Raw genomic sequence first — 1153433 nt, 5'->3', positions numbered from 1 at the left:
ATGAACATTTTTTTATAGATAGGATGGTGTTTATGAGGGTGTGGTCAGACCATGGGACTGGGGAGCAGGATAGAGTATCAGTGGTATGGATGCTAGAGTTAGTAAAGATCAGGTCTACAGTGTGGCCTGCTTTGTGAGTAGGGTGATTTATAATTTGTTTAAAACCCATAGCGTCAAGTGATGAGATGAATGCTTCACATGAGGGCAATTGTGGGTGGGTGTCTACATGGAGATTGAAGTTGCTGAGTTGGATGGTAGGTATGTCGAGGTCTAGGTGTTACGGTCGTGGACTCTTGGGCTGGCTGAGGCGGTGGATGGTATGCTGTGGAGGACCACAGTGAGCGTCACAGCCGGGAGGCGGCACAGAAGAGACTCGGATGAGGCTTCACCACTGGAAGTCCGAGGTCCCCCCAGGAGGAGCCCGTAGGGACCCGGACCTCTTGGACTTAGGTGGGATCCTATGCGACCAAGGATCCGGGCTACGGCCGACAAGGTGGACGAGGACGGCTGGCCCCAGGTGGCTGAGTAGTCTTCACCCTCGGAAGCCCGCGGCTCCCCCGGGAGGAGCCCGTGAGAGCCTGAGCCGCTGGGACTTAGGAGAATCCTCTGGGCCAGCAAGTACCAGATACCTGAGGTGATGAAGAAACTGAAGTCGGAGTCCAAGGGCAAAGCCAGGTCAGAAGCCAGGAGTCAGAGATCCAAACCAAAGCCAGGCATGAAAGCAGAAGGCGGAGTTGTGGGACGGAATCGGGTTGGAAGCCAGAGGTCAGAAGACAATACCAAGCCAGGAACAGAAGCTGGAGACGAAGTCATGGGACAGAGCCGGGTCGGAAGCCAGAAGTCAGACGTCAATACCAAAACCAAGGGGCGGAAGCTGAAGACAAGTCAGGAAGCAAAGCTGGGTCAGAATCCAGAAGACAGAGGCAATCCAGGGATACAGCAGCAACTTGAGAATCAGACAACTGAGGAACCTCTTGCAAGGCCCCGTCCTGTTCAAGCTGCAGGGTTTAAATACCCTGCAGCATCTGACGTCATCCGGAGTGCCCTATTTGAATTTCCCGCGCTGGTCCCTTTAAAACCTCAGCCCCCGGGTGCGCGCATGCCTAGGGGGCGGGGCCAAGAGCATCGAGTACGCGGCATCTCCCTCGAGCAGGGAGAGCCGCGGCAGGCCAGGGATTGAGCCTACGCAGCTGAGGAGAGCTCCGTGTGTGCCGGGCCGGCCACGAGGTAAGAGGAGGGACCAGGGCATGGCCTGGTCCCGTTAGGTTTTCAGTAACAAATTTGATGAGGGGGGAGGCATTGCTTTCTAGGAGGCTGGGGGGGGGGGGGAGGTTGTAGATAAGACATATTTAAATGTAAGGTGACTTAAAGAAACCCAGTTCATATTTAGGGGGTGTGTTGACTATTTGTGAGGTCAGTTTAAGATCTCTTTTGACCGCTATTAATCAATAGGGAATAGCCACTGCTTGTTGCTGGCATTAGTTGCATGGGATATATTTAATGTTTGGGCACTTGCCAGGTACTTATAGCTTGGATTGGCCACTGTTGGAGACAGGATACTGGGCTTGATGGACCCTTGGTCTGATCCAATATGGCATATCTTATGTTCTTATGTAAGGCTTACTTTCAGTCCAAATAATCACTCTAGGTCTTTGCATAGGAGAATTCTTCCAGTAACAGCACATACACATCATTAGAAAGACTTTACAACTTGACAGTGCAATATCACATTAATATATAGCTTAGAAAGAAGTTATGGATCTCCTCCAGGATCCTGCACTTTTCTTTGGCCTCCAGGCTATCTAAAAGTTGGGAACACCGGAGAGCTGTCCCAGGAGTCTTTTTTGAGTCCATGAGGACCAACCCAGATTCTCAAGAGCAGGGTCATATAACAGGCTATCCCTAGCTGAATTTGCCTTTCTCTGAGCCATGCCATGGCTCAGTGCACTGCATTCCACCCACAAATCCCATTTCAATGCTGGGACACATGGCTTTTTCTCTGACATGGCCTTGTTGACAGGAAACAGCCTCAGCAGAGTCTCAGCATCATTCTTAGGCTTAGGTCCCAGTATCAGGCCTAGGCCCAGGCCCAGTTCCCTGGGACATGACTAGGTCCCACCAGAGGCCAGTATTTTTTCTTTTACCAAACAAATATGAATATACATGAAAATGTTTGCGCATTTTCATCTAAGGCCTTTTTTTTATTTGTATCATTCGTACAAACCAAAAATGGTCTAATTTGTAATGTTTTTTTGCATTTGTTCAAAATAAATGCACATCCCTACCTAATAACATTAATTAAAAGTAACATTATGGCCAATTATCAGGTTCTGATGCTGTTCCTTATTATTGTCCCTGTTTATGGCATACAGTGCTGGTCCCCCAAATTTATTGCATTGTGCCCTGCATAGAACAGCCTTCTGCTTCCTGCTCCTTCCAGACCCTCCTTTCCCAAGCCACAGTCTGCACATGGGAGGAGGGGATAGGTGAGACTTAAACATACAGAACAGAGTAGAGAAGAGATCTTTTATCCAGATCCTTCCCTTCGATCTTTTCTTAGGGGTTAATGCTGATATCAGCAGCAATAAAACCCTGGATCTACCATCAGCAAACCTACATTCTATTGGAATTTATACTGTCCAGCAGGCAATTCATGAATGCATATGCAATGTCTTATTGAAAAAACTGCTTGATACAGGGAGGCTGGTGCTTCTCCCTTAGTCAAAGAGAAGATCTCTAAGCTGATCATAAAACAATCAGCTGGGGCAAGAATATCCAATGAATCTAAACACTCCCTGGAACAATGCCCAAATAACTGGAATTAATGCAAGACATATTCCTGAAAGCCTGATAGTATGACCTAGGGCTTTACCCCTCAATGGAGCATGGGATGGCAAAGCCATTTTCATGTGTGACAAATGATATTTTAAATGGAGATGCCTCTTTATGGACTGCATTTTAGCTATATTATGCCAGGGGAGGGAGTTCTAAAGATTAAAGTTCAAGGTATTTATGTTGTCCATGTAGATCTAAAGGACATTGATGAAGGCTTTGATTGACTGTAGAAGCTGTCAAATCTTGGTGCAGTCAGACCCATTTGCCGAGATTATAAAAAAACAGTAGCAATCTGGTGCATCCATGGGGATGTAAAGAAAAAGCTCAGTATCTGAGCCACTTTCTGGGTGAAATTTTGAAAAGCAATTCTCTGCAGGTAAATGAGTGCTTCCTTACAAAGAAGGCTCCTTTGAAGGCCCCTCCCCCCCCCCATGCACTCCCTGCAGATGGTCTTTCTCACTTCATCCATAGCTCATGTGCTCCAAAATGGTCCTCAGAGTGTTCGCCTTTTGCAAGAGCTCCACTCTGATCAAAGATGCATGGCAAAAATCTCCTAGGAAGATTATCTGCTTCACTCCTCTGTCAGCAGTGCTTTTTCTCCCACTCCCTCTGGAGACTTCTCACTTTGTCTCCCAGCAAAACACTCCTCTTCAGAATTGCATTCCTCCAATACTGGTAAGGACACCTTTTTATGAAGGAACCAGGAACTCCTTGCTAATCAAGAACGTCTTGAGGGAAAAAGTGAGAAGGTGATTATTTACAATCTCCTCTGTGCTGTAGACGTTCCTCCTAGAAAATGATCTCTGATTCCTCTCCAGCCTAATTCTCCACTATGGCTGACCTGAATTCCCCAGTCTTTGGAATCCTTTTCTCCTTAAAATTGGAAAAGAACCATTACAGAGTTTCATTTCCCTAACTTCTATACTTATACAGACAATGCTAGTTCTCATGTACTAGGTCTCCAAGATGTTGATTCCCTGCAGGAAAAGAAGAGAAAGATAGAAAGTATCTAAGAAGTTAAAATAAAAGGGAACTTTCTATACACATAACAATCAAGTTGAAGAGCAACTGGTCCACATGATAATAATAAGGGACTAGATCCTGCAGTTGCTAGAAAAAATAAATTTACACACAAAGTGACAGATAGAGCAAACATTTTTCATGTGTTGGTGGTGGACACAAAGGCTTTAACATTATTGGAATGGGTAATAGGTGTGGGATATGGGCAGGGTATGTTTATTTGTAAACCGCTTAGACGGTCAGAATTCTGCCCAATTCGCGGTATATAAAACTAGGGATGTGAATCGTTTTAGGACGATTAAAATTATCGTCCGATAATTTTAATATCGTCTTAAACCGTTATGGAACACAATACAATACAGATTCTAACGATTTATCGTTATAAATCGTTAGAATCGTGAGCCGGCACACTAAAACCCCCTAAAACCCACCCCCGACCCTTTAAATTAAATCCCCCCCCCCCCCGAACCCCCCCCCCCAATAACTTAAATAACCTGCGGGTCCAGCGGCGATCCGGAACGGCAGCGGTCCGGAACGGGCTCCTGCTCCTGAATCTTGTCGTCTTCAGCCGGCGCCATTTTCCAAAATGGCGCCGAAAAATGGCGGCGGCCATAGACGAAAAAGATTGGACGGCAGGAGGTCCTTCCGGACCCCCACTGGACTTTTGGCAAGTCTCGTGGGGGTCAGGAGGCCCCCCACAAGCTGGCCAAAAGTTCCTGGAGGTCCAGCGGGGGTCAGGGAGCGATTTCCCGCCGCGAATCGTTTTCGTACGGAAAATGGCGCCGGCAGGAGATCGACTGCAGGAGGTCGTTCAGCGAGGGTTCCGGCGCCTCGCTAAACGACCTCCTGCAGTCGATCTCCTGCCGGCGCCATTTTCCGTACGAAAACGATTCGCGGCGGGAAATCGCTCCCTGACCCCCGCTGGACCTCCAGGAACTTTTGGCCAGCTTGTGGGGGGCCTCCTGACCCCCACGAGACTTGCCAAAAGTCCAGCGGGGGTCCGGAAGGACCTCCTGCCGTCCAATCTTTTTCGTCTATGGCCGCCGCCATTTTTCGGCGCCATTTTGGAAAATGGCGCCGGCTGAAGACGACAAGATTCAGGAGCAGGAGCCCGTTCCGGACCGCTGCCGTTCCGGACCGCCGCTGGACCCGCAGGTTATTTAAGTTATTTGGGGGGGGGTTCGGGAGGGTGGGGGATTTAATTTAAAGGGTCGGGGGTGGGTTTTAGGGGGTTTTAATGTGCCGATTTTTCGATTTTTCGATTTTTAACGATTTTTAACGATTTTTCACGATATTTTACCCCCCCAAACGGCAACAATACGATTCCCTCCCCCTCCCAGCCGAAATCGATCGTTAAGACGATCGAGGACACGATTCACATCCCTATATAAAACTTTAAAATAAATAAATAATGAATAATAAAATAATAATAAATAAGGCTATATCAGAGATCCACTAGGTACTATGACTTATCCTAACAAGTAGAAATATGGGCTGAATTCATGGCCAGGGCCCTTGTTTGGAATACTTTACTTTTAAAATACTTGGTAGGCCTACGAATACTACACACCAGAACTTTAACTTAATTCAAATTTATTTTTTTTATAAGAACTTAATTCCTGTCTTCTCCAATACAATTATTTGGGTCCTTTCCAGGTCCTGAGGTGTCCAAATCTCCATGGCTTCTAACCACATCATTGATCATCTGGGAGATATACTGCTCTTGGGCTGTCAGGGCCACCTGACCAACTGGACCAGGCCAGCATTTTACAGCTTGCTTTGGGTTCTTCCACTTGCACAGATTGGGCCATTTCTTTTTTGTGTCATCCACTTCACAATCATGATTGTGTATACTGTTCATGTGGTGAGTAATGCTTTGTCATATCTTTCACTTTTAGTAAGCATTCAATTTCTGTGACATGGGCCCAAATAATGTCTTCTCATATTTACTTACTTCATTGGTGATGAGTTCTAGGGAGGTGCAGTCATTTGAAAAAACAGAGACAATTCTGATGACTTTTCCAATGTTCTTTCATGTTGTTTTGAAATGAAGCAGCAGAAAAAACTAACAGAATTTCATTTTTTTATTTCTATTTTATGTGAACTATTTGCAAATAGCATATACTAAAACAGTTTACTACATATTATTTGCAAATGACATGAACTAAAAGCATTTAGAGTATGTTAGTGAATAGAATGCACTTAAAGCATGAAATATGTATTATTTGTGAATAGTACTCTAATTTCAAATAATGTACACTTAATATTGTAAAAATATACAATTTAAAATAACATGGAATTAAATGCATTTTGTGTATACTAGTCACAAAATGTACACTTAGGGCCAGATCTTAAAATATATGCGCGGGCGTAGATTTGTTCGCGCAACCCAGCGCAAACAAATCTACACCCGATTTTATAACATGCGTGCACTTTTACATGCAGAGAGAGATGTACAAACAGAACAGTACACTTTTGTGAAGAGTTGATGTCCTTCTGAGTGAGGAAATTCACACAAAGATGAGATTTGTACAATGTTCTCTCAACCTAGCTTGATGGACTCTCTACCTGTGTAACATCAAGCTAGGTTGAGAGAACATTGTATAAATCTCTTTGTGTGAGTTTCCTCACTCCAAAGGACATCAAATCTTCACAAGAGTGTACTGTTCTGTTCATATGTCGCACTCTGCATGTAAAAATGGCCCCTAACCCCTACACTACCCTATTTCCCCGAAAATAAGACAGTGTCTTATATTAATTTTTGCTACCAAAGATGCACTAGGCCTTATTTTCAGGGGATGTCTAATAGAGCTGCTGACTGCCCCTGCCTCAGCCATGTCCCATCAGTGTGCTGTCAGAGAGGTAAGAGTGTGCAGCATTCATGGTAGTCAGCTTGGGCTGACTCTGCTGCTTTTGAACCTCTGCACACTGCTTGGAAGGGGTCCCCCGACTGGTACTGCCACCATCCCCAGATGTCAGTAATCTTGCTGCCACTGTCACTGCTGCCGCATGGCTATTGGGGAGGCGCCGATTGCTGCTACTGACACTGAAGCCCATTCTGCTGCCTCCTCTGTGCAGGCCCCGTGGGCTTCCACTTTCTCCATGCTGATCTCGTACATTGTGAGATCCGCATAGAGAAAGTGCTATTCTTGCAAATTCCCAAAGATTACATGTGCCAATCACTAAAAAGTAATTTTTATTTTTTTTTTTACCTTTGCTGGCTGATCTTAGTTTTCTAATCGGTTGGTCACAGGCTTTTTTTTTTCCACCTTCCCTTTCTTATTTTTTTGCCAATTCCTTTTATATTGTCTTTTTTCTTCCGTATTTCTTTTCTCTCCATCTTCTTCCCTCAAACACAGTCAGGTTCTCATTCTCACATGCATTTCTCTTTCTTACATACACACAGGCTCTCACTGTCACATGCTGTCTCTCATACAATCATTCATACACACAGCCTCTCACTGGCACATGCTGTCTGACTCTCACACACACAGGCTCTCTCTCACTCCCACATGCTGTCTTTCTCAAGCATAGGCTCTCACTGTCACACGCTGTCTCTCTCACACACATAGAGGCTCTCACATGCTGCCTCCGCAAACATTCAGATCCTCACTCCCACACACAATCTCTCAACTCATCTCATACACGCACGCACACACCCTCTACAGACCCTCAGCCTCTCTCTCACCTCTGGGCCTCCTCTTTGCGGGTTGCCGCAGGATGGGCTCTGCAGCGGCCCTGAACTTCTCGGGCCGCGGCAACCCTGCTACTGGGCCTCTTCCTCTCCTCCGGCCCTGCTACCGGGCCTCTTCCTCTTCTTGGGCCGCTGTGACTTGGGATTTGCAGCAGACCACGGCTGCTCCTCCTCTTCTGCACGCGCTAATGCTCTTCCTCCTTCCTGCCCACACGGTTCCGGCAACGTTTACTTCCGGGGCCGCACAGGCAGGAAGGAGGAGGAGCATCAGTGCATTTCAATGCGATCCTTTTCTTCGGGCCGTGGTGACGTGATCTCCACCACGGCCTGCCGATCTGCGTGTTGCTGCTCAGTGGCCACATGAGCCTCCTTGCACCCGGGGGCATTGGCTCCCCTCGGGATACCACTGCTCGCGTTGCCCCCTAGTACTTTGGAAACTTTATTTTAAAAAAAAACCAACAAAATCACGTCACAGGATTGATCGGCCCACCAGGGGAAGCCCGATCCCCCGATAGGTCAATCCGCCCGTTTACAAGGGATGGCTTACTTTCGGGGGAGGTCTTATATTTAGCAATTTTGCAAAACCTCTACTAGGTCTTATTTTCGGGGAAACACGGTACTACCTAAACCTTACCTTGAGTTATGAGGTGGGCCTCCTATAGTAGCATAAACAGCTGCTTACTATGGTATTATACACAGAAGCTCTATCCCTCTCCTTCTCCCTCTTATCTCTTACCTTTAGTCCTCCTCCCATATCTCAGGCTCTTCCCATGCCCAAAATGGAATTTGCAAAAAATTTCATGTTGTCTTATGGGCATATCACACAGCTTAACACAATGGAATAAGGTGTAATTATTTTTAGCAGCATTAAAACAGTGAGATGTTGTGCATTATAACTTTGCAAAGCTAACCCATATTTTCAAAAATCTCACCCCAGACTTCTCTCCAATGCCATCCCTTTTAAAAATTTGCATCATGCCATTATTTATGGTGCTTGCTTATCACATGCATTAAGGTGTTTTTCGCATGTAAAACACCTTAATGCATGCAAAAACACCATAATGCGATTTGGTAAATGACCCTGTAGGAACTAGAGATGTGAATCGTGTCCTCGATCGTCTTAACGATCGATTTCGGCTGGGAGGGGGAGGGAATCGTATTGTTGCCATTTGGGGGGGTAAAATATCGTGATATATCGTTAAAATCATTAAAACCCGCTAAACCCACCCCCGACCCTTTAAATTAAATCCCCCACCCCCCCGAACCCCCCCCCCCAAATGACTTAAATTACCTGGTGGTCCAGCGGCGGTCCGGAACGGCAGCGGTCCGGAACGGGCTCCTGCTACTGAATCTTGTTGTCTTCGGCCGGCGCCATTTTCCAAAATGGCGCCGAAAAATGGCGGCGGCCATAGACCAACAGGATTCGACGGCAGGAGGTCCTTCTGGACCCCCGCTGGACTTTTGGCAAGTCTTGTGGGGGTCAGGAGGCCCCCCCCAAGCTGGCCAAAAGTTTCTGGAGGTCCAGCGGGGGTCAGGGAGCGATTTCCCGCCGCGAATCGTTTTCCGTACAGAAAATGGCGCCGGCAGGAGATCGACTGCAGGAGGTCGTTCAGCGAGGCGCCGGAACCCTCACTGAACGACGGCGGCGGCCGTTGGTCTATGGCCACCGCCATTTTTCGGCGCCATTTTGGAAAATGGCGCCGGCCGAAGACAACAAGATTCAGTAGCAGGAGCCCGTTCCGGACCGCTGCCGTTCCGGACCCCCAGGTAATTTAAGTCATTCGGGAGGGTGGGGGATTGAAGGAGGTAGGATTTGGCAAGGAAATGTTTAAGTTATTTGGGGGGGTTCGGGAGGGTGGGGGATTTAATTTAAAGGGTCGGGGGTGGGTTTTAGCGGGTTTTAGTGTGCCGGCTCACGATTCTAACGATTTATAACGATAAATCGTTAGAATCTCTATTGTATTGTGTTCCATAACGGTTTAAGACGATATTAAAATTATCGGACGATAATTTTAATCGTCCTAAAACGATTCACATCCCTAGTAGGAACTGCAGCTTGATTCAAAGGCTGGAACCAAGCTTGAAGTAAATGCTGGAACTTCAACTTCAAACAAAAGCAGGAACTGCAGCTTGGCACTTGGCAGACTGAAAAAAGGCAAGAAATAGAATTTCAAGCAAGTTGCAGAGTTTCACTGTAGAAGGAAGGAATTTATTTTACCAGACAGCTAGGGTATTTAATATATATTTGTGTTTTTATAATAATTCTATTCTGTACTTATCCAGTAATATTGTAGGATGAATTATAATAGCAACATCGAGATAAAACAGACCATCATAAAATACAGCAACAACAGTAACATTAATAAGAAGGCATTTGTAGACTCTTTGAAGCAGCAAAAGAACAATGTTGAAATTGGTTTAATACATTTTTTTTTAATTCTGAAAGGCAAACTTAATGGTCAATGCAAAAATATCAAATTCAGATCCATAAACAATCCTTCATAAAACTTGAGAATCTCTGGATCTGCATTAGAGATACCAGAAGAGATGTTTTCTAGAAGCGGGTAAATCCTGAATTATCTGCAAAGAGAACTGTTCTATCAAATGGTAACAGAACCTACAGAGGAGGGGACTGATACTGAGCTAGTGCTTTCCAATGGAAAGAGTGTTTGAATTCAAAGTGGATGATCATCAGTGATCACCAAATGAAGTTCTTCAGTATTAGAGTACAGACAATGGTGATTTGTTCAAAGGCAGGAGTCCTATGATTTAGGGAAACTAACTTTAATAAAATGGGGTAGTATCTCAAAGACTTATTAATAGGGATGTGCAGATAAAAACATGTTTTGGGTTTTTTTTTTGTTTTGGTGGGGGTGCGGGTTCTGATTATTTAATGATTTTTTTTTTTGTTTGGTTCACTTGCCAACTCCCTAAAAAAATAAATAAATTAAAAAAAAAATTTGAAAAGGTCCTTCCATGGGTCTTTGATCACCTTTCCATCTCCAAGAAAACTTTGGAGCACAGCCTACAAGGTTGGACTGAGCCAGGGGCCTAGCCAAGGTATTTCCAGACCCTTCAAACCCACTTCTAGCCTAAAAATAAAGCCTTGGGCCCAGATTTTACCCAACTGAGCCTCCCCAGTCCCCTCCTGCCCCCCCATGGAAATAGTTGCCAGGGCCAGAAACCTCCTTTCCAATCCCAACATACCACCTTCCTTGAGATCCATATGTTGTACAGGGCAGAAGCGATCATGCAATGCTGATGGTAGATTTAAAAATGGCACTGACCCCATGAAGAAAGGCTCTGAAATGACATCATTTTGGTACTTTTTTCAGGTGCAGCCAGTGCCATTATGTTGTTCGGCCATATGTTTATATTCAGAAAACAAAAAATAGCCTCATTCATTTTGTTTTACCAATTTGGGCAAAACAAATGAGCATCCTTTTCGCACTATAATACAATCTCTTGTAATAAACAGTCTCAATTACTGCAGCTCTTCTATACAGGTCTTCCACAATAAAGGTTACAACAAGCATTTGTCTTGAACTTTGAGGCATGACCACATTACCACCGGCCTTATAGCACTTCACTGGGTGCCTCTATAGTGGTGGATAAGCTATAAATTCTTGAACTGAATCCACACGATGCTATACAATGATTCCAAATGCTGGATCAGCTTTGTACTCTGAATTTATAGACCTGCACACACTTTTTGATAAGAGGGAAAACATTTGCTTGAGATCCCTACTATCAAAATGGCAAGGCTGGATCTAGCATTTCCATTGGCTGGTCCAATTCTTTGGAACTCTTTCCCCAATGATTTAAGGACTATAGGCAGTGCCAATTAGTTGAAAAGGGCACTAAAAATGTATTTCTTGAAACAGACATATGGTTTAGTTTGAGGGTCTTTTGTTCTTTTTCTTTAGGCTTGTTTCAGATGTTATATATTAATTGCAGGCTTATTTTTATGTTTTTGATTTGTTTTGTATTTTTATTATGAATGTTACTTTGTAAGTCATCTTGAAATGTGGTCTGAAAGATGACACAAATTTTAATAAACTAAACTAATTAGCAGGATGGGAAAATATAGGGGAAGCAGAAAAACAATGGGCATAATTAAAAGGAAATATTATAAGGTCAACTAACCTTTTTGTTAGGAAGAAAATAAAGGTAAAAGGGAAAGGAAGATATTATGGTTTTCTAAAGAAGTAGCTGAAAAGATGATGAAAAAAGGTTATTATTCATAAACTATAGGAGATCACAGAAAGAGGAAGACAGACAATGATATCTGGAAAAGCTGAGAAGCTGGGAAAGTAGTCATGAGAGAGAAGATACAAAAGGAGGAAAAAAAATAGCAAATATAGTAAAAATGGCAAAAAAATACTTTTTTAAAGATATAAAAACAGGAGTCAAGTGGCACCTTACACACTAACCAATTTATTGAAACAGCCTTCAAGAACAGTGTCTACTTCATCAGATACATCACTTTCAGTCATTGTTTAGTGTTACTATTCCAGACTAACACAGCTATCCCTCTAAAGATTTTTTATTCATAGGTTAGTGTTAGGAGGAAGTGCAAAAATGTTTTTGAGACTCAGAGGTGAAGGGGAAAAATATGAAGAAGTTGATAATGAAAAAGTGGAATTGCTTAACAAATATTTCTGTTTAGTGTTCACTAGGATGGTCCTTAGTAGTATATGATTTTGTGAACTGAAATATTTTTCATCTTCCAACCCCCAAAATTGTTCCAATCCATGTAAAAGTACTCTCTGTAAAATTTCAGCTCAGTCAGATAATATTAAATGGCCCCCAAAAGCCCTGAAATTTCAGACTTTAACAAAATCAATATTCTTTATATTAAACTGTTTTTATCTTCTTTATCATACTCTGTATCTAAATTACAATTAGTTACTGAAATTTATCAAGTAGAAGGACGTAAATCCAGAAATTAGTAGTGCTGCCATGAAAAAATGTGCAAACCATTTATGGTATCTGTCACTAGAAACTGCGGCATTCACATTCTTTGATGATGAAGTTCTACTAGACATTAAGCAAAAAATGGCTACTATAATGATGACTACAGAAGACAGTGATGCAGAAAATCAAATAAAATGATGCATTATTAGTGGCAAAGACCTCAACAATTTAAAAAGAAAAACACTTCTATGTTTTTATTTCCGCAGAATCGAAGATGTGCGTCTCAAGATTTTCAGTAAACACAAATTTTCTAAAAAAAAACTGGCCATCTACTTGGAAAGATGATGTCAACTTCCAATGGGGGTTGGAAACATTGAAAAGCATGGTAGTAGTTAACAACATGACTGAGAGAGAAGTGAAGCTAATCCAAGAGTATCAGAAAATTCTGACCAAGAATGAAAAAGAAAAGCAATACATTGTACAAATTGTTAGTAAACACAGAAAAAAGTACCCAGATGCTACCAAAACTGGCCTAATGAAGCAGTAAAATCTGGTATCCTATTACATTTTCATTATTATTTCCATTTTGGATTTTATTTTGTGAAGTATGCATTTTTCTTTTGGTCTCAATTTTTGCTCAAAATCTTGGCTAAATTTTATTTCATGTAAATAACTGTATGAAGAAAATAGTTATAAATAAAATTGTCTTTCAGTTATGCTGAATTATTATTTTCCCAAACAACATTTGAAAATGAAATACAAAGGTTTTAAATGAGAAATACTAGTGTTCAGCGAAATCTGAAACTTTAAGGCCTTTGGGAGTCACCTTCAAATAGTACAACTGAGATGAAATTTGGCAAGGAGCACTTTTTCATATATTGGAGCAAGATTAGGGGTTAGGAGCAAAGAATTTAAAAAGTTCAAAAATAAGGACCACCATAGTAGGACAATAAAAACAGATATAAATAGAATTGGAAGTGAAGTAAACCTCAAATGATTTTCAGAAGACTGTGTAAGTGAGGAGCTAGCTAAACTAAAAATAGATAAAATGATGGTGCCAGATGTGATACATCTTAAGAGGTAGATCTTAAAGTATGCGCGCACGTACTTTTGTTCGCGCAATCGGCGCAAACAAAAGTACGCCGGATTTTATAAGATACACACATAGCCACGAGTACTTGGCGCACTCAAAGCTATGCAAAATCGGCAGCCTGCATGCGCCGAACTGTGCAGCTTGCCTCCTTTCCCTCCGAGGCCACTCCGAAATCGGAGTGGCCTCGGAGAGAACTTTCCTTCCGCGTTCCCCCACTTTCCCCTCCCTTCCCCTATCTAACCAACTCCCCAGCCCTACCTAAATCCCCTCCTACCTCTGTTGTGCAAGTTACGCCTGCTTGAGGCAGGCGTAACTTGCACGCGCTGCCTCGGCATCCCCCAGCACAGGCCGCAATACCAGGGGACTCGGGACCGCCCTCCCGGCCCGCTCCCGAACTGTCGCCATGCCCCTGGACCTGCCCTGGACTGCCCCCTCCCGCCCCTTTTACGAAGCCCCGGGACTTACACGCCTCCCGGGGCTTTGCGCGCGCTGGTGGCCTATGCAAAATAGGCGTGCTGGCGTGCGAGTGCCCTGCGCGCGTAAATCCGGCAGAATTTACACGCGCAGGGCTTTTAAAATCTACCCCTAAGGTTTTGAGGGAGTTTAGAGAAGATCTAGCAGTTCCTGACATTTCGGATTTCAGAGCGGCCTCGGAGGGAACAGGTAGCGTGCACTGGGCTCGGCATGCGCAGGTTGCACAAATGTGCACCCCCTTGTGCGCGCCGACCCCTGATTTTATAAGATGCGCGCGGCTATGTGCGTATCTTATAAAATCCAGCGTACTTTTGTTCGCGCCTGGTGCACGAACAAAAGTACGCCCATGCGTACATTTATAAAATCTACCCCATGGTGTCTGTCCAGTTTCCCATTTATACAGTTTCCATGAGATGATGTCAGATTGGAATGCAGACATAAACTACTTGGCACGAGTTGCTAGAAAGCATTTATGTTAGAGATACCAATGAAATGCAAGAATAGAATGCTTTACAACACACATCCTGATATCCTTGTGAAGCACAGACCTAGAATACTGTGACTGCAGACAGCATTGCCACATTGATGTCAGGTGTGCCTGGGAAATGCAGGAAAAGACTGCATGATGATGTGAATGATGATATCCCTGTGGAACAAGTAGGGAGTTACTCAGGGACAGATTTCTACTCATCATAATGCAACAGGCCTTTTTTTTTCTTTTACTAATAAACAAATAACACATTGTCAGAGGGAAAAAAAGCAGCTTGTGAAACAAATGCACATAACACCACAGAGAGACATCAAAAAGGTGGTAAATCTTGAAACAAATTTTATTTTTAAGAAATATGTAAAATACCATAGGTAAAAGGCCTAGCCTGTGACCATTGCACTAATTATTGCAATGCAAAAGATCTCATACAGACTGATATACCAAGACTCAAGGATGAAGGGAAGATGATTGCAACCATTGTGGCCACTCCTGCCAACCAGTCAGCAGCATAGAGATTACAACTCAAAGAATGTATTCTTTCAGTCAGACTGGTGAAAGTTCTCTAACCACCTGGGCATGTTATCTGGGAAGGATAAAGTTTAACAGAGCTCAATGTGTGAAGAAAAGCAGGGAAAAAAAGGCAAAATAAAATACATTAAAATACATGGGTATATATACGGTAAATAAAAGTTAATGATAATATAGAAACTGCAGTGATAGAGAGCTTACTAGTGGATGGACAAGTGACCAAGCCAAAAGTATTAAACCCTAAGAGTAAAACTACTGTCTCTTCCAAATACTTATTCTCAGATATGACATGACCAGTTATAAATTGGGCAAATTAGAACCAGATTTCTGGTATCTTACAGTGCCAAAAGGTACAAACAAAGCCCTCTAGCATCACAGAAAATTGTTGTTAACAAGAATGGAAACTGAAACCTCCTTTACTGTGATCACTAAGGATCAACAATACTTGAACATAGTAATAGCAGAAAATGATAATGCAAATAAACTGAACTGAAAAAAAGGACTTCAAAGATGTTAAAAGTCAAAGAAACAATTTGACAATTTGAGGGATTCCAGAGGAAATGATTTGTATGGAGACATTTCTGCCAATGCCACTGAAAGTTCAGTTTATGAAGGACTTTAAGACTGAAAGAGTGCATAGCTTCCCTCCCATAACTCCAGCAAGAAAACAATTCCTGGCACCAATGGTGATTTGTATCTTGTGAAACCCTCAATGATTAGAAATCTTGAAAAAAAAAAAAAAAAACCAATGTACAGGTACCTGTACTGCAGGAAGGAATGAAAGTTCTGATTGTCATGAATCTAAATAATAGTCGCATCACAGAAAAGGAAGAAGTTTCTGGCAAAGTGAAAGCAATTAAGAAATATGAAAGACAGGTTTGAATTCTTTTATCAAGGAAGGATTAAAATCACTGTGAATAATAAGGTGAAACCTATCATATGCAGTAATTTAATTTTGTTTCCATAAGTGCATGCCAAAGTTTTGTCTGTAGGAGCTTACCACAAAAATAATAATAAAAACAATAAAATCCAGCTGGTCTATTTGTAAAGTGTAAAGGTTTCCTGAGAAATCCTGGGAAATGCACTGAACATGTGTCATAACAGCATTACATACATCTATTACTCCACACATCTGAGAATTTAAATGTGATGCATTGAACATTGCTAATGACCTTGGTTTCATCAAGAATCTGAAGAGGGTTTAAAAATGCATGATGTAATAAGGATTGTATACGGGAGTAGGTTCTGAAATATAAGTGTGCCTGGGTCTTAACATAGTTGGGTTTAGTTACTGCAGTTCCTTTATCATATATCAAAGTGGTAGAATTGGGGAGGCTACAAGATTAATCTAGGAGATTTTGGGAATGCATAATGAAATATCCATAATCTTAAAAGTATAAATTCAATGCAATAATTTGGTTACTGAGTTGTACTGAGGGGTATCTGAGATGGATGCTCTATTCTTAATATTAAGTTTGCATTAATTGTTTAATTCTTGCTCCAGCACAATTTGGTTTTCGCAAATTGCTAAATACGGAATCCCTTTTAATCTCACTCTCAGACTCCATCATCCTCAGCCTAGAAAAAAGACAACTGTACCTTCTTGCTCTTCTAGATCTTTCTGCGGCTTTCGATACAGTGAACCACTCAATTCTATTAGATCGCCTCTCAGACATTGGTATCTCTGGTACGGCACACAGATGGTTCAAGTCATTCCTGAATAAAAGATGCTCGAAGGTCAAAATTAACAACAAAGAATCTCACTCCGTCTGCTATACCCTGGGTGTCCTACAAGGTTCATCTCTCTCTCCAACCCACTTCAACATTTACCTTCTTCCCCTCTGCCAGCTTCTTACCAATCTTAAGCTAACCCACTACATCTACGCTGATGACGTTCAGGTACTCATCTCCATCAAGGACTCCCTAACCAAAACCCTCATTATCTGGAACAATTGCCTCCAAGCAATCAACAACCTACTCACTAGCCTTAACCTAGTCCTTAACACCAATAAGATGGAGATTCTTATCATCTCCCAAGACGACAATAATAGTCTAACCAACATACCAATCACTTCCCAATTGAATTTCTCCCCGCATGTCAGAGACCTGGGCGTAATTCTGGATAATCAGCTTAACCTAAAAAAATTTGTCAACACTAAAACAAAGGACTATTTCTTCAAAATACAGTTTCTGAAATAGCTAAGACCCCCTCCTCCACTTTTATGACTACCGCACGGTGCTGCAATCCATCATTTTTTCAAAACTTGACTACTGTAAATCTCTCCTCCTAGGTCTCCCAGCAAATACAATCAGACCTCTGCAGATGGTATAGAACTCCGCCACGAGAATGCCGACCAACACCAACAGAAGAGAGCACATCATGCCCATACTTCGCGACTTACATTGGCTACCAATTAAATTTAGAATTCTTTACAAAGTCCTTATGATAATTCACAAAGACATGCAAAATCTAATACTTCTTGATCTTATATTACCTCTTCATTTCCACAAATCCTCCAGACCTGTAAGATCTGCCTACAAAGGCTCTCTCTACGCCCCCCCCCCCCCCAATTAAGACCGCCCTAAGGAAATGTGCCCTATCCACTGCTGGTCCCTTTCAATGGAACACTCTTCCCCCAGATCTCTGGCTAGAATCTTGCGAACTAACTTTCAAAATAAAACTTAAAACTTGGCTTTTCATACAAGCCTTTCCTCATCCAGATGATCCCCCCCGGAAATCAGGAAGATCCATCCTGGAACACTAATCGATACTGCTTCACACTCACAAGGAAGTACGTGATCCCTCTCTTCTAAGTCATTCATGCTCCATTCTCGCCCTGAATGGACTCTGCCATCTGGCTTGGTCTAGACTGAACATACTTTCTGACTTCCTTAATGCCTTGTTACCATTGTATATTTATTCTCATTGCTTTAGTATATAATTTGATCTTACTATTTGTTTATCTTATAGGCTTTTTATCATTGTGTCTTTATTATCATATGTTTTTCTCTTGATTTGATATTGTTTAAGAGTCATTCTAATCCTCTCGTGGCTCACACTTTTTCAGTTGTCATTATTTACCTTTCTTTTTGATCCCTTATTCCCAGTTCCATGTCACCCTGTTCTATGTAATGCTATTTGCAACTTTTGTGTTTTCACTGTAAACCGATATGATATGTAAATTTTCTACATGAATGTCGGTATATAAAAGTCCAGAATAAATAAATAATAAATAAATGTGTTCTGGAGACTGCTATGGAATCAATTCAACGAACTGGTTATGGGAAATGATTCATATACCTCAAGTAGTGCTATAGAAATAATAATAAGTAGTAGTAGTTCATGAAAATAGGATACTTCTTGAAATAAATGAATGGGATTAAATGAACAGATGGATGTTTACTGAGGAATGAAGGAAAACAAGTGAAATGGCAAGACAGGAAAGTGAATGAGTTAAAGAAAAAAATGAATTTCATTATCTAATGGGACTATGTCATATACAGATGACCTTATTCCTTGAGAATTCTTTTCTCCATAGACAAAAAATTGGAGAGTAACCTTGGTGAATCAGGCATATAGTGTTGGATCACTGTTGCTAGTCCTGATTGGAGAAAATAAGGTTTTTAAAGCAAAATACCAAATCCTCATACCAAATGGTATATTCCTCACTTTAGTATGTAAGAAAGGTTGAATAGCAGGTTCTGCTTACTGGCCTTTTGAATACAATTCATGTACCTAAATATTTGTTTAAAGGATTTTTGAAGATTATAACTTGTTTGGGAGATGGGGAGATCAAATGCAGAAATTGGTGTACATTTGTTGCTGATATTAAAACAGTTTTATTCATAAACACTGCTATAAATTGATTTTAGTATCCTCCTAGATGAGTTAATATTGTTATGCTTAAATTGTATTCAAATACCTTTTATGAACTAAAAATATTTGAACACATAAATGTGGAGATCCTGTCAGCTCTCTACTAAAGTGAGGAATATACCATTTGGTATGAGGATAGACATGGGGTAGCCTAGAAAGCTGTAGCTCCCCTGTGTAGAAGCTAGTAATGGAGTTGTTCCTCTGTTTCATAAAGCTAGATCACCATTTTACTGTGTAGATTTCCCAGAGGCAACATCCCTTGGTTGTACTATAAAGAGGGGTGTATTTTATGGTAATAGCTTATTTATCACAAAGTGTGCTATCTTAGGGCTTCACAGAGAGAGAGAGAGAGAGAGAGAGAGAGAGAGAGAGAGAGAGAGAGAGAGAGAGAGAGAGAGAGAGAGAGAGAGAGAGAGAGAGAGAGAGAGAGACACTAGCTATAAGGTCCTTCTAGTAGTTAGGTATTTATACCTCTATATGAGGCCCACCTAGTTACTTCAGGTGAGGTTTAGGTATTAGTGTAAGGGTTAGGGGCCACTTTGACAATCAGAGTGAGATGTACGAACAAAACAGTGCACTCTTGTGAAGATTTGATGTCCTTTGGAGTGAGGAAACTCACCCAAAGATGAGATTTGTATAATGTTCTCTCAACCTAGCTTGATGGACTCTCTACCTAGGTAAGATCAAGCTAGGTTGAGAGACCATTGTACAAAAATGCCCAAACGTAATTTGTGAAAAAATTACAATTTGCATTATGGGAATATTGTACAGCCAATGAAAAAGGTGTAGTTATTTTCAGAGATATGGCTTTGCGAAGCTAGCCCACATTTCCAAAATTTCTGCCCCCAACTCCTCCCCTTTTAAAAATTAGCATTGCACCATGCGTTATGGTGCTTTTCACATGCGATAAGGCCATAATGCAAGTTGGAAAATAACCCCCTTTGTGTGAAATTCTGTAGCATCTATTCAGTGAAACTGAAAAGGTCTACGAAATCCATGTACTTGTGTGGATGTGACTCTTTATTCATTGTTCTTAATGAATGGAAATTGAAGAGATGGCTAACCAAACTTATTTCTATAAATCTAGAGGGCAGTTTTCAAAATCATTTATGCATGCATTTTCCAGTTTGTTCTTGGTGAGGAAGGCGATTTTCAAGCTGTATTTCGACAAAGTCCACAAGAACGTTTAACTCACAGACTTTTCATCAATTTTTCATGACACAATATATGCATGCAAAGATAAGAAGCACAGTTAAGTCCAGACAAACCTTTTTTTTAATTCAAATTAGCAATGCTTGACTTTCTATTATTTAAGCTGAAGCAAGAGAACCCTCTTTTTATTCTTTCAAAAATTTAGTATGGTAAAATGATAAACTATAGCAAAAGGGAAAATTTAAGCAGCTTTCCATCTCCTTATTGTAGCCCAACTCTCAGTAGCTCACTCAGCATGCCTTACTCAGCTAGAGGCTTTCTTGAAGCAAATTGACTGCTTATGTAGCCCCAGTTTGACACAGCCAGAAGGTCTGACTGGGTGGTCATGGTCTACAGCAGTACTCATGCATCTTGGGTCTTTCCTGCATGAGGGGGATCATTTTTTTCAAGGTCCTTGGGGTTTTGTATCTTCTCTGGGGCTCTTCTTTACACCAGTCTGAAATAGCAAAAACACCACACAAAAGCTGTTGTTCATAAGTGTTTACAGGTCTCTGATGGTAGGCCAACAAAATCCAAAGAAGCATACTGTTCAGTGCACCAAAAGTTCACAAAAGTATGTGCAACTTCAACAACAATAAACTCTATCACTCATATCAGCAAAATGCTGAACATCATAGGCAGGTAAGCTCTCTGGGGCAGGAACCATCTTCTCTGGGATCTCTCCTGAAACCAGTTCTACCTCAGCTAGGCAGCTTTCTTTCTGAACTCCCACAAAAAACAAACCTCTTTTTTTTTTTGTCTCCAAACTTCTCCCTCTGGACAAATGAGTAGTAGGGATTCACTCCTCTGTTCCTAAAGACTACTTCTTATCTTCACAGAACCTTTCAGGGATTCACTCTCTGGAACCCCAAGATTTCTTCTCAGTCCTGGAGATCTGGGCACCCTGACCTTGGACTCCAGCCACCTTCTCAAGACTAAAATAATTCTTATTCAACTTACCTTACTGTTGAGAAAGACTTTCCTTTTGAAGGGAAAGACCAGAAACCTGCACCACTCTGTGAAGAGGTGGTACCTTCAGACTGAGGACTGCAGACTGACCCTCAGAACTCAACTTGCACTTGTGTGGGAACAGAAGATTTCTTAAACCTAAGACATCTCCCACTGGGGAGTATCAAAGCTGTCTTACACTCGTCTCTACACTGATATCTCTCACAAGAATAGAGTAGGATGAGGCCACTGACTTTATACCTGATCTAATAAGGGGCATATTCTCAGTCCCCTGTACCCTTATTTCTCAGAATTAATTTACTGACATTGCTACTGACTTTATTAACATTTCTTCCCTTATCAATCTACCTATCTACATGTAATAGAAAATATGGTTTCTAGATGAAACATGAACTTATATAAATGTATTTATCGCTGCTATTTTTTATTCATTGAATCATGAAAAAACATGATAAAAGAAAATCGCTATACTTTAAAAAAGTAGGACACAGTAAAATAACTTTATGCTGTATTTTTTGGCTCATCAATGTATTGAATAGATTGCATATTTTAGTTAAAAAGACTGCTGATTTTTAGAATCTATGAAAAAGCAAGAGGCCACTTTCAACTTTACGTTATTATACAGACAAGGATGCTCTAGATTTTTTGCCATCTTCTGGATAGACAATCCTGCAACAGTTGGAACCTTTTGCAACAATGAGTATATTTGAATAGTTATATTTAACAATATGTACTAAAATTATTTTTATTGAAAATTAAAGTTCTAAATATTCTGTTTTATAAACTAAATTAAAATAATTTATTTGTATCTAAATAATTGTATTTTTCATGTTTCCATTTTTTCTCCAACTTTTCTTTATGTTATTATATTTATAAATCTTTTTTCTCTCCTTTCTTTCTCTTACTCTTTTTCTTATTTCACATTACTACAGCCTCTCTCCCTTCCCACAGTCATTTCTTTCCTGTTCCTGTTAAGTACCAGCCTATTCTCTTCCCTTCCAGTTTCTTCTTCTCTTCTTCCCTTGTAGTTCCCTTTTCCATGATCCACTTTATGTCTCTGTCTCTTCTTTCCTTTCTCTCACTCTCCTCTCCTTCCCACAAGTCTAATTACTTCTTAACCCTTTCCTCTCCTTCTATTTTTACTAAATACCCTCCAAAAAACCTGATTGTTAACACCACTTTTCCGCTTTCCAGCCCCTACTTGAGTACTACTGACTCCTCTCTGCAACAGTAATTTCCACTGCTGTTACTACTGCTGATGTCTGACTGCCACATGACTTTGCTTTCTGTGCACCATGATGGTAGTACCTTTGTTCTTGTGGGAAAAAAAAAAAATAAATTCTACTAGCACAGTGGGGCACATAAAAAAATAGAGTCACACAGCAGCCAGACAATGTCAGCAATTTCAGTAGTAGTGATTGCTACAGAGAACAGCTACAGTTAGCTTGGGATGAGAGAAAAACAGCATTAGCGGTAGCAGAGGTGATGGTATAGAGGAAGCAAGGCCAGTTGAGACTGGCATTGGGATGGAAAGTAAAAAAGCATCAGAAGAATTGTGGTTTTGACCAGCAAGTTTCTGTGTGTGGTGGGGAAGGGGAGTGGCTGGCAGATAATTTGCCACAGTTCCACAGGAAGGGGTACATTTGGCAGCAGTTGTTACAGGTACAGAATTGCTGCAAATGAGAGACTTTGATCACACTGGACATATTGTTAAGACATACACAGTGGAATTTTGAAAGCTCTACACTTGCCAAAGCCAGGAGAGACACACACAAGTTTCGCCAGCACGGGCCGAGCATATATTATAAGCCACCCAAGTACGCACATATCCTAGGGGTGTGCATTCGTTTGCAACGTATTGGTAATCCAGGGGGGTAGATTTTCAAAGGGGTACGCGTGTACCCCCCGAAAACCTACCCCAAACCCCCCCTGCGCACGCCGAGCCTATTTTGTGTAGGCTCGGCGGCGCGCGCAAGCCCCGGGACGCGCGTGTAGGGGGGCGTGCCGGGAGTAACGAGGCATTTCGGGGGAGTGTCCGGGGCATGGTTCTGGCCCGGGGGCGTGACAGCAGCCCCTGGACCAGCCCCTGGACCGGAACATGGAGCGAGGCAGCTGGCCCGGCGCATGTAAAGTTACGCCTGCTTCCAGCAAGCTTAACTTTCGGGATAGAGGTAGGGGGGAGGTTTAGATAAGGCCGGGGGGGGGGGGGGGGGATGGGTTAGGTAGGGGAAGGGAGGAAAAGGTGAGGGGAGGGTGAAGGAAAGTTCCTTCCGAGGCCGCTCTGATTTCGGAGCGGCCTCGGAGGGAACGGAGGCAGGCTGAGCGGCTCGGCGTGCGCAGGCTTCCGATTTTGGGCAGCCTTTGCCCTTACTATGTCACAGGGACCAACCAATGGCACTGGTAGCCCCTGTGACATAGTAAGGGCAAAGGCTATCGGTGCCATTTTGAATACCAGCAGCCGATGGCGTGAGTGCAGTAGATGGGTCCCGGACCCCCCACTGGACCACCAGGGAGTTTTGGTAAGTCTTGGGGGGGGGGGTCAGGAGGGTGGGGGGGGTTAGCTAATTAAATTTTAGCCGGGAAACGAATAAGAATGAACGCTTGAACGTATCAGGGGCCCCCCTTGCTGAATGCAAAGTATCTGCCCCCCGACGAATACGAATACTGAATGCAACGAATGCGGTCCCTCTGCACATCCCTAATGTCTCCCCCACTAGGCACACAAGTCAAAAGTTTAGAAAAAGGGGGAGACATGGTCTGGCGGGGCATGGGCTTGCCGGCTAACACCAAGAGATGTGTGCATACTTACATGTATAGGTACTCGCCGGGGTCCACTGCCACATAACTTTACTACTGCTATGTATGGCGTGTAAATAAAGAAACAAAAAAATCTAGGCTAGTCAGCTGGGTTGTAAGGATTGGAGCTAACAGGGAGAAAGGAAGGCTAATAAATTAAAGGGGTTTGGAAGTCTTATCTTTAAACTGGGCAAACTGGGAACAAACTGGGAGAACTAGCTATTGTGTTGGCATGAGTCCCTTATAAAATTCTCCCACTTACGCAATAGATGCGTCATTTGCACGCACATGAACGTGCCCATTTAAAATTGTGAGCACATGTACGTGCACACAGGCTATTTTATAACATGCACACGTTTGTTGGACGTGAGCCAGCAAACGTGTGTGCGCCCACGTGGCTGTTTCAAAGATTCTGTCATTGTTTTATGACATTATGAATACCATAAGAACAGTAGCTTTTAAGGTAAGTATATTAAAAAATGGGGTCTATGAAAGTCTTAAGCAATAAATATTTTTATTAGAAAACCATAAATGCATGTCAGAAAACTTTAAAATACATACAGCTCAATACTGTAAAGTGCGGCCGCGTTTACCCCGTTCCTAACTCACGTTCTACTCACTTTCTGGCCGCGTTAGCCCTTCCTGCGATACACTATCCCCTTTAACCTACTCCTACTGCATCCTAAAATCCCCAGGCAACCCCTTCCGCACGCAGCATGTATATTATTGCATGTAAACGAGCGAATTAGCTATTCCCTAGCATCCAGTAACCCGCGCCCCGACTATCGCTATTTTACCCTGCCGTTTTGCCGCGCGTTTAACCTGCTAACTTACCGCCGGCGCCTACCCTTACCCCTGCGTTAGAGGCAGGGGTAAGGGTAGGCGGCAAGCTTTCCCCCAGCCCCCGCTCACCTGCCCTGGCCGCGTCCATGGATGCTGGTCTCCGGGGCAGCCCTAGTCCTCTCCCCTCCTCCCAAAGCAAAAAAAAAGTGAAAAAAAAAAGTTGCAAGAGAGAGAGGGGAGAGGATGGGCAATCCTACGCTCGGTGACTTACTTTTGCAGCCCCCCTCCAGACATCGTGGCTTCCCCCTTGCCAGTCCCCTCTCCCCTCCTCCCGAAGCAGGGTGCGAAAAGCAGCCTTGCTCCGGGAGGAGGGAAGAAGGGACTGGCAGTGTAAAGCGACGAAGCGACTTACCGTTTGTGGCCCCCCTCCGAACATCGGACGACCTCTCCTGCCTCCAGCTGCTCGCGAAGATGGACGCCTGCACAGCCGCTGAAGACGTGACGTCATATGCCGTGACGCCAAACGTCGTGACGTCACGTCTTCAGCGGCCGAGCAGGCGTCCATCTTCGCGAGCAGCTGGAGGCAGGAGAGGTCGTCCGATGTCCGGAGGGGCTGCAAAAAGTAAGTCGCTTCGCCGCTTCGTCGTTTACACTGCCAGTCCTGTCTCCCCTCCTCCCGGAGCAAGGATGCTTTTGCGCCTTGCTTCGGGAGGAGGGGAGAGGGCTCCCGCATCGATGACAGCCCGCCGGATGAATGTGCGCCCGCCGGTTCCCACCGCTGCCGCCTGGATAAACGCACGCCTGCCGGCTCCCACCGCCACCGCCGCCTGGATAAACGCGCGCCCGCCGGTTGCCGGGAGGGGGGGAACCATCCACTTCCTGGTACCTGTCATTTCAAATGTCATTTGAAATGACATTTGAAATGACAGGTACAAGCGCACCCAGGATACTGTATAGGCGCTGTATTAAGCGCCTATACAGTAAAATGGGTTGCGCGGGCCTAACCCTCCGCCTAACGCTTCGCAGACGCGGCTTGCATTTGCAAGCAATTTGAATAGAGTATCGAGCGGTATGTGAGCAGGACTGTGCGTGCGGGGAACGAGGGTGCGCCGGGCACTGCCGCACTCTTTCTAACGCGGCCTTGCTGTATCGACCTGTTTATCTTCCTCCTTCTCTTTGTTCTGATTTTCTAAGCCTTGGATGTGGCTATTGGGTAGGGGTGGTTGAGCTTGACTTTGCCTTCTCATGTAGCCTCATACCTGGCTTTCCACTCTATGACTTCTTTGTGTTCATTTTCCATTGTTTTATTCAGGCTGATTTGTTTACCTCCCTGGGCTGCTTGGCTGTTCTCCTGCTTGTCTGTAGAAAAGGTCATGGTAACATATAACCAGAAATTCTAACATTTTTACAATATTTTACTATTAATGAGACATGTTGGGCAATATTTCTGACAAATGCTGACATTCATACTACATAACAACTCACAATGGCTTCAAATTATTTCAAACTCTTCGTATTGTTATTATTTAAACATTGGTTTTATTTACATTTTCATTCGTATGTTTGCCCATTCTTTTTTATCTAGAGAAATAAGGATTATGAGACTTTTTTCTTACAATACAGCAGTTGAACCAAATTCACCTAACCATTAAATTTAGTGCTGCATATTAGAAGGAAAGGATTAACTAACTGGATGTCTTGCTGCATAGAATGTGTAATAGATTAAGCAATACAAAGTATCATAAAGAAACTGCCAGAAATAATGCGCTTCATTTCAGTAGCTTCAACCTTTCCTCACTGAACAAAGACCTACCTATTTCTCAATTCTTTTAAATTAGACATAATAATAATGGTAATTATCAGTTTAAAAACAGGCCTTACTTTTAGGAGACAAATTAATAGGTAATATCACTAGGACATCATTAATCAAGCTTATCTAAGAGCAAAAATCATTCAGAATGACAGATTTACTTAACGCCTCCATCTCAATGGATAAAAAGGTTTTTTCTTTCCCATTTGTCTCTAGATATACATCTCCAAGGATATTAGATACTTGCCTTTTAGAAACTGGAACATTCTGTGCTACAATTAATTAGATAGATAGATAGTCAAAACAATATGCATTTATACTAAATAGTATACAAGTGGACCATTATGTACACATATACAAATCTCAAATTATGTCCATCCACCTATGAACAAGAATGCATAACTTTTACTATTTATAAATACTTCACACAATATTAATAGTTCAAAACCATGTATGTGTTGCGCGTCCCAGCCACGTTGGCGCCGTGACCGGGCCTGCTCGCCTAGCACTTCTGTCTACCAGCTCCGGTTCTTCCTCACTCGCAGTCACTGCCAGTGCCTCACGCCCATGGCACCCCCAGGCATCTCCAGGCCCATCAAGGCCTTCACTTTCACAATGTTCCTCACACTGGGGCTCGGCGTCCCCCACGGTGTCGGCCCCACCTCTAGGCGCGTGCGGATCGCGCGGCCTTTAAAGGGTCCAGCACGGGAAGCCAGTCCGCACTGCCCGCTGATGACCTCACATGAATCACAGTATATAAGGTGAGGCCCAGTCCCCAGAGCCTCGCCTTAGCAATCTGGTCAACACCGTTGGTGTACTAGTTTGCCTCCTTGTGTTCCAGTGTTCTCTTATTCCAGTGTCTCCTTGTTCCAGTGTCTCCTCGTTCCAGGATCTCTTTGTTCCCTGGGTCTCTGTGTGTTCCTGTATCCTTCTCAGGTAGTACCTCTTCGGACTGACTCTGGTACTGACCTCTGCCTGCCTGACCATTCTCCTGTCTGCCGCCTGGAACTGACCACTGCCTGCCTGACCATTCTCTTGTCTGCTGCCTGGAACCGATCCTCGCTTGCCTTGACTATGCTCGGACTGATTCTGGTATTGACCCTTCTTTGGCTGACTATTCCTTGACTGATACTCTGGCTCTGACCTTTGCGCTTCACTCGAACACTCTCTTCTGGCCTACTGTGACTACCAGACCAACCTGCTTGGAAACTAACCTCGGCTTCCACTTGACTAGATCCGCAGGTGCTGCCTGCCTCGCCCGGAGAACCTCCTTGAACTGCTACCTCCCTGAAGTCTCCGGAGCTTCCAGTTCAGATCTAGTCCATCCATTCTGCATCAGGCACGCACCCTTGCTCATGGTGGGCACACCCCTCCTCTATCTCTCCAGGAGACCACCAGAGGCACACCTAAGTCCAGGCGGTTCGGGTACCCAAAGGCTCAACCTGCGGAAACCCCAGACTGTTATTGGTGAAGCTCCAGTTAACCTCTGTCTCCTTGTGTGCTCTGCCTCCTGCTGGCAGGGGCTCTCTGGGTCTGACCAGAGGGCCATACCAATCCTGCACCAGGCCAAGGGTCCACCTCCAACGCAACAGTATTTTTCTGACAGTGAGTAAGCAAATTTCAAAAATTTGCTAAAATATCCCAATTCATAGAAACACACCATGCTCACTCACATGAACACTTAAAAAAAAACCAATGTTTTTCAAAGAATATCACTAAACATTGCAAACAGTTAAATATTCCTATGCAATCCTTCCAATTATAACCAGCCCAAACATTAGCATTTTCTTAGCGAGATAATTTATAGTGCTGTTATAGAATGAGTTCCAGTTGTATCAAATGCTTACTCAATTCCCTTAGAAGCCAACTGTTTTCTAGTCCTGTTATGCCACATATTTTTTTCCAATTGTGTGCAGGAGTAAATCAACACATTATGGGCTAGATTTAAAAAAAATACATGTGTGCATGCTACCTGATGCACAGACATTTATTTATTTATATATTTATTTTTATTTATTTAATTTAAAAATGTTTATATACCGCAAACAATAAGACATTTGCATGTCCGTCTAGGTGGTTTACAAATATACATGCATAAGTTAAAAGTAAAGCACAGCAAATTTACATATGAAGGTTAAAATAGACAAACACAGCTAAATTAGACATAATAAAGGTCTATCGGTATATTGTGTTATTGGATTTATGGTATGTTTATGCTTCTTTGAATAGATATGTCTTTAGCATTTTCTTAAATTCCTTACGGTTTGATGTAAGTTGGAGGTTTTCGGGGAGAGAGTTCCATAAGATTGGACCGGCGACGGAGAAGGTTCTTTTGCGGATTAGAGCCAAGCTGACTGTTTTGACTGTTGGTACTTCTAGCAAACATTTGTCCATGGATCGTAGCTGTCTTGAGGGCTTGTATATGCGTAAGATGGAGCAGAGCCAAACCGAGTCAACGATATATAGTAGATTATGAATGGTAGATAAGATTTTATATCTGATACGGTGAGTTATGGGGAGCCAGTGTAATTGTTGTAAAATGGGTGTTATATGCTCTTTACCAGATAAGTTATATATTGTTCTTGCTGTGGCATTTTGATCGAGTTGCAGTGGATATATTGATGATAATGGCAGTCCTAAATATAATGTGTTACAGTAATCTAAGTTTGTTAGAATTAGCGCTTGAACAATTGTCCGGAAGTCAGATAAGATTAAAAGCTTTGAGTTTTTTGAGCATATGTAGTTTGAAAAAGCATTTTTTAACTGTTTCTGATATTTGTTTTGAGAGAGATAACTTTGAGTCAATGAAAATTCCAAGATTCTTTGCATAGGGTTTTATGGGTATTTGCTGATTGTCAAAGAGAAAGAATTGTGAAGGTTTGTGAATGGAATCAGGCACCGTTGAAAGATAAACTAGTTCGGTTTTGGCTGCATTTAATTTTAACCTGTTATGGGACAGCCAAGTTTTTATGGCTGTTAAGTATATTTGCATCAAGGAGAATGTATTTGACCAAGTATTAGAAAAAGGTATAATGAACTGAATGTCGTCAGCGTATATTTTGAAGTTTATGTTAAGACCATCAAGAAGGCAGCATAGAGGTAAGAGATATATGTTGAAAAGAAGAGCAGAAAGTGATGATCCTTGTGGTACTCCAGTTTCGGTTGTGTACCATTCTGATTTGTGTTTTCCTAGAGTAATTCTTTGTGGTCTATTAGATAGAAATGTAGTGAACCATTGAAGAGCTGTCCCAGTAATACCAATTTGTTGGAGGTTGATTAGTAAAATAGTATGATTCAGAGTATCAAATGCAGCGGATATGTCAATCAAAACGAGAATATAGTTTGTGTTAGAGTCAAATCCTCTTATAATGGTGTCAAATGACGATGTTAATAGGGACTCTGTACTGTGTGCTTTTCTGAAGCCATGTTGATTACGGTGGAGTATATTATGATCTTCAATATAATTTGAAATTTGATATAGGGCAACAGATTCAATGATTTTGGCTATGGATGTGAGAGTAGCTATTGGGCGGTAGTTAGTTAAATCTAGTGGGTCTTGATTATTTTTTTTTGGTATTGGTATAACAGATGTCCTTTTAATAGAGTCTGGAAAAACTCCTTGGGATAAGGAGGCATTTGCTATCTTTGTTATTGATGGAGCAAAAATGTTCTTTTAATTCTTTGAGTAGGTTTCCAGAGCATGGGTTAAATGGGGTTTTTGAAGGCTTGGATTTTGTTAATATCTTCATGATCGTTGTGTCAGTTACTTCTGTAACAGACACAACAGACATGGACGTACGATTTTATAACATACGTGCACTGGCGCACGCATATTATAAAATTATAGGCAGCGCATCGAAGGGGGAGTGAATATTACAAAATCGCACAGCGATGAGATTGGGGCCTTCCCCAGTTCCCTCCCAGTCTACTCCAATTAAGGAGCGGACTGGTAGGGAACTTTCCTACCCCCTACCCTAACCTCCCTTCCCCTTCCCTTTCCCTCTCTTCCCCACCCTCTAAATACCTTTTTAAATTTTTTTTACCTTTTGTTTTGCAAGTTACTTCAGGGCCCAACTTGAAGTAACTTGAGACTCTGTCCCAGGCTGCCCCACTCCGGCCCCTGGACCACCTTTTGAGGCCCCGGCACTTACACATGTCACAGGGTTTACGTGCGTGGCTGGGTCCATTTGAAAATGGGCCTGGCACGCGTAAGGCCCGGGGTTTACACACGCCAGGGTTTTAAAATCTGGTCTTATTTACTTAATTTGTCCGTAAGGACAATGGGGGATTCCAAGTTGATCTTTTTGTTACACCTTCATAATTAAAAAGTGTCCACACATGAGCCATTCAGATAATAAGATATTATGGGCCGGATTTTCAAAGGGTTACACACGCTGGGCCTATTTTCAAAAGGCCAAGCGACGTGCATAAAGCCCCGGGATGGGTGTAAGCCCCGGGGCTTGCAAAAAGGGGTGAAGAGGGGGCGGGGAGGGGACAGGGCGGTCCAGGGGTGGGGGCAAGGCCAGAGGCCTCCACAGGGGAAAAGGACGGGGGAGGTAGGGGAAGGGAAAGGAAAGTGGGGTGGGGGGGTAGGGAACAGGAGAAGGCAGCGTGCACCAACCCCCAATTTTATAACATGTACGCGCCTGTGTGCGCATGTTATAAAATTGTGTGTCCTTGTGTGCATGCCGGATAGTGCGTGCACATGGACGCACATGCACATGTCTTAAAATCTACCTCTATAGGTTTAATTTCTGTTCACACCTTCCATAAAGAAGCCCTTCAGTTAATAAGATATTGTATTTTTGATGCAAGTATATTAACTTATTTATTTATTTCTAGGGTACATATATAGAAACATAGTAACATAGAAGTGACGGCAGAAGAAGACCAAACAGCCCATCCAGTCTGCCCAGCAAGCTTCCACACATATTTGTTTTCATACTTATCTGTTACTCTGACCGTTGAGGTAAGAGCACTTATTGGTAACTTTTTGGTTCAAATTCCCAGCCATCCCCAACATCAATGCAGACAGCAGTGCTGGAGCTGCATCTAAGTGAAGTATCTAGCTAATTGGTTTGGGGTAGTAACCGCCGTAATAAGCAAGCTACTAGCATGCTTGTTTACCCTGCCTGTGCAATTCAGTCCTTGTTGGTTGTCTGAATATAAATCCTCTTTACTTCATTCCCTCCTGCCATTGAAGCAGTGAACTGCGCTGGATATGTATTCCAAGTGAAGTATTAGGCTTAATTGATTCGGGGTAGTAACCGCTGTAACAAGCAAGCTACACCCATGCTTATTTGTTTACTCAGACTATGTAATTAATTCCTTCTTAGTTGTTGTCTGAATATAAATCATCTTTTCTTCATTCTCCCTGCCGTTGAAGCAGAGAGCTATGCTGGATATGCATTGAAAGTGATGTATCAGGCTTATTTGGTTTGGGGTAGTAACCACGGTAACAAGCAAGCTACTCCCCTGCTTTTTTGTGGATGCAAATCCTTTTTTCCACGTTTCCTCTTGCTGTTGAAGCATAGAGCAATGTTGGAGTCGCATTAACTGTGTGTATGCTGTTTATTGAATAAAGATATTAATCTCCAGGTAATAGCTGTCATTCCCACAAGCAAGCCACCCCCGTGCCTCTTCTCTTCATTCACATCCTCTAGACTTTATGAGTCCACAGTGTTTATTCCATGCCCCTTTGAAATCCTTCACAGTTTTGGTCTTCATCACTTTCTCCGGAAGGGCGTTCCAGGCATCCACCACCCTCTCTGTGAAGAAATACTTCCTGACATTGGTTCTGAGTCTTACTCCCTGGAGTTTTAAATTGTGACCCCTGGTTCTGCTGATTTTATTGCAACGGAAAAGGTTTGTCGTTGTCTTTGGATCATTAAAACCTTTCAAGTATCTGAAAGTTTGAATCATATCACCCCTGCTCCTCCTTTCCCCAGGGTGTACATATTTAGATTCTTCAATCTCTCCTCATAAGTCATTCGATGAAGACCCTCCACCTTTTTGGTCGTCCTTCTCTGGACCGCCTTCATCCTGTCTCTGTCCCTTCGGAAATATGGTCTCCAGAATTGAACACAGTACTCCAGGTGAGGCCTCACCAAGGACCTGCATAAGGGGATCATCACTTCCCTTTTCTTACTCAATATTCCTCTCTCTATGTAGCCCAGTATTCTTCTGGTTTTAGCTATCGCCTTGTCACATTGTTTCACCGACTTCAGATCATTAGAGACTATCACCCCAAGGTCTCTCTCCTGCTCCGTACATATCATCCCTTCTCCCCCCATTGAATACAGTTCTTTCAGATTTCCACACCCCATATGCATGACTCTGCACTTCTTGGCATTGAATCTCAGCTGCCATATCTTTGATCACTCTTCCAGCTTCCTTAAATCCCCTCTCATTCTCTCTACTCCTTCTGGTGTGTCCACTCTGTTGCAGATCTTAGTGTCATCTGCAAAAAGACCAATCTTAGCTTCTATCCTGTCCGCAATGTCGCTCACAAAAATATTGAACAGGACCAGTCCCAACAGAGATCCCTTCAGCACTCCACTTACCACCGCTCTCTCTTCAAAGTAAGTTCCATTTACCATCACACATTGTTTTCTGTCCATCAACCAGTTTGCAATCCAGGCCACTACCTCGGCACTCACACTTAAGCTTCTCATTTTATTCACCAGTCTCCTGTGCGGGACCATATCAAAAGCCTTACTGAAATACAAGTAGATGACATCGAGCGCTCTTCCTTGATCCAATTTCTTGGTTACCCAGTCAAAAAAGTCAATCAGATTTGTCTGACAGAATCTTCCCCTGGTGAATCCATGCTGCCTCTGGTCCAGCAATTCTCCCGACTGTAGATAGTTCACTATTCTTTCTTTCAACAGTGACTCCATTACTTTTCCCACCACCGAGGTGAGGCTGACTGGTCTGTAGTTACCAGCCTCTTTCTCTGTTCCAACTCTTGTGAAGCGGGACCACCACTGCTCTTCTCCAATCACTTGGCGCCACTCCCGTTTCTAAGGATCTATTGAACAGGTCACACAGTGGACCCGCCAGCACATCTCTGAGCTCCCTCAATATCCTGGGATGAACCTCATCAGGCCCCATGGCCTTGTCCACTTTCAGTTTCCCCAGCTCTTCCCACACATTCTCTACTGTAAATGGTGTTACATCTACACCATTCCCCTCCAGTTTCTTGTTAACTAGGAATGGTCCTTCTCCAGGGTCCTCTTTAGTGAACACTGAACTGTAGTATTTGTTTAATATTTCTGCCATGTCTTTGTTTCTCTCCACACATTGATCCTTTTCATCTTTCAATTTCACTATACCACTTTGGACTTTTCTCCTTTCACTGATGTATCTGAAAAATGTTTTGTCACCTCTCTTTACCTCTTTGGCAATCCTTTCTTCCGCTTGACTTTCTGCTGTCTTGATTACTTTCTTTGTCTCCCTCAGTTCTACTAGATATTCTTCCTTGTGCTCCTCCCTTTGAGATATTTTATATTTCTTGAATGCTGTTCTTTTAGCCTTTATTTTGTCACCCACCTCCTTTGAGAAGCATATAGGGGTAGATTTTCAAATAGCGCGATTTGGCGTACTTTTGTTGGCGCATCAGGCGCCAACAAAAGTACGCTGGATTTTAGTAGATACGCGCGTAGCCGCGCGTATCCACTAAAATCCGGGATCGGCGCGCGCAAGGCTATCGATTCCGTATAGCCGGCGCGTGCCGAGCCACGCAGCCTACCTCCGTTCCCTCCGAGGCCGCTCCGAAATTGGAGCGGCCTCGGAGGGAACTTTCTTTTGCCCTCCCCTCACCTTCCCCTCCCTTCTCCTACCTAACCCACCCGCCCGGCCCTGTCTAAACCCCCCCCTTACCTTTGTCGGGGGATTTACGCCTCCCGGAGGGAGACGTAAATCCCCGCGCGCCAGCGGGCCGCTAACGCGCTGGGACACAACCTGGGGGCGGGTCCGGAGGGCGTGGCCACGCCCCCGGACCGCCCCGGGCCGTAACCACTCCCCCGGGCCCGCCCCCGAAACACTACGGCCCGCCCTGAAAACGCTGCGCGGATTGGGCCCGCCCCCTCGACACGCCCCCGACACGCCCCCCTCGGAAAACCCCGGGACTTACGCGAGTCCCGGGGTCTGCGCGCGCTGGTAGGCCTATTGAACATAGGCGCACCGGCGCACAGGGCCCTGCTCGCCTAAATCCGCCCGGATTTAGGCGGATTTAGGCGAGCAGGGCTCTGAAAATTAGTCCCATAGGTTTCATTTTTCTTTCACTTTTCCTTACTTTTCTAACATATAGATTAGTTGCTTCTTTTAGTTTGGTCCACTGTTGTTCCACATCTCTCTTGTTCTCCCAGCCTACTAGTTCTTCCTCCAGGTACTTCCCCATTTCATCAAAGTCTGTGTTTTTGAAATGCAAAACTTTGGTCTTTGTGCTTCTTTTCCGTATCCTTTTTGTGATATTAAACCATACTGTATGATGATCACTGGTGCTGAGGTGGGCACCCACTAAATCGAGTATAGCCCCCTCTCTTGTGGGTTCCATTACCATTTGTTTGAACAAAGCTCCTTGCAGGGCATCCACTATTTCTGCAGATGGATTCTCCAGTCTACATCCGGCAAATTAAAGTCTCCAACAATCACCACTTCTCCCTTCTTTCCCATCTTTTGGATGTCTTCAACCAGATCTTTGTCCAGCTCTTCCTTTTGGTTTGTACGGGGGGAGAGGCACATTTTATTTTTTTAAATTAAAAACTATCCCAAGCTTTACAATTAACTATAATACAACCACCCCCACCATCCCGATCCCTCCCCAAGATTTACTAACATCCCTGGTGGTCCAGCGGGGTCCCGCGAGCGATTTGTCCCTCCGTGCCCGGCGTGCCTGCCTCGCTCAAAATGGTGCTGTTAGCCTCTGACCTTCTATGTCACAGGGGCTACCGGTGCCTTTGGTTAGCCCCTGTCACATGGCCATCGGCGCCATCTTGTGCTCCTACCATGTGACAGGGGCTGACCAATGGCACCAGTAGCCCCTGTGACATAGTAGGTCAGAGGCTATCGGCACCATTTTGAGTGAGGCAGGCACACCGGGCACGGAGGGACAAATCGCTCGCGGGACCACGCTGGACCACCAGGGATGTTGGTAAGTCTTGGGGAGGGATCGGGATGGTGGGGGGGAGGGGGTTGTATGTAATGTTTTATAGTAAGTTTTAATGCTTGGGGTGGGGTTTATTTAGCTTTGTTTTCCCGCGCCGTTTTTTGAGCCGGTTTCGGTTTTCCCTCTTAGTTTTTTGTTCGTTTATCAAAAAAATTAACCGAGGGAAAATGAACTTTACCCCGAAGTGTCCGACTCAAAAAATGGCCCGGTAGTAAAAAACGAAGCTCATCTCTTGTAAACCACTCCAATAAAAATGGATGCCCCATCTTTTTTTAGATTGGCCCATAAAGCTTCTTCATTGCTCCATCTTCCTTGCAGCTCAGATGCTTAGATATTGTTTCTGACATAAAGAGCCACTCCTCCCCCTTTCCTATCTTCTCTGTCCTTCCTTAACAAGTTATAGTCTGGTATTGCCGTATCCCAATCATGTAATTCTATGAACCATGTCTCTGTGACAGCAACAACGTCCAAGTCTGCCTCCTCAAGTGTCCTCGGGTATCTTCTATTGCAAGTTACTTCTTTACAAAGAAGACTAACTTCAAAGTGCAATAAATTTATAGCTTAAGAATTTAACTGTAATTTTTACATACTCCCCTAAAATGAAAATGTTCTCAATGTTTTCTAAATATGACTTGAATAGATGTACTTATGTACTTAGATATTCAAAACTATATAGAAGATTAAGCATGTGCAAAAAAGCAACATTTATTGTGCAAATATTTTTTTGTGAATTTGGTAACATGTATGTATTAATAAACATATTTATCATACACTGAAATGGAAAATATTATTTGTAAAAATGTAGACTCCAACAGGAGCCAAAAGAAGAGATAGACAGGTACAATGGCAAAATTTTAGGGAATATTTCAGCTCATTTCTAAAACACAAGTTTAAGGTTGTGCATCTTGGATATCAAAGTAATAACTAATAGACTTGGCAAGAGATTGTTACTTGCCCCGCCTGCGGCCGTCCCACACACGGGACCTCTCACCTGCATAGTTCCTCGGCAGGTCCCAGGATGGCCTCTATCGTGGTAGTTGCTAGCCCAGCTAGGCCCCGATGTCCCGCGGCTGCAGTCGCTGGGCCTTCTACTGCACGCCAGGCCTTACGCCGAGGTTCGGCGTCTCCCTCCATGCTAGCCATGCCCATTCGCACGCGCTGCCTGCCCTTACACTTGTAGGGTTGAGGGCAGGTCTGGATTCCACCGCGTGCCCTGATTGATCTACAATATAAGGAAGTTGCTGACTTCACTTCCTTGCCTTGGCAAAGGGGTCAGCTTGTTTTCTAGATTGCCTCCATGTCTGTTCTTGTTTGTTCTTAGTCTCATTCCAGGATCCTTCTGTTCCTGTTCCATTCCTGACTTGTTCCTGCATCCTTGTTCCTGAGTTCTGCCTGTTCCTGTGTTCGTCTATATGCCTTCCCAGGTAGTACCCTCGGACTGACTTCTGGTACTGACCTCGACTTGTTCCTGACCTGCCTGCCTACCTTCTGCCTGTCTACGACCTCAGCTAGTTCCTGACTCATCTGCCTGTCTGCCTCAAGACCCCAGCCTGTTCCAGACCTGCTCGTCTGTCTGCCATCGACTTGTTCCTGACCTGCCTGCCTACTTTCTGCCTGTCTACGACCTCAGCTAGTTCCTGACTCATCTGCCTGTCTGCCTCAAGACCCCAGCCTGTTCCAGACCTGCTCGTCTGTCTGCCATCTGTCTCAAAGACCTCAGCCTGTTCCAGACCTGTTTGTCTGTCTGCCGCCTGCCTCAAGGACCTCAGCCTGTTCCAGACCCGCTCGCCTGTCTGTAACCTGCCTCTAGACCTCTGCTTGCCTCTGACCTCCGGTATCTGACCCTTGCTTCAGTGACCACTCCTCGGGCTGACCTTTGGACATTGACCTTTGCATGCTTGACCTCGCCTTCAGATTCTGGCTCTGTTCCTCGCTTGTCATCACCAACTGTGTTCTGGCTCTCCCTGCTCCAGCTCAAACCTGACCATGCTCCTTCTGTGTCTGTGGGCACGCCGGACTTCCATTCTCCCAGGAGACCCTGCGAGGCCCACCTAAGTCCAAGCGGCTCCTCCCGGTGGGGGGGGGGGGGGGGGAGACGGGGGACCTCGGGCTTCCAGTGGTGAAGCTCTACCTAGCCTCTGTCTTCCTCAGTGCTCCACCTCCTGGGGCCAATTACCTCCTGTTCCCTTTCAGGAGCCATTCCATCCTTGCCCCAGGTCATCCCCGAATGCAACAGAGATGGTTTGTAAGTATGTCTATATTGTACATTGCACAGGTTGTGTGTTCTTCTCCTGCATCTTAGGTCATAAACTGGTGAAAGCTAACAATAGCTAAAGATGCAGGCAAGCATTTTTTTTTTCATTCTACTGCCATCCTGTGCTAGTTTGTTCTATATGCTCATTTCTGAGCTGTCAGGGCATCCTATCCTAGGAAGGTTAGATTGGAAAATGAAGCTACAGAGTAGTACACATTCTTTGTTGATGATGGGTTTATTCTTTCTTAATGAACATTGCAAATAAAAAGTCAATGAAGACAAGACAAAATGTAAAAAGTAGATGATATTTTTTATTAACCTTTAATTCTGCATTTATTATATGTAAACCTACAATAATGCCTGTATACCATTCTCTAACTTCTTTCTAATAATTACTGTTCATTTTATCATCAGAAATTAATGTTTTGTTTTTCCCTTTTCTCTTCTGATTCATATGATATTATGAACAGATTTAAAGGAAGCAATGTATTTGGTTTTTTGCTCATACTTCAAATGACATTCATAGCATGAGTTTGCTTAATAGGATTTCTGCATCCAATTTCAGATGTTGGTAAAATCAAGACAGTAACTTAATATATAGTATATAAGGAACAAAATAGTCAAGATTTTGTGATGAAACACAAAAATGACAGACTTCCTGAATTTTTATTCCCCATGGCCTTCTTTTCAACCTCTAATTGAGTGAATTGACCCCAATATCTTTTTCAAAATCTCACATTTTCCTGTATCAATTATTACGCCACATTAATAAGCTTTTCCAGTTCTCTCTTCCTATTGCCTGACATTTATACATGCTTTATATGGCTTTGTGCAGAATAACATCATTTTTGAAAAATAAGTCATTTCAAAATGAACAAAATTCCTAAGAGACCTGAATATGCAGAAATAAACCTCTTTAGCTTGGGAGGGCATTTTTTAATAGTCTTCAGCTTTTGGAAGCTTGATATAGTTCAAGTACTAGCATGTAGATTTTCACCTGTAAATATAAGCCATTTGAAACAGTACAGACAAATTAGAAATCATCATTCTAGGGCACATGGCTATAGAAGGGTAAATCTTTTCACAAGGCCGAACTCAGACCCTTGCAATGTTAAAATTCCACTTTAATACTTTTCATGGTCTCCTCCAATGGACATTTTAGCCAGTTTCAGGAATTTTAAGAAACCAGCTGGAAATACAATACTAGATTCCTTATTTACAAAATTGTGCTTTGAGCATAAATAGTAATATACTAGACTCTCACCTGAGAAAACACATTTATTGTGTGAATCAAAATATCTGCAAATGGGAAAAATATGCCATATTCAAATAAAGATTATCTTCAGCAAAATGCAGTGCAATCAAGATAAAGCACTTGAATCTATTATTATTCCCAAAGTAAGTCTTAGGCCTGGATTTTCTAAAATCACAGGCCTTAGTGAATCAAGCAGTACCAGGGGGCTTGGGGGCGAAGCGGGGGGGCGGGCCTGCGAAAGCCGGCAGCACCACCGCGGTGCGATCGCTGCCAGCTTTCGCAAACCAAGAGCGCCACCGTGAAAGGTGCTGCTATTGGGCGCATTACTGGTGGCGATATGGGGCCTTACCTTTTCACCATCAACAATGTCTTCACCGTGTCCGCCCTGGTCCTGCCATGACTCCTCCCCTTCCAGTGCCGACTCCACCCCAACTCCGCCCCAATCTAGCTATCGCACGAGAAAGCTATAGAAAATGACCCCCACAGTGTAGACTCTTAAATTGTAGCACACACTGAACTGAAGCTGTTATTGGGGTAAGAGGAGGAATGCTACCCTGTCAAAAATGTTCCAGAGACATCCTGGACATACTTCTATATTTATTCAACTTTGCTTAAATTGCCATCTTTTCCTTGAGTTGCTTTGTTTGTAATTTTGTCTGCACAAAAACTGTTCATGATCATCACATTTCATTTGGACAGAAAGTGAAAAGAGTTAAACTGTAACAATACAATTATTGCTGAAGTAAAGCCGACCTTCCTCCTGCTTCCTAACTTTTTTCACTTTCTGCCGAGTATGGCAGCTCAGCCCTGAATTTCACTGATGCATTGCGAGCAACTTGCTCTTTTTAGTGCTTCCTGTTGCAAGATATTTCCAGGTCGAACAATACAAGTCAATAGCCCCTTAATAAAGTGAATTCACAAGATCCAGTAAGGCGCTTCTTCTTCAAGTAGACATGGAGCAGGCGGGCATTTGGCAATTTTTTTGGATAGTTAGAAATGAAATTAGCTCATCTATTCAGGTGGGGTGGGGCCTGCCTAAATCAAGCAGATCTTCCCATCTGTTAGTATAAGGGTCTCCCCTGAAGAAGCCACTTTGGCGAAACAAGGTCCTTGTTGGGATTCATCCAGCTGACCCTGGTCTTTGTGGGATTTCTTCTATCTGACCCTGGTTCTTACAAACCATTTTAACATTTGGTGGAGCTATCATTGAGATCATTGGCCTCCTTTAGACAGTGCTACATCATAGCCTAGATAATAGAAGGCTTTTGGTTAATATAATGTCCAGGGAGCATTCCATGAAGTTAGCAAGTAGCACATTTAAGACTAATCGGAGAAAATTAAGCTCTGGAATTTGTTGCCAGAGGATGTGGTGGTTAGTGCAGTTACTGTAGCTGGCTTCAAAAAAGGTTTGGATAAGTTCTTGGAAGAGAAGTCCATTAACTGCTATTAATCAAGTTTACTTAGGTAATAGCCATTGCTATTAATTGCATCGGCAGCATGGGATCTTCTTGGTGTTTGGGTACTTGCCAGGTTCTTGTGGCCTGGTTTGGCCTCTGTTGGAAACAGGATGCTGGGCTTGATGGACCCTTGGTGTGACCCAGCATGGCAATGTTTTATGTTCTTATGCCTTATTTTGTTAACTAGTGGATTGCTCACACAGCTCCTAGCTGCAACATAACATTGTTAAGATTATTTATGATATTTGTGTACACTCTTGGGTCATAATTAGTGTGTTTATGTGCACCAAGTTAGTTGTGTGACTAAGCGAATTGGTATAAATGTCTAATCAGTCTTGTCTTTTGTCTGGTCAAGGCAATTAAACACCTGTTTTATTCTTTATACAGCAACTTTGTATTTTGTGTCATTTATCTGAATTGGGAGGGCTGGAGGAGCCCAGTTTCTGAGGCCCATGATAATGTAGGCACCAGGCTGACTCCTCCAGTTGGCTACGCATGGGACGGGTGGGGTGGGGGGATGGAGGGGTTGGAGTCCTCGGCTTTCCCCCTCCTCCTTCCGTTCTATTTATTTTTGTTTAAATTTGGTGTGTTGAGGTCGACCCCCAGGACCCCGCTGGATCCAATTGGTCGGCCTCGGTGCACCAAGGTCTGAATATTTTCGTGCACAATTGGGTTTAAAAGGGGTGGTACCTGAATGGGCCACCCCCTTTTGCTCACGTGGTCAGCTGATTCCTTCCCTCCCTCCTTCTTCTCTTGTTATGGGGTATTGTCATTTGTCGCAGCTTGGGGGGGGGGGTGGGGAGGTCAGCAGAGTTACCAAAGCCATGATTATTTTGGGGCGAGGTTTAGAGCAAGAAATCCGCTAGGTGGCGGGCTTTCTTAGCTCTGACTTTAGTTGCATGTGACTGGGTTCAACCACATGGTTGGGACCCCTTGCTAGGCTGTGGTGGGCGTCCCGTTTAGCAGCGGGATGCTGCTGGATATTGCAGATTTGGTGGCCTACGAAGGGATCATCTTGCTGGGGCGTGGCAGGTGATTCCTTGGGGTGGGCATTTGCGTTGACTGGTTGGCTCTGGTGATTTAATTACTTATAAAGCTGCGGCCTTGTTTTACTCCCACTGATGTCTTGAGAGTATTATTTGTGTGACTGTTTCTGTAAGGAGCCAAGGGGAGGGGCCATCAGTCCTGGCTGCACATATTATCAGTGGCAACTTTATAGATTATGCCATTTATTTGAACTTAGTGTTTTCACTAATACTTTGTATCTGATGCACTGAGCTTAGATCATTATTGATAAACCTGTTAAGTGCTTTTCACCGAGCAGTAATGTCCTTTATGTTTAGAGATAGCTCTTGAATTTTAATTATGCTTCTGTGAATTTTGTCTTATAATTGGATGCATTTTAAACTATTACAGAATACATTACTTTACTTTGTTTCTTAATGATCCAATAATAGAAGTTCTTAAAAAAAAAAGGGGAGGGGGTTCATTTCTATCATTAGTACTCACTTCTCAGTAGTGTTTTTTTTTCAGTATATATATATATATATATATATAATATACATTTTTTCTGGCTTCTCAATTCCCAGGACTTCATATGAATTGAGTTTGTTTCCTTTGCCCCTCATTTGGAGTCTTGGATTACTCTTGCCTTTCAGCTTTCATGGTATTTTGAAGTCTTCATGCCACTGTTTGTACTAATTGGAACTTCTTTCGGTGCCTTGGGGGTTTTCTTGCCACCTTGGGTGCTTCATTCTTCCTTCATGATGCCTTGGGTTATTATTGCCACCTTTGGTGCTGCTTTGCACCTCTTTTAGTGCATTGGAGTCTTCAAATAAATATTGTTTGCGCCCTTTATCCCTCTTGTGGAACTCTGAAATTTTCCAGACACTCTTGCAGCTACTTTGGTCCTCTTGCAGTGTCATGCGGATGTGACAACCTTTGTTTGGGATACTAGAAACAGAACCTTTAGAGGCTCCATCCCTACCCTTTGGAACTCCCTACTTCCCAATATAAGGCTGGCCCCTGACTTATATCCTTCCGAAAACTACTAAAACGTAACTGTCTGAGGCAGCCTTTGGCCCTACCCATTAGAATAAACAAACGCAACAGAACGATTAAGCAAGTAACCTCTACCTTGACATCAGGCCATGTCAAGGTATGACCTCCCAGAATCTATGTTTAAGTACTACCTAAAATACTGTATTATTTCTTGCACTGTCTGAACTTATCAAATATACCTGATGATTAATTAATTGTAACTCACCTTGAACTTTCTCTATGGAAAAGCATGTCATAAAGAAATAAATGATGATGATGTTGATGTCTTGGGCTGTTCATGCCACTTTAGGTGCCACTTTGACACAGTCATGGTGTCTTGGAGTACACTATTCCCTTCTGATATCTACTCAGTTTCATTAGAATTCATTAGAATACCCCCAATTTTAGAGCCCAAATAGAATGTATTTCTTTTCCCATTGTCTTAATAGGTAATTAATAAACAAATTGAATGAATAGCCATTTTTTCATTTGAAAAAAATAAAATGAATTTTTGGGGAATGCAAACTGAATAACAAACCAAAACAAAAATGTTTTCGGTGCACATCCCTACCACATGCCATTGACTGCGGTAGATCATATTTATATGTCCCACCTTTAATGCAGATAAAATTATGCATGCAATTTTTCTTGTTCAGTTTAGAGGCCTTCTCAAGGATGAGATTTCAGTGGGGGAGGTAGCAAAACCTGGCGCGTGCACATGGACACGTGGATTTTATAACATGCGCTGGCACGTGCATGTTATAAAATCCAATGGCCGCACGCACATGCATGCTGGATTTTAAAATCTGGAGTGCATGTGTGGGCGGCACGCTCAGGGGGCGATTTCAGTAGATTAAGCACGGCGAGGAATTGAGTCTTCCCCTGTTCCCTCCCAGTCCGCTCCAATTAAGGAGTGGACTGGGAGGCAACTCCCCTACCTCCTACCTAAACCCCCTCCCTCTTCCCCTCTTCCACTCTCCTCCCCACCCCCTTAACCTGTCCCAGAAACTTACATTTTCTTTTTTGTTTTACTACTTAATGCTCTCCTGGATCAGAAGTAGTTTGCGTGTGCCAGCCAACTTCCGGTGCTCACTAAGAAGCTAAGTGAGTTGGAAAGGGATATACAAATGAATCAAATGAATCAAACAATCATACTAATAAAATAATTTCAAAACAGCTGATGAATAGAATATCCAGTAATGAAAGACTCATGCAAATTTTGAAAGCTTTACCAAACACCTATGAAATATTTCAAACAGCAGACACATCACATACTACCCAATAATTAAAAAGGTAGTCAATCAAGAAAAATGAACTTAAAAAGCCCCCTTTACTTACCCTCTCCATAGTTATCCTACTCCTTTCCCTTGCAGGCCACACCAGAAGCAGAAGTAGCTGCTGAAGCTGTCCTCACAGTCCTGTTCCTTAGAGACCACAACCAGTCTCTTCTGTCCTCACATACACACACACCAGTCACACCCTCAGGACCAGTTTCTGTCTATTGCACACCAATCATCTCCCCAACCAGTCTCTCTCTCTCTCTCTCTCTCACACACACACACACACACACCAGTCATCTCCCTTATCAGTCTTTCTCACACTTACACATGTTACCTCTCTGGCCAGTCTCTCTCAATCACACAATGCTCTCGCGCTCTCTTACTTACACACAGGCTTTCAATCACACACATACTCTCTCTATTTCACTTACGCACAAGCTCTCAATCACACACATGCCCTCTCTCACAGCCACAAGCTAGCCAAAAACATGCTCCATCTCTCTCTCGCACACACACATTGACGCACACAAGCACCCTCCCTGACTCACATATACACCACACACATACAGAAGCATCCTCCCTATCTCACATACATGAAGCACCTTCCCTGTCTCACACACAGAAGTACCATTGCTTTCTCACATACACACCACATACACATACTCACAGAAGCACCATTCCTTTCTCACATACACATCACATACACGCACACAGAAGCACCATTCCTTTCTCACATCCACACCACATCCACACAAACACAGAAGCACCATTCCTTTCTCACATACACACCACATACACACACACACAGAAGCACCATTCCTTTCTCACATACACACCACATACACACACACACACACACACAGATGCACCCTTCCAATCTCAAATACATATACACAAAGGCCCCCAGCTGAACAGCTTGTCTCCGGTGGCGGCTAGCAGCACTGATCTTCTTTTCTTCGGCCCAGCCAGCCTGCTCTCTGGCAATGGCTGGCTGCGCCGGTCTTCATTTCTCTGGCGGCGGCTGGCAGTGCCCATCTTCTTTTCTTAGGCCCCGCCGGCCTGGTCTTGGGCGGCAGCTGGTTGCGCCACTCTTTTCTTTGGACCCGCCGGACTGCTCTCTGGCAGCGGCTGGCTGCACCAATTTTCTTTTCTATGGCCCCGGCGGCCTGTACTCTGGCGGCGGCTGGCTGCGGTCTTCATTTCTCCGATGGTAGCTGGCTGCGCCTGTCTTCATTTCTTCGGCCCGGCGTCCTCAAATGTGAGCAGGAGCAGAGGAGGCACGTGATCAGCTAGTCTGGCCCACCGGGGGAAGCCCGATCCCCCGATAGGCCATTATGCCCCTGGTGGATACTCTCACATGGCCTTCTATTTCATATGGCCACTAAAACACTGGGAACCAAAAGAATGAAACTAATGATATGTTGCATTTGTGGGGGTTCGCCATGCGTTTCATGGACCCACAAATGCAACAAAAAGGGACCTATTAGTTGCGGATTGAGCATTCGTTGAAAATGGATTCACATCCCTAGTGATTGAGCTGGTGAAACTAGTCATGGCATGGACTTACACCGCAGAAACCAGATATGCGCAACACAGTGTGCACAAATTTAAAATTGGGCGCACAATGCATGCGCCCAGACAATTTTATCAGATGTGTGCATGTGTACACGCAATTTGGAAAATTGCCATGCCTCCGGGTATGCACTGACACACGTGCATCAATATCCACCCGCATGCCCCTTTGAAAGTTATTGCCTTTGTGTTTTTCCAGCTACCTCCACAAGTTATCTGGGCAAACCCTTTGAATATTGTTCAATATGATTTAAAAAACACAGTAGAGACAGAGGTTATTTTCAACATCACTTGGGGAAGGCAATATTCAAAAGTCATTTACCTGGATAAAGGGCTATTTACTTGAGTAAACATATTGTCTGAATTTGCCTACCCTGAATGCAGCTAAAAGTTATGTAAAGGGAACATCATTGTGCCTTTTACCCACTAGAAATGTAAATGCAGAATCAATCAGAGTCAGGGATACAACTGAGGAAGACAGCAACTGTTGCACTGGAGGTGGACCCTTGGGCCGAGGTGGGGTTGACACAATCCCTAGGTAGGGACCCCACCAATACCAACCCACGTTCCCCGCGGGTTGAGCCTTTGGTTGCTGGGGCCGGCTGGGCTTAGGTGGACCTCTGTATGTAGTCGATGTAGAGATCGGGTTCAGCCCAGAAACAGCAGGTGAGAGATGGTACATTCTTAAACTGGATAAGTTAGTGTCCTGGAGTCTCGGGCACCAAAGGAACAGAGGCAGACAGGGGGCACCCGAGCAAGAGCAGGCCGAAGCCTGAATAGACCAAGTCCAGCAAGTAAGCTGGAGAGGCGTTGAGGAACAGGCTTGAGTCAGGGCTAGCAGCAATCCAGAGGCAGCGGCAAGCAAGGCTGAGGCTGAGGCCTGGCCATGGAGATAGTCAAGCATAGTCAAATGATGTGGAGGTCTGGGTCTGGAAAGAAGCAACAGTGTAGACAGGCGAAGCAGAGGTCTGGGTCTGGAAATAGGCAACAGCATAGTCAGGCTAAGCAGAGGTCCGGGTCTGGAGATAGGCAACAGCATATCTAGGTGAAGCAGAGGTCCAGGCTTGGAGAGAGTCAATGGCAATGGCAGGCGAAACAGAGGTCTGGGCTTGGAGAGAGTCAATGGCGTGGTCAGGCAAAGCAGAATCAAAGTCCGTGTAGGCAATCTGAGGTATGGAGCAAGACAGGAACAAGGAGATAGAAACCAGTATCAAACTAGGAACAGGGACGCAGGAGTGAGATGAATCTCTAGGAGGCGACGAGTACTCGACAAGCGAGAAGACCTATTGCAAAGCCAAAGCTAGGGAGCGGAGCCTGGTCTTAAATACTGAAGCTCCACTGATGTCATCATCTGGGGTCGCGGTTAGGTTCCCGCCGCAGTCCTTACTTAAACCTTGGTGATGCGCGCGCCTAGGGAGGGGCATGGTGCAGAGTAGCTGTGTCTCTCCGCGGGACACGCAAAGTGGCCTGACAAGAAGCAATGGACATGGTGGCTGGACTGGGAAGGCCAGGGACTGCAGCTGGGCCGGAGGCACCGGGGGAGGCCAATGGATAGAGCTGATGGCCCACCGCTGCCAGCGAGGAGGAAACAGGAGCTAAAGTCACTGTAGAAAGGTGATGGGGCCGTGCTGTGGGTCTGCCACAGACGGCACGTGTAACAGTACCCCCCTTTACTCCCCCCCTTGGAGGTCTGGGTTTGCCTGGGTGGGCACGATGAAAATTCAGGAGGAGGGTTTTGTCCAGGATGCTTCAACCTGGTTCCCATGAACTTTCTTCGAGTCCATAACCCTCCCAAGAAAGGAGGTATTCCCACCGGCGGCCCCTACGTCAAACGTTGAGGACTTCATATACCTCGTAGGTCATATCAGTCTCAGCCACCAATGGAGGTGGTTCAGAAGCCTTTCAGGAAGGCCAGGACAAGACCACTGGTTTTAGAAGAGATACATGAAATGTATTATGTATTCCCAGCGTACAAGGCAGCCGAAGCTGGTATGTAACTGGTGCAATTCGACGGGTGACCATAAAAGGTCCAGTGTACTTTGGAGCTAATCTCTGAGAAGGTATTTTGAGTCGTGTATACCGAGTAGGGATGTGAATCATATCTCATCAGATATTGGAGGGTCCCCGATAGCAATAGGAAACCCCACGATTAATTTTGTGGGGTTCTCTTATCATTTTTGGGGGGACGGGAAACAATGGCACTCAAAAACAACCCCCAAACCCTCTCCGACCCTTTAAATGTAATGTTTTTGAATTACCCCCCCCCCCCCCAACCTTTTTTAAAGTACCTGGTGGACGCTTTTGGAGACAATGATCAATTCAGCCTGTCAAGTCTATAAGATCCTTGAGGGAGGAAGGGAGCTCCCTTGCAGACAACTCATCCTTCAGCTGTGAGGAAAGTCCATCCAGGTAGATAGCTCGTAGGCAGTCTTCCTGCCAGGCAAGCGCAGAAGCCAAAGTCCGAAACTCAATGGTTCAGTCAAAAAGACTTCTTTGATCTTGACGAAGATGTAACAAACTGGTGCTTGCCACGGCATATGTTTTGAATCTGCCCGCGGCATGTGGGCAGACTCCCTACTTTCTGCCTTGTCGAGCGCAGCAGTCCACCACTGCCACCGTCCCTCGTGGCTCCGAGGCTGCGGCAGTTTCCTGCCCTGTGCAGCAGGGCCGAACCCTCCAGGAGCCGCTGCCGGGATCCTCTGCTTTGCGGCAGGGAGGCCGCGCACCTCACTCCTCTTCACGGCCTAGTGCCACCGCTGACCTGTCTCAATGGCATGGAGCCTCTTCAGGATCTTCGCCATGTTCCAGTCTCATCTACTCCACACCTCATTTAGAGCCTGCTTCGAGCCCAGCATGGTCCGTGACCAGCCCCGCGAGTAGGCTGTGTAGGGTGCACTGTGTAAGGTGCACTGCGTCGCAGTCTCAACCCAGTACTTCATCTTGCTCCCGTATACTTTTGCCTGGAGTACCTTGCTCCTGAACCTTCGTCCAAAAGTCTTTGCCTGAGTCTTCGCCTATGTCTTCATCCAAGAGTCTTCCATGTTCCAAGGCCTCCGTCTGCCCTCATCCTCTGTTCGGCCTGCCGCCTATTGCCGTTACCCAGCGGCAGGTTTGAAAGGGCTTGGAACGGTCAGAGGACTGTTCATTGACCAACATTGTGTTGCTGGTCTTCTTGGGGCATGCAGGTCCAGTAGAGGTTCAGACCTTCAGTCTCCTTGTCTTCACTCCAGCCTTCTTCTGTTTCTTGTTTGCCCTTGCTTGCATTGGCTCACCTCTCGCTGCACTCTCGGGGCTCCTCCCTGAGTGGCGTTGCGATCCAAGGGCTCACATCTCCCGTCAGAAGAGACCGCGCCTCCGCGCTCACAACAGTATCTGAGGGCCATGAGCTCGTTGAGCTGTACCTGTGACGGACTCCAGTTTTTTGGACATTTTTTTGGCCTTGATTTTTGCCCAGAAATTTTTTACTTCAGTTTCTGGACATTCTTCAACTTGCTTTTGCCCAGAGAATTTTTTCACTTTAATTCCTGGACATTTAATAGTATGCCTTAATCAATTATATTTTTCCTCCATCTCTTCCCTCAACAGCTGTCTGGTTCCCACGACCTGCAGGAGGCACCTGCATCCAGACCATCTCAGAGTTCAATTCATCCTGGAACTTCCACGACAAGCAGGAGATGCCTGTCACTGTTCCAGAGTTCATCTCTGTTCTTCCCACTATGATGTGGTCCAGCTTCCTGGGTTCCATATAACCAGCAGGAGGCACCTGCACCCAGCTTCCACATCTAGCATCCAGTATCTTCCACGACCAGAGTTCTCAAGCATCAGAGAGTATGTTACATTAAAGTGTATTCCACATCTCACCAGGTCTTTGGTTCTTACGACCAGCAGGAGGCACCTGCACTCTAGACCTGTCTTCATCTCCTTGCTTCTGACTTTGCTCCTGCTTGCATTGTCTGAGTTCTTGTCATGGACCCAGCTTCAACCAGAGGTTTCTCTCCATGTCCGCAAGTGAGACTCCAGCTATGGATTACTTGTCGGTTCTTCACAGATGTCACCTTCTGCATTTCACTTTTTGACCTCATTTCAGTGACTCACCTCGAATCCACAATTTGATCCAGCTTCCACTCCATGCAAATGGATCCTACCCAGGATCACCATCATGAGCTATCCTGCACCCAGAGCTCGCCATCATGAGTCCTCTAGCATCCCTCCCGCAGCATTCCAAGCCACCAGTATCCACATTGGAATATCGTGATTCCTTTCCATCTGCTTTGCTGTATAGCCTTGCTGCCAAGCTAAGGACTGCATTACTATCTTCCAGTGGTTCAATATGTCTGCACTGCTGTGCTGTTCATCTCCCTGAAGAGACCTTGTCTTCCTTGAAACCACATGGTGAGTCAACCTTACTTCCTTGGATCCAGGGGAATCCATGCAGTTATCTTCAGTTCATCACTCCAGGAAGCCTTCCGTACAACCCAATAAAGTCACTGAGTATTCTACAACTCCAGTGTCTTCTGCTAGTGACTCACTTCTGCTTGGATGCTCTGCATCAGCCGCATTTGACGATTCATGTTTGGAGATTCTCTGTGAACCCATGAAATTCTTCGCTGTCTTCAAGCCTTTCTCTTGAAGTTCCGTCCGTCGTGAGTGGCTCTGGAACTTCATCTTCATAGTCATCGAAGCAATCATCTTCAGCAAATAGTCTCTTGCATAAGTGCCACGGTGACACCTACTGTCCATCAAATCTAAGTACAACTTCACCACTTTGTGAGTGCCAGAAGTATTCATGGATTCCCAAGATGCAATACTCTCAAACTAAACTGTAAAGACTTTTCTTATCTAGCCATGCAAGCTTGGAAGCAGCAATCCTGAGCTTCTTCAGTCTCTGCTGCCTGCCTAGACTCAGACTTCCCTTCAGACTCCTGCCTTCTGCAGAGCCCACCTAAATCCAAGTGGCTCAGATCCTCAAGGGCTCCTCCCTGCGGGATCTTGGGTCTCCAGTGGTGAAGATTATGTGGGTCTCCCGGTTCTGATTTTCTGCTCAACTCATGTCCTCATCGTACACTAGTCCCCAGGTGACCGCTCCTAAGTCCAAGCTGCTCGGATCCTCAAGGACTCCTCCCATAGGGATCTCAGGCTTCCAGTGGTGAAGATTCTGTGGGTCTTCCAGCTACAGCCTCCACTGAGGGCATTTCCTTGGTATTGAATTCTCCATCTTCTTTAGACAAAAGTTGCCTCCAGGATCAACTCTCAATCATCTTAACTATGTGCATCAGACTTCTATTCGAGTCCTTCTGACATCACTGCTTTCCAAAAGCAGCTGGCAGTAGTAAGTTTGTCTACTTACTCTCCTGGAGTTCCATCTCCACAGCTATAGAGTCCAGCTTGAAGTCTGATTCATCTTTTTCTTGCTACCACCATGAAGATGACGCTTGTCTACTTGCCACACTTGCTCTGACTACCAAGAACCAGTCCTCATTCCAGGTTACTGCTCTTCTATACCTTCTGTTTATCCTAGACCTCTGATTCTTGATCTCTGCCACCTTGATCTATTGAACGAGATACAAGCCTGCTGTCCTGCAATCCTGTGTTCTGCTTGTTTCGTGTTTTCAGTGTCTTTCCTACATCTTGCCTGGATCTTCCACATTCTTCACCATGTCTTCAGCTACAGTATTACCATCACTACAGTTCCTCACCAAGTATCTTCCAACTTCTGTCCTTGGTCCCTTGATCATCCCCTGATGATATGGAGTGCTCCTCTACCCTTCCAAGCTGTTGATAGGAGGCTTGGGAAGGGGGCCTTTAAAGGGGGGGGGGGGTGGGGGTACGGTTGTGAATCTGCCTGCACCATGTGGGCAGGCTCCCTACCTTCTGCCTTGTCGAGCGCGGCAGTCCACTGCTGCCACCATCCCCATGGCCCCAAGGCCACAGCAGTTTCCTATCCTATGCGGCAGGGCCGAACCCGCAAGGAGCCGCTGCCGGCAGGGAGGCCGCACACCTCACTCTTCTTCGCGGCCTAGTGCCGCTGTCGACCTGTCTCCGCAGCATGGAGCCACTGACGCTGTCACCAGGGTTCTCTCGGGATGGCAGGAAGCCATCCCAGCTGTTTCCTGCATCTCCACTTCGTCTGCTTCACGGCAGTGTGCCGCTGTGAGGCCCTGTTCCTTCGTGCGGTTGGGCGCTGCTGACCAAGGTGCTATTCCTGCCTACTTCCTGCCTCTAGGTGCCAGCGCACACCTCTTCTCTGTATTTAAAGGGCCCATGGCCGGATATCCCCGAGCCCCACCTATGATTGCTTCCTGCTTCAGCCCTATAAAGGGCCCTGCCTGCCTTCATTCAGGGCCATCGGATTGGGTTTCACAGTCTTCTGTGTTCTTTCTTCAGTCCAGATCCTCAGTGGTCTTCTCCTGCTTTGGAGGCTTCATTTTCATGTTCCTGATGTCCTTCGTCCATGCCTCTAGATGTCTTCATGTTCCTGATGTCCTTCATCCGTGCCTCCAGATTTCTTCGTGTTCCTGATGTCCTTCATCCGTGCCTCCAGATTTCTTCGTGTTCCTGATGTCCTTTGTCTGTACTTCCTGATGTCCAATGTTCCTTCCTGATGCCTTTGTCTTCGCATTTGCCTCCAGTTCCTTGTTTCCTAGATTTCCACCTTCCCGGCGTGCCATTGTCGTGGTCCGTGAACAGCCCACAGGCGGGCTGTATAGGGCACTTCATGGCAGATTGCCATCTTCATCTCCGCAGTCCTAGCCTCCGGAGGAATTCTGCTTGTCCCCTGTCTCTTGAATCCCGGGTTGTTGGAGAATCCTGTATCTTGAATCCTGAGCTTGTGTCCTGACCCTGTCTTTGGAGTCCCTTGCATTTGTGGCCGCCCATGTCTAATACTCTGTTTGAACCTGCTAAGCTTCAGCATGTTCCATGACCAGCCTCAGGTGGCTGTGTCAGGTACTCCCTGGCGCAGGCCTCTTCAGGATCTTCGCCATGTTCCAGTCTCATCTACTCCATACCTTGTCTAGAGCCTACTTCAAGTCCAGCGTGGTCCGCGTCCAGCCCCAGGGGTGGGCTGTGTAGGGTGCGCTGCGTCGCAGTCTCAACCCAGTACTTGATCTTGCTCCTGTATACTTTTGCCTGTAGTACCTTGCTCCTGAACCTTTGCCCAAAAGTCTTTGCCTGAGTCTTCGCCTATGTCTTTGCCCAAGAGTCTTCGCCTATGTCTTCATCCAAGAGTCTTCCATGTTCCAAGGCCTCCATCTGCCTTGTTCTCTGTCCGGCCTGCTGCCTATTGCCATTACCCAGCAGCAGGTCCAAAAGGGCTTGGAATAGTCGTAAGACTGTTCATTGACCAACATTGCATTGCTGGTATTCTTGGGGTGTGCAGGTTCATTAGAGGGTCAGACCTTCAGTCTCCTTGTCTTCGCTCCATCCTTCTTCTGTGATAGGCAACAGCGTAGTCAGGTAAAGCAGAGGTCTGGGTCTGGAGATAGGCAAAAGCATAGTCAGGGGAAGCAGAGGTCTGGGTCTGGAATTAGGCAATAGCGTAGTCAGGTGAAGCAGAGATCTGGGTCTGGAGATAGGCAACAGCGTAGTCAGGCGAAGCAGAAGTCCGGGCTTGGAGAGAGTCAATGGTGTGGTCAGGCGAAGCAGAGGTCCGGGCTTGGAGAGAGTCAATGGTGTGGTCAGGGGAAGCAGAGGTCCAGACTTGAAGAGAGTCAATGGCATGGTCAGGCGAAGCAGAATCAAAGTCTGTGTAGGCAATCTGAGGTATGGAGCATAGGGATGTGAATCGTTTTCTGACGATTTAAAACAATCGTCAGATATATTTTAAATCATCAAAAATCGTTAAGAGTCGTGATACAATAGAAATTCCCCCAATTTATCGTGAAAAATCATAAATCGGGGGAGGGGGAGGGCGGGGAAACCGGCACTCCAAAAAAACCCCTAAACCCTCCCCGACCCTATAAAATGAATCCCTTAACTTCCCCCACCCTCCCGAACCCCCCCAAAACTTTTTACGAGTACCTGGTGGTCCAGTGGGGGCGTGGGGACCGATCTCCTGCTCTCGGTCCATCGGCGCCATTTTGGCTGCCACTCAAAAATGGCGCAGATGGCCCAATAAAAAAAACCCCACCCGACCCTTTAAAAACGACCCCTTAGCTTCCCCCACCCTCCTGATCCCCCCAAAACATACCTGGTGGTCTAGTGGTGGTCCCGGGAGCGATCTCCCGTTCTCAGGCCGTCGGCTGCCCCTCATAAAGATGGCGCCGATGGCCCTTTGCCCTTACCATATGACAGGGTATCCGTGCCATTGGCCGGCCCCTGTCACATGGTAAGAGCACTGGCTGGCCGGCGCCATCTTTAAAGATGGCCGCTGCCTTCATAAAGATGGCCGCCACCATATTTAAAGATGGCCACCGCCGTCGTAAAGATGGCCACCGCCATCTTTAAAGATGGTGCCGGCCATCCAGTGCTTCTACCATGTGACAGGAGCCGGCATACATACCTAGAACCCTCTGGCAAAGGGTTAGATAAAATGGTGCTCAAGAACATGGGTCTCGAGGGTGATGATGTATGTTTGACAAGAAATGTGAAGATATGCAACCCTACAGTGTACAAACAAAGTGTAAGAAAAAAATGTGAAACTCATGAAAATGGAGATCAATCCCATGCTCGGAGATCAGTGGGAAAGAGGGCATGCCAAAAGCGAGACAGTGTATCGTGTCCATCTGACATCACTTGCAATGTATGTGGCATACAGTCAATGGCATGGTAAAAAAGCAGTGGAACGCTTACTATGCAATCCTCAGCATGAGGAAAGGCATGTAGATTAAGCGTGCATCAACAAAACCAGTGCTTGGCAGATTGAGACTCCTCAAGTCAGTGAGGCTGTGGCCAAAATGAGTGGTCAAACTGAAGAATTTTGCAAAATCAGATACTGATTACTGAAAACTTCAACAGTGCGGGGTCATGACTAAAGGAACACCTGGAACAAAGCACACCACCAGATGTGCCCTAGCTACAAGATATCAGCATAACCAACAAACTGGTGCTGAAAGCCTCCAGCTGTAGAAGGGAAGTCCATCAAAATCCACTGATAAAATCAAACCTATGCCAAAAAGGTGATGGGCAGCAGATGAGTTAGCAAGATTGTGTTTCCCATCTGTGGATCGGGCCAGGTATTCAGCTTTTAACTGAAGTGGCAAGACCTGTGCAATATTGGGTGGGTCTTTGGATGTCCTTCATGGGGACTGGAGCAGTGTTGGCTGTTGAGTGCATGGACTGCCGTGCTTGTCAATGCCCAGAACCACCAAATACCCACTGCTATTATTGCAGCGGTTCATTATTTCACGATATCGGCATGGGTTCCAGCATTACTGTAGGATGGAGAAGAGGCCCCTCAAATACTAGTGCTTTCAGAAGGAAGGTGATTCACCAGCATGGTGAACAGGTCTCAATGGCGGGATCGGAAAACAGCAGTGGCAGTGCTGGAAGGTCTCCACACCGAAAGAATCCATCTGTCCTGTGGCAGCTGGCACTGCTAAACTGGAGGCCAGGTCTGGCCTAGCTTTTCCTTTTGAAGAAGGACTCGATGTTGTTGTGGAAGCCATCCAGGAGGAACCCAGTTGCCATGCGGGCAGTGACGGGTCTAAATTGTCCTGGGCCAAACAGGTTGAGGCCCAGAGCCAGGGAGAGGCCAATTCTTTCAACTCTCTGTCAGTGATTGGACGAGGCCAAAAAGGAACTATGCTGGTGGTGCTGGAGGCTATGTGGCCAGCATCAAATGTAAAAACACTGCTGGGACAGTTAACTGTAGCGACAGCTCCTCGCTTGGTAAAAAGATGGGGAAAGTTCTCAGATGAGCAATCCACCAGCTTGGCATCCACAGAGCAGTCAAGCCCTATACCAATTTCCAGACAGCAAGACTGAAGGGAGTGGTGCATTTCAATCACCCCTCAAGAACTGTAGTAATACCTGAAGTGAATCTGATGATTCGAGGACCAAAGACATACCAAGAAATGTACTGGATCGCCATGGAGCTACCAACACTGATCTCTAGCACACCTGAGTAGATCTCTCCGCCCTGCAGGATGGAGAAAACCATGCTCTGTGCTCAGTGATCAGTCAAGGGATACTGATCTTGCAACTGAAGAAGATATGCTAGGCCAGTCACTACCCCTCAAGGTGAGGGACTAATTCTGCATGGTTACCAGCCACTCGAGAGAAGTCAATACCCTATATAAAGTTTCACACGGACAGCAAATTGTAGAGAGAAAAGTACAGGGGCTCTTCAGGTTACAATACTCCTATGTACCCATACATGTTATGAATTTTGTCAAAGAAAATAGAGAATCATGGTTAGAAGAATATGCTGACAAAACCATCATTAAAGATTCAACCAACCCAGAAGGACTGCTTTGTCTGGGCCTTGCACTTCTCCTATCCTGGTCCTGCTAAAGCCAGTCTTGGATGACTCTCCCAGCTTTTCCCTCTGCTCAACAACAAGAGGGAGAGGAACACGCATTTGTGACACATACTTTCAATTTCTTTTGTCTTCCTTTCCTTCCATTCTGCACCTCAAAAAGTCAGTTTAGGTGCAAGACTACTGTTTTTATTGCTGCACCTGCAAAAAAATGCCAACCTTGCACAATTCACGTCTCTGTCTTTTCCTGAGAGAAAAAAAAATTGCTAGAATTTTTTGAAATGCACTGCACTGCCTACTGGGGGTTTGGGCATTAAAAATGAATGTATTGATACTTTAAATGTACCCACACTCAGTATCGTTCACTGTATGGAGAACTGTGTCTCTCACAAAATTCACACTCACAGGCACATATATATATATATATATATATATATATATATATATATATATATTGTAGGTATGCTGTGCTGTGTGCCGAAGTCCTGATTGATCCCACACACCAAAACCTGTTAAAAACTAATAGATAAAAAAGGTTGGCAGCCTAGTAAGACTCTTCTTTTCAGTCTGTGAGCATGCACTGCTCACCTCACTCATGTCCAGACAGACAGACAGGGCAAAAAAAAAAATAACTAGCACTGTCACAACTGCAGTCACCACAGTGCTCCCATCTTGGCCCTCCCCAAGCGAAATAAAAATCAAGAGCAGTGCATTGCCTCCCTTTCTGACAGAATGAGTGTGTGAGACCCCTGCAGCACAGAAAAGGGCAGAAGCAGTCCTTTACTGGCAGGCATGGGCATTCGGGAGAAACAAAAACAGGAAATTAGACAAAATGTCCTATTTTGTTTCATTTTATTATCAAAGCAAAGTGATTGAAAATCTGAGGAGACTTCATTGTTGTTCACATTTCATTTTGAAAAGAAAATTGTTCCATCAGGCCTAGCCCCAGGCCCAAAGCTGGCATATTCACCCCAGCGGGTGGCACCATTTTGATCTATGGCACTTTATAGTGTGAGTTTGGGAAGTGAGTGAGTGTGATTTATTTAACAAGGTTTCCCGAAAAGCTAAGCATTGAGGTCCGATAAAATAAAAGTAAAGACAGCTGGTCCGTGGTGATTGAAATCATCTTCCATAGCTTGTTTATGACAGAAAGACAAGTGTGTGTGTGCAGGTGAAAATCAGAATTCAACCCAAATTCCTAAACAATTGAGTGGGTTTCAAATATTTTAATAAACTCCCAAAGTAAAGGCTCTGAAATTAGGAAAGACAAAGACCAGTGTGGTCATCCCAAAAGGGAACTCTGTCAGTGAGACCTGTAAGTTTTCCAAAGGTTGATCATGAAGAATGAGTTTCTGATGACCGGATGATTTAAATGTGGATTTTAAAAACCCGGCATGTGCATCAATCAGGGGATGCGTGAATAAAGTGGGCTTCAGCGCACTGACTCTGTTTTAAAAAATGACCAGATACATGTGTAAAACCCACTGCATGCACATATGAAAAGCTTCCAAAAAAAGGGCAGGGAATGGGTGTGGTCCAGTCAGGGCAAGGGCTTTTCGGGATGTGGCCGAGAAATGTTCTTGTAAATGCTTATATGTTCTGGCGCATGCCAAGGTCCCGTACCACGTAACTTTTCACTTCTGCTATGGATGCCATGTAAGTAATAAAACAAAAGGATCAGGCCATTTCTGAGGGGGATAAAGGGCCTAGCGTAACTGGGGGAGTGTAGGCTATCAAACCGGGGGGGGGTGTTGGAGGACCTACTGATAACTGGGTGAACTGGTAGAAGAACTGGTTAAACTGCCAATGGCATGGATACATGCCCATTTTAAAATTCCCCGACTTATGTGGTAGAAACAGGATTTACGTGTCAATGCCCATGTCCACTAAAATTTGGCATGCATGGGTGCACAGCCAGGCTATTTTATAACAAGCATGCATATGCGTGCATATATTAAAAAAATGACCATGTATCTCGGCAAGCCCTGGCACGTGGGCACATATATGTGCCCACGTGCCAGTTTGAAAGTTACCGTCCCAGGATGTGCACAGAGAAAGCTTCAGATACTGGATACTGAATCCCTAATTACAAGTTCAGTGTATGAAGAGCTAAGACCTAGATTCATCCATCCCGGGGAATGATGAGCTGCCGCAGTAAAGGGGGTGGGGGAGGGGCGAAAAAAGGGGCGGGGGGTACTAGTGTGCAGCCGGCCGAATCACGGTAGTGCGGTTTCACCTGCCGCAGTGCAGCCATGCCACAAACTATCGCCCCCCATAGTGCCATGCTAAAAAGTGGTGCTATTTCCCATGCTACTGCCGGTGATAATGTCCAATACATTACATCCAGCAGTGATGCTGCCACCCTATTTCCCTAAACCCCTCCCAAACTCCTCCCAAACGCCACCCCTTCCCCTAATTTTAATTCTACCTCCATGATAAGCCCATTATCACGTGCATTAGGGCGTTACTGAGTGTGATAACACCCTAATGCACGCGATAATGGGCTATCGCACCTTAGAAAATGACCATATAAATTTGAAAATACTCAAACATTTCCTTAAGAATTAAAAAATAATGTGTTAAGGGAACTAATGAAGTTAACCTGAAGTTGTTATAAAAGGTTGCTGAGAGCATAATAAAAGAGCTACTTTAATTAAAGCAGAAGATTGACTCTTAATTACTCTTCTGATGCTAAAGTTCATAGAGAAAACCAAAGGTAAATTTCACTTTGAGCAAGTGCATGAATGCCTGGATGCATGGAGTGATTCTTTTCTCATCTCTTTCAGTTTCTCTACTCATTACTACTAGTAAACTTTTCTCATCTTCACCTCTTATTATCCCATGTCACTAGAAATTTGAGTAGGGCGATTCTAATTAACCTTTTGTTTTTTGGTTAGCTAAATACAGTACAAATTCTTTGTGACATTCACAAATTCTTTGTGACACTCAACTCATTACAACAGTTTCTGGAAGATTTTCAGGAAAAGGAAGATAGTCTCTCTGATTGTTTTGGTTAAAGTTAGAAGAATAGTAGGGAGAAGAATCCAAGGAGATGTCAGGACATCGGGATCAAGTGTAGGATTTTCAGACAGCGAATGAAAGCAGCATATGCAAGCTCCAAGCCCTAGTATCTAAAGCATCTCAGCATTTCAGAAGAGTAACAGCGCACCTATGATCACTAGCCATGAATGCTAGCAGCACTCGTAAATTGAGGGCTGAGAACAGAGATAATTGTGCTGAGAACAAAGAAGTGTGTACACACGAACCAAAGTAGCAGTGTTAACCCACTCTTTAGAAAAAAAACACAGCTTAAGAAGAGTTTTGAGGGTGAGAGAAAAAGAAAGAAAAAAAGGGAGTGAGATAGAAAATAAAGTAAAACAAATAAAGTAAAATAAATGAAGACAACAGAAATAGAATAAATGCAGATTATACTTACCTGAGAAAGTTTAGACTTTGTTTTTCAGTGATTGTAGTATCCTTATAGAACTGGAAAGAGAAAAAAAGAAGCATTTAAAGTGATATTTAAAAAAAATAATAGTTAAGAAAATACTGTAATTAATATATCTTTATCTGACAAGTATCCATTAATGACAGGGAAACTGGTTTATGAATTTTTGTACTTCCTGAAGAGGTGAAAGAAAATGTGTTTGATTTAATAAATCTTTGAAAAAAAAAATTTTTTTTAAACTGAATGCTTACAGTTTTGGGGTAAATACTTGTACAGAGCTTTTATGTGTTCAACAAAATCTAATTAGTCTGATTATTTCTGTCTATGTAAACATCCAGATCTCCTGCCAGCTGATCCACATACAGTATTTATTCATCATTCCAATAAAATCAAATTCTTTTCTTAAGAGAGTGTTAATTTATTTTTTCATTGTAAATACATTCTGAGTTATAACATCTGGTAGTCTTCTCACTGTGACAAACAATCGAAAATCACAGAGCCTTACTCATTGTCCAAATGTGTGACAGCGGAAACTAGAAGAGTGTAACCCTGGTGGCTTACTGTTTCATTCTATAATTATCTAATTAAACATTCAAACAGGAATTTGTTTTTCATAGTAGTCTTTTTTATTCATCTAGTACAACAAATATCTTATTCTCCATGATCTACAAAGTAGCTTTTTCATGAATCATAGATTCTTGACAACTCAAAATGGAATTGCACATGGAATGACTGGTTCATTTTATCATCCATAATGCTTCTAATTGGAGCAGTTAAGAACTATACTGGCATGCTTCAATAAATTAGTATTACTACTGTTTCTAATATTTATCATTTCTAAAGCACAACTAGACAAACGTGCTGTACAGGTACACACAAGAGTAAGACCCTGCGACAGTGCATTTGGGGAGTAGGGCACAATAGGGGCGGAGATGCCGAAGGAAACTGGCAGGCAGGCAGATATGGGATAAGGGAGGAGAGGGGCAGAACAAGGGGCAGGATTTTTTGGGGGGAGTGACATGGGACGGCTCACAATTGCCCAAGCAGGAGGAATAAAGGACTAGAGTGCAGGCTGGAGCTCCCTGTTTCCTCCTCAGCCCGGTGGGTTATTTCAGCGGAACTTACCCAGCTGTGGGTTACCCTTTCACTCTCCTTCATGCCATCAGCATTGGCGGCTATTTCAACAATCAGGGAGGTGATTGGGGGGCAGCATGATAATCGCTGTGCAGCATGCGGTGTTTTTTCAATTGTGCGTTGATTACCGTGCTCAGCCATCAGTGACAAGCCAGGGCAGAACCAGGCGGGGGAAACAGCGATGGTGTTACAACCCAGAATCTTCATCGACAGATGCGCTTGGGGGCTCAGAGAAGTGGAGAAAGTTCAGGTTATATATAAAAATAATGAGTAAATGGAAACTCGCCACCAGGCAGCCGGCGTTTAATTTGGTGGGATTAGAGGGGGGTGGGGGGGGTGGCATGTCGGTTTTCATTCTGGGCTAAGCTTCAGGTGAAAGTGGCGAGCCACAGTGAGCCACGATCTAACATGAGAGCCACGAAAAGGGGTTTTCCCTGCCGACCGGGACCCTTATGCTCAGTTGGAATGGTGAATTTAATCTGTGGCCATGTGGGTAGCAATTTAAAGGAACAGCATCCACTCATTGTGAGGCAGTGTTATAATAATTCCAGTATCACTTCTTGGTTTGCACATTTTTAAATGCAATGATGGTAGTTTATTTTTGCAGCAGGGATGTAAAGAAGGGCAGCCTCATGGTTACAAAGAGCAGGACTGGGAGGGGTGGGGGTCGGAGAGGGGCTTGGGGGGTTCCGTGGATGCTTGTTACTTTTGTTTTGTGCCTTGAATGGTGGTAGCCATCTTTGCTCTAGGCACTTGAGCAAGGGGGTAGTCATTTTGTATGTGGGCACCTGCACGTGGTGGTGGCCATATTTGTAAAGGGAGTTTAATTAACGGCAGTGGTGTAGGGTAGAGAAGTGCAGGTGGCCATTTTATGTAAAAGATACAATACTTCTAGGTTATTGGTAGCTGCCTTTTGGATGGGTGCTGCTTACATATTGATTTACTCATTACAGGAGACTTACTACAAGCTACACAGAGGAGGGAGGTTGCAGGGTGTTGGGAGAGTGCAAAAGACTAGCTCATTCCCCAATGCCACACCTTGTGGGGGCAACAAATCGTTAAACCATAATTCCCCACGCACACTGGCAATGTGCCGGGTAAAAAACAGGTTTGGTGCATGCCAGCGGGATCTAGAAGATCTTATATTGGAGCTCTGTCAGCAAGCGAAGACGCATGGTACAGACTGGCTTCGACAATGCATGTCTGGCACAGAAGTGCCCAGCAATACCTGGCAGGCTTGAAGGGCCAGCATTTCTCTTCAAGCTCGTGTCATGCCTCCAGACCCCAGGAGTGGTGTGGGTCTACAAGGGCCCATCTAAGATATTTGTCACATTCAGTGACGCTGACTCTGACTCCTCTACTCACAGCAGTGACGAGAACTGGCTCTGGCTACTGTTATGCAGAATGCTCTAAAGTCATTTAAGAAGAAGCGGGTGGCCAGTAAAGCCAGTTCAGCTGGATGGTTTAGGGAGCAGGTACGGCCCCAGAATATTAGTTCTCCCACAGGGGCTCTCCTTGGGCAGTCAAGCTCGACAGTGCTGTAGAAGGAGGAGGTTTTGTATGAGATTAATTCTTTAGCTTGTCGTGTACCTAAGAAAATTAAGAAAAAATTATGGAAACATGAATTTATAGATATATTTTCTCTTTTGATCAGTGAGCATGGCAGTGGTGAGATCGAAGTAAAGGGTAAGGAGGTTGGGGGTGCAGAAAAAGAAAAGAGACCCAAAATCTTGAAAAATAGCCATAATTGGTTGGCAGCGTTTCATATTTTTATGAGGGTCATTGTGGAGCATGAACCAGAGCAGGCACCTTATTTAAAATGATATTTAGACTCCATCATGAAAGTGTACAAGCAGGAAGAGTGGACATGTCTAAACTATGATATTAAGTTTAGGAGGAGCATGGTGGAGGATAGCTCTATCTTGTGGAGGCATTGGGTGTTGGACTTTGCTGAATGAGAAGAATATGCATAGATCATCGGGCTCTGAAAGGCCAAAGTACAACACCGGTAGGTCTCAGGATAGATCGCTACCACCCTTTCGAGGGAGGCAGGATATGCATAGACAATTCAATGCTGGACACTGTATGTGGGCCCACTGCAAATTTAGGCATGTTTGCTCTTCTTGGGGCAATGGGCTCACAGCAACTTAATACAGGGTTGAAGGGACCATTGACAGCAACTCCCTACCCTGGCATACAACACCGAGGGGTTTAGCACCCACACCTGTCAGCAATGAAGTCATGAGGCCATGGTTAGAGTGCTACCCATTGCGAGGTGAAGCTGTAGAGCTCATGGCAAGTTTTACTGTCGGCTTTATTATTCCCTGTCATAATGACCATCTGGCCCAAGTTCATCCTACATGCAATGCAAGATCCTTATCCGTACATGAAGTAGAGACAGTGAGAAATATTTCAGTGGAGATCACTCTAGGTAGGGTTATTGACCCCTTTGAAGTTCCTCCCTTCCCAAATATGGTTCTATCCCCTTTGGATATGGTCTCAAAAAAGGAGCCAGGGAAGTTCAGGTTAATTCACAATCTATCCTACCCACTGGGAAGTACAGTGAAAGACTTGATTGACCTCCAATTGTGTGTGGTATCATACACATCTTTAGATTCAGCAATAACTGTAATCAGGGAAGCGGGTGATCATGCTGAGTTGGCTAAAGCTGACATTGAGTCTGCCTTTTGTCTGCTACTTGTTCATTCTGGCTCTTTCCACCTCCTCGATTTTAAATTTAGGGGTCAGTTCTACTTTGACAGGCTGATCAATCTTATTTGCATATTTAGAATTGTCCAGCTCTTTTCTGCACTGGGTCATTGAGCAGTAGTCGGGATCCATGGGCATCATACACTACCTAGATGATTTCCTGTTTGATGGTACACACGTGCAGAATTGTAGATACCTATTGGCCTCCTTTCAAAGTGTTGCTGTGGAGTTTGGCATTCCACTGGCCAACAAGAAAACCATGGGACCATCTAGATCAATAATCTTCCTAGGCATAGAGCTGGATGCATAGGAACAGATTTCCAGATTACCGAGTGACAAGTTCCTGAAATTGTGCAAAGATTTTCAGGACATGTGCAAGGCTAGAAAGACAACATTGCGACAGTTTCAGTCCCTCATTCTTAGTTTTACATCCTGAGTAATCCCAATGAGGAGGGCATTTGTACACAGGTTAACCTCGGCCACAATGGGTGCAGCAAGGAAGCATCACCACATCAGGGTTGCAAGAGCGATTAGACAGGATTTGCAGGTATGGGACAGTTTTTTCAGGATTTCAATGGGGTGGCCTTTTGGCCACCGAGAAGAAGCAATGAATTAGAACTCTTTACAGACACTTCTGGAGATATGGAATTTGGCACATATTTCAGGAGAGCCTGGTGTGCCTAACCATGGCGTGCAGAGTGGCACCAGTGCAGTATCACCAAAGATCTAACCTTCTTGGAGCTTTTTCCAATTGTTGTCACTCTAAAGCTTTGGGGCAGAATGATATCTAGGGCCAACATTGTTTTTATATCTGACAACCTGTCTGTAGTGCAAGTAATCAATGGGCTCTCTGCATGAACTTTAGACACAAACTCACTCATAAGACAACTAGTACTCCTTTGGCTGCAGTTTAACATCACATGTCACACAGCACATATTCCAGGTTCGAAGAATAATATCGCCTATTCTGTTTCTTGGTTTAAGTGGGTATCTTTCAGGTGCTTCACTCAGGAGGCAGATTGTTTCTCGACTCCATTACTGGAAGGGATTTGGCAGCTTGGTCCTCTGACATTTGGGGATTGATCCTGGGTTCCCTGGTGGATAACACAAGGAGGAGTTACTGTCAAGCACTATCTGACTTTCAGGCTTTCCTCATGGAAGAGGGAAAGTCGCGGTTCTGGCCATACAGGTGCACATGTTGATTCAATATATCGAATACTGTAAATCCTGGGGCATAGTGACATCCTCAGTAGCTAGCCATCTAGCAGGCCTGTCATTCTCATGGGCATTGGGATTCCCTAGACCTCTACACAATTTACAGTCAGGAGGCTTATAATGGGATGGGCTAGAGAGAAGGGCAGGCCTTGGGACATGGGGCAACCCATCACGCTCATTTCTTTGACCCACCTACTGGAAGGGTTGGACAGTGTCTGCTTTGATAGTTTTCAAGCTTGTCTGTTTCACTGCACCTTTTCTTTCACTTTATTTGCAGCACTATGGGTGAGTGAGTTGGTATCCCACTCAGCTGCTAAGCCAGGCATTGCAAGTTTACAGCTAGATGATATACATTTTGGACGCATTAAGTTAATGCTTACCATCCATAGGTCCAAAAAGGATCAGAGCGGAAAAGGTTCCAAAATAATTTTGCAGAGATGAGCAGGGAAAGTACATGTCCAATCTATTGCACAGCGTTCTACTTGGGACAGCACTTTCACATAGATGGACAGATCCTGGTGCATGTTGATAGTAGCCCTCTGACATGGTACCAGTTTGGGAAGGTGCTCTGGATGGCTTTATGGGTAATTGGGGTTTCTGGGGAAGGTTACAGTTCACACTCCTTCCAGATTGGGATGGCCACCGTGGCTGCAGATCTTGGCTTGCACCCAGTGGCAATAATATCAGAAGGCAGATGGCATTTGAGGTACAAACTGTATGTTAGACCACAGGAATATTTCTTGCTTTAGTTGCTTATCAATTATACTGTTCCCATGTCCTTTGGCATGAATGCACTATGTCTGGATTATAAGACATTCATATGTGCAATGGGTGTATAAGAGAGCCATGGGCCAGCTGTTGGGTGAACACTTGGGCATGGCACTACATCACCTGACACTGATCTGAAAAGGTATACTGGGATGAGGAAGGACCAACTGATACCAACTATACTACATATGAGAATCTCAAGAGGAGCATGATTTCTGTTTTGCTTATATTCAGTGCAAGTTTATTTTGATTTAGCCAATTTTGAATACTAGAGAGGCATTGTTCAGTTTTCTCCCAAGTTGTTTTGGTGGTGACGAAAAATTGGATATTGTCAGCATAAATTTTAAAGTGTACCCCAAAGTCCGCTAATACATGACAAAGGAGAGTATTGTGGATGTTAAATAATGTTGCAGATAACACGGATCCCTGGGGTACACCAGAACTAACTGGATGTCAAGTTGATGTGGAGAAGTTGACTTTAATTTGTTGATGTCTATGGGAAAGATAGAAAATAAACCAGGATAATAAGTGGTCAGATAGCCCTAGTGCTTCTAAGCGAGTCAAGAGTATTTTGTGATCAATTATATTAAATGCTGCAGATACATCGAGAAAGACGAGGATATAAGTTGTTCCATGATCAAAGCTTCATCTAATGGTATCAAAGCTAGATAGTAGAAGAAGTTCAGTGCTATGGTGTTTTTGGAAGGCAAATTGATACTGATCTAAGACATTATTAGAAATAATGAATGTAGTCAGTTGATCTAATATTGTGGTTTCAAGAATTTTTGTGAGATAGGACAAAGAAGAAATTGGACAACAGTTAGTACAGTTGGATCAGTGGTAGGTTTTTTTCAGAGTAGGGTGACTAGTTAGGATGCTCTGCAGAGCAAAGAGCAAGAGTGAGAGACTGGAGCAGATGGGAAAAGGAGGGATGTTTGAGACAGGACCATATCACTAAAAGGGAGAGGTGGAGAGAGGTTTGGTGCACATCTTTCCCTCCCAACTTCCCATGGTATTTTTAAAAATTGTTATATATTATTTATTTTAAAAAATTTCTTACCCACTTTCCTACATTCAAGGTGAAGTATATCATAGCATCCAAAGTCAATTAGATTAAAACAAACCATGATAAACATGATAAACATTAAAATCATATATTTCATGATAAAACCTAATGACATAAAATGATGTAATAGGGGCTGCGTAACATTATTTAACATTCAATGCCTGATAAATAGGTGGGTCTTTAGAGCCTTCTTAAAGAACTTGAGCTGCTTCAAATTTAAAATTTCTTTTGGGAGTGTGATCCTAAATGTTGGGCCTGATATTGAAAAGGCACATTGTCTGGTTTCATCTAGTGAGCTGCCTTTGGTGAAGGAATATCTAACAGATTTTGGCTGGATGAGCATAGAGTTCTAGTAGGAGTATGAATTTTCATAATAGCAGCTAATTTGTATTGCATCCGATAAGTTACTGGAAGCCAGTGAAGTGATTGTAAGACAGGGTAATGTGTTCATGAATTGGAGTCCCAGTTAACTGATGTGCAGCATAATTTTGGATGATTTGAAGAGGTTGAGTGGCATGTATTGGGAGACTTGCGAATAGCAAATTTAGTAATCAATACTAGAGAAAAGAAGCCTCGCAGAACGGTGTGGAAATCATTAAGATGTCATAGTAATCTGAGTTTATGATAGGGAGTTTGTATTAGAGCTTTGACACGGTCAATCATTGCTAGTGCTGGTTCAATTAATATACCCAAATTTCGGACAGATTTCAGAAATTGTAATACATTGATTCCTAAAGTAAATGTTCTTTGGGGCATTGGAGACTATAAATCTCTCTTTATCTGTCCATCAGTCCATCCCTGCAAGTTTCCCTCACTCCCTCCAACAGTCCAGCCCCACCAGACACACACTCAATCTCTCCCTCCACCAATCCTGCCCCACCAGTCACTCTCCCTCTTTCCCTCCACCAGTCCATTTCCACTAGTCTCTCTCGCTCTGTCCCTCCACTGGTCCTTTTCTGCCTTTCTCTCTTTCTTCCACCACCAGTCCATATCCACCAGTCTGTCTGTCTGACTCTCCACCTGCCCATCCCCACCAATCTCTCATTCTCTCCCTTCACCAGTCCATCCCCACCATTCCTCACTCTCTCCCTCCAGCAGTCCATTTCTGCTAGTCTCTCTCTCTCTCCCTCCCTTCATCAGTCCACCTTGGTAAGTATCTCTCTCTTCCTCCATCAGTCCATCTCACTAGTCTGTCTCTCTCTCTCCCTCTACCAGTCCTTGTCCGGCTGTCTATTTCTCTCATCCTGCCACTCTCTATCTCCTTCCACCAGTCCATTCCCCCCAGTTGGTCCAGATCCAGATAGATTCAGCTGTGTACCTGCTTGAAGTTACACTATGTAAATTATTGAAGATAAGTACATGCAAATTATTGAAGATAAGTATATTATTGAAGATAAGTGCATGCTCGACAGGCTATCTGACATTGGCATCTCTGGGATCCCCCTCCGCTGGTTCCAATCCTACATTAGTGACAGACAATTCAAAGTAAAAATTGAAAACCACAAATCCAAACCCATCAACATCACAAGGGGTGTACCACAAGGCTCCACCCTATCCTCCACACTCTTCAACATATACCTCCTTCCCCTCTGCCACCTCCTCAATAATCTTGGTCTCCCTCACTTTATGTATGCCGACGATGTGCACATTTTCATACCTATCACTGACACCCTATCCAATGCATTAAAAAAATGGGAAAGTGCCCCCTCCTCTATCAACAGCCTACTCACCCAACTCAACTTAGCCCTAAATGCTAACAAAACTGAACTCATGTTCATCACACCCCAATACCACCAACCTCTACCCATCTCCGCTAAATCACCCCATGCCCTTCCAGACTTCTCGCAAAACGTAAGAGACTTGGGTGTAACCCTTGACTGTCAATTCAGCCTTCAGAAATTCATCTCCTCCACCATCAAGGATTGCTACCATAAACTACATGCTCTCAAAAAACTCAAGACAATCCTACACACTAGCGACTTTAGAACAGTCCTACAAACCCTCATCCTATCTAAAGTAGACTATTCAAAAGCATTCCTCTTAGGTCTACCGAAGAACATCACAGCCCCACTACAGCTGCTACAAAACCAGCTGTGCGCATATTAACAGGCACACGCAGAAAGGAACACATCACACCCATTCTCAAACAACTCCACTGGCTCCCCATCACCTCAAGAATACAATTTAAGACTCTTACACTCATACACAAAGCCATCCACAACCCAAACATGCTCTGGTTCACAGACACCCTACATATCCGTTTCACCACTCGCCCCACCAGAACACCATATCTAGCAACTATACATACGCCCTCTCCCAAACTCTTTCAACTCACAGCTACCAAGCAACGCTCCCTATCATTAGCTGGACTTTCCCTTTGGAACACAATGTCTACCCAGATACGCCTCGAGACTTGCCCAAAGAAATTCAGACAGAAACTTAAAACTTGGTTATTCACACACGCCTACGCATGATACCTATACTGCCCCATATCCTCGCCCCCAACCCTCTCCTCCCCTCCCCTCCCCTCCCCTACTCCCCCCCACATATTTATATATAATGCTTCGCCTTTCCCTCACCCTTAGATATCCTGTTGCCTCCTCTGCCTCCATTGAACCCCCCTTCCTCTCCTGTAGAGCTACCCCTACCCTCCTACCTCTTCAGCCCTTAACCTCGCCGCCCTTCCCCCTACCCCCCTCCACTACCCCTTGTACTTTAATTGTATATAATTTTGCTTTTATGTATCTAATTTTGTTTTGCATTTATTGATTGTTCACCAAAGCCTCTGTTTACCCAAAGCCTCTGTTTACCCTACACTACCCCTCCCCCCTCTCCCCCTCTTCCCTTTTCCTCCCCCTAGTTCTTTTATCAGTTACACTGTAAAGCCTCATTGGCTGATTTCTCATTGTATGGAAACCGATGTGATGTCTTCTTAATGAATGTCGGTATATAAAAAACCTTAAATAAATAAATAAATTCTTGTATTTTTAAGGCTGTGCTTTGCAATTATATGTATTCATTTACATCAAGAAGCATTATTTAATAAGTTGTATATATTAAAAATGAGTCTGCTGTGCCATAATTATTTCTTTGTTAGTACATTAATACTTTTTCTATATATGGCATATAACTGCAGATAACAATTAAAGAGAAGAATGTGAGGATCCATGATCAGTTAGGAGGATGAAAAGGGGTCTATCCTCCCAAAAAGGTTGGAAACCCCTGTCCTGCAGAAAACTGCAATTTTTTACTTAGATTAAAGATGATTACTTGTGGTCCATGTGGCCAAATAAACAAAGCACTTAGTTTTATCACAAAGTGTTCAGACAAGTTGTAGTCATAAGTTCTTGAATAAAAGTAAGGTGTATTTTATATATATATATATATATATATATATATATATATATATATATATATATATATATATATATATCATCAGATACAACAATCATTTAAAGAATGGACTTGTGTGGCCTCAAAGGCTCATGTACTGCAACATTTTTTGCTGGTTCTTTAAAATATATCACAATTTATTTTATTTAATTTTATAAATATTTAAGTAACATTTTACAATAAGCTCAATGTGGCATTTTATCCTTTAGATCAGTGGTTCTCAACTGGTGTGTCGCGACACACCAGTGTATCGCCAAGAACACACAGGTGTGTCACCACATGTCCCGTTGCCCCACTGACCTAGCTGCTCCCCCTCCCAAGCAAAATAGGTCCTCCACCCAGGCTTAAAATGCTGATAGCCCGGGAGGAACGCAGCAGGACAGCTGGAGTCAGCGGCACCGGCATGCTCTCTTCTTCTCTCTACCCCCCCGTTCGCGGCGCAGAAGAGGAAGTGGTGAGCAGCGGGAGCATGCACGGGAAGAAGAGACCATGCTAGTGCAGGCATCGTCGGCCCCAAGAAAAGAAGAGAGGCACAGCCTGAGGAATGAGCTGTGTGGCTTGGAGAAAACAAAGAAAGTCGTCAAACCCCACGGCCGATGGGACTCCTTTCTCCGTGAGGGCTGAAAATGAAGTAGGTTGCTGCTGCCTTTAGGGATAGAAGTGGAGGAGGCTACTGCCGCTAATTTGGGGGGAGGGGGGAGAGTGAGTGAATGAGCAAGCATGTGTGTTTGAGATCCTGTGTGTGTGTGTGAGTGAGAGAGCATGTATGTGAATGATTGAGAGGCTGTACATGTGAAAGAGAGTATGTGTGTGTTTGAGAGCTGGTTTAGGTGAGGGAGCATGTGAGTATGATTGAGAGCATGTGTGAAAGTGAGAGAAAGAACATGTGTGTCTGTGTGTGATTGAGAGTTGGTTTAGGTGAGGGAGCATGTGAGTATGTGATTGAGAGCATGTGTGAAAGTGAGAGAAAGATAGAGCATGTGTGTCTGTGTGATTGAGAAAGGGTTTAGGTGAGGGAGCATGTGAGAAAGATAGAGCATATGTGTCTGTGTGTGGTTGAGAGCTGGTTTAGGAGAGGGAGCATGTGAGTATGTGATTGAGAGCATGTGAGAAAGGTAGAGCATATGTGTCTGTGTGTGATTGAGAGCTGGTTTAGGTGAGGGAGCATGTGAGTATGTGATTGACAGCCTGTGTGTAAATGAAAGAAAGAGAGAGAGCACGTGTGTCTGTGTGTAACTGAGAACTGGTTTAGGAGAGGAAGCATGTGAGTATGTGATTGAGAGCATGTGAGAAAGGTACAGCATATGTGTCTGTGTGTGATTGAGAGCTGGTTTAGGTGAGGGAGCATGTGAGTATGTGATTGAGAGCCTGTGTGTAAATGAAAGAAAGAGAGAGAGCACGTGTGTCTGTGTGATTGAGAACCGATTTAGGTGAGGGAGCATGTGAGAAAGATAGAGCATATGTGTCTGTGTGTGATTGAGAGCTGGTTTAGGAGAGGGAGCATGTGAGTATGTGATTGAGAGCATGTGAGAAAGGTAGAGCATATGTGTCTGTGTGTGATTGAGAGCTGGTTTAGGTGAGGGGAGCATGTGAGTATGTGATTGAGAGCCTGTATGTAAATGAAAGAAAGAGAGAGAGCATGTGTGTCTGTGTGTGACTGAGAACTGGTTTAGGTGAGGGAGCATGTGAGTATGTGATTGAGAGCCTGTGTGTAAATGAAAGAAAGAGAGAAAGCATGTGTGTCTGTGTGTGACTGAGAACTGGTTTAGGTGAGGGAGCATGGGAGTATGTGATTGAGAGCATGTGAGAAAGGTAGAGCATATGTGTCTGTGTGTGATTGAGAGCTGGTTTAGGTGAGGGGAGCATGTGAGTATGTGATTGAGAGCCTGTATGTAAATGAAAGAAAGAGAGAGAGCATGTGTGTCTGTGTGTGACTGAGAACTGGTGTAGGTGAGGGAGCATGTGAGTATGTGATTGAGAGCCTGTGTGTAAATGAGAGAGAGAGAGCATATTTGTAAGCATGTGAATGAGAGTCTGTGTGTGAGAGAAAAAGATAGCATGTAATTGTGTGATTGAAAGCCCTTGTGTGTAAGCCTGAAAAGATAGGCAGCATGTATGTAAATGTGTAATTAAGAGCCTATATAAGTGAGAGAGAAAAAGCACATATATATGTGAGCGATTGAGAGCCAGTGTGAGAGAGAGAAAGAGAGAGAGGAGAAAGTTGCAAGCAAACCATCCCTCCTCCTGCTAATTCAAAACAATCTTAGGGCACCTGGATATCAAATGTTCCCAGGTATGCAGAGCAAAAAATTGTTTGTATCCTTATTATTTTTCATTACTGGGTCTTTGTGTCTGCTATTTTGAAATATTTTATTGGTATCTAGAAATTTTTTATATGAGTTTTTAATTATTGGAAATTTCATTCATCTGCTGTTTTGAAATAATCTGTTCTTTTTATTAGAATGGTTTTACTGCTACTGATTTCATATTTCTTGATTTGCTTTATAAGGATGGGTGATGTTTCTTTTTTTCTGTTGTTGCACTGCATACAGAGACTCTGGCTTGTTGCGGTTTCCAGTTCAGGTTTTGTCTGCATGCTTCTAGTTATGCGTTTTGGTCTCTTTATTCTTTGTTAGGTGAAAGTCAGCCCATGTGATTTAGGTGAGGTTTTCTGCTGGTGTGTAGTTTCTGTGTAGGGCTCTAGAGCAGCCTGATTTGTTCCATTTTCCTAATAGGAGGTGTATTGATGTCTTAAGGCCTGGTATAATATTTTCAGTGTTGCCTTTTCTTAGGTAAGGTGGTTACTGTTTGAGTGCTGGAAGTTGGTGCTGTTTTGGTATGGGATGTTTACTGTTTATGCAATTTCTGTTCAGACAGAATACGTATCTTTTCCTTGTGTCATTCTTAACAATAAAAATAATCCTGGACCTTTATTTTTTATTTTCATCGAAAATTGTAATGAGCAGTGTGTCACACATGTGAGCGTGGTCTGTCAGGTGTGTCACGATGGGAAAAAGGTTGAGAACCACTGCTTTAGATCATAATAATATATTAAAATGCATAAGACATAAAAAAATATTAGAGGGTATTTTTTTTCTTTTTTTTTTCCCTTTAGTTTATTGTTAGGAGAGCTTTGTATCATTTTCTGGGAGAAATTTTGTTTCATTTCTTTTTAGTGTGTGCTGTTTTACAGTTACGTGCACTAAAAACATAAAACCACACAGCCAAACTTTAAAACTAAGTTCTTTCCTCCTGTCCCATTTGGATCTTTCCTCTATGCCACCAAACTTTAACTACCTCCCCCACCCCATGCATGAGTTAATCCCAATTTGGGGGGCGGGAGATGGCGGAGAGTTAAGGCTGGCTGCTTTCGAAAACAGAATGACATAAAAAATAAACAAAATTATGTTCTGTTTTCAAAATGAATATGAGACAAAAGGAAATGCTGTTGACATTTCCTAATACATTTCAAATGAAAGCACATTCCTATAAAATACAAGAACCATGCAACAAGCAACTAACCTGGGTATTAGATCACATTTTGTTCTAAACATTTCTATTATTGAAAGGTGATGAATATATGGACATAAATTATTCTGTATCGGATAAGGTCTTTCTAATGTAATATTAGCAATTCATATCATAAACAGTGTCCTGACATGCCAGAATCAATAAAATCGAGAGGTGCTAGTAGAAAATAGCAATGATCCCAGAAGTTATCAGATATGAAAATAGCTAAAAAGTAGTTATTCAATTGAAATAATTAACATATTGAAATAATTAACATTTTCATTGGGTCCATAAATATTTAAATGATTTAAAAATCAATAGTATACATCTCAAAATACCGGGATATGAAAATTTATGTGATGCTTAGATTTGCACATGAAGAAAAGCAAGGAAGTACATATTCAAAGTGTGTTTGGCGCTATTTAGCTGCATAAGTGTAACTTATGCGGTTAAGTGGCAAGCTGCTGAATATGTGCTTACATTCAGCAGTGCTACTTAGCCACATTAGTCACTTATATGGTTAACATTTTAGGCCAGGATTCATCATTCAATGCAAAATGATGAATCCTTCGAAAACGGGGAGCGGGGGGGTGAAGGGGGGGGGGCGGGCCTGTGAAAGCCCGCAGCCTTCACACCATTGCGGTGCGCCGGCTGTCGGCTTTCGCACCGAATAGCGCCACCGTGAAAGGTGGTGCTATTTGGTGCGCTACTGCCGACGATAATGTTAGAAACATTATCGCCGGCAGCGAAATCACCGCCAACTCTGCCCCTCCTCTCCCCTAATTTGCATCATATAGCATGTGATATGGCCTTATCGCGTGCATTAGGGCCCTAAAGCACGCAATAAGAGTTTAGAAAATAACCCCCTTAGTCACATAAGTTGTGGGCGGATCAGAATGGAGTTACTAAGATGAATAAATTATGTGGCTAACTAACGATATTCAGTCTTAGCCGCATAAGTTACCTGGCTAAATTAGACCTGCCATAAAGTAGGTCTAACTTGCAGGGTCATTCATCATATCGTGTCAGGGCTCTAACATACAATAGGGTAGATTTTTTAAAAATACGCGCTCGCATCCATGTGCACACGCTACCAGGTGTTCACACATGGATGTGCAATATAACAAAAAAAAAAGGTACAGGAGATTAGGTTTAGGGGATGGGGAGGAGAGGGGAAGGGGAAGGGAGGCTAGGGTAGGGGGTAGGGAAGCTTGGAGTGGACTGGGAGGGAACTGGGGAAGGCCGACAATGCATGTGTCGCCCCCAATTTCATAACAGTCTTTAAGTTGCTGCTCCTCCGGAGCAGAAGCATCTTGCATGCACCAGCCGACTGCCAGTGCGAGCTCCCCCAGCACAGCGGCAAATGGCCACTGTACCAGCTCCTCCAGCCCTGCCCCTCTCTGCCTGCCCCCCCCCCCCCACCCGGACCACCCCCTCTTCAGGCACCAGCACTTTCTCACTTACCAGGGTTTACACGCTTGGCCGGACCTGTTGGAAAATTGTCCCGGTGCACGTAAGGCCTGGTCATGTGCGTAAACCCTGGGATTTACATGTGCCAGGGTTTTAAAATCCGGCCAAATGAATGTGTGAGCTTTATCCTGTTGCTCATTTGTATGCTAATTTGATAATGAGAATGCAAAAGCTAGCTTTTCATACACCTGTCACAAAATGTATTGCACACTAACGCAGGATTTAACATCAGAAATAACAACACCATTTTTTGTGAGTTAGAGTGGAAAAATAGTTTTTATTCTGGGATAGGAGCTGTTATCACCGATCACAACAATAATGGTGACTAATATTGGGAGCCATTCTAAGACACACCTACAAAGCCCTGCTGGGCCCAAAAAATTACCTTTTCTTACCTGCCCTTTCTTCCTAAATCTTCTATATTAGGGGGAAGTGTAATAATAGTGGGAAACTGGCTGCCTCACTGGCCTTTTTATGTGATGGAAGTGAGATTTGAACATGTACGCATACATATCAAATAGGGCACACATGTAGGCACTTTCAGCCTATTTGATAGTATTAGGGATGTGAATCGTTTTTCAACGATTAAAATTATCGTCCGATAATGTTTATATCGTCTTAAATCGTTATAGAACACGATACAATAGAAATTCTAACGATTTATCGTTAAAAATCGTTAAATCTTGTTAGTGCGCACTAACTCGAGTTAGTGCGCATTAACTCCCCGTTAGTGCGCACTAACTCGATTTAGTGCGCACTAACTGAAAATGATACAAATAAACACTTTCCAGGTCACTGAAGGTCAGTTAGGAATGAATATGTGTTCCTATTGGCTGGCTGCCCTCTTATCTATTGATATTACCAAGGTTACCACTGAGGTGATGGTTGGGGGGATGGGAAATGGAACTGGAAACTAACGAACACCAACAGAAAATGAAACAAAGTGTTCACACTTCCCAGGTCAGTAAAGGTCACTTAGGAATGAATATGTATGTATGTATTCCTATTGGCTGGCTGTGCTCTTATCTATTGATGTTACCAATATGGTTGGGGGGATGTGAAATGGAAACAGTTGGAAGCTTGACAAAAAAGTAATGTAATGATCAGCACTCACGTGACTAGAACTTGTTTGTTTATTATTTTTGTTAGCAGGCACCTGAAATGCTAGTGCATGTTGAATTTGCCAATCACTGTGCATTTTAGAAAGGTGGTCCTGGCTGGAACTGTACACAGTTCAAATATATGTAATTGATTGTTGGTAAGTGTATTTTTTAAGTAGCCACACTGGCACCAGTATGTTTACTTTTCCTCCTACTTAACTCACTAGCTCAGCTTTGTAAGAAGGGCTTCTCTGCTTGTGTGTTGTTTTTGTTTGGTGTGAGGAGAGCAGAAACATCAGATCTTTATTCAATCTACTACAGTCATCTCTTACAGTGCCCTATCCCTATTAATACCAGGAGTGTTGTGATCTTCCTGCACACAGTGCCCTAACCCTGATACCAGTCTGAGACAGCTCCCTCCCTGCATTACTAGTGAGAGGCTGGCTTCACAGACAGGGGGGAGCTGCCTGACCCTCACTCCTGACTTCCCCCATGTCCCAGCTAGTGAATGGTGTGTGGGTGAGGGGGGGGGGAGGATGGTGAAGTCTGAGACAGCTCCCTCCCTGCATTACTAGTGAGAGGCTGGCTTCACAGACAGGGGGGAGCTGCCTGACCCTCACTCCTGACTTCCCCCATGTCCCAGCTAGTGAATGGTGTGTGGGTGAGGGGGGGGGGGAGGATGGTGAAGTCTGAGACAGCTCCCTCCCTGCATTACTAGTGAGAGGCTGGCTTCACAGACAGGGGGGAGCTGCCTGACCCTCACTCCTGACTTCCCCCATGTCCCAGCTAGTGAATGGTGTGTGGGTGAGGGGGGGGGGGGGGAGGATGGTGAAGTCTGAGACAGCTCCCTCCCTGCATTACTAGTGAGAGGCTGGCTTCACAGACAGGGGGGAGCTGCCTGACCCTCACTCCTGACTTCCCCCATGTCCCAGCTAGTGAATGGTGTGTGGGTGAGGGGGGGGGGGGGAGGATGGTGAAGTCTGAGACAGCTCCCTCCCTGCATTACTAGTGAGAGGCTGGCTTCACAGACAGGGGGGAGCTGCCTGACCCTCACTCCTGACTTCCCCCATGTCCCAGCTAGTGAATGGTGTGTGGGTGAGGGGGGGGGGAGGATGGTGAAGTCTGAGACAGCTCCCTCCCTGCATTACTAGTGAGAGGCTGGCTTCACAGACAGGGGGGAGCTGCCTGACCCTCACTCCTGACTTCCCCCCATGTCCCAGCTAGTGAATGGTGTGTGGGTGAGGGGGGGGGAGGATGGTGAAGTCTGAGACAGCTCCCTCCCTGCATTACTAGTGAGAGGCTGGCTTCGCAGACAGGGGGGAGCTGCCTGACCCTCACTCCTGACTTCCCCCATGTCCCAGCTAGTGAATGGTGTGTGGGTGAGGGGGGGGGGGGAGGATGGTGAAGTCTGAGACAGCTCCCTCCCTGCATTACTAGTGAGAGGCTGGCTTCACAGACAGGGGGGAGCTGCCTGACCCTCACTCCTGACTTCCCCCATGTCCCAGCTAGTGAATGGTGTGTGGGTGAGGGGGGGGGGGGAGGATGGTGAAGTCTGAGACAGCTCCCTCCCTGCATTACTAGTGAGAGGCTGGCTTCACAGACAGGGGGGAGCTGCCTGTCCCTCACTCCTGACTTCCCCCATGTCCCAGCTAGTGAATGGTGTGTGGGTGAGGGGGGGGGGGTGGATGGTGAAGTCTGAGACAGCTCCCTCCCTGCATTACTAGTGAGAGGCTGGCTTCACAGACAGGGGGGAGCTGCCTGACCCTCACTCCTGACTTCCCCCATGTCCCAGCTAGTGAATGGTGTGTGGGTAAGGGGGGGGGGGGAGGATGGTGAAGTCTGAGACAGCTCCCTCCCTGCATTACTAGTGAGAGGCTGGCTTCACAGACAGGGGGGAGCTGCCTGACCCTCACTCCTCCGGGGTATTGTGATCTTCCTGCACACAGTGCCCTATCCCTGATACCAGGGGTGTTGTGATCTTCCTGCATGCAGTGCCCTATCCCTATTAATACCAGGAGTGTTGTGATCTTCCTGCATGCAGTGCCCTATCCCTGATATCGGGATGTGTGCAAGAAGATCACAACACCCCCGGTATCAGGAATAGGGCACTGTGTGCAGGAAGATCACAACACCCCCAGTATCAGGAATAGGGCACTGTGTGCAGGAAGATCACAACACCCCTGGTATTAGGGATAGGGCACTGTGTGCAGGAAGATCACAACACTCCTGGTATTAATAGGGATAGGGCACTGTGTGCAGGAAGATCACAATACCCCTGGTATCAGGGTTAGGGCACAAGTTCTAGTCACATTGACTGATCACATTACTTGTTTTGTCAAGCTACCAACTGTTTCCATTTCCCATCCCCCATATACTGTCAGTAGGAAACTTGGTAACATGAATAAATAAGAGGGCAGCCAATAGGAATACATATTCATTCCTAAACTGACCTTAACTGACCTGAAAAGTGTCAAATTGTATCATTTTCAGTTAGTGCGCACTAACTCCCGTTAGTGCGCACTAACTCGAGTTAGTGCGCACTAATCGGAAAAAACGATTTTTAACGATTTTTTAACTAAAAAATCGTGCCTAAGACGATTTTCTTGCCCTGCCACACGATTTCTATCGTTAAGACGATATGGAAAACGATTCACATCCCTAGTATGCATGCCTATATGTTATAATGGCTGCTGCTATTGCAATACATACGCGCATATATGCGCGCATGGTATCAAACAAGAAGAAAACGCCTACAAGAGCACTCTATATGGAATTTATGCACACCTGTGCGCATAAGTATATATGTGCACATTTCTTGGCCTCCCCCCACACCTACAACCCACCCCTTTCTGATACTTTTTACATGTGCGCATAGCAGAAGATACGTGCATTCTCGGGCAGCTTGGAAAATCTGTTCTGCGTGTACTGACCTAATTTGTGCGTATATCTCCTGGTTTGGATGTGTGACACACAAAGGCAGGGCTTCCCAAACCTCTCCTGGGGACCCCACAGCCAGTCAGGTTTTCAGGATATCCACAGTGAATATGCATGAGATACATTTGAATACCATGGGGGTTTCAGTATATGCAAATTTAACTCATGCATATTCATTGTGGATATCCTGAAAACCCGACTGGCTGTGGGGTCCCCAGGACAGGTTTGGGAAGCCCTGCATTAAGGGGTCGCACACCGCGATACTGCATCCTGCAAAACATAAAGTTATCACGGGTTACAATTTTTACCTACACAGTCCAGAATGTCATAAATGCCCCTAACCACGCCCCTTTTTTAATTGCAACCACTAATGCGCCATAGGACCGTGATAAATATAGCAATTTAATGAATCTAGGCCTTAGTTGGTTATACCTTATGAGGTTAAGCATGAATTATATATGGGTGGGGGTATGGGCATGTCAGGGGAAGGCCAAGAGCTACACGCATAAATACTTATCCGCACAGGCACGTGCCAAGGTCCCCTGCCGCAAGCTAAGGATTGAGTGTAAGAAATAAAATACAAAATTCTATGCTAGTCAGTGGGTTTTTAAGAGTTGGTGCTAACAGGTGGAAAGGGAGGCTATTAATTTAGGGGCCTTGCAAGTCCTATCCCTATTCTGGGCAAACTGGGAAAGAACTGGGAAAATGGCAGCAGAGAACCTCGGCATGCGCCTGTGCGTGTAAGTATTTACGTGCACATTTCTTGGCCTTCCCCCCAACGTGCCCATGCCCCACCCAGACCATGCCCATGCCCCACCCCTGTTTCAAAGCTTTTGGCTTATGCACATAACGGGAGATATGCATGCACTTGGGTGGCATCTAAAATCCTCTCAGCATGCATATCTCCTGGTTTTGGCATGCATAGAGCTTTTAAAATTCGTCTTTAGCATTTTTACTGTGTAACATTCCTTTTATGAAATTCTTCTCCATGTTTCCTTTCACATTATTAATTGCCTAAGCCTGATTAGTATTGACTTTGTGCAGGGAAAGTCTGTCCTAATTTGATTGAAAATGAATAGAAGCATGAAAGGATATCTTGTTTTTCTAAATGATCAACTATGCTGCTTTTATTAGAATCATACTGTATGCAAATCTTTGAATATGTCTTGATATGAATTTTACATCTATTGGTAATATTGCAAACAAATGGAACAGAAGCTATCTAGAATACTGGTTTTCTGCTTACAATGAAGACTGAGTTGGCTTGAGCACCCGTCAATTTGGGCGCTCAAGCCAATGAAAGCACATGGACGGGCGTGCATGACGCATGCCGTGATGTCACGCCTGCCTGTCCATGTGCTTACATTGGCTTGAGCACCCGTCAATTTGGGCGCTCAAGCCAATGAAGCACATGGATGGGCGGGTGATGTCACGCACGCTCGTCCATGTGCTTTCATTGGCTTGAGTGCCCAAATTGACGGGCGCTCAAGCCAATGAAAGTACGCTTCGCTTCGCTCGCGCCGTGACTGGAGAGGGTACAGAACAGTGGGCTCTTACCTGACTTCACAATCTTCAGATGAGGGCTGAGCCAGGAGAACCGGGACCTGCGCGGGGGGGGGGGGGGACTGCTGCAAGCTGCTTTCGCCGCCAGCTGCCCCCTCTGGAGGACGGCAGAGAAGGGAAGGGGCTGAAAGCAACAAAAAGTAAGTTTTCATGTGTTAAAGTTGGGATCCACTTCCTGGTGCCTGGCATTTCAAATGTCATTTGAAATGACATTTGAAATGACAGGTACCAGTGCACCCAGGATACTATATAGGCTCTGTATTAAGCGCCTATACAGTAAAATGGGTTGCACGGGCCTAACGCATCACAGACGCTTTTTGGACGCGGCTTGCATTTGCAAGCTATTTAAATACAGTATCGAGCGGTAGGTGAGCAGGATTGTGCGTGAGGCAAACGCGGGTGCGCCCGGCACTAACGCAGCTCTTCCTACCGCTCCTTACTGTATCGGCCCGTAAGTTATCTGGGTAAATTGACTGAAAATTGCCCAGCCCATAGCTAGCTAAAAGTATGCATGGAGATCAACAATGCACATACTTTTAGCTGCGTAAAAAGTAGCCGCACTTGAGACATGTTTAGGTTGGGGGAGGGAAAATAATGTGTGTAGATTACATTTTCAAATCTACAAACTTTAAAGGGAAAAAGTATCCACAGAAAAAGCAAGTTCAAATCTCTTTCGATTATTTTTCCTGGGGACATTTTCAAAGGCAAAGTATGCTCGTACTTCTCTTTTAGAAAGTGGTGCAAAACCCACAGGTAAAAGTATGCATGGGCGGGCGCTGCAACAATGTGGGCACTTTTGAAACTTTCTCTCATATGTAGAACTTTATCTGGAAGCAAACATTTTACTCAGAATTTATGTTTGTAGACCACATGGATACAGTCCTACAAACACAGCTTACAAAGCTTTTAATTGTTTCTAACACAGAATCACAGAGGAACCTTTGTTATATAATTGGGGAATGCTATAGTTTAATACGTGCTAATTTCTTGTGTAGCTGGAAGACAAGAGAGGGAGGGCATGAGATCAAATCAAATAGTAAATAGGTCAATCATTCTATTAGGACTCTTCAGGGAATGCATAACTAATCTGCATAATAGTTTTTCTGCCTCATCTAGACACACTACTTTGCTAATATGTGTTCTTGTTGAATCCTTAACGCATTAGGGCTGTCCTTTCACACATCAAACCTCAATAAAGCAGGCCTACTGTATTTTTGAATAAAATCACATTAGTATTTCAAGGTCAAACTATCGAAAAAATCTAGATTAGCTTAGAAATATTCACATATTTTGATGCAGATGAATAATTCAGGGGCTATATTAAGGAATACATTAAAGAATACATTTAAGTTTTAAAATAAAAGTAAAAAAAAAAAAAGCCTGAAAGTCAGTGTGTTTGCACAATTTTGAAATGTCCAATTTTTTGTCCAAGGATCTGATTTCCTGCAACTGCAAGAAAAAGCAGAAATACCCATAGGAAAATGTGTGGCAGAAAAAACTTATGCAAACATCACTGTGGGACTTTGGCCTGACAGTATAGAGATAGAAGTAAGCTGGTCAATTCTGCAGCTGCCACGAACAAAGGATGCTGATCTCAGCCTTGAATTGCCCGAGTTTCCATAGAGGGTGGTGGTGTTCCTGCACTATTTAAATCATATAGCACATGAATACCGGTCACCAACTGGATGATAATAACTGTCTGGCAACATTAGAGAGATAGTCATTCTGCCAAAGGCAATAAAGGGAAGAGCATGTGATGCTCACTGTCCTTTCCTTTCATGTATTTTTATGCTCAATAAGACCTGTCAACTTAATTGTTTAAGTCTTTTTCTTTTCTTTCCTTTATCTTTTGGTCATCAATGTTACAACGTTATTGTTAAATTTTGAACTTATGTACCCTGTTCCAAGTTTCATAACCTTCTTCTATGTAATGCCTTTTGGCAATTTTCATGTTCTGTTTCAATGTAAACCGATGTGATCTTTATTTCATATAGGAACACCGGTATATAAAAATCTAAAAATAAATAAATAAATGTAGTTATTGGCAGAAGAAGGTTTTTTTTTTTCATATTTCCTTCACCTAATTTTTAGTGCTTTCCTGGTATTTATGGGTTGTTAATATTTGTTAGCTCTTGTAGATTGGACCTTACCTTGTGCAGTGCGGTGACACGTAGAGTGGTGTTAAGGTCCAGTGTGTTGGCTGACGATGTCGCGTGGAGCTCTGCTCCCTGTTTGGGCACTGTATTTTATTATTGAAAGACATTGAATTCACTGATACATTATCAGTTGATGCTGCTGCAATTTCAGGTAGTGTGAATAAGTGTGCTGGTCAATGCACCTGTGGTCAGGAAGGAGTCCATTCTAGGTTAATTATCTCCAAGGGGACATGGAGATCTGTGTCTTGTTTTGTCATCTCAGGAGAGGATTACAGGGGACCTATGTTGTGTGGGTTTGATGGAAGCTGAACTGAGGCCATGAAGCCACAAGGATTTCCTTGTGCCCTGCATGACAGATGGACATATGGTGAAGGGAGAAGCATGGGAATCAGAGCCCTAGGAACAGATATTGCAGGGCTCAAGATGTCCAGTGCTATTCAGCATGCAGGGCTGTAGGTGAAGATGATATTTCAGTACTTTGTACTACAAGTGATAGCATCATTGCCTCATGTTTTCCATATATGGAAGGTATGGATTCACTGCTGCAGTTTGGGCTTACCCAAGAATGATTCATCCTAGGGGGAAGGTCAAACACCTCATAAGGGGTTGCACCAGTTGTCAGGAGCCCCTGGTTATGATTCTTCTATTTTGGAAGGATAGTTTTACAGTGGTTGGTCTCCCCATTTTGGTACAGTGTATAGTCCTGACTTATGACATCAGTCTTATGAATGGAAGAGAAGACTAGTGGTTAGAACAGAAGACTAAGAATGAGCAAAGCAAGGTTGCAAATCCCACTCTCCCACTCATAATCCTCATGATCTAGGGCAAGTCAATTCATTCTTATAAGTGATGAAGTAGCCTAGTGGTTAGAAAAGCAAGCTGAGAACCAGTGACAAATCAAATCCCATTTCTCCACTGACACATTTTGTAACCTAGGGCAAGTCATTTCACTCTCCATTGCCTCAGGTACAAACAGGGATGGTAACTTTAAAACAAGTGCGCCAGCACCCATGCATGCACATATGGATGTGCAAGTGGACATATGTTGGAGCTTTAAGTCATGCACGCCTATCGCGCCTATGTGTGCTCCGAATCTTAAGCCATTACTTGAGCAAACATATGTTGCATATCTTCTTAGGATTTTGTAAGCTTTAACACATACAGGTAAGCGGAATTTAAAATGTGCTTGCGTGAAGGACATTCCCAGTTTTACCAAGCAGTCCTCCAGTTTGCCCAGTATATCTCAAGGTCCTCCAGATCTCCCTGGGTCTTCAGCCTGCACTCCCTCCAGTTGACCCAGAACCCCTCACCCTGTTGTGCAAGGCCTAAAAAACAATTTCTGCAAACTTACACCTCATCAGGGGCAGCAGTAAATGTACTTGGCTAACAACTTGCTGCAGGCTGTGGTTCCAGTTTTAAAATCCAGATTTAAGCGCTTAACTGTTGGCCCAGCCCTGGAACACCCATGCTCTGCCTCCCTTTTCTTTTGCTGAAGCCTGTGCATATATTCGTGTAATTAGTGGCTTTAAAATCCATGTCACCCACACGCGGCCCACATACTTGGGTATATGGACCTTATAGTGTGAGCAATGCTTTTAATTTAAAATTCGCTCCTTGAACTGTAATCCCACTGAGGTAGAGAAATAACTACTATACCTGAATATAACTTGACCCTAGCTTATATTTGAAAAGGAGAGTAATTAAATCTAAAGTACAAAACTTTTACTGCTCTGTGCAAGCAGGCAGGGGTGACGATATTTTGCCAAGACAATGATCAAGTGATAATTTTCTGAGTTGGAGCAGGGTATGTCTAGCTCTTGCAGGCTTTATTGTGATAGGATATTCTGTTTCTGTGTCATAGATTGTTGGTGATCTGGGGTGAGAATGGCATGACAAGGTGGAATGGGAGTATCTTAGGATGGGCTTGCACTTACCATTTCAGTGCAGGAAGCTCTGTGACCACTGGTCAATCTAAGGATATCCAAGGGTTATTGCACCAGATGCATTATAAGAAATACTTAATAGTCCAGGTGCTAGATCAGGGATGGCCAACTCCGGTCCTCAGAGCCACAAACAGGCCAGGCTTTCAGAATATCCAAGATGAATAGGCACATGATAGATTTGCATACAGCAGGGGGGTGTATGCAGATCTAACTCAGGCATATTCATAAGAACATACATGCCATACTGGGGGGTGAAAGAGGCTATTTTGGCATAAGGATCTTTAATCAGGAATTGGAGGAGGGATTCATCAGAGGGGAGTGGGATGGACATGGGCACTGGCAAGCTGGGTGTGGGACATTGGTGAGACAGGCTGGGAGGTAAAAACATAAGAACATGCCATACTGGATCAGACTAAGGGTCCATCAAGCCCAGCATCCTGTTTTCAACAGTGGCCAATCCAGGCCATAAGAACCTGGCAAGTACCCAAAAATTAAGTCTATTCCATGTTACTATTGCTAGTAATAGCAGTGGCTATTTTCTAAGTCAAGTTAATTAAAGCAGATAATGGACTTCTCCTCCAAGAACTTATCCAATCCTTTTTTAAACACAGCTATACTAACTGCACTAACCACATCCTCTGGCAACAAATTCCAGAGTTTAATTGGGCGTTGAGTGAAAAATAACTTTCTCCGATTAGTTTTAAATGTGCCACATGCTAACTTCATGGAGTGCCTCCTAGTCTTTCTATTATCTGAAAGAGTAAATAACCGATTCACATTAACCCGTTCTAGACCTCTCATGATTTTAAACACCTCTATCATATCCCCCCTCAGCCGTCTCTTCTCCAAGCTGAAAAGTCCTAACCTCTTTAGTCTTTTCTCATAGGGGAGCTGTTCCATTCCCTTTATCATTTTGGTAGCCCTTCTCTGTACCTTCTCCATCACAATTATATCTTTTTTTAGATGCGGTGACCAGAATTGTACACAGTATTCAAGGTTCGGTCTCACCATGGAACGATACAGAGGTATTATGACATTTTCCGTTTTATTCACCATTCCCTTTCTAATAATTCCCAACATTCTGTTTGCTTTTTTGACTGCCGCATCACACTGAACTGTCAATTTCAATGTGTTATCCACTATGATGCCTAGATCTCTTTCTTGGGTAGTAGCACCTAATATGGAACCTAACATTGTGTAACTATAGAATGGGTTATCTTTCCCTATATGCATCACTTTGCACTTTCCACATTAAATTTCATCTGCCATTTTGATGCCCAATTTTCCAGACTCACAAGGTCTTCCTGCAATTTATCACAATCTGCTTGTGATTTAACTACTCTGAACAATTTTGTATCATCTGCAAATTTGATTACCTCTCTTGTCGTATTTTTTCCAGATCATTTATAAATATATTGAAAAGTAAGGGTCCCAATACAGATCCTTGAGGCACTCCACTGCTCACACCCTTCCACTGAGAAAATTGTCCATTTAATCCTACTCTCTGTTTCTTGTCTTTTAGCCAGTTTGTAATCCACGAAAGAACATCACCACCTATCCCATGACTTTTTAGTTTTCCTAGCAGCCTCTCATGAGGAACTTTGTCAAATGCCTTCTGAAAATCCAAGTACACTACATCTACAGGTTCACCTTTATCTACATGTTTATTAACTCCTTCAAAAAAGTGAAGCAGATTTGTGAGGCAAGACTTGCCTTGGGTAAAGCCATGCTGACTTTGTTTCATTAAACCATGTCTTTCTATATGTTCTGTGATTTTGATGTTTAGAATACTTTCCACTATTTTTCCTGGCACTGAGGTCATGATAACCAGTCTGTAGTTTCCCGGATCGCCCCTGGAGCCCTTTTTAAATATGGGGGTTACATTAGCTATCCTCCAGTCTTCAGGTACAATGGATGATTTTAATGACAGGTTACAAAGTTTTACTAATATGTCTGAAATTTAATTTGTTTAGTTCCTTCAGAACTCTGGGATGTATACCATCCGGTCCAGGTGATTTACTACTCTTAAGTTTGTCAATCAGGTCTACCACATCTTCTAGGTTCACTGTGATTTGGTTCAGTCCATCTGAATCATTACCCATGAAAACCTTCTCCAGTATAGGTACCTCCCCAACATCCTCTTCAGTAAACACCAAAGAAAAGAAATCATTTAATCTTTCCGCGATGGCCTTATCTTCTCTAAGTACCCCTTTAACCCCTCGATCATCTAACAGTCCAACTGACTCCCTCACAGGCTTTCTGCTTCGGATATATTTAAAAAACGTTTTTACTGTGAGTTTTTGCCTCTACGGCCAACTTCTTTTCAAATTCTCTCTTAGCCTGTCTTATCAATGTCTTACATTTAACTTGCCAATGTTTATGCATTATCCTATTTTCTTCTGTTGGATCATTCTTCCAATTTTTGAATGAATATCTTTTGGCTAAAATAGCTTCTTTCACCTCTCCTTTTAACCATGCCGGTAATCGTTTTGCCTTCTTTCCACCTTTCTTAATGTGTGGAATACATCTGGAAATACATTCTGGAATACATTCATTGTAGATATCCTAAAAACCTGGCCTGTTTGTGACTCTTGAGGACTGGAGTTGGACACCCTTGTGCTAGATCTTTGCAGACCATTAATCTTGGTGCAGCAACACAGGGTGTGTTTGATGCTCAGACGCATTCTAAAACATTATGGGTGCCACAGATTATGGTGGTTCTAATGACTGGAGATAAGGGTTTTGGTCAACCAAGTTTGCTCTCAGTTAATCACCATTGGCACAGTAAAAGACAGAGGCAGGTATTCCATTCCTGTTCTACTTCAGAAAGTTCTGAAGAGTTTATTCCATTTAGAGGTATGGAAGCTTCCAAGGTCTTAGACACAATACGATAGAGATCCCCTGGCTATCATCATATTGTAGTAGGATGTCTCAAAATTTCTTTGTAGCAAGATTCATAAACACAAGTTTATTATTATTTTGATATTTTACATTTGCTCAAAGTGCATAACGGGTCACAAATAAGAATAAAAAGAAGATGAAAGGGGGTTGGGATTTTGGACAGGAACATCAATGTTTTAAATTGAGCTTTTTATTTAGGCTTTCTCCTTTTGACTAGTGTTGTGGGTCCTTATGGTCCGTTGCAGTAGAGGACCTTATTGTCAGATGCTGATGGCATACTTACAGCTGTGCATGAAAAAATGTTTTGGTTCATTATTTCAGTTCATTTGCCATTTGATGTAATTTTGTTCCGTTCAATTCCCCAGTTAATTCATTTATTGTGTTGTGTTGTTTAATTCATTTCTATTAGCATCAATAGGGGAAGAACTGTATCCTATTTGGACACTAATATTGGTATTTTCTATCCAAGTTTAATGAAACTTACAGACAGGCATCAACAGCAGAGGGAATAGCAGTACAACCCATCATGAGTGGGATAGAGTGGCACCAAGAGTGGAATGAGAAACCCATGCGACTATGAAAGGGAAATACATTACCAACAGTGGAAGGAACACCCCAAGGTACTGAAAGATGGGTAAAGGGCAATAGTGGTATGAACACCTCAAGACATCATGAGATGGGCAGAGGAAACCAACAATTCACTAATTAGTCATCCAGCTCAATCATTTCTCCAAAATACTATGGAAGAAGGAACACTCATTGGCTCTATGAGAGTGGGCCAAACAAAGGCATGAAGAATAGCACTGTGAGGTGGCAAAGCAGCACTAAGAGTAGCAGAAATACCCCAGGGCTCCATGAGAATAATAAAGCAGAGTCCTGTGTTGTGGAGAGGAGTCTTTATTCTGAGCACCCAAAAAGAGGGGAAAATGCAGCACAAACAGTGACGTGAATGCCACAATCCATCATGAAAGGGGAAAAGCAGCATCAACAGTGGAAGGAATACCTCAATGCTCTGGGAACCTTAGTCATGCTCTTGCCAACCTCTGTAACAAAAAATTCTGTAACAGTCATGTGTTTCCAGTCTCTCTGCCAGTCCTCATCAACCCTAACATTGTTGCTAAGATATGGACTGAGTTATGGCACTGGTCTATCACCTGGATGGGCAGCACAGCCCACCTGTACCTTGCTGGTGCACCCCTTCTAGAGCTGCTGCCTGACCCTGCATTATCCAGTTGACACTATTGTGCTATCAGAAAGAGGTAGTCATGTGTAGCATTTTGGCTGGTTTTGATGTTGCTGGTGAAATGGTTGCTGCCCCACTTTGCCTTGGCTAGCTGCACAGCATTCAGATATGGCACTGAGTGTACAAGGTGAGGATCATACACCTACCAAATATTGTCCTGGTGGACATTTTGTAATTGATGGTTGAGGCATTAAAATCTCACTTTCTCAACCACCTGCAAGGACTGGTCATTCAGGACATTCATTACCCTGATGTCCCGTGTCACTGTCTTCAGTGCTGTCTTCCTCTGACTCCAGAGCAGTGATGTGGAACACCACCCCATTTGCTTTATGGTAGCTTGCCATTGACATAGAGATGGGAGCTGCTGGAAGGTCAGCTTGGAAAATGGATTTCCCCTTTGTAACTATCTTCCTCCTGCTGCTGCTGCTGCTGCTGCTACATTGAGTGGAGGACAAATCCCTAGACTAGTACCAGTCTCTCCTAAAACTAACACTAATGGGTATTGCTTTTGCAAATGATACTGATATCATTCTAGTCTCAAGTTATTGAAAAAGACAAACAAGACATATGGAAAAACAATAGAGGAAGAACAAAAATACTGAAAATAAAAAATCACTATAAGCAAAGTTTAGAATATTATACATTAGAAATTAATAGAACTAAGAAGGATGAATTTTCAGATCAACTTAATTGTTCTGATTATAGATCAAAACACCAATTCCAGAAGGTTAAGAGATGAGTCAATAGAAACGATGATTCAGTGCAATTTAATTCAATTTCAATCTGGATCCAAAATCTTTTGGATCCAGATTGATTTAGTACTGTAGATTTTAACATTTTTGTTATACCTGTAGATGGTTGTGATGAGTTTACTATATCTAATCAATTAGTTCCTACTAGTAAATTTAGCACTTTTAGAGAAACTACAGCCTTTAAGATTTACAAAATTATGGCATCTTTGAACTTAGCCACATGAGACTTCGATTCTATGCAATCAATTTCCTCAAAACATACTAGCTCCAGATCTGAACTTGCTATTGTTCATTCAATACTTTGGTCCCTTCTGATGGTCAATAACTTTTATCTTGTATCTAACCTAGCGTTTATATAAAAAATCATTGGAAAATCAGGGCCAACCAAATCATGAGGTTTCTTAAGGCTACTAATGCTTTTCATCTCAAACAATCAAGCTTTAGGAAAGGTCAGAGCACAGAAACTTCACTTGTGTTACTTATAAATGATATTAGAGGTAGGCTGGATCATTGAAAAAATGTTTTATTAGTCTGTAATGACATGAGTGCTGCATTTGATTCCATAAATCATCACATATTGATTAATAGATTGTATGAGCTTAGCTTTATTGGAATTGCCCTGAAATGGTTTAAATCTTTTCTAGATGATCGAATATTTCAATGATAGATAAAAGGTTAGATAAAACAAGGTTAGATTGTGTAACACTACAGGGCTCTATCATAGCCCCAACCCTTTTCAACCTTTACATTGCTCCATTGACAACTTTAATTTAGGAAAGAGGATCTACCTGTTATTTCTATGCTGATGATATACACATTTTGGCATCTGTTTTAGGATAATCATCCAGTGGAAGTTATGAAATCAGTTCCTAGGTGAAATGGCAACTTGGCTACATAAGCACAGATTAAAAGTAAACCCGTAAAATCTGAGGTACTTTGGTTTAACAAGAAGGCAAATATACTGACACTGTCTTCACTCTTCATTAATGGACAGAATTAAGTCACCGGTAAAGAGAAAGTTAATATTTTAAGTTTTTTGGGGGTGCCTTGTTATTTCAATTCAATAGCATAAAACCAAATCAGAAATCAAATTGTTACATTTTCCCATTTGAATTCAAACAAATGCACATCTCTTCTAGCAGCATATAAGGATAATGAATGCTGTGCTTGGCTCTACTGTGTTGAAAGATTTCATGATAAGCTTCTGTTATGGGGGACTCAGGATATTAATCTCTGGCTAACTCAGATAATCAAAAAGGCACAGACAGGAAAGCAGCATGCAATAGGGTATAACCTTTGTAGGGTCACTTTGTCCTGTGGTCTAATTAGACCAATGGAAGGTGTTGGGGTCTCGACACATGTGACAGAGGTCTTATAAACTCTTGTTATTGTTGAAGATTGCATTCAGTCAATGGTGGATTTTCTCCAGATCCACTGTTTCTGGTAGGATCCCACTTTCTGTGACTAATTCCCATACAAGATAGGATGGACCTTCATTGCCTCCTTCCCAATTTGGTCTATCTCCCATGGCTGAATGTTCGACTTCCAAAGAGGGTCTCCCTCTCTTCCAGACATGGTGCAATTAGGAAGATAGTCTATGAGATATTAGATATTACCTGCCCATATATACCTGCAGTCACACATAAAAGTGATGTGAATACATATATAAACAGTCAGAATTTGCACACATACATTTACATGTCTATTTTTATAAAAAGCATAGCAAATTTTTGGGCATAACCTGTACATGTATATGTGCGTTTACGGTGCCTATAAAGTAGTGACACATGCACATGATGACTTACAGCTCAGATGTGCTGTTTCCATTATAGCAAGGACATTCAGGGAAGCAAGGTATGCAATGCAGACCCAAATAAATAGAGGCATCTGTAAGGATAGATGACTGGAGGATAGAGATTATAGGACAGAGCTGCTTGGCTAGCTACATGCATGCTAGTGTATGAGGGAGAAAGAGAGTACAGTAGACTGTCCTGAAAGGGGCTAGACTCTGGGAAGTCATGGCCCTTGGCACACAAAAGAAAAAGACATATGCAGGATACAAATTAACAAATAACTTTTATAAAAATATTTAAAATGAGGTAATTATAAAACTATGTACAATGCAAAAACCAAAAAGAGGGAAGGGGTGGGAAAACATAGGGATTAAAATATTTACATAAATATAAAAGGCCAAGGAACCTTTAGAGATAAGATTCTGTTTGGCCTAGGGTTAAAGCATCTGGCGGTCACCTCATGGCAACCAACCAAAAAATGGCCATTAAACCCTTTTGAGCATGGCTGAGGCACTCCACCACTTCCACCAGCCTCCTGAAATCAGCACATAGCACACAGCACACAGATATATTCCCCTATCCTCAGTACTATTTCCCCAGTAGCTGTTAGAGATCAGCCCTCTGGTCTAGAAGCAGCTGCTCTAGCCACAGAGCTCCCCCCTCTGTAGCCATGGGATCCAGCCCTGAATCTGGGGGAAGTTAGCCAGTGAGCAGTTCACCTCCTTTGCCCAGAAATACCTGGAAAATCTCAGGACCTGCATTCAGAAGCCCCATGATAAAACAGGGAGGAAGCCCTACCAGGCAGGGGAGAGGAAGTGGTGTCTGAGCAGGCTGAGGCCTGGGGTCCAAAGTTGGAGGTATGTGGCTGTTGTGCTGCTGCAGTGTCTGGTGTTGATGGTGGTGGTGGCTGCTGGTCTTCTACAGTTGGCATAGCTGCTGTAGCAGGAGGGGCCAGGCACTCTTTGTCTTCATCCTTTCCTCCTTCTCCTCTTCTGAGCTGATGGTCTCTGTGAACAGAGAAAACAGTGTAATGTCAATTCATCTGCCAGTCTGCTCAAGGGTATGATATGCTGCAGCATAGAAATAGTTAGAGTGCATTGCATTTATAGGAGAGGGGAGGCAATGGGAATGGGAAGTGATCCTATCTTTTGGATACTCATCTACTAAAGGAGATTGCAAGGCCATATATAGGTTCCCCAAGGTACATAGCCCTCTGAACAGTGGTCCTTTATAACATGGTACTTGGTTAGTGCTGAGGACTCAGAGATAGCCCCAATAGCAGGGGAAAATGTGTTAAGACTGTTTCTTGAAGCTATCAATGGTCATGATGCAGCCACAAGTCAATGAGCTCTTGCTGGAAGGGAGACATTGACAGTCCATGGCAAGAATATGTTTCTAATAGTCTTCTTAATTTGATAGTAGTCCTGTGAGTGTATTAAAAGTATAGCTTCATGACAATTCTGCCCATGACCAAGGGATTTTATAAATAAGATATTAATGTGCATGAAGGATTCTAGCAGCTATTGGTAATGTAAATGACCCTGAATGGGTGTTGTGTGGTCGCATCGGTGGGTTCAGCTGTTGAATGCCAAAGAGTTTTCCACATTAATATTAAATTTTTAATATATTTCAACAGGTGTTGCACTCAAATACATTCACAATGAAATAAATAAAATAAAAATAAAGATAAAAAATTTAAATTCACTTTTTAAATGTGAATGATGTTTATTAAGGAGAGCTGAACTAGCAAGTGGAACAATATTTCAGCTTCAGATGGCTGTAATTTCAAATCAGTTATATATAAACTGTCAGAAATGCTGTTTTTCAGTCAGTGAGGTTATCATTCTGATGAGGTCACTAAAAATAGTTACTAACATGCCTGAATTTCTTATTGAATGCCTCAGCTCTTAGTTATAAATACCCTGGTGCAGATCAATATGATATTAAAAAAAATTTCAGAGACCTCAAAAATTTCCTGAATAAAGATAATTAGCAGAACATTACTGTGCTTTGACCAAACAATGTATAATTCCTCAAGCCTGTTCGTATTGAGTCTCCATGAAGTCTCCCAAGTAACAGTATCAGAACTTTCAATTTTTTCTATCTTCTGTGCTGACGGACCATGTTTTCCCCACCACAGCACCAGTAATTTGAATTAAAAATGAAAAATCCATTTAAGTAAAATACAAAAATCATCAAAAAAAAACCCCAAATCAATAACCAGACTGATCCAAAATAATTCCAGTCCCATTCACACCACTCGCCCATATCTGTAAATACCTGTGACAAATATTCCCAGAACTCAGAGTCCAACTAGGATTTTTATCTCCTCCTCAGATGACCACTCCACCTTATTAATTTTCTGAAGAGATTTTTACCAAATTTTGGACCCCAAGGACCCCCTGTGAAAAACAGGTCAAATATCTCTTTAAAACATTATTAAAGCCCCCCCCCCCCCCCCCAACCTGACCACCACAAGCAAATATTAACATGTTATTAAATTTGAGGTGGTTTTAGCCCCGATGGTTCTGGGTATGCTGAGGTGCTTCCCGGGTTTCAAAACTAGGTGGGGAGCCTTTCCTCAGGCCTGCCACCTGAATAGAAGCATTTTTTAAATTTTGCTGTTTCCTTAGTTTTTTGTTTTTTTACTTTAAAAATGCCCCTGGGGCAGAGCTGGGGCTCAGCTGCGCCCACCTGCTCATGTCACCACTATCGTCAGTGGGAGCTACCTGTATGTGTCTCAGACCTCTAGCAGCAGTGTCATCAGGGCTATCGCTGCCTTGCTTTGCCTTCCTGCATGATGGTGAAAATTTAAAAAAAATCACCACATCTCCAGCCAACGTCAAAAGCTCTGGAGCAGCAGCAGCTGTTAGATCCATTGCCCTGCTGCAGCTCCCACCCGCTTGGTCTTACTCTTCTTTTGCTGTATTGAGCTCCGCAGGATCTCGTGGCATGGCTCACCCTCACTGCTGTTTGAAACATTTATCTTCAATGCGACCCACAGCCACTACAGACAGCTCAGGCTGCTTCTCCTTCTCTGGCCCTCTTCATTTAAAAAAAAAAACTAAGGGAACTTCTCCTTGGGCCTCCCAGGCCCCCACCAGTCATCAGGTCCACTTCAAAACAACAGCAGCTTTGCCCCAAAAGTCTCTCTCAGGACAAGACACAGCAACGGGCAGGAAAAAAAACCAATGTTTTAATACCGTTTTCACAGTAAAGCTAGGATCTTGTTGATTGAAGGGCAATAGTGGGTCCTGTGATGGAAGCAGAAAATATATCAGTGTTTTCCACCTTTCTCCTAGAGGCACAACTTAGTCACATTTCCAGGATTGCCACAATGAATATGCATGAGATAGATTTGCATACCCTGGGTCTCCAATATATGCACATCCATCTCATTCATATCCATTATGTATATCCTGAAAACCTCCAGGAGAGAGTTGGGAAACCCTAAAATAGGTTAAGCATGTTGACATGCCCCTAATGGTTGTATATAGAAAATGCCTCCTGCCTTCTCCTGCCTGGCAGGCAGCTGTTTAAGCTACTTTCTCTCCTTATGGCACAATTCTTGATCCTTCTTTTGAAGTCCTCAATCTATACAGAGAGAAAAAGAATAAAATGCTTTTATTTCAATATTTTTTTCCTAAAATCCTTTAATCTTATTTTCTTGCCTATACGCTATCTCTTTATACATCAATATATGTGTTTAGTATATGCCCTGCCTACCCCCATATCACTTCCAACCCCAAACTAGCTGCCTATTTCCAACAAGGTACTTCCCCCAAGGGGGAACGAAGTTCCATGATTAAAATCTTCTTGCAACCCCTGCCAGGCTGGGCTAACAATTAATTGTTTTTCTTGACCTCCTAAATAGGAAAGAGCCAGTGCTCATTGGCTACCATCAGGAATGCCAGTCAGGCCACATCCTTAGTGATAACATTTGGCTGCCTTGCCAGGGGGGGAGAGGCGGGCCTTGGAATGAGCCTACCCCAGGCAAAACTGGAAGTACCTGTACATGTGAAAATGTACACGTGTACTAAAGTTCCTGATTATGCATCAAATTGTGCATGTGCAGAAACGTATGCATGTACTTTAGGGGGCATGGATACACGTATTGTAGAAGCTGGGCAGATGCAACTATGCAGATTCTAAATCTGCATGAACCCATGTATATGCATATATGGGGCAGCACGAAGCTGTTTGAAAGTTATCCTCCCTGAGGTAGTTATTCAAAGGAGGACAACTTATTGGTTACCTTATATATGGTATAACATGGATATGCTGCTGAATATCCCCGTATTTGGTGCTACATAGCCGGATAAGTTATATTCAGATAAGTTAAACATGCTCTGTGGCAGTTCTACTTATTTGATTTACTTAACCGGCTGGATTAGCTGGATAAAGAGCAGTGCCCCAATTCAACCACTGCCCATCTGCTAGAAATCCATTTAACAGCTTAGCTGGCTATGGCTTACTGGCAAAGTGACACCAACTGAACATAGCCAGAAAAATAGCACTGAATACCTGTCTCCCTGTATGTAATTTAGCCAGTTAAAAAGGGGCAAGTTCAGAAGAGTAGAAAGCATTTTGCTGATTACTGATGATTTTCAATACTAGCCAAATAAGTTACCTAAATATAATCAGGAAAATTTGAGCTGACTAGATTGAAGCAAATCTTCAGCCAAATATTCTAGCTATTTAGATTTGGCTGAAAATGAGTTTGAAGATTGCCAGTTAAAATTACCTGGTTATTTTTCACATATAGCAGGTTTCTTTGAAAATGGACCCAAAAGTGCTGAAAATCAGAGATAGTTCTCTAAGGGGGTCATTTATCAAAGGTTTATCACACGTGATACGGCCGTTAAGCATGCTCTAAGCCTCTATCGCATGCGAAAAGGGCCTTTTTGCACGTAATATAATGCAAATTAGGGGGAGGGAAGGAGTTGGGGCAGGGAGGGGGCGGAGTCAGCGGTGTCTTTGCTGTCAGAGATAATGTTATTAACATTATCGTCGGCAGTAGCGCGCCGAATAGCACCACCTTTCACTGTGGCGCTATTCGGTGAGAAAGCCTGCAGGCGGCGCACCGCCGTGGTGCGAAGGCTGCAAGCTTTCGCAGGCCCGCTCCCCCCCTTTGCTCCCTGCCCCCCATTTTCACAGGATTCATCATTCTGTGAGGAATGATGAATCCAGGCTTTAAATTCTCTCTTCAACTTAATCCCATTCTTGAACCTGTCCATTTCTGGACTATCTAAATTTGCCTGTTTTGTTGTTAGACAACTAGATCCTTTTGAAAGTCCACCCCTATATTTAATGTATCAATGAGGGCAGTGATATGTAAATTCAGGATTTATAAACCATGTGTCAAGAAAATGTAAAAAATAAATAAATTAAGAATTGGCAATACATAGGAGAAAAATGAAAGGAGACTTAGGTGATTAGGTGAGAAGAGAAAGCAGTAAAGAAAAATGATATTTTGGCATTTCAGATAATTCACTCATTCTGCCCACTGTAGGTCATCCAGTATAATTCCAAAGAAAATTTCATGTCAAGTCTTTACATTCTAACTGATGGTGCAAATCATTGGACACCTTTCAGCCTTACTTTTCTGTATTAATATAGCAAATCAGAAAATGCAGTGCAATGTCAGTTTGAAAGTCAAAGCTAAACCTAATATATCTGAGAGCAGCTATTAGGTTGGAAATGCCAGAATAAGGATGACTCAGTATAATGATCAAAATGATAATGCCCATGAGCTTTCTACTTCTAGTTCTGGTTATCTGGCTTAAATAGGATAGATGGAAGTAAGCTAGCATTTTCGAAATAGATCCACTTCCCTAATCGTCTTGGCATTACTTTCCTAACTTCCAAATCTACAGAACTTGTAATGACAGTATTTAACATTATCAGACCTACTGTTGCCAAGCCAATTTCCACTTTCACTTTCAATTAAAAAATGAATGAATCATTGTCATTCTTAATTACAACTCAAATGTTTTTCTTGTGCTATTTTGCCAGCTAAAATCACAGCAATATAAATATTAAACTTTGCTGAAACAGAAAGATATATTTTATTAATCTGTCTACATATTTATATCAGTATCAGAACCAGAACCATTTACTGTGCTAAAGTTCAATTTAGTAGATTCCTAAACATTTTACATTTGCTTTAAAAACTATAAGTATTCTCATAATCTAATTTAAGTATCCTTGCAATAAAGCAGGGACACGTGTTTATTCAAACTAATTTGATAAACACTTAATAAACACAGGGTCCAAAGGGGCATGTCCAAGATGGTGGAGAATGTGCAGGCAGTACTGTGAGCAGGTAAGAAGATACTGCATCAATGGTAGAGCTCAAGAGGAAGCCTCACCCCTACCCTGTGCTTGTGGTGGCTGTGTAACCTCCCTGGCCTGATGGATGCTCACATTGTCAGGCTTGAGCCAGTGAACTCTAAACCAGCATCCTTGGAGTTTCCGCCAGTTGGGGTGGAGATGGTACGATGGAGTATCCAGACCTAGATGTTTCTCTCAGCTTAGAGATGTGAATTACCTCCGTTATTCTAGCTGTGGTTAGATGATCTCATGGAGACCTGACAAAGGCACTGCCTTATGGCTTCAGCTGCCATAAGACAGGGAAGGAAGTTGCCTGTGGTGCTGTGGTTTTACAACTGGCAGGACCGGAACTTCCTTGGCAAACCCATCAAGCAAGAAGGGAATATAGAAAGAGGAATCCGAGTGACTCATGAAACTAGGATTTGGGGATAGGACTGGACTGATATGATCTCAAGCTATGACTCTCAAGGGTTTATCTAATGATATTTGGAATATGGAAAGATCCCTAACAGGTCAGATACTATTTTTGTCATTGGAAATACAAGAAGTTCCTGTTAAAATAAAAAAAAGATGTAATCAGAATTGATTATAAACAATGATAAACTTCTTTTGAAACTAAAGTTGGAAAATCTCAAGAAACAGATGTAACCCCCCTTTTTTGGAAGATTGTAGCTCCTAAGGGCACAGGGCTCACTTATCTCTTCTGGGACTGCTCCAGTTAGCATGTTACCTCCCATGCTGACTCTCAATCCCTGGGGAAGGGCTCTTTTTACACAGGGAAGCCCTCACTTATGGCCCAGACAATGAAAAGAGGCTGCTAGTGTATGTGTACTGTAGTATTGCTTTCCGTGAGATGCAGACAGGACCATATCTGGGTGATAAAATAAAGTTTACTAACTGGTAAAGTTAAATAAAGTCCATTTCTCGAAATTGATGAGTATACATCTAAATGGTTTTGCAATATAGTTCTGGGTAGGTAGGTGTCCTTGTCACAGACCTCTAGGTAGAACCCATGGTGAGTAACTCTCCCAGTGGCTGTGTGGGAATCCTAGTGGAGGTATCCCCAGATTTACTGCAAAAATCCTACCTTTAGGCATTTTCTTCTCCTTGAGCATCTAACCTGTCCTAGTCCCTTGAGTGGAAATCCAGATGGGATCTCCTGATCTTGTTCTTCTTTCCTTTAGTCAGTTATTATTTCATCCTTTTTCTCAGATGTTTTGGTGAACTTCTATTAAGGAGAAATCAGTGGGTTCAAGCTATTACCCCTGCACTGAAAAGGTGAATCCTCAGGTTGAAAACTCTTTAGGTTCAGGAACCTGCTATTCCAGCCTTGCTTAAAAAACCTCCTCACAACAAAAGAGATACTATTTTCTTTAGTCAAAATCCTCCCAGACTGGTGTTCTGCTGTCACAGAATCTTCAGCCCCTGCCCTCTGAGTCCAGCCAGTGAGGATGACCTTCTTCAAAGGAACAGAGTTTGAACACAGTCCCTTCCAAAACCAGGATTCTTCTTGCCTTCAAATGCCTCACGCTGCCAAGCCTGTCACAGGTGCTTGCCATATTCAGGGAGTGAATGGGCTCATTGGTCTTTGGACCTGGAATGAAAGTTCTACAGGGGTTCCAGCAAAAAGAGGTCCTTACTGTAATTAAACTCCAAGAGACCCCCCCCCCCCGGCAGGGTGTGCACAAAGGAGTTTCCCCTCAAAAGGCAAAAACCTGATGAGGCAGAGAGGCCTCACCAGGAAGGGAAAAACAGGCATCCTTACTGCTCTGTGTCTGACCTGAACTGACCTTAAATCACAAAATGGCCGGTTATAAAGCAAAGAACAACCAATCCCAGCTCTCCTCGGTGGGAGGAGAGGGAGGGGGCTGGAAAGCTCAAGAATTGCTAACTAACTAGAATGGAACTAAGGGCATGTTATGACGGACTGGAGGGTCCTGTCACATTTGTATAGAAAGATTTGTGGGGATACTAAGAAGCATTGCTCATTTATTGAACTGTCTTTCTGTATATCTTTGCCTTAATGAAGCTCCTTTACCAGGGACTCATAACTTGTAATTCAATTATATAGTTCAATGAACATAACTTTAGCAGTTTGAAAAGCCTGTTTCTGATGCACTTTTTATATTTAGATATTAGTAGATTTTGAAAAAATGAAAAGAGATGGGTGGCACCTTATAGACTAACCAAGTTATGGTAGATTTTACTATGACTCTTCTACCATTGTAAGAAAGCATCTACTTTTTTTATATTAGCCAGTAAATGGTAGGGATGTGCCTTCATTTCGGATGAATTAGACTATTTCAATGAAATTGTCTAATTTGTCCTGGTTCGGAGGACCCGAAAAATGATCATAATTTTTCCAAAATTTCGGAAAAATTCATTTTTTGGGGTCTCCCGAAAATAAAAAAGCCCGAACTGCAGGAAAAACAAAATTTCCCACAGCAGGCCGAAAACAAAGCCCAAACCGAATGTCCTTACCGCTACTCATCTCTAGTAAGTGGCCTGTTCATGAAAGGGTGGCAATAATGCTGTTTACTGCACGTGGTAAATGGCATTATTATCATGCAAAATAAAGCCTATGCATAAAGCTGTGGTAGCAGGTGAAATTGTGTTAAGTGGTCCATACTAAATTAACATGCTCCATGGTAATTAATTGTGACCTGTTTTAAGTTTGCACATGCTCAGAGGTGCATATTAAGACCTTTTCATAAATCCTGTGCCCACTGGCACTCCTTGTCCCATGCTGTAAAGTGGGAAGTGAGCTCTGTTCACCCGTGGTAGGAGAGGAGAAAAAAAAAAAGAGAAAAGTGATAATTTTGAGTTCTTTCTATTGTGTCTAATCTTAATTGCTTGCTCTGACTCATTGTTCTTCCCTTCCCATTTTATCAGTGATTTTTCTGTGTGCATAAAGCATGGAAGCTAGTGTACTGTTTATGGCTTTCTCCACTTGGTCTTTGTGTCTCTGTTTATCCTTTTTCTTGGTGCAAGAGAGGAGCATCTGGGTGTGAGTGGTGTGAAAAAGGAAAGTGCTAGACAGGGACTAAGGCAGCAAGCTAGGTACATGTAGAGTAAAAGACTGTGCAAAACAATGTTTGTCCAGAAGAGGCAAAACAGCAGCAGGAGTCAGGGGAGTAAGTGCACATCTCATCAAAAAAAAGTTAGATAAAGAGTCCCAACAGACAGCCAGTCACAAAAGAAAGGAAGTGGAGCATAGGAGACAAGACAAGGAGGTGAGGAGGAAGGAAGGAGAGCAGGGAGGAGCAAGCAGAGGGGGTGAACTATCACATCTTGCCACATCCAATCTCCACCACCCAGGCAGTACACCAGGGACTTCTGATTTACCCGGCAGCAAATCAACATAATCCTGGAAAGGATCATACAGCACTTCAGTGTTCTTTATGGCAGGGAATCACTTCCCCTTCCCCAAAAGTTTAGCCAGTTGTTTACTAAACTGAATTCTTCTTCCCTCCACCATCATGTCATCCACACATTGAGACTCCGGAGCTCTGCCTGCCTTAGGGGACCTGTGCTTGGAATAGGGAGCATTTCAGGGAATTCTAACTGGGAAGCTCTAGATTTTGGTTTCCTACCTAGAAGCCTAAATTTGGCTTACAGAACCTACATCCCACATTTCCTATATTGTTTAAACCCACATGTACCACAAGATCTGGCTCCTCCCTAGCACTGTCTAAAATCCTATCTAGGTGACACGTGAGGTCCACCACCTTTGCACTAGGTAGGCAAGTTATCAGGCAGTCCTCACATCTATCAGCCACTCAGTTATCTACATTCCTAATAACTGAATCATCAACTATGATGGCTGACCTAACACTTCCCTCCTGGGCAGTAGCCCTAGGAGGCTTGTCCTTGGTGCAAGAGGACAATGCATCAACTGGAGATCAGCTCCTTGCTACAGGATCAGGTCCTGATACACTAGGGTGATGTTCTCAGTCTTTTGTATAAAGCCTTACTTACTGATTGAGTCTTTTACTAAATCCTGACACTAAAGATTAGCCACATGCTAGGGATAAGAACACCAGGTGTTCTCTCTGGTTAGAGAAGATTCTGGCAATAGAAAACACACTGATATAGAAGGCACTTCACCTCCTTAAAATACTAAGATAAATAACTGGAAATGTCTCACTCTAACTATAGAAATCAGCCCCAAAGAGATCCCTGAGACAATGCCCCACAGCACACTGACCCTGTATGCCAGGATTCCACTGGCTGGGAAGAGGACCAAGCCTCTGGGACCCCCTAGTTATTCACATTGTCCTCAGGATTTACGCATGTAACCGCTCCTGTGCGTGCCGAGCCTATTTTGCACACGCAAGCCCCAGGACGCGCGTATATCCCAGGGGCTTTGTGAAAGAGGTGGGGCGGGACCGAAGCCTCCAGCACAGCGGCCGTGCCAGAGGATCGCGCGCCGGTGCTTGGCCGGCGCGCATAACCTACGCCTGCCCAGAAGCAGGCGCAACATATTAAACAAAGGTTAGAGAGGTTTTTAGATAGGGCTGGGGAGCGGGTTAGGTAGAGGAAGGGAGGGGAAGGGAGGGGAAGCTGGGGGGGGGGCAGAAGGAAAGTTCCCTCCGAGGCCGCTCTGATTTCATAGCGGCCTCGGAGGGAACGGGGAAAGCCATCGGGGCTCACCCTGGGCTCCGCGCTCGCAAGGTGCACTAGTGTGCACTCCCTTGCGTGCACCGACCCCAGATTTTATATCATGCACGCGGCTGCACGCACATGTTATAAAATCGGGCATACATTTGTGCGCGCCGGATAGCGTGCACAAATGTACCCCGCGTGCATAGGTTTTAAAATCCGGCCCAAAGTTTCTTAATCTCCCATACATCATTTTCATGGTTCCAACTGGTACTCACAACATTTTCTTCTATCAGTTGTTATGTAGGAGGTAAAAAAATCACCCAGATGTATTCAAACAAACAATGTTTTCTGCAGCTTAAAAAGTACTATCCAAGCAAAAATGGCAAAAATCATCATCATGATCAAAAGAATAATAACGCCCATTATCACATTGTTGTGCCCATCGGTCTCAGATGGCTGCGACCTTTTCTGCTCACCTCTCTTTTCCCTGCTACAGCGATTCTCAAGGCCATGGCAGCCTCAGCCTGCAAACACCGCCTTCCTCGGCGTCCCCGGGACAGCGTAGGCAATCCCGTCTGCCATCTTGAGTTGGGGATTACTGGGGGCATGCACGCGCTTGCCAGTCCCTCTCTTATTGACGTCATGGCGGGAACCTTGGGGGCATCCCCTCCGCATGACTTAATCCTCTTGATGTACTTAACCTAGCCAGCCTAAGCTTCCTACGAGTTTGCAAGGACTTCCTTCCTGCTTATTTCACTCCATTTGAAGACGCTTCACTTCACTGCTTCCTGAAATAGAACGCCTTAGGTACCCGCTCCTCGGGGGCCTTGTTATGTTCTGGCTATCCACTCTTCGGAGAGACTTCCTGCCTGGAGTTTTCTATCTTCCTATTCAGGACATCATGCGTTCAGCCTAGTGAATTCTACTTCTGCTTCTACCTCCTAGCTGAAGGAACCGCCAGCGTAACCTGAGCCTTGGGCCACTACCGTGCTCATCCCAGCTACCCTTCTACTCTGCAGAGTAAGTACCAACACCTACTTTGCTCTGCTGCCCTTCTGCACCTCTCTGGACTTTTACCTGCTGATCCTCGGCATACCCCGTGCTGTGGGCCACTACCGGATCCCTCCAGAGAGTTACCTTCAGGAGAAGATTTCCCTGGCATACCCCGCTCTGCGGGCCACTACCGGGGATATTTGCATTGAGCTACTTTACTACTTCGGACAGTGCCTTCTCTCCATACTGTGGATATTCCCACGATTCCAGTACAATAAAGTCTGCCTCATCTGTATCTGTCTCTACTGAGGCCACGCCTACCACAGTGAGTCCCCACAGAGCTCCTCCCTGTGGGTGGAAACAACTCTCACTACGGTCCAGGGTCCACAAGCAATCTAGATTATAACACACAGTCTATGTATCTATGATAGAATGTAACAAATTGGTGGAGGGGTGGCACTATATATTAAAGAGGACATTGAGACAAATTTGGATAAAAGTTCTGCAAGAAAGAAAATGTAATATTGAATGTTTATGGATATAAATTCCAGGTGAAAAGGGGAATAAAATAGCAATGGGGTTGTATTACCATCCACCAGGCCAGAATGAACAAAATGAAATGCTACAAGAAATTAGGGAAGTTAACAAAATCATCAGCACAGTAATAATGGGTGATTTCAATTACCCCACTATTGACTGGTTGAATGTCACAACAGGACATTCTAGAGAAGTAAAGTTTCAGGATGAAATAAATGACTGCTTCATGGAGCAGCTGGTATAAAAACCAACAAGTAGGGAAACTATTTTAGACCTAGCCCTTAGTGGATCACAGGATTTGGAGTGAGAGGTAACAATGTTGGAGCCACTTGGCAATAGTAATCACAATATGATCCCTATTGCCTACTACAACAGAATTTACCTTTCAAATGGGTGACTATGATAAAATGAAGAAAATAGTTAGAAAAAACTTAAAGAACTAGCTACAAAAGTTAAGAGTTTACATCAGGCATGTACATTGTTTAAAAATACAAACTTGGAATCCCAGACCAGATGTATCCCATGCATTAGAAAAGCTGGAAGGAAGGCTAAATACTACCAGCATGGTTTAAAGGTGAGGTGAGAGAGGCTATATTAGCTAAACAAACATCTTTCAAGAAATGGAAAAGGGATCTAAATGAAGAAAACAGGAAACAGCATCAGAACTGGCAAGTTATATACAAAGCACTAATGAGGGCAAAGAGAGAATTTGACAAGAAGCTTGCTGTGTAAACAAAGATTCATAATTAAAAAATTTTCAAGTATATTTGAAGTAAAAAGTCAGCCAGCTGTATCATTAGATGATCAAAGGGTAAAAGGAGCAATTAACAATGTCATAGCCATAGCAGAGAAATTAAATTAATTCTTTGCTTAGGTCTTCACTGTGGAATACGTAAGAAATATACCAAAACCAGAAATTATTTATTTATTTCTTTTATTTCTTTTAAATTGTTTATATACCGCCTTACAAAAGTGAATTTGGTCAAAATGGTTTACAACATAACATACACAATGTAAAGTTAAAAAAAATAGAATAATAATAAATTAAAACGTAAATACAATAGCAAACATACAATGACAGTAAATACCATTAGTCACAATAAAATTTGACTTAAGTGCCATATTTAAACCACAAAGAATGAATATTAACGGGAAAGTAAAAAGGGGGGTAAGGAAGGGGAAGGGAAGTAGGTAAAGAAAAGAAAAAAGGGGGGAAGGAGATGATTGTCAATTTTTTCAAATACTGAATAACAAATGTGTGTTAACTTTATTCTCTTAATAAATGTTGAAATGCTTTTTGGAACAGGTGGGTTTTAGTGCTTTCTTGAAGTCTCGAGAGTTTGATAAAAGATGGATAGAGTCTGGCAAATAATTCCAGAGAAATGGGGCTGCCACAGACAAGGTGATGATTCAACAAAACTGAAATAAAACTCAGTGTACTTGGAAGATGTAATAGGGCAAACTAAAGAGTAGCAAATCATCTGGACCAGATGGTATACATCCCAGATGTTGTGTTTGTGGCATCGTGTGGATCCTTAGTTGCAGTGGAGATGACTTCTCCCATGGGGAGGGGCCCCATGGGGAACCACAGCGATAGGCTAAACTCAGAGAGTAGACACTTGTAGGTGGAAAGCTTTATTGTACTGCTGTAGATAGATGGTAAGAGGCAGGAAAGAAAGGCACTGAAGTCCAGCAAGGTGCCAATATGCTCAGACAATCTCAGATGTAGAAGTCTCACCCAGATGTTTAAGGTAGATAGGAACTTGCAGTGCAGGAATAGCCGAGCCTGTTGGGTGGAGTTGGAGAACTGGATCATAGAGGTACTCACAAGAGCGTAGTGCAGGCGTCTTCCTGGCAATGGAGATGGTGGGACCGAATGTCCATGGTGCAGGATTGACTGGACTGATAGGCCCTCGAGGAGCGAATACCAGGTAGTGAAGGTCATGAAATAAATAGAGACCCCCAAGGAGCAGTTGTCTAATTAGTAGAAACCCCGAAGGGTTGTTGGAAGTAAGAGGCTCCCAAGGGGCGGGTGCCTAGAGCTTCGTCAGGAGCGAGATTTCACGGAGGGTAGAGATGCGTCTTAGCGAGCAGCTTAGAGGGGTCAAAGTAGCTAAACTGAAGTCCTTGCTAACTCAACGTAGGTAGCGTAGTGGAGGCTTAAATACCTGGAGGTATTGACATCATGCGGTGGGGATGCCATGACATGTACTTAAGCGTAGGCAATGTGCGTGCACATGCCCTAGGAGGCCACGAGAAGGAGCATGGCAGACTGAGATGCCCATGCTGAGTTGGAGACGCCGAGGGTTTCGGCACTCGGCACTGGAGGCAGCCATCTTGCCCAAGGAGGAGGAAAAGGATAGAAAAGAGATAAGGCAGAGCGGTCGCAGCCATCTGCGACCGACAGACGCAACACCAGAGTGCTGAAAGAACTGAAAAATGGAATGCAGATCTGCTGTTAGTAACTTAACACCATGTTTACAATTGTCTATAGTATCTGAAGACTGGAGGGTTGCCAATGTAACACCAATTTCTAAAAAGGGATCAAGTGGTGATCCAGGAAACTATAGACCAATGATCTGATGTCTGTGCAAGGCAAAATAGTTGAAACTATTATAAAGAACAAAATTACTGAACATATAGTAGGCATAGTTTAATGAAACAAAGCCAACATGGATTTAGCCAAGGGAAGTCTTGCCTCACCAATCTGCTATATATATATTTTTAGGGCATATGTGGATAAAGTTGAGCCAATTGATATAATGTATCTGAATTTACAGAAAGCATTTGATAAAGTCCCTCATAAGCAACTTCTTAGGAAATTAAAAAGTCATAGGATGGGGGCAGTGTCCTTTTATCGATTGGGAATTGATTAAAAGAGAGAAAACAGAAAGCAGATTTAAATGGTAAATTTTCCCAGTGGAGAAAGGTGGATAGTGAAATGCCCCAGGGATCCATTTGGGACCACTGCTTTCTAATATAGAAACATAGAAACATAGAAATGACGGCAGAAGAAGACCAAACGGCCCATCCAGTCTGCCCAGCAAACTTTCGCATTTTCTTTTCTCTCACATACTTATCTGTTTCTCTTGGCTCTTAGTAACCTTTTTTTATTCTATTTCCCTTCCACCCCCACCATTAATGTAGAGAGCAGTGTTGGAACTGCATCTAAGTGAAATAGCTTAATTTAGTTAGGGGTATTAACCACCGCAATAAGCAAGCTACACCCATGCTTATCTGTTTATTCAGACTGTGTAATTCAGTCCTTGTTGACTGATGCCTGAATATAGATCCACCTTTCTTCATTCTCCCCTGTCGTTGAAGCAGAGAGTCATGCTGGCTATGTATTGAAAGTGAAGTATCAGTCTTGCTCCCCTGCCGTTGAAGCAGAGGACTATGCTGGATATGCGTGGTGTCAAACTTCCTCCCCTGCCGTTGAAGCAGAGAGCTATGCTGGCTTTGCATTGAAGTGAAATATCAGACTTGCTCCCCTGCCATTGAAGCAGTGGGCTATGCTGGATATGCGTGAATTGTCAAATTTCCACCCCTGCCGTTGAAGCAGAGAGCTATGCTGGATATCTGTGAAGTGTTAAACTTCCTCCCCTGACGTTGAAGCAGAGAGTTATGCTGGATTTGCATTGAAAGTGAAGTATCAGGTATTTTTTGGTTTGGGGTAGTAACCGCCGTAACAAGCAAGCTACTCCCCAGCTTTTATGTGGTTGCAAATTCTTTTTTCCACATTTCCTCTTGCCATTGAAGCATAGAGAAATATTGGAGTCACATTATTGAATAAGGATATTCATCTCCAGGTAGTAGCCATCATTCCCTCAAGCCACCCCCATGCCTCTTCTCTTCATTCACATCCTCTAGACTTTATGGATCCACAGTATTTATCCCACGCCCCTTTGAAATCCTTCACAGTTTTCGTCTTCACCACTTTCTCTGGAAGGGCATTCCAGGCATCCACCACCCTCACCGTGAAGAAATACTTCCTGACGTTGGTTCTGAGTCTTCCTCCCTGGAGTTTTAAATCGTGACCCCTGGTTCTGCTGATTTGTTTGCAATGGAAAAGGTTTGTCGTTGTCTTTGGATCATTAAAACCTTTCAAGTATCTGAAAGTCTGTATCATATCACCCCTACTCTTCCTTTCCTCCAGGGTGTACATATTTAGATTCTTCAATCTCTCCTCATAAGTCATTCGATGAAGACCCTCCACCTTTTTGGTCGCCCTTCTCTGGACCGCCTCCATCCTGTCTCTGTCCCTTCGGAGATATGGTCTCCAGAACTGAACACAGTACTCCAGGTGAGGCCTCACCAAGGACCTGTACAAGGGGATAATCACTTTCCTTTTCTTACTCGATATTCCTCTTTCTATGCAGCCCAACATTCTTCTGGCTTTAGCTATTGCCTTGTCACATTGATTCGCTGACTTCAGATCATTAGAGACTATCACCCCAAGGTCTCTCTCCTGCCCCGTGTACATCAGCCCTTCTCCCCCCCATCGAATACAGTTCTTCCAGATTTCCACACCCCATATGCATGACTCTGCACTTCTTGGCATTGAAGCTCAGCAGCCATATCTTCGACCATTCTTTCAGTTTCCTTAAATCCCGTCTCATTCTCTCCACTCCTTCCGGCGTGTCCACTCTGTTGCAGATCTTAGTGTCATCCACAAACCTTACCTTCTATCCCGTACGCAATGTCGCTCACAAAGATATTGAACAGGACCGGTCCCAACACCGACCCTTGCGGCCCTCCGCTCAACACCGCTCTCTCTTCAGAGTAAGTTCCATTTACCATCACACATTGTCTTCTGTCCATCAACCAGTTTGCAATCCAGGTCACCACCTTGGCACTCACTCCTAAGCTTCTTATTTTATTCACCAGTCTCCTATGTGGAACTGTATCAAAAACTTTGCTGAAATCCAAATCGATGACATCGAGCGCTCTTCCTTGATCCAATTCCTTGGTTACCCAGTCAAAAAAGTCAATCAGATTTGTCTGACAGGATCTTCCCCTGGTGAATCCATGCTGCCTCTGGTCCAGCAATTCTTCTGACTGTAGATAGCTCACTATTCCTTCTTTTAACAGCGACTCCATTACTTTTCCCACCACCAAGGTGAGGCTAACTGGTCTGTAATTACCAGCCTCTTCTCTGTTTCCACTCTTGTGAAGCAGGATCACCACCGCTCTTCTCCAGTCACTCGGCACCACTCCCGTTTCTAGGGATCTATTGAACAGGTCACATCTATAAACAACCCGGAAATGGAAATAACAAGAGAAGTGATCAGATTTGCCGATGAAACAAAATTAAATCACAAGAGGATTGTGAAAAATTGCAAGAAGGCCTTGCAAATGGAAAATTAAATTTAATGTGGCAAATGTAAAGTGATGCACTTAGGGAAGAGTAACCCAAATTATAGCTATACAATGCAAAGTTCAAAATTAGAAGTCACCATTCAAGAAAAGGATCTAAGCCAGGGGTCAGGAACCTATGGCTTGGGAGCCAGATATGGCTCTTTTGATGGCTGCATCTGGCTCGCAGACAAATCTTTAATAAAAAAGTAAAAATCTAACAAAGTCCCCCACCCTCCTGACCCCCCAAGACCTGCCAAAAGTCCCTGGTGGTCCAGCGGGGGTCCAGGAGTGGTCCAGGAGCGATCTCCTGGACTTGGGCTGTCGGCTGCCAGTAGTCAAAATGGCGCTGATGGCCCTTTGCCCTCACTATGTCACTGGGGTCGACCAATGGCGGCGGTAGCCCCTGTGACATAGTAAGGGCAAAGGGCCGTCGGCTGCCAGTAATCAAAATGGCCCTTTGCCCTTACTATGTCACAGGGGCTACCGCTGCCATTGGTCGACCCCAGTGACATAGTGAGGGCAAAGGGCCATCGGCGCCATTTTGACTACTGGCAGCCGACAGCCCAAGTCCAGGAGATCGCTCCCGGATCCCCGCTGAACCACCAGGGACTTTTGGCAGGTCTTGGGGGGGTCAGGAGGGTGGGAGTTGTAGTAAATTAATTTTGGAGGTCTTGGGGGGCATCAGGAGGGTAGGGGGGTTGTAGTAAATTAATTTTGGAGGTCTTGGAGGGCATCAGGAGGGTGGGGGGTTTTGTTAGATTTTTACTTTTTTATTAAAGTTTTGTCTGCGAGCCCTGGACCACCCTGGATCACCAAGGACTTTTGGCAGGTCTTGGGGGGGGGGGGTTAGGTGGATGGGGGGTTGTAGTAAATTAATTTGGCAGGTCTTGGGGGCATCAGGAGAGTAGGGGGTTGTAGTAAATGAATTTGGTAGGTCTTGGGGGAGTCAGGAGGGTGGGGGGTTGTAGTTAGTATGGCTCTCACGGAATTACATTTTAAAATATGTGGCGTTCATGGCTCTCTCAGCCAAAAAGGTTCCCGACCCCTGAATCAAATAGAATGTGTGGAATAATTAGGAAAGGAATGGAGAATAAAATAGAGAATATCATAATACCTCTGTATCTCTCCATGGTGAAAACTCATCTTGAATATTGTGTGCAGTTCTGGTCACCACATCTCAAAAAAGATATGGCAGAATTAGAAAAGGTACCGAGAAGGGTGACCAAGATGATAAAGGGGATGGAACAATTCCCCTATGAGGAAAGGCTAAAGTGGTTAGGACTCTTCAGCTTCGAGAAGAGATGGCTGAGGGCAGATATGATACAGGTCTATAAAACAATGAGTGGCATAGAATGAGTAAATATGAATCAGTTGTTTACTTTTTCACAAAGTACAAAGATTAGAGTACACACAATTAAGTTATTAGGTGATATATTTAAAACTTATAAGAGAAAATATTACTTTGCCCAACACATAATTAAGCTCCCGAATTCATTGCTGGATAATTGGTAAAATCTTTCAGCATAGCTGCATTTAAAAAATATTTGGACAAGTTCCTGGAGAAAAGTCCATCAACTATTATTAAGACTGAGTTGCAGAAATCCACTTCTTATCCCTGGGATAAGCAGAATGGAATCTATTAGGGATGTGAATCGTTTTTTGACGATTTAAAATATCGTCCGATATATTTTAAATCGTCAAAAACTGTTAGGGCCACGATACAATACCAATTCCCCCGATTTATCGTCAAAAAATCTTAAATCGGGGGAAGGGGGAGGGCAGGAAAACCGGCACACTAAAACCCCCTAAAACCCACCCCGACCCTTTAAATTAAATCCCCCACCCTCCCGAACCCCCCCCCCCCAATGCCTTAAATTACCCTGGGGTCCAGCGGCGATCCGTAGCTAAATCGGGGGAAGGGGAGGGCAGGAAAACCGGCACACTAAAAACCCCTAAAACCCACCCCCGAACCTTTAAATTAAATCCCCCACCCTCCCGAACCCCCCCCCCCAATGCCTTAAATTACCCTGGGTAGAGCGGCGGTCCGAAACGGCCTCCTGCTATTGAATCGTGTTGTCTTCAGCCGGCGCCATTTTGCAAAATGGCCGCCGCAAAATGGCGGCGGCCATAGACCAACACGATTCGACTGCAGGAGGTCGTTCCAGACCCCCGCTGGACTTTTGGCAAGTCTTGTGGGGGTCAGGAGGCCCCCCCAAGCTGGCCAAAAGTTCCTGGGTGTCTAGCGGGGGTCTGGGAGCGATTTCCTGCTGCGAATCGTTTTCCATATGGAAAATGGCACCGGCAGGAGATCGACTGCAGGAGGTCGTTCAGCGGGGTCCCGAACCCTCGCTGAACGACCTCCTGCAGTCGATCTCCTGCCGGCGCCATTTTCCGTACAGAAAACGATTCGCGGCAGGAAATCGCTCCCAGACCCCCGCTGGACCCCCAGGAACTTTTGGCCAGCTTGGGGGGGCCTCCTGACCCCCACAAGACTTGCCAAAAGTCCAGCGGGGGTCTGGAACGACCTCCTGCAGTCGAATTGTGTTGGTCTATGGCCGCCGCCATTTTGCGGTGGCCATTTTGCAAAATGGCGCCGGCTGAAGACAACACGATTCAATAGCAGGAGGCCGTTTCGGACCGCCGCCGTTCCGGACCGCCGCTGGATCCCCAGGTAATTTAAAGCATTTGGGGGGGGGGGGTTCGGGAGGGTGGGGGATTTAATTTAAAGGGTCGGGGTGGGTTTTAGGGGGTTTTAGTGTGCCGGCTCACGATTTTAACGATTTTCACGATACTTTACCCACCCAAATGGCAACAATACGATTCCCTCCCCCTCCCAGACGAAATTGATCGTTAAGACGATCGAGGACACGATTCACATCTCTAGAATCTATCTAATCCTTGGGATCCTACTAGGTACTTATGATCTGGCTTAGCCACTGTTTGAAAGAGGATACTGGGCTTGATGGACATTTGGTCAGACCCAGTGTGGAAAATCTTGTATTATCTAGCTCAACTGCTTAAAGGTCCAATATCAGCAAACTAGAAAGGTTAAGCAGCTAGCTCAGAAAATTCCTGCCTAAACAGATAACCAGATAAATCAGAGCCATTCAAAATGGCAGGAAATTTAAAACCCACAGTTTGTCTGTCTCAGTCCTGAGCTGAGCCATACAACAGAATATTGCCGTCTGTATGAATAGGAGACTGGCTACTGTTGGTATTTTGAATGAATGAATATTCTAAGAAACAGGGAGGTTATTTTGTACTGTTTCTGATACACATTTTTCTCCAGTATTATTTTATTATTTATCTTTTTCAACTTTAGATGTTGGTTTCAAGTTTAATGCCAAATGAACAGTTCTCCTGAAGGTGCTCAGGAGTCTATGGGTGAAATATGGATCATGTCAACAATTCTGTCAAAATTAGTATTATGGTGTTGTGAAGAATTATTGTCAGTACACAGTACACATTGGATTCACTACATGAAATATAATTTTCAGAACTTTAACACATGTGTTAGGATATTGGCAATATGAATTGATAGGACACTGTGGATACTTTTTGCTTAGTCACAGATAGGGTATTTTAAATCTAAGAAAACTTTTCTGATGTTGTATTATACCACTGTATTGATCCCCACAGACCTATGATTTATTAAGTGTTATAGAGCCAATGAGTATTAGGGGTGTGCATTCGTTTTGAACGCATATGTAAAACGCAACTTTTTTTTTTTAAACTTAAAAAAGTGATGATGCGCAACGCATCGCGATTTTCAACTTATTCAACATAGCTATGGACCACCAGGGAGTTTTGGTAAGTCTTGGGGGGGGATTAAGGAGGGTGAGGGGTTTAAATTTTTATTTAGGGAACCGGTGAACTTATGGACAGACCCTCAACTTATGGAATTCTCCATATGTCCATATTGAACGAAATCGACCCTCAACTTCAACTTATCAACTTATCAATGCAAACTTTTTGTCTGCACATCCCTAATGAGTATATTGGCTGTATGGAACATCTCTTGGCATGTTTAAAAATAAAAACATTTCTTTTCATTTTTATTTTTTTACTTTAGTTGGATATTTCATTCTTTTTTTTTAATAAGTATTTATCTCTAAAGTTCTGTGGGTAAAGTTATATTGTGTCATCTCCTTTACATGTCCTTCCTTTTCTTACTCCTCTGCTTGCTGTTTGAGGAGGCATTAAAAATGCATGAACTCAAAATTAACACCTGGTTCAAAGAAGTGTTAAATATTGAACCTTTTCCAAGCGTTCACTAAATAACACTGAGCTTCAGCTATTTAGCAATTGCTTAGTAAACCCTTATTTACATATAGAAACACAGACACATGACAGCAGAAAAAGACCGTATAGCCAAATCCAGTCTGCCCATCCATCCAATATAATGTTTCCTAATATGCATGGGTGGAGATGCAACGTTTTGTGCCCTCATACTAACATCTTCTAGGTCCTCTTTAACATTCAGGAAAATGCCTTCTGTAATACATGTTCTTTTTAGTGTGTACCAGAGGATTTCAACATGCATGCTAACTTTTTATTGCATAGGCCCCCATGGTGGTTTTATTATGTGAAATTCAAAAACATGTATATTCTACACAGTGATAATGGATGAGAAATTCCAGTGGTTGTCTCACTGACTTATTTTGCAACAGTATAGCAGTACTTTAAGCTATCATTTTAGAAATCATATATCTTCATATTTTTATATTTTGGAAATTAGTATGTTACGATTCCTCCTGTAACTGTGCCACAGGAGGCATCTCACCTTTTTCTGGAGGCCACTCCAAAGCCAGGGCCTCGCCTGAGCAATTGTTCGGATCCTGCCCCACAGCCTGGGAGGCCTTCGGTGTTGTTCGGGGCCTACTCGAGACCTGCTCCACTGCAGCCTGGATGCTCTGGTGTGGGCCTTGCCCTTCTCCTAGGGGGTGGGCCCGCGGCTCCTCCCCACTCTTGTAGAGCCAGCGAGGGATGGCCCATCTGGACTTCTCCCAGGGAGTTGCCTGCTCCTGGGGTATAAAAGCTTTGCTCCAGCACTCATGCCTTGCCTTGCATTGGAGTTACACCTCTCTGGAAGTCTTCTCTTCCAGCGCTCCGTCAGGCCTTCGTTTCTGTTTCAGCTTGGTGTCCGGTGTCTTGCACGTCCTGATGTTTCATGATGTTCCTTGATGTTTGGTCCTGACCCTGATGTTTTAACCTGCTTTTGACTGCTGGTGTGCAGTAACCTGCTTTTGACTGCCGGTGTCCAGTAACCTATTTCAGACTGCCAGTGGGCAACCTCCTGCTTCAGACTGCCAGTGTGGAGTACTTTTCTTTTGACTGCCGATGTGCAGTACATTACCATGGACTGCTCTGTGCAGCATATTTCCTTTCCTGCACTGGTTCCGCTCCCGAGGATGTGGGACAGGGTGGTCAGTGACCAGTCCAGTCGTACTGGCTGAGTAGGGCGCCCTGAGGGACAGTGCCAACGTCTGAACCTCCCTGCTTGTTTCAGAGTCTACGTCTATAGTACCTTGCTTTAGAGTCTACGTCTACAGTCTATGGTTCCCGAGTCTTCGTCTATTGATTTTGAACCTTCGTCTGCCCACGCCCTGAGTCTGGCCTGCTGCCTCTTGCTATCCCAGCAGCAGGTCCGAAAGGGCCGGGAACAGTCGGAGGACTGTTCATCACCAACACTCCACATGTTGGTTCCAGAGGCATGCAGGTCCAGCTGGGGGTCGGGCCCACGCTACACCTACCCTTGGTGTGGGATCATTCCAGGGGCCCAAGGAAACACTTTCTCTAATAGGGACCGCTCTCCTAGCGCTCCCTTCGTAACAGAGTATCTCAGTTACAGAAATGGGAATGAAAAAAGAAAGCAATAGGTGAAAGAAAATAAGAAAGGAATTTAATAATATTAGCAAATTTAATATATGCAGGATCATAAAGTCAATTTCAAGGATAATAAGAATAAATAGTGATTTATTTCCCTTTCAACATTAATAACATGTAGGAGGACAAGCACTTCTATTATCCAGTTACCAGGGACTGAAACTATGTAACTGTTTCTTTCTGATATTTGTGTCACAGTTTGGATGGCAAGATCAATGTTAAATACCATTTCTATTAGTATAAAGTATGCTGAAGAGAGCTCATCTGTGTAAGAGTTATAATGTAAATGCCAGTGATATCAAGATCTTCTGAGGAAATATTTCTTCTGGCATATACTTGAAAATAGATGACATGATACAATGTCAGAATGTTAATGTTTCCATAGTTTCGCTGGAAATCTGTGCCCTTTGAGAGTATTTGTCATTGTGTTATAATATACAACTTAATTGGTTTCTTTAGTGCAGGTACATCCTGTATAATGCATGCTCTTTATGTTACAATCTAAAGAAAGAAATAACCTAAATAAGGTGAATATCCAAATGCTTTTTATGCTATTTTTAATGTATGCTTCGACTTTAATGACTCACAGCATGATATAAGGGTAATTAAATGACTATTTCTCATAGACTTAGCATTGCACCACACTCTCTCCTCTTTTCAACCATGTAAAAAAAAAAAAAAATCCAGCTCTTCCAGATTATACCCATGGCATGTCTGTCTATTAGATGGCTACCTCCTCTAATACGGTAAACAAAGTTCATGACCACTTCACATTCATAGATAACTTCTCTTCCTACAAATTTCCATTCAGAGGTAAATGCACAAACATTCTCCAATGAGGAGGGGGAATACTCTGAGAGATCCCAAATGTCAGGGTTCCAACTAATGGTTTAATTTAGTTTAGTTTGTTAGTCTTGATTATTCACCTTTCTAGTAAAGTAAATCAAAGTGATGCACGTGTATTAAATAAAATAAAGTATAAACATAATATCCAATTTCCCAGTAAAAATAAAACAATGTAAAAATATTCACAAACATAGGCTTAATAATAAAAACACAAAGCAAATTCAATAAATCAATGCACTTCTCTACATTTAGTAACAGCTAAGATAAAATGCCCTGGTGATTAAGAGCAAGGCCCTCAATTATTAATGACCAGTGAAAATAAACATCTTAAGACCTTTTCTAAATGTAAAGTCTTTCTCAATATGCAATGCAAGAGGCAGAGTGTTCCAAAGATTAGGTGCGAGATACAAGAAACTGATCTCTTGAGTTCTTTCTATTCTGATTTACTTAGGTGAGGGTAGTTTCAGAAGATCCTGTTGAGATGAATGTAGATCTCATCCTGGTTGCTAGGGAACAAGTAAGTTGACAAGATAAAGAGGTATATCCCAATGGAATGGCCTAAATAGACATGCAGTCTTAGAGCCTGATTTACTAAGTCTTTTCTCCCATTCTGAGCCTGTGGGAAAAATGCTTAGTAAATGAGGCCCTTAAATTGTCTACAGTAATGATAGGTAGACAATGAAGTTCTTGCAGCAAATGAGAAACAGGATTATACTTCTTTTTTCCATAAATTAACTTGGCAGCTGTATTTTTTACCAATTGATTAGATGTGGACAATAGGCCATGATATAGGATATTACAGCAATCCAGGTGGCTTAAAACCAATGTATGAATCAAAGTCCTATTCTCGAGTATACAAAAATGGCCTAGGCTACCAGATAAAATGTAAAAAATAATAAGAACATTACAAAAGATTGGAAATTTGGAAAAAATTGAGGAAAAGTTTCAATATAACTTTCTTAAGTTATATTGATATTCCTGCCATTAGCGGCAAACCACATCATCTCTGATTTGTCTGGATTTACTTTAAGTTTAGAGGCAAAAAGCCAGTTCACAAACTCTATCAGTCAGTCACTGATTTTATTCAAGGGTTCCAGAGTCTTGAGAACTAGGCTGGCCACTTTCTGGATGTCATCTGCATAGGAAAAGCAACTAAAGCCAAGACTCTGGATCAATGTGGTCAAAGGAGAAAGATACAAGCTAAATAGTATAGGAGACAAAACAGATACCTGAGGAACAACACAGTTAAGGTGCTGTGCCAAAGATTATTCCAAATTCCAATCAACTAAATAAGCTCTATTACTGAGAAGAGAAGTGAACCAAATAAGAGATGTATCTCACATACCAATATCAACCAAACGTCTTAATAACAAATAGAAACATAAACATGGAAACATAGAAATGACGGCAGAAAAGAACCAAATGGTCCATCCAGTGCCCAGCAAACTCATGGTAGCATCAAACGTATCAGGTTTATTGGTCAAGGGCATCAATAACCGCATCGGCAAGATACCCCCACTCCTACTTGTTTTCCCAGACTCAAAAATCCAGTGTCCTCATTGGCTGCTGTCTGAGTCTGATTCCCCCTCTCTTTTTTCCCCCTACCATTAAAGCAAAAAGATAGGGGGGAAAGGGGAATGGAAGGGAAGTTGGGGGGGGGGTAAGGAAGTTCTCTCCAAGGCTGCTTCGATTTTGGAGCGGCCTGGGAGGGAACATGGGAAGGCAGTGTGGCTCAGCATGGGCTCGGTGTGCACAAGATGCACAATTGTGCACCACCTTGATTGCGCCGACCCCTGATTTTATAACAAGCGCGTACATGTGTGCGCGCCCGCGCACACATTTTAAAATCTACCCCTATGTATGTACTGCTAATGTACTGTTAGAAAAGCTCTGTGTTAGAGCTGGGAGTTAGCAATCTGTTATGAATCTCTGTACGGAGTTAGTAATCTGTAATCAATCTGCTGTTAGACTGCGGAGTTAGCAATCTGTAGTGAAAGCTCCGTGAAGAGTAGCAATCTGTTATATATGTTAAGAAAGCTAGGCGTAGATGGGAGGAGCAATCTGAATGAATGGCTCCTAAGAAAGAGGAGTCGGCTATCTTGTAGTGTCTCAGATTCTGTTATATTCCACTATGCTGGTAGTTAGCAAACTGTTATGAATCTGAGATAGTAGTAGTGAATCCCTGGGCTGGTGGCAGATGACCATGCCCCCGGGAGGATATCCCGAGAGGGACCACCGGCTAGGCTTCAGTATGGAGACAGACACACATTAGTTCTTTTATTAAACAGGTTTTGGAAACCACCAGAGGTGGCAGTAGTGAGCAGATATGCCCGGCAGGGCTGTAGTCCCTCAGGCACTAGAACCGCGATCCAGGATGGCTGAGCTGGTGAGAAACTGTAGAAAGTGAGTAGGTAGAGTAGACAAGGTTCATGAAAAGAACTAGATGACAAAACTCACATAAGGTCTCAAGGAAGCTCAGGAGCTGGAAAGGTTTAGGCCCTCGAGGAGCGAGTGTTTCCAGGGAAAGCTCTGAGAGAGCGATGGTAATTCACAATTGTTTGTAGCAGCGATAGCTTCCAGGCAGTAGAGAATCTTCAGAATGTCCAGGAACATGGGCCCTCGAGGAGCAAGTACTGGTTCCTATCTGTAATCTGAAAGTAAAGAAAAGAGCGAGGCCCCTGAGGAGCGAGTACCTCTGGTAAGTCCGAGGAGACAAAGTAGCTTGGAGGAAATGTAGCCGAATCCATATCCGAATCCTCTCCTTGCTAACTCGATTAGATAGTGATTTAGAGACCTTTAAATATTGGAAGCGGATGATGTCATCTCAGGGGGACGCCCCTGAGGTTCTCGCCCTTGCTGGTACTTTAATCAGAGCGCGCGCGCCCTAGGTCATCAGGCAACATGGCGGATCTGCAACGTCGAGCCGGTCCGGGGACGCTGGAAGGAGACAGCATGGAGACACCGCGGCACCCAGCCGTCCATCAGACCCGGAGGGAATCACCACAGAGGTAAAGAAGGCAGAGTGAGGGCGTCAAGCAGCGACAGACGCAACATGTACACATGCAGGCATCCCAAAAAATGTATCTCCTTTTAGTTCTGAGTGCAACTTCTTGTTAGCACATTCTAATTATGAAATCAATTTTAAAGTGAAAGATAAAATTGGTAAACATAATTTTGACAATTGTAATTTGCAAAGTCTATAACTGTTTGCTTTCAATTTCTTTTAAAATAGAATTACTTCATATGCTGCTACTAAACTTTTCACCAACTTAAGTCCTTCAAACAGGTATAAAACATCTAACTATTGCTAACTCTTATCTTCATCTATTTCAGTATATTAAGGTGCTCTTACAAGGTCCAAAGGTCTTCTATTTGACAGATATACTGTGTGCCTTGTTCTCGGCATGCATTAAATTGAGGGTGATCAATGGAGCACAGATAATAATATAAAAATCTATCTTAATGGATAGGTATGATACTGTATCTCTATAAACCTGAGTCTCTGTTGCCCTTTAGTAATGAACCAGAGAAAATTTGTATCCATATGAAAGTGTGTATGCCTGTTTTTCTTTTCAGTCTCAATTCTAGCTCTTTCTACAGTAAATATATGTGAATCTCTTTTTCATTGTCCTATTTCTCTGCTCTTGCAATTGTAATGTTTTTTTTTTTTTCTTATATCTTGAAAAACTGCAGGGTACTAATGACCTTAATTTCCATAGTATACCACACATACGTGATTGTAGCACTAGCAATTACTTAACAGATGTAATATTGTATATGGAATGGGTTTGTTCTAGAATACGTAATGATACCTTATCTCTTTTACATTTTAGTTTTGTTTTAATTTAAACACTAAATTATAAAGTTCTTGTATTACAGAGCCTATGCAATAAACTTTAGAGTGCATTTTAAGGCCCTCTTGTGCATGCTAAAAATAGAAAGCTATGCTTTAACTAGCATCTTATTTATTCTTATTTCAATTTATAAATTCCCCTCCTGGTGTGGCATGGCAAACTAATATGCCATGGGGAAAATTCAGATATACCATGAAGTTTTCACTACTAGAACAGGGAAGATAGAGATGGGTAACAGCCATTGCTGCTGGTTGCAAAGTCTTATGCTCTCTTATTATCTCTGCTGTCCCTTTGCAATAGCTTCCAGCTAGCAGAAGGAGTCAACAAGCAGCATGTCTAACCTGCTGTACCTCTCCTGGCTTCCATCTGAATTTGGAGCTGGGTGGGGCCAGACAGTCTCGTGAGACTACAGGGCCCCACACAGTTCTAATTTCAGCGGGAAGCCAGCAAAGGAGGAGGAGGAGGTAACACCAGTGGCAGGACGTAAGAAGCATTGCTCACCTGATTCCTTTTGCCAGCTGAAGGCAATCTGGAGGAAGGGAGGGAAGTGAAATATTGACGCTATGGAGGTGGGGTGGGAAGGAAAATAATGTTGCCAATACAGGGGTAAATGGGGAGGGGAAGAAAAGATTAGACAGTAATACCATGTGCTGGGGAGAGGGAAAAAAGTGATGGTGAAGGGAGTGGGCTGAGGGAAAGGGAAAATGATGCCAGGAGGTGAATGGGTTAAGAAAAGGTGATGATTCCAGGGAGTTTGTTGGGGAGGGTGGAAGGAAGGGAAGGGGAAGGAAGGGAAGGGGAAGGTGATACAGACATTTCAAAATGTGTTTTTTGTTTGTTTTAATAACCTGTTTTTCAATTGATAGAGATAATTTGGAATCTTAGCTCAGGTGATTCTTTACTTATAGGCACATGGACTACTTTTGCTTTTATTGGAACCTCTCTGTTGAATGTATCATTCAAAGATACCTTGCTCTGAGCCATGCACTGCTAAGTGATTGTCAGCTTTCCCCCTTGTTCTAGTTTAAAAGCTGTTCAATCTCCTTTTTAAAAATTAGCACCAACAGCCTGCTTCCACTCTGATTAAGGTGGAGCCCATCCTTTCACAAAAGACTCCCCCTTCCCCAAAAGTTTGCACAGTTTCTTATAAAATTAAATCCCAAAATTGAATCCCTCTTCTCTGTACCATCGTCTCATCCATGCATTGACACACTGAAGTTCAGCCTGCCTCTGGGGACCTGCACGTGGAATGGGAAGCATTACAGAGAATGCTACTCTAGAGGTTCTGGATTTCAGCTTTTTACCTAAAATCCTAAATTTGGCTTTCAGAACCTTCCTCACACAGTTTCCTATGTCATTGGTGCCTACATGTAACATGACAGTCGGTTCCTTCCCAGCACTGTATAAAATCCTATCTAGGTGATGCATGAAGTCCAGGCAGTTTACCAGGTGGTCCTCATGTCCATCAGCCACCCAGCTATCTACATTTTTAAAAATCAAATCACCAACTATGATGGCCGACCTAACCCTTCCTTCCTGGGTGGTGGCCCTGGGAGACTTGTCATCAGTGCAAGGGGACAATGCATCACCTCCTTTATTCTTCTGGAGACTTTTAAGGTTTATTTTAATTTTTCAACTCTCTGAATAGCATGTAAACATTCATTCTGAATAAGTCATACATATTTAACAGGTAAATAAATGATAGAACTTCACTGACAAACTAGAAACATGATTTCACATTTTATATAGGCAGCTAGTGATGTACTCGTTTGAAAGTATGAAACACACTGGAAGAACAAACTGACCAGTGTCCCAGGTGTCACATAATTCTTCAGCCAGTGGGGGAGTGGGGAAAAGAAACCACATATCTGGCTAACTTTGGAGGTATATATTCAATAGTGCAGCCACACTTTTGAATATAGCCGGCTATTTTAAAGTTAGCCTGCTAACTTTGGGACAGCTCTTTGGCCCAACCAGACTTAGCCAGCTACGTCATCTGGTTAACTTTGAATATCAGAGTTAGCAGGTTAAGTTATTATGAGGGAGGTAAGGGGATGGCTGATGGATCATCATTTGCTCTTAAAATTCAAAAAAACTAAGACTCTCTGGGTGGGAAAGGGTTTTGATAGGAGGGCTTTGGTGGATGCCCTTTTGGTAGACAGACTTCTAATGGAAGTAAAAAGCTTGGGAGTCTTTTTGGACTCTCAGCTGACCATGAAACAGCAAATGTTTCATGGTCACGTTACAAATGTGGATTTCTACCAACTTAAATTGGTGAGACCGTTGCAGGATATGTTACTCCAAGATCTTTTCTGCACAGTGATACAGGCTTTGGTTTTAAGCCATCTCGATTACTGTGATGGCCTGTATTTGGGACTACCTGAGAAAGTAATGCATGCTCTTCAATTGGCTCAGAATGCTGCCGCTTGAATGCGACTGGTCTCTCAAGAAGAGAGCATGTTACTCCTGTTTTGCGAAATCTCCACTGGCTTCCGGTCAGGTGGAGAATAAGGTTTAGGCTGTTAAATATTGTTTTCAAATTTTTGAAAAGTGCTTTCTCGTGCCTGTTAAGAAATTATATTGACTAGTACATTACAAAATGGTCTTTAGGATCAAAATGTGCCCACTTGCAGGCTATTCCTCCTGCTAATAAATATAAATGGGTTCAGACAAGAGCATGGGTTTTCAGTTCTGTAGCAGTGTTTGAATAGAATAAATTGCCATTAGAGCTCCATAAGCAACAGGATGTAAAACTATTTAGGAAAGGCCTGAAGACAATATTTTTTGAATAGGCATTTGGGTGAAGTTGGAATGTTTTAACTTTTTGTGTCACATTTTTTTGTCAAGTTTTATTGTTATGTTACTGTGATGTTTTATGATTGTATTATTGTGATCCACCCTGCACAGATACTAGGAAGCTGCGGAATAAAAGTTTTCAAATAAGCTGACTAACTCAACTCCTTCCAGATATGCCCCCAGAATGCCCTTAACTTATCTGGCAAATTCTAGCAGCCTGATTTATTAGCAGGCTAGAATTTAGTCAGATAAATGCCCAACTATTCACTTACACATATCAAACTGAACAAAGTCCAATCACCTCACATTAACGAAAATAAATCTACTTGCACTACTCACAACGCTATATATTCCCAACAATTATCAAGACTTGTAACCCGTGTTTGAAGCACCTTAATAATATTATAAGGCAGGGGTTGTTGGTTTCATAATAATTATACATGCCCCACGGCACTGTTTGATCATATGTTTATAATCTTTAACCTCCAACCTCCTCCCTAGTGTATTATTTAAGTGCACAAGTTAAAGTGAATGGCAGTGTAAATCAACTGCCATGGCTACTATTTCTCCTAAGCTGTTTTTGCCCAAACAATTTCCGAGTTAGCTGGCTAAATGTGTTTTTGCATATGAACTTCCCTATGGTTGCATTGTATTACAATTCAAAACCAAATTGACATTATACAATTTAAAGTTTGTAACTTATTTGTTTTTATTTGATAAATGGTTGACTTTTTACATGATATTTTAATTTGTATATAGTTTAAATGTTGTTTTAAACAATTTGAAAGGTTTTCAATAAAACATTAACATTTCCACACCCCATAATTTTGCACAAAGCATGTACAGTTTGGTGAGTGATTGAAAAAATAGAGACATTTTTCTTTTATGTAACACTTTTCTGGTAAATGGCATGTACAAAAATTTATAAATTGGGGCTACCTATTCAGTCTCCTTCCCCACATTCTTTTCCCAAGGGATCAGTTCCTTCTGTAGGGGTGAAAGAAAACCTTTTTGGCCCAGGCAGTGATGTGTGATCTCTCTTGTGACTTTGTTACCATAGCTCTTCAGGATAGATATACTTACAAACCAGTCTGAACTCTCTGGATGGGTATTCAAAATAAATTTTACTATGCTTTCTCACAAAATAATCAACAAATAAAAAAAAAAGTGTCCAAATACATCCAGGGTCTTTAGCTTCACATGAGCCTGGATTTAATCGATCTCTACTAGGGGTGTGAATCGTGTGATCAATCGTCTTAACGATCGATTTTAGCTGCGGGGGAGGGAAATCTGATCGTCGTGGTTTTGGGTTTTTTTGTTTTTTTTAAATCGTTAAAAATCGTAAATCGGGGAAGGGCGGGAAAACTGGCACACCAAAAAAACCCTAAAACCCACCCAGAACCTTTAAAACAAATCCCCCACCCTCCTGAACCCCCCCAAAATGTTTTAAATTACCTGGGGTCCAGTGGGGGGGTCCCGGCGTGATCTCCCACTCTCTGGCCACGGCTGCATTAAGAGAAATGGCACCGGTGGCCCTTTGCCCTTATCATGTGACAGGGCAAAGGTAGCACCGGTGCCATTTTGAATATTGGCAATACGGCCCGCGTGTAGGAGGTCGCTCCCGGACCCCCGCTGGATTTTTGGCAAGTCTTGTGGGGGTCAGGAGGCCCCCCCAAGATGGCCAAAAGTCCCTGGGGGTCCAGCGGGGGTCCGGGAGCGATCTCCTGCACGCGTGACGTCGGGAGCCAGGAACCAAAATGGCGCCGGCGCTACCTTTGCCCTGTCACATGATAAGGGCAAAGGGCCACTGGCGCCATTTCTCTTAACACAGCTGTGGCCAGAGAGTGGGAGATCGCGCCGGGACCCCCCCACTGGACCCCAGGTAATTTAAAACATTTTGGTGGGTTCGGGAGGGTGGGGGATTTGTTTTAAAGGTTCGTGGTGGGTTTTAGGGTTTTTTTGGTGTGCCGGTTTTCCCGCCCTCCCCCCTCCCCCGATTTACAATTTTTTGACGATAAATCGGGGGAATTGTTATTGTATCGCGGCTCTAACAACCTCTGTGGATGTGTCCCTCTAGGCAAGGGCTTTAAACTTGCTTATTCTCCATGGATGAGGATGGTGTATCCCAAGTGGGCTGGGGGTGTCCTAACCATGACTGGATCCCCTATCCAGTGACTGAGGTCCATGTTGAATCCCAAAATCAACATGGCAGTGGCCTGAGTCCCAGGGGTGGAAACTCCATTGGGGGTCTCCAGATGTCCTTCTTCTTCTCTCTCTGACTCCACTTTGAAAAAACAGATGCAGCTTTCTTGAAGGAAAGACTGCTGAAAGCAGGCATTACATCTTCTAGCTCAGAGTAAGAAAGGTCACAGAAAATATTTCCTTCCATCTTGGTGCAAAAACTAAATCTATGATCAAAACACTTCAGTTCTCTTTCCACGGTCACTGTATCCTCCTCTTGAGATGGGCGAAGAGGGACACAGCTCCTTCCTGACCAACTGAACAGGACATTTTGCCTGCCATTAGGCTCAGGTCAAACTTGAGAAAACTGCAAAAATCCTTCTGCTTTTCTATCTTCTCTCCAATCCATTACTGAGAACCTGGCAGGGAAGTGTGTGTCTCTCTCTGTACTAAGATGGGGCCTAACTTGAGGCCTGATTTACTGAGGCTTTTCTCCCATTCTGTGTTTATGGGGAAAAAAGCTTAGTAAATGAAGCCTTTGGAAAGCACACTGATATTACTCCTTTTCCCTTAAAATCAAATCTACCCTGCTATACTCTAACTAGGGCCTAAAAGGACTTCTGGTTCCATACAACCTCTGGGGGAGGTGCTGTATTGAATGGCATGCCCCTTTTCTGCTGTATAATCAAGGGCTGGGAACTGGGGCCATTTAGTGGAGACCTCATAGTCTCTACATTTAGAAAAAGACACAAAAGTGATAGTGACAGAAGAAGGAAAAGGAAAAGAAGTGGGGAAAGGAAAGAATGAGGAGGGATAGAAGGATGTAATAAAGGGGCTTGAGAGGATGTACTGAGTTTGTATGTCATCCAGCCATTAATCTCCCCAGATCTGTTGCCAATGAATAAGGATTGTTTTACAAAAAAATCAAAAGTGATATACCATAATAATGCCTTCTTTCCTTTTTTTGTATCTAAAGACTTGAATGAGATATTGCTAGACAACTCATACTTTGTGGAATTAATGGATACATCCCTCCCTTCCCTATCCACATGCTTGTTAGCACTGACTTAGAGATTACAGTTCTCTGCCATGGTGATTATAATGAGGAGGAGGAGGACATCAGCATATTATGGGATTATAACAGAGTGCCCTATAGAAACCCTCACCTTAGGAGAGCGGTCACAGCAGTCTGGGCCCAGTCCACCTTAACACAGGGCATTCTGAGTGTAGGGCGTCTCCTCTGAGCAGGAATAAAGTGGAGACTCAGAGGAGAGCAAGACAGGCTCTGGGGAGAAGGAGAAGACAGATCCTTAAACATAACTGACCTACTGAAGGTTTTTTGTTTTTTTTTTTTGCTGTTATACTGCAAGCTAAGCAGCCTCATATTCTGTTTTGTGTGTAAAGAATAAAGTTGGACAAGAATAAAATTGTCCTCCAGATTGTGATTCTGTCCTCCAGACTGCCATAGACCGCTCATGCTCTGTGACAGGGATACTGAACCTTGGATTAAGACATCCTTTTGCTCAAGGGAGATAAGGAGTTTTTCATTAGTTCTTTCAGTGAAAGAGGATTATAAACTTTGCTCAGCCTGTGTGTATCACCTACAAACCTGTTGCTGATATCTTGAAATAGGAAATGTGTATAGACTTTTATGTAAGCCCTTGGTAGGCTTGATCCAATGATTAGTGCAATTGTCCTAAGAGAAGTTTAAATGGAAATACATTTATGGACCTGTCTTACGTTAAAAGATTGACAGAAAGTGGTATAGTATAACCATGTCTTCACTGTATCATTAATCAACTAATGAACAGCAGCTTTAGGGCTTGGATCTGTCTGCTGTATCTTAGAAAAAAGAGTCTAATACAACACAGATGAATGCTCAAATTAACATGAATCTCCATTCATCTGTGATGACAAATAGGTAATACATGTGCACTAAAAGGTATCTTTACTGCACCCTCAGCACAAAGACAAGCATCACTGAAAATAATTAAATGCTGATAGTAAAAAAGGTCTTGGTATAAAAGTTCCTCAAAAGAAATAAAGGTTTTGAGTTAGTTATAAGTTCTGATAACATTTGGAATAACATGTCTCATATCAAGTGTATAAGGAAGACATGGTCATTTAGTAAATATCTACAAATAAAGGCCAAAATGGTCCATCCAGCAAGGTTTTTAGGGTTGTAACTTCCATTCTTTGCAGGTTACCCTAACGGTAAAGAGGCACGATACAAGCCATAAAAGCAGGTGATGATCAGACTTCTCTCTTACAACTTTATTCATTTCTTCTTATGGTGCACAGAGGGCCTGCCATACCCATAGTAGAATGATAGCAGATTGCCCCTACCCTACTGTTACCATGAATGGACTTGATCAAACTTCACTGCAGTATTGTAAACAGATAGATAGCTAAGCCACATGTTTACTGTAAAATATATCCAGGTGGATCTTGGGAATTAATCACCAGCTGGTTATAACTGGTGATCAATGCAGGTACCACAATGCAGAATTGTTTCACCAAATTTGCACTAGGTTACATCAGTTTTTCATTTTCATCCTCTAGCCATTAGGGACTCGCTGTATTTATCCCACTCCCTTTAAAATTTGTTACTGTTCCTGTCTTCATTCCAGGCACCCACCACTCTTTCAATGAAAAAATATTTCCTGATGATGATTTCTGAGTCTATCTCCTTAGAGTTTTATATCATGACCCCTAGGTCAACAGTTTCTTTTCCACTAGAAACATTTTGATTTTTGTGTATTATTAATACCTTTCAGGGATTTAAAGTTTGCATCATATCACCAGTGTCTCTTCTCTTCTCTAGGGAAGGCATTATTTAGCTCCGTTAATCTCCTTTAGTCTCATCTTTAATGGCCTTTGGTGCAGACCTTGCACAAATATGGTTGCCTTCCTCTGAAATACATCTAACCCATCTCTACCCTTTTTGAGATATGGCCTCCAGAAATGAATACGGTATTCCAGGTGAGACTTTCAGGATGATGCAGCATCAGCGTGCATTAAAAGGGCACTTGTGATTGAGTTGATCTACCTCTCCCGGGAACCCGATTTAATATTTAAGTCGGGTACCGTGGTAAAATGGAGGAGCTAGGGAAAATTGTGCATCCCGAGTGCCTCATCGGCAGTGGGTGCCCGGAAGAGGTAGCTGTCAGCTGGTTAGGAAATCAGACGCTCAATTTTAGAGCGTTCGTTTCCCTAAACTGTACACATCCACAGTTTAGGAAAATGGACGCTCGTTAATTGAGCATCCCTTTACCTAACCTGAATGTCGACACATTTTTTTTTTTTTCCTGGACATTCTAATATTTTAGTTTCTCCGACTTAATATCACCATCCTCATGGCAGGCATTAATTTTGACGAGTAAAAATGTGCACATCGGGCACACATTTGTTTTTTTGCATGGGGGGAATAGATTATAGCCTCATCAACATTCATTTACATGTGATGAGCGCTCTTACCTATGTGCACGATTGGACACATGTTTTTGATGCGCTAACCCCTGTTTTGCATCGGGGTTTATAGATGCGCTTCCAACACATATGTCCAATCGCGGATTGATCTGTGTGCTGCAGCCAGCGCACAGTATTGCATCGGCCTGAGATCGTTCATTATCTCTTTCTTCAATAGTCTCCACTGTAAATTTGCAAAGGCTAAGGTGTCTATTTACTAATAGGCATTATACTTTACCATAGATATTAATACTCATGTTAAATAACATCTAATTTACTAAGAGTGTTAATGCAGAAAATTTGCGTGCATATTTGTAGTTCCTCACAGCAGTTCTAACAAACATGCAAATCACTTCAAAAAAGATCCAGCTTTTGCTAATGTTTTTATTAGATATTAACACTGGATTCACTAAGATTAGGCCACTTAAGTTCAGGCTCCTTCTGAACAAGCATCTATTACTCTCTCTTCAGCTGTACTAGAATGCAAGAGCCATACAAAATCCCCAGGGCCAAACTCACTCTCCCGATCCACTGAATTTCATCTCCATTCGGGCACTGAAAGCCACCTAACTCTCTTTAAAGACAAAAATGTCTCCCTGCTTTCCTCATATCACCAAGGCAGTACCCTACAACTCTGTGAAGGCTCTAATAGGGTTTCTGTCCTTACCTTCACAATATGCAGGCAGTGGGGCCTACCAGGATCTACCAGCAACACTTCTTATACTCCCAAAAATAAGTCTACCTCCAAACACAACTGTTCATACTCAACCAAGGGTTTTATAGCTTGAGCTGGACCAATCCCAGCCCCTTGGTCTCCAAAGATGAAAAAGATCCCCTGGTATTTAGCCAAAGGACATTTAGTAAGGGAAATGATGTACTCCTTATCCATCTGAATCCTCCACCTTCTGCCTGATAGAATAACAGACCCCCTACGAGAAAAAAACTATCCATCCTCTAGGCAACATAATACCTGATAGCACTGCTTCCCTCCAATAGAAATACTGCCCCCTACCCTCTGTAGCAGCACAAGTATCCTCTCCTCCATGTCATCAACTTACTTTGTTTATTTATTTTATTTAGACTTAGGGCACACCTTTTCAGTGGTAGCTCAAGGTGAGTTGCATTCAAGTACGATAAATATTTTCCTTATACTCCAAAAGACTGGCACTCTAAGGAACTGATTTACTAAGGCTTTCCTCCCATTCTGTGTCTACGGGAAAAATGCTTAGTAAATGAGGACCTAAGTTTGTACTTGAGGCAAGGGTGGGTGAAGTGACGTGCCAAAAGTCATGACTATCCCTCTTATCAACTGAACCCTCCAAACCGCCCCCTCTATGTATTTATTTATGAGAGATGTATAACCCACAAAGTTTGGGGTGGGAAGCACAAAGTACATTTATAAAAGTAGGACAAAATGAAATGGTTCAAAAGAACACAGTACAAAACAGGCCTCCAGGTCCTGAGACTATTCCAGATTCCCATGTACTTTTCTGGAGGTTTTTCAGGTGCTTGAAGGCAGGAGGAAGCTGGTCTTACTCCTGTCAGTCCAGGCACCACATTCAAAATTGTGCCTCTGATTGCCTGACCTGAATGTCTAAGTGTGTGGTAAAACATGCTTAGAATTCAGGTCATATGGTTACAGGCACCATTGTAAATGCTGTGCTTGAACCAATAGGAGAGAGACAAGCTGTTACGAGTGCCGCCCGTGGCAGCTCTGAGCTCGGGTTCCCTCCAGTGCCTCCAGTCCTGCCACGCTACCCAGTGTTGCCAGCCAAGATATCCCTGCTCGTAGGGCCTCGCCACATGGCCCACGGGGAGACGCCGCCACCAGCGCTGCACCTCTTCCTAGGTGCACTCACGCACGCGTGCAACACTAGTTCTTTTAAAGGGTCCGCAGTGGGCCCTTTAAAAGAACTAGTGTTGCGAGCGTGAGGGACCTACAGGTCCCCACCATCAGCCCACTCCACCTGCTGATGGTGGGGACCTGTAGGTCCTTGCCTACAGGTTGCGTCAACCCCACCTCAGCCCAAGGGCCCACTTCCGATGCAACACAAGCTTTCTTCTGTTTTTGAGCACTTGGAGAGCCTTCATAAAAGTACATGGGGATTTGAGAGAAATGTGTGAGACCTGGAGGTCTTTTAGTGACTTCCAGTAGGGGGTTCTTGTGTCTGGTTGTCCAAGTGAGGTTGGAACTAATTAGGAAGGGGTACTTGTACTGACAAAGAGGTGTACATCTGTCAGAAGAAGGACTGTTGAAAGTACAGGGGGTATTTTCCATGCTCACTATTGATGTCTCACAAAACATAAACAGAGATAATAGAGAAGAAAAAATAAATCCAAAATTCAAATCTACTGTTGCGATTCTGGCCGCTGTGCGGCCTCCTCTTCACCAGAGAACCCCACTGAGCCCAACTCTGAACTATTCCCCCACATTCTCTGGCTCCTGTCCTCAGCTTGTGCTTTGACTTCCATACCAGCAGGGTACCTCCATGAGTTCATTCCCCTGGCTGACCAACCCCTTCTCTCCTACCTCTACCACACCCAGACTCCAGCCCTACTTAACTCTGTGTCTCCCATACCTCAATGCTTCGGCACTGAGTCCTTCTTGTCTCCCTGCTCTAGCCCCCTCTGCCCTGTGGCTTTCCCAAGCTATTCCTAGCTTTGTTTCATGGCCTCTGGGCCCTCTGACTCCAGGATTGCTTTTCCCTGTCTCTTGGCCTCTGGACCTCCTATTCCCAACTTGCCTTGATCTTGGCTTGTGGCATTCTGCCATTCAATTCCAAATCTTGCCCTGCAGCTTGTGAGCCTTCTGACTCTTCCTTGCCTGGTGGCCTGCCCTTGGCCTTTCTGTTTCCCTACTCCTGACCTAGCTCTGAGACCCCCCAGGTCTCTCCCTGTTTAAAGGCCTCTCTCTGCCTTGCCCCTCAGGGCCTCCCTTGCCTATACTGCCTTTGGGCCTTCTATGTTTCATGTTCTGTGTAATCCTTGACCTGTCTGTTCTGTCTTGTCCTAGTTTGTCTTGCTCTACTCCCTGTCTCCAGTACTATGCTTGCTTATACTCAACCCCTGTCTGTTCCAGCATGCCAATTCCATGTATACCTGCATTCGCTCTTACCTGCACCCAGATCCAGATTGTTCCTACTGTTCCATCTCATGCTTAACTGCACTCAGATCCTGTATGTTCCAGGGATCCAGTTCCATGCTCAGTTCCTCTGTTCTTGTCTTCCAGTTCCACCCTTACCAGCACTCAACTCCAGTGTTCTGGTTCCACGCTTACCTGCATCCAGTACCTCACTCTGTTTCTGTGGTTCCAGCTCCACCCTTACTAGCACTCAGTTCCAGCATTCCAGTGCTCCAGCCCAGCCAGCACCAGTCTTACCGGACCATCCACATTTTCGTTCCAGCTCTGTGTTACTCCATGTATCTACAACACCCCTTCTCCAGCTGCCCTTCATTCACAACATCTACTCAGTTCATTATTGGCAGCACAGTAATTGAAATAGTGACCATCAAACATAATCTATATGCAGCACACACATAGAAATCATTGCCTGTGGCACTAACGGTGTTTATAATCATTGGCCACATCAGAGCAAAGAATGAACATTTTTGTAAATTTTATCATTGCAACTAAAAACATTCATTTCAATGAAACTTAGCTTTAAGGTTGAGCCATGGGAATGCCCTGTGATTTTTGCTGTGCCTTTTTTATATGTCCTTCTTTTCACTGCTCCTTAAATAGCTGATTTAGCGATGTCTCTTTTGTCCCTAATGCAGATCTTTCAAAACACTGACTCAGTGTAGGGCTAACAAGAGAAATTGATTTTTTTTATCTTGCCCTTGACTATGATCCTTAAAGATAAGTTTCATTGAAATTGTTTTTAGTTGCAATGGTAAAATAATAAAAAAAATTCTATTCTTTGCTCTGATGTTACTGGTGATTACAATCACCATTAGAGCCACAAGCTATGAATTCTACACTGTGTATGCTGCATAGGGATTTTGTCTGATGGTCACTAATTTAATTACTGTGCTGCCAGCTATGAACTGAGTAGATTTTCATTTTGGACTATTGATACCTGCCAGAGAGTGTGTTCTCTGCTGGGCAAGGGGGGGTTTCCTTTGCATTAATGGGGCCTTTCACTTTGGTGTGATTAGTGCATGGGAACCTGAGCTGCCAAAGGTGGCAGCTTTCCCATAGCCACATTACCTTTAACATGGTCATGGTAAATAGGATTTCCAACTGGCTCCAGATTTTCAGGTCATGCTAACACAGCCCTGATTTTACTAAATTGCATGCAGAGATTTCTAGTCTCGCTTTTCTTAAGGAATATAATAGGGAAATTATAATTACAGTTCTCTTCATGTAATGGAATAAGACCAGGACTGCATGCAACAGAGTAACAACAATAATGCAGTTGGCGTCTATATCTCATTACCTTAGGGAATCAAGTGTTAAATTCACTTGTTAGAACTGACTAGACACTGACATTACTGTGCTGGTTCTAAAATAGGTAAATAGAGAATGAGAGAAAAGGCTTAGTGAATCAAACCCTTAGTCACCTGGGGAGGAGCTACTGTTGTGGTACATGTGGGCACCAATGACATAGGAAAATGTGGGTGGGATATTTTGGAAGCCAAATTTAAGCTCTTAGGTAGAAAGCTGAAATCCAGAACCTCCAGGGTAACATTCTCTGAAATGCTCCCTGTTCCACATGCAGATCCCCAGAGGCAGGCAGAGCTCCGGAGTCTCAATGCATGGATGAGATGATGGTGCAAGGAAGAGGGATTCAGTTTTGTAAGGAACTGGGGAACCTTTGGGGAAGAGGAAGTCTTTTTTGAAGGGATATACTCCACCTTAACCATGGTGTAACCAGGCTGCTGGCACTAATCTTTAAAAGGGAGATGGATAAGCTTTCGGACTGGATCAGTGGGAAGAGCTGGCGGTCGTTCGGCAGCGTGTGGTTTGTTGGGAGGTGTCTTAGAAGGATGCTGGTGAGGCACTGGAGTTAGGGCATCCAAGCAGAGATGTTCCATTGGTAAGAGAAGTGGTCCAGGTGCCTATGATTGGGGACTCATCTCAGCTAGGTGATTCCAGTTTGTCCCTGTCAACTGAGGGGCAGGATGTTGATACAGGCAGGGAACACACTTTGAGGTGTTTGTGTGATAATGTTGGGGTCTAGGAGGTAGGATGGGTGTGTATAACAGTGAATGAAGTCATGGATTTAGTTGGCGTCTCGGAGATATGGTGGAGGGAGGATGGCAAGTGAAATAGTGCTGTACTAGGGTACAGGTTATATCGCAGTGACAGGGAGGAACACCTTGGTGGCAGTGTGGCGCTTTGTGTCCAGGATGGCATGGAGTCCAACAGGATGGAGATCCTGCATGAGACTAGGTGCACAGTCGAATCTTTATGGGTGGAGGTCCCTTGTGTGTGTGGGAGAGTATAGTGATGGGAATATACTACCATCCACCTGGCCAGGATGGTGAGATGGATGGTATGGTGCTGGGAGAGGTTAGGGAAGATTGCCAAATTGGTAGTGCAGTGGTAGTGAGTGATTTGGATTGCCCCAAATGATGACTGGGTGGGTGAAGCATCGGGACATGCTGGAGAGGTGGGGTTCCAGGATGGAGTGGGGATGGTTTTGTAGAGTGGTTGGTTCAGGGGCCGATAAGAGAGGGGCAATTTTGGATCTGGTTCTCGGTGGGGAGTGGGATTTGGTGGGGGATGTGGCAGTGGTGGACTACTTGGCAGTGGTGGTCATGGTGTGATCAGGTTTGAATTGATGACTGGAAGGGGGACAGTAGGTGGGTACATGGCTCTGGCACTGAACTTTCAGGGGGGAGGTTTTGAGGAAATGAGAAGTTAAAAAGGGTGGAGGGGTGCAGCTGCAGGGGTGGGGGGTATTCAACAGGCATGTTCAAAGTTGGGGAGTGCCATACTGGAGGCGCAATCCAAATGTGTTCCATGCGTTGAGAAATCTGGAGGGAGAGTCGAATGATTGACAGCATGGCTAGGGTGTGGGGTGAAAGAGGCTATTTTGGCATAAGGATTTTTAATCAGGAATTGGAGGAGGGATTTATCAGAGGGGAGTGGGATGGACATGGGCACTGGCAAGTTGGGTGTGGGACATTGGTGAGACAGGCTGGGAGGTAAGAACATAAGAACATGCCATACTGGATCAGACTAAGGGTCCATCAAGCCCAGCATCCTGTTTTCAACAGTGGCCAATCCAGGCCATAGAAACCTGGCAAGTACCCAAAAATTAAGTCTATTCCATGTTACTGTTGCTAGCAATAGCAGTGGCTATTTTCTAAGTCAAGTTAATTAATAGCAGGTAATGGACTTCTCCTCCAAGAACTTATCCAATTCTTTTTTAAACACAGCTATACTAACTGCACTAACCACATCCTCTGGCAACAAATTCCAGAGTTTAATTGTGTGTTGAGTGAAAAATAACTTTCTCCGATTAGTTTTAAATGTGCCACATGCTAACTTCATTGAGTGCCTCCCTGTCTTTCTATTATCGGAAAGAGTAAATAATCGATTCACATCTACCTGTTCTAGACCTCTCATGATTTTAAACACCTCTATCATATCTCCCCTCAGCCGTCTCTTCTCCAAGCTGAAAAGTCCTAACCTCTTTAGTCTTTCCTCATAGGGGAGCTGTTCCATTCCCTTTATCATTTTGGTCGCCCTTCTCTGTACCTTCTCCATCGCAACTATATCTTTTTTGAGATGTGGCGACTAGAATTAAACACATTATCAAGGTGTGTTCTCACCATGGAGTGATACAGAGGCATTATGACATTTTCCGTTTTATTCACCATTCCCTTTCTAATAATTCCCAACATTCTGTTTGCTTTTTTGACTGCCCCAGCACACTGAACCGACGATTTCAATGTGTTATACACTATGACACCTAGATCTCTTTCTTTGGGTGGTAGCTCCTAATATGTAACCTAACATTGTATAATTGTAGCATGGGTTATTTTTCCCTATATGCATCACCTTGCATTTATCCACATTAAATTTCATCTGCTATTTGGATGCCCAATTTTCCAGTCTCAGAAGATGTTCCTGCAATTTAGCACAATCTGCTTGTGATTTAACTACTCTGAACAATTTTGTATCATCTGCAAATTTGATTAGGGATGTGAATCGTTTTAGGACGATTAAAATTATCGTCCGATAATTTTAATATCGTCTTAAACCGTTATGGAACACAATACAATACAGATTCTAACGATTTATCGTTATAAATCGTTAGAATCGTGAGCCGGCACACTAAAACCCCCTAAAACCCACCCCCGACCCTTTAAATTAAATCCCCCACCCTCCCGAACCCCCCCCCAATAACTTAAATAACCTGCGGGTCCAGCGGCGGTCCGGAACGGCAGCGGTCCGGAACGGGCTCCTGCTCCTGAATCTTGTCGTCTTCAGCCGGCGCCATTTTCCAAAATGGCGCCGAAAAATGGCGGCGGCCATAGACGAAAAAGATTGGACGGCAGGAGGTCCTTCCGGACCCCCGCTGGACTTTTGGCAAGTCTCGTGGGGGTCAGGAGGTCCCCCACAAGCTGGCCAAAAGTTCCTGGAGGTCCAGCGGGGGTCAGGGAGCGATTTCCCGCCGCGAATCGTTTTCGTACGGAAAATGGCGCCGGCAGGAGATTGACTGCAGGAGGTCGTTCAGCGAGGGTTCCGGCGCCTCGCTGAACGACCTCCTGCAGTCAATCTCCTGCCGGCGCCATTTTCCGTACGAAAACGATTCGCGGCGGGAAATCGCTCCCTGACCCCCGCTGGACCTCCAGGAACTTTTGGCCAGCTTGTGGGGGGCCTCCTGACCCCCACGAGACTTGCCAAAAGTCCAGCGGGGGTCCGGAAGGACCTCCTGCCGTCCAATCTTTTTCGTCTATGGCCGCCGCCATTTTTCGGCGCCATTTTGGAAAATGGCGCCGGCTGAAGACGACAAGATTCAGGAGCAGGAGCCCGTTCCGGACCGCTGCCGTTCCGGACCGCCGCTGGACCCGCAGGTTATTTAAGTTATTTGGGGGGGGGGTTCGGGAGGGTGGGGGATTTAATTTAAAGGGTCGGGGGTGGGTTTTAGGGGGTTTTAATGTGCCGGTTTTTCGATTTTTCGATTTTTCGATTTTTAACGATTTTTAACGATTTTTCACGATATTTTACCCCCCCAAACGGCAACAATATGATTCCCTCCCCCTCCCAGCCGAAATCGATCGTTAAGACGATCGAGGACACGATTCACATCCCTAAATTTGATTATCTCACTCGTCGTATTTATTTCCAAATCATTTCCAAATATATTTTAAAGTACGAGTCCCAATACAGATCCCTGAGGCACTCCACTGCCCACTCCCTTCCACTGAGAAAATTGTCCATTTAATCCTACTTTCTGTTTCCTGTCTTATAGCCAGTTCATATTCCACAAATGGACATCACCACCTATCCCATTACTTTTTACTTTTCCTAGAAGCCTCTCATGAGGAACTTTTTTTTAGGGGGGGTTCGCCATAGAGGCAAAGACTCACAGTGGGAACGTTTTTTAATGTATCTGATGCAGAGGGCCTGCAACGGAGTTGGGTGGACCGTTGGATGATCGACGGGTTGGAGGGGCACATGGGGAGGATGGAGCCATCATGGAAGAATTCTTTGCTTTGGTGTTTACTGTGGGGGATATTGGAGAAATGCCAGTTCCAGAGATGGTTTTCAAGGGTGGTGTTTCAGATGAACTGGACCAGGTCAGGATGAGCCTGGAAAATGTGGTGGGTGGATTGGTGGGCTGAGGAATGGTGATTCACCTGGACTGGATGGTGTGTACCCCAGGGTTCTGGGGGAACTAGAAAGTGAAATTTAAGATCTATTTCAATTAGTTTGTGGCCTATCATTGGGGTTATCCTTTGTGCCTGGGGATTGGGGGTTGGCCGGTGTGGCCCTTTTATTGGAGGAGGGGGCTCCATGAGTGATCCTTGAGACTGTGGAAACTGTTATAGAGTGTAAAGTCACAGAGCGTTTGGATGGACATGGTTTGGTGGGACCTGGCCTTTGTGGATTTGCCCAAGGGAGGTCTTGCCTCACAGATCTCCTACTTTTTTTGAAGGGGTGGTTAGACATGTGGATGGGGTGAGATGGTGGATGTTGTGTGTTTGGATTTTCAGAGGGTGTTTGGCAGGGTCCCACACGGGAGGCTTCTGGAAAGGCTGGAGGATTATGGGATCCTCTGGATCACATCCTCCAGAGTAGAGGAGTAGCCTGGTGGTTAGAGCAGTGGGCTATGAACCAGGAGACCAGCGTTCAAGTCCTGCTGTTGTTCTTTGTGACTTTGAGCAAGTCACTTTACTTTCCATTACCTCAGGTACAAACTTAGGGGGTCATTTATCAAAGTGCTATATGGTGTTTTTGCATGTGTAAAGGCATTTTGCATGAAAAAAATGCCTTTAACACATGCAAAAACACCTCTAACACATGTGAAAACATCATAACTCATAGTGTGATGCATATTAGAAAAAGGGGAGGCGTTTGGGGTGGGATTTGTGGCCAAGTGGGCTGGCTTCATTATTTGTGAAGCCATATTGCATGGCTTTATCTACACCTTTTTCATTTGTGTAAAGCTTTATGATAGGGCTTTATTGTGCTATGTGATGTTTTCGCAAATGCTGTTTTTAGTTCCTGGAGATCCAGCCTAGCTATCAGGGCCCTTCTACAATCATTGTGGGAAGGAGGGAGGGGGAAGGGGGAGGGAGAAAGAGAGAGAAAAAGCACCTAGCCATAATGCCCTCATACTTGGTAGGTATTTATACCTCTATATGAGGCCTACCTAGTCACTCGAGTGGAGGTTTAGGTATTAGTGTAGGGGTTAGGGGCTACTTTGTCATTCAAAGGGAGACATACGAACATAACAATGCTCTCTTGTGAAGATTTGATGACCTTCGGAGTGAGAAAACTCGCCCAAAGATGAGATTTGTGCAATGTTCTCTCAAACTAGCTTGATGGACGCTCTACCTGGGTAACATGAAGCTAGTTTGAGAGGACATTGCACAAATCTCATCTTTGGGCGAGTTTCCTCACTCTAAAGGTCATTACATATTCACAAGACAGCACTGTTCTGTTTGTACTTCTCACTTTGAATGTCAAAGTGGCTCCCATCCCCTATACTACTAACTAAACCTCACCTCGAGTAACTAGGTAGGCCTCATATAGAGGTATAAATACCTACCTTGTATGAGGGCATTATAGCTAGGTTCTCTCTCTCTCTCTCTCTCTCTCTCTTTCTCTCTCTCTCTCTCTCTCTCTCCCCCCCCCCCCCCTTGGCTCTGTCACCCATAGCAGCCCTCTGGGGATAGGAAAATACATACAGTACCTGAATGCAATCCACTTTGAAGCACTACAAAAAGCAGAATATAAATCTGGATAGTAGGTGATATCCTTTTGTGAACTGGAGGATGGGGAGGGAGAATGGGATTGAATGGTCAGTTTTTGCAGTGGAGGGGTGGACAGTGGAGTGCCTCAGGGATCTGTACTTGCACCAGTGCTTTTTGCTATATTTGTAAATGATCTGGAGGGGAGTATGATGAGTGGGGTGATTGGGTTTGTGGATGGTGCAGATTTATTCAGAGTGGTTGGATTGCAGTTGGATTGTGATGGATTGTGGGGAGGGCCTTGCGAGGCTGGAGGAATGGACATCCAGGTGGCAGATGGGGTTTGATGTGGATGGATGCAGGGTGAGGCATGTAGGGAAGGATAACCCTTGCTGTGGTTCCACAATGTTGGGTTCTATCTTGGGGATTGCCACCCAGAAGAGAGATCTGGGCATTGTGGTGGATGTGCATTGGGGTTGTCAGCTCAGTGTGCTATAGTGATCAGAAAGGCAGACAGAATGTTGGGGGTAATTGGGAGGGGAATAGTAAGTGAAATAATGGATGTCATGGTGCCTCTGTGTCGCTCCATGGTGGGACCATACCTTGGGTGTTGTGTGCAGTTCTAGTCACTGCATCTCAGAGGGGATGTGGTTGCACTGGAGATGGATGTTGTGGGGGGGGGGGGGGGGGTGAATGGAGTGGCTCCCCTGTGAGGAGAGGCTGGAGGGGTTGGGGCTGTTCAGCTTGGAGGGGATACATCTGGGGGGATGTGGAAGAAGTCTTTAGAATCATGAGATGTCTGGAGTGGGTGGATGTGGATCGGTTGTTTGCTCTTTTGGATGCTGGAGGGACTAGGGAGCACTCCATGAAGTTAGTGAGTGGCACGTTTGAAACTGGTTGGAGAGGATTATTTTTCACTCCGCACATGGCTGGGCTATGGAGTTTAGTGCCAGAGGATGCAGTTGGTGTAGTTAGTGTAGCTGGGTTTAAAAAAGGTTTGAATAAGTTCTTGGAGAAGTCCATTAACTGCTATTAATCAAGTTGACTTAGGGAATAACTTCTGCTATTAGTTGCATCAGTAGCATGGGATCTACTTCGTGTTTGGGTACTTGCCAGGTACTTGGAGCCTGGATTGGCCATTGTTGGAAACAGGATGCTGGGCTTGATGGACCTTGGTCTGACCCAGTATGGCAATTTCTTATGTTCTTACCTTGGTAAAAATAGAGTTAATCCACATAAATCAATTATATATGGTTAAGTAGGCTTCCAGAATACTTTCATAATGTGCACAAACTTGGCCACATAAAAAAGACATTCTGGGAGGTGTTCTATGGGGTTTGTATTAAATATATTCATGTACCTTACATTTTCAAAATAGATGTAGACAGCATGTCGCTATTGCCCCAATTTTGCATCCTTGTTTTGTATTACCTTAATGTATGCATGTATATTTAGCCCCCTAACAACCTGTATTTTTAAACCTTCTATTTGAAAATGAATTTGTTTAATGTGGGCCTAAAAGTATGTATTTAAGTTTGCTGTTATGTGTCATATTGATCATTTAGCACCAGCTGTATAGCCAGGCAAACTATGGAGAAATTAAAAGGCAAAGCAGAAATAAGTAAATAACTGATTTATGGGCTGGAAAATTCATCTTTTGGTAAATGGTATCTGGAAACAAACTTTTACTGGAAATTAAAGGGGAAAACATAAGCTTTGTGTATCTATATCCATTTCCATGGGCAGTTCCCATAGCTGTAATTAAATTTAAATTTCATAAATATTCATGTTACTTTTGTTTGCAAAAAGTAAATTTGAGTATTAATCTCTCTCTTAATTAAATATTGACATGAAATTATTTTTAGGATTTAAATTACAGGGTTGTGCAAATTATGGTTCAATCTGATTTTCTCATCAACTGATTTCAATTCCTCTTTATTATTGCGAGATTTATAAGTAATTTGGTTAACTATAATTGAAAATACTTTATAAATATGTAAGTCCTATTTTCAAAAGTAGTTCTCCCATGCTGTGCTTATTAGAATATTTGTTTTGAAAACATTGCTTTTATCTCATAAATTGATTCTAAATGAGATACATAAATGGCTATCAATTCTCATCAAAGACTTTTCTGACATATGAAAGTGAATAAAGATGTTGTTAATATAAGATGCTCATATGCAATATTATGAGTAACTTGAGTCTAATGTTTCTTTAAAAAAATATCAGACTAGATTCTTCAAATAATTACCTAATCGTGTTCCAGTTTTGTACATTTTTATATAAGAAGCATACATGCTACAAAATGTTATACATTTGTGGCTCTAATTTTAATTAAGCGTTGTGACACAAAATGGAAGAAACTCTTTTTTCTATAGAGAAAATATTGTTTATTATTGTTTGCTTCAAACTTGACCATTATCAAACATGCTGAAGCTTAATTTAGCCATAGCTTGTTGATTATCACCTTTATTCATTGCTGGGTATGCATATATACAAACAAGGGCTACCTATAGTCAAAAAGGAACAGCTGAAGTTTAAATGTCATAATCCAGTTGGGGACAAATGACCAAGCTAGAAAGTGAGTCATTACAGCATACAGGAGAGTGAAAATATTTCAATAAGAGGCTTAGGTACTTGACAAAGACCTAGCATTTTCAAGATGGGAAAACAAATAAGCATTGGAGTAAATTGCTGATATGGCAGTTACTACCCTTAACCAAGAAGCCTATATGCTGTGGATGCAACTCCAACACTACTGTCTGCTTCAATGGCAAGGGGTAACAGGGAACTGGACTCAAACAGCAACCAACAAGGGCCCTAACTTTGACAGTCTGGGAAACTGATAATTATAAAGGTGGCTTGTACGGCTAATCGTTACTATACCATAGGCTTGCTGGGCTGACTGGATGGACCATTAGGTCTTTCTCTGTGGTAGTTTCTATGTTTCTATGTTTACCCTTTAATGGTTGTAGGGGTGGGGAAGAGGAAAAAGCCTATGTTATATCACCAACTTGAATATTTGACTGAAAACCTGGTGTAAAGAAAAGTGTCTGATGTAGCTCTGTTCTAAATTTGGAGACTGCATGTACACCTTTAGCCTCTACTGCTTAACCTCTACCATTATTCATTATGGATAGATGGTTCTGCAGCAAAGGATAACCTTTATTTGACTATTTCTTTAAATAAATGTGTTGGGAGAAATTACCTCTACAGGAAGCAACGTCCTGATATATGTCTGAATTTTTTAATATGAAGATTTATGTGGTGATAGAAGGGAAATGAAAGTCTAAGGAGGAGTCCAAAGGAGCAGAACCCATCCTTGGGCTCTGGAGAATATCTCACAAGGACCTTTGATTTTTCAAATCCAGAAGGGCCTATCCTTATACCATGGATACTAGTGTACCAAAGAACTGCTCCTAGGTACAGATGCCTAGTCTGTTATCAAGAGCCCTAAGGTCAAAGGACACAGGTATCTACCATAACAATTGCCTGCCAGAGATAAACTGATGCTATTGGACTCAGGGCTACAGTGAGTAATGCTTGGTTTTATCAAAGAGTCAAGCTAGAAGTTTTGTTTTCTTCATCTTGTGCCTAGAATGTTATGTTCTAATGGCTGTCTTTCTATCAAAGTTTGAGATTTGTTTACCCAAGGCTGTCTGTTAAGATTTCTGAAGTTGGATCAGGAGCCTCATCCATTGTGTAATGTTTTACTGCTGGTACATCAGAAGAGAAAATAAAGTTGAAAGATGGAATCATAAATTATTATGTGAGATTTACTTTGTGAACTCCCATAGGTTGTGGTTCGAAAAAGAGCCAATCTAAAGCAGGCCTAAAAAGGAGAGTTGAATTTGGGGATGCCGTTAGATGGTCACAGAGAAGAAAAAATGTTTATTTTCTTCCTGTCCTGCAAACAATTACCACTCCCTCAGTCCCTCTAAGCATGGTCGAATCCAACAAATTACTTAAACACTTATTTTAACCCACAGACTTGGTGCCAGGACAGAAACCCCCAGCATCAGGACCCTTTTATTTTTTGTGCTTCTAGCTGGGTTTACAGATAAATTGTGGTCTGGGGCTATACATGGAACAATACAAAACTATATTTCAGGCATAGTTTACATCTTTCTCTAAGAGGAAAGTGTTCTAGATAAAAGATTCAGATCAAATGTTGACAGGTATTTAAACTAAAATACACAATAGTGAGCATCTGACAGTAATGGGGTAAACTGGGCCCAATATGCAAAGGGAAAGGGTGACGTGTATATCAAAACTCAATTAAATAAGTCACAAAAGGAGTCCAGCGAAAGCAGTAACCTGAACGAGAAAAACTGGAAAGCAATGAGCACAAATGCTCATAGTTTGGGCAATAAAATCCCAGATCTGCAAGCCCTAATGGTGGAGGCGGACATGGACGTTGTTGCTGTCACGGAGACGTGGTTCACGGAATCTCATGATTCGGATACAGCAATACCGGGCTAAAACTTGTTAAGGAAGGGCAGAGAGGACAGGAAAGGGGGAGGAGTGGCTTTTTATGTCAGAAACAATATCCAAGCATCTGAGCTACAAGGAAGAAGGGACAATGAAGAAGCACTATGGGCCGACATAAAAAAAGATGGGGAATCCATTTTTATTGGAGTGGTTTATTTATTTATTTAAAGGCTTTTATATACCGGAGTTCATGCACTAGTGCATACCACTTCGGTGTACACAGAACAAGGATCAGAAAATTACATCAAACAGATTGAACAATTAAACAAATATACAATTACATCCAACGATTGGGTATAAATACCCAATTTATACCCAATTTGAAGGCCTGTAAACCCAATTGGGTACCCAATTGGGTCTACAGGCCTTCAAATCAAAAGAAAGAGCTTGACAGAGATCTGGTTGAAGACATCCAAAAGATAGGAAAGAAGGGAGAAGTGGTGATCGTTGGAGACTTTAATCTGCCAGATGTAGACTGGAGAATCCCATCTGCAGAATCTAACAATAGTAGAGAAATAGTGGATGCCCTGCAAGGGGCTCTGTTCAAACAAATGGTAATGGAACCCAAAACAGAGGGAGCTATACTTGATTTAGTGCTCACTTATGGAGATAATATCTCTGATGTCCAGGTGGGCACCCACCTCAGCACCAGTGATCATCAAACGGTATGGTTTCATATCACAAAATGGATAGAGAAGAAGCACAAAGACACGAGTTTTGCAGTTCAAAAACACAGGCTTTGATGAAATGGGCAAGTACCTAGAGGAAGAACTAGAAGGCTAGGAGAACAAGAGAGATGTGGAACAACAGTGGACCAAACTAAAAGGAGCAATTACCAAGGCAACTAATCTATATGTTAGAAAAGTAAATAAAAGCAAAAGAAAAATGAAACCTATCTGGTTCTCAAAGGAGGTGGTTGACAAAATAAAGGCTAAAAGAACAGCGTTCAAGAAATATAAAGGATCCCAAAGGGAGGAGCACAAAGAAAAATATCTGGTAGAACTGAGGGAGACAAAGAAAGTAATCAAGAAGGCAAAATGTCAAGCAGAAGAAAGGATTGCCAAAGAGGTAAAGAGAGGTGACAAAACATTTTTCAGTTACATCAGAGGAAGGAGAAAAGTTCAAAGTGGTATAGTGAATTTGATAGGTGAAAAGGATCAATGTGTGGAGAGAGACGAAGAAATGGCAGAAATATTAAACAAATACTTCAGTTTGGTGTTCACTAAAGAGGACCCTGGAGAAGGACCATCGCTAGTTAACAAGAAACTGGAGGGGAGTGGAGTAGATGTAACTCCATTTACAGTAGAGAATGTATGGGATGAGCTGGGGAAACTGAAAGTGGACAAAGCCATGGGGCCTGATGAGGTTCATCCCAAGATACTGAGGGAGCTCAGAGATGTGCTGGAGGGTCCACTGTGTGACCTGTTCAATAGATCCCTAGAAACGGGAGTGGTGCCGAGTGATTGGAGAAGAGCGGTGGTGGTCCCGCTTCACAAGAGTGAGAGCAGAGAGGAGGCTGGTAACTACAGACCGGCTAGCCTCACTTCGGTGGTGGGAAAAGTAATGGAGTCACTGCTGAAAGAAAGAATAGTGAACTATCTACAGTCAGAAGAATTGCTGGATCAGAGGCAGCATGAATTCACCAAGGGAAGATCCTGTCAGACAAATCTGATTGACTTTTTTCACTGGTTGACTAGGGAATTGGATCGAGGAAGAGCGCTCGATGTCATCTACTTGGATTTCAGCAAAGCTTTTGATATGGTCCCGCACAGGAGGCTGGTGAATAAAATGAGAAGCTTAGGAGTGAGTGCCGAGGTGGTGGCCTGGATTGCAAACTGTTTGACAGACAGAAGATAATGTGTTATGGTAAATGGAACTTACTCTGAAGAGAGAGCGGTGTTAAGCAGAGTGCCACAAGGATCGTTGTTGGGACTGGTCCTGTTCAATATCTTTGTGAGCGACATTGCGGACAGGATAGAAGGTAATGTTGTCTTTTTGCAGATTGACAAATCAAATATACTGTATTAATTCCCCAATGGAATTATTTCTTTAAAATTTTAAATAAGATTTCTCTGCTCAAAAATGAGTCATCACTTAAATGGGAAAAATCTTTGTGGGAGGTTGTAGAGTGTGGTCCAACTCCTGCAAACTGCCTGCTTAAATCAAACCAAAAATTTTTAGAAAGTGGAGGAAGGGTTTCATATATACGAGTTTTGAACGACCGACAGGTCTACTCGGTTTACATGTATAATCATAAACCAGTCCTCCTCCACCTATAGATTATTTTTTGATTCTGTGTATCATAAGTGAAAACTGCCTCTATTTTTTTAAAACATTTTTGTCTTTTTTTTGTGTCAAATACTATGTATCAAATTGTATCAAATAACATCAACGATTTTGAAGAAATGCTTTCAATGTCCCGACTTATCTGGTGATGTTAATCCACCCGACGTAGCCACATTTCTGGTCCGCCACGGAACCTTTCCTCAGGGGATGTATTCTTCTCAATCAGTCGGTGTACCACAATAACTAGGAATGAAATGCAGCAAAATTCTCTTTTTTTTCAAGGCGCCATTGTACGCTCTTCAACACTCTAAACGCTTCTTGCTAACAGCCGCAGCTTTTAACCTAGAGACACAGATGGTTCTAGGACCAATCACCACACTCGTTGCTGTGACGTGATCACGTATTCATTCAAATTAATGAGCCCCAATCAAGAGCTTCATTCAATCCCTGAGGTGTTTGCGTGTTGAGAGTGAAGATCCAAAATGCTTCACGTTTATTCAACAAACTTTCACGATCTCCTCCTCTAGGAGTTGTAGGAACATGATCTATGACTGTCCATTTCAGAGCGCTATATGAATGACCATGTTGTACACAATGTGTAACGATTGGTGTGTTTTTTTGACTGGATTAATGGACAGGATCCTCATTTAAAATTTACAATTCAACACTCTACATCACAGATATCTTTCTTAGACATTTTAATCATCTTAGAAGGACGCACATTCAGAACCACCATGTGCCGCAAGCCTACGGACAAAAATAATTTATTGAAATTCCATAGCCATCACCCTCACTCTTTTAAATGCGGGTTACTTGCAAGCCAGTTTTTTCGTGCAAAACGTATTTGTTCTACTACAAATGATTTTGAAATCCAAGCAGCGATCTTGCATGATCAATTTCTGGAACGTGGATATCCAAAGATCAGCAATCAAGAAAGCTTATAAAAGGGCGAAATACTCTGATAGGCAAAGCTTATTACAGTATAAACCTTCCAAAGAGAATCCTCAGCTTGTTTGCGTTTTGAAACAATCGGTGGCTACAAATACCATATCGTCATCAATACGTCGCCATTGGCATGTATTAGCTTTACATGATATCTTCAAAGAAACACCACTTATTGTGACTACACGTGGTGCTAATATAAAAGATAAACTTGTACACGCTTATGTTCCCAGTAAACCACAAATCCTAATTATAGGACATCAAAAGTGTGGTCAATGTTCCCATTGCACAAATTGCATTGAGGGTATAAATTGGCAGGAACCTGTTACAGGTTATCATGTATATCGAAAATACAACACAACATGCAATTCTGATCACGTTATTTATGCAATCATTTGTCCTTGTCCCGGTGTATACATTGGCAGGACAACCCACAAAATCAGAGTGAGGTTGAATGAACACAAATCTAAATTGAATACATCTACATTAACAGCACCAATCGTTACACATTGTGTACAACATGGTCATTCATATAGCGCTCTGAAATGGACAGTCATAGATCATGTTCCTACAACTCCTAGAGGAGGAGATCGTGAAAGTTTGTTGAATAAACGTGAAGCATTTTGGATCTTCACTCTCAACACGCAAACACCTCAGGGATTGAATGAAGCTCTTGATTGGGGCTCATTAATTTGAATGAATACGTGATCACGTCACAGCAACAAGTGTTGTGATTGGTCCTAGAACCATCTGTGTCTCTAGGTTAAAAGCTGCGGCTGTTAGCAAGAAGCGTTTAGAGTGTTGAAGAGCGTACAATGGCGCCTTGAAAAAAAAGAGAATTTTGCTGCATTTCATTCCTAGTTATCGTGGTACACCGACTGATTGAGAAGAATACATCCCCTGAGGAAAGGTTCCGTGGCGGACCAGAAATGTGGCTACGTCGGGTGGATTAACATCACCAGATAAGTCGGGACATTTAAAGCATTTCTTCAAAATTGTTGATGTTATTTGATACAATTTGATACATAGTATTTGACACAAAAAAAGACAAAAATGTTTTAAAAAAATAGAGGCAGTTTTCACTTATGATACACAGAATCAAAAAATAATCTATAGGTGGAGGAGGACTGGTTTATGATTATACATGTAAACCGAGTAGACCTGTCGGTCATTCAAAACTCGTATATATGAAACCCTTCCTCCACTTTCTAAAAATGTTTGGTTTGATTTAAGCAGGCAGGTTGCAGGAGTTGGACCACACTCCACAACCTCCCACAAAGATTTTTTCTGTTTAAGTGATGACTCGTTTTTGAGCAGAGAAATCTTATTTAAAATTTTAAAGAAATAATTCCATTGGGGTATTAATACAGTATATTTGATTTGTCAGTTTGCAAATTCCCCAAAACATATCAGTGCTGTTTGAGGTTTGGTCTTTTTGCAGATGACATTAAGATCTGCAACAGAGTGGACACACCGGAAGGAGTGGAGAGAATGAGATGGGATTTAAGGAAGCTGGAAGAGTGGTCAAAGATATGGCAGCTGAGATTCAATGCCAAGAAGTATAGAGTCATGCATATGGGGTATGGAAATCTGAAAGAACTGTACTTGATGGGGGAGTGAAGGGCTGATGTGCATGGAGCAGGAGAGAGACCTTGGGGTGATAGTGTCTAATGATCTGAAGTCGGCGAAACAATGTGACAAGGCGATAGCTAAAGCCAAAAGAACGATGGGCTGCATAGAGAGAGGAATATCAAGTAAGAAAAGGGAAGTGATTATCCTCTTGTACAGGTCCTTGATGAGGCCTCACTTGGAGTAATGTGCTCAGTTCTGGTGACCATATCTCCAAAGGGACAGAAATAGGATGGAAGAGGTCCAGAGAAGGGCGACCAAAAAGGTAGATGGTCTTCATCGAATGACTGCCAGGTTCTTGTGGCCTGGATTGGCCACTTTTGGAAGCATGATGCTGGGCTTGATGGACCCTTGGTCTGACCCAGTATGGCATTTTCTTATGTTCTTATGACTTATGAGAAGAGATTGAAGAATCTAAATACGTATACCCTGGAGGAAAGGAGGAGCAGAGGTGATATGATGCAGAATTTCAGATACTTGAAAGGTTTTAATGATCCAAAGACAACACCAAACCTTTTCCATTGGAAAAAAATCAGCAGAACTAGGGGTCATGATTTGAAGCTCCAGGGAGGAAGACTCAGAACTAGTGTCAGGAAGTATTTCTTCACAGAGAGGGTGGTGGTTGCCTGGAATACCCTTCTGGAGGAAGTGGTGAAGCCTAAAACTGTGAAGGATTTCAAAGGGGCATGGGATAAACACATGACTTTATGGGATAGACTTTATGGGATAATCCATAAAGTCTAGAGGATGTGAATGAAGAGAAGAGGCATGGGGGTGGCTTGCAGGAATGACAGCTACTACCTGGAGATTAATACCTTTAGTCAAAAAACATACAGACGGTTAATGCGACACCAACATTGCTCTATGCTTCAACGGCAAGAGGAAATGTGAAAAAAGGATTTGCATTCACAAAAAAGCGGGGGAGTAGCTTGTTTGTTGCGGCGGTTACTACCCCAAACCAAATAAGCTGATACTTCACTTTCAATGCATATCCAGCATAGCTCTCTGCTTCAACGGCAGGGAGATAATGAAGAAAAGAAGGTTTACTTTCAGGCAACAACCAACAAGGTTTGAATTACATAGTCTGGGTAAACAAATAAGCATGGGTGTAGCTTGCTTGTTACGGCGGTTACTAGCACAAATCAATTAAGCCCGATACTTCACTTGGAATACATATCCAGTGCAGCTCACTGCGTCAATGGCAGGGGGAATGAAGAAAAGAGGATTTATATTCAGACAACAACCAACAAGGACTGAATTGCACAGGCTGGGTAAACAAATAAGCATGGGTGTAGCTTGCTTTTTGCAGCAGTTACTACCCCTAACCAATTAAGCTAGATACTTCACTTAGATGCAGCTCCAGCACTGCTCTCTACATCAATGGCGGGGGTGGAAGGTAAATAGAACCAAAAATTACTAATAAGAGCCAAGAATAGCAGATAAGTATGAGAAAAAAATAAGTGTGAAAGCTTGCTGGGCAGACTGGATGGGCCATTTGGTCTTCTGCCATCATTTCTGTGTTTCTATGTTCAGCGCTATTTAACCAGATAAATGGGATTTATGTGGCTAAGTAGTGGCCACTGAATATGCGCCTATGTTCAGCGACTGACTCTTAGCCATATAAATCCCTTATACAGCTAAAAGTTAATCACAGATAAAGTAGGCATGTACTGGGGAAATCAGGGTCAGCGTGAGTTAACCTTATAACTTATATGGCTAACTACTACAGATATTTGGAATTAGCTGCATAAATATATGTGAAAGTTTAGACTCCCCAAGAGCATTCTAAGTGCCCATATATACATGTATATTCAATGGCTTCCCCATGCTGCTGAATATACATCACAATTTAGCTGGATAAGTTCTAACCGGCTAACAGGGTAATTTTTCAAGCCGCGTTAGGGCCTTATCGCCCACGGATTAGGATTGGGATTGGGATTAGGATAAAATATTGCAACGCAAGTGTGTATGCAAATTCCTCATGGAGTATGAAAGTGGGAGGAGAGTGGGAGGAGATAATGCAAAGTAGGGTCTCCAACCACCAAATGAATTACATTAATGCATACTAATGCAAGATTTAATGCCAGATATAACTACACCTTTTTTTTTGGCAGTACAGGCAAACAAGGTTTTTATCATATGCCCATTAGCGTGGTTCATGGCTAATATTGCACGCAATAAAATGAGACCTAATAGCCAAAACACTGACCACTCCTTCCTGGGCCATTAAAAACACCAATTAATGCCTGGCCTCTCTTCCTAGACCCTTTATGTTTGTGGCAAGTATACTTATGAGGGGATACTGGATGTTTGAGATGGATCACCACAGCCAACAAAAAGAAGGAGAAGAAGAAGAATAACAACTACCAGAACAGGCAAAGGATGTTCCCACCCCTCCTAGGGAAGTCCCTGCACCAAAGGCTGAGCCACAGGCCCTGCAGGGAGATCATCAGGGCCCACAACAGCGCTTGCCACGCAGGCGGCCATGGCAGAGGAGATACAGGGAGTGCATCTTTCCTCCACAAACATCTTTGCTGGACATGCAAGAGGAATTATTAGGAAGGGAATGGTTAATAAAATGGAAAATGGCATAATGCCTTTATATCGCTCCATAGTGAGACCGCACCTTGAATACTGTGTACAATTCTGGTCGCCACATCTCAAAAAAAGATATAGTTGTGATAGAAAAGGTACAGAGAAGGGCAACCAAAATTATAAAGGGGATGGAACAGCTCCCCTATGAGGAAAGGCTGAAGAGGTTAGGGCTGTTCAGCTTGGAGAAGAGATGGCTGAGGTGGGATATGATAGAGGTCTTTAAGATCGTGAGAGGTCTTGAATGAGTAGATGTGAATTGGTTATTTACACTTTCGAATAATTGAAGGACTAGGAGCCATTCCATGAAGTTAGCAAGTAGCACATTTAAGAGTAATCGGAGAAAATTATTTTTCACTCAACACACAATAAAGCTCTGGAATTTGTTGCCAGAGGATGTGGTTAGTGCAGTTAGTGTAGCTGGGTTCAAAAAAGGTTTGGATAAGGTCTTGGAAGAGAAGTCCATTAAAGGCTATTAATCAAGTTTACTTAGGGAATAGCCACTGCTATTAATTGCATCAGTAGCATGGGATCTTCTTAGGGTTTGCATAATTGCCAGGTTCTTGTGGCCTGGTTTGGCCTCTGTTGGAAACAGGATGCTGGGCTTGATGGATCCTTGGTCTGACCCAGCATGACAATTTCTTATGTTCTTATGTTCTTATATGTGTTAAGAAGGTATTGCCTCAGCTTTCGGGCTATCCTGAAATTACATGATGAAATAAGAGGGGATCTGGATACTGTCACAAAACGGTCTCACACTATACCTGGCCTCAGAAAACTATTGGCCTACCTTCATTTCCTGGCATCCGGATCCTTCCAAACTACAGTAGGGGCTGTCAGCAAAATGGCCCAGAGCACTTTTTCACACTGTCTGGCCAAGTCATGGAACTGTAATGAGTGTTACATAGCATTCCCTAGGGACAGGCAGGACTTGGATATCAAAAGAGGCTTTTATACTATTGCACAATTTCTCAGTGTAGGGGAAGCTATTGACTGTACTCACATATTCATCATTCTACCACATAACAGGGAGGAGATCTTCCGCAACAGAAAACTTTTCCATTCCCTCAATGTACAAGTGATCTGTGATGACTTTGCATTCTCGATGTTGTGGCCAGGCACCCTGGAGCCACACATGATTTTTTTTATACTTCAGCAATCAGGCCTCTTTGAAGAATTTGAGGATGGCCTCTATGGTAAGATTACAGCATTGTTTAAAAGACAAATGCCTGGTACTTTTAAGTGTTAAAGCCAGAGCGCTAGGGCCTGGCTTTGCCTCTCCATGATGGAGAAGCCTGCTAATGTATTCCCACACAATGCACTTGCCACAAAACTCTGTGACTGAACAGCCACTACACACGTTCTAAGGTTTCACTCAATAAATTTGTCCTTTCCAAGCCTCACATTTCCAGCAGTAGAAATGTGCTTGGTTACTAGGGGCGTGCATTCATTTTCGACGTATTGTGAATCTGCAACGTATATGCCATATGCGTTGTATTCGTGGGGGTTCCGAAACTTATGGCGAACCCCCACAAATACAATGGATCACCAACAAATAGGCCCCCCCCACCCTCCTGACCCCCCAAGACTTGCCAAAAGTCCCTGGTGGTCCAGCGGGGGTCCTGGAGTTATCTCCTGCACTCAGGTCATTGGCTGCCAGTATTCAAAATGGCACCGAAAGCCTTTGCCCTTACTATGTCACAGGGGCTATCGGTGCCATTTTGAATAATGGCAGCCGACAGCCCGAGTACAGGAGATCGCTCCAGGAACCCCGCTGGACCACCAGGTACATTTGGCAAGTCTTGGGGGGGGGGGGGGGGTCAGGAGGGTGGGGGGTGTAGATAAATAACTTTAAAGGGTTGGGATGGTTTTTTTGGGGGGGAACAAATGTATTTTTGACATATGAATGGATCGGGGGCCCCCAAGAATGGATACAATGGATTTGGGCCCCTACGAATCCAAATCCTGAATGGGACAAATCCGTCCCTGCTGCACATCCCTATTGGTTACTCACATTCTTTTAGTTTCCACACTGCTGGGACTCCCAGATCATGTGTGGCCGGTTAGTCATCAGTCAGCCAGGATGTCAGCCACAATTTGTCTTGACCATCACACAGAAATCTTCAGTGTGTCAGCTCAGACCAATGTTTATCTGGGGAGAATATACAGTGAACAGCCAGGGTGTTACAGTTTTGGCTGCAGTGCAACCGCCTCACCACCAGGGGTCCCTCTAGTGCTGGCTCTCCTGACAGGCCCAGGCCATCTCCCCTGTCCACTCTATGTTCTGGGTTGGCCCTTATAACCCTGCCTGACAGTTCCCTCGGTGCTTCGGCATCGAGCTCATCTGGGCTCCCTGCTCTAGCCTTGCGCGGCCTTCGGGCCTTGCCTTGCCTTGCCTTGCGCGGCCTTCAGGCCTTCTTCCTCATTTTTCTTACCTGGCCTACGGGCCTTCTGACCTGCCTGCTCTGCTTACGGTGTGTGGCCTACGGGCCTTCTGTGTATGTGTGGCCTATGGGCCTTCTGACCTGCCTGCTCTGCTTACGGTGTGTGGCCTACGGGCCTTCTGTGTATGTGTGGCCTACGGGCCTTCTGACCTGCCTGCTCTGCTTACGGTGTGTGGCCTACGGGCCTTCTGTGTATGTGTGGCCTACGGGCCTTCTGACCTGCCTGCTCTGCTTACGGTGTGTGGCCTACGGGCCTTCTGTGTGTGTGTGTGTGTGGCCTACGGGCCTTTTCTGCCTTGCCTTGCTTACTGTGTGTGGCCTACGGGCCTTCTGTGTGTGTGTGGCCTACGGGCCTTCTGACCTGCCTTGCCCTGACCCAGCCTGAACCCAGACACTGCTACTTGCCGCCTGCCCTGACCCAGCCTAGACCCAGACACTGCTACTTGCCGCCTGCCCTGACCCAGCCTAGACCCAGACACTGCTACTTGCCGCTTGCCCTGACCCAGCCTGAACCCAGACACTGCTACTTGCCGCCTGCCCTGACCCAGCCTGAACCCAGACACTGCTACTTGCCGCCTGCCCTGACCCAGCCTGAACCCAGACACTGCTACTTGCTGCCTGCCCTGACCCAGCCTGGAACCAGACACTGTTTCTAGCCATTCCTGTCTCTCTCCACCTGGAGCCACCCTGCTGGGTGGTGTTCATGACTCCTGACCGGAGCCCAAGCGTAACAGTATGCTGAAGCCACCAAATTTCCAGGTGAAGAGATAGGTCTTGGTACTACCGGTGAGCCAATTTTTTCTTTTTCCTTCTACTCACATTATGCCTCAGCCTCCAAGTTTTTATGTCTGTGCTTGTTGCCAGACTTTGAATTATCCCAGTTACAAGAACTGTCTTGCCTGTCAACTCTCAGACCAAGAACACTGGGCATGCAGTGGTTGTCATAAGAGGAACGTCTCAGTCTATCAGGAATGTTTAAATTGTTTAAATCCTAAACCAGGGTGGTAGAAATGCTCCTGTCTTCCGTGTCTGTTACCACCAGGCAAACCCTGCCCCCGTTGTTCTGCTTTAGGATCAGCTGTTCCATTAGAATAAACAATCAGCTCTCCTAACCGGTATTCTGCTGCTGGCTCCACTAAAACAGACATTTTAGCTGGCAGTTTGTGGATAGAAAAACCCAGGACTTACCTGGCCAAGAAGGCTTCTGTGACACCAGTGCAAGAGCCTCAGGAACAGGTTTCTCTCAAACAGAGAGAGTTGATTAACTCTAGCAGGGCTCTGCTTCCCACAGCTGCTGTTGAGACACTAATGAGCACATTCCCTAGACGTCCTAGAACTGCCTGTGCCTTCTCTAAACTGCTCCTCCAGAAACAAAATAAGGAGCCTCAGAGTTTGGCTCGAGGTATCAAGCCCACAGCAGTGCAACCTGTGTCTTCTATGTGCACTGCTTCTAACCTTGCTGCTCTGCCATCTGAGCCTGTTTCATCACCCCAAGAGGGGGCCAAGCCTGCTGCGTCGCCCCAAGAGGGGGCCAAGCCTGCTGCATCGCCCCAAGAGGGGGCCAAGCCTGCTACATCACCCCAAGAGGGGGCCGAGCCTGCTACATCGCCCCAAGAGGGATCCAAGCCTGCTGCATCACCCCAAGAGGGGGCCGAGCCTGCTACATCACCCCAAGAGGGATCCAAGCCTGCTGCATCACCCCAAGAGGGGGCCGAGCCTGCTGCATCACCCCAAGAGGGGGCCAAGCCTGCTGCATCGCCCCGAGGAGGATCCAAGCCTGCTGTATCGCCCCAAGAGGGGGCCAAGCCTGCTGCATCGCCCCAAGAGGGGTCCGAGCCTGCTGCATCGCCCCAAGAGGGGGCCAAGCCTGCTACATCACCCCAAGAGGGGACCGAGCCTGCTGCATCACCCCAAGAGGGATCCAAGCCTGCTGCATCGCCCCAAGAGGGGGCCAAGCCTGCTGCATCGCCCCAAGAGGGATCCAAGCCTGCTGCATCACCCCAAGAGGGGGCCAAGCGTGCTTCATCGCCCCGAGAGGGGTACGAACCTGCTACAATGCCCGGAGAGGTGTTCGAGCCTGCTTCATCGCCCCGAGAGGGGTCCGAACCTGCTACAACGCCCGGAGAGGTGTTCGAGCCTGCTTCATTGCCCTGAGAGGGGTCCGAGCCTGCTTCATCACCCCGAGAGGGGTCCGAACCTGCTACAAACGCCCGGAGAGGTGTTCGAGCCTGCTTCATCGCCCCGAGAGGGGTCCGAACCTACTACAACGCCCGGAGAGGTGTTCGAGCCTGCTTCAACACCCTGAGAGGGGTCCGAGCCTGCTTCATCACCCCGAGAGGGGTCAAAGCCTGCTTCATCACCCCGAGAAGGGTCCGAGCCTGCTTCATCGCCCCGAGAGGGGTCCGAACTTGCTACAACACCCGGAGAGGTGTTCGAGCCTGCTTCATCGCCCCGAGAGGGGTCCGAGCCTGCTTCATCGCCCCGAGAGGGGTCCGAACCTGCTACAACGCCCGGAGAGGTGTCCGAGCCTGCTTCATCGCCCCGAGAGGGATCCGAGCCTGCTTCAACGCCCGGAGAGGTGTTCGAGCCTGCTTCAACGCCCGGAGAGGTGTTCGAGCCTGCTTCATCGCCCCGAGAGGGGTCCGAGCCTGCTTCATCGCCCCGAGAGGGGTCCAAGCCTGCTTCATCACCCCGAGAAGGGTCCGAGCCTGCTTCATCGCCCCGAGAGGGGTCTGAACCTGCTACAACGCCCGGAGAGGTGTTCGAGCCTGCTTCATCGCCCCGAGAGGGGTCCGAGCCTGCTTCATTGCCCCGAGAAGGGTCCGAGCCTGCTTCATCGCCCCAAGAGGGGTCCGAACCTGCTACAACGCCCGGAGAGGTGTTCCAGCCTGCTGTTTCATCCCGAGAGAGGCCCGAGCCTGCTGCACTACCCCGAGACGAGCCTGCTAAACCGGTCCTGCTGCCACCCCCGGAGGGGCTCAAACCGGTACCACTAACAGACTTTCTGACTCAGCCATCTGAGCCTGTTGAATTGCTCCAGCTGTTGCTGCCCTCGGAGGGGTCTGATTTCATTTTTGAGTACCCCCTGCAAAGATGGGACCCAGGAGGAGGGGGAGGCCTTGCGGAGGGGGTACTGTTACAGTTTTGGCTGCAGTGCAACCGCCTCGCCACCAGGGGTCCCTCTAGTGCTGGCTCTCCTGACAGGCCCAGGCCATCTCCCCTGTCCACTCTATGTTCTGGGTTGGCCCTTATAACCCTGCCTGACAGTTCCCTCGGTGCTTCGGCATCGAGCTCATCTGGGCTCCCTGCTATAGCCTTGCGCGGCCTTCGGGCCTTTCCTTGCCTTGCCTTGCCTTGCATTGCGCGGCCTTCGGGCCTTCTTCCTCGCTTTTCTTACCTGGCCTACGGGCCTTCTGACCTGCCTGCTCTGCTTACGGTGTGTGGCCTACGGGCCTTCTGTGTATGTGTGGCCTACGGGCCTTCTGACCTGCCTGCTCTGCTTACGGTGTGTGGCCTACGGGCCTTCTGTGTATGTGTGACCTACGGGCCTTCTGACCTGCCTGCTCTGCTTACGGTGTGTGGCCTACGGGCCTTCTGTGTATGTGTGGCCTACGGGCCTTCTGACCTGCCTGCTCTGCTTACGGTGTGTGGCCTACGGGCCTTCTGTGTGTGTGTGTGTGGCCTACGGGCCTTCTCTGCCTTGCCTTGCTTACTGTGTGTGGCCTACGGGCCTTCTGTGTGTGTGTGGCCTACGGGCCTTCTGACCTGCCTTGCCCTGACCCAGCCTGAACCCAGACACTGCTACTTGCCGCCTGCCCTGACCCAGCCTAGACCCAGACACTGCTACTTGCCGCCTGCCCTGACCCAGCCTAGACCCAGACACTGCTACTTGCCGCCTGCCCTGACCCAGCCTGAACCCAGACACTGCTACTTGCCGCCTGCCCTGACCCAGCCTGAACCCAGACACTGCTACTTGCCGCCTGCCCTGACCCAGCCTGAACCGAGACACTGCTACTTGCTGCCTGCCCTGACCCAGCCTGGAACCAGACACTGTTTCTAGCCATTCCTGTCTCTCTCCACCTGGAGCCACCCTGCTGGGTGGTGTTCACGACTCCTGACTGGAGCCCAAGCGTAACTCAGGGATTTGCATTATCATACCATGAGGTTGAAGGTTATCAGCTAGGAAATGTGTGGCAGCTGTGATGTACAGCTCCAGAGTTTGATGAGGTCTAAAAACTGGTATCCTTTGCTTCTTTTTATGCAGACTTCAACTTTGAGTAACTCCAATTCTGTTATAATTCTTTAATTCCTGAGTGATATTCCCTAAAAAAAAATAGATGGTTGAACATTTGAAAATGCATGTTTACAAACATATACAATAAAATAAAAGATCAATTTTCAAAGGGCTTTATGTTCCTAACTTTTGGAATCAAGGATCTTAAATTGGCCCTTTTGAAAACTGAATGCTTAAATTTAGAATTCTAGTTTTACTAGATTCTTAAAATTACGACTCTAAAAAATGGATGGTTTTGGGGGTGGAATTAGGGTGGTGAAAAAGTTAGATGCTTACCACTGATTTCCATTGCTAGGCATTTAACTTTGAATCCTAAATTTAAACAAATGAACAGCAGGCCTAAATTTGTGAACCTAATTTTTCAGGAAAAATCTGGTGAATTTTCAGGTGAAAACTGAGGAAAGTAAGACAGTAACTTTCAAAGTGGTGTGCCGGTGCATGCCCAGGGACGGTGCAATTTTATAACTTGCACACACATGTGCATGCATGTTATAAAATAGCCTGGGCACATACATATGTGTGCCAAAATTTAAGCGGGTGTATGCCTAGCCACATAAATCCCGCTTCTACTGCGTAAGTCAGGGAATTTAAAAAGGGGTGCACACCCATACCTTTGCCAGTTTCACCAGTTTGTCCACCAGTTCATCCAATTAAGAACTATATCCTCCACCCCCCTCCCTAGTTTAATATCCTACATTCCCCCCAGTTAACCCAAACCCTTAAAACCACTCAGGTTTGGCTAGATCTTTTTTTGTATTTAAATTTACACCTCCTCCCTAGCAGAAGTAAATGTATGTGGCATTTGACTGGGCACGTGCCCAAGCATGAAAGTATTTGCATGCACATCTCTTGGGCATGCCCTAAATGTCAATCATAGTGAGATATGTATGCCATGAGAGATACACATTTGGGCGGCTTTTAAAATTTGATGGGCATGCGCCAGCCCAACTTGAACACACATCACCTTGACTGGTGTGCACATCTCGTGATTTGGCATGTGCTGGGCTTTTAAAATCTACCTTTTAGTTTGTCTGAAGTTAGGATCCTAACTTAGATCCATTTTCAAAACCCAACCGAGAAAACAAATAACCAACAAGATTTTCAGCTGTAAATTCTTCAATAACTATCCAGACAAGTTTTGAATAAATTTAGGTCTGCTAATTTTTCCATTCAGAGTTAACGTTACCAGCTAGCACTGTAAATCAGTGCTAACTTGATAAATTTTGTCCCATAACCTATGTCTCTGGCCCAGTCCATTTTTTTAACTGGCTAAATGTAGGTACATTGTGCATTTAGTTGATTAAATTTGGCAGGTCAAAAGCAGAAAATTGCAACCAGTTAGGATACCTCCATGATACTTGACTCAATAAAACAACTCCTATCAAATTTAAAACTAATAATCAATATTGATAAAACAGAAATAATTATCATGAACAAAAAAATCCAACTTAATTCCATCACCTCAATTCATTGCTAACAATCAAATCAATTTTATATCCCCTGTCAATCACACCAGAAACCTTGGAGTTATCATGGATAAAAACCTTTCCTACAATATGCACATAACTACTAAAATGAAAGAAGGATATCACAAGCTCCTAATTCTCAGACGTTTAAAACCTTTCCTAAATTCATTGGATTTCAGAACTGTCTTACAACTCTTAATTTTCTCAACAATAGACTATTGTAATTCCCTTCTGATTGCTCTTCCATTCATTAGCATCAAACCTCTGCAGATTCTTCAGAATGCAGCAGCTAGAATTTTAGCTGGAACAAAAAAATATGATCACATCACCCCAATATTAGTGTCGCTTCACTGGCTTCCTATTAAATCTCGAATTGATTATAAGATCCTGACCATCATTCACAAATTAGTGAATGCTGATCACCATAAACATACTGGTTTAAAAGTCACTCCACAAATTCCCCAAAAAAATATTCGATCTAATAACACTTCTTGTCTAAATATTCCTCCCATCAAAGATGCTCGACTATCAACCGCTAGAAATAGAGCTTTCTCCATTGTTTGTCCAAAAAAAATGGAACTCTCTACCACTTTATTTGAGAACTCAAACCAATATCAAAAAGTTCAAGAATGATCTAAAAACTTTCCTTTTTCATAGAGTCTACATTAATGATCATCTATATCAACAATCCATCTATAATCAACTCAACCAACTAAACCCAGGCACAAAAGAAAAAGTATCTACAACTAGCATCAACCATATTCATTACAATTTGGAACTTATAAGAAGTAATGATAGAATCCCTCCTTTATGATAAATTAATACTATTACTGTTACTTCCCTTTTTTGCCTTTTCCTCCCTTTTTCACCCCACCATCTTCCCCTTCCTTCCATTCCCCCCCCCCCCCATTGTTACTTTTCTGTAACTATGTATAATTTATGTTTTTGTTTGACTTTGTAAACCGTTATGATGGCTGAACTGAGTGACGGTATATAAAAATGAATAAATAAATAAATATATTAGCTGATTCCTGAAGATAGCCAGTTAATCCTTTTAAAGATCCATCTCTAAGTGTCTATCATTTAGAAAACTAACATCTCATATGGAAGTCTAAATTCATATGTGCCTAAAGAGGTGATTTTAAGTTTTCTAGTTATCCTTAAAACTTCATTTTATATTTTATTCATCTAGATGCATAAGTCGGATTTACATGTGCCAGTGCATACATTTAAAATGTTAACAAAGTATATATGTATTATTGTGATTCTTGTATGGGGCCATGATGACAAACAAAATACCTTGATATACTTAGCAGAACAGAAGACACTTTTAATATCTTTGAATACTAATATCATTTCAGGATTAAAGTACATATCAAAGCCAAAAACAATTATCTTAACATACTTATTGGAGGTAATTTTAAAAGGAATTATACTTGTAAATATAACATACTATTGTTGCAACTTTAAAAAGCCATTTACGTGCATAAAGTGCACTTACATGTTGAATATCCTACAGACAATTTAATGGCATACATTTTAGCAATTTTCAAAAGCCTACTTACATGGGTAAAATTCATTTACCACATGAAAAACCCAATTTTAACTGTGTAAATGCTTTTTAAAATCAGACCCTATTTGTTCTGACAATTTTCTGTGCAGTTTATGGACTAGTTTTTCAACCTTTTACCATGATTAGATAGGAATTATTTTGAGATAGCAGTGTGTTCTCACTGATTAAAGAGTGAACTTTCAGATATTTAGGGAAAAATGTCTCAATGGAAAATGTATTCAAAATGTATCAATGAAAAATAGCACAATATTTTCAAAAAGAAAACAGTGGCAAAACTGGATACATTTTGCACTTGACCAAAAGTAGAACAAAACTTGGATAAACTGCCTTTATTTTTCTGTTCTACTTAAAATCTTTGCAATAAGAATGTGACAGCATAAAATTAATAACCCATATATGCTGTGAAAGACAATAATAAAGTACACTTCTTTGACCTTTCCAATGTTCTCCGATTTGATTGCCTGGCCATTTCTGTTCACCCCTTGACTTAACTACCTGCAGAAAAGGTAGAAATGCCAAACAATCAAAAGGGAATATTTAGAAAGGTCAAATAGTACTCCATCCTGCTGCCTATCATACACTACAGTAGGTCTCATTCTTCTCTTAAAGATTATAATTAAAACAACAAATACCACAGCATGGTTCTATTCTGGTGAAAAAGATTACCAAAGGTGTCATTATGCAAGATATCAACTAATCATGGCACATTTAGAAAAGATTTTAGTATATAATCATTTTCAATATGGATGACTTTTGACCTATTTGAGGTGTTTTCAGCATGCAGCTATTGAAATAAAGAGTTCAACAATGCTTACCAATTTAGGGTGAAAGCTTGGTTTTTCCATTTTCTTTACTATCCTGATCAATAAAAGATTTTATTGGGATTGACATTTTCAGAATGCCCATAATGCAAAAGGATGGTGTTTAAGGATGTCAGTATAGATTAGAAGAAATCAATTTGAAAATATATGTAAGCTGTTTAAAAACAGATATAGAGGAAAGCTCAGCAGCAAAGCTCCCTAATCAGCTGATTGTGGGACCACCAGTTCCTTTCTCACTATCTGGCATTTCTACAGCTATTTTTGCTGTTTGAATTACATGGGGCTAGTAGCTTTCTCAGACTGAGGCCCCATGCAATTCAAACCATGAAGCCACTAGAGTAGTGCCAGATGAGAAGAAAGGTATTGGCAATCTGCCTTCGCAACTTAGTTAGAACATTGCTCACTCAGGGTTACACACTGCAAGTTGAAAATATTAGCAACAAAATGTTCCTTGTCTTTCTCTTAGATTTTTTTATCCATGCATTCCCTTATCTCGTTTTACATTTAGGCTTTTCTAGATTTGTATTTACTTTCATTCTGGCTGTTATACTTGAGCTTGGTAGTAGGCCCTTGGGTCATGGTGAGAGCTGACTCCACTCACAGGGAGGAGCCCTGTGGGGACTCACCATGATAGGCGGGGTCTCAGCAGTGATGGACACAAGAAACAAGAGGTTTTATTATACAGCAGAAAGTAACCCGAGGAGCGGGTTACTTTCAGAGTCCAGAGTAGAAAGACCTTTAGATGAATTCTCCGGAAGTGGTCTGCAGAGCGGGGTAACCTGGGGAATACTTCCTTCTGGTAGTTTTGTGCAAGGTATCTCTGGTAGTGGTCCGCAGTGCAGGGTAGGCCGGAGGCTGTTATTGGAAGTAGGCACAAGGCAGCATGGATCCGGTAGTAGTCCGCAGAGCAGGATAAACCAAGGATCCACACAGCGTGATGAAAGGAAGAGAGTAGAGCAGATCTTGTAGTCACTTCGAAGTGTAGCAGAAGAGCTACTGTCGTAGTTGCAGTGGAGGCCCAAGGCATGGGATCACTGGAGGGTCCATCCGTAGTATCAGTGAGAGGTGCTCACTAGGCTGGAAAATGTGAGACTCTTAGAGAAGGCTCTCTGAGGAGCGGATAGCCCTGAGTGCAGCAAGGCCCCCGAGGAGTGGGTATCTGAGTCACTCAGTCTGGAACGCAGGAACAGAGAGGTGAAGCGTCTCTGAGTAGCGGAATTAAGCAAGATGGAAATCCTTGCTAACTCGTAGGTAGGAAGGTCCGGTAGGTTTAAATACACGTAGGCAGGTGACGTCATATGGAGGGGAAGCCCCCGAGGTTCCCACCATGATGTGGATAAGACGGGGGCAGGCGTGTGCTCGCGTGTGCCCTAAGTCACACCAGATTCAAGATGGCTACCGGGATTGCCCACGCCATTCCGGGAATGCCAGGGAGGTCGGCTTGCAGAGGCAGTGGTGGCCATCTTTGACAGCATCGGCGCTGCAGGGCAAAAAGAGGTGAGCAGCAAAGGTCGCAGCCATCTGCGACCGATGGGTGCAACACTGGCTTTCCCAAAAAACACATGTAGCTTGTGAGAAAATCCAGTATCTTACATTATATTTAAAATCTGTTAAAATGTTTGTGCTATTGTATATTTTAATGTTTACTTATAGTTGTTTACAAGACAATTTCTTCCATTATCTGAAGTTACTTCTGTTCATACCTTAAGAGGATAACTTTCAAAGCTGTGCATGCATGCCCATATATGCATGTATAAGGGGACGTGCAAAGTTGCTACAGTATTTTATAACCTGCATGCAAATGATATATGCATATTATAAAATATGAGTACATATGAATGCAAACGCCCAAATATATAAAAACCATTTGTCACACAAGTTCGTATTTATCCAGATAAGTAATGGCATTTAGCTGGATAAGTTCCAATCTATCTGGCTAAGGAGCACGAAAGCCACTAATTAGCCAGTTAAGTCTGAAAAATGCTACTTGTCCATCTAAGTAGCAGTTTTCAGACTTATCCAGCTCAGTAAGAAAGCCAGATAGCTCTGGAAAAGCACTACTTAGATGGATAGTCGGATAGCTGGATATGTCTAAAAACCTCTATATATCTGGCTAAATCAGATAGCTGAATAAGTAGTGCCTTTAGACCAATACAGCTATCTGACTTAACTGGATAAGTAGTATTTTAGACTTATTCATCTAAGTAGCATTTTTTTCAGACACATCCGCTATCTTATGCAGCCAGATAAGTCTGAAAAGCAATACTTATGTTGTGCTCCGCGGTCGTGGGACGCCACGACCGCGCTCCCCTACCGCCTCCGTGGCGGCGGTCCACCGCAACAACCTCGGGGAACCCTGGACCCGGGGCCCGGCGTGGCTTCCCGGCCTGACCGCTGGGCAGAGGGCCGTCCCTGCTCTGCTCCCGCGCCATCCTAGCAGCCCTTCCACTGCGGAAGGAATCAAAGATGGCCGCTGCCATCCTTAGGTGCGAGGCCGTGCCCCTTCATTAGAATTAAAGGGATCTGATCCCTTTAATTCACCACAGCTGTTCCTTAGGAGCCTGAGCAGAGGAAGTATTTAAGGAGACTTCCTCTGCTCATTCCCTGACTCAGCAACGTCCCATCGCTGTCTAGTCTGCTTGCCTTGGCGAGTTCCTTGTACTTGGACGCTGGTTCTGTCTTCGTCTTGGTGTTCCTGGTTCCTGACTTCGGATTGGCTTACGGTAATTCTCTGGTTCCCGACTTCGGATTGGCTGACGGTGATTCTCTGGTTCCTGATCTTGGCTTGGCAAGCGGTGATTCTTTGGCACTCGACTTTGGACTGGTGAGCGTTGACCCTCTGGTACTCGACCTAGGACTCCTTCAAGACTCCGTCTCCAAGGGCCCACCTAAGTCCCAGCAGCCCGGGTCCCTACGGGCTCCTCCTGGGGGGACCGCGGGCTTCCAGGGTGAAGCTCCAGTTGGCCTTTGCACCGTTGCCTGACCTCCCGAGGTCCACCTAAGTCCCAGCGGTTGGGTCCCTACGGGCTCCTCCCGGGGGGACCGCAGACCACCAGTGGTGAAGACACAGCGCCTCGTCTCGACTCTTCATCGCCCCCGGATTCACCTCAGTCTCCAGTGCCAAGGGTCAACTGGTCCTGCCTCCTGTTCTGCCTCGCCACCCGACGAGAGAGCCTACGGACTCTCCGAAAGGTATTTCATCCTCTCGTCGGCCAAGGGTCCACAAGCCTGAGCATAACAACTTATTGACTTTTAAGATGTTTATGCTCCCTTACTCCAAACAATGAGCAGAAATAAATATCCACGAGTAAGGTAACAAATTTATATGTGTCAATTGCTTATAAAATAGCAACATACTTGCATAAAAGTTGGCTCCTCCCTGGAACACCCTTGGCCAGCCCCTATTTTTACACTTGTGGACCCTGAGTTACATGTGTATGCTGAGGTTTCTAAAATAGATAATACTCAGCTATATGCTATTTTATATGTGTAAGTGCTATTTGTTATGTGCACAACTTTTGAAAATTCAAACAAGTATTATAAACATGGAATATTTTAAGATTCTTATTGTGTCATAGTTTGACCCATTCCAGTTTTTCATGGAGAGTTTAATTAGCTACACTTAACAGGTATGAAACCCTAATCTAGACCTTTGCAGTGAAAAAAATGACTCATGTACGTCCAATTAAGCTCAAAGGAAAACATAGAAGAGGACAAAACTACTACACAATCAGAATTTTAAAATATTTCCTTGTTATCCCCAGTCCAAATGCACCCTGCGCCTTGTTCAGATTCTGAAATTTCTCATTGATTTATTAATTGTCAGTTTTAATTGTCATTACAGTCATTATTTTAAAGTCAATCTGAAAGCTTGCCCATTCTTTACTGAAGCAAAAACTCATATTCCTTAAGTTTGTTGTTTCATGAGTTCAGTTTACCAGTTGGTGATATTTTGTCTATCAGATAATTTTTATTCAGTGCATTGATAAATATATTTGTTAAATACATAAATAAAATAAAATATGGTTGGATTGCCATTCTTGACCAGCTGGCCCATTGCTGTTACATTGTTTTTTGTATTATGCCAGCTGTCAACAATTCTAACCTATTCTACTATGACTCCTAGATCACTATTTCTAGTAATTACATTACCAGGATAATATAAATTTTAAGGAAAACATTTCATGCCTGGCCTCTCTTTCACCTCTCTTTCCATTTAATAAATAGAAAACAATATCACATTCAATGAATGTGATAAAATCATTACTGGTATAAATATTGCACATACAAGAAGAGTGGCCTAGCTCTCTTATGATGTCATCCATGTCACAAAGTATCACTAAGACCTAGGCATGCGGCAAGCAGAAACACATTGCAAAATTTTAATATGTTGAGGATCATTAACTTGATTGTGTCAATTTGTTAAAGTGCCAAGTAGTGATTTTACAGGTAATTAGATTTTAACAGGCAGAAACAAATTTATGTCCTTCTTGTTTTTATGATGCATGTAATGATAGATGTACTTTCACCCAAGCTGTTGTTTTTAGGTACACAACATCTCTTAATGTCCTAAAGCAAATGAAATATTACATGTCAGTAACTGATCAGTGACTGTATAAAACACATTAGTGGCTTTTCTTGTTTTAGCTACTTTTAATCGAAGCTCATTCATCATGTCATAGAAAGATGGAATGTTTCAGGTTATCCCTCCTGCGTAGAAAAAATAGCAGTGATTATATAAGGTCCAAAGGACAAGAAAATATTTTAGGTTATTAAATTGTTTTTATAACCATTAAGAAGATTCATATTGTCTAGAAGTTTGGTGGTCTTCTAATAGAGACATTGGAAATATGTCCTTGCAGATTTCATAAATTGCTATCTCATCCCTCTTCTTAATTCGAATCCTTTCTATGGACTAAATTGTTTTAGGAGACACATCCACATCCATACCTTGTAAGCAAACAAGTCACTGTGGCTTTCTCATAAAATAGTTATATCATTTTCCTGCAGCATAGATCAGTTCACAAGGGAACGTACTTTCACAAATGTTTTCTAAGATACAGAAATATTTTTCTGTGAAAGTTGTGATTTCTGATGAAGCCTGGATTGTGGAAAACAAAGCTTTAAAAAAGCAGAACCTGTGCAGTAATCCATATTTGGCAACAATTCAAAATCAGAGGTTAATTAAAGACAATGCTGAGAACATTATTTTCAGCTACTCATCTGTAGCTATCAGCTTCTCCTGCAGAGCAGAAGGGGACCAAAAGAGGAAAAAGGTCCATAAATTTCTCATTTACTGAAATTGAATCTCATGTTGTCCTTTTGCTGATTTTCATTTGCATACAGGTTTGCTGTGACACTTGAAGGAGTAGAGAGAAGGCAAAGAGATCCAAGAAAGCCTGAGGAGTGGTCAAAGTTTGGCAGTTGGGATTCAATGCCAAGAAGTGCAGAGTCATGCATTTGGGGTTCAGAAATCCAAAGAAGGTCTACGTGATTGGGGGGGGGGGGGTGTGAAAGTCTGATGTGCATAGAGTGGGAGAGACACCCTGGGGTGATTGTGTTTGTTGATGTGAAGGCAGTGAGGCAATGTGACAAGGTAGTGTCTAAGGCCAGAGGGATGCTGTGCTGCATATAGAGAGAGAGGCATAACCAACAGGAAAAAAGGATGTGATAATTCCCCTGTGCAGGTCATTGATGAGGCCTCATCTTGAGCACTGTATTCAGTTCTGGAGACCATATATCTTAAAGGACAGACAAGATGGAAGCAGTCCAGAGAAAGAGGTCAACACCCAAAGAGTTATGAAATGAGATTGAAAGACCTAAACATGTATATACTAGATGAGAGGAGAGAGATGGGTGATATGATATAGACTTTAAAATACCTGAAAGGTATTAATAATGCACAAGAATCAAACCTTTCTCGCTGGAAAAAAAAAACCTGTAGAATAATGGGTCATAATATGAAGCTCCAAGGAGGTCACATCAGGAGCAATGTCAAGAAGTAAGGTTGTGAGGATAAGGATGGTAATGGAATTCAAAAGGGTATGGGATAAACACAGAGGATTCCTAGTGGCTAAATAATGGAGAGAAAGAAAAGGGTAATATGCGTTGACTGGGGAAACGAGCACAGAACAATAAATACCCTATTAACAGAAAAAAAAAGATTGCTAGGCAAACTGGAAGAACCACTTGGGTCTTTCTCTGCCAACATTTACTATGTTACTATATGCTCCCAGTTTCTCCTGCGTAGCAAAAGAGGACCAAAAGAAGAGAAAGGTCCATACATTTCCCATTTACTGAAATTGAATCTCATGTTGTCATGTTTGCTGACTTTCATTGGCAGAAAGGTTTGCTGTGACACGACTGTGCTATCTGCTGAGTACATTGTGAGCAAACTACAAAGGCTTTGTACTTGTTAGTTAACAGAAATGTTAACCTTTACAGACACAATACATCTTTCTTTTCACTTGCTGCTTAAAGTCTAAATATTAGATTTCAGTAGTACAGGCATTGGTAGAGATGGATTTCTTTTTATATAGAGAGAGCAATTTTTAAAGGGATTTCTGCAAGTAAAGATGGTATCTTTCAAACCGGTGCATGTGCTTGTGCTTGTTGGCCCGACATATTTGTGCATCCCCTGATAGATGCGCATGTCGGGCTGTAAAAATTCACCTGAAAGTAAAAATACTTTAAGGTGAATGTTTACCACTATGTATGGGGGTAAAAACATTACATATTCCAGAACATACATTATTTTATACACATTCCCAGGGAGAAAAATGTAGACATAGTTTTGGTCAAAAAAACTATCCATAGAAAAAGCAGGTGCAAATCTTGGGGGTACTTATCCTTTGGCAATTTTGAAGGTGAATGCATGCATGTAATTAAAATATACTTGGAAAACTGATGCAAAGACCATGGATTAAAAGTTCCTTTGGATTTTGCAGCCATACCAGTAGTAAGAACATTGATCCCACAGCAACTGGAAATGCATTGAATTCTCATTTTTTTTGTACCATGTAGTACTATCCTGAGTCAATTTAAATGAATTGTTTTGATGGAAAAAAAAAACATTAAGGAGGCAATGATGAAACTGTCTACATTGGTGCTAATCCCGTGGGTACGTTTTAAATGAGGAGTTTGCAGCAATTTGTTTTGCTTTGATTATTACCCCCAGAAAATTCACTCACAGATATTTATACCGGTTTTGATTAGAGAAAACTATGTGCATTGTTGCATGGCTGCCATCTCCCATCCCTGAGATCAACCACAAACAATGCAGGCAAAGGTGAGTAAATTTCCTTGCATTGAGGGCGGCAAGTTTCAAAGCCCTCATTTCAATGAAAAAAATGCTTTTTTTAATCAGAGGAAATTACGTTGAGATTCGCCCTCCTAATTTTTCCTTTTGTTTCACTGCTTTTAAGAGCTTCTCTTTTACAGAAGGATTAGATACATGCAGGTAATTGTATTCTCTAGTTTCTGATTAATTGTCAATGATAACTATTTATTTAGAAAATGTACAGTCCACAAATGATAAGTACACCAATGCCAGTGAATAACAGTTGCCCAACCATAATTTTGTAATTCTGTAGTACATTGAACCCCCCCCCCCCTCCCAGAGTTGACATCTTAATGGAAGAATTTGCAACTAATACATGTATTTATTAAGAATTAAGAATTCATGAGAATATAATACTAATTTGACATTCTCTCTATGGTAGTTGATAAAACTACAAGGAATTGAAGAATATGGGATATGTGCTAGGTAAAAACTAAGGAGCACATTTTCAAAGGGGTTTCACATGTAAAAATACCATATACACACATAAGTAGAATTTACAAAGGTATATGCTGTTTTATAAATGTCAAGAGTATGCGCAAATTTCCCATTTCATAGGTACGTTTTACTGGTGGAAAAAACAGGCAGGCTAGAGGTGTTCTGGCGCAAGGTTCAGAAGTATACGTTGTGGTTGCTATTTTGTAAGAGATATGGGTGTGTACACATTACCTAACCTATTTGTACATTTTTACACCTGCTAATTGACTTACACAAGTGAAATTGGACTTGTCTGTTGTGTACAGATTTTGGGTAGAAGGTCTGGATGAACTGGTGATTCAGGGTGAAGTGCTAGAGGGTCAAGGTAAACTGCATACAGACTGGGTGAACTGCCAGAGGTATTGAGGACTGGTGATTTCAAGTACATGTGCAAGTAGATATTTTCAAAATGGTACACACACATGCTATATCAAATTCCTGCCTCTTCTTATAAATTGGGGTTTTCTGCATAAATGTATATATATACACACATGTTTATAAAAAAAGATAGGGGTAGATTTTTAAAAAAAGCGCGATCGCGTACTTTTGTTTGCGCAGCAGGCGCAAACAAAAGTACGCTGGATTTTAGAAGATACGCGCATAGCTGCGTGTATCTTCTAAAATCCTGGATCGGCGCGCGCAAGGCTGCTGATTTTGGGCAGCCTGCGAGCGCCGAGCCGCGCAGCCTGCCTCCGTTCCCTCCGAGTGGAAGGGAGTGGACAGTGGAGTGCCTCAGGGATCTGTATTGGGACCCTTACTGTTCAACATATACAGTGTGCTGCGGCAGTCAAAAAAGCAATCAGAATGATGGGAATTATTAGAAAAGGAATGGAGAATAAAAATGAAAATGTCATAATGCCTCTGTATCGCTCCATGGTGAGACCGCACCTTGAATACTGTGTACAATTCTGGTCGCCGCATCTCAAAAAGATATAATTGCGATGGAGAAGGTACAGAGAAGGGCTACCAAAATGATAAGGGGAATGGAACAACTCCCCTATGAGGAAAGACTAAAGAGGTTAGGACTTTTCAGCTTGGAGAAGAGACGACTGAGGGGGGATATGATAGAGGTGTTTAAAATCATGAGAGGTCTAGAACGGGTAGATGTGAATCGGTTATTTACTCTTTCGGATAGTAGAAAGACTAGGGGGCACTCCATGAAGTTAGCATGGGGCACATTTAAAACTAATCGGAGAAAGTTCTTTTTTACTCAATGCACAATTAAACTCTGGAATTTGTTGCCAGAGGATGTGGTTAGTGCAGTTAGTATAGCTGTGTTTAAAAAAGGTTTGGATAAGTTCTTGGAGGAGAAGTACATTACCTGCTATTAAGTTCACTTAGAGAATAGCCACTGCCAGTAGCAATGGTTACATGGAATAGACTTAGTTTTTGGGTACTTGCCAGGTTCTTGTGGCCTGGATTGGCCACTGTTGGAAACAGGATGCTGGGCTTGATGGACCCTTGGTCTGACCCAGTATGGCATTTTCTTATGTTCTTATGTTCTTATGAGGCCGTGGAGGGAACTTACTTTCGCCCTCCCCTCACCTTCCCCTCCCTTCCCCTACCTAACCAACCCCCCCGGCCCTATCTAACCCCCCTCCCCCTTACCTTTGTCCCTAGATTTACGCCTGCAAGAAGCAGGCCTGGACTACGCCCCCGGGCCGGCACCACGCCCCCGGTCCTGCCCCCGAAACACCGCCTCCCGCCCCCGAAACGCCGCGTCATCCGGTCCCGCCCTGACACGTCCCCGACATGCCCCCTTCGAAAAACCCCGGGACCTACGCCCGTCCCAGGGCTCTGCGCGCACCGGCGGCCTATGCAAAATAGGCGCGCCAGCGTGCAAGACCCTGTTTCACGTAAATCCGCCCGGATTTACGCGAGCAGGGCTTTTAAAATCCGCCCGATAAAGTGTGTGCTTTCTTGCATTGGAAATATTTGTGCATCCTGAAACATACTTATATTATTGTAGCAGAACTACGCAGTATTTTATAAACTGTGTAGTTCCTGCCACAGGGATTATAAAATATTAGCATTCATCTCTGCACATCCACTTACATGTGCAAATACTCTACCATGGGTATGTTTGAAAGTTTGGCTCCCTAGGAGCAATTTTATTTAGATCTGCTGGTTTACAGGTTCATGTGCACTTTTGTATCTGCAGACTGGCAACTTAATTTTCAAAGGGAAATTTCCTATGGAGTTTCCATTTGAAAATTTGACCAGCAAGGTCTATGAGTAAAGAAGTATCCAAGTTAATACACTTGCTGTTTGAGCAGTACTGATTCACAGGGAAATGTATGTATGGGGAGTCAAAAATCAAAAGCCCACAAATATTTTTTATCCACCAATTTTCCACTTCCCAGGAATGGCTCTTTTTTCCCCATAGCTAAAAGTAGACACACTGTTGAACAATGCACAAACAATAAGCCATTGAAGGGAACGCAAATTCTACCCATGCAGATTTGATCAGATAATTCCATCCTGGACCAAATATTGGAAAATTGTCCTCCTTGTCAGAAAACCCATATAGATGCAAATTACTTGAGAAGCTTTTAGCTTGCAGTTAATGTTCAAAAGAAAACTATATAGGTATTTTACTTTTAAAAGCTGCCTACAAGGAGAAGAGATCCAAAGAACCTGCAGACTTTCTTTCTACAATTTTGTTCGGCAAAACTGGCTGGAAAACAATGTGGATAAATTAAAAAATCTAAGGACACACTATTCAGTGCTCTTTAGCCAGATGAGCAGCAACTTATCAGGCTAAGTGGTGGCTGCTGAATATCCAGCTATGACTAAGTAGATAGCAGGATATCCAATGGGTGGGCAGTGGGCAGATCGGTGTGGCACTACTTATCTGGCTAAGTGCCAATTATTTGGACTGATCCAGTTAAGTTAATCGGATGAGTTAGACCTGCCATAAAACAGGTCTAACTTAGGCCTAGATTAATCATTTCTCTAAATATATAGCAGAAATATGGCATGGTAGTGTCTGCGTTAAGAAAAGGGGCATGGTTATGCAAAATTTAGATTTACTGCATTGTGTAGGCAAATAGCGCCATGCGCAGTATGTTATAATGTTGTGTGATGCCTTAGTGTATCACTTGCATTTACTGTGTTGCGTGTTATTTTTTTGTTTTTTTATACAGACTTCCTGTGGCTGTCTCTTTGAAGGTGTGTCAAGCATTTAGAGAGAGGAGAGGAGAGTAGGTGAGTGGTCTACTAGGAGTAGCTTATTTTTATCTATTACCTGAGTGCATTGTCTTGTCTTCTGTTGTCCTCTGTTCCCTTTCCCTTGGTCTTTTGTGTTCTTTGTTGGAGTGAAAGTTTATGTTAGTTTGTCCTATTTGTCTGTCATTGTGTTAGGGAAAGGAATGGTGGTGAGGCGTGGTAGTAGTGAGGGGGAGGAGGTGGTGGTGAGGAAGTGATGGTAAGGAGGAGAAGGAGTGTTGGTGAGGCATGGTGGTGGTGGTGAGGAAGAGGAGTGGTGGTGAGGCATAGTGGTGATGAGGTGGAGGAGGAAGAGTGGTGGTGAGGCATAGTGGTGATGAGGTGGAGGAGGAGGAGTGGTAGTGAAGCATGGTGGTGATGTGGAGGAGTGAGGAGTAGAGAAGATGGAGTTTATGAAGCATGGGATAGGGGAAAGGACAGGCAATCAGAGAGGAGGGGTGGAGGGAGGAGAAGAGGGAGTACAAGGGCAGGAGTGCTAGGAGTAGGAGTAGTAGTAGGGACAGGGACAAGAGAAGAGACAGGCAGGAGGGAAGGGATAGGAGAAAGCAGGAGGAGGAAGGGGATAAAGCAGACAAGTATAGACGGAGGAAGACAGCACACTATGGATAGTCAGAGCAGGCAGAGGGAAGAGGAGTTGGTAGGGCAGTTGCAGAAAGGGGGGAGGAAGAGAGGGAAGAGGGAAGTAGATGTGAGATCAAGGAAATGGAGGACATCTCTCCAGAAGCAGAAGTGGAACCCCGTTCTGGCAGCCAGGCAGCAGGTCATGTTCGGCTGAGGGCTTAGAAGTTGAGTGTCGAGGACAATGACATGATAATCACAGGTGTCCTCAAGAACTATGCAATGCTTTTCAGCAACCATGTGGCCAAGACATAGAGGGAATCCAAGGGGCAGATCTGCCGTATGATCACCCAGACCATATCCAGGCACAGCAGAGTGAAATGGAGTGCAGAGCAGGTGGCCCAGAGGTACCAGGGCATCAAGGTCCAACTGAAAAGCAAGGTGGCAAGCCGCAAAAAATATCTGCAACAAACCGAAGGAGGAGCCCCTTGTCTCATCGTCATGACACCAATAGAAGAGCACCTCATTCAATGGCTGGGACCAGATTTCTTTGAGGGGATGGATGAGTGGCTGGATACCACACGAACTGGAGCCGGTAAGTTTTCCTTACCTGTAAATGTCAAGGCTGCTACAGATGTCTACATTATTTGGCATAAGATGCTCACATTGGGACCAATGCAATACAGTGTAGGGATGTGAATCGTTTTTCAACGATTAAAATTATCGTCCGATAATGTTAATATCGTCTTAAATCGTTATAGAACACGATACAATAGAAATTGTAACGATTTATCGTTAAAAATCGTTAAATCGTGTTAGTGCGCACTAACGGGAGTTAGTGCGCACTAACTGAAAATGATACAAATAAACACTTTCCAGGTCACTGAAGGTCAGTTAGGAATGAATATGTGTTCCTATTGGCTGGCTGGCTGCCCTCTTATCTATTGATGTTACCAAGGCTAACACTGAGGTAATGGTTGGGGGGATGTGAAATGGAAACAGTTGGAAGCTTGACAAAAAAAGTAATGTAATGATCAGCACTCACGTGAATAGAACTTGTTTGTTTATTATTTTTGTTAGCAGGCACCTGAAATGCTAGTGCATGTTGAATTTGCCAATCACTGTGCATTTTAGAAAGGTGGTCCTGGCTGGAACTGTACACAGTTCAAATATATGTAATTGATTGTTGGTAAGTGTATTTTTTAAGTAGCCACACTGGCACAAGTATGTTTACTTTTCCTCCTACTTAACTCACTAGCTCAGCTTTGTAAGAAGGGCTTCTCTGCTTGTGTGTTGTTTTTGTTTGGTGTGAGGAGAGCAGAAACATCAGATCTTTATTCAATCTACTACAGTCATCTCTTACAGTGCCCTATCCCTATTAATACCAGGAGTGTTGTGATCTTCCTGCACACAGTGCCCTAACCCTGATACCAGTCTGAGACAGCTCCCTCCCTGCATTACTCGTGAGAGGCTGGCTTCACAGACAGGGGGGAGCTGCCTGACCCTCACTCCTGACTTCCCCCATGTCCCAGCTAGTGAATGGTGTGTGGGTGAGGGGGGGGGGGGGGGAGGAGGATGGTGAAGTCTGAGACAGCTCCCTCCCTGCATTACTAGTGAGAAGCTGGCTTCACAGACAGGGGGGAGCAGCCTGACCCTCACTCCTGACTTCCCCCATGTCCCAGCTAGTGAATGGTGTATGGGTGAGGGGGGGGGGAGGAGGAGGATGGTGAAGTCTGAGACAGCTCCCTCCCTGCATTACTAGTGAGAGGCTGGCTTCACAGACAGGGGGGAGCTGCCTGACCCTCACTCCTGACTTCCCCCATGTCCCAGCTAGTGAATGGTGTGTGGGTGGGGGGGGGGGAGGATGGTGAAGTCTGAGACAGCTCCCTCCCTGCATTACTAGTGAGAGGCTGGCTTCACAGACAGGGGGGAGCTGCCTGACCCTCACTCCTGACTTCCCCCATGTCCCAGCTAGTGAATGGTGTGTGGGTGAGGGGGGGGGAGGATGGTGAAGTCTGAGACAGCTCCCTCCCTGCATTACTAGTGAGAGGCTGGCTTCACAGACAGGGGGGAGCTGCCTGACCCTCACTCCTGACTTCCCCCATGTCCCAGCTAGTGAATGGTGTGTGGGTGAGGGGGGGGGGGGGGAGGATGGTGAAGTCTGAGATAGCTCCCTCCCTGCATTACTAGTGAGAGGCTGGCTTCACAGACAGGGGGGAGCTGCCTGACCCTCACTCCTGACTTCCCCCATGTCCCAGCTAGTGAATGGTGTGTGGGTGAGGGGGGGGGGAGGAGGATGGTGAAGTCTGAGACAGCTCCCTCCCTGCATTACTAGTGAGAGGCTGGCTTCACAGACAGGGGGGAGCTGCCTGACCCTCACTCAAGCAGAGAAGCCCTTCTTACAAAGCTGAGCTAGTGAGTTAAGTAGGAGGAAAAGTAAACATACTTGTGCCAGTGTGGCTACTTAAAAAATACACTTACCAACAATCAATTACATATATTTGAACTGTGTACAGTTCCAGCCAGGACCACCTTTCTAAAATGCACAGTGATTGGCAAATTCAACATGCACGTGTCTGCTAACAAAAATAATAAACAAAGGAGTTCTAGTCACGTGAGTGCTGATCATCACATGTCAAGCTTCCAACTGTTTCCATTTCACATCCCCCCAACCATTACCTCAGTGGTAACCTTGGTAACATCAATAGATAAGAGCACAGCCAGCCAATAGGAATACATATTCATTCCTAAGTGACCTTTACTGACCTGGGAAGTGTGAACACTTTGTTTCATTTTCTGCTGGTGTTCATGAGTTTCCAGTTCCATTTCCTATCCCCCCAACCATCACCTCAGTGGTAACCTTGGTAACATCAATAGATAAGAGGGCTGCCAGCCAATAGGAACACATATTCATTCCTAACTGACCTTCAGTGACCTGGAAAGTGTCTATTTGTATCATTTTGAGTTAGTGCGCACTAATCGGAAAAAACAATTTTTCAACGAAATAATCGTGCCAAACACGATTTTCTTCTCCTGCCACACGATTTCTATCGTTAAGACGATATGGAAAATGATTCACATCTCTAATACAGTGCGCTCAGCTGAGTGCACCGTATAACCCGCTCTCAGATGCGGGTTAAATACGTGCTAATCCACCCCCTAATGCAAATGAATGTGAATGAGGCTATTACTCATTCACTCCTCATTAAAAAAAAAAAGTGTGCATCTCAGACACACATTTAGCTCTCAGATATTAATGCCTTCCTGGAGCATACTTTAGGGGGTGGATTAACGCGTATTTAACCCGCGTCTGATGATGAGACAAAGGGCTCCTCCTCCAGTTTGTTGCAGATTTTTTTGTGGGTAGCCACCTTGCTTTTCAATGCAAAAGAATTAAAAAAGGCTCTAAAAACATTCTTATGCTCAACTATATTTACCAACCCTCAGGCATGAAGGCTTTTTTTCCCTATACTTTTATACAGTACAATGTTATAGTCTATCATTTCTTAACACTTATTTTTTATTCTTATTTTAAAATGTTATATTTTAACATATTGTTTTATATTTTTTGTTTACTTACAATTATGTATGTCATCCATGTAAACCACTTAGACCTACCAAAATTGTATCAGTGGTACAGAAAAGATTTAAAATAAATAAATAAACTAAAGATCACTATGGAATATTGATACTATAAGTAGTAAGAAATGCAGAATTGTATCAATGGTCAGTACTTGCATACCAACCTAGCTCTCAGCTCATCTTACAGGAAGACAGTATTTAGCATATTTAGATAAGAAATTAGCACGAACCAGTAGAAAAAAAATTATGTTAACAAAGTGCCTAATTTATGAGAAAAAGGTGTGAGAGGAGACCACACACCTGAGCAATTCAAAAAGAAATCTGCATTTTTTACACAATTCAAATATACACCGTAGGTACAATATAGGCCATACATCTTAGGCCAAGAGCCATTTTGTCTGAAACAAACTAACACAGAAGATTAACCAGGACTTTAGATTTTCTTTAAGACTGGAAAAAAGCAGACATTATAGAAAACTAAAGTAATAAATATTATTTGACAGGGACTTAAAAACTGTTTCATTCTGGCTTGAATGAAACAAAGAACTGAAATACAGATTGGACATTACTTATATGTAAGTATTCCCAAGATTATGTAGTCATCTAGGCCAATATGAGCTTTTCAAGATTCCAAACAAGGAGACTCCCCCAATCCAAATGTTGTATTTGGCCTTCATCATTATTATATGACTGATGCCTGATATTTCCTTTCTGAAGGAGCCTTTTATCACATGCAGGACATCTAAATGGTTTCTCTAATAAGTGTGGTATAGTTTTCCTGGAAAGTGGTGAGAGTTAGTTTATTAAGAAACTGATTCCCATATTCTGGCTGAAGTTTGGCTGATTTTCTGATTTTGCATATGTTTAGTGTGTCTGACTGAAACTCTATACTTCATCCAACATCATATTCAAAAGCTGAAAATATTATTAGGAAGAATGTGGTACCTCATATATCAACTGAGCTTATTTATACTTTCAAAGAATGCTCACAATCAGGTATTTATAGCTTTTCAGGTGCTATTTACCAGTCTATTATTTTGCTGAGAGACTGGGTAAACCTTCTTTTAATCATTGGTAACCACATTCAACATCATTTGCATTTTTTTTCTTTTTTTTTTTGTTTATTTTAAAGAGACGAGACACTTATCATTGCATAGCGTGGTTATGACAGCTTTTAACAACACAGGCCTGACCCGACACGGTACGTGTTTCGTGGGCTTCTTCAGGGGTGGAACATTTTGCGGTGTCTACAATATAAACAAAAAGCGTTATACTTAACTTGTTAGCTGGTTGAATATCAACAAAATATCGCTGTAAGCTAAGTCATACGTTCATGAAGTTTGTCCCGTTGTATACGCTGTTGCACGGTCTCAGCTTTACTGAAAGCAGGATCCGCCATTGTTTGAACCAGACCAATGAAAAAACAGGAGGTGGCTATGTGTGCCAATGAGAAGTTAGAGTAGTGATGACCATTTGAAGCTGTCATTTAGGCCATCTGGGGCTTCTGATGCAAGTGTAAAAATCCACCATTGCTCGCGATAGTTGAGATGACAGCTAATATCTCCGCCACAGTCACTTTTAACAATTTGTTCCAATATCGCGGCACACGATAACTGTTTCCCGTTTTACATATGCTCCGCCCCAACTCTGCCCCCTGAATATAAAATTGCAAATTTATCTCCCGCGATAACACCTTGGAAAATGACCCCCTTAGTGCACAGCGATATTTTGTTGATATTCAACCAGCTAACAAGTTAAGTATAACGCTTTTTGTTTATATTATAGACACCGCAAAATGATCCACCCCTGAAGAAGCCCATGAAACATGTACTGTGTCGGGTCAGGCCGGTGTTGTTAAAAGCTGTCATAACCACGCTATACAATGATAAGTGTCTCGCCTCTTTAAAATAATTAAAAAAAAAGAAAAAAATGCAAATGATGTTGAATGTGGTTACCAATGATTAAAAGAAGGTTTACCCAGTCTCTCAGCAAAATAATAGACTGGTAAATAGCACCTGAAAAGCTATAAATACCTGATTGTGAGCATTCTTTGAAAGTATAAAGAAGCTCAGTTGATATATGAGGTACCGCATTCTTCCTAATAATATTTTTCAGCTTTTGAATATGATATTGGATGAAGTATAGCTAATTGATACATCATATATTACAGTTTCCTAGTTTAATTATTGACTGAAACTCTAACAACATTGAAAACATGTAAATGGTTACTTTTATCTATGTTTTCTGTTCTGCTTGAATTTATTTCTGCTGACTGAGGGCTTTTGTTAATAAACCACCCTAGTACCATCAACAAATAAACAATGTAGGAGGTTGTGACTAAAAGAGTAAAAAAAAATGAAGAACCATAAAACAGGTGACATGGAAGGAAAAATTTGTATTTATTGACTTTTCTCATTCTGATCTGGGGGACACAACATCCCAATATAATCAATAAAGAGAAAAGCTAGAATTGGACAAACATACCAAGGCTTCAAAAGAAGGCACCAACAAGTTTTGTATGGATCCTATAAGGCTGTATGAGAGGGGCAAAGTGGCAGCATATGTGTTATGAATAGCTGAAGGCATCATGAAGAAGGAACAAAGCACCAGAAGAGGCAGAAAATCCCTTAAGATAGTGATAGATGGTGACAGCAATTGATAGAGTAGCATGAGTTAACCACAGTATCACCCAGAATGGCAAGAGCACCCCAAAGCTTCAAAAGAGGGGTAAAGAGCACCACCTAAATTGGTAGAAAGTATGCAGGTAAAAGGCAAAGGAAGTCCCTGAAGGATGCCTGACATCATTTCTAAAGGATCTGTCTGTTTGTACTTGGATTTGGTCTTCACTGAAGGCTAAGATGCTATTGACTAGGAGCACCAAATACTCTTTAGCCAGCAGATGTTTAATATTCCATGTTTCAGGAATCCAGGATATGATTATTCTTCTGAATCAGTATTTTCAAATACTGGCTCCATTACTTCAGAAGGAGCAAGGAGTGTAATTCTGGTGGTTTTGGGTGCTGCACTTCTGCAATCTTTACCTTTTGCTGTGGTATAATCCACTGAATGCTGAAAATTGAATGAGACCAATAATTTCAAGATCCATACGGGTATGGAGTCTGAAAAAAAAAAATGTCCAAGAGACCATAACCGTTAGGATAAGCAGGTGGGTGGCTTGTATAAAGTAACTGATTGCTATGGCAAGAGCAAGAGTTGGGAAATACCAGAGGAAAAGTGATTTTGAAGGAAACTCATAGACACTACCAGCTGGAGTAGGGGATTCTAGTCAAAGGTGTTATGTGACTGATCAGAGCAGTATCATATGCTTCCATGCAAGAGAAGTCATCAAGCGGCATATGGAATGGCATAAAGGGGCCCAGGAGTATATAGAAAGCATACAGAGCAATGGATAGCCAGGAAAGAACCAGTAGGTATGGTAAGAACATAAGAACAAAAGAAATTGCCATATTGGGTCAGACCAAGGGTCTATCAAGCCCAGCATCCTGTTTCAAAAGTTGCTACTCCAGGATACAAGTACTTGGCAAATAGGTGAAATGGAAGTGGAATGGGAAATAATCTCAAAGATAGGCAGAGTGGGGGAATGTGTTGTGTTGTAGGTGGACCCTTGGGCTGAGGTGGGGTTGACGCAACCTGAAGGCAAATTTGTTTACCTCACTCGTATTCCTTTCCAGATCATTTATAGATATATTCAAAACCACAGGTCCCAGTATAGATCCCACTAAGAAAATAGTCCATTTAATCCTACTCACTGTGTTGCGTCCATCGGTCACAGATGGGCATCCCCGTCTGCCATGCTTTTTCCTGAGGCCTCCTAAGGTGCATGTACTCAAGCTGCCCATGATCTTAAGCACGTCATGGTGGGAACCTCTGTGGCGGCCCCACCATATGACATCAGTACCTCCGGGTATTTAAACCTCTGCTCTGCTCCAATTCAACGAGTTAGCAAGGACTTCAGTTTTGCTACTCTGACCACTTCTAAGCTGATCGCTTGGATTCCTCACTACCCTCTGGGGTATTTCGCTACCACTGAAGCTCTGGGTACCCGTTCCTCGGGGGGCCCTCGCTTCTACTCGCCCTCTGGGGTATTCTGCCTAACCATCAGGATACCTGCCCCTTGGGGGTCTTGTCTGCTTTATTCCAGATACCCTTGGTGCTCCTAGGTACTCGCTTCTCGAGAGCCTATCCTGCTCTTGGTATCCTGCACCTCGGACCACGGGTCCTTCTCTTCACTCGACTTCCGAAGGTCGCTATCATCGCTGCTACCCTGTGAGTACTACTATGCTCCAAGTCTCCTCGCTCCACCTTTCAGGTTCATGGGTTATCCCATGCTGCGGAACACTACCAGACCTTTGCTACATCTGGGTGAGATCATCAACTACATTACTAGTGAGACTATCTGGAGCCTTACTGTGATATTGCAAGACTACAGTATCATCCATTCCTTGGGAAGTATCAACTTCATCACAGCTGTATAATAAAGCTTCCTTTCCTCTGTGTCCACTTGATATCATTGTGGTTCCCCACGGGGCCCCTCCCCATTGGAGGAGTCATCGCCACTTCAACCAAGAGTCCACATTATGCCAAAAACCCAACAATCTGTTTCCTGTCTATTAACCAGTTTGTAATCCACCTAAGGACATTGCCACCTATCCCATGACTTTTTACTTTTCCTAGAAGCCTTTCATGAGGAACTTTGTCAATTGCCTTCTGAAAATCCAAACACTCTACATCTACTGGTTCACCTTTATCTACATGTTTATTAAGGATGTGCACAATTTTTTTTTTTGGTTCGTTTTCATTTTTGGGTTTGGGGTAGACCATTTTGGTCCACTCCCTGAACCCGAAAACTTTTTTGTTTTGTTTTCGGAAACAACCCAAAAAAACCCCATCCCACCCCAACCCTTCAAATGTACTTAATTACAACCCCCGCACCATCCTGATCCCCCCCAAGACTTAATAAAATCTCTGGTGGTCCAACAGGGTCCCGAGAGCAATCTCTCCCTCTCGGGCTGTCGGCTGCCACTAATGAAAATGGTGCCAGTGGCGCTTTACCCTTACCATGTGACAGGGGTTACCTGTGCCATTGGTCGGCCCCGTCATATGGAAGGTGCAATGGATTGCCCACGCCATTTTCTAAGATGGTGCCGGGCCATCTTAGAAAATGGTAGCTCCTGTCACATGGTAAGGGCAAAGGGCCACCATCGCTATTTTGATTCCTAGCTGGTCCGACAACCCGAGAGCAGAAGGTCGCTCCCAGGACCCCTGCTGGACCACCAGGGCTTTCAGTTAGTGTTGGGGGGGATCGGGATGATGGGGGGGTTTGTAATTAAGTAAATTTGAAGGGTTGGGTTCGGTTTGGTTTTTTTTTAAATAAATGTACCCTTCCCCTCCCCCCCCCCCCCCATGCTAACCCAAAAAAACGAATTGTTCCCGAATTTCAGGAAAATCCATTTCGGGATTCACGTCTTCCGAACCAGGACGAATTAGGCAATTTCATTGAAATTACCTAATTTGTTCTAAACAAATGCACATCCCTAATGTTTATTAACCCCTTCAAAAAAGTGAAGCTGATTTGTAAGGCAAGACCTGCCTTGGGTAAAGCCATGCTGACTTTGTTCCATTAAACCATGTCTTTCTATATGTTCTGTGATTTTGATATTTAGAACACTTTCCACTATTTTTCCTGGCACTGAAGTCAGGCTCACTGGTCTGTAGTTTCCCAGATTGCCCTTGGAGTGCTTTTTAAATATTGGGGTTACATTAGCCACCCTCCAGTATTCAGGTACAATGGATGATTTTAATGATAGGTTACAAATTTTCAGAACCCTGGGGTATATACCATCCAGTCCAGGTGATTTACTGGATGGTATACATCCCATGAAAATCTTCTCCGCAACAGGTATCTCCCCAGCATCCTCTTCAGTAAACACCGAAGCAAAGAAATTGTTTAATCTTTCCACAATGGCCTTATCTTCTCTAAGTGCCCCTTTAACCCCTCGATCTTCTAATGGTCCAAGTGACTCCCTCGCAGGCTTTCTGCTTCGGATATATTTTAAAAAGTTTTTACTGTGAGTTTTTGTCTCTACGACCAAATTCTTTTCAAATTCTCTCTTAGCCTGTCTTATCAACGTCTTACATTTAACTTGCCAATGCTTATGCATTATATTATTTTCTTCTGTTGGATCCTTCTTCCAATTTTTGAATGAAGATCTTTTGGCTAAAATAGCCTCTTTCACCTCCCCTTTTAACCATGCCAGTAATCGTTTTGCCTTCCTTCCACCTTTCTTAATGTGTGGAATACATCTGGACTGTGCTTCTAGGATGGAATTTTTTAACAATGTCCACACCTCTTGCACACATTTTACCTTTGTAGCTGCTCCTTTAAGTTTTTTTCTAACTATTTTTCTCATTTTTTTTCAAAGTTTCCCTTTTGAAAGTTTAGCGCTAGAGCCGTGGATTTGCTTACTGTCCCCCTTCCAGTCATTAATTCAAATTTGATCATATTATGATCACTATCGCCAAGTGGCCCTACCACTGTTACTTTCTCACCAAATCCTGTGCTCCACTGAGAATTAGATCTAAAATTGCTCCCTCTCTCATCAGTTCCTGAACCAATTGCTCTATAAAACTGTCATTTATTCCATCCAGGAACTTTATCTCTCTAGCATGTCCCGATGATACATTTACCCAGTCAGCATTGGGGTAATTGAAATCTAATAAAGAATTATCTTAATAAATAATCCCACGATTGAAATGAACTAAATTGAGACACGTGGTATTTAGAAATTTGGGCAAATTACAATGCTGTGCATATCAATATTTTCATATGAATTTAAGGACCATCATACCACCCCCAGTGCTCACAAGTTAAACTTGCATTTCATGCACTTCATTGGGGTCACTTTTAATCAATTGGTCCAAGTAGCTAGCATCCAAGACGACAAAGTTCAATTTTTGTATATTTTTGTATATTTTTTTACTATATATATTAAAAAGTGTCAACTTCCCTTTATTCATGGGTTGTCGGGGTCACTCATCCCGTAGCTGTCGGGGTCACTCGTCCGACGCGTGCGTTTCGCAACATAAGCTGCTTCAGAGACATCCGTTCAAGCTCTCCTGATCCAGCACTCCCCCTTTTTTTTGCGGGGATACAAGCAGATCTTTAAGCAATGTTAATTCATGCAAGAAAACTTCAATGATGCTGCAGGTCCGTCAGTTTTTCAGACACTGAGACAATGCGAACAGACACTGAGACAATGCGAACAAAAGTGGATCTTTCAATTAAAATTAGTCACCCCTGGTGGTCTAAATAAAGACATTGAATGGTTTCATTTCTGGTGATTGCCCGCCGAAATCAGGAATCACTTGACTGTCAGGTGGACGCTAAAAGCAACCGCATTTAAAATCAGACCGACCCGAGCCGCTCCACCGCTGAAAACTCTAAGCGGGGAAATGGCGTCGGGTTCGGTAAGTTAGACTTGTTTACCTGTTTCTTCCCATCTGCAAATACACATCGTTAAATATTGTTTTTCAAAGAAGTGAAATCGCTGAATTAATTCATTTTAACCATAAGTTTTTATACCTTCAGAAAAATTGACGGACCTGCAGCATCTGCTTGCCCTTTCACCCCCCTCCTTTCCAAAACAACAGGGAGAGAAATAGGTAGTGGTGGTACATCCTCTCCATATTTTAGTTTCTTCTGGCTGGAGATGCCTACTTCTCCTGCTATTTTTTATTTTAAAAAATTCCTTTTTGTTTTATATGGGGGACTCACTGTTTTAGGCCTTCCTTTGCCATCTACATTCTTCCCTTAGCTTCTTCCTTTCCCTGACATGATGTGATTTAATTTGTTATTGCAGTGGCTATTAGGGATTTTTGTTGCATTTGACGGTCCACGGGTCCATACTGTGGACTTCTGCTCTCACCTGTGGCCGGCCTACACAGAGGCACCACATTCTGGTGTGGTGAGGCCTCCTCTGTGCGCTGTGCCACCCGATGCAATGATGCTGGCAGTACTTGCAGCTGAGGTGTGCAGGCTTTCTTGCAGCGCGTCCTCCTTAGGCGCGCACTTCCCTGGGCAGAATTTAAAGGAACCATGGTGGGAAAGTCCACAGTCCCCCCCCCCCCCCCGATGATGTAATATATACTGGCCCATATATGGCCTCTTCTGACACTCCACTGGTGTCTTGGCAATAGGACAGTTTCTTTGAAATGTGGGCTTGCATCTAGTACTCCTGCTTCTGGTTCCCTGTTCCCTTCTGGTGTTTCTGCATTGTTCCTGATTCCCTCTGGTTGTCTTAGTTTTTGGTTTCTTCATGGTCAGTCTTCCTTCATCTTTCTTCAATGTCTTGTCTGGCTTCAATGGTCCCTTGTCCTCCTTCCTCCTCTTCATCCCTAGTTTCTTTGGATTGGATTTCTGGCTTTGACCTTGGATTGGACTTCTGGTGTTGACTGTGGATTGGACTTCTGGCTTGATCTTGGTTTGGTTTTCAACACTCTTTGACCTCTGCCTGACTCTGACCACTGTCTGCTCATCATTACTGATTGAACTCTGCATGCCCAGACCTCCACCAGAACCACGTTACTGAATGATCTTTGCCCGTCTCTGACCTTGGCCTGAACCTGACTTCACTTGCCTGCCTCCTGTCTTGACCACTGCGTGCCTGACTTTGTTTTCTCTATGCTGGCCACCACCTCTTCTATGCAATGGACCTTCACCTCCACAGAGGCCAGCACCTAATTCAGTTGGCCCCAGCACCCAAGGGCTCAGCTTAAGGGGAACGAGGGCTGGTATTGGTGAATCTCCAGTTGTGCCTCTGCTTTAGTCATCTCCACCTGCCAATGGTGGCGACCTGCAAGCTCCTCCCTGCAGGTGGCACCAACTCCCCCTCAGCATAAGGGTCTACTTCTGCAACAATTTTGATGATTGGGATGTATTACTTTTAATGGAACGATGTGTGTAGTGTTAATGTACACCATTGACTGTATCACTCTGTATGTAAATGTGAACTATATACACAGAGGCAATACAGTATTGTCCTCTTCACTAGTGCACACACAGCATAGCCAAAACTGCTCTGCTCTATGCTTACTGCAGTGCTCACAGGATCCACAAGATGATAATCTGCCTGCTTCCATGCTGCACTATCTGCACTGCTGATCCAGAGAGAAAAAAAGCATGCTGTACTGGTACTGTGGAACAGCTGGTCCACTGCAACTCCATCTCTCCCACCCTCCTTGCCTTGCACACTTCTCAAAAAGAGAGGAAAAGCTATAGCAAACTGGATAAGTGTGACAGTAAGACCAACATCAGTGCAGAAGAACAGTAGCTAAAAGGATTTTAAATGTTTCTAGTGTTAAACAAAAGGCAAAGCACAGTTGAATACTCTGTGAGAGCTCAACCAGAAGCACACCCTTCCCAGACAATGTCCAATAAGAAATCTACAGTTCTCTCTTCACACATGTTCAGAAGATCAGCATCACTGGATCCACAAAGCAGTGATAGGTTAAATTAGAAAAAGACTTCATTCTGATATGTTGGCATTCTGGTCTCCTTACTGACATGTCTTGTCCACTCCATGACAAGGCTATGAGATCATACCTGAATCATAGACAAGGGCTAGTTACTATAAAGACTTCCACATGTCCTCCCATAGAATCCTTGGTTGCTTGGTCTTTCCTTATGCAGTCTTTAGTAAAGAGCACCAATGAGCATTGTAAACCTAGCTCAGGAAACATATTGTTCTCAGGTTGTATGAAATGCAACTTATATAGATGTGGTCTTGCACTGGATTTTATAGTAATGTCTGCCAGGGGTATGCATTCATTTTCGAACAAACAGAAAAATGCAACAAAACACTTATGTCTTATTTTATTTCATTTAAAAAACAAAAAGAAAATACCCCTGAAATTTGTGGGGTAGGGAGTTTCATTGATTTTGATTTCAGAATGTAAAGAAAGTTGAGTCCATAAAACAAAATGGCACCAGCCTCATGTCAGGCTAGTACCATTATAAACCAGAGATAGCAGACCAGTAGTAACTGGGAATCATGCCTGTCCCTTACTAGTTTGAGAACCCCAAAGAAAAGTAAAGATATGGTCCCACCTAGGAGGATTGTGAATAAAATGAGAAGCTTAGGAGTGGGTGTCAAGGTAGTGGAATGGATTACAAACTGGTTGACTAACAGGAGACAGCTTGCAATGGTAAATGGAGAATGGTGATAACTGGAGTACCACAAGGATCTGTTTTAGGACCAGTTCTGTTCAATACTTTGTGAGCGGCATTGCAGTAGGGATAAAAGGTAAATTTAGTCTATTTGAGGATGACACTGAGATCTATAACACTCTCTCTCTCTTCTCTCTTTCTTTCTCTCTCTCTCTCTCTCTCTCTCTTTCTCTTTCCTTCTCAGCAAAGTGGTGTGTGTCTGTACAGTTCCAGACATGCATGGAGAATGTTTATGGATGCATGCAGCCCTTTAAAATTAACCGCATACAGGTGTTGCCTATTATGTGACTGGGTACATCAAGGTATGAGACACACAAGTTGGGAAATTTTATAAAAAGAGCACATCCACACCATGATCAGTTTCACCAGTTCACTCAGACTAGAGGTAGATCATCCAATTCCCCCTTGTTTAATATCCTGCAGTTACCCCAGACCCAGTTTAAACTCCTCGTGGATGGCTGGATTCTTTTTTTTTTTTTTTCACAAACTTGTTTATTACTTTTCAGTAAAACAGAAACATGCAACCAACTTTATATCCCCTCCCTATCACCCCACCCTGCACTTAACCGCTCCCTTCCCTCCCTTTCCTCTCAGTACACAGATTCAAGTGAGATCATTATTCTTTGATTTCCTTATTCAAAATATTAGCGCTATGGATTCTTTTTTTTAAACGTATACCTCCTCCATAGCAGAAGTAAACCTATGTGGCACTGGGCCTGGGCACAGGTGCATAAGTATTTGAATGCATTTCTCTTGGCCCCACCCCAGAATGCCCACACTCCGCCCAAACCATGCCCACACCACACTCCTTTCTGAATGAGCTTGAGATCTATGAGCATTGGAAGATGTGTGCATATATAGGGGGCTTTTAAAATCTGGGCACTCATGCACATCTCCTACGTGCACGCACATCTCCTGGTTTTGGCATGCCCAGCTTTTATAATTCACCTCTTAGGTTTTATTTTGAAAACTACAAGGATTATATTGTTTTTATACAAACTCATAGGTGATATTTTTTAACTTTCCCTTACTTGAATTTTGAAATGCCCCCTGCCCATCTGGAGCTTTTTATTTATGTACTGCTGCTTCTTTAGGCTATTTTACTATATTGGTTTTATTTTTATTTTATTAGTTATTTGCATTTTTGTTAGATTTTATGCTATTAATTGATTGTAGAATAATACTCTTACTAATTTATTGTATAAATATTATATGCATACCATTATTATTTATAGTACAAATTTAAATTCCTAAATGATTTATGATCTTTGTTGTATCCCACTTTGAGCAATTTTGGAATGTAAGATATAAATAATCTAAATTAAAAACAATATAGTTGTTCTCATTAGCTAATTTTGTACCAAGATCTTGTATCAAAAGTTACATAAAATGCAAATTGCTTTCAACTTCAAGAAAGCACAACTTTTAATTGTTCCTTTTCACATGTTTTGTATTAGCTTATTTATTGGTTGCTTTAATGGCAGTTTTAAAATGTCATTAAATTGTTAATGCTGTATCGTCATTGGTATAATACATTAGCTATACTTAAATGGCATGCTGTTTTATTCTGGGAGCTATAGAAAGAAATCACAACACAATTTAAATTTTGCCGCAGCACCTAATACCAAACAAATTATACATACAAATTATTCCTGGTTAATGCAATGCTTCTGGAGCTCCATATTACACTCTCCCCCATCTCCACCCTCCCTTCACAATATAACAAGTTATTTCAAAGACGCGAGGTACTCCTCAGGAACTAATTTAGTGATTTTATTCCATTGATACAGTTTCCTAATATACCAACATTTCATTTAAGTTAAAGCCTTCATCAAGATTTTGAAATATTACAAAATATAACATAATCAATAAAATACTTGAAAACATTTTAGACTCTTGTGGTAGCAGAATGGCAATAATTTCTAAAAATACCAATTTGTTATAATACATTATTCAAAATTCAGAAACAACTTAATTGGCTGAGCTAGCAACAAAAAGGGATCTGGTTTCCTGGTCAACTTATGTTTTTGTTAAATGGTGAAGTTGTGTAATAATAATAAATCTTAAGACCTTAATAAGAAATATGGTTTGACAATCATGCAATATTTTCATTGGCTTCAGTTTTCTCATTGCATATCAGCAAATAATGTTGTTATCCTTTCTGAAAGATGAACCAGAATAATTACAAATGTATCTTAAAAGGATATCTACTTCTAAAATAGCATTAAACTTTTAGCACTATATCAATGGGAGTAGTGACACCAGCTGTGGAGGAATGGAAAAAATATGGAAAAAATGTTAATGCTATATTAGAATCTAAAATGTGGCTGTGGTTCCATGATAAGTTGTTAACATTTCACTATCTATTATATTTTGTATTGCTCAGGGTGGGGTGGACTCAGTATAAAGTAGCTAAAATTATGATGCAAACAAATAATAAGTGGTTCTGTTTGTCAGAAATATGAACATGACCACATTACAGTATACTGTATTACTGAACTGGAAATATTATTGAAAAAAAGGTATGGGAATGGATTTGTATTAATTAAAATATTGAAGAGGAAAGCCCAGTTTTCAAACCTATCTATTTTTTCAGCATTTATGTGCTTAACTTGTCATGCAGAAATTAATGTTAGTATTCTATAAACTGTGTGGCAGGAGCTGCACTTCTGCTCTGAAAGTATGCATATATGTTTCCATAGACACGTATGTGAGAAAACATATACTTTCTCTACCTATTTTATAAACATATGCATGTATATTCTACATATGAAATAATTGTGGCACTGTCCAAATAAACACTCAAAGCAGAGGCAGGTATTTTAGAAAGCATGCACAAGTACTTGGAATCACAAATACTTCCAGCAGTTCACCCATTCCTTCTCCAGGTCATCTAGACCCTCTACCACTTTATCCAAAATCTTCACCAGTTCTCCCAGACCTCCCAGCCAAAACTGCTGGCAGTAGACAATTTCACTTGTATGAGTCAATTAGCAAATGTAAACGTGTACGAACAATTTTAGTGGGAGATGATGGTAAAAAGAGGCAGTTCCATCTTTTCTATCTGAGGGGGTTGATTCAGCTCCGGTTTCCATCTGAGAAAAAGACACCCTGAGACAATGCAGCTGATGTCATTTGAAGGCACCAGGATTTTCCTTTTTAAGCTGCATCTAATGGCCCTTGAGATTGGGGATCATGATGAAAAGAGGTTTTTCCATCTGGCCTACCTGAGGGATTGATTCAGCTTTGATCTCCATCTCAGAAGATACTCTGAGAGAATACAGCTGATGTAATTTGAAGGCTCCAAGATTTCCTTATTTAACCTGTGTCTAGTAGCATTTTTAGCATGGAGCATGGTGAAAAGAGGCCACTCCATCTGGCCTACCTGAGGGGATGATTCAGGTCTGGTTTCCATCTGAGGAGAAGATGGCTTGAGAATACATGGCTGACATCATTTGAAGGCACCATGATTTCTCTATTTATTCTGCGCCTAGCAGTGCACAGCCAAAGCCACACGCCAAAGGAGTGCACATCCTGGAAAAAATTTGTTTGGAGTTGGACTGGCCTATTATCCACATTACTCGATAATCAAGCTGACATACAGGTAAGAAGAAGGAAGGCACAGTATGATCTTTCCCATCCAGTTCTGTTGCTCCTCCTACAATGACCCAATCGAAGCTTGAAGCCTTTCACTTTCTACTGAGCCAAGTTACTGTATCAGAGTCTAGTGAGGTTGGTGCTTCTTCTTCCGCTCCTAGTGAGATTTACAATATATCTCTCAGCCCAGATTTCCATGTTCTTTCCAAAGTTAGGGTTGGAAATCACACAGGCACTAAAGAGATGAAGCTGGTGTTCAGAAGTATTTTGAGCCTCTCTCCATATGATGGAAAGTTTCTGTGCAGGAGAAGGTGACAGCAATAGTGGATCCCCTTGAGGAATCTGTTTCTCAGAGTTCCCAGGCTCTGGTGATTCCCAGGCTCTGGTGACTTTTCTACCTCAATGAAGCCACTTTCAATCACTTTAAAGACATTGTGGGCAGCAATAATGAATCTTGAGAGTTCTCTATTAAAATAAATAATTCCTTATCCTTTCTAGGGAATTTGCATCATCAAGTAGATTCTCACTATTAAGCAAATCAAAGATCAGGAAGATTGAATATTGGAATGTGAATCTCAATATAAAAACCTACATAATATTGATATGGCTTTGTGTAGGCCCAATAAAGATTTGCATAAAAAATTAGAGAACATTGAAAATTATTCCAGGAAATTGAATTTAATTTTCCTAAATCACCCTCAATATCTCCCTTGGATATGTTAAGAAAAATTATATGGAAAATTCAAATGTTTCTTCTGATTTAATTCCAACTATATCAATCTTCCAACACTTGAAATCCCTGTCTTGGGCTCAAAATCCCTGGAGCAATTGAAAATGCCTTCTGATAGTTTTAATCTTTTTTAATTTTCAGCAAAAATCACAAACAGAAGTTGCCACTTTATTGGTTATTTTTGCATTGAAGCTGGATTTGGATTTTGGAAATTTTTTTTTGTATGAAAATGTTTTTCTTTTTGGGTCAAAAAATTGATTTTCTAATGTAGCTAGGTCTATACAGCAAAGGTATAACTTTTTCTCAGACAGAAACGAAAAGGTGAATTTTAAGACCTGTGCGCAGGAACAGATCTGTGCATTTGCAGGCTCATGCATGTGGACACAGCTATTTTATAAAATATACATGTATATGCATGCCTGTTATAAAATCAGCTATATGGGGTAGATTTTATAAATTTGCACACACGCATACTTTTGTTCGCGCACCAGGTGCAACAAGAATACGTAGGATTTCAATAGATACATGCGTAGCCACGTGTATCCATTAAAATCCAGGGTTGGCGCATGCAAGGCTGCCCAAAATCGGCAGCCTGTGCGCGCCGAGCCATGCAGCCTGCCTCCGTTCCCTCCGAGGCCGTTCCAAAATCGGAGCGGCCTCGGAGGGAACTTTCCTTCCACCCCCTCGCACTTTTCCCTCCCTTCCCCTACCTAACCCACCTCCCCAGCCCTATCTAACCCCCCCTACCTTTGTTGAACAAGTTATGCCTGCTCGGAACAGCCCCCGGACTGGAACATGGCGCGCAGCAGCCAGGCTGGCTGCTGCGCGCCATGTTCCAGTCCACGGCCACGGCCACGGCCACGGCCACGCCCCCAGAATGCCCCTGGATGACACGACGGCTGCGTCACGCCCCCGACACGCCCCCGATGATGTGCCGTCATGACACGTCCCCCCAGGAAAGCCCCGGGATTTATGCGCGTCCCGGGTCTTTGCGCACGCTGGAAGCCTATGCAAGATAGGCTCGGCGCACGCAGGGGGGGTTTGGGGTAGGTTTTCTGGGGTTATGTGAGTAACGTACACGCGTAACCCTCTGAAAATCTACCCCTATGTGCATACATGTGCACACAATCTTATATTGACATGTATATGTGTGCACAACTGTCACCTCGATTGCGTAAGCGGGGGGGGGGGGGGAATTTATTTATTTATTTATTATTTATTTAGTTATAACATTTTAATACATATGCAATAATCCAAGAATTTCTAGAAATAATAACAATATCATCCTATACAATACATAATATATTTTACTATGCCAGCCCACATCTAGGAGGATAAGAGAGTTCCAGCCTATTGTGTGTCATCTTTTTCTTTTTATACAACCCTAACACCTTAACAGCACTTAGGCCTAGATTTACCAATGTCGCAGGGCTCCCTGAATAGTGTGCTAAGGGGGGGCGGGGGCGAAACGGGGGGCGGGCCTGCAAAAGCCGGCAGCAATCGCACCTCTTGGTGGGTGCACCTCTTGGTGGGAGCGATCGCTGCCGGCTTTCGCACCCAATAGCGCCATCATAAAAGGTGACACTATTGGGCTCAAAATGGGCAGCGAAAAGGGTTCTTACCTTTTCGCTGTCCGCGATGTCCTCTTCTGGGGCAGACGCCGACCCGACTCCGCCCCTTTTTTGCTGTCGCACGCGAAAAGGGACTTTTCATGTGAAAAATGTCCCTTTTCACGTGCGCTAGCTTTTAGTAAATAACCCCCTTAATTTACTATTTTTGAGATTTATCCCTTAGAAATCGCTCCAAGTGTGAGGGATCTATAAAGATAAACTTATTATTCTGATATGTTATATGGCATTTGCAGAGAAATTTTAGAAAAAAAATTAGCCCCCAGCTCGAGAGCTGATTTTTTGAAAGAAAGAAAGTGTTTCCTACGTGCTTGTGTTGCACGAGAAACAACTGGGAAGACTTGTATCTTTTGCCCACAAAAAAATAAAATCTTTGTTTTGGCAATATTTTGAAAAGAGCAAGTCTTTATCCTTTTTTTTAGGGAGAAAGAAACTAATAATGTTGCTCTAGTATGTATATTGTCCATATAATCCTCCAAAAAAGTGGAGACCCCAGGACTATTCAAAGTATCTATACCTCCCTCTTGAACTTGGAGCAATCTTTTTGCTGGCAAATAATACAATTTTGATACAATAGGGATTTTCTCAATCTCAAAAGATAGTATCTCTACAGCATATTTATTAAATAGTTCAATAGCTGGCATTAATCTAGAAACTGGAAAATTCAGTAATCGTAAATTGAACGACCTTAATTCGTTCTCTAATAATTATATTTGATTATGTAGCATCACATTTTCTTTAATAAAATAAATATTAGTGGCCTGTATAGTATTTACTTGTGGATTTAGTACTGCAACTGCTTGTTCTACCTTTTTAGTCCTAATTTCTAAATCTTCGAATTTTGCTCTCGTTTGAACAGAGAAATCATACTTGAGAAATAGACCTAGATAATGTTTTATCAATTTTTGCAGATAACCTCCATACATCTAAGAGGGTTACATTCTCTGGTTCCATATCACTCTCCCCACTTTCATTACTTGACTCAGATATAATCATCGGAAATAGTACCATGGCATTACTCGCAGTTGCCCCCTCCCCCAACATTATGGTACTCAAATGCCTATTCCCTTCTGCAGCACTCCCATTTCCTTCTAGGATTGGAACAGCTGAAACAAGAGGGTTTTCAAGAATATTTACCAGATTAATATCTTCCCTAATCGGTTGTAAGTGCGGTTTTCCTTTTATATTATCCCTAACCAAGGACTCACCCATAAGTATTATATGGTTGTCCATGGATCCATATTTCCTTGACAATGGGATAGTTGGTGAGGAAGTCCAAGTTTTTGATTTACGTTTTCTTCCCATAATAATATTTTTACGCAGGGCCGTGCCCCTTTGGCACGTGGCTTTGGCTGAGCACCAGTGGCTGCGTGCTGCAAGGCCCTTAATTTATGCTGTTCTGGGGCACCTGTTGATGATGTCACAGGGGGCCATCCTCTCAGCCCAAACCTCCCTTCTCACTCGGCCAGGAGTAAGGTTTTTTTTTCTCTCTCTGCACTCTCAAAGCGACTGGTCTCGTGTTCCCAACACGTAGGCAGTTCTCTCCTTTCTCCAGCCAACACGCCACAGGGCCCTTACTTTATGCTGTCCCGGGGCACCTGTTGATGATGTCACAGGGGGCCGCCCTCTCAGCCCGGACCTCCCTTCTCCCTCGACCAGGAGTATGTTTTGTTTTTTTTCTATCTCTGCGCTCTCAAAGCGTTCCCAACAGGGTTCCCAACATGTAGGCGGTTCTCTCCTTTCCCCCAAGTAAGGGGGATTTTAGTAGATGCGTGCTGACACAATTACTTGTTTCCCCAGTTCATTCCTAGTTCACCCCAGTAAAGGAAAGGGCTTCCTAAACCCCTAGCTAACTTGCCTCCCTTTTACCCTATTAGCGTCAACCCTTAAAACCCTGCTGACTAGCCTAGTTTTTTTGTTTCATAACTTACACTCTGTCCATAACAGAAGTAAAGTTACGTATATAGGGACCCCGGGGCGCACTGGTGTACATAAATACTTCTGCACTGGTTTCATTCACATTTTCTGGAATGCTCATCCCCGCCCATTCTCCACCCAGGCCATATGCATTCCCCGCCCCTTTTAAGAAAAATGTTTTACTTGCATTCAAGGAGATAAGCACATACCCAGGCGCCTCTTAAAATCCATCCAGCATGCACTGGGCTGATACCCGCACATATCTTCCAGCTTTGGAGTGCAAAGGGCTTTTAAAATTCACCCTTCAGAGTGAGTTACTTGGTGCTACGTTTTTTATTAAAATTTCATTATAGAGCTTTAGTTAAATTTGCAGGAGCTAGGTTTCTTTTTTTTTTTTTTTAACTGGAATAGCTGCAGAATAAATTTACCTATATTATCTGTCAAATAATGAATCTAAATGTCTGAGCACTGGTATTATTAAGTTATTATCATCTAGGTTTTTGTGGGAATTTCTTGTTTTTTTTTTTAATTTCTTTATGATGCTGCCAAAGTGAGGTCTAAGAATGGTGATTATACCTTGTATTTTTCTTCTTTATATATATGTGTAACCCCAGCCATCCTGTCGGGTTACTGGTAACCCCTGGGAAATATTACATGCACTTAGTGAAATAATTAGGGGAGGATCCATTCACGTGCGGCCCCTCCCCTTGAGGGTGCTGGAATGGATGTCCTACTCAGAAGTTTTATAGAAGAGCTCCGCCAAGGGCTCTGGAGACATTGTAAGTACCTGATTCACTAAGGGTTATTCCCATAGACTCAAAATAGGAGAATAGCTTTAATGAATCTGGCCCTAAGTTTTCAGTTCAAGAAGAAGGTTGTGAATTTTTTCCTCAATTGTATTTTTGGCCTACCTGGGGACCTGGATTCCATCCTACCTGGGATTCTTCAGAATAGGTCAAGGGCTCCATTTCTGTAGTCGTCTCCAAAGTGCAGAGTGGTTGACCTGGGAATATTTTGACTTTAGGACTTTTAAGTGGTAGGAGCCTTGCTGGACACCTGGGCCTTCCCTGGATTCAGAGAATGGAGAACTCTGTGTTTGGGACGTCCAGGGATAGGGAAGGTTTACCCTTGGGATGGTACCCATTGTAAAGAGACAACTCTGGTGTTATTTCCTTTTGGGGACCAGAAGATGTTATTTTTGAAGATCTGAGAGGAAGAGTTTTTTGCCCCATTTCCTATCCATCTGTGGACCTGTAAGCTGCAGTTCTAGCTGTGATCCCTCATAATAGGGATCCCTATTGAGTGAAAGAGAGAAATAACTACTAATTGTGAGTAAGAACCAATTTACAATGTGGAGAACAGCCATCCAGAGTCTTCAAGCCTCTGGGAAGAGAAAGGATTTTCTGTCTGTGCAGAGATAGGATTTTTGGTAGGGATGTGAATCGTTTTCCATATCGTCTTAACGATAGAAATCGTGTGGCAGGGCAAGAAAATCGTCTTAGGCACGATTTTTTAGTTAAAAAATCGTTAAAAATCGTTTTTTCCGATTAGTGCGCACTAACTCGAGTTAGTGCGCACTAACTGGGAGTTAGTGCGCACTAACTGAAAATGATACAATTTGACACTTTTCAGGTCAGTTAAGGTCAGTTTAGGAATGAATATGTATTCCTGTTGGCTGCCCTCTTATTTATTCATGTTACCAAGTTTCCTACTGACAGTATATGGGGGATGGGAAATGGAAACAGTTGGTAGCTTGACAAAACAAGTAATGTGATCAGTCAATGTGACTAGAACTTGTGCCCTAACCCTGATACCAGGGGTATTGTGATCTTCCTGCACACAGTGCCCTATCCCTATTAATACCAGGAGTGTTGTGATCTTCCTGCACACAGTGCCCTATCCCTAATACCAGGGGTGTTGTGATCTTCCTGCACACAGTGCCCTATTCCTGATACTGGGGGTGTTGTGATCTTCCTGCACACAGTGCCCTATTCCTCATACCGGGGGTGTTGTGATCTTCTTGCACACATCCCGATATCAGGGATAGGGCACTGCATGCAGGAAGATCACAACACTCCTGGTATTAATAGGGATAGGGCACTGCATGCAGGAAGATCACAACACTCCTGGTATTAATAGGGATAGGGCACTGCATGCAGGAAGATCACAACACCCCTGGTATCAGGGATAGGGCACTGTGTGCAGGAAGATCACAATACCCCGGAGGAGTGAGGGTCAGGCAGCTCCCCCCTGTCTGTGAAGCCAGCCTCTCACTAGTAATGCAGGGAGGGAGCTGTCTCAGACTTCACCATCCACCCCCCCCCCCCCTCACCCACACACCATTCACTAGCTGGGACATGGGGGAAGTCAGGAGTGAGGGACAGGCAGCTCTCCCCTGTCTGTGAAGCCAGCCTCTCACTAGTAATGCAGGGAGGGAGCTGTCTCAGACTTCACCATCCTCCCCCCCCCCCTCACCCACACACCATTCACTAGCTGGGACATGGGGGAAGTCAGGAGTGAGGGTTCAGGCAGCTCCCCCCTGTCTGTGAAGCCAGCCTCTCACTAGTAATGCAGGGAGGGAGCTGTCTCAGACTTCACCATCCTCCCCCCCCCTCACCCACACACCATTCACTAGCTGGGACATGGGGGAAGTCAGGAGTGAGGGTCAGGCAGCTCCCCCCTGTCTGCGAAGCCAGCCTCTCACTAGTAATGCAGGGAGGGAGCTGTCTCAGACTTCACCATCCTCCCCCCCCCCCTCACCCACACACCATTCACTAGCTGGGACATGGGGGAAGTCAGGAGTGAGGGTCAGGCAGCTCCCCCCTGTCTGTGAAGCCAGCCTCTCACTAGTAATGCAGGAGGGAGCTGTCTCAGCCTTCACCATTCTCCCCCCCCCCCCCCTCACCCACACACCATTCACTAGCTGGGACATGGGGGAAGTCAGGAGTGAGGGACAGGCAGCTCCCCCCTGTCTGTGAAGCCAGCCTCTCACTAGTAATGCAGGGAGGGAGCTGTCTCAGACTTCACCATCCTCCCCCCCCCCCTCACCCACACACCATTCACTAGCTGGGACATGGGGGAAGTCAGGAGTGAGGGTCAGGCAGCTCCCCCCTGTCTGCGAAGCCAGCCTCTCACTAGTAATGCAGGGAGGGAGCTGTCTCAGACTTCACCATCCTCCCCCCCCCCCTCACCCACACACCATTCACTAGCTGGGACATGGGGGAAGTCAGGAGTGAGGGTCAGGCAGCTCCCCCCTGTCTGTGAAGCCAGCCTCTCACTAGTAATGCAGGGAGGGAGCTGTCTCAGACTGGTATCAGGGTTAGGGCACTGTGTGCAGGAAGATCACAACACTCCTGGTATTAATAGGGATAGGGCACTGTAAGAGATGACTGTAGTAGATTGAATAAAGATCTGATGTTTCTGCTCTCCTCACACCAAACAAAAACAACACACAAGCAGAGAAGCCCTTCTTACAAAGCTGAGCTAGTGAGTTAAGTAGGAGGAAAAGTAAACATACTGGTGCCAGTGTGGCTACTTAAAAAATACACTTACCAACAATCAATTACATATATTTGAACTGTGTACAGTTCCAGCCAGGACCACCTTTCTAAAATGCACAGTGATTGGCAAATTCAACATGCACTAGCATTTCAGGTGCCTGCTAACAAAAATAATAAACAAACAAGTTCTAGTCACATGAGTGCTGATCATTACATTACTTTTTTTGTCAAGCTTCCAACTGTTTCCATTTCACATCCCCCCAACCATATTGGTAACATCAATAGATAAGAGCACAGCCAGCCAATAGGAATACATACATACATATTCATTCCTAAGTGACCTTTACTGACCTGGGAAGTGTGAACACTTTGTTTCATTTTCTGTTGGTGTTCGTTAGTTTCCAGTTCCATTTCCCATCCCCCCAACCATCACCTCAGTGGTAACCTTGGTAATATCAATAGATAAGAGGGCAGCCAGCCAATAGGAACACATATTCATTCCTAACTGACCTTCAGTGACCTGGAAAGTGTTTATTTGTATCATTTTCAGTTAGTGCGCACTAAATCGAGTTAGTGCGCACTAACTCAAGTTAGTGCGCACTAACACGATTTAACGATTTTTAATGATAAATCGTTAGAATTTCTATTGTATCGTGTTCTATAACGATTTAAGACGATATAAACATTATCGGACGATAATTTTAATCGTTGAAAAACGATTCACATCCCTAATTTTTGGCCATCTTGGAAGGGGTTCTTTCAGCTGTCTAAGAGGGTCATTTTTCAAATCACATTAGGGCCTTATCCCAGGCATGTGTGTGTGTGTGTGTGTGTGTTTGAGAGAGAGAAGGAGAAAGAAAGAGGGAGAGAGTGAGAGACTTTGGGGAGGCATACACATTAGTCAACTTTTTATACCACTGTAAGAGAGTCCATTCTGAACTCAGGGTGAGGGCTAGATTTTGGAGGGCAGTTTTACATGAATAGTCAGAGTTACAAACAGCACAGTAGGCATCAGCAAAGATTTTATGTGAAATGGAGTGATAAAAGTTATAAAAAGATTATATCTGTACATTGTACTCTCACACAACCCAATCACACTCAATAACAACAAACAAATAATACTAGCAGACAAAGTACGGAATCTAGGAGTTATAATCGACACAGAACTAAGCTTAAAACAACATATATCCATAAAAGTAAAGGAAGGTTACGCCAAACTCATGTTCCTCAGAAAACTCAAACCACTTCTAACAACCGCTAACTTTCGATCAGTACTGTAAGCGCTAATATTTGCAAGCACTGATTACTGCAATACCATTCTACTAGGTTTACCATACACCTCCCTAAGACCACTACAAATCTTGCAAAACACAGCTGCAAGAGTATTAACTGGAAAAAGGAAACGTGATCACATCACGGAAACACTGGCCGAGCTACACTGGCTTCCCATTGAACAAAGAATACAATACAAAACACTTTGCACCATACACAAATTAATACACAACGAAAACGCAGACTGGCTTAACACTGCCCTTCACGTACACATCCCCAATAGAAACCTAAGATCAGCCAACAAAGCACTCCTAACTATTCCTTCAGTCAAAACAGCAAGACTGACCCAGGTAAGAGAGAGAGCATTATCCTTATCAGGACCCAAACTATGGAACTCCATGCCCTTGGAGTTAAGATTACAAAGAGAAAACAAAACATTTAGAAAAAATCTAAAAACCTGGCTCTTCAAACAAGCTTTTCAAAAAGAGAAGGGAGAATAGAAAACCAAAGAAGCGCAAGGTACTATCAAAGAGCACCCACACACACACAACAGTAATCACTAAGGGCCTCATTTTCCAATATAGCATTAGGGGGCGTTTCCAATGCAAATGAGGCTTCTTTCGTGCAGTGGGGAAACATCGCGTGCGGTGATGTTTTCGCCGTTTGCGAAAACATTAGTGCCATTCGTGATGTTTTCCCAGTGTGCAAGGAAACACCCAAAGCATCATCATAGCGCACAATATTTGTCAGTATCCAAGAGAGGGTTATTGCAGTTCAGGATGGAGAGAGAGAGAGAGAGAGAGAGAGAGAGAGAGAGAGAGAGAGAGAGAGAGAGAGAGAGAGAGAGAGAGAGAGAGAGAGAGAGAGAACCTTACTATAGTGCCTATGCCCTAGACAGGTATTTGTATCCCTATGGGAGGGCCACCTACTAACTCGGGGTGGGGATTAGGTATGAGCGTCGGGGGTTGGGGGCCACTTTTGCATTCCACATGAGACGTACGGAAAGAACAGTGGTCCCTAGTGAAGATTTGCTGGCCGTCGGAGTGAGGACGCTCACTCCAAGAAGAGGTTTGGGCAATGTTTGCCCAAACCTCTTCTTGGAGTGAGCACCATATTTCTCTCCCCGCCCCCCTTATTTTCAGAATATATGTATCCAGTGTCATTAGTTGAGAATTGTGATTTTCTAGTTAAATAAACTTGTTTTACTGTAATATTTGTGGCTAAGATATGGTGAATATTCCATTTGTAATGCTTGCCCAATTGCAGTCTAAGAGGCAGGGGATTCAAGCCTGGAAGGGAGGAATTCAGTAGAAGAAGGGAAAGGAATCCATTTAATGTCGAGCTTCTTGGGCATTGCTGGAGCTTGTCTACAGCCTGGGCCACCTGGCCTCGGTTTTCCAGCAGATTAGCATTCCCTAGTACAGTAGAGCAATGGCCTGGAGGGTTGATAGCCTTACTTAGAAGGGGTGGGTTGCCTGATGTCAAGAACACTGCCTCCCAAAGGACCATGCCCGTGCTTGCTTGTGGTGAGACAACTAGTCCACATAGGAGGGAAGGTTGGTTTCCTGAGGAGTCTGTTCCTCCTACCCTTCCTTTCACATAGTTTTATGGCTTAGATAAAAGTTAATTAATTATATTTAGTATAATTAATAAAGCTGTGGCGTTATATTTATTACAGTCAAATTCTGGGCTGGGTGTTTTCTTTGTGTGTACATTCACATTCTGATCAACAAACCCATTCTTTCTTCCACTTGGTGGGATGGTTGAGGCTGTCCTGAATTATCTGTAGCTGTATATTATTATTAGGGATGTGAATCGTTTTTTGACAATTTAAAACAATTGTCAGATATATTTTAAATCGTCAAAAATCGTTAGAGCCGCGATACAATAACAATTCCCCCGATTTATCGTCAAAAATCGTAAATCGGGGGGGGGGGGGGGGGAGGGCGGGAAAGCTGGCATACCAAAACAACCCTAAAACCCACCCCGACCTTTTAAAAGAAATCCCCCACCCTCCCGAACCCCCCCAAAATGTTTTAAATTACCTGGGGTCCAGTGGGGGGGGGGGGGGGGGGGTCCCGGCACGATCTCTTGCTCTCGCTCTCGCTGGACTTTTGGCAAGTCTTGTGGGGGTCAGGAGGCCCCCCCCAAGCTTGCCAAAAGTCCCTGGGGGTCCAGCGGGGGTCCGGGAGCGATCTCCTGCACTCATGACGTTGGGACACGGGAACCAAAATGGCACCGGCACTACCTTTGCCCTGTCATATGATAAGGGCAAAGGGCTACCGGCACCATTTCTCTTAACGCAGCCGTGGCTAGAGAGCGGGAGATCGTGCCAGGACCCCCCCCCCCCACTGGACCCCAGGTAATTTAAAATATTTTGGGGGGGTTCGGGAGGGTGGAGGATTTATTTTAAAGGGTTGGGGTGGGTTTTAGGGTTGTTTTGGTGTGCCGGTTTTCCCGCCCTCCCCCCTCCCCCGATAGAACAATTTTTTAACCTAAAAAACTAAGACGATCAGATTCTCCCCCCCCCCCCCAGCCAAAATCGATCGTTAAGATGATCGATCACACGATTCACATCCCTAATTATTATAGACATTGTCTGCTTGGATTTTTAAGTTTTACTTAAATGTGCTCCATATTGATTTAAGCATGGGTTTTTTTCTGAATGACAGTCAATAATTTAAGTCAATCGAAAATAACATAAAATAGATACTATCAAAGAAAATCTATCTCAAATAAAAACATTTCTAAATTGGTAATAATTTGTTCAAAGACTGATATCTGATTTCATAATGATTTTCACTATATTAAGAGGTTACTTAAATATAAGCGTTTGTGTCTATTCGATGAAACTACCAGTTATTTATAACTAGAGATACCCTGAAGTTATTACAGTCTTGTCTCTCTCTTTTTGAAGCATAATAAATATTTTGTAAGTGAAAATTATGTTGAGGCCATAATCAGTAAGTTGGTGAGTAGACAAGTTATCTGGCTAAAGATAACTGGATTACTTGTCCCAAATATTCAGTGGAATCAACATTCCAACTAAAGTTATTCAGCTCTATGTAGCCAAATAACAAGAAAACCTAACCAGATATATTTGAATATAACTGATTAGTTGTTGAGTTATGCAGCCTTGTGTGTCCAAGTAACCTTTTGCTTAATCGGATATCTTTAAAGATTTTTGCAGGCCAGCAATTCATTTCCAACTCCACTCCCCAAACCGCTTACAATGACCCTGTTGGGCTGAGCAATGCCAACCATCCAAACTCTCATAAAAGACAGTAATTTTGGGTGGGAGTCACAATCCCACCCCCTCCTTTTCCATTTAGAAATGTTTTAAATAAAAGCCTCCTATCATCTCTCCTCTTCACCCTCTCTCCACTCACACTCAAAATACCCTCTACCTCCATTGTACCAGACCACAAGAAATCCTGCCGGGATCGAGGCAACCTCACACCTGTTCATGACACTTCTAGCACCTGTCTAATCATAACAGTGCTGGAAGCACCCTGAGAAGGTAAGAAGTTACATCGCTGCTAGTAGAGTTTCTCATGGTCTGATGGAGGGCTACAGAGTATTTTGAGGGCGAGTGGGGAGTGGATGAGGAGGCTTTTATTTTAAATACAAAAAAATGGGAAAGAAAGGGATGAGGGTGATTTGCAGCCCCTCTTCCCCTCAAAATTACAGTCTTTCATGGTGGTTTTGCTCGGCCCAGTGGGGGATGGGGGTTGCAAATGGGCTGCAGGCCCACAAAAGTCTTTTAATTTAAAGGTATTTACTTAAATGAGATATCTTTGAAGAAAGTTATCCGGACACACAAGGCCAAATAAGTTTATATTGCTCCATAGTGGGTATAAAGTTATCCAGCCAATTCAAGCGACTGGAACTGAAAATCAGCTAAGTTAGCTGAATAACTTAGGGCTGCTCAGGTACGCCCCAAAATGCCTCTTTTTTATCCAGCTAAATTATAGCCAGATTTAGAGTATATTATTGATCTATGTAACCGTAAATATTGGCACACTATGGATAACCTAGAAACCAAACCTATTTGTGCCTAAATGTAAACCGTTGTGATGGTACATTACTAAATGACGGTATAGAAAAGTTTTTAAATACATAAATAAATAATGATTTATTTGGCTAGAAATTATCTGGATAAGAGGCCAAATATATAAAAAGTTGCCATTTTGCCAGATACCTTGTAAGTTATCTGGCTAAATGGCTTTGAATGTTCACCACTTAATAGTACATTTTCAGAACATTAAGGGGTTGATTTTGAAATCCGTGTGTGCACATAGATGTGCCGATTTTATAACATGTGCATGTCAACACGCTCATGTTATAAAATGTGATTCCCATGTGAACATGCGCAACCGATTTTAATGTCGGTGTGCACATGTGCGGACAGGTGTCCTCTAACGCTTGCAACGGGGGGAAATTTTTGAACAAAACGTACGACAACTCAACAGGGCCTTCTCCAGTTTCCTCCCAGTCTACTCCAATTAAGGAGTGGACTGGGAGGGAACATCCCTATCTCCCTATCTACCCTTCCTACCTTTTCCCCTCTCCTCCCTGACCCCTAACCCTTATCTAACTAGTTTCTATTTTTTTGTTTTCATACTTACTGCTCCTTTGGAGCAGAAGTAACTTCAGTGCACCTGCCAGCTGCCAGCGCACACTTCCCTTGGTCAGGTCCTAATGGCCGTTGTCCCAGTCGGCCTCCACCCTGCCTCTCCTCAACCAGAAGCCACCCCATTTTGCTGGCCTGGCATTTCTGCACGTATCGGGAGACACATGTGTGGCCGGGCCATTTCTAAAATGCGCTTGACGTGCACACGGCCCAGCCATGCACATATCCCCAGGATTTTATGTGCGCAGTCTTTTTAAAATTTGGGATTACATATGTAAAATGTAGCATATTCTTGATAAAATAGTCTCTACTCGAGTATTCCTTATTCTATAAAAGTAAAAAATTATATGCTTAAAGTTTTGCTTTCATGTGCACATAAATGTGCATTAAAAGGGACAGTCTAAGGGTGCTGTGGGACAGGGCCAGCATTTATGCATGTAAATTAATATTTTAAAATAGATTTATGCATGTAGATCTGCTAGCATACAAGTAAATTTTCAAAGGCCCGCACGTACAAATACCGGCGGTTACGCGCATGGTTGAGCCCTGTACGTGCCGCACACATTTTCTAAAGGGCATTGCCACATGCGTAACCACCAATACGTGCACAAGTGCTGGGCATCTCAGAAGGGGTGGGCCAGGGCAGGGCAGGCCAGGACAGCACCATTCGACGCTGTTCTGGGGAAATGTGCACCGGCAGCCCACCGGCGCGCGGAACCTACTGCTGTTCCAGAGGAGCAGCAAGGTAAAAAATTTAAAAAAATGTAAGAGTTAGGTAGGGGTCGGGGTCAGGGAGGAGAGGGGAAGAGGTAGAAAGGGTAGGGTTAGGCATAGAAAAGTTCCCTCCCAGTCCGCTCCTTAATTGGAGCGGACTGGGAGGGAACCTGGGGAGGCCTGATTGTGTCACCATGTGTGGGCTTTTAAATTTTTCCTCCCCCACGCGCAGGAGGCCATCTTCTTTCACATGCACGCGCAGATGTTAAAATCCATCATGCATGTGCGCGCAGAAATCATATTCTATAGCCCATGCATTCCAACGCATGCATGTTATAAAATATCCGTATCCATTTGCGAGCCCTGGGAACCGCACGCACATGGACGGGCACATGCTCCTTTGAAAAGCGACCCCATACGTAATGTTTTTAGCTGGTAATTATCTAGCGTAAGTGATATAAATGACATTTATTGTGTACTAATGGTCAGTAAACTGGAGGCTGGAGGGTTTTGATGACCTGGAGAACTGGTGGACTATTTGGTAAAGTTGGTAATTTCCTGGATACACACATGTTTAAAAATACACTTTCATGTGTAAATCCCAACATCCTACTTTATTTTCATGTGTAAAATATATGCATGCATATTTTAAAATAGGAAAAGTACACATGTTCAATGCATTGATATATGTTCTTTGACAGCATTGCATGTGTTTGTGCATGAACCTTCCTGTGCGCATATGTTGAGGGTTAGATATACATGTATTTTAAAAAATGTGCATATATCATATCCATGGGTTATAAAATACTAGCATGGGCACGTACATGCCACCAAGCAAAGTTATTTGAATGTTGTCCTCTGCATCTGTTTCCATTCTTCACATCATAAACAAGGATCCCTTACAGTCACATTCTTATAACAATATGCTTGTCTCAAGGAAAGACTTCTCTTACGGCATAACATATAATGTAGTTAAGGTGGGATAAAACTTCATTTTAGCATTTAGCCTGGAATATCTATCTCATACTTTTACCTGTATGATATTAAAAATATATACACTATTATTAAATTTTACTAATCCAATCCTATACAGTAAACAAGAATAAACACTGTGGACCTAATTTTCAAAACAACTTTTATAAGCTGAACCTATGGGGAAATAATTTAAATAATGAGTCCTTAAAAAGTTAAGGACTCATTATAAATCTTATTTAATTAGCTATTGCAAAAGAATGAAAAAATGTTGGAGAAGAGATTCTGCAGAGAACTAAGTTGCATGTTTCTGAGGTATTACAGTACATTGCAAATGTTTATTTTTAATTTCTTATAAACTGTATCCCCAATCTAGCAAAGTGATGCCCAAAGCAGTGTATAAAAAACATACAATAAATGTGACATGTTGGATCCTATTGAAATAAAAGGAATTCTATAAATAGTAATCAGATAAATAATAATGTTAATCAGAATTATGACCGCATTATTGCTGAAATTGCTAACAACTTGTGTGAAAGGTAACATGTGTTTTTCTTTTTAAGGTGAATTTTAAAAGCCCGGTGTGTGCATCAACTAGGGGATGGGCGAACAAGTCAATCCCGCACATGCCCACCGTATTTTAAAAGCCACTCGGATACGCACAAATCTCCCACTGCACACACATCTCATTCCAATTTAAAAAGCAGTGTGGTATGGGTAGAGTCTGGGAAGAACATGGGCGTTATGGGGTGGACACGAGAGATGTGTACACAAATAATTACACACCTGGGCATTCCCAGGTCCAGTGCCACATAAGTTTATTTCTGCTTTGGAGCAGGTATAAGTTAAAAAAAAAAAAGAAAACTCTTTATTTATTTGTTTGTTTCCTTATTTTACAACATTTCTATCTGCCATTCTTACATACAAGGCGGATTACAAAGATACACTCACAGGGGCAGATTTTCAAAGGGGTACGCACGTAGGATACGCGCGTACCCCCCTAAAACCTGCCCCAAGCTCCTCCTGCGTGCACCAAGCCTATGTAGCATAGGCTGCCGGCACGCGCAAAGCCCCGGGATGCGCGTAAGTCCTGGGGCTTTCCTCGTGGGCATGTCGGGGGGGCGTGTCGCGGCCGGAATGTCATCGAGGGCATTCCGGGGGTGGGGCCGTGGGCGTGGTTCTGGTCCGGGGCGTGGTCATGGCCTCCGGACCAGCCCCCGGACAGGAACATGGCACGCCGGCAGCCGGCCCAGGGCAGGCGTAACTTTTGGAATAAAGGTGTGGGGGGGGGGGAATTAGGGCCCGGGGTGGGTTAGGGAGGGGAAGGGAGGGGAAGGTGGGGGGAGGCGAAAGGAAAGTTCCCTCTGAGGCCACTCCGATTTCAGAGGGAACGGAGGCAGGCTGCACGGCTCAGCGCGCGCAGGCTGCCGATTTTCCGCAGCCTTGTGCGCGCCGACCCCGGATTTTAAAAGATACGCCCGGCTAAACGTGTATTTATTAAAATCTGGCGTACTTTTGTTTGTGCCGGTCGCATGAACAAAAGTATGCACGGGCGTAGTTTTTTTAAATCTACCCCACAATGTTTGACAAAAGAGACAAATCTATATAAAGAAAATTTTAGGCAAAATAAAAGGTAAAATGAAATGAATTTTAAATTCTGAAATGGACAATAAAAAGAAAACTAAAGGTAGACAAAAAGTAAATTATTCGTTAAAAGCAATATTGAAAAGGTGGGTTTTAAGATATTTTTTAAATATCCTAGAGTCCTTATAGTTTCTTAATTCAATGGGGAGAGTATTCCAAAATATAGGACCTGCTGCTGAGAGTGCTCTTTCACATGATTCATCGAGATGTATTAATTTTGGTGAAGGAATATTGAGGAGGTTTCTGTTGCTGAATGAAGTGATCTAGATAGGGAATATAATTTCATAATTGCATTTGCCCAAGTAGAGTATAAATTGAACGATAGGGAATGAACTATTAGGCCAAGTTTGAATTGGATTCGGAATTATATGGGTAACCAAAGTAATTGTTTTAATAACTAGTCATATCTTAGGGGTTTTAAGGATCTGGGCTAACTGAGGGAAGGGAAGTGAAGGCTATTAAACTAAAGGGGTTTGAAGAACCAAGCTCTCAACAGGGCAAACTGGTGGAAGAACTAGTGAAACTAGTAATGGTGTAGGCGCGTGTCATTTTTTAAATCCTCCTGACTTACTCAATAGAAGTGGGATTTGTGCACCCAAGCACACATTCACTTAAAATTAGGCACACATGTGCGCATGGCTGATTGATTGAACCAGAATCATTTTGGAGTGTGGATTGTATTGCAAAATGGATAACATATAAGTGATTACAAGCATTGCTGTATATTTCACAATAAATAATGTACAATGAGATGAATGTTTCTATTAAGGGGATATTCCTACAAAATGTCATAGTTAAGATGGTTATTTCTAATCCTTGCTGTGGTTGTCAGTCTATAGACCTTTAAACCTCATAGTGACCCCTTAGGACCACATCAATTTAAGTAAATGACTCATGTTCAAAGGAAGCATCAAAAGTATAATCATAGGCTAAAGTGGTGCTTGAATAGTACTTTTTGTTTTTTGATATGCAAGTAAAAAATATTTGAGAACTAAATGCCACACTTATCTTAAGAGCAATTTGTCGATGTTCACAAGTTGACTGTTCAGTAATGCAGCTGAATATATGATGGTACAACATTTGAAGAGCACCGCTCTCTGCTTCAGGGTATCTATTTGCAACTGACAATAGCCTCCATTCATCAAGTATCTCAAGAGTTTCTAAATAATAAAATAAAATGTTAATGTACATCATATTTCACAATGTCTCTATTATTATCCAGAAAGATTACCGTTTGGTATCAAAAGTGATGGTAAACCATAAACAATGTTCAACCTTTGATGACATTGATGTACATGTATTTCTGAGATGGTCCAAATAAAGAAAATGTCATCTATATTGCGACTCCAAAGAATGACGTTTGTAAAAATTGGCAAATTATAAATGAATAATTCTTCAAAATGTGAGACATAGAGATTTGCTATATCAGCCAGGGCAATTGGTAATCCCATTCCAATGCCATGTACTTGGTGAAAATATCGTAATTCAAGCATGAAATGATTCTGGCACAAAACTAATTGTGCTAATTCCATAATAAAATTTGTTGGAACTTGCTGTGGCTGCAAACCAACTGCAAACCTGTATCCAATAGAATATTCATGTATAGGGATTCAACATCCATACTGACAAGAAATACCTCCCCTTTATGTAGAGAAACATCTGATAGCTTCCTGAGCATTTGCGCAGTGTCTTGTATGTAAGAAGTGGCTTTCTGTACTTGCAGATGCAAAAATAAGTCTAAAAAGACAGCAAGAGTTTCAAGGAGGAAATCATTTGCTGAGACAATTGGGCGGCAAGGGGGATTTTCTATTATTTTATAAATTTTAGGCACTCCATACAGAAAAAGCAAGCATGGATATATTCCTGTAGAAATGGAGTTCTTTGCTGGTGATAAACCCTCTGGTAGAACCTTGCTTAAGAGTATTATCAATTTGGTTTTTAAGGTGTGGAAAAGGATCACATGTCGGTTGCTGGTAAAACTGAGAATCACTCAGTTGTTTATTCATTTCTAGAATGTATTTCTCAGTATCCATAATGATATTGTTCCCCCCTTTATCCGTGGGTTTGATGGTAATGGTATTGTTAACAGCAAGAGATTGCAATGCTTTTTTTGCTCCGATGAAAGGCTGAAATATGTCTTAATGGTGCTGTTCACTTTCTTACAAACCTTTCAAAATGAGATTCTGAAAAGTTATAATGTGAGGATCCACAGCCCCAGGTTGGAGCCATGAATTAGGAGGCTTCACCAAAAACATGTCCGGTAGTGCACTAAGCTGCTTGTCAAAAAGAGCTTAATTTGCAATGTGTGAAAAAAATCTATATAGACTAATGCAACTGTCAAAGGAGTCATGAACCACTGTCAGCACAAAAGACAATCCCAGGTTTAATTCTTGACCCTGTGCCTGGGTGAGAGGTGTCCTCACTAAATTAATCACTCCGTTCCAGTGACATCTGGATCGAATAGGCTTGAGCCCATGTTATTCATCTGGTGCAGTAGGAAATTGGGGATGGTGGTACAAATGCTGTGGTCTGTAGTACTGGGGGCCTCTGTCTAAAAAAGGCCTTTTAGATGGTACAACACAATCTGACAGGGATTCCTCTTGATCCTCCAATCCACTGGAAGATCCATCAGAAGATGCAAATGATATGTTTTTAGCTGATCGGTTGTCCTGTGAATTAGAGGAATGATTGAGCCAGGGATAAACACACGCAGTAGTATAATCTTGTTAATCTCTTCAAAACCTGGCTACCTTGGCTTTCTTTATTTCTGCTTTAAATTTATCAATATTAAGTTGAAGGTCTTTCAATGTTGTATCAAACAATTCCTGTGTCATCTGATGTTTCAAATCCTCTTGTATTGCCATAATCTCAACAGTGATCTCCTCAATGGTCACTTTGGTATGGTCTATAATGAAGAGCATGAGATCTAGTGTATGCTTATTTAGAATTGCTGCCCACTTAGCTAAGAAATTGCTTTTGTCTACAAATGATAAGGAGGCCACGTGGTGTGATTTGATTTTTGACATACTCTATTAACGTTGCCCCATGCAATTCTGCATGGGTAACTTGCTTATATAAATGTGTGAGTTCCCAAACTAATTCTGAATAGTCTTTGGATGAAGTGCTCTCTTTAGAGCAGTGGTGTGGGTGAAGAGGGCTACTTAGAAGTAAAAAAAAACATTTTTGTTTAACTGCAGGGCTTTTTTCTTAGAGTTTTGAGCCTCTCCTGGACTGTATACGTCTCACTATTTTAGCCTCAGTTAGTGCTGTAACTGCAATTCCCCCCCCCCCCCCACCCTCTGCCATATCTTGAGATTTTTCACTCAGGATTCTACCTCAGCAAAGGTTGATCCTTACCTCAAGACTACAGATTTCCCTCTCTGGGGATGAATGTTCTGGGACTGGCTGAGACACCATCTAATGGCAATCCTCCTTCTTGCAGACTCTACTGACTAGATGTTGTGTGAAGGTATGGGTCGGTCATCCTGAGTATGTCAGGCTCAGCCTCCAGGATGATAACATTACTTCCCTGGCTTGATTCCTCTACACTTTCCTCCTCTTCTGTCTCTTTGATATCCATACCTCCTGGAGTCTAGATACTCTTTACTTTCTGTCCTCAGCACTGAAAGTCCCCTACCAGGCTTACATTTATAAAGGTTTGCATTAAGGAGGCTGACCTTTAATGAAAAAAAAAAAGGACTGTGCATGTGCATGCTCAAATTGCCCTTTACTATATATGCTAATTTATGTAGGGTCTACACACTAATTAGCAATTAAGTGGTTAAAGTGCACAGACCTTTTACAATTACCTTTGTATGTAAGGTAATAACATGAATATGATATTTAGCATTCTTTATAATACATGTATTCAAAAATTTAGTGCAACACATAATAAAATGTTTAACATACATATGCTAAAAATTGATTATGCAAGTTTTTGTGCATAGGGCCCATAGAGAATTTACATACAATAATTCACTATGAGAATTAATAAAGGTTTTACTCTTATAACTGGCTAGAACTTGAAAATCTACTGCAATGGACAATTTCCTCACACATGACTCCCATAATCACCAGCCGCATATTTATTATAATGTGATGGGCTATTACTATTCAGGCTGCTACATTTTGAGAGGGAAAATGTTCTCCCCTTCTGAAGATAAAAATAACTACATTATTTCATTCAGTGGATACTATATAGGTACTTTAAAGTACAGTTTTCCTGAAACTGGGGAATGTGTGAGATCCTCTAGGCCACCCTTCCCCAATTAGAACACATGTGACATATAAATAATCAAGACAATTCCTTTGGTTATTAAAGGCCATAGCTAAATTTTAGATGTATGAAAAAGAAATCTAATTAAGGCACTCAAGCCTAACTATACCTATCCTAACCCTTGAGTTGTGCCATTAGGTCTCACAATTAACACTTCTTTCTGGTTGCCCAAGGCTCTGCCTCCACTCCTGTGGTATCTTGCCAGAACAGTATTGTCCCAGAAGGGCACCCAAACTAGGCAGGCTATCATGCAGTAAGCCTACTGTCCTCCCTTCCTTTCGCTGGTAAGCAGATTCTTGGCCCAACCCCTGGGCCCATCCTCTAACACAACCCTGGGTCATGGTTCCTTGGTCCAAGGCCATGACCCTAGCTACAACTTTGTGAACCTTCCAGCAACCTCCCCTAAAATGATTCACTGCTCCCTCAATACTATGTTCGAGCATCCTGACATGATGGAGTAACATAGATAGTCAACATGCATATGTTAGTTTTACTAAATATGTAGCACTAGCCACTACTAAAGGATGAATTGAGAGGGAAAGCTCAGGTCCTGGGTAGACAGGCCAAGAGGGGGAAGCCAAGGAAGCTGGCAGGCTTTAAATCTTTCACCAACTCCGGTTCTCCTCCTGATATCAGCACCAGATAATGCAGGAAGGGCCGATAATGCAGGCATGCTCCAAGGCAGCCTATCTCAGGGTACTCTGTCATCAGCCTGCACTGAGGAGGAAAGGAATCCCAGCCATGTGCCGGCTTCATGAATCATGCGGCGATGCCATTATAACAAACAGCAGACTGTGGCAGCCTCCCCCTCCCCAGGAATTTGGGTGGCAGACTAGTGAACTTGGTGACTTCATAGCAGATGCATGGGTGACCTGTTACAGTAGATGCCCACTCACTCATGGTAGGGGGACACCCATTTATTTGGAAAAAGGCTTTTCTTTAAAATTGCACAAATCTTGAAAGGGTACATGAATTGTATAGCACAGCATTAATTTAACTCAAAGTTTCTGAGCTTTACCCAATTCGTAATAGATGGACAATAATATTTTCCAACAGGATAAAGTTTGAAAACAAATTTCCCTCCTGTAGAGAATAATTACTGATCTAATCTAAAATGGATTTGTTTTATTCTTATCTGGATTTTTTTTAAATTGAAACAGAAAATTGTAAGATTTCAAGAAGATTAGTTTAGGGAACACAAAACACATTTCTGAGGAATTAATGCCCCTAGATCTATCCAATTGGTTTACTTGCAACCCTAATTGATTCAACAGATTTGACTGAAAAAAAAATTTCAATACACACAGTATAAGAGAAAATGTGGATAAATTAAGCCATGTTTTGCTTAGAGCACCAATTAGTGAAGGCTAAAAGATGAAGCTATGATATGATTATAGCATGCCAAACAAAAAAGCTATGATATGATTATAGCATGCCAAACAAAAATATATGTCACTCTTTCCCAGAAAAAGTCAGAGCAGAGCCACACTCAATAAAAAGTACTGTAGTCCATAAGCCAGAAGTTAAATTGCATCAGCTTTGAGCTCTAGGTACCATAATTCCAGGCATTTTCAACCCTTGGGATGATAACTTTGAACTCATCAATATTAATATGTGTATTCCAGTATAGAAGGTCTTAGTTCAATCATTACTGCTTATCTTTCACTCTGAGTGCTCGAATATTCTAGGAATGTTGCTGAAATTTTGAAGTACATGAGAAATAAAGGTCAACAAAAAAGTTGCAGATGATACCTTTTTATTAGACTAAGGGGTGAATTCTCAAAACTTTCCAGTAGTAAAAATGAACATATATGCACATAAGTAGCCTCTACTCAAATCTTCTGTATTTTATATAAGTCCAAAACACAAGCGTATTTTCACTTTTGTCCTAGGCCCAGAACCAATGCCAGGGCCCGGCTGAAGCTAGGTATCATTGCTGAGACATAGCCCTAGGCCCAGCAAACGTATGCTGGAGTATGAACGAGGCTGGGATCCATCAATTAGTCCAAGGCCTAGGCTAGGTGCAGACAAGGCCTAGGCCCAGAAGCCCGAGAGCAGGTCTTCAGGTGTTGTTTTTTCTTGATCCGGTAACTAAAATTGATATCAGACCCAGGCCTAGACCTGGGCTTCGCAACCAGGACATGGTATTGTGCCAGGCCCTGGCATCTAGCTAGGCCTAAGTTCTGGCCAGGTCTTGGCATCAGGACCTGGCCTCTGCACCAGATCTGAACCTAGGCCTAAGCCCAGGCCCTGGCATCAGCATTCAGACCTGGCCTTGGCCAAGCCCTGGTATCAGAACCGGGTTTAGGCCTGGTCCACAGTGACTGGGACCCAGCTTTGGTTCGGGCTCCATTATTGTGCTTAGGCCTAGGCCATGGCCAAGCCTCAGTATTGGACCCAGGCCTAGGTCTCAGAGATAAGCCTTGACCTCAGGCCTCAGCAACAGGATCCAGGTCCTGGCCTGTTATTTTTACAATGAAGTCAGTGGGGCCTTTCCCCTTGACTTCAATGTAAAACCAAAAATAAATGGAAAAAATGAATGAATTTTTTTGTTGTTTCAAAACTTTTGAAACAAATTGAGCTATCCATGAAATAAATAAACAAACCAAAATTAATGTTTCAAGGCTGCACATCTCTAATAGGTAATGAACAGTTGCATTGTAAGTGCATTTATAGACAGGTATGAGAATCTTGAACTGTTTGCAGAAGTGAACAGGGAGCCAGTGTAGCATTTTGAGAAGTTACATGATAAAAACAATGTTGAAGAGACAGTGGATAAACCGTGCAGCCCAATTTTGACTAGATTGCAGTAGAGAAGGAAAGTTCCACAGGAGGCTCATAAAGGACCAGTTGTAATAGTCTAAGCGGGAGGTGGTAAGAATAGATGAGCATTTAAGTACCATGCTCAGAAAACAAGGAACAGATTTTAGCAATATTACAGAGGAGGAATAGATACACTTTATCAGTCTTTTGAATGTTCTTGAGAAAAAAAGAGAGGCGAGCTCAAAAATGAGCCTAAAAGAACTGGAAGGATCAAAGTGCCATTCACAGAGGGGCAGATTTTAAAAAGTTGTGCGAGCGCGTACTTTTGTTCGCACAGCAGGCGCGAACAAAAGTACGCCTGATTTTATAAGATACGCGCGTAGCCACGCGTATATTATAAAATCTGGGGTCGGCGCGCACAAGGCTGCGCAAAATCGGCAGCCTGCGCGCGCCGAGCCGCGCAGCCTGCCTCCGTTCCCTCCAAGGCCGCTCCGATTTCGGAGTGGCCTCGGAGGGAACTTTCCTTCGCCCTCCCCGCACCTTCCCCTCCCTTCCCCTACCTAACCCACCCCCCCGGCCCTATCTAACCCCCCCCCTTACCTTTGTCGGCAAAGTCCTCTGGATTGGGTCATGAACAGTTCTATCCCCTGGAGGAGTGAAAGGACACTGCCAGAATATTCCCTGCCCCTTGATCTAACCTTACACAGGGACACCTCAATCCTCTGTGAAGGAAAACCAAACCTCTCACAGGGAAAGTCTTCAAAATGTGGCTTAAAAGAGCAAAAAATCCACAAAGGGCAAAACAGACAACCCTTTTAGATTAAATTAGAAAAACAAATAACAGGAGAAAGAGAGCTCCTGCCTTCAAAAATCCAACTAAAAATCCCACATCCTAAGATGGTGCCTGGTGGTCAAAAAGGCTAAGGCTACACCATCTCAGTCTTCCACATGGGAGAGCAAAATGTAGCCCAATGTTTACTAAATCTCTCTGAACCTTCCCAGCTAGTTACAGTAGTACACTCCTTCTGGTAGGGAAACCAAGGGTTCTTACAAGTATAACCAGTGAAGAAGCCTGCTAATAAGCTAACTGTTTCAGAGAAACTCTTGGAAAATGTGGGTCTATATTACATTATTTCAATAATAAATTCACTGGGATTGTACTAGTATTTTTAATACAGATGTATGAAATGTATTTTCTGAACACAAAAGGTATTTGTGTCATGCATTCTCTGTGATACTCTAAGATATCATGATTAATACGCCCCCACATCCTGCACTGATCATGAATTGCCAGCCATGTAATGCGACCAGCACTGTACAGTATCAGTAGCTTCATTATTCTCTTTCTATATCTCTCTTAACTTTCATTTCAGATACCCTGCAAAAACACAATGTGACTAAATGGAATGTCAGAGAAAAAACCTCCTCTTACATATTGCAGCAATTAGTTAACAATGAATAACTGTGCAGTTAAGTCATGCCATTTCAACAACATAAACGATGAACTACCACTGGATTTCAAAACAAATGTGCTCTACCAATAAATATGAAGTTAGATTCTTATGGGATGAGGCAACAGGAAGCCTCAGCAGTATGTTCGTTATTAACTCAGAGTCCACAGCTGTTAATATAATGATTCCTATAATTAATTTTGTGCTCCTGCCCCTGATGCTAGCTAAATTTTGTCATAAAAAATAATGACAACAATTATACAGAAGAGAGTGAGTCCCTCCAAGACGGTGAAGGTGGGGAGAAAGTAGGATGGTTGTAGAAGCTGGACAGGAAAGACTAGTTCAGCATTGTACTTACAAACAACATATTTTGTAGCATTCCATCATGAATGACATTTTTATTATTAGTGTGCATAATCTTTAGGTCATTCACATTAAGTCCCTGCCTTTATTTCAATAAACTTTATTCTAAAACTTATTTTTGGATGTTTAGAAGTAAATCTTTCGAGGGGAAAATGCCTGAATTTTTCTCAGTCTCACTAAGATAGATATACAGAGGGTAATTTTCAAAGGCAGTTACATATATAAAACAATGGTTTACTTGAAGGAATGACTTGCTGTAAAATCACCCACCCGTGTCCTGTATAACTTGGATAGCAGATTTTATCATCTCACTGCAGGTCTCCAGAACTTACCTGACTGCTACTCGATCTGCCTCGCCAGGGACCATGACCCCCTAATGACATCATCACAAATGCAACTGAACAATGGTTTGAAGACCATTTTCACTTTTTGTCTGCAAGTATTTGTTCTTGTTTTTGTGCTGATATTTGATAGTTTCCAATGTAGACATCAAGAGGTTGATTTTAAAACCAGCATGCATATGCCCATACACACGTGTATCTGTGCACAAGGAAGGATAAGTTGCAATTTTTAATCATGTGTTTACTTATCATATATGTTCTAAAATGCATCAAATGTGCATAAATATACTCCTATTTTTATGGTGTTATTCGAGCAAAGCTAGCATGTATGTGTCATCCATAGGACATTGTTGGCTTTTATGTGCGTATGTCAGAGAATTTCAAGACATGCTTGCGCAAGGCACATTAACAGTTTGCAATTAGTCCACCAGTTTGTTCAGTTAATAGCAAGGTCTTTCAGGCCTCTCTAGTTGTTCATACTACATGCCCCTCAGTTAACCCAGTCCTATAAGCCCTAAAACTTATGATCTACAGACTTGCTCCTCATCAGGAGCAGCAGTAGTTACAGGGATATCTAGCATACGCATTCTGTGGGTTTTGGTTTTAAAATTCTAAGTTATGCATGTAGTCTTGGCTCCGCCCCAGAATGGCCATTCTCTACCCATGCTCTGCCCCTTTTCCACCCTTTATTCCTTATAGGCCAGATTTTTAATGGCCCACACGTGTAAAACACAGAGGTTATGTGCGCAACCAAGCCTTGCGCATGCCATGCACATTGAAAAGGGGCCCGGACGCGTGCGTAACCCCTGTTATGCACACAAGAGCCGTCCTCTGCAGAGAGGTAGTGAGGGGGCGTGGAGGGTGGAGCTAAAGTCGCTCAGTACAGCGGCTATTTGCAGCCATGCCGGGGAGTGTGTTCTTTTTAAAATCTACCCCATGTGTATATTTTGTAGCTTTTTAAAATCCATGTTCCTTGCGCATGGCCCACATATGCGCATAGGTGGGCATTTTTGAGCATAATATCAGTTATTGAGACAAATAATTCTAGTTATCAATCCAAGCAATAACTGTGCTCAGGGTCTGTATGACTATCATGGAAACTGCTGTGAATCATGCTCATACTTGATGCCATAAGCATGAGTTAATTTCTGTCCCCATTACTTTGGTTCCTAATAAGCAACCCCAATTAAACCTTTCAATGATTCTAATAAAGCCAAGGTCTGTGCATAGAAAGGTTCTAGCGACCTTTGATACATTAGTTGGTTGCGCACACACTGGTTTTAAAATCGATCCCTTAGGTTGCAAAAATCCAAAGAAGAGGTGCAGTATTGGGATGAAATTTTTTTAAGCACAAAAGAAAAGCAGATCTGGAGTTGATTGTATCTGATGACCTTAAGGTGGCCAAACAGGTGGATAAACTGACAGCAAAAACCAGAAAGATGCTTGGCTGCATAAGGAGAGGAATTGTCAGCAGAAAAAGGGAGATGATATTGCCCCTTTATAGGTCCCTGGTGAGACCTCATTTGGAATGAGTATAACTCTGGAAACCTCACCTTCAAAAGCATATAAACAAGTTAGAGTCAGTCCATTGGGTGGCTACTAAAAGGGTCAGTGGTCTTCATTCTAAAGCATATGAGGACAGACCTAAAGATCTAAACATGCATACCCTAGAGAAAAGGCAAGATAGGGGAAATATGATACAGACATTTAAATACCTACAAAAGATAGGATGCACTAGAATGAGGAATCATGGGATAAGGGCAAAAGGGAGTAGGCTCAGGTTTAATCTTAGAAAATATTTATTTCCAGAGAGTATAGAGGATCCATGGAACAGCCTCTCAGTGCAGGTGGTGGAGACAAAAACAAAATCACAATTCAAGAAAGCATGGGAGAAACACAGGGTATCTCTGAGGAAATGAAGGGATTTGTAAAGTTAAATTTGTTGAGTGAATGGGCAGACTAGTTGAACCATATGTTAATTTGCTGCTGTCACATTTCTCTAGTTCTAAGATGTAAATTAAAGATTCTAATGTTAATTTACAAAACATTAAGGGGTAGATTTTAAAAAAGAATGTGTGCGTGTCCATGTGCACTCGCTACCGGCACACACATGGACATGTGATTTTATAACGTGCGCGTGGCACACGCACGTTGTAAAATCACGGTCGGCGCGCGCAAGGGGGGGGGTATAATTTCACAAATTTGCATGGCGACCCATCGTCGGGCTTCCCCAGTTCCCTCCCAGTCTGCTCCTTAATTGGAGCGGACTGGGAGGGAATTTCCCTATCCCCTACCCTAACCTCCCTTCCCCTTCCCCTACCCTACCCACCCCCTATCCCTATCCATGCCCCCCAATTTTTTAACTTACTTTTTGTTCCTGCAAAAGGAGGAGCAAGTTGCGCGCGCCGGCACCATGCCTCTAGCCCCTCTTGACTGCTCCCCTCCCCACCCCTTTGCAGAGGCCCGTCTCCTGTGCACGTAAAACGCAGGGGTTACGCGTGAGGAGAGGGTCCCTTTTAAAATGTGCATGGTGCGCGCCAGGCCCGGCCACGTGCGTAATACCTGTGTTTTATGCAAGCAGGCCATTAAAATTCCAGCCTTAAGTGTGGTGCCCTTGAAGGCTTAGTGAAAAGCTGTTAGATATTTCTTCAGTACATCACATTTGCCTGTTTGAACAGGCCTACCAATAAGCTTTAATGGTCTTAATGTTTTAATTCTTATTTCTGCTGTTAGATGATGCTTTGTTATTTTAATTATCTTAGGCCTGGATTCATCATTCATCGCAGAATGATGAATCCAGCGAAAACAAGGGCGGGGGGGGGGGGGGAGCGGGCCTGCGAAAGACCGCAGCCTTCGCACCACCGCGGTGTCTTCGCAGCTGGCTTTTGCACCAAATAGCGCCACCGGGAAAGGTGGTGCTATCGGGCGTGTTACTGCCAACAATAATGTTGGCAATGTTATCGCCGGCAACGAAGATACCGCCGACTCCTCCCTCCCCCTGCCCTGACTCCTCCCCTTCCCACCCCGACTCCTCCCCTTCCCCTAATTTGCATTATATTGCATGCGAAAAGGCACTTTAACTGTGTATGCTTTATTGTTCATTGCCTAGGGCCTTTGTTTTTGTTGGGGGGACATATAAATAAATAAACCGTAAACCATAAGACATCCTAATTAAGTATTTCACTATCACAGGACCATAAGTATGGAACTTACTCCCTGACAATTTTAGAAGTAACACAGAAACACCATCTTTCAAGATGAAATATAAAGATTTCTTGTTCAAAGTTTTAAATTTTATGCTGAGTAAGTTAGGTCTTTGATGTTATCATTGGTTTATGTAGCATAGGATAAAGGCATGGTTAATAATTTTGGAATCCCTGAAGAAATCACTGTGAGATAGCAATGGGCGTACTATATGCAAATGTGTTGTTTTATTTTATTGTAGTTGTTTTTATGTGTAAGCTTTCTAGAATTATAGTTTGGTCAAGTAATTCTTTTAAATAAATATAGGTATGGATAAATTAATGTTTGTATGTCCTGTATGGACTAATGGAAAGTGATCCTGGGGGTGGAGCTTGCACTTACACACACATACTTTTCCATTTTCCAAACATTCTTACATTTTCTTGAAACTTTTTTACATACAAATTAGCAGTTATAATTTTGAGGGTTATTAAGGAATGCATGTCATAAAGAAATGTCCAAATGATTTCAATGTTTTGTAGTGAGTGAGAAGCAGATCACTAATATATCCTAAGGGTATCAAAAAGGTGTATAAGGTTCCATTTTTCATAGAAAGCCAACTTTCAAAACTGTATGCGCATATAAGGAGACACAAAAATGTATGCAAGTATTTCTGTCCAAAAATTGCATGCATACATTGCAACAAACATGGGCATGTAGGGACGTATCCAAGATGGCGGACGCTTAGCGGCATGGTGACTATCTCTGGCAAATCTCCTAAAAAACATATTTCTCACTTAATATTTTTCCTCTGAATGGGTAGAAAATGGAAACCCAGGTCTGTGCCTTTCCCTGCGGTCCCTCTGAAGGTTCCCTTGACGGGCCCGATGGATGCCCATGTTTTGCACAGTAGTCCACTATCGGTGTCTCAGCCGCTGGAGGGAGCGGGAGGGGAATTGAAGCTCTCCTCTCTACTGGCTCTCTTTCACCTTTGAGCCCCATGGAGGGAATTCCACTGGATAATCCTGTAATTGTTAGAGTTGCCCATGAGGGAGACGCCGACAGCTTTGGAGGCAGATGGCTTGTTCCTGCAGGGATCGACAGGGCTGCAGCAGCAATTGCAAGTCCTGTTTTTGATCTTGGACAATCGAGTGAGGCTATTAAACAAGAGGCTAGACTGGGAGATATCGTGAGCAACAGTAAAGGTACCGTGTTTTTATAGCCTGCACCTTTAATATTTCAGACTACAGTTCAGAAACCTTCTGTTTTTTCGTTGGAGACTATCTGGAATGCCACAGTGGAATTAAGAACTTCAATTACCCAGCAGTTCTCTCCGTTGCTTTTGAAATATAATGATTTGGAGGGAAAAGTGTCTACTTTCTCAAATACAACTGCTGAACAGGAGCACCAGCTTACATCTATGCGAGTTCAGATGAACTCTGTTCAACAGTTTCAGGCAGCTTTGACTAAAGAAAATGCTAATTTAACGACGAGAATTGAAAATCTTGAAAATGCTGTGAGAAATAGGAATCTTAGATTTATCAACTTTCCCAAGGTTTCTTTAATATCACCGAGGGAGTTGTTTAAGAGGTATCTACTTAAGATCTTAAAGATTCCTGAGAATGTGATTTCTCCGGTGTCAAAAATATATTATTTGCCACAGCTTAAAAGGGCACCTGAGGCTCTGCAAGGAGATGGGATCACACCATTAGTTCCAGTGAGAGAATCGAGTCGATGCATCTATGCTGCTTGAAACATCGGATACAGAGTTGGCAGTACCAGCTACGCTGATTGTGACGTTGGCACTTGAACCAGATAAAGACTGACTTCTGAGACTTTATTTTTGTCATAGAACTGAGCAATTCTTACAGTTTAAAGTTAAGGTTTTCTCGGATGTCTCCAGATAGACTCAGAAATAGAGGAGACAATTTTTGTTGATGCAATCGCAGGCTCAGCAAGTGGGGGGGGGGGTATATTTTTTCTTAAATTTCCATGCAAATGCATGATTAAATATCAAAATAATTCCTATATATTTTATGATCCCCCCCAACTAACTCAATTTCTGATTGTTAAAACACATCCAGTTGTTCCTGACGATAATCTTCAGTCGTAAGCTTAATCGATATTCCCCATTATATTTTATGGCTGCTGTATTTGACTTTTGTTTTTCTTTATTATTATTGTTACCTTGGCTTGAGGATTGGATCCACCATTCTTGAGGACTTGTGTTTAAAGGAATTGAGAGAGTTAGGATTGCTTAACGATGTAATAGTTTATTACTCTTATTATTATTATCTCATTATTCCTTTTTTTTTCTGTCAAGATGCTATGTCTTGTATATTTAAAAAATGTATAAATAAAAAAAAAACACATGCACATGTATATTTTAGGTACATAAAGAATATCGAACATGTCCATCTAATAACCCTGATTTAATTGAGGAGGGAGGAGTTTCATAAAGTAAGTCTTGTAAATGGTGACCCTTGAGCAGGAGCGAGAGGTGTTTACTGCCGAGGAAACCCCTCAGTGGGACTTGTCTCCAGGAGGTGGCGAAGGCGAGCAGAAGATTTACAAGACCTGGTTCCGAAGAATCAAGCAGGATGGCTCTCCGAGGAGCAGATAGCCTATGAACCCGGAAGAGCCCCCAAGGAGCAGGTATTCAGAGCGTTCACCCAGCAAGATAGGAAACAATCTCTTGAAGAGACAGTGTAGACCAGGCAGAAGGTCTGTGGCAGATAGCGAAGAGATGAAGTGATGATCACAGGGACATGGAGACGCTGGAGGCATGAAGACACAGGAGACGCTGAAGGGACGATGACACAGGAGACACTGGAGGCATGGCACTGAAGCACAGGGAACTCAGCCTAGGAGCAACAGAGGAAGTTTGTTGCAAAGACCAAGAAAGCAGTTGCAGGGTTTAAAACCTCTACTGTGGTGATGTCATAATCAGACATCGTAATCCAGAGCTGGTTTAGCTCTCCAGCTGCAGTCCCCTTAAAGGGAACTAACAGTACCCCCCCTCTTATGACCCCTCTTATAAGGGCCAGGCTTGTCCGGGTGTATACGATGGAAGTGTTGAAGCAAGGATTTGTCCAAGATGTTCGAGCAGGGTTCCCATGAATTCTCCTCATCACTGAATCCCTCCCAGGCAATTAGATACTCCCAATGTCTATGATGTCGTCGGATATCCAGGACCTCCCGGACTTGGTAGATTGGGTCATCATCTGAAGCTATTTCTGGAGGGTTAGATGATGAGGTATGGTAAGACGACAACACCAACGATTTTAACAAAGATACATGGAAGGAATTGTGTATTTGGAGGCTGGAGGGTAAACTTAGGCGATCGGTCATTGGACCCAAGTATTCAGAAATCGAAAAAGGACCAATGTATTTTGGTGCCAGCAGCATAGATGGAACTCGAAGGCGGATGTGACGGGTGCTGAGCCAAACCCGGTCTCCTGAGTTAAAGAGAGGAGCTGGCCATAGATGTTTATCAGATATGCACTTGGCAGGAGCAGCAGCTTTAATCAAGTTGGAATTGATGGTCTCCCAAAGTTTATGCATCTCTTCAGCCGTAAGTTGGGCTGCGGGAGAGGGCACCGACAGAGGTAGTGGAAGTGGAGGTTTCGGATGCTTTCCATAAACCACCTGAAATGGAGATGACCCTGTAGCAGAATGAATGTGGGAGTTGTGGGAAAACTCTGCCCAAGGCAAGAGGGAAGACCAATCATCTTGGCGACTTTCTACAAAAGAACAAAAGAAGATCTTCAATTCCCGGTTAATTTGCTCAGCTTGCCCATTACCCTGTGGGTGGAAGGCCATGGTAAAATCTAATTGCACTCCAAATGTCTTGCAGAGGGCCCGTCAGAACTTGGTCATAAACTGGGGACCATGATCAGAGGCGATATGTAAGGAAAGACCATGCAATCGGAATATGTGTGTCGTAAAGAGTCGTGCTAGCTCTGTAGCTGAAGGTAACTTTGGTAAAGGAATAAAGTGTGCCATCTTGGAAAATCTGTCAATAACAACCCAGATTATGTGATTACCAGAGGAGAAATGTAGATTGACCACAAAATCCGTAGAGATGGATGTCCAAGGCTGCCAAGGAACCAGGAGAGGCTGGACTAACCCCCACGGCCGACAAAAGGCTTTTACTGTGCACACGTTGGGCAGGAATCCACATAGACTCGTACATCTTGAGCCATCCAGGGCCACCAATAATATTGGGATAGGAGCTTCAAGGTTCGGGCTCTGCCCAGGTGACCAGCAGTAAGGGAGTCATGTGCCCATGCCAGTACTTTAGGTCATTGATGAAGGGAAGCCACTGTCTTCCCCTGTGGTATCATGTTGGTACTCGCTAGTTGGATTTTGGCAGGATCCAAGATGTAATGGATAGTTTCTGGTACATCTTCAGCCTCATATAGCCTGGAAAGTACATCCGCCCGTATATTCTTATCCGCAGGACGGTAGCATAGTACAAAGTCAAATCGACTGAAGAAGAGCAACCATCAGGCCTGGCGTGGATTTAGTCGTTGAGCCCTACTGAGGATCTCAAGGTTCTTATGGTCAGTATATACCATTCAGGGTGTTGTGCCCCCTCAAGCCATTGTCTCCCTTCTTCGAAAGACATCTTAATGGCTAACAACTCCTTGTCTCCAATTCCATAGTTCTTCTCAGCAGAGGAAAACTTGTGGGAGAAGAAAGAGCAGGGCAGGAGAGTCCCTTGAGGGGAGCATTGGCTGAGTACCGCTCCTACAGCGAGGTCCAAAGTGTCTACTTCCACAATGAATGGATGAGCTAGATCGGGGTGATGAAGACATGGCTGTTGTAGGAATGCCTCTTTCAATTCATGGAAAGCATGGATGGCTACCTCTGGCCACTGTTTAGAATTGGCCCCCTTCTTGGTTAATGCCGTTAGGGGTGCTACTATGCGTGAATAGTGAGGGATGAAATTTCTATAGAAATTGGCGAAGCCAAGAAACCTTTGCAATGCACGGAGTCCCACCGGCTGTGGCCACTCCCAAATGCTGGTTAACTTGTCCGGGTCCATACAAAACCCTGCGGTAGATACAATGAAGCCCAAAAATGGCAAGGATTCCCGTTCAAAGAGGCAGTTTCCAGTTTTTTGAATAGACGATGTTCTCTTAGACGTTGGAGAACCTGATGAATGTCCATGTGATGTGTCTTCAAGTCTTTGGAATAAATTAGAATGTCAACAAGGTAGATAATCACCCTGGAATATCTCATTCATTAAATTTTGAAACACTGCAGGTGCATTGCATAGTCCAAAGGGCATTACGAGATATTCGTAATGGCCATCACGCATATTAAACGCCATCTTCACTCATCTCCCGGTTTTATGCAGACAAGATTGTAGGCCCCTCGGAGGTCCAATTTGGTAAAGACCTTGGCTCCATGGACACGGTCCAGTAATTTGGGAATCAGGGGAAGCAGATAATGATCCTTTCAAGTGATTGCGTAGAGCCCCCAGTAAATAATACAGGGTCTTAAGGAACCATCCTTCTTGGCTACAAAGAAAAAAACTGCCCCTGCTGGAGAGGAAGAGGGGCGAATAAAACCCCTGTCGAGATTCTCTTTTATGTATTTAGACATTGCCTGTGTCTCGGACAGGGACAAAGGATATACCAGTCCATGGGGCGGAACTGTACCAGGTAATAAGTCAATGGCACAGTCGAAGGATTGATGCTCTGGAAGGGTCTCCACCTCCTTCTTGGAGAACACATCGGCGAAGCTACTATACTGAGGCGGTAACGATAGGGAGGTGCTAGCCAGCACCAACTGTGGTTGTGGTCTTAGTCGAAGGCAGGTGAGAAAAACAGTCTATTCCCCAGGCTGTAATTTGCAGGGTTCTCAAGTCAATGGTGGGTGAATGCTTTTGTAACCAAGGAAGCCCTAGTACCACAGGATGAATGGACCTCTCGAGAATCAAGAAGGACACTTCCTCTTGGTGAAGAACCCCGGTCTGCAGTGTTACCGGGGCAGTGTGGGAATTTACTCTTCCCGGGAGAGGGTTTCTTGGATGGAGGAAATCCACAACGGTGGTGTATGGGGTATCACAGGTAATTGCAATTGATGAACTAGCTCAGATAGACTGAAGTTTCCGCCAGAACCTGAGTCGACAAGAGCGAGTGTAGTAAAGGAAGCCCCGGAAAATTGTAATGTAACGGGAACCGTACATGGAGGAGCAGGATTTATACAGCCTAGAGTCAGCCCTCCTGTGACACTTTGGTCCGGGTGTTTCCTGGACATTCAGGACTTTGGGCCAACAGGTGTCCTTTGCCTCCACAGTAGAGGCATAAGCCAAACCTCCGTAGATGCTGTTTCTCTTCTGTTGTCAGGTGGCTACGGCCTAGATGCATAGACTCCTCCTGGCATTCTGGCGAAGCTCCAGACATTGTGGGCGCAACTACTGGATGAGAAAAAGTTGGAGCCAGGGAAACTGAGCAACGACCTGGATTAATTTCTTTAGCTCGTTGCTATAATTGGCGATCGATCTGACCTGCCAGTTTAATGAGTGCCTTGAAGTCGTCCGGGAGCTCCCGTGCGGCCAACTCATCCTTTATTCGAGGGGACAAGCCTTCCAGGAAGATGCCACGCAGGCTATCCTCATGCCACCCTGGTTCAGATGCCAAGGTGCGAAAGTTTACAGCAAAGTCAGCCAGAGTGCGTGAACCCTGGTGAAGGTTAAGCAGTTCAGAAGTGGCAATAGACTAGCGGCTTGGTTCATCGAATACTTGACGAAAGCTCTGGACAAACCGAGGTAAATCTCCCAAAATGGAATCTCCACGCTCCCAAAGCGGAGATGCCCAGGCCAGGGCTTTACCATCCAGTAAGGAGAGGATGAAAGATGTCTTCACGCGATCTGTCAGGAAACTGCTGTTCCTACAGGGAGAACCTTATGAAGCAGTGATTCAGGAATCCTCGGCACTGCTTGGATTCTCCAGCAAATCAAGGTGGAGCAGGCATGTGAGTCACGGAAGTCAGAACTGCTGGAACTGCCGGAGGCAGCCCCGGGTCCAAAGGTGGAATCCAGGCGAGTTGCCAAGCGCTCTACAGCAGCAGACAAAGTCTCCAGGCACTGTTGCTGCTGCTGCTGCTGTTGCTGCTGCCGAATTTGTTGAGCCAAGCCCGGAATAGCTTGGAGACCAGATAAGTCCACCGGGCCCATGGTCTTTGCAAACTGTTGTAAATGTGGACCCTTGAGCCGGAGTGAGAGGCGTTGACCGCCGAGAAACCCCTCAGTGGGACTCATCTCCGGGAGGTGGCAAAGGTGAGCAGAAAATTTACAAGAGCTGGTTCCGAAGAATCAAGCAGGATGGCTCTCCAAGGAGTGGATAGTCTATGAACGCGGAAGAGCCCCCGAGGAGTGGGTGCTCGGAACATTCACCCAGCAAGATAGGAACCAATCTCTTGAAGAGACAGTGTAGTCCAGGCAAAAGGTCTGTGGCAGATAGCGAAGAGACGAAGTGACGGTCACAGGAAGATGGAGACGCTGGAGGCATGAAAACACAGGAGACGCTGGAGGGACGATGACACAGGAAACACTGGAGGCACGGCACCGAAGCACAGGGAACGCAGCCTAGGAGCAACAGAGAAAGTCTGTTGCAAAAAACAAGAAAGAAAGCAGTTGCAGGGTTTAAAACCTCTACTGTGGTGATGTCATAATCAGACATCATAATCCAGAGCTGACTTAGCTCTCAAGCTGCAGTCCCCTTAAAGGGACCTAACAGTAAGTGCATATACCCTTCTGAAAATACTTGTGTGCTTACTTTGACTAACCAGTTTGCAGATTCCTCAACTGGTTCATCCAGTCCTTCTGCAGTTCACCTAGACCTCTAGTACTTCAATTTGACTTCCTACCCAAAAAGTGCAAAAAAAAGGCAAGTTTGATTTAAATTGCATGATTCCATTAGCAAGTGCAAAACTGTTGACAAGTTCACTAATTTATGCACATATACCTCTTAAAAAGTAGCAACTTGAGTGCATGCTTCTGAACCCCACTCCAGCATGCCCCTAAATCTTCCCTTTTTTTCTTGACAACATGTATATAAAATATCATATACACACATATATGCTACTTGTGCACATTTATGCTATTTTTACAGGTGAAACCTGTTTGAAAATACAGTCCAAAATGTCCAATGCAAATAAAAATCAAGAATATTTATGCATATATTTCATTTCCACATTTGCAAACCTGAAAAATGGACTTCTTGCTGATTTTCTTGGACTAGTGCATGACACTGCTGCTCTAAACTTATTGAACTAAGCTTAGTGCAGTCAGGAACAAATCTGAAGAAAAGGACATGTAGTGAGTGAGGTAACAAGAGATACAACATACACATGTGCTTCTTAAAGATGCACAGATAATTTGATTTATGTTGTTTCATGAAAAATATAATATTTAACATTGTTTACACTTAGAAATACTACAGTAAGGACATCTTTATATACAAGTAGGATATATGTGGTTAAAACTGACTAATAGCAGCTCTTGGAATGCCACATCTGGCTAATGCACAAAGGTTTTTAGAAAATTCCATGTTTGTGAAAAGCAAATCATAGGACCTTCTGAAAGTCCTAAAAGATGAATACCCAAACTTTACCAAGGCCTAAAATAATCTATTGTGCTAGGCTGTACCAAAAGAAAAATGTAATTTGACTGTGCAACTCTGAAATGGCATAAACAACTTTCAGGATTAATAAAAGTGCTATAGCATAGCATCAGCTATCATTTATTTCTCTCCCTATGATCCTCCCACCAAGCCTATCCTTTTCCCAGTAAAAGTGAAAGCAAATTGTCTCATCTACCCACATTTCATCTCACTGTCATTTGTAAAAGTTACTGGGATGTATTTTTCTTTCTCGTATTCAGGGAGTAGAGGATCAACACACTAAAGGCAATTAACCCATAAAGCCTAACTTTCAAATCCATTCACAGTACTGCATTTGAATGCATAAATAGACGCATGGAGATTTATCCTATTATATAAACTGTGCAGTGAGAGCTATTTTATATCCCTTGACACAATGGGGCGGATTTTAAGAGCCCTGCTCGCGTAAATCCGCCCGGATTTACGCGAGCAGGGCCTTGCACGCCGGTGCGCCTATGTTCCATAGGCCTACTGGCGCACGCAGAGCCCCGGGACTCGCGTAAGTCCCGGGGTTTTTCGAGGGGGGCGTGTCGGGGGCGTGTCGGGGCGGGGCCGATCGGTGCAGCGTTTTCGGGGCGGGATGCGGCGTTTCGGGGGCGGGCCCGGGGGCGTGGTTTCAGCACGGGGCGGTCCGAGGGCATGGCCGCGCCCTCCGGAACCGCCCCCAGGTACCATCTCGGCGTAAATCCCCCAACAAAGGTAAGGGGGGGGTCTAGATAGGGCCGGGGGGGTGGGTTAGATAGAGGAAGGGAACGGCGGCAGGCTGCGCGGCTCGGCGCGTGCCGGCTACACGAAATCGGCAGCCTTGCGCGCACCGATCCAGGATTTTAGCGGAAACGCGCGGCTACGCACGTATCTACTGAAATCCAGCGTACTTTTGTTGGCGCCTGATGCGCCAACAAAAGTACGCTAAGGCGCGCTTTGTGAAAATCTACCCCTATGTGTTTCATAAATGAGCTGCATTGGGAGGGACAGGTACAATCATGTCAAGGGACTGACTTTGACTGAGTGGACTTTTGTACAAAAGCACCACTGTTGTGAACTATTGAATAAAAATATATATTGTACTTAGTCCATTCGAGCTTGTGGAATTTCATCCTATCTGAACTGGTCTATGCCTCACTCTTTCAGTATTTGCACCATTTGATGTGAAGTTATTTTGCTTTGATGCACTTTCTTTTGGAGCTATTTTATAAACATCAAAAATCTGTTTTTATTTTCAGTTGCATGTACTTTTTTCCTGGAGAAAAAAAGAGGTGGTCTAGAGGCATTCCAGGAAGGGGTTCAGAAATACACATGGTAGTTGCTGTTTTGTAAGAAATATATTCATTACCAAACTTACTGGTACACTTTTACATATGCTAATTGATTTGTGCAACTGAAATCAGACTTATCTATTGTCTGCAGATTTTGGGTGGGAGGTCTGGGAGACATGGTCAGCTGAGCCCCCTGTTCCCCCCCCCAAAAAAAAAATAAATAAAGAGGCTATTGAGTGAGTCGGCGGCCCAAAGAGGAGACTGCTGCAGCAGCACGAGCCTGCAAATGAGAAAGACTGCTGCTGCCTGCACTCTGCACATTCTGGGGAGAGAGAGACAGAGTGTGTGTGTGTGTGTGTGTGTGTGTGTGTGTGTGTGTGTGTGTGTGAAAGTGTCTGCTACCAGAGACTTCTTGTGTATGTGAGAGACAGAGAGTATATGTTTGTTTATGTGTGTATATGAGAGACAGAGTATGTGTGTGTGTATGTGTACATGCAAGTAACACCATGTGTATGTGAGTGTGTATGTGCATGTGTGTGATAGAGCATGTGTGTGTATTTAAATTGTGTATGTGAAAGACAGAAAGTATATGTGTTTATACGTAATCATGTATGTGTGAGTCAGAGCATGTGAGTGTGTGTGTGTTTGTATGAGAGACAGAGCATGTATGTGTGTCCACATGTACATTTGTAAGACAGAGCATTTGTGTGTGTGTGTGTATATGTACATGAGAAACAGAGCATGTGTGTGTGTGTGTGTGAGAAAGAGAGCATGTCTGTATGTGCACAAGTGTGATAGAGCAGCACTTCTCAACCGGTGTGTCGCGACACATCAGTATGTCTCCAAACACCGGCAGGTGTATCGCGTCTCCCGGTGTCCCACTGCCACGTTGTACTTTCCTTCTCCCTTTTTCCAGCCCCCCGGGCCAATTGGAAGCCTCCTTTCTTCCTACCCCCACTGCCCAATGGGAAGCCTCCTTCATTCTGCCTGCCCCGCGCAGGCCAGTCGGAAGCCTCCTCCCTTCTACCTGCCAGTGGGAGTAGGAAGAAGGGAGGAAGCCTTTGATTGGCCAGTGAGGAAGGCATCGCATAGCCTGGGGGTGGGGTGGGAGGAATGGCAGTGTTGAACCCCGACAAAGCAAGGCCACCACGGGAGCTCATTCCTGTGGTGGTGAAGAGGAAAACCCGACCCCAACCAAACAAGGCTGCCACGGGAGCCCATCCCCGTGACAGCAAAGAGGAGACCCGATCCCGACCAAGCAAGGCCACCACAGCAGCCCATCCCTATGGTGGCAAAAAAAGAAGGCCTGCCAGAGTAAAGCCACAGCAGAACTGGAGCCCATCCCTACAGTGAAGGAAGAAGAAGTTTTTGGTGAGAGGTTGTGTGTGTAGGTGTGAATGAGTGCCTGGGTGAGAGCTGGTGTGTCTGTGTGTGAATGAGTGCCTGGGTGAGAGCTTGTGTGTCTGTGTGTGAATGGGTGCCTGGGTGAGAGCTTGTGTGTGTGGGTGTGACTGGATGCATGGGTGAGAGCTTGTGTCTGTGGGTGTGAATGGATGCATGGGTGAGAGCTTGTGTATGTGGGTGTGAATGGGTGCCAGGGTGAAAGCTGGTGTGAATAGGTGCTTGGGTGGAAGCTGTGTGGGTGTGGGTGTGAATGGAAGCTTGGGTGAGAGCTTGTGGGTATGAATTGGTGCCTGGATGAGAGCTGGTGTGAATAGGTGCAAGAGCATTTGTGTGTGATTGAGAGCTTGTATATAAGAGACCATGAGTGTGATTGAGAGAGAGACTGGTCAAGAAGATGATGTGTTTCTGTGTGAGGGAGAAAGACTACTCAGGAAGATGACTAGTGTGCATATGTGAGAGAGAGACTGGTCAGGAAGATGACTGGTGTGAGAGAAACCGAGACCGGTCGTGGGGTCTAATTGGGTGTGTGTGTGTGTGTGTGTGTGTGTGTGTGTGTGTGTGTGTTTTGTGGGCGCTAAGGAAGAGGACTGATGACAGAGCTTCAGCAGCCCTTGCTGCTTCTGGTGAGCGCTATTGGCCTGGAAGGAAAAGAAGTAGGAGAGTTGCTGGAGAGGGTAAGTAAAGGTGGCTTTTTAAATTTATTTTTCTTGATTGACTGCCATTTTAATTATTCGGTATTATGCGATGTCTGCTGTTTTGAAATATTGTATTGATATTTGGACATGTTTTAATAATTTTTATGAGTTTTTAATTGTTGGATATTAGTCTGTTCAGCAGCTGTTTTGTAACATTTTTAGTATACTTTACAATTATTTCTGTTGCGTGTCCCGGCCGCGCTAGTGCCACAGCCGGCCCCGCTCACCTAGGGTTACCCTCCACGGCTCCCGGCCCATCCTCCCTTACCGCAGCTGCCTCCTCCCACCATCCCCAGCGTCTCCATCGGCCAACTTCGGCTTCCTCCTCCGTGCAGGCCTCTCAGCAGAGCTCCCGCAGGGGTTCTGCATCCTCAGCGTCCTCTGCCATGCCCCTAGGTACGCGCACAGCCAACCCCCCACCCTTTAAAGGGCCCAGGACGGGAACCTCTACCCGGACACCTCCTGATGACATCACTTAGCTTTGATATATATAGCGAGGCTCGTCCCCCAGTTCCTCACCTTGGCAAACGGGTCATTCCTGTCCTGAACAGTCGCTCACCCTGGATGTCTCCAGTTGACCGTACCCTGGAGTAAATCTGTACCGTCTGGTGTCCACTCTCTCGGTGGCCAGAGTCCTGGTCCAGCAAGATGACCATCGAGCACTGCCATGGGTCGTCTCATCATTGAGAAGCTAGTTGCCATCCTGTGTTCCTGTGTTGCTTGTTCCTTGCCTGTTCCAGTGTTCCTGCGTTCCTCTTCCAGTACTTGTTCCTGTGTTTCTGCATTCCTGTGTTCCTGTATCTTCCAGTTCTCCTGCGTTCCTGTGTTCCCGTGGTCCTTCTGTGCTCCAGCATCCGTTTCTGTTCCTGCTCCGCTTCCCAGGTTGTACCCTTTGGACTGATACTTGGTACTGACCTCAGCTTGCCTCTGAGTACACTTGGACTGACTCACAGTATTGACCTCTGCTTGCGTTTGACCACATTTGGACCACTGTCTGGAACTGACCTCTGCTTGCTACTGACCACACTCGGACTGATACCTGGAACTGACCTTTGCTTTGGCTGAGCACCCTTGGACGTATATTCTGGCTTTGACCCTTGCGCTTCACTCGGACACTCTTTTTGCCTTTCCCATGACCACCAGGTCTGCCTGCTTTGATGCTAACCATGGCCTTCTCCAAGCTAGACCACTAGGCACTACCTATCCTGTCCGGAGGACCTTCAGTTCCTGTTCCCTTCCAGTGGTCTCCGGTACACTCTGTTCCGGTCTAGCACACCTCTTCTCCAATAGCCGTGCACCCTTGCTCATGGTGGGCACACCTCTCCACTACCTCTCCGGGAGACCCTTCGAGGCCCACCTAAGCCCAGGCGGTATGGGTACCCAAGGGCCCAACCTGCAGAAGCCCAGGACTGTTATTGCTGAAGCTCCAGCTTGCATCTGTCTCCACATGTGCTCTGACTCCTGGCGGCAGGCGCCCTCTGGGACCTCCCTGAGGGCTGTACCAATCCTGTGCCAGGCCAAGGGTCCACCTCCAGTGCAACAATTTCTGTGTGGGGCTCTAAAGCAGCTTGGCTTATTCTGTTTTTCCTAATAGGAAATGCATTAGTGTTTAGGGCCTGGTTTAATAGTTGTATTTCTTAGATAGGGTTGTTACTGTTTGAGCGTGTTCCATAATACAGGTGTAAATTTGTGCATTATTGCAAATCCTAAGAGTCTGTTAGGTGCTATATTTCTCTTTCCATTTCTCCAGGTTTGCACCGCATGCAGAGTGGCTTTCTGGTTTTCCATTCCAGTTTCTGTCTCCATATTTATAATTTGTGGTTTTTCTGTACTTGGTGAAGGTCAGTTCTGGGTGTGTGACCGAGGTGAGGTATTTTACTAGCATGTAGGCATTTGTATCAATCTTATTTGTTGTGTTTTCTCAATAGGATATGCATTAGTGGTAAATTACTGTCTTTTCATAAGGAAGGCTATTGTGCCTGTTAGTAAAGGGAGTTTGTTTTGCTTTTACTGAGATGTCATCAAAACCAGAATATCTTTTTTGTATGGCGAGTTGTACAGGGTAATGCCCTAGATCTGCTCTGCACTCATTGCTGGGGGTTGAGGGGATTCCTGTGGATGCAGAGTGCATGTTTATATTTAGCCCCGTGATGGTCACATGTTCAGTGTGTCACGCATGTGAGAACCAACTGTCAGGTGTGTCCCGGTAAAAAAAAGGTTGAGAACCACTGTGATAGAGCATGTGTGTGTATTTAAACTGTGTGTGTAAAAGCAGAAAGTATATGCATTTATATGTAATTGTGTGTGTGTGAGAGAGAGAGAGAGAGAATCAAAGCATGGGTGTATCTGTGTGTGAGAAAGATGCTGCATGGACAAAGAAGGAAGCTGCTGTTGCTTGCCTGTATGTACAAGGGAGAGAGAGAATATGAGGAGCATGCATGTGCATGAAGGAGATCACCTATGTGTGTGTGAGAGAGAGACACGCTGTGTGGGCCCAAGCAGTTGCAAGTATATTCTGGGAAAAGCGAAAGCATGTGTGTGTGAGAGAGCATGTGAAGGAGTATGTATTTGTGTGTGTGTGTGTGTGTTTATGTGCATGTGTGTGTGTATATGTGTATTTGAAAAAGCATATGGGAGAGAGGAAGTATATGTGTACGTGAGCATGTATATGCTAGAGAGTATATGTATGTGAGAAAGAGAGAGTGGAAAGTTAGTGCACACTCTTTCTTCCCCCTCCCCCCTCCACCACATAAATTAATCCATGACAATTTCAGGATGACTGGAAATCAAAGGTTCCCATGTATGGAGAAAGGGGATTTTTTTAAATTCTTATTTGTTTATTATTGGATTTTATTTATTGTGTCTGCTGTTTTAAAATATTTTATTAGTGTTTGTGTTTTGCAGCACATTTTTTTCAAACACCTTTTGTGAAAACATATCTTAAAAGTCAGTTTCACTGTAGAAAAACTTCATGCATAGATTGCTACACGCAAGAATTAATTCAAATTCCCCAGTAATGAAATATTGTGATACATAATTTTACAAAGGTGTTCATTAGTAGTGAATTTTGTGAAAATGAGCATGTCAAAAAGACTTTGCAGGCTCATTTTTCACATAAATAACTATACCTCAAGAGATTCACTTACTTTTGCTGCTTTCTCCAGAGAGCGGTGCTTCACATGCTTTAGCTCCAGTTGTTAAAGGAGCCACATGACCCATGTGAAGTTGCCTCCCTGCCCCTACATGCATGCAAAAATCCATGATGATCCTAGTGGACCACCCCACCCAGACCCCATTGCACCTCATTGCCATACATTTGGCAAAAATATAATGTCATAAGACCTATCCTTAAAATCTCTACTCTTGTCCCCGAAAAACAATAAAGCTTGTTTATTTTGATTTTATTTATTTATTTATTTATTTATTTAAATGCTTTTAAAATATACCGACATTCATAGGACATATCATGCCGGTTCACAATCAACATTGTAAGGCGAGAAGGAGAAATTACAAATAACAGGGAGGGGGGAGGTGGAGCATGAGTGGAAAAAGGAGAGGATGGGGGCCAGGTGACAGCAAGCGCAGAAGTCGCGGGAAGGAGAAAGGTAGTATAGTGCTAGGAGAGAGAGAAATTGATAGGAACTGTGTTAAATAACTGAGTATAAAGATTAACAAATTTACAAAATCAGCAATTCCATACGATGCATCAACGGATTAAAGGGGTAGGGGGAGGGGAAGTGGCAGTAGTAGGGGGTTTAGGTCTGGTTGGAGTCAGGGTATGCTTGTAGGAAGAGCCAGGTTTTGATGCCTTTTTTGAAGTTGGGTAAGGATGGTTCAAGGCGGAGAGACGTGGGTAGAGAATTCCAGAGGGAGGGGCCAGCTATGGTAAAGGCTCTCTCTCTAGTAGTGGAGTGGTGTGCTATTTTGAGGGGTGGGATGTGTAAAGTGCCTGCTGTGGAGGCTCTGGATGGACGATTGGATGTACGGAAACGTGGTGTTTCCTTGAGCCATTCGTGGTCGTTTTTGTGAAGCACGTTATGGAGTATTGTGAGGGTTTTGTATTTTATACGGAATGGGATGGGGAGCCAATGCAGTTCTTTTAAAATGGGTGTGATGTGTTCTCTCTTACGAGTGTCTGAGATGATTCGTGCCATGGAGTTCTGCATGATTTGTAGAGGTTTAATTGTGGAGTAGGGCAGGCGTAGGAGGAGTGAATTGCAGTAATCCACTTTTGATAGGATTGTGGACTGCAAGACCAGGCGAAAATCTTGATTTATATTCTTCTTTACAAAGCAAATTGCATTCAGGTATTTAGAGGGCTCACAATCTAATAGGGTCATGCATCAAACCACATTAGGACCTGTGGCTTGATAAACAGGGCATAACGTGCAATAGATGTGCAATGTTTATCATGCCCTGCATTAGTATATAAATATGATAATGAGTATGCAAAAGCTAGAACATTATGCAAATAAGGGACTTCTACCGCATTTCTTGGAAAAATAACGCTCAATAACGTGGGTTTTAATGTGTGAAATATCAGCTTTTTGATTTGCAAACATGGATCGAGGCTATTATCGCACATGATAAAATGAGTCCTTCTCTCAGACATCTACACAGCCCTGGTGCCCCAATTAAAACAACTTTTCTTACCTGTCCTGTCTTCCAAAAGCTACAGTGTTAGGGGAAGTGGAATGGTAGTGGAATACTGGCTGCTTCAGGCTGAACAACAACAACTACTACTACTACTACTACTACTACTACTACTACAGGTAAGGGAGGTTCAAATGCCTCCTAGAGATGTACCTGCACCAGAGCTGCAAGCTCCACCAATGGAGTGTGCTGGTCCACATCAGGGCTTGCCACACAGGAGGGCATACAGGCAGAGCATGGAGTGCATCTTTCATCCATGCACCACATTGCTGGGGATGCCAGGGGACCACATGGTTATGAGGAACTATATGGAATTATATCATGAACTCAGAGGAGATCTCGATCCAGTCACAAAAAGATCCTGCACTACACCAGGCCTCACCAAATTATTGTGCACCCTGCATTTTATGTCATTTGGCTTATTCTAAATAACAGTCACTGTCATTAGGGGAATGTCCCATATTTTATTTTCCCACTGTATGGGACAGGTCTTAACAGCTGTGCATTATCACATTAAATTATACATAAGATTTCTTCATGAAAAGCAGAATTTGCTGGACTTGAAGAGAAGTTTTTATGCCACTGCCAACTTTCCAAATGTTCTGGGAGATATTGACTGCACTCATGTAGCCATCATCCCAACCTATGGCAGGGAGCAGAACTATCGGAACAGAAAGCTCTTCCACTCCATCAATGTGCAAGTAGTCTGTGATGCTCGACTGTGCATGCTCAATGTGATCACCAGGTACCCAGGAGCTGCGAAAAATTCCTTTATACTTACATAATCTGACTACCGGAGGCAGGACTAGTGGCCGGTGGAGAGCGGGAGCAAACCCGAGAGGGCCTCCTGGGTATTCGATTCTCATGGTGACGCTCTAGGTGATGATGATCAATTTGGCCAGTCAGATTGATAAGATCCTCAAGTGAAGGAGGGAACTCCCGAGCTGCCAATTCATTCTTCAGCTGTGGGGATAGCCCATCCAGGTAGATAGTGCACAGGCAGTCTTCCTGCCAAGAGAGTTCGGTGGCTAAAGTCCAAAATTCAATCGTATAATCAAATAGGCTCCTTTGTCCTTGTCGAAGGTGTAACAGATTGGTGCTTGCCATGGCATGCAGCCCAGGATCATCAACAGTCCGCCGAAACACGGCCATGAATCGAGATAGTTCTTGCAGGAGCGAATTCAATCGTTCCCAAAGGGTGAGGCCCAAGCCAACGCCTTCCCCTCCAGATAAGACAAGATAAAGGTGACTTTCGTAAGTTCATCTTGGAATATGGAGGGCTGCAGAGCGAACTACATGTAGCATTGGTTGATGAACCCTCTGCAGAGCTTAGAGTCACCTTTGAAGTGAAGTGGAGCTGGTAGAGCCAACAAGGCTCTAGGAGTGGCGGGAGATGGCTGTTCATGAGAGGAACCCGGTACTGGAACTGAATTACTGGACAATGCATCAAGGTGGGCATGCAGACACTCGATGGAGGAGGCCAGTGCCTCAAGAAATTGTTGCTGTTCTTGTAGCTTGGAAACCAGGCTAGGAATAGCCTGGAGAGCACACAGCTCTGCTGAGTCCATGGCCTTTGCAACCTGTTGTGCTAGAGGTGGGGTTGATGCTACCCATTGGAAGGATCCTACGGGTCTCCACCATCGGCAGGCAGAGTGGGCTGATGGACGGAGGCTGGCTGGTGCTTCACCTATACCAGCCCTCATTCCCCGCGGGTTGAGCCTTTGGATACCGGGGCCTGCTGGGCTTAGGTGGGCCTCTGTTTGTCATTGTTAATGGAGAGGTAATGAAGTCAGCCCAGAGACAGCAACAGCAAAGCTGGAAAGTCTGTACTGGATGAGGCAAAGTCCCGGAAACCCGGGCGCCAATAGAACCAAAGTCAGACAGGGGGCGCCCGAGCAAGAATAGGCTGAAGCCTGAATAGACCAAGTCCAGGACGAAGACTGAAGAGGCGTCCTAGAGCAAGTTGGAGTCAGGGCTGGCGACAATCAAGGAGCATTGGCAAGACAAGGCTGAGGTGTGGACAAGGAGAAGATCAAAGGCATAGTTAGGCAAAGCAGTGGTCCGGGCTTGGAGAAGATCAGTAGCGTGGTCAGGCAATGCAGAGGTCCGGGCTTGGAGAGGATCAGTAGCGTAGTCAGGCAATGCAGAGGTCCGGGCTTGGAGAGGATCAGTAGCGTAGTCAGGCAATGCAAGGTTGTGTCCAAGAAGTCAATCCGAAGAAGGCTAGGAATCAGGAACTAGGAGGGATCAGGAACCAGGAATTCAGGAGAATCACCAAGAGGCAACAACATACACGACCAGCATGGAGACCTATTGCAAAGGCGACTATCAGGAGCCAAGCCCGGCCTTAACTACCAGAGCTTCAGTGACATCATCATCAGGGGCCACGGCCAAGTTCCCGCCGCGGGCCCCTCATAAGAGACAGTGATGCTCACGCGCACGCCTAGGGAGGGGCGCAGCGCTGAATGGCGGCATCTCTCTGCAGGCCACACGGAGAGGACCGTTGCGGAGCAGAGAGGCCTGTAGCTGAAGATGGAACACCGGGGGTGGCCCGACGACGGAGCCGGTGGCCCACTGCTGCCAGAAATGAGGAACTAGATGCTGGATTTGGCAAAGAGAGGTAAGAGGGCTGGGCCGCGGGTCTTCCACGGCCGGCACACATAACAATTTGAAGACGGCCTCTATGGTGACAGTTTCTCATAGGTAAGAGCAGTGCTTCTTTCTGTTGTCCCTCTCCAGCTATGTGTTTACAGCAAACAGCAGTGGCACGGGAGGCTGCCAGGGATGTGACTGCTTCAATTACATGTCAAGTGGCTTGCAGAGTTAGGTCAACAAGCCATCATGCCAGGGCCCAGCTTTTTCTCTCCATGCTGTAAAGGCTTACTATTGTTATGTGTCCCTATAAAGCACTTTCCACTAAAGTCAGTGTGTGATTGAGCACTAGACTTTCAACTGGTCAGCTTAAAAAAGTAGCAATTTAAATCCTCTCTCTTGGAGATGTTGAAAAGTCACTTGTATACCCAAACCTTTTTGGGCGCATAGTGCAGGGACTCCCAGGTCAGGCATGCCCTATTAATGCTTTGTCGGCCCTCAGCTAATGGTGCCCATATCGGTATCCTGTCTGCAATGCTTTGGCTCTGACAGTAAGAATGTCAGTCACAGTTTGCCTTCACCATCATAGGGGTATACAGGTTAAATGGAAGCTTTTTGGGACAATTCTATTCAGTATGTCATGTCTGACAAATGTGTATTTCTGGGGAACATACTACTGAACAGCTAGGGACATGTACAATCATACCATGAGGTTGATTTCTTTCTGCAATGACATGTGTAGCAACTGTGATGTACATCTTCAGTGTTACAGGAATGCTAGAACTGGGTAGAGATTGCTTACTTGTGAGTGACGTACAAATTTTGTATACATCCTAGATTCATGTTTCCATTTGTGAAGATTAGACAGAGCATAACAAAGGGCTATAGTGTACATATCTTATTACAATAAAAGGCAGCATGGACTAATGGTTTATAAATAGTTTTTTATGCCTAACATTTAAGCTAGATATTTGCCTCTAGTGTCTTTTAGCATGCTGTGGGTAGGCAGTGAGATAACTAAGTCACAGGAGTGTGCATGATACTACCATTCTCTTTTTGGCACAGGAGATTCCGGCTATGGAGGAAGGACCTGGATTCTCATACCCACCGTTCTTCCAAACTTGTCAGCAGAGACAAGGTACAACGAGACCTTATGTTGTACCTGCTGTGTCATAGAATGCATTTTTGGTGTTCTCAAAGTAGATTTTGCTTTTTGGACAAAACAGGAGGAGATTTAATATATCCCCCACCCAGAGTAGCATAGATAGTGCTAGTCTGCTGTGTATTCCATAATCTGGCTCTACGATATTCATCCCTGTAGATATCATTCCAGATCTACCTCAGGATCCCACATGCTCCCCTTCAGAAGCTGGGGAGACCACGTGGCCTGGCTGTCAGCTTCAGCAAAGCGTTATGCAACACCTCTTTGCCTGTTAGTTGTCATCTAATCCTTCCTCATCCATGGAAAAGAGCCCAGCACAGTGGTTCTACTGATTTCATCTCTTTCTTTCTTTTATTCACAGGTCCTCTTTCTGGGTCTGTATGTAACAGAAGCCATTTCGGCCTAGTTAGCCAACAATGTGATCATAGTGCAGTAGGTGCAATTGTCAGTAGTAGACCAATAAGACATCTAATAAACCTAACTACAAAGAAATGTGGCCAGCTCTAAAGCACATAGGCTGAGGATTCCAGGGGAGACATGCTATCAGATTAGGCATCTTCCAGGTTTGAGACCCTTGCTTTCCCACATGGCTGCTATGACTTGTGGCCAACTTAGCAGTCCTATGGGTTGTGTCTCCTGTGGTATTAGTGCATTCTAGATGTTGTGGATACCAAGACCACAACAGGTATGCTAATAGACTCTCAATCATCAGCTGTGTATATAGCATGAGGGCAAGAGAAGTTGTTGTCAGCTGATTACCTCATGAGCCAACAACAAGCCCTTTCTGAAGCCTGACATTATGTACAACGTACAGCCTAACTGCTCCCTGAGGGATCATGTGGTAGGCATGCTTTCTTCTGCATTTTCAGTATTGTTTTGTAGAAAGAGATGCTATTTTTTCTCACCTGAGGCCTGGAAGTTCCTATAATCTGCAAAAATGAAGATTCAGTTAGCATATTTACTTCCAGCAGGTATCTGTCTAGCTGCCTGGTGTTAACAGTCTTCTGTGACTAGTAATGACTCTGACTAGCTCATTAGCAGGTAGGGACAAGCTTGGCACAGACATAATTGATGGTTGATGATGAACATGCCAAGAAAAAGCTATTTAGGTAACCAAAGTGCATAAGGAAGTCTGTAAACAACAAAATCCTAAAAGATGTGTGTGGATGTTTGTGTATGGATGGCTGATATGCTGTTCTAGCCTCTGTCAATATCTGTACCTTCTGTACCTAGGGGTGGGCCTATTTGTATTGGTATTGGGTTGTAGGGATGTGAATCGTTTTTTGACGATTTAAAATATTGTCTGATATATTTTAAATCGTCAAAAATCGTTAGGGCCACGATACAATACCAATTCCCCCGATTTATCGTCAAAAAATCGTAAATCGGGGGAAGGGGGAGGGCAGGAAAACCGGCACACTAAAACACCCTAAAACCCACCCCCGACCCTTTAAATTAAATCCCCCACCCTCCCGAACCCCCCCCCCCAAATGCCTTAAATTACCTGGGGGTCCAGCGGCGGTCCGGAACGGCCTCCTGCAATTGAATCGTGTTGTCTTCAGCTGGCACCATTCTGCGCCGCCATTTTGCAAAATGGCGGCGCAAAATGGCGGCGGCCATAGACTAACACGATTCGACTGCAGGAGGTCATTCCGGACCCCTGCTGGACTTTTGGCAAGTCTTGTGGGGGTCAGGAGGCCCCCCCCCAAGCTGGCCAAAAGTCCCTGGGGGTCCAGCGGGGGTCCGGGAGCGATCTCCTGCCGCGAATCGTTTTCCGTACGGAAAATGGCGCCAGCAGGAGATCGACTGCAGGAGGTCGTTCAGCGGGGGTCGTTCAGCCGGTCCGGAACCCCCGCTGAACGACCTCCTGCAGTAGAGAGGTAGAGATGGTGGCTGATCTGAGCCCTCCTCAACTGCACCATCTCTGCCTGTATATTGTGCAGGTGGAGCCCATGTCTCCTCTCAATGTGGTCTAGTGTGTCCTGGACTGTATGCTCCAGTGCTGCTGGTGCTGCAAGTGCTGTGGTTGGTGGTGGCTGGTGGTGGCTTCAATGCTGGCATGGCTGAGTTGGTGGGCTCAGGTGGTGGTGCATCCCACTAGTCACATGGCATACTTGAGGCAGGTGGGGACTGGCCAGCTTCCTCCCATGGTAGGGATGTCCCCTCCATAAAAGCTGGATAGGTTTGGGCTGGTCTTGAGGCATAGAGGTAAGTCAAGGGGTTTCAGCAACTGGCGCTGTTCTGGTGTTTGCTGCTGCTGCTCCTCCTCTTCCTCACTACACTGGGTCTGAGCATCCATTTGAAAGGTGGCACTGAGACCTGGGGATGTGCTGCTAGTCCCTGGGGATTCATGGATGGGACCAGGGGTTTCCTAGGTGAGAGTTGAGAAAACAAAGAAGAAGACATAAGTAAGTGTGAATGCTAAGAAGTGCACATATACTGTTTGGCATGAGATGTGCACTTTGCATCAATCAATATGAGCATCTTATGCCAAAATATGTGGACATCTGTAGCAGACTTGACATTTACAGGTGATGTTAACTTATCAACCCGGCTCACATTATGTCCAGGGCTACTGTTGCGCTCGGCAGTATGTGGGCTACCCCCAAGAACTGCTGCACTCACTTCCCCTGGCCTGGCCGGCTCATCCCTTCTTCAATGCAATGAATGCTGCTTGTCAGCCATGTGGCAGGATGCCGCTTGTGAAACAGCACCGACATCGCGTGCCGCATCTTTCCCTAGTCAAGCGTGCAACACTTCAGGACATTTAAAGAAACCAAAGGCAGGAAAGTCATTGCGGCCCCTAAAGATGACATTATTGGGACATCCCTATATAATAGAGATGAGCTTCATTTTTTTCTACCGGATCGTTTTTTGAGTCGGACGCTTCGAGGTAAAGTTCGTTTTTCCTCGGTTAGTTTTTTGGAAAAACGAACAAAAAACGAAACGGGGAAAAACGAAACGGGCCCAAAAACGACAAGGGAAAACGAAGCTAAAAAAAACCCACCCCAAGCATTAAAATTTACTATAATACATTAAATACAACCCCCCCCCCCCACCACCACCACCACCATCCCGATCCCTCCTCAAGACTTACTAACATCCCTGGTGGTCCAGCGGGGTCCCACGAGCGATTTCTCCCTCTGTGCCTTCGGGCCTGCCTTGCATCAAAATGGCGCCGTTAGCCTTTGCTCTTACTATGTCACAGGGGCTACCGGTGCCATTGGTCAGCCCCTGTCACATGGTAGGAGCAATGGATGGCCGGTGCCATCTTGTGCTCCTACATTGTGACAGGGGCTGACAATGGCACCGTTAGCCCCTGTGACATAGTAAGAGCAAAGGCTAACGGCGCCATTTTGATTACTGGCAGCCAACGGCCAGAGTGCAGGAGATCGCTCCCGGACCCCGACTGGACTTTTGGCAAGTCTTGTGGGGGTCAAGAGGGTCCCCCGAGACTTGCCAAATGTCCCTGGTGGTCCAGCGGGGGTCCGGGAGCGATCTCCTGCACTCTGGCCGTTGGCTGCCAGTAATCAAAATGGCGCTGATAGCCTTTGACCTATGTCACAGGGGCTACCAGTGCCATTGGTCAGCCCCTGTCACATGGTAGGAGCACAAGATGGCGCCGGCCGTCCATTGCTCTTACCATGTCACAGGGGCTGACCAATGGCACCGGTAGCCCCTGTGACATAGGTCAAAGGCTATCAGCGCCATTTTGATGCGAGGCAGGCTGGAAAGCCCAACGGCACGGAGGGAGAAATCCCTCGCGGGACCCCGCTGGACCACCAGGGATGTTAGTAAGTCTTGGGGAGGGATCGGGATGGTGGGGGGGGGGGGGTTGTATTACAGTAAAGTTTAATGCTTGGAGTGGTTTTTATTTAAAAAAATAAAATGAAATCCGAAAAACTAATTTTCCTCGTACTTCAGTGAAAATCAGTTTCGGGGTTCGGGGCCCCTGACCCACGACAAATTAGGCAATTTTGTTGAAATTTCCTAATTCATGATAAACGAATGCACATCTCTACTATATAAGGGCAGCTCTCCGGAAGCAACTTGCCTCAGTAACAGGTCCAACACCTTCCTAGCACATTGGTTCCTGCATTTCGTTCCAGCCTTGTCTTCAGTCTTTTTTCCAGCCTTGTCTTCAAGTCTACATTCCAGCCTTGTCTTCAGTCCTTATTTAGCTGTCTTCGGTTTGTATTCTGTCTTCATCCCCATCTGCTCCATCCTTGCCTGCTTGCCTTGCCTATCCATCCCCTCTTCTTCTGCCTGCACCTTCGGATACGACTGCCTGCTGCCTGCTTCTGACCTTTCCTGGACCCCGGATATGTCTGACTGCCACCTGCTTATGACCCAGCTTACTATGGACTTTCTCTCCTGCCATCAGTGGAGATCCCCACCTAAGTCCTGCTGGCCCCGGCACCCAAATCTCAACCTGAGGGGAATGTGGGCTGGTATAAGTGAAGTTCCTGACTGGTTCTGCTTTGCCTGGGTCCACCTACAATGGTGGGAACCTGCAGGGCTCCTCCCCACAGACAAAGCCAATCATGCCTCAGCCTAATCCATCCCCTCAAATATGTACAGTCCCAGTCATTGAATCAGGCGTTCTTCCATGGGGGTCAGGACTATTGGGCAAGGGGCTCCTCCTCCTATCTGGCACAGATATTTGTTGCGGCTTGCCACCTTGTTTTTCAACTGCACCTTGACGTCCCAGGAATGGTGGGCTACCTGCTTTCCAGTTCTTTTGATTCCACTGCACCGGGATATGGCCTGGGCGAAGATGTGCCATATCTGGCCTTTGGCCAACCTGGACATCTTCGCTGCCCAGTTTCTAAACAGCAAGTTGCAATGTTCAGGACCCCAGCGATGAGCATCTCTTTGTCCTCTATGCTGTACTTGTCTGTGCAAAGACGAGGCCGGCCTGCTACCTGGCTGCGAGAGTTTGGGTTGCTACTTCCACTTCTGTAGAGGTGTCACTTTCCTCACTCTATTTCCTACTCTCCACTCCCTACTTCTCTCCCTTCCTCCCCCTTCCAGCACCTGCCCTCCAACTGCCCCCTCCCCCCGCTCTCTCTTTAGCCCTACTCTGCCGTCCTCCTCTCACCACACTCGCCTGCCTATCCCTTTCCCCTTCCTGCCTCCTCCTATATCTTCCCTCTTTCCTATCGCTACTATCCCTACTCTTACTCCTCCTCCCTCCTCTTCCTCTCCTCATATCTCTCTACCCCTCAGTCCCCATGCTTTTTATGTACAAAACTGATGGTATGTGCAAAACTGATGGTATGTGCAATGGATGGCTGGCACCATCTTGTGCTCCTACCATGTGACAGGGGCTGACCAATGGCACCGGTAGCCCCTGTGACATAGTAGGTCAAAGGCTATCGGTGCCACTTTGAATACCGGCAGCCGAGGGTTTGAGTGCAGGAGATGGCTCCTGGACCCCCCGCTGGACCTCCAGGGAGTTTTGGTAAGTCTTGGGGGGGATCAGGAGGGTGGGAGGGGTTGTTTAAATTGTCTCCTTTAGACAGCCGAATAATTCAGTGAAGATTCATTGTAATCGTGGGGAATCGCGTTACATTTCGCTTCCCCATGAATACAACGAATATGGCCCTATACGTTGTGGATTGCCAATTCATAGGGAACAAATGCACACCCCTATAATCTACGTGCAGTTGTAGATTTGTGCTCGCAACCTGGCGCACACAAATCTTCACCCAATTTTATAACATGCACGCGCAGCCGCGCATATTATAAAATCCGGGGTCGGTACGCGCAAAGGGGTGCACACTTGTGCACCTTGCGCGCACCGAGCCCTAGGGGAGCCCCAATGGCTTTCCCTGTTCTCTCTGAGGCCACTGAAATCGAAGCAGCCTTGGAGGCCACCTTCCCCTCCCTTCCCCTATCTAATCCCCTCCCTTCCCCTATCTAACCCGCCCCCCAGCCCTATCTAAATCCCCCCTACCTTTGTTTTATTATTTACGCCTGCCTCTGGGCAGGCGTAGATTGCATGCGCCGGCCGAGTGCCGGCACGCAATCCCCGGGCCCAATGGCAGTGGCAAGGCCTCTGGCCTCGCCCCTGTCCCGCCACTCCCCGCCCATTTTTTCAAGCCCCAGGTCATACGCGCCTCCCCCGGGCTTGCACGCAGGAGGGGTTTTAAAGGGTTACGCACGTAACCCTTTTAAAAAATCCGCCACATATTCTTTAAAACAGGAGTATTTTGGGCAATATTGATCTGCAGCTCCAAAATGTTCAATTCATTTTTTTTGTTTTGAAGCGATTTTTTTGTCTCGATTTGGTATGTTTAATTTTTTTTGCAGTTTGGTTTGTATGCTTCCAGTATATCGCTATAAGCATTCTTTGATGGGCATTATATTCCCCTGGTGAATGCAAGAATGTGGGTTGTAAGGAAAACCTGGGAAGGAGATCCAGTATGCAAAAGAAATCAGAATAGGAGGTAGACTCCAACTCCCAGAAGGTGCAGGCATTCATGAGGACGACATATGTCCCAATCTTTGCCCTACAAAGAGGACAAGAGATCCTGGTCATAGTGGGAGAAGGGTGAGAGTTTTTCTGAAGGAGGGGCTGAGCAGGAACAGGAAGGAGCTCTACTAGAACCAGATGAAGAGACAGAGGAGATGGAGGTAGAAGTGTTGAGCAGCCCTGAGGATGAGCCGAAACTGATGGACTTGGGAGATGAGTAATGGAGACCTCTCCAGAAGAGCACGCACTCATGAAGACTGCAGGTCAGAAGCTTTAGTGAACACTGCTGTAGGGTGGATGTATTTGTAGCCATAGTGAAAGCGGAAGTACAAACCCCAGCTTCAGACTACAGTGGAAGGTGCAAGGTGGCAGTAGAGTCTGTTTCCTAAGAAGAAGGCACATTGTGTGTAACCAAGCTTAGGCTGAGCAGGAAGAAACTGTGAACAGTGTGCAGGAGGATTAAGGTGAGAGTTGCTTTCTTATTATATGAGTTTGAGACTAAAGTGGTTTGAAAAAATAAAGCTATAGAGACTTTAAACTACCAGGATAACCTGGGACTATGTGTTCTTATGTCCAGGTCACCAACTGGGGAGAGAGGATTTGAACCCACACCTGTGACACCCTGTAAAGAATGAGGTAAAGTATAGGCAATAGAGACTGGAGTACCTAGCTGTTCCGCTCGATGGTCAGCAGGCTAAACCCCGTGAACCACCACTCTCACCTCAGTCTCCAGGCTGCTCCCTTTCATGGCGAAATGCCACAGCAAGATGCCATGCTCCAGCGTGGTCCGACACTGTCAGCTCTGCATGCGGCAAGATGCTGCCAGGCCCGTCCAGCCGTGCGTTCCCTTAGGCGTGCGTGCGCCCAACCTCCTGCTTTTTAAACGGTCTGCAGTGGGAAAAGCCCCATGGTACCTGCTGATGACATCAGACACCACACCTATAAAGGGCTCATCCTGGTCTTCCATCACTGTCTCAGCAACAGGTTCCACTACTCCTGGAGTTGAGCGTGTTGCATCAGTGTCTTATCTTCAGCCAGCATCTTGTCTTCAATGTTCCTCGCCTGCCTGTGCTTCTCATCACCTGGCCCTTCCTGCTTATCTGTCCTCTCTCTCTCCCTTCGGACAGATACCTGCTTTGACCTTGGCTTGCACTGGATATGTTGACTGCAACCTGCCATTATCCACTGCCTGCCATTGGATACACTGACCGCAGTCTGCTACTGACCACTGCCTGCCACAGGATATGTTTGACCACAGCCTGCCCCCGACCATTGCCTGCTCTGGAATATGCCTGACTGCCATTTATTTCTGAAGGGGTATCCACGGATGACCAACTTCACCATCAGCAGAGAGACCCACCTAAGACTTGCCAGCTCCAGTACTCAAGGGCTCAACCTGAGGGGGAAAAGGGCCGGTATAGGTGAAGCACCAGTTGGGTCTTTGCTTCATCTGGGTCTGCCTGCCATGTATTCATGGGGAAGCAAAATGTAACCTGTCCAATGGTCCACTAGCACAACACTAGCCTGGGGATCCTCCAAGGGTGTAACTGGGGAAGTTGCAATGAGTAGTTGGGCAGCAGGACTATGGAAAAGCATCACCCAGAGACTTAATCAGTAGTTAATTTTCTTATGTAACCAGAGAATTTCATCTGGATTATGACTGGGATAGTAGCCAGTAGGGGTGTGAATCATGTGATCGATCGTCTTAACGATCAATTTTGGCTGGGGGGGAGGGAAATCTGATCGTCGTGTTTTGTTTTGTTTTTTAAATCGTTAAAAATCGTAAATTGGGGGAGGGCGGGAAAACCGGCACACCAAAACAACCCTAAAACCCACCCCGACCCTTTAAAACAAATCTCCCACCCTCCCGAACCCCCCAAAATGTTTTAAATTACCTGGGGTCCAGTGGGGGGTCCCGGCGCGATCTCCCACTCTCTGGCCACGGCTGCGTTAAGAGAAATGGCATCGGTGGCCCTTTGCCCTTATCATGTGACAGGGCAAAGGTAGCGCCGGCGCCATTTTGGTTCCTGGCTACCGACGTCACGCGTGCAGGAGATCGCTCCCGGACCCCCGCTGGACCCCCAGGGACTTTTGGCCAGCTTGGGGGGGCCTTCTGACCCCCACAAGACTTGCCAAAAGTCCAGCGGGGGTCCGGGAGTGACCTCCTGCATGCGGGCCGTATTGCCAATATTCAAAATGGCGCCGGCGCTACCTTTGCCCACACTATGTCATACGGGCGCCCTATTTAACGATACAATACAAATGCCCCTGACGATAAATCGGGGGCATTTGTATTGTATCGTGCACTCTAACGATTTTGGACGATTTTAAAATTATCTGACGATAATTTTAATCATTCAAAAATGATTCACATCCCTAGTAACCAGTGGCATGAACCTGCAACAAAAATGCTTGGGGAGCTACGCTGGAGGAGCTTACAGCATAATTCCCCTAGCAACGGCAGAAGATTCAGGTCCAGGTCACAATAGGCTGCTACCATGATCCAGGCTGAATAACTTTGTGATTGAAGGTATTAGGAGGGTGAGACAGAGTTGGGGGGGGGGGGGGGGGGGTTGGATGGAGGATAGGGCATAGCAGCTGAGGGAGCCCTGAAGGCTATCTTTTATAAAGAATGTGCTCTCCCATAAGTGGGCAGACAGGAGACTGGCACCAATTCTTTTTATTTTTCTGGAGATGGTGAGGGTTTGGAAGGGAGGTTGCATGCTTAGCACCACAGTGCAAAACATTTGGAAGTCAGGAGGGAGGGGGCTGTGATAAAGCACAAGGCCTGCAGCTCAGCACTTGACCAGTTAAGCATAAAGTTAAGTTTTCTGGCTAACTGTAACCAGATAACTTTATATCTAACTGGTGTTATTCAAAACTAGCTGCTCAGGTTTACAGTTATCCAGCTATGGTTGGTCAGATAACTTTAATCAGGGATATTCAATGGGACATTTATCCCATTTAATATGCCAGATAAATTTTCAGGCTAACTTTAGCCTGATAGGTTATCCGTTTTCTAGGTATTTGAACATTGGTCTCGAAAAGATACAATAAGCACACACTCCCATCATAAAATAGACAAAACAGAATATGAGCATAAAGAGAAAAAAATATAACACAAAAAAAGGAAAAAAAAATCACTGGCTCCTAAAAATTCTGGCTGGTAAAGAAAGTTTTTCTAAATACTTTTTCACCCTTGCTTCTCAGGTTGTGACAACTTGTACTAGAGCAGACCAACACAAAAACACTCCCTCATGGCAATGTCCATTACCTTATTCTACTACATCTTTAAAAAGAGTCTCTGTAGTCCCAAGAGCTCATCACTAGTCCTGGAAAAGGTTTATGTTTATCCCACACAATGTAAAGAATCCCACGGCCCATGTCCTTTAAAAAAAAAAACACTCTTCCATAAAACATCAGACATGGCTCCCAAAATCAATCTAAGGTTGCAATTCAAATGTAATAAAAGTACAATAAATTTTCTGAAATCTTGACATTTTGTTAAAATTATGACATGTATTTATAAATAGAAAGATAGATAAAGATATTTCCAAGCATACATTCACACAGTGTACTTATACCTCATAGACCAGCAGGATGGGAGAGAAATTTACCGAAAAAAATGAAAAGGAATCTCTGGCTACTCTGTAATTGCCTCCTGCAGACTTTTATCTGTAAATGTTGTTTAATATATTATACACATTCTTTCCAGCAATAAGTTGGAGACCCTCACCGTCACCTCAGCACACGTGAAGCAAAACTAAAACATAGGGGTGCTCCTTACTGAACCGAGCTTTTCAGCCTAGGATTTACTTGGGCTGAAAAGCTCTTCCATTGCCACCTGGCCAGGGCTGACACTTCTACCTAACACACCTATGACAAAAAAATAAGGTCCATATTTCTGCACTGGGAGAAAGGACAGAGACTAACAAGGCAGGGCCTAAACCGTGCACCCCATCCCTTGTGAGAGACACTATTGTGACCGTTCTTTACAGTTAGCCAAATGCAGAGCCAGAAGGGAAGGAGAGAGCGCAGGTCCTTAGCACTAACAACAGCAGTCCTTAAGCCTTCCAACCGCACTGGTGTACGCTCCTCCCCTACCTTTTCAAAATGCCCTGGGCTTCCAAGATCACATGCTGACAACAGCTGGGATTCTCTCCTCCCCTCGCCACATGTCGCCAGTCTGTCTCTTCCCGCTCTCCTCCACTTCTGCTGCCGGGCTTCCGAGACAGGCACTGGGAGGCAGAAACCCTGCAGGAGAGAGAGAGGTAAGGTACGCAGCTTGCAATTACTAATGATTCTCCTCTGTCCTAGTGACAGTGATGTGGGGAGTGACCTGGACCCAGGCCTGTCAGTCAGATTGCTGTTACTGCAATGGCTGCTGGACTAGTGGAGTTGGATTAAAAATTGGAGGGGGAGAGGGAACCCTTGGTAGATGTGTAAGAAGTCTGATGGCATTGTTTCCTGACTGGTTCTGAATGATTTGGAAATCTAAAGAAATGAAGAAACTGCAGAGCTAAAATTTAAAAGGAGTATGTTGGTGAGGGGGACAGGAAATGTTGAGAAGTTTTCTATATTCTATTCTGGTAGTGAAATCAGACTAAAAGAATGACAAGTTCATTTCTAAAGTATTGAACAGATTGGCACTTAATCAGTGCTAGTGTTTAAGACAGATAAACAAGTGACAACTACCAAAACAGACAGATTGAAGTATATATTACAGTTTAGAGCAAACTTACAGCAGCTGCAAGAAATACAAACTAGTTTAAAAACTCTTCATGTACCTGTCACTGAATATAATTTAGAAATGTGCCCTGAAGGAAAAGCTTATTAATATTGCATCTTATAAAAAATAATTCTAAGACATAGTGGTTTATTGTATATTTATTAGCTTATACCACCATCTAGTGGACATGCTCTATGAAAATCTGACAGTGTATTCAGATTGGGTGTCATAGTGATAGGAACCTTCATTTTCAGTTCTCATTTTATTTTCCCTGAGAATTTCAAAGTTATAACAATACAAATCAGAGGAGAAATGACTTTGATATTTCAAACAGGAGAAAACATCAGTGGAAAAGTAATTTTTCCACTGATTTTTATTGCTATAACATTGAAATCCACCCCCCCCCCCCAAAAAAAAAAAAAGAAAATGAAGGTACTGTTATGCCCGTCGGTTGCAGACAGCTGCGACCACAGTTATTCACATCCTGCACCGTCCTGCTTCCCTCTCCAGGCCTGCTCGCGGCATGGGCTAGTGTTTGCCACCGCGCTCCCCATGGCTCCTCATGGTGGTCAAGATGCCACTGTTCTCCACTCCGACTCTGGGCCTTCCTAGGCATGCACGCACACCACCAGAGCCTCTTAAAGTCTCTTCGGTGGGAACCCCGGGAGCGTCCCGGATTGATGACGTCATTACATTAGAGAACTTAAGCTCCACCTTCGCCCTCAGCTAGTCAACTTGGCAATGAGTTCCATTACTTCTCTACAAGCTTCTGTGATTACCGTTCCTGTGGTGACGCTATCGGACCTTGGACTCTGGACCCTGCCTGGTACCTGCTCCTCAGGGGCCAGCGTGTGTCTTCCTCGGAGACTTGGTCTCCTGGCCTCCCTCACTCTTCGAGCTGGCCCTGCGACTTCCAGTAAGTCCTATCCTGCCGGCTCCATGCTCCTCGGGACCACCTCTGGGAACACCTTCACCACTTGGGAGTTCTACCTCGGTGCTTCCTGCTCCTCGGGATAGTGCCAACATTCTCTACTGTGACTGCCAGCGCTTCCCCGCTCCTCGGGATATCGTTCTTGTTCTATACTTTGGACTACTGGGGCTTCCCCACTTCTCGGGGCAGTACCCTTGCTTCCATCACCGGTCACTGCCAGTGTCTCCCACTCCTCGGGCTGCTCTACAGCCTCATCTGGAGACTTGTCTCGGGCTTCCCCGTTCCACGGGTTGGCCTACATCATCGCATCAGTACCTCGTTCACTGTGTGGCTCTGCCCCCTGGGGCTGTCCTCCTGTATACTTCCTGCATGTTCTGTCTCTCCCTCCCCGCACTGCGGGTCTGCCTAGCACCATCTCCTCTAGAGGACTCTGCCCAGGTATTGTTTCCCAGTCTGCTATAAACAGTGGGGTTCCCTCCTTGCTGTGCTTCCTGCCCCGCTCCTTGAGATCTCTCCACACTTCCTACCTGAACTCTCCGCTGTGCCTGACCTTGCGTGGGGCTCCTCCCCACAGGTAGGAACAACACTCACCTTGGGCCAAGGGTCCACAAACCGACTAACCATTACAGATTGCCAAGTCAATGGACCTGGCAGAGGTCTCGGCCCTCCAGGCCATCCCTGGTCTAGCACAAAGGATCAGCGAACAGCAAAAATTCTTGGAGTCTCTGGCAGCGGTCATAGACAACCTGAGTACTCGTTTAGATGCTACCATGACTGCCACCACTATATCTATCAAACTCAATACCTCCACCTCTACACTGGCCCTCGACCAACTGTGCCCTTGCCGGCACCTCCACGTTTTTCAGGGAACCCTCTTATGTGCAGAGGTTTCTTGAATCAATGCAATATGCTCTTGTCTGCAACCAGCTTACTTCCCAGATATGATCATCAAGACTACATACTAGGGATGTGAATCGTTTTTCAACGATTAAAATTATCGTCCGATAATTTTAATATCGTCTTAAATCATTATAGAACACAATACAATAGAAATTCTAACGATTTATCGTTAAAAATCGTTAAATCATGTTAGTGCGCACTAACTCCCGTTAGTGCGCACTAACAGAAAATGATACAAATTGACACTTTCCAGGTCAGTGAAGGTCAGTTAGGAATGAATATGTATTCCTATTGGCTGGCTGCCCTCTTATCTATTGATGTTACCAAGGTTCCCACTGAGGTGATGGTTGGGGAGATGGGAAATGGAACTGGAAACTCATGAACACCAACAGAAAATGATACAAATTGTTGACACTTCCCAGGTCAATAAAGGTCACTTAGGAATGAATATGTATTCCTATTGGCTGGCTGTGCTCTTATCTATTGATGTTACCAAGGTTCCCACTGAGGTAATGGTTGGGGGGGATGTGAAATGGAAACAGTTGGAAGCTTGACAAAAAAAGTAATGTGATGATCATCACTCATGTGACTAGAACTTGTTTGTTTATTATTTTTGTTAGCAGGCACGTGAAATGCTAGTGCATGTTGAATTTGCCAATCACTGTGCATTTTAGAAAGGTGGTCCTGGCTGGAACTACACAGTTCAAATATATGTGGTAATTGATTGTTGGTAAGTGTATTTTTTAAGTAGCCACACTGGCCACCAGTATGTTTACTTTTCCTCCTACTAAACTCACTAGCTCAGCTTTATAAGAAGGGCTTCTCTGCTTGTGTGTTGCTTTTGTTTGGTGTGAGGAGAGCAGAAACATCAGATCTTTATTCAATCTACTACAGTCATCTATTATATTAACCTACTCAATTTTTTTTAAATGATTTATTATATCACTGAATTAATAATTAATTATTATTAGGTGGTGGTGAATGTCTGACTAGGCTACTAGCCTAGTGTCACTGGTGAGGCTAGTGGCATTTTAGCAGAATTATAATTTATTTTTATTAGTACTGCAGCATTAATATATTCAAGCCTAGGTAGGCAGGCAGTGCACCACTCCAGCAGTCACATCATTGCTTCCTGTGCATTGTATTATGTGCACACATTGACTCCAGCTTGGGGACAAGGCAGGTCTCCTTTAATGCACACATTGACTCCAGCTTGGGGAAAATGGCAGGTCTCCTTTACTGCACACATTGATTCCAGCTTGGGGATAAGGCAGGTCTCCTTTACAGCACATTGACTCCAGCTTGGGGAAAAGGCAGGTCTCCTTTACTGCACATTGACTCCAGCTTGGGGAAAAGGCAGGTCTCCTTTACTGCACACATTGATTCCAGCTTGGGGATAAGGCAGGTCTCCTTTACTGCACACATTGACTCCAGCTTGGGGACAAGGCAGATCTCCTTTACTGCACACATTGACTCCAGCTTGGGGAAAATGGCAGGTCTCCTTTACTGCACACATTGATTCCAGCTTGGGGATAAGGCAGGTCTCCTTTACTGCACATATTGACTCCAGCTTGTGGACAAGGCAGATCTCCTTTACTGCACACACTGACTCCAGCTGGGAAAAAGGCAGGTCTCCTTTCCTGCAAACATTGACTCCAGCTTGTGGAAAAGGCAGGTCTCCTTTACTGCACACATTGACTCCAGCTTGTGGAAAAGGCAGGTCTACTTTACTGCACACACTGACTCCAGCTTGGGGAAAAGGCAGGTCTCCTTTACAGCACATTGACTCCAGCTTGGGGAAAAGGCAGGTCTCCTTTACTGCACACATTGACTCCAGCTTGTGGAAAAGGCAGGTCTACTTTACTGCACACATTGATTCCAGCTTGGTGATAAGGCAGGTCTCCTTTACTGCACACATTGACTCCAGCTTGTGGACAAGGCAGATCTCCTTTACTGCACACACTGACTCCAGCTGGGGAAAAGGCAGGTCTCCTTTCCTGCACACATTGACTCTAGCTTGTGGAAAAGGCAGGTCTCCTTTACTGCACACATTGACTCCAGCTTGTGGAAAAGGCAGGTCTACTTTACTGCACACACTGACTCCAGCTTGTGGAAAAGGCAGGTCTACTTTACTGCACACACTGACTCCAGCTTGGGGACAAGGTAGATCTCCTTTACTGCACACACTGACTCCAGCTTGGGGACAAGGCAGGTCTCCTTTACTGCACACACTGACTCCAGCTGTGGAAAAGGCAAATCTCCTTTACTGCACACATTGACTCCAGCATGTGGAAAAGGCAGGTCTCCTTTACTGCACACATTGTGCAGGAAGATCACAACACCCCTGGTATCAGGGTTAGGGCACTGTGTGCAGGAAGATCACAACACTCCTGGTATTAATAGGGATAGGGCACTGTGTGCAGGAAGATCACAACACCCCTGGTGTCAGGGTTAGGGCACTGTGTGCAGGAAGATCACAACACTCCTGGTATTAATAGGGATAGGGCACTGTGTACATGAAGATCACAAAACCCCTGGTGCCAGGGTTAGAGCACTGTGTGCAGGAAGATCACAACACCCCTGGTATCAGGATTAGGGCACAAGTTCTAGTCACATTGACTGATCACATTACTTTTTTTGTCAAACTACCAACTGTTTCCATTTCCCATCCCCCATATACTGTCAGTGAGAACCTTGGTAACATGAATAAATAAGAGGGCAGCCAATAGGAATACATATTCATTCCTAAACTGACCTTAACTGACCTGAAAAGTGTCAAATTGTATCATTTTCTGTTAGTGCGCACTAATCGGAAAAAACGATTTTTAACGATTTTTTAACTAAAAAATCGTGCCAAACACGATTTTCTTCTCCTGCCAGACGATTTCGATCGTTAAGACAATAGGGCACACGATTCACATCCCTACTACATACATCCTTTCCCTATTGGATGGTAAGGCCTTGGCCTGGGTGTCACCCCTCTGGGAGCGAGCTGCCCTAGTCCTTCGAGATTTCCCAGGTTTCCTGGCACTGTTTCAGTCCATCTTCGAAGACCCTGGCCCTAGAGCCATTTCCGGATCATCTCTTCTTCTTCTCCAACAAGGCTCTCGTCCATTGATGTACTACGTTATTGAATTCAGAACTCTTGCCTCAGAACTCCACTGGGACTTCGACTGTCTGTGCTCCATTTTCCTCAAAGGTCTAAGACCTCGGATTAAGGATGAACTGGCGGCCCACAAATTGCCCTCGTCTTTGGACTCTTTGATAGACCTTACTGGGCGAATTGACTGTGGCCTACAGAAATGCTCTCAGGAGACCAGATCATGCCGGAAGTCTATCTCAGGCTCATCTCGTACCAGACATTCTTCATCTCCCAGAGTGAACACTCCACAGAATCCAGCAGAGGAAGAACCCATGCAGATGGGTCGGAGCAGACTTTCTCCAAGGGAGCGACAACAACGTTGCCAGCAATCCGACCTCTGCCTGTATTGCGGCCAACTCGGCCATGCCATCACATCTTGTCCGGTCCATCCAGGAAACTCCCAGGCCTAGGTTCTGCAGGAGGACTCCTCCTAGGCCTAACTTCACTGTCTCCTCTATTGTCTGTTCCCGTGTCCATTAAGAATGGCAACCAGGAGTTCCACACCTTGGCATTGGTGGACTCCGGGGCTGGTGGGAATTTCATATTGAGACAACTCACGGAACACTTGCGGATTCCCACCATCCATTCTTCGGTGCCCTTGCTACTCCTATCAATCCATGGTGAACCTCTCCCTGGAAAAGTTATCCACACCACGGCTCCTATCCAGTTATGCACCGGGACCCTGCCATGGAGACCATTTCTTTCTATATCTTGGACAAGGCTATCCATCCTGTAGTTTTGGGACTGCCTTGGCTACAGCAGCATACTCCACAGTTCGACTGGGCTCTCTCGTTGGGGCCCCTCCTGCTATAAAAACTGCCTAGAGTCCATCTCTTCACTGCCTTGCATGATTACCTTGCCATCACTTCCCAGCCTTCCACCACAATATGCTTCATTCTCCGATGTGTTCTCTAAGAAAGCCGTAGATACTCTACCTCCTCACCGCTCCTACGACTGTGCAATAAATTTTCTGCCTAACTCGGAGCCTCCTTGGGGTAGAATCTATCCTCTCTCACAAACAGAGACCCAAGCCATGTCTGAATATATCTGTGAGAACCTGGCCAAAGGGTTCATTCGGCCCCCCAAGTCTCCCACTGGAGCAGGATTTTTCTTTGTAGGGAAGAAAGATGGCTCCCTCTGATGCTGCATCGATTACTGAGGCCTAAATGAAATCACACTCAAGGATCACTACCCACTGCCTCTTCTCTGAGCTCTTCCACAGGCTTCAAGGAGCAAAAATCTTCTCAAAATTGGATCTCCGCGGAGAATACTATCTGGTTCAGATTCATGAGGGCGACGAGTGGAAGACTGCCTTTAACATGCATGATACCCGAAGAGCATCACGCATGCCCTTTAGGCATGTGCAATGCCCTTCGGGCTGTGCAATGCCCCAGCAGTATTTCAAAACCTGATGAATGAGGTCTTCAGAGATATGCTGTACTAATGTGTCCATTACTTCTCTAGGAGCTCCTGTGACTGCTGTTCCTGTGGAGATGCTATTGGACCTTGGACTCTGGATTCTGCCTGGTACCTGCTTCTCGGGGGCCAGCATGTGCCTTCCTCGTAGACTTGGTCTCCAAGCCTCCCCCGCTCCTCGGGCTGGCCCTGGGCCTTCCAGTAAGTACTATCCTACCAGCATCTCAGGACCGCCTTAGGGAACACCTTCACTACTTGGGAGTTCTACCTCTGTGCTTCCCGCTCCTTGGAACAGTGCCAGCATTCTCTATTGTGACTGTCTGGGCTTCCCCGCTCCTCGGGGAACTGCCCACATACTCTGCTGTGACTGCCAGTGCTTCCCCGCTCCTCGGGGTAGCGTCCCCGTTCTATACTTTGGACTACCGGGGCTTCCCCGCTCCTCGGGACAGTACCCTTGCTTTCATCACCGGTCACTGCCGATGTCTCCTGCTCTTGGGCTTTCCTATGTCCTCATCTGGAGACTTGTCTCTGGCTTCCCTGCTCCACAGGTCGGCGTACATCATCTCATCAGTACCTCCTTCGCTGTGTGGCTCCGCCCCTGGGGATGTCCTCCTGTATACCTCCTGCACGTCCTGTCTTGCGCTGTCCGTGCTGTGGGTCTGCCTAGCATCATCTCCTCTGGAGGTCTCTGACCAGGTAGTATTTCCCAGTTTGCTATGAACTGTGGGGTTCCCTCCTTGCAGTGCTTTCTGCCCCACTCCTCGGGATCTCTCCACACTCCCTGCCTGAACTCTCCACTGTGCCTGACCTCACCTCCCGATGGTGTAGACCTGTAGGTCTCCTCCCTACAGGTAGTAACAACACTCACCTCAGGCCAAGGGTCCACAAACCCACTAACCATTACACGTCCCTACGTACAATCCATTCCATACACATTCAAGAATCTGTAAGTCAAAAATCTGTAAGTCAAAAATCTGGGACTTACTACAGGATAAAATAATTAATCAATTCATATTTGCCCGTATTTGTTGTTCTTTTTTCCATTGTTATCAATTTAGCACAAGAAAACCTACTACCCTTGCTTTTAAAGCAACAGAAGGAAGATAAATATGGGGGCAAGAAGACAAAAAGCAAGAACTGAGGTACTGGCATTCTTCAGAGCTAGAAGTTGAGCTGATATTCAAGATATTGAGAGGACACTAGTAAAACTGATATGAGTAAAGAGAGAAGGTACATTCTGGATGTGGTAGAATGAGATAAGAAAAGGAAAAAGTAAATTGTGGCTGGGGGAAAAGTAAGAGAGGTGGGAATGAGGAGAAAAGGACATAGGAGAAACTGGATAAATAATGAGAGGCCAATATTAAAAAAGGCCTTTAATGGTAAACCTATCCAGCTAAAGTTATCCTTGATATTCCACTTAATATCTCTGAATAAAGTTATCAAGCTACCTTCAGCCAGATAACTTTAAACTTAAGCATCTATCTTTTAAATACTGTAGATTAAGTTTAAATTTATCTGGCAAAAGGTAGCTGGATAACTTACGAATTAACTGAATATATCCAAAGACTATAGCCAGTTAAGTGGCACAGTAGAAAAAGTGATGCACAGACCCTCAGCTCTAATCCCATGTCCCCTACCCAATGTGTTAAAATAAACCCTACCAGGCTGAGTTCCTCCCCTCTCTAAAAAAAAATCCACCAAAAGCAATCTAAAAAGAAATGTGGAGGAGGTCCACTGAACGGCCTCTCCCACCCCATCCTGATTCAATGAAATGAGCAATCAATGAACCTGCTCTGACTCCTACCCACCCAGAACCTTCACAAACCACTTCCTTGTGATGAGATCAGGGAATGCTCTTATCATGATCATGACTTTGAAGCTGGGATCTTCATGAACCAGAGCCTTTTCTGCTAAAGATAAGTACAAATGTGTTTGGTTATTATCTGTGCTTAGAACTAGGGCATTATATTTGCCAAAACTAGTGCACTGTCTCTTAAAAAGAAGCAAAATTGAAATAGAAACTTGTGAGTGCTTTTAGTCTGCTTTCAAGGGCCAGCCATTAGTTCAGAGCAGACCCTTCCTCCTCAGCCAGTGTTTGAGGGGGATTAGGATTTCCAGAGTCTCATGTGCTTGGGGAACTGATTCACTTTGGAGCTGGGATCTTCATGAACCAGAGCCTTTTCTGCTAAAGGTAAGTACAGATTTGTTTGGTTATTATCTGTGCTTAGAACTAGGGCATTATATTTGCCAAACCTAGTGCACTGTCTCTTAAAAAGAAGCAACAATTGAAATAGAAACTTGATTGCTTTTAGTCTGCTTTCAAGGGCCAGTCATTATTTCAGAGCCTTTTCTGCTAAAATTAAGTACAGATTTGTTTGGTTATTATCTGTGCTTAGAACTAGGGCATTATATTTGCCAAACCTGGTGCACTGTCTGTTAAAAAGAAGCAAAATTGAAATAGAAACTTATGAGTGCTTTTAGTCTGCTTTCAAGGGCCAGCCATTAGTTCAGAGCAGACCCTTCCTCCTCAGCCAGTGTTTGAGGGGGAGGCAGTAATTGGATTAGGATTGCCAGAGTCTCATGTTCTTGGGGAACTGATTCACTTTGGAGCTGGGATCTTCATGAACCAGAGCCTTTTCTGCTAAAGGTAAGTATACATTTGTTTGGTTATTATCTGTGCTTAGAACTAGGGCATTATATTTGTCAAACCTAGTGCACTGTCTGTTAAAAAGAAGCAAAATTGAAATAGAAACTTGTGAGTGCTTTTAGTCTGCTTTCAAGGGCCAGCCATTAGTTCAGAGCAGACCCTTCCTCCTCAGCCAGTGTTTGTGGGGGTGGGACTGCTTTCTAGCTAAACTGCTTTTTGCAGCAGACTCAGGGTATTGCAGGGGGCATTCAAGTCCCCAATCTGATTTGAACTTGAAGGAGACAACCGGAAGCACAAACACTTGAGGAGTGCTAAGGATAAAGCTTAAATTAGTTAGCCAAATCTGCGGGACTGTCTGTTCAAAATCAATAGCAGATAATGTCCAGTTAACATCTTTGACCAAGGTTTAGCAGTTTGACACCCTCCCTCCCTCCCCCTCTACCCACCCACCCCTCCCTAGGTTTATGTTTCTAATATAACCTGCCTAAATTCATAAATGTCAACAAGGTAAATTAGTATTTCCCTAATTGCTGTCCATCAGACAAATTACCAAAATGAGGACTATCCAATGCAACTGTTGTGGAGCCTTTATATTGAGGGTAATCATATGGAAACTTAAGGCTTACCCCATTTGTTCAGAACTCTCTACCTTAGAAAAGGAATTGGCTGAAGTTAAAGCTGAATTAACTTCAATAAAGAAAGTCTCAGCCACTGTACATTATTCAGGAATTAATTTCCCATTACCACTGAATAACCAAAAGTCAAGGAAAAAGAGATTTACTGTGGGCTCAGGTAGGATAAGACCTGTGACCCACAGACACCCATTATTGACAGCTGTGCAGCCCACAACTCTACCCCAAACTCACTCAGGGCATTGAGGAACTTAAAAAACAGTATTACAGTGGGCTCTGGTAGAATTAGACCTGTGATCCAGAGACACACACTGTGTCAAGTGCAACAAGTATAAAATGCCTTCTCTGTATTAAATACTGAAGAAGTTCTCGAGAAAAAGATTGAAATGTTATCTGAAAAGAGAGAAGAAACCCAATGCATACAGAAATTCCAGATCAGAAACCAAAGAAAACAGCTCACTGTGATGGATGACTCTGCCATCAGAGGCACTAATCCTTTCCCTTGCAGAAATGCAAAGGGAAAAGTGGATAACAAAACTCAACTAAAGAGGTCACAAAAGGAGTCCAGGAACAGCAGTAACCTGAATGAAGAAAGCTGGAAAGCTATGAGCACAAATGCTCATAGTTTGGGCAATAAAATCCCAGATCTACAAGACCTAATGGTGGAGGCGGACTTGAATGTTGTTGCTGTCACAGAAACATGGTTTACGGAATCTCATGACTGGGATATGGCTATACCAGGCTATAACTTGTTAAGGAAAGACAGAGAGGATAGAAAAGGGGGAGGAGTGGCTCTTTATGTCAAACAATATCCAAGCATCTGAGCTGCAAGGAAGATGGGGCAATGAAGAAGCACTATGGGCCGACCTAAAAAAAGATGGGACATCCATTTTTATTGGAGAGGTTTACAGGCCTCCAAACCAAAAAGAAGAGCTGGACAGAGATCTGGTTGAAGACATCCAAATGATGGGAAAGAAGGGAGAAGTGGGCATCATTGGAGATTTTAATATGCCAGATGTAGACTGGAGAATAGGGATGTGAATCGTTTTAGGACGATTAAAATTATCGTCCGATAATTTTAATATCGTATTAAACCGTTATGGAACACAATACAATAGAGATTCTAACGATTTATCGTTATAAATCGTTAGAATCGTGAGCCAGCACACTAAAACCCCCTAAAACCCACCCCCGACCCTTTAAATTAAATCCCCCACCCTCCCGAACCCCCCCCAAATGACTTAAATAACCTGCGGGTCCAGCGGCGGTCCGGAACGGCAGCGGTCCGGAATGGGCTCCTGCTCCTGAATCTTGTTGTCTTCAGCCGGCGCCATTTTCCAAAATGGCGCCGAAAAATGGCGGCGGCCATAGACGAACACGATTGGACGGCAGGAGGTCCTTCCGGACCCCCGCTGGACTTTTGGCAAGTCTCGTGGGGGTCAGGAGGCCCCCCACAAGCTGGCCAAAAGTTCCTGGAGGTCCAGCGGGGGTCAGGGAGCGATTTCCCGCCGCGAATCGTTTTCGTACGGAAAATGGCGCCGGCAGGAGATCGACTGCAGGAGGTTGTTCAGCGAGGCGTCGGAACCCTCGCTGAACGACCTCCTGCAGTCGATCTCCTGCCGGCTCCATTTTCCGTACGAAAACGATTCGCGGCGGGAAATCGCTCCCTGACCCCCGCTGGACCTCCAGGAACTTTTGGCCAGCTTGTGGGGGGCCTCCTGACCCCCACGAGACTTGCCAAAAGTCCAGCGGGGGTCCGGAAGGACCTCCTGCCGTCCAATTGTGTTCGTCTATGGCCGCCGCCATTTTTCGGCGCCATTTTGGAAAATGGCGCCGGCTGAAGACAACAAGATTCAGGAGCAGGAGCCCGTTCCGGACCGCTGCCGTTCCGGACCGCCGCTGGACCCGCAGGTTATTTAACTCATTTGGGGGGGGGTTCGGGAGGGTGGGGGATTTAATTTAAAGGGTCGGGGGTGGGTTTTAGGGGGTTTTAATGTGCCGGTTTTGCGATTTTTAGATTTTTAGATTTTTCACGATTTTTCACGATTTTTCACGATTTTTCACGATATTTTACCCCCCCAAACGGCAACAATACGATTCCCTCCCCCTCCCAGCCGAAATCGATCGTTAAGACGATCGAGGACACGATTCACATCCCTACTGGAGAATCCCATCTGCAGAATCTAATAATAGTAGAGAAATAGTGGATGCCCTGCAAGTAGCTTTGTTCAAACAAATGGTTATGGAACCCATGAGAGAAGGAGCTACACTCGACTTAGTGCTCACTAATGCAGATAATGTCTATGATGTCCAGGTGGGCGCCCACCTCAGCACCAGTGATCATCAAACGGTATGGTTTAATATCACAAAAAGGATACAGAAAAGAAGCACAAAGACCCGAGTTTTGCAGTTCAAAAACCCGGACTTTGATGAAATGGGGAAGTACCTGGAGGAAGAACTAAAAGGCTGGGAGAACGATAGATGTGGATCAACAGTGAACCAATCTAAAAGGAGCAATTACCAAGGCAACTAATCTATATGTTAGATAAGTAAAGAAAAGCAAAAGAAAAATGAAACCTATCTGGTTCTCAAAGGAGGTGGCTGACAAAATAAAGGCTAAAAGAACAGTGTTCAAGAAATATAAAAGATCCCAAAGGGAGGAGCACAAAGAAGAATATCTGGTAGAACTGAGGGAGATGAAGAAATTAATCAAGACAGCAAAAAGTCAAGCGGAAAAGAGGATTGCCAAGGAGGTAAAGAGAGGTGACAAAACATTTTTCAGATACATCAGTGAAAAGAGAAAAGTTCAAAGTGGTATAGTGAAATTGAAAGGTGGAAAGGATCAATGTGTGGAGAGAGACGAAGAAATGGCAGAAATATTAAACGAATACTTCCGTTCTGTGATCACTAAGGAGGACCCTGGAGAAGGACCGTCCCTAGTTAACAAGAAACTGGAGGGGAGGGGAGTAGATGTAACTCCATTTACAGTAAAAAATGTATGGGAAGAGCTGGAGAAACTGAAAGTGGACAAAGCCATGGGGCCTGATGAGGTTCATCCCAGGATACTGAGGGAGCACAGAGATGTGCTGGCGGGTCCGCTGTGTGACATGTTCAATAGATCCCTAGAAACGGGAGTGGTGCCGAGTGATTTGGAGAAGAGCGGTGGTGGTCCCACTTCACAAGAGTGGGAACAGAGAAGAGGCTGGTAACTACAGACCAGTTATCCTCACTTCGGTGGTGGGAAAAGTAATGGAGTCACTGTTGAAAGAGAGAATAGTGAACTATCTACAGTCGGGAGAATTGATGGACCAGAGGCAGCATGGATTCACCAATGGAAGATCCTGTCAGACAAATCTGATTGACTTTTTTGACTGGGTAACCAAAGAATTGGATCAAGGAAGAGCACTTGATGTCATCTACTTGGATTTCAGCAAAGCCTTTGATACGGTCCCACACAGGAGACTGGTGAATAAAATGAGAAGCTTAGGAGTGAGTGCCAAGGTGGTGGCCTGGATTGCAAACTGGTTGACGGACAGAAGACAATGTGTGATGGTAAATGGAACTCTCTCTGAAGAGAGAGTGGTTTTAAGCGGTGTACCGCAAGGATCAGTGTTGGGACTGGTCCTGTTCAATATCTTTGTGAGCGACATTGCGGACATGATAGAAGATAAGGTTTGTCTTTTTGCGGATGACACTAAGATCTGCAACAGAGTAGACACACCGGAAGGAATGGAGAGAATGAGACGGGATTTAAAGAAGCTGGAAGAGTGTTCAAAGATATGGCAGCTGAGATTCATTGCCAAGAAGTGCAGAGTCATGCTTATGGGGAGTGGAAATCTGAATGAACTGTATTTGATGGGGGGGAGAAGAGCTGATGTGCACAGAGCAGGAGAGAGACCTTGGGGTGATAGTGTCTAGGGATGTGAATCGTTTTCCATATCGTCTTAACGATAGAAATCGTGTGGCAGGGCAAGAAAATCGTGTTAGGCACGATTTTTTAGTTAAAAAATCGTTAAAAATCGTTTTTTCCGATTAGTGCGCACTAACTCGAGTTAGTGCGCACTAACTGAAAATCATACAATTTGACACTTTTCAGGTCAGTTAAGGTCAGTTTAGGAATGAATATGTATTCCTATTGGCTGCCCTCTTATTTATTCATGTTACCAAGCTTCCCACTGACAGTATATGGGGGATGGGAAATGGAAACAGTTGGTAGCTTGACAAAACAAGTAATGTGATCAGTCAATGTGACTAGAACTTGTGCCCTAACCCTGATACCAGGGGTATTGTGATCTTCCTGCACACAGTGCCCTATTCCTGATACCGGGGGTGTTGGGATCTTCTTGCACACATCCCGGTATCAGGGATAGGGCACTGCATGCAGGAAGATCACAACACCCCTGGTATTAGGGATAGGGCACTGCGTGCAGGAAGATCACAACACTCCTGGTATTAATAGGGATAGGGCACTGCATGCAGGAAGATCACAACACCCCTGGTATCAGGGATAGGGCACTGTGTGCAGGAAGATCACCCCGGAGGAGTGAGGGTCAGGCAGCTCCCCCCTGTCTGTGAAGCCAGCCTCTCACTAGTAATGCAGGGAGGGAGCTGTCTCAGACTTCACCATCCTCCCCCCCCCTCACCCACACACCATTCACTAGCTGGGACATGGGGGAAGTCAGGAGTGAGGGTCAGGCAGCTCCCCCCTGTCTGTGAAGCCAGCCTCACACTAGTAATGCAGGGAGGGAGCTGTCTCAGACTTCACCATCCTCCCCCCCCCCCTCACCCACACACCATTCACTAGCTGGGACATGGGGGAAGTCAGGAGTGAGGGTCAGGCAGCTCCCCCCTGTCTGTGAAGCCAGCCTCTCACTAGTAATGCAGGGAGGGAGCTGTCTCAGACTTCACCATCCTCCCCCCCCCCCCCTCACCCACAAACCATTCACTAGCTGGGACATGGGGGAAGTCAGGAGTGAGGGTCAGGCAGCTCCCCCCTGTCTGTGAAGCCAGCCTCTCACTAGTAATGCAGGGAGGGAGCTGTCTCAGACTTCACCATCCTCCCCCCCCCCCCTCACCCACACCCCATTCACTAGCTGGGACATGGGGGAAGTCAGGAGTGAGGGTCAGGCAGCTCCCCCCTGTCTGTGAAGCCAGCCTCTCACTAGTAATGCAGGGAGGGAGCTGTCTCAGACTTCACCATCCTCCCCCCCCCCCTCACCCACACACCATTCACTAGCTGGGACATGGGGGAAGTCAGGAGTGAGGGTCAGGCAGCTCCCCCCTGTCTGTGAAGCCAGCCTCTCACTAGTAATGCAGGGAGGGAGCTGTCTCAGACTTCACCATCCTCCCCCCACCCCCTCACCCACACACCATTCACTAGCTGGGACATGGGGGAAGTCAGGAGTGAGGGTCAGGCAGCTCCCCCCTGTCTGTGAAGCCAGCCTCTCACTAGTAATGCAGGGAGGGAGCTGTCTCAGACTTCACCATCCTCCTCCCCCCCCCCCCTCACCCACACACCATTTACTAGCTGGGACATGGGGGAAGTCAGGAGTGAGGGTCCGGCAGCTCCCCCCTGTCTGTGAAGCCAGCCTCTCACTAGTAATGCAGGGAGGGAGCTGTCTCAGACTTCACCATCCTCCCCCCCCCCTCACCCACACACCATTCACTAGCTGGGACATGGGGGAAGTCAGGAGTGAGGGTCAGGCAGCTTCCCCCTGTCTGTGAAGCCAGCCTCTCACTAGTAATGCAGGGAGGGAGCTGTCTCAGACTTCACCATCCTCTCCCCCCCCCCCCCCTCACCCACACACCATTCACTAGCTGGGACATGGGGGAAGTCAGGAGTGAGGGTCAGGCAGCTCCCCCCTGTCTGTGAAGCCAGCCTCTCACTAGTAATGCAGGGAGGGAGCTGTCTCAGACCTCACCATCCTCTCCCCCCCCCCCCCTCACCCACACACCATTCACTAGCTGGGACATGGGGGAAGTCAGGAGTGAGGGTCAGGCAGCTCCCCCCTGTCTGTGAAGCCAGCCTCTCACTAGTAATGCAGGGAGGGAGCTGTCTCAGACTTCACCATCCTCCCCCCCCCCCCTCACCCACACACCATTCACTAGCTGGGACATGGGGGAAGTCAGGAGTGAGGGTCAGGCAGCTCCCCCCTGTCTGTGAAGCCAGCCTCTCACTAGTAATGCAGGAAGGGAGCTGTCTCAGACTTCACCATCCTCCCCCCCCCCTCACCCACACACCATTCACTAGCTGGGACATGGGGGAAGTCAGGAGTGAGGGTCAGGCAGCTCCCCCCTGTCTGTGAAGCCAGCCTCTCACTAGTAATGCAGGGAGGGAGCTGTCTCAGACTTCACCATCCTCCCCCCCCCCCTCACCCCCACACCATTCACTAGCTGGGACATGGGGGAAGTCAGGAGGGAGGGGCAGGCAGCTCCCCCCTGTCTGTGAAGCCAGCCTCTCACTAGTAATGCAGGGAGGGAGCTGTCTCAGACTTCACCATCCTCCCCCCCCCCCCTCACCCACACACCATTCACTAGCTGGGACATGGGGGAAGTCAGGAGTGAGGGTCAGGCAGCTCCCCCCTGTCTGTGAAGCCAGCCTCTCACTAGTAATGCAGGGAGGGAGCTGTCTCAGACTTCACCATCCTCTCCCCCCCCCCCCCCCCTCACCCACACACCATTCACTAGCTGGGACATGGGGGAAGTCAGGAGTGAGGGTTAGGCAGCTCCCCCCTGTCTGTGAAGCCAGCCTCTCACTAGTAATGCAGGGAGGGAGCTGTCTCAGACTTCACCATCCTCCCCCCCCCCTCACCCACACACCATTCACTAGCTGGGACATGGGGGAAGTCAGGAGTGAGGGTCAGGCAGCTCCCCCCTGTCTGTGAAGCCAGCCTCTCACTAGTAATGCAGGGAAGGAGCTGTCTCAGACTTCACCATCCTCCCCCCCCCCCCCCCTCACCCACACACCATTCCCTAGCTGGGACATGGGGGAAGTCAGGAGTGAGGGTCAGGCAGCTCCCCCCTGTCTGTGAAGCCAGCCTCTCACTAGTAATGCAGGGAGGGAGCTGTCTCAGACTTCACCATCCTCCCCCCCCCCCCTCACCCACACACCATTCACTAGCTGGGACATGGGGGAAGTCAGGAGTGAGGGTCAGGCAGCTCCCCCCTGTCTGTGAGGCCAGCCTCTCACTAGTAATGCAGGGAGGGAGCTGTCTCAGACTTCACCATCCTCCCCCCCCCCCTCACCCACACACCATTCACTAGCTGGGATATGGGGGAAGTCAGGAGTGAGGGTCAGGCAGCTCCCCCCTATCTGTGAAGCCAGCCTCTCACTAGTAATGCAGGGAGGGAGCTGTCTCAGACTTCACCGTCCTCTCCCCCCCCCCCTCACCCACACACCATTCACTAGCTGGGACATGGGGGAAGTCAGGAGTGAGGGTCAGGCAGCTCCCCCCTGTCTGTGAAGCCAGCCTCTCACTAGTAATGCAGGGAGGGAGCTGTCTCAGACTTCACCATCCTCCCCCCCCCCCCTCACCCACACACCATTCACTAGCTGGGACATGGGGGAAGTCAGGAGTAAGGGTCAGGCAGCTCCCCCCTGTCTGTGAAGCCAGCCTCTCACTAGTAATGCAGGGAGGGAGCTGTCTCAGACTTCACCATCCTCCCCCCCCCCCCCTCACCCACACACCATTCACTAGCTGGGACATGGGGGAAGTCAGGAGTGAGGGTCAGGCAGCTCCCCCCTGTCTGTGAAGCCAGCCTCTCACTAGTAATGCAGGGAGGGAGCTATCTCAGACTTCACCATCCTCTCCCCCCCCCTCACCCACACACCATTCACTAGCTGGGACATGGGGGAAGTCAGGAGTGAGGGTCAGGCAGCTCCCCCCTGTCTGTGAAGCCAGCCTCTCACTAGTAATGCAGGGAGGGAGCTGTCTCAGACTTCACCATCCTCCCCCCCCCCCCTCACCCACACACCATTCACTAGCTGGGACATGGGGGAAGTCAGGAGTGAGGGTCAGGCAGCTCCCCCCTGTCTGTGAAGCCAGCCTCTCACTAGTAATGCAGGGAGGGAGCTGTCTCAGACTTCACCATCCCCCCCCCCCCTCACCCACACACCATTCACTAGCTGGGACATAGGGGAAGTCAGGAGTGAGGGTCAGGCAGCTCCCCCCTGTCTGTGAAGCCAGCCTCTCACTAGTAATGCAGGGAGGGAGCTGTCTCAGACTTCACCATCCCCCCCCCCCCCCTCACCCACACACCATTCACTAGCTGGGACATGGGGGAAGTCAGGAGTGAGGGTCAGGCAGCTCCCCCCTGTCTGTGAAGCCAGCCTTTCACTAGTAATGCAGGGAGGGAGCTGTCTCAGACTTCACCATCCTCCCCCCCCCCCCTCACCCACACACCATTCACTAGCTGGGACATGGGGGAAGTCAGGAGTGAGGGTCAGGCAGCTCCCCCCTGTCTGTGAAGCCAGCCTCTCACTAGTAATGCAGGGAGGGAGCTGTCTCAGACTTCACCATCCTCTCCCCCCCCCCCCTCACCCACACACCATTCACTAGCTGGGACATGGGGGAATTCAGGAGTGAGGGTCAGGCAGCTCCCCACTGTCTGTGAAGCCAGCCTCTCACTAGTAATGCAGGGAGGGAGCTGTCTCAGACTTCACCATCCTCCCCCCCCCCTCACCCACACACCATTCACTAGCTGGGACATGGGGGAAGTCAGGAGTGAGGGTCAGGCAGCTCCCCCCTGTCTGTGAAGCCAGCCTCTCACTAGTAATGCAGGGAGGGAGCTGTCTCAGACTTCACCATCCTCTCCCCCCCCCCTCACCCACACACCATTCACTAGCTGGGACATGGGGGAAGTCAGGAGTGAGGGTCAGGCAGCTCCCCCCTGTCTTTGAAGCCAGCCTCTCACTAGTAATGCAGGGAGGGAGCTGTCTCAGACTTCACCATCCTCCCCCCCCCCCCTCACCCACACACCATTCACTAGCTGGGACATGGGGGAAGTCAGGAGTGAGGGTCAGGCAGCTCCCCCCTGTCTGTGAAGCCAGCCTCTCACTAGTAATGCAGGGAGGGAGCTGTCTCAGACTGGTATCAGGGTTAGGGCACTGTGTGCAGGAAGATCACAACACCCCTGGTGCCAGGGTTAGGGCACTGTGTGCAGGAAAATCACTTAAAATCTACACTTACCAACAATCAATTACATATATTTGAACTGTGTACAGTTCCAGCCAGGACCACCTTTCTAAAATGCACAGTGATTGGCAAATTCAACATGCACTAGCATTTCAGGTGCCTGCTAACAAAAATAATAAACAAACAAGTTCTAGTCACGTGAGTGCTGATCATTACATTACTTTTTTTGTCAAGCTTCCAACTGTTTCCATTTCACATCCCCCCAACCATCACCTCAGTGGTAACCTTGGTAACATCAATAGATAAGAGGGCAGCCAGCCAATAGGAACACATATTCATTCCTAACTGACCTTCAGTGACCTGGAAAGTGTTTATTTGTATCATTTTCAGTTAGTGCGTACTAAATCGAGTTAGTGCACACTAACTGGGAGTTAGTGCGTACTAACTCCCGTTAGTGCGCACTAACACGATTTAACGATTTTTAACGATAAATCGTTAGAATTTCTATTGTATCGTGTTCTATAACGATTTAAGACGATATTAACATTATCGGACGGTAATTTTAATCGTTGAAAAACGATTCACATCCCTAATAGTGTCTAATGATCTGAAGTTGATGAAACAATGTGACAAGGCGATACCTAGAGCCAGAAGAATGCTCATTCTTAGCCTTCTTTTTGAATCACTAGAGTACTTTATGTGTTTTTGTCTCTATGTGTTACCCTTTATTTCTCTACAGCAGAGTCTGTAAGCGGAGAAGTGCACTTGTTCCAAACAAGTTCCATGGTAATTATAGTGACAGAAGGAAGAACACAAGTATCTTAAGAGTTCAAGGTTTTGCATTCAGATCTATAAAATGTAAGAAAACTGATAGCATAAAATGTTTGAATCAGCCCTATTATTTATTTATATATTTATCTTTTTACTATAATCAATCTAGGCAATTTATAAATTTTACATACATAAAATTTAAAATAAATAAAATACAGTACCAATACAAATTTCTAGTAATTGGTACTGTAGAGCCTTAACAAACATTTTTATTTACCTAAGGACAGAGTTTCTGTTCAGCAGAATTCAAAATTCGGTGTAGGAGTAAATCTCATTCTGGCAGAGCCAACTAAATATATTTTCTGCAAACTGAGAAGAAATACTGTGAGTCAAATACATTGAGATACTCCAGTCATTTATGTAGTTATGCAATGTTGTAGAATAAAATCCATGTTGATTACAATGTTACAATTGCTACTTCAAGCTGCATATATATTTTGTTTTAATACATATTACCTCATGAAGACATGGACCGGTTGAAATCAAATATCTCTGTGAGGTGCCTGAAACTATACTAAAAGTTAAGAGTTATGGCACAAACTACATACCTTCTGCTATCTCCTTGTTTAATTAGCTTGTTTAAGTTTTGCTAAGCCATAAGTTAAGTGTGCTGAGGAAAGTAATAAAAGTGGGTTGCAAGATGATATAATTCCCCTTGGGTCATATAGAATAATTGAAATAGTTTTCTTATTAAAAATATCAAAATTCTGCTGTGGTTGTTCAGTTTCATTGCTTTGATTTATTATTCTTTATTCATGGCGATATTAATATCCTTCCTATAATTTATTATAATTTTGCTGGAATTTTTTTTTATCTTTAGCAGTATATCCATTCTTCTATAGGGAAAGATAATAACTTTGACTGAGGAGACAGGCTGATATTTCTAGCAAATTAATTCAACCTGGCATTTGTATGGTGAAAATGCATTTAAATTCTAAAATTCTTTTAAAGTTTGACTATAACAACTTGTATTTCAAGAGTGATTGGTGAAAAACACATCCTCTCAATGTAACACAAAATGATGGGCTTCCACTTCTTTCATGGAAGGGCTCTCAATTAAAATTAATTGGGCCCAAAAGAAACAATATTATGTTTAATTCTAAAAGTTTCCTTATGTTATATAGGCCCAATGTTTATAAGTGGAAACACCCTGGGGCACAAAACTATTTGTAGCACTGTCACATGGATAACTAGATGGTAAGGCTATTGGAGTTTCCACTTTAAAAGATGTATGGAAATAGTTTGAATGCCCAGAGTATTTTCAACATGAGATAAATTAAAATAGAAAAATGATTAAAACTAATAATCGGAGAAAGTTCTTTTTCACTCAACGCACAATTAAACTCTGGAGTTTGTTGCCAGGGGATGTGGTTAGTGCAGTTAGTGTAGCTGGGTTTAAAAAAGGTTTGGATAAGTTCTTGAAGGAGAAGTCCATTACCTGCTATTAATCGAGTTGACTTAGAAAATAGCCACTGCTATTACTAGCAACAGGAGCATGGGATAGGGGTATGCATTCGTTTGCAGCATATTGGCAATCCGCAACGTATATGCCATATTTGTTGTATTCATGGGAGTCACGAAACATATGGCGAACCCCCACGAATACAACATATCACTAATGAATAAACCCCCATCCTCCTGCCCCCCCCCCCCCAAGACTTGCCAAAAGTCCCTGGTAGGCCTGCAAGGGTACTGGAGCGATCTCCTGTACTCAGGCTGTCGGCTGCCGGTATTCAAAATGGCGCCGATAGCCTTTGCCCTCACTATGTAACAGGGGCTCCCGATGCCATTGGTCGACTCCTGTCACATGGTATGAGCAATAGGGATGTGAATCGTTTTTCAACGATTAAAATTATCGTCCGATAATGTTTATATCGTCTTAAATCGTTATAGAACACGATACAATAGAAATTCTAACGATTTATCGTTAAAAATCGTTAAATCGTGTTAGTGCGCACTAACGGGAGTTAGTGCGCACTAACTCCCCGTTAGTGCGCACTAACTCGATTTAGTGCGCACTAACTGAAAATGATACAAATAAACACTTTCCAGGTCACTGAAGGTCAGTTAGGAATGAATATGTGTTCCTATTGGCTGGCTGCCCTCTTATCTATTGATGTTACCAAGGTTACCACTGAGGTGATGGTTGGGGGGATGGGAAATGGAACTGGAAACTAACGAACACCAACAGAAAATGAAACAAAGTGTTCACACTTCCCAGGTCAGTAAAGGTCACTTAGGAATGAATATGTATGTATGTATTCCTATTGGCTGGCTGTGCTCTTATCTATTGATGTTACCAATATGGTTGGGGGGATGTGAAATGGAAACAGTTGGAAGCTTGACAAAAAAAGTAATGTAATGATCAGCACTCACGTGACTAGAACTTGTTTGTTTATTATTTTTGTTAGCAGGCACCTGAAATGCTAGTGCATGTTGAATTTGCCAATCACTGTGCATTTTAGAAAGGTGGTCCTGGCTGGAACTGTACACAGTTCAAATATATGTAATTGATTGTTGGTAAGTGTATTTTTTAAGTAGCCACACTGGCACCAGTATGTTTACTTTTCCTCCTACTTAACTCACTAGCTCAGCTTTGTAAGAAGGGCTTCTCTGCTTGTGTGTTGTTTTTGTTTGGTGTGAGGAGAGCAGAAACATCAGATCTTTATTCAATCTACTACAGTCATCTCTTACAGTGCCCTATCCCTATTAATACCACGAGCGTTGTGATCTTCCTGCACACAGTGCCCTAACCCTGATACCAGTCTGAGACAGCTCCCTCCCTGCATTACTAGTGAGAGGCTGGCTTCACAGACAGGGGGGAGCTGCCTGACCCTCACTCCTGACTTCCCCCATGTCCCAGCTAGTGAATGGTGTGTGGGTGAGGGGGGGGAGGATGGTGAAGTCTGAGACAGCTCCCTCCCTGCATTACTAGTGAGAGGCTGGCTTCACAGACAGGGGGGAGCTGCCTGACCCTCACTCCTGACTTCCCCCATGTCCCAGCTAGGGAATGGTGTGTGGGTGAGGGGGGGGGGGGAGGATGGTGAAGTCTGAGACAGCTCCCTCCCTGCATTACTAGTGAGAGGCTGGCTTCACAGACAGGGGGGAGCTGCCTGACCCTCACTCCTGACTTCCCCCATGTCCCAGCTAGTGAATGGTGTGTGGGTGAGGGGGGGGGGGAGGATGGTGAAGTCTGAGACAGCTCCCTCCCTGCATTACTAGTGAGAGGCTGGCTTCACAGACAGGGGGGAGCTGCCTGACCCTCACTCCTGACTTCCCCCATGTCCCAGCTAGTGAATGGTATGTGGGTGAGGGGGGGGGTGGATGGTGAAGTCTGAGACAGCTCCCTCCCTGCATTACTAGTGAGAGGCTGGCTTCACAGACAGGGGGGAGCTGCCTGACCCTCACTCCTGACTTCCCCCATGTCCCAGCTAGTGAATGGTGTGTGGGTGAGGGGGGGGGGGAGGATGGTGAAGTCTGAGACAGCTCCCTCCCTGCATTACTAGTGAGAGGCTGGCTTCACAGACAGGGGGGAGCTGCCTGACCCTCACTCCTGACTTCCCCCATGTCCCAGCTAGTGAATGGTGTGTGGGTGAGGGGGGGGGGAGGATGGTGAAGTCTGAGACAGCTCCCTCCCTGCATTACTAGTGAGAGGCTGGCTTCGCAGACAGGGGGGAGCTGCCTGACCCTCACTCCTGACTTCCCCCATGTCCCAGCTAGTGAATGGTGTGTGGGTGAGGGGGGGGGGGGGAGGATGGTGAAGTCTGAGACAGCTCCCTCCCTGCATTACTAGTGAGAGGCTGGCTTCACAGACAGGGGGGAGCTGCCTGTCCCTCACTCCTGACTTCCCCCATGTCCCAGCTAGTGAATGGTGTGTGGGTGAGGGGGGGGGGGGGGGTGGATGGTGAAGTCTGAGACAGCTCCCTCCCTGCATTACTAGTGAGAGGCTGGCTTCACAGACAGGGGGGAGCTGCCTGACCCTCACTCCTGACTTCCCCCATGTCCCAGCTAGTGAATGGTGTGTGGGTAAGGGGGGGGGGGGGGGAGGATGGTGAAGTCTGAGACAGCTCCCTCCCTGCATTACTAGTGAGAGGCTGGCTTCACAGACAGGGGGGAGCTGCCTGACCCTCACTCCTCCGGGGTATTGTGATCTTCCTGCACACAGTGCCCTATCCCTGATACCAGGGGTGTTGTGATCTTCCTGCATGCAGTGCCCTATCCCTATTAATACCAGGAGTGTTGTGATCTTCCTGCATGCAGTGCCCTATCCCTATTAATACCAGGAGTGTTGTGATCTTCCTGCATGCAGTGCCCTATCCCTGATATCGGGATGTGTGCAAGAAGATCACAACACCCCCGGTATCAGGAATAGGGCACTGTGTGCAGGAAGATCACAACACCCCCAGTATCAGGAATAGGGCACTGTGTGCAGGAAGATCACAACACTCCTGGTATTAGGGATAGGGCACTGTGTGCAGGAAGATCACAACACTCCTGGTATTAATAGGGATAGGGCACTGTGTGCAGGAAGATCACAATACCCCTGGTATCAGGGTTAGGGCACAAGTTCTAGTCACATTGACTGATCACATTACTTGTTTTGTCAAGCTACCAACTGTTTCCATTTCCCATCCCCCATATACTGTCAGTAGGAAACTTGGTAACATGAATAAATAAGAGGGCAGCCAATAGGAATACATATTCATTCCTAAACTGACCTTAACTGACCTGAAAAGTGTCAAATTGTATCATTTTCAGTTAGTGCGCACTAACTTCCAGTTAGTGCGCACTAACTCGAGTTAGTGCGCACTAATCGGAAAAAACGATTTTTAACGATTTTTTAACTAAAAAATCGTGCCTAAGACGATTTTCTTGCCCTGCCACACGATTTCTATCGTTAAGACGATATGGAAAACGATTCACATCCCTAATGAGCAATGGATGGCCGGCGCCATCTTGTGGTCGGCCCCTGTCACATGGTAGGAGCATAAGAGGGCACCAGCCGTCTATTGCTCCTACCATGTGACAGGGGCCAACCAATGGCACCGGTAGCCCCTGTGACATAGTGAGGGCAAAGGCTATTGGCGCCATTTTGAATACTGGCAGCTGACAGCCTGAGTGCAGGAGATTGCTCCAGGACCCCCGCTGGACCACCAGGGACTTTTGGCAAGTCTTAGGGGGGTCAGGAGGGTGGAGGGCTTATAGTTAATTAAATTTAAAGGGTTGGGATGGGGGTTTTTTTGGGAAATGAATACATATGTAACTAATGAACAGATCGGGGACCCCCGAGAACGGATGCAACGGATTTGGGTCCTGACTAACACGAATACCGAATGGGATGAATCCGTCCCTGCTGCACATCCCTAGCATGGGATAGTTTTAGTTTTGGAGTACTTGCCAGATACTTATAGCCTGGATTGGCCACTGTTGGAAACAGGATGCTGGGCTTGATGGACCCTTGGTCTGGCCCAGTATGACATGTTCTCATGTTCTTATGATCTATAATCAAATAAAATATTTTTACTTTGCTGGCAAATGGATAATTTTTTAGGGTCTTCACAGCAACAAGTGTAATTATTAATGATGTGGAAGAAAAATGTTCATTTCATTTTTCATTTCGATTTTGGGGGTTTGATTTTACATGAATTTCATTTTATCAAATGATTATTTTGTTTATTTCATTAAAAAAACAAAAGAAACAAAAAAGAAAAAGAAGCAGGGTCTCCTGAGGCTTCCCAAGCCCCCCCACCCACACCTCCCACCTGAAAAAATGCTGGGACCAGGATCCTCCCAGGCCCCCACTTAACCAGTCAGGATCTGACACCAAGGCCTAGGCCCATGCTGAAGCCTGGGCCTTTCATATGGCATAGGCGGAGATTGCAGAGACCTACCATGGCCTAGGCCTATGCAAGGCCAAGGCTTCCATCTAGGCCTAAGCATCAGGATGGTCCTGCCACTTACACCCAGGCTGAAGCCTCGGCCTTGCATAAGCCTAGGATGCGGTAGGTCTGCTGCAACTTTGGCCTACACCCTACACAAGACCAAGGTTTTATGGCCAGGAGCCAATGCCTGGGCCAAGGCCCAATGCTGCAACCTGGATTGGACAGTGGATCCCTATGATGGATCCTCAGTCCAGACCCAGGCCCAAAGCCAGACCCGACCCAGATACCAGGTCCTAATGACTAGGCATCAGCCTAGGCTGGGGTTCAGGCCAGGCCTGATGCCACAACATGGTTCAGAGAAGACATCCAAAAGTCAGGGTCTCAGCCTCGACCAAGGCCCAACCTTGAAGCTGTGTCCCAATGCCTGGGCCCCATCTTTCGCCAGGGTCCAGGTCTGGTATTGTGACCTGGCATGGAGATTAAGTCCTGATGCTAAGGTCTCAGCCTGGACCCAGGCCTGATTTGCACTGCAACCCGGAAGCCAGGTTCAGATATGGAGGCTGATTCCTGTGTCTGGGTCTTGGCCTAGATCCAGGTCCAACACCACGACCTAAGCTGAGGGCTGGTTCCCGACACTGCAGCCTCTGCCTGTATTCAGGCCCAATGCCTGGGCCTCGGCCCAAGGTCATGTCCAGGCTTCGGAGCCTAGGCTGGGATCTCCTCTTCTTCATCATTTTCTTTATTCAGTACTTGAAAGTCAAATGATGCCATCCACTTGGGGCATGCCAGAGTTATTTAACTCCAGCGCATTCACCCCAGTGGACGGTGCCATTTTGATGTATTGCAATACTATACAATACCATACATCAAAACGGCACCATCTGATGGTGTGAATGCACCAGAGTTAACTCCAATGCGACCCCAGTGGACAGCATCATTTAGCTTTCAAATACCAAAGAAAAAAGACAATGACAATGAGGAGATCCCAGGCCTGTGCTACGAGGCACGGGCATGACCCTATGCACAGGACCATGTAAAACAAAATGGCCTCTGGGCTGCATTCCAGGCATCAGACCTGTGTCGGGGATGAGTCCCAGGGATCAAGCCTGGGTCCAGAACTGGTCTCCAGCATTGTGCCTGGGTCCGGGCTGGGGCCCCAGTGACAGGACCCAGCCTCTGTTTCAGGTCATGGTATAGGGCCTGGCAGTGGGATCCAACTTCCAGTTCAGGTAACTCATTGGGATATGGCCTCGGGGTTGGGTCAAGGCCCTGGCTTCAGGACCCAGTCTCTAGACCAGGTTGGAGGCTCAGGCCTGGGCTTGAGTCCCGGCCGAGGCCAAGGCCCAGGCATTGGGACTCAACCTCCGGGTTGGGACCTGGCATTGGTCCTGAGGCCCAGGCATCAGGCTTTGTCTGTATCACAATGCTTGGTTAAGGCCCTGGTGTTAGACCTAGGCCTTGGCCTAGATCCTGGCATTGCTTTCGGGCCTAGGCTACAGTTCGTGTATCGGGCCGTGGTTTGTATGTTGGGTTGCGGCCTAAGCCTAGGTCAGGCCCCATCCTTGGGCTTAGGCCTAGGAGCAGGCTCTGGCATCATATTCTGGCCTAGGCAGAGGCCTTTGCTTTGAGTCTCCTTCTATTCCATAGGCAAGGCCCCGGCTTTAAACCTGGGCCTAGGCCTAATGGATCAATATTATTTTCAAAACAAAATGTAAAAACCAGCAAAATATCATTGGATTTTCAATCATTTTGCTTTCATAACGAAATGAAACAAAATATGAAATTTTGGCTAATTTCCTATTTCATTTCTCCAGAAGGCCCAACCCAAGTAATTATTGCACAAAATAAACATTTCAAGTGTTTCAATATTTTAAATGAGAAATGATTTACTTCTGATGTACAAAGCAATTTTGTCTATTTGACTCTCATTCTAATTTTTAAACACAGTGGGGTAGATTTTAAAAAAATGCGCGTTCGCGTACTTTTGTTGGCGCACCAGTCGCCAACAAAAGTACGCTGGATTTTAGTAGATACGCGCGTAGCCGCGCGTATCTGCTAAAATCCAGGATCGGCGCGCGCAAGGCTGCCGATTTTGGGCAGCCGGCGCGCGCTGAGCCGCGCAGCCTGCCTCAGTTCCCTCCGAGGCCGCTCCGAAATCGGAGCGGCCTCGGAGGGAACTCTCTTTCGCCCTCCCCTCACCTTCCCCTCCTTTCCTCTACCTAACCCACCCCCCCGGCCCTATCTAACCCCCCCCCCCACCTTTGTCCAGGGATTTACGCCTCCTGGAGGGAGACGTAAATCCACGCGCGCCAGCGGGCCGCTGGCACGCTGAGACGCGACCGGGGGGCGGTTCCGGAGGGCGCGTCCACGCCCCCGGACCGCCCCGGGCCGAAACCACGCCCCTGGGCCCGCCCCCGAAACGCTGCATCCTGCCCCCAAAACGCTGCGTCGATCGGTCCCGCCCCCAACAAAAAACCCCGGGACTTACGCGAGTCCCGGGGCTCTGCGCGCGCCGGCATGCCTATGGAAAATAGGCATGCCGGCGCACAAGGCCCTGCTCGCGTAAATCCGGGCGGATTTACGCGAGCAGGGCTTTTAAAATCCGCTCCAGTGTTTGACTAGAAACTGGTTCCTTTTTAAGAATTACTTCTCACCATGATACTATCAGCTAAATATTTTTCTTAGTTAGTTACTTCTTAATGAAAACAAATATTACATTTTTAACTTTAACTCAAGAAAATCTGATTCTTTGTGTTGACTTTTATCATTATGAACTCTCTAGGATATTTTAGCATTCCCCAGGATTCTCTTCAGGTAAGTATAAATTGATTTGTCTTTAATCTAGTTTAACTCAAGGATTAACTATAACCTCTTGTCTTTCCATAAGTATTGTAGTAGTGCAATTTTACCAAATTTGTCACAGTTTGTTGAGGTGCTCTTATCTTTATTTTATTTCTGGATAATACATTTTGAGAGAGCAGCTTTTGAATAGAAATTTCTGACTAAAGAATGAAGTGAAGCTCTGCGTCTTGATAACACAGAATAGAGTGTGTTGCTTAATAGCGTAGACTGGATTGGGATTACCACAAAGTCTCAGGATACAGTGGTTTACTTACTACACTAACTCAAATCAAATCTATATCAATGACTGACTTCCTTACACCTCCAATCCTCCGCAGCCTACAATGTTGCTGGTGTGTGTCTCAACATCCAATTAAGACAAGATATTTTACAACAGAAATTGAAAGATAACTATATCAGTCCTGTCTAATTATGCAGGCTTTGTGAGAATTTACAGAGTAATAAATATAATTGATGACTCTCTCTCACATTACACTCATCTATTTGCCAGTAAAGACAGCAACAAGTTATGGGATTTTTAAATTCCAAAGATTTTTCCTCTAAGGAAACAACACAGAAGTATCTTTATCTACAAGTCCTGTGATCAACACTGCAATACCTTCATCTATGGGTGGAGTGAATACAATTTGAATTTTTGGTATTTTATTAACTATTTTTCTTCTGAGATAGAATGTACTTTAGTTAAATCAAACCAGAATCAGACCATCAATCCTACACTTTTCTCACATTCAATAGACTATCAACGCTGACAAAATATTGTGGGTTTACTATAGAGTATTATCCTTAATTTTAAATAGTTCCTTACCTCAAATGTATGTATTTATCCCATTTTATATTCTGCCAATTCCAAATCCAAGTGGATTAGAATAGGTAACCAAATAGGCTTAGAATTACTATAAACACCACTTTCACAATCTGTCATATACAAAACTAGTGTTTCCTATAGTGTTTGAGTGCTCTTCCACTCAGTCTGTGTCTCTGGGACAGGATCCTGTGAAGTGGTCTCTCCCCATCAGCTCAGCTCTGCCTGCAATTGTACAATATACTCAGTGAAAATCATCAGCAGAGATCCCTACTCCTCATATTATTTGTAGGAAATAGTACTTATCTACTTCAGAAAACCTTCTTATCCTGCTTGGAACCTCTTAAAAACCCCTTGGCTAAGGAACACATCCTCAAAAAGAATTTTTAGTAAGATCAAAGCATTCTTTTTAGGTAATTTACTTTTCAAATCTTCCAGTGCTTTGCCTTAAATTAGTATTGTATAGACGTGATCACTTAACCGCTTTACATAAATACTGACGTGGTCTAGCATTGCTATAGCGTTGCTTATGGATTAGCTTAAGAAGTTTGTTTTCTTCCTCTCTGAGAGATGGATTGATCTTATTTTTGGCCACCTTTTATATTGCCCATTAAAATTAATAGGGAACATTTTTTGAATTAAGCCAATAAATTTGTCACGCAGTTTCAAAGCACATCAAATTTTCAGGTTAGCTTCTCAATAAATGTACAAGTGTTCTTTGTCTTTTCATGTCCATATTAGTTAATTTAAGCACTTTTGGAGATAATTATATATTTTCCCCCAATCCAAGGATCAAAACCATGTTTTTATGATCCCATCTGGCAACCACCACTACCAAACCCCAGTTTCTGAAATGTGTTTACCACATTTTAATCAAAGGAACTCTTTGGGAAAATGGGTGGGATAACTCAATTAAAATCTACTTCTGACCCCTAATTCTTAATGTGGTCAGGTCAAAAGAACCCCTAAACTGTGCCAATACTGTCAGAATATTCATTTTTATTAATTGGAGAAGTATAATAAACTTATTGGCTCTAGGTTCACTAGGGTACTTCCTGGGGGCTAAAACTTATGTGGGAGCCTTTCACCATGCTCCCCACCAAAAACACTACCTTTTTACATTTTTAAAATGGCTTGTTTTATTTTTATAAACTTTTTCAATTTTTAATTTGCTTCAGGCTCTTTTGTGGGCAGCCTCTCATTGATGTCATCTCTGACATCAGTGAAGATACCTTGACCTGCTTCCGTATCACGCTGGGGCTTTTATTTCAGCCCAAATATTGTCGCTCCCCTTAAGCTCACAGCACTGCCATAACCTTCTGGGCCCAGCAGCATTCAGCGGCATTGATTTATTAAAAAAAAACAAAAACTTTGCCTTGGCACTTTGGCATCTCTTTAGGCCACCAGGAGCTCCCCCAACTCCCGCGGCTGCTTCTGTCTCATTCACTGCTGATCACCACATCAGGGGAATCCCCAGAGTGGCACCAAAGGCTGATCAGCTGCTCGCTCCGGGATTCCCCAGTGTGCAGTCGGCCCCCTCCTCGCTCGCAACTCACCCGCTACTTTCATTTATACTTGCGGCTGGATGCTGCTGGTGTTCCAGACCACCCTTCAAACTCCCTGGAGAGCTTCCCAAGCTCCCAGGTACCTTCTCAACATCACGGCTAATAGCCGCTTTCACTTTTTATCGTGGTTTGGAGGTGCTGGTAGCAGAAACATGCTCCTCTCTCCCGGGTCTCTTTTTATCAGGAAAAAAAAACCGGGACACTCTCCCACGGGTCTCCCTAGCTCCAGCCAGCCACCAGGCCTCTTCTCCTGGGCTTCCCTAAGCCCACCATTGATTCCTGGGCAGGTTATTATTTATTATTTATTTTATATTTATTTACCCAAGGAATATTGCTAAAACACATAATATACTAACATAGAAAACTATAGCAGAAGGCTCAAATAGCCCACTCAGGCTTCTCTTTAAGATTTTCCAGGGTTGTGACTATTGTTCTGTGCAGGTTACCCCTATGCATTCATTTTAGGTTTACAACTGCCTCTCCATGAATGTTACCCCAGTACTTCATTGCCATTGTAAGGATTTTTTGTGTTAATCCCATGCCTCCTTGAATTCCAGTACTGATATTTTTTTTCTCCCACTGGCAAAGGATTCACTCTTTCCATAAAAATTGTTCTTCTGATGTTGGTCCTGATTCTACCCCCTCAGAGCTTCATATTATGCTCCCTAATCCAGAACTTGCTTTTGAAAATGTTTTGCCTCTTGTGCATTACTAACATCTTTCAGTTAGATAAAAGTCTATATCATATTCCACCTGTTTGTCTACTCTTCTAGCACATACATTTTTTAGATCCTCATGTCGTCTAATGCAGACCTCACACCATTTTAGTCACCTTTCTCTGTCCTGCCTCAACCTCTTTCTCTTTTCTGAGCTAATGGAGCATAATTTCTGGGATGCATGCATACATTTGTCTGTGCATATATACCAGTCCCCCAAAAAATACCCTAATAAGGATTCTCTTGGTCAGCTTATATCCTGAAAATTTAGAATGGATAGGACACCAAACACAAAAGTTAATAAGTAGGGACATATGAGCACATACACACAGACATAGTAATCTCATAAGCCTACTCTTTTCCTTCAGAAAGTAGGCTAATAACCATGCCTTGTTAATAATAATTGGGCTTTGAAGCACTGCATATCTCAGAAAAGTCATATATATATGCATTGTATGCCTTTTTAAGATAGCCTTTCTCAGAACAGCATAATACATTATCAACATTTCTGCAACATCTATGTCACTTTTTTTTTTATCCCATTCTTAATTCACAGTCCCGCTTCTGATTTTGCCAACATCTTAAACTGTGACTCATTTAAATATGATTAAAACCACTTACACCATACGTCAAAATCCACAGATAAATGGAGAAAACCAGATAAAAAAAATAAAAACTGAAGTATACATTTTCTTATACCAAATATACTTTCTTATTTATAAGAAAAAAAATATATTGCTCGTATTGCTCTCACTCCCATATCACCAGTGTTGTATCTGAAGGAGGAATAATAATAAAAAAATAAACATAACATAACAGCAACAATAAATATTTGCTTTGTACTACTCAGAATCTTCTAGCTCTACTCAACCCTTCCTAGTAAAGGAAGCCTTAACATTTCAGAACTTCAGTGGAGGGTATTGTCTAAATAATTATGAAGGGTATGAAGGTATTGCCTAAAACAATTATTCCTAAGAAGATAAACAATGAATTGTTTTGCTTTGGTTTGAATGAGTTTTATTCTTGCAGATAATTTGGATCTGATTATGAGAGTGTTCTGCGTTATACAGACACATAAGCCTGGATTTTAAAGGCCTGCGTGGGTAAAACCAGGGGTTTACGCGCGTGGTCAGGCCTTGCGTGCTGCACGCATTTTAAAAGGGGCCCAGCCACACGTGTAAACCCCAGTACGTGCACAAGTGCCGGCCTCTCCAAATGGGAAGGCCGGGGGCGGGGAGGGGCAGGGCAGGGGGAGGGCCGGGACAGCACCATTGTACACTGTCCCAAAAACTCACGAGCCAACTTCCTTCAGCTCTGGCCCTGAAGTAAGTTGAAAAAAAAAAAAGTATAAATAGGAAAGGTTTAGGGGGTGGGGAGGAAAGGGGAAGAGAGAGGGAATTTAGGTGGGGGGTAGGGAAGTTCCCTCCCAGCCTGCTCCTTAATTGGAGCAGACTGGCAGGGAACTGGGGAAAGCTTCATTGTGTCACCATGTGTAATTTGCAAAAACTCAACCCCTTACGTGCGCCGCCTACACATGTATGCGAGGATTGTAAAATCCAACGCACATGTGCACGCAGCAACCCAATTTTATAACTGACACTTGCCAGCACACACATGTTATAAAACTGGCGCCTCCATGTGTGCGCGCCGGGTACCGCGAGCAAATGGACGTGCGTGCACATGTTTTAAAATCTATCCCTTAATCTGACAACTTCTAAGGTTATACTATCAGAAAAATATTCTTCCAATTTAATAAATATTCATATTGATGTTGTGTAGGAGAATTACTTGTTCATGTATAAAGCTGGGAATGCACAGTATTTTTTTGCTTCTTATAAAACATTGACAAATTTCATTATGCTTCTGATACTAAACTGAATGAGGATTCTGGCATGAAAAAAATGGCGCAAACGTTATGTTGTCACTCTTATACTGTGATATTTTAACCAAACCCTTCTAGTGTCCAGGTTTGCAATCTATCATATTACTTTTCATTATGTAGGTACGGAAATTTTCAAAAGCATTTACATCCCAAAAACTTAGTTTTATGTGTATAAATGGGCTTTTTGAAGATTAACTTGGGAATTATAAACATAAAAGTTGCATCGATGTGATTTCACTTCAAAGAGATGTTACCAGGGTAGAGTTGGGACGGGAAAATCATTTATACACACACTTTTTATTTTTGAAAGTATTAAAGTTTGCATGGACATTTACACCTGCTCTCTAGCAGTTGTACATGAGCATGCCTCTGCCACACTACTGTATGTTTGTCCTGCTAAATTTCAAAGCAGACTTATAAATGTGAAGTCTACTTTGAAAATTATGTCTGAAGTCCACATGGGCAAAATATACACAGACTTCAGCCCTACAAGGGTGGTTATAAAATTACCCTCTGTAGGCTTTACAAAAATTACCCTATATTTTATAAATCCAAACAGGAATTTAATATTTATAAGGCTCCATAAATCTCTCTCCCAAGTTTACAGAACTCTTGTCACTGAACCTTTCATATCAAATGTATAAAGAAGATTTCAAATCATTTAAATGTATTCAAAGATGGCTGAAAATGATCTATTTTGCAGATCTGACTTGTTTTAAAAATAAAACAGTTTCTAAATTCATTTGGTGAAGAAAATTAAATGAAAACTGTGATGCAGAACTTCATAAGCAATGGAATGTGTGTGCAGAAAAAGATATGTTATGCAATACCCAATGAATTATTATTTTTTTCTATTCTAGCTAGGAATATGGAGTAGCTTCACTGAGAGAACAAAAATAATTGATTTTTTAAAATCCTTTTTTCAAGGCAAATCCAGAGATTAAAATTCAATCTGTGAACTAAGTGCCTTGTCATTTCTTTCTTGACTCTCTTTTCTAAAGTAACAGCAACATCTCTGTTATCAATTCTGCTGTAAGACTTCTTCAAGTCAACAGTATAATGTGCATTGCATACATTAACGTAGAATGACAGCACAATTCTAGAGTTGCCTTCAGTTGCATGCAGATTTAAGGTCTTATTTTTTTAAAGTATTCTCTCAAATGAATAGAAATACTATTAGTCTTTCTGTCTCACTCTTTATCACATAATACAAACTGCACTGTTATCGGTTGTGTTGTTCTTATTCGTCTCATTTCACCCCAAATAATTTTAACCTCTAATAGCTAAACAGTGAAAAATATTTATATTTTGCCAAATAGTAAATATAAAAAAAAGAGATATTCACTAAATATTCAGCAAGAAAAAAATGTATTTATCACAGCTTGAAAAACAAGAAAGTCGATATTTAAAAGCCATTTAGACAGATAATCGAAAAGTTATCCATCTAAATAGAAAAACTGGCATATTGAGACTTACCCAGCTAAATTCTAGCTACATAACTAGTGAGTCAGATAGAATTTAGCTGCATAAGTCAGCAGCAGTCCAGAGGCAGGCGAGAGGCATTTTGGGGAGGAGCAGAGTTAGCCACATATGTTAACTGGCTACTTCCGATATTCCAATAACTCTGGTCGTGCCACTGGCCAGTCCTAAAGTTAAACATATCTGGCTAACTTTAAGATAGCTTGGTATACTCAGCGGTATGACCATGCTGCTGAACATGTACTGCTGTTAGCCAGAAATATTTATCTGAATATTGCCCACACAATGTTCAAAACATGCAGAAAGAGGAGATAGTTTAGGAAATTGATTTATAGGGGTGTCCATTCGTTTTGAACTTATATGTAAAACGCTACTTTATTTTTTTTAACTTAAAAAAGTGATGAGGCGAAAACGATCGGATTTCCAACTTATTCAACATAGCTATGTTGAATACGTTGGAAATCGCGATCGTTGATCCTAAATAAAAATTTAAACCCCTCACCCTCCTTAATCCCCCCCAAGACTTACCAAAACTCCCTGGTGGTCCAGCAGGGAGTCAGGAAGCCATTCCTCTATTCCTTTGCGAGGAGCATGTGACGTCCGCGTCACGTCGGAGTGACGCGGCCGTCATGTGGTCCACCGCGGTTCCGCTCCCGGACCCCTCGTTGGACACAAACGGAACTTTTGGCCAGCTTGGGGAGGTCAGGAGGCCCCCCCAAGCTGGCCAAAAGTTCCGTTTGTGTCCAACGAGGGGTCCGGGAGCGGAACTGCGGTGGACCACGTGACGGCCGCGTCACTCCGACGTGACGCGGACGTCACGTGCTCCTCGCAAAGGAATAGAGGAATGGCTTCCTGACTCCCCGCTGGAGCACCAGGGAATTTTGGTAAGTCTTGGGGGGAGATTAAGGAGGGTGAGGGGGTTAAAATTTTTATTTAGGGAACCGGTGCACGTATGGACATAGACTCAACTTATGGAATTCTCCATATGTCCATATTGACCGAAATTGACCCCCCTTTTCGACTTATGGACTTATGAACATAAACTTTTTGTCTGCACATCCCTATTGATTTATATCCTCCACATTAATCACATACATGCTCACCTATTTAACAAAATACATAAATGTTGTGCTGGAAGTGGACCCTTGGGCCGAGGTGGGGTTGACGCTACCCAAAGGAGGAATTCTACGGGTCCCCACTGTCGGCAGGCGGAGTGGGCTGAAGGACGGAGGCTGGCTGGCACTTCAGGTACCGGGACCGGCTGGACTTAAATGGGCCTCCGTATGTCATCGCTGAAGGGCAATCTGGAGTCAGGGCCGGCGGCAATCAGGAAGCAGTGGCAAAGAGAAACTGAGGTCTGGATGAGGAGAGAGTCAATGATGTAGTCAGACAATGCAGAGGTCCGGGCTTGGAAAGAGGCAATAGCGTAGTCAGGCAAAGCAGAGGTCCGGGCTTGGAGAGAGTCAATGACGTGGTCAGGCAAAGCTGAGGTCTGGGCTTGGAGAGAGTCAACGGTGTGGTCAGGCAAAGCAGAGGTCCGGGCTTAGAGAGAGTCAATGATGTGTAAGGCAAAGTAGAGGTCCGGGCTTGGAGGGAGTCAATGGTGTGGTCAGGCAAAGCAGATGTCATAGCCAGGAAGGCAATCCAATGAGGATTAGGAAACAGGAACACAGGAACAAGGAAACCAGGAACAGGAGTCAGCGAGGATCAGGACCGAGGAAGAAGCACCAAGAGACAACGAGTACATGACCAGTGTGGAGACCTGTTGCAAAGGCAAAACTGAGGAGCGGAGCCCAGCCTTAAGTAGCGGGACTATGCTGACTTCATCATCTGGTGCCGCGACCAGGTTCCTGCTGCAGGCCCTACTTAAGGTTCAATGGTGTGTGCGTGCGCGCCTAGGGAGGGCCGCAGTGCTGGACGGTGGCACCTCTCCACAGGCCACTAGGAGAGTCCCGACGCAGAGCACAGGGTTTAGCAACTGAAACAGAGGCGCCGGGGGCAGCCCAAGTTCAGAGCCGGTGACCCACCACTGCCAGAGATGAGGGATCAGGCACTGGATTCGTCTGAAAGAGGTGAGGGGGCAGGGCCAAGGGTCTGCCGGGGCCAGCACGCATAACAATAGATGCCTTTTATTCGCCCCGCCCCCTATTTTCACTGCGGAGGCAGTCATGGTGAAGTGCGTGGTGGGCTGGGTCTCCTCTGGTGGGACTCCTGTGCCCTTTGTTGCAAGTGATGGTCAATCCTGGCGGCCATCTCTATTAGGGCACCGAGGTCTTCGGGGAGCTCTCGGGCTGCAATCTCATCCTTAATCTGTCCAGAGAGACCTTCCAGGAAGATTGCCCGGAGGCTACCGTCCTGCCACCCCACCTCTTGGGCGAGGGTTCTAAATTCCATAACATATTCGGCCAGGGGCCGAGTCCCTTGACGCAGCTGCAGGAGTTCAGAGGTGGCAGTAGCCCGGCGGGCAGGTTCATCGAATGCCTGCTTAAAGATGAGGATGAACCGCTGTAGGTCATTCAGTGCGGGGTCATTATTCTCCCAAAGGGGAGAGGCCCAAACCAGGGCCCTCCCATCGAGTAGGGACAGGATGTATGCAACCTTGACTGAATCGTCAGATGAAACATTGGTTTAAAAATCCTCAACAGGTCCCGGTATCTCCGGCATAGCATGAGATTGCCGGCAGTTGGGTCATCGAGGTGGCGGCCAAGGAAGGGCCCGAGTCCACCACGACCGGGATGGGGCATCCAAAGCATCCATTCTGACAACCAGTTGCCCCAGGGAGCCAGCAAGTACGTCCAGGTACTGCTGTTGTTGCTGCAATTGTTGGCATAGCCCAGGATGATCCTGGGACTCTGGGGCATCTGCCGAGTCCATGGCCTTGCAATCTGTTGTGATCAATCGACTAGTGGACCCTTGGGCCGGCCTACAGGAGACTTGGAAAGGGCTTCACTGGTCTCGACTGAGCAGGCCAGGAGGCAGACCTCTGGCGGACAGGTGGAGATGGTTTCACCCTGGAAGCTGGTACTCCGGGAGGAGCCCTTGGGAGTCCAGCCACTGGGACTTAGAAGATTCACCCTGGAAGTCAGAGCCCCCCCGGGAGGAGCCCGTAGAGGCCCGACCACTAGGACTTAGGCGAGGCTCGGAGCTGGACCTAGGATAGGTACGACAGCCAATGGAGTGGAAGCAGGTGAGTACTAGGCATGGACGAGGCAGGCAGGAACACGGCTTGGGCTGTAGACAGGCAGGAACCCGGCTTGGGCTGAAGACAGGCAGGCAGGCAGGAATGGAGTGGCTAGAACGCTAATGGACTCCGGGGCTCGAGGCAACAGGGGACCGAGGGAACCCTGTTTCAAGGCACTGATCAGGTGGCCGCGGTGACCCTAAGTAGGCTGCGGCGTCTGACGTCAGACCAGGGGCGGAGCCACCCTCGGGCGGGAAACTGCCTAGAAAAGTGCGGGGCAACCACGCACGCGCACGCCTAGAGGCAGACCAGCAATGGCTTCACCCCCGCGGGGACACCCAGGACCCGACTCCACTTCATTCCCAACTGGAAAAGACCCTCGAGGTAAGGGCCGGGACGCGAGCTTCACGGACCAGACCGCAACAGACATAATAAAAAATGGATGACTAACAGCTTGGATGTGTTGTGCCCACTGAAGGAAGGACATTCTGGGGAGCAATTTGTACTCTGGGGTAAAAGAGAGACTGAGGTAAGGGCTGATGAGTGCTAGTAAACGATTTGAGGACAGAGCAGCGTGCCAAAGTACAGTGGAAGATTTCTAGCATGTAAAGAAAGAGACACGGTATTAACATATCTAAAACTTTTATAAAATATTGAAAATGTTAAAACTTTTAAAACTATTTACAATAAAACAATAATAGGGGAAAGGGGTGAGAAATCTAGGGATAAAAGTATTTACAAAGCTTAAAAGGACCCAAGAACCCAAAGAGGCAAAGTCATGATCAGCCTAGGCATCTGGGAGCTGTGGCAGTCACCTCAAACCCACCAGCTCAAGAATGGCTGTATAGTACTATTGAGCCTGGGCAAGATGCTCCACCACCTCCACCAGCCTTCTGAAGTCAGTGCTCAGGCTGCGGACATTTTTCCCCATCCTCTGGCCAACTATTTCAATAGCTGCTAGAGCCCAAAGTTCTGGGTTAGGAGTTGATGCTCCAGCCACAGAGCCTGCCTCTGCAGCCATGGGGTGCTGCCCTGAATCTGCAAGCTGCTCACCTCCATCTCTCAGCAAGGGCTATGTCCAGGGGAAGGGTAGAAAGATGGGTGGCTGTATAAAACTGGGGGCCTCCAGTGGGGGTTGGGGAGTGGCTGCTATTCAACTGCAGAGTCCTTAGGTGGTGGTGGCGGTAGCTGCTATTCCCCTGAATAGAGCACCCAGCATAGATATTGCTCCAGCAAGAGGTGCCAGGTGCTCTTCCTCCTCCTCCTTCTTGTCTTCCTCCTCTGAGATGGTAGTATCTGTGAAAAGAGCAAAATGTGTGTGTCAAGCTATCATCTGGTGTATTCCAGGGTATGATGTGTAGGATCATACAAACTGTTAGATGGCATTACATTTCTGGGAGAAGTGGAGGCAATGGGAAGTGCTCTTAGCTGTTCTATAGAGAGTAGCAAGACTAGAGATATGTTCTCAGAGATGGCCTTTTTTACAGTGGTCCTTTACTGCATTTTGCCAGGCTAGTGATAGGGCCTTGGAGGTAGTCTCAGTGTCTAGGTGGTAGGTGTTGGAGTGTGCTCCAGATTCCAAGCCATCAAGGACCATGATGCTGTTGGACGTCTATGGGTCTGTGGGTCTTTTGGATGGGAGGCCTTGACATTCCCTGGTAAGAGATTTAAAATTAGGTTCTAACATTCTCGAGTTCAATGGCTGGCCTGCAAGTGCATTACAAGTTGTGCTTCATGACAGCGCTTCCCATCACCCAGGGAACTGACAATGAAGAAGAACCTAATGTGCATGAGGATTTCTTGGAGCTCTTGGCAGAGACAGGGGCTTTTAGAGTGCCAGAGCTATAATGAGGCCTATGATAGAAGCAGAAGATAAGCAGACCATGTTGATATCTTCCCGATGGGCTCCTCCTGTCAGGCATGTAGCTGGTCGAGCCACTCCACTTCCTTCTAGTGCAGCTTTCAGGCTGCCTTCATGAGGTCCTCAATCTATTCTGAGAAATATAAATACAATGCTCCTAGTTCAATGCTGCTGGTTCTGTAACCTTCTCAATGGTATATTTAAATTTTTTCAACTGAAGTCCTGACTCTGTTCAAGTTTTGTTCCCTGCTCCCTTTGTGCATCAATATGTGGTGTCCTGTCACCTGACCAGAAAATACATCTCACCAGGGACAATCCCAGATAATCCAAGGTACCCATTTTCTAGAGGGAGATTGCAGGCCAGTATAGCCTAGGGGGCAACCCCATTATGATGCATTATAGGATCATAGATACCACACAGCATTGGAGTGTAAGTTTAAAATCAGGACTGACCAATAATTCTCCCTCCTGAAGCTGGGACACTTATCAGCTCTGAACCTTTACTTTACTTATGACTTTTTTTTTCTCATTTTTGTTCCTTTTTTCCTACCCTTTTATTGTACTCTTTCAGTATAATACTTTAGCAATACATACAAAAGCCATGTAAATAAATGTATTTGAATCTGTTTCTTAAGCAATGTATGTCTATTGGTTCTTGCTCTATTACAAGCCCACAATGTTCCCCTAGTCCTTCTACTCTCATTCCCTCCCTACTCCCATTCCCATCCCTCTACCCCCCCCCCCCCCCCCCACACACACACACACACACACACACTCACCTTTCTGGTTCCCACAATGTACTTACCCCATGGAGGTATGAACCTCCATAATTGAATTAAGCTTGTAGGTCCCTCCAGTTCTGCATAACCCCCTCTCCTTCCCTCCCTGGAAGGGAAATCAGATGCTTTATTCTTCACCACCAAGGATACCAGTCTAGATACAATCTGATTGCCTTGCCAGGGGGAACATCTTGGAATGACCTTGCCCCAGCAAAACTAGAAATGCACATGTGTGCACATAAAAACATACATGTGTACAAGTTCCCATGTATGCATGAACTTTTCAAAGGATGCCCATATTTGTGCACAAAATTAAAAAGTATGCTTATATGTTTTGGGCCATTGATGTGTGTATTTTAGAATATGCGCAGATTCCACAAATACATCAGTAAATCTGTATAGATCCATATACACTCACTCTCCTCAAAGAACACACAATCAGTGCAATTGATGTTGACTGAGGAAGTTCAGACATTTTTTTCAAAAGTACAATATTGCTAAATGTGTGCAACATAAGCAGTCTTTGGTAGGGATGTGCTTCGTTTTTTTCTGCCGCATCTGGCTATGGGTCGAGTGACCCATGGAAAACTTCGTTTTCCAACGGGTCTTTTTTTTTTCTCAGCAATTTTCACCGAAAAAAAAACAAAACACCCCAACCCTTCAAATTTAGTTAATTACAACCTCCCACCCTCCTGACCTCCCCAAAACTTGCCTAAAGTCCCTAGTGGTCCAGCGTGGGTCCTGGGAGCGATCTCCCGCTCTTGGGCCATCGGCTGCCAGTAAACAAAATGGCGCCAGTGGCCCTTTGCCCTAACCATGTGACAGGGGCTACTGGTGCCATTGGTCAGCCCCTATCACATGGAAGAAGCAATGGATGGCCCGTGCCATTTTCTAAGATGGCGCCGGCCGTCCATTGCTCCTACCAAAGTTCAGGGAAAATCCATCTCGGGATTTGGGTCATCCACCCATGCCGAATTGGACTATTTCTTTGAAATTTTCCAATTTGGCAAAAACAATTGCACATCACTAGTCTTTGAGATAGCCAGAGAACAGACCCAGGCTGGACTCTGGCATATTTTTCATAAACCTCTTTCTTAATAAAAAGAAATAAAACAAAAGCAGCTCTGCTATTCGCAGTTTACAAAACAAATGCAGAAATACAGTTCAGCAGTATTCTCTTTCTCTAGGCTTCCTTCTCTCCCCTGGGCCTTCTGATCCCCTCCCAGGCCTGACTAGTTATACTCCTTTCCTAGGGATCTTCCCCCAGGACCAGTATTCCCTGCTGTATTACAGTTAAGGTGGATCAGGCCAATTCTCTGGAGCCGGTCTTTTACGGTGTTCTGGGGTTTTCTCCTGTAAACCCTTTACAATCTCCCATTTCTTATGACCTAGTCCCTTCATTTGCTATTTTATCTCACAACCAATTAAGAAATAATAATCATTATCAAGCAAGAGAAGTAAGGCAGTAATGTTTGATCCACCTCTAAATTGTTAATATAATCACCCACAAATTAAAAAAAAGCAAGGCGAAGAAAAATTAAGATTACTTAATTTTTATAAAATATGCATTTTTACATGTGAAGAGATAGTATTTTAAACTGTAATCAACTAATATGAAATATTTCAGAGCAATTCCATTTACTACATATTTTCTAGTCTTAATATTTTTTATGTCAGTGACAGAGTACAAGTACCAGCAAATCATTCTATGATATTTTGCTGCCTATTTCACAAATCAAAACAAAAATATTTGGAAAATAGAATAATGGACAAAAATAATCACCTCTTTACCCTTAACTGTAGACTGATTCTCTTGTTTAATTAGACTAATCAAATTCTTAACAGTATTCACATTAGACTATTTTTGTGCAGATAATTGTGCTTTCCCACAATCCATTTCTATAATTTTGCTGTCACTGCTCATGATTGCTCCCATACTAGTATATGGCAGCTTTCTATTCATACCACAGAAAATAAGAGAAAAGTGTATAATTTTATTACCATGTTTTCAAAATGTTTCAGGAATGTGTCCATAAAATATACAAACATTCACACTCACACTCATTCATTCATTAAAAAATGTCAAGAGAGCACACAATAAAGCCAGCAAGTACAGCTACAAAACATTTATATAATGCTATTCTATGCAACCTATACCCAATTCCCTGTGGAAATATCCACTTACAATCTATTAATGTGGTTGCCTCCATCTGTATAGTTCCTTAAGGCTGGTCTCTCATTGCGTGGTCCCTTTCTTTGAAAATCTCCATTTTGAGCTTTCTATTCATATCCATATCCATGTTTCTGCTGTGAGTAGATGCAGTTTTGCTGTTGTTGCTACAGGAAATCATCCCCATGTTTGTTTCTTTCTTTTAGCAAAAAAAAAAATTCAAATATTTCCTTATATTTACCTATTTATACATCTCATTAATTTAACGGATTCAATCCTAGACTTTATGTGAGGAACAAATATTTTCCTTATGGTTGAACATTTTATATGAGAAAAGTGAAATATAAAGGCAGAGTTGAAATCAAATTATTGGAGAACTGCAGGCAGTACTGTCTACCAAAACAATCAGCCATGTCTACCAAAACTACCATTCCGGAAAGCATGTAAAGTCTATGGGAAAAAATAAGTAGGCAAGGACAGAGGAAAATGCAGAAGTCATGATACAAAAAAAAACCAAACAAACCTGAAAAACCTCTTTCCTGAATCAGGAATAAGGCTACAAAAGGGAAGTAATTTTAGGAACAATGGATGGCCAGCGCCATCTTGTGCTCCTATCATGTGACAGGGGATGACCAATGGCACCAGTAGCCCCTATGACATAGGGAGGGCAAAGGCTATCGGCGCCATTTTGAATATCGGCAGCCAACAGCCTGAGTACAGGAAATCATGCCAGGATCCTCGCTGGACCACCAGGGACTTTTTGTAAGTCTTGGGGGGGGGGGTCAGGAGGGTGGGGGGTTGTAGTTAATTAAATTTAAAGGATTGGGATGGGGTTTTGGGGGGGAAACAAATACATATGTAACTAATGAACAGATCGGGGTCCCCCAAAAACAGATGCAATGGATTTGACTCCCCATAAATACAAATACCAAATGGGACGACTCCGTCCCTGCTGCACATCCCTAATTACCGTCATGGTTAAAAGGTGAGGTGAAAGAAGCTATTTTAGCCAAAAAAAACATCTTTCAAAAATTGGAAGAAGGATCTATCTGAAGAAAATAGGATAAAACATAAGCATTGTCAAGTTAAGTGTAAAACATTGATAAGACAGGCAAAGGGAAAATTTGAAATAAAGTTGGCCATAGAGGCAAAAACTCATAATAAAAACTTTTTAAAATATATCCAAAGCAAGAAACCTGTGAGGGAATTGGTTGGACCATTAGATGACCGAGGGGTTAAAGGGGCTCTTAGGGAAGATAAGGACATTGAAGAACGACTAAATGAATTATTTGCTTCTATGTTTACTAATGAGGATGTTGGTGAGATACCAGTTCCGGAGATGGTTTTCAGGGGTTCTGAGTCAGATGAACTGAACGAAATCACTGTGAACCTGGAAGATGTAGTAGGCAAGATTGACAAACTAAAGAGTAGCAAATCACCTGGACCGGATGGTATGCATCCTAGGGTACTGAAGGAACTCAAAAATGAAATTTCTGATCTATTAGTTAAAATTTGTAACCTGTCATTAAAATCATCCATTGTACCTGAAGACTGGAGGGTTGCCAATGTAACCCCAATATTTAAAAAAGGATCCAGGAGCAATCCGGGTAACTATAGACCAGTGAGCCTGACTTCAGTGCCAGGAAAAATAGTGGAAACTATTCTCAAGATCAAAATTGTAGAGCATATAGAAAAATATGGTTTAATGGAACACAGTCAACATGGATTTACCCAAGGGAAGTCTTGCCTAACAAATCTGCTTCATTTTTTTGAAGGGGTTAATAAACATGTGGATAAAGGTGAACCGGTAGATATAGTGTATTTGGATTTTCTGAAGGCGTTTGACAAAGTCCCTCATGAGAGGCTTCCAAGAAAGCTAAAATGTCATGGAATAAGAGGCGATGTCCTTTCGTGGATTACAAACTGGTTAAAAGACAGTAAATAGAGAGTAGGATTAAATAGTCAATTTTCTCAGTGGACAAGGGTAAAAAGTGGACTGCCTCAGGGATCTGTGCACTTGGACCAGTACTTTTCAATATACATATAAATTATCTGGAAAGGAATACAATGAGTGAGATTATCAAATTTGCGGGATGATACAAAATTATTCAGAGTAGTTAAATCACAAGCAGATTGTGATACATTACAGGAGGACCTTGCAAGACTGGAAGATTGGGCATCCAAATGGCAGATGAAATTTAATGTGGACAAGTGCAAGGTGTTGCATATAGGGAAAAATAACCCTTGCTGTAGTTACACGATGTTAGGTTCCATATTAGGAGCTACCACCCAGGAAAAAGATCTAGGCATCATAATGGATAATACTTTAAAATCGTCAGCTCAGTGTGCGCTGCATTCAAAAAAGCGAACAGAGTGTTAGGAATTATTAGGAAGGGAATGGTTAATAAAACGGAAAATGTCATAATGCCTCCATATCGCTCCATGGTGAGACCGCACGTTGAATACTGTGTACAATTCTGGTCGCCGCATCTCAAAAAAGATATAGTTGCGATGGAGAAGGTACAGAGAAGGGCAACCAAAATGATAAAAGGGATGGAACAGCTCACCTATGAGGAAAGGCTGAAGAGGTTAGGGCTGTTCAGCTTGGAGAACAGACGGCTGAGGGGGGATATGATAGAGGTCTTTAAGATCATGAGAGGTCTTGAACGAGTAGATGTGACTTGGTTATTTACACTTTCAAATAATAGAAGGACTTGGGGGCATTCCATGAAATTAGCAAGTTGCTCATTTAAGACTAATCGGAGAAAATTCTTTTTCACTCAATGCACAATAAAGCTCTGGAATTTGTTGTCAGAGGACGTGGTTAGTGCATTTAGTGTAGCTGGGTTCAAAAAAGGTTTGGATAAGTTCTTGGAGGAGAAGTCCATTAACGGCTATTAATCAAGTTTACTTAGGGCCGGATTTTAAAAGGGTAACACGCTTAAGTTAAGCGTGTAACCCTTAAAAAAAAACCCTGCGCGCGCCAAGCCCATTTTGCATAGGCTCGGCGGCGCGCGCAAGCCCCGGGACGCACGTAAGTCCCGGAGCTTTGCTAGGAGGGGGTGTCAGTGGGGCATGTCGTGGGCGGCACGATGTTCGGGGCATTCCGGGGGGTGTTTCGGAGGGCATGGTGTCGGTCCAGGGGCATTGCGGGGGGCGTGACCGAGGCCTCCGGACCAGCCCCCGGGTCGGGTGATGGTGCAGCAGCGGGCCATCAGTGCGCGTGAGTTATGCCTGCTTTGAGCAGGCGTAACTTCTGCGATAAACGTAGGGGGTGGTTAGATAGGACTGGGGTGGGTAGGTTAGCTAGGGGAAGGGAGGGGATGGTGCAGGGGGGGGGGCTGGGAGGGAACGGGCAGCGTGCGCAGGGCTCGACGCGTGCAAGTTGCACAAATGTGCACCCTCTTGCGCGCGCTGACCCCGGATTTTATAAGTTAAGTGTGGCTACGCATATATCTTATAAAATCCGGCGTACTTTTGTTCGCCCCTGGTGCGCAAACAAAAGTACACTCGCACGCTGTTTTTTAAAATGTACCTCCAAAGGAATAGCCACTGCTATTGATTGCATCAGTAGAATGGGATCTTCTTAGTGTTTGGGTAATTGCCAGGTTCTTGAGGCCTGGTTTGGCCTCTGTTGGAAGGAGGATGCTGGGCTTGATGGACCCTTGGTCTGACCCAGCAAGGCAATTTCTTATGTTCTTAACTTTCAAAACTGTATAGTAGGTATAGTGTCAGCAAATATGTCCCTGTGGATTTTACACCAATGTAGTTTTTTTCTGATTCATTTATTCATTCTTATCTGAGGGTTTGTTTATGTTTAATTACATATAAGGGATATTTTGGAATCCTTTCAGAATAGAACAAGTTCTATTTAACATAAAATTATACTGTTAATGACAACAAGCTAAAGATGAATGGAAAATTCTACTGCATGCTCTCTCACCCTCCTGTCTGAGAAAATTGAAGTGATAATAAAAAACAGAGAGAAGTAAAGATCCTTCTACTCAATTTTAAACATCATTTGCTTACACTGATTCCCCATTGAAAGGATATTTCCCAAAGTCATGTATGTAGGAGTTAAGTTTCTATACTGTGGGTTAACTAAGTTATTAAAGCAATTCTTTTTCTTCAATTCCACTTTCTTATCTAGTGCATTTTCCTTTTTTAACAATTTACTAACTCTGTAGACAGTGTGAACATCTGGCTTTCTATCATCAGCGTTCACCCTATTACATCTATGCATTCTAATCCTAATTTTTCTAAGAAAAGCAGAACTACAAAATCATAAATACAATGGGGTAAAATCAGAACTGACTCAGGTTGAGCAGATGGTAAAAAGTCATCTGTAGCCCCCTTTTTTTCAACCTAATGCTTTCAACTATTGCATAAGGGGATTAATTAACGCCTATACAACCCTCGTCTTAGTTTTTGGGTACTTGCCAGGTTCTTATGGCCTGGATTGGCCACTGTTGGAAACAGAATGCTGGGCTTGATGGACCCTTGGTCTGACCCAGTATGGCATTTTCTTATGTTCTTATGTCCAACTGCTACAAGTACCTGGCAAGCACCAAAAACACTAAATAGATCCCATGCTAATAACAGCAGTAGCTATTCCCTAAGTCAACTTGGTTAATAGCAGTTAATGGACTTCTCCTCCAAGAACTTATTCAAACCCATCTACACTAACTGCACTAACCACATCCTCTGGCAACAAATTCCAGAGCTTAATTGTGCAATAAGTGAAAAATAATTTTCTCCAATTAGTTTTAAATGTGCTACTTGCAACTTCATGGAGTGCCCCCTAGTTCTTCTATTATCCAAAAGATTAAATAACCAAATCACATTTATCCATTCTAGACCTCTCATGATTTTAAAGACCTCTAACATATCCCCCCTCAGCCATGTCTTCCCCAAGCTGAACAGCCCTAATCTCTTTAGTTTTTCCTCATAGGGGAGCTGTTCCATCCCCTTTATCATTTTGGTCACCCTTCTCTGTACCTTTTCCAGTGCAACTATATATTTTTTGAGATACAGTGCTATGTCAAATGATACTGTCAAGTAATAAGCATTAGTATAAAATACTGTAATAAGAACATACCAGCAGTTTAGGTGTAAGTTTGCAATGCATTGTTTGCCTTCTCTAAGTATGTAGAATGTGTCTATGTGCTGAATCTTTAAGTACTATCTTAATTTTGTCATCCCCTCTTTATACTCATGAACAATCTGGCAATATAATCATTGCTTTGTGTGTAATACCTCAGTTTACAACTATTGTTTCATGAGTAATAAGAGCAGATATTGTGAACAGAAGTCATGACTTCCATATAAAATATTTTCTATGTAAATTAAGGCAAGAAAATATAATAATGAAACCCTGCTTCACTAAGCAGAATCATATAGAGATTTCAATGCAAGATGGCTTGTATCATTGACTTCTAAAATTATTTTGGTTTATGTATTGTAGTATTTCAAATATTTTGTTTTTTATAGATGATAAAAAAAAATGCAAATACTTTCTACTTTAATTGCATCATTAACTTTCCATGTAATTGAGGACACCTTTATTGTATATTAAGGATAAAACATCTGGTCAGTCATGCACAAGTTATATATATGGCTTTCTGAAACATGTTTTGGACTGAGAATATCTGTCTCAAGGGTAACATTGCTCATATGAACATTTTTAGGTTGTATCTTTCACATTAATATTTCACAATATCATCTAACTTTAATGTACAAAAATTGCACTTAGCTTCTTACCTTAAATTTTAGTTTCATATTTTTCTATGTGCAGCTCAACAGACAACATGAAACAAGAGTTGAAATTTTCCATCCTAGAGAAAAGAATGAGTAAATTTAATCCATTTTTGACTGTATTGCGATTTAGGCCAGCAGAATGGAAAGTTTCTGAATAAGCATCCATGAGCTACTACTAAGAGTTTGGGTCAGTTGTGCATTTCATACTTCAGCTGTACAGAAATAATTTTATTGCTTATCATCGTCATGCTGCAGTGAAAAAGGTTTTTTATGATGCTACAGACAATTAATTGAGGTACATTAGCTAGGAACTAAAAAAGGTCACACGTGGAATAAAACTGACACCGCATAACTCTTATTACTGATTACAGAAATGCAAAGTGGTACATCAAAGTGGCTCCCTTTGAGAGGAATGAGTTATATTTACTTTTGCAAACAAAGAAGAAGAAGAAAAAAAGCTGTTCATTTTACTTTATTGTTACTCATTGAGATAAAATGTGTCTGAAAGAGGAAACTATATCAATCATTCATACAATAATCAGCCAAATTATAGTTAATTAGAAATAGGTGAAAAAGGAGGAAAATACTATGCTAAAAGAGTATGGACCATATTTAAGACCTGGCCAAAAATCCTGCAATTGTTTTTTGCAAGTTTTTCTGCCTACACCTTATTTTTAGCAAAAATGTACCTTTGGACCAGATTTATTATAGAGTTAAACTGCATACCAATCCCAAATTGCATATACTGAATTGCAGGTTTGCATTATTGTTTCTGTAATTTCTCAAAACATTTATGGAGGATCTGTATCTAACATTATAGCTTGAAAGAGTATACATATCTCGCACAGTTTGCTGAAGTAAACATTTAAAATGGAATCTGTTGGAAAGGTGGACCCTTGAGCCGAGACGAGGTTGTTGTTACTGCCAGGGGCAACCCCTGTCAGCCCTCATTATCCGGAGGCGGTTCTGAAAGAGATAACCCAACTGGACCTTCACCTATACCAGCCCTCATTCCCTGCAGGTTGAGTCCTTGGGTACCGGGGCCAGCAGGACTTAGGTGCGGGTCTCTCAAGGTGAGGAACCAGAAGGTTGGCTGAAGCAACGTCGGGCAGACCAAGGGTCAGTGCAGGCAGTGGACGAGAGGAGACAGGAACAGGCTGATGGTCGGGAGAGGCAGCAATCAAGCAGAGTTGGTGAACCAGGCAGATGATCAAGGCAGGTGGAAGTCAAGCAGAGTTGGTGAGCCAGGCAGGTGATCAGGGGAGGCAGAGGTCAAGCAGAGTCAGTGAACCAGACAGGAGATCAGGGCAGGCGGAGGTCAAGCAGAATCAGAGACAGAGCAGGGTCAGAGCCAGGTGATCAATCCGAAAGGGAGAGGAGCTAGGCAGGAACTGGAGGCAAGGATCAGGAACAGCGGAACCAGGAGACAGGAGCAGGAGTCAAGGAATCAGGAATGCAGGAACAAAGGCAGGGATCAGGAACGCAGACAATTCACTCAAAGGATGAGCAGGACCCGTTGCTGAGGTGAGGTGGTAGTGGCAAAGCAGGGTATATATTAGGGATGTGCAGAGCAAAATTTTATGTTAATATTTTTTATGTCCGAAAGGGGGTCCCACTTGCGGCCAATATGGACATAAAAAAAATCCAATGAGTTGGGTATATGTACATATGTGCAAAAAAAAAATGTAAACCCCCTCACCCTCCTTAATCCCCCCCCCAGACTTACCACAACTCCCTGGTGATCGAGCGAGGAGTGAGGACGTCATTTCTGCAATCCTTGGCGAGAAGCATGTGACGTCGGTGGCACGTCGAGTGACGCGGCGTCACGTGATTCCCGGCTCGTTCGCGCCGGACGGCTCGTTCGGCCCAAAAAGAACTTTTGGCCAGCTTGGGGGCCCCCCCAAGCTGGCCAAAAGTTCTTTTTGGGCCGAACGAGCCGTCCGGCGCGAACGAGCCGGGAATCACGTGACGCCGCGTCACTCGACGTGCCACCGACGTCACATGCTTCTCGCCAAGGATTGCAGAAATGGCGTCCTCACTCCTCGCTCCATCACCAGGGAGTTGTGGTAAGTCGGGGGGGGGGGGGATTAAGGAGGGTGAGGGGGTTTATATTTTTATTTTGGCTCAACAATCGCGATTTCCCACATATCGAACATATCTATGTTCGATATGTGGGAAATCCGATCGTTTATGTCGAATCAATTTTTTAAGTAAAAACAAAATATGAGTTGCGTTTTACTAATGCGGTCAATCCGAATGCACACCCCTAGTATATATACCTGCTTTGCCTGACATCATCTTCTCAGGTCACGGGGAACTTTACCACCGCTGGCCTTTTAAATTCCGTGACTTAATGTGAGTGCGTGCCTAGAAGAGTCTGCTGCAAGGTTCAGCGTTCGCAGCATCTGGGGCACTGCGAGAGCAGGCCACAGCGGCAGTAGTCGGCATAGGCAGCGTGGAGCAGTGACGGAGGGAGTGGGTCACCTGCCTGCCCAGGTAAGGGGACCCAGTCACGGTCCCACACGGCTGGGGATCCTAACAAACACCACCTCCCCCAAATATCCTGAGGTCAATTTTAAATGTCACTTTGCTGGATAAGTAATGACTCATCCAGCAAGTAGTGGAGGATGAATAGCTGGCCACATTTAGCAATTGCCATTTATCTGAATAAGTGGTGACTAGGTAAAGTGTGTTTCAGGGAGGAGCAACTTATCCAGTTAACATAGCTGGATAAGTAGTGATATTCAAACTTATCTGGTTATGTTAACCAGGCAAGATAAACCTTCTCAATAGTAGGTCTAAAGTTAGCTCAATAAGACATCCAGCTAACTAGTGATTTAATCAGGGATATTCAGCAGCATAGCCATGTTCCTGAATATTCCTTGTAAGTAAGGCTGAAAAGTCTTATCTGGCTAACTTATCCAAATAACTATGTTTGAATATCAACTATGTTTGCCAGCTTTTTACACTTTGGAAAAGATGACACAATTTGATATCTCTGTGGACAAGCAAATTAATTTTTCATTTTGTATATTCTTTACTATGAAAACATTTTCAGAAGAAGAAAGACTGAGTAGGACTCAAGTAGCTTAGCATGTTTTATATCACCTTCAAAATATTAACAAGCCATCTCTCTGGCTCAGGTTGTAACATGACACAATACAGGAAAGGAGATCTGGGTTGTAACCCCAATATTTAAAAAGGGCTCCAGGGGCGATCCGGAAACTATAGACTGGTTAGCCTGACTTCAGTGCCAGGAAAAATAGTGGAAAGTGTTCTAAATATCAAAATAACAGAACATATAGAAAGACACGGTTTAATGGAACAAAGTCAGCATGGCTTTACCCAAGGCAAGTCTTGCCTCACAAATCTGCTTCACTTTTTTGAAGGAGTTAATAAACATGTGGATAAAGGTGAACCGGTAGATGTAGTGTACTTGGATTTTCAGAAAGCGTTTGACAAAGTTCCTGATGAGAGGCTTCTAGGAAAAGTAAAAAGTCATGGGGTAGGTGGTGATGTCCTTTCGTGGATTACAAACTGGCTAAAAGACAGGAAACAGAGAATAGGATTAAATGGACAATTTTCTCAGTGGAAGGGAATGGTCAGGGCGTGCCTCAGGGATCTGTATTGGGACCCTTACTTTTCAATATATTTATAAATGATCTGGAAAGAAATACGACGAGTGAGGTAATCAAATTTGCAGATGATACAAAATTGTTCAGAGTAGTTAAATCACAAGCAGATTGTGATAAATTGCAGGAAGACCTTGTGAGACTGGAAAATTGGGCATCCAAATGGCAGATGAAATTTAATGTAGATAAGTGCAAGGTGATGCATATAGGGAAAAATAACCCATGCTATAGTTACACAATGTTAGGTTCCATATTAGGTGCTACCACCCAAGAAAGAGATCTAGGCATCATGGTGGATAACACATTGAAATTGTCGGTTCAGTGTGCTGCGGCAGTTAAAAAAGCAAACAGAATGTTGGGAATTATTAGAAAGGGAATGATGAATAAAACGGAAAATGTCATAATGCCTCTGTATCATTCCATGGTGAGACCATACGTTGAATACTGTGTACAATTCTGGTCACCGCATCTCAAAAAAAATATAGTTGCGATGGAGAAGGTACAGAGAAGGGTGACCAAAATGATAAGGGGTATGGAACAGCTCCCCTATGAGGAAAGACTAAAGAGGTTAGAACTTTTCAGCTTGGAGAAGGGACGGCTGAGGAGGGATAAAATAGAGGTGTTTAAAATCATGAGAGGTCTAGAATGGGTAGATGTGAATTGGTTATCTTCTCTTTCAATTAATAAAAAGACTAGGGGGCACTCCATGAAGTTTGCATGTGGCACATTTAAAACTAATTGGAGAACGTTCTTTTTCACTCAACTCACAATTAAACTCTGGAATTTGTTGCCAGAGGATGTGGTGAGTGAAGTTAGTATAGCTGTGTTTAAAAAAGGATTGGATAAGTTTTGGAGGAGAAGTCCATTACCTGCTATTAATTAAGTTGACTTAGAAAATAGCCACTGCTATTATTTGCAACAGTAACATGGAATAGACTTAGTTTTTGGATACTTGCTAGGTTCTTATGGCCTGGATTGGCCACTGTTGGAAACAGGGTGCTGGGCTTGATGGACCCTTGGTCTGACCCAGTATGGCATGTTCTTATATTCTTATAATGCTATAATTACACGATGTTGGGTTCCATATTAGGTGCTACAACCCAAGAAAGAGATCTAGGTGTCATAGTGGATAACACATTGAAATCGTCGGTTCAGTGTGCTGCGGCAGTCAAAAAAGCAAACAGAATGTTGGGAATTATTAGAAAAGGAATGATGAATAAAACGGAAAATGTCATAATGCCTCTGTATCGCTCCATGGTGAGACCGCACCTTGAATACTGTGTACAATTCTGGTCGCCGCATCTCAAAAAAGATATAATTGCGATGGAGAAGGTACAGAGAAGGGCTACCAAAATGATAAGGGGAATGGAACAACTCCCCTATGAGGAAAGACTAAAGAGGTTAGGACTTTTCAGCTTGGAGAAGAGACGACTGAGGGGGGATATGATAGAGGTGTTTAAAATCATGAGAGGTCTAGAACGGGTAGATGTGAATCGGTTATTTACTCTTTCGGATAGTAGAAAGACTAGGGGACACTCCATGAAGTTAGCATGGGGCACATTTAAAACTAATCGGAGAAAGTTCTTTTTTACTCAACGCACAATTAAACTCTGGAATTTGTTGCCAGAGAATGTGGTTCGTGCAGTTAGTATAGCTGTGTTTAAAAAAGGATTGGATAAGTTCTTGGAGGAGAAGTCCATTACCTGCTATTAAGTTCACTTAGGGCCAGATTTTCAAAAGCATTTACTCGAGCAAAACTGGTTTTTGCTCGAGTAAATACACTTTACTCAAGTAAGTGGGCTTTTCAAAATTGCTACAATATATGCCATTGAATTGTCCATAGGATTTACTCAAGTAAGTGCACTTTACTCGAGTAAATAGCTTTTGAAAATTGCTACGATAGTATGTCACATTTACATGCGTAACTCCTTTGAAAATGACCCCCTTAGAGAATAGCCACTGCCATTAGCAATGGTTACATGGAATAGACTTAGTTTTTGGGTACTTGCCAGGTTCTTATGGCCTGGATTGGCCACTGTTGGAAACAGGATGCTGGGCTTGATGGACCCTTGGTCTGACCCAGTATGGCATTTTCTTATGTTCTTATGTTCTTATATGTTGCAGATAAATAAGATATGGGTGCAATACAGAGATTTATTTATTTATTTGTGTTTTTATATACCGCAGCACGTTCGGAACATCACCTCGGTTTGCATGAACAATAATGCAGCAACAGGCTTTACAAATTGGATGGTGTGCTCATTCTCAGGGCCTTCTTCTGAATCTACAATGTGTTCCTCATCTCTCTCCTAAAAATCTTAGTTTTCTCGTGGCACTCCAGGAGACTCCTGGAGCCTCAAGAAATTTCCTCGGAGGAGGACATCATCTATCAGGAAAAAGTGGTTCTGACTGTCACACGACACAGCAAGAGATGGGCGTACCTTATATCCTGGGAAGGATACAGTCCAGAGGAGAGTGCATAGGGAACCTATTTCGAACATACTGGACAAGAATCTTCTGAGGGAGTTTCATGCCATGCATCCCCAAAACCCCAAATCCTTGGGTAGGGGATTTAGAGGAGGGGAAACTGTTGTATTTGGCATACCTCAAGTCTGTCCACCAAGCAGGGCTAGATCTCCTCCCTTCCTGATGCCACACCAACTTTCAGTGACACGGCTGACTGTCACGCCTGCCTCCTAACTCCCGCCTGCTCCCCGGTACCAGCTCCTCTTCTGAATACAGTGGGAAGTCGCACCGTGAGTGCTCACCTCTTTGCAGCAAGATGTCACTCGGTCCCCAAGGTTTGCCCCCCCCCAAGGGTGCACACCCGATGAGTGCTCCAGATTTAAAGGGCCTGCGGCGGGAATTCCCTGGAGGTGGCCCCTGATGATATCTTCCAACCAGCCCTATAAAGGGCTCAGACAGAGTACCTTGCTGTGCCTCAGCAATAGGTCTTTGTTAGGAATCTGCCAAGGAGTTAGCAATCTGCTAGCGCTCACCCCGCCAGAAGGGCGGAGTAAGCGATCTGGAATCGATCAGCTCCTCCCAAGGGGAAGAGATAGCAATCTGATAGGCTTTGCTCCTGTAGGAGGAGGAGTTTAGCAGTCTGTTAGTGCTCTGCTCCCCCAGAGGGAAGGAGTAGCAACTGTTGTGCTTTGTTCCTGTAGAAAGATGAGCCAGCAACCTGTATGATCCCCACGGGGAGTTAGCTATCTGATATGGATCATCTTCCGCAGAGAGAGGAATAATGGTCTGATGTGGGTTGGCTCCCACAGAGTGGCAGATGATAATACCGCTCTGTTAGTGTAAGGAGTAACACTTAGTAGAAATAGTGAATCCCTGGGTCGATGGCAGATGACAGCACCCTCAAGTGGAAATCCTGAGAGGGACCACCGGCTAGGCTGGAGTATTGAGACAAACACAATGGGGTAGATTTTATAATTTTGTGCGAGCGCGTACTTTTGTTCGCGCACCAGGTGCGAACAAGAGTACGTGGGATTTCAATAGATACGCGCATTGAAGCACATGTCGATTAAAATCTGGGATCGGCGCGCGCAAGGCTGCCGATTTTGGGCAGCCTGCACGCGCCGAGCCGTGCAGCCTGCCTCCGTTCCCTCCGAGGCCGCTCCTAAATCGGAGCGACCTTGGAGGGAACTTTATTTTGCCCTCCCCTCACCTTCCCCTCCCTTCCCCTACCTAACCCACCCCCCCGGCCCTATCTAAACCCCCCCCTACCTTTATCGCCGGATTTACGCCTGCCAGAGGCAGACGTAAATCTGCGCGCGCCAGCGGGCTGCTGGCACGCCATCACTGGACCCGGGGACTGTTCCAGAGGGCGCGGCCACGCCCCCGGAACGCCCCCGGGGCCAAAACCATACCTGCGGCGCTGCCCCCGAAACGTTGCATCACCCGTGCCACGCCCCCGAAACGCCACGTCATGACCACCACGCCCCCCGATGCCCCCCTGCACGCCTCTCCATGCAAGCCCTGGGACTTGCGCGCGCCGCCGAGCCTATGCAAAATAGGCTCGGTATGCGCAGGGGGGGTTTGGGGTAGGTTTTTGGGGGGTACGCGTGTATCCTACACGCGTACTCCTTTGAAAATCTACCCCAGATAGTTCTTTATTAGACTGGAAGTAGAACCACCAGATGTGGCAGTAGTGAGTTGATGTGTCCGGCAGGGCTTAAGTCCCTCTGATACTGGAACTACGATCTCTGAGTTGCTGAGCTGTAAGGAGATGCTATAGGTAATGAGTAGACTGGGTATGCTGGACATAACCAGTGGTAGATGATACACTCACAATTCTAGATAACTGTAATGTCTTCTATGCAACAGAGAGTCTTCAGTATTCAGAAACAGGAGCCGCAGGCGAGTACTGGTTCTTATAGGCAGTCTGAAATAGAACTCATAATAACTGTGTATGGGATAGCTTCTGGAATAGAAGAGAGGCTAGGAGAGATTTAGGAACATAGGCCCTCGTGGAGTGAGTACCGGTTCCTATCTGTTAATCTGTAATAGTAATCCATAAGATATAGGTATGCAATATCTTCTGAGGAAGAAGAGAGTCTGAGAAAGGTATTAGGAACATAGGCCCTCGTGGAGCGAGTACCGGTTCCTTATCTGCAATCTGCAATGGTAACTCACAATCTCCATACCTGCGATAACGTCTTAGACTGAAGGGAGTCTCAGAGATTAGGCGCATGGGCCCTCATGGAGCGAGTACTGGTTCCTGTCTGTAATAGGACTCACTGTGTTCACGTCTGCGATCGCCTCCAGGCAATAGGAGTCTTCTGAGTATTCGGGAACGTAGGCCCTCGAGGAGGGAGTACCGGATCCCGTCCAGCAATCTGAAATCAAGAATAGAGAGAGCAGGGCCCCCGAGGAGCGGGTACCCCTAGGTGAGTTTGTAGAGGCAGAGCAGCAGAGAAAGGATTCCCCGAGAGTTGCGAGGAAGGGGTTCCTACCCTTGTCCTAGCTCACTCGATTCGAAGTAGCAGTCAAGACCTTTTATGTTGGAAGCAGATGACGTCACTACGGGGGGGACGCCCACGAGGTTCGCGCCCTTGCTGGTACAAAGTCTAAAGCGCGTGCACGTGCCCTTACATCATCAGTAACATGGTGGATCCGTGGCATCAGGCCAGCCCGGGGATTTCAGGAAGAAAATGGTGAGAAGAAGCTGTGGCAGCATCTGTCCTTCAGACCCGAAGGGAGTCGCCATTAGGTAGAGAGGGTGGAGTGAGGGCGAGAATAGGCACGAACTCAACAGTCTTCACCTTGGAGAAGTGCATTGCCTCAGTGTTCCTGGTTCCTGACTTCTGCTCCTGGTTCCTGATCCCTGCTGTGATCCTTAGTTCCTATGTTCCTGTATCTTGTTCCCAATTCTGTTGGCAGTCTGTTTTGGCTTGATTCTTGTCTTCCTGGTCAGTCTTCATATCTGTCTTCAGCATCCCTTCCTACTTCTGCGATTCCTCATCCTCCTCGTTATTCCTTGTCTTCATCAGATTGGACTTCTGGCTTTGACCTTGGATTGGACTTCTGTATTTCTCCTTGGATTGGACCTTGATTCTCCTTGACCTCTGCCTGCCACTGATCACTGCCTGTTTACCATTACTGAGTGAACTCCGCCTGGCCCGACCTTTGACTGAACCTCGACGCTGAGAGAACTCTGCCCGCCTTGACCATAGCCTGAGCCTGACTGTGATTACCTGCCGCCTGTCCTGACCGCTGTTTGACCTGATTCCATTCTCCTTCACTGTGCTGACCTGCAACTACTTCGATGTGATACATCTTCACCTCTACAAAGGCCCTCACCTAAGTCCAGCCAGCCCTGGCACCCGAGGGCTCAAACTAAAGGGAACAAATGATGGTATTGGTTAAGCGCCAATTGGGCCTCTGCTTCAGCCAGCTCCACCTGCTGATGGTGTGGACCTGCAGGACTCCTCTCTGCAGGTTGTGCCAACTCTCCCTCAGCCCAAGGGTCCAATCCTTTTAAGCTTTAAATTTGGTGCTATGAAAACCCATTTAAATTGCTTCACTCAAATGTATAACTTAGAAAAAAATCTTCTACAAAACGTTTCACCATGTTTAATTAAAGAAAACAATATTTCATGTTCTGTGTGTAAAACACCTTGGTTCAGTGGTTTCCTCCTTCTCCTGTAGGCTTCTAGCTCAATCAGAACCAGCCTCTGCTGGACAATGGAGTGATGAGCTTTCATTTGCAACTTCGCAGGGTGTTTCCTCTCTTTTTATAACCTTCCCTTCCCTAGTTATTGCAATGATGGTGATTGTTTATTTATTTATTTATTTACTTATTTATTTATTTTTACCTTTTATATACCGATCTTCTTGCATTGGATACAAATCAAACAGGTTTTTACAGTGAAACAATAAACTTGCCTGTGAGCATTACAAAGAACTATTAACTATGATTCCCTTCAGAACTCAATAATCATGCACCATAATTCAAGAAAGTAGGTATCACCCTTGTGCAATGACGGACTTTGCCCCCTCCATGATATGTGAACACGGCACCTTAGTCCTGGGATAAAAAGGCAGGTCCATGAATTAAACCAGGTCTTCCACACGGCAGTGCATGGCACTGCCACTGAGTCACAGAGTCAGCCCAAACATATCTACAGCTGAAAGGAATTGCTTATCTCAAAAGGGTCATCTAAACCCCTTTATGCAGTGCTTTAAGATGGCTCCTATTTTATGACATGCAATATGTTATCAGTTTCATTTCAGTGTGTACGAACTTCATTGTGCCTCTTCATGAACCTTGTCCCTGGACCTCATTATTATGCCTCCAGTATATGCCCCTTGGATTTTGCCATGCAATTCTGGAAGAGAGACATAAAGATCACACCAGGTACACTCATATTCTTATATTCATGTAGTGGAAAACCATGAAGCTAAGGACAGACGTTCATACTTTAGCACAAGAAGAACACCTATTTTTGTCTTTTTAATGCCAATCTGAGAACAAAACTCCATGAGAATAAATAGGAAGCAAGATTTATAAATAAAAATAGAAATCAGTTAATCTGAATGCCACAAATCATAATAAAGTTATGTTATAGAGTATGATTTAGGTTCATTTTTCCATGTTAACATCTTTTAGTAATGAGATAAAAGCAAACTTTGCTGGTTTATTATTATAGAATATCCTCAGTGGTGATTTTCTGCTAGGTCATGCAGGTCACCAACCTGGAACCTTTTTGAACTTTTTTCCTTTTCCCCATTTGGAAAAAGTGAAAGCTGGATAATGCTGCTGGCCCTGACCAGGCATTTATTTAATTTGTTTTTCAATAGAAAATTACCGCTGAACACCCTGTATTGTCTTACTCATTTCTGGGGAAGACTGCAAATTAACATGACAATTACCATCACAAATAGTATAAATTATCAAAACAACATGGAAGCTACATTCTTAGGTCTATCACTCTGATAAAAAGAAGCACACTGACCTTTCTTTACAGAAAAATCAGAAGAGGTAAAAGGATGGAAAAAAAATGAAAGCACAGGCATCCACACACATTATTGCACATCAAATGCAAAAGTCAAGAAGATAGCTGTAACAGGAGCTTCAGTACTCTTAAACACACCCACAGAGATTTTTACAAAAATAAAAAAAAATGCTTTCCTTGGATATCACTTGTATTTTGCACAATGTCACACCTTCAATGACTTAGTTAAAGTACTGAATCACAGCTGGGAGTTTCTGGAAAGTAACTACTCTGCCTGATCTCTCTCATTCATGGTCTAAAGGAGAGATTAATGGAGAGAGTTAAGGAACTTAAAAATTCTTAAATTAAGAATCCTGCTGTTATTCTCCAGTTTTTCTACCTTTTCTTTCAAGACCATAGTATCTTTATTCATTGCAGCTTTAGTAGCGTTTAAGTTAGCAATTTGTGTTTTTAAAGATATCAAGCCCACATCATAGAACTTTAGAGGGTAATTTTCAAAGAATTACGATGACAGGGGTTGGATAGATCTAAATTCTGATTGAGTTGTAGCTGGAGAGAACAGGACTTTGCACTAGGAAGTGTGGAGATTTATCTATTTCAATGGCATTCTGTTTGAGAGGAGTGTGTTTAAACTGTTCAGTAGATTGCCTGTTGATGGGTAGCAATTGTTTAAAGTTTTAAAATATATTTCCTTGCTTGGCTGCTTTTCCCACTATCTAACCCAGAATCTAATCTTGATTGATCAATCAATCTCTTTTCTCTCTGTATATATCTATATCTATCTATATATCTATCTATCTATATATATATATAGATAGATAGATAGAGATAGATAGATAGATAGATTGATTGATAGATAGATAGATATAGAGATATACTGCTGCCCAATTAACTGACTGGAAAAAATTGTGCATAATAGGAGTCAGTTAGAGACTTCTCATAAATAAGTGCAAATTAACCCTGACTACAAGTTAAAAAAAATGGAAGATCAATTAGATCAATGGTAAACGATTTAAGCAAAAGTATGCCAAATTAATTTAAGGGTCTCCACTTTCATAACTGAAAACAAAAACACGCAGATATTAGTCCAATATCAAGATGGTGGCTACCCAGTATTTTGAACCAATTATCATACATATGAATAGCTGCCTGTTAGTGAGAGATCATATGTGTGCAATAGGTGCAAAGTGCTCCGCCTTCTAGCTGTCATAGAATGAGTCAAATCTCTGTAAGCTAGAATGGTAGACCTGAAGGAGCACAAGCAGACAGAGATATATAGAGAGGAGACCTTGAAAAACATTGTGTGGTGGCACTTTTGGGTCACCTCAATACAGCCGTATTTCCTAAACACTTTTGAGCTAAGAATAGGAGCTAGGTAATAGAGAGAGATGTGCACCATTTCAAAATAGTATCTTCAAAAAGGTTGCTGAAATGACTATCCCCCTGCTGATATGGCATTTTGGCGCAGTTTAAGGTAGAAATAAAAGGAGAAGAAGCTGTTTTCCTGAATTGATTTAGTTTTCCTATTCTTGATGTGCTAGGAACTAGGGATGTGAATCGTTTTTCAACGATTTAGATTATCGTCCCGATAAGGTTTAAATCGTCATTAATCGGTAAAGAGTGCGATACAATAGAAATTCCCCCGATTTATCGTGAAAAATTGTTTTTTTTTGTTAGTGCGCCGACCCCGGATTGCGCACTAACCATTGTTAGTGCGCAATCCGGGGTCGGCGCACTAACCATTGTTAGTGCGCCGACCCCGGATTTTATAAGATATGCATGGCTACGCGCGTATCTTATAAAATCTAGCGTACTTTTGTTCGCGCCTGGTGCGCGAACAAAAGTACGCGCTCGCGCAAATTTATAAAATCTACCCCTTAGTGTATCAGAGGACAAGAAATACAGTGAAATATCATAGTTTTACCTGTGTATGTATGAACTCTATGTAAACCAGAAAATTCACTTAAACTTAGTGCGCCAAAAATCAAGTAATCTGATGGTCTGCAAAAAAATAAATAATAAAAATTGAACAAAAAGAAAAGGCCACTGACAAAACATATAGTTAACAGAAATGAAAATGAAAATCAAAGTAAAAATAAAATTAAACAAAAAATAAAAAATAAACTGGAAAGTGTTTAACACCATTAACTATTGTAGTGCAGCAGGGCATGCAGGCACAAGAACTATCTTAGCAGTAGTGTGTGGGTCTAACCGTAAACCAAAGTCCATCCATATGACCCCTGATTCAGGGCTTACAACTATGAAAATTGTACGGACATAATTATTTCTCCCATGTAATGCAACATATTTATGTAAAATCGATCCTTGGAATTTACTTTAAAACTGTGCATGGCCGATTAGGACTGCCGTCCATTTAAATGAATAACCAGACTAGCTCTGAAACAAAGCCAGTGCATTATAAAATAGGTTAAAAAACTATCTGTAATGTCGGTTGATTTATACTTATAAAACATGCCATCTTTATTTTATTTTTATGCGGCAAACACATAAACACTTAAAATATGCAGCGCCGAAAGAAAATTAATTAGATGAACATATCACGACTCTATACCTATATACTTAAAAAATGACTACTCAGGTATAATAGCAAAATTGAGTGAAAATATTCAAAAACCTGTACTACCTAGGATCTATTGTGATTTTCTTTAAATTATGTCCGTACAATTCTGAGACTCGTAAGCCCTGAATCAGGTGTTACAGTACGTACTTAGGCTTACATTCAGATCCGCCAACTTGTTTTAACATTTTTATGCAGATCCTGTGCCCACAAATTTTTCTCACTGTGCTAGCTAAGGTTTTTGATGGTGCAGGAAAGAATATTTTTTGATTTATTAGAAACTTTATAACATTTTGCAAAAAGGGGTTCCTATTCCTATAGGATGGGCTCCATCTTAATTGTAGTGAAATCAGGCTGCTGATATTAACATTTGAAAAGGAGATAGAACAGTTTTCAAACTAGATCAAGGGAGGAAAGCCATCAGTTGCTCAGATGTGAATGGTTCGGAGTGAGGTATCTCAGATAGATTTAAATATAGGTAAATAAAATGGAGAAGAGGGAACAAAAATTATTTTAGAATTTTATTAATATATTTTGGAACATATTTATTTAAACAAAATGTATACAAAATTCTTTAACAAAGAATTTGTAATTCCAACTTACAATAGCCCAGGGTCAACATTCTCTAGTGATAGTTTTTTAATGTCTATTTCTTTTAAATTAAACAAACAAAATCAAAATAAAACAAAAATTGAATTACAAAATGAAAAAAAAATTCCCTTGCACATCCCTAATAAACATCTATATACAAAATGTTCCATATCTGAAATAGCAGGCCACAAAACATCAAGAAGTAAAATTTAAATCTTACTAGAAAGGAGCCATTGTAAAAATATGTCATCTCTGCAGTTTTGAATGAAGGAGTTGATTTGTCTTTCCCTTTCTTTTAAGGATAATGACAGTCCTGAGCTGATTCCTAGGGTCTGATCTATACCTCTCCTAGGCCCTTCTCCAGTGTTTGATTAGGTACCTTCTTCCGAACTGCTGCGTCTTGGCATACTAGCTGAATCAATTGAACCTCCCTTCCTATATCACCCAGTGATGCCAGCCTAGAGGAACAAATACTTTCTGTGCACAATGGTGCTGGGAGTATTGTCACTTTCAAGGACTGAATGAAACCTCTAACTCCATCTGCCCCCAAGGATAACTTAGAAGGGAAAGATTTTGGTTTCCCAGTCCTCTTCAAGCTGAGGTCACCATTTGCAGAGATAGAAAGGAAAGATATAGAATAGAGCACATTTGTTTGGGCTACCATCTGTCTTGGCCATCTTGAAGTTCTGTAAACTCAGTTTCAACATCCCATTGAATTGCTTGATAACTGATCTGGTAGAGCAATGAGTTTCATTATATCTCTTCTCTGAGAAATTCCCATATTATAAAAAAGGCTTTAAAAACCTTGATAACCTTGGAAGATGTAGTAGGCCAGATTGAAAAACTGAAGAGCAGTAAATTTCCTGGACCAGTCTAAAAGAACTTAAAAATGAAATTTCAGACCTATTAGTAAAAAATTGTAACCTATCTGTATAATCTTCCATTGTATCTGAAGACTGGAGGGTAGCCAATATAACCCTATAGACCAGTGAGCCTGACTTCAGTGCTGGGAAAAATCTAGAAACTGTTATAAAGAATAAAATCACAGAACATTTAGATAGACAAGGTTTAATAGGACATAGCCAGCATGGATTTACCCAAGGGAAGTCTTGCCTCACAAATCTCCTACATTTTTTGAAGGGGTGAATAAACATGTGGACAAAGGTGAACCGCTAGATGTGGTGTATTTAGATTTTCAGAAGGTGCTCGACAAAGTCCCTCATGAGAGGCTTCTAAGAAAACTAAAAAGTCATGGGATAGGAGGTGATGTGCTTTTGTGGATTATAAACTGGTTAAAAGACAGGAAACAGAGAGTAGGATTAAATGAATCTTACTTGCTGATCTTCGTATTGGCTTTTCCTTCATTGCTTCGCCATTTTCTCATGTCTCTCTGGATTTAATATTGTTTATGAGTCATCCCAATTATTAGGTGGCTCACACTTTTGCAGTTGTTTTTAGTTACCACATTTTTGTATTTTATCCCTTGCTCCCAGTTCCAGGATACCCTGTTCTATGTAATGCTTGTTGCAACTTTGTGTTTTTTCTGTAAACCGATATGATATGTAATTTTTACATGAATGTCGATATATAAAAGTCCAAAATAAATAAATAAATAAATAAATAGATAGATGGTCTGGTTTCACAGTGGAAAAAGGTAAATAGTGGAGTGCCTCAGGGATCTGTACTTGGACTGGTGCTTTTTAATATATTTAGAAATAATCTGGAAAGAGGCACGAGAAGTGAGGTGTTTAAATTTGTGGCTGACACAAAATTATGCAGAATAGTTAAATCTTAAGTGGATTGTGATAAATTACAGGAGGAACTTGTGAGACAGGAAGATTGGACATCCAAATAGAAAATGAAATTTTATGTGGATAAGTGCAAGGTGATGCATATAGGGAAAAATAACCCTTGCTGAGGTTACACAATGTTAGCTTCCACATTAGAAGTTACCACCCAAGAACGAGATCTAGGTGTCATAGAGGATAACCGGCACACAAGACTTGCCAAAAGTCCAGAAGGCGTCCGGGAACGACCTCCTGCACTCAAATCGTGTTGCCGTAATGCAAAATGGCGCCGGCCATTCAGCCATACGGCCGGCGCCATTTTGCAGTACGGCAATATGGCCATACGGTTGCAAAATGGCGCCGGCCGTATGGCCATATTGCCGTACTGCAAAATGGCGCCGGCCATATGGCCGGCGCCATTTTGCAGTACGGCAACACGATTCGAGTGCAAGAGGTCGTTCCCGGACGCCTTCTGGACTTTTGGCATGTCTTGTGGGGGTCAGGAGGCCCCCCCAAGCTGGCCAAAAGTCCCTGGGGGTCCAGCGGGGGTCCGGGAGCGATCTCCTACGCTCGTGACATCGGGGGACAGGAACCAAAATGGCGCCGGCGCTACCTTTGCCCTGTCATATGACAGGGCAAAAGTAGCGTCAGCGCCATTTCTATCAACCCGTGGCCCAAGAGTGGAACATCACACCGGGACCCCCCCCACTGGACCCCAGGTAATTTAAGACTTTTTGGGGGGGATCGGGAGGGTGGGGGATTTATTTTAAAGGGTCGGGGTGGGTTTTAGGGTTGTTTTAGTGTGACGGTTTTCCCGCCCTCCCCCTTCCCCTCCCCTTTCCCCCGATTTACGATTTTTGATGATAAATCGGGGAAATTCCTATTATATATCGCCTTTAACGATTTTTGACGATTTAAAATATATCGGACGATATTTTAAATCGTCAAAAAACGATTCACATTCCTATCAGAGGATGAAAAAGGTGAAAGGCAGAAGAAAGGGAGTAGAGACAAGGGAGATATTGAGCAACAGGGAAGGAGCTTAATAAAGTCGTTAGAAATAGGTGCTAAAGAGTGGGTGAAAGATAGAAGTGGAAATAGACTGGGGAAAGAGTAAGAATGAGAAATGGGAAATGAGAGAGAGAAAAAGAAGGGCTAAGAAGTGGGTGAAAATGGAGATAAAAATCTGGTAGGTAAACAAGAGATAAAAACAGAGAGATTGTGAAGACTGGGAAGGACAGTGAGGATAAGAGATACAGAGGTAGGATAGGGAGAGGTATGGGATGGTACAAAACAAAATATGTAGAGAAATGGCAAGGGGAAAGAGGTAAAGAGATGGGTATAAGAGATTTTAACAGAGGTAACTAGAGAAAAGTTAGCTTGGGGATGGTAGGGCAAGAGAGAATCAGAAAAGAGGCAGAAGTTGGGGGAATAATGGCAACAGAGTCAAATAACTGGAGATCAGTGAGGGGGAGATGGAAGACTAAAAGGGAGCAATTGAAGGGAGGCAGGTAAAAAGTTGGGGCAGTGAGAACTGAAGAGGGAGAAGAACAAGGTGAAATCTAGCATAAGAGAGCAGAAAGGTAAAGAAATGAGATGAAAAGAAAAGATCAACATCAGAAATTGATGTAGGGAAGGAAGTGAACACGAAGCCAGAAAAGAAAGGAAACACTAGAAAAGGAAAATGGAGTAGAGGAAGCTGAAAAAAAGACTAGACGGAAACTGATTAGAAATATAAAATTACCAGACAGAAAAGGGAGAAAACCTATTATTTTAAGTTTAGCAATTGGAATATCTTAGCTTTTGGAAATGTGCATCTCTCATGTCTTTGTATATTACACAGTGCAGGAGGAAGTGCATTTATATTTCTCTTTCTCTAGTGTTGCTCTGCATGTTAAGTCTGTCTTCCTGGGCTTTGAAGTTCTGGTTTTGTCTATATATTTTATTTCTAATTTGTGGTCCCTTATTCTATATTAGGTGAGGGTTTGTCTGTGTTCTATATGTGCAACAGAGATGAGGTATTTTACTAGTGCATAATTTCTGTGTAGGGACGTGTAGCAGTCTGACATTCATTTTTCCAGTGGGAAGTGTATTGAGACCCAGGGGCCCAGTATAATGTTTGCAGTGTTCCTTTTCATAGGTAGGATTTTTGCTGCTTGAGTCCTGGGAGTTAGTGCTGTTTTGGTATGGCAGGTTTGCTATATAGGATTGAAATTTGTTTTATTGAGCTTTGCATTTATTTAAAACATTTCTATGTTGCCATTTTCAATAAAATTACAAGGCAGATTACAGCATTCACATTTCAGAGAGTTTGTGAAACTTTTACTGAGGTAGTTTCTAAATTTGTATTAAAAAAAGAAGGGAAATCCCTGGAGTAAAGAGAAGTGAGAGGGGAGAATGCATAGAGAGAAGAGGAAGAAGGAGGAGGAAATGTTTGGATGAATGAGGGAATGTCTGGAAGGAAAGAGAGAAGAGAGAAAATAGAGGGAGAAAAGGAGAAGGGCTGAGAATGTAGGGAGGAAAGGGGATGCCACTGACAATTTTCGCCCAGGGTTCCATTGGTCCTAGAACAGCCCTGTATAATGTATATAGAATATCAAATCTGAGAAATAAATAAAATAGTGCCTAGTGACAAGAAGAGCGGTGGTCCTGCTTCATAAGCAAGGGAGCAAATAAAAGACTGGAAACTGCAGGCCGGTTAGCATCACCTTGGAGGTGGGAAATTTACTGGAGACTCTGCTGAAGGAAAGGATAATGAACTATCTACAGTTCAGTGGGTTCCTCGATCAGAAGCAGCATGGATTCACTAGGGGAAAGTCCTGTCAGATGAATCTAATTGATTTCTTTGATTGGGTGACTAGAGAACTGGATCAGGGAAGAACACTCAATATAATTTTTACTTGAATTTTAGTAAAGCTTTTGATACAGTCCCACATAGAAGACTCATCAACAAAATGAGAAGTTTGGGAGTCAGCTCCAAGGTGATAGTGTTGCGACCGTCGCTGCCTGACGTCTCCACTACGCCCACCTTACCTCTTTGGTGACTCCCTCTTTGTTTGATGGACGTTTGGCCGCCATGGCGTCATCCTGCCGACCTTCTCCGGCATCCCCGGACCGGCTAGACATTGCTATCCTCCATGTTTCCCAGAAGCCTAAGGGCGTGCACGCGGCGCAGCCCTGACTCAAGTACCAGCAGTGTTGAGAACCTCAGGGGCGTCCCCCTGAGATGATGTCATCCTCACCGGATACTTAAGGTCTCTGAATTCACTAACTAATCGAGTTAGCAACAGAAAGGAAAGGTTTACCTAGCTTCCTCCAGGTATCGCTGCGGATGGGATTCGCTCTCCGCATTCCTTGCTACTCCTCGGACTTTACCAGAGGTACCCGCTCCTCGGGGGCCTCGCTCTGTCTCTTGTTTTTCAGGTCGCAATCTGGAACCGGTACTTGCTCCTCGAGGGCCCAAGTTCCTGGACTTGCTACTGAATACCACTTCTACCAGGAAGTCTTCGCCTACAACACCAGTGAGTTACCATCTCTCTCAGAGCATTCTCTGGAACCAGGTACTCGCTCCTCGAGGGCTTAATTCATTTCCAGCTCCTGGGCTGCTTCTAAGAGACGATTGTGTGAGTGTTACCATCAATGTTCTGTTCCTGAACTCTGCATACTCTGCCTACTCACTATATTCAGTTTCTGTACAGCTCAGTCATCCAGGATCACTGTTCCAGTATCTGAGGGACTACAGCCCAGCCGGGAGCTTCCAGCTCACCACTGCCACTTCTGGTGGTTCAATATACTGTTTAATAAAAGAACTAGTATGTGTCTATCTCCAAACTCTGAGCCTGACTGGTGCTCCCTCTCGGGATCTTCCCCCGGGGGCGTGGTCATCTGCCACCGGCCCAAGGATCCACCCACAACTATCACAAACACTAACAGATTGATAACTCCATGGATCTGGCACAACTCAATGCCTTGCAGGCCATACCGGGCCTGGTTCTGTGCATTGTGGAGCAGCAAGACGCCTTGGAGAAACTTACTTCTGCGTTTCATCAGCTACACACACAGAACGTTCAAGGCACAGCTTCCAACCATAAACATCAGTTACAGGAGGTAACTTTAAAGACTGCTGTACCACTGGCGACTCCAATCCGCTTTTCCAGAGAAATCCAGAAGACCCATGGCTTCTTAAACCAGTGCTGCATGCATTTTGTCTTACAGCCATCTTTATTTCCTATGGCTCTCTCCAAGACATCCTACATCCTTTCCCTCTTGGATGGTAGGGCCTTGTCTTGGGCATCTACCTTGTGGGAATGCATATTCCCCATTTTGCAGGACACAGAGGGATTTATGGACTTGTTTAAATCCGTTTTCGATGACCCTGCTCGAACTTCTGTAGCCGGTTCTGCTTTGGTTGAATTGAAGCAAGGCAACAGATCATTGGCTGAATTTGCCATAGATTTCAAAACTCTTGCGGCGGAACTCCACTGGGACCTCAAATGTCTCAAGACTCTCTTTTGCAGAGGCCTGGATACCCTTTTATAGGACGAGCTGGCTGCTCGCGAAAATCCTGACTCGCTGGACGAATTAGTAGCCTTGGATTGATCACCGGCTCTGGGACAAGGTGCACGAACTCCGGCCTAAGGTGTTACCTTGGTTGAAACAGGCTAGTGCTATATCTGCACCTTGGATGGTTCCAGTAATCCCGGCTGCTGATAAGGATGAACCGATGCAACTTGGTCATGGACGTTTGACTTCCAAAGAGAGAAGACTTCGGAAAAAGCGCGGCTTTTGCATGTACTGTGGTTAGCCCGGCCATGATGTCTCTACATGCTTCCTTCATGCGGGAAATGGATGGGCCTAAGTCCTGCAGGAGGACTGTTCTTAGGCCATACTGCTCCCTCTCCTCCGCTCTCACTCCCAGTCTCCTTGACCTACGGACCAGTCACGGTTCAGACTCCTGCCCTGGTGGATTCAGGGGCAGGATGCTACTTCATTCTCAGATGTCTAGTGGAAGACTTGAGGAGCCCCCTCATCAAATTGAAAGATCCTCTACTGAGTCACCATTTGAAGTGGGTTTTGGACGTTCCCCAATATCTCCACTTCCACTGAAGCTCTCAGTGACGTCCCCAGCAGCTCAAGCCACTGCTGCTGATATCATAATGCTTTCCACGTTTCGCTTTTGAAACCACTCACTAGGGGTGTGCATTAGTTTTCACCGTATTGGCGATCTGCAACATATATTGCACTATTCATAGTATTCGTGGGGAAGCGAAACGTATCCCAATTCCCCATGAATACACGAATCTTTGCCGAATTATACGGCCACCTAAATAAAAATTTAAACAATCCCCCCACCCTCCTGAACCCCCCAAAACTTACCAAAACTCCCTGGTGGTCCAGCGGGGGGTCCAGGAGCCATCCCCTGCACTCACACCCTCGGTGCCGGTTTCATCATGGCGCCGATAGCTTTTGTCACAGGGGCTACCGGTGCCATTGGTCAGCCCCTGTCACATGGCCATTGGCGCCATCTTGTGCTCCTACCATGTGACAGGGGCTGACCAATGGCACCGGTAGCCCCTGTGACATAATATGGGCCAAGGATATCGGCGCCATTTTGAGTACTGGCATCGGACGGCCAGATTGCAGGAGGTCGCTCCGGGACCCCCGTTGGACCCCCAGGGACTTTTGGCCAACTTGGGGGCTCCTCCTGACCCCCAACAAGACTTGCCAAAAGTCCAGCGGAGGTCCAGGAGCGACCTCCTGCACGCCGGCCATCCGATGCCAGTACTCAAAATGGCGCCGATCGCCTTTGCCCTCACTATGTCACAGGTACCGACAGTCGGCCCCTGTGACATAGTGAGGGCAAAGGCGATCGGCGCCATTTTAGCAGATCGCCTTTGCCCTCACTATGTCACAGGGGCCAACCGTCGGTACCTGTGACATAGTGAGGGCAAAGGCGATCGGCGCCATTTTGAGTACTGGCATCGGACGGCCGGCATGCAGGAGGTCGCTCCTGGACCTCCGCTGGACTTTTGGCAAGTCTTGTTGGGGGTCAGGAGGAGCCCCCAAGTTGGCCAAAAGTCCCTGGGGGTCCAACGGGGGTCCCGGAGCGACCTCCTGCAATCCGGCCGTCCAATGCCAGTACTCAAAATGGCGCCGATAGCCTTTGCCCATACTATGTCACAGGGGCTACCGGTGCCATTGGTCAGCCCCTGTCACATGGTAGGAGCACAAGATGGCGCCGATGACCATGTGACAGGGGCTGACCAATGGCTCCGGTAGCCCCTGTGACAAAGGCTATCGGTGCCATGATGAAACCGGCACCGAGGGTGTGAGAGTGCAGGGGATGGCTCCCGGACTCCCCGCTGGACCACCAGGAAGTTTTGGTAAGTATTGGGGGGTCAGGAGGGTGGCAGGTTGTAGTTAATTTTAATTTTAGCTGGGACACGAATAGAAATCACCGTATTAACGCATCGGGGTGCCATACGGCTGAATGCAACGTATCTGCTCCCTGACGAATCCGAATCACGAATGCAACGTATGGCGTCCCTCTGCACATCTCTACCGCTCACACTCAGTGAATTTTCGTCCAAATATCAAGACCCACCTGTCATCAATGCAGAAGATGACTTAGAATTCAAAGTCGAAGAGATCTTGGATGTTCGTAAGAGAGGCAATACTTTTGAATACCTTCTAAAGTGGGAAGGTTTCGGCCCTGAAGAAAACACTTGGGAGCCTCAGACCAATATCCTGGACAAAGAGATGCTTCGTCAATTCCACATTGCGCATCCTTCAAAACCCAAGCCTGGTACCCGAAGAGGAAATCGCCCTTTGAAGGGGGGTACTGTTGCGACCGTCACTGTCTGACGTCTCCACTACGCCCACCTTACCTCTTTGGTGAGTCCCTCTTTGCTTGATGGAAGTTTGGTTGCCATGGCATCATCCTGCCGACCTCCTCCGGCGTCCCCGGACCGGCTAGACGCTGCTATCCGCCATGTTTCCCAGAAGCCTAAGGACGCACGTGCGGCGCGACCTTGACTCAAGTACCAGCAGTGGCGCGAACCTCAGGGGCATCCGCCTGAGATGACATCATCCTCACCAGATACTTAAGGTCTCTGAATTCGCTAACTAATTGAGTTAGCAATGGAAAGGAAAGGTTTACCTAGCTTCCTCCAAGTATCGCTGCGGTTGGGATTTGCTCTTCGCATACCTTGCTACTCTGCTTCCTCGGACTTTACCAGAGGTACCTGCTCCTCGGGGGCCTCGCTCTCTCTCTTGTTTTTCAGGTCACAGACTGAAAGCGGTACTCGCTCCTCGAGGGCCCACGTTCCCGGACTTGCTACTGAATACCACTTCTGCCATGAAGTCTTCGCTGCCTACAACACCAGTGAGTTACCATCTCTCTCAGAGCATTCCCTGGAACCAGGTACTCGCTCCTCGAGGGCCTAATTCATTTCCAGCTCCTGGGCTGCTTTTAAGAGACTATTGTGTGTTACCATCAATGTTCTGTTCCTGAACTCTGCATACCCTGCCTACTCACTATATTCAGTTTCTGTACAGCTGTCATCCAGGTCGCTGTTCCAGTATCTGAGTGACTGTAGCCCAGCCGGGGGCTTCCAGCTCACTACTGCCACCTCTGGTGGTTCAATATACTGTTTAATAAAATAACTAGTGTGTGTCTGTCTCCAAACTCTGAGCCTGACCGGTGGTCCCTCTCGGGATCTTCACCCGGGGGCATGGTCATATGCCACTGGCCCAAGGATCCACCCACAACTATCTCAAACACTAACAGATAGCATGGATTACAAACTGGTTGATGGATAGAAGACAATGGTTGATGGTAAATGGAACCTACTCTGAAGAAATAATGGTGTAAAGTGGAGCACCACAGGGATCAGTGTTGAGACCGGTTCTGTTCAACATCTTCATGAGTGACATTGTGGAAGAGATAGAAGGTTAGGTATGTCTATTTGTGGATGATACTAAGATCTGCAACAGAGTGGACACGCCGGAAGGAGTAGAGAGAATGAGACGTGATTTAAGAAAGATGATATGGTCGAAGATATGGCAGCTGGGATTCAATGCCAAGAAGTGCAGAGTCATGCATCTGGGTTGTGGTAATCCAAAAGATCTGTATTCGTTGGGGGTGGGGGTGTGGGGGTGTGAAGGGTTGATGTGCACGGAGCAGGAGAGAAACCTTGGGTTGATAGTGTCTAACGACCTGAAGTCGATGAAGCAATGAAGCCAAAGCCAGAAGAATGCTAGGCTGCATAGAGAGAGGAATATCTAGTAAGAAAAGAGAAGTGATAATCCCCTTGTACAGGTCCTTGGTAAGGCCTCACCTGGAGTACTGTGTTCAGTTCTGGAGACTGCATCTCAAAGGAGACAAAGACAGGATGGAGGCAGTCCAGAAAAGGGCAACCAAAATAGTGAGTGGTCTCCATCGAAAGACTTATGAGGAGAAGTTGAAGAACCTGAATATGTATACCCTGGAGGAAAGGCAGAGCAGGGGTGATAAGATACAGACCTTCAGATACTGAAAGGTTTTAATGATCCATGGTCATGAACAATCCTTTTCCATTGGAAACAATTTAGTAGAACTAGGGGTCATGATTTGAAACTCCAGGGAAGAAGACTTAGAACCAATGTCAGGAAATATTTCTTCACGGAGAGGGTGGTAGATTCCTGGAATGCCCTTCCAGAGGAAGTGGTGACTAAAACTGTGAAGGATTTCAAAGGGGCATGGGATAAACACTGTGGATCACTAAAGGCTAGAGGATGGGAATGAATAAAAAAGCTTGGGGGTAACCTGCATGGAGTGGCAGTTACTATTCTTAACAAAAACGAGGGGGTAACCTGCATGGAGTGGCAGTTACTACCTTAGGAAGCTTGCTGGGCAGACTGGATGGACCATTTTGGTCTTTTTCTGCCACCATTACTATGTTATTATGTCAAATTTGAAGGGGAAGTGTTGAATATCTGCTGATAAAGAGGTAGGTATTTGCTACATTACTGACAATTATATTTCTAAAGAGCCTGATGTTCTCCTTAATAAAAACTGGTAAAACAGGCGAAATACTGTTGGCAACATAAGGTCTGTTGGCAACCTTTATTTTAACTTCTTGGGCTATTTTCTTTCAGTTACACTTCTTGTAGGGAAGACAATATAAAAATTATTTAGAAAGACTTGGTAGGTTCCAGATGAACTTGACTGTAAAATTCTTTGTACTCTGTCCCATCCCAGAGACTAATCTAAGCCTATAATTGCTTCTAGTTATATCTAGTTGAACTGCAAATGACTGAGTTCAGATTGGTGTTACGATACAGGTACCAGTGTAACTTTTATAGTTCAATGAAATGAAAAGCTTCAACAACAAATCTAGTCCAATTTTGTCTAAAGAACAGAAACAAAGCAAGAAAGATATATAACCGTGTTAAATTATGACAACATTACATAATCTTTCAAGCTACAAATGGGCACAAGTCAAAATGCAGACTTTTGTATGATATGTTTATTGAAGAAGGCACTTTTAGAGCTCAGTAGAGGAAGAAGAATTTAATTTAAGTTGTGAAAGAGGATATTATAGTATAAAAAATGTGACAAGTAATTGAAAATCTGGATCCTTATCCATATTAACTATACTTAAATTTTGGCATGCATGAAATGAAGTGTCACTTTACAGGCAATTGGTCACTCCTAGTGAGTCTGTCTCAGGCCATTTAATTTTTCTTTATTAGTTACTCCCTTTATCCTTCCACTCACCCTCATCTCACAACTATCCATATACTTTTTGATTGCTTCTGATGTGCTTTCATCCTTAAACCTGAAGAAGATCGTTGTCTCTAAGTATATATTGATACTCAAAATATCACGGCAATCTTTGAAGTGCAAAGTAGTTACTGAAAGATATGCTGTGAAAGTGCATGGGTAAAACAAAAGTAAACTATTTAAAAATAAAGTCTTAAGGGGTATTGTTATGCAGGAGAAATTTCAATATAGTTTGTTTTACTTCAAATGTATTTATTTATCATATGGTTTTGAAATAAAAATTTTCAGGTACATTTTCAGTTACATATGTAAATGTGCATGCTACCGTGGCAATTTTCAAAAGCCATTTATGTGTGTAAAGTGCACTTATGCAGGTAAATCCTATGGACAATTCAATAGCATATTTTGTAGCAATTTTCAAAAGCCCACTTACATGAGTAAACTGCATTTACACACGTAAAACCCAGTTTTAAGCATGTAAATGCATTTGAAAATCTGTCTATTTGTGCACTGCATGTAGGTCATATTTCAGAATTTGACAGAAAATGCCTGAAATGCCAGAGTCCAAGGGAATGATGGCCTAAAACACATGCTGCTTAACCCATTTACAAACCTTCATGTCAAGACACAGCTAGCTATTTTGATTTTTAGGAGGCAAATAACAGACAAATGGCATTGTTTCCCAAATATCTACTGTTAGGAGTTGAGGAATAGCTTAGAGGTTAGAGAGCAGTGAGCTGCAATCAAAGGAAACCAGGGATCAAATCTCACTGCTGCTTCTTGACCATTTGGGCAAATCACTTCACCCTCCTTTGCTTCAGACTGCAAACCTTCTGGGGATAGGAACATGCTTGCTGATCTTGTCTCCACCTCTTCCATGGGGAGACTGTTCCATGCATTCAGTACCCTCTAGGGGTGTGCATTCGGATTGACCGCATTAGTAAAACGCAACTCATATTTTTTTTTTACTTAAAAAATTGATTCGACATAAACGATCGGATTTCCCACATATCGAACATAGATATGTTCGATATGTGGGAAATCGCGATTGTTGAGCCAAAATAAAAATATAAACCCCCTCACCCTCCTTAATCCCCCCCCCCCCCGACTTACCACAACTCCCTGGTGATGGAGCGAGGAGTGAGGACGTCATTTCTGCAATCCTTGGCGAGAAGCATGTGACGTCGGTGGCACGTCGAGTGACGCGGCGTCACGTGATTCCCGGCTCGTTCGCGCCAGACGACTCGTTCGGCCCAAAAAGAACTTTTGGCCAGCTTGGGGGGGTCAGGAGGCCCCCCCAAGCTGGCCAAAAGTTCTTTTTGGGCCGAACGAGCCGTCCGGCGCGAACGAGCCGGGAATCACGTGGCGCCGCGTCACTCAGACGCGACGTCACGTGATTCCCGGCAAGTTCGCGCCGGACGGCTCGTTCGGCCCAAAAAGAACTTTTGGCCAGCTTGAGGGGGTCAGGAGGCCCCCCCAAGCTGGCCAAAAGTTCTTTTTGGGCCGAACGAGCCGTCTGGCGCGAACGAGCCGGGAATCACGTGACGCCGCGTCACTCGACGTGCCACCGACGTCACATGCTTCTCGCCAAGGATTGCAGAAATGACGTCCTCACTCCTCGCTCCATCACCAGGGAGTTGTGGTAAGTCTGGGGGGGGGATTAAGGAGGGTGAGGGGGTTTAAATTTTTTTTTGCACATATGTACATATACCCAACTCATTGGATTTTTTTTATGTCCATATTGGCCGCAAGTGGGACCCCCTTTCGGACATAAAAAATATGAACATAAAATTTTGCTCTGCACATCCCTAGTACCCTCTCTGTAAAGAAACATTTCCTTAAATTACTTCTGAGTCTACTCCCTTTCACCTTTAACACATGATCTCTCAATTAGAACCTCCTTTCCTTCCTAAGAGGCCTGTCTCATCTGTATGGAATTGTTAAAGTTATTTAAATGACTTTATCATAATCCAACTTTCCTCTAGGGCAGGGATGGAGAACTCCAGTCCTCGAGGGCCACAAACAGGCCAGGTTATCAGGATATCCACAATAAATATGCATGAGAAAGATCTGCATGCACTGACTCCAATGGATGCAAATCTTTCTCATGCGTGCTCATTGTAGATATCCTGAAATCCTGGCCTGTTTGTGGGACTGGAGTTCGCCATCCCTGCTCTAGAGGAAGCATTCCCTACTCAGAGGAAGCCAAACACCAAATAAATGTCCTGGAGCTACGGGCGATCATATGTGCCCTCAAGGCCTTTCAGGATTGCCTATCAAACAAAGCCATCCTGATTCAAACCGACAATCAGGTTGCGATGTGGTACATTAACAAACAAGGGGGAACGGGCTCCTACCTATCCAAATGGAAGATGAAATTTAATGTGGGCAAGTGCAAGGTGTTGCATATAGGGAAAAATAACCCTTGCTGTAGTTACACGATGTTAGGTTCCATATTAGGAGCTACCACCCAGGAAAAAGATCTAGGCATCATAGTGGATAATACTTTAAAATCATCGGCTCAGTGTGCTGCAGCAGTCAAAAAAGCAAACAGAATGTTAGGAATTATTAAGAAGGGAATGGTTAATAAAACGGAAAATGTCATAATGCCTCTATATTGCTCCATGGTGATACCGCACCTTGAATACTGTGTACAATTCTGGTCGCCGCATCTCAAAAAAGATATAGTTGCGATGGAGCAGGTACAGAGAAGGGCAACCAAAATGATAGGGGAGCTGTTCCATCCCCTTTATGAGGAAAGGCTGAAGAGGTTAGGGCTGTTCAGCTTGGAGAAGAGACAGATGAGGGGGATATGATAGAGGTCTTTAAGACCATGAGAGGTCTTGAACGAGTAGATGTGAATCGGTTATTTGCACTTTCGGATAATAGAAGGACTAGGGGGCATTCCATGAAGTTAGCAAGTAGCACATTTAAGACTAATTGGAGAAATTGTTTTTTCCCTCAACGCACAATAAAGCTCTGGAATTTGTTGCCAGAGGATATGGGTAGTGCAGTTAGTGTTGCTGGGTTCAAAATAGGTTTGGATAAGTTCTTGGAGAAGTCCATTAATGGTTATTAATCAAATTTACTTAGGGAATAGCCACTGCCATTAATTGCATCAATGGCATGGGATCTTCTTAGTGTTTGGGTAATTGTCAGGTTCTTGTGGCCTGGTTTGGCCTCTGTTGGAAACAGGATGCTGGGCTTGATGGACCCTTGGTCTGACCCAGTATGGCAATTTCTTATGTTCTTATGTACATATTTAGATCTTTAAGTCTCTCTCATATAATTTAGAATGAAGACCACTGACCATTTTAGCAGCCACCCTCTAGACGGACTCCAACCAGTTTATATCCTTTCAAAGATGTGGTTTCTAGTAGAGGTGTGCATATGTTTTTAAGAAAATTTAAAGATACGACGAAATTGTCTATTTTGTCTTTCTTCGGGTATTCCGATAAACGAATGAAATTCCCACCGAAATTTCATTGAAAACCATATTTCATGTTACTGTACACTAACAGGAGTTACTGCGCAGTATCTCTCTCTTACTGTGCACTCATGCTTTCCAAACCTTTGTGGCTGTCTATCCTATTGCAGGTTTTGGTATTATTAGCAAAACGACAAACCTTTTGATGATAATCCTTCCATAATGTTGTTTTTAGAAATTTTGAAAAGAACTGGTCCAAGGATTGATCCCTGTAGCACACCATTAGTAACATTTCTATCCTTGGAATGAATTCCATTTATCAGTACCCTTTGTTACCTACCACTCAACTAATTCCTAAACCTATCATTCACTTTAGGGTCCATACCAAGGATAGGATACTCAATTTATTTATAAGTTGGCTCTGCAGATCCTTATCAAAGGCCTTACTGAAATCCAAGAACATCATATTTAGTGCTCAATCAAAGAAATTGATCAGATTTGTCTGATAACAGCTAGCACTAGTAAAGCCATGCTGACTTGAATCTTGCAATTCACTGGGTTCCAGAAACTGCACTGTACTCTATTTTAGCAGTGCTTCCATTAATTTGCTCACTACAGAGGTCAGGCTAAAACAAAATTGCAGTTCCCAGCCTCCTCCTTATTTCCACTTTTATGAAATGAATAACACCTGCCTGTCTCCAGTACTCTGGAACTGGTACTATTCTAAAGAACAATTGAAAGTCAGCCATAGTAGTTGCCAGAATACTCTAAGTTTCGTTAAAAATCATTGGGTGTATCCCAACCTGCCCATTTCTTTATTTACTTTAAATTTAGTCAACTCCTCAAGAACACTCTTTTCTGAAAATTGATTGAGATTTACTTCACTTTCAATCCTAATTATGTTTGTTTTACGTGGTCCTCCTCCTGGCCCTTCTGTAGTGAACACCAAACAGAAATATTAGTAAAGCAATTTCACTTTTCCCCCGTCAGCCTCTACATATAACTCCCCTTCACCTTTGAGTCTCACAATGCAACTTTTGCACCTCTTCCTATCACTATCTAAAAAAGGATCTTTTCCCGTTTACCATATTTGCTATTTTTTCTTCCATTTGCATCTTTGCATTCCTGACTAATTTCCCAGCTTGTCCAAGCTTTTCCAAATATTGTTGCCTTTCTCCTTCTTTCTGCAATCTCTTGTAGTTAATGAATGCTACTCTTTTTTTCCTTACTTTTCAGCTAGCTCTTTAGAAAACCTTTGCAGCCTCTTTTTCTTTTTACCTTATTTTCCTAACAACATTAGTTCTTTTATAATATCTCCTTTTAGGTTTGCCCACTGCTCTTCTACTCCCCTTAGATTATCCTATCTAGCTAATGACTCCTTGATGCACTCCCTAATTTTAACAAAGTTAGTTTTCCTGAAGTCTAGGACCCTTACGTCTTAATTAACTTTCATCCTCTGCACTCTAATACTGAACCACATTGTGTAGTGATAATTGGATCCCAGATGATCACCCACCACATCAGCAAAAACATTATCCCCACTGGTAAACACCAGGTCCATTATTACCCTTTTCAGATGGGTTCCATTGACAGAATAGTTCTCCCTATAGATAATTCAGGATCACCATGCTTCTAGAGGACTTCACAGTTGGGATGTTGCAATCAGCATCCAGCAGATTAATATTCTCTAGCAAATAGCTCCTCCCCTTTCATAGAAATTTTGTGAATATCCTCTAGGGATAGGCATTTGAGAGACAAGAAATAGGAAATGAGGGAAAATTTAATATTTCATTTCAGATCATTTACAAAACAGAACAAGTTAAATTCTGACTAAATTTCAGCAGAATCTTGTTTTGTTTTGAAAACCTGTCATGATGCCAGGGAAAAGGACCCAACCAAGGCCTGACACCACAGCCCAGCCAAGAGGTCAGGCCCCAAAGCCTGGGTCTTGGCCTGGACCTAGGCCTGATCCCACTGCCTGAGCCTCAGCTCAGGGTGAGGCCCAGACCTGGATGCCAGGCCTCAGAGCTCCTCTTTGGTGTCTTCTTTGATTATTTTTCACAATTGAAGCCATCTGCTGGGATCACACTGAAGTTTATAAACTCCAGTTCATCCTCACCAGCAGAGAGCGCCATTTTGATATAAATCAGCTAATTAATTGCCGTACATCAAAATGGCGCCCTCTGCTGGGGAAGATGCACCATACTTAATTAACCCCGGCGCAATGACCCCAGTAGATAGCTTCAGTTGGCAAATAAGAGCAGAAGATAGAACACACTGAAGAGGCGCTCTGAAGACTGGGCCTGGATCCTGGCCTGGGACTGGGCCAAGGCCCCAGTCTTGGGCCTTGTCCAGGCCATGGCCTCGGCATTGGGACCTGGCCTCCGGGTTGGGCCACACTGTCAGGCCTGGTTCTAAGCACTGGCCTAGGTCAAGGCTCTGGTGTCAGGATCTGGCCTCTGGGCCTGGTTGCGGCCAAAGGTCCAGCATTGAGACCCATCCTCTGGGCTGGGGAAAGGCATTGGGTTGGGTCCATGCTCTGGCCTAGGCTGAGATCCAGGAGTTGAGATCTGGCCTCCAGTTTGGGCCTTAGCATCAAGCCAGGGTCCGGCCAAGTGCCTGGCATCAGGACCTGACCTCCGGGCCAAGCCACAGTGTTGGGCCTAAGTCAAGGCCCAGGCGTTGGTCCCGATTAGAGATGTGCTTTGGCTGAATCTTTTGGTTCAGCCTTTGCTATTGGCCCGCCGCGGGAAATTTTGGTTTCCCGCTGTTCAGCCTTTTTTTTTTTCGGCTGCCCTGCACACTAACCCCGAAAAATGAAATTTCCCAAAATTTCGTGAAAATTTCCTTCGTTTTTCGGGGTGGCTGAAACAGGACGAACGCACATCCCTAGTCCCAATGCCTAGACCCAAGCAAATCCTAGGCCTTGTGTAGTCCTAGGCCACAGTAGGTCTACGCAACCTCGGCCTAGCCCCAGGCAAGACCCTGGCTTGGACCGGGGCCTAGGCCTCATTTGCTGATCCCTCTCATCTGGACCAGGTAAGTGGGAGCCTGCATCTGGCATTTTTCTGGTAGGAGAGATGGATAGTGGGCACAGAAGGGCCTGGGAAACCCTGTTACCTTTTTTTTTCTATTTTGGCAGGTTTTTTCAATGTTTATTTTGATTTTTTAAACTAAGGAAACTAAATAAACATTACATAAGACAAAATTTATGGGGAAAAAGCCCCCCAAAACTAAACAAACTTTCCCCTCGTCTCACCCCTAATATCCTCCATTATATCTACCAATTTCTTCTGAAGATGATGGAGGTCTGTTCATAAGAAGCATGGTCCATCACTAAAATAGCTCCTCCATTATCATCTGCTTTTATAACTACATCTGAATCCTTCTACAAAGACAGGAGAGCCTTATGCTGAGGGCATGTGATGTTACAACATGTTTTCACAAGCTGAAGGGATATCTCATGAAGAGTTTTCAGAACTGTATGTATGACTCACTAGATCTACCAGACCAAGAGATACCCACTTAGATGATTTTGTTACCACAGATGAATTGGTTGTAAGGTGGGTAATAGTGGAAAAACTAAACTTCAAATTTAAAGAATTATTGTGTGAAACAAATCACAATGCTGAGTAGGGGCAAAGGAAAGCCACAAATTAAAAATGCAAGTTGGTCCGTGTTGAGTTGCTTACCAGAGAAGTTAACCTCTGGGTCTTCAATGCTTGTGATCTGGTTCGGGGATCTTCTCTGGAAATTTGTGTTGTGCCACAAAATTGAGATTGCTGAGGTGGCTCCCCTAGAAGATGTGTCTCCTTGACTGGGTGATTGTATCAAGGAAGCGCTGACCCTAAAAAACATTTCTTGATATCATGTAATATACTGGTATGCTGTCACAGTATTATATGACAGTGACATTGGTAGCTTATGCTGTCAAAAACAACGCCGCACACCACAATTACTCGGCACTCTTATTGGCTGTGGGGACTTTGGGAGGTGCAGGGTGGAAGTGGGAGGGTTCTGTATGGAGCTGTGGCCAGTAGTGAAGTAGAGAACAGTGTCTAAACTTCATTACAAAATAAAGTGGTTTTAGGGGTGTATGATATCTGTAAAGAACATCAAAGATTTATCCTTCCCCATAGTAGAAAGATCAAGGAACATATGGTTTGTGTATCCTCCTTCTCTTCCATCAGACCTGTAAAGAAATGTGGTCACCATCTTTGTGGCACATGTAGTATATGCAAGCTTACACATAAAGATTCTTGTTTCCTTACCTACATGGAACAGAATTAGATTTTAGTATATCTAACTAATTGCAGATAGACCTTAGTGATTTATTTGATCATATTTCCCTGTTATTAATATTACATAGACAGAACAAACTGAATGTTATGCATTAGGTAAATTAAACATTTTGTTGTTTAATCATCAAAATAAGAAAGCACAGATGGTGGAGCATTTCTTATACCATCATCATGATTTTGAAAAAATCCAGTGGCTTGTTGTGGATCATATTCGAGCAGATTAATGAGGGAGAGATCATGAGAAGATTTTAGATCAAAAAGAGCAAGAATAGATTTTTACATTACAAGCTTGAATACAGAAATTTATTGGAATATGTTTCATTGATATGACTTTTTGTTTATTCCAGTAACATTTATATTGCATCTATATGTGCCAAGTATATGACTGAGGAAAATTGGAAGCTTAAAGACTTAATATTATATGTGCCTTTACAGGTTATATTTGAATCAGCTTCTCTGAATGGCTTTTTAAAATTCACATTATAGTAATAAGTGTTCACCTGAGTTCTCTCTTCCCATTGGTGAACTTTTTAATCAGATTTTTTTATTTTTTTGCGCTTGCCTCCTTAAGTACTTAAGTACACTGAGGCTCAACAGATATAAATGGAGGTGAGATTATAGACAATTGTTTAATGTATTGCATGATAGTTACAGTCTGAAGCAGAGATGGGATCTTGAAACATCGCCCCATGTTGGGGAATTTTGCCAAATATACAGGGAAGTATTTCAGCTTTGTTTTTGTCTGCATTACAACAAAAATGACAAATTGAGATATTGGAACCTAATATTATATCTTGGCAATATTGGACTCAATATATCCATGGCCAGTCTTTATAAATATCCCTTTACATTTAAGAATTTTGTTCCTTAATGTTCAATGATTTAATTTTGGTAAGCGTTGTTTTTTTTTTTTTTAGATGTATAAATTTACCCAGACTGAGAGGAGGTAGTCTTGGGGAGTTGCTGAGAAGGGGTTTGGATTTATCGACATACTTTATAAAATGTAACAATAAGCATGTACATTTTCAGAAGAAAATGTATGTGCAACAAATAGCAGATGAAACAGGTTGGGTAGTTTTGGTGGGATAATTTTCAAAGCGGATTTAGGCACATAATTCCGCTTTGAAAATTGGTATAATTTATGCACATATTTGAAGCATAATTTTTGCAAGATATTTGAAACTTCCGAATCCTGAGGGCAAGTTTCAAGTGGTGGTTCAGGTTTCTGACAGTTTAGTAGGTATGCCCGTATATGTGCTGTACTTGTCCAATCAGCGAGTGAAGGAATATATTACTGTAGTGAATACAGAACTGGTATAAGTTCTCCACTTTTTTGTATTCCATGCCATAGGTTTTCATTCCAAAGCTTACATACTCAACACATCAGGACCTCGCACTGCTGTGCACATTTCAGGCCGGATTTTTAATGGCCTGAGGCACATAAAACACAGGGGTTACGCTGGCAGCCGGGCCTTGCGTGCGCATTTTAAAAGGGGCCCAGCCACATGCATGACCCCTGTTATGTGCACAAGAGCCGGGCCTCGGCAGAGAGGCGGTTGGGGGGGGCAGGAGGGGTGGTCCAGGGGGCGGAGCGGGGCTAGAGGCGCCCGGTACAGCGGCCATTTGCCACCTTGCTGGGGGATCACATGCCAGAAGGGTGCCGGTGCATGCAACTTACTACAACTCCTTTGAAGGAGCAAAAAAAAAGGTAACAAAATGGGGGGGCCCTAGGATAGGGATAGGGGCGGATAAGATAGGGGAAGGGAGGTTAGGTGGTAGATTTAAAAAATGCGCACGCTACCTGGCGCACACACATGGACACATGATTTTATAACATGCACGTGCCAGTGCGCATGTTATAAAATAGGCAGCGGCGCGCGCAAGGTTGTAGGTCGATTTTGCCCATGTTCATGTGGCGACGTATCGGGAACTTCCCCAGTTCCCTCCCAGTTCATTCCAATTAAGGAGTGGACTGGGAGGGAACTTCCCTACCCTAACCTTCCTTCCCCTTCCCCTATCCTACCTGCCTCCTATCCTTATCCTAGGGTCCCCATTTTGTTACCTTTTATTTTTTGCTCCTGAAAAGGAGCTGTAGTAAGTTGCGTGCGCCGGCACAGCAGCAAATGGACGCTGTACCGGGCCCTATAATCCCGCCCCACCCTGCCTCCCCAGACCTCCCCTCTACCGAGGCCCGGCTTTTGTGTGCATAGCAGGGCTTACATGCGCTGCCGGGCCCTTTTTAAAATGCTCGCCTCACGCATAAGGCCTGGCCACGGTGTAACCCCTGTGTTTTACATGTACGGGCCATTAAAACTCCAGCCTTTAGATTCTACCTTACATCCTTTGGAGAGTTTCATGGCATACTCTACTTATTAAGGATGACCCAAGATCTTGTTCTGGAAGGTATATAATATAACCACGAGAGCCCAATAAATTATACTTTAAGAATCAAAGAAAAAGTGATGACAACTTTCAATACTCACTGCCATGTTTATCTGAGTGCTAGAACTTTTCAAAAGTTACACTTCTGTCTGGTAGATCTACATGAAAGGATAACATCCCTTGTTTCTTTGAATTCATCTTGCCTAATTAGAGAGAGAATTATTTTAAATCATTGAAATTTAGCAAATTTTGTGGAATGTTAACAAGATTAATAATGCATATGTAATGCCTCTGTTATCAGATGTTGTAATTTTGCTAATTAGAGCTGTGATGCATATAAAGACTATTAACAAGTATAATTAGTGAAAGCTAGTTATCGGAACGTGGGAAATGTAAATTATTTTCCATCTTTTTCATTAATTTGTCACTAGTCATGTGAATACTTAACCAAAGGGTAAAATATATCCTCTGCTCTGTTCTAATATTGCTTTTTCTGTTGCAAAATGGCTAGTGGAAGATTAAAGCCACTATGAGCAATGGATGTATTATACTGGTCCCTCTGAAGAGCTAAGTTCACATCTGCCTGTTCTGGTTTACTGTTTAAAATTAGGCATCCGATTCCTTGGTGGTAGGCACGGCTCTTTTTCAGTTATTTCCACTCTTCTTCTAAACTGTGTGGGTTGTTGTTGTAGATTGTTTAACATTCTGTATTTATTGGCCATTTTTTTTCTGTGCATATTTGCTATGTTTGCAATGTTACCTTCATTATTTTCTTTTCTGCATTTGCTATCTTCTTTCTTGAATGCATTAATGTGGTTGCCATGTTAATCCACTTACATACTGTAAGTAGAAATATAGGTAAACAAACAAGTTGTAAGTAATAATTTAGTTATTCCAATAGAAAAGTATCAGAACATTTTTATTCATCTTTTATATCTATATATCTCAATGGATTAACATAGTAACCTAATTACTTGATGGTGGTAATTATTATATAAAACAGCATCATAAATAGCAGATAATATAAATATCACCATATCAACTGTCCATCACATTTTATATAAATATTTTCATATTTTCATTACACCTCAACCACTCTCTCAATCTACAACTCCATTTCTTCATGCATGCATTCATTCATGTAATTGGTATGGTGTATAACTCCATTTATCTGCCTCCCCTTTACTGAATGCATGTACAAGCATTCTTAGAATTAAAACAATGAAGAGGTAAAGAAACAGATATAAATTTTCTCAGGCTTTCCTTTCTTTTTCTCTTTATCTATATAGTTGAATGTTTCCAATTGCCTTTCTACAGTGTTTTATTTTCTGGTCAAGGTCATGTTTAATGGGTCCATCAACAAATCAATATGTTAGAAAAGTAAACAAAAGCAAGAGAAATAAGAAACCTATCTGGTTCTCAAAGGAGGTGGCTGATAAAATAAAAGCAAAAAGAACAGCGTTCAAGAAATATAAAAGATCCCAAAAACAGGAACACAGGGAAGAATATCTGGTGAAACTAAGGAAGACTAAGAAAATAATCAAGAAAGCAAAAAGTCAGGCAGAATAAAGAATTGCCAAAGAAGTAAAGAGAGGTGACAAAACATTTTTCAGATATGTCAGAGAAAGGAGAAAGGTCCAAAGTGGTATAGTGAAATTGAAAGGTGAAAAGGATCAATGTGTGGAGAGAAACGAAGAAATGGTAAACAAATACTTCAGTTTGGTGTTCATTAAAGAAGATGCTGGAGAAGAACTGTCGCTAGTTAACAAGACAGTAGAATGGGGGTGGAGTAGACAAAATTCCATTTATAGAAGAGAATGTATAGGAAGAGCTAGGAAAACAAAGTGGACAAAGCCATGGGGCCTGATGAGGTTCATCCCAGGATACTGAGGGAACTCAGATTTGCTGGTAGGTCTGCTACATGACCTGTCCAATAGATTCCTGGAAACGGGAGTGGTGCCGAGTGATTGGAGAAGAATGGTGGTGGTCCCGCTTCACAAGAGTGGGAGCAGAGAGGAGGCTGGAAACTACAGGCTGGTTAGCCTGACCTTGGTGGTGAGAAAATTAATGGAGATTCCGCTAAAGGAAAGAATAGTGAACTATCTACAGTCAGGAGGATTGCTGGACCCAAGGCAGCATGGATTCACCAGAGAAAGGTCCTTTCAGAGAAATCTAATTGGTTTTTTTGATTGAGTGATTAAAGAATTGGATCGAAGAAGAGCACTCAATGTTATCTACTTGGATTTTAGCAAAGCTTTTGATACGGTCATAAGAACATGCCATACTGGGTCAGACCAAGGGTCCATCAAGCCCAGCATTCTGGTTCCAATAGTGGCCAATCCAGGCCATAAGAACCTGGCAAGTACCCAAAAACTAAGTCTATTCCATGTTACCATTGCTAATGGCAGTGGCTATTCTCTAAGTAAACTTAATAACAGGTAATGGACTTCTCCTCCAAAAACTTATGTAATCCTTTTTAAAACACAGCTACACTAACTGCACTAACCACATCCTCTGGCAGCAAATTCCAGAGTTTAATTGTGCGTTGAGTGAAAAAGAACTTTCTCCGATTAATTTTAAATGTGTCACATGCTAACTTCAAGGAGTGCCCCCTAGTCTTTCTATTATCTGAAAGAGTAAATAACTGATTCACATTAACCTGTTCTAGACCTCTCATAATTTTAAACATCTCTATCATATCCCCCCCTCAACTGACTCGTCTTCAAGCTGAAAAGTCCTAACCTCTTTAGTCTTTCCTCATAGGGGAGCTGTTCCATTCCCCTTATCATTTTGGTAGCCCTTCTCTGTACCTTCTCCATCGCAACTATATGTTTCTTATTTATTTATTTATTTAAGGCTTTTCTATACCGAATTTCTTGATACAGATCAAATCAACTCGGTTTACATCGAACATAGGTTTTAAACAATAACATAACCAATAAACATATTAGTACGAGGCAGATAGTGGCAGAGTCAAAAGTTACATTACAACAAGGGCGAGCAAATTGGGATAGAAAAAAGAATAAGGGGAAAACAAAAGTATACAAACTATAGGATACTTTATACAGAGAGTGAGAGTGGCTAGTATAGCCAATCTCTAAGGCAACTTCTGAGAATTATGACATCTATGTGAGTTAATGTGATGCGGCGACCAGAATTGTACACAGTATTCAAGGTGCGGTCTCACCATGGAGTGCTACAGAGGCATTATGATATTTTCTGTTTTATTCACCATTCCTTTTCTAATAATTCCCAAAATTCTGTTTTCTTTTTTGACTGCCGCAGCACACTGAACCAATGATTTCAATGTGTTATCCACTATGACACCTAAATCTCTTTCTTGGGTGGTATCTTCTAATATGGAACCTAACATTGTGTAACTATAACATGGGTTATTTTTCCCTATATGCATCACCTTGCACTTATCCACATTAAATTTCATCAGCCATTTGGATGCCCAATTTTCCAGTCTCACAAGGTCTTCCTGCAATTTATCAAAATATGCATGTGATTTAACTACTCTGAACAATTTTGTATCATCTGCAAATTTGATTACCTCACTTGTCGTATTTCTTTCCAGATCATTTATAAATATATTGAAAAGTATGGGTTCCAATACAGATCCCTGAGGCACTCCACTGCCCACTCCCTTCCACTGAGAAAATTGTCCATTTAATTCTACTCTTTGTTTCCTGTCAGTTTGTGATCCACGAAAGGACATCACCACCTATCCCATGACTTTTTACTTTTCCTAGAAGCCTCTCATGAGGAACTTTTCAAACGCCTTCTGAAAATCCAAATATACTACATTTACAGGTGCATATTGAAGGGGATGCTACTTCTTCAGTTGATGCTCCATTCCAGTATTGCTTAAGTGGCCCAGTTGCTTCCCATGCTGATGTCCTTTCAGCAATAGTTACAACAACACGCAAAGCATTTGTCCTTTCATATTTGAAAATGGCTCCAGATCATCGAATTCTTTCATGATCCCTTGCCTCTATATGCATCCTTTGGGGTAGATGACGCTGCTGGCAGTGAAGTGGGGGTGGTCATAGATGGAGCCTGATCACGGTATTGGCTCAGGCCTAGGCCAAACCTCCAGCATCACACTTGGGCCTAGACTTTGGGCCTACTTTGGGCCTCATCCTATGTCCTAGGCGAGACCCTGGTTTGGTCCCAGGCCTAGGCAACACATTTGTCCAGCACTGCAGCAGAAAAAAAAATCCATCATATCAGGCAAAGGATGTGGGAAGCCCACAATTGTTGGCAGGGGATTTGTTAGACAGACAAAAGTGAGACACCCAACTAAGATAAAGAGGGATTTTTTCAAATTCCAAATGTCAGCAAGAGAGACAGGCATGTTAAGCCACAAGAAGTTGAGATTTGGGGAGTATATGCCATTTGTTTCATCAGTATCTCAGCCATATCCTGCTATCTCAGAGGAGAGGGAAAGGGAAGGTACCAGAGGTATTAGTAGTAGCAGAGTATACAACCAGTGCCTTTAGAAGTACAAGTACATGTGGTGAAACCTAAACCACCATTGTAAACCCTTAGTACAGCAAAGGCTTTAAAATCAATTTTGTCATCATCTTCTGATTCAGAGCTTGATGAATCTCTCTTCAAATGATTTTAGAAAGCAGAGATGGGAGAAGCACTAGCTTAAGACCCTGTATTATGAGGTTTAGTCAGTACTGTGCTAGCTTCCATGTCATTGATGGAGGAGAAAGAGGCAGGAGGACATGTTAGTGAGGAAGAGCAGGCCATACTGGCAGTGCAGGAACAGAGGATGAGTGCTGCAGTTCCTCAGGCTCCATCTATGACCACCCCCACTTCACTGCCAGCAGCGTCATCTATCCCAAAGGATGCATATAGAGGCAAGGGATCATGAAAGAAATCGATGATCTGGAGCCATTTTCAAATATGGAAGGACCCATGCCTTGCGTGCTGTAACTATTGCTCAAAGGACATCAGCATGGGAAGCAACTGGGCCACTTAAGCAATACTGGAATGGAGCATCAACTGAAGAAGCAGCATCCCCTTCAATATGCACCTGGGGATGATAGTAGTAGTAGTAGTCAGGGGGTCCCTTCTGCAATACAGAGGACACTAGTCTTTGAAAAGGGAACAAGTGGTCCTCAAGCTCCTTCCAAGACTTCAGCTCCTTCTGCCAGTCAGGTGACAGGCCAGCAGAAGCAGTCCCCAACTATAGCACTATCATGGGGAAAGAGGCAGGCAGCATCCAAAGTGGTGACAAGAACTACTGGTGAGATGATCACTATAGATAATTAGCCCCTGCGGGTCTTTGAGAATGTGGGTCTCAGGCATTTGCTGAAGCTTCTAGCGCCAAACTATAAAGTGCCCTCAAAGACCACTTTCAGCAGAAAGGTCATCCCTAATTTGTACAAACATTGTAGCCATGTGCAGGCGTTGCTGGTGAAGGCACAGGGGAGCAGTGTGCATTTTACAAGTGACATATAGAATTAGACATCCACAAATGCCTCACACTCCTTTCTCTCTCTGATGGCACACTGGTGAGATCTGGCCACCTGGTGAACGGCTCCCATACATCTGCCAATATTTTACCAGTGATTCGAGAAATGCTGGAGAGCTGGTAGCTGGATCAGAGAGACAGAAGTCTCAATGCATATTTTTTTTTATCCCACACAATGGCTCTAATATGGTCAAGGCAGTATCTGACAGTGGATATCAGGGTGTACGATGCTTCGCTCACTCCCTGCACCTAGCAGTGAAGGAGGCCCTGGGGCTGGAGTACAGGGATCCAGAGCATGCGTACATGCATGACTTACTAGAGAAATGTAGAAAAATAGCTGCACACTTCCACCAAAGTATGAAGATGGGTGACCTTCTCCATGAAAAGGAGGAGAAATTAGAGATGCCTCACAAGCTAAAATTCAAAGTACACGATGCTTCATAGGCTAGTGGAGCAGCAGACATTCCTGCATGATCTGTCTTGGGAAATGGAGATAGGTATGCACGTTGCCCTAGAGCATCATGACTGAGCAGTCATGAGACAGCTTGTGAAAATCCTGAAGCTCTTTAATGATGCCACAGAGGAGCTGAGTGCTACAAGTGCCACCTTGGGAGATGTCATCCTGATAGTAAACATCCTATTAGAAAAGTTGGAGGGCTTTCAATAGGAAGAGGAAATGAGAGGCGAGGTGCTGTGCTGTTTGATGTCCTTGGTAAAGCAGATGACAGAGAGACTGGGACCTCTGACCAGAAACCCCACAAATATGCTCGCTACATTATGTGATCCACATGTGAAAGGGAGACTTGCATTGGAGGTGAACAATCTGACACATTTGAAGAGCATGCTGACAAAGGAAGTCTGTAAACTAGAGCACCAAAGGTTGAGGCAGAGGAGGAATGTAGCATAGGAGGAAACACCATCATTGGCCAGGTCAGAAAGCAGTGCACATCAGTGCAACATCCGGTCATCGCCACCTAGCATACTCTCCACAGGAAAATGGAAACAATCCTCATTTCTGTCCCAGGTAATTGCTAAAGCAGCTGGGAAGAAAGATTCACAACCAATACTACCAAAGGAGACAGAAGCTCAAATCTCAGAGGCATGCTATCTCACTGAGACCATTGAAGACTTGGAGACAGATGTGCTGGCTTATTGGTCTCACAAGTCTAGCATCTGGCCAGATCTAGTGAGAATGGCTCAGTGCTATCATGTCCACCAACAAGTATCCCCAGTGAAAGAGTGTTTTCCATGACTTGAGGCATCATAAGCTCTTATCGCTCCAGGCTGTCACCTCACTTAATGGTGAAGCTAGTGTTTCTTAAAATGAATCTGACTTTGCTTGCCTATCCAGATTTGTCATATGAGTGGCAAGATGAATGAAAGGCATTCTGTGCCTCACTAACAGCAATGGTGCCTACATCCAGCATCCATGAACCCATTTAGATAGAGGGTTCTCTATGTTGATTGTGCTTCTTGATCTCACAAGTGCCTTTAACTTAGTGGATTTTTAATGCATGTTTTCAGTCCTTGAGATTGGAGGGTTCTATCCTGAATTGGATCTCTAGTTTCTTGCAGAACAGGTTGCAAATGATATCTTTTCAGGGGTCAAATTCTCATTTATCTCTGGTAATTTGTGGGCTTCCTCAAGGTTCCTCAATTTATTATTAAACATTTATTTAGCTCCTTTGTGGAATATTATCCATTCATTTGGCTTTACCCCATTTATTTATGCTTATGTTGTACAAATCCTAGCATCCCTGGGATCAACTCCAGGATAGAACCTTTATTTAGAGAAATGTATGAATGCTGTGGGTTTTTTGTTAAAAGAGAACTATTTCGGTTTGAATTCCAAGAAAACAGAGGTTTTGCAAGTGGGATTTAATGTGGAGAAATTTCAGTTTCAAATTGAAGGAGAGATATGGTTACAGCTAGAGATGATATGAGATCACATGGGGTTAAGTTAAACTCTAGCTGGACTTTGGATAGCCAAATCAAGTCAGTACTCGGAATAGTGTATGGGTGCTTATGAATAGTGAGGCAATTAAAATCTTTTTAAAGCTTCCAGGCATTAAACTCAGTGGTCTATGGCCTGGAGATCTCTTGTCTTGGACTATTGCAAGACCATCTACTGGGTTCTTCCAAATAATATGGTTCAGATGTTCCAAGTGGAGTAAAATATGGTCGCTAAAATCATTATGGTCCGATCTAGGTGGAAATCAGCTTCTTCCCTTTTTTGAAGTTAAATTAGCTACCAATGAGTCTGTCATGTAAATTCAAGTTTTTGCCTCCCCACATGTCTGATAAGATTAACTGGAGGTTGTCTCTTAGACATACATGCTCTCAGTATTGTCAACAACTCCAACTACACATGGTTAAAGTTTATCAACAGGTTTTGCTGCAGAATCACTCATTTACTGTCAGTGCCCAAAGCTTGGAATGATTTACAGTTATCTATTAGAGAGGAGTTGGGTTTGATGTGTTTTAGGTGTAAGGTGAAAAAACCTGGTTGAGGGAGTCAGAGGCAATTTAACTTAAGGAAGAAATAACAACGAGGTGTTAGTATTTTTAAAAACCCAAAATTGCACAGTAAAGGAAAAGGATTAGATCAATTCAGAATTAAGATATTTTATTCAATATCCAGTTTGTAAATATATATATTTCTCATATATTTACTTAGTTCTAGCCAGATTTATCAATTGTAAATCTTGCTCACTCCTCAACTTGACTGAAGTTGGTACCTCTGCAGAGGTATCACTTACAGTCTATATAGGAAGGTAGTTGTCATTGTCACTCCCCAGTGACAGCACAGCAGAAGGACACGTAACTGAGTTTTATATGTTCTTTGAAAAAAGGAGGGATCTGCTTGCGCTAGGCTCAAGGCAAGTGTGACTGAATAGGTGATTGCCTAAGGCAACACAGTCTAAAAGATGGCAAAAGTCTGTTTTGTTCTACCTCAACCTCCTTCCATTCCTATCTTCTGCCAGGACAAGCAAGAATGTATGCATAAGACTAATAAACCTGTGCTTAAAGGCAGCAAAAAAAGGTTTTGGCAGCACATTTCTTGTCCCTGCTGCTCTACAAATGTATTCTGAACCTCCACAGGCATTCCTCCTGTAGCCACTACTACTTTTCCTTTCCTTCCCAGACCTTCGTTCCAGTGATGTGATCCTCATGGTACAGTGAGCACAGAGACTAAGTCTGCACTCACAGGCCCCAGCCTCTCTGGGTTTCCATGCAGGGGTGGGGCATAGGAGTACAGGCTACCTCCCCGTCCTCACTGTACTCTGAAGATCACATCACTGCAGTAGGGGTGGCAGTGAGTGCTCGCAGGTTGGCCAGGGGATTGTGGCACGGCACTGGCACTGAATCCAAGCCTTGCAACAGCAGCAGCAGCAGACGAGCAAATCCATCCCTGGTACAGTAGCAAGTACAGCAGTTACACACGTCTCCTACTCAACTCCCTTAAAATGGAGGGAGCTGCTCTGGCACTCTGCTTGCTCTCCCTCCCATGTACAGGAGACCAACCTAACAGCATTATCTTCCTTCCATGGCACATGTCTTCTGCAAACATGAAGTATATGAGAGAGAAAGCAAGAGACCAAAACCATGCAGGAGAGGAGAAAGTGACTCCTGGATCTACACAGGAAAGGAGCGGCTCTGCCATGGCCTCAGGTGCTACATGAGGAAACAATCACATAGAGCTTCTACGCTACAGATTGTCAGCCTTCACAGAGAAAACTAACTTTTAGGGATCCATACGAAAGATGCATAAAGACCCGATATAGGGATACATAAACAAAAATAGATAAGTATTTAATACTTTCAACTCAATTTTTCATCATAGCAAAATCCCCGAACAGTTCCTTTTGTTGGTTGATATCATATCATATTGTGATACCAAAATGTTTCTCATTCTACAGTAATCAACTTCTGATGATCTAACAGCTTCACTGAGACAGAGATTTCGTTAGAATTGCATTCTGTAGAATTTAATTTGAATAAATCCAATTATATTCTGTTAATGAGACCACTAAATTTTAATGTCCTCTTTAATGAGCAGTAAAATACACTCAAAAACAAACTGAACAACTATCTTTGCCCAGAGGTCTTTAGGGATTAATGTTGTTAATTGTTTAATGCAAGAAAGAAAACCAGATGTTCAAGATACTATTCATTTAATGGTGCCTTTTAACAAGTTGAACAGCACTTTGAAAAAGCTTATAGAATATTACAATTCCATTTTATAAATGAAGGAGGTTTTAAACTGCAGTACTGATTAATGACTTCAAATCACTTCAGAAGGGCCACTTGGAAGATCAGCCACTACCTGTTTCTTACTGCTGTCTCTTGGTTCACTCTTAGGCCTCACTGAAAGCCTGTTTCTGACTGTTTTCTATAGGGCTCAGGAGTCCCCAGGAATGTGGACCACGCTCTCCACCTGCTTCTTTCTGCTGACTCTGAAGCTTCAGTCTCACTCTCTGCCTTGTCTCGAGGGTCAGGATTTATTGAAAGTCTGGTAGACTACCTTCCCATTTCTTGCCATAAAGTGAATATGGATGTGCAGTAGCCAAATTTTAAATTCTTTTTATTCAGGATGTGGGGGGGGGGGGGGGGGGGGGGGGCGAGGGGGGCAGAGGTCCAAGATTAAATTTCTTTAATGTTTATTTTAGTTCCCTTCATTTGCCAAATCAAAATAAACATTACATTTAAAAAAATGCCATAGTTCCCCCATTGCTCCCACTTTACCCCCTAATACCCCTTCCATAGTGCTGGACCAGGGGTAAAAATTGTCTGTTACAACATTGTGGTCTGACCCTAGTTGGGTCTGTCTGTTTTCTTGTGGCTGTCATCTAAGGTAGTTATTGGCATTTTGATGTTATAGAATTAAAGTTTTTTAGTTCATATGTCACTGATTTGCTGGGCATCCCCAGTCACCTCTGTCTTGATGGATCTGCAAAGTTTGTACAATATTTTGCAATGTTTTATATCAATAAAAAGATTTAAACATGAAAATGGTCATTTTTAATGCAAAAGCAGTGGAGGCAAGAGTGACAGGGGATTGTTCCCGCCCCTTTCACCCTTAGACAGAAAGAGTAATGGGGTGGTAATGGGGGATTTTTTTATTTTTAATAATTCTTTTTTAAATAATTTCTTGGAAAACACTATTTTCCAACTATTTTCCAACAGTGTGCACTATTTGCCAAATGAAAACCCGAAAACCTTTGGGGTATTTCTTAGCTTTAGTGATTTGTTTTATTTGAAACAAAGTGAACTGAAAATGAGCATTTTTGGTTTGGATTGCATATTAGTTTCAAACCAATGAAAATCTCTAAAGGTGAAAAGGACTTAGCTGGTCAGTTATGTAGACAATGGCCTCACTAGTTTAACCCTCCTTCAAAAGCAGATGACACTTCCTAGTCCTGAGGAGTCCTGGGAGGCAGGTAAACTCTTGCAATTCTATGCAAAGAGAGCAATACACTTTTGCAAGTGCACTGAGAGGGTGCAATTACAAAAAAAATGTCACTTCCGAATGTGTGCACCAAAGAAAAGTTACCCAAGAAAAAATATTCCAAGTTTCAACAGGTAAATAAACAAAACTCTATACAAATTGACAGCCAAGAGAAAAGAAAAACTGTTCTCCAAAATCTTCAAAATCAAGTTCACAAGCACAGGTCTTAGGCAAAGTATTTTCAATTCACTAAAACTCTTCTATACGGGAGGGAAGAAGTACAAATTGTTTAATTTTTCGTTTCATTTTTGGGAGAGATTTTCCCCATTAATTTAGTTTCATCCAGTGTTTATTTTAAAAAATGAAATAAACATTAACACCTCCCCCCCCAAAAAAAAAATAAATTGGGGGAAGAAAAGAAAGTGGACTTCCAGAGGCCTCCTGTCCCTCACCCATAAAAATACTAGGGCCAGGATCCTCCCCGGCTCCACTTACCCGGTCAAGGGGATTCTGACACCGAGGCCTAAATCCAGGCTGAAGCCTCAAATTTGTGTAGGCTTAGGTCACAGTAGGTAGCAGTCATCTCTTCCTAGGCCTCATGCAAAGCCCAAGCTTTGAGACAGGGTCCCTGACCCTGGGCCTTGGCCAGGGTCAGGGCCAGGGTCAGGGACCCTGACCCTGGGCCTTGGCCAGGGTCAGGGTCCAGGTCTGATCTAGAGACTGAGTATCAATGCCAAGGCCAACTCAGAGTCAAGTCCTTATGCCTGAGCCTTGTCCAGGGCCTGGGCCCAGGCCCAATGGTGAGGGCCAATCAGGAGACTGGGTCCTGATGCTTGAGACAGGGCCCAGATTGATGTCTGTTGCTAGGATCTGACCTGGAGACCTGGGTGTTGGTCTGAACCCAGGCCCAACTCCTGGGACTTGGCTTAGGCCAGGCCCTGGGCTCAGGCCCAATAGCTGGGCCCGACCTGGAGGCCCGGCACCAATGCCTGGGCCTCGGCCGGGACCAGACCCCAGGCCCCGGCCCGATGTCAGAACTCAATCCAAAGACTAGGTCCCAATTCCAGGGCCCAACCCAGAGGCTAGGTGCCGATACCTAGACCTAACCCAGAAGCTGGTCCCTATGCCTGGACCTCAGCTTAGGCCAGAGCCTAGACCCAAGCCTGATTCTGGGGTCTGATCTAGAGGCCGGGTCCCAACGCCGGGGCCTCAGCCAAGTTCAGGCCCATGCCTGGAGTCCAGGCCTCAGAGATCTTCTTTAGGCATCTTCTGACTTTGTTTCTTCTTTTTGCTATGGAGTATGCATCGGAGTTAATTTACACTGGCACATTCAAAGTGGATGGTGCTTTTTCAAGATAAAGACAGAAGATGGCTAAAGAAGACCTCCGAGGCCTGCGCCTGACCCTGAGCTTTTGGGACCTGGTCTCCAAGCAGGGACCTACCATTGGGCCTAGGTCCAGGCCAAGGCCCCAATGTCAGGACCCAGCCCGTGGGCCAAGACCTGGCATTGGTCCTGGGTCTGGGTCAGGTCCTGGCATTAGGCTTGGGCCTTGGACCCAGCCTAGGCCGAGGTCCAGTAATTGGGACCCAGCCTCAAGTCAGGACTCAGCATCGGGCCTGGGCCCAGGCCTTTGCCTAGGTCCAAGCTTTGGAACACAACCTCTAAGTTAGTCTCTGGCATTTGTTCTGGGTCCATGCCGAGGCCCTGGGTCAGGACGCAGTGTCAGATTTGGAAAGTGGGAGGAGGGTGTTGGGAAATTTCCCAGGTCTGGGTTTTTGCTTTTTTCTCAACTGAGGCCCTAGCTTCAGGCCAAGGCCTAGCCTGAGACCCCAGCATCACACTTGAGTGTAGGCCATGGCCCTTGAGTCAGGCCACAGCCTATGCCTAGGTGAGCTCAGGCATGGGCCTAGGCCTTGGCTGATGCACTGGAGTCACATTCAGGCATAGGAAATTTCATCTTATTTCCTATTTTATTTCTCCCGAATGCCCATCCCTATTCTCTACTCCTCCCTCTAATAAGAAACTGATCTAAAGATAGTTTCTCTTGAAATTTCTCAAAGTACTCACACCTCATTAAGATCCCCAAGACTAATCACCCCACTTTATATTGGGGGATACAACTTCCTGTTTTACTCTTCTTTTCCTGTAGAGATATCCTTGTCCTCCACAGATACAACTGAAAGCCCAGATTAGTACAAATAGTTCCTTGCTGCCCTTTCCTGTTTCCTAGCTGCTCCAACATAGCAATCTGCTCTAAATTCCAACTCTCATAAAATCCATCCCTCTGGGGCAAGATGGCCACACACTAAGAAGCACGCCAGCAAGCTCTCCTCGGCATTTCCTTAATAATTTGTTTACCTGCTAGCTGAAAAAATGCCTCATACAAAACCTAAGGCTAGACTCAGGGAAAGTGTCTAGCTCTTCCATACCAGGATCGATTCAGCAGAAGATCAAAGAGTACTTTGGCACATCCCCAGCTTTGGCTCCCGATGTGATGGCCACAGGGGAGAAGAACTTAGAGCAGAAGTCCTCTCCGCAGGCCAATGAGATCTCCTTTAGCCCAGGAGGCAAGGGATCATGAAAGAAATCGGGGAAATGTCCTTCATTTTTTGAAGTGGCCTATAATGAAGGCCAAACCGAAAAGTTCAGCCGAAGCACATCTCAAGTCCTTTTCTCTCCCTCAGAGATCTTCAATGCTTGTCCCAAGCTTTCTTGAATTCTGACACCACTATAATCTCCAGCATCTCTACAGGAAGGCTATTCCATGTGTTACTTTTCTTACTGTATTGCTTGATAGAATCCTGGAGCTCCAGAGTTCTTTGCTTCATGTTCTTGGAATACTTTAAATTGTCTAATTTGTCCTAGACGAATGCACATCCCCAGAATGGACTATAAAGCTGAATAGGAGTTGCGGATGGGCAGATTTTATTTGCTTTTATGTTCTGTTTCTATTCTATGTGCTGAATGCTGAAAACCTGAAACCTTCCCTATAACTCTATGTGCTGTATGCTGAGATCCTGTAATCCTCTCTGTAACATGATATGCTGTAAACTGAGACCCTGATATCCTTTCTCTAACTCTTATAACATTAAATGCTGTATGCTGACAATGAGATCCTACCTGTAACGTGATCTGCTGTACACTGTAAGGTATTTCTTTGTCATAAAACAAGAGATGAAGGATATGTGCTAAATTATGGTAAATATGTTGCCATAACATCCACTGGGATTTTAAAACACTTTGTGGCTTTTTGTGACATGTGTGAAATGTAAACTTGTGATTGTTCAAGTTATGGGATACTAGCTCTTGAGACATAGTTGAATATGTAGGGAACCTTTGATTTCTCTCACTAATGGGAGTGTACTAAATTGCTGGGGAGGCCAGGTATATAATTAGTAAGTAGTAGTGTGGGTTTTACTCCCCAATGTGGGAGTAGCAGATGGCGTGTTCTAGCTGTTTATCATCCTCAAGCTCCATCAATCCTCATGGAATTTTAGTTCAGCTTCTGTTTAAACAGGTTATGGAGTTTAAGTTAGTCTTTCAAGAGAACAGGAGCTCGCTGTATCCTGCCTCTTTATTTTTCCTAATTATTGAAGGGAGTGGAGTCTGTTTTTGCCTTAATGGTCTTCCTGCCATTGTGACCCAATCTGGTGTTATTTTGCTCTTGTAATCCTATTTTTGGAGACTTCTCCTTGATAAGCTTTTCACAGAAGATTGGGGCATCCTTGTCTGAGGCTATATTGAGGGTAGGGGCTATATTGAGGGTATGGGAAACCTGACAGTGACCTGATGCACAGGAATATCAACTGTAAATAATCTATTTTTGGACTATCTACTCATTTGGGGAGACAAAGTTTTTTCCTCCCTTCCTGTCTCTGTTTCAATTTCCCATGTTGAATTCAGACTACTTTTTGTTGCACTTGGAACTGAGTTCCCTTGGTATCAGGGATCTCATTACCGATCCTTTGGGATTGAGGTGTCTTTCAGACTGAAAGGACCTGAAGATTGAAGAGTCATTGTAAGGAGTTCTGCCCAATGCAGAAAACTACAGGAGCTGAAGGAATATCTAAGGACTGTGTTTATGTTGCTGACTTGAGTGAGCACTCCATGAAATGAGAGTGCCCATATGGTACTATATAAGGAGAGACAAAGCATTGCAGAAGAGTTCAGGAAAGGTATGAGAACTGAGACTATTTTCTGTTAAAGTATTAGGACTATGATTCTAGCTACCATACAGTGGGGAGAACTAGAATAAAATTGGAAGATGGAGGAGAATTGAATTATCTTCAGTCTGATAAATCTGGGTACCAGAAGTAATTGGAGTAACTGGAAAAAGAAAGTGATCAAGTATTAAGAAGTGTGTTTCCAAAGGAATTAAGAGACCTTGCCAAAAGAGTGAGGTCACAAATGTATTAATTTTTCTGCTATCAATATTTATTGACATTATCAAAATCTAAAATGAAGCTGTACATATTCTTGAACCATCAAATCAACTATCAGGTAATGAAGTTGGGAACCACCCTTTTTCTCAGTGTGTTTTGGCTGAAAAGACCTGTGATGGTTATTAGTGCTATTTACAAGGGACAGGGAGAGGCTTGTACTAGGGACTATTGCAAAGGGCCTGGGAACTATTGTTCCCTCCACCACAGAGAGGCCTGGAACTCAGAATGTAATTGCTATCTGAAGAGGGAGATTTGGTGCAAAAAGGGTCCTTCCATCTATCAATCCTTTTTCTTTCTATCTGCCCCTGGGCCCTGCTAAAGGATCCGTCCCATCCAGGGGTTACAAATATACTTGAAATAGTTTCATAAGTGGATATGTGATTTAGCATTGACAAATACTTGAAGTCATGGAGTTTAAGATATTTGAATTGTCATCCATTTATTTAATTTATATATTTATATCTCATATTTTATATTGCTCAATCTCAAGAGTTTAGGGCAGTATACAGTATTAATAATAATTACAATAATCAAAGACAATAAAGCAACAATAATAAAAGACCATAAATACTACAAAAAATAAATAATGCATAATATCTGCTGCAGATTATTTACTTAGATGTAAATTGTCAGGTGCATAATAATCAAAACTATTACTGAGGGTAAAACAATGTTTATTGCCCACCCTCCACATGGATAAAAATACCCATGTATGTCAGCAATGTGGGTATTTTAACTTGTGTTTCCAGGCTTTCCGAGGAGGAGATTTATTGGGGGAGGCACTTATATGCATGGTTTTGAATAATCAAATTTACCAGCATATTTTTGCCTTGAAAATGTACCTGCCCTAAAAGAAACTTAATGTGTGCAAGTGCTTTCCAGCAAATCCCATGAATAAAATATATCCATAAAATTTGCATAAATACAGGGAGTTTGATTATCGCCTTCATAAGACATTATTTGTCATTAAGAGTATAACTAGTAATACTCAGACCTTTGCTCCTTGTGCCTGCTCATGCTAACTTAAGGGCCTTACCAAAAAATCAGTCCTAGCTATGAAAATAAAACACAATGGGGCGGAATTTAAAAGGGTTACGTGTGTATATTATGGGGGTAATTTTCAAAAGGAGTTATGCGCATAAATGTAACTACTATTGTAGCAATTTTCAAACGCTATTTACTCACGTAAAGTGCATTTATGTGAGTAATTCCTATGGACAATTCAATGGCATATATTGTAGCAATTTTCAAAAACCCACTTACTCGAGTAAAGTGCATTTACTCGAATAAAGCCCAGTTTTACTCAAGTAAATGCTTTTAAAAATCAGGCCTTATGCGCGTAACCCTGAAAACCTGCTCCTGCACGAGCCGAGCCTATTTTTCATAGGCCCGGCGACGCGCGCAAGCCCCGGGACGCATGTAAGTCCCGGGGCTTGAAAAATTGGGTGGGGCGTGGTCGAGGAAGGGCGGTCTGGGGTGGGGTGTGGCCATAGCCAGAGGCCTCTCCACTGCTGCTGGCGTGCGCAACCTACGCCTGCCAAGAGGCAAGCGTAAATAAAAAAATAAAGGTAGGGGTGGGATTTAGGTAAGGCTGGAGGGCGGATTAGATAGGGGAAGGGAGGGGAAGGTGGGGGAGGCGGGAGGGAATGGGGAAAACCATTGGGGCTCCCCTAGGGCTCGGCGCGTGCAAAGTGCACAAGTGTGCACCCTCTTGCGCGCTGACCCCCGATTTTATAACATGCGTTCGGCTACGTGCGCATGTTATAAAATCAGGCTTAGATTTGTGCACGCCGGGTTGCGCGCACAAATCTATGTCCGGGCGTAGGTACGAATATCTAGCCCAATTTGAGCATTAATTTTAATTGCTTAACTTCAGATTATTAAACTAGCAACTAAATGCTGGGCTGAGAAGCCATCATGTCATTTAAAGCGTGTATAGAAAATTTCATTCCATAAGCTTGTTTTCTTACATGACATACTAGTAAACTCCTAAAATAATAATTGCATGCTAATTTTCTTTGATTAGAGATGATTATTCAAGGTTGTTAAATATCTACCACAGGCCCCTATTTATTAAAGTATGCTAAAACATTTTTAACACAAGTTAGAGTCCTGCTGTGAACTGAACATAGTATTTTTTTTATAATGAGCATTAAGCCCTTAGTAGATATTGCATTAGAGCTTAAATGCTACTTGCAACATGCACATATTATTAGTGAAGGGAATGTATCTGCATACTATAGCCAATAACACATGCAAATTCCCTCCCCCCACCTCCTATACATAAACACTCTTTTTCTCTCTCCCTTCTCTCTTTCTTTCCTTAAAGGGTCACAGCAGACTAGTAACCATTCCAGAGCAGACACACCCTGGCAGACAACCTCACCTCTGTTGCAGACAAACCCTTAGAGATTACTCCCCCAAGCAGACTCCCCCCCCCCCCCAGTAGCTGCCCCCTGCTGCAGACAACCCTAGAGACAACCCCAAAAGCCAATCACTCCAGAGGAAAACAATCACTCCCCCACCTCTCTGCTCGAATACTCAAGAAGCACCTGGCTCTGCCCCAGCAAAAGCACCACTAATTCTTCCCTAAACGTCCTCCCTGGATTCCTCACCTTACCAAAACATGCAAGGTGGAAGGGTCCCTTAGATAAAAATGATCCTCATAATGCTGTTATTTTGCCCGACATATGCTAGCCCTAGTTCAAAGTATGTCAGCATCAGTGCAATCCTTTAGGCCACAGGTTCTTTCCTTATTTTTCTCCCCTTCAAGTCTCTCTCTCTCTTGATCTCCCCCAGCCCATCCACATTATTCTCTCTTCCCCTCTCAGCGCAACCTCATCAATCTCTCTTCCCAGCCCATCCCCTCATTTTTATGGCTTCCCTTTTTCTAACCTATCCACCCTCTCTTCACCTACTCCTGTCCATCCCCATCCCTTACTCTAGAGTCCAGCCGCCTCTACTTCTATGTCCCATATGGGTAACTCACACACACACAATCTTTGTAGCTCTTATCCAGACAGTTTTCTTGTTGAGGCATTCACTGTAGTTTGCCTTCCTTTTCTGATGAGCAGCTGCCACCAATGCACCAACTCCCAAGCCTTCTACTCATAACAATGGCACCATGTAGCTCTCCTCTCACAACTGCTGAGTCTCACAGTCCCCCAAAATGCAACTGTGTCTTACTGGCTTTGTCTGACTGGCATGCTCACTGGCATAGCCTGATTTTCAATAATTTATGTAAATAAACAAATGCACATGTAAGTGGGCCCATGGAGACGTATCGTCTGAAACAACACATGTATGTTTCAGTATGAGTGTATATTTGAAAGGAACGAAAATGCATGCTTTCACTACCTATTTTATAAAATTACACACATGGTTTATGCAGCATTTAGAACTCTAAACAGGCTGGTTCCCAACTTCATTACCTGATAGTTGATTTGATGATTCAAGAATACGTACAGCTTCATTTTAGATTTAGATAATGTCAATAAATATTGATAGCAGAAAAATTAATACATTTGTGACCTCTCTCTTTTGGCAACGTCTCTTAATTCCTTTGGAAGCACACTTCTTAATACTTGATCACTTCCTTTTTCCAGTTACTCCAATTACTCCTGTTACCCAGATTTATCAGATTGAAGATAACTCATTTCCCCTCCAGCTTCCAATTTAATTCTAGTTCTCCCCACTGTATGGTAGCTAGAATCATAGTCCTAATACTTTAACAGACAATAGTCTCAGTTCTCATACCTTTCCTGGTAGGTGGAAGGGAAGGGAGGGGGGCAGGCTGATATTTCAATTTATAAAACACCAGGATGGGGGGGCTCTGTGCTATTTAAAGGTTTTGTAAGATCAATAGCATGGGATCTTCTTAGCGTTTTGGTAATTGCCAGGTTCTTGTGGCCTGGTTTGGCTTCTGTTGGAAACAGGATGCTGGGCTTGATGGACCCTTGGTCTGACCCAGCATGGCAATTTCTTATGTTCTTATGAGAGCACAGCCCGATAGGGCCTTTGTAAGATTATTTTTGGGGGGAGGAAGGGGATTGACCCACTGGCCCCTTTATTTGTTTGCTTTTGATTCTTTATAACAGCGGCTACTTAGTCGGTTATCTTTTAAAGATATTCAGTTAAGTAGCAAGTTATTTGGCTACTCAAGGCCGGATAACTTTAGATTTGCTCAGAAGTAGGTCTAAAGTTACCCAACTAATCTAGCTGGTTATTTGGCTAAGTTTGATGGATAAGTGACTGAATATTCCCACAGTAGCCATTTAGATGGCTACTCATCATAAACAAAATTAAATTAAATAAAAACCCTATGAAATTTTGTTTATATTTTTTTTCATTTGCCCTATTGATTTTAGTGTACACAATTTCCATTTAGTGATCATTAAATTAGTATGCTAAATAGTGCACTTAATGGAAATTGTGCACATTGACATTAATAGTGTGCACTAAATGTTGCAGTCAGTCAACTTAAAACCAAACCAAAGGCTGGAGCAGTTTGTTTGCTTCTCAATCCCCATTGGCTTTCTTTCTCTCTCCACATTTTAGCTTTTTGTGTTGCCAAGTCTTCAAGGTAGACTGTGGGAGAAGGTGCCACCTGGTAACTGAGAGGTAAACTTTCAAAAGAGGCGCACATAAAAAGTAACGTGTGCATGCATAAAACATCACATTTGCAAGTATATGCTATTTTAAAAATTGCAACATACATGTGCAAATCAAGGACCGTGAGTACATTGATTCATACTATAAAGGAGCGGGCCAGGTCCAATCCAGGCAGGTTGTAAAATAGTGCATATGCTGGTATTTTACAGCCTGCCAAAGTGATGTGCATATTTACTTCTCAGTATCTGGTGTAAGTGATCATAAACATCTTAAAAGTGAAAAATGGAGAAGTCTGGGTGATATGGAGGGACTTCAGGCTGAAAAGTCAGGAATGTCTTCATGAGTTGCAGATTGAATGGGCGAACTGATAGTCTAATTGATATTATAGTTATAAAATCCCCTAACTTTCTTATGTAAAAACCCACTTACGGGAGATAAATACATCTAAATAACGCAAATAAAATCTATTTGCATATCCCTTCAATATTCAAAGTACAAATATTCTTTATTGGGCATCCAAATGGCAGATGAAATTTAATGTGGACAAGTGCAAGGTGATGCATATAGGGAAAAATAACCCTTGCTTTAGTTACACAATGATGGGTTCCATATTTTGGAACCCATCATTCCTTTTCTAATAATTCCCAACATTCTGTTTGCTTTTTTGACTGCCGCAGCACACTGAACCGACGATTTCAATGTGTTATCCACTATGACACCTAGATCTCTTTCTTGGGTTGTAGCACCTAATATGGAACCCAACATCGTGTAATTATAGCATGGGTTATTTTTCCCTATATGCATCACCTTGCACTTATCCACATTAAATTTCATCTGCCATTTGGATGCCCAATTTTCCAGTCTCACAAGGTCTTCCTGCAATTTATCACAATCTGCTTGTGATTTAACTACTCTGCACAATTTTGTGTCATCTGCAAATTTGATTATCTCACTCGTCGTATTTCTTTCCAGATCATTTATAAATATATTGAACAGTAAGGGTCCCAATACAGATCCCTGAGGCACTCCACTGTCCACTCCCTTCCACTGAGAAAATTGCCCATTTAATCCTACTCTCTGTTTCCTGTCTTTTAGCCAGTTTGCAATCCACGAAAGGACATCGCCACCTATCCCATGACTTTTTACTTTTCCTAGAAGCCTCTCATGAGGAACTTTGTCAAACGCCTTCTGAAAATCCAAGTATACTATATCTACTGGTTCACCTTTATCCACATGTTTATTAACTCCTTCAAAAAAGTGAAGCAGATTTGTGAGGCAAGACTTGCCCTGGGTAAAGCCATGCTGACTTTGTTCCATTAAACCATGTCTTTCTATATGTTCTGTGATTTTGATGTTTAGAACACTTTCCACTATTTTTCCTGGCACTGAAGTCAGGCTAACCGGTCTGTAGTTTCCCGGATCGCCCCTGGAGCCCTTTTTAAATATTGGGGTTACATTTGCTATCCTCCAGTCTTCAGGTACAATGGATGATTTTAATGATAAGTTACAAATTTTTACTAATAGGTCTGAAATTTCATTTTTTAGTTCCTTCAGAACTCTGGGGTGTATACCATCCGGTCCAGGTGATTTACTACTCTTCAGTTTGTCAATCAGGCCTACCACATCTTCTAGGTTCACCGTGATTTGATTCAGTCCATCTGAATCATTACCCATGAAAACCTTCTCCATTACGGGTACCTCCCCAACATCCTCTTCAGTAAACACCAAAGCAAAGAAATCATTTAATCTTTCCGCGATGGCCTTATCTTCACTAAGTGCCCCTTTAACCCCTCGATCATCTAACGGTCCAACTGACTCCCTCACAGGCTTTCTGCTTCGGATATATTTAAAAAAGTTTTTACTGTGAGTTTTTGCCTCTACAGCCAACTTCTTTTCAAATTCTCTCTTAGCCTGTCTTATCAATGTCTTACATTTAACTTGCCAATGTTTATGCTTTATCCTATTTTCTTCTGTTGGATCCTTCTTCCAATTTTTGAATGAAGATCTTTTGGCTAAAATAGCTTCTTTCACCTCCCCTTTTAACCATGCCGGTAATCGTTTTGCCTTCTTTCCACCTTTCTTAATGTGTGGAATACATCTGGACTGTGCTTCTAGAATGGTATTTTTTAACAGTGACCACGCCTCTCGGACATTTTTTACTTTTGTAGCTGCTCCTTTCAGTTTTTTTCTAACAATTTTTCTCATTTTATCAAAGTTTCCCTTTTGAAAGTTTAGCACGAGAGCCTTGGATTTGCACACTGTTCCTTTTCCAGTCATTAAATCAAATTTGATCATATTATGATCACTATTGCCAAGCGGCCCCACCACCGTTACCTCTCTCACCAAGTCCTGTGCTCCACTGAGAATTAGATCTAAAATTGCTCCCTCTCTCGTCGGTTCCTGAACCAATTTCTCCATAAAGCTATCATTTATTCCATCCAGGAACGTTATCTCTCTAGCGTGACCCGATGATACATTTACCCAGTCTATATTGGGGTAATTGAAGTCTCCCATTATTACTGCACTACCAATTTGGTTAGCTTCCCTAATTTCTCTTAGCATTTCACTGTCCATCTCACCATCTTGACCAGGTGGACGGTAGTATACCCCTATCACTGTAGTCTTCCCTGATACACAAGGGATTTCTACCCATAAAGATTCAATTTTGTATTTAGTCTCATGCAGGATGTTTATCCTGTTGGACTCTATGCCATCCCGGACATAAAGTGCCACACCTCCTCCCGACTGCTCCTCTCTGTCATTGCGATATAATTTGTACCCCGGTATAGCACTGTCCCATTGGTTATCCTCTTTCCACCATGTCTCTGGGATGCCAATTAAGTCTATGTCATCATTTACTGCTATACATTCTAATTCTCCCATCTTACTTCTTAGACTTCTGGCATTAGCATACAAACATTTCAAAGTTTGTTTTTTGATTGTATTTTTATTCTGCTTTTTAATTGATAGGGATAAGTTAGAATTTTTTAGCTCAAGTGAGTTTTTAGTTACAGGCACTTGGACTACTTTTCTAATTATTGGAACCTCACTGTCGGGATGCCCTAATTCTAATGCATCATTAGTATCCTTTAAAGATACATCTCTCCGAACCATGCGCTGCTGAGCGACTGTCGGCTTTCCCCTTTGTTCTAGTTTAAAAGCTGCTCTATCTCCTTTTTAAAGGTTAGCGCCAGCGGTCTGGTTCCACCCTGGTTAAGGTGGAGCCCATCCCTTCGGAAGAGACTCCCCCTTCCCCAAAAGGTTCCCCAGTTCCTAACAAAACTGAATCCCTCTTCCTTGCACCATCGTCTCATCCACGCATTGAGACTCCGGAGCTCTGCCTGCCTCTGGTGACCTGCGCGTGGAACAGGGAGCATTTCAGAGAATGCTACCCTCGAGGTTCTGGATTTAAGCTTTCTACCTAAGAGCCTAAATTTGGCTTCCAGAACCTCCCTCCCACATTTTCCTATGTCGTTGGTGCCCACGTGTACCACGACAGCCGGCTCCTCCCCAGCACTGTCTAAAATCCTATCTAGGTGACGCGTGAGGTCCGCCACCTTCGCACCAGGTAGGCATGTTACCAAGCGATCCTCACGCCCACCCGCCACCCAGCTATCTACATTCCTAATAATCGAATCACCAACTATGACGGCCGACCTAACCCTTCCCTCCTGGGCAGTAGGCCTTGGGGAGATATCCTCAGTGCGAAAGGACAATGCATCACCTAGAGAGCAGGTCCTTGCTACAGGATCCTTTCCTGCTACATCTGGTTGGTGCTCTCCCATTATGAGACCTTCTTCCTCCAAGGCAGCACCAGGGCTGCCAGTCTGAAGTTGGGACTGGACTACTATGTCCCTGAAGGTCTCATCTATATACCTCTCTGTCTCCCTCAGCTCCTCCAGGTCTGCCACTCTAGCCTCCAGAGATTGGACTCGTTCTCTGAGAGCCAGGAGCTCTTTGCATCACATGCACATGTACAACTTCTCACCGGTGGGTAAAAAATCATACATGTGACACTCGATGCAAAAGACTGGGAAGCCCCCCTCTTGCTGCTGGACTGCTGCCTTCATCTCAATTTTGATCAGTTCCTAGTTAAGTTTTAGGTTGCTATGGGAGTAGGAATGTGTCTAAGTTCCTTTAAATGTATTAGTGAATTCACTATATGTCTGGTAGTGGCCTACTGGGGTCTGATCGAATTCTCAATAAAGTTTTTGTTGATGGGGTTTTTTTTTTGGGTTTTTTTTGTGCAAGTGGCACCTGCCTATAAATTAAGGGATGAGCTTGGGGTGGGTGGGCGAGGGGTGGGAGGGTTGGGAATTACAAACAGTCTAACTTTAGTTAGTCAGCCTGAGTGACTCACAGCTCCCTTGATTAACAAATGTTGTTCCCTATTCAAACATAATCACACTACCTCAACACCTTTCCAAGGTGACTAACTGAGCTGAACTATTCAACTTTTTTACTTTGGTATATACTGCTCCTAGCTTATTTCTAGCTTCTGGCTACTTTTTTGTGGGGGGTTTTTTTGTGTTTTTTTTTGTTTTTCAATACAATGCACTCAGTTATTTATTAAATAAAACACTTAGCTCTTTAAAAGTCTGGAGGACACTTTAATAGTCAGGCAGACTTTTAAAAAATAAACACACTACCTACTGCTACCTTATTGACTGACTAAAAATACAAACAGTCTAACTTGTGTATTCACTGCCTACCTACTGCTACCTTATTGACTGACTATTTAAAAATGCAAACAGTCTAACTTGTTTTATTCACTGACTGACTATTAAAGGCACAAACACACTAAATAATATTCCCAAATAGTTAACTTTGCCCCAATACTTTTAAAAAAGTCAATGTCAATGTCCCAAGCAAAAACTTACTGATTCCTTTCAGCCACCAGCAAGGTGATCCTCTCCTCTCAGTGTTTCTTGGAGGAGAAGTCCATTACCTGCTATTAAGTTCACATAGGGGCAGATTTTAAAACGAGCGCGAATAGCCTACTTTTGTTTGCGCTCCAGGCGCAAACAAAAGTACGCTGGATTTTAGTAGATACGCGCGGAGCCGCGCGTATCCGCTAAAATCCTGGATCGGCGCGCGCAAGGCTATCGATTTCGTATAGCCGGCGCGCGCCAAGCCGCGCTGCCTACCCCCGTTCCCTCCAAGGCCGCTCCGAAATCGGAGCGGCCTCGGAGGGAACTTTCCTTTGCCCTCCCCTCACCTTCCCCTCCCTTCCCCTACCTAACCCACCCGCCCGGCCCTGTCTAAACCCCCCCCTTACCTTTGTCGGGGGATTTACGCCTCCCAGAGGGAGGCGTAAATCCCCGCGCGCGAGCGGGCCTCCTGCGTGCTGGGCCACGACCTGGGGGCGGGTACGGAGGGCGCGGCCACGCCCCCGGACCGCCCCGGGCCGTAGCCATGCCCCCGTACCCGCCCCCAAAACGCTGCCGACACGCCCCCGAAACGCCACGACGACCGGGCCCGCCCCCGACACGCCCCCCTCGGAGAACCCCGGGACTTACGCGAGTCCCGGGGCTCTGCGCGCGCCGGGAGGCCTATGTAAAATAGGCTTCCCGGCGCACAGGGCCCTGCTCGCGTAAATCCGCCCGGTTTTGGGCGGATTTACACGAGCAGGGCTCTGAAAATCCGCCCCTTAGAGAATAGCCACTGCCATTAGCAATGGTAACATGGAATAGACTTAGTTTTTGGGTACTTGCCAGGTCCTTATGGCCTGGATTGGCCACTGTTGGAAACAGGATGCTGGGCTTGATGGACCCTTGGTCTGACCCAGTATGGCATTTTCTTATGTTCTTATGATCTTATGTTAAATATGAGTGTATATCATTTGTGCACACTTTTCTGGCTAGATATCATCTTTACTGCTACTTAGGAGGATATATGTAAACTTATCTGGCTCTATAACACTTTTTTTTAAATTTTTCCAACTATCTTACATACTTGTATATGTCCAATAAGGCTGAATTTGTGTGGTTCATGGTTTTTCCATATGCAAGCATGTATGTGTGCATATATATTCATATTTTATAACCTGTGCATATCATTTGCATGTATGTTATAAAATATAGTAGTAAATTTCTGTGCACTCATATACATGCACATGTGGGCGCATGCGATCAGTTTTGAAATGTATCCTCCCTATAAGTATTCAAGTGCATATTTTGAATTTCTCAAACCATGGTGGAAACTAGTCTGACATTTTGAGATATGCATAGATTAAGTCTACCAATCTTGCTTTGTTTTTGTTTTTTAAGGGACATGGTAAGTGCAAAAGTATAGTTTGAATCTGCCAGTCATGTATTGTATTTTTTTTTTCTAATTCAAGACCAGATATATAAACTCTAAGGATATGGCTATTTGCTGCTTTGCTTTGAGGGAATTGAGGCGATAACAGCATTAGCACATTGTTCTTTTGAGAGATTATAGTCATTGTGATTTCAAATTAATCATTGTCTTAATATGTGATTAATTTGATTTTGTGTCAGTCTTGTAAGGCACTAGACCAGGTAGAACAGTAGACATTTAGGCATAGGCAGGTACAAGGCACAGCAGCAGCAGTGGGCCACTACAGACAATCTGCTACAGAAGACTGCTGCTTCTGAAAAACATAGGGTCAATATTTAAAGATAGCTGGATGGATAAGACTTAACCATTTATGTTACATGGGATATTCAGCGGCACGGAAATGCCACTGAATATACCTAGATAATTAGTTAAGTTAGCCAAATAAGCTTATCTGGCTAACTTTAAATCTGCTATGGGCAAGTCTAACTTATCCATCTAAGTTAAATAGAAAAGTCCAAATATCAGCACTGTGGTGTCACACTTTGGCTTTTCATTTTTTAAAAATATTTATTTATACCATTTTATCAATATACAACAATCAAGTTTACAACACAAAGAAAACAGGTTGGCTAAAATAATATCTCGTCATTTAGAATAAAGTCCCCAAGGTAGAGGGAGCCAATATCACAAATGAAGGAAATAAAAAAAATTAAGCTAAGATCCCTGTTCTGGAGAGGAATCAAGACAACAGCATGCTTTGTCTGTAGGCAGTTTTCATATGGAATTTTTACCTTTACTGCAGTATTTCAGTAAGATATTTCCTAAATGCAGAAGCAAAGTATGAGATTTCTCTTAAGTGACATTGGCTCCTTTGGCGCAACTTCCTGGAGGTTACGATAGATGATGGCCCCGTCGTTACTGAGGTTGGCATTTGAAAACCTCCTTTGGTTGGAGATAAAGTCTCACTGTCCCCTCCTTGCTTTGTGCTGCCATTCTCAAGATTGAAACATATGAGTACTGCGACAACGTCAATGCATTGTGATGAGGTTAAGGGGAAAGCCACACAGAATTCAGATTGCACTGCTGAAGGAACCATGACTCCAGCATTCGAGGAGCACTTAGAGGATTTAGATTTGCTGAATGTGGTCTCGCAGATAGAAGAGCCTTTAGGTATCTCTGCTTCAAGAGTGTGAGTCACGGCCTCCCTTGGTGAAGCACCCCCTACCCCATCTCCATGGTAACTTTAGACTCTAAGGGCCTGATTTTCAAAAGCATTTACATGCTTAAACATGGGTTGTATATATGTGAATACATTTTCCCCATTGAAGTGGGCTTTTGAAAATTGCTACAATACATGCCATTGAATTGCCCAAATGATTTACCTGCATAAATGTACTTTACATGGGTAAATTGCTTTTGAAAATTTCTACAATAGTAATTACATTTACATGTGTAAATCCTTTCGAAAATTATCCCTTAATGGGCTGTATTGGTGAGATTGGATTCCTCTATTACTAATAATTCTAGTGATGATGTCCAATTTAAATGAGTCTATTAAAGCCCTATCTGGAAAGCATGAAGTTGAAATTACAAACATGAAGGAAAAGATTAAGGAAATTGATGAAGGTTTTAAAGAAGTTAAATAAGTTAATGCCTCTTTGGCCAAAGACAAGTTGTTAGTTCATAGGCGTATGGAATATCTTGAGAACCAGATTTGTCAATTAAACCTATGTTTTCTTAATTTTCCAAGAAGTACTTCATCTCCCTTGAAAATTTCTGAAAAACTTTTAACAGATGTGCTTTCAATGTCTCCAGAAGAAATGACTCCCTTGAAAAAGATGTGTGTTCTTCAAGTGAAGAAGAAATCTTTAGCTAATGTAAATTTTTTTGATGTAACAACTAGGATTAATATGGATCTGGACTTTTCTACTTCTGAAGACTGTAGGAAGGTGGAGTCCAATAGAGCCTCACTTCTGTCATCAAAGGAACTGGCCACGCACACCTAAGTTTCACTCACATTATTATTGGTACCATTGTTTGAGTTAAAATTTCATTACAAAAAGGAACAAAAAATCATTTAAAAGGGCCATCTGAAAGGAGTAGTCCAAGGACTTCTTATCAACTTAATCCCTGGCATTCAGGGTCGGAGGAACCACTAGGCAAGCTAGGCCTGTGCCTAGGGTGCCGAGATTTAGGGGCGCCGCCGCCACTCACGGCCACTTCAGGCGGCAGAATTTTGAAAGGGGAAAATGTGCCCCTTCAAAATTCTGCCTAGCCCCTGCCTCACTCTGCTTCCCCCCCCCCCCCCATCATGCCACTCTCCCGACGCTCCCCTGGTGGTCCAGCAGAGGGCCCAGGACCGATCTGCTGCTCCCGGGGCCTTGGCTGCCACTAACCAAAATGGCGCCATGGCTTTTAGCCCCTACCATGAGACAGGGGCCAGCCAATGGCACTGGTAGCCCCTGTCACATGGTAGGGGCTGAAGGCCACCTGCGTCATTTTGAAGAGTGACAGATCACTCCTGGGCTTCTCACTGGACCAGGTATTTTGCGAGGTTTTTTGGGGGGGTGGAGGCATGTGGTCCCTGCCCCTGGAGTCAGGGCTGCGACCAGGGGCGGAGCTGGGGGTGGCACAAGGCTGAAGGTGCCTAGGGCGCTCAATCCCCTTGCACCGGCCCTGCTGGCATTTAGAAGGTCCAACAAACCTTACTTAATGGATACAAGTGAAGTTTCAAATTTACTTTGGTGGGAATTTTGATTGCAGTACTACACAATTAACACCAGTTAATTAGCAGGTGTAAAAATGTGTGAATACACTGGGAAGTGACAATGTACACATGTAGATGTCTTTTAAAATAGCAACTTGCATGTGTAAATATTGACGCCCAACCTGGAAAGTGCCTAGACTGCTCCTTTTTCACACAAGTGAATATAACTATTTTCAACTTTTATAAAATACAGAATACGTAAGTAGAGGCTACTTCTTTGTATATATGCTATATTTTATGTGTGCAACGTTTTGAAAATTCACCTTGAAGTGAAGAATAACACATCATCACAATCAAATTCAATTAACAAATCTAGCATAAAGACCTATAAAGGGAAATTTCCCACTGTGTGCCTAAGTCAGCACAGTACAAATAAATCTGTGCCGTATTTTATAAACTGTGTTGCAAGATCCACAGTTTCTAAAATGCTGTATACATCGGCCCCGAAACTATGTGCATGAGGCCTCAGGCCAGCATCATTTTGACATCACCCTTGGTGCCAATCTCAGGGCAGGCCAGTGCCATTCTTAAAATGAATCAGGTGGGGCAGGAATAAGGGGATTGTTCTTTCCCCTTTCTTCTGCCTGGGGTAAGGGGAGATGAAGAGGTCCCCAGTCCTGATTGATTTCAAAGGGGTGGGAGAGGCCTGGGGAGTCCCTGAATGGGCTTAGTTTATCTCATCTGGGTAGGTTCGAGCCACACTCTTTTGGCAGAGCTCCAAGGAAGGTCCCAGAAAGACTCAGAAACAGGAATGAGGGCCCGGCAAGGTCCTGTTTCATTTTCTTTGGGGTTTTTTTTTTTGGGGGGGGGGGTTAAGGGTTTTGTTTTGTTTTTTGTTGGCAAACAAACTTGCAAAGAAAGGAAATATTAGAAATAGAACAGTAGATACTGCAATCTGCAGTCTCTGTACTAGATTTCTTTAATATGGGTTTAATCACAGTGAATTTCAAAGATGTAGGTAAATAGCCTTCCAAGAAAGAAGCATTTCTAATAGTAGTAAGATGTTCAACCAAAGCTCCTCCTAACAGTTTGATAAATCCAGTAGGACAGGGATGCAGACTGTTTCCAGATGCTTTCAATGCACCCAAAAGTTTTGAACTTCTTTGGCATGAAGTGTTTTCAAATCTGAGAATGCGCGAGACACCTGTCTGTATGGCCTCATCTTCTACCCCTCTCACTTTCTCTTAAAATAGTTTCTCTTATCAAACATATTTTATCAGAAAAATATTTTCAAAAGATTATAATTATAATTATTTCAGTTTGAGTCAAACTAAATACCACACTGTCAGGTTTCAGGAGACCATTAGCTATTTGGAAAAGCTGTTTAAGCTTGTTTAGTGAAGATTTTATCAAATGAAAGAAATATTTCCTAATGGAAATAATCAAGGCTCTGTATTTCTTAGTTAATTCACATCACTGGAACTTATTAACATTTGCCGGATTCTTATGCAACAACCTTTCCACGTTCTACTAGCCAATACATTAAGAGTATGGAATTCAAGAGAAATAAGAACATAAGAACGTAAGAAATTGCCATGCTGGGTCAGACCAAGGGTCCATCAAGCCCAGCATCCTGTTTCCAACAGAGGCCAAACTAGGCCACAAGAACCTGACAATTACCCAAACACTAAGAAGATCCCATGCTACTGATACAATTAATAGCAGTGGCTATTCCCTAAGTAAACTTGATTAAGAGCCGTTAATGGACTTCTCCTCCAAGAACTTATCCAAACCTTTTTTGAACCCAGCTACACTAACTGCACTAACCACATCCTCTGGCAACAAATTCCAGAGCTTTATTGTGCATTGAGTGAAAAATAATTTTCTCCAATTAATCTTAAATGTGCTACTTGCTAACTTCATGGAATGCTCCCTATTCCTTCTATTATTCTAAAGTGTAAATAACTGATTCACATCTACTCATTCAAGCCCTCTCATGATCTTAAAGACCTCTATCATATCCCCCTCAGCCGACTCTTCTCCAAGCTGAAAAGCCCTAACCTCTTCAGCCTTTCCTCATAGGGGAGCTGTTCCATCCTCTTTATCATTTTGGTTGCCCTTCTCTGTACCTTCTCCATCACAACTATATCTTTTTTGAGATGTGGCGATCAGAATTGTACAGAGTACACACTGAGCTGACGATTTTAAAGTATTATCCACTATGATGCCTAGATCTTTTTCCTGGGTGGTAGCTCCTAATATGGAACCTAACATCGTGTAACTACAGCAAGGGTTATTTTTCCCTATATGCAACACCTTGCATTTGTCCACATTAAATTTCATCTGCCATTTTGATGCCCAATCTTCCAGTCTTGCAAGGTCCTCCTGTAATGTATTACAATCCACTTGTGATTTAACTACTCTGAATAATATTGTATCATCTGCAAGTTTGATAACCTCACTCATCGTATTCCTTTCCAGATCATTTATATATATATATATATGTGTATATATATATATATATATATTGAAAAGCACCGGTCCAAGTACAGATCCCTGAGGCACTCCATTGTTTACCCTTTTCCACTGAGAAAATTGACCATTTAATCCTACTCTCTGTTTTCTGTCTTTTAACCAGTTTGTAATCCACGAAAGGACATCGTCTCCTATCCCATAACTTTTTAGTTTTCTTAGAAGCCTCTCATGAGGGACATTGTCAAACGCCTTCTGAAAATCCAAATACACCTTTATCCACATGTTTATTAACCCATTCAAAAAAATGAAGCAGATTTGTTAGGCAAGACTTCCCTTGGGTAAATCCATGTTGACTGTGATCCATTAAATCATGTCTTTCTATATGCTCTATGATTTTGATCTTGAGAATAGTTTCCACTATTTTTCCTGGCATCTGAAGTCAGCATCACTGGTCTATATTTACCCAGATTGCCCCTGGAGCCTTTTTTAAATATTGGGGTTATATTGGCCACCCTCTAGTCTTCAGATACAATGGATGATTTTAATGATAGGCTACAAATTGTAACTAATAGATCAGAAATTTCATTTTTGAGTTCCTTTAGTACCCTAGGATGCATACCATCTGGTTCAGGTGATTTGCTACTCTTTAATATGTCAATCTGGCCTATTACATCTTCCAGGTTCACAGTGATTTCATTCAGTTCGTCTGACTCATCACCCCTGAAAACCATCTTCGGAACTGGTATCTCCCCAACATCCTCATTGGTAAACACGGAAGCAAAGAATTCATTTAGACTTTCTGCAATGGCCTTATCTTCCCTAAGAGCCCCTTTAACCCCTTTGTCATCTAATGGTCCAACCGACTCCCTCACAGATTTCTTGCTTCTGATATATTTAAAACAGTTTTTATTATGAGTTTTTGCCTCTATGGCCAATTTCATTTCAAATTCCCTCTTCGCCTGTCTTATCAATGTTTTACACTTAACTTGACAAGGCTTATGTTTTATACTATTTTCTTCAGATGGATCCTTCTTCCAATTTTTGAAGGATTTTTTTTGCCTAAAATAGCCTTTTTCACCTTACCTTTTAACCATGATGGTAATCGTTAAGTGGCCCACCACCGTTACCTCTCTCACCAAATCCTCCGTTCCACTAAAGAATTAAATCTAAAATAGCTCCCTCTCTTGTTGGTTCTTGAACTAATTGCTCCATGAAGCAGTCATTTATTACATCCAGGAATTGTATGTTTCTAGCAAGTCCTGATGCTATATTTACCTAGTCAATATTGGGGTATTTGAAATCTCCCATTATTATTGCACTGCCAAATTGGTTAGCTTCCCTGATTTCTCTTAGCATTCATCATCTGTCTGACCATTTTGTCCAGGTGGATGGTAGTATACTCCTATCACTATACTTTTACCCAACACACATGGGATTCCTACCCATATAGATTCTACTGAGCATTTAGTCTCTTGTATGATCTTTATCCTGTTGGACTCTATACCATCCTGGACATAAAGTGCCACACCCCCACCAAGATGATCCTCCCTATCAGTGCACTATAATTTGTACCCTGATATAGCACTGTCCCATTGGTTATCCTCCTTCCACCAAGTCTCTGTGATGCCAATTATATCAATCTCATCATTTGCTGCTATACATTCTAACCCTCCCATCTTACTTCTTAGACTTCTGGCATTGGCACACAGACATTTCAAAGTGTGTTTTTTGTTTGTATTAACCTGCTTTTCAGTTGTTAGGGATAATTCGGAAATCATTAGCTTTGGTGATTTTTTACATATAGGCACATGGACTATGTTTGCTTTTAATGGAACCTCTCTGTTGGGATGCCCTAACTCTCCTGTTTCATTAGTATCCTTCTAGGTTACATTTCTCTGAACCATGCACTGCTGAGTGACTGTCGGCTTTCTCCCTTGTTCTAGTTTAAAAGCTGCTCTATCTCCTTTTTGAAAGTTAGTGCCAGCAGCTTGGTTCCACTCTGGTTAAGGTGGAGCCCATCCTTTCGGAAACGTCTCCCCTTTCCACAAACATTTCCCCAGTTCCTTACAAAGCTGAATCCCTCTTCCCTGTACCATTGTCTCATCCACGCATTGAAACTCTGGAGCTCTGCCTGCCTCTGGGACCTGCACTTGGAACAGGAAGCATTTCAGAGAATGCCACCCTGGAGGTTCTTTATTTCAGCTTCCTACCTAAAATCCTAAATTTCACTTCCAGAACCTCTCTCCCACATTTTCCTATGTCGTTGGTGCCCACATGTACCATGACAGCCGGCTCCTCCCCAGCACTGTCTATAATCCTATCTAGGTGACGCGTGAGGTCTGCCACCTTCACACCAGGCAGGCAAGTTACCAGGCGGTCCTCAAGTCCACCAGCCACCCTGCTATCTACATTTCTAATAATCAAATCACCGACTATGATGGCTGGCCTAACCCTTTCCTCCTGGGCAGTAGCGTGGGAGACTTGTCCTCAGTGCAAGAGGACAATACAGCACCTGGAGAGCAGGTCCTTGCTACAGGATCACTTCCTGCTACACCAGGGTGATGTTCTCCTACTGGGAGACCTTTCTGATCAAAGGCAGCACTGGGGCTGCCAGACTGGATTTTGGACCTGGCTACTATGTCCCTGAAGGTCTCAACAATGTACCTCTCTGTCTGCCTCAGCTCCTCCAAATCTGCTACTCTAGCCTCCAGAGATTAGACTCGTTCCCTGAGAGCCAGGAGCTCTTTGCACCGAGTGCACACATATACAATCTCTCACCGGCAGGTAAAAAATCATATATGTGACACTCAATGCAAAAGACTGGAAAGCCCCCCTCTTGCTGCTGGACTGCTGCCTTCATCTTAGTTTTATTGAGTTCCTAGTTAAGTTTAGGATACTAAGTGAGTTGGAATGAGAGTACTTTAAATTTACAGGTGAATTTACTAATTAATCAGCTAGTGTCCTACAAGGGGATGATTACATTTTCAATAAGGGCTGGTACAATAGTATTATTTAGATAAGACTCTGATTGATTTTTAATGAGAAAGTGTCTCGTGCTTAAAATTCAAGGGTTGAGTGGGTGGGAAAGACAGACACTAGAATTAACTATCTCTGGCTTCCTTATTAGCGCAGACACACACAAACTCTAAAGAATATATCCCTTAATTTCACCTTTCACCAAACGTTTATAAGCCCAAACATTTCTGAAAGCTATACTTACCCATCCTCTTTAACCACCGTTAAATTAATCTTCACTCAGTTAATGGAAGGGTTTGAGATTCGGCGCATGCTTCTGGTCCTCCTCTACTGCAAAGGGTACAGGGCCTCTGGAAGCTGGGGCTGTGGAAGACAATCCCTGGATTGCTTGCGGTGACCTCTGGACTCCTCTCCTGGGGGATACTGGGAGCAGTATGCAGATGAGCCTTCCAGTCCTCCTCTATTGTAAAGGGTGTGGGGCCTCTGGAAGCTGAGGCTATGGAAGTCAATCTCTGGATCGCTTGCGGTGACCTCTGGACTCCTCTCCCAGGGGATGCTGGGAGCAGTATGCAGATGAGCCTTCCGGTACTCCTCTACTGGCGTCTTAGATTTCAATAAAAAAAAAAGAAGAAATTTAATTGGAGCAAGGAGATCCATCACTAAGAACCTCATTGTTCCAAGTATTAACCATGTCATCAACTGAGTTGTATAAACCCTAAAGATAAATCACATTTGTGCGGAACATTTCAGTCTGAGTCCCCTTAGAAAATCATTTTTATTATATTTCCTTTTTAATTAAAGAGGCCAATATTCAAAGGCATTTAGCTGAATAACTCACAAATTATCTGGCTAAATGCTGAGCTTTGAATATCACTGTTAGTTATCTAGCTAACTTTTAGCTGGATAAATAATTATCCAGCTAAAAATTAGATGAACAAGCAATGGTGGTTTCAGGGATGTTCTGAGCAGGAACAAGTTAGACAGGAAACTTATCTGGCTAACTCTGATATTAGGGATTAGCCACATACGTTTTTTGGTTAACTCTAGCTGGGCCAAGGAACAGGTTTAAAGTTTTCTAGGAATGTGTTCTCAGGTAACTATAGATCTAACCAGCTATATTCAAAAGAAGGTGACATGTGGGACTTGCTCAGACAAAATTTAGCCAGGAAACAGGGGAAAATATATATTGGGGGGTTTTCTGGCTAACTCCAAAAGTTGACTGGACAAACACTTTGAATATCGACTTCCATGTTGTTAGATGGTATAGATTAATGTGCTCTTAAAAATCTAGAAAAATGTCCTTTTATCAAAGGAAAATAAAGTTCCTGCATCTGAACAATTTTTAAATGTTGTTCCATGGTTGTGCCAAGGTGCTTTTTTTTAGGTACATTGGGTTACTTTCTATACAAGATTGTGTTGTTTGTTTTTCCGGAAATGTTAAATATAAACATGAGGTGAAAAAAGCTGATGAAGTCTTTGACAATCTTGCCATGATATAGTGCCTCTGGTACTATATGCTTTTCCAATGATAAGCAGGAGTTGCTGAGCAACTAAGTAGGTTTCTTTTTTCTGCTTGCCAATAATAATCAACAGGGACTCTAAAGTTTCCTGATGGCAAGAAGTTACTAAATAAGAATAATCCAGAAGGAAAATAATGATTGCTGAATTTTCTATACAATTCTTATTTCTCTATCTGATTTTATAGACAAGTCAAATGTCTTTGCAGAAAAGCACATGGAGTTAAATACAGTAGAAATAACAAAAGGAAAGTATTTTAAAAAGTATCTTAATAATAAACTTAGTCCGGTATACAGTGTTGCATTATATATTCAGATTTATATTTTTAGCATTAAAGAAATATTATAATAACTTTATTGACCAAAACCCAGATTTCAGTGGCTAGTTTAAAGCTGTCAAATAATCAAATACATTTTGAAAGTTGTCATAGGGAAAATCGGCATGGAACAACATGGGGGAGGGAAGTACCAGGATTCAAATCCAACTGCTGAGGTCATTTAAAAGTCATAGACATTAGACAATATATATTCATGCTGTTTTTGAAACTAAAGAATAGAAAAAAAGCCCCACTAAATTTCATGTGTTTTTAATATAATTTTGTGTGTGCACTATTTGCAAATAGGTTGCGCTGGCACCCTCGACAAACAGCACAACCCAGCAGTCTCAGGAGGCTCCCTATCCCACTCAGCCCTGCCACCACTGAAGGCAATGATTTTCCCAGAAAAAGTAATATTTTCAAAAATAAAACCCTGCTCATAGGACCCACCCCCACACCCAGCCTTTCCCCTTTTTTAAAAATACCATCTGGGAGCCTGCCTCCCCCCTCCCTCATTCACCCTAGCCCATTCTCCCAACCCTCCAGACTTGCCATATCACCCCTGGAGGTCTAGTGGGGCCTGGAGCAGGCAAACACCATTTTGAAAAATTGCACCATCCACCCTTTGCCCCTATCATGTGATAGGCACTACCGGAGCATTGAGTAGGCCCCAATGGTCTGAGACTTGGTTTTTTTCTTGTTTTTGCTATCAGAAAATAGCATGCTTTATTTGTACATACAAGCCGATGTGATAAAAGCATATTAAAAACGGACGCGCATATTGAGCACCCGTTTTTCTAATGCGCGCCCAAGCACCTCTTCTGGGTGCCCGATGCAATATACTAATCAGGTGCTGAGCTAAAAAGATGTGTTAGAGATAAATCGTGCATCCTTAGTGTGTCCTTAGCATCAGGTGCTCAGTAGAGGTAGTGTGCGGGCTAGAAAAACAAACACTCAATGTGGCCGATGCTATAAAAGATGTGCAGAGAAATTGTGTTCATTAGGAACGCACGCGGTTTAAACGCGAGCACAATTTTTCTCTGGCACCGCGGATGCAAATTTAAATGAATCTGAAATAAAATGTACGTGAAAAAGATGCACGTAGTTCGAAACAGAATATCTTAGTGCCATCGTTCTTATTGCATCGGACGTTCAATATTGCATCGCGCGTGCGATCAGTCTGCGTCTATCTGACAAAAAAAGTTTTGACAACTGTAATACAATTGTTGAAGTACAAAAAATATTTTAAGTAGAAAAGCATATTTGAAATCAGCTTTGCTCCCCCACTGTGACTGTGACATCAGCAAGTGCGTCATAATCCTATCTGCAAGCCTTTCATAATCCTATCAGCAGCACAGTATATAAATTGCTTCCACGAGGCAAACCTTCCTTTTGTGCAGAGTTCGATTGGACTTGTACTGGCTACAGACTGGTGGTAACTGGTCCCTTGAATCCACGCGACTTGTGCTTTATTTATTCTCTTCATTTCCTTCATTTTCCAAAGGTAAGAACTGGTTGCTTTCTTCTTATATAAACATTTATTATATTTATTTTGTCATATATAGTAAAGGTACATCCTTGAATATGATGTTTGAGGATAGAGTGTGTCAAGGATCAAAGTCCAAAAATGGGGTGTCGCAAAATCAATTATAATGGGCCCACTATGCAAGGATATTGAAAAAGTAGATAAGAATGTTTTAAGAGTCCGGGGGCTATCTAAATTTATTTTCAGTGTCTTTACATTACCATTCCTGGAAACTGCTCATTTAAATTTCTTTTTCATTTTTCTCGGCGTGTAGTAATGATTTTTATTGACGTCCTATTCCTGTATGCTCCACTCACATCCAGTAATCAAACATTCTGCCGATCGACATCTTATGCTTGAACGTTTATAATACCGGGAGCTGGAAGGCAAGGGCATTCCAATTTTGGAAATGCTTTATAAATGGTGATGGCTGCCCCCTGGCACCAACAATCTTATCCACTTTTCGAATGTCCTTGCATTCTGAGCCCCTGGAAATTGATATTGCGATGCTTAGTTTAGAATGTCTGTTAGCAAGCTCATTAAAGGACGCTCAATCCTTGTACACCGGTGATTCGTTTGTTTGGCACCATTAAAGCCCATCTTTTTTTTCTTCTTCTAGGAGAGCAATCTGGGAGGCCATTCTTTCTCTGTCCATGCTCTCTGGGAGGCCTGTGTTTCTTTGTCCTTCCTATAGTCTGTTTTTCTATCTGTCCATGCTCTCTGGGAGGCATGTGTTTCTTTGTTTTTCTATCTGTCCATACTCTCTGGGAGACCTGTGTTTCTTTGTCCTTCCTATAGTCTGTTTTTCTATCTGTCCATGCTCTCTGGGAGGCATGTGTTTCTTTGTTTTTCTATCTGTCCATGCTTTCTCAGAGGCCTTTCTCTCTCTGTCCATGCTCTCTGGGAGGCCTGTGTTTCTTTGTTTTTCTATCTGTCCATGCTCTCTCGGAGGTCTTTTTCTCTCTATATATCTGTCCTATCTGTTTTCTCATGTATCATTGCTATTCTTGAAATTTCCAGTAACTGGTGTACAATACTTTTGTTTCCTGTCTCTGTTTCGGCAGCGAGCAACTTAAATAAAGAACAATGGTCAAAACGCTAGTGGTCAACTGGACGGACAGCAGAATGGAAGAAAACAAATCTAGCATCTGGATGAAAGACAAGGAACTGTGCAGGAAGAGCAGGTGGGCCCCAGTGGTGTCCAACTCCACAGAAGTATGTACATGATGTGAACTTCTCTGATGTGGAGAAGGAGCCGCTCTGCTGGAGTGTCTGTGAGAACTACAGGGCACTCTTCAAATCAAAGTGTTTGCAATCTACCAGAAAGCAAATCTGGGAGTGGATTGCACAAGAGGTCAGTCTCCAGGGGGTCAAGACCAGGGATGTCAAGAAGATTCAGCACCGGTGGCATGATACCCGCCGGGAGATGAAGGAGAAAGCTGGAAAAATTGCGGCATCATGAAAACAGATGGGTGGTGGACCTGCTTGTACTCTGAGATTGACTCCCCTGTAGGAGCTGATCCTCTCAAACCTGCGCCCAGAGATGCTGGATGGAGTGACTGCACCCGATGGGTGTGACTCAGGGTGATCGGAATGTACAATGGTGGTGTTGGGGGTGGCTGTATTGGGGATGGCAGTGACAGGTGAGGTTCTTCTTCAGCAATCCCCTCTTCCTCCACCTCTGAGCTCGAGGTGTCTGAAATAGAAAATAGCATAAAGTGTTGGGGAAAAGGAAGATGGAAGAATGGATGGATAGAAGGAATGTGGTATTCAAGATGTACTGGTTTAATACAACAGATATAAATAAACCTTATTACTTCTACTCAAAACAATAATGTTGTTGGTGAAAGAGAAGTCAATGGATTAGCGTGCCCATCAATCGCTATTTTATCAACTTAGGGAGTGGAATAATCAGCTGTAATTCCTAATATACTCACCATCCAGCTGCCCACATCTGGCATGGAGGGCCAGGAGCCACACCTTTTCCTCCCGTCGCAGATGCCTGTCCCTCTTTTTCAATGCCTCTACCTGGCGGCAGAAATTAAAAATGCAAACATAACTATATACAGTCAATAATGCAAGGCTTGCACCTCCCACCCATTCTACAATTCAAGCTACTAATGTAGGCCTTGCCCATATGCAGGGTAGGAATTAAAAATACAAACAGTACTATATACAGTCAATAATGCAGGGCCTGCACCTCCCATCCATCCTACAATGCAAGCTACTTATCTAATGGTACAATTCAGCAACCAATCTAGGCCTGGCTCATACTCACCTCTCTAGGGTAAGAGGCTTGGTTGTTAAATGTCACCCTGAGCACCAGCCAGGCAGCATCTGCCCTTTCTTGGTTTCACCGGCACCCAGGGTGAAAGAAGAGGTGCCTCTCATCATGCATTATAAGGGTGGCTAGAAGTCACACATCTTCCTTGCTGAAATTAGGCAAGCAGCCTCGCAGCATGCTGCCAAGAATTCGGCTCCAAATGGACATTTGGGCGTAGCCATGGGGGATGGATGTCATAAGACATGCACTAGGAACCGCGTGTAAGAATAAAGGTGTCCAAGTCCAGGGCACCTCCTAAAGGGGTCGAACGGGCATCTAAATGACAAGATCAGCAGCCCAAGTTTGGTGCCTTTAAGGGAAATCCAGACTCAAGCGTCCATTCAAGTAGCCCCTTGTGGACATTGACAACCACAGCGTCCCTTCAAGGGACCGGACTTGGGAATCCAAACGACAAGACTGGCAGCCCAAGTTTGGCACCTTTAAAAGATACCCTGGACTCAAGCATCTGTTCAAGTGGCCCCTCGTGGACATCGATGACCACGGTGTCTCTTCCAGAGACCGGACTTGGGCATCTAAATGACGAAATTGGTGGCCCAAGTTTGGCACCTTTAAGGGACACCCTGATCTCAAGCATCCGTTCAAGCAGCCCCCTCATGGACAGTGATGACCAAGGCATCCTTTCAAGGAGCCGGACTTGGGCAGAGATTAGAGGCCCAAGTTCAGCGCATTCAAGGGATGCCTTAGATGTAAGCTTCCAAGTTCAGAATGTCAGTAAGGATGTTAAGGAATTACATTAACACAGAAACACTCAGCTGTAAAAACGTTATTTATTAACTATAAAGAAGTCAGAAAACAAAGATAACATTAGAAAATCCTGGAACATCCTTCAGTGCCTCTCAGACTCCAATTACAACTCCTGAAATAGAAAACACAAAACAATGGATTTAGATTATTGGAAATATCTTAGACAGAGAGGAGAGGGGTTATTTGTAAGACCTCTAAGAACCTACATGAGAAATAATCCTTATTGACCCTTCAGTGACCCTCTGAGCCTCGAACTGCAGCTGTTTGTACTGGTGGATTTGTGGGCAAATTTTCAGTAACCTCCACTTCCAGCCCAAAGCACAACACGAGGTTATGTAGCATGCATGAGACCTTTTCAGGACTGTACTAGAGGGCACCGCCTGACCAGTCCAAGCATCTGAATCATCCTTTCAGCATTTCAAATGTCTGCTCGATGACAGACCTAGTGCTGGTATGTGCCTCATTGTACCATCTTTCTGCCACAGTGCACAGGGCCAGAAGCAGAGTCAGCAACCAAGTCTTATAGCCATAGCCAGTGTCACCTATAAAAGAGGTAATAGATATTGCATCTTTGACACTGACAAAACAACCACCAGGAAACACATATGTACACAATAGTACCAAAATACTTTAGGATAAAGCAATTAATTTCTGCTTGTGCATTCCTCCTTGCCACCTGGTTCTCTATCAAGACTATAGTTAACTACTGTTACTTATCGAGCAACCAGCCATCACTGTATTTCCCTTCGGGAAAATCGGTTCCAAGTGAGGAAGGAGTAAGGATGTAGGAATTGTGGCAGCTCCCTGGAAACCTTGAAACTACATTCAGAATCCATTGATGGACTTCACATACTACCTGCACATTCATCAAATGGAATGACTTCCGATTGCAGAATGCACTCTCCTGTTCCAAGCTGGAGGTAAGTGTGATATGGGTGCAGTCTATTGCTCCCAATACATTGGGCATCCCAGCTATGTCAAAGAATCCATGCTGGATCACCTGCAGTTGCACTGGATACACAAGGGAAATAAATATACTGTCGCATATGTTTCATCATAGCCCTCAAGACTTGTCCAAAGTGCCACAAAACTGAGGACTGATTCATCCCAGAAACCAGTCTGACTGTATTCTGGAAACTTCCTGTTGCAAAAAAATGCAAGGCTCACCAGCCCTGGGACCGCATGGTTGTGAGAGGCGATGGGATCTATAATCATTGTACAGGTCCTGGAACAGGGTCTCAATTGCTCTTGACCTGAGATGGTATCTTCTCACCACTTCAGACTCAGGTAATCCTAGGAGAGTTGTGCGTGGCTGAATAACATGCTGCCTGCAGGGTCTATGGATGGCTCTGGGCTGCACCTGGAAACATAATAAAATAAGGAACATAAGACAATTCATACTGGGTCAGAGCAAGGGTCCATCAGGTGTTTTTCCCCAGTTTCCAGTTAGACTAACCACATCCTCAGCTTATCACAGCTGTGCGGCTGGTGGGATACAAAATAACAGTTACAAACAGACCCAGAACTAAAGGGCTGCACCTGGAAATATAATACATAAAGAACATAAGACATGCCAGCTGTGTGGCTGGCGGGATACAAAAGAACACGTTGCAAACAGACCTGGAACTAAAGGACTCTAGGGTTATTTAAAGACGCAAAATTAATGAATGTTCAACTGTAAAATGTCAATGTCACTGACATCCAAACCCAAGGTATCCTAATGGCCCAAAAATTGTACATGAATTCAACAGATTTCAATGATAATTTAAAAGGAAAGAGTCATTTCCTAACCTGTGCCTGCTCCGCGCAGTCTGCATGGTCCTCCAGTCTTCTGTTGTTGGCAGGGTTATTTGCTATTGCCCATGGAGTTGCCCTAATTCTTCCTCGCAGACGCAAGAAAAAGGTCAACACGACAAGAAAAAAACAGTATCCATTAGAGAAACAAAAAAGCAGGAAACCCTCAGGATCTGCCAACTATTAGCACAATAACACCAGTGTAAAGCGGGCGCAAAATTTCAAATGCAAAAGAACTCACTAAAGGCGCACAAACTTTCAGCGCGTGTTACTATATTGGGTACTAATATCTAATTGGTACATTTAAATAAGATTTGCATCCCATTGGCGCTATTCCCTACGCGCAAATTTTCCATGTGCGTTATGGACGAGTAAAACCAGATATTGCATATGCGTTCCCTCTGCACTCGAAAAATGTGGGTTCAACTGCGCGCTTACGGCCATGCTAAGCCGAATGCCCCATATTGCATCAGCCTCAATGCGAGTGTCCATTTTATCCTGATACTGCCCTGGTTAAAGTGCACGGAAAGCAGCGAGAGAGGAGAGTCAGAACAGGAATGCAGAACAAGACCCCTGTCCAGTTGCTCGCATCTGCTCTAGGGTAGGGCAGCTTGGCCATCAACTGTTTTGAAACCCCTGACAGTACCTCACCCCCAGAAGGCTGCTTCTCATGCCACTCTGGTCCTCTAAGCAGCAGCAGGCAGCTTTCAGCTCAACGACTGTGGTGCAACTTCCTGCCTCAGTCAGCCACCATTCCTCGATGCGCTCATCAGGAAATTTAGGAAATTTAGAGGCTGATCTCCTCTTCTTTGCTCTAATTTGCTGCTTCTCTCCTTGGTGAGTGTTGTTTGATTTTCTCTAGATGAGGTGAGACGCTGATGCTCTCTAGCTTGGGGTTATGTGAATGTGCATGGGTAGAGATGAGGAAAGAGCTCCACTTTTAACAATCACTAATGCACCCTTGACTCATGGTTAGACGTAACGCCAGCTCTGGGACTGACATTAAATCTACCATGTAAGAAAGGGTGCATTAGCCAAGCAGTGATTTTCTGCATTGGGAGCCATAGCTAATAGCCTCATTTACAAAGCACTTACATGTGATGAGCACTATTGGCTATATGCCTGTTTGGACATTTGTTTTGGATGCGCTAATCCCATTATTGCATCGGAATTTATTCTATTGTATCCAAAACTAGCATCCAACTGAGGATTAAACTGTGTGCTAGGCTGGGCGCACTTTATTGCATTGCCTTGATAGTGTGCAATATTTTCAAATAGTACACACTATTTTTTGAAACCATAAACAAAAAGAAAAAAAAGCTAAATTAAAAAGTCAAAAAACTATCCACACAAAAAGATATAAGAAACTAAACAATTTTAGCTGTGCACACCCCTAGTGACCTTGGACAAATCATTTCACTCTCCATTGATCAGGTACAAGCTTAGATTGTGAGCTCTCTGGGGACAGGGAAAATACTTATTATTCCTGAATGTAACTTGAGTTATCAGTGAAAAGGTATTAGCTAAATACACAAATTGCTCAGATCCTCACAGAGAGGACTCATTGATATCCTGTCCATCAGATAGGCAAGGTTGGTGTAAACTAGAAAGCCTGCCTTTTCAATAGTATCTCCCAAGGTGTGGAACTCCCTTCCAGAAGCATTGCGCTTAATGAATTGCTCAAAGACTTTTAAATCAATGCTGCAAACATTTTTATTCAAGCAAGCTTATGGTTGATTAATCGAGGTTCAGAGTCTCAATGAGATTACAAGCTTTGTTCTTTCTTTTCCCTGGATGTAGGATTATAGTTAATTTTATTTGTTGATTATTTAAGGTTTTATGTATTTTATTTTGTAAATCACTTAGAGATAGATTTTAAAAGCCACACGCACGCGTCCATGTGCGTGCGGTTTCTGGCACGTGTACATCAAAGCGCCAATTTTATAACATGCATGCGTTGCTGTGTGCATGTTATAAAATATGATACCTGCACACAGAGGGTATGCCCAATTTTATATTGGTGTGTGTATGTGCAGGTGGGTCGCGACTCGCGTTTGCAAGTGGGGGTGATTTTAAAAAGTAACGCGTGGTGACATGAACGGCCTTTCCCCAGTTTCCTCCCAGTCAGCTTAAATTAAGGAGCGGACTGGGAGGGAACTTTCCTAACTCCCCACCTACTCTGCCTCCCTTTTCCCCCTCTCCTTCCTGACCCCTAAAACCTCTCTTCCCACCTTTTATTTTGGAACTTACTTCATCTTACGAGATGAAGTAAGTTCCGCACGCTGACCGGCTGCCGGTGCACGCTTCCCCGGGACAGGGCCTAATGGTCGCTGTCCTGGCCAACCCCTCCCCTTGAATTGTAGAATGGATGGGAGGTGCAGGCCCTGCCCCATCCCCAGCCCACCCCATTTGAACAGCCCGGAACTTCCACGTATACCGGTAGATACGCGTGTGGCCGGGCTGTTTTTAGAATGTGATCGGCATGCTCCAAGCCCGGCCATGCAATTATCTCCTGGTTTTAGCATGCGCCGGTCTTTAAAAATCTACCCTATAGTTTTTAGGTGAGCAGCCACCCAACGCCAGCCCGACGAATGAAGATGCCGCCCACCCCAGCGTGAGGCCCGCCCCTTAAGAGTGCATCGACGCGCACCGAGACCGACCTAAAAGACGCTTATGGCAGGCATGGCGCACACCACGCACACCGAAGGGGTGCAACCAAAGAGGCCTGCCCCTTAGTGCGCCCCTTTGGGTCCCCCTTTCTAGCCTTCCTCAAGCAACTTCTAGCTTACCCACCCCTTTAATCAAGAACCCAGATCCCTCTCCCCTATTCCTCACACTGGATTATCCCTCTATCATCTATGCAATCAACTAACACCCGAACAATCATTACAAGCACCTACACCAGATCTCACAACCTACATACCTGCCTAACTTCCCCCCACCTCATCCGATCCTAGAGTTAACCCCAACGACCAGCACACCATACATGGCCAAATTCCACCCAACCAACATCACTCCCTCACACGCTTTCCTCAACATGAAATGTGGACAGGCACCCTCAACAACCAACCAGAACTGGAGCTTCAAAAGTCTCAAATCAAACCACACAAACAACCCACGGAGGCTCATCACAATCCCCAACAAATCAATCCTCAATTCACTTCCCTCACCGTATTAACCCTACTCTTACTCAATGCACAATCCGTCACTAAAAAGATACCTATAATTCACGACCTCCTAGCTGACACTCATCCAGACGTATTCTGTGTGACAGAATCCTGGCTCAAAAGCTCGGACATTGCCCTCATCAACCAGCTACCCAAATCAATCTACAACATATTCTCCATACCCAGACCAAAAAGAAAAGGAGGCGGTCTCCTACTCAATGCCCAAAAAAACTCAAACTCAAAATCCACCCCATCATCCTACCTCCCTCTATTGAAATAAGCCTATTCAAATCTAAATACCTACAAATCCTCCTACTCTACGCCCCACCTGGAGCTCTCCAACACAACCTAACCACACTAATCAAAACCATCACATTCAACCTCAACATGGACACCCCTGCAATTGTCTTAGGTGACTTTAATCTACACATAGATAAACTACCCCCCTCACCCACCTGTGAACTCCTCCTAAATACAATGATGGCAATTGGCTTTAAAGAATTAATTAACACCCCTACCCACAAGTCTGGTCACACACTAGACTTAATGTTTACTAATTACCAAATATCACAGAACATCTGACCACAAACTCATTCAAACCAATCTACAACTGGAACACCCATTTCCGGAGACTAGCAATCACAACAAATACATTGAATTCACCAAGCCATACACTACCAACGACCTCAATGAAATAATACCGGATACACTAAAAACCCTAAACAAGAATGATGCAAACTCCGCAGTAAACTCATGGATCGCAATCAACTCACAAGTAGTGAAGAAAATCACGACAACCCCCAAACCCAAAGCCCCCTGGTACACCCCAGAGTTAAAAAACACCAAACGCCTACTAATACAAACCGAAAAGAAATGTAGAAAAGACCCAAGCCTTCATATCAAAGATAAATACAAATCCATTCTATACATATACAGAACTGATACAGAAAAAGCCAAATGTAAATACTATGCCAAAAAGATTCATGAATATCAATTCAACCTGAAAGCACTATTTGCATATGTCTCAGATCTGACACAACCATCCCTCAATGCACTCTCTCACGACAACCCTACGATAACCTGTGACAATCTTGCCCATTATTTTAAGGACAAAATTGACAAAATAATCACATCAAACCCACACACAAACAAGACTATCACTAAACTACCTAATCTAACCACCACCACATGGACTCAATTTGAAACAGTTGCATCAACCGAAATTGAGACAATCATCCAAAACCTAAATCCCGCAGCACACCCCCTCAACCCCATCCCTATAAAACTCCTAAAACAAATCTCCAACATCATTGCCAAACCTTTATCAGACATAGGGGTAGATTTCCAAAGGGTTACACGTGTAACATACACGCGTAACCCCTAAAAATCTACCCCTGCTCACGCCGAGCCTATTTTGCATAGGCTCGGTTGTGCACGCAAGCCCCGGACGCTCGTATGTCCCGGGGCTTCAAAAAAGGGGCAGTCTGGGGGCATGGCCGGGGGTGTGGCAGCATTCCAGGGGTGGTCCAGGGGCATGGCGGTGGTCCTGGGGCGGGGCCAAGTGCTCCGGCATAGCACGCCTGAGGCAAGTGTAACTCAACAAAATAAGGTAGGGGGGATTTAGGTAGGGCTGGGGGTTGGGTTAGATAGGGGAAGGGAGGGAAAGCTGGGGGAAACAAAAAAAGTTCCCTCCAAGGCTGCTCCGATTTCGGAGAGGCCTTGGAGGGATTGGGGAAAACCATTGGGCCTCCCCTAGGGCTCGGCGTGCGCAAGGTGCACAAGTGTGTAGCCCCTTGCATGCGCCGACCCTGTATTTTATAAATTGCGCACAGCAGCACGCGCATGTTATAAAATCGGGTGTACATTTGTGCGCACCGGGTGGTGATTGCCGGACACTCTCAAATGTGCTATCATCAAGCCAACCCTTAAAAAATCTCAGCTTGACAAAGCTGATCCTTCAAACTACAGATCCATCTCAAACCTTCCATTTATAGCCAAGATCCTAGAAAAAATCGTCAACCAACAACTCACTGAATACCTGGAAAATCAGAACATACTACCTCCAGCCCAACATGGATTCAGAAAGCATTTCAGCATGGAAACGCTACTTCTCAAAACCTAACTCAAAACTGACCACACTCTATACTTCTCTAACTCCGAATAATGCCCCTGGGATTGCCAATCCCATCAGCTCATTGGAGAGACTGAAAGAGAATGAACATCCCGTGTTTCTGGTCCAGGTGGTAAGGGACCTAGAGCCATCTAGTGACAAACCAAAGGGTTGGTCACACTAAGTACTCCCCACAAAAAATGTCTATGAGAAAGAGAGGGTCATTCACTTGAATACAATTTTTCCATAGTTCAATACATGAAACATAAAACACATAACATGACACGGTAGATATTACAAAACTTGGCCTAATCACCTGGAAGATCCTTTCCATGTGGAACCCACATCCAGTGTAGGCTGAAGGTTCAGGAACTTCAAGACACACACCACAATTACTAAACAGACATCATACATACTCCTCACTCTTTATTCTCCGGGAGGGAGAATTCTCTGCTCCTTCGCCTTCTCCTGTTCTCCTGTGGGAAGAACCCTCTACTAGATGTTATTTCCTGCTTGAAACGGGGGAGCCAGACCCAGTGAGTCATCACCCACAGTCCTTAAACTCTTTCTTAACTTCTACTATATACCCTATAGGGGTACTTAACCTCATTACTCCTTCTCCATCCTCTGATCTTCAAGGGGAAGATCTCTCTAACTCCTTCTTGTCCACTTCCTGAAAGGAAAAAACATTAGATGTAAAGGAACCAGGACACAGGCTCACTTCCAATGATGTTAAGCTACAAAGAAAATAGATTAGAAAGTATAATGCAAAATTCAGAGGGAAATATTATACACTTGATTCTGGTAATAAATTCATGAACAACACACTTTTTTTTAAATAAGTTTTTTAAACATTTTATGGATTTTTATGGAGTTTTTCAGAATTTTCTTTCAATCAAACCGTAAATTCAAATTTCATTATTCACATTTATTAAATATAATATTTTTCTTATTCAAAAAAATTTAATAAATCAGTTCCTTCCTTTCAGGGTAAAACAAATGTCCATTTTTCTTTGCTAGCAGGCTCTTCTGATCTTCTTAGCCTCTGGTCCAGGGCAATTCATCTTGTTGATAGAAGAAGCCTTAATAGGAAAAAGAAAGTCATAAGAACATATGAAAATGCCATACTGGGTCAGACCAAGGGTCCAACAATCCCAGCATCCTGTTTCCAACAGTGGCCAATCCAGGCCATAAGAACCTGGCAAGTACCCAAAAACTAAGTCTATTCCATGTTACCATTGCTAATGGCAGTGTCTATTCTCTAAGTGAACTTAATAGCATGTAATGGACTTCTCCTCTAAGAACATATCCAATCCTTTTTTAAACACAGCTATACTAACTGCACTAACCACATCCTCTGGCAACAAATTACAGAGTTTAATTGTGCGTTGAGTAAAAAAGAATTTTCTCCGATTAGTTTTAAATGTGCCCCATGCTAACTTCATGGAGTGCCCCCTAGTCTTTCTATTATCTGAAAGAGTAAATAACCGATTCACATCTACCCGTTCTAGACCTCTCATGATTTTAAACATCTCTATCATATCCCCCCTCAGCCGTCTCTTCTCCAAGCTAAAAAAGTCCTAACCTCTTTAATCTTTCCTCATAGGGGAGCTGTTTCATTCCCCTTATCATTTTGGTAGCCCTTCTCTGTACCTTCTCCATCACAATTATATCTTATTTATTTATTTAACAGTTTTATATACCGAAATTCTTGTAAAAGGTTACAAATCAGTTCGGTTTACATTGAACAGTAACAGTGCTTCCGAGTATGAAAGCAATTACATTGAACAGTAACAGAGCTTCAGCAGCGAACAATTACCAAGAACTAGGGAATACAGTAAAGTAATTCAAGCCGATAACATTGATACAGAAACAGTGTATCAATGTTATCGGCCGATAACATTGATACAGAAACCGTGAATCATTGATACAGAAACCGTATATCTTTTTTGAGATGCGGCGACCAGAACTATACACAGTATTCAAGGTGTGGTCTCACCATGGAGCGTTACAGAGGCATTATGATATTTTCCGTTTTATTCACCATTCCCTTTCTAATAATTCCAAACATTCTGTTTGCTTTTTTGACTGCCGCAGCACACTGAACCGATGATTTCAATGTGTTATCCACTATGACGCCTAGATTTCTTTCTTGGTTGGTAGCTCCTAATATGGAACCTAACATTGTGTAACTATAGCATGGGTTATTTTTCACTATATGGATCACCTTCCACTTGTCCACATTAAATTTCATCTGCCATTTTGATGCCCAATTTTCTAGCCTCACAAGGTCTTCCTGCAATGTATTACAATCTGCTTGTGATTTAACTACTCTGAACAATTTTGTATCATCTGCAAATTTGATTACCTCACTTGTCGTATTTCTTTCCAGATCATTTATAAATATATTGAAAAGTAAGGGTCCCAATACAGATCCCTGAGGCACTCCACTGTCCACTCCCTTCCACTGAGAAAATTGTCCATTTAATCCTACTCTCTGTTTCCTGTCTTTTAGCCAGTTTGCAAGCCAAGAAAGGACATCGCCACCTATCCCATGACCTTTTACTTTTCTTAGAAGCCTCTCATGAGGAACTTTGTCAAACGCCTTCTGAAAGTCCAAGTATACTACATCTACCAGTTCATCTTTATCCACATGTTTATTAACTCCTTCAAAAAAGTGAAGCAGATTTGTGAGGCAAGACTTGCCTTGGGTAAAGCCATGCTGACTTTGTTCCATTAAACCATGCCTTTCTATATGTTCTGTGATTTTGATGTTTAGAACACTTTCCACTATTTTTCCTGGCACTGAAGTCAGGCTAACTGGTCTGTAGTTTCCCGGATTGCCCCTGGAGCCCTTTTTAAATATTGGGGTTAAATTTGCTATCCTCCAGTCTTCAGGTACAATGGATGATTTTAATGATAGGTTACACATTTTTATTAATAGGTCTGAAATTTCATTTTTTAGTTCCTTCAGAACTCTGGGGTGTATATCAAATTTGCAGATGATACAAAATTATTCAGAGTAGTTAAATCACAAGCAGATTGTGATAAATTGCAGGAAGACCTTGTGAGACTGGAGAACTGGGCATCGAAATGCCAGATGAAATTTAATGTGGATAAATGCAAAGTGATGCATATAGGGAAAATTAACCCTTGCTTTAATTACACAATGTTAGGATCCATATTAGATGCTACCACCCAAGAAAGAGATCTAGGCATCATAGTGGATAACACATTGAAATTGACAGTTCAGTGTGCTGCAGCAGTCAAAAAAGCAAACAGAATGTTGGGAATTATTAGGAAGGGAATGATGAATAAAATGGAAAATGTCATAAGGCCTCTTTAACGCTCCATGGTGAGACCCCACCCTTGAATACTTTGTACATTTCTGGTCACCGCATCTCAAAAAATATATAATTGCGATGGAGAAGGTACAGAGAAGGGTGACCAAAATGATAAGGGGAATGGAACAGCTCCCCTATGAGAAAAGACTAAAGAGGTTAGGACTTTTCAGCTTGGAGAAGAGACGGCTGAGGGGGGATATGATAGAGGTGTTTAAAATCATGAGAGGTCTAGAACAGGTAGATGTGAATCGGTTATTTAGTCTTTCAGATAATAGAAAGACTAGTGGGCACTCCATGAAGTTAGAATGTGGCACATTTAAAACTAATCAAAGAAAGTTCTTCTTCACTCAATGCACAATTAAACTCTGGAATTTGTTGCCAGAGGACGTGGTTAGTTCAGTTAGTATAGCTGTGTTTAAAAAAGGATTGGATACGTTCTTGGAGGAGAAGTCTATTACCTGCTATTAATCAAGTTGACTTAGGAAATAGCCACTGCTATTATTGTTATGACCCCGGGTCGTGCCCCGGGTCCTTCACTCACCTCGAGGCCGGCCCGGGCTGCTGCACTGCTGATTCGGCCTTCCCACGCCTCAGCCACGGAGCTCCCTCCTCGAGGGAGATGCCGGCGTCCCGTCACGTCTGGCCCTGCCCCCTAGGTGCACGCGTACGCAGGGGTTTGGTATTTAAAGGGGCCAGCACAGGAAACTCGGGGGACACCCTCAGGATGATGTCAGACACTGCAGTTTATTTAAACCCATGCAGCTTGGCCTAAACCTTGCCTTGCAATGAGGTTCGCTCAGCTCCCCTCCCGACTGTAACACTTCCTGTGGGTTCCCATAGTTTACCATCTACAGTCTCAGCCGGTCAAGGGTCCATGACCGTAACAGTTTGGAAGGCCATGGACCCGGCGGATCTTGCAGGCTTGAAAGCCATCCCAGGTATTGCACAGAGGGTGCAACAGCAGGATACTTGCCTCGACTCCCTGATGGTAACAGTGCAGGGGCTAGCCAACCGCATTGGCGGAGCCACTGCTTCCAGTTCCCTGGTACCTGGAGCAGAGACCAATACCAGACCAGCGGTACCCATACAGATGCCAGCACCCTCGCGGTACTCATGAGATGTGAAGCTTTGCCGAGGGTTCTTGAACCAGTGCTATATTCGCTTCAATTTGCTTCCAGCTCAATTCCCGATAGACCGGGTCAAGACGAGCTATATTATCTCCCTGTTGGATGGGAGACCCTTGGCATGGGCCTCCACCCTGTGGGAGCATCAGGACTCCCGCCTAGCTAATCTGGTACAATTCATCTCATTTCGACGGATATTCGATGAGTCCTCCCGCAGACCTACTGCCGCATCCGAATTGCTCCAGCTGCGTCAGCGTAACCGGCCTTTGGCTGAATACGCTGTGGACTTACAAACCCTTGCTGCCGAATTGAACTGGGGAAGTGATAGCCTGCATGGCATCTTTTTGGAAAGTCTCTCCTCAAGACTTCAGGATGAGTTGGCGGCCAGAGATCTCCCAGACGACTTGAACAATCTCATTGACCTGGTGGGCCACGTGGATCGCCGTATCCAACGCCGGTTCCGGGAGAGGAGGCCTGCTCACAGACCCGGGAGCTCCGGAACCACACCTTTCCAAAGCGGGCACTCCCCTTCGGCCTCTCCGGGGGTTCAAGAGTCTGAACCCTTGCACTAGGCTGGGGGCCTATCTCTCAAGAAGAGTGGAGAAGACATCGGTCCCTGGGCCTGTGCCTATATTGCGGCGGAAAGGGTCATTTCCTTGCTCAACATAGCGAGTGTCCTGGAAACGCTCGGACCTAAGGACAGTCGGGGAGCTAACCCTAGGTCACACCTCCTCTGCCTTACCGTGCACCGTCCCGGTGACCTTGCTCCTTCCTGAAGGAGAGTTTGATACGCTAGCTCTGATCGACTCTGGAGCCGGGAGAAACGTCATCCTCAAGGACTTAGTCCAGCAACTCCAGATTGGGGTCCTACCCCACAGGCTTTCCCTTCGTGTGTCCTCCATTCAAGGGAAACTCCTCCCTGGGGCTATCTCTACTCGTACCAAGCCTCTCACGCTATGCACGGGTATCCTGCATGTAGAGGAGATTCCATTTCTCATCCTGGAGAGGACTATGCACCCGGGCATCCTGGGACCACCTTGGCTGCGGAAGCACTCTCCCGTAATCTGTTGGGAGACCCTCCAGGTGGCATCCTGGGGGCCTTCATGCTTTGGATCTTGCTTGACAGCTGTTCCGTGACCACAGATACCTCTCCTGATGACATAGTTGGCATTGCCGCTCCACTATCAGGTCTACCTCGATGTCTTTTCCAAGGAGAAAGCCGAGATCCTCTTGGAGCACCACCCTTTCGACTGTGCAATTAACTTGCTTCCGGGTACCATGCCACTACGAGGATGGGTATACCCATTGTCTCTCTCCGAGACGCAGGCCATATTCACGTATATCCAAGAGAACCTGGACCGGGGATTCATTCGACCATCCAAATCCCTGGCTGGAGAGAGGTTCTTCTTCGTAGCTAAGAAGGGCGGCTCTCTTCGGCCCTGCATAGATTACCGTGGCCTGAACAGCATTACTCGCCGTGACCGGTACCCTTTACCCTTGATTCCAGAACTCCTGGATAGACTTCAGGGGACCAAAGTCTTCACAAAACTGGATCTCCGTGGGGCCTATTATCTGGTGAGGATTCATCCAAGCGACGAATGGAAGACCATATTTAACACATGGGATAGCCACTATGAATACTTGGTCATGCCGTTCAGTCTCTGCAATGCCCTGGCGGTTTTTCAAAACCTCATGAATGAGATCCTAAGGGAGATGTTATATACCTCCATAATTGTCTACCTCGACGATGTACTAATATATTTCAGGGACTTGGAGACGCACCCTCACGATGTTCGCCAAGTGCTGCAGAAACTGCGAGAGAATCGCCTGTATGAGAAACTAGAGAAAAGCCAGTTCGAGCAAGAATCACTGCCCTTCCTGGGGTACATTATATCCTCCACAGGGTTCCATATGGACCTAGAGAAGGTCGCGGTCATCAAAAAGTAGCCCCAACCGGTGGGAGTCAAAGCGCTTCAGCGGTTCCTCGGGTTTGCCAATTTTTATCTGCAATTTATTCCCCAATATTCTCAAATGGTGGCTCCACTTACGACCCTCACCCAGAAGGGGGCTGACACAAGGAACTGGCCGACGACGGCTCTATGAGCCTTTCAGTAATTGAAAGATGCATTCCTCCAAGACACCTGCCTCCGCCACCCCACCCTCAATGTCAGTTCATCGTGGAGGTTGACACCTCCGACATAGGAGTTGGGGCCGTTCTAAGCCAGCTGTCCAATGAAGGCAAACCCCTGCCATGTTCCTACTATTCACGCAAGTTTTCGCCTGCCGAGAAGAATTACGGCATAGGGGATAAGGAGCTACTGGCTATCAAACTAGCTTTCGAAGAATGGCGCCAATGGCTGGAGGGAGCCCAGCACCAAGTAATTGTTTATACAAACCATAAGAACCTGGAGTATCTGTGCCGCGCCCGGCGTCTCAACCCATGGCAGGCGCGCTGGTTTCTCTTTTTCAGCCGTTTCAATTTTTCCCTACATTACCGACTGGCATCCAAGAACGTCCAAGTGGATGCTCTTTCCTGCATGATGGAGACAGAACATCCTGGACCCTGACAAAGTTCTTCTGGCCGCATCAGAGGTGGCCCCCACGGGTAAGACTGTGGTGTCCTCTCATTCCCGGAGGAGAGTCTTAGTGTGGGCCCATGATTCCCTGACCGCCAGACACCCAGGAACTGCCAGGACCTTGGAACTTCTGACGGAGTTCTACTGGTGGCCTCAGGTTAAGAAAGACGTCTGACTCTATGTCCAGTCGTGCCGTAACTGTGCCCGGCAGAAACGCTTACATGGATGCCCCTGGAGGCTCCTCCAAACACTACCCATTCCTACTGAGCCCTGGACTCACCTGTCTACAGACTTTATTGTGGATCTGCCCACCTCCAATGGGAAGACTCTGATTTGGGTCACGGTCGAACGATTCTCGAAGATGGCCCACTTCGTGCCTCTTCTTAAGCTGCCTACGGTACCCGAATTGGCTACCCTCTTTATGCAACATATCTTCCATCTACATGGACTCCCTTTGCACATAGCCTCTGACCGTGGCCCGCAGTTTACTGCAAAATATTGGAAGGCCCTTTGCAGGAAGTTCGGTGTGCAACTCGACTTAACAACAGCCTTCCATCCTCAAGGCAAAGGGCAAGCCGAGCGCACTAATAGGACCTTAAAGGCCTTCCTCCAGTCCTTGGTGGGGGACCTACAGGATGATTGGGTCACCCTGCAACCATGGGCAGAGTTCTCTTATAACCACCATAAGCACTCTGCGACCAACCAGTCCCCGTTCCAGCTAGTCTATGGGAAGACCCTGAGGCCTCCCCTGCCATTGCCTTTGACGGTACCGTCCCCTGCAGTACAACTTACGGCGCGACAGTTGCGCAACCTCTGGAGTTTCACCCAGGAGAAATTCCATCTGACGGCAGCCAAGGGCAAGAGATATGCAGATAGGTCACGACGGCCTGCTCCGACCTTCCTTCCGGGGCAGAAAGTTTGGTTGAGTACTAGGAACATCCACTTACGGACTCTCTCTATGCGTGTGGCCCCAGGTACATTGGCCCATTCATGGTAATGGAGCGAGTAGGGGCAGTCTCCTATCGGTTACGGCTGCCATCCACCCTGAGGATCCACAACATGTTCCACGTGTCTCTGCTTAAGCCGGTGGTACTCTCCACATTTCATGCCAAACCTCCGGAACCTACCGCCACTGAAGCCGAAGCCGATGTCACCTATACAGTAAAGGATGTTCTGGACATTCGGTTCCACCGTCGCCGGTGGGAATTCCTCCTCTGAGGGGTATGGCCCGGAGGAGAATTCCTGGGTGCCTTCTTCTCAAATCCTGGACAAAGTCCCTCCACTTGGCTCACCCTGCTAAGCCCATACTGCCGTGAAGGGGGCATAGGAGGGGGGGTACTTTTACGGCCCTGGGCCATGCCCTGTGTCCTTCACTCACCTTGAGGCCGGCCCGGGCCACTGCGCTGCTGATTCAGCCTTCTCAGGCCTCAGCTGTGGCGCTCCCTCCTCGAGGGAGATGCCGGCATCCCATCGCATCTGGCCACACCCCCTAGGCGCGCGCATGCGCAGGGGTTCGGTATTTAAAGGGGCCAGCGCGAGAAACTCGGGGGATGTCCTCAGGATGACGTCAGACACCGCAGGGTATTTAAACCCAGTAGCTTGGCCTAAACCTCGCCTTGCAACGAGTCTCTAGTTGGCACGTTTGGACTCTGGATCGTCTCTGCTGACTTCTGGCTTCTGCCCTGGCTCCGTTCCCTGACTACATCTTCAGCTTCCATCCTGGCTTTGGTTTGTCTTCTGACTTTTGGCTTCTGACCTGGCTCCATTCCCTGACTACATCTTCAGCTTCCACCCCTGTCTTTGGTTTGTCTTCTGACCTCTGGCTTCTGACCCAGCTTCGTTCTTGGACTCCGACTTCAGCCTCTTTCATCACCTCAGGTATCCGGTACTTGCTAGCCCAGAGACTTCTCCTAAATCCCAGCAGCTCGGGCTCTCATGGGCTCCTCCCGGGGGAGCTGTAGGCTTCCGAGGGTGAAGATCCATCTAGCCTCCTGGGCTCAGCTGGCCTCATCGTCCATCTCGTCAGCTGCTGCCCGGATCCTTGGTCGCATAGGATCCTGCCTAAGTCCAAGAGGTCCGGGTTCCTACGGGCTCCTCCTGGGGGGACCATGGATTTCCAGTGGTGAAGTCTTCTCTGGAGTATCTTCAGCGCCGCCTCCCAGCTGTGACGCTTCCTGTGGGTTCCCACAGTTTACCATCTACAGTCTCAGCTGGCCCAAGGGTCCATGACCGTAACAATTACTAACAATGGTAACATGAAATAGACTTAGTTTTTGGGTACTTCCCAGGTTCTTATGCCCTGGATTGGCCACTGTTGGAAACAGGATGCTGGGCTTGATGGACCCTTGGTCTGACCCAGTATGGTATGTTCTTATGTTCTATTTTTCCCATGCCCAGAGGAGCAGGCCATGATAGCTTGGACAAGCTCAAAAATTGTTTCATGTAAAGCCCCTCCCTTTTGGGCAACTCACTGTTTGATGTAAACTGGAGTGATTTGTATTCCCTACAAGAACCTCGGTATATAAAAATTAAAAATAAATAAAAATAAATAAATAAAAGTGAGATTGGGTGTGCAGCAATTTCAAGCATACATAAAGGACATTATGGAGGCAAAGCAAGAGTTGCAGGCCTGGTTCCATGCCCTCCAGCTAAAGATGGAATTCTTCCAGGAGCCTAGATCCAGTCAAGGCATGTCACCTCCAGAACCTCGATTACCACTTCTGGAAAGGTTTGATGGCAATAGGGATAAGTTGCAGGGGTTTTTGCATCAATACAATTTATAGATTCATTTACACTCACACTCCTATGCACTGGAATCACTAAAGGTGGGTTTTATGATCAGCTTGCTTACAAAGAAAGCCCGGTGTGGATAGCACCTTTTCTTGAGCAAGATGATCCGATTCTGAACCGAGTAGACTTATCCATGGATTCCCTGTCCCAGGCCTTTGGTGATCCACATTGTATTTTGTTGGCAGAAAGTAAGATCCTGGGATTTTTTTAGAGCTGGTGCAATCAGTTGGCAAATGATCTGGACTGGAATGAACTGACCCTGCATGCCCATTTCTGGTGGGGTTTAATGGCCCATATCAGGAATGAACTAGCTCGGCTAGAAATCCCAGCCAACTTAGCAACTTTGCTCATTTTATGTACCAGAACTGAGAGATGCTTGGGAGAGCAAAGTCAAGAGGAAAATAAATTGAAGGGAATCCAAGATGGTGTTGGCACCATCAATTGAATGCCATGTCATCTTGCTTCTAATTTTCTTCTAAATTTTAACTAAAAAGCTCCATTCTGGCCAGAAAAGATGAGCTAAGGAAAAGATCTACCCTGGGGTTACTTCTTTATCACCGGTGACCGGCCCAATGGATGAACATGTTATTCGAGGGGGTCCTTCATCGGGAGTGGAGTCACTGGGGTTGGGAACTGTAGAAGAGGTACAAGTTTCCCCCCCTGACTCAGTCATCTATTTGTCCCAGATGCTTAGAGTTGCTCTGGCAAACCCTGTTGAACTCAGGATGAGAGCCTGGATCCATCGCCTGCTGATGATTCAGGCAACCAAGGAGCCCAGGCAGGGAGCTCTTTACCCGGAGGAGGAAGTGCAGATGCCGAGGTGTCTTTTCTCGCTGAGTTAGCTGGTCCCGCAGCCATGGGAGAGCAATTGTTGATGAATGGAAGGGGCTTTTCCATCCTTTTGGCTATACACCCATGATTTCTTTTGGTTGCTTTTGGGAAGCAACTGAAGGACTTGGAAGTTCCCTTACAAACCAGCTAAATGTATTAGTTCAAAGATCCAAGGAAAATGATACACCTTTGCAAATGGTTGAAAATGTCTTCAAAGTTATGTCTCAATACATTAATGAGTTTAACACGAGCTTGATATCTGTTAAATCTTTACTGGAATCTCTTATAAAGGACAATTCATTTCTATCAAATAAAATTGGGAACTTGGAGAATGCTATTCGGGGTAGAGAGCTCCACAGTGAATTTCCCCAAGATGTCTTATATATCACCTAAATATATGTTTAAAAAGTATTTAACAGAGATTCTCAAAGTTCCTTTGCCCCTGCCTAAGAAGGGGAATGAAGAAGATCAGCCTGGGACTGTACATGGAGTTTCTTCGGAGCGTCCTGATGAGCCAAGTATGCCTGTTTTGAATATGTCTGAATTTCTAGAGACTTCAGATTCTGCTCAAGTTATTCCAGCAACTGTGATTGTAACCTTTGTATTAGAACCGGACAGAGACTAGATATTGAAGCTTTTCTTTAGGCATCAATTAGAGTCCTTCTTGCAGCTCCAAGTTAGAGTTTTTCCTGAAATGTCCAGAAGACACAAAAGAAGAGGGAACAATTTTTGTTGCTTAGACTTAAGGTCTTACAAATAGGGGCCTTCTTCTTATTGAAATTTTCCTGTAAATGTTATATTAAATATAGAGATGTTTCCTATATATTGTTTTCTCCTTCACAGTTAATTCAATTCTTGAGCGATAAAATTGTAACCTCTCAGGGTAGTGTAGTATAAATTATTATTAGTATATGTCTCCCGAAAGGCTGTGTATTTCTCTATCTTATTTTGACCCTCTCTTGAGGTGCTGATCTTTTGTTTCCTTTTATTATTTAATGTTCCTTGGAATTGTGGAACTGGATTCCCTTATATTATGGACTTCATTGAATGAAGTTTTGTTATTGCTTATATTTTCTTTTCTATATTGAATTGTGAACTTCATATATTGTTCTGAATATCAAGATTTTTCTTGATTTGTAATTAATTAATTGCATAAATAATAATAATAATAAAAAAAGACATTGGAAATTCATATAAAGAGAGGTAAGGCCCACAAACAGACAGCTAATGTCTGAGGAGCCTATGCTGTTTGATGGCATAAAATTCCACCTCTCTGAGGAGGGAAAGGAACGGCACCATCAAGAAGGCTTGCATCTCTCTTGTGGTCTCTAAGGCATTTTTTTAATTCCTGCTACAGCAGTCCTCAGAATCAAGATTGTCTTCAGCAGGGAAACATGAACTCATGGCCCCAGTAGAGGGAATGGGTCAGGAGGTAGCTATCCCTCTGAGTATTAACACTGCCCTGGGAAGACGCCTCTCTCATGCTATAGTTCCAGTCAAACTTTCATGAGAAAATAACAGAAATCCTGCTTTAGGTATGATTGACTCTGGAGCATTTGTTTGATTTTCAGACCTCATGTTGGCCTACTGGGGGGGTTTGATATCACAGAGATATTGTATGTGTGTATACTGCTGACTGACTCCCTTTCCACACAAAAAAACTATAAATAGAACCAAGGAGGCTGGCAGCCTGGTAAGACTTCTATGCTTCAATGTCCCTGCTAACCTCACTTCAATGCAGTCACAGTTCATTGTACTTATTTGCTCAGTCAGACAAAGAAAAAAATGTATTGGTACTGCTTCAATTTCTGCTTCACTCCCCCAGTGAACAGAGAAGCATGCACTGCAGTGCCACTGCCTTTCTCTTTCTGTCACAGTGAATTAGATCACCGCAGCAAAGATCAGAAACAGCCCTTTACCAATGCCAAAGACAACTTTTTAAAGTTGTTTTCAAATCTGACAGAGCTTCTCAAAAACAGATCCTTCTCTACCAATTGTTAAAGAAATAGAGAGTTTCTTGCACATTCTCAGACCTTTCAGTGGGAGGATGTCATCATCACTTGATCCAGATAGCAGCTATAGGCTACTTAAAAAGATGATTCACTAATTTGTCCAGTCCTCTGACTGGTCAACTTGTCCTGCCTATGCTACTAGAAGGTTGTAATATCACAAAGGCAACAGCTGTTTGCTATAGTACCAGTTCATTTTCTCAGTAGTATACAGCCATAGACATGAAGAGGAACCATAAACAAATAAGACAAAAATTATTGTATGTCCCCCTCCATTTGTTTTGGAAATCTACAAATGAAATGAAAACAGACTCATTCATTACATTTTACCCATTTGTTTCAAACAAATGGACTGAATGCTGTAAGATTTACCTAGGGAGCCTAATACCCTGCATTGCCCCTGACCTCCATGAGTATTCACATGAATCCCTGTTCAGCATCAATAGTAAGAGGTGTGTAGGACATCCTAACGAAGAAAACATTATAAACAACCAGTATTTATGATAGATGTACTGTAAAAAGTGGTGTGAAATGAAGTCAGCTATCCTCACTTATGGCATGAATGCTGAAAATGAAGGATATTTGATGCAATGATGAAGCCTATCTCCCCCTTTACTGAAGCCTGCCTAACTAGAATGCCAGCCCACATGTTGCCACCATTCTCCAGCACTCTGCCCCAATGTCTGCAAGTGCTGCTTCTATGATATCTGTCTTCAGACCCCTGCACAGGTCACTTTGGGTTGAGTTTTCTTCCTTGGTCTCTGCACAAATGACTGTGGCCCCCTTGCACCACCATTCTACTCCTGTGGCCTGCCCAGTGTCATGCATGTCAGCCATCATTTTCGGCCAGCGCTGATGACATCTAGCAAGTTGCAGGAAGATGGTGGCTGCAGTATGGGTGATGCAAGGAGGGCCGGAGCAATGTGTGCAGAGGATTCCAAGTGAAACAGGGTCAGTGGTTTCCCAACTGAATCCCCAGCAGACATTTCTTCACATCACAAAACCCTTGCAGGATTTTGGCCCAAGCAAGACCCTGGAACGGCATAGCTGGGTAATAGCAGGTCAAGCATGAGGTAAATTGTTAGAGCCATGTGGGGAAGCTGTTATAATTCTATTCAGCACTGTGCACACAGGCTGCTTTTCATCTCTTTCTACGTCACCATTTCATCTTCCCTCCCTCTTACCACCACCAATTGGATATATCTAAAGAATAAATAAGATAATAAAGCTATAAACTTAAATATCAATATATTTCAAAACCTGTCCCTGACAAAAGTATGGAGAGGGGCTATTAACAATTTTGTTTCTAAAGACCCCAATATCTGATGCAGCTTACAAATTCAGCAATTACAATTGCCTCATGAGTCATTTCAGACAAAACCTGCATGGTTTCAAGGGTGATAATTTGCTTAAAGGAACCTTCTGCTACAAGGAGAAAATGATGCAGAGTCCTAAGTGAGATATCCAGTAATAAAAAAATTGAATCATTATTCAAATGAAAGGGCTAAAGGACAATAGGAGCAACAAGGGGGACCCAACCCAACCCAAATGGAGAGTTCCAATGGGAGCCCCCCCCCCTCCAGTTGTAGGTAGGCATTTAGGGTTCCTTGCCTTTAGATCACTCTGACCTATCAGTCCAATCATGCTCAGTGTGGATTTCCCATCTTTTTCTGTAGGGCATCTATGTCACCTGAGCGACTTTTCATGCCTGAAAGTAATAAGGCTGGTGCATAAGTACCGAGGCAAATAATTAGGGCTGCCAACTTGCTCCAGAATTTCAGGGCAGGCTGATCCAGTCCTGGTTTTATCCCATTGCATGCAGGGACTCGTAGTTCTGATTTCCCTATTGCATTTCCTTAGAAGAGCAAGACTACAAGTTCCTGCACGCAATGGGATAAAACCAGGACTGGATCAACCTGTCCTGATAATCTGGAGCAAATTGGCAACCCTCCAGCTAATATGTTTTGAGATTCAGAGCAGGGTGGGCCCTAAAATACTTCATTATACACTAATTTTCAACCTATTTGGCTTCCTGTGCATCTTCTGCCCCAGCTTTGATTAGCAAATATTTTTACTCACCATCCTGTCTGAATAGCTATTCACATCAGATGAAATTTAATGTGGACAAGTGCAAGGTGTTGCATATAGGGAAAAATAACCCTTGCTCTAGTTACACGATGTTAGGTTCCATATTAGGAGCTACCACCCAGGAAAAAGATCTAGGCATCATAGTGGATAATACTTTGAAACCGTCGGTTCAGTGTGCTGCAGCAGTCAAAAAAGCAAACAGAATGTTAGGAATTATTAGAAAGGGAATGGTTAATAAAACAGAAAATGTCAAAATGCCTCTGTATCGCTCCATGGTGAGACCGCACCTTGAATACTGTATACAATACTGGTCGCCACATCTCAAAAAAGATATAGTTGCAATGGAGAAGGTACAGAGAAGGGCAACCAAAATGATAAAGGGAATGGAATAGCACCCCTATGAGGAAAAGCTAAAGAGGTTAGGGCTATTCAGCTTGGAGAAGAGACGGCTGAGGGGGATATGATAGAGGTAGTTAAAATCATGAGAGGTCTTGAATGAGTAGATATGAATCTGTTATTTACACTTTCGGTAATAGAAGGACTAATGGGTACTTCATGAAGTTAGCAAGTAGGAAATTTAAGACTAATCAGAGAAAATTCTTTTTCAATCAAAGCACAATTAAGCACTGGAATTTGTTGCCAGAGGATGTGGTTAGTGCCGCTAGTGTAACTGGATTCAAAAAAGGTTTGGATAAGTTCTTGGAGGAGAAGTCCATTAACTGCTATTAATAAAGTTGACTTAGGGAATGGCCTTTGCTATTACTGACATCAGTAGAAAGGGATCTTCTTGGTCTTTAGGTAATTGCCAGGTTCTTGTGGCCTAATTTGGCCTCTGTTGAAAACAGGATGCTGGGCTTGATGGACCCTTGGTCTGACCCAGCATGGCAATTTCTAGTCTGCTTTTGGCAGTAAATTAGGTAAATTAAATTTTCTACAAATAAGTTTGGTTACAAAATGTATATACTGTAAAATGTTAGGCAAAATGTATTTGGAAACATGAAATCATGCTTGTATGTTTTTAAGTTAAAGTTATTGAATTCTACAGAGATTCTGAATGAGCTCAATTTCAGTTTGCATGGTACAATATAAAGATTCTTGTACTGAAGTATTATCCAACATCGCCATCTCCTGGGTAAAGCTGCAATTGCAAATGGTAGAAATAAACTCATGCCTGGTATTTCAACGGTCATTTGTTTCACAAGAACCAAATATTTCTTCAGAATAGCATAGGTCAATATAAAGAGCAGGGATTTGTCACATTAAATCTGCACTGTCAGATTCAGGAAACTTTATTGGCGAGAAAAATTGTACTTGCATCGCTAAAATAAAGAATAAAGAGGCACATTTTGAATGGCTTAGTTGTCAACTACATGGATAAAAAAAAGTTATGTGGATAGAATAGATGAATCTAGCTAAGTGGATTTGTAGCTCCCTAAAATTATATATGTACTATTAACCACAATAAATAGATGCAATCCAGTGAGGGGAGGAGGGAATACATCTTGCTCAGGGCAGAAAACTAATCGTGTCCATTTAATTTTCAAAAATGTACACGATTTGCTAATGTGCATGTAAAAACTGGGCTGGACGGATCCTTTAGCTGGCACCAAGGGGCACATAGGGACACACAACTCTGCTTGACTGCCTCTTATTCTCCTTCGCTCCACACATAAATTAATTCTCTCTGGGGCTGATGCAATAAAAAGTTCGGAAATTCTTAATGCGTGTATGGCGCCCACAAGGGACCTTAGCATCTCCTTGCTAACGTGACCCAGCCGCGGTTGCAGATTACGAAGACCAAACCGGTAAACATGGTTTATCAGTGGCCATTTTCATTACTGGCAGATGGCCAGTTATGAAAACCGACGCAAAGTTTACCAGTGTCGGTCTTCATAACTCAGCGGTCTGCCGAAGTTTTGTTTTTTTTTAATTAAAAAAAAGTACAGAAAATCAGTTTATCCTACTTTTCCGTACTTCTTTTACCTGCGCTCAGCTATTAACGCCTGCTCCAGGCAGGCATTAACATCTGAGAGCAAAATGTGCGTCTGAGACGCACACTTTTTTTTTTGAATGCGGAGAGAATGAGTAATCGCCTCATTCACATGCATTTGCATACGATGAGCGCAATTGCATTCACTCTGCATCGGACGCGCGTTAAATATGCTCTAATCTCCCTATTGAATTAGGGGGTGGATTAGCACCTATTTAGCCAGCATCCGAGTGTGGGTTATACAGTGCGCTCAACTGAGTGCACTGTATTGCATCAGCCCCTCTGAGTTCCAGGATTCTAAGCTATGAAAGAACATTAGCTCTAATGGCCGCTTTTGTAATACCATTTCAGTTTGTGTCTGCACTTTTCTAATTTCTGGTCACTTACACTGTATTTGACCAGGGCCTGTCTCTGTGTGTGCAGAACTGGTATAAGGGTATTTGGTGCCCTAAGCAAATCTTCAGCCTTCTTCTCCCCAGCCTTCTTCTCCCCATAATTTTTTCAGGCCCTTACTCCCCCCCCCCCCCCCCCCCACACACACACCTTTGAGATTTAGATAATAAAACTCAACAATCATGATCACCCGACTAACATCTCTCCCCTAACAATCTTGTAGAAATCACATAATTGGACATCATACATTTAAGTATTATATTTTGTTTCGTGGAGGCAATGTCCTTCGTTTAAACATATCTGTTCGGGCTTCTGATCGGACGCTCCATGGAAACTTTCGATTTCCCACAGTTCTTTTTTTTTTTTTTTGGGCAATTTTCAATGAAGTGCGTTGGTGCGCACTATTGGGCCTTACTGTGCACTAACAACCAGTTAGTACACACTATCTCCACATTAGTGCGCAGTGCACTGAACGAAATAGTGTGCACTAGCTAGATGTTTATGCGCATTAAGGCCCATTAGAGCACAGTAGCAGGTTAGTTAGTGCGCCCTGATAGAACTTATAGCGCACTAAGGGCCAGATATTCGTACCTATGTGCAGGCATAGATTTGTGCGTGCAACACGATGTACACAAATCTACGCCTCATTTTATAACATGCGCGTGCAGCCACATGTATGTTATAAAATCCGGGGTCGGCGTGCACAAGGGGGTGCACACATGTGCACCTTGCATGCGCCAAGCCCTGGGGGAGCCCCAATGGCTTTCCCCGCTCCTTCGAGGCCGCTCCAAAATTGGAACGGCCTTGGAGGGAATTTTCTTCCACCCCCCACACTTTCCCCTCCCTTCTCCTATCTAACCGCCCCCCAGCCCTACCTAAATCCCTCCCACCTTTATTTTTGTATGTACGATGTCACTGGGCAGGTGTAGGTTGCACACACTGGCCAAGTGCCGGTGCGCGATCGCCGGGCCCAGCAGCAGTAGAGAGGCCTCCTGGCCACACCCACAGTCCGCCCCCGGACCGTCCCGCCCTGCCCATTGCCCACCCATTTTATTCATGCTCCGGAACTTATACGTGTCCCAGGGCTTGCGCATGACGCCGGGCCTATGCAAAATAGGCTCGGCGTGCGCAGGAGCAGGTTTTCAGGGTTACGCGCATAATATACGCGTGTAACCCTTTTAAAATCTGCACCTAAGTATGAAGTAGTGCGCTGTAATTAATGTTAGTGCGCACTAAAAAATGCTACTTAAAAATGTAAAAAAATCAATTCAGAGGAGTTCATTAGCTAGAAAAACAGTGCACACTAATAGGTATTACTGCACACTAGGGATGTGCAGAGCAAAATTTTATGTTCATATTTTTTATGTCCGAAAGGGGGTCCCACTTGCGGCCAATATGGACATAAAAAAAATCCAATGAGTTGGGTATATGTACATATGTGCAAAAAAAAATTAAACCCCCTCACCCTCCTTAATCCCCCCCCCAGACTTACCACAACTCCCTGGTGATCGAGCGAGGAGTGAGGACGTCATTTCTGCAATCCTTGGCGAGAAGCATGTGACGTCGGTGGCACGTCGAGTGACGCGGCGTCACGTGATTCCCGGCTCGTTCGCGCCGGACGGCTCGTTCGGCCCAAAAAGAACTTTTGGCCAGCTTGGGGGGGTCAGGAGGCCCCCCCAAGCTGGCCAAAAGTTCTTTTTGGGCCGAACGAGCCGTCCGGCGCGAACGAGCCGGGAATCACGTGACGCCGGCGTCACTCGACGTGCCGCCGACGTCACATGCTTCTCGCCAAGGATTGCAGAAATGGCGTCCTCACTCCTCGCTCCATCACCAGGGAGTTGTGGTAAGTCGGGGGGGGGGATTAAGGAGGGTGAGGGGGTTTATATTTTTATTTTGGCTCAACAATCGCGATTTCCCACATATCGAACATATCTATGTTCGATATGTGGGAAATCCGATCGTTTATGTCGAATCAATTTTTTAAGTAAAAAAAAAATATGAGTTGCGTTTTACTAATGCGGTCAATCCGAATGCACACCCCTACTGCACACTAAGAGATATGCCGTGCGCAGTAACTCCATTAGTGCACACTAACACGAAATATGAATTTTGCTGAAATTTCGGCAAAAATTGCTTCGTATATCGGTGCTACCAAACCATGATGAATTAGACAATATCATTGACATTGTCTAATTCATGAAAAAAGAATGCACATCCCTAGTAGGCATATCTATTTATCTAAATATACATCTATCTATTATCTATATATCTGTGTATAGATAGATTTATCATTTTTTCCAGAAATCATGCCACTGTGTCTAATAAATGTGTCATCTGTTATTTTGGGGGGTAAACTTCAAATACAATCAAGAAATACAGAAATGCATAAATTAAAAGAAATCTATATCACATTGGCTAAAGGTAATCTCTGAAATGGATGGCTGGGCTGACCTATGATGTTTCCCCTTGCTAGTTACCACAGGAAAAAAAATTAAAATTCTAGTATCACCTGAGTAACAGTACCAAAGATCACGACTGCACTGTAATATTCTAGAGGGATTTATCAAATATCACTAAAAATGAAGAAAGTATTACCTCTTGATCTAAAAATATTTTGAAAACTCTTTTACTATAAAGATTGAAACTGTTATACCTCCTGATATGGATTGTATTTGTATCTGTATTTATTTAAAGTGGTAATTACTCTAAGGAGAAACATTTTTATGGAGGAAGGGAACGTTTCATATTCCATACTATGAGCCCCCGCACCAGGGTGCTATCAAGGTTTAGAATCATTAACGATCCTCCTCCATCCACTCTTTTATTTATATATACGTGTAGCGTGCACAAAATGTGAAAGATTTTTTTTTTAAATAGGCTTGTTACCAGCTGTGATAGAAAAGAATAATGCCCGACTTATCTGTTTCAAGATGATGACCCAACGAGGCTGCATTTCAAATCCCGAAGGATCTTTCCTCAGGGGATGCTATACTAAAACAGTACTATTGTTTTGTTGCATCTGCAGCTGTCCTTTGCTGCCTCCTCAAAAGCAGCCAACCTAGATAACTGCCTAATTTGAGGTTGACTGCCCTGTGTGTATGACTGAAGTGTTCTACTAGTGTGTAGTTTCTGTACTTGTGTAGTAGTCCAGCTTGTTTTGCTGTGTTCCGCAGCCGTCCGAGGGTGTGCCCCCCTACCTGACTGCGATGGCAACCCGCCACGGCATGCACCAGGTAAGGAGCCATGGTCCGGTTCCTTTGCTCCCGCACGTCGGCGCGGGCCCCAGGGGTGACCACAGGGCTGGGAGCCATCCCTGCTCCTCCTGCGTGCATCTACAGCTTCTCCCCAGCAGCCGGAATCCAAGATGGCCGCCACCATCTTAGGCACGAGGCCGTGCCTCCTCACTAGATTTAACGGGACCTGATCCCTTTAACTACATCCAGCTGTCTTCAATGTGCCAGAGCAGAGGAAGTATAAAAGGAGGCTTCCTCTGCTCATTCCTTGACTTGGCAACGTCCTCCAACGTAGTCAGGTCTGCTTGCTTCGGTGAGTTCTTCCACGTTGGATCCTTGTTCCTGTCTTGTCTTGGTGTTCCTGGTTCCTGACTTCGGATCGGCTAGTGGTGATTCCTGGTGTGTGACTTCGGATCGGCTAGCAGTGATTCCTGGTGTTTGACTTCGGATTGGCAAGCGGTGTTTCTCTGGTGTGTGACTTTGGACTGGCAAGTGGTGATCCCTCAGTGTGTGACCTCGGACTGGTAAGCGACAATCCTCTGGCACTTGACCTTGGACTTCTTCTTGACTATCGTCTCCAAAGGCCCACCTAAGTCTCAACGGCCCGGGTCCCTACGGGCTGCTCCCGGGGGGACCGCGGGCTTCCAAGGGTGAAGCTCCAGTCAGCCCTTGCACCGAAAGCTTGACTTCTTGACCTCTCTAAGGTCCACCTAAGTCCCAGCGGTCCAGGTCCCTACGGGCTCCTCCTGGGGGGACCGCGGGCTTCCAGTGGCAAAGGCACACTTCCTTTCCTCGACGTCACGACTCTTCGTCTGCCTCCAAAGTCGCCTCTGTCTCCAGTGCCGAGGGGCAGCTGGTCACGTCTTCTTTTCCTGCCTTGCCACCCGGCGGGAGAATCTACGGATCTTCCCCCTAAGGTATACCATCTTCCCATCGGCCCAAGGGTTCACAAGCCTGAGCATAACAGTTTTGCTTTCCAGTCTACCCCTCCCAATAGGATATGTATCGTTGTTCAAGAACCGGTTGTAGTATTTGCAATGTTGCTTGTCTCAGCTTTTCCACTTTTTTTTATATATTGTAAAGAAATATGTTTTAAAGCACTCTGATTTAGGGAAACATTGACAATAAATGCCAAAATAATAATAATAACATCTCCTCTATGCTAGTCAGTTGGAAAGCAAATTGATTTAGGAATTTTTCTACCAAGGGATTAAATAATACTAAACATTTCAGAAAATCAGACATGTCCAAATCAATGAAGTAATCTGTACAGAACATACAGGGTCATTCATCAAAATGCATTATGTACTATGTTATCTCACCCTAGCTTGATGGTACCCTGTTATAGATTCCATCAAGCTAAGGCGAAAGAACATAGTGGAAATAGCATCTTTGTGAGACTTTCCTCACTCCAAATGACATCAAATGTTCAGCGAGGTGTACTGTGCTGTTCGTATGTCAAACCACCAACAACACCTCACCTCAAGCTATTAGATTGCCCATCTATTGAGATATAAATAGTTGACTACTATGATGACCTTTTAGTCTCTCTCTCGCTCTCTCCTCTCCCCCATAGTCTGTTATCATTTTTCTTATCGTGGGCATTGCATTATTAACACATTTTGATGAATCTAGGGGTAAATGTTTCCCTCACACTAATTCCTATTGAGTTAAAAGTTTTAAATCTCTTTAGGCAGGTTGTGTTCTTCTGTAAAAACTTTCCAATATTAGTAAAATTATCAATGTAAGAGGGCTGTTATCGCGAGTGACTTTAACATGCAAATGAGGGAAAGGGGAGGGGTCATGGTGGATAACACATTGAAATTGTCGGTGCAGTGTGCTGCGGCAGTCAAAAAAGCAAGCAGAATGTTGGGAATTATTAGAAAAGGAATGATGAATAAAACGGAAAATGTCATAATGCCTCTGTATCGCTCCATGGTGAGACCGCACCTTGAATACTGTGTACAATTCTGGTCGCTGAATCTCAAAAAAGATATAATTGCGATGGAGAAGGTACAGAGAAGGGCTACCAAAATGATAAGGGGAATGGAACAACTCCCCTATGAGGAAAGACTAAAGAGGTTAGGACTTTTCAGCTTGGAGAAGAGACGACTGAGGGGGGATATGATAGAGGTGTTTAAAATCATGAGAGGTCTAGAACGGGTAGATGTGAATCGGTTATTTACTCTTTCAGATAGTAGAAAGACTAGGGGGCACTCCATGAAGTTAGCATGGGGCACATTTAAAACTAATCGGAGAAAGTTCTTTTTTACTCAACGCACAATTAAACTCTGGAATTTGTTGCCAGAGAATGTGGTTCGTGCAGTTAGTATAGCTGTGTTTAAAAAAGGATTGGATAAGTTCTTGGAGGAGAAGTCCATTACCTGCTATTAAGTTCACTTAGAGAATAGCCACTGCCATTAGCAATGGTTACATGGAATAGACTTAGTTTTTGGGTACTTGCCAGGTTCTTATGGCCTGGATTGGCCACTGTTGGAAACAGGATGCTGGGCTTGATGGACCCTTGGTCTGACCCAGTATGGCATTTTCTTATGTTCTTATGTAAAAATATGTTTATGCTGGAACTGCTGCAGGCAATAATGTTTTACATGTTATCGCTGGCAGTAGTGCTTAAAATTACAACACCTTTTGCAGTGGCGCTATGGGGCAACAGTGTGCGGCATGGCCTCAACTGTGGTAGGCGATTTATAGCGGAATGATGAATTTAGGAGTAAGTGATATTAGCTTATTAAATTAATTTTGAATTGTTTCTATCTTCCTGTCTTCCCTTTCACAAGTGACAGGGGAGTCTGAGAAGTTTTTCTAAAGCTTATTTTTGTTTTATTTTTGGCAATGCCAGTAATGTTTCTGACTTCTGGCAGCAGGTTTTGGGATAATCTGTCAGGCAGCATCTGGTTTATGAGTCAGAATCCCCAATGAGTAGGAGGACAAAAGAAAATCACTCCTCACATTGAGGAAGCTTTGCTTCTCACAGTCTGCTCCTTTCACATGAGTATGAACAAGTCCAAGAACAAGAATTGAAATGACTGGGGAGGATAATTTTCAGAAGTCATGGACCTGGAAGAATGATGATTTATCTGGTTAAATTGGAATTCTGAAAATTGCCCAGTTCTTACTCAACTAAAAATATGATGATCAACAATGCACATAGTTATAGCTGGGTATAAAGTAGATAAACCTGGGGGTATAGGCCAGTGAAGGGAAAAAATGCACTTAGATTGCATTTTTCAAATCTATGCATGTATGGAAAAAGTATACCCAGAATAAGTAGGTGCAAATCTTTACGGAAAATTCTTCTGTGACAGTTTTCAAAGGGAAATTATGTTCATACTTTCCCTTTGAAAAGCCCATTGGTCAAAAGAAATTTGCCCAGGTCTGAAAATTAGCCACAAAAGAACAAAAAAAACCATGATTTTTTATAAACATGTCCTGGATTTATCTATGTGCTTCAATGAGAGCAAGATGGGTTAAAAGACTTTGCACTAAATTTTCGATAGTGTGCCTAACTGCAACATATTTTAAGCATGCACAAATAGATTTTCAAATATGAAGTATATACAGTAAATTGTAACACAATGCTATGGTTTTATGCAGCTAAATATACACATTTAACTTTACCTATTTCAAAATGATGTTGTAAAAGTATGCACATAAGTGGCATTCCATCATGTGTGTACGTTTTGAATAATAAACTTGCATGACAGGAATGTTACTATTAGGGATATGCAGAGGCATAATTGTCTTTTTGGCTCCTTCATTAATTTTGTAGGGCACTTCTGTTCATTTCATTAGTTTCAAACAAAAAAAAATTTAATTTATTTGTTTTATTTGTTCATTTGATTTCAATTATAGTTAATGGGGAAAGCAATGCTGCCTATTTTGAGCTCCCAAAGTTGAATTTTCTAATCATGAATAACAAAACTGGTAGATAGGCATCATCAGAAGTATGAAGGCATTCCAATACATCATAACTATGTTAATCTGGCAACAAAAGTGGCATGAAGAACCCAAGGATTTTCAATGGGGCAAACCATACCAGCAATGGCAGGAGTTCTCCATGGCACCATCAGAGAAGCAAAATAGGACCAAGACTGACCAGACCACCCTAAGGCTGCAAAAGTGGGGAAAAGGGCACTAACAACAGTGGTATGAACCCCTCAAGATTGTACGAGAGGACCAAAGTGGCACCAAGAGTGACATGAAGAGTTCAAGGCACAATGAAGGAGGATCAAAACGCCAAAAGAGGCAGAAAACCCACAAGGCAGTGATAGAGAGTGGAAATAAGTGAAAGAGTAGCATGAAGACCTTAAAGCATCATGAGATGACAAGATGGCCACCTCCCATGAAGCACGCTGAAGAGCTCTCTCTCCGTTTCTTTATACCTTTGACTAATATTTCCTTGAAAAAATGCCTCACAGTAAAAGGAAAGGCAAGATTAGGGAGAATATAGTTTCTTCTTCCATATCAGAGGACCATCAGTTATGGATTAACAGCTTTTTTGCGGCCCTGCCAACAACGCCGTTGGAAGGAGCAGCCGCTGCAACAGCTGATGTAGAGCGGACTTCAGCATTGCTGGCTGAAGGAGTTTCATTGAGTCCCGGTGCACCAACAACACCTTCTCCACTGTTTAATATTCTATCGGATGGATCAATGATTCAATCTTGACCAGAGGGTAGCTTTGATGCCGGGGGAAGAGCTTGGGCTGATGGGCCCTGTAGGAGGAGGGGTGGAGCCCTCAGCCATGTTACCTGAGAGCCCTGGCTAGGCCTCAGGCTTAACCAGCCTATCGGGCCCTTCTGGAGTTGGAGACAATGATTTCACCTCCTTGGGATCAGGAGATGGTGTCTCGAAGGTATGCTCTGTTTCTAGAATTTCTTTGATCAAACCCTCGATGATTACTATGGACTCTTTATGGACTGCTTCGGTCTCTCTAGAATCAGCTATCTCGACATTAATGAGCATTACTTTGGATATTAAACAACAGATACCAACTGTGGATGAAACTGTTAACATGCTTGAAAGAAAGGTGGAACAAATAGACACTCGATTAAAATCTGTGGAGAGTCTTCAGCATGGCTTAATACAATCTGAAATAATTCATACAGGGATAGATTTTCAAATAGCGTGATTTGGCGTACTTTTGTTGGCGCATCAGGCACAAACAAAAGTACGCTGGATTTTAGTAGATACGCGCGTAGCCGCGCGTATCCGCTAAAATCCGGGATCGGCGCGCGCAAGGCTATCGATTCCGTATAGCCGGCGTGCGCCGAGCAGCGCAGCCTACCTCCGTTCCCTCCGAGGCCGCTCCGAAATCGGAGCGGCCTCGGAGGGAACTTTCTTTTGCCCTCCCCTCACCTTCCCCTCCCTTCCCCTACCTAACCCACCCTCCCGGCCCTGTCTAAACCCCCCCTTACCTTTGTCGGGGGATTTACGCCTCCCGGAGGGAGACGTAAATCCCCGTGTGCCAGCGGGCCGCTAGCGCGCCGGGACGTGACCTGGGGGTGGGTCCGGAGGGCGTGGCCATGCCCTCGGACCGCCCCGGGCCATAACCATGCCCCCGGGCCCGCCCCGAAAACGCCGCGCGGATCGGGCCCACCCCCCGACACGCCCCCCTCGGAAAACCCCGGGACTTACGCGAGTCCCGGGGTCTGTGCGCGCCGGTAGGCCTATTGAACATAGGCGCACCGGCGCGCAGGGCCCTGCTCGCCTAAATCCGGGCGGATTTAGGCGAGCAGGGCTCTGAAAATCTGCCCCACAAAGAGGATTGTGAATATCGAAAATGCTTTGAAAACCTTGAATCTTCGTATATTCAACTTTCCATGTGTCAAATTGATTCCTCCTATTGATTTGTTTAAATCTTATCTAACCAAGATATTGGGATTTCCACCAGATAATATACCTGCCATTTCAAAAATGTATTATTTGCCTAAAGATCAACAGAACCTAGATTCTTCTGCTGATCAACAATTACCTGAGCAATCTATAAATCTATTTGATATCTTAGAGATGTCTTTAGATACGATGGTAACTGGTAGTGCTACTTTATTGGTGTAATTTACCTTTATTTCTAAAAAAAAATGCTGAATTTAGGTTTTTCCTGCAAAAATGTTCTTTATTGTTCCATGGCCAAAAAATATGGATCTATCCTGATTTAATGACAAGAATGAGAATCGGATGATGAAAAAAGCCCTTTACTGAAATTTGCCCAACTCTGGCCGAGTTTCACTCTTTTATACAGAGCTGCCTCAGGGGCAATCAATTTGGGCAGGACTTATAATCTGCCTGCAGGGCCGATGCCACAGTGTTGTACATAAGCTAGAGACTTATAACCTGTTGTGTCATGAATCTCTACTTTAAATGTGTGGTAGTACCACGCAGCACCATTAGCGAAGATGACTTTATTCAGTTTGCATCGTAAAACACAGTTAGAACATGTGTGACTGCTGTGTGTATCTTCGCTAATGGTGCTGCGTGGTACTACCACACATTTAAAGTAGAGATTCATGACACAACAGATTATAAGTCTCTAGCTTATGTACAACACTGTGGCATCGGCCCTGCAGGCATATTATAAGTCCTGCCCAAATTGATTGCTCCGAGGCAGTTCTGTATAGAAGAGCGAAACTCGGCCAGAGTGGGGCAAATTTCAATAAAGGGCTTTTTTAATCATCTGATTCTCATTCTTGTCATTGCTATACAGGCAACTGGATCAGCTTCTGCTTTGCTTTCTGGGTCTATCCTAATTTAGCAAGGGCTACGGAGGAAAATGTTTCTTGAAATAAGAGCTGAAGCTTTATCATGTGGAGCTAAATTTATATTGATTTATCCATGTAAATGTTTAATATATTATTCCGACTTGAAATATTTTTTGTTTGAACTTACACAATTCCGAGCATTTCTGGATGCACATTCCTGAAGAAATCCCATATATATGGACTAGGTGGTAGAAAAATGTGGCAGGGTATTCATGAGATAATTTCTTTTTTTTCCTATGCTATGTAACTGCTTGATTACACTTGTCTCTTCTTGTTTCCTTAGCTTTGGAGAACTCATATTTGACTTTTTTTTCCCTTAAAATTGATGGTATTTGATTTAAAGATATGTATTTCTACACGATACTATCCATATTGCTGTACAAGAGCATTCTTGTGATTATTTTTGAAAATTATAAAATTTAAATTTAAAAAAAAGCATCATGAGATATGCAATGCAGTGACTAGAGTAACAAGAACACCCCATGGATCCAAATAAGGGGCAAAGGGCTCCAATCAAATTGGTGGAAATTTCTAGGCAGGGAGAAGCTAGAGGAAATCCATAGAAAAGGTATGATGTTATTTCCATATGACATCATTAAGTAAAGGAGCTGGCTGTTTGGGTTTGAAGATGGTCTTCATTGGAGGTTAAGATGCTACTGACTAGAGGTACCACATGTTCTATAGGTGCTAGCTGTTTAATATCATGTGATTCAGGGAATCCAGAACATGATTCTTCTTCTGAATCAGTTTTTTCAAATATTGCCTTTATTACCTTAGAAGCAATAATCATAGAGGAGCACGGTCCTGCTGGTTCTGGCTGCTGAACTTATGCAGCTCTTGCCTTTTGTTGAGGTATAATGCATCATAGGCTAAAAAAAGGATGAGACTAATAACTATAAAAACCATAAGGGAACAGAGTTTGAAGAAAATGACCTGGAAGGCATAAAACCATTAAAGATAACTGAGTGGGTAAGGCCTGTGTAAAGCATCAGATGGACAGGGCAAAACAAGAGTTAGCAAGTACCATAGGGAAAGGGGATTTGGAAGGAATCTCATAGTCAGCCAGAACAGGGGAGGAAGCACCATGACTGGCTTGGAGCAGTGGCAGCAGCAGCAGTGACACTGGCAATTATTAGAAACTGAAACAGTAGGAGCAAAGCAACTCAGCAAGAAGAGTAGCCATAAAAAACAAAGGTGCACCCAGAGCCAGATTTAGACATAGGCAACAAAGGCAAGTGCCTAAGGCACCAAATTCTAAAGGTACCCAAAAACTGTGACTGCCCCTCTGCTTTTTCATTTCTGAGGATGAAATTCTGCCCCACACCTCAGTATTCTGCCTATGGGCACCATATTTTTAAATCTGACCCTGGGTGAACCTCGAGGCCAGAGGCAGAGAAAGAATAGTATCAAAAGCCTGAGAGGTAGTACAACAGGCATGCAAAACAATGGATGGCCAAGGCAAGACCAAGAGTTGGCAGGTACATAAGGGAAGGGGATTTGAAAAGAAACTCAAAGACAGCTGGAGTGTGAATGCCTGCCTTAGCAGGAGGAATATGGTTTATCCAACTAGTGGACTAGCATATACTTCTGTCAAACTGTATAGATCAAGTCATGCACATGTTACATACACAAGGGTGATACAGTAAAAGTGGAAATGGATCATTAAATCAGTTATAGTTCCATCGTTTATCTGAAAAACAATGATAATTATAGAACTAATACCTGCTGACATAGAAACATAGAAACAACGGCAGAAGAAGACCAAACGGCCCATCCAGTCTGCCCAGCAAGCTTCACACTTTTGTTTCTCATACTTATCTGTTACTCTTGGCTCTTAGTAAACCTTTGGTTCTATTTCCCTTCCACCCCCACCATTAATGCAAAGAGCAGTGTTGGAGCTGCATCTAAGTGAAATATCTAGCTTAGTTAGGGGTAGTAACCGCTGCAATAAACAAGTTACACCCATGCTTATTTGTTTACTCAGACTATGTGATTCAGTCCTTGTTGGTTGTTGTCTGTATATAGATCCACTTTTCTTCATTCCCCCTGCAGTTGAAGCAGAGAGCTATGCTGGATATGCACGAAGTATCAGACTTTCTCCCCTGCCGTTGAAGCAGAGAGCTATGCTGGATATGCACGAGTATCAGAATTTCTCCCCTGCCATTGAAGCAGAGAGCTATGCTGGTTATGCATTGAAAGTGAAGTATCAGGCTTATTTGGTTTAGGGTAGTAACTGCCGTAACAAGCAAGCTACTCCCCATTTTTTGTGAATGCAAATCTTTTTCCACATTTCCTCTTTCCGTTGAATAAGGGTATTATCTCCAGGCAGCAGCCGTCATTCCCGCGAGCCACCCACTCTTCATTCACGTCCTCTAGACAAGCACAGCTCTGCAATATATAGTGCGGGAAATTGCAAACAATATAACGGTATCAAAGCCCCCAAAGTATATACTGCAAGGAATCACAGCAGCATGAAGACATCAAATACCCCAAGGCACATAGTGCAGGGAATCATGAACAACCCAGAGGTGTCTGTATGCCTAAGATTTATGGTGCAGGGAATAAAAAACAGCACAGAGGTATCAAAAGCCTTAAGGTGTACAGTGAGGGGAATAAAAAACATCACAGAGGTGTCAAAAGCTTTAAGGTATACAGTGTGGAGAATCACAAACAGCACAGAGGTATCTATACCCCCAAGGCGTAGAATGATGAAAATTGCAAAATGCACAGCAGCGCCTATAACCCCAAGATGTATAGCATGAGGAATCACAAATAGCACAAAGCTACCTATACCATCATTGTATACAGTGCCAAGAATTTCAAACAGCACAAAGTTATCTAAACCACCTAGGCATGGAGTGTATTAACAGCATATAGCACAAAGTGTCTAACCACCAAGATATATAATTCTGGGAATCACAAAAGGCACAAAGGCCTAGACAGACATTGACAATAAGAGAGAAAACCATAAAAGAGGTGGGGTAGGAGGGGAAACTTGTTGGGTTTTTAAAAAAATCTTTTTCACTGTTTTTTTTCTGGGGCAAAACACCCAAATATAACCAAAAAACATATAGGGTTGGAGAACTAGACCAGGATTGTAGAGAGGTAGAACAGAATGAAGAAACATAAAAGAGGTGGAATAGAAAGAGACATTTGTATTCTTTTCTTATAAGAACATAAGTATTGCCATACTGGGTCAGATCGAGGGTTCATGAAGTCCAATATTCTGTTTCCAATAGTGGAAAATCCAGGTTATAAGTACCTAGCAACATCCCAAATAGTAAATAGACCCCATGCTGCAAATGCCCAGGGAAAAGTATTGTCTTTTCCAAGGTCTATCTGGTTGATGACAGTTTATGGACTTCTCCAAGAACTTGTCCAAACCTTGTTTAAACCCAATTATACTAGTTGCCTTTAGCACATCCTTGGGCAATAGATTCCAGAGCTTAATTGTGCAATAAATGAAAATGAATGTTTTCCTATTTGTTTTAAATGTGCCACTTACTAACTTCATGTAGTGTCCCTTAGTTTTAGTATTATTTAAAAAACCAAATAACTGAAACACATTTACCCATTCTATTCTGCTTATGATTTTATAGACTTGGACAAAAATGGTGGGAGAACTAGTGAGATCAAAACTGCAACAATATAGAGACACCAAAATCTGCCAAGCTGGTTTGTAACAGGAATGGCAAGTAGGCATATTAACAGCATGACTACAAGGTTGTATATCAGGGGCATGGCATGTAGACAGAGCAATAACAGGAAGACTCCTAAGGTGGTACATCTGGAGCATAGCAGGTAGGCAGAGTGGTAGCAGTAAGTTCTCTACAGTGAAATATCAGTGGCATGGCAGATAGGCAGTGCAGTAGCAATAAGACACTTAAGGTGTTATATCAGATGCATTGCAGATAGGCACAGTAGCAAGATGACCCCTAAAGTGGTATATCTGAGGTATGGCAGGTGGTAGCAGTATGGCAGGTGGCAGGTATGGCAGTGATAGCAGTAAGACCCCCTAAGGTCTTACTTACCCTTCTGCAGATCACATTTATCTTAGACAATTACGCCTTATTTTATGATTTGGTTTCTCAAAGAGACTATACAATTTTCTCAATGTTATTTTTCGAACCTGTTTTCCATGTTTTCCAAGTTCTATAACCTTGTTATATGTACCGCCTCTTGGCGTAATTTTTATGTTTCAATGTAAACCGATGTGATCTGTATTTTAATACAGGAACACCGGTATATAAAAATCTAAAAATAAATAAATAAATAAATAAGGTGGTGTTCAGATTCATGGCAAGTAGACAGAGCAATAGCAGTAAGATCCCTAATATGATACACCTGGGGAATAGCAGGTAGGCAAAGGATGACCCCCTAAGGTAGTATATAAGGGTGTAGTATATAAGGGTAGTATATAAGGGTCTTGTTGCCACCCATAAGGGTGGCAACAAGACCCTTATGGTGTTACATCTAGGTCCTGGCAGATAGGCAGAGTGGTAGCGGCAAGATAGCTAAGGTAATATATCAGGGATTTTGCAAATAAGCATGGAAATTCAGGAAACCCAATCAAAAGCAAATTGATTTTTAAAAAGACTAGCTTTTCCATCAACTCTGGTGCCAGCCTGAGTGAAAAGGACTCATGATTTCCCCTACTACTGAAAAGACATTCTCTGGGGGTGCTGGTTGTTGGGCAAAAAGATATTGTTAAGTCACCTTGGTTAAGTCTAGAAAAAAATGAATACTTGTGTGCCCACTATGCTAGTGAACCTGTGTCTGTCTATACAGTGGGCTCTCCGAGATAGCATTTCACAGAAAACTCTGATGCAGTCTCCTTTTTTGGGGTGGACTGAGGATCTCTCTTACCTGCTGCTTTAAGTATGGCATGTTTCAGGAAATATGGTTCTTTGCAAGCAAAGTGGCTTTGACAGTTTTATGGAGCAATTAGTTCAGGAATCGACGAGAGAGGGAGCAATTTTAGATCTAATACTCAGTGGAGCACAGGATTTGGTGAGAGAGGTAATGATGGTGTGCCCACTTGGCAATAGTAATCATATTATGATCAAATTTGAATTAATGATTGGAAGAGGGACAGTAAGCAAATACACAGCCCTAGTGCTAAACTTTCAAAATGAAAACTTTGATAAAATGAGAAAAATAGAAAAAAACTGAAAGGAGCAGGTACAAAGGTGAAAAGTATGCAAGAGGCGTGGACATTGTTAAAAAAAATACCATCCTAGAAGCCTAATCCAGATGTATTCCACACATTAAGAATGGTGGAAGGAAGGCAAAATGATTACCAGCATGATTAAAAGGTGAGGTGGTAGAGGCTTTTTTAGCCAAAAGATCTTCATTCAAAAATTGGAAGAAGGATCCAACAGAAGAAAATAGGATAAAGCATAAGCATTGGCAAGTTAAATGTAAGACATTGATAAGACAGGCTAAGAGAGAATTTGAAAAGAAGTTGGCTGTAGAGGCAAAAACTCACAGTAAAAACCTGTGAGCTAGTCAGTTGGACTGTTAGATGATCGAGGGGTTAAAGGGGCACTTACAGAAGATAAGGCCATCGCAGAAAGATTAAACGATGTCTTTGCTTCAGTGTTTACTGAAGAGGATGTTGGGGAGATACTCGTTCCGGAGAAGGTTTTCATGGGTAATGATTCAAATGGACTGAACCAAATCATGGTAAACCTAGAAGATGTGGTAGGCCTGATTGACAAACTGAAAAGTAGTAAATCACCTGGACTGGATGGTATGCACCCCAGCGTTCAGAAGGAACTCAAAAATGAAATTTCAAATCTATTAGTAAAAATTTGTAACCTATCATTAAAATCATCCATAGTACCCGAAGACTGGAGGGCGGCTAAATCAACCCCAATATTTAAAAAGGGCTTCGGGAAGTGAAGACTATCAAATCAGGGGGTTTGGAGGATCTAGCTGATAAAAAAACATGTAGCTCATCAATACACTGATTGTTCATCCAACAATGTTGTTTATCTATTAGTCTGCCTGTGTAATTTATATTATGTGGGCAGAACAAAATGAGCTATTCGGACACATCTGATAGAACATTTGATTTCTTTAGCAACTGGGAAGTTACAGTCTCCTATTGTATCCCATTACATTCAATTCCAACACACTTTTCAAGATTCAAGGTGGAGGGTGATTGAAAAAGTGTACACAAATCCACGGGGTTGGGGAGGTGATCCGAATATGGCTTTAAATTATAAAAGAGCAGAGATGCCTAGATTGCCTAGATGCAGCGTGGAACACTCTTATTTAAATGCTACGACGGATATGTTGATTCAGTAAGTTGGAGAAGCTTAAATGTATATTTACCCCTGTCCATCCACTGTGATACGTCACTGACGAGAGCGATAACGCTAGCTTGCAGGAGTAGATTTAAAGGGCGTTCCAATTTTTTACCGGAAAAAGAACGCCAGGTAGCCATGATGTTTGTCGAGTGATCACACAAATAGTATGAGTCTTGGGAGCACCTTATGTCAGTTATATATATAATGAGAGGGCCTGTTTAATATTGCCAACACATCAAAGTTTAAATTGTATTATAACTCAAATTATTTCTATATAGACGCAGATTTTTAGCCCTTGACGAAGGACGTAGGTCCAAAACACAGACCTGTGTCGGGCTTTGGGAATAATAAAAAGAATTGGTAACAATATTTCATATACGATGAACACATTTTCACACATGATGATTTGACACGACTAAAGAATATTTGGGCTTGAAGATAAGTACATAATAATATTTCATTCGCAGCTTCTTTCTTATAGTATATTGGACAAAATATTTTGTTATGACCGTCGGCCGTGGGCGGCCACAGCCAACCCAACTCACGTCATGTCATGCTCTGCTCTCCACTCCAGGTGAACTCATGGCTGTGGCTAGCCACTACTGCCGCATTCCTCCTGGCTTTCGAGAATCCACGAGGTGGCTGGGATGCCACCAACCCACACTCTGACTCCAGGCCTCCCTAGGCGAGTGCACACACCAACGGGCCTCTGTTTAAAGGCCCAATGGTGGGAACTCCAGGGGAGCCTCCGGCTGATGACATCACAAGACTGAAATATTTAAGCATCTCCTTTGGCCTATGCTAACAGACTTGGCAACAAGTTCCTTGAGCTCCTTGGTGCTTGTTCCTGTTCTCCGGACCTGCTGTTCCTGCCTTGGATCTTTTTTCTACTACTTTGGACTCTGGCACTGGGTACCCGCACCTTGGGGGCCTGCTCTGTGCTTCCCATTACAGGACTCTGTCTTGCACTGCCCCGCTCCTCGGGATAGCCTCAGCGTCACCACACCGGAGTTCCTGTCTCTATGCTCCCCTGCTCCTAGGGGTAGCCTCAGCGTCACAACACCAGAGTTCCTGTCTCTAAGCTTCCCCGCTCCTAGGGGTAGCCTCAGCGTTACCACACCAGAGTTCCTGTCTCTATGCTCCCCCGGTCCTCGGGATAGTGTCAGTGTTACCACATCGGAGTTCCTGTCTCCCTGCTTCCCTGCTCCTCGGGCCTGCTCTGTGCATCTCTGCCTTGGAGATGCTTCCTCTGATTTACTCTATCTCCTGTCCTACCCTGTTCTGCAATACCTTGGAACTGTTTCTCTCAGATCCTGCTCCTCGGGGCACCCCGTAGTATTGCCACAGTGCAGGTGTTTGTGATCACGTCACTGTGACTCAGACAGCTCGGCTACGCCTCCTTTTTCTGGCGTGGTCCAGTTCTTTGTGTTTCCATTCCACCTCACCTCCCGAGGGTGGGGCCCTGTGGGGCTCAAGCCCTGAGGGAGAGTCAACTCCCACCTTGGTCCAAGGGCCCACGAAATCTACAAAACCTAACAATTTTGAAAAAAGCAAGCAATTTTATTTTAAAAAAGACTTTAAAAATAATCAGTATTCATATGATAGAGGGGATATTGGGACACTTTCTCAACATGACCGATGATTATAAGGAAGGCTGAGGCTTGAAGTTTAAGAACTGTACGATGAAGCCAAGTATGATTCTCAGTGGAGGGAGTGGGCAGTGGAGTGCCTCAGGGATCTGTATTGGGACCCTTACTTTTCAATATATTTATTATAATGATATACTGTATTTTTTTTCTTTCTACTTTTCTTTTTCTATTTTATTTTAACTTTGGTCTTAATTTATTTTACTTTATAGTTTTTATTTAAAGTAATTTTTAGTTATTTTGTTTTGTTTTTATAATTTGTATTTTGTAAACCGTTTTGGTCAAATTCGTTTGAAAAGACGGTATAGAAATATTTTTAAATAAATAAATAAATAAATATAAATGATCTACAAAGAAATATGACGAGTGAGATAATCAAATTTGCAGATGACACAAAATTGTTCAGAGTAGTTAAATCACAAGCAGATTGTGATAAATTGCAGGAAGACCTTGTGAGACTGGAAAATTGGGCATCCAAATGGCAGATGAAATTTAATATGGATAAGTGCAAGGTGATGCATATAGGGAAAAATAACCCATGTATAATTACACAATGTTGGGTTCCATATTAGGTGCTACAACCAAAGAAAGAGATCTAGGCGTCATAGTGGATAACACATTGAAATCGTAGGTTCAGTGTGCTGCAGCAGTCAAAAAAGCAAACAGAATGTTGGGAATTATTAGAAAGGGAATGGTGAATAAAACGGAAAATATCATAATGCCTCTGTATCACTCCATGGTGAGACCGCACCTTGAATACTGTGTACAATTCTGGTCGCTGCATCTCAAAAAAGTTATAGTTGCGATGGAGAAGGTACAGAGAAGGGCTACCAAAATGATCAGGGGAATGGAACAGCTCCCTTATGAGGAAAGACTAAATAGGTTAGGACTTTTCAGCTTGGAGAAGAGACGGCTGAGGGGGGATATGATAGAGATGTTTAAAATCATGAGAGGTCTAGAATGGGTAGATGTGAATCGGTTATTTACTCTTTTGGATAATAGAAAGACTAGGGGGCACTCCATGAAGTTAGCATGGGGCACATTTAAAACTAATCAGAGAAAGTTCTTTTTTACTCAACGCACAATTAAACTCTGGAATTTGTTGCCAGAGGATGTGGTTAGTGCAGTTAGTATAGCTGTGTTTAAAAAAGGATTGGATAAGTTTTTAGAGGAAAAGTCCATTACCTGCTATTAAGTTCACTTAGGGATAGATTTTTAAAAAATGCGCGTTCACGTACTTTTGTTGGCGCACCAGTCGCAAACAAAAGTACGCTGGATTTTAGTAGATACGCGCGTAGCCGCGCGTATCTGCTAAAATCCAGGATCGGCGCGCGCAATGCTGCCGATTTTGGGCAGCCGGCACGCGCCAAGCCGCGCAGCCTGCCTCCGTTCCCTCTGAGGCCGCTCCGAAATCGGAGCGGCCTCGGAGGGAACTCTCTTTCGCCCTCCCCTCACCTTCCCCTCCCTTCCTCTACCTAACCCACCTCCCCCGGCCCTATCTAACCCCCCCCCCCTACCTTTGTCCATGGATTTACGCCTCCCGGAGGGAGACGTAAATCCACGCGCGCCGAGACGCAACCCGGGGGCGGTTCCGGAGGGCGCGGCCACGCCCCCGGACCGCCCCCGGCCAAAACCACACCCCCGGGCCCGCCCCCGAAACGCCGCATCCCGCCCCCAAAATGCCATGTCAATCGGCCCCCGCCCCTGACACGCCCCCGACAAAAACCCCCGGGACTTACGCGAGTCCCGAGGCTCTGCGCGCGCCAGCAGGCCTATGGAAAATAGGCGCGCCGGCGCGCAAGGCCCTGATCGCATAAATCCGGGCGGATTTACGCGAGCAGGGCTTTTAAAATCCGCCCCTTAGGGAATAGCCACTGCCATTAGCAATGGTAACATGGAATAGACTTAGTTTTTGGGTACTTGCCCGGTTCTTATGGCCTGGATTGGCCACTGTTGGAAACAGGATGCTGGGCTTGATAGACCCTTGGTCTGACCCAGTATGTCATGTTCTTATGTTCTTATAAAAAAAAATTTTCATTGAATTTTCTTGAGTCTTGTGATTGAGAATGATATTAGTGGACTGATTTGGTATTCGTTTGATAGTGATTAATAGATTCACCAATGGTCCTAATATTATTAATAGCACGGCTTGTGTGGTAGAGACAGTGATGGTGTGTTATTATTATTTTTATCCAGACCTCAGACTAATTCATAGTGTTGCTGTTAAGAATATTTCTTTACTACTAATCACAAAAATAGCATTAGGAACAATCCCCTGTACAAATAACATAAATGCCAAAAAAAAGAGGATAATCTTAGAATATATTGGTAAAAACTTTTGTCTGGAAAGTTAGCCAGCAATACTTGCTTTTGACTACTGCTGAATATATACTATACTGTTTTTTCTTTATACTTTTTATTAGATATTCCCACATTTTTCTATTTTTTTATTTTTAAATGCACATAAAATTTCTTTCATTTTCCAAAGATAAAATAAAAATTTCCTTTCAATATCGATCACAATTCTTTCTCGATCCCAGAAAGTGCAGGGATAGTACTAGTCTGTACATATCTTCAAGTTAGCAGTAGAGCTGTTTGCTTTTCAATAGATTATTCAGCTCTGCTCAATGTTCCATGCCCGACACTGACAGCATTTCGATGGAAACCATCTGCTTCAGGGGCTAGAGTGAAGACTTAAATACATAGATCACCAAACTGTTAAATCAATTAATTTCCAATAGTAACACTAACAGAATAGTTCAAGCTTTTACTTACTGTTTGATCAGTACGACATTCTTACGGCTGCCATCTTGAAAGGTCTTCAGTGTGTTACCTCATTTTTATACAATTCATTGGACCATAGACTATTTGTTTACAAGTGACATTATAATATTGCTAGGACATTTCTTACAGCACTGTCCTCTAGGGATGTGAATCGTTTTTTGACGATTTAAAATATCATCCGATATATTTTAAATCGTCAAAAATCGTTAGGGCCACGATACAATACCAATTCCCCCGATTTATTGTTAAAAAATCATAAATCGGGGGAAGGGGGAGGGCAGGAACTTACTTACTTGCCCTAAACCAATGGCAGGAAAACCGGCACACTAAAACCCCCTAAAACCCACCCCCGACCCTTTAAATTAAATCCCCCACCCTCCCGAACCCCCCCCCCCAAATGCCTTAAATTACCTGGGGGTCCAGCAGTGGTCCGGAACGGGCTCCTGCAATTGAATTGTGTTGTCTTCAGCCGGCGCCATTTTGCAAAATGGCGGCCGCAAAATGGCGGCGGCCATAGACCAACACGATTCGACTGCAGGAGGTCGTTCCGGACCCCCGCTGGACTTTTGGCAAGTCTTGTGGGGGTCAGGAGGCCCCCCCAAGCTGGCCAAAAGTCCCTGGGGGTCCAGCGGGGGTCCGGGAGAGATCTCCTGCCGCGAATCGTTTTCCGTACGGAAAATGGCGCCGGCAGGAGATCGACTGCAGGAGGTCATTCAGCGGCGGTCCGGAACCCCCGCTGAACGACCTCCTACAGTCGATCTCCTGCCGGCGCCATTTTCCGTACGGAAAACGATTCGCGGCAGGAGATCGCTCCCGGACCCCCGCTGGACCCCCAGGGACTTTTGGCCAGCTTGGGGGGGCCTCCTGACCCCCACAAGACTTGCAAAAAGTCCAGCAGGGGGTCCGGAACGACCTCCTGCAGTCGAATCGTGTTGGTCTATGGCCGCCGCCATTTTGCGGCCGCCATTTTGCAAAATGGCGCCGGCTGAAGACAACACAATTCAATTGCAGGAGCCCGTTCCGGACCGCCGCTGGACCCCCAGGTAATTTAAGGCATTTGGGGGGGTTCGGGAGGGTGGGGGATTTAATTTAAAGGGTCGGGGGGGGGGTTTTAGGGGGTTTTAGTGTGCCGGTTTTCCTGCCATTGGTTTAGGGCAAGTAAGTACTTCCCTCCCAAAGTTGATGAAGTATTAAGGCATTTGGGGTGGGGGATTTAATTTAAAGGGTCGGGGGTGGGTTTTAGGGGGTTTTAGTGTGCTGGCTCACGATTTTAACGATTTTCACGATATTTTAAACACCCAAACGGCAACAATACGATTCCCTCCCCCTCCCAGCCGAAATCGATCGTTAAGACGATCGAGGACACGATTCACATCTCTACTGTCCTCTGACTAATACAACCAGTCAGCTGTTCATTTCTGGGCAATGTCATACATCTCTAAACAGTGTTGTCTCAAAATGCCATGATGTACTTCTATTTGTGAAAAGTCAATGATCAATTAGGTAATGAATTAATATTCCTTTAATCATATTTTGAAAAACAATAACCAGAATGAATAATGATAGTGATGAAAAAAAAATGGTGATGAAAGATTATATAATAAATAAATAAATAACTTTAAGAGTTCAGAAGATCAAAACTTCAATAAGAATCAAATCTTCAATAAAAATGTACCCATTCTATTTCCTTATTCAACCCATTAGGGTAGACCATATTCCAGTTATAAATGAAACACTGTTTTAACTGAAATAACTTTGTATCAAAGTCACCCCCACAGGGCGATCGCTGAAGTTGTATAAGACTGACAGCCCGCAGTTCTACTGTGTGAGATGCCGCTATCTAACGAGCATGACAGGTGCCTCCTGTTTTGGCCAATGCATGCAACTAAAGCGTTCTTGAATATACGAACAAAACTTCTGAGTAATTTTGCCTATATATATGAGATCACAGGGGCACCATAAAGCATACATGACTCCTTCTGAGGTACAAGAGAGATACTGGAAAAATTTAAAAGGCTTCCAATGAGGCAACTGTAACACTGGTCCTTGAACTGTGTAATGACAAATATTGCACTGACCACAAGGGAAAATTTCTTTTGTTTAATCTGACAGTTGGCTCCTCACTGGCATGTAATAAGTTGAGTGCAGTAATTGATAATGAAGATTGTGGGTGCGAATCATAGTAAATGTCAGTGGTTGTTGAAAAACAGGATGGATGCTTAGTACTTGCCAATATTTTCTAATGCTGAATTTGAGTGCTTGTGTGTGCGGTGTCAGTGGTAAGACACAGACTATTTTTTGTTCTGTGTCTTTAAGGGAAGTAACTAAGAGCAAATGTCTATTTGCCCACTGTGCTCTCTTATAGGCTCTATTGACGATGCTATTAGGATATCCGTGTTCTGCAAATCATTGTTTCATGTCACCTGCCTGAAGCTTTAACTCTTCCACCATGGAGCACAGACTTCTCAGCCATAAAAATTGGCCCATAGATAAATTATCCCTAAAATGCCTGGATTGAAAACTTCTATAATGAAGTAATGTGTTTTGATCAGTGGTTTTATGATAAGAACATAAGAATATAAGATATGCCATACTGGGTCAGACCAAGGGTCAATCAAGCCCAGTATCCTGGTTCCAACAGTGACCAATCCAAGTCACAAGTTCCTGGCAAGTACCCAAACATTAGATAGTTCACAAGCTATTATTTCTTAATGCTTATTAATTACTGTCATAGCAGTTTATGGATTTATCCTCAGGGAACTTATCCAAACCTTTTTTAAACACAGTAAACACATCCTCTGACAATAAATTCTAGAGCTTAACTATGTGCTGAGTGAAAAATATTTTTCTTCAATTTGTTTTAAATGAGCCACTTGCTAACTTCATGGAGTGCCCTCTGGTCCTTCTATTATCTGAGAGAGTACATAGCCAATTTACATTAACTTGTTCCTTTCATGATTTTGTAGACTTCTATCATATTCCCCCTCAGTCGTCTCTTCTCCAAACTGAACAGCCCTAACTTCTTTAGCTTTTCCTCATAGGGCAGCCATTACATGCCTCATATCATTTTGGTCGCCTTCTCTACACTTTCTCCAGTGCAGCTATATCCTTTTTGAGATGTGGTGACCAGAACTGCACACAGTACTCCAGGAGCTTTCTCACCATGGAGCAATACAGAGACATTTATTTATTTTTATTTATTTATAGCTTTTATATACCGGCATTCGTAAAACACATCATGTCGGTTTACAGGTAACTGAGAAAGGAAATTACAATAATCGGTGGTAGAAGGATAGCTGGATAAAAGGTAAAGTTAACTTTACTGTAGGGCCAACGAGCGTCACAGATAAACTTGGTTAAATAAACACAAAGAACTGATAAAAGAGATTACATATAATAAACAATATTAGACTATATTAAATTATGTGCAAAAGGAAGCAATGCAAGGGATAGGGCGGGGGGGTGGGGTGGGGGGGAAGCGCACGGGGGGGGAGGTGGGGGAGGTGTGCAAGGGGCGGGGGAAACTGTACAAGGGCAGGGGAAATCATAATGATGCGGAGATGTCACTGATTAGGATTGTGAGGGGTTGGGATAGGCCTGTTTAAATAACCAGGTCTTGATTCCTTATTTGAAATGATTAAGGGATGGTTCTAGACGGAGCTCAGTGGGGAGGGAGTTCCAGAGGGTTGGGCCGGCAATGGAGAAAGCTCTCTCTCTGGTGGTTGTAAGGTGAGCAATTTTGAGTGACGGAGTGTGGAGGGTGCCAGCAACATTGTGACATCCTCCATTTTATTTTCCATTCCCTTCTTAATTCCTAACATTCTGTTTGCTTTTTTGATTGCCACAGCACACTGGGCCAACAATTTCAATGTATTATCCACTATGACAACTAGATCTCTTTCCTAGGTGGTAACTCCTATGATAGAACCTAGTATTGTGTAACTAAAGCAAGGATTATTTTTCCCTATATGTATCACTTTGCACTTGTCCATGTTAAATTTCATCTGCCATTTGGAAGCCCAATCTTCCAGTCTCGCAAGATCCTCCTGCAATTCATCACAATCCACTTAAGATTTAACTACTCTGCATAATTTTGCGTCATCCACAAATTTGATCACTTCACTCATTGTATCCCTTTCCAGATCATTTATAAATGTATTAAAAAGCACTGGTCCAAGTACAGATCCCTGAGGCACTCCACTGTTTACCTTTTTCCACTGTGAAAACTGACCATTTAATCCTACTCTCTGTTTACTGTCTTTTAACCAACTTGCAATCCAGAAAAGGACATCACCTCCTATCCCGTGACTTTTTAGTTTTCTTAGAAGCCTCTCATGTGGGACTTTGTCAAATGCCTTCTGAAAATCCAAACACACAACATCTACTGGTTGACCTTTGTCCACATGTTTATTCACCCCTTCAAAAAAATGTAGGAGATTTGTAAGGCAAGACTTTCCTTGGGTAAATCCATGCTGGCTGTGTCCCATCAAACCATGACTATCTAAATGTTTTGTGATTTTATTCTTTATAACAATTTCCACAGGTTTTCCCAGCACTGAAGTCTGGCTCACCAGTCCATAGTTTCCCAGATCATTAGAAAAGGCAATGCTTATATCTAAAAAGGATACCTGTTCTTTATTTGAAGTGAACATAAATTAGAATCTCATGTATTCAACCATTCTAAACACTTGTATATATTTATTTATTTCTTTATTCATTTACTTAAAAGGGTTTATATACCGCATTTACAACGAAAGTCAATCAAAACGGTTTACAATGTTAATATATATATAATTAAAAGAAAACAAAACATACCATAAAACTAAAAGCATACATAAAAATAAAAACCAGTATGATATTGAAATAAAAGGCATAATGGGAGGCTGAGCAGGGGAGGCCCTGGGAGATGGTGGGTAGGAAACAGAGTCTTGAGACACCTATTGAGAGATGGAAAGAGAACTGAATATTACTGAGAACAAGTATGTCTTTAAATGTTTCTTGAAATCTTTGTGTGATGTTATCTCCCTTAGATGATCTGGAATTGCATTCCAGAGTGAGAGGCTCTGGAATGCAATCTTCTGTCCTTCCTACCCACAACATGAATGTGCCGACTATGAATCATTTCCAAAGTTGAATATTGTCTTAATATGGGCAAGATGGAAGCCACTTTTTCTCAAAACTCCCCCACATACAGGTTGGTCAGATCTGGGGCCATGGTGGCTCCCATTGCACTTCTTTTAATTTGTTGGTAATATGCATGAATAAAGCTGAAGTAGTTCTCCTACAAAGCTATAGAAGCCAACTCTAATAAAAATGAATTTGGCACCCCTTGTAAAGTGCCTCTTGATGACAATGTCTCCCTTACCACTTTCAACACTTTGTTTTGGGGAATATTATTATATAATGAAGTAATATCAATTGTTACTAAATTCAAGTTCTGAAAAGGTCCCCTATATTAGAACATAAGAAAATGCCATACTGGGTCAGACCAAGGGCCCATCAAGCCCAGCATCCTGCTTCCAACAGTGGTCAATCCAGGCCACAAGAACCTGGCAAGTACCCAAAAACTAAGTCTATTCCATGTTACCATTGCTAATGGCAGTGGCTATTCTCTAGGTGAACTTAATAGCAGGTAATGGACTTCTCCTCCAAGAACTTATCCAATCCTTTTTTAAACACAGCTATACTAACTGCACTAACCACATCCTCTGGCAACAAATTCCAGAGTTTAATTGTGCGTTGAGTAAAAAAGAACTTTCTCTGATTAGTTTTAAATGTACCCCATGCTAACTGCATGGAGTGCCCCCTAGTCTTTCTACTATCCGAAAGAGTAAATAACCGATATTGTTCCAAAAATGGTGATGAAGTATGATTAATCCCTAATTTAAGATGGAAGAAGAGGGATATATTCTCTAAGGAATTTATCCACAAATTGGGACAGTGGTCCAAGAAGCAATCCATTTCAGGAGACTGTGGATCGACCAAGAGGGTGGTTCAAAGACTTATGTATCTTAGGAAGAGTAAAGATGACAGGACATATTGGAAATTAAACCTGCAAAAACGTGCTTTCTTTCTTTGTAATCCATCCTGCTTTGAATGCTGCTCCTACTAAATCTTCAATTTGTTGTTTAATAGCTGGAGAAGGGTCTTGTGAAAGTTTGCAATAAAAAGTCACATCTCGAAGCTGATGTGATATTTCTCTCTCATATTCTTCTACATCTTGAATCACTATTGAGTCTCCTTTATCAGCTAGTTTGATAATGATAGATTGGTCATTCCTTAGATCTAGTAATGCTTGAAGTTCTTCTCTTGTTAAATTGCATGGAATACTGTAAGTGGTTCTATCAAGTTTAATGCTGTCCCTGCAGACAAGCTCCCCAAAAGTTGTGATTGCTGCATATATGAGACCTGATGAATAAGATACTACTGAAATATCTAGACTGGATTCCTGAATGGAAAAGTGCAACCTCAATCTTAGCTGCCTGATAAATCTCTGCATATATTTTTCTCCTTCAAAAAGTACATATTGATTTCCTGGAGCAAGTGATAAACCCTTATTCAACAAGGTCTCTGGTGCTGGTGTCAATGTTTTATATGAAAGGTTCATCACCGCTGTGTACCTTTCTAGAGTTTGTTCAATATCGCTATGCTTATATAACATCCTTTTTCACCAGAATTCAATCATCATCTTCAACCAGTAAGATTTCAAACTCTAATGTTGTCCTTTAGGGTCTTGTGATCTTGCATACCAATTATGCTATCTTACAATTGGAGCAAAAATCCTAAACCACTCATGTTCACCGGTCTGAACAAAGCCTTTTGCTAGCGTGCACAACTCTTCAGGTAAATAATATCTGTGCACTACCTCTGTTCATAATACTGAATATACATATGCTACAGAGGAACAGCAAATTATAATGCTAGAAAACAATTTTTATTGTATACATGCAGTTACACACTCTGCTTATACACAACACACTTAATACATAAGACCCAATATGTGTGTTAATAATCTCCCTAACATTAAAACTATATTATCCATACATTACCCTCCATTCATTCTCTATTCATTCATATTTATCACACCACCCAAACCTTATCACTCACACCCCCTAAAATTGCCAACACGATCGTATACTTGACCCAATTGTACATGAATTTATATATTATAACATGTAGTCAATCTACATCTGTACATATTACAGTAAATAACAATAAATAACAAATTAGTTACTTCAAACATAGATTTAATTGCTCCAATGAAGATCTCGTTTCGCCCGTCCACGCGGGCTTCTTCAGGGAATGATAATTCACAATAGCGCAACTATATTATCATGTTGGTGTGCCTCAAATTGAGTGCTGCATATATTCCCTTGCTTTCATCTCCATAACCGGAATAAATCTTCTTTACATCACCTTAGTATTTGGATCATCACCACACATAATGCTGGGTTCAATCAATGTACATCAATTTGCCAACTCCGCGGCAATACCGCTATGCTTGTTCAATACCGCTATCCTTATATAACATCCTTTTTCACCAGAATTCGATCATCATCTTCAACTGGTAAGATTTCAAACTCTAATGTTGTCCTTTAGGGTCTTGTGATCTTGCATACCAAGTATGCTATGTCTTACAATTGGAGCAAAAAGAGTTGTGCATGCTAGCAGAAGGCTTTGTTCAGACCGGTGAACATGAGTGGTTTAGGATTGTTGCTCCAATTGTAAGAGATAGCATACTTGGTATGCAAGATCACAAGACCCTAAAGGACAACATTAGAGTTTGAAATCTTACCGGTTGAAGATGATGATCGAATTCTGGTGAAATATATATAAGCATAGCGGTATTGAACAAGCATAGCGGTATTGCCGCGGAGTTGGCAAATTGATGTACATTTTTCCTGAGACGACTGAACCCGGCATTATGTGTGGTGATGATCCAAATACTAAGGTGATGTAAAGAAGATTTATTCCGGTTATGGAGATGAATGTAAGGGAATATATGCAGCACTCAATTTGAGTCACACCAACATGATAATATAGTTGCGCTATTATGAATTATCATTCCCTGAAGAAGCCCGCGTGGACGGGCGAAATGAGATCTTCATTGGAGCAATTAAATCTATGTTTGAAGTAACTAATTTGTTATTTATTGTTATTTACTGTAATATGTACAGATGTAGATTGACTACATGTTATAATATGTAAATTCATGTACAATTGTGTCAAGTATACGATCGTGTTGGCAATTTTAGGGGGTGTGAGTGATAAGGTTTGGGTGGTGTGATAAGTATGAATGAATAGAGAATGAATGGAGGGTAATGTATGGATAATATAGTTTTAATGTTAGGGAGATTATTAACACACATAGTGGGTCTTATGTATTAAGTGTGTTGAGTATAAGCAGAGTGTGTAACTGCATGTATACAATAAAAATTGTTTTCTAGCATTATAGTTTGCTGAGTTCCTCTGTAGCGTATGTATATTCCCTTCCAGAATTATCAGTCCCCTTGATTCTTGGAATGCTGCGGCACAATTGAAACCGCTGGTCTGATCTCAGTGTGGTTGATTTCCCTTCATTATATCTGGTGTGTGTTATGTAGTGCCAAAAAATAACAATCTTTATTGTTATTTTGAATGCATTCCTCTTTTCCTTACATCTTCCGTCTTCCTCCAGTATTTCTTTGATAACAATGCTGATAGTTTTTGCTACCATCATTGCTTTCAGAGCAATGATGGACATGCCAGAAGCTGGGCACTAGTTCCAACTTCCCAGTCACGATAGGGGGATTAAAGAGTGTCCAGCTGAGGTGGAAGGGTTAAGGTGGGGTTAACGGGGGTAGGACAGTTAAGGTGGCCTTATTCTTGGGGAACTTTGATTAAATTGTTTTATATTTTGGGGGGTGGAGAGGGAGGTTTTTGGGGCCTATAAGCCTATATTTGATACATATTTTTTTGGTGGGGAGGGTCAGGGGAAGAGGCATCTTAGCATGGTTGACATTGATTCACTGGGGTGCGGGGTAGGGAATCAAGCCAGCAGGCCCACTCAAGAGCCTTTATTTTCATTCAAGTGCTTGTTATCCCACTATATTCTTTAATCCTGTTCTTGCTCCTGCATATCTAGAAATAACCAAATAACTTTCCTGGCTAACTTCAAATATTAGTTAGCCAAATAAGTTATTTGGCTATTTCAATTCCACCCTGAAATGCCTATCATTTATCTCTACTGACTTATTGGGATAAATGGCCCAGATTTTCAAAATTTGATATTTATCCAGGTAATTTCTGTGTTATTCTGATAAATGCCTTTGTATATCAACCGTTAGTATACTATAAAACATGTGTGAATTAAACTTTTAGACTCATTAGCTTGACTTAGTATTAATTTCATGGTTCTTACAATAACCTTCATAAAATTACAGAGAGAAAAAATTATCACAGCAAAAGAAACATCTTATGAATCAACCTTTAATATGACTAATAATTGAATTAGCTATTTGTGTATTACCACAAAATGTGTATGTTTCATTTGTATAATTGAGGTTCAGAGAACAGTTTGACAGCAAACTGTCAGTGTGAAAATTAAGACTGATACAGCTTAGAAGTTAAAGAAGGAGAAGTAATTAAAATTCTAGTAGTCTCTTACTCTTTATATAATGCATATTAAATGACTATACTACTTGATTTTTGCTGGGATTTGATTTCTGCCAATTGTATCTCTTTCTAATACTAATACTATCCAAAAACTATAACCAATTATGTTGTCTCAAAACTGTTTACTTTTACCCTATTATAGTACATCCAAGAATAAATATGTATGTAGGTGTTTCACAGCTTTTAGAAGAGATGTTAAAGAGCATTCTTTGGAACTTATGCACTAAAGTTTTGCTTGCAGGCTAAGGCCATTACAATAAGACCCTAGCATATATGCTAAATAAATCTCTGAGGACCTTGGCAGGTGAATACTAAAATTACAACATGGGCATGGAAATGAAGGAATACCAGATATGATCACACAGGAAATAAATTGATATTATATGCTCTCACTCCATGCATTATTTCTCGAGTACTTTGCTCACAAAGGTGTAAAATGTAATACCTATTCAGAGTGGTGGTAAATATTAGTATGCCAGAGGGCTGGCATGGTAACATTTAATACTGGCAAACATCGAGGCCTCCCCCAAAATAGGATACCTCTCTCCAAACTCACTCTCCCACAATGATCAAGGTTCCTCTGTTCACAAGTCATACCACATGTACACATTCCTGACTCAAAACTCAAGCTACTACCATGCACCAATGAGAAAGTTTAGTTAATGGGCCTTCATGCTATGATCACCTCGCACACATCCCCTCACAAAGCTCATGGGGCTTCCATGCCTATATAACCCCCTCTCCCTAACTCTTAAATCACAGCACAAGAGACTTCCATGCACCAATGTCCCCTCCCACACACATTCTGCCTCCCCCCCCTCCCAAAAAAAAAAAAGAAATTAACAATAACAAGGGACCTCTATGTCCCAAAACATCATCTAAGCCCTCCTTCCTCCTCTGCCAGGTATCTCCAGCTATCCCTTCCGATGATAGCAAAAGTAGATGGGATAGAAGAAAGCATGATTACCTCCATTCCTACTTTGGCTGACTCCCAAAAAGGCAGCAATTGACTTCTTGGGCTCCTTTGCCCTGGACAAGAAGCCTGAATGGTCAGTCATTGCTCTTTTGGAGGTTGAGGCAGGAGGGAGACATGGTCTTTTTGTCCTTATCTACCTTTGACATCATTAAGAGTAAGCACCTGGCAGGGGAGAGAGGTGAACCTAGAAAGAGCTTGTGGCCCTTGAGCTTGGAGTTTAGGGGATATTGGGAGAATGGAGGCCCCCTTCCACTTTGAGCTGAGGGGGTGGGGGAGTGATCAGGATGTGAAGGCCCTTTGTGTTTGAGTTGGGGGAATACAGATCTACCTTCAGTGAGGGGGATTAAAATCCCTCATGCTAACAAACCCTTTCATTTGGGCTCCTTTAGTACAATGAACTTTGAGATGCTGCTATACATTGTACTGTAGGTATTTTTGTAATCAGTGAATTCCTTTCTTTGTTAGCAGGTTATATTTTCACTACACATATATCATGACATCAATGATAAAGTTACAATAAAAATCACATTGTTCTTTTCACTTGTGATTAAAATGTACCAGTCTTTTAATACAGTATTGTGCTATATCGCATTTATAATTACTGTTATCATTCAAGTAAATGAAAAGAATAGCACATTGATTCTAAAGCATATTTGGCTTAAGAACCATTTTCTCTTTATTTTACCTTGAATTAATCTTAAAAAGTATTAAAGCTTAAACATGAAGTACTCCACTATCATAGTTTTTTTTATCTCATTATATTATAATACAATTTCATAACCTGCACAGTTTTATTTTAAAATGTCTTTCTTTCCCCAAAAATACTTCTTATAATTTGGAGTGTTTATGTATATAAATCGTCAACCATGTTCAATGTCACTTTACATGTAGTTTTTCAAGTGTTTATCAGAATGAAATAACATTTAAATTCCGAGAAGCCAATATCAAAAAGAGTTTATCCAGATAACTTTTGAGTTAGCCAAAGAAACTTCAAGGCTTGAATGACCCCTGTAGTCAGATACATTTTATCTGGCTAAGTCATTAACTGGCAGTGTTCCAGGATGGGGTTAGCTTAACTGGATAACTTATTTAGCTAACTCTGATGTTCAGATGCAAGCAAATACGTTTTTGAGTGAAGTCTGGGCATGGTGGAAACATGAACTTTAATACCTTTAATCTTAAACAGCTGTATTCAAAACATACATAAGAAAAAAAAAATCAATGTAGGCCTGCTGCCCTAATCTCCACTCCCACCAATATAGCTAATGTGGGCAGTAGCACTTGCCTCTCCCCTCCACCCCCCGGCCACCCTCCTATCCCCTGGCAAGGCCAACCTGAACCTTCCTGTCCCAACTGCCACCACCTATACCTGCTACAGTATACAGGACCTCAGTGCAAGCTCCCAGCTTCCAATTCATTCAGTGATGCTTTAACAGCCAAGGAATAATGCTCGATGTGCCAGAAGCTGGGTTCTTCTGCGATCCCAGCAGCAGTGGGGGATTTGACAGTACCATGTGTGGGTATGAAGGTTCAGATTGGCCTAGCAGCTGGTGTAAGTACAGAGGGTGGGCTTCAAGATGGGGTGCTGTAGCTAAATATATTTTGCCAATCCAGGAGGCATGGTAGGAGGAGAGGCTTCGTGGGCTGATAAACTCACAACATTTTTTGTAAGTTTTGGAGGGCTTTGGGGGGGGGGGGGGAGTGGGTGGTTCATTTTTAGCAGGGTAAGAGGGATCAGGCCAGCAAGGCCGTAATGATGGGGTATTTTTTTCTGGGATTGAGATTTAACCAGTTTCATATTTTGAATGTAGCTGGTTAAAAAGATATCTGTGTGTATTTTGCTAGATAACTTTAAATGTAGCCAGGTGAATTCAAGCATAGCCAGTTAGGTTTGAAAGTTATCTGGGTAGGTATAGCGGGATAACTTTATTCAAGTATGTTCAACAAAGGGACATTTATCCCTCTGAATCTCCAAGATAACTCATCTGGCAAACTATGGCTAAAAAAGTTATTTGTTTTCTGCTTTTCTGTATATTTTCTCCGCCTTGAGCCCTGTAATAATAAATTCAGAAAAAAATTAAAGACCTGGCTCTTTAAACTGGCATACCCAGAACAGGACCCCCATCCGCTTCTCCCCGTGCATCCCCTTATCACTAATTATTCTTTACATGATATTTACCTGCCATGCTATTTTTACCCTGTTACTTTACCGTGTTATCATCGATATTTACCTTGTTATGATTTTTTTACCTGAAACCTATATAATCATTTAATCTTACCACTCCCCCAGCTGTAATGTTGTTTTTTTTAGGTCATTTTCATTTTCATGTAATGATATAATCATGTTATTTATTATGTATTAATGTTCCTCTTCTCTCTGCCTATCCTATAACCATTTATTCAGTTATATTTTAGCCCCTGCTATCCCACCCCACCCTGTTCTATGTAATTTCTATCTTCAGTTTTGATGTTCACACTAATACTGGTATATAAAAGCTTCCAAATAAATAAATAAATACAATATTGCCCTCTGAAAGGTCAATATTTACAGAGCTGGCAATCATAGAAGTTATCTATAAAAAGTTACCTGGATAATTTTAACTGAAAATTCAATGGCATTTATCTGGGTAAAAGTGATGTTGAATGTACTCCACTAAAGTTACTCAGATAAAGTTATCTGGGTAAGTTTGCCGCTCACCAGGCTTTTGAATATTGGGAAAATAACAAACAGGGGCTAGTGGCACTCCAATCTGCCCTCCTTCCTGCCCCATAATAAAAAAAAAAAAAAGGTAGCACAGGTCATGGTATCCATCCCATCATCCATCCCATCCCCCCCCCCCCCCCCCATCCCTTACCTTAAAAAACTGTTTGCTGCAAGTTCCCCATCCCTATCCCACACCTCAAAAATTGTCCCGGAAGCCCAGCAGCAGGAGCAGAGGCTCTAACCTCCTTCCACTGGCCTGAATGCTGTCAGCTGCACCAGCACCTAGTATTCATTTATTCACTTCATTTGGGTGAACAGAGCATTTATTGGTCCCTTCACTGGCGGCTGTCATTGGTCTGTTCACCTGAGCGAAGTGAATACATAAATATTAAATGAGGGCACTTAGTATTGGGTCCACCTGGAGCAGGTAAGAGCTTCTCCTCCTCCTCCTCCTCCTCCTCCTCCTGTTGGTATTCCAAGGCACTTTGGGGGGTGTTGGGAGGAGTTTGTGGCAACATGTTTTGTTTTTTAATTTAGGGCATGGTGTGTGAACTGTGCTGTTTGCCTGTGCTACATTTTAAAAAAATATCTTGGGGGAATGGAGGAGGGGAGCCAGGAGGGAGGGGAGATAGATCCTGCTCTGTCCACTAGTTTTGCTTTGTTTTTTTTATTTTTTTTAATTGTAGGTATCTGGTAGTTAAGGCAGCAATTTTTACAACCAGAGGTATCCAGAAAAAGTTTAACCATGACCCCAGACCACCTCCATTACCACATGCTTTTATCCAGCAGAATTTTGTGCAGGTAAGGAGTTATTCAGACAACATTTATCCAGAGAGCAGGGGGGGGGGGGATGGGGGGACTCTCAGATCTCGGGTTTTATCTGGCTAACTCAAAAGGTGAACTGGACAAACCCTTTGAATATCAACTTCAGCATACATCAGCAATTTGCTGTTGAATGTGAAATAATGAATATGCTAACATAAATGGTACAGAACGTTCCACAGTAGTCAAATGTATTTCAAGACAAACGTATAGAAGGGAGGGAGGGCGGGAGTTGGCACACTGAAGCCAAGGTAATAAATATTGTTAAATATCAATATGATATGTATATTGCCTTATGTACATTACAGTACCAACGATAACCAAGCTGTTATATGAATCAGGTTTTAATTAATCCAAACTTTTTATAGATCTTGTGGCAAATCAAGATTATATGCAAATCAAACCACCTTTGCTTTTTTATGTGGCAGCGAATGGAACATCCCTGTTGGCATCCACCCACATTCTGTTTCTGTGCAAAAGCAGAAACATCTACATGGTTTGGTGCCAACCCCTCCCTAAATACACACATGCACACAAAAAAAAAACCAAAACACCCATTACAGTTAATGCAATTGCCATGTCTATTTGATTCCAGTTCCTGAGGTGCAAACGTATTATGTAATGCCATCTCACTTCAGGCCTTTATTTTCTAAGGATTGAATTCAAATTACTTGTGTAACTAATTTCAAGATTCTCGTCTCTGCTACACTCAATGGATGAGGCTGCTTTAGCCAAGGAGTCTTAGCCAAAAGAGGCCTTTTCTGAAAAAGAAAAGTGAGATGTGTGGTGGTGTATCAGCTGCATAAAAAAAAAAAAGCTCCCTCCAGTACTTTTATTATTCTGCACAAACCCTTGCGTGGCATGCATGCACACATTTATGCCTAAATGGGAGGAGGTCTAAATGCTCGTGCATGCATTTATGCTTATGTTTTGGATTTTGGAAAGTACATATGTAAATGATTTCTCCTTCCTTCACTCCACCCCCCTCCCCCCCCAGGAACACCAATTTCAAGTATGCATAAAAGTACAGGTGAAATTGCTTCCTTGCACACTTTTACACATACTACCCCGGAGTCATTTTTGAAAGGCCTGTATCATGTAACATGGCATTTTACATACACATATGTTTTTGAAAATTCTCTCCATTATGTGTTCAACATGCCCTAAACTGGTGTTAACTTAAATGTGTTAATGCATGCTAAATGTGCTCAGTATGCATTAATGTGGTATTTGTTAACATTAAGCAATTTTCTAAATAAATAATAATGACTTAAATGCTAAAAATGTAATGGTTTGCTAAAAAAAATACAAAAATATGGAATGCTTTAATATTAAGCAGTTCTTTCAAGTATATCAAATCAGAGTTAGCAAAAGTTAAAAAAGAAATTGGTGTTGAACATATTCACCTTCCATGCCAGATTAGTTTACTATGAAATTATCTATATATTATTTGTTATAGCAGATTAATTTATAGTTGTGTTTGATGAAAGTACTATTATTTTTCACATCAGCTATTTGCACTAATTAATTATTTTAGTATTGATGGCCTCAAATCAGTGTGAGAGATGTAAAATTAAGAGGAAAAAAACCTTGATTTCTGAGACTTACACTTTCACCAAACCTGAACCTCAGAAGCCTGACACGCTCCCCATTTTTATGTTGCACATTCTGATAGGCATTTGAAGGGGACAAGCTTTGTCGACTTTCTGATCCACTCTTTTCAAAAACTTTGATGTTTCTAGAGAATACTAGTAAAGTTTCACTGAAAAAAAAAATACAAAATCAAATTTTTTTTCCCAATTAAGGACTATCCAGAATAAATGTAAGCCAGACAAGAGTCCATTCCTTTCTTACTGACTTTGGCTGTGACAGAAAGAGGAATCAAACTGGGCCATAGGAAAATTGCTCATTTTAATCAGAATAAACATGGACTGCAGCAGAGGTTTCACCTTCAGGAAATTCACTACATTTTCATATATTGCAATGCAAATTTCCTCAGATGCACATGACTTTTCAGTCAGTGGCAGTATGTAGCACAAAGACATCAATCTAGATATTGAATCAGGTGAACGGTGTGCATGGTATGAAAAAACAAATTCTAAACCTCTTTTGGTAATTTTGCTATATGTCAGCACGCACCATGTATTAACATACATATCGATATACCACATAGCAAACTACATGGTAATACTGAATGAATATACTATATGTGTCCCTTAAAATCTTTCATTAACCATATATAAATTCTGAGAGCTGAAATGCATACTGTACATCAACATTAGTTGTTACAAAAGTAAGTAAAACACGATTTTATAAAATTCCAGTTTCCAGGAAGGCAGTTAATCTCCAGTTTTTATATTCAGATTAGATAAAGGTTCAAGGTGTAAACTTTCCAAAGTTCATAGACTGAGAGAATAGATAAAGGGCAGAATTCATCTTGGAAAGCTTTTTCTCCTCTGTGGTACCACTGAATAGTTGTCCTGTAATGTCATTTTTGGGATATTCATCATGGCATCTTAATAACAACAATACAAGCTCCAGCTCTTCCAATATTGAGAGAAATATCCTATTGATATGAAAAAAAAAATCATTAGTAACCTAAATTATTTATTTTGCAGTTAAATTATAGATTTATCATTTTAAAAAATGAAAAAATGTCCCCTAGGTTGTGAGCATATGTATACTTGCACATAGATTTAACCTTTTTCTTGAACATATAGACATGTTTATGAGATGATACTGAAGGAAGGTAAGATGGAATTCTTACATTTCAATAGCTGAAAGGTATTATTGCACAGAAAGCCAAGAAGCTGTGGAATAAGGGGTAACAATATGAAGCTCCAAGGGGGTAGATTCTGTTACATTCACTGGTTGTGGTAGGCTGCCATGACCGGCTGCACTCACCGCCAGCATTGCTGCAGGCCAAGGACACTGCCAATGCAGCATCAATACTGCCATCCTGCCTCTTTGAGCTCCTCCTAGGCATGTGAGCGCATTGGAACTAGTAGGCCCTGCAGCAGGAACAGCAGTACTGATGACCATTGTTGATGTCAGCAAGGATGGGTATTTAAACCCCAGTCATATTCCTAGCAGACACTTCAACAAAGGGTCTCCTGCTTAGTCTGCAGTATGTGTTGCCTCAGCGTGTTCCTGTCTCTCCATTCTGCTCTGCCTTGCCTTGTCTCATTTAGCCTGCCTTGTCTTGTCTCATCCATACTGCCCTGTCTTGTCTCTCCAGTCCACATGTCTTTCTCTTGCCTTCTCTTTGGACTGACTCCTGGATTGATTCTTTCCTGGACCTTGACTACTCTTGCCTTCCACTTGTCACTGACCCTTGCCTGGACCTTGACTACTGTTGCCTTCTGCTTACCACTGACCCTTGCCTAGACCTCGCCTATTCTTGACTGCTGCCTGCCAATGACCCTTGCCTGGACACGTTCCTTCTTGCTTTCTGCCTACCTTGACCTAGCCTGGCCCCAGACCTTCTGTCTCTTCTTACCCTGTGGGATAATTTCCTAAGCCCTGCCAGCCCCTGGAACCCAAGGATTCAATCTGTGAGAAAAGGGGCTGGTAAAGGTGAATCTCCAGACCCAATCTCATCCCAGGGTACACTTGCCAGCTATCAGTGTGGGCTTAGGGGGTTCACTCTCTAGGCTGTGCCAAGCACACCCCAGAACTATGGAGTAGATTTTAAAACATATGCGCAGGCGTCCATGTGCATGTTATAAAATCCATTGGCCGCGTGCACATGCACGCTGAATTTTATAATCCGTGCATGCATGTGCGGACGGCACATGCGGGAGGGGGGAATTTTAGCAAATTTCTCATGGTGATGCAATAACGCCTTCCCTAGTTCCCTAACTCCCTGCCTCACCTCCCTTCCCCTTCCCCTCTCCTCCCTACCCCCTAAACCTATCCTTCCTTTCACCATTGTTTACATTTTCTTACTTACTGCTTCTCAGCCAGCCACTATCCTGGCCAGCCACCGTCCCGCCCCTCCCCTCCCAGTCCACGCTCCCTAGCTCTCCCCTTTTTTAGGGCCCAGCACTTGTGCACGTATTGCCACTTGCATGCGTGGCCGGGCCCTTTTGAAAATGTGTGCGGAGTGCGCAGGGCCCGGCCATGCAAGTAAGTGGCTTTTAAAATCCGGCTTTAGGAGTCCACCTTCCTTACAAATTCAGGAAAAATGTCAGTTGTTTTTTTGTTTTTTTTCACAGAGAGTTGTTTTTTTGTTTTTTTTTCACAGAGAGGTTGACAGATGCCTGGAAAGTTTTCTTGGGAGGAAGTAGAGATGACAAGGACAATGGAAAACTTCAAGAGAACATGGGATCAACACAGAGAATCTTTAGTGGCAAGAGAATGGTAATGAGGGCACTGGGCAGCCTTCACTGAGCAATGGTTGCAGCCCAGGGTAGCAGGGATATGGTTGTATTGTGCTTCCTGGATGGCATGGAGGAAATCTGCATGGAGCAGCAGTGGCAACTCTAAAGGATTGGGCAATGTAGCAATTTGATCTACTTTGGGGAAAATGGGCAAAATTGCTGCCAGGTAGACTAGATGGGCCTTTTGTTCTTTATTTGCCATCATTTACTATTTATAGTGCTATAGATTAATAAGTGTAATGTGTGGTGTGTGTGTGTGTGTGTGTGCATGTGTATGGATGTCAGTCGTTGATTTAAAGAGATATCACTATAATCATTTTCTATCTTTATTAGGATCATTTTCTCACTGCCTGAAGAAATTTGCTGGCTGTTAGGCACAGAACTTACTCCAGTTTTCTAAGCAAGCTTACATAAAATGTATATGCATACTTTCAGAAAGAGAAAGTATTGCATGTGAATGCTAGCCACTCTCCCCAGCACCACCACCAGATTCCCCAATGCCTCAGCTCAGTGCAGGTATGTGTAAAATAGCATTTCGTACCTGCTTTTATCCACACAAACAGCGAGCCATATGCTAACAAGTCATTTCTGTGCATGAACTACTGTTTTACATGTGAAAATGGTGTTGAAAATCACCTCAATATGTCATAATTCAAAATTTCATGTTTAATATTACAAAAATTAATTTAGCCATAAAGAATCTGAAAATTCATCAGATTTATTGAGGCATGAGTTTTTGAGGACAAGAGTCCCCTTTGTCCAGATGCATGAAGTGTAATGGGAGAGGCAGATGCTATTGGGTCCTTGGCTGGATTAATCATTGATCTGAGAGTCTTGGGACTCCTGGGTGTGTGTATGTTAAAAGTTTTCTCTGATTTTTGGGGGGTTAAAAGTGGCTTGGGTGCGATGTATTGGTATTTTAATCAAAGGGACTTTTTAGAAGAGCTGATTGGTGAACATGTGGTACTTCTATCTCTTGCTCTTTTATGGGGCAGGAAGAAAACTTTAGATATGAGCAGTTTAATATAGAAACTTCCTTGCTCAGGATGACCTACCTCATATCACAACACTATAATAGAATACATGAGAACCACAAAGAGATGGAATAATATGAAGAAACTGAATACATAGGCATTTTGAAGAACCTAATAATGCTGCTTTAATATCATTCAAAACCTTTGAGTGCCAATTCATCTGTACAAAAGGGAAGTGAATGCAGTTTTCTTTAAACATTCTCTTATTTTTGTTTCTTTTTAAATGTGGAGTCTACACCTTAAGCAGGATTGAGTAATTCCCCCATTGAATTCAATGTGAAGAGCTAAAGGAATGTGCTGTTAATGCACTTAATGTCTGGCGTTATAGTTGATTGGCGCACTCACACACGCGCTTTCTGTTTGGTTGAAGCTTAGCTGGAAAACCTAAAGCAGTGGCTACTTTTAGTTCAACTAATATGAATATATAGAAAGAACTATTTGTTCTTTTTGCCATGTAATTTACTTGAGTAATGTGTACGATTATTCTGCTACAATAAAAAATTAACCTGTAGTTTATATTCCCTTGGGCTATTAATTCTGGAATGAAAAGGCCATTAACTGCTGGGGCAAGCACTTCTAAAAGGGTTTATTGTTATTACAGATTATATTTTGTAATAAATCTTTAGGTAGTTTCAAATATATATTACTAGAGCAAAGTTGGGGCATCTCTTACCAAGAAAATTTGTCAGTTGCATGACATGAAATGTACAAAACAACACAGCTAAAGACATACTAAGCATTTTACTCGTAGAGGCAATGAGGAAAAACCCTTTAATACATCTGGCCCTTTCTGCAGATCTGAACTTCATGGAAACATTAGAAGTGTTCATTAAAGCAAATTTATTCTAGAGAAATCCTGCAAACAGAAGGAAAAAGCAAGAAAACAGAAAATGTTGTCAATAGTAACAGTACCGTGATCTGACATTACCTCTGTCCATTCATTGTTTTGGGCATCGTATGACTCAACAGTGGTCAGGTAGGAGTGTCCATCATATCCTCCCACAGCATACAATTTATCTCCAAGAGGACAAACACCAACTGCATCACGTGGCACGCTTAGGGGAGCCACTGTTGTCCAACTGTCTGTTTTAGGATCATACCTATCAGTTATGAAAATAGCCTGTAAAATCCTTAGCTCTTCAATTTTTTTTTAGTATGTATTAAAAGTCAAAGTAAAGAAGTTTGATTAGATACATAATTTATTTTAAAAAATGTGAGGATATACATTTTTTTATTATATTTTTCAATGAGTGTTCATTTTGAACACATATATTCATAGAGTTAATTCAGTATAAGACCTTGAAGTAAAAATGCCACTAGAGGACTCTCTAAGCATATAAATGTATTCTTGCTTTAGGAGACTCTGCATACATTAAAGTTTTGGATGCCAGAGAGAATCTAGCTGTTGCTGATTATGAAAGATGCTACTATTTTTTACCACAATGGTTCCAGTAACAATGATTCTATAATCTATATCTTTCTTTATCAATATATATTAATAATTCTGAAATTGTTGATTACATATTAAAACAATATTAAGGAAATAAATGCATTTACAGAGACACAAACAATACATCTGGGAAACTTTTATTCTATTTACCTGGAAGTACATTGCATGGTTGCATTGTCATGCAAGTAGCATGATTGGCTCTAAATGTTTTTTTAAAAGGCACTATTTGTGCATTAGATACTAACTAAAAAATTCAGCAATAGCTACCAGAGATAAATTAATCTTGTGACAGTGGATAATAGATATGTTGCTATGCAAATAATATGAAAGGCTCCTTTGTTATTTCACAGCTATAATATTCCTTCTTCCAGAAAACAGTGTATTATATGATCAGAGATATTATATCTTTCAGTGTAAGGCAGCTTCATCTCCATCAGTTATGCACTGTTATAGGGAATATTGCTCTAATAATTTATTTTTTTTATAATGGTTTTAATGGTTAGGCATTGTTGAGGAAGTGGACCATTAGACCGAGATGAGGTTGAGGCTACCTGCAGGGAGAAGCCCTGTAAGTCCTCATCATCAGCAGGTGGAACTGGTTGGAGCGGAGACCCAACAGGGCCTTCACCAATACCAGCCATTGTTGCCCACAGGTTGAGCCTTTGGGTGCCAGGGCCAGTTGCACTTAGGTGTGGGTCTCTGATGGTGATGATTCCCATGAAAATGGAGGCTAGCAGCTGAGACGGTATCTACAGTAGTCTGGCGGGCAGCAAGCAGTGTCAAGGCATTCCAGGAATCGAGGCACACAGCGAGCAAGTGAAATCCAGAAGACGTACCAGAGGTCAAGGTAAGTGGCAATCAAGCAGAGTCCAAAAGACGTACCAGAGGTCAATGCCAAAGAAGAAATCTGGAGGGAAGACAAGACAGGGACATGGAGACAGAGGCAGGAACATGTAAACAAGGAGTTCAACCTGTACTGAGGCATCTAATGTAGATCTGGCCGGGCCTTAAATAGTAAGGCCTAGGTGATGTCATCAGTAGATGCTGTGGGAAGTTTTCTGCCACGGACCCTTTAAGTAGGGCAAGATGTGCGCACATGCCTAGGAATGCTCGCACAGCTAAGCGGTGTTCCTGGCGTAGCATGTCCCATCGTACACAGCGGCCTGCCTCAACTGGAACCAGGAAGTCATTGTGGCGGTGGCTGTCTCCCTGCCAGCCAAAGTTCCAGGTAAGAGTGATCAGCCGTGGACCTACCCTGCAGTCGGCCAAGTGTAACTGTACCTCCTCCTCTAAGCCCTCACCCTGGTGGCCGGGGTTTCCAGGGATGGGCTGCATGGAATGCTTTCATGAGATCCTAATCCAGGATATTTGAGGCAGGTTCCCAGGTATTCTCATTCGGGCTGTACCCCTCCCAGGAGATTAAGTATACTCACCTCTTATTCTGCTTTTGGACATCCAGGATCTCCCTCACTTGGTACACATGATCCTCTTCTGTAGCTACCTCTGGGGGTTCAGGAATCTTCTGGGTTGGCCAGGACAAAACCAGGGGTTTGAGGAGGGAAACATGAAATACATTGTGAATTTTCATAGAAACTGGTAAACATAGTTAATAGCTGATGGGCCCTATTTTGTGGATAATGGGAAAAGGCCCAATGTAGCATGGTGCTAATCTCATAGAGGGTACTCTGAAACAGATATGGGGCAGGTTGTCGGTGGATGTCAGTTGTCTTTTTTGCTGTCAAGGCAGCCCTCAGGATCATTGCCTCCGTTTTCATCCACAATTCCTGAAATTTCTGCACCATTAATTGGGCAGCTGGGGAAATGACCAATAGCAGATTCGGTAGGAGAGGAGCTGGCTGTCTTCCATATACTATTAGAAACTGGGATGATCTGGTTGGCAACATTGATATGGGAATTGTGTGACAATTCTGCCCATGGGAGAAGAGTGGCCCAGTTGTCCTGGAGTTCACTAATGGACCTGAGGAAGGTTTTTAGAGTGCAATTAGTCCGTTCCATTTGACCATTGGCTTGTGGGTGGTACACCATGGTAAAATCAGCTTGTTAGAGCGTAGGCATTGGAAAACCTGCCAAAGATCCCGACAATGAGGAAGGTCTTTGAAGAAAATGAGAATATTGTCAAGGCAGATTACAATGCAGACATACAAGAGGTCTCTGAAAAACTCTTTCATCATATTTTGAAATTCCACAGGGAAGTTGTACAGACCAAAGGGCATTACCAGGTATACATAGTGGCTATCCTGCATATTGAACGCTGTTTTCCATTAATCACCTGACTTAATATGGGTAAAGCTGTGTACCCCCCAGTTTTGTAAAATATCCTGGCTCCTTGAAGGTGATCAAGAAGTTTAAAAATAAGAGGCAAGGGGTAGCAATCCTTTTTCATTATAGTGTTTAGATCCCGGTAGTCTATGCACGGTCATAGTGTACCATCCTTCTTAGACATGAAGAAGAATTCTGCCCCAGCCGGGGATGTAGATGGTCAGATGAACCCTCTTTCAAGGTTCTCCTGGATGTACTGATACATAGCCTTAGTTTCAGATAGAGACAGGGGGTATACTCTTCCCCGAGGCGAGGTATTTCCTGGTATCAGGTTGATGGCACAATTGAAGGACAGATGCTTCGGTAAGGTCTCCGTCTTCTTCTTAGAGAACACACCCACATAATCAGCAGACTGTGCTGGTACTCCCACAGAGGTCATGGCTAGCGGAACAGGAGAGAGGGGCTGAACAGGACAGAGGCAAGAGATATGGCAGTGAGGACCCCACTTTGTTAGTTGCAGAGTTCCCCAGTCTAAACAGGGAGAATGAAGCTGCATCCAGGGCAACCCTAGCACGAATGGGTGTATAGTCTTCTCAATAATGAACAAGGTTATCTCTTCCACTTGTAGGACACTGATGTGGAAGTGTAGTGGAGAAGTCATCGAAGTGATCCGACCTGGAAGAAATTCCTCGTAGATGGAGGAGATGATAAATGGTTAGTCCCTGGGAACTGTCATTAGCTTTAGGTGATCCACCAGGACCTTCATGATTAAGTTCCCTTCCCCGCACTGGAGTCCACTAGTGCGAGGGTGGAGAATACGCAATCTTCTGAGGTGATTTCCATAGAAAGAGTGAGTTGGGGAGTGGGAACAGCATAGCCTAGGGACATCTCCCCACTGGCTCCTAGGCTCAGCAGTTTTCCTGTTTCACTGGACATTGTGCCAGAAGGTACCCCTTCCATGCGCAGTAAAAGCAGAGACTCTGAGTACAGCAATGGTTATTCTCCTCCAACGTGATGTGGTTTGGTGTTGCATTCCTGCCTCTTCTCGCCCCTCGCTCCACCCTCTCTACCTGGGATGCGACTCCCTTCGGCTCTGATGGACAGTCCTGCCATGGCTTCTCTCCACCTCTTGGTCCCAGTTCCCCCAGGCTGGCCTGACGCTACGGATACGCCATATTCCCGATGATGTAAGGGCATGCGCGCGCGCTCCAGACTTTGTACCAGCAAGGGCACGAACCTCGGGGGCATCCCCCCGTAGTGATGTTATCCATCTGCACTTTAAAAGGTCTTTGTTTGCTAACCTCTAACGAGTTAGCAAGGAACTCCAATGGGACTTGCTTCGGCAGTCCACGATACTTGCACCAACGATCCGAGTCAGCCGGGGAACCCGTCCCCACTACTCGGCCTTTTCAAACTTACCAGGAGTACCCGCTCCACGGGGGCTTCACTCTCTCTTCTTGATTTCAGATTGCCAGAACACTCGGAAAACTCTTCGTTTCCTGGAAGCGATCGTGGACTTGAACACAGTGAGTTCTATTACATAGGAATCAGTACTCGCTCCACGAGGGCCTACATTCCTATTGCTCTGAAGACTCCCTTCTGTCCAAAACGTTATCGCAGGTACAGAGATCAAGATTTACACTGGCAAGATTACAGATAGGAACCAGTACTCGCTCCACGAAGGCCCATGTTCCTAAAATCTTATACAGACCCTCTTCTACTCTAGAAGCCATTTCATTTACAGCAATTGTGAGTTCTTATTACAGACTGTTTGTGGGAACCAGTGCTCCCCTATGGCTCCTGTTCCTGAATGTACTGAAGACTCTCTGTGGCATAGAGACCATTGCAGACATCTACTATTGTGAGTGTACCATCTTGTATCCAGTATACCCTGTCTACTCACTAATTCTAGTCTCTCTCTACAGCTCAGTGACCCAGAGATTATATTCCAGTATCAGAAGGACTTCAGCCTTGCCGGACACAGCGACTCACTACTGCCACCTCTGGTGGTCCAGCTTCCAGTCTAATAAAGAACTATTGTGTTTATCTCATATTCTAGCCTAGCTGGTGGTTCCTCTCAGGATCTCCTCCTGGGGGTGCTGTCATCTGCCATCGGCCCAGGGATTCACCATTTCCTCCAAGTGGTCATTCCTTTCACTATTATCACCTTGTGGGAGCCAACCACTACAGACCACTGACTCCGCTCACGGAAGTATTATATAGACAGCTACTCCTCTTTCTCTGAGACTTGCCAGCAGCTTATATATATATACAGATTGCTACTCTGTAGCAGGGGGCATGATAGACTGCTATCTCAATAGCGAAGTACTATATACCTATTGCCAACTTCTCTTCCTTGGAGAGTTGATCCATAACAGATTACTACTCCTTAGCAGATTTTACAGCTTGCTACTTCCTTTCCTTACAGGAGTATCTGACAGCAGTTCGCTAACAGAATTACAGATAGCTAACTCCTCCCCTCTAGAGGAGCAAGTCATGTCATATCGCTACTCCTTCCCCTTTCAGGAGCACAACAGAACAGCTTGCCAACTCCGCCCTCCTGGCGGAGTGAGCGACAGCAGATTACTAACACCTCCCCTCTGGAGGAGGTGAGCATAACAAATTGCTAGCTCCTCCCCTTTGGAGAAGGAGAGTGTAAAACTTGGTCTGTGCTGCATGAGCTCCTCCAGATGGGCTGAAGCAGGTATTGTCACAGGAGCTGGCCTATGGGGATGCGAGAAGGATGGGGCCAATGGCACCTGCCTGCGCGGTGCTCACAACTACCGAGCCCATTGTTGAAGATGCCGGTCAATCCTCCCGGTCAGATTAATGAGGGCATCTAGGGAGTCGGGCAGTTCTCTGGCAGCTAGCTCATCTTTGATTTGAGAGAACAATCCTATTTTTAAAAAATGCTCCAAAGACTGTCCTCCCGCCAATTTAGTTCTGTGACCATAGGGTGGAACTCGATGGTGTAATCCATCAGGGGTCTGGAGCCCTGCTGCAGGTGCAGCAGCCCTGATCCAACAGTATCCAGGCAGCCTGGTTCATCAAATACCTGCCTAAAGGCCTTGACAAATTGTTGTAGGTCCTGAAGTAACACATCCCCATGCTCCCAGAGAGGGGAGGCCCAGGCCAAGGTCTTCCCATCAAGAAGAGAGAGAATAAAGGTGGTTTTAATGGTGTCATTAGAAAGCTGAGTGGGCTGAAGAGAGAAGTGCATAAAGCACTGATTTAAAAAACCACAACATTGTCTAGGATACCCTGAATACCTGGGTGGTACTGGAAGATGTACTGCTGGAGAAGCTGCCATGGTTACAGGTGTTTCTGGAGGTCTGGAACTTTTTAAAGTGGTGGTGGTATCAAGACGGGCGCTTAGACATTCCATCGAGCTTGCCAGTGCCTCCAGGAATTGTTGCTGCTTCTGGATCTTCTGAGCCAGGCCCGGGATGGCTTGAAGGCCTGAGAGATCTGCTGGATCCATGGCCTCAGCAAACTGTTGACGAAGTGAACCTTTGGACTGAGTCGAGCTTGACGCTACTTGCAGGGAGGAGCCCTGCAGGTTCTTGTCATCAGCAGGCAGAACCAGTCAGAGCGGAGACCCAACAAGACCTCCACCAATACCAGCTCTCGTTCCCCGCAGATTGAGCCTTTGGTGCCAGGGCCAGCTGGACTTAGGTGGGGGTTTCTAATGTTGATGATTCCCATGAAGATGGAGGCTAGCATCCAAGACGATATCTACAGTAGTTCAGCGGGCGCAAGCAGTGTCAAGGTGTTCCAGGAGTCGAGGCAGGTGGTGTTGCGACCATCGCTGCCTGACATCTCCACTCCGCCCTCCTTACCTCTTTGGCGACTCCCTCTTTGGTTGATGGAAGTTTGGCTGCCATGGCGTCATCTTGCCAACCTCCTCCGGCGTTCCTGGACCAGCTAGACGCTGCATTCTGCCATGTTCTCCTGAGGCCTAAGGGCACGCACGGGGCGCAGCCCTGACTCAAGTACCAGCGTTGGCACGAACCTCAGGGGCGTCCCCCTGAGATGACGTTATCCTCACTGGATACTTAAGGTCTTCGTTGTTGCTAGCTATCGAGTTAGCAAGAATATTCCTCCAGGTATCGCTGTGGATGGGATTCACTCTCTGCCTACCTTGCTACTCTGCCTCCTCGGACTTTACCAGGGGTACCCGCTCCTCAGGGGCCTCACTCTCTCTTTTGCTTTTCAGGTCGCAGTCTGGAACCGGTACTCGCTCCTCGAGGGCCCACGTTCCTGGACCTGCTACCGAATACAACTTCTGCCAGGAAGTCACCGCTGCCTACAACACCAGTGAGTTACCATCTCTCTCTCAGAGCTTTCCCTGGAACCAGGTACTCACTCCTTGAGGGCCTACTTCATTCCAGCTCCTGGGCTGCTTCAAGAGACTATTGTTTGAGTGTTACCATCAAGGTTCTGTTCCTGAACTCTGCATACCCTGCCTACTCACTATCTCAGTTTTTCTACAGCTCAGCCATCCTGGGATTGCTGTTTCAGTGCCTGAGGGACTACAGCCCAGCCAGGCTCTTCCAGCTCACTACTGCCACCTCTGGTGGTTCCCTAAAACAGTTTAATAAAAGAACTAGTGTGTGTGTGTGTGTCTCCCAACTCTGAGCCTGACCGGTGGTCCCTCTCGAGATCTTTCCCCGTGGGCGTGGTCATCTGCCACCGGCCCAAGGATCCACCCACAAATATCACAAATAATAGCAGGTGGCAAGCATATAAAATCCAGAAGACATACCAGAGGTCAAGGCCAAAGAAGCAATCCAGAGGGAAGACAAGACAGGGATGTGAAGACGGAGTCAGGAACATGAAGGCAGGAACACAGAGGCAGAACACGCAACCAGCTACTCCAAGGAGTTCAACCTTGTTGCTGAGGCATCTAATGTAGATCTGGCTGGGACTTAAATAGTAAGGCCTAGGTGATGTCATCAGTAGGTGCTGCAGGAGGTTTCTCGCCATCGGCTCTTTAAGTAGGATTGAGATGCACACACGTGCCTAGGGACACTCGCCCAGCTGAGCGGCGTTCTCAACGTGTCACGTCCCATCATGCGCGGCAGCCTGCCACCCAAAGAACCAGGTAAGAGCGGTCAGCCACAGACCTGCCCCGCAGTCGGCCAAGCACAACAGTGATGAGCAGGTTTCTAGAAATCTCTAGCTAATAGATTGGTGATGGAGTCAGAATCAAGGATTAAGCTGTCAAGTGTCACTGATTTTTTTTTCATTATTTGGGTTCCAATGTACTTAAGTGCAATGAAGCAATTGAAAGTGTTAATGTATGTTAAAAGTGCTGTTATCATGTTCAATATAGTTTATGCACTTTAACAATTATGTTGTGACATGATAACCTTGCATAAAGAAGCCTACAATACTTTTCATATAAAATGTATGCTAATCAGTTAATTTAGATGCAAATTTGGCATGTCAGTGCAAAAAAATAATATACATGCACACTACATAACAGATACATTAACAAAAAAAAAAAAAGGTAACTACACCTATGGCAGATGTAGTTACAATTATGTGATACCATCCATACATATGCATGAACTTTATTGTCCACCTCATTTAAAAGCAATTACATTGATAGCTTGTGCAATAAATACATTTACATGTGCTAATAGAGTTGATGAGTGGCCTAGTAGGGGTGTACAGGCCTACAAATTTTGTGTTCTGTTATTTGAGAGTAAATCATTTAGGTTTTCCCCCAATTTCTTTTTCAATTTTTAGGTTTCATAAATAGTAGGGATGTGAATCGTGTGATCGATCGTCTTAACGATCGATTTTGGCTGGTGGGGGAGGGAAATCTGATCGTCATGTTTTGGTTTTTTTTTTTTTTAAATCGTAAAAAATCGTAAATTGGGGGAGGGCGGGAAACCCGGCACACCAAAAAACCCTAAAACCCACCCCGACCCTTTAAAACAAATCCCCCACCCTCCCGAACCACCCCAAAATGTTTTAAATTACCTGGGGTCCAGTGGGGGGGTCCCGGCACGATCTCCCGCGATCTCCTGCTCTCGGGCCACGGCTGCGTTAATAGAAATGGCGCCGGTGGCCCTTTGCCCTTACCATATGACAGGGCAAAGGTAGAGCCGGCGCCATTTTGGTTCCTGACACCCGACGTCACAAGTGCAGGAGATCACTCCCGGACCCCCGCTGGACTCCCAGGGACTTTTGGCCAGCTTGGGGGGGCCTCCTGACCCTCACAAGACTTGCCAAAAGTCCAGCGGGGGTCCGGGAGCGACCTCCTGCACTCGCGCCGTATTGCCAATATTCAAAATGGCGCCGGCACTACCTTTGCCCTCACTATGTCATACAACCCAAGCTGGCCAAAAGTCCCTGGGGGTCCAGCGGGGGTCTGGGAGCGATCTCCTGCACTCGTGACGTCGGGTGACAGGAACCAAAATGGCGCCGGCGCTACCTTTGCCCTGTCATATGGTAAGGGCAAAGGGCCACCAGCGCCATTTCTATTAACGCAGCCGTGGTCCGAGAGCGGGAGATCGCGGGAGATCGCGCCGGGACCCCCCCACTGGACCCCAGGTAATTTAAAACATTTTGGGGGGGTTCGGGAGGGTGGGGGATTTGTTTTAAAGGGTCGGGGTGGGTTTTAGGGTTGTTTTGGTGTGCCGGTTTTCCTGCCCTCCCCCCTCCCCCGATTTACGATTTTTTGACGATAAATCGGGGGAATTGTTATTGTATCGCGGCTCTAACAATTTTTGACGATTTAAAATATATCTGACGATTGTTTTAAATCGTCAAAAAACAATTCACATCCCTAATAAATAGTGCACACTATTTCCGAATAATATGCACTAAAAGTTATAGAAGAAAAAAACTGAAATTTCACGGGGTTTTTTTTCTATCATTTTGAAAACATGAAATAAATAGGCAATGTCATTGACATTGTCTATGTTGTTTTCAGGGCTGGCATGTCCATTAAGCGAACTTAGGCGGTCGCCTATAGCGCCGACCTTTGAGGGGTGCTGAAGAGCAGCCAGGTTGTGCTGTGAGTGGAGCCGCTCGCAGAAAAGAGGAGTAGATTCATTGTGCTGCTCACGCTCCTGAGAAGCATACAGTAGACAGCGTGAACAAGGTAGGAGGAGTTGGGCCCAAGACCGGTGGGGTGGTGCGAACAAGGGGGTGCGGCTCAAGGCAGAAGTCGCCTAGGGCACGCATTACCCTTGCACAGGCCCTGGTTGTTTCAAGCAAATACACATCCCTATAGCTTAGTGATTAGAGCAGTGGGCTATAATCTAGAGAAGCCAGGGTTCAAATTCCATTGCTGCTATATGTGACCTTGGACAAGTCACTTTACTCATCATGTACAAATTTAAGGCCTGATATACTAAGGCTTTCTTCCTATTCTGTGCCTATGGGAAAAATGTTTTGTAAATAAGGCCCTTAATTTGTAAGCCCTAAGGGGATAGGGACATACCTAGAGTACCTGAATGTAATCCACTTTGTAGTGCCTGAAAGGCAGAATATAAATCAAATGAAATAATAATGGTGCATTAATTGTCAGGACATTTAAGCAAATTAACCCTTTAGGGCAGGAGTGCAGACACTGTCTTCAAATGCCATAAACAGGCATAATGAATATGCATGAGTTAGATTTCCATGTAAGTCTAGCTCATGCATATTCATTGTGGATAACCTGAAAAAAAAGGCCTGTTTGTGGCCCTTGAGTATCAAAGTAGGCCATCTCTGCTTATAGCATAGATTTACTCAGAAATATAATAGCCAAAGAAAGCATTTCAAAAGTTTGACTTTCTTGTTGGATTTCCAGTGTAGACAGCTCTACAATGAAGGTTGTCCCACATTAAAAGGAGGGAATGGAAGTAGATTGTGGGTTGGATTTAGCTTTTCCATGTGGAAGACTGCAATGATAGAGCTCCAGACTATAAAAATCATTGCTGCCATTTTGCAATGTACATTTTTCTGTTAGCTTTTGAAGGGGCAGGATTTCACTGATTCTGTTCCTTTTCATGATTTGTTTTCTTTTTTTTTTTTGGGGGGGGGGGGGAGGGAGGGGAAAGGACTCTTGGGGCCTCTAGGAAGGAGACTTGGAAATGGGACAGGAGAAAAGGTGCCTTTTGCCCACTTTAAAAATGCCAAATTGTATCCCTTTTGATTTGGAATGAAGGAAGTTTCATCCATCCTTCTTCAATTTTTGGTTGCATTTGCAAGGAATGAATTCAAGAAGATTATTGTAAGCCCCTGAGGCAGCCGTTTTGAAACGGCGAAACTCGGCCAGAGTCGGGCTACCCTTGTGTCTCCACTGCAATAAAGGATTGTTTTAAGACTACAGGCATCTATTTCTTTTCTTTCATCCTGAGTTTCCCATGATCCAGGGACTCAGTGCTCAATACTCACCAGTGGTTTGGAGTCTCTCACAGAGAGAGATCCAGTGGCTTTTTGGGAGTCCTGCACGGAATGAATCTTCCTTCATTCCTGGGAGGAGGATAAATGGACTTGAAGAATAACAGTGACACCTACCCTGTGGTAAGCACTATGATATCCTCTGCATATTGAAGATGAGGAGCGGGAGATACCCTCCAGATCCCAACAAGAATAGTAAGGAGACATGGATAACCAGTAAGAAATATGTTCTGCACAAATTGACAGAGGTATAAACAATGGGAATGTATATCAACTAAACTAAGTTTAATATCTTAATATCTAAATTCTTGGAGGAAGCTTTAAACTACTTCTACTAATTTAAAGGATTAGAAATAAATGAACAAATTAGCTCCAATAGCAGAACAAATTAACTGGAAGTATAAAGTCACAAATTTATGGGAAACTAATAGTGGTCACGGACTGTAATGAACAAGTACTTGTAAAATATCATCTTCATTAATTTTCCAAGCTGAATTTTTCAATTTTAAAGTAAAGTTGGAAATCACTTTAAGCTTTCAATGGGATATTACTGCTTTAAAATTAAAGATTATGATCTGTAAATATGGATTTACTAATTCTCAGGGCCTTGGAGATAGGGGAGTTTTGGATTCAGAGGGGTTTAATACTAGTAAGGACAATTTGAACCATCAGAATCTCCTACAATTTAAGGTGACCCTGGGACTCCTTGTGGAGGACTTTAGCCCAGGGATTACACCAGGAATATCATTCACTCTTACCTTTCCACACAATCCGAAAGCCTAGAACAGTGATTTGAAGCAGGGGCATCATGCCCTCCTACTGCATACAGAAATCCATTGTAAGCAGCAACTCCTACTCCGCCTCTTCTTTTTGACATTGACGCACACATACTCCATTTGTTAGTATGAGGATCAAAACATTCCATAGATTTTAGGCAGGAGCTGCCATCTCTCCCACCAACAGCATACAGTCTGTAACAAGATAACTGTTTGTTAAGCAGTAGTATTAGCCTGAAAATATATTTCCCACAAATATACAACTTGACCTTCCTGGTTTTAATTTGCTCATAGCAGTATAACCCTATGGAGTGAATTTTCAAAAGAGTTACATGTGTAAACATAGCATGTAACATTGCAATTTTCAAAAGCCCAATTATGTGCATATAGTCCATTTGTGTGCATAAAACCCATTTTTATGCACATAAATCTTTTTGAAAATCACCTTCTTTGATTGAAGAAACAAATTCTATCCAATAAGACATCTCATTTTACTTATTTGGCTTCAATTTTAACACATCTGTATAGAAAACATGGGCTGGTGTAGAAGAAGCAACAAAATATTAATTGAGGAGAAATAAAATGTTTAAACAGTCTACCAATTGATTATTTTGGGAAACATCGTCCACCCCGCCGCAACACATACATAAACTATTGACAAAGCCCTAATCTGATAATGTAAAGTGTGAAGACAGCAGAATGAAAAAAAGAAATGTGCAAAGCTTAAAAATACGTTTGTAATAATTTTTAAGCCCAAGATTGAATATGACTGTGGAGCTAAAATTCAACTATGTTCTCTCAGCATGTACTCTAGTAGTAGATAGTTTAAGAAAAAGAACAGCAGATCATGCAGTTCAGATAATTTGGGTTCTAGCCCCTCAGTCAAGATAAGTCCAGGACCCAATCCATACGGGGCAGCATTTCCTCTACTCAGAGCGGAATTTCTTGGATCCCTCTAAAGGGACTGCATAATGGGCACTGTTTTCTGTGGGACTGAAAGCCACTTTTTCTCCTGTGAACAAATACAATAATCACATGGTTGATCTCTGCTAGGAAAGGGTGGGTTGGCTGTTACCAGATTCCAATCCTGGTCCCAAAATCTCCAGTTATATCAGAAGGGTGTCTTGTTTGGAGTGACTCTGACCTGTGCCATATTGAACTCTCGTGATTTTTGCAGATGGCAAAAATAGGAAAAACAAAAAAAAACCATAGCAGAAAGATGTTTTTCATGACCTTTCTGTTGCAAAAGCCTCAGCATGTTCTGTGAATACTACACAGTGAGAGTAAGAGACATGGGCTAATTTTAGTTTTGTGCCCTTTCTGCCATCTTCTCTCACCACTTTCCCAGATAATATGCTCAGCTTTAGGAATTCTTGTGGTGGGCACCTTCTCTGGAAGGGTATCCTTAGCACTGCTCATTGGCTGTCAGGCTAGAGGCAGCTGCTATCCATCCCTCTTCAGGAATAAAGGCACCACCTTCTCTGCCCAAGCCCAGACTGAATCTGAACCATAATTCTCTGTGCCTGGCTTCAGCCACAACGCTAACCCAGAACTTTTTTTTTTTTTCCTGAAGGTCCGATTGACCAAGGATAGAAGTAAAATTGGGTTTAATGTGAAATTGCTGAACATTCCCTAATCTGTTATTACTTATATATATATTTCAAGACATTTTCAAAGTAAAGTTGAAGGTTAAAGGTAAATAAAATTATTTTTAAAAAAACTCTTTAAAAGTACTATTTTTATTGCTAATGAAAGGGGCAATTTCACACAGTCTGCATAGCTGTAAAATCTACTTTGTACCTTTTTTTTTAAAAGGAGTCTTCAAACTGTAAATACTTCTATATTGTGTTAAAAGTAATAAAATCTTAACCAAAGAATTCTGATATTCTTATTTAAATACTTACTTGCTGTTTAGTGCTGAAACACCCACTGTACTCCTAGGAGTTGACATACTGGCCACATAATTCCATTGTCTTGCCTGAGGATCCCATCTCTCTACTGTGTTAAGGTAACTCCATCCATCATGTCCACCAACAGCATACATAGGCCCCTCAAGCACTGCTACACCTATGCATTTGAAAATACATTTGTCATAAAATCAGTTACTCTTAATTGATTTTAAGCTCTTTTCAGATAAAATGCCTGAAATCTATACAATAGTTATGTTTTTCATCTACCAGATTTAGCCTCACAAGTAGAAATTATGTAGATCATCTGATCTGTGACTGTGTGATGTACTGATTATTAAACCAAACCATCAGATATTCTCCACATGACATACAGTTATCCATCTAAATGCCAACTTTTCAATATTTTCCCCACATACCCAGATAATCTTTAGCCAGATAACCCATCATCTGGCTAAAATGTAGATGGGTTACATAGGGATGTTCTGGGGGTGTTCTAGAGTGGAGTTAAGTTAGGCAGAAAAGTTATTCACCTAACTCTAGTCACACCATAACATAGTCCTAAAACCAGCTATATTCAATAATGCAGCTGCAGCTCTGAATATCCCTCCAAAGTTAACCAAATACATTTCTCTAGCTAACTTTCCAATTTGGCCTGCGAATGAATTTTACCCCCATAGTGAATAAAGAGCAGACAAGTAAGTACTCCAATGCTGGTATTCTTATAGTAACTCTCAACTATAGATTCATGTCTAATAGATTTTTAATAGCTTTTGAAGCATCTCATATTTTTAATCTGTGTCTTTTTTTTTGCCCTGCATTGTCTTCAGTGAGCAGCAGATGTTGATTTACTTGGTATATTTAGAACATGTCAGACATACCTTGTTTTTATTTTTATTTAGTAATTCTAGAAATGGAAAAGTTTTCTTCCTATCTTTATCTTGACATAGAATTGTGAATATTATGGTATATTTTAGAGACATTTTCTCTTACCTAAACCATGTCTGTGTGTTGACATAGGTGGCATTACAGACCAAACCCTAGTAATTGGATTAAAACATTCTACTGTATTAGAAGTTTTTAGACCATCCCTTCCGCCCACGACATAGAGCTTATTTTCAATTACTGCTACTCCAAACTGTAGGCGTCTTCCATTCATGGTACTAATTTGTATCCAGCTGTTTGTCCTGAGGTCATATTTTTCAATTGTCGTAGAGCCTGCAATAAGTCCAATAATTGTTATTATTTCTGATTACATGTGCAATTTCTAAATAAAAATGGGCATATACTATTGTAAAGAAAAATTTGCAAACTACAAGTTTACTGAGGGTTAAGAAGGTAAAGCCTTTGCTTTTCTCATGTTAGAAAATAGTAACCTGGCTTTTATATTCTGAATCTGGTTGCCAGACAGATTAGAAGTAAAGCCAGGAGTATTTTCAAGCAACCAGAGAAGCTGCTGCCATCAAGAAGAAGAGGTAATGGAGCAGTCAGTGACTGAAAAGTGAAAAAAAATGAAGGGGTCTGGTCTTTTAACCCTGAGAAAGAATGAAAAGCCATAGGTAAGAAAACAGATTACAGTCTTGATGAAGTTTCAAAGCAACAATAAGAAAGTGGAAAGAAAAAAGATTTTCTTTTTTTTTATTATTAATATATAGAATTTTAAATTACAACTTCAAGGTAACCTTGGGGAGAAATCCAGTGAAGAAATCAAATTGTTCAGGATAGAAAACCATTCAAATCAGACACAATAGGCGATACACAAAACCAATATCACAATGTATACCCAATTAAACCCATCCCACACAGGGAAAAAGCAATCCACAACCCCAAGAAAAATGTATTTTTCAAGCAATCATAGCCAACAGCACAGTACAATCCTTAACGAGAATCGTAGCAATATACAATAATGAACCTATACTGATGATATTCCCCGACTTTTTGAACATATTTATCACTTAAAATCAAAATCAACTGGGAAGGCTCAAAAACATAAGAAGTATAAAATCTTGAGGGGGGCGGAGCAGATAAATAGGGAATGATTATTGCCTCTTTCAAACAACACTAGAACTAAGGGACACTCCCTGAAACTAGCAACCAGTAGATTATAACAATCAAGCTATAGAATCCTTTGGCAAAAGGTTATGATCAAGACTAGGGATGTGAATCGTTTTTTGACGATTTAAAATATCATCCGATATATTTTAAATCGTCAAAAATCGTTAGGGCCACGATACAATACCAATTCCCCCGATTTATCGTCAAAAAATCGTAAATCGGGGGAAGGGGGAGGGTAGGAAAACCGGCACACTAAAACCCCCTAAAACCCACCCCCGACCCTTTAAATTAAATCCCCCACCCTCCCGAACCCCCCCCCCCAAATGCCTTAAATTACCTGGGGGTCCAGCGGCACACTAAAACACCCTAAAACCCACCCCCGGCACACTAAAACCCCCTAAAACCCACCCCGACCCTTTTAATTAAATCCCCCACCCCAAATGCCTTAAATTACCTGGGGGTCCGTAGCGGCGGTCCGTAGCTTAAATTACCCCCGGGTCCGTAGCTAAATCGGGGGAAGGGGGAGAGCAGGAAATCCGGCACACTAAATCGTGGTGTCTTCAGCTGGCGCCATTTTGCAAAATGGCCGCCGCAAAATGGCAGCGGCCATAGACCAATACGATTCGACGCAGGAGGTCATTCCGGACCCCCGCTGGACTTTTGGCAAGTCTTGTGGGGGTCAGGAGGCCCCCCCAAGCTGGCCAAACGTTCCTGGGGGTCCAGCGGGGGCCCTGGAGCGATCTCCTGCCTCGAATCATTTCCGTACGGAAAATGGCGCCGGCAGGAGATCGACTGCAGGAGGTCGTTCAGCGGGGGTCCGAAACCCTCGCTGAATGACCTCCTGCAGTCGATCTCCTGCCGGCGCCATTTTCCGTACGAAAACGATTCGCGGCAGGAGATCGCTCCAGGGCCCCCGCTGGACCCCCAGGAACTTTTGGCCAGCTTGGGGGGGCCTCCTGACCCCCACAAGACTTGCCAAAAGTCCAGCGGGGGTCTGGAATGACCTCCTGCGTCGAATCGTATTGGTCTATGGCCGCTGCCATTTTGCGGCGGCCATTTTGCAAAATGGCGCCGGCTGAAGACACCACGATTTAGTGTGCCGGATTTCCTGCTCTCCCCCTTCCCCCGATTTAGCTACGGACCCGGGGGTAATTTAAGCTACGGACCGCCGCTACGGACCCCCAGGTAATTTAAGGCATTTGGGGTGGGGGATTTAATTTAAAGGGTCGGGGTGGGTTTTAGTGTGCCGGGGGTGGGTTTTAGGGGGTTTTAGTGTGCCGCTGGACCCCCAGGTAATTTAAGGCATTTGGGGAGGGTGGGGGATTTAATTTAAAGGGTCGGGGGTGGGTTTTAGGGGGTTTTAGTGTGCCGGTTCACGATTTTAATGATACTCTAAACACCCAAACGGCGACGATACAATTCCCTCCCCCTCCCAGCCGAAATCGATCGTTAAGACGATCGAGGACACGATTCACATCTCTAATCAAGACAACTAACATAATGGGGTTGAAAAGGGAGTTGGACAAGTTCTTTAAAGAAGTCTGTAAACAGTTATTAACCAGGTAGACTTGGGAAAGTCATTGCCTGTCCCTATTTGGAATTTGCTGGGTACTGCCTCCTGCAGAGACAACATGCTGAACTTGATGGACCTTGATCTGATCCAGCAAGATGCTTCTTATGTTCTTATATTGGCTGAGATTTAATTTCCCCAAGGACTCTGAATCAGTTACTCTCCTCTACTAGGGATGTGAATCGTTTTAGGACGATTAAAATTATCGTCCGATAATTTTAATATCGTCTTAAACCGTTATGGAACACAATACAATACAGATTCTAACGATTTATCGTTATAAATCGTTAGAATCGTGAGCCGGCACACTAAAACCCCCTAAAACCCACCCCCGACCCTTTAAATTAAATCCCCCACCCTCCCGAACCCCCCCAAATAACTTAAATAACCTGCGGGTCCAGCGGCGGTCCGGAACGGCAGCGGTCCGGAACGGGCTCCTGCTCTGAATCTTGTCGTCTTCAGCCGGCGCCATTTTCCAAAATGGCGCCGAAAAATGGCGGCGGCCATAGACGAAAAAGATTGGACGGCAGGAGGTCCTTCCGGACCCCCGCTGGACTTTTGGCAAGTCTCGTGGGGGTCAGGAGGCCCCCCACAAGCTGGCCAAAAGTTCCTGGAGGTCCAGCGGGGGTCAGGGAGCGATTTCCCGCCGCGAATCGTTTTCGTACGGAAAATGGCGCCGGCAGGAGATCGACTGCAGGAGGTCGTTCAGCGAGGGTTCCGGCGCCTCGCTGAACGACCTCCTGCAGTCGATCTCCTGCCGGCGCCATTTTCCGTACGAAAACGATTCGCGGCGGGAAATCGCTCCCTGACCCCCGCTGGACCTCCAGGAACTTTTGGCCAGCTTGTGGGGGGCCTCCTGACCCCCACGAGACTTGCCAAAAGTCCAGCGGGGGTCCGGAAGGACCTCCTGCCATCCAATCTTTTTCGTCTATGGCCGCCGCCATTTTTCGGCGCCATTTTGGAAAATGGCGCCGGCTGAAGACGACAAGATTCAGAGCAGGAGCCCGTTCCGGACCGCTGCCGTTCCGGACCGCCGCTGGACCCGCAGGTTATTTAAGTTATTTGGGGGGGGGTTCGGGAGGGTGGGGGATTTAATTTAAAGGGTCGGGGGTGGGTTTTAGGGGGTTTTAATGTGCCGGTTTTTTCGATTTTTCGATTTTTAACGATTTTTAACGATTTTTCACGATATTTTACCCCCCCAAACGGCAACAATACGATTCCCTCCCCCTCCCAGCCGAAATCAATCGTTAAGACGATCGAGGACACGATTCACATCCCTATCCTCTACCATGGAGATTACCTTTTCTCCCATACACATCAGATTTCTGGCTGCATGGGGCAGAAATCTTAAGGAGCACCCCTCTTGCCCCCATAAGATTCAACTTATTCTTCCCACCTCAAACTTTTCTTCCTTTGATGTTTACTCCATTTCCCTGTTCACCCCATTTTTTTTCAAGGTAGCTGTCAGTTATCAGACTCCTATAAGTCCCCTCATCTTTTCTCACTGACTTAGACTCCCTGCTTTCTTTCTTCCTTGAACCATCTTCTCCTTCCCTCATTCTTCAGGGACTTTAACTTACACACCAGTAACCCCTCTGACCCTTATGCCTCAAAGCTCCTTCCCTTAACTTCTTCATATGACTTCCAGCTATGTTCCACTGTCCCTATTCACTAGCATGGCCACCGCCTTGACCATGTCCTTTCCTCCAACTACTCTTTTTCAAATTTCTCCACCTCAGTTCTTCGTCTTCTCTAACCATCATCTGATAAGTTTTCCATTTAATCACCCTTCCCCATAGTCTTGCCAAGGCGCCAACAACACATTAGGAATTTCTAGGCTATGGACCCTTGCATCATCTCTACCACCATCTCATCTCTCCTCTTTCATTACAATGGGTTGACAAGGCACCTTCTTCTGTTAACACTATGCCTCCCAGCCTGAGAGTTGAAAGATTTTTTTAGTCTTTCACTTTTTTTATTTTACAGAATTTTGGGTGTTAAGGTTTTTATTAATATTTTGGGGTTTTTTCCATTTCTTTTTTGATAACTCAAGAGCTACCAAAACTAGTGAAGCTCTTGCCAGAACATCTGGTATCCTATATTCTATCTTCAAGTTACTCCACTCTTTCTTTAGCAACTTTCTCAGACCTCCTATCTAAATAGGTTTTGGCCAACCTTATATTTCTTATTAGAGATGTGAATCAGTTCCGGAATTGTTTCCGGTATCGTGTTCGTAGAACCGCGGGAAATCTTCGTTTCCCGCGGTTCTGACCGCTTTTTTTTTCAGCTGTCTCGAGCCTAAAAAAAAAAACCCCACCCCGACCCTTTAAATCTAATTATTTAGAATCCCCACCCTCCCAACCCCCCCAAAACTTTGCTAAAGTACCTGGTGGTCCAGCGGGGGTCCTGGGATCGATCTCCCGCTCTCAGGCTTTTGGATGCCAGTAAACAAAATGACGCCGATGGCCCTTTGCCCTTACCATGTGACAGGGGCTATCAGTGCCATTGGCCAACCCCTGTCACATGGTAGGGGCAATGGACGGCCGGTGCCATCTTAAAAAATGGAGGCAGGCTGTGCGGCTATGCGCATATCTTTTAAAATCCGGCGTACTTTTGTTTGCGCCGGTTGAGCGAACAAAAGCATGCATGCGCGTACTTTTTTAAGATCTACCTCAGTCTGTGTCTCTCTCCCTCCCCCCTCCACCCAAAGTGCATGTAATATATGTGTATAAAGCTGCAGACATATATGCATAAAGAGTATTTTATGAGATGGGCACATGTGCAGCCCTTTTAAAATCTACCCGACAATGAGTTGAATCACTGGCTGGTACATGCAGGAGTGGGAGCCAGAAAAGAATAAAAGCCCTCTTTCCAACTAGGTCTCCCTATTGGAAAAGGTGTCCAGAACCCACTTGGCTGGTCTTTCAGTGGTACAGCAGGAAAGTAGGATTTAATACATGGAATCAGGGTTGATATTAAGAGTTCAATATTTAAAACTGATTTTATCAAAGATGTTAGACTGGCAAGTTAGTACTGAGAATAACTGTTATACAACTTTAGCAAGCAATAAAATATTAATGAGCTCTTCTCTTTCTTTAGGTTCTACAGAATTATCAGATAAGTATTGTTTCACTTTTCATTGCCATCGTTTCAATAAAGGTGTTGGGTTCTTTTGATGTTACATTACTGTAAATAATTGTATTCTTTATTAAAAAATTATTTTACAGGTGTTCCTATCCTTCACTCTGTCCTTTTCTTTTGTCTGTTGTCTGCTTCTTTCCTCAATTTTCTTTTGCCATCTCTTTTAACTCTGTTTTTCTCTCTCTCTCTCTGTGTAGTGTGTTGTCCTGTCTCAAACTTTATTTTTGTCTGTCCTTCTGTCTGTCTAGAATTTCTCTTTCTTGTGTCAGAGTTGCTGAGTACACTTAGCTGTTGGTTCTTTAGATGCCGTAGGCAGCTTTCAAGGTTTGATAGTGTAGCTGGTGTTCATTAATTTGTCTCCCTGTCATGTATAGTGTATGCAGCTAGTGATTTGCTCTTGCTGAGCGTAGCTTGAGTAACCTGGCAGCACTGTTCCTTTTTTCTCTCCTGTCACTTTGAGTACACTTTCCTGTAGTTCTTTCTCATCTCTGTTGATCTACTACTCTATTCTGGAATCAAAGTAAAAGAAGGGAAAACTAGTTACTCTAGCCAAGATAATCTTCTGCCAATAAAGCTATTATGCTCCTTTAATGTTGTCCTGAATTCTGGATGAACATTAGTTTTGACAAAAATCTGAATAAACAATATTCTCTACTCTTCTAATGGTACAGAGCGTATAAGATGGTATATGTACTTATTTAGTGATAGTGCCAGGGTATAAAATGAAAACTCACTTTCTCTTTCCCTCTTTCTTTCTCTCCCTCTCTCTTTCTTCATAGAGTTCTTCAGAAGTACTACAGCGAGATGAATATAATCTGCAATAGCTTTGGAATAGAGTTTCTCTCACTTTTAAATCTCAAAAGCCCCTGAGTTTAACTTTAGAATGATCTTCTAAATGTATTAAAACTCACTTTAAAATGATTTACCACTTTATAATTTACATATATTTTATTTACTACTGGATAAATTATTTCAGCTATTGCTTCTATTCTGGGGTTAGAGATGTTCAACAGTATTTCTCTCAGCATTTTCTATTTCTCAATTTGCTGTAGCTTTCTCTCTTTAGAACCAGTATCATATTTATTATGGTTCCACTTCAGTGAAAAGGTGGCAGTCAGGACAATAATATTATCAGTGAATAAGTGCTTCAGCAAATCTCATTCACTGTTTCTCTGTTCATACCGTATAATTGTCTTCCTAAACTGAATTTAAAAAAATGTACATTTTCAGCATTTATTAATGTTAAGTGAAGCTACTCTACCTATTACCTTTGAGGTTTCTCAATTCAAGTGAAAAGAAATAACCTTAAAATGACTTCCACAAATTCACTCTCTATTGTGCTCTCTTATTCCCCTCTGTGCTTCACTATAATTAAGACATTAGAGCAGTCTCTGTGAAAGAAAGCCTAAATAGTATTCCTACTCTTTGCAATATCTACTATCACTCTCCTCGAGTTCGGTTATTGGCTTAGTGTGCTGCAGTGTGCTGCAGCAGTCAAAAAAGCAAACAGAATGTAAGGAATTATTAGGAAGGGAATGGTGAACAAAACGGAAAATGTCATAATGCCTCTGTATCGCTCCATGGTGAGACTGCACCTTGAATACTGTGTACAATTCTAGTCGCCACATCTCAACAAAGATATAATTGCGATGGAGAAGGTACAGAGAAGGGCAACCAAAATGATAAAGGGGATGGAACAGCTCCCCTATGAGGAAAGGCTGAAGAGGTTGGGGCTGTTCAGCTTGGAGAAGAGACGGCTGAGGGGGGATATGATAGAGGTCTTTAAGATCATGAGAGGTCTTGAATGAGTAGATGTGACTCAGTTATTTACACTTTCGAATAATAGAAGGACTAGGGGGCATTCAATAAAGTTAGCAAGTAGCACATTTAAGACTAATCGGAGAAAATTCTTTTTCACTCAACGCACAATTAAGCTCTGGAATTTGTTACCAGAGGATATGGTTAGTGCAGTTAATGTAGCTAGGTTCAAAAAATGTTTGGATAAGTTCTTGGAGGAGAAGTCCATTAAAGGCTATTAATCAAGTTTACTTAGGGGCGGATTTTCAGAGCCCTGCTCGCGTAAATCCGCCCAAAACCGGGCGGATTTACGCGAGCAGGGCCCTGCGCGCCGGTGAGCCTATTTTACATAGGCTCACCGGCGCGTGCAGAACCCCGGGACTCGCGTAAGTCCCGGGGCTTTCGGAGTGGGCGTGTCGGGAGGCGTGTCGGGGGGCGGGGCCGGAGTGCGCGGCGTTGCGGGGGCGTGTCGGCAGCGTTTTGGGGGCGGGTACGGGGGCGTGGCTACGGCCAGGGGGCGTGGCCGCGCCCTCCGTACCCGCCCCCAGGTCGCGGCCCGGCGCGCAGGAGGCCCGCTGGCGCGCGGGGATTTACGCCTCCCTCCGGGAGGCGTAAATCCCCCGACAAAGGTAGGATGGGGGTTTAGACAGGGCCGGGCGGGTGGGTTAGGTAGGGGAAGGGAGGGGAAGGTGAGGGGAGGGCAAAGGAAAGTTCCCTTCTAGGCCGCTCCGATTTCGGAGCGGCCTAGGAGGGAACGGGGGTAGGCAGCGCGGCTCGGCGCGCGCAGGCTATACGAAATCGATAGCCTTGCGCGCGCCGATCCAGGATTTTAGCCGATACGCGCGACTACGCGCGTATCTACTAAAATCCAGCGTACTTTTGTTTGCGCCTGGAGCGCAAACAAAAGTAGGCTGTTCGCGCTCGTCTGAAAATCTACCCCTGAGGGAATAGCCACTGCTATTAATTGCATCAGTAGCATGGGATCTTCTTAGTGTTTGGGTAATTGCCAGGTTCTTGTGGCCTGGTTTGGCCTCTGTTGGAAACAGGATGCTGGGCTTGATGGACCCTTGGTCTGACCCAGCATGGCAATTTCTTAAGTACTTTCTTTTTCTGTAGGATCCTTACTCTCTTATTAAAGGAAAATAGTGCCAAGAAACCTTCTAAAGTTGTACTTATGCTGATTTAAATTCTCCAGCACTCTCTGGTCCCAATGGTATCAAAGGGAAAAAAAATGTCATATCACTGTCTTCAAGGAAAAAAACCTCCAGAAATCCCAGGGGAGACAGTTACAGTACACCTTAGGTGATCTTATGCCACTTGTCTCAGCCTGTTGTTATTTTCAGCTCCTATACAAAGCAAGCTGATTGTCTAGGTTATGGGTTCTCAATCCAGTCCTCGGGACATACTTAGATAATCGGATTTTCAGAATATCCACAATGATTATGCATGAGAGACGTTGGCATTTACTGTCTCCATTGTATACATATGTCTTCCATGCATATTTATTGTGAATATCCTGAAAATCTGACTGGCTAGGTGTGTCCTGAGGAGCGGGTTAAGAGTCACTGGCCTAGGTGATGGCTTCTGTAGCTAGTTTGAAACTGTTTGGAATCTTGCTTAACCATGACAAAAACCAGGCCCAGACTAACCATTTCTGTTTAAATTGGAGTTTTTCTGATAAAAAAAAATTTGTATTTTTAAAATGCTTTTTTCCTCAGAAAATTCTTCATTAGACATTTTTATAAGATGTTTGATGTTTATCTCGCTGTTTATGACCTTATTTTGCCTCATTTTTACCTCAGAATTGAAATAATTTTACTCAATGTTAAATTTATCTTTTCTTAAAAATGTAAAGTTATTAAGGGCTGGTTTATAAGTTCTTTGTCCCTGTTGTGATGTTTCCATTGTGCTGGGCAGACTGGATGGGCCGTTTGGTCTTCTTCTGCCGTCATTTCTATGTTTCTATGTTTCTATCTTAAATTGCATTACCCAATTTAAGTTTTTAACTCTTTTTAAAGGAACTGACCTTGCTATTATTTTTAGTCCTTTGATAATTTAAATAACTCCATCCAGGGTCAGATTGAGCCTCCCTGATATCCATCCATCTGCTTTGTTTTACATATTTTGTGAATTTTAGGTGATTTTAATCACTTTTTGTTGACACTAAAATCATCACTATTTTTGTACATTTTAATCTCTGAAAACCCCATCCGGAGTCTGTGCAGGCTCCCTGAACTGTGATCAGCTGGGGGAAAATATTTGTAGTGTTTTCACTTCTTTTGTTTATTTCTATTTAATGTTTTTATTTGCCTTTCTCTCTTTTGTCATTTTTTTGTTTTATCCATCCTTTCCACCCAAGCTTTCTCTCTTCCTCTCTCCCACCCACCTGACCCCCTGATCCCCTCATTCTTTTGCACACCTGTGGCTACTCCACCTGGCCTAGGTCGATCTCCAGTGACTTCTCCTCCATACAGGCCTAATCTGAGTTGCAGCTGCTTTTTCCATCCTAACAATGGTTCTTCTACCTAACCCAGGCCTGCTTTCAGTAGCTGCTCCTGTGCCTGGGTCCACTGGTAGGTGTCAGGCTCTTAATTTTAAAAGCCCAAGTTAAATACCTGTTATTTTTTCAGTCCTGTAGAAATGTATCCCCTTTTTCTACCAATCAGATACTAGGGATGTGCAGAGCAAAATTTTATGTTCATATTTTTTATGTCCGAAAGGGGGTCCCACTTGCGGCCAATATGGACATAAAAAAAATCCAATGAGTTGGGTATATGTACATATGTGCAAAAAAAAAATTTAAACCCCCTCACCCTCCTTAATCCCCCCCCCAGACTTACCACAACTCCCTGGTGATCGAGCGAGGAGTGAGGACGTCATTTCTGCAATCCTTGGCGAGAAGCATGTGACGTCGGTGGCACGTCGAGTGACGCGGCGTCACGTGATTCCCGGCTCATTCGCGCCGGACGGCTCGTTCGGCCCAAAAAGAACTTTTGGCCAGCTTGGGGGGGCCTCCTGACCCCCCCAAGCTGGCCAAAAGTTCTTTTGGGCCGAACGAGCCGTCCGGCGCGAACGAGCCGGGAATCACGTGACGCCGGCGTCACTCAACGTGCCGCCGACGTCACATGCTTCTCGCCAAGGATTGCAGAAATGGCGTCCTCACTCCTCGCTCCATCACCAGGGAGCTGTGGTAAGTCGGGGGGGGGGATTAAGGAGGGTGCGGGGGTTTATATTTTATTTTGGCTCAACAATCGCGATTTCCCACATATCGAACATATCTATGTTCGATATGTGGGAAATCCGATCGTTTATGTCGAATCAATTTTTTAAGTAAAAAATAAATATGAGTTGCGTTTTACTAATGCGGTCAATCCGAATGCACACCCCTATCAGATACTACCTACCTCGCCATGACAAAGCTGCCCTACCTGCCTTATTCCCTTTATCTGTACCTTGTTTTATTGTTATCACCTACCCCTTATTGTCTACATTAGAGGAAGTGAGGGGTATGCTGCTTACAATACTGCTCTCCTTATTCTCACTTTTATCCCTTTCTACATGTAACCCCCTTTTTTGTCAGGATCACCTTCGGTGGCTGTAGAGGTGCTGAATTTCCCTTTGCAGCCCCGGATCAGTTCAAAAAATATATAGAGTTCTACAGCTGGAGGAACCAAGGGAATACTTGTATTCGCGCTAGTTTCACACCAAAATTATTGTTTCAAAACAAAAGAAAATGTATTTTAAAGTCCAAAAATAATCACAATCCAAATAAAAGAGGCAGAAGGAAAAATGTAACATACAGTCCAAGAGCAGTAAAAATCACTTACAATCTCTCCAAAACAGTCCAGGAACTCAAAAATCTTACTCAGATCAGTTCATTCTGCTAATCCCAAGGGTTTTTTGGGCTCAGCTCTCTGGGTGTAAACTCGCAGTAAGACCCTGGAATCCCACTCCAGGCTCTCTGAAGGAAAAGCGCCACTCACAGTTCCAATTGTATCTTCACGCATTTCGCAAACTGTGGGCTATCCCAAGCAGGATAGAAACACCTTAGCTCTCAGTCTTTGTCCTTCTGGCTGGCTCTCAGTCAAATCCTGACAGGAACTATCCCCCATCTCCTTTAGCAGTCTCTTGAACTTACACTTATCCCTACTCCCTTGTAGGCTGAGCTGCAGATATTCTCAAATTTCAACCACTTCCAACTCCCAGGCCTCAGCACCCAGCTTCTTGGCATCCTTGGACATGTCCCCTCTAACTCCTTCAGCCTCTCCCAGCAACTCCTCCTTGTGCCTCTTAAGAAACAGTATATATAATATAGCAGAAACCCCATCTCCTTAAGGGAAAAGAACCTCCCCCATCTCACTGGTCACTCACACCTCCCTGGCATTCCCTGAACTTTCCTCTACTGGAAGATTTGTAGAGCAGAAAAACATAGAATATCCTTTTAGTGGCCAGCAAAGGTGAAAATACATATCAACCCTGAGCCTCCCTCATTCTTCACTATTTGGCTGAGAGGTCCTATTTAATTCTTTCTCTAGTCCCTCTTTTTAACCACCCCTCCCCCCCCCCACCCCCAATCAATTGTAATTTTCAGGCCATGGGTAATTGCTTAGTTTGTTCCCTTCTCCCCTTTCCCGCATCCCCAGTGAACCAGGGATGGTAGCCAGTTTTATGTAATTCTTTTGTCACTAGCCCGGGGTTGCCTTTTCATTGACTATATTTGACGATATGTCATTGTTACTATAGGTGGCATTACTGGTGAGATGTTAAGCCCTTAATCCCTGAATAAATCTGTAGCAATTAACCTTCAGCTATCTGAGAGCATCAAATATATATAAAAATAGAAATGGAGAAGACATGCATTATTTATTAATACATCTGACTTAGCATGAAACTAAAAAAATGCAGTCACATTTTACAGAAAAGCTTTGAATTATGTCAAACTCCTAGGAAAGATATTAAGGCAATTCTAGTTCAGGTGAGAAATAAAATAATGCTGACTCACTTGAAATTCATTTAGAACAAGCTGGAGATATGAGCATCAAAATATGTTTTAACTGACCTTTGGTGGCATCCATGCCTCCCACCGCATAAAGAGCCCCCACCGTAGATTTCCTTGGTTTAGTTCGAGGACTTTGCATCATTGACCTTCTTTCGGGTAAAAGATGGTACTTCATTGCTTCCATAAGGAGTTTTTGACACTCAAGATCATTGGCAAACATTGCGCTGTTCTCCAGATCTGCCAATAACTGAACAAAAATATAAGTGTGATATCATCTGAATAATTTAAATATAAAGTTTGAAAGGTAACATTATGAATGTCAACTGGTTCCTGAACTTTTTCCCATGGCTACAGAATTAAATCAGAAAGTAGTAAAGAAATGCATTATGCTTAGTGAGTTTAAAATTGACCATGGCCATGGTGGCTAGCTAACAGGACACTAGGGGGCCAGTGACGGAACTTGTCACAATGAGTTAGCATTGTGCAAAGTTTTCTCATTGTGCAGACTGATTTAAATATTTATGAAAATGACTTCTTCAATGATTTTCTCGCAAACATTTTGACCGACATCGCTAACATTTTCACAAAAAAAAAAAGAAGCCTTTTTGCGCACGTAAATTTGCAATTGTGAAATAGCTAATAGGCTGATCTGCATGATTTTTCAGCTCATTAGCAATTGTGCATAAGTTCTGCACACTGCTTCATAAAAGGCAAAAGTATTCATTTAAAAACAGCAAATAGAGCACATAAATTGTGATATGAGCTATTTGACACTTTTTCACATTTGTGAAGCTTGGTAAATTGGCCCAAGATGAGTACAAACCAAGAACTTGCAGGTTTGAGTCCTGTCTGTCCTGGTTTATGGGGGACTGTCAGAGCACTGCTGCATGCACTGGGAACCGGACACTAGTTTCGAGCTGCTGGTAGGGTTTAAGGGGGACTGGCTGGGGCAGGCTAGGCTTGACAAAGTGGGGAGTTGTGGGGTGGGTGACGGGGTTAGAGGCAAGTTATTTCTAACAACCTGGGGAAGGTATGGACAGTGAGTTGAAGGAGGAGGCACCGATCAGCCACAAGGACTTACACTTTGCAATTTTCTTTGAGAGAACTTGGAGGGAGGGGGAGCGGCCCGACAGGCCCAAGCACAGTCCCTCTTGGGAGAGGGGTGGGCAATCAGGCAACCAGTCCCACTTTGTTTCTTTTTTTGGCCATGAATATAACGTTTTGAATATAGTTGGTTAAACAGCAATTTATATAGTCACGTGTGGCCAGATAACGCTAGGCCTGCTCTGTGCATAAAATTGATTGTATGAACATAAATATGCATGTAAGCAATGTATGCACACTCTGAAATGAAACGAAATAAAATGGATCAGCATTCCTAGTTGCTAAGGTTTACTCTTTAATGGGAAACTGCCTAGTCAAAATTATGAAGTGGATGTGGGGAAGATGACTAAGGTTCAGTTCAGACAAAATGGAGCTATTGATGGGGAAGCTAGCAGCATCAATTAAAAGAAGGCACTTGATTAAGATGCAGAATGTTAAATGATCCCTGAAACTTAAAGTGATTTTTGATATTTCAAATCTTTGCGGAACTTGTACTGTTCCACATTATTTGCAATAAGATACATATCTCTACTTTACCCTGATTATGTTAACACTTTTTCTCTGAAAATATGGCAGATTCATTCAAAGCACATAGAACAATGGCAACAGGAATACTCTTTTCTTGAGAAGAATGAAGCTACTAAACTATTAATACATTTGAATGTGCTATATGAGCACTGCAGGTAGAGGGATATGAATTGGATAGATTAAAATATGGATACAATTAATATCATTATGTCACATAATTATTATATGTTTGATTTACATAAAAATTGTAATGCCTTAACTACGAAAGTAAGGCATTCAAGTAAGTTGTCCTTGAATGCTTAAACACAAGAGTTTGAGATAGAGTGTATTTGTATTCATCACTCTGACACTGCTTTACATCTGATTTTAATACCTGTGGTGGGAGCAATGGTAGCCTGATATAAGATAGAAGCATCCCAAGGTCACATTGCCTAGTTTGTAAGTCATGTTTCACCCACATCATTAAAGCTTGAAATATAGTTTCTTCATCTGGAACATTGATGTCATCACTAGATAGAAGTTTTGCAATTTCATTGGCTGGCAATAAAAGAAATTCTTGATTTCGTATTACTTCAACAAAGTGCTCCTAAAAAAAAAAAAAGTCTTCAGTGAATCATTTTTTACTTCATTAAAATCATAGCAATTAGGTGTGAAAAACAATTCCTTTCCTCTGAAAAAAGTGTATTGCATGTAAAGCAAGTATTTAAATGCATTTGACAATTATTGCATTTTTTAACATAGAATGAATATAGATCGTCAAAACAGTGTATTGTTTAGAAATGTGAAAATCCCTTTAAAAATAAAATAAAAGCTTGCCCTTGATTCAACAACTTTGCAAAATATTTACACGGATTCATTGAAAGGGTTCAATTAACTTTCTCTTTGACAAAGAAAATCCACTTTGGATCTTTACAAAACCCAAAGCAGGATCTTTTCAAATGATCTGCTTTGGATTTCTCAAATCTTCTTCTGATTTTTCTGATCTGCTTTGATTTTCCTGAAATTTTACTGATTTATTTGAATGCATTTTCTCATCTATAGAAACTGCATGGGCGCACATGTTACACTGTGAGCTTTGCTAAAGCAGTATACCAAACATACTTATAGAACAGAGGTAGCCAACGTCGATCCTCAAGAGCCACAAACAGGTCTGGTTTTTAGGATATCCATAATGAATATCCATAAGATAGATTTGCATGTACTGCCCCATTGAATGCAAATGTATCTCATGCATATTCATGGCAGCCAAAAAAGTGAAGGCAGACTCACTGCATACATTTATCCTATATACATTGAATCCAATAAATTAAGGCTTGTGCTCAAAATAAAGAAAGTGGGTTTAAAATTTGTAATCTAAACAGCAGAGGCAAATCACATTCAGGCAATTCTATCTTCTCTAGAACTTTTTTCACATCTAAGACAGTGTTTCTCAAGCCAGTCCTGGAGTATCACCTAGCCCATGGGTAATCAACTCTGGCCCTCAAGAGACACAAACAGATCTGGTTTTCAGTATAGCTATAATGAATATGCATGAGATAGATTTATTTATCTATTTATGACATTTATAAATTGCTTTCCTGTATAGATTTGCATAGAATGGAACACGTGCATGAAAAACTACCTCATGCACACTCATTGTGGACATCCTGAAAATGAGACCTGTGTGGCTCTTGAGGACCGGAGTTGGCCGTCCCTGCCTTAGCCAGTCTTTTCTTTGGGATAGCCACAATAAATATGCATGAGATAGATTTGCAAGCACTTCCTGCATTGCATGCAAATAGATGTCATGCATATTCACTGTGGATATCCCAAAATAACAGAATGGAGGCAAGAGGTACTCTGAGACCAGTTTGAGAAACACTGGTCTAGGACAGGGTTCTCAACCCAGTCCTTGCGACACACTTATCCAGTCAAGTTTTCAAGATATCACCAATGGATATGCATGAAATAGATCTGCATACAATAGAGGTAATGTATGAGAATCTATTTCATGTATATTTATCGTGGATATCCTGAAAATCTGTCTGGCTAGGTGTTTCAAGGACAGTGGGTTGAGAACTGCTGCTTCTAGAATATAACAATCAAAATCACTTAGGAGTAAATTTTCATTAAGGTGTCTAACTGCAAAGTTAAATGCATACTTTCAAGCCCTCATAGAATAAGATGATTTTCCGACATAAAAACGTAAGATACCCATACATCATAATGACAGAAGCTATCACTGAGATGGGCACCAATGTAACATCAATTTGGTGCCATCCTGAAGGCTGCTGGCATCATTTTTAAAGTACAATTCATCAGGTCATGAACGAATGGGTATTCCTCTTGCTGTGTGGAAATTCCATGACTCCACAGATGAGATAAATGGGGAGTGCAGAAGGTCCACAGCCCCAGAAACATTTTAGAGGGCAGGAATGGAGGACAGAGGGCCCCACGAAGACCCTGGTTGGACCCGGCTCAGCCCAGCCATGTAGGCCAAGGCCGTATCTGGTTGTATGGGTTGGGGAGTGGAGGGACACAGAGAGGCCCTTTTCATTGTCTTAAAAACAAAATTAAAATATCTGAACATTTTCAAGGGAGACCATTTTTTGTTTGTTCCATTTGGAATGTACTAAAAATGGCCACAACAGTCTCATTTTGCAAATTTGTTAAAAAAAAAAAAGCACATCCCTAATGCAAATCTATTTAATGCATATCATTAGGGATACACCACACATCATATCATTAGGGATACACCACACATTAGGGATACACCACACATCTCTGGATACACCACACATCTCTGGAAACAAAACTCTGGAAACAAAACTCTCCAAATTTTTCATACATAATATCCATTAAAGAGAGGTTGGCCCCTTGCCCCCTCTTCTGTATATAGTATTTATTCTATTTTATTTCATTTTATTTATATATTTATTGCTCCGTTCACCCCTTCTTTATTTTCCTACTCCAAGTTAAGGCTTCCTTGTTATAATGTAACTGTATGCTCCGTATCTCTTGTTGATTGGTTAGTTGTATATTCTGCTTAGTTCATTGTAAACCGAATTGATTTGATTTGTATCAAGAAAGTCGGTATATAAAAGCCTTAATAAATAAATAAAAAAATAAATATCCTGAAAACCCAACCTGTTTGTGGCCCTTGAGGCCTGAGAGTGAATACTACTGACTTATTTTATTGTGTTGCTTGTGGCAATTTGCCCAACCCTTTTACAGATTTCATATTGCATGGAATTCAATTTCTACAAATGAATTGTTATTAGATATCTAATTAAAATGTAGACTCCTTGAAAAAATTATGACTATAAAGGAAACAGAATCTTAACCAGAATTTTGAGAAAAAATGAAAGTTAAACATTTATATCAGTGATTAGAGAATAAAAAAAGTGTTGCACCTGTCGGTCGCAGATGGCTGCGACCTCTCATGCTCACATCTTTTTTCCTTGCACCGTCAATCATTGGGAGAATGGTGGCCTCCACCAACCAACGCCGACTTCCCCGGCGTCCCCGGGACAGCGTGGGCGCTGCCAACCACCATCTTACTTCGGCATCACCTAGGCGTGCGCATGCACACGCAGCATCTCCTTATGTATACATTATGGCAGGAACCTCGGGGGCATCCCCTCCCAATGACGTCAGCACCACCAGTGTACTTATATGGACTAGCCCATTGCTAAGATGAATTAGCAAGGAGTTCTCTCGCTTGTTAAATCTGCTCTAACTTGGATCTTCTATTCCAGACTATCCTCCTGGCATTCAGACACTCTGAGTACCCGCTCCTCGGGGGCTCTTCTGCATCTTGGTTATCCGTTCCTTGGAGGGCCCTCCTGCCTAGGACTTCTGAACCCGCTCCTCGGGTACCTCTGCTGGGACTTCCTTGTGTGAGTATATTCTCTAACTTCTATCAACGTTGCCTGAAGATTTCATGGTGTACCCCATCCCTCACACCACTACTGTTCTTCAGTCTGTCTACGCTACTCATCCTGTGCCTCAGGATATTGCTCCATCTATACAAAGCCTATGGCCTGGTTCCTGCATCACAGACCACTACCTCCTTGGCATCTATAGTACAGTTTCCTCGGCATACCCCGCGCTGTGGGCCACTACCGGATCGGCACTCAGAGGTATTTTCATCAGCCTGCAGGAATCTCCTGGTGTACCCCGCGCTGCAGGCCACTACCAGAGCTTCATATCTAAATCATCATCTTGACTACTGTTTTCACTCAAAGACTGTGTTTATTACATTTCCCACTCCTCAGGTTATGTACTATCTTTTCTCCCTAATAAAGTCTCTCTCACAGCTGTGTCCTATATCACTGAGACCACACCCACTGATGGTGAGGCCCAAGGGGCTCCTCCCTGTGGGCAGAGTCATCTCTCACCTCAGCCCCGGGTTCACAACTTCATCAAACCATAACAAAAAGACTTCAGATACACCTCAAAAAAGCAGATAGGAGATATTTTTCAACAGTTTTAGCTGGAACTTCATTCCCAAGAGAAGGGTGACCTGGATGCTACCCTGTGCAATATATACATCAAGCAATTAAAGTCAATCGAAGAAATCTTATTAACTGTTTCATCTTTGAAGAAAATTAAGCAGATGTGATTATGGGCTAGAGCATTTTCACTAACCCCACAGAATCGACTCCTTACTGATTTCAAGGTGGAAAGAAATGCCTTGTCCTTTCAGAGAAAGGTTAAAACTTAGCAAGCAAGACTTTTAGGTTGGGGGAACAGAATTACATTTACTGGCTGTCCAGATCTTTAAATGTAATTTTCAATACTGATATTATGTTTGTTTTTTTTAAGTTGTGGTGTTTATGTTTTGTAATATATTTTATAGGTGCTTTATTGTATACCACTTTGGACAGCTCTAGTAAGAGCAGGGAAAACAGTTAAATAAATCATTTCAAATAAACAAAATAAATTAATTATCCACTCACAAGGGAAGGAGATGATGAATGTGAATCAGAAGCTTTCTCCTACTTCCATGTGGCCTGGCTGCTGAGATTCTGCTACCCATGCTCATCCAATCCAAGGGGCAAGCATTAAGCATAGCAACAGGGGAATTTTGGCTCTGTCTCTGGTGTCCTGGCAATTTGAATAAGATCCCAGAATTTCTGAGCAAAACTCAAAAGGTATCCAGCTATGAAATGAAAGGGGGAAATATACTAATTTGTTCTTGCATAAGGCAGTCTTAATTGTAAAAATATGTATTACGATTCATTGGTTAGAAGACTCCCCTCCTGACATAATCATGTAAAGGATCCAGATGCATGGTATAACAACTAGGGATGTGCATTCGTGGGGTGTTTTTTTCCATTTTTAGTGCATACCAATGCGATTTATTATGCACTAAAATGAAAGAAACCCCCCAAAAATGAACTGAATAATAAAAATAAAACAAAATAACATTAAAAATTTTTTTATATTTTTCAGCTGCACATCCTTAATGACAACTATTAGTTTATTTTGGAACTGGGTGAGTGACGTCTCTGGCTACCACAGGTAACATGACTTCATGGGTCCTGAGGACTGAGTGAGTTTATCCTGCCTGAAGGGGAAAGAAGTAGGCCCAAGCATTAGAAGGCACCTTTGCCCTTTTTTCCTGATTTAAATATATACAAAAGTATACTATGCCATGACTGGGTGGCAATCACTGGGAAAGGAGAAGAGCAGAAGAAGAGGGTTAGTTGGCCTTACAGAGTCACAGTGTTTACTGAGTCTGGGTTGTAAACTGGATGTTCTTGTTACAGCAGAAAAGATGGACCATTAACCTGAGCCAAGTTAAGAACAAAAGGGGCAGATTTTAAACGCCTTGCGCATGTAAATCCGGCTGCATTTACGCGCACAGCGGGGTTACGCTCGCCGAGCCTATTTTGCATAGGCTTGGCTATGCATGCAAGCCCCAGGACGTGTGTATGTCCCGGGGCATGAAAAAAGGGGTGGGGTGTGGGAGTGGTGGGGGCGTGGCCAGAGGCAGGCTCAACTTAAATAATAAAGGTTGAGGGGGGTTTAGGTAGGGCTGGGGGTGGGTTAGGTAGGGGAAGGGAGGGGAAGGGAGGGGAAGGTGGGGGGAAGGTGGGGAGGCAGAAGGAAAGTTCCTTCCGAGGCTGCTCTGATTTCAGAGCGGCCTCGGAGGGAACAGGGAAAGCCATCGGGGCTCCCCTAGGGCTTGGCGCACGCAAGGTACACAAGTGTGCACCCCCTTGTGTGCGCCGACCCTGGATTTTATAACATGCGTGCGGCTGCACGCGCATGTTATAAAATCGGGCGTAGATTTGTGCGTACCAGGTTGCGCGCACAAATCTACGCCCACGCGTAGGTCTTAAAATCTGGCCCTAAAAACATAAGAAATGCCATACTGGGTAATATCACAGGTCCATCAAGTCCAGCATCCTATGTCCAACAGTGGCCGATCCATTTCACAAGTACCTGGTAGGATCCCAAAGAATAGGTCCAATCCTTCTTGCTCATAACAGGGATAAACAGAGGTTTTCGTCAAATCTACATGGTTGATAGCAGTTTATGAAATTTTCCTCCAGGAACTTGTTTAAACCATTTCTAAACCCAGTTGTGCTTAAATGTGAATTTTCAAAGCCCAGTGCACACCCAAATTAAGGGATGAGCGAAGACATCTGGCTTATGCGTGCCAACCGTATTTTAAAAGTGCCCACATATGGGCAAAAATACCACTGTGTGCACATCTCAAAAGTTTCCAGAAAGGGGCAGGGCATGCGTATGGTCTGAGCAGAGCGTGGGGATTTCAGAGCCTTGCCAAGATATATGTGCATAAAAACTTACATACCCTGGCACACGCCAAGGTCCCCTGCTGTGTAACTTTACTTCTGCTATGGATGACGAGTAAGTTATAAAAATATCAAGCAGTTTCTGAGGGGTTCAAAGGGTCTGGGTAATTTAGGGGAGTGTAGGCTATCAACCGGGGGGGTTTGCACGACCTAGGTTGGTTGCCCTTCTCTGTACCTTCTCCATCGCAACTATATCTTTTTTGAGATGCAGCGACCAGAATTGTACACAGTATTCAAGGTGCGGTCTCACCATGGAGCGATATAGAGGCATTATGACATTTTCCATTTTATTAACCATTCCCTTCCTAATAATTCCTAACATTCTGTTTGCTTTTTTTCATATCACATAAGAAAGGAAAAATTCTATAATTTATAAAAAATCCCACATCATAATCATTCATCTTCAGAAATAACAAATATACAGATGGATGGGGGGGCAGAAAAATATAGAAAACAAAAAAGAAATATACATGGAATAAAACTAGGTTAACATGGTACAAGCAGTGATCCTACAATATGGATCAATATACTAGGTCTCCAGAAAAAGATATTAAAGCACTCCTGCTGATCTGCAAAAGATTACCGATTATGTACAGTTTTAAAAAAAGCTGAAGACATTATTATTCACTGAGATTTTTGATTGTTGATGAGTTTTACTGAATTTGTGGGAGTCAGACTATATTTTTTGTCATGTTTTAATGTTTATTGCTTATTTCTGTTATATATGTTAAATTTGGAATCTGCCTAGCACATATAAGCAAATTATTAATTGAATAAATAAATATATAAATAAGTAGGACATTGCTTCTTATTGCAAGAATTTTTAATTTCCTGGTAAGCCATGCATAAGGAACTTTGTCAAATGCCCTTTGAAAATCAAGATACATATGTTTATTAATCCCTTAAAAAAACAAAAAACTGTAAGACAAGACTTCCCTTTGCTAAATTCATTAATCTATATCTATCCAGATGGCCAGAAATTGTGTTCTCTAGAACAGCTTTTACTGTTTTGTCCATTACAAATGTTCAGCTCTCTTGTCTGTAGTTTACTGAATCACCTCTTTTATTTCAAAATGGGCATTTTGTTGGCCCTCCTTCAATCCTCAGGTGTATTGAGGTGTTATATATTGTTCTGATGGTTAAGGGTATTTGTAGTCTAAGGTATTCGGGGGGGGGGGGGGGGGGGGGGAACATTGGTAAAGGTGAGAAGTTTAGAGAATTTTCCCCAGTGGGAACCGCTGGATGCTGGCACCTGAAGTTGCTTACTGAGACCTAGATTCATCAAAATGCTATAAATATGGTGGAAATAGCACCTATAATAAAAAAGTGTGTGTGGTTAAGCTAATTTCCCTGCTCCCACATTGGGGATTTCTGCAGTTCAGGAGGGGGGGGGGGGGGAAGGAAGAAAGGAAGGAAGGAAGGGAGGGGGAGAGAGAGAGAGAGAGACAATAGAGTAACATGTAAGTTTACTATTTATACCATTGTAAGAGGGGGCACTTATGTTGAGGTGAGGTTTGTGTGTTGGGGTAGGTTTTGGGGGACAGTTTTACATATACAGCCAGAGGTATGAACAGCAAAGTTGACATCAGTGAAGATTTTCTGTCATTTGGAGTGAAAAAGGTAAAAAAGGAGTTGATTTGTACAATGTACTCTCTATCTAGCTTGATCGCAATAAAAACCTTTTCAGTCGGTAACGCACAGCTAACACTGGCACAACGCACAGAAAAAAGTGTAGTTATTTCCAGCATTTAAACCCACGTTGCTGTGCATTACTCTATCACATTTGTCGAGAGGGGCCGTTCATTACCATTAACTCCACCCAAACACCTCCCACTTGCATAGCAAATGTCACATTTGCATATTAACAAGCATTGCGCTATTTATTGTGCACGTTAGGGCCTTAATGCTAGTGTTAAGGCCCTAACACGAAATGATAAATGACCAAGTATGTTGGATGATTGCCAAAGGATACCTCAAATCCAGAGGGCCTGCCCAAGCACCAGGGTATAGGGGGCTGGCATACAATAAGTTAATTATTGTGATAGCTTGGGCTATATTTCTTTTGTTATTGTTTACTTTCTACATAAAAAAGATTTTAAAGCATTAAAGGTAGTCTCCTTTTCTTCCAGTTCCTTAGTGTTTTGTTAGATTTTTATGACATATTGAATAATATGATGGGCAGCCAACTACCTCCAATTTTTTGAAAAGGTGTATCCAATACTTCTTTTACCCATTGCATGTATGGAAATGTAGTCCTGCTTTTCTTAGGAAAATCAGAGCTATACATTGACAAATGCAGTGGAATAAAACCAGAAATGGATGAGCCTATGTGAAAAAAATGGAGTCTGTTGACAACCTTCAATATAACAAAAAAATAACATAACGTATACAATGTGAAATACAATTAGAAATAAAAAAAACAAGCTTAAGTTTTCCAGTTTATGTACCTCTTAGGATGTACCATGCATCACCTCTGATAGCGAGAAGGACATAATTCAAATTATCTGAAAAAGCAAATCCTCCAAATACGACTCATTGTAAAATGGTTTGCAAACTCATGTATATTATTAGCCTATACAACACAGTTACATATTCATTTGCATTTTAGAAAGTAGAGTTGGAAATATATTTGTGGTTTATAGGGAGAACAAATTTGATCGAGTTTCATACACTATGCTCCTCATCACAGATGTTGTCAATATTCAATACATTATTCATATGCTGCACAACAAAAGCAATCTATTTTTATTAAATTCCCATTGGGGTCCTCATAAAATGGATACTTAGGAAGAACTATAACCAGTGACAGTATGATTGGGGCAAGCTTAATTTGTTATTCTGTCATGGATGTCTCATGCCAATCAGTGAGAAATGATTTACAGTCAATGTCAGTCAATTATAAAATCTTTTTCATTGGGTGACATGCCAAAACCGCAACAAAATAATAAGATGGGACCAACGCCAATCAGACACTGTCAGTTCAATTGCACATACCTTTGTGACATTAAATGTTAGCTGTACTGCATAGTGATGTAACAAGTTTGTCCTACATTGGAATACAGAGGTGACTTTGAAACCACACAAAAAAGAAAAAAAAATCAACATAGGCTATATACTGTACATCTGCTGACTGCATCATATTATTACAATGTGTACTTTGTACTTGAATCTTTTCTATTGTATACAGTACATCACTCAGCATTTTGTTTCCCATTTTCACTATGAGGCCTATGTACCAAGACGGTAACTTTCAAAGGGGCGTGTGTGTGCATTAGTGAGCACCCAGTGACATGGCAATATTATAACATACGTGTACATAAATGCATTCATTATCAAATAGCCTTGGTGTGTATATGTGTGCACCTAAGTTTGCAAGTAGGCACGTCCCAACCGAGCAAAGTGAGTTTCACTGTATAATTTTATAACTGGCACGCATCCAAGCCAAGCCCAGTTTCACCATTTCATCCACCAGCTCACCCAGTGAGGACCTGGTTTAAAAGCCTGCATTCCCCCTTATTTACTCCTCAGGAATGGCTTTTTTTTTTCCATTTATACATCCTCCATAGCAGAAGTGGAGGAAGTAAAGTTACGAGGCATTAGACCTGTGTGCGGGCCCAAGCACAACTATTTGTGCGCACATCTCTTCAACTAGCCCTGGAATGCCCATGTCTCATCCACACTACACTCCTTTTTGATTCTGAGTGAGATGTGCATGCAGCAGGAGATGCACGCACATGTAGGTGGCTTTTAAAATACGGCAAGTGCATGTAAGCCCTACATGCGCATGCATCTCCTGATTTTGGCATGTGCCAGGCTTTTAAAATTCACCTTTAAGCATATACTTAAAACTGTCTGATTTTGGGTCAGTGTGGTCTCCTGTATTAGATAAGACTAAATGCATGTTGCACATGAGGACTGGTGAGCAAAGGAGCTGTACTTATTTATTTATTTAGTTGTTTGTTTTTATATACCGACATTCGAAACGAGTATCACATCGGTTTACATGGTATCTTGAGGGATAGTTTGACAACAGGTCATCTTATCCTTTTACATTGAAACATTATAGAACGACTTAACAGTATAACATGATTTTAGCTAGTTGTCTTAACAGTATAACATAATTCTAACTAATTGTCTGAAACAGTATAACATGAATTTTCACAGATTATCTTAATATGATTGTGTGATTTTTTTTAAGGAATTATGTTAACAGTACATTATTGCATTTAGTGCTACAACATTGTGAAGTGAGCTTGATTGTAGCATATTGGGTATTCGCAAAGAGTGTTATGCTTTGTCGGGTTAAGTGTGGTTATGATTTGTAAACTTGAAACAAAAAGACAGAAACTCCTTTGTGGCCCATTATTTGAGGCCTATGTATGAAAAGCATATTCAAAAAACACATGCACAGAATGTTGAATCCAGTGTAAAAGGGGGTGGGTGGGCAAAGGGGGGGGGGGTGGATCTGTGAAAGACCGCAGCCATTCGCACCACTTCGGTGCAATTTCGCCAGCCGCAGTGCGGCCGGATGCAGCCTTTCATGCAAATAGCGCCATCGTGAAAGGGTGATATTCACCGCGCTACTGCCAGTGATAATGTTCCTCACATTATCGCCAGCAGTGGTGCCACGGCCGACTCCTCCCCCACCCTGCCCTGAGGAGGCGGACGCGGCGATATCTTTGCTGGCGGCGATAAGGTAAGCCATGTTATCGCCTTTCATGGTGGTGCTATTGGATGCGAAAGCCAGCAGCGATAACACAGTGGTGGTGCGATTAGAACATAAGAGCATGCCATACTGGGTAAGACCAAGGGTCCATCAAGCTCAGCATCCTGTTTCCAATAGTGGCCAATCCAGGCCATAAGAACCTGGCAAGTACCCAAAAACTAAGTCTATTCCATGTTGCCGTTGCTAGTAATAGCAGTGGCTATTTTCTAAGTCACCTTAATTAATAGCAGGTAATGGATTTCTCTTCCAAGAACTTATCCAATCCTTTTTTGAACCCAGCTAAACTAACTGCACTAACCACATCCTCTGGCAACAAATTCCAGAGTTTAATTGTGCGTTGAGTAAAAAAAACTTTCTCCGATTAGTTTTAAATGTGCCACATGCTAACTTCATGGAGTGCCCCCTAGTCTTTCTATTATCCGAAAGAGTAAATAACTGATTCACATCTACCCGTTCTAGACCTCTCATGATTTTAAACACCTCTATCATATCCCCCCTCAGCTGCCAGCTTTCGCAGGCCCACCCCCCGCCCCCTGTTACCACCGGGATTCACCATTCTCTGCGAGAATGGAAAATCCAGGCCAAAGTTATCTCGTTAAGTTTAACTGGTTATATTCAAAAGAGTGTAGCCAGTTAATGGAACATCTATGTTGACTCATCCTGCACAGTCTGAATATATTTTTTTCAAGCTATCATTAGTATTTCCATTTTTTTATTGATATCGCCTCAATATCTGTTTTTATAACATTTACTATTTGGGTTTTCTCAGCTATTCAACTTCTAAAGTCCAAAAATGATTTGGGGAAAATCAAGCCCTAAATCTATCACCACTGGACTTAGCATCCTCCAAAGCACTAATCCCACTTGATGCTACTGCTTCTGAAACACCAATGACGTATGTGACTAGCGTTGCCTGAGATAAGGACTATTTAATAGCTCTAGTACTTACTGAGACAAATTATCCTTGCTACTCCTTGAAGCATTGATTCCTGACTGACTCTAGTATGACCTAAGCTATTCACTCCAGATCTTCCCTTGTGTTTCCCAATACAGGGATGACTAATTCTGGCCCTTGAGTGCCACAATCAATTATGACTTTTGGGATTTCTAAAATATTCAAGAGACATTTTCACATATTTTCACACCTAACACAGTAATTTGGAATTATATGTCTCTGTATCATAACTTGTACACATACTGAGGAGGGTGTTCAAATTTTTACATCCTTTTGAAGGAAATAGGAAAAAACTGTAAACAGTGAGGTATTTTACTCTCAATCTGAATTAACTACTGGCAGCTAAACATCCCAGCAGTCTCCGTTTTAACTTCATTCCAGGAGATGTAATGAGTTTCTATTGAACAATACATCTCAGTTAATAATGTACATAGTATTCCTTCTCATCCTACCTTGTAAAATAAGGTAATATAAGGGAATGTTAAGTTTCATGATAGGTATATTATTGCTTTTTGGGGGGCAATCTTACCTACATCTCTGTACGTTTTTAAGAAACAAAAATGGGCAGATCATTTAAGTGGAATTTCATCACTTTTAAGGAACATTTGGATTTATTTATGAACCTGTGGCCTGTGTTAATGCACATTAGCAGGCATTAATCACCATAGCTTCCATTTGGGCCGATTCAGTATGGTGTGCTCGGCCAAGCGCACCTTTAGCCCTGGTTTCGTCATGCGTTTTCGACGCATTACTTTTACCCCTTATACAGTAAGGGGTAATAGCGCGTCGAAAACGAGGGGCCAACCCCCCCCAAAAAAAAACTAATAGCGCCCACAATATGCAAATGCATGTTGATGGGCCTATTAGTTATTCCTGCGTGATACAGAAAGTAAAATGTGCAGCGAAGCCTCACATTTTACTTTCAGAAATTAACACCTGCCCAAAGGCAGAAGTTAATTTCGGCCGGCACAGGGAAAGTGTACAGAAAAGCAGAAAAAACTGCTTTTCTGTACACCCTCCGACTTAATATCATAGCGATATTAAGTCGGAGGCCCCAAAATTTAAAAAACAATTTAAATCTGCCTGTGGCTCACGGGTTGGAAGACGGACGCTCAATTTAGCCAGCGCCCGTTTTCCGTGGCTGTCAGTGGGTTCGAGAACCAACGCCAGTAAAATTGAGCGTCGGCTGTGAAACCCGCTGACAGCCGCCGCTTCTGTCAAAAAGGAAGTGCTAGGGAAGCACTAGTGTCCCTAGCGCCTCCTTTTACCGTGGGCCCTCATTTAAATACTCGATCGTACGCCCAGGAGAGTGGCCTGGGCGTGCGTCGGGAGAGCGGGCGCTTGCCTTGGAGCACCGGCTCTCTTGCTGTTTTTACTGTATCTGCCCGATAATTAGCAATAGGGTCTAGTCACTAATAACATGCAGTAACACATGTTGCACTTTACAAAATAGAACACAAAAGGTAAACTAACGTGCTTCATATGTATGCATTTTCTTCTGCAGAAACAGAATAATTCAGCAGAAATACCTTTGCCATAGCCTGCAAGAAGATATTTTCCCCAGGTATAATCCTGGATTGGAGTTTTTCTAGCCACAGGAGCTCTCTTAAAGTATCAGTATCTATAATCTGGTGGAGGGGATGGGGAGTATCTTAAAAACAGAAGAATTTACGATCAAATAGTAGAGCTGGGGGTGAGAGATGGAGTTGGACAAAAAGCTGCTGCAATGTCACATTGAAAAACTGACTCTAGTAAGCTTTATGAAACATTAACTAAATCATAAGAAAGCAAAGAAATGTAGCTGTCAAAAATAGTTTGGTTGTTTACAAAGCTAAAACCTAGTGAGGACATTAGATTGTTTGTTTTATGTTTTATTTCTAATACTTTATATACTAATAACACTTTTAAATTGTGGTCGAAGCTCCCTGTTTTCAGTAGTTGAATCAAAATGCCTTATTTTGTAGTATATTTAGACTTGATAGGGGTACCCCTCAAGGGCCGTCACAAAAACAGTGTTTTGTTTATGCATGTATTTATTTATGTATTTATTTATTTGCTTTATTAAATTTCTGCTCTGCTTCTAACAGACTAGTTCTGGTAAGTGGATCACAACAGAACATATAAAATAATAAATAATATAATATATATATAATTATATAGTTAAAAATATTCTAGCTTTAATGATGTACAAAACACTGAATACTCAAAATTATTATAAATATATGAGTATTATCTGAAATTTATGATAATAAATATAATATAATATATATTATATATGTATATATAAAACATATAATAACATTAAAATTAATATAACATACATAATAATAATAAAGCAAACAACAAGTATAGACCTGGATTTTCTAAGTTCACACAACTTAGAAAATCCGGCAGTAACGAGGGGCGGGGGGGCAAAGCGGGGGGTGGGCCTGTGAAAGCCGGCAGCGATCGCACCTCCGCGGTGCTTTTGTTGCCGGCTTTCGCACCCAGTAGTACTTCTCCTGATTCTGGATCCTTGTCCCCAGCCAGGGTCCCCTCTTTTTCTCCCTCCCCTTCCTTGAACCCTCTTACCTCTCCTCTACTCATTCCCTTTCCCAGATACTTGATTCCCCTTAATCTCTTTCCATTCTCTACTCTTCTACACTTCTCTGAAATCTCCTGTCTCCCCATCCCCCTTTTATCCCTTTTCTCTACCCCATATGATTCCCTTTTTTCTATCCCCCTTCTCCCTTTCTAGTACTATTACAATGTTCTCTTTCTTCCAAAAAGAGAACCAAATGCATTAATTGACCACTGTGTCAGAAAATACCTTTATTTTTAAAAAGCAGATAGAAGTCAATAAGGACTCCCAAATCTCTGATAAATTCAGAAAAATACAGTGGCAACCCCCTACTGTCAAACCTAAACACTCTTCTGAAAGCAAATGATGATTCGCTGAGATAGCCTCTGTTTTAGCAAAATTAAGACAAAATTTTGTTTCATCCAGAAACTAATTTCCCAAAGAAAGTGAATAAGAAATTGCAAAGTTGTTGTTATAGTTGTAATTTCCTATACGAGGTAATGTATGTCATCTGCATAAATTTTATAAACCAGACCATGCTTATCCATGATCTTACAAAGAAGCTGCAAGTAGATTTTAAATGGTGATAAGAACAAGGCAGACCCTTGAGGGACCTCTGTCTCAATATCCCGCCATGATGGCTGGCTCTCACCAAAAGAAACTTGCTACTGTAGGCTAGAAGGGAGAGAACAGAACCCATGAAAACAGTCTGATAAATAAGATGGAATGCCCCATGGTATTAAAAGTGGCTAAAATGTCAAAGAGAATGAAAATTACAGATCCTCCTTAATCCATTTCTCTTCAGAAGACATTGCAATGTGTCGCATTGGTGGGAACTCAATACCTTATAATTAGGGCTTCTGATTTTAGGTTTTAACCACCACTCCCTAATAAAATACCCTGATACCAAAAAAAAAAACCCACAAGAGTTTATTAGATAATCTCTAAAAACATCACGTCCCCATATATTCTCTCACCTCTCCTTTGCCTTCCCTGGATTTTCTGCTTTGTTTTGTCTGCATTTTCCACCCCAATGAGTCCTCAGTTGCACATATTTATGGATTTGATTCAATTGGATAACATACTTAATGATAGCAATTGTGCCGTGAAAACACAGATAAACACCCATTTTTGGTACCAACAAATCCCTAATAAGTTGGAAAATAAACATTTCAATTTACAATTGATAAACAGCTAAAATAAAAAGTCCTACTTATGATCCTTCAAAACTTCCTTAAGTTGAACCAAAAGAGACTTTTCTAAAATTTTCCCTTTAGAACAAAGATTAGAAACAGGTCTGTAAATATCAAAACCATCAACTACAAGACTCCCTCATTTAAGGATTGGACATACTAGCCATCAGGATTTTACACTTCTAGATTAACTCTTCTGCTCAATACCTCACCAAACCTGAGTCCATAAAAGATGATCATCCAATACACAGCCTGAGGATTTCAACTTAATCATCATCCCACAATGCATGTACACTCTCTGTCAAAACCAAGGGGGTGAAATGAACCCCCACAAACCACACCCACAACTGTTTGCACCATGTTCTCATAAAACTCAGCAAAGCATTGACTATTAATCATCTTCATGGTATTACTGGATCTATAAGTATTCAATAGCTTATCAACTACCGAAAATAACTCCAACTGGCTTTTAGCAAAGACTGAATAAGAAGTTGAAAATACTGCTGCTACTCCTCCTCTGTTACAGAAATTCAGATCTATAGTCAGCCTAGCCTGCAATAGCTCTCCTTTATGTTGGTGATTTGTGCCACCACCTTTCATCCTGACACATAGTCCATTGTCTGAAATCTAGCTCCTTATTAAATTGTGGCACTGGAGGATGCTACTGGTGTAGCACTTTAACTTTCATTGAACCAATGCAGCAGAAACCAAACCAACTAACATGGAGGTAAACTTCTAGTTCCGGTTATCTTGAATTATCTTCCATTCATCACTAAACTTATTCAGATCAATCATCCAGTGTTAGGCTTACCTACTAATAACAGCTAAATTCTTAAATTCACTTCCCTGGTACAAACGTCAAAGGAAATAAGGAATGATCAGACCACAGGATAGGCTCCATTTGTAAACCAGAGACCAGACCTGAGACAGCATTACTTTCAGGAATTATAAACAGGTCCAAAATATGTCCTGCTTAATGCATAGGCGTCATGTCTGGCCAGTCACACTCACTCGATGCCGCCATTAGCTCTTTGTTCTGTGCCTTGCTGTGTTAGTCTGCCTTTTACTAACATTGGTGCCCTTTGCCCCTTTCACACTGTACCTAAGAGTTTTGAGGTCCCTGTGCTGTAGCTGTTTGCTATGCCCTACACTGTCCTATAGTAACATAGTAGCATAGTAATGATGGCAGAAAAGCACCAAATGGTCCATCCAGTCTATCCAGAAAGTTTCTTATGGTAGTATCTGCTGCATTGTGCAGGTTACTCCCATGTTTCTCTTAAGGCTAGCAACTGCCACTACATGTAGTTATCCTCAAACCTTATGATGACCCATTAAAACTATACTGCTAGCAACATTTTTATTGGGTGAGAGCCTTCTTGAAAATTCTAATGTGCTGCTTGATGTGCTTTCCTTATGGACTTGGCTGTAGAAGCAATCCTGTGCTTTTTCCCTACCCCAGACCGTAAAAATCAGGACCCATGTTGGTTGTCATCTGAATTCAATTACTCCCCCCCCCCCCACACTGCCCCCTCCCCTATCAAAGCAGAGAGCTATCTTGTAGTGGCAACAATGGTATCAAAGCTTATTGGTTAAGGGTAGCAACCCCATGCCTTCTGTTAAAGGAAGAACAGCTGCTCCTTGCAGGTTACTCCCATGCTTATCAGTTCCCCAGACCCTAAATGTTAGGGTCCCCGTTGGATGCTGTCTGCATCTAATTCCCCTTTTCACCCTGGCTGTTGAAGTAAAGAGGAATGTTGTAATTTCATCAAGGCTTATTGGTTAAGGGTAGTAACCGCCACACTATCTGATTTTTTATTTGTATCCAATTTTTTATTTTCTGCTTTTCAGTACTTCAAAGCAGATTACATTCAGGTACTGTAGTTGTTTGTACTAGCAAGTTACCCCTATGTACCCTTTTCTTCATTTCCATCCTCTATTCTTTAGGGTTCTACAGTGTTTATTCTTGGAATGCCCTTCCTCCTCAGGAAGGGCATTCCAGGTATGCTCCACCCTCTCCATCAAGAAATATTTCCTGACTTTAGTTCTGAGTTGCCCCCCTGGAATTTCATTTCATGACCCCTTACAGTAATTACTATTGGTCTTGCTATGCCAAGCTGATGCTTTTCACAGCTGCTGTACCTCTCATCGGGTTCTTATACCACTATTGTTGGTGCCCTTTGCCCCTCTTTTGGGACCTTGGGATATTCTTACTGGTTTTGGTGCTGCTTTGCTTCTCTCATAGTGTCCTGGGCTGTTGATACCCCTGTTTGAGCTACTTTGCCCTGTCATGGTGCCTTGGACTATTCATGACACTTTTGGATCCACTTTACTCCACTAGTGTCTTGGAGTATCCTTCTCCCGCTGCTAATGCTTTCCTGAAGGTTTCACTAAACTTGAATAGAAAACCCCAATTTTGGAGCCCAAAATAGAAAGCATTGCTTCTCCCAGTAATTTTAATGGAAAATGAAGAATGAATGGTACAAATAAATTAAAATATTTTTTATGTTATGAAATAAACAAAATGAAGACTGGAGGCACACAAAATGAATTAACAAAACAAACAACATTTTTCTGTGCACATTCCTACATAGGAACATAAGAAGAACATAAGAACATGCCATACTGGGTCAGACCAAGGGTCCATCAAGCCCAGCATCCTGTTTCCAACAGTAGCCAATCCAGGCCAGAGGATTTACATGTGTAAAACTGAGTTTTGCATACATAAATTTCATTTTATGTGCATAAATGGGCTTTTGAAAATGGGTATGATATTTTAGAAATATTTTTTATATATAGTGCCACATAAAGCATTTATTTCTCTGCATAGTTATTTCATCAGTTTACAATCAGCAATCTTTTGGCAAATAAATCCACAGATCATTACCCCAGCTGCTGTTGGGTTTTACACTTAGCAGGTCAGATCTATATTTTCTTGTTAATCACACATCAACAAGAAACTTTTCAGAGGGAGCCTTCACATTCGTCACTATCTGACTCCATTCGAAAAATCACTCAGATAATGATAATGATGATACTCTCAATAAATCAAAATTGTTTTCTATGCACTCTACTAAGTATGATGTTAGGTGTGAATTTTCAAAGGAGTTATATGTGAATAAGTAGCATTTATACATTTACATAAGAGTAAAAAATGCTCATTGGTCAATGCATAAATAACTGTTTTAATAAAACACAGTTGCACTAATTATCTTACCATGGTGTAGCTGTGCGCCACTCTCAGAAGATCCATACAGCCTTGAGCATCTCCGAAGGACCGAATCCCTAGGCAGTTGGAGGGGTGCAGCTGCTTCATGAGAAAGTTGCAGCACACTTCGATAACTTGAGATAGTTGCAGTAGGCAAGCTGCAGCCAGCAGACTTTCTATCGTATCTTCCTTTAATTCTAACATACCTATTAGATGCAGAAAACAGAAAGATACTTTAAACTGAATACATTATAGCTTAAATGATTGTTTTCGCCTGTTCATTTAAAGCATTTGTTTGCTTTTCAATCGATTCTTTTTGCTAAAGCTCTGCATTGAAATCTCAGCAACAGCAGTGATGGATGGATTTTTTTTTTTTTTGTCAGCAGCTGCCTACCATTCAAAGTAGTTACCTGCCAAGTTTTTGACAACAGGATTTGGGAATTTTAAAATTTTCTCACTTGGGTTTCCACTTTATACAGAAAATGCCCAGCTTTTTTATTTTCTCGTCCACTACTCATAAATAGTAATTAAAAAATATTTTCTGTGTACGTTTCGGCATGCAGACCTTTGACATGTCATTTCCTTTCATCTTGAATAATGATAATATTGTTCCTTCTATTACTACTTTGGAAAGTTCATGCATGAAGAGTACTAGGCTATGATGTTTTCAGGTGTTTGAATATGTTTCTTGTGTCCTAAACTGTAAAACATACTGGAGTCCTGTTTGGACTGAAGATACTGCAACAACAATTATGATTTTAGAAAATACAGGAAAGAACTGCTCTGCTTGCTTAAATGATTTTGCTCATCACTGATATTCTCCTAAAACTAGTGAATTCCATTGAGCTGAATTTGTTTCCAAATATCAATTGTGCTGTATTATTATAGGCTATAAGTTACTCAATATATTATAAGGGAACCAGATATATGAAGGCATTTGAAAATATGGGGTGATACCCTCTGTTGAGAGGTTGGTTGGATGATGTGTTAATGTACTGTTTAATCATTTTGAACATTTCTGGTATTTTATGTATTTTATTTGACTATGTACATTGCTTTATATGTCACCATGCTCTGTGGCATATGTAAATAAATAAATAACAGGCCACTGGGACTTTACTGAAAAAATCTCTCTGACTAAAAAATGTCACATAAAGGAACTTCAGCAGATAGGTGTGAATAAATATCTAGGAGTTCAAGAGGGTGCAGCAATCCAGCATAAGTTACTGAGAAAAAAAGAGTACCAACAAATATTATTAGAAACTGAAAATGACATTGAAAAGTGCTTTAACAGCAGAGAATATGAATCAAGTTATCAATCAACTTGCAATACACACACTCTCCTACAGTTTTAGAAAACTGGTCCAATAAAGATATCAGAAATTTGAATATAAGAACAAAAAATTCCTCCAGGTTCCATCAAGTAACCTATAGTATATGAATCAGTGTATACCAAGATTGTATCTTCCAAAAGCAGAAGTTAGTGCGGACCTTATAGAAATAGATTATCCATACAGAGCTGATATTATATTCCAAAAGCAGAAGGCAGCATGGGTCTTATACAAATAGATTATCCATACAGAGCTGATATTATATAGGGTTTCAAGAATACCTAACAGTAGGGATGTGAATCGGGCTTCGGACGATTGAAAATATTGTCGATATTTTCAAAATAGTCAGAAATCGGGGGCTCCCCCAAAACGATAGGAAAACTCCATGATATTGTTTGTGGGGGTTCTCTTATCATTTTGGGGGAGGGCGGGAAAAATGGCACATAAAAATAACCCCTAAACCCACCCCGACCCTTTAAAACTAATCCCTTAGCTTCCACCACCCTCCCAACCCCCCAAAAAAACTTTTTACAGGTACCTGGTGGTCCAGTGGGGGTCCCGGGAGCAATCTCCAGCACCCGGGCTGTCGCCTGCCACTAATCAAAATGGCACCGATGGCCCTTTGCCCTTACCATGTGACAGGGTATCCGTGCCAATGGCCGGCCCCTGTCACATGGTAGGAGCACTGGATGGCCAGGTACCTGTAAAAAGTTTTTTTGGGGGGTTGGGAGGGTGGGGGAAGCTAAGGGATTAGTTTTAAAGGGTCGGGGTAGGTTTTTTGTTTATCGGCTCGGGCACAGCCGATAAACAAAACCGCAATCGGGCCGGACGAAAAAAAAAACCACGATGTGAATCGGAACCGGAATCCGGACCGATTCCGGTTCCGATTCACATCTCTACCTAACAGCATCAACAGATTCAAATACATAAGAACAAAACATAAGAACACAAGAAATTGCCATGCTGGGTCAGACCAAGGGTCCATCAAGCCCAGCATCCTGTTTCCAACAGAGGCCAAACCAGTCCACAAGAACCTAGCAAGTACCCAAACACCAAGACGTTCCCATGCTACTGATGCAATTAATAGCAGTGACTATTCCCAAAGTCAACTTTGGGAATAGCCACTTAATGGACTTCTCTTCCAAGAACTTACCCAAACCTTTTTTGAACCCAGCTACATTAACTGCACTAACCACATCCTCTGGCAACAAATTCAAGAGCTTAATTGTGCATTGAATGAAAAATAATTTTCCCCAATTAGTCTTAAATGTGCTACTTGCTAACTTCATGGAATGCCCCCTATTCCTTCTATTATCCGAAAGTGTTAATAACCTATTCATATCTACTCATTCAAGACATCTCATGATTTTAAAGACCTCTATCAGATCTCCCCCTCAGCCGTCTCTTCTCCAAGCTGAACAGCCCTAACCTCTACAGCCTTTCCTCACAGGGGAGCTGTTCCATCCCCTTTATCATTTTGGTCACCCTTGTCTGTGCCTTCTCCATCACAACTATATCTTTTATGAGATGCAGTGACCAGAATTGCACACAGTATTCAAGGTGTGGTCTCATCATTGAGCGATACAGAGGCACTATGACATTTCCGTTTTATTAACCATTCCCTTCCTAATAATTCCTAACATTCTGTTTGCTTTTTTGATTGCTGCAGCACCCTGAGCCGACAATTTCAAAGTATTATCCACTATGATGCCTAGATCTTTTTCCTGGGTGGTAGCTCCTAATATGGAACCTAACATCGTGTAACTACAGCAAGGGTTATTTTTCCCTCTATTCAACACCTTGCATTTGTCCACATTAAATTTCATCTGCCATTTGGATGCCCAGTCTTCCAGTCTCACAAGGTCCTCTGTAAAGTATCACAATCCGCTTATGATTTAACTACTCTGAATAATTTTGTATCATCCACAAATTTGATAACCTCACTCGTCGTATTTCTTTCCAGATCATTTATAAATATATTGAAAAGTATCGGTCCAAGTACAGATGCCTGAGGCACTCCACTGTTTACACTTTTCCACTGAGAAAATTGATCATTTAATCCTACTCTGTGTTTCCTGTCTTTTAACCAGTTTGTAATCCATGAAAGGACATCACCTAGTATCCCATGACATTTTAGTTTTCTTAGAAGCCTCTCATGAGGGACTTTGTTAAATGCCTTCTGAAAATCCAAATACACTACATCTACCAGTTCACCTTTATCTATTTTTATTAACCCCTTCAAAAAATGAAGCAGATTTGTTAGGCAAAACTTCACTTGGGTAAATCCATCTTGACTATGTTCCACTAAACCATGTCTTTCTATATGCTCTACGATTTTGATCTTTACAATAGTTTCCATATTTTTCCTGGCACTGATGTCAGACTAACTGGTCTATAGTTTCCCAGATCACCCCTGGAGCCCTTTCTAAATATTGGGGTTACATTGGCCACCCTCCAGTCTTCAGGTACAATGGATGATTTTATTGATAGGCTACAAATTTTAACTAATAGATCAGAAATTTCATTTTTAGTTCCTTCAGTACCCTAGGATGCATACCATTTGGTCCAGGTGATTTGCTAATTTTTAGTTTGTCAATCGGTCCTACTACATCTTCCAGGTTCACAGTGATTTGGTTCAGTCCATCTGACTCATCACCCTTAAAACCCATCTCCGGAACTGGTATCTTCCCAACATCCTCATTAGTAAACACAGAAGCAAAGAATTAATTTAGACTTTCTGCAATGGCCTTATCTTCCCTAAGAGCCCCTTTAACCCCTCAGACATCTAATGGTCCAACCGACTCCCTTACAGGTTTCTTGCTTCAGATATATTTTTAAAAGTTTTTATTATGAGTTTTTGCCTCTACGGCCAAATTTATTTCAAATTCTCTCTTTGCCTGTCTTATCAATTTTTTACACTTAACTTGACAATGCTTATGCTTTATCCTGTTTTCTTCAGAAAGATCCTTCTTCCAATTTTTGAAGGATTTTTTTTGGCTAAAATAGCCTCTTTCACCTCACCCTTTAACCATGCCTGTAATCATTCTGCCTTCCTTCCACCTTTCTTAATGCATGCAATACATCTGGACTGCACGTCTAGGATTGTATTTTTAACCTTTGCAGCTGCACTTTCCAGTTTTTTCTAACTATTTACCTCATTTTATCAAAGTTTCCCTTTTGAAAATTTAGTGTTAGAGCTATAGATTTACTTATTGTCACGCTTCTAGTTATTAGTTTAAATTTGATCATGTTATGATCATTATTGCCAAGTGGCCCCACCACCATTATCTTTCTCACCAAATCCTGTGTTCCACTAAGACAAAAATCTAAAATAGCTCCCTCTCTCATTGGTTCCTGAACCAATTGCTTCATGAAGCAGTCATTTATTACATCTAGGAACTTTATGACTCTAGCAAATCCTGATGTTACATTTATCCAGTGAATATTGGGGTAATTGAAATCTCCCATTATTATTGTACTGCCAAATTGGTTAGCTTCCCTGATTTCTCTTAGCATTTCATCATCTGTCTGACCATTTTGTCCAGGTGGACGGTAGTATACTCCTATCACTATACTCTTACCCAACACACATGGGATTTCTACCCATATAGATTCTACTGAGCATTTAGTCTCTTGTATAATCTTTATCCTGTTGGACTCTATACCCTCCCAGACATAAATTGCAACACCACCACCAAGTTGATCCTCCCGATCATTGTGATATAATTTGTACCCTGAAATAGCACTGTTCCATTGCTTATCCTCCTTCTTCCAGGTCTCTGAGATGCCAGTTATGTCTATCTCATCATTCACTGCTATACACTCTAACTCTCCCATCTTACTTCTTAGACTTCTGGCATTGGCATACAGACATTTCAAAGTGTGTTTTTTGTTTGTATTAACGACCTACTTTTCAGTTTTTAGGGATAATTTGGAAATCTTTAGCTCAGGTGATTTTTTACATATAGGCACATGGACTACGTTTGCTTTTATTGGAACCTCTGTTGGGATGCCCTAACTCTCCTGTTTCACTAGTATCCTTCAAGGATACATTCCTCTGAACCATGCACTGCTGAGTGACTGTTGGCTTTCCCCCTTGTTCTAGTTTAAAAGCTGCTCTATCTCCTTTTTAAAAGTTAGTGCCATATGAACGTGAACAGACAAAATTGATCTCCAACCTTAAGTTTGGACAGTTTTTTCAATGAGTAGAAGAAATGAGTGAGAATCTACCAGCGCATTAGGGAGAAGAAGCAATAAATGCTTGAAAAAGAATATAAAAAAACCCTTTTAGAATTAGATGAGTAAACAAAGGAGAATAATTGGAAAAAGCATAAAAATAGTGGAAAATATAGACAGTTACTTCAGAAACCCCATGTGGATTAAAGGCTGAAACAGGAATGGTGAAGAAAAGGTAAACTTAAACGTAAAGATGAGTAATATGTACTACATAACAAATAAATTAATTTTTGGTTCATTATAAATGGAAAAAAACTGGAAATTTACTTAAGAAAAAATATTTTAACCATTTTGGGGCAGATTTTAAATGCCCTGCGCGCGTAAATCCATCCGGATTTACACGCGCAGGGCCCTTGCGTGCCGGAGCGCCTATTTTGCATAGGCCGCCGGCACGCGCAGAGCCCCAGGACGCGCGTAAGTCCTGGGGCTTCGTAAAAGGGGTGGGGAGGGGGCGTGCCGGGGGCATGCCACGGCGTTTTGGGGGTGGGCCCGGGGGCGTGGTCGAGGCCTCCGGACCAGCCCCCGGGTCGGGTGATGGTGCGCCAGCAGCCCGCTGGCGCGTGCAGATTTACGTCTAATTTTAGCAGGTGTAAATCTGCCAACAAAGGTAAAGGGGGGTGGGTTAGGTAGGGGAAGGGAGGGGAAGGTGGGGGGAGGGTGAAGGAAAGTTCCCTCCGAGGCCGCTCCGAAATCGGAGCGGCCTCGGAGGGAACAGGCAGCGCGCGCTGGGTTCGGCGCGCGCAGGTTGCACAAATGTGCACCCCCTTGTGCGCGCCGACCCCGGATTTTATAAGATACTCGCGGCTACGCGTGTATCTTATAAAATCCGGCGTACTTTTGTTCGCGCCTGGTGCGCGAACAAACGTACGCGATCGTGCAAATTTTTAAAATCTACCCCTTTGGATATACTGAATTTCTTTAAAATTTGACGACATAGTTGCCCTCCTTCAGATGCCATTTCATTATGAAGAAAAATGCTGGTTTGAACTCATGAAGTTTAGTGAAAGAGATTTCTCAATTTGAAGATTTGATGGTGTTGAAGAGTTTTTGATGCCCATAGAGTTTTTAAGTTTTTATGTTTTTAGAGTTATTAAGCCTGGTGGTTTAATACTGACTGGTTCCCTGAAGCAGAAAGTTGGAAATTCTGAAATGTGGACCACGTTGGATTAGCAGTCTTTTCAATCCACATGAAGGTCCATATGGAAGATTTATATAACTGGTTATGGTATCTTTTTCCCCATTGTGATGATTTTCTTCATGAGTGTTTAGAATAAGTTTATACTAAATGTATGATAAATATTAAGCTTTATTAAGTTTTACTAACATAATTAAAACAAAAAAAGTGAAAACATTAAAAAAAGTTTTAGATGGCAAATTTGAAAAAATGATTTAAAAAAATGGGATGTAATGGTAGGCAGACCTATGATTATAGATTTCAGCCAGCAATAATGATTGCAGTTAAGTTTGCAGCAATGCACATTGCCTATTAATATGATGGTCGACTATATAAAGCAATTCATTGTAGCATCAACTGTTAATATATTATAATTTGGAAGGATTATCCCTTTTTGGACTTTATTTTTTGAGCAAGATGATTCATAGCCAGAATAGAAAAATGGTAAAAATGAGAAATAAACCATTATGAACTGCAATGAAGATATATAAAAAAAAATAAAAATTAATAAATAAAATACATATTCTGTAAAACAGAAGTGGGCTTGGTTAGACACATCTCATCTAGTCTGGTCCTGCACAGGTTAAGGAGGGAGTAGTAAGGCTACTCCTTTACAGAAAGTAGCTACAAACAAATGTCTTTCACAAAAAACTATCGGCCGGATTTTAAAACTCCAGCGCACGTAAAACCAGGTTGGGACCTGAAGTAACTTGCAAAACAAAAGGTAAAAATAAAAAGTAAAAGGGTTTTAGAGGGTGGTGAGGAGAGGGGAAGGGGAAAGGAGGTTAGGGTAGGGTGAAGGAAAGTTCCCTCCCAGTCCGCCTCTTAATTCAACCAAGTGGGAGTCAAAAGTCACCATTTGAACGTTCTAATCATCAGTCCTACTAACAGTGGAGAGGCAAGGAAGGGGATGTTTTGGGGATATGTTTACAACTTATTTGGCATTAATATCCACTAGTAGTGGAATAAACTTAGCTGGGTAAGTCTGGTTGGAAAAATATTGCTGCCCTGAACTTGCATGGGTAACTTTAATCCGGTTATATTCAGAAGGAATATGCAGTAATTATTTTGGAAAACTGTAATACTGTAAAGCAGACCAGTATTAATTAATCAAACTGAAGACAATTTTCTCCTTCATGTATTCTAGCATGAATAATAATAGAAAACAGAATTAAAAAGGACGCTAGAAAACTTTTTTTCATATCCATTGTAACTTTTTCAATTTTTTTTTTTTCCAATTTTTGCAATATCATCATGTTTCCCTAAAGACATTTTTCTGTTCTTTGTAAAATAATGAATGGAAAGATTCTTCCATTTCTACCAATAACAACTTCAGCATAAATCATTTCCCAATTAATTGCTGATAATCATGGTCGGCTCATTGGGCACAGCTTCCTAGTAGACCTGCATTTGATTCCTAGTCCAGGCCGTCCACTATGGACACCACGCTCATAATCCTATGGACACTGCTCTCACAGCTCATGGGAGTGGAGAGAAGGAATCCCTACCATTGTGCGACCACCTGGATTTAGGGCCTGTGAACTGGATGACACACTGTAATTTTGTAAATAAAAGGGAAGTTAATCCATGGAAGAATATATATTTCAAACAGGTTGTCAAGCTTTGTATATGTAGGCTAAAGTGAGAGTCCCATACTCTGTGCATGTGACATGTGAGAGATCCCTGAAGGTTTTCTCCTGAAGCAGATTCTTTTCCAAACGGGGATCCATGTCAGATAGTTTTTTGTCCATGAGGGATGATGGTGTTCTCATCTACTGAATGCCGCCAGTGAAAGCATTTATGGGCATCTTAAAAAAGTAGAGTCACACAAGATAAGCTTACTGACTTCATTTTATTTGTAATTTTGAAAATTTATAAAGAAACATCAAATTAGTAGGCTGAGGCTTCCTCTTCTTGGACAGCGCTGACTGGATGGCCCTGAACCCAAAGTAGGTGGGCAGCAGCCCATCCAGCCCACCCCTTGCTACTCCACTTTTAGTAGGACTGATGATTAGAACTTTCAAATGGTGACTTTTGGCTCCCACTTGGTTATGATGGTCCTTTTATGAATGAATATATTTCATAGTTGTTTATGTCGGTATGCACAGTGCTTAGGGCTCTCAGAGTAGTCTACAATTATAAAACGCTACAACCTGTTTGAATATATATTCTCCCTGGATTGACTTCTTTTTTATATACATATAAAACAGAGGAAACATTCCTAGGTACTTGTGAATGAAGGCTTATTAATTATGTCATAGCCCAAAAGAAGTTTGGGTCCAATTGAGTAGGTAATCCAAAGAGCAGGAGGAGGTTACTGGGCAACTTCCCCCCCCCACATACACAAAAGGCTGTTATTCTATTATACATTATTCAGACAGGAATGATAGATGATAGTTTTGGTTTAACAAGTACAAGGCTTGATATTGTGTTTACCCTGAGGTATTTTAACTATCATTTCTACCCCAAGATTATTAGCATTGTTGCTTGAGAGTAGCAACCAGTGCTAAAAATGTTCTTGCAGTATTGCAACAAAATTTACTGTTGGTAATTTAACTATTGCTAATTTTTGCATTGATACTAATAGACAGAAAAAAACACATATTAGGTACAAGGCAAAGGAAACTTACGCACAAAATGGTTGAATCAGCACAACTCTGAAATGAGCAAAGCAGTGGTACTATAAAGTAACACATTTCCCAATTGACTGCCATGAGAATGCTGGGAATAAGTGTAATTACCTACTATAATTTGGGTGAAGAATTGTTCAATAAGGCGAGTGATAAATCCTAACAAATAAAGGATTATTTATCTTTCAGTAGCAAACATTGCTGCCTTTTCACATATAACCTAATAAGTAAAAATAGAGAATCTAACGGCTGGATTTAAAAAATGTATGCTCGTAAAATCCGCCCATACCTAGCCCCTATTTGATTCTGATATGTGCACATGTAGGTGACTTTTAAAATATGGCAGGTGTGTGGAAGCCCTATATGTGCGTACATCTCTCAATTTTCGCGCACATCGGAATATAAAAATTCACCTTATAATTGTCTTGTTACACATTTACCTTTCTGCATAGAAAAACAACAAAGATAAAAAAAAGGTTCAGACACACAAGGTGTTCCATATAAAGAATACCTACAAATTGTCAGTAGTGAACACCCAATCTTTCTATTAGAACATAATAGGGATGTGAATCGTTTTTCAAAGATTAAAATTATCGTCCGATAATTTTAAAATCATCATAAATCGTTAAAGAACGCGATACAATAGGAATTCTAACGATTTATCGTTAAAAAATCGTTACTCGGGTCAGTGCGCACTAACCATTGTTAGTGCGCACTAACAGAAAATGATACAAATTGACACTTTTCAGGTCAGTTAGGATTGAATATGTATTCCTATTGGCTGGCTGCCCTCTTATTTATTGATGTTACCAAGTTTCCCACTGAGGTGATGGTTGGGGGGATGGGAAATGGAAACGGTTGGTAGACAAAAAAAGTAATGTGATCAGTCAATGTGACTAGAACTTGTGCCCTATCCCTGATACCGGGAGTGTTGTGATCTTCCTGCATGCAGTGCCGTATCTCTGATACCGGGAGTGTTGTGATCTTCCTGCACGCAGTGCCCTATCCCTGATACCGGGAGTGTTGTGATCTTCCTGCACACAGTGCCCTAACCCTGATACCGTATCAGGGTTAGGGCACTGCATGCAGGAAGATCACAACACTCCCGGTATCAGGGTTAGGGCACTGTGTGCAGGAAGATCACAACACTCCCGGTATCAGGGATAGGGCACTGAGTGCAGGAAGATCACAACACTCCCAGTATCAGGGATATGGCACTGCATGCAGGAAGATCACAACATTCCCGGTATCTGGGATACGGCACTGCATGCAGGAAGATCACAACACTCCCGGTATCAGGGATAGGGCACTGCATGCAGGAAGATCACAGCACTCCCGGTATCAGGGATAGGGCACAAGTTCTAGTCACATTGACTGATCACATTACTTTTTTTGTCAAGCTACCAACCGTTTCCATTTCCCATCCCCCATATATTGTCAGTGGGAACCTTGGTAACATGAATAAATAAGAGGGCAGCCAATAGGAATACATATTCATTCCTAAACTGACCTTAACTGACCTGAAAAGTGTCAAATAGTATCAGTTTCTGTTAGTGCGTACTAACAATGGTAAGTGCACGCTTACTTCCTGTTAGCGCGCACTAACTCCTGTTAGTGCGCACTAATCGGAAAAAACGATTTTTTTGCTAAAAAATCATGCCAAACACGATTTTCTTGTCCTGCCAGACGATTTCGATCATTAAGATGATCGGGCACACGATTCACATCCCTAGAACATAAGAATGTAAGAACATGCCATACTGGGTCAGACCAAGGGTCCATCAAGCCCAGCATCCTGTTTCAACAGTGGCCAATCCAGACCATAAGAATCTGGCAAATACTCAAAAACTAAGTCTATTCCATGTTACTGTTGCTAGTAATAGCAGTGGCTATTTTCTAAGTCAACTTAATTAATAGCAGGTAATGGACTTCTCCTCCAAGAACTTATCCAATCCTTTTTTAAACACAGCTACACTAAGGGGCAGATTTTTAAAAAATATGCAAGCGAGGACTTTTGTTCGCGCACCCGGCGCAAACAAAAGTACGCCGGACTTTAAAATCCGGGGTCGGTGCGCACAAGAGGGTGAACATTTGTGCACCTTGCGCGTGCCGAGCCCTGCACGTGCTGCCATTCCTTCCGCCTCCCCCCACCTTCCCCTCCCTTCCCCTACCTAACCCACCCCCCAGCCCTATCTAAACCCCTCCTAACTTTATTATAAAAGTTACACCTGCCCAAGGCAGGCATAACTTGCGCGTGCCGGCCAGCTGCCGGCGCGTGATTCCCCAGCCCGGAAGCAGTTTCGGAGGCCTCGGACACACCCCTGAAATGCCCCCGGGCCGGAACCACGCCCGCGGCCCCGCCCCCAGAAGATGCGCTACCACGACACGCCCCCTGACATGCTCCTGACACGCCCCCCCAGGAAAGCCCCGGGACTTACTCGCATCCCGGGGCTTGCGCGCGCCACTGAGCCTATGCAACATAGGCGTGGCGCGTGCAGGGGGAGCTTGGGGCAGGTTTTCGGGGGGTACGCACTTATCTTATGCGCGTACCCCTTTGAAAATCTGCCCCTAACTGCACTAATCACATCCTCTGGCAACAAATACCAGAGTTTAATTGTGCGTTGAATGAAAAAGAACTTTCTCCAATTAGTTTTAAATGTGCCACATGCTAACTTCATGGAGTGCCCCCTAGTCCTTCTATTATCCGAAAGAGTAAATATCCGATTCACATTTACCCGTTCTAGACCTCTCATGATTTTAAACACCTCTAAAATATCCCCCCTCAGCCGTCTCTTCTCCAAGCTGAAAAGTCCTAACCTCTTTAGTCTTTCCTCATAGAGGAGCTGTTCCATTTTGGTTGCCCTTCTCTGTACCTTCTCCATCGCAACTATATCTTTTTTGAGATGCGGCGACCAGAATTGTACACAGTATTCAAGGTGCGGTCTCACCATGGAGCGATACGGAGGCATTATTACCAAGTATGAGTGAGCAGTCTTTCCCAGACTGTTCTGTGATGGGATTTTACTCCAATTGTATTAATACTTAAACAATATTAATATTTATTTTAAAACAATTGAATTGAACAAGGTTCTGGTTTAAAGCAAAAGAAAATTGCATTCATGTATGTTTAAAGCCAGTCAAAGCAAGCCTGCCACCACGTTACTGTGTCTTTAATCACTGTTCTTCTTGACTACTGGTTCAAGCAGAATTTTTTTTTATACTTGTAAACAAATGTTTCCTTGTGGCTAGTCATGATTAATAGGATTCAGCTCACAAATCCATGTAAAACCTCATGTACAGAATGAGATGAGATTCTACCAGTATTTCAATTTCAAGTGTATAGTTATTCTTATTGTTCACTGCTTTGATATTATTTTGAAAGGCAGTTAATCAAATTAATAAATCAAATACCAAATCAAATTAGTTTCCAGAGGGCTGTGAAATTCATTCTTAAAATCTGTGCACTATACTCTTAGAATATGTTCAGATGTGGGGGACACAATCCAGCTGAATAAGAAAGTATGAAGTAGGACAAATGGTGTTATTGTCCTCTTTATGACGCATCAATTCAAAAGATTAATAACGCTCAGTTTATTGCTCACAAACCTAAATATAGTTCCACGTCTGCTCTGCTGCTGATGGATTGTAAAGTGAAAATACAAACAATGAGCTAAAATTCCATCAGTACAGGTCATGCACGAATTAAACATATGCTTTAGAATTCAATTTCTAAAAGTTGTGCTCTTTTAATCAATTCTGAACATCTGTACTGTATGTAACTATTGCTCTCTATTGCTTTGTCCAAAAGGTATTCATAATTGGACTAAATGAGGCAAATGGTTAAATCAAGTAATTGTAATTAGATGAGGAGAGCATTTTTAAAAAATGAGATGAAAAGGTTCTAGATATGAGAGATGATGACTTATAAATACAGATCTGATTCATACACGTGAAAGTGTAGATGAAACAGGGAAAGTGCATGTGTTTATTTGTATGTGTATATGTGTGTGTTGTGTGTGTGTGTGGGGGGGGGGTGGTTAGTCAAGAATTGGGAATATAAAATTACCAGTATAAGCATAGTGCACCAATGCCTTGAGCGCATCGGGATCCACTCCTTCCATTTTTATCTCCCCTTCTTTTGCCTCACGCACATCGTTGGTAAACATTGCAGCAAAATAATCAGACACGGCACTTAGAACCAACCTGGAAAGATAAAAGATGTGAAGAAAAACTGAATGAGGTTGCAGTTTTGATTGGAGGCATGGAATTATGGACTTTATAACGGTTCTAGTGGCCAAATTGGCATTGGAGAAAATGAAATTTTAGTTTATATCACCCACTACTGAACCAACATAAAAATCATCTAAAGATGTTGTAGAATATCAGTCTAAGACCACACAGTCCCCTTCAGATTGGAAGCACGTTTTTATGTGGAATAAGAGACTGTGTTTAAAAGGAGAGCTAAAGATGATGGCACAGTGTAATAAAGGGCAAATTAATCTGCAGCATCTGATTTACTAAGGCTTTCTCCCATTCTGTGCCTATGGGGAAAAGGCTGAATAAATCTAGCCCTATTACATTTCTGTGCTATTGTGCCTTTTATTAATGATGCCTCTGTTTAGGTGACATCTATAGATCAACTTGAATTATTAATTTGCTGAGCATGAATACAGTATAAAAATGTGCCCCGTTTAAAAATAATTGAAACAGATCATTATAAGAATGGATATGAATACTATTTTATTTACTTTTTCAAGTGAAGCTCCTTCAAAAAGTTTTCAAAGTACAAATCAAGAAATACTTATGATTCTTGATCCTTATTTTGTCTTATCAGCATATATATTAGATTATGTAGCAAAAGAACTCAAAAACCTTTAATCACTCCTTTGAAACCACAATATTTTGCAATCTATAAACATTATAGATATGCTGTTGTTTGACATGACATAGGAAATATCAAAATAACATGTCCTGTGTCATTTTTTAAATGAAATAAACAAAAACATCAACATAATATTTGGGAAAATACCCCCCCTTACTCCACCCCAGAATCTCCAAAAGGCTCCCCAATCTACAGTGGAAGAAGTAGGATCTTTTACCTCCTGCCACCTCTTAAAGGGTAGATTTTAAAACGTCATGGATGCGTGATTTTATAACATGCGCGCACCAGTGCATGCATGTTATAAAATGCCAGGTCGGGGCGTGCAAGGGGGAGAACAGATCTGCAATTACGTGCGGCGACGCATCAGGATCTTCCCCAGTTCCCTCCCAGTCCGCTCTAATTAAGGAGCGGACTGGGAGGGAACCGGGGAAGTTGTGCGCGCTGTACCCTGCCGGCACGCAATCCCCTGGCACAGCAGCAAATGGCCGCTGTGTCGGGCGCCTCTAACCCCCCCCAGACCGCCCCTGTGGTTAACCCCGGGACTTACACGCATGGCCGGGCCCTTTGAAAATTGGCCCAGCACGCATAAGGACCGGCCACGAACGTAAACCCCTGGGTTTTACACACGTACGTTTTTAAAATCCGGCCGTAATACATTTGTTTTGCTAGCTCTGACAGTTTCCTACATTTGTGTATTAATTTATTCACTATTCTCTTTCACTGATGGGCCCTTAACTCACAGTGCAAGGACCAGTCTCTATTCAGAACTGTGCTTACTGAATATAGAACTCTGAATTGCTATATTTTGGGGTTGCAATAACTTTAATTACGAGTTCTTCTTACTCTCATACAATACTCATTTTCAAGACTAATATTAGTTTATCTGGATATATTGATTATGCTTGAAAAATTTATTTTCCAGAATATAGTATAAAGATCTAAGCATGAAACTGCTTTGGGTGCATTTTAAGAGCAAGAGGTTCATCTACTAAGAATCAGTTTGCTGAACAATTAAATCATAGCCTAGAATATAATAGTGCTATTAGATTTTTTATTTTGATTATAATTCACTCATATCAGTACTTTACTAGGCACATTAGCCTTTTCAACCAACATTAGTTTGATTACATCAGCATCTTGGAGCATAATGTTGATTAAAATGAATTATTCCATTCCATTCTGAAATTTGTCTTTGCTTTTCTATTAGGTTATTTCAAATCCAATGATGTCGCTCTCTCTCTTTCTCTCTCTCTCTCTCTCTGGTGTTAAAAATTGTATGAAAGCATGCATTGTGCTATCACACAGTATGATATTGCCCCTCATTTTCATTAATGCTGCCCAAAACCTTTCCCAATTTCGCCCCTTCTAAAATTTTGGATTCTCACCATGCAATAATCATTTTTTCGCACACGTTATGGCATTAACACATGTGTTAACATGTTATCGCATGCATTAACACCATAATGCATTTTGATGGATGACCTTAGTGGCTCATTTTTCTACAGGTATGAAGTTTTCTACCTATGAGCAGGAATCTTGTGATCTCCTGCAATGAGGAGGACATCACACAGCTGCTTCTGTTGGAGGTAGTTTTCCATCTTGCGAAAGGTTTGTTCTGCATGATTCTTAGACTGGAAGTACTCATCTGAACCATTGGAATTCATTTTACAGGGTGAACAAGTTCTTGTTGGGATCCTGCAAGGGAACAGAAGACGACATTATTGGTAAAATATTAAGACAAGCATGCATGATTTTATATTAAAGCTGAAGATGTATATTTTGTTTTATAATATTAATAATTTTGAAGCTATCGGACATTCAGTCAAGTGCCTTAGTACCCCAGTAATTTTAGGTAACAGTTACTGAGAAAGTATCCTGATGAATCATAGATTAGTCAATTAAAAAAAATATATCTCACTCATGTGTCCCACTAAGGTGTTCAGTTGTTTGTTAGGGAAAGATCATGTTAATGCTATATTTAATTTAAATATGTGACTAATGTCTATATCTAAGTAGATGGCCAGGAAGAAACAAGATTAAACTGAAGACCAATGTTCTCTTGGTAAGGAAATCACAGGCCTCAAATATACCTGCCCTTCCCCTGTTAGATGACGTGGTTCTTTTGCCTAAACTATCTGCCTATACATGAGAATTGACTCTTGACTCCTTTATGACTATGGAATCCCATATTGCCTCTGTCACTAAAACAATTATTTTATCAACTAAGACAAGCCATTTTTTAAAGATTAATGTCTGTCTCTGTTATTCTTGTTTTTATAACAGCCCACTTGAAATTTTGTAATACTCTGTTAGTGGGTTTGATGTTAAAAGTGCATGCACAAATTCCAACTAATCCAAAATGTGGATGCTCAGATACAGACTGGGGATCATTTCACTGGCTCTCCAGTTTGTACCATGCTAAGTTCAACTTCTTTATGCTAACTTTAAGGCACCAACTGATTGTGGATCTTTTAATTTAAAGGATTGCTTGAAATGGTATGTTACATTAGAACATATGAAATGCCATGCTTGCTAGGTGACACCATGGTCCATCAAGCCCAGCATTCTGTCTCCAACAGTGGACAGACTAGGTCGAAAGAACCCAGCAGATCCCACAAAATGATCCATTCCCTGTTACTCACTCCCAAGATCAGCATTGGATTCTTTAATCTACCAAGGTAATAATGCTTTTTGGATTTTCTCTCCAGGAACTTGCCCAACATCACTCCAGGATCTTTTAAACATTACAATGCAAGTTGCCTTGATCACATCCTCTGGCTACAGATTACACAGCTTGATTGAGCACTGAGTGAAAAAGTACTTTCTACTATTAAATTTTCAGGTTGTTAGCTTCAAGGAATATCTTCTTGTTTTAGCAAAAGCATTAAGATTGTCACAAGAAGCTTTCCTTTGTGCCCCTTCTTTGAAGGTAATAAACTGAGTCCCTCACGAAGAAGCCGACAGGCGAAACATGGCCTTGTTGGGACCACAGTGTTTGAAACTTTGGCATGGTACGGTTGGAACTATAATTTCTTGAATTATTTTTTTTTTTATTTTCTGTTTATTGATTTTTCAAAAAGTCACAAAACAACAATGTTTAGAAATTTGTCATAAACCATAATATCAGTGTTTATATATTAACAATTATAATGAACCCTTATCACAACAAGAAATAATATTTTAACCACCCCTAACTTGTTCATATCTCTATACTAGGAAATATGAGAGAGAAGATGTAATTAAGAACAGAGATACAAGGAAATAATGTATTAACATATCATCTAAATGCTTCGGAGTTAACCATTGCTCATATTTCTTTCACAAACTTTCCCTTAAGCTTAATTAGAATGAGAGTTTAAGTAAGTGCGTAGATGGTCTGGCTCTTTAAACAAATATCTGCTATTTTCATGAATTATAAGGCACTGACACGGGAACTGAAGTAAAAATTTAGCCCCACTTTCTTGAACCTCCCTTCTCATTTCCAAGAATTTTCTCCTTTTTATTTGCATTAACTTAGTAATATCAGGGAAAATATTAATAGGATATCCATAGAACTTTTGTTCTCGATTTCAAAAAAACAGTTTGAAAGATAAGATCTCTCTCAAGTGCTGTATCCAACTGTGCAAAAATAGTGGCTCTTTCTTCAACTTCTAAATCACTAGATTTTTCCAAGATGGTAGTCAGGTCAAAGGAGGCGTCCATCTTTTCTTTCTGCTCACTTGATTCTTTCTCTTTATCTGACTGTGGTAAATAATACACTTTAATAATTCTAGTTAAATCATTTTTCTTCTAACTTCAAGGTTCTAAGAAAATAACATTTAAGCAGTTCTTGATGGGATAGCAATCGCATTTTAGGAAAATGTAAAATCCTTATATATAATTCTCCAGATTTTCCATTTTAACCATTTTAAAGTTCTCCGATTTTATCAAATTTCCCTGAATCTTCTCTATTTCAGTAACCTTAGTTTCCAAACTTCCACAACAATCCTCTGCTGCCTCACCATCACACCTACCACTCCTCCTCTGCCTCATCACCACACCTCACCACTCTTCCACCTCACAACCACTCCTCCTCCTCCTGACACAAAGACAGAAAAGCAGGACAAACTGACAAAAACTTTCACTGCAACAAAGAAGACAAAAGATGACAACAGAACACAAGACACTGTACTCAGAAATTGCTAGCTAAACTCCTACTGCAACCACATTCCAACAACTCACCTCCTCTCCTCTCTCTCCAATGCCTCACATACCCTCAAAATAAAAAAATGTTGCCTGTTATCCCTTACTTATTCTAAGACTTATGCCAGGTCATTCATCAAATCACATTAGGGCCTTATCACAGGCATTAGGGCCCTAACGCCTGCCATAATGATGTGATAAATAACACATCATGAGATGTGTATGCAAATTTTGAAAATTTAGGAGTTTGGGCAAAGTTAATGAAAATGAGGGGTGCTTAACATTGTATGCAATAGCATAACACATTATCACACATTTTAACACCAGAAATAACACCAACTTTTTTCCTGATGTTATGCCCAAACTGGGATTTGCAATAAATATTGCAAATCCTGGAGAGAGAGGGTGGGAAGGAAAGAGAGAGAGAGAGTGTCAACTAGTAACTCAAGGTGAGGTTTTGGTGGTGGTCTAGGGTTTGGTGGGCAGTTTTACATGCACAATCAGAGGTATGAACAGCACAGTACACATCAGGGAAGACTTGATGTGATTTGGAGTGAGGAAAGGGACACAAAGATGAGATTTTTACAATGTATTCTTGCCCTAGTTTCATAGTAACTAAGTAGAGAGTGCATCATGCTAGGGCAAGAGTATATTGTACAAATCTCATCTTTGTGACCCCTTTCTCACTCAAAATCGCATCAAGTCTTCACTGATGTGTACTGTGCTGTTCATACCTCGGATTGTGCATGTAAAACTGCCTCCCAAACCCTAGACCACCACCAAAACCTCACTTCAAGTTACTAGTTCACCCTCCTATAGTAGTATAAGTAGTTGACTAATATAAGAGCCTTATAAAGAGTCTTTCTCTCTCTCTTTCCATGGAGATGCCCAGAATTTAACATTACATTTTAGTTGTTTATCTAGCTTTATTTTATTTTAGTAATCAGTTTTACTTGCCATTTTTGGGCCCAGTTTTTACTAAGAGTTTTTCAGTAGACACATAATGGGAGAAAACTTTTTAAGGTTGATGTACTAAATTGTAAAAGTTTACACAAAATCAGGTGAAATTTCAAAGGAGTTTCACAAGTAAATGCAACATACTGTCGTACCAATTTTCAAAGGACATTTACGTGCGTAAAGTGCACTTACACAGGTAAATCCTATGGACAATTCAATTTTCAAAAACCCACTTAACGAGTAAAGTGAATTTACATGCTTAAAACATAGTTTTACACATGCAAATGCTTTTGAAAATCAGGCTCAATCAGTTTCTGTACAAATAATTTAACAAAATGGTTTTGGGATGCAAGAAAATGAGGCAGGAAGAGTGCAAAGGAGTGTGAAAACTTCCAAAAGGGTTAGGATTTTACATTTATAGCCTACATGGATGTATGGGTGGGTACTAAGACCACCAGGAAATTTTGCAGTCTGCTTTTTTTAGGGAGCGGTGGGGGGGGGGGGGGGAAATCTGTCATTTGGGCCACAAAAGCTATTTAAACCTTGCAGTGGTTTGTATGAACTGCTACTTCCAGAACCATTTTCACTTGCTGCCACAGTCGGCAATGCATGAATGAAGGAAAACAATCTTCCACAAGCACATTAGCATCCGTAGCAAAATTGCATGCAAAAGACTGTTAACCCATAGAGAAAAGCACATCGGCATCTTAATAAATAGGTCCTTGTGTATGTATATTATGTCTTATGTTGTTCTTCAGTTCCTATTATTGTATACTATATTGATTTATAAATTGTAGTTTTGATTAGATTGCATTTTATTACTCTCTGTTTGACTGATTTCATATTGATATTTGTATTGAATTGTACTTTTCCTTTATTGTTTCTCATCTTGGGTACTTTGTTAGGGTGAGGCATGTCTCAAATCCAAATAAATAAAGTAAGTAAATAAATTTCAAGTTTGACAGGACTCAAATGGCTTTTTGACAGTGGAAGATCACTTAATTATTTTTTATTGATGACCTACTCTTTCATTTTGTTAAATATTATTACAAATGTAAAATTATTATTTTTCTCACTTTGCAATAATAGACGATGAGACTGTTTTGGAAATCATCTGGATATAGCTTATAATTTCGTAGATTTACATTTTAATATTAATATTAATATTAACTACATTATGTAAAAACAAATCTAAAAAGTCTTTCTAATTTACATAGATTAAAGAAATATACCAATATTGAACAAACATGTAGCAGATTCTCAACGAGTACAATGTCTGTTAAATCACTTTTTATAAGTACTTTTCTGATTATGAATAACCATTAATGTTAAGCTGAGGAACTTTTCATAAGATTACTCTTCTTCATTTGAGAGTTCAGAGCAATTAAAGTTTTGAGGCTTCATAATCATGGAACTATATAGTGCTGGCCATTTCAAAGCTATGAATATCCATGGTTATTCTTGTGCTGAATGCTGATTGCAGATAAGCCTGATAGTCTTGAGTTCTCAACCAGGTCACCTCTAACTTCCCTTTCCCTCCCCCATGCCATTCCTTTCCCCTTCCTCTGGCCCTTGCCAGCTTCTCCTCCTTATCTGAAATCATTGTAGAGGAAACTGTCCATCTCTCCTCCTCACTACTTGTTCCTCTGATCCTATTCCCACCCAACTCTTCAGTTCTTTTTTCCTTGTCATCTCATCCTGACATATTAAAATAAAGTCTTGATGTGCCCACCTCCCTCCACAACACTCTTTCTTCCTCATTTGGCTCGTGGGTCAGCAAGAAACATTTTGTATTATGGCAGGAGTGAATGGAGATCATTCCTACCCTTTTTCACCATTGTGGCTTCTGGAGTAAGCTGGGAGGAGTTTGGGGGGATTATACAGTGGAGGTGGAGGTTTGTAGGCCATGGGGCATGATAGTGACTAGCACTTTAAAAAAAAAAAAAAAAATATATATATATATATATATATATATGTCTGATGACATTTGCTTTATACCATAGGACGGTATGGATTTTAGCCAGGGAGATAAGAGGGGGCATTTTACAGCCTTGTAGCCCCTTGAAGCCAGTGGATCAGAGCTTGAGGGGGGGGGGGGGGGATCATCATCATGCATTGTTGCAGTCAAGAACATGCACATTTCCTGGTTGATGTAATATAAGGAAAATTCTGTTAGTAAATCCTATGGGGATTTTCTCACAGGAAAACAGCACAGATCACCCTGTTTTACTGTACCTTAGCAAATAGGTCTGTTAGCTGACTAGATCCCTTTGAATACTGATTTCTTAGTGACCACCTTCAAAATGGGCAGACAATGCCAATATATAGCACTCTGGTTTCATGAATAATAAGTATTCGCATTGACTATAGACTGTTCCATGTTGTATTGTACAAAGATGGTGTATGTAATATAATGGTGGGCTTAATTTTCCCAGTAGTTTAAAGTGATATTTAGGGAGTGATTGCAATTTGGTGGTGGTGTAAAGGCAGAAGTGAAGGTGAGATTTCAGTAGTAAAATGTTATCTTACAGAAGCTAATAAAGCCCAAAAATGTTTTGTGGTCTGTGTCTTTAAATTGCAGTCAAACTAAACCACTCATATTTTTCAATCCATTCCAGAATGACTTAAGGCATATTATGGATTTTTTTTTCCTATTCTGACAAAAACAGCATTAATTTGAGTTATATAAACCAGTTCTGTCTTTTTCTCTTATTGCATGTACAGAAATTGCTCTTTTGGAGAAATATAAATTTAAATTATTTTTAAGCTTTGAGAGGGCAGTTTTCAAAGTCATTTATCTGAGTAAATTAGCCTGACTGAAAATGGCCCTGTTTTGCCAGACTTCAAGTGCAGATGGGCTTCCCACACCTATATTCGTAATCAGCTTGTAATGAGACACTTCAGATGATGGTTTTAGGTCAGTGGGTATACATGGGATTTTCAAAAGTCCACATGCTATTTTACACATACACACACACACGCACACACACGTGCACATGCACACACACACACACGTGCACGTGCACACACACACCAGCCCCATCCCTAGCCACCTTCCCCAGCTGCCCTTACAAATAGCAGGTGCAAAGTAAGTAGGTGCTTTTAGAATATGTACTTTCCGTTACCTTGTTTCCAAAAACTAACTACCAGGATTACTAAGCTTAGCAGTAGACAGGCTAGATATTGAAGAATGTGATATTCTTATTTTCTACAGGTTGAAATGGATAATCACATTTTAATTCAATGTAAACAATAGGAAATTGAAAAAACATATCATTTGTTTGATCAACATGTTCCCTGTTTTTAGTAAGGCATACTCAGTAGAAAGAAGGCTAGATATTGTAGAATAAACTGTTTCCAATTATCCCATGGGTCATCATGTGTCTGAGTAACTGCAAACAATATGCAGGAAAAAGTAAAAGGGGTCATGGTTTCCTCCAAATCTTTTTGGCCTCTGGAGGATGAGCAGCATCATCATTATCATCATTATCATATATTTATGGCATGCCTTTCCAGCCAATGAGTTCAAGGTGTTTTACATATCAAAGTAATGACATAATACATTATAGCAATTTTGTAAGATACTTCCTTGATACAGATAGCGTTAGATACAGGCAGAAATAATACAGCAGAGTAAGATACAGCAGAGTAATTGTGAGGGATACATAAGTTATAGGAAACAATATAAACACAAAGAGGCATAACAAGTGAGTAAGATTTGAGCAATATATGCCATATTCACATAGAGTATCCTAGCAGCTGTGAAAGATACATGGTAATAGAAGGTGCATATGCCCATGGGATTACTATAGTTGGATGGCATGGGCAAGAAAAGTATCTTGTACAGTTTGGGGTAGATTTTGAGATCTACGCGTGGGCGTATATCTGTGCGAGCTACCTGGCGTGCTCACATGTATGCCCGATTTTATAACAAGAGTGTGCAGGCACGTGCATGTTATAAAATTGGGGGTCGGTGCGCACAAGGGGGTGCACAATTGTGCACCTTGTGCGCGCCGCGCCCACTCTGAGCCGTGCTGCCTTCCCCCATTCCCTATCCCCCGATCCCACCTTCCCTTCCCCTACCTCCCCGCCCTTCCCCCCTACCTTTTTCTTCAGTTTTCTTTTGTTTTTAAACTTTCTTCAGCCCTGGGGCTGAAGTAAGCTCCACATGCCGGCACTTGGCCGGCACGCAATCCCCAGCACAGCGACAAATGGCCGCTTTGCTGGAAGCCTCTGACCCTGCCCACCCCGCCCCCCTGGACCGCCCTGCCCCACCCCCTCCCTGCCCCTTTTTGCAAGCCCTAGGACTTACACGCATTCCGGAGCTTTACGTGCGTTGCTGGGCCTTTTGAAAATAGGCCCTGCATGTGTAGCCTTTTGAAAATCTGCCCCATAATGCATTGTATTCAAATATTACAATATGTCTGAATAGTGCACTATTGCTTGGATGCAATATATAGAATATTTAGTAGTTTTCTCTATTTGTACAGGTTGATCATGTTCCACATAGGATTATTAAAGTCATAGTTCATACTTATTATTTTATAATCCATTTGTTAAATACTGATAATCAGTCCTGGGGATTAGAATAGCATGATACCTTCATACTAATGTTGATGGCTATATGTGGAGTTTCTGGTAGGTCTCTGATAGGTCATGCAATTAGCTGGTGACAAATGCTGCTTCAAAGAGCAACACCTTCACTAGTGTTCTGAACGATGTGAGATCTAGGACTTGTCTGATTTGAAGAAGCAAGGAGTTCCTTAATGTTGGAGCAGAGCCTGCAAAGGTTTTTCTTTCTGGTGTTAAGGCTTATTGTTTTGGGAGATGGTATGTCCAGTCATGCCTGGGATTATGAGTGCAGGAAATGAATAGGTGTGTAAAGAGAGAGCAATCTCCAGAGGTCAGCTGGGGTTTGAGTATTTTATAGGCTGGAACTAGGACTTTGAATTTAGTATGATTACAATGTCAGGCTCTGTAGCTCAGTGGTTAGAGCACTGGTCATGAGTTCAAGTCTCATGAGAGCCTTCAACTATGCATTTGCAAATCTGAAAAAAATGCTTGCTTCCTTTTCAGCTTGAGCCCATACACACTTTTCTCAAGCAGCTTTTTAGTTACAACTCTAATTTCTGCAGATTCATTTCACAAGTCACCTAGAGCATGGTGAGAGTGCAAGTGTGCCAATGATTATTCTTGCTTCTGCATTCATATGATGTGGTTAGTGCAGTTAGTGTAGCTGGGTTCAAAAAAGGTTTGGATAAGTTCTTGGAGGAGAAGTCCATTAACTGCTATTAATTAAGTTTATTTAGGGAATAGCCACTGCTATTAATTGCATCAGTAGCATAGGATCTTCTTAATGTTTGGGTAATTGCCAGGTGTTTGTGGCCTGGTTTGGCCTCTGTTGGAAACAGGATGCTGGGCTTGATGGACCCTTGGTCTGACCCAACATGGCAATTTCTTATGTTCTTATTGTGAGAACAGAGATTATATGAGCAAATTTGTGTTTCTTTTTGATCATACATGCTGTTATATTCTGTATGAACTGCAGGAGGTAATTAGAGTATGGGGGATTCCAGCATAGAGGGAGATACAGTAATCCAGGTGGAAGATTATCAAAGCCTGGACAGAGGTGGTGAAGGCTCTGTTGTCCAGAAGGGGTCTCGTATAGTCAAGTTGTCAAAGGTAGAAAAAAAAAAAATCCACCTTGGATACTATTTGGATTTACCCAAGGGAATTCTTGCCTCACAAATCTGCTATATTTTTCTGAAGGGGTTTAAAGACGTGAATAAAGATGACCAAATAGATGTTTATCTGGATTTTCAGAAGGCATTTCTCCATGTCCCTTATGAAAACTAAGTCCCTCTAAGAAAACTAAAACGTTATGGAATAGGACACAATGTCCTTTCATGGATTGCAAACTGGTTAAAAGACAGGAAACAAAGAGTAGGATTAAATGATCAATTTTCTCAGTGGAAAAAGATAAACAATGGAGTGCCTCAGAGATCTGTACTTGGACTGGTACTTTTCAATATATTTATAAACAATCTTGAAAGGGCTATGACAAGTGAGGTGATTAAATTTGCAGATGACACAAAATTATTCAGCGTAGTTAAATCACTTGAGGATTGTTATAAAGTGCATGAGGACTTTGCAAGACTGAAAGATTGGCCATCCAAACGACAGATGAAATTATTGTGCACAAATTATGCATATAGGGAAAAATAACCCATGCTGCAGTTATACAATGTTAGGTTCCATATTAGGAGTTACCACCCAGGAAAAAGCTCTAGGTGTCATAGTGAATAATACATTGAAATCATCATCTCAGTGTACTAAGGCGGTCAAAAAAGCAAACAGAATGTGAATAAAATGGAGAATGCCATAGTGCTTCTGTATCGTGAGACCGCACCTTAAATACTGTGTGCAATTCTGGTCGCCGCATCTCAAAAACGTTATTGTTGCATAGAGAAGGTACAGAGAAGGGCAACCAAATGATAAAGGAGATGCAAAGGCTCCCTTATGAGGAAAGGCTAAAGAGGTTAAGGCTGTTCATCTTAGAGAAGAGACAGCTGAGGGGGGATATGATAGAAGTCTATAAAATTACAAAAGAACAAGAATGGCTAAATGTGAATCAGTTCTTTACTCTTTCAGATAATAGGATGACTAGGAAGCACTCCATGAAGTTAGCAAGTAGCACATTTAAAACAAATTGGAGAAAATTCTTTTTCACTCAATGCACAATTAAGCTCTTGAATTCATTGCCAGAGAATGTGATTAAGGCAGTTAGTGTAGCTGGGTTTAAAAAAGGTTTGGATAAATTCCTGAAGGAAAAGTCCATAAACTAGTATTAAAGAAGTTGACTTAGGGATTAGTATCTGTATGTCATCAGCATAGTAGTAGTATGTTATTTGACAGTCTCTGATGATCTTTCCCAGAGGGTCCAGGTAGATGTTGAATAGTTGATGAATAGATGATGGGGTAGTTCCTTTGCGGCATTTTGCTGGAAAGAGACTCTGTCCTGGCTGGAGGCTTTCCCATCAGAACTGTTGCCAGTACGCTTCTGGGGTACACCCAGCTCTCTTGAGCTGGAAGCAGGTCAAGGAATAAAACAACTCTCTCAAAAGTTAAAAAATCCTCTCAATTCTCTTTTCCTCTCTCAAGGGCAGGTTCCTTCTAGGTCCATGAGCACACTAGTAAGAACACACGGGCCAATACAGAAAACTTTGCGGGAGAGCGGGCGCTCTCCCTGCGCGTGCCCAGGCCACTCTCCTGGGCGTGCGATCCAGTAAATAAATTTATGTAAATGAGGGCCCACGGTAAAAGGAGGCGCTAGGGACACTAGCGCATCCCTAGCGCCTCCTTTTTGACAGAAGCGGTGGCTGTCAGCGGGTTTGACAGCCAACGCTCAATTTTACCGGTGTCGGTTCTCGAACCCGTTGACAGCCACAGGTTTGTAAAATGGACGCCTACTAAATTGAGCGTCCATCTTCCAACCCACAGGCAGATTTTTAATTTTTGATTTTTTTTATTTTTTTTTATTTTAGGGCCTCCGACTTAATATCGCTATGATATTCTGAAAGTAAAATGTGTGGCTTGGCTGCACATTTTACTTTCTATATCGCGCGGGAATAACTAATAGGCCCATCAACATTTCAAAAATCCCTGGTAGCCAAGTGGGTCCAAGAGTTCCCCTAGGCTCTGGGCTCTGCACTGTCACATTTAATTTGGTGCTGGCTTGCTGCTTTTAAGCTTTTGCCCATAAAGCAGTCAGCCGATGTCATATCGAACATGAGAGTACAAGACCTAAAGCCTAGGGGGTGCTGTGGGCCCCACTAGGCTACTAGAGATTTTCAAGATGTGACCAAAGAGGGATTTAAGGGGAGGGCTATGGTTGGGCAAGGGGAGTCACCGGCCTTTGAAGTTCAGAAGCTTAGGGAGGGGGTATTTTGGTAAAAGAAAGGGGATTGTATGGGAGGGAAAGGAAGTGTGCTGCAAACTTTTTTATTTTTTAATTTTCAATATTGGGGCTGCCTCAGGTGGCAGAGAAGGGAGGCCTCACCAGAATCTCAGGGGTTTTGCTTCACTGGGGAGGGTACTGCAAGCTGATCACCCCTTTAACACAATGGCTCTGAGAACATCTTGATGTATGTCATTATCCTGACTCTTGGGGAAATTTAGCTACAACTCAGAAGTTGTAGCTAATTATTCATCAAATAAAGTGGCTTGCAATTTTTAAGCAAGCCACATCATTTGATTTCCATGAGATTGCCTATTATTAATGAACTGCTTAGCCTACATTTGTAGACAAGGCAGCTTATTACTATATTTGTGGGGGAGATAATGTGCAATATTTGACATATCGCATGTTATCGCAGCATTAGGTCATTTACTACATCGTAAATGCATAACTCAATTCAGTATATGACCCCCATTAGATTGTAAGCCCTCTGGGTACAGGGAATTACTTACTGTACCTTAATGTAACTCACCATAAGCTAGCATTGAAAAGGAGGAGGTTAATATTTAATTATGTTTGTTGTGCACAATTGCACTGTGTTAAGAGCGTGACCTCCAACGGCCGTTACTCTCCAAGGCATGGAGGCGCGGTCGTCTCTCAAACAGGGTTGTGAGCCCTTGTGCCACAGCATGACCAAAGGAGGAGCCCCAAGCCACACTGCGGGAGGTGAGCTGGTGCGAGCATGGGTAACAAGGCAGAACATGGCTGAAGCAAGGACTAGGGTTCAAGGTCTGACCCTCAACCGGACCTGAATGCCCCAGGATAACCAACAATGCAATGTTGATTAATGAACAGTCCTCTGACTGTTCCAAGCCCTTTCGGACCTGCCGCTGGGTACAGCAATGAGCGGCAGGCCAGAACGAGAATGAGAGCAGATGGAGTCCTTCGAAGACAGAAGACTTTGGACGAGGGCTGATGCATAGACATCACAGACGAGGCGAGAAGCGAAGACATTGCAGACGAGGGCTGAAGTGAAGATATCACAGATGAGATGAGAAGCAAAGACATCGCAGACGAGAGCTGAAGTGAAGACATCACAGACGAGGCAAGAAACTGGGAAGGTAGACAATGGCACTGTCTCTCAGGGCACCCTACACAGCCCATCTTCACGGGCGGACCCAATGGACTGGTCGCAGACCACCCTGTCCCACTGCGTGCCCTACACAGCCTGAGGAGGCTGGTCACGGACCACGCGGGGAGCGGGACAAGCACAGGAAGGAATCCAGCCGAGGCAAGACTCAGATGACGGAACCGGTATCATCCAGAGAACCACAAGGGCTGGCAGGTCATGAAGGCTCAGGAGCACAGGACATGAGTCCACTGCAGTCAACTCCAATGACAGAGACGTGTCACCCGGAGAACCAAGGAGCCCGCAGACCAAGAAGGCTTAAGAGCTCAGGAGCCAAACATCAGGAAGCAAGACATCAGGAAACCTGGATTAGGGACCTCAGGAGTCGAAGACATGGAGCACCGGAAGTATCGAGACAACAGGAGAGCAGAACATCAAGTACCTGGAACTTGAAGACATCTGAAGACAGGAACAGAGGACGTCAGGAACCTGAAGATGCTGAAGACCTGGACAAGAAACATCTAGAACATGAAAACAACTGAAAACCAGGACATCCGAATTCGGCCAACATCAGGACTGGAAACAAGGAACATGAAGACACTGAACACAAAGCCATCAAAGCAAGGAGACCATGGAGGACCTGGATCAACGAAGGAGCACAGATGACTGTGAGACTCAATCTGAAGGCGGACATCAGGACTGGGAAATAGGAACATGAAGACACTGAACATGAAGCCATCAAAGCAAGGAAGACCACGGAGGACCTGGACCGGTCAGAAGACACAGATGACTGTTGAACCCAATCCGAAGGTGACGAGAGACTGAAGAGGAATCCCTTTTATAGGGCTGAAGCAGGAAGTCATCATCGGGAGGAGCCAGCAACACCTCCTGTGGCAGGCCCTTTAAATGCTGTGAAGAGGTGCGTGCCGGCGCCTAAGGAAGGCTGAAGAGAGATGCAATACCACGGACAGTGGTGCTGTCCTGCACCTCGGTGCGGAGATGCAGAAACAGGCAGGCAGGCTTCAGGACGGCCTCCTGCCATCTGGCGAGGACCCCGAAGGCAACGTTGCAGCTCTCTGCTGTGGAGGCTGACCCAGGGCGCTCCAGGCTGCGAAGAAGAGGCGGACAAGTCCGGCTTCTAGTCCACGGGTCTCGGTGGTGGCTCAGGGCCGTGGCAAGATGGCACCGGCGGCGGCCCTGCCGCATGGGACCCGGCATGGGCATCGGGAGAGGTGACTGCTCAGCGGGGCCGGCCCTGCCGGGCAGGGCAGGAACCACTGCGGCCTCTGGGCCGCAGGAGACGGGATCACAAGGAGACGGGGAGACGAGGATAAGCTGGTGGCATCCCCTGCCGCTTCAGGAAACAGGTGGGTGGTGAGGCTTGCTCGCGGAGAGAAGCTCCACGAGCAGGAATCATAACACACTGACTAGACCAGTGATAGCGAAATCCAGTCCTCCAGTGCCACAAACAGGCTGGGTTTTCAGGATATCCACAATGAATATGCATGAGATAGATTTGCATACCATGGAGGCAGTGCATGCAAATCTCTCTCATGCATATTCATTGGGGTAGATTTTAAAAGGTGCGGGCGGGAGTATATTTGTTCACGCAATCCGGCGCGAACAAATCTACTCCCGATTTTATAACATGCGCACGCTGCCGCATGCATGTTATAAAATAGAGGGTTGGTGCGTGCAAGGCTGCGCAAAATCGGCAGCCTGCACGTGCCGAGCTGTGCAGCCATCCTCTGTTCCCTCCGAGGCCGCTCCGAAATCGGAGCGGCCTCGAAGGGAACTTTCCTTCCAGCCCCCCCCCACCTTCCCCTATCTAACCCACCCCCCCAGACCTAACTAATTTCCCCCCCCACCTTTATTTTACAAGTTACGCACTAACTCCCGGTTAGTGCGCACTAACAAAAATCGTTAGATTGTGTTACTTGTTGTTAGTTTTTGTTTGTGCGCACTATTCCGAAAAACATTTTTTCACGAAAAAACTGGAAAATCCCGATTGTTTTTCGGGCTCCCTGAAACATGCTGAATTGGACAATTTCGTTGAAATTTTCCAATTCGGCAAAAACGAATGCACACCTCTAGTGCTTGCTGCTTGAGGAGAGTGCGGAATAAGGAGCTGGTACTTAAAATTCATCATCATCGCTCTCTGTTCCTGCTTTTCCCTCACCCCTAGCAATCACTGCCACCACCAATCCAAGCCAGAAATGTTGCAGGCATGCTGTATCCTCCCCCTCCCCCCTCCCCAACACACTTCTTGGAGTTTCAGTCTTTCTCTGTATGCTTGACAATAATTTACAGCCTTTTATTGGGTATTAGATAAGAGTTAGTCTGCATTCTGCATGTTTGATAGAGGTGAGGCTAGGATGTAGATTCTAGAGCAGTCTGGCTTTTTTTGTTTTTCCAATTGTAAGTGTACTGTGTTCTATATTTGCAGTCTTGCTTTTTCATTGGTAAGGTTGCTGCTGTTCAAGTCCTGGGTGTTAGTACACTTATGGTATGGCTGGTATGCTATATAATTTCTAAATGTCTTTTTAGCAGGCTTTCATGTTAGTTCACCCAGTGGCTGGCAAGGAAGGGATTCTGAAGTACTATTACTGAGGGGATATCAGAATTTGAATATATTTTTTGCATGGTGAGTTGAAAGGGGAAATTTCCCAACTCTGCTCTGTATAAACTCCAGAAGAGGTCAGATCTTTCTGAGGATGACAGTGAACTGCATGTGAGTTTTACAAGATAAAACATGCATAATAAAAATTATAATTGCATACAGCTCAAAATGACCTAACAGGTCTGTATCGAAAAACTGTGTACTGCATATACATATCAGTGCCAGATGTCTCACTGATGCAGTAAGCAAAGATTACAATTTTTGTGAAAAAAAATAACATTTAATAATGATATTTTATAAGCAGTTATTGAAATTAAAGAATATGTTACCTTTCTCCTGCATCATTTTCAACAATAAAATATCTAGAATTTTTTTTTTAGTATAGCTGTCAAATGTAGTATGCAATGTGTTACGCATGTGAGCATCATCTGTCAGGTGTGTCATGTCGGAAGAAAGAATGAGAACCACTGATCTAGAAAATCAAATAATACTTGTAGGGATTCTCTTTGACCTTCTTTCTTAGTAAAAGGAAGAATGTAACATGCCTTTGAAATAGATAAGCAGGCATTTTCAAGTATCTTCAACATTTCTATAAAATAATGTTTAAAGTATAGCATAAGAGGAGAATCCGGAGATGTTGTTGATTTATGGAAGTTAATAAAACATAAAGGGGCAGATTTTTAAAATTACGTGCAGGGGTACATTTGTGCACACTACCCGGCGTGCACAAATGTACACCCGATTTTATAACATGCGCACTCTATCGCACACATGTTATAAAATCCAGGTTTGGCGCAAGCAAGGGGGTGCACACATGTGCACCTTGCACACGCTGAGCCCTAGGGGAGGCCTGATGGCTGAATGCCAGTACTCAAAATGGCGCCGATCGCCTTTGCCCTCACTATGTCACATGTACCGACGGTCGGCCCCTGTGACATAGTGAGGGCAAAGGCAATTGGCGCCATTTTGAATACTGGCATCAGATCGCCTTTGCCCTCACAATGACACAGGGGCCGACCGTCGATACCTGTGACATAGTGAGGGCAAAGCCGATCGCCGTCATTTTGAGTCCTGGCATCGGCCGGCCGGCTTGCAGGAGGTCGCTCCTGGACCCCTGCTGGATTTTTGGCAAGTCTTGTGGGGGTCAGGAGGCCCCCCCAAGCTGGCCAAAAGTCCCTGGGGGTCCAATGGGGGTCCCGGAGCGACCTCCTGCGCTCCGGCCTTCCGATGCCAGTACTCAAAATGGCGCCGATAGCCTTTGCCCATACTATGTCACAGGGGCTACCGGTGCCATTGGTCAGCCCCTGTCACATGGTAGGAGCACAAGATGGCACCGATGACCATGTGACAGGGGCTGACCAATGGCACCGGTAGCCCCTGTGACAAAGGCTATCGGCGCCATGATGAAACCAGCACCGAGGGTGTGAGAGTGCAGGGGATGGCTCCCGGACCCCCCGCTGGACCACCAGGGAGGTTTGGCAAGTCTTGGGGGATCAGGAGGGTGGGGGGTTGTAGTTAATTTTAATTTTAGCTGGGACACGAATAGAAATCGCCGTATTAACGCATTGGGGCGCCATACGGCCGACTGCAACATATCTGCTCCCCGACGAATCCGAATCACGAATGCAACGTATGGCGTCCCTCTGCACATCCCTAGCAAATTTAGCTCCCAGAGTTACTATTAATATTTGATGTATACATTAAAGATCATCCATATATAGTGCCATATACAAGCTTTAATCATTTTTTTCTTTTTAGTGCTTATTCTTTTAGAACCCATTGCTAAATATACTTTTTTGTAATATCAAAACTATATTCCCAGTGATGTAGCTGGTTTTCAGCCATTACACCTTTTAAGGTAGTGTATTGTAAGTGAAATACACAGCATGAACAGATTGAGTTCAAAATTTATTTCCATTATGCCTATGTTCACTTTAATAAGTGTTTCCCTACAATTTTACTTTTCAATTTATATATGAAAAGTGTTGCAACCTATTAAATCTTGCTCTAATGTAAGCCGCTGAGTTCAGAGCCCTCTGTTCAGTTGAAAGCTTGGTTATTCATCTTCTTTCCAGGAGACCTCACCACTCCTAAGCATCAAATTTATAAGCAATGAATTTACATCAAAATGAACAAGTAAAAAGCAAGAGTTCAAGAATACATTCAAATTATAATCAATAAATGTTCCAATATATGATGGAACTAGATTGGCTTTATTGGCATCCTGGCCAATTATTCAGCATACATACAACCACATAAATTAACTGAATTAGTTGGACAGCTCATTAATCATGTTGAAATAATGAGATCCCACAACAGTTTATAAAACTCCTATAAGAAATATATGATTTTTAATGTCATTTTAGATTCTATTAAAATGAAGATAAGAATTTTACATGTACAAGTAATATACTTTAAGAAAAATCTGAATCCTATAAATGTGATACACAGTCTACATTGTCATGTAATTGCTCTGCTGCAAACCATTTCTAACACATTAGCCCTTTATTCTACTCAACCCATCTCTTCTCTCAAGTCCAAATCCTCTTTTCAAATACTTTTTGTACACCATAGTAAATATGAGGGTAATTTTCAATACTGTGCATAACTCAGCACATACACGCAAAAATCGGTATGTATATGTGCGCTGAGGTTTGCGTTGAAGAGCACACGAAATCTTTGTGATCAGCTGGTGTGCTCTTTTCATAGCAATGCAGTGGAAATGGATCAATCAAATGGTAAAGGGCACGTTCCATGTGGCAGATGCTCAGTATGTGATTTTTCCTTCAGTGGACATGCGCTCAATTTGTACTACATTTTACAATCTAAGGATTGTTTTTCTGTAGGGATAGTGTACTCCATCTGGTACCCTTGTCCTTTATCGTATATTGGAAACCAGAAACCAGAGAGAGTATACATTCTTGAACAGTTCTGCTGCTTAGACCGCAGTGTAGAGAAGTACCCTTGATTGACTATTGGTCGGCTGCAAATCATGTGATCATTGAATATCCCACACAGAGTTTGCAGGGAGGAGATCTAGATAAAGTGCTATTATGACAGGAACAGAGACTGATTTATACATTAGGCACCAGTTTCCCAGGAGGACTAAATAGTGACATTGACTGGTCTGTTTTCTTTTATTGATAAATCTCTGTTGACAATGACTTCACTTGTTTTGTTCGGTATACAGTCAATCTGTCTTGCATTGGTGGCTTTTAAATTCTTCTACCTAGTTATGAATATCTAACTGATTTATTGATTGGTAATATCCTGGTCACATTGGGGTAGATTTTAAAAAGGTGCACGCGGGCGTACATGTGAGCGCACTACCTGGCGGGTGCACATGTACACCCGATTTTATAAATTGCATACGCAGGCACGCACAAGTCATAAAATAAAGGGTCGGTTCACACAAGGGGGTGCACAATTCTGCACCTTATGTATGCTGAGCCGTGATGCCTTCCCCCATTCCCTTCCCCCTAACCTAACCTTCTCACCCCTTCCCCTAAATTTTCCTCCCCTAGCCCTACTCTAGCCCCCCAAAAATGTTTATTTTATCTTTTGCGCCTGCCTCTGGGCAGGCGCAAGTTGCGTGTGCTGGCAGGCTGCCGGCATGCGATCCCTCGCCACAGTGGCAATGGCGGCTGTGTTGCAGGCCTCTGGCCCCGCCCCAACCCAAGCCCTGCCCAGCCCCCGCCCCGCTCCCAGACCTCCCCTTTTGTAAAGCCCCGTGATTTACATGTGTCCTGGGGCTTTACGCGCATCACTGGGCCTTTTTAAAATAGGCCCGGCGTGCGTAACCCTTTTAAAATCCAGTCCATTGTATTTTTCCTTGCAGTAAAATACCACTGGGAAAAATACAGCACCATTGCAGTTCTATGCAATGATGGCCTCCACACCCTGGAACTTCTATCATTTAAAGGGCCTGAGAATTTACAGAACCCCATCCAATGTATAATAACCCCTGGGGCTCTAGTGAGAACCCCCTCCCACCTCCCCCACCATACCCTCAGGTAGCAAAATATGTAAAATTATATATATATATATATATATATATAAACACAAAATTCAGGCAATATCGTTATTTATTCAGTGCTTACCATGAATATCAAAACAAAATACTCCATCTGGAGTGGGATACAAGCACATACCACTATTTTTATATTATCTTAATATTGTAAACAATTTTTATTTTTTTTCAAATATTTCATTAATATACAATAAATTGCATTTACCATCCAATGATTATGCGGTTACAAAACTATCATCAATATCTTTTAAATACCTAATTAAAATGCATTATATCACTCATACCCATCCACACTCAATCACACTGACAACTTCATCACAAAATCTGTACAAAACACTTTCTTACACAATAATGAGACTAGATTATAATTTCTAATTAAACAATTTTCCTATACTAAACACATATTAGATTAATCACTTTCATATAATAATCTCATTTTGTCAATTCTATATGTGGCATACACTCTGTTTGAAATTTTAAACCCCCAATCAATCTCGTGTTCAGCAACAATAAACTCTGTTTTGAATGTTAAATCCCCCTATACACTGGAATCTATTAGATTTTTCAAGTTATCTACTTATAATCAACCCCAATGCTCATTCAAATGAAGCCTAATCTTAATCTGTCTCGCCTAACCTTAATCACTCCCCACAGGGCCCTAGTTTCGCCTAACGGCTTCTTCAGGGGAATTTTGTTAATCCGTTACGCTCAATAAATGAATCTAGTCATGGATCAGGAGCCTTTTCTCCACTTATTCCTTCTCCACTCGTTTCTTAATGGTATATAGACGAATCATTGGTCTTGCTTAAACACCGAAGCCACTTTCATTGTCGTTGTTGGTCTCCCTTAAATACCAAAGCCACTATGTAAAGAAATTAAAAACGTATCTAAAGTTTTTAGAAAAGTCCTACCAATATTTTATTCTCATATTTACCAAAGGACAAATCAGTAACTTAATGTAAAATATCATTTAATACCAAAACCACTCTATTTTAATCTTCCAAATAATCTTCAACTCCTCCATTGTTCTATTACTTTAAATCTCTTGAATGCAAACATATTAGCAATCTGTCATTACCAAATATACTTTGTTACTATTACTTCAAATCCACTATATCCCTCCTTTAAAAATTCTCACATAACGGGGTTAGCCCCACTGCCCACCCCTTGCTACCCAGCTCCCCCCACAAAGCAAACAGCAGCTCTCCTGAAAATTCTACTTCCCTCCCTGCACACCCCCAACTTGTAACTCAACACCCACCGCTTTTTCAAACGCCAAGGCAGTTTCTGCAATACCACTTCAAACACCATCTCCAACCTCAGCTTCTCCGTTTTTCACTTATCACATGTATTTACCCTATTACAAATGGGACATAATTCAGCCTCTCCACAATCAATATATCTCATCCTGCTTCACATTTGAGAAAGCTATACCACTCAACTAACCGCATAATCATTGGATGGTAAATGCAATTTGTTGTGTATTAATGAAATATTTGAAAAAGAATAAAAAGTGTTTACAATATTAAGATAATATAAAAAGAGTGATATGTGCTTGTATCCTACAATGGAAGGAGTGTTTTGTTTTGATATAAATGTTTTAAGGTGCTGTCTCTGGCCCTCCCCCCCCCCAGTGCCAAACCCCACCCCCTTTGTATTAAAAAAGAGTCCCACCACCCACCTCAGCATTTATTTCAACTTCATGGTGGTCCAGTGGTACCCAGAGTGTCCCCTAAGGCTCTGGGTCAGACCGCATCATTTTCAAAATGGTGCAGATGGCCTCAGTTGGACTTTTGACCCTATTGTGGATAGTGTTCAGAGCAGCCTAGGAAGACCCCAGCTGGGAATGGCTCAGCTCTGCCAAGTAGGGCCTGGCTCCCGCTTATTAGTGGGTGGGTGGGGGGGGAACCCATAGAGGCCCAAGGAGACCTGAGGCAGTGGGGGGCAGGAACCCTAAGAGGACCCTTTTTTACATTTTTTATTTGAAACAAATAAAACATATTTTTGTGTAATTCTATTTTCAATTTGGAATGAACCAAAATTAGACTTTTTAAATTCCATAATACCATTTTTAAACAAATGTACATACCTAGTACATCCAGCACAGGGTTTCTCACACAAATGTTTTGGGTGGCCTCAGAGTGCACCCTCCAATACTTGTTGGTGATCACTCCCTAAACTTTCGCCCACGCCTACCAATCTTCTTCCAGTGCTCTCACAATCACCCTCTCCCCCAGTTCTTTCTGATGCACTCACCCATCCCATCCCTTTGACTCATGACCCCAGTGCATTCAAACAACCTGTTGTCTAGTAGTGGGAGAGGTATAAGTGGTGGAGCGAGAGGAACAGTGCATTGGGTTGATCTTTTTATTTCTCCTCCCATCATTACTGCCTCACTGACCATTAGTTTCTGGCCCTCTGCCCATTGATTTTCTGTCCAGCTGCTGCACCTCATGTAGCTCCACATGGCTTTGTGAGTTTAAGCTGCACAGTGCTAATACTCCCATGCTGATCTTTTATATATGAATGATGCAAACGTATAGGCCACAAAGCAGCCTAAACTCACCATAGGGAGCTAGCGGAAAGAAAGCCAGATGCTGGCAGTAGGTCCAGCCCCAATAGCTGCAGAAGTTGTGGCTGCAAAAAAAAAAAAAAAAGCCATTGGTGGCCATATTGAGAAATATTGCTCCAGTATAAATTTCTTTTGTATAGAGGACTAAGAATTCTTTAACTGGACCAAAAATAAAAATTGGTGTATCAGCTTTTAGCATACTAGCATGCTTGAAAAAAATAAATATAGAAACATAGAAATGACAGCAGAAGACCAAACAGCCCATCCAGTCTGCCCAGCAAGCTTTCACACTTATGTTTTTTTCTCATACTTATCTGTTACTCTTGGCCCTTATTAGTAACTTTTTGGTTCTATTTACCTTCCACCCTCGCCACTGATGTAGAGAGCAGTGCTGGAGCTGCATCTAAGTGAAGTAACTAGCTTAATTGGTTAGGGGTAGTAACCGCCATAATAAGCAAGCTACTCCCATGCTTATTTGTTTACCCAGTCTGTGCAATTCAGACCTTGTTGGTTGTTGTCTGAATATAAATCCTCTTTTCTTCATTCCCCCCATGCCGTTGAAGCAGTGAGTTGCGCTAGATATGTATCCCAAGTGAAGTAACATAAGAACATAAGAAATTGCCATGCTGGGACAGACCAAGGGTCCATCAAGTTCAGCATCCTGTTTCCAACAGAGGCCAAAACCAGGCCACAAGAACCTGGCAATTACCCAAACACTAAGAAGATCCCATGCTACTGATGCAATTAATAGCAGTGGCTATTCCCTAAGTAAAATTGATTAATAGCCAAGTATCAGGCTTAATTGATTCAGAGTAGTAAGCGCCGTAACAAGCAAGCTACATCCACGCTTATTTGTTTACCCAGACTATGTAATTCAGTCCTTGTTGGTTGTTGTCTGAATATAAATCCTCTTTTCTTAATTCCCCCTGTCATTGAAGCAGAGGGCTATGCTGGATATGCATTGCAAGTGAAGTATCAGGCTTATTTGGTTTAGGGTAGTAACCGCCGCAACAAGCAAGCTACTCTCCTGCTTTTTTGTGAATGCAAATCCTTTTTTTCATGTTTCCTCTTGCCATTGAAGCATAGAGCAATGTTGGAGTTGCATTAACCATTTGTATGTTTAGGGGCGTATTTTAAAAGCCCTGCTCGCGTAAAAAACGATGGAACTACTGAAAAAAGATGGATCGACCACACATCCCATAGACACATGCACCAAAAAAGGTAAGTACAGCTACAAACACAAACTTTTACAAACACATAAAGAAAGTTACCAGTCACATGAACACAAAAAAAATACTACCTGACATAATCTCATCGAAGTAAAGAAAACCAAGAGCTCAACCAAACAGAGTATAAATAAAATACTAACCTTAACGTTCATTCTAGTAAATGCCCAGTCCATAACTAAGAAATTCCCAATAATTACAGACCTGTTGTACGACATGAAACCAAATTTCATCGCTATCACTGAAACGTGGCTAAAAAAATCCGACATTATCATCAAAAATCAAATAGCACACAAAAACTATGACACATTCTCAATCCCAAGGATTAATAAACACGGAGGTGGCATAGTCTTAATCATTGAAAAAAACTTTAAATGTAAACTGATTCCAACGACACCCCCCCCAAACCACGAAATTGCACTATTCGACACAGAACACACACAAATATGCATTATATACTGTCCACCCAGCCTGCTTGACCTAAACCTATCCCCTTTAATAGAATATTTAACCATTAACCTAAACACATCAAAACCTACGATCATAATGGGTGTTTTTAACCTTCACATGGATGTCGTTCCATTATCAAATACATGCCAAACACTAAATGACACAATGGAAGCACTGGGTTTCACACTAATCACAGACAAACCCACACACAAAGCTGGGCACTCCCTCGACCTGACATACATCAATCACAATTTCGCTGAACACCTAAATACTAGCTATAATCAAATTCCATGGTCGGATCACTTCTTAATCCAATCAGCCATCAAATTCATAAAACAAAAAGTAATACAGAAAAATGATCCCTTAGAATTTAAATATCATCCCCCCTTTAACCATGACATTCTAAAAATTAAATTGGAAGAAATTTTAATAAACCTCAATCACCTAAACTGTATAGACGCAACAAATGAGTGGATAACGAAAACAAGCAAATTGGTAGACGAAATCAACCCCACTAGAACAATACAAATCAATGAACCAAAACAGAATAACCCTTGGTTTAATGAAAAATTAAAGGAAATTAAACAAAATCTGAGAAAAAAAAGAGAAAAGATGGAAAAAAGACAAATCAGTAGAAAATTTAACCAAATTTAGGAAACAGCTAGCCTATTATAAAAAATCAATCCTTGAAGCAAAAAAACAATTCTTTAATTCAAAAATTGAAAAATTTTCAAACAACCCACGCACACTATTCAACATAGTTAAAAATCTGACTAAGGATAAAGAAGATATGCCCCAAGCTCCACAAGAGAACAAATGCAATGAACTAGCACACTATTTCTCAGACAAAATCACAAACCTTAAAACAAAGATTCCGTCCCTAACAAAATAGGAAATCAAGATGCAAAAAAGAGATGTGACACAACTCTCCACATTCAACGAGGTATCTCAGTCTGAAGTGGAATGCATGATAAAAAAAACTGAATCCCGCACCACATAAAATTGACAGCATTCCCACCACAGATATAAAAAAACTAGCTGATATAACCTCATACACACTAACCAAAATAATTAACCTATCACTCAGTGAAGGGGTTATGCCAAACTCACTAAAAAATGCAATAATAAAACCAGTTCTGAAAAAGAAAAACAGTGACCCAACCGTCCTAAGTAACTATAGACCTGTTTCAAACTTGTCCATGATTGCAAAATGAATAGAAAAAGCAGTACAAAAGCAACTAGCAGAACATCTAGACGACAATAACATACTCTTCCCATCACAACATGGCTTCAGAAAACACTATAGCACCGAAACATTACTAACCTCTCTATCAGACACCGTACTGTGTGGATTCGACAGTGGTAAACACTACATCATGATACTACTAGATCTCTCCACAGCATTTGACACAGTAAACCATGACATACTATTGAAAAGACTGGAAGAAATTGGATTACAAAACAAAACAATTAAATGGTTCACTTCCTACCTTAACAATAGATCCTATCAGGTACAGATAAAAAAACTCAATATCTGACAAAATCACACTAAAGACAGGAGTCCCCCAGGGCTCAGCACTTTCAGCAACTCTATTTAACATTTAAATGCTCCCCCTCTGCCACCTACTGGCTGGTCTAGCTGTCATACACTACATTTATGCTGATGACATTCAATTAATTCTACCAATTGAAGAATCAATTGAAAACACTCTAAACTTTGCAATGCTATATCTAGACATAATAAAACAACTATTAAACCAAATGGAACTAGTAATCAACATTGAAAAAACAGAATTTATACATCTTGAACGAAAAAAAATCGAAAGAATTCAAAATCCCATTCGACTTAAAAATGACAAATCAGTAGACTTAACTGATAAAGCTAGAAACCTAGGAGTAATAATAGACACGGAACTGAGCCTTAAGCAACATATATCATTAAAAACAAGAGAAGGCTACGCCAAACTAATGATCCTTAGAAGACTAAAACCCTTATTAAATCAGGAACACTTTCGTACAGTACTACAAGCTTTAATATTTGCCAGCACAGACTACTGCAACACACTTTTCTTCGGATTACCATACACCACTATCAGGCCACTGCAAATACTACAGAACTCGGCTGCCAGAATACTTACTAGTAAAGGCAGAAGAGATCATATCACCCAAACACTTGCAGATCTACACTGGCTCCCAATAGAACAGAGAATTCAATTTAAAGCACTATGCACAGTTCATAAGCTAATAAACGACGAAAACTCGGACTGGCTAAACACAGCATTACGACTACATGTCCCCCAAAGAAACCTCAGATCAGCCAATAAAGCGCTACTAACCATACCCTCAGTCAAAACAGCAAAGTTAACCCAAGTTAGAGAGAGAGCACTATCTTTGGCAGGACCATTATTATGGAACACATTACCACTAGAATTAAGACTAATGAAAGAAATAAAACTCTTCAAAAAAGGATTAAAAACATGGCTCTTCAAAAAAGCATTTCACAGTGATATAAAGGAATAACACATACACAAAGCAGGAATTCACAAAGAAAAAAGCAGTATTGCTTACTTTTGTTATTTTCTCACAATTTAACAATTTAAGAATTAAGTTATAAAGACAGTTAATAGTAAATGGTAATCAAACCTTTTCCCATTTAGAGTATATTATCGAACTATGTAACCGTATAATATTGGCACCCTTTTGGATAAATTAGATACCACATATTTGTGCCTAACTGTAAACCGTTGTGATGGTGCTCCACTATACGACGGTATAGAAAAGTTTTAAATAAATAAATAAAAATAAATAAATAAATCCGCCCGGATTTACGCGAGCAGGGCCTTGCGCGCCGGCGTGCCTATTTTCCATAGGCCTGCCGGCGCGTGCAGAGCCCCAGGACTCGCGTAAGTCCCGGGGTTTTTTGTCGGGGGCGGGGCTGATCGACGCAGCATTTTGGGGGCGGGACGCGGCGTTTCGGGGGCGGGCATGGGGGCGTGGTTTCGGCCCGGGGCGGTCCGGGGGCATGGCCGCGCCCTCTGGAACCACCCCCGGGTTGCGTCTTGGCGCGCTAGCGGCCCGCTGGCGCGCGGGGATTTACTTCTCCCTCCGGGACGCGTAAATCCCCGTACAAAGGTAGGGGGGGGGGTTTAGATAGGGCCGGGGGGTGGGTTAGGTAGAGAAAGGGAGGGGAAGGTGAGGGGAGGGCGAAAGAGTTCCCTCCAAGGCCGCTCCGATTTCGGAGCGGCCTCGGAGGGAATGGAGGCAGGCTGCGCGGCTCGGCACGTGCCGGCTGCCCAAAATCGGCAGCCTTGCGCGCGCCGATCCTGGATTTTAGCGGCTACGCGCGTATCTACTAAAATCCAGCGTACTTTTGTTTGCGCCTGGAGCGCGAACAAAAGTATGCGAACGCGCCGTTTTTAAAAATCTACCCCTTATTGAATAAGGGTATTAATCTCCAGGTAGTAGCTGTCATTCCTACAAGCCACCCCCATGCCTCTTCTCTTCATTCACATCCTCTAGACTTTATGGATCCACAGTGTTTATCCCACGCCCCTTTGAAATCCTTCACAGTTTTGGTCTTCACCACTTCCTCTGGTGTTATTTCTTACTGAATTAATGTAATTTTATTAAGCAAAGATATTTTTTAGAATAATCAGTAAGGATGTTGTAATACATAAGTCTGAGATTACACAAATCTCTTATTCAGATGGGACCAATGTCAAAGATATTACAACCTACTAAAATGTCAACTTTCTCTAGGATCAGTGCATTTCTTAAAAAAAATTCAGAGAATGTTTACTCTGTTAACTATTTTATATATTATCTTGCTTTGCCAATCTTACAAGTAAAGCAAACATCTGTAAATGTGGTGCAATGATTCTTTAACCTGTGAATGTTTTTCAGAAATGTTCTAGCCTTACAGTTAAAGATAATACACAGCCCTACATATTCAAACGTTTCCTTCCTGCCTTTTACTATAATTTTACCAAGCACTTTGAAATACCAAACCAATGGTAATAACATTGCTGAAAACCTCTATTTTTTTTTTTTTTTGCAATATTTACCAACAACTATTCTGACATAATTTATGGGATAATCATCATATCCCACAGGTTTCAAACAGTTTTCTTAGCATGTCTGCCAAGACTATAAATGTCTTGTGCACATCTGTTTTGTAAAGAATAATTATTTCCTGGATAGTAAACAAAATGATAACGACATAGATATGGTAGGATAAAAAATGCTGGAAGCAAGTACTCAGTCTATATTTACAGTAAGAGATAAAAATAAACTAAGCTTGCAAATGCATATGTATGCTTCCAGTTGTTTGTGTCAGATGAACTGTATCATTATCACATTACCTTATAGTCTCCTCAAACATTAATGGAAACTTCATTTATGATTATGTATGTTTTATTGTAATAAGGCTATGGACAGGATACTGGATAATGCAGACTATACTTACCTTTTTATATGAATAAAGTCCAAACTCTACAGATGCAATATAGCAAATCCATCACTTTCTCCATCACTCTTTAATGGTAAAAAATTATCTAATAACTTTAATTATATGAGAGCAAACTAGAAAAAAAAACTTTAAATAAGTGCACTAGCCCTCCCTTGCCCCCAAGCATACACACACACACACACACTCACATATACACATACTCTTCCCCATTCAAATGCAATTCTATAATATAGTCCAAATGGACTGGCTCCCTACTAAAGGCCATTATACCCAAGGAAAATCAGTATCACACACTTTCAGTAAAAGTTTCTTTAATCTTGCACATACATGCAAGGTTCTAGCTTTTATTACATCATATGCTTCAGCATTAGCTATCATCAGGTTTTGCATAAGGCAAACTGCAAAAACAGTTTCTAACACTGATTTCCTCTAGGTTTCATAGAATAGCAACCTGGGTTGCCTGAGATAACATGGTCCTCTGGGAAGCTGGGAGACACAGGACTCTCCTTTCCTACCTTCCATCCACCATGCCCACTTCCCAGAGGTCAATTCTCATGGTTAGGGGGCACCTTTGGTGAGGGTGGTAGGAAGAGAGGAGTGGGGCTAGACAGTTGACTGGCCCTCATGCTTTGCCGAAGAAACCCACCATAGTCTGCCTTGGTTGGCCCATGGAATGTGGACTACAAGAAGAGGAAGGAACCCCTCTCTCTCTGACAGGGCATTAGAAAGGTAGACAGGACCATGCATTGCCTTTTGTGCTTGGGGATGCTATCCTACATGCTTCTACATCGCTGTTGGATTATTGGGATGACTGCACAGTGGGGAAAACATAGCAAGAAGACTCCATCAGGCAGTGCTGCTGTGGTACAGAATTTTGAGGAGCAGAGGCCTGTAGCACATGTTCAAGAATGAATGAGGCTCATTAAAGAGAACCCCAAGACTGTAGCTCATCCCCCTTCCTCAATCAACGATGATGAACTGGATAAGATACTTCAGAGCCTCCCTTGCAGAAGTGGGCATCAAGCTGGAAGAGTAGCAGTCAGGGCAGAGGACCATGTTTGTGAGTCTGTGTTGTGGGAGGAGAGTGATATGGAAGGCTCCCAATCAAAATCAGAGATGCCCCTTGTGAGGGCTGATGTCATGGGCATGGGGACAGGGTCTAGCGAGTCTGCCAATTTAAAGCCTTAATCAGGATTTACTGTATCTGAGTCTGACTAGGTTTGCTAAGAGTTTCCCAGATTTGTTACCATAGCGAAAAAAGGAGTGTTCCTTGTAATGTAATGATTTAAGAGCTCTTTGATGCAACAATGCCTGTAAGGTCCCCAGGGTTTCGTGATACTTAGTCCATGTTGTTTGGGAGGAGCCTTGTATCATTTCCAATTTATCACTTTTCAATTGCTGGTCTAATCGTAAGATATCTGCATTCAAAATTTTGTTCCTGTCTCTTAAAAAGGAAATAATTTCTCCTTGAATGACCACTTTGCCCGTTTGCCAAAATAACTCAGGGTCCTCTGTGTGTTGATGATTAAACTCTTGAAAGTGGTCCCATTTCGTCTTAAGATAAGCTTGGAAATTCTGGTTATCCTTCATATAAGAGGGAAACTTCCACCAATTAGTATTTGGTAGTCTATCATCCCAGTTTAGATCCACCCAAATTAGAGCATGATCAGAGACTCCTGGGGAGCCAATACCTGCTGTTGCAATGGGTACATTTATGTAAATTAATAGGCTTCTCCAAGCCCTTGACTCCTATCATACCTATATGTTCTAATCCTCTGTTTACCCCAGGTACAACCCAGTCAGTATTTCAAACATGGGCTTCTACGGGACTAATACTGATTTCACAAGTATTTACCCCTGAGACAAACCACATGCATAGTTTTTTAGAACTTCAAACTTTATTCAATCTTCCAAAACAAGATTTTTATGCCTACCTACAACTTAGGCACTATATACTTAATGCGGGGTTTCACAAAATCACTGCTCTTCAAAGGAGAAGGGGAGAAACCATACTAGGTACAGGGCTCAATACTAGGATTTCATGTGCTCTTTTCTCTAAGGTCTTTAAGAACCATTTGGCTACAAATGCCTATTTCGATATCAGTAACAGATGGTCGGGAATCTCATCGATGCAGGTTACACCTGAGGTGATTAAACAATACCTACAAAACATCAGACTACTTACTGAAAATGTGATATTACAAGAACTCCAATTTAAATTTATCTGGCAAATATATTTAACAAATGAGATAGCTTGTCGGGCTGGTCTGTGTGCCTCTCCCTGTTGCCTAAAATGTGGGCTAGCACCGGGGGATTTCTTTCATAATTTCTGGTCTTGTATTAAACTTCAAGGGTACTGGGCTGCTATTCAGACTCATTGTTCCAAGATATGTAAATGTCCCATTCCTCTACATCCAAATATATGGCTTTTAAGGGGTAATAAACTTACCTCTACAGTATTGGATCCCTTGAAGATAAAGTTTATAAATAAAGCAGGTCTGATAGCCAAACAAACTATTTTGCCAAATGGACCTCATCTGAAGTACCTCATTACAATCATTGGGTACAGAAAATGATTAAACTGGCAACATACGAACAAACCACAGCCCATAGCCAATCTGCTAAGCAACGGGATTTAACCGTGAACCTCTGGTCACCCTTTTTGGATTATCACCGTTAGGGAATTTCTATGTAACTGGTTGACTTGGGCTATCAGAAAAGATTGATTAATAATATATTGGTCCATACTATACTAAATTCCATGCCTACTGTGTTCTCATCTATTCCTTTATTCTTACATTTTTTTTATGCGATTTGTTTGTCTCATCCTCTGGACATTATTGTAATAACTAAATGAACGTTCATACCTTTTACATTACCGATATATGCACTAGAATTGGGAGGGTGAGGGGAGGGGGGATGAGGGGGGAGAATAAACTAATCAATAAAAATAAGTAATTCAAGCAATGAACAAGATAAATGACTGGACCATAAGTTTATTTCATTGTTCAGCAGATGTACAATTTATCTACATTTAACATTACAAGGTCTAAAGTTAAACGCAGTAAGTGATATTCTATTACTGTGTACATTGTTATTAGTGGATGCCTTGTATTAGATCACGTTTTTTTTAGTAGTGCCGGACTTCTTTAAATGTTTACTGATGTACACTGCCATGTAATCTACATTTATTTATTTATTTATTTAAAATTTTTATATACCGGCATTCATGTTGCAAACACATCATGCCGGTTTACATATAACAGGGGTGTACAGTGAACAATTCAATAACCTATTTGTGTAGAAGGAAGCAGTTACAAATAACAAGGTAAAAGAACTGGGAGGAGAGAAGAAAAGGGAGAGAATAACATTAGGTATAGGTATTTACATTAGTAATAACATTTTTACATGTGGAAGTGGTAGAATCTGGCTGAATAGAATTAATCGGTGTCCGGGAAAGCTTTTTTAAACAGCCAGGTCTTAAGTCTCTTCCTGAAGGTTGGGAGGCTGGGCTCCTGTCTAAGGTCCGGTGGGATGGAGTTCCATAGAAGGGGGCCGGCTGTTGAAAAGGCCCGATCTCTCAAGGTAATGTGTTTGGTAGATCTGGCTGGGGGCACTTGAAGAGATCCTCTGAGTGTGTCTCTTGTTGGTCTGGCGGAGTTATAAATTTGGAATGGGAATTGTAAGTCGAGTGGGGTGTGTTGATGGATGGTTTTGTATATTATGGAAAGAGATTTGTAGAGGATTCTAAAGTGAACAGGCAACCAGTGGAGATCTTTTAGGATTGGAGATATATGGTCCCTCCTCCTGGAGTTTGTCAGTAATCTTGCCGCAGCGTTTTGTAACATCTGGAGGGGTCTAGTATAGGAGGAAGGTAGGCCCAGTAGGATAGAGTTACAGTAATCGATCTTAGAAAAAATGATAGCTTGTAGAATGGTTCTGAAGTCCTGAGTGTGGAAGAGTGGTCTAATTCTTTTCAGAACTTGGAGTTTGTGGAAACAGTCCTTGGTGGTTCTGTTGATGTAAGCTTTAAGGTTCATCCGGTTATCAATTAATACTCCTAGATCTCTCACCTGTGTAGTAGTTGGGATAGTTGGAGGATTAGAGATGGCATTGTTATCTGGGGAGATGAGAAGCAGTTCTGTTTTAGAGGAGTTTAAAACTAGGTTTAGGTTAGCCAGGAGATGTTTAATTTCGAAGAGACAGTTTTCCCAGTGAACCAATGTTTTTGTGTAAGATTCTTTAATGGGTATCACGATCTGGATGTCGTCGGCGTAGAGAAAATGTTTGAGGTTAAGGTTGGAGAGGAGTTGGCAGATAGGTAAAAGATAAATGTTAAAGAGTGTAGGTGACAGTGAGGAGCCCTGAGGGACTCCTATGGATGCGTCCATTCGTGAAGATTCTTTGTTCTGTATCTTAACCTTGAAGCCTCTGTTGGAGAGAAAAGATTTAAACCATGAGAGAGCGGTGCCTGAGATACCTATAGAAGCCAGAATGGAAGTGAGAATGGAATGATTGACCGTATCAAAGGCGGCTGATAGATCCAGTAGAATTAAGAGGAAGGATTGGCCTTTGTCAAGGCCCATTAATATGAAGTCAGACATGGAGATGAGGAGGGATTCTGTGTTCAGTGATTTGCGAAATCCGTATTGTGATTGGAATAGGATTTTGTTTTCTTCTATGTATTCGGAGAGTTGAGTATTGACAACTTTTTCTAGAATCTTGGCTATGAATGGGAGATTGGCGATAGGACGGAAGTTGTTGGGGTCTTTAGGATCCAAGTTGGGTTTCTTGAGTAGAGGTTTGATGGAGGCCAATTTGAGGTCGTCAGGATATAGTCCTTGGGAGAGTGAGCAGTTTATGATGTCCGACAATGTTTTAGCGATGGAGTCAGGGATGGCCAGGACAGTTTGGTGGGGATAGTATCCAAAGGGTGGGAGGAAGGTTTCATTCTTCTTATAAGAGTTTGTATCTCTAAGATAGAGATGGGTTCAAGTGTTTCCAGACCATTGTTGTTGGGGGATGATTGTTGAAGAGACTGGTAAAGAGCAGGGTCGGTGGGATTAGAAGGCAGATGAGTTAGAAGGCTGTTGACTTTGTTGTGAAAATGAAGAGCAAGTTCTTCAGCTTTGGGTTGTGCTAGGTCGTTGGGAATCTCCTGTGGGATGATTTGGGTGAGATTGGAGACATAGGCAAAGAGGGCTTTTGCGTCGAAGATTAAGTGGTGAATCTTGGATGCATAGTAGTCCCTTTTGGATTTAGAGGTAGTTGACTTGTATTGATGGAGGGTGGCTTTGTAGATGGATCGTGTATTGGTGCTTGGGGATTTGCGCCAGTCGCTCTCTTTCTGTCTTAGATTTTGTTTTAGCTTTCTTAGTTCTTCCGTGAACCATGGTTGTCTTTTGGAGGCGTTTGGGAGTGATTTTTTGGTTGCTAGCGGACATAGCTTGTCGGCTATGGAATCTGTGATGGCTTTCCAAGAGCGGAGAGCTGTGTTCGGGTTTGAGAGATCAATGGATGGAAGTTGAGAGGCTAGGTGTGAGCTGAGGTCTTCTGTAGAGCAGGATCTTCTGTATGGGAAGGATGGTGAGGGCCCTTTGGAGGTGGAGGGTTTATTCAATGAGAATGCGGTTGAGATAAGTGAGTGATCAGACCAAGGGACCTTCTTGCTTTTGAGGCGTGAAGAATGTTTGATGCCAGGGTTAATAAAGATAAGATCCAGCGTGTGGCCTGCTTTGTGTGTGGGTTTGGTAACTAATTGATTGAAACCCAGGGCTGAGAGGGCTGAGAGAAAGGATTCACAGCTGGATGATGGGGTAGGGTTGTCCACATGCAGATTAAAATCTCCTAGGATAATTGCTGGAGCGTCCAGTTTGATGAGGGTTGTGATTTCCTCTACTAAGGGGGAGGGGTCTGTCTCAAGGAGGCCCGGAGGGGCGTAGACGAGTAGGATTTGTAGTTGTTCCGAGGTGAAGAGACCCATTTCTAGCTTAGAGTCTGAGTTGTATGGGTGCTGGATGAACCCGAGGTCTTTTTTTGATGCAAATAGGAGTCCTCCTCCTCTTTTTTTCAGTCGGGGGATGGAGAAGATGTCGTAGTTTGATGTGGGGAGTTGGTTTATAATTGCTGTGTCCGTGGGTTTGAGCCATGTTTCTGTTATAGCACATATATCTGGTTTGGTATCAAGGAGATAGTCGTTGAGGATTAGAGATTTCTTGGAAAGAGATTGTGCATTGAATAGTGAAAGTGAGAATACAGTGAGGCCTAAGAGTTGGGTGATGGGTGTTATCAAAATTGGGGTGAATGATTTAAGGTTTCGGTGTAACGCCTGTCGTTTGTGTTGTAGTATGAATGATCTGTTAGGTTTTCCTATTGCTGACAGGCTGTGTTGTAAAATAGGTATTGGGAAGGTGGGGAACATTTTAGCGTGTAGCGCTTGTGTTGTAGTGGTGCTGCGTTTGTGCTGTTGATGGACCGGGGGGAGAAGGCAGTCTTTGTGAGTCTTTTGCTTTAATGTAGAGTGCTGAGAGGTAGTTGTTTTGCTGTTGCTTGAGTGTTGTTTGCTCAGGATGGTTGCTTGTTCAGGATGGTTGCTTGCTGAATGCTTGTAGTATGGTTGTTTGCTCAGGATGGTTGTTAGCTGACTGCTTGCAGGGTGGTTGTTAGCTGACTGCTTGCAGGATGGTTGTTAGCTGACTGCTTGTAGTATGGTTGTTTGCTCAGGATGGTTGTTAGCTGACTGCTTGCAGGATGGTTGTTAGCTGACTGCTTGCAGGATGGTTGTTTGCTGAATGCTTGCAGGGTGGTTGTTAGCTGACTGCTTGCAGGGTGGTTGTTTGCTGAATGCTTGCAGGATGGTTGTTAGCTGACTGCTTGCAGGATGGTTGTTAGCTGACTGCTTGCAGGATGGTTGTTTGCTGAATGCTTGCAGGGTGGTTGTTAGCTGACTGCTTGCAGGATGGTTGTTTGCTGAATGCTTGCAGGGTGGTTGTTTGCTCAGGATGGTTGTTTGCTGAGCACTTGTTGAATGTTTGCAGGATGGATGCTTGTTGAGAGCTTGCTGAGATGACACTGGCTGGGTGCAGTATGGTGCTTGCTGGGAGAGAGCTGGAAGAACGTGAAGCAAGATGGATGCTGGCTGAGTACTAGTGCAGCATTGGTGCGATGCTGCTCGGGGAAGTGAGGATCGAAAACGAAGGGGCGAAACAAAGGGGCAGGCCCCTTTGTCGCGCTCCTTCGGCGCGCGACGCTCGGCGCGTGGCGCCTAGCAGGGTCTGATTTAAAGCCCTGCCGGGCTCTCTCTGGTTGGCTGCCTTCTAGTTGAGGGCGGGCCTAGGCGCGTTTCTTTTTAGTTTTTCGTTCGCCGGAATCGGCCTCGGCGATCGCGGCTGGCGTCGGGGTCCCCCGGGTGGGGAGGCCGAACACTGACCTGACATTGTTTTGTTGCACATATAAATGTTACTAACTGTCTACTGCAACAACTTTAATAAAAAGATATTTATTTTATTTTATTTAACATTTTTATATACCGACCTTCATGAAAGAAATTCATATCAGATCAGTTTACAAATAACATGAGGGGAATAACAAATATATATAACAAAGCCTTAATCAGGGATATATAACATATATAGATATATATATATAGATATATATATAGATATATAACAAAGCCTTAATCAGGGACAACCTGCACTGGAGTCTGATGCCTCGAGAACTGTGTGGACCTGGCTGGGTTTCAATGCATATTAATGTTAAAATCATACCGCCTAATATGTCCCTAACAGACAAGCGTAACATAAACACACAGTTTATGTTGTAATGAATTGTTACCGTACTATGATGGCACATGATTAATTTGTAATCTATACCACTCATATTTTCATTATCGTGCCTTGCTGTAAACCGTTGTGATGGTTATCTAACTTAACAATGGTATAGAAGAGTTTTTAAATAAATAAATAAATAAATAAATAAATAAATAATGAGCCCTGGAAGAAGATGTGGGATCCCCCATTCTAGGTGTATCTGCCGATATTCAAAGTTCATCAGTGCCATTTTCCCCTCTTTCCCAAAGGTTCATGGCTGACATAGCTACATGGCAATTAAGGTATTGATGCATTCGTGCCTATTTTTGCCCTCGCTCCACCCTCTCTATATTTGTGGCAACTTCCTTCGGCATCCGCGGCTTCTCCCCGCCTCTTGGTCCTCTTATCCCCGGGCTGGCTTGATGCTATGGATCCGCCATGTTCCTGATGATGTAAAGGCGCGCGCTCCAGACTTTGTACCAGAAGGGCGTGAACCTCGGGGGCGTCCCCCCCATAATGACATCATCCGTTTTCAATTTAAAAGGCCTTAGTTTGCTAACTACAAGCGAGTTAGCAAGGAACTCCAACAGGACTTGCTTCAGCAGTCCACGCTACTTGCAACTACGTTCCGAGTTAGCAAGGGGAATTCTTCTCCACTGCTCGGCCTTTTCAAACTTACCAGGAGTACCCGCTCCTCGGGGGTTCTGCTCTCTCTATTCTTGATTTCAGATTGTTGGATGGGATTCGGTACTCGCTCCTCAAAGGCCTATGTTCCCGAAGACTCAGAAAACTCCTATTGCCTGGAGGCAATCGCAGACGTGAACACAGTGAGTCCTATTACAGACAGGAATCGGTACTCGCTCCACGAGGGCCCTTGTTCCTAATCTCTAAGGCTCCCTTCAGTCTAAGACATTATCGCAGGTACAGAGATCGTGAATTACTATTACAGATTAACAGATAGGAACCAGTACTCGCTCCACAAGGGCCTACGTTCCCTCTTCTAGCCTCTCTTCTATTCCAGAAGCCTTCCCATACACAGTTATTGTGAGTTCTATTTCAGACTGCTATAGAAACCAGTACTCGCCTGCGGCTCCTGTTCCTGAATACTGAAGACTCTCTGTTGCATAAAGAAGACACTACAGAGATCTACAATTGTGAGTGTATCATCTACCACTGTTTATGCCCAGCATACCCTGTCTACTGACTACCTATAGTCTCTCCTTACAGCAGAATCGGGAACAGGCAGAGGTCAGCACCGGGGGAAGCAGGCCAGGAGGAACGGGAAGGTCCAGGACTGGAGTTGAAGCAGAACCTGGAACTGAAACTGGAGACAAAATCTGAACTGGACGCTGGGGCCGAAGACAGGGTCCGAAGCTGGAGCTGGAGCTGAAGACAGGATCCGAAGCTGGAGCTGGAGCTGGAGCTGGAGACAGGATCCAGAGCTGGAACTGGAGCTGAAGGCAGGATCAAGAGAGAACGGACGGCGTCCGCAGCACACTGTAACAGGGAACCAAGAACCTTGTTGCAAGGCATAGACTGAAAGCAGACGCCGGCTTTAAATACCGGCCGGCGTCTGACGTCAGAAAAGGGTGGCCCACAGTCTGGCGGGAAACGGCCTTTAAATTGCCCCTCCTCGCGTGCGCATGCGCTTAGGAAGGGAGGGGCAATGCTCCGAGACTCGGCGGCGTCTCCCTCATGGGGACGCTGCTGAACAGGCCGCGCAGGCCCGCCAGAACGCGGTGGCTGCCGCTCGACTCCAGGCCCGAGGAGCGGCGCACCAGCTGGCGGCCCCCGGACCCGAGGACGGCAAGGTAAGGTCCCGGTTGCCAGCGCGGCGACTGGGACTGAAACAGTAAAGTCTATTGGTAAACAATACTGCAGATTTTATGCTTCCATGCACAGTTTGAAAGTAGCCCTTGGCCTCAGGGATGGTATCAGACATGCAGTCCATACCTTGTTTCCCCTCGCTTGCCAGCTGATTAAAGTGTTAACACATCTCCACCTTTGAGTGGAGAGGGGAGTATGTTTCTCTCTTTCCAGATTCTTCTGATTGGAAAGAGTGTGCCAACACAGGAGGGAGTTCAGGGACCAGGTTCCTTTTCAGGAAGGAAGAGAAGAGAAGCCATCTGGGTAGCATCAGTCAGACACACATAACACCTGCAGTTGAAGAGACAAGAGTTACTGCAACTCCTGCCATTGTCAGAGGTGGGATAGGAGAGTCAGCTGAGGTCGACATAGGATCAACTGGAGGCACTGCTCAGGGGGATTAGGGGAATATGGCACGGGGACAGGACAGTGGAGGGGAAACTACCAGTAAAATGAGAGATAGGTGTAAACAAAAGTACAACATTACCTTGGGGTCCTCCAACTCAAATGCTTCTAATTTGGCATGTTCTTCATCAGACCCAGATAGTCGACCAGCCAGATAGGGCTTCTCACCCCACCCTATCTAATTCTGAGAGAGGTTTGCCAGCATTTGTGGCCATTACAGAGTTATGAGAGGGTGTTTCCAGGTCAATTCCAAGTAAGAATAGAAGTGGCAGTAGATAGATATTTTTCATCGGCTAGAAGGGTGCAGGGCAGGAGGAGGTCGGGCAAAAAAAAAAGATAAAAAAGACGAGATTTGTGGGATGGAAAAGAAAGTGGCAAAGAACATTTTGAATAGGGCTAGATGTTTTTTGTGCCTAGCTAGTGTAGTGAGATGATATGACCCAACTCAGTATGGCACTTAATTGTCTTATGCTGACATAATACTGGTCACTTATAAGGGTTATAAAGGATGTGCATGACTCAATTATGATGAACACTTTAGAGATAAAATGGAAGAGAAAAAAACATGCCATGGCGTACACATGATGTAGGATAAGGATTAAGCAGAAGGTGCCTGGTCAAGCAGCATCTGGTTCCTTCTTTCATGAAGCAGTTGTATCTACTGTTGCAGGCAAAAAGCCAGCAGGCATGGCAGATCTTTGCTGGTGTTTTTATAAATCTGTTGCATTCCTTTCTGAAGGATTTCAAGGGGGGTCATCATCTGGCAATCAGACCCTGTTCAAGTTAAGATTTGGAGCTCTAAGTGTATCCTTATCTCTGACTTATTGCATGTCTGCGATTACATTTGACAGCTTGGGCCAGACATCTTCCTAGAGTGGATAACTGACTTGCTGAGGCTCTTTTGCATTCTTAGCTTACTCTATTTTGCAAATTGCTGCAGGACTCAGACCCTCATGTCTCTCTAGTCCCTGATTACCTCTGGACGTTTTGGATCTAGAAGCTTGGAGCCAATTAGGGATGTGCAGAAGGAAATCATTTGTTTTGATTCGGTTTTCATTTCGCCGGGACCCAAATTTGTTGCATTCGTTTCATAGGGGAGAAAACCAATTCGTTGATTAGTTTTATTCATTTTCTGATTTCCCATTAAAGTCAATGGGAGAAGTATTTGCAGCATATTTTTGGCTGCAGAATTGGAGTTTTCTTATCAATTCTGATGAAACTTCTGGGGAGCAGTCATCAGAATGAGAAAAGAACTCCAAGGTACTTAGGCTGTGGCAAAGATTGTGAAGCGCTACTCACCTCCCTCAGTGCTATGGGATTCACACAGATCATCAATAGCCCTACGCATAAAGCAGGACACACCTTGGATCTAATTTTTATCAACTCCAATTTCTTTTGCACATCAGATCCCTCCTGCAAACCAATCCCCTGGTCAGACCACTTCCTGATAGAATCCTCTTTCTCCATAGATAAACAGACACACTCCTCTCCTCACCTTTCTACTATTCAATTCAGGAAATCTTGCCCATCAGATATACTTAGTGATCAGCTTTCCAAGGAACTCATAAATCTAGACATTTCCAATCCTGACTCAGCCCTATCCTCCTGGCATAAGATCACGGAATCAGTAGCTAATAAATGGTGCCCAATTGTTTCCAAAACATTCAATCCTTCAAATAAAGGAAATCAATCGTGGTTCTCTCTTAAACTAAAACAGATGAAACAGGAGCTACATCACAAGGAGAATTTATGGCGTAAAACCCCCAATTCAGCTACCCTGTCAACGTACAAAGGCTTTCTACATCATTACAGGACTTCTATTCTACTAACAAAAAGGGAATTCTATGCCAATAAAATACATCATCTCCAGTATGATGCACAGGCCCTGTTCTCATACGTTTCTCAAATCACGAAATCAATCCCACCGCCTATTCCAGATGAACAAGCACTATCCAAGGCTAAGGAACTAGCCTCATTTTTTCAACAGAAGATTCTGAATACGCTCGCCCTTCTACCTCCAAATACTAAACCTCTCACGTCAGATGAAAATCCTCAGTCATTCTCGAGAGCCAAGCTCGACAGTTTCGAATCAACATCCACCAAAGAGATTGAATCCCTACTTAAAAGACAGAAACCTTCTAGCCATCCAGCAGATAACATCCCTTCGAGACTATTGCTTCTCATCCCAAACACTATCTCAGGACCTTTGACAAATATTATTAATTGCCTTCTAACTCAAGGAAGTTACCCTGACAGTTTAAAAACCGCAGCACTCAAACCCCTCCTTAAGAAGCACAATCTAGACCCCAATGAACCAGCCAACTTCAGACCCATCTCCAATCTCCCTTTTCTAGCTAAATTAACGGAGAAGCTGGTAAACTCCCGACTATCAGAGTACATAGAAGATCACAACATCTTATACCCTTCACAATATGGCTTCCGTAAAACACGCAGTACGGAAACACTCCTCATCTTACTTACAGACCATATCATTATGGGTCTAGACAAAGGCCATTCCTTTTTGTTAGTCTTGCTAGACATATCGGCGGCATTTGATACCGTCAACCACTCCATCCTCCTTGACCGCCTAGCAGACATCGGCATCTCCGGATCAGCCCACAGTTGGTTCAAATCCTTCCTTTGCAACAGAACTTTTAAAGTAAAAATTAATAATACAGAATCGCTCTTAACAAAATCCACCCTTGGTGTTCCACAAGGATCCTCCCTATCACCTACCCTTTTTAATATTTACCTCTTCCCCCTTTGCCAATTGCTAACTGATCTTAATTTAATCCATTATCTTTACGCAGATGACGTGCAAATTCTAATTCCCATTACAGAATCTATTTCAAAAGCGCTCTCCCACTGGAATAGCTGCCTTTTATCTATCACTAGCCTCCTCAATAGATTAAACCTTGTCCTAAATGCCTCAAAGACGGAGCTCCTCCTCATCTCTTCAAACGAGGAAAATTTTCTTCCATTATTCTCTAACAACTCATTCTTCATCCATAAGCATGAGAGAGACTTGGGGGTTCTTCTGGATAATCGGCTAAACCTAAAGAAAATGGTTAACAACACTTCCAAAGACTGCTTTTATAGACTTCAAGTTCTAAAACGTCTGAAACCTCTACTATTTTTCCAAGATTTCAGAACAGTTCTCCAAGCGTTGCTATTTGCCAAGATAGACTACTGCAGTGCCCTTTTCCTTGGCCTCCCCAAAGCTACTACCAAACCACTGCAGATGATTCAAAATGATGCGGCGAGATTATTTTTCAAACTCCACACCCTGAAGAGAATCAAACCTCTTCTTCATACCTCCGACTTCCGCACAGTTCTGCAAGCTATGATCCTGTCCAAACTTGATTATTGCAACGCTATCCTCCTTGGCTTACCAAAAATTACCCTACAACCTCTACAGTTATTACAAAATGCTGCGGCACGCATCCTTACCAACACTCACCGTCATGACCACATTACACCAGTCCTTCAATCATTACATTGGCTCCCTGTAACCTCCAGGATAATATATAAAGTACTCACGCTAATACACAAAGCCATTCATAACCAGGACATGCAATGGTTCCCAGAACATCTCCTGCTTCACACTCCGACAAGACCCACAAGAACGCATCATCTAGCCAAACTCCAAATACCCTCTCCTAAGTGCATGAAGCATACCACCTTTAGAGAGCAATCTTTCATCATTTCAGGAACCTCCCACTGGAATAAAATGCCTTCCCAACTACGCCAGGAACCTTGCCACAAAAAATTCAAGCACAATCTTAAAACATGGCTGTTCAAACTAGCGTATCCTGACTAACGAACTGACTCCCCCCATAGATTCGACATGACCGCCCATCTGACCACCAACCGACCGCCCACCTGACCCTCGCACCGTCTATTTTCTCTCCCTACCCCATCTGACCCTCGCCTATTCCTTACCCCCCACCCACTCTAGGTTTCCTCCCCTTCTTCCCCCTCCATCTATTACTTAACCCTGCTAATTATCCTTATTGCTTTATTTAACCTACTTGTTAAAATCAACTTGTACATTTGTATATATTTCTCGTATTATCATCTCCTGCCCTTGTTAACCCTACCTGTTAATGTTATTATTGTAAAGCCTGTTGCTAAGTTATGTTACATTGTGAACCGAGGTGATGTTTTGCAAATGTGCCTCGGTATATAAGAAACCCCTAAATAAATAAATAATAAATATTGACCAACACCAGCCGTGGAGATCACATTTCTCCCATCCTTAAATCTTTACATTGGCTACCAGTGAATTTTAGAATACTTTATAAATCAATCACCCTAATTCACAAATTCATTCATCATCAACTCCAACTCGACCTCGAAATCCCTTTCAAATTACACTCCTCCAACAGACCAATTAGAGATATTCTCAAAGGTACTCTGAATTTTCCCCCAACTAAAGCCACACGCCTTTCCTCGACCAAATTCCGAGCGTTTTCAATAGCAGGACCTTCTATCTGGAATAACATTCCCTCAGGCCTCAGATTATAACCCTGCCTCTTAACGTTCAGAAAAAAACTCAAAACGTGGCTATTTCATCAAGCCTTTGCTGACCCTCCAGACAATCTCTAGTCACCATTATTCTCTCCTGGACAAATTTATCCCCTCCCAGACGAATGGTTTGCTATCCTCTCGAAAGATGGACTTCCAGGTTAAAGCACCTTAAGCTTTAACCCACATCCTATACTATTATGTTACAATACTTCCTGCCTTTATTTTTTCCAGCTATTTTTAGCTTCCAAGTTTCTACACCTTGTTGAATGTAACTTTACCTTTTTCTCCTCTATTGTTAATCACTTTATTTATTGCTTCAGTTATCCTTGTTATATGTAAACCGATCCGATATGGTTATCACTATGAAGGTCGGTATAAAAAAGTGTTAAATAAATAAATAAATAAATAAAGTGGCATGAATAGTCTAAAGCACTTTAAAGGGGCAAAAGGGAACCCGGAGTGGCAAGAGTGCTGTAACAGAGGCGCAAAACAGCAGCGAGAGTGTCAAAAACACACCACAGCTTCAAAAGAGAGCACCGATAACAGATGTATGAAGCCTCGAAGGCAGCACGACAGGCAAAGCGGCAAGATAAGTGGCATCAACATCCTCCAGCACAATGAAGGGGGAACACAGCAAGCAGAAAGACTAGCACCAACACACTGAGGAACCATGATAGTGGCAAGAACACCACAAGGAGTTGAGTGAGTCATCTGGTGTATGGCAGCAAGGTAGAGTGGCAGAAAGCTGATAGGGGCAAGACAGGCTGGCAGAGCGTAGGTAGTCAGGTCCCTGTGGTTTTGATAGGGGAAAGACTGGCTGGCCCTGGGGATATTTCCCTTTCCTTTGCGCAGGAAAGGGCTCCCTAGAATAGGATCGCCCCTAGAGTGGGGTGTTTCCATTGGCGTCTAGTGAGCTCTCGCTGGTCTTTTAAAATCTGGTGGAGTTAGCAGATATAAAAATGAGAATTTTCAAGGTCAAGGCAGAGGAGGGTGCCATGTGAACAGCGGTTCAACATGGGTCAACAGGTACTAAGAGATAGGCTGACCAGCTACCCCGAGGAGAGTTCCCTTTCCTTTGAGCAGGAAAGGGCTCCCCAGAATGGGTTGGCCCCTAGAGTGTATAATGGTACAAATTGTTAGGATTTAAGCATGTGCAAACAGATCATGACTTCCTGAGCAAGACGTAGGAAGTTCTCTGCTCTGCCCTAGAAACTAAAAGAAAATGTTTGTTTTAATTAAGGATCAATGCTGTGAGGGATAAGTATTTTGAATTGTCAGAGACTGAGGGTTCCCTTTGCAACGAGGGTTCAGCCATTAGGACCAAAAGAAGCGCTGACATCATCTCCCGCCCAAATCTACAATATCAACCTATGTTGACTTTGTAGTTTACACAGTGCCTCTGTAAACTATGGGAAGACAGAGGATGAACTAGAGTGCAACTACCACCAGTTTTCTATAGTACTAGAAACATTACTGAAATATGAAAGCTCCAAACATCTGAAGTCAGCTTTTTATGTTCTTACATTCCAAATGTGAATGGACAGGCACAGCGTTAGACGTCAAGCCCTTGTAGGGACATAAGGCCTGGACAGACAAGCACAGCATTCGAGGATAGAGGTCAAGCACTTTTAGGGACATAAAGTCTGGACGGACAGGCACAGCATTAGAGGTCAAGCCCTTTTAGGGACATAATTCCTGGATAGACAGGCACAGCATTAGAGGTCAAGCCCTTGTAGGGACATAAGGCATGGACGGACAGGCACAGCATTAGAGGTAGAGGTCAAGCCCTTTTAGGGACATAAGGCCTTAATGGACAGGCACAGTATTAGAGGTCAAGCCCTCATAGGGATGTAAAGCCTGGACGGACAGGCAGGCACAGCATTAGAGGATAGAGGTCACACCCTCGTAGGGACACCAGTTTTCTATAGTACTAGAAACATTACTGTTGGCACCTAAGAAAGAATTCAGGAACATGGCCCATATTATGAAGATCATGAAAACTATTGAGCATATGAAATATGAAAGCTCCAAACATCTGAAGTCAGCTTTTTATGTTCTTACATTCCAAATGTGGATGGACAGGCACAGCGTTAGAGGTCAAGCCTTTGTAGGGACATAAGACCTGGATGGACAGGCACAGCATTAGAGGTCAAGCCCTTGTAGGGACATAAGGCCTGGACAGACAGGCACAGCATTAGAGGTCAAGCCCTTGTAGGGACGTAAATCCTGGACGGACAGGCATCCACAGCATTAAAGGATAGAGGTCAAGCCCTCGTAGGGACACCAGTTTTCTATAGAACTAGAAACATTACTGTTGGCAGCTAAGAAAGATTTTGGGAACATGGCCCATATTATGAAGGTCATGAAAACTATTGAGCATATGAAATATGCAGGCTCCAAACATCTGAAGTCAGCTTTTTATGTTCTTACATTCCAAATGTGGACGGACAGGCACAGCATTAGAGGTCAAGCCCTTGTAAGGACGTAAGGCCTGGACAGCCTGGCACAGCATTCGAGGATAGAGGTTAAGCCCTCATAGGGATGTAAAGCCTGGATAGACAGGCAGGCACAGCATTAGAGGATAGAAGTCAAGCCCTCATAGGGACACCAGTTTTTTATAGTACTAGAAACATTAATGTTGGCACATAAGAAAGATATAGGGAAAATGGCCCATGTTATAAAAGTCTTGAAAATTATTGAGCATATGAACTATGCAAGCTCCAAACAGCTTAAGTCAGCTTTTTATGTTCTTACATTCCAAATGTTACAAAACAGGAAAAGTATATTCTGGAAAGAAGTGATGCACAAATACATGAAAATGAAATTAGAAACACTAGAACTAAACTCAGACAGGCACAGCATTTGAGGTCAGGCCTTGTAGGGCAAAAAGTCCAGACAATGCAGCACCTCAGCTGTCATTCCCTCTTCCTGTTTAAAGCCCTCCAAATTTCCCTCCAGAAAATTAACTATAGGGATGATGTCAGCCAAGGTGGCACTTCTGGAATTCAGCTCCTCCATGACATCCTTGAAGGGCTGCAGGATTTTTACCAGCTGACTCATGGCTAACCAATCATGATGCCCTAGGGAATTATGCACACCTTTGTCCATTGTACCAGAAAGTTCATGAAGGGGTATCTGCTGCTCCACTAATCTCTGCAGCATCATAAAGGTGGAATTCCACCGGGTGGCAATGTCTTGAATGAGACGCTTGTGAGGCATCTCCAAATCAATCTGCTTTTGTCGGAGAACCTGCCCCACCTTCACACTTCTGTGGAAGTGTGCTGCTATGTTCATGCACTTGTATATTAACGTATGCAGGTATTCATTCTCTTGGTGATTGGAATCCAACCCCAGAGCTGACTTCACTATCAGGTGCAGAGTGTGTGCAAAATATCGGATGTCCTGAAAGCGCCTGTCGGATATTGCCTTTACCATGTTTGCACCATTGTCTATGACAAAGAATCCTGCCTGAGGATTCCTGTCTCACTGGTGTAGTTGCCAGCCTGCCAGCATCTGTCTGATGCATGCTAGAATATTGGCTGAGGTATGGGCCTCGTCTGTCAGGTGGGTGTGCAGTAAAGCCCACCTCCACCCTGAATCTTGTTCACTAATAGAGCTGCTGCCTGCCCCTGCCTCAGCCAGGTCCCACCAGTGTGCTGTCAGGGAGAGGTAAGAGTGTGCAGAATTCATGGTGGTCCAGATATCGCAGGTGAAATGCACACTGCCCTGTGCCTTAACTAGCAGCGTTTGGATGCAACTGTGACACTGGTTGTACAAGCTGGGGATGACCTTTCTGCTAAACCGATGTGATGTTTGCTTAACGAATGTCGGTATACAAAAATTTTAAATAAATAAATAAATAAATGTGGTTCTGGAGGGGACTTTGTAATTTGGAACTAAGACCTTCAGCAAATGCTTGAAACCCATATTCTCCACTATCTGCAAGGGCTGGTCATCAAGGGCAATCAGTTCCCCAATGCTACTGGTTACAACTTTTGAGGCTGCCTGCCTCCTACCCCGGGATAGCATTACCGTACATCACTCCATTTCCTCCATGGTGGGTTTTCGCTTCTGCCACATGCAAATTTATACCTATATACTATTTTGGAAATCAGTTATATGTACCTAGCCAGTTTACGCAGTTAATCTGTTATAATGTATCATGTCATAATAAGGCAGGCCTTGGACATCATGTTATATGTAAACTGATGTGATATGTCAAATCGAATGTCGGAATAGAAAAACAAACAAACAAACAAATAAATAAATAAATAAAATAAATATTGTCAGGGGGTTGCTGGCCTGCCACCTGACTGCTAGAAGGGGCTGAGGGTGTGGGGTGACTCTGCTCCTTTTCAACCATTTTACACTGCCTGGAAAAAAGTGTCCCCTGACTGGTACTGCCACCATCCCCAGATAGCAGTACTGTTGTTGGGTGTTGCCCCTTCATATGATGCATCATGCCAAAATGAGTTAGATGTCCCATTTGCTTGCCTCTGCTATTAGCCCTGGCACAGTAATTACACTGAGCAAAATGCGGGTCTTCCGTCACTTTAAAGTGGCTCCAGATCACAGATTTCTTTTGTGATCCCTTCTCTATAGCCTTCGGGGTGGATGCTGGCACTGGAGGTGAAGGAGTGGGTGCATCCTGAGAAGCAATGCCAGGGGCAACAGTCACACTCTGTGCCTGCACTGACTGCTCTACCTCCGCCTCATCATCAGTTTCATCTCTCCCCTGCTGCACTGAAATGAACGCTAAGACAGGACTAACTAATCCTCCTAAACCTTCTTCAGCTATTACTTCTTCCATTTCTGATGATGATGATAATCCTACACAAGATGATTCTTCATCAGAATCAGAAGCAAACAGTGCCTGCACTACATTGTCAATGCTAAGTCAAGTCTGCTGTTGAACTGCTGTTTTTCGGTGTCGCCATTTTGTCTGGCATGACTCAGCCTCCCCTTCCCTCACCTCCAAAACTTCAGGGTCAGAAACAGGTGATGGCAATGCATCATCTTTAAATTTCATTTTTTTCCCGGATGGAACTGCCTGCCCCTCCAGAAATTTTAGATTGGAACAGGTCCCTTTTTAACTTTAAAGGGGAATTGGCACTGCCTTATTAAGTGCCTCCTCTGCCAGTCCCAATCATTCGACCACGTCTAGCTTTCCCTGACATTATGGATTTAATGTCACTGCCTACTAGGGATTTCAGTTAAAAGAATTATTTCCAAAAGAGGCCTATAGGGGATTTTGCTTCAGAGAGCACCGCTGTCCCAATATACATGAGTCTGCAAAAGTGACCCCAGGCCCACGAGACTGTGCCTGGATGTACACTAAAACTGGGACCATTGTATGCACACACCAAGCTTGTAACTACAAAAGATGACCGTGGGGATTTGGCTTCAGAGAGCACCGCTGTCCCAATATACATGAGTCTGCAAAAGTGACCCTAGGCCCACGAGGCTGTACCTGGATGTACACTAAAACTGGGACCGCTGTATGCACACCAAGCTTGTAACTACAAAAGAGGCCCACTGGGGATTTGGCTTCAGAGAGCACTGCAGTCCCAATAATATATATATGTGAGTCTGCAAAACTGCCCAGTGCCCACTGATGCCCAGTGAGTTCACTGTCTTCTTGGCTAAAAAGAGCACAAAGAGACAGCCTGAGTTCAATAAAATAAACTGTGGTTAAATAAAAAGCATGGCTGCTTGGCAGAGCAGCAAAAATGAAGAAATATATTTTTCAATGGAAAATTCTATCAAAGTAGCTAGCAATTTAATATATCTCCCACCCACAAGACCCAAATCCTGCTTGCAGCCTACCCCAAGGAGTAAAACAAGCAGAAAAATGTCACTGCTAGCAGCTTCTCTTAGTGGCACAGACAGAGAGACCATCTCAGATCAATAAAATATAGTGCAGTCAAAAAAAGCATGGCTAGATGGCGGCAGCACTGAAGCAAAATCTCTCTCTCTCTCTCTCTCTCTCCAGCTTAAAATGTTGTTTGCAAAAACATCACAAATTGCAATAAAACCATATCACACAGCTTAACACAAATGAAAAAGGTGTAGTTAAAGCTGTGCAATATGACATTGCAAAGCCAGCCCACTTGGCCAGAAATCCTCTGCTTTTCCTAATTTGCATCGCACCATGCGTTATGATGTTTTCACATGCGTTAAAGGTGCTTTTCACATGCGAAAACACCATATAGCACTTTGATAAATGACCCCCATAGTTTGGTTTTGAATGTTGTCCATGTATCTTTTGTCAAGCTTTGCCTTTATTTTCAGTGATAATGGCTGTTCTGAGTTGTGGCGCCATTTCACTCAATGCTTGTTGTCAGGCAATATTGAGTTTTCATCCTTGCCTGTCACTGAGATTAAGGTATTTGCAGTGCTGAAACCATGGGTTTTGGGGAGGGCCTATGATCACTGTGTGAGGCATGGCATAAGTGGCATCTAGCTTAAGGAATGATGTAATAAACTGTGCTGACCCTATTATGGGTTTTAGAGTGGGTTTTTTTGGCGCTAACCTAACCCTGGGATGTAACAGGAGTTTTCGTGCCAGAAAAGATAATGTTTAATCAGGAGTTAAAATCTGTGGCAAGATTAGTGAATCTCATGCTAATTGCAGGATAATAAGCCTTACTAGATATTTCCCTGTAATGCGAAGAGGCTCGCTGGTGGGGAGCCTGCCTAATGTGTCTACGTTTACTGTGGGAAATGTAGCTCCTGGTCAGAGGTAGAAATTAAACTTCACATGTAGAGAGGAGGGCACCAACCCCACTTGGTTGGTAAGATTGGGTAAGGTGGTTCAGCTGGGCAAGTCCTCCCTCTCATCCCAAGTATGCTGAAACCATCTCACCTTTACAAAAGTTGTACCAGGCTAGTTCTGAACCCGGTCTGAGTCTGGTTGGGGCAGGTCGTGTCCAGTAGGCCCTCCTTCACCTCCCAGCCTCCTCCCTCTCACCTTAACAAAATAAATCAGGAACTCCCTCCTGCCCGTCAAAACAAAGGGAGCTCTCCAAATCCACACTCTTCGCACACATACCCAGGAACTCCATCCAGAAAAGACCTTACTTCCTCTGGCAAGGCTGTTCCCTCATTAGCAGCCAATCAGTCCCTCCACTTCCACATGTTAGTGAAAGGACAAAGTCCCTTTCAGAATCCTGCAAGGACAACCTTCTGAAAGAGGATTGGTCTTTTCACTGACAGCTGACAGTGGATGGACCAATCTGCACACAAAAGAGGAGTAAATAAAATAATAGTAAATGCCTGTAAAAAATTGAGGATGCGTTCTGATGGTCAATGAACTTGGAAAATACTGAATACCTTTTATTTAAAATCAAAGAATTATTCTAGCATTTTTCAATATTAGGATTAATGAAACTGCAATAATATATTGATGGCACTGTCAATAAGAGATGTGCATTCATTGGAAATAAAACAGTAAATTTTAACATTTCCTGTTTCAGTTCATTTTTTTAAATTAATATTTCATTTGTTTTTATTTGTTTCATCATTTAAAAATTAACATAGCTCCACAAAAAAAAAACCCCACTCCTGTTTCCCCCGGCCTTCTCTTCCTGTAGCTGAAAATTTGTTCACAGGACAGGAGCAATCCTTGGTCACTCCTGGCCCTCTGCTGCTGCTATTGGAAATGATGCCAGCGGACCAAGCCTGTGCCTATTGTGAATTTTTGCTTACAAGGTGATGCCAGCCTGATACTTGTCAACATCATTGTGAATGGCAAAAATTAACAATGGTGCTGATCTCAGTCTGCCAATGCCACTTGCAATGGGGGCAGGAATGACTGTGGACTGGTCCTGCTCCATGGAAAAATTTTCAAGTACAGGTTAGGGGCAGTCCAGCTGGGGGGGTAGGGAATGAAAAGACCCTGGAAATGTTTTTGAGAGGCTGCAGATTTGACATTTTTTTTTAGTTTTATTTGTTTTGAAAAATGAAACAAAAAATTAAATACTAAACAAAATGGAAAAAAGTATTTGCACATCTCTACAGTGTTTTTTTCCTGTTAAATATGTTTTTGACAGTCAAGTTATGTGTTTGAAGCTATTTAGAAAGAGTTGTTTGCATTTAAATACTTGCTTTAGTGTTATTTTTCTTGAAATCTAGCTAATGGCTTTGGGGTTTTTTATGCAAACTAGCCACATAAGTAGAAAGATCTGTAATGCATTGCAAAGAGGTATCATTTCTTTTGATCTGTCAAGCTTTCCTATCAAATTGTAAATGCAATTTACTAGCTAATGGAAAAATTAGCTAGCAGTATTGTATTTTAGAAACATCTAGATCTTGATTTGTGAGATACAGGTCATGCAAGTACCATGGGTCCAAATCTCAATTAATTTCTTTGCTTTAGAAATGGCAGTGTCTAATGAATAAACTGGCACAGAAAATACTAAAATTACTGAATAGTTAAGGCAAATAACTCATCTTATAGACTCATGGTTGTACATAAAAGGAAACAAGTTCAGAATTGAGAATATTGTATTTTTTTTAAGAATATAAAGATACTAGGGAAACATTTTTTGGAAAGTTCTATGATGTCCAAATACTATAAATTTACCGATAATCCATTCAAAGACATGAATTTAGTGACAGTGTGGTACACTGCCAGGCAGAGAGACCTGAGTTCAATTTATGCCTCAAGTCTTCTATTTCCCAAGTTAGCCAAGGCTGGGGATGCTGCAGAGGGAGAGTTCAAGGTCCCTTGGGAAGGGGGGGACACAGTCATAGAGGATCATGTGCTATCTGGAATATTAAATGCTGTTTTTTGTATATACAAATAAGCTAGGTAGGAAAATAGCATGCATAATTCACAAAATGTTCCAAAAACAAAATCCTCATTGAGGTACAGTTATATTTTTTGTGAAATTGGCTCTGTGAAGGCAATTTTGCATAGTTAACTGTGTAAAAATGGTTAATGAGTTGCTTTCCATGATTTTGCATCACAGCAGTTCATTGACTCTTGATTTGAATAAAAGTATGCATGTGGAAAAATATACACAAAATTGTATTCTCTGTATCGATGATGCAAATGCAATGCACCAGTTCTGGAATTCACTACCCATTCAGCTATGGCAAGAGATGAACATTAAAAAATTCAAAACTGAACTGAAGACCTACTTGTTCATCTTAGCTTTTGCGTGATCATTGTGATCTGGGTGCTAATATCCTAGCTAGTATGAAGAGCAGTTATTATGTGAAAATGTTTTTATTATTATTTTTAATTGTAGTGTATGGTATCTCTAAATGATTATGGGGTAGATTTTTAAAAATGTGCCCGTCCATGTGCACAAGGTTCCCGGCGCACGCATGTTATAAAATTGGGTGAACACGCGCACATGTCCGCTGGATTTTACAGTCTGCGTGGGTGGCATGCACAAGGAGAGGTGAATTTTTGCAAATTACACGCGGCAACACAATCAGGCCTTCCCCAGTTCCCTTCCAGTCCGCTCCAATTAAGGAGCGGACTGGGAGGAAAATTCCGTGTCCCCCCCCCTAAACTCCTTCCCTTCTCCTTCCCATCCCCAAATGCTTCCTATCTATCCTTTTTTTGTGTGTTTTTCAACTTCCTTCAGGGCTGGAGCTGAAGTAAGTTGCGCGAGTCATCGGGACAGTGTACAATGTTTTGAATGTGCTGCATACTAATTCATGGAGTATCCCCTAGTTTTTATATTTTTTTCAAAGTGTAAAATATCAGACTTAGATTTACCTATTATAAGTTACTCATGATTTTATAGACCTCTATAATAGCCCCCCTCAGATGTCTCTTTTCCAAGCTGAACCCTAACCTTTAGCCTTTCCTCATAGGGGAGTCATTCCATCTGCTTTATTGTTTTGATTGCTAACTAATGCTGTATATTTAGTGATTCAGCCACACTACTGAATAAACTCAGCTATTGTTGGTGTTTGAGGTAGTTGTGGGTGGATCCTTGGGCCGGTGGCAGATAACCACGCCCTCGCGGGAAAATATACACAAAATTGTATTCTCTGCACAGATGATGCAAATGCAATGCACCAGTTCTCTGAGTCTGACCACCGGCCAGACTCAGAGTATGGAGACAGACACACACTAGTTCTATTATTAAACAGTATACTGAACCACCAGAGGTGGCAGTAGTGAGCTGGAAGTACCCGGCAGGGCTGTAGTCCCTCAGGTACTGGAACAGCGATCCTGGATAACTGAGCTGTAGAGAAACTGAATATAGTGAGTAGGAAGGGTATGCAGAGTTCTGGAACAGAACCTTGATGGTAACACTCACACAATAGTCTCTAGAAGTAGTCCAGGTGTTGGAATGAGTTAGGCCCTCGAGGAACGAGTACCTGGTTCCAGGGAAAGCTCTGAGAGAGAGATGGTAACTCACTGGTGTAGAAGGCAGCGATGACTTCCAGGCAGAATAAGTATTCAGCAACCAGTCCGGGAACATGGGACCTCGAGGAGCGAGTACCGGTTCCTGACTGTGACCTGAAAAACAAAGAGAGAGCGAGGCCCCCGAGGAGCGGGTACCCCTGGTAAGTCCGAGGAGGCAGAGCAGCTTGGAGAGTGCGAGACTGGTCCTTGCTAACTCGATTAGTTAGCAATTTCTGAGACCTTATATATCCGGTACGGATGACGTCATCCCAGGGGGACACCCCTGAGGTTCCCGCCACTGCTGGTACATCAGTCGGGGCCGATCAATGGCACCAATGGCACTGGGCCTGCGATACCCGGCAGCGATCGCACCTCTGTGACAGGGGCTGACCAATGGCACCGGTAGCCCCTGTGACATCATAAGGTCAAGGCAATCTGCGCCATTTTGAGTCATAGCAGGCCCGACAGCCCAATGAAGAGATCGCTTGCGGGACCCTGCTGGACCACCAGGGACTTTTAGTAAGTCTTGGGGAGGGATCGGGATGGTAAGGGGGTTATAAGAAAGTAAATGTGAAGCGTTGGTGTGTTGTTGTTTTTTTAGATTCATGTTTTTTTTTTTTAATTCGTTTTTCCAGTTTCGGGTTCGGGTTAGTTTCGTTTTTTGGCGAAAAATGATCCGTGGGAAAAAGAGTTTTCCCACGAAGCACCCGAACCGAAACCTGACCCGAGCCAGAAAAACGAAGCTCATCTCTAGTGCACAATGGGCCAGATCTTAAAATCTATGCCCGATTTTATAAAATGCACATACTGCTGCGTGCATGCTATAAAATCCATGTTCGGTGCGTGCAAGGAGGTGTACACATGTGCACCTTGCATGTGCCAAGCCCAAGGAGAGCCCCAAAGACTTTCCCGTTCCCTCCAAGGCCGCTCCGAAATCTGAAATGCAAGGAGGAGGGTTGCCAAAAATATTAATACAATAAAAAAATGTACTATGTACACATCCATAGAGTGGAGGATAAAGCAAATCCATAAGTGAATCTAAAATAAGTAGTCCAAAGATGTGCATGCATGATAAATGTTTCATTTGGGTCATCATAAAGAGAAATGTGAAAACTAATTCAAACTGCAAAATTATTTTTTGATAAAACTCTGATGCTGATTTCAGTGAATCAGTCTCAGATTTCACCAAATATGCTTGGAGAATTATCTTAAACTCCAACGGGCTGATACAGTAAAAAAATGTGCGCGCGATACACTAAAGGGCGGATTTTAAAAGCCCTGCTCGCGTAAATCCGCCCAGATTTACACGAGCAGGGCCTTGCGCGCCGGCGCGCCTATTTTGCATAGGCCGCCGGCGCGCGCAGAGCCCCAGCATGCGCGTAGGTCCCGGGTTTTTTTTGAAGGGGGCGTGTCGGGGGCGGGACCAGATGACGCAGCATTTTGGGGGCGGGACGCGGCATTTTGGGGGCGGGACCGGGGGCGTGGTGTTGGCCTGGGGGCGTGGTCCAGGCCTCCGGACCAGCCCCTGGGTCGGAAGACGGCGCGTCAGCAGTCCGCTGGCGCGCGTAGATTTACATCTGCTTCTCGCAGGCGTAAATCTAGGGACAAAGGTAAGGGGGGGTTTAGATAGGGCCGGGGGGGGGGTGGGTTAGGTAGGGGAAGGGAGGGAACGGAGGCAGGCTGCGAGGCTCAGCATGCGCAGGCTGCCCAAAATTGGCAGCCTTGCGCGCGCCGATCCAGGATTTTAGAAGATATGAGCGGTTATGCGCGTATCTTATAAAATCCAGCGTACTTTTGTTTGCGCCTGCTGCGCAAACAAAAGTACGCGATCGCGCTTTTTTTAAAAATCTACCCCTAAGTTAATTTATTTAAATTAGGCCCGGTGGTAAATAGAGGCGCTAGGGACACTAGCGCGTCCCTAGCGCCTCTTTTTGGACAGGAGGGGCGGCTGTCAGCGGGTTTGACAGCCGACGCTCAATTTTGCCGGCATCGGTTCTCGAGCCCGCTGACAGCCACGGGCTCGGAAACCGGACACGGGCAAAATTGAGCATCCGGTTTTCGGTCCGACAGCCGCGGACCGAATTCAATTTTTTTTTTTTTTTTTACTTGTTTTACTCTTCGGGATCTCCGACTTAATATCACTATGATATTAAGTCAGAGAGTGCACAGAAAAGCAGTTTTTACTGCTTTTCTGTGCACTTTCCCAGTGCCGGAAGAAATTAGCCAAAGGTCGGCGCTAATTTCTGAAAGTAAAATGAGCGGCTTGGCTGCACATTTTTCTTTCTGAATCGCGCACGCATACCTAATAGGGCCATCAGCATGCATTTGCATGTTGAGGGCGCTATTAGGTGTCGCGGGTTGGACGCGCGTTTTCCTCCCCTTACTGAATAAGGGGTAAGGGAAAACACGCGTCCAAGAGCAGTCTAACAGTGCGCTCCGTTGGAGCGCCCTGTACTGTATCGGCCTGTATATTTGGCTAAATGTCACCTGGTTAAAATTTCATCTAAAATTATTAATGCATCAGTATTCATAAACACCCAAATGAATCCCAGATTATTAGCATAGAGGTAGGCAGGTGTAGTCAACACATTTTTAATAAACTCATTTTTCTGTCCTTGCCATCATATTGCAGTCCCTTAAAATAACTTTCATGTTATTATTGTTCGAATACAGTATAGGTCACAGGAAGACATTGAAAACCTAGGTAAACAGAGGATAAAAAAAACTCGATCTCAGTACAAGAGATTGACAAAGAGCATATATTGAGTAGAAAGTGCAAGTCTATCTAAGTCCTGTTATTTTCTTGAATGTTGCATGTTTAAGAATAAAAAGCTGTTCAAACATCTGAGGTTTCAATGTTCAAGAGAAGCTTCAGTTCTGACACACAGATACATGAAAATCTGCTCAATGGTAAACCTACACACAGGAGAAGATAGCTTTTAGCCTATTAACCAGCTTTTCCTCGGAAACCTGACATCCAGCAATAAAAGAATGAGACTTTCAATAGAAGCTTAACAGATTCACTCTAGATGTTTCCCTGATCCAGCATGCTTTGTTAAATGAAACATTATTTTGACATGTCTGAATGTGAATTGCTGTAGAGTTGCTCATCCCAAATCCTATTATTACATGACATTTATAGAAATGTTTACACTTACCTGTCAGAATGAAATCCATTAAACTTTGATGGCATGAAACCCCCTTTCTAATTAAAATGAAAACTATTCATTAGGGTGTACATGGAAAAATGTGTGGTTTGGTTTATTATTTTGGTTCATTTGCCAATTTTTGTTTCATTCATTTTGGTACTTAAGTTTAGTCATTTCATTCATTTCCATTAAAATCAATGAGGGAAGCAAGGCAGGCAGGCAGGCAGGCAGGCATCAGTAGCAGAAGGAACTGCCCTCCAAGAGAAACGACAGTGAAAAATGCAGTATTAACAAAAAAAGATAGGTATACTTCAATGAAGTGTACTTATTGTTTTTGTAAAGTTCCTATAGGAAATGTATGTGCATAAAATACCGACATCTGCGTGAATTTCTGTGCAGCTTAGTACATTGATCTCTGAATCTTGTAGTACTAATTAAGGAAATTTGAGGTTGAAAAGATTCTCCACAGATGAGAGTGAAACTGTTGAGAATTAAGAAAGGGATATAAAAATAGCAGCGACAGCTCGTCTGGCACTGCAATAATTACATGGGGGAATCTGCATGTTAGCAGCAGCATAGTTTAGAGGGGGAGGGGGAGAGAGGGGAGGGTTTAGCAGAGGTGGGAACCACCAGCCAATGGGAGCAGGACACGTTCAAACCCAGCATTCAAACTCCCCAGCATAGGGAGTGCTGGTGCCAATTAGCCAGATAGCAGCTAGCTTACCAGGGGGCCAGACTTCTTGTCATTCGCAGCTGAGAGAAACTTCGCAGTAAAGTAAGAGAAGTTCATGGTCTGCCATGCCCAAGGGAAAAGAAAAAGGGCCAGGGTAGTTACCCAACAAGTCCTGCCTAAAAAAGGGCGAAAAAGTTATGCCCCTCCGAGACTCACTGAGCCGCTCCCAGGCAGCGGCAGCGCTTCTGCCCACAGGCCTCGCTCCCCACCGCGTGCGGATGCCAGTTTGGGGGAAAGCAGGCCTGAGGCCTATTCCCAGGAAGATTTAGAGGCGGTGAGGGAAAGCAGGCAGGAGTTAGGACAGGAGGACAGCATATGCCACTTTAGCGATCTCGGCCGGCGAGACCAGATGGTCATGGTGTTGGTGGGTGGCGTGCACAGACCCCCCCCCCCCTCATGTGGGGATTGAGGCTCAGGTCGTGAGCATCGAGTTGGGGTCAGACGAGGCCCGTCGAGATGTAGAAAAATCAGCGTTCGAAGCAGAGGAGGGAAGAGGGACGCCAACACACAAAATGGCGGTCGGACAGAAGGAAGGAAGAGTGGTGAGAGGTCGAATGACACCAAGGGGAGTGTCATCGAGCATGCGGAGAGGAGGGCAACGACTGGGAGCCCTAGAGGAGAACCGGGGAGGACGGGCAATTCGAGGTCATAGTGGGGGAGAGAGAGCAGAGCGGCGAAGAAAGGACAGCGGTTTACAGAGCAGACAACAGGGGACGAGAGAACAGTGTGCGGTGAGTGTGGTTTATCTTATGCTTCCATGAAGGAGGCTGTGACGTGCAGCAGGGGAAATAGAGCCAGTCAATGCTTCAGGTATGGTGGTCAGGTCAGGCGATATGGGGGGAGGGTGAGTGAGGAAGGGGCAGGGGTTTCAATCAAAAGATAGGAGAATTTACTGGGGCAGATACTGGATCCATTGCTGGGAAAAGGGATTTGTCTCCTCAGGTTTCTCTTCATCAAGGAGGGTACCCCCAGAGCCAGCAAGGATTTGCTTCAGGGAGGGTTTCACATACGGAGGGTTGGAGCGCATCTGAGAGGGTTTTGTCTGGGCCAGATACTGCTGTTGGTCTTTCTGTGTTTTCAGGGTATGAAGAAGAGGAGGTGCCAACCACGTCGCGCAGGGAGAGTTGGAGGAACCAAGATGCAGGAGGCCTCGGTACCAGGCTGATACAGTTGAGAGAGTCACGGGAACGAGGAGCTGGGGAACCTATGTCAGGAACTCTGCAAGGAGTGGGTGAAAGTAATGAAGGGGGCAGGCAGGGTGCAAACATGATTATGAAGGACAGGAAGAAAGGAGGAGTCACAAAGATAGTTCCATGGAGAGTTCAGAATCGTCCACTACATCCTCCTCAGACAGCTCTGTTGAAAGAAAGTGTGATCATTCTATGGGAGTGGGTCCCAGCCAGGACATGGGTCACCCAGCTCTAGCCTCATTGACCGAACTGTGGGAGGGTGTGCCCAGGTGCGTGTGGCATAGGATAAGGAAAAGGAGATATGTCAATATCTTCCGTTTATTAGCAGGCAGACGGGATGACAAGAAGAGGCATAGAAAGAATAAGAAGAAAACAGGTGTGGATTACACGAAACCAAAAGTCACAAAGAACATAATTAATTGGGTCGAGGTTTCCTCAGGATAGCAAGCGTAGTTAGCCATTACCAGCCAGACCAGTATGGGGCTTTTCTAGCCTATGGGGATAGTATCCTGGGGGCCTATAAGGATTATGAAGGTTGGGCATGGCTCAACTATGACGAACGTTTAGAGAAAAAATGGCAGGGAATAGGTTCATGTCGTGGGGAACACAGGACATAAATCTGTGGCTCACTCAATGACAAATAAAGGGGCAGGGGCAAGTAAATTTGAGCAGGGAACTTCAGGAAGCATAGCGAGTGCAGGTATCGTGGGCAGTGGAAGTTAAGTGCGGCACGAGGTCCAATACCACCCACAAAAGGCCAGGATGCCAGAAGTGCTCCCAGCGGCTCCGACGTATGCTGGTGGTTCAACAGGGTGACTTGCTTATTTCCTGAGTGTAAATTTTGGCATGTGTGTTCCTCTTGCAGTGGGGCACACTCAGTGTCTAAGTGTAACCTAGCAATACAATCAGCAGGTATTAAGGGGACGAGCCAAGTCAAGCGCCCGTAGTAAAGTTGGCGAAGTAAAAAAAAAACAAAAAGAAATAATTAAATATCTAAGTGCCACAAACAAGGGATGGGGTAGGGGACTTTCAGGAGGATAACATGGTGGGCATAGTTTGGGAGTTATAGGGGAGGGGGTAAGAGAAAAACAGGGGAAAGGAAGGGTGGGGGTACGTGAAATTTTCGTTCCCATAATTTCTGGCAGAGCGTTTCCTGAGGCAATCATATGGAGAGGGAGGCTTGGCATATGACATGACTCGAGGGGAGGAAGAAGAGTGGGAGATGATTCGCAGATCGGTCGCGCCATTAACTTAAAAGGCTGACACTGCAGGACAGGTGGCAGTGTTAGGTTTCTTGCGACGCAAAGGGCGAAGTGTAAGGGAGGTGGCGGAACACAATATCATACAGTTCATACTGGAGGCTAAAGACAAGGGGTTTTCAGTAGCCATGGTGCGATCGCAGCTAGCTGGTTTTGCATTCTTCCAAAAATTAAGCGGCAGGATTAATCCCACGAGTAGTTTTTGAGTGAAGAAAGTGATGGCCGGTTGGAAGTGGGACTTAGGGTCCCCAGGGGATACAAGGAGGCCACTTCGTTACGGTGATTTGGAGCAACTAGCTCAAAAATTGCCCCTCGTTTGTTGGTCTGCCTTTGAAGTAGTCTTGTTCAGGGTTGCTTTCATGTGGACATTTTTTGAAGCTATGCGAATCAGTGAATTAGTAGCTAAGTCGAGCCATGATGCGGGCAACGGAGGATTAACCAGGCAGTGTGTTCAAATTTTTGATTATAGGGTAAGATTGCTTATTTCTAGATCCAAAATGGATCAGACCGGTAAAAGTGAGTTCGTGACATTAGTGAGGGCAGACAAAGTGTCTGCATGTCCAGTTCGGCAGGCTCAGGAATACATTGTACTGCAGCCAGATAAGAAAGGAACATTCCTGATTCTCGAGGATGGCTCCCCGCTGACGTGTTACCAGTTTGCTAAGATCCTGAGTTTGACAGTCAGCATGGCGGGAGGGGATCAAAGTTATTATAGTTCTCATTTGTTTCGGATTGGAGCGGCCACTTCCGCCGCAGAGGTCGGTATGTCGGTTGAAGGCATAAAAGAGCTGGGGCGATGGAAGTCCAATGCTTTCTGATTGTATGTCCGAAATTAGCTTCATCATGGGTTGGAGGGTGATTTCGGAGGGGTCGGCGAAGGTACGGTGACTCAGAAGCACATGGGGAATGGGGGTATCAATCAAATTTGCTAACTCTTCTATTTCTGTTGCAGAACGCGTGGGGGTACGGCGTTTCCAAGGATGTGCCTGTATTGTGGGTCATTCTTACATCCATCGAGCGCAGAGAAGAGCGCTGAAGCATCCGTACGGGGAGCATTTGGACATTGATCGGGCAGGGTGGTGTCTATCCTGGTTCAGCAAAAAGGGCACGGGTTGGGATGACCTACTGACTTTCCTGTCCGAGAGAATACAGATGTGGGGGGAGTCTAATATATTAGTCATTCACTTGGGAGGAAACGACATTGGTTCCAAATCATGTAAGGAGCTTCTTACCTGCATGAAAAAGGACCTCTCCCAAGTGATGATACGATGGCCACATATAGTTTTAGGATGGTCAGAGATAATTGTGCGCCTCAGAAATATAGATGAGATGATCTGGAAAAATGGGGTCAAAAAATTGAACAGGCAGTTGGGTAAATGGATGGGGTGGGAAGGCAGATTTTGGTTTAGGCATCCATGGTCATGGGAAGGGGAACTGGGGTTATTTAGTGGTGATGATATCCACCTATCAGAAATAGGAATGGATCTCTTTAATAACTCCGTACAGGAAGGGCTGGAGCAAGTTATTCGCAGATGGTGAGAGGCCGCAGTTTTTTGGGGGGAGCAAGCTGATATAACCAGCTTGTCTATGGCGGTAAACCCGAGCCCAAAACATTTGTGGAATGGGGCAGGGATATGGGGGTGGGGGATGGGGGATGGGGGAAGATCCTCGTGTAGTTGGGGGGGGCTGCTACACAGGACGACCAGAGAACTACGGGGCCAAAGTTCTCGGTTCGAGCTTACTCTCGCTGGTTGAGGCGGAATAGGCAGGGTTGGGAGGAGGGGAAGTTATACTTCACCACTGGGGACAAGGAGGTGGAGACAGGGAGGTGTTCATTAGGGGTGTGCATTCGGATTGACCGCATTAGTAAAACGCAACTCATATTTTTTTTTTACTTAAAAAATTGATTCGACATAAACGATCGGATTTCCCACATATCGAACATAGATATGTTCGATATGTGGGAAATCGCGATTGTTGAGCCAAAATAAAAATTTAAACCCCCTCACCCTCCTTAATCCCCCCCCCAGACTTACCACAACTCCCTGGTGATCGAGCGAGGAGTGAGGACGCCATTTCTGCAATCCTTGGCGAGAAGCATGTGACGTCGGCGGCACGTCGAGTGACGCCGGCGTCACGTGATTCCCGGCTCGTTCGCGCCGGACGGCTCGTTCGGCCCAAAAAGAACTTTTGGCCAGCTTGGGGGGGTCAGGAGGCCCCCCCAAGCTGGCCAAAAGTTCTTTTTGGGCCAAACGAGCCGTCCGGCGCAAACGAGCCGGGAATCATGTGGCGCCGCGTCACTCAGACGCGGCGTCACGTGATTCCCGGCAAGTTCGCGCCGGACGGCTCGTTCGGCCCAAAAAGAACTTTTGGCCAGCTTGAGGGGGTCAGGAGGCCCCCCCAAGCTGGCCAAAAGTTCTTTTTGGGCCGAACGAGCCGTCCGGCGCGAACTTGCCGGGAATCACGTGACGCCGCGTCTGAGTGACGCGGCGCCACGTGATTCCCGGCAAGTTCGCGCCGGACGGCTCGTTCGGCCCAAAAAGAACTTTTGGCCAGCTTGAGGGGGTCAGGAGGCCCCCCCAAGCTGGCCAAAAGTTCTTTTTGGGCCGAACGAGCCGTCCGGCGCGAACTCGCCGGGAATCACGTGACGCCGCGTCACTCGACGTGCCACCGACGTCACATGCTTCTCGCCAAGGATTGCAGAAATGACGTCCTCACTCCTCGCTCGATCACCAGGGAGTTGTGGTAAGTCTGGGGGGGGGATTAAGGAGGGTGAGGGGGTTAAAATTTTTTTTTTGCACATATGTACATATACCCAACTCATTGGATTTTTTTTATGTCCATATTGGCCGCAAGTGGGACCCCCTTTCGGACATAAAAAATATGAACATAAAATTTTGCTCTGCACATCCCTAGTGTTCATTGGGTGGGGTGGGGAGTGCGTTTGGGGTTGTTAAAATTGTTATGTTTGTAAGGGCTCGGGTTAATGTTGTTGCAACAAACTGCGGCCAATTTAAATGTGAAAAGCTTGTATGTGTTTATTGGAGAATGGGACAGCAAGGTCATGCAGTATTCATCCCTATGTTATGGCTCCTTTGCAAGGTCTTTTTGGACACTTTACAATATATATATATATATTGAACTTGTAAATGCAGATAAAGAAAACAGCACTTAAATAGCTGCACTCAATAGCCAGCTAGGATCAGCGGACACCACTAGTTGGATAAACCACATATCTGGCTACATTTTTAGCCAGCTAAGTCAAGGGTGGAGAATGGGTGAATCATGGAGAAGTCAAGCTAGCAGGCTAAGTTAACCGGCAAACTTGATATTCAGAGTTAGCCAGTTGAATTCTGGTTGGGCCATAGTTAGCAGGTTTAACTTTATCCTGGCTAATTTTAAGATAGCAGGGTATATTCAGTGGCATGGCACACTGTCTGGATATTCACCTTGTCATTACTTGCTGACTCTGACCACCAACCAAGTAAAACTTGAAAAGTAGTCAGCACCAAAGCCTTGTTCTGTCATAGTTACACAATCCTGTAGCTTCAGAAAATTGCAACTGCTAAAATTATTTATGTAAATAGTTTGAAGAAGAAATAGGTCTTATTACAGTGCTTCATGCTTTCTATTTTTGATCCAACACATTGTGATGTGTTAGGCATTGTGCATATGCACTGCCCTACTTACTAACTCGGGAAGTTTTGACTTGAAAACATTTTCCCAGTTTATTGCTTCCTCATAATCATCAGCATTCTTCTTAACATACCCATTATCTCAAAGGTATTTATCACTATGAATTGTAAACAAATACCAAAATACTCATTTAGTTTAAGACCAAATCACCCTGCTTGCTTTCTGCATTGTTATTCCTCTAACATCAAATTTCCCCTACTACTAAAACAAGTCTAGAAACGTAGGCCTGGATTTTCCATTCTTGCAGAGAATGGTGAATCCCGGCAGAAACTAATAGAATCACTTAATCAAAACAAAAATGGGACTGTATCTGCATTGTACTAACAGTCCCTTGCAAATGATCTTCAGTGATTTACAATGAATTCCAGTCATTTTAACATTTGTCCTAGATTTTGTAAAGTCCTTCTGAACTATATTTTGTGATTTATTTATTTTTTTTGTCCTTTGATCCTTTTTTTCCTCAATATGTATAGCATAGGTCATCTTCTATGGGAACACGAGGAGCATGGATAGAAACAGGATAGAGTAACAATGCTTACATTAAATTGATTTGATATGTAACATTAGTAATCTGTGGCATCCAGTCTGGTGTGAAATAAGATTCAGTACTAAATAAAAGATATTAAGATACTGATTCATACCATATTGCTTCTAGCCTTCTTTTAGAATTTAATGTTAGGACTGGGCTTTACCGCCACTATAGACATTACAGCTCACTCACAAAGCTGCTGTTAGTTATATTCCATTCTATTCTGTTGTGACATTTTTTCTGCAGTCTATTCAAAATGTCATTACATATAAGTACTAAGAAATGGCACAAATACAGTGATATACATCATGAGAGAAGAAAGGTCGAACCAAGATGGAAAATAATGACGAATGCATACTATTGAGAAGAAATATTGAAAATAAATAAAATGTGTTGAATTTTTAATAGGAAAAATAAGTAAGGGCAAAAATCTAAGGTCCTGAGCAAATTGTTCCAATATAAATGGATTAACATTGAGAGAGACCTAAAACAGGAGCCAGCAAAGAAAGACATTTACATTAGGGGTGAGTAAACTTCTTCCAAGTCAGTTAAAATCCCAGTATGGAGCATTTCATTTAAATATATTTGGTGAATCAGAGACAGCTTTTAACTGGTTCAAATATGACTAAAGGGACACCCAGGATGGACAGAATAACATGATTGAGCCCCTCCCCTATCCTGTCAGGCTCCTACCTGATCTCAGGTTTTTTACTCTTCCTGCTGGGCAAGGGAAGCTCATGCCAGCAGGAGGGCATCTGTGGGGGTTGGGTGGGGTTATCTGACCAATCACTTTTCTCCACAAGGATTCCTTTGCATATCTACGGGTTTTATTCACTTACTGAAGCCACCTGGTATCAGGCATCTTTGCTGGTGCATATTTCTGATGGCTTTGGTTTGGAGGGTGTTTGGTACTGATTTGGTGTCTACTGGGTCTACAGTGTTGCTGGCTGGGAGAGGGGGGCTCACAGCTGGTAGACAGATCATGATGTGTGACGTTTTTGTTTCTGTAGAACCTGTGTGGAAAGGGTCAGTGATAATGGTGTGAGGAGAGATAAGTTTGAGGTGAGATGGGCCACGGTGTTGCCTGGTGTGAGCGGCACTTGTGACCAGTTTGCAGAGCAGCAAATGGAATGGATTGTGCAGCTGGCTGTATTTTTGGTTCCAGCAAGGATATGTGGGTGTCTATGAAGAAGAGAGAGGGAGATGAGTGGGTTTGTGAGCACCATGTGTTTGGTCGTGATATTGCTGGTTGTGGGCAATGGTTTGTCCCAGTGCTGCCACTGTGCTAGATTAAAGCTTCATCAAATGGACGTGGACCCAAAGAGCATTATTTTAGTACTGGTTAGGTTGTGGGATGGAGGATAATAGAATTGTGTTTGCCTAAAGTTTAAAAATAAATTGTAAGCTTTGTGTGATTTAATAAAGCTTAAAATTAAAAATATATATATACATATGTATTGCTTTATAGGTGCTTCAATTTGATCCAGCTCATTGGCTTAGGTAGTACATGCTATGTAATGTTATCTGAAGGATTCAGTGTTACGATCCTGCTCGCAAAGCACATCCTGCTCGCAGGCCTCTCCACTACTCACCATTGCTGATGCCACCAGACTCTGTTTTGGCACGGCCTGGACTGCCGCGCTGTTTTTCTTCGGAGTCTCTGCCCCCGGGGCCTTGCCTGCGTGGCCAGTTGCCGCTGACTCCTTCTTCGCGGCCCTGCTGATGCCGCTGACATTTCTCTTGTGGCATGGTGCCGCCACCACTTTTCTCATCTTCGCAGCAGGAGGCCGCCTTCCACGTGGCAGGGAGGCCGCCATTGCCGTCTGCCACCGCCTCTCCTTGTGGCGAGGAGAACTGCCAGGGGTCCTCTTCACGGCCTAGTACCGCCTCGGGGCCTGCTCCTTCGCCTGCCTGCTTCTGTTCATCTGTGTAGCAGAAGACGCTGCTGTCCATGGTCCTGTTTCTTCCTGGGCCCTCCTTTAGGTGCTGGCGTGTGACTCTTCAAGCTATTTAAAGGGCCAGCGGCAGGAAAAGCCCACGGCCCCACAGGAAGTCCTGATCAGCCAACTTCCTGCTTCAGCCCTATAAAAGGGCTCAGTTCCTGTTCCTCAGGGCCTTTGGATCAGTCTCCATGGTCGTCCATGTTCTTCTGTGCTGGTCCAGGTCCTCCGTGGTCTTCACTTCTCTTGATGGCTCTTTGTTCCATGTTCCTAGTCTCCTTGTCCTGATGTTCCTGGTCTTCTCCTCCATTGGAGCTCCTTCGTCACCTGTTCCAAGACCTGATGTTCCAAGACCTGATGTTCTGTGGTTCCACTCCTTTGTTGCCTGTTCCAAGTCCTGTTCCAGATGTCCTGATGTTCCATGGTTCCATTCCTGAGTCCTGATGTTCCAGATGTTCCGTATTCCTGATGTCTTGGTCCTGATGCCTTCGTCTTTGCCTCTGCAACTAGTTCCCAGTTTCTTGCATCCACCTTTCCTGGTGTGCTACCATCGTGGTCCATGACCAGCCCATGGGGGGCTGTGTATGGCACTTTGTGGTACAAGGCCTTCTTCTCATCCGCAGCGCAAGTCCTGAAAAGATACTTGTTTTTAATGTTCCGAGTTCCAAATTCCGAGTTCCAAGTTCCAAGTCTTGAATCCTGAGTTTTGAATCCTGAGTCTTAAATCCTGGCGTTCCTTGCCTTTTTCCGTCCATGCCCATGACTCTCCCAGAACCTGTTCCGCTCCAGCATGGTCCACAACTAGCCACATGAGGCTGTGGAGGGCATGCCCCGGTGCAGGCCTCTACTGAATCTTTGACAGTCTCAAGTTCCAGTCTCAAGTTCCACTATTTCTCCTGGAGTCTGCTTCATGCTCAGCGTGGTCCGTGACCAGCCATGGGCAGTTGTGTAGGGCATGCTGCAATGCAGTTCTCACCCAGTACTTTCGCCTGAGTCCTGAATCCTTGTTCCGAGTCTTCTGAGTAACCTGAATCCTTTTCTGACACCTTCCAAGTTCCAAGTCTTCATCTGAGTCTTCTGAGTAACCTGAATCCTCGTCTGAGTCCTTCCAAGTTCCAAGTCTTCATCTTGTTCCTGCCATCAGCCTCCGTCTGGCCTCACACATTTGTTGTTCCTAAGCGGCGGGTCCAAAAGGGCTACCGAGTGGCCGGAGGGCTACTCTTGTGACCAGCATTGAGTTGCTGGGTCACACTGGTGCATGTAGGTCCAGCAGAGGGCTGATCCTGCCTGGTTCTTGTTCCGAGTTTCTTGCCTTAGTTCCCAGTCTTGCTTTGTTCCTGCTCCGCCCGTGCTTGCATGCTCTCACCTCCCACGGTGTGCCTCGGGGCTCCTTCCTGAGCTGCACCGTGGTCCAGGAGCTCACACTCTCCCATGAGCTAGCGACCGCACCTGTTTCAGGTTCCGAAGGGCGCAGTCGCAACAGTATTTGAAGGTCTCTAATCCCTCAGTCGCAACAGGATCCAAAGGACATTTATTTATTTATTTATTTATTTATTTTTAACTTTTATATACTGACATTCTTGATAGAATACAAATCACACCGGTTTACAGTAAACATAACTTCGCATGGGAGCATTACATAGAACAATCTTGTTAACAGTGAACTAAACATTGCCTAGGAACGTTACATGGAACACACGGGTATAAACATAACTGTGGTATAAATAACAGGGCGACTGGGACTTCAGGTTGCCATTTAAGAGACAAACCTGGGGGTGAATAAGCGTTCAATAAGTATTTAATAAATAAGCGTTCAATAAATATTTGATAAAAGCTACTTAAATAATGAGTTAACCAATATCTGAGCCAGAGGGAATAATGTAAGATCATGTGGAGAATGGGAGGAGTAGAGCTGTAGATAGCCATAGGACTTGGGTAGTAGTGAAATTTGTAACGTGAACTTCAGTAGAGGGTCAGGCTCAGTGGAACCAAACGCTGAACGGTGCGTAAAAGTCTTTGGAGAATGATTTTTGTGCTGTAGAGCTTGCTTAAAAATTCTGGGGTTGGGAGGAATTAATAGAATTCTGATGCTAGGAAGGAACAAGGAACCACTGGTGGAAGGAACAATAATAACTGTGAGGGAAGGAAGGTTAAGACTGGTTGGCAGGTCTTCCTTGGGCAGGATCCTGAAGAAATGGGATCAATCAGGAAATGCTAGTCTAAAAAGCCACGTTTTAAGTTTTGTTTTGAATGATGTGGGGCATGGATCTTGTCGAAGGTCCGGAGGGAGTGTGTTCCATTGAGGGGGCCCACTGTAGATAAGGCTCATTTCCTTAGAGATGATTTTGCAGGAGGAGTGTATAACGTGCCTTGATAAGCATTTCTGATAGGTCTGGTGGAGGTATGAGGATGCAGTTGGATGGTCAGCTCCAAAGGGGAGAGATTGTGCAACACTTTGTGGATTATGGTAAGGATTTTATAGAGGATTCTGAATTTAATGGGAAGCCAATGGAGGTTGTGGAGGATGGGTGTGATGTGATCTCTTTTTTTTGAGTTGGTTAATATCCTGGCGGCTGAGTTCTGTAACATCTGTAGAGGTTTGATGGTGTTAGCCGGAAGGCCGAGGAGAAGAGAGTTACAGTAGTCAATTTTTGAAAAGATAATCGCTTGGAGTACCATTCTAAAGTCGTGGAGATGTAGGAGGGGTTTAAGCTTTTTTAAGACCTGAAGTTTGAAAAAACATTCCTTGGTGGTGGTGTTTACAAATTTTTTGAGGTTGAGCTGGGAGTCCAGGAGAACGCCAAGGTCTCTCACATAGGGCGAGTGATTGATGTTGGTGGAGAGCGAGGATATTGAAGTGTGGGTGAGATGGTTGTTATCATCCTGGGAGATGATGAGGATCTCTGTCTTGTTGGTGTTAAGGACAAGATTGAGACTGGAGAGGAGGGAGTTGATAGACTGGAGGCAACTATTCCAGAAGGTTGGGGTTTTCTGTAGTGAATCCGAGATCGGGATGAGAATTTGCACGTCATCTGCATAGAGATAATGTGTGATCTTTAGATTGTTGAGAAGGTGGCAGAGAGGGAGAAGGTAAATGTTGAACAGGGTAGGTGAAAGGGAAGATCCTTGGGGGACTCCAAGGTTGGAGCTGATTGGATGAGATAGATTGCTGTTTATTTTGACCTTGAAGGACCTGTTGCCGAGGAAGGATTTAAATCAGTTACATGCGGATCCCAAGATGCCTATGTCCGCAAGACGGTCAAGGAGAATTGCATGTTTAACCGTGTCGAAGGCTGCAGATAGATCCAGGAGAGCCAGTAGAAAGGATTGTTTTTTATCCATGTTCAAGATGAGGGAGTCTGTGAGAGAAATTAGAAGGGATTCTGTGTTTCGAGCTTTACAGAATCCAAACTGAGATGCGGCTAGAAACTTGTGTTCCTCCAAGTATTCTAAAAGTTGTTTATTGACTTTTTTCTCCATGAGTTTAGCTATAAGAGGAAGATTGGCTACGGGGCAGACGTTCGCAGGGTCAGCGGTCGACAGGTTAGATTTTTTTAGAAGAGGTTTTAGAATGGCGAGCTTGAGAGAGTCTGGAACTAAACCCTGTTTTAGGGAGCAGTTAATGATATCAGAGATGGGCTGAGCAATGGTGTTCGGGATGGAGAGGAGTAGGTTAGAAGGAATGGTGTCAAAGGGGTGAGAGGAGGGTTTAAGTTTCTTGAGAATGTTTTCTATCTCAAGAGGTGATGTGAGTTTGAAAGTTTCAAAAGTGGCATTGTGGTGAAAAGGAAATGAGGAGGGGGGGAGGGGATTGGAAGCAGAGAGGGGGTTGATGAGTTTGGTAATTTTGTCCTTGAAGTAATTAGCGAGTTCCGAGGCTTTGTTGAGTGCTTGGTCGTCTGGTATAGTCGGAGGCGTGGGCTTGGTAAGCGTCGAAACGTATGAGAACAGAGCTTTGGAGTCAAAGCTGAAATGATGGATTTTTTTTGCGAAGAAGTCTTTCTTAGTTCTGAGGATGGTCATCCTATAGGCGTTGAGAGAGGATTTGTAGATAGCCAGAGATGTCGTGGAGGGGTTTTTGCGCCATCTATGTTCTTTGTTTCTGAGCTCTTGCTTGAGGGACTTCAGCTCGGGTGTAAACCATGGTTTTCTGTTGTCCAGAGAGGGGTGTATTACCTTAGTAGTTAGGGGGCAGGTTTGATCTGCTACCTCATTTGTGATATTAAACCAGGAAGTGATGGCGGCTGAAGCACCTGATAGGTCTAGTTGTGTTAATTCCTTATAGAAATGTTTGCACAAGTGATCAGAAGAGCAAGGTTTTCTAAAACGGACTATGGTTTTTGGGAGAGATGGGGGGGGGGGGGAGATCTGGGGTCTTGAGGACCGTGGTAATGATCCGGTGGTCCGACCATGGGATGGGGGAGCAAGTGGGCTTAGAGGAGAGAGAGATGCCTTCGTTAATGAAGATTAAGTCTAAAGTGTGACCCGCTTTATGAGTAGGGCCGTTGACAATCTGTTTCAATCCTAGGTAACTGAGCATAGATAGAAAGATCTCACAATTGTGGGAGTGTGGAGAGATGTCAATGTGTAGATTGAAGTCTCCCATTATTATAGCAGGTTTGTCGGAATTGAGATGTTTGGTAATGTATTCGATGAGGGGACAGGGGTCCGCCTCTAGTGTTCCTGGCGGAATGTAGATGAGACAAATTTGAAGCTGTTGGGATTTGAAGAGGGCACATTCCAAGTTGGAAATTGGGTAAGAGTGCTGAAGGGTTAACTTTAAACCTTTTTTTGCAGCTAAAAGAAGGCCGCCACCTCTTTTTTTTTTTTTATTTATGCAAATGTTACAATTATTTCAAGAACCAATCTTGTACAGGAATCAGAGAATACATTGTAATCAGCACAGATACTGTTTTTTACACAATATCATCTAATAATTAAACAATGAAAAAAGAAAAAATTCTTTTATAGTATCTCTTCAGAGATCCACAAAAAGGAGAGGCGGATCTTTACCAAACCTGAAGGAGAAAATATAAACTTAACAATTGCAAGAAATTCCCGGATTACAGCGACTCTAATTACTTATGAGGGGCTAGGAACCTCTTCACGAGGTAATCCATCTGTTGCTGCTGGCATCTTACCCACTAAGCATTGTGTTAACTGGGGTGGATCGAAAAAGACATATGTGTTTTGCGAATATGTTACCACACATTTGCATGGAAATTTAAGGAAATATCTTGCCCCAATTTGTAAGACCTGAGGTCTCAAAAGTAAAAAAGCTTTCCTTCTCCTCTGTGTCTCACGAGACAGATCAAGGAAGGCTCTAACCAACAAGCCAATAAATCTCTCATTCCTATGTTTTATACTCATTCTTAACAGCCTATCCCTGTCTGCCTCTGAGGCAAAAGTTAATATCAATGTTGCCGGAATAGCCATTTCTGTGTCCGATGTTTCCAACAGTGCTGTTATATTGAGAGGTTGATCTGTCATAGGTGCCTCCATCTCTAATTCACCTCCTCGATTTTCTGCCTCTGCTCTGGGCTTCGATAAATAAAATGATTTCAAATCGTTGGACTTTGATCAGCTGATATTTTCAATATTTCAGACATGTATTTATTAAGAACTTCCCTTGAAGATCTCATTGGTAATTGAGGAAAATTTATATATCTTATATTCCGGCTCTTTGCACAGTTCTCTAAATTTTCAATCTTTTGAACCATGGTCTTATTATCTCTTATAAGCATTGATTGCGCTTGCTGAATCATTTTTATCTCAGTCCGAATAGTTACAAATTGTTGCCCTATTCCACCTTTGACTTCTCAAACACTTCCAACTTCTTTTCATGCCTTCTCAATTGTTCCATTGCTGGAGTTAGCTGCTGTAATATATTAGTCCTCATTTCATTTATGGCTTCCCACAAAGTCTCAAAGGAAAAGACTAGAGGCCTTACCATAGATGGTATTTCTCTCGTGGAGAAAGAGACAGCAGCAACTGAAGTTTCCCCCGATAAGGTTCCTCCTCCTTCACCACCTTGCCCCGGATCTTCTATGGGGCTAGAAGCCGCCGTCAGCATCATTCCCGTCCTCGCTGGGAAAATATCATGAACATTTCGGTTCAGGGTGTCCTCCTCAGAAAATGGTGCCTCTCTCCCGGCGGCTGGATCAAGCGATGGGGTCCTCACGGCGGGACTCAAAGGTGACATAGAGCCAAGCAGAGAAGGGAGCTCCAATTCCTCTCCCCCACTCTGCAGCGGCTGGTCTCCCACCACTCTGGCGCTGTGTGTGACATGGGCATCCATTGGGCCGGATGGAGAAATCACCGAAGGTTCAGCGGGGTAAGAAGTCCTTGGTTTGCGCTTCCTTCCCATAACAGGTAAAATTTTCGCAAGAAACAGAATTTTTCAGAATCACACGAGGACGCTCTGAGCACAACTACTCATCCGGTGGCCATCTTGGATCCGCCCCCTTCCAGTTTACTCGCCACCTCTTTTTTTAAGTCTGGGGATTGAGAAGATGTCGTAGCTTTGAGTGGGAAGTTGATTGGTAAGAACTGTGTCCGTGGATTTCAGCCATGTCTCTGAAATGGCACATATATCTGGTTTGGCTTCCAGAAGGTAGTCGTTAAGGTACGGTAGTCGGAAGGTAGTCGTTAAGGTAAGGTAGTCGGAATTAGAACCAAGAGCTAAGAGAAACAGATAAGTATGAGAGAAGAAATGAGGGAAGCTTGCTGGGCAGACTGGATGGGCCATTTGGTCTTCTCCTGCCGTCATTTCTATGTTTCTATGTTTCTATGTTAAGGATGTGGGTTTTTTTAGAGAGAAATTGGGCATTCAGCAGAGTTAAGGAGAAAAGAGAAAGGCCAAGTAGTTGCGTGACTGGAGTGATCAAAATTGGGATTAGCCTCTTCTGATGGATGAAGTGAGGTGGAGAGTATTTAGCACTGATTCTGGGGTGTTTGCTGATGATGGGGATGGCGTAGTTGTGCATCTTGGGAGAGTGGGATGGCTGAGAAGGAGGTAAGATGGCTGTTGAAGTGCGAAGGGAGGGCAACTCTTGAGGAGGCAAAGGGACTGAGCGAGAGAAGCGGGTTAAGCTTGGGGCTGCCCAGAAGGGCTGCACAGAGGGGCGCACAAAGGGGCAGGCCCCTTTTTCGCGCTCCTTTGTCGTGCGATGCCAGCGCGCGGCACCTGGAGGTGGAGCCGGACCTATATACCCCCATCTGTCGCGGTAGGCGCTGGTCCCCTGCGCGTCCATACCCGATTGGAGGAGGTAGGGACTGGGCGTGCGCTAGTGGTCAGAGGAGCGGGAGGCAGCGTGTCGCCTCGTGGTCGGCGAGGGTCCTCTGGGGGCAAGAGCGCATATGTGAAGGCCTTAACCCGGGAGGCTCTAGCGCCGATCATGCAGGCCCCTACTCCCAGCTCTCCCTGTGTACGTCGGGCGTCCGTCGGGTCCTGAGGTCGGAGAGAAGAGGGCGCCTGGAGGTGGAGCCTGGCCTATATCCCCCTGTCTGTCGCGGTAGGCGCTGGTCCCCTGCGCGTCCATACCCGATTGGAGGAGGTAGGGACTGGGCGTGCGCTAGTGGTCAGAGGAGCGGGAGGCAGCGTGTCGCCTCGTGGTCGGCGAGGGTCCTCTGGGGGCAAGAGCGCATATGTGAAGGCCTTAACCCGAGGGGCTCTAGCGCCGATCATGCAGGCCCCTACTCCCAGCTCTCCCTGTGTACGTCGGGCGTCCGTCGGGTCCTGAGGTCGGAGAGAAGAGGGCGCCTGGAGGTGGAGCCTGGCCTATATCCCCGTCTGTCGCAGTAGGCGCTGGTCCCCTGCGCGTCCGTACCAGATTGGATGAGTTAGGGACTGGGCATGCGCTAGTTGTCAGAGGGGCGGGAGGCAGCGTGTCGCCTCATGGTCGGCGAGGGTCCCCTGGGGGCAAGAGCGAGTATGTGAAGGCCTTACCCCGGGGGGCTCTAGCGCCAATCGCACAGGCCCCTACTCCCAGCTCTGCCTGTGTACGTCGGGCATCCATCTGGGTCCTGGTGGTCCAGTGGGCCCCGGGAGCGATCTCCCACTCTCGGGTCATCGGCTGCTACTAACAAAAATCGGTGAGCTGTGCCTGTGACAGGCTCAAGTTCCTGGATATTTTTTTTAACTGTTTCTTGCCTAGAACGTTTTTTGCTCCTAGTTCCTGGACTCTTTCAATGGTAAAATAAATTTTTGTGTGTGTTTGCTTCTCTTCTGAGTACGTCTGGATTTTTACAACCTGCAGGAGGTGCCTGCATCCAGATTTTTTTAAAACTAGTCCAGTCCTGGAACTTCCTTTCGACCAGCGGGAGGCGCCTGCACTAGTTACAGAGACCATCTCTGCTCTTCCCGCAGATATGTGGTGTTCCATCCTGGGTTCCTTACGACCTGCAGGAGGCACCCTCACCTCCCACGATGTGCCTCGGGGCTCCTCCCTGAGCTGCACCATGGTCCAGGGGCTCATGCTCTCCCATGAGCTACTAGCGACCACACCTGTTTCAGGTTCCAAAGGTCGCAGTCACAACAAGATCCGAAGGCCTCTAAGCTCTCGGTTGCAACATTCAGATCCCAATTCAGCTGGTTAATAAAAATATTTTTTCTTGGGGGATCAAAATTTGAAAAAGAGTAGTACATACCACATATATAAATATATAGTATGTACTATGAAGGTTAAGATTATACAAAACTGATAATGTACAGCTGTTTACTGTAATTATTATATATATTTATTACTGTAAACTGCCTTGGTGGTTTTAGCTGATTTGTGTGGTATAACATTTGTTAAAGAAATACATATTTACTTTCTATTGATTTTTAAAAAGCAAATTTTACTGTAAAGTTGCAGTGAATTTTGGCATTTCATGGCATCTTTGAGGGTAAATAGGCTTGCTGCTTGGACTTTCTCTGGTAATCAGAGACTGTATCATTTAATAGAAAAGGACAATACTTCTGCACTAGCTTCCATACCTACATCCGGAAGAAGAGGATCTCGAAATTTAAAGTGAATGGTAATTGTTCTGTGGCTGTGAGTCAGGGATCTCCTAGGTTCATGCAACCTGTAGTTGCTGCTTCTAATTCTCCTGTGGCTCCTAAGAAAGGCAAGGTCATGGTCAGTCGTCAAAGGAGTACTGGAGTCACTCTTAAATTCCCTTAGCAGAAGTTGCAGTAGTTGAGCTTATGGTCAGTAAGAGGAAGTCACTATCAAATGGGCTTCGATGTGGACCTTTCTGATCGTATTATTCTGATAATGTTTGAATGGTTAAAAATGAGGTTCTAAGAAAGGTGTTGAAAACAGCAATAAGTAGGAGAATGGGGAAGGGAAAGAAGAGGAAGTCAGTAAGGCGTCTAAAAAGATAAAATGATTTTAAGTAATCTCCAATACATAGTGAAAAGGATGGACAGGGAAAAGTACAAACATACTCCTAGATTCATCAAAATGCTATAAATATAGTGGATACAGCGCCCACGATACTAAGGGGTAATGTTAGGCTAATTTCCCTGCTGAGAGAGAGAGAGAGTAATCAAAGGTAAAAGAGGAGTTGAGTTTTACAATTTACTCTCTACCTAGCTTGATTGCAACTAGGTCGAGTGTACATTGAGCTAGGTAGAGAGTACATTGAACAAAACAACTTCTCTTTTACTTTTCATCACTCCAAATGACAGAAAATCTTCACTGATATCAACTTTGCTGTTCATTTCTCTGACTGTGTATGTAAAACTGCCCCAAAAAACTACCCCCCCCCCCAAACCTCACCCCAAGTTAATAATTTCCCCTCTTACAGTGTTATAAATAGTAAATTCACATAGCCCTCTCTATAGAGGTTCTCTCTCTCTCTCACATATATATATTGGACAAACCATACAGCTAGCATCCCCTTTTCCTTCTCTAGAGATGCTTAAATTGGCTTGTTCAGAATACATCTGGTTCAATCTCCTCAGCCTAGCAGGGGTGAGTGTTTGTCTTGCGGTGGACGGCCAGGGCCAAGAGCATGGATAGCTGCTGATTAAGGCAGAGTGCCTCACAGCAGCGATCTTTTATGGTGAGGGTGCAGTCCAAAGGTTGCACCACTATATAAACCCCATTTTTCCTTACTATTTAAGGCAGGGCGGCCATTTCAGTTTAGCTGGCCTTCAGGTGGGTTCATGGCACATGCCACCATTCTGCTTTGGAGAAGGAGAAAAGGAGAGCGGAAAGGGAAGCAGGAGGGGGAAGAATTGGTCCACCAGGGAGATAAAGTATGAGGGAGCAGTTTAACAATAGATTACTAATATTTGAAACTGGTGGTGACCAGAATCTGAAAAAGGTACTGCTCCTTCTTTCTCTATGCTCTACAAAATTAGCTGTGATCTTGAGAGATTTGCAAAGCCTGAGAGTTTGCATAATCAGGTGTCCAATCATCATTAGAGAAGGGTTGTTAAATCACAGAGTTCAATAAAACAGCTATATTTACCAGAGGGTTCTGATTTGGATCTTTGTTGTATACACACTAATAGCTTATTAAAGAAGGAACTCCAGAAAGATACTGAAACTGAAAGGAAATATATGAGTTAATCCCACAGTAATAGCATAATCTGACTTCATCCTAGAAAACATCATAAATTATGGATAATATTCAAAATGCATATATCCTTCCTATTTTTGTAGTGATTATAGACCCCTAGTGCTTACTTTACACAAATAAGCAAACCGATATGACTAACTGCTGATCATTAAGTGACCAAGTTTGTGGTTTATCTGCTTTTTTGTGATATCAGATGGGAGCCTATAATGAATCTGTTTTGCTTTATTTTTACAGATAATTAACTATTACATTATTCATTAATGTGCCTTGATTCCCATTATGCAAAATTTAAGATCACAAAATTGAAAAGCATGCTGTTTATCTTGCTGGTCTTGCTGATTCCCACAAGACAGACTCCAAGTAATTAAACTGTGTCAGATGAATTTTGCATGAAGTAAGCATGCTACATATAAACCTAGACTAAAAGAGAGTAGGCAATGCCCCAGATATATGGATATTTGCTATATCTCACCAAAATCTGCTGAAATTAGTGTGTGTGTGTGTGTGTGTGTGTGTGTGTGTCAGGAGTGGGGGAGTTACCTCAGTTATCTTCAAACCTATTTCTCAAATCCATGAACAACACTATGTATGATAAATTTACCCGTAAAAGCACTTCTCTAAAAATTATTTTGTCTAATGATATATTGTAACCGAACCTTTGACGGCACCTGTTAGAATGTACTATAGTACTCTTTTACCTACATTAAATATGTGCCTACATGTAAACCGTTGCGATGGTATATAACTTAGCGACGGTATAGAAAAGATTTTAAATAAATAAAATAAATAAATAAACAAGCCCACTACTGTCATTACCACACGTCAAGAAGATAATATATATAACCTACATAAAGGATGGTATGCTTTCTATTCTATAGGAGAACAGCTGGGACAGATGCCAAGTAAGCCATCATTATCCAGAGAAATTTTGGAAAGAGGACATAAGATAAGCAAAGTGAAGTGAGTGATATTTTCTGAATAAAAGTCATAAGATAATGAGTGCTTTTACATAGGCAGCTACCATGCTGCTGTACCAGTAGAGTAGTCTGGTGGTTAGTGCCATGGACTATAAACCTAGTAATGCATTGTTCAATGCTCACTACTGCTCTGTATGACCTTAGGCAAGTGATTTCACCCTCCATTGCCTCAAGTACAAACCTAGGGCCAGATTCATTAAGGCTCTTCTTGCATTTTGTGTCTATGGGAAAAGCCCTTAGTGAATCAGGAACTTAAGATTGTAAACCTGCTGGGTATAGGGAAATACCTATAGTACCTGAATGTAATCTGCTTTGAAGTGCCTGAAAAAAAAGCAGAATATACATTAAATAACTAAATAAAATAAACAGGATATCTATATGCACTAGGGATGTGAATCGTTTGATCGATCGTCTTAACAATCGATTTTGGCTGAGGGGGGGGGAATCTGATCGTCTTAGTTTTTTAGGTTAAAAAATTGTTTTATCGGGGGAGGGCGGGAAGACCGGCACACCAAAACAACCCTAAAACCCACCCTGACCCTTTAAAATAAATCCTCCACCCTCCCAAACCTCCCCAAAATGTTTTAAATTACCTGGGGTCCAGTGGGGGGGGGGGGGGGTCCCGGTGCGATCTCCCGCTCTCTGGCCACGGCTGCGTTAAGAGAAATGGCGCCGGTGGCCCTTTGCCCTTATCATATGACAGGGCAAAGGTAGCACCGGCGCAATTTTGGTTCCTGTGACCCGACGTCATGCGTGCAGGAGATCGCTCTTGGACCCCCGCTGGACCCCCAGGGACTTTTGGCCAGCTTGGGGGGGCCTCCTGACCCCCACAAGACTTGCCAAAAGTTCTTTTTGGGCCGAACGAGCCTTCCGGCGCGAACTCGCCGGGAATCACGTGACGCCGCGTCACTCGACGTGGCGCCGACGTCACATACTTCTAGCCAAGGATTGCAGAAATGGCGTCCTCACTCCTCGCTCGATCACCAGGGAGTTGTGGTAAGTCTGGGGGGGGGATTAAGGAGGGTGAGGGGGTTTAAATTTTTATTTTGGCTCAACAATCGCGATTTCCAACATATCCAACATAGCTATGTTGGATATGTGGGAAATTCGATCGTTTATGTCACATCACTTTTTTAAGTTAAAAACAAAATATGCGTAGCGTTTTACATATGCGGTCAATACGAATGCACACCCCTACAGTTTAGTATTCTGAATAATTTGAACAAATCATCATAGTTTGCCATATTAGTTCACTTGAATATACTGGAAAAAGACAAATTATAGGTGATCCCTTTCATTTGGACTAACTTAATACCACTGATTCTTCACTGTCCTAATGAAGGGAGCATAGCTTTTTAAAGCTAGTCATAGACTTAGTCCAGTTCAAAGGAATTTATAAGTTAATCATAGTACATCTCAAAATTAAAAGTTTTAAGAAACTATTTTTCAGGGTGTGTCTGATATTTTCCTTGCAATATCTAGTCTTAATAATGTGGAGAGTTGGAACAATGAGCACCTCCACTCTCCGCTACCAACCCTCCACCCCTGATCCTGTCCCAATAACCATACAGACACAAGGAATGGATTTAACAGAAGGCCACAGTTTATTAACTAATACAATCAAACTTTAATTTAACACCAAAACCCGAGCCCTAACACAAATATTCATCAACCCAATCAGTTGTCCTTCAACCAGCATCAGAGCCTCATCTGTCATGACCCAGCGGTACTGTATTTGCACCTACAAGGGCTTCTACTGCCTCTCAGCCTACCTCAGCCACCTGCCTGAGCCTCCCTGCCACATCTACAACAGCTGAGGTCCCTCCGCCACCCTGTCAATATCCACAATGTCCTTGGGTTGCAGGTATAGTAGCCTCCCAGCCCATCTGTATTTCTACAGCAAGAACCCAAAATATAATAATTCCAACACTTCCAATCACCAGGGCTTGGATCACTGCTAACTGCAATGATTGACAATCAAAGAAAACAAATCAAGAAAATAAATAAAAATTAGAAGGAAGGGATTTATGGTTATGCTCTGGTGGGGTTAGACGTACGCTGACTGAGCTCCTGCCGAAATCCTTCATTTTCACCTGGGTTTTTTTTAAAGATTTGGCAGCTTGAAAAATTATGCCTCCAGTAAAAGATTCAGGGAAGAAATCGATCCAGTTCCTTTGGGCTGATAAGGAAAATAAAAGAAAATCTGTGCAAGAAGGTAAAAAGACGTGCTCGGAAGATAACCTGCAAACCGTTGGCTCAGCTTCCAATGACACTTACAGTAGGAGGTCTGAAGGATGGCGGTAGGGTCTGAGACCATGGGGGAATTTATTGACGGTATTGCTGAAAGAATTTCAGTTGTTAGACTCTCATCAAAGCATTATAGTAGAAAAAGTGGCTCAGTTGATGCAGAGCGTACATAAGAATTCAGAGCAACTGGAGGAACAAGATGACTGAATTGTCAAACTAGAAATGGCATTCACTGCCCAGGCTACTAAAATAAATAAGCTGGATAAATTATTTGGCAGTAATTGAAAAATTAGATGATTTAGAGAATTGCTCCCGTCATTGCAATCTTCGTATCCTGGGAATTCCTGAGTGCACTGAGGGCTCTGATGTAGTAAAATCTTTCTCTAAGTGGTTACCAGGACTGCTTAAAATGGAGGCGAGCTACAGGCCCCTAGATCTGGATATGGCACATAGGGCTTTAGCCCCAACTCTGACTCAAGGCGGCAGACCGAGGGATGTAATCATTAAACTTCACAATTTCACTGATAAGCGCCTTGTAATGAATGTGGCCTGAGACCTTAAAGATCTGTGTTTTGAAGGCGAGCGCATTCTGATCTTTCCTGATTTTTCACTGGATCTGCAGCAGAAGTGGCAGAACTTTGCTGTTTTTAAAAAAGAATTACAGAAATTGAATGTGTGGTATGCTATTGTTATGGCCACCAGCCACGGCAAGCCGCGACCAGGGCCAGCCACTCACCGATGTGGCAGACCGCCCCTGTAAAGCTGGCTGCACTCGGCGTCGGCGGGTTCTTCCCGCAGCAGTTCCTGCTGCCGCCGAACATGAAATTTTGAATTCTATGGGGGTTCATTTGTTTGTCAAAAGATGTAATGTTTAAGTATTGTGTTATGTAATGCTTTTTATTTTTTATTTGATCATTTTTCCTTTTTGCAGTATGATTGGTTAAATGGATTAGGCAAAAGTTGCAGAGAGTGCAGGTTTCCACAGAGTGGAGTTTGTTCTCAGTTTTCCTTACCTTTTTTGTAAGGATGTCTTTTCCTTTCTCTGTGGCTTATGTTCATTTTTTATGGACTATAATTTTGTTTTTATTTCATTCTGGGGTAGATTTTACAAATCTACACATGCGTGTACTTTTGTTCGCGCGATTTTATAAGATCCAGGGTCGGCACGCGCAAGGGGGTGCACATTTGTGCACGCCGAGCCCTGCGCGCACTGCCCCTTCCCTCCAAGGCCGCTCCAAAATCGGAGCGGCCTCGGAGGGAACTTTCCATTCACCCCCCCCCCCCGCACCTTCCCCTCCCTTCCCCTACCTAACCCACGCCCCCAGCCCTATCTAAACCCCCTCCCTACCTTTATCTTAAAAGTTACTACTGCCTCCGAGCAGTAGCAACTTATGCGCTGGTGCGGCAGGCCCCGACACAGGCCACTGTGTCGGGGCACTCGGCCACGCCCCGAGCCGAAAACACGCCGCCGGACACGCCCCGAAAATGCCGCGTTACTCCCGACGCGCCCCCCCCCCCCCCCCCCCCCCAGGCAAGCCCCGGGACTTACGCACGTCCCGGGGCTTGCGTGCGCCGCCGAGCCTGTGCAAAATAGGCTCGGCACGCGCAGGGGGGGTTTAAAAGGGTTACGCGTGTACTTTGTGGGCGTAACCCTTTTAAAATCCGGCCCTATGCTTTTTGGAGAATGGCAGCACTAATAAGACAATATACTTTGTATGGGAGAATTGGGAATTGGCATAAGATGAGGAAAGTTAGTATTATGAGGAGAATTGTTAGGAGAAGGGTGGAAAGGGTATTTTGGATTAGAGGTATTAAGGAGGGGTGGGTGGGGTGGGATGGGGTTGGTTAAGGTTTGGGGTGAGGAAGCTTTTGGGGAGTTGTAGTGGCCCTCCCTTTGGATCCTGAAGAATTTTCCACTTGAGGGGTAAACAGTTATTGGGGGTTAGTCGAAAGTTTATGTTTAAGTTTGGATGGGGGGAGGGGAGGGGGGTTGGGTTTGGATCTTGGTTCAAAAACCTCCCTTCCAGAATTCACTGGATGGGGTTAAAAATCATACAGGAGATAACAATGTTCGAATTTACAGAGGAGCACATTATGTGACTGTGGTTTGAGTGGATACAGAGTTTTCAATATATTTGTTTGGGTCCCAGCTCTCAAAATGGTACGAGGGTTATTTTTCCTTGAACTTTATCTTACTGCAGATTAAAATGGCTACAGACGTGATTTGTCTTTCTTTGAGTGCACTTGATATATCTATCCCGAACAAGAGTCAGCTCATCCTTCAATTAGTGCGTAGAAATCGTGCGCAGATTCTTCTCTTACTGGAAACGCACCTCACAAGTCTAGAACATGAAAAGCTTAAATTTGTTTGGGTGGGACCTGTAAATCATTCTTCACGTAATTCACGTAGTCAAGCCATATGTATACTCATTGATAAGAACTTTCCTCTGGTTGTGAACAGATCCCTAAGTGACAGTGAGGGAGATATATTTTTTTGGATTTTACACTATTAATTTCACACTAGTGAATGTTTAAGGGCCTAATGAGGGTCAGTCTATTTTTTTTTATAGAGAACTTACAGATAAGTTAACTCTATTTGGGTACACAAGGCTGTGCATTAGGGGAGACTGGAATTCCTGCCCAGACTCTACTTTGGATAAAACCTCTATGCCCAGAAATAAATATGTTTTGCCTGTGCATATTAAAAATCTCACTTATAGTCTGTGCTTGGTGGATATTTGGAAGCATCATTATCCTGGGGAGTGGGACTACACATTTTATTCACCAAGGCCTGGCATATACAGTGGGATAGATTATTATTTGTGTTTGCCCAATTTTTTAACTCAGACACAAAGTTGTGATATTTTGTCTAAAACCATCTCTGATCATCATCCGGTCCAACTGAAACTTCTTTTTCAGATTAACCAGGCTAGAGAATTTACATGGAAACTTAATACTTTATTTTTGGGGGATAGACAATTTCAAAACTTGGTTAAGAAGGTAATCACTGAATATGAATTTCATAACTCTGCAGCTGACTATGAGCCAGCATTATGTTGGGGTGCATTTAAGGCTTTTTTGAGGGGAAAAATCATTAGTTCTGCCAGATTTCATCAAAAGGAGCAGAAAAATCGAGTTGAGGCTCTCATTACTAAACTTTGAGCTTTGGTAAGAGTGCATAAGCAAACTGTTCACCTTAAAGGTTAAAATTATTGGAAGCTGCTAGAAGAGAGCTACAGTCTCTTGAAATTACAGGTTAAAATTTTACAAACACGGAGATAAACATGGGGTGTTCCTGGCTAGAGCTGTAAAAAGGAGGACTGTCAGGGCTTATATTTTTAAAGTGTGGAAACCTGATGGTGCTCTCACCTCAAATTTTAAAGAGATAGAGCAATCCTTCACAAAGTTGTACATGTATTCTAATGAGGCGACTAAAGAGGAAATGCAGTGTTTTCTGACTGGCCTTAATATTCCTAAATTCCAACAAAGCCAGGTTGAGAATCTGTCAGGGCCTATAACAATGCTAGAGATATAAGAGACAGTTAAGGTGCTGCCTGGAGGCAAGTGTCCAGTCCCTGATAGATACTCTATAGCTTTTTTCAAAAGATTTTTCAGGATTTGAAACCACTTCTGTATTCGACTTTCAATTCGGCAGGGTTGACTAGATTTTCTTTGAGAGACATGGCGGATGCTAGTGTTACCCTTTTACATGAACCTGGAAAGGATGCAATGGAATATGGTTCATATTGGCCCATTTCTCTGCTCAAAATTCTGGCCAAAGTTTTGCAGATGAGGTTGGACTGGTTTGATTCATCAGGACTAAACTGGATTTGTCGAACTGGATTTATGGATCCATAAAGTCAAGAGGCCGCCAATGAAGAGTGGGTGACTCGCCAGAATGATGGCTACTGCCTGGACACAATACCCTTATTCAATAAACATACACATGCTTACTGTGACTCCAACATCGCTCTAAGCTTCAACAGCAAGAGGAAATGGAAGAAAGGATTTGCACTCACAAAGAGGGGAGTAGCTGGCTTGTTACGGCGGTTACTACCCCAAACCAAATATGCCTGATACTTCACTTTCAATGCATATACAGCATAGCTCTCTGCTTCAACGACAGGGGAGAAGAATAACTGATACTTCACACATCCAGCAGAGCTCTCTGCTTCAACGGCAAGGAAGAAGAAAAAGGGTTCGTACTCACAAAGCGGGGAGTAGCTGGCTTGTTATGGCGGTTACTACCCCAAACCAAATGTGCCTGATACTTCACTTTCCATGCATATCCAGCATGGCTCTCTGCTTCAACGGCATGGGAGAAAGACTGATACATCACGCATTTCCAGCATAGCTCTCTGCTTCAACAGCAGGGGAAAAAAAAAAAAACTGATGCTTCACGCATATCCTGCATAGCTTCAACGACAGGGGTGAAGAAAAAAAGGATTCGCAATCACAAAGCGAGGAGTAGCTGGCTTGTTACGGCGGTTACTACCCCAAACCAAATGTGCCTGATACTTCACTTTCCATGCATATCCAGCATGGCTCTCTGCTTCAACGGCATGGGAGAAAGACTGATACATCACGCATTTCCAGCATAGCTCTCTGCTTCAACAGCAGGGGAAAAAAAAAACCAAAACTGATGCTTCACGCATATCCTGCATAGCTTCAACGACAGGGGTGAAGAAAAAAAGGATTTGCAATCACAAAGCGAGGAGTAGCTGGCTTGTTACGGCGGTTACTACCCCAAACCAAATGTGCCTGATACTTCACTTTCAATGCATATCCAGCATGGCTCTCTGCTTCAACGGCAGGGGAGAAGAAAACTGATACTTCACGCATATCCAGCATAGCTCCCTGCTTCAACGGCAGGGGAGAAGAAAAAACAACCAACAAGGGCTGTACAACATAGTCTAGCTAAAACAAATAAGCATGGGTGTAGCTTGCTTATCGCGGCGGTTACTACCCCTAACTAATCAAGCTAGATATTTCACTTGGATGCAGCTCCATCACTGCTCTCTACATTAATGGTGGGGGTGGAAGGGGAATAGAACAAAGAGCTAAGAGAAACAGATAAGTAAGAGAGAAAAAATGTGTGAAGCTTGCTGGGCAGACTGGATGGGCCATTCGGTCTTCTTCTGCCGTCATTTCTATGTTTCTATGTTTCTATGTAAGGTGTCCACTTCTAATACTAGGCGTATGTTCAATATCTTACATTTGGCTAGGTCTCTGGTCTTCTGATGCTGTTAAATGTGGAGAAGGCCTTGACAGAGTATGTTGGCCTTTCATGTTTGAAGTGTTGGCCCATGTTGGTATCCCAGACAGATCTGTAGCTTGGGTATCGCAATGCATGAAAGGCCATGGATGCAGTTATTATTTAATAACATTTTGTCTCCCTTTTTTCAGATTGTGCATGGTACCAGGCAAGACTGTCTGCTGTCCCCTCTCTTGTTTAATTTGGTAATACAGCCACTGGTGAGAGTGTTTCGTCAACATCCTGATATTACAGGAGTGCATTTTAGGGGGAGGGAGCATGTCATCTCTTTGAATGCAGATGACATTCTGTTAGATTTGATTCAAATATGGGTATCTGGTCCTGTTTTGATTGACCTTCTTAATGAGTTTGGGCGATTATCAGGATAAAAGAAAATCTTAACAAATCTGAGATGTTTTTTCTTTGTGACTGAGTACCTCTTCCAGCTTGCTTATCTATTTTTCGAAAGTAGAGGATGGTTTAAAATACCTTGGGATCTCAGTTACTAAGAATCTTAAAAATGTGTATGCTAAGAATTATGAGCCAATATTAAGCAAAATAAATCAGGATCTGACTAATTGGGAACATTTGTTGTCTCCTGTATGGGAAGGATTAGTTTGCTTAAAATGAACATCCTACCTAAATTGCTGTACCTATTTCAGCACCTTTCATGGACAGTCCTGGCCCATGTTTTTGTATAGAAGCATAGATTAATGGCTAAATTTATTTGGCAGTGGTGAAGGGCCTGGGTGAGGCTTGGGCAGTTGTGGTTGCCTAAGTCACAGGGGGGTATGGCATTACCTAACTTGCACTTGTATTATTGGGCCAGCAGGTTGGGCTGTCTACATGAGTAGCTTAATGGGGGGGGGCATTTCTTTGAAACAGGTACAGGCCAAGATAGTTAATATAGCTATGCTCCCTTTTCTTCCTCCCAGTTCACCCATGTGCTGAAAAATTTGTAGATCAAGTCCTATATTAGCACACACACTCTCAGTTTGAGGTCAGGTTAAAATATTCCTGGGACAAGATGAGAAAAAGCTATCACCTGTTGCCCCAATATATGAGAATCCTGTTCTGTCTGGCTCTACCTACTCTTCAGCTTTTCAGAGCTGGAGAAATAAAGGTTTGGTATTTATATCTCAGTTTTGGGAAGATGACAGATTCCTGAATTTCTCTGATTTAGAAAATGACTATGAGCTTGATTCAGGTACCAGGACCCCTTTCTTCCAATTGAAGGCTGCCTTAGAGCAACATTTTAATTTGGCATGGCCTCTATGGCCCTTGAATAGGGTAGAGAAATACTTAAGTGATTCTGGTGCAAACAAAAAGGTATAGCCATACTGTACAGAGGTATTTTAGAAGAGAAGTATGGTGCAGACACAATTCCTTTCTTGATAGCAGCATGGAATGAAGATCTAGGGGTAGAGTTGGATGTCAAGGGTTGGAAGAAAATATGGATAGTGGCATATCATATTAATATATGAGGTAGGTGAACTGAGCTCATGGTTAAGCTACTGCACAGAACTTATCGTACCCAGTGTACTGCTCCAATTTTCTTTTTGATGTGAACCCTTTGTGTTGGCGTGGGTGTGGAGAAAGGGGCACATACATACATATGTGATGACACTGCCTGCATGTTTCTCAATTTTGGTCACAGGTGACCCAAGAGATATCCAATATCCCTGTCCATGTCATTTCTACATTGGGTTTGTTAGGTAGATGGGCTGGCTCACTTGTACCCCAAACATTTCATAAACTGGTGGGTCAGCTATTGTTGGCAGCCAGATTTACGATTGTAACCTTTTGGAAGTTCCATACTTCGATGGAACATTGGAGATCACAAGTGCGAGATATGGCTAATATTGAGAAGCTTTGATTTGATTTAAAAGGGGAATATTAAGTATGAAAGTGTCTCGGAGTATATATGATCAATATTATGCTCATTCTGGAGTGGGCCCTATATGAAGTATGGAGCTTTATGAGAATGTTTGAGATTTGGCCCTTATCTCATTGTGTACCATTGAGCTGGGTCATTGTAATACTCTGTAACACTATGTATTTATTTATTTATTTATTTAACACTTTTTTATACCGACCTTCATAGTAATAACCATATCGGATCGGTTTACATTTAACAAGGGTATAACTGTAGCATAACTAAAGAAAATTAAACAAAAGAAAAGAATAAGGCAAGTTACATTCAACAAGGGTAAAGAACTTGGAAGCTTATATAGCTGGAAGGAAGTAAAGGTGGAAATAATTAAGAAATACAATAGAGGATACGGGTTAAAGCTTAAGAGTGCTTTAACCTAGAGGTGCCCTAGTCATCGTTCATGAAGATCAAAGGCCATCGTCCAAGTAAGAGAAGGGCAACTAGTGATTGTCTGGGGAATCCCCGAAAGCTTGGTGAAAGAGCCACGTCTTGAGTTTTTTTCTGAAAGTTAAAAGGCAGGGTTCCAATCTGAGGTCTGAAGGGATATTATTCCAGATAGATGGGCCTGCGATCGAAAACGCTCGGTCTTTGGTCGAGGAGAGGTGTGTGGCTTTAGTCGGAGGAAATTTCAGAGTTCCTTTGTGAATATCTCTAGTTGGTCTGTTGGAGGAGTGTAGATTGAAGGGGAATTCAAGATCGAGTTGAAGTTGATGGTGGATGAATTTGTATGTATGTTTATTTGCTTTATACTCTGTGTGTTGCATTTCATTTTATTTTGTTTTGTTTGATGCTTTGATGTGGCTATTTATATATGCTCTGATATATGCTGGAAAATTTGGTTAAATAAAGAATTTTAAAAAATTAGGAGGAAGGTAGGGGGAAAAACGCTGCCAAAAGGATGCCCAGGAAGGATGGCCACTCTATTTAACCCAGACATCGACCCTTCCTCTGACTATCTGCCCCTGCGAGAAGGGAGCCAATCAGGGCACAGTTTTGGGCCCATTCAAAAATTACATCTATGAGGAAGATGGCCAGATGAGAAGCACCAAAAAAGGGGAGAGGGGTTCAGCAATGAGGGGGAAGTGCCCTGAGACCATGTCAAAACTGTCTTAGAGAGACTTCATTCTCCCAGCCTTAACTTATTGCATTACAATTAATCGTTAACTTTGATTGAGCTGCATGGATCAAATTAGAGTTTTATTATTTCCTGTCATTAATAGCCATATTTAATAAAATAAAACAAAATACTGGTATCCCAGACCACCAGCTCCACTCCACATCCATCCCACAAAAATACATGAGAAACTTGTGGAGGTCAAGACCACAGCTTTATTAAACACTAGACATACCTGAGCAACAAACAACAGCACCATCTCATTGCTTCACACCTAACCACCATCCCCATCCCCAAACATGAACTGCCCTGGTAGTCTACCTGCCATGCTCCAATAGGATATCCTACCCCCAGGTCACCATCCTGTAGGCATAACCATTGCATCTCTCACACATGGCACCCATCATGGCCACCAGCAAGGTGCTCAGACTCAGGATAACTGAAGCCAGTTAACCCAAATACCTCCCTCCCCTGTCAAGGGAACAACCCATTCCCAAAACTCAGAAAAGGCCCAAAGTTCAGGTAACCCACTTCCCCAAGCTGCAACCCTGCCAACAAGCAGAACATCACAAAAACAACATAAAGGCAAAGTAAAAAGAAAGAGGGTAGCTGAGAGGGAGCAACTGCTAGAGAAGCGAAAGGCACAGGAGACCTGTCCCTGCCTCTCTTTTATACAGCTGCCTCAGACCACCCAATTTCCTTGATCCCTGGGCCCCAAGAGCCAACCAGCAGGAAACATTCCCACTGCATGGTTCATAGGAGAAAACAAGGACCAAAATAAAAATACCACCACCTGCTCCTGCCTGCCCTAATCGCTCCCCCCAGAGAAAAAGGATTGGGCAAAGGTATTAGACATCCTAGGCAAAACTTACATTTGCTGCAAACACCCCCGCCCCCTCCCCCCCCCCCCCCCCACCACCACCACCCCAGGTCACACTCTCCCCACACACAATTTAAAAAAATTAATTAAAATTATGCATTGAAGATAATAGATTTTACATGAACAAGAACATTTAAAGTACAGTCACATCATGTGTATTATATTTACATGCAGTGCTGTAAAACACTGTAAAAAAGTAAAAAAAGACCCTTGGAATTGGTATTAGGTCTATTGTAATGTGTGTTGGGTATGGGCTTGTCCATCAAAAAGCCTCCAGTACAATGAATTACAATTTCAATAAAGTAAATCTCTCATATTAAAATTGCAATAACTGCCAGCACTCAAACAGTAACAAAAGCAACAGTGCAATTATTAAACCAGGTACTAAAATGCCAATACATCTACTATTAGGTCAACAGAAAAAGCCACGCTGCTATAGATCCCTACACAGAACCTACACACTAGCAGAATATGTCAATTTGGTCACACATGAAAAATACAATAAGCCAAATGCAGAATAAAGGGACTGTAAACTAGTACTACAAATGAGCAAACAAAAAAATTGTGAACCACAACAAACCAGACTATGTATGCAGTGCAACGATGAAAAAAACAGAAGCATTACAATTCCTCATAAACATCAAACAATAAAATCATGAAATATAAATCAGTAGAAGTAAAACCATACTAATTAAAAAAGTATTTCAAAACAGCTGATAAAATGAATAACATACAATAATTAAAACTCATAAATTTTCCAAAGACCAATAAAATATTTCTACAGTCACAAACGCCATCTAATACTTAAAAAGGAGAAAAAAATCCCTTGCTGTCCATATTTGGGATCTTTTGATTTCCAGATGCCATGAGATTGGCATGAATTAGCAGGGGAGGGGTGAGGGATTGTTGCTCACAATCTTTCTCCTCTCTCTCATACATACAAATTTGCTCAGTCACAGAATATGCTCTCACACAGACACAGATACAGATATGCTCTCTCATACACATACATATGCTCGTTCACAGAGATACAGACATACGCATGCACACACACACATACATGCACACACATATTAGCATGCTCTCACAGACACATGCAGACATGCTCTTACAGACACATATACAGACATTTCAGACACACACAGGCACAAAGACATGCTCTCTCACATGCACACACACACAGTCATGCTCGCATGCACACACACAGAAATGCTCTCATAGACAGACACACACACACAGACATCTCTAAGATGCACACACCGACCCAGACATGGTCTCACAATCACACACACACACACACACAGAGAAATGCTGTCACAGACAGACACACACAGAGACCTGCTTTCAATGCACACACAGACATAGACAGGCTCCAACACACACTCAGACACACTCTCAGACTTTCTTCCCTCTTCTCATCAGAAGCAAAACGGCAGCCTCCTCCTTCAGCCCTGCAGCAGATGGGATTTAATCGTTCGTGAGGCCATGGGGACTGATACTGGTTTGTTCTTGCACCTGTGGGGTGGGGGAGGGGGGGATGTGCTGTTGCTGCTGCTGCTCCTTCTACGATTGAATTCTGCATGTGCCGGGGCCAATGCTGCTGTTTCCTGAGACAGCCTGGAGTACATGCCATTTCCCTCCTGCTTTGGGCTGTGACAGCATGGCCTCTCCTTCCCACCCACATGGATCCACCACTTCCTCTTATGGGCCAGGCAGGTGGGAAGAATGAAAGCCAAGTCGTTGCCGCTCCCAGACCGGCAGAGCTCTAGGCAGCTGCCTAGTCTGCCTAGGGTTCCACCTGCCCTAAGGTTGGGAGAGCAGAGAACAAGACAAAAGAGGCGAGTCATGGCTAGCATTCTATTAGCCAGCCTGTGACAGTATCCCAGGCTGATCTTCCATGAAATGAGAATGCTAAATGTTTCTGCTTTAAACTGTACCTTACCTTAAACAAGGGAATAGAGTCCAGGAAGGTGACACTGAAAATCAAATTGGGTTTGATAAGTTCCTGATTAACAACTTGACTTGAATCCCTATATTCACCCAGCTCAAACTTCTAGGAGAAGAACATTTGTAGAGTCTTGAGCACAATCTTTGGATCATACTTATGAGAACATTTGTGTTTTGTCATAAAAGGATCATCTGAAAAAGAAACAGCAATTATCTAGGTTCTGGGAGGACAGATGTCACGTTTTAATTTCTGTCTAAAATTAGCAGTTAAGCATTCCATGTGAAATGGAAATGTGCTTGGGTAAATACATTTATTATTGTCTATCACTTCTGCAGAAATCTAACCAGTAGTTGCACTTTTATTCAACTAGTCTGATACAACCGGTGCAGTTCACATCCCTGTTATGAAGATACCAGGAAATCTGAAAGTCTCATATAAAGACACAGGACATTTTAAGAGTTAAGTGTTCAATATTTTCTTATTTTTAGGAATGCAAAACACTTGTAGCAGGGACTAAATAGGATTGGAATTGTTGGCCACTAAACCTAGTTATTGTACCATTGATTCTTATGTAACTGTCTACTTCTTTTCCATGGCTGAAGTCGTATAATGCATGAGTACAGCATATGATAGGGATGAATTAACTTCTTCAGAACTGGCTTTTTTGGCTTCAATTTTGTTTTTTAATTTTAGTAGCTTTTTGTTTTGTTTTAATTTTTTATTGTTATGTTCTGTTATGATGATCGATTTTTATATGATGGTTTAGCAGTCATAAACTATAAAGCACACCGGCGCTCATTTGGATCAGGATAGCAATATAAAAAGTGATTAAATAAATGAAATAAAATTGAAATCTTATGTAGGTGGGGGCAAGGAAGAGCGGTTTCAAAAATTGAGAGTCAGACTGATGGAGGCTGCAGGTTAGATCAGATAAATCTAAGCCATTCAAGGCCAAATTGAAAGATCTGTATTTGTCCAGTTTGAATCTCTTTTTCACAGTTTGAATATTATTATTTGCAAATTCACCCTTCTATTTCAAGTATTCAGTTTTCTACTAACTTCCATTACTTTTATTATTTCAAGTTTGCAACTATTAACAAAACTTGAAATCAAATCTAGTAAAGCTAGTTTTCAATATTCTTAGACTCCAATAAGGTTAAAGCTAACTATTTATCCAAATAATGCTTAATCAAATATTCACAGATCTAAATCTGGCTGTGAATTGGGTCAGAGGATGATTACCCATCATTGTTTTAGAGCATAATCTGTTGAGTAAATTAATTACTACTGTTAACAAAATGCAAATATCCATGACAAATTTTAACACCTTTAATAAGAAATTTACACTTATTTGGCTTCTTTCTTAATTTGAATTATCACTAACTGAGAAGGGATATTGGTACCTGCTTACTAAAATGCATTAAACATGTAGCAATGCGCATTTATACCTTGCATTATTGCAGTGTTTTTAATAGTCTATTCACTAAAATGTGTAAAGCTGCAATAACCAACATTAAATTCACATTGCCACACACATTTTATTGCAAAAACTTTAAGTGATTAAAGTTTTTTCTTACTGTTGACATTGACATGAATGCATGTGTTCACATGGTCTGCACTTCATTCAATGTGCATAATGTGCTTTGCATAATTTACCATATTAGCGGCTCTTTACATTTTTACCATGGTAACTGTATATAAAGATCAAAATCTCCATATTACCATGTGTTAAACGGAAACACAGCTATTTAATATGCATTGTTACCTGTGTTAGCATTAACATAAGAACATAAAAAGTTGCTAAACTGAGTCAGACCGAGGGTCCATCACGTCCAGCATCCTGTTTCTAACAATGGCCAATCCAGGATACACGTACCTGGCAAATCCTCAAACAGTAAATATATCCCATGCTACTAATGCCAGTTGTAAGCAGTGACTATTCCCTAAGTCAATTTGATTAACAGCGGTTTATGGACTCCTCCAGGAACTTGTCCAAATATTTTAAACCCAACTAGACTAACTGCTTTAACCACATTCTCTGACAATGAATTCCAGAACTTAATTGTGCATAGAGTGAAAAATAGTTTCCTCCGATTTGTGAACATCATGGGGTGCCCTCTAGTCCTTCTATTATCTGAAAGAATAAATAACCAATTCACATTTACCAATCCAAGACCTCTCATAAGTTTATAGACTTCTATCATATCCCACCCTCAGCTGTATTTTCTCCAAGCTGAACAGCCCTAACCTCTTTAGCCTTTCCTCATAGGGGAGCCATTCCATCCCCTTAATAATTTTGGTCGCCCTTCTCTGTACTTTCTTCAGTGCAACTAAATCTTATTTGAGATGTGGCGACCAGAATTCAAGGTGTGGTCTCACCATTGAGTGATACAGAGGCATTATGACATCCACCGTCTTATTCACCATTCCCTTCCTAATACTTCCTTACATTCTGTTTGCTTTCTTGATCACTGTAGCACTCTAAGCCAATGATTTCAATGTATTGTCCACTGTGGCACCCATATCTTTTTCCTGGCTGGTCACTCCTAATATGGAACCTAACATTTTGTAACTATAATGTTGCACTTGCCCACATTTAATTTCATCTGCCATTTAGATGCCTAGGCTTCCCAGCCTCACAAGGTCCTCATGCAATTTATCACAATCTGCAAGTGATTTAATGAATCTGAATAATTTTGTGTCATTTGCAAATTTGATCATGTCACTCATTTCCCTTTCCAGATCATTTTATAAATATATTACAAAGCACGAGTTCAAGTACAGATTCCTGAGGCACTCCACTGTTTAACTCTCTCTACTGAGAAAACTATTTAATCCTACATGCTGTTTCCTGTCTTTAACCAGTTTGTAATCCACAAAAGGAAATTGCCTCTTATCCCATGACTTTTTTATTATTTTTTTAGGATTCTTTAATGGGGGACTTTGTGAAATGCCTTATGAAAATCCAAATACACTAAAGGCCGGATTTTAAAACCCTGGTGCGCATAAATCCCGGGGTTTACACCCGTGGCCGGGATTTACTCATGCCGGGCCAATTTTCAAACGGGCCCAGCCACGCACATAAACCCCAGGACGTGTGTAAGTTCCAAGGCCTTAAAAGGGGGTGGTCCAGGGGGCAGGGTGGGACAGGGCGAGAGGTGCCCAGTACAACAGGCATTTGCCACTGTGCCGGGAGATCGCGCACCGGCAGGGTGCCAGCCTGCACAACTTTCTCCTGCTCCTTTGCAAGAGCAAAAGGTGAGTTAAAAAATGGAGGGGGGGGGCTAGGATAGGGATAGGAGGAGGGTAGGAAGGGAGGTTAGGGAAGGGAGGTAGGTTAGGGAAGGGAGGTTAGGGAAGGGAGGGTAGGAAGGGAGGGTAGGAAGGGAGGTTAGGGTAGGGGGTTGGGAAGTTCCCTCCCAGTCCGCTCCTTAATTGGAGCGGACTGGGAGGGAACTGGGGAAGGCCCCGATGCATCGCCGTGCAAATTTGCTAAATTATTCCCCCCTTTGTGCATGCCGACTCAGAATTTTATAACATGGGCGCAGGTTATAAAATTGCACGTCCATGTGGGTGCGCCAGGTAGCGCATCCACGTGGACGCGCCTGCGTATTTTTTTAAATTCTAACCCTAAATCGACTGGCTCACATTTATCCACATGTTTATTAACCCCTTCAAAAACTGTAGCAGATTTGTGAGGCATTCTTCCCTTAGGTAAATCCATGCTGGCTGTGCCCATTAAACAATGTCTTACTACATGTTCTGTGATTTTGTTCCATGATTTTTAGATTCCATGATTTTTCCCATCACTGAAGTCAGGTTCTACAATTTTCCGGATCACCCTTGGATGCCTCCATTGTTTATTAAAGGGGCCCCACAACCCTTAATCTTAAGATAATGTAGTCTTAGGAACTTATTCTTCTTAAAAACATCGGGCACATATGCTAAGAAATTCTGATTTGCTTTCAGAATGCAATGCAATAGGTGCTGCAGTAGCTGAGTGGATGAGAAATGTATATTCAGTTACAGTTTTTGAGAAACAGAACGATGAGTCCTCATTAGAGAACACCTGATAATTTATGTGAGCTTTCTATTTAGCACTTTTCTAAATGCAACATGAAATACACATAAAAGAATACTGTGGAAAGGTGATAGGAAGAAAACTTGTAATCTAAGCTGTTCAGCGACTCAGATAACCTATGGTAATGTATGTTACATTTGGATATTAATGGAATGCACTGCCACAATAGCAACAGACCAAGATAATTGGCTTCATGTTTTCCCCATATATCTGTCTTACCAGAATATGCAATCAAAAGTCTGGCTATAAATAATGCAGTTTTTATTTGTCTTTTACTCTGGCCAATGTGGGACTTGAAAGAACAGAGCCTCAGGCAGAAAAGCTGACTAAGCTTACTCTTGGGGAAAAAAAGGTTGGAGAAATGAAAACACACAAAACATATGGAAAAAAAAAATGTTTGCAACCTGATGTTAATATTAAAAGAAATACCTTTGTTGTTTTTTTTCTTGATTGGCAAGGTGCATTGTGGAAAAGGGTTGGGGTTTTTTTTGTTTGTTTGTTTGTTTGGCTAGAAAGGTTTTCCTCCATGCTAAAGGCACTTGTATAGCTTCATGCCAAAAGGTACCAGCAGATCCACTTTGATTTTACCCCAATGCTAATTTCAGCCTGTAGTTCTGCTTTTCTTAGGGAATTCAAAACTGCATCTCCAGGCATGCAGTGGTATAACACCTGGACTGGTTCAGCCTGGCACTTTCATATGCTACTATATGGTCATCTTACCCATGTATATACAAACAATTCATTTATCAAGGGACTTGGTGCTGTCACACTCTTCTCATGTATTTATTTCTTTTCAGCCACTTCAAAGTAGATTACATTCCGGTACTGTATGTATTATCCCTTTCCCCAGAGGGCTCACACTCTGCCTGATTTACTAAGGCTTTTCTCTCATTCTGTGTCTATGGGAAACATTCTTAGTAAATGAAGCCCTCGGTTTGTACCTGGGGCAATGGAGAGTGAAGTGACTTGCCCAAGGTCACAAGGAACAGCAATGGGATTTGAATCCAGGCTTCCATGGCCTACAACTCACTACTCCAACCACTAGGCTACTCTTGCACTACTTAGGTTCTGTCAGAAAAGTGAAGATATATATGACTTTTACTCTTTGCCAACAGTTAATTGAGCAATCCACTACACAAATACAGTATCACTAGTCTATTGGCTAACTGGATTTCTGTATGTGACTTTAATTTCATGCAACAATCAAACGTTACATTGGTTTCTGTAAATGTTGTTTTAGCATTGGAGAAATTTATATAATGTGTCAGGAATGCAAGAAATGTACAAAATGGGACAGTGGTAGGTTATACGAGCACCGGCTTAATGGCGTCCCCCGACACGGTCCCGTGTTTCGCCGCGGGCTGCATCGGGGGGGATCGCCAAAACTTACAGGAGGCGCCTCTGTCTCCTTTAAATACCTGTCAAGTTTGACGGGCGTTGCGCTCCCTGTCATGTCAAAACGCTGCTGTCAGGTATGTTATGCTTGTGTGGAACTTATTATGGTCGGTTGTAAGTCCCTATTATTATTCTGACTCTCTATTAATTTGTTTATGTTCTAGCTTTTGTGTGAATTCCAGCGGTGGCGATCCCCCCCGATGCAGCCCGCGGCGAAACACGGGACCGTGTCGGGGGACGCCATTAAGCCGGTGCTCGTATAACCTTGTGGAGTTGCCATATTGAAAAAATAAAAGACATCCTGTTTTATAAGACTGTTTGAATCAGTTTTGTCAGGATTACACATCCTCCTGCACTATATGTACATTGCGATATTGCTTGAAGTGCAGTCCATGCTCATTAATTGTTTTACAGTGGTAGGTTACCCATTTTTGCTCAAGACGTTTCAAACAACAGGACCGTGTTGGCTTTTACTGGCATATGTCGGCAAATTTTATAACATGCTAGCACAATGCACATTCCCAGTTTTCCAATTAGTCACCAGTTTGTCCAGTTAATAGCGAGGTCTTTCAGACCATCCTGCACACTGCCCAGTTGATCTGGACCCCTCATCCTTTCCTATAAGCCCTAAAACTTGAGAACCACAGATTTGCTCCTGATCAGGCGTAACAGTAAAGTTACGTGGATATCTAGCATACGCACACTGTGGGTTTTGTTTCTAAAATTCGGAGTTAAACGTGCATAAGTCTTGGCACCGCCCAGAACACTCATGCTCCGCCCCTTTCCCCACTCCTTTATTCTGCTTACGTGCATGGGTACATACGAGGTTATTTTTCAGCTTTCTAAAATTCACACTGCTCGTGAATGACCCACATTTATACGTATGTGGGCATTTGCGCATGAGCAAGGCGTTCAAAATTGACCTGAGAGCTAGTACATTGTTGTAAGAGATTCACCAGCACATTATCCTAAATGTGTCCTAAATGATATTGTACCACATCCTTAAGAAAACCAAAGGCACTCACATTTTATTCTTATTCTGTTATCAGTTCTCATATTTTAACAGTCACTTTTGTCCAAGAAATGTTTCTCTGTTCTCTCCATATGACAAATTGCGCCAATGCATACTTTCTTCAAGTGATCTGCTCTTGTTTTCTGGTAAGATTGATTAATTAGCATTTGTTTGAAATATGCGTGGAGTAAAACTTTGACTTCGTTACCTCTGTTTGCTATTACGTAACTTTGCATCTGCTTTAAAAAATAAAGAAAAAACAACAGACATGTAGGGTTTTAAGGATCAGGGCTAACTGCGGTGAATGAAGGCTATTAAAATACGGGGGTTTGGAGGACCTATCTCTTAACTGGGTGAACTGGGACAAACTGGTAAAACTTAATAGTGTTGGCGCACACCCCTTTTAAAATCCCACGATTTACGCGGTAAAAGCGGCATTTGCACGCACATGCGTGCGCCCGCTTAAAATTTGGCACACATACGCGTGCAGCCAGGCTATTTTGTAACATGCACGCATGTATTATAAAGTGGCCACATCCATGGGTATGTGCGTAAATGTGTGCTCGCACGTGGGTTTGAAAGTCACCATCCCTATGCACATTAAACAGAAATAGTGTGCGCTGAATGGGATTTCGTCTACACTAAAAGTTTAGTGCATTCTAAAATGAAATGCAAAAAAACAACCATACATGAAACAGAAAAAAAAAAAAAAACCCAAAAGATAATTTTTTTGCTGCCAGCTACCCTTGAGGCTGGTGCCTGTTTATTATATGGCCATACAACAAAAAGGTACCATGAGAATGGCAACATTTTGTTTTACAGGCCGTTAAACATTGACAGGATAAATTAAAATAGTTGTGAAAAAAACAAAATAACAGATATACAAATCCACTTTGTTGTAGCACAGTTCAGGTGTGTGTACATGCATGTAGAAGATGATGCCAAGATTGTTCAGCCTGTGCCATGTTTAAAAGCTTGATTAAAAAGCCATGTTTTGAGCAATTTCCTAAAAACATTGAAATTAGTTTCTAGTCTTAATTCTGTCTGAAGCATATTATTATCCAGTACATGCAATATTAATTTATGTATTTTAGTAGAAATGTAATATACTGTACACTACACAGGAGCCTGGGAGGAAATTACCTCAAAATGCCACAGCGGGCAACCACACTGTGGCTAGGACCAACCAACTCCACCCATACAGGAACAAAACAATACCCAGGTGTAAAAATCCATCCTCATATGGCAGCTTGACTACGTGAAGTTCAGCATTCTAACAAGCAAAAGGTTAATCTGCCTAATAAAACCAATAGTTGAGTGAAGCATTACTCTGTTCACTTGAACATGCATCCCAGGAACAAACTGGTTTGACATTTTACTGGGGTTGGCCAATTTGGGTTATAGAACCAGATAGGAAGTGCTGTCTGCCATACCTGCAGTCAACAAACAGGCCTGGACCAGGCTCCAGATGATTGAAGAGGCCTTTACTGAGGGGACGGTGTTAATATGACACCAAAAAGAACTTATTTAATGAGAGGTGGCAGGAAGCATGGCTGGTACCTTTCTGCATCCCCACAGTTGATTGTGTTGGGGGATGCTGAGGCAATCCTTTGTCTATCACAGCCCTGCTTTTGGTACCTGAATTAAGAAGTATATTAGAAGGCATAATTGTGAGGCATATAACCTTACCCTAGGGGATGGTTACTATCCCACAAGGAATGGGGAGTCCTGTGCACTCTCGGGTTATGGCGGAGGTAATGCCATGCTGGACTGGAAGGCAGGTGGCCTGTTGTGGCATCTGGTATGCCTTGGGAAGTTATGTGGCATGAGTTGGGTGCAACCAGGCTGCAGAGAACCATCCTAGTTTGCAGATGAGGCAGTGCTGCATCAGGCCAAGGAGTAAACGATCCAGGGCAGCAGCCTCTTTGCCTCTGTAAGCAGTATGCCAGAAGCCATGTGAACCTAAGACTTAAGGAGCTGTCATAGCTTGGAAATATGATGGGACCCCAAGGCTTACAGGGACCCAGCCAAGTTTGCTGGCAACCCAGTGAAGCTAGAAATTTTAGACTGACTAGAGTACATACAGGGCCTGTTTTTCAAAAGCACTTACATGCTTGTAACTGGGTTTTACACGTCTAAATGCCCTTTATCTTTGCAAGTGAGCTTTTGAAAATTGCTACAATACATTCTTATTTGATTTATATCCCACTTTTTGGCACTTCAAAGTGGATTGCACTCAGGTACTATAGGTATTTCCCTATCCTCAGAGGGTTTACAATCTAATGTCCTAATTTTAAAAGTCCTATGCATGCCTATACTGGGAGATACACGCGTGGCTGGGCCATGCGCTTGCCGTGCACATTTCCGAACACTTGCTGCCACACACATATCTTCCGGTAGGTGCAGAAGAATGGCTTGAAGATAAAGGGGCGGACCAGGGCGGAGTCAGGGTGGGCCTGGATAATGCCACTGGGCACTGTCATGTGCATGCCAGGAGCCGACCGGCCCACGCAAGTTACTGCTGCTCCGGAGAGGGGTGCAGATGGGAGAAGAGCAGGTAACATGGTAAGTCATGGTTGCCTATGCCATTTTCATTTCTAGGTAAGATTTTCTTGTTTTACATATCTGTATTACTTTTAAATTGCAATCCAGCATGCATTTCAGAACTGCAGCTTTAAAATGTTATAAACACTTCCTTATCTTTAAAAAAGAGACTCAGATTAATTGCTTTATGCTGATCTTTAGACATTATTCTCTATGTCGTAAATTCATAGAAAAGATATATTTACTTGTAAAAGCAAATATGCATTAGTAAGCCCTTGATGCAATAAGCGTTATTCTGTCTTGTCATAAAATGGCTTGCTTGATGTTCTGCTGTCAAATTTGTCTCTAAACGTTCTTTGTCATAGACCTGCAATGGAAAACGGTATCTTATTTTCTAATTTAAAGCAAAAAATATTACGGGCAGGAATGGGCCAGAATGTACTACATGGTTAAGCACGTTCGTTTTCAGTTTTTATTTTATTTTTCCTGGGAATCTCATTGTTATAACAAAAAACTATCAGAGGGAAAATGACTTTTCCCCTGATTTTTCTCCTGTTACAGGAAAACATTGAGATTCCAAGGCAAAATAAATAAAAACTGAAAATGAAAGTCCATGTTTCACTTTACAACTTAGTCTTATGATTCTGATCATTTTGTGAATTAACAATTATTTATTCTTATTTTATCTGAACGCCTTAACTTGTAACTAGGGACTCGCAGTTCAGTTTCAACAAGTCAGGCAGATTTTCCCCAGATCGAACAGCAAATCTGGGGACAACCAGAGTCAGATTTTATAAAAACTATGGCGAGCGAAGTAAGCTTGAGCCCTTCTTGCCGTGGTGCAATTGATGCAACCTCGTGGGCAGGGCCCTAAGGTCTGTGCCAGCAGCGGGCAAATGAGTCTTTGCATGAGCCAGCCTAGGATAAGTCCAGGAGGCTGTGACTACTATGGTCAGATCCGAAGAGCCGGATAAAGCTAGAGACCAGACAAGGCCGAGGCTGAAGCTGAAGGCGGATGTGGAGCAAGGCTCGGAGACTGACAGGCAACCTTTGCTGAGGCAAACCTATGTTGCACAGCCGGGGTTGAAATACCTGGCTGTGTGACATCATCAGAAGGCACTGAGTACATGGGTTTCCACCATGGGACCTTTATAGCTCAGTGCACGCCACATGCGTGTGCCCAAAAGTGCAGCAGGAGCGATAGCATTTACTTGCCTCGTGGAGTAGCAGTCTTCAGTTGGTGGCCTCGAGGTGAGTGAAGCCGCTCCCGGGGCCATCCTGTGAGTGCTAAACATAATAAAAACTGCATCGTATCCAAGCATTCTGAAGCTGAGCTGGCAGTATGTTGAAACCTGCTGTAAAATTCCTTGAATCTGTCTTTTTGATCTGATGTGAGCGTTGCCACACGTGCATGAACCGATGGATTTTACACTGGCTCATTAAAATGGATGCCTAACTTCTTCCAAAAAGATTTGAACTTCTTGCATTTGAACATGTAATCATTGCATATTATTTATCATGCAGTAATTACAATCCAATCTCATTCATTATACCATAGTCTGAAAACAGAATAAAAATAATATAGATTCTATAATAGACTTTCTCTATAAGGTGACTGAGAATGAGAAAAAAAAATTGTATTCATGATCATGAAGGAAATCATTTCAGTTATTAGTTCATGAATATGAGAAAGGAAACATTTCTGATTGGATATTTACTGGAGAATATGCAAAAATGGGAATGGTATTGGAGAATAATGTTGATAATGTATGATATTTTTATGCAATGCACAAAAAGAGTTGTCAGCTTTTGCATAGGAAACCTTAACCAGTTTTTAAAGCAGGGGACCTGTGAATTTTTTTTATTTTTTTTTATTTTTCCTGCTAGTTCCTCTGTTGTGGAAGGCATTATTCCACCTCCTTTCCCATTTTTCTTCCAGGACTAGGAGCCAGGTGTATGAGCCTCAGGGCCAGATTAAGGAGCCATACATCTATAGGCAATGGGAGAGTGGGAGTTCTCATCTTCCTCCTCCCTGCATGGGGGGGGAGGGGGAGAGAGGGGAAAATCCCCCCTCCCCACCTCAAATTCTGAGCTGCAGCAGCACCAGAAGAGAAATTAGAAATCAGCGTGACCCTCAGCAGCCCTCTGGTGCTAACGGACCCTCTAGCACCCTCTCCTCTCCTTTCGCACAGGCTTTGTGTTACCAGAGAAACCCATGCGAAGGGTGGGAGGTGCCATAGGGTCCATCAGAAGGCCCCACACAGATTTTTCGTTATCTGCCTTGCAGTAACCGGAGCCTGTGCCATAGGAGGAGGGTAACACATTAGGGCACCAGATATGGATTTAGGTTTAGGCAGCGGTGGCAATGCTTCAACATCTAGAAGAATTTGGCGTTGGAGGCAGGTGTTGGTGTTTGAGGTAGTTGTGGGTGGATCCTTGGGCCGGTGGCAGATGACCACGCCCCCGGGGGAAGATCTCGAGAAGGACCACCGGTCAGGCTCAGAGTATGGAGACAGACACACACTAGTTCTTTTATTAAACAGTATATTGAACCACCAGAGGTGGCAGTAGTGAGCTGGAAGTGCCCGGCTGGGCTGTAGTCCCTCAAGTACTGGAACCGCGATCCTGGATAACTGAGCTGTAGAGAAACTGAATATAGTGAGTAGGCAGGGTATGCAGAGTTCAGGAACAGAACCTTGATGGTAACACTCACACAATAGTCTCTAGAAGTAGTCCAGGTCTTGGAATGAGTTAGGCCCTCGAGGAGCGAGGCCCTGAGAGAGAGATGGTGACTCACTGGTGTAGTAGGCAGTGATGACTTCCAGGCAGAATAAGTATTCAGCAACCAGTCCGGGAACATGGGCCCTCGAGGATCGAGTACCGGTTCCTGACTGTGACCTGAAAAACAAAGAGAGAGCGAGGCCCCAGAGGAGCGGATACCCCTGGTAAGTCCGAGGAGGCAGAGCAGCTTAGGTAGAGTAACCCGGTGCTAACTCCATTAGTTAGCGATTTCTGAGACATATATCCGGTACGGATGACGTCATCTCAGGGGGACACCCCTGAGGTTCGCGCCACTGCTGGTACATCAGTCGGGGCCGCGCTGTGCGCGCACCCTTAGGCTCTTGTGAATCATGGCGGTTTGCAGCAAAGAGCCATTCTGGGGATGCCGGAGGGAGTCGGCAGAATGACGCCACGGCAGCCAACCTTCCACTTGAGCAAGAGGGAGTCACCGAGGAGGTAAGGAGGGCGGAGTGGAGACGTCAGGCAGCGACGGTCGCAACAGCAGGTGCCCACATTGTCTATGCCTAAATCCAGTCCCAATGAGCCTAGTTTTACATCCATCTGGAATGTTTCCCCTCTTTTAATAAAACCTCCCACTGTTTCTTGTTTGCAGCAACAGTTCTGAGGCAGGTAGCAATACCCCAGGGCTCTTTCTGGTACCTTTTAGGGATGTGCCGAGGGACGCCATATGTTGCATTCGTGATTCGGATTCGTCAGGCAACAGATATGTTGCATTCAGCCGTATGGCGCCCCGATGCGTTAATACGGCGATTTCTATTCGTGTCCCAGCTAAAATTAAAATTAACTACAACCCCCCACCCTCCTGACCCCCCCAAGACTTACCAAAACTCCCTGGTGGTCCAGCGGGGAGTCCGGGAACCATCCCCTGCACTCTCCCACCCTCGGTGCCGGTTTCATCATGGCGCTGATAGCCTTTGTCACAGGGGCTACCGGTGCCATTGGTCAGCCCCTGTCACATGGTCATCGGTGCCATCTTGTGCTCCTACCATGTGACAGGGGCTGACCAATGGCACCAGTAGCCCCTGTGACAAAGGCTATCGGCGCCATGATGAGACCGGCACCGAGGGTGTGATTGTAGGGGATAGCTCCCGGACCCCCCGCTGGACCACCAGGGAATTTGGGTAAGTCTTGGGAGGGGGGGGTTCAGGAGGGTGGGGGGTTTGTTTAAATTTGTATTTAGGTGGCCGTATAATTCAGGGGAAGATTTGTGTATTTGTGGGGAATCGCGATACGTTTCGCTTCCCCACGAATACTACGAATAGTATAATATACGTTGTGGATCGCCAATACAGCGAAAACGAATGCACACCCCTAGTACCTTTTGTCATGGGCTCTAAATCTGGCCACCAGGTGTGAACCTAACTGATAGCCATGACTCTCCTCCCAACCTGGGGCTATAAATGATGCCTCTGAAACATTTCCATTCTTAGTCCAGGGGTGGGAAATTCCAGTCCTTGAGGGCTGCAAACCGGTTAGGTTTTCAGTATATCCCTAAAGAATATGCATGAAACAGTTTTGCATACAACTGAGGCAGTGTGCATGCAAATCTCTCTCATGCATATTCATTAGGTCCACCCTGAAAATCTGACTGATTTGTGGCCCTTGAGAACTGTAATTGCCCATCCCTGCCCTAGTCATCCTGGGGTGTGAAGGACTCAGTTCAGAAATCTAACCAGAAGCAGTACCTTCTACATGGACGTTCACAACACTTGCCACTGAGCCACTGGGCTGGCCCCAGAGGATGGTTATTTTTTTGGGGATTATCTCATAGATAAAAAAGAGGTGGTTTATTCTAACTAGTTGTACTATTTTAGCCACAGCATAAGAATTTTAAGTGCCAAAATCACTATAGAAAGTAGTAGGAACTGCAAATCTGTGGCAGGCTGTGGCGAAGGCACAGGAAAGTATGCATGGACATTTATTAATTATCTTGTCTTTCACAAAGGCATGAAGCAAGTTACAATACAAAATCCTGAAAACTATTACATTTCAAAAATTTCATTTTCCAATCTCTGTGTGAATTTTCAGACATGTATTTTGTACCAGCAATGTGAGTAACAGCCTGAATTTTCTAAGCAAAAATTTACTTTCAGGTCCACCGATACAAAGTACCGAATGGCCTGCAAGATCCCTGCAGAGCTTAATTATAGCCCTCTAAAAGATGTGATTACTATTATACAGGACAACATATCTGTTAGTTTTCTCACTATTGAAAATAGTATTTGCCTAGCAGGTGGCATTTGTATCATTCATAACAACCAATATAGCAGGAACAGCCTGATCACTCAGTGGCAGTTCTGTATACTGCCATGCAGAGAGCTGGAGTTCAACTCCCAGGCCAGGTCTCTGCTCCCTGTGTTGACTGGAGTTGGGGATGCTGCAGAGTCAGTACTTACAGACTCTAGTAGGGAGAAAATCCCAATTATTATATCACTGTGACAGTAAGGGTTGGATTTTCTAACACTGCAGGGATTTGTGAAGCGGGGGGCGGGCCTGCAAAAGCTGGCAGCGATAGTACCACCGCGGTGTTATCGTTGCCGGTTTTCACACCCAATAGTGCCACCATGAAAGGTGGTGTTATTGGGCGTGCTACTGGCAGTGATAAGGTGTCCTACCTTTTTGCTGTCAGCGAAGTCATCGCGGAGTCCGCCCCGACTCCTCCCCTTCCAGTGCGGACTCCGCCCCGTTTTAGCTATCGCACGTGAAAAGGGACTTTTCACATGCGAAATGTCCCTTTCCGCGTGCGATCCCTTTAGAAAATAACCCCCTAAGTGGCTTAATTTAGGGCCCATGACTGCAGGGCTCTGGAAGGAGCCCTGGTGCATGGCCCTCAGCTGAAGTGGGCTAGGTGAATTCACTGAAGTTATACCACATGGAAGAAACTCCCTGGATATTACAAATATAGGCTCAGGATGCTAGGATCCCCACCCTGGTTCCTTTTTGAGCTGGAAGTCCAAACAACTGGATGAAAACTGCCAGCCTTCCCCAACCCCTACCCCCCCAAATCCAAAAACCAACAAGCAGAAAAAAAAAAGCCCAAAAATTAAAATTACAAAATAACTATATTACATTATACAAATGCTGCTATTAGGTTAAGATATGATTTAAAGTACAGTGATACCATTTCTCTTTTTCCGATCAAATTAATTTGGCTGCCAGTCAAGCAGAGGGTGAGGTTTAAATTGTAAACCTTAATATATGTCTCTGTATTCTGAGTCTTTCTGTTTGAAGAAAAAGATAACATATTATGTGCCTGCTCGCCTACTGCACTCTGCCTCTCAACATTAATTAACAGTTCAATCTATTGCATCTGTAAGGTTAACCAGAACCAGATGTAACATTTTTTCTGTATCAGTTCCTGACCTTCGGAATACTATTCCCATGAAACTTTGTATCATTACTGATTTTATGAAATTTCGAAAGGCATTGGAATCTTTTTGTCCTTAGATGCTTTTAATTAATGATTGTTGTGTTTATTACTGTGTTTGTTGGTTGGAATCTGCATTGGCGCTTTGCGAATTATGGACTATAAAGCTGTGAAATAAATAAATGCAATATTTTCAGCAGTCTGTACATAATTAAATGCTGGTAGGTGACACAAATAAGTCACTGAATATAGGTTTACAGTTCACCACTATCTTTTGATAGTGAACAATTCATTTTTTTAATTTTAGCATACATTTGTTAAAAAGTATTTCTCTGAATTTGACTATAGATAAAATTTATAATTTTTTCCAGTCAATGAGGCTCAATTTAAAAAAAAAAAGTTAAACCACATATCTAACAAGTGGGATGGTATTCTGCGAAATTGCTGAGTAGAAGGTACAAATGACTTGCATGCAGGCTGGGAATAGGATAGCGGGATATGATAGGGTGAAGTTATACTGTTGTTATTATTGGTATTATGGTGTGGTATTGTTGTAATTATAATTTCTCTCATAATACCTGTCATCCAGGGTGCCTAGTAGGAATTTGTAATCAGGCATGTAATGCATAACAAAAAAAAATAAAAGAAGGGTAGAACACAAAAAAGCTGACAAGAAGTCAGGATAAGCAAAGGAATAAAATCTCTAATGAAAAATAGTGTTGTTTTTTACCCAAAATTGAATATAGTGAGCATGGGAGTAGATGAAAATGTTGATTTAAGATTGTATCCTAAGAAGCACAGAAAGAGGGGAATACTATACAAAGATACAAATTAAGCCAGTTTGACTGAAACTAAGCATATTTCCGCAGGGTTCAAGTTTGAAAGTGGTTTTACCAAAATTGAACCATTTATACAAAAATATTTGCAAACTAAATCAAAATTTATTCTTGACCTCTATCACATAAAATATATAGTACATCATTAGGTGTGTCATCATAACAGTTGGTCTCTTGTTAGATTAGCCTATATTATAACACACATATACACACATACACACACACACATAAGATATAATATAATAAAGAGGAATTACTAATAAGGCAAAAATATAAAAGGACCTTCTATTAACTTACCCCTTGATTCATCATTCCTCTAAAAATATAGTGAAATGATAAGAAGCAAAAAAAAAAAAAAAAAAAGGGGGCAGGGGACAATAGTGAGTAGGCAGCTTCATGGAGGCGGTGTGTTTTTGCCCGCTGCAGCCGCAGCCATGATGCACACTATTGCCCCCATAGTGCCAATGAAATGGCTGTGGCTATTTCCGCTGCTAATGCGGGTGATAATGTGAGATACATTATCGCCCGCAGTTCTGCAGGACCCTAAATGCCACCCAAACTCCTCCCCTTTCCCTAATTTGCATTTTTGATTTGCGAAGCGGTAATTATCGCGTGCGTTAGGGTGATAACTACTGATATTGGCCCATCGCAATTTGAAGAATAACGCCCTTAGCTAGTAAGTGTCTGATTTTAGCTTATCATAATTGGCTTGTTCTCAGAAACCATTAAGATATCTGATTGGAAAAATAGGCGTCCTATGGTATTAACTAAAATCCTCAAATTCAAACAAAAAAAAGAACACTAATCTTGTATCACAGGTTATTAACTTATCTTCCTGAATTCAGATTTGCTTTTTTTTAGATCTCATGATTCAATAACCTTAACTAACACCTATTTCATTAATTCCCAGCCTTCCACAGATACAAGGTCAATATTTTAATTAAGATAAGACCTACAAAACAATTATAATTACATAGGAGTATAATACCCCTGACTAGTGTGGTGTTTAATATTGAATAATATGAGAGAGATAAATATATTAGGCATGAAGGAATATCTTTAACCAAAAAATCTAAGTCACAGGAAACTGGAATTAGTTTCCTAAAATAATTATACATAAAATAACATTGTTGCTGTGTTTGTCCTCTTAGCTATATTGAAATAAAAGTCAATAAGCAAGCTGAATGTTATACCTTCTTATCAGACTAACTTGCAGGCCGATGCAGTAACCTGATCCTTAAAACCATGCACTGAAATTCAGTGCAGTTTCACAACTCACAAGCTGATTTCTTTTAATTCCTGATACAGTAAGCTAACGTTATGCTAATACATCGGGAGATAAAATGTGCACATACTGAATTAAAATGTGTATTCAGCACAGAATGAACATACATTTTAACTTATGGGAGACAGGGGAGGGTCTGAGTAGCCCAAACAGCAAGCATCTGAGCCACTGTCCCCATTCCGCAGCACAGTGAAGAATGTTTCTCCCAGAGAATGTCAACTTTCCCACCTGCTTATCCTCTGCAGCCAGTGCAGTCCTCTGACCCAAGCCCTTCTCTTCCCACCTCTTCTCATCGGGAGCCTGCAGCAGCCCCAGTCAGCATGACAGATTCCAGCCACTTGAGTCCTGAACTCCACAGTCAGCCTTCCATATTGCTCAGCCTTGCTGGAGAGTACATATCTAGGTGGGCATGACACATGTCACCAGTAACAGTATGTGAAAATAAAACCAAAGGGTGAATAAGTCATCAAACTACAATAGTGAAATTAAAAATTCACCTGTACTTCATAGACGCACCATTGTGAAAGATCATATAGAAGATGGAAATGTCTACTTGTTAGTGGAAAATCAAGCTGGCCTTTTTCAGACCTCATCTTAAGTTATAATCATTGGTCATAGAAATATGTTTTTTGAAGAATTTTCCAATAAGCAATTTTTTTAGAAAAAATAAAATAACTAAACTCGAAACTCCTCTTGTTCTTAAAGGAGAGCTGCCCAACACTGCCAGCACTGTTTCAGCGTTTCGGTTTCTCTGTAGTTGTGCCTGGGAAGGAATGTTATTGGATAAATGAATTACTGCCGCCGGCGCTGTGATCTGGTTACGGGTCTTTTCCAAAGGTTGTCTGCCTCATACTTGCAATGACATGGTCTCCTCCCGGTGCATGTCCCAGTTCCTCTCTCTCTTGAAATTCCTCTCTTTCTTAAAGAAAAACTGCACTGTTTCAGTCTTTTAGAACGGCAGAGCGACTGTCTTATTTATCATTTCATAGTCATAGTTCACTCACAGAGATATCAGGAGATGAAACCGGCTTGATTTTAGCTTTCAACCTGCTAATTGAGCTGTGCTGAGCTGTACCGCTTGCTGAAATGACAGCCCTTTCCTAGTCAGTAATGCTGTCATTTCAGGGAGTGACACCGCTCAAATCAAACTGGTTTCATCTGCTAATATCCCTGCGAGTGAAATACTACTGTGAAATGATAAATAAGACACTCGCACTACCGTTCTGAAAAAAACGAAACGCTGAAACAGTGCTGGCAGTGTCGGGTGGCTCTCCTTTAAGAACAAGAGGAGTTTCGAGTTAAGCTCTTTTATTTTTTCTAAAAAATTGCTTTTGGAAAATTCTTCAAAAAACATATTTCTATGACCAATGATTATAACTTAAGATGAGGTCTGAAAAAGGCCAGCTTGATTTTCCACTAACAAGTAGACATTTCCATCTTTTATATGATGGTTATATATGTATCTTTCACAACAGTGCGTCTATGAAGCACAGGCGAATTATGAATTTCCACTACCAGAATCAGTATACCCACTTCAATATAAACAATAAACGGTAGCCTAGTCCTCATCCTCCACGGTGCACATATTTTATTTTTATTTGAAAAGAAAACACGGACTCCAGACTCCATAAGATGCACGGCACCATCGAAAGCGATGATGTGAAATCTGGCAAGCACTGACTCTCTAAACCCCCTTCTCCTTGGTGCCCCCAATTATCAACAGACTAAGGCGCTTTTGCTCAATCAAGAATGAGTTTCACTTCCAAACACATAAGCTTCATCCATGTTGTGTTGCTTTCCTTTTCACTTAAAGGTATTAGGAAGAAAGGATCAGCACTGGAAACTTTATTTGATCCGTGACCAGGAATAAAATGTCCAGTGCTACGAAAATGTGAGCTAAGCCAGCGGATCTGTCTGCATTGGGGGCACAATGCTTAATGCTTTCCTTTGCAGAGGATTTCCATGCGAGGGTGCTAAGCAGGATGCAAAGTTTTACACACATTTATACATGTAAAACTCTTTGCTGGATGAGCAGTAAGGTTTACGCACACAAAATGTGTGACAACTACTGGTTAAACTGTGCATTCTGCTGAACACACCTTATTGCATCAGCCTGTTAATACTAGAAGGACATATGTAACTTTTTAAAGCTTATATTGACTGTCTGATAAAAAAAAAGGCATTACCTACAATTTGCTGACCTATACTCCCCTACCCCCATAAATTATAAAACCTGAAACTCTGAGAGAAGTGAACCATGTATCACAGAAATATTTAAAGTAGTGAATACAAATGTATTAAATGCATTATTTCTGAATAAGAAATCTTGTCAGCACAGTGACAGTAAGAGATGGGTTTTTTGAGGGGGGAGGGATTGTTGGATTTTGCTACTTCAAATGTAAATGCTAGCTCAAATGCTTTCTTAGTGTAAGTCATTAATGCAATGTTGATGCAACTGAGCTGAGTTGAGAACTGATTAAAAAAGAGGCACATGACCTGTTTCTCAAACATGATTAGTTTACTGCACATCATGATCACGATTCTATTCCTGGCTGTTTCTGCTGCAATTTATCTTATTCATTAGTTCAAAAGAATTAACCTACCATTGAGCAAATTCAGAGGTTCTGCGAAATCTACTTGATATCACTTTAAGGGCTAGAGCAGAGCTTTCCAAACTGTGTGTCGGGACACGTTAGTGTGTCGCCTGCAGTGTGCAGGTGTGTCGCGCAAGCCCGGTCAACTCTGATGCGAGTTTGGACTTTTTTTTTCTAGAGATTCACTTTTTTTTTTTCAGTTTATGGGTTGCTTATTATTGGGTGATTTTTGCTGTCAATCGTGTTTTTTTGGGGGGCTTGGTGGGTGGAACGAGCCCAGCCATCCTTGCATTGGCTGCTGCTGCCGATGAGGCCTGGCCATGAGGAGTACTGACTGCAAGCAGCAGTGTCTGGTGATCATGGAAGGGAGTGAAGCACTTAACTGGCAACAATCAAAAAGACGAGGTACATGAGTGTGGGGGCCAGACATGTGCTGGGGGGAGAGAGATGAGTGAGTGGGGGGCAAACATGCTGGGGGGACAGACATGTGCTTGAGGGGGAGAGATATGAGTGTGTGGGGTACAGACATGTGCTGGGGGGGAGAGAAATGAGTGTGTGGGGGTCAGACATGTGCTTGAGGGGGAGAGATATGAGTGTGTGGGGTACAGACATGTGCTGGGGGGGAGAGATATGAGTGTGTGGGGGTCAGACATGTGCTTGAGGGGGAGAGATATGAGTGTGTGGGGGCCAGACATGTGCTGGGGGGAGGAGAGAGATGAGTGTGTGGGGGACAGACAATTTGTTTTATTATTGTTTCTCATAAATTATAACAATAACATGAATCTTGGAATATATATTTTTAATATAAATTTAAGGTTTTCATGAGATAGGTTGTGTCGTGAAACATTTTATTTATGTATATATTTAAGGAAACATACATAAATTGTCGAAATATGTTTCGTTCGTTTAACCTTTAACCTCTGGTTTACTAGTAGACTGAATTACTGTGTCCCGAAATTATGTTTGTCTAAAAAGTGTGTCACCAACATGAAAAGTTTGGAAAGCTCTGGGCTAGAGGAAACAACAATGAAAAACTAATTTGGACAGAAAGAATGTTACATTGAATTACTCCTTCTATGGAATATCAGTTTAATTTATCATTTATTTTAGATAGAAAATACTGATTTGCTGAAGGGCTCTTCAGTTTGGTATATATAGCAAAATGCTTTTTTTTTTTTTTAAAGACAGGTCCATAGCTGACTTGTTTGAACAATTATATAGAACTAAAAATATTTGCCACAATGTAGTGCTTATTTTTTCCTCTTTATACTGTATGACTAGAAGTATGACTTGTGAATGTTAAGCTTTCAAAAGAACTTTGAAATAGTTTCTATTAGCAATCTATGCTATATATATCTTTCTATAATAGGGAAATATTCAGAGACTTGGAATGTACAAATAAAATTAGTATCTATGTGTGGTAAACACATTTTCAGAAGAATTGGAGTATGTGCATACTTTGGCTGCCATGAGGAAAAATATGTGCATAAAAAAGAGGATGTTTTAAGGGCATTCTATTATGCACTTCATAAATGGAGTATGTACATGCATCCTTAAACAGGCATGCATGCTTTTACACCTACTAATCAGGTTGCAGAAATAAAATCTGACATCTCTGTTCTCAGCAGTTTTTGTAGGGGGGAAGGGGGACATTCTGGAGCCAGTGGTGGAAGATGTAGATGAACTAACGTTAATCCACCCACACTCTCCACCAGTTCATACAAGTAAGTATTTTCATAAATGAAGTATATGCATACATCACCCAGGCTAAGGGTATTCCAGGGTGGAATTCAGAAGTATTTGGTAAGAAAAAAACACGCATACATTACCAAACTTATCCGTACACTTTTACACCTGCTAACTGACTGGCACAAGTGAAATTGGACTTCTCTGTTGTCTGCAGCTTTGGGGTGGGAAGTCTGGCTGAACTGGTGGGGATTCAGGGTGAAGTGCTAGAGGGCCTAAATGAATTGGACTGGATGTACTAGTGGAGGTATCGGCGAATTAGTGATTTCAAGTATGCGCACAAGTATTTTCAAAATGGTATACACACTAGGGATGTGAATCGTTTTTTGATGATTTAAAACAATCGTCAGATATATTTTAAATCATCAAAAATCGTTAGAGCCGCGATACAATAACAATTCCCCCGATTTATTGTCAAAAAATTGTAAATCGGGGGAGGGGGAAGGCGGGAAAACCGGCACATCAAAACAACTCTAAAACCCACCCCGACCCTTTAAAACAAATCCCCTACCCTCCCGAACCACCCCAAAATGTTTTAAATTACCTGGGGTCCAGTGGTGGGGTCCCGGCGCGATCTCCCGCGATCTCCCGCTCTCGGGCCACGGTTGTGTTAATAGAAATGGCGCCGGTGGCCCTTTGCCCTTACCATATGACAGGGCAAAGGTAGCGCCGGCGCCATTTTGGTTCCTGTCACCCGACGTCACGAGTGCAGGAGATCGCTCCCGGACCCCTGCTGGACCCCCAGGGACTTTTGGCCAGCTTGGGTCGTATGTCGTATGACATAGTGAGGGCAAAGGTAGCGCCGGCGCCATTTTGAATATTGGAAATACGGTGCGAGTGCAGGAGGTTGCTCCTGGACCCCCACTGGACTTTTGGCAAGTCTTGTGGGGGTCAGGAGGCCCCCCCAAGCTGGCCAAAAGTCCCTGGGGGTCCAGCGGGGGTCCAGGAGCGATCTCCTGCACTCATGACATCGGGTGACAGGAACCAAAATGGCGCCGGCGCTACCTTTGCCCTGTCATATGGTAAGGGTAAAGGGCCACTGGCGCCATTTCTATTAACGCAGCCGTGGCCCGAGAGCGGGAGATTGTGGGAGATCGCGCCGGGACCCCCCCCCCCCCCCCCCCACTGGACCCCAGGTAATTTAAAACATTTTGGGGGGGTTCAGGAGGTGGGGGATTTGTTTTAAAGGGTCGGGGTGGGTTTTAGGGTTGTTTTGGTGTGCTGGTTTTCCCGCCCTTCCCCGATTTACGATTTTTTACGATTTAAAAAAAAAAAACAAAAACATGACGATCATGTTTCCCTCCCCCTCCCCCAGCCAAAATTGATTGTTAAGACGATCGATCACACAATTCACATCCCTAATACACACATGTATTATAAAATGTTTGTCTCCATGGTTAAATCATGGTTATTATTATGCCTATATTTTATATTTCTTTGCACATAAAATATACTCATATATGTTTATAAAATAGGTAAAGAAAGTATGGGGCAGTTTTCAAAGTTAAGTGCATAAATGTAACACACTATTGTAGCTTTTACTCAAGTAAATGCACTTATGCAAGTAAATCCTATAGGCAATTCAATGGTATATATTGCAGCAATTTTCAAAAGCCCACTTAATTGAGTAATGTTATAAAATCGGCACGCACATGGACGCGTGCACCTATGAATATCTACCCCTAAGGTTACCAAATAGGAGATGTAATTCTGTGAGCATAGTTTTTCTGGGATAATCATAATTGTGTAAGTTTGCTTTGAAAATTAGTATAACTTGGGCACAAAGCAACCCAAGAATGTATGCAATCTGTAATAAAATTACCCCCTAATATGGTAATTCTATAACATTGTGCATATATTACACACCAGTTTTAAAGGATAAAGGACCAGGCAGGGAAGCTCACATTCTGAAGATATATGAACGACTGTGTAGATGGTGTTGACAAGACTGTTTCAGCTTCCTGGGCCATACAATGATATTCAAGGACTGCCGAGAACAAATGGGGTCCACGAGTCAAAGAAAGGGTACAGTGTCTTTCAACACAGATTTGCAAACCTATTGAGGATGATTTTAAACTAGAATCATCAAGGATTGTTCAACAACATCCGAAAGGTAAGTAAACCTTTAAATACTTGTATAGAAATGGGAAAAAAAGCAATATCTGGAAAGCTATGTACATTAATGCTCATAGTATGGGAAATATAGTCCTGGATCTAGAGCCAGTCATTGAAGAAGCTGATTTAAATGTGGCTGTCACATAGAAAACCATGACTGGGATATAGTTATACTGGACTATAATCTATTCAGGAAGGACTGAGTAGGAAGGAAAGGAGGAGGCATGGCATTATATAATATTAAAGAAACAGAATTAAAGGGCTTTCGAGGTAAGGCACAGGCACTGTGGGTTAATTTGGAAAGAGGGAATAGAACAACTATATTTATATTGGTATAATAGACATACTACCATCAGAGACAGAGGAGATGGATAGAGGATATTCACAAAATTGTTATGAAAGGGGAGGTGCTATTGTTATAGGATTTTGATTAGGACATCCCAGCTGCAGTGTCTTCTAGAAGCAAGGAGATCCTGGATTCTCTGCATGGAGAACTGTTCTGTCAATTCATAACTGAGCCCACACTGGAAAGGGCAATACTAGACCTGGTGCTTACCAACAGGGACAGGATTTCTGATTTTGTAGTTGATGACCATCTGGGATCCAGTGACCACCAGATGGTGTGGTTCAGTATTAGAGCACAAGAGATGAAGGTTCATTCAAAGGCAAGGATTCTAAACTTCAGGAAATCTAATTTTATTAAAATGGGGGGAATACCTCAAGGAGTCGTTAGCTGCTTGGAAAAATCTAGGGGAAGCAGAAGAACAGTGGGCAAAACTTAAAGGAGATATTAAAAGTGCAATTAACCTATTTGTTAGGAAAGCAAATAAAGGCCTCTATGGTTTTCTAAAGAAGTAGCTGCAAAGGTAAAGGAGAAAAAGTTAGCATTCAAAATCTACAAGAGATCACAGAAAGTGTAAGACAGGCAACAGTATCTGTAAAAACTATGAGAAGCTGAGAAAATAGGAAGGCAAAAATTCAAATAGAAAAAAAAAATAACAAATATAGTAAAATGGGGAGAGCAAGATTTGTTTTAAAGATATGTTAGTAAAAGAAGGAAATGCTAAAGAGGCATTGAGATGCTTATAGGTGAAAGGGAGGAATATGTAGAGGCTGATGAGGAAAAAGCAAAATTGCTTAACAAATTCTTCTGTTCAGTGTTCACTGTGGAAGGGCCTGAAGTGGGATCACATAAAACAAACACAAATAAGAAGCGAGGTAAAAATCAATTTCCAGAACAGTGTATTTGTGAGACGCTAACTAAACTTAAAGTAGATAATGCAATGGGACTGTATGGGATGCATCCAAGAGTACTGAAGAATTTAGAGAAGTCCTGGCAGCTCCACTGACTGACCTTTCCAATGCTTCTTTAGAGTTGGGAATAGTTCTCGAGGACTGAGAGGAGTAAAGAGGAGGCTGGGAACTACAGGCTAATTAATCTGACTTCTGTGGTGAGCAAATTAATGGAATCACTGCTAAAACAAAAGACAGTGTAGTTTCTGGAATCCAATGAACTGCAAGATCTGAGGCAGCATGATTTTACTAGAGATAAATCTTGTCAGAAAAATGTGATCAATTTCTTTAATTGGGTAACCAGAGAGTTGGATCAAGGGAGAGTGCTAGACATTAAGGTAAATTTTCAAAGCCACACACATGCGTCCATGTGCGAGGTTCACGGCATGCACACATGGACACGCCAATTTTATAACATGCACACAGCGACACACACGTTATAAAATATGATATCCGTGTGCACATGCGTGCTGGATTTTAACATCCGTGCACATGTGTGGGCGGACCGCAACTCGCACGCGCAGAAGGAAAATTTTATAAAGTATGCGTGGCAATGCGAGTAGGCCTTCACAAGTTCCCTCCTGGTCCGCTCCAATTAAGGAGCTGTTACGGGTTCAGACCATGTACACTGGTATCCTGCCCAGGGGCTCTGATCTGTGGGCTTATCCCATATAAACACACATAATTACTGGGATTATACCTGGGGTCTTGAACACAGGAGCTTATTCCCAACACAAAGAGCCACATACAAACTTTGATTCAGTGCATCACGGTTCCAGGTATTTAGGAAAGTGAGTTTATTTGAGCAATAGGAGAATAGAACAAATAAAATCAGATCATGCAGAAGATGAAATTGTAGATAATAGCAATTGCTACATAGATATAAAAAGCTTACATTTCCAAAGGATCAGCCTGTGCTATCACGTCCAGGGATCTCTCTCTCCCGTCTCTTCTGGATCATTTGCTCCCCTGTCCGCAGTGGTCCTTATATCACCTTCTTTTTCATTCTCATAATTAGAGGGAGATTTGGGTTGAGGTTGACAGTGTTCCCAAAGAATTTCTAATTTGCCATCTTTATCAAGTAACTGTTTATTTAAACAGTTATTTTCAGCCTTTAAAGACTCACTCTGAGTACTAGAAATTTTTAGCTTCTCGATTAAGTCAGACTTAGGGGCAGATTTTAAAAGCCCTGTGCGCGTAAATCCCGGGGCTTTGAAAAAGGGGCGGGAAGGCTGTGAGGGCGTGGGCGGGGTGCCAGTCCCTGGGCGGGACCGAGGCCTCCGGCACAGCGGCCGTGCCAGGGGATTGCGCAAGTTACGCCTGCCAGAGGCAGGTGTAAATAACAAAATAAAGGTGGGGGGATTTAGATAGGGCTGGGGGGCGGGTTAGATAGGGGAAGGGAGGGGAAGGTGGGGGGAGCAGAAAGAAAGTTCCCTCCGAGGCCGCTCCAATTTCGGAGTGGCCTTGGAGGGATCGGGGAAAGCCATTGGGGCTCCCCTAGGGCCCAGCATGCACATGCCGACCCGGATTTTATAACATGCACGCAACTGCATGTGCATGTTATAAAATTGGGCGTAGATGTGTGCGCGCCAGGTTGCAGGCACAAATCTACGCCCGCGCATAGCTATTAAAATCCGGCCCTTAGGCTGCTCATAGCATTGTCTATCTTCTGCCAACTGGGCAGAAGATAGCTTCTTCTGCATTAATCTATTATGTTTCAATTTATCTGTCAAGGTCTTAAGGTGTTGTGGCCAAGCACTTGTAATATCTAACAGTAAACACTGTTCTGATACAGTATAAGAACATAAGAAAATGCCATACTGGGTCAGACCAAGGGTCCATCAAGCCCAGCATCTTGTTTTCAACAGTGGCCAATCCAGGCCATAAGAACCTGGCAAGTACCCAAAAACTAAGTCTATTCCATGTAACCATTGTTAATGGCAGTGGCTATTCTCTAAGTGAACTTAATATCAGGTAATGGACTTCTCCTCCAAGAACTTATCCAATCCTTTTTTAAACACAGCTATACTAACTGCACTAACCACATCCTCTGGCAACAAATTCCAGAGTTTAATTGTGCGTTGAGTAAAAAAGAACTTTCTCCGATTAGTTTTAAATGTGCCCCATGCTAACTTCATGGAGTGCCCCCTAGTCTTTCTACTATCCGAAAGAGTAAATAACCGATTCACATCTACCCGTTCTAGACCTCTCATGATTTTAAACACCTCTATCATATCCCCCCTCAGTCGTCTCTTCTCCAAGCTGAAAAGTCCTAACCTCCTTAGTCTTTCCTCATAGGGGAGTTGTTCCATTCCCCTTATCATTTTGGTAGCCCTTCTCTGTATATTTGTTATAAAATTTCACTTTTTCCTCATCAGCCTCTACATATTCCTCATCTTCACCTATAAGTCTTACAATCCCACTTTTGAATTTCCTCCCGTCACTAATATCTAAAAAGTCGTTTCTTATTTATTTATTTTAAAATCTTGTAGCGTGCAAATCCACAGCAGTTCAATGAGGGTAACAAATAAACATGCAAATGCAATCAATAAAATAATTCAAAAAACAACAAGCAAAAGGCACATTCATCAAAAAGCTTGTTTTACATGCTAGTGGTCATCATTCTGGATAAGCTTGTAAAAATAAAAATATTTTTAAATTTATAAAAATCTTATAATCATTTTCTAGCTACAAATCTTGAGGCAACTTATTCCACATTACAGGGCCATTAATTGAAAAGTGCACCAAGTGCACCCCAATCTAAATTCCTTCCTTGAAGGGATATCTAGCAATTTTTGGGATTGGGATCATAGAGATCGTCTAGATACATACCTTGCTACTTTCTCTGACAGGCTACTACTGTACATTCATCATAGATTGTCTTATGTAGGGAAGAGAATAATTTAAATAGTACTCGTTGAGCTTTTGGCAACCAGTGTAACTGTTTCATATATTGTACAAACTAGAAATACATAGGTGTCTTGCTATGATGCCCCCATATAATTCCAAATTAAAAAAAAACAATGAGGGGGGCACATAGAAGGCAGTTTCAGGTATCATATAATGTGGAAACTAGCACAAATATGGCTTGTCAACCACTTTTGTATAATCATATACCTTCACTGGAGTAAATGTGATAAATACTCTTTTTTTTTTTAGAAATTATCCATATGCATGTAAAATCAATAAAGTCTCTCCTTATTTTTTGTAAAAAGCATTTATATGCCTTGCAGTTATCTTTCTCTGCTGTGTGAACACATATGCTCTATGATAATATCTTCTCCATGTTTTATTCTCACTGTCAAAGATGCCTGATGCGGCCAGCGTTTCGACTTTTGACATCTGCTTCAGAGCTGAGAGTTGCACACATGTAAGGAGCCTGGGGGTATTATTTGACTCCAATATATCTTGTGCTCAGCAAATGAAGACCATGTTGAAATCTGGCTTTTATAAGCTTCAGCTGTTGCACAGACTAAAATCCCTATTGTGGATATTTGTTCAGTTGTACAAGCATTATACTACCTATGCTCATTGCTGGATTACTGCAATTTGCTTTATATGGGTTTGCTGATGACCACACTGTAGGCACTGAAACTGTTGTAAAATACTATGACCTGGTTAATTTCTAGCCTCAGCTTTCTAGATCACATTACTCCAGTTTTATTTGAACTCCACTGACTTCCAATCTAGTGGAGGATCAAATATAAGGTTGCAATACTTGTGCACAAGCTGTTCTTTCTCAACTTTCTTCTGTGGATCAATTCCATGCTTAGAATATATAGTGCTATACACAGAGGACTTTTGGACACTACAACTATGTGACAGGCAAGGTTGGCCAACACAAGGAAGCAGGCATTTTCTAACTTAGGCCTAGATTCACTAATACCGCCAGGCTCTTTGAATCACATAGTACAGGGGGGGCGGGGCGAAGTGGGGGGCGGGCCTTCGAAAGCCGGAAGCGATCGTACCTCTGCAATGTGATCGCTGCTGGCTTTCGCACCCAATAGCGTCATCATAAAAGGTGGTGCTATTGGGCGTGAAATTGGCAGCGAAAAGCGTTCTTACCTTTTCACTGTCTGCGATGTCCCCGCGACATCTGCCCCGGTGCCGTCCAGACTCCTCCTGTTCCGGTCTTGACGCCGCCCCCCCTTATTCTATGCTTCTAGATAGTATACAGCATGGGTCGTCAGTTTAACCTATTTCCCTCAACCAGTCTGAGTTCAATAGCTTATTCTACTCAGGCAACCAAAATTTTGCTCAACTAGATTGAGCTGGATATTCAGCCCAGAAACTAGACAACTGGTTTTGGTTGATTATCCAGTTAAGGATAAACTGGGTAGAAATTTTATCTTTTTGTATCAGTTTATTAACTGAAAACAATGGGATGATTTTATTGATAAATTGGGTGCAAGTTTTTCCCCATGCAAAACTGGCACAAATCTTTGGTTACTAAGTCCCCAGATACAAAGATATATAATGAATAATTATAAATTGAAGGATTTTGGGTAATTTTAGTTGTGGTTATACAAAGATATATAGAAAATATTTGCCTATTTCTTATGATAAAAACGTGATTTATCTATGATTATTCTTGTTTATACCTTGCAATGACAGAAACCCTCCATTTCAAAGTAGTTTTCTGGTTTCACAGGAATTTGAAGTAATCTATCCAGCTTGTGCTTTTGAAATAGTTTTGATGAAGCTTTGATGAATTTCAAAATTGTCTTATAAGTAATCCAAATTTCACTAAAACTTCCATGAGAGATTTATATGATTAATGTTGACAACTCGCTCCATCATCCCAGAATTATAAAAACAGTTAAGGAAATTTCTATTTACTGTCCTTTGTTAGAATATTTTCAAATCCAAGGAGTTCAGATTTCACTAGCTTAGTAATAGGATCCCAAGTTATCCATTCCTCAAAAATTCATCCAATCAGCCAGTAAACGATAAGATGGAGAGATACTGGATGACTGGAAAATAAAGACCTGATAGCATGCTGGCCCCAAAAATGTTACCCTATGACAGTAAATATGTACATCATTTTTCTAATTTTCCTAATGTTGCAATTGAGGGTAAAATTGTGCAAGTCAGGCTCCAATTGAGCAGCTGCTCAGAACACATACAATAAAATATGTGGTTTCCCTGGAAACAGGAGCCATATGAATGCTCTCAGAATAGCTGTTCTCCCACACATTGGATTTCTTTCATTTTAGAAATTCACACATCAGCGTGTACAGGAAACCAGGTGCCAAGTCTTCAACTTTAACTTATCAGGTGAGGTGCACTAAAACCCGGTGAAAGTGTTTTTACGTTTCAGTTTTAAGGACACCTAAGGTTCATCACTGGCTAAATATATGTTCAGTAGCAATTCCAGACTCAGTACTTCGGGTAGAAAGTATATTGATTATAAGATCTAGCTGAGACTTGTACTGCCAGGCAAGTTTATATAAGAATGGCTTCTCTAAAGTAATGTAACAGATTGCAGCAATTAAAACGGTAATTGTTTAATGCATTGGAAGATTCACCGGTAAATGGAATAGATAATGTAGCTGTACAAGGTAAAACTAGAGGGTAGTCTTACCATAAAGAACGATAATAATATACAGTGATGCACTGAAATTTGATCTTATATGGTGGAAATGAATCATGGAGGAGAGCAAGAAGCTGAAATTCTGAAGTGTTATTTTAATCTGAAAGGAATATGACTACGGTGTGTACTTATCAAAGTGTACATTTACATTAAATGCCTGTTTGGAAATTTAACACAAGTTAAAATGATGTTAATGTATGTTAATGGTCATGCATGCGTTTATATTACCATAAGCATAAACTCCAGTAATGCTTAAAACATTTAAATGATCTGTGTCACATGCAAATGCACACAAAGCAGTTTCTGGATACTGTAATGGAATACCACAAATTGTGTTGAGTAAAACAATCTATGGTAACCTTCAAGAGATACTGTTAATTTTTACTGAAAACATCAGCAGTCTAACAGGCTAGCTAATGCCAACTCCCCACCCCACATTGTGCAGAAAGTGCCATCCAAAGTCCCATTTTTTTCCCTCACTCTCGTTGCGGAAAAGGACCGCTACAGCACAATGACCCCTCCACCCCCATCACTGACATAGTTGTTCTCCCCCCTCCGAAAGTTCAGGGTCTCCAAGAACCAATGTCTGATTTCTATCCCCAGGCCTTCCCCAACTCCTGTCTACCCCATCCAATGTCAAAGAAAGGTTGTGAAAGCAGAGGAGTTCCTCAGTCTCTTTTATTCCATTCACTCCAAAGATATAAATGACATCAAATGAGCTAATACTCTCTCACAGGGACTAGCCTGGGAGGGGGGGGGGAAGGGCCTTTTGATCACCAGGGAAGAGATCAGACTGGCTGCCGCTAGTAATGTGCATGCATTACTGACCACAGTAAAACTGCTTTTTAATGTGATATTCACTAAAAGCTTTACATCCTTGAGTGAATAATTCATTAAATGCCCTGTATGAATGTGTGTTAATGTACATTTTTAAGATGCTTTAGTAAATAGACTCCCAAGAGAGTGAAACATTCATTTGCTGAAAAATGTACAGAAAAGAGTCAATTTTCAAAGGACTTAGGCTTCTATCTTTTGGAGTTAGGCTCTTAAAGTGGCCCTTTTGAAAATTTGCCAGGACTGAGTGCCTAAATTCAGGCTCTCAATGTCATTACAAAATCATGAAAGGATTTGAACAAATTAATGTAAATAGGTTATTTACTTTCTCAGATAATAGAAGGATTAGGGGGCACTCCATGAAGTTAGCAAGTAGCTCATTTAAAACAAATCAAATAAAATTATTTTTCACTCAATGCATAGTTAAGCTCTGGAATTTATTGCCAGAGGATATGGTTACAGCAATTAGTGTAACTGGGTTTAAAAAAAATTTGATAAGTTCCTAGAGGAAAAATCCATAAACTGCTATTAATGAATATGTAATAGTAGCTTGGGATTTATTTAATGTGTGGGTATTTATTTACAAGATACTTGTGACTTGGATTGGCCACTGTTGGAAACAGGATACTGGGCTTGATGAACCCTTGGTCTGAGCCAATATGGCATGTTCTTATGTTCTTATGTTCTTATTATGCCCCTAAATTTGGACCCTAAAAAGTGGTTGGCTGCAGGGGCAGAGTTAAGGTATGGAAATAAAGTTAGGCACATAGCACTAATTTTCAGAACTAGCAACTAAATTTAGACCCAGGGATGGTAACTTTCAAAGTGGCGCACATGTGCGTGAATTCAATGGCCCCACACCCAGGGATGCTGTTATTTTATGGCATATGCACGCATGGTATAAAATAGCCTGACCGCATGCACAAGTACGTCTAATTTTAAGTGGATGTGCACCTGTGGGTGGAAAAGCTGCTTCTACTGCATAAGTGGGGAAATTTTAAAAGGGATGTATGCCGACACAATTACCTGTTTTACCAATTCCTCCCCAGTTTACCCAGTTAACAGGTTCTCCAAACCACCACCCCCCCTCCCCCTCAGTTTGAGAGCCTGTACACCCCAGACTCTTTACACCCTTCAGATATGACTCAGTTTTTTAACTTGCTCCCCATCCATAGAAGAAGTAAAGTTATGTGGCAGGGGATCTTGGTGTGCATTGGATCATGTAAGTATTTACATGCAAATTTTTAAAGTCCTGAAATGCCCCACCTAAGTCCTACCCCTTTTTGAGAAGTTCTGAGATGTGCATGCAGTGGCATTTATGCCCATATCATGCGCGCCAGCCTAACATATTCACACATCCCCTAATTGATGAGCACATTGGGCTTTTAAAACTAGGAATATTAATAACAAGTCTGCATTTTTCCCCAGAGTATTTGTGAATTTCCACTGAAAGCTTAGGATTCATACAGGGTTATTTATCAGTGTATTACACCTTTAATATATGGAGAGAGAGAGAGAGAGAGAGAGAGAGAGAGAGAGAGAGAACCTCACCATAATACATTCACATTAGATAGGTATTTATATCTCTATGGGAAGCCCACCTAGAAACTCGAGATGAGGTTTAGGTATTAGTGTAGGGGTTAGGGGCCACTTTGACATTCAAAGTGAAACGTACGACAGAACAGTACTCTCTTATGAAGATTTAATGACCTTCGGCATGAGGAAACTCACTCAAAGATGAGATTTGTGCAATGTTCTCTCAACCTAGCTTGATGTTACCCAGGTAGAGAGTCCATCAAGCTAGGTTGAGAGAACATTGCACAAATCTCATCTTTGAGTGAGTTTCCTCACGCCAAAGGTCATCAAATCTTCACAAGAGAGTACTGTTCTGTTTGTACGTCTCACTTTGAATGTCAAAGTGGCCCCTAACCCCTACATTAATATCTAAACCTCACCTCGAGTTACTAGGTGGGCTTCCCATAGAGATATAAATACCTATCTAGTGTAAGAACATTATGGCTTGGTTCTCTTTCTCACTCTTACCTTCACTCTCATTGGTACTCCAGGAGCTTCAATAAAAGCCCAACACTAATGAAAAAGTTGCAGCTAAAACCATGCAATAGGGCTTTACAAAATTGTGAGCCCAGCCTACTTCTGTTCCTAACTCTTTCACTTTTTCAGATTTGCATCGCACATGCATTATGGTGCTATCACATGCGTTAAAGGCATTTTCGTATGCATTAAAGGCACTTAATGCATGCAAAAACACCATAACACAATTTCATAAATGACCCCCATAGTTTGGTGCTGAACTTAGGAGCCTAAATTTAGGGTCTCAGCTTTTTTTAAATATTGCCCTCTTTACATTCTACATATATTTAGTATCCCAGACAATATGGTAAACTCAGTGTAAACTCTATGGAACATATAAAATTCATACTACTTGCCCACACTGGGATCAATTTTTAAATTGTCTACAATAGGACAAAGGCTGCAGCTGCATTTTACTTAGAGGGGCCGATGCAATACGGTGTGCTGAGCTGAGTGCACTATTAACTGCAGTCGGACACGGGTAGAATAGGTGCTAATCAATCCTCTAATGCAATAAGGGGATTAGCACCTATTCAACGCGTGTCCAACGCGGAGTGAATCTAATAGTGCTCATCACATGCATATGAATGAGGTTATAAGGCATTTGCTCCCGATGCAAAAAGAAAAATGTGCATCTCGGATGCACATTTAACTGTCATCTATTGACGCCTGCTAGGAGCAGGTGTTAATAGCTGTATGCATCAAAAAAAGATGAAAAATAAAAGAAATACAAAAAAACCCAAATTCACAGTCGGACCCCATCACAAAAACTGATGCTGAGTGACTCTAGTGTTTCCTTGCTAACGGGAACCCCCTCATTTAAATATTGCATGGTGCCCACCTTGGGGGCACCTGGGGCACATTAAGAGAGAGGCCGCTGACTGTTCAGTGCCCACTTTCTATGCAAGTTTATTTCATCGGCCCCAGAGTTTGCACCAGTTTGCAAAGAGGAAGTATGTGATATGTTTTAGTTTGAAACTTGCCTTGCATATAAAGTACCTGGAGACATTTGTGCCTGTTTTTTGTGCTGGTAAATTTTCTTTACAAAATAATGCATGTACACTGTAACATACAATGTACACCATTATTTTCCAAGCCAACCTAAAACACACACCCAAAAATGCCTACTCCCCTATATCCTACTAAAAGTATGTATATTGTAGAATATTTCATATGCTTGTAGGTGGATTGAGGGAGAGCAACTTTGAGATCTTTAATCGACACCTAGATAGATCATGCCATGATGTTTTATTGCAAGAGTCCCACTATTGCAAGGAGGTGTCACTGCAATAGTGGGGGCCCCTCCTTCCAAAAAATATTGCAGCACTGCAGGAGAAAACAACACACCTAGCATCCATTTAACCCGATGGCGGCCCCATCCTCAAAGTATCATCATCACCTTAAAGGGATGCTGCTGCCCCCCCCCCCTCAAAAACAGTCATGGATTACAAACTGGTTAAAAGACAGGAAACAGAGAGTAGGATTAAATGGTCAATATTCTCAGTGGAAAAGGGTAAACAGTGGAGTACCTCAGGGATCTGTATTGGGACCGGTGCTTTTCAATATATATATAAATGATCTGGAAAGGAATACGACGAGTGAGGTTATCAAATTTGCGGATGATACAAAATTATTCACAGTAGTTAAATCACAGGCAGACTGTGATACATTACAGGAGGACCTTGCAAGACTGGAAGATTGGGCATCCAAATGGCAGATGAAATTTAATGTGGACAAGTGCAAGGTGATGCACATAGGGAAAAATAACCCTTGCTGTAGTTACACGGTTAGGTTCCATGTTAGGAGCTACCACCCAGGAAAAAGATCTAGGCATCATAGTGGATAATACTTTAAAATCGTCGGCTCAGTGTGCTGCAGCAGTCAAAAAAGCAAATAGAATGTTAGGAATTATTAGGAAGGGAATGGTTAATAGAACGGAAAATGTCATAATGCCTCTGTATCGCTCCATGGTGAGACCACACCTTGAATACTGTGTACAATTCTGGTCGCCGCATCTCAAAAAAGATATAGTTGCGATGGAGAAGGTACAGAGAAGGGCAACCAAAATGATAAAGGGGATGGAACAGCTCCCCTATGAGGAAAGGCTGAAGAGGTTACGGCTGTTCAGCTTGAAGAAGAGACGGCTGAGGGGGGATATGATAGAGGTCTTTAAGATCATGAGAGGTCTTGAACGAGTAGATGTGACTCTGTTATTTACACTTTCGAATAATAGAAGGACTAGGGGGCATTCCATGAAGTTAGCAAGTAACACATTTAAGACTAATCGGAGAAAATTATTTTTCACTCAACGCACAATAAAGCTCTGGAATTTGTTGCCAGAGAAGGTAGTTAGTGCAGCTGGGTTCAAAAAATGTTTGGATAAGTTCTTGGAGGAGAAGTCCATTAATGGCTATTAATCAATTATACTTAGGGAATAGCCACTGCTATTAATTGCATCAGTAGCATGGGTTCTTCTTAGTGTTTGGGTAATTGCCAGGTTCTTGTGGCCTGGTTTTTGGCCTCTGTTGGAAACAGGATGCTGGGCTTGATGGACCCTTGGTCTGTCCCAGCATGGCAATTTCTTATGTTCTTATGTTCTTATGGGAAGGTCCAGCAGGTGTCAGTGCTAAACCCGTCTCAACCCAGGGCCACCAGTCGAGGTGGCTCAGACACCCCCAAAATGTTAAAAGTTAAAGAAAGACCCACATGGCAATGGGTCCTCCTTCCTAAAGTAAAAGTCAGATGTGGACCCAGCTCCCAATCCCGAACCCCCCACCCCCAAAGTGACAGTAATAGCCCCCTCCCTCATCCCATACATACCTAAAAATTATGTGTTGGGAATGGTTGCACGCTCAAGCCCAGCCCAGTCAGCACCATTTTACAAAATGGCACTGATCCGACCTTACCCCAGCCATGTGGTCCCCCCACCCAGCCCTGACACAGGATCCATTTATAGGTACAGGCGGTTGAGGGGACATTACATTTTTTTCCCTTTTAGGGAGAGTGGGAAGGTGGGGGTAGGATGGGGCCTAGGACCTTTTATTTTTACAATTGGGTGGCTGTCACTGTCATTTTGAGAGTGGGGGAAGAGAAGGGGTGGTCACTATCACTTGGGGGGGTGGGAATCAGAATCAGGATGTTACTTAGGGGTGGGGAACTGGTATCAGGGGCTGGGGCCGCATTTCACTTTGGAACTTTAGGGAGGGGGAATGGGGGAGCTAGGGCCATCACCACACAAGGCAGCCTTGGGTTGAGATGGGGGTCAGCATTGACCCCTGCCCAAACTCCTCGTTTGCCACAATTTATTTTTTTCCTGCTCCTTTAAATGTGCAGCAGGATCCTTGGTCAGCCTCGATAAAATATTTACATTGAATTGACTAGTAATGACCTTCTTTGCAGGAATTTGTATTATTAATTCATGCAAAGTAGGCCATTGTAATGGGGAGGGAATCTGGGCAAGGAGTTGCAAAATACTGCATGTATCTCATGATATACGTGATATAATATGCTTTTGAGCTCTACTGCAGCTTGATGCATCACCCATTTACTTATACAAATTACCACTTACTAGTGTAAATGGTGTTGAAAATTGTCCTCATTGATCACAAAACCAAAATATAGTTACAAATAATTTGAAATAAAATAGTATATCTAACACAGAAGCACAGGCAGATGAAGACCAATCTGTCAATCTAATCTACTCATCAGCTTCCCCTGCTAAGTAGGCCTGGCTCTTCCATTAGGAAAACTACATGGTCGCCTAGAATTTCAACCATTGAGCAGTGGCAAAGAGCACCTACAATTGGGCCACAAGCACAGCCCATCCCGCTCATAGCTGAAGATAGGCCCAGTAGGCAACAAGCAGAGCTCATTCTGTTCGCAGCCCAAGATAGGTCTGGCAGGCTGTGACTGGGTCTCACCCCGCTCATGGCTGAGATTAGAAGACAGACCCAGTGGGGCTGTGAATGGAACACATCCTGCTTGCAACCAAAGATTAGATCCATCACAGCTGCGGGCAGAACCCATCCCACCTGCAGCAAAAGTCAGAAAGAGGCCTAGGAGAGCTGCAGTTACAGCCCATCCTACTTTCATCTGAAGATTAAAAGACTGGCCCAGTTGGGCTACCAGTAGAGTCCAACCTTCCATGGCAAAAGACAGAGAAGAGAGGCCTGGGAACAAACAAAAACGCAGAAGAGAGAAGCAGGGGAGAGCTGGGGGTGGAGCCCATACTGTCTGCAGAAGGAAGAAGGAGAGACCCAGAATGAGAGATTAAGAGAGCCTGTGAGCCTATGTGAGTGAGAGAGAGAGATTAGAAGTGTGTATGTGTGTGTGTGTTTCTATGTATGTGTGAGAGGAAGTGAGGATGCCTGTGTGAGAGAGAGAGAGAGGGAGCCTGTGCGAGGGTGCATGTATGAGAGAAAAAATGAGGGAAGCTTGCTGGGCAGACTGGATGGGCCATTTGGTCTTCTTCTGCCGTCATTTCTATGTTTCTATGTGTGTGCGTGTGTGTGAGAGAGAGAGAGAGAGAGAGAGAGAGATCCTTTATGAGGGAGTGTGGTATGCAGTGATAGAGAGAGAGGGAGCTTGTATGAGGGTGTGTGTGTGAGTGAGATGGATTATGTGTGCATAAGGGAGCAAGAGTGCATGTATATGTGAGAAAAAGAGGGAGCCTGCATGAGAGGGTATGTGAGCGAGACCAGGAATCTGTGTGTATGTGAGAGAGGGCCCTATCAAAGTAAATGAGGGTGTGTGTATGTGAGAGAGAGAGGGGGTGAGAGCGAGAGAGAATATATATGTGTGTGTGCATAAAAAAGAGAGCATACATGTGGGGGGGTTAGAGCCTGTATGGGTGGTTTCGGAGTGGCCTCGGAGGGAACGGGGAAAGCCAGCTGGTCTCCCCGAGGGCTCAGTGTGTGCAAGTTGCACTAGTGTGCACCCCCTTGTACGCGCCGACCCCAGATTTTATAACATGCGTGCGGCTGCACACGCATGTTATAAAATCGGGCATGCATTTGTGCACGCCGGGTAGCATGCACAAATGTAGGCCGCATGTTTAGGTTTTAAAATCTGCTCCTATGTGTGGGTGGGCCAGGGAGAGGTGGGAGCTGGGACTTGGGGGTGGGGCAGAGTACAAGGCTAAAGATTCGTCTAGAGCACCTACTACCCTTGCACTGGCCCTGCTGCAAAGCTTTTTAGTTCCTTCCTCTCCCTTGGAGATCATCTGAGCTTCTCCATGTAGTCGATTTGAATTGCGCAATAATTTTAGAATATTCTTTGTTGTTGCTGCAAAATTAAGCAATCTTTTTCCTAAGAAATAAAAAAGCAACAAATACCTATAACAGCACACCTGAAAATAAACACTGTCTTTTTATTCTGTCATGTTCAATCATCAGTTTGGTTTTTAACTATCTACTTACACCTTTAAATGCAATTTTGCAAAGGAGAAAAAAAAAATCTTTAAATACTATCTTCCTAATGAACTTTGTATCATAGGTAGAAAGAATAGCTGTGAAGTTGCTTTTACCATAATAAAAGACATAAGTATACTATACTTCCATGGGGCATATTACCAATGTGTCTGTTTTTCTAAATAATACTGCTGAACCTTATAATTTTCAGTCATTAATTATTTGCCCATGAGGTTAATTGTAAAAGAATGATTATTGTTATCTTTAAAAAAAAAATACTGTTTATTTTATTTAATCTTGGACTTTTGGCACCAACTATAAACATGACTCTTCAACCAGCAGATCTGCACTAGCAGAAAACATGCTGTAATATATGACACTGTATTTAGGGGGATCAAATAACTGAGAGGTTAGATTTTTTTTTGTCACTGGGGTTTCTTTATCTCTGGGATTAGATACTTGAGAGGTTAGATTTTTTTTTGTAAATTTATTTTATTTATTAATTCACTTTTATATACTGACATTTGTGTTGACTTGATATCGGTTTACAAGGCAAATCAATAATACAAGCAAAATCCATTGGAAAAATACAATTTATAACAATTCAAAAATTTTTGACTAAAATAATGTCAAAAACTTTAGATGATAAATACATTCTTAATATCAGTTACTCTAAGAACAAAAAAGGAAACTCTAGATTCTAAAAACTGCTCTTAAAATTAGAATAAAAGTAAAATAAATAAAATACTGTAAGAATGATTCTGAATAATGCAAAATAAAAATAAAATAATTAAAAGCAATAACAATAAACTAAATCAACAGATATAAAAGAATAAAATAAAATAGAATATTTAAATTATGATAATTCAAGCAATGTCTTAATCTGATCTATCCTATCACCAATCCTGATGTAAACTGAATATATTATGTAGCAACCTAACCCTTCCCTATACTGTAAATTTTCAGGTAATCTATTTTTGGTTTTTAATTTGGTAAAGTACACTATGACCTGCTTTGAAGTGACTGATCAGCCATGAAACCCATGAAATCTTAAATTAAATTAAATTAAACTAACATTTTATTCTGCTTTTGCCTTGTATGCTTAAGGTGAATGATAAAATGATATGCATAGATGTAAGTTCCTAACTATCATGAACACTTTGGTCTGCTCAGTGATGGTCTAATTCTCAGGAAGCTTTTCAATCCTGTTACCTGGTAAAATATTGCTATAATATTAATTCTGTCAAGAATTTTCATATTGAATGTAAATTTCCACTAGTTTCTTGAGAACATAGCTAAATTGTACAGGAATTTCGTGAAAGCATTGAATTACTCCACTGACAAAACATTTTGGGCTGGATTTTAAAAAGGTTACGTGCGCCGGGCCTATTTTCAAAAGGCCCAGTGATGCGCATAAAGCCCCAGGACATGTGCAAGTCCCGGGGCTTTACTAAAGGGGCGGGGCATGGGTGGGGCAGTCTGGGGGCGGGGTCAGGCTCCCAGTACAGCGGCCATATTTGCCACTGTGCCGGGGATCATGTGCTGGCAGTTAGCCGGCAGACGCAAAAGGTAAAATAAAGGTTGGGGGAGTTAGAGTAGGGCTAGGGGGGGAAAAGGTTAAGGGAAGGGGTAGGAATATAAGGCTAGGGGGAAGGGAACGGGGGAAGGCAGTGTGGCTCGGTACGCACAAGGTGCATAATGGTGCACCCCCTTGTGCGCGTCAACCCAGGATTTTATAACATGCATGCGCCTACGCGAGCATGTTATAAAATCGGGTATACATATGTGTGCGCTGGGTAGTACACGCACAGTAGGCTGTATGCGCTTCTTTTAAAATCTACACCTATGTTTTTTCCATATATGGCAAATAAACTGAAATTCAACCTCTTTCTCCATGTTCTTACCTGCCATTTAAATAGCTTTTAACATGCTGAAAAATATTAGCGATACAATTCCTCTCCTCATAATTATAAAATCAGGTCCATGGACCGTAAGCAGTATATGAATCGCCTATAAAAACAGAAAATGTTTAAAACTCCACATTTCCTGTCTGAAAGTGTCCAATTTAGGCTCGACTGGTGATGGCTCCTTTCAGCATTTAGCACCACTGCCATGCATATAATAAAGTTAGAAAGCAAATACATTGAAATGAAAAGCCAACCAGTAAAACAAAATGGATGTAAATATATTACTTTTTAATGCTGGTATCCAAGCCATTCTCAAGTAAAATAAGTGGCATATGGCAGGGTGCAGTGCAGTTGGTCAGGCACCAGCACAGAGAAAGAGCTGGCAGATGATTATCTCGTTTTGCATTTGCCAAATCATTAACACTTGCCATTTTTTTTTCTGAGTAGGGGTCCTCCATATTAAAACGCGAGAAGCCCAGTCATCTTCCTCCCTGTGCTATTTACTTCAGCGGGTTTATTTAGGACTTCTGACTTTTTCTTTTTCCCTGCTGAACCACCCATCAGCTCTGCCTTATAATGTATTATTTGTTTGAGTCCCTTTCCATTTTCTTTGTCACCAAACTACCATACTGTAGTAAAATATTACATAGGAAACAACGTTCCATCCCGCTGAAGTTGACTCTCTGGCTGATGGCAGTTCCCTAATACATCACTACTAATAGCATAAACCACAGTTTATTCAGTTGCTGATATCAATAAAGATGCATATTAATTTTTAAACAAAACGAAAATGCGATAAAGCACCTGTGTTTTGCTTCATTTCAAACTGTAAGCAAAAGTCCTCCAGAATTTTTTGTTTACTTTTGTTTCAAAAAGTCAACAGCATAAAAAAGCCCGAGAGCCACAAAAAACAGCAGACCTCCCCAGTCCTTTCCAGTAAGATCTGCACCCCCTCCAGAGGTGTCTTATCTCCTTCTTGGGTTCTGCAAAGTGGAAAGGGGCCTGAAGGGCTCCCCAGTTGCTCCTGCCTCACCAGACCCCAGTTTAAAAACGATACGGGCCAGCAGGCCAGCACTATATTGCTGAATGGCTATGCAGCAAAATGGTCTTGCCTTCAAGGTCATCCGGCACCTTTTTAAAACTTGAACTGGTGGGGAAAGAATGACAGGGAATTGCTCCTGTGTGTTCTTCTTTGCAGACCCCAGGAAGAGAGTAAGAGAGTAAGAGACCTCTGGGCATAGATAAATGCCGGGGCGGGGTGAGAGGGTAATTTTGCTGTTTTAGCAATGGGTCAACGTTTTATAAATTGTAAATTCATTTGATTCAATAATTGAAAAAAAAGAAAAATAAACATAAAGACGGTAATTTTAAAATGGGTGCGTAGTCGCCCATACATGCGGCAATTTTATATCATGTACGCACATACGCGCACATGTTATAAAGCAGCCCTGGCGCACGTATGTGTTCACCTAATTTTAAATTTGTGAACACACAGCAGCATAAGTCAGCTTTGGGACGGTGCAACTGCAGAAATTTTATAACAGACGCGCGTCCAAGCCATGACCAGTTTCACCAGTTTATCCACCAGTTTGCCCAGGTCCTCCAAACCCCCCCCCCCCCCCGTGGTTCTTTAGCCTGCACTTCCCCCAGTTAACCCAGACCCCCTCAAATACTTCATAGATGCCTGGAAATAGTTTTATTAAAACGTACACCTCATCCATAGCAGAAATAACTCACCCAGGTGCATAGCTACTTGCACACATATCTCCTGGCCCCACCCCGGAGCGTCCGTGCTCCGCTCACATTCTGCCCCTTTTTTCCCCTATTGTGAGCTATTTGCTCATCAGTAGTTGTGCGCACATGTGGTGTACACGCGCATGTGCTAAGATGGGCGCCCAGCTCCTGATTTTGGCGCAAGTCCGGCTTTTAAAATTCACTTTAAAATGAACCAAAACATGAATTAAAAAAAAAAACCACATCTGAAACAAAAAACTGAAACAAAATGAAAACAATTTTCCCAACACATCCTTAGTTTTGAATTATAGTGAAAGAACATTTTTTTCTGTGCATGTCACATTATTCTATACCTATTTCGGCCTTTAGCATGGAATTCATTTTCCTTGTTTTTGATAACTCTTCTATATGTTTGCATTTTGCTTCAGAATAGAGCACTTTGCTAATTTCCAACTGCTCTGTCTAGGTAAGGAAGGCAAATGCCAAGGCCTACCAGTGGCTCTCTGCAAACAAATAAACAAAAGCGTGAATCCACTGGCCATACAATTTTGTGCCAACTTGATCTATCTCAAGCCTTAACTTCTCCCAAGTATCTATAGGTGTCGTCTGAGTGTTTAATTGGGTGGGAGGCAAGGCATAGGAAGTTAGATTGGTGGGTGGGGACTGTGAATTGTCATTTCCCCTCCCCTAAATCTAGTACCCTCTCCTTTCCATCCTCCTTTCCTCTGTGCTGCAACATCTCCTCTTTCTCTCTTCCCCCACTGCCTGCCCTACATCTCCCCTTTTTATCCCTCTCTTCATTCAGCCTCCTGCCCTTCAACATCTGCTCCCTTCCCACCTGTACTGCCTGCCCTTCAACCGGTTTCCCTTCTATGTCTCCCCCTCCCCGTCATGCAACATTTGACCCTTTCTTCCCCATGCCCTGCAACATCTTCTTTATCCCTTCCTACAGCATCTTCCCCTCTCTCGTCCCCCTCCCCTGCCTGCATCATCTGTCCCTTTCTCTCCCTTACCCCCTACCCTGCTAGTTCTGCAATGATCTCCCTCTCCCTGCTCTGTAGTCCACTCTTTACAAGTCGCCCCCCCCCCCCCCCCCATCCAGAATTCCCCGGCTGCATCTATCTTCCTTCCCTACTCACTTACCTGATCTGGCCTTGGGGCAGTAAGGTCTTGATTCTTAAGCTTCAGCAGGGATTTAAAAAAAAAAAATCAGATAAATTCAACATGGTGCCTTTGAGTTGCACAGGCTATGCACCCCACCCCCTCCTCCTGTATGGGTTTCCAGTTACTTTATATTATATGCAGTAGCTTTATGATAGAATACCTAGAATTTAGTTTTTAAAGTGGAGGTACAAGGCAACACCATCAATATGCTCAGAATTGCTATAAGCATCTGCAAGGCAATTTAAATTCCTTTTGTCCACAATAGGAGTAGATCAAAGAAGCCCCTCTGACACCCAGAGGTGAAGTGTCCATCGGAAGCCACTCTATTAGCATCTATCTTGTGCCGGTCAGTACTGGGGCTACCACAGGACAGGTGGAGGCTTCACTCCATTCATTAAAGAGGGGGATGTCCCTACCTCCCCATAATTCTGTCTTCTTACCCGTTGATGGGTCTAGGTGACGTCATCTTGGTAGAAGCTGAAATATGGACAGACCCGACCCGCCCCCCCCCCCCTTCACCACAGCCAAAGATCACATATAACCATGTTGCTAGTGACACAGAACCAGAAGTAGCCTTCTATGGATGATTTGAGTCCCTGTCCCCTTGTCACACGCCACTGATTTCAGCCATGCACGCTGATCAGATGCTCGAAAAACACCTTATGCTGTGACAAGAAAAGAGGGAGGCCAACATGGGCCAAACTGTCAGGTGTCCCTGCTACCCCAAACCAAATAAGCCTGATACTTCACCTTCAATGCATATACAGCATAGTTCTCTGCTTCAACGACAGGGGAGAAGAAAAAAGGGTTCGCACTCACAAAGCGGGGAGTAGCTGGCTTGTTACGGCGGTTACTACCCCAACCAAATGTGCCTGATACTTCACTTTCGATGCATTTCCAGCATAGCTCTCTGCTTCAACAGCAGGGGAGAAGAAAAACAACCAATAAGGACTGTATAACAGTCTGGGTAAAACAAATAAGCATGGGTGTAGCTTGCTTATTGCAGCGGTTACTACCCCTACTACCCCTAACTAATCAAGCTAGATATTTCAATGGTGGGGGAGGAAGGTAAATAGAACCAAGAGCTAAGAGAAACAGATAAGTATGAGAGAAAAATGTGTGAAGCTTGCTGGGCAGACTGGATGGGCCGTTTGGTCTTCTTCTGCCGTCATTTCTATGTTTCTATGTTTCTATGTTACCTCAGGAAAGAATCCCAAGAAATGAGAGCATGCTGAGTGGAAAGCCCCTCAGTAGCCTGGAGCGAAGAGGAAAGGTGATAAGAGTGGCCAGCAAGTTACTGGGTTTTCCCCACTGACACATCCATCTCTTCCCAACTGAGTACAACAGTGGCGGCAGGAAGGGTTTCAATTGCTTTCATATGCCTGGGCCATCCCCTCAGCCCTAGCCATTTCCTTTTCCCTTACGGTTATTAAATATCCCCAAGTTTCGGGGGAACTGTCCCTGATTTGGGACCTGTGTCCCAGGCTGCTCCTTGTCATGGATACGATGTCCCCAGTTGGAATGGAGCCAGACTCATCTGTGGACAGCACAGCTGCACAGAAGAGAAATGCAGCATGGGCCAGAGCCAATATGTCCGATGCCTGCAACTTCCCTCCACTCCTCTCGCATTGGTTTTATTAGTTACAGGAAGCCCCTGCAGCAGGAGAGGGCCAGGACGCTGAAGAAGCGCACACGCTGGCTCTGGCCTCACACCAGATTTCTTTTCTATTGCTGCTGCTACAGCCACCATAGCCTGGGCCAGGCAGAAAAGGTGAGGGGAAAAGAAACCAGGAAGAGACTGATGCTGCAGGGGGTAGAAGCTGGGATTATACCAGGTTGTTGGGGTGAGAAAAAAGGGAGGGGAATTATACCAAAGGGGGGGGGGAGAGTGAAAGGAAGGTGATTTATAGCAGCAGGATGTAAAAGAGAGGGGAAGGGAAGGGATGGGATGATGATTGTGCCAGGAGTGTGGGGAGATTGCGATGATTCAATTTAATATGGACCTCTAGGGGTCAAACTTTAGGTATTCAGTCATAGAACATTTTCAAAAGTGAACATTTAGGGGCCGATCTCCAAAAGTTAGGAGCCTAAACTCTTTGAAAATTGACCCCGTAAATTTTCAGCTGAAAAATATATCTTAAATTTAGGGATCTAAACTTTGGAACAGAAATTTAGGACTGCAATTAATTTGCCTCGATTTTAGTACATGTTGTTCGCTGCCTACTGATGAAAAAAAGGGCTAAGTGCAAAATCTTTAATCCCTACCCTACTCTGCCCCTGTAGCCACCCTCTTTTTTTAGGACCTTAAATATAGCTGTCTAGTGAAAATAGGCTCCTGAATGTAGTTGCCCAACTATAGTCAGTTTTCAAAGGGGCTAATTTAGGTACCAAGTTTCCATAGATAGGCACCTGAACCCTGTGAAAGTTGACCCCCAAGTCAACATCTGCAGTTAAATATACACGGCAAGTGTCTACAGAATATTTCATGTAAATTGAAGGCAAGAATGTATTCTATTCTCCTTCTAAGTTATGAAAGGCACTACTGAATTCCACTTAAGAGAAATGCATTTGTTATTACACTGCCTATGGGTTTTACAAACTCAATCTTCAAGACCATCAATCAAGACCATTTTTCAGGATAATGAAAATATGCAAATTTACCTGGTCCTTGGGTCAAATGGATGTGCATATAGGCCATGAATATTTATTGTGGATATCATTAAAAACAGACTTGGATATGGATTCTGAAGACCAAGTTTAAGAAACCCTAGTTTTTTTACATTACAAACTATAAATATTTGAATTTGGATGGAGGATGTTTTATTTTATTGCAAGAAAAAGATGTTAGTTACAAGAAGCTATCAACAAAAAAAAATTCAGTGAAGTTATATCTAGATGGCTGCCCAGAAAGTATTGAAGGAATGGACAAAAGGATGAATTTTCTCCATGCCTATTATAAAAAATGTGAACCTGTCTGTTTCTCCCCTCCCCCCCCCCCCCCCCCCCCCTCCACTCATATGGCTATCAGCCACAAGAGACATTTAATCGTAAATAGTGATGCAATTCTTCAAAATCTGAGCCAGTACCTATTTATTTCTAATTCATTTTTGTTCACACATCTCATCCAACTGGGACAAGGGTGACTTTGATTTGTATATTTAGCATCTAAGGGGGACCATAATTAAACTGCCCACATTAGGGCAAACACTGCAGGTCATTTTCACCTGTGGGGTTTACATCATAATCAAAGCAAAACTACATGAATAGTTTTGCTGTGATTATTGCCATGGGAAAAGTATCTGCAGAGATTTATGCCTGCTTTTTCTGTGGGTACTTTTCCAAGAAAAGAAAATGCACATAGTTTTGACAATCCAAAACTATGTACATTTTTGCCACCCATGGCCTAACCCTTCCCCCAGGAAGGCCTTCACAGCACATGGGTAAAAGTATACATATTGAGGTACATGGATGCAACGATTTTATAACATACGTGCCAATATGCTTGTATATGTGCATGTATTATAAAATCGGCTATATGCGCATGTATGTGTGCATGACTTTATATTGCCAATAGTAAAGATATTCCGCTATAGAATGAACGCTCTTATTATATATCAAGAGTGACCATCATACAGTGCCCGTGCAACTGGTGGCTTATGTGTGTAAGTTTTACGAGCGCTGGGGCTTTATAATCATAGGACAGTTTTTATGTGCTCATGAAAGAGACTTTGAAATGAATATATTCCCCCTTTTTTTGGTTATTAGGGGCTATATAGAAATGCACTTATCTTGCAATAAGATGTCAAAGTTGCAGCTGAACTTGAATCTCCTGCACTTGCCCTTTAGAATCACAGATCTATAGTGCGGTGATATTAAATCCTTCCTTTGTGTCTACCGACACTGCAATGTTTTGAAGTGGTGTGTACTTCTTCTTCCCGACAGGTAGCTTGTGGCACCAAAAACGCAACAAAAATTTACTCCTGATGGCAAATTGACTGCACTTTTAAAAAAATTCACTCTCTCGCAGCTAACAACTTTGCGTTCCGCTCATTTTTAAAGGGCCGCACCACTCGAGGGCTGCCGGTCCCCTTGGATGACATCATCATGACAGGCCTATTTAAGGCAAACGCTGGCAATCAGAGCTTGCCTTTCCAACAAGGTTTGCCTGCTCTCTTTTTCCGTAGGTGCTCTTTTGGTTCCCGTATCTGACCTCAGCCTGATCCTGGACTCGTCTGCCTGCTGTCTGCCTTCTGACCTCGGCTTGTCGTTGACCTTGTCTGACCTCTGGAACCTGACCTCTACTTTGTTGACCACTCCTCGGCCTGACTCCCGGATTTGGACCTCTGCTTGCCTGGACACGTCTTCAGATTCAGGCCCTGTTCATAGCCTTGTCAATGCCTATGCTGCTCTGGTCCTTTGTTCTCCATCTGACCCCCGGTCTCGAACTTCACCGTGCTCATCTCGTGTCTGTGGGCACGCCGGACTTTCACTCTCCCAGGAGACCTTGAGAGGCCCACCTAAGCCCAAGCGGCCCGGGTTCCTAAGGGCTCCTCCCGGGGGGACCTCGGGCTTCCAGTGGTGAAGCTCTTCATAGCCTCTGTCGCCTTCAGTGCTCCGCCCCCTGGGGCAGTTACCTCCTGTTCCCATTCAGGAGGCGTTCCTTCATTGTCCCAGGACAAGGGTACACTCCCGAGTGCAAAACCTTCTGCATTTAATCTACATAAGATGCTTGTTTGGGACTTCTTGTGAATTCAATTTGGTTTTCTAGGCTCAACACGGTTAAGGATGCATTGTTGAAGGTTAAGTGTGATGACCCAGAAGGGCTTAAACAATTTTAAGTTACAGCATAAATTACACTTAATGATCTGATGGTAGCATTTTCATATAACAACCATCATTAGTCTTGTGGTACTCTATGAATAATAAGATAGCATTGCCAACTTTTGTCTTAAGAATATAACAACATAAGAAATGCCATGCTGGGTCAGAGCTAGGTCCATTGAGTGCTGTATCCAATCCAGTTCGCAAGTACCCAGCAGATCCCATAAAGTAGATTTATTTCCTGTTAGTCACCCCGAGGAGGCAATAGCTTTCATTAGTCTACCTGACTAATAATGTTTTATAGACTTTACTTCTAAGAACTTGTTCAAATCTCTTGGAAACCCAGCCATGCTATTCACCTTGACCACATCCTCTGTCAACAGCTTAATTGTCGGATGAGTAAAAAAGTACTTTCTATGATTTCTTTTAAATATGGTTGCTAGTTTCATGGTATGTCCTATAGTATACTTTGAAAGGATAAATAACCATCTTTTATTTACTCATTCCACCTCACTCATGATTTTATAAGCCTCTATCATTTCTCCTCTTCTGCTCTTTTTTGCAAACTGAAGATCCCTAGCCTGTCATCATAGCAGAACCATTCCATCCCCTTTAACATTTTTGTCACCATCTCTCTACCTTTCCTATTTCCTATTTTTGAGATGGGGTACCCACCACTGCACAAACTACTCAAGATACAACCATGCCATGGCTCAATATAGAACCAAGCATTGTAAACTTGCAGTTGGAATTATTTTCCCTATGTGCATAGCTTTGCACTTTTCCACATTAAGGGGGTAAATTTTCAAAGCTACGCGTGGGAGTCCATGTGCGTGCACTACCCGGCGCATATGCATGGATGCCTGATTTTATGCCCCACCACGGACCACCCTTTTTTTAAGCCCCGGGGCTTTACGCACGTCACCGGGCCTTTATAAAATAGCCCCGGCACGCGTAATCCCCTCTGCACGCCGGCCCTAAATTTAACCTGCCATTCAGTTGCCCAGTCTTCTAGACTCACAAAATTCCTCTGTAGTACCTCACAAATCATTGCTGTTTTAACAACTTTGAATAATTTTGTATCATCTGCAAATTTGATCACCTCACTCAACATTTCCTTTTCCAGCTCATTTAAACATTACAGGTCCCAGAACCAATCCCCATGGTATTCCACTGATGAAATTTCTCCATTTGGAAAACTAATTATTTAGTCTACTCTCTATTTCCTCTTTTAATCAGTTACTAATCCAGAAAAGGATTTTGCTCATATCACATGACTTTTTAATTTCCTGCTCAGCATGAACATCAGGTTCACTAGTCTATATCTTTCATGTTCACTCTTGGAGCCCTTTTTAAAAATTGTTGTCACATTGGCCATCTTCCAGACTTCAGGTATCAAAGCTCTTTTAAATGATAGGTTAAAGATTACTACTAACAGGCTAACAATTTCATGTTTTAATTCTTTTTGAACTCTGGGGTAGATGCCATACAGTCCCAGTGATTTGTTACTCTTTAGTAATGGATTGCATCATCCATCATCCATTGCTACAGATATTTGTTTTAGTTCCCTGTCTTCTCTGAGTACTTCTTTTGCCCCTCAGTCATCTAGAGGCTCAACTGATTCCATCAAAGTGTTATTTTCAAATGTATTTGAAAACGTATTTATTATTATTAGCTTTTACCTCACTGGCAAATTCTCTCTTGGGCTATCTTATTGATTTACATCTACATATTCATGTTTAAGATGACATTTCAAGCACTGTTGACCGAAAAATAGACTATCCAACATTAGCAATAGCTCAGCAGACCAGATCATATGCAAAAAGGCTTGTAAAGATATTTTAAGACAATAGAAGAGGAAGCAGTTCATATTTTGGGGAATATATGCCATCAATCCATTTATTTCAGGCATTAAGTATGTCATTAATATGCTTGCCCAACTTGACATACTTTATTATGATTATCCACATTTTCTCCTATATATTAAGGAAGATTATATGTTGTATATAAAGCAAAGGAAGAATGACTGTAAGCCTATAGAATTTTGGATATGACAATCAATTATGCATATACTAACTGGGCAAATTTCCAATTTTGACCAAACAAAATATAAATAAGAATAATTATGAAAGGGGATGCTAAGCTTTTATTTTAGACTAGTTTGTTAAAAATTTAGCCATGTTTGATTAAAATAAATTCTAATTTCATTGCTATGACATGATTGAAATGAACAATTATAAATAAAGCAGGTGTTATGACACAAATGCATATATGATTAACAAAATGATTAATTATTTAACAATGGTCATTTTCAAACAGCCCACATTCACTGTACACTGAGGGGTAGATTTTAAAAGAAGCGCGCGGGCGTACATGTGCGCGCGCTACCAGGCGCGCACACATGGATGCCCAATTTTATAACATGCGTACGCATGTTATAAAACCGGGGGTCAGCGCAAACAAGGAGTGCGCAATTGTGCCCCCTGTGCATGCCGACGCCTGCAGCCTTCTCCCGTTCCCTCCCAGGTGGCCTGAGAGGGAATTTCCCTTCCCCCTACTCTATCCTTCCCACCCCTTCCCCTAACCTTCCCACCCCTATCCCTATTCTAACCCCCTCCCCCACCCAACCTCTATCTTACCTTTTGCACCGGCAGCCTGCCGGCACACGATCCACTGACACAGTGGCAAATGGCCACTGTGCCGGAGGCCTCTGGCCTAGCCCCGTCCCTGGACCACCCCGCCCCCACCCCTTTTTTGAAACCCCGGGACTTAGATGCGTCCCGTGGCTTTACGAGCATCACCGGGCCTTTATAAAATATGCCCGGTGCGCGTAACCCGATTTACGTGCATAAAGCTTTGAAAATCTGGCCCTGAGTCTTTTCAAAGCAAACTTACATGTATAAGTTTTCCTTGAAAGTACTCAGATAATTGGCTGAATTGACACACATATTACTCTGCTCAAACTTATGTCTGCTCCAAGCAGTAAGTAATTTCTGCATGGTAACATATGGGCTAGATTTTAAAAGCCCTGCGTGCCGGCGCGCCTATTTTGCATAGGCTGCCGGTGCGCTCAAAGCCCCAGGATGCGCGTAAGTCCCGGGGTTTCGTAAAAGGGGCGGGAGGGGGCTTGTCCGGGGTCAGTGGGCGGTCCGGGGCAGGTCCGGGGGCGTGGCAACGTTTTGGGGGCAGGCCAGGAGAGCGGTGCCGGGGGATGCAAGGCGGCACGCGCCTCAAGCAGCCGTAACTTGCCCAACAAAGGTAGGGGGGGATTTAGGTAGGGCCGGGGGCTGGGTTAGGTAGGGGAAGGTGGGGGGACGTGGAGGGAACGGAGGCAGGCTGCGTGGCTCGACGCGTGTAGGCTGCCAATTTTGCAAAGCCTTGCGTGCGCCGACCCTGGATTTTATAAGATACGCATGGCTACGCTCGTATCTTATAAAATCCGGCGTACTTTTTAACGATCTACCCCTGTGCATAATTTTTAAAATTAAGACATATGCATGTTACAACTCTGCTTCAACTGTGCCCCCTCCCCATTTTACTCTCGATCTGGCTTGTTGCATAAAGCTAGGTCGAGGGTCCAATGTACAAACCTCATCTTTGTGTACCTTTCCTCACTCCAAATCAAATCAAAGCATCACTGATGAGTACTGTGGTGTTCAATCCTCTGTGCATATAAAACTGTCCCCAAACCCTAGACCACCACCAAAATCTCACCTCGAGTTACTAGTTGACCTTCCTACAGTGGTATAAATAGTTGACATATGAATTCATTATTTATTTATTTATTTATTTAACACTTTTTTATACCGACCTTCATAGTAAATAAACCATATCGGATCGGTTTACATAAAACAAGGGTATAACAGAAGCAATAAATAAAAGTAATTAACAAGAGAAGAGAATAAGATAAAGTTACATTTAACAAGGAGTAAAAAACTTGGGAAGCTTAAGAGCTGGAAGGAAGTTAAAGGCCAAAAAATAATTAAAGAAGCATAGTCCAAAAGGAATTTGGATTAAAGCAAAAGATGCTTTAATCTTTATAAAGAATCTCCTTCTCTCTCTCTCTCTTTCTTTCTCTCTCTCTCTCTCTCCAGGAGTAGCCCAAAACATGGAAATGCCAGTCTGGTCACTTCTTAGCATGAAAAGTGAAAATATCACAGCTGCAATAAATGTAATGCACATTGTGGTAAAATACTTATGCAAAGCAGTAGAATAGCACTCATTACAATATCTCAAAAATTTCCCTAACCATGCCCCCTTTTTTATCACAGGCACTATTCATATGAAATTTATAGCAAAATGATAAATCTACTAGGTCTTGGTGTTTTAATTAAGAGTAGGTCCCTCGAACTGCACGCCCTGCCTGAGAGGGTCTTCCTCTATTTCAGAGAAGAGACTGTTGTTAGAATTTGCCTATATTTGGATTTTGACTGGTGTCAATCCTGATCCAGTCCTAGTGAAGAACATGTCCTGGATCCAGAGGCCCAGGAGCTCAAGATTTTCTAGCCCCTGTCCAAGCAAGAGAAAGAGCTGCAGTAACAGTGTCACCCCAGAGGAGAGTTTCGGGATTTTAGAAACACCCCCCTCCCCTTTATGGGTATGTGAGGAGGTTTTAGCACCATCTCTACACACATTGAAGCTGATCTGTAGTAGACTGGTTCATTTCTTCATCAGACCTTTCCCTCAGAGAGGTCACAACAGAAGTCCAAGGAGCAAAGGCAAGATTTACTGGAGACCCCCCCATCTGGACCTTTACCCTTTGGGACACAGGACAAAAGAATACTGGAATTTTGGACCTTAGGCAGGACTTTTTTTCAGGATTTAGGGATCCCTTCAGTACATAGGATTTCCCTACCCTACTGGGACCAGTTTGTTCACACATCCCAGTAGTGACAAGTAGGGATGTGAATCATTTTTTGACGATTTAAAATATCGTCCGATATATTTTAAATCGTCAAAAATCGTTAGAGGCGATATACAATAGGAATTCCCCCCGATTTATCGTCAAAAATCTTAAATCGGGGGAAGGGGGAGGGGAAGGGGGAGGGCGGGAAAACCGGCACACTAAAACAACCCTAAAACCCACCCCAACCCTTTAAAATAAATCCCCCACCCTCCCCAAAATGTCTTAAATTACCTGGGGTCCAGTGGGGGGTCCCGGTGTGATCTTCCACTCTCGGGCCATGGGTGCCAAAGGGTCGGGGTGGGTTTTAGGGATGTTTTAGTGTGCTGGTTTTCCCGCCCTCCCCCGATTTACGATTTACACGATTTAAAAAAAAACGAAACTGCGACAATCCGATTCCCTCCCCCCCCCAGCCAAAATCGATCATTAAGACGATCGATCACACGATTCACATCTCTAGTGACAAGCCTTATCCCAGGAGCCTGAGATTAAGGACACATACACAGAGGGAGAGATAGAGTGATCAGTGTAAACCCAGTTGTATGTTGACACAGTTACTGGACAGAACATTGGTTTATTTTGAAAAATCACAGTCAATTTATTTTGAACTCCCACCACTGTATCCTGTCTGATCTCTGCAGTACCATCACTGTTAGCCAGTAGAGATATGCATCAGGTGCCTGATCGTTCCCTCTTTCGGGTTCATGTGGCAGCGGAAAAATCGCAGATTGATGTTTTTTTTGTGAAAAATCGGTTTTCGGCTTAGTGCGCACTAATGGGAGTTAGCGCACACTAACAAAAACTAACAAAAAAGTAGTAAAAAGTAACAAAACAACGGTTTTTGTTAGTGCGCACAAACAGGAGTTAGCGTGCACTAATGGAGTGCGCACAAATTCCTGTTAGTGCGCGCTAACCTGAAAACCGATTTTCCCCGAAAATTTGGGGAAAATGGAATTGGTTTTCGGTGTTGCCGATCCAAGACAATTTAGGGAATTTCATATGAAATTCCCTATCGTCAAAAAATGAATGCACATCCCTATTAGCCAGTACATTAGCACATAGCAGGAAGTATTTCATTATACCACCTGGGCCCAGAAGCATCCATACCTTGTGACTAGAAGATTTGGAGAAGTGGCAGAAGAGTTAACCCCAGAAATAAATATTTTTTTGTCACTTCAACAAACAGAGGAATTCTCTAAAAAAGGATTACACACATAAAACTCAGTTTTATGCTTGTAAATGACTTTAAAAATTACCCTCTTAAAGTAAAGCATATTTCATAGATCTTGATATATACAACCTATATCAACATTTTCAATATATTTCAATATCAACATTATAGAAACATGTTTTAATAAACATATCTAAGAATAAACTTTTCCTTGCTGATTTTATTTCCATGGAAATTGAAATCCAATTAGTACTTGTAAAAAATGAAAAATTAAGTATTATTCACCCAGAAATAATTGGACAATGCAAGATAGAAGCTTTACATTTAGAGTCAGCCTTTCTGGAAGTGTTTGAGTATTGCAATATAAATTGCTCTTTAATGCTATTGTCACTCAGAAAGGTAGATGCTACTTTCAAAGAAATGTAGGTACAATTTACTGAGTTATATCTCTGATGTCAACAATGGGCAAGTATTACTGCAATAATAACATGGATATTTGAGGAGCACCCATTCAGCATTGTGAAGGTGAATGAAGACTATAACAAGGTAGTTGGCTATAAACTATCTTTTTGCTTTATATTTAAAAACACACACTTCAGGCAAGCATTTTGTTATAGTACATATGATTATCATGTCAGGCGTCAACTAGAAATTACAAAAACTGGCCTTTCTTCTGAAAAGTTCAAAATTGTGGGGAAAAAAGGTATGTATCAAAGAAAATCTTAATGGGGGTAGATTGAATATCCCAAAGATGACCAAAATATCATTTTGTAGCATATGAAAAACTGCTACTTATTGAATATCTAGAGATATTTGGTAATTTATGACATCATGGAGTCTGCCAAAGTTGCAAGCACCATGCTTTTAATAATAGCAAAAAGCATCTTCATTAACATTACTACTGGAAAAAGTAACAAAAAGCAAGGAGGGAATCTCGTTTAAAATCAATATTGAAAGTCCACCTATAACCTTGTGTTTTGGTCCCTCATTCTTTAGTTTGTAATAATCAGTACAATGTAGGACATGTTTGGGTGCATTCAAAGCAGTATATAACCATCTTAACTATGTAGCTCGCAGCTAGATTCTGGGGGGAATTTCTAGCGAAGCTGCCTGGTTTTATTAAGCGGCTAAGTTTAAACAGTGAAGAAGCAGGTTGCCTGGGAAATATTCTGGGGATGGGTGGGGGGGGATTAGCTGCCTAGCACTGCTAAATTTAGTTGTTGGGCTGCAATGTACAAAGGACAGTGCTTAATCGAAGCGGCTAAAATGTCTACTTCTAGATTCAGTCAAATCTGCAGTGGCAGCTTTGCGTGATTGAAAATTATCCTATTATTGATCATAGACCCATGCCGGGCTCACTAAAAGATAGCTTCTTTAATTTTTGCTTTATTTACATGGCTTCAAAACTGATAATGTCATCTCTGGACAAGTATATATTTTTCAGTAATAAAAACAACTAATGACAGAGAGCCGACCGTTCATATCAGATTAGTTATTCATAACAAATTTTACTACACTACTTGTGGATAGGCTATTTATAGATGAGATATCAGCAAGTTTTGAAAATTATTGGTCCAATCTGCATTATTGGGGCGTGCGCCCATAAACGTGCTATTTTAGAGAGAGAGTGAGATACTTTTTACAAGGGTCAGCCTGACAATATATGCACCACTGTAAGGGGGAAACTTTGATTTGAGGTCAGTTTTTGAGAGCTGAGCTGAGGTTTGGGGGGGGGGGGGTGTTACAGAAACATTCAGAGCTATTTATTGTGAAATGTTAGTCCTTATAAGCGATGAAAAGGAGTTGATTTGTACAATGCGGCTAGCAGAGACTGCAGGGTACAAATCAGCTCCTCTTGTTGGAATTTTCATCGCTTATAAGGTCTGCTACATGTGACAGTTTATTGGATTTCTGCAATAATGAACAGCTGCAATGCAAAATCATTCGAAGCAGCTCATAAATGTGAGGTTTTGCAAAAATAGGCACACGGAAATGTTTTATAGACCCGTTTTGCAAAAAAAAAGACAACTACACCCGGGGGCGCAGTGCTAAAACCATATCAGCTCACAGGCTTAAAGATACTGCATGGCTCATGGGAAGCCCCACCCGTCTCGCACCCCCTATAAATAAAATATTTTTGGTGAAGTTCCTGTTTGATACCTCCTTAAAGCCCTGGCCCCTGTATCTCAAAATGGATGTACATTTCCATTTAGGGCCCCCTCCTGAGGCTCCCTTCCTGCACCCCCATAAGCTTACCTCATCAATAGGGTGGTCTACTGGGAAGAGGAGCAAACCCCACTTGCTCCTGCTTCTCTGACACCAGCTTTCAAAATGACACCTGCTGACCTCATGAGCTCCCATGCACATGGAAAGGGGGTGGGCCCATGGACCATGAGTCAGTGTGCACAAATCACCATTATCCTGGGCCAGCAATGTGCATTGCTATGGGTGGGAATATGCAAAGTTCCTGGCTGTGGCATTTCACAAAATATTTCTTGCAGACGTAAGCTGTGGATGCTAATGAGCTCTGAGCTCATTAGCATCTGTCGCTAACTTTCACAAAACAGTTCTCTAACCCACGGAAAATGCTGCGGATCAGTACGTTGGCTTCTTTATCTGCCTAAGCCTTAGAATTTTTCAGATACAAACACATCATTATGTCTGCTTATGAAAATGACATCAAGTTATATGAGTACTACATGGTCATCTCAGTTTTAATGAATTTGAAATTCCCTTTCTATATAAAGTACCTGAACCTGACCTTCTAAGTTGATACTTGTTGAAAGTCATTGCTGGATCCAGAAATGAGCCTAAGCTATTGTTAAGTGGTTGAAAATCAATGTTGTCTGTATTTATGTGGTAGGTATGCCTTGAATATCAATGTGTTGGCTTCAGCAGAGTTATGCTACCAGTTTGCACAGTACCAACATCATTTGTAATTAGTCTGGCTTTTTAATTCACAGGTAATTAGGGTAAAAAGGTAATGGTCAAATTGTACCTTTATTACCATGGAAACATATACGGAAAAATAGTATGTGATTGCTTTATGAGGACCATAAGGCCCAATTAGTCTGCTCAATTATTTTCCTAGTGCAATACTACAGATCAGGGGTGCTCAAACCGGTCCTTGAGGCGCCCCCCCCCCTCCCTCCCACCAGCCAGTCAGGATATCTCTAGTGAATATGCATGAGATGTATTTGCAGACACTATCTCAATATATGCAAATATTTCTCATGAATATTAATTAGGAACATCCGGAAAATCTGACTGACTTGGTGGGGGGGGGGGCTGCTATAAACCCCAGTTGATCTTCGACTTTACCTTAATTTTCTTGAAACTAAAGATCCTCTGTTGCAAGCTGTTTATAGTAATGCATTTAAGATTCTAGCATTAGTTGTCTTTTTAATTTTTTTTTACCTGAATTTATGAAGAATGATATTTGTCATAAGAACAGCTTTAAATATTCTATTCAAAACTACAAGAAATTTGTCTGTCACAAAGTCATTTTGTGCATATAGTTTTGGCAACTATCATTTATTGATGCAAAACAGACTCAAATGTGATATATATCCAGTAAAGGGTAACAGATTTGTTCAACTATTTAATCTAATTCAAGAAACTCATCATGTTTTAAATTTAGTTGCAGTTTTCCTGTATTCACCAAATTGAAATATGTATAGGTCACGGGTGGGAACTCATCTTGTATAATGTGTTCAGTTCCAGAGGCCATACTTTCATAAGGACATCAAAAGGATAAGAGTGATTCAGACAAGGCCTCCTAAAATGATACAGGGCTTACAAAACAAACTCTATAAAGAGACGCTTAACATTCTCAAAATCTTCATGCAGGAGAAAAGGGCTGATAAGAAAACCATGAGAGAAATATTGAAATATTTACAAGGATCCAGTAAAACATGGGATGGTGACATTTTCCCTGGAGAAGGAAATTCAAGCATAAGGGATTATGATGTGAAATTTCTGCAAGGAAAATTTAGAGAAAACATGGAAAAAATATGTGTCTACCGAGAAGGAGGTAAATGCCTGGAACAGACTACCAAAAGAAGTAGCAGCAACCAAAATCATGAAAGAATGTAAATAAGCTTGGCACCAGGGCCAGTGGAAGCACTAACCAAACTAAGCAGCCACCTAGAGTGCCACAGGTTTGGGAGTGGCCACCTACTGCTTCTACCAACATGCAGTGATTGTGCCTCCTTCTTCCCAGAAAAGGACCAGAATAAAAATTCCACAGTAACAGCTGGGCCTACCTGGCTTCCAAAAGCAGAAGCAGCATTGGCAGGCCCTCCTGTTCGAAGAGAAGAGGAGCAGTGGCAAGCCCAGCTGCACAGCAGAAGAGAGGCAGAGCGGAAGCAGGCTGGGCAGTGTGGCTGAAGGTCAGTGGCAGGCCAGGCCAGGCCATATGGCCAAAGAAAAGAGGAGCAGCGAGAGGCCAGGCTGCATGGCTGAACAGAGGAGAGGGGCCAGAATGGGCTGTGTGGCCAAAGAGCACATAAGAGAACATAAGAAATTGCCATACTGGGTCAGACCAAGGGTCCATCAAGCCCAGCATCCTGTTTCCAACAGTAGCCAATCCAGGCTATAAGTACCTAGAAGGTACCCAAACACTAAGTAAATCCCATGCTACTGCTGCCAGTAATAGCAGTGGCTATTCTCTAAGATAACTTGATTAATAGTAGTTAATGGACTTCTTCTCCAAGAACTTATCCAAACCTTTTTTAAACCCAGATATACTAACTGTACTAATCACATCCTCCGGCTACAAATTCCAGAGATTAATTATGTGTTGAGTGAAAAACAATTTTCCCCACTAAATTTTAAAAGTACTACTTGCTAACTTCATGGAGTGCCACCTAGTCCTTCTATTATCCGAAAGAGTAAATAACCGATGAACATTTACCTGTTCTGGACCTCTCATGATTTTAAAGACTTCTATCATATCCCCCCCTCAGCCATCTCTTTTCCAAGCTGAACAGCCCTAACCTCTTCAGCCTTTTCTCATAGGGTAGCTGTTCTATCCCCTTTGTCATTTTGGTCGCCTTTCTCTATACCTTCTCCATCGCAACTATATAATTTTTGAGATGCGGCAACCAGAATTGTACACAGTACTTAAGGTGTGGCCTCACCATGGAGCGATACAGAGGCATTATACATTTTCTGTTTTATTTACCATTCCCTTCCTAATAATTCCTAACATTTTGTTTGCTTTTTTGACTGCTGCAGCACACTGAGCTGATGATTTCAATGTATTATCCACTAAGACGCCTAGATCTTTTTCCTGAATGGTAGCTTCTAGTATGAAACCTAACATGGTGTAACTTTTGCTTTTATTGGATCCTCTCTGTTGGAATGCCCTTACTCTCCTGTTTCATTAGTATCCTTCAAAGATACATTCCTCCAAACCATGCACTGCTGAGTGACTGTTGCCTTTCCTCCTTGTTCTAGTTTAAAACTGCTCTATCTCCTTTTTGAAAGTTAGTGCCAGCAGCCTGGTTTCATTCTGGTTAAGGTGGAACCCGTACTTTCAGAAAAGTCTCCCCCTTCCCCAAAAGGTTGTCCACTTCCTTAGAAAACTGAATCCCTCTTCCATGCACCATCATCTCATCCTCACATTGATACTCCAGAGCTCTGTCTGCCTCTGGGGACCTGCACATGGAACAAGGAACATTTCAGAGAATGCCACCCTGGAGGTTCTGGATTTCTGCTTCCTACCTAAAATCCTAAATTTGGCTTCCAGAACCTCCCTCCCTCATTTTCCTATGTCATTGGTGCCTACATGTATCATGACAGCCTGCTCCTTCCCAGCACTGTTTATAATCATATCTAGGTTACGAGTGAGGTCCACCACCTTAGCATCAGGCAGGAAAGTTACTAGGCAGTTCTCAGGTCCACCAGCCACTCATTTATCTACATTTCTAATAATTGAATCACCAACTATGATGGACAACCTAAACCTTCCCTCCTGGGCAGTAACCCTAGGTGACTTATCCTCAGTGTGAGAGGACAATGCATCATCTGGAGAGCATGTCCTTGCTACAAGATCACTTCCTGCTATACCAGAGTAATGCTCTCCAACCCGGAGACCATTCTGATCCAAGGCAGCACCAAGGCTACCAGACTGGATTTGGGACTTGTCTACTATGTCCCTGAATGTCTCATCAATGTACCTCTCTGGCTGCCTCAGCTCCTCCAGGTCTACCACTCTAGTTTCCAGAGACTGGACTTGTTCTCTCAGAGCCAGGAGCTCTCTGCACCGAGTGCACACATACAATCTCTCACCAGCGGGTAAAAAAAATCATACATGTGACACTCAAGGCAAAAGATTGGAAAGCCCCCTCTTGCTTCTGGACTGCTGCCTTCATCTTAATTTTGTTGACATCTTAGTTAAATTTAGGTTGCTAGGGGAGTTGGAATTAGAGTACTTTAAATGTATAGGTGTATTCACTAATTAATCTGCTTGTGACCTACAAGTAGATGATTAAACTTTCAATAAGGGCTGGTGCAATAGTATGATTTAAAAAAAGAGCCTGATTGATTTTTACTGGGAAAGTGTCTCTTGCCTAAAAATCAAGAGTTGAGCTAGGGGTGGGTGGGAGGGAAAGACAGACACTAGAATTAACTCCCTCTGACTTGCGTATTATCTCAGAAACACACAAATTCTAAAGAATATATCCCACTTTTAATCCTCTCTCCAAATGTTTTTATGTCCTAAGAATTTCCAAACCTATACTTACCAATCCTCTTCAGCCACCATTAAGTTGATCTTCACTCAAAGGATTGAGAGGTTTGAAATTCCTCTTCTACTGCAAAGGGTGCAGGGCCTCTGGAAGCTGGGGCTGTGGAGTTCGAACCCTGGATCACTTGCTGTGACCTCTGGAGTCCTCTCCCAGGGGATGCTGGGAGCAGTATGCAGATAAGCCTTCCTGTCCTCTTCTACTGCAAAGGGTGTGGGGCCTCTGGAAGCTGGGGCTGTGGAGTTTGAACCCTGGATCACTTGCTGTGACCTCTGGAGTCCTCTCCCAGGGGATGCTGGGAGCAGTATGCAGATAAGCCTTCCTGTTCTCTTCTACTGCAAAGGGTGTGGGGCCTCTGGAAGCTGGGGCTGTGGAGTTCGAACCCTGGATCACTTGCTGTGACCTCTGGAGTCCTCTCCCAGGGAATGCTGGGAGCAGTATGCAGATAAGCCTTCCTGTCCTCTTCTACTGCAAAGGGTGTGGGGCCTCTGGAAGCTGGACCTGTGGAGTTCGAACCCTGGATCACTTGCTGTGACCTCTGGAGTCCTCTCCCAGGGGATGCTGGGAGCATATAGCTGGTTAAATAAAAACTAAGAGATCCAAGAGAGCAGGGCTGATCCAATCCTCAAAAAACTATAAAAAAAAATATCAGGTCTTAGTTCCCAATCATCTCTCTAAACCCCCCAAAATTTAGGTAATCACAAAGCTTTGCCAAATATGAAAACCAGAGATCTGACACCCAGCCGGATCCTGTCTCACCTGGAAGCCCCTAGAATTCCTCAAGACTGGATGCTACTAGAAATGGAAAGACCCTGTTGCACTCCAGGTGGCCTTGAGGGTTTTGGAGGGTTCTTGGTGGCATGGGAGGGTAGGTTTGGTGTGAGAGCAAGAGGAGGCTTGGGAGCCAGACCTGTAATTTTGATATCAGGGGAGAAAGAGAGGGTTTAAGGCTAATATGGCCTGCAAATTTTAATTTTAATTTTATTTTAGGGGGGTTGGGGAGGGGAGTTTGGGCATTATGCCCCGACATTTTGTAAAGCAAATTTGGGAGGGGGAGGGGATTGGCCCTGCTCGCCTGGAAGTTCTATTTTTAAGTTACCCAGCTATTTTCTGAATATAGCCAGGAAGGTTTTCAGGTTCCTTGGCATGTATACCCAGTTAACTTTAGGACTGCTGTTGGCCATGACCAGATTTTCCTGGATACCTCTGACCTGAGTAAAATTCAGTGTTTAAATAGGCAAAGTATTTAAACCTTGGGATTTGTAATGGTAACTCGAAAGTTACCCGAACAACCCTTTTGAATATGGATCTCCTTCTGTTTTTACTAAGTATGAAGTTAAACATTCAAAATTGAATTACAGACACCTGATAGCATTTTTTTATTTTCTCAGATACCACTGAAATACTGACAGCCATGGCTTAAGTATACTATAGGTTTAAATTAGCACCAGGAATTTTTAAAACTGCCTTTGGCTCAGGAAATACTTTATATTATGTGACCTTTGTAACTCCTCTCCTAACACCCTGATCTCCCATTCAGTCTCCTCACTTCCCCATTCCCACAGCATGTAGGTTTTCCCTGGCATCCTTCACACAAGGGACCCCATGGGGTACTCTTCATGTCAGAATCACCCCATACTCCTTCTGCTCCTGGCCATTTTCCTGATAGAGAAGAACTGCCTTGTCTTCACACCAGCTTCTAGTTATTTACTCGGGATGAAGGAAAAATCTCATTCCATGGTCTTCGGCTTCTCTCTTTCCCAGTGGGCTCTTTCCCAGTGGGTAGTGCAGACCCTACAGGTCTGCACTTCCCACTGGGAAAGTCCTTGGGCATACTGACCCATAGACTGGCCATTCCAGGCCACTACATCCTGGAGATCCTTTACTTTGCCAGCCCCATAGAGAAAGGGCAGCAACAAAAGGCAAGCTAGAAAGCACAAACTTATACCAACTTCTCCCATTTTTACTCCTCCAGCTATACTTTTGTCTCCCAATCAGGGAAACATATTCTTAAGGGAACACATACATCTACCCTTAAAACAAACCACAATAATATATTATAGTACTGGGTTCAGTCCTATCCAAATGCCATCCAGTGGTCATTTAATAGTACTATATTTACAAACATTCAACATATTTCCCAAGCAAGTTATACACAATCTATCCCGGGTCTCCCCAAGTAAGAATTGTATTTATTTAATTATTAAAAAAAAACTCTTATATACCGCTTGATACAATGGAGGTAGACCCAAGTGGTTTACAATGTTACACATGCATAATAAAAATACAGTATAACAATAATGACATTACACGAGTTAAAAAGAAAAGTAATCATAAGAGTGTGAGAAATAAATTGTTAAAATAAAAATATTAAGTAAAAGCAAGTTTAAATACATTTTTTTAAAGTTTCTTAAAGTCTTTGCTGGAGGGAGTTAATTTGAGATTGTCTGGAATGGAGTTCCATAGAGACGGGCCTGCAACTGAAAAGGCTCAGCGTCGAGTAAGATCTAGTCTGGCAAGACGAATGATGGGAACATCTAGTAAACATTTGTCAGAAAAATGTAATTGTCTTGATGGTTGGTAAATCCTAAGTGCCATGCCCTGCCATAGAGTAGATGGATTGTGAATCAGATTGTGGATGATACAGAGGATTTTGATTGAATGCGAAATGAAACAGGGAGCAAATGAAGTGCCAATAATACTGGTGTAATATGATCTCTAATGTTTGAGTTAAATAAGAGTCATCTAGCAGCATTTTGAACAAGCTGTAAAGATCGTAAAATATACTCCGGTAGGCCTTAGAATAGGCCATTACAGTAATCAAGACTAGAGAATATAATGGCCTGAATAACTAAACAGAACTTATTATGAAATAGTAGAGGTTTTAGATTTTTTAAAATGCAGAGTTTGTAAAAGGAGTTTTTGACAACAGTAGATATGTGATTAGACATTGAAAGTTCAGAGTCAAGTATAAACCAAGGTATCGTGCTTTGGAAGAAATTGGAATAGCACAGTTGAAGATGTTAAGGTGAGTTAGGGGACAACAGGAGGAAAGAGGGACTGTTGACAGGTGGACTATTTCTCTTTTTGAGGTATTTAATTTGAATCTGTTATATGATAAACAGGTTTTGATAGACTGAATGCATAGAGATATAAGAGAGAGAGTTGTGGACCAAGAATTGTTAAATGGGACAAAAAACTGAATATCGTCTGCATAGATTTTGAAAAATAACCCTAGTCCATCCAAAAGACGGCAAAAAGGTAACAAGTAAATATTGAAAAGGATGGCAGATAGAGCAGAAACTTGAGGGACACCCAAGTTGACAGTGAACCAGTCGGAATGATGTTGGGAGATATCAGTTCTTTGGGATCGATTGGAGATGAATGAGATGAACCAGTTAAGGGCTATATTGGATATGCCAATTGATTTTAGCTCATTAATAAGAATCTGGTGGTCTATAGTGTCAAAAGCTGCAGAGATATCAAAAGAACCAAAATCTAATATGTGTGTGCTGCAGCAGTCAAAAAAGCAAACAGAATCTTAGGAATTATTAGGAAGGGAATGGTTAATAAAACGGAAAATGTCATAATGCCTCTGTATCACTCCATGGTGAGATCGCACTTTGAATACTGTACAATTCTGGTTCCCACATCTCAAAAAAGATATAGTTGCAATGGAGAAGGTACAGAGAAGGGCAACCAAAATGATAAAGGGGATGGAATGGCTCCCCTATGAGGAAAGGCTGAAGAGGTTAGGGCTGTTCAGCTTGGAGAAGAGACGGCTGAGGGGGGATATGATAGAGGTCTTTAAGATCATGAGAGGTCTTGAACGAGTAGATGTAAATCGGTTATTTACTCTTTTGGATAATAGAAGGACTAGGGGGCATTCCATGAAGTTAGCAATTAGCACATTTAAGACTAATCGTAGAAAATTCTTTTTCACTCAACGCACAATTAAGCTCTGGAATTTGTTGCCAGAGGATGTGGTTAGTGCAGTTAGTGTAGCTGGGTTCAAAAAAAAGTTTGGATAAGTTCTTGGAAGAGAAGTCCATTAAGTCCTATTAATCAAGTTTACTTAGGGAATAGCCACTGCTATTAATTTCATCAGTAGCATTGGATCTTCTTGGTATTTGGGTAATTGCCAGGTTCTTGTGGTCTGGTTTAGCCTCTGTTGGAACCAGGATGCTGGGCTTGATGGACCCTTGGTCTGACCCAGCATGGCAATATTTTATGTTCTTATTAAATCCTTGAATTACGTATCAAAGGTGGAAAGGTGGTTTCGGTGCTGTGTCCCTTTTGGAAGCCATGTTGATTAGGGTGAAAAATAGAATTATGAGAGATATAATCTGATAATTGATATAGGACCATGGATTCAATTATTTTTCCAAAGATGTTAGGGACTAGGAGGCGATAGGGTAGAGATTATTTAAGTCAGAGGCATCTATGTTATGTTTCTTAGGAATTGGAAGTATTGAAGTACATTTTAGGGAGTCTAGAAAAGAACCAAAGGAGAGAGAAAGATTAACTAATGCAGCTAGGTGAGCGGATACATACTCATAAGAAGCTTGTAGGAGATATCCAGAGCAGGGGTTAAATGGACTGTGAGAAATTTTGAGTTCGGATAGAATTAGTACAATGATAGAAGAGAACATTGTCAAAGCTGAACCATGTACTCAAAACTGGGAGTAAATTGGTTGGTATAGGTAAGTGATGAAATTCATTAGAAATATTAGTTACTTTGGAGCTAAAGTGATGAGTAATTGTGTTGCATAAGTTGAAGTCAATGAAGTCAAAGGCTTTTGTTTTGAGGCACTAGAAACCAAAAAGCTGATCCAATTTGGGGGTCTCCCCATACTCTATTTGTAGGAAAAATGTAAATATGTAAATGTCTTTAAAGGATGTTTACAAATTTATCAAGCCTGCTAATGTTTGCAACCCTTTTTAAAGAAATGGGGCAATTAAAGGCAGAGTCCATGACAGAGCCAGCAGAAATATGTCAACAAAATACAGCATGGATTTACTGTACTTCTGATCCAGAGCAAAAAATCTGACAATTGTTTTTCCATGAAATGTTTTATTTCCATATAGTTTTCAACTGGAAACAAACTGATAGGTGACTATTTCAAGTTTGGATCAAAATGTTTTGTACATTCCTACTTACTGTATAAAGCAATCAGCCTTTTCAGTTAGCCACATTGTTACGAGAACATATCATTCCTATTTGTGGTTCCTAGGTATTTTAGGATATTCTCATGGTGTTCAGCTGTCTGATGTCCCTGCATCAAAGCAACAGTTGGGTCCCAGGCAGCACAGGAGGAGGAAGTAATAAAATGTGTTGCCACTGCTGACCTCCTCTTGTCAGCCTGGATCAATGTGCAAAGAGAATAGTGTAATGAGGGTTGTTTGAATAGATGGGGATGAGAAAGAGGGGATAGGGTCTGTGAAAGAGAGAATGAAGAGAACTGAGGAGTAAAAGATGAACTGGGGAATAAGGATATGTATGAGGAATTAGAATAGGGTGGATGGATGTGAGTGTACTATGTGTAGGGGGAAAACCAGGGATGAATACAAAAGGAGAATGAAGTGAGAAGATAAAGGGAGAGAAAGAGGACAGGGGTGGCGAAAGATAGGTGTAAAGAACTAGAAGTAGGGAGAGGGATAGGGTGAATTGGCTATCTACTCTTTCGGATAATAGAAGGACTAGGGGGCACTCCTTGAAGTTAGCATGGGGCACATTTAAAACTAATCAGAGAAAGTTCTTTTTCACTCAACGCACAATTAAACTCTGGAATTTGTTGCCAGGGGATGTGGTTAGTGCAGTTAGTGTAGCTGGGTTTAAAAAAGGAATAGATAAGTTCTGCTATTAATGAAGTTGACTTAGAAAATAGCCACTGCTATTACTAGTAGCAACAGTAACATGGGATAAGCTTAGTCTTTGGGAATTTGCCAGGTTCTTATCGCCTGGATTGGCCACTGTTGGAGACAGGATGCTGGGCTTGATGGACCCTTGGTCTGACCCAGTATGGCATGTTCTTATGGCATTTGGTGAGGCAGGGCTGGACCCAAGGAGGAACACCTCACCAGGGCCTCCCAAGATTCCCAGCCCCTCTATTCCCTCCTTTTCCTCCAGGTTCATCCCCATTCCTTCCTCTTGTGCCTTCCCTCTCTTCCTATATTCCCTTACCCAAGTCTTCCATTTTCACTTCTTCCCATCTCTGCTCCTCCCTCCCTCCCTAATCCCCAATCCTCTCCCCATCCCTGCAATCTCCTCTTCCCCTTCATCTCCACATCAATATTGTAAAATTCCCCACCCATAGGTTGTAAAACTATTTTATTTTCATTATGCAAAATAAAATTACTGAAAATACATTATAAATGTATGCAAATATGCTGCATAATACAGTAGAATTTCAGAAACATTTCCACAGACTTTTCTAACCCTTGCTGCAAAATCTACCCCTGATCTGACACAGGAAACTGGGGGCTGTGCCTTTTCCTGTGCAAACTATGTTGAGGAATAATTAGAATGGAGGATGTTTTTAGTTTATATACTACTTACAGTATTCATTTTTCTTTTCAAAGTGAAAATGCCTTATTACCTAGATTGATAAACCAAGTTTATTCTCAGTATAGTTATTTTTTCTGAAATTTTAAACAAGAATGTTTAACATTGTATCTCCACCCCATCTTTTTAAAATGATATTTATCATCATCTCTGAGACTAGAGAAGCCTTACTCTTTTTCATTATACCGTGAGTCATGAAGTAAAGCACAAAAGGACAGATGTGATATGTGGGCAATGTGAAAGCTGCCCAAAAGTTTTTGATTAATACAAAGCGTGACAGCTTGTGCCATTGGCAGCTGCCATGTTTATTCAGTGGAAATGTATTTAAATATCAAATAAGAATTGGGACCAGATAGATGCTACTGATTCATATTCTGCTTAATATGCTGTACTGTCCCAAATTACAATGATACAGCATTAACTAAACTTATGTCTGCTGCCATGTACTCATCTGTGAAAACCCATTTTAAATCAAATGTAAATGTATACAAAAAAATGATATATGAAAACATACCACAGTACAAAAGATGTCAGTCAGCGATGAATGCTCTAATTTACATTCTTGAATTATATCATTGATTACATCCTATGAAACTGGAGACTACATCTTAACACAGATATGGCCAGAACAGAGGCAGTCCAGAGGAGTATCTCCAAAATGTTCAGACTGCACTATAAGATCTATGAGTTGAGATTTAAAGACCAAAATATACCCCATACCCTAAAAAAGAGTAGGTCAAGAAGGGATATGAAACAGATATTGAAATACCTCAAAAATATAAATAATGTACATATGTAAGCATTTTTCCTGAATTTTTTTAATTCAATATTTATTATGCATTTAATATACATCTTCAAGTAAATGAGAAGAAAATAATTGAATTAAGCCATAAGAAGAAACAGCAAACTAAGGGCCTCATTTTCCAATATCGCATTGGATACCAAAAAGGGGTGTACCTTATGGGGTAGATTTTTGAAAGCGTACTTTTGTTTGCGCAGCAGGCGCAAACAAAAGTACGCTGGGTTTTATAAGATACGTGCATAGCTGCGCGTATCCTCTAAAATCCTGGATCGGCGCGCGCAAGGCTGCCAATTTTGGGCAGCCGGTGCGCGCCAAGCCGCGCAGCCTGCCTCCGTTCCCTCCGAGGCCGCTCCGAAATTGGAGCGGGCTCGGAGGGAACTCTCTTTCGCCCTCCCCTCACCTTCCCCTCCCTTCCTCTACCTAACCCACCCCCCCGGCCCTATCTAACCCCCCCCCCCTTACCTTTGTCCGTAGATTTATGCCTGCGAGAAGCAAACATAAATCTATGTGCACCAGCGGACTGCTGGTGCGCCGTCCTCCGACCCAGGGGCTGGTCCGGAGGCCTGGACCACACCCCTGGTCCCGCCCCCGAAACACAGCATCATCGGGTCCCGCCCCCGACACACACCCTTCCAAAAACCCCGGGACCTACGCGCGTCCCAGGGCTCTGCGCGCGCCGGCGGCCTATGGAAAATAGGCGTGCCAGGACCTCCTCGCGTAAATCCGGGCGGATTTACGCAAGCAAGGCTTTTAAAATCCACCTGTATGCTAATAAGCATGGGTATCACAAATTGCGATATCAGCTATGTGAAAGGCTGTTATTGCACTATTAGCCCAATTTGGGCTATATTGCCAGTATATCACAGTTAGGCCTGTTTCAGAGAGAGAGAGAGAGAGAGAGAGAGAGAGAGAGAGAGAGAGAGAGAGAGAGAGAGAGAGAGAGAGAGAGAGACTTGCTATAGTGCCTCCTCCCTAGACAGGTATTTGTATCTCAATGGGAGGCCCACCTAGTAACTCGAGGTGAGGGTTAAGTATTAGTGTAGGGGGTTAGGGGCCACTTTCACATTCAACGTGAGAAGTACGAACAGAACAGTGGTCGCTTGTGAAGATTTGCTGGCCTTCGGAGTGAGGAAACTCACTCCAAAATGAGATTTGGGCAAGGTTCTCTCAACCTAGCTTGTATCACGTTGAATGTGAAAGTGGCCCCTAACCCCCTACACTAATACTTAACCCTCACCTCGAGTTACTAGGTGGGCCTCCCATTGAGATACAAATACCTGTCTAGGGAGGAGGCACTATAGCAAGGTTCTCTCTCTCTCTCTCTCTCCTCCCCCCCCCCCCCCCCAACAGCATACTGAAACAGGCCTGTCCGGAAACATCGTGAACCGCGATAAACCTTTACCGGCTGTAACGCAAATGAAAGAGGTGTAGTTATTGACCGCGTTAGGAGCCGCGCTAACAGTGCAGCTGTTTCGCAGCACACGATAAATCCTCCTTGCTTTACATTTGCTCCGCCCCCTGAATACAAAATTTAAAATTTGCATTCGCAAATCGCGTTAACTGCTGTTAGTGCGGTTTGCGGAATTATCACATGCGGTAACTCCTTGGAAAATGAGGCCCAATGTTAGACAAAACAGAAGTAAACGCAAATAAAACAGTCCACAAATCAAGGGGGGGGGTCAATATCACAATTCCAAGAAATTCATAAAACAAGGAAACATAATGCAGCTAAGACATCTTTATTTTTCATGCACAGAGAACTTCTGACTCTATGGTCTAAGGGTCTTGAGCCTGTCCTTCTTGCCTAATTTTGGCACTTAAAAAGATCAATTGACTAGATTAAACTATATAGTAAACATTGTTACATTTTATGAAGCATTTACTTGGTAACATCAATATAAATAATGCCTCAAACTGCACTACTTTAGGCCTCAATAATAAAAACTGTTTGCTTTTTCTGGGTGGCTTTAGAAACATGGGGAAAACCCTTGATCTTCGGCTCCAAGAAAAAGTCTTCACAATGCCTATAAAGAAGCTTGAGTCACCATCATCAGTCAGGCTCAAGTACCAAAGAAACAATTAAAGTCACTGGTTTTACCATGGATGTGTCTAATGCCTCTAACAAGGTTGTCAAATTAAGTCTATCTTCAGAGATTACAGATAATTTCATCTGTATATCTTCAGCACTCTTCTTTTTAATTAGAGGGCAAATAATATGACCTTAATGCAGGAGTCATGGCTTTAGAAGGAACTTTATAAACTTCAGTTCATAACATTTGAACATTATCTAAAGCAGAAACATCTGGAACCTTTGGAAAGTTTATAAACCTTAAATCTTGACGTCTGATTGAATTTTCTGTTTTCTGCCTTAGCACGAAGATAAATATTTATAATTGCTTATTGAACTTCTTCCAACTTATAAATCGGCTTTTCAGCCTCTTCCAACATTTATCAAGATGCACGCATGGATACTAAAATCCAGCACGCATCTGAGTGCAGGAACCATATTTTATAACATGTGCGTGGCGTAACCTGCATGGGTTCATTAATATCTAACAAGCTGTTAGAGCTAATATTCAGATGTTCCTTTTGCTTTTGGGGAATGTCCCTTAGATTACATCTTGGTAAATCTGATGACATATGGTTAAGCATGGGTGATTTTCTAAAAATAAAAGTATTGGGTTGGGTGGGTATGTAGTGGGGTAGTTGGAGGTGGGGACAATGCACCGATGCTGAACTTCTCTCCACACATCCCTCTTTAATGTTATGGGCCTGCTTGTCTCTCTCTTGCTCAGTGATGAAGAACAGAATGCCTCCGTCACTTTCACTCACAAAGGCTGATGACTCTGCCTCCTCCTTCCCTTCAGCCCAAGTGGGCTACTGTCATGGCTCCCACCTCCCTTGATTTGCATGGGCTGCTGACTGCTCCTTCTCTTCAGGTGCTGACACCACTTCCTCTTCTTTTAGTCTGCCGGGATCACTGATGCCACTTCCTGCTTCATTGGCCTGCATGGGCTGCTGATGCTGTTTGTTTTCTTCTGGCCCGCATGGCCCGCTGTGCTGAAAAGGTTCCAAGTCAGTGACTTGGCTTTATCTGTCACAAAATCACTGTTGTGGTTAGACAGATTTTTTCTGGGATTTTAAATTTGCAAACCCTAGAGCCTAACTACCCAACCTCTTCTGTTAATTCTTTTTCTTGGAGTAAATGATTAAAAGGTTATATTGGTTTATTGGAAACCCATATTGGCAAGCCAATTTTCAGAAGCCATATACATGGTTAAACGGGCTTTTAGAAAATTGTCCAACCTTCACATGACTAAAAGTATGTTCATTGTTCCACAATGTATGAACCTTTACCTGCATTCTGTGAAGGCATTCCATGGAATGGGCCTGAGATAAAAAGATACAACAAGCTGCATAGATTTGCGTTTTCAAAACTATGCATTATAATTTTGTATGGAGAAAGAACCCACAGAGAAAATAAGAACAAATCGATTTGGATACTTTGTCCCAGGTCAGTTTTCAAAGGGAAAATATATTTGGACTTTCCCTTTGAGAACTGGTGCAAAGTTCATGGGTAAAAGTACCCACTGACTTTGCAATTTTGTGAGTATATGTGAAAATTGCCCCATCAAAGACCATTGTAAAGGATTAGAAAGATTTCTTGCTGTGTTGGTACCAGAAAAAAAAAAACCAACACTTTGGAAGATGTGCTATCTTTTATTGAGCCAATAAAATGAATGTACAAAGATGCTCTGTACCCAAGTTTTCAGGGACACATGAAGAAAAGAGATGTCAAAAGCTCAGCTACAATAACATATGTAAATATTATTGGGCCTATAAAAACTCATAAATTTCAAAGTATGTCATAGTACAGCATGTAAAAGATCTTTTCACAAAGATGAGAAAGCAAGAATAGTTACCAAGGTACATGGGTCAAAGGAAGTCAGTTTCTACAAAGCTATAGAAATTGTGCCTTAAACAAAACAGGATTAGATTGGTATGAACGGTATATCTAATGGCTATTGGTGGAACTATGGGGCTTTCCCCCTGAAATCACAGGGAAAGGACAATTTTTGCCACTGCAATCCCATGAAAACCTTGCTATATGGTGTTATTAATTTATTTTCTAAACTCCTTCAGCAGCATGTTAACATTCTTCTGCTTGTTTCTGCACCTCCCTCACCTCTGCCTGTCTGTGCTTTCCCCCTTTTCCGGCTACCTGATTTATTGGTAGTATTGTTCAATGTAACGTTTTTCTTCTTAAAAAAGTAAATGACTATCTAGTTTTATTATTTTGTTAGTTCTGAATATGATTCCTACCTGGAATATTTATAATATGATTTGCCTCTCCTTAGTTAGTCTGAGCGCAACAGCAGCAAAATGTCTTTTGATTGGATTATTACCAACAAGAGAATTGGGGAAATTGTGAAGCTTGCATTGTATGAAGAGAATTAAGCACAGAACTAATATACCCCCCAAAGATTTTTCAAGCAAAACATTGGAAACCCATTATTCCCCCTTGCATCTTACTTTTGGGCCTGATTTTCCAATAAATATTTGTATGCATAAACACAGTTTTAAGCCATTTGCACACATACTTTTGATTTTCAGAAGTATGCATGTAACTGTACCCATACACATTTACACCTGCTTCCAAGTACCAGGATTTGTGTACACCCACTCATTTTGAAAGCAGTCTTGTACGTGTAAGTCCATAATGAAAATTTGGGCTGAGGTCTGCATGTACTTTCTACATGTGGACTTCAGAGCTAAGCAGGCTGTTATAAAATTACCCTTTCCTCGTGCTGAAAGAGTGACTGATATAGTGATATGCTGATGTTTTGCCTGCTGTTTGTATAGGTTATTACAAGGTGAGAAATGTATTGTATAAACAGCTTTTTCAAAAACTGGCTTATAATTATTATATATACATTGAATTTTTGCTTAAAATATTGGGCCTTAGGTGGCCATTTGTACTAGTCTTCAAATAAAATATAAAATGAATAATCTATGAGTACAGTAGCTTGTTTTCTTGATGATCTAACTTGAATAAGGGCATAACTACATGGAAAGCCACACATAATACAAATATTCTTCCTTAATTTTTTGAGAAATACTTGGCATACACAGAAGATATTGTTCCATCACCTCATAAAATAGGGTTCTTAGAAATTTTCAGTAGTCCGTTCTGCTACATTATAACTGTAGATGAACCAGTAATGCATTTCTCTCGTGCTTTTAAAGCTGTAGTATGGTGGGCATGCTACTATTTGAGATTGTCTTTTCTAAGTTTTAGTATATATATATATATATATATATATATATATAACTTATAAATCACTCTTCCATGATGAGCTGAAAGTAATGAACATCTTAAAAATCATAATGATATCTTTATAAAACAGCATACAATGAAAAATAAAATCATATATTTAACACTATTAAAAGACAAAATGAAGATTAAAAAAATAGAAAATAAAAACAAGGCATAGAAAACATCCTACAGAAATCATAAAATATTGTAAACTAAAAAGCAGTTAGCATAAAATTTTCATAAATTGCTGAATTAAAAATATCACATAATAAATGCCTACTGGAATAATCAGGTCTTCACTATTCATCTGAACCTTCAGTAATCCATCAATATACCTGCTTCTCTATAATCAACATACATAATAGTTTGTGAAGTACTAGCCCAGTTACAAGAGAAAACATCCAGTCAGACAGATCAGATTTTAAAATAATCTCTGTCAAAGCACTGGTTGTGAACATTGGAACTGGTAGTTTTATTTCCTAGTAAGACATAAACTATTTCTTCAAGTCCTTGTACTTACAGGAACAGTTAAGATGAGTTAGTTCCAATTTATAGAGAAGTAAATGAACTCAGTGCAATACAACTAGAATCTTCTTATGAAGTATGGTTAAAATAGAATTGACTGAGGTCCATATTCATCCACTGTCTGGCTAGCAAAGTTAGCTGAATAAATGTATCCTGTGAACTTGGGTGTGCCACTGAATATTCCCAATCATCTTAAATTACCCAGATAAGTTTATCCAGCTAACTTCAGGACAGCTCTTTGGCTTCCCCAGTTACCCAGCTATATTTATAACAGAATGATGAGGCATGGAAAAAAAAAAAAAAAAAAAAAAAAAAGAGGCAAAGGGGCGACAGTGGGCAGCTGGCCACATTGCAGTGGGGTGGTTTCCCCGCACGGTGCAGTTACACCACACACTATCATCCCCACAATGCCACTGGAAAAGGAGTAGTTATTTTCCGCGGCACTGCCGGTGATAATGTGAAAAACATTATCACCCGCAGCACTGCTGGGAAATAATTCCGCCCAAACCCCACCCACACTCCTCTCCCTTCCCCTAATTAGAATAATACTGCCGTGATGCATGCGATAAGGCCATGACGCACGCGATAACGGCATATTGCAGACTAAAGAATGACCCTAAAAGTTAGCTGGAATATGCCGAACATCAACATTTATTCAGTTTTCTTAGCTGGCTAGCTGACCCCACTCTGCAATGTCCCTGTCCCAACCATAATTTAACCAGATAACTCTTAGCCAGATAGAAAGTTATCCAGCTATCTCAAGGCAAATCAGCACAGCAAAATTTTTCAAATCCAGCCATTTCTCTGGCTAAATTCAAACTTAAATTAATGGCACTAAGTGCAATCATCTATGAGCTCGATATTCAAAAGCCATTTAGATGGATAACTGAAAAGTTAACCAACTAAATTGTTAGCCGGCTATATTTAAAGCTGTATGCAGCTAGAATTTAGATGCATAAGTTGGGGGTGGTTGGAGGCTAACTCTGGTCACACCTTAGGTCTGTCCTAAAGTTAGCTGGATATTCTTATCTGGCTAATTTTAAGATAGCTGGGTATATTCAGCTCCGCAGCTGAATATCTGCCTCTATATTTTTATTTCTAGAAATGATGAAATCTTGAACTAATTTTATGCTACATTTAAGCCTCATGGAATTCATATGACAATTCTGTGATTATGGCAGCAGATTGTGTTGCATCCAGTAATGGCTTTTATCTATAAATTGTCAGGTAATTGCTGTATAAATAGTATTTCTATGCAGAAGATGCTTCTGTGTGTACATGACAGAAACATTGAAAAATGAGTGATCAAAACATACTCTAAATCCCTGAAGTACCAGACTTTGGCGCTCTTTATAACATTTTGTAAAATTAGCTATAGAATTATTGCATCAATATTTTCTTGATATTTTATGATTTATCTATGACTAAATTTGGAAAAAGCAGCAATGCTTATTTATTTTCTTGTATTCTGTGTATGTTGTTGTGAAGTCATTTGAACCAGAAACACTTAAGTGGGCTGCCATTTAGCATGAGGATGTGAAATTTCAAAATGCAAAGCAGTCATTTGCCCTTTTTGTCCACATGTGCTAATATTACTGAGTGAAATCATATGTTCTACATCTCAGCATTAAGGCTTGCAAGCTAAACCCTTCATTACATCGTGTTGAAAGAAAAAAAAAATGTCAGGGACCACCAAGGATCAGCAGCAGTAGTCTCACACTTTATTCGCCAACCTAGCAACCCAGGACAATAGATGCACACCATCAAAATCAGAAATGTGTGTTCCACTGTATAAATGAGGAAAATGTTTTTTGTGTTGTTTTGTTTTTCAGGAGAGGTTTGAAAACTGAGGGGAAACTGGGAGCTGTGTTATGATGTTCCCTATAAGAAACTGGAGCACAAAAAAAAAAAAAAAATAGCCACCGTATGGCATACGGTCCTGACCTGTACATCTTTCAGGATCGAGAGCCTTCTCCTTTAAAGTTTGTTTCCTGAAAGCAGATGCTTTCTACATTAAGATCCCTCTGCTATAAGTAACGTTTTATTACTTACCTGCATCTAGCATTTCTCTTCCCAAGATAGAAATGCAACTATACAAGAAGGACTTTAACTGAAAACAAATATGTCAAGGATCACATACAGTTACTCAGATTTTACATGGCCAGATTTAATAGTATTTATTAGGAGCATGGAGAGGACAACAGTATGCCATTAAGACCACAGTTATATCAGCAGAATCAATGTGGCTGTCTCCTCCATCTTCCCCTTTGTCAAAGCTTTTATACACTTGCGAAAAATCAGATTTACAGCAATATTTTTGGGCTGATCACTGTACATCTGTTTGACATGGGAAAATGTCTGCAGATAAACTAATGTGCCTACTGGAGCTACACTGTATCCTGGAAGCTGAGAAAACTGCTGAGAAACCTACTTTGACAGGTCTCATTAGTTAAACTTAAGGTTTCAGAATTGCAGCATGGTGAGATAAGAAAAAATACATTTAAACAATGATAACTGAAACAGTTTTACATTCTGTTGGAATAATATATATGGCATAATGATGTTTTTCTTTTTTGCACTTCCACCTCGTCTCTTTATATTGTTTAAAAGATGCAATAAAAAGAAATCTCTAGGTTAAAAAAGAAAGCTACAGTGGAAACTAAGTTACACAGCTATGTTACATAGTCATCAACAAAAACTCCTACCTCTCAGTGGACACATCTGTATTTCCCCCTGTGATCAGCTGCAACTCCTGCCTGTTTTTATCGGATTCGTCTTTGACAAAATTCTCTTCTGTGCTTTGTTTAGGGATATCCTCGTTTGCTTGCAAATGTTCTATGAGGTTCTGCTGCTGCCAGGATGGAATGGATCGGTGATGGACAGGAGTTGGACCCGGCACAGGTGCCAGTATGTTGTGAACGGGGCTACTGTTTTTCTTCAGCCCATTCCTGTCCCGTGAATGGCTCTTCAGCCTGTTCTGAACCGGTGTCCCTCTGTGCTCATATCCTTCCTGTTGAAGGCAGCCTCCGGTGCCTGCGGAGCCTTGAGAGGGGTGACTAAACCACCTCCAGCGTAGCCTCAGGATCTGCTTAACATCAAACTCTTTCTTTCCAGACACTGACATTTTTGCAGGGGGAGAAAAAAAAAATGAAGCCAAATGCCTGTCTTTCCGGAAAGAAACTGCTTGCTTTGTTGTCACTTGCGTTTCAGATGCTTCCTCGAAGATACCAACAAAAGAACAGGTAGCCCCTCTTTCCCCTAGCTAATACTCTGTAGGCACTTCAAACCTATGCTAAGCTGCTGCTAACTGTGTAGGTGGGAACCCATTCTGACAGGATGATGAGGTCAGACCTTAAACAAGTAAATCAGCTTAGCAGAGGAAAGTAGCTACCATAACGCAGCCCAGCTGCTAGACTCACACACACTGGCAGCGCTCTAACACAGCCTCTCCAATACGTAGCCCAGTCCCATAGGATCCCCTGAGAGCCGAGGCTGCAGGAAGGCACATGCAAATATAGTGGCAAGACTTTCTCTCTCCCTTCCTCCTCACTCCACCTTTCCGCACCCCCCCTCCCCCTTGAGATCTTATTTGCTAATAAACAACGCTGCACTTCATAGAAGATTTATACACATGACAAACTCATAATGTTCTTCTTATGCAGATTTTTTGCAATGATTCATTGAGGGAGTATCCCTCACTTTATTTCTTGCCTCCCAGGTTTTCCTGTATTCTAATTAAATATCATTTTGTACAGAGCTTGCAATGCTGAATTTCTGCAAATGGCTTTGGTTCTAGCAGACAATAATATGTATTACTTCAAAGCAACCTCACAAATTCAAAGTGTTTGTATTTGTTTCAATTCAAGTTTAAAAAGCAGTAATGTTGCATCTGTAGGATTACTTCATTTCAAAATGATAAGATGCACAATGTGATATAATAGAGTATCTGTTTATCCATGTGCTCGAGGGGAAAGACATTTTTCTTCTTAATGAAATGGGATGTAGATCTGGACAGAGCACAGGACTTCCTGGTTAACAGCCTGTGTAAACAGTTCTCCTCTTATCTTCATTCTCACTTTTATAGATAGGAATTTAAAAAAAATTAGCTCTCTACTGTTCTTTGAACAATATTTATCTATCTATTTATTTATTTATTTCACAGATGTATAGTCCGCAATTCGCAAAGCACCAGTGTGAATTGCAACTAACATACACAGAAATAAATCATATAATTTAAGTAAACATACAACAATCATTAATTAGAAGCATCTGAGAACAAAAATGTTTTCAAAAAGGTTTTACTATTCCTTCCCATTTCTCAATAAGACAGTAACTTTTAAACCAGTGTGCAGGTGCACACAGCGGCGCATTCCCAAGGAAGACTGACCCGGGGATTCGCCGCCCAGGCCGGCCCAGGACGCATCACGTGGTCTGCCGAGCGCGGCTCTGTCACGGCCGCGCACAGCAGACCACGTGACTGGAGCGACCGGCCCACCAAGGGATGCCCGATCCCCTGATAGGCCGGATTGGCCTGGGTGCACATGTGTGCATGTTCATCAGCCAGTGCCCAAGGACACGATTATTTTATAACATATGCACATATATGCACACATGCAATAACATATCCTGGATGCGTGCACATGTGCACTGAATTTTGAGGGTGTGGAAATCCCATTTCTACCATGTAAGTGGAAGGATTTTAAAAGGGATGCATGCAGACACCAGTTTTACCAGTTCATTCCCAGTTTGCCAAGTTAATAGATGGGTCTTCCAAACCTCTCCCTTGGTTTGATAGCCTGTACATCCCCCATTTACTCCAGACCCTTTAAATCCCTCTGAAATGGTGCATTATTTTTATTTTTTTGAATTATATGCCATCCATAGCAAAACTAAAGTTACATGGCAGGGAGCCTCAGCATGTGCTGGATCGCATAAGTATTTACGTGCACATTTCTGGTTAAAGTCCCGAAATGCCCATGTACCGACCATGCCCTACCCAGACCATGTCCATGCCCTGCTCCCTTTTTGAGAAGTTCTAAGATGTAAGTGCAGTGGCATTTTCGCATACACCGAGGTGGCTTTTAAAATACGCTCAATGCACGCGAACCCAACATGTTCGCACAACCCCTAATTTTGGTGCAGGTTGGGCTTTTAAAATTCACTCATAAGATTGGAAATTATTTCTCATAGTTATTGGTAGGGATGTGAATTGGGTGCCCAATCGTTCCCGCTTTTGGGTTCATCTGGCCGCAGGAAAATCTCGTTTTCCCACGGATCCCCGTTTTTTTTTTTCGTGAAAAATCAGTTTTTGGGTTAGTGCGTGCTAACGGGAGTTAGCACGCACTAACAAAAAATAGCAAAAAGTAACTAAAAATAACAAAACTAATGTTTTTTTGTTAGTGCGCGCTATCATGAGTTAGCGCGCACTAACCCAAAAAAATGATTTTTACGAAAATTCAGGGGGTGAAAGTGATCGTTTCTTTTTTTTATCCGATATATAACGAATTTAGAAATAGTGTACGATATTTCAATTCGTTAGATAAACAATTCACATCCCTAGTTATTGGGCTCATGTCTTATGGAACTCACTTCCATTTGATCTTAGTCAAGAAAATATCTATCCTATGTCAAATTTCCAAGCTGGAGACAATGGGGGGAAAATCCTTTCATTTATAGCACTCAGATCATGGAAAATGTACCAGATGATCTACAACTACTGAAAGATTTACTTCAATTCGTAAAAAAGATTAAAACATTACTGTTAGGGTAAAATACACTATTTCCAATTAAGACAATTTTCAAACGGATCAAGCCCGATAACTAAGATGTTACCCGGCTAGATCCCTGGGATGACAGCTGTAATCTCAGAGCAGCTTAATGTTGCTGCCTAGTTTCACTATTTGGCTAGGTTTAGCTGTGGCAAAAATGAGCCACCCCTGGGACAGAGATAGGTTGGGGAGGGAAAATGCACATGCAACATATCTGGTAGCCAAAAGGATCAAGCTTTCATTTAGCAAGGTTGGAAATATCCCCCTCCTTTCAGAAATACTGTACTGATTTTGACATGTATCCAGCTCCCACTTTTGGGGATGGGAAAGTCAGGGTTGACTTGGTAGGAGGGAGAAGGGGGCATATTGCTGCCCCCTGATATGATTTGTTTTTTGATGTTTTGCACTTTGGACCCACTTATTTTTGGAGGGCTTAGGGATCAGCCAGCAGGACTGGAAATCTTTTCACTGGGCTGGGGAAGGGGATCAGGTCACTTAGCCCTCCCGAGAACATTTTTTTTAACTCTAATCATTGCTTAATTGGTGATATATTTTCCATATCGCCATTTAAGTTAAAGTCATCTGAGTATACATACCAGGATAACTTTGCAATATAGCCAGCAATACAGAAAACTAGGTTTCAAAGTTATCTGGGTAGGTTTATCCAGATAACTTTATTCAGGGATATTTACTTAGCAGGATGTTTAATTTGCTGAATATCCCTGATAACTTATTTGGATAACGTTAGTTGGAAAAATTATCCTTGGTATGGTATTTAAAAATTATCGGCATCTGTTTTTAAATGTTGTAAACTGTCTTATGTTGTTTTGTGATCCAAAAAAGGTGGTATATATAAGCCTGTGACAAAATTGTGGGATACCAAGTCAAATATACCTGAGAACAGCTGAGGGAAAGAAATGAAAGACGCATGGAGGAGATTGAGAGATAGGCAGAAGGAGGAAGGGTAATGAGGAGTTAGAGGAAAAAGCTGGGAAGATGGAGGGAAAAATAAAGGAAGATGAGTAGAAATGGAAGAGAACAGTAAAAAGGAAGAATCAAAGAAAGAAAGAACTATTGAAAATGCAGAAAACATCTGACTCCAGCAAGATGGTGTACATGTATGTGTGTGTGTGTATATATTATATATATATTCTGAGGACATAATTTTTAGTTACTATTTTATTTTACCTGGGTATATATCAGATTTTTTTTTACAACAGAAACACATATTTACCTGAAAAAATACCAAGTCCTTCTTTTCTACTGATTTATCCTGTGTCTTTGGTTCTTATTGTAACAAACACCGATAAATTTCTTGGAAAAATGAATTTAAAAACTGAAAATGAAGGTTCCGATATATATAAGAGGGAAAAAAGAGAATGAAAAAGGGGGAGAAGGGGGGGGGGGGGAAGGGAAGCAATGAAAGGTTCAAGAAAGCACGAAAGGGAAAAGGTACTAAAATGTTGACATTGAAAAGGAAACCAAATGAAAGAAATCAAAAGCTCAGGACAGATTGATTTTTGAGCTAAAAACTTCAAAATAAGTCAACCTTGCATAAAATGAATCTAATGCTACTGTTTCAGTTCTTTATTTTCATATTTACATGTTCGAAAGACTGCATGCATAGATTTGAAAGATGTGCATGTACCCAGTGGGGAAAAATTTGGGGAAGCCTTGCCAGAGATATTTCCAATCATGACTTAATTCTCATGGAATTGTGCACTGCATTGATTCATTTTGTGGCAATTTGAAATGAAGCCTTACCTCAAGACATTGTGACTGGTTTGTCCATACCCAAAATAAGCTTAACAAAATCATTACAGAAGTCTTAGCATAGCCAATTGAGTTTTGCGCTTAGCTACCCCCCCATCTGCCTCCCTGTCTCTGTACAAAACATCTGGCCTAACTAATTAGCATATTAGTGAATGAAGACATTGTGGAAACCTAGAATCAATCAAAAGTGAGCAAACAGAAGTATGCAAATGTTTAAAATGTGTGATGGTATGAATACATTTAGTTCTTAATTTTCTACATTTTCTTTGTGCTCTTATTGTAAAAGTCACACTCTATTTCCCCTTTATACATACATATACTATCAAATAATTTCTAAGCTTTTATTAAACTAAAACAAAGGGAATGGTTAATAAAATGGAAAATGTCATAATGCCTCTATATCGCTCCATGGAGAGACCACACCTGGAATTCGCGGGCGGATTTTAAAAGCCCTGCTCGCGTAAATCCGCCCAGATTTCCCGCATTTTGGGGGCGGGAAGCAGCGTTTCGGGGGCGGGCCCGGGGGCGTATATATTAGATCTAGTTCTCAGTGGAATGCAAGATCTGGCGTAAGAGAGATAAAGGTGCTGGACTCACTTGGCAATAGTGATCATAATGTAAAATAATTTGACATAATCATGAGAGAATGAATACTAAGAAAACTACTGCACCAACATTAAGCTATAAAAGAGAGATTCTGATAAAATGAGAAAATGTGTTAGAAAAAAACTGAAAGGCATAATCCACAAGATTAAAAACTTTCTGGAGGCATGGATGATGTTTAAATTGATCATTCATGAGGGCCAGATAAAATGTATTCTGTGCAAAAAAAAGGAGAAAGAAAAAAATATGACTGCAGGAGCGGTTTAAGAGTGAAGTGAAAGAAGCAATTAAAACCAAACGGCCATCATTCTTAAAATGGAAAGCAGAACCAAATGAAGAAAATAGGGAAGAGCATAAGCACTGGCAAGGAAGGATGTGCAATCTGTTAGGGCGAATTAGGCAATTTCAACAAAATTACCTAATTCATCCTGGTTTGGGGAACCCAAAAACCGAACCAAATTTTCCCAAAGTTTCGGGAAAATTCAGTTTTCGGTTTAGTGCGCACTAACGGGAGTTAGTGCACGCTAACATTAAAATGTTAGTGCACGCAAACAGGGGTTAGCGCGCACTAATCCAAAATTGAGATGGAGAAGGTACAGAGAAGGGCTACCAAAATGATAAGGGGAATAGAACAGCTCCCCTATGAGGAAAGACTAAAGAGGTTAGGACTTTTCAGCTTGGAAAAGAGACGGCTGAGGGGGGATATGATAGAGATGTTTAAAATCATGAGAGGACTAGAACGGGTAGATGTGAATCGGTTATTTACTCTTTCGGATAGTAGAAAGACTACGGGGCACTCCATGAAGTTAGCATGGGGGCACATTTAAAACTAATCGGAGAAAGTTCTTTTTTACTCAATGCACAATTAAACTCTGGAATTTGTTGCCAGAGGATGTGGTTAGTGCAGTTAGTATAGCTGTGTTTAAAAAAGGATTGGATAAGTTCTTGGAGGAGAAGTCCATTACCTGCTATTAAGTTCATTTAGGGGCGGATTTTAAAAGCCCTGTGCGCGTAAATCCTTCCGGATTTACACGCGCAGGGCCCTCGCGCGCCGGCGCACCTATTTTGCATTGGCCAGCGGCGCACGTAAAGCCCCGGGACACGCATAAGTCCCGGGGCTTTCGAAAAGGGGCGGGAGGGGGCGTGTCCTTGGCGTTCCCAAAACGACGCGGTGTTTCGGGAGCATGCCGCGGCGTTTCGGGGGCGAGGCGCCGGCCCGGGGGCGTGGTCGAGGCCTTCGGACCGGCCCCCGGGACTGGAGGACGAAGCGGGGCTGCCGGCCGACGCGTGCAAAGTTACGCCTGCTTTCAGCAGGCGTAACTTTGCCGACAAAGGTAGGGGGGGTTTAGATAGGGCCGGGGGGGGTGGGTTAGGTAGGGGAAGGGAGGGGAAGGTGGGGGGAGGGCGAAGGAAAGTTCCCTCCGAGGCCGCTCCGAAATCGGAGCGGCCTCGGAGGGAACAGGCAGCATGCGCTGGGCTCGGCGCGTGCAGGTTGCACAAATGTGCACCCCCTTGCACGCGCCGACCCCGGATTTTATAAGATACGCACGGCTACGTGCGTATCTTATAAAATCTTATAAAATCCAGCGTACTTTTGTTCGCGCCTGGTGCGCGAACAAAAGTACGCGATCGCGCAAGTATTTAAAATCTACCCCTTAGAGAATAGCCACTGCCATTAGCAATGGTAACATGGAATAGACTTAGTTTTTGGGTACATGCCAGGTTCTTATGGCCTGGATTGGCCACTGTTGGAAACAGGATGCTGGGCTTGATGGACCCTTGGTCTGACCCAGTATGGCATTTTCTTATGTTCTTATTCGAGTCCCTCGAATTACAAAGGCCTGAACCGCGGGAAATACGAAATTTCCCATGGTGGACCGAAAACGAAGCCGAACCTTTTGCACATCTCTACTGGCAAATTAGATGTAAAAAAGTAATTAAGCAAGCTAAGAGAGAATTTGAAAAGAAGCTTGCCATAGAAGTAAAAACAAGTAAAAACAAAAACTTTTTCAAGCAAAAGGTCTGTGAGGAACTTCATTGAGCCACTAGGTTATCAAGGGGTAGAATGGGTAGTCAGGGAGGAAATAGGAAAATTTAATGAATTCTTTGCCTCTTTCTTTACTGAGGAGAATGTTGGGGCTCATACTCACATCGGAAACCTTTTTTTCTGGTGATGACTCTGAGCACCTAAATGGAATCACTGGAGAACATAATTCAGATTGACAGACTGAAAAATAACAAATCACCAGAACTAGATGGCATTCACCCCAGATTTCTGAAGGAACTCAAACATGAAATTGCAGTCCTGTTTCTGGTGATTTGCAACCTATCATTTAAAATAGCCAATTTTAACAAGTGCTCCAGGTGTGATCTGGTAAGCTAAAGATTGATGAATCTGACATCTGTGCTGGGCAAAATTGTTAAAATAATTCTTAAAAATAAAAATACTGACTACATAAATAGACATGGTTAAATGGGGGAGAGTCAACAAGTGTTGCCTTTCTAATTTACTAGATTTTTTTTGAGGTTTTCCGTTCAGGATTTCCGTTCAGTGCTGCAAGCCATACTGTTTTCAAAGATTGACTATTGCAACGCTCTACTACTCGGTCTTTCCGCCTCCTCTACTAAACCTCTACAGATGCTGCAAAACGCAGCGGCCATGATCCTTACAAACACACGTCGTAAGGACCACATCACACCTATCCTAAAAATCCTTCATTGGCAACCCATCCATTATAGAATACTATTCAAGACTCTCACCATCATCCACAAATCTGTATACCAGCAATCCACACTCCAACTCTCTATCCCTCTCGAACTACATACTTCCGCAAGACCGATCAGATCCACCTACAAAGGTACTCTCAAGGCCCCCCCTAACAAATCCTCGGTCCACAACTCCATTCATAAGCGAGCACTTTCGACAGCGGGTCCACTCCATTGGAATTCGCTTCCCCCGGATATACGCCAGGAACAATGCCATCTCTCCTTCAGAAAGAAACTGAAAACCTGGCTGTTCACTCAAGCTTACGGTTGAAGGAACATTTTATCAAACACATTGTCTCTCACCCCTGACTGCCTCCCTACTCCCCCTACCCCCATCCCTGCCCTCCCACCTCCCCCCCCTGCTTACCCCTCCATGCTTCCCCCGTCCACAAGATTTATGAATAATTGTGAATAATTACCTAAGATTAACCCACAGCAGAGCTTAATCTAGCTGATTTTGTATCGCTGTCTTTGGTTTTCATGGTTTTTCAATGACTATATTAGCACTCTTCAGTTGATATAGTTTTAAAATATCTTTCCTGTCATCCTGCTCCCAAGTTTTTCGCTCCCTGTTTGATGTAACTTTTACCTTCTATATAGTTGTTAATTGGTTTCCCCTGTTCTATTGTAAACCGGTACGATAAGACCGTGTCTTGAGTATCGGTATAGTAAAAGAATTTAAATAAATAAAATAAAATAAATAAAGGTGTAAATACATATGGAGACAAAGGAGAGCCATTTGATATAGTGTATTTGGATTTTTAGAAAGCATTTATTAAAATCCCTCATGAAAGACTCCTCAGAAAATTTGAGGCCATGGAATTGGAAGCAATGTCCTGTTGTGAATTGGTAACTCTGATGTATAGAGATCTTCAGATGAACCCATGTCTGCTCTGTGGCTCAGAATCCTTTGAGATGGGGCCCATAAAGTGCTCTTGGGAATGCCCAGAGTTTAAGGCTGGGAAGAGGTGCTATCAAGGCAAAAGAGAGCACTGGATGGTTTTGAATCAGCAGAGTGCTGGATTAGAAGGCTGGAGCTTTGCTCTTGAGCAGCAAGTCAGCGGAAATGAATCATAGCAGAGCATGGTGGTTGTATATTGTCTGAAGCCCAGAGCTGTGGTCACAAGCCTGAGGATCCAGATTGGTCCTCAGGGATTTAATAGGTGATTGCTGAAAAAAATACATTGTTCTATCAAATTGAGGGTTGTGAACTGAACAATCAGGCCCAAAGCAGTAGGAGAATGAAGGGGTAAAATATTTGTTTCATTTTGCATTACATTTTTGGGAGTATTTACTCCACAAATTTCATTTTGAATAAACTTTACTTCATTTCTTTAATTTAAAAAAAACAAAAAAAAAAAACATAACCCCTCCAAAAAAAAAACAAAAAAAAAAAGGAAACTCCCAAGGTCTCCTATCTCCATCACCCATCATTACAACCAAAAAAATGCCGGGACCAGGATTCCCTCCAAGCCCCACTTACTTGGACCAGTGGGGATCTGCTGGTGAGGCCTAGGTCCAAGCCAGAAACCTCAGCCTTGCATAGGCCAAGACTGTGGTAGGTCGCTATGACCTTGGCCTAGGCTTTACTCAAGACCAAGGCTTCCAGACCTGGTCCCAACACTTCGGCCCAGGCCCAAAGCTGGGGACTAAGCTGGAGAAAATGAGGAAAATAGTTTTAAAAAACCTGAAAGGTCCAGCTACAAAGGTAAAGAGTGTGCAACCGGCATAGACAATGTGTTGCACCAGAGGTGGACCCTTGGGCTGAGGTGGGGACCCGTAGGTAGCGACCTACGGGTCCCCACCGTAGGCAGGTGGAGAGGGCTGATGAACAGAGGACAGCTGGAGCTTCACCAATACCAGCCCTCATTCCACGCAGGTTGAGCATTTGGGTGCCAGGGCTGGCTGGACTTAGGTGGGCCTCTGTATGTAGTCGATAAGCAGATCAAGTTCAGCCCAGAGATAGCAGGAGAGAGATGGTACAGTCTTACACTAAACAAGGTAGTGTCCTGGAGACTCGGGCGCCTAAGGAACGAAGGCAGACAGAGGGTGCCCGAGCAAGAGCAAGCCGAAGCCTGAATTGACCAATCCAGGAAGTAAGCAGAAGAGGCATTGAGGAACAGGCTTGAATCAGGGCTGGCAGCAACCTGGAAGCAGTGGCAAGCAAGGCTGAGGTCTGATCACGAGGATAGTCCAGAGGCATAGTTGGGCAATGCAGAGATCTGGGTCTAGAGAGAGGCAATGATGTAGTCAGCAATGCAAAAGTCTGGGTCTGGTGAGAGGCAACAGCATAGTCAGGCAATGCAGAGGTCTGGGTGTGGAGAAAGTCAAGGACGTAGTCAGGTGAAGCAGAGTCAAAGTTCATGTAGGAGCAAGGCAGGAATGCAGGAACAAGGAGACAGGAACCAGGATCACACGAAGAACAGGAACACGGGAATGAGACGAAACTCTGAGGAGGCAACGAGTACTCGCCCAGCGAGGAGACCTGTTGCAAAGGCAAAGCTAGGGAGCAGAGCCCGGGCTTAAGTACCAGTGCTCCGCTGACATCAACATCTGGGGCCGCTGCTAAGTTCCCGCCACGATCCCTACTTAAGCCTTGGAAATGCGTGCGTGCCTAGGGAGGGGCGCAGCACCAAGTTGCAGCGTCTCTCCTTGGGCCACGCAGAGAGGCCCGACATGAAGCAATGGACGTGGTTGCTGGACTGGGAGTGCCAGGGACAGCAGCTGAGCCAGAGGCACCAGGGGAGGCCCGAGGACAGAGCTGGCAGCCTGCCACCGCCAAAGAGGAGGAACCAGGAGCTGCAGAGAGGTGAGGGGGCTGTATCACGGGTCTACCATGGACAGCACACGTATTACATTGTTTAAAAATATAATCTTATAAGCGCAGTCCAGATGTATGCACGCAGTAAGAAAGATGGAAGAAAGGCCAAACGATTGCTTGCATCATTAAGAAGTGAGGTGAAAGAGGCTATTTTAGCCAAAAAATCTTTATTCAAAAACTGGAAGAAGGATCCATCAGAGGAAATTAGGATAAAGCATAAGCATTGGCAAGTTAAATGTAAGACATTGATAAGACAGACTAAGAGAGAATTTGAAAAGAAGCTGGCCATAGAGGCAAAAACTCACAATAAAAACTATTTTAAATATATCTGAATCAGAAAGCCTGCAATGGACTTGGTTGGATCTTTAGATGATCAAGGGGTTAAAAGTGCACTTAGGGAAGATAAGGCCATTCAAAAACTGGATGAAGGATCCAACAGAAGAAAGTAGGATAAAGCATAAACGTTGGCAAGTTAAATGTAAGACATTGATAAGACGGGCTAAGAGAGAATTTGAAAAGAAGTTGGCTGTAGAGGCAAAAACTCACAGTAAAAACTTTTTAAAATATATCCGAAGCAGAAAGCCTGTGAGGGAGTCAGTTGCACCGTTAGATGATCGAGGAGTTAAAGGGGCACTTAGAGAAGATAAGGCCATCGCGGAAAGATTAAATGATTTCTTTGCTTCGGTGTTTACTGAAGAGGATGTTGGGGAGGTACCCGTAATGGAGAAGATTTTCATGGGCAATGATTCAGATGGACTGAATCAAATCACGGTGAACCTAGAAGATGTGGTAGGCCTGACTGACAAACTGAAGAGTAGTAAATCACCTGGACCGGATGGTTTACACCCCAGAGTTCTGAAGGAACTAAAAAATGAAATTTCAGACCTATTAGTAAAAATTTGTAACCTATCATTAAAATCATCCATTGTACCTGAAGACTGGAGGAGAGCAAATGTAACCCCAATATTTAAAAAGGGTTCCAGGGGTGATCCGGGAAACTACAGACCGGTTAGCCTGACTTCAGTGCCAGGAAAAATAGTGGAAAGTGGTCTAAACATCAAAATCACAGAACATATAGAAAGACATGGTTTAATGGAACAAAGTCAGCATGACTTTACCCAGGGCAAGTCTTGCCTCACAAATCTGCTTTACTTTTTTGAAGGAGTTAATAAACATGTGGATAAAGGTGAACCGGTAGATGTAGTATACTTGGATTTTCAGAAGGCATTTGACAAAGTTCCTCATGAGAGGCTTCTAGGAAAAGTAAAGTCATGGGATGGGTGGCGATGTCCTTTCGTGGATTGCAAACTGGCTAAAAGACAGGAAACAGAGAGTAGGATTAAATGGACAATTCTCAGTGGAAGGGAGTGGACAGTGGAGTGCCTCAGGGATCTGTATTGGGACCCTTACTTTTCAATATATGTATAAATGATCTGGAAAGAAATATGACGAATATGATAATCAAATTTGCAGATGACACAAAATTGTTCAGAGTAGTTAAATCACAAGCAGATTGTGATAAATTGCAGGAAGACCTTGTGAGACTGGAAAATTGGGCATCCAAATGGCAGATGAAATTTAATGTGGATAAGTGCAAGGTGATGCATATAGGGAAAAATAACCCATGCTATAATTACACAATGTTGGGTTCCATATTAGGTGCTACAACCCAAGAAAGAGATCTAGGTGTCATAGTGGATAACACATTGAAATCGTCGGTTCAGTGTGCTGCAGAAGTCAAAAAAGCAACCAGAATGTTTGGAATTATTAGAAAGGGAATGGTGAATAAAACGGAAAATGTCATAATGCTTCTGTATCGCTCCATGGTGAGACCGCACCTTGAATACGGTGTACAATTCTGGTCGCCGCATCTCAAAAAAGATATAAATGCGATGGAGAAGGTACAGATAAGGGCTACCAAAATGATAAGGGGAATGGAATAGCTCCCCTATGAGGAAAGACTAAAGAGGTTATGACTTTTCAGCTTGGAAAAGAGACGGCTGAGGGGGGATATGATAGAGATGTTTAAAATCATGAGAGGTCTAGAACGGTTAGATGTGAATCGGTTATTTACTATTTCGGATAGTAGAAGGACTAGGGGGCACTACATGAAGTTAGCATGGGGCACATTTAAAACTAATCAGAGAAAGTTCTTTTTTACTCAACGTGCAATTAAATGCTGGAATTTGTTGCCAGAGGATGTGGTTAGTGCAGTTAGTATAGCTGTGTTTAAAAAAGGATTGGATAAGTTCTTGGAGGAGAAGTCCATTACCTGCTATTAAGTTCACTTAGAGAATAGCCACAGCCATTAGCAATGGTAACATGGAATAGACTTAGTTTTTGGGTACTTGCCAGGTTCTTATGGCCTGGATTGGCCACTGTTGGAAACAGGATGCTGGGCTTGATGGACCCTTGGTCTGACCAAGTATGGCATTTTCTTATATTCTTATGTTCTTACTAAAGGAATTCTTTGCTTTGGTGTTTACTGAAGAGGATGTTGGGGAGACACCCTTTCCGGAGACTGTTTTCAAGGGTGATGGTTCAGATGAAATGAACCTGAAAGAAGTAGTAGGCCAGATTGACAAACTGAAGAGTAGTACATTGCCTGGACTGCCATAATTCAACCTGTTCCTGACCCTGGGCAGTGGTGCAGGCATCAGGACCTGGTCTCCGGACTACTAGGCTCCATGTTGGGATCCGGCATCCAGTCTCTGGACTGGGTCGTGGCGATGGGCCTGGTCCAAGGCCCAGGCTTCGGAACAGAAGCTCTAGACTGACCCCAACATCCATCCTGAGTCTGGGCTGTGGCCTAGGCTGAGAACCAGGCATCAGGACAGATCCTGGCCACAGCTTCGGATACCTGATAAATCAGGTCAATAATATTTCAGGGGGGCCTGGTCCATTCCTCAGCTCTCAGCCTTGGCCCCAGTGATGGCCTGGATCTAGGCCAAGATCCTGGCATCGCACTCAGGCCTAGGCTGCAGCCTCTACTTTGGACCTTGGCCTATGCTCTAGGCGTAGGCCCCGGCTTTGAGCCTAGTTCTAGGCCTAGGCTGAGGCCCAAGTGCCATGCTCAGGCTTAGGCCACAGCCCTTGCTTTGGACCTGTGCTCTTGATGAGGCCCCAGCTTTGAGGCTAATTCTAGGCCTAAGCTGAGGCACAGGTGTCGTGCTTGGGCTTAGGCCATGGCCCTTACTTTGGACCTTGGCCTGTGCTCTTGATGAGGCCCCAGCTTCGAGCGTAGTTCTAGGCCTAGGCTGCCCTTGCTTTGGACCTTGGCCTATGTTCTTAACCAGGCCCTGGCCTCAGTCCAAGGCTTGACCAGAAGTTTTCACCAAATTAAATGAATACGATCTGCTTAATTTGGGAGGCCTCAATTAATTTTGGGGCCCCACAATGAATCGGCCCTTATTTGTTATGTTTTGTAAATGTCCTTAAAACAAATGCCCAGCACTTCAAATCAGGCAATCTGCCTCCATTCCCCCCCCCCCCCCCACACCAACATACACACACACACACACACACACACACAACCCCAGCCTGAACTTGTACCTTCTGATCTGACTGAGTATATTCTGACCTAAACCAGACCTTTCTCCTAAGGGTTTTGAACCTGCTGCACTCCTGGTGAAATGAGAGATTACATGTTGGAAGTGAAGTTAACCACATGTTTTGTTGTTTGAAAATAAACACTGAGTTAAGCTTACAGGCATGATGCTTTAGATTTCCAAGTTGGCAATCTGACACCTACATTTTCAAAGGGATGTCCATAGTAAGTTTCCCTTGGAAACTCAGATTGCAGACCTATGGGTCCAATCTACCTATGAGCCTGAATGCCCTGTGGGTTGTTTAAAATTCATTTCCTAAGCAATGTTCCCTCTAATTTTTGAAAGGTTATGTGTGCAAACATTTTCTTTTGTACAATTTTTGATAGCTGAAATGAAGTTTGTGTGCTACTAGCCTGTGTATAATGCAAATATTATCAGGATTTCTTTTGTGCAGTACATTTTGCCTTGTACATGGGGTTCATGACCTGTATGCACATGCTCCTAAGTTTTTCTTTCCTTCCCATTTTTGTTACTTTCATAAAATAATCTGAATGTCAACATGTTTAGAATATACAAAGGGAAGATAACTTTCAAACAGTTGTGATTGCGTCCACATACCTATGTATATGGATGTAAGAAAATTTACTCCTGCACATGTATGCTATATGCAGGTTATAAAATATGTGCAAACGCAACCTGCAATATGAGTTTCTATATAAAAAAAATGAGCAAATACATATTGCACTTACCCAGACAACTTCCGATTTATCTGGCTAAGTAGCAACACCTATCCAGACACGGAGCCGGATAAGTCTTAAAACACCACTTATCCAACTAAGGGACTTTGTGCTTGCGATATCTAAATCGGGGCGGAGTCGGATCGGAGTCCACTCTGCATGGGGAGGAATCGGGGCAGCCTCAGGGCAGACTCCGCGATGATTTCACTGACAGCAAAAGGTAAGACTCCTTATCGCCGCCAGTAATGAACCTAATAGCACCACCTAGCAGCGAACGCACCGTACCGGCTTTCGCAGGCCCACCCCGTGCTTCGCCCCCCATTACCGCCGGATTTTCTAAGTTCTGCGAACTTAGAAAATCCAGGCCTAAGTCAGATGGCCAGATACGTCTAAAAAGTGCTGCATATCCACTTAAGTCTTATAGTTGGACAGTGGACATACAGAGGTAGATCTTAAAAAAGTATGCGCAGGGCTTTTAAAATCTACCCCATAGTGCTTTTTAAACTTTTCTGGCTATCTGACTAAACCAGATAAGCAACATTTTAAGACTTATCTGGATAAATAGCAACTTTGCTGCTATTTAGCTGTGTAAGTCAGAACTTGTTCAAATAAAAAAAAGTGTCAGTTTCAAGATTTAGCCAGATAAATCAGAATTTATCCAGATAAGTAGCACCCATAGAGGTAGATCTTAAATAAGTACGCGCGCTCGTACTTTTGTTCGTGCAACCGTTGCGAACAAAAGTACGCCGGATTTTATAAGATACGCGCGTAGCCACGCATATCTTATTCAATCTGGGGTCGGCGCGCGCAAGGCTGCGCAAAATCGGCAGCCGGCGCGCGCCGAGCCGCACAGCCTGTCTCCGTTCCCTCCGAGGCCGCTCCGAAATCGGAGCGGCCTCGGAGGGAACTTTCCTTCCACGTCCCCCCACCTTCCCCTCCCTTCCCCTATTTAACCCACCCCCCAGCCCTACCTAAATACCCCCTACCTTTGTTGTGCAAGTTACTCCTGCTTGAAGCAGGCGTAACTTGTGCGCGCTTCCTCGGCATCCCCTGGCACAGACCGCAGTGCCGGGGGACTCGGGACCGCCCTCCCGGCCCGCCCCCGAACCGCTGCCACGCACCTGGATCCACCCCAGACCGCCCCCGGACCCTGGACACGCCCCCGGACACGCCCCACCCCGCCCCTTTTACGAAGCCTCTGGACTTATGCACGTCCCAGGGCTTTGCGCGTGCCAGCAGCCTATGCAAAATAGGCGCGCCGGCGCACGAGTGCCCTGCGCGCGTAAATCCAGCAGGATTTGCGCGCACAGGGCTTTTAAAATCTAGCCCATATATTGTATGTCTAATTTTAAAATTATATACGTGATTTTACCTGCTTAATAATACATGCATTTCCCACTCCCACACCCCGTAAATCAGCTTTTATGTGTGAATGTCAGGAGATTTTCTAACATGAGCACAGTAATGAAATGACCTTTTTTCCAATTAGTCTTCCAGTTCACCCAATCCATCTGCAGGTCATTAAGATCCTTCTGGTTCTTTAACGTCAGCTTCCCCCATTACTCCCAGACCGGCCACCCAATTAGTATTCACTTTTAAGACATTTACTATCCCTTACTACAGATGTAGAGCAGGTATAAATATATGCGATAGGCCACCAAATTTACATGCAAAAATTTCTTATAAAATAACTGCTTACTCATGTAAATCTTGGCTCCACCCCAGAATGCTCCAGCCCACCCCTTTTTTTACATGCACAAATTTATTTGTGTACTCTTACTTACATATGTAAGTAAGAGTACATATCTCTTGCTGCAGGACACTTGAGACTTTCTCACTTATACGTTATAATTTTTATGCTCAATAAGACCTGTCAACTTAATTGTTTAAGTCTTTTTCTTTTCTTTCCTTTATCTTTTGGTCATCAATGTTACAACGTTATTGTTAAATTTTGAACTTATGTACTCTGTTCCAAGTTTCATAACCTTGTTCTATGTAATGCCTTTTGGCAATTTTCATGTTCTGTTTCAATGTAAACCGATGTGATCTTTATTTCATATAGGAACACAGGTATATAAAAATCTAAAAATAAATAAATAAATAAATATGTGTTTTGAGGTTTATAAAATAGCATATATGCAAGTATATGCTATTTACACACACATGTGCTGAATTTTACACATGCAATTCCTTGAAAATTCACCATTTGCTGTTTGATTCCTGAGATTTTACATTACTGTCTGGGATACTGATACACAGACATTAGGGAAAAAGCACAGGACTGCTTCTATGGCCAAGTCCAAAAGCCAAGCACATTCAAGCACCATTGTCTGAATTATCAAGAAGGCTGCTCACCCCGTGAAAATGTTGCTAGCTGTAATTTAGTTATGTATTTGACAGTTGCTTGGTTTTGATTGTAAATATTGCTACCCTTAAGGTAAGGCTTGGGAAAACCTGCACAAAGCTGCACTTACTGCCCTTAACAATAAAATGGGGCTAACCTGCATGGAATGGCAGTCCTATACTTGACAATAACATGGGGCTAACTTGCATAGAATGGCAGTCCTATCCTTGACAATAACATAGGTGTAATCTTCATGGAGTGGCAGTCCTATCCTTGACAATAATATGGGGCTAACCTGCATGGAATGGCAGTCCTACCCTTGACAATAATATGGGGCTAACCTGCATGGAATGGCAGTCCTATCCTTGACAATAACATGGGCGTAATCTTCATGGAGTGGCAGTTACGATCATAAAAAACTTGCCGGGCAGACTGGATGGACCATTTGGTCTTTTTCTGCCATCATTACTAAGTTACTATATTATTCAGTTACTAAATTACTATATTATTCAGTTCCAGACTTTATACAGTACAATTAAACTGCATATTTTCATGATCAGTATGTAACTGGGTATTTGCCATACACTTTTGAAAAAAGCTTAATTGGACAAACATATTGGTCAGTTCAGCTTTTTTCTAGTGAATAAAGCAGAAATGCAAATAATTTTAATTAGTCCCTGAATGTTCAGAGCATGCCACTTTGTTAAGCAATCAGCTTGTTTTAACTTTTGTGTGGAAAAGCTCTTTGATGCATTTTCTATGAAATAACAAGAAGTTTCACATAGAAGTAAAGGAGCTTGCTTCCTAGGATATGCACGTGTGTATCCACGATCCACATATGTGCATAGACCTGAAAATTCACTCCTGCCAAACTCATCACATCTCCCCTGACATGTCCTGAAAATTTGGTTTGGATAGGATGGACATTGGACAGCAAATGTCATTAGAGACACATGCATGCACACAGAGACATCCTGATCTCATAAGTCTTTCTTTTCCTTTGGAAAGTAAGCTAAAAAAAAGACTTCTATGATAGAAATGTAGAAATGTTCTTTGACAAACAGTTTGCACAGACTATAAGAAAATGGAACACTTTGGCACCAACTGAAAATTGTGAGAAATGGAGAGCATAGTATGCCAATGGCCACTGTCTACATTATGGCTGTACAATGGTGAGTGTATCATGTTAACAAAGGAAACAAATCTTACATACTATAAAAAACAATAATTACTTACGATAACACTATTATTAATTGTGAAACCTCACAGTCTATGAATTGCAAAGGAATTTTTTTCCAGGGATGCAAACTCTTAGAAGGAGAATTCTATCACCTTCTAAAATAGGATTGTCATATTTGCAGGGATTGTTCTAGGAATGTGATGTCAACACTTCTATGTTTGTGCTACTTACTATAAAACTGATATTTCACATAATTCCATTTTACAAAATTTGCCAGACAGATACTTTCTTTATACATTACGCATTAAGAGGCAAGAGTGCATTTATTTGTTTACTACTTATCATCATTATACCAAAATCCTTCAATTTATTTTCTGATGCTACATTTTAAATTAAGAGGCCAGTACTATACTGATAACTGTCTACCCATGGGATGTTCAAAGCAAAGCTGAAAAAAGAGGAGAAATAAACTGCATCAGAAATGACCAATAGCAAACGAAAATAATAGTTATCAGCAGTATACAGGCTTGAGTCAAAAAAAGGCACCAAGAAAAGTAAGGACTATTGGTCACTCATAAGATGTTTTAGTGCAGAAGAGGATGAGTTGTAGGATATATGGCAAGGATAGCAACATTTCAATGAATGACCAGGAGTGGCATGAAATGGGACCAGTCAGTTGTTACACACACTGCACATAGCTTGGGAGCAGCCAAAACCCAGCATTCTGATTGTGCATCTCAGTGACAATGACCTTTTTCAGTCAAGAATGTTGACATTATCATGGATTTCAAAGGATTTAGAATATAGGATATATCATTCCTAAATATGGAAGAAGTCTGGTCTCATATAATCCCAAGGTTAACATGGAGGCTTGGTATGAAGAAGGAATAGTGCAGAAAGAAATTAAATAAGGATGTCAATGATTTCATAAAAGCTTTGGGAAAATGGGCCATTAAATATAAAAATTTGGTTAGAGGCTGAAATAATTTATTTAGAGTGAGTACATTGCACCTATCTGTCATAGGCATGGACATGTTTAACATAGCCCTTTTAATGGCCATAGATATCATGACAAAAGCAAAGGACAAGAAGTGGAGGGGGGTGAGGGCCAAGTGAGATTTCACTTCTACATACAGAGTAAGATGTATGAACAGAACAGTACACTCTTGTGAAGATGTGCACTGTTCTGTTCATACGTCTCACTCTGCATGTAAAAGTGGCCCCTAACCCTATACACTACTACCTAAACCTCACCTTGAGTTACTAGGTGGGCCTCCTATAGTAGCATAAATAGCTGCTTACTATGGTGCCACCCCAGAGATTCTCTCTCTCCCCCTACATCTAAGGCCCTTCCCCAGCCTAAAAATGCCCAAAACGGAATTTGCAAAAAATCACAATTACATTATGGGCATATCACATGACATTGCACAGTCTCACAGTATTGAAAAAAGGTGTAGTTATTTTTGGCATTAAAACTGTGCAATATCATGCGCTATGGCTTCGCAAAGCCAGCCCACTTTTAAAAATTCCCGCCCCCGACTCCTCCCCAATCCCTCCTCTTTTAAAAATTTGTATTGCACCATGTATTATGGTGCTTTTCACATGCATTAAGGCGTTTTTCACATGTGAAAACGTCATAACACGAGTTGATAAATGACACTGTAAGGCTGCGCATTGCTGTAAAATTATTGTTGACGTTGAACAAATGTCGTGACCAATTTTTCCACTCTTATGGCAAATACGTGTTGTGCGGTTTCTTGGGTGAGTGAGGACTAAAAGGCAAAAGGAACAGTTTAGGGCACACCTCATATTATGTAGCATATAGTTTTGTTCCTATGTGATTCATTAACATGTGAATAAGGTCCCAAACGGACCCAGGCCTCTGTGGTTATTTTTCTGTATTCTGTGTACTTAATCTCTACTATGTAATCCCTACCATTGCATTTTTGGTAGTTGATTCTGAAATTCAGGGTTAATATTATGTGAGTGTCAGTGAGTGTGACCTAAAGATAACCTCTAGATGGGGTATATAATGCTGACTTCCCAAGCAGGAGTGGTCTTTTTCTTTTTTTTTTCCTTTCAACTTCCCATCCCAGCTCCAAGTTCAGGCCAACCATAACCTGGGTGTGGGGATCTGCAGTGGTTTTCTACAAACGTTCTGATCTTCCAGGCCAGAAATGGCTATACTTGTTCTCGACATGAATCCTGGAGTGCCAAGTCCAAGCTCATAGTCACTATTTCCTAATTTCTCCTTTTGGGATAATCCTGAATGATTATCCTGTGAATAATGTTCGAGTTATTTTGGGAGACAGACTGGATGTCTATTGTTATCTTACCTAAAAGATGCTTTATTTGTTTTACTGCTAATAGATACTTTATCATCCTGGTTATTGAAGGTGCTATCTCTGCTTCTGGAGCCTGTGACTCAAGTGCTGTTAATTTATTGCTGATTCCCCAGAAGAAGTAAATATATTCTGATGAGATGGAACCACCAAAACCTTGTGTTGGAATAGAGTTATTTGATCCCAGGATTTAGGGTCATAATCCAAAAAAGGATTGCTTGAAGAGCAGGGCAAGACTTTTACTTGCAGTGTGGGGGTGGGGGCACAGTCAGAAGTCACAGAGGGGAAATAAGATTTTTTTGTTTTCCTATTTCCCTGTCCAGTAAAAGACTTTCATGCCCTTCTCAAGTCCAATTTTCTTTATAAGTTTTCAAATAAAACATTCAAATAGAATACTCAAATAAGAAAAAACAGAACATAACAACTTATTAGAACTCATTACAATACTGCAATAAACAAAGAAAAGTAATAAAACATATTATGCTATTATGTTCACATCTGAACTGAAAAAAGGCGACATCCAAGTGGAAAAGCAGCTAATATATAAACAAAAATATAAACAATATTTAAACATACAAAAAAGCTTACTAGAGAAAAAACATCACAAATAGCAACTTCAACTCTCAAAGGGTAGTAGTTAAATTGCCCTTACTTTAGCTCTAGAAATTCTTTTAACTGACCTGGTTTATAAAAAAAAAAAAAAAACAAGCATTGGTTTTGTATTTATATTTAATCATACTTTTCCAGTGACATCTGAGCAAAAAATTGCTCCCAATAGAGATAACTTGCTCCCCAAGCAAGGTACCTCTTTTGCCTAAGTCCCAATTTCCTTGCATCTCTTCTAAATAGTCTTGCACAAATCTGGATATATCCAGATATGACCTAGGAATATAGCTCTATAATGATAAAAATGCTTCAAAGTCCAATTGTGATCATGTCCCAGGGCAAATGTAACTATCTGAGTTGATTGAGCCTCACCATTTCCTCTGAATGTTCTAACAGACCTATCAGATTCAGATGATCAATCTCAGACCCCTATTCACTCATTTGTTGGGTAGTTCCTGCAGGCAGATAGAAAGTTCTAGTAACAGGAAGGATAGTTTCAGGTGGAATCATCAAGATTTCTATAAAGTATCTCCTAAGCATATTTTCAGGAGAAATAGCTGAAGATTTAGGAAATTGAGAAGATGCAAATTTAACCATCTTTCCTGGTTTTCCAAAGTCACAATCTTTCTATGTATTCCATAATTATCTTTAATCAGCATAGCAGTGCAATTTTGAACATCTCAAACTTTATTGTGCAGTTGATCCAACTTTTCAAGGCCCCACCCCAATCTTCTAGCTGTTGCTCATGAAATGTTCCTCAGAATGAGCTAAGACTTTATCTATTCTCTGCACCAAAGCCTGCTCCAAAGAAGTTATGGCAGGCCTTGCTCCCTTCTTCCATCAGAGAATTTAATCAGTCATGGGGGCAGTTCTAGGAGCCCCTCCCCCCATGGAAGAGAGAACATCTCCCATTTCACCTCCTCCTTACACTCCATCACCATAAGATCTTAGCAGAGGAGCTTCTGTTAGGGCCTTTCTACCAAAACCCACATCCATAGCAGAGGATAAAAACACCTGGGCCTCTTCCCCACAGAACACTGATAACTGCTCAGATCTTCCAGATTCCAAAACATCCAACAGCTCCAAAGGTCCCACCCCTCTCAAAATCTCCGGGACTCAGTGATACTTCTGCTTCAGAGCTAGGAGAGGATGTTCCATAATCAGTCCCCTTCACTGAAGTTGTTATGCGCTGGTCCTGAGGTGAAAAGGCCTGAATCAATGGCTGAAAAGCATGGTATGAGTGGGTTTGGGTGGGAAAAAACTCATTTTCCACTTGTTCTTTATTATAATGGGGAAAAAAAAAAAAAAAAGGAAAATGAAAAGCAAACCTGGAGTTCCAGCTGAGAATACCAGAACCATTTTGGATCTGACAACCCGTCCTCTCTTCTACACCTGCCATCAACTCAACCAACTCTGAACCCTTGGTATCAAGTATTTTATGGACCCCTACTGAGGGGTCAAAGCACATTAATTTATTTTATGGCTTTATGGTCACATGAAATGCTGCTAATGGCACACTGTATGCCTTCCAGTAATATCTTACAAGATAGGTATGACAGCATCCAAGAGAAAGTCTTAGCAATATTTAGTATGTGCACAATGTACATATTTGTTTCATAAATATGGAAAATAAATTATTTAAATGAAGTCCATCTTTTAGAAAGCTGAAAAAATTATGATCTGTAGATAAAATGGCTATTAGTGATTATGCTAGCAGAAGTGAGAAAGAATAGACTCTGAATAGTTAATTCAAGCCTATTTTCTATTGTGACATTTTTGGCCTGTGAGAATGATGCAGAGGTATAAAAATATGGAGCACAGTTTGAGCAGAGAAAGATTTAGGAGTCAATGCTGCACTTAAATCTCTGTACTTGTAAACCTAGGCTGGACACTGCAATAGCTATCTTTGGCATATCTTTCTCCTTCTTGCAATAACATTTTTTTTAAAAAGATAAGCTTATCTGGATTGCAACATAGCTTATCCTTTACTTTGCGCCTGAAAATCCTATGACTGAATACAATTTACAATATCTTCCTACCTGCTTTCATAAATATCCTTCACTAATCTATGTTTCTGCATGCATATTAGAGTTCAGAATAATACCATTCCTTTCTTCTGCTTTTCCCTTCTGAAAGATATGTATATTGCAAGAAAAAGTGAAAGAAAATGTATGTATATATATATATATATATATATATATATATATATACAGAGAGAGAGAGAGAAAACATTCTGTCTGAGCTATATCTAAAAATAAGATCAACATCTTTCCTGCTTCTCTATATAGCCTAAACTCAGCAAAATTGCAATAAAAAAATCTAATGGGGGATGAGAAGCAGGAGATACCAAACAGATCACTTCTTAATGTAAACTTCCTCAGGTTAAAAGGAAACACACTATTCTTGTTCCCAAATGGTAAACGGTTTTCCAAGAGAATTGTTTATGTAGATTCTGGAGTTATGCGACGGAAAACATGTTCTCAGTGAAGCATTTATTTCCAGTTGTCTGCTGTCAATGTATTTTTGAGGAAGCTCTGAATATAGATGTATTTTTAGAAACTCGAGATAAAAACATTGATGCCAGTTATGAACTAGTGATTTTCAGCTAAGCATTTAAGTACTTCAAAATTCAGGGATATAGACAAACTGATCTATTTCCAACTACTATATAGCAAAGCAATGCGAACTTTGAAATAAGTTCACAGAACGTTCAATAAACTTGTAAACCATTTTGAAGTTTCTTTGAATTGTTTGTCAAACCTTTTTGTTTTTAAGAAAATCAATGAAAAAGCAAGAAATGTGCATCAGATTTACCAAAAACATTTGAACCATATTTTAATTTTATGGAATTAGCAGATTCACTTTCAGATTTTGTGAAAATATAGATTGTAATTGTTTTTTTAGGATCTACTTTGCATTTTTCAGATTTCCTTTCGATTGTGCTCCATCTATCAAGGAAAATTTGAAAGATTTTTGCAGCAGACCTGGGTAAAATCTGAAATTTCCAGCAAACTTGAACAAGGATAAAATACCACCTAGTTCATTTCCACAGCACATTTATTTATTTATTTCCATGATTTCTATTCTGCTGATCCACCAATTTCCACATATCTGCCAGACTGTTGTCTATATGTGTGTACATGGCTATGATCACATATATACAAGCATTATATAACCCACTTGTATTTATAAAATATGCGCATCTCTACCCCATACACGTGTATGTAGGCTTACCCGCAAATAGATGCAATGCATTGAAACCACATATATCAATGCATTGAACATGTGTACGTTTCCAGCCTATTTTAAAAATATACATGCAAATATTTTATATGTGAAAGTAAAGTACAACTTTCTGTGCATAAGCTGTCCAAATTTAAAACATGAGCGCATAAATGAAATGAACCAGTTTACCAATGAGACCACCAGTTCATCCAGTCCTTCTCCAGGTCATTGAGACCTTTCTGGTTCTCCAGCCTGAACTCCACCAAATTCTCCCAGACCTCCCAACCAGTCAGTACTAGGGATGTGAATCGTTTTTCGACGATTAAAATTATCGTCCGATAATTTTAATATCGTCTTAAACCGTTATGGAACACAATACAATAGAGATTCTAACGATTTATCGTTATAAATCGTTAGAATCGTGAGCCGGCACACTAAAACCCCCTAAAACCCACCCCCAACCCTTTAAATTAAATCTCCCACCCTCCCGAACCCCCCCCCCCCAAATGACTTAAATAACCTGGGTGTCCAGCAGCGGTCCGGAACGGCAGCGGTCCGGAATGGGCTCCTGCTATTGAATCTTGTTGTCTTCAGACGGCGCCATTTTCCAAAATGGCGCCGAAAAATGGCGGCGGCCATAGACCAACACGATTCCACGGCAGGAGGTCCTTCCGGACCCCCGCTGGACTTTTGGCAAGTCTTGTGGGGGTCAGGAGGCCCCCCCCCCAAGCTGGCCAAAAGTTCCTGGAGGACCAGCGGGGGTCAGGGAGCGATTTCCCGCCGCGAATCGTTTTCCGTACGGAAAATGGCGCCGGCAGGAGATCGACTGCAGGAGGTCGTTCAGCGAGGGTTCCGGCGCCTCGCTGAACGACCTCCTGCAGTCGATCTCCTGCCGGCGCCATTTTCCGTACGAAAACGATTCGCGGCGGGAAATCGCTCCCTGACCCCCGCTGGACCTCCAGGAACTTTTGGCCAGCTTGGGGGGGCCTCCTGACCCCCACAAGACTTGCCAAAAGTCCAGCGGGGGTCCGGAAGGACCTCCTGCCGTGGAATCGTGTTGGTCTATGGCCGCCGCCATTTTTCGGCACCATTTTGGAAAATGGCGCCGTCTGAAGACAACAAGATTCAATAGCAGGAGCCCGTTCCGGACCGCTGCCGTTCCGGACCGCCGCTGGACACCCAGGTTATTTAAGTCATTTGGGGGGGGTTTGGGAGGATGGGAGATTTAATTTAAAGGGTCGGGGGTGGGTTTTAGGGGGTTTTAATGTGCCGGCTCACGATTTTACGATTTTTCACGATATTTTACCCCCCCAAACGGCAACAATACGATTCCCTCCCCCTCCCAGCCAAAATCGATCGTTAAGACGATCGAGGACACGATTCACATCTCTAGTCAGTACTACACAAAAAATGCATTTACTATCAATTACGAATGATATTTAGTGGGTGTGAAAATATGCAGTAGGTTGGCAAATGCATGTGTATCTTTTAAATTAGAAAATTACACACATAAGTGTTGCCCCATCCCAACATGACCCTAGACCACCCCTTTCTTACACACATCATGCATATATATGCACATGAAAGTCTTGAATGAGTCGGTTATTTACACTTTCAGATAATAGAAGGACTAGGGGGCATTCCATGAAGTTAGCAATTAGCACATTTAAGACTAATCGGAGAAAATTCTTTTTCACTCAACACACAATTAAGCTCTAGAATTTGCTGCCAGAGGATGAGGTTAGTGCAGTTAGTGTAGCTGGGTTCAAAAAAGGTTTGGATAAGTTCTTGGAGGAGAAGTCCATTAACTGCTATTAATCAAGTTTACTTAGGGAATAGCCACTGCTATTAATTGCATCAGTAACATGGGATCTTCTTGGTGTTTGGGTAATTGCCAGGTCCTTGTGGCCTGGTTTGGCCTCTGTTGGAAACAGGATGCTGGGCTTGATGGAACCTTAGTCTAACCCAGCATGGCAATTTCTTATGTTCTTATGTTATGTTCTTATGTAAAATATGCACGCACTTTTGACCTTTATAAAATACAGAATATAATGGTAACTTTAAAAGTGAAGCATGGGCACACATTGGTGCATATTGACACATATTATAAAATATACTGACTGTGCGCATGTATGCCCGATTTTAAGTGGGTGTGCACCTAACCGCGTAAATCGCATTTCTACTGTGTAAATCAGATTATTTAATAATGAGCTTTCATCCACACCATTGCCAGTTTCACCAGTTTGTCAACCAGTTTGCCCAGTTAAGAGCTAGGTCCTCCAAACCCCCCTGCTTTATTAGCCTATACTCTCTGCCAGTAACACCGGACTTTTTAAACCCATCAGACATGGCTATGTTATTTAATTTTTTAAGTTACACTTCCTCCAAAGCAGAAGTAAATTTATGCAGCACTGGATCTGGACATGCACCCTGGTGCACAATCATTTACACATGCATCTCTTAGCCCAGCCCCAGAATGACCATGCCCTGCCCAGGCCATATCCATGCCCCGCCTTCTTTGGAATTTCAGTGAGCTGTGCATACAGCCCAAAATATGCACCCATCTAAGAGCTTTGAAAATACAGTGGGTGTGTATAAGCCCGACTTGTGTGGGCTTTCCTTAATTTTGGTGTTAGAATTTGTAGGTATGTGGACCCTGGGCCAAGGTGAAAGATGGTACCACCCACAGGGAGGAGCCCTGTGAGCCTCAGCATTGGGAGGCAAGGTCTCAGTGGACGTCAGACACAGCTGTGAAATAGAGTCTTTATTAGAGAATAGAGAGGCACTGCCCATGAGGCGGGGAGTGCAGGAGAAAGTCACAGAGTCAGTGTGGTGGGGTATACCCAAGGGGAATACCTCTGTAGTGAAATACGGCAATGGTCCGCAGAATGGGGTACACCGATGAGGGTCCTTGGTAGAGATGATATGGTAGTAGTCCGAGGAGCAGGGCACACCAATGAGGGGTCCTCAGAAGAGATGATAGTGTAGTGGTCCACAGAGCGGGGTACACCGATGAGGGTTCCTCACTAGGGATAGTACGGTAGTGTTCTGCAGCACGGGGTACACCGATGAGTGTTTCTCACTTAGAGATGATTCGGTAGTGGTCCGCAGCGCGGGGTATACCAATGAGGTTTCCACACTAGAGATGGTACGTTAGTGGTCCATAGAGCGGAGGTACTCACAGTAGTAAAGGTTCCAGGACAAGCCCCGGGAAACAGGGCAAGCAGCAGTCCAAGGCGAAAGGCCCTCTGAGGAGTGGATAGCCAGAGACGAGGAAGGGCCCCTGAGGAGCGGGTACCCAGAGTGTCTCACACCAACGGAGCAGGAACTGGAATGGGAAGTCTGTAGTGAGTGAAGCGGATTCAGCAATGAGGGAACTCGTTGCCAAGTCGTGGGTAGGACCAGTGGGCTTAAATGTCCTGGAAGGATGATGTCATCCAGAAGGGATGCCCCCGAGGTTCCCACCATGACATACTTAAGACTGGCCCGTGCCTGCGCGCGCCTAGGGGATTCCGAGGGCAAGATGGCAGTCGGCAGCGTCCGCGGCACCTGGGAGTGGTAGGCAGGTTGGTAATAGCTGGCGGAGGCCGCAAGCCTTCCCAACGGAGTCAAAGCTGCAAAGGAGGAGGTGAGCAACAGTGGTCGCAGCCATCTGCAAGCGACGGGCATAACAGTACCCCCCTTCTTAGGGCCCCTTCCTAGGGGTTTTGGTTTTCTTGGGTGAGAAGTATGGAACTGTTTGATCAGCTCTTTATCGAGGATATTGACTACAGGCTCCCATCTGTTCTCTTCGGGGCCAAATCCTTCCACAAAATCAGATATTCCCAACGCCTTCTGTGCTTCCTCATGTCCAAGATGTCCTCAACCTGATATGTGATATCCTCTTCAGTGACCAGAGGTTGGGGTACAGGCGGTTTCTTAGAGAATTCAGACAGGATGAGCGGTTTTAATAGCGAGATGTGGAAGGCGTTATGTATCTTGAGTGATGTGGGTAGATGAAAGCTATAAGTGACTGGGCCCAGCCGGTGAAGTATGGGGAAAGGCCTGATGTATCTGGGAGTGAAGCAAGCTGAAGGCAACTTCAAACGAATAAAGTGTGTGCTAAGCCACACTTTGTCTCCGGGGTTCAACTGAGGAGCTGCCCGATGATGGGCATCATAGAACTTCTTTGCTTTCTGACCAGCTTGCTGTAGAAGTTGTTTGGTGTGTGTTCCCAAAGTTGATGTAATTCTTGTGCAGACGCCTGTGCCGCTGGAGACGACACAGACAGGGGTACTGGAAGAGGAGGCAGAGGCTGGCGTCTGTATACTATTTGGAAGGGCGAAGGTCCAGTAGAAGCAGACTGGTGGGAGTTTAATGCAAATTTGGCCCAGGGTAGTAAGTCAGACCAGTCATTCTGATGAGAGTTTACATATGCCCGGAGAAACTGCTTTAGGGTACAGTTCATCCTCTCAGTTTGTTGGCCTGCGGATGGTAGGCTGATGTGAGGTCCAAGGATATGTCAAATTTTTTTCATTATGACCTCCAGAATTTCGCCTTAAATTGAACCACTCGATCAGAGAGTATATGTCTCGGGTGTCCGTGGAGGCAAAAGACGTGGCAAATGAACAATTTCGCTAACTCTGGGGCCGATGGTACACCAGGTAATGCCTCGAAGTGAGCCATCTTCAAAAAGCAGTCCACAGTGACCCAAATGGTGTTGTTGCCACTGGATGGGGTAAATCCACTATGAAATCCGTGGTTATATGTATCCACGGCTCACTAGGTGCAGGAAGAGGTTGAAGGAGTCCCCAAGGGTGGCCTGCCAGTGGCTTTTGACAGGCGCAAGTGGGGCTTGATTCTACATATGCTTGAGCATCTTTTTTCATGGCTGGCCACCAGTAGAATCTCTGAAGCATGGAAAGAGTTCTAGCTTGTCCGGGGTGGCCTGCGAGCAATGAATCATGCGCCCAGCAGAGGATTTTCCTTCTGAGTGGTTGGGGAACAACCATCTTCCCTGATGTCACTGTGTGTGTGGTGGAGAGGAGAACTCTCATTGGATGGATGATGTGCCGTGGAACATCTGGAACATCTTCCGTGGTTAACGAACGGGAGAGTGCATCGGCCCGGGTGTTCTTATTGGCTGGCCAGTATCGCAAGAGGAAATTGAACCGGGTAAAAAAGAGAGACCAGCAGGCCTTCCTTTGGTTAAGGTATTGAGTATGGTGTAACGCTCGAGGTTTTTTGTGGTCAGTGTTTACTGTGATTTGGTGCTGCGCTGCGTCGAACCAAGGACGCCACTCCTCAAAGGCCAGTTTAATCGCCAGTAATTCCTTGTTTCCGATTCCATAATTATGCTCCACCGGAGAGAAGCGTTGGGAGAAGAACGAACATGAGTGCAAGGTTTTATTGGCTGAATGCTGGCTAAGGACTGCACCAACACTGACGTATGAAGCGTCCACTTCGACGATGAAGGGTCGTCGGGGATCTGGGTGACATAAGCATGGTTCTTGTAGGAACACCTCCTTGAGTTTTGGAAGGTGGTCACAGCTTCATATGATGACTGGGAGGGATTGGCATCCTTTCAAGTCATAGCTGTGAGTGGGGTGGTCAGTGCTGAATAATGGTGGATGAACGACCTGTAATAGTAAAACCAAGGAATCAAAGTGCTTAAGACCCATTGGTTGAGGCCAATCCTGAATACTCTTGTTTTTTTGTGGATCCATCTGGAACCCCTGGCTTGAGACCACATAGCCTAGAAAAGGGACAGATTCCTGGTGAAAGGAGCATTTCTCCAGTTTGGCATATAACTGGTTATCTCTTAAGCATTGTAGAACATTGGCGACGTCCAATTAGTGGCTCTGAAGGTCTTGTGAAAATACTAGGATGTCGTCCAGATAAACCACAACACAACTGTAGAGCATGTCTCTGAAGATTTCATTCATCATATTCTGAAATTCCGCTGGGGCGTTGCAGAGGCCAAACGGCATTACCAAACATTCAAAGTGGCCGTCGAGGGTGTTAAATGGAGTTTTCCATTCGTCGCCTCGGCGTATCTTGACCAAATTATACGCTTCTCTGAGGTCCAATTTGGTAAACATCTTGGCCACTTGGAGCCTGTCAAAAAATTCAGATTAATGGCAAGGGGAAGCGGTCCTTCTGGGTAATCTCATTTAAGCCGCGGTAATGAGGATGTTGGGGAGATACCAGTTCCGGAGATGGTTTTCAGGGGTGATGAGTCAGACGAACTGAACGAAATCACTGTGAACCTGGAAGATGTAGTAGGCCAGATTGACAAACTAAAGAGCAGCAAATCACCTGGACCGGATGTATGCATCCTAGGGTTCTGAAGGAACTCAAAAATGAAATTTCTGATCTATTAGTTAAAATTTGTAACCTATCATTAAAATCATCCATTGTACCTGAAGACTGGAGGGTGGCCAATGTAACCCCAATATTTAAAAAAGGCTCCAGGGGCGATCCAGGTAACTATAGACCAGTGAGCCTGACTTCAGTGCCGGGAAAAATAGTGGAAACTATTCTCAAGAACAAAATTGTAAAGCATATAGAAAGACATGATTTAATGGAACATAGTCAACATGGATTTACCCAAGGGAAGTCTTGCCTAACAAATCTGCTTCATTTTTTTGAAGGGGTTAATAAACATGTGGATAAAGGTGAACCGGTAGATGTAGTGTATTTGGATTTTCAGAAGGCGTTTGACAAAGTCCCTCATGAGAGGCTTCTAAGTAAAATAAAAACTCATGGGATAGGAGGCGATGTCCTTTCGTGGATTACAAGCTGGTTAAAAGACAAGAAACAGAGAGTAGGATTAAATGGTCAATTTTCTCAGTGGAAAAGGGTAAACAGTGGAGTGCCTCAGGGATCTGTACTTGGACCGGTGCTTTTCAATATATATACAAATGATCTGGAAAGGAATACGACAAGTGAGGTTATCAAATTTGCAGATGATACAAAATTATTTAGAGTAGTTAAATCACAAGCAGACTGTGATACATTGCAGGAGGACCTTGCAATACTTGAAGACTGGGCATCCAAATGGCAGATGAAATTTAATGTGGACAAGTGCAAGGTGTTGCATATAGGGAAAAATAACCGTTGCTGTAGTTACACGATGTTAGGTTCCATATTAGGAGCTACCACCCAGGAAAAAGATCTAGGCATCATAGAGGATAATACTTTAAAATCGTCAGCTCAGTGTGCCGCAGCAGTCAAAAAAGCAAATAGAATGTTAGGAATTATTAGGAAGGGAATGGTTAATAGAACGGAAAATGTCATAATGCCTCTATATCGCTCCATGGTGAGACCGCACCTTGAATACTGTGTACAATTCTGGTCGCCGCATCTCAAAAAAGATATAGTTGCGATGGAGAAGGTACAGAGAAGGGCAACCAAAATGATAAAGGGGATGGAACAGCTTCCCTATGAGGATAGGCTGAAGAGATTAGGGTTGTTCAGCTTGGAGAAGAGACGGCTGAGGGGGGATATGATAGAGGTCTTTAAGATCATGAGAGGTCTTGAACGAGTAGATGTGACTCGGTTATTTACTCTTTCGGATAATAGAAGGACTAGGGGGCATTCCATGAAGTTAGCAAGTAGCACGTTTAAGACTAATCGGAGAAAATTATTTTTCACTCAATGCACAATAAAGCTCTGGAATTTGTTGCCAGAGGATGTGGTTAGTGCAGTTAGTGTAGCTGGGTTCAAAAAAGGTTTGGATAAGTTCTTGGAGGAGAAGTCCATTAATGGCTATTAATCAATTTTACTTAGGGAATAGCCACTGCTATTAATTGCATCAGTAGCATGGGATCTTCTTAGTGTTTGGGTAATTGCCAGGTTCTTGTGGCCTGGTTTTGGCCTCTGTTGGAAACAGGATGCTGGGCTTGATGAACCCTTGGTCTGACCCAGCATGGCAATTTCTTATGTTCTTATGTTCTTAATCTATACATGGCCAGAGGGAGCCATCTTTTTTTTCCCACAAAAAAGAACCCAGCTCCAGCGGGAGACTTAGAAGGCCGAATGAAGCTTTTTGCCAAATTCTCTTGTATATATTCAGACATGGCCTTTGTCTCAGTGAGAGAAAGTGGGTAGACCCTTCCTCAGTGTTGGGTAATAAATTTATAGTGCAATCAAATGAGCAGTGAGGCGGTAAAGTGTCCACGGTTTTCTTGCAGAACACATTTTTAAATGAGGAGTACTGCGGATGAAGACTCGGAATGGATGTTGTTGTGGCTAGGCAAGGCATTAGAGATGTGAATCGTGTCCTCGATCGTCTTAACGATCGATTTCGGCTGGGAGGGGGAGGGAATCGTATTGTTGCCGTTTGGGGGGGTAAAATATCGTGAAAAATCGTGAAAAATCGTGAAAAATCGAAAAAACGTAAAATCACAAAACCGGCACATTAAAACCCCCTAAAACCCACCCCCGACCCTTTAAATTAAATCCCCACCCTCCCGAACCCCCCCCCCCAAATGACTTAAATAACCTGCGGGTCCAGCGGCGGTCCGGAACGGCAGCGGTCCGGAACGGGCTCCTGCTACTGAATCTTGTTGTCTTCAGCCGGCGCCATTTTCCAAAATGGCGCCGAAAATGGCGGCGGCCATAGACCAACACGATTGGACGGCAGGAGGTCCTTCCGGACCCCCGCTGGACTTTTGGCAAGTCTTGTGGGGGTCATGAGGCCCCCCCCAAGCTGGCCAAAAGTTCCTGGAGGTCCAGCGGGGGTCAGGGAGCGATTTCCCGCCGCGAATCGTTTTCGTACGGAAAATGGCGCCGGCAGGAGATCGACTGCAGGAGGTCGTTCAGCGAGGGTTCCGGCGCCTCGCTGAATGACCTCCTGCAGTCGATCTCCTGCCGGCGCCATTTTCCGTACGAAAACGATTTGCGGCGGGAAATCGCTCCCTGACCCCCGCTGGACCTCCAGGAACTTTTGGCCAGCTTGGGGGGGGCCTCCTGACCCCCACAAGACTTGCCAAAAGTCCAGCGGGGGTCCGGAAGGACCTCCTGCCGTCCAATCATGTTCGTCTATGGCCGTCGCCATTTTTCGGCGCCATTTTGGAAAATGGCGCCGGCTGAAGACAACAAGATTCAGTAGCAGGAGCCCGTTCCGGACCGCCGCTGGACCCGCAGGTTATTTAAGTCATTTGGGGGGGGGGTTCGGGAGGGTGGGGGATTTAATTTAAAGGGTCGGGGGTGGGTTTTAGGGGGTTTTAGTGTGCCGGCTCACGATTCTAACGATTTATAACGATAAATCGTTAGAATCTCTATTGTATTGTGTTCCAAAACGGTTTAAGACGATATTAAAATTATCGGACGATAATTTTAATCGTCCTAAAACGATTCACATCCCTACAAGGCATCGGGGACATGAACTCCAAGCAAGTTCCATGGCAGGAGTTGCCCCAGTGGGACAATTGTAAAGTCAAATATAGTGTGTGTGTGTTTGCTCTGAATGCTTTCCCCATATAATTAAACAATGCAATGTTCTAATTTTTCAAACTGAAGTGTGATACCTGTATTCAAAATCCAGTACAATTCTGCATGTGATAATGAAAGGTCACCCTTCATTGCTTTTCACTCAATTAGTTTCTAGGATAGTATATTCAAATCATCTTATTTAGGAAAGCATTCAATAACCAGCAATATGGCTGCCTGAAATTATGGTCCATGAGGAGAGTGAACAGAGTAGTATGGACTATTACTGTATGTGGATGTCTTTGGAGTAAATTGCCATGGTTAGAAGGATTTTTAATATATCCTATTTGTGAAGAGATTTTGTCCTCATAGGTACTATGAGATTTGCAGTTGACATTTTTAATCTCTGAGTTATAGTGGAGTTTCATTGGAATATGCTATCTATTAGTAATAAATTCTAGAAGGGGATATTGGGAGTCTGAACCTGGTCAATGGTATTCACTCCAAGTTCATCCTGGAAGGGGTAATGTTTAGTTATAGTATGTAGTAGTTTGGGGTATGTATGTGGGTGGTTATATGTTACAATTGTTTTTGTGTTTGTGGGTGGTCTGTGTAGTTGATTTATTGATGGTGGTATGGTGTAGTTTATTTACTTGAGATATATTTTTATTATATTTTAAGTTTCTGGTCTGATTTAACATTAGATTTAGCATTAAGTGAAAAATAAATGCAATACAAATAAATAAACTGGGTTAGAAATGTATTAACTAATAGGCAACAAAGGAGATAGTAAATGGAGTTTATTTTGAGGTGAGAAAGGCGACTAGAATTGTGCTAGTGGAACCAGTCTTGGAGATGTTGCGCCAGAGGTGGACCCTTGGGTTGAGGTGGGGTTGTCGCTACCCATAGGAAGGATCCTATGGGTCCCCACAGTCGGCAGGCAGAGAGGGCTGATGGACGGAGGTCAGCTGGAGCTTCACCAATACCAGCCCTCGTTCCCCGCAGGTTGAGCCTTTGGGTGTCGGGGCCAGCTGGACTTAGGTGGCCTCCATCGGTGGTCATCGATGGATGGATTGAGGTCAGCCCAGAGGCAGAAACAGGTGAGAGTATCAGTCCGTACTGGATGAGGCAGAGTCCCGGCGACCCAGGCGCCAATAGGAACACAGTCAGACAGGGGGCACCTAAGCAAGAGCAGGCCCAAGCCTGAATAAGCCACATACAGGACAAGGGCTGAAGAGGCGTCGTTGAGCAATCTGGGTTCAGGGCTGGCGGCAATCTGGAGGTGGTAGCAAGCAAGACTGGACGAGGAGAGGAGCAAGTGGATGGTGAGACGAAGCAGAAGTCTAGGACTGGAGAGAGGCAACGGAGTAAGGCAATGCAGAAGTCCGGGCCTGGAGAGAGGCAACGGAGTAGTCAGGCAATAGAGAGGTCAAACCAGGTCAGTGGGCCATGCGGAAAGGCCTGGCGTGGAGCACAAGGAGCAGCAGCAGAACCTGATGCACCAGGGGCAGCCTGAGGACGGAGCTGGCAGCCCACAGCCACCAGAGATGAGGGACCAGGCACTGGATTACTTTGAAAGAGGTGAGGGGGCTGAGCTGTCACGGCCGGCATACTTAACAGGGAGGGAGAGTTATCATTGAGACATGCAAATATCTCAAAGATATAAATAACACTCAAGAGGCATGTATTTTAATCAAAGTTTATTTATAATCACTCTTGCTTGAGCTTTATCATTGACTCAGCTAAAATAAGTACATTCAATTAATGAAGCATTATGGGTACTAAAGCTATACACAATAAAGTTGTATTATGCATTCCTATTGCCTATTTAATTTCAGGATATCCTATTATATTGGTATTTTTATGGGATAAATTAGAAATAGATCTTAGTTAGCCAGGAAGCAAACTAATGTCCATCCTGTCTTTCTCTACTAAAACATTAAATCACCTGCACTTTCTGATACTAGATCAATGGCATATTTTATGGAGCAGGAAAACCTGTTTTCTGTGGAAAGGCTTGCTTTCTACAGTCCTCCTTGAACTTCAGCATTGCATAATTAATATATCTTATTTGACAACACTCTAGTTCATGAAGAAAGATAATTTTGTAATGGAATGTCACACCACCTATCACTGCAAAAATCTGTTAGCCTACCCGAAGGCATCCTCGTTGGTAAGTGGGTGGAGCGGCACATGTGGACACAATCATGCAATGCTAAAAAGTGATGCTGTGGCCTGGAATTGGTTCGACTCTGGGTGCACCAACACCATTGGGTTGTGATGCTGGTACCGGGTTCCCTAACTGGCCTGGAGCTGGCATGATGATGCAGCTAGAGGTACAGGGCTGCTGGGAGATTTAAAACCTGCCAGTTCTTGTGGCACCCTCTCTTCACTAGAGTTCCGGGTCGGCCTTTCTACCACCCAACCCACCCTACTGTTTTGAGTTAGAATGTGTTCTGTTACATAGGATGTGACAAATATGCAAATGTTCTGTGTTACCTCAGTCACAGTGGGATGCCTGAGTCCAGTAGTGGGGGGGAGGTAAAGGGAGGTGAGGAATACTAGTTAGGGGAGATGCCTAGGATGATGACGAGTGTGGCTTGGGACAGCCCCTTGGCAAGAAGATTGCTGATCTGGAATTGATAGATATTAAGTCTGGAATCGGGCCTTTAAATAATTAGCTGGTTGGACTTTGGAAAATCGGAGGTGAGGCTGGCAGGCCTGCTACATGGTGGCTTACTGATATGTCCTTCTGGGACCATACTACTTGTCAAAGCTCATGGGCTAAGCAAGACTATGGGTGATCTACTAGGAGGGTTGTAGAAACACAATTCTGATGACATCTCCCAGGAACTTAGAATAGGCCAATCCAACTCTCATCACTCAATTAGATTCCCTTGTCGGGATATCTAATAAATGGTTGCAGTATATATATCCAAATTGTTATTTGTTATCATTGTGTTATGTATCTCCTTTGGAAGGCAGCTAGGAAGATGTTATGGCTGCCAGTTAATGAATATCTCTTTTTATGAACCATCTTTCTAATTATATTTACCATGTTTTTTTTACTTCTGTAGATTGATCTTTAACTTTAATTCAGAGATGTTTTGCATCACTTGCTTTTCTCAGAGAGGTAAAGCCTGGTTTATTATATCCATGTATAGAAGTAAGTAAAAGATGGTGAATTCATAATGATGGTAACATTAAAATGAGCGCTCGTGCATCCATATAAGCACGTATGTGAACATGAGCTCACATAGGCTGGAATTTTAAATCATCCATGCACGTGCACACTAGGGATGTGCAGCAGGGATGGATACATTCGATTTCGTATTCGTATTCGTCAGGACCCAAATCCATTACATCCGTTTTCGGGGGACCCCGATTCATCCATTAGTTACATATGGGATTTGTTTCCCATTAAAGTTTAAAAAAAACCCATCCCTTTAAACTTAACTACAACCCCCCACCCTCCTGACTCCCCCCAAGACTTGCCAAAAGACCCTGGTGGTCCAGCGGGGGTCCTGGAGTCTGCCAGTTTTCAAAATGGCGCCGATAGCCTTTGCACTTACTATGTCACAGGGGCTACCGGTGCCATTGGTCGGCCCCTGGCACATGGTGGGAGCAATGGACAGCCGGCACCATCTTGTGCCTGGTGGTCCAGCGGGAGTCCTGGAGTGATCTCTTGCACTCGGGCCATTGGCTGCCGGTATTCAAAATGGCGCTGAATACCGGCAGCCGATGGCCCGAGTGCAAGAGATCACTCCAGGACTCCCGCTGGGCCACCAGGAACTTTTGGCAAGTCTTGGGGGAGAAGGGCATCGGCTGCTAGTATTCAAAATGGCGCAGATAGCCTTTGCCCTTACTATGTCACAGGGGCTACCGGTGCCATTGGTCGGCCCCTGTCACATGGTAGGAGCACAAGATGGTGCCGGCCGTCCATTACTCCCACCATGTGACAGGGGCCGACCAATGGCACCGGTAGCCCCTGTGGCATATTAAGGGCAAAGGCTATTGGTGCCATTTTGAATACCGGCAGCCAACGTTCTGAGTGCAGGAGAATGCTCCAGGACCCCTGCTGGACCACCAGGGACTTTTGGCAAGTCTTGAGGGGGGTCCGGAGGGTAAGGGGTTTATTCATTAATGATACATTGCATTCGTGGGGGTTTGCCATACGTTTCAGAACCCCACGAATGCAACGAATAGGGACCTATAAGTTGCGGATTGCGCATTCGTTCAAAACAAATGCACATCCCTAGTGCACACATATAACATAAAATAATCCTAGCATGAGTATGTGTGCCCTTAATTTTAACCATTAACATGAGGAAATATTATTTGCATATTTTTCCTTAGGACTTGTTGGCTTTTACACGCACAAGTGAGCACATTTTGAAACATGCACGTGTGACCGAAATAGCCAGTTTGACCACATAGTCCACCAGTTTTCCCAGTCTATCTTTAGGTCATCAAGACCCCTCTGGTTCTTCAGCCTGCACGCTCTCCAGTTTACCCAGACCATTCACCCAATCATTTTTGTTTATAAAGAATTTTATTCTGACTTACACCTGAAAAATAGCAGAAGTAAATATGCACGTGCCCTGCATTAGCCAGTTTGAAAATCGGGATTTATGCACATAAATGTTGGCCCCAAACCCACCCCAAATCCATCCCTTTTTTCGTGCATTCTGTTGTACTGTACACACACATATACACTAGGGGTGTGCATTCGGATTGACCGCATTAGTAAAACGCAACTCATATTTTTTTTTTACTTAAAAAATTGATTCGACATAAACGATCGGATTTCCCACATATCGAACATAGATATGTTCGATATGTGGGAAATCGCGATTGTTGAGCCAAAATAAAAATATAAACCCCCTCACCCTCCTTAATCCCCCCCCCCCCGACTTACCACAACTCCCTGGTGATGGAGCGAGGAGTGAGGACGCCATTTCTGCAATCCTTGGCGAGAAGCATGTGACGTCGGCGGCACGTCGAGTGACGCCGGCGTCACGTGATTCCCGGCGAGTTCGCGCCGGACGGCTCGTTCGGCCCAAAAAGAACTTTTGGCCAGCTTGAGGGGGTCAGGAGGCCCCCACAAGCTGGCCAAAAGTTATTTTTGGGCCGAACGAGCCGTCCGGCGCGAACTCGCCGGGAATCACGTGACGCCAACGTCAAAAAGAACTTTTGGCCAGCTTGGGGGGGTCAGGAGGCCCCCCCAAGCTGGCCAAAAGTTCTTTTTGGGCCGAACGAGCCGTCCGGCGCAAACTCGCCGGGAATCACGTGACGCCGCGTCACTCGACGTGCCGCCGACGTCACATGCTTCTCGCCAAGGATTGCAGAAATGACGTCCTCACTCCTCGCTCGATCACCAGGGAGTTGTGGTAAGTCTGGGGGGGGGATTAAGGAGGGTGAGGGGGTTTAAATTTTTTTTTTGCACATATGTACATATACCCAACTCATTGGATTTTTTTTATGTCCATATTGGCCGCAAGTGGGACCCCCTTTCGGACATAAGAAATATGAACATAAAATTTTGCTCTGCACATCCCTGATATACACACACATATTCTTCCACTTTTAAAATAAGAGTTGCTGACACTCAGCCCATATACTCACAAATATGGGCCTTTTAATGCAAGCAACTCTTTTAACATTCATCCCAAGATCTTCCTCTTTGAATACCAAACTTCCCATCTCAGGTGTGAATTGCTGAATATATCATTACTGGACGTTTTACAGTAAATCTTAAAATGTTCTCATGGCTATAATATTTTCTTTTGCTTGTAATGAAAGTGCGTCATGAAACGTCTATAAACATTCTAGGAGCAAATGGGTGTTTCAAGTGAATCTTATTTATGCTTCATTTCCTATTTATTTGGAAAAAAATAAACAGAGATGGCTGTGAGACTGTAGGACTTAATTTGTTTCCCATTTGTCTTATAGATAAAAAGATGGACTGAACTCCTTAGTACATATTACCCATTAACTTCTCAGAGAGGGTCATGCAATGTGAAATGTTTCTTGCATTAATATGAGATCTTGATACTGTGGAATTCAATTGATTGGTTTTCAACCTCACAAATTATGCATTAGGAATTTAGAGTAAAGCATGTATCCCACGCACCATCTGACCTTTGACATTGGTTGCACAAGTCAAGCACAATACAAGATTCAATTGAAGCAAACTCATCAGTGCTACAAATAATGCTAAATTGTTTTTGTCAATAACTGCCATGCAGAAATATTGCGTCTCTGAAAGAATAGGAATGGGGTTCAGTAGTATGGTGCCAATAGGGAAAGCAATTTTCAAAAGTAATTTACCTGGGTAAATACAGGTGCAAAGGAATATCAGGCTGAAAGAATGGACAGTTTTCCACAGCACGCATATTGTTAGCTGGGTAGAGTTGAGGTGTTTCCATGGCATGTTTTGCAGACAGAGGATTAGAAAATAGCACGTGCACATTGCATTTTCAAAGGTACACATAGCTTTTTCCCAGTCAGATTTAGCCAGCACAAAAAAACAGATGCAAAATTGAACCTGTGGGTAATTTTGAAAGGGAAAGTACTTATCCTATGAAAAATTGTACAGAGTCCTTGGGGGGGGGGGGCAAAATACTCACAGACTTTGTACCTAGAAAGTTTGTTTTAAAAATAGTCCCTTTAATAGGCACTTGTAAGTGTCTAAGAAGAAATTATTCACTACTGCTACCACTGTTTACCAGAGGTGTCACTTGTAAGGATGTGGTTGATAAATGAGTTCCTGTGCATAGCATGAACACAGCAATAATCAGGGCAATACCTGCGTTAGCCACATTGATGTTTTGACGAAATCACGGTTTATCAAGCAAATAAACTAAACTGCCTGTTATGCTTGCATTTTTTTTTAACTAGTTATGTTTGTCTTATAATAATAATGCCATCTGTGTAAACACAAAGCAGTTGAATTAGCACAAATTTGATACTTGCGAGCAGTGAGGTAATTCAGTCTCTTTGTGAATTTGCTACCATGTTCACAAAATATTCATACATTTTTTCTCTATTTTCTGTGAGAATCTATTCCAGGAAAAATATGTTCATGGCAAAAAAGCTTGAGTTTATGTGACGCAGACTTGAGCTCAGTCAGCAAATGGAATGTCAGTGCAGAAACATTGGTACAATTAGCTCAGCAGTTCCGTTAAGCAAAATTGTTTTTATTCTACAGTCTCCTCCCCTCCTGCTGGGTATCATTTATTATAGAAAATGAAGAAAAAACACTGGAACTATGAAGGATTTATCTTTCACATTCAACTTTCCTTATTTCAGAATTTGTTTAATATCGTTCTTTTACTGTACTAAATTAGGGTCTATGCACTAATGAGAATTCATTAACACTATAGCAACTATTAAGCAAGCTAAATATGCTTTAACTTGCCTTAATGCAGGGGGCGGATTGGCCTATCGGAGCTTCAGGCCCGCCCCGGTGGGTCGGTCAGCCCAATCACGCGGTTGGTGTTGGTCACAGTGGCCTCACGCCTGCGGAGTCTCCGTGCCTAACACCGCCCCGTAGGAGCCCTTCTTGCCACTCAGGCTGCCTTTTCATTTGCAGTACAGAGGCAGCGTGGGCCTGGGACCTGCTCCCTGCGCTCCTCTCCCACGCAGTACTGTGGCAGCAGGAACCACTCTGGCTGTTTCTTCTTGCAGCCTGCCTCTTCCTTCCATGCCATTGCGGTTGGAGAAAAGAGCCGCTCTGCTGTGAGCCGCCGCAGGAGCCTAGGCCAATGGGGCCAAAGTGTGAGAGCTGCTCCACTAGGGGCTGCTGGCAGGCCCCGCAGCAGTTTTATGGGTTTTTTTTTTATCAGCTCCCCAAGGCTCTCATTTTTTTTGGATTCATGTGGCCATGGCAACGATAAGATGGGTACACATTTGCTGCTCTTCTTTCCTCCCACTGCCTTCCTCACTCCTGCCTTGCCTTGCCTCGCTTGGTCTCAAGTCTCCTCTGCCGGAGACAGGAACTCACCAACTTCCTGGGACTACCTCACCAGGGGCTGAGCACTTCCTGATGCTCCCAGGTGTGATTGCCTTCATGCTCAGCTTGCTACAAACCAAATTACCAGCGCCCCCTCGTCAGCATCTGGACCTTCCAGCCTGCCCCTAATTATAGAGATTACTACCTGCTGAAGAAAAACAAGGAACCTACCAAGACCCTATTCTTTTAGAGTCCTGCCTGAATACCCCCAACCACCAATGTAAAAGAAAGCACAATTTTTTTTTAAACTTATTCACAGGCAGAGAGAGTGAGTCTCTCAGTGTGTATGAGCAGGTGTGAATTTTGAGCATGTGTGAGCCTGTGTGTCACTGAGCTTATGTGAGAGCGCATGAGAGTGTGTGTGAGTCAGTGAGCACAAGTTAGTGCATGCGTCAGTGAGTGCATTTGAGAGTTTGGGGTCGATGCAATAAAGGCGCGTAGAAAGTGGGCGGTGAACAGTCAGCGCCCACTCTCTTAATGCGCGCATGGCGCCCCAAAGGGGGGAGCGCCATGCAATATTTAAATTAGAGGGTCGAGTGAGCAAGGCGACCCTTAGTGCATCCTTGCTAGCGCGAACCCAGATGGTTTTCCTGACCACCGTACGGCAGTCAGGGAAACCAACGCCGATAAACCCAGCGTTGGTTTTAAAAACCTGCTGGGTGTCGTGCAAAAGGATTACTTGCTGGTCTGCAAACGAATCACACAGGTCAGGCTCGAGTCCGTCAATGGGGTGGGGAAGGTAAGAGAGAGCGAGCGAGCGAGGTAGGAGGAGATGATCAGGCCCATCACAAAAACCGAAGCCGAGTTTATCAGCATTGGTTTTCCTTAGCTGCAGACAGCCACGAAAACCGACGCTGATAAACTTGGCGTAGGTTTTTGTGATGGGCCCAATCATCAATTTTTTTTTCTTTTATTTCTTTTCTTTTTATGCTTTTTTCGATGTGCACATCTTTTTAGAGATGTGAATCGAAACCGGAATCGGTTCTGATTCCGGTTCCGATTCACATCGTTAATTTTTTTTTGTGCAGCCCAATCGCGGTTTTGTTTATTGGCTGCGCCCGAGCTGATAAACAAGAAAATCTACCCGACCCTTTAAAACTGTTCCCTTAGCTTTCCCCACCCTCCCGAACCCCCCTAAAACTTTTTACAAGTACCTGGTTGTCCAGTGGAGGTCCCGGGAGCAATCTCCCGCTCTCGGGGCTGTCGGCTACCACTAATAAAAATGGCGCCGATGGCCCTTTGCCCTTACCATGTGACAGGGTATCCGTGCCATTGGCCAGGCCCTGTCACATGGTAGGAGTAATGGACGGCCGGCGCCATCTTTAAAAATGGCGTGGGCCATCCAGTGCTCCTACCATGTGACAGGGGCCGGCCAATGGCACGGATACCCTGTCACATGGTAAGGGCAAAGTGCCATCGGCACCATTTTGATTAGTGGCAGCCGACGGCCCGAGAGCGGGGGATGGCTTCCGGGACCCCCACTGGACCACCAGTTGCTTGTAAAAAATTTTGGGGGGTTCGGGAGGGTGGGGGAAGCTAAGGGATTGTTTTGTTGTGCCGTTTTCCAGCCCTCCCCAAAAACAATAAGAGAGCCCCAGGAACAAAATTGTGGGGTTCTCTTATTGGGAGCCCCCGATTTCTGATGATTTTGAAAATATCATTCGATATTTTCAATCATCCGAAGCCCGATTCACATCCCTACATCTTTTAATGCCTGCTCCTGGCAGGCATTAATAGATGACAGTTAAATATGCGTTGGAGATGCACATTTTTCTTATTGCATCGGGAGCGAATGCCTAATAGCCTCATTCACATGCATCTGCATGTTAAGAGCGCTATTGCATTCACTCCGCAGTTGATGCCTGTTAAATAGGCGCTAATCCTCTTATTGCATTAGGGGATTGATTAGCGCCTATTTTACCCGCCTCTAACTGCACATTAACAGTGCGCTGGGCATATTGCATCGGCCCCCTTGTTTGTGAGGGTGCATAAGACAGAGTATGTATGAGAATGTATGTGTGTTAGAGAGTGTGTGTATATAAGAGAGAAGAGTTTGTGTGCACCACTGTGCCTGCCTGATCCATGACAATTTCAGGGTGATAGGAATCAAAAGTTCCCAGGTATAAAGAGTGTGGGATTTTAATCTTTAGTATTTTAAATTATTAGATGTTATTAAATGTGTCTGTTTTAAAATATTTTATTGGTTTCTGATTATTGGATGTTCTATTTGTCAACTGTTTTGAAATATGTATTCTTTGTTTTAGTATGATTTTAATATTATGGTTGAAGTTTTATATTTTTTTATTTTATTATTTCATATTTTATGAGGAAAGATGGTGATTCTATTTTTCTATTGTTGCACTGACTTGTTGTGGTTTCCAGTTCAGTTTTTACCTGGGTGTTTCTGTTTATACCTTATGATCTTTATATTCTGTGTTTGAAGGTCTGTTTGTGTTTTTTTGCATGTGTAATCGAAGTGAATTATTCTGCCAGCATGGACTTTCTGTTTTGGGATCTATAACAGCCTGACTTGTTTTCTTTTCCCATAGGAGGTGTATTGGTGTTTTAGAGTCTAGTGTACTATTTACTGTATTACCTTTTTATAGGTAGCAATGTAACTCTTTGCATACTGGCAGTTAATGCTGTTTTGGTGTGGAGGTTTACTGTATTGTGTTTGTAATTCAGGTTATCCAAGGCTTTCTTAGGTCCAGGTGCACACCCAGCAAGCATTAAAATAGGCCTACTGCCATAAGAACATAAGTGCCATGCTGGCTCAGACCAAAGGTCCATCAAGCCCAGCATCTTGTCTCCAACAGTGGCCCTGTTCTAAAAGATTAAATTTATTGCTGCTACCTCCTTGTGACAAATGGTGGGTGTCCCTGAGTCAAATGGATAATAATTATTGCTTTTTCTTCCATGAACTTGTCCAAACTCTTTTTAAATTCAGTTATACTAGCTGTCGTGATCCCATCCTCAGGCTGTGAATTCCATAACTTGATTGTGCATTGAGTGAAAAAAGAGACAATTGAGGCAGGATATGATTGAGCACCTCAAATTTGTGAGTGGAGTAGAACAGGTAAATAAGCAACAGCTATTTACCCTTACAAATAACACTAGGACTAGGGGATACTCGCTGAAATTAACAATGGTGGTTATTCATAATACAGAATCCACTGTGTAAGTAAAATTAGGGTTATTTTTCCCTATGTAAATTGATTGGCTTTTGTCCATTTTAAATTTCATCTGCCATTTAGATGCCCAAATCTCCAGTCTTGCAAAGTCCTTCTGTAGTTCCTTACAAACTGCCTTTGTTTTATCCTGAATATTTGTGTATAATCTGCAAATTTGTTCACTTCACTTGTTGCTCCCCTTTCTAGTTCATTAATAAAAAGTTGAACAGCACTGGTCCCAGGAGAGATCTTTGGGACACGCCATGATTCAAATGTTCTCCTCTGGAAAAACTGACCATCTAGTCCTACTCTGTTTCCTTTCTTTTAACCAGTTACCAATCCACATCAAGACAACACGTCCTATCCCATGGCTTTTTAGTTTATTGAGGAGAAATTGGGTTCCATGTGTTTTGTGTTGTGTTTTCAGTAGGGTTTTCTGGTTGGCATTACAGCAGCACATATAAATATAATTTACATGTTGTGATATTTTTACCTCTGAAGACTGTACTTTGGATGTCCTTCATGTAAAATTATTTATAAATACATACATATCAATTGTGTATGGAGTGGGTGGGGCTGGAGGGGGTGTAAGGCTGCCTAATACTCTTACACCAGCCCTGACTGCACTGACTCCAGATGGGAAAGCAGTTGTCCATCTAGAGCTGTGCTTCTTTGGGTCAGTGACTCTTCCCACCCACAGTCATACTTTGTGTCATAAAATGTGTCTGGGTGTAAGTCTTTCTGACACAGACACATACACTCTCTGTTGCTCAGACACATGCACACCCACATACTGAGAGCAACAGAATGTGTAATGTATGTGTCTTTGTTTTCAGAGAGAGAGTGTGTGTGTGTGTGTGTGTGTGCCTGCCACTGGCTGGCAGTGTGGTTATCTCATTATTTGGCAACTGATTCAAGAGCTGATTGGTTGGCAAGACCAGACCAGATGTAACCAAACTTGTGGGAAGCCAAATAAATTGCATGGATGGAAGGGAGATTGCACCTCTGTTTGTTCTCTCCTGGTCTAGGATGCACTCTACTACTTAATTATTTTAGAAAAATGTGAAATCTATGTTAAGAGATTTTTTGGGTCAGTTTTGCCAAGTTCCAAATCACACGATGTACCCTTCAAGGGGAACTGTTGAAACACATGCTGTAGGGACAAATCTTGAGGAAGTCAGATAGCCCATGGGCTGGTTCTGAAAAAAATCTGAGCTGATATTTTCCTGCAATCTCCCCCTGCATAAATGCATTATTTAGCTTACTTGAGTGCATTAGTCCACAGTAAGTTTGAAGCAGCTAAACACATAAACAGGCCACAAAAAACAAGCTTCCCTAATGCATGGTCATCCACACTCTTGGGCGAGCAAATGAGCCTCTGCGTTAAAAAGGAGGCGCTGGGAGAAATTGTTTGTCCCTCCTCGGCATTGGGTGCCAGGGCTGGCGCAACCCACTGTGCAAACTGTGCATTTGCACAGGGCGGCAGCTCCAAGGGGGCGGTGACTGAGCCACCCACAGCAAAAATAGAATGAAGGCTGCAGGGCCGCCTGGCGCACTCCATCCCACCAGCGGCCAACGTAAAGGAAAGTCTGGCAGACCACCCACGGCATAGGAGCCGCTAAAGAAGGCTTGGAAGCTCAGATTTAGTTATTGGATTGGGCAGAGGTAACCCAAACCTCTGCCCGATCTGATGCATCAACACCTAGAATTCCTGCAGCAGTGGGCAGTTGCAGCAGCAGCATTTCAATGACGTCATGTCCTGCTGCCTTAGGATCAGTCTTGCGAAAAAAAAAACCTGCAAGATCGCTGCTCCTCTCATGAGGCTGGCCCCACGGCAGCAAGACATGACGTTATTCAAATGCTGCTGCTGCTGCCCCTGTTGTCGGCTCACAAGGGAGATCTTGGAGTTAATGCACTGGATCGGGAAGGGGTTTGGGTTACTTCTGCCCAATCCAATAACTAAATATGAGCTGGCAAGCCTCTTTAAGCGGACCCTACTGTACCAGGGAAAGGGAGGAGGAAGAGCTTGGGAAGGTTAAGAAAGTTGAATTGACTGGGTGAGAGGGTAGGGGAAGGCCATAGGGAGCTGGCAGGAAGACAGTGGGGAAAGCATAGGAAGGGGTGAGAAGGAGGGAGGACAGATCGTATAGAGGAAGGGATGATGGGATGAAGGTGAAAGCTTAGGTAGTAACTCACTAAGGGGGGAGAAGAATATCTAGAGGGACAGGGATGGGGGAAGAATTGAGGTAGTGTGAGGAAGGAATATATAGAGGAAGGTAGGGAAAGGGATGAAATATGGGAGAAAGACCAAAATAGTGAGAGGAAAGGGGAGGAAAAGCTGAGGTAGTGAGGGAAGGGGATGAGAAGTGAGGGAAGGAACTGAGGTAATGAGAGTGCGGGTTATCCAGTAGACCTCATCCTGTCCACTGGTAGCCTAAGCAGAGAAGAGGCTGCGGGCTACCAGCGACCCCATCTCTCCAGCAGTCAAAGTAGAATGGAGGCTACATTATCCCGATCTGATGGAGGCCAAAGTGAAGAGATGAGCCCAAGGCTGCCGAGGGAGCAAGTAGAAGAAAAGAAGGTAAAGCACCTGTGTTTGAGAGAACGTGTGTGTGTGTGTGTATGCTTGAGAATGGGCACATATGTGAGTATGTATGAGAAAGGGAGTGCATGTGTGTGGTGTGTGTGTGTGTGTGTGTGTGTGTGTGTGACAGTTATTTGATGTCTGCTCTTTGAAATATTTTAATGGTATTTGGGAAATTAAAAAAAAAATTATATGTCTTGAAATATTTATTTTCATTATTAATATGGTTTTACTATTATGACTGATGCTCTATATTTCTTGATTTTATTGTTTATGTGACGAATGGTGATGTTTCTGTTGTTGCACTTTATACAGAGTGTGTCTTCTTGCAGCTTCCAGTTCAGTTTTTGCCTGCAAATGTTTATTCATACTTTATGGTCTCTTTTTATTCTGTGATGGACTTTTATTTAGTGATGGACTGTCTGTTCTGCATGTGTGACCAAGGTGAGGTATTCTGCTAGCATGTAGCTTCTGTGTTCTGTTTTCCTAACGGAAGGTGTATTGGTATGTTAGGAGCTGGTTTATATTTGCAGGGTTACTTTTTCATAGGTAAGATTGTTTGTTATTGTTTGAGTGTTTGCAGTTGGTGCTGATTTGGTATGGGAATACTCAAAGCTTCCTGAGGGTTAAGCCCACGTCCAAAATGCATTACAATAGGCCTAATACCATAATGAGTATTCTTGCACTGTTTTCTGGTCGGCACCACAGCAATGCACGTAAATATAATATACAGGTTGTTGTAAGCGATATTTTTACCTCAGAAGACTATACTCAGAATGTTCTTTTTAATATAAAATCTGTTATTATAAATGCATAATTTTTAATTATGAGTGCGTGTGTGGGTGAGCCTTTAAAGTTCACCTATGACATATAATACCCTTGCCTGGCCATCGTTTCTGGAGGAGAGAGGGGTAGTCCTGGGAAAGGAGAAATGTCAGATTTTAAAGTTTAGATTACTGGAGGGAGATGAATTGGGAGCTGGGGGGGGGGGGGGGGAGGCAGTACAATAATTGTTTGCATAGGGCAGCAAACGAGCTAGCACCGACCCTGTCCGGTGCCCAGGAGAACTGGCTGTGTTCAAGTTAGGAAAATGGATGTGCAATTTTACAAGCATCTGTTTTCCTAACCTGTGCACAGCCACAGGTTAGGAAAATGGACACTCGTTAATAGAGCTTCCATTTTCCTAACTTGACTGCCGGCAAGATATTTACATTTTTTTTTTTGTTTAATATTACTCCTTTTTTTGGTTCATCTGACTTAATATCACCATGATATTAAGTTGGAGGAACTATAGAAAAGTAATATTTTCTGCTTTTCTGTTAACTTGTGGGGCTCCTCAAGACTTACACCAGCTCTGGGGCTGGCATAAATTTTTGAGAGTAAAAATGTGCATGTTGCACGCACATTTATTTTTTACATAAGGGGGGAATAGCTAATATCTCCATCAACATGGCATTTACATGTGATGAGTGCTATTAGTTATGCACTGGTTTTCATGCGCGTTTTGGATGTGCTAATCCTTTTATTGCATAAGAGGTTATGGATGCGTGTCCAAAGTGCGCAGTCAACTACAGGTTAACCTGTGCACTAACCTGAGCACATGACATTGCATCGGCCTCAAAAATATTAATGAATTGTGTTGCATGCAATAATATTACAAGTGCAGATAAAGTTCTTGAAGGTCTAGTAATTTCCAAAAAAAAGGTTTATTCATTTAGGGCCAGATTTTAAAACTTACGCGCAGGCGTAATTTGTGCATGCAACCCGGTGCGCACAAATCTACGACTGATTTTATAACATGCGCGCGTGCAGCCGCGCGCATGTTATAAAATCCAGGGTCGGCACGCGCAAGGGGGTACATACTTTGCGTGCGCCGAGCCACGCAGCCTTCCTCCATTCCCTCTGAGGCCGCTCTGAAATCGGAGCAGCCTCGGAGGGAACTTTCCTTCCGCGCCCCCCCACCTTCCCCTCCCTTCCCCGCCCCCAGCCTTACCTAAAAACCCCCCTTACCTTTATCTGATAAGTTGCGCCTGCCTCCGGGCAGGCATAGGTTACACACGCTGGCCAATGGCCGGCCCGTGATCCCGGTCTCAGCGGCAAATGGTCACTGTGCCTGGAGAGTCTGGCCCCATCCCGCCCACTCCCCACCCCCTTTATCAAGCCCCGAGACATGCGTGCGTCACCGAGCCTATGCAAAATAGGCTCGGGGCGCGCGCAGGAGCAGATTCTCGGGGTTACACGCATAACTTACGCATGTAACCCTTTGAAAATCTGCCCCTTAGTGCGGCAACTCCACTGTTTTACAGAAATTTCTTTAAAGAGTCCCCTGACATGGACCCCGTGTTTCGCCACCAGGCTGCGTGAGGAGGGGCAGCACTTTTTATGACACCATCCAGTGTTCAGAACTGTATCACTTCACACTTCACAGTACATTTACTTCATAAAAAGTACTGTCCCTCCCGACGCAGCCTGGTGGCGAAACACGGGGTCCATGTTGGGGGATCCTTTAAAGAAATTTCCGTAAAACAGTGGAGTTGCTGCACTAAATGAATAAACCTTTTATTTGGAAATTACTAGACCTTCAAGAAATGTATCTGTACATGTGTTTACACTTATACTGCTGAGTGCAGCGTGTGCTCCAGTGCTTGTGCTTTGCATGCAATAATATTAAAATGTGCTAACCAAATCATTAAGCCGCATAATTTTGGTTACCCGCCATGTAGTGAAAAATCTTAGATATACCCCATGAGTTCTAATTAAATTTTTCTACAAAGTATCAGCAGTTAGTGTACCTGTTAATGAGGCTGGGCCATCATCCATATGTAAAAGAAGGATCCTCCATAGCATAAAGTCACCCCCTGAATGGAATAAAAGGCTCAGTAGGGTCCAAATGATCTTCCCATCTAGTTCCTTCCTACAACTCGTGATATCCTCCAAGATCTTGCAAAAGAGCTCCAAGCTCCAGTCCCCCAATTTAGCACTGAAAGAACTCCAAGCCCAGATGCCCCATTTCCCTACCCCCAAGTCATCACTGAAGGAGCTTTACTCACTTCCCAACCCCCCTTCAACACACACACACACACACACACACACACACACACTGCCAGTTACACTCCTGCCCACCCCACCTCCCCATCTAAGGCTTCAGAAGTTGTTAAGGGGACAGGAGAGACATACAATCCTTCTGGCTTCACTTGTTTCAATAAGCACAATAAAATAATAATATTTTTTTGTATTCCACCTTTCATGATACTTAAAAGCAGATTACATTCAGGCACTATAGGTATTTCCCTATCCCCAATGTGCTTACATACAGGGTTATTTATCATTTTTGTTAGGGTCCGATTGCACATTAAATGACTATAGAGTGTGCAATAAATATTAGAGATTTGTTTAGTTTTTACATGTCGGCTCGGGCTTCGGCTCGAGCGACCAGTGGAAAACTTCATTTTCCAATGGCTTTTTTTTTTTTTTTACTGCAATTTTTCACTAAAAAAAAACCAAAACCCAACCCTTAAAATTTAGTTTATTACAATCTCCCCACCCTCCGGACCCCCCCCCCCCCCCAAAACTTGCCTAAAATCTGTGGTGGTCCAGCGGGGGTCCCGGGAATGATCTCCGGCTTGTTAGAGCTATTTTCTGCTTCTTGAATTAAACATAAAAGATATGCTTTTTTTGCTTCATCTGTCTTAGTTCTATAAAGCATAAAGTGTGACCTATATGCTAGCACGAAAACCTCGCATGTGGTTTTATCTGCCCTTTAAATTCTCTTGCTGGAGCAAGGGTCTTCTCATACAAAAAAAGAATGGATCCCTGAGGCCATGTATATATTACCGAGGGTTTTGCACGATTATTGTCAAGGATCGCTATCCCTTGCCATTAATTTCTGAACATTTTGATAGGCTTCAAGAAGCCAAGATTGTTTTCTAATTTGGATTTATGGAGTGCTTGCAATTTCATCAGGATTAGACAAGGAGATGAGTGGAAAACCACCTTTAATACCAGGGTTGACCATTGAAAATATACTGTCATGCCATTCAGACACCCCTGCTGTTTTTCAGTTTATGGGTAATGGTATGCTTTGAGACGTGGTATCTTGCAAGACAGCCCAAGGAATGTCCAGCGGCCATCCCGGAAAGGGGGGTACTTTGAGGTCCCAACAAACAGTTCTTGCCTCCCACCAGCAGGAGTTTCTGTGGGCTTCTGGAATTATGACCCTTATTTCTTGCTGATAGTTATCTTAATTCCTGTCTAGACACACATAGGGCCAGATTTTAAAAGCCCTAAATGCGTAAATCCACAGGATTTATGTGCGTAGGAGACCTTACATGTGCCGGGCCTATTTTAAAAGTCCTGGCCACTCGCATAAAGCCCCGGGACGCATGTATGCCCCAGGGCTTTGCGAAAGTGGCAGGGCGGGACTAGAGGCCCCCAACAGTGCTCATTTGCCACTGTGTCGGAGGATTGCGCGCATGTTATAAAATTGGGCGTCCATGTGTGCGCGTCGGGTAGCACACGCACATGGACGCACGCGCAACCTTTTAAAATCTGCCCCATAATTTCCAAGCTTCCAGTCAACAGGTTGCCAGAGCTTGGAATGGCTCTCACCCGAGGGTTCAAACCCAAAGTGAAAGTATCCATTGCAGGCAGAAGGCACTCTGTTGCTGTTCCAGTCGGAACCCATCAGATGCACCTCGCCAGTGTACCGGCCAGTCTAGACTTTGGAGTCACATCTCTAGCTGTCTTTACCATCATACTGTAAGGAGAGATTCTATGTGGGAGAGGTCTGTCCAGAGAGGCTTTGCTTGACTCGGCCCTTAATAAAACAGTGTTAATGAACTAGAAATATACAACTCCAGAACACGTTACTATTTAAAACATAAAACTATAAAATAAAAGATAATGATCTGTAATTGAAAAGTTGATAATGTACAACAAACAATACTTTCAATTTATGAAAGTTAGCAAATTGATAGAACTTAGGGGGTCATTTTCACTAAATGGGGGGGGGGCGGATCCAGGGCGGAGTTGGCCCTGGAAGAGGAGGAGTCGGGGCGGCACCGGGGCTGACTCTGTGGAGACATCGCTGGCGGCGAAAGGTAAGGACCCTTATTGCCACCAGTTTTGCGCCATGTGCAATGGTGCAGTGGTGCAATGGCTGCTGGCTTTCGCAGGCCTGCCCCCTGCTTCACCCCCCCCCCCCCCCCCCAATTACCGCCAGATTTTCTAAGGTCTGTGACCTTAGAAAATCCAGGCCTTAGTATTAAATTATTAATGTAATTTTCAAAAAGCTAAAGCACACTTAATTTTTGTGTAGCTTTCCAGTTTTTATAGCAGCGTGACAATGGTTTTCATGATACAAATGAATCCCCCACAACATAATGCACATGTACCAAATATTTGCATAAACAAACATTTCAGTTTTCTTCTGAATAATATAGTTACTAGAATTTCGCACTGCAGGATATTTTTGGGATACAGATTTCTTGAAAAACATTTTTCCTTTTCCCTGAGCACTGCACAATATTTCTATTTCCCATGTGTTTATAATCAGCACCCATTTGCATTTTAATATACTTTTTAATTAGAAAACATGTTGCTGTCAATTATGTGTGCTATTGGCAGGGTAGTTACATGCAACCTGAACAATTAAATCACAAATACTTGTGAAAAAAATGCCCACAAAATTTGATATGGTCAATATTGATTGCTGTACTATTTACTGAAGCAAAAGAAAAACACAATCAGAATTTGGGATTCTTATCTCTGTTTAGTTTTTGATAGTGTATAATAAAACTATTCATTTTGCATATGAGAAGCTGAAAAACTATTAAGTTATTTCATTTTAAAAGATATGCGACAAGGTTAATCTACGGATTAGTTCAGAATAAAGAACTTTACATCAAAAGGTCACTAGTCAAAATCTAGCAGAGCTCAGTAACCCTCCAAATTATACCAACAGACAATCATTTCATTGATTACTATGGGAACGGTATGGTCATTGTTATCAGTGGAGAGATTCACACATTAATAAAGCACTATTACTATCTAGAACCAAGTGCTGCCTACTATGTAGAGGCAAATTCACTTTTCCCTCATTCTGTGTCTATGGGGAAAAAACTTAAATTAATCAAGACATTAGTGGTTCAAAAAGAATGCCAAAAATGAAATGGTCTTTTACTGCTAGAAGTGGTCCCTCCAAAAGAGTGTTTTTTGAACCAAGTCCTCGAGAAACAACTAGCCAATTGGATTTTCAGAATGTCCACAATGAATATCCATAAAATAGATTTGCATACAATGGAAGTATTGCATTCATTGTATATATTCAATGTGGAATCCTGAAAACCCAATTGGCTGGGTGTGTCCCAAGGAGTCAGCTGAGAATGAGAACTACTGCTCCAGAACAGGGCTAAGATGCATCAGGCAAGCACAATGGGGATGTTTGTACTTTTAATAAAATGGTGTCTGTGTTCAATGGCTTACAAATTAAAAATCTGGTGCTTATTGTAACGCCTTAACCGCGACAGTTTTGTTCTATGGAAACCAACCTGATTTGATACTTGTATTGAGAAGGTCGGTATATAAAAATCCTAAATAAATAAATATATGAATACTCCAAGAGGTCAATTTTCAGTGCCACTTGGCCGGATAAGTTTGGACTTATCTGGCTAAGTGATTCTGTTTGAATATTTGACCACATTCAGCAGCTGCCACTTAGCTGGATAACTATTTACTTATTTTATTGTGTGTATAACTCTTTGTATTGCTTACTTGTAATTTGCATTGTACATAATATATATGAGTGCAGAAACAAAGTTCTTGAAAACAAACAATTAAATAAATAAATACATTTGGCTAAATGGTTATCCATCTAAATGTTGGGTGGGGTGGGAGCGTTCCAGATAGTGCCAATATTCAGACTTATCCAGAGGTTTGCCAGATAAGTTAGACTTTTATTGAGCAGGTCTAAAGTTAGACAGTTAAACTTATCTGGCTAACACTAAGTTATCCAGATTTATTCAGTGCCATGGCTGAATATCCTGGCTAAGGGGGTCATTTTCAAAAGGGATCGCATGCGAAAAGGGACTTTTCACACGTGAAAAGTCCCTTTTCGTGTGCGATCACTAAATGGGGGCGGAGTTGTGGCGGAGTCAGCCCCGGAAGAGGAGGAGTCGGGGAGGCACCGGGGCTGACGCTGCAGTGACATCGCTGGCAGCGAAAGGTAAGGACCCTTATCGCCGCCAGTTTCGCGCCGAATATCTACACCTTTTATGGTGTAGTTATTCGGTGCGAAAGCCGGCAGCCAGCGCACCGCCCCCCGCTTAGCTCCCCCCGTCCCCCGTTTCCGCAGGATTTTCTAAGGTCTGCGACCTTAGAGAATCCAGGCCTAAGTTAGCTGGATATGTTACCTGGATAACTTTCTTAGCCAGATACTGTCTAAATATAGACCTCTAAATGTTTAGAAAATAAAAAAAAAATGTTAGTTTAAATGTGATTAAAGTTTTAATTAAAGTATACTGTACATTTTAATATTTTAAAATCTAACACATTATTAAGAGACTCGAATTATATAACATATTCCTATCCTCTGTATTTTTTCTGCATGCATCATCTGTTAGATTTTGTTGACCTTGAGTTCCCTGAAAATGTCAGGTGCCTTAGCAACAAATGTGAAGGTGAATCTCTTTCTCAAACAGATTCATTGTTGATGCAGCACTTTTTGCCTTTGGAGATGTGTCCCCAAAGTGTTCTGAGAATTTCAAGTCAACCATAACAAACACACCATTCATCTCCCCTTTGTGGTATGTAATTACCTTTTTTAAAACTTATATGTCATATAGTGTGTTTCAGAATCTCAGACCACCTGTTTCTAGCGCATTAAACAAAGAACATAAAATATTTTAAAGTAAACATATAGACATGTTTACATTTAATGCAATGCTTTAATGGAAGTCGACAATTTGTGGTCCATGTTATGTTGAGAAAATGCAAACTCTGCTAATAATATAACATGTACATATTATGCATAATAATTGTACTTCTGACATAAAATTGGAGAGTAGAAATCGTTTAAACTTCACTATTAGAGCTCATTCACTCACATTTCATTAATGCAAAATGTGAACATATCTAATGGAAAGAATGTTTCCATGTTCTTTTCTTGTATTTATTTTGAAGGATTTTAATCTATGTCTGTAGATAGTGTGCCCATAGATAGGCAGTTTTCTTTTTTTTGTCAGGTAGGCAGGTGGGAGCAGCTGTAAATATACTATACTCACATTGGCAATTTAGTTGCTTGTTAAGTGTGTCAGACGAAAAATTACATGGTCTTTGCTTTGAGGTCTTTATAGCAAGGAATATTTTCATTTTATTCATCTTTTAGTAATAACCTAAATTACAGAAGAAGGGTATACTTTCAAAGTTAATCAAGCGGTAAGGTTTGATATGGCAAGCAGAACCATAGTTTGGTGAAGAGGGGTGAGGGAGGGGGGAGTGGGAGGACAACAGTGTGGTGACACAGGTTAGTATACAGTGGCACAACAGTAATTGCTGCCCAGTTCCCACTGTTTCAACACAGGATGCTACATTTTCCAGCTACAGCACTTAATTGGCAGCCACCGCACTGAAGTGCACAAATACCACTTGTAAGGACGCATCCATATTCCTGGCTCTGTGCTGCCCAGAACCTACCCTGCCACCATTACATGATTCAGCTGGGGATGAGGGGTGCTCTGGAGATACCTTCCTCTCCAATGGTCATGCACAGATAACATCAATATTGGCATATCCCACCATTGGCTGTGGCAGAGTGCTCTGACATCGGTGATGGGTAGGGCAAATGCCAAATTTATAATCAGGTTAGCACCCCTCCATCCCCCTAATCCATCTTTCCTGAAGATGCTTCAGTGAATCACTACATCCCCTCTGGATAATTCAGTGCCTTAGTGCCACTTAGGGAATGCAGCCAAGGTGCCCTTATGACCAAGGTGGAATTGGAAGCAGCTTTCCAAGTAGATTGTGTTTCACCCTGCCAGTTTCCTTTCAATGGGATTTCATTTTGAAGGGACTTTTTTTTTTTACTATGACAAGTATCTGACAATGGACTGAGGAATGAAAACGAGGAGATGCCGAAGTTTCACCCAGTGAAGGGCTGCTTCAGGGCCTCATTTAAAATGACATCAATAACGAGATCCAAAACATGTAGCAGGGTTTTCCACTATCTTGTTGATGTACTCATTCCATAGAAGTTCATAAACGAGCTCTTAGGCGCATGACAGTGTGCACGCTTAAGGTTCTTTCAATCAAAGCGGCTCCAAAGCACATCAAAATGTAGTATGCGTGCAACAACAGCAGGAAAGCAATATCAACCCGACTGTAGGAACGCTATAATTGCAATCTGATTAGTTTCAGCATACAATCTGATTAGTTTCGGAGTACAATATGTGTGTATTCCGAAACTAATCAGATTGCAATTATAGCGTTCCTACAGTCGGGTTGATATTGCTTTCCTGCTGTTGTTGCACGCATACTACATTGTGATGTGCTTTGGAGCCGCTTTGATTGAAAGAACCTTAAGAGTGCACACTGTCGTGCGCCTAAGAGCTCGTTTATGAACCTCTATGGAATGAGTACATCAACAAGATAGTGGAAAACCCTGCTACTCATATTTTGGATCTCGTTATTGATGTCATTTTAAATGAGCACCTGAAGCAGCCCTTCACTGGGCTAAACTCAGGCCTAGAGTCAGGCATTCATGGATTAATTGTTTCTTAATAAATATTTTTGAGGACTTTCGGTATCTCCTCGTTTTCATTCCTCACGGCTTTGTTTGACTGACTTCCTTCTTGTTTTTTGGGCCTGACAATGAACTGATCCATCTCATGTGCTTACTTTGAAATGTTCAGTACTTTCATGCACTAGGTAGTGGCAAAGATAGTTGGCTATAAGTTCTTCATCCACTATTCTGGATGAACTTTACAGTTTTGAAGATCTGAGATGCCATAGCAAGCACTTTTAAAATTATAACTATACAGAGAGTCATTAGATGGGCTGATTAGAATCTATCTAGTTGATGCAACTATTGTTTCTGTTTGAAGAATCATTGCCAGTATCTATGAACAAACTTCTACATGATTAAACTCATCATTCTTATGGTCTGAATTTTTTAGTGTTGATTTTCTAAAACTCTCTACATTTCAGATTGACTCATTTTATTTTTTCCTGACCTACATTATTTTTTAGTTCAGTTTTTATTGCATTTATATAAACCATTAGCAATACAAAAACAAACAAAAAAAATGCACAACCCAGCAATAACAGAAAAAAACAAGGGGTTACACAATACCATTAATCAGATATGTCATTAGACAGACAATATAACCTTTACCGTTTCCAAAATACTTTCTATTTTTTTTTAGATATATTTGACTTTCTGGCAGAGAATAATTTACACCTCTATGACCAATATACTATATTTTACCAGAAAAGTAATAAAACTGTACATTTTCCAATCATTTAAAATTTTCATAAGGGTTAGTGAATTAAGAATATCCACAAATTTTTTGTGGAAATAGAGTGTGAAGAATTTAGTCAAAGTAAACAAAAAAGAATTAGATGGAAAGTAATATCCAGATCTAAGTTCATTTTTACCTTGATTTGAGTCCAAGCTTCCTGCCAAAAAGGAAAAATATTTGAATATGACAAAATCATATGTCCAAATGTTCCAAGGTCTAAACCACAAAACCAACAATTAGAATGAGTATTATTCACTTTATACAGTTTAACACTTCATGCATAACAAAATACAGAGATTTTAGAACATTAGCAGATAACAACACCCTATTTGTTTTTGACCAAAAAAAAGTCTTGCATTATTAGAGACAAGTCTAACTCAGAAATATAGAAACATGACAGCAGAAAAAGACTGCATATCCCATCTAGTCTGCCTATCAGCACAATTAAGCTTTATAACACCCATCACTCCCTTAGGGATCCTCTGTATTTATCCCATGCTTTGTCTTTGGATACTTTGTTTTGTTTCCACCACCTCTTCTGGGTTATGCGCCCCACCCGTGGTTGTCCCGTGCACAGGACCGCTCACCTTTGGGGTCATACAGCGGGTCCCGGTCCTGTCTCCCTTGCAGCCCTTGCGAGTCCAGCTAGGCCGCGGTGTCCTGCGGCGTCGGTCGCCGGGCCTTCAGTCGCGTGCCGGGCCTCACGCCAGGCCTCGGCGTCTCAGCAGCTAGCCACGCCTCTACGCGCGCACCAGGCGCCCTGATGTAGATTCTAGGGTGGGTCCTAGTTCCGTGATGCACCCTGATTGAACTCTTGTTAAAAGGAAGTTCATGGCCTCACTTCCTTGCCTTGGCAATCAGGTCGGTTTGTTCCTGAGGTTGCCCTTGCTCGTGTACTTGCTTACTTGTTCCTAGTCTTGTTCCAGAATCCTTCTGTTCCAGTTCCATTCCTGCTTGTACCTGCTTCCTTGCCTGCTTGTTCCTGTGTTCGTTGTTCATCTCCCTGGTCTTACCTCAGACTGACTTTCTGGTAAAGACCTCAGCTTGCCTGCCTGCCACCTGCCAAAGACCTCAGCTTGTTCCTGATCTGCCTGCCTGCCTGCTGCCTGCCAAAGACCTCCGCTTGTTCCTGACCTGCCTGCCGCCTGCCAAAGACCTCAGCTTATTCCTGATCTGCCTGCCACCTGCCAAAGACCTCAGTTTGCTCTTCGACCTTGCCTGACCTCTGGATCTTGACCCTTGCTTCATTGACCACTCCTTGGACTGATTCTTGGTCTTTGACCCTGTTTGTCTGACCTTGCTTGATTCTGGCTCTGTCTCTAGCCTTGTCCTCACCAACTCTCTTCTGGTTCACTCTCTTCCAACCTGTCTCCAGCTTCAAACCCAATAGCGCTCTTCCAGTGTCTGTGGGCATGCCGGACTCTGACTCTCCCAGGAGACCCTGCGAGACCCACCTAAGTCCCAGCAGCCCGGGTCCCTAAGAGCTCCTGCTGGGGGGACCTCGGGCTTCCAGCGGTGAAGACCTACACTGCCTCTGTCTCCTTCCATGCTCCGCCCCCTGAGGCCAGTTTCTGTACTACCACAGGATAGGGGTTCACCCCCGAGTGCAACATTCCGGGAGGCTGTTCCATCCATCCATCAACTTCTTTAGAAATATTTCCTAAGATTACTGCATTCCACCCTCATCCCATCACCCCTCATTCTAGATCCTCCTTTCCACTGAAAGAGGCAAACTTCCTGTACATGAATACCTTTGAGATATTTAAATGTTTCTATCATATCTCCCTTATCTCGCCTTTCCTCTCTTCTTCATAAAGTCTTTTTGATCTGAATGAATATGATTTACAATAACTTTGGCCAATCTCATTGGCAATAATTTTTCATCTATCTTGCGATAATAATTAGATAAATGTGCTTGTGGTTCTGATGTAACATAGTAACATATTATCAAAGTATATGATGGCAGATAAAGTCCAAAGTTCCATCCAATTTGCCCAGAAAGTTGCTTTTGGTAGTAATTCCTGCTTCATACAAGTTACCCTCCATGCCTTCAGTTAAGGATAGTAACTGCAGTTCCATGTAGCTTACCCTTTGCCTACGTTAAGTAATTGACGCTCCATTCAGGTTTCACCCACATCTTCTGCTAAAGGTGGTAGTGACTGCTGCTCTGTGCAGGTTACCCCTATGCAGAAGTATTACCCCATTTTTTAATTTCTATCTTCTAGCCTGTAGGGATCCGCAGTGTTTATCCCATGATCTCTTGAATTCCATCACCAGTTTCATCTTCACCATCTCTTCCGGAAGGGTATTCTATGCATTTACCACTTTCTTTGTGAAGAAATAGGGGTAGATTTTCAAAGGGTTGCATGCGTAAAATACACGCGCAACCCCCAAAAACCTACCCCTGCCTCCGCCTGCGCGCACCGAGCCTATCTTGCATAGGCTTAGCGGCGCACGCAAGTCCCGGGACGTACATAAGTCCCGGGGCTTGAAAAAATGGGCGCTCTGGAGGCGGGGCCGTGGGCAGGACCGAGGCCTCCGGAAAAGCCACCGGGCCGGGGGATGGAGAGCCGGCGTATGCAAGTTACGCTTGCCCAGAGGCAGGCGTAACTTCTTCAATAAAGGTCAGGGGGGGTTAGTTAGGGCTGGGGGACGGGTTAGATAGGGGAAGGGAGGGGAAGGTGTGGGAGGGCAGAAGGAAAGTTCCCTCCGAGGCCGCTCCAATTTCAGAGCGGCCTTGGAGGGAAAGGAGGCAGGCTGCTCGGCTCAGCACGCGCAGGTTGCACAATTGTGCACCCCCCTGCACACGCCGACCCTGGATTTTATAACATGCGCACGGCAGCACACGCATGTTATAAAACTGGGCATAGATTTGTTTGCGCCGGGTTGCACGAACAAATCTACACCCGCGCGCTTGTTATAAAATCTGGCCCATATTTCCTGAGTTTGGTTCTGTGTCCCCTGCCCTGGAGTTTCATATCATGACCTCTAGTTCATTTGTATATTATTTTAATTATGATTTAACCACATTATTTAATATTTATCTTCATTGTAAACTACCAAGTTTGTACACCAGATTGATGGTATATAAATAAAATAAATAAATAAAATCTCTCTCCTGCACCACCTCTCCTCCAGGATATACATATTCAGGTTCTTCAGTCTCATCTCACATGTAACAGTAAAACTTTACCAGATTTGTGTAGCAAGAATAATAACAGCCTTAGAAAAAGTATCTTATATCCAGTTCATTCTCCAAAAGATTATCATATAAGCAATGTACTTTAGGGGCTAAAGGAAACTACATTTTTCATAAAAATTCAGCAGTAAACGAATCCCTACCTGGTTTTATTTGAGAGTTGATTATATAAATGGCCAATGAGATTTCTTGAACAGAGACTGGCAGTTCTAGCTGTTCAGCAATCAAGTCCTCAAGTTTTGGGTGCTGTAATATATGTCAAACGTGTATAACAGCATCATCAGATCAAAGCTATATTAGAGCTATATAATCTTGAATTACATTCTTTTTACTAGTCAGTAGAGTATTCCCCTTTTTAATGTGACCTACATTATTTACCATGATTAATATTTTGCATGTTGGATAGTTTGCCTGTACAATAATATATATGCATTTGTTAATTCAATATGTTTTCTAATTTTAAAAGTATTCTGTTCAAAATGCAATAATTTGGAACATGAGGTAGCCATACTGGGTACATTTTATAAAATGAAAACTGGAGGTAGAAAGCTTTCATCCATCATGAGAAACTATCATGCTAAAAAGGTTCTTCTGGGTAACAGTATAACTTAATTACTAAGACAGATATTCTCAGTAGTAACCTTCAGATACTAGTGTTCATTTTAGCTGGTGTTCAGGAACAAAATGCTGATCTTGCACCTTTCTGTTCATTCATCTAATGTGAGGAATGGAAAATTAAATGTACCCTTAAACCATTTTACTGGACTAAAATCATGAATTGATGCCAAACTTTAGTCTGGATTTTTGATGGATATAGTTAATTTATTCAGCATTAAGATATCACAATTATTTAAAAGCAAATGGATTATATCCAAATCACATATGTTTATTATACATGTATGCTTATAAACATCTAACATTATCCCTCATATCATTGTCGCCCTTTATTATTTAAATTGAAGATTAACACCTACCATATCATTTACAATCTGTGCAAATTCTGAAAATAGCTTTGTGTGTTTCAAAAAACACTCTTACATACTAACAGAGCACCAAATGATTCTCATGTCATCTAAAAGAGGTCTCACATGCATTCTTCTCATGTATGGAAACATAAAGAAGGATGGGCTTTCAGGTCAAAAGGACAGCCATCATACTACATGTAATAGAGAGTTCTCAAAGAATCCCATTAATATATTAAAGATAATTGGCTGAAAAGATCATAATGAACTGATCTGCTGCAACTGAGGCAGAATGCAGTTCTGACTTACAGTGCTCATTTGTGATATCACTAATTGCCATTTAAAAAATGAGAAACACAACTTTTTCTTTCTTTTTTGATTCTACCTCTTCTTCACTCACCCCAGATCCAAGTTGCCACGTGAATACAAATATCTCTCTTTCAATCTTGGCCAATTGCAAACTCCTTCCTGACAGTACCCCATTGTCTGACTTCAGCACAATCTCCCCAGGAGGGGGAGAAGATTCACCAAAGTATCAGTTGATCCCTATGCCCTTTAGACCCTTTCCCCCCAAGATTCATCTGTAACCTGAAACATGACCCAGCCCCCTAGCTGTCATAATTAATGCCATTCTTACCTACGGGTCCTTACCCCTGTTGCTTAAAAAGGCAGTTATCAAGCCAATCTTGAAGAAACCAGGCACTGATCCAAAAATAATTTACAACTATGATCCAGTCTCCAGACCTATCTTCTTGTCCAAGCAAGTGGAAAAAGTGGTTTAGTTCCAACTCCTTGACATCCTAGAAGATGGCAACATCCTGCATCATCTCTAATCCATCTTCAGGAAAGTCCATGGGTCAGAATCTGTCCTAATGGCCATCACTAACAGTATCTACCTACATGCAGACCAAGGTGATAATTCCCTCATAGTCCTTCTGGATGTTTCTGCTGCCTTTGACACTGTAAACCACAAACCTTTGGTTCAATGTCTAAGAGGCATTGGCATTGAAGGCATTGCCCTCAAATGGTTTAAATCATTCCTCTCTAACAGAATGCAATCTATCACATTTGCCAAAGAAAACCATCCAACCCCAGCATTCAGTCATCTCCCCAATACTTTTCAACATTTATATTCACCCAGTCTGCAACCTCATTCAATCCTTCAACATGGAATTCTGCTTATTTGCTGATGACATTCAATTCTGCATAATAATGGGATCAGACCAAACCTCATCTATTGCCATTCTCAATGATTGTCTTACAGCAGTAGTCCAATGACTTAGCAACAACAATCTCAAATAAAACCCTGCCAAATCATAATTTCTCTGACTCAGTCATCAAGGTCATCCCATTCCCTGGCATAAGAACACAAGAAATTGCCATGCTGGGTCAGAACAAGGGTCCATCAAACCTGTTTCCAACAGAGGCCAAACCAGACCACAAGAACCTGGAAAGTACCCAACACAATGTTGGGTTCCATATTAGGTGCTACAACCCAAGAAAGAGATCTAGGTGTCATAGTGGATAACACATTGAAATTGTCGGTTCAGTGTGCTGCGGCAGTCAAAAAAGCAAACAGAATGTTGGGAATTATTAGAAAGGGAATGGTGAATAAAACAGAAAATATCATAATGCCTCTGTATCACTCCATGGTGAGACCACACCTTGAATACTGTGTACAATTCTGGTCACCGAATCTCAAAAAAGATATAATTGCGATGGAGAAGGTACAGAGAAGGGCTACCAAAATGATAAGAGGGAATGGAACAACTCCCCTATGAGGAAAGACTAAAGAGGTTAGGACTTTTCAGCTTGGAGAAGAGACAACTGAGGGGGGATATGATAGAGGTGTTTAAAATCATGAGAGGTCTAGAACGGGTAGATGTGAATCAGTTATTTACTCTTTCGAATAGTAGAATGACTAGGGGGCACTCCATGAAGTTAACATGGGGCACAATTAAAACTAATCGGAGAAAGTTCTTTTTTACTCAACGCACAATTAAACTCTGGAATTTATTGCCAGAGGATGTGGTTAGTGCAGTTAGTATAGCTGTGTTTAAAAAAGGATTGGATAAGTTCTTGGAGGAGAAGTCCATTACCTGCTATTAAGTTCACCTAGAGAATAGCCACTGCCATTAGCAATGGTAACATGGAATAGACTTCGTTTTTGGGTACTTGCTAGGTTCTTTTGGCCTGGATTGGCCACTGTTGGAAGCAGGATGCTGGGCTTGATGGACCCTTGGTCTGACCCAGTATGGCATTTTCTTATGTTGTTAAGATCCCATGCTTCTGATGCAGTTAAAAGCTGTGGCTATTCCCTAAGTAAACTTGATTAATAGCAATTAATGGACTTCTCCTCCAAGAACTTATCCAAACCTTTTTTGAACCCAGCTACACTAACTGCACAAACCACATCCTCTGGCAACAAATTCCAGAGCTTAATTGTGCATTGAGTGAAAAGCTGAACAACCCTAACCTCTTCAGCCTTTCCTCATAAGGGAGCTGTTCCATCCTCTTTATCATTTTGGTTGCCCTTCTCTGTACCTTCTCCATCGCAATTATATCTTTTTTGAGATGTGGCGACCAGAATTGTACACAGTATTCAAGTTGCTCACCATGGAGCAATACAGAGGCATTATGCCATTTTCCGTTTTATTAACCATTCCTAATAATTCCTTGTTTGCTTTTTTGACTGCTGCAGCACATTGAGCTGACAATTTCAAAGTATTATCCACTATTTATTTATTTATTTACAGGCTTTTATATACCGGTATTAGTAGGGTCATCATACTGGTTCACATTTGAACAAAAGTTTGAAAGTGCATGTTAACAGGGGAGAAAAACTGGGAGAGGGAAAACTTAAGAGCAGCATTCAAAACAACAATAACAAGAAGAGAACTTGGCGGGAACCTTAACTTAAAGAAGGGAGTTATGTTGCTGTAGTAGTACACGGGGGAGCTGTAAGAGTGTAAAAGTTATTCAGGATAGGCACATTTGAATAACCAGGTTTTTATGTTGCCTAGATCCTTTTCCTGGGTGATAGCTCCTAATATATGGAACCTAACATCGTGTAACTATAGCAAGGGTTATTTTTCCCTATATGCAACACCTTGCACTTGTCCACATTAAATTTCATCTGCCAATTGATGCCCAATCTTCCAGTCTTGCAAGGTCCTCCTGTAATGTATCACAGTCTGCTTGTGATTTAACTACTCTGAATAATTTTGTATCATCTGCAAATTTGATAACCTCACTCGTCGTATTCCTTTCCAGATCATTTATATATATATTGAAAAGCTCCAGACCAAGTACAGATCCCTGAGGCACTCTACTGTTTACCCTTTTCCACTGAGAAAACTGACCATTTAATCCTACTCTCGTTTCCTGTCTTTTAACCAGTTTGTAATCCATGAAAGGACATCACCTCCTATCTCATGACTTTTTAATCAGGTAACTCCTTACAATCTAAGGAGTAAGTATGAAGTCTAGAGGTTCAATTTCATTTGAACCTCACAATGGAAACTCATATATGTCTAAGATGGTAAGGACTTCTTTATTGCATATGTGCCAGATTCGCCAACTGTACAGTGACTAGGGGTGTGCATTCGTTTTGAACTTATATGTAAAACACAACTTATTATTTTTTTTTAACTTAAAAAAGTGATGAGGCGAAAACGATCGGATTTCCAACTTATTCAACATAGCTATGTTGAATACGTTGGAAATCGCGATTGTTGATCCTAAATAAAAATTTAAACCCCTCACCCTCTTTAATCCCCCCCCCCCCCAAGACTTACCAAAACTCCCTGGTGGTCCAGCGGGGAGTCAGGACGCCATTTCTGTACTCCTTTGCGAGGAGCACGTGACGTCGGCGTCACGTCGGAGTGACACGGACGTCACGTGATTCCCCGCACGTTCGCTCCGGGACCCTCGTTGGACCCAAAAGGAACTTTTGGCCAGCTTGGGGGGGCGACCCCCCCCCAAGCTGGCTAAAAGTTCCTTTTGGGTCCAACGAGGGTCCCGGAGCGAACGCGCAGGGAATGACGTGACGCCGTCACGTGCTCCTCGCAAAGGAGTACAGAAATGGCATCCTGACTCCCCGCTGGACCACCAGGGAGTTTTGGTAAGTCTTGGGGGGGGGATTAAGGAGGGCGAGGGGTTTAAATTTTTATTTAGGGAACCGGTACACGTATGGACATAGACTCAACTTATGGAATTCTCCATATGTCCATATTGACCGAAATTGACCCCCCCTTTCGACTTATGGACTTATGAACATAAACTTTTGGTCTGCACATCCCTAACAGTGACCTTGATAAACAATCTTGCTACTGTAATACATGTGTTATTCACCAGCCAAATAACTACTGCAACTCTTTATTTAATGTCATTTCACTATATATTCTAAAGTACCTCCAGCTTCTATTATTATTTTTTATTTTTTTTTTTTTTTATATACCGACATTCATCTCAATTGAGATATCACACCGGTTTACATTCAGGTACTGTAGGTATTTCTCTATCCCCAGAGGGCTTACAATCTAAGTTTTTGTACCTGAGGCAATGTAGGGTAAAGTGACTTGCCCAAGGTCAAAAGGAGTATAGCCACTAGAATCTTGGTAGGGATCAAAGCAACCAATCACATAAGACCATACTAACAGATGCACTGGCTCCTAGGGATGTGAATCGTTTTTGAACGATCAAAATTATCGTCAGATAATTTTAAAATCATCCAAAATCGTTAGAGTTCACGATACAATACAAATGCCCGCGAATTATCATCAGGGGCATTTGTATTGTATCGTTAAATAGGGCGCGGGAAAACTGGCACACCAAAACAACCCTAAAACCCACCCCGAACCTTTAAAACAAATCCCCCACCCTCCCGAACCCCCCCAAAATGTATTAAATTAACTGGGGTCCAGTGGGGGGGTCCCAGCGCGATCTCCCGCGATCTCCCACGATCTCCCACTCTCGGGCCACGGCTGCATTGAGAAATGGGGCCGGTGGCCCTTTGCCCTTATCATGTGACAGGGCAAAGGTAGTGCCGGCGCCATTTTGAAGATTGGCAATACGGCCCGTGTGCAGGAGGTCGCTCCCGGACCCCCGCTGGACTTTTGGCAAGTCTTGTGGGGGTCAGGAGGCCCCCCCCCCAAGCTGGCCAAAAGTCCCTGGGGGTCCAGCGTGGGTCCGGGAGCGATCTCCTGCACGCGTGACGTCAGGAGCCAGGAACCAAAATGGCGCCGGCGCTACCTTTGCCCTGTCACATGATAAGGGCAAAGGGCCACCGGCGCCATTTCTCAATGCAGCCGTGGCCCGAGAGCGGGAGATCATGGGAGATCGCGCTGGGACCCCCCCACTGGACCCCAGGTAATTTAAAACATTTTGGGGGGGGGTTCGGGAGGGTGGGGGATTTGTTTTAAAGGTTCGGGGTGGGTTTTAGGGTTGTTTTGGTGTGCCGGTTTTCCCGCCCTCCCCCGATTTACGATTTTTAACGATTTAACAAAAAAAAAAAAAAACGACGATCAGATTTCCCTCCCCCCCCTGCCAAAATTGATTGTTAAGACGATCGATCACACGATTCACACCCCTACTGTGGCTCCCAGTCAAAAGCAGGATACAATTCAAAACCTTATGCTTCATCTACAAGTTCATGAGTAACAGGCCCCTGAGTATCTCCCTCAAATTCTTTTCCTCCACATTGTCACTAGAGAACTCAGATCCTCCAAAATGGCTCTTCTTTCCTCCCCTTCTCTAGGTATCCTATACAAGACCTTATGCCTTCAGTTGTTATGCTCCAAAAATCTGGAATAAGTTACCAGTACCCCTATACCTTGAGCCATGTTACTTCACTTTCATGAAAAAAGCTAAGGCCTGGCTCTTTGGATACACCTTCTCTCAGATTCCCTAGCAGAGGTACCCAGTCTTTTTGGTATATAAATCTGAATCAACAAGAAAGGACTTTGTTATATACCCTGGTCTCTCAGCGCCATCCATTCTAAACTTGATTCAACTGTAATTGTAAATTGCCTTCAACCAATGCATTGTAATTGTTAGTCGAAACTTGTTTTGTAACCCACCAATAGACCACGTATGGAAAAAAAGCAGAATATCAAATGTCTATAAATAAATAAAAAAGTAACACTTCTAACTAATCTATACCTTTAGGAATCAGACTTACATCATTTATACATCCTCACAAAGCTAATCCTATGCCAGTGAGCTGAGTTAAAAACTGAGAATCCTGGTTACATTTACTTACAATAAGGGGCGGATTTTAAAACCCCTGCGCGCCGGCGCACCTATTTTGCATAGGCCGCCGGCGCGCATAAAGCCCCGGGATGCGAGTAAGTCCCAGGGCTTTCGAAACGGGGAGGGGGGGGGGGTGGCAGGGGCGTTCCTGAAACGATGCGGTGTTTCGGTGGCGGGCCAGGGGGCGTGGTGCCGACCTGGGGGCATGGTCGAGGCCTCCGGACCATGCCCCCGGGACCGGAGGACGGAGTGGGGCTGCCGGCGATGCGCACAAAGGTAAGGGGGGGGGGGTGTTTAGATAGGGCCTCATGGATCTGTATTGGGACCCTTACTTTTCAATATATTTATAAATGATCTGGAAAGAAATACGACGAGTGAGATAATCAGATTTTCAGATGACACAAAATTGTACAGAATAGTTAAATCAGAAGCGGATTGTGATGGATTGCAGGAGGACCTAGTGAGATTGGAAGGTTGGGCATCCAGGTGGCAGATTAAATTTAATGTGGATAAGTGCAAGGTGATGCCTATGGGGAAAAATAACCCATGCTATAATTACACAATGTTGGGTTCCATATTAGGTGCTACAACCCAAGAAAGAGATCTAGGCATCATAGTGGATAACACATTGAAATTGTCAGTTCAGTGTGCTGCGGCAGTCAAAAAAGCAAACAGAATGTTGGGAATTATTAGAAAGGGAATGGTGAATAAAACAGAAAATATCATACTGCCTCTGTATCGCTCCATGGTGAGACCGCACCTTCAATACTGTGTACAATTCTGGTCGCCACATCTCAAAAAAGATATAATTGTGATGGAGAAGGTACAGAGAAGGGCTAAAAAAATGAAAGGGAAATGGAACAGCTCCCCTATGAGAAAGACTAAAGAGGTTAGGACTTTTCAGCTTGGAGAAGAGACAGCTGAGGGGGGATATGATAGAGGTGTTTAAAATCATGAGAGGTCTAGAACGGGTAGATGTGAATCGGTTATTTACTCTTTCGGATAATAGAAAGACTAGGGGGCACTCCATGAAGTTAGCATGGGGCATATTTAAAACTAATCGGATAAAGTTCTTTTTTACTCAACGCACAATTAAACTCTGGAATTTGTTGCCAGAGGATGTGGTTAGTGCAGTTAGTATAGCTGTGTTTAAAAAAGGATTGGATAAGTTCTTGGAGGAGAAGTCCATTACCTGCTATTAAGTTCACTTAGAGAATAGCCACTGCCATTAGCAATGGTAACATGGAATAGACTTAGTTTTTGGGTACTTGCCAGGCTCTTATGGCCTGGATTGGCCACTGTTGGAAACAGGATGCTGGGCTTGATGGACCCTTGGTCTGATCCAGTATGGCATTTTCTTCTGTTCTTATGTTCTTAAATTGACTTAGGGAATGGTCTCTGCTATTACTGGCATCAGTAGCATGGGATCTTCTTAGTGTATGGGTTCTTGCCAGGTTCTTTTTGCCTAGTTAGGCCTCTGTTGGAAATAGGATGTTGGGCTTGATGGACCCTTGGTCTGACCCAACATGGCAATTTCTTATGTTCTTATGAGTTTGTGAGTGGTCAGTTGAGCTGCTGATGAGGCAACTGTTAATGAAATACGTAATGGAGGGTACGGTTGCCATCCATAGACAATCAGGAATGGAGAGGCTTTGGTAGAAGTGCTGCTGCAAAAGTTGTGGGAGAATTCAGTCCACAGTAAAAGGGTGGCCCAGTTTTCCTGACGCTCGTTAATAAAGGATGTCAGGAAAGTCTTAATTGTTCTGTTCGTGCATTCCACCTGTCTCTTAGCTTGGGAGTATTAAGCCATAGTGAAGCGAGTATCGGTTCCTCTCTGCAATCTGTAATAATGACTCACGATCTCCATACCTGCGATAACATCTTAGACAGAAGGGAGTCTTTGGAGATTAGGAACAGTAGTAGATGATACACTCACAATTGTAGATATCTGTAATGGTTTCTATGCAACAGAGAGTCTTCAGTATATTCAGGAACAGGAGCCGTAGGCGAGTACTGGTTTCTAATATGCAGTCTGGAATGAGAACTCACAATATCTGTGTATGAGATGCCTTCTGGAATAGAAGAGTCCTTGGAGAGTTTTAGGAACATAGGAACCGGTACTCACTCCATGAGGGCCTATCTGCAATCTATAATAGTAATTCACAAGATATAGGTATGTGATAGCTTCTGAGATAGAAGAGAGTCTGTGAAGGATTTTAGGAACATGTTAACTCCTCCCTCTCCTGGAGGAGATCCATAATAGATTGCTAGCTCTGCCCCTCTGGGATTGTGCTCTGACAAGATCTCTGCAGCCTATTTGGAAAAAACACCCGCAAAGTCGGCACATTGAGGTGGCAGTCCCAGTGAGATTGAGGCTAGTAGAACCAAGGGTGGAGGTGTAACAGGAAGAAGGCACACAGACCGTCAATGAGGGCTCCACCTTGTCAGCTGGAGGGATCCCCAGTCAAAATGAGGAGAGTGCAGTTGTAACCAGGGTAGTCCCAGCACAATCTGGTGTATGGCCTTCTCAATGATATGGAAGACTATCTCCTCCCAGTGTAAGATGCCAGTGTGAAGCATCAGCGGCACTGTCATCACAGTGAGCTGCTCAGGCAAATGTTCTATGGAAATGGAAAAGATGATGAGCTGTGACTCCCTGGGGACCGTCCATAGTTTCAGGTGCTCCTCAATGACCTTCATGATGAAATTTCCCCCTGCACTGGAATCCACTAGTACAAGGGTGGAAAATTTGTTTTCATCCATTGTTATTGCCACTGGAAATGTAAGTTGGGGAGCGGGCAGGGTATAGCCTAGGGTCATCTCCCCATTGAATCCTAGGCATTTCCCTGCTTTACTGGACATTGGGCCAACAGGTACCCTTTTCTGGCACAGTAAAAGCAGAGCCCCTGGGCATGGCAATGCTGCTTCTCTTCCAGCATGATGTGGCTCTGCCCAAGCTGCATCAGTTCTCCTTGGCATCCAGAGGCAGGGTTCACCATGGGTAATGGAACAAGGGGTTATGAAAATGATGGCATGAGTTGCACACATCTATGTGGAACTTGCAATTCATGCGCTCTTTGCTGGAGGTACTGATCAATCCTCCCAGCCAGGTCAATGAAGGCATCAAGTGATTAAGGTAGTTCCCGGGCTGCTAACTCATCTTTGATCAAGAGGAGAGTCCTTCCAAAAAAATGCTCCAGAGACTGTCCTCTCTCCAATTCAACTCCGTAGCCATGGTATGAAAGTTGATGGCATAGTCCGTAAGGGTTCTGGTACCCTGTTGTAGGTGCAGCAGGTATGACCCCCACTGTATTCAGAAGGCTGGGCTCATCAAAAACCTGCTTAAAAGCCTTGACAAATTGAGACAGGTCTTGAATCAGTGCATCTTCCTACTCCCACAGGGGGGAGGCCCAAGCCAGTGCCTTCCCATCAAGGAGAGAGAGGATGCAGGTTGTCTTGATAGAGTTGCTTGAGAACTGCGTAGGTTGCAGCAAAAAATACATAAACACTGATTTAAGAAACCCTGGCACAGCTTGGAGTCCCCTGAGTACCTAGTGGGTACCGGAAGGTGTATGGTAGATGCTACCAGTATAGGTCTATGGGCTGCTGGCATTATGGTGCTTGTCATGGCAGTGGTGGCTTCAAAACGGGTGCTGAGGTGTTCCATAGTGCCTGCCAGGGCTTCCAGAAATTGCTGTTGCTGCTGAATCTTCTGCACCAGGCCCAGAATGGCATGGAGGCCTGAGAGATCCACTGGGTCCAAGGCCTCTGCAAACTGTTGAAGGAGTGGACCCTTGGACTGAGACGAGTTTGACACTACTTGCAGGGAGGAACCCTGCAGGTCCTCATCAGCGGCGGGAGGTATTGGTCAGTGCTGAGACCCAACAAGACCTTCACCACTACCAGACCACATTCCCTGCAGGTTGAGCCCTCGGGTGCCAGGGCCAGCTGGACTTAGGCACAGGTCTCCAGTGATGAAGATTCCCATGAAGGACGGCAGGTGAAAGAAGAGTCGAGACATTCTAAGGGTCGGGGCAGGCGGCTAGTAACAGAGTCCAGAAGACGGGCCAAGGATCAAGGCAGGTGGCAATCAAGTAACTCCATGAAATGTACCAAGGTTGAGACAGGTGACAATCAGGCAGAGTCCAGAGGAGGTCCGAGATCAAGACCAAGAATCAGTCCAGGGGAAGACGAGACAAAGGTCAGGAACACGAACACAAGAACACGGAATGAGGCAACTAGCTACTCACACAGAGTTCCACCTGTTGCAGAGGCCAGGACCAAGGGCAGGGTCTGGCCTTAAATAGTCCAAGAGTGCGGATATCATCAGCGAAGGCCATGGAGGTTTTCCCACCACGGGCCCTTTAAAAGAAGAAGAGAGGCATGTGCATGTGAGTAAGGAGGTGCCGGAAGGTTCAGCAAGTCAGCAGCAGTGGTGGAGGAAGTATAGCATTGGCAGTGGGTGAGGGAGGCCAGCTGCAAGTACTGAAGGTTGGTGGCATCTCTGGGCCACAGAGAGGGGATACGGCATTGGGAGGTGAGCGGGACCGACCGCGGAGTTCTGCAGCCAGCTAGTGCAACAGTTCCACATTGGAAGTCACCATCCAGAAAAAGATGTAGGTGTCATCGTGGATAATATGTCAAAATTCTCTGCTCAGTGTGTGTGATGGAAGCCAAGAAAGCAAATAGCATGCTAGGAATTATTAGGAAAGGAATGGAGAATAAAACAGAGAATATCCTAATTCTTCTTTGTCACTCTTTGGTGCGACTGCACATTGAGTATTTTGTGCAGTTCTGGTCACCACATCTCAAAATTAGAAAAGTTACTGAAAGGGTAACCAAAATGATAAAGGGGATTGAATGATTCAACTATGAGGAAAGGCTAAAGCGGTTAGGGCTCTTCAGCTTGGAGAATAGATGGCTGAGGGAAGGAATGCTTGAGGTCTATAAAATAATGAGTAGAGAAGAATGAGTAACACAAATCAGTTTTTTCCTTCAAAAAGTATGAAGACCAGAGGGCATTCAATGAAGTTACTAGGTAATACATTTAAGTTAGGAGAAAATATTTTTTTACTCAATGCATAATTAAACTCTGCTGTTTGTTGCTGGAGGATGTGGTGAAAGCTGTTAATATAGCTAGGTTTAAAAAAGGTTTGGATAAGTTCCTGGAAGAAAAGTCCATAAACCATTATTAAGGGGTCTTGGGGAAATCCACTACTTATCCCTGGGATAAGCATCATGCACTCTTTCAACCTTTTGGTATTCTACCAGGTACTTGTGCCCTGGATTGGTCACTGTTGGAAATAGGATACTGGGCTTGATGGACCTTTGGTCTGACCCAGTGTAGCAAATCGTATTATATTCTTGTCATTACAATGCCAAAACTTTAAGGACATCAGATTCCAGGGCCCTTCTGAATCAGGTTGGCAAGAATCCTCCATGATTTGTACCCTTTCATTTTCTTTTCTATCTCCAACCACTTCTTTTCACACCACTTTTTGAAGAGTCTTACTGACACAAAAGACAGATTATTCTAAACATACACTCATGTCAGTTTACTGCTCTCTTGGAACTATCTGCTCTTCTTTCACCTATTCTCCTGGAGTGTAGTAGCTCTCCCATTTCTCCCTTATCTTTGACAAAATATTCTCCTTTGCACAGCTTACTTGTATTTTTTTTAAACTAGCAGGAGAAGGCAAGAGAAAAAGACAACTGAGCATGCTCAGTTTAGCATGATCATGATATATAACTTCCCCTCAGTAATGAACTTTTCGGTTTCCAAGCATAATAAAAACATAACCATGCAATTACAGACATTTTTTTTTTACCGAAACCATATTACATCTTATTGTATCACTCATTAAGTAGCTTTTTAACATTCATATTACATTTTTTATGAAGCCATGCTTCATTTTTTTTTAGCTTGAGTTTTATTTGTTAGGCCCATAAATCTGAATTGACCTTGTCATCCCTAGTCTTCAAAGAAGCATATTATGACTGACAGGGTAACACTAAAGGAGTAAAACTAATTTGGATGGCACATAAGAGGTTGTAAACATTGAGAATATTAAAGATACAGTATGATCTATTCAGTGATGTACTAACAATTTCTTATCCAGAGGTTCTGCCCAATTGTGCTCCACTCGGTGGAAATATTCTTTGATTTTATGAAATAATTTAACAATGGACTTGAGAGTCCCTGGGAGTCCTCTTCAGCACTCCACTGGATTTATTCTGTTTGATCACTTGCCTCATGATCCCCTGATACAATACACTCTCACTTCTCCTCTTCCTACCCAAAGCTATTCATTTTATAAGTTAGGACTAGAACATATGAGCATGGAAAACAATGCAACTCTTTTCTGAATAATATGGTAGGGGAATCTAAGACCAGTATGTAGGGTGCACAGGATTTTTTAGTTCTCCCATATTTTATTCTTAGAATATGTGATGCTGACAGTATTCATTTTGCTGTTGAAAGACTTCATACCACAAAACATAAAATACAGGGTAGAGTTTTATGGTTCATATATCACAAATTTTTATATTGCAGGATGTGAACAGTATATTTTGAACAAATATTTTGAACAGATTCAATATCATTTGTTAGACTTCTGATTCAAGTATGAATTAATGTGTGTACCCTGTTTTAATCAGTAAGCAATTTTCAATACAGAAAAAAAACACATTATATTAAAATTGTAATTTATTCCAGTGACATTATTCCTGTGGGTAATAGCTTTTAAAAGGCATAAAGGGGTGAAGCAGTCAGTTAGGAAAGCTCATAAGAAAATTATCTCTGATAATTGCAGCTCATATCCAGGTACTGTAATTGCTTTCTATTTCTGAAATGAGATTGTGAGATACAAAACTCTGAGGACCACTGACCTGTTTCTTACCCTGATAATTATAAGCTATAGCTAGTGAAATAGAAAACTTGAAATAACTTTTCTACAATACTTTACAGTAGACTTCACTTTATTCTTTAAAGAAGCCTTTCCTTGAAGTATGGTTTTTTATATTATCTAATGTTTTATCTGTTGTTTTTACTTAATACTTAATATTGTTGAATTTTTTATTTGTGATATGCGTGCTTAAATTGGGATTGTTCTAACTTGTAATCTGCCTTCAACAAATATTTGGAAAAACAGAATATAAATCATAAATAAATAAATTGATGAAAAATCTGTATAAATAAACAGCAGTTAAATTTGCTATAATATTGCCTTTGCAAGCATTTCCATAGTTTGAGAAATATAGATTCTTAGGGGCGGATTTTAAGAGCCCTGCTCGCCTAAATACGCCTAAATCCGCCCGGATTTAGGCTAGCAGGGCCCTGCGCGCCGGTGCGCCTATTTTACATAGGCCTACCGGCACGCGCAGAGCCCCGGGACTCGCGTAAGTCCCGGGGTTTTCAGAGGGGGGCGTGTCGGGGGCGTGTCGTGGGGGCGGGCCCGATCCGCGCGGCGTTTTCGGGGCGTGTTGGGAGTGGGCCCGGGGGCGTGGTTATGGCCCGGGGCGTTCTGGGGCGTGGCCGCGCCCTCCGGACCCGCCCCCAGGTCGCGTCCCGGCGCGCTAGCAGCCCACTGGCACGCGGGGATTTACGTCTCCCTCCGGGAGGCGTAAATCCCCCGACAAAGGTAAGGGGGGGGTTTAGACAGGGCCGGGTGGGTGGGTTAGGTAGAGGAAGGGAGGGGAAGGTGAGGGGAGGGTGTTAGAGAATTGCCTCCGAGGCCGCTCCGATTTCGGAGCGGCCTCGGAGGGAACGGAGGTAGGCTGCGCGGCTCGGCGCGCGCCGGCTATACAGAATCGGTAGCCTTGCGCGCGCCGATCCAGGATTTTAGCGGCTACGTGCGTATCTACTAAAATCCAGCGTACTTTTGTTTGCGCCTGATGCGCCAACAAAAGTACGCCAAATCGCACTTTCTGAAAATCTACCCCATATAGTATATCCCCCACCCCAAACGTTAAAATACAAACTTTTCAATCTGTTAATTGATATCATTAATATCCTCCATTAATTAATGTCATTAATTCTTCTCCTAATAAAGCCCTCCTTTTCATCTGTTGAACATGTAAGGATTTCATCCTCCAAAATCAATTAATTGTTGACTATTATTATTATAATGATTCTATAGTGCATACCATATCTATCCAGCACTCTACAGAGACAAATAATGGACAATTCCTACTCCTTAGAGTATACAATTTAGTCATGACAACAGACAAGACACTCAGCAAAAATCAATTAAGAGAGTTTGAGTTAAGACAGCCAGGCAATGACTGAGAAAATTTAAAATAGGTGGGAATAAATTGAAGAGAGGGAAACTTAATTCAGTATCAATATAATATTTGGAGGTCTGAAAATGATTTGAGGAGAGATCTGGTTATGGAAATTCTTGTTAATCAATGTACATTGTGAAGTAGATATGGCATATCAGTACTAGTTCTGTGTAAGAAACTGAGAAATGCACTCCTAAGTCTAGAACTTAGTATGATGCCAGAATAGGAAAAAATTAAATCAGGTGAGGTAGAGACAGGATTAATTAAGCGAGTGGGACAGCTATGGATTTGTTTTTTGGGGTTTTTTTAATTTCATGATTTACCTTTAGAAATCCTTTAATTGGAATGTTGCAAGAATCAGGAGTATATTTAATTGTTGATTCAACACAAAATTAAATCTCTAAAAGAAAAACAGAGAAAGTGGTGTGTGGTGAGGGATAAGGTGGGAAGTCCCCCAAACAGCTTCTGCAGCACATCAGAAACACCCCTTGCCTTTCAAAACTTTAAAATTCTACCAATGAATATTGACTGTTACCCTAGCTACGTTTGGATTTCAAAGACCCTTATCACATGAAATCTAGAAAATGAAGCAAGCAAGATTAGTGGCATACCCAGAACTGATTTTTTGGCCCAAAGTTAATCTGGGTGGGCATAAGGCAAAAGGCATACACCTGTGAGTGTGATAATTACTCTCCCCCCTCCCCATTAGCAGTAGGTCAATATGTCTCTCTCTCAATACCCCCTATCCCCATGAGGAGAGAGAATGAAACTGTTGAAGAGAAGGGAGAGTGAGAGAGAGAGAGAGAGAGAGAGAGAGAAAGAGAGACTGATGAAGACGGTAGGTAACACTTGAAAGAGAGAGAGAGAAGGCTGGGGAAAGGGAAAGGAACAGGGGACAAGACTCTCATCCTTCACACCCCACCCTGTTCTTAGCTGTCTCTCCCCATAAGCCCCAGCAGTCTCTCTCTCAATTTTCAACCTCACACCCCACTCTGTCCTCAACAGTCTTTCTCAAATCCATTCCCTTCCTGCCTCTTTCTTTTAATTATACACACTGCCAGTGCCAAGTCCTCGCTGAGGCATTGCTAGGACTCAGTGCCCCCAGCATAATTTTGATAATGGAACCAACCATGATCCCACTTCAAGCATCTTAGAAAATGATCATGTAAAAATACATAACTGGACATCGTACATTTAAATATAAAACTATAAATGAATATTCACATTCCTACCTATGAAAAGTAGGGATGTGCAGAGGGATGCCATACATTGCATTTGGGATTCGTATTCGTCGGGGGGCAGATACGTTGCATTCGGCAAGGGCACCCCCCTCCCCCCGATACGTTTATACATTAATTCTTATTCATTTCCCGGGTAAAATTAAATTAACTACAACCCCCCACCCTCTTGACCCCCCCAAGACTTACCAAAACTCCCTGGTGGTCTAGCGGGGGGTCCGGGAGCCATCTCCTGCAATCATACCCTTGGCTGCCGGTATTCAAAATGGCGCTGATAGCCTTTGACCTACTATGTCACAGGAGCTACCGGTGCCATTGGTCAGCCCCTGTCACATGGTAGGAGCAATGGATGGCCGGTGCCATCTTGTGCTCCTACCATGTGACAGGGGCTGACCAATGGCACCGGTAGCCCCTGTGACATAGTAAGGGCAAAGGCTATCGGCACCATTTTGATTACTGGCAGCCGATGGCCCGAGTGCAGGAGATCACTCCCGGACCCCCGCTGGACCACCAGGGACTTTTGATAAGTCTTGGGGGACCCTCCAGATCCCCACAAGACTTGCCAAAAGTCCAGCGGAGGTCCGGGAGCGACCTCCTACACTCGGGCCGTCGGCTGCCAGTACTCAAAATGACACCAATAGCCTTTGCCCTCACTATGTCACAGGGGCTACCGGTGCCATTGGTCAGCCCCTGTCACATGGTAGGAGCACAAGATGGCACCGGCCATCCATTGCTCCTACCATGTTACAGGGGCTGACCAATGGCACCGGTAGCCCCTGTGACATAGTAGGTCAAAGGCTATCAGCGCCATTTTGAATACCGGCAGCCAAGGGTATGATTGCAGGAGATGGCTCCCGGACCCCCCGCTAGACCACCAGGGAGTTTTGGTAAGTCTTGGGGGGGTCAGGAGGGTGGGGGGTTTGTTTAAATTAGCTCCTTAAGGTGGCCGAATAATTCAGCAACGATTTGTTGTATTCGTGGAGAATCGCGATAAGTTTCACTTCCCCATGAATACAACGAATATGGCCCTATACGTTGCAGATTACCAATTCATAGGGAACGAATGCACACCCCTAATGAAAAGGCAGCATTGTAAAATTTGCAACATGCCCTAGATCATCAACATACTTTCTAGTGGGAAAACAGAAGAAGATAGATTGCCACAGATACCTAAACACTAACAAAATAATATCCTCAGTCACATGCAGCAAACAGATAGACCCTCACCATATAAGTGACCACAAACTAGAAACAGAAATATGTAGATACCAATTAAACTGGAAACCCCTAAGAAGCCAAATTCTGCATGCAGTGTTAACAGTAGAAATATTGAAATAAATGCATTTCTTCCTGTTCGGAGCAATACAGAAAGATATCAGAGATTCACATCTCCCAGAACTGAAACATTCACATTATTAAACTGAATAATAAAATAATTTTTTCTACCTTTATTTTCTGGGCATTTACTTTTCTAATCACATTGGTCCCCATCTCTCTCCAGCTTTCCTCTATATGTTTTTTCATAACTCTGTTTCCAGGATATCCTTTCCATTTTATGTTTCTTTTGTCTCCTCCTGTTTTCACTTTTTCCGCATCATTATCCCCTCTGGGGATAGGGAAATGCCTATATTACCTAAATGTAATCTGATTTGAAGTGCCCATAAGTAGAATATAAGATAAATAAAAAAATGTCCCTTTTTGTTTTCTGTGCCTTATTATTTATTCATAGCTAGACTTTACGCCCCCATACACCCTTCATTTATTAAGGGGTAGCAAATAGAGGTGGGTTTAAACACAACCAAAGATAAGTGGTCCCTCGACATGGGCCATGTTTTGAGAACTGCATTAGGAGGAACCAAGTCACATCTAAAATTAAAAAGTATAACATTTTAAATAGTGGACAAATGAAGACAAAGAAAAACAGAACAGCAAATAAACCAGCTAAGACAACAAAAGAAAAAACAATAAAACATAAAAGTAGGATAAAGGAAAACATAAATCTCACCACAATTAAGAAGGGAAACCTCTTAAATGTCTGAAAAGAAATAATCACAATCATAGTAAAATTATATATAAGGGTTTACAAAATATAACAAACATTAAAGAGTAATCATTTAAGTATACAGTGCAAGGAAACAGAGAGGTAAGGAAGGAAAAATTAACAGAAAGAAGGCTCACCACAATTTAAAGTAGAAGAATCTCATGTGGCACTTGTCTGAGGAAATCAAGATTGGGATGACAAAAAAATGCAGGTAAAATAGAATCGCATTAGAGAGATGACTAACCATGGTGTAAAGAGGTAATAAACAAATGTACAGCAAATGGGAAAGAAGCGGAACAAGGAGAATTTAAACACTGAAAAAAGGCACCAAAAAAGACACCTGTCAAAAAGTTTACATCATAAAGACGCAGAGAAGTCGTGGCTAAAAATGTAAACAAAAGGAAGAAGATAGCGATAAAGGATGCAAGAAAAAATTTCCACCACGGCTAGACTGAGGAACTTTGTCAATAACAAAGAAACGCAAATCTTCAGGTGAAGGAGAGAAATGAAGCCAGTGTTGAACAAGTGGGGGATTTTCTTGCGAATGTCAGAGACAGGATAAGTGCTCAAAAATGTGGATCCAAATCATATGAGTGGTCTCTTTTTTCCCCTGCTTCAACAGCAGGGGAAAAAAAAAAAACTGATTCTTCACGCATATCCAGCATAGCTTCAACGGCAGGGGAGAAGAAAAAAGGATTCGCACTCACAAAGCGGGGAGTAGCTGGCTTGTTACGGCGGTTACTACCCCAAACCAAATGTGCCTGATACTTCACTTTCAATGCATATCCAGCATGGCTCTCTGCTTCAACGGCATGGGAGAAGACTGATACATCACGCATTTCCAGCATAGCTCTCTGCTTCAACGGCAGGGGAGAAGAAAAACTGATACTTCACGCATATCCAGCATAGCTCTCTGCTTCAAGGGCAGGGGAGAAGAAAAACAACCAATAAGGGCTGTATAACATAGTCTGGGTAAAACAAATAAGCATGGGTGAAGCTTGCTTATTGCAGTGGTTACTACCCCTACTACCCCCTAACTAATCAAGCTACATATTTCACTTGGATGCAGCTCCATCACTGCTCTCTACGTTAATGGTGGGGGTGGAAGGGAAATAGAACCAAGAGCTGGAGAAACAGATAAGTATGAGAGAAAAAATGTGTGAAGCTTACTGGGCAGACTGGATGGGCCATTTGGTCTTCTTCTGCAGTCATTTCTATGTTTCTATGTTTCTATATAAGAGGGTTTTGGATTTTCTGGCAGGTTCCACCTTTCAGCCACTGCATACCTTCTCCTTGAGGTTACTTTATTTTATTTTATTTATTTTTAATTTTTATATACCGAAGTTCTTGTGGGAATTACAAATCACTCCGGTTTACATAAAATGATTAACTGCCCAACAGCGGATGGGGGCTTTACATAGAACTTACCTTGGAGATGTTTTTTCTGATGGCAATTTGTTCTGCGCGTAGAGTATCTGAACTGCAGGCTGTTTCTTGCCGGAAACCATTCCTGCGAGTGACTCCAGGGGCGGTCCATCTGCAAACTGTTCCATCTTTTTTGCCAAAAGTGGTTTTGGACTTTCACTTGAATCAATCGATTTCCCTGCCAGCACCGGATAAGGATAGAGATGTGGAGGAATATAGTCTGTTGCGGACCTTGGATGTCGAGTGACATCTCTTGAGTTAACTTAGGGAATGGCCTCTGCTATTACTGGCATCAGTAGCATTGGGATCTTCTTAGTGTTTGGGTACTTGCCAGGTTCTTGTGACCTGGTTTGGCCTCTGTTGGAAAAATGATGCTGGGCTTGATGGACCCTTGGTCTGACCCAGCATGGCAATTTCTTATGTTCTTATGTTTTTAACATGGGCACAGTATAATATAGACAACACAAGAGGAAATATAGTCAGAAGAGAATTTTAGAAAAAAATGATCTGTTAAGGGATGAATGGGAAAACTGAGATATGATAAGAGAAAAAGAGCAGGCTGTACAAGAGCCGCATGGAACATGTCCAGAGAAGGAAGAAGGGAACGTGAAAGAAGAATCATGAAATTTGGAATAAATGAGCAGATCATGAAGGTTATGGCCACAGCTGAATGCAAAACAAAGATTCTTATGAAAAACAGAAATGGGACGTAATAAAGACCAGTGATGTCTTATGATGTTGCAGATAGCATAGCAGGCAGGTTAGAAAGGGAGTACTCAAGTAAAGGTATCGCAGTCGTCGGAGGGAGGTTAGAGTGAAAGCAAGGCCCAATAAGAACATAAGAACATAAGAAAATGCTATACTGGGTCAGACCAAGGGTCCATCAAGCCCAGCATCCTGTTTCCAACAGTGGCCAATCCAGGCCATAAGAACCTGGCAAGTACCCAAAAACTAAGTCTATTCCATGTAACCATTGCTAATGGCAGTGGCTATTCTCTAAGTGAACTTAATAGCAGGTAATGGACTTTCCTCCAAGAACTTATCCAATCCTTTTTTAAACACTGCTATACTAACTGCACTAACCACATCCTCTGGCAACAAATTCCAGAGTTTAATTGTGCGTTGAGTAAAAAAGAACTTTCTCCGATTAGTTTTAAATGTGCCCCATGCTAACTTCATGGAGTGCCCCCTAGTCTTTCTACTATCCGAAAGAGTAAATAACCGATTCACATCCACCCATTCTAGACCTCTCATGATTTTAAACACCTCTATCATATCCCCCCTCAGTCGTCTCTTCTTCAAGCTGAAAAGTCCTAACCTCTTTAGTCTTTCCTCATAGGGGAGTTGTTCCATTCCCCTTATCATTTTGGTAGCCCTTCTCTGTACCTTCTCCATCGCAATTATATCTTTTTTGAGATGCGGCGACCAGAATTGTACACAGTATTCAAGGTGCGGTCTCACCATGGAGCGATACAGAGGCATTATGACATTTTCCGTTTTATTCACCATTCCCTTTCTAATAATTCCCAACATTCTGTTTGCTTTTTTGACTGCTGCAGCACACTGTACCGACAATTTCAATATGTTATCCACTATGACACCTAGATCTCTTCTTGGGTTGTAGCACCTAATATGGAACCCAACATTGTGTAATTATAGCATGGGTTATTTTTCCCTATATGCATCACCTTGCACTTATCCACATTAGTATAAAGAAGGTGTTTAAAACACGTTTGATCACTTTATGTGGATAGCCTCGGGAGAGAAAGCTGGTGATAAAGCTCGCCTGAGTGAAAAAATCATCTCAAAAAGAGCAGATTCTGTGAAGTCTAAAAAACTGGCCAATGGGAATATGATCTCTGAAGGGACATGGGTGACAGCTATGATAAGAAAGGAGAGTATTCTTATCAGTTTTGTTTTTTTTTTCTATAGAGAGAGGTGTGAAAACCTTCAGAAGAAAGAGACGTTTATAGGGACAAACCTTCCTCCAATGACTCCAATACCTTTCCTTGTGTACTCCCTTTCTATGTGTGTCTATATATACTGTACAGTAAAATAGTCAGATAGACAGATAGATAAATAGACAAAGATACACAAACATGTATAGACCTATGTCCCTGCCCATACATACATCCCCTTGGTAAAGGGGGAGAAGATAAAGAAGCCACAGGACAATTGCCTCCAGAACCAGGCACAGATTTACCCGCAGGCAACATGGGCAGTTGCTTATGAAATAAAATTTTAAAGGCGCCAGCGCCAGTGCCAGTTCAGAGAGAGTTTGCAGCATACTTGGTGAGATCTAGCTGGAGCTGTCTTCCTCCACTCACCTCTTCTCTTCCACTGGCCTGCAGCAGCAATGGAAATAAATGAGCATTATGAGCTGACATATACTCATAGTCCTCAGGAGAGTCCTACCTCTACAATGGTTTACTTCATAACAGGACGTCCATGTAGAGGTACAAATGTGGCTACCAGATGGCCTGTGAGAGTGCACTAGCTCACATGCCTGCATTAATTTCTTTCCACTGCTGTCATAAGCCAAGCCAGAGGAGAAAAGGTAAAGGGCAAGCAGGACCAGAGGAGAGGAGGAGCTGGGCAAAAGTACCCTAGGGAACCTCCTCTATTATCCAGGCCCTAGGTATCCAAACCACTACTGAGAGTGTCTATGGGCACTGAAGTCCCAAATTTGGCCCAGTAGAGCACCATTGGCCTGCCTCATGCAAGCATGACTACTGTCTACTTTGAGAGTCTATTCTTTACTAAGCACTACTGGACAGCCTGTCCCATTCAATTAAGGCCACCATCCCACTGGGCCATATCACAACCACACTGAGAATCTCTGATCAATCAACTCACAGGGAGCCAAGTTAGCCCAGACAGCAGATAGTTCCTAGTTTTGCTTGAAAAGTCCTCTGTCAATGCCCTAACATCTCATGACCAAACTAGGGTTTCCATTCTTTTTTGATACTATGACCAAGCTGGCCCAAAGGGCAGACAGAACCAAGTCATGCCAGAGTTGTCCTCCCTCAATGCTCTGAAGGTGATCAGAACCCTCCCCCACATCTAATATCCCCTAGATTCTTGTACCCCCACTGTATCCCACAAGGCAAATAGATATATAATAGATACCTGCCATATTACAGCTATCTTATCCATCACAAAGTATAATAAATTGCATTAACATCTTGACAAATACAATTAAAAGAAAAGAAAACATCATATGTTTATGGTCAACACTTCTGAAATGTGTTCACCTTATCTACTCTCACTTTCTCTTCAGAGCACCAGTTGGTCATGATGAGCCTTGTGACCTTGTTAAGGGGTAGTGGGAAGGTGCATAATTTATAGGGATGTGCATTCGTTTTCAACGAATGTGCAATCCGCTACGAATAAGTCCCTGTTCATTTGATTAGTGGGTCTGCGAAACGCATGGCGATCCCCCACGAATGAAACATATCATATTAGTTTCATTCTTTTGGTTTGCAGTGCTTGCTTAGCAGCCGTTTGAAATAGGAGAAGGCCATGTTGGAGTATCCATAGCAACAACCAACCCTACCTTACCTATGAGTCATAAGTGACCTCACAGCCCTGTCATAGAGTGGGTCAGACAGGTTGGCAAGGAGACCAGAATGCCAACGTATCAGAGCGAAGCATTTTTCTAATTCAGCCAATCGCTGCTCTTAGTGCTCTGTGATGCTGTTCCTGCTCTATTTCTACCTTAAGCAAGCATAGCACATGGCGCGCCACACACTTTCTTCTTAGCTTTTGTCTGAGGAGGTTGCCACTTGCTGCACTCAAAGCTAGTCTCTGAGTGTCTCAAATCTGTATTCAATTGCTATTGCTTGCTACTTTGATAGAATTTTCCATTGAAAAAGATATTTGTTCATTTTTGCTGCTGTGCCAGCCAGGCTTTTTTTTTACTGCACTTTTTTTTTTATTGAACTCAGACTGTTTCTCTGTCTCTCCCACTGAGACAAGCTGCCAGCAGTGGCATTTTGCTGCTGATCTTACTCCCCTGGAGTAGGTTGCAGGCAGGGTTTGGGTGGTGTGGATGGAGTGGGTGGGAGATAGTGTGAGAGTTGCAGTGGCTGTCTGGGAGTTGGTATTTTCAAAGAACAAGCAGCATCACTGTTGGAATTGGGCTTGCTTAGGCTTCCAGTCTTTTCTCTGTGTGTATGTGTGTAGTTTTCCACACTCACATATATTGGTACAGAGATGTTCAGTCACCAATAAAGAAATAATTATTTTAATTGAAATCCCTAGTAGGCAGTGACATTAAATACATGATGTCAGGGAAAGGTAGATGAGTGAATGGGACTGGCAGAGGAGGCACTTCAAAAGGCAGTGCCAGTCCCCCATTAAAGTTAAAAAGGGAGCTGTTCCAATCTAAAATCTCTGGAGGGGCAGGCAGTTCCATTCAGAAAAAAATGAAATTTAAAGATGATGCACCACCAACACCTGTTTCTGACCCTGTTGTTTTGGAGGCAAGGGAAGAGGAGGCTGAGTCATGCAAGACAAAAGGGTGAGACCCAAAAACATCAGTGCAACAGCAGACTCTAATTAGCACTGACAATGAAGTGCAGACACTGTTTGCTTCTGATTCCGATGAAGAATCATCTTGTGTGGGATTCTCATCATCAGATTAGATAGTTCTGTCTTAGCCTCCACTTCAGTGCTGGGGGGGGGGGGGGGGGATGGAGAGATGAAACTGATGATGATGAGGAGGAAGAGCACTCAGCACAGGTACAGACTGATGCCCCTGGCATTGCTTCTCAGGGTGCACCCACTACTTAAACTCCAGTGCCAGCATCCACCCCGAAAGCTATAGAGAAGTGATCACAAAAGAAATCTGTGATCTGGAGCCACTTTAAAGTGAGGGAGGACCCACGTTTTGCTCAGTGATAATTATTGTGCCAGGAATATTAGCAGAGGCAAGCAAATGGGACATCTAACTAATTTTGGCATGATGCACCATATGCAGAAGCAATACCCAACAGTACTGACATCTGGGGATGGTGGCAGTACCAGTCAGAGGACCACTTTTTCCAGGCAGCGTAAAGTAGTTGAAAAGAAGCAGAGTCATCCCTCATCCTCAGCCCCTTCTAGAAGTCAGGTGGCAGACCAGCAGCCCCCTGCCATGTGTCAGAAGTGACAACCCACCATGGAGGAAATGGGGTGATGTTCGGTAACGCTATCCCGGGGAAGGAGGCAGGCAGCCTCAAAAGTTGTAACCAGGAGCATCGGGGAAATGATTGCCCTTGATGACCAGCCCTTGCAGATAGTGGAGAATGTGGGTTTCAAGCATTTGCTGAAGGTCTTAGTTCCAAATTACAAAGTCCCCTCCAGAACCACATTTAGCAGAAAGTTCATCCCCAGCCTCTACAACCAGTGTCTCAGTCACATCCAAGCGCAGCTAGCTAAGGCAGAGGGGAGTGTGCATTTCACCTGTGATATCTGGACCGCACTGAATGCTGTACACTCTTACCTCTCCCTGACAGCACACTGGTGGGACCTGGCTGAGGCAGGGGCAGGCAGCAGCTCTATTAGTGAACAAATATCAGGGAGGAGGTGGGCTTTACTGCACACCCAACTGACGGATGAGGCCCATACCTCAGCCAATATTCTAGCATGCATCAGACAGATGCTGGCGGGCTGGCAGCTACACCAGAGAGACAGGAATCTTCAGGCAGGGTTCTTTGTCACAGACAATGGTGCAAACATGGTAAAGGCAATATCTGACAGGGGCTTTGAGAACATCCAATGTTTTGCACACACACTGCACCTGGTAGTGAAGTCAGCTCTGGGGTTGGAGTCTAATCACCAAGAGAATGAATACCTGCATACATTAATACACAAGTGCAAAACATAGCAGCGCACTTCCACAGAAGTGTGAAGGCGGGGCAGGTTCTCCATGAAAAGCAGACTGATTTCAGGATGCCTCATAAGCATCTCATTCAAGACATTGGCACCAGGTGGAATTCCACCTATATGATGCTGCAGTGGTTAGTGGAGCAGCAGACAACCCTTCATGACCTTTCTGTGGAAATGGACATAGGTGTGCAGAGTCTCCTAGGGCATCATGACTGATGTAATGAGTCAGCTGGTAAAAATCCTGCAGCCCTTCAAGGATGCCACGGAGGAACTGAGTTCCAGAAGTGCCACCTTGGCTGACATCATCCCTATAGCTAATTTTCTGGAGGAAAATTTGGAGGGCTTTAAACAGGAAGAGGGAATGACAGCAGAGGTGCTGCATTGTCTGGACTTTTTGCAGAAGCCGGTGCAAGACAGATTAGGACCTTTAACAAAAGACCACACATACATGCTCACCAAGGTCTGTGATCCCCATGTGAAAAGGAAACTCACCCTACAGTCCAATTGTCTCACATTTGTGAAGAACCTGCTGTTAGTAAACATCCGTGAACAGGAGCGCCATAGGCAGAGACAGATTAGGCATGAAGCAGAGGAGGAAACAGCGGGCACTTCAGAGAGTAGTGCAAGCTGAAGCAGGAGCAGCACTGTGTCAGTGACAGCTAGTACTTCCTCCTCCACGTCAGTACGCCAAAGCCATGTTTCCCCTAAAAAAATCATCTGTTCTGGATTGGGCTAGAGCAAAAGCAGCTGGCAAAAAGGACTCTCAGCCCACCCAAGCAAAGGAGACACCAGCACAAATGTCAGTGACATGGTATCTTACACATCCCATAGAGGAGATGCAGACAGATCCGCTAGAATATTGGGCACACAAGTCCACTGTCTGGCTACACCTAGCCAAAGTGGCTCAGTGATATCTGTCATGTCCACCAACCAGTGTGCCCAGTGAACGTGTATTTTCAATGACAGGGGAAATCATGAGCCCTCATCGCTCAAGGCTGGCACCAGAGTTGATTGAAATGCTAGTGTTTTTGAAAATAAACATGCCTTTGCTTCGGTTTCCAGATTTTCCCTGTGAATGGCAAGATGAATAAAAGCAATTTAAAGCCTTGCAGCAGCTCCAACTGCCTCATATGCTCCAGATAATATCAGCACATGTACCTGACCTCAACCGCTGTGCCTGTCTGTCCAGACCTTATGTCACTACAAGGGCCTGACACCAAACGCTGTGCCTGCCCATCCAGCTCTTATGTCACTACAAGGGTCTGACCTCAACTGATGTGCCTGCCCATCCAGCCCTAACGTCACTACAAGGACCTGATCCCAAACGCTGTGCCTGTCTGTCCAGCCCTTACATCACTGAAAAAGCAGGAGGGTAGGTTGTCTAAGAATGTCGTGTGGGCAACGATGTAGGTAAGACACCAAAAGTAGTCCAAATATCTTTATTTGAGTAGAGACACAAAAGTGGAGACCGCGCATATCTGAGCTTGCATTGGCAGTAAGTGAATATATGCTTATTATTTATATACTATTAAGGACAGATTTAAAAAGGTTAATCTTTTTTCTTAGCGATTATAAATTTTGGTTTTTGCCGAAGACACGCTGATACCTCGGCACAGCATGATTAATGTAAAACCGGCATTAGATTAATACTGCCGCAGCACTGCTGCGTTTTTCATTTCGGACATTATGCAGTTAGATAATTGTGCCTTTTTAGGTTTTATTTTGACATTTAGAGTATTGCTGTGTACATAATTATATTGAGTCCCGTTGTTGTCATATTCATCGGTAGAGTTAACAATGATAATGCGTTAATGCAAGGCAGGCTACAGTAACAAAAACATACATATTTTTTTGGGTTTTTTTGCATTTTAGCATAAGTTCAGTTGTTTTGAGGGGTCTGTAGGAACTCGTATTTAAATTAAATTCAAATCAAGGCTTGGCAAATATCTTATATTTGATACCTTTTTGCTGATATACAGTTTTCTATTTAATTTTATGATTTAATATTTACCTGTACTTGAGTGAGGACTACACACATTTTTTAGTTCTCAATATATTTTCAGTGGTACACTCCCAAACTTGTAGGTGCTGTTAATGATTAACTGATATGTTGTCGCTAGTTTATAATACAGCTTCTGACTGCACATTTGTATTTATATGTAATGTCATGTTGTTTATTGATTTCCAGACCATTAGATAATTGAAGTTTTTCATAAGAGCACTTTTGTGTTTCATAAAAAAGAAATCATCATCATACAGGTACAAATTGTAGATACTGTACATTCTGTAAATTTTTTTTGGAATTTAAGTTTCTCTGAGTATATATTTTTGGTTTTTTAATCAAGTGATATCAATGTTTTCTGTTAAGTCTGTGATACCTTTATATGTTTATTTGGCTTTTATTAATATTTATGTATGTATGTTATTTACATGGGGGTGGATTTTAAAAAGCATTTACATGCGTAAATCTGGGTTTTACGCATGTAAATGCACTTTACTCGAGTAAGTGGGCTTTTGAAAATTGCTACAATATATGCCATTGAATCGTCCATAGGATTTATTCGCATAAGTGCACTTTACGTGAGTAAATGGCTTTTGAAAATTGCTACAATAGTAGTTACATTTATGCGCGTAACTCCTTTGAAAATTACCCCCATGGTGTATTTGTCATTTAACCCCTGAGGCAGCCCCAAGTGGGGCGAAACTCGGCCTGAGTCGGGCTCCTGTGTACTTTTGTGTCTCCAAAAGTAGTCCAAAGATATTTGGACTACTTTTGGTGTCTTACATACATCGTTGCCCACACAGCCCTTACATCACTACATGGGCCTGACTCCAAACGCTGTGCCTGTATGCCCAGCCCTTATGTCACTACAAGGGCCTAATCCTAAACACTGTGCCTGTTTGTACAGCCCTTACATCACTACATGGGCCTGATCCCAAACACTGTGCCTGTCTGTACAGGCCTTATGTCACTACAAGGGCCTGACCCCAAACGCTGTGCCTGTCCTTCCAGCCCTTACGTCGTTACAAGGGCCTCACCCCAAATGCTGGGCCTGTCCATCCAGCCCTTACATCACTACAAGGGCCTGACCCCAAACGCTGTGCCGTTCCGTCCAGCCCTTAACATAGAAACATAGAAACATAGAAATGACGGCAGAAGAAGACCAAATGGCCCATCCAGTCTGCCCAGCAAGTTTTGCACTTTTCTTTTTTTCTCATTCTTATCTGTTACTCTTGGCTCTTAGTAACCTTTTGATTCTATTTCCCTTCCACCCCCACCATTAATGTAGAGAGCAGTGTTGGAACTGCCTCTAAGTGAAATATCTAGCTTAATTAGTTAGGGGTAGTAAATGCCGCAATAAGCAAGCTATAGCCATGCTTATTTGTTTACCCAGACTAAATAATTCAGACCTTGTTGGTTGTTGTCTGTATATAGATCTACTTTTCTTCATTCCCCCTGCCATTGAAGCAGAGAGTTATGCTGGATGTGCATTGAAAGTGAAGTATCTGACTTTCTCCCCTGCCGTTGAAGCAGAGAGTTATGCTGAATATGCATTGAAAGTGAAGTATCTGACTTTCTCCCCTGCCATAGAAGCAGAGAGTTATGCTGGGTATGCATTGAAAGGGAAGTATCTGACTTTCTCCCCTGCCGTTGAAGCAGAGAGTTATGCTGAATATGCATTGAAGTGAAGTATCTGACTTTCTCCCCTGCTGTAGAAGGGGAGAGTTATGCTGGATATGCATTGAAAGTGAACTATGAGACTTTCTCCCCTGCCGTTGAAGCAGAGAGTTATGCTGAATATGCATTGAAAGTGAAGTATCTGACTTTCTCCCCTGCCATAGAAGCGGTGAGTTATGCTGGATATGCATTGAAAGTGAACTATGAGACTCTTTCCCCTGCCGTTGAAGCAGAGAGCTATGCTAGATATGCGTGATGTATCAGTCATTCTCCCCTGCCATTGAAGCAGAGAGCTATGCTGGATATGCATTGAAAGTGAAGTACCAGGCTTATTTGGTTTGGGGTAGTAACCGCAGTAACAAGCCAGCTACTCCCTGCTTTTTTGTGAATGCAAATCTTTTTCCACGTTTCCTCTTGCCGTTGAAGCTTAGAGCAATGTTGGAGTCGCATTAACTGTGTGTATGTTTATTGAATAAGGGTATTATCTCCAGGCAGTAACCGTCATTCCCGTGAGCCACCCACTCTTCATTCGCGTCCTCTAGACTTTATGGATCCACAGTGTTTATCCCATGCCCCTTTGAAGTCCTTCACAGATCTGGTCTTCACCACTTCCTCCGGAAGGGCATTCCAGGCATCCACCACCCTCTCCGTGAAGAAATACTTCCTGACATTGGTTCTGAGTCTTCCTCCCTGGAGCTTCAAATCGTGACCTCTGGTTCTGCTGATTTTTTTCCGACGGAAAAGGTTTGTCATTGTCTTTGGATCATTAAAACCTTTCAAGTATCTGAAAGTCTGTATCATGTCACCTCTGCTCCTCCTTTCCTCCAGGGTGTACATATTTAGATTCTTCAATCTCTCCTCATAAGTCATTCAATGAAGACCATTCACCCTTTTGGTTGCCCTTCTCTGGACTGCCTCCATCTTATCTCTGTCTCTTCGGAGATATGGTCTCCAGAACTGAACACAGTACTCCAGGTGAGGCCTCACCAAGGACCTGTACAAGGGGATAATCACTTCCCTTTTCCTACTCGATATCCCTCTCTCTATGCAGCCCAGCATTCTTCTGGCTTTAGCTATCGCCTTGTCACATTGTTTCGCCGCCTTCAGATCATTAGATACTATTACCCCAAGGTCTCTCTCCTGCTCCGTGCACATCAGCCTTTCTCCCCCCATCGAATACAGTTCATTCGGATTTCCACTCCCCATATGCATGACTCTGCACTTTTGGCATTGAATCTCAGTTGCCAGACTACTCTTCCAGCTTCCTTAAATCCTGTCTCATTCTCTCCACTCCTTCCGGCATGTCCACTCTGTTGCAGATCTTAGTGTCATCCGCAAAAAGACAAACCTTACCTTCTATCCCATCCGTAATGTCGCTCACAAAGATATTGAACAGGACCGGTCCCAACACGGTTTGCAATCCAGGCCACCATCTCGGCACTCATTCCTAAGCTTCTCATTTTATTCACCAGTCTCCTGTGCGGGACCGTATCAAAAGCTTTGCTGAAATCCAAGTAGATTACATCAAGTGCTCTTCCTTGATCCAGTTCCTTGATCCAGTTCCCTTATGTCACTACAAGGGCCTGACCCCAAATGCTGTGCCTGTCAGTCCAGCCCTTAAGTCACTACAAGGGCCTAACCCTAAACACTGTGCCTGTCTGTCCAGTGTCCAGACCTTACATCACTACAAGGGCCTGACCTCAACTGATGTGCCTGCCCGTCCAGCCCTTACGTCACTTCAAGGGCCTGACCCCAAACGCTGTGCCTTTCTGTCCAACCCTTAAGTCACTACAAGGGCCTGATCGCAAACTCTGTGCCTGTCTGTCCAGCCTTTACGTCACTACAAGGGCCTGACCCCAAATGCTGTGCCTGTCTGTCCAGCCCTTACGTCACTACAAGGGCCTGACCCCAAATGCTGTGCCTGTCTGTCCAGCCCTTAAGTCAGTACAATGGCCTGACCCCAAACGCTGTGCCTATCTGTCCAGCCCTCACGTCACTACAAGGCCTGACCCCAAACGATGTGCCTGTCTGTCCAGCCCTTAAGTCACTACAGGAGCCTGACCCGAAACGCTGTGCCTGTTTGAGTTTAGTTCTAGAATCTCTAATTTCAGTTTCATGTATTTGTGCATCACTTCTTTCCAGAAAATTCTTTTTCCTGTTTTGCAACATTGGAATGTAAGAACATAAAAAGCTGACTTAAGATGTTTGGACCTTGCATATTTCATATGCTCAATATTTGATATGCTCAATAGTTTTGATGACCTTCATAATATGGGCCATTTTCCCTAAATCTTTCTTAGGTGCCAACATTAATGTTTCTAGTACTATAGAAAACTGGTGGTAATTGTACTCTAGTTCATCCTCTGTGTTCCCATAGTTTACAGAGGCACTGTGTAGGGTACAAAGTCAACATAGGTTGATATTGTAGATTTGGACTTGAGTAGCAGTTTTCTTATTTCTGAGAGCTCTACAAGTTCCTTTGTCATCAGCTGAAGAGCATAAGTACAGTTAATAGTTTCTGGGTATTCACAAATAATCTCCAGCTCAGTTCTTGTTTCACAAATGGCAATCTCTATTGCTCTAAAAGCATCCTCTGTTGAATTATCTTTCACAAATGAAAATGATGCCATTTTCTTCTGGCAGTGAACCATTTCAGGAATAAGTGACAGATCAAACCACAGCATACCTGCACAAAGGAAAGGAAACTCTCCCCGGGTGTCGCCTATCTCTTAAAAACCGCTGACCCATGTTGAACCGCTATTCACATGGAAACCTCCTCCACCTTCAAACTTCTCATTTGTATATCTGCTACGTCCATCAGATTTTAAAAGACTAGCAAGAGCTCACTAGATGCCAATGGAACCACCACACTCTAGGGGCGAACCCATTCTAGGGAGCCCTTTCCTGCACAAAGGAAAGGGAACTCTCCCCGGATGCCGCCCATCTCTAAACACCCGCTGACACATGTTGAACCGCTGTTCACATGGAAACCTCCTCTGCCTCGGCCTTCAAAATTCTCCACCCCACCCAGGCATAGTTCATCATGTTTCAGGTCCTAGCACACTTGTTAGACTCCTTGGTCCATGTTTCAAGATGGGTCAGGTGGACAGTATGCCCCAGTTGACAGTCACGCCGGATTCTTGGGTGCTTGTTTGCTCTTTGAGCTCTCTCAGAGTGTCTCAAATATTTATTCAATTGCTATTGCTAGTTTGCTACAGTTTTCTATTGCTAAAAAGTTATTTGTTCTTTTTTGCTGCTGTGCCTGCCAGGCAGCCAGCCTTTTTTTTCACTGCACTTTTTTTTTTATTGAACTACTTGTTGACTATCGGTCTAGTGCCAGTATTTAGCCTTAGATGGAGTTTACCACCAACTTTCGGCTGCATTCACAAACAACCCGACTCTGAGAAGACTTGGTCCCAGCGTGCTGGGGGCCACTACTACTGGCCTAACACCGTCTGCGGGCTGAGCCTCATTTTACTACCTCAGCTCTGCCAGCCTGACTTGCCCCTATCAAAACCACAGTGACCTGACTACCTCAGCTCTGCCAGCCTGCCTTGCCCCTATCAAAACCACAGTGACCTGACTACCTCAGCTCTGCCAGCCTGCCTTGCCCCTATTAAAACCACAGTGACCTGACTACCTCAGCTCTGCCAGCCTGCCTTGCCCCTATCAAAACCACAGGGACATGACTACCTCAGTTCTGCCAGCCTGCCTTTCCCCTATCAACTTTCTGCCACTCTGCCTTGCTGCCATACTCCAGATGACTCATTCTACTCCTTGTGGTGTTCTTGCCACTATCATGGTTCCTCAGTGTGTTGGTGCTAGTCTTTTTGCTGCTTTGTCCCTATATTGGCACCTTGTGATTTTTTCTGACACTCTGCTTGTTATGTTCCCTCTTCATTGTGCTGTAGGATGTTGATGCCACTTGTCTTGCCACTTTGCCTGTCGTGCTGCCTTCGAGGGTTCATGCAACTGTTATCGGTGCTCTCTTTTGAAGCTGTGGTGTGTTTTTGACACTCTCGCTGCTGCTTTGCACTTCTGTTAAAGCACTCTTGCCACTCCTGGTACCCCTTTGTCCCTTTACAGTGCCTTAGGCTATTCATGCCACTTTGGTGCCACTTTGCCACAGTCTAAGTAACTTGGAGCTATTTTCTCATTCTGATGATTGCTCCCCAAAAGTTTCATCAGAATTGATAAGAATACCCCAATTCTGCAGCCAAAAATAGGCTGCAAATATTTCCCCCATTGACTTTAATGGCAAATGAAAAACGAATGAAACTAATAAACAAATTGGGTTTTCCCCCTATGAAACTAATGAAACAAATTGTGGTCCCACGAAATGAAAATACAAAATGAAACTAATTTTTTCCTTCTGCACATCCCTACTAATTTGTGATTGCAGTGGTGTGGGGAGGCAGATGAAAGAGGCCAGAGCACTCTACAGCATGTCCTTTATCCTCCCTTACTGTCTAATCCCCTCAGTGTGTTTATGCATCTCCCATAGCCCAATCATGGCCTCCGCTCAGGCCAGGTGGGTTAACAATAGGAGAATCATGGAGGGAATACAGGGGAAAGGGAATGGATGCTAGGACTATCCCACCAGAACTGGAAGTAACCCTCAGCTGCATGACAATCTACATGGCAATGCAGCCCAACAAATCTGGAAGCAACATGATGGCTGTGCATAACTGCATATACTACTCCCTCTCCCTCCCCCAGAGATCTAGTGAGTGCAGGGGTAGGTTGTTCAGTGTACATACACCTTGGCTATTTGTGGCATCTATGCACACATTGTAGTGCCACCCTTATCACAGGAATGGGGAACATACCACACTGATTTGTGCATTTACACATTAATGTGATGTACATATTTGGACCTTACTACATAGCACATTGTTTTTAGTTTACACAAGACTCAATATTCTGATAAGAAATTGTTCTTATTCATGCCGTAGATTGCTGTACATAGCATAAATTATTTTCTTCTAATTGTATTTCCTATGGGACATCTTTCTTAGCTGAAATTCACATTTCAGAACCACTGATCTCACCATCCTTCTGCATTTCCTTTAATTACTTTATCTTGAAATGCATTATTCCCAAATAAAATCTATATAATCACTCCTTTTTCTCTGGAGATCTTTTTTCTGTTGGAGTCTATAAGGTTTGGGCAGATTTAGCTGCTCTTTCCTCTGGAGCTACACACAGTATTTACTTCCAACTCCATACTTAGAACATTCTTTGTCAAACTTATGCTTGTTTTCTGGTATTGAAAATAACAAATCACGTAAGGAAAGTGATGTCTAATAATTAGACTTGATCCCTGAATTTTAACTTTGTCTGAATTTTGTTTTGTGTCTTTAAACTTTATTCAGACAGACATGAGTTATCTTATCATTGAATTGAATGGCCTGTGAGCTAGATAAAGTAAAAGCATTTATCAGTTTCTCTAACAAACATGCCTTTAATTTTATATAGTTAAGGGTTTTAATTGTATGCATTTTCATTTTATAATGGACACCATTAGAGCATAAACTAGAAAAAAAATGATCAATTAAATGTTACCACCAATGATGCATACATTTATCATGGTAATAATACATATTGGATACTTGGCTACTGTAATACAGTATATTTTAAAATCAATGTTTAATTATTTTTACAACAATTATATTTAGTGTGAACATGTGCTCCTCTTTTTTTATTTTCTATGCAGAGTTGGATTATCATTTTGCTGAGGGAGGTACTGTAGTACTCCTGTGCATTTGTACAGTTATACACTACACAATCTGCGTGTATTGCATGTTTTAAACAGTTTAATAACCAAGTGCCATGCACGCATATGTTTTCCAGTTCAGTGGTCCTGAGTAATCCATTGTGTCTTCATACTTCAATAGCACTGTCAACTTGTAATTCTATCTTAATTTCCTGCAATAGAATACCTCTAAAATAGATGCTATCAAGGGAACAATAACATTTTCCCTTTCTTTGAACCTTATGTCCATTGTGCCTTCACTGCTACAAAGCTTTTCAAGACATGACTAGAATACAAGTGACCTCTTAAACCATAGTGTACTAAGTTACAACTTAAAACTCTGTTCTGGCTAACAGTTTTAAAAATGTGTTCTTTATTGTATCATGCTATGCATTTTTTGCAGCAACTATAAAGGACTGTAATGCCAAGCTAACATAATGTGCAGTGAAAGACTAACAAACATATCAAAAAGAATATGATTCTGCTGAAAGAACAATAATTAAATCACTTCTAACAGCAAAATCTGTTACATAGGTTCAACTTCATCAAATCCCATTCATTTTCTTTTCTATGCATTTCACTTTAGGAGATTTTTCTTTCCCTTTAGCAGGCAGTCCCTCTGTGTTACACTGAATGAGCTTCTCTATCACTGTGACATCCATGTCTCATTTAAACAGATGTGGCAGTGTAATTAGTTCGTCTTATGCATGTTTGTGAATTTGTGCATTAGACCAGAACACAATTAAAGCTGCCTCACCATTCTTAATGAACTCTAATGAGACGATAGATATAAAAAAAAAAGCAATCTCAGGGCATGCTTTACTGGGGATATTGTGAACAACTAGTCATATGCTATCTCACCGTGGAATTGTACATGTACAAATTTCAAGGTATGCTATGTGAAATTGTAAAATAAATTTGAAAGAAAACAATGCAACTTAGGGTTCAACTAATTTGTAAGTGAAAGAGGACACAACTTGTATGCAGTTATGTACAGTACATGGCAAGGGACATTTACTGTTACAAATATGTCAATTTCTTCATCTAAAAGCATGGAAAACATATTAGAACTTATTGAAAAAAATATTGTACCCATTCAGTGCCTAAGGAAAAAGCCTTTATGGGACAATTTTTAGAGATGCCCACATAGTTGCAAAGTCTGTGGGTACTTTTACCAATGAACATTGCACCAGTTCTCTAAAATAACGCATGAGACTATGTTATATTTAAAAACTGTGCCTGGCAAAAGTATCTACAGATATTTAATTCCACTTATTTATATACCTCCCTCCCAGGTACAAACTTGCCCAAAGAGGTGCATGGCAATATTTAAAAGACCCATACAAACATTAAAACAATAAAAATATTTAAATCCCCACACCAACCTACAGCCTCCCGCCATAAACCTCTCTCATAAGCTATGCATAGTCACTGCAGGCTGCTATAACCAACCACACTCCCCTAAACAATAGTGCACAGCACATCTACCTCCCCATTAAATGCATAGCCTTTCCGAGTAATCTTCCCTTCACATTATCCACTGGGGATTGGCCATATTTTCACTTTCTAAACATCATATAATTTGGTTCCATACCTAATATCCAATGGAGCAGAGTTCCACAGCCTCCCAATAGCATCTGAAAATGCCTTTTTAGAAAGCTATACCCTTCACATCTCTGGCATAGATGGTACTCACAACAATGGCTCCCCATGAGCTGAGCAAAGATTGTGCCCCAAGCTTTGCAATTATCCAGGTCCCTCACCTTTTATTTCTACCTGCTTTCCCCATGGATACTTGATTGAAAATAATTTTTAAAATGCAAAACTTTGTGCATTATTGTCTCCTTCCCCTCCTTCATGATCTAACCCCATCCCCAGTAACACCTCTGCACAAGTATGGAGGGTGGGCAATTTTGAAAAATGTTGTGAGTACGGGGAATGCAGTTACTTGCTCGAGAAGAGTGAGCCTTGAACCACAGTGCAACCTCAGGGTGAGACCTCAAGGAATACACCATGGGTGGCGAGTGATTCCAGCATGGGCTGAACTTGGAACTTGGAATGAAGCTTGGAACTTGGAACATAGCTTCGAACTTGGAACTTGAAACGTGGTAAACTCAGACCTCCTCTGAGTCTGTTCACACAGAGTGAGACCCAACAACGCAATGCTGGTCTCTGGAATACACCACCGGCCACTCGATAGCCCTTTCGGACCTGCCACTTGGGAATGGTTTGTGCATCAGGACAGACGAAGAACAAGGACAGGACACACCATGACATGGAACTTATACGAAGACTTGGGAGACTCTGAAGACTTGGAACTTGAGACGGAGAGTCAGGTACAGGAGGAGTCCAGCTTCCCGGAGCACTGTACCTCAGTGCACCCTACACAACTCCCCGTGGCCTGGTCATGGACCATGCTGTTCCACTGCGCGCCCTACACAACCTGCCACAGGTTGGTCATGGACCACGTGTAGAGCGGGACACGCTCATTACTGAGACTCAGATGAGGACATGATTCAGTAAATCACTTGGAGTGAGAAACATGGCTTGGAATGAGGAAAGAGGTTTGGAATAAGGAACATGGAGCTCCACTGGCTGGACAAGCTCCATGAGCCCAGAACTTGGAATATGACAGGAACTCGAGACTTGACTTGGAACTTGGAACTCTAAAAACAAGGATGGACTCTGAGGACTTGATCCAGTGAAGACAAACTTGGAAACAGGCCCTGTGCCAGGAAGTGCCCTACACAGCTGCCCGTAGCTGGTCATGAACCACGACGCTGACATGCCTGTTGGACAGATGAGGGAGAATCCAGAAGGCTGACTTTGGAGGGAAGATCGTAACATCAGGAACTTGATTGAAGATTCAGATGAGACAAAGATTCAGAAGACTGGATGAGGAACCGGCAGGAGAGCATGAACACAGGCAAGCAACATGACAGCGCACCGATGAGGAACAGAGAGACCAGGAACCAAAACTGGAACAGGAACAAGAGAAGCAGGAACATCCAATGAAGAACATGGAGACCATCTAAACAGGAGAAGAACACAGAAGACCTTGAAGGAAGACACACAATGGACAAAGATGAACTCCTTGCAAAGGAACTGATGGAGCGCCCTTTTGTAGGGCTGAAGGCAGGACAAGGCGGTAACATCATCACTGGGGGCCGTGGAGCTTTTCCCGCCACAGGCCCTTTAGATCTGAAGGAGAGATGTGCACGTGCATGCCTATGCAAAAGTCCGGAGTCAGGTAGGGAAGGCAGCATCAGTAGTGAACGGGCCATGAAGATGGAGAAGTTAGCAGCGGTTCCCTGCCGCAAGAATGACAACATCAGCAGGGCGGCAGTCAAGCCACGCAGGAGTAGCAACTGTGGCGCTCGGCTGCGAGGATGGAGAGAGGACTGCATTGGTGTCAGGCCCACTGAGAAGACAGCAGCGGTGGCTGTAGTGGCAGTGGCATTCCATGCTGCGCAGATTGCATGGGAACAGCCGCGTCGGGCTGGAGGTGAGAAGCTGCTGAAGGATGGGTCCCGTGAGCAGCATCGCAACAGCACCCACTCCTCAAAGCCCCCCTCTTCAGTTTCTTCTCTTCGGCTGTTGAGGACACGAAGGTATATCTTCTATACCAGCTGGGAAAAATTGGGGGGTCCAAACACAGGATCTTAAGATGCTTGGTTTTAGGAGCTGAAGCAAGGAAACATTAGGAACATACTGAAGACCGGACACAAACACAATTAAAGATAAGACAAAGGCAAGACTCAGATTTTACTGAAGGCACAGGCAGAATGATAATATCTTGGAGAATTGGTCTGATTCCTTAGGTTTTCACTTGATTGTGAAAGAAGCATGGAACACATTAGTATTGTTGTCTTCCTGCTATTAGCAATGGCAGAGGTAGTTAGAGCATCATTGCTAGATTCTTTTAGTGCTGGAAGTGTTGTACCAGGAAAATGAGTAGCCCAAAACTTGCAGATTACAATGGATTAGCTCTTGGATAGCCATTGGTACTGGAAACAAGACTATCTAGCTAGGAACCACAATGGACAATACTCAGGAAATGGTAAAGCTGATCTTGGAGTAAACATCATGATATCCCCTTGATGATAGATGCTGCATGGACTTGAGGTTAACAGGTAGCGTGGAACCTAGGGTTTACCAAGAGCAGGTTTAGCAGCACAGATAGAAGAAAATAATCTATTTTGATAAAGGGCAAGGAGGAAATTAGATACTCCAGTAGACAATCCACATGTTGAGCAACTCACATACTGTAAAGGGCTTTATTCTTCATTTGAAAACCTGATAATAGGTGGATTGAAAAGAGATTAGTCCCTCTCATGCTTCCACAGAACACGTTGGTATGGACTTAGGCAGAACTAGTTTTCCAATTATAGAGAAGGGAAACTTCAACCAGTAACATACTAGCTGGATCTCTCTTGGCTTTCAATTCTTGTCTCCTGAACAAGAGGCTCTACAATAGGGAAAGGCTTTTGCTTGTGCAATCCTGGTGCAGATATCCCATTCTTTTCCACTGTCATAGAAAGTACACCAATCTTGTTTCTTAATTGAGGGAATTCCCAAACAGATCTTATATGCAGTTGATGGAATTAAGGATCCTTGTAAGGACAGAGTTTGAATTTTAAAGCAGAACAACTTGAGACCAGATACTTAGAATTTATGCTTCGATTTCCAAAATTCAAAGTCGATGGTCACCTCCCTGATGCATATGGCAGAAGAAACGAAACTCAAGGAGAAGATGGCAGAAACACCTCTCAAATGATCCAAAGTTAGGGGTGCTGAAATCCAAAAATTTCTAGAGGAAAACCATTAACAATAGAGTCCCAAGATCAATATTGATGGGTTTCTCTTGAGAGATATGTAGCATAGGGACAAAGTTGGCTTTTCAAGACAAGATGGAAGGTAGCTGTTTAAGTTCTTTGGTTGGCTTAAGGGATTCGGAACAACTCTCCTCATCAGTATCATGAAGAAGTGGAAAATTAGACAATGTAGCTGGAAGCTTAGAATATTATCAATGGCTGAACCATAGCTTGAATACACAAGCAAAAGATCCAACTTTGCCAGACACTTAAAATATATCAATATATGTGAGAAAGTCTAGCACAAATAGGAAAACAGGATTGTGCAAAAGCATCTAGGGAAAATGGTCAATGTCAGATCGCCCAGATGCAGCAGACCCATATCGCGCACCACGCAAAAAGTCCCGATCTTAGACGCAATATTGACCTCTTCAAACCAAGTATTCATCACAGTGCTGAGATTAATGTTCACAGTTCCGACATCATGCTCATAAGTGACTCCCTGATGAAGAATTAATTTTTGAAACGGGGATTGATACACAGACAGCCTGAAAATATCTTAACCATGATCTTGGCGCCACAGTAGTGAATACAGCAGCCTGGTAAAACACAACATTGTATACCAGTACATCCACTTTTTGTGGATTTCCTACTGACTTTAGTGATAGCTTTACTAATTATGAAAGCATCACACGCTCTGGGGTAACCAATGATTATAACATATTCAGCATCCACAATCGTAGGGTTGGAACATCAGTAGCCCTATAGGCACCAATATCCTATTCAAAGCACCATATGAGGTTTTCTCTAGATGCTTTCTCACAATCCTGTTTTCCTATTTGTGCTAGACTTTCTCACATATATTGAGCCATAGCTTGTGCAGAGCAGAGGTTGGATTTTAGCTGGAAAAAAGTAATGGAACCAGGCCTTGGGTGCAGGCGCCTCCTGCAGGTTGAAAAAATCCCAGAGGAACTAGAACTGCTGTAGACATTTTAACATAAGTGGATATACGCCCCCTGCGGGTCGATGGTAATTGATGGAGATGGAACAAGGAGATTTGGAACAACTATAAAAGTTGAAAACCTGGGTGCAGGCACCTCCTGCAGGTTGTATTGAACACAGGAAAAAATGCTGGCATCTCCCGTGCATTGACAAGAAATAGTCCCTTGAACAGTTGCAGGCAACTCCTGCAGCTCGTAGAAGAGTTCCAGTAGCAGACCAAGAACTTGAAGTAGATCTGGGTGCAGGCGCCTCCTGTGGTTCATCCAAAAAAAAAAAAAAAATTCAGACACAGCACAAACAAATTCTTGACTAGGAACAGGATATCAAAAGAGTCCAAAAAACTTGAGACCATCACAGGAACACACTCACCAAGCTCATGTCCTTCACAACCTGTTGCGAGTGTGGGGAATATGGTCACTTGCTCAAGAAGAGTGAGCCCCTGAACCACAGCAGAACCTGAGGGCAAGACCCCAAGGAAGGCACGGTGGAAGTGATCAATTCTGGCACAGGCTGGGTTTGGAACTTGAAACATAGCTTGGATCTTGGAACTTGGAATATAGTACACTCAGACCTCTCCTGAGCCTGTCGCACACAGTGAGACCCAACAACGCAATGCTGGTCTCTAGAATAGCCCTCTGGCCACTCGATAGTCCTTTAAGACCTGCCGCTTGGGAATGGCTTGTGCGTCAGGACCAATGAAGGCCGAGGACAGGACACAGCATGACATGAAACTTGGACGAAGATGCAGGAGACTCTGAAGACTTGGAACTTGAGACATTAACTCAGGAGACTTGGAACTTGAGACAGATTCGGGGGACTTGGGACGAGTTAGAGAGTCAGATAAAGGAGGAGTCTAGCTTCCCGGGGCACTGCACCTCAATGCACCCTACACAGCCCCCCCGTGGGCTGGTCATGGACCATGCTGTCCCACTGCGCGCCCTACATAATCTACCACAGGTTGGTCATGCACCACACGGAGAGTGGAACAGGCTCAGGACTGAGACTCAGACAAGGACAGGAGTTAGGACATCACTTGGAATGTGAAAAATGACTTGGAATGAGGAATGAGGCTTGGAATGAGGAACATGGAGATCTGCTGGCTGGACATGCTCCACGAGCCCAGAACTTGGAACATGATCAGAAACTCAACTTCACTTGGAACCTAGACCTCTACAAACAAGATTGGACTCCGAGGACTTGATCCAGTGAAGACAGACTTGGAAACAGGCCCTGTTACAGGAAGTGCCCTACACAGCTGCCCGTGGCTGATCATGGAGAACAACACTGCTGCACCTGGACGACACACAAGGGAGAACCAGAAGGCTGACTTTGGAACGAAGACCAGAACATCAGGAACTTGAATGAAGATTCAGATGAGACGAAGATTCAGAAGACTGGACAAGGAACCGGTAGGAGACTAGGAACACAGGACAAGCAACATCACAGAGCTCTGATGAGGAACAGGGAGACCAGGAGCCAGAACTGGAATAGGAACAAGAGGAACAGAAACATACAATGAAGGACATGGAGACCATCTAAATAGGAGAAGACCACAGAAGATCTTGAAGGAAGACACCCCATGGACAACCATGAACTCATTGCGAAGGTCCCAAGGAACTGACGGAGAGTCCTTTTATAGGGCTGAAGGCAGGACAAGGCGGTTACATCATCACTGAGGGCCACGGGGCTTTTCCCACTGTGGGCCTTTTAAATTTGAAGGAGAGGCATGCACATCTATGCAGGAGCCCGGAGTTAGTCAGGGAAGGCGGCAATGGCGGCGTCCCTGCTGCACAGATGGAGAAGTCAGCACCGGCTCCCTTCCACAAGAATGACAACATCAGCAGGGTGGCAGTCAAGCCGCACAGGAGCAGCAATGGCAGCACTCGGCCATGAAGATATAGAGAGGCCCGCGGCAGCATCGGGTCTGCCAAGAAGACAGCAGTGGCAGCAGTAGTGGGACTCCATGCCGCAAAGGACTTATGGGACCTATGGCATCGGGCTGGAGGTGAGAAGCTGCTCACAGATGGACCCTGTGAGCAGCATTGCAACAAAAAAGCCCTTTTACCCAGGTAAATTGGTATCTACCTGGGTAAAAAGCTTTTGAAAATATCCCTTTAGGGGGGTAATTTTCAAGGGGTTACTGAATGTAAAGCACTGTTTTGAATGAAGTGGCCATTCATAAAATTGCCCAGCAAATATGCAGGTAAATGTACACACCATTGTCCTATTCACTCATAAGTTTGCCTGGACTGAGCAGAGGCTTCACTAGAAGACCAATGCAATAAGAGGTGCGGGAGAGCCGGTGCTCCAAGTCGAGTGCCTGCTCTCCCGACGCATGCCCAGGCACCTCTCCTGAGCACGGGATTTATATTCAAATGAGGCCGGGTGCTAATAAGGAGACGCTAGGGACATTAGTGTATCCCTAGTGCAGTTTTTTCTGCTTTTCTGTACACTTTTCCCAGTGCTTTCAAAGCTAATGCCAGGCAAATAACTAATAGGCTCATCAACATGCATTTGCATGTGATGAGCACTATTAGTTTCGGGGGAGTTGGTCGTGCGTTTTCCACGCACTATTACCCCTTACAGTATAGAGCGTAATAATATCGCTGAAGTATATTACCCCTTACAGTATAGAAGTATACAGTATAGAAGTATATTACCCCTTACAGTATAATAGTATAAGTACTATTACCCCTTACAGTATAGAGCGTAATAATATCGCTGAAGACCTGGCTCTTCACCAAGGCATACACCTAATTTCCTCTCTTTCCTCTCTCATCCCCACCTACCCTCCTCCCCTTTCCTCACCCCCACCTTTAGGTACTTCCTTGCCCCCCTTCTGTTCAGCCGTCTAACATGCCCCTATCTCTTAGCTCGCTTACTCCTTTAACCCCCCTCCACCCCTCCTTCCCTCTTATCCACCTCCACCCCCTCCCCATCCCATCCCCTCCCCTCCCTCTTCCAACTCTACACACTTGTCCTTCTAGGACATTGCTATTTTTATGAATATTCTGTATATATTGATACTCTATATATATTTGTAAATTTCTGTAAATTTTGTTCATAACGTTTTTTCTGATTATCTCTCGCCCTTATTTCCCCCCCTCTTTTGTTCTCATGTTAACTCGTTATATCTGTTTGATGTAAATCGCATCCTCATTTGTTTTCATGTTACTTCGTTATATCTGTTCGATGTAAAACGCCTTCCCAGGCGCCAATTTCAGTTACACTGTAAACCGATGTGATATCCCTGATGAACGTCGGTATATAAAAATCTTAAATAAATAAAATAAATAAATCTAAAACATGCGGCCAAACGGGGGCTAAATGGTGCACTCAGCCGAGCGCAATATTCTGTATCGGCCTGTAGGGGAGGAGATGAGGATGGTTTTGGAGTAACATGCATACTTTATAAGTTTATAACATGCATACTTTATAAGTTTTCAGAAAAACGTTGCTCATACCAAATAGCAGGTATTACTTATGTAGAGTAGCTTTAGTGGAATAATTTTCAAAGTGGACCTTTGCATGTAAGTTTGCTTTGAAAATTGGTGAAACTTATGCGCATGTTTGCTGCCTTTGCTATGTGGGTTGTTTGAGAATTACCCGCCCAATGAATAAAACCCATTGTCTCTATAGTCTAGCAGATGTATTTCTGATTAAAGTCTATATATAGGACATGAATTGCATTTATTTTTTTTCAGTAAAAATAGCCAGCGGTCTACATTGTAATTCCATAATTAACATAATAGATTAGTTCATTGGTTTTAAAGACATGCACAGAAGAGAAAAGCACTATAATATAATCATTTTCAAAACCATTTACTCAAACAAATCAATACTTACATAGTAAAATGGCTTGGCAGAACATTGTCTAGTTAAACGTATGTGCCAGCTTTTTACAAAAAAAGTATTTTTAGACAAGTTAAAAAGAAGCATTCTTGGGGAAGGTTTAATTTAGGGAATAAAGCAGCACATGCACTTTCGCTTTCTAAATGTATGCATCCTATTTTGCCTCCCTAAAGCAACCCACACAAATAGTGAGTGCATGGCATGTTGATGATTCTAAGACATATTTTTTGGTTGCTAAATTTCAAAGGGAAAGAAGTAGAGTATTTATCCTTTAAAAATTAGGGGTCCATCCATATTCAGTAAGCTGGTTATTGGACAAGTTATCCAGCTAATAATTGTCCTGTATATTCAGAGGGATGAACATCCCACTAAATTTAGTTGTTTAAAGTTATCCAGCAAAAAAAAGTATTGTGCCCTAACAATCTTAATCATGCCATCTGCATGGAACTTTTGTTTTATTTAGGAGGAAGACTTCATATTCCAAGACTGTGAATTCCCATAGACTTGGTGACCGTGAAAAATCATGAGTCAGAAAAACCTCCATTTTTATTTTTATGTGATGAAATCCTCCTGAAATGTGATTTTTTTTAAATGTGATTTTATCAAAATTATTCCTTGAAAATAAATATATAAACCAGGAAACATTTATATCAATCCAGAACAACAGTCTTCAAATACATCTTTTAAAAGTACTTAACTTATGTATGATGAGAAGGATCAAAAATGGTTGAATTTCCTTTTCAGCTTCTAAATAATTTGTGTTTTAAGCGCTCCAAACACTCTGATCTGGCCAGTGTTTCACCTGAAATGGCTGCATCAGGGAGTTAAGTTTTAACACCTCAGTTAGAATTCAATGATGTAAAATTGCCTTTGTGCTTCCATTTACAAATTGGCTTTGTGTTGCTCACACTTGTGTGGCCATTGAAGTCAATTGTAGGTGTTTGCCAGATAAGAGTATCGGTGTTGTAAGAGCAACACAAAGACAAATTGGAAACTATGGAAGCATAAATTGAATTTTACACAGTTCAGTTCTAACAGAAGCATTGAAAATGTATTCCCTGATGCAGCCATTTCAAGCAAAACATTAGCCAGGTCAAAGTGTATGGAGTGCTTAAACGACAAATTGTTTAGAAGATGAGATAGAAATTCAACCATTTTCAAGCTGTCTCATCATATATAAGCTATGTAACTTTAAGAGCTTGTAAAGCAATGCCCCTATATACCTGTGCAGGACAAGGCTACATGCCTAGTCCAGCTTAAAATCCTTAAGAAGAGAATGGTCTGTGGGCAGGATCCTGTGGTGCAGGTGGGGCTCAGAGGGCATAACCAGAAACTGAGGAATAAGGGCTGGAATCCAGGTGGGAATAACCAGGCCAGGTCTAGGTCTCCAGGAGGAAGGCAGCTCCTATAACGTAACACAGTCCAAACACGGATCTGAGACAAAGCTGAACTGGAGAAGGTTCAGAGAAGAAAGGATGACCAAAATAATAAAGGGGATAGAACAGCTCTCCTATGAGTAAAGGTTAAAGAGGTTAGGGCTGTTCAACTTGGAGACAAGATGGCTGAAGGGGGATATGATAGAGGTCTTTAAAATTATGAGAGGTCTAGAATGGGTAGATGTGAATCGGTTATTTACTCTTTCAGATAGTAGAAGGACTAGGGGGCACTTCATGAAGTTAGCAAGTAGCACATTTAAAAGTAATCGAAGAAAATTATTTTTTATTCAATGCACAATTAAGCTCTGGAATTTACTGCCAGAGGATGTGGTTAGTGCAGTTAGTGTAGCTGAGTTTATAAAAGATTTGGATAAGTTCTTGGAGGAGAAGTCCATTATCTGCTAGTAATTAGGGAATAGCCACTGCTATTACTGGCATCAGTAGCATGGGACCTACTTAGTGTTTGGGTACTTGCCAGGTACTTGTCGTCCAGATTGGCCACTGTTGGAAACAGGACGCTGCGCTTGATGAACCCTTGGTCTGACCCAATATGGCAATTTCATATGCTCTTATGTTGTTATGAACTGTGAGTACTGAGGGAAGCAGTACTGAGGTGTAAGTAAAAAGATTACACTGTTCTGAAGGGAAGACAGTCTACTGTTGTGCATGTGTGAAGCTGTAATAAAGATATACTGTTTTAAGAAAGGCTGAAGTCATCCTGGTTTATCTCTATGAATGCGGAATCATCGCTCGTTCCCACATGTGATGTCATACATGGATTTTTTCTGAAGCTTTGCACAGAAAAAAAAAACTCCAGCCTCCAAGAAAGTGTCTGTTTGGAGTACAGAAAGAGTTGTGAAAAGGACTTGTGTTTTCAAATGTAGTATAGGACACTGGTGGCCTGTACCTCTAAAACATTGTACAGAGAGCAGGGGTGCACAGAACATGGTAGTGTGTGAAAGGGTGTGACTCAGAAGCTGCATTGCAGAAAGAAAACAAAGTTTAAAAGTTTCAGTTAGAAAGGAAACAGTGAATGGGCCTAGTTGCAGGGACATCCAGGATGTGGCTAATAGGAGAAACCCAGCTGGAGGTAGATAGGGATTAAAAGTGATTTAATTATTGCTAGTTATGCAGGCTTTTTTTTTTTTTTTTTTTAATTGCCTTGTAAAATGAAGGACACTTGGCAGCAAAGTTGTGCTGAACAGGGTGTGGCCTTGGAAAAGCTGCCAGATTGGGCTGTGAGTGTGGTGACTGGGAACAGCGTGAGGCCCTCTTTCAGTAAGCAAGCTACTCTGGAATTGAGAAGTGCAGCCACAGGATAACCTGGAGTGAAGCAGTCAGGGTACTGCAGCAACTGGTGAAGCAAAAGCAGTCAGAGGGCTGGAAGGAAAGAATAGAACGTATTTCTGAATAGTGGGAGTTCCTCAGTCCCAAAAGCCAGGTCAGAGGGATGATATGAGGCTCAAAGTTCGGCAGCTGGAAAGGCTAGCCAGGATAATAGAGCAAGGGAACCTACTCCCAAAAGCACAGGCCAGGCAAAACAGTGAATACCTAGACTAGTTGGACAAAGAGTACCAACAGCTCATGGAGGAACTGGATGAGTGGATAAGAACATAAGAACATGCCATACTGGGTCAGACCAAGGGTCCATCAAGCCCAGCATTCTGTTTCCAACAGTGGCCAATCCAGGCCATAAGAACCTGGCAAGTACCCAAAAACTAAGTCTATTCCATGTAACCATTGCTAATGGCACTGGCTATTCTCTAAGTGAACTTAATAGCAGGTAATGGACTTCTCCTCCAAGAACTTATCCAATCCTTTTTTAAACACAGCTATACTAACTGCACGAACCACATTCTCTGGCAACAAATTCCAGAGTTTAATTGTGCGTTGAGTAAAAAAGAACTTTCTCCAATTAGTTTTAAATGTGCCCCATGCTAACTTCATGGAGTGCCCCCTAGTCTTTCTACTATCCGAAAGAGTAAATAACCGATTCACATCTACCCGTTCTAGACCTCTCATGATTTTAAACACCTCTATCATATCCCCCCTCAGTCGTCTCTTCTCCAAGCTGAAAAGTCCTAACCTCTTTAGTCTTTCCTCATAGGGGAGTTGTTCCATTCCCCTTATTTTGGTAGCCCTTCTCTGTACCTTCTCCATCGCAATTATATCTTTTTTGAGATGCGGCGACCAGAATTGTACACAGTATTCAAGGTGCGGTCTCACCATGGAGCGATACAGAGGCATTATGACATTTTCCGTTTTATTCATCATTCCTTTTCTAATAATTCCCAACATTCTGTTTGCTGTTTTGACTGCCGCAGCACACTGAACCGACGATTTCAATGTGTTATCCACTATGACATCTAGATCTCTTTCTTGGGTTGTAGCACCTAATATGGAACCCAAGATCGTGTAATTATAGCATGGGTTATTTTTCCCTATATGCATCACCTTGCACTTATCCACATTAAATTTCATCTGCCATTTGGATGCCCAATTTTCCAGTCTCACAAGGTCTTCCTGCAATTTATCACAATCTGCTTGTGATTTAACTACTCTGAACAATTTTGTGTCATCTGCAAATTTGATTATCTCACTCGTCGTATTTCTTTCCAGATCATTTATAAATATATTGAACAGTAAGGGTCCCAATACAGATCCCTGAGGCACTCCACTGTCCAATCCCTTCCACTGAGAAAATTGCCCATTTAATCCTACTCTCTGTTTCCTGTCTTTTAGCCAGTTTGCAATCCACGAAAGGACATCGCCACCCATCCCATGACTTTTTACTTTTCCTAGAAGCCTCTCATGAGGAACTTTGTCAAACGCCTTCTGAAAATCCAAGTATACTATATCTACCGGTTCACCTTTATCCACATGTTTATTAACTCCTTCAAAAAAGTGAAGCAGATTTGCGAGGCAAGACTTGCCCTGGGTAAAGCCACGCCGACTGTGTTCCATTAAACCATGTCTTTCTATATGTTCAGAACACTTTCCACTATTTTTCCTGGCACTGAAGTCAGGCTAACCGGTCTGTAGTTTCCCAGATCGCCCCTGGAGCCCTTTTTAAATATTGGGGTTACATTTGCTATCCTCCAGTCTTCAGGTACAATGGATGATTTTAATGATAAGTTACAAATTTTTACTAATAGGTCTGAAATTTCATTTTTTAGTTCCTTCAGAACTCTGGGGTGCATACCATCCGGTCCAGGTGATTTACTACTCTTCAGTTTGTCAATCAGGCCTACCACATCTTCTAGGTTCACCGTGATTTGATTCAGTCCATCTGAATCATTACCCATGAAAACCTTTTCCATTACGGGTACCTCCCCAACATCCTCTTCAGTAAACACCGAAGCAAAGAAATCATTTAATCTTTCCGCGATGGCCTTATCTTCTCTAAATGCCCCTTTAACCCCTCGATCATCTAACGGTCCAACTGACTCCCTCACAGGCTTTCTGCTTCGGATATATTTAAAAAAGTTTTTACTGTGAGTTTTTGCCTCTACAGCCAACTTCTTTTCAAATTCTCTCTTAGCCTGTCTTATCAATGTCTTACATTTAACTTGCCAACGTTTATGCTTTATCCTATTTTCTTCTGTTGGATCCTTCTTCCAATTTTTGAATGAAGATCTTTTGGCTAAAATAGCTTCTTTCACCTCCCCTTTTAACCATGCCGGTAATCGTTTTGCCTTCTTTCCACCTTTCTTAATGTGTGGAATACATCTGGACTGTGCTTCTAGAATGGTATATTTAACAATGACCATGCCTCTTGGACATTTTTTACTTTTGTAGCCACTCCTTTCAGTTTTTTTCTAACAATTTTTCTCATTTTATCAAAGTTTCCCTTTTGAAAGTTTAGCACGAGAGCCTTGGATTTGCACACTGTTCCTTTTCCAGTCATTAAATGGGTCCATCAAGCTGACTGAGTCATGGCAACAGTCTGAGATTAGTGCTACAGGTAGTTCTGAGGAAGACCCTGTAGGGTGGCCAACACTACCGGAAGCCCAGAAACTGCTCCCATGAGAAGTCCAGAGAAGAGGGCTGTGAATAACCCTGAAAGAGGGGTCACAGAGATCCCTGGGGAGTGCGACACAAACTGCCAAGGAAAAGGCAATCTTGAGAAGTTGGAAGATGGTGCTACAGGAGGTCCTGAGGAAGACCCTGTAGTGTCCAAACCCTATTGGGATTCAGAGACAACTCCTATGAGAAACCCAGAGAGAGGGGGCATGGAAAGGCAAGCAAGATATGCCATGGAGATCCAAGAGGGTGGCACTGTGGAGACCCCTGCAAGCGAGGCTGCAGAGAAGCTAGCAACTGGCATGGGCAAATGGCTAGAGTATACAGAGGAGGAAACTGTGGACAGCACAGAGGGAGCCGCTGCAGAGTTTATAGATGAAGAAACTGCAGACAGCCCAGAGGGAGGCACTGTAGAGTGTTCAGAAGAGGAAACCACATACAGAGAAGCCAAGGAGGAGTTCTGTATCAGAGATACCAGAAGCCTGGAAGCAGGCACAGCTAGTCATAGAGGAACGAGCACTGGTGGTTTCCCAGTCGGTCCATATAGTTCCATTGGGATGGAATTGAAACCCAGAACCAGCAGAGGACTTAAAGGACTGGGGATGTGCACTATGTGAACAGCACACTGGTTGGTGGTCATGATGTGGTTGAGGGTAAGCCTAAGAGAAAGGGACTGGAAGGTCTTGGACTTTCCTGGATGGGATCCAGGAGGGAGTAGGGATACTTGGTCAAATGGGTCTAAGCTGAGGGGGGTATATAAGGCAGTGCCCCTAGTGTTCCCCTATTTTCTTGTGCAGGATCAGCTAGATGCCTAGTCTACCTTAAATTCCTTAAGGAGAGTATGATCTATGGGAGGGATCCTCCGGGGTGGGTTGGGCTCAGAGGGCAAAAACAGAGACTGGGGAATAAGAGCTGGGATCCAGGTGGGGATAACCAAACCAGGCCCGGGTCTCCAGGAGGAGGGCAGCTCCTGTAATGTAACACTGTCTAAACACTGAGCTGAGCCGAAGCTGAACTGTGAGTACTAAGGAAAGCAGTACTGAAATGTAAGTAAAGAAAGTACACTGTTCTGAAAAGAAGACATACACTGCTGTGCATGTATAAAGCTGTAATAAAGATATACTGTTTTAAGAAAGGCTGGATTTGTCTTCAGGCTTGTGGGAATCACTGCTCATTCCCACAGAGCTATATTTGAAGATGGTTGTTCTGGACTGATACAAATGCTTCCAGGTTTATACATTTATTTTCAAGGAATAAATCTGGTAAAATCGCATTTAAAAAAAATCACATTTCAGTAGGGTTTCATCACATAAATATAAAAAAGGAGGTTTTTCTGACTCATGATTTTTCCCAGTCACCAAGTCTGTGATAATTCACAGTCTTGGCATCTGAAGTCTTTTTTTCCTAAATAAAAAAAAGTTCCATGCAGATGGTATGATTAAGAATGTTAGGGTGCAATACCTTTTTGCTACATATTTATATTTTTTGTATCACAAGCCTCTTTTTCTCTTGAAAGTTATCTGACTATATACAGCCAGATAACTTCAACCCTAATCAGCCAGTGATTGAATATGGCTGGTTAGGCCTATAGTTATTCAGCCTCATGTGGCTGGATAACTCACTACTTATCCAGATATCTTCAGAGATAGAAAAAAATGTTGCAGTCCTCCTGGCCCTAAACACACTCCTCCAATACCACATGTATATTCTCCCTGCCTGCATGGAGGTACCCACAAGCAATTTCATCCATTGATCACCACCAGCATGGTACTCCCCCCCTCCCTCCTCCTTCTCCATTAAACATTCTTTAATTGTCCCTCCTCTACCCCCTCCCCCAGTCAACCCCCCTTCCCCACCCTTGGCTGATACCCTACCACCCACCCATTATCTCCAAAGCTAACTCCTCTGTGCTGGGATCACTCTTCTCAGTGATCCAGACAGCTTGTAGCATAACATCAGCTATTAACTATTTTCCGCTTTATTCCCTCCCTTTACCTCTGTTAACTATACCTCTCCCCCCTTCCCCCCTTATCCCCCTTTCCCACCCACCTCCTACACCTTCCCTTTTCTCCCCCCCCTACCCCCCTCAAATCTCTATGCCTTGGTTCCATTTATTGTTTATTTTGTTGTATTTGGTTTTGGTTTGTTTTTTGCTCTTGCATTAGTTTTTTCATACTGTTTTATTGTCATATTGTTATACTGTATCTCCCACCTGAGTTCATTGTAAACTGGCCTGATGTGCTTCACGAATGTCGGTAGATAAAAGTTAATAAATAAATAAAATAAATAAATAATGCTTTCAGTTTAGCACAGTTTAGTGTAAAAATATGCTTCCAGGACCCAGTGTCAGGCCTAAGCCAACACGTCAGAACCAGGCCTTGGAGCCTGGGCTTTATATAGGGTCCAGGCTGAGGTTGCAGTAACCGACCATGGCCTCGGCCTATGCAAGGCTTCAGCCTGGGCCTAGACCTTGTTGGTGGAATCTCCCAGACTGGGTAAGTGAAAGCCAGGGAGGATCCTGGCCCTGGTATTTCTTTGAGTGGAAGGGATGGGTAATGGGGTCAGGTGGCCTCAGAAGGCTCCGTTTCATTTTTGAATATATTTTTGGGGTATTTTTTATTGAATGTTTATTTCATTTTGTAAACTAAATAAAATAAAATAAACATTAAACAAAGCAAAATTTGTGCGGAAAAACCCTAATAATGAAATTAAAAATTGAAACAAATGTTTACTTTTGGACACCCCTAAATGTAAATTCTTTTATACTTTTATTTTATATATAGCAGTACTAAACCTATTTCAATAATTCGATTTTCTATCTGGCAGAACCTGAAGCTGGATTCAACTCTGCTAAATATCACTCAGTTAAGTAACACTCAGCTAAGTCAAATAAGTATCATTTCTAATTTACTCTAATTGAGTCCCAAACTTGTATCCAAGCTTGAAATTTGTTTTTTAAGTAATTGAGTCTTTGAGGGTTATATTTTCTCTTCCAGGCTCTGCTGAAACAAAAGAGTCCCTCTTATGGTAAGTAACTTTGTCCTGCTTGGCTATATGTGTCTGACTTTTTCTGTGTTGTCTGTTGTTTCTGTCACTTTCCTAATTTTCTACTAAGCTCAGTAATTTTTGCTAATTTGGCCAGATCTAGGCTATGTCCCTCAGATGTGTGTCATTCACTTATCTGTGGTCCTTGTGGTTTGTGTCTGAGCTCTCTCTGTCACTGTGTGATGGTCTCAGGCACAATCACGTCTCTTCCAGTGTCTGGGTCCTGTGGCCTTTGGCATCAAGTCTTCCTCTGTCAGTGTCTTCCTCCGGGGGTGGGGAGGGGGGATACCTACTACCTATCTAAAAGAAATTAATAATAAAGACTTCCTCCCTGGTTCTGAGTATCTTCAGCAAATCTAAGATCTTTCAGGTGTGGGTGCCTTTTACTTTTCAATGTTTAAATCTTAACACTTCCCTCTAACTAGACAGGTTCTATTAGACTGCATTCCTGTTTAACCTTATTACCATTAACTACCCTGTTTCTTTTGTTTTACCTTCAAGAGCACAGGTGACACGCTGGAATCTGGAATAAAACTTTTTTTTCTCTCCTACTTCCAAATCTCCTCAGTAACACTGTAATAGCAGTGCTACTGATGCCTATAGCTGTTCCCCTCTGGTGCAGGCTGGCTCCACCACAGTTCTTCTGGAGGGAGACAGAGCTGGTTATCAGCACTTCAGCTCTCTCCAAAATTTTCCTGCTCTTTCCTCAAATTCCCTACATGCAAACCCTTTTTCTTCAAGGAACAGATCCTTGGTACTCTGATGTCACCCAAGTACTGCCACTTTGAAAACCCTCTTAGCTTCTTTAGATGTCTGTGAATCCTAGTCCAGAGATGTTCCTAGTCCCCTTCCTGATGTTGTCCCGGTCCTGATGAACCCATTCCTCCAGAGAATCCTTGTTTTTAAAGTCTGAGGTTAGGTCCTCAAGTGCTAAGTGCCAAGTTTTATCTCCTTATATCCTGTTCCAACTCCAGAGGCCCCGAGTGGTTGCTTTGCTCATGTGCTATGAGACTTCCTGAGCTCACCCCACTCCTCTCATTGTCCATGACAAGCCTCCCAGCTGTGTAGGGCGCGTAGAGGACAGTGTGGTCCGCAACCAGCCCCATGTGCTGTGTAGGGTGCCTGAGGATCTTGCTCATCCCTCCTTGTCTTTTGTCTTCATCTCCTCGTCTCTTCAGTTCCAAGTCTTCATCTCCTTGTCTCTTCAGTTCCAAGCCTTCGTCTCCACGTCTACTCCCAAGTCTACGTTCCAAGTCTATGTACTCCTCAAGAGTCCCAAGCTCCACGTCAGACTTCTCAGTCTCAAGTTCCTAGTCCTTGTCCGGGACTTGTCTTAGTCTTGTCTTCCTAGATCCATCCAGCTCTGTTCCAGTGCCGCCCATTCCCACACACATACCTCACCACTGGTGCGACTCATGTCCCGACCTGAGCCGCCCTGTGGCCCAAGGGTTCCACTCTCCCATAAGCTAAGTGATGTGCGCCGAGTCCGCACCATCAGCCCCTGGGGGAGGAGAAAGAGAGAGAGAGAGAGACTCACTGTGTATACCTATTTATATCTCTATAGGAGGGCCACCTGATAGGTCAAGGTGAGGTGTTAGTGGTGGTTTAGGGTTTAGCGGTCAGTTTCGCATGTAGAATGAGACATAAAAACAGCACAGTACACCTTAGTAAAGATTTAACTTCATTTAGAGTGAGGAAAGTCTCCAAAAGATGAAATGTTGTACTATGTTCTCTCACCCTAGCTTGATGGTACCCTATTATAGAATGAGAAAACATAGTAGAAATGTCATCTTTTGGAGACTTTCCTCACTCCAAATGATGTCAAATCTTCACTAAGGTGTACTGTGCTGTTTGTATGTCTCACTCTACATGCAAAACTGGCCCCTAAACCCTAAACCACCACTAACACCTACCCTCGACCTATCAGGGGGACCTTGTAGATAGGTTTTCTCTCTCTCTCCCTCCTGATGTAAATTTCCATAAACACACCCTTTTTTTCATAACACATGCGTTATTAACTTTTTTTCATGAATGATGGAGTAAATTACTTGGATAGATGGGTCATAAAGTCTTTTTCTGCCATCACATTTCTCTGTTTCTCTATTTATGTTTATGGGAGTTTTCCAGTTGATAAATACTGATTAATTGAACTGTCTCTTCACAGATCAGTTTGAAGTACATAAACCCACCAGACAGGAATACTGAATTTAATGCACATATTATATTGATTTTAACAGATGTCTTTAATGTTACAATGCTAAATACTTTCCTGAAACATTTTTAGATCTTATTTGCAAAGCAAATGGACAAAATGTGAAATCAAAGTGTGAATTTAGATTCCTGGGAAAATTCATTTTTTGCTAGACTGTTCAGTGGATTTAATTGAATGATATCTGTTGTAGAGAACCTAACCTTATATTATTATTTGACCTTTCAGAGGGCAATTTTAGAAAGCATTTTCACATGTGCTTTGCCCATGAAAATGGCTTAAGAAATTGCCTGCCTGATATATGGGTAAACAGGTATACATAGCCTGTATGTATAAATGCAGTCATTCCTAGGGATGGGGATGTGGAGGGGCTGCACATTTATGCACATCTTCTTGTATTTTTAAACATATGTCTTTAAATTTTCCCCAAAAAAATCTGCACACAATAGCAGGTATAATTGAGTGTCATTAGTTTTGTTGAGATCATTTTCAAAGGGAAAGTAAGCCCTTGAGGACCAAGCTTTTACATCAGTGCTTTAGAAGCCTCAGAGCAGCATTACGTATAGCAAAAGAAACAATATTTGGGAAAGAATAAAACCAAAGCAGCTGTAGACAGAGACAGCAGATTGTAAACAGAATAGGAAAAATGAGTAAATGGTACAGTATGTGAAGCATAGGATGTACGAATTAAGAAGAAACCACTATATGGTGTGATCTGTGCAAAGGGATGTGAAGGGAAAATAAAACGAGCAGCTGAATTTTGAACAGCCTGAAGAGTATGAGGCATGGAATGTGAACCAGCCAGCAAACCGTTATAATAATTTCAGAGCAGAAAATGACCAGAGTGGTATCTTGATCTTATTCATAACAGGGTTCCTGAATTTATTACCAAGCACACACCATGATATCAGAATATGCTCACTGAAAACTGTTTCATAGCACTCAGAATTATATCTGCAGGCATATCAGCATGATCAGCAATGGAGGGTTGTTCCTTTTACATGAAATTTCTAAAACACAAATGCACTGTACAAAGGAAACCCAAATTAAATTGGTGAAATCCAAACTTTTCTTGCAGACTCTGAGGTCCTTTAAACTAGAGAGCAGAACCCAGTGAGAAGTGTCTATTTCCTACTGAGATTCATGCTTTACTTTATTGTTCTCAAAACATGATAGATGAACAGAATGCAATGAATGGAATTATTATATTAAAAAAACAAACTGTTCATTTTTTCTGATATTGAACAAGCAAATGGATGTTTAATTCAAAAATTTGCATATGATTTTTGATTTGTGAGATGATCACCTCTTTTATAGTTATGGTCAATGTCTGACATAGCAAAAGAGGCGACAATACAGAATTAGAAGCCAAATGTCCGATCTGGTTTCTTTATTGGGCAGAGACACAACATTTTCAAACAAGCCCGACTTAGGCAGAGTTTCGCCCTCTAACAATGGGGCTGCATCAGGGGCTACAACATACAACAAATAAGACATACTGATAAATAAATATAAATCATAAAAACATAATAAAAATAAATATAAACATATACATATGTGGTGTAACATATAAAACCGAAAAGTGATATTGACTGTGTATCTGATGAAGTATTAATTATTAACAGTAAAAATGTATTGCCTTTACCTCAGCTTTATTATTTTGGAATTTCTGAGTGTCCGGGTTACAAATTGTAAATATGCATCAAATGGTCTGTAATATGTTAATAGAAACAGGATAAGTGTTAATAAAATGTACATTAAAAATATAAATGAAATTCTGGTATGTAATTATTTAATCTAAGAATAGTGTTTTTGTTTTTAAACGCTGTCATAGTTGTTTTACCAATATGTATTATTATTTTAATTAATTTTATGAAGAAGGAGGCTATTGTTTTAGGAATAATAATTTGGCACAGGACATTAACCTGCCAGTAAAAAATATTTTTCATTATCATGGCTTGGCTGTGTTTTACCAGATTCAATAATAGCTGCAGTCCTTTGCATTTGTCATTGCAGCATAGTGCTTGTTCTGTAATAGCACTGGTCCAATATTTTTTGTGGGTGAGCATGCAGACTCTAGTAATGAGCAACCATTACACACACAAATAGTGTTTTTGGTTTAAAGCAATGTTATTTTTTAATTAATTTTTTAACATTCTTTACAGCATTGGAGAGCATTATTTGTTAATAACACTGTGGCACAGGATATAATTATCAACCAGAGGTATACACATTTTTTTATGAGATTAAATAATTACATACCAGAATTTCATTTATATTTTTAATGTACATTTTAACAACACTTGTATCCTGTTTCTATTAACATATTACAGACCATTTGATGCATATTTACAATTTGTAACCCGGACACTCAGAAATTCCAAAATGATAAAGCTGAGGTAAAGGCAATACATTTTTACTGTTAATAATTAATACTTCACCAGATACACAATCAATATCACTTTTCAGTTTTATATGTTATACCACATATGTATGTTACCATTTTATATGTTTATATTTATTTTTATTATGTTTTATGATTTATATTTATTTATCAGTATGTCTTATTTGTTGTATGTTGTAGCCCCTGACGCAGCCCCATTGTAAGAGGGTGAAACTCGGCCTGAGTCGGGCTTGTTTGAAAATTTTGTGTCTCTATCCAATAAAGAAATCAGATCAGACATTTGGCTTCTAATTCTGTATTGTTGCCTCCATGGCTTTGTTAGACAGCCTCCCTTGCTGTGACATAGCAAAAGGTCACTAGTAAATCATAACAAAGGCAAGTGAACTCTCCTGACTTAATCCTCCCTTAATACAAACATAAGATCCATAAAATAAATAGTGGAAAATTAGGACCACAGTATTATTGAAATACCACATAAACTTAATGTAAAGATGAATTGATCAATAAAACCCTTATCCACCCCCAGATCCACCAAGTATCCCAGTTGTTAAATTTCTCAAACTTATATATGGCTACTATCCTGAAACCATGTCTTATTAGGGCTACTAGCAAAAACTAAGCTGTGCTGCTTAATTCAGCCACCCTACCAGTCACACCCAACCAGTAGGTGACAATCAAGCTATGATGAAGCAAGTGTACTCTGCAGTTAACCTCTATCATTACTATACAACCTGTGATGACATTAGGCTGCCCAGGTAGCATCTGATAATTAGTAGAACCCCAGGAAGCTCCACTACTCAAAGGATACTGAGTTCCTCCAGAGCCAGATCTCAAATGATATGGGATCTACCCCTTTAGCAATATCTGGGCCTGTTACAAGTAAAAAAGCAACCCATTGTCTCCTCCAAAGGGCCTCAATGACAAATCCTACCACAAACTATTAATACATTGGGTGGAAGGGTGGGAATGCTGGCAAGGACCTCAGTGACTTATTCAAATTCAGTTGGTTAACTGCTGTACTCAAGCCAGTTGATGGTATCAACTCAGTGTGGAAGACAGCAATTGGCAGGTTAGATGCTTGACCTTTTCCTTTCATTAGGAGTTCTTTACCTTACGTGAATATCATCTGCCCTAATGGGATAATTGAAATAGGGCTGAAAGCCTAACAAAGGAGGATCTCACCATGGGGGATAATCGAGCCTATTATAACCTCCCCTCTTAAACCAGTGTGGCTCCCTATATGGTAAAAGTCTTTTTATGACAAATCCAAAGATGGTCAAGTTATTTTGGTTTAATTAGTTGTCAGTTCAAACTTATAATTTCCGCAATGGGGTGATCCTCTTAATTTACAGATAGTCAAATGACGAGTGTTATAACCAGTGAAATCATAGGAATATAAATGGTTCACAAAAGCTGTACAGTGATTGCAGGATACTGTTTAGTGACCACTTAAATGTTCCATGGTTTCTCTTGTAGCTCTTTCTTATGGATAAAAAGCAAAAGGTTTGAATTTGGAGTTGACTTAGAAAATATCCACTGCTATTACTAGCATCAGTAGCTTTTGGGTATGTGCCATGTACTTGTAGCCTGGATTGGCCACTGTTGGAAACAGGATGCTGGGCTTGATGCACCCTTGGTATGACCCAGTATGGCAATTTCTTATGTTCTTATCTTCTTAATGTTTCAACTTATTCTGGTGCTGCTTTTTTATTGAGCTTGAAATCTAGTTAGAAACTCAGATTTCAAAGGAGATGGAGTCCCTAGAGAATATTCTATAAACTGGTTAATGTCTATGACCTCTATTCTATAAAATTCTTGAAAACTGTGAATGACTATTTGCAGCATTTTCTCATACTGCAAAAAATGGTACTTGGACTGATTAATGGGATGTCTTAATAAAGATTTATGGCGTTATTTTCTACTTTTTCTGCCCATTGATCTCTGCTACTTCATACTCCCTATATAGCATACCTGAGCAACTCAATGGGCCTTTGCCAACCCTGAGACTGGAGGGAAACATCTACTGTACAACTTATTGGCTACCATGAACTGCAACTGTTCTTCCTGCCTCCTTCCCTTCCTTGCACCTCCATGGAGCAATCAGGACTGACTGACAAGGGATCTATTCCCAGATTCCCTGAACCACATTATAGCCTGAGCCACAGAACCAGCTCTAATACTAATTTATTTTAATGTATATTTCATGTGATAGAATCTAACTATTTATGTTGTAAAATTATTACCAGAAAATTACACTGTTTTGGTTTGGTGTAGCTGGAATGCTGTTTCTTATTTTGTGACAGTGACAGTCAATTCAATCGTTTTCCTATAAATATGAAATAAATCAAAATAGAAAATGATGCTCTCTTTGACCCAGATTAGTTGATAAGAATGCATTTATTGAGTGGGGGGGGGGGGGGGGGGAGGCACTGATGAGCACCAAGGAAGATGGCTGCTTAGTTTCTCTGCTCCTCAGAACTCCTTGCATTTCCTTTATTCACTGTTGCCCATCCTGCTCTATAGCTTTTTTTGTGATACTGGAACTGCCCTATAACTCTTAGCAATGCTGGTGGCAGCTAAAGTTAAGTCACTGATCACTTTTGATACCATGCATCTTACCTTTGCTCCTGATTTAGCGAAAACCACAGCAGCTTGCTGCAAATCATTTCTGGGCCTTTGACCACGCCTCTGCAAAGTGGGAGCTCAATTCAGCCTCCTATACCCAGCCCAGATGCGGGTGACTCAATACAATTCCACACATTCTTATGATGAACCATCTGAGCTGACTGCTTATCTTGACAGTCTGAGATCATCTTCCCAAATGGTCACTTGAAGAACTGACCTGTGCCGCCACCTTCTTTTTGCTTCTATATCTGCATCTCTAAGATGGAACTGGTTAGCTATTTTGTTTTGGCAGCATGTTTTCTTTTTTTTTTTTGCTTCATCTGACAGTGTCATGATTATTTTCATTGCAATCACTTTTCGCCAGCAGCGCTTGGACAACATCTCCTGTCATTTCTTTACTCCATCAGTGATGATGACCTCTTTTTTTTTTTTTCTCTGCCATCCTGCTTTTTTATTTGGTATATCACGGCCTCCGGAGATGGGGTGTCGATTCGAGGTTTTTGACCACTACTAGGACGCCTGTTATTACGTTGACTTTTACTGTGACTTTGTTTATCTATGCCATGCCGTATGACCTTGCTGTTAGTCTTCCGGGGTTCTTCTTATTTTATGTTATTTCTAATGATTTCTCAACATGGGGTTTGATCTTTGTTGCAGTATACATATTGGTATTTGGCCTGGATAGAGGCAGTTACCATTCCCGTGGTCATCTCTCCAATGTAAGTTCTCATTCCCAACTGAAGGCAGTAGTTTACATTTTCTCTTATCTAATATTGAAGGATTCAATGACCTTTTTCCTTGCCCCACCACCTCCATCTGATTTATTTCCCTCCTGGGGACTGCTTAGCGCACTCCTTTTTATGTGGGCTGTTTCATTTTTTTAGTTATTTTTCTATATTTTCCCTCTGGACCCTTGAAGCTTCCATTTTCATATTTTACTAATGCTTTCTTAAATTTATGTCTACTCAAGCCTTCCCTGTCTTTGTACTGGTTACACCACAGCTACATATTGGCTTTTCTGGTTTGCAATGGCAGCCGATTTACACCTTTTTAATTTTAATGTGAATGGCTTTAACTATTGTATCAAATGTAAGAAAATGCTCACCCACTTTAAATCATTATGCTTGGATATAGAATTTTTACAGAAAACCCACTTATCTCATCCTGAATCACTCAAGCTCAAACAAGACTGGGTCGGCCAAGTTTTCTTTGCTCCTGCAGCTCACAAGAAGAAAGGAGTGGCCATACTAGTTCATAAATCATTGCCCCTGCAACTTATCCATCAAGATTTGGATCTAGAGGTTTGCTGGCTGGCTGCAGTAGTGTCCATCCACAATACTAAGTTATTACTGTTAAATATTTATGCTCCAAATGTGGATGTTTCTGTTTTTTCCATTGAAATATCCACCGTGTTATGTACACATGCTCACATTCCTGTTGATCAAAAGTCTACTGCTCCTCCTAGGTTCTCTATGACTCATGTGGCTGTTCAGAATCTCATCTCTTCTTATCTTGTTGACCCTTAAAGATTGTTGCACCCTATGGATAAAGATTTCAATTTTTGTTTCCTTTCCTCATCATTCCTAATCCCATATTGATTACTTTTTAGTTTCTAGCTCCTTAATGTATTCAGCCTTCTCCTCCACAGTCTCTCCTATTCTATTGATAGACAGAGCTGTAGCATGCCCATGACAAAAGGTGCCACTACTAAAAGGTGCCAATGAGAGTAGTGCGGCCAGCTGCCAGTGAGTCCTCAGCAAAAGAAAAGCAGCGCTACCCAGTTGAATTTGATGGCATAGTTGGCGCAGCCCTAGTAAGTGAAAAAGCAGCTCGGCCCCACTGGCAAAGCTACTCATTCTGGTGGGGCTGTGCTGCTTTTCCACTTACTAAGGCAGCGTTTACCATACCAACAATTTTGGTGGGGCCATGCTGCTGAGGAGGAGGAGGAGGAGCGCACACTGCTGGAACTAGTCCAATGTCCCGTGCCCAGAAGTAATTTCCTTGGCCATGGGGGCTGAAGTAGGAGATTGCTGCTGCCTGCTATGTCAAGGAGAAAGTGAGAGAGAGAGCATGTGTGCAGGAGAGTGAGAGTGAACATAAGTGCTTGTGTATGGGAAAGTGAGAGAGCATGTGTGCATGTGCGTGGGAGAGTGAGAGAGCATGTGTGCTTGTGTGTGGCACAGCGAGAGCATGTGTGCTTGTGTGGAAGAGTGAGAGAAAGTATGTATGCCTTTGTGTGGGAGAGTGAGAGAGAGCATTTGTGCATATGTGTGGGAGAGTGAGAATGTGTGCTTGTGTGTGGGAAAGTGAGAGAGAGCATGTTTTCATGTGTGTGGAAGAGTGAGTGGGAGCATGTGTGTAAGTGTGGGAGAGTGAAAGAAAGCATGTGTGCATATGTGTGGGAGCGTGAGAGACAGCATGTATGCTTGAGTGTGGTAAAGTGAGAGAGCATGTGTGCCTGAGTGTGGGAGAGTGAGAAAGAACATGTGTGCATATGTGTGGGAGAGTGAGAGAGCATGTGTGCTTGTGTATGCGACAGTGAGAGCATATGTGCATCTGTGTGGGAAAGTGAGAGAGAGAGCACATATGTATGTGTGTGGGGGAGTGACAGAGAGCATGTGTGTGTATATGAGAGAGAGCATGTGTTGTGAGAGTTACATTAGCCACCCTCCAGTCTTCAGGTACAATGGATGATTTTAATGATAGGTTACAAATTTTTATTAATAGGTCTGAAATTTCATTTTTTAAGTTCCTTCAGAACCCTGGGGTGTATACCATCCGGTCCAGGTGATTTACTACTCTTCAGTTTGTCAATCAGACCTACCATATCTTCTAGGTTCATAATGATTTGGTTCAATCCATCTGAATCATTACCCATGAAAAAGGATTGGATAAGTTCTTGGAAGAGAAGTCCATTACCTGCTATTAATTAAGTTGACAGCCACTGCTATTACTAGCAACAGTAACATGGAATAGACTTAGTTTTTGGGTACTTGCCAGGTTCTTATGGCCTGGATTGGCCACTGTTGGAAACAGGATGGAGCCTTGGTCTGACCCAGTATGGCATGTTCTTATGTTCTCTGATACGGGTATCTCCCCAATATCCTCTTCAGTAAACACTGAAGCAAAAAAATCATTTAATCTTTCCGCAATGGCCTTATCTTCTTTAATTGTCCCTTTAACCCCTCGATCATCTAACGGTCCAACTGACTCCCTCACAGGCTTTCTGCTTCGGATATATTTTAAAAAGTTTTTACTGTGAGTTTTTGCCTGTACGGCCAACTTCTTTTCAAATTCTCTCTTAGCCTGTCTTATCAATGTCTTATATTTAACTTGCCAACATTTATGCAGTATCCTATTTTCTTCTGTTGGATCCTTCTTCCAATTTTTGAATGAAGATCTTTTGGCTAAAATAGCTTCTTTCACCTCCCCTTTTAACCATGCTGGTGATCATTTTGCCTTTTTTCCAACTTTCTTAATGTGTGGAATACATCTGTACTGTGCTTCTAGGAGGGTATTTTTTAACAATGACCATGCCTCTTGCACACTTTTTACCTTTGTAGCTGCTCCTTTCAGTTTTTTTTCTAACTATTTTTCTCATTTTATCAAAGTTTTCCTTTTGAAAGTTTAGCACGAGAGCCGTGGATTTGCTTACTGATTCCCTTCCAGTCATTAATTCAAATTTGATCATATTATGATTACTATTGCCAAGCGGCCCCACCACTGTTACCTCTCTCACCAAATCCTGTGCTTCACTGAGAATTAGATCTAAAATTGCTCCCTCTCTTGTCAGTTCCTGAACCAATTGCTCCATAAAGCTGTCATTTATTCCATCTAGGAACTTTCTCTCTCTAGCATGTCCTGATTATATATTTACCCAGTCAATATTTGGGTAATTGAAATCTCCCATTATTACCGCACTACCAATTTGGTTAGCTTCCCTAATTTCTCTTAGCAATTCACTGTCCATCTCACCATCTTGGCCAGTAGTATAATCCTATCATTGTAGTCTTCCCCAACAAACAAGGGATTTCTACCCATAAAGATTTGATTGTGCATTTAGTCTCATGCAGGATGTTTATCCTGTTGGACTCTATGCAATCCCAGACATAAAGCACCACACCGCCTCCTGGATACTCCTCTCTGTCATTGCGATATAATTTGTACTGCAGTATAGCACTGTTCCATTGGTTATCCTCCTTCCACCATGTCTCTGAGATGCCAATTAAGTCTATGTCATCATTCACTGCTATACATCCTAATTCTCCCATCTTACGTCTTAGACTCCTGGCATTAGCATACAAGCATTTCAAAGTTTATTTTTTGTTTGTATTTTCATTCTGCTTTTTAATTGATAGGGATAAGTTAGAATTTTTTAGCTCAGGTGAGTTTTTAGTTACAGGCACTTGGACTACTTTTCTTATTATTGGAACCTAACTGTTGGGATGCCCTAGTTCTAATGCATCATTAGTATCCTTTGAAGATACCTCCCTCCGAACCATGTGCTTCTGAGCGACAGTCTAACTTCAGTTAGTCAGCCAGATTGACTCACGGCTCTCTTGATTAACAATGTTGGTACCTAATCAAACCAAATCACACTACCTTAACAGCTTTCCAAGGTGAGTGTTGAACGTTTCAACCTTTTTACTTAGGTATACACTGCTCCTAGCTTATTTCTAGCTTCTGGCTACCTTTTTTATTTTTTAATATGCAAACATTCTAACTTCTGCTTATTAGCTGCCTTATAGACTATTAAAAATAAACACACTAACTACTGCTTATTAGCTGCCTTACTGACTGACTATCTAAAAATACAAACAGTGTAACTTCAGTTTATTCCCTGTCTTACTGACTATTAAAAGCACAAAAACACACAAACACACAAAATAATATTCCCAAATAGTTAACTTCGTCCTGATACTTTTAAAAAAGAGAATTTCCCAAGCAAAAACGTACTGATTCCTTTCAGCCACCAGCAAGGTGATCCTCTCCTCTCAGTGCTCCCACTGGACTCCCAAAATAATGGAGCACATATCCTCTTCCTTGGATATTTCTAGTTATCATGTCATTTGGGCCAAGTTGGAGCTGATGCCTGAATGGTCAAGCCTCAGGTATAGCATCCCAACTTCCCCAATTTTGATGGCTCCCTGATGGTCTAAAATACCTTGATATACATTTTTATGCTTCTTTGCCCTTAACCCTCTCAAAAGCAGAGAGCCAAATTATTTCTCTCATACACAACACTACAAATAAATGGTCGCTGCTATATTTCTCCTGGTCGAGTTGCCTAGACATGATCAAGATAGTACTAGCTCCCCAGGTTAATTTTATACATAGTATGTTACCAATGGTATTCACTCCTCAATTTTATTGTAAGATTGCTAGCTTATCTCGCTTTTTGTGAAATGACAAACCCTCACGTATTGTCCTCTGCACACTTAAGTTACCCAGACAGATAGCTGGGGGGGGGGGGGTCAATTTTCCTTACTTTAGGTATTACCATCTCTCCTTTCTACTTCAATGGGTTGCTTGGGTTTCTATATATGCATGCTCCTCCTCCACAGCAGTTTGCCTCCACTTGGAGAGAGTAATGGGTCACCCAATCACCCTCTCAGCAGTACCAGTATTAACTATGAAGACACCCTTCTGGTCCTACCTAATACTTTTAGCCACTTACACAGCTTTTTATGCCTTTGAAAATTTTAGTCCTTAATTGTCCGTTCCTTGGAAATCATCAGCTTTGGTACCATTATGACTGGTTGGCAAATAGCTGGTTTATGGTCCCTCAATCATTGATATTCAAATGGTAAACTTCTCACCTTCCCACAACTTCGATATGAATTTAATCTCCCCCATCTCAATTTTATTATTAGGCTCAGCTGATCTCTTGCCTCTACAAATCATCCCTGGATACACATCTGATCACTCAGTTACCACAAACGATAGCAATCCTTCATATTCTGACCATCAAGGAACATAGTGCCTCTCAAATTTATAAATATTTTAAACTATATTAATTCCCACATTGTGCTGACCAGGAGAAGGTTTGGTCCCATGATCTGTTGACTCCTTATTTTCCCTGGAATATATTTTGGAATAAAACTATATGTGTTTCCCTTTCCTCACACCTTACACAATCTATGTTTTTGGGTTTGTTTTTTTTGGCTGACCATACAATTTGGACATCTTGGACTAAATTTAAAGCTGGGCTCTCAAATACACATCATTGTTGGACTTGCAAAGCTCCTAAGGCTGCCTTATCCCATCTTTGATATCATTGTCCACTTACTAACCAATTCTGGCATGCTGTTTGGGATATGATTTCTAAGATGCTAAATTTAACTTGTTCTGTGTCCTATAGTTTAATCATTCTCAACTCCCTTGCTGTACAGCCCCCTCTCTTACCCTCTAAAAAGAAATTGTTGGATTTCTTTATATCTATAGCTGTTAAGCTGGTCTTGCTCCACTGGAAACAACCTGCTAGCTTAAATGTTACATTCTGGTGGCATACACAATGGCTATACTATTGATATGAGAAGAAAGCAGCCAGAAGATATCAACAGCTCACAATTGGGTCACTATGTGGAAGCCAGTAGACTACTTTTTTTTGCAGACGTTTCTAAAGATTGGAAATGAACTATGTAGTATCCTTTTGCTTTTCTGTGGACTGATTTCTTTCTCCTGTGTTTCACGCACACATTTACTTGCATATTGCATTTAGTTTGCTTTCTTGTTGTGTCTGGAAGCTCCCCCTCCCCCTTTCCTGTCTTCTTGTTGTTTTTATTTTACCACTGTTACCATGTACCATGATCTCTGGAGTGCATAAGAACCACTTTACCCCAGAGGAATATTTCTTATTTGCATTACTATATAATAATAAAAAATTTTGAACTGAAAAAAAAAGAATGCATTTATTGTAATCAAACCTGCATACAGAATCATATAGGGAACTAAAATAATTAAACAGAAAAAGAAGCAACAAGCTGACAGCGGTCTTCTGTATGTCTTTTCATTGTTGTCATTTTTAAATTTGAACTGAATGACTCCACTTGATAGTACTGCATCCTCTACCAAAACCATTAATAATTCTTTCTGATGGAAGCTGGTTTATTTAAAGAACATGGGAAAACAGAACAGAGAGAGAGAGAAGGAGAAAAAAGAGAAAAAAAACTGGAAAGAGAGCAGAGAAAGGCAGAGTAGCCAAGAACTAGAAGCTTTTACCATTTTATAAACACAATATTCCTCATGACTGAGAAGTAAAGAATGACAGAAGCATGAAAATTGCTTCATCAATCTAGTGGTTGAATTCTAGTTATGTTGGAGCTAGTGTAAAAACAATAAAGCAGAAGTTAGCAAAGAGGAGTTTGCTATATTTGCAGTATGATATCTTAAGAAATATAAGGAAAATATAGATTAAAAGAAAGCCTTCAGATCTGGATCGACACATTTAGATAGTAATGCAAATATAGTCCTAAAGGTGTGTTAAAGTGATCACAAGACCATGTACTGAGTCTTAGCTAGATACTGAATGGTGACTGAATGAGAAAGGATGAAAGGAAAGAGGGAATAGAAAAGTTGTAATCATCTTTGAATGGTGATGGAACAGCAAACCAGAAAATAAAACCATATTAAGGAAATATAAAATGCTGCCAAAAAAGCTATATTGACTGAAGGGGGGAATAGTCAGCTCTGGTCCATAGAGATTCACTCCTGTGTATAATTTTTTGCACAACTCCATATTTTGCAGAATAATGGCCTCTATGAATATTTCTGTCAAATTAGCTGTGAGGTTTCAGCAGACATGTCTCAAATGATAAATCATTTCAGACATCTGTTATTACTTAATTACTTTATATAGGATGCCTCTTCCCAGATGCTTCCCAGCTATTCAAACTGACAGTGATTTACTGTTTCAGGTGAGAATTGCTCTGTTCCTTTCTTTTTAATCAAGACTATAACTTGACACCTTGGCAAATTTTAGTTATCCACTTCTTTTTTAACTATATCTAATAAATATTATCAAAAATAAGTTTGTTCTTTATATATTTGGACACTGTTTATTTTATTTTATTTATTTATTTATTTTATTTTATATACCGGCAACCGTTTGCACATCGTGCCAGTTTACAAGTAACTTATAAACAAGGAATATATAGGCGAGGCCTTTACAAAGAACAATATGTAACACAGTATGTTCAAGTAAATACAAACCAACTTGGCAGGGATACTTTCTTATCCAGAGGAAGCTCATGGACTACTTTTAAACCCATAAAGGTCCATATTTAGTCACTGTCCAGAGAGCAAAATTAGCTGGATAAACCTATCCAGCTAACTATGGAGGCATATTCAATAGAGATGTGAATCGTGTCCTCGATCGTCTTAACGATCGATTTCGGCTGGGAGGGGGAGGGAATCGTATTGTTGCCGTTTGGGGGGGTAAAATATAGTGAAAAATCGTGAAAAATCGTAAAAAATCGAACGTACGTAAAATCGCAAAACCGGCACATTAAAACCCCCTAAAACCCACCCCCGACCCTTTAAATTAAATCCCCCACCCTCCCGAACCCCCCCCCAAATGACTTAAATAACCTGCGGGTCCAGCGGCGGTCCGGAACGGCAGCGGTCCGGAACGGGCTCCTGCTACTGAATCTTGTTGTCTTCAGCCGGCGCCATTTTCCAAAATGGCGCCAAAAAATGGCGGCGGCCATAGACGAACACGATTGGACGGCAGGAGGTCCTTCCGGACCCCCGCTGGACTTTTGGCAAGTCTTGTGGGGGTCAGGAGGCCCCCCCCCAAGCTGGCCAAAAGTTCCTGGAGGTCCAGCGGGGGTCAGGGAGCGATTTCCCGCCGCGAATCGTTTTCGTACGGAAAATGGCGCCGGCAGGAGATCGACTGCAGGAGGTCGTTCAGCGAGGCGCCGGAACCCTCGCTGAACGACCTCCTGCAGTCGATCTCCTGCCGGCGCCATTTTCCGTACGAAAACGATTCGCGGCGGGAAATCGCTCCCTGACCCCCGCTGGACCTCCAGGAACTTTTGGCCAGCTTGGGGGGGGGCCTCCTGACCCCCACAAGACTTGCCAAAAGTCCAGCGGGGGTCCGGAAGGACCTTCTGCCGTCCAATCGTGTTCGTCTATGGCCGCCGCCATTTTTCGGCGCCATTTTGGAAAATGGCGCCGGCTGAAGACAACAAGATTCAGTAGCAGGAGCCCGTTCCGGACCGCTGCCGTTCCGGACCGCCGCTGGACCCGCAGGTTATTTAAGTCATTTGGGGGGGGGTCGGGAGGGTGGGGGATTTAATTTAAAGGGTCGGGGGTGGGTTTTAGGGGGTTTTAGTGTGCCGGCTCACGATTCTAACGATTTATAACGATAAATCGTTAGAATCTCTATTGTATTGTGTTCCATAACGGTTTAAGACGATATTAAAATTATCGGACGATAATTTTAATCGTCCTAAAACGATTCACATCCCTAATATTCAATCATGCAACAGCACTATTGAATACAGCCGGCTATCTTAAAGCTAGCCAGCTAACTTTATCTAGCTAACTTTAGTGCAGCTCTTTGATCTAACCAGACATAGCTGGCTAAGTTATCAGGATAATTCTGAATATTGCAGTTAGCCAGATAACTTACCTGGCTAAATTAACTGTTCCCTGCTATGCCTCCGGAATGCCCCTAACTTATCCGGCTAAATTCTAGATGGATAATTTATTAATAGGCTATAATTTAACCAGATAAATGCCAAAATCTTCATTTAGTCTTATAACTTTGAGTTATCCAGCTAAAAGCTTTTGAATATGGACCTCAACATGTCCAGTCTTCTCTAGGCTATAGGTTTCAAATTGAGATCTTTACACTTAAATGAAAGATGTGATTTTATTAAGAATGTGCATTCATTTGAAATGAATGAGTAAAATGCAATGAATGAGTCCATTTTCATTTCATTTGTGGACACCTAAAATGAATGGAGAGTGCCCATGAATTTAACAAAAATCTTAAGCTCATTTGTTTATTTTTCCCATTCAGTTCTATGGCCCATTCAAGTATATGGATATACTGAGCAACCAAAAAGTGCAGGAAGGGACAAACTAGTACCTGTAGCAACCAATTATTGCTTGTGTGACATGGTGGCCTCCTGGCAAACAAAACAGAACAAGATGGAAAGGAGACTAGATAGAGAACAAATCACAGTGAGGTATCTTTTTAAATAACCTATGGCTGAAATCTGGATCCTGAGATGCTAATGTCCTCCCACTGAAAAGTCTAAGCATGTACAAGAAACTCTATTTGTTATCCATTTTGTAGAGACTCATGCATTCAGAAGCTCTCTTAATGTGGAATAAAAACTTTTAAAAAGGAGGCATTGACATTGCCAAGTTGCTTTTTCTGATCTCTGCTGCAGTCAGTAGTCACTCACTCATTGTGACAGAAACAAAGAGGCAGTGGCACTGCTTTCTGTGTTCACTGCAGATAGGGTAGGAAAGAGATTGAATCAGTGCCAATGTCAGTGCAGACTGATGTTTAGTTAACTGAAGATAGACTGAAGTGAAGAGATGCACAACCATGCCGGCCTCCTTGGTTCTGTTTCTAACATAATTTTTGTGTATACAAAAGGAGTCAGCAGTGCACATATATACATCATACTTGTGTGTGTGTGACATTTTTTGCACATAAAATGTGGGATAGCCCTAGAAGGACAGAGACTAAGTTTATGCCACCACTAACAAGCTGCTGCAGCTAACCCTGGGCCTGATTCACTAAGCTGTTTTCCCATAGACAAAGAATAGGGGAAAAAGCCTTAGGGGCAGATTTTTAAAAAGTACATGTGCATGAACGTTTGTTCGCACAACCGGCGCAAACAAAAGTACGCCGGATTTTAAAAGATACACGCGTAGGGGAAGGGAGGGGAAGGTGGTGGGGGAAAGAAAGTTCCCTTTGAGGCCACTCCGATTTTGGAGCAGCCTCGGAGGGAATGGGTGAAGCCATTGGGGCTCCCCTAGTGCTCGGAGTGCGCAAGGTGCACTAGTGTGCACCCCTTTGCATGCGCCAACCCCAGATTTTATAACATGTGCATGGCTGCGCGCACATGTTATAAAATCAGGTGTACATTTGTGCGTGCTGGTTAACACGCACAAATGTATCCTGCATACCTTGGGTTTTTGATGCCCTTTTGCTGCTTGCAGTTACCCACACTCTAAGTCTTGAAGGTTTTTACGCCTTTCTGCTGTTTACAATTCCCTGTACTGTAAGTCTTAGGAGTTTTGATGCCTTTGTGCTTTTTGCAATTCTCCACACTGTATACTTTGGAGTTTTTGATGTCTTTGTTCTGTTTGAGATTCCCCATACAGTATGTCTTAGCAGGGGGGGGGATGGGGGACTTTGTGCTGTTTGCAATTTCTATACTTTAAGCCTTGGGGGTTTTCATGCCTTTGTATTGTTTGTCATTCCCCACACTGTACATCTTGGGGGTTTTGATGACTTTATGCTGTTTGTGATTCTCTGCACGCTATATCTTTATTATTTCACTGCTACTTTGCCTTGCTTCTAAGTTCATGATGCTACACCTTAGTGGTCTTGCTACCACTCTTAATTACCATGCCCTGAAGCTACATTTTGAGGGCCTTGCTGCCTCTATGCCTTCCTGCCATGCCCCTAATAGACCACCTTGTGGGTCTTGCTGCCAGTCTTTTCTTCACAATAATTTTTATTGAAATACAGATCATGAAATTACAGGCAACATAATATATGGTTGCAAGGATTACTGCAAAAATACATATCCTAGGTATATACATATTAGCAAAGCCAACATTTAATCAAAACAATAGTACCTGGGATTGTGTACAATATCATTTTCAAAAGAGTCACTGCACAATCTATCAACAATACCTATAGAACACAACAAACTATTCCACACTGAAAGATACATAATATCACATCTGCACCAACATTCACACCCTTACACACATCATACCCCAGTCTTCATACCTTTTTGGTTTTTCTGCCACTCTGCCTTGCTGCCATATCCCAGACTCTACAAATTTAGGGTCTTCATGCCACTGTGGGTGACTGCTTTGTATCTCTCATGGTATCTTGAAGTCTTCACACCACTTTTAATGATGCTTTGTCCTTTTATCAGTGCCTGGATTTTTTTTCCTGCCACCTTTGTTGCTTTGTTTACCCTTCATGGCTCCTTAGGATGTTCATGCCACTCCTGGTGCCATTGTTCCCACTTGAGTTGCTTTTGGGGAGTTCATACCACTGTTATTAGTGCTTCTTTTGAAGCCTTAAGGTATATTTGACATTTTGGATGCTGCTTGGCTCTTTTACCAATTCCTTGTAGAGCCCCTTCCACTTCTGGTAGCCTTATGACCCTTTATAGTGCATTAGGCTATTCATGCCACTATTGGAGCCATTTTGCCAAAGTTTTGGTACTTTGGAGTTCTTTTCTCCCTTCTGATGTTGTCTACCCACAGGTTTCATTAGAATTTATTAGAAAACTCCAATTTTGATGCTCAAAATAGTTCACATTGCTTCCCCCATTGACGTAAATGGGAATCAAGAAAACAAATGAGATGAAGAAACATTTTTTTTTTCATTTGAAACTAATGAAATGAAATCAAGTGACTTTCAAAATGAATAAATAAACAAAAGAAAAATGTTGCTTCTTCACATGCCTTGTTATGCTTTCATAATCTAGCATGCCTAGCAAAAAAAAAAAAAAAAAAAAAAAAATATATATATATATATATATATATATATATAAATAAATAAATATTGTTATGTTTGGAACAAATGGTTTAAGATAACAATCTGTGGGATTTTCTTTACAAATGTTATGATATAGAGGCCATTTATTTTATTGGAAAACAATGCTGCTAAAAGGAAGAACCCAGATGGGCAGAAGAATATCAGCTGTAAATAGAATGTCAGTTTCCTGAACAGCTGAAAATGTACAAGAGACATTCATTTAGATAATCCAAGAACATGGCAAGCTACCACTCAACAAACTGAAAATGTGGCACAGAGGTATATTCAGATAGGTATGCAAACAACAAAGCAAGCAGTTTCACAAGCAACTGCAAAGATAGAAGAGAATTCGGTTAAATACTCACAAATAGCTGAAAATGTAGAAGAGCAGCAAATAAGGAAGCAAGTAGCAATCTAAATACTCCTTGCTTTTCTCATGAGCAAATTTATGTAGCATGTTCTAAAGCTGGAATTGAGAAAAATATGTATCTTTTGATACCTAACATGAAAACAAAAACTTTGTATATCCCATTGTTTTGCTATAAAAATCTGATCAAATACATATTTTACAAAATTTAACTGCTTTCTGTTATGTTAACCATTAAATATTGGAATTCTCCAGTAATGCTAGGTAACTCAGCTAGTATTTTATTAAAGGAAAAAGGTTTGTTGATACACAAATGTAATGAATGTCAATTATATTCTATTGTATAACAAGCACTCTACATTTTTTCATATCTTTTTAAGAAGCAAAAATCAAGTTTTCACCATAACATAACTTAGAGGAATAGATTGTCCATTTGAAAGTTTTAGTTGTGACTTAAACTATGCATAACAAATCATGTCTTAGTAATAATTTTTATATAGATATGCTTTTTTTCTATTTTAAAGAATGAATCTAATCTTCATCCACAGTTCTGTGGGCTGCAGTGTGACTCAGAATAAATTTCCAGACAAGTCCTGATCTTTTTTTTTTTTTTTTTATACAGAGCAAATTTTATTTAACAATCAGTCAAATCAGAAGTGGGGGAGGAAAGAGGGAGGCATAAACAGGAGGGAAAAGGGAATGGGAAAGAAAGGGGAGAAAAGGGAACGGCAAAGGCTGGTGGACAAAAGGGAAGGAGCAAAGGAGAAAAAGTAGGAAAAATAAAAGAGGGAACATGGAAAAGAGGAAGACTGGGAGAGAGAGGAAGGGAGATATCAAGTCCTGTATCTTAAGATAGCCGGAGCTGAGGGGGGTTCTGTGGATGTAGCATTCACAATCCCTGCAAGGATGAGAGGTCCCAGATATCACTCCAGAGTGACACCTACTAACTGGGCCAGGGTTTTGTGTTCATGCCTCTCAACTAGAGGACGATTGCTACGATAACTGAACTAGACAAGAGAGGAGCAGAGCAGATAAAAATGTGGAAAAATCCCAAACAGCTGCAAATGATGGTTCCTTGGTTTGTCTCTGCTTTGAGATGTTTCTTTATCCTGACTGAACAGAAACTCGAGCTCACAACCATGAGAAATGTCTCACAATGAATTATAATGCTCTAACCCTTACTGAAGAGTAGTACATAATTTAGATGGCAGGTGCTAAGTATGAGGAAACTAGTGTTAGCAACAACTCAGACTTTGTAAAGTGTAGCAGATTACTACAGTATGTCTGTCTAGAAGAACATGCTTTGTATAAGGAAAAAGATGACATTGATAAAAGAAAAGCAGCTAGGAAATGGAAACTGCAAAAATAAGGTGGGACAGCAGAAAGTCAAGCAAAAGGAAACCAATTAGAGAATTTTGAAAAATCCTCATTCTGTTCTGCTGCCATTGTTTTGGTATGTGTTGTCTTTGATCATTATACCAAAGCAATTTTAGTAGGGATGTGATTTTGTTAGAAATGAAATAGGAAACATCAACATTTCATTTCATTTTGGAAATGAAAGAAAAAGCAAACTAATTGCTCATTTTCCTTTTTTTTTTTCATTTCCTACCTCTTCTCCACAATTAAACCCACATTGCAAAATGTTTAAAACCTCCCCAGACTTTCAGAACATCTTTCCCAGCCCCACCACCATTGATGTTTTTCTCCCTCTCTCCCCTGCTTTTCCCATGCCACGAAGATGGCGAAAAAGACACCATAGTTAAGAGCACGTCCCTCTCTCTTATGCCTCCTTCTTGCAGAAAGGAGGACAGGAAGAGGGAAAGAATGCACAATGATTGATCTCCATGGCTGGTTGTAGGGTACAAGGCTACCATAGAGGTTTAGACACCTCAGCCTCTCCTCCCACTCCAAGGATGATCTTGAAAGCAAGTGCTGGCATCTTTCTTTCTGGAAAATAAGCACGTTACCTAACATTACATTTACAAAATATTTGTTGAAAATTTTACAATTTCCTAAAGCAGTGATACATTAACCTGCAATGGGGGTGATGTAGAGGAGTAACTGGGCGCTTAGAGCAGTGGACTAAGAACCAGGAATGCCAGAGTTTAGATGCACTTCTCCCACTGATGCTCCTTGTGACCTTCAGCAAGTCACGGTCCTCCTCCATTGCCTCAGGTACAAAATTAGGGGCTCATTCAAAAGGATATTACTGTGCAGCATTAACAGTAAATGCTGTGCAGAAATGGCATATATGCACCATGGCATTTAGAAAGGCAAAGAGGATTGGTTGTGAAAATATCACTCAAAGCAGTATTTTATTGGTTCACAGAATAAGATCATAAAAAAATACAGCTTCACGGAGTATTTTCTTGCTATATAAAATTCACCTTCCTGTGCCAGCTCTTTTCAGGTTTGGTCAGGTATTGGAGGAGAGAGGAATGAGAGATGCGAGAGAAGAAGTAGATATTTTGATCACCTGAATGCTTTGTCCTGTCTTTTCTCTTTTCCTTTTGTCATTCTCTTTTCTATTGTCTATAGTCTTTATCTGTAAGTGAAAAAGAGTGTGGATTTGTTGAATTTGTCTTGTGTGTCTGTTTGTCCCATTTGTTTAGAGTGTGAAAGGGTAACTTGTGTGCATGTTCTAGAGGCAAAGATGGCGAGTGGCAGGGGAGTGAGCGGGCATGAGAGGCATGTGAATGGGATGAGTGAGGATAGGGAGGGGAGGCAAGAACAAGAGGGACAGGAAATGAGAGTGGGCTGGAAGCAGGCTGGGAAGGATGAGGGCTGTAGTGGTAGTGGGGCTATTAATAGCCTTATGTCCAGCAAGAAAATATTCCAAACAGGGGTGGCTGCAATAGCAAAAGCTCTCCAGCTCTATTCAAACATCCATGCATCTTCCCCAGAACAGAGAAAAGCTTTTTAAATTTAGACAGTGCAGCCTACGAAGAAGAGGAGTACATGCACTATTCCCCGCCTACCTGTGACTACCCTTGCAGCAATATTCTGAATCCTCTGTAGCCTTTTAGTGAGTTTAGAGGACAAACCAACATACGTTACAGTAGTCAATCACTGATGTGATCAGAAGATTCATCACTGTCTTAAGGGTTTGCTATTCAAGAAAAGGTCAAAGCTGCTCACCATACAGAGCATCAAATAAGCACGGTGGGCTACATGGTATTCTTTGCCTTCAAATGGAAAGAGACTGCACATTAAAAATATTTTTCACTAATTAAGATACCTTTTCCTGAGAAATATAATTCAAGTTTTCCCTAGCATGAGCAAGGAAACTGAGGCAAGACACAAGAGGTTTCTTGAGAAGCAGGAATAGGCCAGGCAAAGTATTTATGCTCCAGTTTCCCTGTAAATGCTCGACTATGCATCAGGGAACACCGTTTATTTATTTATTATTCTTGGCAGTTATAATCCTTCCCAAGGGCTAAATCCATTTCAGAATAGTCATTGCTAGATATTTTTCTCTGATTAAAGTAATAAAACTATTTACCCCTCCTTGTAGATAAATTCTGAAACATTTTTCAACCAGACTCGTCCCCTTAGGATCCAGATTGAGCTTTTCCTATGGCCATTGAAGGGGAAACTTTCACTTCTGGACTCAATATTGTTTCGGTCTTCAAACAGAAATTGTTGGACAAGCTAATGCAAGTTGTATTAACAATGGAGGCCTTTAAATTTACTGCTATTTGGTTGTTGAACTAATAAAATAAGGAGGATAAACTCTTGTCTTTGCTTTCCTTGTCCCCACATCAAATGTGCAAGGTCTATGACTGAGCTAGCTAGGAAGGTAAAGGTGGAAAACTGATGAAAGACAGCTCAGCAGGATAAACAAGGTGCAGCCATCTTAGAGCTCCTCCCCTTCTATTTGATATATTTAGATAATTGGGCCTTCTTATCTAGTAGTTTATAATGAATATTATGCACCTTTATTTATTGTTGATGTTCAGGTTATTTTCTCCTTTATACTGCTTAAAATTGTTTCATTTCAAATTATTTTGCTTTGAAATACATAATTTATTGATGCCTTTAGTAACTGCTTCATGGAGCAGTTGGTCATGGAAACAATAAGAAGAAGCACTATATTAGATCTACTTCTCAGTGGAATATAGGACCTGGTACAAGAGATAAAGGTGGTGGATCCACATGGCAACAATGATTATAATGTAATTACATTTAACATAATCAATGGAGGGTGAATACTAGGGAAAACTACTATAGTTGCATTTAACTATAAAAAGGAAGACTGATAAAATGAAGAAATTTGTTAGAATAAAAAATAAGAAGGGCAATTCACAAAATTTAAAATCTTGAAGAAGACATGGAAATTGTTTAAAATTACCATCCTTGAGGCACAGACAAAATGTATTCCATGCATTATAAAAAAAAGGTTGAAGGAAAACCAAACCACAGGCATAGGTTTAATAGTGAGGTAAGAAGCAATTAAAACCAAAAGATTATCTTTCAAAAAATGGAAAGCAAGTCCAAATGAGAAAAATATGAAAGAGGAAAATAGGGAAGCACTGGCAAATTAGAAGTAAAAAATTAATTAAGCAGGCTAGAAGCTTGCCACAGAGATAAAAACAAGTAGTAACATTTTTTTATGTACATTTAAAGCAAAAAGACAGTGAGAGAGTCAATTTGGCCACTAGATGACTGAAGGGTGCTCAAGAAGGACAAGGAAATAGCTGAAAACTTAAATGAATCCTTTGCCTTTGTCTTTCCTGAGGAGCAAGTCAGGGTCATACCCACACTAGAAACATTTTTTGATGGTTATGACTGAGTAACTAAACACAATTACTGTGAAACAGGGGAATGTAATAAATCAGATTAACAGAATAAAAATAACAAATCACTAGGACCAGATGGTGGTGTTCACCCAAGCATTCTGAAGGAACTCAAACACAAAACTACAGACCTGTTTCTGGTGACTTTCAGTCTATCATTTAAAACAGCCACACTACCTGAAACCTGGAAGGTAGCCAATTCGTCATCAATTTTTGTAAGGGCTTCAAGAGTGATCCATAAAACTTTAGACCAGTGCTGGGCAAAATGGTAGAATCTATTCTTAAAAACAAAATTACCTACCACTTAAATAGGCATAGTTTAATGGGGGAGAGTCAACATGGTTTTTGCAAACGGAAGTCTTGCCTTACCAATTTACTAAATATTTTGAAAATGTAAATAAATATGCAGATAAAGGTGCATTGATTATTATAATATATTTGGATTTTAAGAATTCATTTGTCAAAGTCCATGAGTCACAGCAGAAGTGTGAGAATGAAGAATCCAACCTTAAGTTGTAAGAAATTTAAATGAAAGTTTAATAGGTACTTTGCAGTATATGAAACAGAAACAAACTTTTCAGTAAATAAAGAAGTTCAAAGCAAATGAGTCCCCCGACATGGTCAAATTGTGACTGTTGGCGTCTTTGGGAGGGACACAGCTGTGAAATGAAAATGAGAAAAGCACACTCCCCCCCCCCCATCCACCCCACCCCCGTAATAATGGGAATCCTCCCATAAAAATACATAGTGGCTTAGTGGCTCTAGGCCTTGGATTGACAAAGTAAATAGCAAACTTGTTACAAATATTACCCAGCACAAATGCAAACAATTAAACAGGTGAGGAGGAGTACATATGTAAGGGTTGCTTTGCTCCCTTACCAATAGTTCTGCCCTTGACCAGCTATAGGGAAAGGATTTTGTATTTTCTAAGACCATCCCTAAGATTTTTCCCCATCTAGGTTGCAGGGATTGGTTAAGCTCTCCTTTATAAACTGGGCTGAGCATGTTTAAGGTTTAGTTGTATGTAGTTTGTTTTTGGAAAGGAGAGAATTAATTATTGTGATTTCCTAAATTCAGGCCCTTCAGCCTGTGAGAGAGGGAGAGGACTTTACCCTGCTGTCTAGTTGCCTTCACAAACCTAGAAGAGGGACAGTTTTGTTTGAGAAGAGCAGAGGATTCTTATCTAAGAGAGCTGGTTGTTTTCTTGACCTGCTCCTAGCTCAGGAGGGAAAACAGCCCTCCTTGAGGGGATTGCGAATTGCATTTTGCCCTGAGTCCAGTGAAGTGGGGACTGCGAGTTGCCCAAGGCTGTAATATTGACCAAGTGGTAAGGCTGGGTGAATTTGGGAGTTCAGACTGAAGAATCAGGAGGGTCTTGTTGACCTGGAGAAGGACTGGGTAAACTGGTGGACTAATTGGTAAAACTGGTAATTGAGGCATGCATTTTAAAAAAATATATTGACTTATGCATGAAAATCCTGATATACATAAGATCTATCTTATTTTCACATGTAAAATATACATGCATATATTTTTTAAATAGGTACAAAAAGTGTGTGCCTTCAATGCATTGATAAATATTCTTTCAATGTATTGCATGCATTCACATGTAATCCTACATATGCATGTTTGTTGTGGGGTAGAGATACATGCATTTTATAAAACACGTATATCATACACATGTGTTATACAATACTATGGAAAAATTATGCATGGCCACTTACACAATTATATGCTGCTATGTGTAGTTGTTTGAAAATTATCCTCCTATGTTCTATGTAACAACAATATAAAATTAAATACTGTGAAGTTCCTTCAGTTATTGTTTCAGAAATCCATTTTGGATGAACAAGAAAGAACATAATACTGTCCTTTGTAATATGCTGAAAATTTAAGTCTGTCAAGTTGTCTTAAGTGCCAAAGCTGAATCATCCAAATGATGTTAACAACAAAGTAGTATGCAAGACAGCTTAATTAGCCCACTGAAGCAAAGATTTTTCTATAGTATATCATCCCATAATTACTCTTTCCTGATGTACAAACCAGAAATAACCATCTGGTTTTAATTCCCATCTATCATTATATTTCAAGCCTATTCTCCTGTAGAATTATATATTAGGCTAAGTCCACTTAGCCACCTGCCTATTATATGTTATTGGATGCAAAGTATTTCTTTATTCACTTGTTCCAAATGTTTTGCAGTATCCATTATAATGTTTGAATTTATTATGACTAAGATATACTAAAATTAAAAAAAAAATGTGACCGAGAAGGAAAAAGTAATGATTTTATATCCCAGATAGTAGTCCATTATTGATTATTGGTGCTGTAAAGTAACTTTAGCCTTTTGTAGAAAATAATTTACACTTGTAAGCAGCATTATTTATATATGATTTTCATGCAATTATTTATGAAACAGACGTGATGAAGAATGGTTAGTACGTTTCTTCATTTCACCATAAAATATTAAATGAAAAAATATAGTAAAGTCCTCTAGCTTTCCCCCAAAAAGACTTTTGAAATGAATTCCAGCTAATGTGTACTTAAGTTAAATGGGGATCATACTGTGACTACAATGAGATTTATATATTTTAAAATGTCATGCCAGGAGTTGGGCTCTTTGACAGCCTCAGAATTGAATGAGATGCCATATTTCCAACAGAGAATGCATGGCAGTATGTACTTTCTTTTTAAAATCAACCATCTGCAAAAATGTATAACCATTTTGAAGCTTGCATTTCAAAGATTCCAAGTGTGTCAAGACTGTATATAGGGAGGGTAATTTTCAAAGACATTTCCATGTCTAAACAGGACTTTACCCACAGAGATGGCTTGTTCTAAAATTGTTCAGTCAATATTTATTTATTTATTTATTTATTTATTTAGGGTTTTTATATATCGGTTTTCTTGATACAGATCAAATAAACTCGGTTTACATAGAACGATAGTACATTAACAATAACTAGTCAAACCTCAAAAGAGGAGACAGATTGGGAGCAGAAGGTAAAAAGTTACATTATAACAAGGGTGAGTAACTTGGAATTGGATGTGAAGAGAAAGATAATCAAAGTAGAGAGATATAACAGAGAGAAGGGGCTTGGAGCCAACCTCAGGAGAATAACTCTAGCATTATAACATGATTATATGACATTCTGCTAGTTATTGAAGCACAGCTGGTAATATGCAGGTAAACCTATATGCATATGTCCTAGATGCTTTCAAGCTTTTCAAGACTGAAAGGGGGTATTCACAGGGGCAGGATTGGGAAAGGATTTGCACTTATGTGCTAACTTTTGCATTTTTAAAAGTATACACATACAATTTCCTGAAAACATTCTATGTACATACTAGCAGGTGGACTTGTGTGTGAGGATAATTTTCAGAGTGAACTTAAGCGTGTAAGCTCACTTTGAAAATTGGTATAACTTAAGAACATATTTGATGGAAAACTTGTTTGGGCTGTTGCAAAATTATTCCCTTGACGCATTTCTAATGTCATGTAGCGATATTTATGTGAAAAATGCTGTAATGTATGATACAGTGGGAAAATAATCTACAAGACTTTTGTAATGGGAAGTCAAGTCTCACAAATTTGTTGATGTCATCAAATATGTGGTTAAAAGGGATCCAGTACAATTGGATTTGAAAACCATTTTTGATAAGATCCCTCAAAGATTCTTAATGAAATTTTCTATGGGATCAGAGAAAACAACTATCTGATGGACCAAAACTGATTGAAAGATAGGAAATAGAGAGGAGGATGAACTGGTTTGCATTTACAGTGATGAAAGATAAATAATCGGTCACCCAAGTATCTGTGCTGGGACCATAAACATATTCGTGAAAAATCTGGAAGAATGGCTAAGCAATGAATCAGCAAAGTTTGCAAATGAAACAGAATTAATCAAAATCAAAGCTTAAAGACATCTCACAGAACTGAGGGCCTGATTCATGAAAGGTTGTTTTTTTTCCCATTATGTGTCTACATACAAAATAATCATAGTGAATCAGTGGGCAATAAAGTGATAGATAAAATTCCACATGAATATACAGGGAGAAACAATGATGGGCTGTAATTTTTTCCATCACCTTTCAGGAAAGATGTCAGAGTTAATGTGAATTCATCTCTATAGAGGTCTATTCAATGTTCAGCAAAGCTTAGGATGGTTGTAAGGAAAAGATTTGAAAACAAAACAGAAAGGTCAGGAATTTAAAAAGGAAAATATTTTAATATAAAACAGAAAATTACACACCATTATGCTAATGCACACCTTTTGAATACTGTGTGCAGTTCTGGTCACAAGGTACAGCCCAAAAAAATTTTTTTTTTCATTTTTTTTCCATTTTGTTAGTTTTTCTTGTTTTGTTTCTTTTTAGTGCTCATTAAATTCCATTTAGTGCATACTAGTTTGATTCAAAGGTGAATTTTAAAAGTCCAGTGTGCACCAAAATTGGGAGATATGCGCACAAGTCAGACTTACACATGCCCACCAAAGATTAAAAGTTACCTAGATGTGCGCATATCTCCCACCGTGCACACATCTCACACGATTTAAAAAGGAGCGTGGTGTGGATATAATCTGGGTGGGGCATGGGCATCTTGGGGCATGGCCAAGAGATGTGCACATAAATACTTATGCACCCTGGCGCCCAGCCAGGTCCAATTGCCGTGCAAGTTTAAGTCTGCTATAAAAGCAGTATAAGCTGTTAAAAAAAATATTGCTGTTTTGGAGGGGTTTAAAGGGTTTGGGACTTTAGGCTATTAAACCAAGAGGGTTTGGAGGAGCTAGCTCTTAACTGGGAGAACTGGTGGACGAACTGATGAAACTGCTCATGGTGTGGATATGGGCTGGTTGTAAAATACCCTGACTTATGAAGTAGAAATGGGATTTGTGTGCCTAGGTGTATACTAACTTAAAAAAAAAAATAGCCTGAGTGCTTGCATATGTGTTCCTAATTTTATCATTTTTATTAACGTTTTCCAGTTACTGATAACATAAAACAAGAGCAGAGTTACATATGCTGCTATGCGTGCATACATGTGCACCAGTTATAAAACTGCTGCATCTCTGGATGTGCCAACTTGTGCCCGTGTATCACTTTGAAAGTTGCCATCTTCATCCGTATTAATTTTAGTGCTCACTAAAAGAATGTGTGCACTAATTGAAAGGAAAAAAAATGTACATCACTTTTCGTTACCCATCTTAAAAATGATATTGTAGATCTAGGAAAGGCAAAATTAAGGTTATGAAAGATGATTAACAGTATTTAACAATTTTTAAATGAGATGATACTCAAATAAGAATTCCAGTTAGAAATAAAATATGATGGAGAGGCAATAAATAATATTAAGTAAGCTCATGAAAGGTGATTAGAATGTAACTAAAGTTTCTTATGTCATTCCCTCCAGTCATCTGCCAGCTATCCCTAATTCTCTGTAGAAGTACATTTTAAGATACAATAGAACACTCAGAGATACAATAAATGCAACTACTTTTCAATATTATTAATAAAGGAGTGTTGATTAATTCAAAACAATTTCACAAACTGTTAACATTTTTAATAAAGTATTTCAAAATATTTGCAAGAAGTCACAATCAAATTATACACTCAGAATTAACCATTCATATACAGCAAACACATAGAGGTATTCAAAGGACATGTCTGTCAAATTCTCATTACCTAGGCTAAACCAAGGTTTACATTTTCCTTCCTGCTTCCTGATTAAAGAGTCAGCACTAGGTGTAAACTTTAACCAATGAGCACTGATATTCAGTACTGCCTGATTGAAGTTAGCCGAGTAAGTCAGGTCAAAATTGCTGTCCTAAAATTACCTGAGTAAGTTTAGTCAGGTACATTCAGCGTAACACTTATCCAGCTAATTTGTACTGAATATACCTGACTAAAGTTATCTGAGTAAAAACGCAAAGACTTTTACATATGGGGTAGATTTTAAAAGGTTGTGCGCTGGCATACATGTGCACGCGCTTCCCGACGCGCGCACATGTACACCCAATTTTATAACTTGCGCACGCAGGCGTGCGCAAGTTATAAAATCCAGGGTCAGCGTGCGCAAGGGGGTGCACAATTGTGCACCTTGTGCGTGCAGAGCCGCACAACCTTCCCCGGTTCCCTCCCAGGCCTCTCCCTCCAGGAGCCACTGAGCCTGCCCCCGTCCTGCCCCAGACCATCATGCCCCGCCCCCTCCCTGCCCCTTTTTGCAAGCCCCAGGACTTACGCGTGTCCTGGGGCTTTATGCGCGCTGCCGGGCCTTTTGAAAATAGGCCCGGTGCGCATAGGGGTACATTTTAAAAAACAGCGCGTGTGTACTTTTGTTCGCACAACCAGTGTGAACAAAAGTATGCCGGATTTTAAAAGATACGCGCGTAGCCGCACGTATCTTTTAAAATCCGGGGTCGATGCGCGCAAGGCTGCGCAAAATCTGCAGCCTGCGCGCACCAAGCCGCGCAGCCTGTCTCCGTTCCCTCCGAGGCCGCTCCGAAATCGGAGCGGCCTTGGAGGGAGCTTTTTTTGTGCCCCCCCCCCCCACCTTTCCCCACCTTTCCCTCCCTTCCCCTATCTAACCCACCCCCCCGGCCCTACCTAAATCCCCCCCTACCTTGTTCGAGAGAGTTACGCCTGCCTTGTCGGGGCTCTCGACCATGCCCCCGGACTGCCCCAGACCGCAGACACACCCCTGGACACGCCCCTGGGCCACAGACACGCCCCCCGGACCGCCCATTTTAGCAAGCCCCAGGACTTACGCGCATCCTGGGGCTTTGCGCGCGCAAAATAGGCGCACCGGCGCGCGAGTGCCCTGCACACGTAAATCCGGCAGGATTTACGCGTGCAGGGCTTTTAAAATTTACCCCATAACCTTTTGAAAATCCGGCCCTTACTGTATTAAAACATTAAATCCTAATTCACCAAAAAAATAGAAACATAAAAACTTTATGGCAGAAAACTCTGCTCATCAAAAACTGCTCAGCTCTATGATCCCTAACACTCCTTCAGAGATCTCCAGTGCTTGTCCCATACTATCTTGAATACAGATACTGTCCGTCTCCACCATGTCCTCTAGGAGGCTGTTCCATGCATCCACCACCCTTTCTATAAAGAAATATTTCCTTAGATTACTCCTAAATCTACTCCCTTTCATCCTCATCCCATGACTCCTCATTTAGAGCCTCCTTTCCATTGAAACAGGCCTGCCTCCTTAGAGATTGTTAAATGTTTCTATCATATTTCCACTGCTATGACTTTCCTCTAGGTTATAAATGATCATTAAGACTGTCCCCATATGCTTTACAATGAAGTCACCCCCCTGGGCTGACTTCATCAGGTTTATATCCTTTTGAAGGTGAGGTCTCCAGAGCTATACATGGTATTCCAAATGAGGTCTCTCCAGGGACTCATACAGGGGCAATATCAACACTTTTCTTGCTGACAGTTCTCCTTATTCACCCTTATCTGTTATTTGACTACTCTATTGTGTTCATAAACCCTTGGGCCAAGGCAGAATTGGTGCAACCTGCAGGGAAGGGACCAGCAGGTTCCCATTGTTGGCAGGTGGACCTGAATGAAGCAGAGGCCCTGCTGGAGCTTTGTCTATACCACCCTAATTCCCCTCAGATTGAGCCTTTGGGTTCCGGGGCCTCTGCTGATGACATATAATAGAGTAGCTGGGTTGGCAGACAGAGGTCTGATGTATCCAGTGCAGGCAGTGGTCAGTGGCAGGCAGCAGTCAAGCGTATCCAGGATCAAGCCAAAATCAAACCAGGTATCTGTCCAATTGGAAAGGAGGATGGATAGGCAGGGCAAGAAGGCGAGGAGAAGAATAGGTGGGCAGTGATGGAGAAGCTGAAGAATTAAGTACACTGGAACTGAAGAATTTAAGACAAGGATGCTGGAACTGAAGATATGTATGCAGGAAGCAACACACACAACTTAGAGACGTGGGACCTGTTGCTGAGGCATTGAAGGAGTGTCTGCAAGGATCTTTCATAGGCCTGACCAAATGAGGCCATCAGGAAGTGCTTGAGTCTTTTCCTGCTGCAACCCTTTTACAGAGTTGTCAGGCATGCACGCACCCTAGGAGAAGCGGGGCCAGGTGGAGTCTGACATCCTGCCATGTGGCGTGTCGGCAGCGTCTCTTCACATTGGAGTGTGGCAAGCTGCCGCAAAGATTTATTTATTTATTTAGTACTTTTCTATACCGACATTCATGATACAGATCATATCATATCGGTTTACAAGGAACAGTAACCTTAACATAATTGCGCAATGTCAGGAGTCAGCGGGGATGGCCAGCCAAGAGTATGGCAATTAATGGGAGCAGACCATCAAGTGCAACAGTACTCCCCCTAAAGCCCCCTTCCTGAAGCTTTACATAAGAACATAAGAAATTAAGATATGCCATACTGGGTCAGACCAAGGGTCCATCAAGCCCAGTATCCTGTTTCCAACAATGGCCAATCCAAGTCACAAGTACATGGCAAGTAACCAAACATTAAATCTCAAGCTACTATTGCTTATTACTTAATTATGGACTTTTCCTCTAGGAACTTATCCAAACCTTTTTTAAATGCTGTAACCACAACCTCTGGCAATGAATTCCAAAACAACAATGCACTGAGTAAAAAATAATTTTCTTTGATTCGTTTTAAATGAGCCTCTTGCTAACTTCATGGAGTGCCCTCTTGTCCTTCTATTATCTGAGAGAATAAATAACTGATTTACATTAACTTGTTCAAGAACTTTCATGATTTTGTAGACCTCTATCATATTCCACTTCAATCGTCTCTTCTCCAAACTACACAGCCCTAATTTCCTTAGCCTTTCCTCATAGAGCAGCCGTTCCATGCCACTTATTTTGGTTGCTCTTCCCTGCACTTTCTCCAGCATAGTTATATCTTTTTTGAGATGCAATGACAAGAATTGCACACAGTATTCAAGATGCAGTCTCACCTTGGAGCTATACAGAGTTATTATGACATCCATTGTTTTATTTGCCATTCCCTTCTTAATAATTCCTAACATTCTGTTTGCTTTTTTGATCGCCACAGCACACTGAGCCAATAATTTCAATGAATTATCCACTACGACGCTTAGATCTCTTTCCTGGGTAGTAACTTCTAAGATAGAACCTAACATTGTGTAACTACATCAAGGGTTATTTTTCCCTATATGCATCTCTTTGCACTTGTGCATGTTAAATTTCATCTGCCATTTGGAAGCTCAATCTTCCAGTCTCACAAGGTCTTCCTGTAATTTATCACAATCCGCTTGTGATTTAACTACTTGCTTAATTTTGTGTCATCGACAAATTTGATCACACACTCATCGTACCCCTTTCCAGATCATTTATAAATATATTAAAAAGCACCAATCGAAGTATAGATCCCTGACGTCCTCCACTCTTTTTCCATTGTGAAAACAGTCCATTTAATCCTACTCTGTTTCCTGTCTTTTAACCAAGTTTGCAATCTACAAAAGGACATTACCTCCTATTCCATGACTTTTTAGGTTTCTTAGAAGCCTCTCATGAGGGACTTTGTTGAACACCTTCTGAAAATCCAAATACACCACATCTACCAGTTCATCTTTGTCCACATGTTTATTCACCCCTTCAAAAAAAAGTAGGAGATTTGTGGGGCAAGACTTCCTTTAGGTAAATCCATGCTGGCTGTGTCCCATTAAATCATATCTATCTAAATGTTTTGTGATTTTATTCTTTATAACAATTTCTATGATTTTTCCTGCACTGAAGTCAGGCTCACTGGTCTACAGTACCTTGGATCTCCCCTGGAGCTCTTTTTAAATATTGGGGTTACAATGGATGATTTTAATGATAGATTACAAATTAATTGAAGTAGGTCTGATATGTCATTTGTTTTTAGTTCATTCAGAACCCTGGCTATATACCATCCTGTCCAGGTGATTTACTATGATTCAGTTTGTCAATATGGCTTACCACATCTTCCAGGTTCACCGTGATTTGGTTCAGTTCATCTGAATCATCACCCTTGAAAAAGCGTCTCCAGAATGGGTATCTCCCCAACATCCTAAGAACATAAGAACATGCCATACTGGGTCAGACCAAGGGTCCATCAAGCCCAGCATCCTGTTTCCAACAGTGGCCAATCCAGGCCATAAGAACCTGGCAAGTACCCAAAAACTAAGTCTATTCCATGTTACTGTTGCTAGTAATAGCGGTGGTTATCTAAGTCAACTTAATTAATAGCAGGTAAAGAACTTATCCAATCCTTTTTTAAACACAGCTATACTAACTGCACCAACCACATCCTCTGGCAACAAATTCCAGAGTTTAATTGTGCGTTGAGTGAAAAAGAACTTTCTCCGATTAGCTTTAAATATGCCACATGCTAACTTCATGGAGTGCCCCGTAGTCTTTCTATTATCCGAAAGAGTAAATAACTGATTCACATCTACCCATTCTAGACCTCTCATGATTTTAAACACCTCTATCATATCCCCCCTCAGCCGTATCTTCTCCAAGCTGAAAAGTCCTAACCTCTTTAGTCTAACCTCATAGGGGAGCTGTTCCATTCCCCTTATCATTTTGGTCGCCCTTCTCTGTACCTTCTCCATCGCAATTATATCTTTTTTGAGATGCGGTGACCAGAATTGTGCACAGTATTCAAGGTGTGGTCTCACCATGGAGCGATACAGAGGCATTATGACATTTTCCATTTTATTCACCATTCCCTTTCTAATAATTCCCAACATTCTGTTTGCTTTTTGGACTGCCGCAGCACACTGAACCGATGATTTCAATGTGTTATCCACTATGACGCCTAGATCTCTTTCTTGGGTAGTAGCACCTAATATGGAACCTAACATTGTGTAACTATAGCATGGGTTATTTTTCCCTATATGCATCACCTTGCACTTATCCACATTAAATTTCATCTGCCATTTTGATGCCCAATTTTCCATCCTCACAAAGTCTTCCTGCAATTTATCACAATCTGCTTGTGATTTAACTACTCTGAACAGTTTTGTATCATCCGCAAATTTGATTACCTCACTTGTCGTATTTCATTCCAGATCATTTATAAATATATTGAAAAGTAAGGTTCCCAATACAGATCCCTGAGGCACTCCACTGCCCACTCCCACTGAGAAAATTGTCCATTTAATCCTACTCTCTGTTTCCTGTCTTTTAGCCAGTTTGTAATCCAAGAAAGGACATCGCCACTTATCCCATGACTTTTTATTTTTCCTAGAAGCCTCTCATGAGGAACTTTGTCAAATGCCTTCTGAAAATCCAAGTACACTACATCTACCGGTTCACCTTTATCCACATATTTATTAACTCCTTCAAAAAAGTGAAGCAGATTTGTGAGGCAAGACTTGCCTTGGGTAAAGCCATGCTGACTTTGTTCCATTAAACAATGTCTTTCTATATGTTCTGTGATTTTGATGTTTAGAACACTTTCCACTATTTTCCCTGGCACTGGTCAGGCTAATCGGTCTGTAGTTTCCCTGATCGCCCCTAGAGCCCTTTTTAAATATGGGGGTTACATTAGCTATCCTCCAGTCTTCAGGTACAATGAATGATTGTAATGATAGGTTACAAATTTTTACTAATAGGTCTGAAATTTCATTTTTTAGTTCCTTCAGAACTCTGGGATATATACCATCCAGTCCAGGTGATTTACTACTTTTTAGTTAGTCAATTTGGCCTACTACATCTTCCAGGTTCACAGTGATTTGGTTCAGTTCCTCTGACTCATCACCCTTGAAAACCATCTCTGGTATGGTACCTCCCAAAAATCCTCTTCAGTAAACACCGAAGCAAAGAAATAATTTAATCTTTCCACGATGGCCTTATCTTCTCTAAGTGCCTCTTTAACCCCTCGATCATCTAACAGTCCAACTGACTCCCTCACAGGCTTTCTGCTTCGGATATATTTTAAAAAGTTTTTACTGTGAGTTTTTACCTCTACGGCCAACTTATTTTCTAATTCTCTCTTAGCTTGTCTTACCAATGTCTTACATTTAACTTGCAAAACTCTGAAGTAAAGAAATTGTTTAATCTTTCCGCAATGGCCTTATCTTCCCTAAGTGCCCCTTTAAGCCCTCGATCATCTAACGGTCCAACCGACTCACAGGCTTTTTAAAATGTTTTTGCCTCTATGGCCAGCTTCTTTTCAAATTCTCTCTTAGCCTGTCTATCAATGTCTTACATTTAACAGTGCTTATGCTTTATTTTTTTTAATGAAGATCTTTTGGCTAAAATAGCCTGTTTCAGGAGGCAATTTAGAGAGATCTCCCTCCCATTCCGGGACTTTGAATGGAAGATTGTATTAAAGGCCTCTTTAACTTGAGCCCTGCTGCACCATGGGACCTTACCTGACCACAATAACATCATCATCGACTGAGGAGCTGATAAAATCTGAGAGGCTGCAGTGCGCAGCCGCCAGAGCACTGCTGAAGCCATGTGCCAAAGGGCCGTACCCCTTTTCGCGATTTTGAACAGCTTTTTCCTGGAAGATACATGGGCTGGAAGAGGAAGAATACATTTTTTTATATCATCTCCTGGCTCATCAGCCGTGAGAGGCTCCATGGACTCACATGTGGCTCGAACGGTGAGTCAATTTTTGAGAAATTCTATCCCTGAGATTACCTTTTCATCTAGGTCCTTAGACAGTACTAGCTAACAGTCACTACTAGGGATGTGAATCATTTTTTGACGATTTAAAAAAATCGTCAGATAATTTTTAAATCAAAAATCGTTAGAGTGCGCGATACAATACAAATTCCCCCGATTTATCCTAAAAAATCGTTAAATCGGGCACGGGAATTATTTGGGGGGAGGGCGGGAAAACCGGCACACCAAAACAACCCCTAAACCCACCCCGACCCTTTAAAAACAATCCCTTACCCTCCCGAACCCCCCCAAAATGTTAAATTACCTGGTGGTCCAGTGGGGGGGGGTCCCGGCGTGATCTCCCGCTCTCGGGCCATCGGCGTCATTTTGGTTGCCACTAATATAAATGGCGCCGATGGCCCGATAAAAAAAACCCACCCGACCCTTTAAAACTAATCCCTTACCCTCCCCCACCCTCCCAAACCCCCCCAAAACCTTTTAAAATTACCTGGTGGTCCGGGGGGGGGGCGCAGGGAGCGATCTCCCGCTCTCGGGCCATCGGCTGCCACTCATAAAGGTGGCCATCTTTAAAGATGGCGCCGGCCATCCAGTGCTCCTACCATGTGACAGGGGCCGGCCAATGGCACGGATACCCTGTCACATGGTAAGGGCAAAGGGCTATCGGCGCCATTTTTTTTTAGCACAGCTGATGGCCTGGGAACAGGAGATTGCTCCCCGCGGCCCCCCTGGACCACCAGGTATGTGTAAAAAGTTTTGGGGGGGGTTGGGAGAGTGGGGAAGACTAAGGGGGTAATTTTAAAGGGTCAGGGTGGGGTTTGTTTTTGTTTTTTTTTATCGGCGTGGGCCTCACTAAAAAAAATTAGTGATGTGAATTGGAATCGGAACCGATCCCAATTCACATCTCTAATGATCAGATTTCCCCCCCCCCCCCCCCCCCAGCTGAACCCGATCGTTAAAACGATCGGGCACACGATTCACATCCCTAGTCGCTACCTCATACTGTTCCAGTTCTCCTGAAATGAACTCTCAGATTTTACAACAAAATTCAGACTGTTACTCCACAATCTGGCATAGCGGAAGCTACTGGGCAACAGGGAGCTCAAAGGAAGTCTGTTTCTCATTTGTTGAGGGTGACATTTCACCCTGGAGGTTTTGGCTCCGAGCTTCTTGACCACCAGACTGTGACTCTAGCTGATGTGTTAGTTTTTCAGTCGAAACTAAGAGTGTCCTTGAAGATCATGATACACGCTTAACTAAATTTAGAAGCCATTTCAATGTCTATAACATCTCAAATAGCGTCTTTACAGTTATCTAATACCTCCTTTATAAAGGATAATTAACTGTTACAAAAACAACTTGAAAATTTGGAAAATGAGATACGTATAAGGAATCTTCATTTTCTAAATTTTCCTATCTCAAGGTTATTATCAGCTACTGAATTGTTTAAAAAATAAATGGCTATTTCTAAAATGCATTATAGTCCTAGGTTTAGGATTAGGTCAGAAGGACAGGAAGAGGAGTTGGACATTTTGCAAAGGGATAGTCCTTATTTGACCTCCTTTTTGGAGGCTTCCATTGATGATATACCCACCAGGGCTATGCTCTTACTATCATTTTGTAGTGAACAAAATAAAAACTTGGTGCTTCAGAAATATTTTAAAAATAAAGATGTTCATTTTTTGCGGTCAAAAAATTCAAATATTTCCTGATGTTGCTAGAAACACTCAGTTGAGGAGGAAACAATTCCTGTTATTAAAACCAAGAGTCTTATCCCTGGGGGCAGTATTTTTCCTAAAATTCCCCTGCAAATGTTGGTTAAGGACCAGAAGAACAAGTTTATATTTCAAGATCCTTCCCATCGCGAGACATTTCTTGTGGATAAGGGGACTTGATATGTAATGTAATATGATTGCTGGGTGAGGTATACACGGTATTTAGTTTAATCTTCTCTCATTACTGTAACTGTTACAGATTTTCTTTTTACCTTTTGACCTTAACAAGCCTCCCAAAGATTTGGGACTAGTCTATTGGAATATCTTAATTGGTGAATATGGATAAGGTGCTAATATTGCTTAATCTTCCAATATGTTTGCTTTATGGATACTTTCAATGTATTTTGCTAAAATACAATAAAATATTAATTTTAAATAGCTAGCCTCTTTCACCTCACGTTTTAGCCATTCTGGCAAATGTTTGACCTTCCTTCTACCTTTCTTAATCTGTGGAATACATATGGACTGTACATCTATGATGGTATTTTTTAACAATGTTCACACCTGTTGCACACTTGTTACTATTGTAGCTGCATCTTTCAATTTTTTAAAACTATTTTTCTCCTTTTATCAAAGTTTCCCTTTTGAAAGTTTAGTGCTAGAGCCATGGATTTAATTACTGTCCCCTTTCCAACCATTAATTCAAATTTGATCATATTATAATCACTATTGCCAAGCAGCCCCCATCACTGTTAACTCTCTCACCAAATCCTGAAATCCACTGAGAATTAGATCTAAAATTGCTCCCTCTCTCCTTGGTTCCTGAACCAATTGCTCCATAAAACTGTCATTTATTCCATCCAGGAGCTTTCTCTCTCTAGCATGTCCTAATGTTTCACTTACCCAGTCAATATTGGGGTAATTGAAATCTCAAAATTATAACAAGGAGAGTCTACACAGTAACCCAAATAGGAAAACTGTAAACAAAAAAGGGAACTGTATCTTAAATTCAAAATATAGCCTAAAGTGACGGTGTCAGCAAGCCAGACGTTGTAATTCATTCCCGAATCCAACCAATCATTCACCATCACTTCTAAAAAAAACCGCCGGCCATCTTTACTCATCAGCCCCTATTATAGAGGCTCTCAATTTTATGGGCAGGACTTGAAAAATACAATATGGTTTGTACTTTGCCACAACTACAATCTAAATTATGGGGAAGACTCTAATAGTAAATGTTGACCATTCTCCAACCTTGCTCTTTCTAAAAATTATTCAAGGCCTATAGATGAAATGACAAGTTGAAATCAAGTGTACAGATTTGGGATCTGAGATATGCAACTTAATTGGTGCCATTATAGAGCTCCATAAATTATGATTGTTGGAAACTAAGATGGGATGAACTTTTCTACTCATACCTTATATTTTATATACGTTCTTTCAGTATTCATTTCTTGTAGCTGTCAGAGACAGGATGCTGGGCTACATGGACATTGAACTGACACAGATTTGCAATCTTTATGTTCTTAATCAAAGCAAATAGGAAAATACTGATTAAAGATAACACTATTTTTGAATAACAGAGTACTATGTTGAGTGAGGGAAGTATGGCCGTGATATCAATATCTGTCCAGTATTCCATTATTTATTTTCTATCCAGACATGTTGGCTTTCTGCATGTCCTGTACCATTATAGCCAATTGTTTCAGTTTCCTGCAAAGTCTCCTGACACTCATCAATCTGATGAATATTTGTCTCAACAGTTAGAGACATTTGTGTGCCTAAATTATGTTAACATAAGCATAAAAAAGTAATTCTAAAGTTTATTTTATCTGTTACTCTCAAAAATGAATAATGCTATAGTACAGTGGCAACTATGTAGTGCAGATACAAATTTTCAGAGATGGATGTATTTTTATAAAAGGTATAGATAGCAATTTTTAGGGTTCAGAATTATAGATGACATTGAAAGTGACTACTTTGAATATAGGTATCCTTTGCAGAGCTTCTTTAGGCATAAATGTATATTATTAAATATGTTCTTTGATGTTAACTAAATGAGATATGGAAAACTCTTCAAAAGAAGTCTACAGACCTGTTCATTGCTTTTTAATAATGTATCACCATAAACAGTTGCAGACTGTGACATGATAAAATATCCAGTTAGTTTTTGAAAAGTAAAACATAAATATGTGGTATATACTCTATATAGATAAATCCCTTATGCAACCATCCATTTAATCCAAGGGACTAAATTTTTAGAAATATTTTGCACTGTATATTTTAACACTAGGACACCATAAAACCCATTGGGACCTACTTTTAAAAGACTTGCTGTAGACAGAGTGAGTAGCTGGTATTTACAATTTGATCCAAAAACTTTTCCTAATTTTAAATGTACCTAAACCTTAATTTATTAATTTACCTAAACAAAAATTGCATCCCTGTTGCCAAATGAAGTAGGCAATTATCAGGGTCATGTATCAAATTGCATTATTACAAGTATTAATCTCCGCCCAGATGAGACCAAAAATCTACTCTCTTATACCCTAAGATAATCTCACTCTATTATGTACTTTGTGAAACAATTTATTGAAAAATAATTTATTAAAAAATAATTTATTGCGGAATGGGGTAAGTTTCATATATTTTGATGCATGCCTCCACGGCCTTGCTTCAATTGCATTATGGCATTTTTGCATGTGAAAAATGTCTTAACTCACGTGATTAGCACCATAACGCATGGTGCGATGCAAATTTTTTAAAAGGGGAGGGATTGGGGAGGAGTCTGGAAAAAGTGGGCTGGCTTTGCGAAGCCATAATGCACGATATCATACAGTTTTAATGCAGAGATTAACTACACCTTTTTCAATTGTGTTAAGCTGTGTGATATGCCCATAATGCAATTTGTGATTGGCTTGAGATGTGGGAGGAGAGAGAGAGAGAGAACCTCTACTGGTGGCACCATAGTAAACAACTATTAATGCAACTATAGGAGGCCCACCTAGTAACTCGAGGTGAGATTTAGGTAGTAGTGTAGGGGTTAGGGGCCACTTTTCCATGCAGAGTGAGACATATGAACAGAACAGTATACTCTTGTTAAGATTTGATGTCCTTCGGAATGAGGAAACTCACACAGAGATGAGATTTGTAAATTGGCGCCGGCCATCCAGTGCTCCTACCATGTGACAGGAGCCGGCCAATGGCACGGATACCCTGTCACATGGTAAGAAAAAAGGGCCATCGGTGCCATCTTTATGAGTGGCAACCGATGGCTCGAGAACGGGAGATCGCTCCCGGGACCACCAGTAGACCACCAGGTAATTTTAAAATGTTTTGGGGAGCTCGGGAGGGTGGGGGAAGCTAAGGGGTCGTTTTTAAAGGGTCGGGTGGGGGTTTTTTTTTATCGGGCCATCGGCGCCATTTTTGAGTGGCAGCCAAAATGGTGCCGATGGCCTGAGAGCGGGCGATCGGTCCCCGCGCCCCCACTGGACCACCAGGTAATCGTAAAAAGTTTTGGGGGGTTCGGGAGGGTAGGGGAAGGTAAGGGGTCAATTTTAAAGGGTCGGGCCTCACTAAAAAAAAATAACGATGTGAATCGGAACCGATTCAGATTCACATCACCACCGATCAGATTTTTTCCCCCCTCTAGCCGAACCCGATCGTTAAGACGATCGGGCACACGATTCACATCCCTAATGGTTAGTATGCAGTAGCTCTATGCATACATCAGAGAATGGAGCTGAGTAAAGTTAAATTTAAAATGTAACAACCATGCCTTCACTTGCTGAATTTCAATTCACTAAATGTTCCATGGGATGCTGCTGTTACGTGCGCCGGCTACAGCAGACCTGCGGCTCGCCCCCCTCACCTCTTTCAAATGATCCAGCACCTGGTCCCTTGTCTCTGGCGACCTTGGGCCACCAGCTCCATCCTCAGGCCGCCCCTGGGGCCTCCAGTTCTGCTGCAGTTCCTGATATTCCGCACCAGGCCTCTCTGCATGGCCCGCGGAGAGACGCTGTCCTGACCAGGGCCACGCCCCTCCCTAGGCACAAGCGCGCACAGCTGATCCTTTCATATGGCCCATGGCGGAAACCTGGCTGCGGCCCCGGATAATGATGTCGGCAGAGCTCCGGTATATAAGCCAGGGCTCCGTTCTCTCAAATCACCTTTGCAACAGGTCCCTCGCTAGTCGAGTGCTCGTTGTTTCTACTGTTCCTGATCCTAATTCCCTTTGTTCCTGTTCCTTCATCTCTCCTTCAGATTGCTAACCTGATTTTACCTCTGCATTGCCTGACTACTATGTTGCCTCTCTACAACCTCGGACCTCTGCATTGCCTGACTACAACGTTGCCTGTCTCTAACCCTGGACCTCTGCATTGCCTGACTACTCTGTTGTCTCTCTCCAGCTCCGGACCTCTGCATCGCCTGACCACGCCATTGCTTCTCTCCAACCCTGGAGTTCTGCTTCATCTGACCATCCTTTTGACTCTCTCCTCGTCCAGACCTCAGCCTTGCTTGCCACTGCTTCCAGCCTGCCACCAATCCTGACTCAGCTTGCTTAAAGATGCCTCGTCAGCCTTTGTCCTGGATGTCGTTCATTCAAGCTTCAGCCTGCTCTTGCTCAGGTACCCTCTGTCAGACTGTGTTCCTATTGGCGCCCGGGTCTCCGGGATTCCGCCTCATCCAGTACAGACTGTTACCTACACTAGTTACTGCCTCTGGACTGACCTCGATCCACCCATCGATGACCTCTGGCGGAGGCCACCTAAGTCCAGCCGACCCCGGCACCCAAAGGCTCAACCTGCGGGGAACGAGGGCTGGTATTGGTGAAGCGCCAGCCAGCCTCCGTCCGTCAGCCCTCTCTGCTGCCGACGGTGGGGGACCCATAGGATCCCTCCTAAGGGTAGCGTCAACCCCACCTCAGCCCAAGGGTCCACCTCCGGTGCAACACCTGCTACTACAATGTAGTGCCATTGTGGACACAGGGCATCAAAACTAAGTTCCAATTCACAAGTGCTCTATAGTATCAGGCTACAGCAATGTAGCACTATTGGGGGACGTGGGGCCATCGAAGCCTTGCCCCTCAGGTTATCCTGCCATTCAGTCCTGATTAATGACAAAGTTCTCTGCGGTGCATTGAACTCTTGCTCCTTAAAAGAACAGGTGTCATTAAGCATGCCAACATAATTTTGGGTGATGTGCAGGCCAATCCCAGCCATCAAAGCCAGGCAACTCATCTTTACAGATCCAATGTTAGGAGCAGGAACACCATGCTATTTGGTATTCTCTATCCAGCCAGCTTTCAAGAATTGCACATGCTATGCACCCTGGCTCATGATTAATCCTCATCTGAAGCCCACGGCTGGCCCATGCCTCAACCTCTGCCCCCTCCCTTGCTCCAGTGGCGGGACACCTCCCCAGTTGTAGTCTCTGCACCTTAGTTGGAGCAGGTCAGCTCTTAAATGCTCAATGTACACTAAATGTTTCATATATTGTACTACTTACTTGTTCTAAATTGGATAAACAATTATTTTTTTTAAAGGCATCACAATACCATACAAGTCATAAAAACATCAAAGTAGTATAGCACATACCATTATGAACACTGCACACAGTCAGATTCTTGTGCATACATTAAAAAAGTAATATATTTATATACCAGGTCCAAAGGTCTGAAGAATGCATTAAAAAAACCACATTTTTCTAAGGAGGAAAGCTATAATAAAACATCTAGAATGGCAATCTATCAGATCATGAATGACCAGTAACAATACACTTGGAGTAGTTTGTAGGGGTGTGCATTCGTTTTGAACTTAAATGTAAAACGCAACTTTTTTTTTTTTAACTTAAAAAAGTGATGAGGCGAAAACGATCGGATTTCCAACTTATTCAACATAGCTATGTTGAATAAGTTGGAAATCGCGATTGTTGATCCTAAATAAAAATTTAAACCCCTCACCCTCCTTAATCCCCCCCCCAAGACTTACCAAAACTCCCAGGTGGTACAGCAGGGAGTCAGGACGCCATTTCTGAACTCCTTTGCGAGGAGCACGTGACGTCGGAGTCACGTTGGAGTGACGCAGCGTCACGTGATTCCCCGCGCGATCGCTCCGGGACCCTCGTTGCACCCAAAAGGAACTTTTGGGTGCAACGAGGGTGCAACTTTTGGCCAGCTTGGGGTCAGGAGGCCCCCCCAAGCTGGCCAAAAGTTCCTTTTGGGTGCAACGAGGGTCCCGGAGCGATCGCGGGGGGAATCACGTGACGCCGCGTCACTCCGACGTGACGCCGACGTCACGTGCTCCTCGCAAAGGAGTTCAGAAATGGCGTCCTGACTCCCTGCTGTACCACCAGGGAGTTTTGGTAAGTCTTTGGGGGGGGGGATTAAGGAGGGTGAGGGGTTTAAATTTTTATTTGCACGTATGGACATAGACTCAACTTATGGAATTCTCCATATGTCCATATTGACCGCAAATGGGACCCCCTTTCGACTTATGGACTTATGAACATAAACTTTTGCTCTGCACATCCCTAGTAGTTTGTCTCTAGTACAGAATTTAAATATGCATGAAAATAATAACAAGTGATACCGGTAGATTAGATGCTATAAGCTGCATGACTTCATTATGGTTTATAACATGATTAGCAGATTCCTTGAAACAATGTATTCTTTAGGGATGTGAATCGTTTTTCAATGATTAAAATTATCGTCCGATAATGTTTATATCGTCTTAAATCATTATAGAACACGATACAATAGAAATTCTAACGATTTATCGTTAAAAATCGTTAAATCGTGTTAGTGTGCACTAACTCGATTTAGTGCGCACTAACTGAAAATGATACAAATAAACACTTTCCAGGTCACTGAAGGTCAGTTAGGAATGAATATGTGTTCTTATTGGCTGGCTGCCCTCTTATCTATTGATGTTACCAAGGTTACCACTGAGGTGATGGTTGGGGGATGGGAAATGGAACTGGAAACTAACGAACACCAACAGAAAATGAAACAAAGTGTTCACACTTCCCAGGTCAGTAAAGGTCACTTAGGAATGAATATGTATGTATGTATTCCTATTGGCTGGCTGTGCTCTTATCTATTGATGTTACCAAGGCTAACACTGAGGTAATGGTTGGGGGGATGTGAAATGGAAACAGTTGGAAGCTTGACAAAAAAAGTAATGTAATGATCAGCACTCACGTGACTAGAACTTGTTTGTTTATTATTTTAGTTAGCAGGCACCTGAAATGCTAGTGCATGTTGAATTTGCCAATCACTGTGCATTTTAGAAAGGTGGTCCTGGCTGGAACTGTACACAGTTCAAATACATGTAATTGATTGTTGGTAAGTGTATTTTTTAAGTAGCCACACTGGCACAAGTATGTTTACTTTTCCTCCTACTTAACTCACTAGCTCAGCTTTGTAAGAAGGGCTTCTCTGCTTGTGTGTTGTTTTTGTTTGGTGTGAGGAGAGCAGAAACATCAGATCTTTATTCAATCTACTACAGTCATCTCTTACAGTGCCCTATCCCTATTAATACCAGGAGTGTTGTGATCTTCCTGCACACAGTGCCCTAACCCTGATACCAGTCTGAGACAGCTCCCTCCCTGCATTACTAGTGAGAGGCTGGCTTCACAGACAGGGGGGAGCTGCCTGACCCTCACTCCTGACTTCCCCCATGTCCCAGCTAGTGAATGGTGTGTGGGTGAGGGGGGGGGGGGGGAGGATGGTGAAGTCTGAGACAGCTCCCTCCCTGCATTACTAGTGAGAGGCTGGCTTCACAGACAGGGGGGAGCTGCCTGACCCTCACTCCTGACTTCCCCCATGTCCCAGCTAGTGAATGGTGTGTGGGTGAGGGGGGGGGGAGGATGGTGAAGTCTGAGACAGCTCCCTCCCTGCATTACTAGTGAGAGGCTGGCTTCACAGACAGGGGGGAGCTGCCTGACCCTCACTCCTGACTTCCCCCATGTCCCAGCTAGTGAATGGTGTGTGGGTGAGGGGGGGGGGGAGGAGGATGGTGAAGTCTGAGACAGCTCCCTCCCTGCTTTACTAGTGAGAGGCTGGCTTCACAGACAGGGGGGAGCTGCCTGACCCTCACTCCTGACTTCCCCCATGTCCCAGCTAGTGAATGGTGTGTGGGTGAGGGGGGGGGAGGAGGATGGTGAAGTCTGAGACAGCTCCCTCCCTGCATTACTAGTGAGAGGCTGGCTTCACAGACAGGGGGGAGCTGCCTGACCCTCACTCCTGACTTCCCCCATGTCCCAGCTAGTGAATGGTGTGTGGGTGAGGGGGGGGGGAGGATGGTGAAGTCTGAGACAGCTCCCTCCCTGCATTACTAGTGAGAGGCTGGCTTCACAGACAGGGGGGAGCTGCCTGACCCTCACTCCTGACTTCCCCCATGTCCCAGCTAGTGAATGGTGTGTGGGGGGGGGGGGGGGGGGGAGGAGGATGGTGAAGTCTGAGACAGCTCCCTCCCTGCATTACTAGTGAGAGGCTGGCTTCACAGACAGGGGGGAGCTGCCTGACCCTCACTCAAGCAGAGAAGCCCTTCTTACAAAGCTGAGCTAGTGAGTTAAGTAGGAGGAAAAGTAAACATACTTGTGCCAGTGTGGCTACTTAAAAAATACACTTACCAACAATCAATTACATATATTTGAACTGTGTACAGTTCCAGCCAGGACCACCTTTCTAAAATGCACAGTGATTGGCAAATTCAACATGCACTAGCATTTCAGGTGCCTGCTAACAAAAATAATAAACAAAGAAGTTCTAGTCACGTGAGTGCTGATCATCACATGTCAAGCTTCCAACTGTTTCCATTTCACATCCCCCCAACCATTACCTCAGTGGTAACCTTGGTAACATCAATAGATAAGAGCACAGCCAGCCAATAGGAATACATATTCATTCCTAAGTGACCTTTACTGACCTGGGAAGTGTGAGCACTTTGTTTCATTTTCTGTTGGTGTTCATGAGTTTCCAGTTCCATTTCCCATCCCCCCAACCATCACCTCAGTGGAAACCTTGGTAACATCATTAGATAAGAGGGCTGCCAGCCAATAGGAACACATATTCATTCCTAACTGACCTTCAGTGACCTGGAAAGTGTCTATTTGTATCATTTTGAGTTAGTGCGCACTAACGGGGAGTTAGTGCGCACTAACGGGGAGTTAGTGCGCACTAACTCGAGTTAGTGCGCACTAATCGGAAAAAACGATTTTTAACGATTTTTCAATGAAATAATCGTGCCAAACACGATTTTCTTCTCCTGCCACACGATTTCTATCGTTAAGACGATATGGAAAACGATTCACATCCCTAGTATTCTTATTACATGAAATGAGCTAGAGTTGAAAAATGAATTAACCAATGGAATTCAAGGAGTGCAACTTTCTGCAAAAGTAACTCTGTTCACTTTCCTTTAGGGTGAGAATAAGCTTTTATTGACTCCTTCTTAAAAGTGTGCTCAAGACAGTGAGCACGGAGAGATAAAGACAGATCTTTTACTTCACCAGATCTTCTTCTTAAGACATAATCATTCTCTGGAAAATTCTTCAGAGTAGCATAGCAAACAACACAAGAAAAAGACCATCCAGCCTGCCCAGTTATCCTGCCTATATTGCTATTTGCTAATAATACATCAAGCAGCCAGCCTCAGAGCGTGATCACCTATAAGATTTCTCTTTATCCAAGGCAGTTGTCTTCCTCCTTTGTATTCTGCTCTCTTGGGTAGGGAAGCATACAAGATCCCCTTCATTTAGACTCTCCAGCACTCATCTTTCATATGCCTAATCGCAAGGCTCTGGAATGATCTCAATAGCCAACCTTACAAGGGTGGTTGATGCCAAAACTGAGTATTCTGCTAGACAGACATAGCTATGCAAGCACCCATGTTTCTGCTAGAATTTTTAGTTAATTATAGAACTTGCATCCTGCCTGAAAGGCTCAGCTCTTAGTATGATCATATCATCACAGCCCCTATTACTAGTAAGCCTCTCTGGTCACATATATAGCCTACCAGGTAGACCCGCCTATGTGGATACCTGCATTTCCACTATGAATTCGATATTTAAAAGGCTTGTCTGGAGAACTTTATTTAACTCTGAAAAAGAGGTAAAGTTTAGCCAAGTAAATCATTACTTCACTAAAATGTAACCAGATAGAAAAAGGCAGGACAGGGCAGGGGGCATTCTGGGGATATGGCTAAAATGTATCTGGCTACTGTCAATATTCAGTACTAGCCAGATTAATTTAGCCAGATATGTCTGGTCAGAGTAAACACTGTCCTATTCTTACCTTGGTAATTTTAACCAGGTATATTAAGCAGAACATATACCCAGGTGTGCTTCACTGAATATCCAGATAAATTTACACTTGTAACTTTCCCACTCCCCAGCTTATTCATGTTAGCGTAGTGGGTGCTCGAGAGCATGAGCCCCTGTGCCACGACACAACAGGCAAGACCCTGGGGCTGGCCATGGTCCACGCTACTGATGGGAGAATGCATCCAGGCACAGGCTAGCTGAAACAGGAATACTCTTGGCTTGGAAACAGGAACATGCTTGGCTTGGCATAGGAACACTCGGATGTCTGACACTCACCAGGAACTGAGACCCAGCAGTGCAATGCTGGTCTCTGGGGTAGCCCTCAGACTACCCGAAAGCCCTTTCAGACTGCCACTATGAATTGGTTTGTGCGTGAGAGCAGATGAAGGCTGAGGACTCAGCCTTGGGAGACATGGACAAGATTCTGAAGACATGGAACATGATGAAGGCTCAGAACTTGGAAACATAATGAAGGCTCTGAGAGAGTTTGGTGCTTCTGCGCACCCTATATAATCCTGGGGCTGGCCATGGACCACACCAATCCAGGCACAGACACTGGACTCAAAGACTTGGAAAAAGACAGAAGCTGGAACAAGAACTCTGTAAACCAGAGATAGGACTCAAGAACTCAGGATTCAGACTCAGGAACTCGGATTCAGGAACTTGGACTCAAGACTCAGGAACTTAAGACTCAGGATCTTGGAAGACATCAAAGACTAGAACCAGTGGAAGGCAGGACATAAACTAGGAACAGGAACCAAAGAAACAGGCCTGGAAGCAAGACTGAAGACTTGGATTCAGGAAACCAGGAAAACACAGGAACTAGACAAGAACCAGGAACAGGAAGACCATCAATGATCACACAAGACAGGAGACCAGGAGCAAGATGAGAAACCATGAAGGACCTTGCAGGTGCTATCAGACCTTTGCGAAGGACAGGAGTAAAGACTGAAGAGCCCTTTTATAGGGCTGTCAGCAGATGATATCATCGGGAGACACCACGGCATTTCCCACTGCGGGCCCTTTAAAGCCAGGGCTATGGCACACGCACAGGTCTAAGGAGAGATCAGAATACAGAAACAGACATGGAAGGCAGCAGCCCCCAGGCCGCATAGATCATGGCAGCACTGGTGGCACTCCTTCGCCACATGGATGGCAAAGGCGGCATCCAGCTGGCCTTCAGAAGCCGGCAGCATCTCTCCTGCCGAGGGGCATGGCAGCAAGACCGAGGCAGCGATGAGTGAAGCAGTGCTCTGCTCACACAGAAAGACAAAGGGGCGAAGGCGGCACCACTGCTGTGGAGAGCGGCGAGACAAAGGCGCGCCGGGAGTGAGTGAGCCGCTCGCGGCCTGTCCCATGAGTGGAATCACAACAACTTAGTGTGAACTTCTAGGATTTATTATAGACCATGTAGCCTGACAGACTCAACTTCTAATTGATTCTACCATTACAGCTTGTCAGACAACCCTAGCTATGTAATGGCCAGCATTATTACTTAAAACATATCACAGTATGTAAGACTTTTATAGAATAAAGCTACCTATGGGTTGCTTTAAATTTAGACCACTCAGGAACTCACAAACAAGAAAACAAACCACTTTTTCATCGCTATTCAATCTTTAAACATTTCCTGTTGCCCTAGACACATGATTCACTTTTCTTTAGAAAGAGCAAATGCCAGTTTTGATGGAAAATACTTGTTTTGGAAAAAAAATAGATTACTCTTAAAAAATGGCAAAAGAAAAAGACCCATAGAAACAAGATGGTAGAAAAAGACCATATGGACCAGCCAGTCTGCCCATCCGTCCAATTAATTTAGCATTATAATTCTCATCACTTCCTTAAAAATCCCCTGTATTTATTCCTTATTTCTAGAATTCAGATATGATTTTTGTCTCCACCACCTCCACTGGGAGGCTGTTCCATACCCTCTCTGTAAAGAAATATTTCCTATGATTACTCCTGAGTCTACCCCTTTCAACCTCATGTCACGACCCCTCATTCTAGAGCCTCCTTTCTATTGAAAGAGGCTCACCTCCTGTGCATAGAAATCTTTGCAATATTTGAATATCTATATCATATCTCCCTTATTTTGCTTTTCCTCTAGGGTAGACATGTTTAGATCTTTAAGTCTATCCACATATGCTTCGGAAAAAAAGACAACTGACCATTTTAGTAGCCATCTTCTGAACCTACTCCATCCTGTTTATATATATTTTGATGGTGCATTCTCCAGAACTGTACACAGTATTCCAAGTGAAGTCTCACCAGGGATCTACTCTACATAGGGGCAGTATCACCTCCCTTTTTCTGCTGACCATTTCCTCTCCCTATGCAGCCAAGCATCTTTCTAGCTATTACCATCACTTTATCCACCTGTTTGACCACCTTAAAATTATCAGATGCAATTAATCCTAGATTACACTCTTCCTTTGTACTTAGAATAATTTCACTTCCAATACTGTGCCTTTCCCTTGGTTTTTTGCATCCTAAATGCATGACTCTGCATTTTTTAGCATTAAATCTTAGCTTCCAGACCTTAGACCATTCCTCAAGCTTCACTAGATCCCTTCTCATGTTTTCCACACCTTCCTGGATGTCCACCCCATTACAGATTGTGGTATCCTCAGAGAAAACATCCTTTACCACTACCTACTTTGTCACCTCCCAATCAGGCAGTTTCTAATCCAGTCAGTCATTCTAGGTTCCAGCCCAAGGGCACTCAATTTATTTACATGTCTTCTGTGCAGAACAGTGTCAAAGACCATGCTGAAATCCAAGTACATGATATCTAGCACTCTCCCTAAATCCAACTCTCTGGTCACCCAATCAAAGAAATTGATGAGGTTTATCCGACAAGATTTGCCTCTGGGAAAACCATGCTGCCTCAGATTTTGTAATCCATTGAATTTCAAAAATTGCACTCTCTTATGTTTTAGTAGCAATTCCATTAGTTTGCTCACCACAACCTCCTCTGTAATTCCCAGCCTCCTCTTTATTTCCATATTTATGAATAGGAATCTGTTACATTTGCTGGATGCGAGAACCACCCAGTTCTCCAGGATTACTCCAGACTCTAAAGAAGCATTGAAAAGGTCAGCCAGTGGAGCTGTCAGGACATCTATAAGTTCCATTAATATCCTCAGATGTATCCCATCTGGTCCCATAGCCTTATCTATTTTAAGTTTAGGTAGTTCTTCATTAACACACTGTTCTGAAAATCAGTTGAGGTTTATCTCAATTCCAATCTTATTTATGTTCATTTTATGTAGTCCTGCTCCAAGCCCTTCCATTGTGAACAACACCAAACAACTATTTGTCAAGTACTTTTGCTTTTTGCTTTTCAGCCTCTACATATTTCTCCCCTTCACCTTTGAGTCTCACAATTCCACTTTTGCATTTCCTTCTATTACTAACATATCTTAAAACAAGTCTTGTCCTCCCCATTTTACTGTATTTACTATTTTTCTTCTATGTGAATTTTTGGATTCCTGAATACTTTCACAGTTTCTCTAAATTTTTCCAATTATTGTTGTCTGTCTTCCTCTTTCTGCGATCTCTTGTAGTTTATGAATGCTAACCTTTTCTCTCTTCTTTTCAGCTACTTCTTTAGAAAACCACAATAGCCTCTTTTCCCTCTTCCCTTTATTTTCTTTCCTAACAAAAAGATTAGTTGTCCTTATAATCTCTCATTTTTCCCACTGCCCTTCTATTTCCCCTAGATATTCCCATCCAGCTAACTACTCCTTGAGATACTCCCCCATTTTAAGAAAGTTAGCTTTCCTGAAGCTAGGACCCTTGCCTTAGAATGAACCTACATCTCTTGCTTTAATATTGTTGTTTATATATAATGCCACACCTCCTCCCATCCTTCCTGACTAGATTGTAGTCTGGTATAACTATATCCTAGTCATGGTTTTCCATGAAAGCTTTTTAAATGCTTGCTTCTTCCATGACTGCTACTATATGTAAATCAGCTTCTTTCTTGACCCACTTTTAAAATAATCAGTGCACCAATGTCGCTCACAAGAGCTGGGGATCCCTTGCCTTGGGCCTGCAAGGTTATTCAACACAGGCCTTGTTCCCCACCTTTACTTTTCCCTCTCCCAACCAGCTCTACTCTTCCACAATTTCTTTTCCCACAAGCTGCTTTACTCTTCCTCCTATTGGTTCCCTAACACTGGAAAACACAGCAGTGAAGAGATGGAGCAGCTACAGATATGAAAAGAGTATATGTTCAAATGTTCCCATATTTTTACTACTGATTTTACTAGGGGTGTGTATTTGTTCCCTATGAATTGGCAATCCGCAACATATAGGGACATATTCGTTGTATTCGTGGGGGAAGCGAAACATATCGCGATTCCCCACAAATACAATGAATCTTCGCCGAATTATTCGGCCGTCTAAAGGAGCCAATTTAAACAACCCCCCCACCCTCCTGACCCCCCCCCCCCAAGACTTACCAAAACTCCCTGGTGGTCCAGCGCGGGGTCAGGGAGCCATCTCCTGCACTCACACCCTGGGCTGCCGGTATTCAAAATGGAGCCGATAGCCTTTGACCTACTATGTCACAGGGGCTACCGGTGCTATTGGTCAGCACCTGTCACATGGCCATCGATGCCATCTTGTGCTCCTACCATGTGACAGGGGCTGACCAAAGGCACCGGTAGCCCCTGTGACATAGTAAGGGCAAAGGCTATCGGCGCCATTTTGATTACTGGCAGCAGATGGCCTGAGTGCAGGAGATCACTCCCAGACCACTGCTGGACCACCAGGGACTATTGGCAAGTCTTGGGGGACCCTACTGACACCCACAAGAATTGCCAAAAGTCCAGCGGGGGTCCAGGAGCGACCTCCTGCACTCGGACCGTAGGCTGCCAGTATTCAGAATGGCGTTGATAGCCTTTGCCCTTACTATGTCACAGGAGCTACCGGTGCCATTGGTCAGCCCCTGTCACATGGTAGGAGCATAAGATGGTGCCGGCCATCCATTGCTCCTACCATGTGACAGGGGCTGACCAATGGCACCGGTAGCCCCTGTGACATAGTAGGTCAAAGGCTATCGGAGCCATTTTGAATGCCTGCAGCCCTGGGTGTGAGTGCAGGAGATGGCTCCCGGACCCCCCGCTGGACCACCAGGGAATTTTGGTAAGTCTTGGGGGGTGGCAGGAGGGTGGGGGGTTGTAGTTAATTTAATTTTAGCTGGGACTAATAAGAATTAACATATAAATGTATCGGGGGCCCCCCTTGCCAAATGCAACGTATCTGCCCCCCGACGAATACGAATCCCGAATGCAACGTATGGCATCCCTCTGCACATCCCTAGATTTTACTACCATGTCCCTTGTAAAATAGAAGCATCAAAAAGGTAAGGGGGCAAAAAGGTTAGAGGAAATGTGATAAAGAGGACTCTATAGGAGGAAGATGGAGGGTTACAGTATAGTTCCACCCCCCCCCCCCCCCCCAAAAAAAAAACCAACATCACAGTGTGTGCGATGGAGTATCCCCCCAGAAGGCATCAGACTGTGGGGATTGCCCCTGCCCAGATCCTCTTCTTTCCCCATATGCATCCCCCTTATTTCCAGTCTTCATTAGTTATGGGCCTCTGGTACATCATCAACAACAATAAAGAAAATTCACTCTGGGGCCACAGAGCCAGAATTCAGTCACAGGCCCTTTAAAATACTCTACCTCTTCTTCTGCACTGGTGTCTTTTGCTTTGGAAACTCATGTAATGGATGAGGTCACCACAGGGCCTTTGAGTCCAAGATGGCTCACAGGTCCTCCACTGATTTTTCTTCAAGTTAAGTTTTTACTACTGCTGTTGCAAATGCCAGCAGGTATGGTGATGGTACCTATGAAAATTTGATGCCAGAAGCAGTTGCCTACATTGCTTATGTTTAATCCAGTCCTGGCAAAGAGGAACTAGAAGAATGAGGAAGGGGAAAATGAGAGGAACCTGGGGGCAAGAGAAGAAGAGATGAAAATGGTTGATGATGTTTTGCGGTTGCCACTTTTACGGAAGAGTAAGTTCTAATTTGGAAGACAAATTGGATGCTTGTTTTCAACATAATGCTTCCAGAAGTCCACTTGGATATGAACAATGTCACGCTACAATGGCAGCAATCTAATTTTACAATCTCTCTTTGAAGTATTGCTCCTAGGACTATTAGAAACCAGGTTATGTTACAGAAGTGAAACATTTGCTGTGCTAGGTGATTCACATGCATAAGGATTTTAACACTCAGCTGAAGAGAAAACTAAAATATTCAGCTTCACTTTTAGCAGTCATTCAATGAACTTCCAGAACTCTTTAAATATAGAACATTTATCTCTAGTAATATCTATTGTCACGTAATTGTGCATTATGCTGCACAATATAACATATAGTTGCAATATCCAGGTCCAAAAAAGATTATACTTTTATAGCTCCACCATAAGACCGTGAATTGATTATTTTGAGCCATACAATGTCTGAAGCCTTGAGAGTTCAAGGCTGTCTACAGTAGTGATATGGGTTGACTGTACACTTTAGACATTTTATGATCTAGTTGATGCAGTATAATGTAATTTAGGACAGAAATCAATTTGGAGAACATTGATTTCTTTTTTTAACTCAGAGTTAGCCACATAAGTTTACGTCAAAGTTTGTATGCCCCATACAGCAAGTCTAAACTTAGCAAACTGTGCACATATATGCGTATATTCAGTGGCGTTGCCGTGCCACTGAATATACATAGGAACTTAACGGGATTAGTTCTAACCAGCTAGGTTTCTTATATGGCCAGCTTTGAATATCTACCCCCTAATCTAATGTGTTCTTTTAACCAACACCCCAATTTCAGGTTTTCATGTGAATCAAGGGTAAAATCTCCCTGTTTATTTCTCATCATATGATTTTGGCTTGTGCATCTATAAGATTTTTCATTGTGTCAAAGGGAGTTAGATATTTATTTCCTATTTCTTTTACACTTGTCAGGCTGGAAAATAGACAGAAAATAAATTTCAACAAGAGCTGAATGTTGAACAATGCATGACTGGCAGTTATAGTCAAAATGATGACTACTAAAATGATGAGCTGCCACCAGCAGCAAATGTTCTGCTCCAGCTGTTGTCAAGCTAGCAAGAACACACAAAAACCCCTTGCATTGACTTTATTCTTCTGACTACCAAGAAAACTAGCACATCTTGACATATTTTCTTCCATGTGACAGGAAATGTATATGGCTACACTCAATAGATCCTCTTTAATGGCTTGATGCGATTAATGTAACACAATCTTCCACAATGTTTTAAGTATTTTACTCTAAAACACAAAAGCCTTCCTTTAAGCAACAAATCACTACCTAATTACCATTTCCCTTCTGAGAAAGGAAAATTATCCTAACTTTATACATTATCAAGCTGATTCACAAAAGTGCAATGTGTTATTAGTGAATAAACCCCATTAGAAATAATGGGAGTCACGGTAAATAACATGCAGTAAAGGGGTAATATACTTTAAGGAACTTGCAAATGATTAATAAGGCACACCTAAAAAAAGGCATCCCCTCTTTGCAGTTTGTACTAATCAACCTGATCTTCAGACATAAAAGTACCCACAGAATTTGTGTTCGAAGATCAACTTGTTAGACAGGGAAAAAATGTGTGCATACCTTACGTCATCTCAAATGAGGGTGTAAAGAATGCACAATAGCAACATGTATACATTTTTGAAAATTAAATTTATGTCCATAGCTTTCTCCCCAACCCATTTTCAACTCAGCCTCTCAAAACATCCATTTTTAAGTGTGACTTAGAAGACAATTTTGCACACTATTGCAAACTATCCTTGATATCTTTAAATAAAATCCTGCATTGATCTTATAGCCTTCAGAGTAATTGTTGATGTCACGCAGCAAAAGGAAAGGATTTGCAATCTGCATATAAGCAGAATGTGCTGGAAGCAGAATTTGCAAGATTGTCTTATAAGAATTCATGAAAAGACAGAGCTAAAAATATCATGTGACAATCCTCGGCTTGGCTACAGAGATTCTAAACCTAATTCAGGCAGTAAAGAACATAGTCTACCCTTGGTTCTGAAAATTTCTCACACTACATAAGCAGAAAAGGCGTCAACTGCAGAGTGCTTTTCACACTGTTTGCCTGAGAAGTTTATATAGATTGAAAAAACCCCTGCTGAACAATATTCTTTTGGCTAGCAGGTTAATTTTAGCCTGCTTTGTTCTGCATTTGTCATTCCCTATACTGTATTCGTTTCAGGGTGAACTATTGCAAAAGCAGTGGAATTGACTGGTGCATGCTATAACTTACAATGCTATTCTTCTCCATGTGTTTTCATGCATTCAGACCAAGAAAGAAAATTCTACCAGTCTGACACTTTATTCCTATTTAGGGGAACAGATATTTAATAGAAATGTAATAATATTTTTTTCAAAATTTAACTAAGATTGGGGAATTTTATATTGGGATAAGATGTCAAAATATATTCACAAAATAGTGTGTACCTTTATTCATAAACAATTTTCACAGAACCAAGTGCACAGGAAATCAAGTGAGAGAAGACAATATTTTTGGATGCAAAAGAATCTACTGTATGTACTAGGGTGTTAGTGTTAATGCTTCCATTAAATGCGTTTAACATTCGCTATTATTGCTAATGCCCATGTATGAAGAGCAAATATATTCACTAATTGCACGCACATTAGAACTATTGCTGGTTCTCCAATGGTAATTCCAATGTGCATTGAAATGGGAAGGAATTATTAGAATCAACCCATTCACTACTAATGGTTAGATGTGCTAGCCAGTGTTAATATCCAAAATGATTAACAAGGAAAGTTAATCATATCACTGGAGGTATAGTTAAGCTTCCTATTAGTGGCCTGTGCTAAAGCAAACCACTATATTAAAAAATTGAGTCCCTGCTCCTCCCTTTCCAGCCCCCAACACAAATATAGCCCTTGATACCCTCTCTCTCAATTCAGAGTCCTTCAGGATTATGACCAATCCCTGTCATGTGTAGGCCAGTGTGTCAGCAGCAATATTGAGGACTATATTCAGCCGCAGTACACATCAGCTATTAGATGGATATTTTTTTTTTTTTTAAAGATTTTTTTATACCGGTGTTCCTGTATGAAATACAGATCACATCGGTTTACATTGAAACAGAACATAAATTTTGCCTAGAGGCATTACATAGAACAAGGTTACGGAATTTGGAACAGGGTAAACTAGTTCAAAATTAACATTGTAATGTAAACATATTTGCTAACAAGTCTCATTGAGCAGCAAAAACAAAAACATAAAAGCAAAACAGTAAATGTCACATGAGTCCTGCAGCAAGAGATTGGATACAGAGTCGAGTAGTAGTATAGAACCTGGGGTATGCGATGGTGAGGAACTCTTGCTGGCTGTAGGGGAAAAAAGTGCTTATGGTCCTGGAAAAGCTTGTTTAAAGAGCCAGGTTTTAAGTTTCTTTTTTAATGTAGAGTGGCAGATCTCTAGACGGATATCTGGCGGGAGCGCGTTCCATTGAATGGGGCCTGCTGTAGATATGGCACATTTCTGAAGCGAGGATTTTGTTGAGGGTACATAGAGCGTGCCTTTATATGCTCCTCTGATGGGTCTAGCTGAAGAGTGAGGACGTAGTTGGGTGCTTAGGTGGAGTGGGGAGATATTGTGAATTGATTTATGAATTACTGTGAGCACTTTATAAAGAATCCTTTGCTTAACTGGAAGCCAGTGGAGGAGTTTGAGTATGGGGGTGATGTGATCTCTTTTATTTGTATTTGTAAGGATTCTAGCTGCAGAGTTTTGTAACATTTGGAGGGGTTTGATGGATGAGATTGGGAGGCCAAAGAGGAGCAAATTGCAATAGTCGATTTTTGATAGTATACTTAATCGACTAATTTGGTTCATATATTCAGCATGCAACTGTGCCGCTGAATATATCCAGCTATATTAAAGTTAGCCGGATAAGTTTATCTGGCTAACTTTAGGACAGGACTACAGGCTAACCAGAATTAGCTGGATAAGTTATCTGATTAATTGATTTTCCAGTTATGCCCTTGTAACATTCCTAATTTATCCAGCGAGAATTTAACAGGATAAGTGCCCAAATCTTTATTTAGCCAGATAACTTCTGAATTATCCAGCCAAATGCTAGCTAATTCGGTACCAGGACTACAGGAGTGAAACTGGATTTCTCTTGTCAATGAAGATTCATGAGGATCATTTTGGTCATAAGTGGGTCTTTGGGTGGCAAGAGATGTTTTGTGTGCCTGGAGGTCCATAGTGGAGCTTCTGGAGAGTCTGGAAGCTGTATATTTTTGGGGAAGAGGATTTTGGAATCCATATTTGAGTCCGGGGAAGGGGGAGGTTATCTGCACTAAACAGCCCTTTCACTTTGGGCTACTAGCACTGTGAAGTCTTATATGCAGAGCAAGGCAGCATTACCAGAATGGTGGTGTCTTTAATAGAGATGTGGTTCTTATATCACAAATTAGGCAATTTCAACGAAATTGCCTAATTCGTCGTGGGTCTGGGGCCCCAAACCCCAAAACTGATTTTCCCCGAACTACAAGAAAAATTAGTTTTTCGGGTTTGTACAGGGGAGGGGCACATTTTATGTTTTTAAACAAAATACCACTCAAGCATTAAAATTCACTGTAATACAAACCCCCCTCACCATCCCAATCCCTCCCCAAGACTTACTAACATCCCTGCTGGTCCAGCGGGGTCCCGCGAGAGATTTCTCCCTCTGTGCCATCTGATTTTCGGGCCTGCCTCTATCAAAATGGCGCTGATAGCCTTTGACCAAAATGATAGCCTTTGACCAAAATGTCACAGGGGCTACCATGCCATTGGTCAGCCCCTGTCACATGGCCATCGGCACCATCTTGTGCTCCTACTATGTGACAGGGGCTGACCAATGGCATCGGTAGCCATTGGTCAGCCATTGGAACAGCTCCCCTATGAGGAAAGACTAAAGAGGTTAGGACTTTTCAGCTTGGAGAAGAGACGACTGAGGGGGGATATGATGGAAGTGTTTAAAATCATGAGAGGTCTAGAACGGGTAGATGTGAATCGGTTATTTACTCTTTCGGATAGTAGAAAGACTAGGGGGCACTCCATGAAGTTAGCATGGGGCACATTTAAAACTAATCGGAGAAAGTTCTGTTTTACTCAACGCACAATTAAACTCTGGAATTTGTTGCCAGAGGATGTGGTTAGTGCAGTTAGTATAGCTGTGTTTAAAAAAGGTTTGAATAAGTTCTTGAGGAAAAGTCCATTAACTGCTATTAATCAAGCTTACTTAGGGAAAAGCCACTGCTATTACTGGCATCAGTAGCATGGGATCTTCTTGGTGTTTGGGTAATTGCCAGGTTCTTGTGGCCTGGTTTGGCCTCTGCTGAAAACAGGATGCTGGGCTTGATGGTCCCTTGGTCTGACCTAGCATGGCAATTTCTTATGTTCTTATGTTCTTAGCCCCTGTGACATAGTATGGGCAAAAGCTATTGGCGTCATTTTGATTACTGGCAGCCGACGGTCCGAGTGCAGGAGGTCACTCCCGGACCCCCGCTGGACTTTTGGCAAGTCTTGTGGGGGTAAGGAGGGTCCCCCAAGACTTGCCAAAAGTCCCTGGTGGTCTAGCAGGGGGTCCGGGAGCAACCTCCTGCACTCGGACCATCGGCTGCCAGTAATCAAAATGGCGCCGATAGCCTTTGCCCATACTATGTCACAGGGGCTACCGGTGCCATTGGTCAGCCCCTGTCACATGGCAGGAGCACAAGATGGTGCCGATGGCCATGTGACAGGGGCTGACCAATGGCACCGGTAGCCCCTGTGACATAGTAGGTCAAAGGCTATCGGCACCATTTTGATCGAGGCAGGCCTGAAAGTCAGACGGCAAGGAGGGAGAAATCCCTCGCGGGACCACGCTGGACCACCAGGGATGTTAGTAAGTCTTCGGGATGGTGGGGGGGGGGGGTTGTATTTAATGTATTAATGTGAATTTTAATGCTTGAGGTGGGTTTTTTGAGTTTCGTTTTCCCACGTCGTTTTTTGGGCCAGTTTCGTTTTTCCCCGTTTAGTTTTTGTTCGTTTTTCCAAAAAACTAACCAAGGAAAAACGAACTTTACCCCGAAGTGTCCGACAAAAAATGACCTGGTAGAAAAAAACGAAGCTCATCTCTAGTCTTTAATGTGGCAATGGTAATGCTGCCTTGTTCCCTATGTTATTAGTTTCATACATAGGGCATTAAAGCCTGATGCTCCTCCATTGTTAACCCTAGCAAGTAACTTTCATCACCATGCTAGTTTTAATGCTGCTTGATAAATCTAGCTAGTCAAAATTACAAGTAAAGCTTTAAATTGAGTTACATTCAACTTCTCCTGAGATATAGTAGGGACATTTAGTAAACTTTGCAAAGCAGAACATAGGGTTCAAAAGGATACATAAAATATGTTATCCTTCAAACAAAAGAAGTCTAGATGTAATCTACCTTATAAATGGGCTCTGACCGACGGCCCGCAAATGCGCAGTAGAGAGCAGCTCTACCGCGCATGCGCAGGTGAGCACGCCGGTCAGAGCGGAGCGTGCCCGAAAAAAAAATGGCACTGGGAGGAACAGGAGCGGTGACGGCGAGGAGCAGAAGTGGCGGCAGTGAGGAGCAGGAGCGGCGGTGGCGCGCGCGAGGGAGGGAGGGACACACACACACACACCCCCCAGAGATCTTCCATCTGCCGGTTGTGGATGAGCTGAAAGGGGAGGGGATTGAGAGAGGGGGAGTGACTGAGGGGAGGGAGGGGGAAGGGAGGAGAGGGTGAAGGGAGGGGGGAGGGAGGAGAGAGGGAAGGGAGGGGAGGGGAGGGAGGAGAGAGTGAGGGGAGGGGAGGGGGGAAGGTGAGAGGGAGGGAGACTAGAGGGGGAAGGTGAGAGGTAGGGAGACTAGAGGGGGGAGGTGAGAGGGAGGGAAAATAGAGGGGGGAGCGAGTGGGAAGGAAATGGACTGAAAAAACGTTTTTAAATGTAGCCCGTTGTTACGGGCTTAACGGCTAGTGCTTTATAAATGAGCGCTAACAATTTAAACTGGATTCTTTGGGTAAATCTAACTGATTAGGGTCTGCTGAAGCTTTCCCTAAACATAACTGGCTAAAATCATTGGTTATTATATCTTTTCAGCACCTTTATATAGTTGGTGAGGGAGTGAAGAGGGGTCATGATAACGAGGGCTGCCCCAGAGGTGCCCCAGGTCTTCCCTTTGTGGAGCATATCAGATAAAGTGTCTAACACAGAAATTATGCTGTCAAAATAACACACAAAAATAGTAGTACAAGAGAAATTCAAAACACGAATAAAAAACCTTCCCACAAATTAGATGGCCACATAGATCTCAAACTTAAGAAAAATATGACACATATAAAGGGCACACAATCTTGAGAAAGCCACACCATTAATCAATCAAAGCAAGGCAATCAGAAGAAAAACAACTGAAAGAAAACCCTGTGTACTTTCTACAGGGAGAAGACAGAAACATACAAGAGCCCTCAATAAGAGAAGACAAAAGATGTGCTTCTTGCAGGAGTATTCTGCCAACACAGAAACTAGGGATGTGCATTCGTTTTGAACAAAATGCGCAATCCGCAATATATAGGTCCCTATTCGTTGCATTTGTGGGTTCCCGAAACGTATGGCAAACCCCCACGACTGCAATGTATCATTAACAAATAACGCCCCCCCCCCCCCAAGACTTGCCAAAAGTCCCTGGTGGTCTAGCGGGGGTCCTGGAGCGATCTCCTGCACTTGGGCCATTGGCTGCCAGTATTCAAAATGGCGCCGATAGCCTTTTCCCTTACTATGTCACAGGGGCTACCGGTTCCATTAGTCGGCCCTTGTCACATGGTAGGATCAATGGACGGCCGGCGCCATTAGTCGGCCCCTGTGACATAGTAAGGGCAAAGGCTATTGGTGCCATTTTGAATACTGGCAGCCGACGGCCCAAGTGCAGGAGATCGCTCCAGGACTCCCGCTGGACCACCAGGGACTTTTGGCAAGTCTTGGGGGGGTCAGGAGGTTGGGGGGTTGTAGTTAATTAAATTTAAAGGGTTGGAAAGGGGGTTTTTTTTGTTTTTCCAACTTTAATGGAAAACGAATACCGAATTCAACTAATGGACGAATCGGGTTTCCCCCTATGAAAACGAATGCAACGTATTTGGGTCCAGACGAATACGAATACCGAATGGGATGGAATCTGTCCCTTCTGCACATCCATAACAGAAACCATGACAGAAGACTAACAATGCAATTCTAATTGAGCCTGGCCTAAGATCCATACTGTCTGATAATGCAGAGCTGCTTACACCAGAGTAGGAGAAACAGAGCACAAAAACTGGACCATGCAGAAATCTTCTTGAGCTCAAAACCTCAAAAACAGAAAAAAACTTGCTACATAAATGCAGACCACCCAGGCAGAAAAATGCATGTGCTACAGACAGAAGAGCCCATTAGATCAGCACCCTGCCAGTGTCCTTCAGAGCCCTTCCCTTGACTCTGTCAGCTCTCTGAAAAGAACACATGAACTAATATATTGCCCCCTTCAAAGAAAACCTGATGCAACCAACCTCCCAGCACTGCACCAACAGACAAAGCTCATCTCTAAGATACAGGGAGGCAAGGAGGAGGTATGGTGAAATGCCTCACAGACTGAGCACATGCTGACATTACATAGTAACAAAGTAAATGATGGCAGATAAAGACACAAATAGTCCATCCAGTCTGCCCAGCAAGTGCAGGCTACCCCTATGCTTTCTGTTGATCCATGCGGGTTACCCTTATACCTTCCGTTAAGGGTTGTAACGGCCACTCTGTACAGGTTACCCCCGTTCAGAAATGTTATACCTAATGATACTGCAGGCTTCTCCTTTTCTTCATTTCAATCCTCTAACCGTGAGGGAATCCTTCCATGCCTTTTGAATTCCATTACCATTCTTGTCTTCACCACCTCTTCTGAGAGGGCATTCCATACATCTACTACCTTTTCCATGAAAAAAACATTTCCTGACAGTCCCGATTCTGCTACTTGGAGATACATATTATGACCCCCAAGTTGTACGGCTTTCTTTCTGAAAAGGTGTACTTCATGTGCATCATTAATACCTTTTAGGTATTTAAAAGCGTGTATCATATCCCCCCTCACACCCCCCCCCCCCCCCCATCTCTCCTCCAGGATATATATTTTTAGTCTCATTTCATATGTCTTAATGTGCAGACCACACACCATTTTTGTTGCCTTTTCTGTGGAATGCTTCCATCCTGTTTCCTTTCTTTTATTCAGATATAGCCTCCAGAATTAAACACAATACAGTTCTCCAGGTGAGGCATCACCAAAGACCTATACAGAAACATAATCACCTCCTTTTTCCTGCTGGTTATATCTCTTTCTATGTAGGCCAGCATCCCTCTGGCTTTAGTCCCTGCCTTGTTGAATTGCTTCGCTATTCTCAGATCATCAGACACTTTCACCCTGAGGTCTCTCTTCTAGTCCATGCACGTCAGTCTTTCATGCCCTTTTCATGTACAGCTACTTTGGATTACTGCACTCCAAATGTATAACTCTGAATGTCATGGCATTGAAGCTTAGCTGCCAAACATTCAATCACTTATCGAGCTTTCTTAGATCTCTTCTCATTTTCTGTACTCCTTCAGGTCTGTTCACTCTGCTGTAGATCTTCTGCAAAAGAGAAACTTTACCTTCTAACTCCTCCGCAATATCACTCACAAAGATATTGAATAGGAGCCACTCCAGAACTGATTCTTGAAGTAATCTAAATCACCCTTCTCTCCGTTTACCACTATTCACTATTCTTTTTCAGTCAACCAATTTGTATTCCATTCTACCACCTTGGGGCCTATTCCTATGCTTCTCATTTTATTCATGAGCCTCCTATGAGGGACTGTTAGCAAAAGCTGAAATCCAAGTAAATCACATTAAGTGCTCGTTCTTGAATTAATGTTCTAGTCACCCAATCAAAAAAATTAATCACGTTTTTTTTCAAACTGTTGGATTGTACATAGTTCACTAGCCTTTCCTTCCGCAGGGTCTCCATTAATTTTCTCTCCACTGAAGTCATGTCAGAATGTAGTGTCCAGCTTCCTCTCTGCTATAACTTTTGTGGCATCACTCCCCCTTCTCCAAGGATCTATTGAGCAGTGAACCCACCAGAACCTCTTTCATCTGTCTTGGTAACTTGGGAAGTATCTCATCAGGCTCCATGGCCTAGTTTACTTTCAGTTTTGCTAGTTCCACCCAAATATTCTCCTCGGTAAATGGGGTGATATCTATCCCACTCCTAGGCATACTCTTGTCAACCAGCAATGGTTCTCCTCCAGGATCTTCTTTAGAGAATACCATTCTTAGTATTTGTTTAATATTTCTTCTTTTTCTTCATCTTTCTCCACACATTGCTCTTTATCTACTTTCAATCTTATAATGCCACCTCTGGCCTTCCTGCTTTCTCTAATATATCTGAAAAATGCTTTATCACCTCACTATCTCATTGCCAATCCTTTCTTCCACTCAAGCTTTTGCTTTCCTATGATTTCTTTCCTCAACTTTTTCAGCTTCACCAGATAACATTTGAGGAGAGTACTGGTGAAATCAAGAGGCACTGGTAGTATATTCCAGAAGGCAGAATGAATAATTTTTAGCTAGCATTCTCCATGAGCTGATTTGCCAGAGGTTACTGACATGGTTATGAAATGCAGGATATCCAATTCAATTAAATAAGAGATACATTTATGGGTGAATTTTAAAATGCGCGCACTCGCAAATACTGAGGATTACGCTTGTGGCTAGGCCCCATGCGTGCTGCATGCATTTTTGAAGGGGCCTCGCCTTGCGTGTAACCTCTGGTATGTGTGGAAGCACTGGGCCCTTGGAAAGGGGTGTGTCATGGGGTGAGCTGAGACAGCGCCATGTCCCAGAGAAGCACGCGCCACCAGCCGGCCAGCACTTGGAAGATACTTCTGTTCTGGAGAAGCAGTAAGTAGAAAAATAAACTTGGGGATAGGAAAGGATAATTTAGGGGTTGGGGAGGAGAGGGGAAGAGGGAGGAAGGATAGGGTTAGGGAAGTTCCTTCCCAGTCCGCTCCTTTATTGGAGCGGACTGGTGGTAACTGGGAAAAATGGAAATCGCATCACTGCACATAAATTAAAAAATACCACCCCTGAGCACGGAAGAGGCCACCCACCCACACATGTGTGCGGATATTAAAATCCAGCACACATGTGCGAGCAGTAATCCTATTTTATAACATGTGCGCACCAACGCACACATGTTACAAAATAGCCATGTCCATGTGCACGTGCTGGGAACTGCACGCACATGGATGCACGTGCATTGTTTTTTAATCTACCCCTTAATGTTTTAGCAATTATGATTGATAAAAATTAAGAATGAAATAAACTTTCTATGGAAAAGCAGGTGGATAAAGATAACTAGTAGATCAAAGATAAAAGTTTGAAATGTAAAAAATAAGAAGGGATATATTAGTATCATATAATTCACCACAGGAAATAATTAAGTGTTCAGATAGGTATCATGTGAACTGTATTCAACTGTATTGTCAAATGCAGTGGTGGATGAGTTGAAATCAATCAATCAATTAGCAGCAATAAAACAATAGATTGTATTGATGAATTTAACTGTGGGTTGGTAGTTCCCAATATATAGCAAGTTGTAATTGTCAATATGGATATAATTAATATACTTCATCTTTCTGTATGAATTGGGCACAGTGAATAATATTTTTTGAGACATGGTATTTGTCTTTTATAGGAAAACAATCGAGTAAGTTGGGATAGGAGTAAAAAGGTTGTAGAAAATACTAGGATGGCTTTAAAAACTGTGAGATAGGAGACTTTTACAAGCATCATAAGAAGACTGCCTTCTGATTCCTTATTGCAGATTAGCATTATATTAATGTGTTGATCTAAGAAGAGCAGAGTAAATATGGACTAGGTTAGAAATAATACAAATAGGATCTGATTACAGCTAACTCACTAGTAATAAGCAGTATTGTGGCTAGTTAGGAAAAAGTTTATAGAGGTAAATTTTATACAATTTTTAGCCTATAGAGGGAGGAAACATTAGATTTCGGATGTTATCTTATGGGAAATAATACTATTTTATATTAAATATGGATATGATACATTACCTTAATTTGAAAATGAGTATTAAAATATCTAAGAAAATATGATAAAAAGTCAACACCATAATTACAAGTTGGTCTGAGCAATCACATCTAAGATACACTGCAGAATCTACATTGGCTTCCTATAGAACAATGTATAAAGTTTAAAATTTTGGTGTTGACCTTCCTTTTCTTGATGTTGATGGCCCTTTTATTTAAAATGATTATTAGAGTGGTACCAGCCTGCCCATGCTTTACAATCAGCAAATTCCCAATTATTATCTCTCCATGGTGTTAAAGGTTTACGGCTGAAGGATATCTGTAATCGAGCTTTTCATAGAATAGCTCCAGAACTATGAAATATTCTTCTATTATCAATGCACCAAATTGAAGATCTGAAATTGATAAGGAAAACATTGAAGACACATCTTTTTCGGGAAGTAGTTTAACTTGAATAGGTATTTTAAATTCAGTTTAAATTTAAATTCAGTCTTCATTGCACTTTTGGTATTTCTTGAAGATCTGTTTTAAAGATTGTCATGTTGAATTAATGTTTTTTATTTAAATTTATATTTGTTATGTGTGCCGCCCGCGGCAGACGCAGTCCTCTCACCTTCTTAAATGGATTCCAGCTCCTGGTTCCTCTTCACTGGCGGCGGTGGGCTGCCAGCTCCGACCTCGGGTCGCCTCCGGTGTCTCCTACTCTGCCATGGTCCCCAGTGTTGACAGCCAAGATGCCCTTGCTCGTCGGGCCTCTCCACATGGCCTGCAGAGAGATGCCGCCATCGGCACCGTGCCTCTCCCTATGCACGCACGTGTATCGCTAATTCTTTTAAAGGGCCCATGGCGGGAACTTGGCCACGGCCCCGGATGTTGACATCAGACTCTTCAATGTATATAAGCTCAGGCTTCGCTCCATAGCGTTGCCTTTGCAATAGATCTCTGAGTACTCCGAGTACTCATTATTGATAGAGAATCCTCTCTACTTCGCGTTCCAGACTTCCGTGGTTCCCGGTTCCTGTCTTCCTCATTCCTGCCCTGTTTATGTGTTGGACTGACTCTCTGGATTTCCACTCTGCTTTTTTTGACCGCTCTTTAGCCTATCTCCATAGCCTGGACCTCTGCTATGCTTAACTTCTCCATGCCCTGACCATTGCCTTGACTATGCCTGCCTTCTCCGTGCCCTGACCATTTACTTGTTTGACTATGCTACAGACTTCTTCGTGTCCAGAATTCTACATTCCTTGCCTTGACCTCCACTTGCCACCGGCCCTGATCTAAGCCTGTCAGTGACGCCTCCTCTAGCCTATTCCCTGGACGTGGACTTACAAGGCTCCGGCCTCTCTTTGCTTGATCACCTCCAGTCACTCTCTGTTCCATTGGTGCCTGAGTTCCTGTACTGAACCCAGTCCAGGGTAGGACTATGTCACCTATCGACTGCTGTCTCTGGGCTGAACCACCTTTCTTCACAAACCAACCTCGAGGCCCACCTACGTCCTGCCGGCCCCGGCACCCAAAGGTTCAACCCGCGGGGAACGAGGGCTGGTATAGGTGAAGCTCCAGTGGCCTCTATCTTCAGCCCACTCCACCTGCCGATGGTGGGGTCCCATAGGTCCCTACCTATGAGTTGTGTCAAATCCACCTCGGCCCAAGGATCCACCTCAGATGCAACAATATTGTTATAAAGGTTATGTTTTATAACTTGTTAGGTTATATATGATGTTATCTCTGTATATATTTCATGTAATAGTTCTGAAATCTGTCCTGAACAGGTATTCTGGAAAATGGATGGCATACAAATTGCTGTAATAATAATAATAATAATAATAATAATAACAACATGTTACAAGTTTAAAGGCAATAACTTCATCAGAAGTCAAGACAACTCAGGAAGTTGAGTAGTCACCTTGCTAGCAATAGAAGATGTCTAAATAGTGATGCCTGATAATGACCAAACAGGTAAAAATGCTAGAATGCTATACATTTTTAGCAGGTTTTTTCAAGATTCAGTGCTTATGATGATTTCTGCTGTGGTGACCATGATAGTAAAAGTTATATCCAAGGGCCTGATTTTTTATAGTGAAGCTGATGACATCTATTAACATCTGAACCTGCTCCACTTTGATGGAGTGGCTGAGATTTGTATCTCACATGAGGTCTTGAAGTTACTTTTCTGAGGAATGAAGCTGAAGTATTTCTTATCCTATGACTAGCAAATATAAGAAAATGACATTTGATACTTCAGAAGTTTTATAACACCTTCACATGAATGGAGAATTAACTTAATTGTCATAATTGATGGGAAGGACAATTTTCAGTAATTTCCTTGGATAAACCAATGTTTTACCCTCAGAAAAGGGCTCTTTCAAAATTGCCTATACTCAGTGCAGATAAAGCTATGCATGCTCTTCCACAATGTGTGTAATTTTACTTGCATTGTTTGAAGGCATTTCCATAGACAGAGATAATATACATAACTTTAAATTTTCAAAATGTTGTTTTGCCCTGAAAAAGTACCTGCAGAAAAAAGCAAAAGAAAATCTCTGCGAGTACTTTTTCCCATGGCAATAATCAAAGCAAAATCATGTGAAGTTTTGCTTCAATTTTTGGTATAAACCATGCAAGTAAAATCTACCCACAGTGTTTGCACCATTATGGGTGATTTAATTATTACTACCATAATGTACAAAATAATGTGCAGCTGCTCTTTATACCACATTGAGACCATGGCTGAGTCATAGGCTTCTTATCTGTATACCGTTCCTATATCTATATCTCTATATAATCTATGTTATTCTTAAAGTCTCCTTCAGTATTTTGCCATGGTTAATTTTTTTTATTTTTCATACCTGAAACTAATTTTCTTTTGACATGTCTTATCATTGCAAATACTGAAAAATCTATACTAAAACATTTGTTTTCATTAGTCCATGATGAATCTTGCAGGCTTCAAAAGCAGAAGCAGCCAATAAACTTAAAATTACTGTTAAGTTGATAGATCAGTCTTCATTTAGCTTTCCTAGATGAGATTAAATTGTATCATAATTCAACTTCAAGCATATTTGAGTAAATATGTTTGAAGATCAAATGGAATTTATTTCACACACATTTGTGAGAATTTAAAATGTATTATGGACAGATACAGTAGATAGATTGAGCTGTTTTAAGTAAGCAGTGATACTAACAAAATACAATAATTGTTATTAAATAGCCCTAGGCTCTTGTGTACTGGAGGCACCATTAACATGATTCCATACCCCGGCAATCCATATCTCCTTCCTTCTCTGGCCTTCTTTGTTATATAAGCTGCTGACAGGACAATCCCACCAAACCTCATGTTGCCAGAGGAAATCCTGAGAAGGCTGGGGAAAGGATAGAAAAGTATACAAAAGAAGACAAACAAGCTGGAGCAGTCATCTTCTCTATTCACATGCTCTGATACGCTCTCTTGCTTGAGTATGTGCTGTTCTGGTTGCACCATCTCAAAAAAGACATAGTGAAACTAAAAAATGTGCAGTGAAGGGCAACCAAAATGATAAAGGGGATAGATAGAAGGGCTTCCCTATGAAGTTAGGGCTCTTTAGCTGGGAAAAGAGACGACTGAGAAGGGACATGACTAAAGTTTATAAAATCATGAGCAGTAGAGTGGTTTACCCATTTGTAGGGACCCCAAAATTGACTTTCTTTTTGGTTTCTAGGATCACATGTCCTGGGTGGTGGAGACCCTGAACTTATGTATGACTTGATTGATAACTATTTTACTTTTTTTTTCTGTTGCAGAATCTCAAAATGACCACTGGATGGCCATTTTATAGAGCGAGTACTTGTGGTTTATGTAATTATGTGATTTGGGGGAAAAATGGTGTGTGTTCCTTTAAATATATGGGTTCTTCTGCTTGGTTGACCAAGGTTTAGCAGGAATTATAAAAGTAGAAAGTTTTTGATGGTTTGGGCCTTTTTGGTTCCTGCCCTTCTCAGGGTGAGGTGTGTGAAAGGACCTCCAAAAATATAGCCGACTTCAGTAGTAGCCAGCCTATGGACTCTCCCAGTGGGAGTGCTGTCCTGCAGGGGCAGTCCAGGACACAGGAACTCAGCAGATCCCCAAAAATAGATCTATTTCTAGAAAAGTATGATGTATGAAAGATGTTGGTTTGCAGTTGAAGAGTAATGAAATGCACCACTACTTATAGCAGGAAAGAAAAATGTAGTTTTTGTTCTCTCCACTTTAAAAAAAAACACATCTACTCAGTTGTTCATCCATAGTGAGATTTTTATTATCAATATTTTTTCTGAATTCAAAATGAGATTAGTAAAGGAATATTGTGGGACATGGTGCTTAGTAACTTTGGCAACGAGCAGGGTTGTTGTTCACAGGAAACTGTTTTTCAGTGACCTGCAGGGGCAGAACAGCTAAATATCCGTGGATGGGGACAAGAGGGTAAAGTAGGCAGCATGGTGGATGCGTCATGATTTAAGTGTGACTTTGTGAGATGTTTTGTGTCAGTCAAAGCATTGTTTGGAATGAAGTGCTCTGTCAAATGAGTGCATGTTTACATTTTTCTATTCTCTTTTCTTGATCAAGAAGCATTGATTTGGAGGTCAAGTCAAGATATGAAGACAGCGAATGGATGTGCAAAGTGTGTGCAGTCAGGCATTGTCTGTCACATTGGTGATTCATGGAGTTTTAATATTCACAGAAATATTTGTGCACATTTCTGGGTAACACTGTGGATTCATTTCTGGCTCAGAGCTTCCCATCCATGCATGCTCATCATGAGTTTCATGAGCTAGATGTCTATAATCCCAGATATTTTTGAGGTCTTGAACTGGGACTGATGAGTGGTCAGTGTTCACTGCAATATTCTTTACTTATATCATTTTCAATATACAGATCAAGCATAAATGCTCTTCAGAAATAAGGACAATAAACAGAAAAGTATGTCACATTTGCTGGTCGTGGCAGGCTGTCATGACTAGCTACACTCGGCCTGACACCACTGCAGGCCCAGAAACACCATGGCAGGATGCTGCCATTGTCACATGATCCATACGCTGCTGATGCTCCCAGTCAGCCACCTTCCCTTAGGTGTGTGGATTATATAGGCCCTGCAGTGAGAAACACTAAGCGGCATCCTCCAATGAAGTCATGCCAACTGGCCTATTTAAGCAAGGGTCTTGCAGCATTACTCTGCCTCAGTTACATGTCTCCTGCATCAGCAGTGCATGTTGCTCCTGCATCTTGATTCCTGTCTGTGTTTCTGGTTCTTGTCTTGCCTCATCTATCTTTGCTCATCTAGCCTTGCCTCGCCCAACCTTGCTTTGTCCTGTCTGTCTCATCCAGTGGCTTCTGTGTGTCTCCATCCACCCTTGGCCTGACTTCCAGATCTTGACCTCTTGCCTGGACCCGACTACAGTTGCCTGCTGCCTGGACGTGACATCTTGTCTGGACCAGACCACAATTGGCTGCCACTTGGATCTGACCTTTTGTACCTGACCACATCTGTCCGTAGCCTGCCACGACCTTGGCCTGCCTTCGACTCACGTCTTCTGCCTGACCCCGGCACGCCTTCAGTCTCTCGTTTACCTAACTGCCCTAGGGACCTACCTAAGCATTGCCAGCCACCAGAACCCAAAGGCTCCACCTGTGGGGGAGGAAAAGCTCCAGCCTTTCCCACTTCAAGGTGCATTCACCAGCTATTGGCATTGGCCTCGTAGGTTCACCTATGAGGCTGAGTCAACTATGCCAGAGCAAAAAGGGTTCACACCCACGCCACCAATCATGGTATAACTACAAATATACAAAAGGTAAGGAAATATCAGAGAGTTATTACCCTATTAGGATGCCCCCAAAAGGGTGGGGGTAATAGGTATAACTACACACTTATTAGCTGGATAATGAAGAATAAATTCTCCTCCTAAATTTTTTTTTATTTATTAATTTTCCAATATATATTCAAGAAAATACACTTGAATTTGCAAATACAGAGAAGAAAGGAAAAAAAATCCAACATGAACTTCTCTGCAATATCAAGAAGGGGGAAGATTCAAACACTACCCCAGGAATATTCCTTAAACTATCAGGAAATGAGGTCTGACTGAACAGGATGCTATATAAATATCGTATAAAGCTGCAGGCATAATACATTTACTCATTGGTTACAGAGATAGGAGTGGATGCAGAGGGTATTTTATTTTGTAAGAAATTAGAAAGTTGTACAGGTGTAAAGAACACATAAGTGTTGGTCTGAAATGTAATTACACATTTGCATGTGAATTTTATTATATAGAAAGCTCCTATATCAAGAACTTTAGGCCTTAATAAAAGGAACTGTCTTCTCTTAAACTGTGTGGATCTAGACAAGTCAGGATAAATACTGATCTTAAGACCCAAAAATGTCTCTGACCGATGACGAAAAAATAGCTTTCGTATCATTCCTTGTCTGACTCCAACAAAAATGAAACGATTAACGTAGAAGGCATCACAAGATCTGAGTTATTTCCAGGACATTAGTTATGTCCAAGACTGGAGAAGCAGGTATAAGAACTTGCATACCTTGCTGATTCAAAGATTCTTTCTTAAACGGTGGAATAATATAAGCCCTAGAAATAATAGGTAGGGCATGCTCAAGGATTTTCAAAATCTGAATCATGTATTTCTTCCACATGTCTTTATGAAGAACCAATGGATCTTTAGGAAAATTTATCATGCAAAGATTTCTCCCACGTATTTGGTTCTCTAACTGTTCTATTTTATAGGATTATAATTGGTTTTCTTTAATGATATTCTGATGAAGCCCAGCAAGACTATCAACTTCCTTTTTCAATAACAAAGAAAAAACTCTATTCTCATTTGCTATCTTTTCAGCTTGTTCCAAATGCTGTTCCATTTTATGAAGAGAGGCAACTAAAGGGTTAATTTGAAGGAATAAATTTTCGTTTAAAGGCTGAATCGCTTCCCAAATTGATTCTAATGTAATACAGTCCGGTCTTACCAAATGAAGCTTCTGGATAGAGATTGGCAATGTTCCACTCTGCAACTGTCGAATCTCCATGTTGTCTGTAGCCTCCCCAGATCTGGTGGAGGCCCCAAGGAGCTCCATTACAGCTCTAGCAATGCTCGCATATTCCAAGCGCAGGGCAAGATTTTCCAGCGTGCTGCCCTCCTCCATACCACAAAGTTGTTCTGTGTGTTGTGCCTCAGCTGGATTCTTCAGGGCCATATGATCTGCTGGGGAAAAAGATGTTTGTAGTTCCTACAGGTCGGTGAGTTCAGCTTCCTCTCGACTGCACCACTTTGAACTTCCTCCAAGTGTCAGAGCCTCCTGGAGAAGATGAGCATCCATCGGACCAAATACTTGCGGCGAAGAAGCGGAAGATGTCAACTCGCGCTCCTTGGCATTCCTGGTAAAAAGGAAAGAGGTCGTACAGAGCCACTTCAAGTGAGTCTCATCAGATCCGCCATCTTGGATACTCCTTTGATTCTCCTCCTAAATTTAACACTGTACCTTTAATTGAAGAAAACATTTCCTTCTATTCTGCATTTGTCTACAGGCAACATGGAAAATCCATATTTTATGACCCATAAACAATGCATCCTTATTGAAAAAAAATGCATAATTAGATTTTTATCTTACTCTAAAGAACAAGTAATCAAAAAATGAATGACATCATTAGGTTGTTCAAGGAAACCAGTAAGATTCGGGGTATCCATAGAAGGAAGAGGAATATCAGATACATTAATCTTTTTTATAGTAGAAGGTACATAAAAAAAACTTTAGAAAACACAGGCAAAAGCTTTTCAGAAATACCCAAAATCTCCTTCATATACTTATTAACAAGTTCCTTGGGACCAATCAGAGAGGTACTAGGAAAATTTAACAAATTGAGATGAAAGGACTGCCATCTGTTCTGAGGTAATTCAAGTTAAATATTCACTACTACATAAAGATCTAAATTCATGAATATCAAGATTATGAGATTCCAAAGATTTACGTCTCTCATCATGGGCAACCATGGAAGCTTGTAAGAAAGGAATCTGTTCCTTAACAGAATGTAAAGTAAAAGAAAAATCATCCCGCTTCTTAATCACTGTTCTTTCCAGGAGAACTATGGCCTGCCACACATCTTTCAAGGCCAATATTTGTAGGCCTCGGCTACAAAGACTCTGTCAGGGTAGATGTTCCTTGCCCATTCTATGAAAATACACCATGAGCCTCAGGTCCATTTCCAGACTAGGCCAACTCCAAAACTCCAAGAGTCCAGTGCAGGAGGTGGTACACACAGTTCTCAGGACTTACATATGTGTCAGCCTGAAGCTGACCAGACACTGTTCCACTAGCAATGTCAGCAGAAAGGGGTGCTCCTGAGCAAACTTGCTGCATAGATCCCAACAACATTTGAGAAATAGTGCATTGCTGATAAGAGGAAGAGGGAGAAACAGAAACCTTCACCACTCACCCCTTCCTTTTAACCATATTGAAGAAATGATTCTAACCTGATTGTAGGGATCAATCCTCTGAAGCCGAAGCAATTAACAATAAGTGGCACATAGCTTCAAAACTCTGTGGCAGCATGCCATGCCACAGGACACCTCCTTTTGAAGAGCTCACTGCATGGGGGAAGGGAGATAGTCCAGGAGGTTGCAGGGCAGAAGTGAGCCAGAAAGAAGCCTTCACATCCCCTTCACTACAATACACTATGGATGGCAAGACAGGCACAAAACAATCTGTAAGGAGAGAGTGGATCTTCGGGGTAAGTGTGGACCCCGAGGAGAGACTTGCTTAAAGGAGCAGGTCATCTCTTTCAATTTCTGTCTGTATCCTGTCTAAATGTATTGCAAGATTTGTAAATCTGGTCCATTTGAGAGGCAAGATAGAGCACTCATGTTCCCTATATTGACAGGATGCTTGTTTTGAGTAGTATCAGCGATAAATCGGAATTCTGTTGCAGCCATTTGGGCTCTGGTTCTCCCTTTTGCTCCAGTTCTCTTTCTGTGGCCACAGTATACCTTGATGTTCTCTCTCTCATTTTTCAGTTTGTTTAAATGTTTATTTTGGTTCAGTACATTTGCCCCTTCCTAGGGCCTACCCATGCCTCTCTCCACTCACTCCATTTTTTCTTATAATACCCATCAGAAGGAGTACTTGGAGGCCATGGAATTCCTGATGAGGCCCTCTCCATGCTTGGCTATGTCCAGACCATTAGGCCTGGGTTCTGACTTATTGGCAGGGGGTGGGGAGATCAGAGGGGCATGGGTAGGCCCTAGGAAGGGGCAAAATAAATAAAATGAAAAATGAATACCCCACCAAAAAATGATTTTGTCTGCACATCCCTAGTGAAAATTGACAAACCGCTACTGAAATTCACACTGCTGGCCATCTGGATTGAAAACTGTGAACAAAGGAGACAATGGAAGTGGGCAGTGTAGATAAAGCCACCAAAGGAAACCTGCATCACATGTTGAATAAGCACCAGAGGATGTGGTTAGTGCAGTTAGTATAGCTGTGTTTAAACAAGGATTGGATAAGTTCTTGGATAAGTTCTTCGAGGAGAAGTCCATTACCTGCTATTAAATTCACTTAGAGAATAGCCACTGCCATTAGCAATGGTTACATGGAATAGACTTAGTTTTTGGGTACTTGCCAGGTTCTTATGGCCTGGATTGGCCACTGTTGGAAACAGGATGCTGGGCTTGATGGACTCTTGGTCTGACCCAGTATGGCATTTTCTTATGTTCTTACAAACTAGAGCATTGCTCCTGCAATTTATCCTCTACCTCAGGGAAAGCTAACTCATTGCCCCAGAACTGCACAGCCATATTACTACTAATACTACTACTACTATTACTTATCATTTCTAAAGTTCTACTACACATAAGCAGTCTCTACTCAATAGAGCTTACAATCCAATCAAGTCACATTTACATGAAAAACAAAACTTTATAGGAAATATATTTATTATAGAGAAGTAGTTAAGATTTAAAATCTGCTTCAAAAATGTGAATTTTTACACTGGATATAAATACATCCAGAGAGAGAGAGAGAACATCGAGGGATACTGCAGCCACAAAAAGAGAACTGGAGCAAAAGGGAGAACCAGAACCCAGATGGTTTAATAGTGAATCAAGGAAGTAATATACTTTTATACCAAACAATATTTTATTATATGTGCGGGAGGACAAGGGATCTTCTAGGCTGGAAGTGGCAATTTATTTTTTTAAAAAAAATTGCAAATAGATATAGTTTCTTCAAATTTCCAAGAATAAATTCAGAGTATTCAACAACAGAATAATGAAATTTCCAATAGAGTTGGGGAGACCAAGAGTAATAACAGGTCTCTCCAAAAGCTCAATGTTATGCTAGTTAAAGATCAGATTGCTAATTCTCGTCATCTTGAGATGATTGAAAATAAATTAAGACATCTAAATGTTAGAATTTTAAATTTCCCTAAGGTAACAGGTGAAATCCCTTTTATTTCTTTAAAGAGATTCCTAATAGGATTTTTTGAACAAGATATTCCTTCAGTAAATGCTTGTTATTTTCTAACAAAAAGAGCTTCGGCTCCTACAGTTTCTATTCCCGCAAACTTAACAAGTTTTCTGGAGAGCTCTAGTTTAGATGTCATAGATCGAAATACCCTAATAGTCTCATTTATTACTACACAAGATATAAACAAACTTATGAGAAGGTATTTCCAAAAGTTTCCTGTATAAATTCACGCTCAACCAATTAAGATATATCCTGATCTTGCTCCAGTTACTCGGGTTAAAAGAAGGGAATTTTTGCCCTTAAGACAAAAGGTTCTCTCTCTGGGATTTTCTTTTTTATTACAGTACCCTTGTCAGTACAAAATTAAGAATAATGAAGATACATTTGTATTTTTTCAAATAGATCAATTACGTCAGTTTCTGGAGGCTCGACTACCCAGTACTTCCTCCCCTATGCCTGTTAATGAGTAGGCTTAAATAAGTATGAATACAGATGATATCTATGTTAATGCTCATTACCCTGTTAATTTTTTTCTTTTGATTATCTCCTTAAATAATATTTCTAGCCTTTCTGCCCATATATTATATCGATAAATTTGTTTGTTCTGAATATACAAATTTAGGGCCTTATTTTCCAAGGCTATCGTAGGCTTGTGCTAACAGCGCAAGCCTGCGATAGCCTGCAAAGGTAGCGCATGCCTGCGCTACCTAAATCGGGGCGGAGTCGGCCCCAGAAGAGGAGGAGTTGGGGCGTCACCGGGGCCGATTCCACGAAGACGACATGGACAGCGAAAAGGTAGGTGCCTTTTCGCGTCCTATTTCGCGCCCAATAGCTACACCTTCTATGGTGGTGCTATTGGGTGCAAAACTGGCAGCGATCGCACCATGGTGGTGCGATCGCTGCCGGCTAGCACAAGACTGCACCCCCCCCCCCCCCCCGTGTCAATCCCCCGCCCCCCATTAGCGTGATTTTCTAAAGTATCGCAGGCCTGCGATACTTTAGAAAATGAGGCCCTTAATTTGTCAAGATGAATGTAATAATGTTTTTTTCCTTTTACTAATTTCTATACTGGGATAAGTGTAATACCAAGTGAATAGATCAAACTTTTTCTGAAAAATTTTGTCAATATTTGTAAATTCAAAAATTATAAATAAAAAATGAAAAAAAAATTGCATTTTGCTCCTTTTGATTTAGAATCACTGTCTGCCCTATAGAATCAGAGAAGCTACATTTTGTCCTCAAGTGCTCAACATCATTGTGATGAAAAACAGATTTTAACCCTATCACCCACTATTAAATTGTCTCAGAGTATTATCATGGAGTAACTCAATACCCCACAATTTTCTGCCTGATAAAAACAAGTAGATTTTTAACCATAGAATAAAATCTGTTTATGGAAGCTATCTGATATATGGGGATATTATATGTAGCCCCTGTTCTGAGTTAGATCCTAGAATGGAAGGGGTACACATGTCCCGGGGCCTCTATTGTCTTCACTATAATTTGGCCCTGTGGTGTTGAGTTCTTATCAACAAGGGAAGAAAATACTCCTCCAAGGCCCAGGGTGTCAAGGGAAACTTTTTTCCACTTTTCTCTGGGGAGACCTCTCTTTACTTCAGTGTGAGGGATGTGAGTGCCAACAAAATACTCTGGACACTCAAGTTGGGTTTCCAAAAAAAAAAAACTTTACTGTAACAATTGTTCAAAAGTAATAACTGGTACTTTACATACCAGGTCTTGATACCAACAGTTTGTCATCACAACTCTCCAACTTTCTTTAGCTTTGTAAATGTCTCTCTGCCTTCAGAACTGGTTACTCCCTTTCTTGCCTGTTCCTGTTTTCACCATGACCTGGCCCTTCCCTCCTATTTTTTTCCTAATTACTGGATAAAGCTGACAAATTTCCACCTGTTGATTTTTTTCCCACTCACCCATACTACATCCTTCTCCCCTCCCTTCCCAATTCCCAGCATGATCCACTTCCCCCCTTCCAGTGATTGAAAAGATGGTCATGAAGATCAGCAACAACAGTTGACTATTGACTAAGACCTGGTCATCTGTAGCAGGACATCTCAAACAGATCTCCCCGCTCAGCACACAGTCACTGGCAACCTGCAGAATCTTGACGGTGCTGGCCTTCGGCAGGCACTGTAAAATGTATGACTCTTATTTGGAAATTGTTCTTTTTAAAACCTTAGAAACTAAAACGTTTTCTGAATGTTGATAATGTATCAGTTTAATAGTGAATCAGGGAAATAATATGCTCTTATACCAAACAGTATTTTATTAGGTGTGAGGGAGGGCAAGGGTTCTTGCAGACTGGAAGTGGAAAATTATTATTTTTTTTTTAATTTACATTTTGTTCCTTCTGATTTAGAATCACTGTCTGCCCTATATATTCTGCTTTCTTTCCCTGGAAAAGCACAGAACAAAATAGAAAGATATATACATTATTTAGCAGTGCTTCAGAAGTGTCAGTGTTTCTAAAGCCAGTACTTTCATCAACTACAAGAGCAAAGCAACATGCTATGTTCTAGATTAGAAAGAAAAATACTGTACTGTACCTGAAATATTAAAATGTGGAGAGAAAAAGAAGGTGCAGTGACTACATCGAATTTCAAAGCAAAAATACACACGAATTTTCACTTTGAAAATTACTGTAAAGACTGCAGCTAAAAAGGTATGTGTGGCCTTTGCCCAGTGAAGACAGTGAAAGTTTGCTCTATCATGTATTAAGGTGCTCCATGTTAATTCTAAAAACAGAGTATATTCTATTCTAAACCAGTGGTTCCCAAACCTTCTCCGGGGGACCCCCAGCAAACACGATTTTTAGGGTATCCACAATGAATATGCATGAGATAAATTGGCATGCAATGCAAGCAGTGCATGCAAGTCTATTTCATGCATATTCATTGTGGGTATGCTGAAAACCTGACTGGTGGTCCCTGAGGACAAGTTTGAGTACCACTGGCCTAAACAAAATATACACATACACAATGGGGAGGATTTTCAAAGGGTTACGCGCGTAACCCCAGAAACCTGCCCCTGCGCACCGAGCCTATTTTGCATAGGTTCGGCGGCACGCACAAGCCCCGGGACGCGCATATGTCCCAGGGCTTTGAAAAAGGGGCAGGAAGGGGGCGTGGACGTGGTGTGGGTCCGGGGGCGGGCCAGGGGCGGTCCGGGGGTGGGACCGAGGCCTCCGGCACAGCAGCTGTGCTGGGGGATGGCACGCCAGCAGTCAGCCAACGCGCACAAGATACACCTGCCAGAGGCAGGCGTAAAAAGTGAAATAATGTGGGGGGGATTTAGGTAGGGCTGGGGGGTGGGTTAGATAGGGGAAGGGATGGGAAGGTGGGGGGGAATGGAAGAAAAGTTCCCTCTGAGGCCGCTCCGATTTCGGAGCGGCCTCGGAGGGAACGGGGATAGCCATCGGGGCTCCCCTAGGGCTCGGCACGTGCAAAGTGCACAAGTGTGCACCCCCTTGTGCGCGCCGACCCCGGATTTTATAACATGTGTGCGGCAGTGCGCGCAAGTTATAAAATTGGGTGTACATTTGTGTATGACAGGTAGCGTGCACACATGTACCCTGTGCGTGCCGATTCCAAAATCTGCCCCTATGTGTCAAAAGTCCCTGTGAGTTATCTATGAAAGAGCAAATCACTGCTATTGAAAGTTCTGTTAAGGGCCATGATGTGAAGATCCAAAAATTGAAATCACAGACATTTGCCTTTGCAGAATTTACAGTTGTTTCTTCTAAAGACAACTTTACTGTTCAGAAAAGATTGGAAATCTGAGAATAGGTAGAGAAGTTTGAACTTGTGAATTTTCAGTTTTCCAAGATTTACTTTAATAGGCCCTAAGGAGTTAATCAAGAAATATATATGAAAGAGGTATTGTGCATATCTGATGAATCACTGCTTCCTCAGAACAAGGGTTTTTTTGTACCATTTAAAAAAAAAAAAAAAGGAAGATAATGTTTGGATATTAGTTTCTCTAGGGTTAATTGATTTTCTTGAACAATCAACTGAAGATATAAAAGTTATGCTACTTTGTTAATTTGATGAGCTTCAGAGGCAGATAAAAGCCTTAGATTGAGATTGTTTTTTTGTAATAGAAATATTTCTTTTTTGGTATAAAGGAGTGACCCTACTAACCCTCCTTATTCTGTCCGAGACTAGGTTAGCGGCCTGGTCCATCTTAAACCCAATAGAGGGAGAGTTCTGTAGCTAGGAACCTGCTGGGTAGAATAAGAGGTGGAACCCTGCTGGGAACAGGAAGCCCCAAGTTTACAGGATCCATCTCCTGAGCCCTCTCTAGCGGAATCTATAGTGTGAATACACTACTGGAAGGTAGGCAGTCTACTATTATTGTATGCTGACTGTGATTAATAAAGCTAAAATATATTAGAGGAAGGGCTAGAGTCACTGTGGTTCATGCCTCCAGCCTATGAAAACTACTTGGATACCCTACATATGGATCAAAAGGTTTCATTTTTTTCAAATGCATGTAAACAAACCCATATTAGAAGAAGATCTTTCCTTCAGCTGTGTAAAAATGTATCAGCTTTAAGGGATGATTTTTTCTTAGATAACATGTGAAATGTTTGATTAAGATGTCTGGTAGTAAGGTTTATCATTTATAAACCGAGTCAGTTGAGATCCTTTTTGGTTGGTAGGATTGCTGTGAATCCTGCCTCTACTCCAAAATAGGTCTGATATTGGCTATAGTTAGTGGCTATGCAAATGGTTTATTTTTCTCTCTTACTCAAGGCCCTTTTCCTGTATTATATTATGCTTTTTTGTATGTTTTGTCTCTTTAAGTATTATTGCTGTCAAGTGGTTTGCTTGTATTGTGAATTTAAGTGATATAATTATTGTTCATGTACAAAGTGCTACAAGATGTATGCAGAAATATACAGAAACACATAAGAGGCAAGCCCTACTCCATGGAGCATGCAATCTAATCAAAACAGACAACACAAGTAAGAGGGTTTAGGGAGAGCCTGGATTAAGATTTAAAGGTGAGTAAATAGATCATTTATCTAATTGGGTATAGCTACAAGGAAATCAGGCCTCTATCCCAGAAACAATCTAAATAAGAAAAACAGGAAATGGAGTATGTGCTACCTGAATCTTAGCTCCACAGCACCTCTTTTTAACAGAGAGGAAAGACATGGAATTTTATCCTCCACTTTGATGCAATGTTATGTTATATAACACACACACATATAGGCCCGGATTTTAAAAGCTTTATGCACATAAACCTGGGGGTTTACCCTTGTGACCGGGCCTTATGCGTGCCGGGTCAGTTTTCAAAGTCTTGGTCACGCACGTAAATTCCCGGGACGCGCATAAGTCCTGGAGCCAAAGAAAAGGGGCGGGGCGGTCTGGGGCGGGGCAAGGCTGGAGGCCCCCAGCACAGCAGGCATTTGTCGCTGTGCCGGGAGATCATGGGTTGGCAGGGTGCACCTGCCCCGAGGCAGACATGGATGTGTGCGCACATTCTTTTAAAATCTACCCCATAGTGTGTCAAGTGCCTGTGCATTGAAATTGTTTGTGTGGCATTTTTGTTTTGTGGGGGAATGTCTTTTTAATGTGAGTTTTGTTTCAGCTCATTAATGAGAGTGAAAGGAGGATGATTGTAATAGGGATTTTATATTAATGTACTTTATATTTATAATTTTATGATGTACTGTATTTGATGTGTTTTTTATGATGTGTTGATGATTTGTTTGCATATTAGCCTATGGTAACAAGTATTAAGTATGAGTTTTTCCTGCAGAAAAGCATGAGAAAACTGAAAATACAATTACTTATCATCAAGTATGGTAGGTATACTGGCTCTTTTGACACACCTGGTGTTGGTATATGTGTGTGTGTGTATATATATATATATATATATATATATAGTATACTCAACAGGACAGATCACTTTTTCATTAATCAATTCTCCCCTTAATTAAATATAAGATCACATATGAGGATACATCAACCACATGTGTAGAAAAATATGAAGAAATAAAAAGGTTAAAAATTGAGAGGGATGTGATTGATGTATCCTCATATGTGATTATATATAAGGAAATAATCCTGAAGGGATAGCACTAATGTTCAATATGTATGGCATCTGGCATCATATCCAAAATATGCATTACACCGGCATATAATCAAATGTAGGGATTTTATATAACACCAAGGATATACAGTACACTAAAAAAGGTAACTTTTAAACAGCAGTGCTGGCAACATGTACATGTGTATGGTGGCTCATGCGAATGGACGTGGTTATTTTTTAGCATACATGTCCCTTCACATTAATCTCCAAGTGCGGTCCCAGTCCCCAACCCTCTCACATTTATCCTTCTCCCTCACAAGCCCAACTCCATCCCCCTGCCCCCTCTCAACTCATCCCCCTTTCCAAGCACGGCACTGCCCATAAACCCTTCACACTCACCCCTCACAGCCCATGCCTAACACCCAACCCTCCAACTCATTCCCAGCCTCCTCACACTCATTTCCACCCCTCCCAAGCTCCAAGCCACCTCACACTCACCTGCAAACTAAAGAATGCTACAACAGATTAATACAGCAGTGCTCAAAACTAAAATAAACAACCTTATGCTCACATTACCTTATCTGTGCCTCTACCTCTATGTCAGTCTATCTCTATCCTCATCCTCAATGCTGACCCGCACCAATGCTGATCCTGCTGTCTCCTAGCCCTGCTGCAGTGCCTCCACTAAAAGTGCCTCTGCAGCTTTTTGGGTGGTGTAGTGTTACAAAGGTGCCAAGCTGCACCTGACCAGATGTTGAGCCTGAAATACCTCTGTGCAGACTCCTCTTGTGTAGTATGCTGGCACTGTGATGTAAGAACCTGCCTCTCTGCTGCTGATCTTCTAGCTGCCACTTAACCTTGCCCATCCTAGACTGCTGCAGGGATGCTGAAATATTCTGGCTCCTGCATTGGGTGCCTACTAGCAAACTGGTCTTCTCCTGTCATGTGTGCCACCAGCCCAGTTCCTACATTCCTGTCTCTGCAGACTCCTTCTTCAAAATTGCGAGTAGCTGCAGGCAGCTTCCTATTGGCCCTGCAAAAAAATTAGGTGGGCTTGAGTGAAAAGTGGATGGGCCATGGCCCACCCGTGGCCATGCCATTGTTATAAACACTATTTTCAACACTTCTAACATACAGTAGTATAGAGCAGGAAAAGTTTTCTTCAAGGGACTTGGTTAACTAAGCCACTTACAGAAATCATCTTCATTTCTGTGAAGCACAAAGGTAATTTAAAATACAATCCTCTGATGGATATGAAAAGATATAGTTTAAGGATTAACTTTTTTAATGTAACCTATAAATTCAGCAACTCATTTTCATTGTTGTGTTTAAAGGAAAATAAGGTCTATTTTCACTGCTATTAATACAGAATTCCTTAATATTTTACAGTTCTCAAATATTCCCCTGTCGATTTTAGTTTCACAGGTACACTATTAAAGTCTTTCTTGTTCTAATCTAAAAAATCACATGCTGTTCTGCTACTGTGTTTGAAGGAGGCACTGACAACGGCTTTATAGAGAAGAGACTCGGCTACTGTTGAGGGAATGCTAAATAATACATATAATTTCTCCTTTTTTATATTGTTCTGTGCTTTTCCCAATGTAATAAAGCAGTAATCATGAATGGAAAGAGCAAAGTGCAAAGTTTGTCTAATAATTTGCCACTTCACTTCTAGCCCTTAACTCTCCCTGTCCTCCCACACATATAATAAATCCTTCTAAAGATCATATTACTTCCTTGCTATGCTGTTAAATTTACTCATTATAAATATCCAGAAACCATGAAAAATATATTCACTGTCCCTTGGAAAGCAGAAAAAAAAATCTATAATTTAAAAACGATTCAATTGTCTTCAAGTTAAAAACATTAAACTACATATTTTCCATGGTAGCCATCTGTGGAATAGAGGTGCAGAAATAGAAGAAGCACAGCACATTTGACATTAAGTAAAAAGTATAGTTGTTATTCTAACCTAGATTGCAGTAAGGGCATGATTGCTTATCCTAGAAAAATCTTTTTCTTAGCTCTCTTGATGGTATCAAGGATTATAAAATCTACACATTGTTCCCCAGCACTCAGTGTTCTGTGTTATGTCCTGTGTTAGCTATGTCGTATGGTCCTATGGTGTGGTATGGTTTGCTGTGAAGAGTATATCCTGTGGTAGATGTATAAAAGATTTGTACCAAGCCCAACGTGAAAAATGTTTTAGTACAGCATATTATGAGCCTGGCTGACTAAGGCTTTTCTCCCATTCTGAGTCTTTGGGGGGGAAATAAAACTTATTGAATAGGGTCCTATATCAAATTCTGAAGTACGTGAAATATATGTTATTGTGTCTATACAATTAATACTGAGATATAAAACATGAGACTTTTTTTTCCTTTTGAGATTTTCATCCTTGCAGTGTGCATTTTGGGCAGGCTAACACCAGAAACATTATCCTCTCCTGATGCCAATACTAACAGGTCTACTTCAGTAGGTGATGCTGCTTAGTAGCATTTGTCAGATGGCCCAGTAGCTTCCCCAGATTAATGTCCTTACTGCAGTGAATACATTGAGAAAAATGTGATCCCTGCCTACTTTAAAACCTTCCAGAAAACAGATGCAATGAAATTGCAACATTTTTTAATGACAAAATTAAGAACCTAAAAACTAAAATCCCAAATACAACGAAACAAGAAATTAAAATGAAAAAAAGAGAAATTAAACAAAGGTCAACATTCTATGAAGTATCAGAATTGGAAATCGAAGTTATGCTACAAAAAACTAAATCCCGCCCCACATACATGTGACACAATAACAACCACAGATATAAAAAAAAGTGGCCAACACTGGCAAAGATTGTTAATCTATCCTTAGAGGAAGGATCCATGCGAGATGCACTGAAAGGAGCAATCATAAAACCCATTTTAAAAAAGAAAAACAGCGACCCACTTAACCTGTGCAACTACAGACCTGTATCAAACTTACCCCTAATTGCAAAATTAATAGAAAAAACTATACAAAAGCAACTAGCGGAACACCTAGATAACAATAACATCCTATATCCCTCACAACATGGATTTCGAAAACATTATAGCACAGACACACTCCTACTGGCGCTGACAGACAACATCATGAGGGGATTCGATAACGGTAAACAATACATTCTAGTGATGCTAGACCTCTCAGCAGCTTTTGATACTGTTAATCACAACATACTTTTAAATAGACTAGAAGAAATAGGACTAGGCAACAAAACACTCAGATGGTTTAGATCATACCTAAGCAACAGATATTTTCAAGTTCAAATCAAAGATTCTATGTAAAAAAAAATAGACCTTCAAACAGGTATACCACAGGGATCCACCCTCTCTGCTACACTTTTCAACATATACCTGCTCCCATTATGCCACCTACTAGCTGGCCTGGGAATCACTCACTACATATACGCAGACGATATCCAATTTATATTACCCATTGACGATACAATGGAGAAAACATTAAACATAGCGAACATGTATCTAGACATTATCAAACAACTATTAAATCAAATGGAGCTAGTAATTAACATAGAGAAGACAGAATTCCTTCATTTAGAAAAAAAAACATGGAGATCTCACACAACCCAATCACACTCATTAACAAACAAACAAATAATACTTGCAGAGAAAGTACGAAATCTAGTAGTAATTATCGACACAGAACTAAGCTTAAAACAACATATATCCATAAAAGTAAAGGAAGAATACGCCAAACTCATAGTCCTCAGAAAACTCAAACCACTTCTAACAACCGCCTACTTTCGATCAGTACTGCAAGCGCTAATATTTGCAAGCACTGATTATTGCAATACCCTTCTACTAGGTTTACCATACACCTCCATAAGACCACTACAAATATTACAGAACACGGCTGCAAGAGTATTAACGGGAAAAAGGAAAAGAGACCACATTACAGAAACACTGGCCGAGTTACACTGGCTTCCCATTGAACAAAGAATACAGTACAAAACACTATGCACCATACACAAATTAATCACAACGAAAACGCAGACTGGCTCAACACGGCCCTTCATGTACACATCCCCAACAGAAATCTAAGATCAGCCAACAAGGCACTTCTAACTATTCCATCAGTCAAAACAGCAAGACTAACCCAGGTAAGAGAGAGAGTGTTATCCTTAACAGGACCCATACTATGGAACTCCATGCCCTTGGAATTAAGACTTCAATGAGAAAACAAAACATTCAGAAAAAATCTAAAAACTTGGCTATTTAAACAAGCCTTTCAAAAAGAGAAGGGAGAATAGATTCCAAGGACTTGCAAGGTTCAAACCAGGGAAGTGCAAGAGATAAAACACCCACACAAACAGGAATCAATAAGGGTGTTCGTTTTTAATAGAATTCATCACTAAAGGATAAGTTACATTTATAGAATGAGTCCTGAACTCAAACTGCTATAGAATTGACCTGGACAGAATAGTGATCACACTCATTTAACCAGCTTTGATTAAAAAACTATGTTACCGAACCTAATGGCACCTGTGTAAATTGATAAATTTTAATAACATTATTTTTTGTGCCTTACTGTAAACCATTGTGACGGTACCCAACTTAATGACAGTATAGAAAAGATTTAAATAAATAAATAAATAAAGTGCCTCCAGACCAGAGATGTCTTATGCAATCATTTCTCTGTATCCTTAGGGGCTGATACTAGCACTGGAGATGAGGTTGAAGGTGGAATGTGAGGAAGAAACCCAAGGGCATTGCTCATGCTCTGTACCTGCACTGCCTTTTCTTCCTGAGGGTTGCTCTCAATACCATCAGTATCATCTATCTCCCCATCACCTCATTGGAGGTTTAGACACTACTGTTTAAACCTCCAACATTTTCTTCAGCTACTACCTCTTCAATTTTTCAGTCATGGAATCTAAGGCAAGATTCTTTCTCATAACAAATTCTTGAAAATACTGCCTCCATTGCCTCAGAAGTAGTAACCATAGAGATCAAAAAGCATACTGCCGATTTTGACTGTTGCACTTTTGCTGCCCTTGTCTGTGCCCTTGCCTTGTTAATGCCAGTCTTGGATGGCTTTCTTGCCATTTGCCCTTGGTCCAAAACAAGACGAAGAGGAGCAAGCAACAGTGGCACATGCTCTTCAAATTTCAGTTTCTTCTGGTTTGAGTTGACTTCCATTGCTGTGGTTACAAAGTCTTTTTTTCAGTTTAGGGGCTCAACTACATTATTTCTTGCTGCTACTGCTAGGCTGATCTGGCTCTGCAGCAACTCCTCTGCCTTTTCCTAGCAGTAGCATGATGGAATTTGAAGTCCTACTGGGGTTTTGATGTCACAAAGGGATTTAATTAATTGATACTGTATCACCACTCATAGTATCACTCTACTGTATGCAAAATCTATCTGACACACACACACACAGATACACTGTATGTATTTGTACTGCTGACTGACTCTTTTCCCATACACAAAATACTGTAAACAGATTCAAAAAGAACGGCAATCTTTACTTCAATTTCTCTAACCTCACTGTACTACACTATGCTATAGTAGATATAGAGACACAAATATCACTGGCACTGCTTCAATCTCTAATCCACTCATACCCTCTCCTAGTGAACAAAGAAAGTAAGGTCATTGCATCACTTTTTCTGTTATAGTGAGTGAGACCATTGCAGAAGGGAAGATCAGAAAAAGCCATTTATTGGTGCCAAATCCTACTTTTTTAAATGCTTTTTTTTTTTTTTCAGTTCTGAGAGAGCTTCTCCAAAGAATCCTTCTCTATAAACTGCTAGAGAGCAAACAGAGAATTTGTTGCACATGCTCAGACATTTCAGAGAGAATGCAAACAAGGGTTTGAAATTAAGTTACTTGGATGCCCTGGCAGTAGCTGAGATCCCATGAGATGGCATGCTCAGATAGCCAATTTATGTTTTTTTTAATATATATTTTTATATTTGTGGTCCAGAGCTACTGGCAGCTAGCAGAGACTCCCACACTAAGCCTCAGGTAGATAAGTGTTTGTGGCCCCAGAACCCCAACTTGATCTCCTTTCCCCAAGATGACAAGTTCTTTGTGGTCCATGGAAATCTACCTGACATCTGAAAAACTAACAAGATCCTCAGGGATCCTCGCTATCCTCAACCTTTTTAATATTTATATGCTCCCTTTGTAGAGAATTCTATCAGGCCTCGGTCTAACACATTTTGGGGTACATTTTAAAAAAGAGCGCGCGCGCGTACTTTTGTTCGCTCACCAGACGCGAACAAAAGTACGCCAGATTTTATAAGATACGCGCGTAGCCACGCGTATCTTATGAAATCTGTGGTCGGCGCATGCAAGGGGGTGCACATTTGTGCAACTTGCGTGCACCGAGCCCTGCGCGCGCTGCCCATTCCCTCTGAGGCCGCTCCGAAATCGGAGCGGCCTCGGAAGGAACTTTACTTCCACCCCCCCCCCCCACACACACACATTTCCCTCCCTTCCCCTACCTAACCCACCCTCCCGGCCCTATCTAAACCCTTCCCCTACCTTTATTCCAAAAGTTACTACTGCCTCCGGGCAGTAGTAACTTACGCGTGCCAGCTGTCTTCTGGCGCGGCAGGCCCCGACACAGGCCGCTGTGTCGGGGCACTCGGCCACGCCCCGGACCGCCCACACACCCCGAACCGACACCCCGCCCCCTAGCCACTCCCCTGACTGCCCCTTTTTGCAAGCCCCGGGACTTATGCGCGTCCCGGGGCTTGCGCGCGCCACCGAGCCTATGCAAAATAGGCTCAGCGTGCGCAGGGTTTTTTTTTAAAGGGTTACGCGCTTAACTTAAGTGCGTAACCCTTTTAAAATCCGGCCCTTTGTCTATGCTGATGATGTTCAGATTTTAATACCGATCCAAAAATCTGTCGACCAAACTCTTAAGCTCTGGGATATATACCAATCCGCCATTGAAAAGGTATTAATCCAAACAAATCTTTCCCTAAACACTAATAAAACTGAAATTCTATACATCTCACCCAAATTAAGCAAGACTAAAGAGCTTGAAATTCAAGAAGCATCAAAAAATTACCCCATCTCCCTAGAAGTATGAGATCTAGGAATCTTCATAAATTGAAAATTCTCAATGAAATCTTGCATTAAAAAAATCATAAGCCATGGTTATTTTAAATTAAATATCCTCAAAAGATTAAAAACACTCCTATTCCCAAAAGATTTTAGAACCATTTTACAGGCACGTCTCCTGTGAAAATTAGATTACTGCAACTCACTATTTTTAGGCCTACCCGCAAATATTACAAGACCATTGCAACTTCTATAAAATTCAGCAGCTAGACTATTGACAGGAACTAGAAGATCTGAACGTATCACCCCAATATTGAAAGAACTTCACTGGCTACTAGTCAAATACAGGGCCCAGCATAAAATCTTGTCCCTAATTCATAAAACCCTCTACAATGAAAAAATTGAATGGCTAACTTCATCACTTCATTTCTACATCCCTTCTAGAACTACCAGATCAACCGGAACAGGGATGTTGCCAATTCCTTCCACTAAAATTGTGCATCTAAATAATGTAAGAGAAAGAACTATCTCTATTGCTGGACCCCAACTATGGAACTCTATTCCACAGGATTTACGATTAAAAGCAGATATCAAACTATTTAAAAAGGGCATTAAAACTTGGCTTTTTAAACACGCCTTCCAAGAGCTGTTAACACAATGGGGTAGATTTTAAAAGAAGCGCGATCAGCCTACTTTTGCTTGCGCATCAGACTCAAGCAAAAGTACGCTGGATTTTAGTAGATACGCGCGGAGCCGCGCGTATCCACTAAAATCCTGGATCGGCGCGCGCAAGGCTATCGATTTTGTATAGCCTGCGCGCGCCGAGCCGCGCTGCCTCCCCCCGTTCCCTCCAAGGCCGCTCCGAAATCGGAGCGGCCTCGGAGGGAACTTTCCTTTGCCCTCCCCTCACCTTACCCTCCCTTCCCCTACCTAACCCACCCACCCGGCCCTGTCTACACCCCCCCCTTACCTTTGTCGGGGGATTTACGCCTCCCCGAGGGAGACGTAAATCCCCGCGCGCCAGCGGGCCTCCTGCGCGCCGGGCCGCGACCTGGGGGCGGGTACGGAGGGCGCGGCCACGCCCCCGGACCGCCCCGGGCCGTAGCCACGCCCCCGTACCCGCCCCCAAAACGCTGCCGACACGCCCCCGAAACGCCGCGACGACCGGGCCCGCCCCCCGACACGCCCCCCTCCGAAAACCCCGGGACGTACGCGAGTCCCGGGGTCTGCGCGCGCCGGTAGGCCTATGTAAAATAGGCTTACCGGCGCGCAGGGCCCTGCTCGCGTAAATCCGCCCGGTTTTGGCCGGATTTACGCGAGCAGGGCTCTGAAAATCCGCCCCTATGAGTTCAAACCGCTGATGTTTTTATTTTATCTCTACTCCTACTATACTGTCTCTCTAATTAAATTTTAAGATTATTTAGCCTACTATTTTAATTTACTATTTTATTTATGTACATTATGAAACTATGTATCTACTTCCTTTCTTCCTTTGGAAATGCAAATATTTTTAAATTAATATCTGCTAACAACTGTAAACCGATTTGATATGCTCGCATGAAAATTCGGTATATAAAAATTATTAAATAATAAATAAGATCCTCCATTGCCAGAAGACAATCACATGACACCCTCAAACTGAAGACCCTATATGGCCCTGAGACCTATAGCAGATGACATCTAAACATTCCCAGACCAAATGCACTGCCAAATCTTCAAAAGTTTCACTGACAGAAGGAAGTCAGTTTCCTCTCTGCTGCTTATAGTGGCAAAATCAGAATGATGCCACTGTCACTCTGACCCACATGTGCTACACACAGAACTGAGTGTCAATGCTACCATAACTGACAGATGAGAATCTAAATCCCAGTATTTTAAAGACTTTGAGGAACAAGTTTAGTCTACGGGCATTTGTAGGCATTCACAAGAGATTCTTGTGAAGAAGCTAGCCAGCAGGTTGGAGAAATGGCAAGTGATCCCAGAGTCTTTTGTCAATATGAGGAAGGGGGAAGGAGGAAATGGTGTACTGTAGAATGGCTGCTAAAGCCGTTGTCTGCATCAAGGAGGGGGTGAAGGGATGGTTTGGACCTGGAGTCATGGACAGATTTAGGATTTTACTGCCCCTATGTATTTTTATTGCTTTCACCTCTTGCTCCTCCCCCCCCCCCCACCTCTTTAAAGGGGCTGTTAGAGTAATAAAGAGCTGTTCTCTGCATACATTACCTAATATATAATCAGCAGAGCATCAGCAGAGCTGGAAGAATCAGCAGAGCTGGAAGGCAGAAAAGTTTAACCAGCCTACCGCCCCTAAATGCTTACTGCTCTACACACAGAGATTATGGGTGCTTCTTGACAAATACAGGACTGCCTAGAACCCACCTTAATGCAGCCTAGGCAGTTAATGATAAATAGAACTCATAAGGTTCCGTTAACCTTTCTGTTGTTAAGCTGCATTAAGGCTCAGGAAGGATAAGTTGACATATTGTTGATGTACTGGCATTCCTTCCCTATTATGATAATATCTACCCACGAGATTCACTAGAAATGATTAGAAAATCCCAATTTAGAAGCCCAAAATAGGCTTTAGTGCTTCCCCACTGACTTTAATGGTAAACGAATGAACTAATAAAACAAAATATTATTTTTATTTGAAATAAATCAATTGAATGACTGTGTCCTATGAAACAAATGAACAAACCGAAACATTTAGGGCCAGATTTTAAATGCCCTGCGCGCGTAAATCCGGCCAGATTTATGCGCGCAGAGCCCCTGGATGCGCGTAAGTCCCGGAGCTTCGTAAAAGGGGCGTGTCGGGGGCATGTTGGGGGCGTGGTGCCAGCCCGGGGCTGTGGTCGAGGCCTCCGGACCAGCCCCCAGGTCGGGTAATGGCGCGCCAGCAGCCCGCTGGCACGCGCAGATTTACGGCTGCTTTCAGCAGGCGTAAATCGAGCAACAAAGGTAAGGGGGGGAAGGAAAGTTCCCTCCAAGGCCGCTCCGAAATCGGAGCGACCTCGGAGGGAACAGGCAGCGCGCGCAGGGCTCGGCGCACACAGGTTGCACAAATGTGCACCCCCTTGCGCGCACCGACCCCGGATTTTATAAGATACGAGTAGCTACGTGCGCATCTTATAAAATCCAGCGTACTTTTGTTCGCGCCTGGTGCGTGAACAAAAGTTTGCACTCGAGCAAAATTATAAAGTCTACCCCTCATTGAATCTACACATGCCTATGGGACTTTTATCAGGTGTTATTGTTCAGTTTTTCTGGGATGTTCTGTCAATGATTATAAATAAAGATACTTGGATTTAAAAAATAATAAACTGTGTAGTACACTTTTAAGTGTACGCCTCCATCACAGTTACCTAGCAATGGCAGAGACATTTCCAGAAGCGCTGGTCCCGGTCACGCTAGGAGGCTACCGCGATCCCAGAGACCAACTTGTAAGAAAGGTACGGGATGGAGGGGAAGAAGGAAAATGGTTGGGGTGGACATTGGAGGGGTGAATCTGGAGGCTGCAAATTTTAAATTTTAGATTTATAAGGGGAATTCAAAGCAGGTTGTGGAGGAGGGGCAGGGGGGGACTCCTGACACCAAAAAGTTTAGTTTTTACATTAAATAGCCCACTTTGGGAGCATGACTAGCTTGGTCCCATAGGGCCTTGGCAATTTGGGTAGTGGAAGGGAGGCAAGTGACAAGCCACAATTTCTTTTTTTAAGTTACATAACTTAACCGATATATTCATTATTTAATATATCCGGTTAAGTCTAAAGTTATTCAGTCTCATGAGGCCTAATGTTATGTGGATAACTTAACCAAATACCCAATATTCAGCTAAGTTAGCCAGATAATGGGACCTCTCCCCAGAATGCCCCCAAAATGCCAGTTTTCTAACTGTCTAAATTGTAACCAGATAACAACATATCCAGCTATAATTTAGCTGGATATTGGCTCGAGATGCTGCTTAACCCATTTACATGGATAATTGTGAGTTATCCATCTAAATGGCTTTTAAATATCTATCCCTATGTGTGTAAGTAGCATGTACATGCAAAAGTAGTATTTTATAAAAGCGTAAACTATGTGCATCCTAACAGTGTCACACATAAATGTAAATGAAAAAAAGGGGCAGCTTAGGAATGATCTGGAGTGGAGTTTGCTAGTTTGGGCACAAGTTAGTTTTTGTAAGAAGTATACATACCTGCATACATTACCTAACATATACAAACCCTATTATACATGCTAGTTGAGTCATGGAAATGAAACTGCACTTGGCTTTTGTCTTCAGTTTTCAGATGAGAGATCTAGGTTAAAGTATGGGGGGGGCGGTCAGATTGAAGTGGTGTTATTGATCAGCTCCCCCAGAGGGGAGTAGTCAGCAGAGTGATGTACTCCGATGATGGAATTAATGATCTGTTGTGGGTTGGCTCCCACAGAGTGGCAGTCTGTATGATACCGCTCTAGTAGTGTAAGGAATAAAAACTTAAAGGAAATTGGTGAATCCTTGGGCCAATGGCAGATGACAGCACCCCCAGGAGGATATCCTGAGAGGGACCACTGGCTAGACTGGAGTATGGAGACAAACACAGATAGTTCTTTATTAGACAGGAAGTAGAACCACCAGAGGTGGCAGTAGTGAGTTGATATGCCCGGCAGGGCTGAAGTCCCTCAGATACTGGAATTGTGATCTCTGGGTTGCTGAGCTGGAGAGAGAGACTATAGATAGTGAGTAGACAGGGTATGCTGAATATATAACCAGTAGTAGATATCTTGTAATATCTTGTAATTATCTTGTAATGGCTTCAGTGCAACAGAGAGTCTTCAGTATATTAAGGAACAGGAGCCGTAGGCGAGCACTGGTTCCTATATGCAGTCTGGAATAAGGACTCACAATATCTGTGTATGAGGTGGCTTCTGTAATAGAAGACAGTCTTTGGAAGGTTTTAGGTACATAGGCCCTCATGGAGCAAGTACCGGCTCCTATCTGCATGATGAAATAGTAATGTACCAGATATAGGTATATGATAGCTTCTGAGATAGAAGAGAGTCTGTGAAGGGTTCTAGGAACATGGGCCCTCGTGGAGCGAGTGCCAGTTCCTACCTGCAATCTCCATACCTGCGATAACGTCTTAGACAGAAGGGAATCTTCAGAGATTAGGAACATAGGACCTCGAGTAGCGATAATCAATTCCTATCTGTAATAGAACTCACAGTGTTCACGTCTTCGATCGCTTCCAGGCATTAAGGAGTCTTCTGAGCATTCAGGGACGTAGGCCCTCAAGGAGCGAGTACCGGATCCCATCTTAGCAGTCTGACATCAAGAAGAGAGAGTGGGGCCCCTGAGGAGCGGGTACCCCAGGATAAGTTTGTGGAGGCAGAGCAGCAGAGAAGTTTCCTCCTTGCTAACTCGATTCATAGTAGCAAACAAAGACCTTTTTAGTTGGAAGCAGATGACATCACTACGGGGGATGCCCCCGAGGTTCGCGCCCTTCCCGGTACAAACTCTGGAGCGCATGCGCCCCCTTACGTCATCAGGAACATGGCAGATCCGCAGCGTCAGGCCAGCCCGGGGAATCCAGGGAGAAGCGGTGAGGAGAAGCCGTGGCAGCATCTGTCCATCAGAGCCGAAAGGAGTCGCCACAAAGGTAGAGAGGGTGGAGCGAGGGCGAGAACAGGCACGAACGCAACAGTACTCCCCTTCAAAGGGCGGTCTCCTCTTTGATTGCCAGGTTAAGTACCAAAGATACGTGAGGTGGAACAGATGAAGCATCGCTATATCCAATAGGTCTGAGGCTCCAAAAGATGATTACAGGGCCGAAGCCTTTTCAGGCAATCAAACTCAGCCTCAGTACAAACATCCAGGCCCTCTAAATTCTTGAGTTCAAGTTTGTATTCACGATGACAGATAGATGTTGAGATTTGAAGAATCTCGCAGAGTGTATAATGAAGTCAGCAGCAATGAGAGGGTTGCCGTGGACGTCACTGAGGTATCAGTGGAAGTGGTGATGTAGAAACTGGTCCAAAATCCACTTCTGAATAGCTCTTCCACAGGACACTGGAAGAGAGATGATGGCAATACCAGCAAAATGATCAGAGTGATATGTGGAGATATCTTCATCCTCGGAATCAACAGTGCTGTAAACCTCCAGCACGACTTCCAAGTAAACCAAAACGTTAAGGTGATAGTCAGAGATATCTTCATCCTCGGAATCAACAGTGCTGTAAACCTCCAGCACGACTTCCAAGTAAACCAAAACGTTAAGGTGATAGTCAGAGATATCTTCTTCTTCGGAATCAACAGTGCTATACACCTCCAGCACGACTTCCGAGGGAAACAAAATGTTAAGTTGATAGTCAGAGATATCTTCTTCTTCATCAGGAACATGGCAGATCTTTAGCGTCATGCCAGCCCTGCTTTTGACATCATTGATCATCGCATCCTAATGAACAGTCTGTCCGATATTAGAATCAGGAGCTTGGCCCCAAATTAATTCTCATCTATCCTAACAGGAACACAACAGATTATTGTGGGTGATTCCTCCTGTGAAATGGCATCTCACAGGGATCCATTCCTTCCCCATTTGACTCAACAACTTACCGCAGAATGCTTATCAATGAAATAAGACAATCTGAACTTCAGTACTTTGTCTATGCAGATGATATCCACATTTTTCTATCATTAGGCCCTGACAAGGACACCACAACAAATTGCCGTCTCACAACAATATGGGCTTGGGCCTCTGCCAACAGAGGTACTACTCTTAGACCCTGTTGCGATCCCGGACCGAGGGGGTCCCCGATCGGGATCTCCTACCAGGCCCAGCAGTTCCCTCGATGGTGGCCGCAGATCGAGCGGGCCGCGGCACATCTCTCCCTGCATCTCTAGAGCAGCGTTGGGGAGAGTGCGGCAGGACCCGCCCCCTTAAAGGGGCCGAGGCGGGAAGGTCGGGTCGGCCCCAGATGACGACGTCAGACGCCCAGGGAGATTTAAACCTCTCCCCAGGAAGGCTCAAACGCCTTTGCAACAAGGTTCTTGCTGGTTCCTGTGGGAGTTCTGCTTTGCCTGCTGCCTGCCTCAACCCTGCCTGGAATTGGACCTTGCTTTGCTTGCCGCCTGCCTTGACTCTGCCTGGAACTGGACTTCGCCTTGCCTGCCGCCAGCTGCTGTCCTACCTGGTGTATCTGCTGGACTGGGTTGTCGCTCCACCTTCCGGGGAGGACTTCATCAGGACTGCTCCTCAGTGAGTACCCCCCGGACCAAGGGTCCACTACTGATTGGGTTAGAACAGACCCTTCCTCTGCTCCACTTGTAAACCTAAATCTGATACTCAATGACCTCCCCTTGTTATAAAAGTTTACAGTCTGGCCATCTTTCTTGACTCCAATCTACACTTGGAATCACAAATCTCCACAGTTACCAAGAATGCCTTCCATCACCTCCAACAACTGAAACAAATAAAGCCATACCTGGAGTAAGGCCACCTTGACCACCCAGTAAAAATCTAGCTGTTTCACCAGGCCTTCTCCCCTAGGTGGCCTCACATGCTCCAGCCCTTCTCTTAAACCCCTTTTTCTACCAGGGCTGCACATTTATGACACAGTCCTGTTAGACTGCACAGTCTTTTTGTATAATAATTTGTACTGTATTGTATGATATGCAATACACTCTCTTTGTATGATATATACTAATATGTTTGTTATATACAAAGATCTTAATTTTCAGATTTTATTTTATTTTCCCCAAGAATATCAGTATTTATTATAACCAGCAAAAAACAGGAGAAAATCTGTGGAAAAAAAGGAATGAGTTTTATTGGTTATTCTAAGCACTGTTACATTCTCAGAGAAAATAAAATAACTAAAAACTAAAGTCCCTAGTTATATACCACATTGTCTTCCAGCCCCCCCCCCCCCCTTTTTATCTTTCCTACTTTCCAATTATAAGTAATTTGTTCAATAACCTTCTTCATGATAATTTTATCTACCCTGGGGATGTAATCTCCCTAGTAATCATGTACCTCATTCTGAGTACTCCAGTACGGAAGCAAGTAATAAATTATCTTAATAAATAAATAACTTGACCCTGTTCTGGAATTTTCTATAAGGTTTGAAAACAAGTTTATTCTATATCAGATCATATTGCAAGTGGACCACTTAAAACCCTGCAAGTAGGGAGTAGAGCGGGAGGGGTGGAGTCCAAATTTATCAAGAATGCCTTTAGATGAAATTATACCAAGAAAGAAAATGAGTAGCCTACTGTAAATGAATCATATATTGTAATTACTACATATAAAAAGGCTTAGAAACATATAGCATTTGGGATTTTGCTGCCTGAGTTAGCTGTTTTCCAATATTCTGTTGTAGTCAATTTTCTTTAACATCTAAATAACACAAGAACAGAACGATATAATTTACCTTGCCATTAAGAAGAATCTGTTGCCTACTTCCCTATTAAAGTATAGCATAGGATTTTAATTGCCCAATTAAAAAATAAACTAAGCTTTACTATAAGGGCATGCCAAGAAAAATAATGTTTCTAGGGCATTGTACTGGGCTAGCTACACAATGCAGGCTTGAAGTCATTTTGCATTGAGAAGGAAAAAAGTGACCAGCTATCACATAGAGATCAGATATTGTACAACAGGAGGATGCACTTAGAAGAAAAGGGTCGCAAATTGTCCTCCTTAAGTCAAGTGCTTAAGGCATAATTAAGACAGTCTGATAATGCTTAATATTGCCTCAGCTTGTGCCTCAGTGGTTTCCAATTTAATTAAATAGAAAAACTGTGGGGTAGCCAGAGCACATGTTCAAAGGATATAACACTATCCATCAAATTTCCCTACAGAATAAATCATGTTTAACTGCTCAAGGCACAGGTTTGATTTCAGGGTTTCAACACCACTTTGCAGTCTAAAACAAAACTGTATTTTAAGATTTTTCTTTATAGAGTATATTTAACCTATTTTAACAGATCCATGTTTGCCTCTCAAATTTTCAATATGCATGTGAACAAGTAATAATGAAAAAAGTCATTCTACATAAAATGATGGAAACATTCTAATAATATACAAAAAAAGTCAGTGTTCCCAAGAAATTTAAAAGGATGTCTCCACCCCTGTCCTCGTACCCTAGTATCACTCCAGAAGAAACCTTTGCAATATTTTAGGTTGTCTAAATCACCTGATTTGCTCATACTGCTTCAAAAATTAGAAGGGAATATTAACAAATTTTAAGTATTTATAAGGCAGAGAATGGTTGTTTCTGAGAACAGAGTGGAGAAGGAGTCTAGACTTTGTCAAAAAGCCTGTGTTGAATGCTTGCACAAACTAGATGCTTAAACTCTTTAGATGGAGTGTTACAGAAATCTTAGTAATTCTGCAGTCAGCAACACAAAATATTCTGGTCACGTATATCACTATGTTTTCCCATAATCAATTACCAATCAAAAAGATGAGCCTCGAAATTTTATATTTGGAACAGTCAATATTTATTTATAAAATGTGAAAAAGGGCTCCACTTTTGTGTTGCTATTTTTTTTTTTTTTTTTGCAACTCTCAGGATGCTCTTGTTGGCTGATTCATTTGTGTTCTGCCAGAGGCATTTTTAAGTACTTGAAGACTAAGTGGCATGGGCCAATGGTGCTTAGGCCTATATACTATTCACTTAAGATTTTGACAACTGCATTAAAAAATCATGATCAGCTTCCACCCCCCCACCACCATCCTGAGAATAATCCTGTGAAAATGTGGAATATAGTTTATTTTGTTTGACCACTTTTCTCAAATAGGTCAAAGCAGGAATTAGTGTTACTGATATGCTGCTGGCCTTATGGAAACAATTTAAGAAATCATCATAATCACTTTAGAAGAGACACAGAGATATACTGTACTGATTGATACTTACATAATCAGTGATGTGCTGCCAGTTTCTTATTATAAGAACTTTTAAATTACTGGCTCAGACCAAAGGTCCATTAAGCCCAGTATCCTGTTTCCAACAGTGACCAATCCAGGTCACAAGTACCTTGCAAGATCCCAGAAGGTAAATAGATTCCATGTTGCTTATCCCATGGATAAGCAGTGGATTTCCCCAAGGCCACCTTAATAATGGCTTATGGACTTTTCATCCAAGAACTTGTCCAAACCTTTTTTAAACCCAGCTACACTAACAGCTTTTACGACATCTTCTGGCAATGAGTTTCAGAGCTTAATTATTATGTCTCTTAGTCTTTGTACTTTTTGAAAGAGTAAACAACTGTTTCCTGGCGTGTAGCCAGATGGGTTGTGCTCACCTGCCAGCAGATGGAGACAGAGGCAGGTTTCAAAGTTAACATCACCCTAGATACACCCCTGCAGTGACCTTAACCCTTCAGTATTTCTCCATCTCCAGCAGTTATAGACATGCTTTCCCTATGGGGATCGCTGTATCTTTTGGAAGAAGAAATTCTACTTTTAAATTGGAGAAAAGATTGAGCCCCGCTCTCCTACAATGATATCTATAGGTCCCTTCCCCAGTTGAGAATTCCAGAGGTGATTTCCGAGATCCATCAGAGGTGTGCCTTGGTCAGATAGCTGCACCCAATCTAGGCGCTCAAAATATGTGTGCATAAATTTTTAAGCGTGATCCAATTGAACACACAGTTACCACCACCAATGGCACTGGCACCCAAGAAACATAAGTGCCTTGTTCTCTGCCCTGCTTGTCATATTAGGGCTTCTCAGCATGACTGGGATTCCAAATTGTGTCATCACTGTGAGTAAGCCCAAGGGGATTTGGCCTCCCTGAACTTTGCTGAGCCTGGCTCCTCCCTTTCAGATGATGGATTGGCAGCCTTAACTGGAAGTACTCCGGATCTGAGTAACCCCCTTGGCTGGGTCTTCCACTGGAGAGGGAAACTCAGCTGGGCCCACCTCGGTTCTCCCTGGCCTAGGCATGGACCCAGTGGCCTTTTCTTAGGTGGAATTTTTACAGGGACTGCAGGCCTTTGTACAGGCACAGTCTACTTCCTCACTTGCCCCTCCGGAGGGAACCCCAGCCGGCCCCTTCTCCTTCCCCCATTCCTGACCAAGGGAATCCCTAGTGGGGATCCTGATGGTACAGACAAAGAGCAAGATCCCTTGGAAGAAGGGAAAATTCCCCCGGGATTAGAACCGTATCGAACCATATTACAGTTCTTTCATAGAGATTAATTGTGGGCCTTGGTTTCCCAGACTCTGAAAATGCTGGGAGTTCCTGGAGTGGAATCTATGACAGAACCAAAGAAGAATCCCATTCTGATTTCCTTGCGCAAAGCCTCTTGCTATATCCCAGTACTGGAAGCCATCCAGGTGACTGACCTGGAATGGGATGCCCCAGAGCAAGTTTTAAAGGGGGTCAGGCGTTAGAAGCTCTATACCCACTGGATCCAGCAATAAGAAAACATTTGTATTTTCCTAAAGTGGATGCACTGGTCTGCACTGTCTAAGTGAACAACTATCCAAGTGGAGGGAAGAGTGGCCTTAAAGGATGCCAGTCATAAAATGCCTTTTTCCAGGGGTGGTTCTATCATGAGGCAGGGTAAGGCAGTCGCTTCAGGCAGCAAAGTTTTGAAGCAGCAAAAACTGCCCCTCAAAACTCTCCATCTGTAACCACTTCATCCTGCCTTAAGGCACAATTCTTCAAACAAGCCTGAAGGATTTCCATCCTCAGCGGGCAGTAAGACAAAAAACCCAGCAGTGATGCGAATTTGATGACAGGTTTGCAGGGTACCCACCCCCTCATGGGCAAGAAGAAAGGAACCAGAGACTGATGATGGCCACGTTTAATGACATGCCAGAGGGGTCTCCATCCCTTGAGGGCAGGAAGAAGGAACCAGAGAGGCAGTGTGGTTTCAACTGTCATGTCCACGGGGTCCCCAACCCCTGTGGGCAATAAGAAAGGGACCATGGCAGCACTGGCATACTTTGGTAACCTGCCGCCGGCTAAAATAAAACTTGTGGCACCAAAGATGACTACCTTCAGGATTACACTGACACCCCCCCCCCCCCCCCCCCCCCGCGGGCATTTAGAACATGGGAAGGAGGAGAGGCAATGCACTGGCAGCAAAGGGAAAGGAAGGTGAGAGAACTTCTTACGTTTCCCCTTCCCCTCACTTAGCTCAGGTCCCCTTCCCTTCTGAATGAGAGAGAAGGGAAGGGGAGCTGAGCTGAGTGAAAGGGGAGGGCTTAGAGAGAGGAGAACAGAATGGAAGGTAAGTGAGAGGGAAGAAAGAGGATTGCCTAAGAGGAAAGGGGTGAGGAAGGCAGAGAGAGAGAGGGAAAAAGGAGTGAGGAAGGTGGAGAGAGAGGGAAAAAGGAGAGAGGAAGGCGGAGAGAGAGGGAAAAAGGAGAGGGAAGGCGGAAAGAGAGGGAGAAAGGAGTAGGGGGTGAGTGAGCAGAAAAGAAGTAACACATGAGTGAGATTGGGAAAGGGAAAAGGGGGTAGGAGTGAGTGAGTAGGGGGAAGAGCAGATGAGCAAGAATGTATTATGGAGGATACGAATGAGAGAAAGTGCAAGACCAGTAGAAGTAGATGGCTGCCTAGAGTGCCACAGTTTTGGTTGTGGTACAGTGGAGTCAGGACTGTGACGATTGCAGCGCCTTGTTCTTCCCGCCCATATGGCCCCAGCATAGGAAGTTATCACATGGGCCCACGTGGGTGGGAAGAAGGAGGCACAATAACTGCAGCCAGGAGCAGGAGTAGCATTGGCCCATGTGGCCCGAAGAAAGCAGGACAGCCTCTGCCCAAGCCCCCAGGGGGAAAGAGTAGCTCTTTCAACTGTACGGGCTATAGGTGGAGGTTGCTACAGCTTGTGCATTCCAGACGGGGAGAGAATGTGTGTGTGTGGGGGGTGTGTGTGTGTGTGTGTGTGTGTGTGTGTGAGTGAATGAGAGAGTGTTAGCAAGTATGTGTACTAATGAAAGAGGACAAAGTTTGCGTGCAACGCCCCTCCTTCCACTTTCCCATGACAATCTCGAAGTGACAGGTAGAGTGATACATTTGTTTTATCCTTATTATTTTTAATGTTTGGGTGCATCTGCTCTTTTTAAACACTTAATTGATTTTTGGGGAATATTTTAATAATTCTTATATGTTTATTTAATGTTCTATTTATCAGCTGTTTTGAAATATTCATTTTCTTATTATATTTTTAATATAATTATGTTTTATATTTCTTGATTTTAGTTGTTTTATGAGGAATGGTGATGATTCTGTTTTTCCATTGTTGCATTGCAAATGGAGTCTGGTTTGTAGCAGTTTACAGTTCAATTTTTATCTGGACATTTCTATTTATGGTCTCTTTCTTCTCTATTTTGTGAGGCTGTGTTCTGGCTGTGTTCTGTATGTGCAACCAAGGTGAGGTATTCTGCTATGTGTAGTTTCTGTGTAGGGATGTATAGCAGCCTGGCTTGTTCTGTTTTCCTAATAGGAGGTGTATTGGTGTTTTAGGACCCGGTGTAATATTTGTAGTGTTACTTTTCATAGGTAGGATTGATACTGTTTGAGTGCTAGTGGTTAGTGCTGTTTTGGTATGGAAGGTTTACTGTATTATAATTTGTAATTCAGTTTATTTATGGCTTTCTGATGACCAAGTTCATATCTAACACACTTTTTAATAGGCCTAATACCATATGTGTTGCAAGTGTCTTGTTTTTTTGTAGGATTTTCTGATTGACACCACAATAGTGCATGTAAATAAAGTATATAAAGTCAAGATTAACAACAAAGAATCATAAAGTATATATACATATATTGTATATATATACACATATATATACACAATATATATAATATATATATTGTATATATATATTGTAATATTGTGTGTGTATATATATATATATATATATACAAAGCTATAAAGTCAAGATTAACAACAAAGAATCCCCAGCTGTCCATTCCAACATGGGTATCCCTCAGGGATCCTCCCTATCACCCACTCTCTTCAATATCTACCTACTTCCGCTATGCCACCTTTTTCTAAACTTAATCTTTCCCATTACCTTTATGCAGATGACGACCAGATAATCATTCCTATCACAGAATCACTGCAAAAATTCATTAATCACTGGAACAACTGTCTACAAGCAATTAACCACCTACTCACTTCTCTCAACTTAGTTTTGAACACCAACAAGACGGAGATCCTCATCATCTCCCAAGACAACATTGACACCCACCTTACCTTACCGACCACCTCTCATCCAACCTACCAATGTTCAATCACTCCCCTTATGTCAGAGACTTAGGCGTCACTCTGGACAACCAGCTCAACTTTAGAAAGTTCGTGAACTCCACCACTAAGGAGTGCTTCTTTAAACTTCAAGTCCTCAGAAACCTAAAACCTCTCCTTCACTTCCAAGACTTCAGACTGGTACTTCAATCAATCATATTCTCATAAGTGGACTATTGCAACTCCCTGCTCCTCGGTCTACTAGCTAACCACACAAAACCCCTTCAGATGGTTCAGAATTCTGCAGCCAGGCTCCTCACCAATACCAAAAAAAGGGAACACATCACGCCTACCCTTCAGAGTTTACACTGGCTCCCCATTAAATTCAGAATCCTCTTCAAGGTACTCACAATCATCCATTAGGCTATTCACAACCTCACCACTCTCCACACTGCCTCCCAACTAAAACCACATACTTCATCCAGAACAATCAGATCTGCCTACCAAGACACCTTGTACGCCCCACAAGCCAAAACATCACTTAGAAAACGCGCCATCTCAACAGCTGGTCCACACCAATGGAATGCATTACCCCCCCGACCTGAGACGAGAACCCTGCCCCACTGTCTTCAAAAAGAGACTGAAAACATGGCTTTTTAGCCAAGCCTTTCAAGACACCTAATCTCCCCCCTCCCTCAACCGATCTCTCCCAAGCAAATCCTACAACTAGTCACTCTCCCCCCTCGCCTTTCTCCTAACTCTCCCAATCTCTCTTTCCGGCTAGACACTGCATTCCTCTTCCTTGCCTTCTCTTTCCCCCCTTCTACCTTCTCCTCTGTACCTCCGTCCCCTGAGTTTATTTATGCACATCAATTATATTGATTTATTTATATTATTTACTGTATTTTCTGTTAATACAAGTTTCATGAGTTTTAGATCATGTTAAAATGAGTCTCTAGAGTTTTAGGTTACGTTTAGTGTTTCTACTGTTAACTGGCCTCATTGTTCCATGTACCGCCTTAGAGCGAAATTGAAGTTTCATTGTAAACAGATATGATTTGTACTTTTACAGGAATGTTGGTATAGAAAAAATATAAATAAATAAATAAATAAATGTAAATAGAATATACCTGATGCAAAATCTATTATTATAAATGAGTAATTTGTAATTGTGTGTGGGAGAGCCAGGAAGTGAACAGGGGTGTGTGCAAGGCTGTAAAATTCACCTACGTGGCTCCGGCCTGGAAAGAGTACTTCATACACACACACACACCAAACCATTCACTCTCTCCCAGTTCCTCAGGGGTCAAATGTTGGGGAAGAGTGGGAGGCAGGTGGTAGAGTGCCTGGGAGTGTGACAAGGTTACAAATTTCCTGGAAATACCAATTGTGCTCTATCTGCCACTCCTCTGGGAACCCTGACCCCTGCCTCCCTTCTTGCTCAGCATTTCAAATCACCAAAAGGACTAGACTCTAAAAGGGATCTATCCCCCTCACCCCCCACTCTGATTTGACCTGCGCTTCACCTTGGAAGGTGGCTGTTTTCTTTTTCCTCACTTTGGGCAGCATAAAGCCTTGAGCCACCCCTGCCTTTTTCTATCATTATCTGGGTATGATTTTTTTTTGCATTGGCCTCTTGTCTCTTTTTCTTGATTTACTCATCTGCCTTCTAACTTTTTTCTAGGCTCCTCTTTCCATTTTACTTTTTTTCTCTTTCTTTTTCTCTCTTCTGTTTTCATCAGTTCCTCCCCTATCCATCACCTATCTTTTTCTTTCATCTAATTTTCCCTCATTTCTCTCTTCTCTGCCTCTAAATCTCTTCCTTACATCAGCATCACTTCATACTCTCTCTGTGTTCACACCTGGATCTCGCCCCTCCTTCCTTCTCCTTCCTATCGTTCTTCACTTACCCTTCAGTTCTCTCTGTACTTCACTTCCAATCTCTTCCTCCTCACCTCCCCAATATTTGCCACTCTTCACCTCCCCCAACATTTATCCCTTTTTGCACCACCAGTATTCACCACATCTTCACCCCCCCCCTTTCAGCATTTGCATCCTCTGCTTCACAATCACTCATTTACAACAGATGGTGCTCTAGGATGCCTCATGTATTTATTTGTTTGTATTTAGCTAGTGCCTTTTCAGGATGAGTTACATGCAGGTACCATAGGTATTTCTCTATCCTCAGAGGACTTGCAATCTAAGGGGGCCATTTACTAACCTTTTTTCCCATAGTCATAGATATGAGAAAAAGCCTTAGTAAATCTGGCCCTAAGTCCGGACCTGAGGCAGTGGAGAGTGAAATGTCTTGGCTAAAGATCACAAGGTATGGCAGAGGGATTTAAACCCTTCTTTGTCTCCCATTCAGCCCTCAGCTCGGTCCTGTGATCACAGGCTGTGTCTGTACGTTGTCCAGCTCCTCTCCTCCTTCTGAATCAAGGAGACAGAATGGGAGGGAATGAAACTAGAGCATAAGACCAAGCAGAATAGAAAACAAGTTCCTTTGCTTCCTTATCTATACCCGCTGCTCCTGTTTCTCCCCGCATTTTGCCTGTAGTGTCTGCTGCAGTCTTACTCCCTCACTCTCCTGAGGGAACAGGAATTGGCATGAGTAAGTCTGGAGCAGACTCTACAGAGAAGAAAACAATTGCTCTGCTCCTTTTTCCAGCCCCTCCCTCACTGTTCTCTTCAGGCTGCCTGGAAGAGAGGCAGGAGAAGTAAACAGAATAGCTGTTTGAAATTCAGGGCACTTGGCAATCGATTCAGGACTTGAGCCCTCTAAGCTTATGGCTAGCAACACCCCTGTGCTCCGCCATCAGGGGCATGAAAAAAGTGGGGGAATTGGTCTTGCTCTGCTGTGGACCAAGTTTGACTGCAAAGTCCTGGAGAAAACTGTTATAAGGTTCAATTTAACTGATTCTATGATGCATAAAATCCCACTTACAAAATTGGAAGCAAGTCAACAAATGAAACAGGAAGCTGCCATGGAAGCCTCAAAACATAGAGGCTAATATGTTTGTTGTGCTTTTGCCTATTATGCAGTTTCCCAACCACCAGAGGCCCTCGGGGAGCTGCTCTTACCCTCTCTCTACTCATTGTCACTGTGGTCCCATGACTCACCAGGCTCCAGACTATTTAATCCTGCCTCTGGTTATGCTCAGGACCTTGTCATCGAGTCTGCTCAGCTCCCTGCTTGGTCCCACATCTCTGAATGCTCAGTGGCTTTCCTAAGCCTTCTCATTCCAAATTTTGTTCCATGGCCTCCCTAAGCCTTCTGCTTTTGCCTTGCTCAGTGGCCTCCCTAGGCCTTTTCTGTTACCTGTCTGGTCTAGTCTTTGTCTTGTTTGTCCTCTCCTGTTCCAGTGTCACAGTCTGTTCCAGTTTTCCTGTAACCGGTTCTAAACTCCAGCTCCACACCTGCGTTTTGTTCCAGCCTTACCTTGGCTCCAGTCTCCAATCCAGCACTAGCCTCAGTCCAAGCCCCTGTCTAAGTCCTGCTGGCCGCCTGAACCCAAGGGCTCAACCTGTGGGGGAGCTGGCTGATAGAGGCAAAAGGTTCCCTAGCTCAGTTATATCTTGCCCTGTAGCCCTGGACTGTTCCTGTTGGGGTTGCCCAGCCTAGCTGGGTCCTGAACCACAGCAATATTCAGTAAGCCAGTGAGCAGACAAGCTATCCAGCTTAAGTGAGCCAAATAACCTATCCCAAATAATCAGTGGGATAAAAGTCCCACTGAATATGCTTGATTAATGTCTCTGTGGTTTTGGGTAGACTGGAAGTATCCTTCTGCAATTGTTCAAAAAAGATTAATTCTCTTCTACAGAGTTAGAATCCTTGACTGTGGGGCATGAGACAATTTCAAGATCATTTGAGTTGTTTTTTGTTGTTTTTTTTTAATGGTATGAGATGTTTAAATCTCCATTTCTTGAACTTTCCTAGAGTTATGGATGAAATGAAACATGAGATGTTTAAAAAGTATTTGTGTGAGGTTTTACATAGGAGGCAATTACCCCACTGAATACAATATATTTTTTTTTACTAAATGTGGGACATTCTCGGTCTCACAATTAAACATTTTTATATGCTGTAATGGATTTGCAGAATTTGACATCTTTCTTGGAGAATTCTAACCCTGAAGTTTGTGAGAGTGCTACTCTTCTTATATCATTTATGTTTCAGTAGGATTTAAGTGCTATTATGCATTTGTATTTGAAAACTAAGAGTTCTAGTTTCAATGATTATTTACTCCTGCTCCATTGAGTTGAGGAGTAATGGTCTTTGGATTAAGTTAGGGCTCAAAATGTTATTGCCAGATTTTTTTGTTTAGTTTCTTTTTTTTGTATCTCCTCTAAATTACTTCTCCCCCTCAAATGATTTTGTGGTCTAAAGATGAGATAAACTGATTTTTCTTTGTTTCTGAATATTTCTGGAATATTGTATTTCTTTTTGTTTTTTTTATGGATTTGTTTCTCATTGTGTTTCTGTAACAAAGGGCCTCATTTTCTAGAGTATCGAGGAAATGAGGGGCGGGGGACCGAAACGGGGGTAAGCCTGAGCTAGCCGGCAGCGATCGCACCGTCGCGGTGCGATCGCTGCCGGTTTCGCACCCAATAGCGCCACCATAGGAGGTGTAGCTATTGGGAGCGAACGCGGATGCGAAAAGGGCCTTACCTTTTCGTCGTCCACGGCGGCTTCGCGGAGTCGGCCCCGGTGATGCCCCGACTCCTCCTCTTTCAGGGCCGACTCAGTCTCCATTTTGGTATCGCGTGCGAAACGTCCCTTACCGCGTGCGATACATTTAGAAAATAAGGCGAACTTTAGCCAGATAATTTTTAAACTGAAATGGTGATATCTGATTATAATTTGACTGCATATGGACAGATAGCTTTCATCTTAACCAGCTCTGTTCAAAAGAATATAGCCAGTTAAGTGCCAGAAATATAAAAAAAGTGTACCACGTGGACCTGTTGTCCAATTCCTCAACACCCAGGTAATAATTTCCAAATCTGCTTTGCCAGGCGGAGCTTCCCCAACCCTTTCTCAAAATCCTCCTAGTCTAGTCTCCTCCCCTCCTCTTCCCCCCCCCCCCCCAGAACCATTCACCAGTTCTGCATATTTCCCAAAATCTCCCCTCCTCTGCCTCCCTCCCACCCTCCCAGTACATTTGCAAATAGCTTTCTTCTGCCAGGACCGTGGTATACTGTTACCGCAATCCCAAGTGGCACTTTGTTGCTTTTATCAGGTTTTCAGCCCATTCACCCAATGCTAGCTTTTCTTTTATGCATATAAAGTCATGCATTCAGGTTGTAGCTTGTGGGTAGGGGTGTGCATTCGGATTGACCGCATTAGTAAAACGCAACTCATATTTTTTTTTTACTTAAAAAATTGATTCGACATAAACGATCGGATTTCCCACATATCGAACATAGATATGTTCGATATGTGGGAAATCGCGATTGTTGAGCCAAAATAAAAATATAAACCCCCTCACCCTCCTTAATCCCCCCCCCCCCCCCCGACTTACCACAACTCCCTGGTGATGGAGCGAGGAGTGAGGACGCCATTTCTGCAATCCTTGGCGAGAAGCATGTGACGTCGGCGGCACGTCGAGTGACGCCGGCGTCACGTGATTCCCGGCTCGTTCGCGCCGGACGGCTCGTTCGGCCCAAAAAGAACTTTTGGCCAGCTTGGGGGGGCCTCCTGACCCCCTCAAGCTGGCCAAAAGTTCTTTTTGGGCCGAACGAGCCGTCCGGCGCGAACGAGCCGGGAATCACGTGGCGCCGCGTCACTCAGACGCGACGTCACGTGATTCCCGGCAAGTTCGCGCCGGACGGCTCGTTCGGCGCGAACAAGCCGGGAATCACGTGACGCCGACGTCACGTGATTCCCGGCAAGTTCGCGCCGGACGGCTCGTTCGGCCCAAAAAGAACTTTTGGCCAGCTTGAGGGGGTCAGGAGGCCCCCCCAAGCTGGCCAAAAGTTCTTTTTGGGCCGAACGAGCTGTCCGGCGCGAACTTGCCGGGAATCACGTGACGTCACGTCTGAGTGACGCGGCGCCACGTGATTCCCGGCTCGTTCGCGCCGGACGGCTCGTTCGGCCCAAAAAGAACTTTTGGCCAGCTTGGGGGGGTCAGGAGGCCCCCCCAAGCTGGCCAAAAGTTCTTTTTGGGCCGAACGAGCCGTCCGGCGCGAACGAGCCGGGAATCACGTGACGCCGCGTCACTCGACGTGCCACCGACGTCACATGCTTCTCGCCAAGGATTGCAGAAATGACGTCCTCACTCCTCGCTCGATCACCAGGGAGTTGTGGTAAGTCTGGGGGGGGGGATTAAGGAGGGTGAGGGGGTTTAATTTTTTTTTTTGCACATATGTACATATACCCAACTCATTGGATTTTTTTTATGTCCATATTGGCCGCAAGTGGGACCCCCTTTCGGACATAAAAAATATGAACATAAAATTTTGCTCTGCACATCCCTACTTGTGGGTATGGTATCTGAGCCAAGAATATATATTATGGAACAGAAGCCAATGGAGGAAAAGAGCTCAACCTGTAGGCAGATGCCTAGGTAAATGTAGCCCCTTAACCAGACTGATAGGCAAAGCTGGCAGAGTATGGCTGAGGTGGCACTGTCTCCAGAATTACTTAGTCAATGGATGGTATGGGACTGGGTAATCCCAGGAAGCTCCTGTGTGTGACCTGAGTGCAGCCTCATCAGCAGAGGGAAGTCTAGGTAGTTACATGGCGAGGGCCTGATTCAGCCGACCAGAGACAGTAGCCTAGCTGATTCTATGGCAGGCTAAAGGACAGAGCAGAGACTGCCCAGCAGGTGCACAGCAGCCTATCACAGAAAGGAGGGTCTGGGACTGATGAGGAGTTACAGCTTGGGTATAGAGTATGGGTCGTCAATTGTTACAAAATAAAAGCTGTGGCCCTTATGTTCCAAAAAAATATTTCCAGTGTTCTCTTATGCTGCATCGAGTGTATATATTGCAGGTGATAATACTTCAAAGGGCAGGGGATGTGTCCATTGACTGCAGGGAGAAGGGTGCATAGCTTGAAAATGGCTGCCTTATGCTATAAATTTGCCACTCAGAAGAACTCTTTAGGCGACATGCAGTAGGGACATCTACCATACAGGTTGTTGCTCTCCTAATCTGCCTTCACTATTTACCTGCTGATGTGACATTTTCACTTTTAGCCTGTTTTGTTTTTTTTTTATATGCTGCTGAATTGTGTTAAATATAAGGTCAAGAGCACATAAATGCTGCACAGCTAGATAAACAATCTTCACTACTAGCACTTACACCAACCTGCCATCTGTTGAAAAGAAGTCTGGATATCATATTGTGAAATGTATTGCTTTTAATTGGCACACTCCAAGCTGCAAATTAGTGCAGCTTCATAGGTGTTAAATAGTAGCATTCATGAAACAATAGAGAATCTACAACTAAACTAATGCAATGAAAGGGTAGGCTTATCTTATAAAGCAATTAAGATAGTCAAGTATGACTAATTCAGGACTGGCTAACATGTATTTTTGTGTGCCGTATCAGTGCTTTTTAAGTTTGTACCCAGGCATTTGTCTGGATTTATGTTTAGCAGAAGAAAAGGAGGAGAGGGAGGAAGAGGAAATAGCTGTTAATCAGTATCATTCCTTTTTTTTTTTTTTCCCCCAAAGCAGCAATGTGTGCTGCCTGCCACTGCCATTGTATTCTCGGGGAGGTGCTGTGGTGTGTTGAATAGTTCTGCACCTCCGGGAAAGAGTCTTGTCAGTGATAAATGTTTAGTTGATGTTAATCCTCTGCAACCTTTCGGAAATGCAGCTACCACAGAGGTTTCAACCACTCTTTTTTTTTTTTTGTATTGTGATTCAGCCTTTTACTTTTACATGATCATGAACTCTATTTTGGTTTAGCTCTGCAAACCAATAAACATGGGAGGGGAGGGGGAGGAGGGATACTGTCAGGCAAACCTGCCAATTAAAAAGCAGCAGGGTGAACCAAGGACTGAACCGTCCATGTTTACCAAGAAATTTGCATTTCTTCTGTGCACAATCCACCCTCAGCAAAACCCAATGAGGTTGATATTCAGCACCCATTTGTCCAGCTAAGAATGGACAACTGGCAGAATTTGAAAATTCCCGCTGTCTGACTGCCTCCGAATTATCCGGCTATGTAGTTAGCCAGATACAACTTAGCCGGATAACTTGGAGCCATTTCTGGGTGGAGTATAGATTAAATCCACTGGATAACTTTTTTGGTTAACCCAGGTCATGCTGTAATGCAGTTCTAAAGTTAGCTGGAAACACTTATCCAGCTAACTTTAAAATAGGTGGATATATTCAGCAGCATGGCCATGCTATGAATATCCCACCAACGTTGCATGGATGAGTTTATGAGACTAACTTTGCAAGCCACCTTGCAGCTGAATATGGACCTCAATGTAACCACCAGTCTACAGCCTTTGTGGCTTCCAGCACCAATTATTGCTTTTTCTAAGAGGCCTTCCTATCTTCTGCTTCCTTACCTCAAAGGGTACTCTTTTTGCCTATCAGTTAAATTTTATTCAATAGTGTTTCACATTTCTTATGGCAGCTTGCAGATTAATTTTGGCCAATGCTATGTCATTTACTCAGTAATATTTAGTCCCCATGACTTAAGACTGGTAATTATGATGGTAATAAGACTTAACAAGGTCCACAATCTTACCGTTATCTCTTCACACTTTTGGTATATTGTGAAACAGCAAAGTGCTTTTAACACCTAGGAGGCATTCATGTAAGCTGTATGGTGATATATCATAATGTATGTCATTTTATAAGGACACAAAGTGAAACTGAACATTTTATGATAGAACATCTAGCAACATGTTTTCTCTTTGTGGAATATGGATTTGACTGGTAGTAATGAGGAAATACTAGATCTAAACACCATAAACTGAACTTTCAAACATCTCTGCAGTACAGCATTTACAAAGATTAATACTAGCATTTTATAAACTGTGCAGCAGGACCTACACTGTTATAAAATACCATGTAGATCTGCTCCAAAAGTATATGCTTATGCTTCTGTTCAAGCAAATTTCCAATGCAAGAAAATGCATACTTTTTCTACTTATTTTGTAAACGTTTGCATGTATATTTTTATTACTGTAGGTACCTAAATTATTTTAAAATATATGTATGATAGCCACAATTTTACTTTGAGGCAGGTATTTTATAAAGTATATTCGTATACTGTATATAAAATACTTGTGCATGCATTTGAAATCACCAGTTAGCCACAACCTCTGCAAGTTCATATAGTCCCCCTAGCACTTCATCCTGAATCCCCACCAGTTCACCCAGATTTCCTACTCAATAACTATAGACAACAGACAAATCCAATTTCACTTGTGTGAGTCAGTTAGCAGGTGTAAAAGTGTACAAATAAGTTTGGGAATGTATATTCATATATCTTTTACAAAATAGCAACAATTAAACATACTTCTAAAGATGAACTGGTAGATGTAGTGTATTTGGATTTTCAGAAGGCATTTGACAAAGTCCCTCATGAGAGGCTTCTAAGAAAACTAAAAAGTCATGAGATAGGAGGTGATGTCCTTTCGTGGATTACAAACAGGTTAAAAGGCAGGAAACAGAGAGTAGGATTAAATGGTCAATTTTCTCAGTGGAAAAGGGTAAACAGTGGAGTGCCTCAGGGATCTGTACTTGGACCAGTGCTTTTCAATATATATATAAATGATCTGGAAAGGAATATGTCTAGTGAGGTTATCATATTTGCGGATGATACAAAATTATGCAGAGTAGTTAAATCACAAGCGGATTGTGATACATTACAGGAGGACCTTGCAAGACTGGAAGATTGGGCATCCAAATGGCAGATGAAATTTAATGTGGACAAGTGCAAGGTGTTGCTCATAAGGAAAAATAACCCTTGCTGTAGTTACACAATGTTAGGTTCCATATTAGGAACTACCACCCAGGAAAAAGATCTAGGCATCATAGTGGATAATACTTTAAAATCGTCGGCTCAGTGTGCTGCAGCAGTAATAAAAGCAAACAGAATGTTAGGAATTATTAGGAAGGGAATGGTTAATAGAACGGAAAATGTCATAATGCCTCTGTATCGCTCCATGGTGAGACTGCACCTTGAATACTGTGTACAATTCTGGTCACCGCATCTCAAAAAAGATATAGTTGTGATAGAGAAAGTACAGAGAAGGGCAACCAAAATGATAAAGGGGATGGAACAGCTCTCCTCTGAGGAAAGGCTGAAGAGGTTAGGGCTGTTCAGCTTGGAGACGAGACGGCTGAGGGGGGATATGATAGAGGTCTTTAAGATCATGAGAGGTCTTGAACGAGTAGATGTGAATTGGTTATTTACACTTTCAGATAATAGAAGCACTAGGGGGCATTCCATGAAATTAGCAAATAGCACATTTAAGACTAATTGGAGAAAATTATTTTTCACTCGGATGGATACCCTGGCTCTGACCCTTGCACTCCATTCAGACACTCTTTGCTTCTCCTGTGATCACCAGGCCTGCCTGCCTTGATACCACCCGCGGCCTTCTTCGAGCTGGACCACTGGGCGCTGCCTATCCTACGAGGAGGACCTTCAGTTCCTGTCTTGTTCCAGTGGTCTCCGGTATTCTCGGTTCCGGTCCACCTTGCCTGTTCACTGACAGCTGCGCACCTCTCCTCTAGATGGGCACACCTCTCCATCATCTCTCTGGGAGACCCCCAGAGGCCCACCTAAGCCCAGGCAGTACGGGAAACCAAGGACTCAACCCGCGGAGCTCCCAGACTGTTATTCGTGAAGTTCCTGTCAGCCTTTGTCTCCTTTGTGCTCTGCCTCCTGGCGGCAGGTGCCCTCTGTGATCCCTCAGAGGGCTGTACCAATCCTGCGCCAGGCCAAGGGTCCACCTCCAGCGCAACAATCCCTAAGTATTTAGTTCAGTAAGATGGAATTTTGCCAGATTTCCTTTGCAGCAAAAGTGCTCTCAAGCCATATGAGTGAAGATCTATGTGCACAAATTTACTCCCTAGGTGGACAAGACTGGTACAGATCTTTCTGAGTGAGATTTTTGATGGCTGAAGTGTGTTGCAATCCTGCTCGTGGCAGGGCCGCAAGCAGGCACTTACCTTCTCTTCGGCCAGCCCGGACCGACCCCTGACGTCGCCGTACCGCAATTTCCTGCAGCGGCAAGAGGCCACCATCTTGCCACTAATGCGGCTACCCAAGGCTGAGCCTTTTTCCTCGCCGCAGCAGGGAGCCATGGACTTTGGCCTGCACCATGGCCCAGAGGCCACTGACATCTTCCATCCTGTGGCCTAGAGGCCGCAGTCCCTGGATCTTCTTGCAGATGGAGCCACCCTCAATCTTTCCTATGCGGCAGATGATTTACTATTGCCAAGTGGCCCTATCACCATTACCTCTCTCACCAAATCCTGTGCTCCACTGAGAATTATATCTAAAATTGCTCCCTCTCTTGTCGGTCCTGAACCAATTGCTCCATAAAAATGTCATTTATTCATCCAGGAACTTTATATCTCTAGCATGTACCGATGATACATTTACCAGTCAGTATTGGGGTAATTGAAGTCTCCCATTATTACCGCACTACCAATTTGGTTAGCTTCCCTAATTTCTCTTAGCATTTCACTATCAGTCTCACCATCTTGACCAGGTGGACGGTAGTATACTCCTATCACTATCGTCTTCCCTGACAGACAAGGGATTTCTACCCATAAAGATTCAATTGTGCATTTAGTCTAATGAAGGCTGTTTATCCTGTTGGACTCTATGCCATCCCGGACATAAAGTGCCACACCGCCTCCCGGGTGCTCCTTTCTGCCATTGTGATATAATTTGTACCCCGGTATAGCACTGTCCCATTGGTTGTCCTCCTTCCACCATGTCTCAGAGATGCCAATTAAGTCTATGTCATCATTCACTGCTATTCATTCTAATTCTCCCATCTTATTTCTTAGACTTCTGGCATTATCATACAAACATTTCAAAGTTTGTTTTTTTGTTTGTATTTTCATTCTGCTTTTTAATTGATAGGGATAAGTTAGAATTTTTTAGCTCAAGTGAGTTTTTAGTTACAGGCACTTGGACTACTTTTCTTATAATTGGAACCTCACTGTTGGGATGCCCTAATTCTAATGCATCATTAGTATCCTTTGAAGATACCTCTCTCCGAACCATGCGCTGCTGAGCGACTGTCGGCTTTCCCCTTTGTTCTAGTTTAAAAGCTGCTCTATCTCCTTTTTAAAAGTTAGCACCAGCAGTCTGGTTCCACCCTGGTTAAGGTGGAGCCCATCCCTTCGGAAGAGACTCCCCCTTCCCCAAAACGTTACCCAGTTCCTAAGAAAACTGAATCCCTCTTCTTTGTACCATCGTCTCATCCACGCATTGAGACTCCGGAGCTCTGCCTGCCTCTGGTGACCTGTGCGTGGAACAGGGAGCATTTCAGAGAATGCTACCCTGGAGGTTCTGGATTTAAGCTTTCTCCATAAGAGTCTACATTTGGCTTCCAAAACCTCCCTCCCACAATTTCCTATGCCATTGGTGCCCACATGTACCACGACAGCTGGCTCCTCCCCAGCACTGTCTAAAATCCTATCTAGGTGACACATGAGGTCCGCCATCTTCACACCAGGTAGGCATGTTACCAGGCGATCCTCATGCCCACCAGCCACCCAGCTGTCTACATTCCTAATAATCGAATCACCAATTATGATGGCCGACCTAACCTTTCCCTCCTGGGCAGTAGGCCTTGGGGAGATTTATTTATTTATTTATTTATTTCAAATTTTTATATACCGGCATTCGAGACAGCAGTCACATCATGCTGGTTCACATAAAACAGGGGTGCATAGTAAACATAACTATAACAATGGTGCTGAAAAGGCAGTTACATATAACAAGGTGATAAGAACTTGGCTGAGAAGGAAGAGAAAGGACAGGATTAATTCACAGGTAAACGATAGAAGATATGGTTAATCAAGGTGTGGTTGGAGATTAGTTGACCATGTTGGTGTCCGGGAAGGCTTGTATGAATATCCAGGTCTTTAGTCTTTTTTTGAAGGTTGAGATGCATGGTTCTGTTCTGAGATTTGAGGGGATGGAGTTCCATAACGGTGGAATGGCTGTAGAGAAAGCCCGATCTCTTAGTGTGCAGTGTCTGGTAGATTTGGACGGTGGTACCTGTAGCGATCCTTTGTATGCATCTCTTGTCGGTCTTGACGAATTGTGTAGTCGGAGAGGGATCTGTATGTCAATGGGAGCCAGTTGGTGGATGATTTTGTATGTGGTAAGAATGGCCTTGTATATTATTCTAAAGTGTATAGGTAGCCAATGGAGGCTCTTTAGAATGGGGGTTATGTGGTCCCTTCTCCTGGTATTTGTCAGAATTCGTGCAGCTGCATTTTGCACCATCTGAAGCGGTTTGGTGTATGAAGCGGGAAGGCAGAGTAGGATGGTGTTACAATAGTCTAATTTTGAAAAAATGATTGCTTGTAGAATAGTTCTGAAATCTTGGGCATGGAAAAGAGGTCTAATTCTTTTCAGTACTTGTAGTTGGTAGAAACAGTCTTTGGTGGTTTTGTTAATGGTGGCTTTGAAATTCAGGCGATTATCAATTAGGACTCCTAGGTCTCTCACTTGTGTGATTGTTGGAGTGGCTTGTTGTGCAGAGGTGATGGTGCTATTTTCAGAGGCGATGAGCAGGAGTTCAGTTTTGCCGGAATTTAATATCAGGTTTAGGCTGGTGAGGAGGAGTTTAATTTTTTGAAGGCATGTGTCCCAGTAAGCCAGAGTTTTTGCGAAGGAATCCTTAATGGGTATCAGGACCTGTATATCGTCCGCGTAAAGGAAGTGTTTGAGGTTGAGGTCGGTGAGAAGTTGGCATAACGGTATAAGGTAAATGTTAAATAAAGTAGGAGACAGGGAGGACCCCTGTGGGACTCCTACTGACGACGGATGTTGAGAGGATTCTTTGTTCTGTATCTTGACCTTGTATCCTCTATTGCTGAGAAATGATATGAACCAAGATAGTGCTGTGCCTGAGATACCTATGGAGGCTAACTGGTTAATGAGTAAGGAATGATTGGCGGTGTCAAAGGCTGAAGAAAGGTCCAGTAGGATCAGTAAGAAGGCTTGAAAGGACAATGCATCACCTGAAGAGCTTGAAAGGACAATGCATCACCTGAAGAGCAAGTCCTTGCTACAGGATCCTTTCCTGCTGCATCAGGTTGATGCTCTCAAATCATGAGACCTTCTTCCTCCAAGGCAGCACCAGGACTGCCGTTCTGAAGTTGGGAGTTGGCTACTATTTCCCTGAAGGTCTCATCTATATACCTCTCTGTCTGCCTCAGCTCCTCCAGGTCTGCCACTCTGGCCTCCAGAGATAGGACTCGTTCTCTGAGAGCCAGGAGCTCTTTGCATCACATGCACATGTACAATTTCTCACCGATGGGTAAAAAATCAAAGATGTGACACTCAATGCAAAAGACTGGGAAGTCTCCCTCTTGCTGCTGGACTTCTGCCTTCATCTCAAATTTGTTCAGTTCCTACTTAAGTTTTAGATTGCTATGGGAGTAGGAATATGTCTAATTAATGTCCTTTAAATGTATTAGTGAATTCACTATATGTCTGGTAGTGGCCTACATGGGAATGATCAAACTCTCAATAAGGTGTTTTGTTTTTTGTTTTTGTTTTTAAAGTGGCACCTGCCTATAAATTAAAGGATGAGCTAGGGGTGAATGGGCGAGGGGTGAGAGGGTTGGGAAATACAAACAATCTAACTTCAGTTAGTCAGAGTGACTGACTGCTCTCTCGATTAACAAATGTTGGTACCTAATCAAACCAAATCACACTACCTCAATACTTTTCCAAGGTGAGTAACTGAACTGAACTTTTCAACCTTTTTACATAGGTATACACTGCTCCTAGCTTATTTCTAGCTTCTGGTTACTTTTTTTTTTTTTATTGTATACACACTAACTACTGCTTACTAGCTGCCTTACTGACTGACTATTTAAAAATACAGTCTAACTTCTATTTATTTTCTGCCTTACTGACTATTAAAAGCACAAACACACAAACCCACTAAATAATATTACCAAATAGTTAACTTTGCCCCAATACTTTTAAAAAAGACAATGACCTAAGCAAAAACTTACTGATTCTTTTCAGCCACCAGCAAGGTGATCCTCTCCTTTCAGTGCTCTCATGGACCCTCTCAGAGTATATGGTGGAATTCAGGACTCTGGCTACTGAGCTCGGGTGTCTGCAAGCCATCTTCCTAGATGGTCTCCAGCACTCTCAAAGATGAACTCTCTGTCCATGAGATTCCCACGTCTCTAGAGGACCTGATTTCCCTCACCGGGAAGGTAGACCATCGATTCTGGCAACAGCACCTATAAGTAAAGGCTTCTCCCTCTCCTACTCCATGCCCCACGCATGTCCAGAGTCCTCCAGCCAAGACTCCATCACCACCAGCTCCTCCCATGGTGGATCCCATGGAGGTGAACAGTGGGCGACTATCTCCGACCGAACATCTTCGGAGGAAGGAAGGTCTTTGCCTTTACTGTGGCTCCTCCGGACATCTTCGGCAGTCCTGTGTGGTTCGTCCGGAAAACTGCAATGCCTGAGCCCGGCAGGGGTCCCGAGCTTGGGCGCTACTGTCACCAGCCCTCAACTCTTGCTTCCAGTCTCTCTGACATCAAATCCCACTCCTTCGCCATCACTGCTCTTGTTGATACAGGGGCAAGTGGCTGACATCGTCAAGCTTCTGAACATTCCTCTTCAGCCATTAGAGGTGAGCCTTCGACTTGCCTCCATCTAAGGAGAACATCTTCCAGGGCTCATCACCCATTGAACAGTGGCTGTTCTTATGACCGTGTGCACTCTCCACGAGGAGGAGATATCCTTCTATGTGCTAAAACGATCCTCACATCCAGTCATCCTGGGACTGTCCTGGCTTCAGTCCCATGAACCCCAGTTCAATTGGCATTCCCTGCAATTGATGCAGTAGGGTTCCAAATGCCAGAAGACATATCTACGTCAAGTATCTCCAGCCGTCTCTGTTTTGAAGTTTACCACTTTATCTGGTGTGCCCACTCAGTATGCTGACTTCGAAGACGTCTTCTCAAAGCAGAAGGCTGACACTTTACCTCCTCTGCACAAGCTGAATGTTATGACTCAGGCGGTGGACCCTTGGTCCGACGTAGTACTTCAAGACACTAACGTCGGAAGTCGAGGCTAACTCGGAAGATCTTGTGCGGTTTGCAGAGGAAAATCTGGATGTAGGCGCCTCCTGCCAGTCGTGTGGTCCAGATAGCTGGCGCCTCCAGCAGGTCGTAACTGCTCTGACTCACACACACAGGTAGTCGGGAAAAGTCCAGGGGTGAAGAACCAAAGGGTAATCCATAGCCAGTCCAGGGGTCAGGAACCAAAGGATACCCCGCAGCCAGTCCAGGGTTCAGGAACAAAACGAAGTCAGCAGCCAGTCCAGGAATCGAGCACGGAAGGACAATCAGCGGATCAGGAACAGAACACAAGAACAAACAAACCACAGGAGCCAAGAAGCCAAGGTAAGGTCTGAGGTACAGGCCTTGCCTTAAAATACTCCCTCACAGATGGAGCTCACAGGAAGGAGCCAATCCCATTTCATGTAGTGGCTCCTTTAAAAGATTAGCTTCTGCCATGCGCGCGGGTCTAGGGAGATCCAGCGGGGGGGCAGAGCCAGATGTGAGCAGGAGGACGGCCGATGCCGCAGCCATGTTGGTTGAGCAGCAGGAACTGCCGCGGGACGAACCTGCCGATGCGATGTCGCAGCAGTCACTGCGAGCGGGGCGGTCTGCCACGCCGGTGAGTGGCTGGCCCCAGTCGCAGCTTGCCGCCGCCGGTGGCCATAACACTGAATTGTCCTATAGAACTTCTGCCAGGCACGTCGCCCCCCCAAGGGCAGAACTTATCCATTGTCTCATCCAGAAGCCCTAGCCATGTCTGAGTATATTAAAGAGAACTTAGAAAAAGGGTTCATCCGACCCTCCAATTCTCCCGCCGGAGCGGGCTTTTTCTTCTACAAGAAAAAAGACGGCAGTTTACGCCCTTGTATTGACTACAGAAGGCTCAACACCATAACTCGAAAAGACAAGTTCCCATTGCCCCTTCAAGGGGCATGGATCTTCACCAAGTTGGATCTGAGGGGTGCATACAATCTGGTACGCATCCAACCTGAAGATATCTGGAAGACCGCATTCAACACGAGGGATGGTCACTATGAATATACCGTGATGTCCTTTGGGTTAATCAATGCCTCAGCAGTCTTTCAATGCCTTATGAACGAAATCCTCTGAAACCTCCTGTATTCATTCGTAGTCGACATCTTGATGACATCCTGATCTTTTCCAAAGACCTTGAATCCCATTGAGATCATGTTAGGATTGTTCTCCGTCTAAGAGAAAATCATCTCTATGCCAAGTTAGAAAAGTACCTCTTTGAGCGAAATCATTTACCCTTCCTAGGGTACATCATATCCGATCGAGGGTTCTCCATGGATCCAGATAAAGTCCAGGGGATCTGAGACTGGCCCCAGCCAGTAGGTCTATGGGCCTTATAGCGTTTCCTTGGCTTTACTATTACAGGAGCTTCATTTCCAGTTATTCTACCCTAGCTGCTCTGCTTACCGCCACGACCAAGAAAGGGGCTAACACTCATATGTTGACACCCAAAACACAAGCCGCCTTTCAGATGCTAAAAGAAGCATTTTGTTCTGGTCCTTCTCTTCAGCATCGAGACCCAAAGTGCCCATTCGTCGTGGAAGTCGACACCTCTGCAATTGGAATGCGGGCCATCCTATGTCAGTTTTCTCCAAAGGGTAAATTGATACCTTGTTCATTCTATTCACACAAGTTCTCTCCTACAGAGCACCACTACACCGTTGGTGACCGAGAACCTCTAGCTGTCAAGCTGGCGCTCCAAAAGTGGTGCCCCTGGTTGAAAGGGGTGCAACATAAATTTACCATTTTCACTGACCATAAGAATCTTGAGCACCTTAAAGAAGCTCAACTCTTGAACCCTAGACAAGCCCGATGGGTGCTCTTCTTTGAACAGTTCAATTTTGAACTACGTTATCCCCTGGCTTCCAAGAACCTCTGTGCTGATGCACTATCAAGATCCTTTGAACCAGAAGATATTCGTGATGTTCCCAGACACATCATAGATCCTGCCTGTGTATCCCTTGCCGTGACCACTACAGTTCCATGTAGGTTTCGTGAACGAGTTCTGAAATGGGCTCATGATTCCAAGTTGGCAGGACACTCGGGTCATACCAGGACCCTAGAGATGTTGCAGAGATATTACTGGTGGCCCAACATGGTGCAAGACTCTCGTAACTATGTAGAATCATGTCCCGTCTATGCCCAACAGAAACCACCTACCAGATAGCCTTGGGGCCTACTCCAACCACTTCCAGCACCTACCGAGCCATGGTCCAGCATCTCAATGGACTTCATCACAGACCTGCCTCCATCCCAGAACCATACCATAATCTGGGTCATCAGACCATTTTTCAAAAATGGGTCACTTCATTCCCCTGCTGGGCCTTCCATCAGCCCCAGAATTAGCCAAGTTGTTTCTAAAACATATCTTCTGTCTCCATGGACTCTGAAAGGAATTAATATCCAACCGAGGACCGCAGTTTTCCGCCAGCTACTGGCGCTCTCTATGCAAGAAGTTCAACATTGCCCTGAATTTCACGTCGGCCAATCACCCACAGGCCAATGGTCAAGCTGAAAGGATGAACCGGACCTTGAAAACATTTCTTCGTTCCTATGTGAATGACCAGCAGGTCAACTGGTCCAATCTGTTACCCTGGGCTGAGTTGTCGCATAATTCCCACATCGCTGCTGCCACTGATGTATCACCGTTCTCCGTGGTATTCGGGCGATGACCTCGGTTAACACTTCCAGTTCCTCTCACCGTTCCTTCTCCAGCCACCCAATTCATGGCCCACACCATTTGCCAGGTGTAGAATCAAGTCAAAGAATGCCTTAATCAGGCCGCTGAGCGCTCCAAGCGCACTTCTGATGTCCACAGATGCCACGCTCCACTCTTCCGTCCTGGTCAGAAGGTGTGGTTAAGCACCCAACACATAAGGTTGAGACTTCCTTCTCATCGCCTGGCTCCCAAGTTCATCGGCCCATTTCCTGTCATCCGAAGAGTGGGAGCTGTGTCTTATCAACTTCAACTACCTCGTGCCATGGGCATCCATAACATATTCCATGTCTGCCTTTTGAAGCCTTTGGTCCCCTCCTGGCCCTCTCGCAGAGATCCTTCACCTCCGCAGATCTCTACTGAATGAGATTCATCACTCCAGGTAAGAGAGGTCTGTCGGCGTCGAGGCAGATGGGCATACCTCTTGTCCTGGGAGGGTTATGGGGCCGAGGAGGGTTATGGGGCCGAGGAGAACTCATGGGAACCATCCCATAACATTCTTGATAAAGAACTCAAGACATTCCACAGGACCTATCCTGAAAAGCCACGGCTGCAAAGAGGGAGGCCTAGAAGGGGTGGTACTATTGTGCGCCCCGTCCACACTCGGCTCACACACGGGCCTGCTTACCTCGCTAGCTCCTCTGCAAGTCACGGGTCGGCCTCCCCAGCGGCAATTGCGAGCTTCTCCAGGCCTCAGCATCCCGTGGTGGCGGTCGCCGGGCCTTCCACTACACACCAGGCCTCACGCAGGAGTTCAGCATCCTCAGTGGCATTGGCCACGCCCCTATGCGCACGCGTGCAGACCGCCTGGCCTCTTGTAGGGCCAGGGGCGGGTCAGAGCTCTGTGGCATGTCCTGATTGATCATACTACATAAGGAAGTTCCTTCCTGCACTCCTTGCCTTAGCAATTGAGTCGGCATTGCCTTCGCATTCACAGTCTTGTTCCAGCATCCTACTGTTCCAGCCTTGTCCAGCGTCCTCCTGTTCTAGCATCTGTCTGTCCTGTCTCCCCCGGTAGTACCTACGGACTGTCTCTCTGGTATTGACCTCTGCCTGTTCCTTGACCATTCTGCTCGCTGCCTGGATCTTGACCTCTGCCTGCCTTGTGACCTCATCTGACCTCTGGAACCTGACTCCTGCTTCGTTGACTACTCCTTGGAATCTGTCTCCGGCTGCCATTGACCACGTCTCCTGATTCTGGCTTTGTCCCTTGCCTTGTCATTGCCTATGCCAGCGTTTCTCAACCAGTGTGTCGCCAAGCACCGGCAGGTGTGTCGCGTGCTCACGGTCTTTCCCGCTGCTCTTCCTTCCCTGCTGCTGTTGCCACCAGGATATCAGTACGTTCAAGCCCAGTGGGAACGGCAGCGGTGGCAGAAGAAGCAGTGGCACCTGTGGCTGGCCTTTTCTTCTTCCCGTGCCCCCCCCCCCCATGACCCGGAACAGGAAGTGATATGCGGTGCGTGGGAAGGAGAAAGCCTTGCCGCATGAAAAAATAGCAGCAGCGGCATCAGCATCAGCCCCCGAGCAATCGAAGCGGCCGGTAATCGGGGAAAGGAGATAGCAGCATGAGTCTCCCATGGCCGATGGGATTCTTCTTTCTTGGCCTGAGGGGGCTGGAGGTGGAGGCTGCTGCAGCTACCATTTGTGCCCGGGGGAGGGGGGGGAAGAGGAAGTGAGTGAGAGAAAGAGAGAGAAGCAGCCAGCCAGCCAGCCTGTGTGTGATTGAGAGCATGTGTGTGATTGAGAGAAACTGTTCAGAGAGCTGATGTGTGTGTATATGTGAGAGACAATGAAAGTGACTGCTCAGGGAAATGACTGATGTGTGTGTGAGAGTGTGAGACATTAGTCAGGGAGGTGACTGATGTGTGTGTGAGAGAGAGAAAAAGCATGGAGGTGAGAAATCTGGGTATGTGAGAAAGCATGGGCATAAGAAGCCTGGTATTGGGGGGGGGGGGGGGAAGAAAGCATGGGAGTGAGAAGCCTGATTATGTGAGAGAGAGCATAGGAGTGGGAAGCCTGTGCGTGTGTGCATGCATGAGAGAGAGAGACTGGTTGGTAAGGTGATGGTGTGTGTGAGAGAAAGAGACTGGTGTGTGTGTGAGAATGTGAGAGAAAGAATGTGATTCAGGGAATGAGAAGCCTATGCATGTGGAGAGCGAGCATGGAAATGAGAGAGAGACTGGTGTGTGTGTGTGTGTGTAACAGAGAGAAAGTGATTATGGGAATGAGAAGCCTGTGCATGTGAACAGTGTGAGCATGGGAGTGAGAAACCTGGGTGTGTGAGACACAGCATGGGAGGAAGACGCCTGTATATCTGAAAGAGAACATGGGAGTGGGAAGCCTGTGTGTGTGTATGCATGAGAGAGATCAGGTGACTGGTGTGTGTGTGAGAGAGAGAGAGAGAGAGAGAGAGAGAGAAAGTGATTATGGGAATGAGAAGCCTGTGCATGTGAACAGTGTGAGCATGGGAGTGAGAAACCTGGGTGTGTGTGAGACACAGCATGGGAGGAAGAAGCCTGTATATCTGAAAGAGAACATGGGAGTGGGAAGCCTGTGTGTGTGTGTATGCATGAGAGAGATCAGGTGACTGGTGTGTGTGTGTTTGTGAGAGAGAGAAAGAAAGTGATTATGGGAATGAGAAGCCTGTGCATGTGGAGAGAACAAGCATGGGAGTGAGAGACTGGTGAGGGTGAGTGAGTGTGTGTGTGTGTGTGTGTGTGTGTGTGAGTGAGAGAGACAGAGAAAGTGATTATGAGAGTGAGAAGCCCATATATTTAAGTAGAACACAGGAGTGGGAAGCCTGTGTGTGTGTATGGCATAAGAGAAACTGTTCAGGAAAGTGACTGGTGTGTGTGTCAAAGACTGTTTGGGAGATGATTGATGTGTGAGAGACAGAAACTGGTCATGGGGGCATGACTGGTATGGTGTATGTGTGAGAGACATGGGCACTAAGGAAGAGGACCATGAGTATAGAGCTTAGCTTCTACTGCTGCTTCTGGTGTGTGCCATGGCCTGCATGGAAGGGGAGTAGGAGAGCTGCTGGAAGGGGTAAGTAAAGGTGGCTTTTAAAGTTTATTTTTCTTGATTGACTGCCAATTTAATTATTTAATATTATGTGATGTCTGCTTTTTTTGAAATATTTTATTGGTGTTTGGAGAATTTTTAATAGTTTTTATGAGTTTTTAATTGTTGGATGTTATTCTGTTCATAGCTGTTTAGAAACATTTATTCTGCTTATTAGTATAGTTTTACAATTATTTCTGTGTGGGGATCTATAGCTGCTTGCTAGTTCTGTTTTCCTAATAAGAGGTGTATTGGTTTTTAGGGCCTGATTTAATATTTGTAGTGTTGCCTTTTCATAGATAGGGTTGCTCCTGTTTGAGTGTATTCCATTATACAGGTGTAACTGTGTGTGGATTAGTTTATGTGCATTACTACAATTTCTGGGAGTATGTTATGAGATATTTCACTAGCATTTAAGCATTTGTATCAGTCCTATTTATTGTGTTTTCTCAAGAGGACATGTATTGGTGGTAAACTGCTGTCTTTTCATAAGTAGGGCTATTGAGCCTGGAAGTAGAAGGAGTTTGAGTTGCTGTTACTGAGATGACACCAGAACCAGAATATCTTGTTTGTAGGGTGAGTTGTATGGGGAATGTCATAATTCTGCTTTACATCCATTATTGTGGGTCAGGGGGGGTTCCTGTGGATGCAAACTGTACTTTTACATCTAGCCCCGTGACGATCATGGGTCAGTGTGTCATGCATGTGAGAACCATCTGTCAGGTATGTCCCGACAGAAAAAAGGTTGAGAACCACTGGCCTACGCTGTACTGGCCTTCCCTGATCCTCCAGGCCTACAGCCTAGTGACCGACCATGCTCCCTTGTTGCTCATGGGCACGCCTCTCTACTACCTCTCCGGGAAGCCCTGAGAGGCCCACCTAAGTCCAAGCGACCCGGGTCCATTTCGAGCTCCACCCGGGGTGGGGGGGGGGGGACCGCAGGCTTCCAGTGGTGAAGCTCATCCTAGCCTCTGTCTCCTCCTGTGCTCTACCCCATGGGGGCAGGTGCTTCCTGGTTCACTCTGCTCCAAGACAAGGGTCCACCTTCAAGCACAACAGCATACAGTTCTTAGATAAGTTGCAATGTACATATATATTTAGAAAGTTTAAGAGTGGGTGGAATCTTTTTTGTTTCATTTATTATACAGAACTATTGTCAGAGAATGCCAGTATTCAATAGTAGCATCTACTTTAAACAGTTCTTATCACCATGTCTGTACAAGAAATACGATTACTACATGCACGTTAGGTAATGTCAATAATGCATAGTTCTGCAGTGCAAGCAAGTCATTGTTTTTAATAAAAACAACTGTCTCAGTAATGATATGACTTTCACATTCTCATCACCTATATCATGCATCACTGCGTCAGCTATTCCATAACCCTGAGTTATTCATCTTTATCTTTGTAAGGCAGTGAATAACCCATGATTATACATTTTAGCAACTGGGGAATTAAATGTTAGATCATTTGCTGCAGGGATTCTGCACAGAGCAATGTGGAATGTTGCACACTGTCAAACTGTCTACACAGTAAGGGGGCCTATGCATTAAAGCTTAGCTTGCATGCTAAAGCCATTTACAATATACTAAAAATATCATCCTGTGCACTAATGGACTAATGAACCTACTGAACTGGTCCTTCAAGCTATTTGTAAGAATGTGCTAAAATGAGTACAAAGTCAATGATGGAATAGCACATGCAAATGAGGCATTAGTAGGCACAGGTATATAGCATGGGGTATGCTATCCTCCACCCACTTTTTACCATGCATATGCTAAGGCCAAAAATGTAACACCTGCCTCTGATCAGGTGTTACATTTTTATACATGTATGCTGCCTGTCAAAATCACCATATTAACCAGCCCAAATTGAAAGGGCCAGGTAGTATGGAGGATTTCATTACCATGCACTCCTATTAAGACTGGACCCCTCCCCCTGTGGAATCTTCAATTTCCTCTCCCCAACACAGCATCATCAGCAACTCCCATGGCAGTATAAGCAAACTCCAGCAAGCAAACCCCCCAGCAAGATCAAACTCCCCTATACCATTAGCCTTACCCCCTGCAAGTTCACAACCCACACAAAAAAAACCATCAAGCCCCTGGGTACAATCAACAATGCACCTCCTCAAGATCAAACCCCTCATCCGATAACATCACGTCCCTTTCTCCTCCAAGACTATTAAGTATCCACAACTCCTAAAGCACCTGGACCCCCAAAGCCAACTACCCAGTGATATGACTCCTCCTAACCTCCACCTCCTCATTGCCACCACCACAAGCACCCTTATAGAATATTTTCTTACCATTTCATAGGGTCTTCCATCTTAACCAGAAGGAGAAACTTCAACTGTCCTACCAGTACTGATGCAGACTCTGAATGATGCTTCTAGGGGCACTAATGATGGAGTCAAGTCTGGGGACCTTCTAGAATTGTAGAGATTCATACTGGAGAGAAAGGAAAGTGGTCAGGGGGGGGACTATGGCCACTGGGAATTGCCTTGAAGGAGATTCTAAGTGCTTTAGGAGTGAGATCTTGGAACTTGATGATAGTGCCTTAGTGGTTGTTGATAGTATGGTGGGAAAGAGGGTGGTCGGGTGCCGATGTTGCTATATGGGGGGAGGGGAATCCAGAAATCTTTCTTGCTAATGTCCCTTTCACTTTGAGCTGGTTTGCCATGGTGGATTTTGACAATGCACACTATACTTTCTGTATTACGAGTACACTACCACCTTGTGCATACTGTTGTGCTAATTTTAATGGGTACCAACTAAAATTTAGTATATAGCCCATTAAGTGGCATTTTAACATGCATGTACAAATTTTAGCAAGAGGCATACTAAATATTTTTAGCACCAATTTTAGTGTAATAGTTCCATAATGAGAAAATTTGTCATGCAGTATGAAGACCCAAGCAGAAAGCAATAAGCTTTGATGTACCAATGAAAATCACAGCAGGAAATAAGCTGCATGGGGGTAACAAAAAATTGTTTGCCTTAACTGTCCACACAGTGTATGTAATACAGCAGAAAATGGTTTAATAGGAAAACTGACAGGAAATATCACAGCCAATCATAAAAAGCAATTATTCATTGAAAATCACTATTTGCTTATCTCATAAGAAGGCAAGAACAACAGTACTACAGAAATAAATAAGAAGCACACAATCAAAATGTCTAGAGGGAGTACAAAATTCTGTATGCGTTAGCAAAAATATTAAGGTGTTGATCCTGTTTGTTTGCTGTATTCACATCCATTTTATGCACAGTATTATTACAAATAATAAAATGTCAACAGTTATTTGAGGAAAAAAGACTCATAGCTGGCAGCTGTGTTGATCTACATTACAGTATCTTACCTAAGCAAACTTTATCTCTCTTCCTTGGAAATCTGTATATGCTTTATCTATAACACTATACCCAATTTTCAACCAGCAGTGGAGATCTATATCAACCTTTATAGAAAATACTCCATGTTATTACTGTCTTGTAATCTCTCATGTTCTCACATAGGTCCAAAATGCAGGGCTCAGCAGTTCTTAATGGCAACAATTTTTAAAAAGGCAGATCAGCAAGGAAGAAAGCTGGATAGATTAATCCAAATAGCCCAGGTAGTTTGTGGCTAAAAATCTACCTATGTATAAATAGTATCTATCTTTGTAAGTAAGTTTTGCATTTAAATCTATTGAAGAAAGATCCCTTCTCTCACTCCCACTGCCTAAACCCTGATCTGACATGAAACAACATCTAGCCCCCAACCCTCCCAGATCCAGATTCTGCTCCATCCCAACCTATCAAACCCCAATTTGATATAATAAGCTCCTCCCCAGACTTGGTAATGTCTCCCTCCCACCTCCAGCAGCTCATCTGGCACTCCCCTCGAGGGAGCAGAAGATGCTTACCTCCTCCCTTCTCCAGTGCTGCATTCTGTAGATGCTTCTCTTATCGACAGTGTTTGGAACAGGACACTGGCGCAGGGAAGACGTAATACTAACTCCTGCCTATAAGGAGGAAGGTGCAGCAGATGTACTTGCAGGGTAGGGAAAGTGGAATAAAGACATTGCTAGGGCCAGGGAAGGCTTCCCATACCAGATCAGGGTTTAGGGGTGGGAGATGGTTTCACATCAGATCAGGATTTGGGGGCTTGCAGAAAAGCTCCAAAAAGTACAGTCCTAGATTTGCACCCCTTCAGAGGATGTACTTATGCAAACTAAGGGCATACATTTTGAAAATCAAATGAATGTGCATTGTTGTCTCTTCTGACCTAACCTTACCTCTCTTACAATATCTTCAATTTGAGCAGCTAAATTTAGAAACTAGGCATCTGTATTTAGTCTTTCAGTGGAGGACAATTTTCTGCCTCATGGAAGTAATTGGCTATCTTAGTTATCCAACTTGATCCCAAAATTGACCTCAACATGTATGTGATTTTAATTCCATTTCTTCATGTTTTCATAATATCTTTGTAATTCATCTCTAGAGTATAGAATATTAATATTATTATTCAAACAAAATATACAGCTAATATCAGCATCTATCTACTAAAGGTGCAAATCATACTTTATTGTTACTGCCATTATTTCTAATGAGACATCACATGACTGCATGCCACACCTAATAGACCCCATGAAGCCACATATGCCATCTATAAAATCTAAGAATGCAGTCATATTTCATACATTATAAATGCTGCACATTTACTTTGCTCAAGAGTTCCTAATGAACACATTTTAAAACAGAAATTGCATATATACCAAGGATACAGATGCAAGGAAATGGTTCCCCTGTGTGGCTGAGATTGGCGCTAGCCTATGAGTGTACTAGGAGCACTTTAATTAAACTGGGCCATCTTAAAGCCTAAAATGAATTAAACAATGTTGAATTTTATATAGTAAAAGGATGAGGATCATGGCAATGTATGATTCTTCCAATTTGTTTTGTGATGTTAGCTCCATTCCCCAAGACTGCATTTCAGCTACTTTCAAAAAACATGTGCTTCTCCCCCAGCCACTGAGTAATCACATCCATCCACAAAGTGTTCATAATTAAGTTTCTCAAAGCAGCTCCTTTGGAGATACAGTCTAAATGCTGTTCAGCCATTTCAGATCCAAGCATGAGGTAAGTACATTTGAGACATACTCTCTACTTTATTTTATAAAAAAAAAAAAAAAGTAAAGATGATTGAATCATGAATGTGTGCAAAAAAATGTGTGACTGCACAGTAGCCAGATTAGAAGCCTTGATGATTGGTGTTACTGCTCACAAGTTTCAGACTTGGGCTAATTCAACCCTTCTTTGTGCCAAAAAAAACCCCACAAATGCACTTTGGTAAGGCAGGAAGAGCACAGCTAGATATTATATAACAGGATTGTCCAATTCTAGCCCTCAAGGGCCACAAACCAGTCTAGTTTTCCGGATATCTCCAACGAATGTGCATTAGAAAGATTTCCATACAACTGAAGAAGTGTGAATGCAAATATATCTCATCCACATTCTTTAGGTATATTCTGAAAACCAGTCAGTTTTGTAGCTCTTGAAGACTGGAATAGTACAGCCTTTTTATATAAGATCTGCCAGTGTAGCTCAGTCCTGCTCTGAAATAGCACTCCCTCCTCAGTTCTGGGCTTTGCATGGTTAGCTGCCTCAGGTCATACCACATTATCCTGATGATAGAACTCTCTCATGCATTGCATTATAAAGTATATATAAAACTTGCTAAATAGGATGTCTCTATTGAAAAATTAGTCAACCTTCATACGATACCAAGTATCATTGGTTATCGTGCTGATATGCCCTTATGGTTCAAGGGTTTTGTCAATCATTAGGTGACTATATACTGTGCAATTTAGTTCAGGAAAAAAATCCTTGAATATGGTACTTATAGCACTTATCTTTAAATCCACTTTCAGTGATAATTTTCGCCGTCCAACATCGGCATTAAATGTGATGGTCGGTGGATGTAAGGTCTGCACAATATGAAAAATAGAGAAATCCAATTCACATCTCTAACGATCCAATTTTTTTCTCCCTCCATCCGAACCTGATCGTTAAAACGATTGGGCACACGATTCACATCTCTACTGTTAGAGCATGTCACTAACCAAGTCCCATCTGTTGATTTCACAAGCAAATTTACTTTTTCTTTGGTATCTTGTTTCAGAGCAAAAGCGATAGCCTTCTGCATCGCTGTTCAGTGTCTATCAGCTGATGGGTTCGTCCCGGACACTACAGCTCCTGCAAGTACGTGTCACTCCCATATTACAGTAGCTGTATTACTTTAGTTGTTTAACACAACATCAGATTTGTCTGACAGGACCTTCCTCTGGTAAATCCATGCTGCCTCTGGTCCAGCAATTCTTCTGACTGTAGATAGTTCACTATTTTTTTTTTTAGCAGTGTCCCCATTACTTTTCCCACTACCGGATGTGAGGTTCACTGGCCTGTAGTTTCCAGCCTCCTCTCTGCTCCCACTCTTGTGAAGCGGGCCCACCATTGCTCTTCTCCAATCTTATAAAAAAAATTTGTTATTAGGTATATTGAATGTTAAAAAATATCATAAGCAATAATGTTTACAAATATTGTTGGGTGCTATTTGTTTTTAAATGGGATGCATGTAGTGTGTGTGTGTGTGAGATAGTTAGATTTTATTTGTCTAGATAGGTGGTGATGTATAAATTGTTTGAATAAACGTATAAAAATGATATGATATAGCATAAATTTTATCTGTGTGTGTTGCTAAGTTAGATAGAGAAATTTTGTGATTATACCCTCTAAGTTGTGATACAGACAGATGTATGCCATCTTTGACATAGAGCCTTTTACTGTTCCATACACGGCCCTAGCCTCCAATATATCCAAAACTTAGTTCTTTGCACCAAGCTTTGAGCCATGCATTGAAGTTATTCATATGGCTTAGCATGTCTTTACACTTTCCATGAACAGTTAATACTTCTGAAAAGGCAATAGTCTTCTCCATGTGACTAATCTGCTTCGCCAGAGACTGGAAATCTTTCTATACCACTTGGATGCTGTTTCTAGCAAGGTCGTTGGTTTCCAGATGGATGAGATTTATCAACTTTAGAGTCTATGCCTTATTCTTTGATCACCTTGACTATTTGAATAGCATTTCTACTGGCCAATGATCCTGGAAAGCTTTTAACTGTAGTATTTCCCTCGAAAAGAGTTCTCAAATTAGTGCTCTGAAGACTGAGTTGCCCAGCACAATGAGCTTTTACTTATGGTTATTTATTGTATTACGGAATTTATGCACGCAATAGGTTTCTTCTTTCTTTTCAGATACCACTTCAATCTCTATTGCAAGAGCTTCTTCATTATCTAATACAGAGATGGTATTTTTTACTTGTCAAACAAAAAGAGCCAAAAAGATTCCCATAATAAACCAATCATATATAAAAGGAAGTCATCACAAGAATTTTTTCAATGTACATGCCAATCAACTGGACCATCTTCACTCAACTTAAATACACATCCAATTATATATCTATCTTTAACCACATCAGCAAGCCTGAGGATGGCTTTCTTTAACTCTAAAGGTCATTTACTCGACAACTCAATCATTTGCGGTATCAATTAGAGATGTGAAACGGAACCGGTATCGGTTCGGATTCCGGTTCCGATTCACATCGTGAAATTTTTATCTTGCAGTCCGATCGGGTTTTTATTTTTTTTTATTTTTATTTTTTTTAAATCGGCTGCGCCCGAGCTGATAACCAAAAAATACAGCCGACTCTTTAAAATGAGTTTGTTAGTATCCCCCCACCCTCAGGACCCCCCAAAAAAAATTTTAAATACCTGGTGGTCCAGCGGGGGTCCCGGGAGCATTCTCCCGCACTCGGGCCGTCGGCTGCCAGTAAACAAAATGGCGCCGATGGCCCTTTGCCCTTAGCATGTGACAGGGTATCCGTGCCATTGGCTGGTCGTCACATGGTAGGAGCAATGGACGGCCGGCGCCATCTTTAAAAATGGCGCGGGCCATCCAGTGCACCTACCATGTGACAGGGCCCGACCAATGGCACCAATAGCCCCTGTCAGTAGTGACACGCTTCTTCATTTCTCAAGTGCTTATCCATGTTCACTAAAAGAAAATCTACTGATCAGTCAATATTTTAGGATTCAGAAATTATGCACCTCACTAAGGGCCAGATTTTAAGATGTATGCACGGGCATACATTTCTGCGCCAACCCAGTGCACACAAATGTATGCCCAATGTTATGTGTGCGCAGCCACACGCATGTTATAAAATTCAGGATCAGTGCGCACAAGGGGGTGCACACTAGTGCACCTTGCGCGCGCCGAGCCCCAGGGGAGCCCCGATGGCTTTCCCCATTCCCTCCAAAGCCGCTCCAAAATAGGCCCCCCAGCCCTACCTAAAACCCCCCTAACCTTTATTTTATAAGTTGCACCTGCCTTTGGGCAGGCATAGGTTGCACCGGCGCACGATCTCCCAGCCCAGCAGCCGTACGGAGACATCTGGCCACGCCCCCACCCCACCCCAGACCGCCCCATCCAATCCATTTTTTCAAGCCCCGGGACTTACATGAGTCTTGGGGCTTTACGCGTGCCGCCAGGCCTTTTGGAAATAGGCCCAGCATGCGTAAACCCCCCTACGTGCATAAATCCACCTGGATTTACGTGGTAGGAGCAGATTTTAAAAGCCTAACTGAATATCATCATCAGTCAATTGATTTAAAAAATAGGTTTCTTGTCCAAGGCTATCCCAAACATTGTATCAAAAGAGCTTATTTAAGAGCCAGATATACCCATTGTGATTGGTTATTTCTCCCATGATGGATGAATGAAGAAGACACAGTTACATGTGTGTTGCCATTTTCCCTGTTGGTACAGTCCGGGTACCCAAGGGCTCAACCTGCGGAAACCCTGGACTGTTATTGGTGAAGCTCCAGTTAGCCTCTGTCTCCTTGTGTGCTCCACCTCCTGGTGGCAGGGACTCTCTCGGTCCAACCAGAGGGCCGTACCAATCCTGCACCAGGCCAAGGATCCACCTCCAGCACAACACTACGTGTTATATTTTAATTGCAAAAACAAAAAAAAAATACAAAAATTGGGATTAATACAGCAAATGATTGAGTTGTCTGGATGGCCTTTAAGTTAAAGAAGGCACATGGTCAGGCTTGCTGATGCAGTTAAAGATAGATATATAATTGGATTTGCCTTTAAGTTGAGTGAAGGTGGTCTAGTTGATTGGCATGTACAATGAAAAAATTCTTGTGATGATTTCCTTTATATATGATATTTTGTACTTGTGTCACTTGACATGTCTTACTCCTCCAGAGCCCACTGTAATACAATTCCTCTTGGGTTCTTGTATGCTCTGTGTAAGTGAGAGTGGACATATGGGCTCCACAATTGTTGAGAATGGGTATCTTTGGATCACAGGTCTTATCTTATCTGAGCCCACTGTAAACCCCTTTTTAATGGGCTTTTGATTTTTCTGTGGTACTGGGGAAATGATTCCTGAATACTGTAAAGTGAGAGAGGATTTTTTGGTGATTTCTGATACTTTTATTGCAACTAATTCAGCTTTAACTTTAGCCAACTCCTTTTACATGGAAGAGAATTCTGAACAAATGGGGCAAGCCCTAAACTTCTAGATGATATGCCTCAAAATAAAGCTCCACAATTGTTATACTGGATAGGGATGTGAATCGTGCTTCTGACGATTGAAAATATCATACGATATTTTCAAAATCGGCAGAAATCGGGGGCTCCCCGAAACCAATAGGAAAACCACAAGAAATTGTTCGTGGGGTTCTCTTATCATTTTGCGGGAGGGCGGGAAAAATGGCACACCAAAACAATCCCTAAACCCACCCCGACCCTTTAAAACTTATCCCTTAGCTTCGCCCACCCTCCCAAACCCCCTCAAAACTTTTTACAAATACCTGGTGGTCCAGTGGGAGTCCCGGGAGCGATCTCCCGCTCTTGGGCCGTCGGTTACCACTAATCAAAATGGCACAGATGGCCCTTACCATATGACAGGGTATCCATGCCATTGGCCGGCCTCTGTCACATGGTAGGAGTAATGGACGGCCGGCGCCATCTTTAAAAATCGGCCGGCACTATCTTTAACAATCTTTAAAAATGGTGCGGGCCATCCAGTGCTCCTACCATGTGACAGGGGCCAGCCAATGGCATGGATACCCTGTCACATGGTAAGGGCAAAGGGCCATCGGCGCCATTTTGATTAGTGGTAGCCGACGGCCCGAGAGCGGGAGATCGCTCCCGGGACTCCCACTGGACCACCAGGTACTTGTAAAATGTTTTGGGGGGGTTTGGGAGGGTGGGCGAAGCTAAAGGATCAGTTTTAAAGGGTCGGGTGGGTTTTTTTGTTTATCGGTTCTGGCGCAGCCGATAAACAAAACCGCAATCGGGTCGCACAAAAAAAAATTAATGATGTGAATCGGAACCGGAATCGTTACCGATTCCGGTTCCGATTCACATCTCTAATACTGGATAGTCCTCATTTTGCTCAATTGATTTGATGGAGAATAGCTAAGGAATTACCAAATTATCTTGTTTTCAATTATGTATCCAGGCAGACAATATTAGAAGAACAAACCAAGGTGTGGGTGGGAAGAGGAGTAGGTTGGGAGGGAACTAAACAGTTAACATTTGCCCACGGCAAATGTATCTGCTATTGAGTTTGAACAGCCCCTTCCCAGGCAAGCTGACTACCAAGAAAAATAGAGAGATTACAAGGCTTGTACAACAGAAATGCAGAAGAATAATACCAAGAAAGTAGTCTAACATTAGGCTAACTCGCTTTTTTAATTAACTGGCCACAAGAATCTGTAGTTATGGGTGTCTCCTTGCAATCCAAAGGAGACTGAGGAGTTCTTAATGGCCCCCTGCAATGCACTATAAGTCACCTGCCCCAAAGGAGAAAAGCCCAATGCAGACACTTTTGCAATTACACACCACAAACAAACATATAACAATGAGTAAAAACTCACTTAGTGAGTTCTGGAAGGCTACTGATCTGGATAAGCTCACTGGTCCAAGAACCTATCTTCTCCTCAGCCCAAGTCCAAAGACCTTGCTTTCCCTTCAGTACAGAGACTTATGTCCTGGCAAAACCAGTTGTCCCTTCCCCCACACTAATCAGTTGCTAGGAGAATAGGCTATTTCCTCTCTGAAGCCCAGAAAAAGTGCCCCTTTATTTTTCAGTTTAAGAACTGCCCCCCTCCTAGTATGTGCATTATGCTTGGGTATCTAACATCTTTCCTTTTCTGCAGACAAGTTAGTTACTATATTTGGCAACAAGGTTGTGAAAAAAGAAAAAGAGTTCTAAATGCAACTGTCTAAAGGGATCCATTAGCTGAAAGAAAGTGTAACTGCAGTGTTAGCTAAAAGTCAAAGGAACAATTGAAGACAAAACTTTAAATGAAAATCTCCTATCGTAGTATATATAATCCATGAAAACCTGAGAACATTTTAACTGCACATGCAAAAGCAAATAATCATTAAAAACATTTTTTGCATTTCATAAGCCGTTGAAAGCTGAGATGTGCTTTTAGTTTCAAGTTAATATAGAGAAAAGGCACAGAGCTAACTGATCTATGTATTGGAAGAATCAGGAGCACACTAATAGGAATGTGCAAATGGTTGAAGTCAAACCAGGACGACTGCAGCCTGGGTCAACTTTGACAGGAAATGTGGCTTTTCCAAAGATCCTTTGGGAAAACCTATGGGACTTGATGAGGTCACGGATTTTTCATTGTTTTTTCAAACTGGATGGCAAAATCTTTTAAAGATATTGTATTTCCCTAAATAGTTATGCTTACACTTCTAAATTTAGACCCATAACATCTCCATATTGTTGGATACCTAGTTGACAAACAGTATATGATCTACTCCCGAACCTTCTAGTTCATATAATAATGTTTGATTTAGTACAATAAAACATACAATATGGAATAGACATACTAAGGGAACTGTTACTCCGAATTTTAGCCACAGCTGTAGGTTTCAGAATAACCTGCTATAGGTTAACATGAAAAATAAAAATGCTTTTTAAACTCTGGAACTTCAATACGTATTGATCCTTTTATTTGAAGGTTGGTGCTCATGTTCTCCAATTTTGATAAGAAATACCATTATTGAATTTATGTTATTATTAAGTTAGTAGGTAATGTATAGTTATTTTTCTGAACATAGTCCACCTTGAGTTGTATCAATGATAAGGAAGAAATTCAAATTAGAAAAAAATAAATACAGTTGTGTTTGCAAGCTTTTCCTATGTTCTGCTCATCTTCTCTCATTATACAATGTCTTTTTGTTTTTATGACGATTGGTTTAATTTTTTCTACGTCACTAAATTATGTGTGTAACATTGTAAACCACCTCTATAAAAACTACTTGTAGAATGTGGTATGCAAAATTTAAAAAATAAATACATACATACATACTCAAGTTGGTGGTTTTCTAATTCTGATTTTTAAGGTCAGCTGTAGATTTTGAATGTAGAACTTTGGCTGATTGCAGGTATCATTACACAATATACAGTAACACAATGTATACTGTATATAAATAATATGGATGTGCATTCGTTTTGAACGAATGCATAATCTGCAACATATAGGTCCCTATTTGTTGCATTCGTGGGGTTCTGAAACGTATGGCGAACCCCCACGAATGCAATATATCACTAACAAATAAAACCCCCACCCTCCTGACCCCCCAAAGACTTGCCAAAAGTCCCTGGTGGTCCAGCGGAGGTCCTGGAGTGATCTCCTGCTCTCGGGCTGTCGGCTGCCGGTATTCAAAATGGCGCCAATAGCCTTTGCCCTTACTATGTCACAGGGGCTACCAGTGCCATTGGTCAGCCCCTGTCACATGGTAGGAGCACAAGATGGTGCCAGCCGTCCATGCTCCTACCAATCTCAGTATATACATATATATTTACCCTCAAGTTTTTGCTGTCCTTCTACTTCCCAGCTACTCTAGCCCCCCAAGTTCGATACCCTTGTTATATGTAACTTGCTTTTGCCTTCTTGTTATATGGTTATTTAGTTAGTCCCTAAGTTCCATGTTAAGCGATTTGATATGAATCTTTTCATGAAGGTCGGTATATAAAAATGTCAAATAAATAAATAAATAAATCAAACTTCTGGATTATGTTATTTCTAATCTATAAGGGGTCAATCTATGAAACTTGCTGGATGCAGATTAAAAATAAATTGAAGAAAGTGTATTTTTCAGTCAACACACAATTAAGCTGTACATTCCAGAGGAAGCAGTCAAGATTAATTTTCATGAATTACAGCATACCTGATATGCAATTACATTATTTGACCTTATTCAAACAGTAAAGACTGAATTTGCCAGTGTATAATGTTCAGGTGTTTTCAGATAAAATCTTTGAGGTAGATTTTAAAAACATACGCACACGCGTACTTTTGTTCACGCACCAGGTGCGAACAAAAGTACACTGGATTTTATAAGATATGCGTGTAGCCGCGCATATCTTATAAAATCCGGGGTTGGCGCGTGCAAGGGGGTGCACATTTGTGCAACCTGCGCGCGCCGAGCCCTGCGCGCACTGCCTGTTCCCTCCGAGGCCGCTCCGAAATCGGAGCGGCCTCAGAGGGAACTTTCTTTCTACCCCCCCCCCCCCCGCACCTTCCCTTCCCTTTCCCTACCTAACCCACCCCCCTGGCCCTATCTAGACCCCCCCCCCCCCACCTTATTGGAGAAGTTACTACTTACGTGCGCCGGCGTGGCAGGCCCCGACACAGGCCGCTGTGTCGGGGCACTCAGCCATGCCCCAGGACCGCCCACATGCCCCCGGACACGCCCCCGATCCCTAAGCATGCCCCCTGGCCACGCCCCCGACCACCCCTTTTTGCAAGCCCCGGGACTTAGGCGCCACCGAGCCTATGCAAAATAGGCTCGGCGCATGCAAGGGGGGTTTGGGGTAGGTTTTCGGGGGGTACACGCATATCTTACGCGCGTACCCCTTTGAAAATCTACCCCTTTGTGCATATGGGAACCTGTTAGTCATAAAAAATGTTTGAATCAAACCAATGTTGGCTTGGCCCATTATATGAAGGGTCCCTGGTTTGCTTAGATTCTGTGACCACTGCAAGTCATAAAATCTGGTCCTTGCCACTGAACTGACTAACTCCCTCAGAATCATTGGAAACCAGTTGTACCGTCCTGTTCAGTAAGGTCCACTGTCTCATTCTGATCATCTATTTTCTGGACCTTCTGCTCTCACTCCTGGCCATCACCACAGACCTTCTCTCTTTTATACTGCCACCCTCCTATTCCCCAGTATACAGAGATGTTGGGTTTGGTCCCTATCTTAATGGCAGTGTCAACATGAAGCAATTGCAGAGACTGAGATGGCCAATGCATGCTCATAGAACCTCAACATCACACTGGAAGAGAGGAGGCAATGGCAGTGGTAGCAAAATGGAGTTGCTTTGGAAGAGCAGTAAGTATTAAAATAAAAAATTAGGGGCAAGGTAAGCTTAGGTTAGGGGTCTAGGAGGAGAGGGGAAAAGGTAGGAAGGGTAGGGTTACAATTAGGGAAGTTCCCTCCCAGTCCACTCCTTAATTGGAGCATACTAGGAGGGAACTGGAGAAGGCCTACTCATAAGAACATAAGAAATTGCCATGCTGGGTCAGACCAAGGGTCCATCAAGCCTAGTATCCTATTTCCAACAGAGGGCAAACCAGGCCACAACAACCTGGCAAGTACCCAAACACTAAGAAGATCCCATGCTACTGATGCCAACAATAGCAGAGGCCATTCACTAAATCAACTTGATTAATAGCAGTTAATGGACTTCTCCTCCAAGAACTTATCCAAACCTGTTTTAAACCCAGATACATTAACTGCACTAACCACACCCTCTGTCAACAAATTCCAGAGCTTAATTGTGAGTTGGGTGAAAAAGAATTTTCTCCGATTAGTCTTAAATGTGCTACTTGCTAACTTCATGAAATGCCCCCTAGTCCTTCTATTATCTGAAAGTGTAAATAACCGATTCACATTTACTTGTTCATGATTTTAAAGATATCTATCATATCCCACTCAGCTGTCTCTTCTCCAAGCTGAACAGCCCTAACCTCTTCAGCCTTTCCTCATAGGGTAGCTGTTCCATCCCTTTTGTAATTTTGGTTGCCATTTTCTGTACCTTCTCCATCACAACTGTATCTTTTTTGAGATGCAGCGACCAGAATTGTACACAATATTCAAGGTGTGGTCTCACCATGGAGCGATACAGAGGCTTTATGACATTTTCAATTTTGTTAACCATTCCCTTAAGAACATAAGAACATGCCAGCATCCTGTTTCCAACAGTGGCCAATCTAGGCCATAAGAACCTGGCAAGTACCTAAAAACTAAGGGGCGGATTTTCAGAGCCCTGCTCGCCTAAATCCGCCCAAAACCGGGCGGATTTAGGCGAGCAGGGCCCTGCACGCCGGTAAGCCTATTTTACATAGGCCTACCGGCGCGCGCAGAGCCCCAGGACTCGCGTAAGTCCCGGGATTCTCCGAGGGGGGCGTGTCGGGGGCGGGCCCGTTCGTCGCGGCGTTTCGGGGGCAAGTCGGCAGCGTTTTGGGGGCGGGTATGGGGGCGTGGCCGTGCCCTCCGTACCCGCCCCCAGGTCGCGGCCCGGCGCGCAGGAGGCCCGCTGACTCGCGGGGATTTACGCCTCCCTCCGGGAGGCGTAAATCCCCCAACAAAGGTAAGGGGGGGGCTTAGACAGGGCCGGGTGGGTGGGTTGGGTAGGGGAAGGGGGGGGGAGGGGGGGGGAGGGCAAAGGAAGTTCCCTCCGAGGCCGCTCCGATTTCGGAGCGGCCTCGGAGGGAACGGGGGTAGGCTGTGCGGCTCGGCGCGCGCCGGCTATACAAAATTGATAGCCTTGCGCGCGCAGATCCAGGTTTTTAGCAGATATGCGCGGCTCCGCGCATATCTACTAAAATCCAGCGTACTTTTGTTTGCGCCTGGAGCGCAAACAAAAGTAGGCCTATTCGCGGAGTATGAAAATCCGCCCTAAGTCTATTTCATGCTGCTGTTACTAGTACTAGCATTGACTATTTTCTAAGTCAACTTAATTAATAGCAGGTAATGGACTTCTCCAAGAACTTATCCAAGCCTTTTTTAAACACAGCTACACTAACTAAACTAACCACATCCTCTGACAACAAATTCCAGAGTTTAATTGTGCGTTGAGTGAAAAAGAACTTTCTCCGATTAGTTTTAAAAGTGCCACATGCTAACTTCATGGAGTGCCCCCTAGTCTTTCTAATATCCGAAACAGTAAATAACTGATTCACATTAACCTGTTCTAGACCTCTCATGATTTTAAACACCTCTATCATATCCCCCCTCAGCTGTCTCTTCTCCAAGCTAAAAAGTCCTAACCTCTTTAGTCTTTCCTCATAGGGGAGCTGTTCCATTCCCTTTATCATTTTGGTTGCCCATCTGTACCGTTTCCATCACAACTATATCTTTTTTGAGATGCAGCGACCGGAATTGTACACAGTATTCAAGGTGCGGTCTCACCATGGAGCGATACATGACATTTTCCATTTAATTCACCATTCCCTTTCTAATAATTCCCAACATTCTGTTTGCTTTCTGACTGCCGCAGCACACTGCTCTGATGATTTCAATGTGTTATCCACTATGACGCCTAGATCTCTTTCTTGGGTGATAGCTCCTAATATGGAACCTAACATTGTGTAACTATAGCATGGGTTATTTTTCCCTATATGTATCACCTTGCACTTATCCACATTAAATTTAATCTGCCATTTCGATGCCTAATTTTCCAGTCTCAAAAGGTCTTCCTGCAATTTATCACAATCTGCTTGTGATTTAACTACTCTGAACAATGTTGTATCATCTGCAAATTTGATTACCTCATGTGTCGTATTTCTTTCCAGATCATTTACAAATATATTGAAAAGTACGGGCCCCAATACAGATCCCTGAGGCACTCCACTGCCCACTCCCTTCCACTGAAAAAATTATCCATTTAATCCTACTCTGTTTCCTGTCTTTTAGCCACGAAAAGACATCGCCACCTATCCCATGACTTTTTACTTTTCCTAGAAGCCTCTCATGAGGAACTTTGTCAAATGGCTTCTAAAAATCCAAATATACTACATTTACCGGTTCACCTTTATCTACATGTTTATTAACTCCTTCAAAAAAGTGAAGCAGATTTGTGAGACAAGACTTGCCTTGGGTAAAGCCTTGCTGACTTTGTTCCATTAAACCATGTCTTTCTATATGTTCTGTGATTTTGATATTTAGAACACTTTCCACTATTTTTCCTGGCACTGAAGTCAGGCTAACTGGTCTGTAGTTTCCCGGATAGCCCCTGGAGCCCTTTTTAAATAGTGGTGTTATATTAGCCACCCTCCATTCTTCAGGTACAATGGATGATTTTAATGATAGGTTACAAATTTTTACTAATAGGTCTAAAATTTAATTTTTTAGTTTCTTCAAAACCCTGGGGTGTATACCATCCGGTCCAGGTGATTTACTATTCATCAGTTTGTCAATCAGGCCTACCACATCTTCTAGGTTCACTGTGAATTGGTTCAGTCCATCTGAATCATTACCCATGAAAACCTTTCTAGTAATTCCTAACATTCTGTGTGTTTTTTTTACTACTGCAGCACACTGAGACAACAATTTCAAAGTATAATCCACTATGATGCCTAGATCTTTTTCCTGGGTGGTAATTCACAATATATAGAACCTAACATCATATAACTACAGCAAGGGTTATTTTTCCCTATATGCATCACCTTGCACTTGTCAACATTACATTTAAGAACATAAGAACATAAGAAATTGCCATGCTGGGTCAGACCAAGGGTCCATCAAGCCCAGCATCCTGTTTCCAACAGAGGCCAAAACCAGGCCACAAGAACCTGGCAATTACCCAAACACTAAGAAGATCCCATGCTACTGATGCAATCAATAGCAGTGGCTATTCCCTATTTCAATGCCCAATCTTCCAGTCTCGCAAGGTCCTCCTGCAATGTATCATAATCTGCTTGTGTTTTAACTACTCTGAATAATTTTGTATCTGCAAATTTGATAACCTCACTCGTATTCCTTTTCAGATCATTTATAAATATATTGAAAAGCACAGGTCCAAGTACAGATCCCTGAGGTACTCCAATGTTTACCCTTTCCCACTGAGAAAATGTTCCATTTAATCCTACTCTCTGTTTCCTGTCTTTTAACCAGTTTGTAATCCATGAAAGGACATTGCCTCCTATCCCATGACTTTTTAGTTTTCTTAGAAGCTACTCATGAGGGACTTTGTCAAACGCCTTCTGAAAATCCAAATATACTATATCTACCAGTTCACCTTTATCCACATGTTTATAAAACCCTTCAAAAAATGAAACAGATTTGTAAGGAAAGACTTCCGTTGAGTAAATCCATATTAACTGTTCCATTAAACCATGTCTTTCTATATGCTCTGTGATTTTGATCTTTAGAATAGTTTCTAGGGATGTGAATCATTTTTGAACGATTAAAATTATCGTCAGATAATTTTAAAATCGTCCAAAATCATTAGAGTGCACAATACAATACAAATGCCCCCGATTTATCGTCAGGGGCATTTGTATTGTATCGTTAAATAGGACGCGGGAAAACCGGCACACCAAAACAACCCTAAAACCCACCCCGACCCTTTAAAACAAATCCCCCACCCTCCCGAACCCCCCCAAAATGTTTTAAATTACCTGGGGTCCAGTGGGGGGTCCCGGCGCGATCTCCCGCTCTCTTGCCATGGCTGCGATAAGAGAAATGGCGCCGGTGGCCCTTTGCCCTTATCATGTGACAGGGCAAAGGTAGCGCCGGTGCCATTTTGGTTCCTGGCTCGCCCGTATGACATAGTGAGGGCAAAGGTAGCGCCGGCGCCATTTTGAATATTGGCAATACGGCCCGCATGCAGGAGTTCGCTCCCGGACCCCTGCTGGACTTTTGGCAAGTCTTGTGGGGGTCAGGAGGCCCCCCCAAGCTGGCCAAAAGTCCCTGGGGGTCCAGCGTGGGTCCGTGAGCGATCTCCTGCACGCGTGACGTCGGCAGCCAGGAACCAAAATGGGGCCGGCGCTACCTTTGCCCTGTCACATGATAAGGGCAAAGGGCCACCGGCGCCATTTCTCTTAACGCAGCCGTGGCCAGAGAGCGGGAGATCGCGCCGGAACCCCCCCACTGGACCTCAGGTAATTTAAAACATTTTGGGGGGGTTCGGGAGGGTGGGGGATTTGTTTTAAAGGGTCGGGGTGGGTTTTAGGGTTGTTTTGGTGTGCCGGTTTTCCCGCCCTCCCCCGACTTACGATTTTTAACGATTTAAAAAAAAAAACAAAAAAAACACGATCAGATTTCCCTCCCCCCCAGCCAAAATCGATCGTTAACACGATCGATCACACGAATCACACCCCTAATAGTTTCCACTATTTTTCCCAGCACTGAAGTCAGGCTCATTGGTCTATAGTTTCCCGGATTGCCCATGGAGCCCTTTTTAAAAATTGGTGTTACATTGGCCACCCTCCATTCTTCAGGTATAATAGATGATTTTAATGATAGGTTCCATATTTTAACTAATAGATCTGAAATTTCATTTTTTAATTCCTTCAGAACCCTAGGATGCATTCCATCCAGTCCAAGTGGTTTGCTACTCTTTAGTTTGTCAATATGGCCTACTAAATCTTCCAGGTTCACAGTGATTTGGTTCAGTTCATCTCAGTCATCACCCTTGAAAACCATCTCTGGAATTGGTATCTCCCCAACATCCTCATTAGTAAACACAAAAGCAAAGAATTCATTTAGGGATAGATTTTATAATTTTGCGCGAGCGCGTACTTTTGTTCGCGCACCAGGCGTGAACAAACGTATGCTGGATTTTATAAGATATGCGCGTAGCCACGCGTATCTTATAAAATCTGGGCTCGGCGCGCGCAATGGGGTGCACATTTGTGCAACCTGCTCGCGTCGAGCCCAGTGCGCGCTGCCTGTTCCCTCAGAGTCCGCTCCAATTTTGAAGCGGCCTCGGAGGGAACTTTCCTTCGCCCTCCCCCCACCTTCCCCTCCGGCCCTATCTAAACCCCCCCCCTTACCTTTGTTGCATGATTTACGCCTGCTAAAAGCAGATGTAAATCTGCGCGTGCCAGCGGGCTGCTGGCGTGCCATAACCCGACCCGGGGGCTGGTCCGGAGGCCTTGACCATGTCCCCGGGCCGGCGCCACGCCCCCGGGCCCGCCCCTGCAATGCTGCATCACGCCCCCGAAACACTGCGTCATTTTAGGGCACGCCCCCGACACGCCCCTTTTACAAAGCCCCGGGACTTATGCGCATCCCGGGGCTCTGTGCGCGCCGGCGGCCTATGCAAAATAGGCGCGCTGGCACGCGAGGGCCCTGCGCGCGTAAATCCGGCCAGATTTACGTGCGCAGGGCATTTAAAATTCGACCCTTAGTCTTTCAGCAATGGCTTTATCTTCCCTAAGAGCTCCTTTAACCCTTCGGTCATCTAAAGATCCAACCGACTCCCTTACAGGTTTCTTGATTCAGATATAGTTTTTAAAGTTTTTATTTTGAATTTTTGCCTGTACAGCCAACTTCATTTCAAATTCTTTCTTTGCCTGTCTTATCAATGTTTTACATTTAACTTGACTATGCTTATACTTTTTCCTTTTTTCTTCAGATGGAGCCTTCTTCCAGTTTTTGAAGGATTTTTTTTGGCTAAACTAGCCTCTTTCACCTTACCTTTTAACCATGCCGGTAATCATTTTGCCTTCCTTCTACCTTTCTTAATGCATGGAATACATCTGAACTGCGTGCCTAGGATTGTATTTTTAAACAATGTCCATGCATGTTGCACACTTTTAACCTTTGCAGCTGCACCTTTCCATTTTTTCCTACTATTTTCCTCATTTTATCAAAGTTTCCTTTTTGAAAATTTATTGTTAGAGCTTCCAGTTATTAGTTTAAATTTGATCATGTTATGATCACTATTGCCAAGTGGCCCCACCACCGTTACCTCTCTCATCAAATCCTGCGTTCCACTAAGAATTAAATCTAAAATACCTCCTTCTCTTGTTGGTTCCTGAACCAATTGCTCCATGAAGCAGTCGTTTATTAATCCAGGAACTTAATGTCTCTAGCATGTCCTGATGTTACATTTATCCAGTCAATATTGAGGTATTTGAAATCCCATATTATTACTGCACTGACAAGTTGGTTAGCTTCCCTGATTTCTCTTACATTTCATCAACTGTCTGACCATTTTGTCCAGGTGGACAGTAGTATACTCCTATCACTATACTCTTATCCAACACACATGGGATTTCTACCCATATAGATTCTACTGAGCATTTAGTCTCTTGCATGATCTGTATCCTGTTGGACCCTATACCTTACTGGACAAAGTGCCACACCCCCAGCAAGTTTATCCTCCCTATCATTGCAATATAATTTGTACCCTAATATAGTTCTGTCCCATGGGTTATACTCCTTCCACCAGGTCTCTGTGATGCCAGTTATGTCAATCTCATCATTTACTGCTATACACTCTAACTCTCATACTTTATAAAATTTCCCCCCCTGTACTCATGAGCTGCTTTCCGCCCGCCCATGTGCACGCATTTGTTAAAATCCAGCATGCTTCTGCGCAAAGATGTATTTTATAACATGCGCGCAAGCGATGCACGCATGTTATAAAATTGGCACATCCATGTGTGTGCACCGGGAACTGTGCACATATGAATGCATGCACACGGCTTTGAAATCTACCTTTGCATAAATAAGTATGATAGTAAATAGAAATATGCAAATGTTTTTAAATTTGATTTCACAGAACTATGAATGTTGTGAAAGTTTAGTACAGTTCATCCAATATTCTCAAGAAGTGAACATAACCAATGGTTTAACAAAAAAATGTCTACCATGTTTATTCACTGAAGCTCTTTTTTCAAGGTAGAGAAGGAGAACAAGAAGGAGGAGGAGAAGGGAGAACATAAGATGTGCCATACTGGGTTAGACCAATGGTCCATTTATCTAACATTCTGTAGCAAATTTGGAAGTACTCCACAGATCCTTTCCCTGTTTCTCAATCCCAGGCTACTAATTATTAATGGACTTGAACTCCAGAAACTTGTCCAAACCTTTTTAAACCCAGTTATCCTATTAACCTTGATTACATCCTCTGGAAGCAAATTCTGCAGATTCATTGTGTGTTAACTGAAAAATGCACTTTCTTCAATTTATTTTATATCTGCTACCAATTATAACCCCTAGTCCTAGTACTATTTACAAAGAGGTATATTCAAACAGCTGATGAGCAGCCAAGTTAACTGATTAATTTTACCCGGCTATCGTTCAGTGAATTTTCAGCTGAACCTAACTAGCTCAGTTTTCAGATGAAAATTTGCTTAAAAAGCAAGGTTAAAGGAGGAGTCAATAGGCCCACCTAGTAACTCAAGGTGAGGTTTAAGTTTAAATCGGAGTGGCCTCGGAGGGAACGGAGGCAGGCTGCGCGGCTCGGCGCGCGCAGGCTGCCGATTTTGCGCAGCCTTGCGCGCGCCGACGCCAGATTTTATAAGATACACGCGGCTATGTGCGTATCTTATAAAATCAGGCGTACTTTTGTTCGCGCCTGCTGCATGAACAAAAGTACGCGCTCGCGCAACTTTTTAAAATCTGCCCCTATATCCTGTAGAATCCTTTCAGAAGTTCCAGGAAATTAAATCCTTGGTCAGAGTATGATGTTTTTCAAAATTGTACATTTGAATTGACTTGTAGGTGTTTTGCACTTTATTGTTCTGCTTTTGCTCACAGCCTGAATTTGAACCCAGGCCTTGTTTACTAAGACTGTTTTCACATTCTAGGGATATTTTTCAAACTGCCCACTTTGATGAAAAAATCATAGGTACTTTTTACCTACAGCCAGTGTACCAGTATTCAAAAGGAATGTATGTGCATACCCCCCCGAAAACCTGGCCCAAACACCCCCTGCACGCGCCAAGCCTATGTTGCATAGGCTTCTGGTGTGTGCAAAGCCCCGGGACGCGCTTAAGTCCCGGGGCTTTCCGGGGGGGGCATGGCGGGGCGTGGCGCGGCCGGCGTGTCATCCGGGGGCGGTGCTGCGGGCATGGTTTCGGTCCGGGGGCGTGGCCACGGCCTCCGGACCAGCCCCTGGACCGGAACATGGCACGCGGCAGCCGGCCCAGTGCACGCAAAGTTATGCCTCCCTCGAGCAGGCGTAACCTTCGCGACAGAGGTAGGGGGGTTAGATAGGGCCGGGGAAGGTGGGGGGAGGCGGAAGGAAAGTTCCCTCCAAGGCCGCTCCGATTTCGGAGCGGCCTCGGAGGGAACGCACGCATCTATTGAAATCCCGCGTACTCTTGTTCGTGCCTGGTGCTCGAACAAAAGTACGCGTTTGCGCAAGTTTATGAAATCTACCCCCAAGTGTGTCCTTTTCCTCTGCAATCTAAACATACCCCAGGACTTGCATTGTTGGTACAATGTGCAAACTTTTAGCCACATTGAGGGAGGTCAAGTTTTCTGATAGTCGATTTATGCAGGTAAAACAATTTTTACCCTTGTAACTAACATTGAAATCTGTTCTCTCTGTGTCTATGGGGAAGAGCTTCATAATGTCAGGTTGCAATCTGCTGCTATGAATCAGTAGTAGTAAACTGTCTTGGTTTCATTGTGTTAAAATTTTAGTTTAACTTTTCAACATTTCTTATTAATTTATACATATTCACAAAAGATAAATTATGTTGTGAAAAATATAGGATCTTGTTTAGAATAAGATTTCTTGCATTCTCTGCTTATGATAAAACTTGTTTTATAAACTGAGTCCATTTAATTTTCTAGAAACTGCTGTGCTGGAAATTCCTTTACTTGTCTGAAGTTTTATTTACAGTTCTATTTAAAGTGACTGCAATGCAAAATTATGCAAACCAGCTCAATAACTGAGCACATAGCAAAACTACACACAAAAATAGCTTCACAAACATGATTTTGCAAAAACTTTACCTTTATCTTAATGTTTTTGCAAAAGGTTTATAGAAAAACTATATATTATTTTGTATGAATGTGCACTTTATTTTTTTGTGTCTCATTTTTCTTTCATGTTGTTTTTTGCTTGATTTCATTTTTTAAATGGTTTGTTGGGGGTTTTTTGTTTTTCCTTAATTTCGTGGTTATTGTATTCTAAGTCCAATTAGTGCGCATTAACATGAAACAAAAAATAACAAAATATTGATGCTTTTCTTTTGTTTTCCAATTCCAACAAAATGAAACATTTTAAATGAATGCACATCCCAAATATTTTGCTACTGATTTATTTTCATATAAGTACAAATAGCAAAATATGATGTGCAAAATTCTAACAGTTTTTCTCCTGTTATTTCATAGGTCTACTTGACTTGTATTATTCCTAGTTTGTACATTAATGTATCTATATATCATTTGAATTTACATCCTACAAATGTATCTATCATATATGTTAACTATTAGACACACTGAGATTGTATTAAGTGATGTGTCAAATCTCTTTTAATCAACTTTATACTGTGCTCTGAAAATTGTCATGATACTATTCTATTTCCATGGTTAACAAATTCATCAGTTTTCATTGTTATTTCTTTAAATGTTTTGTTATTTCAGAGAGCATATAGTCAGATACATACTCCCTTGCAAATATCCTATGTCAATAAAGCTATGTTTAAAGTTCCACATTAATGACCATGTTATTGAAAAGTCAAAACTTTTCGCAGTGACCCTGTACATGGAAAATCTACCAGACATGTTGACATACATTTTTTTCTGACATCCTTTTTGTCCTTTAACTACACTAGCAGATTGGAAATTTCATAGTAAAACTCTGGAAAAGATTGACCTTTATGATAATTTTGAATGTACATGTCAGTTACAGTTCTTTTCAGAACCATTCTTCAGTACATTGATTAGACCATCAATTTATTCTAAATACCCAAATCATTTCTTTGGGCATGATTAGAGGACTGATTCACTGTGACATTTCTCCCATTTCTGTTTCTATATGAGAAAGACTATGGGGCCGATGTAATAAGACCCTCGGCAAAACAGGCGCTCGTAATGTGCGCGGGTTTTGATCACCGCCCGCGGCTGAAGCTGCCGCTTCCGCAGGGTGGAAAAAAAAAATAAATTATGCAAATGACTTGTACGCAGAAATCCGCTGTGCTGCAGAAAACAGGGCAAATATTTTCATGGATGCTAATTCACAACAATCTTGCTGCTCTTCTGACCGTGTATCTGCCCGCCCAGGGAAGCACCTACCTCAGATGCCGTGAAAAGTGCTTTGCTACGCTGGCCACTCTGAAGCCGAGATATGCATTCAGCCAGGCGCTTATCAGGCCACTCATGCTCTTCTGTTCGTGGCAGAAAAATCTGCACAATTTGGGCGCCCAGAAAGCCGCTTAGCTTACCTTGCTCCTTGGGCACTCAGCAAGGCGCTTAGTTGCTCGCAAATCTATATGATCGGGCACCCAGAAAAGCGCCCAGGGAAGCACCTTAAGCTGGCCATTCCAATGCCCAGAAAAGCACCTAGCTAAGCTGGCCATTCAGATGCTGAGATAGGCGCTCAGCTAGATGGTTTTCAGGATGCTCGGACACAGACATAGGCCCCCCCCCCCCCCCCCCCCCCCCGAGTCAGCGCTGACACTTAACTCGTGCCCTGACCATGGCGATAAAAAGCCCACATTAAAAAACCCATGCTAGCACTAGCGCGGCTCCCTGCATTGCCTATGATTAGCTAATCACCTCCTTTGTATGCCGTTAGCATGCATTCGTATAGGAAAAACCGCAAGTCTGTGAGCGCTTTTGTATGCACTTTTTTCCCACACACAAAACCCTTATTGCATCCCCGTATATGACTCTGCACAGGAAAATGCACATACAAATGCACAAACCCGCGGCAGCTTCAGTGCACCTTATTACATCAGCCCCTATAAGAGATACAATGCTGGCTTAGACCAAAGGTATATCCTATCTCGAATAGTGGCCCATCCAAATATCTAGGAAAAACCTGGCAGATTCCAAAGAGTAATTCCATTTCTTGTTGTCAAACCATGGAATGTACAAGGAAGGATAAAACACTTTTTTTTTTCTTTTTTTTTTACAGTTTTCTTCTTTCTTATGAAATTGTTCCTACCTCTACTACTTGCAGTATTGTGCTCAAAATACCAACTTTTTTGTTTTTGGGTTGTGATTTTTTGGTGAAGCTTACATAAGAATATAAGAACATAAGAATTTACCATACTGGGTCAGTTTGAGAGTTCATCAAGCCCACTGTTTACAACAGTGGCCAAACCAGGTCACAAACATCTGGCAAGATCCCAAATAGTAATTCTATCCCATGCTGCTATTGCATAGTAATAAGTAGTGGTTATTTCTTAAGTTTACTTGATTAGTAACAGTTTGACTTCTGCAGGTATTTGTCCAAACCATTTTTAAAACCCAGCTATGTTAACTGTCTTAACATCCTCTGGTAATGAATTCCAGAGCTTAACTGTGCATTGAGTGAAAATAATTTTCTCCAATTTGTTTTGAATGTGCTATTTACTAACTTCATAGAGTGTCCCCTGGTCTTTGTAATTTTTGAAAGAGTAACTGATTTCAGTTTAACCATTTATTCCACTTGTGATTTTATAGACCATTTCACCATTCCTGGATGTGTAGCACAGCCCATCTATACCCTGCTGATGCACCCCTGCTAGATTTGCTGCCTGATACTGCCTTTTCCAGCTGTCACCAGTGGGTTGTCAAGCAGTGTTAAGCCTGTGTTACATTCTGACTGGTCCAGATGGTACGGGTGCAATGGAAGCTACTCACTTCCACCTTGGCCAGCTGTGACTGCATCTGGACACAGCACTGAGTGTACAGGTTAGGGATCACCCATCTACTAAATGCTATCCTGGAGGGAATTTTGCAATTTGGGTCTAAAAAGTGCAACAGATACTTATATCCCACATTCTCAAACACCTTTAGGGACTTATCATCCTCAGAAATAATTTCTCCTAAAACCCATATAACCATCTTTGTTGTTGCCTGCCTCTTGACAAGGACAGTGATAAAGGACACTACCCCATATGTTCAATGATGGCTTGCCTCTGAAGAGTAGGTGCTGGCTGCCAGCCTGCCATGTCACTGGGGGGAGGGGCCACTTGGTCAACTTGGGAAGTGGACGTCCCCTTTAATGTGGTTTTCTTGCTCCTGCTGCTTTCATTATGGGATAGGTTTCTAGACTAGTACTTGCCTCCCTTAAAACCAATACTAACAGGTGTTTTATTTCCCAATGATGGAGCATACCACTGCTTGAAAGATAGCTCAGTACCTTCCTTACTGATGACCTTTTAATAGTGTATGCATTATGCAAAATGCTGATTTTCCATAACTGTAAAGTACCTCTATACCTGTGGGATCCCCTCTCTGGAGCTTTGGGTACTAGAGATGTGAATCGGAACCGGAATCGGTTCGGATTCCGGTTCCGATTCACATCGTGTTTTGTTTTTTTCGTCCGGCCCAATCGCAGTTTTATTTATAGGCTGCGCCTGAGCCGATAAACAAAAAACCCACCCAGACCCTTTAAAACTAATCCCTTAGCTTCCCCCACCCTCCCGACCCCCCAAAAAACATTTTACAGGTACCTGGTGGTCCAGTGGGGGTCCCGGGAGCGATCTCCCGCTCTCGGGCCGTTGGCTGCCACTAATAAAAATGGCGCTGATGGCCTTTGCCCTTACCATGTGACAGGGTATCCATGCCATTGGCCAGCCCCTGTCACATGGAGAGAGCATCTGGATGGCCGGCGCCAGGTACCTGTAAAAAGCTTTTGGGGGGGTCAGGAGGGTGGAGGAAGCTAAGGGATTAGTTTTAAAGGGTCGGGTGGGTTTCCCGCCCTCCCCCAAAACGATAAGAGAACCCCCACGAACAATATCATGGGGTTTTCCTATCGTTTTGGGGGAGCCCTCGATTTCTGACGAATTTGAAAAATATCGACAATATTTTCAATCGTCCGAAGCCCGATTCGCATCCCTATTGGGTACTGTTGCTGGAACTGGGATTGAGGGTAGACCATGAGATAAAAGGTAAGGGGCATCTCTCATGCTCTTTACTGCATTCCATTTCTGAGGAATGATCTTGGCTCCAGCAACATTGCTTACTACCTCTGGGGCTATGCTATCTACCTGCTGCTGCTCACGGGATATTATACTAGTAGGAGTAACTAGGTTGTCTAAACCCTTCGCATTTACTAGATTTTCAATATCCCCTTCCTCTAATTCTTCAAATCCCTCACATGATTCATGTGACTAAGGAAGTTCTGCAAAGATCTAATGGTCAGAACAGAACAGATAACACTGTGCTGGTTTTAGCTGATACACCACTAGTGCTGCTGCAACCCTCCTTGCTGAGTCTGTCTTTTCCTGTACTTGCCCATACTAACAGTGGAGATGAAAGCAGGTGGCTGCTGTCTACCTTGTTAGTCAAATCTGCCTTTCTTGCTGGCTTCCCCTCTTAACATTATCAGGGGATTCGTAGTTCTCATGATTGTATACTTCTCATTACTACCAGTATTTGTCCCAGCTATCTCTGGAGGAAGAATAGCCTTCTCTCTTCCTCTTCCATTTTCACATCTCTTGTTACTAGTAACTTAATGAAATTTAATAACATAGTTAGGGGTTTTCAGTGTTACAAAGTTTATACATCCTAGTATGGAAACGCACAGGAAACAGACCAGTTAGTCTATATTGTCAAAAATAGCACAGTGAGTGAACTGATTTTGCTTGCCGAGTGGCTAAGTATTTATGTATTTATTTTATTTATATTCCGTCTTTCGGCACTTCAAAGCAGATTACATTCAAGTACTGTTGGTATTTCCCTATCCCCAGAGGGCTTACAATCTAAGACCTAGAATCACTAAGGCATGATGTTTTATCGTGGTAGGGGCCCCAATAACGTGAGAGGCATACCTGTGATATTGTCTCTCTTCCCTGATAACATACTGTGGCTACATCGCCACATCGTTTTGTGTTGCAGTAGCATTCCATAAAGCAAAATAAAGCAGCAGAGGTCCTTACCATGTAATGGCAGGTCCCAACGCACAGGGCCAACATCGCCTTTAAGGGCCATATGGCCCAAAAGTGAGTGAGGAAGATCCTTGGGATCCCCTTCCCGCCAGGAAAAAGAGAGAGGCCCAGATCTAGGTGAGAAAGAGGGAGAGTGAGTATATGTGTGTGTGTGTGTGTGTGTGTATGTAAATGTGTTTGTGAAATAGCCTATGTGGGTATGTGTGTGTGAGAGAGAGAGGAAGCTTCTGCATGTTGGTGAGAGCCTGTGGGTATGAGAGAGAGGGAAAGTGTGTGTGTATGTGTGAGAGAGAAAGCATGTGTGTATGAGGAAGCATATATGTGTGTGAATGAGAGAGAGAGGGAGTATGTGTGTGTGTGTGTGTGTGTGTGTGTGTGTGTGTGAGTGAGTGAGAGAGATTATGTGTGTATATTAGAGAGAGAGACCCTGTATGTATGAGAGAGAGAGCATGCTGTGTGTGTATGTTGTTATGAGAGAGGAAGAGTGTGTGTGTGTGTGTGTGTGTGTGTGTGAGAGAGATCATGTGTGTATAAGAGAGAGGGAACATGTGTTTGAATGTGTGAGAGATCCTGTATATATATGAGAGAGAGGGATAGTGTTTATGTGTGTGAGCATATGTGTATGAGAGAGGAAGAATGTATGTATGAGAGAGAGGGAGCATGTGTGTATATATGAGAATATGGAGAAAGTTTGTGCCACCCTTCCCCCATCCCCTATTCCATCCCACCCCTACTAATCCATGACAATCTCAGAGTGACTGGAAATCAAGAATTCACAGGTATGGAAAGTGTGGAATTTTTAAAATCTTTATTAGTTTTGATTTCTGGCTGTTATTGGATGTGTCTGATATTTTGAAATATTTTTTGTTTGGGAAATTTAAAAATAATGTATGAGTTTTTAATTATTGGATATTCTAAGAATATTTAAAAACAATTGAATCTATATGTCAGTTTTTTGAAATATTCTATTAGTATGTTTTACTAGTATTACTATTTTATATTTCTTGATTGTATTGTTGGTTGTTTTATAAGGAATGAGTATGTTTCTGTTTTTCCATTGTTGCAATGCATGCAGAGTCTGGCTCTTCTAGTTTCCAGTTCAGTTTTAGTCTGCATGTTTGTGTTTATACTTTATGATCTCTTTATTTTATATTTGGTAAGGGTCTATTTGTGTTCTGCATGTGTGACTTAGGTGAGGTATTCTGCTAGCACAGGGGTAGGCAATGTCAGTCCTGAAATGCCTCAGTCAGCTCTGATTTTCAGAATGTCCACAATGAATATGCATGAGGTATATTTGCATATACATATCGTATGCATAGTTATTGTGGATGTCATGATAACCAGTCCTGTTTGTGGCACTCCAGGACCAGAGTTGCCTACCCCTGAGCATGTGGTTTCTGTATAGAGATCAATAGCAGCCTGACTTGTTCTGTTTTCCTAATAGAGATGTATTGGTGTTTTAGGGGCTGGTGTAATATTTGCAATGTTGCCTTTTCATAGATTCGGTTCTTACTGTTTGAGTCTGTCAGTTAGAATGTTATGTTATGGCAGGTTTTCTACAGGTTCTGAGTACATTTGTTGCTGGATTTTGAGGCATTTGTGTTGCTGTTACTGATGTAACACCAGAATTTGAATATTATTTTGTTATGGTGGGAAGCAAGGGGAAATATCCTTGTTCTACTCTGCACCCGCCAATCTTCTCTTTCCCTCTATCAGTCCATCTCCACCAGTTTCTCTCTCTCTCTACCCCTCCACCAGTCCAGCCTCAGTTTGTCTCTCTCCTATCAGTACATTTTCTATCAGACTCTCTGTGTCTCTTCATTGGTCCATTTCCACCAGTCTCTCTTTCTCTCCCACCACCAGTACATTCCCACAGGTATCTCATTCTCTTTCCCTCCACCAGTCCCTTTCTTGCCAGTCTGTCTCTCTTGAGTTCTCCCTCAATCAGTCCACCCTGATCAGTTTCTCTCTCTCCCCCTCCCTCCACCAGCACGTCTCCGCCAGTATGTGTCTCTCTCCCTCCACCAGCCAATCTCCATCGGTCTGTCTCACTCTCCCACCCTGCCAGTCTCTCTCTCTCCACTAGTCTATTTCCTCTAGTCGCTGCAGATCCAGACTGATCCAACTGTGTACCTGCCCATAGTTCTACTGCCTAAGTTACTGAATAATGGTACATTCTTTCACATTTACTGCTGTACTTTGCAATTACACATATTCAGTTTATATAAGTAAGCATTATTTAGTAAGTTTTATATATTATGAATGAGCCTGGCATGCATATACTTATTTCTTTATTACATTAATAACTTTTCTATATAAGGCATAAAACTGCAGGTAAAAATGAAAGAGAAACATGTGGGGGGGGGGGGGGGTCTATGAAAATTTTGAATGTTGTAAAGGGGTCCATGATCCCAAAAATGTTGGGAACCCATGCTTTTAATGGGACTGAACTGAACCACAAATTGACTCATTCATCTCATTTCACCATTCAGATTGAAAAGAATGTGCATCCCTGTTATTCATACAGATAAAACTGTAAGGCTGTAGCAAACTTACCATAGTAAATTAGGACTAGTAGTTACAGCCCCTTCATAAAGTATACAAGAGAGAAGCAGTTTCTGCATGTTAGTGTAATGCCATGAAAATGTTTTCTATGTTTAGTACAACCAGAGAAATAGCCTAATGGTTAGAGCAGGGGGCTCTAAACCAGGAAAACAACAGGTTTACTCCCAGTAGCACTCTTTGTTGTTTCTCTATTACCTCGGGTACAAACTTAGGGGCCGATGCAATAACATGCATGTTAAAATGGGCACTCTTATTGAGCACCTGTTTTCCTAATGTATGCACTACCCTGTCTCTTGGGCACCTGATGCAATATTTTAATGAGCTGCTCCATTAAAAAGGACATGCTAGGGAAGGATTATGTGTCCCTAGTGCTCAAATGCATCGGGTGCCCAGGAGACATGGCTGTGTACCCACAATTGCAATGGGCGCTCAATACGAGTTACCGTTTATCCCGCTTCAGATTGATTTCTGGACGCCCAATATACACGCACAATAGCAAGAGGTGAAATCGGCCTGGAGTGTGTATATTATGTGTGGTTATTATGCATCCAGAATTTTTTTCTTCATCAAGCTGTTACATTTTACCTTTATTCTTAAACACTGCAAGCAATAGGTGTTTAAGAATAAAGGAAGGAACCACACATGACACTATTTTTTTTTATTTCTCCTGAGTCCTTGACTCGCAGATTGATTTAACACCAGCTCCGGGGCTGGAGTTAAATTTGCTGCATTAAAAAGTGCACATTGGATGCCCAGCGATTTTCTGCATCAGGGGGGTAATAGCTAATAGCCTCATCTACCTGGATTTTACATGTGATGAGCGCTATTGCTATGTGTTTGGGTGCATGTTTTGGACGTGCTAATCTCCTTAATGCATCAGGTGCTAATCTAGCGCGTCCAAAACGAGTGTCCAACCGCATGTAAACTTACATACTAAGCAGAGTGCAATTTATTGCATTGGCCTGTTAGATTGTGAGCTCAGTAGGACAGGAAATATCTCTAATGCTTGCATGTAATACTTTGAAATGCCTGAAAATCAGACTAAAAATTAAAAAAATATCCAATGCATGAACCAAGTGAGCACATAGCATAAATGCATAAACTATGCCAGCTTGCAAAATATAAATAGCATGAAACGAGGTGAGGGTTTTTTCGTAATAGATACCATTTAGATAAACAGCATTTACTCCTTTGGAATATAATATTCATTTAGATATTATAAATGGCAAGTAAAATATCTGCCTGCTAAATAATATAGGCCTGCAAAGGCAAAACATTTTTTTTTTAATTTATGAAGGGATACTATATTTTCTGAACTCTAAGATGAATAAATTAAAAGCCTAACCACACTGTCTTTTTGTAATGCACACAGTTGCCATACAGCTTAAATACCCGTTATCATAGTCTTTATCACAACTGGAAATTTGATAGCACAAAAGACATAATATTTTTCCAGTGGAACCACAGGCCAGGTTTTCTGGACTTTCATCTCATTTTCTCTTACTCACATAGATAATAGGCAGCATAATACACATTCAGTGAACACATGCAGCTTTCCATTCAAGCAAGGTTTCACCAGCACAAATGAGGTCATCATTCTATGCTGAAATTATGTATTTCTTCTGTGGTGCCACTGAGAATTTAATAAAGAATGTACCCATGACTTCACTGACAATAGCATTCTTCAAATCTAGTAAAGGTCTTCTCTTACCGTGACTGTATTTTAAGCAAAAGCAAAAAGCCGTGGAGCCTTTTTCAGGCAAGGCAGCAGAAAGTCTTGTGGGCTGAGATCAAAGTGTGGATTTTTTTTTCCCTTAAGGTTGTTAAAACTAAACATAAGACTTTTGTCTCTTTCCAGTGACAAGTTATTTCAGAACTCTGTAACCTACTTCCTCTTTCCTCTGCCCCAATCTGCTGACAAATATTTGCATTTTCCCTAAAAAAAAAAAAATCTTCCTTTCTGAACGGAAATTCCTGATAAATGTGTTCTCTTGAACTTCCTTCACTACCTACATTAAACAACTGGCTCCAGGGACCATTTCCCTTGGCTTTTGCTGCCTGCTTTCTAACCAACATTTCTTTAAAGGCTTGTCATATGTGCTTTGATTGTCTCTGTATGCCCGCATTTAGAACTTCCAGTATTAAGGTTTACAGGAAATGTTTGTTTTTTTTTCTTTAATGGCATTATTTAAAAAATTGCTGTGGAAATATCCTTCAGAACATGTTTATGGCTTTCACTAGCCCCATGTTAATTGACAATTATCTGCTTGTTTGCTCAGCTATGATGTCCTTGCTAGGGAACAGAAGGACAGAATTTAAAACCTTTACTCCAGTTCTGTGATTTGGTGGACAGCTAGAGAGCTGAATGTTAGACTCATATTAATCTTTATTATTTCATTTAAGAGAGGCTTTTATTTTTTTTTATTATTGCAGCATAACACTCAAAATGCCATAGTTTTTACCAAACTGAAAATAGAGAATTTTAATAGAGAGGAAATTAATATAAACCGTTTTTGTCTACGGTTAATAACTACAAAAAGTGTATTAAGAATTAGCAAGTATTTCCTTCGGGGGATTTTTTTTTTTATGGATGTAGAGAGCGTGCTTTCAAGAACTTTACCAGAGGAAAAATGGCTGTTCACCCACAGGAAAATTCCTGCTGAAAATTGCTCATCCACCTCAGTGGATATTTTTTTTTTTTATTTATATACAGACATTCGATCTGAGATATCACGATGATGTCAGATGTGCACTACTCCCTTGCTGGCCCTTTAAATTAGAAGAGGAAGCATGGCCTCGCCCCTTAGGAAGAAGGGGCAGGACCTTGGAGAGTGGTGTCCCTGCCGCTGAAGACTGCAGGAAGAGGAGCAGGCCCTGAAGCAGGCCTGATGCCGAAGACAGCCTCCCAAGCTGCAGGAGGTGGACTGAGGGTGGCTCTTCACTGCAGGAAAGCCCGGGGTTGAAATCCCCTGCCCACGGGGAAGCAAGGTACATCAGTGGCCTCCATGCCACATAGAATTCGTAGTCCGTGGCCTCCTGGCCGCAAAAGGGGTAGCAGCGTGGCTCCAGCTACGTGTGGAGCACGTCGGAGGCCTTCGGGCCTCATAGGGATGCAGTAGCGTGACTCCGGCCGCATGAAGAGAGCGTCAGCAGTCTCCGCAGCAGGGAAAAGGAGCAGAGAAGGAGATGAGAAGCGGCTCATGGCTCCAGCCATGGGCCGGTCGCAACACATCTATGCCCCTATCATGCAGTCTTCATGCTACTGTTTTGGTTCCCTTTGTCCCACGTTTGGAGCATTGGAGTTTTATGGTCACTCTTGCTGCTGCTTTGCTTCTGACAGTGCCTTGGAGAACTGCTGCCACTACTGGAAGCTTTTTGCCCCATTGCAGGTCCTTGGGCTATTCATGCCACTTTTGGTACCACATTGAAATAATCTTTATGTGTTGGAATGCCTTCACCCTAATGATGATGTCTACCCACAAGTTTCATTGGAAATGATTTAAAAAGCCCAAAATAAGGTATATTGCTTCTCCCGTTGACTTTAATGGGAAACAAATGAACAAATACATTAAATAAATTATTTTTTTTTCCTTTGAAATGAACCAATCAAATGATTGTAACCCACAAAATAAATAAATGAACTAAAACACAATTTTTGCCTGTGTACATCCATAATAGATTTAAACTATAAACCATCTATCATGTGCAACTGAAGAGTGTGCCAGCCCAGTTAGGGCCTACTAGAATTTTACAGGGAAAAAAAAAAAAAAAAAAATCAGACTTTCCTAGGAGGAAGGCGTGAAGTCTTCTCTGGAACTGATAGGGCAGCAGCAGTATCAGACTTTTCCTGAAGTAGTAAGCAGTGGAGTGAGATCTAGTTTCTGGGAGGCAGAAGAATGTCAGAGAAAATTCCTATTGGAGAGCAGAGTGGTCTACACTTATTTAAATAGGAAGTGTTTGTGTAGATTTTGATGGAGAACCTGTTGTTGGCATTCCTCTGTTCACACATCAGAATGTATCAGAGTGGACAGTTGCCTTCCTAAATCAAAAAAGTGGGGTTAGAGGGTAAACAAATCCATTGTGAACTATGGCCATGTTAACCTTTGAGGTTTTATAGTGTTCACTCACTGCCTCAGTAGAGCTTAATGGGGAAAGCACTTTTTGTAATTGATTGGTGTTCAATATTGCCAGAACGACTGTGTGAAGAACACAGTGTTGTAGTATAGATTTATTTGCCCTTAAAAGTGAAGAAGTAGAGCAGCAGAAGATAATATGTCTACTTTGCTAAACTACTATGGAAAATAATATCATTATGGGAGCAATTTTCAAACTGTTCATATTGAGAACAAAGACACCATGTAATTTCCTCCTCTCCCCCTCCACCCCTCCCCCGCCAGGGCTCTGATCCAATTTTCAAAGCTAAAGTACACGTGAATCTTGCTGCAGGTATAACGTATGTGGAAGTCACTTGCACCTGCTTTTTCTGTCGGTAGATTTTTGTTTGAAAATTACAAGCAAAAATTTGAAAATACTATCTACATTTCCTCCCCCAACCTAAACATGCCCCTAAGAATGCTTCCTTTCTATGTGGCTATAAGTCAGCATGGACTTTTAACCACATTGAAGGAGGGGAAGTTTTCAAACAGCCAATTAACACAGGAAAATTTTACCAGAAATAAATTGTTTTGAAAATTGTCCTCTCCAACTAGTTGAATTGCCTGGGATGAAGACGTTGTTGTGTTGGTGAAACTAAACACAAAATCATAGGGATGCCAATATTCAATAGGCCATTTAGTGGACAAGTTATCCAGCTAGGGTTGACCAGATAACTTGCCCTGAATATTCAGTGGGATGCACATCCCACTGAATATCCCCAATTAAACTTATCCGGCTAACTTTAAGTCTAAATGGGTTTTGAATATTGACCCAAGATGTTCCATGCTGGCACAGACCAAAGTCTATAAAGCCCAACATCCTAGGGGTGTGCATTCGTTCCCTTCGAATTGGGAATCCGCATGGTATAGGGCCTAATTTGTTGTATTCGTAGGGAAGCGAAACGTATCGCAATTCCCCACGAATACAATGAATCTTCGCCGAATTATTCGGCAGCCTAAAGGAGCCAATTTAAACAAACCCCCCACCCTCCTGACCCCTCCAAGACTTACCAAAACTCCCTGGTTGTCCAGCGGGGGGTCCGGGAGCCATCCCCTGCACTCACACCCTTGGCTGCCGGTTTCAAAATTGCGCTGATAGCCTTTGACCTACTATGTCACAGGAGCTACCGGCACCATTGGTCAGCCCCTGTCACATGGCCATCGGCACCATCTTGTGTTCATACCATGTGACAGGGGCTGACCAATGGCACCGGTAGCCCCTGTGACATAGTAAGGGCAAAGGCTATCGGCACCATTTTGAATACTGGCAGCCAACGGCCGGAGTGCAGGAGGTCGCTCCCGGACCCCCACTGGACTTTTGGCAAGTCTTGTGGGGGTCAGGAGGGTCCCCCAAGACTTGTCAAAAGTCCCTGGTGGTCCAGCGGGAGTCAGGGAGCGATCTCCTGTACTCAGGCAGTCGGCTGCCAGTAATGAAAATGGCGCCGATAGCCTTTGCCCTCCCAGTGGGAGCACTGAGAGGAGAGGATCACCTTGCTAGTGGCTGAAAGGAATCAGTAAGTTTTTGCTTGGGACATTGTCTTTTTTAAAAGTATTGGGGCAAAGTTAACTATTTTGGAATATTATTTAGTGTGTTTGTGCTTTTAGTCAGTAAGGCAGTGAATAAACAAGTTAGACTGTTTGTATTTTTAAATAGTCAGTCAATAAGGCAGCTAGTAAGCAGTAGGTAGTGTGTTTATTTTTAAAAGTCTGTAAGGCAGCTAGTAAGCAGAACTGAGTGTTTGTATTTAAAAAAAAAAAAAACACAACCCCCCCCCAAAAAAAAAAAAAAATAGCCAGAAGCTAGAAATAAGCTAGGAGCAGTGTATATCTAAGTAAAAAGGTTGAAAATTTCAGTTACTCACTTTGGAAAGGTGTTGAGGTAGTGTGATTTGGTTTGAATAGGTACCAACATTTGTTAATCAAGAGAGCAGTGTCACTCTGACTGACTAACTGAAGATAGACTGTTTGTATTTCCCAACCCACCCCTAGCTCATCCTTTAATTTATAGGCAGGAGCCACTTTCACAAAACAAACAAAAAAGACCAAATAATTTATTGAGAGTTTGATCAGACCCCTGTAGGCCACTACCAAACATATAGTGAATTCACCAATACATTTAAAGGACATTAGACAAATTCCTACTCCCATAGCAACCTAAAACTTAACTAGGAACTGATCAAAATTGAGATGAAGGCATCAGCCCAGCAGCAAGAGAAGGGTTTCCCAGTCCTTTGCATAGAGTGTCACATGTATGATTTTTTACCCACTGGTGAGAAGTTGTACATGTGCATGCGATGCAAAGAACTCCTGGCTCTCAGAGAATGAGTCCGATCTCTGGAGACTAGAGTGGCAGACCTGGAGGAGCTGAGGCAGACAGAGAGGTATATAGATGAGACCTTCAGGGACATAATAGCCAAGTCCCAACTTCAGACTGGCAGCCCTGGTGCTGCCTTGGAGGAAGAAGGTCTCATGATTGGAGAGCATCAACCTGGTATAACAGGAAAGGATCCTGTAGCAAGGAGGGAAGGGTTAGGTCGGCCATCATAGTTGGTGATTCTATTATTAGGAATGTAGACAGCTGGGTGGTTGGTGGCTGGTGGGCATGAGGATCGCCTGGTAACATGCCTACCTGGTGCGAAGGTGGAGGACCTCACGTGTCACCTAAACAGGATTTTAGACAGTGCTGGGGAGGAGCCAGCTGTCATGGTACATGTGGGCTCAGCAGTGCATGGTTTGGATAGAGGTATCTTCAAAGGATACTAATGATGCATTAGAATTAGGGCATCCCGACAGTGAGGTTCCAATAATAAGAAAAGTAGTCCAAGTGCCTGTAACTAAAAACTCTCCTGAGCTAAAAAAATTCTAACTTATCCCTATCAATTAAAAAGCAGAATGAAAATACAAACAAAAAACAAACTTTTAAATGTTTGTATGCTAATTCCAGAAGTCTAAGAAGTAAGATGGGAGAATTAGAATGTGTAGTAATGAATGAAGACAGACTTAATTGGCATCGCAGAGACGTGGTGGAAGGAGGACAACGAATGGGACAGTGCTATACCGGGGTACAAATTATATCGCAATGACAGAGAAGAGCACACAGGAGGCGGTGTGGTGCTTTATATCCGGGGTGGCATAGAGTCCAACAGGATAAACATCTTGCATGAGACTAAATGCACAATTGAATCTTTATGGGTAGAAATCCCTTGTGTGTCGTGGAAGACTATAGTGATAGGAGTATACTACTGTCCACCTGGTCAAGATGGTGAGACTGACAGTGAAATGCTAAGAGAAATTAGGGAAGCTAACCAAATTGGTAGTACGGTAATAATGGGAGACTTCAATTACCCCAATATTGACTGGGTAAATGTTTCATTGGGACATGCTAGAGAGATAAAGTTCCTGGATGGAATAAATGATAGCTTTATGGCGTAATTGGTTCAGGAACCCATGAGAGAGGGAGCAATTTTAGATCTAATTCTCAGTGGAGAACAGGATTTGGTGAGAGAGGTAATGGTGCTGGGTCCACTTGGCAATAGTGATCATAATATGATCAAATTTGATTTAATGACTGGAAGGGGGACAGTAAGCAAATCCATGGCTCTTATGCTAAACTTTCAAAAGGGAAACTTTGATAAAATGAGAAGATAGTTAGAAAAAAACTGAAAGGAGCAGCTACAAACGTAAAAAGTGTGCAAGAGGTGTGTTGGTTGTTAAAAAATACCATCCTAGAAGCACAATCCAGATATATTCCACACATTAAGAAAGATGGAAAGAAGGCAAAATGATTACCGGCATGGTTAAAAGGGGAGGTGAAAGAAGCTATTTTAGCCAAAAGATCTTCATTCAAAAATTGGAAGAAGGATCCAACAGAAGAAAATAGGATAATGCATAAACGTTGGCAAGTTAAATGTAAGACATTGATAAGACAGGCTAAGAGAGAATTTGAAAAGAAGTTGGCCATAGAGGAAAAAACTCACAATAAAAACCTTTTAAAATATATCCATAACAAAAAGCCTGTGAGGGAGTCAGTTGGACTGTTAGATGATCGAGGTGTTAAAGGGGCACTTAGAGAAGATAAAGCCATTGCGGAAAGATTAAATGATTTATTTTCTTCGGTGTTTACTGAAGAGGATGTTGGGGAGGTACCCGTACTGGAGAAGGTTTTCATGCATAATGATTCAGATGGACTGAACCAAATCACGGTGAACCTAGAAGATGTGGTAGACCGGATTGACAAACTGAAGAGTAGTAAATCACCTGGACCGGATGGTATACACCCCAGAGTTCTGAAGGAACTAAAAAATGAAATGTCAGACCTATTAGTAAAAATTTGTAACCTATCATTAAAATCATCATTGTACCTGAAGACTGGAGGATAGCTAATGTAACCCCAATATTTAAAAAGGGCTCCAGGGACAATCCAGGAAACTACAGACCAGTTAGCCTGACTTCAGTGCCAGGAAACATAGTGGAAAGTGTTCTAAACATCAAAATCACAGAACATATAGAAAGACATGGTTTAATGGAACAAAGTCAGCATGGCTTTACCCAAGGCAAGTCTTGCCTCACAAATCCGCTTCACTTTTTTGAAGGCGTTAATAAACATGTGGATAAAGGTGAACCAGTAGATGTAGTGTACTTTGATTTTCAGAAGGCATTTGACAAAGTTCCTCATGAGAGGCTTCTAGGAAAAATAAAAAGTCATGGGATAGGTAGTGATGTCGTTTTATGGATTACAAACTAGCTAAAAGAAAGGAAATAGAGAGTAGGATTAAATGGACAATTTTCTCAGTGGAAAGGAGTGGGCAGTGGAGTCCCTCAGGGATCTGTACTGGGACCCTTACTTTTCAATATATTTATAAATGATCTGGAAAGAAATACAAGTGAGGTAATCAAATTTGCAGATGATACAAAATTGTTCAGAGTAGTTAAATCACAAGCAGATTGTGATAAATTGCAGGAAGACCTTGTGAGGCTGGAAAATTGGGCATCAAAATGGCAGATGAAATTTAATGTGGACAAGTGCAAGGTGATGCATATAGTGAAAAATAACCCATGCTATAGTTATACAATGTTAGGTTCCATATTAGGTGCTACCACCCAAGAAAGAGATCTAGGTGTCATAGTGGATAACACATTGAAATAGTCAGTTCATTGTGCTGCGGCAGTCAAAAAGCAAACAGAATGTTGGGAATTAGAAAGGGAATGGTGAATAAAACCGAAAATGTCATAATGTCTCTGTATCGCTCCATGGTGAGACCGAACCTTGAATACTGTGTACAATTCTTGTCGCCTCATCTCAAAAAAGATATACTTGTGATTGAGAAGGTACACAGAAGGGCTACCAAAATGATAAAGGGAATGGAACTTATCTCGTAAGAGGAAAGACTAAAGAGGTTAGGACTTTTCAGCTTGGAGAAGAGACGGCTGAGGTGTTTAAAATCATGAGAGTTCTAGAACGGGTAGATGTGAATCGTTTTTTTACTCTTTCGGATAATAGAAAGACTAGGGAGCACTCCATGAAGTTAGCATGTTGCACATTTAAAACTAATCGGAGAAAGTTGTTTTTCAGTCAACGCACAATTAAACTCTGGAATTTGTTGCCAGAAGATGTGGTTAGTGCAGTTAGTATAGTGTTTAAAAAAGGATTGGATAAGTTCTTGGAGAGTCCATTACCTGCTATTAAGATGATTTAGTTTTTGGACACTTGCCAGGTTCTTATGGCCTGGATTGGCCACTGTTGGAAACAGGATGCTGGGCTTGATGGACCCTTGGTCTGACCCAGTATGGCATGTTCTTATGTCACAGGGGCTACCGGTGCCATTGTTCAGCCCCTGTCACATGGTAGGAGCAGAAGATGGCACCGATGGCCATGTGACAGGGGCTGACCAATGGCACCGGTAGCCCCTGTGACATAGTAGGTCAAAGGCTATCAGCGCCATTTTGAAACTGGCAGCTGAGGGTGCGAGTGCAGGGGATGGCTCCAGGACCCCCCGCTGGACCACCATGGAGTTTTGGTAAGTCTTGGGGGGGTCAGGAGGGTGGAGGTTGTAGTTAATTTAATTTAGTGGGGAAACGAATAGGAATTAATGTATAAACATATCGGGGGGCCCCCTTGCCAAATGCAACGTATCTGCCCCCGACGAATACAAATCCCGAATGCACATATGGCGTCCCTCTGCACATCTTGTCCCCAACAGCAGCCAATCCATGTCACAAGAATTCAGCAGACCCCTAAAAATAGATCTATTGCTTGTTACTTCCTCCCAGGAAGGCTTTGCCTAATCTTTCTGGCTAATAATTTACCACTTTTCCTTCAGAAACTTGTCCACAGCTCTTTTAAACTCTGCTATGCTACTTGCCTTGACTATGTCCTCTGGCAACAGATTCTACATTCTTTCCAAAGTGGCAGAGACTGAATTTTTAAATAAAATTAAAATCTACAGTTTCCAAATAAAATGTTACTTTTCCCATAATACAAAACAAACACTTCAAATCCATTCTCTCATCATTCACATCATTACTACAGCACTCATTTAATTGAAATGCCATGAAAACCCCTTCAGTTCAATGTCTGAATTTAAAAACATTTCAGAAGAATTTTAGAAGCAGCCAAATGTTTCTTTAATACTTCTTAGATGGTTATCAATACAGAACAAACTTTTCCTATGAACCTGTATTTTATATCTAGACTCCAGAACTACTTATAAATATAACTTTTTAAATAAAGTTTTTCAAAGTCTCATTTTTACATGAATCACACTCTAATTCTTCTCATGACCACCACTAACAAAACTCTGAATTTACAAAGTTTTATAGGTTCTCTGACCCCCTCCCCTAACAGGTATTAAAATAAATGAGTAGCCCTTTAAAAAATTATGGGTGCCTCCTTAAATATTGCACATTAAAAACGCTAGATTTTTGAACCTTAAAAGGTCTTAAAACAATTTGGGGTAGATTTTCAAAGGGTTATGAACATAGGTTACGAGCGTAACCCCTGAAAACCTACCCCAAACCACCCCCCTGCGCATGCCGAGCCTATCTTGCATAGGATGCCGGCGCGCACAAAGCCCAGGGATGCGCGCAACTCCCGGGGCTTTCCTGGGGGGGGGGGGGGGGCGTGTTGCAGCCAGCGCGTCATTGGGGCATGGCCGCAGCCTCCGGACCAGCCCCCAGATAGGACCATGGCGCGCTGGCGGCCTGCCCGGTGCGCGCAACTTAAGGCAGGCGTAACTTGTGCAACAAAGGTAGGGGGGGTGGGTTAGGAAGGGGAAAGTGCAGGGGGTTGGAAGGAAAGTTCCCTCCAAGGCCGCTCCGATTTTGGAGCGGCCTCGGAAGGAACGGAGGCAGGCTGCGCGGCTGGGCGTGTGCAGGCTGCCGATTTTGGGCAGCCTTGCGCGCACTGACCCCAGATTTTAACAGATACGCATGGCTACACGCATATCTATTGAAATCCAGCGTACTTTTATAAAATCTGCCCCTTTATTTTTACCTAAAAAGAGCTTACAGGCACTTTATTAGACAGTCCCTGATGTCATTGATGACATCACTTAGGGTCTTTACCCATGCACTGGGAGCTTTGCACCGAGTGTATTTTTTGTAATTAATCTATACAACTTCTGCAACTTCTACAATAGCAGCTCTGAGCTGACATTTTTTTTTAATTTAAATTCAAATCCTGCCTCCTCAGGACTCGCACATGGGAGAAAAGAGACCCAAAGCAGCAGCAGCACCAGCACTCGCCATGTCGGACATTCCCCACACACGTGGGTTTTTTTTTAACTTTTGTTTCCTCCATACTGGCAGGAGTTCCCACTCTCCTGCAGCACCTCCCACAAATGCCTGCACTTCAGTGCGTGTCAGCATGTGAACATCAGGACGCATCGGGACCCTCGGAGCAGCCTCGACACTAAAAATAGCCATCTTCTCTAGTCGCTAGCCTCTCCATTTTCAGTTGTATATGCGGCAGCCATCTCACTAGCGGTACTCATATTGCCTCTACATTTAAACATGGCTCGAGCCGCCAAAATCTTCCTCACTCATGGCACACGCCGCTCACAAAAACAAAATCAATGTGGCGCTCATGCCGCCACCACTGCTCCCTTAGCCCTTTTTCCTTGCGACCCCCTCAACCTGCCGCTCCATCTCTAAAACGCGGCGTTTCAACTGCTGAAGCATTTTTCTTTTCCCTTCTCGGGTCCCCAAGACATCAAGGTCAGTTCACACCCTAAAAAAAAAAATTGTGGATCACAACCCACACAGGCCATTCAAGCCCCACAGGCACAAGTATTTATTTATTTTTCTTTACCTATCTATACCATTTTTACCAATATTAGGCCTGGATTTATCAAAATGCACTAAATATTGCATGCGATAGGAAAAGGGGTGTGTTTTATGGTAATAGGCTGTTTATTGCAAAGTGTGCTATCCTAGTACTTTGCATAGGTATTACTGCAAATTGTGATAACTTTTTTGCAGTTTGTGGTTAGTGCCAAAATTGTTGTAATTCCTGCCTACACCCACTGGAGGGAGGGAGGGAGAGAAATAGAGAAAGAGACTAGCCATAATGTCCTCATACTAGGTAGGTATTTATACCTCTCTATGAGGACCACCTAGTTACTCATAGTGAGGTTTAGATAGGAATGTAGGGGTTAGGGGCCACTTTGACTTTCAGAGTGAGACATATGAGCAGAAAAGTGCTCTCATGTAAAGATTTGATGACCTTCGGAGTGGGGAAACTCACCCAAAAGTGAGATTTGTGCAATGTTCTCTCAACCTAGCTTGATGTTACCCAGAACTCTCTCTCTCAAGGACCTCATAGCTAGGCTGTCTTTCCAGCAGCTTAAAATACTATATATAAAGCCATATTGCACAGCTTAACACAAATGAAAAAGGTGTAGTTAAAGCCAGCCCCAAACTCCTCTCTTTTTTCTGATTTGCATCGCACTATTCATTAAAGGTACTTAACACATGCAAAAACACCACATAGCACTTTGATAAATGACCTCCTTAGTAATCTATAAATCCACATTTTCAGAATGCTTTCAATTTTATCTCTGGATCTACTGGATAGTCAATATTATGCATTTGTATAGCACATATCAAATGATTGCAGCACTGTACAAAGACACATAATGGACAATCCCTACTCCTTGGATCTCACCAGTGCTTTTTTCTGCAAAAAAAAGGTGCTGATACTCACATGTAGGGCCCTCCTTGGATGTGAGATGGGAAGAAGCAACCATCCTGGGACCCAATCCCTGCAATTGTCCACATAGCCTATGAAATAAATGCATTGCAAATATTATAGACTACCCTAGAACACCAATACACTACCTATTGGGAAAACAAAATAGACTACTATAGATCACTACACGGAAGCAACACATTAGCAGAATATCTCACCCTGATCACATAGAAAAAAACAGATAAACCTTCACCAAATACAGAATAACTGACCACAACTTAAATAGAAATATGAAAAAACTGAGCTAGAAACTCCAAGAAGGCAAACTCTGCATGCAAGAAAACACTGAAGAAATAGAAACAGAAATGCTTTTCATTCTTTACCATGCAAAATACAAAGATGTCAGACGTTGCACATTCTCATTCATATTCCCAAAAATGACATTCAAATCACTAAACCAAAAAGAAAAGCCTTTTTTTCCTACTTTGTTGTTTGGAATTTTTGGACCCAAACATAATACCCAACTCTCACAGGAGAGACTCAGCAGCTCCAACATAAGACATCCACCTGACACAAATAGACAGTGATGGGGGTCCCAACATAAGACCTTCCCTCTCCAACCCCCTCCACCAAACACAAAAGAATGATGGTAAGGGGCTCGAAGTCCTGAATATAACACTTCTGACCCTCCCTCATACTACTTTGCCCTCTCCCTCTTCCCCCCAATCCTGGGTCACTCTCTGTCTCTCACCTCCCTCCTCCCAGTAAACAGGCTAAATCCCATCTCTTTTTCCCCAGGGTCCCAGCATCTGTCTTCTTCTCTCCAACACTTCCTTGCTTAGGCAGCGGTCTCTCTTCTCTAAGTTCTTTCTCCATGCAGAAGAGAGTAGACAGAAAGAAGGAGCAGAAGTGACTAAATGCAATGGATTTTTTCTAGTGGAGGGGGATACCAAAGGGAAATTCAAGCAAACGCAAGAAAAGATGCTAGTACTCAGAACCAGCATGCACCCCTGAACAAAAGCCTTGGATTTTACTGTCTATTCAAGACAGACAGACAGACCAGGATGCGCAGCAAAAAACAAATAGGTTTGGCATGGAGAAGGGGTGATATGAGAGTGTCTAATTAGAGGAGACAACAGTATTGTAGAAAGGCCCTTAACATCATAAGAACATAAGAAGCCATACTGGGTCAGACCATGGGTCCATCAAGCCCAGCATCCTGATTCTAACAGTAGCCAATCCAGGCTACAAGTACCCAAACACTAAATAGATCCCATGCTACTGATGCCAGAAATAGCAGTGGCTATTCCCCAAGTCAACTTAATTATTAGCAGTTAATGGACTTTTCCACCCAAAAATTATCTGAACCTTTTTTAAACCCAGCTACAGTAATTGCACTAGCCACATCCTCTGGCAACAAATTCCAGAGCTTAATTGTGCATTCAATGGAAAATAATTTTCTTCGATTAGTTTTTACATATGCTACTTGCTAACTTCATGGAGTGCCCCCTGGTCCTTCTATTATCCGAAAGAGTAAATAACTGATTTACATCTACCCATTCTAGACCTCTCATGATTTTAAAGACCTCTATCATATCCCCCCTCAGCCATCTCTTCTCCAAGCTGAACAGCCCTAACCTCTTTAGTCTTTCCTCATAGGGGAGCTTTTCATCCCCTTTATCATTTTGGTCGCCCTTCTCTTTATCCTTTTCCAGTGCAATTATATCTTTTTTTTAAATTTATTTTTATTTATATTCCGCTTGACCAGGATTGTACACAGTGCTCAAGGTGTGGTCACACCACGAAGCAATACAGAGGTATAACAACATTTTCCATTTTATTCGCCATTCCCTTCCTAATAATTCCTAACATTCTGTTTGCTTTTTTGACTTGCAAGGCACACTGAGCCAAGAATGTCAATGTATTGTCCACTATGACGCCTAGATATTTTTACTGGGTGGTAACTCCTAACATGGAACCTAACATTGTGTAACTACTGCATGGGTTATTTTTCACTATATGCAAACCTTGCACTTGTTCACATTAAATTTCATCTGCTATTTGGATGCCCAATTTTCCAGTTTCACAAGGTCCTGCAATTTATCACAATCCACTTGTGATTTAACTACTCTGAATAATTTTGTAACATCTGCAGATTTGATTACCTCTCTCAACGTATTCCTTTCCAGATCATTTATAAATATATTGAAAAGCACCGGTCCAGGTACAGATCCATGAGACACTCCACTATTTACCCTTTTCCACTGAGAAAATTGACCAATTAATCCTATTCTGTTTCCTGCCTTTTAACCAGTTTGTAATCCATGAAAGGACATTGCCTCCCAACCCATGACTTTAGTTTTCTTAGAAGCTTCTCATGAGGGATTTTGTCAAATGCCTTCTGAAAATCCAAATACACTACATCTACCGGTTCAACTTTATCCACAGGTTTATTAACCCCTTCAAAAAAATGAAGCAGATTTGTGAGGCAAGGCTTCCCTTGGGTAAATCCATGCTGGCTGTGTTCCATTAAATCATGTCTTTCTATATGCTCTGTGATTTTGATCTTAAGAACATAAGAACATGCCATACTGGGTCAGACCAAGGGTCCATCAAGCCCAGCATCCTCTCTCCAACAGTGGCCAATCCAGGCCCCAAGACCTTGGCAAGTACCCAAAATCTAAGTCTATTCCATGTTACCGTTGCTAGTAATAGCAGTGGCTATTTTCTAAGTCAACTTAATTAATAGCAGGTAATGGACTTCTCCTCCAAGAACTTGTCCAAACCTTTTTTAAACACAGCTACAACTAACTGCACTAATCACATCCCCTGACAACAAATTCCAGAGTTTAATTGTGCGTTGAGTGAAAAAGAACTTTCTCCAATTAATTTTAAATATGCCACATGCTAACTTCATGGAGTGCCCCCAGTCCTTCTGTTATCCAAAAGAGTAAATAACCGATTCACATTTACCCATTCTAGACCTCTCATGATTTTAAACACCTCTATCATATCCCCCCTCGGCCGTCTCTTCTCCAAGTTGAAAAGACCTATCCTCTTTAGTCTTTTCTCTATTTTTCCCAGCACTGAAGTCATGCTCACTGGTCTATAGTTTCCTGGATCGCCCCCGGAACCCTTTTTAAATATTGGAGTTACACCGGCCACCCTCAAGGTACAATAGATGATTTTAATGATAGATTACAAATTTTAACTAATAGATCTGAAATTTCATTTTTGAGTTCCTTAAGAACCCTGGGATGCATACCTCTTGTATCTCACCTTTTAACCATGCCGGTAATAATTTTGCCTTCCTTCCACCTTTCTTAATGCATGGAATAAATCTGGACTGTGCTTCTAAGATTATATTTTTAAACAATGTCCATGCCTGTTGTACACTTTCAGCCTTTGCAGCTGCACTTTTCAGTTTTTTCTATTTTCTTCATTTTATCAAAGTTTCCCTTTTAAAAATGTAGTGTAAGATCTATAGATTTACATATTGTCCCCCTCCCAGTCATTACTTCAAATTTGATCATGTTATGATGATCACTATTGCCAAGTGGCCCCACCACCATTACCTATCTCACCAAATCCTGCATTCCACTAAGAATCAAATCTAACATAGCTCCCACTCTTGTTGGTTCCTAAACAAATTGCTCCATGAAGTAGTTGTTTATTACATCCAGGAACTTTATGTCTCTAGCATGTCCTGATGTTACATTTACCTAGTCAATATTGGGGTAATTGAAATCTACAAAAGTATTCGTGTAATTTGTCCAGAATACAACGAAAGATGCAAAGTACTTCAAACAAACATGTTGTATTAAAAGGATTTTTAACTTTCAGTGTGTCAGCATTTTTTGTGTATTTTTTATATTTTGTTATTTTTTATGAAGGACCATCATAACACCCGCAGTTTGTAAGCGTGTAAGCTTGTATTTTCAACCGCTATGGGTCACTTTTAATCATTGGTCCATAAACCTGAATGTTCTTTTTAACTTTTTTTTTGTTATTTTTGCTTATTTTTCTTAAATGTGGAACAGTACTTCCCTTTTGCTGGCGCTACCGCGCTGCCACACAAATCCAATCCTTCTTGTTGGCGCTACCGCACTGCCGCACAAGTCCAGTCCGACGTACGTTTCGCAGGGCTGCTGCTTCAGGGACTATGATGGACGGTGTACTTCGGGCAATGTTTATCCAAAGAAGTATATTTTCTTAAATCCACATAAATCAGATGTCGGTCCATGTTACTTTCTTTCTAAAAGATTGAATTCAACGAATTTTACCACACAAAACTCAAAAATGGTATTGCACATCCCTAGGGTTTCTTAAGTATATGAAAGATCACAACTCACCAAATTTTACCGCCATTTTCTCTTGTCGGCGTTTGAACAGAGAGACCGCGAGACCAGAGCTGTTTATATGTAAATTCACATACTTCACCTGTATCTTAATGTGGCTTGATGGGATGACATTCACATGAAGTGAATCCACTCAATCTCCTTATTGAGCCCGTATGGGGCCATTGATTGAAGTTGAAATATCCACCTGGTGGATATTTCAACTTCAATCATTCATTGCCTGAAGTATACTGTCCATCATAGTCCCAGAAGCAGCAGCCCTGCGAAACGTACATCGGATTGGACTTGTGCGGCAGCACCAACAAGAAGGATTGGACTTGTACGGCAGCGCAGTAGCGCCAGCAAAAGGGAAGTACTGTTCCACATTTAAGAAAAATAAGCAAAAATAACAAAAAAAGTTAATAAAAAGGACATTCAGGTAACTGAAATCTCCCATTATTATTGCACTGCCAAATTGGTTTGCTTCTCTAATTTCTCTTAGCATTTCATCATCTGTTTGACCATTTTGGCCAGATGGACGGCAGTATGCTCCTATCTTACCCAACACACATGGGATTTCTACCCATATAGATTCTACTGAGCATTTAGTCTCTTGCATGATCTTTATCCTTTGGACTCTATATCCTTCCCGACATAAAGTGCCATACCCCCACCAACTTGATCCTTCCTATCATTGCTATATAATTTGTTCCTTCATATAGCACTGTCACACTGGTTCTCCTCCTTCCACTAGGTCTCTGAAATGCCAATTATGTCTATCTTTTACTGAACAGGGTGTGGTGCCTCTGGAAGCTGGGGCTGTGGAATTCAAAGCCTGTATCGCTCGCTGTGACCTCTGAAGTTCTCTCCCGGGGGATGCTGGGAGCAGAATGCAGATGAGCCTTCCAGTCCCCTTCTACTGCAAAGGGTGTGGGACTCTGGAAGTTTGGGCTGTGTAGTTGGATTGCTCACTGTCACTTCTGGAGTCCTCTCCCGGGGAATGCTGGGAGCAGTATGTAGATCCAGTCCTCTTCTATCTTGTGGGAGAATAGATATCCTGCATGACAGAGAGCTGCAACTGAGACAGATTCTCCAGGGGAATCCCAGGTCTGAGATAAAGCTAAAAAGGTGAAAAGTGGAGATAGAGATTAAGAGATTGAAAGCAGGACTGACATTCCATAGAGAGGATGTGAAAAGGAGAGAGGCATAGGGGTAGATTTTCAAAGGGTTACGCGCGTAAGATACATGTGTAACCCCTGAAAACCTACCCCTGTGCACGCGGAGCCTATTTTGCATAGGCTCATTGGCGTGCAAGACCTGGGACACACGCATGTCCCGGGGCTTTCAAAAATGGGCGATCTGGGGCGGGGCGTGGTGGTGGTCCAGGGGCAGTCCCAAGTCCTCCGGTACAGTGGCCTGTGCCAGGGGTTGGCGCGCCAGAAGCCGGCTGGCGCACACAAGTTACGGCTGGCCGGCCTAACTCGAAGAAATAAGGTGGGGAGGGATTTAGGTAGGGTGGAGGGGAGCTAAAAAAAAGGGGAAAGCCATTGGGTCTCCCCTTGGGCTCGGTGTGCACAAAGTGCACAAGTCTGCACCCCCTTGTGCGCGCCAACTCCAGATTTTATAATATGCACGCAGCAGCACGCGCACGTTATAAGATTGGATATACATTTGTGTGCGCCGGGTAGCGTGCACAAATGTACCCCACGCGCGTAGGAATTAAAATTGGCCCCATAATGAATAAGGGTGACAGAGGGACTATAAACATAGACAGAGCAGAAATTAGCTCTGTAAAGCAAGAAAGGGCCAGAAAGGAGTCACAGAAAGAGCTATATAGGTATGCAGAATAAGGGGACTGAATTGAGGAAGGGAAAACTTTAATTGGATGAAGCTGCAAGGCATGAGGTCTGCTAGTAGCGTATACATACATACACACACATATCTTTCTCTCTCTCTCATTTATTTGATTTATATTCTGCTAGAACAAAATACCTACTAGAGAGAACCCTAGAAAGAGAATAATTAGATGGAATGCACTTAAGGACAAAACATTTAATTTAATAGATAAAAGCTGCAGGAAATCAATTTATAAATGAAAATCTGAGACATTAAAATTGGAAAAATATAACTTTTAATCTACAAGCAAATGCCAACAACTAGAAAGCATTCAGTAGATGTTTTTGCCGCTTTCTGAACTTGCCCAACTGCCAAACATGGCCTCCCTGTCACAACATAAGGCCTATGTGTTTAATGCTTGAACACTAATTCTTCCTGCTCAGAGAACAGATTCATCAATCTGGACTCTAGACTGAAAGTCCATTTCTCAGTTTATTATATAGAACTGGGGTAGATGCTCTATACCTAGTTATATGGAGGGCTTTTTTTCAGGGGGTCCTTGCTGGTGCTCAGTACTGGCATCCTGCTGGATTTAACCTGTGGTCCCTAAAAAAAACATGCATCCAATATGTGAATACTAGAGATGTGAATCGTGTGTCAGATCATCTTAACGATCAGATTCGGGGGAAGGGGGGGAATCTGATCGTTAAGATATGTGAATTGGAATAGTTTCCGATTCACATCGCTAGGGAGGCCCGCGCCGCTAAAAAAAAAAAAACCCACCCGACCCGTTAAAATCGACCCCCCCCCTCCCGACCCCCCCAAACCTTTTAAAATTACCTGGTGGTCCAGGGGGGCCTCGGGGAAAGATTTCTCGGCATCAGCTGTTCTAAAAAAAAAAAAAAAATGGCGCCGATGCCCCTTTGCCCTTACCATGTGACAGGGTATCCGTGCCATTGGCCGGCCCCTGTCACATGGTAGGAGCACTGGATGGCCAAAGATGGCGCCGGCCATCCAGTGCTCCTACCATGTGACAGGGGCCGGCCAATGGCACGGATACCCTGTCACATGGTAAGGGCAAAGGGGCATCGGCGACATTTTTTTTTTTTTTTTTAGAACAGCTGATGCCGAGAAATCTCTCCCCAACGCCCCCCTGGATCTCTCCTCTCCCCGAGTCCCCCCTGGATCTCTCCCCGAGGCCCCCCTGGACCACCAGGTAATTTTAAAAGGTTGGGGGGGGGGGGTCGGGGGGGTCAATTTAAAGGGTCGGGTGGTTTTTGGTTTTTTTTAGCAGCGTGGGCCTCCCTTAAAAAAAAAGGGTCGGGAGGGGGGGGGGGGGGTCGATTTAAAGGGTCGGGTGGGGTTTTTTTTTTTGTTTTGTTTTTTTTAAATCGGGCCATTGGCACCATTTAAATTAGTGGCAGCCAAAATGGCACCGATGGTCCGAGAGCGGGAGATTGTGCCGGGACCCCCCCGGACCACCAGGTAACAACATTTTGGGGGGGTTCGGGAGGTGGGGGGAGGGTAAGGAATTGGTTTTAAAGGGTCGGGGTGGGTTTAGGGTTTGTTTTGGTGTGCCGGTTTTCCCGCCCTCCCCCAAATAATTCCCGTGCCCTATTTAACGATTTAGGACGATAAATCGGGGGCATTTGTATTGTATCGTGCACTCTGACGATTTAGGATGATTTTAAAATTATCTGACGATAATTTTAATCGTTCAAAAATGATTCACATCCCTATTCATTAGTATCCTTCAAGGATACATTTCTCCGAACAATGCACAGCTGAGTGACTGTCGGCTTTCCCCCTTGTTCTAGGTTAAAATCTACTCTATCTCCGTTTTGAAAGTTAGTGTCAGCAGCTTGGTTCTACCTTTTCGCTGTCTGCGGCGTCGGCGCAGAGTCGGCCCCGGTGACGCCCCGACTCCTCCTCTTCCAAGGCCGACTCCGCCCCCATCCTGGTATCGCACACGATAAGGGACTTTTCACATGTGAAAAGTCCCTTATCGTGTGCGAGCCTCTTGGAAAATGAGGCCCTTAGTATGTTTCTTGCAGGTCTGTGAAACAGCACACATAATGTGTCCATAGGGCACAGTTATTCACATTACAGATTAAACAGTGTGCAAAAGTATGCAGGCTGTGGATCAACAGTGGCTATAATTTGGCCAGTTGTCAAAAATGCATGCATAGTGAAATCTCAGGCATACTTTTGCAAGAACAAAGACCAGGGCTGTGGATCCATGTATGCATTCTTCATCTCTGGAGTAAAAGCAATATTCTAGGGCAAGAAGATAAGTTCAGGTAACTGTGGCCATGAGGATAGATTATATTTTCTCCCATCATTTCTGACAGGCACATACACTAGTGGCAGGCCTTTACATCATTAACATGGAATGTAAGACAATATTCACTGACTAATGTGAAAGGTTCAGTGTAATGAGTATCTGACCATTTCTTAAAAGCATCTACTTTTAAGACATATACCTAATAATATGATGCACTTACTTTTTTTTCTCTGTTCTGCTCATCATGTTCGCATGCATGTCAGTATGAAATGCAAGCACTCCTGTAACCAGTTCTGCCCTGCAGGCTATGTAGTGTATCTAGAAGGTGTGATGTTTGGACCATAGCTATGCTAATATTGGTAACATTTTAGATTATTACAAAGCCTTATGGTTAGACATGGGAAGAGAGAGATGCTGAATGTGAATTAAGTGGGAGGTCTTATATGATCCTCTGTCCAAGATGGTAGAGTACAAATAAGGAAGATGGTAAAAACTGTACTGGATAAGGAGAGATATCTTACAAGTGGTCAAGTTCTTATGACTGGCAGCTGGGATAGATCCTTAACAGCATGGACAGGAAAAGTAGGGTAGACTAGATGGATCAATTGATCTTTTTCTTCCATTATCTAAGTCTGTGCTGCTATGTTTCTCTGTTCTTCCCTTTGATATTCTCTGTTTGACTTCAGTCTTCTTTTCCTGTCCTTGGCAGCTGAGATTAGGTTAAGAGCTCTCCTTTTCTTACTGCTCTACCTCATGGTATTTTCAAATTCTTATTTGTTATTCTTAATGGGAAAACAATAGAGGGGGAAATCACTCCTGTACTCCCAAGCTATGCCACTTTTCTGAAAGTTTAGATTTTTCCAAGCCATAAAGATCTTCTATCTGTGTAATGAATTTCAAGCCTTAATTCCAATTAAATGTGCCCCCAAAAGCATACTAGACAGATGTTCCTTTTTATATATATATATATATATATATATATATATATATATACACATATACATATATATATATATACATACACACACACACACACACACAAAGTTTCCTTTAGCTAGAAGAAGAAACAGCATCTACAGTGGCTCCTCCAACTACATGGTAGGAGGCTACCTCCATAGAAAATTCAAAATCCTCAAACAGTCCCAAATATCTTTTATTTTGCCTAATAAGAAATGCAGAATACAGTCCTGCATAAATAAAACAATCAAAACATCTCTCTATCCATTAACAATAAAGAGGGGATGGCCAGGTGGTTCATGGGCAATGCAGTGACCTGGGTTTCATTCTTGGCTCAGGACCCCAGCTCTCTGGTTCAGCCAGGGTTGCAGATACTGTAGAGCAGTGGTTCTCAACCAGTGTCCCGACACACCAGTGTGTTGCCAAGCACACGCAGGCGTGTCGCCACACTTCCCAGTCCCCCATTGGTCCAGCTGCTCCCCTTTACCCCAGCAAGATAGAAATTCATCTTCCGCCTGGGCTTGAAATGCTGATAGCCCGGGCGGAATGTAACAGGATAGCTGGAGTCAGCGGCACTAGCAGCACGGTCTCTTCTTCCCGCCCACGCAGCACAGACGTGGAAGTGGTATGCTGCTGCCACACGTGCAGGAAGAAGAGACCATGGTAATTTACAAGTACAGACAGCATCGGCCCAGAGCAAAAAGAGGAACAACATCAGTCCCCATGGCCGATGGGACACCTTCTCGAGGTTGCGAGGGTTGGAAGAAGAGGGGGCTGGTGCTGCCACCAGTTGTTCTTCAGTGGGGGGAGGGAGAAAGAGAGAGAGAGAGAGAGAGAGAGAGTGTAAGTGAGTGAGTGAGCATGTGTGTAAGTGTGTGATTGAAAGCCTGTGTGGTGTGTGTGTGAGAGAGAGCGCATGAGTCTGTGTTTGAGAGCATGTGTGTGTGTGAGAGAGACAGCATGTGGTGTGTATGTGTGAGAAAGAGAACATGTGTGTGTGTGTGTGTGTGTGTGAGAGCATTTGTATGTGTGTGAGAGAGACTGTGTGTGATTGAGATCCTGTGTGCGTCTGTGTGTTATTGACATCCTTTGTGTATGAGAAACACAGCATGTTTGTAAGTATGTGATTAAGGGCCTGTACATGTAAGTGAAAGAGAGCATGTGTATGTAAGATTAAGAGCCTGTGGGGTCAATTTTAAAAGGCGCATGCACACAGACTTATGCGTGGGGTTCCCGGCGCACACACATGGATGTGCAGATTTTATAACATGCACGTATTGCTGCCCGCATGTTATAAAATACGATTTTCGCACGCACGATTTTTGCTCCAATTAAGCAGCGGACCGGGAGGGAACTTTCCTATGCTCCTACCTACCCTTCCTCCCTTTTCCCCTCTCCTCCTCAACCCCTAAACTAACCCTAACTCCTCAATATTTTTTTGTTTTAATACTTACGTGCTCTAAGGAGCAGATGTAAGTTGTGCGCGCCAGCTAGCTGCCGGCACGTTCCCTGTGACAAGGCCTAATGGCCGCTGTCCTGGACAGCCCCCATACCCTGCCCTTTTCACCAAGCCTGGCACTTCTGCGCATATCGGGAGATACGTTTGTGACCGGGCTGTTTTTAAAATGTGCTCGGCGTGCGCATGGCCCGGACTCGCACATATCCCCTCCAGATTTTATGCGTGCCGGGCTTCGAAAATTTGGACGTGTGTATAAGTAAGAGAGAGAGAGCATGTGTGTCTGTGTCTGACTAAGCGCCTGCGTAGGTGAGAGAGCGCATGTGATTATGAGCCTGCATGTGAGTGAAAGAGAGATAGCATGTGTGAAAACGTATGAATGAGAGCATATGGGTGTAAGTGAAAGAGAGACAGCATGTATGTAAGAATGTGATTAAAAGCCTGCCTATGTGTAAATGTGAGAACGACAGACAGCATGTGTGTAAATGTGTGATTAAGAGCCTATGTAAATGAGAGAGAAAGGACCTCTGTATTTGTTGGAAAAGCCTGAATTGGACAATATCATGAACCCGCAGTCCCACAGTGCATGTGTGTGCTGTCCATGTCATATTTCTGAATTCAGGGCTGTAACAAACGCCTAGCTACTTGGATTACATCTGAGATACCAAAGCCAATTTGTATACTGCAGCAAATGTACTCCAAACTACTGCAATAATTGATCCTGACTTGTACCTTAAGAGTGCCAAGAATTATTTTTATGTCTGTGCAGTTTATCTCCAAGGACTGTTTGGTCAATATTTTATAGCATCATAAGATGACAGTTTTATTGCCTTATTTTATCAAAGAGTGGGCAGATAAAGTTATTGATTTTTTTTTCTTGTTTTATATCCTCCAGTATGACAAAAGAAAATAAGTCAATATTAAACACAAAGATTACATCGCTATTTCTGTATTGATTCTAAATCAAGCAAAGATGTACGGTGCCATAATCAAAATAATGTTAGAGCAAGATTGCCTTATTTCTCAGTTTGAAAGATATTTCTCAAATACAGTAATAAAATTTTATTTTAATGGGCTTATTGAAATAATTGTCTCTCTCTTGCAGTAGACTCACTTCCTCTGTTGTATTTGTAGTCTGGCAGCTTTTAATCTCAGAATTTCATTTGCCAGTCACTCGGACAAAAGTACCGGGTGGTTTTAGCTACTGGTAATGTTGCCATCATCGGCTGTGGCTTTTATGCCACTTTGCTGTGCTCTTTCATTCTCAGATAGTTTACACTTTTTACTAGATTCTTATTACTTTCTGATCTACTCTAGGTTGCCCATATAGTAAGACTGTTCCTTCAAAACTTCACATATTTAAACCTTTTAAAAGCTCGAGACACTCCAATTCTTTGGGATGTGTGGGGAGGGGCAACGAATGGACAAAGGAGCAATGGAAACTGTATTAAAAATTGTTGTACAGATCTATTCGTTATGACTTGAAAGAAAATATTCAGAGCATGCAGAAAGGGGAATCACCATAGATGCTCTGTTAATCCCCTCCATGCCACATGTCCTCAAACATTCATTCGCACAAATATATACAGACCTTTTATTCCCCTCCAGCAGCCTTAGTCTGTGAAGTACATGGGTGTGGATGAATGATTTTTCATTCTGTTTCGTGTCCATTCTTATCGGTGTCTTTCATTAAGTAAGGGAATGTTTGTTTCTGTAGTAAATGTCTAAGAACAAATGTGGAAAAGAAGTGCTTTCCTAATCTAATGGTTCCCATGAAAGAGTGATTATAAAGACAAATGTGCGTTAATCCATTTTTATGCGCTAATATGCCATATCTTTTCTGGCTGGCATAGTTGTCAACTATCCCCTTGTGCATTCTATATCATATGTACCACAAACATATAGAGGAAATACTGTTGTACTTCCATGAGATATATAATTTTGCTGAATGAAATGTGTACTTAATGATAGTAATGCTCTCCTATACAGATGGCAACTCTCTCCCAAGTCCCCTACCCCCATCCTTTGAATAATTAAGTCTGTTTTGTGCAGTGCACAGATGTGAATAGATGGTGTGATAGGAGGGCAGAAGGAAGCCTCTGTGTTGTGGAATGCAGAGATTTATTGTGAAGAGAATGGTAATCTGTGATGTGTATTGCACATCTGCTAAGGAAAAAGAGGTCAACATAATGTACCTAAGACCCTTTTTATCTTCTTTTTCTAGACTTCACCACACACATAACATTTTAAATCCTATGTGCCAGTTTTTATTTTCTTCTAAACAAAAAAGTACTTTTTGCACCAGAAAATAAAAATTTGTATTTGAATGTTTTTTCCTTTTGTTCCATTGAATCCTATAACAAACAGGCCGATACAGGACAGCGTGCTCCGGTGGAGCGCACTGTTAACCGGCATTTGGACGCGCGTTTTCCACGCGCTATTACCCCTTACTGAATAAGGGGTAAAGCTAGCGCGTCCAAAACACGCGTCCAACCCCCCCCCCCCCCCGAGACTAATAGCGCCCGCAACATGCAAATGCATGTTGATGGCCCTATTAGTCATTCCCGCGCAATACAGTAAGTAAAATGTGCAGCCAAGCCGCACATTTAACTTTAAGAAATTAGCGCCTACCCAAAAGGTAGGCATTAATTTCTGCCGGCGCCTGGGAAGTGCACAGAAAAGCAGTAAAAACTGCTTTTCTGTGCACCCTCAGACTTAATATCATGGCGATATTAAGTTGGAGGCCCCAAAAGTTAAAAAAATAAAAATAAAAATGGGCCTGCGGATTGAAAAGCGGACGCTCAATTTTGCTGGCGTCCAGTTTCCGAACCCATGGCTGTCAGCGGGTTTGAGAACCGACGCCAGCAAAATTGAGCGTCGGCTGTCAAACTCTGACAGCCGCCGCTTCCGTCAAAAAAAGGCACTAGGGACGCGCTAGTGTCCCTAGCGCCTCTTTTTACCGCGGGCCCTAATTTAAATAAATTAAGTTACTGAATCACACGCACAGGAGAGTGGCCTGTGTGCGCGCCGGGAGAGCGGGCACTCGCCCGCTCTCCCGTGTGGTTTACTGTATCGGCCCGTTTGTATGTAATTTAGAGTATGTTAAATGAAGTGAATTTTTTTAGATAAAGGGTGCTTTGAACTGTGAAGTTATTTAGAAAAAGGGTGTTTTGTGCAGAAAATACCATAATGTGTGCAATCAGGACTTGCTCATGTAATGAGATATGAACTCTTGGTGCTGTGTTGTGGTTGGCACAGCCTAGAGAGCAAACCCCCTAGGCCCACACTGACAACTAGCAATTGTACCCTGGGACAGGACTGAATCTGAAACTTCACCTTTACCAACCCCTTTCCCTGCAGATTGAGCCCTTGTGTACCAGGAGCTGGCAGGACTTAGGCGGTTATCCTACAGGGTAAGGAGAAATAGAGAGTCCAGGGCCAGGCTTGGTCAGGGCAGGCAGTGAGCACGAAGAGGTCAAGGTCCAAGTGAGGGGCAGTGGCAGGCGGCAAGCAACAGTAGTCAAGGTCCAGGCAAGAGTCAGATCCAGAAGTCAGTCTGAGGTGAAGACAGGATTGATGCAAAGCAGACTGAAGAAGGCAGGGCTGGCTGAACGAGATGAAGCAAGGTAGGGCTGGAGAGGCAAGACATGGCTGGCTGGATAAGACGAAGCAAGGCTCAACATGCACTACACAAGGGAGGTAGACCTGTTGCTGAGGCACTGACTAGGAGCACGGCTGGAGTTTAAATCCCCAGCCAACTCTGACGTCATCTCCCAGAGCCTTCAGTATTTTCCTGCCGCGGGGCCTTTGAGCCTTATGCGCACCCCACACACACGCACCTAGAGGGACCCGCATAGAAGGTATGACAGTGGCATTCCTGCCTCAATGATGGCATCTTCAGTGCTGTCGGCTCCCGGGGTGAATGTGGCCAGTCGTGGCACTCTCCCATGGCCGGCCTCTCCCTGCACCCACCCTCCTTAAAAAATTGCATTCACATTCACACAGAGAAATACACCAAACAGCATTCTTAGAAATCAAAAGACCGCAGCTTTATTAACACCACAATAATACTGAAGTTTCCCCAAGCTCAAACAGTTACAATAAGCCACCTAGAATTTCCCCCCCTGGACATCTGTCACACCTCCAGCAAAATGCACCACCCCTAGCTCACCCAACCGCAGGTACTCGGCTGCACCTGATCTGAGAGACCCGGCATAATTTTTAATATTTAGTTGGGGGCGGGGATAAGGAATGCACAACCCGATGGGGTCCAGAAGAAATTTTGCTAGGTATGTTGGGGGATCGGGCCACAGGCCTTTTATATCTGGAATTTGTTTGGTTAGAAACAGCACTATTTACCTGGATATATTTTGAAGATATCTGGATAAGTAGCAAATAATCCAACCACACATGTCCGGATATTTTAAAAACCTAAGCAGCCTTATTCAAACATAGCAAGTTAGATTTTTAAGTTAAGCAGATATATTCAGCGGGACATTTATCCAGCTAAATATAAGGAACAAGTTATCTGGCTAACTTTATCTGGAAAACTTGTCAACTAACTAGCTTGCTGCATTGTGAACCTCATCCTTTCTTGCGGAGTCCAACAACTAGCAACAGAACCATTAGTCCAAATCATTCTGCCCAAGATGAATCACCAGCACTTCAAGCCAGACCCAATTCCTCATCAACAACTGCAGGAAGGACAGTAACTTATTGCAGTACATCCCTTTCCACTCAAACCAGTAAGCCTTCACACCATACGGACCACTAGAGCATGCCTATATGCTTACATCAGTAATGTCCCATGATCCAAATATTTCTGTTTCTGCACCAGTGACCTGAAAAATACAAAGACCATTAAAACAGTAACCCCCAAAATTATAAATTTTCCCTCCCAACATATGACAAATGCTCCAGATTTCCAACACCCAATGAGATATATAATATCCAACAAACCAGAGACTGCCATGGAAGTTGTTGCACAAGTCCTGAAGGAATTCATCCCGTAACAGCCTGCCTCCAGTCCTAGAACCCCCAACATATTTTGCAAAACTGTAGAAAATTGATATCTGGTAAGAGGATGACAATCCAAATGTATCAAAAATTGCACCGTCTTTTGGATACTGCCAAAATTTACACACATTAGCCACTGGATAAATTGGTAATCCAGTCACTATCAGCAATGAAAACCAAGCACCCCTATCAGCCTGATCAATTTTTGATCCATGAATCTTCAAATGAATCCTGTTCCCCATCAAGCATCTCATGCTGAAACAATCCAGTGAGACTCCCACATCCAATCTCTCTATCCACTAACTCACTTACTCTAAATGCCCACACAAAAGCAAGTACAAACGTGTCCCTAAACAAGCAAGTCCCATAACCCCAATCCACAACAATAAATCATGAATAATTGGCAGCCTGCCATCTGGCACAGACTCAGTGTCTCGACCAACTTGATCGCTTGACAAGGAAGCAATCTACTAGACATTCCCATCTGTGTGCTTTGATAAAAAAGGAAAGACCTGAAGAGTAACCAGAAACTGAAGACCTAGAAAATGCAGCCTCCTTTGCATAAATCACAACACCCATCAACAATGTATCTGATACTGGACCCCAGGATAGACCTTTTGATGACCTGAACAATGCCCAGATTATCACACCAGAATATCCCCACCTTATTTCTCAACTTATCCCTCCAGATTACTAAAGCCACTACAATGGGGAATAAGTCTAGAAATGTGATATTGCTAGAAAGTCCCATTAGCATCCATGACTCAGGCCAAGAAGCCGCACACCAGGATCTCTAACAATAGCCCCCAAAACCAACATCTCCTGCTGCATCAGAAAACAAGTCCAAATCCCAATTAGAAATTGGCCCATTCTGCCAAACTATTGAAACTAGTCAAAAATGTATCCCATACTCTCAAATCCTCCTTAATATGGCAAGTGATTTGAATGTGATGTCTTTTCTATTCACCAGACATTGCCAAGGACAAACAATGTAGAAAAACTTGACTCAGTCACAACTCTGCAAGGAAAATTCAGACTACCCACAAGACAGTGCATTTGTTGAAAAGTTATTTCCCTGGCTCTCAGCATATTATTCACCAACTTTTTCAATTTTAGCACTTTGTCCTCAGGCAAGTGGGACACAATCTCAACCAAATTCAGTTTACTACAAAGACAAGGCATTTAACAGGTTCTTCAGTTTTGCTCTTTGCAATAGGAATGCCACAAATTACTCAGCCACATAAAAGAAACTTCATATAATTTCAGCAAAAGCTTCTGTTCTTACAAATATAAAAACATCCAAATAATGCACAACACAGATTAATTCTGCTACCCACTCTGTTACCCAATGAATACATGTACTGAACATTTTAAAATATGCACATGAAACAGAACAGCCCATCGGCATACACCTCAAAATAATAGTTCCCTTGAAACTGATAACTTAGCAAAGGAAAACTAATAGTCTGTTCAGGCAGCAGGTGGAAAGCTGATTCAATATCCGCTTTAGTCATCAAGATACCCCTGCCGCACCAGCGTACCATCTGAACAGCCGAATCAAAGGATGCATAATGCACTATGCAAAATTCCCTGGGAACAAAATAATTAACTGAGAAACTCTCCAGGAATGACAAATTATGAAATAAACTAAATTTGCCTGACTCCTTCTTTGGCACTATAGTTAACAAATATGTAATCATTCTCTCAAACGGGGGCTCAGAAAATGGACCTCAAATCCTATTAGACCACAACTCATCCAATAATTTTTGGTTTACTACCACTCGAAGCCTGTTTACTGAAGCTGAATTTCCAAACTTCCCCCTCCAAAGGACCGATATAAGGGATCTGTAAACCATGAGGCCAATATTCAGTAGGCTGTTTAGAGGACAAGAAGTGCTGACCCCGCTCCTGGGGGGGGGGGGGGGGGGAAGGGCCTGGCCTCATGGATTGGTCTAATCATGGGATTGTCTGGGGGAGGGTAGCACGTGATGGCTTCATTAAATTTTAAGATGTGGGGTGGGAGATATAAAGTCCGATAGGGCTACTTTTATATTAGATGGGAAGACAACAAATTGGGACATAGGCCTATTTAATTCTTGGGGGTTTTTGGAGGCAAAAGTGCTACTTACCCAGATAACTTTCTACTTAACCAGGATATCTTCAAAAGGTATCTGGTCATATAAGGATGTATGCAATATTCGGCTAAGTTAGCCAGATAACTGAACTCCTCCCCAGAAAGCCCCAGTAATGTCCCTTTTTTATCCAAATAAGTAGCTTAATATGTCACTTGTGCCATTTAGAGGGATAATTTTTGAGTTATCCATCTAAATGTCTTTTGCATATTGACCTCCATAAGTAAATGTTGCAACAGTCAGTCTACGACGGCTTCACCCCACCTACCTCACTCTTCTTGCGGCTCCTCCCACTCAACTTGGACTACTGGCTGCAGCGGCGTCTGTCTGCCGTCCTCTCCGGCGTCTCTGGACCGGCTTTGGTGCTACTTCCCACCAAGATCCTCCAAGGTACCATAGGGCATGCGCACACACGCCGCCCTCATCTTTATTTCCTCGTTGGCACGAACCTCAGGGTCGTCCCCCTGAGATGACATCAGGCTGCCCGGATATTTAAGCCTACAACCTTTGCTAGCTAATCGAGTTAGTAACCCAGATTACTACGGATAGGATTCGCTTTCCGTACCGAAGCTACTCTGCCACTCCAGCCTTATCTGGAACTCTTATTGCTACCTGGGTACCCGCTCTTCAGGGGCCTCTTCTGCTTCTTTCAGGTGCTATCAGGAAACCAGTACTCGCTCCTCGAGGGCCCATGTTCCCTGAGTTGCTGCCTGCATCTACCACCCTTTCTACTTGGAAGACTTCACTAACAGTTTCCATTTGTGAGTACAACTACCACCTATTACACAGTACTGCTTCCCTGAACCAGGTATTCACTCCAAGGGCCTGCCCTCTGTTCTAGTGCCAGACCTCTCATCTAGTGGAATCGCTGTGTGAGTACAATACCACTGAGTCTCTCTGCTCTAAGGGATCAGGTACTCGCTCCTCGAGGGCCTGCTCTCCCTGTCTCGGAGCTTCTCCTATTCTACCTGGGACTCTGTATGTTTCCCACTGAGTACTCATAACTCTCAGTCTCTTTCCACTACAGCACAGCCAAGCAGAAGATTCACTGTTCCAGCTTCCTGGGGATACTCGCCCAGCCAGGCTCAACATCTACTACTCACTACTGCCACCTCTGGTGGCTTCCAAAACTGTTTAAATAAAGATTCAAATCTGTGTTTGTGTGTCCAGAGTCTAGCCTGACATCGTGGTCCCTCACGGGACTGTCCCCCGTGGGCGTGGTTAGCTGCCACAGTGTCCAAGGATCCATCCAAACATCAATAACCATAACAGTAAAACCCTCCTCCAAAATGCCGCCACCCCTGTCCTCAGTGAACTGCTAAGCCAAAGGCACAAAATTCCTGGCCATGGCAACATGCATCTAGTTTTTGTTAAAGTTTGCTACAGATGCAAATGAGCTCAAAGCTTATTAGCAACTTTAGCAAACATTTGCAAAAATGGGGTTCTAACTCATGGAAATTACCTCAAGCTAGTAAATCAGCCCTTTAGTTTGAGATGACATAAAAGAAGGAACACACTCATTTTATGTCTGCTCAATTCCAGAAGTTGGTGATATCAGGAGAAGGACTCTACATATCAGGAGAGTTGAATGAGGGCAATGCTTATCTTAGAAGCAGCATTTTATGTTCTTATTATTTTGTTTTTCATATAAAATAGGTAACAGAAACATCTATACATTCCTCAATGTAAAAGAAAGAAAAAAGGGGTGGGGGGGGGGATCAAGAAGAAAAAGAGCAAAGAATTCCATGAAAATAAGGTAAAAAGAATAATAAGATGACAAACACCTGTATTATATTCCTAGTAGCCAATTCTGCAAAAGAGTGACTTTAGGCTAACCAATCTAGGAACGTCCAGAGTTGTGAAGGGTCAAAGAATACATATTTTACATTAAGGTGTGTTATAAGGTACTTACATTAATATTGCAAAATAAACTGAGCCCCCTAAATAACACCTCAGATTGCATAGAAAGAAATCGTTTCCTATGAAGTTGGGTTGTTCTGGTAACATCAGGATCACGTGAAACGTGATCACGTCGAACTGTACTCTGGTATCAGCCAAAGGAAAGTATCCTGCATTTAACTTGTTTTAAGCAAACCACGCTTTGCTACCAGTTAAAAGGAAAATGTTTTGAAGTTAATTCATTCTTGAGCAAATAACGTGCTTGAAAAAGTAGAAAGCATATTTTATAAAACGAAAAAAACCCTTTAAAAAATAATTGATTCCAGTGAAAGAAAGACCAATGATTAAAGATGATCCCATGAGCAGTTTAAGTTAGGAGCAGAGATGCCCAAAAACCGTGGGATGGTATGAAGGTCTATAAATCACGCCTGGTATATGTGAAATAAATGGCAAGTTCGTTTTGAGGCTCTCTGAAAATTTTGAAAAACTAAAACAGTGACGTGGTGCCAATATATTATATTATCAGGATAAGTCCATAATTTCTGCCCATAGGAAAAAAGCAATCTATTACAAAAGAAAAACCTAAGAATATTATTTCTATCAGACAAGAAGGCAAAAGATACTAGCAAAGTTCCTCTTTTAGAAATATCAGTCTCTTGAGAAGATTCAAGAATGTCCACAAGATCAAGAGTAGATTCTTGAGGCTTGTTTCCACTGGATCCCTCTTCAAGTTGTGGCAAGTAATATGCCTTGCAGCATCGCTACCACTAGAATTTTGAGAACGTGGGAGATGTAATTTCTAAAGGAGAAATCATTTTTATAATGGGAAAATTTAGAATCCTTAGGTAAAAACTTTGCAAAGAATTATCTATATTTTCAAGCTTTTTAGAGTGCATCTGTTCAGATTCAACCAAGGCATGTTGAACTTACTCAAGCAAACCAACCCAAGTATCCATAGCTTCCTATTTAATACCATATGAAGGAATCAATTTTTCATTATCCTAAACACGATGGTTAGTATCCAGAGTAATCTTATTAAAGAAGAAATAGATGCTTCAAAGACACCAATGCATTCCATATGACATCTAGTGTGACCACAGGAGGTTTAACAAGTCCCATCTTCAAAACCAGATTATCCACCTGCACTCAATGCAATGCCATTGCCCAAATCACCCGTGGAGCCAATGTCAAGGCTGTAGCCGGGAATTCAGCCACTCTAGTTAACCCAAAAATAGGGCACGCCTCTCTGGCAGAAGCCAGAGTCACCAACACGATCAGAGGAACAAAGCTCCCAGCTTCCTCCATTGCTGCTCCCTCCAAAATTGGTACTTCCCGACTTACCTCAGAAGAGGCTGACAAGAAGTCTGAGTGCTCTGACATTAAATGGTGAAGGGGAGATAGTGTGTGATCAGCAATCCGAGGCTTAAGGAGATTTCTTCAGCCAGTGGGGCAGCGTATGCTCAGCGTTATCCCCGCAACAGCCATGGCTCCCAGACTTACTGCTGGCATTACTGCAAAAGAACCCTCAATCCAGGGATGAAGTGAGTCCAGCGAGGGAGAACCAGTAGTGTTCTCCTTCAGCTTTGCCTTTCTTTTGGTGTGAGGCATTGTAAAACAGGCAAAATCGAAATAGGTAATACGGAGAGAGGGAGCTACTGCAGCACTTCTGAGTCGGCAGCCATCTTGGTCTCTGGTCTTAGAAGCATTGTTAATGTATATTTATTACAAAATGTATAAGTATGCCCAGCCACATAAAGTTGGATTTTAGCAGGGGATCCAAGTTGGCATCTCAGTACTGCCATATGGACCAGTCTCCATTTCTGTTCTGAATTTACCTTAAAATGCCTCACTCTGGTCAGAAGAGGAGAACCAAGGAGAGGTATATCTCTGCTAACCCTTCTCGGCCCTATGGAATGCCCATGTGGTTCGCAGGACAAATAGATTGGGAATAGAGTCATTGGATTGAATAAGAGGAGGTTGTACTGACCTCTTCCCCAGACTTGTTAACTTCTTTGTCCCTTATTGAAAGAATGGCTCCTGTGAACCTGGCAGTAGCATGAGACCAGACCCTGCGACTGGAGCCGATGCAAGCCAATGATGCTGATGAGACCAAGGCAAAAACCTTGGTATTTCAGGGTTGTGCCACAGCAACTGATTTATTTAACTTCCGAGGTTCAGGGGTAATAATTGTGTGAGAAACCAGCAGTTGTCTGAAAATAGACCCCTTCAGTCAAGTAGCATGCTTGCTGAAACTCTTCGTCTCACATTGCTTTTCAATGGTAAGACCAACTGCCTTCACACTTGAGGCAACCTGGGAAGCAATGGTAAGTCTAGGTTACAATATTAATGCACAATTGGATCCTTTGGTTACAAAACACTCTGATTTGGAGACCTGAGTGCAGGGTTTGGAAGTTGCTAATGTCAATGTTGTTCAACAACTGGATATGTTTAAACGAGGAATTAACTATGTTAAACCTTTACAAGAAATTCTAATGAAAGAAAATCAATTGCTTGCCTATATATTAGAAAACTTGGAGAACTCTGTAAGAAGTAGAAATTTGTGATTTATCAATTTTCCTAAAAATCTTCTCATTTCTGTCAAGAAAATGCTTAAAAGATATCTGATTGAGATCTTGACAGTGTCAGAACAAGTCATTCCTCCTGTTTCTAAAGTCTACTATTTACCCCCTTTTAAAAAAGGAAATGATGATAGACATGGTGTTCAGACTTTACTTTCACCAGGTTCTAGTAATTTGAATATTTCCGCCATGCTTGACACCTCTGATAATATATTGGATAGACCTGCAACTATGTTGGTTTCTTTTGTATTGGAATGGGATACAGATTGGATTCTCAAATTGTTTTAGACATTGTTCTGAGATTTTCTTTCAGCTTAAAGTTAGTTTTTCCAAAAGTAGCCAGACAAACTCAGAAAAAAAGGAAATGGATTTTAATAATGTGGCCTAGAGTGTTCAATTGAGGGCAGTTTTCATACTGAAATAACCTTGTAAGTGTTGTATAAAATATAGAGATGTATTATGGGGGGGGGGGGGGGTTCAGCCCTCTTAGCTTTCTCATTTTCTTAGTAATAAGATTTCTGCGGAAGGAATGTCTTCAACTACGATAGTTATCTGACTTTTCATTTAGGCAAGTATACGTTCTGTGTTAGACAGATATAGTCCCTCATGAAGTGCTTCTTTTTTTCTAAATCTTTCATTACAGTTTTGAATAGTGATCTGGATTCTCTGTTATTCTGGGGAATTTAGGATAATGCAGATATATATTTTTTTATTTTTGCCCTTTTCAATTATATTTCTTTGTTGTTGTATTTAGGTTGATATATGTCTGTTTTGCTTTCTTTTTCAAGAGTATTCTTGAAATTGTACTGGGAAAATGCATAAATAAATTTATTAAATAAATGTTTAGACAGCCCATCTAATTAGATAAACCATAGAACTTTAAACAAATGCAATAAATAACTTGGTTAAAATAAAACAAAGCCAAAAGTAAAAACAAGATCAATTAAAATAATTAACACATCAATAATAAGCTTCAATTTCTCCAAAATCAATTTTGGATCCTCATAACTTTAAGCTGCATGTAATTCTGTCAAGGACATTTTATATGCTCTTCTCATCAGGCAAGTTAAAGGGCATTATAAACAAATATGACTTTAATGATTCCCTAAATTTCAGCTCTGAACTCTCTTCTTTTAGTCCTAGAGGCAAGGCGTTCCACCACAATGGCCCTTGCACATAGAAAAGACATTCACAAGATTCTTTAGCCTAATGTGTTTAAATGTGATAATGTATCATGTGTTTCTGAGTTGCAGTCAGTTTGAAAACCTACATTAAGGAATTGGTTTTTCTAAGATATTTAGGGCCACTGAGCCACATTTGTTTTTTGACAAAAAGATGTGATTATGCTTAATTTACAGCCAATGTAGCAGTAAAGATCAAATAGCAAGTTGATCAACATGGCACTTGCCATAAGGCCTGGACTTAACCAAATTTTGGAGGCGTGCAAATAAGCAGACAGGGGATATTGAAGCTTTAATGTTCTCTCCTTCAGCAAATTTATGTTTTCTTTTATTTTCTAAATATTTGGCAAGTTGTTGAAAGATGAAAGCAGAGAGTTTCAGAGACTTTCACTCAGTTCTTGCAGAATATAAATTCCTCTCTTCTCCACCTATACCTGATTCTAACTGAACTCAATTGAACCTCCATTATTTTGCTCGCTCTTGCTGTAGTCCTTATTCAGAAGAATGCAGTATACCCTATTCAAAAAAGTGGCATGTGCTTCACAAGATTTGCCTGCTTTCTAAGAGCCTAAAGATAAACTATTCTTCAAAAACATTTATAGAAACTGATCGATATATATATATATATATATATATATATATATCTAGCTATAGTTCTACATACATACACATGCATACCCAGGCAAAAATTGTATTCAAGCCTATCATTTTTTGCTCATTATAGTTCAGTTGCAGCCTGTTTCAGACCATCAACAGCTCTATAGGATGGAAAATTCTTCATCTCCATTACAGCATTCTAATCTTCTTCTTGGGCATATTGTTTCATCTCCCCTTCCGACTCATGTCCTGTGATGGGATAAAGAGCCTACACCAGTCAGCACACAAAACTGATGCTCTTTCTTAAATCAATCAGTCACAAAATTCTGATCTGTCATGGAATTTTTCACAATCCATTTAAATTCACTCCGTCCCTTTGTTCATAAACTCCCCCCTCCCCTCACTGTGTTTACACAAAATTAAGAACACAATCTGTTTGCATTGATAGTTGTGGTTTGTACCTCTAGTGCCAAAGTTGTCTATCCCCTGTCTTGTGATTGATGCCTCTCTTAAGATGAGCCAGTTTCTTTGAATCTGCTCATTCTACTGTTTCCTTTCAACCATGATAGGCATTGGCCTGATGCATTTATCTTTCTCAGATGCGCTGAAACAAGTTGTTTCTTTTCTTTGTTATGCATTCCCTTTGAGCCTTCATTAGGTTTTCCTGTCCACCCCTTAGTCTCACTGCATGTGGTCTGCACTAAATATAGTGATGAAGGACCTGATGGGAGCTGTCTTCACTTTTACAGGTCAACACAATGGGAAAGGAAAAACCTGGAATTTAAAAAAAAGTTTAAGAAATACAGAGCTCCAAATACCAAATGCAAGAGAAATTTTTTCCTATGAAGATGTGCCATGCTAGGCTGTATACAGTTAAACTTCTATGGTTAATATAACTTGAATATACTGTGCTTAACTACCAAACAAAATCTCTCCCAAAACTATCAATCATACAATATAATCTGATCTGCACTTTTTACTTAATGGCATGATTTTCTTTTTGGGTTTTTTTGGGGGGAGTGAGGATATCAATTATTTTTGTTTTCTAACATTCATTACCTGCCTGGTATAAAAGTATATGTCCTTAGATGTTAGAAAACATGATTTCAATCCTTCCAGATGTTCTCCTTTTAATCTCAAAGATTAGAGAAATTTATTGCCAGATAATTGCCAGTGGCTGGTCAGACCCTTCAAACTGAAGGTGAATGCAAAATCAAGTGTTCTTACTCAAGGAATTAGAGGTCTCTTCCTAGAGGAGCATATTATACAAAAGAGAATTTAAAAGAGAGAAAAGGTTTTTAATCATTTTTTGTAATTTCTTTAATCTACCATTTCAGGTGCAAAGTTCCAGCATATTTCTATTGTTATAGTGCGAACGGAGTGCTGCAATTGATTATTCTATTTCCCAACTCAATGTGAAACTTAAAAGTATGATATAAATATGATCTTCACTCTGCCTAGCCACAGAACACAGGTGCAGGCCTACAACAAGAAATATAGCAACCATTTTGATATACTGCAGTGTTTGTTAGGGATGTGCACACTAATTATTTGTCTTTGCTTTGTTTGGGGGGGTTAGAATTTTTATTTTCTTCATTTGTTCATTTTTTTTTTGTTTTCGGGAAATAGCTTGCATTATTTGCAAATAGGGTGCACTATTTTGCTAATAGGGTGATCGAATATTGTGGTTATACATCTGTAGTTCTGCTTTGTTTTGTTTTAATGTTGATTGATTGTGTTTCAAAAATTTATAAATGTAGTATTCAATGTGAAAAGGTGTTAAAGGGAAATGCTATTAGAAACAGGAAGGAAGATTAGTTTAGAAGGCTAATTGTTAATCTGCTTGCAGTATGAATATCTCTGAGGAGATTATTTTTTGATATACATTGAAGTAATTGCTTCAGAAGCACAGATATATAGGAAAGCAAAAACTGAGTAAACCTCAGTCCAGAGGAAGAGGTGCTGACTGCAGAACCTTCATCTGCTGCTGGTAAGTTGGACGTGCTGAGAAATAACACTTAAAATCTTTAAAACAAATTTTTTTTATTGTGTGTTATTGTGTTTAGTATAAATTAATATTCGTTAAGTATGAGAATTGTGAGTTTGCAAAGGTGAAGAGGTGAAGAGCCTCTTTCAGGGAATTGATGCTATGGTGGAGATGATGATGATGGAGGAGCAGAGAGGGATGTCTGCAGCCCTTGGGAGTCTCCTCATTAAAGTGGACCACCACGGTCTGGCTAGCAGTGCCTGACCATGGTGGTGCAGATAGGATTGTTAACTTTTCTACAGACTAGGAATAGACACCACTTCTGAGCTAAAAATATTGAGATCAATATTCAAAAGACATTTAGATGAATAACTAAAAGTTACATGTCTATATAGCAAGTTTTGGGATATTCAGTTAGTTATCTGACAAAAATATAGCCAGATAAATCATTATCTGGCTATAATTTAGCCTGATAAAAAAAGGGTCATTCTGAGGTGTGACAAAGTTATCTGGCCAACTCAGCCAATGTTCAACTATAACCAGCTAAGGGGGTTATTTTCCAAGCCACGTTAGGCCCTTACCGCATGCATTAGGGCCTTATCGTGGTGGTAAGATTTAAATTAGGGGGAGGGGAGGAGTCAGGGCGGGACTTATGATAATCAGCGGCAGCACCGCTGCCGGAGATAATGTTTAGAACATTATCACCGGCAGTACCACGGGGAACAGCACCACCTTTTATGGTGGCGCTATGCCCACGATAGCCTGCAGCCAGCCGCACCACGGCAGGCAAAACCGCACCACCGTGGTGTGCCCAGCTGCAGGCTATTGCCCAACCGCCCCCTGCTTCACCCCCCTACCCCCCTGTAGCGCAGGGTTCATCATTCCATACGGAATGATGAATCATGGCCTAAGTTAGCAGGATAATTTAATTGGTGATATTCAGTTAGACATTTATCCCACTGAATATCCAGGACAAGTTACCCAGCTAATCTTAGCCTGATAACTTGTTCACTAAATGGACTACTGAATATTGGCCTTATCATTCAAAATATGTATATTATATTGACATGCACTGTTGTGGATGGTGACAACCAGAAAAACCTTGTAAAAAATAGATGCTTAGAACCTTTATGGCATTAGGCCTATTGTAACATGTACTGCATATGGGCTTGGTCCCTAGAAATCCATGAACAAACAAATACCACCTTCCATACCAAAATTACACTAATTGCTAGCATTAAAACAGTAACAACCCTACCAATGAAAAGGCAAAACTGGAAATATTACACCAGGCCCTAAAACATCAAAACACCTCCTATTTGGAAAACAGAACATGCGAGACTGCCTAAAATTCCTATAAAATTAAAAATGCATGACCCTAAAAACAGTGTGCAAAACATTTTAAAAATATATAGATATTCACATCTGAAGATGGGTCCTATATTATCTCAATAGCTCATATACAGTTTCTGAATAATACTCACTTATATCCAATAAAAGCTTTCACAGCCTACCAAGAATACAATTTCCCCCAAGAGACAAATCACTGTATCAAAAGAGCACTAACATCTAGGACTCAAACAGCAACAACCCTACCCAGGAAAGAGCAGCGACACCAATACTACACTGGGCCTTGGAAAACCATCTCTGACTGAAAAGAGAATAAGCCAGATTGGTATAAACCCTAACACAGAAACTAGACACTAGCAGAATCTCACACCATGATCATGTATGCAGAACATAGACAAACCCTCAAATACAGAATAAGGAATTACACTTTAGAAATAGAAATATGCAAACAAAAACTACACTGGAAAGGCCCAAGAAGCCAGAATATGCAGTGCAAGTGCAACAGAGAAAAGAAAGGCATCACTAGACCCCCCCCCCCCAACACTGCTGCCCCCTGCCCCCTCCAGATGCTGTGGATCTTCTTGGTTGCCTCCTCACCCAAGAAGATTTTCCATCCTCTGTCTAGCACTTCCCTAACTGTCCCCCTTCTCTCTTCTGCCCACCATCTCCATGAGTCCTCTGTCCCACCATCTGACCCCTATCTCTTCCCATCCTCCTAATCCCCTCCCTCTTCCCACCATCCCTCTGAATTCTCTTCTCCCCACCGCTCCCTCCCTCATCTTATTTCCTTGATTCTCTCCCTCTGCCCACCATCTCTCTGATCATCTTCTTAGCACCCCCACTCTCTCGCTTCCCCGCCTTCTGGCTGTCATTCCCTATGACCATGGACAACTGCCCAGCAGCAAAAGCATCCCCATTTCCCCTTCCTCCTGGTTCCTAGACAGCAGTCCCTCCCTGCTTCTACCTAGTAGCTGGTAGCTCTCTCCTTCCGGGGCCTTGACCAATGTGGAGGTGATGAGTCAAGGCTGCAGGAGTTGGAAGAGGAGAATAGCGGAAGGAAGCAGCATGCTCCACATCAGTGGGACAGGCCAACCAAGCTAATGCTTGGCAGCAGGAGGAAGATGTTTTTTTCAGGCCCATCAGCTACCCAAGCTTGGCAAGGGGTGCAGAGACAGTGGTAGTGGCAAATAGACAGTAGAGTGGGGTAGGAGGGTGGTGGTGGCAGGAGCAGCAGCAGCAAATAGACAGTGGGGAAGGGTCTGGGATAGCAGCGGTGGTAGCAGAAAATAGACATAGTGGCAGACTGCAGCAAGCAGACTGCATGCGCCTCTCCCATGTTAGTTTACTGCATCTGTGTGGGAGCTCTGATGGCCAATGGGAAGCAACAGTACATACTCTGCTAAGTTCCTTCTCTGTTGGCTCAACCTGACAATACAGCATCTGGTAACTGATGTAACCAGATACTGTACAAAAAGTCGGAAAGGTGGACTGTCCAGTCCAAAACCGGGCAGTTGGTCACCCTAAGTGCAGATTATAGCCCTGGTAACATGGAATAGACTTAGTTTTTGGGTACTTGCCAGGTTCTTATGGCCTGGATTGGCCACTGTTGGAAACAGGATGCTGGGCTTGATGGACCCTTGGTCTGACCCAGTATGGCATTTTCTTATTTTCTAATACTAACTTGCCTGACCAGCCTTTAACAAAGCACTTGCCATGCGCCCCTGTGGCATGGTCAGCCCTGACCCCTATGCCTTGATTATTCATCCTCTCAATAACAGCCGACACACTAGATAGAGACCATGCAACCTATCCTTAGATGGACGGGGTGGGTGTACAAAATGGCCAAAAGAAAGAGGCTGGAGGGAGGATCAGCCCACCTTCAATAGTGCTTGCCAGTCCACCTCTCACCTGCTGCCTCTCCCTGATTTGGATGTGAAGAACCTCTATGGTTGTGGCCTCCTCCCCTTTACGTGGCGATGGGGGAGGGGCAGCTCCTCAAATGTTTCTGATGCATAATAGAAAGACTAGGGGGCACTCCATGAAGTTAGCATGTAGCACATTTAAAACTAATTGGAGAAAGTTCTTCACTCAACGCACAATTAAACTCTGGAATTTGTTGCCAGAGGATGTGGTTAGTGCAGTTAGTATAGCTGTGTTTAAAAAAGGATTGGATAAGTTCTTGGAGGAGAAGTCCATTACCTGCTATTAATTAAGTTGACTTAGAAAATAGCCAAGGCTATTATTAGCAACGGTAACATGAAATACTTAGTTTTTGGGTACTTGCCAGGTTCTTATGGCCTGGATTGGCCACTGTTGGAAACAGAATGCTGGGCTTGCTGGACCCTTGGTCTGACCCAGTATGGCATGTTCTTATACTCACTTCCTCTAGTTTATATAATTTCCCACTCCCACACCCTCCCTTCCCAATTTCTTTAACCACAGCTGTGAAAGAAACTCTATATGACACCTTTATTCGAACCAAAGACATTTATTGAATGAACAGGGCCACAGCATTACATAAACAATTCAACTTTTGAATATATTCCCAAACTTTCCTATAGCATAACCACACCCTTGCCTGCTGAGTGCATAAAGGCTCAATAAGTCAACTTTGGAGACATAAGGCCATCAAAGCCTTGCCCCTCCAATGATCTTACAATTTTCTCCTTGTTTACCAGGTCGAAGTTCTCTGTGGTGGGATGATGTCCTGGATTGAAAATGATCAGGACTCACTTATTAATCATGCAGCAAGATTCTGGGTTAGTGAGCAGGCCAAGCCCAGCTGTCAAAGCCGTAATGTTGACAGGCATCTCATCTTCACTCTTACCCACCCATGCAATGTATTATCAGGAATACCAACTTGGTATTCTTTGCCTGACCAGCCATTAACGTAGTACTTGTCATGCACTCCTGGGGTATGGTCAGCCCCACCACAGCCTTTGGTAGGAAAGCCTCACTTGCCATGAGCTTCCTACCAACCTAGCTGTGACTATATCTGAAATTACTGAGTGTGTACAGCTGAAAATCTTTGAGGTACCCTGCTCTAGACTTGGTACGGCAATAATAATGCTGAAAGCAGTCTACATAATACTGTGGAAAATAAAACCAGGCCCATCTGAACCTGGATAAGGGTATTGATGCTTGAACCAAAATTTGAAGTTACCTTCTTTTGAAAATGGTAATGTATACTATATACAAGCCTGCCACATCCCCATCCAGTAATTGCCATGCCCTACTTAAGTAGTATGTGTCGTTCAAGTGATCCCTTGATGTGGATGGAGAGGTGGTAAAAGGCCATATTTGCTAGGTACCACTAGGTGGATCAGATATGATGTGCTACCTGCAGAACAAGGACACACTTAATTCGGGCCACCCAGCATATAGATGACATAACACTGCTTGCAGAATAAGGATGCACTTAACTCAGACCACCTAGCCTAAATCCCATCTATAAAGCAAAATTGACTCATACCACCTGACATTTGGCCCACATCAAATAGCAATATGACAGAGTTGAAGAGAGACCTTTATTGGATGTGCTAAGGTGTGGGTCTAGAGAGACTCTGTGATAATAAATTACTATTAGTGCAAGTTTGCAGGAGCTGCTGAATAAACGGAAAGCATAAATATACCAATGCATAAGGACTTGAATGTTTGGCAGACGGCCTGAGAGATGGTGATGCATCTGAAATGTAGCCGTATCACATTGCAAGATCCCTTGAAGCTTGCCTATCATCCTTGGTACTAGATGAGTAGTGCAAAATAACTATACCTGAATTCACTTACAGTGAGAACTGACCACCAAGTTGCATGCTGCCACTCAAACATGTCAGTGTAGTGAGTTGGTACTTGGAAAAGAAGCTAATGTGCCTGGAAGCAACAGGTCATTAGCTGAAGCAAGTGAACCTGGTAAAAGTAAATGCATTCTGTGATATGAAGAGAACACAAAATCTGCCACTGCAGCAGGGAGGTAAACTGGCAGAAAAATATAGTTTTACCTATAAACAATCATTAGCTGAGGTATTATATATTGCAAAGCCGCAGGACACTATGAAAGGATATTAAAACCTCATTGGCAAATGCAGAGCGTTGATTGCCCGCTGTAAGACCTGATAGATGATGCTTCTATGTCTGAAATTGCCCTCAAGAATGAGTAACTAAAAGAGTGATGAAATCAACCTAAATGATCTGCTGCAACTCACGCAACAATGTCACTGCAGCAAGGAGGTGTACATACAGAAGAACTGTCATGCCTGTAACCCCTGTTCATAAGCCAAGGCTATAGTTTGTGGAAGAAATCACATGAACCTGATAGTTTATAAGCACATACTGTGATGTGGAAAGAGATAGAGGATAAATCACCTCAATAAACACTATGGACGGTGTTCATGTCATCTGAGGAAATGACATAACCAGGGCATCGCTGTACTTGTCTGCCTGAATACTAGCACAACTCTTAATCAGATGGACACACATATATACCAAGGGGGTGAAGAATTTTTCAGTGGCAGGAAAGTTAAATGACTGACCAGCAAAGTCGAAGGACCTGCCAACAACCATAAAGCAGGTGCCTGAAAGCCATAAGCTCAAATTCAATAATTATCTTATCAAACAGAAAAGATCTACCACTGCTAGAGGCTGCCACAGAATACTCTGAAAAGATGTGTTATATGTACTGGTCTTGAACAAGTAGGATGCAGTCTAAAAAACACCTGACAAGCTAGCGCTTCACTGTCCACATCAGCAGGAATGGCTGAATAACAGGGAGGCACAAGAGTATGTGGCAATCTTTTCAAAGCCAGAATAGGTAATGTAGCAGATCAACTCCCTCTGGAACTGCAAACGACCATAGAATGGGCACCTGAAGACCAAATGCCTCAAAAACAATAAATATCTTACTTCCCAAAAGCTGACAGTGAATTTCATAACATCACTAATGAATAGGGGACCCGACACATGCTTGCAGTCTGAAGGCCAAGTGACACATGCACTACTGCCAGGGGTGAATCACAGCTAGTAACAGGTGCCTGTATGCCATAAATGACCTGCTAAAGAAAGAAAAAGGATGACACAAAAAATGCTGACATACTGGTACTGCTGTAGGTGGAGCCCTTTGTGCTGCCTGACCTGGAAATCTGATAGTGATCAGTCATTAGCTGAGCGAACAGAGGCAACAATATGCAGGGATTTATTCAGGGATCTGTAAATGTTTTAACTTGAGAAATATTGTTGTGGCAAGTCTTATCGATGTTGACTGCCATGTGAAAATAAAAAGGAAAAGGGGTTTAACATCCTTTGCTGCAGGAATAAATGTCAGACTGGACAGAGGACTAGCATAGAGGCAGGAGATGTTATGGTAGAAGCCACATACAGAACACAGCAGCAACATTCAAAACAGTTCTATCATAAACCTGAAAATATCCGCATGGTTATTGCAGAAAAACTTTTGGATCTGATACTATTGCCATGCACAGAGCATTTGGCATGTCTGAGCAGTCTTAATGCAATGGGATGTGAGCACCACTGCTGTAGGCAAGACACAAAAAAGGCTACCTGGGTGCAATAATGAAGAAGAATAGATGTAGGTGGATACAAATTATATCCCACCACATAAACACCGTGTGTACACCTACTTAAAAGGTTAAGAGACACAAATGTCACTGCCAGGAAAAGCCATGCGAGGGCTAGTCGGCAACTGATTCTAATGTACAGAGATTTTGTGGACCAATGAAAAGACCATCCTGAAAATAGATATCTTCTGACCTCCATTTTCATTACTCAAGTTACAGAAAGACTTACCCTTTGAGTTACAAAATTGACACATTATAGGAACCCAAGCGTGCCCAGCAGTGGAAAGCGAAAGGCCTTGGAGTAAGCCCAGAACTGCAGTATGGCCCATGATTTCTATAACTAATCTCAGAGTATTAGGCTGCCAAACTTACACAAGGATCCTAAATGAGAAGCACGTCAATGCACATGGCAGAGATAGTGGGGGCATGCTGTAGAGAAACAATGCATGAAAGACATAGCTGACTGGAAGTTCTGTTGCCCTATATGGGCAGCTGTAATCCGGAACCAGAGTTGCATGCTGATGGAGATGGCAAGGACCAAGTGCTGGATAACCAGTCAAAATTGATGCTGGCCACTCTTCATTAAAATGGATATTCTAATAAGTGCCCAGAGAATATAACTACCCTTGTTAAGGACTATGAAACAATAAGCTAATGGGATGGATCAGAACTCTCTCTCAAGCACACAAGCCCCTTTCTAAAACTTGGCCACTGGCAGGCTGTGTACCCATGGCTTTTTAATGATGGCCCTGATACAGAATCGAAGCCAAGAAAACTCCTGAAACACCACACGCGAAATGCTGAGGGATCTCCATTCGATGACCCAAGACCATGCAATGTTGCTACCCTGGTGAACTATGCAAGGGCCCAGTCTTTTGTATATATTTAATCTCACAAAAGGGCCTCAATGCAATCATCACCATCCAGTTTCTAACACCAGGGAGCCAGGAGATGCAAACCCTGCAGTCCTGGAGCCCATTTCCTGAACACTGCAGATTGCACGCCTGCCTTGTGTTCAGCTGGGAAGCCATCCATCATGACCAGTGCCCAGCAGAGCCACCCATCCCAGCTCTGGCCCTACTCTACCAAAGGGCTGCGCCTTGGAACTTGCCAACTATGCCCTAAAGCAGTTGAGAGGGGATCATTGCTAGCCCAAGAACACTGGCTTTAAAGAGGGTCATGTGTACCTGGCATCCATCCATGCACGGGAATGGCCACTCAAAGCTGCCCCCCCCCCCCCTCTCACTATCTGCACAATAGCCACCTGGGTGTGGCAGCCCGAATTATATTACCAGCACTCTCCCTGCATATGTTCCTCATTGGGACGTCTGACAGCAACAATTAATTATTATTATTATTAGGGATGTGAATCGTTTTTCAATGATTAAAATTATCGTCCGATAATGTTTATATCGTCTTAAATCGTTATAGAACACGATACAATAGAAATTCTAACGATTTATCGTTAAAAATCGTTAAATCGTGTTAGTGCGCACTAACTGAAAATGATACAAATAAACACTTTCCAGGTCACTGAAGGTCAGTTAGGAATGAATATGTGTTCCTATTGGCTGGCTGCCCTCTTATCTATTGATGTTACCAAGGTTACCACTGAGGTGATGGTTGGGGGGATGGGAAATGGAACTGGAAACTAACAAACACCAACAGAAAATGAAACAAAGTGTTCACACTTCCCAGGTCAGTAAAGGTCACTTAGGAATGAATATGTATGTATGTATTCCTATTGGCTGGCTGTGCTCTTATCTATTGATGTTACCAAGGCTAACACTGAGGTAATGGTTGGAGGGATGTGAAATGGAAACAGTTGGAAGCTTGACAAAAAAAGTAATGTAATGATCAGCACTCACGTGACTAGAACTTGTTTGTTTATTATTTTTGTTAGCAGGCACCTGAAATGCTAGTGCATGTTGAATTTGCCAATCACTGTGCATTTTAGAAAGGTGGTCCTGGCTGGAACTGTACACAGTTCAAATATATGTAATTGATTGTTGGTAAGTGTATTTTTTAAGTAGCCACACTGGCACAAGTATGTTTACTTTTCCTCCTACTTAACTCACTAGCTCAGCTTTGTAAGAAGGGCTTCTCTGCTTGTGTGTTGTTTTTGTTTGGTGTGAGGAGAGCAGAAACATCAGATCTTTATTCAATCTACTACAGTCATCTCTTACAGTGCCCTATCCCTATTAATACCAGGAGTGTTGTGATCTTCCTGCACACAGTGCCCTAACCCTGATACCAGTCTGAGACAGCTCCCTCCCTGCATTACTAGTGAGAGGCTGGCTTCACAGACAGGGGGGAGCTGCCTGACCCTCACTCCTGACTTCCCCCATGTCCCAGCTAGTGAATGGTGTGTGGGTGAGGGGGGGGGGAGGATGGTGAAGTCTGAGACAGCTCCCTCCCTGCATTACTAGTGAGAGGCTGGCTTCACAGACAGGGGGGAGCTGCCTGACCCTCACTCCTGACTTCCCCCATGTCCCAGCTAGTGAATGGTGTGTGGGTGAGGGGGGGGGGGGAGGAGGATGGTGAAGTCTGAGACAGCTCCCTCCCTGCATTACTAGTGAGAGGCTGGCTTCACAGACAGGGGGGAGCTGCCTGACCCTCACTCCTGACTTCCCCCATGTCCCACCTAGTGAATGGTGTGTGGGTGAGGGGGGGGGAGGATGGTGAAGTCTGAGACAGCTCCCTCCCTGCATTACTAGTGAGAGGCTGGCTTCACAGACAGGGGGGAGCTGCCTGACCCTCACTCCTGACTTCCCCCATGTCCCAGCTAGTGAATGGTGTGTGGGTGAGGGGGGGGGAGGATGGTGAAGTCTGAGACAGCTCCCTCCCTGCATTACTAGTGAGAGGCTGGCTTCACAGACAGGGGGGAGCTGCCTGACCCTCACTCCTGAATTCCCCCATGTCCCAGCTAGTGAATGGTGTGTGGGTGAGGGGGGGTGGGGAGGATGGTGAAGTCTGAGACAGCTCCCTCCCTGCATTACTAGTGAGAGGCTGGCTTCACAGACAGGGGGGAGCTGCCTGACCCTCACTCAAGCAGAGAAGCCCTTCTTACAAAGCTGAGCTAGTGAGTTAAGTAGGAGGAAAAGTAAACATACTTGTGCCAGTGTGGCTACTTAAAAAATACACTTACCAACAATCAATTACATATATTTGAACTGTGTACAGTTCCAGCCAGGACCACCTTTCTAAAATGCACAGTAATTGGCAAATTCAACATGCACTAGCATTTCAGGTGCCTGCTAACAAAAATAATAAACAAAGAAGTTCTAGTCACGTGAGTGCTGATCATCACATGTCAAGCTTCCAACTGTTTCCATTTCACATCCCCCCAACCATTACCTCAGTGGTAACCTTGGTAACATCAATAGATAAGAGCACAGCCAGCCAATAGGAATACATATTCATTCCTAAGTGACCTTTACTGACCTGGGAAGTGTGAACACTTTGTTTCATTTTCTGTTGGTGTTCATGAGTTTCCAGTTCCATTTCCCATCCCCCCAACCATCACCTCAGTGGAAACCTTGGTAACATCAATAGATAAGAGGGCTGCCAGCCAATAGGAACACATATTCATTCCTAACTGACCTTCAGTGACCTGGAAAGTGTCTATTTGTATCATTTTGAGTTAGTGCGCACTAACGGGGAGTTAGTGCGCACTAATCGGAAAAAACGATTTTTAACGATTTTTCAATGAAATAATCGTGCCAAACACGATTTTCTTCTCCTGCCACACGATTTCTATCGTTAAGACGATATGGAAAACGATTCACATCCCTAATTATTATTATCTTCAATCATGGAAACCAATGCAGAGGACCTCTGCCCATCTGGTTGCCAGCCCTGCCTTATTCCACTCTGGCACTGCCCAGCAATGAAGAACCTGTGGCTCTGCATCTACTCAGCAGCCCTCAATCAAAACACTGCAGCGAATTTATAATCCAACATGGCAAAAAGGGCCCCTTCAAGTCATGTTGACACCATACCTCCCCACCCAGCGTCTGCTCATGACTCATGGACCAGGTGCTCGCCTCCATACAAACATGTCACCCAAGGCTTTTCTTTTTTTTTCGGGGGGGGGGGGGGGGGGGGGGAAGAGAGCATCACAACAGTGTTACAGGCTGGCCAGCTGGCGTTCACGCTTAACCACAGTCCAGTAAAGTCCTCACAAAAACCCTGCAGCTAAATGCTGAAAAGTCCGATAAACTACAGGAGATCCACCGGAGCACAAGGCTTGTTTTTCCACTTCTTCTGATCGATTGGGGGGGGGGGGGGGGGGAAAGAGAGCATCACAACAGTGTTACAGGCTGGCCAGCTGGCGTTCACGCTTAACCACAGTCCAGTAAAGTCCTCACAAAAACCCTGCAGCTAAATGCTGAAAAGTCCGATAAACTACAGGAGATCCACCGGAGCACAAGGCTTGTTTTTCCACTTCTTCTGATCGATTGGGGGGGGGGGGGGGGGGGGGGGGCGGCGCGCAGTAGGTGGAATGGAGTGCACGCCATCGAGAATTAACAATAGAGAGAGCAGCCACTGTACATCCAGGCCAGCTATATGGTGAAGGCCCTCCAACTACCTGGCTAACTTCCAAGAACATGGCTGTAACATGAGGAAACCTCCTTAAGGTAGCCCTGCCCATTGCCAGTATGTGCCCGAAAGCTGCATATTGCGAAAAAAAAAAAAAAAAAGCATCCATCCAGTTCTGAAGCCAGCAAGATTCCTTTTTTTTTTTTTTTTTTTTTTTATATACACATTGATGCTTGAAGCCATGGGAGATGATGTTGGGGGCCTGAAGGGTTCAACTCACCAGCCACACTTGCTCCACACTGTCTGTGCAGCCTAGTGTACCACCATGACCTGTGTTCCTGTCTCACATGTTGACAGGAGCTTACCCCACATAAACACAGTGCTCCCCGGCACATCTCACGTTCTGAAAGAGGAGCCTGACACTCCATAGTTGCTGGCTGCACAATTGCTCACAGGGCATGCCACAATGGGAGCCAAATGGACCTATGGGGATTTGTTTTTTAATCCAAGCCCATCATGCACATGCTCACAGGATGCTGAATGGCCGTGTGCCTGTCCCAAAAACTGGCTGATGCTCATCTCAAGTCCCCATACATCTTTCGACTGCCAGGAGTAAATGTCGAGCTGATATCCCTGCTAGGCCCCCACAGTCCTGTCTTCAGTATGCACCCTAAAAGGCTGCAAACCCCTGCAGCATCTAAATTCACATACCTGCCCCCATGACTCACAAGGCCACATGAGCTACTAGTGAACACACAATCCTGGACCTCCTGAGTGTCAAAATGTCTGCTCGGAAACTGGTGACCATGAACCACAACTTGCTCCTGCCATGGCCCACCTTATCGTAACCCACCACCATCACCATCAGATGCACAAAATGAAGGGGCCACTAGCCCAAAAGCAGCTGCATATACAGGAGGGATGGCTCAAATGAGGAGTACATCACCAAATCAGCACCCTGCAACCAGGCATCTACACCAGATTGGGGTTTGGGTGGGGGGGGGGGGGGGAGGTCATGGCCCAAGAAGGGTGGAGAACACACACCACATCTTGATCTGGGGATCAGGAAAAAAAAAAAAAGAGGTTAGTGTGCCTGAGTAGGGCAACCAGCAAGGAGCAGTACAAGGGAAAAAAGTTATCCTGACCTGTGCTGGGCTCTTCTCCCTTATATCCTCTTCAATAAAGACTGAAACAAAGAATTCATTTAGACAGTAATTTTAAAATGAGTTTGCATACCCATATATACATGTATATAGGCACGTGGCCACATACACTGAAATCTTATATCCTGGGCGTAAGTATGCACACGTTATAATATAGGCCTTGCGCATGTATATGTGCTACTAATTTTAAGCATTTACTCAAAGAGCTGGGAATTGGCATTTATACGCACAAGTGAGGAAAGCTTATAACATGCACATACGAAGGAAATGACTAATTCAACTGCATATATGCAAGGTCAGACACAAGTATATGCTAGATGTGCAAACATCTACATTTTTTGGCATACGCATCTCTTTTAAAATTCACCTTTTAGTTTTTCAGAGATGACCTTATCCTCCCTCATTGAGATTTAAGAGTAAACTAGTGATCAACTCTCAAAAATCTAAAATTGTATTAGCAAGACATCCAGAGATCTAAACCACCATATTTCTGAGAATATTGAATTAAGTATAGTAAAGGCATCTGCAGTGGTAAAAGACTTAGAGGATAGACTTTTAAATTTGAAAGCCTGTATCTCCCTAATAGTGAGAAACACCTTTTGTAAAGGAAGGTTGAAAAAAATAATTGCTGGATTATATGAAAATTTCAGGCTGGGGGAGTTTTTTTCAGACTCGCCCATGGGTATCAACCTGCATAAAAATCAAAACTAAGAAATGTATTTATGTTAACAAAATTTCTAGATCACTTTTTCAGGACCTAGCAAAGGGGTATGCAACATTTAATTTAACAAATTACAGAACAGAATAAAAACAGGCATACAAAAATAGTAAATATAAAAGTTACAAACATTTACAAATACAATCATAATGCAAATTCTAAATATTTAATAAAATAGCTTATAAAATGTTCCACCTAATTCATTTTATTGAAAAAGAAGCCTATCATGATTTGCATTGCACATACCAGATTTATAAAGTGCTAAACAGAGACACATACAAAGCCTTGTAAAAGTGTTTATATCCTTGTACATTTTTCACATTCTTCTGGGTATAGAAACATAGAAACATAGAAACATAGAAATGACGGCAGAAGAAGACCAACCGGTCCATCCAGTCTGCCCAGCAAGCTTCACACATTTGTTCTCATACTTAACTGTTTCTCTTGGCTCTTAGTAACCTTATGTTCTAATTCCCTTTTCACCCCCACCATTAATGTAGAGAGCAGTGCTGGAGCTGCTTCCAAGTGAAATATTAAGTTTGATTAGTTGGGTAAGCGGCAGCATAGCTCTCTGCCATGAAGCAGAGGGCAATGCTGGAAATGTGTGAAGTATCAGTTTTTCTTTTCCCCTGTCATTGAAGCAAGGAGTCATGCCGGACATGCACCGAAAGTGAAGAATGCCTTGAAAGTCACATTAACTATCATCAAATATTGAAAAGCCTAATAATTGGTAATACCTATAAGCCCATGAACCCATCCCTGTTTTTTTTTTCTTTTTTTCTTTTCTTTATAATATAGAAATCAAAATGCATTAATGCAGGAGTTTGTTTTACTGATCTACACAGCATACTCTACACTTTAATCATGAAAGAACAATTATAGAAATATTCCCAAAATAATTAAGAACACTGTCACTGTCATTTGCAAAGCAAACCCATTTGGATACACTACCCCTCACCATACAAAAATATATTTAAATTCTGGTGTCACCTCAGTAACAGCAACACAAATTATCTCCATATTAGGCATTCTGTGACATGACACAAAACTCTGCTGACAAGATACTCAGAACCCGTGTAGCAAACTTGTTATATTATAACAGCACTACCTCCGAAGATTCAACAGAGACAACCCTATATATGAAAAATAATACCGCAGGCAACAGAACATCAATATACCTCCTATTGGAAAACAGAACCATGTGGACGGCTAAAGATCTCCACCCAGAAATTACATGATAGCAGAATTTCTCACCTCGGTCACACATGCGTAACAGAAACAGAGCTTTACCAAATACAGAGCAAAGGACCACAAATTAGAAATAAGAAACGTAGACAAAAACTGACATGGAAACCTCAAGATGCACTACTCTGCATGTAGTGCAACCTACAGGAAGAAAGCATTTTACTCCACCAGGCAGAGCTTGCATAGAATGTCTCTCCCATACAGAATGTTAAATGTGCTTCATGGCCCTGGGTGACATTATTGAATGGATGTCTTGGGCTGTCAAAGTTTTCCTCATGTGCGGCTTGGCAGCCAGGGATTTCCATGTTCAGTCTTTGCCAGACAGGATGCCATAATTGTCTGGAAGGCATTCCAGAATCTTGTCATTCTCTTTTTGTCTATATTTGATCAACTTACAAGTGCACCTTTGGCTCTGTCCCACTGATTCCTGACCCTGCCTCCTCCTCCTCCTGCTGCTGCCCTTCCATTGCAGGTTGGTGTGTAGGGGCCTCGCTTCTGACTCCTCCCATGCCCTTCTCTGCCTACTATTGCAGTCCTCTACCCTGTGCCTATGGGGCTTTAGCACCCACCCCCCTTCTACCTCTGAACTGACTACTATGCTGCTGCCCCTCCACTATTGTCCTCCTCTCTCTGCCTTGACCTGGACCTGCACTCTACTGCTCTTCCTGGCAATCATGACCTCTCTCTTCTTGCTTGTCCACTCCTCAGGGAGTCATACCCCTATCATGCCCATACACCCAGTCTCTCTCTCACCCCCTTCCATGCGTTATACTTGCCAGTGTCACCCCTCTGTTGCAAACCCTAACACACAGACTAGCCAAACTTGAGAAAAACTGAAACCAACAGAAACACACTAACAAGAAGACAAAGAACAAACTATAAGAAGTCAAACAATAGAAAAAACAAGATGCATAAGAGACAAAACATCAAACTCTTCAACATTCCCCTTCCCATCAATTATCTTCAAGACCCTTAGACTTCTCTTTCTGCATAAAGCACAGGGAGAGCAAGTGCTAGCCTCCAATTTATATATTTTGGAGGAAAGGGAGGAGCTGGAAGATAAGATGCACCGTGCAAAATAGTGAACAAGCGGTAAATGGCATCGTTAGTATATGTATTGTAAACCTGGGCAATAGCACATGTAACCGCACCCTGGTGAGCCTGTCCTGCATGGCTGGGGCCATTAAAGAGTCTGTAAACTCTTTGGGGCAGGGACCCTTGCTAGCTCTCTCTGTACCCCTTACCCAGGCGTGGATCCTTTTGGTTGGGGGAAGGAGGAAGGTTTACTTTCAGGGCCCAGTGCAGGGGGTGACTTCCTCCTTACTGAAACTTCCCTGGGAGAAAAAGAGGTAATCTCTTCACTGTGTGCTATGTGCCAAAAACTACTCAGGACGCACTGGGTTAGTGTCCAAAATAAAACTCTATTATTCAAACGTTGGGTGAATAATGGCACAATAAATATGAATCTAGCACCACAGCCTTTCCTTCTTTGGTTACAGCCTTTACCCTTTATCTGTGCAGGAATCCTTGAAACAGGCAAGGGATCCATCCAACCTCCTGGATTAAGTAAAGCGGTGGGCCCAGTGAGCAGGGAAATCCCCTTCCAAAGATGACCAAAATCATGTCCATGCACAGAGAGTAAATCTTCTCTCTCCTGAGGAGTTGAAGACGCTGGAAGGATGTCTTCCAAGATGTAAATGGTTCTTACTCGCAGATAGTAGATTTTTATTTTTGATAGAACAGGGATCCTTATTGGGAGGGATATGAGATGGAACTGCAGCTTGGGCTGTTTCTCTGCTCCAGATAGGAAGGAGGGCAAAAATCTTCCTACTGGGCAATTAATCAAAAGTCTTTCTTTTCCCAAAAATACTAGCACTGGAGTTGTTCCTTGCAGCGGGTCACCATCTTGGAGGAAAGATCTTCCCTAGCCCTGGGCATCCAAAACAAAGGGTTCCTCATTCCCCGAGTCCAAGAAAGGCCCAGGTATTCAGCAACCCTCCTACCACGTAAAAAAGTCCAAAGTTTCAAAATATTACCTGGACAACCACTCTGCACCTTGGGAAAAAGAGCACAGCAGTGTTGCCCTTGACCCATTCCGAAAGATCCCAGGCAGGGTGCAACCCAGGTAGGCCAAAAACACAACTGAGGCAAAACTCTACAACCTTCCTCCAGAATTGCAAATTATACTGCCCCCCGAGCTCTGAGCAGAGAGCCCCTAAACAATCTCTCGTGGGCCATCTATTCCAGCACCCTCAAAGGGTGGGGCTGCACATGAATGGATCCTCCCCTAATTATTCTTCACTAACCGCACTAGCTGGTACAAGGATTTACCCAGGACTTAATAGCAATGGAACTGTAGGGTCCATTACACTCATATGCTCTGCCACTTTGCAGTCACTGCTGCTGCCTATGAGCTGCTCACCCCTCCCCCTCTTCCTGTTGCTGCCCACGCTGCAAGCATAGAGCCAGACACCTAGCTCCTCTAGTCTGCCTTTTAGCTCACTACCTTTAGGTGTATGCAGATACAAGACTGGGGAGACAGCCAATGAGAGGAGAGAATAGTCTGCTGGGAGAGTGTGGGTGTCAGGGAATTACATGAGAACATGTAGAGAAACCCAACAAGCCAAGTGAGAAAGACATTAAACTAAGTGTGTTCATGAAGTTGCTATATTGTGTGGTCCCGTGCCTTCTTCGGGAGCAGGTCAACAATGTCCCACGCTCCAACTCAGCCAATACTTCGTAAGCTTATTCCCCACTGCAGAATTCTCCCATGTAGCATCTCTACTTAGAGTCTCAGCCACAGCTTGAGTGGTTGCTGTTAATCTGCAAAAAGCTCAACCCCTAGTAGTAAGTACCTTGCTAAGCCTAATTCAAGGCTTTTATCTCTGGTTTAACCCCTTCAGTCTCCAGGCACAGCTCAATGCTTTTATCTCTGGTTTAACCCCTTCAGTCTCCAGGCACAGCTCAAGGCTTTTATCTCTGGTTTAAACCCTTAAATCTAGTGTCTGTAGGCTTGGTTTAGAGACAACCAAGCCCTACTGCCTCCAACCACCGTAGCTTGTAGGAAGGAACAATTCAATACTGTGTCTTGCCCACCTACTGCTGCTACATTCACTTATAACAGTTTTCTTAGGTTCTAACCTGTTCGGTGTCCATGTCTCCTTGAGGGGGTTTCCACCAATCCTCTCCTTCCTTCATCAGTATGGGCTCCAGGTCTGGACTCTCCTGCAAGTCCTCCTCCATGTCTCCCTCTGTCTTTAGTAGTCTTTCTTCCTGTTCTTGTCCAGCCCCTTCATCAGGCCGCCTCCCCGGCTCCTCCCAGTCCACCTGGATGTTCCCATCCTCTCGATGAAGGCTGTGCAGTCCCTCCTCTCAGTTCACCTCTCTTCCCCCTCTCTCAGTACCTTTCAGAGCAGGATCTCTTCCCCTAACCTTGTGTTACTTTGGTTTTTGAGGGTTCCACCCAGGTTTCCTGCCCCAAACTTCCCCGGGGGATATAATAACCATCACAATTTTTAGTTTATTGTGTATTTAGAGACAGGAACTGTTAACGTTAGTTAGAGACAGATCAGCCTAAAGCTCTATAGAAAGGTGGTTGTGACTTTTTAGAGAAGAGGACCATGCACTTAGAGAAACCTGTGCTGGTGGGGGGGTATAACAAGATGCCCAAATGGGAGGTAGGCAGACCTGCACTGTACTAAACACACACACTATGATTCAAGATATGAGATATACAGTAATGAAAATATAGCTTTATTTTCAGCACACATACTTCATTGCCCATGACTATAATACATACCAAATCAGCATCCTGCCACTCATCAGGTCAGGGAACCCTGGTGCGACCGAAAAAACAGGAGCACACAGCTTCAACGGGAAAGATCCTGCGCCACTCGTCAGTGCACAGGTGAGGCTCCAAGTTCCCACCGGAGGACCCTGAACTTTTATAGGGCTTTGTACACAAGTGTGTGTGTACGTAGATGAGCCAGCACCTGGGTCTGGAAACCTTTCTGTAGGGCTGCTGGCCAGGCCTTCCTCCTCCTTTGAATCAGGTCCCAGGCACAGACAAGCTACTCTCCCCCACAACCACTTGTGTAAACCCTGCTGATACAGCCTTTTGCTTAAAAAACAAATCCCCAGCTTAAAAAGTGACAGGACAGCATAATGTTTGTTCTGAGAGCATTTTTTTAACCCATCGTATTTCGGGGGGGTGGAACAACCCTGTGAAGAGGCTGCATGGCCCAGCAGTAACAGGACCAGGAGTGGAAATCAGGGCCAGTGCTAGCTTTTCTGCTGCCCTGGGTGAACAATTATTGTGCTGCCCCCACCCCACCACACTTCATTCATTCTGTGTCTCAGGCCTGTCAAAAAAAGCCCAGCTCCTTCCAGCACTATCACCCGCCCCTCTACCCTCCGGGCTTCACCCCCTTCCCCGGAACCCATTGCTGGTACAAGAGTATTAGGTGCCCTAAGCAAACCTTATACCCTTGCACTCCTGCCTCCTGCTCTCTCCACGTACATGGTTAAAAAATTATACATTTATAATAGATTTTGCATGAAAAAGAGGAGGAGCCATAGTGCCGCACAGTCCTCCGCTGCTGCCTCATCTTCGCTGAGTGGTGGGTTGGTAACTGCCACGGGACCCTGCAAGTTCCTCCTCTTCGCTGCTGTGGCCTGTGGCTCCTTCGTTTCTTTGCGGGGTGGCGGCGCCAGCAGCTGACTCAACTTGGTCAGGGCCCTGAGGCCACCGCCCCATGCAGGCCCTCGCCCTGTGCAAGTGCATGGCTTACACAGTGGGCTGTGCCCTGGTGCCGGTGGCTTCTGACCGTGCCTGCCAGTTCCCACTCCTGAGCCCTGCTAGAAGTCAGCCGGTATGCTATGGAGTAGCCACTGTTGTCTGGACTGAGCCAGCATTCCCAGGGCTGCAGCAGTGCAGTACACAAAACCAAAGCACCTCTTTTCTGGAGAACACTGAGACCTAAAACCATGAGTAAGCAGACTCTGCCTATCGCACTACTGTTGTTAAAGAGCATATACAAAATAAAGTGTGTTGGACCCTTCCTGCATGAAACCTCCTTAGTACACGCTGCCACTGAACCCATGGCCTCAGGGTCAGGAAGGGAACAAGAACCTAAAATTGTAATAGTATTAATGCTCAATAGTTAATTTTTTTTTATTGTATTTATTTATTTAGGCATTTTATATACTGTCATTCCAAATGAAGATCACAACAGCTTACAATATCATCATTCATATTCTTGGTCAATAATCACATACTGTGTGTTAACAAGCTTTCCCATAACCACTCACCTCCGCCTTTTGTTAGTCTGCATCATGAGTTCACTTTCTCCCTTTTGAGGCCATCATAGTCCTCCCCAATGTAATTGCCCTGCTTTCGCCCAAGTTATATTGACCCATGTTTCTATACCTGCTTTCACCCAGTTTATGTTATCCAGGTTAGTTCCTACCCTATTCATTGTAAAACAAGACTTTGTCTCTGTTCTTTTTGCTGGTTGTAATGTAAACCGAAGTGATAATTAATCCTGTTAATTGAACCTCGGTATATAAAAGTTATAAATAAATAAATAAATAAATAAATAACATTCACATTCTAGGTTAACACTGTAATAAATAATTGTTCTGGTTCATATTCATACATATTCTAGCTCATTACGATCATAAGGGGTTAATCTAGTTCATGTTCGTCCATTTTTGGTCTACCCAATGGTAAATACAGGTTCCAGTTCTATTAACAATACACTTTACATTGTTCATTACTTATTGCAGTCTCCACTGACATTATTTCTGGTATGGACATTGAAATTATCAGCATCTTGGTATTTTACGATAAATCTAATGCTTTTCTTAAAAGCCACTTTTTCAGTTCCTGTTTGAATCTCTTTCTTTCTGTTATCTGATGCAATGACTCTGGAAGAGAGTTCCACAACCTGGGGCCTGCTATGGAAAATATTCAGTCTCTTATTTGCGTTAGGTGTAGGTAGAAGGCACCATTAGAAGTCCTTTGTTTTGTGATCTTAGGGCTCTCTGTGGTGTGTAAAGTTGAAGTATCACACCTAATAAACATGGGTTAATATTGTTGACGATGTTGAAAATTAGAGTTAATACTTTATAATGGATTCTGAATTGTACAGGAAGCCAGTGTAATGCTATCAGTGAGAGAGTGATGTGTTCAAATGTCCTTGTCCCTAGTAAGAGCCTAGCAGATGCATTTTGAAGTAACTGCAGTGGTTTTAGAAGACTTGCGGGTAGGCCTAAGTAATAGGGAGTTGCAGTAGTCCGAGTTTGAGAATATTAGTGTTTGTAAGACAGTGCAGAAGCCCTGAATTGTTAGCAGTGGTTTCAGCTGATGTAATATTTTCAGCTTGGCATATCCTGTTTTGCTTAATTTGTTTATATGCTTTTTCATAGTGAAGTTCTCCTCGATCTGAATTCCTAGGTCTCGCACTTGATCTGATGGAGTAATATTAATAATTCCTAAGTCTAGGGTTGGTGGTTTGGTTATCGTGTTATCTCTCCTTAACCACATAATTTCAGTTTTTTGGGGGTTTAGAGTTAGTTTTAGTTGAGAAAGATTTTGTTGTATAGTCTTCATGTATGTTGACAGAGACGACACAGTTTTTCAAAAGGGATATAGAATTATGTCATCTGCATATAGGAAGAAGTTGATTCCTAGATTTGCTAGTAAAGCATATACAAGCAGCAAGTAGATGTTGAAAAGTGTGGCCGAGAGTGCTGAATCTTGGGGGGACACCTGTATCGATTGGGAAGGTGTCAGAAATATGATTACACAGTTTGACTTGGAATATCCTATCTTTTAGGAAGGAAGAGACCATTTGTTAACATTTCCATCTATTCCAATTTCTCTTAGCTTGTGTCATAGCAGGGAATGGTCAACTGTATCAAATGCTGATGTTAGATCAATTAGTACAATCATATATGATTCCTTGTTGTCAAACACTTGTAATACAGGGTCAGATAAGGAAATGAGTAGGATTTCTGTTGAGCGATTTTTTTCTGAATCTGAATTGGTTTGGGTTTAGTATATTGTTGTCTTCTAGGTGGTTCTCTAATTGTGTTAACATTAACACTGCTTTTTCTAGGACTCCAGCAATGAATGGCAGGTTGGACATTGGTCAGCAATTGTCCCAATCATCGATTCTGCGATTTTTATTTTTTAGGATTGGTTTAAATACTGCTTGTTTTGCCTTATCAGGGACTAATCCGCTTAAATTTATTCCCTACTCTTTCCTCCCCTCTTTATGTTCTCCCCTTGCTTACCTTGATCCTTCCCTCTCTCCTGACTTACCCAGCCCTTACACTTATTATTATTTCTATTCTCACCCCACCTCATCTCTAATCTGACTTTTCCTTCCACTTAAGCTAATATCCCCATTATACATCAGAAAACCCAATTACTTTCTTTAATTATGTTATTTAATGATGTTTTATATTACTCTGCTCTAGCCGAGATGTTAATTATAATACTATTGTTTTATGTTACAAAATGTTTCCATGTATGAAGTTGTTCAACTGTAAACCAGAGTGAAGGCTTCCCGCTATACTTCGGTATATAAAAGAACCTAAATAAATAAATAATCCCTCAGCTAGCGAGTGGCTTATTATAGTTTTGAATATACGAGTTATTACACTGTTTACTGTTTTCAGGATACTTGCAGGGATGGGGTCTAGTGAGTGGGTCACAGGCTCATTTTTGTGATGATTTGGTTTATTTCAAAATTAGATACTGGGCTAAATGAGTTCCATTTCACTTGGTCACATTCATCTTCAAGCTCTTTTGTTGGTAGCCGAGTCGTGCTGCCTTCCCTCGTTCCCTCCCAGGTCGCTCCAAAATCAGAGCGGCCTCAGAGGGAACTTCCCTAACCCCCCACCCCACCTTCCCTTCCCTTCCCCTTACCTCCCCCACCCTTTCCCCCCCTACCATTTTCTTTTTTTCACTTCTGTTTTAAAACTTACTTCAACCCTGAGGCTCAAGTAAGTTGCGCGCGCCGGCCGACTGCTGGCTCAGCGGCAAATGGCCTCTGACCCCACCTCTGCCCCGCTCCCAGACCGCCACTCCCACACTCCGCCCCAGACCGCCCCTTTAGTAAAGCCCCGGGACTTAGACGCATCCCGGGGCTTTACGCACATCACCAGGCCTTTTGAAAATAGGCCCGGCATGCTTAAGCCGAATTACGCGTGTAGAGTTTTGAAAATCCGGCCCATATAGTATATGCTGATTTTTACCCATGCAACTTTTGAAAATTCACCTTTAAGGTAACAAAGAAAAAGAAAACATCAGATATTCAGACATTGCAATCCCAGTCCACAGATTAAGAGAGGAACTCCATAAGACAAACATGCAAAAATCTGAGGAAAAAAAGGAAAAAAAGAGGTACTATGAGGCTCATACCAAGGCTATATGTACTAGAAGGGCAAGTTCACTCTGGTTCCAATCCAGATATCTCGGCCAACAGGAATCTAGAATCTTTCTTGACATCCAAAAACGCAAAAGGTTGAGGAGGATCAAAAAACAGAAATGTATTTGATTGATATTTGACACTGCATTTACATGGGTATTATAAGAAGGGAGCCCCAATCTGCAACACAGCCGACACATCAACAAATACTGCCTGGGCCTCTTTTGCATACTTCAGGATACATCAGAAAAAATCCTACATTTCTGATTTTAAGAAATAATTGTGATAACCATTCCCAATCCGAGTCGAAAGCTAAGGACACCAACAAAATAACTGACATAGGTTCCTCTTCAGATTTCTAAAAAAAAAACCCCAAAAAACAGTTAAACATAAACAGATCCATTTCTTGCAATTGATCCAAACATCAATTCTTACCATTTCTTTCTTATACTGTGGCACATTATAAACCCCTGTTATGGGGAAATATTCAGTTCTGATACGTTCAACATTCTTTAAGAAATCTCTTAAATAAATCAATAAGAGAAACCATAGGGAGTTTTGTAAAAGTAAGAAGTCGTAGGTTACAGAACCTGGAAAAATTCTCCAAATATTCTAATCTCCTTGTATTAGCAATATTATACTTGACCACTGAGTCCAGCAAATTTCTTTGTGTAGTTGCAGAGATTGCAAACTGATTTCAAGCTGATTTCAAGCTGATTAGTAGAATTGATCGCAGATTAATGGGCTGTAATCGTAACCATTAGAAGAAACATTTTGAAATTAGACTGCGAGGGACTAGCCCATAACCATTAAAGCCTCCTAAATTGATTCAAGACTAAATTGACTAGGATGTGCCAGAGAAAATAACTCCACATGAGAAAAATCCTCCACTAGCAAACCCGAAGTTGTCTTGTGTGCAGCTGCTCCACCTCCTTCACCTGCACTCTGAAGCTAAACCAATCCCTTTGACTGAAACACCACAGCAATGCCAGTGATCCCTCATTTCGCAGGCAGAGAAGGGGATGACATAGGGTCCCCATCTCTCTCCCACTAGCTGTACCAAAAATGCTGACATCAGCCAGTGTCAAAGCAATCAAAGTCCCAGATGGAGTTCCTTTTGCCAGATGAAGTGGGGATGCCTTATCTTTGGCACTCGGTATAGTGTCATTGCTGGGAATGCCCAGAGATTCTCTTGTTTCCCCCGAGCATTCCAATGGTGTCTCTCCAAGGCTTGTCATCTAACAAGTTAATTTTCAAAGGAGCTACGTACATAAACAGGGTAATTTTAAAAGGAACGCGTGTGCCCCCATAAGCGCATATATCGGTGTGCAAGAGGAGAGATGCTGCAATTTAAATTGAGCTCACAAGTATGTCGTTATCATGTAAAGTGTCCCTCCCAAGTGTATTTTGGCTAGGGCTTTAGCGGCTTTTAGCATGTGCAGGCGGATTTTCAAACACGCTCGCTTGAGGGAAAAATCAGTTTTTCCAGGTAGTCCACCAGTTTGCACAGTTCATATCGAGGTCTTCACAATCCCTCTGGTTCTTCATCCTGCAAGCCCCCCACTTGACCCCAAATCCTCACACTGTGCTAAACATCCTAAAACTCAAGATCTCCAGACTTTCTCCTCATCAGGACCAGAAGTAACGTTGCGTGGATAAAAAGCTTTTTTAAAATGCGGATTGAGGCACATAAGTTTTGGCCTCGTCCCGGAACGCCCTGCTCATGCCCCACCCCTTTTCTGCCTTCTTATTCCTCTGTGGCCATTGTTGCGCAAGCAACGCTTTTAAAATCAACCTGAAAATTAGCATATGTGCATGTAAATAGCTTGCACTCCCAAACGTGCTATTTTATAAACATAAAAAGTACATACGTATTTTCAGTTTCATGTACACATTTACCTGCACAAAAAAGAGGCAGTCTGGGGCGTTCTGGGGCAGGCCTAAAGGAACATAGACAGGCTGCTATTTTATGAGATTTACGGGAAATCATTGGGCAACTTATTTACACAATTTTACATGTGCTAATTATCTAGCATAATTATTATTTGCTATTGTCAGGTGGGAGTTCAGGGTGACGTGCTAGGAGTGCCTCAGTGAGACAGACTGGATGAACTGGTGGAGGTATCGGTAAACTGGTGATTTCAATTGCTTGTGCATTTTTTAAAATATGCATACTTCCATGTATAAATCAAGGTTTTACATGAACAAGTTCTAATTTTATCACATAAAATATATACGTATATGTTTATAAAATAGGTAGGGAAAAGTAAATATTTATAGGTAGATTTTAAAACATGCATGTGAGTGTCCATGTTCGCAAATGGCATGTATTTTGCAATGCTCACGCATATGTGTGCAAGACATGCAAACTACGCACATGTAATGGCTGTGAGATGCACGCGTCACTCTTGTGTGCAATGAGTGGTTTGTGCGTGCCCATGCATGCGCCACTCATATTTGTTTATGTATGTTTGCGCGCACGCACAGAAACACAAGGGCGGGACTTCCTGTTCTTCACTACCTGCTAGAAAAATGGCTGAGAGGGGGAGACTGCCAAACTTTACTAGCAGGGACACTGCTCTTCTGGCATCCCTGGTGGTGGCAGATGAAGTCCATCTTTTCCCCATCCAAGGCAGAAGGACCAATTACCAGGTCCTAAGGAGGGCTTGGTGTAGACTACAGCAACAGTTCAATTCCCGTGCCTCCCACCGCCGTGGTATAAGTTTAATGTGTTTACAGTTCTGTATGCTACTGCATTTGATGGCAGTAAGGGGGGGGGGGGGGGTATGAAGGGCAGGTAATGCCAGTGGCTACCATAGCTTATTACATGAGATGGATATGGATGTATATTGTACTGTTAACATCTAGAATTATTGTAATGCATGATGATCGCTACAATGAGGTAATAATAGGTAACCAAGACAGTAGGCCACATTTACATGGAATGGTTGAAGGCTTTCTGCTATAAGTATTGTAAATGATGTAAGGAAGAGAGGGTAGTTACTTTCTCATGGAATATGCAATGCTGTGTTGCTGTTATGTCCATCAATACATTGTACCATCAGGCTTACACCTAGATAGTCAACTTTTGATGGTAGCCACATTTACTGTGCATAAGACAGTCATCAATGCACAGATGACTACATCCCTTACTCATCAGCATGCATGCTCCTAGCTGATAACAAGAAAACCTGCAAGCAGTGGTGTCATCCAATGAGTGATTAGAGAAGCATAGACAGTAGGAAAGTTATAAGAAGAATGCATGCAGCATGATATACCCACAGCTACATGACTGTTATGGATCTCCTTGGAGGCAAAATATAGTAATAGCAGTCATTGTCACATACCAGTATGGAGGTCCAATTATCACCTACAGAGCACACTCATGGTAGTCTTCCCATTTCTTTCCTATAGATAACCTGAAGAAGAATGCCCAGTTGCTGTGCCTCAAGAAGAGGAGGTGGCTGGAGCGGCTGCGCAACAAGTGAGCTGGGCATGCTGGTAAATGAATCGTTCATGCTAATGGTCAGTGCTTTTACATAGATTACACATTTTTCCACATTTATGTACACTTTATTCTGACCTGTGCTTTTCTTTTAACATGCTCCAGAACCTGAGGAAGAAGAAGAAGCAGCAGGCCAAGCTCCCGCAAGACCCCATCAGCAGCCACCACTGTGGGGGGAGAGCCTGATTCTCCCCCACCCCCATGGAAGCTGCAGAAATCCAGCCACATCCCGTCGAAGAAGCGCACCCTGGGCCTCTTCCCATTCCCCCACCTGTAGGGCCTCCTCCCTGTTTTACCCAGGGAGTTAGGGATGCAGGGACACAAACGGGCCAGCCTTTGCTGGCCCAGGGAGGCATCCATGTCCCTCTCGTTCCTCTGGTTCCCCCCCACGTGAGCAGCCCAGAGGCTCATCATTGGGAGCATGTTCTCCCAATGATGAGCCTCTAACGAGAGGAGAATTTAGGGCCATATTTGGGGCTTTCATGGGGGTGGTGTGAGAGGAGCTGAGAGCTGTGCATGGCTTCCAAGACAGGATGGTGAGGACCACTGATACAATCCTCAGGACCATACAGCTGTTGGGTGCAGCAGTAAGGGTCCTGGGAGATCACATCCAGCGGTCCTGACCATCCTGCCTCCTCCCTGCCTCTCTAACACCCTGGGGATTTTTTTTTCTGTATAGTTTTTCACCCTAGTGCTCCCCTCCCCAAACCACATTTTTTTTATAACAGAATTTTTTTGTAAATAATTTTAGAAAATTAAAAAATGTAAATGTTAAAAAGGCATTTTTATTGTATATGTAGTAACAGAAGGGGAGGGAGAGTGAAGACTGGGGGAGGGGGGAGGGGAAGGGAGGCTCAAGAGTGGGGGAGGAGGAGGGGTGGGAGGGTAAAGAGTGGGGGAGGGGGAGGAAGGGGATGGAGGGTCAAGAGTGGGGGAGGGGGACGGGGTTAGAGGGAGAAGAGTGGAGGAGGGAGAGGTGGATGGAGGCTAAAGAGTCGGGGAGGAGGAGGCAGAGGGGAAGAACTTTGATAGGAATCCTCCTCGGCAACAGAAATTGTGAGTGGTAATTCCACAATTGTTCACATCAATTGTTCACAATTGTTCACACTCTCTCCCTCCAGACCTACGGCTAGAACACTGCCCGGTTACTTTTAAGAAAAGACTCAAAACCTGGTTGTTCAATCAGGCCTTTTCCAATTCAGATAATCCTCTGAATTAAATCCCTCCCCGTTCCTCAGTAGTATTTAGACTCTTCCTATTCATTTATATCGCCTTAGTCAAAAAATGTCATGTCCAGATTTTGCTCCTCCACTTAGCTCCTGTTGCCTTCTCTACGGTTCACATACCTAATCATTACCCCACTAGCCGTTTATTATATTGTACAGTGACACCCTTATATGCCCCTCTGTTCCATGATATCAGTTTGGTGCAATACATTGTTGCGTCAACCCCTAGTTTTCTGTTTCATAGTTCAGGACCTAAGCCTCTGCTATCACGTGTGTATTATATTACTCTCTCCGAGACACTGTTTTCTATACAAATGTTAAATGTTATCTGCTTGTTGTATTGGTTAATAATATATTTTTATTATTGGAATCCTTTAGTTCTTTGTAATTGTTCTCTTTTGAAGCTCTGTTAATGTTCAATGTAATTGCTTTCATTTACTGAAGCACTGTTTCTGTTCAATGTAAACCGAACTGATTTGTAACCCCTTACAAGAATTTCGGTATATAAAACTGTTAGATAAATAAATAAATAAATCTAGTATGAGATCAGGTTTATCTTTTGTTTCACCTTCAACAAGTGTTACAATGGACAAGAAGCAACAACCATGTACCAAGCCAAGGAGGTGTAGCGGTGTCAGCAGAGTCAGCGTTCCAATAAAGATCTGCAGCACCATCACCATCTACACATACAGCTGCCATCTGCAACTACATGTACCTCCAACACCTATAGAAACACCAATTTGGTAAATTTCAATTCCAAACTTCTTTTCATTAGTTGAGTGTAGATCTGGGACCCAGGGAGACACTCAGGGTTGTGTACATCACATTTTCTTTTGTAACACATCTTTACTATCATATGGCTCAGGGAGGAAAGTTTATAGACTCACTGGGAGTATGGGGATTGCACATAGGAATCATTATTAACACAGAGTGATGGGGGAAAAGTATAGACACATATATATGGAAGGTGCTAGGGATGGGGATTTATCTTCAGCACAGCTAAGAGAAGGAGAGGTTTGGAGAAACAGAACACCATTGTACTTAACAGTCCTGTTCCTTTTTAAACTGTTAGATTGAATGTCTAGTCAGCATTACTTCTAGACTGTGAAGAAATCTATATAGGGGGCAGGTTTCATCAAAATCATATCTTTACATCATACACTCTTCAATGATCACAGTACATACATGCTTTATCACACAAACAGAGTAATCATCATTGATCTAATGGAGCTCCTTTTATTGAGCTTCATCTAGCACCCAGCCTTGAAAATACGTCTGTGGTAGCTGGTATGTAATACAGGTCCCCTCGACCTCTCAAAAGCATTCAACATGCAAGCTGTAGAATACAATCTTTCTCTGAACTGATAAAGATAATAGACTGTTGCAGACTGGCTAGCGAGTGGAATCCCTAGAGGTTGCGGTACATGGTCTTATCTCTTCCTCGTGCCCTTATGGGCTCGTGAGTGAAATCAATAGCTCCCAAGACTGAGGGGAAGCGTGCAATTTGAAAAACTGTTGTGTTTTCCTGAGCAAGGCAGCCAGAACCTGCTGTATACTTCCAGAGGTGGCAGACTGAGTGATTCCAGATGTGATCCCTAGAGGAGTTTGGAACGTCCCGGTAGCAAAAAAGGCCAGCGCAGTAGTAACCTTCACATGTACTGGCAAGGCATGGACCCTTTGGGTGGTAGGTTATAGTTCAGGCTCTCACAGTTGGCATTGGTACAGTATGGTTTCCTTATTAAATCTGAACCTGCACAATACTTCCTCCTCGGACAGATCCATAAGCTGTGTCTGAGTCCTGTAAACTCTGTGTATAGGGTACTTTCTCCTCTGCATTCTTCTCCTCCTCTCTCTTTCTCTTCTGAGCTGTATAGATCTGAGTACCCATGCAGCTATAGTAATCATGATAGTGAACAGACACACCACTTATGAATATCCTTGTCAATAGGTGTTGGAACAACCCAGATTTCTCACCTCCTGTTCCTCTCTCATGCCTATGCTATATTTAAAGCAACAGTGAATACATGAAAAGCGTGTCTCTGCCCTAGCCATTTCAAACCTACATTGTAAACCTACTAGGCATGTGTTATTAGCTCACACTTTCCCAGTTTCCACCAGGAAGTCTCAAAAACACTCCATCAACCTTCTGCCCTACTCCTGTATCCAGTGACCCAGAGCAAGGAGGCCAACCAACAGAAAAGACCCGATCAAAATAGAAAGTTTGCACTTGCTCGTGGCTAAATGCAAAGCAAATATACTTGTGTGAGTTTGACTGAACGCACAGTCTCATAAGCACGCGGCCCTTATAAAATACGTCATACGCGCTTAAGTGTGGAATCCGCCTCCGACACGCCTCCAAATGCCCCAACACACCCCTTTTGTACGCGCATGAGTTTATGCGTGCATGCACAGATATGCGCACAAATGGCGCTACGCAAAATTTAATGTGTGCGTGCCCCTACTTACATGCGTAGGTGCCGATTTTTTATGCATGCAGGTCTTTTAAAATCCACCCAATGAAACATATGCACATATGTAGGGGCTGGACATACGTACATTTTATAATCTGCATGGGAGATACAAGTAGATTATGAAATACTATAGTAGATCTGTACACACCCATATATGTACATATATAGGGCCACACAGAGTTGTTTGAAAGTTACCTTCCCTATGAATAGCATGTTAAACATGATTTTAGCATGTACACTAAAATGTTTAGCATCTCTAGACCAAAGAAATTTTAGTGTAAAGGTTAGTGAATCAGCCCTTAAATCTTTGAAATTGTATTTTTTTAAGCATGTTGACATTCTTGACTACTGTACCACAAGCAGTATGAAATCACAATTGGTAAAGAGTCCTATATACAAGAGAACTATAGTTTCTTCCAATCCAGATATTACCTCTATAAGTATTTTCTTAAAGATTAATATAAATTATTGACTTTTCTTTTAGAAATTTTAATGTGTTTTTTAGGTCCCTGATCTGATACCTTGTGTATCCTTCCAATTGTTTATTCAATAGCAATGGAAAAGTAATACTGATTTCTGCACTAACTTTATATGAAGGGAATTTTACTTCTGATACTTTGTCAATAATATTCTGTCTAGAAGCACAGGTTTCTTCACATTAGAGCCAGAATAAATATTGGCATTACACAGTCTAAGAAAATAAACTTTCAGAATAAAATGAATACTAGTTAGGAGCCAAGACTGTGCACTGAATGAAGAACAGAATAGAAATGCATTATAACAGTTGGTTATAATATCAATATATAGAGAAAAAAAACACCTGACCAGATATTGACCAACAAACGAAGAGTTTTTACAGCAAAAAAGTCAAAGTAATGAAACCAATTATGTAGCAGCCTTAACGATATAATGGAATACATATTTTATCCTATTTAATCAAGCTTTTTCTTTTAGAAATCTAGTCATAAAATTTCTTAATGCAATTTGGAGATATGCTGTGCAAACTACAAGAAGATATCAGATTTCTCTGGAAGTCTACTGAAAAGCAATAGGTAGCTATAGGCAAAGAGTAGGCTGTACCATGTAAAAGTAATCTTAATGTTTCAATAGAGAAGTATAAAATTTCCTGAGACTTGGAGGATGTTAACCAGTCCTAGAGTACATCTCAAGGGAGCCAAATTAAAATTAATCTAATTTGGGCTCCAGCAAAATTAGTTAAAGCAAGCTTGAGTAGCAATGGTTATGCTGGTGCTACTTGGACAGTGATAGCAATCTCATATATATTTTACATCTTATCCAAGAATCACTAGATTTTGGCAGGCAATCTGGTCCATCATCAATAAAACAAACTGCACACATTAGTACACATTAGTACACATCCAATGAATTATTCAGATTCATCAAAGTCACTACACCCATATAATCCCTCTTCTAAAGTCACTGAATTATCTCCCTATCCATGCCCACATACAATTCAAGCTCCTCTTACCTACAAATGCCTTCATGCTGCAGTTCCTCACTACCTCTCTTATCTCCCTCTATTCTCCTCCTTGTGCTCTCCGCTCTTCATACAAGTCTCTCCTATCTGTGCCCTTCTACTCTACAGCCAATTCCTGATTCCGTGCTTTCCACCTGACTGCACCATATGCTTGGAATAGACTTTCTGAGCTGCTACATCATACTCGTTCTCTTGCCTGGTTTAAATTTCATCTAAAAACCCACCTTTTTGAGGCTGCTTTTAAATCTTCAGTCTGATTGTCTTCCTTCAGCCTCATTAACTATATTGTCTTCCTATATAAAACTCCCCAAGCTTTCTTCACCTGTATATTTGTCTTGATTAGATTGTAAGCTCTTTGAACAGGGACTGTCTCTTACATGTTGTTTGTCAGTACTGTATACATCAAATAGTGCTATAGAAATGCTAAGTAGTAGGAGAAGGAGGAGGAAAAAGACTTCCGAAAACCCATGGAAGGAAAACCTCACCTATGTGGCTGTAAATAATCAAAACTCTCAAAAACCACCTTTAATGTTTAAAGCATGAGTTAAAATGCAAACAAAGTTGCAAAAAACATATGTGGTTCAAATGATGATACCAAAAAGGTCCATTTCAACAAGGATCCAAAAATTGTGCTGGATCCAAAAGTGGTCTGACATTGCCAATGATTCATCAAATGGGCTACGTCAGGGACAAAAAAAAAGAAAAAAGAGCTTTTAGAATATTTCAGAAACAGAAATTATATAAAGCTACTTACAGATGAGGTGACCACTTTAACACCACATGACTAACTTTTAAAACAATCTTGACTGAATGGCACAGAGCTGTGGCTTAGTGTCTTAAGTTATATATAAACAAATCCCTACTAAAAATAACAGTCACCAAAGAGAGAATGAACACATGTGATAGGTGAAATATCACATGATTGCCAATGTTCAATGAAAATCTGCTTAGAAGACATTTCAAAAATATTTTACCAATGAAAAAATAAATGCCATTCAATGTTAGAATTCAGACCAGCTGGTTCAATTGTATTTAAATGAAACTAGGAGGCAGGAACACACCGGCAACACATATTGCAAACAAGGCACAGCTATTGGTAAGGTGGCCCTGGTCAAGCTGCCAGGCAGAGGCTCGCTGTAGACTGAAGAGATGGTATGGGCTGGGGTCAAGGTGGAAGTGGGTCAGCAGAATTGACAAAGCAGTGACTTCTGGATAAAATTGCCCTCTCACTCCAGAATCCAGTAATGCCTCAATTTGAATTGTGGTCTCCCTGAAGACGAAGCACACAGGTACCACCGACAGCAGAGAGAGAGAGAGCTCCAGTTGACCCAGGACTGTCTTATGAAACATAAGAAACATAAGAAATTGCCATGCTGGGTCAGACCAAGGGTCCATCAAGCCCAGCATCCTGTTTTCAACAGAGGCCAAACCAGGCCACAAGAACCTGGCAATTACCCAAACACTATGAAGATCCCATGCTACTGATGCAATTAATAGCAGTGGCTATTCCCTAAGTAAATTTGATTAATAGCAGTCAATGGACTTATCCTCCAAGAACTTATCCAAACCTTTTTTGAACCCAGCTACACTAACTGCACTAACCATATCCTCTGGCAACAAATTCCAGAGCTTTATTGTTCGCTGAGTGAAAAAGAATTTTCTCCAATTAGTCTTAAATGTGCTACTTGCTAACTTCATGGAATGCCCCCTAGTCCTTCTATTATTCGAAAGTGTAAATAACAGATTCATATCTACTTGTTCAAGACCTCTCTTGATCTTAAAGACCTCTATCATATCCCCCTTCAGCCGTCTCTTCTCCAAGCTGAACAGCCCTAATCTCTTTAGCCTTTCCTCATAGGGGAGCTGTTCCATCCTCTTTATCATTTTAGTTGCCCTTCTTTGTACCTTCTCCATCGCAACTATATCTTTTTTGAGATGCGGCGACCAGAATGGTACACAGAATTCAAGGTCCGGTCTCACCATGGAGCGATATAGAGGCATTATGACATTTTCCGTTTTATTAACCATTCCCTTCCTAATAATTCCTATTGCTTTTTTGACTGCTGCAGCACACTGATGAGTAAAGATGGCCGGCGCCATCTTTAAAGATGGCGCCAGCCATCTTTATTCATCAGCCCCTATTATACTATACTCTATAATAGGGGCTGATGAGTAAAGATGGCCATCCAGTGCTCCTACCATGTGACAGGGGCCGGCCAATGGCACGGATATCCTGTTACATGGTAAGGGCAAAGGGGCATCGGCGCCATTTTTTTTTAGCACAGCTGATGCCTGGGAATGGGAAATCACTCCCCGAGGCCCCCCTGGACCACCAGGTAATTTTAAAAGGTTTTGGGGGGGTCGGGAGGGTGGGGGAGGGTCGATTTAAAGGGTCGGGTGGGTTTTTTTTTTTATCGCACCATCGGCGCCATTTTAATTAGTGGCAGCCAAAATGGCACCGATGGCCCGAGAGCGGGAGATCGCGCCGGGACACCCCCCCCCCCCCCACTGGACCACCAGGTAATTTAACATTTTAGGGGGGTTCGGGGAGGGTGGGGGAGGGTAAGGAATTGGTTTTAAAGGGTCGGGGTGGGTTTAGGGTTTGTTTTGGTGTGCCGGTTTTCCCGCCCTCCCCCAAATAATTCCCGTGCCCTATTTAATGATTTAGGACGATTTATGACGATAAATCGGGGGCATTTGTATTGTATCGTGCACTCTGATGATTTAGAATGATTTTAAAATTATTTGACGATAATTTTAATCGTTCAAAAATGATTCTCATCCCTATTCATTAGTATCCTTCAAGGATACATTTCTCCGAACAATGCACAGCTGAGTGACTGTCGGCTTTCCCCCTTGTTCTAGTTTAAAATCTGCTCTATCTCCATTTTGAAAGTTAGTGCCAGCAGCTTGGTTCTACTCTGGTTAAGGTGGAGCCCATCCTTTTGGAAAAGTCTACCCCTTCCCCAAAAGTTTCCCCAGTTCCTTACAAAACGGAATCCCTCTTCCCAGTGCCATCTTAAAAAATGGCACGGGCCATCCATTGCTCCTATCATGTGACAGGGGCCAACCAATGGCACCGATAGCCCCTGTCACACAGTAAGGGCAAAGGGCCATGGGCGCCATTTTGATTTGTGGCAGCCGACGGCCCGAAAGTGGAAGATCACTTTCGGGACCCCACTGGACCACCAGGGATTGTTGGTAAGTCTTGGGGGGTAGGGAGATTGCAATTAATTAAATTTGAAGAATTGGGGTGGGTTTGGGTTTTTTTTTAATGTGCCCTCCCCCCCCCCCCAGAAATGATAAGAAAACCACACAAAATTTTGTGGGTTTTCTTATCGTTTCGCTGCCCCCCCAAAATGCGACGAAATAGGAAATATCATTTCTATTTCCTATTTCATCGCATATGAATGCACATCCCTAATTGACACAGCCAGGTAGTCAAATCTATCAAGTCCACACTGACGGCTAGTGAACACACCCTGGTCTGGGACAAGCTGGAGCTTCACCAATACCAGCCCCTTTCCCTGCAGGTTGAGCCCTTGATTTCCAAGGGCTGTCAGGACTTAGGTGGGTCCTGAGGGAAGCAAGAGAGAGTCCTGAAACATGCCAAGGCTAGGGCTGACAGAAAACAGAGAGGTACCAGAACAGGGCTGAGGATCAGGGCAGGCAACAGATAGGGTGTAGTCAGAATCCATGGTAAAGGTAATGTCCAGGTGGCAGGCAAAAAAATAATCAAAGTCCGTAGCTGTTACGTTTGTGCCTCATCTTGCCCCTCGCTCTACCCTCTTACCTGGGATGCGACTCCCTTCGGCTCTGATGGACAGTGCAGCCATGGCTTGTTTCCGTCTCTTGGTCCCGGTTCCCCCGGGCTGGCCTGACGCTTCGGATCTGCCATGTTCCCGATGATGTAAGGGCGCATGCACGCGCTCCAGACTTTGTAACAGCAATGGCGCGAACCACGGGTGCGTCCCCCTGTAGTGATGTCATCTATCTGTACTTTAAAAGGTCTTTGTTTGCTAACCTCTAATGAGTTAGCAAGGAACTCCAATGGGACTTGCTTCGGCAGTCCACGATACTTGCACCAATGATCCGAGTTAGCCGGGGAACCCGTCCCCACTGCTCGGCCTTTTCAAACTTACCAGGAGTACCCGCTCCATGGGGGCTGTGCTCTCTCTTCTTGATTTCAGATTGCCAGAACACTCGGAAGACTCCTCAATTCCTGGAAGTGATCGTGGACGTGAACACAATGAGTTCTAATACATAGGAATCGGTACTCGCTCCACGAGGGCCTACATTCCTATAGCTCTGAAGACTCCCTTCCGTCCAAGACATTATCACAGGTATGGAGATCAAGAGTTGCATTGGCAAGATTACAGATAGGAACCGGTACTCACTCCATGAGGGACCAAGTTCCTAGAATCTTATACAGACTCTCTTCTACTCTAGAAGCCATTTCATATACAGCAATTGTGAGTTCTTATTGCAGACTGTTTGTGGGAACCAGTGCTTACCTACGGCTCCTGTTCCTGAATGTACTGAAGACTCTCTGTGGCATAGAGACCATTGCAGACATCTACTATTGTGAGTGTACCATCTTGTATCCAATATGCCCTATCTACTCACTACTTCTAGTCTCTCTCTACAGCTCAGCGACCCAGGGATATATTCCAGTATCAGGACTACAGCCTTGCCGGACACAGCGACTCACTACTACCACCTCTGGTGGTCCAGCTTCTAGTCTAATAAAGAACTATTGTGTTTATCTCATATTCTAGCCTAGCCAATGGTTCCTCTCAGGATCTCCTCCTGAGGGCACTGACATCTGCCATCAACCCAGGGATTCACCATTACCTCCAAGTGGTTATTCCTTTCACTATTATCACTTTGTGGGAGCCAACCACTACAGACCACTGACTCCGCTCATGGAAGTATTATATATTTATTTATTTATTTAAAGCATTTATATACCGTTTTTTAAAAATAAATGTTTGTCAAAACGGTTTACAAGGGTGAAATAAAACATAAAAATAATCAAAATAAAATAGATTTTTTAAAATATACATAAAATAATCAATAGCTAGTCAGAGTGCTAGCATGAAAGACTTTTATAAATAAAAAGTGGTGCCATGGGGCTTATTATTTCTGGGTAGGTAAGAAAATGTAATATATAAGGGTTGAATTAATATTGCAGAGGTGATATATCAGTTAAGGGTGTATAGAGTGAAGGTTATGGAGAGTGTAAGTAACTTTGTAATTGTAAATTGTGTGTTGATAAAAGTTTAATTAGATGAGGTATTGAATGCAAGTTGAAAAAGATAGGTTTTGAGAGATTTTTTGAAATGAGAGGGATTAGATATGGAATGAAGAGGATTTGGTAAGGAGTTCCAAATTATTGGTCCGGCTATTGAAAAGGATCTCTTTCTGGTAAGATCTAGTCTGGCTTGTTTGGGTGAGGGAATGTCTAGTAGATTTTGGTTGAGTGATCTTAAATGTCGTGTTGGTTTATAGATCCGTAGTAGTGAACAGAGCCAGGTGGATGTATGATTATGAATTAGGCTGTGAATAATGGAAAGAATTTTGTATTTTATTCTAAACTTTATGGGTAACCAGTGCAAGTCTCTTTCTCTGAGACTTGCTAGCAAGTCTCTTTCTCTGAGACTTGCTAGCAGCAATAGGTATATAGTACTTCGCTAAGGAGTAGCAATCTATTATGGAACAACTCTCCAAGGCAGAGGAGTTGGCATGATAGATTGCTATCTCATAGCAAAGTACTATATACCTATTGCCAACTCCTCTGCCTTGGAGAGTTGTTCCATAATAGATTGCTACTCCTTAGCAGAATGATACAGCTTGCTACTTCCTTTCCTACAGGAGTATCTAACAGCAGTTCGCTAACAGAATTACAGATAGCTAACTCCTCCCCTCTGGAGGAGCAGGTCATATCATATCGCTACTCCTTCCCCTTTCAGGACCCCAGCAGAACAGCTTGCTAACTCCACCCTCCTGGCGGAGTGAGTGACAGCAGGTTGCTAACTCCTCCCTCTAAAGGAGGCGAGCATAACAGATTGTCAGCTCCTCCCCCTTGGAGAAGGAGAGCATAACAGTAGCAGAGGTAAGATCCAGGTAATGCAAGCAGAAGGACTGGAAGGGTATGAAGCACAGACAAGGAAGGCAAGATGAGACAAAGCTGGATGAGACAAGGTTGGGCGAGATAAGGCAGGGCAAGGCTGGATGAGACAAGAAAGCAAAGCTGGACAAGGCAAGGCTGGATGCCTGGATGAGGCAAGTCTGGATAAGGCACGCTGGAAACAGGAGAACAGAACACATCAGCAACACAGAATGTGAACAAAGCAGAAGAGCCATTGCTCTTCTGCTTTAAGCACCGAATCACTACTAATTTCACTGACCGACTACCTCATCATGGGCCTGGACAAAGGTCACACTTATCTACTGATCCTCCTGGACCTCTCAGCCGCCTTTGACACGGTTAACCACTCCACCCTACTAATCCAATTAGCAAACATCGGAATAACAGGAACAGCACTATCATGGTTCAAATTGTTCTTAGGGAACAGAAAATACAAAGTCAAAATTCACAACAAAGAATCTCAACACTACTCTTCATCTACGGGAGTTCCACAGGGCTCCTCCCTTTCACCAACGCTCTTCAATATCTACCTGCTCCCTCTTTGCCAACTGCTAACCAACTTAAACCTTAAACACTTTCTGTATGCAGATGACGTCCAGATAGTCATCCCCGTCAAGGAATCATACACCAAAACTCTAGAATTCTGGGAAACCTGTCTTCAAAAAATTGATGGACTCCTCTCAAACCTTAATCTAATACTAAACTCTTCAAAAAGCGAACTCCTCCTAATTTCATCTGAAAACAGTAACATCGACACAAACCCTCCACCCAATTTACAAACTCCACAAGTAAGAAACTTGGGAGCTATCATGGATAACAGGTTAAACCTAAAAGCATTCATAAATCAAACTACTAAGGACTGCTTCTATAAAATCCAAGTCTTAAAAAGAATAAGACCACTCTTCCATTTTCATGACTACAGAACTATTCTACAATCAATAATTTTTTCGAAACTAGATTACTGCAACTCTTTGCTATTAGGTCTTCCATCATCTCACACCAAACCCCTTCAGATGGTCCAAAACACGGCTGCTAGAATATTAACTAACACACGGAGAAGAGACCACATATCACCAATCCTCAAAGATCTGCACTGGCTGCCAATTCATTACAGAATCATATATAAGTCCACAACCATTATTTACAAAGCTATACATCAACACTCTCAGCTCACCCTTCAAATTCCTCTCAAAAAATTCACGTCCAAAAGACCAATCAGAGAATCCTATAGAGAAACCCTACAAGTACCACCCTCCAAATCTATGAGGCACATAACCGCCAGAGACAGGGCTTTCTCCACTGCAGGACCAACATTGTGGAACTCCATCCCACCAGATTTGCGACAGGAACCCTGCCTTCCTACATTTAGGAAAAGACTTAAAACGTGGCTATTCACGAAAGCCTTTCCTGAACTAAACTAAACCTATTCCATTATTACCTATTCGCTCAGACTTTGCCTTAATCATAATAATTAATATCCCTACCTCATAAGGGCAATTCTTCAACGCTATAAGCACATTGACTGACATATATGTTATATATATTTAAACCCCTGCTTCTTTTCTCTGATCCAAGTTATATTACTCCCTTGTTTTATTGTAACTGCATTCCTTAGCCTTCTCTTGTTTAACGTTTTTTACTACTATTACTATTATTTTATTATTATTATTACCTAGATCAATGTTATTTATTGCCTTTTGTTCCCTATCTACTTGTTAATTGTAAACCGACATGATGCGATTTTTATCGCGAATGCCGGTATAGAAAAACTTAAATAAATAAAGAAATAAAGAAATCAAGGATGGTTCTTGGGGTGGGCTGATGGTATTCTTGGGTAAGTGTGGCTGATCACGGGACATTCTGCAACCAGCCAAACATTACAGCTCTTTTATAAGCTTTCTTGATGATCCCTTGTAGATAACCATGTTTTAAAACATCTCATATAAAAATCTAAGATATACTTTTGAAATCTTTGAGATCTGAAGAAATTCTTCTAAAGTGCAAAAATTGAGAAAAAGGTAGGCTATCCTTCATGAGTTGTGGATGAGCATTCTGTGACAGAGTGCCCCTATTCTCCTCCTTTAACCTATGCTCTACCAGGCTAGATGTCTGTTCCACCTTAATTCCCCTTGAGAGAGAGTGCTTTGTGGGTGGGGACCAGCAGGGGAGGGATAAGAGTTGGGATCCAGGTGGGAGACCAGGCCCAGGTCTCCAGGAGGAAAGCAGCTCCTGTGGCATACCGCTGTCCAAATGTTAAAGCTGTAAAGAAGCTGTGAGTATTGAAAGTACACTGTCCTGAGCTAAAGGCAGTCCACTAATGTATATTTGTTGAAGCTGTAAAATAAAGACTATTTTTTTGAAAAGGCTGGATTTAGCATGGCTTTTTGCCTCTAACTAGAGAAACACCACTCGGTTTCCCACACACCCGCATAATGCAAGAAAGCATTAAGATCACAAGGTTTGCTAAACACAGTCATAATCAACTGACTCAACTTGTTTCTTCTAATACGAACATCCAAAAAAGAGATGTACCACTTACTGTAAGACATTGTAAATTGAGTGTGGGTGGGTATATCACATGAATTGAGCCACAAATAAAATGATTCCTCAGCTGTTCCCATGCACAAAAGTAAAACATCATCAATGAACTTCTTCCAGATAAGCATCCGATCTGCAAATGGTGAAGTTTCAATCCATTTTTTTCAAAATATTCCACCAATAAATTGGCAATTAAAGGAGCCATTATTACAACCATAACTATTCCTGAAATATGAAGATAAAGCTGCTTGTTAAATATGAAAAGAAAAAAGTATTTTAACACATTTGAAGTCAAATTAACAATTAAATCTGAGGGAACCATGTGAGGCTTGTCTCTAAAATCCAATGTGTCAGCAATAACTTTCAAAGCTTAATTCTGTGGAATAGAAGTATATAGAGAATTAACATCCAAAGTCACTAAAATCAAATCTAGTTCTTCAATCTGTGAAGAGGATAACTTTTTCAAAAAATGGGGGTGTCTGTAATATGAGAGGGAATCTCCTCAACAAAAGATTTAAAAAATAAATCAAAATATTTGAACAGCGAATAAAATAAAAAGTCATTAGATGAAACAATAGGTCTTCCAGAGAAATCTACTATAGAGTATCTTAGGAAACATGAAAAATGTGGGTACTTTGGATGAGATTTATTGAGAATGGAAAATTCATACATAGTGAAATAACCTTTATCCATAGCCTTCGTGATAACCTGACAAATCAAAATTCTGAATGCATTTTATTGGATCTAATAATTTCTTATAACATGAAGTATCTGAAAGCTAACACCGATCTTCCTTGTAGTAATCACACAATTCATTAGAATAAGAGCACTACCCTTATCTGAACTTTTGATAACAATGGAGGGATCATTTTTAAAGGAGGGATCATTTTTAAAGGTCTCCAAAATCTTTTTCTCCTGATTACTGAGATTGAAATGTCTTTTGGTTTTAACAGTCTCAAATTCCCCCACATCTTTCATTCCTGATTCGTTGAAAGTAAACCAAATGGGGTCTAAAGGACCAGATGGAATCCACTTAATTCTGTTATCGATTCTAAAATATCTGATGATGTGCCTGGAAACAAGAGATCAGAATACACTGAAAACACATGAAATAATCTCATATAATGTTCCAAATCAGTCCTAAATTGAAAATTATGAAAACAAACAGTAGGAACAAGGGATAAACCTTTAAATAATACAATGATTTCAGCAGATAAAAGAACCCTTTTAAAAAGATTAAAAATCAGGGATTCAGAAATTTTTGAAAGCATGTCTGAGGATTAGTCCACTACATTGTTGACAAGCGAGCATCTTGATTGATCAAATTCCCTTTCCTGGGGCCTATGGTCAGTTCTAAAAAATGGGGACTTTGAGAAATATTAGAAACATTAAAACCAGAAGAGTCCATCTAACTAACCTTTTTTGTGGATTTTTTAAGATTTGTCTAAGGATAAGCATAACCCTATTAGTAATCATTTCCATCTCTAGCAAATTTAGTCATTTTTTGTTTTCTAAATTCATTATGAAAATTGTCGATAGATTTCTTTAACTCTTCATACTGTGTATCAAAGAAATCACAAGTAGAATCAGCTTTTAACAGTGACAGTTTCTCATCCAATTCTTTTTTAATCAAATTACTTATTTCTTTAGTTTTGTCAATGATCAAAATCATCAAATCCAGTCAGCATTTATTTAATATGCTGTTGCAACATTCTGCAAACAGAATCTTCTGAAAAAAGTTTAGGTTCCTTAAATATTCTAAGTCCTCTAGGTATGCTTTCATTCTATCAAGGTAGCTCCATGTAGATCTAGTCTCCCAGTATTTTGGTTGATGTCTATATAAACACCATAAAGCATGTCTTGCATTTTCATGTACCTGTGCTAAGTGAATAATATTGAGATTGTGGAGAATAACTATGATACCAAGGTTATAAGTTTGGTATCAGGATATGGCCATACTTTGAGTACTATGTGCAGTTCTGGTCATCGCATTTCAAAAAAGACGTAGCAGAATTAGAAATGGTACAAAGAACAGCAACCAAAATGATAAAAGGGATGGAACAATTCCCCTATGAGGAAAGGCTAAAGAGGTTAGAACTCTTCAGCTTGGAGAAGAGATACGACAGAGATCTATAAAATAAAGAGTGGAATGAAATGGGTAAAGATGAATTTGTTGTTTACTCTTTCCAAAAGTTCAAAAACTAGGGGGCATGCAATGAAGCTACTAGTTAATACATTTAAAACAAATAGGAGAAAATATTTTTTACTCAATGCACAATTAAACTCTGGAATTCATTGCCAGAGGATGCAGCAAAAGCTTACAGTGTAGCAGGGTTTAAAAAAAAGGTTAGAACAAGTTCCTGGAGGAAAAGTCTATAAACTATTATTAAGTTGGACTTGGTCAAATCCGCAGCATGTCCCTGGGATAAGCAGCATGGAATCTTATCAACCTTTTGGGATCCTGAATATATTTATGAATTGGATTGGCTACAGCTAGAAACAGGATACTGGGTTATTTATTTATTTATTTATCGAGTTTTATAAACCATCATTCAGTTTCGCCATCATAACGGTTTACAAAAAATATGAAGGTTTACAAGGTTAAGGAGGATAACAAGGTTTTCAAAATGTTCAAAAGGTTGTTAACATAGGGATAACATATACAAGTTAGTTGCTGTTCAGTTTTTTATGTTTCAATTCTTTGTTGTAAAATATACTTGTGTTGATTTTCATTTTTCTTCAGGTTAGACTGGAGGGGGTTGGCTTTGTTATGTTCATTGGGTTTGATGGACCTTTGGCCTGACTCAGTAAGGCAAATCTTATGTTAAAATGATTTATGTGTTACAGGATGCAACTACAGAGTTTACCCACATTTGGATGCATTTCTTAAACATAAGGTAATGTGCTTAGAGCATAGACATTCCTCCTTCTCTCACCTTTTTAATTTCCTTTAAATTATTTTATATTTTTCTCTGTGTTCGTACAGATATATGCATGCTCATTACTGAAGGCCTTTTTTCTCAAAAATTCAAAGGTTTTATTGATTATGTATTTGAGCTTGGCACTAAATTATTCAGTTTTATTTATATTGCGAAAGCCTTTAATAAACAAGAACATTAAAAAAAAGTTGTTTAAATGTGTCATCCAGGGATGTGCATTCGTTTTCAACAAATGCCAAAAATGCAACAAATTAATACATTTTCAGTTCATTCTGAATGGAATGAATCAAAAATAACCTTCTATGAAAATACCCAAATCTTTTCAGGTATTTTCATATTAATTGCATTTTTGAAAAAAAAAAAAAAAAATAACAGAGATCCAGTCGCCATGACAGGGCCTCCTCAGGCCAAAAATCTGGCCTGGCACTAGGTCTGCCCAGATATAGCCTGGCACTGAAGGCTACCTATCACCAGGTATATTTATCTGGTGATAGGAAGGCATCCTCTTTGAAGCAGATGGTGCCATTTTCAAGCATTGTGGACCCAGACATCACTACTGCACTTTTTGTAGGATCCAGTAAGAGGGTAATAAGAAACTCGGTAGGGAGCTCCCTGGCCCAGTCAATCTTAAGGGGTGGGGGGAGGGTGAGGAAGTTAGAGGAAGCCCTGGCCCCACCCTTGGCCTGGTACCAGGTTAGCCTCGATACAGATCTTAATATATATATTTCTAAAAGCATTAATCCACTTAGTGAAAGGCTTCCTCATCATAGAAATTTTCCCCTCAACTAGCTCAGAACTTCTTACTTCAGTCACCCTCTCCCTAGGACACTATTACTTAAAATCAGTTCGATAATCAGTTAGATAATATGGTTTTCCCAGATAGTGGATCCAGAGGCTATATCTCAAATTCAGTTACTGATGGTAAGTTTCCCTGCTCAGGACTCCTTCAACAAGGGGAAATACAACTTTCAAGGTGCTTAGTATTGCAATTATTTAAGTCCCAATTCACAGTTCTTGAACACAGCAATGATGCTAATGGCACTGATAAGCATTTAAGTCACTAGGACCATGAAAAGCACACTGGAAGCCCGCTTTACTGATATAAACCCCTCTCTAGTGGAAAATATCTCTGATGCAAGGCATACAGCAAAGTGCCAGGGCCGATTTTACATTCCCAGATTTCTTTCATTCTCAGATTTCAACCCTCGGGCTGGGGTTGTCCAGGCAGGGAAAAGGCCTAAGCCTGAATGGCCCAAGGTGTTGTGGTGGGGTAACCATGCTTCCCAGTTACTCTCACACTTAGCTTGATACTCACAGTGAAGAAGTCTGCTGATCCAAAAGGGTATACTTGAACAAAAGGCTCAGAGTGTAAGGTTGGTGATCAAATCATAACAAGCTTTACCAAAGCTAAAAAAAAATATGATACCAGGCTATGATTCCAAACATCATTAGTAAAATACAAATCAAGAAAAAACAGATCTTTCTGTTCAACTTCATAATGCCTTTGTTAATTACCTTCTTTCTCTCACTGTCCTAGTCCAAAATGCCTTCCACAATAAATGTAGGTAAATTATCCTCCAGGGTCAACATATACTAAGGGTTTTAGAAAAATTTTCACCAGCTTCAAAAATAGATGGAATCTCCAAAATACTTTTCCAAATTCTCAAAATACTTCAATTTCCATCTTGCTTTTAACTGGGTGCAAAATGTGAAAACAGGGATTCAGTCCTTCCTTCCAAGGGGTCCTCCCTCTCAGTCAGGAACTGGTACAAATATAAAAAAAATCACTCTTCAAAATCCTCAGAAACACTCTTGCTTCCAAAGACTTCTTACATTTACTAGGCCTTCAGGACGTACTCAAAGTCTCCTAATAGAAAATGCTACAGACTGAAATCCTGGGATGATCTCCTCACTGCACCACCCCTCTGCAATGTCTCCTAATCCTCTGCAAATATTCAGTGATAAATAATATATCATCATCCCAAAACGAGGTTGTTTCAATACCTGGGGAGGTGCAGGATAAGCAAAAACCTACCTACAAAATCCAAAGATGACCACAGGGAAAATTATTTGTACAGGTTCTAATCCCTGCTATACTGAGATATTGTGCAAAAATGAAATGATTTTTACAGCTGGTTGATTCACTTACAGATAGTACAAGAGATTATTCTTAATAAATGTGTGACTTCTCAACATCTTGGTTAAAGTCTAAGTTTTTGAGAAGTCTAAACCAATTAATTCAATCTTTAATCCACTGTTTCCCCATTGGTGTAGGATAAGTTTAGTGCTTCTCTCCCAATGTAGGTGAAATGTTAAAGATGAAATCCAGTTTTAGATGTCTATTCGAATACATAGTTATTTATCTCTTACCTCTCCATGATGTTTTCTCACACTTCATACTGTTATTCTCCCCCCTTTTTATAATCTGAGCAATACTGCAGTTACTCCTCTTCTCCAAATCTCCAGTAGATATTTATGAGCCCTATTGGGGTCCTTTCCAATTTTGTTCTCCCCTCCCTCTTCCCCTCTTTTGGATGGCTGCAAGTCATCCCTCTCCACAGATCCCAATGATCTCAAATTCCTCCTTGTTTGTAAAACTGAAAAATAGAAAGTAACTGAGGTCAGTGGGTACTCAACTTATAAAGATCAGCATAAACATGTAAAAGGGATAGGGAGAGTGGAAAGAAACTTCCATATCCAAACAAAAGACTCCATGGAAGAAAATCAGGGGACAGCCATGGCATGTGCCCCTGAAAATGGAAACAGAAAATCCACAACATAAGATGGTGGTCTGAGTATTTATACCAAATGAATACATCATATATGCTCTCCCACATGGGGTAGCTACCTACCCACATTGTTACTATGTTTCTTCCCCAAACAAATGGAATATTCTGTATGGCTCCCAGTAGAGATCTATCAGGATCTCTACATTTCACTTGTGGCTCAATTTTCAAATGCCAGTAAGCATCAAATGTAACTGGCTAATTTTAACTGATTAGGAGAATTGTCAGGGCAATCTAACCAGCTAGGTTTTCAGCTGATTTTGATTTTAATTTGCTTTTTATGTGACCAGTGATGAGCTGCAAAATGTATCCAGTTAGTGTTGAAACTTAGTATTGTTACTATGTTGTAATCTCAGCCCAGGAATGCCTTTACAGTCACTCTCCTTTTGCTCAGCTACATTTAACTGTCTTGTGAATTTAGGTAGCTAAATGTAGCCAGTTATTAGGGGAATAGTTTTTAAGAAGAAATTTCACTGGCTAACACCCAAAGTTAGCTAGTTAGCTCAATTTTCAAGTTAGACACTTGAAAATTGACATACATTACATAATTCACTTTGTTTCTGCAGCATAAGGGAAAAGTCATACATAGTCTCTTCTTAGAAAATATCATAAGCCATGATACTGTGCTAATATATAGTAAAATGTCTTTTTTAGGCATTTCATCAGTGCAAAGCACCTTTTGTCCCTGTTTCTCTTCATGTATATGCAAGTATTGAGATCCTCTCCATGAACTGATTTGCTTAAAATTTGGTAAGAGGGTTTCTTTCTGAGGTACCAAATTCATCAGAGGGAGGGCTCCCAATAGATAAGCCAGGAGAGCAGAGTGAAACCTGAATTGGCAGAAGTAGGCAGGAGCTGGCACATAGAACAGAAGAAGACTACAAAACGTGCCTTCCTTGTATTACATAGGAAGCATACAATTCTCCACTATTCACCAAAGATTTTTACAGATTCAAAAACCAGGAGAAAATCCTTTCTGTACTGGGATCTTGAAATGTAGATTTTCTTTTCCCTCAAATGTTAAGAAAGAAATGACTATTATACATTGAAGACTGGTTTACAGTTCATAACTCAAGGCTTCCCTCTGCTGGTAGAATGGATAATTGCTAGAACTACAATAAAACAAGCCTTATCTAAGCTAAATTGCAAAATTCAAATTTAATAATTCCGTCTATTACGGTGAACTGAGATACAACTGATCACATTTCATATTAGTGCTTCTGGATATAAAGAGTAAGGAAGTTAACTTTCAAACAGCTGTGCATGCCCCCACATACAAATGTACATGAACATGCAAAAATCTACTCCTGTATTTTATAATCTACATGTATATGACATGCACAGGTTATAAAATATGTGCAAATGCTAGTCACTACTTTGCCAGATAATTCAGATCTTATTTGGATAAATGCCACTACTTAGCTGGATAAATCAAAATTTATCCGGATAAGTGGCACACAACTACCAAACCTGTGTATTTTCTCATCTAAATTTATAAATATATGCATGGAGATTTTGCCTGCATAATTTACTCACATTCCCCCCCCCCCCCCCCCCCCACACACACACACACACACACCTCATGGTTTCACGTGTGTACATTTTGAGATTTTCTAACATGCATGCAAGATTGAAATTACCAATTTTACCAATTAGTCTACCAATTCACCCAATCCACCTGCATTTCATTGATGCCCTCCTGGCTCTTCAACCCCAGTCCTCCACCAGACAGTATTTCACTTCTAAGTCCTTTACTATCACTTACTCCAGATATATAGCAAATGTAAATCAACACAAGTAAGCTATAAAATCTGCATGCCTAAATCGCTTATGTAATAGCAACTTACACACATAAATGTTAGCCCCTCCCCCTCCCCAGAATGCCCCTGGTCCACCCCTTTTTTACACATGTAAATTTGCTCATTAATCCTTACTTACACGTGCATGTTTAAGGTTTACAAAATAGCATATATGCAAATATTTACTATTAACATGAGTATTTGCTGATTTTTACACACACAACTTTTGAAAATTCACTTTAAAGTTAATTAGTAGATAGAAAATAGAAGCTTAATATTTTTAAAAGTGTAAGCTAAAGAAGCTTACACTTGTAGCACTGGAAGTGTAAACTGAGCGTAATTTACGCTTCTAATGCTGCCTATCAGAAGCAGCGCTGTAGTTGCTGGGAGTGGGTGAGTGAAGACCATCGATCCCAGCAGGGATGTTTTTTGGCTATCAGAGGTGGGGGAAAGGATGAGGGGCCTACGATGTGGGGGAGGGGTGTGCCCAGGCCCTTTGATACTGCAAGGGGAGGGGAGTGAAAGTCCAGGGGCTAAAAATTTGATATTATGCTCTGAAAACAGGGAAAAGGTGGTAGGGGGTGCTGGGGGACCCAGTAAATTTTGGGGCTGGCCTGGCAGGTCCCTTTTTATATAAGCTTGGAGAAGGGAAACATTTGGGCTGCAGGCCCTTTGTTTTCTTTATTTTATTTTTTTCTAACACTGACAGCACTACTTATTCGGATATCTTCAAAAGCTATCCAGATAAGTAGCAGTGCTAAGTACCCAGATATCTTTTGAAGATATCCGGATAAGTAGCAAGTTATCCAGCCACCGAAGGCCAGCTAACTTTAAAAACATAGCTGGTTTGGTTTTAAAGTTAGCCGGCTACATGTAGCCGGCTAACTTTAGGTAAAACATATTCAGTGGGAGGATTATGCAACTGAATATAGGGGTCAAGTTATCCAGCTAATTTTAACCAGACTACTTGTCCACTAAATAGCCTATTGAATATTCGCCTCACTGAGCTTTAATTTCCACTTGATCTCTTTGTACACATTTACCACTAAATTCTCTAGGTATTTCATCAGGATCCATTTTCCTTCTTGGGTATGGAGTTTAAGAACATAAGAACATGCCATACTGGGTCAGACTAAGGGTCCATCAAGCCCAGCATCCTGTTTCCAACAGTGGCCAATCCAGGCCATAAGAACCTGGTAAGTACCCAAAATCTAAGTCTATTCCATGTTACTATTGCTAGTAATAGCAGTGACTACTTTCTAAGTCAACTTAATTAATAGCAGGTAATGGACTTCTCCTCCAAGAACTTATCCAATCCTTTTTTAAACACAGCTATACTAACTGCACTAATCACATCCTCTGACAACAAATTCCAGAGTTTAATTGTGTGTTGAGTGAAAAAGAACTTTCTCCGATTAGTTTTAAATGTGCCACATGCTGACTTCATGGAGTGCCCCTAGTCTTCTATTATCTGAAAGAGTAAATAACAGATTCACATCTACCCGTTCCAGACCTCTCATGATTTTAAACACCTCTATCATATCCCCCCTCAGCCGTCTCTTCTCCAAGCTGAAAAGTCCTAACCTCTTTAGTCTTTCCACATAGGGGAGCTGTTCCATTCCCCTTATCATTTTGGTCACCCTTCTCTGTACCTTCTCCATCGCAATTATATTTTTTTTTAGATGCGGTGACCAGAATTGTACACAGTATTCAAGGTGCAGTCTCACCATGAAGCAATACAGAGGCATTATGACATTTTCCGTTTTATTCATCATTCCCTTCCTAATAATTCCCAACATTCTGTTTGCTTTTTTGACTGCCTCAGCAACTGAACTGACGATTTCAATGTGTTAGCCACTATGATGCCTAGATCTTTCTTGGGTGGTAGCACCTAATATGGAACCTAACATTGTGTAACTATAGCATGGGTTATTTTTCCCTATATGCATCACCTTGCACTTATCCACATTAAATTTCATCTGCCATTTGGATGCCAAATTTTCCAGTCTCACAAGGTCCTCCTGTAATGTATCACAATCCACTTGTGATTTAACTACTCTGAACAATTTTGTATCATCTGCAAATTTGATTACCTTACTCATCGTATTTCTTTCCAGATCATTTATAAATATATTGAAAAGTAAGGGTCCCAATACAGATCTCTAAGGCACTCCACTGCCCATTCCCTTCCACTGAGAAAATTGTCCAATTAATCCTACTCTCTCTTATGTTCTTATGTTCCTGTCTTTTAGCCAGTTTGCAATCCACGAAAGGACATCGCCACCTATTCCAACACTTTTTACTTTTCTTAGAAGCCTCTCATGGGGAACTTTGTCAAACGTCTTCTGAAAATCCAAGTACACTACATCTACCGGTTCACCTTTATCCACATGTTTATTAACTCCTTCAAAAAAGTGAAGCAGATTTGTGAGGCAAGATTTGCCTTGGGTAAAGCCACTTCTCCAATTCTTAGCAGGAGGGATCCCAAGGAAACTTCAATTGCCTCCCTAGGGGCATAAGCACTACTCAGTAGAGGAGATGGGTCCTGTGTACTTGCTCCATAGTAGCAGATAACTCCACACAGGCTGATTCCAAAATTCCAACTGGATTCCCACCTCTAGAACATGCCCAGATCAAACCTGACTAGACTGATCCTGCACAGGGTTCACTGGAAAATACAAGTTTGGCCAATAACTGGGAGTTACATTTAGACCAGAACCAGAGAAGATTGAGTTTGGCTGTATAAAAGCTAAGCCCAGCAAAGGAGAAGGGAATCTGGAACCAATATACTACTACCACTACTTATTTCTATAGTGCTACCAGACATATACATAAGAGACAGTCTACAAATAAACATAAGAGATATACCCTGCTTGGTAGAACTTAGAGACTGTCAACACAAACATGCAGGGCAAAAATGACTTTAGCTTGAAACCATTTACACACTTCTATGTGAGCCACCTGGCAAAGACCATAACATGTTCAGAAGTATTACCTGTTCATGGTAATGGAGAGACAAGTCTCTGTCATATATCTTAATTAAATATAATGCTCAAAATGGATTGTAAAGAAGAATATTTTAGATATATTAGAGGTTGGGACCATATATGGACAAAAAAAGGCTACGCTATAGTATTGACCTACATACCTACATTTTTCTGACAGAAAAAGAATCCTGAGAATTTCACATCATATTTTGGTAGGCATTTAAACCAGTGAGGGAGGGGAGTGTGAATGGAAGCCAAATGGATTTGGATTGTAATACCCAACAAACAATAGTCCTGTGGGAATTCTGAGCTACTATAGATAGAGCAGGCCTCAGTAAGAGTGATTGTGCGTGTGCATGTGTGTTTGTGTGTAAGATTGCGAGCCTGTGGGGTGAGCAAGAGTATGTGTGAGGGTATATAGATGTGGGTAGTAGAGAGAGGGGGCCTATGTGAGGAGATTGTGAAGGAGTGTGTATATGTATGAAAGATTGGGAGCTGGGGTGTGTAAAAAAGGGATTGTGTGTATGTGAGGGTGTTTTCTTTGAGAGGGGGAGTCTGTGTGAGGGTGCTTGTTTGTGAGAGAGGGAGCCTGTGTGAGAGTGTATATGTGTAAGAAATAGAGCCTGTATGAAGGGATGTGTGTGTATGTGTGTGTGTGTGTGTGTGTATGTGTGCTCGTATGAGAGAGAGAGGGAGCCTATGTGCAGTGGGAGTGAGCGAGAGAGGGAGCCAGTGTGCAGGGGTTTGAGAGAGAGAGACATAGCTAGCTTGTGTGAGGGTGCATGCAAGAGAGAAAAAGGGAATCAGTGTGGGTGTGGGTGCAAGACAGAGATGGAGCCTGTATGAGGGTGTGTGTGTGTATGTGCGTGTGTGTGTGTGTGTGTGTGTGTTTGCATGCGAGAGAGAGAGAAAGCCTGTATGAAGGTGTGTGTGTGAGAGAGAGGGGGAGTCTGTATGAAGCTTTGTGTGCATGAGAGAGAGAGAGAGAGAGTACAGATCCAGTATGAGGGGATATGAGTGTTCAAGAGACAGAGAGAGGGGAGCCTGTATGAGGGTGTGTGTGTGTGTGCACTAGAGAGAGGGAGCCTGTGTGTATGTGTGTGTGAGAGAGAGAGAGAGAGAGGGACAGAAGGAGTGTGAGGGGCAGTATTGAGAGAGGGGTCAAACTCTGGGAGTGGAGATAGAAAGGAAGGGATTGAGCCTAGAGGAGGAGAGAGATAGAGGCAGACAGAGGAATTGGGGCCTGAGGGCAAAGTGAATGGAGATTGGCCAGGGGAGTAGGGAAAGAAGGTGGAAGAGACACTCTTACAGTGAACTTCTAGGGAAATTCTGCTTAAAATATTTAAAACTCTGCATCTTTAAGTAATAACTTTTTTCTGTATTAAATTTTAAATTAATTACTTAAAGACTCTCATGTATATTGTGTTATTTTAACCCAATATAAAGTATGCAGAATTTTAAGTTTTTTATGAGAAGAATTTTAAATTTTTTTGTGCAGAATTCCCCCAGGAGTAAAACAAATCAAAATTGTGGGGAAAAATCACAAAAGAGAGGATTTGACGAACAGAGCAGGTATGAGGCTATATGGCGTGCAGATAAGCAGAGGAGAAATTGTTGTACAGTTATGAGCACAAATGCTCATAGTCTAAACAATAACATTGCAGATCTATAAGCCCTCATGCCAGAGGCAGACCTGAATATTGTTGTTACCATCAAGACATAGTTTGATGTGACCCAGGTATGTAATATAGCCATACCAGGCTATAATATGCTCAGGAAGTACAGTGATGAGAGAAAAGGGGGGAGAGTGGTGTTTGGATCTCGGTCTCAGAGATCTAGTCAAAGACACCCAAAAAGATACAAATTAAGATGGTGGTGTTGGTGGGAGATTTTAACCTGCTGGATATTGATTAGAATATCATTATCTGTGGACTGGGGTAGAAGTAGAGAGATCATGGACTCTCTTCAAGTAGCTATGCTCAGATTAATGGTGAAGGAATCCATGAGGGAAGAGACTATGGTGTACTAGGCAATTAGAAATGGAGAAAAATTCTTTAATATCTGGAAAGGCACCCACCTGAGAAGCAGTGATCACCAGATGGTATGATTTGATATAATAGCTAAGGTGGATAGGAGTCACACAAAGCTCAAAGTTCTGGATTTCAAAAATTCTGACTATGGTAAAATGGGGACATACCCTAAGGAGGCACTGATAGGGTGGGAGGAAGAAGAAGAAGTGGCTAAACTAAAAAGACCTATAGTAATGTAACAAATATTTATGTCAGTAATGTAAGTATAAGTAAGAGGGAAAAGGAAACCAGCACGATTCTCCAAAGAGATGGGTGAAATAGTGAGAGCAGGCAGGTCAGTTTTCAAAAGTGGCTGCACCACTAATTTAACTAGTCAAATATTATCAGACTTGGTTAAGCTGATTTTCAGCCAGATCTAGCCAGCTAGACTTTTAGTTGAAAATCATCTTAAATCTAGCCCAAAAAGACAGGCAGCTAGAATGAGGACATGCAAGCTTTGGCCATTTAAACTGCTAGCACTGAAACCCAGCACTAACTAAGTTCTCTCCCACTCTGCCAAATTCAAAATTATCAGCAGGACCAACATCACCACATCCCTCTAGCCTTCTCCAATTTGTAATTACCCATAAAGATAAGAAGCTCCCCCATCCCATTAACAGCCTCCCCAGTTCAAAATTATCATTGAGTTGACAGCTCCCATCCCAAATTCAAAGGTACCCATGAGATCAACAGCTGATCTCCATCCCCCTTCTATCATGTCAAATTCAAAATTAACTTGAGGCCAACAGCCCTTCTCCCAACCCCTCACCACATCCCTCATAATTCCTCCCAAATCTCCTGAAGCCAAGCTGGGAGGAGGACACAGCATTACCCTCTTCGAGCTTGGCTTCCAGCATTTCACTAATTCAGATTTCAGCACTTTAAAACCACACAAGCCAAAAGCCGGTCAGATTATAACCCTTATTCACTCTCATCACCTTCCGTTTGGACTGCCTCAACTTCCTGACAGGTCTGATGCTGAACGGTCTTTCTCTGCCATAGCCTATTCAAAATTCAAAATTATGAGCCTCCTATGTGTTATCCATTTTTTCAATATGTGCATTGAGAGAGGAGTAAACAATGGCCCAAAAGTGGATGGTGGAAAGTGGGTTTATTAGGGGGGAAAAATAAAATGTCAGTCTTGGCAATGTTAATGTGGTGGACAGACATGAAGGGAGCTACATTAGATAAACAAGTAGAGAACTGAGACTGTCTTCTTGTTCCTAAGTGTCTATATGAGAAAGAAAGAATTGTTTTGCATAGTTTAAAATCTAAAATGTATTTATAAAGAATCACAAAATATGAAGTGTATAAAGACTGGAAGGCCCATCTAATCTGCTGAAGATTCACTTAGAATAATTTAGGTATTCTGAATATAGAACATATAAGAATAATAGTACAGCTGCTATTCCAATCAACCATCTGTAAGGCAGACATTGTATACACTATATGTTGATTTCTGTTGGCTTGATTCTGCAGGCATTTGAATGAATATAAAGATATTTTCCACTAGTAATTAGGTATATATTCATCTTTATTTTGCTCTACCCATTTACCCACTTATCTGAATGTGCATAATGTCACGGAAAAGACATACACTGAAAAGGATAATGATAAGAGGTGACATTTAACCAAGGAGATTATATATTCTGCAGTTGAGGGAAAGGGGTAGGAATTGCAAACCATTTAATCCCCACTTGTTTAAAATGTCAGGGAATCCCTGGGGTGAGACATAGTCAGTCCACATAAACTGGGATCTGTGGGTTTTACCTTGGAAAGCCTGCCAAACATGTACTACTACCACAGGAGACTGAACAATGTTACTTAACTCCACTATACCTTAACAGCAGAAACCAAGGTAGTTCAAAAAGAAAATAAGACAAGATCAAGAAATACACAGTCCAAGAAATAAAACAAAAAACAGGAACTTAAGGGGCATGGGATAAACACTGTGGATCCCTAAAGGCTAGAGGATGAGAATAAATAAAAAAGTTTGGGGGGAAACCTGCACAGAGCGGTAGTTACTACCTTTAACAGAAACGTGGGGTAACCTGCATGAAGCGGCAGTTACTACCCTTAACAGAAACGTGGGGGTAACCTGCATGGAGCGGCAGTTACTACCCTTAACAGAAATGTGAGGGTAACCTGCATGAAGTGGCAGTTACTACCCTTAACAGAAACGTGGGGGTAACCTGCATGGAGCGGCAGTTACTACCCTTAACAGAAACGTGGGGGTAACCTGCAAGGAGCGGCAGTTACTACCCTTAACAGAAACGTGGGGGTGACCTGCATGGAGCGGCAGTTACTACCCTTAACAGAAACGTGGGGGTGACCTGCATGGAGCGGCAGTTACTACCCTTAACAGAAACGTGGGGGTGACCTGCATGGAGCGGCAGTTACTACCCTTAACAGAAACGTGGGGGTGACCTGCATGGAGTGGCAGTTACTACCTTAACAGAAACGTGGGGGTGACCTGCATGGAGCGGCAGTTACTACCCTTAACAGAAACGTGGGGGTGACCTGCATGGAGCGGCAGTTACTACCCTTAACAGAAACGTGGGGGTAACCTGCATGGAGCGGCAGTTACTACCCTTAACAGAAACGTGGGGGTGACCTGCATGGAGCGGCAGTTACTACCCTTAACAGAAACGTGGGGGTAACCTGCATGGAGTGGCAGTTACTACCCTGGGAAGCTTTCTGGGCAAACTAGATGGACCATTTTGGACTTTTTTTGCCGTCATTACCATGTTACTATGTCACTATGTTACTAAGACGGGAAAGGATAAGAACAAGGATCCTGGAACAAAGAACTCATGACAGAGAAAAGATCAAGAATCCAGGAAGCAGGAAGATGAAGAACTAGAAACAGGGAACCCAGGCAACGAAACCACCAAAATCATCATCATCATCACCACCATCATCATTGAACCAGCAGGAAAGCTGGCCTGAGGTAGAGCAGAAATACCCAACTCAATAAATTGGATATGTCAAATGATGAACATACTGCATCTGACACAACTGGTAGAAAACTGGATGAAGCACCCACCCCAAGAGGGAGAATAGCTCCTTCTGGAGGAATGCTACTTGGGACTCTATGAAGCACTGGTTCAAAACCCACCCCCATACCTTATAAAAAGTGCAAAGATATTCAGCACCTCCATGGCACTATTTTTAACTCTGATGCAAATATATCTATGAATGTTTTTATGTAAACCGTTATGATCTTGTGAACTTCACATGGAATGATGGTAAACAAAACATTCAAATAAATAAATACATAAATAAATAAATAGACCTACTTTTTTAACAACTAATTTCACCAAATTGAGTCCTTTGTGATTACAAGTCCTGTGATTCTTAGCCTCCCATTCATTGGTTAATGTAATGCTGTTGAGACCAATTTTCAGGCAAGTCTGAGTAGCTCACTTATAGGGAGATTTACTATGATGCTATATTTTATCTTGCGAAGGGCAAAATATTGCTGGAGGTGGTTCCATGATATTGGGCCTCTCCCCGGTAAAATACCACAGCTGTTTCCCTGCAATATGTTTTATTGCGGAAAAAAAAATGTGATAAAAAATATAATGGGAAAATGAGGGAGGAGCACGCAATGGTGGCCCAATTTTCCCAAGGCTGCCATTTTATTAAAGGGCCACGCAGCCCAAAAAAGCCCTCCCCCCCCCCCCCCCCCCCCCCCAAAGTGTAAAAATCCTCCTGGAGTCTGGCTCTACAAGGCCCAAAGTTGAAAAATAAAAAATAAAAATGCAGCAATGCCTTGCCCTTTTCCCAAACCCTCCTCTTTAAATAAATATTCCCCCTGGATTCCAAATAGTCCTTGGTGTCTAGTGGGCCCCCAGCCCACCCCACCCCCAGACTCCTTATACCTTGACAAGACATCTCTGGTGTCCAATAGGGCCTGAAGTACTTACTAGGCTCTGGGCTGGTTAATGCCATCTTTCAAAATGGTGCCAATTGGCCTTTGTATCATCACATGATATCTACAACTCCTGAATTGTTAGTGCCCTGATGCACCTGCGGGAAAATATCTACAACTCCTGAGTTGTAGATAACATAACGCGGCTTGCTAGATTTTTGGCAAGCTACGTTATTTTATTAACATAGGATTACCTATGCATTAGCTGCTGTACATGAATTTGCAAAATGTATGCATGCAAATATCATGCAAATCAGCTTTTTGTAATAGGGGCATGTTTTGGGCCAAATATAAGCAATATCACTGGAATATGCAATCGCATAATGTTCAGCATTTAATGCACATGATGGCATATCGCAGCTTATTAAATCTCCCTATTAGGCAGCTAAGTTTTGTCTACCTGGATTTAGGAAATTTTCAGCTCAAAACCTAGGCACCTGTGTTTGGTTGAAAATTCTGTAAATCTAGGCAGCCAAAATTTGGCCTTTTTGCTCAGCCTTGATTGCAAATGTGTACCTAAATCTGAAATTCACCTCCCCTATGTATTTATTTATTTATTTGTTTGGGGGTTTTTTCATTTAAAAAATACTTCTTAATCGCCTTCCAGATTACATCCTGATTATAACAAAAATTAAAACAATATATCATAAACAACAATTGAATACATTAGAACCATGTATCATAAAACAATTCACCCAGTAGACCAAAATTAGCTGACAATTACTTTTCCCTAATGCAAATCGCTCATCAAGCCAATGACATGAGCCATGTTTTTAATTTCTTTTGAAAACTCTAAGTTTCTTTCTCTTCCCTAAGATCTCATTGTAGACATGCCTGGGGCCATAAATGAGAATGATCTTTTTGCTATCCGTTGCCATCAAAACCTTTTTACCTCTGGAAGTTTCACTAAATGGCTGTTCACAGACTTCAAATTCCTCCCTGTTTCATGCCATTTTAATTTACCTCTAAATGTGGTGGACACTGACCATGCACAATCTTAAATGCCATCAATAGTACTTTAAAATTACAGAGTTCCCTCATCCGGAGCCAATGTAGGCCCACCAGTAATGGGGCAGCCGAAGTTCTTGTAGTACCAGTGACCATACAGGCTGTAGTGTTCTGAATTACCTGAAGCCTTTGTGTCAGCTTTGATGGGAGGCCCATAAACAACGCATTACAGTTATTGTTGTGAGATGGTACAAGGACATAAGCCACCGATTTCAACATACTCAAATCCCCTAGAGCTATGATCCCCTGGTTCCCCAATCCCCCTCAAGCCACAATACTAAGAATGTTTCAGCATGCTTGCTAAAATGTAGAGTCCATAGTGTGTGTGTGTGTGTGTGTGTAGGAATCTTCATTTCAGTTTTTATTTCTTCCTGGGAATTTCAAAATTATAACAACAAAATAATCAATTGAAAAAAATGACTTTGTTATAACATACAAGACAAAAATCAGTGGATATGTAATTTTTTAATTGATTGTTTTTTATTATAACATTGAAAAAATATTATAAAAACTGGAAACAAAGGTCCCTATGTGTGTACGCAATTAGCATGCATGCTAACACAAAAAAGGATAAGGTCTATATACTATGACCATCTGAGAGCTAAATAGGAAGGAGACATCAAGGAGGCAACGAGTCATAAAAGCATGGACCTGTCTATTGAGGAGGAGGAGGAAAGTACAAAGTTGCTGGCATTGGAACAGGATCCAGAAATTAGATCAAGCATTAACAAGGATAGGTGCGTGACCATTCAAATATAGGTTTTGTTTTACTCAAGAAGAAAGAAACCACATTCTGAAACTGATACAGAAAACCATCAGTTTGCTGTTTAGGAGAGATTCCACAAGAAAATCTCTGGCAGCAAAGATACATATTTGAAAAAAAATGACATCAAACTTATAAATTTGGGGTGCCCCAAGAAAATAAACATATAGGGTTGCTTAGGCTCTACTAGTCTTTTAGCATTAATATGAATTCTCCAGCAATAAGAGGTTCAGAGGTTGAAGGAATAACAGGAGGAATAATCAAGTTTGGGGTGTCTCCGAGTTATCAGGGAAGAGTTGGACCTAGCTCTTGCAGAGTTCTGCATTAGTATTTAAGAGAGATGTCTAATAAGTAACTCAGGGAATGCAGGCAAAAGGACTGTGCTCTGCCCTATGATCTGCTGGAGTAGGGGGATTGCCTTTTAGTAAAGGACAATGATAACCTTTACAGGGAAGGATTGTACTGGGGTAGTCTGCAGCCAATAAAGTTTTAGATAAAGAAGAAAGAGCTTTTCTGTTTGCTTATCTGGACAGGCCTAGATTTATCAATAGGCACATTAGGCCTGTGCCTAGGGCAACAGAAATCTGGGGAGCAGCAGGCTGACTGAAGATTTGTGCCTTTCAGCTGTGCTGAATCTCATTTAGCAGAGATCAGTCCTCTGTCTCCTGATCCAACCCCTCCCCTCCAGGCAGCATTCAGGGAACAGGATAACCTGTAGCCCACAGAACAAAAAGGGATCATTCTGGGGAAATTAGGAGGGGCTGAGTAGAGGACATTGGAGGGTGGGAGAGAAGGGTATCAGCTGGGAGTGGGGGGGAGTATGTCTGTCTGTGTGTGAGAGAGAGAGAGCGAGAGAAAGAGAGAGAGAGGGGAGCAAGGTTAGGAAGCCAGTAGAGATGTGGTTCGTTTTTCGCCCGAATTAGGAAATTACCCGAAATTTCCTACTTCGTTTTTGTTTCGGAGGCCCCGAAACCCAAAAAGAATTTTCCCCGAATTTCAGGGAAATTTCATTTTTCGGGTTTGCCTGGGGAGAGGGGCACAAATTTTTTTTTTTTAATTAAAAACCACCCCAAACATTTACATTAACTATAATACAACACCCCCCCCCTGATCCCGATCCCTCCCCAAGACTTACGAAGTACATCCCTGGTGGTCCAGCGGGGTCCCGGGTTCCATTTGCCCTCCGTGTCCGTGCTACTGCAAGCCGTGCTCTTTAAAATGGTGCCGCATAGCCTCTGAACTACCATGTCACAGGGGCTACCGCCGCCATTGGTCAGCCCCTGTCACATAGCCATCGGCGCCATCTTGCGCTCCTGTCATGTGACTGGAGCTGACCAATGGCGCCGAAAGCCTCTGTGACATAGTATGGGCAAAGGCTATCAGCGCCATTTTGATTACTGGCAGCCGACAACGAAATCGCTCCCGGACCCCCGCTGGACCCCCAGGGATTATTGGCAAGCCTTGGGAGGGTCAGGAGCCTTGGGGGGCTCCCTGGGGGTCCAGCGGGGGTCCGGGAGCGATTTCGTTGTCGGCTGCCAGTAATCAAAATGGCGCCGATAGCCTTTGCCCATACTATGTCACAGAGGCTTTCGGCACCATTGGTCAGCTCCAGTCACATGACAGGAGCACAAGATGGCGCCGATGGCCATGTGACAGGGGCTGACCAATGGCGCCAGTAGCCCCTGTGACATGGTAGTTCAGAGGCTATGTGGCACCATTTTAAAGAGCACGGCTTGCAGTAGCACGGACACGGAGGGCAAATGGAACCCGGGACCCCGCTGGACCACCAGGGATGTACTTCGTAAGTCTTGGGGAGGGATCGGGATGGGGGGGGTAGTGTATGTATGTAAAAAAATGATTTTAAATGCTTGGGGTGGGTTTTTTTTAAGCTTCCTTTGCCGTTTCGTTTTTTGGCCCGGTTTCGGGTTTCCTCGTTTCGTTTTTCAAAAAAACGAAACGAGGAAACCCGAAATTTACCACGAAGTATCCGAGTCAAAAAACGACCCAGCAGAAAAAAACGAAGCACATCTCTAGAAGCCAGTATGTGTGTGTTTGAAAGAGAAGGGATTGGTTGCAAATGTATGTGGTATGTGCCATACTGGGTGGTATGTTAGAGAGGGGAGGGATGGAGAAGCAGGACACGAGCATGGTAGGGACACCTCCATCTTCCCCACCCACTGCAATTCAAATCCTCCCTCCCTTGATTTTGGATTCTATCACCCAGACCCACAAACCTTCCTTCCTTCCATCCTTCCTTCCTACCTCTCTCTTCTTACTAGATCCTGGAACCCACTCCCCAATTCTTCCTCCTCCCTCCTCCCCTTCCTCAATCCAAGAACCTCCTTCCCTCTGCCTCCTCTTCTCTATCTCAGATTCCTAATCTTCTCAGTTCTCCCCATCCCTAGTACTTTCCTTCTCATACTCCTCCCCATTTCTCCTCACCCCATTCCTGATCATCCTCTCTTCCTCTCCCCATCCCTGAGGTCTCCTCCAGGTTCTGATACCAGAGATCACTTTTCTTCAACCAATAAATAAATAAATTATACAAGTAATTATTAGGTATGTGCTATCATTCAGGATGAATTAGGCAATTTCAACGAAAATTGCCTAATTCGTCCTGGTTCAGAGACCCCGAAACTCGAACAAATTTTCCCCTAACGGGAGATAGTACATGCTAAATAGCGCGTGTTAATGGGGAGTTAGCACACACTAATTCCTGTTAGTGTGCACTAACCCGAAATTCGGGTCCCCCCGAATTACAAAGGCCCGAACCGCGGGAAATATATTTCCCTCGGCGGGCCAAAAATGAAGCCCGAACCAAACGGTTCAGGCTTTGTACATCCCTAGTAATTGTAACATAAAATGACTAGCTTTATAATGTAATACAAAAGATGGAAATGTTTTCCAATTTCCTTCAGAATTTTTAAACTTTTGCCACAGGATCTACCCCTGAGCTACCGCAGGAAACTAGGGGACTTAGACCTTCTGCTCTCTGTCCAACCTTGGTGGGTGGGAGGGAAAGAGGGAAGGAAGTGGGAGAGGAAGTAACAGAGGGCAACAGAACCTAGGTGTGCCAAAAATCCTAAATCCGTCACTGCATCTGGACCTGAAGAAGAAAGTGACCTGGGAGAAAATCTGAAGGGAAGAGGCATTTAGTTGATTTAATCAAGTACCATGAGAATACTTTGAGTAACAACATATTGTAAAACTGTGACATTTGTAATTTTCTGGACTATTTGCTGCATTTCTCTGCCTCAGTATTTTGCTGAATTTTTGGATTTAACATTTTTCTTGTTTCGAATTCAGCAATTAGTGTGGACTGGTTTTGTATGGTGATCCCCTGGGCCTTGCAGGTGAATCCTGCTTCCCACAGCACGAATCCATGCTTATATCAGATGCTGCATGGATTGGGATAGTACTCAGTAGTCTTTGAAGGTGAACCCCCTCCCCTTATAAAGGGTCTGGGGGGAGGGGGGCTACAATCACATTGAACATGATAGAACAATATTAAAAGCAGCATCTGATAAAAGAGTGCTCTGTGGCCATGGTTCCCTCTTTGTTCTTCTTTGCTCATTCTGTACTCCTTCTGCCCCAGGGCATTTTCTGGCATCCTCCTCTCTATCTCTGTCCCTCCCTCCTCACCCCTCTACTTTCTCCTCTTCTCTGTCTCTCTCTTTCTCTCTATGTTCCCTCTACAATCTCCTCAGTTTTCTCTGTCTATCTTTCCCCTATGGCTAACTCCTCTCTCTCTCTCTCCTCCTGTTTCTCCTCTGACTTCTATTCCACTCTGTTACCAATTCTTCCTGCTCTAACTGCCGCATCTCCTGCATGTTCACATCCACAGAAAATACAGAAAGGACATTAAAGAGCTGGTATGACATGCCAGTCAGTGTTTCAGTTTGCCAGTTCGCTTCAAATAGAGAGATTTAAGTGCTAGAGATACTCTGCTTTTTCTAATTGAACCACCAGAGGGTGCTAAAACATTTTTAATATACAGCAAAGTGCCTGATATGAATGTGAGCTGCATTGGTGACTGATGAAATATTAAACTGGGTAGTTAAAGTAAATTTTCTATAGGGCACTAGGAGTTCCCTTTTGTAATTTACTTTAACTAGGTGGGGGATCCTCATCCCTACCGAGCCATAGCTGTAGTTAGGCATTTTAGCACCTAGAACAGGGAGGAAGATATGCAAAGCCCATAGCAAACCTCCCTGTTTCCTTTCCCTCTTTCCCCTCTTCCTCCGCCCCCACCTCCAACCTCCTCTTATGGCCACCATTTTGACCTTGGTGGATAGGCTTTTGTATTAGGGAAAGGTGAGCTGGTCGGTATAGTGTATTTGGATTTCCAGAAGGCATTTGGCAAAGTCTTTCCTCAGGAAATATAAAGTCATAGGACAGGAGGCAGTGTTCTATCGTGGACTGGCTGATGGTTAAAAGGCCAGAAACAGAGGGTAGGACTAAATTGTCAGCTTTCTAATGGAGAAGGTTCATTAGTGGAGTACCCCCAAGGATCAATATTGAGACCTCTGCTGTTTAACATATTCATAAATGATCTGGAAAAGGGAACGATAAATGACATCATTACATTTGCAAATAACACACAATTATTCAAATTTGTTATAAAAGCAGCAGATTGTGAAGAACTGCACAAGGACCTTGTGAGATTGAGAGACTGAGCAACTGAATGGCAGATAAAATGTAATGTGGAAAAGTGCAAAGTGATGTACATAGGAGAAAATAATCCCACCTGCAAGTATAAGATGCCGGGTTCTGCATTGAGAGTCACTAACCAGGAAAAGGACTGTGAAGTCACTGTGGGCAATGCATTGAAATCCTCAGCGCTGTGTGTGGTGGTGTTCAAAAAAAGCAAATTGAATGTCAGGAATGATTCAGAAAGGAATGGAGAATAAAACAGAAAACATCATAAAGCCTCTGTATCGAGACCGCACCTCGAGTACTATGTGCAGCTCTGGTTACCCCCATCTCAAGATAAACATAGCAGCACTAGAAAAGGTGCAGAGAAAGGCAACAAAAATGATAAAGGAGATGGAACATCTCTCCTATGGTGAGAAGCTACGCAAGCTAGGGCTCTTCAGCTTGGAAAAGAGATGATTGAGAGGGACATGATAGAAGTTTATAAAATCATTAATGAGCTAGAATGGATAAATAAAGGAAGGTTATTTACACTGTCAAATAATATTAAAACAAGGGGACTCTCTATGAAATTAACAACCAGTAGATTCAAAACAAAGTGTAGAAGATACTTTTTTATTCAACAGACTATCAAATTTTGGAATCTATTGCCAAAGGATGTGACCAAAGCGAGTCGTATAGAAGAGTTTAAAAGAAGTTGGAATGAGTTCCTGGAGGAAATGTCCAAAACACATCATTAGCCAGGGGGACTACAGAAAGCTGATGCCATCTCTAAGAATGAGTAACAGGAATTAGATCTACTTTATGGGATCTGCCAGTTACTTGCAACCCAGATTGGCCACTGTCAGAGACAGGATGCTGAGCTCGGTGAACCACGATCTTACCCAGCATGACAATTCTTATGTTCTTATGACTTGCTGATAGATAGCTCTGACTGGAGAGCAAGAGTCAAGAAGGTAAAAATCAGGTAAAAATTAAAAATAAGCATCCGTTTGGATGCCCAGGAATAACAGTTATCTAAGTGTGAGCGGTCCCCAAGTTGAGTGCTTTATCCTTCACTTTTGGGAGGTACAGGTCCAGGTTTAGTCCGGACAGGAAGGAAGAATAATCTTCCAGGGCCCTCTGGCATGTCTATCCACTCTTTACTCTTAACGCTCACACACTGAAGGTAGAAAACCTCACAAAGGTGCCAAACTGTCTGTAGAAGAAGTAAGGAGGATATTACCAGCAACAGAGATAAATAAACAGATTCACACCAGGACTCAGCCATGCAGTTCTGACAGTAGATGGAGCAGCAAAATATAATAAATCACTCTCAAAAATCCAAATGTGGTGTTCAAATAAAATATTCCTTACTGCAATTTAAAGAAAATAATCGAAGCCACAATGACAAAAATAAAGAACAGCATAAAAAATATAACAGTAATGAAAATGATTGTTAATTTGTCCATCTTAGGTGTTGTCTCCATTCTCATGTCTCTTGCAACATTATTCATGGAGAAAAACTGTGCTCCCCTTGCAAGGTGGGAAAACTGGAATGGGGTTCCAGCATAAAGTTGATCAGCAAATAGAAGAAAATGCCCAAGCATAAAAACTGCAGGACAACTGTCCACACATACAAAACATCCAGCTACAATTGGTCCAAATTTATACCTTTCTTCAAACTGGAAAACTATATCACTGTATCAAAAAGTATCAAAGCTTCTTATCCCTGTTTCTTAAGGTCACTCAGGCAACCAGATTCTTGCCGCAAATCCTCACTTTTGCCCCAAATCCTAAAGGATACCAGGGGTAAGCCCTTCCCTTCAAATGGGTCAAGTCAAAGTCCAAAAATCCTTTAATCCAAACATTCCTTGCATATCAGAAATACCAAAGCAATAAGCAGAAGACACATCTAAAATGTCCTCAACACTATCTCTTCTAAGACCCTGTGGAATGTCCCAAAACTTCTCTATCCTTCTGATAGATCCTGGAAGAATCCCAATCTCTCCAAAAACTATTTGAAATCCTGGAGAAATATCAAAATAATAACTCCTCTTACTTGAGATCCTGTAGGAGTCTCTAGCTGTCTCCTTCCATCTTGGCTGCTTCAGCCACGCCTAACCCTCTGAAGTTCTGGCCATCCTCCTAGGCAATATATATCCCAGATACCATACCCCCAAAAAGGTGGGGGTCATCACACAGAGAGGAATTAAAAATATGAAACCCCTCCTAAAGTCATGGAATATTCAAATTACAAGGGCAATTTTAGTGACGGCTTGCACTACCTGTCACATAAGTATAATACCTTTAAAGATTCATAGCAAAGTTTTATGGCTGCAGACATGAAAAAAAGAAAAAATATGTATTTATTTTTTGAAATTGTTTATTAATTGCTTCATTGATAAAATCTCCCTAAGCAATGTACAACATACAATAAACAAAATACAAAAACTGCAAAGAAAATACAGAAAAATTAAAAATTGCCTTCATATTATCTCCAAACATTTTACACCATCTCTCATTGGACTAAATATTAAAAATTGATGACAAACTATGCAAACTGAGTAGTGAGTGACAGGATTGGCTTTGCTTAACCTGACCAAACTACTGGTGAGTAGTTGTTAAGAATCATTTCCTCTTAGATATTCTTTCCAAGTAAATACAACTGTGACAAGGAAAATAATATTCAGAGTATACAGAACCCTACTGGGTCTCTATTAGTAGGAATATTCCATCTGAATAAGTATAACAGAGAAGTATCCTTACCTGTTTTATAGCTTTCCCATATGGGTTACTCTAATGGTAATGTCCTGGCTTTATAAAAAACCACGGACACCATTTTGTAGTGTAGATTTTTTTAGTTCATCTTTACCGAGGCAGAATGGAGATTTCCCTGCTCCTGGTGTTATTCTTTTTATTTGGAGCGGAATACCATTTCATTTGTCCTTAAGGAATAAGGTCTGGGTCAGATGGAAGAAAGGGTAATTCACTTTTTCTGTTTGGAAACCTTCATCTTTTGTTGCTTTTGGAATCCTGGATTTTTATGTTTGCTCCAGCAACTAAATTCTCCAGGGCCTAGGGAATTCAGTCACTATCGTGAAGAAAAGAGTTTTCAGGAGACTCTCTAACTCTGAGAGATCCAAGGAACCTTTAAAGGTCGATCTGAGTAGTGGATTCACATTTATTCCTGAGAGAAGGAGAAAAATGTGAGAAAAGGAGAAATGTGTCACCTATCTAATGTAAATCATTGAAATATCATGAGGATATTCTGGAGGAAATTTGACAAATGGGTCTTAAACATGCCATCTAAATTTAATGACATATCCTATCCCACCAATTCTGTGAGGGAGCTCTAAAATTGCCCCTGCAATTGGAAAGTAATGTGGAACCTAAAAGAATAGTTATTGTCATCAGTAAAGAGTCACAGATTTATTGGAAGAGAATTATATAATGGGCTACATTGAACAAGGACTTGTAAAGTTATGCTGGAATCATATCTGTTGTCCAGTGTGATTATTACTGCAAATCTTAAAGGATGTTGAGACAAGATTCAGGGCCTTGCCCTCTCCCCCCCCAATACCCCAACAGGGAATCCTGGAAAAACTGAGGGGCTTAAGTATAGTATAGGAAGTTTGAACCACATAAGTCCTTGGAAATGGAGGATGGCCCTTGAAGTCCTATGAGCAGATTAACCCAGGGGCTACAAGTGTATAATGTTTAGTTAAAGGGTTTGAATAAAGTTGTTAGCAAAAGTCATGGGGCACCAGCAAGATCAGTGAAAGCACTAGGCAAACTAGGTGGCCGCCTAGAGTGCCATGGTTCTGGGGGCAGCAGCAGAATTGGGCCAGCATCAAATTCAGACCAGCTGCTAGTTGACCGTGCTTGCCCGCCCTGTAGCTGAAGATGAGACACTGATGAATTAGAAGTGAGCCGACAGGGCCAGTTACCTCATTCCTTCTGCCACCTCTGATATCACTGCGTTGTGCATGCCTAGAGGTGCTCGAGTGTACAGACACAGCAGAGAAGCGAATGCTGCATGCTGCTTACACACTCGGAGATGACAGGACATGGGGATAGCAGGAACAAGATAGCGCAGGAAGGAGGAAGACTGACTGAGGACAGCAGGCCTGCTTGTGTCTAATTCCTAGCCCAAGCCATCTGGACCCCTATGTGGAGTATGTCTCGCTGGCTTCCTCTTCCATCTCCACATTCCTGTAGGCTGTGAGTGACTGCCGGCAGGGTGGTGGTGCTGAAGAGGATGCAAAGCGAGGCTTCAGCCTTCAGGTCAACCATCCAGATGGTGCCTCTTCCTGACTGCTGCTTGAAAAAAAATTGGCACTGATTTGACCTAGGGGACTGGTTCCATCGTGGGATAGAGCATGCTTAGCTCTTAAGTCCTGATGTCACCTGGTTGAATATGTCTCCCTGTGTGAAACTAGTGCAGTCCCGTGGCCTCCTGGGCTGTCTCACGTAGGTTTTTTTGGGGACATCAGTTCTGGCCAATGGGGGGGGGTGGGAGGGGAAAGAGAGAAGCCCCAAATGAGGAGGGGATAGAGAGAGAGAGAAGCCCCAAGTAGGGATGGGAGAACAGGGACTACAATTGCAAGGGGGAGAGCAGGGCCTGGGGAAATGGGATGGAGAGGAGAAAAAGATGCTGGAATGGAAAGAGTGCAGACTCAATGAATGGATGGGATGGGGCGGAGTGACAGGGACTGAGGGAGACTGAAAACATGAGGATTGAGGGAGAGAGCACTCGGAACTCAGATTGGAATGAGGGGACTGAGGAAGAGTGCAGGAGGCAGAGACCGGCCAATGTGGAGGTGGGAGAATATGAACTGGTGGGAGAGAAGCATAGGGATGGGAGAGCAGGGATTCAGATTGGGGGGGGGGGGGTATAAGCGGGGATTGTGGAATTCAGTAAGAGAGCAGGAATGTGGGAATTGGAAGGAGGTCAAGTGGCAGGACTGGATGAGTGGGAACAAGCAAAGTCAAGGAGATTCAATGGGCAAGGTAGAGAGAGACCTGATTTGGGAGGGGAGAGTAAGGATGGATTGGGTGAGGGGAGAGTGGGAACTCAGGGATTGGGTGGAGGCTTGGGAAAGCAGGGATTCGGGGACTAGGTGGGAGAGCAATGAGAAAGTGATACAAAGAAAGCAGGACCAATGTTTTGGAAAAATACAATTTCTAGACAACAAGGTAGAGAAAAGCATTTTATTTTCACTTTAGTGTCTGTATTACGTTCACTTTGGCAATGTGCATCTTTTATGTTATAATAGCCGTTAAGCCCATTAAAACGGGCAAAATTCCATCGGTCAGACCGGCACGGTTAGAGCCGCTCTGTTCTCCACAACTTCCCTTTTCCTTCCATCCTCTCTCACCTCATCTACAACCCCTTCCCACTCCCAGCCCTCCTCCACTCTTTTTTCTCTTCTCCATAACTTCTTACCCTTCCCACTTGTTCAGTCATATCCTCTTCCTTTTTCCCTTCCCCTCTCACCTTCCCTTTCCTTCCCCTTCTCCCCTCTCCCTCAGCCCTCCTCCACTCCCTCTTTTTCTCTACTCCACTTTACCCTTCCCACTTACATCCTCTTCCTTCCATCCCTTCTCATCTTCCCTTTCCTTCCCCTCCTACTTCCTCAACCCCTTCCCTCTCCCTCAGCCCTCCTCCACTCCGTTTTTCTGTATTCCACAACTTTACCCTCCCCACTTATATCCTTTTCCTTCCCCTCCCACCTCCTCCACAACCCTGTCCCTCAGCCCTCCTCCACTCTTTCTTCTTCTCTCTGGCCCGCCTGACACTTAGATACCGCCGCCGCTGCTCCATGGGATGTCTCCGGGGGTCTCTCTCTTGCGTGCGCCTCTCCACCAGGCTCATTGCTGGCCCGCCTGACACTCAGTGATGAGCTGCGCGCAAGAGAGAGCCTCCCGGCGACCTTCCATGTCTCTGTCTGTGCCGCCGCCACCGCTGCTGCTTCTCCCCACGCGAGAGAGAGAGACCCCCCCGGAGACCTCCTGTGCTGCCGCCACTGCTCCTCCTCACCATTTCCAAGTCCGCTGGGCTCCCCTCTGACCGACGTGCTCTCGCGCATGCACAGTAGAACTGCTCTCTACTGTGCATTTGCGGCACGTCGGTCCAAGCCCATTTATATGGTAGATTTTACACAGAATAACAGGAAATGTTATTTCTTGGAGAATAAAAAAAAATCTGCATAGAGTATTTTAAAAGTCTGCAAAATTCTTCACACCTTACCAAGCCAGGTTCACCCCTTCACTTTCTCTTTTCTCTTCAACCCATCTGATATCTCCCTCCAGTCTTGACTTCTCTGCTTTTTCTCACCTTTCCTTTCCTCCTTCAAGCTGACTCACTCCTCCTTTTCTTACTCCTCCAGGCCTGACCCTACCACTCTTTCTCCCCTCCCTTCTTCTGCCCTCAAGCAGAGTCTCCATTCTCTTCCTCTCTCCAGGTCTGATTCCTCCCCACCCCTGCCACCACTCCTTCTTGCCTCTCCCAGCCCCAACCCTTCTGCTTTCTCTCTCTCTCTCTCATCTCAGTTTGCATAGGCCACTGCAGACGCAGCCTTCTCTTCCTTCCAGCCCACATGGGCTAAGGCTTTGCACTGGCACTTCCCTTCCATCCTGTAAAGACCAATGATGTCATGCTGTCTTTACTATTGCCTACCGGTAGTGACAAATTCTGTGTGGAAGGGGAATTCTGCCAAATTCTGGGTTGCACAGTTGCACAGAATTCACTCAGGAATAACAGGAATAACATATTCCTGTTTCTCCTGTGTTGCAGTGCATACAGAATCTGGCTTCTTGTGGTTTCCATTTCAGTTTTTCCATGCATATTTCTAATTTCTAATTTGCAATTATTTATTCTGCAGTTGAAGAATTATTTATTTTTATTTATTTATTTTGTGGTTTTATATACCTTCTTTCGCTGTAGCCATCATAACAGTTTACAACAGTAAACAGAAATACAATAAAATAGCAATAATACAAAACAAGATAAAATATTAATAAAAATAATTAAACAGAACAGCAATTAATAAAATAAAATAAAATAAGCATTATGCAATTGTGACAAAGGTGAGGAATCTTGCCTTCATACATCTTCTATGTAGTGATTTATGTTAAATCTGTTTTTATTATAAATAATGAACATTACCAAAGCATAACATTTGGTACATATTTTCTTAACTCTATCCATATTTTTACCCCTCCTCCCATAACCCTACCTCCCCCCATCCCTCTTTCCCTCCCTGCATCGAAGAAGCACAAGGATCACATATCAAATATCTATACGATTTAAAAAAAGACTTTTAGATTCATGTGGTAAGGTTAGAATAAAGGGAAGCCAGACTGCATTTATTGCTCTTCTAGTCTTGATAGACAGGTGATTAATAGCCAAGGTTTCCATGGTTAGTAGATTTATTATAGAAGAACGCCATAATAATATAGATGGTCCTTCTGAAGTTCTCCAGGCTGTTAGTATGGCTTTGCAAGCTAATAAAAAAACTTTTGTAGTCCAGAGAATCGAGACCTTATTTCTTTTGAATGAGTTAGGAAAGATTCCAAAAAGTGCCACCAATGAAGAAAATGGAATTTTATAACCCACAACTTTATTTGCAGTATGATAAACTTTCTTCCAAAATATTTGAATTGTTGGACAACTCCAAAAGGAATGACCCAAGTGTGTTGGTCCTCCTTTGCACCTGATACATATATCAGAGTTAGTGAAACCTGCTTTGAATGCTTGATGCTGGGAAATGTACATTCTATAGATAATTTTATATCTAGTTTCCCGCAAGTGATTTATAACAGTCCAACTTGTTCTGTTTTCCAATATGAGGTGGATATTGATATTCCAGCACCTGTTGTAATATTTTTCATAGATAGGGTTGCTGCTGAATGGGTCCTGGAAGTTATTGCTGTTAGGGTATGGCAATTTTGCTACATAGGATTTGAGTGTCTGTTTTGCAGGGTTACCATATTTGGTCTGGCTGGTACCACAGCAGTGCATACAAATGCGATATGCATATCAAAGTGAGTGATCGTTTTATGGCAGAAGTATGTACTTTAAATGTTTCTTTATTTGTGCATTATATTGTTAAATATCCTGTTTATTCAGAAAAAAAAACATGTATTAGGTCTACAATTTTAATGCAGACGCCATTCTGGTCGGCTCTTGGACACAGGGAGGGCCATGGATTACGCAAGGCATCATCATGTAAAGAGGTATCCTGATATTTTTTTTTTAAATAAGACTTACCTGATCTTTGAATTCCAGGGAGGGTGATGATGTCCACATGAGTCCGAAGAGGAATGAGGTCTGAGTTGAGTGAGCTGAAGGTAGTGGCAGCAGCATGACAAAGGGTAAGAACAGCTCTCCGAGTGGCTGCAGGGAACTGCCAAAGGCTAAAGGCCAGAACCATTCAAGAAGAGACCTGCAAAATAAAAGAAAAAGAAAAAACTGAAATCAGAGAAAAAAAGGAGAAGGTTGCACCGTGTACCAGCAAGCTTCCTCACATGCCCACAGATTAAGAAGATAGCACAGTGGGGAAAAGAAGGCACAGATCCACTAAAATTAAGACGGGGCTATGAAAAGAGGAAATTGAAGAGAGAGAGAGAGAGACCACTGCACATCCAGAAGACAAACCTGACTACACCAGAACAGAAAAAGGGCTGTGATCGTTTCTCACCACAAGAGGCTGTGAAGGTAAATCAGAAAAAGAAGGGTCCAAGTGATGAGAGACATCAGAGTACCACTCTTTCCACTAAGACTGCAGGAGGAGAAAGGTACCGTCGCAGCCACAATGGGAGAAGAAAAGAGGGACCATTGAAACTGGGAGTGAAGGCCCGTAGAAGTGATGGCATCAATGCCGAGTGGCTGCTGCGATGCAGGCGCCCTAATGGATGGAGTGCTGGGGCGGTTTGAAGGAGCGGCCCACATTTAAAAAAAAAAAAGTGCTGCCGCTTCTCCCGATGTTGGCCTGTTCGCGAAGCAAGGAGAGCCAGGGTGCTGCCGGAGGAGACATGCCGCGATGAACCGGAAGGGCAGTGCTGAAGGCGACAGGTCACAATATTCAGTACAGGAGGACCGGAGGCAGGAGTGCGACGCGATGCAGGTGGTAGCACCGAACTCACCAGCAGGAGGAGTATGTCCACGGTCGGGCCAACCGCGGGGATCTGCTTCAGGATCTGCTGCGGTCTTGTTGAGAGGGCGAGAGAGAGGCCCTACAGACCTTTGTTGTTTATCTTGACCTTGTAAAACCTGTTTTCTAGAAACGATTTGAACCAGTTGAACGCTGATCCTGTGATGCCAATTGTCAGTAAGACGCTGAAGGAGGCACGCGTGGCTCACGGTGTCAAACGCTGAGGAGAGATCCAGAAGTGCGAGGAGGCAAGGTTGACCTTTTTCTAGATTAAAGAGAATAGTGTCTGATAGTGAGGCTAATAGCGATTCGGTGTTCCGGGTCTTACGGAAACCGAATTGGTTTGTGGTGAGGATGTTGTTATCGTCGAGGAATTCTGAAAGTTGTCTATTTACAATTTTCTCCATAATTTTGGCAATCATTGGAAGGTTTGCTATGGGTCTGAAGTAGGGATGTGAATCGTTTTAGGACGATTAAAATTATCGTCCGATAATTTTAATATCGTCTTAAACCGTTATGGAACACAATACAATACAGATTCTAACGATTTATCGTTATAAATCGTTAGAATCGTGAGCCGGCACACTAAAACCCCCTAAAACCCACCCCCGACCCTTTAAATTAAATCCCCCACCCCTCCCGAACCCCCCCCCCCCCAAATAACTTAAATACCCTGCGGGTCCAGCGGCGGTCCGGAACGGCAGCGGTCCGGAACGGGCTCCTGCTCTGAATCTTGTCGTCTTCAGCCGGCGCCATTTTCCAAAATGGCGCCGAAAAATGGCGGCGGCCATAGACGAAAAAGATTGGACGGCAGGAGGTCCTTCCGGACCCCCGCTGGACTTTTGGCAAGTCTCGTGGGGGTCAGGAGGCCCCCCACAAGCTGGCCAAAAGTTCCTGGAGGTCCAGCGGGGGTCAGGGAGCGATTTCCCGCCGCGAATCGTTTTCGTACAGAAAATGGCGCCGGCCATACGCGTATTGGCGCCGGCCATACGCGTATGGCCGGCGCCATTTTCCGTACGGAAAATGGCGCCGGCAGGAGATCGACTGCAGGAGGTCGTTCAGCGAGGCACCGGAACCCTCGCTGAACGACCTCCGGCAGTCGATCTCCTGCCGGCGCCATTTTCCGTACGAAAACGATTCGCGGCGGGAAATCGCTCCCTGACCCCCGCTGGACCTCCAGGAACTTTTGGCCAGCTTGTGGGGGGCCTCCTGACCCCCACGAGACTTGCCAAAAGTCCAGCGGGGGTCCGGAAGGACCTCCTGCCGTCCAATCTTTTTCGTCTATGGCCGCCGCCATTTTTCGGCGCCATTTTGGAAAATGGCGCCGGCTGAAGACGACAAGATTCAGAGCAGGAGCCCGTTCCGGACCGCTGCCGTTCCGGACCGCCGCTGGACCCGCAGGTTATTTAAGTTATTTGGGGGGGGGTTCGGGAGGGTGGGGGATTTAATTTAAAGGGTCGGGGGTGGGTTTTAGGGGGTTTTAATGTGCCGGTTTTTCGATTTTTCGATTTTTCGATTTTTCACGATTTTTAACGATTTTTCACGATATTTTACCCCCCCAAACGGCAACAATACGATTCCCTCCCCCTCCCAGCCGAAATCGATCGTTAAGACGATCGAGGACACGATTCACATCCCTAGTCTGAAGTTGGCTGGGTCTGTGGTGGGAAGGTTAGCTTTTTTGAGGAGAGGCTTAAGCATTGCCAACTTGAGTTGATTGGGGACTTGGCCTTCAGTGAGAGAGCAGTTAATGATGTCTGCAACGGGTTTAGCAATATGCCAGTGGATCTATCTGCATGTCCTCTGTAGGCACTGAGAGATACCATGTCACTGACATTTGTGCTGGTGTCTCCTTTGCTTGGGTGGGCTGAGAGTCACTCATGCCAGCTGCTTTCTCTCCAGCCTGTTCCAGAACAGATGATTTTTTATGGGTAACATAGCTTTGGTGTACTGAAGTGGAAGAGGAAGTACTAGCTGTTGCTGACAGAGTGCTGTTCCTGCTTGGGCTAGTACTACTCTCTGAAGTGCCCACTGTTTCTTCCTCTGCTTCATGCCTAATCTGTCTCTACCTATGTTTCTCCTGTTCACGGACTTTTACTAACAGCAGGTCCTTCACCAATAGGAGACAATTGTACTGTAGGGTGAGTTTCCCTTTCACATGGGGGATCACAGACTGTGGCAAGCATGTATGTGTGGTCTTCTGTTAAAGGCCTTAATCTCTTTTGCACCTGCTTCTGCAAAAAGTCCAGACAATGCAGCACCCCTGCTGTCATTCCCTCTTCCTGCTTAAAGCCCTCCAAATTTTCCTCCAGAAAATTAACTATAGGGATGATGTCAGCCAAAGTGGCACTTCTAGAACTCAGCTCCTCCGTGGTATCCTTGAAGGGCTGCAGGATTTTTACCAGCTGACTCATGACTAACCAATCATGATGCCCTAGGGAACTATGCACACCTATGTACATTGCCGCAGAAAGTTTATGAAGGGGTGTCTGCTGCTCCACTAACCTCTGTAGCATCATATAGGTGGAAATCCACCGGGTGGCAATGTCTTGATTGAGACACTTGTGAGGCATCTCCAAATCAGTCTGCTTTTGTCGGAACCTGCCCTGCCTTCACACTTCTGTGGAAGTCTGCTGCTATGTTCCTGCACTTGTGTATTAACATATGCAGGTATTCATTCTCTTGGTGCTTGGATTCCAACCCCAGAGCTGACTTCACTACCAGGTAAAGAGTTTGTGCAAAACATCAGATGTTCTGAAAGCCCCATCGGATATTGCCTTTACTATGTTTGCACCATTGTCTGTGACAAAGAACCCTTCCTGAAGATTCCTGTCTCACCGGTGTAGATGCCAGCCCGCCAGCATCTGTCTGATGCATGCTAGAATATTGGCTGAGGTATGGGCATCGTCTGTCAGGTGGGTGTGCAGTAAAGCCCACCTCCACCCTGATATTTGTTCATTAATAGAGCTGCTGCCTGCCCCTGCCTCAGCCAGGTCCCACCAGTGTGCTGTCAGGGAGAGGTAAGAGTGTGCAGCATTCAGTGTGGTCCAGATATCACAGGTGAAAGGCACACTCCCCTCTGCCTTAGCTAGCAGCACTTAGATATGACTGAGACACTGGTTGTACAGGCTGGGGATGAACTTTCTGCTAAATGTGGTTCTGGAAGGGACTTTATAATTTGGAACTAAGACCTTCAGCAAATGCTTAAAACCCACATTCTCCACTATCTGCAAGGGCTGGTCATCAAGGGCAATCATTTCCCCAATGCTCCTGGTTTCAACTTTTGAGACTGCCTGCCTGCCTGCATTACCGAACACAACCCCATTTCCTCCATGGTGGGTTGTCGCTTCTGACACATGGCAGGAGGCTGCTGGCCTGCCACCTGACTGCTAGACGGGGCTGAGAGTGTAGGGTGACTCTGCTCCTTTTCAACCACTTTACGCCTCCTGAAAAAAGGGGTCCCCTGACTGGTACTGCCACCATCCCCAGATGGCAGTATTGTTGGGTGTTGCTTCTGCATATGATACATCACGCCAAAATTAGTTAGATGTCCCATTTGCTTGCCTCTGCTAAAAGCCCTGGCACAGTAATTACACTGAGCAAAATGCGGGTCCTCCGTCACTTTAAAGTGGCTCCAGATCGCAGATTTCTTTCATGATCCCTTCTCTATAGCCTTTGGGGTGGATGCTGGCACTGGAGCTGAAGTAGTGGGTGCACCCTGAATAGCAATGCCAGGGGCATCAGTCACAATCTGTGCCTGCGCTGACTGCTCTTCCTCCTCATCATCATCAGTTTCATCTCTCCCCTGCAGCACTGAAGTGGAGGCTAAGACAGAACTAACGAGTCCTCCTAAACTTTCTTCATCTATTACTTCTTCCATTTCTGATGATGAGAATCCCACACAAGATAATTCTTCATTAGAATCAGAAGCAAACAGTGCCTGTGCTACATTTTCAATGCTATGTTGAGTCTGCTGTTGTACTGCTGCTTTTGGGTCTCGCCCTTTTGTCTTGCATGACTCAGCCTCCCCTTCCCTCACCTCCAAAACTACAGGGTCAGAAACAGGTGGTGGCGATGCATCATCTTTAAATTTCAGTTTTTTCCAGATGGAACTGCCTGCCCCTTCAGAGATTTTAGATTGGAACAGGTCCCTTTTTAACTTTAATGGGGGACTGGCACTACCTTTTGAAGTGCCTCCTCTGCCAGTGCCTCCTCTGCCAGCCCCAACTAGTAGGCAGTGACAATTAATGTCACTGCCTACTAGTAACTTGTAACTACTAAAGAGGCCTACTGGGAATTTGGCTTCAGAGAGAACCACTATCCCAATATATGTGAGTCTGCAAAACTGTCCACAGACCCAGAGGCAGTGCCTGGATGTACACTACTACTGGGACCGCTGTATGTGCACACAAAAAACTTGTAACTACAAAAGAAGCCTACTGGGGATTTGGCTTCAAAGAGTACCGCTGTCCCAATATATGTGAGTCTGCAAAACTGCTTACAGGCCCACGAGGCAGTGCCTGGATGTACACTACTACTGGGACCACTATATGTGCACAGAAAAAACTTGTAACTACAAAAGAGGCCTACTGGGGATTTGGCTTCAAAGAGCACCGCTGTCTCAATATATGTGAGTCTGCAAAACTACCCACTGACGCCCAGTGCACTGCCTTGTTGGCTTAAAAGAGCACAGAGATACAGTCTGAGTTCAATAAAAAAAAAAAAAACTGCAGTTAAAAAAAAATAGCCTGGCTTGCACAACAGCAAAAACGATGAAATATCTTTTTCAATGGAAAAGTCTATCAAACTAGCTAGAAATTGAATATATCTCCCACCCACAACACCCAAATCCTGCTTGCAAACTACCCCAAGGGGTAAAATAAGCAGCAAAATGCCACTGCTATCAGCTTGTCTCAGTGGGACAGACAGAGAGACTGTCTGAGATCAATAAAAAAAAAAAAAGTGCGGTTAAAAAAAGCATGGCTGCTGGCACTGCAGCAAAATCAAACAAATAATCTTTTTCAATGGAAAATTCTATCAAAGTAGCTAGCAATTGAATACAGATTTGAGACACTCAGACTAGCTCTGAGTACAGCCACCTTTCCGGATCTTCCCCGCAAAGAAAGAGCATGGCACGCCACGTGCTTAAGGTATAAATAGTATAGCATCATCAGGAACAGCGTCACAGAGCACTGAGTGAGACCGGTGATTGGCTGCATTAGAAAAATGCTTAGCTCTGATAGGTTGCATTCTCATCTCCTTGCCAACCTGTCTGACCCACTCTATGACAGGGCTGTGAGGTCACTTATGACTTACAGGAAAGGGCTGGTTTTTGCTACGGATTCTCCCACATGGCCTTCTCCTATTTCAAATGGCCGCTAAGAAATCACTGCGAACCAAAAGAATGAAACTAATATGATATGTTTTATTCATGGGGGATCACGATGCATTTCGCGAACCCATGAATACAACGAATAGGGACTTATGCGTTACGGAATGCACATTTGTTGAAACCGAATGCACATCCCTACCCTATAGGGAAAGTCTGAATCTGGATCATTCTCATTCAAGGAATAAAGGAGTGCTGCCTTAGAATATTTGAGGAGAAGAGAATAGACTCTGCATCAGCAGTTTGAGGACTTTAGATTTTTCCATGTATGCCTTTGGCCTGAGCTCAACAAACACCTTGATTTCCCTCATTCAGGACCTGTAAGTAACCTTTATATGGGAAATCAAATCCCTTAGCATCCAGTATTCATATTCACATAGGAACAGAGTAAAGACCCAAGAATATTTCAGTGGCAGTTAAAGGACAAGATCCTAATGGAAATAACAGACCAGTTAGGAAACTGGTGGTGATCATTTTGGAGAAAGGGAAAAAACTGTATTATTCAAGTCATATCTTCCTTGCAAAACCTGTCCTTTACCATGTTGTGTTCTATTTGTTGTCTACTGGAGTTGACTGTATTCTCCCCACCAATAGGCACTGAAAGTTCTTTCTGTCCATCACATCCCCAAATGGACATGAACCCCTATGCCCCTTTTCATATTAAGGTGATGCATTTTGTGGATTGCAAGCTAGTTAAAAGACAGGAAACAGAGAGTAGGATTAAATGGTCTGCTTTCACAGTGGAAAAAGGTAAACAGTGGAGTGCCTCAAAGATCTGTACTTGGACCGGTGCTTTTTAATATATTTATAAATGACCTGGAAAGGGGTACGATGAATGAGGTTTTCAAATTTGAGAATGACACAAAATTATGCAGAATAGTTAAATCTCAAGCAGATTGAGGTACATTGCAGGAGGACCTTTCAAGACTGGAAGATTGGGCATCCAAATGGCATATGAAATTTAATGTGGACAAGTGCAAAGTGATGCATATAGGGAAAAATAACCCTTGCTGTAGTTACACAATGTTAGGTTCTATCTTAGGAGTTACCACCCAGGAAAGAGATCTAGACGTCATAGTGAATAATACATTGAAATTGTCAGCTCAGTGTGCTGTAGCGATCAAAAAAACAAACAGAATATTAAGAATTATTAAGAAGGGAATGGCAAATAAAATGATGGGTGTCATAATGCCTCTATTGCTCCATGGTGAAACCGAATGTTGAATACTGTGTGCAATTCTGGTCGCCACATCTCAAAAAAGATATAATTGCACTGGAGAAAATATAGAGAAGGGCAACCAAAATGATAAATGACATGGAATGGCTGCCCTATGATGTCAGGCTAAGGAAATTAGGGCTGTTCAATTTGGAGAAGAGACGACTGACAGGGGATATGATAGAGATCTACAAAATCGTGAAAGGACTTGAACAAGTTAATGTAAATTGGTTATTTACTCTTTCAGATAATAGAAGGGCTAGGGGGCACTCCATGAAGTTAGCAAGTAGCTCATTTGGTTACAGCAGTTAGTGTAACTGGGTTTAAAAAAAAGTTTGGATAAGTTCCTAGAGGAAACATCCATAAACTGTTATTAATTAATAAGCAATAGTAGCTTGAGATTTATTTAATGTTTGTTTACTTGCTAGGTACTTGTGACTTGGATTGACCACTGTTGGAACAGGACGCTGGGCTTGATGGACCCCTGGTCTGACCTGGTCAGACCCAGTATTGCAATTCTAATGTTCTTAAGTGAACTAGGGCTGCATAAAGTATTCATTGTACAGGCACCTCGAGTATTTAATTTTTGTATAAACTATTATTCACAGCCCCTATAAATTCTAAGGCAATTACTCACACACTTTACACCAACTTTCAAAAGTAAAGTATGTACATGCTTTCCCTTTGAAAATCCCACCAAAACTACCTCCACATTCTTCACCTATCAAAATATGCGTGCATTCCTTAGAAAATGCATGTGTATGTATAAGTGCAAACCCCTCTCTGATCCTGCCCCAGGGAATGCATACAGTCCATACTCTCATACGTTTACCCACATAACAGGCAGGCGATTTTATAAAAGTCCATTTCTGCAAACATAAAATGAACATAAAATACAGTAAAAGAAAGTAAATTGTATATTATCTGTGATGCAATATTGCACTTTATTGCCCTTCAATTCTCATTTAAAGTTTTTCTCATTTTGCTTCAATCTCTTGTTTTTTTGATAGGTTAAATTATCCTTTAAATCATGGAATAATTCCATCTGCTGAATTATTTTGCAAAGACTTTTGACTACTTTATCTCCCATTTCATTTCCTTTAATACCCACACAAGCTGGGACCACACAAAGCTGACATTATTGCCTTGACATATTACTGTATTATAGACATCAATAATTTCCAAAGCCGTACCCACTCTGGTGATTGAAATTTCTGAGATGATATCAATGGCACATAAAAGATCTGAAAAAGTGACACTGTAAAGGTTGTACTTCAGCGATCTAATCCAGTGCCATCAGGGAGTAAGATAATTTAGCTGCACAACCCTTTACACAATCTAAGAATGTGACTTTCTTAACCCTAATTTCAGCATGCTTTCCTATAGACACTTTCCTTTTAAATGGAAATAACACCTGGAAAGTAATCTAATATTATTTTCTGGATCAGCTTGTTCAGTCTTTCAGCATTCTTTTAAAGCCTTTTATTGAACATCTTTTACAAGTAAACTAGAGAAATGAAAAGAATTCTACCATATGAAATACAAAGAACTAAGCTATATCAATAGGAGGTATTTTTAGTCATCATTTTTTGATAGGGAAATTCTCAACTTGTTAATATTATGAATGAGAATGTGAAATTTGTAAGACCCCCCATATAACAGATATTTTGCTCTTGTCAGTGGGAAAATACTTTAAAGGCCCATTTTCAGGAACTGTTAACTCCTTTCCGGGTCAGTCCTTTGGATAAGGAATCAAAATTCAGTACCAGAATTGAGACCCTGACTCACTCTCCCTGATCCCTGGTGTGGATTCTAGGTTGAGAGGAAGGACTGTCTTTACTTCTGGATGCCAATAAATAGGGTTCCCTGATGGTGTTCCAACATAAAGCTTTGCTCAATCAATTTTTCAACCGAAATAATCTGGCACAATGTAAATTTCATTCTGGTTGCATCCCAAAAGGTGCATATTCAGTAGAAAATGGCTAAGTTCGGCAGATAAAATTTATCTGGCTGACCTACGTGGAGTATTCAGCATAATGGCTAAGCTGCTGAATATCCCCATGTTTGCTGCTACGGTACAATCCTCTGCATGGCATGACCTTTCTGCAGAGACACAGTTTTTAAAAAGGTTCCAAGTAGGGCTTTACAACAGTGTTCTGGTGACTGGACATGCCTATTATTTCATGTAAAATATTTTTGCATTAGGATAAAGGTGGCCAGTTCCTGTTCTCAAGAGCCACAGACAGGCCTGGTTTTCTGGATATCCAGAGAGGTCGATTTTAAAAGCAGCGTGCGTGTCCATGTGCGTGCGGTTCCCGGCGCGCACACATGGATGTGCTGATTTTATAACATGCGCGCGCCGGGGCACGCATATTATAAAATTTGATGGCCAAGCACACATGCGCGCATGGATTTTAAAATCCATGCGCGCATGTGTGCTTCCCCGGGACAGCGTCAAATGGTGCGGTTCTGGCCCATCCTCCTTCCTTGCCCAGACCATGCCCCCTGGCCCATCCCTTTCTTTGGGCCTGGCACTTCTGTATGTAACGGGGGTTACGCGCATGGCCAGACCCATTGTAAAATGCATGCGGCACACGCAAGGCCCAGCCACTCACAGAACCCCAGTAATTTACACGCATGGCCCTTTTAAAATCAGGCTGACAATGAATATGCATGAGATAGATTTGCATACAGTGGAGGCAGTGCACACAAATCTATTGCATGCATATTCAATGTAGATATCCTGAACACCTGGCCTGTTTGTGGCTCTCGAGGACCGGAGTGGGCCACCCCTCCATTAGTGAATACGAACAAAGATTTTTCACTCCAGTCCTCAGGAGCTTCAAACAGATTTATTGTACAGACGTTTGAGTATTCTGCTTTGTTTTCCAGTCTGGCTGTTGCCATTGCATGGGCTGTCCCAAATCCATTGCCTCACCTCAGGCAATTCACTTGAGCAAATGGCAGAGTTCACCTTCAGTTATATTTAGATGCAAGCAATGAGCCATCACCCACTGCAGAATGATAAGCCAACCTCCTGAGCCTAGGTCAGTAGGAAAATACACAGATGGAACTTCTTAAAAATTATGGTTCAATTGCTCATCTTCTTCTTATCTCCTGTGTGGAAGAAAGTCTCAGACATTGCTCAGTGGGAACACTTACTGTCTGGAAATGCTGTACGGAAGGAAACCGCAGCATGTAGCTCCTGGCGAAGGACCACCACTGCAATAATAACTAGACTGGGGAAGTTGCAAAAATAAGACAAAGACTCCAGGAAGGGGTGAATGAAGGCACATGGTGCCATTGCTCAATGGAGGCCTGTTCCAACTGAAATGTAAGGCCAAAGCAGCAAGGGGAAAGAGATGGGTCAAAAATAAAAGAATCATAGGTTAAAAAAATAATTAATAGTTAATATCCTTTTTATTGGATAAAATTAGTGCACTTCTGGCAAGCTTTTGAGAGCTATACTGCCTTGATCAGGTCGGTTAGCTCTCAAAAGCTTGTAAAAAACACATGGTTAGTTCTAAAAAAAGGTAACACCTCCAACTTCTTTAACCTTTTATTTCTACGCATCCAATAGAGCAACCAAATTACTACAATTTTAATCTAAGAACCTTTAGAAAAATACATCTAGAATAGGTAGGTGAGAACAGGAAATAGACTACAAGGAATCAAGTCTTTTACCACTTGTTAGAGTCAAAGAGGTTTATCATATCAAGCAGAGAAACCTCTTAACATTTTATCCATCGAAACTTGTAAACCGTTATGATGGCAAAACCGAATGATGGCATATAAAACTCGATAAATAAATAAAAATAAAATAAATAAGAAAGCATGGGATAAACAAAGAGGATATCTGAGGGAGCCGTAGGGATCGTAAAGCTGAATAGTTGATGTGCATGGGTAGACTAGACAGGCCGTATGATCTTTTTCTGCCACCATGTTTCTATTTTAGCCTTTTAAACTACTACAAATGCTATCACCTCAGCTCCCACGCAAACAAAAGGTTATCGCAAAAGGTAGGCTTTATTTATGACAGTGTTCTACCAAAAAAAAAAATTGGTATGCTTTGTCTTTCTATCTTCCTGCCTGCTCATGAAGCTAAAGGGATGTCAAAAACCTAGTTTTAACTGTTCTGGACAATTTGAAAGATTTATTTTCAAAATTTGGGATTAAATAAGTATTCTTATGCATAGGTCACAAGAGTAGTCTTCCTTTCAGTTTCTAATATTGTGGTGGGCCCTTTATTTCCCAAGTTTGGAAAACTATTTTTGGTAGCTTATCCTGCAATAAAGATAACAAGTTGTTATGGGGGGGGGGGGGGAAAGGGGGGGGTTGTTTTTGTAATTCTGAATATTCTTCAAAAGACCAGGAGCGATTCCTACTGTATGTGCAGGGAAATTTGTATTTAACCAGTCCTATCAGATATAACATTTTTAGAATTCCAAAGCCTGACTTTTCTTAGCCTCTTTTCCAAGGACTTGATATACTTCTAATTCTGCTCACTCTAGATGCCTTGTTCAATTACAAAATCAAGGATCATGTCCTGAAGATAACATATTATTCAGCTGTACTCCTAAATATTTAAATTCTGCAATAAATGTCATTCATCCCTTTATTATTACAGATAGGAACGTAATGAATTATCTGTGTCCTGAATGTAGTCATGGATAATTTAAATTACCTGTTTTATTGAATACCTGACCTGAAAGTTACCCTTTCCCTTTCCAAATTAAGGTTGGAGGTTATGAGAGCTGAAAATAAAGGGGTTTGTCTTTAGATTTTGACACATCACATTATGTGAAAATGAATCCATTTATGGAAAGAGCAAATTCTGAAGAGCATATATTTAGTTGATCTAACCCTTTGACATTTGTTCTTTTACCCACAGTAGTAAGATGTTCTTGAAAAGATCCGGGAAAGGGCTGACCGAGAGTACTTTGATCGAACGTATTGCTCATTCTTGGGCCACTGAGGGATAATAAACCTTCTTGGGATCTTCTGCGGGACAGCTGCCTGTAGCAGGGTAACAGGCTCCCTCTTCCTCCACTTCTCCATTCCCCTTTAGTTTCCTCCACCCCCAGCCTTTAGGTGACCTGAGCTTGTGGCAGATTTGGGAAGCCGGAGAGGAGAGTGGGGCTGGGGGGATTTGGGTGAGCCTGCTGGCAAGGGAAAAAGGAGGGTAATCGTATGGCTTTCCCTCACTTTTTTCTTCTCGCAGGACCATTCCCCCACCTATCCACTGTTTTCAAGGGATGAGGAGGTAGCAGGGTACCTGAACCAGGGGTGATATATGTAGGGAGGTGTCAGCAACAAGCATCCTGCCATGAGGATGGTTGCCCCTGGGTGGGAAAGGAAGCACTTGTGAATAAGCATCCATGAGCAGGGAGAACAGCCGCGGAGGTATGCTATTTCTGGGTGCCCAGCTAGTGGCTGTCACGACAAGAAAGGCATATCCAGAACTCATTCTTTAAGAGGGGGTGCAAGATTAACATGTATTGGAGCTGTGGCCAGCCTTCCTTGCACTGCCCCCAATCCCTTACCCCATGCTACCTTCATGGTAGTGGCTACAAAACCTTTTTAATTTCTGGCAACACTGTCTCCTGTCTTTTCAAGGTGACTCTGACCTATCTCTTACTCTGCCCCTGTGGTTAAGGCAATTACTTTATACAAGAGTTAATCTCACAGGAGGCTGAAGACTAATTATGTAAATAGGCTTCCACTCAACCCAGGCATTCCTGAACTTTGAAGGGACTGAGTTTGGGGGGGGGGGGGGGGGATAAAAAATACCTGCCAAAAGTAAACAAAGCCTTTGATGGCCTCAAACTTTTACAGGTGTAGCCCAAAGGCAGTGTTGTTTCCAGTTCAAGTTAGCCTCCTTAAAGGTGCAGGGAGTCATCAGCTGGCAGTGATTCCAATACTTCTAGACTGTCTAAATTCTGCACCTTTAAGAAGCTGATTCAGATGGGACATGACCCTGCCGCTGGGTGGGCAAAAGTGAGTGAGCACAGGCTCTCTTCTTGGCTAGGCCTCTGCATGATACCAGATGCCTCTGAAGGCTGCTCATTCAGGCTGATACAGAGCGGTGCGCTCGGCTGAGTGCACTGTTTAACACGCGATTGGCCACGTATTTCCCATCGGCGTCTATTACCCCTCATACTGTAAGGGACAATAGTGCTGTTGCGATTCCGGGTCGGCCCCGGAATCGCTACTCACTTCATCGGGGTCCCGCGTTGGGCCCGCGCTCCCCGGACCTCCGGGGACCTCAGCCACCGCAGGCTCGACATCCCCCCGCCTCGCCCGGGCCTGCACTCGCTCCTGCCAGGTCCTCTTCGCTGCGTCGCAGCAGCCGACGTTCCTCGGCGGCTGGCCCCGCCCCCTAGATGCGCGTGCGCGTCTCTGAGCTAAATTTAAAGGGGCCAGCGCGGGAAAAGGCAGGGGAGGCCTTCGGATGACGTCAGACGCTGCAGGGTATTTATACCCTGCAGCTCAGCCAAGACATTGCCTTGCAACGAGGTTCCCAGGTTTACCCTGTCTCCAGTTGCTGTGTTCCTGATCCTCTTGATTTCCTGTGCTTCCTGACTCTGGACTGGCTTACGGTGATTCTCGGCTTCTGACTCTGGACTAGCTTACGATGACTCTTGGCTTCTGACCCCGGTGCGGCTTACGGTGATCCCTCTGGCTCTGGACCTCGGACTGGCTTACGACGACTCCCGGCTCTCGGACCCAGCCTTGGCTGACAGCGATCCTTTGGCTTCTGATCCCGGACTGGCAAGCGACGATTCTCTGGTACATGACTCTGGACTGGTGAGCGACAACCTCGGACTCCATCTGACTCCGCCCCCGCGGGCTCTCCTAAGTCCCAGCGGCCGGGTCCCTACGGGCTCCTCCTGGGGGGACTCCGGCTTCCAGGGTGAATCTCCTAAGTCCCAGCGGCCAAACTCCTACGAGCTCATCTCGGGGGAGGCTCGGCTTCCAGGGCGAAGATCTCCTCACCATTGTACCAGCTCCACCGCTTCATCCTTCCTTGCCACGACCCTTGGTCGCATAGGGCTTTCCCGGATCTTCCTCCAGCCACTCTCAACTCCGTCCTTGCCGCCTTCCGATCGGGACCTCCGTTGTCACCTCATTCAACGACTCTTCATCTGGTTCCGATCGGTCCAAGGGTCCACGTTCATAACAAGTGCATGGAGAATGTGCGGCCAACCCCCCTGAAACTAATAATACTGATTACATGCAAATGTATGTTGATGAGCCAATTAGTTAGTCGCCCGGAATACTGAAAGTAAAATGTGCAGCCAAGCCACACATTTTACTCTCAGAAATTAACACCTGCACAAGGGCAGGTGTTAAGTTTTAAGTGACCCTGAAAAGTATACAGAAAAGCAGAAAATACACCCTCTGGTGATATTAAGTCGGAGGAACCAAAAATTAAAAAAAAAACATTTAAAAAAATCCATCTGACGGTTGGCGGGTTGGAAAACGGATGCTCAATTTTTCCGGCGTCTGTTTTCCAAACCCGTGACTGTCAGCGGGTTCGAAAACCGACGCCGGTAAAATTGAGCATTGGTTGTCGGACCCGCTGACAGCCATCCCTAACGCTTATAAGGAGGCACTAGGGAAGTGCTATTGTCCCTAGTGCCTCCTTCTTAGCATGCGGCCTCATTTAAATAGAGAATCGCGTGCCCAGGAGAGGTGCCGGGGCGTATGTCGGGAGAGCAGGCGCTCAACAAGGAACGCTGGTTCTCCCGCACTTTTTAATGAATCGGCTTGATTGAGAGCTGGGTTCAGCTATGTCACAGTGCAGTCTAACTAACATCTTTATCTTTATAATTCCATTATAGGTATCACTACTTCAAAGACTAGTCACAGCCAGAGACAGGAAGTTGAACTTGATGGACAATTGCTCTATGGGGGAAATGTTTCATGCAGAATGGGTGTTTTACACACAGAAGTAGCCATATGATATGTTTGCATGTAATTTTATTCAGCCTGAGTGGAGGCGTTCCTGGGGAGGAGTTGGGGAGAGGTTTGGATTTACACACATACTTTTTAAAATTTGATTATATATGCATATATTTTCAGGGGAATTTTGTGCGCACCAAATAGCAGGTAGACTTTTTTAGGGTAGTTTTGGTAGAATAATTTTCAAAGCCGACTTATGCACGTAAGTCCACTTTCAAAACTGGTGTAACTTACGCGTGCATTTGTGGCATACTTGATATGGGCTGTTTGAAAATTATCCTTCGAATGAGCAAATGTTAAATCCAGCTGCTAGTCTAGAGATGATTTTACATATTATAGTTTTGCATTTGATGTCTATAAATGCAGCACAAACTTTTCATCATAGAATGGTTTATTTGCATCTGACAGTCGTGTGACATGATCTATTACTGACTGATTAGTCTGAAAGCTACGTTAATGCACACAGACAAAATATTCTTCAAAAGAGATAATGGCGGATGACAATAAATCATTTCCCTCTTCATCTTACAACCCCAGGATTTGAGGCTGTCCTCGCAGCAGCAGTAGTGCCTGTGCCGTCTTTGGCCTCTCTCTTGAAACTGCCAACAAGGGTGGCAATTGCTAAGTGTCAAATTGTGAGGGTGGCTCTTTTTTTAGTGGCAAAAGTGTTGTCAGTGTGAAATGCTCTTGGCACTGCAGCTTGCCTCTCGTTCTGATCATCCAAGCTTTGATCAGAACTGTTACTGAATGCATTTTTTTTTCCTTCTGATTTCTTTTTTCCATTCCTGAGAATTGCGCCTGCCCTGGCTGACGGCAATTAGCATGTGCTATTCACTTATAAATAACACTCAAAACCATTGCTTCCTTTGTCTTTCTCCCTTCCTCCACACACATCCTTCTTAATATGGGTGGTGCTGTTTCTTCTACAAAACTGTTAATGTTTTACCAGATGGGGCTAAATAATATAACAAAACAGGGAAGATCTTTTGTTGTATGGGGCTTTATTTCTTATTGGCTTTATCATGCTATGAAATTTCCTTAAGATTTTCTCCTCCTTTAATGGCCTAAACTGCTTTGCATTGCCTTATCTCTGACCATAATTAACCTCAGAGAGACACTGTTGTTCAATTGCACTTCATGACTTGCTATAATACTGTAAAAGCTGAACTGGCATTTTTGAATTTCTCCCAATAAGCTTTCTTTCAATTCCTTATAGATTGCTTCATCGTTTGTTCAGTACCATGCAAGTTAATAATGCATTTAACTGGGAAATTATCTCTACCCACAGAATCCTCAACAGACCTTTTTATTGACATTTATGGGCTAACTGAAAATAAGATCCTAAGTAAGCATTAAAGCACTGAAGGAAAGAATGTAGCATCTCTAAGATGTATATCCTAATATACTGTACCAACTCATCATACAATATGTGCATTTAAATAAAAAATCTTTTAAGAACCATTTTCAGTCTCTGTAGAGTTGAATTTAAAAATCAGTAAATTAAATCAGTTAAATTTAAAAACATGAACTAGAACATTACCTTTTTATGTTGATTTGCATGACCTATAGCATGGATCAGTTCATATATTCCAGGACAGTAGAAGAAGTTAATCACAAATGTATTATGCTACCGTAATATTGGGCTATCATATACAATGTGTTTGACCCTTTATTTCTAGGTATCAAAAATAGAAAGTCAGATAACTGATAAAGACCTCACAGCATGTAATCTGCACACCATATCTATTGCTATACTGCAGACCCTACTTAATTGTTACCTTTTTTTTCCCCACTGTCAATAGTGCCATGTTCTTGGTAGCTCGGAGGTAGTACAATACACTTCTATGTGGAAGACCTGGGTTTGATGCTTGATACAGGACTCTGCTCCCTAAGCCATCTGACAGCATTCACAGCCCTGGGGTGGGTGGAGGGTGAGGAAGCGAAGAAAGCCACGGTCATTGCTCTCTTTCAACATCTGTGGACAAACTTAGGGTCCACGTTAACTGGGTTCTAACAGGAACTGAAGTTTTTGGGCCCCTGCTCAATGATTATTGCTGCAATACCTAGGCTGTTGGGAAGGAATATAAAATGGGGGCTGGAGAAGCCAAGGTAGTGGCAAATGAAGGTTCACAACGTGGTTGACCAATAGAGGCTGGTTGCAGTTGAGCTGAAAGCCCAAAAAGAAGCAAAAGGAAATTACTAAACCAAAAATAAATCCTCTGTCCTTCTACCATGCTTTCCATTTTCAACCATTCATCTCCACTAGGAGACTGTTCCATCTTCCATCATTTTTTTAAAGAAATAAACCACTCTGAAATATATCTGCTTCCATTGTCCAGTTATGACCCATTGCTCTAGGACTTCCTTTCTACCAAACAATGCTTAGTATATGTTCATTATTTTATTGTTGCTATGAATGGTTCTATCATTTCCCTTATCTTTCCTCTAGGGTTTTCATATTTAGGCCCAAAATCTCCACTCATAGGAACTGCTTTAATCTGGATTTCATCTACCCTGGTTAGGTTCAATTGGAGATACAGCTTTCAAAAATGGGCACAATAATTCTTTATAGTTATTACCACATCTTTGTTTTTCTTTTGGTTGTACTTATTCCTATGCAACCTAGCACTCCACAAGTTTTCTTTCACCATTATTTGGTCTCCTTTAGGGTCATCTGGTAATAGTCCAAATCTGATCCCTGTATGGTGGAAGGTCCTTAATTTTTCATCATATACTGCTCCTCTTGGTTTCTGCACCCAAATATATCAATGCATCCCATTGCATTAAATCTTAGCTACTACGCTATTAAGTATTTCTTAAACATACTGGACTCCTTTTTTATGTTTCATTCCCTCTAAAGTGTGACCACTGTTGCTGTTCTAAGCATCATCTGCAAAAAGACATACCCTCTTCTAGCTCTTCTTTTACATTGCCTATGATAATATAACCTACTTTCAATTATTGGGTCTATGCATCACCTCAGAACTGGTTTTGAGGTTCTTCAACACTTGCATGGTCTTGTATATATATAGACATGGACCTTGAATGCTCTTCTTTACCCTAAGAAAGCTCTAGGCCTGATATTGGCACCACATAGCCGGATAAGTACAGACGTATCTGGCTAATTGGCACTGTTTTAATATTTGATCATAGTTAGCAGCCACCGCTTAGCCAGACAACTATTTATCCAGCTAAATAGTTAGCTGGCTAAGGGGCAGGCAGGACGGGAGAGTTCCAGAGAAGAGCTACATATGCAGTTAACTTAGGGACAGATTATTAAGGCTTTTCTCCCCTTTTATATCTATGGGAAAAACCTTACTGAATCAGGTACTTAGCCAGCTAAATGGCAATAGTCACACTTATCCAGCATAGACCTAGATTCATCATTTTGCTATAAATATAGCAAAAATAGCACCTGCATTAAAAAAGGAAGAGGAGGGAGAGGGAGGGAGGGAGAGAGAGAGAGAGACGCTCACATAAACATTAACTATTTATGCCACTGTAAGAGGGGGCACTAATAACTCGGGATGAGGTTTGTGGGGGTGGGGTGGGTTCTGGGGGACAGTTTTACATGCACAGTCATACATACAAACAGCACAGTTACCATCAGTGAAGATTTAATGTGATTTGGAGTGATGAAAGGTGAAAGCAGAGTAGATTTCTACCATGTTCTCTCTACCTAGCTTGATGCTGCAATTAAACTAGGAAGAGAGTAAATGGTACAAGGTGTAGCCATTTCTGACATCAAATCCCGTGATATTATGCTTTACTTTATCACACACCACGTTAACCGACCCTCATTTCCATTTACTCCACCCAAACTCCCCTCACTCAAATACTAATTTTAAATTTGCATACACATTTTGCGATGCGGTATTTATTGTGTGCATTACAGCATTATTGTGGGCATTAGGGCTCTATAGCACGCCATAATGCCCTAACACATTTTCATAAATGACCCTGTAAATTAGACAGATAAGTTATCTGGGTATATTCAGCAGGGCTGCTCTGCCGCTGAATATCTCAGACAAATTAGCCAGATAATATTATCTAGTTAACTTGTTCAACTGGATAAGTTCTGACTATGAACTCTCTCTCTCACTATTATGTGACAGGGGCAATCCAATGGCATGGATAGCCCCTGTCACATGATAGGGTCAAAGAGTAGCTACTTCCATTTTTCAAAATAGTGGCTGCAAGGTCGAAATGCAGAGGGGATGCTCCAGGCCCCCACTAGACCATCAGGGACAATTTTGTAAGTTTGGGGGCGGTAGGAGAGTGAGGCTAGGGTGGGTGATGAGGGGGCCAGCTCCCAGAGGGCTATTTTTCAACAAAGCAGAGCGGTTGAGATTAAGGATGGCTTCTGTGACCACAGTTCATTTTAAATTAATATTTTTCTGGAGAAACAGCTGCCTCCAGGGGTGGTGGAGGGGGTGGGACAGGGTCTCTAGAGACCCCCACATTGTGCTATTTGTTGTGGTGGCACCAGTGTGCACTATTTGCAAACACTACACGCAAGAAATTATATAAAAAATGAAATAAAACAACTAGCACATCCCCAGTAGTTAGCCTCACTGGATATTCCAACCAGAACTGATATCATAATATTTCTAGAGCTCACACTCACGCTATAAGGAACTGGAGCCTTTGGACTGGCATTATAGAAGAGAAATATGGCTTCATCTCTCAGGGAAAATACTGCCACCTAGTGGATGATGCTTGGTACACATCTCGCTACATATGCACAGAGATGTTCAGATCTGTTGTGCAGGCATTAGTACCCAGTAACTTAGATTACTTCAGCAGTTTGTTAATAGGTTTCCCATTTTCATTGTTCCATGTACTGCAAATGATTCAGTATGCAACTGCAAGGCTGATTATCCGCTAAGCACAGTATTTTCTGATCTTGGCGGAAGAAAAATATTTTTAATAAATAAATATATTTGTGGCATTAATAAATTTGAGCACATTATGCCAGTACTGTGCACCTTACATTGGTTGCCAATTAAATGGAGGTCCCAATTGCACCTAATGATTTTTATTCATAAATTATTGCATTCTGGAACTCATTGTATACTTACAAAGGGCATCCACTGGTATGAGTTAGCCCGAGCATTAAGATCCATTGGCAAAAATTTATTAGTACTGCCAGTATATAAGTTTTATAAATTACAAACCATGCATGCAAGGGCCTTGTCTTATGTTCACCCAAAATTATGAAATGAATTGCCGTTACAATTGAGAATGAGGGCAGATATTAAACTGTTTAGGAAAGGAATCAAGACATGTTTTTTCTTGTAAGCTTATTCATAAGGGTCATCAGTGTGATTTAGTTGATGTACGGATTTAACTATAATATTTTAATGTTTAGTATGTTTTAATAAGTGTTATTTATGTTTATGTAATTATGTATGTTTATTTAGAATCTGTATTGGACATAATATATGGAATTGTGGAATAGAAGTATATAAAGTATATATAAATAAACCGTTATTACTTTCTGTACAGGGTAACCGGATTAAGCAGTATCAGCAGATTGCATGCCCCTCCCCAAAAAGACATCCACAGTAGGTATATAAATAACAGGAACACATTTATATATTTGAAGATTGTTTTCTTATCTCTGTGGAATCTTCTCTCAGAGAGTGTATACAGCACATAACTACAATCATTACCAACTACATATAACACGTACAGTATGTGATCCTGGTCTTCAAAATTGTGACCCGTCAAAAAAAAGTCCTTTGACTTTAAGAAATGATGTCATCAGAGTAACATTTTGAGTGTAAAGGATACAGAGACTATTGATCACATTTTGAAAGAGAGAAGCAGGAGGGACTGCCAGTACATACATATTAAAATGCAGAAATGGCAGAGAGAGAGAGAGAAAATAGCCAAGAAAAATAAAGGAACAAAGTCTGCAGTAGCTGCTGGTGCAAAAAGCAGATTGATGCAGTTTTTCCTATGGAGGGAGTGCATACATTGCTCTGTTCTAGGAGGATTATGGAGTCCCTGGAAAGGAACATTCAGTTCATTGGAATTCTCAGCATTTAACTCACTTCTAAGAGGAAAGTAAATGCTGTCTTCGCTTAGAGAATGAACGGTATTGGATGGCCAGAAAATGAATTGTAAAGGTGAGGAGATTCATTGGCTGCTGTTCCTGTGGCTTGGAACTTGTTCAAAAGAGGTTTTGTGTTTTGAATAAATTGTCAAAAATGCAACCACCACCTTGTGTTGGACCAAACTTTTTCCAGAGTTTAGGTTCAAGTGGGGTGAAGATGCTTTATGAATTTGTTCTTGCCTGCAGAAGCCATTTGCTTAGGGGTGACTTTTGTCAGCCACAGAGCAGAAAGTTTCCTTAGTCCAGCAAAGGGAACATCTTAGTCCAGGTCTACAAGAACGACTCAATCAAATTCTACTAAGAACCCAGCATCCAAGGAGCAGACACAGATTATACATAATATGAAAGAAAGTGCATGCCTCAGATGCTCTGGTACAGACGTGAATTCTCCATCTTCATAACACCCAGAATCTACAAATTTAGGGGCAGTTTTCAAATGAATTTCCATGAGACCTCTGATAATTCCCCAGCCATTTGCAGGTAAGCAAACATACTATTACCCATGGTGAAAACAGGCAGTGTCATGGCAGAGTTTGGGCAGAGACTGTGAAATACATGGAGGGATTTCATTTTAAATTCATGCAATGTTCTTTACCCTGAAAAATATGCAGGGTAAAGAATCTCCATGCCACGGGCCTGCCGCTGGTTATTCAAAAAGTTACTCCACAGGAGGTTGCTCTTTGAAAATTTGCTGGTATGGGCCTGCAAGTAGCCTGTTGAATTTCAAAACTGTCCTCCCCTTTTCCCAAAATGTAAACATGTAAGATACTGTGGATATGCTGTGGCATCATATCATCACAGATTTAGAAAGAACAAACCAGGAATAATTCAGCACCTGGGCAATGCCTTAGGGCATTTACTGAGTAGGGAAAAAAACTGAGGTGTGTACTTTTCCTGTTGAAAGCAGGGCTGAATTAGCCATGCTGTCTGGGACATCCTCCAGTAGCCTCTAGGTGGAGCTTCTCCTAGCAGTTACAGAGCTTTGCTCTGTGCGGCATCTCGTGACTTCCTGCGCAATCTCATTCCTCTCAGTCTGTTTGTTCTGCACTCAACGCAGTGCGTCGGGACATGGCGCACACAACTCTTACCCGAAGCCACATGCATCGATGCATGTCAACATGCAGCCGACACACTCGAAGTCAAAATCCTCAACGCAACCGATGCGCAGAAGGCCTGCGTCGCCACACGGAATGGAGTCGGCACATGGACACTGTCAGCATGAGACTAGAGGTCAAGTTCAGGACCCTCAGAGGTGTTCATCTGAGAGGAGAGATGGGATTCTCGGGTGTCACCTCACTATCGGACTACCCAGATTCCGAAAGTTCCTCCACCTCCTCTCTCTGAGTTTACTTGGACATCTCCAGACAGAAAAAGAGATCCCCGCAATTGCAGGAACCACTCACAAAATGACCCAAGATTCCACGGGAAGTGACCCCTTTCAGCCACAGTCCCTGGGTACCTGATTCAGATATATTGCTCGCCTCCATTCCTAGCACCTCAGGAGGGTGGGCACCTACCCTCAGCCCCAAAGAAAAAGGACTGGCAGAACAAGCAAATTTTCACAGTCCCCATAGAGCTCTTCGCATCCCTGGAGTCAAATGATCAGACACCGCAACCAGCTAGCCTGTCGTCTGGGGAAGGCACTCCAGAAGTCAAACCTGGCACACAGAGTCCATGGGAAAAGGTTCCAAGGACAGGGATGTCGCCTCCACCACAATTCTCTCCTCAACCAAGCTCACACTCAGAAGCCTCACCACCCAATTCTCTGGGGTCATCCACCAGGCTGCCATCGGACCCACCAGAGGAACTGCCTGAGCCCTCCTCTTCATCGGAGGATCTGTCATATTCAAAATTCATAGAAAAGGTGGGAGCGAGGCTCAATATAGAAATCAGGAAGGTCCCAGACCAAGAGCTGAAGTTCTGGGCATACTGAAGATCTTTGAAGTACCGGCCAAACCAACGGCGCTGCCCTCTCACAGTGTTTTGGATGTAGACTTTGAAAAGACTTGGGAGTCCCCTTTCCCCACCCTGGTGACTTCCAGGAAAACTGAACTAAAGTTTAGGATGAGAAGCTCTGCATACTACACCTTTCCTCAACCCCCGCATGCCTCCATCATGGTGGAAATCCACAATAAAAAGGGCTAAAAAGACAAGATTTCACTTCAATACATCTCTGGGGAAGGACAACTGTTACCTAGACAACTTTGGGAAAAGATCCTTCCAATCCGCTATGTTAGGGGCCAAGATACAGCAACATCAATTCTACATAACGTAGTATCTTTATGAGTGCCTCCATAACCTGATGCCTGATGCCACCAGTAATCAATCATCAGGTAGGGAAACAGTTAGACCCCCCTCTGTCCGAAGTGGACTACCTAATCTGGTACAACACTGCTAGGCATTTGTTGCGGTAGTCCATTGCCTGAAGAACCTTCTCCTGTTTGGGGAAGGTTCTTCAGGCAATGGACTACCGCAACAGGTAGTCAACATGGAGGAAGGGTTATGACACGTCCTCTGTACTGTCTATGAGTGATTCCAGACAATGTCCAGAACCTCCGCATCCTCCATAGTGGCTCGACGCCTAGCCTGGCTGAGGGCCAGTGCTATCAGAGAGGATGTACATGAAAAACTGGTGGATATATCCTGCAGAGGGGATAACCTCTTCAGGGACAGACTACAATAAACAGTCTCACAGCTAAAGGACAAAATGAGGCAGTATTGTCCTTAGACTCCCCAGCAGACCAGTCGGCAGGTGCAAGGAGGTATTAGCCAGCCTATTGCAAGCCCACCTTCCAATGACACCCATTTCGCCCCTACCAGCCATACAGGGCCCCAGCATTCCAGCAACCTTGCCAACAGCCTCAGCAACAACAGCAAAGGAGCAGGCCTAGATGTCAGCAGCGACAGCTGACCACCCCCAACCCAAAACCCCCGCAAAGTTTTTAAGGCCAGCGTGGCCACCCCTGCCGACTCCAGTAGGGGGCAGAGTAGCACCGTTTTCAATTCCTGGTCTGCGAGAACATCCAACCGCTGGGTGCTGGACATTATTCTCAGAGGTTACCAGCTCAATTTCAACCATGTTCCCGTGCTTCCCATTTCAGCGGGTTCTCACTGGGGCCCATCAGATCCACACCTCCTGCAAACAGAGTTAACTACACTGATTACTCAACAGGCCATTTAAGTAATATCACCGCACCAATGGAACGAAGGATTCTATTCACCATACTTCCTCATTCCCAAGAAGTTAGGGGGCCTCCACCCAATCTTGGACATCAGAGAACTAAACATTTTCCTTTTGAAGGAAAAATTCAAGATCACATCCCTGAAGACAATCCTCCCTTTCCTACAGCCCAACGATTGGATGTGCTTGCTGGACCTCAAGGATGCCTGTCCCCACATTTCTATGCACCGCTCCTTGTGGCAGTACCTTTGCTTCCAGTCCAACAGGCAGCACTACCAGTACAAGGTATTCCCTTTTGGACTGTCTTACCCTCCCAGAGTATTTACCAAATGCCTAGCAGTGGTGGTAGCCCACTTTGGAGGGAAGGGGGTCCAACTGTTTCCCTACCTGACGATTGATTACTGGTGGCATCAGACATTCAGATCCTTCAGAAGCAACTAAGAGACACAATCAACTGCTTGCAAAAACTGGGGCTAGTAATAAACTATGGAAATTACAGCCTCAAATCAACTCAAGTCCTTCAGTTCATTGGAGTGAGGATTGACACGGTAAAAAGAAGAGCGTTTCTGCCAGAGAACAGAGCAGACACCCTATGCACTTTAGCCGGACAGTTGCAAGCCAATCCACAACCCACTAGGTTCTTCCCATTTTCGGTCATATTTTGGCAGGTATTTATGTGGTTCTGCACACCAGGCTACACATGCGTTGCCTTCAATGGAGCCTAAAGATGCAGTGGATGCAGTACTGTCAGCCCTTATCGGACATGGTTCACCTCACCCAGACCATGCAGAGGGATATAGCATTGTGGCTGAGCCTGTAAACATTCACAAAGGAAGCCCTATTGCGAAAACCATCACATGAGATAATCCTCACCACGGAAGCTTCATGCAAAGGATGGGGAGCCCACCTGGGCCATCTCCAAATGCAGGGCTTATAGTCAGCAACAGAGCGAGCTCAACAAATAAACCTCCTGGAGCTGCGAGTGGTACAAAATGCCCTTCTAACCTTTGTAAACTAGGTTCGGGGCAGAAGTGTCACGGTTCACATGGAAAATGAGGCTGAGTCTGTTGTCTAGTATTACTCCCAGATCTCTGACTTGAGGTGCGGTGGCATATCCTGAGGTGTCTGGAGAGTTGATGGATGTTGGTGGGGCAGATTGATCCGGTGCTATTATGAGGATTTCCGTTTTGTTGGTGTTTAGAACCAGATTGAGGCTGGTTAGGAGATCGTTGATGGTTGAGAGGCATTTTTTCCAGTAGGCCATGGTTTTGTGTATGGTCTCCGTGATGGGGATGAGAATTTGTATAGCCCCTTCTACTCTATAGGGATTTCCGCACAGTAGTCCAGGCCATCATTCTCCCCAAATTGGATTACTGCAATTCACTCCTGCAGGGCCTTCCGGCCTGCACCACCAAACCACTGCAGATGGTACTAAATGCCACTGCAAGGATCCTCACCAATGCCAAAAAAAGGGACCATATCACCCCGATCCTCCAGCATCTCCATTGGCTTCCCATCAAATACAGGATCCAGTTCAAAACCTGCATGATGATTCACAAGGCCCTACATAACATCTCTCCACTCAACCTAACCTTCCAGCTTCAACTACACTCTTCTATGTAGGGCTTCAGAAGGGCTTATCAGAACAGAATGATCACCCAACCTGCAAAATTTACCCTGAGGAAACGTGCTCTATCCACAGCGGGCCCGTCCCTCTGGAACTCCCTACCACCGGACCTCCGCCTTGAGCCGTGCCACACCACTTTTAAAGTGAAACTCAAGACTTGGCTCTTCCGTCAAGCTTTCCCAGAGAGCTAAAAGCAAGAAAAATCAATCCACACTTATTGTCTTTCAGCAACAATGTAGTGTCTATTTTGCAGTGTCTATGCTGCTTCGGTTACAGTGTCTATAATGTAGTATCTATATTGCTTCAGTTTTATATTTCCCAGTTGTTCTCTAAGTTGATCCTAGTTGTTTTATAATAGATTGTACCTTATTATAGATTATCCGTTCATTTTATTCAATATGTTCCATGTAAATCGCCTCCCCAGCGATAGTTAACTCTGTTAAATGTGAACCGGAGTGATATGTATTGTATACAGGAACTTCCGGTATATAAAAACTAAAAATAAATAAATAAATAAATAAACCAGGTGGCCATCTTATATATAAACAAGGAAGGAGGGTACGGTTCATGGAGGCTGTGCAGAAAGGCGATACGCATTCTGGATTGGGCAGCCCAACACTCCATCACGTTACAAGCCACTTATCTCCCCGGGATAGTGAACGAGAAAGCAGACCATTTAGCAGGATATTCCATCCACACGCATTGTCACTGAACCAGAGGGTGGCAGACACAATTTTTGCCCAGTGGGGTACCCCAACCTTGGACCTGTTTGTGACAGTGTACAACAGAAAAGTACGCAGATTCTGTTACGTATTTCTGAATTCACTGAGGTCCACACAGGATGCTTTCCTCATTCCTTGAATGGGAGGCTTCCTCTATGCTTACCCTCCTATCCCACACCATCCAGAAGTGCATGGAGGATGTCATTGACCTTATTCTGATAGCCCCAGCTTGGCCTTGCCAACCTTGGTACACTTATCTCATCCGTCTGTCGATATTTCCTCCCATTCCATTGGGGGGAGTGGATTGTCTATCTCAGGAAGGGGGCTCACTCCTGCACCCCATGTAACCCCCACTTCAGCTTGGAGGTTGAAAGGACAATACTGAGTGAACAAGGGGTGTCGATGGCAGTGAAAAATGTCCTGATATCCTCGCACAAGGGCTCCACAAGGAAAAGTTATCAACTCAAGTGGAAACGATACTCCACCTGGTGCCAGCTCCATCAGGTTGAAACCCTGATGGATTACCTCCACACTCTTTACCAGTTGGGATTGGCGACGGCCTCAGTATGAGTTCACATTAGTATGATAGCGACTTATCACCAGCCGCTCAACGGCCTTCCAGTGTCAAATCACCCGCTGGTCTCTTGTTTCATGAAAGGCCTCCTACACCTCAGACCCCCAGTGACCAAACCTCCAGTACCATGGGATCTGAATCTGGTGTTAGAACAGCTCATGCTACCGCCATTTGAACTGTTGGACAATTGTCACGTAAAATATTTAATCTGGAAGGTGATGTTTCTGGTTGCCCTGACTTCCGCCAGGAGAGTTAGTGAATTGCAGGACTTGGTACACTACCCTCCTTATCTGCAGTTCCACCATGAGAAGGTGACCCTTCGAACCCACCCCTCCTTCTTACCCAAGGTGGTTTTCACATTCCACCTCAACCAGACTATAGCTCTGCCAATGTTCTTCCCGAAACCACACAGAAAAGGTAGAGAGCACTTGTTTCATACTCTAGACTGCAAAAAGGCATTAGCGTATCACAATCAGAGGATGCATGCAGAACAGAGGTCATCACAGCTTTTTATCTCCTTGAATCCTAATTCGCCTAGACTGCCAGTGGCGAAGAGGTCCATCTTGAGCTGCATTTCCCAGTGCATTCAATTCTGCTATTCTAAGTGTTCAGCATCACCTCCTAGCAAGGTAAAGCCATATCAGGTCCGAGCAGTGGCTACCTTGATTGCTCACCTTTGCAGTGTGCCATTGCTAGACATCTGCATATGGTCGGCACTGCATATCTTTACATCTCATTACTGCCTGGACCAGCAGACGTCCTCAGACATGGCACTGGGTGCTGCAGTTTTGGAGTACTTCATGCGGGGAGGACTCTCCACGGCTGTCCACGGTAAGATGGGTTTGGCTTGCTACAATCAAAGCACTGGGTCAGGGACAAGGTCTGTCAGTCACGCAAAGCACAATCTGGGGGCTGGGAACTCCCAGACAGCATGGCTAATTCAGTCCTGCTATCCACGGGAAAAAGCAAGTTTGCTTACCATAAACAGTGTTTCCATAGATAGCAGGATGTATTAGCCATGTGGACCCACCCGCCTCCCTGGACAGCCCTGGGGGGTATCCATCACATATATTTTTCTTTCTGCTATGCTACAGGCTGAGGGGAATGAGGGCACTAGATTGCGCGGGAAGTCGCATGCAGCCACACAGAGCAAAGTTCTGTAACTGCTAGGAGAATCTCCACCTAGAGGCCGCCAGAGATCACAGACAGCATGGTTAATTCATCCTGCTATCTATGGAAACACCGTTTACGGTTAGCAAACTAGCTTTTATAGTACCTTTATTGACTTCTATGATCCCGGCACACACCATCAGGATTAGGAAACAATTAATAGCTCCAAATTTCTAAGGTCTTAAACATCGAACTTAAGAGTTTATGAAGAAACCATTAATAACTAAAATACTAGTTTTCATTTTCCTGTAATTACCAGGAACAGCAGACTTCTGAATTGATCTCCCTCTATAAGCTCTAAGGCAAGGGTCCCCAAACTTTTCAAGAGAAGGGCCACATAGGACATTTCAAATCACTGAGAGACTCGAAAGGGTGCCCCCTTGGAGTTTGCTGAGCTGGGTAGGGGGGGAGGTCCTTCAAAGTTGTTTACTGAGAAAGAATTGAGTGGGAACTAACTACTGGTCCTTTCAGTGATTTGAAACACTTGGAGAAAAGGGGAGGTAGAGGGTGGGGTTTTCAGGGATGCAGGTGTGTGAAAGATGTTTCTAGATGTTTCCAAAGTGAGACCCTGCCTCCTCCCTTTTACCTTAATACCTGCCTCCCTAAAGCAGTGGATTGTAGGATGGAGTGTTTGTTTATTTGTATTGTGTGTGTGTGTGTGGGGGGGGGGGTGCATTCTCTCTTACATTTCTCCAAAATTCCTGATGGTTATACTTTAGCCTCTTTTCTGCCCTTGCAACGCTGTCCATGCAAGCAATGCTAAAGCCAAAATGCATAACACAGTAAATGTTGCTGTTTGCACTTCTGACCTCAAGTATATGAACTGGCAGTACTGGTTCAGCACTCTTCCACCACTGCCACCGCAGGCTCAATCAGACTACTTCTGCTGTCGCTCCTATGGGCCAGAAAAAGCTTCTTCCCAGGGCCCAGAAAGAATTTAGCCAACAGTCGAGGGCCCTGCTTCAAGGGAAAAGAAGTTGACTTCATATTGCAGAGACAAGAAACAAATAGGACTCTCTTTTGAAAATGTAATATTAAACAAGAAAATACTAACTGTCTTCAAACTGGGGAGAATAGACCTGAGGGTGCCTACTGGCCAGTGAAGGGTCTCCTAGATCAGTCAATAGGTCCTTGAATCATCTGGGCAGAGCTCTCTCTATATCTCCAACACTTTTCCAGGATCAAGGAAATCCAACTGTGACGATCTCCAGGCAACAGTCCTTCTCCAGACTTAACCTGACACCTTAATCACAGACAGGTTACACCTGAAAAGCAAAAAGAGGCCATATGAAGTTTTACAGGCATTTGTCCAACTGACGAAGCTTCAGGAGGCAGGGGATTATGGGATGGTTGGCTCCCGAGGCCTGTTTTCTGATTCATGGGAGGGATCAGAGGTATCCCCATACTAACCAGACTTTTCACTTTGTGCATTATATTTCACCTTATATGCTGAATATGACAGTATTACTATTGCCATGCTGTCTTTCATGCGGCCATGGTAACACTGCTATATTATGCATATCATTAGTTTTGCTTATCAAGCATTTAAAGCCTAAGGTGTCACTGGTATTTGAACTGGCATATAACTCGCATTATCATGCCAGTTTTAATACTAGTTAGTAAATTGACCCCTATCTGAGAATGCTGCTTTTTCAGTTCTCAAGTTTTCTTATCATTCTGTGATCCATTATCGTACTTTTCATGGTGGCAAAACAGGACTATAAATCACAGAAATTCAGTTATAATGGAAAGTCATAAAAGCAGAACTAAACAACTGTTTTCCTTTAACTTAGATGTGCTATACTGTGTTATTGTTAGTTTAATAGTACCTTTGGTAAGGTATCTGCAGACTTTAGCTTGAATTTTCAAATGGACTTGTGCACATAAATTTTCCATTTGTCCCGATTATGCACATACACAAAAGCACAGAAAGGTATACCTGCTCCCAAGCAGGTGTAACTTTCTGCATGTATATTTGCATGTGTATTTTCAAAAATTGAAAATATGCAAGTAAATGTTTTGCCATATGTCTGCCATCATCAGTCACAGGAAACATCTCCAATTAATTGCAATCATGTCACGATAGACCACAACAAATGAGGGGCTAACGCCGTAACTATTGTATGATCCAATGTCTTTAGCATACTAGAGTAAGTTTAATGAGAAGGTTAAACATTCTGCACAGTGCATTCTTTAGAACAAACATAAGCTAAAATTAAAAAAAACTAAACTAAACTAAATCTTTGGTGTACTCAGACATAGCAATCCAGAATATTTTAATTTTGATGTCTGGTGTCTGGATTTACATTACAACTCAATGGCAACCCATTCTTTAGCATGCAACATTGTTCAACTTGATTGTGTAATCCGAAGGCACATAGAAATAAAATACACCCTACTTGCACCAAGTTCTGCACAGAGAGCTTTTACTTCTGAGATCTAGGGCTCCCTGTGGAAGGAAGCATAGCTTCAAGCCCTTTTGCATTTACCAAGATACACATTTCTTTTCTAGTCCTGGTAAACAGCACTGATAATCTCCACAGTCAATAGCAGAAATAATCACACAGAAGCAATGTGGTTTCCAACTCCTAGACTTAACTAGAAGAGTGAGGTCACAAAAGTATTCATCTTTATTCTTCATTATTGTTCATCAATTTTATTTAAAACCAAAGTGCTGTAAAAAATCTTCAGTCAATTTATCAACTCCTTTTCTGATAGTTGATAAATTGACTGATGTTTTTACAGCACTTAGATTTTAAATAAAATTGATGAACAATAATGAAGAATAGAGATGAATAAATTTGTGACCTCATTCTTCTAGTAAAGTTTCTGAATTTATGAAAGTCAATTCCTTAACAATGTATCTCCTTCTCCTTTCAATTAGAGAGATTGAAGAAAGCAAAATCCTTCTTCCAACTTCCAAATTTATCTGAATCTTCTTCCCACTGTAGAATGGTTAAAATTTAGTCCCAGTTACTAATCAAAACACAGCAAGTCCCAAGCCCCAATCCTCATACCTCTCCTAAAATATATCTCCTTCTGAAAGCACTAGGGGGCACTCTCTCTCAGTGCAGCAGGAGTCAGTAGAAAAAACAACAACTCTTGAGCAATACTTTCAGCTCCTTTCTCCTGGTAATGGACAGGGATCCATTCCTCAAAAATAACTCCTCTACTCTTCAGGTTCTTTCTAGGTGAAAGACATCTCTTCTTCCCAATGAATTGGAAACTGGGTCCCTGGTACCAAAGGCACTCAGGCCCAGAAAGGAACAAAATTAGACTTTTACTCAATAAGGGAAAAAATAAAGACGAGACAGGAAGGGTGGAAAAAAAATCTGTATCTCCCAAAATGAGAGGAGACTCATTAAAAAATAGATATCTTAAAACTGAAACTCCTCTGCATCAGATCACTGACTGATCTATCCACTTGAGGTGAGATAGAGAGCAGCAGAATCTTCCCTAACCTTGCACAGAGACTCCCTAAATCCTCTGTGAAGTGGTGCCAAGGCTCTCATAGGAAAAATGGATCAAAAAGAGTAAATAAACCAAAACAGGACAGACAAAAGACTGACCCCAAGAGGGAAACTCAGGAGAAACCTGTTTAATAAATTAGCAAAAATAATTAACAGGAGAGAGTCCAAGATGGCCGCCCTATAGTTGAGACGCACAAACTTCGCTCTTCAGCGTTACTGACCTATTGCTTTCTATTTGGACATTTCCTTAAAAGTTTTTCCCTAATGCCGCACACGAAAAGAAAAGCAAAGGTAAAATTAAACATTACCTCTTCTCCGCTGGATTTTAGAGGATCGCAAACAAAGACCCGCAAACAAAGATTCGAGGATCGAATCTTTGTTTGCGGGTCCTGTCAGGACACAGCCGGCAGGAGGAAACGCCGAGACCAGCGTGGTGGGGCAGACCACGGGGTCTCAAGTGGAAGAAATATCCCTCAGTCCCAGCGCTCCGGAAGCTCCAGACCAGCCATCGGAGATCCTTGGTTCCTCAGCAGAGGCCACAATCGAGTGGCTGGAGGAAAAAATGGCGTCGATTAATGCAGGGGTCCCGAGAAAGGACGCAGAAGAAGCGTCACTTTCGGTGTCCAACGAGAGTCCCGGAGCGAACGCGCGGGGAATCACGTGACGTCCGCGTCACGTGCTTCTCGCAAAGGAATACAGAAATGGCATCCTGACTCCCCGCTCGACCACCAGGGAGTTTTGGTAAGTCTTGGGGGGGGGATTAAGGAGGGTGAGGGGTTTAAATTTTTATTTAGGGAATCGGTGCACGTATGGACATAGACTCAACTTATAGAATTCTACATATGTCCATATTGACCGAAATTGACCCCCCCCCCCCCCTTTCGACTTATGGACTTATGAACATAAACTTTTTGTCTGCACATCCCTAGAATTATGTGCCCTAAATACTTTATATCTCCTTCACAGAATGTATTTCCTTGTTGGTCAAATATCAGTGAATCAGATTGTCCATGGACATAATTTGCATGAAGGAAATGCAAGCTAGTAAGGCCAAACATTTAGTTATCAAAGAAACTGAGCCTCTAGTATAACTCAATTTAAAAGACAATTATTAGTGAGCTCAGTGTTGATGTGTGGGTAGATGTGTTAATATGCTGAGGAAAGTGAGAGAAAGTATCAAAGAAGACATCAACATTGCTCATAAGAACATAAGAACATGCCATACTGGGTTAGACCAAGGGTCCATCAAGCCCAGCATCCTGTGTCCAACAGTGGCCAGTCCGGGCTACAAATACCTGGCAAGTACCCAGATACTAAGTAGATCCCAAGCTACTGATGTTAGTAATAGCTCACACTTTGCTCTTGCAAATCTCCTCCAGCACCCGGACATATTGGGAGGGCAATCTTCAAAATATATTACCTGGAAAATGAAGCAGTTAGCCAGGTAAAATTAGGAGCTAAAGATTGCCTGCTCTCTCTGTGGATAACAATAGCCACAGGGATACTTTTACCAATGCCACAAAGGGGCAGAGTCAGGGGCAAAGGAGGATGGAACCAGCAGACAATGCGTGACATTTCATTTTGAAATACCTGCTTGGGATTTATCCACATTGCTACAGGGAGTTTCCTTTTGAAAATTCTCTTGCAGGCTGGCAAATCCCACATACAATTTTCAGATTGCTTGGTTATGCATTTGAAGTCTACTGTTACATATAAGGAGAAAAGTAAAGTGTAAAGGTGTGGAGGGGCATAACATTTCTCAACACATGCTGGTGAATAAAATCCTTAAAATATGTGACTTTCTGGGCCTAGTAATCATTTAACACCTTGTGCTAGTGTGGTGAATTTCTGGATTTTCCATCCTGGGCAGGTGTTACATTTCAGGACTTTAGTAAGCCCACAGAAAATAGCGGATGACGAAAGCAATACCTCACTATTTCTCATGAGTCCAGTAAGATCTCATTTGCATGTAATGCTTCCTCATTCACATTTGTGCAGGTGCTAATTTTAACGCTTGCACGTTAATGTAATGGACTGTCTCATGGGGCAATTTTCAGATTGTCTCCTGTTGAACAAAGTCTGTGGGCACTTTTTCCCTGCAGACTTTGCACCGAGTTTTGGAGAAAAAGTTCATGTATACTTTTTTTTTATTTTGTTTTTGTCTCTCCTGTTATTTATATTAATATCTTCTCCTCTGTTATTTATATTGATAGTTTCTGTTATTTAGCCTGTTATTTAATTACTAATTGCTGCTCTGTGTGCTCTCTTTCGGCCTCCTCTTTCTTTTGTGTCCCCCCCAGCTCCCTGTTTTATGTATTTTCCACCTTTGGTTCAATTGTGAACCGGTATGATGTACCCACTAATGCTGGTATAAAAAAGTTTTCAAATAAATAACTAAACAAACAAATAAATAAATAAATAAATACTTTGTTTCTGAAACTTTCCATAGGTTGAAATACCTGCAGACCTTTGCATCTGTTTTAACTCCAGATAGATTTTCTATGGAAAATAATGTGCATAGACTTAGGCACAATTTTGGTTGTGTCATTTTCCAATCCCAAACCAAAACACCGCCTACGGGATGCCCTATTGAGGGAGGGCAGTTTTCAGACAGCTAACTTGCATGAGTAAATCATCCTCTCCATGTGCAATTTAAGGCGTTGATGCATAGTACGCTATGTTTAGTGTGCCTGAAAGAACCGATATGTACACGTCAAAGCTTATTGCACACGTCCCTTACTTTTCATATAGCCAACCTTTTTTGTTTCTAATATATGTTTTATTCTCTTTAGTGGTTGAAACTTATTTTACTGCTACTTGAATATCCTTAAGAAATGACCTCACTGAATTTCTGCATGGCTTCTCTCGCTAATAAGGGCATCCTTTTAATATATGACCTGGCCTTGTGCAATAGGTGGCAAATGCATCAGTTTAACATATAGATTGGTCTACTCTGACAAGTTTTAATTTAATTTAAAACAGTATTTATAACCTGCCCTTTTCAGCAATTACCAATTCAAAGTGGCCTACAAAAATAACTAAAAGATACATCCAGTTAAGATGTAAAACACATTAAAATTCCTTACTGACCTGACTTTCATATTCAAATTCAGCAATTACATGTACTTCATAATAATTTCATAATAATTTCTGACAACCAAAAAGTAAATACATAAATCAGTACAGTATCAACAATATACAAAAATATTAAAGAAAAATCCTAGCCATCCACATACTATGGCTCTACAACCAAATACAACTTTCTTCTTCAAATAGTAATGAATCCAAAGCCTCCCCTCCCAATGCTGGCTGCATATTCGCAATAAACACAGTGGGGTAGATTTTAAAAATTTGCGTGATCGCGTACTTTTGTTCGCGCACCAGGCACGAACAAACGTCCGCTGGATTTTATAAGATACGCACGTAGCTGCGCGTATCTTATAAAATCCGGGGTTGGCGCGCGCAAGGGGGTGCACATTTGTGCAACCTGCTCGTGCCGAGCCCAGCGCGCGCTGCCTGTTCCCTCCGAGGCCGCTCCGATTTCAGAGCGGCCTCGGAGGGAACTTTCCTTCGCCCTCCCCCCACCTCCCCCCACCTTCCCCTCTCTTCCCCTACCTAACCCACCCCCCCGGCCCTATCTAAACCCCCCCCCTTACCTTTGTTGGCAGATTTACGCCTGCTGAAAGCAGACGTAAATCTGCACACGCCAGTGGGCTGCTGGCATGCCATCACCCGACCCGGGGGCTGGTCCGGAGGCCTCGACCATGCCCCCGGGCCCACCCCTGAAATGCCGTGTCACGCCCCCGAAACACCGCATCATTTCAGGAACGCCCCCGACACGGCCCCTCCCCGCCCCTTTTACGAAGCCCCGGGACTTACGCGCGTCCCGGGGCTCTGCGCGTGCCGGCGGCCTATGCAAAATAGGTGCGCCGGCGCGCAGGGCATTTAAAATCCGCCCCAGTGCCAATATGTTTAGGGGGGAGATTGTGTTCCTTTTCTCTGTTTGTGAGCCTGTGGTGCTCATTGTCCTTTTACTGAACAGAACAACAAAGTCAGTAAGCATTTCATTTGAAAGAATGCCTTAGCCTTTCCTGGCAAGTTATATGCTGTGTTTGCATTTATTTATTTATTTATTTATTTATTTATTAAGTTTTGAAGGTAAAAAGGAAGAGGTTTTGGAACACTAATTTGTGCATGTTTTCTCTTCATTTTAGCAAAGTTGTGGCTATCTTTTTTCCTAAAAAAATAGATGACTGTGATTTGCTCTGAAGGTTGGTTAGGGGTGAAAGGAAAGTGATAGTGTTATGTAGTTTCGTCAATAAGTTTTTCCTTTATAGCAGAGATTTATTGTGGAAAAAGCAATATAAACAACTGCATTTCTGGAGTTGCAACTCCTTCAAATTTATCTTTAAGGTACATTCTTCACTTGATTTCATTTGCTTAGAAAAGGAGCACCAATATACATAATTAACATTATTATTCTTATTATAAGATAATTAAATTACTATTTTAACATATAATACTGCATCATATGACAAATATAATTCAGTATATTTAAATGAATATGTCAAAATAAAACATTCAGCGTGCCACATTATTGATTCCCATGGATTCTGCAACATTCAGAGGTGTGAAAACACATTTTGAACTGGAGTAAGTCCCTGTGAAATGGATTCAAATATCTCTTAAGTTAAACTGAATATATGTTTTGTAGCATGAGAAAAATGCCATTGGCTGTGTAATCATCAATAAATATTCCGTCATTTATGTAGCTCTGGAAGTTTTCAGAATTAAGAGCTTAGATCCCAGAATTCTACTACAAACTATCAAACAAGCCTGTTCTCTGACCTTTGAAACAATGTCAAGTACAAGAAGTTATATAAAATGAATTGCTTTTTCACAAATACCCATTCATGTTTGTCTGACCTTGATTGCTGTTTTATGTTGCACATATGTAATCCACTTTGTACAAGGTTATTGATAAAGGTGTAATAAAAATGTTTTAAATAAATAAATTTATATTTATAAGGATCCCATAGGCCAAGTTTTCTTAAAGATGAATGCAATCACTAAGTTCCAAAACCTTCTGCCGGCTCATTATTTCTCAGTAAAACATCCTCTCTGTGGACTGCCATTATGTAAATAATATGTTGTTAACTATGGGTAATTTTTTAGACCTTAAATGCATCTATAGCAAAAAAAAAAAAAAAAAAAAAGAAAGAAACTCTATAGACTTAACCAAAGGTAACATTTCCCTGAACATCACAAATATAACATTTATTATCATAAAAGTTCTGGGCTGTTCTTGATTTATAATGCAGATCTAGCCCTTCTAATAACCAAATTAATTTTCTGGAAATATTTGAATCACCATGAAAACTAGTTATTAGATGAGACGCCCTGTTGTGCTTTTCATTGGGCTTCTTGTAAGTTTTAAAATAAGTCATCTTGGATTTTGTAAGAAGGAGAAAACATAGTTTGACATTTTTAATATGGATACCATAATGGTATTTAAAGATGAACTTGAGCTCTGCTAATTTTATTAAATTGCAGTCTGCCAATGAGCTATAAAGTCCAATTAATCATTTTGTCAGCTTTGCTTTCTGAAACTAGTCAATATAAATTTGAATAAATGGGAAGCTGTTAACCCAGGAGCCTTTGAATATTATGAATAAAGATACTCCAGTTGTATAAACATCTTACCTGCCATTGTATTAACTAAATGTTGCAGGAACGAAATACTCCTTTTGAGTGATCCAACTTGTTAACTGTGTTTCCTTTAAAATAAAATACAGTTACATTTCAATGCAAATGGCTTGAAGGTCCATCAAAATAACAAAAGCACTAAGGAAGAAAGGTTAAGGAAATGCAAGCTCTAAGAAAACCTATTTTAGTTAAATTTTGTAGCTGACATTGCTTTGTGACATGTCACATCAGGTTGCATCAATAGTGCCATGTTATGTGAAAGTAATGCAACGTGACTGATGAAAGCCAGGATGCTCTTAAATGCCACAACCTGATGTGTCAGCAGGTTTTAATGGCAGTTTCACAGAATGCAATTTTTTAAATGCTGTCGCTAAAAAGATACAGGCATATGCTAGAGATGAAAGTGCGCTGAAACACAGGTACCTTTATTTTCTGCCTTCTATCCACAGGTACTAAATAATTGCCCACTTCTTGTGGCTTGGCTGACCCAGTAATTTCCGTACCTGCCACTCATAATATAAATTGTTGCAAGTCAGCCAGTATGACCCAAGACTAGAAGTTTCATTAATAAGGATACAGCAGGGATTCTGCATTACAACTTTGGATTTAGTGTGGAGCATTTCACGGCAGTTGAGCGTGGCCCGACGGTAACCTGGAATGTTTTTTAGCTATACCAAGCCTTTAATGAACAGGCAACTGCAAAAGTTCATAATTACAACTTCAAAGTAATCTGCAGCATCTTTCAGTGACTTCTTAATGATTTATTCTTCATGTTCCTCATGAAATGTTAAAAACAATGAAGGTTGTGTCTCCTTCTTGTAAATGTAAACACAAAGGAGCCCTTTCTTCCTTGGTGGAGGTTTTGGCCACCAGGAAATGATCAGAAGCAGAATATCGGGTTTTCCTGATTATCTACTGTAATAAAATGGGGTTATTCAGCTGCCATGCAGTGTGCTTTGTACTATAACTGTGCAAAAGTTTTATGCAAGAGCCTGAATAAAGATACTAGAAGGAGGATCCCACCTATAGTTCCCATTGTCCTATCTGCCTTTGCTCCTGCCCACTAATATAATTCTCCCACCTAGAAATGCAACTTTTATTCACCTGTCCAAGGCCTCTAATCTATTTTCTCCAGTTTCGTGTAGGACTAAGCCTAGCTGGACTTTTCTTTGCCCATGTAATTTCCCCTTATTTCTTATGGTACGAGAAAAGCATTTCTTATTTTATTGTCCTCCCATGGAAAATCATGGGACCCAGAAGGTGGCTCTACTCTTTCCTCTTACTCGATCTGATATAATTAGAATGCAAAAAGGCTCAGGAAAAAGTTATTTAAAAAAAAAAAAGGCCTGCTTGGAACAATCACTGGCCGTTTTTATGAGATAGTACTGTGATAGCCCTAGCATGCTGCAGCACTTGTTTTTCAAAAGATTGGAGAATTGGTGGGTATTCAGTATGAAGTGCTAGAGCAGAGCTTTCCAAACTTTTCATGTTGGTGACACACTTTTTAGACAAACATAATTTCGGGACACAGTAATTCAGTCTACTAGTAAACCAGAATTTAAAGGTTAAACGAACGAAACATATTTCGACAATTTATGTATGTTTCCTTAAATATATACATAAATAAAATGTTTCACGACACAACCTATCTCATGAAAACCTTAAATTTATATTAAAAATATATATTCCAAGATTCATGTTATTGTTATAATTTATGAGAAACAATAATAAAACAAATTGTCTGTCCCCCACACACTCATCTCTCTCCTCCCCCCAGCACATGTCTGGCCCCCACACACTCATATCTCTCCCCCTCAAGCACATGTCTGTCCCCCCAGCACGTTTGCCCCCCACTCACTCATCTCTCTCCCCCCAGCACATGTCTGGCCCCCACACTCATGTACCTCGTCTTTTTGATTGTTGCTAGTTAAGTGCTTCACTCCCTTCCATGATCACCAGACACTGCTGCTTGCAGTCAGTACTCCTCATGGCCAGGCCTCATCAGCAGCAGCAGCCAATGCAAGGATGGCTGGGCTCGTTCCACCCACCAAGCCCCCCAAAAAAACGCGATTGACAGCAAAAATCACCCAATAATAAGCAACCCATAAACTGAAAAAAAAAAGTGAATCTCTAGAAAAAAAAAAAGCCCAAACTCGCATCAGAGTTGACCGGGCTTGCGCGACACACCTGCACACTGCAGGCGACACACTAACGTGTCCCGACACACAGTTTGGAAAGCTCTGTGCTAGAGGTGTAGGTGAACTAGAGACGGACTGGGTAAACTGGTAGATGTATCAGCGAAGTGGTGATTTCAATTACGCACGCAAGTATTTTCAAAATGGCATGCGCACATATTTTATAAAGTACCTGCCTCCACATATGAATCGAGGTTATTACAGGTGCATGTTAAATTTTTTCTGCACCTAAAATATCTGCACATATCTTCATAAAATAAATGGAGAAAGTAAGCGCTTTCATGGCTTTGAAAATATTTGCAAGTACTGAAACATACCTACCCACTTTCAGAGCAGAACTACTTGGTATTTTATAAACTGTTCAGCTCCTACTGCACAGTTTATAAAATACTAGGATAAATCTCTGCACCTTCACTTATGCGCACAAATTTACTACCGCGAATAGGATTGAAAATTAGGATCCCTGTATCCTATACTCACACCCAGCATTCATCTACTAAGCCTCTGGTAAAGTCACAAAGAATCCCAAATATCAACAAAAAAGAGAAGTTATTCTTTTATGTCTAAAAAAGATAATAGAATTTCTTCCTACTTTCTGAGTGGGGTGAGGGTCCTCCATCCATCTCAATGTAGCCTTCAATACCGTCTGCTGCTCCCCAAGGCACAGCATGAGCATACCTGACCGAGGCTAAAAGTAAAAGGACAGTCACTCAGGATGCCTCGCAGTCAATTCAGAAATCAGTAAATGTAAAGCAGAAAAGAAGGCAACACATGCAGCAACACCTTCAATAGTGGTAGCTCATCACCTCCAGAGAGAACCCCAAAGCATGCGTGTACATAATGAAGATATGCATGATCTGCAAGATAGCAATCCTTAGAAAAGGCTGTTGCATGCTCTGATTAGTCAGAGGAAATGGGAAGAAACTCAGATACAAAAGGACTACACTTGTACTAAGAAGTATGAACAAAGGATGCAAAGGAAGGATGCACAGAAAAGAGACTGTAACCAAGAAAGGCAGACAAGCATTGTAAGAGACACTACACAGGGAATGAATAGCACAACCCTTTCAGTTCCATTCAACAAAGGATCATGCCCAAAGCACAGAAAAGGTGATGTATAACAAGTAGAAAAAATGTGATATTGCATCTATAGAAGGCATTAATAAGACTTTATCTGGAGTATTGTATCCAAATCCAGAGACCATATAGCCAAAAGAATATAAACAAAGTAATGATGGTCCTGAGAAGAGTTACTGACAAAGCCATATCAAATGAGACTTAAGGACTTCAACAGACCTGAATTTGTCAATGGACACACTAGGCCTGTGCCTAGGATGGCAAAAATCTGGAGGGATGGCAGGCTGGCTGAAGATGTATTGTCTTCCAGCTGTGCTGAATCTCTCTCAGCAGGGAGGGAATAGCCCTCTACGTCCTGATCCAGACCCTCCCTTCCCAGGCAGCATGCAGGGAATACAATGGGAGGGAGGTGAGGCTGGAGCATTTTGGTAGGATTGGGAAGGCTCAATGGGGATCATTGGGGGTGAGAAGAGAGGTTGAGGAATGAGAGTGTATCAAATGGGGGAAAGGCAGCAGTGTTTGTGTGTGTGAGAGAGACGGGACTGATGCTAGCATGTGTATGCCACATTGAGAGGTTAGAGAGGAGTTGCAAGGAGGAGCAGGACCAGAGTACAGTAGGGACACCTCCCTCCTCTCCTTCCTCCTCCCCCACCCACTGCAGTTCAAGTTCTCTCTCTCCCTTGATTTCAGATTCTATCCCCCAGATCCTGGATCCTCCTTTCTTTCCTCTCCCTTCTCTCCAGATCCTAGATGCCCCCCACCAGCATGTCATACTCCCTTTCCCCATCCTAGAACCTCTATTTCTCCCATCTCAGATTCCTAATTTCCCCCTTTCCCCTACTTTCCCCATATCTCATCCTCCCCACCCCCAGTCCTTTCTACCTCTCCTCCCCCATCCTCAATCGTCTTTCCTTCTCATACTCCTTTTTCCTATCCTCAATCCTTTCACCTTCTCCTCTCCCCATTCCTACTCCCCTCCATTTCTCTCCCCATCCCTGGTCCTATCACCTTCTCTTTTGCCCATCCTTGAGATCTCATCCCTATACTGATACTAAAGATCCCTTTTCTTCACCCAATTAAAAAAAATAAACTATACAGATACAAACAAGATTGTAACATTACTTCTTTTTTATAATATGAAAGATTGAAATCTTTGTCGATGTGCTTCAGATGTTTCCAGTTTTGCCACTGAATCTATGCCTGAGCTGCCGCAGCAAACTGTGGGTCTGTGCCTTACACCTCCTGCTCCCTGCTGTCTGACCTCACCCGGGGGTAGGAGAGAGGGGCGCAGCAACAGTGCCTAGGGATGCAAACTCCTAAATCTGTCTCGACTTACATATGTATACTGTAGAGAAGAGAGAATGCTATAGGAAAGACATTCAAAAGTCTCCATTATAAATGAACAAGAAGGTAACATTTTTCAGTGTGAAAGGAGGTTCTAGAACAAGAGTCTATGATACCAGACTCAGTGGAGGTGGACTCAAGAGGAATAGATAATATTTATTCACAGATGGAAAGGTGGACGCATGAAGTACCTTCCCAAAGAAGGTGGTGGAGACCAAAACTGTAACAGAATTCAAGAAAATACAGAATAAATACTAGGGATGTACAGTGTTTGTAATAACAACTCTGACTAAGTCTTAAATCACACAATAATGTATTTATTATACTGAGTATAAGCAATGGTATACGCAGGAAGCAAAGGTATACTTACAACATGTACATAGCACATCTATGGTCTGGAACATTTGCTTAATTTTTTCTTTTTGCAAGCTCTTTTTATATACATTTTCTGTAAGCTAATTGATAACTACTATTTGTTCCAAAACCACAAGATTTCAGTTAACCTTGCTGCTAAGTGCAGCTACTCTTTGTTCCCGTTTAATCTTATCTTACTTCATATGCACAAACTTTCTTCACAGATACCCTTTTTCAGATCTGTTATCTTTACAGATACCCTTTCTCCGATCCTTCATCTTGTTATCTCATGCCCATCCTGTGACTTACTTGTTGACGTTTCACCTGGATTCTGCTAATGTGTGTGTTACTAGGCCATAGTTCATATGTTGCTTTGCAAAACTAGGCCATAGTTCACCATAGCTTCTTCTTCTTTCTTCAGAGCCTTAATTCATTTTGAGGCCTCTGGTATTTTTTCCATCAGTATGTTCTACAATCCTCCCTTGAGCCAGATTGACTCTGGCTCACATTAGGTGTCTTCATTCTTCACACAGGGGAACAGCATAGAGACTAGGGTTTTCTTCTTTGTATCTGTGGACACCTCCCTAGGACCTCCCTTTTTAACTGCTCTCACTTTCCGTTTCCCAGCTATCATCTGTACTGATTGTGGTTTGGATCATTCTAGTAGTTCTCAAGTTTATATTGCTATACGCTATCATATTGGTTACTGGTTTTGGTGTTGGCATCTTTGGTCGACAATATTGTAATACTGAACAAATACATGGAATACAAAAACATAACATTATACCTAAAACTAGTAATCCAAGAAAAACTCCTACTATCCCCTTCAAATGACTAGATAAGTTAGAAAACCAGGAGGTTATGGAATCCCACCAAGTTACTGAGATTCCTCCCTCAAAATCGCTAACTTGAAGTCTAGCCAGTTCTTGTATCTTTTGCATTGCGTTGTAAACTATATGAGAGCGATTAACCACTACTGTACAACATTCAGAGCTATTAAGTACCGTACACAATCCGCCTTGGGCAGCCAATATATAGTCCAGACCATGTCGATTATATGTAGAAACCGTAGTTAATTCATCTACCGTGTCTTGAAGGGCTTTAAGGGCGATTTCTAATTCATGCGTGACTACATGGAGAACAGATTGTAGTCGCCGAATGGCCATTCCCAATTCAGCTGCAACTGCAGGTTGGGCAAATGGTAACCATGAGGTATAGCTTAATGCATCTAATCTAGTTTTAGTTAAAGGGTAGGTTGAGTTAATATAATCCAATGAGAGTTGGATTGCTTGATCTTCAGGGACAGCTGAGGGAACACTCCTTCGGGAGCGGGTATGCATAGGGTGATTTAATGGAATAATTCGAGAAAAATAGTTAAATGTAACTAACACACAAAATTCATAGTATGTAGGGAGTTTGAGGAAGACTATTCCATCACACAACCAATAATGTCCAACATAAAGATTTGCAAAGTTTTGTATTACGGTATCATTGCTATTGTCATAAGGGCCATAAACAAAAGGAGATTTATATTTTCCTAATACACTACAAGGAACCAAAGATAAGTCATTTTCAGATGAACAGTTATTGTCTGCTATGTTGAAAAGGTCACACAGACGTGGACAGACAGTGTATGTGGAATTGAAAGTGCGTATGTATTGGGTGTCGGTGGCTACATGTACAATCTTGGACAGATTTGCTATACATGGGAGGCAACCTGGTGGAGGAGATGCAGTAATATGTGAAAATGTGCAATTACAGCTTATTACAATGTCAGTGAAAGGGGTGCTGGGTAAGATGGTTCCCTTACGAATAATCCATGTTGTATTGTATGTGGAGTAAGTATAGTTGCAAGGAATAGGGTTCGGGGAAGTAACATTACTAAGGCAAAGAAAACCATTTTTTGGTAAATCGGCTGTAAGTGGGGGAGGTTTGGCATTACCCAAATATTGTGTCCATGTTTGTCCTGCTAATGGATCTATGGTCATATTGTGTTGTCCATTATCTTTAAATCCTAAAATATGGTGTAATGGGACTGGAAAGGAAATGGCTGGGACATGTGAATGGGCTTTTTGATGTGGAGTGCAGACGATACAATCCGTAATATCTGCTGGAAGAGCCTTTACTAATTCTTGTATTGTCTGTACCCACAAATTTGTTAAACCTGAAACAGGGGCCTGTTGGAGAGGGAAAGAAGTAACAAGTGGCCATGTATACGTTAGTACATATAAACAGGTTAGTAAACATAACATTTTCATTTCCTGCAGTCGTCAGTCTACTTCAGAGAGAAAAGATAATGCAACAGTCCAATTATAGTATCGGATTAAATGTCCGTATATCCGACAAATGTACCCAAGTGGAATGTTCAGATAGTTTAGCAGCAGTATGGCTGAGGTCTGTGATAGTGAAAGGTCCAACGTATATCGGATCCTTCCAAGTCTTGTGGGTGTAATTCTTTCGTAGTACTTGATCACCTACTGAAAAGGAAGCGCAAAAAGATTGTTTAGGAACCTTTTTCGATTCAGTCTGTATTAGATCTGCTGCCATGGCTACTAGGGGCTGAACTTTTTTCCAATACTCTACTTGAGTATCAGTTTGTCTTATTCTCACCGGATTCATAATCCGTCCTGTCTGTAATTGAAATGGAGTAATCTCATGGATTGTACCTGGCGTATTCCGTATATTCATTAAGGCCAATGGTAATACATCCAACCAGGTATATAATTTGTTTGTTTTGTTTTTATTTAATGCTGCTAGCAATACCCTCAATTTTGTTTTCAATATTCCATTATATCGTTCTACCAAACCATTCGAGGTTGGCTTATAGACTGACACACGTCGATGGATAATATTACAGATCTCTTGTAATTCATTCATAATTTGATTATTAAAATGTGTCCCATTATCAGATACAATTTTGATCGGACATCCATGGGCTGGTAAAATTCTATGTAAAAAGGTATCAATAACTACATGAGCTGTTTCTTTTGTACATGGGAAAGCTTCTATCCAATGTGAAAAGCTATCCACCCATACCAATACATACCGTTTTCCTTTAACTGCTTCAATCATATCAGTGTAATCAATGTGCCATTCCAAACCTGGTCCCTGGGGGATAGGCAAGTTCCCAGGACTCACAGCTGGGCCTCGACGAGCTATATGAGTAGAACAGACTAAACAGTTATGAATTATCTGTACAGCTAAAGCATAAAGATTCTGGTTCCAATGATTACTTTGTATGCCTGCTAATAGTGCAGTGGCAGACAGATGCATGGTTGCATGCCATGCAAAGAAGTATCGCAACACTTCTGATGTTGTCAAACATTTTTTTCCATTAGGGTGGAGCCATTCTTTCCCTTTTTTATAACATCCAATTGTCACCCATTTCTGTAATTCCTCACCACTAGGTTGTTCATGGAATATGTCAAGTGGCATGGGATATGGAGTATGCATTAATTCTGAGCTAAACCGTGTTTGCATAGTCATTAGTTTCACGGTAAGCACTTCTGTAGCAGCTTTATCTGCTAGGTCATTTCCTTGTGCCTCAAAGCTCATATGTCCAGTATGTGCTGGCGTCCATACTATAGCAGTTTTAGAACCAACCCCTTCCCTTTTTGATAATAAGTTCAGTATTTGTTTCCAGTTGTTGATATGTTGTAAGGGCTGACCCGTAGCAGTAATCATTCCCCTTCTTTTCCATTTCAATAAATGGTATTGTAGAGAACTGACTACATATGAACTATCAGTATAGATCGTGCAGTGCTCTTTTATTCCTGAAGATTTCAAAGCTGCTATTACAGCAAGGAGTTCAGCTTCTTGTGCTGTTACACCTTTCTCTGTTTGATACTGTATTTTGGTAATAATATCTAAACTGGGTGTAACACTTAATGCTGCAAACGCTGCTTGCTGGTCTTTCTGTGCCCCATCTGTAAACCATATTAGTCCCTTGTCAAGGGGATCAAACTGGGTCAGTAAAAGGTCCGGGATGTCTTTTCTTTCAATTTGTCTCTGTACATTACTAGGAAAAAAACAATCTAGTAACTTATTCTGAGCTTTCGTGAGAGGTGCTGTTACTATATCTTGGCCAGTCAATATTGTTTGATATTTACCAAATCTGGTTGCTGTCAATGCAGCCTGACTAGTCGTTAGCAAATGATGTATTGAATGAGCGCAGTGTAAAATTAACGAGCTATATGGCATCATAGCTCGCCATTTACCAATAGCGGCGACAATAGCAGTTAATAACTTTGGAATTTCAGGTAGAGCCATTTCCACTGGACTATAGGATCCAGATAGAAATGCCACTGCTTGTTTCGGTGTATCTTCTTGATTTACAAAAGCAGCCCATGTGTTTCCCATGTCTCGGACCCATATATGCACTTTCAGCCTGCGGTCTACAGTACCTAAGGGTTCAGCCTGTAGTAAAGTCTGTAATACATCTTGTATTACCATTTCGTCATCTTCAGTCAATTTTATTTGCGCATTAGAAACAGTACCAGCCGGTACCTGTAAGTGTCTCAGTAGAGGAGAAATGCGCGCTGAATAACTTGGTATCCATTGTCGACAGTAATTAAAAGTTCCCAATAAACCTCGTAATTGCTTTAAATTCTGGGGAAACTCCTGTTTCTGTAGTTCTATCAATAGGTCCTTTGTTATGTGTTTAGTAGCTGAGGATATTATTTGACCTAGAAAATTTACTTGAGTCTTAGCTAATACACATTTTTGTTGATTACATTTATATCCTGCCTCACCAAGCCTTTGTAATAATTTAAATGTCCATTCACAACATTCTATTTTAGTTTCAGCAGAAAGCAATATGTCATCAACATATGTAAATAAAGATACTGATTTAGGTAAAATACTTCTGAACTGCTCTAGATCCTTGTTCAATTGTTTTGAAAATACAGTCGGGCTATCTGTAAAACCTTGGGGCATGCGTGCCCATCGATAAGCCTTTGTGCCTAATACAAAAGATGTTAGATCACGAGAAGCAGTATGTAGAGGAATTGCAAAGAATGCATTAGATAAATCAATGACAGAGTTGAACTTATATATGGGCTGTGTTTGTAATAATGTCAGAGGATTAGCACAAACTGGATATTGTGGAATCACTATATCATTCAATGCACGTAAATCATGAACAATTCTGACATCATTTTCTCCTTTTGGCACAGGGAACAAAGGAGTATTATAGGGTGACTGTGATTCTTCAATAATACCATGCTTTAACAATCTAGCAATATGTTTCATAGTAGGTTCCATTAATTTTTCTTTTACTGGATAAGGGCTCACATTTGGTCCCAGCTCAAATGGTACTGTTTTAATTCGATAAGCCGGAGCTGTTTTTGCTCTACCATAAGGAGCTTCCTCTGTGCTCCATAAATCTAAAGGTAGTTGATCCCATTTCCATTCATCCGGGATTTCATTCTCCTCCTCACTTCCTATTGAAGTGAGTAATGAAAGGAGGCTTTTAGATGCTGGGATTTTAAAGGTGAGAGTTAATCCAAATTGAGTAAGTAAGTCTCGTCCTAGTAAATTTACAGGGCAATGTTCAGCAATTAAGAATTTAACTGAAGCTTCTCTTTTACCTTGTGTAGTGTTAATTACTACTGGGGTTAATTCAGTTAAATGTTTTTTACTGGGCTTGCCATCAAAGCCAATAGTGGTGTTTGTTTCAATGGATCTTTTTACAGCGCTTGGTTTAACACAAATAACAGATGATGTAGCGCCTGTATCAATCAAAAATTGCATTGGAACCTGCTGAGGACCTACTAATAATTGCACAAACGGCTCTGAATTCTGTAAAAATACAGTATCACCCTGCATTATTCCTTCATTCCCCGAAGTCTGTCAATAATTACCTTGGCCCCACACAGGGAATTGTGAGGGCTGTTGGCCAGCCTGTAACTGATCTGGTGCAGATAACGGCGGGGGTGTCTGCAATGTTTGGTTAAGCGGCGGCGGTATCTGTACAAATGTTTGTTGTGTGTGATCAGGGACTCCTGATCGCCTGCATTCAGTTGCATAGTGTCCAAATGACTGGCAATTCCAACACTGCACATGAGCTCTTCTATCAGGGGACGGTCTATTCATTATCCCTTGTGCAAAACCTCTTCCTCCCCTTCCCCTTCTCATCCCTCGACCTCGGGGGATATAGGAGGGATATGCTCCCTGATATATTCCTGCATACGGGGTACGCGGAGGACCCTGTATCACATAACAATCCTGTATATCACTGCCTTGTAGGTTTACTGTATCCTGATTTCTTTGTGTTTTCATATTCTTTTTCTCCTCTAAGTCCGCTATCTGTAATGTCATTAATTTGCTAGCCATTTTCTGTTGCTCTTTATTAGAAGTTCTTATCATTTTGCAATGCACTGAGGCGAAATGCATTAAAGTGTTTCTCACCTCTGGCCATGTTTTTGTTGAAAGTGCCACAACATTATTCAAATTAGTCTGCATATTTGCAGGTAACGTAGCATAGAACAAATGTAAAAATACAGGGATGTTTGGCTGTATATCAGCATCCTGCCCGGTTTGTGCCTTATACATGTCCATACATTTTGTCAAGTGCATTGCAAAATCAGTTAAGCCATCCCATTTGGCTGCGGTGATGGCTGTAAAATCTATGCTGGTAGGATACAGGACATTTAAAGCATTTACCAAATCTATCCTATCTTGTCCTTGGAAAGGAATTCCATCAGCAATATGGGTGATAAGCCGTGGACGTGCGCTTACTGCTGAGAGTTGTGGTAAACTAATGCCGCAAGCTGCACATAGCGCCTTAAAATCCCCTATGGCTAAATGTGTTCCGGCCGTATTAGTATCTATTGCCTCGAGCCAGAGCCTTGCTCCTTTATGTATACTAGGCAATTTTTGTATAATCGTACTAATATCTACTGGTGTATATGGTTTATAAGCTGCAATGGGTGGCTGTTGCCCATTATCTCTTAGAAAGATAGGACACTCCAAATTATCTTTCTTATTTCTTATGCCCTTAAAAGGTGGCGAGTTTAAATCTTGTATACATTTTAACCATATGTCTAGACCTTTCTGAATATATTCCCAATCTTCTGACTCCGTACAATATTTGCCGATTAATTCCCTTATTTCTGCAAGCTGTGCTTCATTTACTGGCCCTTCTGGGTGGCAAGGAATGTTTATATTTGCATTGCTTAATCCTGTCTTAACAGTGGTCCACCATGGAGCCCCATATGAACCTTCCTCATTCGTTTTAATCCTTTCTTTAATCATCTCTGGTGTCAAGGATGACCCTTGAGCCGTTTCTGTTAACCGACTCTGTGGGGTTTCTGATAACACATCAGCCCGTAATTGCTGACAGTCCTTGCCATCGACAGGTGTCAGGTGCACTAATCCCTTAATTTTAAAGTTATCTGTTCCAGGGAAAAGCTCAGCAGCTTCCCGTTCAAATTTAGCTGCTTGTTCTAAGTCCGGATATAAGGGTTTAGGCTTTTGTACAGGACCTTTCAACGGACCATAGCCTGCTGGTATAGGCATTAAAATTTCGTGATCACTGTCTTCCAGCAGGGCACATGTAGTCACATATGGGGGCGGATTTAGGGATTTTGATCCTATTTCATCTATAACCTTATTTTTCTTTTTTATTTCTTTATCAGCTGTATATAAGTCACCTGTCACTGAAAATAAATTCCAGACATGCAGGTGTTTCTCTAGACTATTTTTCTTTTTATTATCTTGTAGGAATGTTAACAATGGCAATAAATGACTAAGTTTCAAAGATCCTTCCATGGGCCAGGAAAGAAAGGAATCTTTAGCAGAGTATTTACCCCATTTGTCATTTGTTTTCTTAATAAGGTCTTTTTCAAATGGAAATAAATTAATTACATGCTGGACAGCCGTACATGTATCATCACTGTTAACATATAATGTATGTAACATGTTAGGCTGTCCTAATTGTCCTTCTGGGACCCTTTTAGGGGTTGGGTGTGTTTTAACCATTTTAAACTGTCGTTTACTTAGGCAACGCACATATAACTGTATATAGTAACCAAAACAAAATAAGAACACAAAATATATACACGCTAATATCAACCCACACAGTAAATACAAGAAAAACAACAATTGCTGCAGCGTTAAAACCTCAGGCGCCGTTTCTCAAAACTATCACCACGATTCACTCAGGACTCTTGGCGTTAATTACGATTACTCCTGGGCCCAGTTGATCAATCTGGGCCCTAGGGAATCACACCAAGAGAACGTAAATCTTCTACTCTTCCCAAGAAATAATCAGAGTTGCTTCCGCAAACATGTGACGAATGCCCGCATTCAATCCACCAATTGTTTGTAATAACAACTCTGACTAAGTCTTAAATCACACAATAATGTATTTATTATACTGAGTATAAGCAATGGTATACGCAGGAAGCAAAGGTATACTTACAACATGTACATAGCACATCTATGGTCTGGAACATTTGCTTAATTTTTTCTTTTTGCAAGCTCTTTTTATATACATTTTCTGTAAGCTAATTGATAACTACTATTTGTTCCAAAACCACAAGATTTCAGTTAACCTTGCTGCTAAGTGCAGCTACTCTTTGTTCCCGTTTAATCTTATCTTACTTCATATGCACAAACTTTCTTCACAGATACCCTTTTTCAGATCTGTTATCTTTACAGATACCCTTTCTCCGATCCTTCATCTTGTTATCTCATGCCCATCCTGTGACTTACTTGTTGACGTTTCACCTGGATTCTGCTAATGTGTGTGTTACTAGGCCATAGTTCATATGTTGCTTTGCAAAACTAGGCCATAGTTCACCATAGCTTCTTCTTCTTTCTTCAGAGCCTTAATTCATTTTGAGGCCTCTGGTATTTTTTCCATCAGTATGTTCTACAACAGTCAGAAATATTTATTTTTATTTTTGCTTTGTTATATTTTTATTATTCAGTTTGGATTTTTTTTTTCAGTTTGTTTTCTACTTAGTGCACACTAAAACAAAAATGAATAAAACAAATGCACATCCCTAATAAATACAGAGGATCCTTAGTTACAAAAAATGGAAGAGAAATCCAGAGATTAACTGGAATCTATAGTATTGCAACAGAAAATTAGTCGGGCAGACAAGATGGGCCTTATAGTCCTTATCTGTTATCATAGTTTCACCCACAGACATAACGGAAGGAAAAAGTAATCAGGATCAAATGACACACAAACAAAACAGAACACATTAAGAACCATGCCAGCCTGCCAGACAGACACTACATGAGAAAACACTTGCAGACAGACATCAGACTCTTTGACAACAACTAACATGTACAGAGAAGTGCTCACAGATTGGATGATTGCCATCAGGCACAGCTTGTCCTTCCTTACTTGTACCCCTAATAGTCCTCGATCAACCACTGATGAACATTTGTATCCTTCTCTTTTGCTTCCTGGCATGCAAGAGGTAGGGTGCCCACTCTACCCCCACACAAAGAGTAGGAATTTCATGGTGCCAGGGAAACATCCAAGAAGACATTTATTAATGGACTGAGTTCAACAAGTGCAAAGCAAAGTATTCATCTAGAGAAAAGACAGACTCACCCACACTCTAGCAGCACGCATTTGAACATCAGCAATATATGCAAACCCTATTCTTTTTTCACAGAAAGATAGGAAACAAGACATGCCAAACCTAGTGGAGTGGAGTGGAGTGGAGGTCCCACAACAAGTAGTCATCTTCATCCAGTGGACCAGCTAGAGAAATGCATCTGAGGATCACAGAGGACATCCTGGCATTAGCTGGTATCTTTTGTCAGGCAATACACATGAGCAAACACTGTTTGCCTTTTTACTGTATCCTGTGCCATCTGACTGTAATAAGCAATTTTTTCTGTATGCATGCTGGTGGTTTCCTCATTGATTCCTATGGAGCTAGATCCCATAAGTGCATGCAAAGAGTATGAAATGAGATAGTGTGGAGATATAACTGTGGGCAGGTATATTTGGTTTCTTCCTCTTGAATCATATTGATATCACCGCCTGAGCATGCTCAGTGTCTTTTCTCTACTATTTCTGTATGGAAGTGATGTCAACCAAGAGACATTGCAATTCTGAAAAAGGGTAATGAAATTCTTGCATGCAGAAATTAAAATATGCATTCTAAGGCTAGGAGCCTATGCATTCTATGGTTTGAAGTAGGAGTTGTCCTAAAAGACTTCATTAAAGATTTCATTAAAGACCTTTTCTCCCCATTTGGTCTCCTTCACAAACCTTTTCCAGCTTTGAACAGCAAATATTGGGCCTCATTTTCTAAAGTATCGCAGGCCTGCGATACTTTAGGGAATGAGGGGCGGGGGGCCAAAATGGGGGGGTGGGCCTGCGCTAGCCAGCAGCATTCACACCATCGCGGTGCGATCGCTGCCGGTTTCGCACCCAATAGCGCCACCATAGAAGGTGTAGCTATTGGGCGCGAACTCAGATGGGAAAAAGGCCTTACCTTTTCATCATCCGCGGCGTCTTCGCGGAGTCGGCCCCGGTGACGCCCCGACTCCTCCTCTTCCGGGGCCGACTCCACCCCCATTTTGGTATCGCACGCGATAAAGGATGTTTCGCACGTGAAAAGTCCCTTATCGCGTGCAATCCGGATGGAAAAGGAGGCCCATTGTTTTTTGCCTGAGCCTCCTTTCTATCTACATCAGGGATAAGCAACTCCAGTCCTGGAGTGCCACAAACTGGGCTGCTTTTCAGGAAATCCACAATGAATATGCATGAGGTATATTACCATGCACTACCTCTTTTGTATGAAAATGTATCTCATGCATATTCATTTTGAATACTCTGAAAACCAGTTTTGTTTTTGGTACTCCAGGACTGGAATTACTTACCTCTGATCTACAACATGGGTAAATCAACCTCTGAATCAATAATAAATTACAAAAATGGGATAAGAAAATGAGATCCACAGTGCAAATTTTAAATATATGCATATGCGACTTAAAAATACACATATACACACACATATATATATATATATATATATGCAAAAAATATACATATACAACTTAAAATATAGATATACAAATATATATTCACATTTTAATAAATATATATACAGCCTTTTAAAAGCAGGACATAATTAAAGTTTTACAGCTTTAATATTTTATAAATGGAATTTGAAACAAAAAATGTAAGAGCCTTATTTAATGGGGAAGTTATCATGTGATGCATTTTTGAGACCTTGATTGTTTACAATGCAGTACTTTCCTTATCCATAGCTTATCTGCTCAGTAATTACCTGAGGCATGTTTAATGACTTTTTTCCAACAAAGATTTAAATATAGACAATACAGTAGGAATTATGTAAAGAACATGTTACTGAAAAGTTCAAGAAATAAAATTCTAAAAGCAATTTGCAATGTGTCAGATTTCCAAGTCACCACCTGAGTACTGTGTGCATTCCTGTGTTTAATGGGGAAGGCAATCAAAGTGCATAATTCTTTATTCTTTCTGTTGATTGGCATACTGACTGTATCTTAATCGTCATACATGTATACTGGCTTTGCCTTTGTCTGGTAGATGTTGAATGCATTTGTCTGATTTTAGTCAGGACATGTTTTACAAATCCACATGAATGTAAAGTAAGCCATCCCCATGGTACTGGAAGGAATATGTGAAGTAGAAAGGGTTTAAATCTGCCAAATCCAGTTTGTGTTCCATATCAGATTGTGGCTAAATTTACCAAGCTACAGTAGTTCTGGCGCAGGTCACATGGCGAGTCCGGTTTGTATGTCTGACTCAAATCCCCGTAGTTCCATTCAACTTAGGAAACAGAGGGCAGGTAGGCAGTTTTGGAACAGTGCTCACAAGTCACCAAATAAAAGGAGTTTAATTGTCCAAAAAAAGCAGGTGGCTAGCCTCAGTCTATAGATTATGACTGTTTTCACACTTTGAAAGTACAGAATGATGATACTAGTCCTGCAAAACTGAAAGTAGAAATGCAGTAGAATTGTAAACCATCCTGTAACGTGAGTAAAAGTTGTTTTCCAAGGAAAAGCGGCTGATATTTTGCTGAGATACAGTAAGACTAACATAAAGTCCATGATTATATAAAAGACACTGCTCCTGAGTATTTTTTTGACATTAGTATGGGAAGTTACACGTGTTATTTTTCAGTCACTACACACTTCTATAGCGCTGCAGATTTACAAGCATTTACAGTACAATTCAGAGAACATGAGCAAATAAGAAGGAATTCATAAGCTATTAGTAGGAAGACAAAAGGAATACATGGGTATAGACAGTAAAGACTTCTCTGTCTATTTACTAATAGACAGAGAAGGAGCTATGCAAATGATGTAAGTGGAAAGCCAAATTAGCATAGTAACAGAGTATAGAAAGGAAATAATTTTAGTTTCCTGCATTTTGGTAGAATAAGACAGATCAACATACTGATGTGAGAAAAGAAGGGCTTCTGAAAAGATGAACAAGAAGCTGCAGCAGCATGACAAGGTAGGCGATGAAGAAAGAACAAAGAAAAATAGCTAAGATACACTGAATGAGTAATAGAGGTGGGAAATGATGGAGATCTAGAAAAACAGACAAGAGGACAGATCTTAGAAAGATTGAACACATACAATGACAGGTTTTGGTGTCAGCTATCAGCAGCAAATATAATTTCAAAGATGTATGCTGAAGGTAATGATATAATAGTGAAGTTGTCTGGCTTAAGAGATGCCATTGGCATGATAGGCCTTTGTATTAAGATTGTTCACTTACACTCTCTGATTTAACATGAGTGAAGCCACCAAAATACTTTATGAGAGGCAGCTAGGCCCAGGTCTACAGCTGCTGAGTATAACATGATGCTGTGCCCAGCACCCTGTGACCCTTTGAGGGGTTAGGCAGAGGATAGGGAGAAGCCATCCATTACCTGGACACAGATCCACTGCGGTTCCAACCATGTTCAATGATTTTGTTGTAGCCGATTGAATGGGGCCTGTGCTCGAGAGAGAGTGGATATGTATAAAGCAAGGGCATCTGGGTTACGCTCCCTCCTGTTTCCTGTGGTTTTGGTAGCAGTCCTCTCATTCCCGCTTTCCCTGTTGTAACTTTTGTTGTTGTTGTTGTTGTTGTTATTGTGCTGTCACAGCTTGTGGAGGACAGGGTTCCCAAGCCTTGTTTCTTTGGAGTGGTGTGGAGTCCAACCTGCCTGGGTGGCAGCAGACAATACTGGAGACTCTGGTGAGCTGTGGGGCAAAAGTGAGCTATACATTTGTCAACAGCTGCTGGGTGTGGGTGGGTAACCACACTGGATGGGGATCCTCTTGCTGAGGCCCAGTTTGGAGGCAGATCAGTTGATGCCTGAAGCCCAAGTGGGTTGAAGGCAACTTCTCTCATTGGGTCGAGGCAGGTGGGCTATCTAGGCATTGGTGTTTGGAGTTTCTCCTAATTATGCTTTGGGACTTGGATACATTGTTTATAATGTTAATAAAGGTGTCGTTCTTGTTTCCTTCGTTCACCATGTTTCTATCATTTACTAACCTTCAGGAATTTGTATAAAAGTGGGTGAGTGAGCAAGGATGTTGGATGTTCAAGGTCTCCATGTTGATAATTACTTAGGTAGTTAATCACATTAGAAGTCCATATTTAAAAGCTGACAAGTGGGTAAGTTTTCCAGATAAAGCTATCTAGATAACTTTAGGCCTGCACAGATTGACTCATCCACACAAATTTAGATGGATAGCTCTCAATGTGGTGCTTTCCAGATAAACATGTTAGCCTGCACTCACCATGCCTCCTGCCCCTTCTCCATTTTTGTCCATTAACTTTATCCACATAAAAATATTGTGTGGACAAACTTAACCCAGACTAAGGGGAAATATAGTTAAAGAGCCAGGTTAATGCAGATTAAAGTCAATTTTTGCTCACATACTTCTTTTGAAAATGGACCTCATATAGAGGAATGATTATTAATTGGTTCCGGAAGCAGAAAAAAAATGACAAACCCAAGATGACTTACATGGTAACTGAAATAACTGATAATAGAACTGAATCATTTTTCTAAATCCTGCGCCTCAACCACTAAAACACTATTACCATTGGTAACAACTCTACATTCAGCAGACTGGAACTGATAATATGAGCTATATTCTTTAAACAATATCACCTCACCGAACATGCTACAGTTTGCATGCTGCCCTTTAACCCTATAGCAAAATTTATTCATTTTCATAAAACACCCAAGTTAATAAAAAAAAACAAAACAACGTAAATTTCTTTAGAAGTCAGTTATAAATGACTTCTGACGCTCTCTATCTCTGTCCAAGCTTTTGAACCTGAAAATACAGGATAGCATTGCTTGAAGGACATGGCATATAAAACACCATCGCCACTGACATCCTTCTTCTGACAGTAAACTGTTCGTCTTCAGCAGATTAACAGGGAAGGTTGTTTTTGTTTGTCTGACTGGTCAAGGACAATTTACAGTTCAGTTACTCTGAAGAAAGACTTGTTGATCTGAGCATACTCCTATTATAGCTCCAGGTAGAACATGATAGATTTAGCCGTCATTGTGATAAAGTGCAGCCTTTACACTTGCAATGCACAAAATAAATAAAACACTAGTGGATCTGTTTGGTTCAGCTGCTTAACAAGTAGCTGCGGCATGTACTGCAGGGCTAGCCTCTTTTAAAATAAAAAAAAAACAAAGCTGCTGAACATTTAGGTCCTTAAGGTCCCAGACATTCCGCAATTTGTTTTAATAAATGTCCTTCAAAGTATTTGAGTACAGAGACAAACCACCAAAAAAAAAGAAACCCATCATGTAAGCGTTAGAGTGTCCGGTTAGGTTATGCTCAAAGGCCCCTAGTTTTTGGTGATTCTACCAATCCTGGAATTTTGGTAGCAGAATCTTTTCACTGCCACAATCTTCTCATTGCTACAAAATATCTATGATTTTTTTTTCCCCCATAAGAATCACTATGCTTGCATTTATATTTGAATAAAAATGACTGCAAAGGATTTTAAATCACAAGGCTTTTTCTAGAGAAACCAGCTCAGCAGTATCAAAGGCTGCCTCAGGCAGGTTTAGTATTGATAAAAACCACATTGAGCAGGCCAACAAATTATGATCAATTTAACAAGAGGAAAGAAGCCTTTCCTTTTGTATGAAAGAAATGGATTCTATTAGTGCATTTACATGCTTGAAAGAAACTAGATGAAGAAAAAACAGAGTTTAAAACTGAGCACTGTTTTAAGATGTAAATTCAGCATGAGTGCTGAACATCAAACATTGAATAAATGTGGTCAAGTGAGTCTGCTCTTATTGGATATTTTGAATTCAAATATTATGATTAGCAAACCATCCCCAACCACTGCTAAGATGAAAATTAAAAGAGTCAATGAGGTTTAACTTGATAACATCCAGTTAATTAAATAGCTTTATTAACAAGGCTTTCTAGATCTAACTAGTAAAAGAAGCATTTCTCTAACATGGGCAATGAGTTTTCAATCATTAAGAACAATATGTAGGCTTATGTTATACTACAAACATATTTTTCAATTGTGTGCCTAGTATTGCAAATAATTTGCACTCAGAATTTACTCTCGAGCAGCTGGAGAAAAATAGGTGCTTTTGTTATACAGAGGGCAATGATCTAAGGCATATCCATAGGTAAAATAGTGTTTTTACCCACAGAAATGCAATCTTTGAATATTGTACACTCTGTAAAAGTGTACATGCTATTCAACAACAAGGATACCAACATGGGTAAGGCCTACCCTTATCCCTCTCCCAAGCATGAAAAAAAGAGAACACACTACATTATATTTGAGTTGAATAAATTAATCACGACTTTATAAGATGACCTGATAGGCGAATCTAATTGGGTGCTCGAGGTTTTTAACTACTAACTCCACGTCCCACTATATTCCTCGCTGTTGAAGGGTTTCACATCAGAGATCACTATTCCACTAACCTTGTGGAACTATAACAAGGCCTGCCACAAATGGAAAGGCCCCACTTCATGATTATTAGGGACCCAAATTGGCCCCACACTCAACTGCAAGACACAGGCATCTAGGGCATGGCTCAGTCCATCATTGATGGGGAACCAGGCTTGGACCACTGGGCCAGTCCACCACGGGGCCATTACAAGCAATTTCAATATGGTCCTGGATACCAACTATAGCCCAAGAAACAAAGCGGAAGCCGATCCAGTTGGCTGTGTTACAGTAAAAAGAATGAGAATCGGACGATCAAAGAAGCCCTTTATTAAAAATGCCCGACTCTGGCTGAGTTTCGCTCTTTACATAGAGCTGCCTCAGGGGCAACTAGAAATAAATATATAGACATAATTAAAAAATAAAACAATTCAAAACAATAAAATACATATATGAGTGTATAAATACAAGACATACAATAAATCAAAACATATAAATGTGTTAGACATCAAAAATGGTATCCAAATCTGCTGACGGAACAGAATATATTCATATTTGTAGGTAGTCTTACTATCATTTCATTTTTATCCACTTTTTCTTGTTTTCATATTTCCCCTTTTTTTTTTTTTTTTTTTTTTTTAATTATGGTTCATTTATTATTTATTTCTTAGGTACATGTCTGTGCATGACACTGTGATACTGTGATATCAGCCCTGCAGGCACGTTCCTAGTCCTGCTAATTTAAGTAAGCATTATTCATACGGTTAATACTTTTTAGATGTTTGCCATTTAAGTATAGATACAGACTCCCTGACATTGAGCATTTTTTAATTTTAATCTATTTACACACTCTGCCAGCCTCTCCAATATCAGCATTTAAATGGATTTCAGACTTTATGTTTTTAATAATGTTCGTTTTATTTCAATTTTGCAAGAGTTTTACATACCATTTTTGATGTCTAACACATTTATATGTTTTGATTTATTGTATGTCTTGTATTTATACACTCATATATGTATTTTATTGTTTTGAATTGTTTTATTTTTTTAATTATGTCTATATATTTATTTCTAGTTGCCCCTGAGGCAGCTCTATGTAAAGAGCAAAACTCGGCCAGAGTCGGGCATTTTTAATAAAGGGCTTCTTTGATCGTCCGATTCTCATTCTTTTTACTGTAACACTACCAACTAGGGATGTGCAGACAAAAAGTAGTCGTTGAATCATTGATACATTTTCTTGGGGTGTCGATTTCGTTCAATATGGATGCATAGAGAATTCCATAAGTTGAGGATCTGTCCATACTTTTCCCAGTTCCCTAAATAAAAATTTAAACCCCCCCCCCCCACCCTCCTTAATCCCCCCCAAGACTTACCAAAACTCCCTGGTGGTCCAGCGGGGAGTCAGGAAGCCATCCCTGCACTCCTTTGCAATTTCCTCACGGCGCCGATAGCATGTGTCACAGGGGCTGCCGGTGCCATTGGTCAGCCCCTGTCACATGGTCACCGGCGCCATCTTGTGCTCCTACCATGTGACAGGTAGGTCATGTGGCAGGAGGTCGCTCCGGGACCCCCGCTGGACCCAACCGGAACTTTTGGCCAGCTTGGGGGGGCCTCCTGACCCCCCCAAGCTGGCCAAAAGTTCCGGTTGGGTCCAACGGGGGTCCAGGAGCGGAGGAGCACGTGACGCCGGCGTCACTCCGCTCCGGCGTCACGTGCTACTCCGCTCCGGCGTCACATGCTCCTTCGCTCCCGGACCCCCGTTGGACCGAACCGGAACTTTTGGCCAGCTTGGGCCAAAAGTTCCGGTTCGGTCCAACGGACCGGAACTTTTGGCCAGCTTGGGGGGGCCGGAACTTTTGGCCAGCTTGGGGGGGGGGCCTCCTTCCCCCCCCAAGCTGGCCAAAAGTTCTGGTTTGGTCCAACGGGGGTCCCGGAGCGACCTCCTGCCACATGACCTACCTGTCATGTGGTAGGAGCACAAGATGGCGCCGGTGACCATGTGACCGGGGCTGACCAATGACACCGGCAGCCCCTGTGACACAGGCTATCGGCACCATGAGGAAATCGCAAAGGAGTGCAGGGATGGCTTCCTGACTCCCCGCTGGACCACCAGGGAGTTTTGGTAAGTCTTGGGGGAGTCAGGAGGGTGGGGGGTTTAAGTGTTTATTTAGGTTCAACGTATTCAACATAGCTATGTTGAATAAGTTGGAAGTCGCGATGCGTTGCGCATCATCACTTTTTTTAAGTTTGAAAAAAAATAAGTTGCGGAGTGCAAATGCGTTCAAAACGAATGCACACCCCTACTACCAACCATAGCCCAGCAGTCCCCTAAGGGCACCCCGCTTCCCATTCCCTAGACTGGTAGCTCAAGCACCTCACTGCGACAGTAATACAACAAAACACAATCTAATCTCCTACAGATTGTCAAACGTAAAAGCGTACCTCAGTGTACAAGATTCAATTATGTTGTATACAAAAAGAAAATACTCAATTGACAGTTATTCAAACAAAGTATACATTTAAATTGAACGAAATCCAGAAAAGGAAGAAAGAAAAGAAAGAGAAGGGGTAGGTGGGAGGGTAGGCAAGATAGAAAGCTGCAGCCAAAGGGAAGAATGGAAGGTTAGTTCTCGCTTTTAAATCTTGCATACCCTCTCCTCCCAAGTTCAAAATTACTGCCTGCTATCGTTTGGGATGAAGGGTTATCTGCAGATGCAAAAGGACATGGGAGTAGCACTAGCAACTGGGCAATCAGGAAATGTCAATGCATATGAACTAGTACCACAAGGCCACCTCCCTGCAGATTTGGTGATTTGGAAGACTCATGGGGACACAGGGACTGATGCCTGTACAATTACAACCAGTCCTCCTGCATGGGTCTGCAGGGTGCCAGTTCTTTTTTTGTCTGAATGCTGCAGGGGTGATTCTAGGGGCAGGGGAAGGATGGAGAATGGAATACTGCATGTAGTTAATTAAAAATGTAAGGAACCATAGACTTCCTTACCACAAAGAGTATACCAAACTGGTGGGGAGGTACAGAGAGATTAGTGAGTAGGGGTTTGGTCTCCCCAATGTGGGAGAAGTCGACGGTGTGTGTTTAAGCCTTTATAAACCCCTGCCACCAACTTAGAGTGTGGATTCTTAGTTCAATTTTTCCTAAGTTGCTCTGCTATGGAACAGCCCTATCTGTGCAGACCCACTTAAGAACATAAGAACATAAGAAATTGCCATGGTGGGTCAGACCAAGGGTCCATCAAGCCCAGCATCCTGTTTCCAACAGAGGCCAAACCAGGCCACAAGAACCTTGCAATTACCCAAACACCAAGAAGATCCCATGCTACTGATGCAATCAATAGCAGTGGCTATTCCCTAAGTAAACTTGATTAATAGCAGTTAATTGACTTCTCCTCCAAGAACTTATCCAAACCTTTTTTGAACCCAGCTACACTAACTGTACTAACCACATCCTCTGGCAACAAATTCCAGAGCTTAATTGTGCATTGAGTGAAAAAGAATTTTCTCAGATTAGTCTTGCTAACCTCATGGAATGCCCCCAGTTCTCCTACCATCTGAAAGCGTTTTATGAATGGCTGCAAGATTTAAAGTAAAGTGAAAGTGATAGCACAAGTTATGAAGACTTCCATAAGCAGAAAAAGGGTGTTTTAGCAGTTAGAACACCATATTATGCTGGGATGGCATTAGGATTTAAAGTAAAGGGCTACCATACATTCTGAAGTCATCCAATCCTAGGAAAAATGTGTTTTAGTAGTTAGAATACCATAGCATGCAAGGATGGCTGTAGGATTTAAGGTAACTGGCTATCAAACATTCTGAAGTTATCCATCTGTACAAAAAGGGTGTTTTGTTAGATAAAACAATGTAGAAAGCACTGATGTATGTAGGATTTGAAGTAAATGGCTGCCACACATTCTGGAAAACTCCATATGTAAAAAAGTTGTTAGAAAACTATAGTAAGCAAGGACGGCTGCAAGATGAAATGTAAAGGGCTATTACGCATTCTGAACTACTCCATTTGTAGAAAAATGTTGTTTTAGTTCTTTGAACTACACTTTTAGTTTGTTTTCTGGGAATAGAAATAAGGGTCTTCTTCGCAGAGATCTGAGTAATGAAGGGGAAACAGAGTGTCTTCACCCTATTTTGCAGTCCAGAGTTTTGAGACCTTTTGTTGCTGAGAATGAAGGGGGGGTTTTCCACTCTTCCTTTCTCTTATTTGGTTCTCCTTTCAATAAGACTTTTTGTCTGGATCCTTATTGACTGAGAACCCTAGGGCCCAGGGACTCAGATTTTTTTATTCTGAGGAAGAGGTGTATTTCGCCTAGAAAGGACCTGGGAAGAAGGAATGTAATCTCAGAGGAATGGATTCATATCCATTAAGAGAGAGAATGAGTTATTAAGCTATCATTCCAGAGTATTTTCACTATGACCCAGACGTGCTACACTTGGGAGGAGAATGCGAGATTGATACTGCCAGAAGAAGATTTAGGAGAATAGAGAAGGCTTCAGAAGACATATGAAAATGGCACTTTTCATTCTGTTAAATAATTGGAGCTCCCAATGTGATCATTACACAATAGGGTTTAAATTTGTGAAACTGGGAGAAGATTTACATTTTCTTAAATCTGATTCATTGGAAAGGCAAGGGCAAAATCATTAAGGAATTAGCTATTACAACTTCTAAAGATTTTTGCTGGAAAGTAAGGTCACAAATGTATTAATTTCAACATGTAAATCAATTGGATTTAACATCAAAGAGCTATAAAGAAATTTTCTATCATTTTAAAATCTATCAGTAAAGTTAAGTTGGAAACCACTTTGTTTCCAGCTTAATTATTGCTTCTGTAGACTGTTGGAGATTATCAGTGCCATATGCAAGAAACTTAAGGGGCAGTGTAATTGTTGAATGATGCAAAAAGGCCTTGAAGTTAAGCTTCTTCCCAACAGGGAGCTCTGGACAGATTTATTGAAAACACTGGAGAGCTTCGTAAATAAGGTCTTAACTTATACTATGTACCTTTAGGTCCATTATCTGGATTTTCCACTTTCAGGTGTTACAGAATTTGGAGCCCAAACAGGGATCCTATTCTGAGTTGCACAAGTGCTATAAAAGTGAATAAATTGTAATTTGGATTGTTTTTGTCTTGTTTCGTTGTGTTTCAGAATGAAATTGCTGCATTTTTGTGAATTGTGATATTGTTCAAAGATGGCCACAATCTTCACCGCAAGAACATCTTAGAAGAGCTAAGCATGTAAAACTAGCATGAGGACTGTCTACTATGGATGTCAGAGTGTCATCACACAGCATTATCAATCAGCAGCCAATTCATAGGGACATCAAATGGAGCCACATCCTCACATTCTTTACATTGGTAATGTAGGCTCAGAAACTTGTGAAACCCATGAGGAGCAGGGTGCGGCACAGTCAGAGTGAGACAGACAGTATCTAAGCTATGTAGAACCCTGTTTCACTGGAAAAATGCTTTTATCAAGAAAACAGACTTTATGAGCCTTGTACCTACTGCAGTATTGTTTGAGATTGCAAGAGCACTTTTGTGATCCCTGTGCTGAAACTGACTAGTTGTGATTCCAGAATTGGGACCATTGCATACCAGCCACAGAGCTTGAAGCTGATAAGACTGTTACAAGACAGGAGGTACCACTGGGTGCTGTGTCATGAAGGCCTCATTGCCACTCATACTTGCTGCAATTAAGTTGCCCACAGATATGATGAAGGAACATCGCACTGAACACCCAAATGCTTACTGGGAGTAAGAATCCATTGCTAGATTCCCTCCAGCCTGCAGGTGGTGCTATAGGTCATTTTGGACTACCTGGCCACTCCTCCAACTCAGTGTTCCTTGCTTCTCCCTGGTAGCCATCTTCTTTCATGTTTGAACTTGTATCTATACTGAGGCAGGTTCATCAGTCAATTGCCAGAGCTTAGTCCTACTTTCCTGTCTTTGTACTTTGGCTCTATTCCTGCTATTGAAAGTTTCTTCATTTTTGGATTATGTTCTCAATATCCCTGCTTGTGCTCCTTTCTGGATTCCTGGTAAATGGCCTCATTTGGTGCCCCTGTGAGCCATTGCACTTATCGCCAAGAACTGCCAACCCGCCCATGACATCTTGTGTTGCCTTGTGGCTATATGTCACCATCTCCATGTGTGCCCATAAGTGTGGGCACATGCACTCTGGCCGCTTAAGAAGGCCCCTGTGGCAGAAATGGCTCTGGCAGTGCCAGCTGATGATGTCACAAGAGGCTGCCTCTTAAGATCAGCTGTCCTGTTCTCTGGTACATCAGCAATGAGCCTCCTGCTCTGCAGTTCGTATTGCCAAGCCTGCTTCATCCTTGCATCGTCCAAGCCTGCCTTGTGGGTGACCCCATGAGGCCTTTGCGACAGCTGGAGAATGCACCTTGAAGAGGGCCAGGCTGGAGCTTCACCTGTACTAGCTGCCTCTCCTATAAGTTGAGCCCTTGGGTTCTGGTGGCCAGCAAGACTTAAATGATTCTGAGGGTGATCTAAGACGGAGTCCAGAAACAGGTCTAGAGTCAGGGCAGGCAGAAGACAGGGCATAGTTAGGATGCAAGGCAAGGTCAGGTCCAAGCTGCAAATAAGGGATGGTCATCCAAAGCTGAGATCAGAATAGGTCACACAGGCCAAGACAAAGAAGGACAAGAAGGAACATGACAAGACAAGAATGACAAGACAATTCAAGAGAAGAATCTGAGGACAAGGACAAAGACAATACAGAGAGACAATGTGAGGCAACAAAGACAGGGCATGAGCAGGAACAAGACAAGACAAGGTAAAGCAAAGCTGGACAAGGCTGGAGGAGACAAGACTGGATGAGGCAATGCTGGACGAGGTAGGACGAGTCAAGGCCGGATGAGGCTCATTCCTTATTTGCAGCTTGGACCTGACCTTGCCTTGCATCCTGACTAAGCCCTGTCTTCTGCCTGCCCTGACTCTAGACCTGTTTCTGGACTTCGTCTTAGATCACCCTCAAAATCATTTAAGGCTTGCTGGCCACCAGAACCCAAGGGCTCAACTTATAGGAGAGGCAGCTAGTACAGATGAAGCTCCAGCCTGGCCCTCTTCAAGGTGCATTCTCCAGCTGTCGCAAAGGGCTCATGGGCTCGCCCACAAGTCAGTGTCAACTATGCCACAGCACTAAGGGGTCATGCTCACCCTGCTCCTTACAAGTAGCTTAGTGAATGAGCCTCTTAGATTATAAGCCCTCTGGGGATAGGGAAATACCTATAGCACTTGAAGGTAATTAATTTTGAAGTTCCAAAAGGTGGAATATAAACTAAATAAGTAAACCATTAGGAGGTCCATATTTAGCCAACACATGGCTCTGTTAGCTGGTTATACATAACCAGATAACCAGTGCTGTATATTCAGCAGCACAGTCACGCCGCAGAATGTCCACAGCTATCTTAAAGTTTAGGACAGCACTTTGGCTCAACCAAAGTTGACTATCAAGTTAGCCAATTAATTTATCCATCCAACTCCACTCCTCTCCAATCCACTCATTCTCTGCCCCTGACTTGTCCAGCTAAAAACTTAGCCAGTTAAGTAGTGCCCGCTGACCATATCCAAATATTCAGCACTGCCACTTAGCCAGTTAAGTGCTGCTTAGCTGCCTAAGTGCTTTTTTAAATATCGGGCTCTAGATGTATAAATTAAATCTGTAATGTGAATAATTAGCAGTCTGTTGAAATTAAATGATTGCCAATAGGAGAGCTAGTAGATAAAGAAGCAGGAAACTGCAACTGAGATCCTTGTTGTAAATTTAAGTCTATTTGTTGGGTTTTAATAGAAATTCCAGATGATGTTAAAATCCTGGAAGATTCCAAATTGGGTGCTGGGGGAGGAGACCGACACCTTAAGGAGAGCTCAACTGTTTCTCCCAAATCTTCCTTCCCATGATCTTCCATTTAGGCAGAAACCTTTATGACATGATGATCCAGCATTTCTCAAGTAGGTGTAGCAACTTGGAAAACTGAACTCTGCTTTCCCTTACGTTTTTCCCCATTCCAACTAAGATGAAAAAATTTCAGAAGGGCGAGCCGCTGATATCCATATGCGAATCAGGACTCCAGCTGTCCACCTCCATGCCCGATGGTCTGGCAGGAGGGCAAAGTGCAGTCACCCAAGCAGGCAATGCTCGGATGACTCCACAGGTGAGCCGCTGATATCCATATGCGAATCAGGACCCTGGCTGTCCACCTCTGTGCCCGATGGTCTGGCTGGAGGGCAAAGTGCAGTCACTTGAGTAGGCAATCTCCCTATTGTTTCTGTTTTAATTGCCAGCACCAGCCACTACTTCAAGTCAGTCATGGTGGCTTAGGGTGCTTCCTCCTCTGCTCTGACTGTCATTGAGGTTCTTTCCAAATTCCTTTCCCCTATGGTACTTGCCAACTCTTGAACTTGCCATGACCTTCCAATGCTTTGCACACTTGCTGCACCATTCCTTAGGCCCTTCATATTTTTCCTGGTACCAATTTGCCCTCTTTTTACCTTAGGCTATTTTTGCTATTTTTCTTCCCACCTCAGCCCTCAGTGTATACCTTGGGGTTTTACAGCTATTCTTCCTGATGCATTGCTCTGCTCCTGCTGTTTCAGTTTTTAATCACTAGTGCCACTGCTGTCGCTGCCAGCTCTCCAAGCCAGTCTTGATACTTTAGGGTGCTTCCTCTGCTGCTCCAGCTGTATTCTTGGTGCTCTCCAAATCCCCTTCCCCTATGGTACTTGCTGACTCTTGCCCTTGCCCCTGCCATCAAATGCTTTACACAGGCCTTACCCATCCAGATATCTTTAATTGGTTTCATGCTATCTGGGACATTTTCTTCAAACTCTGTTCCCTTACAATTTTTGTGATTATTGGTCTCATCCAGTATTTAGCCTTTGATGGTTTATACCACAATAAAAGTCAAGGGCTGCAAAAGTGCAGCATCCAGAACCAAGACTACCTTCCTCCATGATTACTGCTTCTGAGGTAATGAAGGCATAATTATTTATTTATTTGATTTATTTGATTTATATTATGCCTTTTGCCACTTCAATATTTGCAAAACCTGATTCAGAAGAAAAAAAATATGGATTCTGTGAATCATAGGATATTAAATAGCTAGTGGCAAAAGAGCTTTTGGTGCCTCTAGTCAATAGCATTTTAGCTTCCGGTGAAGACCAGCTCCAACCACATACAGCCAGCTCCTTCACCTAATGATGCCATATGGAAATAACATCAGGCTTTCTCCATGGATTTCCTCTGGCTTCTCCCTGCTTAGGGATTTCAACCAATTAGGTGGGTGCCCTTTGCCCTCATTTGGAGCTTTGGGGTGTCTTGCCACTCTGGGTGCATACGTTGTGTCTCTTGTGACATTTTGGGGTCTTCATGCCATTCTTTCACTTGGTTTTACCCTCTATCTCACCTTGGGGGAAGGGGGTTTCTGCCTCTTTTGGTGCTCCTTCATTTTGCCTGGAGCTATTCATACTACACTGGATGCTGCTTTGTCTCACTTGTGCCATTTAGGGGTGATCTGGCAAGTTTTGCTGCTGATTTGCTCCTCTGACTGTGCCTTGGAGAACTGCCACTGCTATTATTGTTTTGCTCCATTGTGAGTCTTTGGGCACTTCATGCCACTTTTAGTGCCATGTTAATACAGCCTTGATGCTTTGGCAGGCCTTCACCTTTCTGAGGATGTCTTGCGATTATTAGTCTCATCCAGTATTTAGCCTTTGATGCATTATACCACAATAAAAGTCAAGGGCTGCAAAAGTGCAACACCCAGAGCCAGGACCGCCTTCCTGATAATATTTCATTAGAAAATCCCAATTTGGGAGCCAAAAATAAGCTGCATTGCTTCCCTCATTGACTATAATGAGAAAGAAATGAACAAATTATTATCTGTGATGGATACCCTTACTGGGCTGCCTGGACCAAGGTTATTCTGGCATCTTGGTACAGTTGGATTTGTCTGTGGCCTTCGACACCCTTCATGATGAAATCTTGTTGAGCACATTACATTCCAGTGGCATAGGAGGTACTGTTTTAAACTGGTTTCAGTCATATTTGAATAATAAAGTCCAAAGAGTCCAGATTGGACAGAAATACTCTGTTTGGTACAAAATTAAGTGAGGTGTGCCTCAGGGTTCAGCATTATCATCAGTGCTATTCAATCTCTACTTAGCCCCTATAGGAGCCATCTTCCAGTCATTCAAATGTTAAATATTTTATATAGGCTAATGACATACAATTTTTCTTGCCATGTCGTCTTAATGGTGAAATACCAGAAGCCGAATTACAGGAAATTGTTGAAAACTTACAAGTATGGTTGCTTGATCATCGTCCGTTTTTGAATATGAAGAAAAAAATTCTGTGAGTAGGAAAAGATGTTGGGCCCAAGAATTAAAAGGAGATTAAGTTATCTAAAACACTTTCAGTCCCATTACAATCAGAGATAAAGAGTCTAGGAGTCTATTTAGATTCACACTTATCAAAAAAACAACAAATTTGTCATGTTATGAAGCCTGCTTTCTATAAACTTAAGCTGGTACGAACCTAAAAATCCTGTTACCTCCAATATTTTTCAGGTCAATCATCCAATCGTTGGGGCTAAGTTATCTGGATTATTGTAGTACCCTCTATATAGGGCTTCCGGATAAAGTATTGTGAGCAATGCACTTAGTGCAGAATGCAGCTACCCGAGTTATAACGAGGAATTCTAGAAGGGAACATACAACCCCAGTTCTGAAGGATTTGCATTGGTTCCCAATCAAATGGAAGGGTAGGTTTAGGCTACTATTATTTTTAAAATTTTGAACACCTCTTCTCCTTGTGTTTTGAGAGCATGGTTGCTTGATCATTGCAGCGGCCTCGGAGGGAACGGGGAAAGCCAGCTGGTCTCCCCGAGGGCTCGGCACATGCAAGGTGCATTAGTGTGCACCCCCTTTCGCGCATCGACCTCTGATTTTATAACATGCGTGCGCATGTTATAAAATCGGACGTATATTTGTGCGCGCCGGTAGCCATGTGTGAACATTCTAAAATCTGCCCCATTGCTTTTTGAGGAAGCTTTTGTATGAAGTAGTATCAGACATTTAAAAACAAATATTTTAGACTGTGTGTATAAGTTTTCATCATTTTAATATTTTATATTATGTCATTTTATGATTGTTTTATTGTAATCCACGCTGAACAGATTTAGGGAGGTTGTGGAATATACGTATTTTAAAGAAAGAAAGAAAGAAAGAAAGAAAGAATGAACCGAAACAAAAATGTTGCCTCTGCACATCCCTTGTTCATGATGCCACATCTCAAGCCTATTTCCAACTGAGCTGGAAACTCAAAGGAAAAGGAAGAAATTGTTGGATCTAAAAAAAAAAAAAATTAAATACTCTGTATACACTAGATATACCAGTTTGTGGGCAAAGTTTGGTCATTCTTAGATATTTTATCCAATTTTAATTAGAGATGTGCAGTCGTTTATCACGAATTAGGCAATTACAACGAAATTGCCTAATTCGTTGTCAGCTGCCAGTAATCAAAATGGCGCCGATAGCCTTTGCCCATACTATGTCACAGGGGCTTTCGGCGCCATTGGTCAGCTCCTGTCACATGATAGGAGCACAAGATGGCGCCGATGGCCATGTGACAGGGGCTGACCAATGGCGCCGGTAGCCCCTGTGACATGGTAGTTCAGAGGCTATTCGGCACCATTTTGAGCAAGGCTGGCAATGGCGTACATGGGCACGGAGGAACAAATGGCACCCGGGACCCCACTGGACCACCAGGGATGTTCGTAAGTCTTGGGGAGGGATCGGGATGGGGGGGGGAGTTTGTATGTATGTACGAAAATGATTTTAAATGCTTGGGGTGGGGTTTTTTTAAGCTTCGTTTCCCGTTTCGTCTTTTGGCCCGGTTTCGGGTTTCCTCGTTTCGTTTTTCAAAAAAACTAAACGAGAAAACCCGAATTTTACCACGAAGTATCCGAGTCAAAAAACGACCCGGTAGAAAAAAACGAAGCACATCTCTAATTTTAATTTAAAATTTAAAACATAAAAGTCAGTTGTTTCTTTGTTATTTTCTTTCTAGCCAGAGACAGGAATTTCCTCACATACCTCAGTTAGTGTGGAAGAGATCAATGGGAGAAGAGAATATATGAGCAGTATAGGTTTGAATTCAGCTGCTTGAGAATCTTATCCCAAAATATCAGAGGGGGTGTGAGTCTCCAATATGAGGTGTTCACAAGCTGAGCCTGCACCAGATAGTTTCAAGAGCTCAGCATATTTCAGGAAGATGTCTTAACAACTAACGGTAGATGCAGAACTATAGAAAGTTCCATTGACTTTTTCCTAAACAGGCTATAATGACCAAATAAGGTCTGATGCTGAACTGACTCTGTAAGCAAGATGTCCTTGCCATCCAATTAGACAAAATGAACCATAGCCAATTGACAAGGAGCTGCTGACATAGCAGGGTGACCCCCTGATTGGCTGAACCCAATCACAGTATACTTCAGCTCAGTTATATCCACTTCTATTTCTGAAATGTCTGGCCACAAGACGCCAATCAAAAAGATATCTATCAACTTGCTAACCAATAGGGGTGTGAATCGTGTGATCGATCGTCTTAACGATCAATTTTGGCTGGGGGGGGAGGGAAATCTGATCGTCGTGTTTTGTTTTGTTTTTTTTTAAATTGTTAAAAATCGTAAATCGGGGGAGGGCGGGAAAACCGGCACACCAAAAAACCCCTAAAACCCACCCTGAACCTTTAAAACAAATCCCCCACCCTCCCGAACCCCCCCAAAATGTTTTAAATTACCTGGGGTCCAGTGGGGGGGGGTCCCGGTGCGATCTCCCGCTCTCTGGCCACGGCTGCGTTAAGAGAAATGGCGCCGGTAGCCCTTTGCCCTTATCATGTGACAGGACAAAAGTAGCGCCGGCGCCATTTTGGTTCCTGGCTCCCGACATCACGCATGCAGGAGATCGCTCCCAGAGCCCCGCTGGATCCCCAGGGACTTTTGGCCAGCTTGGGGGGGGCCTCCTGACCCCCACAAGACTTGCCAAAAGTCCAGCGGCGGTCCGGGAGCGACCTCCTGCACGCGGGCCGTATTGCCAATATTCAAAATGGCGCCGGCGCTACCTTTGCCCTCACTATGTCATACGGGTGTGCTGGTTTTCCCCCCTCCCCCGATTTACGATTTTTTGACGATAAATCGGGGGAATTGTTTTTGTATCGCGGCTCTAACGATTTTTGACGATTTAAAATATATCTGACGATTGTTTTAAATCGTCAAAAAACGATTCACATCCCTACTAACCAATGAGAGGTGCGCATTACCAAATAACAGCTATTCATGAACCAGATACCTACGATGCCGGGCTAAGCTCTGCCTATGATGAGCACATTTTGGATTTGTTAGAGAGGGAGGAAGGTGAGACCCCAGCTCACATAGTCACTGTGAAACATGGCCTTAGTAAATATAAACACAAGCATGCAGAGATGCGTTCATATACTGCAATACAAAACACACATAATTACCTCCAGTTGTTGGTTCTGTTTGCTAATATTTAGAATTAATTTGGGCAGGAACATTCTCTCTGACTAGCATCCTTCAAAAACATCCTTGATCTTCAGGCACAAACAATTGGTTGATGCATGATTCCCAAATATTCAGGGAAAAGAAATGTTCCTTTATTTACTCTCTAGATGTGACCAGAGAAATGAGACAATAACAGAGACAGAGTTTTATTGCCAGCAAAGAGTGCACCAGACCAAGACATAATGCTGGTAAGAAGGACCAGCTGACAAAATAGTTCACAAAAATTGTCTACTAGCCTAAAATGGATGTGACAACTGCCCTTCAACATATGCCAAATCTGCCACTGCACTAAATAGATGAATTGAGCATTGGCATAAAAAGTTCTGGATGTGGTATCTGCTCCCATCTCTCAAAATGCTGGAGCATATCATAGTGTCTTAATACATTATATTCTAGCTAGTCCATTTAATGCAGTGTTACGAAAACTGAATTCTTTTATGAAAAGATAAAAAATACAAGATTACATCTCATACCATTTAAAAAGAAACTAGGTAAACTCATTAGAGGCACATCTAGTAAAGAACAAGTTATGTGGCTGTAGATCAAATGTTGTAAATGGCGTAAAATATTTAAGATTCACATATATGCAATCGCTAGCCATTCACTTTCTCTAATACCACCTGTATAAAGGAGACATTCAATTTCTCACAAGTTCTGACTAGTTTGTAAATAAAGATCCATCTTTTTCTTTTTTAATTATTCATTTTAATTGATTTAGTACTATGCATACATATAAAATAAATGATGCACTAATTATTTTTTGAGGGATATAATACTATTATCACTACGACACGATATCACCTCTAATGTTGGAATATTACTATTTACTAATTCTAAATGAATTTCATATGATAAACATGTCTATCCAATTTTTATTAATTTTGTCTGAGTTAAGCAAAAAGAAATTTGCCACAAAAAATTTTTAAGGAGAGAAGAGGAAGGTTTCATATAAATTCATTGTATCACTGCATCCAGCAGTGTATTGTAATTTTAATCACTAACCAATCTCCTCCCATCCATCGAGGGTATTTCTGTATGCTTAGCGTGCACAAATGTGTGTTTTGAATTAATAAAACAATATGTGAAATCGAGAAATTATTTTGTAAATTCGTGACACTAATCACTGATTATTTTAACAAAGAATTTTTGAAAGAATTCTTGAAACAACGCCGAACTTTTCCCAAAACGCCGACACTTTTTGGAGTAAATCAAGAGTCTTAAAACAGGAATCAATTCCCCTAGAACTTATCTGCTTGCATATTCATCTGCCATGTCCTTGTCCCAACAGGGTCTTGTTTCGAATCTATGATTCTTCATCAGGGGACGTGCTGTGTTGTCCGGATAGTTGCTATAGTTCGGCATTTTACTGGATTCTGCTGGCCATGTGTACGGTCACCATGTTGATTTAAATGTCCAGGTTGATGTGCCTTATATCTATTAGACCTGCCTTGAAATGTGACCAATCCTGAAAGACGTCAGATGACATAATGGTGCTGTGCCTATTAAGCTGTTTGCAATGCGTCACTACGTGTTTCACCTATCTTAATTTGATCCACAAAAACTGATCAAATGCTGCCGGTGTATCATAACTGCTGCACTGCAAAGTGCAACTATGAAATTATTTAAAGCACCACACATCATATTCCAATGATTTATATATAACCACACAAGATCATGCTTATGATATCCATATGCATCGAATGACATCATCACATGACAGCTGTGAAATTATTTGAATGGCTTCACTAGATGAGAGTGTTCCATTCAAGTTCTTCATTTAAACCCTGCGGAGATTATGTACCCAACGAGAAAATCCAGTAGGCTTCCCTTAGATTAAATGTGTGGCTGCGGTCTCCTCCACGTGGGGTTCCTCGTATATGATCAATAATGGTCCACTTTATTTGTGTAAAGGAATGTTGACATTGTACACAGTGGGTCACTATGGGGCGGTTAGGGTCTGGGTTTGTAAACAAGATTTATATTCGTTTAGTCTCATTCTTATGTTGCGCAATCGCAGATTAAAGCATATACAACGTGATCTGCGTGATCTGCGCAATCGCAGATTACAGCACATACAACGTGATCTGAATTGCAAGTAGTACTTGACTTACATATCACCCTGTATCCGGAAACCGGATCTATCCATGTCTGCCCCTCAATGCAGTTTATGCAATGTATGCATTGACCACATTTAAAATGTCCACCATTGCCCTGAACCATTTGTTGTGGTGCTTGCGCATGTACGAAGCGATCCCTGATGTTACTACCCCTGGATGTCACTATCAATGGGTGTTCCTGAAATATATTGTGGATCCCCAACATATGCCAATGTCTTCTGATCGCTGCTGATATTGCTGAAAATGCCCTCGTTTGTTTTAATACATAAACCAGATTGGGTTCTTGTTTCTTCAGCTTATATATAAGAAGGGCCTGCCTGTCAGATGTTTTAGCCCGTTTGTAGGCTTGCTTGATGACTCTCTTTGGATAAACCCATTGTAAAAAACGTTCCTTGAGTTTCTCTGCTTGAATTTCATATTCTGTCAGTGTAGAGCAGATCCTTCTGATCCTGAAGAATTGGCTTGTGGATAAGCCACATTTGAATGAATAAGCATAGTGGCTATGAAACCTGAGAAGGTTGTTCCGATCTGTAGGTTTTCTAAATACAGTGGTGGTCAATATGCTCTCCTGCCGTGATAACGTGGTTCGACCACTGTGCCGTGAACTGTAAATTTTCATTTACCGTGTTGATCCCTGTGCAAAATGCACTTAAACGATCCTCTGATCCTTTCCAGATGAAAAAGATGTTGTCGATATAACGACACCAAATGTGAAATGTTACACAGTACCCAAAATCATGCAAACACACATGGAGCAAAACTTATTTACAAATATTAAACTTAAACAGACACGCTGATAAGGAAAAAGTAGCAATCTACCAGTTACCTTTTCTTTAAATACTCATTAGATGAATCATTCAAATCAAGACCAACAAGGCAATCTAGGCTGTCTTAAGTATAAAATCTTTACAGCAGGGTGCATCCAAACATTAGCACAATAGGTAAAAGAGGCAAAAGAGGAAAATGAATAGCAATGTTCCCATATATCTTTAAGTGCTAATATATACAGTCTAGTTATATAGATATAGTTTTTCCCAACCCTCTGCTGGAGGCATACCTAGCCAGTTGGGTTTTCAAGATTGCCACAATGAATATGTATGAGATAGATTTATATACATTGGCGATCTAGTGTGTGTGCAAATCTGTTTCATGCATGTTTATTAAGAATATCCTAAAAACCTGACTTATTGGGTGTGTCTCCAGGAGAGTGTTGGGAAACAGTGATTATAGATGTCTATAATAGTTTCCTATGCATATATCTTAATGTTTTTGCTTGTAGTTAAACCTGTCTACCACAAGATGGTAGCAAACATCATAGAAACTCTCTTCTGTTTTGTTTTATAAAGAAAAAAGTGCATAAATGACAAATGTAGGCACTAATATTCTCACAGAGGATTTTATTCAGAAGCAAACTGACAATTTTAGCACACATATATATATTTACAACTATTTTAAACATCTGTGAGTGAAAAAAATATCCTATCATAGTATTTATTCTTACTGCTAGTTAGACATGAAATTGCATGTCAATAAAAGCAATCTTTAATCCTAAAATTTCAGCACTTGTGACTGGGAATAGGCAAATCCTTTATATTACATTTGAAAATTCCTCCAAACTAGAAATGGTGGGGAAGCTGCAAAACCATGAAATGATGTAGCTCAAATTAAATCCAAAATAGCAAGACTCTGTTTATCCAAAATCAGAACCAACCTCAATACATCTCTGATTCCTGCTTTTCGGGTTGCTTTTAGAACTAGCTCATTGAATATGGGCAAGGATGGCTCAGGTTTTTATATGCTGAGAATCAATCCACCTACACCTGATTTTTTTAACTACTCATTGTAGTACCTAACTTCTTTAAATGTACTGCCGGAAGCTGGAGGTTAAGTAGAAGTGAGTTTAATCATGAGAAGTGCTTCTTCTCATCCCACGCATGGTGAGTGTGGACAATCTGAAGTGTCTCAGAAATCTGGCTACTTCAAAAACCCTTTTTGGATAAACTAAACCAACTGCAAGAATTTGGGTTTGTATCCTAACCCAGTTGCAGTTAACGTCATAATGTAAAGAGAAATCTCAGCCAGGCAGTCCCATGTAAATGATTGTTATAAGTGAATTACTGCAGAAAATAATCTGGTTTTAATTAAAACATAAACTATAAATCTCCTTTTCTTATTTGCTTAAGCATGGTAATAATACCAAAAAGTGACTGTATATCAAGAGTTAAACATGTAGGGGTGAATTTTCAAAGAGTTACACATGTAAGAATTATCATATAAGTGCGTAAATAGGATCTGCACACATACATGCTATTTTATAAATCTCAAACATAGCAAGTTTATTTTTGCTTTTGTGTCCACATATATGTGTTTAAAAAAGGGACAGTCTAGGCGTGTTCTGGGGCAGGGGCCAACATACAAATGCGTAAATTGCTATTTTAAAATACACTTAAGTGCATGGATTTTCCAACTTGCATAATTCTACGCAAGCTAATTGTTTTGCATAAGTAATATTTAGCATGTTTATTGTGTTTATTGTGTACTATTGGTCAGGTGGGAGGTTTGGATGACCTGTGGGGAGCTCAGGCTAAAGAACCACGAGGGTCTCAATAACCTAGCAAAAGACTGGGTGAACTGATGGAGTGATTGGTAAAACTGGTAATCTCAATTGCATGCACATGTTTTAAAATATACTGACTTACCTGCATGTAAGTCCTACCTTATTTTCTTGTTTAAAATATATGGGAGTATATTTTTAAAATAGGTAGGAAAAGTACCTGTGTTCAATGCACTGAAATATTTGCTTTCAATGTATTGAATGTACTCATGCATATTTTATAATATGCTCATATCTAATGCATACGGGTTATAAAATACTATTGTAAATATATGTGCCACCACATATGTTATGAGCGCGAGGAGCGCGGTCGCTTCTAAAGCAGGTGGTGAGCCCTTGGGCCACGGCAAGACTTAGGGAGGAGCCCCAAGCCACTCCGTGGGAGGTGAGCCGATGCAGGCATGGTGAGCCAGGCGGGTACTGAAGCAGGGGGTAAGGAGCGGAGTCTGACCCTCAGCCGGACCTGCACGCCCAAGGCAACCAGCAACGCAATGTTGGTTGATGAACGGTCCTCCGACTGTTCCAAGTCCTTTCGGACCTGCCGCTGGGTAACGGCAAAGGGCGGCAGGCCGGACAGAGGCGAGGGCAGACAGAGTCCTTAGCACACTGAAGACATCAGACGGGGACTGAAGCAAGACATCCAAGATGGGGCTGAAGCAAGACATCAAAGGCAAGGGCTGGAGCAAGACACAGGCACTGTCTCTCAGGGCGCCCTACACAGCCAGCACGGCTGGACTGGTCATGGACCACCCTGTCCTACAAACGTGGGAGCGGACAAGTGCAGGGAAGAGGAAGCGGTGGGTTACTGCACTCCTGGCAGTCAAGGTAGGGTAGGTTGCTGCACTCCTGGCAGCCTAAAGCAGGTTTGCTGCACTCCTGGCAGCCTAAAGCAGGAAGGAACATCGGGAACTGGATCAGGCAACATCAGGAACAGACATCAAGGCAACTTCATGGACAGGACAGGGAGCCATCGAAGCAAAGACGACCACGGAGGACCTGGATCAGCAGACCGAACACAGCGATGTGCAAAGCTAATCCGAAGGCCAACTGGAACTGAAGAGAAAGTCCTTTTATACAGCTGATGTGGGCAACTCCCTGGGAGGAGTTTACCTGGACCGCCCCTCGCTGGCCCTATAACTGAGGTGGAGAGCTGCGGGACGGCCCCTAGGGAGAAGGGCGTGGCCAAACCAGGAAGTCCAAACCCAGCCAGCAAACCACAGGCAGGCCTCAGGAACAGCTAGGCCTCCCAGACCCTGGAGCAAATCCTGGATGGTACACAGGCGAGGCCCTGGCTTCGAAGCGGCCTCCAGTGGAAAGGTGAGATACCTCCTGTAGCGCAGCAACAGGGGGGATCGTAACAACATACATGTGTATATGCCGCCGCATGCAGTTCTTTGAAAGTTATCCTTGAAGAGAGCATGTCAATCCATGTTCTAAGGTTTTTGATGGTATTTCTTCAATTTTTCATAAACTGTCAGCAGAGGTAAGCCAAAAGCATAATCTAAGATAGCAGTACACCCTGAACATAAGCTAAATATTTATTTGCTCATTGGATCATGATCACAGATCACAATAATAAAATCTCAAGAAGTCAGAGAATAAAGGAGTAAATCTGCAGTATTCTCCTAGACTGTCATTTCTTCTCCAGTTTCTAGAGATTTTATCATGACTTGTGATTCAAGAAGTCCAAGTACATGCATTGCAGGTGCCATTCATGATGTAGTTCAGTCCATCTTCAATCACTGAACCAGGACCAATAATAAAGAATAATCATAAATGGAATCTATCATAGTGTGACGGTCAGTATGCAGTGTTGTCCACATTATACATATATGTAAAAATATTGTAAAAAATATTAACATGGGCAGCTGGGACTCCGCACTTTCCCACTTCACTATATTCAAACAATATAAACACTGAACTGGTAAACAAGGGCCACAGTTTTATTCCATAAACAAACACCAACCCAAGCCAGAACAGGGTACAAACAAGTACCCATTTGCCACACCAAACCCAATACCTGTGAAGCCCTTCCACTGCATCCAATCGCAGGCCATCTTCAACCCACCTGGGCATCAGGCACATTTTGGTGGTCCCTTACCATGATCAGCAACCTTCTACCACCACAACCCTGAGGATGTGCCCCTTCCCCCCGCATAAAGTGGAATCCACCACGTTCCGACCGCCGCCTCCGGTGCAACAGAGCTACCCCATGCCATGCCAACAGCATACAATTTAGGGATGTGAATCGGGCTTCGGATGATTGAAAATATCAGACGATATTTTCAAAATCGTCAGAAATCGGGGGCTCCCGATAAGAGAACCCCACGATTTTGTTCCTGGGGTTCTCTTATCGTTTTGGGGGAGGGCGGGAAAAACGGCACACCAAAACAATCCCTAAACCCACCCGACCCTTTAAAACTGTTCCCTTAGCTTCCCCCACCCTCCCGAACCCCCCCAAAACATTTTACAAGTACCTGGTGGTCCAGTGTGGGTCCAGAGAGCCATCTCCCGCTCTTGGGCCGTCGGCTGCCACTAATCAAAATGGCGCCGATGGCCCTTTGCCCTTACCATGTGACAGGGTATCCGTGCCATTAGCCGGCCCCTGTCACATGGTAGGAGCACTGGATGGCCCGTGCCATTTTTAAAGATGGCGCCGGCCGTCCATTACTACTACCATGTGACAGGGCCTGGCCAATGGCATGGATACCTTGTCACATGGTAAGGGCAAAGGGCCATCGGCGCCATTTTTATTAGTGGCAGCCGACTGCCCCGAGAGCGGGAGATCGCTCCTAGGACTTCCACTGGACCACCAGGTACTTGTAAAAAGTTTCGGGGGGGGGGGGGTTCAGGAGGGTGGGGAAAGCTAAGGGAACAGTTTTAAAGGGTCGGGTGGGTTTTTTTTGTTTATCGGCTCAGGCGCAGCCGATAAACAAAACCGCGATCGGGCCGCAGAAAAAAAAATGAACGATTATTCCACATACTGGGAACCAAAAGATATAAACATCCCCCAAATGGCACAGGTTCCCCACTCCTAAAGCTGGAACAAATCCTATAGTACAAATCTAAATAATTCTAGGATGGGTAGACAACTGCTTCATCCATAGAATTTACTGAGAGTAGACTGCTTGTGTGCTCCTCTCCTAAACCTTCGGCACAGTGCCTCCCATTCCCTTGCCTCATCATGGCAGCAATCCAATCAGAGGAGAAGGAACCTTTACGAGTGATGACTTAAACTGTAGTTAGAGGACGGTGAGGATAGGGAAGAACCCCCCCCCCCCCCCATCTATGCCCCTGCATGCAGCCACCTCTTCCTCTCTAAGCAGACGCAGAAGACCAGCCAGATACAGAGAGCCTAGCTGCCTCCCACAACTTCATAACAGAAATCAGCTGTATTCGTTTTAAAATTCTTTGATGCCAGGTACATTTTTACTATTGATAGAAAAAAAAAACTTTTTTTTTTTTTAATAAAAAGACTTTTAAAGCAGAAGGAAAAGGCAACACAATCTACTGCTTAGTAGTTTAACTACAGGAAGTCAAAGACAGTTCTCAATGGAGTCAGCAAAACTGTCATTTGTACAGCTTGCACAATACAGAAATAGCTTAAACAATTTGATTTTCAAGTTCTGCAATCAACTATGTAGTAACCACAGCTGAAAATGTTAAATAAAAATTGAACATGAAAAGTCCATTAACATTTATATTATTCATGACTCGGAGTATTCCAGGCGACTTTTAGAACCTGGACATTTAGAGCTGAATGTTCAAAGCTATTTATGCATATGAAACACAATTTTATGTGTGCAAATGACTTTAATAAAATTGCCCAGAGCCAATGCACATAAATATACGCACAAAACGTGATACAGAACGTACTTTTATACACACTGGGGAAAGGCTTTCTGGGGGGAAGGGGGGGGGATAGAGTTGGGAATTACACATATGCCTTTATATTTTAAAATGAATGCACACAGGTTTCGCCCTCAATAGACAGGTGGAAATTTCTGCGGGAGAATTTGTGCACATACCAGCCCTCTTATGCAGGAATTTTCAAAGCAAACTTATGTGCCAAAGTTTACTTTAAAAATTCAGGGTGAATTCTGCATGTAAAAAATACATACAGATGTTACCCCATACCCACACAATTATGAAATTACCCTCCCCATGATTCCCTTTCAAATGTGCAACAGAATTGCAGTGAGAATGAAATGGATTACCTATCCATAACTTGCTATATTATTTCATAATTTAGCAGTTACATACTTGAAATATAGATTGACTTAACATACAACAATGTAAAATAAATGCCTCAAAGCTAAAAAAAAAAAAAAGTGAAAACTGATTTTATGGTCATTTCAAATATGTAACATGTCACTCAAAACATTCAAGTTAACAGCTGTTATATTGTGGTTCATTTAAAGACGCTGACATATTTTGGCATTTACTGAACCTTTAAAATATCCATATTGCTTGCAGAACCATGAATAATTTGTACCTATGGGCCTGCAAACAAATTTTCAAAGGAAAGTTCCCAGGGAGTTTTCTTTTGAAAATTCGAAAGCAGACCAGTGCCGTAGATCCTTCCAGATCCATGGGCTCTGTATCTGCACTGTACATCATATGCACCGTATACGCACCGTACATCCCTGCACCGTATACGCACCTTATACGCACCGTATACGCACCATACATCCCTGCACCGTAAATCATATGCAGGGATTTCAAAATGAAATCCTCACATATTCTTGCAAGCTTTGCCCTCTCCCTGCTCCTGCCTCTTTGTTGTCTGGGTACTTTTACCTATAGAGGGGAAGGCAATTTTTAGTGAATGATTTTACCCAAGTAATGAATTAGTTACCCGGCTAAATTCATTTGAAAATTGTCCTGCCTGGGTCCTCTGAGGAATGTATTCCACCTTCAACCTTATTCAAGTTTCAATATGGATTACAATCAAACTAAATATATTATGCACGATACAGTACTGCATGATATACTCTATAAGACTACTACATAAATGCATACAAAGTGTCAGTGAGACTTTCATTGCCACCTGGTACATTATAGAATTTGCAGACCTTTTTCTCTAGGGAAAATTAGGACAACCTGTACTTTTCATCAATTGTCTGTGTTACTCAATGGTTGATAGAAGTTTTCTGCCTCCCCGACATTCCTATGAACTCTAATCTAATTGATATATATACTTCAATAATTAAACGAATAATGAAAAAATAAGCAAAAGTTGAATTTATTTTTTAATTCATGTTTCTTTAACCCAGAGTCATCTTAAAAGTTCAATAATACACTCTGGGGTGTACATTTAAATTACTTCAGCTCATTTCCTGGGTTCTAAAAGCACTTAAGCCTCACAGTACATCAAGGCCATGTAGCAAAATCCCTTAATGCATACACTAGTATATGTTATTGCTTATTTATACCATAGCAAATTTGTCATGAAGCACAAAGACACATTTGCATTTACTGTAAGACACTAGAATATTGCTCAATATTTTAATGTCCATTAAAGGACACTGAGCAAGTTTCAGTTATGACAGTGAAGCCTTGCCATGATCCAAAACAAACACGAGAATACTACATGCCATGCTACTACTTCTCATTAAAGATGCTCAGATAAATGGAACTATATGAATCTGTGAAGAACTAATGTATTTGATCTACATTATGGTTTGCTTCAAGACTGCCAGTTCAAATCTAACTCTAGATAGACATGAATAAAACACATACTCTTTGATGGTCATGCCACAATTCATATATAGAAATAAAGGTCAACCAACTAAAAGTATAAGGTGATAACTTTTTATTGCGCTAACTTATTACATTTTGAGGTTAATTTTGTAATAGTCTGCATAAATTTGAAGGCTGCTATACCCATTTTCAGAGCAAACTTACATGCTTAATTTCATTTTGAAAATCATCCGTCACAAGTTCAGCTGCTAATTTGTGTGGGGAGTTTTTCCAAGAAAATGTATGCATCTATATTTCAAAAATCAAAAAAGTATGCATATAAATCCAAGCCCTGCCCAAACTCCCTCTGAAACATCTCTCCACTGTATGCACAAAATTATGTGCATAATCTATGTGTATGCATACTTTTAGGAACATGGGGGTAATATTCAAAAGGAGTTATGTGCGTAAATATAACTACTATTGTAGCAATTTTCAAAAGCCATTTGTTAAAGTGCATTTACTCGAGTAAAGCCCAGTTTTATTCAAGTAAATACTTTTTAAAATCCGGTCCCATAGCGGGTAGACAATATTCAAAAGGGACATTACTGAGGGTATAGCATCGCTTTACACATAGAAGTCACTTTGAAAGTTACCCTTTTCTTGACTAGCATTTGGGATTATACTCCCTTCATCAGGCCAAAACACAGTGGGGCCGATGATATAAAAAACGTGCAGAGAAATTGTGTTCATTAGGAATGCGCACACAATTTTTCTCCGGCACCGCGGATGCAATATTTCAATTAATCTGAAATGAAAAGCGCGCGAAAATGGCGCATGTTGGTTGAAACGGAGCATCCATAGCGCCATCGTTATTATTGCATCGGATGTTCAATATTGCATCGCGCATGCGATCAGTCTGCGTCTATCTGTCAAAAAAAGGTTTGGCAACTGTAATACAACTGTTGAAGTACAAAGAAACGATATTTTAATTAGAAAAGCATATTTGAAATCGGCTTTGCTCCCCCACTGTGCCTATGATGTCAGCAAGCGGGTCATAATCCTATCAGCAGCTGGGTATATAAATTGCTGCAAGGAGGCAAGAGGATGGTGTTTGAATAAACAAGTGAATCACAGATTACATTACAGGGGCCTTGTGAAGAGGAGAAGGGGTAATAAAGGAGAGGGAGGGAAGGAATCATTAGCAGAGTTATGAAGCGACAGAGAGGCAGTTGGGTTATGTTTGGTAGTGAGTAGAAAGCCCATGCTGCTTTATTTATTTATTTGATTTAGATTACACTTTTCAGGAATCCATGTATCTGTTAAGCCCTTTTTGGTTTTCAACTACTTTATCCACAATTTATATGAAATGAATAGGAATTTCTTTTACCGTTCAATTTAATTTCATGCGTTCACATCAATAAAAATAATGAACATGACAAGTAACGTGTGCGGCAGCAATGTGCAATGTGCATAAATTACTCCTGGTTTCAAAGTGAAAGGTATGCAAAAGTAGCATACACAAACTCGTCTGCGCTTTGCAGGGCATGAGTTGCACATGTGCATTTAAGCACATACTTTTAAAAATCAAAGCTATGCAGTTAAACCCAAAGGGGTAGATCTTAAAAAAATACGCGCGTGCGTACTTTTGTTCGCGCAACCGGCGCGAACAAAAGTAAGCCAGATTTTAAAAGATACGCGCGTTGCCGCGCGTATCTTTTAAAATCCAGGGTCGGCACGCGCAAGGCTGCGCAAAATCGGCAGCCTGCACGCGCCGAGCCGCGCAGCCTGCCTCCATTCCCTCCAAGGCCGCTCCGAAATCGGAGCGGCCTCGGAGGGAACATTCCTTCCGCATCCCCCCACTTTCCCCTCCCTTCCCCTATCTACCCCACCCCCCAGCCCTACCTAAATCCCCCCCCACCTTTGTTGTACAAGTTACGCCTGCTTGAAGCAGGCGTAACTTTTGCGCGCCGCCTCGTCAGCCCCCGGCACAGGCCGCAGTGCCAGGGGACTTGGGACCGCCCTCCCGGCCCACCCCCGAAGCCTTGCCATGCCCCGGGACCCGCCTCGGACCGCCCCCTGACCCCGAGCACGCCCCAGGATACGCCCTCGGTCTTCGGACACGCCCCAGACACGCCCCCTCCCGCCCCTTTTACGAAGCCCCGGAGCTTTACGCGCCGGCGGCCTATGCAAAATAGGTGCGCCGGCGCGTGAGTGCCCTGTGCGTGTAAATCCGGAAGGATTTACGCGTGCAGGGCTTTTAAAATCTACCCCAAACTGCACTAACTCTACTCGCAGAACCTTTTGTTTTCTATGTGCATAAAAATATGTGCGTGAATGGCTTTGAAAATGACCCCCTTAAGATATGACAAAAATTATCAATCTGTTTGATTTTCTGAGTCTACCTACTAAGCTCGGATAATGTTATTAATTCAGACAAGGTTAATGACTAAAAGCATTGTGTGGTATAAAAGTCAAGTTTGCATTCTATGTACTAAAATAATTTATGCAAAAAAATACCCCGGGTACAGTTTTGCATGATAGCTTGTATTATTCCATTCCCTAGTTGAGCTTGGTAATGTACGATGACATCATAATGTTCATTAAAAATGTACTGTATGGTGAAATAAATATGCAAAATAATGTGGAAAAACATATTCCTTATTGTGAAAGTATAAAAGGTAGATCTTTTCACCACAATCGTAGTCAGAGAGGGGAAGAAGCTGAGGAAGGAAAGAAGAATATCTGAATCTAGGCCAGAAAGATTCTAGAAGTTAGAAAAACATTTAATGAGCTCTGAGTGTGATGTCCTCTTTGTCTTTTCTGTTTTTCATCTATTTGTGTACTCTATATTTGAAGTGAAAATTTGTGTGTAAATATATATTTGTTAGTCATTATGGAGTTGATTTTCAAAGTGACTAATGTGCATAAAACTCTGTTTTATGTGCATAGGTGGTATTTTGAAAATGAACTGGGAGGTTGTATGCATAAAAGTGCATGATTTCACATGTACTTTCACCAGCACACGTGATAGATGTCGTGGGGGGGAGGGGTCAGAAAGCATTTACATGCATTTTTTAGATTTTTGAAAGCATGCATCTAAATCTACATTCGCAAAGTTATACTTGCTCAGGAAGAGATGTCACTATGCCTATATATCCATGCGGATGCATAGGAAACCCTCACATTTAAGTCTGCTTTTAAAACTCAGCCTAAAATCAGTGGGCCGGATTTTAAAAGCCCTGCGCGCGTAAATCCGCCGGCGCGCACACAGCCCCGGGACACGCATAAGTCCCAGGGCTTCGTAAAAGGGGCGGGGAGGAGGCGTGTCCAGGATGTGTCCGGGGGTCAGGGGGCAGTTCGGGGCGGGACCGGGGGCGTAGCGCCGGCCTGGGAGTGTGGTCGAGGCCTCCGGACCAGCCCCCGGGTCGGGTGATGGCACTCCAGCAGCCCGCTGGCGCGCGCAGATTTACGCCTGCTTTCAGCAGGCGTAAATCTGCCAACAAAGGTAAGGGGGGGGTTAGATAGGGCCGGGGGGGGGTGGGTTAGGGAAGGGAAGGGAGGGGAAGGTGCGGGGGGTGGAAAGAAAGTTCCCTCCGAGGCCGCTCCGATTTTGGAGCGGCCTCGGAGGGAACAGGCAGCGCGCGCGGGGCTCAGCGCGTGCAAGTTGCACAAATGTGCACCCCCTTGAGCGCGCCGACCCCGGATTTTATAAGATACGCGTGGTTACGCGCGTATTTTATAAAATCCAGAGTACTTTTGTTCGCGCCCGGTGCGCGAACAAACGTACGTACGTGCTTGCGTACATTTATAAAATCTACCCCAGTGGGTACAAAATACCTGCAGACTTTATCCCTATGTAGGCTGTTTGAAAATGGTCCCCGCTACAGGGTCACTTTTCAAATTGCCTACACTGCTGCAAAGGCCATGAGTACTTTTTACCCTGAGGCGTACCTAGAGTATTTGGCACTTGGGGTGGATAATTCCTTAGCACCCCCCCCCCCCATATATAATTTTAAAATGTCCTAAACATCAATAAAATATTTCAAAATAGCAGACACATTAAACAACACCCAATAATTAAAATTAATAAGGATTTTAAAAATCTCCCGCTCTCCATATCTATCATCCTAAGATTGTTGTATACTGGAGGCACGCATGCACACACACACACACACACACACACACACACAATATGCTCCCTTTCTTTCATACACACACATACATGCTTGGTGAAAGACAGAGGGAGCATGTGTGTATGTAAGACACACACACACACACTTTCTCTGTACCTCTCTCTTACACACTCTTCCTCCGTGTCTCTCTCACATACAGACATGCTTCTTCCATCTCTCTCTCTCACATGCACACATACTTCCTCTGTGTCTCTCTCCCACAGTAGCACACACACACTTTCTCTACCACCCAGGAAAAAGATCTAGGCATCATAGTGGATAATACTTTAAAATCGTCAGCTCAGTGTGCTGCAGCAGTCAAAAAAGCAAATAGAATGTTAGGAATTATTAGGAAGGGAATGGTTAATAGAACGGAAAATGTCATAGGGGTAGATTTTCAAACCGCGCGAATTGGAGTACTTTTGATGGCGCATCAGGTGCCAGCAAAAGTACGCGGGATTTTAGTAGATACGCGCGTAGCCGCACGTATCCGCTAAAATCCTGGATCGGCGCGCACAAGGCTATCGATTCTGTATAGCCGGCGCGCGCCGAGCCGCGCAGCCTACCCCCGTTCCCTCCGAGGCCGCTCCGAAATCGGAGCGGCCTCGGAGGGAACTTTCTTTTGCCCTCCCCTCACCTTCCCCTCCCCTCCCTTCCCCTACCTAACCCACCCGCCTGGCCCTGTCTAAACCCCCCCCCTTACCTTTGTCGGGGGATTTATGCCTCCCGGAGGGAGGCATAAATCCCCCGACAAAGGTATATGGGGGGGGGGTTTATATATATATATGGGGGGTATATGGGGGGGGGGTTGTTGTTTACGCGAGTCCCGGGGTCTGCGCACGCCGGTAGGCCTATTGAACATAGGCGCACCGGCGCGCAGGGCCCTGCTCGCCTAAATCCGCCCGGATTTAGGCAGATTTAGGTGAGCAGGGCTCTGAAAATCCGCCCCATAATGCTTCTATATCGCTCCATGGTGAGACCACACCTTGAATACTGTGTACAATTCTGGTCGCCACAGCGCAGTACACCTTGGTATAGATTTGATGTCATTTGGAGTGAGGAAAGTCTAAAAAGTTGAATTTTCTACAATGTTCTCTCACCCTAGCTTAATGGATGCTATAATTGGGTACCATCAAGCTAGGGTTAGAGAACATGGTACAAAATTTCATCTTTTTGAGAATTTCCTCACTCCAAATGACATCAAATCTATATCAAGGTATACTGTGCTGTTCGTACATATCACTCTACATGCGAAACCGGCCCCTAAACCCTATACCACCACTAACACCTCACCTCGATCTATCAGGTGGCCCTCCTATAGAGATCTAATTAGGTGCACACAGCAAAGCTCTTCCTAGAGGTTTTTTCTCTCTCTTTCTCTTTCACTCTCTCTCTCTCTCCCTCACACAGCCAAACTGCTATTCCAAAAATTTATCATGAATTGTGTTTTGACCATTTCACACAGCTTAATGCCATAGATAAAGGTGCAGTTAAAATCATGCCATATCGCCCCAAGCATCTGTACTGTAGAGCATTTTTTGCATGCCATAACGCACTTTCATGCATGACCCTGTAAGTTTGTACCTGAGGCAATGGAGGGTAAAGTGACTTGCCCAAGGTCTCAAGGAGTGACAGTGGGACTTGAACCCTGGTCTCGTACACACACCCCAGCACTTACTCTCACAGGGCTAGTCTCTCCCTTCTTCAGCTTCCAGCAGCACCGCAGGGCCTCTTCTTCAGCCGCTGACTTCAGGAAATGCTGGCGGTGTCGCTGGCCTCTGCCACTGCTGCAGGTCCTTGCTTTTGCTTGTGGGATTTCCCCCTCCACATCACTGTTCCGCACCATCGCAGGACCTTTCCGCCAGTGGCAATGGCATTCCTCCCCCTGATGCCACCTGGGGTTGACCAGGGGTTGACCTGGGGTTGAAGGGGGATGGTAAATTGTGCCTCCGATCACAGGGCCATTTTAACACTGATAGTCTCTTGCACTTTACAGCAACACATCTCTCTCTCAATTTAATTCTGGTAAGCATACAGGTCATTTAAACAGAAATGTTAACTACCGCATATTTCCTTATATTCATGCACAAAATGCTTCCAATGCTCCTACATACATACCTTTTAAATTTGAACATTTTTGTCTAGATATACAGGCAAATAGCTATAAAAGGGGACAGAGTAAGACCTTATTCCCTACAATGCACACATTGGGGCAATTTTCATATCTGTCAACATTGCTAGAAAGTTCAAAGATACTTTTACCTTCAGACAACACAAATTTTCAAAGGAGAAGGACAAGCATGCTTCCCCTTTGAAAACTGTCCTGGGAAACACATCCACCTAGATTTGTACCAGCTCTTTCCAGGATACTTTTTCCCTTGGAAATGACACATGTAGATTTGAAAGTGTAATCATTGGGCCAGATTTTCGAGTCTACGCCCAATTTTATAACATGCGCGCGCAGCTGCACACATGTTATAAAATCCAGGGTCGGTGCGCACAAGGGGGTGCTCACTTGTGCACCTTGCGCGCGGCGAACCCTAGGGGAGCCCTGATGGTTTTCCCCGTTCCCTCGGAGCGGCCTCAGAGGGAACATTCCTTTCCCTCCCCCACCTTCCCCTCCCTTCCCCTATCTAACCCGCCCCCCAGCCCTACATAAATCCCCCCCCCCCTACCTTTATTATTTAAGTTGCGCCTGCCTCTGGGCAGATGTAGGTTGCGCTTGCTAGCCGAGTGCCGGCGCGCAATCCCCCAGCCTAGCAGGCCTTCAGAGGCCTCTGGCCAAGCCCCCACCCCACCCACAGACCGCCCATGCCCCGCCCCTTTTTTCAAGTTCCGGGACATACGTGCGTCCTGGGGCTTGCACGCGTCGCCGAGCCTATGCAAAATAGGCTCGGCACACAAAGGAGGGGTTTAAAAGGGTTACACACATATATTACGCGCGTAACCCTTTAAAAACCTGCCTCTATGTGCATTATTTCCCTTCCCTAACCAAAACACCCCCATGGGAATGCCTTCCACGTATGCAGGGAAAAGTGCATGCATTATTGATTCCTATGCACACATTTACCCCTGTACGCAGACATTTACCCAGGTAAATGATTTTTGAAAATTGCCCTTGGCTCGTAGACCGCCATGCAAATTTCTGCTGCTATTGCTGCCACTGCTGATCATGTCAAGTTTGGGCTGGCAATGATCAGGTGGCTTCTCTGTTCTACCCTGCACACAAAGTCACCAGGCTCCTTCTTGTCAGATGGCTACAGTAGGATAAGATGAAGGAACACTTCGTCTTGCCCATTCTGTACTTCCAAGAAAGCCAATAGTTAGTGTGTGTGTGTGGGGGGGGGGGGGGGGGAATAGGCAATACTGGGCTTGATGCTTTACTTGAGGGGGAGGTCCTCTTAATTGAGGTAGATTCCTGGCTGCTGAAGGGGGAAATCATCTTCATGTGATATGGGGCTTTTGGATTGCAGAGAGGGATCTTCAGGACACAGGTTGGGGGGAATGACATCCTATATTGGTTCTTGCATTAGGCCCATGAAGTTAATGTAAAAACTCAGAGAGGTGTAAATAAGGTTATGCATTCCCTAATGTGATTTGTTTTAACTCCATTTGAATATTAATGACATGTTTTCCATGCATGTTCATGTTACATGGCTCATTAATATTTTTTTTCACATTAGTTTGCATTAACGTAAACACTGACAAACACACACATGCATTAAGGATAACAGCATTCATGCACATTAAACACAACTTGATTCATATAAATGCTGATCTTAATGCACATTAATGCAGGTTCAATGCAGTTTAATGTTGTTACCCATAGTTTACTTGAGTACATTTTCTAATATTTGTAATAATTCATTAGTACATAATACTATAATATGTAATGGTGTTATCATACCTTAGGGTGATTTAATCATGGTTTACTACATATACTCCTAAATGTGAAATTGAAATAAATATTAGCCTATCTTTTCTCCTTCAAAGTGGTCCTAACAGATAAAGTTAGGATATATGAACCATTATCAGTGTAGAGAAGGTTAGTTTTGATGAGCACAATATTCCCAGTTTTATTTGAGAGAGGGAACAATTAAAAACTTAATAAGTATACACTGCAGTCAACCTTCTGCAAGAGTTACCATACCAATTTTTTGCCTGGCATTCACCCAACTTTTTAAGTCCTGGATTCATAATGAAGTGCTCTGTCAGGCAATAGTGCCAACAGATGCATTAAAGAATGGTAGTTATAATATAGCACATTGCATATGCATCACATTTTCTCATCATTGACCACAGCATAGTCACCAGAATGATGAAAATGTGTTAGAATGGATGTTAACAATGGCTTTTCAAAGTCAAGGTGCCAAAATGTTTATTTTTATTTGATTTGATTTATAACAATAATCAATTTATACTAATTATGGGATTTTTAGACCTCCTTTCCAAATGATGCTCAAGGCAAATTATAGATTATTATTATTCAAAACACAATAAATTCCTACTCAAAAGAGCTTACAATCTAAATGGATATTTGAGATAATGTGGCTTATCCAAGGCACATCAGTAGGCGAAGTAGGATGTAAAGCCTAGTTTTCCTGGTTCTCAGCCCTTTGCACTAAGTACTAGGCTACAGCGTCCTTAAAATGTACAAGACATTGAACAAATATAATAAAGAAAAAGTAAATATATTATAAAATCCAGCAACAAACCAAAAATGTGTAATACACTTTGAAATTCCTGAAAGGCAGAATATAAATCTAAATAAACAATAATTAAATAAATAAATAAATAAATAAATAGAGATAAATAAATACAATTAAATGTAGTTGATATAAAAAGGAAGCAATAACTGGACTAGAGTCCCTACTTGTTAAAAGTTTCTAAAAAAATATATTGATTAGAAATAATATTTTAACTCAATAGATATGTATTGTACATGCAATAATCTTTTAGCTCAATTGAAAGATGGCTCCTTATAAATGGCCTCTCTGCATAAGGTAAAAAACTTACAATGTTAACATCGGTATTGAAAATTATTTAGAAATTACTTCTATTAAAATTGTCATTCTCACTCTAGTTTATGTCCTATCTGTAGTCAATAGGCTAGGCATGACCAAAATCTTCTTTTAATAAAAAAAAAAAATAACATAATAGTACCTATAAAGCCATCATAGGTAAAGAGACAAGTACCAAAAATGACAGATGATTACCTTCACTCTGGCAATAAGATACCTATATTTCCATTCAAATTAATAGCATGGCCAAAGGTTTCCCATGACCAAAGGCAGGGTCCCTGATGATTGCCCATGCTTGGCTGCAAGATTGTAGCAATCACTATTGTGTAGTATCAATATATATATTTTTTTCCCATTTCTCCTTCATATATCCTTAAAATGTGAGGGTAGCCTCAGCAAAAAAGTTGAGATGGTGCCTAATGATGGCCTTGAGAGACTGAAAGCACTTACATTCATCATTCTTAAGTAATTGGTTTCCTTACAACTGTACTCTAATTTTTCACCGTTATTTAGTATCATCAGACTTCCATTCTCATGAGTTGCTTTCCTTGTAAAATGTCTTGTGAAAATAAATTATAACGAAAATGGAGAGCATATTTTATTTTTCTAAGCTCTGGTCATTTGACTTCTACAAAAACATTTTTTTTTTTTTTGCCAACTTGCTTGAACCCCATAGTACAGCACAGTACTTTATTTTTCTTAAAATTTAATTAACCCAGAAGAATATATTGGGTGGAGAAGAATATATTGAGGTGCATCCTAACACTCTGATGCTTCATATGTCTAAATTTATACATGATTATTTTGGGAAGTTATAGAAATGGACACCTATAATCTAACTCCTCAAAGAAAGAAAGATGCCTTTCTATCTTTGTACCGTAATCCCACCACCATAATTTTACTGAATAAATAGGAACCAAAATATATTGGCTAAAAGTTGAAGAGCATGAAAAGGTTTTTGTATTTTCAAACAGAGAAAACCTCTTACGGCCTTCTGCACTGTTTTCAAGCAGAGCCTGTGACATACTCTTTAGA

At 42.8% G+C, this 1153433-nt stretch overlaps 1 protein-coding gene across 8 annotated transcripts; it reads right to left on the bottom strand.

Annotated features, from left to right (window-relative positions):
• Window positions 1–437261: 437261 nt before the first annotated feature.
• On the bottom strand, window positions 437262–1006469 carry KLHL4 (kelch like family member 4). Of its 8 annotated transcripts, XM_029606596.1 has the most exons (14): window positions 1006375–1006390; window positions 962400–962476; window positions 735895–735997; window positions 732689–732709; window positions 506015–506188; window positions 503678–503814; window positions 490250–490446; window positions 471169–471381; window positions 469224–469410; window positions 456595–456819; window positions 455599–455761; window positions 453677–453889; window positions 441714–441885; window positions 437262–437935 (listed from the first exon to the last, which is right to left on the bottom strand). In XM_029606596.1, the coding sequence occupies exons 5-14, from the start codon at window positions 506155–506157 to the stop codon at window positions 437876–437878; spliced, it is 1710 nt and encodes a 569-aa protein (XP_029462456.1). In that variant the 5' UTR covers window positions 506158–506188; window positions 732689–732709; window positions 735895–735997; window positions 962400–962476; window positions 1006375–1006390; the 3' UTR covers window positions 437262–437875. The 8 variants fall into 8 exon arrangements, with proteins under 8 accessions (XP_029462456.1, XP_029462455.1, XP_029462459.1 ...); XM_029606595.1 differs by lacking the exons at window positions 732689–732709; window positions 735895–735997 and adding an exon at window positions 1001253–1001293 and having other exon boundaries at window positions 1006375–1006445; XM_029606599.1 differs by lacking the exon at window positions 732689–732709.
• Between the last annotated feature and the right edge of the window lie 146964 nt (window positions 1006470–1153433).

The sequence above is a fragment of the Rhinatrema bivittatum genome, chromosome 6, assembly GCF_901001135.1.
Source record: "Rhinatrema bivittatum chromosome 6, aRhiBiv1.1, whole genome shotgun sequence".
Taxonomy (NCBI): domain Eukaryota; kingdom Metazoa; phylum Chordata; class Amphibia; order Gymnophiona; family Rhinatrematidae; genus Rhinatrema; species Rhinatrema bivittatum.
The sequence above is the reverse complement of the archived record's forward strand: the minus strand, read 5'-3'. Positions and strand labels throughout refer to the sequence as shown.

Bases quoted from the DNA above. Each gene is read 5' to 3' on its own strand.
- KLHL4 (XM_029606593.1), bottom strand. From the start codon at position 674,267: ATGTCAGTGTCTGGAAAGAAAGAGTTTGATGTTAAGCAGATCCTGAGG. The intron at 456,820-469,223 runs GTCAGTTAAAAC...GACTTATTGCAG, and splicing joins AGGCATGGATGCCACCAAAG to GCTCTACGACAATTGAAAAA. The intron at 437,936-441,713 runs GTAATGTCAGAT...TCATATCAATAG, and splicing joins AAAACAATGAATGGACAGAG to GATATTTCTCTCAATATTGG.